Source organism: Sciurus vulgaris, assembly GCF_902686455.1.
Source record: "Sciurus vulgaris genome assembly, chromosome: 14".
NCBI classification, from domain to species: Eukaryota; Metazoa; Chordata; class Mammalia; order Rodentia; family Sciuridae; genus Sciurus; species Sciurus vulgaris.
The window spans coordinates 40,839,518-41,992,950 of NC_136475.1; the positions used below are offsets into that span (position 1 = coordinate 40,839,518).

Genomic DNA, 1,153,433 nt, shown 5'->3' on the forward strand with positions numbered 1-1,153,433 from the left:
TATTCTCCCACTCTGTAGGCTGGCTCTCTCTTCACATTACTGATAGTTTCCTTTGCTGAGAGAAAGCTTTTTACTTTGAATCTATCCAAGTTGTTGATTCTTGCTTTTATTTCTTGTGCTATGGGAGTCCTGTTAAAGAAGTCTGATCCTAAACCAACAAGTTGAAGGTTTGGACCTACTTTTTCTTCTATAAGATGTAGGTCTCTGGTCTGATTCCGAGGTCCTTGATCCATTTTGAGTTGAGTTTTGTGCAGGGTGAGAGATAGGGGTTTAATTTCATTCTGTTGCATATGGATTTCCAGTTTTCCCAGCACCATTTGTTGAAGAGGCTATCTTTTCTCCATTGCATATTTTTGGCCCCTTTGTCTAGTATGAGAAAATTGTATTTATTTGGGTTTGTGTCCATGTCCTCTATTCTGTACCATTGATCTACCTGTCTATTTTGGTACCAATACCATGCCGTTTTTGTTACTATTGCTTTGTAATAGAGTTGAAGATCTAGTATTGCGATACCCCCTGCTTCGCTCTTTCTACTGAGGATTGCTTTAGCTATTCTGGGTTTTTAATTCTTCCAGATGAATTTCATAATTGCTTGCTCTATTTCTGTAAGGTACATCATTCGGATTTTAATTGGAATTGCAATGAATCTGTATAGCACTTTTGGTAGTATGGCCATTTGACAATATTAATTCTTCATATCCAGGAACATGGGAGAATTTCCATCTTCTAAGGTTTTCTTTAATTTCTTTCTTTAGTGTTCTGTAGTTCTCATTGTAGAGGTCTTCACCTCTTTTGTGAGATTGATTCCCAAGTATTTTATTTTTTTTTTGATGCTATTGTGAATGGGGTAGTTTTCCTAACTTCTCTTTCTGAAGATTCATCACTTATGTATAAAAATGCATTGGATTTATGAGCATTGATCTTATAACCTGCTACTTTACTGAATTCACTTATGAGTTCTAAATGTTTTCTGGTGGAATTTCCAGGTTCCTCTAAATATATAATCATGTCATCAGCGAACAGGGATAGTTTGAGTTCTTCTTTTCCAATGCATATTGCTTTAATTTTATTGGTTTGTCTAATTGCTCTGGCTAGAGTCTTAAGAACAATGTTGAATAGAAGTGGTGAAAGAGGGCATCCCTGCCTTGTTCCAGTTTTTAGGGGGAATGCTTTCCGTTTTTCACCATTTAGAATGATATTGGCCATGGGCTTAGCATAGATGGCCTTTACAATGTTAAGGAATGTTCCCACTACCCCAATTTTTTCTAGTGTTTTGAGCATGAAGGGATGCTCTATTTTATCAAATGCTTTTTCTGCATCTATTGCAATAATCATGTGATTCTTAAATTTTAGTCTGTTGATATGGTGAATGACATTTATTGATTTCTTGATGTTGAACCAACCTTGCATCCCTGGGATAAAACCCACTTGATCATGGGGCACCATCTTTTTAATATATTTTTGTATGCAATTTGCTAAATTCTTGTTGAGAATTTTTGCATTGATGTCCATTAAGGATATTGGTCTGAAATTTTCTTTAATTGATGTGTCTCTGTCTGGTTTAGGTATCAGGGTGATATTGGCTTCATAGAATGAGTTTGGGAGGGTTCCCTCCTCTTCTATTTCATGAAATACTTTGAGGAGTATTGGAATGAGCTCTTCTTTAAAGGTTTCGTAGAACTGGGCTGAGAACCTATCTGGTCCCGGACTTTTCTTTGTTGGTAGGCTTTTGATGACCTCTTCTATTTCTAATTCATATGTCTCTAGAAACTTGTTGATGTCTTCGAGGTTTTCTGTTTTGTTGGAGTATAGATTTTCAAAATAGCTTCTAATTATGTTTTGTATTTCACTAGTGTCTGTTGTGATATTTCCTTGTTCATTCCGAATTTTAGTAATTTGAGTTTTCTCCCTCTTTCTCTTTGTTAGTGTGACTAAGGGTTTATCAATTTTGTTTGTTTTTTCAAAGAACCAACTATTTATTTTGTTAATTTTTCCGACTGTTTCTTTTGTTTCAATTTCGTTGATTTTGGCTCTGATTTTAACTATTTCCTGTCTTCTACTACTTTTGGTGTTGGTCTGCTCTTCTTTTTCTAGGACATTGAGCTGTAGTGTTATGTCGTTTATTTGTTGATTTCTACTTCTTTTGTTGAATGCACCCCATGAAATAAATCTTCTTCTAAGTACTGCTTTCATAGTGTCCCAGAGATTTTGATATGATGTGTCTCTGTTCTGGTTTACTTCTAAGAGTTTTTTTATTTCCCTCCTGATGTCTTCTGTTATCCATTCATCATATAATAGTGTATTATTTAATCTCCAGGTATTGGAGAAGTTTCTGTTTTTTATTCTTTCATTTATTTCTAATTTCAATCCATTATGATCTGATAGAGTACAAGGTACTATCTCTATCTTCTTGTATTTGCTAACAGTAGCTTTGTGGCAGAAAACATGGTCTATTTTAGAGAAGGATCCATGTGCTGCTGAGAAGAAAGTGTATTCGTTCTTTGTTGGATGGTATATTCTATATATGTCAAATAAGTCTAAATTGTTGATTGTGTTATTGAGATCTGTGGTTTCTTTATCCAATTTTTGTTTGGACGATCTATCCAGCAGTGAGAGAGGTTGTTAAAATAGCCTAGTATTATTGTGTTGTGGTCTATTTGATTTCTGGAATTGAGAAGGATTTGTTTGACATACGTGGATGAGCCAATGTTCGGGGCATAGATATTTATGATTGTTATGTCTTGCTGATTTATGCTTCCCTTAAGCAGTATGTAATGTCCTTCTTTATCCCTTCTGACTAGTTTTGGCTTGAAGTCCACATTATCTGAAATGAGGATGGATACTCCAGCTTTCTTGCTGTGTCCGTGTGCATGCTATGTTTTTTCCCAGCCTTTCACCTTTAGTCTATGGGTATCTCTTTCTATGAGATGAGTCTCTTGCAGGCAGCATATTGTTGGATCTTTCTTTTTAATCCATTCTGCCAGTGTATGTCTTTAGATTATGAGTTCAGGCCATTAACATTCAGGGTTATTATTGTGATATGATTTGTATTCCCAGTCATTTGACTCATTTTTGTTTTTTGACATGATTTGGTTTCTCCTTTATTTGGCTATTCCTTTAGGCTAGTTCCTCCCGTTGCTGATTTGCATCATTGTTTTTCATCTCTTCCTCATGGCATATTTTGCTGAGAATGTTCTGTAATGCTGGCTTTCTTTTTGTAAATTCCTTTAGCTTTTGTTTATCATGGAAGGATCTTATTTCATCGTCAAATCTGAAAGTAAGTTTGGCTGGGTATAAGATTCTTGGTTGGCATCCGTTTTCCTTCAGGGCTTGGTAAATGTTGTTCCAGGCCCTTCTAGCTTGTAGAAGTCTTGTAGGGTCTGGGTTGAAAAATCTGCTGATATTCTTATTGGTTTCTCCCTGAATGTAATTTGATTCTTTTCTCTTGCGGCCTTTAAAATTCTGTCTTTATTTTGTATGTTAGGTAATTTCACAATAATGTGCCTTGGTATGGGTCTTTTGTAATTTTGTATATTTGGAGTCCTATAAGCCTCTTGTACTTGGTTTTCCATTTCATTCTTCAGATTTGGGAAATTTTCTGATATTATTTCATTGAATAGATTGTTCATTCCTTTGGTTTGTTTCTCTAAGCCTTCCTCAATCTCAATAATTCTTAATTTTGGCCTTTTCATGATATCCCATAATTCTCGTAGATTCTGTTCATGAGTTCTTACCATCTTCTCTGTTTGTTCACCTTTGTTTTCAAGATTAAATATTTTGTCTTCAATGTCTGAGGTTCTGTCTTCCAGGTGTTCTATCCTGTTGGTTATGCTTTCTATGGAGTTTTTAACTTGGCTTATTGTTTCCTTCTTTTCAAGGATTTCTGTTTGTTTTTTTTTTTCAGTATCTCTAACTCTTTATTGAAATGATCTCTTGCTTCCCGTATTTGCTCTTTTAACTGTTGATTGGTGCGATCATTTAATGCCTGCATTTGCTCTTTCATCTCCTCCTTCAATGCCTGCATTTGCTCTTTCATCTCCTAGTTTGCTTCCCTGATTGTTTTAATTATGTACATTCTGAACTCCCTTTCTGACATTTCTTCTGCTGTGCTGTCATTGAGTTTTATTGATATAGTATCTAGGTTTATTTGGGACATTTTCTTCCCTTGTTTTCTCATATTGGTCAGATGTCAGTGGGACTTTGTGATATTGCAGATTTCCTCTATTGGCTTTTAGTGTCCCTGTAGATTTCCAGTATATCACCTCCCAGCCTTCAGTAGCCTGAAGTCTTGGAGGAACTTGATAATGCAGTGCTTCCGAAGAAAGCTGCCCCTAGCCCACTACTGGTTCCAGTGCTTGGAGCTGGCTCTGTGTGGACAGTCTCTCACTGGGGGGCCTGCTCCAAGAAGCTGGCCATGTGGGAGGAGCCCACCGCCGGGTGCGCAGGGCTGCCTGGGGAAGACTCTAGCTGCCCTGCCCTACTCTGATAAGCCACCCCTATCCAGGCCTGCCACACAGGCCGAGCCTCACCGGGTGGGGGACACTCACCCTGTGGCTCTATTTTAGTCGGAGTCTCTCAATGCCTCCCCTTCTTGAATCCTGGGTTCCGGAGCAACTGGAGATGCAGTCACCCTCTAGTCCACCATCTTCGATTGCCTTGTGGAAAAAGCCTGCAGCCAGGGGGGTCAGGGCCGCCTGGAGAGGTCTCTGGCTGCCCTGCCCTGGTCCCAGAGGCTGCTTGCGGGTCAGACCTCTCCGCTGGCTTGGGGACTTGTGGCTGGCTCTGTGTAGAAAGGCTCTCACTGGGCGGTCTGCTCCGAGAAGCTAGCCTAGAAAGGCGCTTCCCACCAGAGGGAGCAGGGCTGCTTGAGGAAGTCCCTGGCTGCCCTGTCCTGGTCCCTGAAGCTACCTGCAGGCCAGAGCTCGCTGCACTGGCTCAGGGACTTGAAGCTGGTTCTGTGCAGAAAGGCTCTCACTGGGGGGCCTGCTCCGAGAAGCTGGAGAAGTTGGCCGCGTGGGAGGAGCTCACCGCCGGAGTGCGCAGGGCTGCCTGGGGAAGACTCTAGCTGCCCTGCCCTACTCTATTAAGCCGCCCCTATCTGGGCCTGCCACCCAGGCAGGGCTTCACCGGGTCGGGGAGACTCACCCCGTGGCTCTATTTTAGTCCTAGTCTCTCAATGCCTCCCCTTCTTCAATCCTGGGTTCTGAAGGGACTGGAGATGCAGTCACCCTCTAGTCCACCATCTTGGATCACCCTGTGGAGAAAGCCTCCCATAAGTTATTCTTTATCAGCTATCAAATGAATGATTTTTAATCTCATTCTTAGTTTATGGTCAACAAAAGGTTCAATTCCTAATTAATATCTGATGAATACCCAGATGACTTCAGAGAAGACCTGCTCCATAATCCAATAGCTTATTTCACTCTCATCCTACTCAAGTCTACTATTTAAGCACTAATGCCTTATAGAAGCTTAAAGAAGTTCTGGATTTGATTGCTTGCTTTCTGTTTACTCACTGTTGCTATTACTCTACTCACTCTCAGGTGGTTTGTTGTGAAATGGATTTATTATTTATTGATCATATTTATTTCATACTTGTTTCATAGACACACAGGCAGCTCTATGTGCATTTTCCTCTCTCTCTAAAGAAAGATAAAATACGCTTCAAGAGTCTTATACATAGGCACAGTTCTAAATATTTCCCATAAACTAACTTGTTTAATTGTTATAACAAAGCCATATGTAAGTTAACTTCACATATTCCTAAATAGTAGGCTTGTTTGACAAGAGATATTAATTTGTCAAGAAATAATTATTGAGTACCTACTATGTGCCAGGCATTCTGTAAGCACATTGGACTCTGTGACTCATAACCAGAGTTAGTGGGGGAAAAAATGTTAAGATATGCTAGGATCAGCATTCTTGATCATTTGGATTAACTCTAACGGTGTGATTTTTTTTTTTTTTTGTTTTTTTGTTTTGGTATCATGTCACATTGTGAGGATGACATATTGAACAGAATTGACCTTTAAGGACTACCTATTTTTAACAACCCTTCTTCAACCATGACAGTAAACCATCCAATTCAATACCTCCCATGATGATCCATTTTAACTTGACAGTGTCAGGATACTTAGTTGTACTGTATGTTATTATGGTAACAGAATAAAGGAAATCTCTGTGATGTGTGTGACTCCCACTTTCTCAGCTAGCCAGTCAGATAAGTCAGTTTTCACTCCCAGGGCAAATGGACACTGAGATTCTGTTCTTCAAGTTTCTATCATAAAGTTTGGCTACAAATGGAAAAAAAATTAAAAAAAAATAGTGCTAGCTTCAAGTTAAAGTGGAGACTGTTACTATTGTAAAAAGAAATGTACAATAGTTTAGCATCTTTGCTGTTGAAAATGATCCAACAGAAAGTGAAAAAAGTACTAATGTAAGGGGAAGGAGTACTTGCAGGAACAAATTCCTTACATGAATAGGAAACCGATAAAAGCAACCAGTTAAGGAGGAAAATTTAACTTATGTCCAGAAAAATAGAAGATCTTAACCTGTTAGCTTCTGATATGTTCTGTAATCTTCTAAGAAGTTTATAATTACCACCAAAAAACTCCCTAATTTTCACTATAGATTCTTTCACTGTGTTTGAATACAGAATCATCTGACAAACTTGTTCCTCAAGTCTTCGTATTAATGATTGCTTTCAAATTAAAGGCAAAGGTTTCAGCACTGACTCATAACCAGTGTGAGGCAAATCCTCTAGGGCTTAAAGTTCACTGCAGTTGTCTATGAATTCAGAGGTAAGTGCACTGGCATCCTTTCTCTTAGGAGAAACTAAACCAGTGGCTCTTACCCTTTACTTCTACCACCCTATAGTGTGTATTTACAAGCATTGACCATTTTGGGCATTAACCCAGCCTTGAGGAATCAGAGTGGACACAGAAGGGAAACATACAGGAGCCTGAATTCATTTTGCAAGTCCCCCCCAGATACTCCTGTATGCACTGAAATTTACATCCTAAAAAAGTACACTGTGTGATTTTTTGATTTTCATTCTTACTTTCAGCCATGTACCTACTGTGTGACAGGTTCTGTATTTAGCATTGAGTATACAAGGTTAAAACATGATGGCCCTTGCCCTCAAAGGGAGAAAAATGGGAACTAATTCAGGGCAATTCAACAGTGTGAAGACTAAGAAGGTTCAAAAATGCTAAGGAATGCATCCAAACCTGGCTCATGTTGGGGTGGGCCATGATACTCACAAAGGCTGATCTTGGTCTTAAGATGAGTTCTAAATGATGAGTAAGACTTAAGAAATGACATACAGACATTTAAACAAATATTTCCAGTGCTTAAAAAAAGACTTTACTTGTCTTTCTTCATTCATTTCATTGTGTAATACATATGTGACTTCTCGTCTACAAGTTATTTTTAGCTAAAACATTGCTCTGGTATCCTTTCACCCACCTAAAAGAAAGAACTGAGGGCCTATTCCATTGTAATTGATGCTCTGGAGACATCAAAGGGGCTGTAACACATATTCCTTGACCTCACTCATAGGAAGAAATTCTATAGAAAAGAGGTGAAACTTTCAGCTTCACCTTAAAGAAGGTAGAACAACTCTTAGTTGGTGCTTAAAAAGCAAGATTGAGAAAGGAGAGAGAAGAACAACAAAATTTAAATCTCAAGTGGAAATATCTTACTATGCCAATGTACATAGGAAGATTTAAGTTAAATAATACAGAAAAGAAAAATGTTTTCAAGGGTTTGAAAAACTAGAGGTGACATGAAAGCAAACTTCCCTATAAATGCCACATTACCATATCCCGTGGGTCTCCAACTGTCCTGGCCAGTCAGCCTGAGCTCCTCAGGAGAAGGACACTATATTTTGCATGCACTGCACACCTCCAAGTCCAGCTTGGTTTTTCTAAGGCACACTTGACTTTGTGGTAACTTGGTGAAAACTGATTATAATAAACAGAACTACAAAGGCAATTTTTTACCAACAAAGTTGTTCTAACAGGCCAGTGTTTATTTATTGTAGGCATGCACTTTATTAATCTAGTTGCAAACAACTCCTAAGAAAAATTAGTTGTGTATCAATAGACACCTAGCTTAAAGATTAATAGGAGCAAGACTCCACTCCCCTCTGGATTGGCTAGACTATTTTTTGAGACCTAGTTTCAATTCTCATCTCTCATTTTGAGGGAAAAACAGTTTGCTCACTATAAAAATTAAGATAGGTGTAGGGTTATAAGTACAGTGGTAGAGTACCTGCCTAGCACACACAAGGCCCTAGCACTACACACACACACACTCACACACACACACACACACACACACACAAATATATATATTTAAAATTGCTGAAGTTTCCTTAAGAAATAGCTAGAACACTTAGAAGGAGTAACTAAGGAGAGTTTAAAGGAGGACCGTATTAAGGGAATAGCAAAGGAAGTGAAGCATCCTAAGCACTATACTCCTAGACCTGAAGGGGCAGGGACAGAGAAACGACCAGAGTCCCAAGAGTCTGTGACCGAAGGAACCAGCCACTGCTAATCTGTGCTTTGCCATAGCACAAAGGGAGCCAGAGAAATAAATGCTACTGATAACAGAACTCTAGCCAGCACCTCTATCTAGCCAACCTAGAAACCAAAGAGAAACAAACCCTCTGAGCATAGGCCATGTCAATTCCCAGGGCCCAAAGTAGGTTGGAGAAGATAGAGGATGGGTTTGAGGCACCAACAGAAATACCCAGCACAGAAGCAAAAGCTACCTATTGGCTGGACATGAAAATTGCTATGTTATTTGCAGTTCATATGGTTATATCACAAATTTATTTAGACATAAGATCTCTAAGTGCCCCTCTTCCATCAGTCTTTAATCCCACCCAGATTCCTAATGATACCTTGGTTAAAACTCTTTAAGTAGAAGATTTCACAGCTTATGTGAAGTGTTTCTAACTCCTCCGAGACCATGACCTCATCTGTGTCTCCGATTTTCACTTCTCATTACTTCTCTGAACATACCCAGAGATTCTGGTGAGCTGGATCTTCACTGTTCCCTAGATAGTGACCTTATTCACATGTGCTCTTGACACTCAAAATTCAACTCCCCATTTGAAATTCTTTGAGAATTCTACCTTATCTTGAAAGACTTTCCTGATTGTCTATGCTGGTTGTGATCTCTCCCTCCACTTTTCACAGCCTATGATTTAATATTTTTTGAAGAATTTACCATAAAAACATATTTGTTTTAACTTCATACTCAATTCTAAGCTACTTGAAAGTATAGAGATTGCCCCTCACTCCTATGACCCTCTCCGTGGCTTGATATCTTCTACAACATAGATAGCCATGAAAACCTCCCTGATCTGTGTTCAAATTAATTGAATTCAGTGTTGACAAAGTTTCTTTAGCTTTCTCCAAAGAGAAAAATTCAAAAGATTTAGTAGAATAATGTTTACTGGAATCTGGGGAAATTTGGGAGGAAGGCTGATCAATGATTTGATGAAGAAAGGTTGATCAATGAGTACTAAGTTATAGTTAGATAGGTGAAATAAGTTCTAATGCTCTATTGCACAGTAGGGTGACTGTAAATAATGGTAATGTACTATATATTTCAAAAATGCTAGAAGAAAGGATTTTGAATATTTTTACCTCAAAGAAATGATAAATGTTTGAGGAGATAGAAATTTTTATGCTGATTTAAACATTATATAATGTATACATGTATTGATACCTCACACACCACCCCTCAAGCATGTACAAATTTTCATGTGTTAATTTTAAAAACTAACTTTAAAAAAAGAAAAAAACACATAAAGTTACAAGGAGAAATTTTGGGTTGATGATAAGATTTTATAAGACCTAATCATTGGATGGTTTTACCTCCAGCTCCTACTGAAAAAGAATATGATTTTCACCTACATATTTATTGAGCAAAGTTAGCCAATATCACAACCAAAAAAATAACCAACCAGTTACATTAGTTATCATAGGAATTATTGTATAGCCCAGAAGATTCCATTAACTTTATTAGAAATAGCAAGTGGGTTGAGTTCAAGAGAACGTAACAGATTTACCCAACTATTATTATTTTGCAAGAAAAATTCCTATTCAGGAAAGAAGAAAGAAGCCTTCACAGAATCAGGTCCTGTCTCCATGTGCCAAAATTTATTATCATATTCTGCCCCACTAGATCATCTGTGATTTTTGGCAGGCAAATGTTATACTGAAGTCTTTTCAATTACAATGACTAAAGGAAAATTTGTTGTAAGATTTAATAAGCATAGCAGCTTTCTTAATTTTTTTTTATATGTGTTCAGGCAGCTCAGATACTGCCTTCACAGCAAAAAATTCCAGACTCTACTGAATATATTTCGTGCTTCTTTTAAATTATCTTATTAGAAAAATAGGACTTTTGGCAAAGTTGAGGTAATACACACACACACACACACACACACATATATATACATCTATACACATATATATTTATATATAGAATCTCACATTAAATTTGATTTGTGATGTCCAGTGTTCCAACAATACAAAATACGCACTTTTAGAATTGCCAACCTATTTCAAAGAGAGAAGGGATAAGGAAAAATAAAAGCAATATGTCTACCATGACTTTAGGATTTAGAATCAAGTTTAAAAATCTAGTAATATAATCAGAATTTAGAATATCATAATTAATGAAACATTAACAGTTTATAACTAGAAAGCATAAGGATAGAGGCAAGGGGAAAATAATAGTTTTAATTTAGAATAGAGTTAAGTTCCAAGTTTGCTTTACTTACTGTATAACTAGAAAACATAAAGATAGAGGCAAGGGTAATGATGTCTGTCTCATTCTACCATCTTTCATACCCCTGCCCTCTCCCCGCTTTCATTTCTATGTAATTTAAAGTTCCTCCATTCTTCTCTTACCCCCCATTCCCCCACCCCCATTATGTATCATCATCCACTTATCAGGGAAAGCATTTGACTTTTGGTTTTTTGGGATTATTTCGTTTAGCACGATATTCTCCAATTCCATCCATTTACCTGCAAATGCCATAATTTCATTCTTCTTTATGGCTCAATAATATTCCACTGTGTGTATATACTGCGATTTCTTTATCTGTTCATCTGTTGAAGGGCATCTAGGTTGGTTTCACAATCTAGCTATTATAAATTGGGCTGCTATAAACATTGATGTGGCTGCATTACTATAGTATGCTAATTTTAAGTCCTTTAGGTATAAACCGAGGAGTGGGATAACTGGGTCAAAAACCCTATGTACGTGTATTATTACATGAATGCTGTGAATCTACATCATGTACAACCATAGAAATGGAAAGTTGTACCCCATTTGTGTACAGAAAATCAAAATGCACTCCTTAAAAATTTTAAAAGGTACACAGTTATAATTAAAAAGAAAAGATAGAGGCAAGGAGAAAATAATAATTTTGATTTAGAATAGAGTTGAGTTCAGGTTTGTTTTACTTACTGTGCATCTTCCACATAGTTACCTAATCCTTCTAAGCTTCAGACTCTTCTTCTGGGAAAAAACACTTACCTTACAAGGGCATTTAGAGGATTTATGGGTAAATGATGTATGTGAAAGACAATCTAATAAACTGTAAATCTTTGTACAGGTTTATTCACTCTACAGACATTTATGGGAAGCCCACTGTATGCCAAGGACCACGTCAGCACTACTAAGGATAAGAAAATTTAAAAGCTACAGAGTTTTCTTTCCAAGAGATCAACTGAGCATGGTCCTATGGGCTTCCATTGGAAGGGCCTAGGATAGTGAGAGGAACCAAGGAAGAAGAGTGGAACCTGAGCTTCCTTGGCACATAGGACATGCAGTTTACAGAAGGTTGGAGAGAAAGAAGTTTTTCAAACAAAGAAGCAGTATTTCTGAGGAGTAGGAAGTTTGGCATTTTTTGAGTGCAGGTTCTACCTGGAAGAAGAAAAATAAATTATATCTACTTCCATATCCCAGATTATTGAATTCAGTCAATGCAAAATAAATAATGGAACACTCATTCAGTTAAATCAACAGTAAAACACTTTAATGCCAAAGCATATGAAGCAGAAAAATCCACTGACGGCTCAGACCTGGTGAGGTCCCTAGTTTTTAAGGCAAAAGGAATTCATCTCAGCAATGTAGGTGAATATTTTAAAATGAGTCAAAAGGGAGATTTGGAGGACATCTGTGCACCTAAGCAGGCAACAGGACTTCATCTCACCTGCCGCCTCCCATCAGTAGGGAGCAGCTGCCTGGAGCATCCCCTCAGGAAGAATGCCAAGGCTTTGTCTGAGCTCAGTGGGAGAGGTGTCGTGATGAAATATTGATGGTAGCCTTGGGCACTGGATGGCAGAGGAGTTGACCAAGTCTTCCCTTTGCCAGTCTTTCTTATACCTGCCCCAGCTCCCTCATAAGTCCTGAACACTGAGAAGTGAAGTTCAGAATAATGGCTCGGAGACTTTCACAGACTGCTTCACTAGATTAGATTCAATATAGCAGGAAAGCCCACATAGCATCATCAGATTCACTGAAACAAAAAGGTTTTTGGCTTCACTTTGATCAAAGCAAAGGACTATTTTCATCAGAACCACCAAAACCAGGCTTTTCATTTAAATGGATGACTATTTGTGGACACAGATGGATGATAGTTCTTGATCTTGAATGGTTCACAGTGTCCTGGGAGAAAAAACAGTATGTAAGCAAATAATAGCAGAGCAAACCATCTATTCTATAACAACATTTTTCAGAGGGTTCCTTTCCTTTATTTTGCTTAGGTAAATTTGAAAAAGTGGCACAGAAAAGAAACATCAGCCTATTTCCTTATCTCTAGACAGGATCTATATGTAAACATGATTTCTAATGAGTCCCAAAACAGTTGAGGGTTAATCAGCAGGGTCCTCTCCATGTTCTTCTGTTCCAATTCTTAATCTCTTGTCAGGGAAAGGACCCCTCTTACTCCTTTGCCAGACCATCCTTAAATTTCTAGATAATATCATCTACAGAAAGAAAAAATATCAAATAACTCACTACCTACATGTGAGCTACTCAGAGAAAATCTTTATGAAAAATTACCATAAGAACTAGCAGTATATGTATAACTAGAGGAGACTCCAGTTTAAAGAGGAATGTTTCCAAATATGTTCATTTTCCCCTTTCATAATTTTGGAGAAAAAATTACCAAGATCACAAAACACATACACTGTGGACATGTGTGTTTTCGGATTTAGCATAATCAATGCCGCTCCTGGGAACTAGGGTTGTACAAGAGAATATAAGAAAGGGAGGAGATGAAGGACAGGTAGAAAAGAAACCAATCTGGCTGCCCTAGTAGTAGACACCCAGCCATTCCCCAGTGGCTCAAGGCTAGCTGTGATCAAGCAGCAAACAGAAGGACATGGGCCCCAGCTGCCTCTGATATTTCCAGGACAAACAGGGCCTTCAAATTCTGGGCCTCTAGCTGAGGCCAGCAAGAGGGGCCTGCTGCAGGGGAGGCTTGTCTCATGCAGAGGACAGAGCAGGCCCAGTTGGCATCACCTTAGTCTTCAGAGGATTCCCTGAAAAATAAATTAAAAATTGCATTTCCAAGAGTTGGGAGTTTCCTAACTTTCAAGGATAGAAAAGTTAAATTCTTTGAGAAACACACCCTCACTAACTGATACCATAAGAAGCAAAAAAGTAAAGGTAATACATGCACTTTTTCATGGACATCCACTGCCAAGCATTTTCCTGGGAGTTTTACATGCACTATGTTCTGTGTATGTAAATAGCACTACTTCACTACTTTGTTCATGAAAAGATAGAAAAAAGAGTGACTTAGAAAAGTAGTCACTTATGCAACTCACACAGTCAACAACTAAATGGGGAATCTGAATCCAATTGTGAACGACACCAGTGTTCCTTTTCCATGTTGAGACAAAAGAGAACATAGAAGAAAAACCTCTTAGGGATAGAAAAAAGAAACTTTTAACAGTTCTGCTAGAGAATGTTTCAGGATACCATTCTTTAGAATAAGGCATATTCTGTTATTATCTGGTGAATTAGTCTATAGATGTCAGTTAGATAGAGTTGGTTTATGTTGTTTTAATAAAATTTCTGTCTTAGTCTGCTTGGGTTATTTAGCTGACAGTTCTGGAACTCCAGAAGCATGGTGTCAGTATGATGAGACCTTATGTATCACATGGTGGGACTGTGTGTGAGAGAGAGAGGGGCCATATGTTAAGGTAACTAGAAAGATAGTGAACTGAGAAACTCAATCTTACTTTTTAACAACCTGCCCTCATGGTAACTGGTCCAGTCTCACGAGATCTAATTTTTCCTCTTTTAATATATTTTATTGAGGCATTATAGTTGTATATAATGATGGGATTTGTTGCTACATATTTGTTACAATACAACAACACAATTTGGCCAATATCACTCCCCAACACTTCTCCCCTCCCTCTCCCTATCCTTTGGTCCTCTTTCTCTACTGATCTCCCTTTGATTTTCATGAGATTTCCCCAGCCTCAACTTTCTTTTCCCTTTTCCTCTCTAGCTTCAACAAATGAAAAAACATATATGAAACTTGCCTTAAGATTGACTTATTTCACTTAATAGAATGGTCTCAAGATCTATCCATTTTCCTACAAATAACATAATTTCTTTTTTTTTTTTTTAATGGCTGACTAAAACTCCATTCACAAGTAATTTCCATTGCCCGTTTTATTGCTTTTTTTCCCCTTTTGTATGGGTCACATGTTTCTTTTTCATTGCATATCTTATAATTTTGTTTAAAACAGTATATTTTAAGTAATATATTTTAATAACTCTGGATGCTGATTCCTCATCCTCACTCCAGACAGAACATGTTTTTGTTATTTTTTGTTGTTGTTGCTTTTTGACTTTGGAGGCTATTTTAGCAAAATCTATATAGTTCCTTCACAGTGTGAAGCCTTTAGCAATGCTCTGCAGAAGGCACAGGATCACCCTGGGATAAGAGGGTTTTGGCAGAACTGTCTTTGACTGTCTTTTCCCCTAACATCTCTGAAACTGTAGCTTCATTTAGTACTACATCCTGTTTTTTGATTCCACTAAACACTAGCTCATTGCTATTGTTTTGACAATTCCCTGAGCACTATAGTCTGATTCAATTAAACTTAAGAACAAATAGAGATTTGTTCTGACTACAAGTAAGTTCGTATTGGCTCTCTCTTTTCCTGTTTTTCTTGGCGAAGTAGATGATCTACGCATTAGTTTTTTTTATTTTTGGAGAATGCCCTCAGGTTTGAACTTCTCCGCATGGTTCATAGGAAGTCAGTTCCTTTGGGAAGAGCTTTGGAGTTCTCTATCTGTGGGGGATGGATCTATTCCTGGAAAAACTCCCTGGGCCTACGATGGATGCTGGTGGGGCAGTCGCCTCTTGTCTTCTCAGCTTGCCTAACTCAGTGTGGGACCTATCCTATGAGAGAGCTGTGATGAAGGCAGTCATGGTCCCATGTTTATCTGCCACATGACCCTCCATCCTGTTGTAAGGGGCTAGAGAAAGGAAGGGATCCCCTGACCTGTCAGTCACACTCACCAAAAATTTAACCTGTTCAGAGTTGAAGGGGATGAGAAATGTTCATCATTGCCCTTCTCAGTATGATAGGCTAGATCTTATTGGGAACTGAGAGGAAAGGAAGTCTTATGTTTGGCTACATCCATTCAGTCAAGATGACCTGGGATAGTTGGTTATGATTCTAATGCTAGACTCACTACTGTAGTCAAGCTTTAGTAGATTTTCTTGAAATGGTTTTTCATCTGATGCATGCCTATAGGATGATTTTATAGAAACTTAAATTTTTTGTATAATTTTCACCAGGTTGACTTGTTTCACTGGGGAATAAGTCTACAGAGTTCTTAATGTTATCATCTCAAAGGTGGACTCTTTCCTCCTATATCTTTAATACCTTTACCTTTAGATAAATTGCCTTTTTCTTCTTAATTTAATTTTTCCTTCATTTTTCATTATTTGGTATGATCAAATTGACAAAATTTTGACCATTGTATCAGTTATTTCTGAGAAAATGCTTTTCTTTTGACTAAGCATCTATCCTTTTTTTTTCCTATTTTATTAATTTCTGCATTCGTCTCTGGATTTCTTTCAATTTGTATCTTTATCAATATTTTCCCTATGACATTCTTTTGATTTATTTTGTTATCCTGTTTTTAGCTTCTGAATTTGAAATCTTAGCTCATCAATTTTCAATCTTTCTTGTTTCCTAATAAATGAATTAAAAACTATAAATATTTTCTGATTAATAATTTGGCATGATCCCATAGGTTTTTATACATAGGTTTCTGTTCCCCCTTTCATAGTAAGCAATTCATAAATGCCATCTTAATTTTTCTTTAAGTAATATGGTATTCAGAAGGTTTTAGATTATTTGCTTGCTGTAAATAAATTGAAAATATTCTTGTTCATTTTAAATGTCAATGGAATTTAAATAATGATTCCACTTTTAAAACTTATGCTTTGTATACTTTGTTGTGATTTTATTTGTATTCTTCCACAGGGCCAAATTTTGTAAAGTTAAGGTGCAGGCTAAGGAGGAGTTAACTTCAGTAAAACCGACCTTTCTTGCGATGAGTCGCCTTGTGAGGGTAGAGTGACTTCCCTGGAAAACAATTTCTTACCCTGTACCATAGATGAAACATTCCCAGTCCTCAGAACCTTTGCCTTCTCAGGTATAGATCAAAACAGTTTCTGTCTGTGCACAGCATTTGTGTTGCTCCTTCATTTCTCATATCTCTTTTATACTGTAGCACAAAATTGATTTAAAAAAAAAAAACTGTATCTTATTTTGCTACCTGAGATAGGTCCATTGTTCCTGTGAAAAGTGAGGTTTATCAAAGAAAGACAAAATTCCTAATTGTCTTTCACATGAGTTATAAGAATGAAATCATAGCCGGCATGGTAGTGCACACCTATAATCCCAGCAGCTCAGGAGGCTGAGGCAGGATGATCACAAGGTCAAAGGCAGCCTCAGTCACTTATTGAGAACCTAAGCTACTTAATGAGATTCTATCTCAACATAAAAAATAAAAAGGGCTGGGGATGTGTCTCAGTCGTTTAGAGCCCCTAGTACTAAAAAAATAAATAAATAAATAAGAATAAAGAATGAAATTATAAAACATTGAGCAAAATGGCTAGCCATGTACAACCTAAGGATTTTGGATAGAAAATCTACAGTTGAAAGTAAGTGGCAAACTCAGTCTTGCATTGTGCCGTATATGTAAGAACAAGGTTTACACATCTTTCCACAAAAGAGAAGGGGCGGGGGAATAGAGAAAGGATGAGAATATTAGTTACTAAAGTAAAACTTCTGAGGCCATGGTTGAACACTAAGTTTTTTTCAGAAATAAGCAAGTTCTGGAAGTCAACCTCTTAAGCTAAATTACTCCTTTACTTAAAAATGATCATGATTTAGTAAATAATACTAGTCTCAAGTGCAAAAAAAAAAAAATTCATAAGGTTAACAGATGGTAATTTGCTCTGACATCCAAAATCTTGTCCCTGAATAAAGTTCCATTAGAAGAAACATGAATCCAAGCAAGCATCAAGGAATTCATGCCCAATCCAAGTGCAGTGGTATACACTCATAATCCCAATGATTTCAGAGATGAGGCAAAAGGATTGCAAGTTTGAGGCCAGCCTCAGCAATTTAGCAAGACCCTATCACAAAATAAAAATTAAAAAGGACTTGGGTATAGCTTAATGGTAAAGTGCCCCTGAGAATACCAAAATATAAAATAAAATAAAAACCTTACTTTCCAGGATGCATTAGAGTAGAACATGGTATTCTCAAGAACTAAGAGAACTATTTACAAATGAGGATCATCTAGCTCAGATCCTGGACATTTAAGAACTCCATTCTACCTATCAGCACTTGAGGTTGGATTAAAGACAACTCCATTCATTCTGTCTACTATATGACACTTAATCTGAAGGTTTTCAATATTTTGCCACAGCCCTCAGCACATTAGCATCTGGTGACTGACTATCATTCATTTGTTTGGACTAATAAAAATAACTTGACACCCTAAGAAGGATGAACTGTTTTCCATTTTAACATAGAATTCATGTATTATGAATATGTATTTCTAAAGGTAGGATACATGGACAACAAAGCTTTTCTCTATTGGTCCCAAATAAGTTCAGAAGTAACTCTGAGTAAACAAAAGACCTGATCCTTTTGATTCCTGCAGCTGAATTGCACATTTGCTGTCTTAATAGCGACTAATTCAACAGGCCCATCCCCAGCAGACAAGTCACTAGCAAGATGCAGCATTGCTGGTTCCCAGGATGAGCAGCTCCATTTGCCATGCATAAACCATCTACAAAGTAAAGTACTGAAACGCACTGATCATATAACAGGAACAGAGAGAACCACTTAGCATGCAGATGAAGCCCATCTGCTTTTTCATCTGCAACAAAGCAAACCACTCAGAACTCTCCTCTCTCACTCTTTCCAAAGGCCTAGAAGACATTTATCTAATCATCAATCTATAAACTAAATATTTACAGGATTAATACACTGTAACTTGCATATCATTGTTACTATTAGTTTGCAATTACCAGAGTAAGATAAACTATATACCCCTGAGAATTTCAGGTAAATATCAGGAAGTTCAGAACCAGTGCTCCCATCGGTTGTCCCTGGAACCTCTGTCAGTGCCATAACTCTGCAGAACCATGGAGTAAGCAGCATGGGATGGCTATTCTGAAGGCTCAATGATCCTAGGGAGAGGAAAAAGAAAGCTGGAAACCATGAAGGTCGTGCAAGGCAGACAGCTCAGGAAAACAGAAAGGAGTAAATAGTAGCTTTAGCTGAACCTTATTCTCAGAAGATAGATACATCGTTCAAAAGTAAACCATAAAATAAATTTTAAAAAAAGTAAACCATAATTTGTTAAGCAGGTGAAAGACAAGTTATAGAAGGGCAAAGTTTCTAAAAGGCAGGAGAATTCATTCCAAGAGTTTTGGATGAATTCATATACCATAAGGCAATATTACATTTTTAGTACCTTTCTCAAGAGGAAAACGAAAAGTAACATTTTGTAGCTCTATATCAAGGGAGTTTAGGAAGGACTGAATTACAATACATGAATTTACATGAGGAATCGTTTTTATCAAACATGAATGCTTAAGATGAAAGAATAAGACATTATGCACCCAAAGACAGCTAAGCTTCTTTAAAATAATCCTGCTAGAATGTGAATTTTAGGATCTGATAATTTACGAATGTTACCAGCCCCTGACCTGTCACCTGTATCTTCTACACCGTGCCAATCTATTCAGAAGATTCCCAAATGTGTCTGAATTTACATTTCATCTACTCTCTTGTTCCAAATCCAGCAGCATAGGCAGAAGAGGTTGCCATCCTGAAATTCACTCCAAGAGCCTACATGAATTTTGCAGGAGTAATGCAGGAGTAATGTTGCTTTAAGGGCCCTGCCACCCACCTTCTGCCTCACAAGTTTTTACACAGTCTGGACTGGATTCATTCCTTTTTTTTATTCTAATATTATCTCCAGGAGGTCTTTGTTAACATATACAAATACTCTCTTGCTGAATAGGCATGTATTAAACCAATAGTCCTCACAAAAGCAAATCATTGATCAATTCCTAAACAGCAACCTGCAAGGAATTTGCCAAGGAAAAGGTAAGTTTAGTTTTAATGGTGGAAGAAGATTCTGGGAAGAAATGTCAAAAGATGGTTCTCAAACTTGGTTCATCATCATAGTCACCTGCAGGACTTGTTCAAAATACAGAATCCTGTACCCCTCTCCCCATGAAATGCTGATTCACTAGCTTTGGAATTGTAGTTTCATTTACTGGTCCAATTCCTTTTTTTAAGGACCTTCATGGTTGAGGCCCAACCTGGGAAGGTCCCAACAGGGTTAGGCCCTAGGCAACCCTGGGCAGGACCTGGACAGGGCACCCTGGAAGAACCAATTACTCTCTTCCCTCCCCAAGAGTAGGTAAGGGTCTAAACACAAAAAGCTAATTATGAGGTGGGGGATCAAAACATCACCCTCATCTATGAAAGCTTTGAGTGCAGGGTGAACTTTGTTTCCAAGCCTACTCAACAAGATGGACCCTTAATAGCATGAACAATAGAAAAACTAATCTTTTCAATGCATCAGTCTCATTACTTAGGTAATAAGGTCCAACAGAAGTTTGCTTTCCCCCAATCTCATTAATAAAGTAAGTCACATTCTTCCTCGGAGAGGACTGAGTAAAGAGGATACAAGAAGAGGTAGGTGCATCACTACCTTTTGTATGAGTAGGAGAGTAGACATCTCCTTCGAGGGAAACATGAAGGTAATGAAAAATAGATTTCTCTCTAACAAAGACCATTGGGGTTTGCTTCTAGGATAAGCCCCATGGTCATGGCAGCAGTACAGCATCCTGATTCCCAGGGGCATAAATAAAGGGAAAATAGTTGCAGGTAAGCATGAGTTTGTCCTTGATTATATCCACCATGGGACAGGGATTTACACACCAAATGCAAAAAAAAAAAAACAACAACAAAATCAGAATGAAGTTAGAGGTGGTATTAGGCATGTCACCCAGGAGTTATAGAAAATGCCCATAGCCCTTATCCCAAGTGGACTTCAAACTCCCTCCGCACCCCTTGGGTGAGTGTTATGAGTGGCATGCCTTACCTTGCTTTCACTATATGGAACTTTACTACTTTACTTTGCTTTGTCATATTTTACTATATGGAACTTTACTCTCTGTGATATTATATGACAATTGCAGTGTTATGTGTGACTGTGCAAAAACCCAATGGTGTAACCAATGAGAGACCCCCAAAAAGGGGTGGAACCAATCAGAAGCAGTTTAGAACAACCACACCCGACACTCACAAGTGCCATCCACCTTATGGAGCCATGACACACACAAGAAGAACTATAAGAAGACCTGCCAGAGAGCAGGGGACAGGTTGGTGGAGAGCTGAGACAAGGCCGGACTGAACATCAGAGAGCTGAGGACACCAGAGGACACCAGAGAGCTGAGATCCGGGGGGAGCTGAGCTTAGGACCAGAGGAGAGAGCCACCAGCCTCCGCTTCTCCCCTGCGGTGAATTCTCCACAGGCCCTCCTGGTCCCAGCGCCTCAAGACAGGTCTCCTGGTGAGCACTGGAATGTCGGATGTGAGACTAGAGTTAGGGTAAGACTAGAGTTAGATCAAGTAAAGTGTGTAAATGTGTGCAGTGAATTAACCAGCATTTGAGAAACTACCTAACTCTCATGTCCCATACTTGAACTGCTTGTGACAGTGAGACCTTATTTTACCCATGTGGACCCATGTGGATGCATCCAGCTCCAACAAAGAACAACCCCAATACCTGCTGCACAGTACCAGGCCTGCTCCTTCATTTCTTAAATCTTCCTGTTTTAACAGCAGTATTTCATGAATCAATTCCAGGCATTTGAGGTAAAGATATAACAAAAATAATGTAGTACCAAATACCAGCCCCAAAGGCACACCAGTGTAATCTCTAAGTAGCCTGTAAATAAATGTGGGGATGTTCACCCTGGGAGAATGAGGATGCTGAGAAATGTTCATGCAGAGAAAAACTGAGGCAGACTTGATAAGGTTTGAATGCTTGGAAAATAGTTTTGAAGACATGCAAGCATCTCCTGTTTTTGTTCTCCCAGTCCTATTACATTTCTCAGTGACTACTTTTCATTTTGTTTTAAATTAGTTAGCAAACCAGTGCTGTTTTTAATCCAAATTACCTCAGTATTTGATCATAAACCATAGATGGCTTGTTCCATCTAAACAAAACCAGTATCAGTCATCTTAAAAAAAAGAAAAACAAACCTAGGTTTCCTGACTTCTTTGACACATGCAAACATTTATAAAAAAGAGGCACTTTATCAACTTCCAGATTTCTCTCTCTTCCTCCATAAGTATTTTTCTCCATCCTCACTTGATGAGAGGGCCTGTCTAAATCTTCAGCATGGCAATCAATAAATATGGCATCCCAGGGGACAGAAGAGCTGTGCCCTCTGTGAATTGATGAAAGTAGACTAGAGAGTCCAGCATATTTGCTCGATGAAACTTTCAATTAAAAACCAACAAGGAAACTCAAGATGAAATCAAATACTAGAGACATAAGAAATCTATCAGGAATTAAGCTAATATTTGCCATACAAAATGTGTCATGTAACAATAAATGAAAATATAAATGCTGTACAGTGCTTCCAAGGCAAATGAATTTAAAAGAAAAGCATTTATAGTTTTTCTTAAAAGGCCAGAGCAGGAGACATACAGTTTACTTCTGTCCTGCTAGCCAATAATGAAATCTGTTCATGAAAATATTTTGATAGTTTGACCCTCTCAGGAAATGACCAAATGAAATTTTCATTTGATCCAGAATATATTTTTGGCCTTTTTTATCTTTGGGTTTTTTAAATATTTAAGTTCAGGTCAAGTACAAACTGGTTCCCTGGTTAAAACAGGAGGGGGGAAAAAAACAAATGTTTTCTTTTTATGGAGGAAAATACATTCATATTAAGTTCACTTAAAAATCCTACAAATTAGTACAGTTAGTTTCCTACAAATTAGTATTAGTTAGTAGGGTTCTGGATTTAATCCACATTTTAATTGAAGGTCAACTTCCACAAAAGACTTAAATTTAGAAAATTGGGGCTATTTATTTCTTATGCTTTATTTCTTGGCCTAACTTTTGCCTCTCATGATGACTGCATCCCAATTTATAGTAGACAATAGGTCATTTTTATCTCTCCACATAAAATTCACATGACTTTTTGTTACCATAATATTTTATTTGCATGTCACAATTATGATACACAATAGTAGAACAGACATCTCTTATCCAAGAACTGTTTGTAACACATGTAGGTAGGAACTGACAGTTTAACATATTTCTATTCAAAACTCCTCACTTCATTGTTTTTTCAGCTGTAGCCCATTCAGTATAGTGTCATGTATTAGTAATTTTAAAACAAAAGTATTTTTAAAATATTTCTTGTTAGGATGGCTATCTTACTTTACTCATTAAATGCCTATGCAGGGACAGCAAAATTGACACCAAAAACATTCCTTTTTTTTTTTTTTCTTTCCTCTTAAGTTTTTAGCCATTTCCAGACAGAAGGTTTTGAAACAATGAAACATAATATGACACAAAATTCTAAGGTCCAGAGAAATAATCCTTCAAGCAGAAATCTCTGGATTTCTGCCTGTGCTGATGTACGTCAGAGTGCTTTTCTTTCAAGATCCTGGATAGCTTCCTCCTTCTAGGGCATATATCTTGTCCACATGCTCCTAGTTTATCAAAAAGAGGATTTACACAGTTCTGAAAGGCACAGTTAGTGCATCGTTGCTTCGCTGCACTCACATACAACAGCAAGATGGCAGCAGTAAAACAGGAAGAAGGGAGCAATCCTTCAGCAACAGCTATACAGGGGAGAAAACTACTCAAGGCCAACAACACGCTAAATCTCAGTACACGCATTTGCACAAATTCAAAAACACAGGAATACTACCCATGCTCGTGGACAATGACATGCAACCCTGACTGCTCTCAATTCCTGGGAAAGGATCTTTAGGTCCAGTGTTTGGCCCCATTTTCACTGATAATTTCCTGAAGGTAATAAAAACCCTCCTAAATGACTATTTTTCCAAGGTTGGAGACATACACTATGCCTGTTCCCCACTTACACTGGATTTCAAGCAGGACATTATGACATGATTCATTGGATGAGGTGGTGTTGAATTTGAAAACACCCAAGATAAAGACTAGAAATACTTCTTCTTTAATTAAAAAAAAAAAAGTGTACAACTATTATTCCTGATCTTTGAGTCAACACTCATTCTTGACATTCCCACGTCTAAAACATACTCTGAGGTTCATTCCAAATAGTTTTTTCCCATAACTTATCATTTTCAAAAGGTGAGAGTTTTGTGGTTTGTTTTAGAGTACATCAAATGTCCACTTGCTAAAATAACCATTAAAACCACCACAGCTACATGGCAAAAAAAAAAAAAAAAAAAAAAAAAAATGTGTATATATATATATATGTGTGTGTGTGTGTGTGTGTGTGTGTGTGTGTGTGTGTGTCCCCCTGGATGCAGCCTAGTGCTTTTAGAAAGATCCCCCACTTCCCCAGAATTATTTTGATCACCCTCTATCAAAACTTCCCAAAATCAGACACAACAGCAAGAGACTCAGTGCCCTTAGAATCCAGTTGCTAATATAAGAATCTAATTGAAACTGTTAAGTACATGGCTAATAGGGAAAGACAAAGAAAGGATTATTTTTAATCATCAATTTGTACTTTGCAAATACTATATAACTTCACATACATACATAAAACACATAAAGCATTATTGTAACTCATTTTACAGATGAGAAAACTGAGACCAGGATACTTATTTGCTCCATATTCCCTCATATAGTAAATGAAAAAGCCAGAATTAAATGTGGTTGTATCTGATTGTGTCATCTGTATTCTTGTTCTATATCACACTGGTACATCCATTAATATTCCCAGAGAAAACCACATCTAACTAAAGCTTTAAAGAGTTAAAGAATCTAAATAGTCTACAAAAGAAATTCAGGCAGAAAAGAAGAAAATTTTTTTCCAGTCATCTTGGGTCATTGATTGATATCAGGAATAGAAATCACAAAAAGTGGATCAGCAAGTTTAAGTACTTGGATTCTAACTAGCTCTAGAAGAGTTTGGATTGCTCACAACTTGTAGAACATGGGCACTACATCAGCCTTGGACAGCCCGCTGCATCCACATTTCCATGCCAGAAATAAATTTCTAACTTGTTTAAGATTCTTTCAGTAAGAGATGAAACAAATCTTAACTATGAGCACAGGAAGGGTTGATGCAAAATGTCTTTCAGCCTTGAGGGCTTTATGATACTCTAGCCCAAGAAAGAGCAATTTTGTTCAATAAACACCAGCTTTGAATATGAAGATCTTAAGAAGCATTAATGAAGGGGAAATAATTACAAAAGTAATGAAAAGAAATTACCTCAATGTGGACTTTTTCCATTCATAATGCAGCCAGCATAATCTGAACGCTGTTGTGTCATTCTGTATAACCAATGCATTAGCATAAATAGAACATTCAAGTGCATAAGATAATTATTCAATTATAATGATCAAAGGGAAGAGGCTGCTGAAAGCCATCCCTGGTGCTGAACCCCTGCCTAAGAAACTATCACTACATTTTATGAAAGACCAGTCTTGATGCCTATAGCAGAAATGTACTGTTTTCAGAACTATGTGTCTACCTTCTTTAATACAAGAGAATAAAACATTATTTTTATCTCCTTACAGTCCATTATTCCTAAGGTTTTATACTGTTACTATAAATCAGTAATGTTAGATAGCTTTAGAAACAGATTTGGAGGCCTGACCTTTCAGTCACAATTTCATGCTTGGACCAAATTTAGAGCTTCCAAAGACGATGTAGCCATATCCGCCATATCTCTTAACAACTGTATTTGAAATCAAACCATAGGCCTTGGATCTTAATCCCCCAGGGATATTCCCTTGCCTCAAAGATTTTGATTACAAGAAATAAGGAAAAATGTACATTTCTTTAAATATCACAAAGGCCTGTTTCTCCCATACCACAGTCCAGGCAGCACAAAATCACCTAGCAAGTAGAACTTGATCATTTACTCCACACACCTTCTGCCTCAGACATGTGGGGAAGCAAAGTTTCGAGCTGCCCTAGGATTTCCCTGAAGCCAAAAATCTGCCTAGTTCTTCTCTGGGCAGATTTTCAGCTTCTATAGCCCATTTTAGGGAAGGCAGCTGTTGGGTACATTTGGCTATATACCTAAATGGGAGTCTTCAGCATTTTGAATTGAAAAATGACATTGCTGAGATAGTAGGAGAAAGTCTGCACCAATGGAGGCTTTGGTAAGAGCTTGGAGAAACAAGTGATTTCTCTAGATTTTTTGAAAACTGTTGGCTGAACCTACAATCAGAGATAATCTTATGAACAGAAAATGCTCAGGGCTTTGTGTTGTGAAAATCTGGGCTTCAGGAAGTCTGAGGAGAGGAAGAAAGAAAGTATTTCTTTAAGAGGTCTAGAAAACACTTAAAATCAAGATGCATAGAAAAATTATCACCACTAATGCAAAGGCAGTGGCTGGCCAACAGCACCTGTATTCTTGATCCTCACGTGCAAATGACCATGAGTGCCATGAACAACAAGCAATCCCTTAGCTTGCCTATCACAGTTAGCATCATCTGTGTGAAGGTGCCAGACAGCTATTTAAGTCAGGATAGGTCAGCATAAGCTGAGGTAACAAATAAATCCCAGGTAACATAACAGAAGTTAATCGTCATTCACAACACAGTCTGATGTGCAATGCATTTTTTTCTTTATTTATGAAACCAAAACAGTTCTGTCTCATAGTTTTACCAACCTCTGGCTTCTTGGTCATGTGGAGGATCTGCCAACCACAGATGGTGGAAAAGAAAGGATAGTGAAGGCACAGTATATAATGAGCTATGCTCAGCCTAGAAATGATAACTGTGTGGCCAGAAGTACTCACATGGCCAACCTAATTGCAAAGGAAATTGGGAAATGTGGAAGACCACAAGTGTATCAGCAAGCACTGCACTGACTATCTCCAATAGAGGAAACTGAATGTGTGGGCTTCGCCATCAGCTACTCTGCAAATGATTTTTAAAGGACAATAAGAGAAAAAAAAAAATGAAAAGATTACACGAAAAAGAAAGGTAGGGGTGGGGAGAAAGGAAGGAAAGAAGGAAGAAAGCCTGACCATGAATTTAATTTCTAAGATAGGATACAGGAAGTCTGAAGTAAGCACAAAAGAACAACAAGAGACAGTGAAAATGGCTAAAAACAGATACTGCAGGAAATGACAGGCCCATTTCTAGTAAGCTATATACTATCGATATCTGAGAATAAGATGACCATAAAAAATATTTTTTTAAAAATTAAACACCATTTAATTGAACACCATTTACAGTCTGAAACTCAAAAAAGAGTTTTTAGAATCAAAAGTACAAAAAAAGAAAAAGAAAAAATAATCTCCTTAACTGAGGCAATAATGGTTTTAAAATAATACAGAGAACCCTGAAAATCAATCAAGGAGACACAACCACCCATTCACATTCATAAGCTTTCTGAAAGATAGATGGAGGAAATAATAAAAAATCACCACAACTATACTCTAAAATGACTAAAATGAAATGAGAAGGAAGAAATCACTTTAAAAGACTTTAGAACATGTATAAAATACATATAATATTAAAAAATTAGTGTTTAAATGTTTGAATTAAAAGAAAGAATAATATATGTTTAGAAGTATAAAAAAGTAGGATATGTGACATCAGGAATAATTTTTTAAATAAGACAATTATTTTAAATCTAACAGTCTCTCTGGAGTGAGATGGGGGTCAGGAAGGAGAAATATAAATGAATCCTCACGTGGAACAAAATTTCAGAAATTGTTGAAATTGTTGCAAAACCCTAGAAGTCTTCATCTATGCTATTAAAGAGAAAATAAAATTATTTTTAAAGCTTAAGATTTATAAAAAATAAAATAAAAGGTAGGGCAAGTTTAGTAACTCATGTAATAAGAAAATATTTATAAAATGTTTATAAAAGAAATTAAAAAATGAAATTTAGTGTCTACAAATGCAACATCTTGTCCTTGAACTCAAAATTCAACTTCGCAAGTACAAGGGAAATGTGACTTAGCATCTGCAAAAGGAAGGAGGGAAAGTAAAAGGAAACTTAGAGGTTTAATGAATAAGAGATGTTTTCTCTGCTTTACCCTGATCATACCTATGTTATTGGGCTCCAACCTAGGTATGACACCAACGGTAAATGTAAATGAATTATAACCAAGATGAAGGAGGCCTTGAATTTCCATCTAATGAGCGAGAAGAGTGGGAAAGAACAACTGGAGAAAGGAGAAGAGATGCAAAGAGGAGAAAATGACTATATTCAAGCTCTGAAGGGTTGAAAGGACCAGGGATAGATTTAGGTTCCTTGTATAGATGTGTTTTCAATATCTATGAACATCTTATTTCCTGAGGTTGTAGGTTCCCATCATTGGAGCTCTTCAGACAAATACTGAGAGATATTTTCAGGTTACTGGAGGGAAAATTAAAACATAGGGCAGATCAGATCTCTAGAGTACATAGTTTGCAAGGTTTCTTTAGTGCTGAGATTCTCTATTTTTCTGATTGGGATGAAATTAATTTACTGAGTGGATGTCTCTGAAGAACCTTCCTAGCAAAATGGTACTGACAGAAGAGAAGTTGGTTGCAGAAACTTAAAAATGAAAGAAAAAAACATAGTATCTCTGTAAGTCCTCCCCTACAGTTTGCCACGGTCTTCCATTTCATTTCCTATCTGCAAGAATTCCTCAGGGAAATCATCCAAAAGGTGTGACCTGCCCCAGAAAGGATCAGAGTGAGTGCCTAAGGAGCAATTTGGAAATGGGTCTCTCATGAGCAACCAATCACACCCACCCAAAAGAGAATAACTGATTAATGATATGGACCAGCCCAGGAGAGGATGATAACACCCCTGCTTAAGTGGGAACTTTGATCACCTGTCTCCTTCATGCTCCTGAACCAACCCTAAGCACTGAGGAGAGAAAGAAGTGGTGGGAATGGAGAAAGGCTTTGACCTATGCTAGAGATTGACATTTCAAATAATCAGGACTGGGTACCACAGAACTTACTGAAGGCAACTTTGTTAACAAAAAGTGGCTAAGAGATCAGGAAGTCAGACCAAGGTCTTAAGGTCTTAAGGTCTGCCTTCTACCAGGCAGAAAGGTGAAGCAGTGCCCAGCTGTTGAGAGTTGCTCAGAAAAACAAAACCACTTCCTGTTTTACTCCAGATGAACTGAGACTCTTCACTGAACTTGTCATATATAAAACACACATTCAGAAACTTTCTTAAATGAGTATAAGCTTTGCCTCCTTGCTGTTCCTCAGTCCAACTCTGTGCATTTATGTTTCTATAAAATAGCTAAAAATGACTCATATTTGAATGGTGTCTTTGATTCCACCTGGTTCTTTATATATATATATATATATATTTTTTTTTTTTTTCCACAAAAGTTATGTTAGCAGTTAAAAGCACACAGCTGGAAAACAGTGAAAGCAGGATTTAAAACCAACTCTCAAATTCCACAAAACTCAAAGTCAGGGTTTCTGTTTTCATCTCTAGCTGGTTTCCACTCCCAGACTATCTTGTTTTGTATCTTTTGAGAGTGGATGCAACCCAGGTTCACCACATCACCCACCTCTGCCTTTCTACCTATTCTCCTCCTTCACCATTGATCCTTCCCTTCCCTCCTCCATCCTCACCCACTTCACAACTTGTTCTCTGTCATCAAAAAGAAAACAGTCACTGATTCCAAACAATTGCGGGTGACTCCTGCAGGAAAGAAATAAAAACAGAAATGCCCAGCACACAATGGTGAGACACTTGCTTCTGAAGAAACAGCTGTTTAGAGAACTAAGGTGTTGGTAAGTTGTTTCTCCCACTTCTGTGAGGGGAGTCTTGTTGAATTGAAGCTGGTATTTGTCTTTTAGGAAATCAGACATCAGAGGAAAACGCTTGTGAAAGGAGCCTAGCATTATAGAAAAATAAATGGAATATATCATCTCTGCTTGTTAAGGAGTAGCCAGATTAATTAGAAAGGGGCAGTATGTTTATTTCTCTAGCTCAGCACTCAAATAGAGATACTCATGCTTACAGTAAATGTAAAGTCTAAAAATAAACTAAAGAATAGAATAGAAGGAATTAGCCTGGAAATTTAGGCAGTTTCCTTCCAGTTAACTGCCCAAAAATAATCTATTCAAGATTTATAAGGAAGAAACTGAGTTATAATTGTTCCCATTGTCTACAACCTTGTCCTAACAGAGTCAGACATTGGAAGTAAGGAAAATAACATTTGTTGAATATCTGCTCTGAGTCAGGTACTGAATTAAGAGTTATATGAATAATATATCACTAATTCTCCACTAAGCCCCATGGGATGGCATCAAATGTTAACACCTTCTGCACAGCACAGGAAACAATTAAAAAGCATGCAAAGAGAGTCTACAGAATGAAAGAAAATCTTTGCCAGCAACTCTTCTGACAGAGGGTTAATATACAGAATACATAAAGAACTGGAAAAACTTACTATCTGAATAACAAGTAATCCAATCAATAAATGATCAATAAATGGGCAAAGAAGTAAATAGACATGTCTCAAAAGAAGAAATACAAATGGGCAACAAACATATGAAAAAAAATGCTCAACATCTTTAGCTATCAGGGAAATGCAACTCAAAACTACACTAAGATTTCATCTCACTCCAGTTAAAATGACAGTCATCACAAATACAAATAACAATAAATGCTAGCAAGGATGTGAAGAAAAAGGAACACTTACACACTGTTGATGGGATTGTAAATTAGAATAACCACTATGGAGATAAGTATGGAGATCCCTCAAAAGACTAAGAATGAAATGACCATATGATCAGATATAACACTCCTCAGTAATTATCAAAAAGAATTAAAGTCAGCATACTATAGTGATACATGCATACCCATATTTATAGCAGCACAAGTCACAATACCCAAGTTATGGAATCAACCCAGGTGCCTATCAACAGATGAATTTATAAAGAAAATATGGTATATATTGAGTTTCACTAAGTCATAAAGAAGAATGAAATTATGTCATTTGCAGGAAAATGGATGGAACTAGAGAACATTTTGCTAAGTGAAATTGGTATGACTCAGAAAGTCAAGGGTCAAATATTTTCTCTCATATAGAGAAGCTAGAGGGGAAAAGAAAAGAAAAAAGACCAAGTGACAATAGAAAAGAGATGAGTAGACTAGAAGACGGGATTAGGGAAAGAAGGACAGGAGGGAAAGGGGGAGTCACAGGGGAATGAAGCCAACCAAATTATGCATTATGCATACATGACTATATAACAGTGAATCCCACTGTGATATTAGTTATATTATATATAATTATATTAATTATATATAATTATATTATATATAATGCACCAATTAAATAAACCATGAGGTTATCTACATTTTCAGAGAATAAGCTAGTTCATGGAATTAAAATACAGATCCGTCTGATCTCATAGGACTCACTTTTTTTTTCCTGTTTTACCAATGTTATGGCTTAGATATGAGATATTCCCCCACAAGCTTGTGTGTAAGATAATGCAAGAAAGTTCAGAGGTGAAATGATTGGGTAATGAGAACCTAAACCTAATCAGTGCATGAATCCACTGATATGGATGAACTAGACAATAACTGTTGGCAGGTAGGGTGTGGTTGGAGGAAATAGGTTACTGGGGACATGATCTTGGGGCTTATATTTTGTCTGTAGTAAACAGAATGCTCTCTGCTTCCTGCTGCCATGTCCTAACTGTTTTTCTCCTCCACACCCTTCTGCCATGATATTCTGCCTCACCTTGAGCCCAGAGCAGTGGAGCTGACCATCTATGGACTGAGACCACTGACAGGATAATTGCCAAAATAAACTTTACCTCCTATGTTGTTCTTATAAAGTCTTTTGGTTGCAGTGACAAAAAAGCTGACTAAAGCAACCAGGTACCATCTCTGACCTCAAGGTCTTTATCAGTGAAAAAAGCAGAAATTGTGTCACTTATTCACCACATAATTTTTTGGAAAAGGAACCCAGCTGACCCATGTCAGATGTTCATGAATAATAAAAAGTCTTTGCCCTAGCCTTTGACATTTCAGGGTGTTTGTTGCTTCAGCTTACCTTAACCTATCACAGTCAATACAGTGATTGATAGGTCATCTTTATTTGACTAAAAGAGGTAATGCAGGAGAAAAAAACAATGACGCAGGGATAGAGACCCCCAGAACAAAATTAATAGAGAGCCTGATCCTTCCTGACTGGAGAAATAGGGCAGCAGAATGTCTTTCTGACAAAAAAAAAATAGAATTTTTAATTAAGATTATCGAAAAGTAATAGAAGGCCACATCACATCTTTTGAATAAGGTCTGAAACCTTTTCAGTATCTTCGTGCAACCGCAGTGAAGATCTTGGATGTTTCCTTAATTCCCTAACTGCCAAATGTATTAACTGGGGTTTCCCAAAGTAACAGAAACAATTGGAAAAAAGAAAGAAAGAAAGAGAGAGAGAGAAAGCGCTGAATGATAGATAATAGATAAATAGATGATATATGATGTAAGATGCTAGATATATAGACAGACAGATAAATAGATGATAGATAGATAGATAGATAGATAGATAGATAGATAGATAGATAGATAGAAAATAATGAGAGATTGACTCATGTGATTCCAGAGGTGGACAAGTCTCAAAAGGAAGGATAGGAGGAATGATGGTGTAAGTCCAAATTTGAAACCCTGAAAACAAAGTTCAATGTCTGAAGGCAGGAGAAGATGGATGTCTCACCTCAGAATAAATTCACCTTTCCTCTGCCCTTTTTTCTACTTGGACTCCCAGGGAATTGGATGCTACCTGCCCACATTGGTGATGAGTATCTTCTTTTCTCAGTCTACTGATTCACATGCTAATCTTTGCAGAAGCACCCTCACAGACACTTCTAGAAATGATATTTTGTCAGTTTACTGGGCATATCCAAACCCAGTCAAAGTGACACATAAACCTCACTATCATGACAGGATAAACACATCACACACACACCCGCTCCCATTCTCTTTGCAAAGTAAGTATGTGATGTGAAAAAATCTAGGCCACAGATGTAAAGGGTCATTTTCTTTTCCAGTATAAACAAGGTACTATGTGATGATTTTGAATATATATGTCAATTATCTCTTCTTTTCAGGTCATGTAGATAGTCAATCTATAGAGTTTACTACTCTATGTCTATGACAAGCCTGAGATAACAAGTTTGGTAATGCAACATAATCATATGCAATTAATTAAAATTTCTCCTTTAAAATGAGCTATTTATTCACTCTTCAAATATTGAAAAACAAATAAATAGCTACAGTCTTTCCACAATACCCGGGAGCGGGGTGTCCATATGGCATCATTTTTTATTCCCATTGTACCTTAAATGGAAACTGTCACAATGTCCAGAGTCCTTGATGTCCTGCAAATGAAGAAGGAGGATGTTCTCAAATTCTTTGCAGATGGAACCCACTTAGGTGGCACCAACCTTGATTTCCAGATGGAACAATTAATCTACAAAAGGAAAAGTGGTGGCATCTACATCATAAATCTGAAGAGGACCTGGGAGAAGCTTCTGCTGGCAGCTCATGCCATTGTTGCCATTGAAAACCCTGCTGATGTCCTTGTCACATCCTCTAAGAACACTGGCCAGCGGTCTGTGCTGAAGTTTGCTGCTGCCACCGGAACCACCCCTATTGCTGGCCGCTTCACTCCTGGGACTTTCACTAACCAGATTCATGCAGCCTTCCAGGAGCCACATCTTCTGGTGGTTATTGATCCAAGGGCTGACCACCAGCCTCTTACTGAAGCATTTTATGTCAATCTGCTTACCATTGCTCTGTGTAACACAGACTCTCCTCTACACTATGGGGACACAGCCATTCCACGCAACAGGGGAGCTCATTCTGTGGGTCTGATGTGGTGGATGCTGACCTGAGACGTTCTGCACATGTGTGGCACCCTTTCCAGTGAACACCCATGGGAAGTCATGCTTGATCTCCACATCTACAGAGATTCCGAAGAGTTTGAAAAGGAAGAGCAGGCTGCTGCCGAAAAAACTGTGCCAAGGAGGAATTTCAGTGTGAATGGACTGCTCCAGCTCCTGAGTTCACTGCTACTCAACCTGAGGTTGCAGACTGGTCTGAAGGTGTACAGGTACCCTCTGTGCCTATCCAGCAGTTCCCTACTGAAGACTGGAGTGCCCAGCCGGCCACTGACGACTGATCTGCAGCTCCCACTGCTCAGGCCACTGAGTGGGTAGGAACAACCACCAAGTGGTCTTGAGCTGTTCTTCTGTAGACACTTAAGCAAAATGGAAATAAGGTTATGGAAAATAAACATCAGTTTCTAAAAAACAAAATAGCTACAGAAAAAATAAATGTTGAAAAAACTTTGAAGTTACAAAAGATTATCTTCATAAAGATTTGAAGTTATAAAAGATTATCCTGCTTTTCATTTAGACATCTTTCCTCAGGTTTTTCACCATTACTCTTTCCTCAAATACCCAGAAACCTCATCCCCTCCTCATTCTCACAATCTCCTTATAAACCATCTCCATCAATACACTAGACACTCCCACTCCTGGCAACCAGGTGGACCTCAGTTCCACATTAGGCAGCCCTAAGTCCATGTTTCCTGCGTGCCCATGAATATTACTATTCCAAGTTTGGGTATTTACTTATATGTTACCTACAGTTAACCTGATAATTATTTTGGCAAGGGTTTGAAAATATGCCTAAATCTGCAAATACAAGATACGTGGGCATTTCTAGCACCATGGTAGTTTAACACCGGATCTAGACAGTCAGGTTCTTTGTCTTGAGAATTTGAGGAATGAAATCCATGGACACAAGGGTGAGAGCAAAGTGGCAGGATTTATTACAGTAATAGAAAGAAATAAAGTGAAGTTCCTGGAGGGAGGGGCCCGGAGAGAGATGACAATGGGTGTCTGTTGTCTTAGAGTTCCTAAAGGCATATTTGATGACCTAGCACAGGTGATTTGTGGGGTAAGGATTTGACCAATCAAGCTCCCTAAGCTCTGAGTTTAATAAACCAATCAGAAGTGCATAATTTCAATCCTTTATTTACATAATTAAGAAAACAGGTCTCACTCAGTGGTTTTTGACATGTCTTTTAGAAAGAAGGAGCATTTCAGGTAAGGGTCTGCTTGTGGTCATCCATTGCTAGGGGTATGGGTAAGGGTAACTAAGGAAGGGCTATTACAGCTGTGGAGGAACAGAAGCAGGTGTTCTAAGTCAGAAGAAGGCATTGAGTTTAACACTGGCAGGGAGTAGAAATTCACAGGATGTGTTTCAGATCTGCTGTCTCCTTTCAGGTTGGGGTGATGTCCCCCACCCCTCCTGCCCAAGGCCCTTATCCTGGCTTCCTTTGGAAGATCTACCTTCCTGCCTCATAGGTCAACAGAGGAATGATTCTTCAAGGAGATCTCTGTTGCCTGCCAGATGATACCACATGTGCAACTGCCTTCATGTGAACTCACTGCCTTTCCCAGAGACAGCTGATGCTCCCCTCTGCATGAGCTGAGCTCCACTGAGCACTTCATCAGCTATACCTCGGACCCTGGAAACTTCACCTTTATTATAAATGGAAAGTAAACATGGTCGAAGTTCCTTTTAACTGTAGAATCATTCCCTCCCTCCCTCTCTACCCCACACAGACCACAATCCCAGTAGGATCCTCCACTTCAGCTCCCTCTACCCCACAATGCTCTCAAATGCATTTCCTGTGGGTCTTATATACATAACTTCAAAATAAACTAGCATTCAAACATTGAATTTATTTCACCTTAGTAGTGGACAAGAAATGTGTCTGGGGGTTGGAGGTAGATAATCCTGAACTGAAAACTAAGAGAATAGATGCAAAGTAAAAAATCTGGAGAGCCCGAAGGCAGAATTAGGAAACTAGATGACTTAGCAGAAAATAAGGCCCTGACAACCAGGCTAACTACTTGACAAATGTGCCTCAGGCCAGCCCTTCCCAAACACAGGGAATATGTCTTCTTCCATTACTGTCAAACATTCATCACTTTTTAAGATGCAACTCAAAAGATCACCTTGTTTTGCTTCTTCAGTACTTCATTCTTTTGCTTATTCATTTAATTCTGCACATGAGAAAGACCAATGGAAATGCATTATGTTAAGAGTAGAGTCTGGACAGTATTATGACGGTGTTAAAACTGAAAGCCAATTGAGGACTCTGGTAAAAACTGACTAAGAGGGCATAGTTTGGGCTTCCATATTAAGTTTCTACTTCCATGCATGCACACACGTTCACATAAGCACAAACACCCCTAAGAAGCCTACCCACTCCAACACCAAAGAGGTTAGGTCAGGTTTCCCATCAAAAGAGGCCCAGAGAACACTAACATGTGAAGAAGGAGAAAAGAGCCTACCAGGGAATACTTATCCCACAACAGCAAGAAGTACTAAAGTAAGTGCTGTAGGTAGTGGACCTTCAAAGCCCAGACAGGCATTTTGTAATCCTTAGGGTAGCAGCTGTTCCACTCTTGGTAACAGGACTAAGATGGAAAATGGGAAGGGAGATACTCCAAGGGGCAGAAGTGGAGGAGAAAGAACAGAAAATTTGTCTTCCTTTCAAAATGGTCAAAATCAAATTGCAGAGATCAGAAAGAAAAAACAGTGAGAAAACCTAGTGGAAAACAAATTAGTGTAAGCAATAAGCTCCAAGAGTTCAGAGAGAGAATAATTCAGAAAAATCAGAAAGATTACTGAAAGGAATGAGACCTTTGCAGAAGTTTGAATTCATGCTCAGGCTTATGAATTCAAAATTAAATGCCTTTTATCAATGCTTCTATGACCTTGATTAAATAGTTTTCAACTATCGGATATAAAGTGGAAGAGTTTCAGCTTTTCCAATCCCAGTAGAGCATAAGCCTTTTTTTTTTTTTTTTCAATAAAACACACAAAGGTAGGAAGTTAATAAAAAGTGTATTTTGTAATTTGTTGATAAAAGGTCCAGAGGCAAGGCCCCAGACCTTTTATCATGGGAGAGCTTTAGATGTGTCTATTGAGCTAGCAAAATTCCTTAGAGCATGCTGACTATATGTTCATAAAGTTCATGCTTTAAGATAAAGAAGAACAGTTGTGTTAGCTACTCTCTTTGGGAGCCAAAACACAGGTCCACTGCATATCACATTTTATCATCATTCTCAGTCATCATGCTGAGCACCAGCACCAGGAAATAATATATGGTTCAGAAAATCTCTGGGGTCAGAAGTGGGAAGACAGGGTCAGAGGTAGCAAAGTCAAGATCAGGTTTGAAGATTTAACAAACCAAGCCCCTGAATTCAGCCAATACCTAGATCACAGCAGCAGATGAACTGACTTAACCTGAGTAACAAAAGCCATCACTGAAATAGAAGCTAAAGGAATGTTGAGAACAGAAAGTCACAAGTGAACAGAGGTGAAAGCAACAAGATTCTTGAGTGCTGTCTCTCTCCTTCTTCAGGATAGGTGATTGGCAGTTTGGGTAGATTATCATAGAATACCTGAGAGGTCCATGAATGTCATAAGGCTATTTTCCACTGATTGGCTCAAACTTCCCTCTTGAAACTAAGTCTGGCTACTGCGCTGTTGCTCCCTTTGATACTGATCCTCTGTACTGAGCCTCTAGAATGCTCCATTGAGGAAATACAAAATCTCTTTAAGTCTACCATGGTACACTGATTACACAGCAGCAAGAAGTACCAAAGTAAGTTCTGAAACCTAGAGGATGCTGAACAAAAATTCTATTTCTTGATCAACTTGTACAGTGGCATAGAGGGCTCAAGAAAAAGGGTTCAGGAGAAAGGTGAGACAAGATGTGGGTCTGAAAAGACCTTCTGCCTGGTGTGAGACCTAATAGTTGCTCACAGAAACTTCAGAGGGCCATAGATACAATCTGTCACCTATGAGACTTAAAACTGAAGGAATCAAAGACTATGTCAAGATGTTGAGAACTGAGTTGAGGATCTGAGATCCTCAACATTTCTCAAAGTGTGTAGGACCTCAGAATTGACCAAGGGCATTGTTAAAAAATTCAGACAGTCTGGACCCTACTTTCTTTCTCTACTCAACCAGAATATCTGGTTATGAGCCTAAAAATCTGCATTTTAATAAGTTTCTCCCATCATGTCCCCTTAACCCCACTCCACTAACATAGGAAACTCCATTCTTTTCTTTCTTCCTATTATTAGTCACCTTCAAGGAAGAGAGAGGTTAAATTCTGCAGTTGACTTGATATCATGGAGGAAAGTACAGATCACTCTCATGGAGGAACCAGAAAGCAGGAGTCCAAGCAACCCTGAAAGAAGGACAAGGGTATTATAGAATCCCTGCACCGTGAAGAGTAGCTCTGGGAGGAGCTGAACCCTTTGAAGTCTGCAAGCAGGATTCCCAGGGTATGGTGGAACTCAGCAGGTACTTAATTAGTATGGAGAGAAAGAGAGCAAAGGAAAGAAGAAAAGAGAGTGAGGAGAGAGAAAAAGATATGAGTAGAACATTGCCAACCTTAATCCTGAGTTAATTCTCATTCTATGATCTGCCTAGTCCTACCCCAGTTCTATCCCACTTGCAGTCAAACCCTTTCATTTTCACTGGGGGTTTGGGAATTCTCCTTCATCTGCTGACCCTTTTTGATGAAAGTCTCTTGACATACTGAGTTAAGAGATCCTCAGTCTGTGTTAACTGCCATTCCTTCTGATTCTCCAACCTGTCAGCTTCTTTAAAGATAAAGCACTTTTCTTCTATTTTACACAAAAGGCACTTCTCAAGGTCACAGCAGCTGGGAGGTACGCAGAGTACACGGTGTGAATCAGTCCACAGCAAAGAACATCAGCCCCACTCTGTGCACCAACCCTTTAGTTGCCAGAAAACTGTACTACTTCCCTTGGCTCTCAATGTGTGTGGCAGGTAGGGAGAGCAGAACACAAGGAGGAGAAGACTTCTCAGACATTTTACAGATTATTCACCCTCTCCGTCACCCTCTCTGTCCTACAGGGCCTTTGGCTTTTTCAGTCTGCTGTGAAACTGGAGGACCTGGCTAACACCATCTTACTGCCAGTGACACCCATTTTTAGAAGTTCCTCTTCAACTAATTAAGTGCTACAATACCACTATTTATTTTTTTTTCCTGGTTGCCAAGTGAGTAATTTTATTTTCTTTTTCCTTCTTTGATAAAATTTCTAAATCGTCTTTTTTACTATTATTATTTTATTTTCACAGACTGCATTTTGATTCATTGTACACAAATGGGGTACATCTTTTCATTTCTATGGTTGTATACAATGTAAATTCATACCATTCATGTAATCATACATGTACATAGGGTAATTATGTCTGTTTCATTCCACCATTTTTCATACCCCCATCCCTCTCATTTCCCTCTACATAATCTAAAGTTACTTCATTCTTCTCTCACCCCCAACCCAACCACCTCCAATATATATCATCATCCATTTATCAGGGAAAGTATTTGGGCTTTGATTTTTTGGGATTGGCTTATTTCACTTAGCATGATATTCTCTAATTCTATCCATTTATCTGCAAATGCCATAATACTATTCTTTATGGCTGAATAGTATTCCATTGTGTATATATACCACAATTTCTTTAACCATCTAGAAGAATAAGAGACCTCAAATAGCCAAAACAATCCTGAGCTGAAAAAGTGAAGCAGGAGGTATCACAATACCAGACCTTAAACTATACTACAGAGCAATAGTAACAAAAACTGCATGGTATTGGCACCAAAATAGACAGGCAGATCAATGGTACAGAATAGAAGACACAGAGAAAAACCTACATAAATACACTTACCTCATACTAGACAAAGGTGCCAAAAACATACAATGGAGAAAAGATAGCCTGGAGAAAATGGTGCTGGAAAAACTAGAAATCCATATGCAGTAAAATGAAATTAAACCTCTATCTCTCACCCTGCACAAAACTCAACTCAAAATGGATCAAGGACTTAGGAATTAGACCAGAGACCCTGCACCAAATAGAAGACAAAGTAGACCCAAATCTTCATCATGTCAGCTTAGGATCAGACTTCCTTAACAAGACTCCCAAAGCCTAAGAAATCAAAGCAAGAATCAACAAATGGGATGGATTCAAACTAAAAAGCTTTTTCTCAGCAAAGGATACAATCAATAATGTGAAAAAAGAGCCTACAGAGTGGGAGAAAATCTTTTCCACAGGTACTTCTGATAGACCTCTATTTCCTAAAAAACATTTTGTTCAATGCTACTGATAGTAGGCTTTTGAAAACAAGGGGAGGAGGAAGGAACATAATTTTTCTATTTCAACTTCTTTGTAGTAAATTTCAAAAACACAAAAAATAAAATAATCTTTAATATTCACACTTATTAATAATTACTTAGGAAGATTTATGTGTTTCCATTATAAAATATGTAAATATTTGCATAACTGCTAACTTTTTTTCAAAGTTAGAATGATGTCAGATATTCCGTTTTTCTTCTTCTTCCATGTAGAGTAAATGGGAACTATTTGGTCACACTCATTAAAGCCTCACATAACATGATTTTTATAGGCTTTATAATATTCTATCATGCAAATGTATTTGGCCTATCTCCTTTTTGAGATTTGAGTAATTTCTAAATAGTCGCTATGATTTTAAAAACGCCTGGAATAAACATCTGAATTTATAAGGCTTTAGACACAATCTTAATCATTTCCTTAGGGTGAATTCCTAGAACTGCTAGATAGCATTAACCATTTTTATGGCTTGTGATGACTATCATTACATCATTCCCCACAGGCTGTGAACATTAAATTTTCACTAACACTTGGGGAAAATTCCCTTTTCCTCACCCACACAAATACCAAATATTATATTGGCAAATTCTTTACAAATTTATAAACAACAAAAAAGACTCTTGATGACACATTTTGTCATCTTTTGCCAATTTGTACCAGTATCTTATGTTAATTTTCCTGTGTTTTTTACCTTGTGTGTATTAATCTGTTGGCCAGTACATTGATCTGTTGGCCCTATTTTCAATAGTAAGGATCTAAACCTACCAAATTTTATGTGGCAAATACTTGTCCTTTTTGAAGTTTAACTTATTTTATGCACAGATCTGTCAATCTTTTGTGTAATAGTTTTTGTTGAAAAAAGGTTTTTTCCTCACGTAGTTACCTATATTTTCTTAAAACAGTCATGTGATTTATTCCTTTACATTTAACTCTTTAATCTAATGTTAATTCATTTTAGTATCTGTGTGCTATGGGACTGGAAAATTTTTTCCATATACTTAATTAATTGCATTTGTTTGCATAGTATAAGCTAACAAATCCTTTAATTATTAATTAGAAATCAATCTTGAATCATATATTAAATTCTTACACATATAAATGTCTGTTTCAGAGTTTTTGAGGTATTTTTCTGTTTAATTCATTTATATCTATTTTTGTTTCAGTGCACAAAATTTTATTTTAACCTTAAAATACATTTTACTATCTTGTAAGGTTGCATATACTATAAGTTTCAAAAAAGGTTCTGTTGGGATTTAATTGGGATCACATTAAACTTATAAAAATGTAGGAATCCACAATATCCTTACAAGATGAGGATTCCCATTGATATTTCATCTTTGTTCATTTAGTAAAATCATTTTAAGAGCATCTATAGCAGTTTGTAGTTGTCTTTATCTAGGATTTGCATCCAATTTCTAATGAAAGTTAGGTATTCTTCATTTGCACTATTCACATGGATAACATTTTCCCTTATATCTTTGAAACAGTGATAGATGTATTGACAAGAATTATTGAATTCCCTACATGTATTCTAGATCACTTTGGCTTTTGGCACTCTCATTACTCTATTCTGTTTTTCACAGCTCCTCTTATCCTCCATGTCTCATTAATGATCCACCCTTTTGTTGTCCCCACATTCCATAAAACAAGAAAAGATTGCTGCAGACCTTTGTGGTTTGGGATATCTTTGGTCAGTAGCACCCAGGGAAGATGGCTTAATAGAGATACATCTTTAATGTGAACATATCCATAAGAAAGAAACACAAAATGAACATCCCCATCCTTTTTCCCCCCTCTCACTCTCAATCACTCTGACAATCTTCAGATTTTTCTCTGACAACTCCCTCTGCCTAAAACTCTCTCTAATCCATTTCTGCTCTATTTATCCCTTTAAATCCTATTCATTTTCTCCAGAAGCCTTCTTGCTCCTTTATTATGAAGCTCTATGCATATCTTCTCCACAGCAAAATCTAAAACAGGAAATTAAGATACCCAATAACTAGCACTGTATCTGGCACACATTAGGTTATCAGTGTTTGTTGAAATGAATTGGAGTAAGATACTCACTTGTATATGTCTAGGCATATTAATAAGAAAAGAACCCAGAGGAACAAAAAACAAAACTCTCATATCCTCAGCCATATTGACATGTGCGAAAATAATAAAAAGCTTTTCCATTTCCTTATTCCATTTTTTTAAAGCTAGTGTTTGCTTAAGTCACAACCACCTGCTGCTCTACAGCTGGATCAGGGAATAAGTTTGTGCTCTAAATTACTAACTCAGAGCTTCCCAGTGGTTTTTCTACTAACGAGCTGCCAAGTCCAGAATGATGGGGTTTCTGTTTTAGCTGACAACCAAAAAAGAATCTGGCTGCTCTGCACAGGCTCTTTCACGCCACCTGCTGCTTCTACAGCTAAAGTGGAGAATGACTTATGAGTTACCAAAGCCCAAGGCCAAGATTCTGATAGAAGTCCATGGATTTCAACACAAGGAATTGACAAATCATGTGCATGCTATATATTTTTTCCTTTAGAAACTACCCATTGTAAAATATGCAGAACAAATAAAAGCTATCCACGATCCTTCCTAAGAACCTACCTTTGATGAAAGCACCAGGAGCTGGGACTCAGGAGGGCTCAGTAATCCACCATTTTCTCACTTCTAAAAGGGAGGGATGAATTCGCCCCTGCTTCTCCAAAACTTCTTAGCTAACTTGATGTTAGCTAAGAGTGACGTATGGGAAGAATTTCATACAAAGTGATTAGGAGATACTTGGGAACTAGTGATTTTTCAGTCCTACTCATGAATCTTGCTACCAACTGAGTCTGAATCAGAAGATATTGATAAAAGTATGGGTAAAACATCATCATCACAGCCTTTGAACCCAGGAAGCCCTATACAAATTGTTCTTTTTTGGTCCCAATTCAGCAAACTTGGTAGCTATCTTCCTAGATAACTCCAAATAATAGGTGGAAAATTCTCTAATGCATAGGGAGAAATGAAGAAAAAAATGAGATTGTCCAAATACATTTCCAGGACATCTTTCTTTTAGAAAGCATTCTCATTATAAAAGGGATATCGGAAATGCCACCAATAGAAAGAGAACACAGATTATGGGCTCTGTCATCTTTTGGAATATCGAACCCTCAATGATTTCTGAGAGCATTTCTCCAAATATAACCCTCTCCCTTCCCAACAAGACTGCCTGTTCCACATATGGTGCCCTCCAATATAGACATTTCAATTAGCTTTATATTTTAGACAAAGGAGAGTATACAGTATTAAAAAATACACTAATAATAGTATTTAAAATGCTGTTGATAGAAGCATATGCTTGCCTACAAAACCTATCTTCCTAGCTCAGCTGTTTGACCTAAGCAATTGATTTAATTAGTCTGACAGAGATATATGCACATATTTTGAATGTTTCCCAAAGTATAATATTCAATGGATACTCCCCTAATTATTTCTTTATTGCTAAACTGTGTTTTGGTTACTGACAAATATAACCACAGAATTGATTCCCTTTCCAAAACTGTTTATTTATACCTAATATTGTTTGTATTTAGGTTTGTAACAGTATGTGTTCTACTACATAAGTTTAATAAAGGTCAGGTACTAAAAACCAAACTGCTCAGAACAAAGTAATACTTGTTTGTTTGTAATGAGAAAGACTAGAGATCATAAATTTTCAAAGTAGATATTATAAAGTGCATGAACAGATGTGATTCATGACTTGGAGAAATGTGCCTGAGGCCCCAATCCGAGTCTATTTATTCCTATTTTAGAGACTATTCTTATAAATTTAGCCATTTAGTATCTTGGGCTATACTTAATTTTCTGCAGGAAATTAGGAGGTTTCTGGTAAACAAATTCTGATAACAGTGAGCTGCTGTTCCTAATAATAAACAGAAGCAAGTATGAAAAACAGGCAGGAGAAACCCAGCAGCAGAGCAGTCTGCACCTACTGTGCATACATCAAGGGTCAGCAGGAATTGTCCTACTGAAGGACCTCCAAAAAGGAGACCCCGACTCTATCCCTCGGACCGACGGCAACCCCAATCAACCACAGGAGGCGTCACTTGATGCAAACCGCAAGAGGTGTTTATTCCAGCGCGCTGGGACCCGACTCGTGACTCACGCAGGAGTGCAAGGGTCGAGTCCCTAGCAGAAAATCTTACAAGCTTATAAAGGCAGAAAACCACACATCGGGAGGGGTCGCACATGAAAGGGAGAAAAGGGAAAAGAAAAGAAAAAAATGGGGGAACAAAGCTGCCGGGAAATTCCAAAGGGGGTCTAAGTTGTCTGATAACATACAACATGTTTTACAATGTTTTACAACAGGGCGTAAGATTCTGGTCAATAGTTTCTGGTAATCCTACTGTTTGAGCACTATTTAGTCATCTAGCCCAATTTACTCTTTTACCCTCTGTTTGGGGCTATTTCCTGGAACAGCTTTTAGGGGCTTTTGCTCCCATCACTGGGAGGGTGACCTCAGGGAGTTAAGATAACTGGGAGAGTGACCTCAGGGAGTTAAGATAACCAGGAGGGTGACATCAGAGAGTTAAGACAATGGGCAGGAGACCTTAGGGAGTTAAGATAAAAAATGTTCATTCTTTAGAACAGCTTACAGCTTAGAAATGTTCACTCTTTAAAACAGCTTAAAAAAAATGTTCATTCTTTCATTTCCCCATTTTCTTTTCGGAAAGTTCTAATCATGGAACTTCTGTCTCTACATATTCTTCCCCCAAATTGTTTCCTTGGCGGAGGGACTGATATTGTTGCCTGAGCATTAGCACCTGTACAGCACTTACTCTTTCCCTGATGAAGGTAACTAGGCGATTTAGGATGCAGGGCCCAAAAGTGAGGAGTAAAAGCAGTATAACAAGGGGACCCATCAGGGTGGACATGAGGGTGGTGAACCAGGGGGACCGGTTGTACCAGCTTTCAAACCACCCTTGATGTGCTTCTCGATCTCGTTGTCTTGTTTCCAGTCTTTCTCTAAGTTTGGACATGGAATCCTTTATTACACCAGAGTGATCTATGTAAAAACAACATTCTTCTTTTAGTGAAGCACATAATCCACCATCCTTAAGGAATAAGAGATCTAAGCCTCGCCTATTCTGTAGTACTACCTCAGATAGAGAGGTCAGTGACTCCTCTAGTTTTGTGATTGATTGCGCTATAGCCTTCAGATCCTCATCTACAGCTGCCTGTAATTCTTCAATGTACTGGGGAGTCTGAACAAGCGCAGCGGTCCCTGTCCCTACTCCGGCCGCTACTCCTAGGCCCAGCAGGACAGCTAAAGTGAGTGAGACCGGTTCCCTCTTCTGTCTACGGGGCTGAAGGTCGAACTCAGCCTCAAAAGAGCCTGCCTCATGGTAGATAACTCTAGGTATCAGTTGTATGAGGACACAGTAGTCTTTGGTGGTGTTGAACACTGATGAGGCTACACATGGGGTCAGTCCTGTACTGCAGGCCCACCATCCGCCTACGGGGGGGATCAGATAATAGTTGGTAGTTGTTTGAGGGCTTTCTATTATCCGGTTGCACAGGTGTTTATGGTCTGCAGGAACTGTACCTAAGCAAGTACCTTGCCCAGAGACTTCTGTAAGAGTGAGCTTTCTGTTTGACTCCCAGCTACAGGAGTCATGGGAGGTGGTGTTGTTAAAGGTCCCTGAGAAGGCGATGCCTTCATAATACGGAGGACTTGACACCAGACATAGCCAGCAAGACTCAGTCAGATTAGGGTTGGAAGCGTTGAGGGCGCTGAAAGCTCCCTGTATCAAATTAAGGAGTCTCTGCCCTGTGTTCAGTACCTTGGGTGTATTTGCTGGGTTGGGGGCCAAGGGGGTTGTAACTGGCTTATTTGTTGGGGCTCGGAAAACAGGCGGCCTGATATGGGCGGGTGATGACCGCTGTTCAGATAATACTAGGTTAGGTCCTACCTGGACGGTAGTTAATGTTTCAATCTTAAGCCTGATAGAGAAGGTAAATCCTTTGTCCCTCCCTGACATATAGAAACGGAATCCCCAAGTTCTCCCTTTTATCCATTCACGTGATAGCCTTCCTTTTTCCGTGAAGGAGATGTTCAGAGGGTTACACCACCCTTGGTTGTAACATTTGGCTGCCGTGAGATTTTGCTGTACGGTTATTAAATCCCAGGAGGAGGTAGGGTGCCAATAAGTGTTGCCAGTAGTCTCACACCCCCATGCAGCACAATAATAATGGTCTATGCCTCCGCACTTCCTTGCCTTATTCCGTGACCTCCCATCCCGGGGGCAGACATAGAAAGGGGTCTGTTTTAGATTGTCACGGGAGCGTGGGTAGCTACATCCTGGGTCGTACCCTTCAACTAGGCGGTATTCTGATCCCCCGAGAGGCCTGCGTGATATTGGCCAATGTCTACGGGCCTCCTCAGAAGTCAGGGTAGGGATGTCCCAATTATCTAACCCAGCTACTAAGGCGCAAATGTCTGGGGTTAGGGATGGCCACCAAGCCCAAAGGGGTTTCTCCCCGGTGGTGCTCCATATTATATCTCCAGTCTGGGAGAGGACTTGCCATGTTAGTCGTTGGGGGGCATGAGGGTTAGGGCTACTTATCGGCGGGAGGTGCATCAACAGGAGCAGGAACACGGTGGATGCGGAGCTTGAGGGGGTTGTCCAATTTTTCCACTTTCCACGTTGGGTCTGGTGGTGGTGCAGGCTTGACATGCGAAGCGTGAATCCAGGCGGCGATGCCATCAACCTTTACTGCAGTTGGAGTTGTAAGCAGCACTATGTATGGTCCTTTCCACCTTGGTTCCAGACTGGCCACACGGTGACGCCGGATGTACACTGAGTCTCCGACCTGGAACTGATGAGGTACCTGAAGGTCTCCAGGCTTGTAAGCCTCAGCCAACCGATTCCACACCTCCCTCTGCACAGTCTCAAGGGCTTTTAATCTGGTGTACAGAGATTGAGAGGAGTAAGATTCTGGGGACGGAAGGTGTTGTATGGTAATGAGTGGGGGGTGAGTTCCATAAAGGATTTCAAAAGGAGTTAGCTTGAGGGAGCCAGGGGTATTGCGCACCCGAAACAAAGCAAATGGAAGGAGGACTGTCCAGTCTGTTATGCCAGTCTCTAAGGATAATTTAGTCATGACCTCTTTTAAAGTTCTATTCATTCTTTCTACCTGCCCTGAGCTTTGGGGCCTATAAGCACAATGTAATTTCCAATTAAGCCCCAGGATTTTGGCCAGTCCCTGACTTACCTGGGCAACAAACGCGGGGCCGTTGTCTGACCCGATTACCTTGGGCACCCCAAACCTCGGGAAGATGTCTTCTAGTATTGTTTTGGCCACAACCTGAGCAGTCTCCTTCTTGGTAGGAAAGGCTTCAACCCATCCTGAAAATGTATCTATGAATACTAATAAGTATCTGTATCCATACCTGGCTGGTTTTACCTCAGTAAAGTCCACTTCCCAGTAACTCCCAGGACGGTCTCCTCGGAGCCGTTTGCCGTGAGGTAGCTTGCTGGGCTGGGCATTCACCATCTGGCAAGACTTGCATTCTTTTACAGTTGTATCTGCAAGCTCCCCGAGCTTCATGATGTAATACGGTGAAGACTGGACAAGAGTTTTTAAATGTTTTGGGCCCAGATGAGTTAACTTGTGAAGGTGTCTGAGAAATATGATCGCCTGTTTTTCAGGGAGAATTCTCTTTCCTTCTGAAGTTTCCCGGATCCCCTCTGGAGTCTCTAGGCGAAATCCTAATCTGTCCATTTCCTCAAGGTCTAGTTCTGAATATTCAAAGTTCCTAATGGAGGGGTATACCGCCTCCTTAGGGTGAGACATCAGTTTTTCCCCCGACAAGGATAGGATGTTAAGTCCTTGAGCCGCCCGCTTGGCTTCCCTGTCAGCCCTTTGGTTCCCTCTGGCAACTTTTGACCCCACTTTTTGGTGTCCGGGGCAGTGGATAATCGCTACTTTCTTAGGAAGGTGAATGGCCTCTAACAGGCTTAGAATTTCTTCTTTATTTTTGATTTCTTTCCCTGCCGAGGTTAGCAGCCCCCGCTGCCGGTAGATGGCCCCGTGGACATGGGCAGTAGCGAAGGCGTACCTGCTGTCAGTGTAGATGTTAATTTTTCTCCCTTCTGCCAACCGCAGAGCCTGAGTCAGAGCTAGTAACTCAGCCTTCTGAGCCGACGTCCCCTCGGGTAGGCTGCTTGCCCAGATAGTTTGTTCATCATCCACTACCGCCGCCCCGGCTACCCTTTTACCTTCTATTATGTAGCTGCTTCCATCAGTGAACCAGGTCAGCTGAGCGTCTGGTAAGGGCTGGTCTTGGAGGTCCCTTCGGGTCCCCGTTTCTTCTGCTAGTATCTCTTGGCAGGTATGCAGCACACTCTCCTGAGTGGACGTGTCAGGTAGTAGGGTGGCTGGGTTAAGGATGGCAGGCGGCCCAAACTGGATCCTGTCTCCATTCAGTAGGAGACTCTGGTAATGCGTCATGCGGGCGTTAGACAGCCACCGGTCAGGGGGCTGTCTGATGATGCTTTCCAGGGAGTGAGGGGCAATGACCGTTAGCTTTTGTCCCATAGTTAGTTTGTCAGCATCTTTTACTAATACTGCCACTGCCGCCACGGACCTCAGACAGGAAGGCCAGCCACTAGCAACAGGGTCTAGCTTCTTGGAGAGGTAGGCTACCGGCCTCTTCCATGGCCCTAGAGGCTGGGTTAGCACCCCTCGGGCTACCCCCTTCCTCTCATCCACAAATAGAACAAAGGGCTTTGCTACGTCTGGCAAAGCCAGGGCGGGGGCAGAAAGTAGTGCCTTCTTGATGTCATCAAAGGCCTGTTGTTGGTCGTTACCCCACTCAAATGAGGCACCTTCTCTAGTCAGAGGATAGAGGGGGGCTGCCAGGGTAGCAAACCCGGGGATCCACAGGCGGCAGAACCCCGCAGTCCCTAAAAATTCTCGCACCTGGCGGGGCGAGCGAGGAACGGGTATCTGAGTCACAGTTTGTTTTCTGGCCTCCGTCAGCCATCTCTGTCCCCCTCTGAGGGCGTACCCCAGGTACGTTACCTCCTTTTGGCAGATCTGGGCCTTCTTGGCGGAGGCTCGATATCCTAAGCGGGCAAGTTCTTCTAGCAGCAGTCCCGTGCCCCGTTGGCATTCCTCCTCTGTGGCCCCGGCCAGTAATAAGTCATCTACATACTGCAGAAGTGTTACCTGGGGATGGCTGGCACGGAAGTGGGCTAAATCTTGGTGGAGAGCTTCATCGAAGAGGGTTGGGGAATTCTTGAACCCCTGGGGTAGTCGGGTCCAAGTCAATTGTCCTGTTGTCCCAGAGTCAGGGTCCCTCCACTCAAATGCGAAGATGTTTTGGCTGGAAGGGTGTAGTTGCAGGCAGAAGAAAGCGTCCTTTAAGTCCAAGACAGTGTACCAAATATGATCCGGGGGAAGAGAGCTCAGCAAGCTGTAAGGGTTAGGTACAGTGGGGTGGATGTCCTGTACTCGCTTGTTTACTTCTCTTAAGTCCTGTACCGGGCGATAGTCTCCTGTGCCAGGCTTTTTAACAGGTAACAAGGGAGTGTTCCATGGTGACTGACACTTCACTAGGATACCTTGCTGAAGGAGGCGCTGGATATGGGGCCTAATTCCTTCCCGGGCCTCTTTAGTCATAGGGTATTGACGTACAGCCACAGGAGTAGCTGTGGCCTTAAGCTCTATAACTATGGGTGGTCTTTCTGTGGCTAGTCCTGTTCCAGCCGTTTCGGCCCACGCCCCTGGATACCTGTTCAGCCAGTTATTTATGTGAGATATTTTTGCTCCCTGTCTCTCAAAAAGTCTATGTTCATCATCCAGGCGCATAGTCAGGGCAGTAGTTATTCTCTTGCTCCGGGTCACTTCTGGGCCATCAGGGGTGAAGGTAATCTGAGCTCCCATTTTGGTTAGGAGGTCTCTCCCAAGTAGAGGTGCAGGGCACTCGGGGATGACTAGAAACGAGTGGGTTACCCGTCCCATTCCTAAGTCTACTGTTCTTCGGGTAGTCCATGAGTACTGCCGGTGCCCTGTAGCTCCCATGACCCACGATTTCTTGTGGGAGATGGGTCCAGACGGTTCGAGCAGGACCGAGTGTTGAGCCCCAGTATCCACTAAGAACTCAACTGGCTTCCCCTCCACTTCTAGTGTTACCCTAGGCTCGGGGAGGGGTTCCGAGCCCCGTCCCCGCTAATCTTCTTCTTCTAGGGCTAATACTTTCTTGGAGGGCCCGGTCATCTTCTTAGGACACTCTCTAGCCCAGTGACCTCTCTCCTTGCAGTAGGCACACTGATCCTTGTCTAATGGAGTGCGGTTGCCCAGGTTACCTGACCCTTTTTTAGCCCTGCCTTGTGTTTGTTCCTGGCCTCTCTCACCTACTACTGCGGCCAAAATCCGTGTTAGGTTCTTCTCCTGCTTACGATCCCTTTGGTTTTTTCTTTCCTCTCTCTCCTTTTCCTTCCTTTGCTCCTTCTCTTCCTCAGTTTCCCTCTTATGATACACTTTCTCTGCCTCCTTAACTAAATCCTGTAGGGTATAATCTTGTAACCCTTCTATTCTCTGCAACTTTCTCTTAATATCTATTGCTGACTGCCCTATAAAAGCCATGGCCACGGAAGCCCTTTGCCCCTCAGAGGTAGGGTCAAATGGGGTGTAGCGCCTGAAAGCTTCCATTAGGCGCTCGAGAAATACTGACGGGGGTTCCGTGGCCCCCTGGATAACCTCTCTTACCTTAGCCAAATTAGTGGGGCGTCTCGCTGCCCCACGGAGGCCAGCCACTAGAGTCTGGCGATAGACTGTCAGTCGCTCCCTACCTTCTGCCGTGTTGAAATCCCAGTCAGGCCTGGAGAGGGGGAAGGCAGTCTCAATGATGTTGGGGAGCTGGGTGGGTCGTCCATCTGCTCCTGGTACATTCTTCCTTGCCTCCAATAAAATCCTCTCCCTCTCCTCAGTAGTGAAAAGGGTCTGCAGTAGCTGCTGGCAATCATCCCATGTGGGCTGATGAGAGAACATTAAAGACTCCACCAGCCCGGTTAAGCGCTGGGGGTCCTCTGAAAAGGGAGGATGGTTAGTTTTCCAGTTATACAAATCTGCGGAGGAAAAAGGCCAATACTGGAGGGGCTGAAGAGGAGCCGGTCCACCATCCGTTGCCACCGGCGGGGGCCCATAAGCCCTTAAGGGAAGGGCAACGGTAGTGTCGGGAACTACTCCGCGGCGGCTCCTGGTGCCCCGTGCAGGTCCTGTGGCGTCCTGAGTGGGCCCCGGCAGAGACTCGTTAAGGGGAGCAGAGGGGGCGACTGCAGGGGCCAGCGGTTCTTCTGGCTCTTCCTGACCCCCTACAGGAACCGAGGCGGGAGGGTATGGGGGAGGTGAGTCAAGGAGAAGGTGGTCAGCCTGGATTTCGGGATAGATCTTCTTGGGGGGTTCTAAGTGACTGGATTTTCCCCCAGAACTGGGAGATTGGGCGGCTAGGATCTGTGCGGCTAGCCGGGGCTTGGGTTTTGCCACCCAAGGTCGAATCCAGGGAGGTGGATTTTGCACCAGATCCTGCCAGACCACGATATAAGGCTGCTGATTCGGATGGTCTCCAGGTTCCTTCTGAAAAACAATCTCTTTAACAGCAAGAATGACAGATAGATTAAAGGTCCCTTCTGCTGGCCATCCTACATTAAAAGCAGGCCATTCTGAGGAGCAGAAGGTTCGCCATGGGCCTTTCTTGATCTCAACTGATAGGTCGCGACCTCTTCCCCTAATTTCAGCCCAATGGTCTAATGTCAGACTAAGAGGGGTTGTCACAGTCTGTCCCATCGTCAGTTCGTCCGTCGTTAGAAACACAAACAACAAAAATAACAACAACAAAAATGCTACAAACACGAGGACCCACCTACTCCACCTTGTCCGCCACAAACATACAACAGAACCAGAACCAGACGGGTGCCAATCTCTGATCCACCAGTTGAACCCGATCAGCACCCTTACCGACGGAGACTACCAGGCGTCCCTGGCTCTCCTTCCACCCTTAGGGCGTCCCCCAGGGCTGCAACCTGTGGCCCCCTAGGCACGTCTACCGGCCACTGTCCGGCCACCCTCACGGGTCACCGAACGGCTGCCACCGAAACCGAAAGCGCGCTCGCAGAACCAGACCAACTAACAAAACAAAACACAAGACAACGACAGACAACTTCGGGGTACCCCTTCTTACCTCCAAGGTCGACTCCGCGGATGAGGGGGGGCCGTCTTATCCCGGACGAGCCCCCAAATGAAGGACCTCCAAAAAGGAGACCCCGACTCTATCCCTCGGACCGACGGCAACCCCAATCAACCACAGGAGGCGTCACTTGATGCAAACCGCAAGAGGTGTTTATTCCAGCGCGCTGGGACCCGACTCGTGACTCACGCAGGAGTGCAAGGGTCGAGTCCCTAGCAGAAAATCTTACAAGCTTATAAAGGCAGAAAACCACACATCGGGAGGGGTCGCACATGAAAGGGAGAAAAGGGAAAAGAAAAGAAAAAAATGGGGGAACAAAGCTGCCGGGAAATTCCAAAGGGGGTCTAAGTTGTCTGATAACATACAACATGTTTTACAATGTTTTACAACAGGGCGTAAGATTCTGGTCAATAGTTTCTGGTAATCCTACTGTTTGAGCACTATTTAGTCATCTAGCCCAATTTACTCTTTTACCCTCTGTTTGGGGCTATTTCCTGGAACAGCTTTTAGGGGCTTTTGCTCCCATCACTGGGAGGGTGACCTCAGGGAGTTAAGATAACTGGGAGAGTGACCTCAGGGAGTTAAGATAACCAGGAGGGTGACATCAGAGAGTTAAGACAATGGGCAGGAGACCTTAGGGAGTTAAGATAAAAAATGTTCATTCTTTAGAACAGCTTACAGCTTAGAAATGTTCACTCTTTAAAACAGCTTAAAAAAAATGTTCATTCTTTCACTACATTGTTCCAAAAACAATGCAAACAAAACAGATGGTATTCACTGCTGCCTATTCAAGATCGTATCAGAATTTACACAAACTTCGTTTTTTAATATTGTTTTAAAAATAATGGATAAATGAATACTGTTTAAAGGAGTAGGTTTCATTTACAACCTTCCTACTCTCAGAACTCACCCATCAAGATCACTCGGAGACTTTAGTACTTAGCCTCCTAGCTCCTGGTGATCCTACTCTATTGATGTCAAGTAAGCAAAACCTCTGTTGCAGGGGAGGCGGGGCGTGGGTGGGGGGAAAGTGTAAAGGACCATCCTTCTTGCATTTAAACTCCAGTGACTCTCAGCTGAACCACCAGCAAACCCGTCGTCTTTAAAATGGTAATGAGAGCTACTAATAATCAGCCTTATACATTGATTCACTTTCTCATTCTCTCTCCTGCTCTCTCCCTTCCTCTTCTTTTTTCTTCGCACATGCTCAGGTTATAAGAAGGGATAATGATGCAACATTTGCCCTCTCCCTATCTCCTTTCTATTTTTGTGAAAAAAGAAAAAAAAAAAAAATAGAAAGCCACAAGGCCACAAAGTTCAAAGAGAGGGCATATTCAATTCCCTCCTTCTCATTCCCATCTCCTAGGGGAAGGGCTCCTGTGCTTGGCAGAGTTGTCCCTGACCTGGCCTCAGCAGTTCCAGCGGACCCGGCCAGGGCACAGTATACTGCACATGCGTCTTGTGGGTTCTAGCGCTGATTCTTGCTGCCACCTATGGGTGCATTACCTTCCATCGGCTTCTTCTTCCGAATTTCAATAGCACAAGTGGAGTTTCCTCCTAGTGGAGGAAGTATGCTGCTTTCTGTGTGTCCTGAAAAGGTTTGAGTGTGCAATGTGTTTACAGCTGGCTGGGAGATAGGAGTAATTTTACAATCGCCCAGAAGTGAGCCCAAAACTTCAGTCACCACATGACTGGTAATCTTCGTGACTGTGTTACTAATTAGAATCCAGAGAGGTAAGAATTAGGATCCCATAAATCCCGGGTCATTCGAGGCTTTCATTGTGTAGGAGACAGTGAGGTATCTGAATTAAGGTCTACTTCCAGGTGCAGCCTTCTCACCTGATCCATGACGCACTGGACAAATCAGGATCAAGTTCGTAAGAATAAGCGAGAGTGAAAGAAGTGCAGTGTCCCATTTCTTCTGATTATTATTTTTTCTATGATTTGAGTCCCTAGGTAAAAGAACTGCCAATCTTCTATAAGAAAAGAATATTTTAGAGCAGTGGTTCTCAACCAGGGCTGATTTTGTTTTCCCCTGCCACCCACCCCATGACAACCAGTGGTCACTTGGCAGTGTCTTGAGCCATTTTGGGTGGTCATCTCTTGTGGATGAAGGGCAGAAATGCTGCTAAACATCCTGCAATGCACAGGAGAGCCCCCAAAAGAGAAAACTGGGCCCAAAATGTCAGTTAGGCCACGTTGAGAAGCTGTGTATAAGAGGCTCAGGGAAGCTTGGGTACTGAATACAAATGCAGAACAACATATAAATGCATCTGAAACCTCAGAGTGGTGAGAAGGAAAACCACTCCTGTAGTGCGATTATTGTCACTTTATCATCAGTCTCTTGTGTATCTCTCAGTCTAGACAAGTCAGCACCAAAACTCTCAGATAGGCAAAGGTTGTACTTGCCCTCTTTATTCTCTCTCTTCACCCATTCAAGGTGCAGCCCATCTGCACTTTTCACCCATCTAGTTTGTGCTTGGGGACACTAGAGTTCCTCCTCACTTAGAATCAGTCCTGCTCAGGCCCTGGACCAATCTTCTGGTGGCAGGGAGGGCAAAAAGCAGGGTGGTGAAAGCAATAGCTTGTGCCTCAACAGAAACGTCCTTTAACTAGTAAGGAATGCCTGTTTGCTAGCTATCTGCTTTACATATTGTCATATTGTAGTTCACAAATTTAACAACAAACCTATGAGTATGATTTCCATTTTAAGTCAAAGAAACTAAGGCTCATAGAGGTTAAATAATATACCTACTTTCTCAAAGATAGCAAGAGCCCAACATCCATATTGGTTCTGGATTAACTCCAAAGTATGCCCTTATCCACACTTACTCTGTACCTGACTTTCCTGTTCTAAAGTCATAGCAAGTTGGATACAAGCCATTTTTCAATTTATAGTTTAAATTATTGGAAATAAATCCACAAGCCAAATAAATTTTCAGTGTCTTCTTTAGTCTGTGCTTTAGTTAGGGCCCTTTGATTGTAAGTTACAGGAACCAATTTTATCTAGATAAAATAAATTGGGGCAATTTTTTACAGGGATGTAGGAATTTTCACAAAAACCAAGGAGATAAAAAAATAAAATAACTGCAAACTTCTTTCTGCTTTTTTCCTTTTCTCACTTGAACACCACATCAACTTTCTTAGCTTCCTCATTTTCTTTAATTATAGAGACATATATGTTCACCCTCCAACCTGTGAAAATACATCAATTCATATTTCTATTGCATTGTTTCTAGTCCATTCTCATTCATATCCCCATCTCTCTCCCAATTTGAGATATATTTTAACCCCTGATAATCCTTTCCAATGGATGAGGAGTGGACAGTACTTCTCAAAAACATACATTCTCAAGGTCCTCAAGGTTCATGGACTGAGCAGGCTTATTACAATATGAATATCTAATACTCCAGAGCCCTCTGAGGAGCTAAACGCCAACCAAGAACTGATTCGTTTGGTTTGTCACTTAATACAGAATCATATAAAGTCAATGAAAAGCACAATTTACACAGGCAAAAGAGTGGATAATAATTTATTCCTGTTACCTCTAAATTTTGAAAAGTAAACGAAACAAAACAGTGTTACTACTTAGAAGGTCCCTCCTTCCTGATCTAGTGAGGCTGGGAGCAGCAGTACTTCCCACTTCTTCAGAGGCTTATTTATTGCTTGAACTCATGTAGGAACTAATGGTCCCATTATTGTAAATTAGCCCTGTGCAAGTCTTTGAAGGGAGCAGGGGTTGTCTAAAAATGGATGGTTTTCTCTCTACTGGAAATAAAAGATGCACCTTCCATTAGAAAGAACTTTAATTGACTATTTAAATGCAACCTGACAGTAATTCTACTGAGATGTGAGTCCTTTTCCTATTTCATGATACTGCCTTATTTATTTTTAACACAAATGCATGGCAACCAGAGATGAGAAAGAGGACAAGTAGACAAAAAGTCTCACTTGTAGGATCTGAGATTCACAGAGAACCATTTTGGTCAAAACTGTCACATCTTGTCCTCCTCTCTCCTCACCTCACTCTCAGATTGACCTTCCAAGCCAGTTTACTTCTTAGCTAGTGAAAAAATAAATGGAATTAACCTGAATGCCAACAAATGGTATTGAGAGATAGAATAAGTACATTGAATAAAGGATAAGTCAGGGCGAGTGAAGATACTTTCTCTTCCACCCCATAAAATGCAGATAGCTGAAGAGCTGCTGCAGATATCGTAAAGTGGCTATATTTTTAGCCCCTACTCATTATGGCTTTTAGTGAATAGTCTCTCTATTGTCTTAAGCCATTCATCTTTGGAGAAATATGGCCCCATTTCTCTATTTATTTATCTCTTTAGAAATGGGAAAACATAAACTGTTGCACTATAATAAATTTTCTCACTTTTAATAGTTCAAATGGTTGAACAGTAAAATGAAAGTCAAGCATTATTTTTATTCCTTGGCTTTTTTGTCATTTTGAGTATCCTTAGCACTATTTAATGTCATGATCCCTAAGAATGGCCTCAATTCGATTATCCATCTTCTGACAATGGTTTTCTTATAATACAAATATTTAAAAGTCGACCAGAAAAGATTAAGCAGAAAAGAGCTTAATCATCCTGTGTCTGGAAATAAAGAGAATAAAGGTGGTTTTTAGGTAACTGATCTGTAACCCACCCATGTCAATTCAAAAGTGTAGAAAAGAAAAAATAGGGAAGATGAAAATTATCCCAAAACACAACAGTGTTTTCTAGGATAAGCACCAGACTACCCCAAGTTATTCTTAACATTCAACATAATTGAAAAATTCAAAATGAACAGAATTTTGGATGGACCAAGAAAATGATTTAGTAAAATTTTTGCTATTCAGGCACAGAATTGATTTTGATATGAAGAGACTGGTACTGGGTTTAGACAATACATTACCCTGGTTTCTCAGAATTATAGCACAAGAAATGTTTCAGAGTAAGGTATACTCCATTCCTGGACAGAACTTCTATCTGAATCCCTTCCTCCTTTCCTATCCCAGATGAGCCAAATTTTCCTTCTTCACCCTTAAATTCACCCACACATGAGGGAACTCCTAAGAGGAAAGTATTTGAGGAAGTAAAAGAGTAAACATGAAAGAGAGACAAACCCACTAAAGTATGCAAGCCAAAGTCTTTCTAAGCACAACCAAAAGTCACTACCCCATCCCCTAAGACAAATTTTCCCACTGATCGAGATCTCTGAGACTCAAGTTTCCTCACTGTCCTATCAAAGATCCCACATAAAACCTCCTACTGTCCAGGGTGAATGAGGGAGGAAAGGAATATCTGTCTCATTCTCTAGATGGAGGAACTTCCTATCTCTTGATTTTTTTCACTGTATAATTCATAAACTTACAATGAAGTGGCCCATCTTCTGGGTTAACCTTTTCTCATGAGTCGCATCTAGTGTGCCATCAAAATAACCTCTCATTTAGATTCAGTCTGTCTCCCATAGATTGTAGACTTCTATTTTCTACTAGATTATAATCTATATGTAGACAGACCCTTTTTGCTCCTGCAGCTCCCTGGTTTATAGCAAGAACTTTGAATTCGGACTGATTGCCAATCATGAGCTAAACTCTACCTCCTTATTTTGATACCATATGTCCCTGTGTCTCAGTTTCCTCGTCTGTGAAAAGAATGGGGATATTGTTGGTAACTACCTTGGGCAAAGTGGAAAGGATCAAATGGGGCAATTTCTGTAAAGAACTCAGGGCTCTATGTGGCAATGATTAGTGGTTACTTAATGTCAGTATTTTTCCCTAGTGCAGTGGCATGTAATGGTGTCTGTTGTGTTTGATGAGTGAATGAATCCTAAGAGGCATTTGAACGCTCTTTCAGAAGAAATATGTTACTAAAGAAGACATTGGTTAGTCTAGGAGACCCCTTCATGGCTTTAGAAAATGGCAAAATATATAAAACTACCCAAAGATTTCAACCCACCTAATACATTCCAGTTTCCTTGTGGCTTTGTTTATAACCATTTAGAATCAAAAAAATTTTTTTTCTCTTTAAGGAAAACAAAAGGAATTAAGAGGTAGTGTAAAGAAAATGTGAAAAGAGAAAATTTTATCTTTTTCAAACATTCTTCCTGTCCTGACCAACCTGAAAAATCATCCCTACCCAGGAAAGAAATGAGGTGCAGAGAAAATTAAGAATGCAAGCAGAAAGTTGATTTTGGTTTTACAGACACTTGAATGGTATCTCAAAAAATTTAGAGGCCATTTTAAAGTACCTCCTCTTATTTATGGTTGCACTTCTTGAATGAAATATTGTGTGCATTAATCCCCTCTGGAATTACAGAGCTTTTCTATGTTTGATGCCTCCAGAAACTCAGAACACAAACACCAACGAAAGAAAAATATATGGAAAGACATAAATTAGACTTTTTCCCCCACTGGGATGCATCCATGCATCAGAGCTTATAAATTTAGATTATATCTCTACTGCCATCGTGTGATAGAATGGTTTTTAGTAAAGATATCCTTAAAAGAGAGCCAAAAACTCAGAACACAAGGAGCTTTCAAGGAAAAAGCTGCATTCTTCTTTTCCCTAACTTTCAAGCAATGTCACACTTTCTGATGACTTGTGAATAAAGTCTAGGAAGCACTCTATCCATGAAGTAGCAGAGCAGGGAGGCAGAATAAAGAATACCAAAAAGAGTACTATGATGACATCCAGCTGTTCTTCTCAGCCGTGTGTCATGAAGGAATGGTCCTATCTTGCCTCATTTTAAGAATGGAAAGCTCTAATTTCAGAATGATGCAACCGCCCCTCTCCCAGGCTGTCCATCCCCCAGAACTCTCTGCCCCTTAATGAAACTTAGGTAATGCCTATAGCACTATTGCTCCCTATATTTCTGGACAGCTTATCTCCTCACTGGACTGGGGCAGCCCCATACATGTTCATTTTTCTTTTGACACCTTGACCTCTGTCACACTGGAGTTTATTTTTATCACTTTGAGTTGCCTAGAAGTCTGAGAAGTGTGTCTCTTACATACTTTTACAAATTGTTGAATGTTGAAGTGATTTTTGACCTGACTTGGAGCTCCAACCTCTCTCATCCTCTGCCTGTTACAGACCTCACATTTCCCAACTTTGGTATAATTGTGCAATGTGTGAAGATTGTCTTTGGTACTGTCCAGTGTTGCCCCCTGTTTTCCTCTCCACAAGCCCTAATGCCATTCCAGGATTCCACTGCCCGTAAAATACCCACTACTGCTCTTCCTCCCACCACACCTGTTCTCTCTGCTCCTTTTAACACAAACCAGCCTCTCTACTCTCCCTGTCAAACCTCTTCTCAGAACTCAACCTCTGTAATGAAGAGAAACTTCCATCAAACTGCTAACACAAACCAATAATGGACCCTCTGTTTTGTTTCTTCCATGGAATATTTGAATCCAGCACAGGAAAATGGACTTAAATAAATATCTAATGTAATGGTTTAGATATGCAGTGTCCTCCAAAAGCTCCTTTTAATGCAGGAATAGTCAGAGGTAAATGATTAGATTATGAGAGCTATAACCTAATCGATCCATCCTAGTTTGAATGGACTGACTGAATAGTAACTATAGGATGTTGGGATATAGCTGGAAGAGATGTGTCACTGGGATGGATGGGGCAGGGTACAACTGCCCTGCAATACCTTCCCCCACCCTCTGCTTTCTGACCCTGCCAGGAGCAGAGCAGAGCAGCTTTCCTTTGCTGGTCCATTCCCCACATGTGCTGTCTCATCTTGGGCCCAGAGGAATGAAGTTGATCATCTATGAACTGAGACCACTGAAAGAAACCATGAGCCCCAAATAAACTTTCCTTCCTCTAAGTTGTTCTTGTCACCTGTTTTGGTCAGAATGATGAAAAAACTAACGAAAACATCCAATTACATTCTGGGATTACTATAGCAATTCCTGGAACCTCCTATTTCCATACTTTCTTACCAGAATTTTCATCCAAATGCCCCCAAGTCAGTGAGAGGTGTTACCTCCTAGAAAAAAAAAATGCCTGGAATACAAAGAAAAAGAGATTAATCATGCTTTTGAGCTTCTAAATAGATTTTGAAAAAAATGTAGTAAATCTTGAAAGTCATAACTTTTTCTTCAGACCAACTGAATTTTTTAGTTGCAAGCCTAAGCCTTAAAGAAAACAGTGCATGCAACATTATCTTTAGCACAACTAACTAAAGCACTTGGGGAATAAGAGTTTCTTATAAACTTAGTTTTCTGATTAACTGAATTCAAATACCTCTTGTGAAATTATTCTGAATATATGAGTATACTTCCTTCGAATCTTCAGGGTCACGATTTTAAGTATTTCCAAGTCTTTCTTATTTCTTACCTTACTTCCTGATAGATATAAATAAGACTTGCATGTTATTATGGCATCCCACTCATTACTAAACCATTGAATGTTGGTAACCACAAGCCACTTTTTGACATTTTGTTCAAAATAATATAAAAATCTCATTATGTGCCATGTTGCAGTCCTAGAAATTTAAATCAATGGCATTTCTACACATGCCTTCAACTGAAAGAGAATTTAATAGTCATCTATGTCAGTTCCTTCATTTTAAAGACAGGAACAATGGGGTATAAATATAGATAGCTAAAACCAACAAGTAATATCAGTGATGACCTCAGAGACTGTCTCTTGATAGTCCAGGGATTTTTCCCTTCTCCGAGTAGTCCATTAGTCACAATTCACTTTCTCCTACTGGTGTGTTAATCCCTGTATTATCCTTTCGTCACTTATAGCATAGAGCTCGGGCTCTTGGACCAGACCATCAGCATATGTAAGGGCTGGAATAAGAACCTCAACTGATTCATTTTTCTCTCACAGTGAAAATTGCAATAATTGTGAGAATAAAGAAATATGTGTTTCCTATCAGAATGGCAAGGTCCACCTTGTACCAAGTATAACTTAGATCTTGTGATTTTTTTTTTTTTTTTAAGCAGGAAGAAAAAAAAAAAAACTATCAGGCCTGAAATGTCATCATAGCCTAAAATGCACTGCTCATAACTGACAGCAACTGACAGTCTTGCACATTGTGCAGCGACCCTTTGTCCAGCTCCTGTCAAATTGGGTTGGCCTTGCAACAGCCAGAGGTGCACCATGAGGACCATGTGGTGAGAATTCTTCTCCCACTTCTGCTAAGAGGAACATTAACATATACAAATTGTACCCAAGGCCAGAGGGGAGGGACAATCAAAGCTGAGGTCTGTTCATCAGGACATTAAGCCAGAGCAGAGGGAGGGAGAGGAAGAAGACAAACTCTATACTAAAATGGAGGAAAGAATCATAAACCTAGGACTGGTGTCCTTGTTCCCTTGGAATCAACAGCCAGAGAAGACAGCCTCACACTTAGCAGTACTGCACACTGTCTTGCCTTCCCATCTATATCCAGGATGTCAGAGTGAAGACCGATCTACATACCATCCTTGAGCTTCCAGAGAAAAACACCAAGAAAATATCGGTAAGAGCGCCACCAGAGATTGCCCCTAGAACATTGGGGTGATGACTTTTAGACAAAGACATAGCTAATGGCTGCCAAACCCACATGGAAGATCTCCACAAAGAAAGTGTCTGAGAAAATCAGGGTGTATACTGGAAATAGGGGAGGGCTGAAAGCTGTAGAACCCCTCATAGTTCCGGTAGAGTCACAGGCTTGCCTGGACAAGCTCCCTTGAAATTTTGTTTGATGTTTCTTCAGAGAAGAAATAATAAAATCTGAAGTACATGAATTTAGATCAATCATCACTTAGATATCAGATCATGTCATGTTGGTAATACATTTGTTGGGGGCTTCTCTCCAACTTGAGGAGCAGTGGGGTCCTGAGGATGTGAACAGAGTCGTCTGCTGAATGAAAATGCCCACAGTGACACAAGAATTGGGAAAGATTGCCAGCCTTTAACAATGCCTGCCTACCCAGAGCCACCAGCCCCTTTGGAAGGGCTCCCATCTTCCATAGGTTATTACCTCAAAGATATCCCCTGGCTCTTTCTCCTGCCTGATCTTCTTAGTCAGCAAACTCTATATTCTGCTTCCTATCCAGTTCATAAAACTGCATCTCACTTAGCACTATGCCTGAAGTGCTTCCTTCAGTTCTTCTTTGTTCTACCCAGCTCTTTTTAACCATCCAGAACAGATCAAAGGAATAAGGACAGGAAACTACAGGAGTCACCAAAAATAATAAACTGCAACTGAGAAAAAGTGAGCTGCCAGAAACCCAAACCAGATATAATCCTGAGAATCAGATTGTGTGGAAGTCATTGTCAGAAACCATTGTCATCATCAATCAAGGCCAAGACTATCCAAGAGTGGGAAACAAGCATGTCATGCTGAAGCATAAAGTACTCATTACGTGGGGAGGTCCTATCTGCCCAGTTAGATTTTCAGTTACCTGAATACACAGTCCCAAAAATTAGGATATAATTCTGATGTTCACGTATCTGTTTGGTTAAGCTAATTTGGTAATTAGAATAAATTAGTGCTTGGACTTATGTATTCCAAGTAATTAGAAGCTTGATTGATTTTACTTCCAATTGTTTACTTGATGCCAACATGCATGGACAAGGGAAACATTAAAAAATATTTAGAGGGCATCTATCAATCATATCACTTACAGTTGACCAATGAAAATGAGTGCTGGCTGATACCCTTCTCTAGTGCATCAAAATAATTAAATACTACCCTGGATATGTGACTTTGAAGAGATTCTTTTCTTTTCTTGAATGATGATTATGTAGTATCAGTTATCACAGATATTTATAAGAGACATATTCTGAGAATTAATAATACTTCTTATCATTATCATAATTATTATAATAGTTATTAATTATTTGACCAGTCATAACTGAAATGAATTATTTGACCAGTCATAACCTAAATTCCCCTCCCTCCCTCCTGCTCTGAAATGGCCATGGATTAATAGTTTTAAAATATTATTAATGGTCCAATATTAATGATCCATATAAATATTTATATGTTTGGAATATAAAACCAGGGGTGAATATTTGAAAGAATAGAGATTTATATATCATACAGGGAAAGCATATTACTGATTTTAAATGTGAGAAACCAACTATGATCACTTTCATTCAATGAGGGGAACAGTAAAATTCCAGGAAGGAGGGAAGTTTGCTGTTATGTTTGATTATGCCCCTTGGAGCATTTGGGCTGTGAATGTGAAGGCCATGTTTTGCTGAACAGAGTGATTTACACAGAAGATAAACTATTCTAAGTAATAAAGGAAAAGGATTTGAGCTTTCCTCTGAGCAGCCTACTAGTCAAACATGAGGGCTCTGAGCTCCATTTTGAAGAAGAAGAGTGTCTCTGAGAAAATCCAAACCTCACCAGCCCAGTAGCAGGCAGGGGCCTCAGGTGAAACATGATCAGGGAGCCATGTCTTTTTGTGATGATGACTTGTCATTTTGGGAAACAGTCTCAAGATATTTCTGATCCATGCTATAATTCTTCTTGGTAGCCCCAAGATTTCATACCAATACAGCATCACATTGGTGGTGATAAGGAGAGACAAAGTTTGGGCAATGTGTAGTAATGGAGTGGAGACATAAACCTCTCCACACGAGGTCCCCACATACATTCTGTCTCTGGGGACAGTGTGCAGATAAATGACATCTTACTGAGGAAGGACCATAACGCTCAAGGACCCAGTCATTGGTGACCAGAGCTGAGAACTAAAATAGAGCTGGGCCTGACAGTAGAGAAGTAGGTTGCTAGGGTTTGAATGTCTCCTCCAAAACTCATGTTGAAATTTACTTTCCATCGTAACAGAATTAAGAGGCCAAACCTTTAAGAACTGATTTAGAGTCCTCATGAATGGATTAATGTCATCACAGGAGTGGGTCAGCTAACATGACAGTGAGTTTGTTATAAGTTCGACCCTCTGGTAATCCTTATTTTGGTCTCATGCATGCTCACTTGGCCTTCTGCCATGTCATGATGCAGCACAACAGCCTTTACTAGATGCAGATGCTATGCTCTTATTACGGTTTGGATGTGAGGTGTCCCCAAAAGCTCACATGTGAGACAATGCAGGAAGGTTCAGAGGACAAATGATTGGGTTGTAAGAGTCTTAACCCAGTCAGTGAGTTAATCCCTGATGGGACTAATTGAAGTGACAGGGTGTGGCTGGAGGAAGTGGGAATTGGGGTGTGGCTACGGGGTATATATTTTTGTATCTGAAACTCTTTCTCTGCTTCTTGATGATGCGAGCCATTTCCCTCTGCCACTCTCTTCCACCATGATGTTCTGCCTTACCTCAAGCCCCAAGGATTGGCGCCAGCCTTCTATGGACTAAGACTTCCAAAATTGTGAGAACTCAAATAAACCTTTCCTCCTTTACAGTTGTGCTGGTCAGGTCATTTAGTCATAGCAGGGAAATAGCTGACTAAGACAACTCTCAAACTTCCCAGTCTCCAGAAGAGTGAGTCAAATAAATTTCTATCATATTTATAATTTACCCAGTTTTAGATATTCTATTGTAGCAATGCAAAATGGATTATGGATCAGTTCAGGAGCTGTATTAGGCAAGGTTCTCCAGAGAAACAGAATCAACTGGGTATAGCAATGGATAGATGAATGAAAAGAGGCAGAGAAAGAAAATTCACCCTTCCTCTGCCTTTTTGTTTTATTCCGTTCCTCTGTAAATTAGATGCTGTTCACTTACATTGGTGAGGGTAATCTTCTTTCCTCAGCCAATTCAAATGTTGATCTTTTCTTGAAATACTGTCTCAGAGACAACCCCAAATAATGTCTTAATATCTATCCAAGCATTGCTTACCTCTGTCAAGCTGACAAATTAACCATCATCAGAGCAGATATGAAAAAATCCACCTTGTCCCACAATATGCTCAAAGATGGAGCAGGGATTGGCAACAAATAGTGAGAGGATACACAGGGTATGCATACATGTGAGTGAGAGCTCAGAGGTACTTACGTGTATAAAACAGCCCAAGACCAACTCAAAGTGAAATTTGACAAATGGAGGACTTCAAGTGCTTATCAAAAGACATTCTTTCACTGAGAGGCTTTTATAGAATTCAATCACACCTAAAAATGGAAGGAAAGTAAGCATGGGAGGAAAAATAATTCCTGCATCCACATGATAAGATATATCAGTGCTTTCCAGAAAGACTAGAAATCCTTGGCCCATAGAATACGAATGTTGATAGTAGACCATCAGACTGGCTGATAAAACCCTGGTAAGCAGCACCCATCAACTACACACATAAAGGAAAGTTGTGTAGTAGCCTTGCACTAAAAAACAGACAAGAAGATAAAACTTCACTGGAGTGTAATGCCAAAACTGTAGCCAAAGCTGCCTCAACTTCTCTGATCTCTGCAAGACCTCTTCTAGAAGCTTGTTATATAACCAACCAAAAATCCTAGGAAGTGGACATATATACAAGGGAAAAGAAGAAATGTGTGTGTGTGTGTGTGTGGTGTGTGTGATGTGTGTGTCTGTGCATATGTATATGAATATGCACGTACATGTACACACAAAACTGAAATGTAGGCACACACAAACGTATTTACAAATCAGGATGGTGTTCCTATTGGTTTTTATGTAAACTTTCCTCCTTTAGATGTTATATTAGATAAGATGTCAGCTATTCTAATGTGAGCGTTAGTAATACATTCACATTCATTCATTTATGTGTTCAATCAGTTAACGTGTATTGAGCACCCAGTGGGTGCCCATCCCAGCATTCTTTTAAGCATCTCTTGATCACAACTACTTTTCAGAGTCTACAAGGAATAGGGAGCTTCTCTTTTTGTTTTGTTTTTTTTTCCAGATGAAAACCAAAGCTCAGTGACATCGATTACCTAAGATTGCAACTACTAAGTAGTTAAAGATTTAGAGCCAGGTCTCCTGATTCAGTGCTAAAGGCAAAGCAGGGAATAAGAAAAAGAGGCAGAGTAGTAGGAGGAGGATCAGTTCTGAGAGGGGTGCCTCAAAAGTCAATGAAAGAGAGGACTTCAAGGAGGGAGACTTAAATAGCATAAAATAATACAAACAGGTCAGTGAGATAAAGAATGAAAAATGCTCATGTAAGGAACAAATGGCTACACATCTCTGTGCCAGGCACTCCAGACACTTGGCCAGGACACACAAGTGAGTGTAGTGACATCAGTTTCCCACCTTGAACCCTGGAAACACTTTTTGCCATTTTATGCACCACCCCTCTTCGATAAGGGCAGTCTTGGCAGTGAAAAAAAGCCCCAGGCTGATGAAATACTGATATACACACACTCACACATAGAAGAGCTGGAATCCAGGGAACTTAGTGCCCCTGGGACAGTCCTGAACCAGAGATCATAGGTACTGGGATACCACAGCCCAGTTCCTGAGTCTCCCGTGGGCAACTCTGAGGCGTAATTACACCCCTGAGCTCCCCTTCCCCAGTCGATGTCTGAGGACATCCTCTTGCTTGGTCTTCTTCCCTTCACTGTCCTGCTTCCCCCAACCCTGACCAGCTCCCCAGGGAAACCTTCCTTAACAGCACCACTTGCCCTTGAAGGCCATCAAGGTACTCCTCAAGAAAGCAAGAAGAAAGAGAGAAATACATTGCACTGAGGGAGCACATGGGAAAGGTCCAGGATCTAGACTCCTGGAGAAAGACAGGACTTCTTGGAGACAGGGAATCTGTGCTGGCATTGTAGAGATGAATAGGAATCAGTCAAGCAAAGTGGGAAAGAATCTGTGTGAGAGGAGGCAACTGATGCAAAGGCCCTGAGAAAACAAGCAACAGAGCTCATGAAAGAAGTTATAAATAAATCCATACGACTGTGGGGCAGAATGTATGAAGGAATCTGCAGACCATGAGGCAGCAGGGTGGGTGTGGCTACTTCAATTGGTTTAGTGAACCAGATTGGGAGTTTGGAATGTCCTGAAGGCCTTGAAGTACCTTTGAAGATCTCTTCTGTGACAGTAAACAGAATGGATTACAAGAGGACAAGAGAAGAGACATGAGGACCAGTTAGGGAGCTATTGAAGTAATCCAGCCAAGATTTGACATGGCCTGAAATACAGTAGCAGAAGTGGGACTGGAGAGAGGAAATGGATTACAACTGAGAGAACTCTTATGATGGTACAAGGTCAGTGAAGTGGTCAAGGCAAAGGCAGGAAGTAGATGGCAAGCTGTAGGGAGGGAGGAGGTAGAGATGGCAAGTAGAGAATACATTTTGAGGAGTTTGGCCATGGTGGGGAAGGTAAGAGAATTCGGGATTAAACAAAATTTTTGACAGGATGCAAAGGAAGGGGAGTTTAACAGGAAAAGAATGTTGGAGAACATTTATAGAGCTGCAAGGAAAGTGAGACATACACTTCATCTTCTCTGCCCAATTCTCTCTCTACTTTCTTTGCTCTTATTTTTCTCTTTTACCTGCATGAAGACATGTTGTTACAGTTGGCGTCCTTAACCTGTGAGCAAGAAATTCTAGCAGCAAGTAGATGCCAGGACATAAAAAACAAATACTTCAAAAGTTCAGACTTATTCTTGTCCAAACATTTCTTTGAAGATAATTTGCTTTTTTTTTTTTTTTTTTTTTTTTTTTTTTTTTTTTTTTTTTTCAGTTTGGGCCTTGTAAAAAGGCCACAACAGCACAAGCAGCTCTGTTATGGCTGTGGAGGGCAGAAGGTTGGAGAAAAAGTTCAATTAAAATTCTGCCTTCCTCAACCTGATAATGGGTTTGACATTTGCAGAGTTCCTGGGCAACAATGTCTGCCATTGCAAACCCCACAAATTGGGAAAGGCTCTTTGTTGCAGGCTGAGAAAGCACCAAATAAAAGGTCTCAGGCAGCACAGCTTTTTCATGTTTGAAGTGCCGTTGACTCAGCCCCGTCTGCTTCCTCAAGCGCATCACCCTCTCCTCTGCACCTCCTAACAGATGACACTTTGGACAGCTCCTTCTAGGTGAGTCCTAGAGAAATAAATAAATGCTGCCTCCAGGCCTGGTGAAATAATTTCTCACTCGGGCTTTGCAAAATCTAAAGAGGCTTCTGGTTACCTCAAGATGTTATAAAATCTTTGACTAATTCTTAAAAGGTGAGAGAATTGACAGTGCAAAGAAAAGTGTTTTCCAAGATAATTCAACTGAACATTTGCCTTGGAGTGTCACAGTTCACAAAATACTTTAGACCTGTGCTCTTACTGGATCCTAGCAATGGTTCTGTATTTCTCCCATTCTACAGATGAAACAACAAACACCTTTTGACTCCTGGTTCATTGCTCTCCTCACCCATACTGTACTGCTTCTGAAAATGAAAGGAATAAAAAATTGAGGTGTCACACTTTCAAAATGAATGTGAAAGACTTCTGTAAAATTTGAAAGAGGTAGGTCAAGGTGAGGGCTGATCTGAAGCAAAACCATGAAGAATGTTTAGTGGACCTTGCTGCCTTTTATCTCCTGTTCTACATGACCCCTCTCCCCAACCCTCCAATGCCCAGGGTCCTCATTTGGCCCTTTGATAAATAATGTGACTCTTCAGTGTTGCCTGCATGAGTGGCATTCTTCCCTCTGGCTCCATTGAACTACTCTCTTCACAACTTACCCATCCTTACCTGTGTCCCTCTCACTCACCCTCACTCTAAGCAATGCACCTACTCTAATCTGGTCATTTGACTTCCTAAGAAGTACCTTTCATGATGCTCTTGATGCTCTCCCTATATGCTAAAAAACCAAAAGTCACCCCTTCCAGTTGGCACTACTAGGGTTCCATTGACTCAACACATACCTCACAGCAATATGAGTTGCAGACACTGCTGTAGTTAATAGGTGTAGGTATTACTGGGAAAAGCTGAGACTGTTTCCAGCATCTCTAAATCTGAGAATTGTTGGCCGTCCATCAGACTGACCATGACTATGGATACTAACCAAAAATATTTCCCAAAATAAAAATAGCCTATGAAATAGAAGAAAGTCAACCCAGACAGTGTCTAAGCATTTGAGTTTGCAGAAGCGCCACATAGTCTTTGCTGTTTATTTCCAGAGATATAAAGGTCACCTAAGTGAGCAGTGATGTCTTTCCAGATACTCATTGTGGTGGGTCATGACTGGCCCAGCAGTTGCTGGCCAAGAAATCAATACCTGACTGGCCTTGGCAGCTAGATCTGGCTCTAGTGAATCAGCAACCAATCAGGAACAGATGGAGGGTGGGTGCAGTATAAAACTGTCCTAGGGAGTGCTAGGTCAAGGTAGGACTGACTAAATTCTGTTACCTTCTAAACATGAAAGACTGAGTATGAACAACCAAGTTAATAGGGAACACTGCTGGAGTGCAGGGTTTTTCCAAGAATAAACAAGGGAAAAGGGCAGTAAGTCTGAGAATTACAAGAATGCAGGGGCTCACACCTGTTTTCCTGCCTAAAGGCTGGATAGGATATAGGCCCAGGTTAAAGGTTTAGGTAAGTGTGAACATCATCTGAACACATCCTCTCTAGGATGGGCTGATATTCCTGCAGGCTGTCTCACTGTAGGAAAATGCCCTTTGTTGAGCATTTTCATTCCTTCCTCCAGACCTAATGACTATCCCCTCTGTCTCCCAGAATGTCATATTGCAAAGGCCTTGCTAAGAGTCAGTGCCAAGAACTAGTTAACATTGCTAGGATGACTTAACCACATGCAGATGCAGAACCAAGGTCAAACAGCCCATCCTGCAGAAAGACACTACCCTTACAGGGCAGGGCCAAGGCAGCTCTTGCTGTGCTTCTGTGTTCATCCTTGGCACTGGAGCCAATGACCCAAAGCCAATTAGAGAGAACCACAGGGATTATCTTCTCAGAAGGTGGGCCATGAGATGAGAATGTATCCCTTAAGGCTCAGTCACCTGGGAGCTCAGTCCTCCAGAAGACCTAGAGGCTCTGAGTCATCCAGGCTACCAGAGATACCCAGAAGAACCTCTTCTATCCAAGGATGACCACAGACCCAGAGGAAAAAATCCAGATGCTGAATCTGTGTCAAACACTAAACTGTTCTTTGTTACACTCTATGAAATACAAAATCCACTTTGGAAAGAAACACTAAAGACCCAAGAAACACTGGTAAGGAAACTAACTGGTCTCAGAGTTCAAAGGCCTATATTTCAGTCTCAATTGAACCACTTATTGGCAGAGAGGCCTTGGGCAACTCACAAAACCCCTCAGGACCTCTGATTCCTGCCTTGCCTGCTCACAAATCTGTCCTGAGCTCTAAAGATGGAGCACATGAACCCTAATACCACTATGAAACCCTGAGCTTTTCTATCACCTAATAGGTGAGAAGCCTGTGGTCCAAGGAGATTAAATGAACCTCTTACATATTTTCTTAGTTTGGGGATCCCCAGGAGTCACACTAGGAATAAACTTTCAAATGCATGTAGTTCACTTATGAGATGAGGTAAATCTGTCAGAGAAGTAGAAAAGTGAGCCATGGAAAAGAAGGACCATCAAAACAAGAGAGCGTATAGGGTATTCATACCCGGGGTGGGTCCTAAATATGCAAACAATAAAAACTCCCTTGTAGTTCTCAGAAGTACATATCACTGGACATGGCTCAAAAGCCCAGAGCAAGACAGACCCAAACAGTTCACACATCCTCAAGCACATGGGAGTGACACAATTCTCCAGGGGAAGAGCTCATCCTTCCCTGGGGAGAAAAAGTCAGTTCTGGCAACTCTACAACCAGACCCCACAAAAGCAATCAATAGATTGCTAAAGGCCAGCCTGGCAATGACAGTTCAAAGTTGAATTAGAAAAGAAACCATTTAAGAAATTTGAAAATATTATTTTCTCTCTGTGTTTTGATGATGGGGAGAGGCTGACAAGGCTGACAAAGCGCAGAGTAAAGAAAATCCTAACCTCTCAGGTATCAGTATACATAAAATGCACCCTAACTTCATAACCACTACATGACTAAATTCTAAGATGCACTTCGTTTTTTACATTTTAATATCTCTGAAATTGGAGTGCAGCTTGGAAATAATGATGACCTCTAGTCCTTCACAGCTAGATGGTGGTTAGGGTAGAACTGTCATCGCCCACAAGCCCCAACTTGGTCAGAGCTATTCCCATTTTCTTCACTCATGTATTGACTTTAATTACCATTTAAAATGTCTTCCAAGCACAGTAGCAATATTCAGTAATTGTTGAAGTTAGATGATGGATTCATGTGACTTATTCTATTCTTTCTACTTTTTTATACACTTAAACATTTTCATAGTAAAATGGAAAAAAAATCCTCAAAAATACATGGTTCCATGTTACTGTGAAATTAACATGTATTTTAGAAAAGAAGAAAAATAGAGCTATAAGGGTGTCAGTGTGATATTAGTGAAATATTTGATATTGAAGAAATGACTGCAATTTTACATTTAATTAGAAAACATCTACAAGTGTATGAAGTGTATCTCAGTAACATATTGTTGCTGAGATTGAAGGAAAGAAAAGTTTCCCAGACCTTTGATTTTTCTTGAAGAAACTTTGAAGGAAGGTGACATGTTATGGGTCATGTTAGGCTGTCATTAGGGTTTTGTGTTATAGTTTAAATGATGCATAAAATAATGGTGCATTTCCCATCCATGGTGTGTGTGTTAGAGTCAATAAACAGTACTTTCGATGTTGAGTATTCCCAACATAGTTTATCCAAAACAAAATTTAGCAATATGTGTGTTTAGAGAGATGAAAGAGTATTCATTCACCAAAGACTCTCTTATGGAGAATATTGGATTTGTCTACAGGAAATCCTTCAATAAAAGACAGTACAAAGTAGGAACCAAAATTATGAGCTTTGAAACAAACTTCCTAGGTTTGAATACCTACTCTTTTGCTTACCACCTAGTGACCTTAAATAGGTTACCGCACTCCTCTGTGCCTCAGTTTTCTCATCTGTAAAATGAGGAAAATCAAAAAAGCACCTTCATGAGGTCATGTGCAAATTAAAGGAAATAAAATACGCAAAGAATTTAAGATTAGCACCTGACACAAAGGAAATTGTTAATAAACTGGATGAGAGGGAAAATAAATCTGTTGCTCCTGAGAGGAATGAATGGGAATGAATGGGGAATTCAGACAGAGAGAGCTCAAGGACAGCAGAAGATTTTTCTGAAATGTGATGTGCATTTATTATGGAAAACAAAGTTAAAGGAAAAAATAAAAAGTGCATGAAAACAGAAGCAGAAGACAGAAGGAGCCCTGAGAAATAGGAAAATCACAGAATCAAGTGGGAACCTATGGGTCATCACAGGCCAGGCTAGATTCTGTTATACCAGATTCTCCACCTTTGTTACTGCATATAATTTCTCCCTTCTCAAAGATGGCAAATTGGTCCCATCTTGGGCACCAACTCTGATCAATTTGAGTGTTGTACTGTGAAGGATTAGGGAACTGCACTTGGGCTTTTCAGAAAACTGTACTATAAGGGATTAGCAATGTCTGCTCTGAGCACTGGAGGATTAAATCACAGCACATCCACAGCATTTTGGTCACCTTGGCCTTAGTCCAGGCCTGTGTCTCCACAATATTAGAAATAAAGTCAGAGCGAAAAGGTCACCAGCATATAAGACCTGTCCATTCCACCCAGCTGCCCTGGGACCCTGGCATCAAGGACAGGTCTCTTCGGGCTGTACCATAAGCTCATAAAACTACATTGGATTTTAGGCATGAGTCAGTCAAGTCATCCATTCAACAAAGACCTCCACATAGTAATTCTCCAGCCCAAATGGACACCTAGTACGTGTCCAGGGAATTTTCAGACAATAAAAGGTATAGATATTTCCATCCTTAGTCAGGAAATCAGTTGCAGTCAACAGAATTGAAAATTACAATATCTATATTACTGACTTGAAAAATGTACCCTGAAATGTGTGGGGACAGCAGTTTCAGAGCTCAGATGGACCTCGGTGATCATTCAGTTCTGATTCCTCATAGTATAGAGAAAAATAATGAAATTCAAAGTTAACAAAGTTCTAGTCCTGAGGCAGGACTAGAATCCTGAGTTCTTGGGACCTGCCTGGCCCAGGATTTCTCTAATAATACTGGAAATGCAATCCTAGCCCTCCACCATCCCTGCTCTCCTCTCCTGAAAACCCAACAGAAAATTGGACCAATAGGAAAATCATCTGTTCAGAGAACACTGACTCTACTTTTAAAAACTCAGCCACCCTCTGCCATGTTAGAAACATCCATGTGTTTCTTCTGAATCCCAAGCCTAGAAAAATTCTCAATTACCTCTATAGAACCTCCTAGTTTATCAATAGACTGCAGAAAAGGTTCTAGGTGGTTCAGCCTCACAATGAGCAAGCTATGGCCATTATTTCTGCTTCAAATGGGAACTTGTCCCCAAGGTTATCCCCACTGGCCTACAGAGGCACTTCATGCACTTTCTCCAGGAGATTCTTTCAAATATAAATAAGATGTTTTTAAGAACACCTTCATAACCCATTAATGCCCAAGTATGTTTGTTTTTGCAATTCAGAGATAACAGGTCCATGACCTTGGATGGAATGTTCAGAGAAATTCTTGAGCTTCACACACTTCATGGTTGATGAGGATCAGGGGCTGCTTCTTGTCACCCTCCAACATTAAGGAAGCCGGTAGAGCTTGTGATACTGGCAATGAAAGAAGCAATACCTTTCTTCTTATGCTTGTCATTATGTTTACAAAATTCATACAACTTTGTGTTGCTGTGGTTCATGCTTCTTCACTTCTGGATAGTATTCCATTGTATGCATGTGGTGCAATGTTTTTTTAATCCATTTCTCTGTTAATAGACAATTACATTGCATGCAGTTTGGAATAATTAAGAACAAAGCTGTTTATTATTTGTTCATGAAGTTAAATACCTGGAAAAAATGCCCTGGGTGTTCTTTGGAAGGTGGGAAGATATTCAACTGTCATGTTTGCACCATTTCATGTTCCAAGTGTGAGTGAGAATTTCCACTGCTCCACAGCTTCACCAATATTTGGTGTTTCAGAGTGCATCAGGTCAGCCATTCTGATGAGTGTGTGGCAATATTTCTTGGTGGTTTTAGTTCACATTTTCTTGGTAACTAGTGAGGCTAAGCCTATCCTCACACATTTAATTGCCCATTTAGATTTCTTTATATGAAGAGTGGTCGAAATTCTTTACCAATTTTTCTATTGAATTGTCTTTTTCTTAATGGTTTCAAGGAGTCATTATGGGATTTGGTTTTTGGTTTTGTTTTTTGGGTTGTTTTGTTTCTGTTTGGTTTTGGTGCCAGGGTTCGAACCCATTGGTGTTTTACCACTGAGCCACATACCCAGTTCTTTTTTACTTTTCATTTTGAAACAACTAAGTTTGAAACAACTAAGCCTCCTAAATGACTGAGGCCGATCTCGAACTTGTATTCCTCCTGCCTCAGCCTCCTGAGTCCCTGGGATTATAAATTGCAATGATAATTGTTGAAAATACTTTTCCAATCCTGTGTTTTGTCTTTTCGGTTTCTTGTTGATGTGTTTTGTTGAACATAAGTTCATAGTTTTAATGTAGCTGAATTTATAAATTTTTCTTTTAGAGTTAGTATTTTGGGGGTTTTATTTAAGAATTCTTCCCCTGCCCTGAGAATATGAAGATATTGCTTGATATTCCCTTTCAAAATTTTTCTAGCTTTATTGTTCACAGTTAGGTCTTTGTCTTTTTGATATTAAACTTGAAGATGTCTCAAATTTCTTTGTCCAGTTATAACAGATACAGTCACATCATGGTTTTGAGCACTAAGTTGGAGGTAGGCTGCCTGACTTGAGTCATGGCTTAGTCACTCAGTAACTGGGTGGTGCTGAGAACCTGTTTCCTCAGTCACAATAGTACCTATGTTATAGGTGCTATTTATGCGAGTACTTTTATGAGAGTTAAATGAGTTAATACACATAAAAGGACTTTGAAGGAAGAATATCTGGCACATACTACATGCTCTATAAGACTTATCTGTATCTTTGTTTGTCCCTAAAGTTCCCATTGCAACTAACTCAGACCCCATGATCATCCCTGCCACCCCCAAACAACATCAAAGAAACAAGATCCCATGAAGCTCTGTGCTCTCATGATCAGCGTTCTGCCTGCAGAGCTGCTTTTGATTGTACAATTTTCTTGCACGTGTTGATACTTACATGCTTCACTTGCCATCTGCAGACATTTCAGCTTCCTACCAGGAGGATGCTCCTAGTTCTGTTGACTTAAAGATCAAAGAGATGTGGAAATCAATTCTCCCTGGACATTTCTTGTGATCCCTGGGAAGTTAAATAGCTCTTAAAGTGATAGAAAAGAAAAAGATTTCTCAACTTTTCTCCATCCGAGATGCACATTTGGGGAGACATTGCATTATCGTTTTTGTCTTTTCTCTTCAAGACATCAAAAATAGCTTCAATCCAGAGAAAGAAAGCATCTAGCATGTGTTGAAAAAATTCCAAGTAATAAGTGCTTTATACATGTTATTTCATTTAATCCTTTCAATGAGTGTGAGATGTGCAGAAATGCTGGTAGTGCTAGTATTCAGAGCAGTCTTTCTGGCTTCCATGGGAGAATCCTCTATATCACACAGCCTCCCACAGAGGCACCCTCCAGCAGACTTATTAAGAAGAATTGGTCAGTCTCTCCCTATTGAATGCTCCACTTATTTTATACTCCTATCCCTTCATCTGCATCCCTGGTCACTTATTCTCATGCCAGTCTTAGAAATTATTCTTCCAGTGAATGCCAGCATGAAGCCTGACCACCCACCACAAAACTTAGACTGGAGTTAATGTCTGAGAATTTATCTCTAAAATCTCAAGCTAGTGCTGTTCCTATGATCTCTCTTCTAGGAATGAAAGTATATGAAACTTCACAAAGACCCTTGTTTTAACACAGACATGTTTATGTATGCAGGTCAATTCTTGCGTGTTTGTATGGATACACACATAAGCAAGAACAGGCACATAACAGTAATGACTTGATTAATAAGAATGATTATTGTATAAAGTTATATAATTTAATGTGTATTAATAATCAATGTGTAGTAACATAAATTTTAATTTAGCATAACTAGCTGGTATGCTTTGGGTCTAACTAACTAGAATGCTTTGGGTCCACTTTTAGAATGATACAAGTAATGGGGATTGTTATGGTTTTGATATGAGGTGCCCCCTAAAAGTTCATGCATGAGAGAATGCAAGAAAGCTTAGAAGTGAAATGATTGGGTAATGAAAAGCCTCCATCTAATCAGTGCATTAATCCCCTGTTAGGGATTAACTGGGTGGTAACTATAAGTAGGTAGGGTGTGGCTGGAGTAGGTGAGTCATTGGGGGCCTGTCCTTGGGGTTTTATTTTGTCCCTGGTGAGGAGAGCTTTCCCTGTGCTTCCTGTGTGATGTTCTGAGTCACACTTTCTCCCACCACACTCTGCCATGATATCCTGCCTTATCTCAGGCCCTGAGGAATGGAATCGGCCATCTATGGACTGAGACCTCTGAAGCCACAAGCCCCCAGATAAACTTTTTCTTCTCTAATTGTTCTTGATAGGTCTTTTAGTCATAGAGATGGGAAAAAACAAACTGACTAAAACAGGGACACCTGCCATTTTGTTTTGTTTTGTTTTTGTTTTTTCAGGAATTCACTTAAACAAGCAACTTCTAGGTTGAGTCTTTAAACAACCTACTGGGCTTTAAGCTTGCTGGCATACTGGCCAGTGCTTTAGTAGTTTCTGCAGACCTCAGGGTGAACAGCACAAGTCTGCCGCCCATAATAAGATCTTCAACAAATGCTTGTTACACAGACAAGAGAATGAATTGGATCCTTTGACAAGCAACCCAATCATCTATCTACAGCTCGCTCCAGCCCTATGCCAATGATCACTAGAAATAAGAATTAGCACCCTGAGGCTGTGCAGAAGCTAAGTCATCAGGTTTAGACTTACAGGCTAACTTAGACTTAATTAGGCAGAAATGTTGACTCAGACATTTCAGAAAGTATTTAAACAGCAAATGTTAAGACTGGAATCTTTCTTCACAATCTATAACACAGAGTTTCACAGGTGGCAAACATTCAATAAATACTAACCAATTACCTCTTAGAAACCTAGACACTTCTAGTAGCCAAATCCTTTTTTTGTTGTATGCATATAGATTAACTGAAGTGAACAATCAATACCCACATATGCACAACCATCCTGCCACTACCTCTGACCTGTGCCTTTCCTCTCTTGCCTCCCTAGGCTACCTGCTAAAGAATCAAATCTAATTCTTAAAATGTAAACAAATTTCTTCTCTCCAGACTGTGAGATTGCTTTTCCTCTTCAGTTTGGCAAAAGGTACATCCCCATATTTATCCCTTACTCAAAAAGGAAATGTGTTATTCATTGCCAATTCTTATTCAGGTAACTCCTAAACCAGGAACACTTCAATGTTGGCAGAGGTGGCCACAACTTTCGATATCCTCCATAGATCGCCAGACTCCTACCTCAGGCTGCCTCTTCTTGTCTTTTGTAGTATTCCTCCAGAAAATGATCAGGCAACCCCAGAATATAGCCAGAAAGGATATTGTAGTTGGATGGAAAGGTAGCTACCAGTAGGCAAGAAGTGGATAGTAAAGCAAGCTAATCCTTAACTGTAGGTACATTATAGATTAAATTATGACCTCCTCCGCAAAAATCTATACATTGAAATCCTAATACCCAGTACCTCAGAGTATGCCTATAGTTGGAGACAGGACCTTAAAAGAGATAATTAAGGTAAAATGAGGCTTATGGGTAGGGCCTAATCCAATCTAATTGCCCTAGGCATTTAGAAGAATAGGGCCAGACTCACAGGTGATTGTGCCTCAAGGATTACAACTTTCATCCATCCATCCGTACACACATACAGATACACCTAATCCAATCTGAATTGTCTTCTTATAAAAAGAAGTGATTGAAACACAGACAATCACAGATAAAAAAAAAAAGGACAATGAGAAGTCACTGGAAGAAGATGAAAGAATCAATCCTGCCAAAACCTTGACCTTGGATTTCTAGATCCAGAATTGTGAGAAAATTAATTTCTGTTGTTTAAACCACTCAGTCTGTGGTGCTTTGCTATGGCAGCCCTAGCAAACTGATCCAGGTAGCAAAGAGTCTTGAATTAACTGTGATCAAGTTGCAATTACTAAAGAACAGAAGGACAACACATGTTGTTCTTTAGATTTATTGGTTCCCAGTATCTCTGCATCAGTTCCCTATTGTGGCATAACAAATCACCTAACATTTAAAAGCTTAAAATAACAACCATTCATTTGCTCACAAGTATGGGTCAGCAATTTGAGCTGTGAGCATCTGAGCAGTCAGTACTTCTACTGGTCTTTCTGGGGGTCACTCACATGGGTGAAGTCATCTGGCAGCTTGTCCAAGGAGGGATGTTAAGAAACTGCCTCATGCACATGTCTGGCCATTGGTGCTGGCTGTTGGTTTCAGTACCTTGGTTCTCAGGCTCCAAAAGGCTGGACAGAGCTACTTTCCATGGTGGTCTCCAATCAGCAATCCCAAAAGGACAATGGCAAAAACTGCAGCATTTTGAGGTCTAGATTCAGATTCACAATCTGACTTCTAATATCTTCATTTAACCAAAATAAGTCAGCATCAGATTCAATGGTAGGAGAATCAAACCCACAACTTTATGAAAATTATACTAAAGTCCCAGTAAAAAGGTATAGATGTGTAGAATGTGCACAGGGAGACAAATTAAGGTTGCAGTCATTTTTACAAACACGACGTTCCATTTGGAATAGCAGGATCACGTCCCTAATTACAAAGCAAGTGCATTTTCCATTCCAGGTGTTTAGAAGAACAGGACCAGACTCATGGGTGATTGTGCCTTGAGAATTACAGCACTCATCCATCCATCCATTACATAAATACAGGTACAAAATGAAAAATCTACCCTGGGAATACAAAGGTGAATATGATATAATGCCCACCTTCAATGACATGTAAATTACTACGTTATAGAGACACAAATAAGTGGATCAAAACAGAATTGTATACAGAGTACACAATTCTAGGGAGGAAAAGGTCAATAAAGATTTTGTAAAGGAGGTGACTCTTGCCCTAAATTCAGAATAATGAGGTAAATTGGAATAACAAGGTAAAGGACTGGGTGAGACGATTATTTAGGAGGCTGCACCACCTTGTGGCAAGGGCAGGAGAAAGCTAAGACTAAGGAGCATGGGCTTTCTCTAGAGGAAACAGAATGACAATGAAGACTTTCAGGTACAGGCTTGCAAATTGCATTCTTGCAATTTGGTAAAATGTACAGGATGTTCTTGAGGCAAGGGAACCAGCAAAGGAGCTTTTCCAACAGGGCATTGTGGTTACAAACAATGGAAAATAACTACCCAACTGAAGCAAAACAGAAATGTTTCAAAGGCTATGGAGGTGTTGGCAGGGCTGAGGAGAGCTGGAGAATCATGTCTGTAACCTCCCCCTCCAGCTCCAGGAAGTATAAAGGTAAGATTCAATCAACTCTCTGCTCCTCTGCTGGCCACTGCCGATCGATAGAGCAAACCATTCCTCCTCTCATTTACATCATTCTGTTTCAGGGTCAGGGTCTTGGGGGGAAAAAATGCAATTGACCAAATTTATGTCATACACTACAGGACCATTCTAAGAGTCCAGGTGACAGACATCAAGGCCCACCTGCCTCATGGGATGGGGGAATCTAGAGTAAGGGATTAACAATCACTGATGCCCAGTCTAACACCACTCCACCCAATCCACCCTGCCCAAGGTTCTGATTTAATGGTCAGCTATGTGATCTGGGTTTCAGGGTGATTCTAATCTACAACCAAGAACCACGATCCTAGGTGTGGGACAGAGAGGTTCATTGGGATTCCTTGGTGAAAAGAAGTGATCGCAGTCAGGTTGGGAACTCTGTATCCCAGCTTGAACCTGAGCCTTCCTACTTTTATCTTGCTTATTTATTGGACTCCTGCCTCAGGTTTCCATTGACTAAAGGGCACTGTGTTATTGAAAAACTAAACAAGTTTTTTAAAAAAACAGTATCTTAAACTTCTTAAATGTCAATAGTCCAGGGGTTTTGTATCAACCAAACTTCTTCTCAGCATTGTCTTTGAAGTTACTTACTTGGCACCATAGTCACTGAAGTCTTTATATGCAATTGCTGAAAATAAAAAATTTGCTTCAATGATTAAAAAAACCACAACTTAACTACACTTGTCAATGAATACCATAAACCAAGAGTTTAGAATAGCCCTTGCATATTAGTTAACTGCACACTTATTATGTCTCTACATGTGCTGTGGGTCCCCCCTTAAAGTCCAGAAATAAGGTCTGGCTTTACAGGCAGCTAATATTCTAATAGAGGTGACAAGCCAGGGACAAATGTATGAGCAAGATAATGTTATATCATGCACATCTTTCAGTCCTATTGACATGAAGTCCCATGGAGGAGGGCTCCCCTGGGTGGTATCTAGCTCTGTCCTCCCAGATTCTGAGGACACACTTTGCTTTATAGTGGAGACCCAGGGATCCTCAGTGCTCCATTCATGGGAATACTGACTTGGGCTCCTATAGCTGCCCTGTGTCCCTCTGTCCTCAGAAGCTTACCTGAGATCTGAGGGAGGCTGAAGCCAGCTTGCCTTTGAAGAGAGTCAAGGTATTTCCTCGCCAACATCAAAGAGGATTCTTTGCTAATGAAGAGCCCACTCTTAAGAAGTCTTCACCTTCCCAAAGTGAAGTGCCCAGAAGCCCATTCTGTGAGCCATGATCACTTTAATGGCTATCATTGCTTTGCTTCTGCAATCTCAGAAGCCATCCAGTGGCTTAGATAGCCAGAATTTGACCTTCAGAGAGGATTCCTAAACCTAATAACATTCAAAACAATTGGAGATTAATTGTTATACTGATAGATCCCATAATCTAATTTCCAGGCTAGAGATAGGTGCTAATATGAGTGTTTCCATCTATAATCTGATTCATGAATAAATAAGAAAAATGAATAATAAGCCTATCAGTGCTGGTTAGTAAATGAGAACGTGGAGGGTGGTTCAAACTCCATGGAAATAATCTGTTCTCCTAAACATTGTCTTGTACTTAATATCCTTTTGTAGCCTCGGCAAAAAGGGCTTCTTTTTATATCGCCTATGGATATAATCACAAATTTCAAACGAATAAAGTGAAAAATTAATGAGTTTTCTTTTTCTTTAAGTGACTATACGAAAGCTTCAAACAGCTCTTCCCTAGTGAAATTATCTCTATCAGGAATTTTAGACTTATAAAACTTTCATTCCATAGGATTCATTTCCCAAAATAGAAGACATGTTTATAAAACAGTATTTATTATTTTCTTCTCTTACTGAGAATGTTGCATATACCCTCAAATCCTTAAAAAAAAAAAAAATTACTAAAGGCACAAAGAAACAAGTTGAAGTCACTTAGAAAATTCCTAGCTAGAAATACAGAGCTTAAGAACTCGCAGTCTTTTCTTCCAGTTTTATATAATATTTGTATTATAATATGAATAACGATTTTTGCTAAGAGCTTCATCTACCACACATCAGGGTCAAGTTTCATAATTAGTGGCAGGGGTAAAGACGGAAGACACTCTCCGGCTACTGAATTGGCAAGATCAGAAATGAATGGGGCCATAAAGATCCTCTGTCTTTCATTAAGGCACAAAGCTGAGACTTTATTTATAAGGAGATTCTAAATTCCAAGCTGGTCTCACCCGACTGCCCTTGATAGAGTTAGCCTGTTTGTCATGTTAATGAAGAGAAAAGTTCCAAGTTCCGCAAAGACTTTCCCCCATAGCTGAAGGGGAGAAAGCTGTTAGTAGCTCAGGCTTGGGATTGGGATGAATAGGACTCCCCTTGCTGACCTGTGGGGCCAACTGACCTCAAGTCAGGAGTGAGTGGGGCTGCCCCAGCTCGGACCAGAGCAATGACTGTACCACAAGAGATAAAGCCAGAGACAAAGCCACAGACCAGCCAGTTTGGGTTCTCAAAACTTGAGAAGCATCAGAGTCCTGCAGAGGGCTTTTAAAAACACTGAGTCTCACCCCAGGGTCGGATTCACATGGTAGTGGGCAAGGCTGAAATCTACATTTTAAAAAGCAAGGATCTCAGGACTACACTTTGAGAAACACTGGGCTATCCTGCCCCTTGCACTGTTTAAGAAAGAGGTTCAGAACTCAAGCTCTGAAGTCAGACAGATATGGTCTTTATTCTTAACCCCATCCATTAATCACTGTATGAACTTGGACCAGAAACTTAATAAATCTGAACCTTTACTTCCTCCCAAGTAGAATAGAAATAACTATAAGGTTGTTCCAAGAAATGGGTCATATAGGTATAAGTGTTAAACCCATTGCCAGCTCATAATAACTATCCAATACATGATTAACATTCCTTCTATTCAAGACCCCTATCTATATTCTCCTAGAATCGTTCTGCACATGTTAGTATTGATTTTCCAGACCCCCCAAATATTTGCTTGCTCTTTTCTTTCCAACCAGCCTTGTGGTAAGGAAAAGGCACTTCCCTACCCCCACAGGGGCTTCCCAACTCCACTAGCAAGTGAAGGACCAAAGGCCTCAGGCGAGACTGGTCCTCTGCTGCCACCTTGTGGCCTTCACTCACCTAACATCTTGCAAGCTAACCTTGTCAAGGAGGCGCTTCCCAGCTGCAATCCACACACACTTATAAACAAAGCTGCCCGAGATGGTGCCTGCTCAGGCTACTTAGTGGGCATGAGCACCATGGGGGAAGAGTTTCTACACAAGACAATCCAAAGGACAGTCCAAATCCCAAGGGCCACAAAATGACAGAAGAATTTGGATCAAGAGCAGAAAACCAGGAGCAATCCCTGACTACTGATCTGAATGGAAGTCTGGAGGGTCTTGCTGTCCTCTGATGCGGTTTATCCAGCATATTTCTGAGCAGAATCCCAGAAAAACCTGCCCTTAAACGTTTATAAAGGCTTCTGGAATCTTTCACATCATTCTGCTGTGGTCCTTTGGCTCAGTGGTGAGGCTCACCTTTTTGGCAATCTTCTTGTTTGAACTTGGACCAAACTTAACAAATCCAAACCTTTTCTTCCTTCCAAGTAGAATAGAAATAACTATCTAATAATGGCTATCGTCTTGTTGTTCTCCTTTTCCCACAGGGAACTCTTAACATCATTGTAATATGAAGGAAGACTATGTCCAGGACATCTACTCTTATGTCCCTCATACATGGCCTCGGACAGATCAGCAATGAGCATCCCCCTAGGAAATGAGATGTCCTCTGCCCCTCCTTGAAGACACCCAAAATCATCACAAGGGATGGTCCCCACCCCACTGGGCCCTAGGGAAGGAAAAGTACACTTTCTCCTGTCCCCAATAGGGAGTACAGGGAAGCGCCCTCCCCAGGAGCATCTCCCGCCTGAGGCTCAGAGCACTGATAACACTCTCCCTTCACTTGTTCTCTTTTCTTGGAACAATGAACTGGGAGTTGGAGGGGAGAGAGGAGACCCATGCCTGGCTAGGCTGGAGAGGGGAGCATTTGTAGTTTCTTTCTATTCTATGGATAATTTGGCAACTGTTCATCCTCATTTTGGGGTCCGTAGGCACCAGTTCTGGGCAACAGAAGTCCCACTCAGTATCTACTTCCTGGACAGTTCACGCCAATGCTCAGATGAGTCTCTGAATGGAGTAAAAGGCAAAGCCCTCTGGTCCTTCTCCAGCGGTGCCACTAGATCCACTACTGTGAAGGTGCATTTAAAACTAGCTTTACTGAGGCACCATCTCTTAGGACATATGCAGAGGTTAAGTCCACATGGAACTCTCTGTGCTCTGCAGAAGAAGCAGCAAGAGAGATATTAAAGGAGTAGGGCAAGCCAAGCATGTGCAAAGAAATGTAGAGTCTCCATAGGTGAATCTTGGGGTTGGAAGGTTATCCACCAACAATTACCTGCCCCAAAACCTGATGTGATCCCTGAAAATTTACTTATTTAAACTAAGACATTTAATGATGCTAACTCCTTTTTTAGAAAGCATATTGACATTTGACAAAGATTGATTAATGCATATCTGTTTTAAATCTCACAATAATCCTGTTGGGTTATGTTTAGTGAGCTTTTTTGCTGTTGTAACTTAAAGACCTTACAAGAACAATTAGAGAAGGAAAAGTTTATTTGGGGGCCCATGGTTTCAGAGGTCTCAGTCCATAAATAACTACATTCCTTGGGGTTCCAGGTGAGGCAAAACCATTATGGTAGAAGAAAGTGGCCCATATGATGATTGGGAAAGTGAAATAGAGACTCCACTTGCCAGATACAAAATATACACCCCAAAGGCATGCCCCCAATGCCCACCCTCCTCCAGTCACACCCTATCTGTTTTCAGTGAATCCCTATTGGTGATTAATTTACTGATTGGGTTAATCTCTCAGGACCCAATCATTTTACCTCTGAATATTCTTGCACTGTCTCATGCATGAGCTTGGGGGCGGGGGGGACACCTCACATCCAAACCATAACAGGTTGATAGAGCAAATACCACTTTTTCACTAATAAGAAAATGAAAGCTCCCTGATATTATATGACATGTCCAAAACCACAGAACATTCATCTCTCTCTTAAAGCAAAGCACTTATATCCAAAATTCACACTTAAAAAGCATTGATTAGGCTGCTTAACCAGCCTCAAGCATTTATGAGCAGAGCTTTAGAATGGATGTGGTGCACATGTAAGATTGGATAAAAGGAGGAAAGCTCCAGAAAGAGAGCTAATGCTCAGGAGAGTGAGCCCAGTTTGGCAGCAGTGGGCAGTTAAAGAAGAGCGTGAGACCCGGGTGCCCAGACAAAGGGGAGAAGAAGCTTTGTAGAGATTAATCATCAGCCAACAGAAGCAAAGTAGTGGCCGTATTTCTTTCCTCCTTATATAGATTCAAATATGCCCTGATGCACTATGGGAAAATCCCTTCTCAACACCAAAACTTCCTGAGGGAAAAAAGAAAAGAAAAAAGAAAACTCCTGAACTAGTTTTAACCATTTTTGTATTCTTCTAACTTGTCTTGGCAGCATAGAGACTTTCCTTTGTGAACTCAGGGGTTTCAAAGTGAGTTTTGTTTTCATGCAAGGTATTGATTTGGATTCTCAGGAGGGTCTTGACATCTCTCCACACCTTACCTGATTAATCCAACAAATGCAGCAGGCCCCTCACTCCCTGACAGAAAGAGGGAGGTACAGAGAAATTCAGAGCCTCATCTGAAGTAACAAAACCTCTCCAGAATGAAGTGAGGAGATGAATGCTAAGTCTTCATCCAGCACTGCACACAATCCCACATCACGGCCTTTACAGCTTGAAGAAAAGACTGATGGAAGGATGCCATGAATTTTCATGTCCTCTGCCTCCTCCCTGAATAACCTCTCAAAAATAGTTCCTTGCCCTTCCCTTCCTGAGAGACCAACCATAAAGAATCCCATTTCCCACCTGGCCCTGCCTACCACATGCTAGGTTCCTCTGCAACTTCCTCTCTCCTGGCCTCAGTTTCTATATCTGTCCAACAAGAGACTTGATGAAAAAATACCTAAAGTCCTACACAACTGGCTTTCTCTTTGGTGCTATGACTGGTTGAATCCCTCCTTTCTCTCTTGTCTTTGACATAGCATTTGGGTCTTCAGAAGTTGAACTGCAGCATGTCAAAAACTGTAGAGAGGAGAGAGAGGTTTGTCAAAAGCTTTCAACAGAAATACCTCACACACCTAATAAATACTTACCAACTACAATTCTATACATGTATTCTACTTATAAGTCTGGCATCTTTGCAATTGGGTGCTTAAACCTGGCTTTCAGGTTGGATTCAGACATCTGGCAACCAGAGTATACAAAAAGTGTGTGCATTATTATGTGAGAAGTTGGAGGAAATTTTTACTTTTTATCAGAAACACAAATGTAGCCGAGTCTCAGAGACGAAAAGTCACAGAAGAAAATACAATAAAAGAAAATTCTGCCGTCAGATGTTTACCCTTGTTTCACCTAAAACAGCAGCTTTCTGTGCCCTATGCAAGGGAGGCATTTGGCAAGATTTGCTAAGCATACTTACTCAAGATGATCCCGGCCCCTGACCTCTCAAAATACACACTGGGAGCTTAGAGTCTGCCCCTGGCTGCCTCACTTGTCCCTTACCCCTCTAAACACATACTGAGAAGAAGAGTCAGCTGGGCTGCCTCTCTCAGGCTTGAGATATGTTTACACTGAGGTCTAAACAGAGTGGGATCAGAGAGAGCAGGCAAAGGAAGTCAGGGTTGCACTATGGCTCTGCAGAGGACACAATTGTGACCCCTGGCTAGTGAGTTGTTTTTGTTTTTGTTTTTAATTTATACCTTTATTTTATTTATCTATTTTTATGTGGTGCTAAGGATCAAACCCAGTGCCTCACACATGCTAGGCAAGTACTCTGCCACTAAGCCACAACTGCAGCCCCGTGACCTGAGTTTTAAGATCACCTAAAGCAAAGGAATTTGTGCATCATTTGTTTTGTTATTAATTGATGAACAGCAATTGGATATATGTATGGGGTACAATTTGACATTACAATATATGTATATACTATAGAATAATTCAATCAAATTAATTAATATACACATCATATCACTACTTATCATTTCTTTATGGTACACAGAAACATTTAACCTTAGTTTTATCATCCATACAATAGTAACAAAAATACCTGTCTCACAAGACTATGGTGTTTCCCTTCGTTTTCTCTTACCCCAAGCAGTGCCTGGTATAGGGAAATAATTTGATAAATATTTACTAAATAAACTTCACACTTTATCCACAGACAGCTCTGAGTCTACAGGTAAAATCTCAAGTTATCCTCCCTTAGAGTATTTTTCTCTAAAGCTGAAAGATGAATACAGAGGACATCTGCTGAGATTTTTCATAGGGTCCAGTTCCTGTCTCTTTCTTCTCTCTTCTATAAGTCTTTGCCCTCCCTTCAGCATCCTAGATTTTCCCCAAACAGAAGAGAGATGAATGGATTCACAGGCAAAAATGAGGGCAGATGCCTCCCAGAGGAGAGACTGGCCCCCTCTTCCATCTAAGGATCCACAGTCCTCATTGATCTGGACTTTGGGTAGAAGTTCTCAAGTGGTGTAGATATGCCACATGTCAGAACTATCAATCTACATCATAAACCTGGGCTCACAAGTGCCAGCTTTAATCTAAGGGACAAAAATGGAAGAGAAGTCCCTGCCTCCCTGCTCCCCAAAGTCTGAGGAATCAGCAACTTTTGCCTTGTCCCATTTGATTATAATTGATTTTAAGTCACCATTTAGCAGAGAAAACAGGACATCACAAACAAACCTTGAACTATCCTTAACCTTTCATCTAGAGTTGGAAATGAATTTTATTTCACTCTCTCACACTGCAGCCTGCAGTAGAATCAAGGTCTCTACTTCAAGGAGACTGTAAGAAAGTCAGAAAACCCTGCAGTGGAACAAATTTGGGCTCAATTCAATTATGTAACTTCAGCAGGAGATGGATCCTACTTCTCTGACTGGACACATTCATGAAGCTTCCTATCATCCTTGGTGATAATACTGTTGCTAGTAATGAATAAGCAATTGTTTTGTTAATTTCCTTTCATATTAATTCACTTGCTTTCTTAATCACTAAAGCCATAGTGCATCTTTTCCTTTCCTGGAAAACTCTTATGGCCTCTTCACCCTTTTGAAGACTTCCCTGAGGCTGTGTTTCTGCTGTGGTCCCAAGCCCAGAATGGAGTACTGCCCAATAGAAACAGAAATATAATGATAACCACACATGTAATTTTAAATTTTCTAGTAACTGCATTTTTATTAATGCATATTAATTATACAGAATAATAGGTTTCATTGTGGCATATTTATGCTAAGTGTAACATACTTTAATTTTATCTGCCTCCCATAATCCTCCTTACTCTCCTCCATCCCTTCCTCTTCTCTAATAGTCTCCCTTCCAGCAGCTGCATGTTACAAAGTAAAAAGAATCAGGTGAATCCAATTTTAATAATACATTTTATTTAATTCAATATAGCCAAAATAGTACCAATTCAACCTATGATTAATATTTTAAAGATATTAACACTGTATTCTTTTATTTCATTATGAGTCTGTGGAGTACAGCATGTATTAAAACCACATCATTCAGACTAGCCACATTCAGATGCTCAGGAGCCACATGTGGCCTAATATAATACTTCACATATTTTGGAGTAATTGTGTGTCTACATGTTCATCTGCCCTATTACAGAGTTGTTTAAGAGGGAAGTGAAGGGAGGGGAAGGAGCATGGGGGTAGGGGGTAGGAATGACAGTAGAGTGAAATGGACAGTATTACCTCATGTACATGTATGACTGACTGCATGAGCCATGTGATCCTATAATATGTATAATCAGAAAAATGAGAGGTTACACTCCATTTATGTATGATCTATAAAAATGTATAAATACATTCTACTGTCATGTACAGTCCTCTCCCTCTCCCTCTATCCCTCACTCTCTCCCTCTACCCCTCCCCCTCCCTCTCCCTGCTTCTTGATCACCGTGATGTGAGCTGCTTCCCTTCACCACCCTCTCCTGCCATGATGTTCAGCCTCACCTTGAGCCCTGAGAAATGGAGTCATCCTTTTATGGACTAAGACCTCTGAACCCATGAGCCCTCAAATAAACTTTTCCTCCTTTAAAATTGTTCTGGTCAGATCTTTTCATCACAACAGTGAAAAAGCTGACTAAAACAACTAGTTAAGAATGTTATCTTTTATTCTTAGTTTGTGTAGAATTTTTAATAAAAATTCAAATATAGTATATAACAATAAAATTATATAATATAAATCATAACCATATAGCATAATTATAATATAATATATATACTATTATATACACTCTAAATTATTATTTCCAACCTATTTGCATGTACCTGAGTCAATTTCAGTGAAATATTCACAGCACTGAAAACTTGGGACTTAATGAGTTAACAGTGGCTAACTCATGGCAGAGACATAATAACTCCATGTAGAGTAATGACTGGATTACTTGATAAATGAAAGGCACAACTGACTACTGGTAGAAACAAAGAGAGAACAGGGTAAGGGGGTGTGTTTAACATTGGGTATTGTGAGTCAGTGGTGCTCTGAGATCCTTGGATTATCACGTTTAGAAATAAGTCAGATAGAGATGGAGGCTCAGGGAAAGGACAGAATGAAAAATAAAGGTCACAGAGGCATGGCTGTGGAAGGTCTTCACCACAGAAGGCAGAAACACACATCTACCCATTTCACATAAAAATACTGTGAACCATTTGTAAGGGAAAATCACAACATGCATAGTCAAAACATACTCCCAGCATGCAGGTGCACTCTTTCTTCCTGTGGTTAGTTACTTGGGGCAAATCCTGGATAAGATCAGGATATAGGTGAGACCCATAGGCTATGTAGCAGGATTCTCCCCCTCGGCATGGAAATCCTCCCTCTTCCTCTCACCCAACTTCCCCAAACGATCAATGCTCTCAGTCAGAAAAAGAGGTTTCTAGAAAACTCCCTCACATTAGGACAATGCTTCTCAAAATTTAATGTACATATACACCCTCTGGGGCTCTTTATAGAATGTAGATTCTAACTCTGGTAGTTCTGGGGTGGAACTTAAGATTCTACCTTTCTAACAAACAATGCTGATGCTGTTGGCCTGGGGTCCATAAGCATCAGGAAACAAAGGCTTACATAAAGCTTTAATTTTTTTTTTTTTTTTTTTCTAACTTCTGGAAGAGAATGCCAGAAAGACAGCTCCTTAGCCTACAGAAATAATGGAATTTCAACAATCAGATGGAAAGGGTGAGACATCACCTATCATCTGATTCTTGCAAATGATAGCACAGAAGCCTTTCTGTTCACAGGTGAGGTCATCTGATTCATAGGGAGTAGTGGTGTCCTGTTACAAATCAGGCAGCAGCAGAGGCTGAATTAGAATCAATCTATTATACTTGCTAGCTATGTAATTTTGTGATTTTCACTCCACTTCAATGAACCTAAGTTTCCTTACCCATTAAATATGTATAGTATCACAGAGGTTCTTGGAGTATCATATGAAATAGTGTATGTGACATTACTGGTGTAGTTCCTGTCATATACTCAAGGCTCAACAAATGCTTATTAAAATTCAACCAAAATAGTTTTGAGTTTGGCTCTGTGAGAGTAACACTGGAATCAATCTTTTGGGGTAAGAAAAAAATTTTAAGATATTTTTGCCTTTAGGTTGATTAAGCCTCAGAGGTTAGGATATTTTTCTTGAATGAAATTCATCTCCCTGTATAAAAGCAATGCAAATACATTTCCAAGCAAATGCCTTCAGGGAGTGAGCATAATTTCATCTTTACCTATTTTTATATTTCTTTACAGTTGCCATGAGAGCATTTTAATAACCTCCATGGAGTTGAAAGTGATGCAGGTAATTGCCATAAGTAATTTAAGGGCTATTAAAGCTAACAAACCTCTCCTGTGGAATACCTTGTTAAGCAGTGATCAGCAGAAAACACGGAAAGATCGTGCACACTGTAAATTCAAGCTCTTTTTCCAGTTAAGCTGAAGTGAAAATGTAATTACATTACACATCAGAAGGGTACAGACATTAAATCCCTTCTTGTTCTAATCTTGGGTTGGCTCAAGTTGCAGATACCCTAGTATTCTAATGAGATCCACTCCGTTCAGGAAAGTTGACCTCATCTCTGAGGTCATTTCCCATCATCTGAACTGGCTGCTAATTTTTCCATGCATGCTTCTTACATATCAATTGGAACTTTTTTTTTTTTTTTTTTTTTAAGCACAAATGCCCCAGAGATCTGGGTTCCAACCTTGGACAAGCCAGTCACTAGCTGTATGGCCTTGAGTGATTCTTTTCTCCTTCCCAGGCATGAACTAATGCAACTATAAACTGAGAAGATTTTATTGTATGCTCTCAAAGTTCTCATCCAGGTCTAAAATTCTTTGATCCTAAACAATTTACTCACAAATTCCTTTTCTGGCCATTTTACCTATCACAAAAGAAAAAATAGCATGAATCAAAAGTAGGGTGCAAAGAAAGGAAAGAAAATATCCATGAAATGCATAGGTTAATGTGACAAAATCATTTGTAACATTTGCATTTTAAATCTCCCAGAACCTTGCAGACCCATACTGAGAATCAAGTTCCTCATCCTTCATACACTGGACCTAATGAACTAGATTTCCCTATTTGCTAGGTTCCTAACACACTAGAAAAGGCAAATTGGAAGAAAGGGGGTGGGAGGGAAGGAGGCAATGATACTGACAATAATTAGTGAAAGCCCAAAAGAGAAAAAAGAAAACTTCAAGAGGTAGGGATTTTGTCTGGCTCACTGTTACATACCCAATGTCTTGCATGTGGTATATGCACAACAAATGTTGAATGAATGAAGAAAGAATAAAGGAACATATGAAAGCAATGCTTCCAAAAAGTACATACAATGTGCTTATGTACAGTGGTTGGGGAACACTTAGTACAAACACAAATGACCAAATACACTTGAAGATCCTCCCACAGACTGTTTCACATTCTGCAATTAATATGCATGTGGGTGTCCAAAGCAGCAATGAAAACATAAACTATGTTTAATAAGTTCTCATTAAGATGGCAAATGATTACCTCTGGTTAAACATGGTGGGCTGGGCACATGTTTTATCTCTTCTCTCTCCAAATACCCCATTAAAAATAAGAAAAAAGAGGGGTGTATGATGGTCACAGAGCAAAAGAGAGAGGGAAAGATCCTCAGTGGACAAGAAATGCCAGCCAACATTGGTAGATGAGAAAACATCAAATGATTTTATCAGAGTTGATAAAGTGAAACAGCAAGGGCTTGCAGAGAGAGCCAATGGGAAGCCGTCCAGATCAGGCCTCAGATCCCTGGAAAGACTAAAATATTAGAGGCTAGGGAGCTGAACTGCAAACAGGAGGATTCATTTACAGTTAAAAGAGTGGTAAAATTCTTAAGTTAAAGATTTATTCCACAAAGGTAAGGATCCAGAAAGTGTCCAGCCCCTAGATTGCAGCAGATGGGAGGGAAAAACACCCATTTTTTTTTTTAACTAAAATATTCTGTTTTATTAACAACTTTGTTCAGCTACATGTAAGCATTTGAAAGACACACTTTTAAAAACATGGGCATGAATGAAAATCTGCAATCAGAGCAGGGCCTCCAGGTGCCCTCATCTTTCTGAATTCTATGATACTGGCAACTTAGGAACATAATCATTCCCACATCACCCTCCCAGGCAGAAAACTAGAGGATTCTTATCATCTCTGTGGAAGGGACGCAGAGGACAGATCCCTAAATCCTGACACTGGACATTTTCCCACAAACAGCTGGATTTCTAGCTTACCAGAAAAGCTCTGCCTCTCCCAAGAAAGAGCAATGACTATCCTCCAATATAATATTCTCCATTATAAACAGACAAAAAAACTAAAAGCCTTCAACAAGAGAAAGCAAGATCAAAACAAATCATTGAAAGAAACTTAAAGGAAATGAAGACAGTGAACATAGAAGAAAGCCTTAAATGTATGTAACTGTTACCTTTATAGAGGTAAAAGAAAACTCTATCCATGGCAAAAGAACAGGGTGTCATATGGTTCAAGGAACATATATCAGAACTCTTAAAATTTAGAAATGTGATTCTTTTGAAATAAAATATTCAACAGAGCCAGGAGCTGTGGTGCACACTATAATCCCAGTGACTTGGAAGTCTGAGGCAGGAGGGTCACAAGTTCGGAATCAGGCTCACCAATTTAGCAAGGCCCATAGCAACTTAGCAAGATCCTGTCTGTAAATAAAAAATAAAATAAATAGTAAAGCACCCCTGGGTTAAATCTCTAGTACTCAAAAAAAAAAAAGAAAGAAAGAAAAAAGAAAAAAAAAGATTCAACAGAGAAAATTCATTAGAAAGTTGGGAATGTAAGTCAAGAGAATATCTCAGTAAAACAAGAAGACAAAGAGATAAAATAATAGGAGAAAGAGGAAATTTTAGTATCAGTCCGTTTGAGAAGTCTAGCTGCTATCTAAAAAAGTTCCAGAAAGAATAAAATAAGTTATCAAAATACTGATGCACAAACATTTTCTCATAAATTAGAGACATGAGTTTTCAGAGTGAGTCTGTTGTCTGGATAGCTCATTGAATAAAGAACTTTCCCACATGATATTATAGTGCTGTAAAACTTCAGAGTATTAGAGATAAAGAGAAGATTCAGAAATTTTCAAGTCATAGGGAAATAACTGGCATACAAAAGACTGGAGATATGAATGCCATTAGATTTCTCAACAACACACCCAAAGCAGGAAGTCAATGAGGCAACAGCTTCAAATGGAAAATGAAAATTTACATCCCAGACTTCTACACTTAACCAAATTATAGATTAAGTGTGAAGAGAGGCTAAAATATGTTAAGACTTTTAGGATCTAAAAAAATGCTTCTCATTTATACAGGAAACTACCAAAGAATATGCTTTACTGAAATAGGGTGTAAACCAAAGAAGAGAAAGAGGTTGGGTATGTGAATCAAGAGGGAAGGAACATTCTGGCAGAAAGGCAGAGGGAAGAGCCAGGAGAACAACTCTTCAGCGTGCCTGTGGAAAGTAGTTTCAGGCTGCCCAAACCCGTTACTTCATTCTGTAAAAGCAGTAGTTCTCCTTAAGCTACTTCATTTTGAGTTAAAGTGCTGAGGCAGAATGACTACACCTTGTCTGTACAGATAAACCACTACCATCTGCCTGGAATAATTATAAGGGACAAACTGATAAATAAATTAATCATGCTGATAAAAATGACCACCTGTGAACTTACCAAATTAATCAAAAGCACATGAGTGCATAACTTAAATAAAAGAAACTGATTGCCCAGCTTTTGACTACTAGGTGATCTGCAAGTGTTTAGTGAACTACCACTGATGAAAGTGGTATAGCCTGTGAATTTATTGTTATTCAATAAATTCTCAAATTGTGGAAAGCCACAAAGGTTTTCAGTCTACGTTAATGGCATAGCTTCTGACAGAACCCAAAGCACAACCTGACCAGATGGGAAGAAGAGGATAGAGGACTTCCACAGGAGCATCTCCAAGCACAAAGAAAAGGCAATGCTTTTGCCTAAGAGGGAAATGATAGTCATTAGGGTTGGAAAATTTCAAAGTATTAGTAATAAGAACATAGACAAATAAGAAGGTGGGAAGAAAACAAGATAACTATTAACTCCAGGAAGCAAAAATATATTGAACAAGAAGGAAAACGTAATCACAAAAAGCTAGGTGGAAAAGTAGGCAAACAATTTATATTATTTTAGCTAAAATTTTTATGTAATTTTATTTGGAAAACAGGAGGGAAAGCAAATATGTTGGATTATATAAGGATGCTAAGTTCTCTTCTTCATAATACGAAGCCAATAAAAAGTGAAAAAGGATGAAATTTGATAAATCAAGTACTAAGATTCAACTCAAATGACTTTAGGGAGGGCTAGAGTAGAAATCACAATATCACCAAGAAGATGGTATTGTTATTTTTGGCTTTTTTTTTTTCTTTAATGACTTTTTGTTAGATTTTTATTTAAAAAATTACTTTGGTAAAATGTTTACATGTCTTTAAAAATGAAGTCAGATGTTATAATAGCTTAACCCAAGCCAGCGGTTCTGCTTAGAAGCCCTTGCCTAAATAGAGTGCATGCTACAGTCAAGTTAGAGTGATTGTAGCATGAGGACTACAGGAAAACTGACCAGAGAAGCAAGCTCAAAAATGACCTCAGCCATCATCAAAATCCAAGGGGGCCTGTCCAAAGGGATGAGGCAAGATGCAATGAAAATACCTTAAGGTCTGTGCTTCTTAACATTAATCAAGGGCACGAGTCTTTAATTCAAGGACAGGAAATTATCAAGAATGTTGAAGCAGGACTCTCTTAGGAAAATGGCCAAGGAGAGTCACGGTAAAGCTTTCAGTTTTGCTAGACAATAGTCAGCTCTCTACATCAGTCTTTGCAGTCTCTGTTGGGCTAACTGAGCAGGAGGTTCTCACAAATAAGGCCAATTATGTCTATTGTCCAGGCACATGATGGTGTGAGAATAAAGCCACAGCTCGGTGATCATAAAGATGCCCAGGAGCAACAGAGCCTTGAACTCAGATTGCAATTGCCACATTTGGAAGGGCTACCCGTGTATACCCAGGTCCATGTTTTATTGGCCCTGAGCCTAGGTTGGGTTGGGTCTGCAGATGGCAGACAACATTAGAAAACAGAGAAAATTGGGCTGGCACAGGAAGTAACTTACAGAAGAAAAATATCTAATACAAGCCAGAAAGATTCCCTTCAAAATGGTTAAGTTTTATGTGAAGCTTTAGTGCTTAAAACTTCCATTACATGAAATATTCACTTATGTAGAACAGCTCATTCCCCAGTAATATGAGATTAATGAGGCATCACTGTACATAAAAACTACCGAACTGGCTCAGATCAATGTTCTGTCCTGTCCAGTATTCTGCCTTTTAAAGGGCATAAAGAATACAAAATTCAGAGACAGAAGTATCTGTATATGGGGCCTAGTTCCATCACTTTGAATGGCATGACATTGAGCAACTTATTGTTCTACTCCTAGCCTCAATTTACTCATCTGTAAGATAGTACTCATAATACCATCTTCTTGGCAATATTGTGAAAATTCAATGAGATGGTATCCTTACAAGTACCTTTTAGACTGCCATACAGTCTAACTATGTGAATTAATCTAAATGGATGATAAGTGAAAGAGTGTGAAAGCTTGGTTTTCTTATGTATCCTAAAGATCATTAACTTTCTTTAAAAAAAAAAAAATCAATTATTAGAAATGGGGATGTACCTCGGTGGTAGAGCACTTGCCCTGGGTTAATTCTCTATCACAAAAGAGAGAGAGAGAGAGAGGGAGGGAAGGAGGAAGGGAGGATGGGACAGAGGGAGGGAGGAAGGAAGGAAGGAAGCTAATTATTAAGTTTTCTATAAATATATATGAATATATGTTTCTGTCAAGAATTTTGGATCTCTGCCTTTCTGATGAAATAGTATATCCAATTTAAAAAAAAAAAAAAGTAGTGAAGTTAACAGAATATTTTAGTAAACCAAGTAATCACATAGCTAAACAGATTCCTACACCTTCTCCCTCCTCATTGTGTACCTGAATCCCTGCTCCTTGAACCATCTCTCAATTGTACTCTTAGCAAAGATCTCCTGGAATAGGGTATTATGGGTACATCAGAGGCTTAATGAGGCTGGAAGGAATTCCTGAGCTAACATAGAGTACTAATCTTTAGGACACATTCATTGAAACACTTTCTGGGAGACTGAATAGAGCCCAGGCCTTCTCACATATCTTCAGGAGGTAGTCTGCTCCAGAAGACAAAGCTGGTGGATTTGGCAGCAAACTGATAAGATTCTGCTGTTTGAGACCCAACACAGGAAGGGAAGTCTGAAGGCTTGGGATAAAAAAAAAGGGGGATACTTAGCAAAATTTTGGTTAACAGTACAATTTATTTTTTAACCTCTTAGGATGCCGTGGCAAAGTAGAATAGGCACCATGGTAGATGGGAATTAGGTGAAGAGTATATCCTAAACCTGACTCTGCTGCCACCCATAGACTTTAAATAGGCCTCTGTTTGCACAAATGAGAAATTTGGACTAGAATGAAAATTTTCAAATATGATTTATGGATTATGTACTATTCAGTTACATGCTGGGTTACAACCAAAATGATGGAGGAGATGATAAGGTTATGGAGGCACAGGGGTATCTGAGTCTTTCCCCTAAAATCCATGTAATCAGAATAGATGACTACTATCTGTTTTAGCTATTTCACATTAAGGTTTTTGAAGGCAGTGCTCCTTGAATAAGAAAATACTTGAAAAACCACTGAATTATACATCCCCAATATCCCTTCCAAATCTATAATTTTCTGATAAACTAACACTTTATGGCACTGGAGATATGGAATAGACCACACAATAAGAGGGATTTAGGTCTTGGAGGTAAACTTCAGAAATGCACCAAAATTAGCCACACAGGATAGCAATACTGACTGGAACCATTCCATACATCTCCAATGAAATAAATCTGTACTCAATAAGTACTATTGTTGCATAAACCATCACGAAATGCTCATCAAAGAAGGAAAAGACGTAGATTGGCATTGAAGGGCTTCCACTGTTAAGGAAGTGAGAAAGAAACATGCAGAACAATTCCAGCTCAAACCAACCTTCCTGTAAAAAGTCTGTGATGAAAAGATACTATAACTTATGAACTCTGAATGTGATTACATGCAACAATAAGAGAAAACATAAGAGAAGGTGATCCAAGCACTGAGAAAAACGTTAAGAAAGTAGGAAAGAGTTGAGCTAGGCCTTGAAGACAACAATGAAAGTCCAAGAACTCAATGCTGAGACCATTAAGGATTTTGAACTGCATAAACCTAAGTATACAAATAAGATCAATGTTATCTAATCTTGCTGACCTGAAACACTTATTTTGTGGCAGAACAGAATTCCCTTCCCCCTTAACTCCCTACTTCCCTTAATATTTTATTCCCAGAAGGATTTGCAAAGAGATCTATGATAAAGAGACATAAGTTTTGTTAGCCCAATTATTTGAAGATTTGTGGAAGTTATGCTACAAAGATTAGCAAAAGGAGGGGTGTCTTGCATATTTTATACTAAGGAATCTAGAGAATCTGATTTTTGGATAAGATGGAACAATAAGATTGCATCCAGAGCCTTTGCCCACACCCAAAACAGTACACAATTCTTAACCACACTCACAAACATCACAAAACAGGGCTTGCGCTAGTGAAGAGTTAAGACTGACACACACAGAACAATTACAGCACAACACAAAAACGGCTAAGAGATGAAGACAGATTTATTGGGCTTGGTCCCCCAAAGATGTTGGCAGACCAAAGAGAGACCCTTGGAGTAAAACTGGGGTGGGGGTAAGGTTGGCACCTCCCCTTCTTATCCCCAGAGACACAGGCTGTAACCTGAGCTGGTGTCATGGCCGTCACATGCTGCTACCTAGAAATACAATAGGAAGCAGAGGCAACCACCTGTGAACTCAGGTATGTGACCTGGACCCAAAACTTTCCTGGGAAGAACAGAGCTCTTCGTCATTAGTATAATCCTGGTTCTGACCTTTTTTGAAGAAATGAGAAAATATGAGGGATGAGCTCAGTAACAAGAAAGTCATACACATAAACATCAACACAATTCCCCCTCAGCTCACAGATTAAAATTCCAAAGCAGGTAGGTGAAACTAATGTCAGGAAAGATAGACAACAAAAGAAACAACAGACCTCTCTTTTACAGACCATAAATAATATTGCATTCTGTAAAAGATAACTTTAAAATAGTATAAATCCTCAATGAGATTACAGGAATGACTAATATCCATATACCAAGAAAAATAAGTTATGCAACCAAAACAAACAATTATGGGTCAGGAGCAGATGATTTTTTTTAAAGAACACATTGGAAATACTAAAAATTGAACTGTAATCTATGCAGGAAAGGATAATTAAGTGATAATAAGAATGCACAAATTGAATATCCCTTATCCAAGATGCTTGGGATAAGAAGTATTTCAGATTTCAGAGTTTTTTCTGTTTTGGAATATATGCACAGATTTTATCAGTCGGGCATTCCTAATCCAAAATTCTAAAATCTGAAATCCAAAACTTTTTAAGAATCTCTACAAATGCTTGAAATGTTTTGCATTTGGGGTATTCTGGAGCTCATATTTTTGGATTTGAGATGTTCCATTCATATAAAGAAACTTAGAACATATCAAAGCAAAAATAGATTTTTAAAAGTTGATATATGTAAGAGAATAGACTACACTTACATATGCCCAAAAGGTGTTGTAGCAAGTAGAGAGTAGAAGAGGTAGTAAGATAAGACTTAAGTAACCCCTTTGCCCCTCTCATAACTATTAAAGTGACCACGAATGACTGTTATGGTTTGGATGTCCCCCAAAAGCTCACGTGTGAGACAATGCAAAAAGGTTCCGAGTAGAAACGATTGGGTTGTAAGAGTCTTAACCCAATCGGTGATTTAATTGCCTGATCAGGATTAACTGAGTGGTAACTGAAGTGGTAGTGTGTGGTTGGAGGAGGTGGGAATTGGGGTGTGGCTTTGGGTATATATCTGTATCTTGCGAGTGGAGTTTCTCTCTGCTTCCTGATGATGCAAGCTGCTTCCCTCTGCCACACTCTCCTGCCATGATGTTCTGCCCCATCTCAAGCCCCAAGGAATGGAGGCAGCCTTCTATGGACTAAGACCTCTGAAACCGTGAGTCCTCAAATAAACTTTTCCTCCTTTAAAATTGTTCTGGTCAGATCTTTTAGTCACAGCAGCAGAAAAGCTGACTGAAGCAATGACCAAAGGCATAACCCCACTAAATAACTGTAGAACCAACCATCTACACATCATACATACATTCAAAAGCTAAGAAACATTTAAAAACTAAGAAATGCTCTTAGCATGTCTCTTATTACTACAGATGTTGAACATTTTTTCATATATCTGTTGATTGCTTGTAGATCTTCTGTGAAGTATCTGTTCATTTCCTTAGCCCATTTGTTGATTGGGTTATTTGTATTCTTGGTGTAGAGTTTTTTGAGTTTTTTATATATTCTGGAAATTAGGGCTCTAACTGAAGTATGAGTGGCAAAGATTTTCCCCACTCCGTAGGCTCTCTCTTCGCATTGCTGATAGTTTCCTTTGCTGAGAGAAAGCTTTTTAGTTTGAATCTATCCCAGTTATTGATTCTTGCTTTTATTTCTTGTGCTATGGGAGTCATGTTAAGGAAGTCTGATCCTAAGCTGACATGTTGAAGATTTGGAACTACTTTTTGATTCCATCTCACCCCAATTAGAATGGCGATTATCAAGAATAGAAGCAACAATAGGTGTTGGTGAGGATGTGGGGAAAAAGGTACGCTCAAACATTATTGGTTGGGCTGCAAATTAGTGTAGCCACTCTGGAAAGCAGTGTGGAGATTCCTTAGAAAACTTGGAATGGATCTACCATTTGACCCAGCTATCCCACTCCTTGGCCTATACCCAAAGGACTTAAAATCAGCATACTACAGAGATACAGCCACATCAATGTTCATAGCTGCTCAATTCACAATAGCCAGATTGTGGAACCAACCTAGATGCCCCTCAATTGATGAATGGATAAAGAAACTGTGATATATATATATACACAATGGAATAGTACTTAGCCATAAAATAATAAAATTATGGCATTTGCAGGCAAATGGATGAAATTGGAGAATATCATGCTAAGTGAGATAAGCCAATCTCAAAAAACCAAAGGATGAATGATCTCACTGATAAGCGGATGATGATACATAAGGGGGTGGGAGGGAGGCAAGAATGTAGGGAGGAGGGACTGTATAGAGGGAAAAGAGGGGTGGGAAGGGTGTGGGGGGGAGGAAAAAATAACAGAATGAATCAAACACCATTAACCTATGTACATGTATGATTACACAAATGGTATGCCTCTACTTCATGTACAACCAGAGAAACAAATTGTACCCCATTTGTTAACAATTAAAAAAAAAAAAACTAGAGTTCACAGTAGGGGTGCTTTCTCAGAAAATCTAGTGATGTGTTTGTTCTGAAGGTTGAAGGCGGGCAGATCATGGTACCCTCAGTTTAGCTGGGAAATAAGGTTGTTTTGGTCTGGGCTGTCATACAGAGAGAATGTGTACTTTGAGAAGAGGCATAGATTGTCCTCTTGAAGGTTATTCTTATTTTAAACTAACCATAAAATGATATAATCATTACTAAAGAAAAATATCTATAAAAAGGCTGGAAGAAAAAATAAAGACAGATTCAGCCTCAGGAAAAATAAAAAGAACAGAGGAAGGAGGGACTGTACAGAGGGAAAAGAGGGGTGGGAGGGGTGGGGGGAAGGAAAAATAACAGAACAAATCAAACACCATTACCCTATGTACATGTATGATTACACAAATGGCCTCTACTTCATGTACAGAGAAACTAGTTGTACCCCATTTGTTTACGATAAAAATAAATAAAATTTTTAAAAAAATTGGTCAACCCCCCCAAAAATAAAATAAAATAAAAGCTAAGAAACAGAAAGACATGTGGAAACCATCTTAGCAGACCCAAAAATGCTGAAGGCAGTGGAGAACTGAGGCAAACTCATTTATGCTGAAGAACCCCCAAAGGTTCAGGAATTGGTAGCACCAGGTAGTTTTTTTTGAAAGAGGAGGTAAACATGGTGCTCACATCAGCAAGACTAGTTGAAAGGCAGTTTAATATATAGTCTGTGATCCCAACAAAAGGAATGCTGGAAGTTAATGCTCTGGTGAAGTTTGGACATCAGAGCCATCAGAGTGGAGTGAAGGGGTCAGCAAAAGGGAGACCCAACTTCAGTAGTGTAACTATTTTGCCCTTTAGATACTAGGGTACTATGCAAAATATTGATTGAAAAAAGGTACTGTTATTGAAGAAAAATGTTCCCCTAAGCCTTGATCTTACACCATCTCAGACTGAGAATATTGTGCCAGTCTGACACTAAAATATCTTATTAATTAGGCAAATATGTGACCTTAATTAAAAACAACAGAAAGAAGTTAAAGTAAGAGCATGAGTGGAAATGCCAGTCAAAATCTTGAAGAAGGAAAATTTCCCTTAACATCAAAAAATCAGAGTTAATTGTTGAGGGAAATCTACCTGGAGTATTACTTCTACACCCTCTTATCTGGCTCATTCTGTTGCCCAATTATCCTGTTCTGGATCCTTTTGATATAGAAGGGGAGGTTTGAAAATGCCTAGAAGGCAGGAGGGATTTCAAGTTTAATCATAAACCTAAGCTGGATTTGTTACATGTCATTCACAGTACTTTACTGCAAGGAATCAGACATCCAGAGGTTGAGCCTCCACATGGTCATTTACTAGTCAGGTAAAGTTGGACAATTTATTGAACCTCCCAGGGTCTTGGGGGTTTTTTTTACTATAAAAAAGTGAGACTAACAACATCTACATCACAGTTTTGAAGTTAGGATGTAATAAGATAGTGAGTGATAAAGGTTTAACATGGTGTCTGGGATGTAGTAAATACTAGTTATTTTTATTATTGCTCAAAGAGCCACACAATTTAGAAGAAAATCAAACTATTATAGTCAAAAAGCATCAGTAGTTAGGGTTCCAAAGTAGAGCAAGGAAGACATTGGACAATTAAGATATACTGTAGTTGATTTTTATTTATACTTTAAATAAAAATTGTCCCATATCTTCTATTATGTCTTAAGAAAATATATTAACCGCTGTCTTATGGCTAAAACTACAGGGTACAGTCTGCACCAGATATTTAATTTTCATCTGGACTCAATTCTTCTGCAAAGGTGGTTCCTTTCATGTGAGCAGAGAGCTGGAGATAAGTTGATGCTCTGAAGAGGGCTGAATCCCATTATTTTTTTTTTTCAGCCAAGATGGGCTCTTCACAGAGATAGTGTAGTTCACTCACTAACCAATGAACTGCACAATGATTAGAGCCCTCCACCCTTGAAAATATGATTTACTTTGTTTCTAACATCATCACAAAGCATCCAGGGAATCTGAATGTCAGGACTCCTACTGTTACGATTTTTCTTTCCAAATATCCCCCAATAGTCTTTTCCTCTGAAGTATTATACAAACAACTTCCATGACAATTGAAGCCAGACCTAAGTAAGCATATGAAATATTTAAGTATATGAAGTCAAGCAAAAAAAAAAAAAAAAAACCAAATGAGACTGTTTCATCTCATTAAGAACTAGATTGGTAAAATAGTGTGGTCCCTAGACCAACCATATCAGCATCAGCTGGGAATCTGTTATTAATACAGTTCTTGGACTATACCCCAGAAGTAAAATCTCAGGGATTGGGGAATGCAATCTTTGGGATTTTGGGTTTCGTTTTTTTAATTGACAAAAGTTGTATATACTTGTAGTATGCAACATGATGTTTGGAAATATGTATGCATTGCAAAATAACTAAATAAAGCTAATAAACACATATTACCTCATAAACTTATTGGGTTGTGTGTGTGTGTGTGTGTGTGTGTGTGTGTGTGTGTGTGTGGTGAGGACACTTAAAATCTACTCTCAGTAATTTTTAAACACACAATACCTTGTTATTAATTATAATTACCATGCTGAGTATTAGTTCTCTTGAGCATCTTCCTCTTGTTTAACTGAAATTTTATATCCCTTGACCAACATATTCCATTCCCTTCATTCTGCTCCCAGTCCCTGGAAACCACCATTCCACTCTCTACTTATAAAAGTTCACCATTTTTAAGATTCCACATACAAACAGGATCATGTGGTATGTGTCTTTCTTTGCCTGGCTTATTTAATTAAACATATCTTCCTCCAGCTTTATCCATGTTGTTACAAATGACAGGATTTTCTTTTTCTTTTTGACTGAATAGTATTCCATTGTGTATATAGACCACATTTGGTTTATGCATTCATCCATTGATAGACACAGAGGCTAATTCCGTATCTCAGCTATTGTGAATAATTCTGTAATAAATGAGAATACAGATATCTCTTCAACATACTAATTTTATTTTATTTGACTATATACCCAGTAGTGGGATTACTGGATCACATGCTGGTTCTGTTTTTAGTTTTTGGAGGGAACTTCATATAGGAACTCAGAATGTAGAACTAGAGTAGAGACAAGAGAACTGGAAATATAAATTGAGAAATTTCAACGAAGAATAAAAATTCTGTTAAATATTTGTGTTATTTTCTCTAAAGACATAAGAAAAAGAAAACAGGGCAAATATAGTCCCCAGGAATATCTGAAGGTTGAGGAAGAGAGAAGAGTTCCATGGTATTGCCATGTATGACTTTCCACATAGTGGGGAGAGAGGGTCCTCACTAAACTTTCCAGACATACACCCTTCTTATTGACAGGTCTGATCAGAATCTTCCTAGTTACCAGTTCCTCTTTCTTCCTGCCTGAGCCTGCAGGTGCATCTTATAACTAGACAGAAATGGCCAATAAAAACAAACATCAACTCCTCTATCATAACTGCTATTCCTTGTTGCACTGTAGCACTGTTGGCTATCAAACTGTGATAAATAATTTCTGACAAGCACAGTCAAACCATAATACAGCTAGCAAAGAAAAAAAAAAAAAAAAAAAGAATAGCCTGAGCAATTTTACTTCCTTACCAATGACATCCCAGTCTATCTTCATTCCTGTGACCTTCTGAACCAAGATTCCTTAAGGTTACTCAGTTGCTGAATGGCTCCTAGCTTCTTGGCATTATCCAATCCAGAGATGGTCCCTGCTTCTTCAATCTCTCCATGTAATCATTCAGCATAAGCAAAAATCTTACAGTAAAACTTTTCCTACTCATTTTGACCCAACACCTCAAGATTCCCCTGAAGTGTTCATCCTCACTACAACAAGCTTAAAAATACCCAAATATGTTTCTGATGGTCTTTGATTAATGAACTTTCACAGTTTGAAATCATCCTTGCTTTCTAGCAACAGCCAAATGTTCCAAACACATCCTGAATTTCCTGCCTAAGACATGGGTGATCAACTATGATTTAAGAAAGTTTAGTTATTTTAGTGGGTGAACATGCGCATTAAAAAAAAAAAAGAAGAAGAAGAAACTCTGGGTGGTAGAAGCACAAAGAAAAGTTAATACCGATCAAAAATGCTGCTGCTGAAACTATTACTGACATTGAGGCCACTTCATGGGTGGAATATCTATTTTCTTTTAAACTTATGAGTTACCATGAGTCCTAATATGGCTGGTTTTCTTGCTGTATCTAAAATTCTTTGATTGCATGGTTATTACTGATTACCTGCTGTCTTCCACCCCAAATTCTCAAAAACTAAGAGAAACAGAAGGACAAAAATCAGTCTTTATGAAAAGAACTATATTACAGAAAATATTCTGTGGACAAAAGTGGTCTTCATGACCCTTCCCATTCCTTGAAGTGAATTGAATGGTACATATTAAATACATGGCGGTCATCATTCTAGTCGGGAGGTCTTAAACTCTTGGTCCCACCACAAAGGAACAGAAAGGATGGAGAAAGAGGAATGAAAGTGAAGAGGAAGGGAAAAAAAGAGGAGGAATGGGAGGCAAAGAAAAGGAGGTGAGAACAAAGAAGAGCTGTTTCCTTGTAATATAAAGAGTGGTCAATAATATTAACTAATTGGGTTGTCACAATTGGGATTAAGTCAGACACTCTGAAAAGTGCAAGGCAGATGAAAAAGTTCATAAATAGCTGCTGAGATGATCATTAATCAGAGAACAATTTTGATCTTTCAGCTGAAAATAGTTATCATCTTTTCTCTTCAGGATCAATGTTTACAACCAGAAATACTGAGCACAAGAATATATGGCTTAATCTTCAGAATGTATTGTCCTACAGTCCTTCGGGGAAAAAAAAAGTTGATATTTTTAAACTTTTCCAATCTGTTTAGATGAAAATAAGTTCACTGCCTTTATTATCAATTCTCTTGTGGATTTAATTCTTTTGTGACAATTTAACTAATAGACTTCAACAGTCTAATAGTTCTGCACTTGTTTTAGGGTTTGTTTTATCTTTTTGTAAAAATGAATTGCCCCTGCTGCCTACTCCCATTCCACCAATGAAAAATAATTAGTTGAACACTTTGATATTTCCTTCCATTTGACTAAGTAATATGTTAGGAATTTGGCAGGGGTGGCAGCCTTTTCACTGTTATTATTGATTATTCATACTTGCCGCTGAAAATGTAGCTCCATTTTAAATTATTGCCTCTTTTCCTAATCACACACATGCACGTTTTCCCATCAGCCCAATACAGATCTACATGACTTTGGTCATTTCAGTGTTAATTTTAGTATGACTTAGTAAGCATAACAGAAAGTTAAGTAACCTAAAAAATAAAAAATAAAAAAGTACCTTCTTCTTTCCTGTGTAACGCTTTGGTTTCCATAGAAAAAAATAGTAACTGTCTTGTTTCTTAGTTTCTCAGTTCATTTGTCACCGATTTGTCCCCAACACACTGACACAAAGTGTTACCCTTTCTCTGTTTTCATGTTCTTAAAGGTCTCCAAGCTTTCGGCTGCTGCAGACTGAACTTGCTGCTCTCCAGGGCTGCTACTATTGTTATAGATTTTTCTCTTCCATGTCATCCTGGAATTTCCCTTTACCAACAACCTCTTTCTTGGCTTACTCCCTCATTGTGGTTAAACACATTTTTGAGTGGCTAATTATGTAAGTGTGCATGGAAGATTACACATATTAGATTTTGCATATCCCAAAATCTTTATTCTATTCTTGCTTGATTTTGCTTGATATTCTATTTTGCTTGATTATTTGACTGGATTTAGATTTCCAGGGTAGAAATATTTTTCCCCTGAATTTTTTAAGGTCCTGCTTCATTGTCTTCTGATTTCTAGCATTATCATGAGAAGTTCAACATCATCGTGAATTCTTTTTTTTTTTTTTTTTTTGCGGTACTGGTACTGGGGATCCAACTCAGGGCCTTGTGCTTGCGAGGCAAGCACTCTACCAGCTAAGCTATCTCCCCAGCCCCATCGTGAATTCTTAATCTATCATTTGCAATCTACTCAGGGGCCTCTGGTAGGATAATAGGACTGTTTTTTTTTTTGTTTTTTTTTTTTTTCCAGAGTTGGTAGGGTGGCTAACCCACCTCTCAGAATCTTAAGGACTTTTCTGTTGGGTTGGTCAGAATTTCCAGAGAAGGTTCATGCAGGATATAAGATCAGTATGCAAAAACCAATTGTATTTTACATACTAGCAAAATGAATACTCTGAAAATAATATTAAGAAAACAGTAGCAGAAAGATGGTAGAATGAAACAGACAGTGTTACCTATGTATAGGTATGATTACATGAATGGTGTGAATCTACATTGTGTACAACCATAGAAATGAAAAGTTATACCCCATTTGTGTACCATGAATCAAAATGCAGTCTGTAAAAATAAAAAAATAAAATAAATAAAAATTTAAAAAATACTTTACTTAGGAATAAATCTAATCACAGACATCCAAGACTTTTCACACCAAACTCCTACAGGTATTTATTTTTCTTAACCCTGAAAAAATTATTTTCCTGTGTGATTTCACTATCATTAATATAAATATTTGTGCTGTAATTTGAATTTTAAATATCCACCAAAGATCCATGCATTAAAGGGTTGGTCTTCAGAGTAGTAGAATCATTAAGAGTTAGAACCTAGTGGGAGGTCCTTAAGTCATCTGGGTAGTCCTTGATAGGCACTCTTTCACTCTTACTTTTGCTTCCTGGCTGATGAAGCAAGTGGATTTGCTCTGCTACATATTTCCACCATGATGTGTTGCTTCACTAGATACTGAAAACAATAGGGCCAGCCAATCATGGATGGGAACCTCGCAAGCTATGAGCCAAAAAAACCTTTTTTATTTATAAGTTGATCAACTCAGGCATTTTGGCATACCATGGAAAGCTGACTAACACAATTGGCATACATAACCTAAATCAGCACCATGTGACTTTGTTACTACAAACAATTAGATCATAAAATATTATAGTATCCCCTTTACCTCCACTCTGATAAGAATTCCAGTATTGAAAGTTCTTACAAAATCTAAAAGTGAAAAAAGGAACACAAACCTTTACCTTAAGTTCTAAGCATGATCTGCCTTTGTCTGAAATGATTCTAGAAGTCACCACATGGAACCAAACCACAAAAAATGCATGTGAGCTACATAATATGTTGCCTTACCTCGCAGGGTACACTTCAAGGACTGATTATAGACTCAGAAAGAATTAGACCACTATCATCATCTTTACAACATGGTCCACTCACAAAGGAATCTTCTACCTCTCTTCACTGTGTATTCTCCACTCCACTCAATCATTTGTCCTGCAAGCATTTCTCATGTCGCTCCTCTCCTGCAAAACATCCCCCAATGCTCAGTGATCATTGGGGTAAATGTATGAGCCTTCACAACCTTCCTCTACCTCACGAACCCATAGAAACCCTACCAAATACTAGAGGAAAAGTTCTCAGCATCCAAAGAAGTCTCCTCAATAATGTAGTTCCCCAAAACTCTAAGAGTATTTGCAATTAAAAGATTTTTGTCTGAGCTGGGTATGATGGTGCACACCTGTAATTTCAATGAGTCAGGAGGATCAGAGGTTCAAGGTCAGCCTGGGCAAGTTGGCAAGACTCTGTCTCTACACTCTGGGAATGTGACTCAGTGATAAAGTGCACCTGCGTTTAATTCCCAGTACCAAAAAGAAAAAAGGTTTTGTCTAAAATTCTCTCCACTATCTATTCTTCCCATAACACTTCACATCTTACCTGTCCTTCCAAAGTTCAAACTCCTCTCTTTTAAAAAGTTTTTCATATGTGTATTTCTTCTATAATGTAAAATCCTTGGTAGTTATGTTGTTTATATTCACATTTAATTTTGTCTTTCCTGTTGTTTCTGTAAATTCTCAAGGTTAGGGTCTAAATTATTCATCTGTTTCTGGCACTGGAGTTAATATTTGGATATGTCCAATACTAGGCTTCACTGTGAGGTAATCAAGCAAAGTGATATAAACTATATCCATTATTTTTCCACACATTTTTATTGGTGCATGGTAGTTGTACATACTGATGAGATTTGTTGTTACATATTCATACATGGGGGTATGTCTCTGTGTCGTCTATCCTGTACCATTGGTCTACCTGTCTATTTTGGTGCCAATACCATGCCGTTTTTCTTACTTTTGCTCTATAGTAGAGTTTAAGGTTTGATATTGTGATACCTCCTAAATCATTCTTCCTGCCCAGGATTGCCTTGGCTATTCTGGGTTTTTTGTTCTTTCAGATGAATTTCATGATTTCTTTTTCTGTTTCTATGAGAAATGTCATTGGGATTTTAATTGGAATTGCATTAAATCTGTATAGCATCTTTGGAAATATGGCCATTTTGATAATATTAATTCTGCCTATCCAAGAACAGGGAGATCTTTCCATCTTCTAAGGTCTTCTTCAATTTCTTTCTTTAATGTTCTGTAGTTTTCATTATAGAGGTCTTTCACTTCTTTGTTTAGATTGATTCCCAAGTTTTGTTTTTGTTTTTTTTTTTTTTTTTTTGAGGCTATTGTGAATGGAGTTGTTTTCCTCATTTCCTTTTCAGATGTTTCATTGCTTATGTACAAAAATGCTTTAGATTTATGTGTGTTGATTTTATATCCTGCTGTTTTGCTGAATTTACTTATGAGGTCTAGAATTTTCCTGGTGGGGTTTTTTTGGATCCTCTAAATATAGAATCATGTCTCAGCAAATAGTGACAGCTTAAGTTCCTCTTTTCTTATTCGTATCCCTTTAATTTCTTTAGTCTGTTTAATTGCTTTGGCTAGTATTTCAAGCATGATATTGAATAGAAGAGGTGATAGAGGGCATCCCTGTATTGTTCCAGTTTTTAAAGGGAATGCTTTCAGTTTTTCTCCATTAAGAATGATGTTGGCCATAGGCTTAGCATAAATACCTTTACAATGTTGAGGTATGTTCCTACTATCCCTATTTTTTCTAGTGTTTTGAGCATGAAGGGGTAGAAGACACAGAGACATACCCACATATGCACAGTTATCTCATACTAGACAAAGGTGCTAAAAACATGCAATGGAGAAAAGATAACCTCTTCAACAAATGGTGCTGGCAAAACTGGAAATCCATATGTAATAAAATGAGATTAAACCCCTATCTCTCACCCTGTACAAAACTCAACTCAAACTGGATAAAGGATCTAGGAATTAGGCCTGAGACCCTTCACCAAACAGAAGAAAAAGTAGGACCAAATCTCCATCACGTTGGCTTAGGACCAGACTTCCTTAACAAGACCCCCATAGTGCAAGAAATAAAAGTAAGAGTCAATAAATGGGATAGATTCAAACTAAAAAGTTTTTTCTCAGCACAGGAAACAATCAATAATTTGAAAAGAGAGCCTACGGAGTGGGAGAAAATCTTTTCTACACACACTTCAGACAGAGCACTAATCTCCAGTTTATAAAGAACTTAAAAACTTTACACCCAAAATACAAAAAAAAAAAAAAAAAAAAAAAAAAACCCAATCAATAAATGGGCTAAGGAAATAGACAGACACTTCACAGAAGAAGATATACAGGTGATCAACAAATATATGAAAAAGTGCTTATCAGCCCTAGTAATTATAGAAATGTGAATTAAAACCACCCTAAGATTTCATCTAACTCCAATTAGAATGGCTATTATCAAGAACACAAGCAATAATAAGTGTTGGTGTGGATATGGGAAAAAAGGCACACTCATACATTGCTGATGGAGTTGCAAATTGGTGCAGCCACTCTGGAAAGCAGTATGGAGATTCCTCAGAAAACTTGGAATGGACCCACCATTTGACCCAGCTATCCCACTCTTCAGTTTATACCCAAAGAACTTAAAATACTACAGTGATGCAGACACATCAATGTTCATAGCAGCTCAATTCACAATAGCTAGATTGTGGAACCAAACTAGATGCCCTTCAATTGACGAATGAATAAAGAAACTGTGGTATATATACACAATGGAATATTACTCAGCCATAAAGAAAAATAAAATCATGGCATTTGCTGTAAATGGATTAAGTTGGAAAATATCATGCTAAGTGAATAGGCCAAGCCCAAAAAACCAAAAGTCGGATGTTTTCTCTGGTAAGTGCATGACAATATATGAGGGGGGGCAGTGGCAAGGGGAAGAGAAGAATGAAGGAACTTAGGATGGTGTAGAGAAAAATGGGGTGGAAGGGGGTAGGGGACAGAAAGATAGCAGAATGAAACAGTTTTACCCTATGTATATGTATGATTACATAAATGATGTACATCTACATTGTGTAAAACATAGAAATGAGAACTTGTACCCCATTTGTGTACAATGAATCAAAATGCAGTCTGTAAAAATAAAAAAAGATTTTAATAAGAAAACATATTCATACATGCACACAATACACAATGTAACAATATAATTTGGACAATATCACTTCCCAACACTTTTACTCTCCCTCCTCACCTTCCACCCCTTGGTCCTTTTCCTCTATGATTTCCCTTTGATTTTTAGGAGATCTACCCCCATCTTTCTTTCCCTTTTTCTCTCTAGTTTCTGCAAATGAGAAAAAACATACAACCCTTAACTTTCTGAGTTTGACTTATTCCACTTTACATAATTGTCTCTAGTTTATTTTATTTTTTTAATTTATTTTTATTGTAAACAAATGGGATACATGTTGTTTCAGTCTGTACATGGAGTAACAGCATACCATTTGCATATTCATATATTTACATAGAGTAATGATGTTTGATTCATTCCGTTATTTTTTTCCTTCCCCCACCCCTCCCACCTCTCTTTTCCCTCTATACAGTCCCTCCTTCCTCCATTCTTGTCCCCTCCCACCCCCCATTAAGTGTCATCATCCACTTATCAGTGAGATCATTCCTCTTTTGGATTTTTGAGATTGGCTTATCTCACTTAACATGATATTCTCCAATTTCATCCATTTGCCTGCAAATGCCATAATTTTATTATTCTTTATAGCTGAGTAATATTCCATTGTATATATATACCACAGTTTCTTTATCCATTCATCAATTGAAGGGCGTCTAGGTTGGTTCCATAGTCTGACTATTGTGAATTGATCTGCTATGAACATTGATGTGGCTGTATCTCTGTAGTATGCTGATTTTAAGTCCTTTGGGTATAGGCCAAGGAGTGGGATAGCTGGGTCAAATGGTAGGTCCATTCCAAGTTTTCTAAGGAATCTCCACACTGCTTTCCAGAGTGGCTGCACTAATTTGCAGTCCCACCAGCAATGTATGAGTGTACCTTTTTCCCCACATCCTCTCCAACATCTATTGTTGCTTGTATTCTTGATAATCACCATTTTTTGTTATCCATGTTTCATTCAATAGCATATTATTTAGTTTCCAAGTCTTGGAGAAATTTCCTTTTTTTATTTTGTCATTGATTTCTACTCTCAGTTCATTATGATCTGATAGAACACAAGGCAGTATCTCTATTTTTTTGCATTTCCTAAGGGCTGCTTTGTGGCATAACACATGGTCTATTTTTGAGAAGGTTCCATGTGCTGCTGAGAAGAAAGTTTATTGGCTCATTGATGGATGGAATGTTCTATATATGTCTATTAAGTCTAGGTTATTGATTGTGTTATTAAGTTCCATGGTTTCTTTGGTTGGATTTTGTTTGGAAGATCTATCTAGTGGTGACAGTGGTGCGTTAAGGTCACCCAGAATTATTGTGTTATGGTCTATGTGATTCTTGAAATTGAGAAGGATTTGTTTGATGTACAGGGATGCACCATTGTTTGGGGCATAAATATTTACTATCGTTATGTCTTCCTGATTTACGGTTCCCTTAAGCAGTATGAAATGTCCTTCTTTATCCCTTCTGACTAACTTTGGCTTGAAGTCCACTTTATCTGATATAAGGATGGAAACCCCTGCTTTTTTACTGAGTCCATGTGTGTGGTAGGTTTTTTCCCATCCTTTCACCTTTAGTCTGTGGATGTCTTTTTCTATGAGATGAGTCTCGTGCAGGCAGCATATTGTTGGGTCTTTCTTTGTAATCCATTCTGCCAGTCTTTTGATTGAGGAGTTTAGGCCATTAACACAGGGTTATTATTGAGAAATGATTTGTATTCCCAGTCATTTGGCTTATTTTTGGTTTTTAAGTTGGCTTGATTTCTCCTTTGAGTGGTTTTTCTCGAAGGTAGTTCCTCCCTTTGCTGACCTCCATTGTTGTTTTTCATTTCCTCCTCATGGAATATTTTGTTGAGAACATTCTGTAGTGCAAGCTTTCTATTTGTAAATTCTTTTAACTTTTGTTTATCATGGAAGGATTTTATTTCATCTTCAAATCTGAAGGTTAGTTTTGCTGGGTATAGGATTCTTGGTTGGCAATCATGTTCTTGCAGAGCTTGAAATAAGTTTTTCCAGGCCCTTCTAGCTTTTAGAGTCTGGGTTGAGAAGTCTGCTGCTATTCGTAATGGTCTCCCCCTATATGTAATCTGATGCTTTTCTCTCGTGGCCTTCAAAATCCTATCTTTATTTTGAATGTTAGGCATTTTCATTATAATGTGCCTTGGTGTGGATCTGTTGCAATTCTGTGCATTTGGTGTTCTGTAAGCCTCTTGTATTTGATTTTCCATTCCATTCTTCAGGTTTGGGAAATTTTCTGATATTATTTCATTGAATAGGTTGTTAATTCCTTTGGTTTGTATCTCTGTGCCTTCCTCAATCCCAATAATTCTTAAATTTGGTCTTTTCATGATGTCCCAAAGTTCTTGGAGATTCTGTTCATGATTTCTTACCATCTTCTCTGTTTGGGTGACTTTATATTCAAGATTAAATATTTTGTCTTCATTGTCTGAGGTTCTGTCTTCCAAGTGGTCTAGTCTGCTGGTCATGCTTTCCATTGAGTTTTTTATTTGGTTTATTGTCTCCTTCATTTCAAGGATTTCTGTTTGGTTTTTTTTTTTGAGAATCTCTATCTCTTTTTTGAAATGATCTTTTGCTTCCTGCAGGTGCTTTTTCAGCTTATTGGTATTATCATTCATTGCCTGCATTTGCTCTCTTATCTCATCCTTTGCTTCGTGAATCATCTTAATCATGTATAATCTGAAGTCCTTTTCTGACATTTCTTCTAACATACTGTCATTGCCTTCTAACATATTGTCATTCTATTGCTATAGAATCTAGATGTGTTTGGATCATTTTCTTCCCTTGTTTTTTCATGTTGTTCATGTATCTTCCCCTCTAGCAGTGCAGACCTGGGGTATTGCATATTTCCTCCTATAGGCTTATAGTGGCCCTATAGGTTTCCAAAACCCTTTCTTTAAGGGGAGATCAATATTAGCAGTGCCCAAATCAGACACTATGCAATCCTAGACCAAATAGCCCCTATGGGGACAATAACAAAATTGTCATAATAAACAAAATGAGTTCAAATGTTATCTTTGGTAAAACAAACAGGTTTGCAATAAGGTCTGCTCTAGTTTATTTTTTAAAGTGCTGAGAAAACTTTGGGGCACTTCATTCATATCCATGATTGGAGTTTAGACATGTACACATTTATGATCTCCTATAGAGCAAACTGGAGGACACTCTGAGACAGGCCCTGTTATGGGTCAAACTGTGCCCCAATTCATATGTTGAAGTCTTAAGCCCCAGGACCTCAGAATGTGAGCTGATTTGGAGATAGAGTCTTTATAGAGGTAATCAGGTTAAAGAGAGATCATTAGTATTGGCCCTAGTCCAGGATGACCACTGTCCTACTAAAAAGGGGAAATTTAAACATCGAGAAATGTGAAGAGAAAGACAATGTGAAAGAAAAAAAGCCTGAAAAAGATCTTTCCTTCTGACCCTCAGAAAGAACTAACCCTGTTCACATATTGATTTCAGACTTGGGGTCTGCAGAACTGTACAAAAATGAATTTATTTTATTTAAGTCATCCAGTTTATGGTACTTTTCACAGTGACCCTACCAAACTGATATAGGCCCAACACAAGAGCTTTTTTTTACATATTTGGAAAAGTAAACCCTCTCCACTCACAATGGCTATTATTTTCAAATCCCCTTCACTTTCATTAATAACTTATACTAGAGAAAACAAGAAAATGATGTAGAAACTAAAAACTGCAAGTGATTGCTTATTGGTATACACAATTGGCCTCAACTATGGTCATTGGGGAAGTAAGTCCAACTTGACATGGAGCTGCCGTTGGGACTAATGACACATTAACTAACTCAGGCTGACTCCTTACTTCCTGGCGGGTGAGCAAAATGAAGGTCTCAAAGAAGGTTTCAAAAGTTAATTACGATAAATCGGGCCACCGTCAGGGATTGGCTAACAACAGTTTCGCCAACATAATCAGCTTATGCTTGCCATATAGTCCTATGGGACTCCCGCCTGCGTGAACCCCCCCTCCGCCCCCGTGCCTTGCTGACCTTTAAGCTGATTGGTTTCCACCTAGCCTCCACCCTACATAAAAGCTGTGTGACTTCCTCAATAAACGAGTTCCTGCTGTGACTGGTCTCCCTGATGCGTCTGATTGTCCTCCATCTGGAGGGCTGGGTAAAGGCGGTCAGTCGGCCCTACCTTTCCCAGTCTGGCCTTGTTGGGGAGTGTTTCCTTCCCTTGTCGCTGGTCAAGAAGAGCAAGGGGGCTAAAGACCCCAACATTTGGTGCCCAACGTGGGGCACCTCAAGCTTGATTCAAGGAAGCCGCGGCCAAAATGAAGGAGCAGCTACAAAACTGAAAGTACCAGCAGATCGGGCTAAGCAAGTTCTAAGGTAAGGGCTTCCCTGAAAGGATGGGGCAAACGCACACCACATATGATGGCCCTGCACTCAAGGCTCTTAAGCTTATGCTAAAAAGTAGGGGCCTTGAGTTGTCTGATACACAGGCGGAAAAAGCCTGGGACACCTTTACTCGGGTGGCTCCTTGGCTTCCTGCCTCTAATCTTTTTGACTGGTCCACGTGGGATCATGTAGAACAACTTGTTAGGAAGAGGGAAATCAATTTAGGGGAGTGTCCCCCATTGGGAGTCTGCCCTACATTATCCACCCTTAAGGCCTGCTTCTCTCCAGGACCTCCCAAAGGGGGCTCCAAGTTTCCCCCCAAAGAGCCACCGCCTAAAGAACCACTGGCTCCTCCCGTTGTATCTCCTTCCGGAAACTTGCCACATAGTAAACAACGTTGGGAGACCTTTAATGAGGAGCCCAATCCATCTCCGTCTGCTCCTCCCAAGGTTGAGGATCTTAAAGGAGAGCCCTTTGACTCCTTTGATATCATTTTTGGTGCTTCTAACATGCCCATGGCCGCATCTGATTCTGGGGCCACATCAGACTCCAGTGAAAGCCCTCGCCCTCCTTATTGCCCATCCTCACCTGGGGAACAGTTACTACTGCCCCATCCAAAGGAACCATGAGGGCAGCCCTCCTCTACACATAGTGAGGGCCCATTTCTGCCCCAGGGAGGCTCATTGCCACCATGTTGGCCAGATGGCAGGAAATCTTCCCGGTGGCCATTTTATGATACTGGGAGAGAACTCACTGACTCTAACCTCCCCCCTCCCTGTATGGCCTTCTGGGTAAATGCTAACCCAGGAGGTAACCAGCCTGCTATATGGTACCCATGGGAGGCAAAAGATTTAAAGGAACTAAAGAAAGCTGTTTCAGAGGATGGGCTCAATTCCCCTTGGGCTGAAACCATCCTCCAGGGCCTCACAGTGCACCACTCAGGATTGGACGAACCTAACTAAAGCTGTCCTTCCTGGTCCTTTATATTTAAAGTGGTGTGCCTTTTTTAATGAAGAATGTCATGCTCAGGCTGAACGGAACCAGGCTGCTAACCCTCCCGTCCTGATTACTTACGGGATGCTCTCGGGGTCCAGTAACCAATTCTCTACTAGCCTCTTACAGGCTGCCATCCCAGCCCCATATCAAGAACAAGTAAGAGCCCTAGGGTTAGCAGCATGGAAAAAGCTAGAGGAGGGCCCCTCAGAACCCCCCATCGCAGGGATTACCCAGAAGGTAACTGAGGACCTAGCAACCTTCATTGAAAGGGTAGAAAGAAGCCTTCAGAGAAAATTTCCTCTAGGGCCCCTAAGAGATCAATTTGTTAAAATGTTAGTTTGGGAAGGAATGACTACCGATCACAAATTGGCCTGTGCAGGGATGAAAGATCGCTCCATGGGAAGGTGGATTGTGGCTACCAAAGATATTGGCACACAAGCACATCAGTCTCAATCCTTGGTTGCAGCCCTACAGGCCCAAACTGCCTCACTTGCTGAGGCTCTCACGGCAGCCTTGTCACCAATTGCAACTAAGGGCAAAGGAGTATGTTAGCTGCGGGCAACTAGGCCACTTCAAGAGGGATTGCCCCACTGGTCAGGTGCATTCTGAGGCTCCACCCAGGCGCTCTACGGGTTTAGCTCAAAGGTCAGCCACCCCCAACTCGCCTTGCCCAAGATGCAGAAGGGGATTCCATTGGCACAGGGATTGCAAATCTAAATTTGACATTAAGGGGAAAACTTTAATCAGGGTGCACCCTCCAGCCCTGTCACACAAAGGAGGTTTCTCCCCCAGTAGCCTCTCTGAGGCACATTGGACTGTTCCCATTGTCCCTGGGGTCAGGCCAAAAATGGACATTTTTATAGCGGGAAAGAAGTTTCGTTGTCTCATTGACACTGGAGCGGATAGGACTGTTAAGAAAGGAGGAAGTTCCACCTCAATGGAGGTTGATTCCTGGCCCCCAGTTGCTTGGGGTAGGAGGTGATACTAAATCAGAAAAGACCAAAGATTGGCTCAAATGGCGGGATATGGACGGTGCCCAGGGAGATGTGTGCCCCCTCGTCGTAGCCTCAGGTCTTACTGCAAATCTATTAGGACAAGATATTTTGGGGGAAGCCGAGGTCTATATAACAACTGATCACAAGGCAGTGTATGATGACCTCCTTGAGCAGGAGGAATATGAACAACAGTTTAATCTGCCTGGCCCTTTTAGTAATTATAGAGGGGACCTTCTTTTTGAGGCATCTGGGCAAAAGGTCCCAGCCCCCCGGGAAAGGCCACACCCCCAATCCTAAAGGCCACTGTTCCAATGACACCAGCCATCCAGTGGCTCCCAGGCCCCCCAGTATGGGTGGAACAATGGCCATTACCCCCAAATAAGCTTCAAAATTTAAGAGATATTGTACAAGAACAACTGACCTTAGGTCATATCAGACCATCTCTAAGCACTTGGAATAGTCCAGTTTTTGTCATCCAAAAAACATCAGGAAAATGGAGGATGCTTCAGGATCTCAGAAAAATTAATAGTAGTATGGTTCCAGTAGGAACCCCTTTAAGGGGTCTTCCCTGGATCCCCTCTATCCCAAGAGATCTCTTGTTTCTTGTTATTGATATCAAAGATTGTTTCTTCTTAATACCACTCCACCCAGATGATTGTGAGAAGTTTGCTTTCTCAGTGCCCTCTACCAATTACCAATGGCCAGATGAACGTTACGAATGGGTGGTTCTACCCCAAGCCATGGCTAATAGCCCTGCCTTTTGTCAACATTTTGTTTCTGAGCTCCTTCAACCCCTACAAAAAAGGCCACAAATTACCTTGTATATTTATATGGATGATATTATTATAGGAGCCACTGATGCCTTACAACTAAGCTCCTCATACAAGGAACTCCAAGGCCTTTTGGAGAAAGGAGGACTACATATATCTAAAGATAAGGTCCAAACTGTCCCTCCCTTCAAGATACTGGGAACTGAGCTCAAATTGGATTCTGTTTGTCCCCTTAAGCCTCAATTACTCCTCCAATCCACCTATTCCTTGGTTGATTTACAAAAGTTATTAGGGGAGCTTAATTGGTTGAGACCATGGCTTCCTATCTCTACAGAGGGTATCTTCCCTCTCTTTAACCTGCTACGGGACAAAGATCCTACAGACATTGTTACCCTAACTCAAGATCATCAATATATACTCCAAAAAAATACAAATAGCCCTTAACTCTACCCAGTTGGCTCGATACCAGCCTGAAGACCCCCTTAGCCTCTGGATTCTCCCCGGTCAGCTGTCCACCGCAGCCCTAACTCAGCAGGGAGAGACCCTTCAATGGATACACGCAGTCATGGTGGGGGGTGGCTCCTAGGGTCTATGCTCACCTTGACCAATAGGCTGACCTTATAATTAAAGGCAGGGATGCCCCCCTTAGGCACTATGGGAAAGAGTCTGATCTTTTGACAGTGTCCTATCACCTGTCAGATTTTGAATGGATTCAAAGGAATAACAATAGAGTATCCTGTGCATTGGAGAGTTTCTTAGGGAAGATTGATTGCCATTATGGGTTATCCAAATGGGTGTCCTCATTTTCAAAACTAAAATGGGCACCCCCTATACTTTTTTCCACTAAACCCCTCCCTAAAGCTGTAAATGTATTCACAGATGGAGGAAAAGAGGGATCTGCTGTTGTAATTTACCCCCCCTCTCCCAGCTTAGTGAAAGAGGAAGTGATTACCCATTTTGAACCAGTTATCAGGTCAGCACAATTTAAGGAGTTATATGCAATTCTATGGCCCTAACTCAAGTACAAGAACCCATGAATCTTTTCTCAGATAGCCTATATGTGGTAAACCTGCTACCCACATTGGCCTTCTCATATATCAAGTTAGATAAAAATCCTTTTACCCCCTTGATGATCCAGGTACAGTCCTTGTTAAAGGAGCATGCTGAACCCATATTCTTACAGCATCTAAGAGGACATCAAAATCTACCCGGCTCCCTTGCACAAGGCAATGCTGTGGCCGACCAGTTAGCCACATCAGGGACCTCAATAGCTACCGCCCAACCTCAACAGGACTTACAACTAGCCCAAGACCTTTATGACCTGACCCATTTAAATTGGAGAGGGTTACATCATAAGTTTCCTTTGGTCACCATAAAGGATTTAAAAAAGATTGTAAGAACTTGCAAATCTTGCCTACCTTTCTTAGATTCCACCTCTCCAATCCTCCGGGGTAAACCTAACATTATCTGGCAGACTGATGTGACTCATTATGCACCATTTAGAAAATTAAAATATATATTTATGTCTATTGATACTTACTCCCATGCCTGCTGCGCCGCTGCTCACTCTGGTGAAAAGGCCAAGCACGCTGAAAGCCATTTCTTACAATGTTTTGCCATTTTAGGCTTGCCTCAGCAGATCAAAATTGAACAGATAATGGGCCCTGTTTTATAAGTAAATCATTACAAGAATTCTTCAACAATTGGCATATTAAACACATCACAGGGATCCCATATAATCCAAAAGGGCAAGCCATAATTGAAAGACATAATAAAACTTTAAAAGATCAACTAATAAAACAAAAAAGGGGAAATAACCCCCATGATCAATTAAGAATAGCAATGCTTACATTAAATATTTTAAATTTTTCAAAAAATCAACCCTTAACTGCCTTCCAATGACACTGGGCTAATCAAGTGCCTTACCTTAAGATTGAAGTCCAATGGAAAGATCCATTAACTGGATGCTGGCATGGCCTTCACCCGCTCATAAGTGCTGGCAGAGGTTTTGGATGTGTGTTCCCAATTGGAGAACCAAACCCTATCTGGGTGCCCTCCAGGAAACTCAAATACCATCAACCACAACAATATAATTCACCCAAGAACACACCCTCTTGAGGTATAATACTCCTTCTTTTGGACTCTGCCTCATTGTTACTGGACTTCTTACCATCTCTCTCTTCTGATGTTCATCCTAGGCATCACATTTTTGGAAGTTTACTGCAAGTATTCTAATCACACTGAGAGCCCCTAATTCACTACTCCAATTCACAGTCTTTATGATTATTCAAGGGTGCACCCTAACAGCTTCCCACTTCTACTCCTTTAGAAATCCATGTCGAAATTGTGCCATTGTTTCTCACCTTGCACCAAGGTGTTATACCTCAAGACTATCTTGCTCACTGTCTCAGTGGGCACCCCACGGTAAGTGGGCAGCCAAAGTGGTTGCTACCTCTGGCTCTGGGGTCAAAATAGGGGATAGTGCCTGCTTGAAAAAAATCCACGCCCCCTACCTAGCAAACCTTTGGGGCCCCTGCCCTGTCCTAAGGCATGTACAACAACCTATAATTCCATGCCAGCCTAGCAGAATCAAGTCCTAGGTTCCATGTTTATCACTCCTTAGCCTTACTGGAGCTGAGGGGAGAGCTCAGCCTTGATCCCGAAACTCAGGCCATCTTGCAGGCTACATTTCAGCTTTTAAATCTCACTAACCCCCCTCTTGCAGAAGACTGCTGGCTTTGCTTTTGCAATGGACCCCTTGGGGTCACGGGTGTTCTGCTAACCCCTAATGAAACCATAACTTTCTTCTCCAGTTGCCCTATACTGCCCCCCTATGGTGAAATATACATACCTCCCTTTGGTTCCCCCAATGTGACCTGTTTTCTTCCTAACTCAACCTCTAATCAAACTGAGGACATGGGGTCTTTGAACCCTACCCTAATATATGCAGAAAAATGTCGCTATTCCTGCTGCAAATACACCCCTATGCACTCCAAATGGTACGGTCTTTTATTGTGGAGGACCAGCGTCCAATGTGCTCCCTGGTAACTGGACAGGAATATGTGCTCTTGCCCTCTTATTCCCAGAAGTCACAATCCTCCCAAAAATCAGTCCCTACCCACTCCATCTGTGGAGCACTCCCACCCATGAGCAAAAAGGACAATAAACACTATACCCCTCCTACTAGGGATAGGAGTGACCACAGGAGTAGGGACAAAAACCTACAAGAAGATCTGGAACATTGTAGGAGCGAGCTCCACTCTAATTCGCTCCAGACTGGGTTACACAGGTGGCTCCCCTACCTCCTCCCGCTTATTGGACCGCTAATCACCATTATCCTTGTGTTCACCTTTGGGCCTTGCATAATCAATAAGCTTATCCATTTCCTGAAAAGCCAGGCTAAGTCTGTGCAGCTCTTGTTGATCCGACAGCATTATACCACCCTTCATAATGATGATTGGGAGCCCCATAGGATCATGGATCACTCGTATCAGGACACTGGGGTCTCAGTGTCTCCCCCTTAAGCCCTGCTCCTCCTGAGGGGCCCGCCTGAAGTGCTAAGGTGATAGTCAATGACAGGTAAGATCCTCAGAGGAGGACAACCTAAGACAGGCACACCTTCGAGTAAGGCGGACCCCCAAACTGCTAGGGTGATGTTCCATGATGGCTAAGACCCTGCCAGGGGCAACCTAAGACAGACACATCCTTAATATAAAACAAAAAGGGGGAAATGTTGGGACTAATGACACGTTAACTAACTCATTCTGACTCCTTACTTCCTGGCGGGTGAGCAAGACCAAGGCTTCAAAGGCAGTTTCAAAGTTAATGACAATAAATCAGACCACCATCAGGGATTGGTTAACAACAGTTCTGTGAACGTGATCAGCTCATGCTTGCCAAATAGTCCTATGGGACTCTAGCCTGCGTGAACCCCCGGTGCCTTGCTGACCTTTAAGCTGATTGGTTCCCACCTAGCCTCCACCCTACATAAAAGCTGTGTGACTTCCTCAATAAACGAGTTCCTGCTGACTGGTCTCCCTGAGGCGTCTGATTGTCCTCCACCCGGAGGGCTAGGTTCGGGCAGTCAGTTGGCCCTACCTTAACCGGTCTGGCCTTGTTGGGGTGTGCTCCCTTCCCTTGTTACTGGTCGAGAAGAGCAAGGGGGCTAAAGACCCCAAAAAGCTGCCAGTAATCATTCTGGACTACTTCCCTGAGGCAGCATCTTCTTGCCATGAGGTTATGGATCCAATATGGAGGACTTCATCCTTTACTATAGAAAAGACATCTCTGAAGATAAGGATTATATGGGAATGGGAAGTATCAGACAGAATTATTAGAGAACTGGAGATAAAAACAAAGGAATGATAGGAAAGGCCAAAGGCCAATGGTTTTGCTGTCACATTAGCCAAAGCATCAGCCAAAGTTTACATGTAACCTAAGGAAGGTTTTCTCTGAGCAGACATTATAGCAGTCTCAACAGAAGCACAAAAGGAAAAACAAGGGCCATTAGATAATGTTCTTTTCAAAAGTGAAAATTCTTACTGATTACACAATTGCACATAATCAACAAGGTCAAAACAAAGACTTATGAAGAGAAAAATTATAACCCAAGGTTGGAGAATTTGGGTAAAGGCAAAAGAACACTTACTACCTTATCTGGAGACCATCTTTCCCTGAAAGTCTTGGACCAGATCCTCTGTCCTACTCCATTTTATGTTGCTATAACAGAATGCCTGAAACTGGGTAATTAATGAAGAATAAAGTTTTATTTGGTTCATGGTTCTAGAACCTGGGAGGTCTAAGAACATGGTTTTGAGAGCCTTGAGTTGCTTTGTCACATGGCAGAAGAGGAGAATGAGAATTGAGCATGTGTGAGAAAGACAATCACAAAGGACAGGACTCACTTAATAACAACCAACTAACACACTCCCATGAAAACTAGCTGCTGCTGAGAGAAGAACGTTAATTTTTCTCACAGACTTAATCACCTCTTACAGGCTCCATACTCTCTCTGCACTGCTACATCGGGGACCAAGTCTCAACATGAGTTTGAGTAGAGACAAATCATATTTAAACCATATCACCAATCTATATAAAAAAAAAAAATCACAATTTTCAATTGGGGTGTCTTTGAGCCCTCCTGAGATTTAATGCAGACAAAAATAATGAGTTAGGTTATACTGTGGGACAGTGAATGGAAGCACCATGATCAGGAGAAGAACCAAGCATTTCAAAATGGATTGTGTTTTGGTCAAAGAGAAAGGTAGTCTAAATGTTCTGAGTGTCAGTTTCAGTCCACTGCAATACTGGCTTTGCCACTGACACAAATTGTATCCCCTACCCAGCATACCCGGTCACATGCCATTTCCTAAGTCACAGACTATTCAGAGAAGGCTTGACTAACTGTAATGATTCGTCAGAGGCTTTTGCAGACCTTGTGTGCTACAGAAGTCAGCAAGATGAAGACACCTCCTTTGTAAGTTCCTAGGCAGAGAAAGATGGCTAATGTTTTAGACAAGGTCCAGGAGACCTAATGTAATTTAAATCACTTTTAAGATTTTGGACTATAGTCTTGGGAAGTTTTGGTCTAGGTGAAATGGAGCCTTGATGGAAGAAGGCAAATAGAAATTGCCTGTCAAGATGTATTATCATGAAAAGGAAAGCAGGACCAGGATGCACCACTAAAATATGTGGGCTGTAGGTTATGTTTAGAATGACAGGAAAGGAGGGCACACTTCAGCACCTACCATTTGAAGATCCTGTATGAAAGTGATGTCCTTCAACTGGCAGGACAGGGCAGGAAAAATGTGATTTACTCCAGCTGAGAGCAGTTTGAGGCAATTTGGGAAGGGGCTTCATTGGATTTCCATTGATTTTCATTAGTGGGCAGAATGAATGAGTCTGATCTCATTTATGTTTTGAGACTACAGGGTATAAAGAATAGGCCAGAAGGTGCAGATGCAGATGCAAATGTTTCTTTCCTTTTCTTTTCTTTCTTATTTTTTTTCTCCCCTAAGGACTGAACCCAGAGGTGTTCTACCATAAGCAACATCTCCAGGCCTTTTTTATTTTGAGAGAGGCTCTCACTAAGTTGTCCAGTCTGGTCCCAAACTTGCAATCATAGCACAGGTTATTAGAAATGAAATTCTGGATAGGGAAATTAAGTTACATCAGCACATATACATAATTCCTGCACAGAAAGAAGGGACATGTTATTTTACAAAAGACCTAACAGATCTATGGGAGAAAAATCTTCTTAAAAGGAAAATATATTTGTCAGAAATGGACCCAAGGGAGATGTTTACAATAAGGAATTATGTGATGGACATTTTCTACTGCATTAAATACTTTAGAGGATAATGGGAAATTGGGGAAATCTTGAGCCCTCAGATCTAAGCAGATATGACTGGCTCCTAAGTTAACAATATACTTCACTTCAGTGTCCTTGAGGGAAGAGAAACAGAGATGATGTTACTACTTCCTGGTCTCTTGTGAAAGAAAATCCAAAAGTCAAGCTCTGTGGGACAAAGTTGACTGTGGCCAAGTGATTTTCTCATTTGACCAACAAATACATTGTTTTTTCCAGTAACTTTTCCCCACTTGCCAGGTATTTTCTGGGGTCCTTCTACCTCATTACTATTCCCATCCTTTTTCTAAACTTTTGCTACCCACCTAATAGGGCTTTAAAATTTTTGATTGGTTATACTCTAAGTTTATCCATGGGTTTCTATCCTAATAATTTGGCAAGTCAAGTAATATTCTACCATGGCAGCAAGTTCATTTACTATTTTTTGTCTGTCAAAGGACACAGATGAATTTATATTGCTCCTGGACCTTGAGACCTAGCTAGTCACAGGAGCAGCTGTGGAGCATTGCCGGGGGCCACGTGAAAGTCTATCACAGATTGGTTCAGTGATTCACAGTCAACTGCCACGCACTTCATTTTTCCCATGGTTGCTGGTAAGGCTTTTCAAAGAGTGGAGACCAGACAAAGGTCTAGATGGCCAATCAGCCTCCAGTCTCAGTATTTTCTAACGTAGTATTGCATATACAAGTCAGTAGTATCAGAGCCTATTCGTCTCTAATTCTTGAGATTTTCAAGATTCTTTCTGGATGTAGATGAAAACTTCACAAAATTTCTGAATAAACTGAACTGGTATAAACATTGATGTGGCTGTGTCACTGATTTTAAAGTCTTTGGGTATAAATGGATCGAATGGTGGTTCCATCCTAAGTTTTCTGAGAAATCACCATACTGCTTTCCCTAATGGTTGCACCAATTTGTAGTCCCACCAGCAATGTATAAGAGTAACTTTTTCCCCACATCCTCACCAACATTTTTTGTTGCTTGCATTCTTGATAATCACCATTCTGACCTAGATGTCCTTCAACAGATGAATGGATAAAGAAAATGTGGTATATATACACAATGGAATATTATTCAGTCTTAAAGGAGAATAAAATTATGGCATTTGCAGGTAAATAGATGGAACTGGAGAATATCATACTAAGCAAATAAGTCAATTCCACAAAACCAAAGGCAGAATATTTTCTCTGATATGCGGATGCTAATTCACAATAAGGCAGGCAGAGCTAGGGAAAAATAAAGATACTTTAGATTAAGCAGAGGGGAATTCAGGAAGGGAAAGGGGTATGGGCTTAGGAAGGATAGTAGAATGAATCAGACATCATTATCCTATGCACATCTATGATTACATGACCCATGTGATTCTACAACATGTACAACAAGAAGTTATACTCCATCTACGTATGATGTGTCAAAATGAATTCTACTGCCATATATAATTAGAACAAATAAAAAGTTTTTTTCTGAGTAAATATCCCAGGGTCCAGGTGTTCTGCACAGATGTTGTAATTCTAAGTACAGAATTCTCTTTGTGAAGACAGAGGAGGGAAATCACTGGCATAAGCCACAGTTGCTACCTGAGAAATGGATTATTTTAAAGGAGTCTGGTCCCCAAAAGAAAGTGATAAAATTCCTTAGAGAAATGAAGACATCTGTTTTAGTTTAGTTTGGGGAGATTTGTTGTTTTGGTTTTGGGGCTTGTGGAGTTAGTAGTGATTGAAGCAGAAGATAATAATACAGTGTCCCAACTACAATACAACTCCTGGGAACTATAGGAGGGAACTTTTGAGTACATTCACATTAATCCTTAGGAATCTTAATATTTTTAGTTTTTCCCAGGTTTTTATACCAGTCCAAGTAAGAGTTTTACTAAGTCTCAGAAACTAACAAGACAACCTTGATGGAAATAAGCAAATAGAAATTGCCTGCTGTATAATGCAAAGGTACTCCAGGGGTGCCATTTATTAATTCATCCCTGTGAAAAAAGTCACACTTGGTAATGCTAATACTGGTATTCCTGTGACAAAGCAAGCACTTCCTTTAACACATTCCTCCCACAAACCTCAATATACATAAGACCTCAAATTTCCACAGAAGTAGAGAACAAACCCCTAAAACTCAGGGTTTCCCACAGCCTTCAGTCTTGGGTCAGGCTCAGAGGCTATAAGACTGTAGATATTTAGGGAGCCTTGTTTTGGATGGTATGTAATAGAGTAAGATCCAGGGATGAAGAGGTCACCCAGAACATGAGAAGCGGGAAAGGCCCGCCTCCTGAATCCATAATGAACCCCCCAAAAAGTTATCACCTATCCTGATGTGGAAGCACCTAAAATGCCTTATACAAAAGCCTAGTCCAATTGCAGGATCTGATGGAGCATAATGTTTGCCCGCTGTGTGAGTCAAGACAGCAGAAGGTAGCCAGAGCAACTTCCTGTGTTTAGATCTGACATTTTGATGGAGCTTGTAAAAGGGAAAAGAATACGCTCAATTCTGGAAGTTGTGAGGGGCCCAGACAGCCATAGACATAACTTCCTCCAAGGCTGTGAACTCTAGGACACCTATTCTTAGCACTAGCTATATAATGTAACCAACTGAGAACTTTTCAAAATTACTAGACACCTTTTACCCCCAACAATTCAAAAATCATTACACAGGTGCTAAGAGAACAAAAAACCATAGGCCACATGCCTCAGCAATTAAATGAGAATCCCAGGAGGTGAGAACCTGTTAAAGTATGATCAGAGTTGATAATCCACTTCTGGGAGCAACTTTGCAACCCCAGCATTACAACAGAAACTGCTTGTGAAACTATAGATGTGGAGCCCCTCCCCAGACTGACTGAATCTGAATCCCTAAGATTGAGGCCACTGCTTTTTCCAATTCCTCAGATGATTATTATTCATAGCCAGAAGTAGGATCATTGTTATTTAAGGTAAGTGACCAAATTTAGAGATAGGTGTGCCCAACGAGTTCTGTGACATTACCTACGTCTACAGACACTTCTGGACTCTAAAACCTCAACTGTGAAAGAACCTAAACAAACCAAGTTCACCTTAGGTCAAATTCTCATAGCACAAAAACCAACCTGCACCTGTTTTCTCTTCCAATAACAGTGAGAAGGGAAGAACCTGATGCTCCTCCAAAAGGTGTTTTTGTTTTCTGTCTTTGACATTGTGGCTGCCCCAAAAGCCTGCAGTGTTAGTGACCACACCACTCGCCCCAGAGCCACTTGGAGACTTGACTTTGACTGTAGAAATCTCTGACAAAGTTGCATCCCAAATGACTCTGTCCTAAAGCCTCTCTGGAAGACTCCACCCCTCTATAGCTGCTTCAAGCTTCAGCTGTCCCCAATAAGGTCTGAGTAGCCCCACCCTCAGCCGTTAGCAGGACACTGCGCATGCGTGACCCTGCCCTTTTATTTTATTTTACTTTATTTCCTCATGTAAGCAATCTACCCCTTATTGGAACAGTCCTTGTACTGCTTCTCATTATTCTGCATCAGAAGTGCTAGTAAAGCCTTTTAAATGGTTACATGTTGCCTATTCATGATATCTTTCTCAAGTAGAGCAGGTAGAGCTTGTTGCACTAAGATCTGGTAACACTATTGGCTACTGGCACTGAAAACGGCCAGCAGCTGGGGCTGGTAACTGCAAGGCAGTTATCAGCCAGATAGTGGTGAATGACTGAGAATTGCTGGGAGCTGCCAACTCCAGCTGCTGGAAGAGCTCCAGAGAGTTGCTGGTAGCTGCTAGTCCTGACTGCCAGAACAGCCAGGAGGGCTGCTAACATGAAGCTGAAAGCCGCTGGCATTGGAAGCTCAGAGCTACTGACACCAAGAGAGCTACACTTTGCATATTTGTGAGTTCTACCCAAATTGAGCAAAAAGTACCCTCAAGTCAGTTGGTAACACCAGGTCCTCTTTAGATGAAAAGCCAGAAAGCTGTCTGAGGCTGAGGGAAACAGACAGTCTGCCTTAAACAGGATATAATCCGAAGTTTAGTCTAAGCCCGAAGATTTACTTAGAATTAATAATAAAAACCTCATACACTGATATCACATTTAACTACTCAAGTATGCGACCAGTCACTGGACTCTAGCACAGAGTCTGGCCACAAGAGGTACCTGGTGGGATCACAAACAAAAATCAAATTGACATAGCCAGATTCTCAGAAAAAGCCCTAAACAGATATCAGAATGCCTCTTATGTAGTAATTTGGTACCAGGCATTCAGTGAAGAATAATTTGTCCTGCTCTGGGATGGTATAGACATGCAGGCCTCAAACATAACCATAAAAGAAAATGGAACTTGTTGAATTTGGTCTAGCTTTTCCAGGGATACTTATAGGGTTAAGTATAAACATCTGCAATGAGAGATTTCTGCTGATTTGAAAATTCCATTGAGTTCAGAAGAAAATAACAAAAGAAACATACTACCTATGAAATACAGGTAACAAAGGCAGATAATTCCATTCTTATAAGTTCAAGGGAAACTGCATGCATTCTCCATTCAATCTGGAGGGGCTTACTAAAGAAAAATCATCAGTTGAACATTGCTAAGTGTGAATGAGAAACCCATGAAGGGGAGATTTATTTTAGGTTTCTGAGATCCTCTGTGCAAGTGAAGAAACAATGAAATTGGACCATTGATCCATTTTATAATCAGAAGTTTAGTAAAGTTTGGGGAAGCCTGGGTGTCACATATTGAGGTAGTAGCAAAATGAAACTCCAAGTGTGATGTTCTTGTTCCTGAGTCATGATCTCATTCCAGCTCCCAGAAGTGGAAGCTGAGCCTTTATCCTCAGGCAAAGATTAATGATTCACTCTCTGGGTTCTAAGGAACTGCCGGTACAGTCTAGCCAAACAATTTGGCCCTGATTATAGCAGCTCGAGAGCCAAAGAATTAGTTTATCTACATCAGAAAATTACCCCAAAATAACTTTTTAAATCATTGATATTCGTTCCAAAGGGGGGAAAAAAGTGGACATAAAGAATGTGGAAGCATAAGTATAGTCCTACATATTCATGTAGGAAGAGTATGTGTTTATCTATATCTATAGATGTAGACTTAAATTTGGATATACAAACATACACATTAGGGTTCATCGAAAGGAGAGATGAATATTTTACTGTAAATTAATATTTTACTTTAATAATCTCATTTGACATTCCAATTAAATTTTTTTGAAAAGGATAGTGTTTTCACTGGTTTGAATTTCTACTTGCATTTTATTGCAGTGAACTTGTTTTTCTGTGGAGAGTATAATTTGGTATAATGAATCTGATAATAAGTCTGACTCTAAGGACATCTGACAACACTGCCTGTGTATGTTGTATGCCTTGCCTGAGCACAGTACTAAAGTCTTAGTCTGTTCACATAGTTATAAAAACAGGCATGGGAAGTTCAAGATCAAGGCCCCAGCAGAGCTGCTATCTAGTGAGAGCCCACTTTCTGGTTCATAGGTGATGCCCTCTTGCTACGTGCTCACATGGTAGAAAAGGAAGGGCAGCTGTCTGATTTCTTCTATGGAAAAACTAATCTCCCCTATGACCTAATTCACCTTTCAAAGGCCCCACCTCCAAATACCATTACAAAAGGAATTAGATTTCAACATACGAATTCTGGGCAGACACAGAATTCTGTTTCTAGCACCTAGTGAATCAATGTTTAGTTTTTTTGGAAATCTTATTCTGTGTAGCTCTTTAATCTGTCAAGTATGCTCTCCTATTGTTTCATTGCAAATGACTTTTAAAACCTAACTCAAAGACTTTCCATTCAGTTTGAATGCAATAATTTGATTTTTAGTTTAAATTGTGAATGGTTTCTTGAATGATTTTATTGGCATCCTAAAATTCTGATAAGAGAAACTAAAATCCATTCATTTTTTAGTTATACAAACTGTCCAGTTGAATTTTATAATTTAGTAATTAAGGAAGAGAAGAGGGAAGATATACTTGATTGAAATAAACATGATTTGCAAATGAGTATTTTCTAAAACATAGACAACTCATCATGTGTTCTATACATTAAATCAATTCATTGTACATTATTTTCTGCAAAAAAAAAAAATTTTAAGACAAATCATAGGCCTAACAGAAAAATATAAGTGAATATGACATTTTCCCAATATTTAAAAACACATGTAAAAGATAAATTATTAAATGTTGTAAGCAGTTCAAATTATATAATGAAGATTTGCTTCATATCAATGTATTAATCATATATAATCTTCACAAAACCCTGTGAAACAATCATGTAATCTTCACAAAGTCCTGACTTTGTTGATTTCTATCTCAGGTATATACTCAGTGTTTAATCCAGATTCTGAAAAATAGTAAGTATACAAATGAATGATTATAAGTGGATTCATTTTTGAATGATCAATTTGTAAAGCCATAAGTGAGTTGTTCTATTTTTCCAAGCTTTGAAAAGTAAAGGCCAAAATAACTTACATGCATTCATGCATATGAGTTGAGTTGAAATGGAGATAAGATCATACAGTTAAATATATGTAGAATTTTAAAATAACCCAGAATGTGACCCATCAATTGCAGAATAACATCACTAAAGGTATTTGTCATATTATTTGCAGACTGTAGTTGTGGTATCTATACCTCCCAAAGTTATAACCTAACACTTTTCATGACTTTTAAAGAATGTAATTCTTACTTTATCATTTTCCTCAATAAGTAATCTTTTTAAATGCCTTTTCTAGAATAAAAACTGTATATACAGAAATAATTTTGCTTTGTTTCTGAAAGAAGAATGATTTCACATAACAAAACAAATTAGAAGTTATGTCATCAATATTGATCAAGCCTTTGAATTATTTTATTAGAATCAGTGATGAAAATGTACTCTATTATATATTTTGTAGTAAATCGTATTGATTTATTACTTTTCCATCCATGGCACATAAAACCATTAATGAGGATTTTTATTATTTATTTATTTATTTATTTTTATTTCTTAGTTTGGCAGACAAAATGAAATAATTTGCCATGTCTAATTAGGGAATTAGTACCAGAGAAATCCTATGCATGTGATGAATATAGGAAACCTTGCCAACCAACCCATACTCTCACTTCCCTTGGTTTACAGAGTTTTTTATACATCAGAAAATTCATGCCAAGTGAAAGTTTTTAAATCTAGAGAAGGTAGGAACTCTTCTACACAGAAAAGACAATCTATTCTACATCTGCTTGTCTGTGCAAGACATCCCAAACCTTATATCTACAACCAAATTTTGATTTACCCACATCTCTTCTTAGTAATGACACCATCATCTGCCAAATGACTCAGCGCCCCCAAAACCAAGGGTAATCCTTGACGCTCTTTACCCTTAACCCCCACCCAATCCATATGCAAATCTTATACATTCCAGAATCAACAACTTCTTATCTCCTGCAGCCAACCCCAGTCTCTTTTCTCTTACCTGCTATCACTCACCTGCCTATGGAAATGGCCTCCTGACTCCAATCCACACTGATATCAAAGCATCAATGTCTTATCCATTTTAAAACTTCTTTCTCCACCAACTTCGGCCTGACTCAGTCAGAAAGGAGTCTTCACTATTGGCACCTATGCTAATTGCTATCTTGCTTATCTATTTTTCCTCCCATGCTCTCTGTGTTCTCTGACACCTCTAAAACCACTAGTAGTGACAAGAATAACATGTGAAGAAGCCCTCAAATGAGTCTCAAAGACCAGAAGATTTGGTACAAAAGATATTGTCTCCAGTTAGATACACGAAGCAACTGGCTTATTTTTCAATCTATCCTACCAATGTGCCCCTTGCAGGAAATACAGCCACTGAGATAGAAAAGATGAAGAAGGAAAACAATTTTGATAACAATCAGAAAATAAAAATAAGTACATAATGATTCCAAGTAATAATAATTTCTCAGAATAAAACAGCAAGGTGATAAAGAGTAATTCAGTAAGAAGGAAGGTAACTAGAGCCACACATACACACACACACACACATACTACATGCATGCATGTGTGTGTGTGTGTGTGTGTGTGTTCGAAATAAAGAAAGATCCCTGAACTGTGTGATTTCAGCTGGGTTTTCTGGACACTCTCAGGAGTCTTTGCTGGGGAAGTGTAGGAGATGAAGGTGAAAAATGTTGTTAATCCTGCAGAGAAGGAGATTCAGGAAAATTTCCAAAGAGATTTTCATTGATACTGTGTTTGCACAGAAGAGGAGAGATTAGGAGGCAAATTCAGGGATTAAAAAGAAATGGTAATCGAATCCAGTAATAGGCTGTTTTTAGAATAATTTGAAAGGGAAACGAATGAATGCAAACAGGAGGTGGATGAAAGAGACAGCAGAGTCAAGCAGGTTCCTGCTTTTAATGGACTCCTATAAATTTCTGAATGGATAAGAAACTACACCTGTAAATATTGGAATCTCTGGATAATATCAAGTGAGAGGAAATTCAGGACAGTAACCATTTTAATGAGATACAGCTGCAAGGGTTCTGTAACCCTGATGATAAGATTGTAACGGAACAAAAGGAAAACTACTTTCTCCGACATCAGAGGGAAACATGCAAGAGATTTCAGGAACGTGTTCAGTGGAAAGAGAAAAGAACAAATGATTTGGATCTTGTGCAGAGGAAACTTCTCTTTTTTTAAGAGAATGGACCTCTTGAACCTTTGTTTCCTCTTCTCTACAAAGGAGTCTAAATAGCAACTACCTCCTAGGGTAGTTGTGATGATTAATGAGTTAATGTGGAGAGAGCTAAGAACCACAATGAATGCAAAGTAATATCTCAGTACATATTTGCTGTTATTATTCAATTTCATAGTTTCCACAAATGCAAAATAATTTCTTTTTCAGAAGGATTAATGACTGTATCCTTACCATACACAAATTGTTTCAATGAAAATTATCCCACTTCCTTTTCTGCACAGTAATTTTCCACAATTAATTTAGACACCAAGCAACATTATTTTCTTATTGCATAGATGAGACGGCTAAGGATCAAAGAGGTTACTACGCCCAGTTTCACATGGCTGGGTAATGATAGAGTCATGGCTGAAACCCAGGTGTTCTAAAGCCAAATTCTATCATCATACTGTATGTTTCCATTTGTATAAAAGTATAAAAAATGCAATTAATCTGAAGTGACAGGAAACAGATCAGTAGTTGCCTATGAATGGAAAAGGTTTGAAAAGAAGGGGATTACAGAGTCATGAGGAAATCTGGGGGAGGGGGTGATTGCCATGTTCACTACCTAAACCACAGCAATGGTTTCATAGTTTCAAGGGTATGTCAAAACTTGTGTTTATATCCCTTTCAGATATTGCACTTTAAATATGTGCAGTTTATCACATCACAACAAGCTGTAAAAATTAAGAAAAATGGATTTTATCACAATACTTTTGTTTTCCCTTTGCTTTTAAAAATATTTTAGAGTGGTTTGAAGCAAAAAAAAATACAAAAATTATGAGCACCCTATAAAATCATAATAGAAAGGAAAATTCAATACTGTTAACCCAGAGGTTATATTTATTGCAAGTAAGTTCTATTTGATTTTGAGATTCCTGACTGCTGATAAGGAGAGGAAGGCATGAAATGTAATGGGTTGCCCAGTTCTTATTATCTCATAAATGGAAGCAAATTAATTATTCAAAATATATTCATTCTTGAATTCTGAAAGAACTTTATCACATGGGGTTTTATGAGGGTCAAAGAATGATATAGTGGACAATTCCTTTAACAGCAATTCCATAGCAATATCCAAAACCGTCTTTGTGTAGCTGTTTCTTCAAGTTAGACAAAGGTAATTCCAGTAAAGTACAACTACTCTTCAGGGGAGCTAACCCAATGTGATCAGAAAGGTAGGAGTCTGATCTTCCAATTTGATACAGTATAGCAATGTCCTTGTACCCTCAGTTATACAGATAAAATGCCTTGAGTCTCTAGACCTCACCTCTCACTCAGTAAATAGAAAACTGTCATCCAAGCAAATGTTATCTTCTTGTTGCCCACCAAGGTAAATAACAGCACACGTTAAGTCTGCCATCCGCCCAGCACATCTCCAGGCACAATCCTTGCTGCTGTAGGTACCATGCTGCAGACCTCCCGGCTGCCACTCTGCCTTTGCTGCGCATAATTACACAGGGCTCTGCAGTTTGCCCCAGAGGCCACTATGGCTCACTGGGCCACTTACATCACTGCCCCTCAGATTTTGGGAGGCCTGATTTGCTCCATGGTCCAGAGCATAACAGAGAAGCCAGCCTTACCTTCTAATGTCATACATGTTAGTAATACTCTGGGGAACTGATGTTTTACAGAGTTCTTACAGGGAAAAGACATGTTCTATTTTTTTTTCTTGATCCTCTCTCTCACCAGGCCTGAGATTTGCACTCATGAATTTAAGCAGGGGACCAAGTGAAATAACTATACCTGGAAGCAGAGTTATCATTCTTTGTACCTGAGTGTGCCTGGCTCCTTCCTCCCTCAGGATGAACTCTCTCTTGAGAATCCACTCAGCCCTCTCTTCAGAAAGACTTCAACTGGGCCAGCTGATTCATTCTCTACCAATGTGTGGCCATCTCTAAATCCATGTAGGTGACACAATAGACACCAAATTTTGCTACACATTAGTATCACCTGGGCATCTTTGAAAAGTCACAATGTTCAGGATGTACCCAGACCAGAAGATCTTGAATAGATGCCAGACACCAAGTGTCTTTAAATAGCCTCCAAGTGATTACAATGCACAGTCAGATGTGAGGGTCTGTGATTTAGATAGAAATTGAAGACAATGACACAAATATACCTGACAATTCTCCTTTGTTTCCCTAGACAAATGAAATTGAGAGTTGGCTTATTTTGGATGGCTGTGTCCTCATCTTTTGTTCTGTATCTTTTACAGTTAATTCATAACCTAGAAGAAAAGAAGCTGAGGAGTGTTTAATAGAAAGAGAACTGTAAATTAAAAGTTAAAACCAGGAACTGTTAAAAACCCAAATATAATCAGAAAAACAAATTTTATGCTCAAGTAAAACACAGACCAGGAATTACCTACTCCCACCTTTTCAATCTACTATTTGTTTGTTTTGTGCTAAAATGATAAGTTTTGTAAAGAAAGCATATTTCAGACTCAGCCTTCACAGGAAGACTTCTGAATTTTCTGTTTAAATGACAGCACTTAGGATGATGTATGAATTTCAAAGAGGCAATGTCCAAACTCATCTCAGGTTTGCTTGGGCATTATTATTCATGAAGCCCTTTCTGAGCTCTATTTGAGGATATCTGTAAGCTGTTTTCAAAGTCTAGGGACCCTTACTGTAATAAACAAGTCATTTACATGGGGGAAATGAAAATCTGCCATGTCTGCCAAATGAAGGCAGACATGCCTGAGCAAAGAAGGATTGATGAACTGAGATTAGAGAAAGCTAAAGGCTGGCTTAAAATACATCAAATCTGCCAAGTGACAGGGAATATACCAACAAGCAGCAGAAATGGATGTCAGGGCCTAGATTACATGGAATTTTTTAAAGAAAGCAGTACATATGAGAGCTCTAAATCCTTAGATTTAACCAAATTGTAGCCCAAGGATCTTGGACACCTGCCACATGCTGGTGAAGCATAACTACATTTCTTATTGCTTCCTCCTTCAGAAGTCAGAACAGCCCAGGTGTCCCTCCTGCTTAAATAGATATGGATTACCTGAATTCTGCACCTGTTCCCCTGGCATCTGAAAGAACAGCTCTGACTGGGCAAGGTGGTACACATCTGTAATCCCAGTGGCTTGGGGAGTTGAGACAGAAGGATCACAAGTTCAAAGCCAGCCTCAGCAACTTAGCAAGGCCCTAAGCAACTCAGTGAGACCCTTTCTCTAAATAAAATACAAAAAAGGGATGGGGATGTGGTTCAGTGGTTGAATGACCGAGTTCAATCCCTGGTACCAAAAAAAAAAAAAGAACAGGTCTGGCCTGATACATAGGTAATGACCACCAGTGATCTGTGGCAAAGACTACTCAGCAAGGTGTGGGACTTCCTCCATCCACCTTGGAACCAGTCCCTCTCATCTAATAGGGGGCTCTCCTAGATCACATTACTTGAAAACTTTAACTTCCAGTAAGTAATTTAACAGCTACTCTCGTAGCTTACATTCTGTACTAGACACCGTTCTAAGCACTTATGAACAGGAATTCATTCCTTACCACAATCCTCCTTATAAGATAGGTACTACTGTGATCTGAATGTTACAGATAAGAAATTGAGGAATGAGAGCCTCAGGGAGATCGAGTAAGGAGTTCCAAATCACACAGTGAGTGACTGGTAAAGGCAAGATGTGAATGCAAGCCCACTTCTGACTTCAAAGTTCATTACCTAATGACTATCTACACTGTCTTTCTGGCTACTAGGTGACCTGATCATGTCTTGTTCTAGCATTATGGTGTAACAGAACTAAAATTAGGGCTGTCCTCATTAACTATTCTCTCTCCATTCTCCCTCCCCTTCATGCCCCCTAGATTTTGATATATGGTATTATATATTTTTTAAAAACTGAAAGAAAGAATTTTCATTGTTCTCACCACAAAAACAATGGTGAATATTTGAGAGGATAGGTTAAATCCCCTGCCTTAATCATTATGTAATGTGTACACATACTGAAACATCACATTGTACTCCATAAATATGTATGATTATTTGTGTCAATTAAAAATAAGCAAACAAGTTAAAAACATAGCTAAAAAAAACTAGGAGCAGTTTAAATTTGTTCTAATGATCATGAGGAAACTATTGGGGGAAGGGGAATAGCTGTATGCCTTATAGATCTTTGGGCAACAATGTAAAGATGTGGTTCTCAAATTTTGGCATGCATCAGAATCCCCAAAAGAGCTTACTAAACCACAAATTGCTGCCCCACTAGAATTTCTGAACCTGTGGATTCTGGGGTGGGTCCCAAGAATGTACATCTCCAACAAGTTTCTGTTTAATGCTGATATTGCTGCCCTTGGGTCCACACCTTGAAATCCATTGGTCTAAAGAACTTTTTTTTAGAGTTTAGTACATTAAAGTAATATGCAAATGAGCTTTTGGCTATTAAAGAATTTCATCCTAAGTCATTTTTATATCATTGGGAGGAAGAAAGACAACTTCCGAAGAGAAAAAGAAAAAACAATAATACTCATAAGATTCTGTGATACATGGTATTGAAAAGGAAAAAGAAAGATTAAAGTTAGTAAACCAGAAAAAATTTTAGGGCTCCTGCAATTGAAAAGTGGACCTATATAAGAGTCTGAGCTGTTGGACAAAGGCCAGAAATGACTATCTCACCAGGTGGCCATGTAGCACTAGCTCCACTGAAGGACCATTTTATATATGTCCCCATATGTCACCTTGTTCAAGTAACTGTATATTATGGCTGATTTGTCACATCCATATTTCAATAAAAAACATTGTATGGGTAAAATATAAGTGGTCAAAATGTATGGTACATTTAGTCTCTCATCAATCAAACAGTATTTTCTGGGATTTTGTTATACACATAACACTCTGTTAAGGAACATAGTGGCACCAACCTAGTATATAGCATGGACCCTGCTACATAAACTTCACAATGCAGTTGGGAAAACAAACCAGTCTCATTCAAACAGAAAAAAAAAAAAAAAAAAACATACAAATATCAGAAGTGAGAGTGATGTTATTTATGATTTACAGAACAAGTCCTTTTTCTTTAGAGTAACTCTATTTTAATTTTATTCATTTATTTAACAAATATGAATTGGGCCAAGTATTGGACTGGACTCTGGGGATAGAAACAGAACCATATTCCTTACCATTAAGAAGTTCCTAGTCTAGAAAATAAAGGCAATTAAACATGCATTTAGCAAACAAATATGGTGAGAACCATAAAAAGAGATGCACTAGATACTATGGAAATAGAGAGAAAGATACAGCAAACATCTTGTGCTCAAAGGATCCTGAAAATTTTCATAGAGAAGGTGACCCTGAACTGAGGCATAAAGGGCGAGTGGGAAATTGTCCAGTGTATAAGTTGCACAACAAAAAGGACTTAACATCTTGCAGATGAGTGTCACAGGCAGGTACAGGGAGGCCTAACAAGTAAGGCATTCCAGAACTGCCAGTGAGGTCAGGTAGCTAGAGCAAGTGGCCACAGGAGGAAGTTTCAGAAGTGGTCACCTGTAAGCATGATTGGCATCCACATCACAGAATGTCGCTGGCTCTTTGCGGTACAAAATCCGTGGATATTTGTCACCGCTTGCAGCAACAACTTGCACAGGTCTTATGGGTGGTGGAGTGGAAACCGAGGCACTTCTATCTTTCTCTTTAGTGCACTGCTTTCTTGCTTGTTTGTTTATAGAGGATAGAGGAAATGAGGTTTACTTGCTTTGAGAGGAGAGAGAGAGAGAGACTTTGCTTACCTGAGAAAAAGAAACTTTGCTTAAGAGAGACCTTGAGAGAAGGACAGGCTTTGCTTAGGGCTTAGAGGAAGAGAGACTTGCTACGCCTCACTTAAGGTCTACTGCTTCGTACTGGTGCGTCCTGCATCCTGTGAACTAAGGGTGTGTCTACCTAAGGTGCCCTAGTGATGAGTCTCAGTTCTCCGTTCTGAGATCTGCCTTGCGACAGCTGCCCCTACTCACTGTTTCTATCGGCTAGCCGCTGTGGTTTTTTCCCTCTGGATGCTGCCGCGCGTGAGTCGCCCTGTCTCGCTCTGCCTGCGCTTATATCACCTCCAGGAGGTGGAGAGCAGGGCCACACCTCTTACGCAAAGATTAGGTGAGACATTCCGAGCAGGCAATTAGGAGTGCTCCAGAACACATGCGCATACATTGTGTACGTGGACAATAAATCACCTGAGTGTGCTTATGTCAATTAACCTCCTCGCTGCCGATGTGATCAGGCGCCATTCCGGCGCCAGCATGGCACAGCCCCCAACAACAGAAGCCAATAAAAAAGGAAGATAAAAAGCAAACACACAATTAATAAAATGAATACAAATATATCAATAACTTTCACAAATATAACCAGAAGAAATTCTGACATTAACAAGACATGAATTTTTAGATTCAGTTAAAAAACGTTGTTTATAAAAAAATGCCAAAAGATTCAATACTCACAAAAGTTAGAGCCAGACACAGAAAAAGTAGAGCAGGGAAATAAAAATTAAGGAAAGCAAATGTATTAATATCAGACAAAATAAACATTAAGGCAAATAGTATTGTGAGAATTTTTTTTTAAAGATCATTAATGACTTAACTCATCAGAAAGATTTACTAATTTAGAATTCAGTGTTCACTAGCAGGGGAAGGAGGAGGGTGCCATGATTGGTTGATGGGGGTCTCAGACCTGGAGGTGCCTGACAGGTCTGGGTTTCAAGCCTGTGCTGGGCTTTCTCCTGTCATGTTTCCAAGCCATGAGGGCCTACAAAGAGCTATGAGTCAGTTCAGCAGAAACTTGGATTTTGTTCTAAGAGCCATGAATGAGCAGAGATGACCTTGAACTCACTGGAAGTGAGATCTGGAGGTGAAAGAAAAAGCAGCCCTGGAGGGAGGGAACTTCCAGCAGGAGCAAGAAAAGGTGCTGGGCAGGCTGCAAGTAGGGAGGTAGGTCTGTTGCTGCTGGAGGTCTATCTGGAAAGTAACGAGCAACCAGTATGAGTCCAAGAGAATAACCCAAGGAGTGGGAAAGGGAAAGTCCAGGGCTGCCTCTTTGAAGTCTGGAATAGTTGAGCAAAGAGTACTATACTCTGCTGAGAGCTTGCCAGAAGGAATTTCAGATGCCCAAGCAACCCAAAACAAGGAGACATGATTAATTGGGTAGGCAGTGTGGGTAAGGCTTGAGGCTAAGAAAGAAAGCATCTCCTGGGAGATCATGGTTTGAGGTTTTCTACTATCTTCTCCCTTTCTGTTATGCCTTTATAGAAAAAGTAGTCTCTCTCGGGACAAGGAAGGAGCCAGGATGTCCTGAAATCTGAAGCTACCTCTGGCTGATGGAATCATTGCCTCTGGGCAGATGCAACACTTTGATGCTAACCTATCTAGGATTAACCAGAAACTGGGTGCTCACATTTCTCATTTTTAAGCAATAAGAGCCAAGTTTATTTCCTATTAATGAGGATAAAATCCTACCTTTTTGACCTGTTTTGCACTGATACCTCTATAAGCAATATCATCATGATGAAACCCTGACATATCTCAATCAAGGGCAGTCTTTTGAAATCCAAATACTAGACATTAGGAAACTTCCAGAACTTTAAGAAATCGATGGCAAAGTGGTGAAGAGTATATCCTGTGTAGTGCTCCAGGACAGAAGGCTACAATACACTGGACATTAGTAGCTGAAGGGTTGGAGGTGGAGTCAACCTGAAGATAGGATTCTTAACATAAATATCCCAATGTCTGTGGGTATAATCAATCTTAGAGCTAAGCCAACCCAAATGAATAGAGAGTAATCTCTATGGAATACAGCAAAGAGGACATCTCTGTTTATTCATTAGCACCAAGTTTACTATGAGGAAACATGGTATAGAAAAGGGGGTGCTATTCTGAATTGAAAGCTGAAGGAGAATGAGAATGAGAAATATACTGAGCACTCACACTGAGGCAGCTAACTGATCAAGGTCTTCAAGCCCAAAGGAGAAGACAAAACCAAAATCAAGGGGGTGGAATTAAAAAATGAACAACTCATGGAAAAAGAGAACTATCAATCTTCCTATGAGATAACCATACTCACAGAGTGCACTTCAGGGCCCCAAATCACATGTGTTCATGATGTCCCACCCCCTGGCTTCAACAGTTCCCATGGCACTTTTTCTTTGGAGGAAAGAAATGGTTCACACTATAGCAGCCAGAGCCACTCCCTCCAATCAGAAATAACCTCAAGTCAACAACCACACCTTTAGAAACCTCATTAGTGGTTGTCTGGAGTGTATTTTTCTACTTGACAAGACTTTTTGCAAACTTCTCAAGGGAAGAAGTTTACGGAACTAACTGCAATTGATGTGATCCAGATCTGCTGATGGAAGCTTCTTCTCAGCAAAGGAAACAATCAATAACATGAAGAGACAGGATACAGAGTGGGAGAAAATCTTTACAATGTGCACTTAAGATAGAGTAGGATATATGAAGAACTCAAAAAACTTAACACCAAAAAACTCAAAAACCCAGTCAACAAATGGGCAAAGGAACTGAACAGACACATCACAGAAGCTATACAATTGATCAACCAATATATGAAAAAAATGTTCAACATCTCTAGCAATTAGATAAATTCAAATCAAAGCTACTCTAAGATTTCATCTTACTCCAGTCAGAATGGCAATTATCAAGAATACAAGCAACAATAAGCATTGGCGAGAACGTAGGGGAAAAGGTATATTCATACATTGCTGGTGGGACTGCAAATTGGTACAACCACCCTGGAAGGTAGTATGGAGATTCCTCAGAAAACATGAAATGTAACCACCTATTGATGTACTTATCCCACTCCTCCTCAGTTTATATCCAAAGGACTTAAAATCAGCATACTACAGTGGTGCAACTACATCAATGTTTATGGCAGTTCAATTCACAATAGCTAACTGTGGAACCAACCTAAATGCCCTTCAATAGAGTAATGGATAAAGAAACTGTGGTATATATACACAATGGAATATTACTTAGCCTTAAAGAAGAATGAAATTATGGCATTTGCAGGTAAATGGATAGAGCTGGAGAACATCATGCTAAGCCAATCCCAAAAAACCAAAGGCCAAAGTTTTCTCTGATATGCAGATAATGGTCCATAATGTAGCAGAGGTTGTGGGGAGAAGCTAGGAAAGAATGGAGGAACTTTGGATTGGCCAGAGGGGAGTGATGGGAAGGGATGGGGTATAGGGGTGGGAAGGATGGTGGAATGAGATGGACATTATTACCCTACATACATGTATGATTGCACAAACACATCGTAAGACTGCATTGTGTATAGCCAAGAGAAATGAGAAATTGTGCTTCATTTATGTACAATGTGTCAAAATTCATTCTGCTGTCATGTATAACTAATTAGAACAAATTTAAAAAATGAAAAATAAATTTAAAAAGGCTAGATGGTACATCCAGGGTTAACCATTTGTTTGTCAGGAATCTTTGCAGTTGAAGAAGCAGCAGCAACTGCTTAGATGCATAAACATTCAAATGATGCTCTTCATGTATGTTGCCATCTATCTAAAACAACTGAAAGCTGTTGGTTCAGACTAAAAAGAAACAAAAAAAAAGGAAAGAAAAGAAAAGAAAAAGAGTGGGCATCCTTGAAGGGGGACATGAATGAAGATTTGAAGGTTTATAGGAACCTGCCATGGAGGCAGAATCCCAGACTTCTGTGTTGGCCCAAACTTTGGTGGCACATACAGATTACTGCCCAACTTGCAGTTCTGCAGCTATTTCTTATTTAAAATTTCTGGACTGGATTGTTGAATATACCAGAAATTCCACATCATTTAGGGTATGTGTGTGGGGCATAATAATGAAGAAAATGATGTTATGTTCACTGGAAAGAGGTTAAATGGAGACCTTCAAATATCCATTCTTGTTCCCCTTCAAGTATCAGAAGTGAATATTTTCTCAGATGAGACATGAATTTTTTTCTAACATTAAAATGAGCATCTATATTTATTTGTATAAGCTCATATACATATATTTTTATATATTTAAGAGAACAACAGGAATGCTTTAAACCAAACTATATGGAAAATAGAGAACAGGAAATGAAAATGGGTCATATGATACCCGTGGAGCAATAAACATGGGAGATGCGTTTAGCCCAACCGCTGCTGGTAACCAAGGTCCTCCTCCAATTATGGGTATGAATATGAACTACAGAGGAACTATTCCTGGCCCACCAAAGGGTCCTGGTCCTGCCATGGGACAGAAGGAGCTGCAAATATAGGAATCCCAGTGATACCAGATAATGGAGCAGTGCACAGTGAGAGCTTTCCCCAAGCACCACCATCCCAATGGGCTCATCTATGGGGAACAGAACAGGCTCTGAAACACCTCAAGCACCAATGAGTGGTGTAGGTCCTGTGAATGGTGGTCCGGTGGCTTTGGTGGAGGAAATCAAAGGGGCAACTTTGAAGGTCCTAATAAGCATCATAGATATTAAACATTCTTTCATTCCTGGCTATTTAGAAAAAAAAAAATTCAGTGGTATGCCTTTACACTTTTACCTGTTACCTAAAAGAAATGGTTTTATTGTTAATGTTTGTAGATGTAAAATTTTTCTTCTGTAAGACTTGAGGTTTTTGTATTTTTCTTTATTCATCAGCTTTATAGATGCGAATGGGAATGATGATGCTCATCGTTGTGAATGTCAAAATGTATTTGTGACTAAGCTAAATATAACTAGGCCATAGTACTGTAAATCTATGTAGTTACTTAATCTCAATAAAGAAATCACAGTGGACCATTAAAAGAAAAGAGAGAGAACCTCAATCTCTTTTGCATCAAACATAATGATACCTCTACTTTTTGCCATAATTGATCCCTGGGTTCAATGAGGAGAAATAGAGGATTTTTCTCTTGGTTCCCCTGTGATATAACAAATAGTAGTTTTAACAAACATTTATTGAGCTAGGCAGTGTGATAAATTCTTTAAATGGATTATCTTCTTTAATCCTCTTAATAATCCTACATGAAGTAGATACTATAGTGATTCATAACTGCAGAAAGTGAATGGTGACACACAGTGGCTAAGCAGCTTGATAAATAGGAGGCCACTAGCAGGAGGTATGATGAAATCCAAACACTGGCAACTTGTCCTCTGTTATTCACCACTCAGTTTTGCTAAAGCCACCCTTGACAGTCTGTGCTTAGCACTGTTCCTTACTGTGGCTCTTCTGGTGAATAGGATGTAACACTGAGTCTGAACTGAGCAATTGACCACTGAAAGAGACAAACCATACCTAAATAGTGAGAAGCACCTTAGTACCCACAAAGAAATGGAAACATAGGTGCTTTTAAAGCATCATCAGGTATCAGAAGTGGACCTTTTCTCAGATGAACCTCCAGGTATAACCCCAGCAGATTTGGCAATAGTGACTGGATATCTGACTAGGGAAACTGTGAGATAAGAAATGAGTGTTGTTTTAAGTGACTATATGGTAATTGGTTAGCAACAATAAAAAACTAACACAATGTCCCTCCTGTTCCTTCAAATGCTCTTTGTTCTTTCTGTCAATATGTCTGCTGACATTCATTCATTCATCAAGTCACTATATATGTGTGTGTATATGTTCAGTACACCACAAAAGGAGGGAGAGAGGGATGAAGGAGGGAGGGAGAGAGGGGGGGGGGGAGGGAGGGAGAGAATGAGACTCTATTCTGTTTATGATTTCTGGACCAGGTTGCAAGGATACAGCAAGGATTAGAACAGAGAATGTTCTTGTCCACTTGTAATTTACTTTCTGTTGGAGGAAGACAGAAAAAAGAATATAAACAACTAGAAAAAAATGTTTAAATAAAAAATGATAAACAGAATACAAACAACTTTTTTTCAAATTTTTTCATAGTGATAAGTAGGTTGAGAAATTAAAATAACAGGGGCCATGATTAATCCATTCCTATTAGGATGTTTTTGATTTCTATTCCCCTTTCCTATATCTTTTTCAACATAAGTAAATATCCCTTGGGCAAAATAAAATTCAAGGTGTCAAGGGTATTACCAGAACATCATTAATTTGTCAACAGAAAGATAAAGATGAAGGATAAATTATGGTGAAAAGAAAATGTTCCATTGCGCCTGGGAAAATAAACATGAGCTGGCACCAGGACTCTCATTAAATAAGGTTTTAAATCACTTACCTTATTCAACCTCCTTTTTGCTTTTCTAGAGGTTCAGCCCATTCAGACACTTTCAACCATCCCCACCAAACTAACTAACCCCTCTCCTCTCCTCTCCTTTCCTCTCATCTTTCTCCCACTTTTTCAACCAGTTGGAAACAGTGTGAAGGAATCTGGGAACCATGCCACAGAAGGAACTCATGAAGGAATTTGAGTTTTCAGCTAACAGGAAACTATATCAATGGGTTCAAGTTATAAACAGATAAATTCCAAAAGTATAAAAATTTTTTCTAGAATTGAAATTTGTTCAACATGGAATGAATTGCCTAAGAAACTTATCCTGGGAGGAATCCAGAGTCAATCTGTCTTCCTTTTAACAGTTGTTCTAAGTCATTTCCACTGTGTTTAGAAATGGGTCCTATAAGACCCTTAAAAAGAGTTTAATAATATAATTTGAGATAGAATGTTAAAGACTGTTGATGAAATGATTTTTTAGTCCTCTGTATCTGGGTTCAGATACAGAGGACAGAATCTGCTCTAGCTACTTTAGGCAGAAAGGAATTCACTACATGCTATTAGTTACTGACAGAAATACCAGAAGAGCATGCTCACAGGTTTCAGCAACACTTTCAGAACCACACAGCAGAACTCACCCTCTGAGAGAGGCTCTGCCATGTCAGAAAGAATGTCAAGGAATCAGGAAGCTCCTTCCACATCTGCTGACTTCAGGACCAAACTGCCATTCAGAATGGAGGCATCTGTGTTCTGATATCTGCTCCACGACATGAGGGACAGTCTCCTGGCGCCATGTCTCCTTGATGGAAGTTAGGACATCTGCAGAGCCCAAGACATAGGAAAGTCTGGGAAACACGGCCTCTGATGTAAGGGAGGCTTAGTAAGACTTGGGGAGTCAGAGTTCTCCAAGTGATCTAACTCATCCCAAATGTAATCACTTTCCACTTTAGGTTCCTCTGCCTCACGTCATGCTTGACATGTGATCTGATGAGGATCTCCACCCCCCACACCCCCATGAATCCACAGCTGTCCTTGATTAGATCAACTGCAGCAACAAGAGATAGAAGATTGTTTTAGGACAGAAGAAACATCAGTTTTCCAGCTGAGCCTTGGAGTATGAATTTTAAAATTCAAGTCATTTGTTTACATTTTCAAATGCTATTATAAACAGCCAGCTCAACCCCATGGTGCTTGTATCCTGTAACCCACCATACTCAGTACGGGATACCCATGATTCCAGTAAGCACATTTTTACTGGAACTTTTGTAATTTAATTTAAGTAACTTTTGTCTCTCCCTACCCTGATCTGGTCTATCAGTAGTCCATCCATCCTCTGTTGATTATCAGAGCTTGAGGACATTCAAACTCAAACAAGCCTTGTAAGACACCCCCGGTTACCATCTCTGAATAGCTGCTGCCTGTAATCACTTCTAGAGCCAATTTTTAGAACCAACTTACTTTAGTTACTTCTAGTATAAATAAATTTAATACTCATTATGAAGTAATTTGTTTTTTAAAAAAGAGACTTGTTAAAAAAAAAAAAAAACAACTAGGATAACTGAGCAGAGATTCTAGGAATGACCTACAGAACAATGCAGAACTTGGCCACCCAGAGAGTGCTGCCTCTGTTCTGTTTAGGAAGCTGGGTTCAGAAGTCACCTGTTAGCAACAAGACCATCATACTTCTCCTGTGATCCTCATCAGCAAATTAAATATCTTGCTTCTTAAAAACCCCAAAGCTGAAACCAGACAATAGAACTTCTACTACAGCTACTGGGGGTACAGGGCAGAGCTTCTCCACAACTGTATTCTCTTCACAATGTTCATTTCTTTCTTCCTTGTAACCTCACATAAAAGGATCTGCTTGGAGGAAGCTGGGTCATCTATAGAACTAAAATCTAAGGGAATCTTGGAAATGTGCTTAGCTTTCCAGCCTGTAGCATTCACTTAGACATAATTCCCAGATCTCAAGCCAGAATCTGAAGTCTGGACACTGGATTTTCTATAGTTTGAATGTTTGTGTCCCCTCTAAAATTCATGTTAAAACTTAAGTCCCCAATGCGACCATGTTAAGAGATGGGGCTTTAGGAGGGGATTAGTTCATGAAAACTCCACCCACAAGGATGGGAATAGTATCTTATAAAAGGGCTTAAGGAAGTTAGCTAGCCCTTTTCCTCTCTTCCACCATGTGAGAACACAGTATTTGTCCCCTTCAAAGGAAGCAGTATTCAAAGTGCCACCTTGGAAGCAGAGACTGGACTCTCACCAGACACTGAACCATCCAGCATCTTGATCTTGGACTTCCTAAGCCTCCATAACTATAGTAATAAATGTATACTACTTATAAGTCACAGAGTCTGCAATATCTTGTTATAGAATATAGGAATGGACTAAGGAACTTTAATAGTTAGCTGGAATGAAAACCCTCACTCAGCAGATCTTTATTCTTCCTCAGCCAGGTTGACCCTAGCCAGGGATATAATACTAATGTTGTCATAAAGACAGCCCTTCCAGGTTAGTGCTATGATGTTCAACTCTTACCAGGTTACTGCTATGATGAATACACACATAAATGATGCTATTTCTGTCTTGAAGAATGTATGGTTTGCATGTGTTCCCTAAACTTCATGTGATACAAGGGTCAGCAAACTATGACCAGGTATCAAATTTAGTCCATTCCTAGTTTATGAAAATAAAATTTTATTGTAACATACTATACCCAAGCACTTTGTTGTGTAAGCCCTGTAATGGTAGAGCTGAGTAGTTGTAGCAGAGACCATTTATCTGCAAAACCTAAACTATTAAATACCCAGCCCTTTATAAAAAATGTTTTGCTGATCTCTGCTTTTTAATGACTCTGTTGATATTAGCATGGTGCTGTAATCCTAGTTTCTCAAGAAGCTGAGCAGAAAGATCATTAGTTTGAGGCCAGTCTGCACAACTCAGCAAGACCCTGTCTCAAAAAAATTAAAAAATGGACTTAATAACTTGTTGAGTGGGCCTCCTCCCACTCACACCCTCTACTTGCACACCCTCTACTCCCCATCTGATGGTAGAGGGAGGGAGTAACACCTGACCCAAGTGTATGTAATCCACAGGTCTGGGAGGTTAATGATATACTCTCTGTCTTGATAATTGGTACTAAGAGACCAAGTCTTTAGTCAATTAATGATAATTTCTCAAACCAAAGAGTCACTGTTGAAAGCCAGAGTCAACACTATAGCAAACCAAAAGCAAAACCATGGAAACTTCTAGGGCAGCAGAAAGTCCATGAGTAAAGAGGAAAAATACTGGAATACAGAGATACAGACATAGTACAAAGGGCCCATAAGAAACTGAAGAAGTAGTTTTGGCTCTGGGCCTTCTGGTTTTAGTCTCCATGTCCCCAAGTCATACATTCTTCAAAACTACAATTAAAAGACTGCCTGTCTATCATTTGGTAGATTTTCATAATTCTTTAGGAGTTTCTGTTTCCTATTAATATACTAAGTCCTACCTAGGACATTAAAAATCATAAAATAGCAAATAATCATTCATGGGAAAAATCAAAGGATAGCTATTGAGTGAAGGTTGAGGTTAGAAAAGGGTGGCTTCGTGGAACCTGAAGACATGAATTCAAATCCTCGTTCTAGTTCTACCTCCATATTCAATTTAGAAAATGACATTAGCTCTCAGTGATTCCATCTTTTACCTCTAACATGAGAATAATGTCATCTGCTCAATTTAGTTTCCTGAAGAGTTATATAAGATACTAAATGAGAAAATAATTTTTTAAAGTTAACTCTTCTACCAAAATAAGGGTATGGGCCAGTATATAGCAAATACTCAATAAATTCTCTGAACTTTAAGTTAATGACCATGGCAGACTGGTCCAAGGAAGCCACTCTTGAGTTGGTGGATACACCTGGTCATATGGGATGCAGAAAGCAGAGTAAGCAGCATAGATCATGTTCACCTTCCTAGCATCTGAGAAATACATTTAAATAATGCCCTAGTTACCCCCAAGGTGCTTAGTCTTCAGGAAGTCAAAGACAGAATGATCCTTGGGTGATAAAACAAGGGTTCTTCAAATGTGATTCGCAAATCAGTAGCCTTCAATGTCACCTGGGAACTTGTTAAAAATGCAATTATTGGACTTCACTCCAGGACTAATGTGTTAGTTATCTATTGCTATGTAAAAAATTCTTCCTATGGGTCAGGAAATCTGGGCATAGCTTAACAGGATGCTTCTTACACTTTTGTTGTTGTTGTTTGCATTCATACTGAGAACCAAATATGTTTATTGTTTTCCTATTTTACTTTTTGCATTTTTGATTGTTTTTTTCTAATTATATATGACAGTAGAATGCTTCTAGCTTAAATTCTATCAAAAAGTTGCAATCAAGGTGTAGAGTAGGGCTGTGATCATCTCAAGGAACAATTTGGGAAAGAGCTACTTCCAAGCTCATTCATGTGACTGCTGGCAGGCCTCCTGTCCTTATTGGCTTCCAGTGAAGGAGGGACATTAGCTCCTTGCCATGTGGACCTCTCCAGAGAATGGCTCAAGGCAAACAGCTGGCTTCCCTCTGAGCAAATAGAATGGGAACTATAGTCTTTGCAACATAATCTCAAAAGCAATATCCAACCACTCTTGCTGTATTACATTCATTAAAAGTGAGTCACTAGACCTGGTCCATACTCAAGGTTAGGGTGGCACAGAAAGGCATGATACCCAGAGATTCCCATCATTGGGGGCCATTTCAGAGACTGTGATTTCTGGCCTGCTGAATGAGCAACTCTGCACTGGGGCCCAAATACCTGTTACAACAAGACTTTGAAGTGATGGTTACACACTTCACTGGTCTAGAACAGGCACAAAATTCTCTGCTTAATAGAAACCTACAAACATAATCCATTTAATCCTCACAAGAATTCAGGGAGGCATATACCATTAGTTTCATTTGGCAAATGAAGATTCTGAGGCTCAGAAAGTTAAGTGAGTTGCTTAGGATCAATACATATAGTTACAAGTTGAATGAGAATCTAGAATGCTATGCCCAAAGACTGGCGACCAGATAAATGGCACTTCTTTTTTTTTTTTTTTTTCCTCTGTTTTTTTTTTTTTTTTTAATTGTAAACAAATGGGATACATGTTGTTTCTCTGTTTGTACATGGCGTAAAGGCATACCATTTGTGTAATCATAAATCTACACAGGGCAATGTTGTTTGATTCATTCTGTTTGTTTTCCCTTCCACCCACCCCTCCCACCCCTCTTTTCCCTCTATACAGTCCTTCCTTCCTCCATTCTTGCCACCCTCCCTAACCCATACTCTAACCCTAACACTAAACCCTCCCTCCCCCATTATGTGTCATCATCCACTTATTAGCGATATCATTCAACCTTTGGTTTTTTGAGATTGGCTTATCTCCCTTAGCATGATATTCTCCAATTTCATCCATTTGCCTGCAAATGCCATAATTTTATCATTCGTTATGGCTGAGTAATATTCCATTGTATATATATACCACAGTTTCTTTATCCATTCATCAATTGAAGGACATCTAGGTTGGTTCCACAATCTGGCTATTGTGAATTGAGCAGCTATGAACATTGATGTGGCTGTATCTCTGTAGTATGCTGATTTTAAGTCCTTTGGGTATAGGCCAAGGAGTGGGATAGCTGGGTCAAATGGTGGTTCCATTCCAAGTTTTCTAAGGAATCTCCACACTGCTTTCCAGAGTGACTGCACTAATTTGCAGCCCCACCAGCAATGTATGAGTGTACCTTTCTCCACACATCCTCGCCAACACCTGTTGTTGCTTGTATTGTGATAATCGCCATTCTAATTGGAGTGAGATGGAATCATAGGGTGGTTTTGATTTGCATTTCTCTTATTACTAGAGATGTTGAACATTTTTCCATATGTTTGTTGATTACTTGTAGATCTTCTGTGAAGTGTCTATTTATTTCCTTAGCCCATTTGTCGACTGGATTATTTGCATTCTTGGTGTAGAGTTTTTTGAGTTCTTTATAGATTCTGGAGATTAGTGCTCTATCTGAAGTATGATTGGCAAAGATTTTCTCCCACTCTGTAGGCTCTTTCTTTGCATTACTGATAGTTTCCTTTGCTGAGAGAAAGCTTTTTAGTTTGAATCTATCCCAGTTATTGATTCTTGCTTTTATTTCTTGTGCTATGGGAGTCCTGTTGAGGAAGTCTGGTCCTAGGCCGACATGTTGAAGATCGGGACCTACTTTTTCTTCTATAATTTGCAGGGTCTCTGGTCTGATTCCGAGGTCCTTAATCCATTTTGAGTTGAGTTTTGTGCAGGGTGAGAGATATGGGTTTAGTTTCATTCTGTTGCATATGGATTTCCAATTCTCCCAGCACCATTTGTTGAAGAGGCTATCTTTTCTCCATTGCATATTTTTGGCACCTTTGTCTAGTATGAGAAAATTGTATTTATTTGGGTTTGTGTCTGTGTCCTCTATTCTGTACCATTGATCTACCTTTCTATTGTGGTACCAATACCATGCCGTTTTTGTTACTATTGCTTTGTAGTAGAGTTGAAGATCTGGTATTGCAATACCCCCTGTTCACTCTTCCTGCTAAGGATTGCTTTAGCTATTCTGGGTTTCTTATTCTTCCAGATGAATTTCATAATTGCTTGCTCTATTTCTGTAAGGTACGTCAGTGGGATTTTAATTGGAATTGCATTGAATCTGTATAGCACTTTAGGTAGTATGGCCATTTTGACAATATTAATTCTTCCTATCCAAGAACATGGGAGATCTTTCCATCTTCTAAGGTTTTCTTTAATTTCTTTCTTTTGTGTACTGTAGTTCTCATTGTAGAGGTCTTTCACCTCTTTTGTGAGATTGATTCCCAAGTATTTTATTTTTTTCAAGGCTATTGTGAATGGGGTAGTTTTCCTGATTGTTCTTTCCAAAGATTCATCACTTAGGTATAAAAATGCATTAGATTTATGTGCATTGATCTTATATCCCGCTAAAAGTTTTCTGGTAGAATTTCCTGGATCCTCTAAGTATATAATCATATCATCAGCAAATAGGGATGGTTTGAGTTCTTCTTTTCCTATTCGTATCCCTTTAATTTCTTTGGTCTGTCTAATTGCTCTGGCTAGAGTATCAAGGACGATATTGAATAGAAGTGGTGAAAGAGGGCATCCCTGCCTTGTTCCAGTTTTTAGGGGGAATGCTTTCAGTTTTTCACCATTTAGAATGATATTAGCCATGGGCTTAGCATAAATGGCCTTTACAATGTTAAGGAATGTTCCCACTATCCCTATTTTTTCTAGTGTTTTGAGCATGAAGGGGTGCTGTATTTTATCAAATGATTTTTCTGCATCTATTGAAATAATCATGTGATTCTTGACTTTAAGTCTATTGATATGGTGAATGACATTTATTGATTTCCAGATGTTGAACCAACCTTGCATCCCTGGGATGAAACCCACTTGATCATGGTGCACTATCTTTTTAATATGTTTTTGTATGCGATTTGCTAAAATTTTGTTGAGAATTTTTGCGTTGATGTTCATTAAGGATATTGGTCTGAAATTTTCTTTCCTCGATGTGTCTCTGTCTGGTTTAGGTATCAGGGTGATATTGGCTTCATAGAATGAGTTTGGGAGGGTTCTCTCCTCTTCTATTTTATGGAATACTTTGAGAAGTATTGGAATGAGCTCTTCTTTAAATGTTTAGTAGAACTCAGCTGAGAACCCATCTGGTCCCGGACTTTTCTTTGTTGGTAGGCTTTTGATGACCTCTTCTATTTCATTACTTGAAATTGGTCTATTAAAATTGTGTATATCCTCCTCGTTCAGTTTAGGCAATTCATATGTCTCTAGAAACCTGTCGATGTCTTCAAAAATTTCTATTTTTTTGGAGTATAGATTTTCAAAATAGCTTCTAATTATGTTTTGTATTTCAATCCTGTCAGTTGTGATATTTCCTTGTTCATTCCGAATTTTAGTGATTTAGGTTTTCTCTCATCTTCTCTTTGTTAGTGTGACTAAAGGTTTATCAATTTTGTTTATTTTTTCGAAGAACCAACTATTTATTTTGTCAATTTTTTGTATTGTTTCTTTTGTTTCAATTTCATTGATTTCAGCTCCGAGTTTAACTATTTCCTGTCTTCTACTACTTTTGGTTCTGGTCTGTTCTTCTTTTTCTAGGGCTTTGAGCTGTAGTGTTAGGTCATTTATTTGTTGAGTTTTACTTCTTTTATTAAATGCACTCCATGAAATAAATTTCCCTCTAAGTACTGCTTTCATAGTATCCCAGAAATTTTGATATGATGTTTCTTTGTTCTCATTTACCTCTAAGAATATTTTAATTTCCTTCCTAATATCTTCTGTTATCCATTCATCATATAATAGCATATTGTTTAATCTCCAGGTGTTGGAATAGTTTCTGTTTTTTACTCTTTCATTTATTTCTATCTTCAATCCATTATGATCTGATAGAATACAAGGTAGTGTCTCTATCTTCTTGTATTTGTTAAAATTAGCTTTGTGGCATAATATATGGTCTATTTTAGAGAAGGATCCATGTGCTGCTGAGAAGAAAGTGTATTCGCTCTTGGTTGGATGGTATATTCTATAAATGTCTGTTAAGTCTAAATTATTGATTGTGTTATTGAGATCTATGGTTCCTTTGTTCAATTTTTGTTTGGAAGATCTGTCCAGTGGTGAGAGAGGTGTGTTAAAATCACCTAGTATTATTGTGTTATGGTCTACTTGGTTTCTGAAATTGAGAAGGATTTGTTTGACATACATGGAAGAGCCACTGTTTGGGGCATAGATGTTTATGATTGTTATATCTTTCTGATTTATGCTTCCCTTAAACAGTATGAAATGTCCTTCTTTAACCCTTCTGACTAACTTTGGCTTGAAATCCACATTATCTGAAATGAGGATGGATACTCCAGCTTTTTTGCTGAGTCCATGTGCATGGTATGTTTTTCCCCATCCTTTCACCTTTAGTCTATGAGTATCTTTTTCTATGAGGTGAGTCTCTTGCAGGCAACATATTGTTGGATCTTTCTTTTTAATCCAATCTGCCAGTCTGTGTCTTTTGATTGATGATTTCAGGCCATTAACATTCATAGTTATTATTGAGATATGATTTGTATTCCCGGTCATTTGGTTCATTTACTTTATTTTATTTATTTATTTATTTATTTGACACAACTTGGTTCCTCCTTTATTTGACAATTCCTTTAGGATAATTCCTCCCTTTGCTAATTTGCTTCTTTGTTTTTCATCTCTTCCTCATGGAATATTTTGCTGAGAATGTTCTGTAGTGCTGGCATTCTTTTTGTAAATTCTTATAGCTTTTGTTTATCATGGAAGGATTTTATTTCATTGTCAAATTTGAAGGTAAGTTTTGCTGGGTATAAGATTCTTGGTTGGCATCCATTTTCTTTCAGGGCTTGAAAAATGTTGTTCCAGGCCCTTCTAGCTTTTAGGGTATGGATTGATATCCGTATTGGCTTCCCCCTAATGTAATTTGGTTCTTTTCTCTCACAGCTGTTAAAATTCTGTCTTTATTTTGTATGTTAGGTATTTTCATTATAATGTGCCTTGGTGTGGGTCTGTTGTAATTTTTTGTATTTGGAGTCCTATAAGCCTCTTGAACTTGATTTTCCATTTCATTCTTCAGATTTGGGAAATTTTCTGATATTATTTCGTTGAATAGATTGTTCATTCCTTTGGTTTGTTTCTCTAGGCCTTCCTCAATCCCAATAATTCTTAAATTTGGCCTTTTCATGATATCCCATAATTCTTGTAGATTTTGTTCATGATTTCTTACCATCTTCTCTGTTTGTTCAACTTTGTTTTCAAGGTTAAATATTTTGTCTTCAATGTCTGAGGTTCTGTCTTCCAGGTGTTCTATTCTATTGGATATGCTTTCTATGGAGTTCTTAATTTGGTTTATTGTTTCCTTCATTTCAAGCATTTCTGTTCGGTTTTTTTTCAATATCTCTAACTCTTTATTGAAATGATCTTTTGCTTCTTGTATTTGCTCTTTTAACTGTCGATTGGTGTGATCATTCAATGCCTGCATTTGCTCTTTCATCTCATCATTCAGTGCCTGCATTTGCTCTTTCATCTCATCGTTTGCTTCCCTGATCATTTTAATTATGTACATTCTGAACTCCTTTTCTGTCATTTCTTCTGCCATGCTGTCATTGGGTTTTATTGATGTAACATTTAGATTTGTTTGGGGCATTTTCTTCCCTTTTCTCATATTGTTCAGGTATCAGGACCACTGAGATATTGCAGATTTCCTTTATTGACTTATAATGTCCCTGAAGATTTCTAGTATATCCCCTCTTAGCCTTCAGTAGGCTGAAGTCTTAGAGGAAGTTGATAGCGTGGTGCTCCACAAGGAAGCTGCCTCTCTAGGGGTGGTGGCCTTTAGGTGGGGTATATTCCCTGCTAGTGGGCAGAGGTACCTCCACTTGTTGACCAATGGTCATCCAAAGGGGAACTAGGCTGCGGGCTGAGGCAAGGCCTGTTTGGGCCTGTGTCTCTGGTTTTACCATCCTTGTGGGAAAACCTCACCCGGCAGGGAAGACTCACCCGGTGGGGAGGTCTCACTGGTCAGTTCCCCTCCGAGAGGTTCCCCTCAATTTACAACTACTGCCTGGGCTGGGCTGCCTTCCTCTGCAACATTCCCAGGGGCCCGGCCCTACCTCCTGGGCCTTGGAGCCTCACCCTTCGCACACAAGTCTCCTTAGGCTGCCTCTCCTCAGAGAATCTGCCCACAGTCCTGGAACCTTCGCTCCGCCCCTAAGCGTGTGTCTGAGCAGCTCTTCCACCAAGAAGCCTCCTAGGTCCTAGGACCCTGCTCTGCACCTAATCGCCTGGCTATGCGGCCCCTCCTCTGAGCAGCCACCTGGAGCCCCATACAATCGCTTCGAGTCCCAGAGACCCGCCCCTCGCCTCTTCCTCCAGACAGCCACCCAGTGTTCCAGTGCAGTCACTAGGAGTCCAAGCAACTCACTGCGCGCCTCCTCCTCCCACCAACCACCCGTAGCCCTGGGCAGTCACTCCAAGTCCAAGTGACCCACCCCATTCCTCCTCCTCCTCCAGGTAGCCCCCCGAGTGTTCATGAGTGGTCACTCTGAGTCGCTCTGAGTTGCTCTGAGTCCACGTGACCCACTGCACGCCTCATCCCAGTAGCTGCCCGGAGCTCTGGTGCGGCCACTCGAGACCAAGCGACCCACCACGCTCCTCCTCCAGGCAGCCCCCCCGGGGTTCAGGAGTGGTCGCTTTGAGTCCAAACAACTCACCACTCGCCTCCTCCTCTGAGCAGCCACCTGCAGCTCCAACGCAGTCACTGCGAGTCCATGCGACCCGCCGCACTCCTCCTCCTCTTCCTCCAGGCAGCCCCTCCGGTGTTCAGGAACGGTCGCTTTGAGTTCAAACAGCTCGCCACGCAGCTCCTCCTCCGGCAACTGCCCGTAGCTCTGGTATAGTCACTCCGAATCCAAGCGGCCACGCTCCTCCTCCTCCTCCTCCTCCTGCTCCTCCTCCTCCGGGCAGGCCCCGGTGTTCAGGAGTGGTCGCTCTGAGTCCAAACAGCTCACCGCGCAGCTCCTCCTCTGGCAACCGCCTGTAGCTCTGGTACAGCTGCTCCAAGTCCAAGCGCCTTGCCACGCTGCTTCTCTTCCTCCTCCTCCTTCGGGCAGGCCCCGGTATCAGGAGTGTTCGCTCTGAGTCCAAACAGCTCTCCTCGCAGCCCCTCCTCTGGGCCGCTGCCTGGAGCCCCAGTGGTGGCTCCAAGTACGAGCGCTGTGCTGAGCGGCCTCCTCTACGATGCTCCCAGTTGTCCGAGTTCACTGCTCCAGCGGGGGGAGGGGTGTCTCGCCGGCAGCTCTACTTCACAAAGTTCCCTGCATTCCGGGACTACCGCCCCATCCGGGATGCCTCCCCAATGGGAGAGAGTCACCCGGCTGCTTTGAGTTGGTCCCAAGTCTCTCAATATCTCCTCTTTTGAATCCTGAGTCCTGGAGCAACATGAAATGCAGCCACCCTCTAGTCCGCCATCTTGAAAACCCCCTTCTAAATGGCACTTCTGTGTAGTTCTCCTGGTGGTATTCTTCTTTAATGCCCTGATACCCCAAATAATCAAGTTTCAAATCACCCTGGCCCCATTAGCTACAGACCTCATAAATTCTACCTGACCTGCTGATAAAAGCCAAGAGTAGGGGAATCAAATGAAAAACGCCAGGCCCCAAAGCCCTGTTTGCCTTCACAAAATTTCCGGGCCACAGGTTCTTCTTGGGTTTGTTTCCTCCACACTAGTGAGAGGGGAAAATGGATCATAGACTGGAAGCAAATTTTTCTGCTCATATTTGTCACAGAAAACCTGGACAGTTTGTAGTAGAGAGTCCATGAACTCTTCTCCAGAAAATGCTCCAACCATGTTTTTCCTTCAGGACAAGATTTCTTGGCACTGGCTACACATTAGAATCACCTAGGAGTATGTCAAACACCTCAGTGGTGGACTCACTGCAGAGATCCTGCTGTAATTGTTCTTGTGAAGGGCCCAGACTCTGATGCTTTGCCAAAACTTCCCCAGCAAGCCTCCTGTGCCCAATTTGAGGATCATAGCTCCAGTATTTCAGACACTCTTCAGAGCAGCCAATAAAGGGAATGTGACTTTCTTGTACCCTCCTACTAAAACCCATCATCAAGCGTTTTAGTAAGACTGAGAAGCAGAAATCAGGTGGAGCAGGATGGGCTTGGAGGCTCTTCCCCAGCTCAGCTAATCCAGTGGAAAATAAAATAAGTATACCAATTGCTGTGATTTGAATGTGGTTTGTACCCCAAAGGTTCATGTATTAGAGGTTTGATCCTCATTGTGGCAGTGTTAATGTAGTAGGACTTTTAAGAAGTGCTCTAGTGGAAGCCCATTAGGTCTTGCTGAGGATAATATTCTTGGAAGGGATTAAGGTAGTTCTTATAGGACTGTGAGTTATTTATATCAAAAGAGAATTGGATTTAAAAAAAAAAAAAAAAGCAAATCTGGTCCCTGAATCCCTGCCTTCCTATTTGCCATATAATCTCTTTCTCTTGCATGTTCTTCTGCCTCCCATCCATCTTGCTATGAGGTCTTCACCAGTGTCAAAGTGACACAGCACCATGACTCTGAGCCTCCAGAACTGCAAACTAAAGAAAACGCAACAATACTTTTTAAAATAAATCTACCTGATCTCAGGTATTTCATTATAGTAATGAAAAACTAATATATCAATGTAGGTTCTCAAGGTAAATAGTTGGCAAAAATTACTGAATATATGTTGCACTAGCACTGGGAAGGGCATAAAATGATATTTTCTTAATTGTTATGTCTTAGGACTCATCTATTTGCCTTACACAAATGATAAAAACATGTGAGTTCTGTCTTCTAAGGGCTGAAACATGCAAAGAAATAAGTAGCAACATAAGAACATACAAGCAAAATAAACAAAACAAAAATTAAGCTATAATTCAATGTGATTTTCACTTGATGCACCTGTTCATTAATTCCTTAAATATTTAATGTGCACACACTATGTGCCAGGCATTGAGTCTGGAATGAATATGTGTGAACAAAACACATTATCTCTACTTTCACCACCTTTGAAGTCTAGGAGAAAACGGATAATTAAACAGATAAATATGTAAAACTCTAAGCCAAGCATGTGTGATAATTTCTAGGGTAGAAATGAGCAGGCAACAGCTCTGAAAGAGAATTAACAAGAAATGAGAAGGGTTTTGAATGATGATTGGAGAATCTGAGAAGATAAACCCAAAGAATAGCATAAGGCTAATATGTGTGTCTGTGGGCCAGAGTGGACAGAGAGAATAACACGTGAGGTATCCTGGAGGTGGGAAAGAGGTTGTTGTGCTATAAGAACCAAAGTAAGCTAATTGGGCTGCTGTGAATGAGATGGGAGAAAGGGGGAGAGTAGGGAATAACTAAAGGAATCTGGGAAGTGAACAGTATTTCCTTAATACACAGGATCTTTTGAACTGAGGCTTGAAATACATGTTGATCAAAACAGGTCTTCAGGAAATCAGAGTAGGATTTGAATGAGAAATGCCTAAGATAGGTGCAAGTTGGTCTGAAGTCTATGAAGCTGTAAGAAAAAGAATGCAAGATGGGAAATATGAACTTGCCAGGGCACTCAGAAGAGTCTTGGAAGGTTGAAGCAATTAAGAGGCCTTGAGGCTTAAGCTTGGTTGGCTTTGTAATAAGTTAGCCTAGTTACCTTTATTTCAATGTTGCTTTTCCTATTGCATAAGAGCCTCATAAGAGCCTCCCAGGGAGCTGCCTAAATAAGATTTATACCCACTTTTAAACACTCCCATTCAGGAAACATCCTGAAGAAAGCAATAGTGTGGGCAGTCAGGATTCATTTGATCATTTAACATATACATATATGTGTTAGGCTAAATCTAAAAAGCAATCATTTTTCATTGAAAATTATAGCACACTTAATAGGCTAAAAGCTTGACATGAGGAATATTTCACACCTACTATATAACAAGTACTGTACCAGACTTGGGGTCTAGTTGTGAGTTAGATAAATACAGATGTTGGTCTTGTGGATTGAGTATTGTACATCTGACTTGCAATTTTTGAGTAAGAGAATGCTTCAGGACTCCTTTGTTGATCTAGGCTAATGATCTGATCATTACAGCTAATGACTTCTCAGAGAGTATGAAAACCTATGAATGCAGGACAATCTCAAAGATTCTCATAGAAAGAGAGCCCACAGTATATATAAAGTCAATGTGCATGTAGTCAGTGTCAGGTATTGAGTCTGCGCAGTGAGTCTGCTCCTACTTGTAAGACATTTTAGGTATACCTAGCAACTAGTTATATTTTGTAGGTGGATATAGAACCTGAAGAAGACAGGAAGGAAGGGGCTGAATTTCTTTAGGTGAGTATCCAGCAGAGAAGGCTGAAAGCAGAATTCAGCTATGGCACTGGCAATGAAGGCTGAATTCCCAGAAGCTAATTCTGAATAACCAATGGACCTGAAGTAACTCAGATAACTAACAACTTTGAGAGAGGAGAGGGGAAATGTCGGGTCAGCACTTATTTCCTAAAAAACATTTTTAGAAGGAGACACATCCTCAACAATTATCATTATCTAGTGCACAAAGGTAGAGCATAGGCTAATTTGAGTTCAGGCTGAAAGTTCAACAGACTGACTTTGAATGTCCCTGAAATGGAATGTGCTGGAGAGTTTATAGGTCTAAATAACTCAGACACAGAATTTGGATCATTCAAAATCTTCTGCTGTTTTCTTCCTTTCCTCTTCCTTTCCTCCTTTCCCAGAATATACCAGTATTTCAAATGGCATCCATTCAATGATCCAAGTAGTTACTGGATCAGAATGATACATTGCCATTTCACCCAGAGTGGTCCTAATCAGCATTGTCCCTACTGACTGAATTACATTCAGCATATCCAGAATTTCTGGTGATTCCTTCCAGTGTGAATTAACTTCATGGGACATAATTATTCTGGTGCAGGGTGAAAGCCTTTAATAAAATGTTCAGGTGTGATTTGTTTTAGAGATTACTCCAGCAGGTTTTGGTATATGACTCTAGGTGACTGGGGGCCCTATACCCTTTCATGTCACCTCCTATCTTTTAGATAAAGCAGAAATATAAGGTAATTTGGAGTATATTAGAGGCATAAAGAATCTAGAAAACCATACCTTTGAGACATCATCAAAATGAAGAATGCAAAAGGAAACGATTTTGCTGGGGTTTTGGCTTTTTATTTCTGAACTTTGTGCATAAAACAATTCCTCTGAGTCCTGCAGAGTTGGGTCTAAAAAGTGCCGTTTTCATTTCATATTTATTGAGTACCAAGCAAGTGTAGGACATGACACCAGGAGACACAAAGAGACATAAAACACACAGTATGTGCCCTTTGAAACAAGCAGTATGCTTGGTAAACATGAGACAGATATAGGAAAGATAAATGACAGGACCCAGCCGAACACCAGGAGGAACTCAATTTGGGCTGTAGGAGGACAAACATCAAGCTTAGTCCCTAATGACTTTTGGGCAGGTGGCATATGACAAATACTAATGGAAAAGAAGAAGTAAGATTTGGGTTGAAGTATAGGACAGTTCAATTTGTAAGAAGATGGATTTTAAGCAGGTAAGGTGGTTCAAGTGAAGGAGGAAACATACATGGTTTATCTCAGAGCTTGCCACAGCACCAATCTTGGATGGTATTTGAGGATGACTCTTTCTCTCATCTAACTCTTTCTTGGATTCAGTACCATCTTACTCTTCTGGAAAACTCACCTGCAGGTGCTTTGTTGAAGGAGACACACTTATCCTGAAATCACTAGTTAACCTTCCTCAGCTACTAGGAATTTCCACAGCACCAACCAGATCATATTTCAGAGGACCCCTCCATTCCCCTCCTCAGTGAAAATTAAAGTTCTCAAATATTGAAATATCATTAATTCAGCTGCTAAGGAGATGCTTTCCTTTCCATATCAGAATACTAATGAACTAAAAGTTATTAAAGCCAGAACTCCTTTATTCAAATAAAAGCGTTGAATACTGACCTTCACATTGTCAGTTCGATTTCCCCTTGGGTTACAGCATACCTAGCCAGGCTTTGATCATAAGCAATTTCAAATCTCAGTCCAGATTGGACAGAGCTGACATCAAAGATGCCCAGAACTGTAGAGCTTTGAGGAATTCATGATAAAGTGAAATTGATATGGAACTGCAGTTCTTTTTGTAGTAGGCTTTCCTAAAGCTGCCATGGCCCCCTTGAATCATCCATCTCAATTCGTGAGAAGAGTCAAGTTCTGAATCACAAAAGCAAAAATCAAGGCCCTGACTCTTGCTTTGCCCTCCACTCCATACCTTAAATGTGCCCTCTCCCAGGGTAAATCTATCCCACTTCTAGAATATTTAAAATCCCAAAAGGGCAGGTCACGTGCATGATTCACACTGAATAACTTATGTGCTAACCATATCCCAGAAAATGCTGACTATTCTAAGACCCTCCCTTTCACCTCTGAGCCACTCTGTGATGACTGATTGGTATGCTCTTCTCAGGCCCCACCAAGCAAGGCACAGGAACAGGAGCTAGGTGAGGTGACCTTAATTCAAGTTCCCATTTTGCTGCCAACTCAGTTGGACTTCAGGCTTAACCTCCATGAATCTTAAATGAAAAATGAAGTTAGGTCTCTCTTGATCTTCTCTTACAGATCCTCTGTCATCCAGAAAACAAGGGACAAAAATAACTATCTGAAAACCATCTAAAGAAAATCATATCCTTGGCCAGTGTTATGGGTAGGTGAATATCAGATACGAGTCCCATTCTGCCACTGTGTTCAAGGCAAAAGGCTCCTGGTTGAGGGATCTGAGGAGAGTCACTCTGAAAAACCTGTCAGGGAGCAGGCTGGGCCTCAGACACTCACAACAAAATCATCCCACCAGGGACAACCAGGTTCCCAGATTGTTATCTATTTTCTAACTGGGAAACTACAGAGTATGAATCCTTGATTCTCCAAAGCTTTGCACTGGCCCAGCCTCCTGTGCCTGCTGCTCTCAGGTCCCAGGTCCCTCACCTCCAGGACTCCTGGATGTTTGTCTGTAGCTGTCACCTTCACCCCTTGAATAGTCCTTTCTTCTCTTGTCTCATGACAAGAGCCCTCAAAAAGCCTAATACCTGATAGATCCCCTTGCAAATGCCCTTTTATCTGGTTTTAGTCTGGTTTTGTTTTGTTTTGTTTTTTGTTTTTGTTTGTTTTTCTGCTGTGACCAGAAGACCTGACAAGAACATTTTAGAGAAGGAAAAGTTTATTTTGGGGTTGACTATTTCAATCGTCTCAGCCCGTAGATGGCTGACTCAATTTCTCAGGGCCTGAGGCAGGGCAGAACATCATAGTGGAAGAGTGTAGTGGAAGAAAGTGGCTCAAGACATCACACCAGGAAAAGGGGAGATTGAGAGAGAGAAAGAAAGAGAGAGATGGGGAAAGAAGGGGAGAGAGAGGGAGAGATTGCTCCATTCAATAACAACACAACATAAACCCCAAAGGCATACCCACAGTGATCTACCACCTCCAGCCACACCCTACCTGCTTACAGTTACCATTCAGTTAATCCCTATCAGCAGATTAATGGAGTGATTAGTTTAAGGTTCTCGTAATCCATTCATTTCACTTTAAACTGTTTTGCATTCTCTCACACATGAGATTTGTGGGGGTACCTAATATCTAAACCTTAACATGGAGGCATCAGGAATTATTCCAGACATGTTCTATGCTTAACTCTCACAGTGCTTGATATCTAGTTTCTCTCCAGCTTCCCCACAAAGGGACCTGCTACTACTCTGCCAAGTGTAAGAGTCCAAGAGAGTGAAACTGTGATATTCTGATTGAGCCCCTGGATCTGTTTTTCACCTTTCTCCACCTTCCATCACCTGCTCCACCCTTGTGTGTGCCCCCAGGAGACTGCTGCTCTGTGTAGGCATCATCAGCACTTGCCTACTCTCTGTCCTCCGTTTGGGTTCATCCAATTCTACTGGCAAGGGATGAGAGGTGTGTAAGGTCAGAGCATTCCTTGCCCTCACTTCCTCCAAGAAAGGCCTTGGTTGGGCAGTGGTGGCATTCCTCTACACAGGAGCTCAGCTCTGCCAATGGCTTCATACAGTGCTGGTCTCTCCAGCTTCAGGAGTGACTCCCAACCCTTGTTAATTCAGGTCTAAAGGTGGTAATGGCTTCTCACTGTGGCTGATCCAGGTGCTTCACCTTTGAGTGTGCTATGTGTTAGACACATACCAGAGACAACACAGGATGCTGAGGAGAGCCAAAGAGAGAGAATAAGTCATAATGCCCAATTCAGGAGTCAGTCCAGGATTCAAGTAGGAAAAACAGAACAAGAAGGTCAGAATCTAGAGAAAACTAGACCAAATGAACAAACCTCATCAGAAACAAAGGGCCTTCACCTTTCAAAGGGATTGCCAGTGGGGAATCATGCTCATTTTCTTGCTAGAAGGTACAAGCTGCATAAATAGGATAACTTCAAGGATGAGGGACACAATGAATCTTGTAAATCTCAGGTGAGGTTTTGGTCTTTCCACTCAATATTTAAACGCAAATGCCTCAGGTAAGTGTCTAAGACAAGCATTCTAATCCTGAAACTCGGGGTGTGAAGGTATTTCTGAGCAGAATCCATAAGATTCATCAGATTTGAGAGAAATCTGTCACCAAAAATGGTAATAATTTCCAGCTAGCCTTACAGTCCATTTACTTCTCAGCCTTCTCTTTCTTCAGGGGAGGAAAATTAATTAGCTCCCTTTTTTTTTTCTTTTGTCTCAGCACTGATATTGATGTGCTGGCAGGGTGGTACACCCCAAATCCATGAGGACAAAGGCTCCTGTGCCCTAACTCCCATGGCCTTGTCATATTCTTCTCTTCAATTGGGCTGTTTCCAAATTGTATTTTTTTTAAATAATAAAACTAGAATCATAAGTCTAATGTTTTCATAGAGTTCTGTGTGTTATCCTATTAAATTATTGAAACTAAGAGGTTATGGGAAAACAGATTTGTAGCCAAGCAAGACAGGAATGTGAGTAGACACAGGGGCTTGCAGTTGGCACCTGAAGTGAGGGCATCTTGTGAATCTGGGTCTCCTAACCTGTAAGGTCTCTATTAATATTCCAGGTGGGTACTATCAGAATCAAACAGAACCATGGGACACCAAGTTGGTGTTGGAGAATTAGTGTTAGAATACAGACAGAGGTTGGGAGTTTGGGAAGCAGGACAAGAGAATTTCACTTTGTTTTGCCATCAGAATTCCTTGCAGGGGACACCTGTGATTAGGATTGTTTAGAGATTGTTAATATGAATGTTTTATCTTGAAGACCAGGACCTCCTGAAGAGCTGGGACATGCTGGGAATAAGACATAGAAAGTGCTGAAGGCTCTTCAGAAGAAATCGGGTGATTTTCAGAGTTGGCAACAGCTGGAGCTGGAGCAGCGGGGAGATGCAGAGCTAACCTAATGGCAGTGGAACTTGGGTGAGGAAGGGAAATTACAGCTCAGCCTGAGATGGGAGGAGTAGGGCATAACCTAAAGGAGAAAAGTTCCTTGGTTAAGAATTTCTCTGTGGCCTTGGTATGACCAAGGAGAAGAGGCTATGTTCTTTTGGGGTTCGTGAACCCTAGGAGAAGGCAAAATGGGTGAAAAGTTCAAAGCAATAAATATCAGCATTATAACACCAGGTCAAGTAACCAAGAAGAGAGCTATGGACCACAGAAATCACTTAAAATGGTGTTGAAGTCCCAGGCTGGGACTTCAACAGTGATGTGGAGTGTCACAAAATCATTGCATGTGATGCTTACAGGACAGGATGAAACCCAAACATCCACTGAATACCTCTGAGAATGGTGTGCCTCACCTTGTCCACTACTACTCATTCCAGAGCAGGAATGCCAGGTCTGGAAAAAATTCAGTGGAGTTCCAGCTTCCAGCCATGATGGAATAGCTTAATAGCTGAAGATGATAATCACTATATCTGGACAAATTATTCCCTAAGAAAACAGTAGTCTGAAAACACTGCATAGTGACCAAAATCAGGCAGAAGATACAACAGACTCCCTGCGAGAGAGGAACAAAAGAGAGATTGCTTGCCTAAGGGCCCTCCCCAATGTGCACTACATAAAACTCAACAAAAACAAAACAAAACAAACAAAAAAATGCAACCATGTCCAGTAGGAAATCTTGGAGGCCCTAATCTAACAAAGATACTGGATTTGCAATAAAAAAAAAAAAAAAAAAAACTGTCACAAAGTGTATTTCAAGCTTAGTTTTACTAGTGAATTTTCCAGTTTGACAGAGGATAACTATGAACATCCTTGTGCTATCATTATCTATCAATCCTGAAAACAGGTATCAACATCAGAAAAGAAACAAGATATATCCTATTCACAGATGGCATACATTTTTATAGAAAAAAATCCTAAAGAACTTATTTTCTAATCCTTATTTTTTTAAACTAATGAATGCATTTAGCAAAGTTTTAGAGTACACAGCTAATGTACAAAAATCGATTTATATTTATATATTTTTGCAACCAAAAACTGGAACACAAAAGAAGCAATTTTTAAATAGCAACTCTTCCCAAACTAAAATTCAACTCAATCACAATCATAGTCTTATAGGAATTAATAAGTTTATTCTAAAATTCATATGACAATACAAAGACCTAACAGGAAACAGTCCAGAAACAGACCCACAGATATTTGGTCAATGTATCTGTCTACATAAATGAAGGCAATTTATGGGCAATAAAAGGAATTTTTTTAACAAACATTGTTAGACCCATTTAAATATCTTATCAATAAGGATAGAAACCCAAACTTGACCTCTACCTCACAAAAAATTAACCTATGGGTGATAGGAGCAAAATGTATAGGCTCTTAAACAGTACGTAATAAAATTTTATAAGAAAGACTATCATCATGAACTTGGGATAGAAAAAACTTATGTATAATGAGAAAGTTGTAAACAAAAAAATGATTGTTACTCTTTGTCAAAATTAAAAACTTCAGTCTATCAAAAGATACAGTAAGGAAATAAGTGGGAAACCTGTAGAAATGTGAGAAAATATTCATAAAGTATATATCTAAGAAAGATCTTATATCCAGAATACATAAAGAATTGTTAGAATTCAGTGGTAAAAACAAATAACTAAAAATTGGACCAAAGATTTGAAAAGACACTGTAGGCGAAGAAGTAACAAAGGCTGAAAAGCACATTAAATGGAAATACTAATTAAAACATGATGAGATGCCACTCAAACCCCCTCTGGAATGACTTAAAATCAAGACCATAAAATACCTTATGTTAGTAAAGATGGAGAAAACCATACTCTTGCATTTTCCTGGGATAGAATGTGAACAGGTACAACCAGTTTGAAAAAAGGTAATTCATTATATGCATGGCATTATATCCAGTAATTCCACTCCTAGATATCTCACCAAGAAAAAAAGAAAATTTATGTTCACCAAAAAAACTTGCACATAATGGTTCAGAGCAGCTTTATTTACCAATAATCAAAAGTATAAATAACACAAAAGGCCAACAACTGGATAATGGATAAAGAAAATGTGACATATTCATACAATGGAATAGTACTCAGCAATTAAAAGGAATGGATTACTTAGACAAGCAAAGGCATGAAAGTTTAAGAAATTATGCTGAGTGAAAGAAGACAAACAAAAAGCCTACTTATGATTTCCTTTGAATAAATTTCTGGAATAGATGAAACTCATTTAAAAGTGAATATAGTAATGATTACCTATGGGGGAAAGTGTTTGGGATAAGATGTAATTTTCTGGTGACAGACATGTTCTATACCAGAAGGATGTGGTTGTATGGGTATTCCATTTGTGAAATATGTAGAGCTGAGATTTATACATTTCAATGTATATAAATTTTAATTTAACAAACAACTCTAATAACATCGCCAAGGGAGTCAGATCATACAATAATGGAAGCATGTTGATAATTTCCAAGCTAGGTGATGGGTACATGGTAGTACATTATACTATCTTTTTTTTTTTTTTTCCTAGTGGTACTGGGGATCAAACCCAGGGACTCCCATATGCCAGGCAAACACTTTATCTCTGAGCTACATCCTCAGCCCCAATTATACTCTATTTCATGTGTTTGAAAGTTTCCTTAACAAAAGTTTTTAAACTGCACTGGAGTACTTCCACTCTTTTGTTTGTAAAACTGAAATAGGAAAAACGAGAACCAAATATTCTGTCCATTATTTGAGCTAATAAAAGGAAGTGGTGGTGATTGTAGGAGGGAAGAGGAGAGAGAGGTGATCAGGAAAGAATGGTGCCATAAGATCCCTGGAGGGGTGATGAGGGTAAGTGGAAAATGAAAGAATGGGACAAATGGGGGGTTATGAAAGAATTGGAAAGGTCATGGGGACAATGAGCTCTCTGGTTTAACCAATAGGAGGAGAGGTGAGGACAAGGAGGTTGTCTTGGGAGGGATGCTCAGGGGCCAGGGTCAGGTGTTGGCTTCTCTAGTCAGGCCTAGAAAAACTTAGGGCTGTGGTGGACCCTAAAAAAGATCTCTTCTGTCAGAATTATGCAATGGACTGAATGTTTATGCACTCCCCTCAATCCATTTGTTGAAACTCTAATCACGTGATGGTAATTAGAGATGAGGTCTTAAGAACATAATTAAGTCATACAAATGGGGTAAGTGCACTTAGAAAAGACCAAAAAGCTCTTCTTACTATCTAAGGACATGACAAAATGGCTTCTGTATCCAGGGAAGGGCCTATTCCTGTAGTATCCAGATCTTGGACTTCCCAGACTCCAGAACTGGGAGAAACAGATGTCTGTTGCCTAAGCCATCCAGATTATAGTATTATGTTATAGGGGCCTGAGTTAAGACAGGTCTACCTCTTCCTCATCTGAACTGTGTCCCTGTCACAAAGCCCCAGTTAGGACAAAAGAACATTTGTTTTATAGGAACCTTGAGTTGAAAGTGACAGAGATGAAGTGACTTCCTCCCTGGCCAGTAGTGTCAGCCTGGGTTGCCCTAAGGACAGCAGAGAACAAGTTCAAGAGCTTATGTCAAGCCCACTATTCAATAAGCACACCCTTCTCCACATATTTTACCCAGGTACCCTGTGGGACAAGAGTCATTATCCTTGTTTTCAAGATGCAGAAACAGCTATAAGCAAGAGTCAAAGTTTAATCAATTCCAAAGTCAATGACCATATATCCACAGAAGGGCAGAATCTACTCCTGACACCTACTCTTTGTGCCTTCTCCAGCAGCCTGGACCACAAAGGTCATGTGAGTGCTCAGAATGGGTTTCCCCAGGACCCCCAAAACTTCCTTTAACTCCTCCCAGTGCACCTGTTGCTTCTTCATCTCCTGAAAATGACTCTTCTCTCCCTGCCTTTGCACCAACAGTTTCCCTTGCCTGTTGTTTGTCCTCCCTTTTCCAAGTCTGATACCTTCCCAGCCCTCAGGTCCCCTTCCCCAGGAAGGCCCCCAGTCAGCCTTTCCTCAGAGGTTTCTCCCTAATATCTAAGTACTTGTTTGTTTCCTTCAAAGCAGTTATATGATTTGAGAATATTTTGTGTCTCTCCTCCAGAATGTATGTTCCTGTGGACAGGCTCTGTCTGTTGTTCCATGACAATTACCCATTGGAGTTGATTCCTGTCCCTTTTAAACCCAAAGCAGGATGGCTAACAGTTTTCCTGCTTTCTTGCAGGGAATTTCCTAAACCTTAAGCAAAGAAGCAGCCTCTGAAGGGGCAGGGGATGGCTTTCTGCAGAATCACAGAAAAGCATGGCATTAGTGAAGACCCTTCCTTTCTCAACTAGGCAAAGTTTCCCAATTAGGCAGAAACTAAAATACAGATGAGCTTCTGCCTATAATCCTGACAAGATGGTAATGGTGCTGGTGGTCTTATTACATGCCTGGGACTTTATACATTCCTCTCTCTGAACTACAATGCAAGATGGAGACCTATGTATATGAGAAAACTATAAATTCAAAAGAGACCTAAGGTCTATTATAATTAGACAAATGTCATACTTAAAATATTGCAGTCTTATTCTCTCAAGTTTTAGTTATGATGTTCTCTACATGGCCCTTAAAACACACAAACATATTGCTCCATTTCTCTTCCAATCTCTAACCTCCCCACCACAATGGAATAATAACAAGTCTCCAAAACCATATTCAAATCAAATGGTAGATTTATTGGTTATCTCTGTTATACAATAGGTGAAAATATCTCAATTTAGGACATTCTAAGCTTTCCTTTGGCTTCCTGTTGTGCTGAAAGACCAGGGTCAGACACAAAGGCCGACAATCAGTGGACAACAGAAGTAAACTGCTAATGGTTCATAAGTCTGTCATGATTCATTCCACAGTTTTAGGATCTTTCTGTTTTTTCTTTCATAGCATCTTCCTCTTTTCAAATTCCTTCAAAAACAGAAGAGAAGGAGAAGAGAGAGGGGATAAAAACATAAAAGATCCAAATTACATTCATGGTCAAAATGATTCTCAAACCTATTATCTTTAAGATCTTTGAACAACCAAATTATAGAAGTAAAATGTACCAGGATGAGGGTGCTTAAACACAAAATAACAGCTTTCAAATCAGTCTGTGTCAGCTTAAATCTAATTAAGCTAGACACAGAGCTTCACCTTTATGTCTCTTAACTCAGAAACTGGGAGGGAGGTTGTAAATAATACTTATTTTTTCACTGGAGTGCTAGTGTTAGGAGTTGACAAACTTTGTTGTGTTTATCCAAAACACAACAGGTCTTTTACTAAAGCTATGGAAACAGTTTTGCTTACTTTCTCACCGAAGAAAACTAAACACAGATTCAGTTAGAATTGGAAAAAGTGTCAAAAACCTTAAAGATACTTGAAATAAACAAGTACCTTAAAAAAAAGACTTTGTTTAAGGAAACAATACTTAATCTAGGAAAATCATATTTTTCTAGATTTTAACAATTAGAGTCAGACAAAATATGTAGATGCCTGCTGCCACTTACTGGAGCAAAATGGTAACACACATATCCAATAAGAATTTAAGTATATGTTTGCCTCCTTTCCCCCCACTTTCAAACAGAATTCTTCACACTGAATTAACCACCCAGATTGATTTCAAATACCATGGCACATAGTAGGATATGCCATGTAAGATATGATATGCAAAAATTCAATACACAAGTAGTTCATTTTATATATCACTAAGACAAGGGCAAAGATTGCATAAAGTCAGGATTTTTAAATTCTCTCTAAATACTGTTCCCTTCTGAAAAACAATTTGTCTTGTTGTCATTATGTTGAAAAATAGGGTTTTGGGTTGATTTTGCTCTTTTGTCAAAGCTACGATCATCACAAAAATAGCGGTAGAGAAGCCTTAAATGACCACTCAAAGAAACAAGCTGATAATCACTGAAAAGAGATTATGGGAAAAAAAAGATAATTTAGAATATTTTTAATCATAAAATGCTATTGAAAAGGAAAAGCAAAGCAAATGGTTTAAAAGTTGCTCCTCCAACCCACAAGTGACATGGTATCACAGCACATCCAGGGCCAAAATGAGAGGCTGAGTCTCCCGGCTCTCTTCTTTATAGACTTGCCTCCACCCCATCTCCCTCTTCGTAGTTTTTGTTTCTTGTTACTCAGCCCAAGCCCTCTCCCTGGAAACAGAAACAATATGGGGTTAGGTGGCCATATCCTAAAGGTTCTCCCTGGTCGGGGGTGGGGTATGAAACATAAGGCAGTTTTCTGCATACACTCTCTCCATTCCCAAAATCACAGGAATGAAGAAATAGTGGCACTTAAGTCCTCCAAAATGTCATTTTTGCATGTCATATCTTGTTTACAGAAGAGCATACCCAATGTTTAAAGAAGACCAATTTTTAAATGAGAAAGTTTCTTAGGGTATCAGAACATTAATGGTATACTATTAAGACAAACTATGGAATCAGAATGAAATAAAACAAATTAAGACTCAAAAGAAAAGGCCATGATTTCTAGGCACCCAGTGTGGTCCCACACTGGGAAGTCCCATAACTTCACAGCGCTTGGGTCACTGTCAGTACTCACCTTGTAAATGGTGGTGCCCAGCTGTGCAGGAGACATGCTGACCACAACTCCTGCACTCTGAAGGGCAGCAATCTTCTCTTTAGCTCCCCCTTTTCCTCCAGCAATAATTGCTCCTGCATGACCCATTCTCCTGGCCCGGAGGAGCAGTTTAAACCAGCAATGAAGGATACTACAGGCTTGGCATTTGGACCCTGGAGAGAAAGTGATAATTTAAAAGTCTAATAAAGAAGTTATCAAAATCATGACTGTTGGCAAATGGTAAAAGCCCATCATTCATTTAAAAAAACCTATACAAATCTAAACTATAATCAAAACCACTAGATTTTCTTAAAGATGACTCAACTTTCCAAACTCAGGAAAATAATCCTGATCAAATTTTTGTATCTGTTAAATATTAACTACTTCATTGGCATAAGCTGTTTTGCAAATATATATGTGAATCTTTCATTTGAAAAACAGAGAAGGTACACCTGAAAATCTGTTATATGACCTATGACAATATGACTAAGACGCAAGATCAGATTGTTTACTGTAACTGAATTTTACATCTCAATTCCTTTTTTAGTTCATCCTTAATAAATGTGTAAAGAAAAAGAAAGTGGGAGGTATACTGGGAAGACTTAGGACTCAGATTCAATTTTGCATTGACTAAAGTGGAATGCCCTTGGATAAGGCACATCACTTCTCCAGACCTCTGCTCTTCTCCCAGAAATGAATGGCTGAAACTAAACTGATAGCCGATAGCCCTTTCCACTGTGAAATTCTAGTCTAAGAAGGATGATTAAGATTAGTTTTATTCAACAAAAATCTATTTTAATGTGCCACCACCTCTGTGCACATAAATATCACTGTACTAGACTGAGATTTAAAATAATGCCACAGGAAATATAAGAAGAATTTCTGGGCTCTGAACTTATAACTAAAGAAATGATAGAATCATATCAAATATGTTTACATATTCATCAGTCAAGAAATGACTATATAGCAATTGGATGAATATACATATGGTTAAGTTTCACATTGAACGATGCCATGTTCATAAGAGTCCAGAGGTAATCAGGGAACATGTAAAACAGACTGTCGAAGGCTAAACTTGATCAAATGGGATCTGGGAACTTTCATTTCAGACATCGTTATCTTCCCCTCAACCAACAGTTCTCAAATTATTTGGTTGGAGGATCCTTAGACTTATAAAAAATTATTGAGTATCTTAAAGAACTTTTGCTTTTATAAATAACAAAAATTCATTGTAATATGTGACCTCTATGTACATAAAAATCACTGTACTACATTCTGAGGTATCTATTCTACATAGATTATATATAATAATATTTACTATCACAGAAATTAACACTCAAAACTTTTAGTATTTTTCAATTCATCTAAAATGATGACTTTTTAAATGATATTAAAAACATTCTTGTGAGAAGAGTGGCATTTAATAATTTTGCAACACTTGACTGTTTAATAAATGACAAATGATACTGCTTTTGCATTCAATCTGCTTTAAATGTTATTTTAGCTGAATTATAAGAAGAAAATCTCGCCTCACCCAGATATGTAGCTGGAAATGGGAGAAATATTTTAATTGACTTACAGATAATGGTGGATATTCTTTTTTGATTTTACACAAATCTATTAAAATGGCAATTTCCTAAAGGTTAGATGCAATGTTGGAATCTGAAACCACTGTAATGAACTTTTTGTCCTGTTATTTTGAAATTCATCAGTCTGTCTCGTACTTTGGATAGCTTTTCTATCCATGCAATTTTATAGCATGCACTGGGTACAGTGGAAAATATCAGTTCTTTGAGTTATACAGATCTTCCAGATGCTGACACACTTCATTATTCAGTTTCAACAAATCATAGCCATCAGTATCACCACCAATCTCATTGGAAAAGTCTTTTAAGTAGGGGGAAGGTACTAAGCTCCCTGATGATGGCAGACAGAAGTGTTCTAAAATTTTAATATTCATTTGAAAGTTCAAATTTTATCACTACCAAAAAATACTATCAGTTGTTTTTCTTCAATGGCAAGTTTTATGCTTTGTTTATGTTTGAGAAAACTTCTGCTGCCAAATAAGTCCAAATAACCAGTTTGTCTGCTGGTCATCTTTTCAAGTAAAATTGGTGGTCCCTGAAAAAAGCAGTTTACCTCAGCTCACAGCTCAACTGCAAGAAAACTTCTCTTTCCTATCTTATTCCAATATATGATGAGAACCCAAGATTTTATAAAACCAGTAATTTTTGTTGCTTTATCAAAAACATTCTTAAGTAAAACTTTTTATTTTTTATATTTTTTTAGGAAAATGTGTCAAATGAAACAAAACAAGTATGTTTAGTTTTTCTACTAAATTCTAAGTTATTCAACAGATGCAGAGTTAGGGAGAACAAAGAAGGCAAATTAGAGGAAGCCCACACTTTTCAGTCACTCTGAGTCTTGGGATTATGCAGTCGAAGTACTACTTTCTCAGGAAGGTGGATGACAGAAGGAATCACTGAAATTCAATAATGGATAGAGAAGCACAGAGACCCAGAAATCCAAATGCTATGAAAAGAAGACCAGAAAGAGTACACTGGAGTGAAGCCAATGGCAGTAGTGGTGCCAGTTCACTGCAAAGAACAACAATACAAACAGGGAGAGTGAAACAGCAGACAAATCTGGCAAGAGAAAATGTGTAGAGAAAAAAACAGTTTGAACTTAGCTGAATCAGAGGCTGGACAGCAAGCTGGTATTTGAAAAGTGCTCCATGTTTCTCAACTGGCAAGTGGAGAGCTGAGGTAGGGAGTCCTCTTAAAGAAGCCACACTGCAGCTTGCTGCTGTGGGAGCCCCGAAGATGATTGCCATACTGTCCTGAAAGTTCATACTGCATAGCCTAGGGTGTGCCCAGTAGAGTGTGACTGAAACAGGCAGAGCAGCATATGCCTAGGGAAATTCAGATTAGTAATATGAGGGGGCTTGCTTTCCCTTTGAGTCTAGCAGCTCACAGGACCGGCTGAGAGGATCCAGAAACTAGACAGGTGTGATTACACTTGCGAATTGAGACTGGGAAGACCACATACATGGTCAGTGAAATGTGTGAGATCTGTGCAGGGTTGGTAACCTCACCCTACAAGTGGAATTCTCGGGAGGCCTGAGATCCAGATGTCCAGCAGAGATTAGCGTCTTCCCAGTCTGAGAGTGTACTGATCTAACCTCTCTGGAGCAAATACCAACTGACAAAATTCTGAAGTTTCTATTAGAGCTTAATTCCCAAGCACTGGAACTTCCCATTTAAGACTCTGCATCATATTTCTTGTATTTCTGTGTTGGGTTTTATGCATCTGTTGAGACTGATTTTTCTTCCAATAATAAATGTTGAAGATGTTGTGGAGGAAAAGGAACACTGTTACACTGATGGTGGGATTGCAAATTAGTACATCCACTGTGGAAATCAGTATGAAGTTTCCTCAAAAGAATAGGAATGGAATCACCATATGACTCAGTTATATCACTCCTCCATATTTACTAAAGAATTAAAATCATCATACTACAGTATGATGCATACCCATGTTTTAGCAGCACAATTCACAATAGCTGACTGTGGAACCAGTCTAGGTGTCCCATCAATGGATGATGGATAAAGAAAATGTGGTATACATACACAATGGAGTTTTATTCAGTCATAAAGAAAGATTAAATTATGCCATTTGTAGGAAAATGGATAGAATCTGAAAATACTGTTAAGTAAAATAAGTCAAACTCACAAGGTCAAGGGTTGTGTTTTCTCTCATGTGAAAGCTAGAGAGGAAGAAGAAAAACAAAGGTGTGTGTGTGCATGTGGAGGAAGAGATCTTATGAAAATGAAATGGAGATCAGTAAAGTAAAGGGACCAGGGGAAGGGAGGAAGTAAGAGAAAGGGGAAATAGTGGGGCATGATACTGACCAAATTACATTGTTATGTTGTGCTCTTGTATGAATATAAACAACAAATCCCACCATTATGTACAACTATAAGAGATCAATAAAATAATATGGAAAAAATACACTGGCTCTACTTAAAAAAAAAAAAAAAATACTGCATCAGTCCCACTCTGGGAGTATATCAATCTATAAGGACAAAACTGTAGTTGACAGTATATCCCTTCTGTCCTACCTTATACTTGTGAGAAAAGGAAGCTGAAAGCTAGTTTAGCCAGCCTGAGTTCCAGGATACTCTAGTTGTCAGCTTGGTAAGCAACATTAAAAGAAGGGGTTAATAAACCCCTGGGTTTGCTCTCTCTAAGGGATCTTTTTGGAAACACAGTCCAAAAAGAAATACAAAGAGGGCAGTCTGGCATAGGCAATGAATATTCATTCTTGTTGACAGTTTTGACAACTGCAGTGGAGAAAATTCTTTCAGTTATTTTTTTCCTTTTCTCTCTCTTTTTTTTTTTTTTTTGTGTTCTTGCTGTGCTGTTTGGTTTGTGGATATACATATAATTGTCTGCTATTTTTCTCACTTTTATCTCTCTTTATTTTTCACCTATGTGTATTTTGCTTTTGTTTTGTCTTTTGAGACAGCTCATAGGTGTTTATTGTTGTTGGCGCTGTTAACTGCTGATCTCACCATTTCTCTTTTTGTGGTAATTTATTTTACAGATGTCATACTAGGCACTGGGTATGTATTTTAATGCTGTGAATTGCTGGTGCTGCTGTTGTTTGTTTCTCATTTTTAAGAGAGGTACTGGCAATCTACTGGGACACTAAAAGTTTGCACTTTGCTTCACATACAAACTAACCCTGCTCAAGCTTCAATAATACTTTAATGTGTAGAATAGGGGAGACAAAACCCCCAAACCAATGACTAGTATCTAAGAGGAACTGGCCCGGTAGGGGGGGGACCTCTAAAAAATCCACTCAAGGATATTCACTCCTATAGCAAAAGCAGAGCGTTTCCAAGATGGTGGCGCAGAGGATCCTATAGTGTTGAAGTAGTTCTCCAAGAGTAAATTAAAACAGTAGTTCTGCAGTGGCTAATTGAGAAGCATTGGAGATTAAAATTAACACTTGGAGAACTCTAGGTCTACATGTCGAAGCTAAGATATACAGACAGCACAGGACTTATTACAAGAGACAACTGCTCATAAAAGGAACTCCTTGTGAAAGAGGAAGAGGAATTCCATCTCAACATAAGAAAATAGGCAAGCAAGTCTTCTGCCCAAATTTATAATCCCCCCAACAAAGGAAATCACAGGTATTAAAGGGGTGAAATTTCAGAAAAAATTAATTATTAAAATAATCAATGATTTATGTGTGTTGATTTTATAACCTGATATTTTGCTGAATTCATTTGAATCAAAATGTATCTAGAAAAATAAAAAATATTTTAATAAAAAGATAAATTAAAAAAATAATAATAGTAATTAATGAGCTAAAAAAAGATCTTAGAGATGATCACCTCTTGAGTGACCCCGCTGTGTCATTTCAATATTTCTATTGTTATATTCAGTACCCTGGCTGTGACATACTTCCCATGTAATAAATTCCCTGAAGACAGAAACATTGTTCTCACTCATTTCTGTATGTCCAGCACCTACTGTAGTACCTGTGGAACAGAATTAAAAAGACTTCACAAGTTCTTTACTCATTCACTCATGATCTAAGAATAGAAATATGAGAATCCTGTATCTGAGTGATAATAATTTTCACCTGATTCCTCCCCCATAGCCCTCCAAAAGTGGGGATCAGAATAGGAAGGTATGGGTTAAACATTAATCAGTGCCTAGGAAAGTTTGCAGTAAGATAAGGTTCTAAAGAATGTGATAAAGAAGGAAATGGAGAGGGGAAGCTGACTACTTCTCATCTCCAAACTTCAAGTGAGGATTAAAGCACAGCTCCAAAAAAATTCCACTCTTAGATCTGATAAATTCAGCAAAGTAGCAGAACACAAGATCATCAAGCAAAAATCAATAGTTTCTCCCATACTCTAATAATAAATCTGCTGAGAAATGAGAAAAATAATTCCAATAGTCTCAAAAAAATTCTAACAAAGGAAGTGAAAATTGAAGACCTTAGAAGATGGAAAGATCCCTCCCCCCATGTTTCTGGATATGCAGAATTAACATTATCAAAGTGGTTATATAACCAAAAGCGATCTACAGATTCAATGTTATTTCCATTAAAATACCAATGACATTCTTTGCAGACATAGAAAAAAAAACAGTTCTAAAATCCATATGAAAAAAGTAAAAGACCTAGGATAGTCAAAGCAATCATGCACAAGAAGAGCAATCCTGGAGACATCACATTACCTGATCTCAAATACTACTACAGAAAAAAAAAAAAAAAAATATATATATATATATATATATATACTACACTGCTGTTACAACAAAAACAGCACAGTATTGGCATAAGAACAGGCATGAAGACCAATGGAACAGAATAGAAGACACAGTGACAAATCCACGTAGATACATAGATCCTTGACAAAAGTGCCAAAAACGTGTGTTGGAGAAAAGATAGCCTTTTAACAAATGATGCTGAGAAAACTGGATATCTGTATGTAGAAGAATGAAACTAGATCCCTATTTCTCAAAAAACAACTCAAAAGTTTATCAAAGACCTAGAAATTACATCAGAAACACTGCAAGTGCTAGAAGAAAACATAGGGTCAATACTCCAATATATTGGCACAGACACCAACTTTCTTGATAAGACTCCTCAAGCCTATGAAACCAAAATTTAATTTGGTGGGATGACACCAAATTTAAAAACTTCTGCAGAGCAAAGAAAAATACAGTGTGTAAAGAGAGCTTATACAGCATGGGAGAACATCTTTGCCAGGAACTCTTCCAACAAGGAATTAATATTCAATATATAAAGAAAAAAAAAAAGAACTCAAAAAATTTAACTCCCCCCAAAATTAATAACCCAATAAATAAATGGGCAAATGAACTAAACAGACATTTCTCAAAAGAAGAAATACAAATGGCCAACAAACATATTTTTAAAAAATTCAACATTCCTAGCAATCAAAGAAACACAAATCAAAACTACATTGAGATCCATCTCACTCCAGTTAGAAAAGCAATCATTAAGAAAACACAATAACTGCTGGTGTGAATGTGAGAGAAAAGGTATACTTATACACTGTTGGTGGGACTGCAAATTAGTATAACTACTTGGGAAAGCAATATGGAGATCTCTAAAAAGGATAGGAATGGAACCATCATATGACCCAGCTATCCCATTCCTTGATATTCATCCAAAAGAACTAAAATCAGTATACTATAGTGATATATACATACCAATATTTATAGACATGCAATTCACAAGAGAGACATTAAGGAGCCAGCCTAGGTGCCTGTCAACAGATTAATGGATAAAGAAATTGTGGTATACATATACAAAGGATATAAAGAAAAATGAAATTATGTGATTTTCTGGTAATAAATGAAATTGGAAAACATCATATTGAATGGAATAAGTCATATCCAAAGAGTCAAAGGTCAAACCAATTCATGTTCAGAAATTAGATGGATAAGATGTGGGGGGCGTGGTGAGGGGGATTAAAAAAAGCAGAGATCTCATGAAAACAGAAGGGAGACCAACAGAGTAGAGGAACTGGATCTAGAGGCAGGGAGGAGGAAAGTGCGTGGAGTAGTACTTGGAAACAGAATTTACCAAATTATGCTATGTACATGTACAAATAGGCTACAATTAATACTACTTATAAGTAAAATGATAATGCACTAATTAAAATAATGATAGTAATATAACAGAAATCAGTAGAATAGAACAAGGGGATGGCAAGGGAAGAGGGAAGGAAAGAGGAGAGAGAAAGGAAAGGTACTACAGAAGGAGGTTGAGCCAATTATGTTATATGTGCTTGTATGAATATGGTATAATGAATTCTGCTGTTATGTATAATTATAATGCACTAATAAAAACTCTTAAGAGATAACAACAACAACAACAAAAAATGTCCAGGCATGATGGCCCATGCCTATAATCCCAAAACTTGGGAGGCTAAGCGGGGAAGACTGCAGTTCAAGGCCAGCCTCAGCAACTTATCAAGGCCCTGTCTCAAAGTAATATAAAGGGCTATGGATATAGCTCAGTGGTAAAGCACCCCTGGGTTCAATCCAGTACCAAAACATTACAAAAAAGTTTAAAAATTTAAAAAAGAGAGAGATAAGATTCAGAGATGGACAAGTGAGAAAAGATGCAGACCCAAACCAGAAAAGAGGGAGTAATAGATGGAATCCTAAATCTAGACATACCACTCTGAGATAGAGCTTAGCCACTGGAAGAAATGGGAGTAAAGAGAAAGATGGTTCTGAGGTTTCTGCCATGGAAACTATGAAATGCAAGGTTGATTATGCAAGATAATCACTTATACCTAATGAACAGACACATAAAATAGGTCCAGGGGAGGAAAACTAGGAGAAAAAAAAAAAAAAAAAAGGACTTAATGGATAGGATAAAGAATGAATGGAAGCCACTGGGAACCTCTGCAAAAAACTGTCAGGAGAGTAAAGAGATTCAAGAGCAGTAAACAGCCAGTAAGAGGGCCTATTATGTGCCAGACACTACTTTGCTACATGTTATTGAGTCATTTAAACTTCACAATCCTTAAAACAATTCTAGAAGGCTTATACTATTATATTCTTCCTTTGCTAATGAGAAAACTAAGACAGCAAAACTAAGAAACATTCTCAAGGTCACACAGCTTTGAAGTGACAGACGGAACCAGACTGCTACGGATTAGGTACAGAATAACAAGGTAGGAAAAAGATTCAGAAATGAGGGGAAGGTTGAGTCACATATTAAATTAAAGTTAGGACTTAAAATCACAACAGAAGAAAATCAAGTATACTCAAAATAGCCCTTGAAAATTCCTTAAATAAATGCACACGGTTTTGTGTATATGGGCCTGTAGGTGACAATATTGGTTCCTTTAACATTCCAATATTCATTTTTCACCCTGTGACATTTAATTCATTCACTCTTTAATTTTTTTCACAAGTATTAAGAGAAAGTTATATCCATCCTCTTGACTGGTCTGAAAGGCTTTTTACTCACTCATCAGTACCAGAGAAACTCTCAAAATCATCTGCAGGTTTTCCCACAGCTCTGAGACACAACGGCCAGAGCACACAGTCAATGAGTGGGTGGGGGATGTGGGGAGCGAGTTGCTTCATTCATTACTAAGTCTCCTCCCAACCACCCACTTCACCTTAGGAAAGGAGCGTAATCCCCTTCAGTTAAATGAAATTATGATACAACTCCATCACAACTCCTTTACACATTTAATTCTAAGACAGTGGCTTTCCTAAGGAAAGCCTTTCTACATGATCTTTGAAGGAAAGTGCCATTCTACAAGAAAAGACTGAAGCTAGAGAGAAGCAAGATCCTGGATAAGGGTATAAAGGAGAGGATCTTATTAGAAGGGTTAGCCTTGAGAAAGTACATTTATTCCCCCTGCAACCTGGAGAAAGAACATCAAACACAGGTGAAAATTTATATCTGCAGGTCAATTGGGGGCTCGGGCTGATGGCCTGAATGTTCTTTGTGCAGAAGAAGACAGGTCACTAATCACAAAGTGAGAGGTGATACCTGGAGAGGAGGATTCAGAGTAGGGAAACAAAACAGGCACTGTGGGAATAGGAAGGAGAATCATCACAGAAAGAGGAGTGTAGTAGAGAAAACCCTGCTCAGAAAAGTTTAGTTACCTTTCATGTTTTCTTGAAAAACCCATCTTTGAAAAAATAACACTAACTTCTAAAACAAACCTCTGATATTATTCAGAGCAAAGAGCTATATTTAAAAAAAATCAAACGTACTGAATTATGTTGCTTCAAAAATTCTGCAGCATTTTCTTCTGCATTGCCACCAATTTCACCAATCAATATGATGCCTTCTGTGGCTGAATCATTCAGAAAGATTTCAAGGCAGTCAATAAAATTGGTTCCATTAAAGGGATCACCTCCAATGCCTGGGAAAGTCAAAGAATATCAACATGAATTGAATATTTAAGGATAAATCATGGAATTTAGGTAAAGAATGTTATTCTAACTGATTTTGCTTATCTCTTCTGGATCTTTCAAAATGTATTACTTTTGCTCTTGATATTCAAAAACCACAAAATTTTACATTTATTTGTGTTTGTTAATATTATACCAATGAAAATAGTTGCTGGTTCCTGGTCTGCACAAAAACAATCCTCTTTGTGTTTCAGCTCCTTTACATAAGCCTCTTCTCTCGCACAAAGTTATTCCAGACTAACTCTTTAGAATGAGCATTTTAAGAAAATGGGGATTTGTGCTGTAAGCTGATGTTTCACCATAGGAAGAGATTAAATATTTAGCAAATTTATCTCCTCAGAGGAACTATTTGATAAAGCAAACTGCAGGAAAACCACTTACAAGTTTTAAGGCACAAGTATCAACGTGTGTGGCTCTCTTTGCTTTAAATTCAGAGTGAATGATGAGAGCCTGCACATAGGGCATGCAACATTTAAGAATGAGTACTTGGGAAGGATTAAAATAAATGTTCCCTACAGAGTGGCTGCAACATTTTTTTAATTTTTAAATTATAAACTTATTAAGAGCAGACTTGATTTTTTTACTTTTCAGTGCATCTCTGAAAAGTGAAGTTGAAGAAAGAAACTAGCATTTATTAGGTGTCAACCATTGTGTCAAATCATGTGCTTTATTAGCATACTTTATACCTGATATTTGTTAATTCCCCCAAGCTCTCTGTGAGATGGGCATTGTTATCCTACATTTACAAATTAAAAACTGAAGCTAGAGAAAATGGAATTGGCAAATCTACTTCCAAATCTATTCTTGTTCTTCTTCACATTTAATTATCTGTGTCAAAGATTGTGCTTTATAAGCAGAAATTAATGTTTTCAAATTGAATTTATGGATTCCAAAAGTAACAAAAATATTCCAAAGCTATATTTTATAATCTTTTATTACATAAAAGATATTTCTGAAAGGCCTTTAAAAGATATTCTAAGGTTTTGAAGAAATAGTTATAAAAATGAGAAACTGGCTTGGCTTTTGGCAAAAAGGACTGAAATTTTTTAAAATGTAAAAAACTTGTTGGAATTTTTATTTTTTGAAGTGAGAGGCAGTGTGGTGTGGCAAAAAGAGATGACTTAGGGAACTCAGTCCTACTCAACCTTGACTTTCTGCCCAATAAGTCTATAACCAACTTGTCAGCTGAGAGGTATCTCAGAGGACTGCCTTAGGAATGAAACAATGAATGGTAAAGAATTCAGCAACTAAGAAGCACTGAAAACAATTACAATAATAATAAAAGTACTAACATAAGAAACCATTTCTTCACAGTAGCAAAATAAGTGATATTTTTAGGCAGGAAAACTCTCTAGGGGCCATACATCAAAGAATGGTTGTTTGCAACCTGAAAATCAAATCTCAGACCATGAATCTTCACACTCAGACAAATTAAACTTAAGATCACAATATCTTTTTAATAAAATAGTATTAAAACCTCATAAATAATCAACGAATAATAATTACTATACTCATTCATTAAAGAGACTACATTCCAATAAAATGATTTTAGCAAAAATCCCTCACCAACACACAAAGATTGCCCCAATCCAACTTGTGTTGTTTGGTGAACTGCTTCATAAGTCAGGGTGCCAGATCTGGACACAATACCTTAAAGTAAAAGAATTTAAAAATATTAGATTGCATTTATGTAATAGACTATAATATGGTAAACTATATTAAAAATATTCTGAGTAACTAACATGGGTATGTATAAAATTCATTCCATGATTTGCTATCTAAATCAATACCTTCAAATGATGCAGTGAGAAAAGGGAAGTTATTAAAATTAGATGAATAAAGTACATTATTAAGGTTATTTTATGATTAAAAAGCAATGCAAGAAAATCTTGTGAGAATCTTTATGAAGATAAGAATAACAATATAAACTTGGTAGGCACAATTCTGCTTTGGGCAGTAGAACGCAACAGATTGACTTCAGGTATCCCAAACATTAAACCATCAAAACCAAAATGAGTCTTATTTAGCAATGCTATCTACCTTCCCCACAATTATTTTCTGAAGCATTTTCTAACAATGCATAGGCAATATCCCTCTGGATTCATCAAGTCTCCTTTATCCACAATTTCCCTTATACAATGGTCTTCTTATTTTATAGTACATTATGCTTAGCTAAGCTTCTGCAAAGGTAATTGATCCGGGGCCACAATTTATACATAATGGTTGTATCCCTAATTTGAACAGGTTAAAAAGCATGAATAAATAAACTTCGGTTGTTGAACATATTAAATTTATTTTTTTTTAAATAAATCACAAAACCTTATATGGGCTAAGATCAGAGAATTGCCTCTACAGTGTAACCATAGCATGTCTGTGGTTTTCCTTTTTTAAACTTCTGCTTTGGAGCACATTTTAAGAACTCAGAAGATCTCAGGTAACAGTATGATGCCCCTAAAAGGGCAAGTAGAATTCTTGCCAGATTGAGACAAAAACCATAATAACCATAAGCTACCTTAGATTCAATGTAGCATATTCACATTCTTAAGAAAAGTGTTGTATCACTGTTGGTGTAAATTCATGGGTACAAAGTGATAAATACATACCTTCTCACTATGAATTCAGGTATTACATGATTCTTTGCATTCGTCAGTCAAACTGAGAGAAAGGCAAGCAAGTATCTTCGTCACTGCTAATACAGTACCTGATGGCACACTGCCATGTTGTTCTTTTAGATGAATTTCACCAGACAGTGAGAGCTAGGTCTCTCCCTGACAATGCCTCATTTCATGTGGAACTCTGTTCCAACACCCCAATCGAGCACAGGCCCAGGCTCCCTTCTAAGACTTGATTCCCATTATTTCTCTATTCCAGAGTGCTGGGTTATTTCTCAATTACACTTCAGGCTTTCCTATCTTTCCATATTTGTTTTCCCTTGACCATCTCATAAAAATTCTCACTATCCTCCAAGGCCTACATCAAAAGCTTAAATGCTACTTTGTCTTAGAAGTCTTTCCTGATCATCCCAAACAGAAATAGAATACAATCTCTTTCTATATATCTCCTCAGTGCTTTTATATTTCCTGTTGCCCTTTATATTGGGAGAAAAAGAGAAAAAGTTATGTTTTACTTATCACAATGAAACCTAAGTATTTTTTTGTGTAGAAACAATTTCCTTCACTGAGTGGTTCACTATTAACCCCAATGTTACCATACACACCACAGTCAACTCCTTTTCCTCTCAAGGTCAAGGTTGGTATTATTTTCAAATATTAAGAATAGAGGCAGGATTATGAAAAGAACAATGAATATCTTTTGGTGATCTATAGGTAACTATTTTTTTCCCCTAGTGTTATAGCAAATGCTATGAAGTATTAAGAACACTCATTCAAAGCAGACCAAAGAATACAAAGAATATTCAAACATGTATTAGGACATCAGTGACTATGTGGCTCAGGCCCCAGTGGAGCTCAGATGGCTTATGGAGTTTCCTGTAACCTCCCTAAGCAAACCTATCAAGTATCCTACAGGCAGAAGGATTGACAGCTCTAAGAAACATTAGTAATAAACAAAAATCATGACCTTTAACCCAATTCTGCAAACTACACAATCAACATTTACCTACTATGATGATTATTCTTATTTAGTATTAAGAGTCATGGTATACAGACAGAGAAGAACATCACAATCATCTATTATTGTAGAGAAACAATATACCTTAGTCACAGTTATGAATAGTCTAAAAACAGTCATAATGAACCTAACTTTGAAATATCAGTTTGGCCATTTCCTTAAGGAGCTAAGCAAGCAGCAGTACAACGTTCCCAAAACATTTTGAGAAAGTTTGTAATATCCAAGAGAGTAAAATAATTCTTAGGATCCAGGAAGACTAAGGATAAAAATATTCACAACACATATATCTGACAAAGGATTTATATCCAAAATATTATAGAGCCCCCTTAATCAACAATAAAAAGACAACCCACTAATATATAATAGGCAAAAAACTTGTGAAGTGATATTTTGCAAAAGAAGCGATATGCATCCTCTAAAGCCCAAGAAAAGATGCTCTACATGATTAGTCATGAGGGAATGCTAAAATTAAACACAGAGATTCCATTTCATTGCCAACAGAATGGCGAAATTAAAAAAAAAAAAAAAAAACTGACAACACTAAACATGAAGATGTAGAACAAATGGAACTCTCATGCACTGGTTGTGAAAATATAAAATGATACATCCAGTTCTCTGTACTATTTGGTAGTTTTTAAAGAGTTGAGCATACTCAGCCCTACGATTTAGCGATTCCATTCCTCAGTATTTTGTTTCAGAGAAATGAAAATGTGTCCATAAAAAAAAGCCTATACACAAATGTGAATCTTAGCCTCATTCATAAGGCTTGAACCTAGGAACAAAGATGTTCACTATGACAGTGAATAAACTATAGTAAAGCCACAGAATAGAATACTGTTATAGTAATAACATGAAATTGACTACTGATTCATGTAAACACTTGAAAGAATCCACAGAGTGCTGTACATGAAAAGAATCTTTAAAAAACTTCAAAATCTTTACTGATTCTGCAGAATTATAACTGCTTCTCAAATAAGCTAATTATATTTGGGATACAGAATTGAGTCATTATAAAACCTCTGGTAAATTCTACTAAAGTTAAATAAAATTTGATTTTCAGAGTCATGAATTCTGAGTTTTGAGAGTTTTTTTTTTTTTTTTTTTTAATCTACAAGAAAGTAACAAACTAACTCACCAATTCTTCCTTTCTTGTGAATATGGCCAGGCATGATGCCAATTTTGCATTCTCCAGGCTGAAAAAAAAAAAAATCATTCTTTCAGAAAAGTTAAAAAAAAAAAGAGAGAAAATTTTAGATCATAGATCAAATACACAAATATCCTTAGGTTGGTTCAAAGCCATTTAACTTTGTGAGAGGTTAAATCTGGGCTTCTTTTATTTTTTGCACTCACATTGATGACTCCAGGGCAGTTTGGCCCAATAAGCCTTGTTTTTCCCTGGCGCAACAACTTGTGCTTGACCCGTACCATGTCCTGTTGAGGGATACCTTCAGTAATGCACACAACCAAGGGCATTTCTGCTTCAACAGCTTCATCAATGGCGGCAGCAGCAAAAGGAGGAGGGACATAAATGACAGAAGCTGTTGCTCCTGTCTGTTCTTTGGCCTGAAACATTAACCATAAAGCACTTCATGATTGATTAAGTCATAAACATTATAAAATAAATTCAATACTATGATTGTATTGATGCCTGGGGTCAGGAAAGAATGCCACCTGGAGACAACAAAGGTTGCCCTCATTCCTGTCAATCTCCAGTTCGCCATGCTTTCAGAAAAAAGCATAATCAAAGCCCCTTCTCAACTCCTTTGAATGTTACTGTGGATTGAAAGATTCTCTGATATCTCACTCCCTCAAATAATGGATGTCAGTAGACCTGAAAGCACTGCTTGACTTACATGTGTGTCCCCTCATTTCTGTGGTCATGCTGTTTGGTTGTTCTATTCCAGACTTACCATGACCACCTATTCATTAACAAAGATCCTGTACTTCTCCAGGAGGACTAGTGTGCTCCAAACATTCAGAACTCATTTAAAATATGTTTTAAAATATATTATATTCAGAAGAGAGATCAGTGGAGTAGAAGAAGGGAACTGAAGGGGAGGGAAGAGGGAGTGGAAAAGGGAGGAACTGTGGAATGAATCTGACCCAATTTTCCCACATACATATATAAATTTAAAAAAGTGAATTTCACTTTTATGCATATCCATAATATACTAATTTTAAAAAACTATGAATAAACAGAAGAAAGATCAGCAGAGTACAGGAAAGCAAGGGAGGATGAGAAGTAAAGGGGAAGTACTAGGGACTAAATTGAAGCAAATTATAGTCTGTTCTTGAATGTCAAAATGAACCCCAATATTATGTGTAACTGTTCTGAACTAATAAAAACAGAGAAAAATATATTCAGTAAATATAATCAAAAGGAATGAAGTTTTCTTATCTTTCTTACTGTGAATGCATATGTATTAGAAATATACTAATCAAACAAAAATGCACATGCATAAATAGCCACAGAATAATGTGTGTCAAATAAGCATTCAGTTTTAATGCTGTCACCTTTCACAATGCAAAGCACTTGGAGACCAGCAATTTGACCACTGTTCTTTCTGCGGACATGAGCCTGGTCTATACATTTGGTCTTTACATATTTTCAACATATAAACCTCTCTGTGCAGCCAAGTCTTCTACTGTAATGGAGGCTCCCTGAAGACAGAGACTGTTGAAGATCTCCCTCTCTCTAAGAGCAGCAGGACTGCACCACAATCCTGAATCTTAGTATCACCACTTTACAAATTGAGATGCTGAGGCCAAGATATATTAAAGAACCGTTCAAGGTCTCATAGCTAGGAAGTAGCAGGGTCAAGATTTAATCCTGAGTACAACTGATTCCAAAGTACCACTCATTTCAATTATAGCAGGAACCTCTCCATAAATGTTAAAACTGTTGCTGAATCAAAATGGAAATCAAAAATTTTTTGGAAGATTGCCATGTGATGTATATGAGTACTAAGCTAAAGAACATACCAGCACAGTACAACTAGAAGGGACAGAAGTAAAAGAGTGTCCTTAAGAATCATCCCTGAATGATTCCTCACATTTCCAGATATCAAAGAGCTTTCTCTGCTACATTCCTAACAAAAAGCACTTTTTTAACAGTGACAGAAGAAAAAAAGTCTAAGGATGTTGACAGATCATCTATAAATAATGCCAGAGTAAATAATTTTATAAAACTCTATTCAAGATGATGATACAAAAGTGAAGAAATATGAACTAGTGTGGAACCAAAAAGAAGTCAGGTCATGGGCATGTAGATATTTTATTGAAAAATGATAGTTATCAACTGTAAGAATTACAAACACTGCCAGAAGTTAGACAGTAACAAGTACTATGTGATGGGAAATCAGATTGGATGAAAGGTGTCATTCCTACTCATGCAGAAAATTCTAAGAGCTGAACAGGTAAGAAATAAATAGCATCTGTCAAAGAATTTATAGAATATTCCAAATGCCACATATTGTGACACTATGAATAATAAATAAATTGCTTAGCAACAAAACTGTCTTTTAATAAAAGCCCATGACAAAAGCAAAGTCTGCCTCAAGGAATTATTTTAATAAAGAATTGACTAGTCAGACAAATCTTCTAAGAACATGATTTGTAACATTTTTTGACTTTTTAAATTTTTAAAATTTTTAGAATACAGAACCCTTGAATACACACATATAGCACAATCTACCTTCAAGCTTAAAGGAAAATGAAATATCCCAATTCGAAGGATATTTGCTTTTTTCTACATTTTAGGATTAGGATTTGGATTTGGATTTGGCTAGTATTTAGACCTAAGAGATTAGGTCTGTAAATGTGTACTTTAAAAAATGCAATACCTTAAGAGATACACCTTTAAAGTTTGCTAGGAAGAGGAGAGGAGTATAGTTAGGACTGCTTTATATGTCAATCCTAGGTAATAGGGTTATCCCTGGAATTGTTTTTATTAAATAACCCAAGAATTTGTACTATGGTTTTTTTTTTCAAAAAAAAAAAAAACTCTTGTTTTTGTATAAATTCAGATAAGAGTAGAAGAGACTGGAAGAAAACACACTGAGCTTAAATTAGTTCTCTAAAGCTGCAGGATCTGAGTTGAGAAAAATGTGGTATCTAAAGATGCAAGATGAGCCAACTTCAATTAGCTTTATATAACATCTGCATTTTATAATAAGCACTTATTAGTTTTGTAGCAAAGACCTAGAGCTTAATTTAAAAATCATTTAAAAAGTATTACTAGGAAATTAGCAATTTAGAGAAGTAGGACCATTTGATATGTCAATATAACTTTAAAATTCAGTTTGTTCATACTACTTTTACTCTGAACTACATTGAGTCTGCCACTATCAGCTGTGAGAGCCTCTTTGCACTAGTAACATCCTTGACTTTGAAAGGGGGATGATAACAGCAAGTTCCTCAGGGGATTGTGGTGAGGCCTGAATGGGGCATTGTGCATGAAGTACCCAGCACAGTGCCTGCTACAGTTCATACTCAGAGTTAAGAGGGTGCTGCTGACATTAATACTACTACCATCCTGGAAGAAAGATAAGGAAAGAATAATAAGCCAGACAGAAGCCAGGCCATAACGCCTTTACCCTGAAGAGATGATGTTTGCCTATACGCCAAAATGACACATTGGTTTTTAACACGATTTAAATTTCTCTGTTACTGAGTATTCAAATAGCAAAAGATCACCCCAAAAGGGACACAATTAAGATCTTTGTCTAAAGAATGGTCACTATTCTCCTGCTTTTCTTTTCTTGTCAAACTCATGTACCATTAATTACCTCCTTCACAGTATTAAAGACAGGTAAGCCCAGATGTGTCTTGCCTCCTTTTCCTGGAGTGGTTCCTCCAACAAGTTTGGTGCCATAGTCCAATGCCTGCTGGCTATGAAAGGTGCCCTGAGGAGAAAAAGCAAAATATCCATGAGAAAAGGCAGATCAAGAAGACTACAGAGAAGCAAAAGCAATCTTAGCAACTTAGGAAAAGAAAAATAAATCAACTATTCTCAGAAATAGCATATATCTATATTTCAGCTGTGTACTTTGAAGCAAAACAGGCTTCAGTGAAGCCAAAATATTCATTAAAACAGTCTTTTTTAAATTCCCTGTTTTTAAATTTGGCTGATCATCAGAAACAACCTGCTATTTATTTAAAAGAACATCTCCTTTCAATGTTCCTTAATACCGCATGTCCTCACATACCTCTTTATCTAATTTAAAATCCACAGTTGATCAATACATTCACATAAAAACCCTGGCTCTCTCTCACCTCAAATTACACATAGCACAAGATGACAACTTGGTTAAACACAAGTTTCCATCTACTCCAAGACTGCATATGTGCTACCAAACAACATTTAGAGAAAAACAAATCCATATTCAAATTTCTCACTTTAAGTTAAAAATCAGTAAGTCTTCAACAGTGCCTACTCAACATCCTTTATTTCCCTATCCATTCACTTTCCCTCCTCAAACACGGCATTAGTAGTAGTAGGAGTATTTTGTACCAGGGATTGAACCTAGAAGTGCTTAACTACTTAAGTCACATTCCCAGCTCTTTTTTATTTTTCATTTTGAGACAGGGTCTTGCTAAGTCGCTTAGGGTCTCACCAAGCTGCTAAGGCTGGCTTTGAACTTGAGATCCTCCTGACTGAGCTGTCAACCACAGCATTAGTGATATTTTAGACATGCAATTCTTTCTTATGGGAGATCATTCTGCACTTTGAAAGATATTTAAAAATATTCCTAGTCTTTTCCCACTGGATGCCAGTACACCCTCCTTGCAAACCCATCCAGTTGAAATAGCAAAAATAACTCCAGGGATTGCAAGATTCTTTTCACTTGATTTCTGGGGCTCCACTCTCCCTGGTTTTCTTCTCTTTTTCTCTCCTTAGCCTTTTCTTTTCCATCTAAATGGGTGCCTCTGGTGATGTCATCTCTTACATGGAAATAAATAACATCCACACAGTGACTCCTGGCATCCCTGCCCCCACATACCTAGCCAAGACCTTTGCCTTAAACTCCATTGTCAATTGCTGATCTAACATCTTCACACTTGGAGAAATTGAGCATTCAGGAAACTGAGTTCCTGATCATTCCCTTTCTCACACTACCCTATTTCAGCTAATAACAACTCCGCTCCATACAGATGTTCAGACCAAAATTAATGAAGTCATCCCGGATTCTTCCCTTTCTTATATCACACATTAGATACACTAGTAATTTTATTGTTCTACTTTCAAAACATAATCAACAACTTCTCCCACATCAAGTGCTAGCTATCACCTCAGTCTAAATCACCTTAACTCAACAGATTATTAACTTGTTCCTTCTGAATCTGTTCTTCCCAGCAACCAAAGTGATTCTGTTAAAATGTAAGGACAACCATATCACTCCTCCTCTCTTTTTCATTTCATTTGCAGTATAAGCCAAACTCCTTATACTGGTTTACAAGTTAACATACACCCTGTCTCCAACATCAAACTCCCTTATCTGCTTGCCCTCATTTATTGTTCTATTGTTTACTTCAACCATACTGGCCTTATAGCTTACACATAGCAGGTCCACACCTGCCTAATGGCCTTGCTATGTTCTCTCCATGGAATACATTTCCTTAGCTATCCAACTGGTTCACGTCTATATCTCCTTTAAGATCTTGACTCAGAAATCAAGCTATCCCTGACCACCTACTATAAAATCTCCCTCTCCCTCCATATGCACTCTTCCTTTCCCTGGTTTGTTTTTTCCATAGCAATTACTCATAGATTCCATTGATGGATATTTTTCCTCTCAACTATAACATAAATTCCATGAAAAAAGTGCTTTTTATTTTGTTCACAAATTACATACAGTAGGTACTCAATAAATAGTTGTTGAAAAATAAATGGGTCTGTTTGGTCATTCTACAGGGACCTAAAACTGCGGAACCAACTATTCAAGTTCTTAATTACTTAAGAAATAAAAACTGGGGCCTTAAGGATTTCAGAAATTTTCTGATTCAATTTCTCTTTCGAAATATGAAAACTGACCCCAAGCATATTAAGCATACTGGTTTAAATGAAGTGACAGAGTCTTACAAAGAACCACAGGCCAGTATTCTCTCTCTTAAAACAATGCTATTCAAAGTGTGATATTTAGACTCTTGCTGGTCTGCAAGAAAGCAAGAGCAAAACAAAAGAAAAAGAAAATTATCAAAGGAAAGGGAGGGAAAGAGAAAATAAAAAAATCTAATAAAAAGCCAGGCATGGTAGTATACAACTATAATCCCAGCAACTGGGAAAGTTGAGGCAATAGGATCTCAAATTAGAAGCAAGACTCAGCAACCTAGTGAGGCTCAAAGCAGCTTGGTAAGACCCCATTTCAAAACAAAAAAGGGTTCAGGATGTAGATCAATGGTAAAGCAACGCTGGGTTCAATCCTCAGGATAAAAAAAAAAAAAGAAATCTAATAAAAAACAAAACAGAGAATGTTTATAAACATAGCAGTGACACTGCTAACTCTTTCTGTATTTTTACAAAAGTACTGATCCACATTAGATAGAAATTAAAAACAATAACCTGAACTGGTCTTTTACTTCAGATAGTTTGAGAAGCACTGACCTAGACTATACTACTAGGTAAATTCAAATGAATCAAAATTTTAGGCCTAAAAATGTTGTTAAACAGAGATCACATTCCATTTAAAATAAGCTTACATGCTGGGCATGGTGGTGTATACCTGTAATCCCAGCAACTGGGGAGGCTAAGGCAGAAGGATCATGAGTTGAAAGCCAGCCTCAGCAACTTAGTGAGGCCCTATGCAACTTGGTGACACCCTGTTTCTACTAAAATATAAAAAAAAGGGCTGGGGACATGGTTCAGAGGTTACGCACCCCTGGTTCAATCCCTGGGACCAACAACAACAAAAAAAGCTTACTTTCTTTCTTTTTCCATTATCAGCAGCCAGTATACAGTTAAGAATAGGAGCAATTTTAGCAGCTCATAAAAGGCAGTTAAAGAAATCAGATGGTTCCATTGGAAATGTGCACTACTGGAATCTATTCCATAAAACAAACATTCTTCATTCATATATGGAACAATGTGTGCACAAAGAAACAACTAAGGAGAACTGCAGATTTCCCATGGAGGTAAGCTCTACCTTTCAGACCTTATCATAACCTCCATAATAAGAGAATCTGAATCAACAAATCTGAGGCAATTAAGGCTCTCGATTACTTTAAAAACCAAAAGCTAGGAAAGTGAATGACAAACAATCTGATTGCAGTTAACTGAAAGACACTGAAACCAACCTTGGTTTTAAATATTTAGGTAAATCATTACATATTCAGAAAGTAAAGATGTTTCCTAATAGTGCTTATACCACAGGCAATAGGTCTTACCAAAAAAGCTCAGAGGTTAAATGTCACAGGATCACACAAAGTTTAGCAAACTAAAAAACAAAATATGTATAAAAAACTGAAGTTTATTATGCTTTCTCATTTAAGTGAGAAATTTAGGCTTATCAAGCATTTGGTTATATGCTCATAATATTAATATACGCAAAAATAGACTGAATGTAATTGGGAGGGGAATGACAGAATGCCCTTCAAATCATGGATAAGCACCTACTTTCCTTAGAATGTATATATGTAGAAGTGATACTCACAAAATGTCTGGCTATTTAGGTACCACCTTATAGAAAGGGATTGGCAAACTATGGTCTATGGAATTTGTCCTGTCATCTAGCTTTGTAAATTAAGTTTTACTGGAATACAGCTATGCCCATATAGAGTTCTGTAGTATAAACTCCATAAAATATATATAAGTATAAATGTTTGTATTTAAAAAAAAAATCTGGAAAAACCAACTTATTAATAGAAGGAAATCTTGGTGGGTAGAACCATAAGAAATGAGAAAAGGAGATTCTTATGTTGCATTTCATTGTAGAATCACATCACAGACATATTTAAATTCATGATATAAGCAGGGGAGAGGGAAAGTCTAAATACAAGTGAATGCAAACAAATTAAAATACTTAAGCAATTCTGCCTGATAACCTCTTTGAAGAGTCTGTACCAAAGAAGATATAAGATGGGAAAAGTCAGTGTGCTGTTTCCTTTGCCTGTTCTTATAAGCCTCCCTGGGTTTATGCACTTCTTCATACTGAATGTGGATTCCACATTTAAAAATGAATATTTCTGTGTATAAAAATCTAGACACAAGTGATCTACTGGATCTTGTTTAAGACCTAGTCACAAGCAATCTACAGTGGCCTCTCCCAACACTGAAGGAATATGCTGTAGGTCTCCAACACAGCCTATTTCTATGCATTTTCAAGGCAACTGTAAATACGATTTTCATCTTACAGGCTAACTATGGCATCTCTTCCTAAGATACAATCCCATTTTTGCACAACTTATTTTTCTGCACCAATCATGTATTATCATAGGGAGAAAATAGCAGCCAGTGCACACCGTAATCTCAGCAACTCAGGAGGTTAAAGCAGGAGGCTCACAAGTTTGAGGCCAGCTTCAGAAACTTAGCAAGTCCTATCTCAAAGGAAAAGAACTGGGGATGAAGCTCAAACAAAAAAATTGTTGAATTAGTGAATAAATTTTAAATAAAGTAGAAAATAGTGAAATTGTTTTACATTTTTTAATCTAAACTTTAAAAATCTAGACACACATACCTGCTTACCAGTGAAACCCTGGCAAATGACCTTTGTATTTTTATCAACATAGAGATGTTTCCGGGAAGCTGTATAGGAGCAATGCCGAACTGCATTCTGTTGCACTAAGAAATAAAGAAAATATAACATATTATAATTTTTCCAAACATTTGAACAATGAATTCAACTTGGTCACACATACACAAAAAATTCTCTAATACAAAAGCTAGACTGTCTTCATGGAAAATTTAAATGTCACTTTTAAAATGAGACACATAGACCACAAAAATAAATTAGAAAAACAAATCAAAAAGACCCTATTCTACTCTTCAGGATCTTCTTTATCAAGAAAAAGCTACAATCTTGGAAAAGAAACTGAGAAAGAAAAGTTAAAGTTTCTCATTTTCATCCCTTAGAAAGAAAACTGATGTTCAAAGACAAATGGCTCAAGTTAAATCCAGGGACTAAAAACTAGGTATCATCCCCACTAATAATAATAACCACATGCTCTTACCAGACCTAACTTTTTAAAGTCCAATACCTATAAACAACATATGAGCTAAGAGGTAAATTTTGTCAGGAACTATGAATAAGAACTATTCTACTACTCATTTCCCAATAATAACAATATATTAAATGTTAACCTGTAGAATAAAGTTTGTCTAAAATACAATCTAAAATCACTTAAACTGATCTTTTCTGGTGTAAGATTCAATAACCTACTATAGAAGAAATGGGGAAAACAAATAGAAAAGTAGATGAGAGAGGGAGAAACTTGTAAAAAACTTGTAAAAAAAAAAAAACTTAATTTTCAGCATCCTACCTCAAGGAAAATTAAGAAATATATGCAGTTACTACAACTAACTCCTCCCACTTCAAAAATCAATAGGAAGAAGCACCCATGAATTTAAAATTGAGGGCTACCTTTTAAACCTTCACTAGAACCATCAACTTACTCTTTATGGCTATTATCAAAGCAGTCAGGCCTTCTACCTCCTGCCGAGTAGCCCAAGAAAGCTAGTTACAGAACAAAAACTATTTTATAACAACTTTCTCTAGGACCCACCCCATGCTTTCCTCTTTGAATCACTATGAATGGCTACCTTATGCCTCCTTAATCTTCAGACCTCAGGTGCCACAACTAAATAGCATCAATATGTGCTTCTGGCAGAGATACCTGGAGTCCCCAAACATCTAGGGAACAGAAAAGCCCAGATTTCACCCTTCTCATCCAGAAGAAGAGGGTTCTGTGTACACATAGAACTACTGGGTAACAGCCTTAAACTAGACTATGCTGCACAAGGGAACACGGGGGAGTTTTGGAGTCAAGACTTGGCACAGTGGGCACAATTAAGCACTTGACCCTAGGTCTGAGGAAATCACCACAGGATTTATGGCCTAAGAGACTGCCCCCACAGATCAGTACACTAGAGCCCACTCAGTGAGTGCTGTCTTTCAGAGATTCTACTTGCTAGCAGACAAACCAATAAAGGCCATAAACAAGAAACACAACTGATGACAAATGGTGATATCAACATATGATGAGATGTCTAACTTTACTAATAATGAGAAAAATAAGCATTTTAAATTAAATATTAGTGCAAGGCCTGAACTTGGTCACCAAGCATATCTTGATGGTCAGGGCTGTAGCTGCCACATCCTGGGTCACCTCTAGAGGATAGACTAGCATCACCTTCTCTTAGAGTTCTCAGAAACTGGCCAGCCTAACCTTGGTAATGTGACCCAGGAGTAGCTGAGAACGTTGTCTCAGGAATCAGACAGGCCAGGGCTTGTGTTTATGCTCTACAGCTCACCAGCAATGTGACCCAGGGCATATCTTTTGATCTCCCTTAGCCTTGGTCTTCCCATCTGTAAATGGAATAACAGCTTCCCACAAGGAGACTGTGATCTTAATATGAGATGATGCCTGTAGATTGAGAATCAAAGTGCCTTGGTACACTCCCAAAATCCTACATGAGCACAAAGGTAAATCTTTTCCTAAAAAGAGAAAAAATATAGTTCATATTTTAAAATCAAATAAGTCCAACCAGAAATGTTTTAAATATGTCCTCACATACACTCTATATACAAATGTTTATGTATAAATATACTATTCCATGCCTACATACAATGTGTAGCATGCACAAATATATTTGTAAGTTTTTAATGTATGAAACATTTGTAAAGGGAGCAGTCTCACACTAAAAATGGGGATAATAATATATACCACATTGGTCAATTTGAGAATTAAAATGAGTTAACATAGAGAACATGTAAAACAATACCTAGGGTACAGTTGAGTGCTATATCACTAATGGCTTAATTTATTATCATTATTTTTTACTGATGAAAATTGAGCAGATGAAACTGTTTTGAGATGTTCATGATGGCGGGGTATCTGCCATGTGCTAGGGGTTCATGAGTAAGTAGACTAGGGCTCTATCCTCTTGAAGTTTCTTGCAAAGAGCTAAATGTTAAAGAAATACAAAACTACAAAAGAACAAACTGCAATAAAGATGCTGAAAGAAAGGGACTGAATAACCTGAGAGAGATGTGCTTTCAACCAGGGTAGTGGGTTTACATCAGTCAGGCACAACTGAGTTCTATTTCCCATAGATAGGAACCATTTAAAAGATGAATGGTGAGATTAATGTTGCAATCTATGGCTAAAGAGCACCTGTACAGACAGAACTCATACCATGACCTTGTATGACTAGTATCATGCTCCTAACCAGTAACCTGAGATTCTGTTAGTGAAAATATTCCTTCTCCAACTCACCTCTTAAGTCATCTGTTACTCATTTATTTATGCATGTACACATGAACTTAACAAATGTACACTTATTAACTGTATCAGTCCATTTTCCTGATGATAAAATACCTGAGGCTAGCTATTTATGAAAAAAAGAGATTTAGTTAGCTTACAGTTTGAGGCCAAAACTCCAAAACTCCTCATTTGGTATGCCTCTGGTAAAGGCTTCTTTGGCTGCATCAAAATCTTGCAGAGAAGCAAGGGAAACAGCCCTATGCAGAAAGGGCTAAACACACGGTGTGGCTTTGCTTCATAAGAACCCATTTTCTCAAGAACTTATTCCAGAAGACCAAAGTTAATCTATTCTTAGGGTGGCGCCACCAGTGACCTAGCTACCTTCAAGGAGGCCTAACCTCTTAAAGGTGCTGCCACCTCTCAACATGGTCACACTGGAGAACAAGCGCCCAGCCCATGAACCCTTGGGGGACACACTCAAACATGTCTAAATCATAGCAATAACCATATGTATTATGTATATGTAATATATAGGTTCATGTGGTCCCTAAAAAATCCTAAAATACAGCAGCATAGCTTAGCAGTCATTTACTCCCAAATCCAAACAACCTGCTATTCAAATGCAAAATTATATATTCATTTAATATTGACTTAGTTTTAAGAAACATATTTCATCAAATCTAAAACACCACTGGTTTTTAGGAAGCATTATTAACAGTACCAGTAAGAAACAAAAAATACTGCCAATGTTGGTAAGGTATCCTAATTTTAGAAATGTTATAAAGTAAAATATGTGGAACTATGAATTTATACATGGCAGATCTTACTGTCTCTACAGATTTGGAAGGGTTAGTTTGTTTAAAGAAATGATAGAGGTTTTGAACTACTGACAATCTTAAAAGTGAATTGAAAAACTTTTCATACTTTTTATGGTGTTAATTTCCTTTATTATATGTCAGTGATTCAGGTAACTCTTGATCTTGAGGTATCGGTTTTTCAAAGGTTTCTTATATTTTGTATCTCTTTTGAACATGAATCACCATTTTATATTTTTGACATTTGTATCAAAAGAGAAATTGGGGAAATCTTCAGAACACCAATAACTTAAATTTGCTATTTGATTGTTTAATAAATGCTCTCACACATGCAGTACCTCTTCTGCCAGCAAAACCAAGGGACCATAGCCTTTTTTATACGAGACAGGTCACTTCTAGAGGATAACCCAATATTTGTTAAAGAAAATACTACAATGTTGAGAGTAAACTTAAATATGTATTAATGATGTCTTTATAATCTGTTTCATTAGGAATTTGTGTATACTGAATTAGGCTTTGGATGAGGCATGAGAATTAGAAAAAAGTTTTATTTTCTGGAAGTTGTGTGGTTCACTCTTTGGAGACCTAGGAAGAGATCTCTTGGTAAGAGTAAGTATTCATCAGCACAAGGAATAAAAACATAGTGATTTTTTCCTTAGTGCATAGTTTTACTATGTATTACTATTTGTAAAGCTGTTGTTGGCTTTAAGAAAAAAACTTATCATATAACTCATCATATAAGTATTTTATGTATGTTGTACCAATAGGCTAGAACATTGATCTGCTAATAACACAATGATTTTTTTATTTAAGAAATTTTCTGTGAAGTAATTTATTTATAGACATCTTCCTTCCTCCCTTGTCTTTTCAATCTTTATACATGCCACAAAATCAACCAAACTGTTTTTCTAATCTGAAACTGAAATTTAAATCTTAATGATGAAAATTTAAAATTTAGCACATCACACCTTAAAAGTATTTGTAATATTTCGTAATTTAATTTCCAAATATACCATGGGTTTGTAATTTAATGTCTTAATTGTAATGCTCTAAAAACTAGTAACATTAGTTGAGTTATAACATGAAGGGATTTTCATCTTGTTATCACATTGGGAGTAATAACAGTTTTTTTACACTATGTAAATTCTAGTGGAGGTTCTTCAGTAACTAATAAAGTGATCATTGAAAAAGAAATGTGGGTCTACAGGAATGAAATATCTATCCTTTGATGAAATGAAATTGTTCCCTTGTACTTATGAAGATGCTTTTCAATATTCTAAATGTTTCTGTGAAACAAGTTTGAGGTCAGAAAATCAAGTCAATTTTTCTTGATTACATTGTACTTTGGAATCAAGTCTATTTTTTATTTCTGAAATAAAGATTTGGTTCACAGACAAAAATGGGAACAAATACTAGAATCAGAAACATCACTGGTGAGTGTCTCCTTCTAACTTTTAAATACTCCCCCAATTTGAAAAACAGACCCATACAATTTGGCAAACACATGGAAAAGGTAAGTGGTACCTTTGAGCAGGGTCAAGAAACCACTGAGAATACCACCAAAAAAAAAAAAAAAAAAAAATCAGAGCTTCAAAAAAGGAGGCTCAAACTATCACATAGCACACAAAAGTGGAAGGGATAGATTGCAGAGCATCAGAAGACTCAAAGTTCTAGCAGTCCTTCTGATACTGGCTGGGAAACCTTTTATATTTTTTTCCTCAATTGCCAAACACAGGTGTGGGACCAGCTGAATTTTAAGGTTCACTTTCTGACTTTAAAATATCATTCTTAGACTCAAAAATATTTGTTCTTATTCCCATTTATTCTAAAAAGACGATTTATAGTAACTCCTGACTTATGTTTAAAAAGACCTGGCTTTTGTACTTTTTCTAAAAAACCACTATTTCAACCTCAACAGTATTATAAAATTCTTAAGTTTTCTCACAGAAGAAATATTTGTCTTTCATTTTCTCTACCCACTTCAACTGGATTCTTTCCTTTCTATTATAAGGTATAAAAGTGGGTTGGGGTCTGGTGCAGGAATTTATAAACATTCTAATTTCCTCCTCCAACAGTCTCTGGAAGGCATCTATGAATGTTTGCTTTTTTCTTGTTTTTTTAAACGAAAATCAATATTGCAACACTTATGACCTCAGCCATAATGTGCCACCAACTGAAACTTGGCAGAGGGGATAAAATTCCCTGGCATTTCTAGTTCTTTTAACCTCAGATTTGTGATTATTAAAAAAAAAAAAAAAAAAAAAAAGCAAAAAAAAAAGTTTGCCAGGTGATGTGGCTGCTGTTTTCCTAGTGGGAATGAAAATGGGCTTAGAAATACAGCATGTTGACTTAGAGGTTTTTATACATGAAACACTGCCATTTGTAACCCTACCTCCAATATAGGAGTTTTAGATATAAGACCTCCCAGAGCCTTAATACAGGTTAATACCATGACTCAGAAAATTCAAGTACTCAGGCAACAGAAAGTTAAATGGGATGGTCTCTATAAGGATCTAGGAAGAACAATTTAGTTCATTGTTAAGTACTGCTAGGGTAGGTTGAGGAACCAGAAGTTTTAGACACACTTCTTTTTTCTCTATGTTCTTTTCCTGTTAAGACAACAGACCTACTACAAGGTAGGATCTTTCAGACACTCAGACCAACAAGACCTCAGGAGAAAAAGATATCTGGTGGGCAACTCCTTCCTGGGTTTTCCTATCATAGCGGCTGTGCTGCACACCTGGCCTTCTATATCCTAACCCATAACCTATGCACATTAAACTGGCTTAGGCCCATGCCCTATACGACCTCATTCTTCATGCTCAAACTTTACTGAGCCTCAGAGATGTTAGTGGGTGCATCTTCCTTTTTTTCTTTTGCTTAACACACCCTCCTGAAAATTTCCAGAAAACTTTTCCTAATATACCCAACTCTTTCTACTTGCCAAAGTTATCTAGAAAGACCTTTGTCCTCAAGCAATTTGGTAATTAAGTGTAGCTGTTGAATGCATAGTCATCATTGCACACTTTTAGAATGCAATCTTTTCAAGAAAAGAATTAATTTAGAAGCAAAGTGGAAATAAGGAGGTGAGGAAAAACTTTAATTAAATGTCTAGTTTATATGAGGTACTTCATATAACTTCTGCAGTGAACACAGATCATCCTATATATTATCATTTCTAAAACATCTTATTTCACTTTTTAACATCTCTTAAATCAAGATGTATCGGATAACCAATCACGTCACAATTTTAATTAGCAATTGTTGCCACTATTTACGGTAGGCCAAATAATGGTGCACCTTACAAGTGGCAATACCTCAGATCCATTAAAATACGGTATTATTTTCACATGATTTGAAACATTTGGAAAAAAAGGACAACTACGGTTGTAATAGACTGTAAAGGGCCTAGTCAAACTTCAAACCCTGATGAGACTGATTCTAAAGTTTCTTTCTACAGCAACCCACCTACCAAACACTGAGAATTTGAACACAGCAAGAATTTTCAACAGCGTCACTCAGACTAGCAACCTTGGGGTGATAAATTTTCAGGAAGTGTTCATACCGCCTGAGGGAGACAGTGCAAATAAGTTGGTTAAAATCCCTGCCAACCCAGGCTCTGCTGACTCAGGAAGCAGAAACCGCCTTTCCACTGACCCTACAATCCACAGAACGAACAATTCGAATTCTTTACAATCACCCAGTTTCCTTCCGACACACTCTTTCCCTACCTCTCAATCCAGACACTAATTCTCCCAGCTGAGTTCATCTGGACCTCTTCACCTTTCGCTCCAAATAGGGCCAGTCTAGACGCCACCTCCAACTCGCCACTTGTCACCGCGGGGACAAAAGCATGATCCCAGGTCTACTAAGCTCCCAGACCCGAATCCTGACTGAGCCACTCTAGGTTCCAGCAAAGCTCCCTCCGCCCAAGAGCGGTCCCACTTGAGGAATGGGCGCCCCCCCCCCGCGGCTTCCTCGTCCGGCCGAGATCCCGCCCTGGAGGGCCAGCTGCGGCCCGAGCCAGGACGCTGGGCCCAGCGAGCCCAGCAACCGCGAAGGTCAGAAAGACAAAGCCCCAGCCCGACTCACGCAGGAAGGTGCGCGACAGCAGGCGGGCAGCGGCCAGGCCGCTGCTGCCGGAGACCATGGTCGCGGTGGCAGCTGCAGAGGCTAACGCCGCGGTCATCCCCCAATGACACTCCCAGGCCCCCCGGGGACCTGGCAGGGCCGAGGCACGAAGGTGGCCCCGACAATAGCCTGAACGAATTCCTCTCCGCAGCGGGCTCTTCACTGAGCAGTATGGGTCGTAGGTGGAGAAGAAAAAGCATCACACTATCTCACAGGCAGATAATAATTTAGCTCTTCCCCGAAAGTGGGTTTGGTTAACCTTACTATTACGGCAGCTTAGGAAAAACCCCACGCGAGCCTGGTCGGCGCGGGGCGTTGTGGGAAATGTAGTTTGAGGTCCAATTTGGAAGTTTAAGGGGAGCTGGCGGGGAGCGAAGCGAGGTGCCCCTAGAGTTAACCCAGGCGCAGAGGACCCGGAGACCGAAGGAGTGAAGAAACAAGGAGGTGAGGTGCAAAGAGTAATGCTGTGCCTAGGCCAGTCTTCTGCACCTTCATTTTCCTCCTCTGGCGTATAGAGAGGATGATACACCTCACGTCCACCCTGCGAGGACCCGGAAGGGCTGCCCCTCCCAACCCCCTCCCCACAGCGGTGAATCTATATTCGCACCAGGGGCCAGTAAAGGAAAAGACGCGACAGGAAAGACCAAAAAAATTTACTGACAGTGTCTTCAAATGTAAATTCTTGGTTAAACAAACCATTATATAGTCCTTGACTTGGACTAAGCCTCTTTGTAGGGATCCTAAAGACTGAAAATCGAGGTCGAAAGTGATTTTGCCCAGTTTGGAGGAACCGTTACTATCTTCTGTAAGAGTTTTAGAAACTCAAGAGTCCCAGAGCCAAAAGGTAAACAAGAGATAAAGAAATCAGCGTGTGATATTCCTCATCATTATCATTAATAAAATTATTCTAGTTTACTACAGTAGTTATAATTTGCATCAGGCTATGTGGGATTGCCCAAGGAAATTGCCCAATATTTCTCTATGACCCAGATATTGTTAGTCCAAGACCGAATGTCACAGCAAACTCCTCCCTCATCTAGTGAATCCTGTCCATGGGACAGAGTTGAATAGTATCAGTGCGTTCCAAATATGTCTAGTGTGCATACTCATTTCAAATAGCTAAATTCTTCCTGAGCCTTCACTTGATAATTTACACTTTTAGTTTCATTTAACTGGTAAAATACATAATGCAAAAAATATAATTTCAGAATGATTTTAATGAATTTGTATTTTCATGTATTCTAGTTTGTTTTATATGCTAGCACCTTGAACCATTGCCTGATGTAAAAATAGAACTCATTATGTGCTCAACTGAATTGATATAAGAAATAGCGGTATATACATTATTTATTGAATCCACAATGTTTCTTGGGCATAAGGATAATTTAATCCCTTGTGAAACTACACCCCAATTCTCTAGCTTATTGGGAGGGAGGAAGGGAGGGAGGAAACAAAGGTCAAGAGTCTGATGGGCTTTCTACCTGATAAGTAATTTTTGTTGTTTATATGTAAAAACTGTTATAGTTCTGTATCTTACCTTGATTTTAATATAAGCCTGTTTCTTCCAAGATTTTCAGATCCTCCAGCTTTCATCAGAGATTTGTCCAAATCTCTGGAATAATGCTAGGGTGAAGTGGATACAGAAGAAGGAGGATTTGGTCTTCTGGCTTGCTGACATCACCTGATATGTACATCTTTCCATCTCATCCTCAGCTGATTCTCCAATTGATTGCTACATCATCCCTTGCTTCCACTTGCAAGACCCCTTTGTTCTGGCTCTGTCAGCTTCATTTGAGCTCTTCTTAGGCATGTTGGGAATCTTTCAGCCTCTCTGAGCAGCAAGAAACATCTCTGCTTGCCCAGGCATACCATTGCTGCATCTTGCCACCTGCTTCATGGACCCCTCAACCAGTCTAGTGATGCTTGGGATTACTTACCTCCCTCCACTGCCAAGCTGAGGACATGGAGGTTGGGTTATTAACACCTAAGTTTTCCTGGTTTCCCCTCTTCTTTCCTAGCCCAAGGTCCATTTTCTGATCTTGGAGACATTAATTCACACATTTGTCCTAAATCTAAATTATTTCTGTCCTCAGGTGTCTATAGAAGACATCTTCCTGGAACAATATACCAAGAATAACAGAAATTGGTAAGGGGAAGAAGTGTAAGTGTTGGTGATAAAAGGGTCAGGAAGTAGAGTGAAATATAAGAAGGAAAAGCATCCATTAGTATTATTTAATACTGTGACTTGGTTTCACAGTATTAAAGTATGTTCCTGGATGTGCTAAGATTTTGTGTATATCCACTCACCCAGGCAGTCTGACTGCCATGTGGAACTGGAACTAGAAGAGCCTTCTCTAGGCCCATTCTTTGGACTTCTCTCTGGGGAAAAAAAAAAAAAAATCTGTCTTCTAAAAGCAATAGTGTCTGCTTCATCCCCAGTGATACAAGCACACTTTTAAGAGAAACCTATTGTAGTCAGGGGAGGATGAGGCCTCTAGGTCTCATCCTAAGCCCATCCTAAGCCCTCAGGTCCCACCACAGGTATCACTGATCCCTTCATCAAACAGGCTAGGAAGCTGTATCATTGTCCTTAATTATAGAAGATGATGTAACATGAATCAGAAACACCTATTCTTCCTTATATGAAGAATAAGGAAGGGAGATGAATCAGAAAGACTGGATGTTATTTTCATCTGAAGTATAGTCTTAAAGAGAGGTGGAATGAATCACAGTGCAGTTCTAAGAAAGAACCAGCTAATACTTTTTACTGACTTGAGCAGAGAATTTTGAGCAGTCCCTGACAGGGACTTGTGCTGCTAGTTTGGTTGCCTTTCTTAGAAAATAAGGACACGGAATTTTCTGAAATGTCCCCTTCAAAGCCACTAACAGTTAATTGAATAATTGATCCACTTGGCACCTCTGAAGAGGTAGTTACGTTTACATTGGACCTTAAAGGAATGTCAAAAGCTTCAACCTCTCCTCTAGAAAAAACTAATTTCAAATATAATTTCTTTTCTCATACTTGAGCCCTGGTGCAGATTTTGCACGATGGAAAACATGAAGATCCTGGACAAAATTACTACCCTAGAGACCAATCTTTTGAGGAGTGGGGAAGACAACAAAATAGGTAGAAAAAGGTCAAGCTGTTTGTCACAAGCATGATGATAATTTTGGCCAAAGTCCTTAAAATTGCTCTGATCTGGGCCAACATGGCCAGGCCTCTATACCTCCACGTGGATAATGAACAAATGTGAGCATCTCTGGAAAGGGGTTTGTTGATGGTTGAGATACTTCTTTTCACCCAGAAAATGCCTGAAAGGATGAGAAGACAGCTGAAATGTCTCTACCAATAGCACTTTCAGTTGGAGGGCAGCATCTCTTTCATTGAAGGGTACCAGGGTTGTGCATTTTAGTATCTACCAGCTGTTTCTCCCAGGAGAATGTTTGATGAGAAAATAAGAGTCAGTCCTAAGCAAAACCATAAAAAGGATGGTTCCCTCCTTTTCTCACTCAGCAAACTCCTTCTTCCGAAAGTGACTTTTTCCCTAAAAATCCAGTGTTCTCATACTATGCAGCACATACTGCTAATAAAAACTGTAGACTTTGCCGTTTCTCAGGGCAGTGTTGTCCTATAGGGATTAGATATATCAGTCCAGGTCTTCGACCTAGTTTAACAGATTCCCTCCAAGTTAACGTTTGCATTTGAACAGAAATGGCCAATATCTTTGCACAAATTTGTGATTCATGTTGAAAATTCTAGAAAAACACCAAGAAAGAACAAGATTCCATGAGACCCTGGAATAGAACTAAAGCTTTAGACTTGCTCTGTAACTATTTGGAGTGGGGAGTGAGGAAGGGACCAATAGAGTCCCAAGAGTTTCTACTAAAAAAAAAAAAAAGGAAAGATAAAGTCCTGGGGCTCAGGGAGTGGAAAGAAGAGAGTTCTTGGAAAACTTGTTGTGGCCTGAGAAAGAACTCTAAGGTGGAAAAGAATGACCTATGATCCTGAAAGACAAAGGATGCCTTAGAGAACATCTCTAAAAAGACTACCAGGCTATGGAGTCTCTGGCTCTGGCTCCATCACTAATCTTGCTCAATATTTTCATTGCTAAGTGCTATTAAAAGTTGCCTTTTTATTGGGGCTTTATATAATTTTAAAATTAGTTAAGTTTTACAGAATGATATCACCTGACAGAATTGATGGGATCTGTTTGGACTGAAGAGGAAGCATGCCTTTTCTGTGTCATTCTGGAACATTGCCTAACAAGCCCACCAAGGAGTTATTTCCTTCCCCACTAGGGTGAACCTTTATTTGACTTGGTTTCACAGTTAGTCATGCTATAGTTTGTAACCAAAATATCCCTCCAAGGACTGTGTGTTAAAGGCTTGGTTCCCATCTTGATGCTATAGGGAGGGGATGAAACCTCCCAGTAAGAGGAAACACCTAGCAGGAGGTCTTTAGTCCATTGGAGATGTGTTCTCAAAGAGGGAATGGCACCCCAGCCTTTTCCTTTCTTTCAGTTCCTGGCCAGATGGTGAACAAGTTTGCTCTGTTACATGCTCCCACCATAATATACTGCCACAGGTCCAAAGCAAGAGGGCCAACTGATCATGGAATAAAACCTCCAAGACTGTGAGCCAAAGTAAACTTTTTCTCTTTTTTAAGTTAATTATCTCAAACATTTGTTACAGTAGTGGGAAGTTTACTAATACAAAAATAATATGCTTTGTTCATTATAATTTTATAGGTTATTTCTATTTTAGGATTTGATCTTTCAATATCTTCCAACTTTTTTCATGGTTTAATACATTACTTTTATAATAAGAAAGATATGTAGTAGTTTTGTTTTTTTCATAGAAGTCATGTAGTTAGGACCCAGACTTTGAGAAGCTTGTAGATTTTTGCTGATAGAGAAACAAAGTGTTTTACACATCAGGAAAAAAATAAATAAATAAAAATGATGGTTTTGTTGCCCTACAGATCATTTTCCAGATTTATATTTCACCTGGAAATCTGTGTGCTTCTATTTTTTCACTTGTAAAATAGGGATAATAACAGTCCCTACTTCATATGGTTGGCATATAAATTGAATGAGACATTTTATGTAAAACATTTAGAAGAAAAACTGATAGATGATAAACAAATGTTAACCATTATTTCCATGGACTCACTTAGCTGAAAAAATCTAAGACATATCTCTCAGACAGCTGGACCAAGTTGCTCAAATAGTCATGAAGACTTACCTCACTCTAGTTTTATATTTTCAGAGTTCCAACCAGAGCCTTCACTAAGAGAATGCCTCTGCATTGGTTCCTGTATCAAACACATCAGGAAAGGTGTGCTTGTACTTTTAGATGCAGGTACCAAGTGTGGACAGCAGATGGCAGCACACATTCTAGGCAGAGGTAAAGGCACAGAGATGGCTCCATACCCTGGAATCTGTGTCCTGCTGCTATTATTTAAGGCCCAAAGCTATATACCAACTCTCATGTCCCTGATTATTCCCACTTACTCGATTATCCTAGGCTAAGACTTTCAAATGCTTAATAATAACAAAATGGTATCTGTCCTTTAATAATTATTTTCTATGAACTTAGCTCAAAGAGAAGCAAGAAATAGTGGTAAATAAGAAAGAAACAAGAGCTTGGCAAATGAAAATAGCCTCTTTATGTTTACCCAGTGCTGGTGGAAGTGGCACAGCTTACTTCTGCATGGACTTCATCAGACAGTCTAAAGCTCAGATCTGTGCTCCAGCACTGTAGCAGTGTCACTGTTTGGAAAATCACCTAATATCTCCAAGTCTAAAGTTCCCCACTTGTATTTAATGAGGCTCAAGCAGAGTTCTGCTTTGTTCCCCATATGCTGTAAATAGCCAGAGGTCAGACATCCGGTTCTATCACCTTTATCCACATTTATACTTCTTGATGTTTATGACAATTCTAAGAGGGTAGGAAGTCCTCTGTCACTATGCCAAAAAGAGTTAGAGGTAGCAGAGGTTTAGATTGCAGAAGCCCATGTTGCCAAGCAATATTGCCAACCACCTACATGTTTTCACCTTGCAAGTCCACTATCCTTCCTTGCATGTAGTGACCCACTCTTTTATTGCAGACAACTGTGGCCCCTCCTCTACACCATCTTCCAGGAGAAGTCATATCTTGTAATTCTAAGATGATACACCATACTCATAAGAAATCTGTCTTCAAACGCTTCCAGGTGATTTTCTGCCTCTACTTCTATGATAGCTGAAAATTCCTTTTGCTAAAGAAAGAGAACCGAGCTGTGTTAGTTAGCTTTTCACCACTGGGACAAACTACCTGAGAAAATCAACTTAGAGATGAAAGATTTATTTGGGCTCATAGTTTCAGAGGTTTCAGTTCATAGTTGGCTTCATTGTTTCTGGGCCTGCAGTGAATCTGTACCTCATAGTTGAAGGGTGTGGCAGAGCAAATCTACTCACCTCATGGAAGCCAGGAAGCAGAAAAAACAAGAAAGGGGCTGGGGCTGAGGACAAAAAATTTAAAAATACCCTTTAAGGGCACCCCCAGTAACCCACCTCCTCTAACTAGGCCCCACCTCCTACAGTTTTCACCAACTGCCATTGATGCCATTCAGTTATGAATCCCTCAGTGGATTAATTAATTGATAATGTTAGAACCCTTGGGATCCTACCACTTCCCGAAATCCTCACCAATCTGAACATTGGTGCACTGGGGGCTACATCTTCAACACATGAGCCTTTGGGGGAGATCCAAACTATAACATAACCCCCACCCCTACACACATGCATGCATATGCACACACACACACACACACACACACACACACACCTTCACAAATTTAATTTGGGAGGGTAACACCTTTGTATGGCTTGCCTTGTATATAAATTAGAACACAACACCTGTTCACAGGTTTCTTGCAAGGAATAGAAAAAACAACAATGCCAAAAGTGCTCTGAACACATCTTGGCCCACAGAAGGTTCTTGATCAATGCCAGTTTACCTTTCTTCTGATCCACTTATTTTTATAACAGTATTATAACTGATATTAAATAATACCTCCATGTGGAATAGGTGGTCAAAAGTTTTGGATCTTCCTGAAGATGAAATAAAATTAGACAGTCACAATGTATCAAGCTATTGAATATAGCATCACCTCATTTTAAAAAGATATGCTAAGAAAGAGCATAAGCTGTTCCCTCCTACAGGAAGCAAAGCATGTTTTGTCTTCCTGGAGACTTAAGCCAGCTTAAGGGATCTGTCTAGTCCAATCATTGTCTCACGGCAGGTAGCAACCCCAACCCCAGATTCACAGCTCTGTTTTCTCTAACAACTGCTCAGGAGATAGTTCCACAGAGTAGATAGAGTTGTGAACTTAACAGGGCCTAACAGATGTGGCTCTGATTGGCTCACTAGGTTTTGCAGTCAGGTTGTTCTCATTGGAGACCATCATAGTGCTCAGAGATTACATTAATGTAGGAGATTACAACATTAATGTTCCATGCCTTCCTGACTTTCTTTAGGATAGGGGATCTTTCCTGCCCATCAAGTACCCAAGAGGAGGCATATAAAAATGCAAGTGGTAGACAAGTGGGAGGTTAGCAAAGCACCGAGGGCAACATGTTTTATTTAGCAATAGTTGTTTTGTTTTTGTTTTGTTTTTTTTTTGTATTCCATTTTATTCTGAAAATCTGCACAAACTGGGAAAGCAAAATTTCTCTGTCATAACATACAAACAAACAAATAAGATACCAATAAGAGTAGAAATTAATGTTATACCCAAGGTCCTGCTTCATACTTCCTACCAAACAGGAAACAACCAACTATAGAATGCAAACTTGAAGATGGATCTTAGAAATATGCTCAGTCATGTTGGGTTGGTCACTGTCTCTCTCTTCCTCCTCCTTTGATGAGAAAGAATACATCCTATTTTTTTGGATTAGAAAAAATGTTTTTATTTTGAAATAGTTATAAATTTACAGGAAGCAATAGTAAATTATAGATTTACAAGAAGGGCAATAAAATATTCAGGAGCTGGAGGATAATGAATGATGATGAAAGTTCCAGCTTTCCACTTGGCCTCCTTTGACACCACAGGCCAGGAGAGGGAAGGGTACCTCATTACTACTGGGTGAGGATGGAAATCTAGCATTCTGTGTCACCTCCCTGATCCCTTTAAGCGAGGGCTTCATTATTCATAAGTGGAGGTGAAAGTCTTAACTACCCACTAGGGTATCTCTTTCTCTCCTCTGGTGATCAGGGGCACCTGTTACACTTGATAAAAAATATAAAGCTAGACTAATGTCTTTGTAATGTTTGACTGGGATAGGATTAATAAGATTTCTGTCTCACTAAGCTATCCTCCTTTCCCAATCTTTTGGTTAGAGAAAGCATGGTTTTATAATGCTGTTAGTGTTTCTGGGTGACTGGTTTCTCCTGTACCCAGTCTAGTATATATGAGGCAAGAAACCCCAGGAAACATACTACCATATCATCCCTTGAATCCCAGTATCCTTAGTCATTATTTCATCATCTCTATGCATTTCAGAGTTGTCTTATATTACATATTTAAGCACATGAATTTTACCTGTACTTAATTGGAGGAGTTGGGAAAAGTGTGTCTACAACATTTTGGTCTGTCAACACCTGACAGCAACATTTTTTGCTACATAGTGCAGGCACAGTGTTCATCAAAACCGAAAGTTGATATTTGAGCTCAGATCTTAAGACTTAAAATCTGAGTAAGTCTTCATATTGCGAGAGTTGGTGCTGGTAAAATATTCTAAATATATTTCTAAGATAAAGAATGAACACCCAATCTAAAGACTAAGAATTGTGTGAGCACAGGCATGAAATGCTTGGGAGACCAGATGAGGGATGGTACAACCGTGTTCTAATAAGTTGATTTTGCTATGAAAGTTCTGTGTTCTTCAGCAGCAATGTTTTGTTACTTTTATTTTGCAGTTGTTAAATTAACTCCTTATCATATGGCTGATTCTGCAAGTATATATTCAACACCAGGTTCAAGTCATCTTGAATCTAAAGGCAATGGAGGGAATCCAGATTATAGTAGACATGCCCCTTCCATTTGAGTAGCTTGTGATTGATTTCTCTAACATCATCATCATTGTCATCGTAGTAGTAGTGGTTAAAGGCAAAGGGAATGTCTGGGGGTTGTGAGGGTGATGAGTTGCTGAAGGATTAATAAGATTTGAGTAAGTAGAAGCAGAGGAAAGTGGGAGACTTGGCATAAAGAGTAATTCCCAGATGGTATAAAAGGTTTGTACAGGCAAAAGTAAAGATGGAAGGAAAACTGAGTTCAAAATGCACAAGCCTTGAAAATCAAGCAGACTGAGGAGCTTTGATTTGTAGTAGCTGTTGTATCATAGTTTATCAATTCTGTTTGGCTTTAGTATTATGATTTATCATTGCTTACTCTTGTTTTCTTTCTCCCACCCCATCCCCCAGCACTGGAGAATGAACTAGGGATGCTCTACCACTGAGCTACATCCCCAGTCTTTTTTAGTTTTTATTTTGAGGCAGGGTCTCATCAAGTTGCTCAGGCTGGCCTCAAACTTGTAATTCTCCTGCCTCAGCCTCAGTTGTTGGGATTACAGGCCTGTGCTATTACAGCTGGCTCTTATTCTTGTTTTCTTACAGATCTGATCACTGAATGATAATTAAAAGAGCCTTGAAGACATTCAGACTACTCCAAAATGTGTTTAGCATATGTAGTAGTCAGCTTTCTGTCATTGTTACAAAGCACCCAAAACAAACAAAGCAAGAAAGATTTGTTTGGTCTCATGGTTTCAGAGGTTTCAGTCCACGGTCACTTGGTCCCAGCTGTGGGCTCATAGTAAGGAAGAATATCAAAGCAGGGAGTATTGGTAAAGCAAAAGTACTTTACCTCATGGCAGTCAGGAAGGAGGTGAGGGTGGAGAGTGGGGAGAGAAAGAAGAGGAGAGAGAAGGGATGAGAAAGAAAAAGAAAGAAACAGACACTGGGGATAACCTTCAAGGGCATGGGCTCAACGATCTAATTCCTCCAAGTAGGCCCCACCTCTCAAGCACCACCAACTGGGAACCATGTCTTCAACATATGAACCTTTGCGGGTGCATTCCAGATCCAAATTATAATAGCATGGTATGTTCACAATACATAAGAAACCCTCTGCTTTAGCAGTAGTCAAGAAGGAAAATGCCTCCTCCAGTCACTTTCAGAACTAACTCCCTCCTGAGACGGTCTGTGCTTTCACTCCAGATCAGATTTCCCTAAGCAGCCATTAATTGCCTGCATTTAATTGAGTATTAGCAGTTAAACCCAATGATTTGGGGTCAAATGTGAAACTAATGGTTATGTCATTGTAGCTTATTTCTACCAAGTACTTTAAACTGCTGACTTGGTTCTTTTCCTCCCTTTGGAGATATATTTCAGCTCAAAACAGTTATACTGATTCTATGAAAGTGAGCAGATATTTTCATCTGACTCCATACAGGTAAACTCTCTGGTATTCTAAAGGTAAAATAACGTAATAAGGTGTGATTTCCACTTTACACAGCATCTTCTGAGAGGTGTTAGGGGAAGTATTGTGAACTATTTATTACTAGTTCATGGCCTCAAGCCTCTCCAGAGCAAAACTGAAGTACAGACTACCAACTGAACTGTATTAGATGTATGGAAGAGCATTTAGGGCACACACACTCCTTTTAGGGAATTCCTGCCCATAGGAACTTGTCCTGCAGCCCTTAACTGACTGGGCAGCACAGAAAATCTAACTCACAGTTGCCTCTTGACAGAATTTCCAGTAGTCTGTGTGGAATTGGGAAATAGAGACATGTTGATGCTAAGTTTTGAACAACTGAGATGAAAGACAGTGTACAGTTAACTAGGTGAAGCTGCCATTTAGAGCCATGAACAATATTGCTATAGCTTGGATCTTAAATGTCCCTCAAAGGCCCATGAGTTGGAGGCCATGAGTTGGAGGCCCATGGTTTGGAGGCCTAGCCTGTGGCACTTTTGGGAAGTTGTGGAGCCTTTCGGAAGTAGAGCCCAGTAGATGGAAATTAAGTCACTCGGGGCATGACCTTGAAGGGGATGTTGGGATGCTGACCCCTGTTCTTCCTTTCTCTCTTGCTTTCTAACTGCCATGAGGTGAATGGATTCCTCTACCACAAGCTCCCTTCACAATATATTGCCTTGCTTCAGGTTCAAAAGCAAGGGAACCAACCAACCATGGACTGAAAGCTTTGAAACTGTGAGCCAAAATGTAGTTTCCTTCCTTATAAGTTGATTATTTCAGGCATTTTGTCATGGTTATGGAAAGCTAATAAAAATATAAAAACACAGAATAAACTAGATTATCACAAATTTAGTAGATTAAAAAAAAACACTAACCTCTTATGATTTTGGGAGTCTCACTAGGCTAAAATCAAAATGGAGAGGTTACATTCTCTACTGGGGGTCTGTAGGTGAAATTTCGTGTTCTGTCTCTCCAGCTTCTGGAGGCTGCCCACGTTTCTTTTCCTGTGGTCTCTTCTTCCATCTTAAAAATCAGTAACGTGTCATCATTTTTAATATTCTTCCATAGGCACATCTCTCTCTGACCACATCCAGGAAAGGTTCTTCATGTTTTAAGGACTACATTGGGACCCACCTGGATAATCTGGACCTGATTTCCAGGTCCTTAAGCTTAAACACATTAACAAAGTTCCTTTTTCATGGAAAGTAGCACAGTTACAGGACCTGAAGATCAGAATAGATAGCCATTATTCTACCTACTACAGCACTCCAGTAATTCAAGTGTGCCACTAGATTTGAAAACACTGGACTAAATGATATCCCGAAAGTTCATTGTATTTAAAGATTCTGCCACCAGTTCCAGTATGGGTGCTGTGAGGAAATCAAGAGAAGGCAAACATTCAGTGCCTCCTAACAGCTGAAATGGGGAGAAAAGGCTAGGATATAAGAAGCAATTAAATATAGGTGTGACAGGGGATTCACTAATTTCCTTCATTTTTTCCTATCAAAATCTCTAATGGAAAGGGGGGTTAAGTAATGATACATTGAATTTATGCTATGACAACTGGAGTGTTACATGGAGATGCTATACTGATGTCCTTCCAATATGGAGCCTGGAATGAGTTTCACTAGTCTCAAACACAGGGTGGAGGTGAGGCAAGCTGTAGATAGAATTCTGCAGAGGGCAGAGGGATAGAAGGTAAAGAAGAGAAGATGAAAACAAGGAAGAAAAGAAGACTAGGAGGCAGGACTGACTTTGTTAGAATGAAAGAAGACCTACTGGGGATAGTAAAGAATGATATGATTTGTACCATCCTCTGGGCTCTAGGTGTTTTTATGATCACCCTAGAATAAAAGCTAGGGTGAATAAGTAGTAGTGAATAGCACCCACAGAGGGGCAGAACAAGAGGACTGCACAAGGCTATGCTAAGTGTTCCTGTAAATACACAGTAGGAGGCTCACTCTTTCCTGCCCAGAAATAGAATTTTCTTGAACATTGAGAAAAAGATATCCATACTACCAAGCTCATTCTGAAGACAAGTCATGTGCTCAGCTTAGCATTCAACTTGGCTATATCCCTTCACAACTAGAGTGGACTTAGTGAAGTGGCTCTCTACCTCTCTGAATTGGTGTCCTCTGTAAGATCTTCTGCCCCCTTCACACTAATGCAGCTCTTACTGCTCTTCCCTATGCATCTCTGGGGCTTGGAAATATTTCAGGTCACACAAGATGCATTGCTGGCTTTCTCCCCAGACTCTGACCACCTGATTTTACTTCCATGTGTTCAGAAACAGAATTGAAGGAAAAGCTTTAGGGCGTTTCAAGATGGTGGCCTAGAGGGTGGCTGCATTTCATGTTGCTCCAGGACTCAGGATTCAAAAGAGGAGATATTGAGAGACTTGGGACCAACTCAGAGCAGCTGGGTGAGTCTCTCCCGTTGGGGAGGTGTCCCGGATGGGATGGTCGTCCCGGAACACAGGGAACTTTGTGAAGTAGAGCTGCCCAGCGAGACACCCCTCCCCCCGCTGGAGCAGTGAACTCGGACAACTGGGAGTGTTGTAGAGGAGGCCACTCAGCACAGCGCTGGGACTCGGAGCAACCACTGGGGCTCCGGTGGCTGCCCAGGGGAGGAGCGGCGAGGAGAGCTGTGTGGACTCAGAACATCGGGGCCTGCCCTGAGGAGGAGGAGGAGGAGCGTGGCTGCTTGAATTCGGAGTGACTACACCAGAGCTACAGGCGGTTGCCAGAGGAGGAGCTGCGAGGCGAGCTGTTTGGACTCAGACCACTTCTGAACACCGGGGCCTGCCCTGAGGAGTAGGAGGAGGAGGAGGAGGAGCGCGGAGGGTCGTTTGGACTCGCAGTGACTGCATTAGAGCTCCAGGCGGCTGCTCAGAGGAGGAGGTGATTGGGGAGTTGTTTGGACTCAAAGCGACCGCTCCTGAACATAGGGGGGTTGCCTGGAGGAGGAGTGCGGTGGGTCGCTTGGTCTCGAGTGGCCGCACCAGAGCTCCGGGCAGTTGCCCAGAGGAGGCGTGCAGCGGGTCATGTGGATTCAGAGCCACTCAGAGCAACCGCTCCTGAACACCCGAGGGATTACCTGGAGGAGGAGGAGGAACGGGGCAGGTCACTTTGACTCGGAGTGATTGCCCAGGGCTACAGGCGGTTGGCGGGAGGAGGAGGCACGCAGTGAGTTGCTTGGACTCCTAGTGACCGCACCGGAATACTGGGCGGCTGTCTGGAGGAAGAGGCGTGCGGCGGGTCTCTGGGACTCAGAGCGATTGTACGGGACCCCAGGTGGCTGCTCAGAGGAGGGGCCGCATAGCCAGGCAATTAGGTGCAGAGTAGGGTCCCAGGATCTAGGAGGCTTCTTGGTGGAAGAGCCGCTCAGAGACACGCTTAGGGGCGGAGCAAAGGTTCCAGGACTGTGGGCAGATTCTCTGAGGAGGGGCAGCCTAAGGAGATTCATCTGCGAAGGGTGAGGCTCCCAGGCCCAGGAGGTAGGGCCGGGCCCCTGGGAACTTTGCAGAGGAAGGCAGCCCAGCCCAGGCAGTAGCTGTAAATTGAGGGGAACCTCTCGGAGGGGAACTGACCAGTGAGACCTCCCCACCGGGTGAGTCTTCCCTGCCGGGTGAGGTTTCCCCAAAAGGATGGTAAAACCAGAGACACGGGCCCAAACAGGCCTTGCCTCAGCCCACAGCCTAGTTCCCCTTTGGATGACCATTGGTCAACAAGTGGAGGCACCTCTGCCCACTAGCAGGGAATATACCCCACCTGAAGGCCACCACTCCTAGAGAGGCAGCTTCCTTGTGGAGCACCGCATTATCAACTTCCTCCAAGACTTCAGCCTACTGAAGGCTAAGAGGGGATATATATATAGAAATCTTCAAGGACATTGTAGTCAATAGAGGAAATCTGCAATATCTCAGCGGTCCACTGATACCTGAACAATATGAGAAAACAAGGAAAGAAAATGCTGCAAACAAATCTAGATGTTACATCAATAAAACCCAATGACAGCATGGCAGAAGAAATGACAGAAAAGGAGTTCAGAATGTACATAATTAAAATGATCAGGGAAGCAAACGATGAGATGAAAGAGCAAATGCAGGCACTGAATGATGAGATGAAAGAGCAAATGCAGGCATTGAATGATCGCACCAATTGACAGTTAAAAGAGCAAATACAGGAAGCAAAAGATCATTTTAATAAAGAGTTAGAGATATTGAAAAAAAAAACAAACAGAAATCCTTGACATGAAGGAAACAATAAACCAAATTAAGAACTCCATAAGCTTTAAACTCATATTCAAAAATTTTTAATCACCATAGCATAAATGTTTAAAATGCTAAGCTTTTTAAAAACTTCGTGTGATTAGGTGAAAAATATTTTAACTGCTGACCCTTATCCCTTCCCTGATTGGCACAATGCCTTTTCTGCCCCATTTACATTAGTTTATACAACACATTTCACTTACATTGCTCAACCTTTCTCAAACATCTTAACATTTTCACAATTCTTCTATAATTTAAGTGAAAATGTACTCTATTTCCTAATAGAGCATAGGAAAGGTACTGGGGGAGGGAGATGAAGAGGGAAAAAGGAAATCCTGAGGAATGATAATGGCTAAATTTTATTGTTATATTGCACTCATGTACAAATATGTAACAACAAATCCCACCATTACATACAATTATAATGCATCAATAAAAATATGGAAAAAATAAAATATGAGGGCCCCAATGCCTTGAGAGGCCACCATTAGGGAATTAGGTTGGGCTTTGCCTTAGATGGTGCCAAGATAAATTTAAAGTCATCAGTTTCTTGAGGCTCCCCTTCCTCCAGCCTTATAACCCTACAGCCTACAGACTACCTGCCTGTCGTGACTTCCTCCATCTCAACCTGCCTAGTATTTATTAAAACCTATTATCACCTAGATACAGTTGGAGAAGGGGAAAAAGGACAAATGTACACTGATTGTATAAGGTCTTAATCTGCCTTACCACCCTGGGCAGAAAAAGTCAGGAAAGGACCTCCATAGAGAGGTGCCTAGAACATAATAAGTAGCTGAATTATCTGGTCTGCTGGTTAATAACTAACTAGCTTGTCTCCTTTATTGCCTATACAGACCTAGATATTTTCCTGGTCTGTGCAGCTATTTACCTTTCCCATAGCAAGAAGATTTTTCTTTCACTACAAGTATAAGAGAAGAACAAAACATTGAGCAGACAAGAGACAGATATTAAGGGAAACCTATTCTACAAAACTATTTGCAGCATTCCTGGATTCAGTGGTTTAAAGGGGATTTAAGAGCTACAACTCATCAATCACTGTTTTTTTCCAACAATATTCAGCATTTCCTGTGTTGCAACAGTGCTCGGTGGGTTATAATGGTGAGCAAAAGAGGCCTAGAGAGGCAAAGATTCCTGCTGGGGATGCCTCAGGAGGCTAAAATAGCCAGGCCACATGCCTAAAAACATATATTTTGACTTCACACAGATTTTTACTTTTCTTTCTTACTTATTTTCCATGAACAGAAGTAGAACTATGATTTGGGAGTGAGGAGACCTTGGATTTGAGTCCTGAAATTAACTAATTAACACTTTGAGGGCTGGGGCTATTAGCTCAGTGCTTGCCTAGCAAGTTTGAGGCCCTGCGTTCAGTCTCCAGAACTAGGGGAAAAAAAAAAAAAAAAGTTTTTTAAAGGTGCAGTTACTCTGTCCATTAAAGTCCCCATCTGTTAAATGACAGTATGTATTTCTGCCATCCCATGGTCTAGAACTATTTTGAGGATAAAATGTGCATTGAAATTTCACTGGACAATAGAAGATGCTGTGTAAATGGAGGATATTATCATATTATCTGAATGCTTCAAATTCTGGCAGCATGGCATGAGCTAGGATATGAACCCTGTGAAGATTTGAGAAAACCCAACTTATCACTGCCAGCTTAAACAAATGCAGTGTTATTCATACCCCATAGTCACAGGGAGGCTGGCTCATATTGTATTCCCAAGTGACAAAAAGTAATTTCTGCAGAGTCAATGAGCTATCACCTCTGATTTTTGGAAGGAGACAAAACAAACAAATTTATTAAAGTCATAGACATTATGGAAAAGATTTGTTATTAATCCCAAGCACTTGTAGATACTCAAAAAATACTGCTATTAATTGGGGACTTAAGGCCTGCTCTTGCTAGAATTTACAAACCTTTGGGCCCAGTGGCAGAAGAATCCAGAGAGCAAGGGCAGGTCCCTCTTCCAGGTCAGCAGGAAAGCTGAGGTCAGCACTTAAAGCATGTTACTGAGTTGCTGACTACACTCTTTAAACCCGGTACCAATTTCCTGCCTATGAGGAAAACTGCAGAGGGGAGTACACCCATGGGGTCAAACACCCTACTCTAGGACACCATGAAATAATGGGATAGATGTCCAATTCATAGCTGTCTTTTTGAAGGAGTTCTGCCTCTTGTCAACTGGTAACTCTAGAAACTCCAACACCATTTTAGGGAATATAAATTGGGTTCTGTTTTTTTAAATTATATATGATAATAGAATATGGCATAATTATAAATGCATGGAATATAATTTGTTCTAATTCAGTTCCTAATATTTCCTCTTTCCCTCCCTTCTTTCCACCTCCGATCCCTTCCCTCTACTCTATTGATCTTTCTAATATTTACTTGGTAGTTTTTTTAAATTGGTGAGATTCACTGTGGTATTTGTACATAGGAAAGTTAGGTCAGATTCATTCCACTGACTTTTCCTATCCCATCCTTCCCCCCTTCCTTTCTTTCCCCTTTGTTTATTCCTCTGATCTTACTTTTATTCTTTTTTATCTTATTTTGGATTAACTTCTGCATATCAGAGAAAACATTTGACATTTTATTTTGGGGGACTGGCTTACTTCACATTGCATAGTCTCCAGTTCTATCCATTTACCTGCAAATACCATAAAGTCATTCTTCTTTATAGCTGAGTAATACTCCATTGTGTATATATACCACATTTTCTTTATTTTTTCATTTGTTGAGGGGCACCTAACTTAGCTATTGTGAACTGTGCTGCTGTAAACATTGATATGGCTGTGTCACTGTTTTATGCTGATTTTAAGTGCTTTGGATATATACCAAGGAGTGGGATAGGGGGTCATATGGTATTTCCATTTCTAGTTTTTTAAGGAATTTCCATACTGTTTTCCAGAGTGGTTGTGCTAATTCACAGTCTCACCAACAATGTATGAGTGAACCGCTTTCCCCACATCCTGACCAACATTTATTGTTATTTGCATTCTTGATAATTGCTATTCTGATGAAATCTTAGTGTAGTTTTAATTTGGATTTCTCTAATTGCTAGAGATGTTGGACAAGTTTTTCATATATTTGTTGACCACTTAAATTTCTTCTTTTGAGAAGTGCCTGTTCAGTTGCTTTGCCCATTTTTTGATTTTGTGTGTGTGTGTGTGTGTGTGTGTGTGTGTGTGTGTGTGTTTTAAGCTCTTTGTATATCATGGATATTAATGCCCAGATTTTTTTTCCCATTCTGTAGGCTCTCTTCATGCTCTTGATTATTTCCTTTGCTGTGAGGAAGCTTTTTAATTTTATGCTATCCCATTTATTGATTCTTGATTTTACTTCTTGTGCTTCAGGAATTTTGTCAAGAAAGTCAATCCCTGAGCCAACATGTTGGAGTGTTAGGCCTACATTTTCTTGTAGCAGGTGCAGAGTTTATGGTCTAATTCCTAAGTAGTTGATCCATTTCAAGTTGAGTTTTGTGCAGGGAGAGAGCGGGGTTAAATTTCATTCTTACACATATGGATTTCCAGTTTTCCCAGCACTATTTGTAAAGAAGACTATCTTTTCTCCAATATATGGAACACCTTTTTAATGATGAATAGTATAGATCATTTAATAAATGTTCTGCAGTTTGTTTATCCATTCACCAGTTGATAGATTTTTGGATTATTTCTAATTTTTGGAGATTAAAAATGAATAAGCTACAAACATCTGTAAAATAGGTTTAAGTAAAAATAGGTTTTTAAAATTTTTATTTGGGCAAGTCTCTAGGAGCAGAATGTATAGGTCATATAAAGAATATATTTTTGATTTCCTATGAAACTTCCAAGCTGTTTTTCAAAGTCTCTGAACCATTTTGCATTTCCTGCAGCAATGAGTGAGTTTCAATTTCAGCTGTTTTTAACATTTTAACCTGCTATTCTGTGGCAGACATATTTCCTATACAGCATCTTTTTGACTGTTCTTCCTTAGTGTAGGATTCGAACTGTATGTGTGGTGTGAGGAGAGGGTAGCAATACGTCCAGCCTTGGGCAATAGATGATTGTTCCAAGCCACTATTTCTTTAAGTTATATGTGACTACTGGATTCAGTTCTGGCCAATGAGACAAGTTGAAATCTGATAGTGGCTTCTGAAAGAGCATATGATACTTCGCCATAAAGGAAGAGATATATTCTTCAACTTTATTCCCTTCTTTCTGTCTTAAATGTGAATATGATGGACAGGGCTGCATAGAAAAAGAGGATTCTCTTTCCCAGACCCAAGTTTTAAAATTGAAGACAAAGTCTTATCATTGCAGTGTGAATCATGTGCTGACTCCTCAAATTGTTTTTCCTGTTTGAATATTTTGGTTTGTCTTTTGTATTAGAGGTCTTCCTTGAATAGTCTAACAGTCATCAGTTGCCTGCTTAGTCTTGGGAGAGAGGGTCACTATTGGAACCTTCATATATCTGGGTGAAGCTTGTGCACTATGAGCCTTACTACAAGGTTGATCCAACTGGACCACTTGGTTATAGAATGTCCAGTGTCCAAACTTTCAGGTCTTTCCCCATGGGCTGGTCAGATACCCCAGAGAAGATATTCCCAGCTACCTGCCTGGAAGGTGGAGGTATAATTGCCAATATTTGGAGGCTAGGATGACCAATTAATTCTTGTTTGTTTAGAACTATCATTGACTTAAAAGTGAATGTCCCAGTCCTTGGAATGTCTCTAGTACCAAGGCAACTGAAATGGGTGGACACCCTATGCTACAATTCTGGGAGCTAAGTAGGGAAAGAGTAACATCATGTATGCACACATTCAGGTAACCCCACTGTTTCAACATGATACCCACTCTCAAATGTGCCTTGTGTCCTAAGTCTAGAGATGCTCTGTCTTACCCACCCCAGAGAATAAATATCTAGTTTTCTAGAGGTTAGTAAAGATGGCACAGAGCTGAAAACCTGATCACTTATTGAAAAGATCATCAACCAACCTCCTTAGTGAAGCCCTGTCTCCAGAGACATCTGGTGCTGCCAATTCCAGAGTCTTTGGAGACTGCGGTGTATATCAGATTGGCTATTTTCATTTTGTACCATTGCTTAGAATCCACCTTTTGTTTGTGTCTGTTAAGTCCCTTACCACTCATATTTTTGCCTTCCAGATACCAAAGTTTTAGAGTATCATCTCTTCTTCCATTCATGTAACTTCTCTGTTTATAACTTTAAATTATCTATTTAAGTGGGGTTTTAAGAGAAAATTATGATAATTTGGTACATTCAAAATACTATATTTGTCCTATCATCTACAGGAGTAATCTTTTCAAACATCTTTTAGCTAAATAAAGGTGACTTGGGAGAAATGTAATTCTCAGAGCTTCCTACTCTTGCCCACTGTGTGTCACTATCTTACAATTTTCAAGCACAATCTCTAGAGTCATTCTGGCATTAACTGAGTTCCAGTGTCTTAGGATAAAAAATAATGGTACAAAAAAAGTAAAAAATAATGGTACAGATTACAAAATCATGACAGGAAAAATTTAACAGCAATGAGAAATTTTCTGAAAGATATAATCTACTGAAGTTAAAATGGTAATTTATTTTGAATTGGTGACTACTTCATACATACACACAAACACACATATACACCAAGAATTGGCAAACTAGTCCTTTGAAGGATTAGATAGAAGATTTTTAAAAAATATTTTTTTAGTTGTCAACATTCATTTATTTATCTGTAGTGCTGAGAATCAAACCCAGTGCCTCACACGTGCTAGGCAAGTACTCTACCACTGAGCCACAACCCCAACCCCAGAAGATATTTTTGACCTTATGGGTGATATGGTTTCTGCCACACTTCTCAACTCAGTTGTAGAAAATATGTAAACAAATTAGCATAGATTTGATCCAAAAAATGTTACAAAAACAGGTAGCAGTCTGAATTTGACCCCTCATTTAGAGTTTGTTAACCCCTGCTCTATACTATGTATAGACATTATATGTACACAGATTCTACAGTATATGTATAGACTATATACCATATGTATACATCTTTTCAACAAAGTATGATAATGCATAATCTTAAATTCACATTTTCACTTAATTTATTAAATTACTTCATTCAGTACAAATAGCTCTACATCATTAGAGTATCATCTCTTCTTCCATTACATTCCATAACAATGCCATTCAATGTGTATATTTTATTTAAACATAGCTTCCATAAAAATCCTTAAATAAAATATTTTTATAAATATCTGTTGCCCTTGATTAATATTTTAAGGCAAATTCCTAAAACAGATATGCATTACTTTTAAAAATCAACAAATACAAATGTTGTAACATTTCTCTCTAAAATATAGGGCTAATTTGAACTCTGTGGGCAAGAAACTTTGGCTAAGCCCAGATTACTTAAATTCTTGGAGTAAAGAGGTGAGTAAAAGAGTCATCAATAAATGTCTTCAAAATGCTCTATATGGAATAAGCACTAGAAGATGGAATAGCTATGAAAGTGGAACAATGGTCTAAGAGGAAGCCAGGGTGGGATAGGCTTGGTAGATACAGATTTGGGCCCCATAATGGGTAAAGGAGTGAGATGCTGAAACAATATTTACAGAAGAACTGATCTGGGACTGACCAGGATAAGATTCTTGCTCAGTTTTTCATGACTATGACAACAAGAAAGAATTCCCCAAGACACACAGCATGCTATGGTCAAGCATAAGAAACTAAGCATACAGGAAGGAGGACAGGATTTGCCTTATTAGTTTGAATTTGGAATCAAAGGCAGGAGAATAGAGTGGACAGGCTGAGATCAGAGGCAGCAGGTAGGGTTTGGAGGTTTCCCCTGACAACCACAGAGTAAAGGGCTGTCTCTGCTGGATATGGTCCTAGGAGAAAGGGTTGGGGGCAGGAGTCTGTTGATGCTGATGCTGCTCATCCATGGACACACTTTGATTAGCAAGGTCTAAGCCAGAGGTACCCAGATTTGGCTGCACATTGGAATAACCTGGAGAAGAGGAAACTTAAAAGTGCTAATGTCTGGGTGTCTCACTCTTAGAGAGTTTAATTAATATGGTGTGTGACCTGGACAGCAGAATTTTTCAAAACTCTTCAAGTGATCCTAATATGCAGCTTAATTGCCTTTCAAAAGACCTTTAATTCCTGAAATACAATCATCTGGGCTTGGACATGGATTTTCACTTATATGTATTTATACTGAATCAACATTTTGAGGAAAACTTCGTAGTAATTTTTATTTCTTATAATTAATGCCTCAAGTCCCTTCCAAATATAAGAAAACACTGCCTCAGTTTAGTCTTTACCTTCTTTAGCAGTACATTCATCTAACCACAAGGTGGTAATGAAGTAACAAAATACAGTATCACAAACTCCTTGAAAAGTTGAATAGTCTCTCGGTGACCTATGTTAACACTCACGGGCAGCACACCTGCTGAGCTGGTGGAGTTCCCAATTCTACAGAGTGATAAGTCACAGGACACCCTTAAAAATCTGATCAAAGCTACAGGGAAAAGAACAAACACACAAACATCAATGTAATTTTAAGCAGTTCACAGAACATGAAATTAGAATATGAGTTAAAGATGAGTTAATAATTCCCCATATAAATTGTATGAAGTTTCCACCACTTCCCACCTCCATCCCTCTCAGCAGGAGATTGTATTAGCACAAAGGGACCCAGCTGTATGCAAACTTCATGGATCATCTCAGCCTTTTATTCAGGAACAAAGTTTCATGCAGGAATGGGGTAACTCCAGTGGACTCACTTTCCTGGTGGAAAATGAGTCACTGAACAAAGGACTGGACTGGGCTTATGTTGGTTATACTGAGAGGTGACTTAATTAATGAGTGTGTCAGCTTGGGCACTCAGGAATTTGGGGTCTGTTTCACTGGGTGAAATGGGAGGGAGTCTGGAGTCAGCGGTCAGTCTTTGGGATTTATCTTACTGGACCAGATGGAGGGCATGGGGTCAGTGGTTGGTATCTGGAAAGGGTTTGTTTAGAGAAGGATTAATGCTATGGCCTCTTCCCAGAGACTTTCTAGTTTTGATGGACACCCCCTCCCCAGGGTTTTTTTTTTTTTTTTTAATCACTGGGAAAGAATGTATTGGGAAAGGATCAATGCCCTCAATGTATGGCTTTCTTTTTCACTCCACTTTCCTAGGCCTCACTATTTTTGGGGATTGTCATTTTCCATATCTAATAGATTACACCACTTGCTTCATAGGGAAAATAGAAATCTGGACCCAAATATTCCAATATACCTAATCTACTGCCATTTTCTTTCCATCAAATGGAATAGATGCCTCTGCAGAATTCATGCTTTCTTATATTTTCTTGTGCTCATTGTAAAATAACTCATTTTTCTCGATGTATAAAGTAGTATGTGGTCTTTATTTTTATATATATGCATAAAAATACACATAAATCTCTTAAACAGAGATTGCTTCCATATAGTTTCTGAGCTTATATGTGTGTGCATGTGTATTCTGTGCTTATAAAAATATAATCATGATAGGCAAAATGCTTTTATGATCTGACTGCTTAATTGAATATAACTTTAAAACATTTTCACCTTTTACCTGCAGATGTGGTTCTTTAACCAGTGATGTAATTTATGTGAATCATCTATAAAGATTTCTCAACATATACTTGCCTGGACACCAATTCCAGAGATTTTTTTCTAATTTATTGGGTCTGGCATGAAGCCTGGAAATCTGTATGTTCAGAAAGCCTCATTTGTGATTTTGAGGTATAGGAATGTAATTTTAATCAACTTTATTGTTATGATTTACATATGATAAAACATTCTAAGATATGCAATGTATAGAATTTTTTACAGATTTGTATACCCATGTAACCACCAAAATAAACTAGATATAAAACCTTTCTATCTCCCCCCCAATTTTCTTGCTTTGCCAGTCAATCTTCTACCCCACTCCCAAGCCCTGGCAACAACTAATATATTTCCTTTCACTATTGATTAGATTTGCCTTTTCTAGATATTGATATAACTGTAAGTGGACATATGTACTCTTTTATGTCCAATTTCCTTTTTTGAGGGAGAGGGTACAGGGGATTGAACTCAGGGGCACTTGACCACTTAGCCGCATCCCCAGCCCTATTTCATATTTTATTTAGAGACAGGGTCTCACTGATCCTCACTTTTAGGCTAGCTCTGAACTCGTGATCCTCCTGGTATTGTTATTATTGTTATTATTATCCATGGTATTGTTATACCGCAATTTTCCTATCCATTCACCTGTTGATGCCAGGATTTGGCTATTATAAATATAGGTGCTATGAATATCCACACAAGTCTTTTTATGGATCTATACTTTCATTTCTCTTGAGTAAATATCTAGGAGAAAAGTGCCTGGGTCACGTGACTACATCCTCTTTTACTAACAACTTACTGCTTATGTGACCTTGAGAGAAAGTTTACCTCTCGGAAACTTTGTTATAAAATGAGATGAGCAAACCAGAATTTCAAGCCATTGAACTGCCCCAGGATTCTGTCATAGGCTATTGTTAAGGAGTGTTTAGAACAATAAAAAACAAGTGGAAAACTTGGCTCTTTATAGCTCAGGAATTAAAAATGATAACATTTTTATGACTAGATATACTGTAATTTAACAGCAAAAGCATTATTAAATAACCAAAGGCCTAATATTAGAATAAAAATCAGCTTCAGGGAAGGATTAGTTAGGAGTAGCAAGGCATCTGGTCAAACTGGTGGTGTATGGCATTTGAATTGTAGGCATAGACCCAATGATGATTCTTTGGAAAGCCACATGACCTCTGACTCTTAACTTTCCCCCACCCTTTGGCATTTTGCTTTTATCTCTTTAAGAAATCCTGTCCCTATCCAGCCTTCTAGTTCTCCACTGTGAACTTTGGACTGTTTGCTTTGTATAGCAACGTCCTTCTAGAGGGGATAGAATTTTGTACCTAAACTTCGTCAAGACACCAATCAGGCCCTGCACTCAACAAAACAACTTGCCCAGAAGTTTCCTGCACTTCCCAAAGCTCTCAGAGAAACCAGATACTATAAGTGGGATATTTTCCCCATTCTTCTTTCATCAATCTGTAGGCTAAGGTACCCACCTATACCACCCAGTAGTGGGGCTCACAACCTTGCTTCTTTGGCAACATCACTGATCATAATCTGGTCTTTAGACTTTCAGCCTGGACTTTACAAACATGGCTGGCCCCCAACTTATAGCATATCCAGAGCATGTTCAAAAAATCTTGTTACTGTGTATAAAGCCCTAGCATTTGTTAAAGGTTGCTTTTTGCTTTATGGGAAGTTTTGTTTTTTTCATTTGTTTGTTTAGAAAAGAAGCTTGCTCAGGTTTTTAAAATTGGAAATTTTTTTTAACTTCAAATACTTTTAAATTTCAAATATCTGAATTAATAGCCTGTCTTTATAAATATATGCTAAGTTGAGCAAGATTGATGGGTTTTCTAAAAATAACATTAATGTCTTCTGTTTCATGTTGAGTCCAATAAAATGTAGAATTTTCTATATAGTCATTATTTTGAAGTATTTAAATATTTTTAATTTTATTACATAACAATTGATTCATTTTATATTTACTAATATTGTAGATTATAGCATTTTGTTTATTTTTGTTGTTTTAAGACTAATATAAAAATTATGTATATTTAGCATGTACCATGTATTATTTTGATATATGTATAAATTATATAATATTTGAATCAGAGTAAGTATTTCTACTCAAAACATCTCTCATTTCTTTGTGGTGAAAACACTCAAAATCCTTTCCTTTAGCTATTTTGATATATATATATATATTTTGATATATATATATATATATCATCATTATCCAGTCACCCTTGTATACATAGAACAACAGAATTTATTTCTCCTATCTCACTGCAAGTAGTACCCAACTTTTCCCAATCCTTCCCTCCCCCAAGAAATTGGCTTTTTTACTAAGTGATTTAATGAGGTGCATATCACAACAGGGAAATAAGAATAAGTTAACATGAGATGTAAAAAAAAAATCTACTGAAATGCCAAAAGTCATAGTGTCTTTTCTATAGTTCTTAAATCTTGTTGAAATGATTCAGCTGCTCAGTAACTATGAGATCCATTCTGCTATAATTCTACATCTTAATCATTTGGATACCATAAACTGAGGCACAACCTAATTCTGCCAGAATATCATCATCTGAAACAAGTTTTATCTACCTCAAGGCCAATTCTAATCTAACTTCAGCTCTGGAAAATTCTCAGATAATGTCCTTATCTGCAAGTATCTCTGCAAATACTCCATTTTCTCTTTCCTTTCCTTCTTAGACCAGATTTTAACAAAATTTAGATCTTTACTCAGAATACTCTTATGAATCTCACCTTCTATATTTTCCATCATTAGATTTTTATGCTTCATTTTTATAACTTCTTCATCCTCCAGATAACTTATTTTCTCGAGTTGTATCTAATGCGCAACCTATTCAACAAATTTCTGTTAAACACAACATTAAATTTAATGTTGTACATTAAATTTAGTGCATCCAAACTACTGTGCAATCAACACCATAATTTGGTTCCAGAATATTTTCACCACCCAAATGGAAACTTCATACCTATTAAATTCCCTAGTCCTTCCTCTCCTCAGGCCCTGGCAACCACTTATGTGCTTTCAATCTCTATTAATTTGCTTATTCAGGCTATTTAATTTACATTAAATAATGTGAGGCATTCCTATCGCCTTGGGGAGCATGTCGGTGGGTGGGCAGGGACTAGGACGGTCGCCCTTGGAGAATGGGACTTCAGCTGTCTACACTACACATCCCTCTGCTGAGATTTTCAATCTTCCAACTAGAGAATTTGGTATTAAAGCGAAAGTCAAGTTAGTATTGAGCCTCTTGAGGGAAAACAGAAGAGGTTCATTTAAAAAGGTGAGATAATGAGCCTGGACAGTTGATAGGGAATTAATTAATTAACTCGTTAATTAATTACAGAATTAATTACCGCCTTTTGCCGGTCCTGCAGCGCCTAGACAGCACTGTTACCTGCTCAAGAGAAGCAACCTGGCGACTACCACAGGGACCTACCAACCCAAGACGTAGGAAATATGCCCGAGCCGCTGATTGGCTGTTACGGGGAGCGCTTCAGGACCGAGAGCAGTGGTTGGCTAAGGCGTTACCGTGGCAACGGGTTACGCAGTCGCGCAGCGGGTGTCGGCGGGGGTGGAGGGGCTGGCGGCTGCTAGGCAACAGAAAACAGTACTGAACTAGAGCTTCCAACTCCTAGACCAACTCCTAGACCAGGCGTTGCTGTCTCTGGAGACCCCGCAGTGGCTGCTCTAGTCGAACTTGGTGAGTCCTGTGGGACCGAGCCTTAGAGCCGGCCTCCGACTTCGGGTCAGAAACAGCATAGCTTTCGAAGCACAGAAGGAAAGGCTCAGCGGGGCATAGAAAGTCATCGAAAAGGCATTTCACAAATTACCTATTTACTTATCATATTCCGGGGTGGAAAGTGAAAAATAGCGATATCGGGAATCGTCAAATATAGACCTGAGCAAATCAGTATGGTAGCCACTAGATACATGTGGCTAGGCTGCATTGAGTTGTGCCCAAATTGCAAAATGGGTCCAGAATTTCAAAGGTGTAGTACCAAAAAATTAAAATATCACAGTAATAATTTTTATATTATGTATTGAAAAATATTTTGGATATGTTAGAAAAAAATGCAGTTAAAATTAATTTCACCTGTTTTGTTTCTTTTTTCCTAGTTACTTGAAAAATTAAAATTGCTTAGAAAGCTCTCAAATTTCTATTGGCCAGGACTGAACTGGATTAAGATCTCGGTATGCCAACACCTTGTTCAAGACTTTTTGTGTTATAATACTATTTTGAAGTATATCCCCATCCATCAAATGGTATGAGAGTGTGGGCAATGATAAGGAATGCAAGATTTCTCCAAAAGGCTCACAGTTCTAGCGTTTTAAGACTTTGCTACTCAAAGTATATGAATCAGAATCTACATTTTAACAAGCTTTTCATTGATTCTGCTGCACAGAAAAGCTCCAAAACACTGTTTTAGAATTAGCCCTCAATTCTTTGTTTCTTGGTTTCTTCCTGAGTATGCAGATTTTATTTCTCAGATTGCAGGTATTAGAATTATCTCCTTTTAAAAAACAAAAGCAGGCTCCCCAGGAGATATTTCGCATACTCAAATCTGAAAAACATTAATCTCAATGCATTTCTCTTCATTCATCCAAATCTAGGCCAATGTGGTTCCCACATCAGCCCTATCAGCAACATCACCCAAGCACTTATTCCTGGGGTCCACCTAGGGGTTCTTGTACCCCAGGCAAAGTTCCTAATTTTTATTCCTCTGGTTCTAGTCCTAAGTTTGTAAAGACTGGTATAACTTTGGTTGGTTTTCTTTAGGGGAATTCAGCAAATTAATCTCTTCCTTATCCTTAGGCCCTCCTCCACCATATATCCCCTCCCCTAGTCCTTCTGCTTGACTTTTCATTTTTCTTTTCCTTACCCTATTCTTTTCTAGTAGTAAGGATGGCTTTTCAGCCCACAAATGATGAAATCAACAGGAAAAATACTGAAGATACTGTACAAAATCTTGTGTTTTCAAGATTGAATAGTATAAAAGCAAAGGGAAGGGCAAGTTCTGTAAAATCTACAGAAATTGAACCTGATGTACAAACCTTGACATTTAAGCGCACCACAAAAGCACAGGAGAGGACAAGAAAACGACAGCAGCCTATAAAATTGGAGCCTCTGGTAAGCTAAAAACCCAGTATTTTGCCCACTTTCAGGCAACAGAGAAAATTGCAGAAGTGCTTTAGTGGAATTAATATCATTTCCAGTCTTTTGACCCAGAAAACATGAAAACCTTAAAAGTTAAGAACATGTTTACTAAATCGTACACACTGTAAACATTTATTCAATGAATATTAAGCTTTAGGCGCTGTTTAAGTTGGTGGATACACAAGTGAACCAAGTTTTCTAGTAGGTAAATCCTATCTAGACTTATGTAGAATATAAATACCTAACTATGTAGGTTATAAGACCCTTTTTTAATATCAGGATATTATTAATACTGGGGATTCCAGTAAAAGTATTAAGTGTGGTTGTATAGTTTTTATTGTTTTCAAAGTGCATTCCTAATGCCCTGAAAATTTTTTAGCATTTTTGAAAATGCTTAGTTTTAAGAAATGTTATATCCTTGAATAATTGTAAATGCATGTAAAGGAACAGTGAAAGTATATAAAGTAAAAAGTTAAATTCTTATCCCTACCTTCAGATATTTACTATAATTAATAGTTGTGTGCCCTTCAAACTGCTTTGTATGCTTCTTTAAGTATATTTGCATATATCAGTGTCTATAAGTATGTATAGTTTAAAAGTAAGATTATGTAATATATATTAATCTTAAGAGTGCTTATTTCACTTAAACATATAAAAAATGTTCTAATCGGTGCATATGAAGATTTCTTTAACAGGTGTATTTTGTTGCAAGGATGCCATAATATGGTTCTCATTAACTGGTCTTGTATTAATGGGAATTAAGATTCATTTTTTGCTTTTTTGCTGTTTTACGTTCTGTTATTTTACTATTACAGATAGTGCTACAGTGAATGACCTTGTCTTTATACATAAAAAGGTGGATTCCTGGAAGTCGTATTTTTATAAGTGATGGAATATCTACATATTTAATTTTGAAAAACATTGCCCACTTGACCTCCAGAAAGGTCTAACCAATTTTTCCATTGACAGGGAGGAGAGGGCCTGTTTACCCACATCTTTGTCAAAGCAGATGCTATTAATTCTTTTATTTTTGCAAGACTGATAGATCTAAAATGGCATCATGTTGTTGCAATTTACATCTTATTTTTGATTAATTATTTTTATTAGAAGTAGATATTGAACTTAATCAAATGCCTTTATTATATCTATGGTGATTACCATGTGATTTTCCCCACAATTCACATTTAGCATTTTCTTATTTTTTTGCAGTTTGTTTTTCATCCTCAGTGAGATTCAGTAGTTTGCTATACTTCCTTATACTTCTCAAGTAAATTCTTAACTATTTTAGTTTACTTCATTTTGTTTTTTATTTTGAAATGATTTCCCTCCCTCTGTTTATTTTCAGTACAGAGAAAAGCAAATGGATTTTGTATGTTTATTTTTAACCAGAATTTCACTAATAACATTTTAAATTCTTATATATAGTGTTAAACTTTTGTTTTCAAGATATATAGAAACATCATTGACAATTAGATAAATTTGCCTTTTGTGTGTGTGTTTACACCAATTACTTTATTTTCTAGATCAGAATTCAGCAAACTGGTCAAATCACTTCTGTAAACTTTTTTTGTAAATAATGTTTTATTGGATCACTGCCACATCCATTTATTTACATACCATCTAAGACTACTTTTATAGTACTATGATAGAGTTGAGTAGTTGTAATAGATGTATGACCTATAACACCTAAAGTGTTACTATTTGACCCTTCAGAGAAAAACTTTATTCTATATGCTCCAAGTATAATAATTGAATAATAAAGGTCTTAGTAAAAATAATGATTTGTTCTTGACTTATAATGGCCTTAAGGTTTTCCTAATTAGGGTAATACATGTGTGCTATTAATTTTGCTAAGTACTTTTTACAATTATATTAAGAAATTTACTCCTATTTTATTGAAAATTTCAAATACATAAAGTTAAGAGAATATATAAACAAAATAATGTTGAATTTTGCCTAGTTTGCTTTAATATGTATTTTTAAAGGAATTCACTCATGTAACTCAAATACCGTTTATGTCTCATTCCAATCTTAGTGCTGTCTCAGAAGGATGACTACTATTATGATTTATGTGATTTTATCCCACTTTTTGTGTTTTTTGCAACTTTATTTTTAAAATTCAACTTCTTCCCATTTTTCCTTATGAAAAATTTTAAATATACAGGAAAGTTTAAAGAAGAGCACAGTGGATACTCATGTACCTTCCACTTATATTCAAAAATTGTCAGTATTTTGTCATATGCTTATGACATATTTTGTCATGTATGCTATTAATTCATTATTTGAAGTATTTGTAGACACAGTAACACTTAATTCTCAATACATAGGCATGCAATCCTAAGAACAGTTCCCTGCATAGTATAATATTATATTCACACCTAAGAAAATTACTGATTCCATAGTGTCATCTAAAATCTGGTCCACACTGCAATTTCTCAGTTTGTTCCTGAAATATATTTAATAATTTTTCATCCCTAACAAGGATCTAATTAAGATTAAAGTACTACATTTTGTGGTTATGTTTCTTTTTTCTCTTTATCTAGAAGAGTCCTATAACTAATTTTTTGGTAACATCAGTTGAAGAGTCCAGGACTTTCTTGTAGCACCATTGCACATTCTGGATATGTCTGATTTTTTCTTCATTGTGTCATTTGAATTTTCTCCCTTTTTCTCTCTAAGTCTGTAGGCTTAATCAGAGTCAGCTGAAACATTTTAGGTAGGAATGCTTCATCTATAATATTGTGAACTCTATATTTTACCAGATCAGGAAGCATATAACATCATGTTGTTTCACTATTTGTGATGTTTAGTTTAAACACTTGTTTAAGATTGTGGCTGGCAAGTTAATAAATAGTCTGCAGGTGATATTTTCACATTTTGCAAATATCAAATTCCCCAAAAACGTCTTACAAAATAAATTTAGTCTCCACTGATGATTCTTACCTGAATCAAATATTGCATTATAGATGGTAAAATATTGGTTTTCTAATTCTATCATAACATTTACAATTATGAGTTATGATCTCTTAATAATATTGCTTTCTCTGTCCTTTGCCATTCAAAAAACCCATGGATTTGTGTCTTTTATTTAATATATTTAAAATTGACTATGTAATTTTTGATGCTCAGATTATTCCATACACTTATTAATTAGCATTTTTTCTATAGAGAACAGCTGTATCTTCTGTCCTAAATACTTTAAAAATATCAGTATGCATTTATAACTTTTTAAAAATTTTGTACTTAATTTCTATAATTTTTCATTGTTATATTTAAATTTTCTGGGGCATATCATTAAATTTCTATGTCTTTTTGATATATTAGCAACAGTTTTTGAGTACTTCCTTGCTTTCTAGCACAGCAAGATGTTCAAGGCTTGCTTTGCAGTTTTCATGCCCTCAACATGGAGCTAGGTACTCTTTTTAGCAAGAAATAGTATTTTATAACCCAAGATGTAGTTACAATGTATACGTATTACTATTGGACATAATTGCATTTAGAACTTTAAACATACAGGGCTAGAAGGTGTGTATATGTGTAAGTTTGTAATTTTTTAAGTCTTGAATTCACACTAACATTTTAAATTCCACTCTAAAGCCTACAAGTTTTTCCTTACCATCTCCTCTCTGTATTTGTTCTCGGATATCTTCAGTCTCAGTAACCTGCAAATTTGACGTTAAGAATGCATACATATTTCATCCATTTGCCTGCAAATGCCATAATTTTATCATTCTTTATGGCTGAGTAATATTACATTAAAAAAACCAAAGGACAAATGATCTCGCTGATAAGTGGATGATGACACATAATGGGGGGTGGGAGGGGTTAGTGTTAGGGTTAGGGTTAGCGTTAGGGAGGGGGGCAAGAATGGAGGAAGGAAGGACTGTATAGAGGGAAAAGAGGGATGGGAGGGGTAGGGGGAAGGGAAAAAATAACAGAATGAATCAAACAACATTACCCTATGTAAATTTATGATTACAAAAATGGTATGCCTTTACTCCTTGTACAAACAGAAACAACATGTATCCCATTTGTTTACAATTAAAAAACCAAACCAAAAAAAAAAAAAAAAGAATGCATACATAATTTCCCTTTTATTCTGTTTTTCCTGCCATGCTTTCCACTGATTATTTGTTGGAAAATTTGGGGTTTCCCACTCCCAAAGCCTTTACTTGCCCTGATGACTGCCCTCTGCTTCCTCAAGTACACTCACTGTTATATTGAAAATTCCTTCTCATAGTAGACAGATAGTGAATGGTTTTAGTTTGTCCTGGGCAATTAGGAGTTAATATGATTTCGTGCCTCTGAGCTTTTCTGTGATAAGCTTACTCCCAGAGGTATTCATTAGTAAATTAAAGTATAAAATTAATGGTAACCAAGTAGGAAACTCTTATTCAAGCACTAGGTGAGGGATGGACAATGGTGGTAGGTATTGTTAGGGCTGAGGCTTTAGGAAATTAATCTAGGAAAGAGATTAATTTCCTAGATTAATTTCCTAAAGAGAAAGAGTAGTGAAGAACACAGCAAGTTCACACTAATGTTTAAAGATTAACATGGCTTTCTCTGTATTCCCCAAAGCCAGTGCTAAAAGTCTATCAGGATCATCAGCAGCCAGAATACATATATGAACAGAACCGACTGCAGTTAAGAACTCGCGGAATCCTTAAACCATCACCAAGTGCAGCAGAAAGAAAATCTGTCAAATCACTTACTTCATTTGTTGAGCCTCAAGATGATGTGGGAAAAAAGCAGGTATAATATTGATACTTTTAATTTTAATTTTGTATGGTATCACTAAAATTTGTTTAACTCACAAAAGAGGAGGTAAATCATTTTTATAAGGTTGAATGTGGGATTGGGAAACATTTCTTAGTTTTTCCTACTTAAGGAAAACTTGAACAGTACAGGAAAAACGTGAAGGAAGCTTTCAGCATCTGTACAGTGTCTTCTTTCTCTTGCATGCTAAAAAATCAGTGTATCAAATACTATATAATTATTTTAATTTTTTTCCCCAAAATGGAAATCTTTGAAGACTTTGGTGACTGGCATTAAAACAGGCTAAGCCAGCTCAAAAGACAATGTGTTTAGCTAGTGAGAATTACAGAGTGGGTAAGTTGTCTTGCAAGGCCAAATGTTTTATAGCTTAGAAGAGAAATTACCAGAGTTTGGCTTTCATTGATTATCTGTAGATAAAAAGAGAAACGGGAGAAAATGCAAAGGCCACACCTACAATGAAGATACCAAGACGCAAGATTTCTTTGAGCTTTTGATTGGAGGGCCTTTTGATGCTTGTCAGTCAGTGGGCACTCTAGTGCTAGAAATGCCAAGTTGAAACTCTGTCCTTGAGAACTTCAGAGTCTGGAAGTGGATAGGTGGACAAGTGGACACTCAAGAACAGTGGGGTATAGTAATGATTCTTGTTGCTCATTTAAGATACAAAATGATGAACTGAATAGAAGGGACCCTTATACCAGAAACCCTGGTGGGTTGGGAGACAGTCAGCCAGTGGAAGAAAAGCTACCCTTGAGAGGTGCACTAAGCTCAGAGGAATGAGTGGAAAGTTATTGAGATTGATAAATTAGGAGAGGTAGGGGCTTGAGAAGAATCCAGGTGGACAGGAGCTCTCCATGCGTTTGGGTGAGGTCAGTCTGAGAGAAAGAAATCAGATGAAAAGTTATCTAAAATTGTATAGCTTCATAGCTTCAGTTAATATAGTTTTGTGAAGAGAGACCTATTAGAGCCAGAAAAGATTTGAATACTCATAGACTAATTAACGTGACATAAAATGGGCTCCAAGAGCTTAAGTATGTGAAGGAAGAAAAGAGTACTTGTATGAACATCTGGGATGCAAATGAAGGGTGAAAGGACTGTTAAATTATGAACTATGCTTCCTGATCATATCATTCCAGGGAAGAATTCAATAAAGAATTAAGGGTTAAAGGGAAATGTGAAAAAAAAATTCCATACAAAAGAAGATATTTATTCTAAGAAGGTGATTTTTTCAGGTATTGACTTCTCATGATAAATTTAGAATGGAAATGCAACAATGAAGATTTTCTAGAAGAGGGAGGAAAGAAGGGAGGAAGGGAAGAACAAAGAGAAAAGAAGAAAAGAAAAGGGGAGAGGATGTGTTTCTTTCAGTTCTGGTTGCTGGGCTTCTCCTCTCAAACTGCTATTCAGTGGGGTATATTTAACCAGAGAAGGAGAAAAAGAATTCCTATGAGTATAAACTTTTGGAGAAAGTTGTTCCGCAGAGCTTGTGGTAATAAATCTTTTACAGAAATGGCATCCTCTATCAATTATGCAACAAGCAATAAGGTAATCATTTATATTTTTACATTAGTCATTTAACAAAGCAGATCCACTATGGTTACTCTTATCTTTAAACTAGTTACTCCTGTAATCTGAGAGAGAGGTGACAACTTTTGGAGGTAAGGTCAAATTTCCTCAAACAAGGAACCTTTATGAGAGGAATGGATGTGACCAATGCCACCCCAGAGGTTTGTTTTTGTTTTTTTTTTTTGAGGAACAAAAGGGTGTGAGTGGTACTTAAGGCACAGACTGTGAAACCTAGAGAGAAAAGTAAAGCTCAAATATGTGAATGTGACAAGGATGATACTTAGCCTTGCTGTTCCAAGTGTGGACTGTAGGCCCACAGGACCCACACTGCCTGTGCTCAGGTTATAGGTACAGCATCTCAGGGTCTACCCCAGTGGTACTGAATCAGAATCTGTAGTTCAACAAGACCCCCAGGTAATTGGCATGCACATTTATGTTTGAGAAGCACTGGCATGCAGAGCAGGCAATTATTTGTTAATAAAATAAAATCACTACACAATGATTTCTAATGCTGATTGTATCCACTCCTCACATTTATCTTGAATAGTTTATCATGAGTTATGATAACAAATGTCCAAGATTTCACTCCCTGAAAAGCATCAAGTTTGTCAGAACCCTTGAGTAGGTTAAGGGGAGATGCCACAGTCAGAATTGATACAAAGCAACCAAGCAAGAAGAGTGGTGAGCTCTCATGAACACCAGAGAGTTAGTAGTACTTGGATGTAATAAACTTGGCATGGGCTTAACTGAGAGGAGAAGGAAAGGAGAGCTGATGCTGAGAACTGTTTTGTAGGAAGCAGGTGGGCATGTGGGTAGAGAATACTGAGGACAATAATAGTTTGAAATTTTTAAGTTTCAAAATACTTGCCTTTGAATGTAATATTTCATCTCATCCTTTTTTTACCCCACAAAAACTCATTTTTTAAAATTGACTTTGTTTAGATCCGTCGACCCTCTGATGAGGTGTTCTCTCCTTCTCCTCACAAACTGCCTCGAACAGGTATTGGAAGAAGAGGTCTTTTTGGGAGTAGGTCATCAACTTACCCCACATATATTTTCCAAGACCCAGAAGAAGTCATTAAAGCCAACATTCATGATCCTTTGCAAATCATCAAAATAATACGTGAAAATGAAAATCTTGGATTTCTTTATATGATTCCTGCAGTGCCAAAGTCTTCCATTGAATACAATACATATAACCTAAAGTGAGTTATCTTTTATGAAGCAATTTATTTAGCATTAAACATTGCAGATAAAAATATAAATATTATCCATAATTGATTGAATATTGATAAATATGATAAAAATAATTTCAATTATCATAAATGATAAGTCTTAGTTACAATTTTGGTTTTTTCCATTTATCTATATACATTAACTATCCTATGAAATAGTACACTGTTATACTTCTCATTTATTTATATAATGTTATACCATCTATTTTAATGAATTTTACAAACATTTTTGATATTTTGTGACTGAGAATAGAAGATGGCAATTTATAAACGGTGACACATGATTCGTTTACATGTCATTCCAGTTTCCCTTTATAGAGTAGAAATAGGAATTTGTTTTAATAAAATGAACTTGATAACTTAGGGTATTCATAGAGATTAATAGAACATGCATGCTTTGTTTCCATTGTTGCTTAAAACACATTTTTTATTGATATAATTTGAAGAGCCACATAATTGTGAATCTGAATTGCTTTAAAGTTTAACCTCACAGATGATAGTTATTTAGAGTACTTAACAGATGATACTGACTTTTCTCTGTTATTTATTTGGACTGACAGCAATTGTTAAAATAGTCTTCTTTAATGGTGATGATAGTTTAGTTTTGCTACCAAATTCCTTGATTTACCTTCACCATTCTCTGCTCTCATATTTCCTTACTCAGGGCTATAGTTCTGATTAAGTCATGACAAGACAGTTTTCCTGCTGGGGAGAAGGAAAAGAAAAGAAAATGTTCTAATCAAACGTAAAATGGGAGATTTGTTGTAAATCCAAAATATTTTAATAAGAGTGAGAGATAATTTGTAGGAAATTATTTATCAATGATCCAATAATTTATTTTAAATTAATTGAGCACCTTCTCTGTAGCAGGAATTCTTTGAGGTGCTAGAGATATATTAGTGAACCATTCAGAGCAGGATTTCTGCCCTCAGGGAACTTGCATCTTAACAGAGAAAGAAATATGGTACATGGATAAATTATGTGGAATGTTAAAAAATTATAAATATTGTAGAAAAAAATCAAGTAGAGTAATAGGGAGTGAGAGTGTTGGGTGAGAGGTTGTGAATTAACAGTGATGATCATTTTGGGCCTTATGAAGAAACAGGCATGCAATAAGGACTGGAAGGAGATGTAAATTATGTGATGGTGCCGGAGCACCAGCAGAAAAATGAGTGCAAATAAGATGGGAGCATAGCTGACAGGTTCAAGGAGCAAAGAAGAGGCTGACATGCCTACAATAGAGTAAATAAGGTCAGATCACACAAGGTTTTTTTGGCCACTGTAAGAACTTCAGCTTCTACTCTGTGGGGGAAAAAAAATTGAAGAACCGTTGAAGGATTTTGAGTAAGTGTCACATGATTTGAATTACATTTTGAAAGGGACCATTCTGGATACTGTGTAGAAAAGGCTTTTGGGAAGCATGTATTGAAACGGGGGGAAAAAAATCAAAGCCTTTATTTAGTTATTCAAGTGAGAAATGGACCAAATGGTAATTTGTAGTCAAGTGGTGGAGATGTAGGACTGATTCTGGACATTTGAAGAGAAAACCAACAAGATATTTTTATGAACTACATGTAGGGTAGACAGCTAGAAAAGAATTCAGAATAACTTTAGTGATCCATCTGGGCAAGAGGAAAAGAAGAGTTGCTCTTAACTGAAACAGAGATGATTGAATAGACAGGATTCATCAAGGGAAAATAGGCATTTGAGTTGAATATACTAATTTGGGGACACCAAAGGGGAAAAATAAATGGGGCGGTAGATGAAGGAGAATTGTAATCTAGAGAGAAAGATAAGGAAAATAGTCTTTTTAAGTGAGAAAATTAACATAATGGAACTTAAGGCCCTTAAATGATCTTAAAAATAGTTTTAATGTTTAATACTTTTAATTCTCACCACTATCTTACTTTTTAAAATAGCTCCTTATCAGTTTTTGGAGAGGGAAGTTTTAGATCTTAAGTTGAGACTAATGGTTTATTGTTTTAAAACTATATTTCTTGATTCATATATAAAAATGTTTTCATTGTTTTGTCTTCGAAAAAATGTTATATATTTATTTTTGTCATTTTTTTAATTTGTTCTAATTACTTATAGATGACAGTAGAATACATTTTGACACATCATATATAGATGGAGTATAACTTCTCATTTTTCTGGTTGTACATCATGTAGAATCACACTGGTTGTGTAATCATATATGCACATAGGGTAATAATGTCCAATTCATTTTACTTCCTACTCCCATACTCCATCCCCTCCTTTCATTCCCCTCTGCCTAATCCAAAGTACCTCTATTCTTCCCTAGCCCCCACCCACTTATTTTGAATTAGCATTCACATATCAGAGAAAAACCTTTGGTTTTGGGGAATTGGCTTATTTCACTTACCATGGTATTCTCCAGCTCTATCCATTTACCTGCAAATGTCATCATTTTATTCTTCAAGGCTGAGTAATATTCCATTGTGTATATATACCACATTTTCTTTATCCATTCATCTGTTAAAGGACACCTAGGTTGGTTCCATAGTTTAGGTGTTGTGAGTTGAACTGCTATAAACTTTGATGTGGCTGCATCACTGTGGTATGATTTTAAGTCCTTGGGATATAAACCAAAGAGTGGGATAGCTGGATCAAATGGTGGTTCCATTCCAAGTTTTCTGAAGAATCTCCATAATGGTTGCAACCAATTTGCAGTCCCACCAGTAATGTATGAATGTACCTTTTCCCTGACATCCTTGCCAACATTTAATGTTACTTATATTCTTGACAATTGCCATTCTAATTGGAGTGAGATGAAATCTTAGAGTAGTTTTGATTTGAATTTCTCTAATTGCTAGAGATGTTGAACATTTTTTCATATATTTGTTGATCTATTATATTTGTTCTTCTGTGAAGTGCCTGTTCAGTTCCTTACCCCATTTTTTGACAGAGTTATTTTTTTGGTGTTAAGTTTTTTGAGTTCTTCATATATCCTGTAGATATATGCTACAAGAGCATTATACTGATTTAATGCAATTCCTATGAAAATCCCAATGACATTCTTCATAAAATTAGAAAAAGCAATCATGAAATTCATTTGGAAAAATAAGAGACCCAGAATAGCCAAAGAAGTCCTTAGCAAGAAGAGTAAAGCAGGAGACATCACAATACCAGACCTTAAACTGTACTACAGAGTCATAGTAACAAAAGTGGCATGGTATTGGCACCAAAACAGACACATAGACCAGTGGTACAGAATAGAAGTCACAGAAGCAAACCCACATAAATACAGATATCTCATACTATACAAAAGCTCCAAAATCATGCATTGGAGAAAAGGTAGCCTCTTCAACAAATGGTGCTGGGAGAACTGGAAATACATATGTAGCAAAATGAAATTAAACCCCTCTCACCCTACTCAAAAGTCAACTTAAAGTGAATCAAAGACTTAAGCACTGGAACAGAGACCCTGTGCTTAACAGAAGAAAAAGTAGGTTCAAATCTTTATGATGATGGCTTAGGAACTGACTTCCTTCTAAAATGCAAGAAATAAAATCAAGAATCAATAAATGGGATGGATTCAAACTAAAAAGCTTCTTCTCAGCAAAGGAAACAATCAATAATGTAAAGTGGGCCTACAGAAGGGAAGAAAATCTTTACCACATGAAAAAATATTATTTAATAAACCAGTTATGAAGGAGTGTTATTTAGGGTGTTCATTCCCTATAATGGGAAGAATAAAATTTACCAAAAGTAAAATGGATTTTCATTTATACCAGACCAAGATGAAGTATTAAATAGGAAGCTGAAAACTGTGTTTTTGTTCAGTTCTGGTGATTTATTGTATTTTGAGACTACTTAGCATCTCTACTAGAATTGAGTTGATATATTATCATTTTTGACTGATAAGTGTAGTGCTTGATATTATGCGAGGTCTTCTATCAGAAGATATTGTTGGAATCGTGCTTTGTTCTCACCATTGCATTTGTATGGACACATGAGTTTGATGTTAAACATTTCTCTCCTAGCTTGAACTCCAAATATTATAAGCAAAGACAGTTATTTGGATGCCACCTAACTGGAAGCAGCTAAACTAGAAGTGAAAATATTAAATATTGACTCAACAAGATGAGGACATGTTAACCAAATTCCTTTTAAAAGTAATATGATAAAATAGCTAAATAATATCTTAACATAATTTCTAAGTGTAGTAAATAATTCCATGTGTAGTTCTAAAATGGTTATCTCTACCATGGTCCCTCTGGGTGAGAAAATAGTTCCATTTATCAAGTCTATACTAAATAGTCAATTTAGCAGTATGTGGCAGGCATTCACAATTGTATCAAGAATAAGCTTCAAGGAGATGTCTCATCTCAGTCCATTGGCAGGTAGCCTGGTAAATACACAACTACATGCTGTAGATTATCTTACCCAGCATGGAGGAATAATGGATAACTCTGGTCAGATCTGGGGCTACCAAGAGGAAACTAGGTTAAGGATCAAGAGCCAGGCAGATCACAAGCAGTTTATAGAACAAAGAATAAGGCTGGTCAAAACAAAATAAGTTCATTTTGTTAAGATGTAGACCTTGAATAAAAGTGATAATAATTGCTAGTTGTAGTGGTGTGAGGGAAGGCTGTTGGCTATAGAACTGAATCATATATCCACTTTGTGAGGGATACTATAGCAAGTATGCTATACTTTGCATGTCATAAAGTGATGATTTATTGGTGTTTACTACATTCTAGTTACTCCAAAGCACTTACATGCATTAAATCACTTAATCATAATAATAATACTATAAGATAGATACAGTTGCCTCTACTTTATAAACGAGGCATAGAATTGATGACTAATTTACCCCAGGTTGTATAAAAAGTAATCGATGGACTGGCTTCAGAAGCTAGCTCTTAATCTGTGTGCTCTACCCCTTTTCAAGAAGAAATTTGAAAATTCTCATTAGACTGAAAGCTTGCTGTCAAAGAATGTCTTCACTTACCAAGGGTAGTGAAGCTGCATAATTTCTAAATCTGAAAAAATAATCCATCTCTTTGATAAGCCTGTTCATTTTTTCCAGAACAAATATGAAAAAATGGAAAATAATGCTTTTCATTAAAGAATTGAATAAAGGCAAAAACTGAGACCTAAACTATAGAAATCATTTAAAATTATACTTCTTAAGTGCAAAAATTAAAAATTAGATGAGGCACCTTTGGGAAGTATGCTCAGAAAGAAAAGAGGATTGGTTAGAAGTTAGTAGCAAAATTCTCTTATTAACTGATACTGTAGACGTCAGTCTCAAAAAGTTTGCTGAAAGCTTTTTTCTTTAATCAATCCTAGATGTGCAGTGTACAAATCACTGTTTGCCATAAATATAGTACATATATGAAGAAAATGGGCTGTACAACTTCATATTTGAATTTTCACTAAAATTTGTGCTGTAAGTTTTTTCATTTAGTTGCTGGCTAGGATTTATACTGGAAAAGGTGCATGAGAATAAGTAGCATCTGAGTGCTTAGTTGTGCTCAGCAGTAAGAAAGGCTTTGCTCTGTTCTAGAGAATAATGACATCCATCAGTTTGCCTTCCATTCTTGATTTATTGTTGACAAAGAGAATGAAAATTGTGAATCTTATCAAATAAAGCTCTTGAATGTGTACTTTTCCACCATCATATTCATGAAATAGCAAGTGTAAGATTTTGTTTCCATTATGGAATATACAGTCCATGGAGTAACCATGCTCCTACAAGTTTTGGAAGTGAAGAATAAGATTTGAAACACTTTATGAAACTAATAATACTAGTAAAGACAATTTCCATGATGTTTGTGCTTTGCTCAAGGGATATGTCTTAGAGATGTATTTAGTATTTTTCATAGATAACCTAATCAATTTTTTATTAGTTCTTTTTACTTATATACCAGAGTAAAATCCATTTGCTATAATTATACAAGTGTGGACTATATCTTATTCCTGTTAGGACCCCATTCTTGTGGTTGTACATGATAATGTGGTATATTCATATATGTACATAGGAAAGTTATGTCCATTATACCCTTTTCTTTTCCTATCTCCCTTCCTTTCCTTTCATTCCCCTTTGTTTAATCTACTGAACTTCTCTTCTTTCCCTCCTCCTACTCCTTATTGTGGGTTAGCTTCCACATAATCAGAGAAAACATTAGACCTTTGTTTTTCTTGCAAATGGCTAATTTAACTCAGCTTGATAGCCTCCAGATCCATCCATTTGACAGCAAATGTCATAAAGCCATTCTTTTTAATGGCCGAGTTATTATATATGTGTATATATATATTATATATATATATGTATATCACATTTTCTTTATCCATTCATGTGTTAAAGGGTACCTATGTTGGCTTCATATCTTAGCTGTTGTGAATTGTGCTGCAATAAACATTGATATGGCTGTGTCACTGCAGTTTGCTGATTTTATATCCTTCAGATATATCCCAAAGAGTGGGATATCTGGGTCAAATGGTGGTTCCATTCCTACATTTTTGAGGAATCTCAATACTGCTTTCCAGAATGGTTGCACCAATTTGTAGTCCCACCAAAAATGTATGAGTGTATCCTTTTCCCCTTGATCCTTGCCAACATTTATTGTTACTTATATTCTTGATAATTGACATTCTGACTGAAGTAAGATGGAACCTCAGTGTAGTTTAATTTGCATAACCCTAATTGCTAGAGATGTTGAACATTTTTTTCATATATTTGTTGACCATTTGTATTTCTCTTTTGAGAAGTGTCTGTTTAGGTCCTTTGCCTATTTATTGATTGAGTTATCTGTGTTTTTGTTGTTAAGTTTTTTTGAGTTCTTTGTATATCCTGGAAATTAACACCCTATCTCAGGTGCACATTTTTTTCCCATTCTACAGGCACTCCATGTTTTTGATCATTTCCTTTGCTGTGAAGCTTTTTACTTGATGTCATCCTATTTATTAATTATTTATTTTAATTCTTGCCCATAAGAGTCTTGTTAAGGAAGTTGGATCCTGAGCTGTTATGTTGGAGTGTTGGGCCTACATTTTGTCCTAGTATGTGCAGGAGTTCTGGACTAATTCCTAGGTCTGTGGTCCACTTTGAGTTGATTTTTGTGCAGCGTGAGAGATAGGCATTACGTTTCATTCTACTACATATGGATTTCCAGTTTTTCCAGGACAATTTGTTGAAGAGGGTATCTTTTCTCCAATGTATGCTATTGGTACCTTTGTCTAGTATGAGATAACTACATTTTTGTGGGTTTGTCTCTGTGTCTTTTATTCTGTTCCATTGGTCTTCATGCCTGTTTTGGTGCCAATACGATGCTGTGTTTTTACTATAGCTCTGTAAAATAATTTAAGGTTTGGTATTATGAAGCCTCCTGCTTTGCGTTTCTTGCCAAGGACTGCTTTGGCTATTCTCTTATTTTTTCAAATGAATTTCATGACTGCTTTTTCTGTTTCTTTAAAAAAACAATCATTGGCGTTTGGTGGGAATTGCATTGAACTGTATAGCACTTTTTGTAATGTGGCCATTTTGACAATATTAATTCTGCCTATCCAAGAACATGGAAGGTCTTTCTATCTTCTAAAGTCTTCTTCAATTTATTTCTTTAGTGGTCTGTAGTTTTCATTGTAGAGTTTCTTCTTTTCTTTTGTTAGATTGATTCCCAGGGTTTTGTTTTGTTTTGTTTGAGGTTATTATGAATGGGACGATTTTCCTAAATTTTCTTTCAGTTGATTCATCGTAGGCGCATAGGAGCACAATTGATTTATGGGTATTAATTTTGTATCCTGATACTTTGCTGAATTCATTTATGAGTACCAGAAATTTCCTGGTGTAGTTTTTTGGGTCTTCTAAATATAGGATCATGTCCTCAGCAAACAGAGATAGTTTGAGCTCTTCTTTTCCTATTCTTATCCCTTTAATTTCTTTTTTTTTTTTTTTTTTTTGCCTAACTGCTCTGGCTAGAATTTCAAGGATTCTGTTGAATAGAAATGGTGAAAGAGGGCATCCTTGTTCCTATTTTTAGAAGGAATGCTTTCAGTTTTTCTCCATTTAAAATGATGTTGGCCTTGGGTTTGTCATACGTAGCTTTTACAATGCTAAGGTGTGCTCCTTCCATCATTTTTTGTAGTGTTGTAAACATGAATGGATGCTATATTTTTTCAATGCTTTTCTGCATCTATTGAGATAAGCATGTGATTCTTGTCTTTAACTCTATTTATGTTATGAATTACATTTGTTGGTTTCCACATGTTGAACCAACCTTATATCCCTGGCATGAAACCCACTTAGTCATGGTACACTATCTTTTTAATGTGTTTTTGTATGGAATTCGCCAGCAAAAAAAAAAAAAAAAAAAAAAAAAGAACTTTTGTATCTATGTTCTTCAAGGATATTGTCTAAAGTTTTCTTTTTTGTCTCAACCAGTGTGGCCAAACTCGAAGTACTGGTGAGGAGCATTGGGGGATTAGAAAAGAAATATACATATATGCAGCTATGAAGATAAATAGCTGGGATCAGGTGGAGTGCTGCTCTCTAATGGAGAAGCAGATCTAAAGAGTTACGCCAGCAATCTTTATTTATATATGTCTCAATATCAGGTTAAAGACTATGCAAGCATTCTTCTTCTTCTTCTCCTTCTTCTCCTTCTCCTTCTCCTTCTCCTTCTCCTTCTCCTTCTCCTTCTCCTTCTCCTTCTCCTTTTTCTTCTTCTTCTTTCTTATTCTTATTCTTTGTACTCAGAAAACTTACAAAACTCAAAACATCTATGCAGCTTTTCCACAGCTGCAGTGTGAATGTTAGGAGGCCCATTGTTTAAAGTTACTGTTAAGTGGGCAAGCTCAGGAGTAGCAGAACTGATGAAACATTGTTGTTTGTCTAGCACGAGAATTCCTTTATCCCTGGGAGTTATGTGCCTGAGATCAAGGTTGAAGCTGATAAGACTCTTGCACAGAGCCTCATTGGATGGAGAATTGCCATAGCAGCTAGGCATCCTATGCGCTTGCACAGAAACATTCCCAGGCAGCAGATACACCAACAGCCATGAAGTCATCGGAGACCCCCAGTCTCAGTCACTGCTCTCCCATTCTCTGTCACCACTGCTCTCCACACCTTCCTTGATACGTCTTTGGTTTTGGTATCAGGGTGATATTAGCTTCATAGAATGAGTTTGGAAGGGTTCCCTCCTTTTCTATTTTGTGGAATAATTTGAGGAGGATTGATATTAGTTCTTAAAAATTATGGTAGAACTAAACTGAGCATGCTTCCAGTCTTGGGCTTTTTTGTTGTTGTTGTTGTTGTTGATAGGTTTTTGATGCCTTCTTCAATTTCATTACTTGAAATTGATCTGTTTAAAGTTTCTATATCCTCCTGGTTCAATTTTGGTAGGTCATATACCTATAGGAATTTGTCAATGTCTTCAAGATTTTCTATTTTACTGCAGTATAAATTTTCAAAATAGTTTCTGATTATCCTCTGTATTTCAGTAGTGTCTGTGGTGATACTTCCTCTTTCATCACAATTTTAATAATTTGAGTTTTCTCCCTATTTCTTGTGGTTAGCTTGGCTAAGGGTTTATCAATTTTGTTTGTTTTTTCAAATAACCAACTTTTTGTTTCATTGATATTTTTAAAATGTTTTTTAAATCTAAATTTAAATGATTTGGCTCTGATTTTAATTATTTCCTGTCTCCTATTGATTTTGGTGTTGATTCATTTTTCTTTTTCTAGGACCTCTTATCAAAACACCTTTAAGGTAAGAACACAATATTGGAATTTTAGACCAATTAAAATCTAGTGAAAATAGCAAATGTCCCTTACTCTTTCCAGTTTTGCTCATTGGAGAAAAATAATTGATCATGTATTAGTGGGAATATCCATCCAAAATTATATGTAAATGGAAAATTTGAGGAGATATTTTGCAATTCAAATGCAACCAAGGGGGATTCAAGCAGAGGATATCCGTTTCTTGGTGAGGCAGTTTTTGCTGCTTATTGATCCCCTGCTCTTTACCCCATTTGTCTGCTGTGATCGCCTGCAATCTGCCAACATATCGACGCCTTTTTTGAGAGCAGATTGCTAACTGTCAGGCGTTTATCATCCGCCATTTGCCTGCCTCTCGCCTTTCCATTGCCTGCCTTACCCCTATCCATCACCCAACGCTCGAGGTTCACCTCCCGATCGTCCGACAGCTGCCATCAGATTGACCGCAGATCGCCAGTGAAGAACCAGCTGCCTGCTGCTGCCTGGAAGTTCACTGTTACAGTACCTGCAGGTTTGATTACATGTGTCTGCCGCCATTTTGAGACAACAGCCAGGCCCTGTAGGACCCCTGGCCGGACTGACTGAGTCCCGTCTCTAGGATCCCTCAGCCCAACCGATCACTCCCTGCCTCTGGGGCCCTCACATCAACTGACTGCTCCCTGCCACCAGGACCCCCAGACCAACTGACTGTGCCCTATCACCAGGAACCCAGACCAACTGATTGCACCCGGCCTCCTTTATCCCACAACCACACCAAACACACCCGACCTCCAGGACCACTGCTGGACCAACTGCATCCTGTCTCCAGGACCTCCAGCTGCCCACGTCCACCCCTAAGCTGCAGCTCCCCATTTGTCAACACATTTGGAAGCCAGAGCAGCCATCTTGGATAATCCTGGAAGCCATAGCTCCAATCTTCGGGTAGGGCAAATCCCATCCTGAGACGCCTGCTGGAGGCTTGAAGCTCATTGTCAGGTACCTCTCATATATCAGGCTACTGAACACTGGGAGGTTTCATTAGTATATGACTATTATACAGTAGATTTTTTTTCTCCTTTTTAAAAAAAAATATTGAAGTTTTTATTTCTTTACTTTTCTTGCTTTCTTTTCCTTCTGTTTACCTGTTCCCTCAGAGTCGCTTTCTCCCTTATTTACATGATGTTATTGTCCCCATAGGGGCTATTTGGTCTAGAATTGCATAGCGTCTGATTTGGGCACTGCTAAAATTGATCTCCCCTTAAAGAAAGGGTTTTGGATACCTATAGGGCCACTATAAGCCTATAGGGGGAAATCTGCAATACCCCAGATCTGCACTGCTAGAGGGGAAGATACATGAACAACATGAAAAAACAAGGGAAGAAAATGATCCAAACAAATCTAGATTCTATAGTAATAGAATCCAATGACAGTATGTTAGAAGAAATGTCAGAAAAGGACTTCAGATTATACATGATTAAGATGATTCGTGAAGCAAAGGATGAGATAAGGGAGCAAATGCAGGCAATGAATGATAGTACCAATAAGCTGAAAGAGCACCTGCAGGAAGCAAAAGATCATTTCAACAAAGAGAGAGAGATTCTCAAAAAAAACCAAATGGAAATCCTTGAAATGAAGGAGACAATAAACCAAATAAAAAACTCAATGGAAAGCATCACCAACAGACTAGACCACTTGGAAGACAGAACCTCAGACAATGAAGACAAAATATTTAACCTTGAAAATAAAGTTGCGCAAACAGAGAAGATGGTAAGAAATCATGAACAGAATCTCCAAGAACTATGGGACATCATGAAAAGACCAAATTTAAGAATTATTGGGATTGAGGAAGGCACAGAGATACAAACCAAAGGAATGAACAACCTATTCAATGAAATAATATCAGAAAATTTCCCAAACCTGAAGAATGGAATGGAAAATCAAATACAAGAGGCTTACAGAACACCAAATGCACAGAATCACAACAGATCCACACCAAGGCACAGTATAATGAAAATGCCTAACATTCAAAATAAAGATAGGATTTTTTTTTTGACATTCAATGTATACTTTTATTAGATTTACTAAAAATGAATCCATAGATTAAATATTGCCAAATATAAATTTAAAAGTGTGCTATAGATCACATTCTTGCTGAAACAAAAGCAAAAATACTTGAACTAATTAAGTTTCATGTTTCCGCATGGACACCAAATATGTATGTATTAACGAACTTTTTAATTTGCAACAGTTTGATATGTAAAAAAATGGCAATTAACTTTTTTTGTTTTATTTATATAATCATCACTGTGTTTACCATTCTCTTCAGTTATATATGTACTTTATAAATTTGAACATGAAAGCATAAAATATAATTTCAAATAGCAAATATTACATGCTTAATTTAAAAAAATGTATATAAGCATTTGCTGATTTGATAATAACTAAATTGGGCTATGTTTTAAATAATTTTAATATTTGGTCTCAAAATAAAAAATCTATCTGTAACTTTTTTTTTTAATTTTTAATTTTAATTAAAAATCATAAATTTACATAGGGCAATGTTGTTTGATTCATTTTGTTATTTTTTTCCCTTCCCCCCTCCCCTCCCACCCCTCTTTTCCCTCTATACATTCCTTTCTTCCTCATTCTTACCACCCTCCTTATCCCTAACCCTAACCCTAACACCAACCCCTCCTACCCCCCACCCCCGTATGTCCTCATCCGCTTATCAGCGAGATCATTCGTCCTTTAGTTTTTTGAGATTGGCTTATCTCACTTAGCATGATACCCTCCAATTTCATCCATTTGCCTGCGAATGCCATAATTTTGTCATTCCTCATGGCAGAGTAATATTACATTGTATATATATGCCACAGTTTCTTTATCCATTCATCAACTGAAGGGCATCTGGGTTGGTTCCACAATCTGGCTATAGTAAATTGAGCAGCTATGAACATTGATGTGACTGTATCTCTGTACTATGCTGATTTTAAGTCAGGTGGGTATAGGCCAAGGAGTGGGATAGCTGGGTCAAATGGTGGTTCCATTCCAAGCTTTCTGAGCAATCTCCATACTGCTTTCCAGAGTGGCTGCACTAGTTTGCAACCCCACCAGCAATGTATGAGTGTACCTTTTTCCCCACATCCTCGCCAACACCTATTGTTGCTTGTGTTCTTGATAATCGCCATTCTAATTGGGGTGAGATGGAATCTTAGTGTAGTTTTGATTTGCATTTCTCTTATTACTAGAGATGTTGAACATTTTTTCATATATCTGTTGATTGCTTGTACATCTTCTTCTGTGAAGTGTCTGTTCATTTCCTTAGCCCATTTGTTGATTGGATTATTTGTATTCTTGGTGTAGAGTTTTTTGAGTTCTTTATAGATTCGGGATATTAGCGCTCTATCTGAAGTATGATTGGCAAAGATATTCTCCCACTCTGTAGGCTCTCTCTTCACATTACTGATTGTTTTCTTTGCTGAGAGAAAGCTTTTTAGTTTGAATCTATCCCAGTTGTTGATTCTTGCTTTTATTTCTTGTGCTATGGGAGTCCTGTTAAGGAAGTCTGCTCCTAAGCCAACAAGTTGAAGGTTTCGGCCTACTTTTTCTTCTATAAGATGCAGGGTCTCTGGTCTGATTCCGAGGTCCTTGATCCATTGTGAGTTGAGTTTTGTGCAGGGTGAGAGATAAGGGTTTAATTTCATTCTCTTGCATATGGTTTTCCAGTTTTCCCAGCACCATTTGTTGAAGAGGCATCTTTTCTCCAGTGCATATTTTTGGCCCCTTTGTCTAGTATGAGAAAATTGTATTTATTTGGGTTTGTGTCCATGTCCTCTATTCTGTACCATTGATCTACCTGTCTATTTTGGTACCAATACCATGCCGTTTTTGTTACTATTGCTTTGTAATAGAGTTGAAAATCTGGTATTGCGATACCACCTGCTTCGCTCTTTCTACTGAGGATTGCTTTAGCTATTCTGGGTTTCTTATTCTTCCAGATGAATTTCATAATTGCTTGCTCTATTTCTGTAAGATACATCATTGGGATTTTAATTGGAATTGCATTGAATTTGTATAGCACTTTTGGTAGTATGGCCATTTTGACAATATGAATTCTTCCTATCCATGAACTTGGGAGATCTTTCCATCTTCTAAGGTTTTCTTTAATTTCTTTCTTTAGTGTTCTGTAGTTCTCATTGTAGAGGTCTTTCACCTCTTTTGTGAGATTGATTCCCAAGTATTTTTTTTTTTTGATGCTATTGTGAATGGGGTAATTTTCCTTATTTCTCTTTCTGAAGATTCATCACTTATGTATAAAAATGCATTGGATTTATGAGCATTGATCTTGTAACCTGCTACTTTACTGAATTCACTTATGAGTTCTAAGAGTTTTGTGGTGTAATTTCCAGGTTCCTCTAAATATAGAATAATGTCATCAGCGAACAGGGATAGTTTGAGTTCCTCTTTTCCAATTCGTATCACTTTAATTTCTTTGGTTTGTCTAATTGCTCTGGCTAGAGTCTCAAGAAAAATGTTGAATAGAATTGGTGAAAGAGGGCATCCCTGCCTTGTTCCAGTTTTTAGGGGGAATGCTGTCAGTTTTTCACCATTTAGAATGATATTGGCCATGGGCTTAGCATAGATGGCCTTCACAATGTTAAGGAATGATCCCACTACCCCAATTTTTTCTAGTGTTTTGAGCATGAAGGGATGCTGTATTTTATCGAATGCTTTTTGTGCATCTATTGAAATAATCATGTGATTCTTAACTTTTAGTCTGTTGATATGGTGAATGACATTTATTGATTTCCGGATGTTGAACCAACCTTGCATCCCTGGGATAAACCCCACTTGATCGTGATGCACTATCTTTTTAATATATTTTTGTATGCGATGTGCTAAAATTTTGTTGAGAATTTTTGCGTCAATGTTCATTAAGGATATTGGTCTGAAATTTTCTTTCCTCGATGTATCTCTGTCTGGTTTAGGTATCAGGGTGATATTGGCTTCATAGAATGAGTTTGGGAGGGTTCCCTTCTCTTCTATTTTATGGAATACTTTGAGAAGTATTGGAATGAGCTCTTCTTTAAAGGTTTTGTAGAACTCGGCTGAGAACCCATCTGGCCCCGGACTTTTCTTTGTTGGTAGGCTTTTGATGACCTCTTCTATTTCATTGCTTGAAATTGATTTATTTAAGTTGTGTATGTCTTCCTCGTTCAGTTTAGGTTATTCATATGTCTCTAGAAACTTGTTGATGTCTTTGAGGTTTTCTGTTTTGTTGGAGTATAGATTTTCAAAATAGCTTCTAATTATGTTTTGTATTTCACTCGTGTCTGTTGTGATATTTCCTTGTTCATTCCGAATTTTAGTAATTTGAGTTTTCTCCCTCTTTCTCTTTGTTAGCGTGGCTAAGGGTTTATCAATTTTGTTTATTTTTTCAAAGAACCAACTATTTATTTTGTTAATTTTTCTGATTGTTTCTTTTGTTTCAATTTCGTTGATTTCGGCTCTGATTTTAACTATTTCCTGTCTTCTACTACTTTTGGTGTTGGTCTGCTCTTCTTTTTCTAGGGCTTTGAGCTGTAATGTTAAGTCGTTTATTTGTTGATTTCTACTTCTTTTGTTGAATGCGCCCCATGAAATAAATCTTCCTCTAAGTACTGCTTTCATAGTGTCCCAGAGATTTTGATATGATGTGTCTTTGTTCTCATTTACTTCTAAGAATTTTTTAATTTCCCTCCTGATGTCTTCTGTTATCCATTCATCGTATAATAGTGTATTATTTAATCTCCAAGTATTGGAGAAGTTTCTGTTTTTTATTCTGTCATTTATTTCTAATTTCAGTCCATTATGATCTGATAGAGTACAAGGTAGTATCTCTATCTTCTTGTATTTGCTAACAGTAGCTTTGTGGCATAAAACATGGTCTATTTTAGAGAAGGATCCATGTGCTGCTGAGAAGAAAGTGTATTCGTTCTTTGTTGGATGGTATATTCTATATAAGTCGGTTAAGTCTAAATTGTTGATTGTGTTATTGAGATCTATGGTTTCTTTATTCAATTTTTGTTTGGACGATCTATCCAGCGGTGAGAGAGGTGTGTTAAAATCACCTAGTATTATCGTGTTGTGGTCTATTTGATTTCTGGAATTGAGAAGGATTTGTTTGACGTACATGGATGAGCCAGTGTTTATGCTTCCCTTAAGCAGTATGTAATGTCCTTCTTTATCCCTTCTGACTAGTTTTGGCTTGGAGTTCACATTATCTCAAATGAGGATGGATACTCCAGCTTTTTTGCTGTGTCCATGTGCATGGTATGTTTTTTCCCATCCTTTCACCTTTAGTCTATGGGTATCTCTTTCTATGAGATGGGTCTCTTGCAGGCAGCAAATTGTTGGATTTTTCTTTTTAATCCAATCTGCCAGTCTATGTCTTTTGATTGATGAGTTTAGGCCATTAACATTCATAGTTATTATTGTGATATGATTTGTATTCCTAGTCATTGGACTCATTTTTGTTTTTTGACATGATTTGGTTTCTCCTTTATTTGGCTATTCCTTTAGGCTAGTTCCTCCCGTTGCTGATTTACATCGTTGTTTTTCATCTCTTCCTCATGGAATATTTTGCTGAGAATGTTCTGTAATGCCGGCTTTCTTTTAGTAAATTCCTTTAGCTTTTGTTTATCGTGGAAGGATTTTATCTCATCGTCAAATCTGATAGTAAGTTTTGCTGGGTATAAAATTCTTGGTTGGCATCCATTTTCTTTCAGGGCTTGGTAAATGTTGTTCCAGGCCCTTCTAGCTTTTAGGATCTGGACTGAAAAATCTGCTGATATTCTTAGTAGTTTCCCCCTGAATGTAATCTGATTCTTTTCTCTCGCGGCCTTTAAAATTCTGTCTTTATTTTGAATGTTAGGTGTTTTCATAATAATGTGCCTTGGTGTAGGTCTGTTGTCATTTTGCATATTTGGAGTCCTATAAGCCTCTTGTACTTGGTTTTCCATTTCATTCTTGAGATTTGGGAAATTTTCTGATATTATTTCATTGAATAGATTGTTCATTCCTTTGGTTTGTTTCTCTAAGCCTTCCTCAATCCCAATTATTCTTAAATTTGGCCTCTTCATGATATCCCATAATTCTTGTAGATTCTGTTCATGATTTCTTACCATCTTCTCTGTTTGGTGAACCTTGTTTTCAAGATTAAATATTTTGTCTTCAATATCTGAAGTTCTGTCTTCCAGGTGATCTATCCTATTGTTTATGCTTTCTATGGCGTTTTTAACTTGGTTTATTGTTCCCTTCATTTCAAGGATTTCCGTTTGGTTTTTTTTCAGTATCTCTAACTCTTTATTGAAATGCTCTTTTGCTTCCATTATTTGCTCTTTTAACTGTTGATTAGTGCGTTCATTTAATGCCTGCATTTGTTCTTTCATCTCTTCGTTTGCTTCCCTGATTGTTTTAATTATGTACATTCTGAACTCCCTTTCAGACATTTCTTCTGCTGTGCTGTCATTTGGTTTTATTGATATAGTATCTAGGTTTGTTTGGGATATTTTCTTCCCTTGTTTTCTCATATTGGTCAGATGTCAATGGGACTCTGTGATATTGTAGATTTCCTCTATTGGCTTATAGTGACTCTGTAGATTTCCAGTGTATCACCTACCAGCCTTCAGTAGCCAGAAGTCTTGGATTAATTTGATAATGCAATGCTTCCGAAGAACGCTGCCCCTAGCCCGCTACTGGTTCCAGGGAGAGAGACCTGGAGAGGTCTCTTGTTGCACAGCCCTGGTTCCAGAGGCTGGTTGTAGGTCAGAGGTCAGCACTGGCTTGGGGACTTGTGGCTGGCTCTGTGTAGACAGGCTCTCACTGGGTGATTTGCCCTGAGAAGCTAGCCTAGAGAGGCGCTTCCCGCTGGAGTGGGGCTGGGCTGCTTGGGGAAGTCCCTGGCGCACTGAAGCAAACTGTGGGCGGGCTGGAGCTGGCTGGGGCGGGCCAGAGCTGGCCGCGCTGCTTCTGTGCAGAAGGGCTCTCACTGGGGGGCCTGTTCCGAGAGGCTGGAGGATCTGCCCCTGTGGGTGGAGCCCACCACCAGACTGCACCGAGCTGCCTGGGGGAGGCGCTATCTGCCCTGTCCCACTCTAATAAGCCACTCGAATCCGGGCCTGCCGCCCAGATGAGCTTCGCTGGATGGGGGAGACTCGCCCCGTGGTTCTATTTTAGTCCGAGACTCTCAATGCCTCCCCTTCTTGAATCCTGGGTTCTGGGGCGACTGGAGATGCAGTCACCCTCTAGTCCGCCATCTTCAAAGATAGGATTTTGAAGGCCGCGAGAGAAAAGCATCAGATTACATATAGGGGGAGACCAATATGGATAGCAGCAGACTTCTCAACCCAGACTCTAAAAGCTAGAAGGGCCTGGAAAAACTTATTTCAAGCTCTGAAAGAACATGGTTGCCATCCAAGAATCCTATACCCAGCAAAACTAACCTTCAGATTTGAAGATGAAATAAAATCCTTCCATGATAAACAAAAGTTAAAAGAATTTACAAATAGAAAGCCTGCACTACAGAATGTTCTCAACAAAATATCCCATGAGGAGGAAATGAAAAACAACAATGGAGGTCAGCAAAGGGAGGAACTACCTTAGAGAAAAACCACTCAAAGGAGAAACCAAGCCAACTTAAAAACCAAAAATAAGCCAAATGACTGGGAATACAAATCATTTCTCAATAATAACCCTGAACGTTAATGGCCTAAACTCCTCAATCAAAAGACATAGACTGGCAGAATGGATTACAAAGAAAGACCCAACAATATGCTGCCTGCACGAGACTCATCTCATAGAAAAAGACATCCACAGACTAAAGGTGAAAGGATGGGAAAAAACCTACCACACACATGGACCCAGTAAAAAAGCAGGGGTTTCCATCCTTATATCAGATAAAGTGGACTTCAAGCCAAAGTTAGTCAGAAGGGATAAAGAAGGACATTTCATACTGTTTAAGGGAACCATAAATCAGGAAGACATAACGATAGTGAATATTTATGCCCCAAACAATGGTGCATCCCTGTGCATCAGACAAATCCTTCTTAATTTCAAGAATCACATAGACCACAACACAATAATTCTGGGCGACTTTAATGCACCACTGTCACCACTAGATAGATCTTGCAAACAAAATCCAACCGAAGAAACCATAGAACTCAATAACACAATCAATAACCTAGACTTAATAGACATATATAGAATATTCCATCCATCAACGAGCGGATACACTTTCTTCTCAGCAGCACATGGAACCTTCTCCCGAAAATAGACCATATGTTATGCCACAAAGCAGCCCTTAGGAAATGCAAAAAAATAGAGATACTGCCTTGTGTTCTATCAGATCATAATGGACTGAGAGTAGAAATCAATGACAAAGTAAAAAAAGGAAATTACTCCAACACTTGGAGACTAAATAATATGTTATTGAATGAAACAAGGATAACAAAAAACATCAGGAAGGAGATTAAAAAATTCTTAGAGGTCAATGAGAATGATGATACAACATATCAAAATCTCTGGGACACTAGAAAGCGGTACTAAGAGGAAAATTCATTCCATGTAGCGTATTCCAGAAAAGAATGAAAAGTCAACAATTAAATGACCTAACATTACAGCTCAAAGCCCTAGAAAAGGAAGAACAGAATAACAGCAAAAGTAGTAGAAGACAGGAAATAATTAAAATCAGAGCTGAAATCAATGAAATTGAAACAAAAGAAACTATTCAAAAAATTGACATAACAAAATGTTGATTCTTTGAGAAAGTAAACAGAAAGATAAACTCTTAGCCACACTAACAAAGAGAAGGAGAAAGAAGACTCAAATTACTAAAATACATGATGCAAAAGGAAATATCACAACAGACATCACTGAGATACAGAACATAATGAGAAGCTACTTTCAAAATCTGTATTCCAACAAAATAGAAAGTACGGAAGACATTGACAAATTTCTAGATACATATGCTCCTCCCAAACTGAACCAGGAGGCCATACATGATTTAAACAGATCAATATCAAGCAATGAAATAGAAGAAGCCGTTAAAAATCTACCATCCAAGAAAAGCCCAGGACCAGACGGATTCTCAGCCGAGTTCTAGAAGACCTTCAAAGAAGAACTCATTCCAATACTTCTCAAAGTATTCCAGGAAATAGAAAAGGAGGGTACCCTACCAAACTCATTCTATGAAGCTAATATCACCCTCATACCCAAACCAGGAAAAGACACATCAAGGAAAGAAAATTTTAGATCAATATCCTTGATGAATATAGATGCTAAGATCCTTAACAAAATATTGGCAAACCGTATCCAAAAACATATTAAGAAAATTGTGCACCACGATCAAGTGGGGTTCATTCCTGGAATGCAAGAATGGTTTAACATCCGTAAATCAATAAACGTAATCCATCATGTCAATAGAATTAAGGATAAGAATCATATGGTTATTTCAATTGACGCAGAAAAAGCATTTGACAATATGCAACACCCCTTCGTACTGAAAACACTAGAAAAAATAGGGATAGTAGGAACATACCTGAACATTGTAAGGGCTATTTATGCTAAGCCCATGGCCAACATCATTCTTAATGGAGAAAAACTGAAACCATTCCCTTTAAAAACGGGAACAAAACAGGGATATCCTATTTCACCACTTCTATTCAACATTGTCCTCGAAACTCTAGCCAGAGCAATTAGGCAGACTAAAGAAATAAAAGGGATACGAATAGGAAAAGAGGAACTTCAGCTGTCACTATTTGCGGATGACATGATTCTATATTTAGAGGATCCAAAATCCTCCTCCAGAAAACTTCTAGACCTCATCCATGAATTCAGCAAAATAGCAGGCTATAAAATCAACACGCATAAATCTACAGCATTTTTATACACAAGCGATGAAACAGCTGAAAGGGAAATGAGGAAAACAACTCCATTTGCAATAGCCTCAAAAAAAAAAAATACTTGGGTATCAATCTAACCAAAGAGGTAAAAGATCTCTACAATGAAAACTACAAAACACTGAAGAAAGAAATTAAGGAAGACCTTAGAAGATGGAAAGATCTCCCATGTTCTTGGATAGGCAGAACTAATATTGTCAAAATGGCCATACTACCAAAAGTGCTATACAGATTCAATGCAATTCCAATTAAAATCCCAATGACGTACCTCACAGAAATAGAGCAAGCAATCTTGAAATTCATCCAGAAGAACAAGAAACCCAGAATAGCTAAAGCAATCCTTAGCAGGAAGAATGAAACAGGGGGTATCGCAATACCAGAACTTCAACTATACTACAAAGCAATAGTAACAAAGACAGCATGGTATTGGCACCAAAGTAGGTAGATAAGTGGTACAGAATAGAGGACATGGACACAAACCCAAATAAATACAATTTTCTAATACTAGACAAAGGTGCCAAAAATATGCAATGGAGAAAAGATAGCCTCTTCAACAAATGGTGCTGGGAAAACTGGAAATCCATATGCAACAGAATGAAACTAAACCCCTATCTCTCACCCTGCACAAAACTGAAATCACAATGGATCAAGGACCTTGAAATCAGACCAGAGACCCTGCATCTTATAAAAGAAAAAGTAGGTCCAAATCTTCACCTTGTTGGCTTAGGATCAGACTTCCTTAACAGGACTCCCATAGCACAAGAAATAAAAGCAAGAATCAATAACTGGGATAGATTCAAACTAAAAAGCTTTCTCTCAGCAAAGGAAACTATCAGCAATGCAGAGAGAGCCTACAGAGTGGGAGAATATCTTTGCCTCTCATACTTCAGATAGAGCACTAATTTCCAGAATATATAAAGAACTCAAAAAACTCTACACTAAGAATACAAATAACCCAATCAACAAATGGGCTAAGGAAATGAACAGACACTTCACAGAAGAAGATGTACAAGCAATCAACAGATATATGAAAAAATGTTCAACATCTTTAGTAATAAGAGAAATGCAAATCAAAACTACACTAAGATTCCATCTCACCCCAATTAGAATGGCGATTATCAAGAACACAAGCAACAATAGGTGTTGGAGAGGATGTGGGGAAAAGGTACACTCATACATTGCTGGTGGGACTGCAAATTAGTGCAGCCCTCTGGAAAGCAGTATGGAGATTCCTTAGAAAACTTGGAATGGACCTACCATTTGACCCAGCTATCCCACTCCTTGGCCTATACCCAAAGGACTTAAGATCAGCACACTACAGAGATACAGCCACATCAATGTTCATAGCAGCTCAATTCACAATAGCCAGACTATGGAACCAACCTAGATGCCCTTCAATTGATGAATGGATAAAGAAACTGTGGTATATATATACAATGGAATATTACTCAGCTATAAAGAATAATAAAATTATGGCATTTGCAGGTAAATGGATGAAATTGGAGAATATCATGTTAAGTGAGATAAGCCAATCTCAAAAATCCAAAAGGGGAACGATCTCACTGATAAGCGGATGATGACACTTTTGGGGGGTGGGAGGGGGACACGAATGGAGGAAGGAGGGACTGTATAGAGGGAAAAGAGAGGTTGGGAGGGGTCGGGGGGAGGGATAAAAATAATGGAATGAATCAAACATCATTACTCTATGTAAATTTATGAATATGCAAATGGTATGCTGTTACTCCATGTACAAACAGAAACAACAATATGTATCCCATTTGTTTACAATAAAAATAAATTTTAAAAAAATGCAACCAAGGATTTGCTAAGACTCTTACTAGTAGAAGTCTTTGATGTTCTACCTTTAGAACGAAGTGTACTTGTCAACGTAAGCATTAGATTTAGTGCTATATTAACACTTCACCAGAATATATCCAACACACTCAAAAAAGACTTTGAACATTTTAAAGCATGTGTGAGAACAAAATATGAAAAATGTCCTGTTTTTAGATTAGCATCAGGTCAGGAAACTCAAGAATTTAGGAGTATGAATTCACACAATATCTAATGTTAGAATGGATTGCTGTTGCAGAGTTGCAGTTTTTCCTGGTTATGTGGAAATCTTTTATTATACTTGGAACTTGAAAATCAAGGAACAATGTAATTATTGGTCAGCATGTTAGATAACATTGATTGCTATAATTCAGGACATATTTAAAGTTTTATTACAAAAAGTATTCTTATGTTATGTTGATCAATCTACAGACATTTTGTAACTGCGAATTAAGTAGCATTTAGCCATTTGTACAATTCTATTTAGAATCCTTGAAATGAAATATTTGGAAGAACTTTGAAAAGGAAAATAATCTATTGGACATAAAATATTCAAGGCAAATGAAATATTATACAAATACTTCTTAAAATGTGTCATATTCTAGACTTTATTCTGATAATCCTGAGACTCAAGTAATATTTTATTCACAGAGGAACTCCCATGTATAAATGCTTCCCTGAAATTATGACTTCAATAATATTGTGAAAATGGTGACAATAATAAAATCCACATCATCACATAACCATCTGTTTTTAACTTCCTACAAAGAAACAAGAACAGAACACCACTTTGTTTGCTTCATACTTATGTGTATTGGTGATCCAAAGGACAAGTTTTGTTAAGAATCAGAAAGTATTTTGCAAATTATTTAACTTTGCAAAGTTGGTGTTTGTACAACTGGGTACTTAATTGATATTTGAGCACCTGAATGAACTGAAAAAATTCCAAGAGTTGTTAGAAAATATTTTAACACATACTGACAAGGATTAAGAATTCAAAGCAAAAATTTAACTTTGGAAAACTGATATTATTTTAGAACGATTATCTGGTGATTTTTAGTTTCTGTTATGGATTTGAAACTGAAGAAAGATTCTTAAATAGAAAAACATCTGTCTGTGTTTGAAAATTTCACCATTATTTCTGAAAAACTTGATATGGAAAAGTTTGGGCTTTAAATCAATTATGCTATTACAAGAAGTTTAAACAATACATTTATCAATGAAAGAAAACAAACAACTTTTAGAGTTTAAAAAATTATAGTATCATTGATGAATAATTTCAAGAGAACAAGTTATCCAAATTCTGGTTAAAGGAAAAGGACATTTCAAACTGTTAGAAACAGAGTAAAAACTCATTTTCTGCCATTTGCTGCCTCTTAGTCTATAAATTTTATCAACTTTATCAACAGTAATAACTACCAATAATTTGAACAGATCAGACATCATGTCTTAATAAGAAATTCAGGTAGCTACGTCATTAAAGTTTTGGTCACTGCTATGGTGGACCAAGATTTTGTTTGGAATTTTTATCAAAATCAATATTGGCTATGTCCCTTCAACTTTATGTTTTATTTTTCTTATTACATAATATGAAGAAATTATAAGTAATACCTTCATCAAGCCTCTGTAGTTATAAAATTCTATATATCATTCTATGGCTGCTTTATAACATGCAAAGTTTGGGAAACATTGCTGTAGAGGATTGCAGTACCATTTGCATCAGATTATACCTTTTAGTTAATTTGGCAGCTCTGTTTCCAGGGTGACCTGATAAGAGTAAAAGTTGATTTTTTTTTTCAGGTAATGTTGTTTATGACAAAAATGACCCCAACTGGTAAATTATACATGCATTGGGAGAACTAAAAATGTATTATAAACAATTCACTGAGAGTCATAACTTTAGACTCCAGTAAGTACAGAGACTCTTTTAGGGGCATGTCCCTTGCAAAGATGCTGAAATTTATGCTTATGAAGTTATTGAAAATGATATATTGGCTTCTGTGACTTTTAAGTCAAGGTGACTTCCACACCCTCCCAGTGTGGATCTCTTCTACCAGCATGGGAGTTGTCACCCAGAGAAGATAGCTCTCAGGTGGCTCTTTGGCTACTTTGAGTCCCTGGAAAAGGGAAGTCTGATACTTCTCTGATAATAAGAAGTAGTTCCTGTACCATTTATGAAAGTATAGTCTAAGAATGTCTTGTGAGTGTAAACATTGAGTTGGATCAGGAAGACTCCTGCTTGGGCAATATTTAAGTTGTTTTTTTTTTTTTTTTTCCTGGTTGGTATAAAAGGAACTACTGTTGATGTTGCATAATTCCCTTTCTAGTAGCCGATGGATTATTTTTCCATATCTATGTAGTGTCTCACCTCACTATTATATCAGTTACATAAGTCCACGTTTTGCTTTTTTTATTTGTTCATAGAAATATAAACTTGATCACCTCAGTAAAGGTTTTAAGGCAGCCACATTAGGGTACTAATGTCAATGAGTGAATACTGCAACATGACACTACCAACACACTCAGTGTATACTAAACATTGTTCTAAATGTTTTATATGTATTAACTAATTTAATCTTCATAGCAACTTTATAGCATAGGTAAAACTGAAAATCCATTTTGCAAATGATGTGGCATTTAAGGCCCACATTTGAATAAATTGTCCAAATTTACACTTAGCAAATCATATAGTTGGACTTCAGAATTCAAGCTCTCATGTACTATGCCTGACATACTAAACCTCATGATAATAACTACTCCTGACATTTGTGCCACACACACTATACTAGGCATTTGTGCTTAGTGCTTTCTGACATTAATTTTTTTTCATCCTCATAAGAGCATCATTTCATAAGCTGAAAAGAGGTAGAGATTTACTAAGGTGTTTACTAGTTGATGTTGTTTTGTGATTTGTACATAGGAAATTCAGAATAATGTCTGATACTCTGTCTTCCAATTCTGTGATTTAATATCCTGTACAATTTCAATTTTAAAACTATTTGAATTCAATGGTTAGATCACACTGTATGACAGAGCCCTCCCCATATGCCAAGCATATATAAGGCCCATGGAAAGCCATGAAAGAGGACACCATGTCTCATACTTCAGTGTTTCCCAGTGTATTTTTCTAGGAACATTAGACCTCAATTATGTTAATAGGTATGTGGTAAAAAATGTGTTCTTTGATTATGTAAATTGGAAAAACAGTTGAATCAGAGGTTGGGATTAGAATTCTGAGGAACATAATTGTATACCTTGTACTGTTAGGACCATATTTTTAAAAACTCTACTATGTGTTTTATATATTACGTATTAACAGATCAGTTTGAAGACATCAGAAACACAATGACGGCTTTCTTAGACTAGGCCATGAGGAAATTGAAATGTAATAAATCTAATGTCAGTCAGCAAGCAGAAACTCTATAGGCCTTTGAATTTTCATTTTTGAACATCAAAAATCTTTACCTTTAGATCGTCTTCCTATCCTTCTTTCAATCTCAATCTCTGTCTCCCCCCACCTCTTCTCTTTCTTTCCTTCCCTCCATCTCATTCCTCTCTCACACACACACACACACACACACACACACATACACACACACATATTCTGGCACTACTCTGGAGCTATGATAACTTACTGGATGATAGCTTCCTTTCATAAAAAATAACTGGAAGAATCTAAAGCTGTATTTCTCAGTTTTGACTCTACCCCCTATGATTTATTTAATTGGTTTGTGGTAGAACCTGACCAATAGCACTTCTTTAAAACCCATCAGATGTTTTCATTATTCAACCAGAGTTTGACACTATAGACCCAGAACAGCAAGTTCTCAAGAAAGCCCCAGAGGACTTGTTAAACCACAGATTATTAAGTCTCCAGAGTGTCTATAGATTTGGGAGGAGCTGTGGAAATCTGCTGCCCCCACATGATGCTAATGCTGCTCCTTGAAAGATAGTCTACTGAGAACCGTTGTCCAAGATTACTCTCTTACTGATGAAACTTAGCAATTTCCTTTTTGTTATGTGTTTGTTTAATTCGTAGATAAAAAGGAGTTCTTATGAGGTAATTTATCATCTTTGGTTAATCAAACCAGAAGTAAAGAAAGCATTTCTTTTCCCCAGTTTAAGTTAAATCTAGAATCATATTGAATCATGATGTTGACCGTCATCAAACAAATTGAAGTTTGTAAATGCAAAACTCATTTATTCCCAGGCATGTGCTTGCTTACTTTCATCCAATAAATGGGTTCAAATCATAGCAATTAAAGCTGTGTAATAATGAAACTTGAGAGCTTGAAGTTGCAGAGGGCTACAAGAGCTTATCTAATTCAGCAGGAATTACTCTCGTGCATGTAGAAATCAGAAACTTGAAAGAGGTGGAAGGAGGAAGCAGTGAACAAGCATATGCATGCATTCACATATGGCTAACGATGGACATGATGAAAAACCAGCCTAAAATGGGCAATTTGTGCCCACTAAGAAGCAACTATTATGAAACAGGAGAATGCCACAAACATCTGGCAGAATAATTAGGATTTAACAACCCAAGCAATCAGAAGCCATCCAAAGTTCCTGAGCAGAAGTGTCACATGAGGCAAACCATGTTTCAACATGATTAATCTGGTGAACTGTTTTAAAGATAAACAGAAATATTTCCCATCACTGCTGGGTATAATAGAACTGCTGCCTGAAATAACAGATCACAATAAGGTTTTATTGTTTTGCAAAAAATCAAATAATTAACTCCAAGAGAAGACTTGTTTTTAGAGCTTCATTAGGGAATCACTTTGAGTCATACATAAAATGAAAAATAATAGGAAAATTTATGACCTACCACAAGAGCCAGGCAATTTTATCATTCCATTGGATTCTCTCAAATAAGACACAGAAATTAATAGATGACTTAAAGTTTCATTTCAGATGGACAGAGAGAGATTCTACAGCAAAATCATTAGCCAAGGGATCCCTTGATCCTGCATTGAACAACAAATCATAACATATTTTTTTTCTAGTTTGGAGACAGTATAGTTAAACATAATTTTATTAAAGATTTTTATCTCAGCCTGATTCATTATCTAGCCAAGAATCTCTGTTTAGACAAATGTATAATGAAGTCATCTTCTTTAGCAGCAAAGTAGGAATTTTATTCTTGATTTTTTAAAGTTCTCCCTTAAGGTTTTAGACGAAGCTTAATTTTTCTGATTATTTTGTCAAAGAGAGGACCAGTAGAACAAACATCCAAATCCAACTATCCAGGAAGCAACTGAAGTTGGAATTCTGAATGCCAAGACACGCTGAATGGGCAGTCAGTATCATGAGTGGTTGTTAACTCCGAGGAAACTGCTGAGTACTTCAAAGCACACAAGTCCAGCAAGACCAAGAAAGAGTTTTAAGAAGAAGAAGAGAGAAGTTCTATACAACTTTATTTACAGAGGAAATGTAGTCAGAAGATAAGGAGAGTTAGAAAAAAAGTGTAGTGCAACTTCTCTTTGTTTGGAGGAAAGCATGAGATATGCCCAGGAAGGAAAGCCATAGTATGTAGAATTTCATGACAGTATGAAAGAGAGATCAGGTTGTCTCTGTTCTGTTTTTGCTATTGTTTGTTTCTTTTCAGATAAATTTTTGTGTTTCACAAACATTGTGTATTAGGATCACCCAGGCAGCTTGTTAATCAGGAGTCTCATAATACGTGAAGATTGTGTGTTTGACCCAGACATCTAGATTCTTCTTAATACCCCAGATGCTTTTGATACTGATGACCCAATCTTTGAAAAAGACCCACATGTGTTCATTTACTTTCTTAACACTGGAGGTGTGTAAAGGAAAAAACTTAAGGGTTTGAGAATGAATGTCTTGAAATAAAGAATAACACAAATAATTTTTAAGTGGCATTGAGGACCAACAAGTTGAAATTCAACATCAGGGACCACATCTACCACCTTCTAGCAGATGTCAATAGCAGATAAACCACACAGAGCAAGTTTTCCAGACATGAACTAAGGGCTGGGTCAGCTGCTCTAGTTTTTAGGTTGGTTTGATGGCTGATGTTAATGAAACATCTGAAGTTGATTATAATTTCACTGGCAAATTTCACATTTTGAAGTTTCACATTTTAGAGAGAATCACTGCAAAAATGTCCTGTTTATATCTTCATCTATTGACAATGGGAAAAGCGGAAAAAATTAAATGTTTTCCATATATCTTAGAGCACCCATGCAATGCCTGACTTTTGCAGAAATTTCTGGTGTGAGTTAATTAGATCACATCAAAAAGTCAGTTAATGGAGTCAGATAAAAACAAAGAAGGTTTTCCATCGCAGTACTGAAATAAGAGAGCAACCTTCAAGTTAGTTATCAGCCCCCTCCCACACTCCACAGTAACATCTGCCCCTCAGTTTTCTTTGTGGGCTCACGTGAACAACTCTTGGGCTTGCTTTCATTTTGGTCCTGTATGTTCCAATTTATAAAAATATTCTTACTGAGTTTTACTAAGGCTAAAATTAAAAATTAAAAACTAAAAATTGCTGATGCCAGTGATTCTTGGCTTTTTGACAAATGGAGCCAAAGCATACAAGAATTTTGTTCCAGTCCCTCAAAAACTGACCATCCGCATGCACGTGAATTTGTTTATAAACAGCAATTTCAGTCATTTCACTATAGCTTCAGAATACAGGAGGAAGGACTGGAAGAGAATACAGACATGGGAAACAATTGATTTACACTGAAGTGTTACTAATATACATATTTTTGCATAGTTTTAACTAAAAACAATTGGAGTTTGTTTTTGTATATTATTTAACCTTTATCCCATTCTAAAATCTCAGAGAATCTTCAAAAATATTACTTTCCTAAATTCCTAAGTGTACACTTATAAGGTGCTATATCATATTTTGTATGTTTTAATATTAAGTTGCATATAATATTCCGTGTTATAGCTAAAATTACAGGAAATGTCTTTGTACTGTAAATTTTATTTTAAAAATATTTAGAAAATCAGCCCTTTCTGTTCTCATTACTTTTTTCTTTCATTGACTCCAGTTCCTGTTTTTATCCTGTTCTTGATTTTCTTTTTTACTTGATCTGTTTCCTCTTATACATACAGTTAAGGAATGTCCTTGATGACAGTTAAAGAAAGACATATCTTGAGCTAAATGATTTCTGAATAATAATTATTTTATGTGTGATGAATTGGACATAAATTTTATCTTAATTTGGGTCAGTTCTCATCTAAATCATGTTTTCTTTCATATCTGATAACTGTCAATACTGGATCATTTAAAACTCTTTAATGTTATTAATATTGACTAATTTCCAAAAAGTCGATAATAAATTTAAAATCAGTTCCTGGTCATTTTCACTCAGGATCATTAAGTTTTAAATATTTATAGATTTCTTTTATTCTAAAAATCATGAAACTATGATATTGGCATAATACCAAGAATGTGAAATCTTTATAAGACCAAATATTATTTAAAACCAGCTCTCCCTCCTTTTCTTGAGCAGTTTATTCAACCTGAAAGTAGTTTGTTAGAATTTTGTTAAATTTTAAATAGTATTAAATCATAAAATTTTCAGTTTTAAATTTTAATAGTATTCAAGAAATTCATCTCCTTACAACAAAATAACTTTAATTGCTTGATTTTATGTTGAACACTTTATTCATTTGTCTAAATTTTTAATTGTTCACAGAGTTGTATCTTATGAGAACATCAATAAAAATGACTACTATACAATTAGCCAAAAGGCAGTGACACACATTTACAACGATGATATTGAATTTATTGAAATTGATCGATGGGAACAGGAATATCTGTATCACAGAGAACTCACTAAGATCCCCATATTTTCACTTTTCCGGAAATGGAAGGCTTTTAGCGTATGGAAGAAGAATGTGCGCTCCAAGAAAATCACCGAATGTCAAAAATCTCTACAGAAAGATTTGTTCATTGTTAATCCTGTATGTATTTATTAATTGTAATTTAAAGAATTACAGAAAAAGAAAGTGTGAATCTATTATAACTATAGATACAGGATATAGACTCTCTGAAATGGAATATTTCACTTTTTTAAGAGAATTCACAGTTTTCATCCTGTCTAATCAGTTAGGAGTGGCAATCCAGCCTTATTTCTACATTTTAACTAGGGTTGCAAAATGTAGAAGTGTAACAAGGGAGTTGCAAAGGTCCACTTTGATTAGAAACAAGCTCAGGTTCTTGGATTTGTAATCCCCTTTGTTGTTGATCAGGAAAGCTGTATATCCTTTTGAGAACAGTAGACTGGCAGCCCTATTCCCCTTTTCTCTGAAATATTCTGGACTTAATGACCCCAAATAATCTGGTGCTTGTTTTTGTGAGCAAGTACCTCCCAGTATATCTTATAGGTTCCTTTACTATGGATTAAGACAATTGGGAAAAAAATTTAATATTTACTTTGAATGATGGGAGATCACAGAAAAAAAAAAAAAAAACTGTTAAAGAATATTTGGCCAAGCCCGGTATGGTGGCGTACAACTGCAATCCCGGCACCTTGGGAGGATGAGGTAGGAGGACCAAGAGTTCAAAGCCAGCCTCAGCAACTTATGGAGGCCCTAAGCTACTCAGTGAGATCCGTCTCTAAATAAGCTATTGAAAAAACAGGGATAGTTCAGTGGTTAAGTGTCCCCGAGTTCAATCCCCAGTACTTAAAAAAAAAAAAAAAAAAAAACTAAAAAGGATGTGTGGTCACATTCAAAATCTATTCAAAGAATTTCAACTTACATTACAATATTTCTACTTGACTCCTGGGAATGTACTGAAATTATTACTTTCACGTTTAAGAGAGCTGGGTTCTGAGCTGTCTGTTTCTATGACACTGAGTCACTACTTTCTCTGGTCAAAAGCTTCAAGTTTTCTTTTTACTGGTCATTTCCATCACTTTTCATATAGTAATCTGAAAGACTTATCACCATGTTAGTCGTACAATAAAGGAATATTCAGAACTACACTTAACATGGATTTTAGTGCAAAAAAATATATGTACCACTTCAAGTCCTCCATCTCAACCAGCATTCTGAATTTGGGGGAAATATTCTAGTCCTTGACATCAATTTTGACCCCTAGACCTCTACTTTCTTCATTCGAAGCTCTTTCACTACCTTTCATCTTTAACACTATCCATATTATAACTTTGTTACTAAACATGCAAAATAGTTCTCCCTAGAATTGTCTCTAAATCACCTCACTCAGTGAAGACTCTCTTATTTTGTGTGCTAAAATTTATCATTATCTCCTGTGCACCATTCATACCAGTGGTGCGTTGGCCTTGATAATATCTCCTCTTGAATTGGTTCTAGCAGACTAGAATGTTCTCATACTTCTAAGCTACAATTGACATAAACAATAATCCCATTGAGATGATTTAAATATCTGTTAGATGCTAACCCACACTTATCACAAGTCTTATAATTACAATTACTTGACTAGAGTGACTGATTCTTCTAGACTAGTTTGAAGAAAGAAATATTGAAAGAAGTTATTCTGGACATTTTTATTTTTATGACATTTTAAATAACCAACTTTGTTGGTACCTGTGCATTCATTTTCTTGTTAAAACTTTATGGATATGGCATTTATATACCATAGAATTCACCTGTATAATAAAGTATACAATTCAATGATTTTTAGTGTATCCACAGAATTTACCGATAATCACTATAATCAATTTTATAATATATCCATCATTCAAAAGAAAAATTCCATTACTCACAAATAGTCATTCCCTATTTCTTCCCAGTCCCTCTTCTCCCTCTCCCCAGCTCCAAGTAACCAATAATCAGTTTTTTTGTCTCTATAGATTTGCCTGTTCTTTACATTTCTTTTAAATGGAGTCATACACTCTTTGTTTTTTGGTGACTGGCACTTTTCACAAAACATAATGTTTTCAAGATTTTTCTGTGTTATAAAATAGCATTTCTTTTCATTGGCAAATCTTGTTCCTTTGTGTGATTATGCCTATTTTAATAGATGAATTTCTATTCCTCTATTAATGGATATTTGGATTGTTTCCTCTTTTGGCTATCATGAATAATGTTATAAACATTCATGTACAAGTTTTTGTCTGAACGTATGTTTTCATTTCTCTTGGTCATATCCGTAGGAATGAAATTGCTGGATCACTAGTAACCCTGTGTTTAACCTTTTGAGGAAACATAAGTTTTCCAAAGTTACTTGTGCCCACTAAAATTTAAAATCAAATTTAGCCTTGTTCTTCATCATAGATAAAGATGTTCCCTTAGAACATCCCATAGATATTCCCTTCTGTTATAATTGTGATTGGATATTGTAAAGTCCTTAAGGTAACACAAGAATCTTTTAGTAGCCATTAACAAAAACTAATGAAATGTAAGTTATTGCCCAGTTTCATTTCACTTGCTCATTTTTGTTCCTTAAATAGCAGAAAGACATGTATGTATTTTCAAACAGAAAAGGAAGGAATTGAATAAATTAAGCCTGATAATTCAAAAAATTATTTTAGAAAAAAATTTTCAAAAGTGTTTCTGTATAATGTATGCTTTTTGTAGTCGTAGCTAGTTGTAACATATAGAGCTGTTTATTTTCCTTATTAGCCATTTTTACTGTCCACGTTTTGACTTTTAAAATATAGAATTTATTTTTTGCTAAACAGTGATAAATTCTTATTTTCATTCAGTATTTGCAGCCAGCTCTTCTTAAAATAAATGAATTGTGTTATCAATTGAGCTTTATGGGACTTTATTATATTGAAAAATGTCACACCTACACCCTGCAGGAGTTTAAGGCTGCACAAGTTGTACGACTAGAGGAGGTAAGAAATTTTGCCTGTAAGGATTAAGTTTTTTTCTCTATTCTTGATATTTTGGTATCACTAATTATAAATATTCATCAATATCTAGGTGACAGAGCGCCTAGAAGAATTTCGAAATGAGGCAAAAGATGTGGTCAGAAAGGCTTGTCGATTTGCTTTGCGTGCTGCAGGATTTATTCCTGATGACTGTGCGTTTGAACCTACTGAGGGTAGGAAGGGCACAGAACCTGGATATATCAGAAATGTCTGCTTTCTAAAATATCAACTCTTCTGTATTCTTTGTCATTTCTATTCTTTCAAACTACTGCTTGATATGTTATAAATTCAATGTACTTTGTGGAAGGGGGTGCAGAAATGGTAAATATTGCATCATCTTGTGTTCTCCCACTTATGTAAATATTACTGAACTGGACACAGAATATTAATTCATAAACCTTCTGTAATGGACTCAGGTTGGGACTGTCTTCTTGAATGTATGTCTGGCCTACTTTTGGAGTCTATAGGTTTATTAAAATTAAGGGACTGAATGGATCTCAGGATTGGTCCCACTTGGCAAGGATTGTAAAGAATGATTCTAATGGAGATAGGTCAAATGCTTGAGGGTCAAGGTGTTCCTGGGAAAGTTAACATGGTCTACTGATTAACTCCTGTTAAGGAGAATGTTAACAAACTATTTTTTTTTTTCTTGAATTGAAATTGATTTGATAGGAAATTCTTTTGAATAGTTAGACTTTTTTGTGGGGTTGTAAAAGCTTTGTGAACCAAAGGATTTTGTTGTTTTTACATTTTATTTGTCCTTTCTTTGAATGCATATTTAGAGAAATGGAATTTTTACACAAAAATTCTTGTCTTCTGTTCTTAGATAAAAAAACAAGTGGTACAGGTTTCAGTGATGTGCTGTTTGACTTGCCTACTTGTGGAGAATCTGAAAAAATGACATACACAGAACAGGCCAGCAAAAGGCATCATTGCATGAGGCTGACATGGTAAATGATTAGATTTATTTTAAGATAAATTAGATCATCCATCCTGCTCAAGTTTCATTGAAAATTATACCTTGGAAGATGAGGGATATGTCAATTTATATGACTGGAGTAATTATCAAAACATTTTATGTCCTACTCAAATATGTACAATGAAAAGTTAAAACCAAAATATAGAATTCTGTCTTGGAAATGAACATTACCTTTTTTAAAAAAAATTAAACCTTTCACCATAGAATTCCCTAAAGTTATGAAAATTTAGGGAATATGGTTACCTAAATCATGCCCCAGAAACTCATCCCTTCAACGGCTGCTCAGCAAAGTAGCTGTTGGGACAGACAGGCTGATAGAGCAACTCCTGAAGTAAATCAAGTTGTGTGAAGGAGAAGTCAGGCACAGATTTGTGAACCTCTTCAAGTATGTTGGGAAGGCCTGCTCCATCCTGTTGGTCACTAAGGAAGTATGGCACACAAAGTTCCACCCTGTCCCTAAGGCAGATTTTGCAACTGGTAGCCAGGGAGGGAAGTGTTCCTCTTAGCACCTCACCAGGGGACTCGATATTAGCATTAGCTCTTCCATCTGCTTACCCAGCTGGATCTTGAACTTGACTATTTCAGAGTTTAGATTTTGCATCATTCTAAAGCCTCATAATTACAAATCACTCTTCTAAACAAAATCACCAAAGATTATCTGAAAAGTTGTCTGTGAAACTATAAAGCATTTATCATTATTATTTGATGTTCACTAACTTAATCCAAAATTAAAACCATTTATTTAATATGCCTTAACTGTGTACCCTTTTATATATGAAAATGTCTGTAGTCATGAAAGTCCATGAAGCTATCCCAAAGACACCATCAGGGCCTAGAGACATAGGAAACCCTAAAGCTCTACTTAGCAAACTAAAAGGTTATTTTAAATATAACAGTTGTTGTATGCATTAGGTTTTTCTTTAAAACACCTTTAAAAATTTGTATGACCTTTTGGCAAGATGAACTAGGTGCATTTTTCTTAATAGCTATATTTCTCATTAAATAGACTATTGAAAAGTTAGAACCCCTAGATAAATTGATATTGCATATTTGAATATAATTGTGTTTTAAAAGGAAGACTGTCTAAGAAAAACTCTTCTGGACAATAAATCTCTGATACTGTTATATAATTAGATCACAACTCAAGGAGAAATTATATTTTAAAATTTAAATTCTTGATTTAGAGTCACTATGAAAAATATATAGTGAGTATAGAAAACTGAAACAGTATTTGCTTTTCTTTTCAAGCTTTATCTATCTAAATGATTATTTAATTGAGAATACACTGCATGTCTTAACAGTAAATTCTACTAACTCTCTTCTGAATTATCTCACTGATAAACTGAAAAGAACACCTTCAGCGGATGTCATTCAGAAATGGATTACTGAGGAGAAGCCTGAAGTCACTGACAAAAAGGTATATTCAGATCAAATTAAAATTCATTATCAATACTTATTGAGGAGTGCTAACTATAAATCATGCTATTTTCTGTATACTAGAAAAATAGAGAAATTTCTGTTTGAACATATTTCTATTGAAGTATTGGTTATTAGTATTATTTCTATTAAGTATATGAACTCCACTCCTATTTAAATATTACCAACTTTGTTGTATAAAACATGTATACATGTTTTCCCAATTTATTGTTTGCTTTCCATTTTGTTGATAATGTTTTTATTGGAGAGACATTTTATGATACTATGTCATCTTTCAATATTTGTCTTTTTTCTTTCCACATGCTATGATTATAAATTCAGCTAATTATAGAAACTTAAATTTTATATGTCTTTGTCTTACTTTACACCTTGGTACTAATATCTTTATAACACTGCAAATGTGTTCACTTTAGGGGGCTCCTGTGATAGAAAAACAGGAAGAAGATGAGTCTCTCATCCCAATGTTCATCACAGAACTGATTTTGACCATTCAGTCACTACTCTTTGAGCCTTCATTGGAAGACTTTCTGGTGTGTGCTTCTTCATACATAATATATATTATATATAATATATAATTTCTGTGTAATAAACACATTTTTGGAAAATGAAGCAACTGCTTTACCATTAAAAGATTGGCACAACTGCAGTTGTCACTCCTCCAAAAGCGAGAAAGCATTGCTCCTTTACAATGCTTTTCCTGTACATAAAAACTGTCTAAAAGTATAGCACATTTTCTTTAACTTGAGGCAAATTAGGGGTTTGGTAAGGTACACCATTGGGTGGACATGTTCTGTATAAACTTTAGAATGCACGATAGGCATCCCTCTAACAAGAGTTCAAGAAATCATTCTTAAAAACACCATTTTTGAAATCTTTTCAAAAGCATTCTACATCTGAGGAAATTTTAGAGTTTTAGTCATTTATTGCTCCGTAACAGATTACCACAAATTTTGCAGTTTAAAGCAACCACTATTTATCTCAGTTTCTGTAGGCCAGGAATGTGGACACCTGCTGCTTAGCTCATCCTCTGCTTTAGGACCTCTCCAGGTTGCAGTTCAGTTGTCAGCCAGGCCTGATATCTTTTTTATCCCATGCTTGACTGGGAAAGATCCACATTTGAGTTCCCTCAGATTGTTGGAAGAATATAGCTCTGTGCAGCTACTGGACTAAGGTTCCCATTTTTTTGCAAATGTCAGCCAAGTCCCCTTTAGTCCCTTGACATATCACCCCCTCTACAAACAGTTTATAACATAGCTCTTATCTCTTCAAGGCCTATTAGAGAATTTCAGGAAGCCCAATTTCTCTTTTGAAGTCTTACCCTTGATTCAATCAGGTCTATCCAGGATGATCACCTTTTTGATTAATTCAGAATCAGTCTATTTTGTACCTTGATTTTATCTGTAGAATCTTTCTAACTTTGCCATATAATGTAACCTAATCCCAGGAGTTATATCCCTTCATAATCATAGGTCCATCCACACTCAAGAGCAGGGCATTGTACAGGTATGTACACTGGTGGGCAGGAATCTTGGGGGTCATCTTATTTTGTCTGCCACATTTGTGTACCTGTGTAGATTAGTAAATCAATCAGTCCTTATTTTCTGTTGTTAGCTGGTATACTGTAGCGCAAAAGCAATAGTACTCAGGATCTGTAGATTTTAGTCTTGGCTTTACAATATAATAAGCACCTTGGGGTTCAGTTTCTTCATTTTTAAAACGAGAAGGCAGATGAGTTCTTGGGTTGCCTCCTCTTCCAGTAGTCTATGATTCTGTAATTTATGAGATAGAATATTTTAAGACATTTACAATGGCAGACCGATAAGCTACTGGTGGCTGAAACGGCTCTTGGGAGTTCCCAAGCAGAGAAGGACTGAGCTCCCACATCTACTGACCACAAGATTCATGTCCTTCACCTGGGATGCAGGTACCCCCATGTTGCAGGTGACACAAGGAAACTGCAAGCAGTTTGTTGTCTTTACTCCCAAGTGAGAGTCCTCAAAAAAAACTCAACACCCCTCTAATTTTTCTGTTGCAAAACTCTGCTCCACATATAGTTATTTTTAATTCCTACAAATGACTGAGCTCTAGGAGTAATCAGCAAGTTTGTGTGTTCCTATCAATGTAAGATTTTACTTCACATACCCAAAATTGAAAGTGTAAATAAGACTTTCATTCATGAATTTTCTCCCCCCAAAATTATTTTAGTCATTAGCATAAATCATCTCCATCTGGTTATTTTAAACATACATGCATATAAATAGGGCTTCATCTGAAGGAAATTATATGCTTTTTAAAAAAAAATTTAATAATGACTTACTCTTCCTATACCTTTATTTATTTTTTTTGTCATGCTGAGAATTGAATCCAGTACCTCACACAGGCTAGGCAAGCACTCCACCACTGAGCTACAATCCCAGCCCAGAAAATTATATGCTTAAGTCATGATACTTAAATTGTTCTTGCTTGGGTTACCAGTGTATTAAATACTTGATTCAGAATTTGCTTTTCAGTTCTCATCTTGTTGTGTTTGACAGATGTCCTATTGCATGTGACTCAGTTTATTGCTTTTGCATCCTGAAATAGACTCTTGGTTTAATTTCCCTTGGTTCTATTCTTGACCTTTATTTTTTCTTTCTCAGCTTTCTGTCAAGATCTTTTTTTGTCAGCCCCTTGATTAATGCTATCCTAAAGTGTTCCCTCCTCCTCACACACTATGAATTTTTCCTGGGTGCTTTTTTCTGTACCTGTTTGAACTTCCAGGATACTGACTCATAAATATATATTTACATCTAGTGCTTTTTTTCCTAAGCCCCAGACATAGAGCCATCTGGAAATAGCCACCAAAATGTTCCATGATCAACTCCAAATCACCAAAGTTAGCTAAACTTATCAATTTCTTCCAAAACTTGCTCTTCCCACCCTGACTCCATCTTAATGAAAGGCACTATTCAGGTACCCAGAGATCCAAGATATCTTAGATTCTTCCTTTGCTCCCTGAAGTCAAGTCACCAGGTTGTATGCAGAACTTTAGTTGCTTTCTCAGTCATAACCTTATCATCTCTGTCTGGCCTGACATAATAGTCTGTTTTGATTTGCTTGTTTCTCTTCCTTCTAATTCATTTTCCACATTTCTGTTAGCAAATCATTCTCATTGGCAAAGCTAATCATGTAACTTTTCTGCTTAAAATTTCTCCATTACCTATGGTAGCATTTTTCAAAGAAGGCTCTGTGAGATGTTGCTGGTATTATAAGAAACAAGGGGTTATGATACATTTACATATTAGCAGATGTGAAAGTCCTATTTAGCAGGTCCTAAGAAGACTCTTGTTTCCTCAGTTCTTGTCTTGAAATAGTTCAGTCAAGAGAATTAGAGAATAAGCACAAAGAGTTTTTTTAATTTAATGGAGGTAAGCTCCAAAAGGAGCCTTGCCTCCCTGTGGAACAGACCCCCGCCCAGAGAAGAAGAGGCCTAAGGCTTTCCATAGGGAGAGTTTTGTTTTGTTGGTAGTGGGGATTGAATCCAGGGGTGCTTTAACCAGTGATCTATATCCCCAGTCCTTTTTATTTTTTATTTTGAGGCAAAGCCTCACTAAGTTGCCCAAGATGGCCTCAGACTTGTGATCCTCCTGCCTCAGCCTCCCAAGTGACTGATTACAAGTGTGCATCATGTTGCCTGACTCCACATAGTGGGTTTTTATATTTGGTCTTGGAATCTCCTTCTTCTTGTTTTATGAACTTGCTGAGGTTACTGCAGTTTGGAGGCCATGACCTAGTGCCCTGTGCTGGTTTCATGTGTTGGAAAGTTTATATTAGTATCCCACCTAAACCTACCCAGGTTTTAGAACCATAATAAATTATAGTGAATCAGGGTCTGCCAAATGACAGTACCTCTATGTATGTTTCAAAGTTGGAAGTCCCTTAATCTGGTTAAACCTAGTTCTTCTAGTTTAAGAAGGTAGTACCTGACCAAGAAGGAGGCAGGTTTTTAGGAGGAATTTCCTGTCCTCTGAGGGATAGTTAATTTTCACCACTCTGGGTGGGGTGAGCCTTATTTTTCCTTCCCCCACCTGCCTGCTTACATCTACCTGTCTGCCTGCCTGTGTTAACATATCTGCTGCATACTGTTTCTCCACACTAGCTCTGTACTCCAGCACCTCTTGGTGATGGCTCCTTCACACACAATGATAGAGAGAATGGGACTTCTAGGAGTTTGGTACACTGGGCAAGCTCTAACTCATCTTTTAAGATTCATCACGAAGTACTTTACCTAATTTTCTTTAAGGTATTTATTCTAAATTATAAACTAATCTAGGCTCATTGAAGAGAATTTGAAAAACACAAAGATCATTAAAATCATCCAAAATCTTACTTGTCAAAAATAGAAATAATCAGTATTAACATTTTTACATTCCTGCATACTTAACTTACCATGAGATTATATACCTAGATGTAGATGCATTTTTAAATAGGGATAATATTACACATCAGTTTTCTCTTTCTCTCTCTTCAACTTAACATTATATCATAAACTTTTTACCATGACATTGACCAGTTTTTGGAGATATCATTTTGAAAGAGTATGAAATTTTCCATTGTATAATATACCCATAACTTTTATAACCATACTATTAGTTTTGAATACTTACGTATAATTAGTTGTTATTATTATGAGTTATGCTGCCGTGAATGTTCTTCACATAAATCTTTGTTTATATGTATAAGTTTTTTCTCTCAGGTTACGTATATATATTTTATGGTACCAGGGATCGAACCCAGGGACTCACACATGCTAAGCAAGTCTCCGTACATCCTCAGCCCTAGATTTTTAAAATAGAAATTACTACTCAAACAACAACCTCTTCCGCCCACCCCATAATTCTCCTCCTTCTCCTTCTTGCTAGAGTCTTGCTAAATTGCCCAGGCTGATCTAGAATTTGTGATACTCCTGCTTTAGCCTCTGGAATAGCTGGGATTACAGGCATAGACCACCCACCATGCACACATAAGCCCTACTCTCTCTGCCAACAATCTAAACTTATAGCCCTTCCTTTAAACTTTCTTTTGGCTTTCTTCTGACCCTCTGGTGTTTTGTTCACACTTTGAATGTGGATCTCATCATAATGTACTAATTTTTTTTAAATCTACCTCTTTCTCAATTAGAAAATATGTGTCCTAAAAGCAGGACTATGTTTTCCAATTCATCATATGCTCAGAATCAACAGAGCATCTGACCTGGTTGATTGAGTTATTCATGTTTATTTTAGTAATTCAGAATATTCATAAATGTAATCATCTGTATATTTACATTTATGTTTATGCTTTCTCTCTAACAGGATGGTATTTCAGGTTCAATTAATCATTTTCAAAACACTGTGCTATCAGTTCCAAATCTTGTGCCTGATACATATTTTGATGCTTTCACCAGCCCTTACATTAACAACAAATTTGAAGAAAAAACTTGTGGACCTGGGCCAAACTTATCATCTGTGTTTGATGATGATAAGAATTTTCACACAATTGTCTTTCAAATAAAGGTAAATTTATTTTTACTAAAACTATTTTATATTTTCTATTCTTAAGAAATTGAGTAATATATTTTCTTCCTCTCTCATCTTTAAATATTTGTGAAAATTGGAATAAACATAATCTCAACATGGTAAAATTTGAAAATAATGTTGGTATCTTAAAAATTGCCCTGTTAAGCAAGAAATAACTTTTTAAAAGCATTAAATTATCAGGCAAAACAGTTGCATATCATTAGCAATCTATTTGCATATGTTTCTAGTGAAGCAGTATTGACTGTTGAAAATCCTAACAGACACAAGCAGAACCTGGATGACTTACCAGTCAACACAATCTTTTTAACTGAAGTCATTTCCTATTAAATGTTTTGTGCTTTATAAAAGTATAATGTAATTATTTGAGGCTCATTAGAAATGTAATAATGTCTCTCTATAACTCTCCAAAAGCACTATCTCAAGTATACTTGAAGAATTTGAACATAGCATTTCATATACTAAAATTTTCAACTTAAGTGCCCCAATTTTTAAAAACAAAAGCACATTTACAGAAGATTTGATGTGAGAAAGGAAGAAGCAGCGCTGCTCCTTGGTTTGTTTCTTCCCTGGATCTTTGAGTAATCCAGTCTCTATGGAAAACAGGAATGTGGCCCTTAATGAAAATTCTATTGCCTTTTCTCCTTGGTATGCAAGTGCCACTATAATTTTGAATCTTAAAATCTACCTATTTGTCAGTCATAGAATAACCATTTTACATACAGCCTTGTGTAGCTTAAAATTAACTAGTGTTTAAATCTGTTCATTTCATAAAGATATCATTGTAGCTATCATGGTATGATTTTATTTTTCAAATTATTATTTTAATTTTACAAATCTTTGGAATAGTGTGATTCAATACATGTGCAATGATCAAGTCAGGGTAACTAATATTTCTTTCTTCTTAAACATTTTTAAAACTTTTGGTTGACACAGTAATTATATAATGTGATTTTTCAATACATGTGTATAATATGCACTCATCAAATCAGGGTAAAATAAACATAATATATTCAAATTCAAATTAAACATAATGTATTCCATCCTCTACTGTTTCTACACCTACTTGTGATAGAGTTCTTATTCCCAACTGCATTGTCAATCATCAATTCAAAATTATAAACTCCTATCATCTGACTTTGTCCTCCTTTCATAATTTTAGCTTTGCAAATTATTTTGACTAATTCTAAAATTTGTCCTAGATTGTGGGTTCTTTACCACTAAGTACTGTACTACAGAGGGTATTCCACAGACTTGTTTCATTCACTAACTACCAAATCATCTGACCTAATAACAAAAAGCCAAAATACTTTTATGTTTATCAACTTTTTCTTCCTTAGTCAATTATTTTCCTTTAAAGGACTGGTTATAACATTTGTGATTAAAAATTGTATTTCCAATTTGGAGGAGCCAAAATTAATGGCAGCTGTCTGAATACTATTTATCCCACACATCCTCCAAGAATAATGACCTTCAGAAAATGAAGAAATAAAACTAAGCAAATTTTATGTCATATCAAAAGCCAGAAAACAGAGAATACGCAAATGTCATATTACCTTTGAGCAGAAATTTATGCACAAATAACAGTGAGTTTTCTTTCTCATGTCCTTGCCACAAACTTTTGCAGACAATGAGGTCAGTCCTTTGAAAATGTATGAAAAAGAAGCAGGGAGCAAGCAGGTGGCCTGAGGTTAAGCTAAAAATCACAGCCAAAAAGAAGCCCACCCTACATGCAAAAATGACTTTTAGAAAGTGTTGGTAAATCAGAGCACTGACTGCAGGAAAGGGACTTTTAAAGGGCAGTTATTCAAGATGGAATCATTTCTGGGGTAGAAAATAAGTTTAAAAAGGAAGAAGAGGCATTATTTAAACATTGGGTGATGTACAGAAAATGAGGCAACTAGTAAAAATGCAAAATCTGGAGGATAAACAAGAACCAAAAAATCAGAGTGCACCCAGATCTTTCCCTACCACCATAAAATAAAATAGCGTATTTCTCTGACAGAACAAAATGCCCTTGAACTATAAGTCTTACAAATCACTTCACATCCATGAGTTGAAAAAATTCATAAATAGATTTGATACATGCAAAACTACTCTGAGGAGAAAAAAGAAAGAATTAAGACTGCTGATGAATATTCTTCTCCCCCAACCCAACCATGAAACTAAAGCAGCACCACACACTGAAGTAAATATCCTCAGAAGCATTTGAATATATGGAAGACCACATTGAATCAAATATTCAAAATTAAAATGGAAATGGACAAAAAGACAAAATTATCTCAGAAATGAAGACTAAAAGTTTAATATGAACAAAAGAAATTACAGGAAAAAATAATGATATAGAAGATGGAAAACAACCAAGAGAATGAAAATAAAATAAAGAATAAGTACAACACATAATTAATTCTAATGGAAGACAGGCAAAAATATGTGGCTTACATAATTGGAGTTTCTGCCGGAGAAAAAACAAGGGCATCAAGCAAACATAACTAGTCCATGAAAAGAAAATTTTAATCTATTTTTTTGAGGGGTGGTGGTACCAAGGATTGAACTCAGGGGCACTTGGCCACTGAACCACATCCCTCGCCCTATTTTGTATTTTATTCAGAGAAAGGGTCTTACTGAGTTGCTTAGTGCCTGTGTCACCCTTGCTGAGGCTGGCTTTGAATTTAGAATCCTTCTACCTCAGCCTCCCAAGCCGGTGGGATTACAGGCGTGTGCTACTGTGCCTGTTGAAGCTCTATTTAAAAGAACATACAAAGTGCCTTGGAAAACTGACCCAGAGCAATTAACTCTTGAGATAGTGTCCTTCTAAAACTATTATATATTAAAACTGAATAAAAATTCCTCCAGATCACAAAGAAAAATGATCAGCTAACTTACAGATATACCATCACAGAAATAGTCAAGAATCTCCATTATATACTAAAATGAGTATGCAGTAAATCTTAGGAAATTTTTCAAAAGAAGACATACAAATGGTCAACAAATATGTGGAAAAAATGCTCGGCAACACTAATTATAAGGAAAATATCAGTCAAATCTAATGAGATATCACCTTACTCTAACTATAATAGCTGTTATCAAAAAGACAAAAGTGCCTGCAAGAATGTGGAGAAAGGGGAACCCTGACATATTGTTGGCAGGAATGTAAATTAGTGTGATCACTATGAAAAACAGTATAGACATTCCCAAAAAATTAAAAATAGAAGTATCATATGATCCAACAATCCCAGTACTGGGTATATATCAAAAGGAAATGAAATCAGTATGTTGGAAATATCTGTACTCCCATGTTTATTACAGCCCTATTCAAATTGCTGAGATATCAGGAAGATTGCAAGTTCAAAGCCAGCCTCAGCAACTTAGTGTGAAATGAGTATGCAAAAGTCTGATGAGAAACGATATTTATATAGGTTCAGAGCCTCTCTTCATAACATTTTTATTGATTTCAAAGGGGAAAGTAGTAAGTTTGTAATGGTAAGCCTAGCAGATGCCACTGTAATCAATCTGTTAACATTACAAATAATCACACAAACTCATATTTTGTGTCTTTTGATAGAATGCACTGAGAACACACATCATTTTGTGGTATTCTAGTCAGAAATGTATAGGAAACATAAGGAAGCATAAAACACACAAATGCACACAACCATCTTAAAATGTGTAAAAGTCATGAAAGAAAAATAAGATTGAGAAAGTGTCCCAGATTAAAGGAAATCAAAAAGCTATGACAGGGACTGGAGATATAGCTCGGTTGGTAGGGTGCTTCCCTTGGCAAGTGTAAGGCCCTGGGTTCAATCCCCAACTCTGCCAAAAAAAGAAAAAGAGCTATGACAAGATGGTATATAATATCCTACATAGAACAGTAGACTAGTAAAAAAAAATGTTTTCTTTCTTTTGTTATGAAAAACATGATTGTGACAAATGGCTGAATTGTATAATGTTTGTAGTTGGATAATATAAATATCCATGTTCATTTTCTGATTTAGACCACTGTATTATAGTTATGCAAGAAAATATTTTTGTGTTTGATAAATAAAATAGTCAGTGGTAAAGGTACCACATGTTTGTAACTTTCTCCCAAATAGTTTAGAATAAAATAATACATATAGAAAGAGAATGATGAAGTAAATATGGCAAATTGTTGAAGTTTAGGGAATATGGGTAAGCAATGGAATTCTTTATACTGTTTCAGCAACATTTCTTCAATAGAAATTATCTCAAGATTTTAAAAAACTTAAATCATTTTGAATATTAGTGGAGCTTTCCATCTATAGCCTTATATTATGTTTCTGTCACCCACATGATTTTCCACATCAGTCAGCTCAATAGAGTTACTATTTGACATAGATTTTTAAAAAATTTATATTGCAAAGGCACAAACATTCTGGAAGATTATATAAGAGCCTAATCAAAGAAAATAAATGAAACAACTAATATAGACATTTAGGGTGTTTACCATTTTTTGTAAACTAAATTTTCTACTACTTGCTTACCATCTACAAAGCATGACTCTGAAACATTTTCCCTATCATTGGTATGTTGAGTTTGTGCAGTTATATTAATTGTCTTTAGTTTTCCATGAGACAAAATGTGCATGTCCAAGAAATCTTGATAAGAAATATAAGGTGAGACTTGGAGTGCAACCAGGAAGTCATAGGCCAAAACCAACAACAAATTCTAACTGCCTTTCATAGGCATTGAACATGTGATAATATATGTTGATAAAGGTATTAAAGGGACTGAAATAAGTACAAATAATTGTTTTGGTTTGGGGGGGGTGGGAAATTGTAGGGATCCAAATGTGAAAAATGAAGTAAAAGGCTTTATTAGGGCAATGTACGAAGGACATTTTGGAATGAAAGACTGGTCAGTGCAGAGAATCTGACAGTAAGATTAAACAAGTGATTTTTGTAGGCATGCGAAATAGTGCTTTTGCTCAAAAACACATCAATTAAGACATAAAATTTGCAGTTTGGAAAAAAGGCTAACTCTTTGCCAGGTTTACTAGAAAAAACTTACAAGTGTACTTCTTTACAATCATTGGGAATAATTCTTAAAAAGTCAAATTTTAAAGATGATTTTTAATTTTTTGTAAGTTTCTTCTTGAATTCGTTACGTGCCCCTTGACATCAAGGATGTACCTTTTCTCATCATGTATTCCCAAGTCAAAGCATGTTGCTGGACATAGAGACACTGCTTGTGCGTGCATGTATGTATGTGTGCTTTTCAGTGTTGAACTAAATTCTGCTTAAGAAAAATACAGGGTTTTTTTGTCTGCTTGTTTATAACATTTAGGACACCATTCATGCAGCATTCGAATCTGCCCGCTTATATGCAGCTACTTTTGAAAAGTTCCATTTATTCTTTAAGGAAAATGAGAGTCTTGATTTGCAAGCTCTTAAACTTCAAGAACCTGGTAAGTCTTCCATTTGTATGTACTAATTATTTTTTATAGGAATATCTAGTATGTGGTCTTATAGGTTTCTGTTTGGTGATATTTGGTGACAGAAATGGTAGCCCTAAAAAGTTCCAACAATAGTCAAGAATTTATTTATTTCTAGGTTATTTTCCATAGAATTACTTTTCCCCTTCATGTTTACTCAGTGTTGCTATTTTATTTCAGAAATTTGGGGAACCAGTTTCCTCCAAATGGCTTATCTTTTAGTATGAAATTTTATTGGTGCTAAGGCTGTATAATCTGTATGTGGGAATGAGTTGAAAGAATACCTACATACCTTTACCAGTTCTATTAAATGAGGTTTACATAACTTTTTCTATCTTAGGAATCTGAGTAACTGGTTTCTTTGGTGGGGGGAAACCACTCTGAGATCTGGTGGGTGTGAATCAACATGTCTTAGTCATGAAATTATACTAGGGGAAATTATTTTAGTAGACCTATTATCTTTGATAAAATAAAGTAATATAGATTATTCAATTAAAATTTTAGGCATAGAAATTCAGATAATTATAAAAATTAAGTATATATTATTTGTTATTGCTATTTAAATCATGACGTACATCATTTATATTTTTTTTTGAACTGGTTTTATTGCTTTATTTTTTATATGCAAAATAACTATTTTGATACTTTGCCTCATGAACCAGCATTAATTTTTCTATAATGTTTTTGTTTTTCTTTCAATCCTTCATTATTTAAGTTAAATAATTCAGTATCCATCTTAAAAAATATGTTTCTACAGAACCAAAATACAAGTATCACACACCCGCCAAAAAAATCTTAATTGTTTAAAGAATTGCTAAACAATTGTCAAACATGTTCTGTATTCAAAAGTCCCAAGGTTAAGCCGATTACATCTGGTTTGTCCCAGGATCTAGTCCAAGACCAATTGTATCTGGTTGTTATGTCTCTTAAGTTTTAAAAAACTGAAACAGACTTTTTTTTTTCAATATGCTAACTTACTAAAGATCTTACTTTAGAAAACAAAAATAAGGACCTTACTTTAGAAAACAAACAAATTAGGTAAGTCTTCTTCCATTGTTCTTTGGCAACACTCTCACACTGCGACAGTGCATATTGAACTGAAGTGAACTGACAGGGAGATAGGATATGATGCCTGAGTGCTATGCCATAGCATCATGGAGTCAGTGAAGTACAGAGCCTGACTTTTCAGCACACAGAGTAGGCCTACTCCAAATAACCATTTAATCAATTAGATCTTCTAAATTTTCAGAGACCAGAGGGTACAAGATTTTCTGTTTTAAAAATTTAGGTGCACTCATACATTGCTGGTGGGGTTGCAAATTAGTGCAGCCACTCTGGAAAGCAGTGTGGAGATTCCTCAGAAAGCTTGGAATGGAACCACCATTTGACCCAGCTATCCCACTCCTTGGCCTATACCCAAAGGACTTAAAATTAGCATACTACAGAGATACAGCATACAGCACATCAATGTACAGCATACAGCCACATCAATGTTCATAGCTGCTCAATTTACCATAGCCAGATTGTTGAACCAACCTTGAGGCCCTTCAGTTGATGAATGGGTAAAGAAACTGGTGTGTGTATATATATATACACACACACACAATGGAATATTACTCAGCCATAAAGAATGATAAAATTATGGCATTTGCAGGCAAATGGATGAAATTGGAGAATATCATGCTAAGTGAGATAAGCCAATCTCAAAAAACCAAAAGACGAATGATCTTGCTCATAAGCGGATGATGACACATAATGGGGGGTGGGAAGGGTCAGTGTTAGGGTTAGGGTTAGGGTTAGGGTTAGGGAGGGGGCAAGAATGGAGGAAGGAAGAACTGTATAGAGGGAAAAGAGGGGTGGGAGGGGTGGGGGAGAAGGGAAAAAATAACAGAATGAATCAAACAACATTACCCTATGTAAATTTATGATTACACAAATGGTATGCCTTTACTCCATGTACAAACAGAGAAACAACACTATCCCATTTGTTTAAAATTAAAAAAAGGTTCTTTGTTTTTTTAAATTACTTTTTTTATTTTTACAGACTGCATTTTGATTCATTGTATACAAATGGGGTACATCTATTCATTTCTATGGTTGTGCATGATGTAAATTCATATAATTCATGTAATCATACATGTACACAGGGTAAAAAAATTTTATTTGTTCTTTTTAGTTATATATGACAATAGAATGTATTCTACGTATTAATACATAGAGTATAACTTCCCCTTCTTGCGATTGTACATGATGCAGAGTTATACTGGTTGTGTATTCATATATGAACAAAGGAAAGTTATGTCCATTTCATTCTACTGCCTTTCCTATTCCCATTCCCCCTCTCTTCCCTTTATTCCCCTTTGTCTAATCCAGTGAATTTCTATTCTTCCTTCCACCCCACCCATTATTGTGTATTAGCATTCACATATCAGAGAGAACATTCAGCCTTTGGTTTTTTTGGGGATCGACTTATTTCACTTAGCATGATTGTCTCCAGTTCTATCCATTTCCTGGCAAATGCTTTAATTTCATTCTTCTTTATGACTGAGTAGTATATCATGGTGTATATATAGCACATTTTCTTTATCCATTCATCTATTTAAGGTCACCTAGGTTGTTTCCATAGCTTAGCTCTTGTGAATTGAGCTGCTATCAACATTGATGTGGCTACATCACTGTAATATGCTTATTTTAAGTCCTTTGGATATATGCCAAGGAGTGGAATAACTGGGTCAAATGGTGGTTCCATTCCAAGTTTTCTTAGGAATCTCCATATTGCTTTCCAAAGGTGTTGCACCAATTTGCAGTCCCACCAGCAATGTATGAGTTTACTTTTTTCCCCACATCCTCTCCAACATCTATTGTTACTTATATTCTTGATAATTGCCATTTCTGACTGGAGTGAGATGAAATCTCAATATAGTTTTAATTTGCATTTTTCAATTGCTAGAGACATGTTGAACATTTTTTCATATATTTGTTGACCATTCGTATTTCTTCTGTTAAGTGTCTTTTTAGTTCCTTTGCCCATTTACTGATTGGATTATTTGATTTTTGGTATTAAGATTTTTGAGTTCTTTATATATTCTGGTGATTAATGCTATAAGACACGGGTGGCAAAGACTTTTCTTCCATTCTGTAGGCTCTCTCTTCATGCTTTTATTTCCTTTCCTGTGAAGAAACTTTTTAGTTTGATACCATCCCTTTTATTGATTCTTGATTTTATTTCTTGCCCTTTGAAGTCTTTTGAGGAAGTCAGTTCCTAAGCCAACATGATGGAGATTTGAACTTACTTTTTTCTTCAAGTAGACACAGGATCTCTGATATAATGCCTAGGTCCTTGAACCATTTTCAGTTGATTTTTGTGCAGGATGAGAGATAAGGGTTTAATTTCATTTTACTACTTATGGATTTCCAGTTTTTCCAGCACCATTTGTTGAAGAGGCTACCTTTTCTCCAATGTGTGTTTATGGCATCTGTGTCTAATATGAGATAACAATATTTTTGTGAGTTTTACTCTGTGTCTCCTATTTTGTACCATTGGCCTTCATGTCTGCTTTGGTGCCAATACCGTGCCTTTTTTGTTACTATTACTCTATAGTATAGTTTAAGGTCTGGTATTGTGACGCCTCCTGCTTCACTCTTCTTGCAAAGGATTGTTTTGGCTATTCTGGATCTCTTATTTTCCAAATGAATTTTATGATTGCTTTTTCTAGTTCTATGAAGAATGTCATTGGAATTTTAACAGGAAATGCATTAAATTTGTATAGTGCTTTTGGTAGTATGTTCATTGTGACAATATTTATTCTGTTTATGCAAGAGCATGGGAGATCTTTCCATATTCTAAGGTCTTCTTCAACTTCTTTCTTTGGTGTTCTATAGTTTTCATTGGAGAGGTCTTTCTCCTCTTTTGCTGGATTGATTCTCAAATATTTTATTTTTTTGAAGCTATTGTGAATGGGGTAGTTTTCATAATTTCTCTTTCAGTTTATTCATCTCTGATATAGTGGAACACGATTTATTTGGGGATGTTAATTTTACATCCTTCTACTTTGTTAAATTCATTTATGAGTTCTAGAAGTTTTTTGGTGGGGTTTTTTTGGTGTTCAAAATAAAGAATCATGTTTGTGAGCAAATAGGGATAGTTTGAGTTCTTCTTTTCCTATTCTTATCCCTTTAATTTCTTTCTTTTAATTGCTCAGGCTTGAGATTCATGGATTATGTTGAATAGAAGCGGTGAAAGTGGGCATCCTTGTCTTGTTCCAGGTTTTAGAGGGAATGCTTTCAATTTTTTTTTCCATTTAGAATGATATTGACCTTGGGTTTAATATATGTAGCTTTTATAATGTAGAGGTATGTTCCTACTATTCCTAGTTTTTCCAGTGAATGGATGCTATAATTTTGTCAAATGCTTTTCCTGTATCTGTTGAGATAATCATGTGATCCTTGTCTTTAAGTCTATTTATGTGATGAATTACATTTATTGATTTCCAAATATTGAACCAACCTTCCTTCCCTCGGATGAACCCCATTTGATCATGGTGCACTATCTTTCTAATATGTTTTTGTATGCAGTATTTTATTAAGAACTTTTGCATATATGTGCACCAAGGATATTGGTCTGAAATTTTTTTCCTTGATGTGTCTTTGTCTGGTTTTGGGATCAGGGTAATACTAGCCTCATAGAATGAGTTTGAAAGGGTTCCCTCATTTTCATGGAAAATTTGAGGAGGATTTCTGCTAATTTTTCTCTGAATGTCTGGAAGAACTCAGCTGAGAATCCATTTGACCCTGGGCTTTTCTTTGTTGTTATGCTTTTGATGGCATGTTCAATTTCATTGCTTGAAATTGATTTATTTAAATTTGCTATGTCCTCCTGGTTCAATTTGTGCAACTCATGTCTCTAGAAATCTGTCAATGTCTTCAAGATTTTCTATTTTATTACAGTATAAATTTTCAGAATAGTTTATAATTTTTTCTATATTTCAGTAGTTTCCATTATAATATTTCCTTTTTCATCATAAATTTTAGGTATTTGAGATTTCTCTCTCTCTTCATTAGTGTAGCTAAGGGTTTACTAATTCTATTTTATTTTTTCAAACAAGTAACTTTTTGGTTTTTCAATTTTTTGGATTTTTTTGTTTCAATTTTATTGATTTCAGCTCTGACTTTAATCATTTCTTGTCTTGTTTTTGGTGTTGTTTTCTTCTTTTAGTAACTTTTGAGATGTAATATTAGATTACTTATTTGTTGACATTCTATTAATGACCAAGCTCAATGCAATGAACTTTCCTCTTAGAACTGCCTTCATTGTATCCCAGAAGACTTTGATAAGTTGTATTGGTATTCTCATTAATCTATAATTATTTTTTATTTCATCCCTTATTTCTTATGCTATCTTTTGGGATCATTCAATAGGGTATTATTTCATCTCCAGGTGTTAGGGTAGCTCCTATTTTTTTATCATAGATTTTTAATTTCATTCCACATTGATATGATAAAATGCAAGGTATTATTTCTTTTTTTTTTGTATTTGCTAAGAATTGCTTGGTGACACATGATATGGTCTATTTTAGAGAAGGATTCATATGCTGCCAAGAAGAAAGTGTATTCAGTCATTGATGGATGAAATATTCTATATATGTCTGTTACATCTAATTGAGAAGGGTTTATTGATGTGTATAGATGCTCCATTGTTTGGGGCGTAAATATTCACAATTGTTATGTCTTATTGATGTATAATTTCCTTAAGAAGTATGAAATGTTACTCTTTCTCCCTTCTGATTTACTATGACTTGAAGTTCAGTTTATCTGATATTAGGATAGAAACGCCTGTTTGTTTATGAATGAAATGTTTTTTCCTAGTCTTTGGAGATCTTGCCTATAAGGTGAGTCTCTTGAAGACAGCATATTGTTGGGTCATTTTTTTTTTATTGTAAACAAATGGGGTACAACTTATTTCTCTGGTTGTACATGAAGTAGAGGTGTACCATTTGTGTAATTATGTTTGATTCATTCTATATTTCTTCCTTCCCCCCACCCCTCCCACCCCTCTTTTCCCTTTATAAAGTCCCTCCTTTCTCCATTCTTGCCTTTCTCCCACCCCCCATTATGTATCATCATCTGCATATCAGCAAGATCATTCGTCCTTTGGGTTTTTGGAATTGGCTTATCTCACTTAGCATGATATTCTCCAATTTCATACATTTGCCCGCAAATGCCATAATTTTATTCTTCTTTATGGCTGAGTAATATTCCATTGTGTGTATATGTGTGTGTGTGTGTGTGTGTGTGTGTGTATACATATATACATATATATATATATATATATATATATATATACCAAAGTTTCTTTATCCATTCATCAATTGAAGGGCATCTAGGTTGGTTCCACAGCAGTCTGGCTATTGTGAATTGAGCAGCTATGAACATTGATGTGGCTGTAGTATGCTGATTTTAAGTCCTTTGGGTATAGGCCAAGGAGTGGGATAGCTGGGTCAAATGGTGGTTCCATTCCAAGTTCTCTAAGGAATCTCCACACTGCTTTCCAGAGTGGCTGCACTAATTTGCATTCCCACAAGCAATGTATGAGTGTACCTTTTTCCCCACATCCTCTCCAACACCAATTGTTGCTTGTATTCTTGATAATCTAATTGGGGTGGTATGGAATCTTAGGGTAGTTTTGATTTGCATTTCTCTTATTACTAGACATGTTGAACATCTTTTCATATATCTGTGGATTGTTTGTAGATCTTCTTCTGTGAAGTGTCTGTTCATTTCCTTAGCCCATTTGTTGACTGGATTATTTGTATTCTTGGTGTAAAGTTTTTTGAGGTCTTTATATATACTGGAGATTAGTGCTCTATTTGAATAATGAGTGGCAAAGATTTTCTCCCACTCTGTAGGCTCTCACTTCACATTTATAATAGTTTCCTTTGCTGAAAGATTTTTAGTTTGAATCTATCCCAGTTATTGATTCTTGCTTTTATTTCTTGTGCTATGGGAGTCCTGTTAAGGAAGTCTGATCCTAAGCCAACAAGTTGAAGATTTGGACCTACTTTTTCTTCTGTAAGATGCAGGGTCTCTGGTCTGATTCCAAGTTCCTTGATCCATTTTGAGTTGAATTTTGTGCAGGGTGAGAGATGGAGGTTTAATTTCATTTTACTACATATGGATTTCCAGTTTTCCCAGCACCATTTGTTGAACAGACTCTCTTTTCTCCATTGCATGTTTTTGGCACCTTTGTCTAGTATGAGAAAACTGTATTTATTTGGGTTTGTCTCTGTGTCCTCTATTCTGTACCATTGATCTACATGTCTATTTTGGTGCCAATACCATGCCATTTTTGTTACTATTGCTTTGTAGTAGAGTTGAAGATCTGGTATTGCGATACCCCTGCTTCACTCTTCCTGCTAAGGATTACTTTAGCTATTCTGGGTTTCTTATTCTTCCAGATGAATTTCATACTTGCTCTATTTCGGTGAGGTACGACATTGGAATTTTAATTGGAATTGCATTGAATCTGTATAGCAGTTTTGGTAGTATGGCCATTTTGACAATATTAATTCTTCCTATCCAAGAACATGGAAGATCTTTCCATCTTCTAAGGTTTTCTTTAATTTCTTTCTTTAGTGTTCTGTAGTTCACATTGTAGAGGTCTTTCACCTCTTTTGTGAGATTGATTCCCAAGTATTTTATTTTTTTCAAAGCTATTGTGGATGCGGTAGTTTTCATAACTTCTCTTTCTGAATATTCATCACTTATATATAAAAATGCATTAGATTTATGAGTATTGATATTATATACTGCTACTTTACTGAATTCACTTATGAGTTCTAAAAGTTTTCTGGCGGAATTTCCTCTAAATATAGAATAATGTCATCAGCGAACAGGGATAGTTTGAGTTCTTCATTTCCTATCCATATCCCTTTAATTTCCTTGGTCTGTCTAATTGCTCTGGCTAGAGTTTCGAGGACAATGTTGAATAGAAGTGGTGAAAGAGGGCATCCCTGCCTTGTTCCAGTTTTTAGGGGGAATGCTTTCAGTTTTTCACCATTTAGAATGATATTGGCCATGGGCTTAGCATAGATGGCCTTCACAATGTTAAGGAATATTCCCACTATCCCTATTTTTTCTAGTGTTTTCAGTATGAATGGGTGCTGTATTTTATCGAATGCTTTTTTTGCATCTATTGAAATAATCATGTGATTCTTGACTTTAAGTCTGTTGATATGGTGAATTACATTTATTGATTTCCGGATTTTGACCCAACCTTGCATCCCTGGGATAAAACCCACTTGATCATGGTGCACTATCTTTTTAAAAATCTTTTATGTGATTTGCTAAAATTTTGTTGAGAATTTTTGCATCAATGTTCATTAAGGATATTGGTCTGAAATTTTCTTTCCTTGATGAGTCTCTGTCTGGTTTAGGTAACAAGGTGATATTGGCTTCATAGAATGAGTTTGGGAGGGTTCCCTCCTCGTCTATTTCATGGAATACTTTGAGGAGTATTGAAATGGGCTCTTCTTTAAAGGTTTTGTAGAACTCGACTGAGAACCCATCTAGTCCCAAACTTGTCTTTGTTGGTAGGCTTTTGATGACTTCTTCTATTTCATTACTTGAAATTGATCTATTTAAATTGTATATGTCCTCCTGATTCAGTTTGGATGAATCATATGTCTATAGAAACCTGTTGATGTCTTTGAGACTTTCTATTTTGTTGGAGTATACATTTTAAAAATAGCTTCTAATCGTAGTTTGTATTTCATTTGTGTCTCTCATGATATTCCCATGTTCATCCTAAATTTTAGTAATTTGAGTTTTCTCCCTCCTTCTCTTTGTTAGTGTGGCTAACGGTTTATAATTTTGTTTATTTTTTCAAAGAACCGAATTTTTAATTTGTTAATCTTTTTATTGTTTCTTTTGTTCAATTTCATTTATTTCAGCTCTGATTTTAACCATTTCCTGTCTTCTACTACTTTTGGTGTTGATCTGTTCTTTCTTTTCTAGGGTTTTTTTTGAGCTGTAGATTTAGGTCATTAATTTGTTGATTTTTTCTTCTTTTATTGAATGTGCTCCATGAAATAAATTTTCCTCTAAGTACTCTTTCATAGTGTCCCAGAGATTTTGATATGTTTTATTTTTGTTCTTGTTTACCTCTAAGAATTTTTTTTATTTCCCCCCTGACGTCTTCTGTTATCCATTCATCATTCTATTTAATCTTCAGGTGTTGGAGTAGTTTCTGCTTTTTATTCTGTCATTTATTTCTAATTTCTATCCATTATGATCTGATGGAATACAAGGTAGTATCTCTGTCTTCTTGTATTTACTAACAGTAGCTTTGTGGCATAACATATGGTTTAGTTTAGAGAAAGATCCATGTGCTGCTGAGAAGAAAGTGTATTTGCTCTTTGTTGGATGGAATATTCTGTATATGTCCGTTAAATCTAAATTATTGATTGTGTTATTGAGATCTGTGGTTTCTTTGTTTAATTTTTGTTTGGAAGCTCTGTCCAGTGGTGAGAGAGGTATGTTAACGTCACCTAGTATTATTATGTTGTGGTCTATTTGATTCCTGGAATTGAGAAGGATTTGTTTGACGTACATGGATGAGCCACTGTTTGGGGCATAGATATTTATGATTGTTATGCCTTGCTGATTTGTACTTCCCTTAAGCAGTATGAAATGTCCATCTTTATCCCTTCTGACTTTCTTTGGCTTGAAGTCCACATTATCTGATATAACGATGAATACTCCAGCTTTTTTGCTGTGTCCATGTGCATAGTATGTTTTTTCCCATCCTTTCACTTTTAATGTGTGGGTATCTCTATGAGATGAGTCTCTTGCAGGCAGCATATTGTTGGATTTTTCTTTTTAATCCAATCTGCCAGTCTGTGTCTTTTGATTGATAAGTTCAGGCCATTAACATTCAGGGTTATTATTGAGATATGCTTTGTATTCCCGGTCATTTGTCTCATTTTTGTTTTTTAACATGATTTGGTTTCTCCTTTATTTTGCTCTTCCTTTAGGGTGGTTCCTCCCTTTGCTGAGTTACATCATTGTTTTTCATCTCTTCCTCGTGGAATATTTTTCTGAGAATGTTCTGTAGTGCTGACTTTCTATTTGTAAATTCTTTTAGCTTTTGTTTATTGTGGAAGGATTTTATTTCATCATCAAATCTGAAGGTAAGTTTTGCTGGGTATAAGATTCTTGGTTGGCATTCGTTTTCTTTCAGAGCTTGAAAAATGTTGTTCCAGGCCCTTCTAGCTTTTAGGGTCTGGATTGAAAAATCTGCTGATATCCGTATTTGTTTCCCCCTGAATGTAGTTTGATTCTTTTCTCTCAGCCTTTAAAATTCTATCTTTATATTGAATGTTAAGTATTTTCATTATAATGTGCCTTCTTGGTGTGGGTCTGTTGTAATTTTGTATATTTGGAGTCCTATAAGCCTCTTGAACTTGATTTTTCATTTCAATCTTCAGATTTGGGAAATTTTCTGATATTATTTCATTTAATAGATTGTTCATTCCTTGTTTTGTTTCTCTGTGCCTTCCTCAATCCCAATAATACTTAAATTTGGCCTTTTCATGATATCCTATAATTCTTGTAGATTCTGTTCATGATTTCTTACCATCTTCTCTCTTTGGTCTACTTTGTTTTCAAGATTAAATATTTTGTCTTCAATGTCTGAGGTTCTGTCTTCCAGGTGTTCTATCCTATTGGTTATGCTTGCTATGGTATTTTTAATTTGGTTTATTATTTCCTTCATATCAAGGATTTCTGGTTTTTTTTTTTTCAGAATCTCTAACTCTTTATTGAAATGATCTTTTGCTTCCCGCGTTTGCTCTTTTAACTGTTGATTGGGGCGATCATTCAAAACCTGCATTTGCTCTCTCATATCATTGTTTCCTTCTCTGATTATTTTAATTATGTACGTTCTGAACTCCGTTTCTGATCTTTCTTCTGCAATGCTGTCATTGGATTTTATTGATGTAGCATCTAGGTTTGTTTGTTTTCTCATATTTCTCAGGTATCTTCCCCTCTAGTAGTGAAACTCTGAGATATTGCAGATTTCCCCCTATTGACTTATAGCTTCCCTGTAGGTTTCTAATAACTCACCTCCTATCCTTCAGTAACCTGAAGTCTTGGAGGAACTTGATAATGCAGTGATGCACAAAGGAAGCTCCCCCTCTCAGGGTGGTGGCCTCCAGGTGGGGTATATTCTCTGTTAGTGGGCAGAGGCACCTCCATGTGTTCACCAACGGTCGGCCAAAGGGGCACCAGACTGCGGGCTGGAGCACAGCTGCTCTTGGCCTGGGTCTCTGTTTCTTCCACCCTAGTTAGAAAACCTCACCCAGTGGGGAAGACTCACCGGTGGGGAAGTCTCGCTGGGTAGCTCTCCTCCGTGAAGTTCCCTGTGGTCCGTAACTACCGCCAGTGCCAGGGAGCCTTGCCTGGCAGGGGAGACTCACCCAGTGGCTCTGAGCTGGTCCTGAGTCTCTCAGTATCTCCTCTTCTTGAATCCTGAGTCCTAGAGCGACATGGAATGCAGTCACTCTCTAGTCTGCCATCTTGAAAACAAAGGGCTCAGTTTTTTAATCCAATCTGTCAGTCTGTGTCTTTTCATTGATGAGTTTAGTCCATTTGCATTAAATGTTCTTATTGAGAAATGATTTTAATTTCTTGTCATTTTGATTTATTTCTGGCTTTTGATTTGAATTAGTTTCTCCTTTGATTGACTGTTCTTCTAATATAGTTCCTCCCTTTGATGGTTTTCACTTTTATATTTTATATCTTCTTTATGGAATATTTTATTGAATATGTTTTTTAGTGCAGACTTTCTAGTTATGAATTCTGTTTATCATGGAAGGCTTTTATTTCATTGTCAATTCTAAAGCTTAATTTTCCTGGGTATCGTATTCTTGGCTGGCATCCATCTTCTTTCAGAGTTATTATATATTATATATATATCATGTATATATATTATATATGTGTTATATATTATTTTAAGACCTCCTAGCTTTGAGGGTCTGGGTTAAGAAATCATCTGAGATCTGGATTGATTTCCCTCCAAATGTGATGTTTTGTTTTTCTCTGGAAGCCTTTGAAATAGTCTCTTTCTCTGTATTTTAGGCATTTTCGTAATAATGTCCTTTGGAGTGGATCTGTTGTAATTTTGTGTATTTGGGATCTTGTAAGCATCCTTTATCTGATTTTCCATTTTATTCTTTAGGTTTTGGAAATTTTCTGATATTATTTTATTGAAGAGATTGTGCATTTCTTTGGTTTGTATCTTCCAGCCTTCATCTATCCTAATAAATCTTGAATTTGGACTTTCAGGTTATCCCCCTTATTTCTTAGAATTTCTGTTCATGGTCTTTTAGCATCTGTTATCCATGGTCAACTTTATTATCAATATTATATATTTTGTCTTTATTGCCTGAAACTCTATTTCCAAGGGATCTAGTCTGTTGGTGATGCTTTCCATCAAATTTTTCATTTGGCTTATTGATTCTTTCACTTTGAGCGTTTCTGCTTGATTTTTTTTTCAGAATCTCTGTCTCTTTATTGAAGTGATCTTTCACTTCCCATATTTTCTCTGATTTCACTCCTTATGTCATCCTTTACCTTGCATATCAGTTTAACTATGTACACTCTAAACTTCTCTGACATTTCTTCCACTGAGGTATTCTGTTACTGAAGTATATTGGTTTGTTTGGGTGATTTCTTTCCTTGCTTTTTCTTATTGTTTTTGTGTCTAATCATCTGACAATATGGATCTCAGGCAGTAGAGATTCTACCCTGTGGTCTTATTGTGTCCCTGAAGGTTTCCAGTACCTCACTGTTTAGGGGGAGACAAATAATTACAACAAACAATGCTAAGCATATACAGCATTAAACCAAATAGTTCCTGCTATGACATTGACAGTTTTAATTGTCAAAATACATGAAATGATATGATCAATTATGGCCTACAATAAAAATAAGTTTGTAAAAGGGTTAACAAGAACAGAAGTTATATAGGATGTGATTATTATGAGGGATTAGGAGAAAAGATAGATGTAAAAAAATTAAAGAGTGAAAGAGGGAACAATAGAGATTGGCTATTAGCAGAAGAAAAGGTTGAAAGAGAATCAAGGGAAACAGATAAGAGAAATAATGTTTAAGGTAAAAAAATTAAAAATAAAAAATAAAGAATACAAAACAAAACTGAAATATACTAATCAAGCTTTCTAGTCCTCAAAAAGTGGATCCATGAAAAAATAACTGGTTTCAAAAATGCTAGAAATGAGAAAAAACAAATATGAATATGTATAATGTCCATGAACCATTAAGGTCACAATTAACAGAGAAAGGAAAAAAGGAAAGAAAAAAAAAAACCCTCAATGTAAAGTTAAAGAATTGTTTTCATTGGAATTCAAAAGATTCTTAGCTTCCCTTCTCCAAAGTGTTAGGCAGGCTCATCTGGAGTGTGGTGCTAGCTCTATCCTCAGGATGGGGTTGCTCGATGTAGTTTGATTTTCTCCTGGTCATTTGAGCACACTCTGTGTCATGCAGTGTGAGTTTGCTGGGTCTGTATTTTACGTTAAACTCAGATTTGCCAGGAATTGGCTCCCCAGCTGGTGGCCCCTTGTGCCACAGCTACAAAATGGGTTTTTCCTCTGTCCTTCACACACAGCTGGGAGAGAAGCAGCCTCTTTCCTATGAAGGAATATGGTGCATCATGTGTTTCAGTTTAGTCAGGCAGTATCTTTGATCTCTAAACTCTGTGTAACCAGGCACACCTAGGCCTTCTAAAAACGTGGGTTCCTTTAATTCCCTCATTCCTCTCTCTACTTTGCTTGTGGAGGGACTGCTCTGGCTGGTGCTTCCAGCCGCAGTAGTGGCTATGGCACTGGGGATTTCTTCCTTATTTTATTATAGTCAACCTCCTGTATCCTGATTTGCTTTGACTGTTTAGTATTAAATTCCAGTGAAGTCGTAAAGTTCCTCCCCAACAACCCTTTTTTTTTGTTCACCCACCATGCCGAGAAGCTGCCTATCTGCTTTCTTGGTTTCATGACACAGAGCAGCCAAGAAAGTGACCTTCTCTATTCCACTATCTTGAAAATCCTCCATGATTAAAGACAAGCATCAGAACATGAAATTATATATGCATTCGAAGGAGTTGTTTTTGAATATGATAAAAATGTATTCAAAGATAATCAGGCTTCCATTGGTTCCAGGTGAATTGGAGAATGGAAAAAAAAGTGGAGGCTGGAAGATTGTCAAAATGCAACTGCAGCATGTGCCAGATGCAAGCTGGCAAATGCCTTAACATCATGTAAAGAACAGGAATGGCAGAGAGGTGTTAGGAAGAGGAATGGAGATAACTTTATTATATTCGAGCTCTTTTGTTTTAAAAATTTTTTGTGAATATTCCCCAAAATGCCTTCCTTTCAGGTATTGTGAGAGAACTTCAAAAAAACTTAGATTAAGCCCAACTTCAAACCAACCTAACTCTAGAATCTAGTTTATTCCAGAATCACTGAATGATTCATAATTAATCATAATGAATCTTCACAATTTTTTTGTTTCCTAGTACATATAGATACAGAAATTATGTTTACAATATAGTCTATTAAGTGTGCAATAGCATTATGTATAAAAGCAATATATATATCTTAATTTAAAAATACTTCATGGCTAAAAAATATGCTAACATCATCTGAACTGTTGAAAAACGGCACCAATAGACTTGCTTGGTGCAGGGTTGCTACAGACCTTCAATTGGTTAAAAATGCATTATCTATGAAATGCAAAAGACTGAAGCACAATAAAACAATTTATATATTAAGAAGCTATTTTCATCTGTCCGCTCTTAATAGAACCTGGAAAACATGTTTATATTGTAAAATATTGGGCTTTTTATTATAAGAATAAAATATAAAACATTCTGAACTAAAACTCTAGTTAGACAAGGAACTCTAAGTATAGATAATAACATTATAAATGCATGTGTAAATTTATTAATGCAATGATTTTAATGTATTTTGTAATGACTCTTTGAAATCTAATATGATGTATTTTATAATTTGTATGAATTTTTTTATGTAGATGTTAAGTACTTTAGTGACCAACTGGAAAAATATCACAAACAGCACAAGGATGCTTTGTCTCTAAGACCTACCAGAAATGTAGGATTGCTGCTCATAGACACTAAGATGCTAAAAGAAAAACTAATTCCATCACCTTTGCGATGCTTGGAGGTAACTCTGAACTGGGAAAAATTTTAATTATGGTCTCTACAATAATTTCTTGTTTTTAACTGCAAAAATAAAACTATATTGATTTTCTTGTAATGAAAGAGATTAATGGAAGACTAAATAGTCATCCTTAATTTCTAGGAAAATTCTCATGTTCTTTCTATCACAAGCAAGCATAATCTGTTTATAGATTTAATAGGGAAGGGATCTGCAAGTGTCCAACTAGCCTCTTACTCCCACTTCTTTTTCTTTTGTTTCAAAACTTCCTGGGAAGAGATACTACTATTACCCTTCAGTGTTCTAGTAGCAATGCTAGCTGATTCTATAGGATATTTAGATCTAGTTTAAAGGATCATTTCCAAAGTGGTCACTCAGACTCTGTTTCTGAAGGGGAGATCAATTTCTCCCAAACCACCTGGCTACCATCCAACATGAAAGGAAAGAGATCGATGTTAGGGAGAGCAGCACAGTGCACACTACATAGGGCAAAGAAGCAGAAAGTACACCTGCAGAATTTGAGAGCATTTAAGGGAAACTGTTTAGTAAGCTGGGCAACCTATTTTGTCAAGAAATATGATCTTTTTGGTTCATTTGACTAGCAATAATTTAATGAGAAAAAAATTCCCTTATACCGCTGCTTTCAAAACTTGCTGATTTAGCAGATGTCCAGTTAGGACTTATTTAAAATATGTAACAAAGTAGAAATATTCATGTATTTATAATTTACATTTTCTTTCTCTTTCTAGGTGCTGAATTATATGCTTCCTCGTTTAAGCAAGAAAAAAGTGGATGCCATTATCTCTGAGGCCCAAGATGCAGAGTATAAACTTGAATTTGTTCCAAGCACTACCATAGAATATGTTAATAGCTTAGTATTTCTTGATGAAATTCAGGAACGGGTGAGTTGATTTTCTTATATAACTCAACATTCCTGTTCTTATGGTAGGAAAGGAGTATATATGACTAGAAAAATTGAGGGAGTACAAGTCAGAACCACTGTCAAAATATCAGAAACATTTTTAGACAAAGTAAAGGGTGCCTACATTATTAATTCCAGCTTACATTTACCAAACTCTTATTCCTAGTCAGGCATTGTATTAATTTTTTACATGTGTTAAATTTTTAATCCTCACAAAATTGAATAATTTTTATCCTCATTCTATAGATGAGGAAACAGGAACTAAAATAGGTTATGCTGTCCAAGATCACAGAATTTGTATGTGGTAAAGCAGGAATTTAAATTTGGGTCTCTTTGAACACAAAACCAAAATTCTCAACCATAATTTATTGTAATTCAGATTTTTAGTAAATGGTAATGGAATGGTCACCAGATATTAGTCATAACAGAAGTCTTAACCCTTAATATATATATGCCTAATAACAGTAACCTTTCTATTAAGAATGGACAAGGTTACCAACTCAGACTAACTTAAGTAGAAAGATGGAAGTGGGGAGTAAAATGTAGATATGGAGACTGAAGTAATGCCAATGGAAAGGTCAGTTCTCTCTCTCTCTCTCTCTCTCTCTCTCTCTCTCTCTCTCTCTCTCTTTCTCTCTGTGTCACACACACACACATACACACACACACACACACAGAAGCACACTGAAATCTTTGTCTGCCTTGCTTCTTTCTCTCTAGAAACTTAATTTACTTCTCTTAGTTTGTGGCAGGCATTTGACTTCAATAGTCGGTTTATCAGATCTTTTATTCATAGCAGTTTGGATTGAAATAGAAATAAATTACTTTCTTAAATACCTGAAAATTGAAGTATGCTGAATAAATAATATAAACTGAATAAGTCATTAATAACTAGGCAGTTTGTTATATATTATTAACAAAATTAATAGTAAAATCTATTTCTCATGCCTACAAAAGTTACGATCTTGTTTATCATTTCAAGAATAACAACTCTCGAAGGGACAGATAATTTTGATTTTCTTCAGATGTGCTTTTGCATCATCCCATCAGTCTAGAGATGCCAAGTATTTATCATTATTTGTATTTATTAAGCTTTTTTGGACAAATTCTAAAACCCAGGTAATTTATCTTAGGCCAAAATAGGGCCCTCATTTAAGAATTAAAAGGTGTTTCATGGATCCTTTCTTGACCCTCTTCAAGAGTGTTACTAGGCTGAGGAACTGATTAGAACCAGTACAGGACAGCTATAGGAATCCCAGGTAATCCTCTCTCTCCATCTCTTCTTCTCATCTCTTGACTCTGCATCTCTTTGAACGTCTGCTTCATTTCTCTCCCAATACAGTCAGGCTGCTACTTCACGCTGTAGTAGCAAACATGGCCACCAGTAGCTCACAAGTGACAGGCTGCAAGTCTAACCAGCCACAAAATAAAATAATTTCTCTCTTCCAATAGTGATTCTATCTAGTAAATGGATTTAGGTCCCCTCTCCAATTCTATCAACTATGTTATGAAGGTAGGATCATATCATAATCAAAGGCTCAGTGTGGTTCTAGAATAGGAAGTTGCTGTGTGCAGAAAATCAGACTGTCCCATCTCCAGGAATTTGTTCATGCTTTCTGGGTAGTATGTTGGGGAAGTACCTTCCCTTATAGAGATGCTTTGCATATACAGATATCTTTTTCTGGAACTTCATTAATTCATTCAGCAAATTTAGGGAATTCTCACTTAACAGAATACAGAATTACAATAATAACTGTACCTGTTTTCAAGGAGATCAGAGTCTAGAATGAAGGCAGACAATTATTATACAATAAGTAGAGGTATAAGAAACTGTTGTAAGGACTGAATTTTTTTTAATCATTCTCGTCTATGGGTCACAGAAGACCCTGTGGAGGATAGAATATTTAAGTTATGTCCTAAAGTACATCAAACATTCAAATAGGCATTCCAGGGAAAGAGAAAATCATGAACGAAGACATGAGGCAAGATGACAGAAATAGGATTTGGGAACTGATGAAGTGCTATGAAGAATGAGTATTTGTTTCAGAAAACTAGTGAACTGTGTGTTGCTAAAGCAGGAGAGAAGAAATGAATTCTAGAGATGTTAAGTATAAGGGAAAGGACAACCAAATGAAAGGACAGCAAGGAGTCTGAGATGACTCCTAGGTATCTTTCTATAGTTGACCTGCTAATAGTAGTATCAGGCCAGCATAGGCAGGGTAGGCTGCATAATACGTTTTTGAGTGTAAAAGAGACACCATTAAGTATTATGCCAGGACATTAATTATAAACCAAGACACACCCAGAAAACCTGGATATATGTTTATCCACAGTATAAGAAATACAGGATGATGAACAGATCTTGGTATAGAGAGATTTCTAACTTGTTTGAGATACTAGACACTTTGTTGAATGCAGTCAAAATTCATAGCTTAGAAAAAATGAGGAAAATTATTCTAAATTTGCTTGGGTATCTTCTGGAATACAAAAGAATGGATAGAGCCAGGCCTTTAAGAAGGACAGGAACTAGAGTCTAGAAGAGCATAAGAAAACCAAAAAGGCCTCTCTTCCTTCTCTTATTTCTGTTGCTCTCTAGAACAGTGGTTCTCAAAAGTGATCTTTAAACCAGCAGCATTAGCAGGACCTGGGAACTGGGTAGAAATGCACATCTTGGGTCCTACCCAATTAGAAATTCCGAAAGAGCTCAGCAATCTGTTTTAACGAACTTCCCAAAGGCATTGCTGTGCAAGTTACAGGTTGAGAACTGTTTCTTTTAAAAACTTTCTGTAGTTATCTTCTTATGTTAAGGACATACTTTCTGCTTCCACCTGAAAGCAAATAGCCTCTATCCACAGCTAGAGTCTACCCATTCCTGTATTAAAGAAAAAGGCCCTAGGTCATAATTTGATGCTGCTTGGTTCAGTTTGTGGCAGGAGGTTGAGTCAAATAGTATGAACATGGCAGCTTCCTGCTTAACCAGGAAGACTTGGAGGCTGGGGCAGTTGGAGGATTTCTCCCAAACTGGGGAATCCCTTGCCAGAAATTTAAGAAAAACAGGAACTTTTTGCCCACAGAAGGTAGGACATCAAAATAAAGATGGTTAGTAGTCATTTGGATATAACAAAATAATTTAAACAATAGTGACCCTAAATCTGAATTCTGAACTTATGCAGCAGGAACAAGGTCTGTCCATACCACAGGGGCTACTCTGGGACTAATTACCACTCAGCATACATGTCTGGAAACTCAAATATTAAAGTTCAACATTCTTACTGAACATTTGTCTTGAAAGATATTAAATAATGCTGCTAGAGAACAATGAAGAGAGACGGGCAAAAGGAGAGAGAGAAGAAACATTACTATTTGCACTACTAACTATGCTCAGCTGACCACTTACCTCCTGGGCCTAATTTACCTGTATTGTAGCAATGACTGAATTTATCGCCCAGCCAACTTCAGCCAATTTGACTGTAGTGTAAAAAACACACTCCTCCTGTGCTGACCATTCGCAGCTTGATGTTTGTATTGCACAGTAGCTGTCTTGTATCTGAAAAAAAATTAAAGGGTAAAATAGAACTCTACTCTATTTAATGAGCAACCAATGTTTCCATTTAGATTGAAACCCTGGAAGATGAAGGGAATGTAGTGGTTCAAATGTACAGGCTTATTGAACAGTATCAGATATCCACCCCTCCTGAAGACTTTGCTGTTTTTGCAACTATGAAGCCATCTATTGTTGCTGTTCGGAATGCCATTGATAAAGCAGTGGGTGACAGAGAAACAAGCATTAAGCAATTTTCTCTGCATTTGGGTAGAGATCTTGAAGATCTAAATGATGAAGTGAATGAAATAAAACTGCAAGCACAGGTAAGATAAAGCAGAATTTTTTTTTAATATGAGAAAAGTTCATTATAGTTTTTAAAATTAAAATATAATTGATAAAATTGTGTATATAGAGTCTTATGTATTTTGATACATGTATATATTGTGAAATATATTAAGCTAATTAACCTGTCCATCACCTTACATATTTCTTTTTGTGGTGAAAACATTTAAGATCTATATTGAAACCATTTTGAAAATATATTTCACTTTATACTTAATTTAACTTTGGTTTTTATTCTGACAAGTCAACAATATCTTTCAGCTGCTCTTTAAAGTGTTTCTGAACCTCTATTTTTATATACTGAATAAATACCAGACCATCACAAGCAAAACCTATTTATAATATTGAATTCTAGTCTTCCTTGCATTATTTTGAAATGAGTGTTTTTATTACTTCTTAGAACATATATGGCTGTTTTCACAATTTTAAAATTTGCTTAGCATATTAAATTAAATGACAGTGAAGATTATTTGGTTAAATTGTACCAATTTTACTATAGAAAAAATTTAGAATTTAGAATGAAAATCTGGGTGACTCTTAACTAAAGTCTACCTGAAAATATCATTTTGTAGTGATTTATTATTTTATTATTAGCATTGACTAAATCTTACCACAGAATTATAAAACCATATAAAGTTATAATAAAAATCTAAAAATTGGAAAAGCTCAATGTCCATCAACAGAAGAGTAATAAAATACAAAAAAAATTAATAAAATACATGAAGGTAATTCACTCAGAGAAATACAATACAGATAATGTGTGTAATACTAGTGGCTTAGGAGGCTGAGACAGGAGGAGCTCTCATTCAAAGCTAGCCTTAGCAATGATGAGGTGCTAAGCAACTCAGTGAGACCCTGTCTCTAAATAAAATACAATAGGGCTGGGGATGTGGTTCAGTGGTCAAGTGCCCCTGAGTTCAATCCCCAGTACCAAAAAAAAAAAAAAAAATTACAATGTACATTTATATGCATTGACCTGGAAATAGTAAAGGCAGATAACATTGTGGTTCTCCTACTTATCAAGCTGTTTTAAGGACTTAACATTGGTTTTGCTATTGTGTTGAAGAATATTTGTATTTTATCAGATGAAAGTATATATTAATGCAGTAACTGTGTACCTTAATGAATTATCAGAAAGTGAACATATTCATGTTTCTGCATCTCAGAATGTCAAGCACTGTAGCCTTACTGTTACCTTTAATGCCCTCTCCATTAATTCTTTCTTCTACTCCAGAGGCAGCTACTACCCTGAATTCTAATGTCATAAATAAGTTTTGCTTATTTCTGAACTTTGATTAATTAGAATGATACAGTATGCTCTTTATTTTATTTTTGGTATATTCCTGAGTTTTGTTCATGCTGTCTGGATATAGCTTATCTTAGTTTTTTGCTATATATTATTTCATAATATTTCACACTTTATCTATTCCATGGTTGATGGACACTTGGATTATTTATTGTTTTTGGAAAAGATGTATAATGCTCTAGAAGCATTGTCATATGTTTTTAAGTGTTTTAAACTAATTTAATTCTCAGAATGCCTATAAGGTTTTATTAATCACATTTTACAAAGAAGAACATTAAGGTACAGGGAGGCTAATCTACTTGCCCAGGATCACAGAGATAATAAATGGTGGAAAAAGGATTTAAGTTAAGAAAGTTGGCTTTTGGTGATTAATATTCTGCTGTTAAAATAGGAATGATTATCCTTGGTGCATGTACATAGGTCATTAGAATGATCAAACTGCCAACACATGTTTTGTGTGTGATTACATTGCATTTTAAAAAGTAGGGATGTATATACACAAAAGTGATAGCATGAGTTTCCCTAGCATGCTTCATCTATTGAGGATTTTAAATTAATTCACTGTCACTCTAGGGCAAAGAAGTATAATTTCATTATTTCCATAAATAATATCATCTTTCTGTCAAGACCCCCAATCTTGCTGATGGAAGAAAACTGGGGAGAAACCTAAATGTGAAAATTCATGATAATTTATTTCATTTTGAAATGTTTATTTTATCCTAACTTGGTCTCTTTTATATATTTTAATTCAATTCAAAATCTAAACTTCCTATGGGACATTTCTTCATCCTTGCCACACCATACACTCCCACCTCTTGCATTTCCTTATGGTAGATGGAGGGATAGATATCTGGACCCCTAGATATCTATCTTCTAGATCATAGCAGTTTGCATTGCAATGTGACTGCACTTGGCCTGGTTGTCCCAGAAAAGTGTTAACTAACAGTCCTTTCCTGTCTCTTAAGCACCAGACTAGTCCCTACTACTGCAATTCATTATTTTTGCCTTTTTGTTAAAGACTCAATCTGTGGCTTTCTCATCCTGGCCTTAGACCTCTTCAGGTTCACCAATTCTTTCAAGAATTCCCATTTCCAGAATCAAGACACACAACAACTTCAGGATTTCCAACACAGAAGCCAGAGTTTTAACACAATTATCTTCTTCCTGGACACTTCCCTTAACTTTTTCTGATCTACAGCACATGGCAATTTTGAATGTAGGACTGTAGTGAACAAGGGATGGAATAACTAGCCTCCCCAACTGGAGCTATAATAGTTTCCAGTCTTCTCCAATTTTCTTAGATTCTCCCAAACTTAGTTAACTTGTTTCTACTTTGTTCCTGAACTATGTCATTCTCATTACTCGGTTTTTAACCCCAACGTGTCAGCTAGAACACATCTTAATATTTATGTATTTTTTTATACTGGGGATTGAGCCCAGAGGTGCTTCAGCACTGAGCTACATCCCCAACCCTTTTCATTTTTTTTATTTTGAGACAGTCTAAGTTGCAGAGGATCTCCCTAAATTGTTGAGGCTGCCCTGAAACTTGCAATCCTCCTATCTCAGCCTACCAAGTTGCTGCGTGTACAGGCATGCACTACCATGCCTGGTATGTCTTAACACTTATATTCTTAATTTTCTTTTTTTCTCTCTATGGTTGTGTGTGTGTGCGTGTGTGTGTGTCTGAGTGTGTGTGCATGTGTGTGAGTGAGTGTGTATTTTTGTTTGTTCCACAGTTTCTGGCTTATAATTTTCATATCCCTTATTTCCTAAATAACTAGAACAATGAAGTTATAAAGTTAATATTTGGTCTTTTGTCCTTGGTTCCTGAAGATGCTTTGGTATAACTTTACAGTGATAAAGAGGAAAGATGATCTTCTGTTATAATGTTGAGGCCCTTTAGGTTTCAGAAGAATTCCTCAGAAAGAAAAACATAACATGCTCTCCAACCTTCCACCATCCTTTCACCTGCTCTTTTTTTTTTTTTTCCCCCTCAAGGCAGACTATAGAAACTATTTCTCTTCCCCCAGGGAGGTTGTAGAAGCTAAAAATGTACTCTATAATCTTCCCCCACATTTCTGTCCTGGAGCTAGTCAAAAAGAAATTCCCTAATAGTAGATCCTAACACCCCCATTTCAGAAAGAGTTCTACCTCATAGCTGATAGGCAGGAATGTTGTTCAGAGAGGTCAAGAAAAATTTGGGCAGACATGTTCTCTTTCCCTATGCAATCTATTAGCATTAGATTTTTTTTTCTGATCACATTTCAATATAGTTATCCATGCTTCAGTCATACTCATGCAATGAAATCTCTATAAAATCCTGGAAGAACAGATTCTCAGAGCTTCCAGATAGCTAAACATGTGAAGGTTCCTGGAGGGTGATAACCCAGGGAGGGCATGGAAGTTCCTGGTACCTTTTCCCATATCTCGCCCTATGCATTTCTTAATCTGTATGCACTGTAAGAACGTTTATAATAAACTGGTAAGCCCAATCAAGTATTTCCTTCAGTTTTTTGAGCCAGTCTTGTAAATTAATTAAACCTAAAGAGGGAATCATGGGAATACCAATTTATAACTGATAAGTCAAAAGCACATGTTAAAAAATCTGGGGGTTGCAACTGGTATCTGCAGGAGGCAAATTGTGAGGACTTAGCCCTCAACCTGTGGGTTGTGATGCTAACTCCAGAGTTGAATTGCATTGGAGGACACCTAAATAGTGTATGATTCAGAGTTGACTTTGATGTATAGAGAAAAAAACCCTCCCCCAATACACACTCCTGATTTCAGAAAAATGTTGGGGGAGTACAATAGGAATTACTGAGTTTGGTTTTCCTTACTGTCTTTAGACTTCTCAGAATTCAAAGGGCTTTCCACTTATTTATTGTAAAATGGAAATTTTCTTATATCCTCTTCCTTCTCTTTCTGGTTACATTTACCTCTCCTTTTCTGAAGTTATATTGGGTAAAAAAGTGTAGGAAATGAAAGCAGATGATGAAGAATGCATTAGGTAACCATGTCTACTTTTTATGATACATATGCTTTGCTTTAAAATTTAGGAAAAGCAATTGTCTTTAACGTGGTTTTAAAAATTGAAAAGAGAATTAGAAAAAAAAACCCTTTTTTGAAAATGTTTATTAATTCATTTAATCTAAATTGCCCTGCATCAAAAAATAGTCATGACTAACCAAAATCTATCTTAATTTTACAGGATCCACAGATTTTGGATATTAACACTGATCAAGAAAAAATACGTACTATTTTGAGTGATCTACAATGTGTTCTAGATGATCTTCAAAAACGTGCCTTTCAATATAAATCCTACCAGAAGAATTTCAAGGTAATGACAGCTCTGTATATCCATTTCTAAAATGTGTGCATAGAAATGATGCTTATAACAATGTGATCATAAAAATTTCGTGTTTGGTCAACTATGTGCTACTTGTTGTGCTACAGTCTCAATTACAAAATGTGGTTTGTGCCTGTCTTTTAAGTATTTAAATATTAATATATCCAAGAGACAATATATCTTTATTATTAAAAAATGATTGCAAATTATGGAAAATTCTCAGATAAGTAACTTTAGTTTCTGTTAAAATGTATATGGACTTTTAAATGTGGTTTATTAAAAACCTTTTATAATTTCTTAAGATTTAAACCTCTTTTGCATGCATATGTGTGTTATGATTCCATGACTATTGCCTGATTTGGCTTGGTTTGATGTTCTAGTTTGATGAAAGAAGAGATCCTCACCTAAGCCAGGGGATAAAATGGCCTGAAAGGATGGATTTGAAAAGCTGAAAAATGTGTCTTTAAAAAATATACGGAAAAGGACTGGGGTTGTGGCTCAGTAGTAGAGCACTTGCCTAGCATGTGTGAGGTACTGAGTTCAATCCTCAGCATCACATAAAAATAAAATAAAGGTATTGTGTCCACCTACACCTAAAATATATATTTTAAAAAATGAAGATAAAAGAAAAAGAGATACAGGTACTTCTAGCAACTTTTAGAGAGACAACCAGAAAAATAGAACAGTTATAAATGTGCTTAAAAATTTCAGGAAGATGGTAGATGAACACTGATTAGTTCAAAAGAGAGATGGAAAAAAATATGTGTATTTTTAAAAAAACCAAAATTTGGGGAGCTAAAGAATTGAATAATGAATAAATGAATTGGAATAATTCACTAGAAAAGTTCAACAGCAAACCCAATCAAGCAAAAGAAAGAAATTAAAAAGAAAAAAATTTAAAAGGAGTGAGGATGGCTTTAAGGGCTTATAGGAGACAATTAAATAGACCAATTTTCACTTCATGGGAATCTCAGAAGGAGAAGAAAGAGAGAAAATAAGGTAGAAAACTTATTTAATAAAATAACGGCTGACTATTTGCCAAATGTGGAGCTGGAAATGGCTATCCAGACTCAAAAAACCCAAAAATTTTCCAAAAAGGATGAACCCAAAGAAGTCCACACCGAGACTGACATACATCACAATTAAAATATCAAAAGACAAAGAGAGACTTTTGGAAACACCAAGAGAAATATAATATACAAAGGATTTCAATAAGACTATCAGTTGATTTCTCAGCAGCAACCTTGCAAGCCAGAAAAGAGTGAGATGATGTATTGTGGAGAGCGGTAACTGACATTGGGTGTCTCTGATGACCTCATGGCTGTGGCATGCCTGCTGCCTGGAAATGTTTCTGTGCAAGGGCACAGGATGCTTAGCTGTTGTGGCAATGCCCTGCATAAGGAGACTTTATTCAAAAGTCCTATCAGCTCTGACCTTGGTCTCAGGCACATAGCACTGGGAATAAAGGAATTCTTATGCTAGACAACCACAGCGTTTCACCAGCTCTGCTTCTCCTGTTCCTGCCTGCTTTACAGTAACTTTTTCTTTTTTTAGTTGAACTCAGGGCCTCACACAGGCCAGGCAAGTGCTCTACCACTGAGCCACAACTCTAGCCCTACAATGGACTTTCTTGAGAGCTACACAAAGCTCCTAACATTGCACTTTGCAACTGTGGATTGCAACTGCAGAAAAGCCGCATTGATGTTTCTTGTACTGTAGCTTTCTTAGTACAAAGAATAATGCTTGCATAGTCTTTCAGTTGATAATGAGACATATATAAAGATTTCTGGCATAACTCTTTAGATCTGTATCTCCATCAGAGAGCAGCACTCCACCTGATCCCAGCTTTATCTTCAAATCTGTTTGTGAGTCTTTATTTTTATTTAAAAAAAATTTTTTTTTTGGTTATTGATGGACCTTCATTGCTGACAAATGAACCCAGTGCCTCACACGTGCTGGGCAAGTGCTCCACCACTGAGCCACAAGCCCAGCCCCAATGAGTCTTTATTTTTCTAATCCCCCATCACCCCTCACTGGAACCCACAAGTTGGGCCGCACTGGATGCAGCAATGTATTCAAAGGACTGAATGAAGCAACAGTTACGAACCACTAATACTATATCTGACAAAACTACCCCTCAAAAATTAAGGCAAAATAAATACCTTTCCAGATAAACAAAAACTAAGGAAGTTCATGATCACTAAGCATACTTTATATGAAATTCTAAAGAGAGTCCTTCAATTTGAAACAAAAGGATGTTAAACAGAAACATAATAAATTCCTAGAAGAAAATAGGGAAATTTCTAGGTACTGTACTTGGCTATGATTTTTTGGCTGTGACACCAAAAGCCAAGGCAACAAAAACAAAACCAAACAAATGGAACTACATCAAATTCAAAAGCTTTTGTACTGCCAAAAAATATATCAATGGGGTTGAAAAGTCAACCTACAGAATAGGGGGAAATGTCCTTCAAACCACATATTTGATAAGGAATTATCAAAAATATTTAAGGAATTTCTACAATTCAACAGCAAATAACCTGACATTAAAAACGGGCAAATCTGATATTTAAACTGGGCAACAGAATTGAATAGACATTTCTCCAAAGAAGACATAGAAATGGCCAATAGATAGATAAAAAGATGCTCAACATCACTAATCAGCAGGAAAATGAATAAAAACCAAATCACAGTATTGCTTCTTACCTACTAGAATGGCCATTATAAATATAAAATAAATAGCAAGTTTTGTGAGGATGTGGAGAAATTGGAACCCTTTATACTGTAGGGATGTAAAATGAAACCACTATGAAAAACAGTATAGTGGATTCTCAAAACATTGAAAACAGAACTAACATAAGACCTATCAATCCAACTTCTAGGCATCTATACATACAGATTATGAATCCTGAATTACAGTCAGGATTTTGAAGAAATATTTGCACTCCCATGTTCATTGCAACATTATTAACAATAGTCAAGATGTAGGAACAACTTCAATGTCCATCAGTGCATAAATGGATAAAGAAAATGTATATGCATTCAACAGAATATTATTAAGTCTTTTAAAAGAAGGAAATTATATTATACGCAATATAAATGAGCCTGGAGGACACTATGCTACATGAAATAAGCCAGTTACAGAAGGGCAAATACTGCATGATTCATTCCACTTAATGAAATATCTAATGTAATCATACCATAAATGTGGAAAGTAGAATGGTGGTTGCCAGGGACTGGGGGTGAGGGGATATGAGCATAAAGTTTCAGTTATGCAAAATGAAAAAGGACTAGAGATTTGCTGTATAACATTGTTATTATTATTGTAGTTAACAATCCAGTACACTTAAAAATTGGTTAAAAAGCTAGATCTTGTTTTGTGTTTGTATCACAATAAAAAGAAAAACAAATTTAAAAGTATTTTTTAAAACAACCTGAAATAGAAGCATATCCCTCTTTATACATGCTTCATCTATACTTGGATGATTCTTCCTTCATGAATGCCTCTGATCCAACCTTCTTTCTGTAGCTCTTAACCATTTGGAGAGTAGATATGAAAGCCTAAATGGTCTTAGTTGCAGGAATTTTTTTCCACAAAGCCCAGCAATTTTTGTGTGTGTTTAGGTTTACTACCTTCAAGCCAAAGCAATCTTAAAACCCCTCATTAAAATGCTTTCTTCAGGTTTTCTTGAATTCTTCTTTTTTGTAGGTTTATATGTAGTCCATTGGGGTTAGAACAAAGTAAGAAACCATTTTGTCATATCCATCTTAAACTTTACTAACCTACCCACCACCAGCTGCCACACAATCATCTTCTTCTTCTATTATCCAAATACAGAAGCCCTGAATACTCATCTGTTTTTCAAAAAAAAAAAAAAAAAAAAAAAGCCACATACATGCATATCTGGTCCAACTCGAAAATGCATGAACATGGTGGTCTTATGGATTTATGTCTTTGGAGAATATTTAAATTTTAAGGAAATATAAAGAGTTATAGTTTGTTACTCAAATGAAAAATGTAATATGTGGGATTTTATGGTGTTTTAAATTTTCATGTGTTTCTATCTTTTCTTTCCTCAATTTTAGGACCTACCTTCTGCCAAGTAATCACTGTATTAAGTATTACTAATAGAAGGATAGCATAAGGTCTTTATATCTGAAAATAAATAATTCACTTTTTTGTTGTTGTTGTTATTAAAGGTAGAAGTGTCCAAGTTCGAAGCTTTGGAAGAAGTTAGCGCTGAACTGAAGCTCAAACAATTGCTTTGGGATTCTTACTCTGAATGGGATAAACTACAACAAGAATGGTTAAAGGTAGGTAAAAGCTCTCAATTCTTAAGTTTCTATTAAATTAAACTTAAAACCCTAATACCATGAATTGTCATTTTATCAACCTGCTCTATTCTTAATAACATTAAAAATTCAATTTTATAATTTTATGGGAATTTTTGTTAGTTTTCCAGTAAAGTGCAAGAGATCTTTCTGTCACTAAATGCTACATAGCAGAAAGTATGTAGACAGGGTTGTTGTAAGGGAGGGTTCTTGGGTCCTCCATTTAAGAAGGATAAATGATGGAGACACCAAAGGACCACTTGTATGATACCTAACTGCTTTGTGCTTTCTAAACATGTTTTATCATGATATACCCATGATCTTGAGGACCATAGAATTTTATTATTTACATGCTTTAGGTTTTTGTTATTTTAGGTTTATATTCATATTGTTCTTTTAAAAAAGAAACTGTTTTGTTCACTGATAGAAGAAGATTAGAGAAAGAAGATCTAGAATCCTCCTTAGAGCGTTCAGTAGTACCCTCTTAATCAGGGAGCTAAGTATGAATATCCACAATAGTTTGGTTTCTAGGATGTCTTTATATTCAAACCTTAATAAAGGTCAACTGTCTAGGAGGCAGAATATGGCCACTGATACTTTCATGTGCGATATAGACACATTAGAAATATCATCAAATTCAAAATTATGTTTTACACTTCATATTCATCCTACCTGTGCTGAGCTTATACTTAGAAGCCACATGTCTGGATCAAAAATTAATAATGCAAGAAATGTTTCTCAAGTCTTCTTTTAGCTATGGGTAGCAACAGTGGAGAATAAGGACAGAGTCTAAGACCTCATAGAACTTACCTTTTGGTAGAAGGAAGAAAAAAAGCAAAATATATGACCTAATATCAGAGAATTTTAGTGGTTCACCTATTATTTATCATTTGTCTCAGAAGTAAAAAAAAAGAAATACTTTGGAGAAGTAAGGAAGGAGCTTAGAGAAGGAAGAAAAAAAGCAAAATATATGACCTAATATCAGAGAATTTTAGTGGTTCACCTATTATTTATCATTTGTCTCAGAAGTAAAAAAAAAGAAATACTTTGGAGAAGTAAGGAAGGAGCTTAGAGAATTTTCCAATTTCCAGAATATTAGAGCCCTCACTCTAAAAAATGCACAAGAAAACTCTTTAAGGAGCAGAAGGAAAAATGCTCAGTCTAGAAAAAAAAGAAAAGAAAAATGAAGATCTACAAATTTTCTATTGCCCTTAGTCTGTATGACTGTTATCGAAAGTGTGTACATTTATATGCTAATATAACAGACATACTATTATAGATGTATGTATATATTACAGTGCACCTTTAAAGCATTTGCATTACACGTGTTATCTGAAACTTCTGATTACAAGAGTAAAAAATAGTTATTTTTTTTCCTTACAAGACTCTGCAAGTATTGAGCCTCAGGAATAAATTCCAGAGATTATAATGCATTTGATGATAAGGGAGACAAACACATGATTGTTGATGCCTGCTATATTATTAGCAATTTTGACAAGTAAAACCTTTCCAAAAATACATAGAGTTGATTTAGATTAGCACTATAAGTGCTAGAAAAATAACTGTAAAGTAAAATACTTTTTGCTGTTTCAAGCTTGACTGTTATCATATGTTTTAACTTATTTTTTTTTAATTTGTATAGTCCAAATTTGACTGCCTGGATCCAGAATTCCTAAACAGTCAGGTTTCTAAATATGCCAAATTTGTGCATCAATTGGAAAAAGGCTTGCCACCCAACAATGTAGTACCACAGCTCAAAAGTAAAGTGGAAAAAATGAAAGAAAAGGTAAGGTTGTTAGATATTATTTCAAAAACAACAGGTGAATCTGCTATTAATTGATGCATAAGAGACCAAAATAAGGAAATATTTCCTGATTAAGTTAGCTTTACAGAGAGAAGTTCAATTCATTTGTTTTCAGTAGCACAGATTGAAATCATAGCTTCAGCTGACCAAATCATACAATTAAATGTCTTGGTTAGAAAGATATTCAGAGTATGAATTACCCAAGTTGTGGGACAAATAATGCAGGAATATATTGTATTTGTGCCAAGAAACATAACAGATCTGCTGTCAAACAGCCAGATAAGGGGAAGGCAGCTTTGTGCATTTGCTCCACTCTACCATACAACAACAGCATTTTCCTGTTGTATTTGACATGAAGGCGGCTGAGAAGCTTAGCAGTAGATGTCCAGGGCTAACTCTTTAAAACAGATAGGAAAGGGAAATTATCTTATCCTTTTAAGCAGTTTTGCATTTTTTAAAAAGATGAGATAAGGACTGAAAGAAGATATGGAGAGGAAAGGTCAGCAAAATTTCTGGCACAGTGAGCAAAAAAGTTTCCACCTTCGAAAGAATGTTTTTAAGTTTAAATATATGGGTGAAACACTTTCCCAAAATTATGTAAGTCAATTTCTTTCTTCCCTGTTGTCTTTAGTGTAGTTATAAAAGACAGTTGTAAATAATTTCATTTATTACAGTCTGCATTCCATCTTGAATTCCCTCAAAATACTGTTTTTTTTTTTTTTAAATTAAAAACTTACACATAGGAAAGGTCACTTCTTGTGTTTCTATGGGTTTTTACATATGGGTAGGCAGGTACTCAACACAATAGTACCATACAGAAGTTCCATCAACCTGGCTATCTGGCTGTCTCTTTGTAGCCAACTCCTCCCGCCATCTCAGTCTCAAGCAACCATGAATTAGTTTTCTGTCCTGATTGAAGCCTTTTACAGAATGTTATATAAATAGAATAATAACGAATGCAACCTTTCAGGTCTAGCTTTATTCACTTAGAAAAATACATTTAAGATTCTTCCATGAGTTTGTACTAGTATTTATAATTGATAACACAATCTTATAAGTAAAATTTTAAAAGGTAAATAACTCTTTAAATTGGGAAAAAAATATTCAAAAGACCTTTCTCCAGACAAGACACGTGATAACACGCTGAACATTGTTAGTTTTTAGGGAAATGCAAATCAAAGCCACAATGAGATTCCACTTCACAACCATTAGAATGACTATAATCAGAAAAGATATATATATATATATATATATAATTTGGAAGAGATCTGGGGAAATTGGAACCCTCATATGTTGCTGGTAGGATTGTAACATAATACAGCAACTTTAGAAAACAGTTTGGCAGTTTCTCAAAATGTTAAACAGAGGTACCATGTTACTAAATAATTCTAATCCTAAGTACACAAGAACATTGAAACAAACATTCCTTCACAAAAATTCTATATGAATGTTCATAGCAGCCTAAAGATAAACAAAATGTGATATACCCATACAGTGACATGTTATTTATCAGTAAAAAGGAATAAAGTACTCATACACTGTAATATAGATGAATCTTGGAAACATTTTGGTAAATAAAAGTAGCCATTCACCAAAACCCTTTTATGGTACATGATGTCATATATATGAAATATCCCGAATTGTCTATAACAAAAGTAGACTCCTGGTTACCAGGCATTGTGGGGAGGGAGAGATTATAGTACTAAGAAGTACTATTAAGGGTAAGCAAAAATAACCAACATGGTATCAGCACCATTATGAAAACACAGATAACCAGGAAGGAAGCAGACCTCAAAAGGATTATCAAGATTTCCTTTATTCTTTTACAATCTGTATGTCTTTCATTATTATTATTATTTTTTTTTTCTTTTTCAAATATTTTTGGTACTGGGGATTGAACTCAGGGACATTGAACCACTGAGCCACATCCTCAGGCCTATTTTGCATTTTATTTTATTTTCTTTTTCTTAAGTGTAAACAAATGGGATACATGTTGTTTCTCTGTTTGTACATGGCGTAAAGGCATACCATTTGTGTAATCATAAATTTACATAGAACAATGTTGTTTGATTCATTCTGTTATTTTTTCCCTTCCCCCCACCCCTCCCACCCCTCTTTTCCCTCTATACAGTACTTCCTTCCTCCATACTTGCCCCCCTCCCTGACCCTACTCTAACCCTAATACTAACCCTTCCCTCCCCCCCCATTATGTGTCATCCTCCACTTATTAGCGATATCATTCATCCTTTGGCTTTTTGAGATTGGCTTATCTCACTTAGCATGATATTCTCCAATTTCATCCACTTGCCTGCAAATGCCATAATTTTATCATTCTTTATGGCTGAGTAATATTCCATTGTATATATATACCACAGTTTATTTATCCACTCATCAATTGAAGGGCATCTAGGTTGGTTCCACAGTCTGGCTATTGTGAATTGAGCAGCTATGAACATTGATGTGGCTGTATCTCTGTAGTATGCTGATTTTAAGTCCTTTGGGTATAGGCCAAGGAGTGGGATAGCTGGGTCAAATGGAGGGTCCATTCCAAGTTTTCTAAGGAATCTCCACACTGCTTTCCAGAGTGGCTGCACTAATTTGCAGCCCCACCAGCAATGTATGAGTGTACCTTTCTCCCCACATCCTCGCCAACACCTGTTGTTGCTCGTATTCTTGATAATTGCCATTATAATTGGGGTGAGATGGAATCTTAGGGTGATTTTGATTTGCATTTCTCTTATTACTAGAGATGTTGAACATTTTTCCATATGTTTGTTGATTGCTTGTAGATCTTCTGTGAAGTGTCTGTTCATTTCCTTAGCCCATTTGTCGACTGGATAATTTGAATTCTTGGAGTAGAGTTTTTTGAGTTCTTTATAGATTCTAGAGATTAGTGCTCTATCTGAAGTATGATTGGCAAAGATATTCTCCCACTCTGTAGGCTCTTTCTTCACATTGCTGATAGTTTCCTTTGCTGAGAGAAAGCTTTTTAGTTTGAATCTATCCCAGTTATTGATTCTTGCTTTTATTTCTTGTGCTATGGGAGTCCTGTTAAGGAAGTCTGCTCCTAAGCCGACAAGTTGAAAGATCTAGACCTACTTTTTCTTCTATAATCTGCAGGGTCTCTGGTCTGATTCCGAGGTCCTTAATCCATTTTGAGTTTAGTTTCGTGCATGGTGAGAGATATGGGTTTAGTTTCATTCTGTTGCATATGGATTTCCAATTCTCCCAGCACCATTTGTTGAAGAGGCTATCTTTTCTCCATTGCATATTTTTGGCACCTTTGTCTAGTATGAGAAAATTGTATTTATTTGGGTTTGTGTCCGTGTCCTCTATTCTGTACCATTGATCTACCTTTCTATTTTGGTACCAATACCATGCCGTTTTTGTTACTATTGCTTTGTAGTAGAGTTGAAGATCTGGTATTGCGATACCCCCTGTTTGACTCTTCCTGCTAAGGATTGCTTTAGCTATTCTGGGTTTCTTATTCTTCCAGATGAATTTCATAATTGCTTGCTCTATTTCTGTAAGGTACATCATTGGGATTTTAATTGGAATTGCATTGAATTTGTATAGCGCTTTAGGTAGTATGGCCATTTTGACAATATTAATTCTTCCTATCCAAGAACATGGAAGATCTTTCCATCTTCTAAGGTGTTCTCTAATTTCTTTCTTTAGTGTTGTATAGTTCTCATTGTAGAGGTCTTTCACCTCTTTTGTGAGATTGATTCCCAAGTATTTTATTTTTTTCGAGGCTATTGTGAATGGGGTAGTTTTCCTAATTTCTCTTTCTGAAGGTTCATCACTTATGTATAAAAATGCGTTGGATTTATGGGCATTGACCTTGTAACCTGCTACTTTACTGAATTCACTTATGAGTTCTAAGAGTTTTCTGGTGGAATTTCCAGGTTCCCCTAAATATATAATAATGTCATCAGCGAACAGGGATAGTTTGAGTTCTTCTTTTCCAATTCGTATCCCTTTAATTTCTTTGGTTTGTCTAATTGCTCTGGCCAGAGTCTCAAGAACGATGTTGAATAGAAGTGGTGAAAGAGGGCATCCCTGCCTTGTTCCAGTTTTTAGGGAGAATGCTTTCAGTTTTTCACCATTTAGAATGATATTAGCCGTGGGCTTAGCATAAATGGCCTTTACAATGTTAAGGAATGTTCCCACTATCCCAATTTTTTCTAGTGTTTTGAGCATGAAGGGGTGCTGTATTTTATCAAATGCTTTTTCTGCATCTATTGAAATAATCATGTGATTCTTGACTTTAAGTCTATTAATATGGTGAATTACGTGTATTGATTTCCTGATGTTGAACCAACCTTGCATCCCTGGGATGAAACCCACTTGATCATGGTGCACTATCTTTTTAATATGTTTTTCTATGCGATTTGCTAAAATTTTGTTGAGAATTTTTGCGTCGATGTTCATGAAGGATATTGGTCTGAAATTTTCTTTCCTTGATGTGTCTCTGTCTGGTTTAGGTATCAGTGTGATATTGGCTTCATAGAATGAGTTTGGAAGGGTTCCCTCCTCTTCTATTTTATGGAATACTTTGAGAAGTATTGGAATGAGCTCTTCTTTAAAGGTTTTGTAGAACTCAGCTGAGAACCCATCTGGTCCTGGACTTTTCTTTGTTGGTAGGCTTTTGATGACTTCTTCTATTTCAGTACTTGAAATTGGTCTATTTAAATTGTGTATGTCCTCCTCGTTCAGTTTAGGCAATTCACATGTCTCTAGAAACCTGTTGATGTCTTCGAAATTTTCTATTTTTTTGGAGTATAGATTTTCAAAATAGCTTCTAATTATGTTTTGTATTTCAATCCTCTCTGTTGTGATATTTCCTTGTTCATTCCGAATTTTAGTGATTTGGGTTTTCTCTCATCTTCTCTTTGTTAGTGTGGCTAAAGGTTTATCAATTTTGTTTATTTTTTCGAAGAACCAACTATTTATTTTGTCAATTTTTTGTATTGTTTCTTTTGTTTCAATTTCATTGATTTCAGCTCTGAGTTTAACTATTTCCTGTCTTCTACTACTTTTGGTGCTGTTCTGTTCTTCTTTTTCTAGGGCTTTCAGCTGTAGTGTTAGGTTGTTTATTTGTTGAGTTTTACTTCTTTTATTAAATGCGCTCCATGAAATAAATTTCCCTCTAAGAACTGCTTTCATAGTGTCCCAGAGATTTTGATATGATGTTTCTTTGTTCTCATTTACCTCTAAGAATTTTTTAATTTCCTTCCTAATATCTTCTGTTATCCATTCATCATGTAATAGCATATTGTTTAATCTCCAGATGTTGGAATAGTTTCTGTGTTTTACTCTTTCATTTATTTCTAACTTCAATCCATTATGATCTGATAGAATACATGGTAGTGTTTCTGTCTTCTTGTATTTGCTAACATTAGCTTTGTGGCATAATATATGGTCTATTTTAGAGAAGGATCCTTGTGCTGCTGAGAAGAAAGTGTATTCGCTCTTGGTTGGATGGTATATTCTATAAATGTCCGTTAAGTCTAAATTATTGATTGTGTTATTGAGATCTATGGTTTCTTTGTTCAATTTTTGTCTGGAAGATCTGTCCAGTAGTGAGAGAGGCGTGTTAAAATCACCTAGTATTATTGCATATGGTCTATTTGGTTTCTGAAATTGAGAAGGATTTGTTTGACATACATGGATGAGCCACTGTTTGGGGCATAGATGTTTATGATTGCTATATCTTGCTGATTTATGCTTCCCTTAAGCAGTATGAAATGACCTTCTTTATCCCTTCTGACTAACTTTGGCTTGATGTCCACATTATCGGAAATGAGGATGGATACTCCAGCTTTTTTGCTGAGTCCATGTGCATGGTATGTTTTTCCCCATCCTTTCACCTTTAGTCTATGAGTATCTTTTTCTATGAGGTGAGTCTCTTGCAGGCAACATATTGTTGGATCTTTCTTTTTAATCCAATCTGCCAGTCTATGTCTTTTGATTGATGAATTCAGGCCATTAACATTCAGGGTTATAGAGATATGATTTGGTTTCCCGGTCATTTGGTTCATTTTTTAAATTTTATTTATTTATTTGTTTGACACAACTTGTTTCTTCCTTTATTTGACAATTCCTTTAGGATAATTCCTCCCTTTGCTGATTTGCTTCTTTGTTTTTCATCTCTTCCTCATGGAATATTTTGCTGAGAATGTTCTGTAATGCTGGCTTTCTTTTTGTAAATCCTTTTAGCTTTTGTTTATCATGGAAGGATTTTATTTCATCGTCAAATTTGAAGGTAAGTTTTGCTGGGTATAAGATTCTTGGTTGGCATCCATTTTCTTTCAGGGCTTGAAAAATGTTGTTCCAGGCCCTTCTAGCTTTTAGGGTCTGGATTGAAAAATCTGCTGAAATCCGTATTGGTTTCCCCCTGAATGTAATTTGGTTCTTTTCCCTTGCGGCCTTTAAAATTCTGTCGTTATTTTGTATGTTAGGTATTTTCATTATAATGTGCCTTGGTGTGGGTCTGTTGTAATTTTGTGTATTTGGAGTCCTATAAGCCTCTTGAACTTGATTTTCCATTTCATTCTTCAGATTTGGGAAATTTTCTGATATTATTTCATTGAATAAATTGTTCATTCCTTTGGCTTGTTTCTCTAAGCCTTCCTCAATCCCAATAATTCTTAAATTTGGCCTTTTCATGATATCCCATAGTTCTTGGAGATTCTGTTCATGATTTCTTACCATCTTCTCTGTTTGTTCAACTTTGTTTTCAAGGTTAAATATTTTATCTTCACTGTCTGATGTTCTGTCTTCCAGGTGTTCTATCCTACTGGATATGCTTTCTATGGAGTTCTTAATTTGGTTTATTGTTTCCTTCATGTCAAGGATTTCTGTTTGGTTTTTTTTCAATATCTCTAACTCTTTATTGAAATGATCTTTTGCTTCCTGTATTTGCTCTTTTAATTGTCGATTGGTGCGATCATTCAATGCCTGCATTTGCTCTTTCATCTCATCATTCAGTGCGTGCATTTGCTCTTTCATCTCATCGTTTGCTTCTCTGATCATTTTAATTATGAACATTCTGAACTCCTTTTCTGTCATTTCTTCTGCCATGCTGTCATTGGGTTTTATTGATGTAACATCTAGATTTGTTTGCAGCATTTTCTTTCCTTGTTTTCTCATATTGTTCAGGTATCAGTGGACCGCTGAGATATTGCAGATTTCCTCTATTGACTTACAATGTCCCTGAAGATTTCTATATATATCCTCCCTTAGCCTTCAGTAGGCTGAAGTCTTGGAGGAAGTTGATAATGCGGTGCTCCACAAGGAAGCTGACTCTCTAGGAGTGGTGGCCTTCAGGTGGGGTATAATCCCTGCTAGTGGGCAGAGGTGCCTCCACTTGTTGACCAATGGTCATCCAATGGGGACCTAGGCTGCGGGCTGAGGCAAGGCCTGTTTGGGCCTGAGTCTCTGGTTTTACCGTCCTTGTGGGGAAACCTCACCCGGCAGGGAAGACTCACCCGGTGGGGAGGTTTCGCTGGTCAGTTCCCTCCTAGAGGTTCCCCTCAATTTACAGCTACCGCCTGGGCTGGGCTGCCTTCCTCTGCAAAGTTCCCAGGGGCCCGGCCCTACCTCCTGGGCCTGGGAGCCTCACCCTTCGCAGATGAATCTCCTTAGGCTGCCCCTCCTCAGAGAATCTGCCCGCAGTCCTGGAACCTTCGCTCCACCCCTAAGCCTGTCTGTGTGCGGCTCTTCCACCCAGAAGCCTCCTAGATCCTGGGACCCTGCTCTGCTTCTAATCGCCTGGCTATGCGGCCCCTCCTCTGAGCAGCCACCTGGGGCCCCATACAATCGCTCTGAGTCCCAGAGACCCATCACATGCCTCTTCCTCCAGACAGCCGCCCAGTATTCTGGTCACTAGGAGTCCAAGAAACTCACTGTGTGCCTCCTCCACCCACCAACCACCCATAGCCCTGGGCAATCAATCACTCCGAGTCGAAGTGACCCTCCCCGTTCCTCCTCCTTCTCCAAATAACCCCCTGGGTGTTCAGGAGCGGTCGCTCTGAGTGGCTCTGAATCCACGTGACCCGCTGCACCCGTCCTCTGGACAACCGCCTGGAGCTCTGGTGCGACCACTCGAGACCAAACAACCCACCGCGCTTCCCCTCCAGGCAGCCCCGCTGTGTTCAGTCATTGTCACTTTAAGTCCAAACAACTCACCACTTGCCTTCTCCTCTGAGCAGCCGCCTGGAGCTCCAATGCAGTCACTGCGAGTCCAAACGACTCGCCACGCTCCTCCTACTCCTCCAGGCAGGCCCGGGTGTTCAGAAGTGATCTAAGTCCAAACAGCTCGCTACGCAGCCCCTCCTCTGGCAACCGCCTGTAGCTCTGGTGTAGTCACTCCGAATCCATGTGGCCACGCTCCTCTTCCTCCTCCTCGTCCTCAGGGCAGGCCCCGGGGTTCAGAAGCGGTCGCTTAGAGTCCAAACAGCTCGCCCCGCGGCTTCTCCTCTGGCAACCGCCTGTAGCTCTGGTGCAGTCACTCCAAATCCAAGCGGCCACGCTCCTCCTTCTCCTCCTCAGGGCAGGCCCTGGTGTCCTGAGTCCACACAGCTCTCCTCACCACTCCTCCCCAGGGCAGCCGCCGGAGCCCCAGTGGTGGCTCCGAGTCCCAGTGCTGTGCCGAGTGGCCTCCTTTACGGCACTTCCAGTTGTCCGAGTTCACTGCTCCAGCGGGGGGAGGGGTGTCTCGCCGGCCACTCTACTTCACAAAGTTCCCTGCATTTCGGGACCACTGTCCCATCCGGGACGCCTTCCCAACGGGTGAGAGTCACCCGGCTGCTTTGAGTTGGTCCCAAGTGTCTCAATATCTCCTCTTTTCAATCCTGAGTCCTGGAGCAACATGAAATGCAGCCACCCTCTAGGCCGCCATCTTGAAACTCCTCATTATTTTTTTTCTTGCTTTATTGCACTGGCCAAGATTTCTGGTACGATATTAGTGGTAGTGGTGAAAGAGGATACCCTTGTCCTTATTCTAGACTTAAAGGGAAAGCATTCGGTTCTTTTTTTAAGTATAATAGCCAAAGCAACTTGGGGATAAGGGAAGGAAAGAGGAGAGGGAACGTAAGGGTTTGGGGGAATGAAGTAGACAAAATTATGTGTACATGAATATTATGGATTGTGCATTTATGAATACATCACAATGAATCCAATTATTATGGATAATTATAAAGTTACAAAAAGATGCCCTATATTTATGTAAGTTCTATTTCCAATTTACTCAGAATTTTTGTCATAGATAGGTGATGAATATTGCAAAATGATTTTCTGTGTCTGTGATCACATGGTTTTTCTTCTTTAGTCTGCTAATGTGGTAGAAATTACATTGATCAATTTTCAAATATTGAGCCAAATCTGAATTCCTGGAATTAACCTATTAGGGTCATAACATATTATACTTTTTTATATTATTGGATTCATTTTATTACTATTTATTGTGGAATTTTTATGCTTATATTCATGAGGGACATTTATTTATAGAATTCTTATAATCTTATTACATAGCTTTAGTATTAGGGTAATGCTGCCTCATAAAAGGAGTTGGGAACTGTTCCCTGTCTGGGTTTCTGGAAGATATTGTATAGAATTAGTATTATTTCTTTCTTAAATGTTTTGTAACATTTGCCAATGAAACCATTTGAGCTTGAAGTTTTCTTTCTTGGAAGGATTTTAACTATGAATTGAATTTCTTCAATACATACTGAATTATAGAGATTATGTTTCTTCTTTGGGGATGTTTATTGTTTGTATCTTTCAAGAAAATGATCCATTGCACCAACATTTTTTAATTCATAGAACTACAGTATTTCCTTACTATCCCTTTACAGCATATAGATCAGTAGTGCTGTGTCCACTCTTTGATTCTTAATTTGTGTCCCCTACTTCTCCTCCTCCCTCTTTCTCTACCTCTTCTCCCTTCTTCCTCCTTTATATCTCTGCCTCTTTTTCTTCTCTTTCCTCTTCCTCTCTTTCTCCTTCTCCTTCTTATTCTTTCCCATTTTTTTTAGTTTATCCAGCCGGAGATTTATCAATTTGACCTTTTCAAAGAGCAGCTTTTGATTTGATTGATTTTTAATTATTTTTCTGTTTTCTAGTTCATTGATTCCTTCTGTAATCTTTATTATGTCCTTTCATCTGCTTGTTTTTGCTTTTGGTTTATTTTTTTCTTTTAAGTTTCTTATGGTGAAACCTTAGTATACTAATTTGAAATTTTCTTTTCAAATATATACATTTAATACTATAAATTTTTTTGATCATTACGAATCACAAATTTTGATACATTATATTTGTATTTAGTTCAAAATAAATTTTAATATCCTTTGAGACTTCTTCTTTGACAAATAACCTATTTTGAAATGCATTCCTCATTATTAAAATATTTGGAGGTTTAATAGACATTTTTTCATTTTTTATTTATTGAATTAAAGTAAATTCTATTATGGCCCCAAAACATACTTTTGTGATTTATTGCCTTTTAGTGTTATGTTCATTTTCAGACCCGAAATATGCCTATTTTAATGAATCTTACATATGTACTTGAGAAGAATGCATTTTGCTATTGCTCATGATCGTGTTGTAAGTCAAGTTGGTTGATGGTGTTATTCAGGTCATCTATATACCTTTGCTGATTTTCTGCCTACTTGTTCCTTTAGTGACTCAGAGGAGTATTCAAAACTCTTAACTACATTTTTAAATTTTTCTAATTTTCCTTTCATTTCTATCAGTTTTGTCTCATTTATTTTATTTATTTTATTATTTTTTTTAAATTTTTAAAGATTGCAAAGTTTTAGATTTATGGAAAAGTTAACAGTTATACAAAGGGGTTCCCATATACCATGCACCCAGTTTCTATTATTGCTAACATATTCCATTAGTAGGATATATTTTTCACAACTAGTGAACCAATATTGATACATTACTATGCCTTATTTGAATTTTTAATTTTACCTAAGATTGCTTTTCTGTCCCAAGATCTCATAGAGGATCAAAAGTTACAGTTTCATTCTTTGCCCCCTCTAGACTGTTAAACTTGTTCAGATTTTGCTTGTTTTTTTATGACAAAACTCAGACTTCCCTTGTTTTTTTCAAGATAGCTTTGAGAAGTACTGATCAGGTATTGTGTAAAATATATCTCATTTTTGTTTTGTCTGATGTTTATCTCATGGTGAGACTGGAGTTAAGGGACCACTGTGGTAAAGTATCATTTTTATCACATTATACCAAAATTACATGCTATCAGTGTGACTTTTCACTAATGGTATTAAATCCAGTCACATGGCTGAAGTGTCATTTATCTCAGCTGAAAAGTAACTTGCCTTTCCATACTGTAGTCTATGAAAGGAAGTCACTATGCACATCCACATGTAAAGGGAGGACAGTTTATGTATCACCTTCTAGAAGAATTGACACTCCAGCTGCAAAGACTGTTGCCAGATCTTTCTTTTTAATACCAATGATTTTTTTCCCCACTTCTCATTCTTCTTTCTCTTTGTGTCAGTTTCTGGAATTTAAGTTCACTAATTCCTCATTTATATCAAATTCATTAAATGCATTCTTTTTTCTCTTTCTTAATTTGTTCAGTTCTAGGATTTTTGTTTTATCTTTATTACACTTTCCCTCTCTTTGTTGACATTTCCCCACTGATCTTGCATGTTTCTACCCTATCCTTTAAGGCTTTTGCTGTAAATTCTCTATTTCTTATTTTTAATTCTCTATTTCTAACATATATGTCATTTCTTGTTGTTTTGTCTTTTAAATATGTTTTGTTTTTTGCTGGTTGGTGGCTGAGTGGGTTCCCCCTCCCCACATATATGACTATTTTTGTTGAAAACCAAACAGATACTTAGGTGAATAATTTTTATTTGGGGGGATGAGCTTGTCTTTCCTCTTATTTGGCTATGTGTGTGACATGTTGTGTTAGATCTAGTTAGGAACTGGTCGAGGTTTGAGGTTTGAGGTTACTACAGTTATTCTCAGTGAACCCCTTGTTTTAAATTTTCCTGTGATACATTGTATTTAGGATTTGGACTTTCAATTTGTTTATCCCTGACCTTGGGTTCTTCTCCTGTATTGTGCTCCACTGAGAATCTGTTTCCTGAAGTTTTCTATTCTGTATTCCACTGATATTTTTACTCAGTGCTCATTAGGAGGAGGGGTAAGTTGGGATATTCCTTAATGTTCTGATTAACTTTCTAGGCACTGTATCCCTTGGTCTTAGAATTCTGACCTTCACAGATGCACCTGCCCTTCCTCCAGCTATATTGCCCAGCTTAGCATGTATCTGTGTTTCCCCCAAGGGTAGAATTTTTTTTTTTTTTTTTTTTTTTTTTTTTTTTTGCCTTGTTTCATTTCTCCAGTTAGAAGCAAATATCTGCAGTGTGTTTCAAGTGGAGCCTTAAGGTGATGTGCTTGTTGCTCTTTTCCCTGCACATCAAGTGTTTTGTGAGAGGGAATAAAGGGAGATGGATTGATTAGAATTCCAGTAGTGGCTAGTGTCCCTGGCCAGCACTACAAGAGGAACTTTCATGAGATTGTTTATAATCTTCCTGGTAACAGCCCTGTATTTATAGACCCAGAGACTACATTGTCATGCTATCCCACATGTAGTCATTAGTAATTTAGTTTTCAAATTTAACTGAATCTTCTTACTGGTGTCTATGTAAGTCCAAAGAATCTGCCTCAGCTAAACAATTCTCCGTTACTGTTTCTCCCCAAATACTGTTAGATGGCAACCCTAAAAACTCAAGTTTTCTGATTATCTTAACAAAACTCATTAATTTCCAGTTTTTCTAGATTTTTCTTTGTTTCAAGGGTATAAGCAATGCTCTTCCTAGCTCTTTACATTCACAAATTGAAAACAGAAGCCTGGGTAATATTTTTAAGATAAAAGCATGATACCGATACTGCTGGTGGTGAAATCAATCTTCACATCTGGGGAAATGTTCCGTTTCCCCAGATGTGAAGATTGAACCCCTGAGAAACGATTAGGCAAGCATAGAAAGCAAGTTTTATTTAAAGAATAGAAGAGAGGTTGACTTCTCCTCAGAGAAGGGGTCTAGAACTGGTATCCAAAGAAGTAGGGGTGCCCTGCCCCTTTTATACATTTTAGAATTCCTTTGTTGTCATGCCCTCCTTCTCTTCTTATCTTCCTCTCCCTCTCCCCATCCTGCTAAGTGACCAAAAGGTGGGCCAAAAGGTGACAATGGAGTGATCTAAGGGCAGGGAATGAAGCAGAAGCCATCCAGGGATACAGGCAGGCAGTAGGGGACCAACCCAGGAGGCATTACCAACTCCTACAACTCCCTGCAGGGAGGAACAATTCCTGGAGCAGCTTACCATATCAACAGGTTGGAGGAGGTAGGGGAAGGGCTTTGGAGATATCAACATTTGATTTCCTTTCCTTCTAACCAAACCCTCTTTTCCCAATTGGATCCAATTATTTATTATCTACACTGACCGTCTTTTTGTCCTGCAGCCTCAAGGCCTCTAAGAATATTTGTTTTCCAGCTTCCAGTTATCATTGACTTGAGGAACCCAACTTTGAAGCCTAGACATTGGGCAGCTATTGAACAAACTGTCGATGCCTCCCTGGTAGATACTGAAATTCCATTAACTTTGGAGAGACTCTCCGAATTGCATGTGTTTGATTTTGGCCAACAAATCCAGGACATATCTGGACAAGCTTCTGGAGAAGCTTCCTTGGAAATAATTCTTAAAAAGGTAAATCTGGAAAGTATATACTTATCTGAAAGTCAGGGAATTAAAGGTTTTCAGATTCGGCATAAAAATCACCAATTTTTTATTATCTAGGTGGATTTTTCACCATTGCAGCTTGCACCCTCTCAATTATCAGCATCCCTTTATTCTTTTCTTACCTGTGTTATTTATTATTAATTATCACTACTGTTAATATTATTTCTATAAGTTCTCTCTTTCTGTCCAGCTTGTCTCCCAACAGGAACTTGATGGCAATAAGATTTGAAATGTGAATTTTTTATAAGAAACCCACATACCAAGAAACATCTTTTAGATGTTTAGAGCAAAATACATTATTTACCAAACTATCAGAGAAAACTGTTTTAAATATTCCAAAAAACTTTCCTACTTATAACACTAGTTCCTTTCCTTAAAATGCATGCAAATCTGCAGGTTACCTATATAAAAGAATATTTTTAATATAAAGCATAAGATGGTAGGGAGTGCATATTGAATTACGATGAGTTATTTGTATTTGTTGATATTAATTGAATAAAAGTAAGCAAATCAATGTCATCATCTTACCAAGAAGATGTTTTTAAGATTTTAAGGGCAGTAAGAGGGAAAATGGAATAATTATAGAGTTTTTCTTATTTTATTCCACATGCTCTTATTGAGTACCCAAACACAAATGAATTTAGATTTTCTAAAGCTTGAATTATTTCTAAGGTGGAGGACTCTTGGAAAACAACTGAATTCATCATTCTGCCTCATCGTGACACTAAAGATGTATTTATCCTGGGAGGCACAGATGACATACAGGTGGGTAATTGGATTGTTCTAATTTATGGTAAAGGTCTTTACCATACTTCCAAAATTTTCTGAGAGAGACTGAGATGAGTTAGTAAAATATAAGTGCCATTAAAGATGAAAAAAATCAAATTTGGAAAGCAAGATACAAATATGAATAATTGACATAAACACTTACACATGAAATATTTCTCAAAACAATGAAAGTGACATGTATATTTAAGAGTTGCAGTACTTGTACTTGATGGCATCATAAAAACAAAGAGATCAGTTATGTCTGAAGTGATCATAGAATTCTTTATACATCAGCCAAGACAAGCCAGACCTCAACAGTGGGAGCTGAGAAATTCCAAAGAGAATAAAGGATATTTCAGAATGTTTCAGTGAAACAAATAAACATGAATGAGCACAGTAAGAAGTTAAGTTATGTAGGTGCTCATACTCTACCAGTTACAAAATAAATCTAACCCATGGTTGAAATATTCTTAGTCACTTGAAATCTAAAGGTACATTTGTTTAGCAAAGGGAGTTGGGTCATATAGCCCAACTTAAAAGGCAAAGTCCTAGCCTAAGGGTGTTTCCAGACCAAAATTGGAAATAAAATGGCTTTTCCAGGTATAGGTTGGAAGAGCAAAACTAGACATTGCTCTTGGCAATAAATGGAAGAGCAAATTCAAAATAAAGGGTATTTGATATGCAACTAAGTAATGCCAACTGAGGGGGTTTCTGCTCTCAGAAAGCTTATAATTGAAACAGACAGTTATTTCTCCAGATTCATAGACACATCTCTTTAAATCCACATGTTCTATGTGGGATGCTATTGTATAAGGGGGAGCAGTAGGGAGAAAAGTAGCAGGAAAACTCTATAGACCTTCGGAACTTGATATGAATTTTAATTTCAGCTTACTTGAGATAGTTGAAGTGTTGATTGGACAGAAGACAGTTAATTTTACAAGTATAGTGTATGGTCAGAAATGAAGGTATGCTTGTGTGACTAAATTGTGTAAAGAAGGTGCCATTTACCTAATAGTGAGCAGAGAGAAGAGTATTGAACAAAACAAAAACATGTCACCAATAATTACAGGAACTGCAAAGATTTGGCAGTCAGAGGTAAGTCCCTGGGTGATAGAGCTATTACCACAGGGAAGAGAATAAACAGGGAAGATAGATGTGTAGAAAGTAGTTGGAGCTACAACTATTCATTCCAAAAGTTGGCCTTTAAATGAACTCTTGGGATTAAACATCTGAAATATCACTGAAAGCACAAATGCATGGTGTTGCATGTATTTTTCTCCTCTTTTCCTTAAAGGTCCTTCTTGATGACAGCACCATCAACATTGCAACCATAGCCTCATCACGTTACGTGGGTCCCCTCAAGGCACGAGTAGATGACTGGCAAAAACAACTTGCTTTGTTTAATCAAACATTGGTGAGTAAGGGTAATTTCAGTACAGGGCCTACAAGGAAAACCATAAGGACCTTAGAAATGTTTGTTTCACCATTTAAATACTGTATAATTTAGAAATGTATGATTTAATTTTTGATATTATTATGTCTAAAATGTAAGGAAAGTACACATGTATTGATCTGTTTACATAATTATATAGCTTAATGTTATTGATATCGCTATTTACCGGTGATGATTTCTGCTTCCTCTAATGTTGAAGTCTGAACACTAGAGAAGCATGCCAAGACAAGCATATTAAGCAGGTTTTATTTAAAAGTAGTAATAATACAGGAGGGAAAAGGGGGCCATGGCTGATGTTCTAGAATCCCAAGAAGTGAGCACGCCCCACATCTTTTATAGGTTAAGGTCTCTTTTGTTCTCCAGTTTTCTCCCCACTTATCTCTCTGTCCAGCCTATGTGACTAGCCCCGGTTTTGCAGGTAAGATGCAAAAAGTGAGAAGTGGATGGGCAGGGGGAGGGCCAAAGTGATTCAGACAGGTAAGGGCCCAGGGCGCGTTAATTAGCAGCTCCTTGCCTGTAGTCCCTGACAAGGACAGTAATTTTGGTAATCAGTGGGCTCTGGAGATCCTTGACATTCCATTCTCCCAAGGGCAATCTCCAGCTTCCAGAGGCAGATGGCTTTCATGGCCTCCATTTCCTAGATTTGACCTGATCCCCTATTTCTACACTAACTGCCTGTCCCCAATTCTGGCTTCATTATCAACATCACCCTTGCATTATTATTTTTCTATGAAACAAAATACAACAAACTTAAGTAATATACATTTATTAGTGGTATAAAACAATATATATTTATTATCTAAGTTTCTGTGGGCCAAGAATTTAGACATGGTTGCACTGGGTCTGTTCAGGGTCTCACAAGACTGTGATTAAGATGCCAGCCAGATGGGATTCTCATCAGAGGTTCAACTGGGGAAGGATCCACTTCCAGGCTCCCTCAGGTTGCTGTAAGAAATTATTTCCTTGCAACTTGGGACATAAAGGCCTCAATTTCTTACTGGATCTCATATGAAGGTCATCCTAAGCTCCTAACTATTGCTCAGTTTTTCTCCGTGCACATTTCTGCAACATGGCCATTTACTTTATCAGTCTAGCGAGGAAAAGAAAGTCTCCTGGCAAGACAGCTGCTCCAGTCTTATAAAACACAAACGTAATTATGCATATCCTGTTGCCTTTGCCACATTCTGTATAGTTAGAAGCAAGTCATAGATGGTACCCACACTCAAAAGGGGAGGCTCCCACAAGAGCATGAGTATCATACCTTGGGCCACCTTAAGCATCTTGCAACAACAACCACATGTTTACAGGCAGCATATTTATTGTTGCTTGAGGTCCCTTTGAAATGCTTCCTTGTGTTGCACACCTCCTTTTTATTCTATCTCAAATTATCCCCATAGAAAGACAAGAACCCACTTCTACTGATCTCACTTTCTTCCTACACAGCAGATGTTTAGTTTGATTTAATTATGTTCAAGTTTTCTAAATATTCTAATATGAAAAGTTTGGTGTTAAATAATAAAATCAGTAAGTGGGAAAATTTAATTTATCCCAGGATTATTATTATTTTTTTGGCAGTGCTAGGGATCAAAACCAGGGCCTCACATATTCTAGGCAAGCACTCTATCATTGAACTACACCCCCAGTCTTCTCTTATTTCAAAGAGAAGCTTTTCAGGAAACCAGTCTCTTCAGTGAATACTACATAGCTGACCCAGGTCCAGCCTCTGGACTGATGACTGAGCCTTATGAAGGGACTACAGACCAAAGTCAAAGGGCATGTTTTCACAGAGGGTTCTTAAAAGTAGCCTGTACTTAATAGTGGGGACCCTCCAGAGAATTTGTTGTCTGGAAAGTGTGAGACCTTAGATAAACCAGTTGAAACACACATAGGTGTAACTACCACATCTAGAGTGAGAAGTGAGATGCTCTCTCATAGGTCTTGCGCCCACATTCGCAATGACCGGAGACTCCAAGGGAAGGTGAGGTCTGTAGACTTTGATTTCTGACCCTGCATTTCTGGTTTCTTTTATTAACAATAGTTGTCTCTAAAAGGAGAGGCAGTGCATGAGGTTCTTCATTCTCCCAGTCTTCTGTATTTTCCACATGTTTTGTCATGAGCAGGTTTTATGATTTTTATTTTACTTTCTTAAAAAATGTGAAGGAAAACTTCATAATTTAGAAAGAAAAAAAAAGCAGGCACAATATTGCACACCTGTAGTCCCAGGTATTCAGGAAACTGAGGAAGCAAGAGGATTACAGGTTTGAGACTAGCCTCAGCAACATAGTGAAACCCCAGTTCAAAACAGAATTTTTCATAGTAACCCAGGGTAAATTGGAAAATAGTCACTAAACTTGCCACTTTCCTAACCCTTCAGATTAATTAAGTAAGCATCATGCATCCCTCTAGTTCCCTCTGGGCATGGGAATCATGCAGCTGATTCATTATAACATTATTCAGTGGTTGGGGGGTGGTGGTGAAATCAGATGGAAGTGAGTCTTGGGTCCTTTAAGGAAATTTCATTTCAAAGGACATAGGAGGAACCATAAAACAATCCTCATGAGAGAAGATACAGTAATTTCCCATGTGATAGTTTTTAATGTAACTATATGCCTCTGATTTGGAAGTTAAATTTTGATAGATCCCATATTTTTCTTCTAGGAAGAGTGGCTGACCTGCCAAAGAAACTGGCTCTACCTAGAAAGTATTTTTAATGCTCCAGATATTCAGAGGCAATTGCCTGCAGAGGCCAAGATGTTCCTTCAAGTGGATAAATCATGGAAAGAAATCATGAGGAAAGTAAACCGGCTGCCTAATGCTCTTCGAGCTGCTACTCAACCAGGTATAAAACAAAATTTTAAAAAACAAGTAAAAAGACGGGGTGATCCAAGATGGCAGACTAGAGGGTGACTGCATCTCCAATCGCTCCAGAACCCAGGATTCAAGAAGGGGAGGCATTGAGAGACTCGAACTGAAATAGAGCATCGGGGTGAGTCTCCCCCACCCGGTGAATCATTGCCCGGGTGGCAGGCCCAGATTCAGGTGGCTTATTAGAGTAGGGCAGGGCAGCTAGAGTCCTCCCTAGGCAGCCCTGTGCACTCCGGCGGTGGGCTCCCCCCACAGGGCCAGATTCTCCAGCATCTCGGAGCAGGCCCCCCAGTGAGAGCCTTTCTGCACAGAACCAAGCTTCAAGTCCCTGAACCAGGGCAGCGAGTTTCTGCCCACAGGTTGCTTCAAGGACCAGGACAGGGCAGCCAGGGACTTCCCCAAGCAGCCTGCAGCCCAACCCCCTCCGGCGGGAAGCACCTTTCCAGGCTAGCTTCTCGAAGCAGACACCCCAATGAGAGCCTTTCCACACAGAGCCAGCTCCAAGTCCTGGAACAAGTAGAGGGCTAGGGGCAGCTTTCCTTGGAAGCACTGCATTATCAAGTTACTCCAAGACTTCAGGCTACTGAAGACAGGAAGGTGAGACACTGGAAATCTACAGGGACACTATAAGTGAATAGAAGAATTCTGCAATATCACAAAGTCCCACTGACATCTGACCAATATGAGAAAACAAGGGAAGAAAATGTCCCAAACAAACCTAGATACTATATCAATAAAACCCAATGACAGCACAGCAGAAGAAATGTCAGAAAGAGAGTTCAGAATGTACATAATTAAAACAATCAGGGAAGCAAACGAGGAGATGAAAGAGCAAATGCAGGCATTGAAGGAGGAGATGAAAGAGCAAATGCAGGCATTAAATGATCGCACCAATCAACAATTAAAGGAGCAAATACGGGAAGCAAGAGATCATTTCAATAAAGAGTTAGAGATACTGAAAAAAAAAAACCAGAAATCCTTGAAATGAAGGAAACAATAAACCAAGTTAAAAACTCCATAGAAAGCATAACCAATAGGATAGAACACCTGGAAGAAAGAACCTCAGATATTGAAGACAAAATATTTAATCTTGAAAACAAAGTTGAACAAACAGAAAAGATGGTAAGAAATCATGAACAGAATCTGCAAGAATTGTGGGAAATCATGAAAAGGCCAAATTTAAGAATCATTGGGATTGAGGAAGGCTTAGAGAAACAAACCAAAGGAATGAACAATCTATTCAATGAAATAATATCAGAAAATTTCCCAAATCTCAAGAATGAAATGGAAAACCAAGTAAAAGAGGCTTATAGGACTCCAAATATACAAAATTACAACAGACCCACACCAAGGCACATTATAATGAAAATACCTACCATACAAAATAAAGACAGAATTTTAAAGGCCGCGAGAGAAAAGAATCAAACTACATTCAGGGGGAAACCAATAAAAATATCAGCCGATTTTTCAATCCAGACCCTAAAAGCTAGAAGGGCCTGGTACAACATTTACCAAGCCCTGAAAGAAAATGGATGCCAACCAAGAATCATATACCCAGCAAAACTTACTTTCAGATTTGACCATGAAATAAGATCCTTCCATGATAAACGAAAGCTAAAGGAATTTACGAAAAGAAATCCAGCATTACAGAACATTCTCAGAAAAATATTCCATGAGGAAGAGATGAAAAACAAAGAAGCAAATCAGCAATGGGAGGAACTAGCCTAAAGGAATAGCCATATAAAGGGTAAACCAAATCATGTCAAAAAACAAAAATGAGTCCAATGACTGGGAATACAAATCATATCACAATAATAACCCTGAATGTTAATGGCCTGAACTCATCAATCAAAAGACATAGACTGGCAGAATGGATTAAAAAGAAAAATCCAACAATTTGCTGCCTGCAAGAAACTCATCTCATAGAAAGCAATACCCATAGACTAAAGGTGAAAGGATGGGAAAAAAACATACCATGCACACGGACACAGCAAAAAAGCTGGAGAATCCATCCTCATTTCAGATAATGTGGACTTCAAGCCAAAACTAGTCAGAAGGGATAAAGAAGGACATTACATACTGCTTAAGGGAAGCATAAATCAGCAAGACATAACAATCATAAATATCTATGCCCCGAATATTGGCTCATCCATGTACGTCAAACAAATCCTTCTCAATTCCAGATATCAAATAGACCACAACACAATAATACTAGGCGATTTTTAACACACCTGTCTCACCACTGGATAGATCGTCCAAACAAAAATTGAATAAAGAAACCATAGATCTCAATAACACAATGAACAATTTAGACTTAACGGACTTATATAGAATATACCATCCAACAAAGAATGAATACACTTTCTTCTCAGCAGCACATGGATCCTTCTCTAAAATAGACCATGTCTTATGCCACAAAGCTACTGTTAGCAAATACAAGAAGATAGAGATAGTGCCTTGTATTCTATCAGATCATAATGGATTGAAATTAGAAATAAATGACAGAATAAAAAACAGAAACTTCTCCAATACCTGGAGATTAAATAATATGCTATTATATGATGAATGGATAACAGAAGACATCAGGAGGGAAATAAAAAAATTTTTAGAAGTAAACGAGAACAAAGACACATCATATCAAAATCTCTGGGACACTATGAAAGCAGTACTTAGAGGAAGATATATTTCATGGGGTGCATTGAACAAAAGAAGTAGAAATCACCAAATAAACAACTTAACACAACAGCTCAAAGCCCTGGAAAAAGAAGAGCAGACCAATACCAAAAGTAGTAGAAGACAGGAAATAGTTAAAATCAGAGCCGAAATCAACAAAATTGAAACAAAAGAAATAATCGGAAAAATTTACAAAATAAAGAGTTGGTTCTTTGAAAAAATAAACAAAATTGATAAACCCTTAGCCACGCTAACAAAGAGAAAGAGGGAGAAAACTCAAATTACTAAAATTCGGAATGAACAAGGAAATATCACAACAGACACGAGTGAAATACAAAACATAATTAGAAGCTATTTTGAAAATCTGTACTCCAACAAAACAGAAAACCTCGAAGACATCAACAAGTTTCTAGAGACATATGAATTACCTAAACTGAACGAGGAGGACATACACAACTTAAATAAATCAATTTCAAGCAATGAAATAGAAGAGGTCATCAAAAGCCTACCAACAAAGAAAAGTCAGGGACCAGATGGGTTCGCAGCTGAGGTCTACAAAACCTTTAAAGAAGAGCTCATTCCAATACTTCTCAAAGTATTCCATAAAATAGGAGAGGAGGGAAACCTCCCAAACTCATTTTATGAAGCCAATATCACCCTGATACCTAAACCAGACAGAGACACATCAAAGAAAGAAAATTTCAGACCAATATCCTTAATGAACATCAATGCAAAAATTCTCAACAAAATTTTAGCAAATTGCATACAAAAATATATTAAAAAGATAGTGCACCACGATCAAGTGGGTTTTATCCCAGGGATGCAAGGTTGGTTCAACATCCAGAAATCAATAAATGTCATTCACCATATCAACAGACTAAAAGTTAAGAATCACATGATTATTTCAATAGATGCACAAAAAGCATTCGATAAAATACAGCATCCATTCATGCTCAAAACACTAGAGAAAATTGGGGTAGTGGGAACATTCCTTAACATTGTAAAGGCCATCTACACTAAGCCCATGGCCAATATCATTCTAAATGGTGAAAAACTGACAGCATTCCCCCTAAAAACTGGAACAAGACAGGGATGCCCTCTTTCACCACTTCTATTCAATATCGTTCTTGAGACTCTAGCCAGAGCAATTAGACAAACCAAAGAAATTAAAGGGATATGAATTGGAAAAGAGGAACTCAAACTATCCCTGTTCGCTGATGACATTATTCTATATTTAGAGGAACCTGGAAATTCCACCAGAAAACTCTTAGAACTCATAAGTGAATTCAGTAAAGTAGCAGGTTACAAGATCAATGCTCATAAATCTAATGCATTTTTATACATATGTGATGAATCTTCAGAAAGAGAAATTAGGAAAACTACCCCATTCACAATAGCATTGAAAAAAATAAAATACTTGGGAATCAATCTCACAAAAGAGGTGAAAGACCTCTACAATGAGAACTACAGAACACTAAAGAAAGAAATTAAAGAAAACTTTAGAAGATGCAAAGATCTCCCATGTTCTTGGATAGGCAGAATTAACATTGTCAAAATGGCCATACTACCAAAAGTGCTATACAGATTCAATGCAATTCCAATTAAAATCCCAATGATGTAACTTACAGAAATAGAGCAAGCAATTATGAAATTCATCTGGAAGAATAAGAAACCCAGAATAGCTAAAGCAATCCTCAGTAGAAAAAGCGAAGCAGGGGGTATCGCAATACCAGATCTTCAACTCTACTACAAAGCAATAGTAACAAAACAGCATGGTATTGGTACCAAAATAGACAGGTAGATCAATGGTACAGAATAGAGGACATGGACACAAACCCAAATAAATACAATTTTCTCATACTAGACAAAGGTGCCAAAAATATGCAATGGAGAAAATATTGCCTCTTCAACAAATGGTGCTGGGAAAACTGGAAATCCACATGCAATAGGATGAAACTAAACCCCTGTCTCTCACCCTGCACAAAACTCAACTCAAAATGGATCAAGGACCTCGGAATCAGACCAGAGACCCTGCATCTTATAGAAGAAAAAGTAGGTCCAAACCTTCAACTTGTTGGCTTAGGATCAGACTTCCTTAGCAGGACTCCCATAGCACAAGAAATAAAAGCTAGAATCAGTAACTGGGATAGATTCAAACTAGAAAGCTTTCTCTCAGCAAAGGAAACTATCAGTAATGTGAAGCGAGAGCCTACAGAGTGGGAGAATATCTTTGCCACTCATACTTCAGATAGAGCGCTAATTTCCAGAATCTATAAAGAACTCAAAAAACTCTACACCAAGAATACAAATAATCCAGTCAACAAATGGGCTAAGGAAATGAACAGACTCTTCACAGAAGAAGATGTAGAAGCAATCAACAGATATATGAAAAAATGTTCAACATCTCTAGTAATAAGAGAAATGCAAATCAAAACTACCCTAAGATTTCTTCTCACCCCAATTAGAATGGCGATTATCAAGAACACAAGCAACAATAGGTGTTGGAGAGGATGTGGGGAAAAAGGTACGTACCCTCATACATTGCTGGTGGGGTTGCAAATTAGTGCAGCCACTCTGGAAAGCAGTATGGAGATTCCTCAGAAAGCTTGGAATGGAACCACCATTTGACCCAGTTATCCCACTCCTTGGCCTATACCCAAAGGACTTAAAATCAGCATACTACAGAGATACAGCCACATCAATGTTCATAGCTGCTCAATTCACTATAGCCAGAATGTGGAGCCAACCTAGATGCCCTTCAGTTGATGAATGGATAAAGAAACTGTGGCATATATATACAATGGAATATTACTCCGCCATGAAGCATGATAAAATTATGGCATTTGCAGGCAAATGGATGAAAATGGAGAATATCATGCTAAGTGAGATAAGCCAATCTCAAAAAATTAAAGGATGAATGATCTCGCTGATAAGCGTATGAGGACATATAAGGGGGGGTAGGAGGGGTTAGCGTTAGGGTTAGGGTTAGGTTTAGGGTTAGGGATAAGGAGGTTGGTAAGAATGGAGGAAGGAAGGACTGTATAGAGGGAAAAGAGGGGTGGGAGGGTAGGGAAAAAAATAACAGAATGAATCAAACAACATTGCCCTATGTAAATTTATGATTTTTAATTAAAATAAATAAATTTTAAAAAATTTCCATTTATACCTGTAAAAAATAAATTTTTAAATTTTAGGTTAAATAACCTTTTCATCAGTAATGTTTCAGGAATCACAATGCTAAATATGTGAATTCTTCATTTCTAACACAGGTTCTAATATTTAACTATCTCAGTGTCTTACATATGCCTGTACCTTTACATTGTGATACATATGATATCTCTTTATGAAATTAGTATCATTTCTCTTTTAAATTAAGTATATACCTATAGATGTCCTTTCATTACAGAAATGAAGCAGGACAAAGTGTTTGCTAGAAATTTTGGTATTGGCATAAGAACATGTATGAGCCTCCAGGATGGTATGCTAAGGAAAAAAGCTGTGCCTCCCCACCCCTAGAATTGAATATATCCTGAATAATTCTATTTCCACAAAATTCTAGAAAAGAGAAAATGCAACATAGTGAAAGCAAGCAGACCAGAGTAACTTGGAAAAACAGATGTCAGAATGAACTGTAGTGAAGCAGTAGGCAACTTTTTTAACCATTGCAAATGAAATGTTTTTGTTTGTTTGTTTTGTTGGTGATTAAACAAATATATACACATATTTGTAAAAAGAAACCATTGAAACAAAAGTTTAAAATATTTTCATTTTATTGTAGGTTAATTATATCTCAATAAATTTTATTGAAATATTAAAAAAAAAAAACAAGTAAAACGACTTTGCAATCATCTAAAATGTTTGTCACCTACAAGATTTTAATGGTATATGGTACTTTCAACACTTCATGGAACACTATACATTTTATTATTATCTTCTCTCAACTTAATGTGTAATGTTGGAAAATAAGTATTTACTTCACTTTTTTCTATTTTTACAGTTTGAGGATGTTGACACAGGGTATTAATAATGTTTTCACCCCATAATTTTTTTCACAACTTTTACCTTTTTTTTCACAATTTCATGTCATAAGACATATATTTACATTCAGTTTATCCATTCAAGTTTCCCATAGACATAACCACAAAAATTTCCACACCTTATTTTAATTCATTAATTAATACTAATTAAAAATATTATCACTTACTGTAATTCTAGTCTCAAAGTTGAAATGTTTTAATAAATCTGTTCTCTGGGTATGGAACTAGTCTTTCTGGGTGCACATACATGGTTATTCAATTTTACTCTTCAAACAGAAGTCTTGTCAAACCTGCTTATCATGTAGCAAATGACAGCACATAGCCTATTTTGATGAATATCCCCAGATAGCTTCCCTGCCAAGCAAAAGCAGTTTGTTGGTTTGTGCTCTTTGTGTCTTACATAAGATACAAACAGAAAGAAAAAACTACATGGAATGACAGAATTAAAAACTTGCCTTTTGAGACTGCCCATGTTCATTGGCTCATGGCCCTTTTCCAGTCAGCAGTCACATCCCACAAACCTATGTTTCTGTCATTACATCTCCTTCTCAAACTCTCTAAAGGTCCATATGTTACATTTGGCCCACCAGATGATCCAGAATAATCTTGCCATCCCATGATCCTTAACTTGATCACATATTCAAGTTTCTGTTTCCAAATGAACTAACATATTCACATATTTGAAGTTTACTCTCTCTGCCCACTCAATTATCATATTCAAACTTTTTGCTAAAAAATATAGTTATGTGTGATTTACAGAGTGCTGTCCCAGTCCCTACTAGAGTTGTTATAAAATATAATTTTGAAATTTAAAAAATCTGATTCCAAAATGTATCTAGTCCTAAGGATTTCATATAAAGAAGTATAGAACTATATATAACATTTCAAGCAATACTAAGCAATGAAAAAAAATTAAGCAGGGTTAAATAGCTATAAAGTGACTGGAGGCTGCTCTGTATGTGTGTGTGTGTGTGTGTGTGTGTGTGTGTGTGTGTGTATACATGTATGCACATGTCTACATATCACCTCTAGAAGACTTTTTAATGAAGTAGATTGTGAGCAGTAACATTCAGGAAAGAAGGAATGAAAAATGTATGTATATATAAGGGAGAATTGTTAAAAGCAAAAGGAAAACAAAGGCAAGGCTCCTCAGATAAGAACTTGTGTAGCATGTGCAGCTGTTATCACAGAAGTCAGTGTAAGCTGGAGTGGAGCAGACAAGGAGAAGGGCTTAGGAGTAAGGCCTGAGAAGTGAGTGTGAGCACCTCTTTGATGGGGTAATTGATTGCACAGAACTTTAGAGGCCTTGGTAAGGACTTTGCATTCAATTCTTGGGTAGATGGGGAAGCAGCCTCTGTGATAGGCCCCAAAACCACAAAAATGAGTCAAACATGGATGTTGCTGTGTAAGGAGCTAAAGGTTAGTAATGAAGAAATAGTGTCCCATTGCCCCAGTTTTGTGATTTAAAGATAGCAGTGAATTCAGAAAATAATAAAAGTGCAGAAAGTAAGAGAGTGACAGAAAATGGGGAGGTTCTTTAGACTGGCTTTGTTTGGAAAAGGAAGCAGAAGGAAATGCCTGTCTTTTATTTGTGTAATCCCAGACCTCTAAAAATGGAGGTCAACTAGAAATATTTCAAATATATTTGTTCATATATGATAAATATTAAAATCAATGTTGTTATTAAAAGTAATGTTAAATTCTTGGCCAGTCTATTAGCCCATTCTTTTATCAAATAAAGCTAAATTTTTTAAAATGTTAATATTATATTTTACTTTCATTTACAGTCATACCTTCTATTTTAATACAATTTTAACGATACTATTTTTTTCACTGAACAGGGCTTCTGGAAACTTTTCAAAACAATAATGCATTACTTGACCAAATTCAGAAGTGTCTAGAGGCCTATTTAGAATCTAAAAGAGTTATCTTTCCAAGGTAAGTTTATAAGGCAACCTAAGATGTTTTTTTTTAGTAGCTGTCCAACAATTTGAGGTTATCATTATAAACTCAAAACATCATAGAAGCAGAGAAGGAAATAAGAAAGATTTATGACAAACAAAATCTGGTTTGTTTCTTGATTGGGGAGTGTAAGTCTCAAGAATAAATTTACAATATTTGGTAAAGATTTAGTTGGGTAAGTACTGGCAGGATTTATTTTTATTCCAAACCAGTTTTTATTTAGAATATTGTAAAAGCATTACAAGCATTGTTTTAAAATAGCATTGTAAATAAATCAACCAGAGAAATAAAATCAGTAAGACATGCTAGAATTAAGGAAATTCAGATTCAGCCCCCCACTTTATAAGCTAAGCCTCAGGTTTTTCTGTTTTGGTTTTTTGTTTTTTTGGTTTGTGTTTTTTTTTTTTTTTTTCCTTTTATCAGTGCATTATAGCTGTACATAATAGTTGGTTTCATTTCGACATAATCATACATGCACAGAATTTAATTTACTCCATTTCAGTCTCCAGTGCACCCTGCCTTTCCATTCCTTCCTCCCTCCCTACCTCTTCCCTTTCTTCTACTCTACTAGTCTACCTTCCACTATATTTTTAATTTGTGCTTTATAGATATACATTAAGGTGAATTCACTGTATTATATGTATACATGCACATAGCATAATTTGTTAATTCATTCTGCATTTCCTTCTCATTCCATCCCTCCTCCTTCCCCCTCAATCTTGGAAGGATTCTCTATCGCAGCATTGTTTTACTGTTTTAATGCTGTCAAGGTATGAATATATCCACAGATGTGTATGGGAAAAGTTAAAGAGACTGATGCTTCCTGAGCAGTTTTAGATTGATTGGTGGACGAATATTAAGATACTTTGTCTTCAGCAGAATGTTGCTCACTCTTCCTCATCTCTCCCTGACAAAGCCCCAAAACCTCCTATTCCCAGCTCTGCGATCACTCCAGTTTTAACACTTTTATTCCCCCTGGTGAGCAAGGACCCCAGACTTCACCCCTCTCCTTGGAAATGGGACCCAGGAGACCTGAAGTTTCCTTTTGAAATATAGGCAATGCTTGTCCTAGAGTTTCAGCCAAAAGGGGTGTTAAAATAGTTACATTGTTTAACATCTATCTGCATTATTTGGTCAGGAACACAGAAGTAAACTAGGTGTTCAGAACAAAAGATTCATACAGGCAATTAGAGATTGTCATAGATGTTAGAGGCAGAAGGGAAGAACCGAGGGCTATTTTGAGGAAATCTGGAAGTACCAGCAGAGATGTCAGGGAAGTGCTTCCAAAGTCTGAGCTTGCCAGAACAACAACAAAAAAGGGACGATTGTCAGGAGGACAGTTAACGACCAAGGACGAAATCCCACCTTCTTCATTCCACCCAAGCTTGAGTGGAAGAATAATGACTTCTGCATCCCTTGTACCTTCCTAGTTTCATAGAGGAGCATATTATGGGAACAATCTAATATGAAACCTTGATGGAAAGAGATTCTGAGAAATGTCATTCTAGATCCTCCCTGAAGACAGCCAGAAGTTCAGGACATTTGCTAAATGCTTCACTTAGTCCTCAAAAGTAAGAGAATCAGAGGAGGATATCATTAAAAAAGGACTCTTGCTGATTGGAAAACAGTTTTTATTTTAGAAATCACTGTCTTAAACCTGAATATTTAAATACTTTTGACTACTATAGAATGAGCTAGGATAGTCATTTGCAATAATTATTCAATTTTTTTTTCCTGTTGAATTCTTTTTCTACTAGTTCTTTTTAGTTATACATGACAATCAAATTCTGTTGAAGAGATTAAATATAATATATAAACTGCATTACCTAAAGACAAATTTAGAAGAATATTCACTATTTAGAGCAGGGATCAGCCTTTCTTTTTAAATAAAAGACCACCGACTAAATATTTTAAAATTTGCAGGCCATACAGTCTATTGCAAATATTCAACTCCACTATTGTAGCCCAAAAGAAGCCATATAAAATATATCTGCATGCCAGTGTGACAAAAGATCTTTATTTACAACAACAGATGGCAGGCCCGATTTGGCCTGTAGGGTATAACTTGCCAACCCCCTATTCTATAAGTTCACATTTTTCTAACCTGTCTTGCTGATAATGACAATGAAATATGTACAAAATAGGTTTCTCTACATAAGTATAGCCTTTATATAATTGGAAATGGTTAGTTGGCAAAATAATATCCTGTCACTTTCCACATAGCACATATTGCAGGGACCACCAGCATGTGCTTTTGGATTGTGATGATGACCCATATACATTTATAGAACCAAATAAGGTTCCTTTAACCACTCATTCATTTTTTACCTGTTGAACAAATAATGTATAGAATAGTAGGTATGTGTAAGGTACTAGACAAGATGGATTCTCGCCAGAGCAAATAAATAATATCTTCACTCTAAGAGCTCAAATGCAAGTAATACTGATGTTTACAAATAAGAATCATAACAAGAGCTAGCATTTTTATAATTTTTATGAAAAATATCTACCTTTTATGTACTAGCCACTAACTCTAGATGTTTGAACTGCATCATCACTAATATTCATAGAAATTTTTTTTAGAGAAATGTGGCTTCCCTAGGAACCCAGATCCAGTATAATTAAAGGACCAGAAAATTAGTGGACTGGAAGACATGTGCCTAAGTAGTTTATTTTCTATGTCTACCTAAGGCTTAGTTTCAATTTCAAGTTATATTTTAAAGATTCTCTCTAATACAGATTTTACTTCTTGTCAAATGATGAACTTCTGGAAATCTTGGCCCAGACTCGAAATCCACAGGCTGTGCAGCCACACTTAAGGAAATGCTTTGACTCCATTTCAAAGCTTGAATTCGCTCTTATGCCTCCTGCTGAAGGAAGAATTCCTGGTGTTGATGGAGAGCCAGAAAAGGTTTATACTAATGATATCTTGGCGATGCTGTCTCCAGAGGGAGAAAGGGTGAGGGGCTTTTGCTTATAAATCCTCAAAGATAAATTGTTACTCTTCCAGGGTTGGGGTAGACATATACACATTCTCACTCTAAGCATGCCAGGTACTCTACCAGCTTAGTGGTTTCAAGGATAACCAAGATAAAAACCTTTGTTCTGACAGAACTCAAACTCTAATGGAGAAATATTATGAAACAATTAAAAATTACCACAGTAAATGCAGTAACAGAGACATATGTTCTGTTCTTGGAAACAAAGTAGAGAAAACTAGAAACACGTCTTACCCAACTCTCCTCAAGAAGCACAATAATAAATTGGTTTAGAGTGTCAGTTCTTTGCCAGACCACCTACATTCAAGACCCACCATTTAATCAACCATATAAAGTGAGGATTAGTAATAGTAAAGTGGCATGATACAGACTTTCAGGCGTTACTTTATATAAAGTTTACCAGGTACTTAAGGCAGTACCCAGTGAGCACTATGTGTTAGTTACTAGTGGGAGCACCCAGAATATGGTGAACACCAAGAGAATGAATGTATTGGCAGACTGAAGAATGAAGCAAGTGCATAGTCATGTAGAGTGACATGCATGTACATACACATACACACACACAGTCAAAAAAGATGAGAAGTATCTGTTGTATGGTCATTAAAGTATAAAGCATTATAAACAAAAGAACTATGCAAAGAAATGCCAAGGAACTGGGTTCAGTTAGAGCACAGTAATGTATCTGTATGAGAAGTGGGACCCCAAAAACATTTTATTTTTATCCTGAATTGATCTTGCAAAAGATCATGATGCAGATCATGATGCAGAAGAAGAAAAAGGGAAGGATTAAGGTTAAAATCTTGGGGAAACATGAAATATAAAAGGATGGTAGAAGAATAGATGAAGGAGTCCAAAATAAGCACAATATTCAAGTCATTAAAAGTTTGAGAAAATAAATTTGAGAAGTACTAAAGAGTGTCAGTTGGACTTTTCAGTTGGAAGAACATAGGTAACTTTAATGAGAACAGGTTTGAGGAATGGTTTTGACAAGTACAAAAATGGAAATAATTGAAGAAATTCGTGTAACATCATATACTCCTCTTACAAGGAGTTGGCTCCATGAGTAAACAGTAAAACAATGTAGGGTATGTGTGTGTTGGGGGAAGGGGGATGGTTATGGAATAGCAATAGAAAATTCTAGTATTTGCAGTCAGGTTTCAGTATTTATACAACTTGGGAATCTGTTACAGAAATAAAGATATGTGTAACTTACAATCCTACCTGAGTCATTTTATCATTGCTCTGATTACCTTGTAGGTTGGCTTGGGAAAAGGCCTCAAGGCCCGAGGCAATGTGGAAGAATGGCTTGGTAAAGTGGAAGAAGCCATGTTCACTTCTCTGCGACGCCTATGCAAAGCTGCCATCGCTGACTATCAGGGGAAACCAAGGACAGAATGGGTGGTGGCTGGCCACCCTTCTCAAGTAACACAAACAAACCGGTTAAATTTCCATTTCTGGATCCTTCTTTGGTGAGATACATCACACTTAAGGAAGATTTTTTTTTTCTCTTTTCTTTTCTCCCCCCAACCCCTTCAGGTTATCCTGACCATTTCTCAAATTATGTGGTGTCGTGATTTGACTGAGTGTCTGGAAACAGAAGACAGCAATCACACAGAGGCCCTGGAATTTTTTGAAAGAGTAAATTTTGAGGTGAGGTTTTTAACAGAGTGATGGAATATACTCACATGCAGGATGGTTTCAGTGGTTTTTATTTGCATCGTTAGTATACATTTGGTTTATTTCAGCAATTCTAATGTTCTGACATAACTTTTCAAACCTTTGAGGTTCTTACAAAAATCATGTGTATTCAACTTTTCTTAGGGACACTACCTTGGTGTTTGTTTAGTACTCATATGAGCACTTACAAAAATAGAAGTAAAACAATTCAAGAGGAAAACAGTTATCTTGGTTTGCAGCTTTTAAGGAATAACTGTTTAGTATGTCTATCTTACTGTTAACAATAACACAATGCTGTATGACAGATCCCTAGAACCTAGTCATCTTGCACAACTGAAACTTTATAGATCAACTTCCTATTTTCTTCTCTCCCCAGCCCTTGGCAACCACAATTCTACTCTGTTTCTATGGATCTGAGTGTTTAAGATACCTTATATAAGTGGAATCATTTGCCCCTCTGTGATTGGCTCATTTTACTTAGTGTAACGGCCTCTATATTCATCCAAATTATTAAATGTGATTTCCTTCTTTTTAAGGCTCAGTGATCATCTGTTGAATGTATATGCCACATTTCCTTTATCCATTCATCTGTTAATGGACTTTTAGGTTGTTTCTACATCTTGGCTATTATGAATAATGCTGCGATTAACAGGAGTGCAGATACCTCCTAAAGATCCTGATTTCAGTTCTTTTGTATATTTTAAAAATTTTTTTTGTTCTAATTAGTTATAAGTGACTGTAGAATGCATTTTGACACATTGTACATAGATGGAGTATAACTTCTCATTCTTCTGGTTGTACATGATGTAGAGTTACTCTGGTCATGAATCATATTTGCACATAGGATAATGTCCAAATTTTTCTACTATTATTCTTACCTCCATACCCTCCCCTCTGTTTACTCCTCTGTCTAATCCAAAATACCTCTATTCTTCCCTAGCAGCCCCCCTTATTGTGAATTAGCATCCACATATCAGAGAAAACATTCAGCCTTTGGTTCTTTGGGATTGGCTTATTTCATTTAGCAAGATAGTCTCTAGACCCATCCATTCACTGAAAATATCATAATTTCATTCTTCTTTAAGGCTGAGTAATATTCCATTATGTATATATACCACAATTTCTTTATCCATTCATCTGTTGAAAGGCATCTAGGTTGGTTCCGTAGTTAGCTATTATGAATTGAGCTGCTATAAACATTGATGTGGCTGTATCACTGTAATATGGTGATTTTAAGTCCTTTGGGAGTGGGATAGCTGGGACAAATTGTGATTCCATTCCGAGTTTTCTAAGGAATCTCCATACTGCTTTCCAAAGGTGTTGCATGAATTTGCAGTTCCACCAGCAATGTATGAGGGTACCTTCCCCCCCGCGCCACATCCTTGCCAACATTTATTGTTGCTTTTATTCTTGATAGTTCCTATTCTGACTAGAGTGAGGTAGAATCTCAGTATAGTTTTGATTTGCATTTCTCTAATTGCTAGAGATGTTGAACATTTTTTTGTATATTTTGACCATCTTTTAATATACTTGTTGACCATATGTGTGTCTTCTTTGGAGAAATGTCTATTCAAGTCCTTCACCCATTTTTTAATTGGGTTGTTTAGTCTTTTGCCATTGAGTTGTAGGAGAAATTAGACCCTTATATGTTAAAATCAACTCATAGTGGATTAAAGATTTAAATGTAAGACCTGAAACTGTAAAACTCCTGGTAGAAAATGTAGGGGAGAAACTTCAAGGCCTGGGCATTTATTTGTTGGGCATGATAAAATAGCACAGGTAACAAAAGCAAGCATGGATAAGGGGGATTGCATCAACAAACAACCAAAAGAGCTTTTCGTGGCAAAGGAAACAGTTAACAGAGTGAAAAGAAACCTAAGTAATAGGAAAATAATTTGCAAACTATGTATCTTGCAAAGACCTAGACCTAATCTTTAACCCAAATTCAAATATAAGCAATATTGCATTTTTAAAGATTCACCCTTAAAACAGAAAAAGGAGAGAACAACTTTTTTGAAATAAGAGAAATTACCCTTATGAATGTCCTTGGTGAAATTTCATCTCCAGAGCTGTAGGAAGGGGAAATGACCCAGCAGGGAAAATTCCATTGACCTCTATGTAGTAGTGGCATTTGATTAGGGTTGTGAGTGAAAATTCAACCCAGCTGTGCAAGACCTTCAGCCAAACCACTCTTCTTTGTAAACAGTTTAACAGTGAAAATTAGGAGCTAACACTTTCAAAAACTGTTCTTATTTAATCAGCCATTGACCTGATTAAAATGCTTAGTTATCTTGATTATCAATGGAAAAACTATCCCTGAAAATTCAGAACACTACCTTTAACTATATCAATTTTTAGACAGAACTGTCTTCCTTAGAGTCATCATCACATTGGGAGTATGGTCTCACTTTCCTTCAAGCTAATGTCTTTTCAAGTCTCATTTTGCCACTGTATGATTGCCATCAAGTGACTTACCCTCTTTCATCTTCAGTTTCCTCAAATGTAAAATGGGAGTAAAGACAGTTTATACTTCACAGAAGTCTTATGGAAATTGAGTGAGTTAAAGTGTTACACTATTTGGTCAAAGAATTATAAATTCTTAAAACTAGATGATATTAGCAAATGTCTAAATTTCATAGTAAAAATATGTGTATGCAAGTTAATGTTTAAAATTCACTATGACAATGACAATTTTTTTCAATTTGTAGAGATTAAATGCCCTGGCTGCAATAGTTCGAGGCAGTCTACCTAAATTGCACAGAAATATCATAACTGCATTGATTACTATTGATGTGCATGCAAGAGATATAGTCACTGAACTTGTAAAAGCCAAGGTAAATGTTTCATTTAAGTAAGCTCACATACTTCTTTCTAAAATTAGCATGTCTAATGTGCTTTTCATTTGTAATCACTTATACAGGTAGACAAAGTTGAATCCTTTGACTGGCAGAGACAACTCCGCTATTATTGGGACGTAGACCTAGACAATTGTGTGGCTAGAATGGCACTCTCTCAGTACACTTATGGCTATGAATATTTGGGAGCATGCCCAAGATTGGTTATTACTCCTCTCACAGTAAGTTACTAATCACTTAGGTTAATATTGATACAATTACTGTTTTGTCAAAACAGTTCTGAAAAGTTTCATCTAACAATTTTAAAGAAATTTGCTGTGATACATCTTTGTAAAGCAGAGATTTACATCATTTAATTATGTACATGGATCTTTGAGTATATTTCAGTTGTATAAAACCCTACATGAGAAATGGTGACCCTCTTATAGAAAAGAAATGACTTATAAATTTGTGGCTAAATTCAGTTCCCTTCAATGGTGACAATTTATTAATTTCTTCAGGATCGCTGCTATCTTTGCCTCATGGGGGCTTTGCAGCTTGACCTAGGAGGTGCACCAGCTGGTCCTGCTGGCACTGGGAAAACAGAGACCACCAAAGACCTAGCAAAAGCTCTTGCCATCCAGTGTGTTGTCTTTAACTGTTCTGATGGTTTGGACTACAAGGTACATTCCCTTTATCTGAAAATACATATGTTAAGTGTTTTATGTGACTTTCAATATTTGCAACACAACATAACAAAACAAGGAAAAAAATGGGGTTATGGCAAACAACAGAAATGAAGTGGTGTGAGGCATAGTGAAAGTGGAAAAATAGAACAAGGAAGAAGAATAAACACATGGTGTGCTAGGTAATCCAGGTAAGAAGCAGGGCAGGGAAGGATCTGGCAAATGGTGGGAAAATATATTTTAAAATATTTAAATGCAATAAGTAGATAGGAACAAGATGAGATACAAAATATAATAGCAGGGAAACCTAGGAACAGAAAAATTTACAGGAGATGATTAAACAATCTGTAGACATGTGTACTAAGAAAGAAATCTATAGGAGATAAGAATTCATGATAAGATTGTAATCTACATTCAGATCATTGCAGTATGTTTTTTGTTTGAAATATCTTAAGAAATATTTTAAGAAAAGCTAACTCATATAGATATGTACTTGGAAAAAAGAGGAATTTTTTGATAATGCTTTAGGTAATTGTCAATATGCTTTGAAAATATATCAAACCTTGACAAATAGTAGTTTCTTAAAGGTAATTTACAAGGTAAAAACTGAAACCATATCAATGGTACTTTTCTATTCTGTACCCTGATGAGAGAATGAGATTGGAAAAGGCAAATAACACTTTAGTGTTATTATGAGAACACTTGGACCTTGCAGACCTTCTGAAAAAAATTTTTGGACTTACAGGGATCCTCATTTGTTTTCACTTCTTCTGATGATTGCTTTTAAGATGTAAAAACATAAATTTATTTCTGTATTTGTAATACATTAATGGCAGATACTCTCTACCCACTCATTAAATAAGACTGTTAGACACAACCTGCCAACTTTCTGTTCTAGTTTTACCTTTCTTTTCACTTCCAAGGCTTATGAAATTTGCATGCTGTTTTATAACTATAATTATGTTGTCTTTGCTTTGTTGAGGGGTTGAATATAAAAACATAAACCCTTAGCACAGCACATATGGTATCAAGGATTGTTCATCATGGAATTTAATGGAATATTAAACCCATAGAAAAGAGCCAATACAACATCATGAAACCCTGCCATTCAAAGAAAACATTGAAAGTATCAGGACTAATGGACTATTTTTTCATTTCTATTCCACTGTCTTTACTTCTTTTAGAACATCGTGTGTATGAATCGTCTGACTTAACATTTCTTTCTCCCTACTAAACAGAGTAACTACTCCATCTTTACTATGACAGCTTCAGGCATGCTATCCTTATTAGGGTCCCATATTAGGGTATGCATTATAGAATTATTTCTGCTTTCTACCAGCACCTAATTTGGAGTGTTGTGGATTTATTTGTGTCTTTCTGAAAGATATTCAAGTCCTACCTGTGAATGTTACATGATTTGGGAATAGAATCTTTACAGAGGTAATCTAGTTAAGATGGGATCCTACTGGAATTAGACAGACTAGTATCCTTATGAGAAGAGGCAAATGTGGCTATGGTCACACAGAGAGAAGAATTGCCATATGAAGATCCACAAGAGGCAGAGATTAGAGTGATGCAGTGCAATCCAATGAATGCCAAGGATTACCTCCAAGTACTAGAATCTAGACACAAGGAAGTGTCCTCCCCTAGAGCTTTTGGAGTGAGCATGGCTTTGCCGATGCTTGGTTTCAGACATGTAGCCCCCAAACTGTAGGAGAATAGATTTCTGTTGCTCTCATCACCCAGTTTATGAAAATTGTCACAGCAGTTCTAGAAAACTAATATACAGCCCCAAATTCTTTTCTAATTGAACCTTCCCCCCAAATTTCCTAATATAAGTGCAGATCTTATAACTCCTCCTAAGGTTCTTTTATTTAGTAACCCACAGTTCCCTCATGGTTTCCAAGGTTCCTCATAATGTGTGGTCTCACTTGTTAGAATAAATAATATTCCCAATTGTGTTTGACTGTAGGTCTGTTTCTGGCTATCACTGAAACCTTTATATGGAAGGTGAACAATTAGAAACTACCTGACTTACAAAAGTGTTTATTTCCCAGTCAGTTTTCGGAAATGTTCTTTTGTTCAAAATCAGTATTTGGAATTGCTCCTTTGTTTGGCAGGCTAGAGGTTTTTGCATCCTGGGGCAATGTACCAGAGTAAGATTTAGTATGGATGAGAGCATGGCAGCTACTAGGATGTACTGGGTCTTTGTTCATGTGGCACATGACTTAGTGAACACAGCCTTATGAAGGCTGAACTTCAAACCCTCATTTTCCTGCTCTCCTAGGCACAGACTACAACCAGGAGGGAAGGAAAGAGGATCTTTTGTGGAGGGGAGATAGAAATGAAGAACGAGTATGACCACAAGCATGTTCTCAAGATGATAAATTATACCAAAGAGTCTATATCAAAGATGAAGATCTAGAATTTTGTTTTTTTACTTCATTTAAAACTGTCCATTCACAAATATTCCTTGGGAAATCTTCGTATACTCCAAGGAGTATGCATAATCTTAAGTGTAAAGACCATTGCTCTGAAGTGGTCTCCCACTCCTAACAGAAGATTTCTTCAATTTTGTTGTCTTGAATACCAACTTGATCATTAGTACTTGCCATTCTACCATTCAGTGCATCCATTTAATTTTTTTATCTTGGCAATAGTATTATTAATTTCCAAGGACTATTTCTGATCTCTGACAAATTCATTTTTAGAGCATCTGATTTTGTTATAGGAGTGCAGTTTCCTTTCAGATCTCAAGGATGCCATATGAATTTTTTCATATTCTCTTCTGTCCCCTAAATTATCTCAGTTTTCTCCAGGATTGCTCATTCAGTTCATCCTTCTGATTCTTTCTTTTTCTTGATACTGATTTCTCTCAATTGTCTGTTGATCTTCACTTCTTGATTCATAAGTATAGATTGAGGACTAGTGTGAATAGCTTGTTTAATCAAAATGTCCTTCTCTAAATGAAGGAACTATTGTAAGCATTGTGAAAGTATAGGATGTGTGGACATTAGGCTTCTCCTGAGAGTGTAAGTGGGCATGGAGAAGTCAAAAATTCTGGAAGCCCCTATCAAGTATTGAATAAGAATTTTTTTCCCCCAAAGAGGTATATTTCAATGGATTTTACCTTTGAATAAAGCTGTCTTTTCTTTATTATTTTTGAATTTCAGTAACTAAAGTAGAGATCTGAATTCATCTTTCTTTCCTTTTCTCTTCTTCCTTTATCTCCCAAGCTAATGTCTCTTCCCAATATCTCTCCAAAGCAGATCCCTTTTCTGGAGAAGGCAGTACTTGAGTTTTTTGTACTTGGTAAAAAAAAGGCAATACTGAAATCTCAAGAGCCCTGTTATAGGACCCAAAAAAATCTGATATTTCCAAGAGCTGATCTTTGACTAATTTCCAAAGAGTGCCCTGAAGCCTATACCTACTTTCCTTGGATGTACTGAGGTTGGGTTTGGAGTTTCTTGGAGGCACCAATGAAGGGCAGTTCTCCTCCTTTTCTGTCTTGGGTCTGCAATTTTCCCTTCTCACTTAGGAAGTCTATTTCCATGTACTTTCAATCTTCTAATATTTTTTCAAAACTCTCTCCCTACTACCAGTTACCCTTTCTGTTTTGTTTTTGTCCAACTAATACAAGTGTAGACACAAATGTAGAGAGACACATACATATCTATCTGTTTCTATGATTTATGGGAAGTAGAATAAGGGAAGGTGGCAGTGTATGCAAAGTTGAACACCTAAGAGACAGAAAACCCATTAACTGTTTTTAAAGAGATGGATAACACAATATGTGCTAACCCAAAATTCAAGTCTCCAGAGAAACTGTATACTTTATATGGCAACAATACATTTTCCTTTGCCGTCAGGATTCTGTTGTAGAAAAAAGCAAGAACCTGTACCGTAGCCTGTGCTGTGATGCCTTCTGCTCGGTAGTAGTCATGTGCTGTCAACCACTTATATTGGTAAAATTTTCTTTTCTTTTTTAAGTCTTTAAGTTTGTCTCTTCCATGTCTTAGAGTCTTTGAGAACCTGTCAAGTATTTGTGGAGATGAGTGGAGATTATGAAAAATGAAAGAAAATTGGTTATATCGTCTTGTTATTTAATAGTAAAAATTAGATTCAAATCATTTGAAGAGAGGTAAAAAGATTTCTTCTTGTAGAAAAGTGCTTACATCTGACAGCCCGTTACTTACTTAAAAACATTGCTTATTTGCAGATACCAGCTCTTCTCTGTTTAACACTTCAGCTCAAAATTTAGCTTTTGAGGGAATTGAACTGTGTAACTCAAGGGTGAGAGACTGTATTTTGATTTCAGATGATGGGACGCTTCTTCAGTGGTTTGGCCCAGTCAGGAGCCTGGTGTTGCTTCGATGAATTTAATCGAATTGACATAGAAGTTTTGTCAGTCATTGCACAGCAACTCATCACCATTAGGAATGCCAAAGCTGCAAAGGTAAAGCATTGGTCAACTATCTATCAAAGTAGATGTTCTTAAGTTTGTAGTTAACTCACAGCTTATTGTATTTGAGAAAGGAGGATGCTAGATTTAGCCTATCTAGTTCAATTTCCAGTTTAATTGGTGAGTACTACAGCAACAGGACTTAACTCGGTGAATTAATTCTGCATGCAAGCAACACAGAGAAACACCAGTGCTGTGCTGGAACCTGGAGATACAGAGACTATAAGACTCAGTCCCGGCCCTGAAGAAACTCTATTCCTTACACACTCACACCCTGTTCCTTTGCCCTCCACCCCTTTTTTTCCTCCTTGTCCTTCTTGTTCTTGCCTTTGACATTTATTTATTTACTCTGTTTCTTTAAGATTGCGTCTTATAAGCTTCACAGCCTTCATTATAGCCCCCAGTCTTAGCTTACTTCTGGTGGAAAAATGGATAGAAGTCCTAAGAAATCCAAGAGGACTTGGCTTTCCAGAGCTCATTGGACTAGAAAATTCAAGGACTATAGGGTTAAATGAATGTATGTAGTGGTCCTGTTATTTAATGTTTGTTTCAACCACATATGAACATGTTTCTGAAGAAGGGCGTTCTGTATTAAAAGTTGATTGCAATGAAAGATGAGACAAGACTCCTAATGCTCTGTATTGACCTTCTGAGTTTTAAGTCATTGAAAGGCAGCAGTGATGTACAGTCCATACAAACCACAATTTCCCCACAAGCCCCTCCAGGGTCTCCCTATAATCCCTAGGACCCTGTCAGTAAAGCCCCAGATCTCCTTAGGCTTCATAAGTAAGGGTTTTCCCTGACAGAGCAGGGTACCTTTAGATTCAGTTCCAGCTGTGAGGCAGGAGCCACTCATGTAATAAGGGGCCCTGATAAAGAGTTGTTAAGTGTTTTGGTTATTGCCTCTGTAGAGAAACAAATTATAGAGCAAATAAAAGTAAAGCAGGAATTGGACTTTAATAACTGATAAAATTCATTGTGGTGTACTTTACATTTATCTCATCTTTACACCAGCCTTTGTGCAGTACATGGTACTTCCACAAAGTTATAGGTAAGAAGGATTCAAGTTAAAAAATATTTCCATAGACACATAATATCAAGGTACACACCTAAATCTATGAAACCCTGAGGTCTAACTCCTTCAACTGCCCACCCTCCTCTTTTCCACATACTCTGGGGAGGTCTATATTAAAGGCAAGATCTTTCAGATAGAACCAGTAAATCATTATCATCCTGTTGAGTAACTGAAAACAAAACTGGAGGACGGTGGGGGTCAGTGACCAGAGAAAATAGAAGCATTGCCAACTCAAGAGCTGCCATGTGAGGTATAGGGAAAGTATGAGGACTCTGAGGTTAACAAACCTTGTCCTTAAGGTGCTAGTGACCAGATGAGGTAGTTGGAGTGGAGTGCATCCTCTGGTATAGAAGAAACTAAAGCACAGGGATGGAGACGTTTGAAAAGCACATTGACTCTTTTAGCGCAGAACTGGCCTTCGGTTGTGCCATCCCCTATTCTTTCATCTAGGCAATGACACACTGCCCCAGCTCCACCCTGGCCTTACCCTTATTCCTCATGTCTGCTATAGCACCTTTATATAGTGGCCCGACTAGAAACCTTGAATTTGCTTCTGATTTGTCTATTATCAATCCAAAATCTAAAGTGTCACCAAATTGTACCAAATTGTACTAATTATATCTACTAGGTGCCTCTCATCCCCACTTACACCTCTCAAATTCTGGCTTTCATTCTCTCCCCAATGACAGTTACTTAGTGGCCTCCCTGTCTGTAGTTTACCCAACCTCTCCACCACCATCTTTGTTCCTATCACTCTGCTTACAAGTCTCCTCTCTTTCCTTCCAACCATGCGACTAAAACTAAATTCCTTAGTTTAGTATGCAAGGCTCAGAATGCCCAGACACCAACTTAACTATACTTTTATTTTGTAGCAAAGTGGATTGCTGGTCATTCCTGGAACATGCAGTGCTCTTTCTTCCTCCTGCTCTGTTTGCCAGGAAAGGCTGCTCCTGCTTATCTAGCTGAAATGCCCCTCTTAATTCTTCAGGTCTCAAGCAAATTGCCTCTCCAAGGGATGCTTTGCTCATACTTCCTCTGTAACATTTTTAGCTCCATGTTGTCATACTTTCTAATGATACACAGCAAACATAGGAGCTTCTCAAGAGTTCAAGAGTCAGTCTCCTTCAGCTCTGTGCCTCCATGGCTAACTTACAGCCTCACCCACAACAAGTGCTTAACAAGCCTCTGCTGTTGAATGAAAGAGCAAAGGTACCAAAGACTAAGAATAGATTAGAATTTCTTTGAAAATACCAGAAAGTGGGAGTGGAGGTTTAGTGATCATTGAATTGAGAGTCTAAGCAAAAGATGTTGAGGCCTAGAAAATTTCAGGACTGGACCAGGAAAGAAGAGACAGATTGGTCAAGGTAGGGGCAGGGAAGCAGAGAGTAGGAAACACTGAACCTTAATATTGGAAGTAGGCAGGATAGAATCAGAAGAGACATGATCCTTATTGTCCAACAGCAGAATTCAGTAGTTTGCTTGAATGTTTCTTTACATGCCTAATTATTATGTGAGAGAAGTTACAAATGCCTGGAGAAGGGTTAATTTATACTTTCTTTTTAAACAGCTCTCTAGATTCATGTTTGAGGGAAGGGAAATAAAGTTGGTTATGACTTGTGCAGCCTTCATCACAATGAATCCCGGATATGCAGGCAGAACCGAGTTGCCGGATAATTTGAAAGCCCTTTTTAGACCATTTGCAATGATGGTTCCAAATTATGCTTTGATTGCAGAGGTAAACTTTCTATTATTAAGAAGCAAAATATTCAACGTGGTTTCTTTTATTGTAGATATGACTTCTATCACATAGAATGTTTCATTCTGCATGTTTGGTATTATTGTTGTTGTTGTTGTTTACTGCTATATAAGCCCAGAATGGTATCTAGAATACAGTATCCCTAAAACTAGAATGAATCAATGAGTTTCATTAATCAGTTCATTCACAAATCAGTTCATTTATCAGTTCCTCTCCAGAAATTGAAATGTAAGGATTGGTTCTAAAAATACTGAATTAGTCTCACTTCCCTTTATGCGTTGTTTTTTTTTTTTTTATTAGAATCAAGGGATGTTGGGTAGAAACTATACTAATCACTCTAATGGAAGAATTGATTTGTCAGTCTGCAACAACTTAGAAAGAAAACAGTTATCACTAATAAATTAATTATGATTTTGCTTGATCTGTCTTTAATCTAACAAGGCATATTGCTAATTAAAATAATATTCATTCCTTAATACTAAGAATAAATGTACTTAAGTTTTACATTTATTTTTCAAGGAACTTTGATTAAGGTATGGTATATATGCAATAAAGTACACAGGCTCACAAGGGTAAAACTCAGTGAATTCTTACATATATATTCATCTGTCTGACCACCAAGGCCAAAATATTTTCAGACTCCAGGAGGCCCCCTATGTTCAGCACTGCATTCCAGAACAAGAGACACCATCCCTTTAAGAATGGAATTTCCTAGAAAACACAGATTATTCCTACGGTTAATAAATTCCTTTGATAATAGCTAATTTTAAATATTCTCTACAAAGTAAAGGTAATTGATTAAGGCCAGAATAGACCATGCCAAGTCCTCATTATACTTCAGTATCCTCAATAATTTTTGTGGGCATGGTGGTTTGGAGGAGGCAGTTAAGGCAGGTGTTGTCTTCACTCTTGAGTCTCTCTGTGGACATTTATGGTTAATTTCTTGCTCATTGTCTAAGTTGATAGAAACTAAACTGGGTTTAAAACCCAGTGCAATATCTTTTACCATCTCATGTTTTGTCTTGTTACTCAGTATTGAGTGGGACAAATTTAAAAACCTAGTCTTCTGAATGTTAGTCCTCTTGTTACAGATTGAGAATAGTCAGTCTGTCATCAATAAACATTTTCATCACCTATGTGTGAAACACTAAAAATCAGTAATTATAGAGTGGTAAACAAAACAGACCTTGTAAGAAGTCTATGCATCATTCAAATCCTGCTTCTGAGACCAACTGCAGTGTTTAGGGCAGATTATGGGTAGAACGAAGGGTCCATTTCCACCTACCCTATCAGAAATGCCAGGATTCATTCAACTAATTTAACCAAGGCTGCAAAATTTTTTCAGGAGCAAGGTAGTCTTATAGGGAGAGGCTGCAAACCTTTATGTAACTTCCCTTGATTCCCAGGGAATCTAAAGGAAGCAGGTGGCCATCAGGAGTATTGTCCATCAGGGTGATCTTTTTGTCAGATTGGAGAAGTCCAATTCTTGATTTTGTTCTCAGGAATTTTAATGCCATCCAACCTCTATTTGTACATTTCCAAAACTGAACTCTGCTATTCTTTGAACTAAAAGTCACCAAGCCTACATCTTCATCTATAGAGAGAAACCAGAATCAATTTCCTGGTATTACCCACAATATTCTGCCTGACCCCTTCCTGTGGCACTGAAAACTCTTTTACCCTCAACCTTTACATTTCTTTATTAAGTGATATAACAACATGAAAAGTCATAAAGCCAAGAAGTCAATTTTTAATATATTGGTATCACACTAATATATTGTCATCAATATAATATGAGGTATTATGTTAAATTTTTCTATTCTAGGTGATCCTATATTCTGAAGGATTTGAATCCAGTAAAACATTAGCAAGAAAAATGACCCAGATGTATAAACTTTGCAGTGAACAACTCTCTCAACAGGATCACTATGATTTTGGCATGAGAGCTGTGAAGTCTGTACTGGTCATGGCTGGGTAAGAAACCAAGTGATTGAAACTTCCAAATCCTATAATCAAGTGCATTAAGTGGGTAACTCACAGGAGGCTCTTATGGCAACACTTAATCCATAGCAAATTACTTATAAATGATAACTGCTGCTTTGGCAGCATTCTTCCTGTGACACTCCCACGATATGTGACAGATCTTCACTAAGAGTATCAACAACATGGTTGCTCTCCTGACTCCAACTAGGCTTCAGCTAATTTTCATTTCCCCTAAACTATCATATGTATTGGGCTTTAGTGTACAAAAACCTTTGATATCATCACACAATATGACTAGGCTTAAAAAGTACATGGTCTGATATGCATATATTCTAAGGTGAGTCTTACATTGCCTAAAAATCCTCAAGAGTTGAAAGAAATTTTGTCATCCCATTTTCAGTTCAGGTTTATGTCATACATTCTACCTCTGTGCCAAGATTGGGCTGCATTTTAGTTTCTAGCAAGGCAAGAATCTTTCCTCATTTTCAAACCCTAACTTTTCTCTTTATAACTACTTGAAAAGACTGTATCTGGAATCCCCAGCTTGCCTAGAGTCTCTTGGAGAATATAGTCTTTCTAGTTCTTCCTCTCAAGAATGACTCACTGACTCAGGCATCCGGGGCCCCTGTTATGTGATCCTACAGCTTTGCACAAATCTCCTTGCCCTTTCTATCCTCCTTTCTTTTAACCTCCTAGATTCAGTACATGTCCTCTTTACAGAATTGCCAATAATGAACTAGGAAACTAAGAGTTTAGATACACTGAACTAAGAGTTCAGTGGGCAAGACTGACTAGTAGGCAGTCATCTGTACAATGTGGTGGGGGCAACATAGGACTGTGCCCAAGGTTCACTAGGGCATGGGACAGAGGATAGAAGACTTTCTAGAAAATGGAGTAAGTGGGCTGGGTTTTGAAGGGTAAGTTAGAGTGGGAAAAAAAAAAAAAAAAAAAAAAAAAACAAGGCAGGGCATTCTGGGCAGAAAGGAAAAGAAAGTGACAAGGATATGAGTCATTGTGATGCATTTGGGGGACTGTAAACTAAAGTTGAATACAATCTGGGTTGATGAGGAAGGGCATTTGAGAAGATGCCCTTGTCATTCTCCTCAAGGCTATGTAGCCAGAGCAGGACTTGTCCCTGTGCTAGAGATGTGCTGGAGATGGACCTTGAGCATGAAGGGGAAATGATTATCCTTCCAGCAGGAATTTTGGGAACAGGATGGGGAATTGTCCAGCTTTCTACAAGTAGAATCCCTGACTCACAATTCTGAAAAAATCACATTTCATCTCACATTTTTGGAACATTGTCTGAAATATTTCCTTGAATTTAGGTCTTTAAAAAGAGAGAACCCAGACCTAAGTGAAGAGGTGGTTTTGATAAGAGCTTTACGAGACTCCAACTTGCCAAAATTTCTAACAGATGACGCTATTCTGTTCAGGTATGTTGTCACAGAATAAAGCATAGCTATCACATAGAGGAAAAGAATGGTCTTGTCTTCATTATTTCTATCTCTAACAAACTAATTCTCATCTTTTCTGTAGATGTTTATTAATACTAATTTAAGAAATACTAATTTACAATAAATATCTCAACTTTCAGCATTATTCTAATCACTTTTTTTTTTTTTTTCAAAATATTGATCACCAGGCTGTGTGCTATATACAAATTAGCTTTTGGTTAAAAGTCTTTATCTAAGATAAATTTCTAGCCTAAAAACTTCAGGTTTGGGGTTTAACATAAATGTTATTGTTCCTATCCATTTTTTTATTATTTAATTTTGTGTTTCTCCAAGTTACATGTGTACATAGTTTTAAAAATAAAAGTTTCACAAATTAGTCTCATGAAAAACAATTACTTGCCTTTTACCAACCCCCACTTTTAAATACAATAATTTAAAAATTTTATTTATATTGTTATTCCCCCTCTTTTATCTGAGTACCATGCTTATGTCACTTTTTGATTTTTTCAGTTTTAGATATTTAGTTACTAAAGTGAAATGAGGATATACAATGCACTTTTTCCCTTTCCACACATCTTCTATATGGCTAGCTTGTACTGATTTGAGCTAAATGGCCATCATTTGCAGAATTTATTAGCTATATAAATATTACCCACTACTGAACCATATTTTTCTTTTCTATTTAATTTTTCTTGTAGTTATTCATTGTCTTGGTTTATTAGTTTATACATATGTGTATATATAATGATATACATACATATTTGCATAAGGGATATTCCTGGAAATGAGTTTCCAGGGTTTGTACATTTTTTATTTTAATAGATTCTATCAAACTATCCTCCAGAGAGATTTTATAATAATGTATCTTGTAGTGGATCTGTTTCATAATGTGTTTGTCATAATAATGTGTCATAATAATGTATATTGTGGTTTTGTGTATTTGGAGTCCATATGCCTTCTGTATTTGATTTTCCATTTTCATTCTTAAGGTTTGGAAATTTTATGATACTATTCATTGAAAAGATTATGCATTCCTTTAGTTTGTATGTCAGAGCATTCATCTATCCCAATGAATCTTAAATTTGACCTTTTAATGTTATCCTAGATTTCTTGAATATTCTGTTCATGGTCTCAACATCTTTTCTCTATGGTCAACTTTACTTTCAAGATTATATACTTTGTCCTACTTTGCCTTCAAGACCTGAAAATCTACATTCAAAGTAGTCTACTTTATTTGTGATGTTTTCCTTTGAATTTTTAATTTGTTTTATTGATTCCTTCAAGATTTTCTGTTTTGTTCTTTTTCAGTCTCTCAACCTGTTTATTGAAGTAATCTTTCAATTCTTGTATTTTCTGATTTCATTCCTTACGTCATCTTTTATCTCACAGAACAGTTTAACTGTGAACTTTCTGAATTCCTTCTGTGACATTTCCTCCACTGTGGTGTCGATGGAGTATGTGTTGAGGCATTCTGAGTTGTTTGGGATGGTTTGTTCCCTTGCTTTTTCATGTCATCGGTATGTTCACCCATCTATCAGTATAGTTCGGACTTCTTTTAAATGAAGGTCTACTTTGTGAACTACTTTCTTTTACAAGCCCTGGGTTGGTTAACATTCTGATAAGAATATTTTATTTCAATGTGTGACCTCTTCTACTCCCCAAATCAGCACCACTTTAAGAGATGCCACAGAGCCCTATTTACTATAGTCACTTCTGAGCCATGCCTCATTCTATTCAACCTTAATAAGGCAAAAATTTGTTGCAGTTGTTCTCTGTGGTCCTCAAATTCTGGTATAAACCTATAATACTGTTCTGGAACAGGTCAAAAATTTAGTTGTTAAATTTGGTAAATTTACTATAACCTTAAGTAAGAACTAAAAGGAGAGAACATGAAAGATTGGGTAAATAGGGAGAGGGAAATGGGAGGTGGTGGAGAAAAGCTATAAAAGGGTAATTTATACCAAGGAAAGAAAACAGAAATAGATGAATGGGTGTTATTTGAGGTAATAGTGAATCATACAAGATGTGAAGGGGTTAAGAGAAGCAGGAACAAACTAGAGCGAGGAACACAGAGATAGGAAGATTGATTCCAATTGATGCTTTAAACCATTAGATGAAATATATTCAAATGCGTTGAAGGTACAATGTTAGCTATTGGGTTAACAATTATCATTCAAGTTAAGGAGTTATTTGTATGATCAAAGTTGACGTTAAGGGTACTTTATAGTATACCATGTTGAGGTAAAGAAAATTCTTGCTGAATCTTGTTTGGACATTTAGCAGATGTCCATCAGTTTTTAACTATGGATCTCTCCTGAGTTGCAGGGGCACAGGAGCCAGTTCCCTGGTTGCTGTGAGCCTCCTACCTGCAGCTTCTGGTTTGTCAGCTCAGGGACCTGCTCCTGACTGCTCAGAGGGTGTAGTGTTATGGATTGGCTGATTCTGTTGTGTACAGTAGTCCAGAAAGTAGGCTCTGAAGTGCCCTTGTGTTTGTTGTGGGTTACCATTGTGCCTACTTTCCTCTGCTGGATATTTTTTGCAGTAGTAAAGATCCTGATGAGCTATCTGTGAACACAGGAACTCTGGTTGTGGATTTTCCTTGAGTGAGATGTATTCCCCTCTGACTGACACTGCTCTCAGAGATACTGTCTAAAGGGTCTCCAGTGGTTCACCTGGACTCTAGTTTCTGCTTCCCCAAGCTGGCAGGTGTTTATTCCCTCTGTTTACTAAATCTGATGCAAGGCCCCACAAGTATAGAAACAATGCCCTGTCACTTGCCAGTCGTGATCACATTTCAGGCTGTATACCTGTTAAACCTGGTATCAGCCCCTTTGTGCTGCCAATAGCCTCTGTCAATTTCCCTCAGGGACTCTATGTCATTGGATATTGTGAGTTTCCCCCTGGCACTGCCGTGCAATCTCTGGGATTGTCCCTGGGCTTCCCACAGTGCCTTCAGTGGCTGGGACCTGGTGAATCTACTTTCCTTTGTTTGGGGTCAAAAGTACTTCATTGCTATCTTAGTCAAGCAAGTGAGTGAATGCTTCATGGTGAGGGAAAGGGAGAAGGGAGTATCTGCAATTTATGACTGGTAGTGGTCCTCCTAGAAGTTCTTTCTGCCTGGATTCTTAAGAGGGCCTCTCTCTGGTTCAATGTGCAGCTGTCTGGGCATGGGAAGACACCATGCTGAGTTAAGAGCATAACTGAATGCGGACCCCCCAGCTTAGCTTTCTTTCCACAATCTAGTTTTAAGCTGTTTGTGCTGTTTTAAGAAACCTATTACCATCACAGTTTAAATTTGGTCTTTTCAACAGTTTTTAAGTGAGTGAGCTTAAGAGAATGTCCGCTCCCTGCCCCTTCTCTCTCTGGTGCCCTTCAGTTTGGGTTCAGGTTCTGAGTTTGTTATCTACTCTGGCAACCTATCTTCCAGTCCCTCCAGGTCTCAGACTTTGTAATATAGATCCTTAGAGGATTTATTTTGTCACCTACCTTTCAAAGAATTGAGAGATTGGGGAAATAGGGGAGGGAAAGAGAGAGAGAGAGTTTCTTTCTGTGTTCTGATGAGATCAGGACTCGCTGACTAGCACACTTCCACTATCTTCCTTCACCTCCACATTATACATTTATTATTCTTGAAGCATGTTTTTTTCTTATAGGAACTCATAACCTTTATCTGACATAAACATTGGAAATATATAAGTCTCTGGTTCATTCTTTAAATTATGTATGAAGCCTTTTATCTCACATAAATTTGTTTCTTGTCTGTTTGATACTATGTTTTCACTCTATCAACATTTTTTTCGTTGTAGATTTCCTGTCTTTCTTAGAAAGATCTCCTTACCACAATATAGCAAAATTCATCTTTTCCACACTTTCACCTAATACTTTTGTCACTTTATGTAAGGTCTTTACTGTATATCAAGTATATTTGTGTATATAATGTAAGGTAGAGATTTAATTTCTTTTCTCCATAGAAACCTTCCCTAAAAAATGCTTCTCATAGAAACAGCCAGCTTTTCTCTTTCTCCTTTTTTTATACCCACTATTCATTTTCTACTTAAATTCTCATCTCACTTTTCTGAATGTCCACATAGAGTTATGTGTAGGTAAATACATTTGGAAAAAGTTGAGACACAAATATAATTTTTAAAATAAATTCATAAATTTATCATCTTCTATGTGTTTTGTACTATACCACATACTATTGGCAATAGAGAAACGTAAGAGATATTGCTTATCCTCAGGAAGTTCCTATTATATTAGTGTACATTGGTCTACTATATAGGAAACAAAATTACACAAGAGATCAGGAAAAAATGATTGCTTCTATCACAGCATACAAAATGAACTAATATTATACATATTCCAAAGAATCAAGTAATTATATAAATATGAGAAAGTATCCATGACCACTGGTTTCTAATCAATTTTACTTTTGCTTTCTCAGTGGAATCATATCTGATCTTTTTCCTGGAGTCCAAATTCCAGAACACAACTATGGTATTTTGCAGTCAACAATTGTGGATGTCATGAATGGAAAAAACCTTCAACCTGAAATCTGTATGGTTAAAAAAGTGATACAGTTCTATGAAACTATGCTTGTGAGGCATGGCGTTATGTTAGTTGGACCAACAGGAGGTGGCAAGACCACAGTGTACCAAGTACTAGCAGAAACTTTAGGGAATCTGCAAAAACTTAATTTAGGCAATCCCTTTTATCAAGCAGTTAAAACATATGTTCTTAATCCTAAATCAATCACAATGGGTGAATTATATGGTGAAGTTAATAACATAACCTTGGAATGGAAAGATGGTTTGATGGCACTAAGTGTCCGAGCAGCTGTGAATGATACTTCAGAAGACCATAAATGGATCATAAGTGATGGACCAGTGGATGCTCTTTGGATTGAAAACCTGAATACAGTGTTGGATGATAACAAGATGCTTTGCCTGGCTAACAGTGAAAGGATTAAACTCACACCTCAGATACACATGCTCTTTGAGGTAAATGTATGACTTACTGTGGAATGAAATCATTCCTTAAATTGACATACCATCATTAATTTTTTCAGCTGAAGTATTATTTACCATCTGTGATTTTTCTTTACTTATTTTTAAATTATCCTTTTGAAATAGATTGTCAGTTCTGACAAAGCTTCTCAAATGTTCCTGTCTCTCTATAAATGGGAATAGAAATAAATCCTGGTTTCCCCAGCACTTGCTTTCTTTGAAATTCTTCTTCAGTTAAAAAAGTGTTATTTTATATGAATAAATTATCCTACTGTGATATGAATGTTTAACAAGAAATTAGAGAAAGAATGTGGAACCAAATTCTGCTATAAAATATGAAAGAGACCACCCAAGGTCTATTCATTCATCAATTACTGATTAAATGCCCACTACATACTATGTATTTGGCTAGGTGTTGGGACACAAGAATGAGGAAAGAAGAGAAAAGTAAAGAGAAGAAAAGAAAAAAAAAAAATACCTATTCCTGCCCATAATTTCTTTTTTTTTTTTTTTTTTCTTCTGTACTGGGGATTGAACCCAGGGGTGTGGGTGCTCAGCTCTTTTTTTTTTCCCTTCTTTGAGACAAGACCTCACTATGTTGCCCAGGTTGGCCTGCGATTTGCAGTCCTCCTGCCTCAGCCTCCTGAGTTGTTAGAATTAAAGGCATGTGCCACTATACCCAGCTCCTACCCATAAGGATTTGACAATTCCTCCTATACTCATTTTTTTTTTAACCTTATGCCTCACTTAAATTTGCTTCTCCATTTCCAATTACTTATTGCTTTCCCACTGTCCTCCACATAAAGCCTTTTGGCATTAAAATTTTAAATTGTGAATCATTAACATTAAGAAAGCATAATTAACTATTTCCTGTTCAACTTTTTTCAACTTTAGGTACAAGATCTAAAGGTTGCCTCCCCTGCCACAGTCAGTCGATGTGGAATGGTGTTTGTGGATCCTGAAGAACTAAAATGGATGCCTTATGTTAAAACATGGATGAAGGGTGTTTCTAAAAAGGTAAATGCAACCAGATATTTCCCAACATCTTCATCTGTTGGGACTCACACTTCCCGAGAGTGCACAAATAGCAGTAGGTTACAGCAGCATTGTGCTTGATTGATGAAATTTTATCTTGTCCCTCTCCCTAAGAATTCCTGGGTCTTCCAGGAATGTTTATATACTCCCTAAGTCTGTCCTCATTACCTGTTACCTCAGCCTGCCAGCCTGCCCAGTCACTCTGCTTCCTGTCTGCTCTTCCTGACTTCTCCTCAGACTGGTTCCTGTCAGTAAAAACAGGAGCCACTTTCTCAGTCCCTAAAAATGTAGAAATAACAAGATTGAACCATGGACAGACTTTTCAGAAGACCCAGGGGTAATAAGAGGAAATCACCATGAATAAAAGGAACTTTTAAATTTAGGCATTAACTGGATTTTATATTTTAGGAAACCCTAACACCCTTTAGAGCCAGAAAGTAAAGAAAACCTTCCACCCTTGTCACAGGAGCAAGACCCAAGACACATTCTAACCTGAGTTACAGTTCCACCCAAAATGAAGGACTTCCTTCTCCAAGGGAATAATATTCTCTGCCTCTCCCCCTCCAAAGATGAATGAGAGCAAGACAAAGAAGAGAAGGGAAAGAGAGGAGAGAGAGGAGAGAGAGAGAGAGAGAGAGAGAGAGAGAGAGAGAGAGAGAGACAGAGAGAGACAGAGAGACAGAGAGACAGAGACAGAGAGACAGAGAGACAGGATTGATGGGAGGGAACTGTCTTTTCTCCATTGGAATGCCTTTGCTCCTTTGTCAAAGATAAGTTGACCATATTTGTGTGGGCCTATTTCTGAGCTCTATTCTGTTCCATTGATCTATTTGTTTATTCTTTTTCCAACATCATACTGTCTTTATTATTGTAGCTTTATACTAAATCTTGGAGTTAGGTAGTGTCAGAACTCCAACTTTGTTCTTCAATGTCATTTTGGTGATTTGGGGGTTTTTGCCTTTTTGTATAAACTTTAGAATTAGTTTTTCAGTATCTACAAAGTAACTTGCTAGAAATTTGATTAAGATTATATTGAATTTATAGGTGAAATTTAGAGAAACTGACAATACTAATCTTCCTAGATACAAACATAGTTTATCTGTCCATTTATTTAGGTCTCTTTGGTTTCTTTCATCAGAGCACTGTAGTTTTTCTTGTGTAGATCTAATATATGATTTGTTAGATTTATAGTTATTTCATTTTTATGCTAATGTAGTATAATCATGTTATATTTTTTATTTCAAATTCCAGGTATTCATCAAACCAAGAAGTAGAACATTCTCAGCTCTCCAGCATCTCTTCTCTGAGTCCCTTCCTAGTCTTTTAAGGTTCCCTTAAAATGTATTTCATACTTTATGATACTTATATCCTTTGGTCTAACGGTTACAGAATACACTGAATACATGATTTTTTTTACTATTTGTTCTATTTAGTTATACATGACAGCAGAATGCATTTTGATTCATTGTACATAAATGAAGTACAGCTTTTCATTTCTCTGGTTGTGCATGATGTAGAGTTATACCATTTGTGTAATCATACATGTACATAGGATAATAATGTTTTTCTCACTCTGTAGGATCTCTCTTCCCATTGTTGATTTTTTCCTTTTATTTCTTGCGCTTTGGAAGTTTTGTTAAGGAAGTCTGGTCCAAAGCCAACATGATGAAGATTTGGGCCTACTTTTTCTTCTATTTGGTGCAAATCTGGTCTAATTCCTAGGTCCTTGATCCATTTTGAATTGAGTTTTGTGCAGGGTGAGAGGTATGGGTTTAATTTCGTTTTGCTGCATATGGATTTCCCGTTTTCCCAGCACCATTTGTTGAAGAGACTATCTTTTCTCCATTGTATGTTTTTGGCACCTTTGTTTAGTATGAGATAACTGTATTTATGTGGATTTGTCTCTCTGTCTTCTATTCTGTACAATTGGTCTACCTGCCTGTTTTGGTGCCAATACCATGTCATTTTTGTTACTGTTGCTCTGTAGTATAGTTTAAGGTCTGGTATTGTGATACCTCCTGCTTCACTCTTCCTGCTAAGGATTGCTTTGGCTATTCTGTGTTTCTTGTTTTTCCAAATGAATTTTTTGATTACTTTCTCTATACCTATGAGGTACTTTCTCTATACCTATGGGATTTTAATTGGAATTGCATTGAATCTGTATAGTGCTTCTGGTAGTATGGCCATTTTGACATTAATTCTGCCTATAAAGAACATGGGAGATCTTTCCATCTTCTAAGATTTTCTTTAATTTCTTTCTTTAGTGTTCTGTAGTTTTCATTGTACAGGTCTTAGATTGATTTCCAAGTTTTTGTTTTTGTTTTGTGAATGTGGTAGTTCTCCTAATTTCTCTTTCAGAGGATTCATCACTTATAAATATAAATGCACTAGATTTATGAGTGTGGAATATATGGGTTTTAGCCAATTCCTTTCTAAACTTGATATGTTTCATCTGGTCTTACTAAACTTTTATTCATTTGGTTCATTTTCAGCTGAATGAGGAAGCTCAAGAATATATATTGAACCTTTTCCAACGTTATGTTGATGATGGTTTACATTTTATCAACAAAAAGTGCAGCCAAGCAATCCCACAAGTGGACATAAGCAAAGTTACTACACTCTGTTGCTTACTAGAGTCTTTGATATTGGGCAAAGATGGAATTAACTTTACGATGGTATGAAGGGTTTTCTTACTTCTATAAAACTAAGAAAATGAAATTTATTGTGTAGAGTCTTTGCAAATAACTCCAAATTTTCTGAAATTTAGGTTATTTGATTTTCAAGTTATTTTTTCAGAGAAGTAATGACTATTATTAGATTTATAGAATCTCAAAGTTAGAAGAAATCTTAGAGATCCTATAGTTTATTCCTGTACTCAATTTTCAGTTCACTTGCAGTCTACAACATATTCTCAATCTGCTTAAATACCTTTATGCATGCATTTAGAAAAGTTATAATAGGCAGTTGAAAGATAACTTTGAGCTGTTTTTCCTACATATTCCTTTCCATTCATTGTCTCATCAATATTTCATTATGTAGATAAGAAAATTTTATTTTGTGAGCCCATTGAACATACATGATGCCCATTTTACAATGTGAGTCTAAATAAAAGAAAAAAGCCTCTGTACTACACAACTTAAGAGTTTTCTTATGTTTTTGGATGAAATATTAAAACTATTTTCTTTATTTTTCAGGAGCAAGTGAAACTGAACACTGTGCTATGCCAGACTTTTGTATTCTGTTACTTATGGTCTTTGGGTGGAAACTTAAATGAAAATCATTGGGATTCTTTTGATACATTTATCAGAACACAATTTGATGATAACCCTGATGCCAGGGTAAGAACAAAATAAATTTAAAATCATAATTTTGAATCATTAAAAATAGATTTTAAGATTAAAATTCTAAAAGTCTTCATTCTGCCACAAAATAAATTATTTACTAAGAAGATTTTCAAACTCATTTTTTCAACCATAGATAACATTCATTGTATTTTTTAAAAATTTAGAAGTCCTTTTCCATTCTTATGAAGAAATTAAAGTGTGGAGTTCATTAAAACTCTTTACTATAGCTGAATATTAAATTCTAACTTGCAAATTTATTTTACTAATTTTTAGATTTGTACTCTCAGCACAGTACTCTGTAAATTACATGAGATAGTCAATAATTTATATAAAATAGGCTTTATGTTAGATTGTTTTGCCCAACTATAAGACTAATATAAGTGTTCTAAACATGTTTAAGGTAGATTAAGCTAAATTATCCTATTCAATAAGTTAAGTGATTAAAATCATTTTGATCTTGTGATATTTTCAATTTGCAGTGAGTTTATCAGTATGTAACACCATTAGGATTCAAATTTATACATACATAAACTTCCTAGTTCTGTGTGTTGAGATGAACTAGAAACAACACTTTGATGGAAATGTGCATACCTAATATGTTACTTTCTAACTACTATTCTCCACAGAGAACCTAAGGTCCTCAGTGAAATACTATTTCCAGGACTGAGGCAGAGAAAGTGCACAGCAACCTCAAACATCTTATTTCCGATAATAAAAACAAAAAGTACCCAAAAATGTTGGGACATGTCAAAAGAACTCAGGAACCAGTCCAAGGGGACTCCAATCAGTCAAAACTGGGTAGATTTGAGCATCAAAATAAATATTGATAGTGTGGGGTTATGACCCTATGAAGGGAATAAAAATCTGTGAGGTAATACTGATAGTAAAACTATGCATACCCAACAAATCAGTAGGAGAAAAAAAGGTCTTCATACTATACAATGAAGGAATGATGGGTAGAGTTAGAAAGTCACCCCCTTGCAATTATTATTGTAAAATTTAAGAAGTATTCAGTGGATGACAAAATTAGTGAGTGAAGATTTGATCAGAAGCATTTTTTACATAGTTCCAAAGAATCTCCACAAATTTCTGATCAATTGCAAAAATAAAAATAGTATCTTTAGTAAAGAAACCTTGAAGACAACATCTTAAGTATATGATCATTTTAACTTCATTGATATCAGGACACACCTGTGCCTTCCAACAATGGTGCACTACAAAGGATACAACCTTGCCTCTGTGAAATCCTTTTTAAAAAATGCATCACTTAAATCTAATCATGAGAAGGCACCTGGAAAATCCAAACTGAGGAACAGTTTTATCAAATAAACTAGCGTATGTACTTTAAATATGTCTGTGTCATGAGAGACAAAGAAAGTTGAGGAGCTTTTCTGGATGAAAAGAGACTAACAATACATAGCTAAATGCAATGTATGATTTTGGACTGGATATCAAACTTGAAAAAACATAACTATAAATGACATTACTAAATAGGTAGCAATATTTGAATATATAAGTTAAGCAGTATGTCAGTGTTCAGAGTCCTGATTTGGATTATTTTATAGTGGTTATGTAAGAAAATATCCTTCTTCTTAGAAAATAAACACTCAGCTATTTAGGGTAAGGTAGAATCATGTATACAACTGACTCTTGGTTTTTAAGTTAATGAGAAAGCATATCTGGCAAAACTTGAACAATCTATTGATCTAAGGAAATGGTATATGAGAATTCTTTGTACTATTAACTTTTCTAAAGTTTGTAAAAATTGTACAAAATTAAAATTTATGAAAAAATTTTAAAATGATGTCCCAAGAATCAGAGACCTAATGAACTAAGATATTCTAATCAATATGAAACCCTGCTGCATCCTCAAAGTGATTGTATCATAATTGAGTGGGATGAAACAGACTGGGGACCCCTGGGAATTTGAGACAGATAGACACACCCCTCTTTCAGAGAAGTAATCGGGATCATCCAAGGGCAGCAAAAGGTGGCCCAAAGCAAGTATTCAGCATTCAATTCAATAAATATTTATTTAAAGCCTATTATATCATAGCACCATTCTGGGTACTGGGGCTAAAGCAAGTAACCAAAATACCTAACTTCATACAGCTTACATTTCAGCAAAGGGATTCAGGAATAGACACATGCAAGACAGTTGGTAATAAATGCTTTAGAGAAAAATAAGCCCAAGTAAGTCTGATAGGGAGTACCAGGAAGTAGCAAAGAACTGTTTTATTTATATGGTAGTTAGGAAAGTTTTAGTAATAAGGTCATATTTTTAGATGTTGATGGACCTTTATTTTATTCATTTATTTTTATGTGGTGCTGAGAATCGAACCCAGTGCCTCACACATGCTAGGCAAGCATTCTACCACTGAGCCACAACCCCAGCCCCAAGATCATATTTTTAGAGTCCTGTGTTAGTCAACTTTTCAATGCTGTGACCAAAACACCTAACATAAGCAACTTAGAGAAGGAAATACTTATTTTGGATCACAGATTCAGAGGTTTTATGAAACCTTATGAAAGCAATGGTCAACTGACTCCATTGCTTTGGGCCTACAATAAGGTAGAAGGGCATGGTGAAGGAAAACTGCTATTTCACTGCAGCTGGTAAAGGGGTGGGAGAAGAAATGGCTGGGGCACAGATAAGCCTTTCCAAATCATGTCCCCAGTGACCTACTTCCTCCAAATAGGCCCCATCTCCTATAGTTTCCACCATCTTCCAATAAATCCCTTCAAATCCATCAAATGAATTATTCCACTGATGAGGTTAGAACCCTCATGGTCCAGTCATTGCCCAAAAGTCCCACCCCTGAACCTTGCTACATTGAGGAACATGCTTTAAAGTATGTGAATTTTGGGGAGACATTTCAAATCTAATTAATAACAAGTCCTGAAGGAAGTCAAGGGGGTTGATGATAATTTAGGGGGCAAGTATTCCAGTTAGAAGGAGAAGTACAAAGATCATTAAACACTAAGGCACTTGTCAATTTTGTCAAACAGCAAAGAGGACAGTGAGGTCAGAGTGGAATGGCCAAATGGGAAGGTAGTAAGAAATGAAGTTAGAGGTGTCTTAGGGAGGGGAAGGTAGAATATATAGAACTTGGAGGCCATTGTAAGCCTTGAAAATTTTTTCATTTAGCTTGTTTCCTGTGTTAGTGAATAGCCGTTGATGGACTATGATCACAGGATATTTGGCAGAGCAGTTCAAGAAAACTGACCTGTCAGTAGTCATTCCATCTGAGAGCAGGAGGGAGTCCAGATGCAAAGTTGGATTCTTTCTTCTGTCTGCAAGTACCAGTGAATGATTTATTGAATTTGTGTTCCTTGTCTCAGTTAAAAGCCTTACAGCCATGTAGTATTAATCAGAACTTAAGGATTGTTATAGTTTCAGCTCACCCCCCTATAGCAAGTAAAATGCTAAATTCAATGAACTTTATCTCCTAAATATTTTTTTCAAATGTGTTCTCTCTTCATCCTGTCTCTAAATAATTTATGTATTTATCATTTCTTCTCTGAGCTATAGAATAGCCTATTTCTTATTCCCTAGACTTTTGTCCAGTTCTATATAAATCACCCTCCCTATCGGTGCTTTTAAAATTACAGGTCACAATCTATTAATGTACCATGAAATCAAGGGAAAGTGTCACGACTAGTTTTTGAAAATGAAATAACCATTATTTCAACTTTTAGTCAGCACTATTGGAAGTCTTAGCCAGTGTGAGAAGGCAAGAAAAAGAAATAAAACATACAAACTTTGAAAGGAAAGAAATAAAACCATTATTCTATTCAGGAAACAATACTGAATATTTAGAAATCCTAAAGCATATACAAATAAATCATTAGCATTAATAAGTCATTTTGCAAAGCTATAGAATTTAAGGTCCACATTAACAAGTAAAATTTTAAAGCAATACCATTTACCGTTGCAAGAAAATATTAAATACAGATAGATTTAAAGGTGTAAAAGACTTTACTGGAAACTAAAAATCTTGGCTGAGAGAAACTTCTAAAGAGCTAAATAAATGAAGTTATGTGTTACATTTGTAGGTTAAAATATTCATAATTGTTAAGGTCAGCTCTCCCAAATATATTCTGAAGATTCGAGGTAATTCCAATCTCAAAATCCCAATAGAATTTTTATGACAGTCTCATTCTAAAATTTATGCAAGAATGTAAAAGCCCTGTAATAACAAAGACAATCTTAAAGAACACAAATTTGGAGGACTTAAACTACATGACTAAGAATTCAAGACAAGGACCTGGCGATGAGGTCTATCCCCAGCACTGTCAAAAAAAGAAAAAGAAAACAAAAAGAATTAAAATCAATAAAGGAATAGTAATAAAGAGAATGTGGTACTGATGAAAAGATAAAAAGAATGAATAAACTAGTAATTACTTCATAAGGAAGGGGAAGAAAGAATACTTTTGAGGTGCCAGACATATGCTCGATCCAGAGGTAAATGTATACATTACTGTTTGCATACATAACTTTTGTAACATGAGTTCTTTAAACTGAACTCTTAAAATCTGGCATAAAATGTTATGTTATACCTCAAGAGTTTCTTTTTAAATAGAATGGAATAGAAAATAGAGTGAATTATACATTGCAAGGGCAAATATTATACATTTGTAGATGTACTTATATGTCTGTATAGGATCACCATGTAAAATTACCTTCTTACTAAAAGTCACTATTAAATGACCTTAAAACAACACTGCTGTGTACAGCCGCCAGAATGAACCTTCTGAAATGCAATCCGATTATGTCATTCACCTACTTAGAATCCATAACTGAGTTCTTTAATACATTTTTGCAATCTAGCCCCTATCTGTATCCCCACTCTTATCTCTCATTGTGCTTTAATGGTTTTCAGTATGCACTGCACTTTCCATAACCTGAACTTGACCTCTTCCTTCCCTATCCCTATCCCATTCCTTCTTTACCAATCTAACTCCCTGCCTGCTCTTCAAGTCTTAGCTGTAACATCACTACTCTGAAAGCTTTCCTGAATCTCAGTCACCACCATAACTCTTCTACAAGTTGAAGTAAGCCATTCCTCCTTTGTAAATGTAGTAGAATGCATGAGACCCCCCCACTTCCCCATGGATATTACCTGAAGTGCATATGGGCTTCCATATCATTAAAGACAGAAGCTGGGTCTCATACAGCATGTGTTTGTAGCACAAAGCACATATTTGGCACAGAGTAAGCCCCTGGATGTTGAATTAAATTGAAAATGCTTTTCTGATATGGGATTTTAATACAATAAGTAAATTGGATTTTTCACACATTATGTTACATAATTGTGTGTAAATCTTAAAAATTGTGTGTTAATCTTAAAAATTAACCTCTGATACTTAAACTACTCCTCTCTACAAAGAAAAAAGAAATCCAAATAATTCATGTTTCTTGACTTCTCTTTGTTTCTGTGTGAATATGTCTATTACCATTTGCTGTATTGCCTGTTACCTATTGAAAGTGGTGTTTGATTTTATACTTTAGCTTCCAAGTTCTGGTGATCTGTGGAGCATTCATGTGGACTTTGACACTAAACGAATGGATCCCTGGGAAAGAATTATACCTACTTTCAAGTACAACCGAGATGTTCCATTTTTTGAAATGCTTGTTCCCACAATGGACACTGTGCGCTTTGGGTATCTAATGGAAAAACTACTTGCGGTCAAGCATTCAGTTTTGTTTACTGGAATGACTGGAGTTGGCAAGGTAGGAAACCTAACATCAAAAAGTTCTGTCCAAACATTAAGGCACGGTGAACTTAGAATTGATCACACCAGAACATAAACACATATTTCTCAGAGGAAACTTTTTAAAATGTTATCATGTTTTCAGGAAGACTATGACTATGCTAAATTTATATTGGCTTAGGAATTACTTCAAAGTTTGCCAGTTTCTGAATAAATCCTTTGGCTGATATTATGTAAATCAGAGGAGACTTTCAGGCCAGAGTTGTGTTTAGAGGGGCTTTACTATTATTTCCGTTGGTATTTGTGGGGACTGCCACTGCACTGATTGGGAAGAATTGACCAATCAATTGTTCAGTTTAAAGAACAATTTTTATCCTCCAAACACTATTGATGAAATTCAGTTGGTTCCTTCTTGCCTCTTTACTTCTCCCTGACATGAAAACAACATCATTTTAATGTTTTTGAAAAAAGTAAGGTAGAGGGAGGATACTGATTGTTTGGGCTTCTTGGTTTTAAAAGATTCCACATATATAGTGGTTAATATTTCCCATCTAAGTTATTTCTAAAAGAAGTTTGCACCTTCCTGTAATTCCCATTTTCAAGTTGTCTTGGATAGTAACCAAGATGGATTTGGGTAAGCAATTAAAATAAGATTTTTTTTTCCGAGATAGAGCTGATTAGAATATTTCTTTGGTTCTGATAAATATAACTAAATTAAATGTCTAGTAAGATAATTGTACAGATTTCAGTCTGGATTTAACTTCTCCCTCATACTGTTTCATAGTATACAGGATTACTATTGATACAGGTTATTAAAAATATGTTATATGGAATGTGAAATTAACAAACTGATTTTTTTAATCTAAAGTCCGTATTGCAAAGGATTGCTAAATAGAATTCAAGAATCCGCTGGCTACGTCCCTGTTTATCTAAATTTTTCTGCCCAAACTTCATCTGCAAGGACACAAGAGATCATTGAGTCAAAACTGGAGAAAAAAAGAAAAAATATTCTAGGTAAGAACTGTCATTCTCATTTTTTCTATATAAACTATTCACTAATCCAATAAATTATGTAAACACCACATGTAATAAAGGACAATTGGATATTTTCTCTTTATTTGTAAAGGTGTGCCTTGGTCTGATTTTTGTTGCTAAACTAAAATACCTGAGACATGTTACTTTACAAAGAAGAAAGAAGTTTATTTAGCTCACAGAGAGGTGAAAGAGCTGATGCCCGAATCAGCTTCTGGTGAGGACCTCAAGGTGGACAGCATCACATGGCAGAAACACGTGTGAGAGAAAAGTGTCACATGGTGAGAGAGGAAGAAGAAAGAGAATGAAAACTTACAACCCACTCTCATGGTAGTCAATATAGTCTCTTGAGCCCAAGAACTCACTTCCACAGAAAAGCATTAATCCCTCTATAAAGCTCCCAATACTTCTCAACACTTACATTAGGGACCAAGACTCAATGTGAGTTTTGGTGGAGACAAACCATATTTAAACCATAACAAGGTGATTCTATTAGTGATAAATTTTCCTGTACCAGATATCTAGATATCTTACTGTTAATAAGCAAGCCATTTATTTCTGTCGTCCCCTTAAAACCAGAACATCTTAACTCTTTGCTTCTTCTTAGCTCTCTCTCTCCACCCAGGCTCTTCAAACTTGAATTGATTTCCCTTTATTTAAAATTAATAATTCTCATTTTACCTGGCACATTGAGTTTCTGAACTCAGTGGGGATTAAGCATAATACTATTTGGGTTTTTTCTTCAGTCAGCATTTAAGTCAGGGATCTCCTTATCTCCTTTACCACACTTACTACTTAGATAAATAGCATAGCTTCTGGTCACCTTCAGATGGTTTGCATCTGGACCAATGTAAAACTTCAACCCCAACCTATTTTAAGTTCGCCTTCTCTTCTGTCATAAACCAGCTTTGTGGCTCCAGGCACTGGAGATGAAGGGGGAAATGGAATCCTCTTTACCCCCAGCCCACCCCCTCTCCTCATAGGAGAAAACTGATAAGTTGGGATGGGAGAAGAAGAAAGGATAAGTGAATCTCCCTGAAGTGACAGACAGTTAAATGGATGGTCTCTGTGGATGGTCCCTGCTTCTCTGGCTGATGTTGAATGACTTTCCAAGCTGTCTGAGAGGCAGACCTTTCAGGAGCAGGCCTTCTGTGAGGGACTCCTACAAGGGCTGCCCTCAGTTTAGGTATTAGCCTCCCCTTTGGAAGATTCCCTGAGGTTGGGAATCAGGGTCTCAAACCTTCACTCAATTTTCATCCTCCAGCAGCTTTCTCTAGCCTCTTGCTGCTAAGTTCACTTGCCCAACCTATAGCCCTCTTGGGTGGGTTACAGTCAGAGCTCAGGCTCAGGTGTGTTCTACAGTGTACATAATCTAATAGACCCTGTTATGCTAAACATTGGAGTTGCTTGCCTGCCTTATAGCTTTCTTCTACCTGCTCAATTAGACACAGGAAAGGGCCCATTTCTGATGAGGGCTCCAGATTTTATAAATGATCCTCTTGAATCCTTTCCAAACTCTGCTTCATGCTTCCTGGCTTTCAGGAAGCGGAAGATGGAGTAAAATTCTAAGGTTTGCCTCAATTACCTTGAATTGCCACTCATCATTAACACTGACCACAGGGAAATTGTGGGGGGCCTCTCTGCCACGTCCTACATGGATGAGAAAAGGCTGAATTGCCAGAGGAGGATGTTGACTGTATATCATTCAATACCCCCAAAACTTATCTACTCACTAAATATACAAGAGCCAATACTCTTTTAAATAAGAGGGGGCATGACTTTGGGTCTGGCCAATACCAGCTCTGGTCTCTAACAACAACATGGAGTCATACAACTCTCTTTTATTTATAGACACACAAGTAAAGGGGGCAAGACTGGAAAGAGCTTCTTCTGTGATGGACAGGATAGGGTGGAGTTAGGGGAGCCATTCTCTTAGGGAAAATATTCCAGGAGGAGGCGGAACCACTCCCATGCAGCATCCTGGCAATCCGGGACAGACCTCTGTAGCTGTTAGTTCCTGGAAGCCAGGCCTCTGTGTCCCATGGCTCAACCAAATCTGCTCTTCTAATAAGGATGACTTCCTGCAGGAAATGACTATTAGTCCACTAATCTTAAGCACTGGGTACCAGAATAGGTGAAATCACCTCCTGTTCTTCAGTTGGTACCTTTCTCTGCTATTACTCATTATTTTTTTTTTTTTCTGATTAGTGTATATATTGGTTTTCTTTAAATGTGGCATGTGTATCTCCACAATCCTGGATTTCCCTTTGATACAATAGGAATGCTTTTGGAATTTTGAACTGTTTTCCCTATGAGGGTAGATGGTATTTTTGAAAGAAAACCTTTAGCATTCCACACTCATACCCCAGCCACATAATTGGTGAGGCCAATGGTATTCCAAGAATTGAGAAGATCCAGATCTTACTGGAGAGCTGCCAGCATCATGGGCTCTGAGAGTGAGGGTGAGTGACCACCTGACATAACAATGTGGGCCTCTTGGCCAGATCTACATCTTCCTTAAAGGCCCTTTATGGGGCCAGAAGGAGATGTGTTCTCCATGGAGTGGGATTCTGCTAGGTCTCCTCTCACTCCTGAGAGAAGAATTGAACTCAGTGTATCATTGAGTACAAAGCCCATACCTAAGATTTCTTTTTTTTTTTTTTAGTTAATTATCTGAAATCATTATCTTTAGTCCATTATCTCAGAATACTTGAAACTGAGCAATTTATAAAGAAGATTTTTTGTGTCAAAGTCTTAGAAGTTTAGGAGCATGGTACTGGCATCTGCTCAGCTTCTGATCAGGGCCTTATACGGGGTCAATTCTGGGCAGAGAAAGGCAGATGACCAACCAGGCACATGTGAAAATACAGAAAAGGGGGCCAAACTCCTGCAATATATGACCACATTTATATAAGGAAAACATTAATCAATTCCTGAGGGAAGATTCCCTCATGACCTCAAATGCCTCTTAAAGGCTTCGTCACTCCCAACACCATTTATCAGTATATTAGGAATTAGGAATAGCCTCACATGAGTTGGGTGGGAACAAACCACAGCAGCTTTGTCTGATACTTTCTAAGAAAAAAATTTAATTCTAAATTGACCTTTGTTTTCCCAGGAGCACAGGAAACAAGCAAGTTGTGATTTTTGTTGATGACTTTAAATATGCCCAGACGGGATCGCTATGGCTCTCAGCCTCCAATTGACTACTACTTCGGCAGATCAAGATTTTGGTGGATTTTATGACAGAAAACAAACTTTTTGGAAAGATATACAGGTTATTTCAGGTTTTAAATCATACTTGATGTATTCAAATTTAAATGGCAAGGAAATACATGGTATATTAGTTTGCTAGAACTGCCATATAACAAAATATCATAGATTGGATGGTAATAAACAACTTATTTCCTCATAATTCTGAAGACTAGAAGTCCCACGGTCAGGTATCAGCAGGATTAGTTTCTTCTGAAGCTTCCATCCTTAACTTAGTTGACCTTAGATGACCAACTTCTCCCTGTGTCTTTCCATGGGTATATTAGTCTGTTTTCTGTTGATTAAAACAATACCACAAGATTGCATAAGTTCTAAAGAAAAAAGGTTATTTGGCTCATGATTCTGATCCAGAGGTAAGGGACCATATCTAGTGATGGCCTTCTCGATGGCAGAGTCCCTAGGACAGTGCAGGGCATCACGTTGTCATGACATACAGAGAACGTGAGTGTGTCATCTCTCTCTTTCCTCTTGTAGAGCCACAGGTATTCAATCATGTGAGCTCCTCCCTTTGATGTTATCTGATCCTAATCACCTCCCAAAAGACCCACGTGTAAACATCATGTCAGATTGTTTCTTACCCCTCTTACTTTCTTATAGTGGGGGAAAAATTCCAGCATGAGTTGGGAGGTAAAAAACATATTCAAAACCATTGCATTTCTCCTCTGGACCCCTAAACTCATGTCCTTCTTATATACAAAATACTAATCGTTCATTCCATTCAAATAGTCCCAGAATCTTAACTCATCCAATGTTAATCAAAAACCCAATTCTCATCTGAGATTCAATGCAAACTCCTTCCAGCTGTGGGTCTACAAAACCAAAGCTGTTTACAAAAGTGGGGCAGGCACAGAGTATATATTTCCATTCTAAAAGAAAGAAGTAATCAGCGGGGCACAGCGGCACACACCTGTAATCCCAGCTGCTTGGGAGGCTGAGGCAGGAGGATCACAAGTTCAAAAACAGCCTCAGCAAAAGTGAAGTGCTAAGCAATTCAGTGAGACCCTATCTCCCTATCTTTAAATAAAATACAAACTAGGGCTGGGGATGTGGTTCAGCAGTCAAGTGTCCTTGTGTTCAATCCCTGGTACCAAAAAAAAAAAAAAAAAAAAAAAAAAAAAAAAAAAAAGAAGAAGAAGACATAATCAGCCAGCAGGGAAGATAATAAATTTTACTGCCCCAACTGTGGCATCCGGTGCTTACCACAGGGCTGCAAGGCCTCAGGAAGCCCCAGCCTCACAATTTGCTGGTCTTGGCCCACATAGGTGCATTCTTGGACTGCATGCTGATGGCCACAACTTACCTAAGCTGGTGTTGCACACTGCTGGTGGCTATACCCTTCCTGGCCTCAGCTGAGGCACCATTCTCACAGCTTCATTAAGCATTGCTCCACCGGAGGCTCTGTGGTGGCTCCACCCACAGCAAGCTTTTGCTTGGCCTTCCAGACTTTCTTTGACATCTTGGTGGAAGTTGCCATGACCCCATAACTCTTGCATTCTGTGCACTTACAGAACCAGCACTACGTGAATGCTGCCCAAGTCTCCCATTTCCGGAGCAGTGCCTGAGCCCACTTGAACCAGAGCTGCAGTCTCTGTGGGGTGCTTTTCTGGAAAACAAGGAGCATAATCCTGAAGTTTCCCTGAGCAGCCTGTAGAGAGTACCCGAGGGCTCCTACTTCAGAAGTCTGCCCTGGAAGGCTTTTGGGCCTGTGATGGGAGAGGCAGCCTCACAGACTTCTTTTTATTTTCTTAATTTTTTTTTTTAATTGTCAGTGGACCTTTATTTTATTTATTTATATATGGTGCTGAGAATTGAACCCAGGGCCTCACACATGCTAGGCAACCACTCTACCACTGAGCCACAACCCCAGCCCCCACCTCACAGACTTCTGAGATGTTTTCTGGGCCTTTTTCATCGCTTAACAACTAATATCCCTGCTAATCTTAGCAAGTGGTTTCTCAGTCACACTCTTATAGGTTTTTTCTTCACTCCTTCCCTAATCGAGCTACACATTTTTAAGTCTTTGCATTATTTCCTTTTGCCCTTGAATTGCACTGAAAACAGCCCCAAACAGTCCTTCTATATACTACTTAGAAATTCCTCCACAAGTTTTTCATCATTCTTAAATTTGGCCTTCCATAAAACTCTGGGATATGGACATATAGTTCATCCAAATTATTTGCAATGATGACCTTTACTAAGATTTTCAATAGGATCGTCATTTTCATCTGAGACTAGTTCCCTGTCTCCTCATTCCTCGAGCCCTCAGAAGAATCACCTATCATGTTCCATTTACAGAACTCCAAGTTTTTCTAGTCAAATTCTCCAAACTCTTCCAACCTCTACTTATTATCTAGTCCCAGAGCTGGTTGCCCATTTTTAGGTATTCATTATTGGCAGCAGTCCCACATCTTGGTAATAATTTTTAGTGTTTGGCCATTTTTGTTGTTGATAACACTGATCTAGTAAGCCATAAATAAAAAGTTTATTTTGGCTCATTGTTTGGGTCCCTAATTGAGGGATTGCTTCTGGTGATAGCATTCTTGCTGCAGAGTCCTGAGGCAGTGCAAGGCATCACATGACAAGACACAGAGAATATGTGTGTGTATCTTCTTTCCTCTCTCCCTGTTCTTTTAAAGCTGCCAGTATTCAAAAATGAGAGCCTCACCCTGAGGATCTTATCTAATCTTCATCATCCCCCCAAAGCCTCACCCCTAAATACCATACATTAAGTTTCCATTCTCTTAATACCTCAAAATGGGGATTAAACCCCATCATGAGTTATGGAGGATCAAGCCATATTAAAACTATAGCAATGGACTTCCCTTTGTGTTCAAATCTCTTTTTATAAGAACACCAATCATATTGGAGTAGGGCTCACCCTAATCACATCATTCTAGCTTCATCACCTCTAGTACCTTATTTCTAAATACAGTCACATTCTAAGGTACTGAGAATTAGGATTTCAACATGTTATTTGTGGGTAGAAGACATAATTAAGCCTATAATAAGACCTTGGTGTTTCTTAAATGTGTAATGCAAATAATTCAATCTATTGAGTTCTTGCCATTCTTGAGTCAGGAAATCCAGGGGCAAGTGAGACAGTCCTCACCTGCAAGAGAATTCAGCTTTGGAAATGGACAGACATTTATAGTGCAGGGCAAAAGACATGAGAGAGACAGAGGTGAAGGATGGGTTGAGAATGAGAGAAGCCTTCCCAAAGAAGGAGATCTTGGAGTTGGATTATGAAGGCAGAGCAAATCAGAGAAAAGGAAGGCAGCATTTTACACATCGGAAGCAGGGAATGTGAAATATCATAGTGGTGTGAAATGTTAGTCCTAAAGTGGCGGGAGATGCAAAAGTCACATCCCAGAAGGCCCTGGCCCCATGATAAGGAATGTAGATTTGTCCTATATATGATAGGGAGCCTTGAGGAAAATAGTTATAGTTAAGAATGGGCTAGAGAGGAGGCAAGACCAGAGGAACTACAATACCAATAACAGAAGAGATGAGGGTCAGGTCCTCAGTGTGGTGATCAAATGTGTGACCAGCAGAGTTTAGGAGACAGATTAGCAAGTATCCTGGGGTGTGGACTCAGAGGAAGAAGGGCAGCTTAGGTTGACTACCCTGTTTCTATTCTGGAAAGGGGGCATGTCTGGAGTGACTTCAGTTTTGTCCACAAAAGCAAAGTATACCAAGCACTGTTTTCAGTGCTTCCCATTTAACCCTCCCAGCATCCCTATAAGATAGTGTTATTGAGATAGTATAATAGTGTTATTAGCCCAAGGGGAAGGAAGACACAGGCCAAAATTCCAGAATTTTTCTCTAACTTGTGTGTTATTCATTATAAATATTTCTATAATCACTTATGTCTTTTCATTCCATGGCCATTATCTGAAGACAAGCCCACTCTCTCCTGGAATACTAAAATTAACACTATTCATCTCATAGGGATATTGGGAGGTTTAAATTGGCACAGTTGCTGGTCTTCACATACTTATACTCTGTTCGCCAGTCTGCAGACAGCCAGAATGACCTTTCAAAATACAGCTCTGGTACTGCTAATTCCTTGTTTGACCTTAAAAAATGAATGTAACCATCCAGGACTTTGGGTTTTATTTTCATCCATGAAATGAGAGTAAGAGCAGTGACCATGTAAGGTGGTCATGAGGATTAAGTCATTTAACCTGTACAAAAATTTAATGTAATTCTGACTCATAGCAGGTCCTCAGAAAATGCTAATACTTTGTCTGCCATTGGAAAGGGTATATCTCATTTCTTTCTCTGCTGGCTGACCCAAGTGAATTTCTCTCTATGTAGGATGTAACAATTGTATCAGCATGTGCACCTCCAGGAGGTGGTCGCAACCCTGTGACCCCTCGCTTTATCCGACACTTCAGCATGCTGTGCCTCCCGATGCCCTCAGAGCACAGTCTGAAACATATTTTTCAGGTGAGTGTGGATCTAAACTTAGACAAGAGGAGAGAAAGAAAATGTGTCCTAAGGCTCCCACAAAGTGACCCACCATATTTCTGTGGAGCCCATCTGTCCCTTTTTTGAGCAGAAAACTGGTAGGTGTGGGCACCTGGAAAATAGCTAGAAGATGTTTAAATCACTGTCTTTTGTGCTTGTGGTCTCAGAGATAGTTTCAGGAATGCAAAAAGATTGTCCAAACATGGCCTCTACCAATAAGGCAGGTTGTGTCTTAGGCCCTTGCCCCTTAACACTCTACACAGTTAGCAGGTCTTACTTACTGGCTGGCCCTCACTTCTTTACACATCTCAGACCTTACCTCCAGGTTATGTATGTGTCCACTTGCATCAGATGCATCACATGACACTCCAGGGTGGTCAAGCTCAACACACTAAGAAATTATCATGTCTCCCACTGCCACTACTAACAATAACCCATAGTCCTTCCACCAGTACTGTTTTCCCTGTGGGGTTTCTTCCTTGTCTTTGAAATGGAGAAAATTTATAGGTGCCTACCCTGTAAATACTCAACGGAAATATTCAGTTAATGTGAGATATTATCTTGAACAGAATGATGAGAGAACATAAAGCAGCATGATTACAGCATGCCATAACCAACCAGCCACGGGTCTAGAAAAGATAGATTGTAAACTGGGTCTGGAGAAAGATGGGAATTAGCAATGAGGAAGAGATCCCAGGAACAGACTGTACTTAGGTGAATGCAATCACATAAGCAGGAAACAGGCATGCAGGTGCAATAAGACAGTTCAGGTGATTAGTCTGGAGAAATTGACTTTGTCAGTAATTGCTCAATGATGCTGAAATTATGTGTGCCTCTACATTTACCAGCAAAGGCCTTTTCTTCTAATGGAGGCCCTCTTAAAGGAGAGAAAGGAGAACAGCCAGCAAGTACATTCTTTAGAACATGAAGAGAATTTTTCTATTCACATTGACATAGCTTACATTCATGGGAAATTATTTTTAATTTGAATTTAATTTTTATATTTGAAGTAGTTCCAGTAAGTTAAAAGCTAATGCCAAAATGAGATGTAAAAGATTTTGGAGAATCTTTAGAATATGAAAGGATGGGAACTTATTGTTTATAATTAAAGACAAAAATATAGAACAAGATATGAAATAGTAATGGGGACCACCACAACCATTAGAAGGATTTTTTAGGTTGCTTCAGTTTTTAGAATCTTTACACAGTATTTTTAAAATTTAAAGTGAGTGATTCCCAGTCATCTCATCCAGACACACTTTTGTGATGTGAAGAATTCTAAGGACATCCCAATTAACTTATGACTGATGAAATTTGCAAATTGTTTCATTTCTTAATAATTTAAAACAAATTCAGGGTTAATAGTTATAAAAATGTCATACTCCAAAATACTTTCCTGAGTGGAATGGAAAAGGTGGAATCTGGGCTTCTGGAAAAGAAAATATCCCAACCCTCAGCTTCCTGTGGAATTGCCTTATCTAAACAAATGTGCCACTCATGAGAACATTATCCAGCAAGGACATCACAGCTGAAAACAGACTGGGATGAAGCTGCTTCTTCCCGATCTGATTTACAGACTTATAATTAAAACTCATACCAGTTGTGGGTAGAAATAGAAAGGCAGTAAAAGAGATTCTGGGGAATACTGGCAGGGACTTGATTTAGGTGGGACATATACTTCCCTCCTTTCCAAAGCAAGATATTTTACTTGTAGAAAAAGGGAACTTGATCTAGACCCATGGATCTCAAACTTCATATTTAATCACAGTCCATCTAAGCTAGACCCAAGAGTTCACAGCCTACCTGCCCTGTCCTTTGTCATTGTATGGCAGTGAAAGATCCTGGGATTAGCCAAGAACTGAAGAACAGGAAAAAAAAAAAAGTTAAATTTACTAGCAATATATGTAATAAATTGATTTGTTTCTACTGTATAAAAGAGGCCTATGAGTCTAAATAGTATACACATATACTATTTTTAAACATCATAATTTATTATGTAATTTATGTAATGTTTTTAATTTCCTGTTATTTTTCAAACAATCAATGATCTTAAAGTGCTTTCTTTGTCTTTTGCAAGTTTGTTCAACACTGCATATATGCAGGGGGCATATCACTAATGACAGGTTAAGATTTGCACAGATTTTGAGTATGTATGTTATGGTGCTTCTGCCTTGAACCACAGTTCGCACACTTGATTGTTTATTTATTGGAAGTTTATATGCCAAAATAATATTACTATATATTCTAAGGGTAAACTAAGGAGCACACAAGTTAAATTGATGAAATTGCCACTATATTAAATGTCATTTCTGGTTAGAAAGATTTAATAATAGGATGTCAGTCAGTTTTATGTCACTATGACCAAAATACCTGACAGGAATAACTTAGAGGAAGAAAAGTTTATTTTGGTTCATAATTCCAAAGGTTTCAGTCAATGGATGCAGACTCCATTGCCCTGGGTCTGGAGTAAGGCAGAACATGACAGACAAAGGGCAAGACAGAGGAAAGTTGCTCAGCTCCTGGCAATGCAGAAGCAGAGAGAAAGTGAGGTGCCAGGGACAAAATGTAAACCCAAAATATAAACAGACATGCCTGCAGTGACCTACTTCCTCTAGCCACATCCTACCTGTCTACAGTTATGACCCAGTATAGTGATATTATTAATCCATCAAATGAATTAATCCACCAATTGGGTTGCAGCTTCTATAATCTAATCATTTCACCTCTGATCATTGCTACATTGTTACCTGAGCTTTTGGGAGACACCTTATATTCCAATCACAACAAGCATTTGAAAACAAATCCATAACAAGTAATTGAAAACCATGATCAGTTCTATAAAATACTAATAATATTCTCATACCAAAGCTTTCTTCCCCAATGTGAGAACTATGGCTCTGTTTTGTGTGCATATCCTTAATAGGAGCTTTGCAAAACTGTCAAACAGGTCATGAAAACCATAGGTAGAATACTAAACTATGGTTTTTGGTAAATTCTATAATTACATGCTAATTTTAATTTATGAATACCAATTTAATAGCTATAAGTTCACTTATTAAAAATGTTTGTTGAGCACTTATTGTGTGTCAGATTATGGTCTGTTATTTTAAACAAAACAGATATAATGTCTGTCCTCATGGCTCTTCCATCATGAAGAAAGATAATAAAAAAATGAATGAAATATACAGATAAATATAGTTACTGATATATATGCTAGAAACTGTGTGATAGAGAATAGACAGGCTGAAACTTTTCTCATATGTGTAATGTAAATCTTATTTGTATATATAATATATATATATATGTATACACACACATATACTCCAATTTGTCTATTCTTCATTACACACAGAAAGCTGGGCATATTATCATCAAATTTGAAGATTGGGCTTGGGATGCTCCTACTCAAAATACTGACCATGCAAAGAATGGTAAACTCATTTGGGATCCACAAGGGAAATATCTCAAAAAGACAGATAGTCCTTTTAAGCTGCTGAAACTAATGTTCAGCAAGAAACCCACTGAACTTTGGTTTATTTTCAACTATCTCATATATGAGACCCAAATCTGTCCTAAGAAATAATTCATAAGCATTACTATACATTCTGAAGGCTTCTCTCATTAGTAACTTCAAGGTTAATGGTGATGAAATTTTATCTATTTAAAAACTATAATGGCTTTCCCAAGCAACTGGGGGTGAGAGACTAGTTCATCTTTGCTTTCAAATTGTGACAGTTTGTGTGTGAGAAAGTCAAAGAGACCGATAGAACTTATTTTAGATTGGGTGGTCAGGGAATACCTCTCTGAAGAGATGACATGGAACCTAAAATAGAAAGGTTGAGAAAGCACCTGCCAAGAGAGAACCATGTGGAGTGTATTGGGAAGGAGGTACAGCAAGTGTGGAAACCTAAGGGAGGAAGAAGTATGGGGTGTTAAGCCAGTGTTGCTCAGACAGAGAGAGCAATGGGGACAGAGAGATTCGAGGATGGTGAACATCAGAGGAGCTGTGATGGGATTTGTATCATTAAAGGGAGAGGAAAGTAGAAATGAAGAGGCCAGTGAGTGAAAGGAGGAGGGAGGAAGTCCAGATGGAAGAGTGGAAGGTACAATGGGGTGGTGTCATGCAAAACTGAAGGACACAGACAGATTCAAGAAATGCATTCAAGATTGTGCATGGCAGAATCTAGAAAGTGTCAAAATAGACTTCCAAGTTCCTGATCTGAGTGAAGGAGGGCAAGGCCACTTACTGAGATGAGGATGAGAGGCAGGGGAGTTGATACAATCACACTTTAAATACACATGAAGATGAAATCTAGTGGCTTGCTGGTCATTCACCCATAAAAATGAGAGAGAAGACTTCAGTTCATTTCCAGATGAGTTTATTTCCTCCGTGAAGACCCTCTGGACTCCCAGTGAGCAGAAGTCTAAATTACCTAAGAGTAGGATCATGGTAAATTCAAAAAGATTTTTGTGAATGTTACTCAAGCATCCCTGTCACAGAAGACAAGAATGAGCCCATTCTTGGGAATAAATTCTGAAATGAATGGAAGAGCTTTGACATTCAGGTGTCTTTGTGTTAGAATTTAGCTTTCTGGTTATTATTAGGAAACAGGATCATATCTAGAGTTATTTTAAAAATAAATATTTGATTTAAAAAACATAACCGTCCCATGTTTCTATTTCTAGGCCATCTTAAATGGTTTCCTAACTGACTTCCCACAAGCTGTAAAGCAAACTGCACCAAGCATCGTGGAAGCTTCAGTTGAGATTTATAACAGAATGAGTATTGATCTCCTGCCAACACCAGCCAAGTCCCACTATGTCTTTAATTTGAGGGATTTATCCAAATGTGTGCAAGGTAGTGTATTAAATTCTCACTCTCTTATCTGATCCTCCCTTCATTTCCTTTGGCACCAACCCTCTTACTAAAATCATGTGTACCCAGGTGTCTGTGACTTGCCTAGAAATCCCATAGCATGTCCCTGTCCAGGTCTCCCCCACCCCCACTCCAGAATGAACACTTTACAGCTTTTTAACCCACCAACATTCCTCCCATTTCTCACTCCCAACTCATGATCTTTCACTGAAAAACAAAAAAAAAAATGGAAGCAATCAGACCAGAACTGCCTCATCTTCCAAATCTCTCAGATAACCTTCATCTTCCCTCCTTGTGCTGAGCTGTCGCTGTGCCTATGATGTACCAACACCCGCTCTGACACTGAATCTCATCCTCTCCTGCTGACTCAAGTATTTTGCTCTTATAATTTCTACTTTGCTCTTATAATTTTCTATTCTATTTGGTCATTCCTAACAGTATCACACACACAAAAAAAAATGCTGTCATACTTCTTATCTTAAAAAATTAATTCTCCTTAGGCTCCATTTATCCCTGATGTCATCCTGTCCCCCATTTATTTGCTCCTTTTAGAAAAAGGAGCCTTAAAAAAAAAAAAAAAGTCTCTCCTCACTGTCCAGCTTACTCCATTTAGGTAATTTAATTTATACAATCAAAATGTTATACCTGCCACTGTACTAAACTGCTCTTCCCAAGTTTACCTTGCCATCTAGTGAAATCCATGGGTCAGCATAACTCAACGCCTCCCCTCCCCAGTGTTCTAGGGCACATACTTGCCTGTACTGCTTCCTCTCATTGCCTCCTGCTGCTAGTCTGTTTTGATGGCTGTTGCTCTTCTTTCCTTCTTCAAGATGTTGGGTCCTCAGGACTCTCTCTTCAGTCTACTTTACAGTCTAGTGTCAGTCAGTTCTGTGGTATTATACCATCTGTTCAGAGATGGTACTCAATTGGTTACCTTCAGCTTCAGCCTCTCCCCTGCATGTCTGATTTGCACATCTAATGCCCTTCTCAATGTCTTCTCTCAGCTATCTATGTATGCTGCTTTAACCTGACATGTTGACACTATATTCCTAATTTATCCCTCCACCCCTAGCCATGTGTGTCCCTGTGCTACCATTTGTCCTAGCCACAAGCCTTAATAACTCTCACCCAATACATAAACAATCCTGACAGGTTTACCTCCAAAATATATCCCAAATCTAGCCTCTAGTCGTCTAGTGAAGACTGTGTCTACCCCATACTAGCCTAAAGTACCCACACCTTTCACCAAGATTTCTAACAGGAAAAGCCTCCTCTCTAATCTCCTCTCAGCCTATCTGCTTACCTTCCCAGCAGCCAGATGTAACCCTTGTTTAGACCCTCCCTCAGGCTGCTTCCCCAGAACTGCTATGTGGTTGAGTCTCTATTAATATGGGCCAAGCCTCCTTTCTGCCTTGCTTGCCTCCCTTTTTCCTCTTTACTGCTTCCAGCTCTTTGCCACTCCTGAAACTGGGTCTGCCCAGAGCATCTCTGTACTGCTCTTGGAATACTCTTACCCCAGATATCCACATGGACTCACTTTCCCTTGCCTAAATGTCACATATTCAGCAAAACCTTCCCCTTCTATGCTCCTTCACAGCAAGTATTACCTGAATTATATCCTAGATATTTTATCTGCATATGTTTAAAATTTGTCTTTCCCACTAGGATGCCCCCTCCTTGAGGGCTCTTTACTTAGTTTTAGGCACTACATCCCAAGGCCTGGAATTGTGGCTGCTACTGAGTGAATGAATGAAATGAATGAGTGTTAGAGAAGATTAGAACTTAAAGAATGTTTTTACAATTCCCAGATCAAGACCTTCCCTTTATTTTGTGCACAAGGACACTAATTCTCAGTTGCCCCCAGGATCTGCTTTGTCTCCTCACTTTTCTATCCAATGCCCTGTGTTCTATACCACTAATATTTTTTTCTCAGCAAAGATATAAATAAAGTTAGGTTTGTTATGAATATCTGGTAAGTAAACTAAGTGAAAGCTATAAAGTACTTTTATATAAAGCAATACCTAAGCTCTGAAAGTCCAGTTCCCTTTTCTGAGCTCATCAAAATCTAATTCATTACCTTTTGTGCATTAATAAAGCTGAGACACAAGAAAATGGTGCAAGGTGGAAACTGAGGCTTGACTTAAGAACTGTGGACCACCCTGCCTGTTCCTCTTTCATGCTCAGTTCTCTCCACAGATTCCTGATCTTTCCAACTCTCATTTGCATGAGCCTCATGTGACTGTTTATTTTTCTTCCTCTTTCTTTGTGTGAGATAATTTTGAAGTGGGCATACCAAAACCATCCTTGCCACAGGATACAATAACTTGTTTTCCTTCTCCAGTGAAATATTACCCTCTATATTAGCAGTTTTTTCCAGGGATTTACAAGCCCATTTCCCCCCCAGAAAAATAGTAGAATATGGTTTTGTTTCTTTGGTGATCTTCGGACTCACTTTCTGGTCCTCAGACATTGTCTAATCTAGTCATTTATTTATTGGCCTCCCTTATTGCCTTTCTATTTCTGTTTTAAAAATAACTCTGAGCTTCAAAATTTAGGACCCATTTTTGGCTGGGCAGTGGCTCAGTGGTAGAGTGCTTGCCTTGTGTGAGGCATTGGGTTCGATCCTCAGCACTGCATAAATAAGGTATTGTGTTCATCTACAACTAAAACAATAATATTTAAAAAACAGTATAAACATTTTTTTTAAAAATTAGAACCCATTTTCTCTCAGGCAATGAGTGGTACATCAGTGTATCCAGGAATTTCCGATTTTTAATATCTTTCTACTTATCCTCATCAAAAAATATCCTGGAAATTCCCTTATTTCTACAAATATTAGCTGAAAATTATTAAAACTTTAAGAACTTCAAGAAATACACATGTCAAACACCACACAAATTTAGATGAAAAAAATTAAAATATTGAATCATTATCCTTAGAAATTCCTTGTATTACAACACAGTGTGGTCAGGACTTACTTTATTATTGGTACACACTCTGGTACAACTGTGTACATGGTATATCTTGTCCCTACCCCATCTGCACAGTGAGAGGAATCCTGTGTGAAGACTCATCTCCAGAAACAACATCTCCAGACACTGCTATATATTACTACTTTTGATGTAACTAAGTGTACTCAAAGTCATTTGAGTAGCCGCCATTAGCATTTGATGAGAATTGAACACTGGGGAAGAAAGAGAGAATTGTTGTTTTGAAAATGGTATAAACATCATCATAAAAGTGGTTTGATAAGTTTGATAACTTTGTCTTTGAGGGACTGGCTTATTTCACTTAGCATGATAGTCTGCAGATCCAGATCCATTCATTTACTGGCAAATGTCATAAAGTCATTCTTTATAGCTGAGTAATACTCCATTGTGTACTTATACCACAATTTCTTTATTCATTCATCTGTTGAAGGGCACTTAGTTTGCTTCCATAGCTTAGCTATTATAAATTCTGCTGCTGTAAATATTGATGTGACTGTGTCACTAAGGTAAAAGTGCTTTGGATATATACCAAGAAGTGGCATAGGTGAGTCAAATGGTAGTTCCATTCCAAGTTTTTCAAGGAATCTCTATACTGCTTTCCAGTAGATTAGACAATGGGAAATGGAGGGAAGGAAGGAGGGATAGGAAAAGGAAAGACAATGGAATGAATCTCACACAATTTTCCTATGTACATGAATATGAAAACAACACAGTGAATTCTACCATCATGTACATCCACAAGAATGGGATTCTAACTAGAATAAGATACATTCCATGCTTGTATAATTATATCAAAATGAATTCTACTGTCATGTATAACTAAAAAGAACCTATAAATAAATTTTAAAAAGAAATGTAAACCTTTTCATGTAGCATACTGCTCGCTGCCCACATGTTGAGTTAATGAAATAGGAAGCAAGGAAAAAATGTTTCTGTCACATAACATGTCCCAGTTTTGCTTCCAAAAAAATCGAGTTCATCATTATTATCTGTGTATATCCACTGGGTAAGCATTCATTTCTGCCAATGTTGTGGTAAATTTAGACTTCCAGATTTCCTACATAATTAAACTATTACTAGAGATTCCACAAATGTAGAATTTTCTTTCTTTCTTTCTTTTTTTTTCTTACAAAACAGGTATCCTCCAGTGTGACCCAGGAACAATAAGAGAAGAAATGCAGATATTTAGACTCTTTTGCCATGAATGTCAAAGAGTCTTCCATGATCGTTTGATTAATAATGAAGACAAACACTACTTCTACGTTATTTTAACAGAAATGGCCAGTAAATATAAATCTTTATTTAGCTATTCTCTTTTTTTTAGCAGAACAGCAATTTGATTTTTATAAAAGAAAATTAAAATGGGTTTATCAATTTCAGGTATTCATGAGCAAAAGTTGTTTTATTTGATTGCTCAAATATATAAGAATATTCTGAAATAACTATTGAAATTTGGGAAAGGCCATAGACTTCAGGAAGAGGTATAGACTTCAAAGTATAGAAAGAAGAGTAAGAGAAACAGTATTTTGTCTGATAAGATGCCAGGATAATTCTAAAGTACTTCTTATTTATTAAGTATCCAACATTTATTATTTAGCAAAAGTAAAAGTTATTTTAAAAGTTATTAAATATTCTTAATCTTAAACCTGAAAAGTGGCATTATGTTGATATTCACACTAATTAAGATTTTTAATTTAGTAATAGCTGATATTATTTTATATATCTCATCATTAAATACTACATTCAAGTTTATCATTATATTAAATTTGTTTTTACTTTTTAACAGACAAACACTTTGGCATTGCAATAGGCCTAGAATACTTTTAAATAAGCCCATCATATTTGGAGATTTCATTAAGGCAAGTATATTGTATTGTCTTAACACATTTGAAGGTTATAAAGCATTCACTATTTTTCAATTCAGATTCAGATTCATGTTATATAAGTTTACATTTGTGAAGATTAAATATCTAGGCTAGGTGTGGGCAAATTATGGCCCCCATAGGTCAATCAATTGTCTGCATATTTCTGTAGACAAAGTTGTATCAGAACAGATCCATAGCTGCTTGTTTGTGTACCATTTATAAGAATCCTTTTTCACATTGTGTGCAGAGTGTAGTAGAAGAAACCAGAAGACCTGTGACCCTTTAAAAAAAGTTTGCTGATACTTGATCTAGTTATGTTCTTTTGTTAGTAGTATGAATCAGACAGACATTAGATAATTTGATGTGGAAGGAAGCAGGGAGGCAGTCTCAACTCAGAACTGGAATTCCTATTGAATTCTGTGAAGCTGTTCAGTCCTACTTAAATGCTTTCAGTGATGGAAAGTAGATTAGTTAACAGAATTGCCCTATTATTTCAGGGTCACTCTGTTATAGTAGCAAAATTTCCCATATATTTAACTTCCTTTGTATTTCCTTATAAGCTTCTCAAGTCTATCCCCCCAATAATATCTATACATGGTCCTGATTTTACCCACTGGACCTTCCTAGAATATATCTTTCATCTAACCACCCCACCTTCCTTGACAGACAGCTATTTTGTTTTACCAGGTTGACTCTTGATCAGGATAACACATTCCCAGTGTCCCTCCAAGAGGGCACTGTTCTCTAAGTCCCCAGCTTCCTATGCAGAGCTAGGGTCAATTAATAGCATGCTATTAATAATGGTTCAACATTAATAGCATGCTTCAATTAATAATGGTTCAACAATGAACAAGCTCTTTATATTATGTGTACATGACCTCATCATTCTGAACACCCCTCTAGACATTGGTCAGGAGTGTTATCATCTGACCGATTAAAAATAAGGTAATTTATTTGCGTGAAATTTATCTATTTAAATTTGCCATTAAAAATAAAATCGAAGTTTTGTTTTCAAAGATTATATTTCCTACGTGTTTCTAGTGATAATATTATCAAATGGGGGGATAAAGCAAAGGAAAAAGAATAGCAGGGCTCTTCTTGCATTGTCTAGATATATTTTAGTCAAATCAAAAGTGTCCCCAGGGCAGTTGCTACAGTAGAGAAAAGACATCCTCAGTAGTTTCAAAGAGAGACTCAGTTCCCTGTATTTATATCTGATTTTTTATTCTCAACAGTTTACATAACCCTAGATGACTGCTGTGTAAAAACTACATGTAGTTCCAGCATGATTGTTTATAACAATAGCAATCTGCCATGTATTTAAACCAGTTAGATTTTCTAGTGTCAGTAGCCTAAAAGGAAAAGTATGGAACCAGAATGTGGGTTTGTATGAGAAATTAAAACCCTATTCTAAGTTTCTGTGTTTATTTCATTGCAAAGATTATTGAAATTGCAATGTGCCACTTGAAGAAGTTAAATGGAATGGATTTCCCATATTATGCATGTCATATCAGAATTGATCTAACTTGATTTTTCTCCCATCAATCACCTTATAGTTTGGAGCTGATAAATCTGATCGAATTTATGATGATATGCCTGATATGGAGAAAATTGCAAATGTTCTACAGGATTATCTTGATGATTACAACCTTATAAACCCCAAAGATGTAAAGTTGGTGTTTTTCCAGGATGCCATAGAGCATGTTTCAAGGTATAGTGCTATCAGGTGCCAAATTATGCATTGATTTTATTTCTTTTGCATTAAAAAAATAAACATTAATTTGTATAAAACTCTTTAAATTGCTAGACATACTAATACTAAAGTCTTTTAGCAATTCTCAATATAATTTAGAAGATATTTTAAATAAATATTCCATGAAATTTCTGTTTAATTCCAGAGGTAATTATTTTTGCTATATATTAATAGATTATTTTTGTTTTTATATGTTCTGTGTTGTTCCAAAAACGACCTGAGGTTGTTTATAGATATGTGTACAAAGTAACAAAGCCAATTGTATGCATGTCTAAAGAAAGAGGGGTTCAAGATTAAAGCAAAACAAATTGAACCCTGATCATAGATTGTACTAAAAAATGACCCTTCCAGTACAAGCCAGCATCTACTTCCTATGACTTCTGGTATCAGTTCCATCCTATGGAGCAATAATAATAATGGTATTCAGTGTACATATAAAACCATGATATGGAGCATCTCATTTAACTTTCAAAACACCTCTCTTAGCTTATTATCATAATCTCTTTGCAAATAAGACTCAGAGAATGTTCCAGTGGTCTTTTTTAATTGCCATGAATTTAAACCAGTTAGCTTTTCTAGTATCAGTAGCCTAAAAGCAAAAGTATGGAACCAGGATGTGGGATTGTATGAGAAATTAAAGCCCTATTGTCATGTTATACATGACAGTATAATTCATTTTGATATAATTATAAAATCATGGAATATAATTTGTTCTAATTCAGTCCCCAGTATTTTACCTTCCTCTCCTTTCTTCCCATCCCCTGTTCCCTTCCCTCCACTTTACTGATCTTTCTGCTTTTTACTTATTGTTTTTTTAATTAGTGTCTTGTGGATGAACATGATGGTAAGATTCACTATGGTATACTCATATATGTACATAGGAAAGTTAGGTCAGATACATTCTACTAGCTTTCCCTATCCCATCCCTCCTCCCTTCCTTTCATTCTCCTTTGTCTACTATTCTGATCTTTCTTCTTTTCTTTTTTATCCCCTCCCCCTTATTTTTTAAATTTATTTATTCATTTATTTTTTGCAACACACAAAATATACAAAGACTGGAAAACTCAACAATCAGCAAATAATGCAATTAAAAACGAACAAAACTCATAAACAGATATTCATTGAAGAAGATAATCAAATGGTACATGAGCATACTAAAAAATATCCAGTATTATTTGCTGTTAGAGAATTTCACATTAAAACCATAAGGGGATACCTACGAGATTGTCTATGATACTATATATGTGTGTGTGTGTGTGTGTGTGTGTGTGTGTGTGCATGTATATGTATATATATGCATATGTATGTATATATTTCTTATTTGTAAAATAAAAAGTGTTAACAAACAGTAAAATTAATCTGTTGCTGTGTACCATATGATAAATGAGAGAATGAACAATTGCAACAAAAGCATTCTAACAATCTTCTCTCTGAGCCTGACAGCAGGACTGTTTTCCAAAATATTACATCATCAAACCTATCATTTACCCAATTTCCCACAGATCTGCATGTCAGGTGTTCTTTTTATTCAACAATATCAATATTTAATTTAAATACAAATGAACTAGATATTGTAATTAAAAGGTATAAATGTTCAACATATGTAAAAAGCAAAGAGTAACTATATGCTCTATACATATGTCACACTTTGAATATCAATTTGCCCAGAGGTTAAAAGCAAAAGAAGGGGAAAATAAGAATGAGAAATTTGAAGTAGAGCTATTAATATAAAATAAATTTCAAGAAAAAGTGTTTTCAGAGATAAAGTGGAAAATTTCATAACCATAATAGGGTAACTTCTTCAAGAAAATATAAAAATCCTAAATGTGTATGTACCTAATAACAAAATTTCAAAATACATGAAGTAAAAATTAATAAAACTAGAAAGAAAATCCACAATCATATTTGGAGGTTTTAAGCCCCCTCACTTTGCTGGAAGGAGTTATGACCTATTTGTTATTTATAGAGAACTATACACAGAAATGACAAGTAGAAAATTAATAAGTATAGACTATATTCTGTCATAAAATAAGCTTTGAGAAATTTTTTAAAATTTGAAATCTTGCAAACTTATTACATTAGAAATTAATCACCTTAAAATATATAGGACCCCAACCCCATTTCTCAACTACCTAAAAATTAAATGGCACACTTGTAAATATCTCACAGATAAAAGAAGAAAGCACAAGAAAGGTAAATAAAAAGTGCTTTGAACTAAGTGATAATAAGAGCTTAAAATATTTGTCACAGTTTACATTATGACATATATTTGATTGTCATTGAGTTGTCAGGATACAACTGGCAATAAATCCATACACTATCCCCTAACAACTTTCATTCCCATACTCTGGAGGCAAAATCTGCAAATAATAATAATAATAATAATAATAATAATAACAACAGCAGCAGGAGCACTCTGGTCTGATACACTACCCAGAGAATACACCAGATGATTGGCAAATCCACTTCATTATATTTATTATCATCTTTCTTACTTTTGTGAAAAAGAATTACCAAATACTCAGTTTTTAAAATATTATAAAGAGAAATTTAAAAACCATCTATGGAATGGTGGAGATTTGATTTTCAGATATCCAAAATACCATAGACATGTTGCCCTTTTTGTCTGGAGATGAATAGTTAGAAATCAGTAAGAGGTTTTAAACATCTATTGTTGATTAGCAGAGGAAAGGGCATCATTATAAGAATTAGTTATTAAGTAATTACTAAAAATTTAGTAATTTAGCACATTCCATTTGTTGGCGACGTTTTTGGTTTTCGTGTTTTGGCCTAGGGTAACTTGGATAAAAGTCCCCCAATTCAGGAAAAAATTTTACTTCAATACCTATGTTTTCAAAGTATAAATGCACCACATAATTTTAACCCATTACATACTTCCAAAGTTGTCACCACAGTATTAGGTTGATAGAATAGATCTCTTTATTAAATATAAGCTATTCAGATTGGATTTTTAAAAAGATCCAACAATATGTTGTTTGCAAGAGATCACCTTACAAAGACACCCAAAGACTGAAGTCTAAAAGGATGAGAAAAATATAGACTGCAAATGGTAGCCATAAACAAGTAGCTATTCTCTTATCAGACAAAGCTATTCTCATATCAGACAAGTGGACTTCAAGCCAAAATTAATCAAAAGAGACAAAGAAGGTCCCATCACACTAGTTAACAGAATCATTCAACAAGAAGATATAATGATTTTAAATATTTATACCCTAAACAATGGTGCATCTACATATATAAAACAAGCCTTCTCAGTATTAAAAATCAAATATACCATAATATAATATTGGGAAAAAAAGCAGAGATAATTCCTTGCATACTATCAGGTCATAATGGAGTGAAATTAGAAACCAAGGACAACATATAAAACAGAGACTACTCTAACATCTGAAGATTAAATAATACACTTTTTAAAAATTTTTTTTAAATTTATTTTTATTGTAAACAAATGGGATACATCTTGTTTCTCTGTACATGAAGTAGAGGAATACCATTTGTGTAATCATACATTTACATAGGGTAATAGTTTTTGATTCATTCTTTTATTTCTTTTCCCTTCCTCCCACCCCTCTTTTCTCTCTATACAGTCCCTCCTTCCTCCATTCTTGCCCCCCTCCCACCCCCCCATTATGTGTCATCAACCGCTTATCAGCAAGATCATTCCTCCTTTGGTATTTTGAGATTGGCTTATCTCACTTAGCATGATATTCTCCAATTCCATCCATTTGCCTGCAAATGCCATAATTTTATCATTCTTCATGGCAGAGTAATATTCCATTGTGTGTGTGTGTGTGTGTGTGTGTGTGTGTATCACAGTTTCTTTATCCATTCATCAATTGAGGGGCATCTAGGCACAATCTGGCTATTGTGAATTGAGCAGCTAGGAACATTGATGTGGCTGTATCTCTGTAGTATGCTGATTTTAAGTCCTTTGGGTATAGGCCAAGGAGTGAGATAGCTGGGTCAAATGGTGGTTCCATTCCAAGTTTTTTCTCCACACTGTCTTCCAGAGTGGCTGCACTAATTTGCAGCCCCACCAGCAAAGTATAAGTGTACCTTTTTCCCCACATCCTCGCCAACACCTATTGTTGCTTCTATTCTTGATAATTGCCATTCTAAATGGGGTGAGATGGAATCTTAGGGTAGTTTTGATTTGCATTTCTCTTATTACTAGAGATGTTGAACATTTTTTTCATATATATGTTGATTGCTTGTGGATCTTCTTCCGTGAAGTATCTGTTCATTTCCTTAGCCCATTTGTTGATTGGGTTATTTGTATTTGTGGTGTAGCGTTTTTTGAGTTCTTTATATATTCTGGAAATCAGTGCTCTATCTGAAGTATGAGTGGCAAAGATTTTATCCCACTCTATAGGTTCTCTCTTCACATTGCTGATAGTTTCCTTTGCTGAGAGAAAGAATAATACACTCTTGAATGACAAATGGTAGAAGGAATCAGGAAAAATTTAAAAATTCTAAGAAACAAATAAGAATAATGATACAACACATTTATGTGTCCTTTGGGACAGTATGAAGGCAGTTCTAAGAGGAAAGATTTTAGCACTGAGATCATACCTTAAAATTATAGAAAGATCCAAATAAATAATCTAATAACCTCAAGGTCCTAGAAAAATAAGATCAAACTAACACCAAAATCAGGAGAATTCAGGGAATTATTAAAATCAGAGCTAAAATCAATGAAGTTCAGAATATAAAACAGTACAAAGGATCAATGAAATAGTTGGTTTCTTGAAATGATAAACAAGATTAATAAACCTTTATTGAAACTAACAAAAACAGAGAAAACTCAAATGTACAAATTATAAATGAAAAAGTAGATATCACTATAAATACTACTGAAACCCAGGGTATCATCAGAAACTATTTTGAAAATATGTATTCTAAAAAACTAGAAAATCTTGAAGACATTGACAAATTCCTAGAAACATATGTCCTACCCAGATTGAACCATTAGAATATAGAAAACTTAAACATATCAATATCAAGTGATGAAATTGAAGCAGCCATCAAAAGGTTTCCAACAAAGAAAACCCAGGACCAAACAGTTTCTCAGTCGAGTTCTACCAAACCTTTAAAGAGCTAATACCAATTCTCAAATTATTCCTCAAAATAGAAAAGAAAGAAACTCTTCCAAACTCATTCTGTGAAGTCAATATCACACTGATACCAAAACCAGACAAAGACACATCAAGAAAACTTCAGACCAATATCTTTAATAAGCATAGATGAAAAAAATTCTTAATAAAATATTGGCAGACTGCATATAAAAATACATTAAAAATATAGCATACCATGATCAAGTGTGTTTCATCCCAGGGATGCAAGGTTGGTTCAGCAAAGAGAAATCACTCAATGTAATTAATCATATAAATAGAGTTAAAGATAAGAATCACATGATTTTCTCAACAGATTCAGGAAAAAGCTTTTAACAAAATACAGTGACCATCACGTTTAAAATACTGGAGAAACTGGAGATAGGGAACTTACCTCAACATTGTAAAGGCTATATATAACAAAGCCAAGACCAACATCATACTGAATAGAGAAAAAGCATTTCCTCCAAAAACAAGACAAGTGTGTCCACTGTCACCACTCTTATTCAACATATTCCTTGAAACTCCAACCAAAGCAATCAAGCAAGAAAAAGAAATTAAAGGGATACAAATAGGAAAACAAAAGAGGTTAAATTATTTCTGTTTGCTGATGACATGATCCTATATTTAAAGGACCCAAAAAACTTCACCAGAAGACTTTTAGAGCTGATAAACAAATTTAGTAAAGTATCAGGATACAAGATAAGCACACATCAATCAATCTCATTCCTATACTCCAATAATGAATCCGCTGAGAAGGAAATCAGGAAAATTACTGTTTTTGTCATCTTTTTTTTAAGCTGTGACCAAAACAACTTGGCAAGAACAATTTAGGAGGAAAAGTTTATTTGTGAGCTCATGGATACAGAGGTCTTAGTCCATAGATGTCCAACTCCATTCCTCTGGGCCAGAGGGTAGGCAAAACATCATGGAGAAGTATGTGGCAAAGGAAAGCAGCTCAGGACATGGACAATCAAAAAGTAGAGGCAGAGACAGAGGGAGAGGGAGAGAGAGTTAGAGTTCTGCTCAACAAGGACAGAATATATACCCCAAAGGCACACCCCTAGGCACCCACCTCCTCTAGCCATACCCTACCTGCCTACAGTCACCATCCAATTAATCCCTATCAGTGGATTAATGTACTGATTAGGTTAAGATTCTCATAACCCATTTTCATCTATAAATTTTCTTGCATTATTTCACACATGAGCTTTTGGAGGACATATAATATCTAAATGATAATAACTATCCCTTTAACAATAGTCCAAAATTAAAATAAAATACCTGGAAATTAATCTAACAAAGGAGGTGAAGGACCTCTACAATGAGAAATATAGAACACTGAAGAAAGAAATTAAAGAACACTTAGAAGATTGAAAGACTTCCCATGTTCTTGGATAGGCAGAATTAATATCGTCAGAATGCCTTATACAGATTAAATACACTCCCCACCAAAATACCAATGGCATCCTTTACAGAACTAGAAAAAAATCCTAAAATTTATTCGGAAAAATAAGAGAACCAGAATAGCCAAAGCAATTCTGAGCTAAAAGAGCAATGCTGGAAGCATCACAATACTGGACTCCAAACTATACTACAGAGCTATAGTAAAAAATACAGCATGGTTACTGGCACCAATGTAATAGACATGAAGATCAATGTAATAGAGTAGAAGACACAGAGACATATCCACATAGATACAGTAATGTGATACTAGACAAAGGTGCCAAATATATACAATGGAGAGAAGATACCCTCTTCAACAAATGGTGGTGAGAAAACTGGAAACTTGACCCCTATCTGTCACCCTGCACAAATTCAACTCAAATCAGATACAGGACCTAGGATTAGGCCAGAAACTCTGAAACAGCTAGAATAAAATGTAGCCAACACTCCAACATGTTGGCACAGGAACTGACTTCCTTAACAAGACTCTTAAAAGGCAAGAAATAAAACCAAAAATCAGTAAGTGGGATGGCATCAAATGGAAAAGCTCTATACAACAAAAGAAACAAAAGTGTGAAGATGGAGCCTACAGAATGGGAGAAAATCTTTGCCACTTGCTCTTTAGATAGGGGTTAATATCCATAACATAAAGAATTTTAAAAACTTAACATCAAAGAAACCAAATAACCCAATTAATAAATGGGCAAAAGAACTAAACAGACACTTCAAAAAGAAAGACAAAAGCCAACAAATATATGAAAAAATATTCAGAATGTCTAGCAATTAAGAAAATACAAATCAGAACTATATTTAGATTTCATCTCATTTCAGTCAGAATAGCAATTATCAAGAACACAAACAATAATAAGTGTTGGTAAGGATGTGAGGGAAAAGGTATACTCATACATTGGTAGTGGGACTGCAAATTAGTCCCCATAACTCTGAAAAGCAGTATGGAGATTTCTCAAAAACCTAGGAATGGAACCATATGACTCAGCTGTCCCTCCTCTCAGTACATATCCAAAAGGTCTAATATCAGCATACTACAGTGATGCAGCCACATCAATGTTTATAGCAGCACACATCTTAATAATCAAGCAATGGAGCCAACCTACATGCCCTTCAACAGAAGAATGGTTAAAAATATATGGTATATACACATAATGGAGTATTACTCTGCTATAAAGAAGAATAAAATTATGGTATTTGCTCATAAATAGATGGAACTGGAGAATATCAAGCTAAGTGAAATAAGCTAGATCCAGAAAGTCAAAGTTCAAATATTTTCTCTGTTGTGCAGGAACTAATCAAAAATAAGGAAGAAAGTAAAAGACAAGGGTAAGAAATTCCATAAATATAGGAGAAATATTAGTGGAGTAGAGGTAGAGAATTGAGGGGAAGCTAGAAGGGATTGGAAAAGAGATGAACAGTGGGATGAATCTGACAACTTTCCTATATATACAAATATACAACAGTGACTCACCATCCACAAGACACTAATTTTTAAAAAACTAAGTAAATAGCAGAAAGATCAGTAGAGTGGAGAAGGGAACTGGGGGAGGGAAAGGGGAAGTACTGGGAACTGAATTGATGCAAATTATATTCCATGCTTTTATAATTATATCAAAATGAATCCTAATGTTATGTACAACTAAAAAGATCCAATAAAAAAAATAAGCCATTGACTAGGAGATTCATCTCTTGCATGCTATATTACATAGAATATAAATGTAAATTTCCTGGGAAGCAGGATAGACATGTTATTTGTCCCCAATAATCCCAGATAGAAATAATCAAATTACCATGAGTAACAATGTACATGAAACAAGAAAAGCATGACAAGCAAGATTTTTACAATATCCATCCACTTAGAACACTTGTATGATATTGAAAAAAAGTTATTATATATCTATTCATCCCTCAATTTTATACTTACATGGGTAACTAAAGAGAAATTAGCAAATGGATGATCTATTTAGATGTGCACCGTAATAGAGACATAGCAATAAAAATGGTGCCTATGAATCTTCTGTGTTCTAGGGAAGGAGTTGGCAAAAGATTCTGGGGAAGGAAGTTAACAAATGTCTTTTGCAAAGGGCCAGATATTTTAGGCTCCATGGGTCATACAGCCCCTGCTACAACTATTCAACTTTGCCATTGTAATGTTTAAGAAGTCACTGACAGTAATGAATAAGCTTGGCTATGTTTCAACAAATCTTTCTTTATAGACATCAATGTTTGGATTTCATGATTTTCACAAGTCATGATATGTTACAGTTCTTTTGCTCCCCACCCCCAATCATTTTTTTTTTTTTTAATTTGAAAATCATTCTTAGCTCTTAGGTCATAGAACACACACAGTTCAGGGGCAGGATTTTACCTACACTCCATAAATTGTTGACCCCTGGTCTAGACAAAGCAATGTTATCGAGATGTTCTGGTTGTGGAAAGAGCAGACCTGCCTAAAGAACAGGATAGACTATATGGAGGAGACAAATTTGAAAACTTGATTCTGAAGTGAGTAATGTCTAAGAGTCTGGGCTTTGTCCTGAAGAAGCACTTTTTAAATAAGTCCTTGTGCTCCTTTACCCTGCCACCAAGGATGATGGTGCATGATAACTAATCAGTGTTCTTTATCTGACAGCTCTTAAAGTCTCTACAAGTTGGTCTTTTGAATGTAGATAATTTATGAAGCATCTACCACATGCTATGCACTATTCTTATAGAGAATTGACCAACATCCAGGCCCTTATGGAGCTTATCTGTAGGAAAGGTGGGCAGTGGTCTTCTGTCATGGGTTACAGTGACCATGTTATTTGTAGTTTTAAAACTAATAAAGCTATTATAATTCTAAAACATTTGAATCTAGTTTTCTGCAATTATCAGCATCATGAATAAAACTAGATAGAGACTTGTAAAAAAAAAAAAAGAAAAAAAAGTTTCAACTTACTTTTTCATTTCTCCCATGATTTCTACTCCTGCTGATCCAATCTGAAGTTTTCAGCAATGATAATTTTTAAGGAATTATTTTTACATTTTCCTTCTTCTTTTGAGAATTTATTGATATTATCATCTCCTTTTTTATCTACTTATACCATATAGACTTAACTCTCATACATACTGCTCACTTTTATAGTGATTTCCCTTTCTTGTATTTTTTTATTTTATTCATATTTCTGTATATCTACAAGGAATCTTTTAGGAAGGATTTGCAGATAATTTAGTCTCTGACCCCATAGCATGATGTTTACCTCTAACTATTACCTTGTAAAGTGACATCTTATAGAATAGATGATGGAGGCCAGCCTAAAATTATTTATTTCTTTGAAGGTAATCTATTATTTCTGTAAAGATGTTCACAAAACATTTCACTTATATCTAATATATAGATCTCTATGACTGTAGAGAAAAATGGAGTCTTGTTTAAGAGTGCTTTCAAAAAGTGAAATCAGGGCAAGGAGTAAACAACTTGCCTGAGAAACTTAGTGGTCTGGCAGTGCCCCTGATCAAGGACAGACAAGCTCTCTGCCCAAGAACAAAAAAAAACAAAAAACTTAAAGACATCTGGTTTCTGCTCTCAAGGCCTGGCTCCTGGCCAGATCCAGGTCTGGAGACCAAATGTACTAATGGCACTGAGCCCAGTGGCTCCAGACAATAACATTATATGTTTACTCCAGTGTATTTAAGAGATATGAGAAGTACTCAAAGGTGACAAGACTGCTTTCTTTGGTTGTGTATGCTGCAAAATGCCCGTGATGTCTCTTCAGTGCTGAGTTGGTATGCTACCTGGGATGGTTTTCCTTTTTTATATGCTTTATATGTCTTAATAAATACTATCTTTTCCTATATGATTTGTGGTGGTACATTCAGTGGATCGGCCCATATAAATTATAAGTCTGTGCACAGCAACGGGAAATATGTTCCCAGACAATGATGTGTTTATATGTGAATTTATATTATATATTTGTGTAACATAAATGTTTTACATGTATTTATTTACTATAATATTTATTTATATATCTCCTATTTGATTTCCTCTCCTGACCTTCAGTTGCTCTGCTCCATTGAATTTGTGGGCTCACCTCAAACCTCTTATATTATTTCAGTCACTATTGTATTAGTTCTGTTCCCTCTTGTCTCTCCTTCTGTACTTCCTATTAAGTGGCCTCTGGGATCCCATTTTTCCTCCTAGATTTATCCTTCTTGTCTTTTATTTTCCTCTCATCATTTTCATGTCACTCTCTTTTTCTCTGAACTCTGAGTACATCCCTTGAGCATGTTCTATTCTGTTAGCACAAAAAGACCAGGCAAGACACAAACATCATGAATCATGTCAGCTGTTTATTCAGAAATGAAGTTTCACACCAGAACAGGGGATGCAGGCATAAAATGACTCTGGGACCCACTTATTGGGTGGAAAATGAGCCACTGAACAAAGAAAGGACCTGGGTTTATATAGGTTATTTTAAGGAGTGGTCTAGTGAGCATATCAGTTTGGGCACTCAGGAAATAGGTTTGTGAGAATTTATTTTTTTTAACTGGGCAATATTTTTACTTGGAGAAGAATGAAGGGTCTGGGATCATTGTTCAGTGTTTATCTCTTTCCCTTCAGGGTCCCATTGACTGTCACTGGAAAAGGATGTATTTGGGGAAGGATCTATGCTTTGGCTTCCTTTCTAAGGATTGTTCTGTCATTAGGACAGAATGCACTGAGAAAGCTATCAATGTATGGATTTCTTTTTCATTCCCTTTTCTAAGTTTGGGTTTTTTTTCATTTTTCATATCCAATATATTCTCTTTCCCATGGTACCTGTCCTGTATATCTTCCACTGGGGTCTTCTTTTTAGAGGTTAGATTTGCTATCTCTCCAATTTTTCTTAAACCTGTATTTTATTTACTCCTTTTAAGTGCTTAGGATAATAATGTCATGATTACAGTGCTTTTTGAAATTTTTAACATGAATTTCTAAACTTTTGTGTATCTTGCAGTAATTGTTCCCATTGATTTCTCTTTCAGAACTCTGGTGTCTTTTCATAGGTCCAATGATTTTTATGCTTGCTCATCCTTTTAAATGTAGAACTGGGCTTGCTGATGTAATGGTTCACCTGAGTTGTAGCCTATATCTGTCTGGTCCCTGATGAAATCCTTTACACTCTGACAAAGGGAAAAGAAATTTGACTTCATTTTAAATCCATGTGTCTATGGAAGAAAGCCACCAGCCTGTAGGGAATGGCAGACATATGGAAAAGGGAAAAGCCCCACAGTACGGTTCACCCAACTGTGAGCCTCAGAGTAACCTGTTCTTTCCTTGTGGCATTCTGCTGTATTGGCTACCAGCATTCTTCATTAGGGCGGCCTTTTGAGCAGAGGCCATGTCAGTGATCTTGAAATCAATCTTTCTCTACTTTACTTTCTACAGAATTGCCCGGATGATCCGTCAGGAAAGAGGCAATGCCCTGCTCGTGGGAGTAGGAGGCACAGGAAAGCAGTCTCTTACTAGACTTGCAGCTCATATATGTGGTTACAAATGTTTGCAGATCGAACTTAGCCGTGGATATAATTATGATACTTTTCATGATGACCTGAGGAAGTTGTACAAAATGGCTGGTGTAGAGGATAAAAATATGGTTTTCCTTTTCACAGACACCCAGGTACATATTTACTTATTTTTTAATTATTTATTTATTTGTTATTTTTACAGATTGTATTTTTATTCATTGTACACAAATGGTGTACATCTTTTCATTTCTATGATTGTGCACAATGTTGATTCATACCATTCATGTAATCATACAGGCACATAGGGTAATGATGTCTGTCTCATTCCACCATTCTTCATATCCCCTCCCTCTCACTTCCTTCTACATAATCTAAAGTTTCTCCATTCTTTTCTCACTCCACACCCCCACTCCCATTATATATCATCATCTACTTATCAGGGAAAGCATTGGGCCTTTGGTTATTTGGGATTGGCTTATTTCACTTAGCCTGATATTCTCCAATTCCATCCATTTATTCACAAATGCCATAATATTATTCGTCTTAAAAAGCCCACTTTTAAGAACAGGAGGTGTATGAGTGTTACAATGCAGCATGTGCTTTGAACAGGTCGTAGGATGAAGTTCAGAGGATTATTGTCTCTGACAGCAGATTCCCTATACTTTACAAAAGGGTTTTATAATATATTTTTATTTATCTTACCAAGTATCCTCCTGCAAATTCTAATTATGATCGAAGGTTAAAGAGAAACTTTTGTGTTTTTTATGTTTTTATTAGTACATAACAGTTATACATAATAGTGGGGTTGAGAAATTTTTAACTATTCTTCAATGGAAAGGACAAAGATAGCAAAAGGTAATAAATTCTTTCTTTAGCAGTACATGTAAGAAAATAATTCCCTAAGTAAAATCAGTTAGAAAAATATACATTGCCCAGGAAAAGTAGAAAACAAGGATTGTTTGGGGCCAGATTAACTCTAAAGTTAAAATAAGATTACATTTATATCTAAAATAGCCAAGCTAATTGATCTTCAATTCTATTGAAAAGGCTACACTTGGGTATTTTAACTTTAGGGAAAATAAACCTCCTAGAAAATGTGATGGATTTAACATGTAAATATTTGTAATTTTTAAAACATTGTAACAAGGATTGAGAGCAAACACAAAATAGGGAAAATAATTTCACCATCTATGACATGCAAGGAGTTTATATCTTAGTATAAAAATATTTATTACAGATAAAAAAGGGAAAGGCAAACACAATAGAAGAAATATAAAAATGTAATAGAATGTGAATTAAAAGTTTCTGAAAACAAATATTTAGCCTAACCAATAACTAAAGAAATGTAAATAAATAAAAATGGCATGGCATTGGCTTAGCATACTAAAGGCCCTGGATTGAATCCCTAGCGAAAATGATACATAAATAAACTAGGGGTTTGCTCTTGCCAACTGGAAAAAGTTAAAAATTATAATATGTAGTGCTGGCAAAGGTATGGGAAAAGCAAGTCTGCTTGCTCCTCACTGGGAGATTACATATTAGCAAAATCCTTCTGGGAGGTATTTGGTAATATGTAGATAAAAACTTTATATTACTTTCACATGTAATCACAGCTGTATACAAAGTTGCATATATAAGAATATCTATTGTAATATATTTATTACAATGTACAGTAAGAGAGAAAGTCATATAAGTAAATTCAGGTATAATCACATAATTGAGCAACATGAAAAATATTAAATTTCCTAGCGTGGGGATGTTGTTTATTGGTAGAACACTTGCTTGACATGTGTGAAGCCCTGGGTTCAATCTCCAGCACCACAAAAACAGAAAATAAAAGTTGTATTATAGAAATGTATGCATTAATGTGAAGATATTTATAATGTGTATATGACATCAACCATAGAGGCTCTTCAGTTTAATATATATCTAAATAGATGTCTCATGCGTGTGACTAGAATATTTCTGGGTCATGGGATTATGAGTAATTTTATTTTTCTTAGTTTTGCTTATTTATATTTCTAATTATTCTAAAATGAAAATATTTCTTATAGAATTTTTAGCATTGCTTTTAAAAATCAAGGAATTCATATAAAAAAGATTCTAAGCATTAAAGCTCCAAAGATAAAGTCATTGTCCTGGCTCAACTCTAAACAAAAAGCTCTTACACTCTATTGAAAGTTCCAATCTCAAATGTTCTACCGTAATGAAGAGTAGACATAGCTATATAGCTACAGCTATAACTAAATTGCTTGTATGTATACATTTGTACATATGCAAAGTATAAATGTGAGAAGAAATTGAAAGAAACAAGATGTTAAAAATAGAGTTTAACTTCAATTAGGTAAAATATAAATGCTTTTTAAGAAACAAAACAATGGTGCTGGGTTGTGGTTCAGTGGTAGAAGGCTTGCCTAGCATGCAGGAGACACTGGGTTTGATCCCCTGCACCACTTTAAAACAAAAAAACCTAAATAAACAAAGGTATTATGTCCATCTACAACTAAAAATTTTTTTAAAAAAAGAAACAAAACAATAAGGAAAAGGAATCAATAATATACTTGTTAGAATTTTAGGATTAAAATATACTTGTTACAATTTTAGGATTCTAATTTTTATAATCCTAAAGATAAAATTAACATGTGAATTTTAGAATAAATATTTGCTTTATAATTTACAGGTAGTAACTTTAAAATGAATTATAATAATCATTCTGCTCTCTTCTATAGATTGTAGTGGAGGAATTCCTAGAAGATATAAATAACATCCTGAATTCGGGTGAAGTACCTAATTTATTTGAAAAGGATGAACTGGAGCACGTGTTAGCAGCCACCAGACCAAAAGCCAAAGAAGTTGGAATTTCTGAGGGGAACAGAGATGAGGTAGGACATGCAAGAACAGTTACATGACTTTCTAAACAAAAACGTTGTCGTAACCTTTTATTTAACAATCCCCAAAACCTCTTATGGGATCTATGAATGGCATTTCTTCAATATAATTAGCTTTCTTTGTAATTCTGCATTTTATTTTCTATGGTCTAAAGTGTAGATTCATCAACCTTCAAAAAAACAAAAAATGATAGAAGCAGAAAGCAAAAATCCTCCTGCCCTATAGAGGTCATAGTCTTGTTCAAACTGGACAGTTTCCCCTACTCTTCTTTAAATACGATTTTGTTTCTCGCACCTACAGTGTCCTTCCTGAGAAGTGCTGGTGGGCATGTTCTGGTAATTTTGATCCCCTTGCCTATCGGAATGTTATGCACAATTGAAACAGAAATGTGTTTTCTCTAACTCTGTTGGGAACAATCTACCTGCCATCCATCTCCATTTCTCCAACACCATGATTTCATTCATCTACCCCAGTCTTTTCCTTTCTATCTGCATCTTCTTCAACTTTTTGGCTATTATTTCTCATATCTTTCTCCTCAAATATACCAATGAGGAGAACTTAAATCACCTGCAGAACCCTAGATGAAATGAAGTCCACAAAATATCATTTTTAATCTTTCCAATTGTAAGAGAGAGGAGTTGGAATGGATGTTCAACACAGTAATTCACATATCTACTGTGCTAGCATTTTAAGTTAATAATGCATTAACCTCAGATGCATTAGCCAACACTTATTTTCATTTTTGTTTCATCCTTATTTTAAATTGAAAAATATTGTTGCTTTTTTCAGGTATTTCAGTACTTTATCAGCAGAGTCCGTCAAAAACTGCACATTGTTCTCTGCATGAGCCCAGTTGGAGAGGCCTTTCGGTCCCGATGCCGAATGTTCCCATCCCTTGTGAACTGCTGCACAATTGACTGGTTTGTCCAGGTTGGTAACACCCTTTGACAGTTCTTTGAGAAGAGATTTTAAAGGAGTTAAAATTGAGAATAATTCACAATACTTGAATTAATTTTAAAAGCTACTAGGAAGTTATTCATATAAGGGATGACAATGACAATTAGAAAAAGACAAAATAACTTATGAAGAAAGAAGAGATCTTGAATTTAGCAGTACAGAAGTTATCAGTAATCTTGACAAGAGCTGTGTCAATGGATGGTAGGGGAAAGGGTTTAAGAAAGAAGAGGGGAGAGAAATCAGAGACAGTGATAATAGGCAACAACTTCAGGAAGTTTTATCAAAATGAAAGCAGAGAAATGAGGGTGAAAGAGAGGTTTGTGAGCTCAAGAATGAAATGTTTTTGACTGAGAAATATAAGCAGCATGTGTGTGTGATGAAGATGAAAATGTTCCAGAAAAACAGAAATTCATTGATGATATAGTATACAATGTTAAGTATGTGGAACTAATGTCCTTTAGTAAATAATTGAGTCATCAATTAAGAGGTTGACTTGAGCAGAGAGCATGAACTCTGCCCTGAGTAATGGGACAGGGGGTACAGACCCAGGTGGCAGGAGGACACAGAGGTAAGAGCTCATTGGATTTGTTTCCTTCCTTCCTCCCTCCCTCCCTCCCTCCCTCCCTCCCTCCCTCCCTCCTTCCCTTCCTTCCTTCCTTCCTTCCTTCCTTCCTTCCTTCCTTCCTTCCTTCCTTCCTTCCTTCCTTTTCTTCTCTTTTCTTTTCTTCTTCTTGTGTGTGTGGTGAGGGAAAACAAAGTTATCAGCTGAGAAGGCAGCCTGAGCAGTCTAAGGAAGTCAAGTAAGATATGAAATGCTCACTTAGGAGAGTATAAAACCAAAGTATTAGAAAATTTAGAAGAAATTTTGGGCTGTATTAAGAAGTTAGTTGTAAATTTAATGTGAAGCCCATCAACATGACTGTGTTTTTTTGGTGGTGGTGGTGGTTGCTTTGTTTTGTTTTTTCTCTAGCCAGCGACAGCTGCTCAGTTGCAGGCATTGAATAACAGAGAGTTGCATTTTACTAAGATTCAGACAAGCTCAAAGAAATAAGAAAAGTGCCAAGGAGCTGAGATGTGTGCAGGACTGTGACTACAATGATGGACCTGACATCACAACTGTATAATAAATAGAGTGAGAACATGAGGTCCTCATAACAGATGACTATGTCCATGGAATTCTAAAAAAACCGAGTCATTTGTTCAATCAAGAAATATGTTATAACTGACACTGTCCTGGGAACACACTGTTAGCAAATGTAGAATCAGGCCTGTCTTGTAATGAACAGAGAGAGCCATTCAGTTCATTAAGCACTAGAAACAGGTATAAGAGATAACTTGCTGAAAGGAGGGACATGGCAAGAAAAAGTTCCAGAGAAATAGTTTTCTTGTTACTCTGCATGTTGTTGAAATGACCAATAGATTTTCCAGATTGCTTCTTCGTTTACAGTGGCCCAGAGAAGCACTTCTTTCTGTGTCAAAGACATTTTTCTCAACTGTTGACACCGGAAATGATGAACTGAAAGAAAAGCTTTCCCTCATGTGTGTGAATGTTCACTTGAGTGTCTCCCAAACAGCAGACCGCTATTACACCGAGCTCCGCCGCCGATACTACACAACGCCCACCTCCTACCTGGAGCTCATCAATCTCTACCTGACTATGCTGACTGAGAAAAAGAAGCAGTTAATTTCAGTATGTTTCAGTCCATTAATTTTTTGTTTTCTTGCTTGAACTGAAAACTTTTGGGAGTGAGTGGAAGATCTGTGTACCTGTCCTAAATTCCAGAACTCTATTCATCTGGTCCTGTGACCTTGACAACCTGAAATATGGCCCCAAAAGGGTCCTGTGCTCTCAGTTGAAGGGCTCCCTCTGGGATATTTATATTTTCCTTCTATCATTTACATAAGTATCCTTGTCTCAGTAAAATGACAGGAACATAGTAACAGCATCAAAGTTAAGCAGAGATTTGGTCATCTCTGCAGTATTTAATATGGGGGGAAACTTTGTGTTAAGCAATAAAGATAAGGTATTAGTGGTCTAACCTGTGCCAAGTACTTTAGTGTCTGCCAAGCTGTATGCAACTAGGTTGCTGTTGCAGGGCAACCTTGAGCATGTTATATAATTTCTTTAAGGTTTACTAGGAAATAAGTTTTAAAATATCTTAAGCTCCCTCTTGGATTGCTCTGGAATTTAAATAAGACATTGTTCATGAAGTACTTACACTATGATTAGAAATATGTGAGATGCTCAAAACATAGTGACTGCCATTATCATCACCATCTGACCATTAACATGACCTGAAAAAATGGAAGCATTTCCCATTAGCTTTTTAAAATGTCTTTCAAATGATTTTTTACCTCATAAAATTCATATTCTTGTAAAATAACAGATATTTTTGAAAACTGCCTATTTGAACCAATCTTTCTGACTTATCTTCAATAAATGGTTCTTCCTAGGTGTCTCCTCTATCACATACAGCCATTTTGATATAAATCAAAAGTTTTTACCTCTGGGGAGTAAGATTCAGATACAGAAACCAGAGCTAGGCGTATGGGACTTGTCTCCCTGGAGTCTCAGCCCCGCTCATCTGCCCTGAGCAAACAAGCTCCCAGGCCTCTAGGTATCCCTGTCTGAACCTTTACCTCGCTTATTCAACATGCTACTATGAGGAATGAGGATAATGCAATGTGGTCACTGCCCTCGTGAGTCACAGTCCAGTGATGTGATGTCCCATAGCTGTGGCCAGGGGACATGTATCCACACTCATTGTGGTAAATGTCATAGCCATTTTCTAGAGTTCTGTTACCTGAAGACTTTCCAAATTGCAAAAATTTCCACAAGTTGAAATATTACAAACTGATGCACTAATTCTGTAGATGTAAAATTCTAATTTATGAGTAATAGAGGCTAGTAAACACGTAGCTTATAATGCTCATTATAATAGAAAATTTTGTTGTCATTTAGGCACGAGATCGGGTGAAGAATGGTCTCACCAAGCTACTACAAACAAACATACTAGTAGATAATATGAAATTAGAACTTTCAGCTCTAGAACCTGTGCTTTTACAAAAATCACATGATGTTGAAACCCTGATGGAAAAATTAGCAGTGGATCAAGAAAGTGCTGATCAGGTACGACATATTACCTGACAGTATAGGTGAGAAGTCTTTGGTCAATAATTAATCATTTATACAGAGTGATCCATGATCAGATTGTTTTATTATATGTCATTCAAATAATTAGGTGTCACTAATAGTATCATTAAAATAAGTAGTTTTGGCAATACTGTTTTTTCTACCAATTTAGTATTGTTTTTAAGCTATAAACAATCTCTCTTTACCGAATCAGCCTGGTTCTGTCCCAAAGAATTGATGTAGTTCAGTGAGTGGGACAGAACGGGTTCTGAGAAAAATATCACCTTCATATAAAGGCAGCTCTTAGAAGAAACTGCTTGCTATATAATAATTTTATCCCTTTAGTGCTGTCAACATGGTATGTGGTGAACACAGAAGAGCATCAAATGTAATCTAGCTAATTCCTTTCATCATTAATCTAATCCAAAAGATAAATACAGCTCATTATTACTGACTTTGTTTTAAAGCATTGAAATTCAGCAAGGCTTGGTGGCACATTACTGTAATTCCAACAACTCAGGAAGCTAAGGCTTCTAGGGATGTGGCTCAGGGGTAAGACACCCCTGAGTTCAATCCACAGAAGCAAAATAAACAAACAAAAATATAAAACATTGGAATTCAAACACAGATTGGATATCCTTTGTCCAAAATGATTGGGGCCAGAAACAGTTTGGATTTTGGATTTTTCCAGATTTTGGAATATTTACATAATGATATATCATGGGGATAGGACTCAAGTCTAATCACAAAATTCATCTGTTTTATACACACCTTATACACATAACCCAAAGATAATTTTGTATAATTTTTTAGTGTGCCTACATTTTGCCAATGGTTCATCACATGAGGTCACTTGTGGAATTTTCCACTTATGGCATGATATTGGTGCTCAAAAAGTTTCAGATTTGGGATTTTTAGATTAGGAGTGTTCAACATGTAATGAGACCACTTAAGCAGTCACATTTCAATGGTTAGGTTCGTAGTATTGTGCAAGAAGATGAAGCAACAGCAAAAGTGAAAGCTGAAGAAACCCAAGCAATAGCAGATGATGCTCAGAGAGACCTTGAAGAAGCACTGCCTGCACTTGATGCTGCCAATAAAGCACTGGATTCCTTAGATAAAGCAGATATAGCTGAAATCAGGGTTTTTACAAAGCCCCCAGATATGGTCATGACTGTAATGGAAGCAATCTCCATTCTCTTGAATGCCAAGTGAGTAATACAGAAGCTTGTATTATTAGCTGGTCTGGTAGTATTTCTTTACTGTTTTTCTCCACTTTCATATTTTTGTATTTGTAGATATGTTTGTTGAGTCTCTTCTCTAACCTCTCATTAATTTGGTTGACCATTCAACAAATTGATTCACCAACCATTTTATTTCAACATTTATTTTGTGCTATATGATAGAAGATATGTTTTTCCCTATAAGATGTAGAAATCTAGTGGAGAGATACATGCAGGTCTTTTGGGAAATGATGTGCAGTTTTTATTTGTGAAGAGAGCTCAGGTACCTATGATGTTCATGAAATGGGTTGGGGCTGAATAAAAAGCCAGTGATCACATCATGAGAAATTTTGTATGCTACACCAGGCAACCCAAATTTTATCTTAAAGATACGGTTTTCAAATATTCTTTAGTAATACAATCCTTTTTTCAAAACAAGTTATGTTATAAGGAACCTTTCTGTGTAAAACTGAGCAAAGCACCATAAGAAACCTTAATCACCAGGCTTCTCTATTGACCCTCAGGTTGGTACAATGGTAGATCTCAAGGATCTCTGCAGAGCACAGATAGTTTCTGTTTGCAGTGGGAACTGAGAATCATTGAACATTTACCTAATCAGATTTTCACAGCAGAAAGACCAATGTGGTAAAAGTTCTAATGAGCAAGATTGACCAACAGACCTAAGTTTCACTTAGAAGGAGATATTTTTGGCAGCCTAGCAAGAGATTTTTTAAGGGTTGAAACTAGGCAAAAGAGATGAAATGTGAATTCCACTTTCTATTATTTTATAATTCTTCCTCCACCAAATCTAGGTTGTATGGAGTGATGCATGTAACTACCAATTACTGGGATTATAGTACTGAGATTAAAACTACTCATCTATTGGGATGATACTGTAATGTTCTCAGAAGAATACATCTCTATTGTTTTTATATTACTTGATTATAACGTTAAATTATATGTCTATCTTTCAGGCCTGATTGGCCCACAGCAAAGCAACTTCTTGGTGATTCTAACTTCCTAAGAAGGCTTTTAGAGTATGATAAGGAAAACATAAAGCCTCAAATATTGGCAAAGCTTCAAAGGTATATTAATAATCCTGATTTTGTTCCTGAAAAAGTAGAAAAAGTGTCCAAAGCTTGTAAATCCATGTGCATGTGGGTAAGAGCGATGGATTTGTACTCTCGAGTAGTCAAGGAAGTGGAACCAAAGAGACAAAAACTCCGTGCTGCCCAGGTATATTTACCCATATTATGATTTTTCCATAAACTTAAAAGCCATCATCATCAATCATCTAAGCTCTCTTTGTAATGCCACATTGATCCTACACAATATAGATAGTAACAGCACTTGAAAATTAACTTTTGTTTCAAATAATAGTTGGCGGGTTTTCTTATTTTTTAACTTTTCTCTAAATTCAGGCTTCTTCCAGCATTAAAAGAAGATAAGTCCTTAGTATAATTCATCTGAAAAAAAAGAGAAATTATGTCCATAATGTTTTTGAAGTGCCTTCTAGCTCTAGCATCTGATAATCTACATTTCTTTTTGCTAAATACTCCCACGCCTGATGGTGTCAACTAAGATTTTAGAACCAGCTTAACTCACAATCATGTGTGAGGTCCTTTAGTCTTCCCAAGAAGAACAAAGAATGATCATTTAGAGGAGCAGATTACTAAAAGTATGGTGAATAGAGAACAGGCATAAGCAAAATTTTCCTATGAAAATCCAGATTGAAATGGAGCAGACCATGTTATATGCTTTTAGGAATATGTCAAAATGAACCTCATTGTTATATGTAACTATAATCCACTAATAGAAACTTTTTTTAAAGATCGAGATAGTAAATATTTCAATTGGTGGGCTAAATATTTCAATTTTATTATGGGCAATGTGATCTCTGTTACAAGTACTTAACTCTGTTGTTGCCCCACAGAAACAACCATTACCAATACATAAATAAGTATGACTGTGTTCCAATATAACTTTATTTAAGGACAACGGAGCTCCAATTTCACACAAGTATCACATGTAAAAATTGTTTTTTGATTTTTTTCCAATTATTACAAAATGTAATAAGCTTTCTTAGTTCACAGACTATACAAAACAAGCATCAAACTAGATGTGGTCTACAGGCCACAGTTCACACACCCTGATACAGAGAACTAGTAGGAAAAGTTACTTTTCATTATTGCTAGAATATTTATTTTATCATTTAAAACTAATATCCATTGTAGTAATTTATTCATCTCAAATGCTTGACACATCTGTTTCTCTACTCCTTTTATGACTAATTTTGTTGGACTTTTTGTTTGGTCTAGATTGGCTCTGTTCTTGTATTTTACTCAGTAAATGTTTTAACTTTGTGTATCATGTCAAAATATTTAGAAACATGATAAAAGGAACATAAAAATAGATCTTTATTATAAATGGGCAAATTCAGCCTTCTTTGTGGGCCTGTTCTTAAATATTTGCTTGATTTTATTAGGCTGAACTTGATATTACAATGGCTACCCTAAAAGAAAAGCAAGCTTTACTAAGACAAGTGGAAGATCAAATACAGGCTTTACAAGATGAATATGACAAAGGTGTGAATGAAAAAGAAAGTTTGGGTAAGTAATTCATAAAATTTGCATTGGTAATAAATGACCGATTTTTAAAAGTTCAGAATTTTTCAGGCAATCTGACACTGGCTTTTAGTCAACATATAGAATACATTTCCATTGGAATTCTTTCATTAACTTCCTAGTATAAAATGAGAAAAACTGCATATATTGTAAATATTCAACATCCTATATCTGAACATAACTTATTGGAGCATGTTGCATTAAAACTCAGAGCAACAGATATTTTATCTAGAAAATTAATGCTACAGGGCACTGAGAACATCATCTTCAGAGTAATGTTAGCATCAAAAAGAGCTCTTGGAATGGACAAATCAAACTTTGACTTGGTTCTGAAATGGGAAATAATGTTGAATTGGTATGAGATTTCTTAGCCATTTATTGCTATCATTAGCTAAATAATCCTAATTCTGCTACAAACCAAAACAAATGTATAAACATTTAATAGTTTAGTAAAATATTGAATAACCTGAGATTCTTAATATTTTCTAGCAAAGAATATGGCCCTGACAAAAGCACGTCTGGTACGTGCTGGAAAGCTAACAGCTGCATTAGGAGATGAGCAGGTTCGATGGGAAGAAAGCATAGAAAAATTTCAGGAGGAGATATCAAACATCATTGGGAACGTGTTTATAGCAGCGGCTTGTGTGGCTTATTATGGGGCTTTCACGGCCCAGTTCAGGCAATCAGTGAGTAAACCTCCTTTCTGTAAAGAGTGGTGAGAAGCAGCTGAAACTGGAGGGGGCAGAGGAAGGGTTCATTTTTCTGAGTTCAAATGGAGGCTTTCTACTATGGAAATTTGACAGAGTGGAAATTTATATGTCCCACAGCACTCCCTCTGTCCCATTGGTCCACCTCTAGGCTTTCTTAACATATTTCTCCCTTTCCTTCTCTGGCCTTAGAAAGCTGTTCACCACTTAAGCAGCACAGGAACCTAGGGGAAGGAAATGAGACAGTGAGTCTCTTACCCTTATGGTCAGAAGTGGCATGTCAAATCAACCAGGATATGGTGTCCTAAAGTGGTACTGCTCAGAGGACTGGGAATGGGAGGAAGCAGGATTAATTTGAGGTTTCTTGGGCTTTCGTCTTTATGAAAAAATAAACTTCTCAATTATCAGAGAATAAAATTCCCCTCTTCCTGCACTTTCCAGGAAAAAGATATTGGGAAGGATTCTATAGTTATTTTTATGAAATACTTCCAATAGCACCCACAATCATTATGATAAACCTGAACTTCTCCACATGCTTCCAAATTCTCTAAAGAGAGGCAATAAATCCCTGGTTGAAAATTACTATAACAACCCAATCATTTACATATGAGAAAACTGGGGTCCAGACAAAGAGAGTGATATGCCAAATGCATAGTTAATTATTTAATTCTAGCACCTGGTCTCCTCTGATTTTTAGTCCATTTTTTTGGATATTCTGTTTCCAAGATGTCTGTGGAGACTAGTAGGGCCTACCTGTTCCAGACACTGTATTAACATACAGCTTTTCATCGCTGTAACAAAAGTACCAAACAAAAACAACTTAGGGGAGGAAGAGTTTATTTTGGGCTCATAGTTTCAGAGGCTTAGTCCTTGATCAGACAATTCCATGGCTCTGGGCCTAAGGTGAGACAAAACCTCATGGCAGAAAGGCATGGTGGTGGAAAGTTGCTTAGCTCATGGCAGCCAAGAAGCAGAGAAAGAGCATAGGGGTCCAGGGATAGAATATAATCCCCAAGGACTCACCCCAGGTGACCTACTTCCTCCAGCCATGCCCCCTTTGCCTACAAGTACCACCCAGTAATCTTTCAAATTATTAAACCCTCTAATAGATTAATCTACTGATTAGGTTACAGTTCTCTTACTAAAATGGATACCATATTTCTGGTACATTAGTCACTGGGGGGACACTTCGTGTCCAAACCATAACTTACTGGTTTCCTCCGCCCTTCATGTTTTCTGTGTGCCCTTGTTAACTGAATGTTCCTGACTCCATACATGTAAGTTTTCCTCCTTGTTCAGCTTATAGAGTGTTGGATCCAGGACTGCCAGTCTCTGGACATCCCAATTGATCCTTCCTTTAATCTCATTAACATTCTTGGAGATCCCTATGAAATACGACAATGGAACACTGATGGGCTGCCCCGTGACATGACATCAACAGAAAATGGCATTTTGGTTACTCAAGGGAGACGATGGCCTTTGATGATTGATCCCCAAGATCAGGTGTGTAACAAATGCTTGAAATAAAAAGTAGCCAGTTAGTTCTGTTTAATATTGATCTGTCTATTAAAAGTTATAAAAGTGAACTGTAACATATTTGTAAGATCATAGAGATTTAGACCCGGAGGAGAGTTCAGAGCTCTTTCAGTGTGGGTTCCTCATCTTGTGGATGCAGAAAGTAAGAAGGGATGTGTGTAAGTGCTCTCTATTCATGATTTTGACTGGTTATGTTTAGGGGGTTGGCCATTAGTTCTCTGTTTTCTATGAGGGTAGAAATTGACAGAAACTCATTCCATGAAGTTCTACAAGATCTGAGAAGTCAAAATGAATTCAGGGTATGATGGAATTTAGAGCAAGCCTGACTGGAATTTTTAGAATCCCATCATCTGTCTCCCTAAATCCATAAGTCAGATTATACTAACCAGGGTTCAGAAAAGGGAGCCATTATAAAATCAAGAAAGAACCCTGAATACTAAGATAAGTACAGGTTTTTTCCTAGATGACTCTTTTCTGCATTTGTTTTAAATTTGAACAAAAGAATCACAAACATTGGACTTGATAGGTGTTTTTATTGGGAAAAGGAGATTATTTTCCCTTTTTAAAATGTTTTCAATGTTTCTAGATTGAACAAATATTTCTAAACTTTATCTTAAAACTTTCACTTTCTAGTCATGTATCATACTCTAAAGCAAATGCCCTGCTCTGTGCTTTCTCATACAGGCAAACCGTTGGATAAGGAACAAGGAAAGCAAAAGTGGTTTAAAGATCATTAAGCTTACAGATAGTAATTTCTTACGAATTCTTGAAAATTCCATCCGACTTGGTTTACCTGTCTTACTGGAAGAGGTTTGCTTTTCACATTCTATTCTCGCGTTAGTTCCTAACTTTTAGATTGTATCTGAAATTCTATACAGGCTGCATCAACATCATATTAAAGACACCAGTCAACTTTCTTTTCAAATTGTCAAACCAGGTGCTTTGTTCCTTAAATAGTACATTCTTGTAGGAGGAGGAATCAGTTGGTTAAATGAATTTTCTGCTTCAGTCATTGTTTTGGTGTTGAGGGATAGCCTTTGTTTTCTGACACTGCTCATTCTTAGGCCTCACTGTGTGCCTTAAAGGTTAGAAAAATTCAAAGCAGCAGTGCCAGCTGGAGCCACTGTTCACATACACAAATGATATAAAGTCATAAGATACACTAGTGAGTATAAACATTATTTTCTACATGGGATTCATGTCAAAATTACATTAAGTGATGAGTGATAAGAATGAGCTATTGTTTAAAATTGAGAATTGTTGAGTCTAGATGTTCTGTTTCTTCAGATATCACTCCGAGAATAGATGTTTTTCACATTGTTCACTCATTCAATAAACATTTGAGAACAAATGGCAAACAATACAGATGTGGTTCCAGTCCTCAATTACTTAATCTAGTTGAGAATAGGCAGAAATAGGCAGAATAGGCAGAAATCAAGAGAGAGAAAGAGAAGATAAAACAGAAAATAAGAGCGGGGAGGAGGAGAACTTGTGATAAGGGCTTTGAAGGAACAAGCAGGGTGTGGAGACAGCCAATAAGAAGAGGCATAGGGGCCTGTTTTAGATGCATAGTTCCAGGGTGAAATTTAAGGTGTAACCTCTGTGAGGAGCTCAGCCATGGGAAGAACTCAGTGAGAAGGGTTTCCCAGGTAAGGGATCAGCAAATAAAAAGCCATGGGCACCAAGAGATTGGTTAATGGCTGTGTTTTATCCTTAATTTACCATTCCATTTTTATAAGAAGAGAATGAGTAAGCAAATACATGGGCTGTGAGCCATTTAACTGTACTAAACAGTATCTCGGATCAGCAGAAAGTCAGGAAATTCAGGAAAGAGCACTGACTTGGAGCATCTTGGCTGCAACCTTTGCATGGTGACTAGCAATAATAATATGTAAAAATTCACTAATTCATTAATTAACATGTGCACTGCTTTCCAGACTTGGTTCTCAGTATTTAACTCATTAATCCTCATTGCAAACTTATGAGGTAATTACGATTATTATCCCACATTACTGGTGAGGACACCGAGACATTAAAAAGGTCAATACTCCCCACCCAAGTTATAAAGAGCACAAGGGGCCATAAAGAGCACATGTAGCCAAGCTTTGGCACTTATCAACACAGCAAAGGTTCTTTAATGGACTCCAGATCCTCCTTCAAACCTAGAAATCACAGGAGAGAGTGAGGTGTCTGGAAAACTTTGGCATTTACCTTAGTCCTAAACTGAATTCTGGAACCCAGGTTTACTTTGTGACCCAAGAGGTCTTGAGGGACTCTTCTCACTCATGGCAATGGAGAGAAGACCTTCAATAATGTTCTGCCCCTAGACAGAAGAACATTTTAACTGTTATAATGAGCACTCTAAGGAGTTAGGCCCCTAGTCAGAAACAGGACACTCTAATTGGACCTTCCCTTTCTCTGGATCTTGGGGTCATTAACATTATACACCTAGCTGCTCTCTACATTTGTTAGGGTGGTATTTTCACACTTGGTCTCTACACATTCATGGGTATGAAAAAAATTTAGTCTGTTTCAATCACCAGTTATTAATGAACTAGAAGAGGATATTTATAACACAAAATTATATCATGGATAGAGTAAGTTTTATCTCATAAGCTCTTAAGAATTAATGTGTGTGAGTACCATGTTACAATGTGAAATGTTTTGTTACTATAGATTATAGTCAAATTTTGAAAACTTTTGGGCCATGGAACCCCACCTGACATAAAGGTGTCCCTATAGGGTCCATGGGCAATGGTTGCATGCCTGAATTCTAACCATTCATAATATTGGCTTTGAGAAAAAAATATAATATTGTGACTAACAAATGAATCAGAACTTAACTGAGAGTCTGTGGCAGTATGGGATAGGTATGCATTGTGTAGAATAAGGTTTACTCAAAGTAAATTTAAACCTATAAAATTTTGACAAGTTGATGCCATCCATTGTAATCGCTTACTTTTTGCATTTTTTCCCCATTTTGAAGCTCAAAGAAACCTTGGATCCAGCTCTAGAACCTATTCTTTTGAAACAAACTTTCATCAGTGGTGGACGACTACTCATTCGCCTTGGAGACTCAGATATTGATTATGACAGAAACTTCAGGTTCTATATGACAACCAAAATGCCAAATCCCCACTATCTGCCTGAGGTATGGACTGCTAGTCTGAAATTCTCACCCTAACTGGAATTATTATGTGCAATGAAGTTCTAAAGTTTGGTGGGTTCCTACCTTTTAGAAGGAAAACTAATAATCCTCTCCCTTTCTCCTTCTTCACCCTTCACTACCCCACTCTGATTTCAATGGCCCTCCTCTGATTTCAATTCCGAGTCCTGACTCTGACTCCAGTCACCTTTATCCTCTCCATCCAGTTGAGAATCAAGCCTCTGCCCACTGGGTCCCAGACTCACAGCATTATGCTCTCTCCATCTCCCTTCTGGTTCACAGTGATCCCTCATAAACATGATCACTATTCCCTTCTAATCATTCTCCTCCCTCCTTCAGCAAACATTATTTATGTCCCCGTTATCCCCTGTTATTTGTGGCTAATAAATGAACCAGATCTCAATTAAAAGTCCATGGCAATAACTGGCAGGATTGGTGGGGAGTCATTGTTTAAGTGTGAAAGCCCATGGCATATACCCCCAAATAAAGTGGTGGCCTACTTGAAAACTGATAACAGGGTAGCATTAGAGAATCAAAAGCCAGATATTCAGTGTCTGTACTTAGAAATAAAGAAGGGAGGAGCATGCTTGTAGACTCTGAAGGATGCTGTGTGAGCCCCACTTGATACATCCCTGAACAACACAGCATGCAGGAGAACCCCTATTCTAGGGCTCTAGAACCAAGGCAGTTGCAACAAAAATGAAGGCAGGTGGGACTCCACTTTTCCCCTCCCACATGTGCTTCACCTGGCCACTTTACTCCAGATACCCTGAGTGCTACGCAACTATAGGCACATCTCCACATTCTTCAGGATCTTCCTAAGGAAGGACTTTTACATCAGAACCCCCACCCCAATATTCTTGAACATACCATTCCAAGTAGGGTCATTTTTATCTTATTTATTGAATTTTCTCATAGCTATATGTCTTCACTAGATGTGATCAAGTTGAATGAAATTGACACACTTCTTGACTAAATGTGAAGAAGCATCATTAAAAGCCTACAGCAGGGATCTCCTCGTAATCTTTGAGGAGATTAATTACAGCCACTTGCCAAGAATCATGTCTCAAGTTCCATTTCAGAACTTAGAAAAGTGACCATTCTGTTAACTTGACTCTTTGATTTCTCATTCATTTAACTTTTAAGAGGGAGTACTGCACACAAAACCCAGTCCATCTCAGGATCCTCAAGTCAGTCAACTCTGAGGTGGAGATAAAAACTTAACTCAAGTGTTTTAGATGGCCTTTTTTTCTGCTGTGACCAAAAGACCTGGCAAGAACAATTTTAGAGGAGGAAAAGTTTATTTGGGGGCTCATGGTTTGAGATATTTCAGTCTATAGAAGGCCAACTCCATTTCTGCAGGCCTAAAGTGTGACAGAACATCATGGCAGAAGAGTGTGATAAAAGAAAGCATCTCAGAACATTGCACCAGGAAGCAGAGAGAGACCCCTGCTCAACAAGGACAAAATATGTATGCCAAAGGCGTTCTCCCAATGACCCACCTCCTCCACTCATACCCTACATGCCAATAGTTACCACCCAGTTAATCCCTATCAGGGGATTAATGCACCGAGTAGATTAAGACTCCCATAACCCAATAATTTAACCTCTGAACTTTCTTGCATTGTCTCACACAATGCAATGTTTTTCGGGGACACCTCATATTTAAACCATAGCCATGAAGGATTTGTAATATATGTTAACTGCATGGCATTCAAACACTCTTATTGTATTTATTGGGTTTTGCTATTGATTTACTCAATTGATATCAAAATATTATGATAGCATAGTAACAATTTTCCACAAAAACATTATGAGATAAAGTATGTATTGCTTGATTTAATAATAATAACTTCTTAACACAGATGCTATAACTTAATTACTATAATTAAATGATTTTATTACCTCATTTAGTCCTCATAACTAACCTATGAATTGTTACTACTATTATATCAGTTTTTAAATATCAGGAACTAAAAGCTTAACACTGCTCAACAGCATACATTCACCCAAGGGTGCAGCTGGAATTTGAATTCAAGTCATTGATTTTAAAATTTTACTTCCAACACTTTTCTAACTCATCTTTCCTTAAAACATCATGTAGACTTCTTTAACTGTGAGGTTTGTAGAACAAAAATGTTACTCGTACTGGTGAGGAAAAACAGATTAGAATTTTGAAAGCTATGTTATGCTTGAGTGTGTAGGAGGATGCATGTGTGAACAATCAGACTTAAGATTCATTCTCCTGGGTGATAATGAGCCAAGTCCTAATGAAGAAAGCACTTCTCATTTTACTAGTCTTGCACTTAAGCATTTTTATGTACTCCATGCTTCTTTTCTAGGTGTGCATTAAAGTTACCATCATCAATTTCACTGTAACCAAATCAGGTCTGGAGGATCAGTTGTTAAGGTAAAACAGAGGTGTGGGAAGCAGGGATGTCATGAGTTTTCTAATGTTTTCTTTAGAAATTTTATGAAAGGAAAAAGCATCACACATGACTCAATCAAAAAGACAATAGTATATGGCCAAGTTCTTCATCACAGTTGCTCACAGTCACTAATCTTGCCCAGTCTTCTCAAGATTATTCTCACCCATTGTTTGGGCAAAGCTGAGAGCCCAGCCTGCCTCTTTCCCTCACTAGGCTCTCCAATCTTGACAAGTATATGAAGTCACTTGTTCTGTTGTTTCTAGAAACTCATTTCTCCAAATCTGTGAAAAAGTAGGTACTCCAAATTTTTTCCTGTTTCCCTGGGCTCTTGATATTTTCCTGTTATGGGGTGCACTTAAGAACAGACTGATCACCATGGAGAAGTCCAAATTTGAAAGTCTTTATTAAGCTGGCCGATTGACTGTCTCACATAATGCCCCAAAAATGGCTGTTTGGAGAATAGCCCTGACCATAGGGTTGCAGGAGTTTTTATACCATAAATCAGTACATCAATCATAAGTGTCTGTTGCTATGATTCAAAATTATAAACTAATATCATGGGATCCGAAATCATTAGCAGAGGGAGAAGTGGGTCAAAATGACCTTACTTAGGTACAAACTAAAGAATGGTTACTGACATCTAAATAATCACTGTTAACATCACCATTAACATGGTATATTGTTTAGGAAACTAGGAATCAAAAAGAGAACAATTTTTTATTATACAAGAATTGCCATTTCATCATTTTGTATTGCCAAACAGTCATGCTAAAGCAACTGTTGATGGGTACAGTGGTAGGGCATTCCCATGAGAAAAGCATTTCCTACATAACATAGAGTCTCAAGGTAAAATGGAGTCTGTTTAGTCATTGCCCATATAGTCTGGCCTATAACATTTCCATGGAGTCAAATATGTCAACCCATCATATTCCTACTTAATTGTGCTTACAAAAAATAAATATCTTCCCTCAGTATATTCAGTATGTGATTAAATTCCCATATCCCAAAAATGGGATTATGAGTTGTTAATATTAATCTTGGAATTAGCCAAGATATTCAGAAGGTAGAATTTTAATATTTATTACAATAATAATACTGATGTTTATTAAAACCCATTGTAGGGCTGGGGTTGTGACTCAGTGGTAGAGCGCTCACTTAGCACACGTGAGGCCCTGGGTTTGATCCTCAGCACCACATAAAAATTAAAATAAAGGTATTGTGTCCAACTATAACTAAAAATATATTTTAAAAAAGCTAATTATATGTATATGTACATGTATGTATACATATTTACATGTACCACTTACCAACAAGGATACAATCTGAGGAATGTGTCATTAGGCAATTTCATTGTGAAAAAATAATAAAGTGTAGTTACACAAAGACAGCTACAACACAAGGCAACATAATCTTATGGGACTCTTGTTATGTATGTAGTTCATTGTAAACCAAACATTATAGCACAGTGTATGACTATATTTAACAAACATATACACACACATATATGTATATGTGAATATATATGTGTGTGCATGTGTTCATTAGCTCTAAAGGAAAATAAAATTTGGAGCCATTTTCAAATATATATATATACATATACCTTGGCTGGGCGTGGTGGCGCACACCTATAATCCCAGAAACTTGGGAGGCTGAGGCAGGAGGATCCAGCCTCAGCTATTTAGCGATACCCTAAGCAACTTAGCAAGACCTCATCTCTAAATTAATTTAAAAAAAAAAAGGTGGCTGGGGACATAGCTCAGTGGTAGAATGCTTGTCTAGCATGGGAGGGCCCTGGTTAGATCCCCAGCACTGCAAAACTATACACATTTATTCAAGTCAGGATTATTCTGCACTTGCACCTACTATTGCTAGTGAGCTTAAGACTTATTTTCCTTGTTTAGTTTAGAAATTATTTTGCCAGCTGCTAACTTTCTTGACTTCTTGCCAATTAAAGGTATTTCACCACATTTTATGGACATGTTCTAAAGTCATGGCTGAACATTTTTCAAGCCAGTTTATTCTTCTGAATAGCTAAGCTTAGCTGTGTGACTACTCTCAGACTGCCTGGGACAAGGACAAGTACCCTAATGAGAAATAGAGCAATGCTAAGATCAGTCATGGGGTACAGACTCTCCCTGCATTTTCTCCCCAACCAATGGCATTGAAAAGGGAAGCTGACAGCCTGCAGCCTGTGTGAGGATGTAGCTCAATTTGCCTGTGTTCTAACAAGCCATCACTATTTCAGCCATCCTGTGCTGTGCTAAGCTCCCAGGCAGGCAGCACACATTGTATTCAGCTGTTCATTGAGTAAAATTTCCTCCAGGATCCTCAGCATTTCCAAGTACAGTCCTTCAGGGATTAGACAAGTCCCCTTTCCAACTTTAAGGTATTCCATTAAACCATCCAAATAGCTTACCTCTGCCTTCCTCTCTTCTTTCAGAAACTCTAACTCACCACAGAGATTTTCTTGGCCATTCCTTTTGATTTTTAACTTGCTTGATCTGACTTATGCTTCTCTTAAACTGTTATCTGAGCTCACCTTTATCTTAAAAACTCTCTCCAAATTCCTCACTTAGAAAAAAGTTATTTAAATAATTGAATTTGAGGTGATAATGATATTAAGGTATCTGAATTCAGTATGAACATAACAAACAAAGGTTTGTTCTATGAGGCAATGCATCATAGTGTACTAGAGTCAGCAGACTCAGGTGCAAGCTTGACTATGCTTCTCATAACTGTGTGACCTGAGGAAGTGACTTATTACTGAAGGGGAACCACAGTATCAACCTCCAGGAGCCTTCAAGTAGTTAAAAGAGATAATCCACATAAAATTCACAGTAAGGTGCCTGACCTGCATGATGCTTAATAAAGATGAGCTCCTGCAAACCATGCACTGGGAGCAAATTATGAAAGGAAAAGTGAAAAGAGATAAAAGTTCATATGCAATATTAGACAAGGGTGAACCTCAGGGTAAGGCCCCTTTTTTAAATACAGTCAAGAACTGTAGATGAAGAGCTGTTTGGCAAGACACCCCGTGTTCAAGGACAGAAAGATTAAATAACATAAAGGGAACTCTCAGGACATATAGAATTCTTAAAGAGTGCTTTTAAAGAAAAAATGTGTTGTCAGACTGTAAATACTATTTTTTGGCATTTTTTTTATTTAACAGTTTATCTTTAAGTTTATTCTATGTCTGTGTGCATATAAATATACATCTAGAGAACACACTTTTGGAGGGAGATATGTCAAATAGTGGTTACCTCTAAGGAAGAAATTGTGTTTGAAGATGGAGCTGATGAATAGGAACTTGTATTTTATTCATTTGTCTTCTTTTTTATAAGAATGAATTCATGTATTGCTTATGCAATTAGTACTAACCATATTTTACTTGAAAAAAAGGAATTTTAGTGTTGGGGTTTCATAATTTCCTGTGTCATTAAAAAAAGAACATTCCAGGCATTATTTTCAGTTTGGCACAGCCAAGTATTAGAGAGAGAGATTGTATGATGAGAGAGCAGACAACAGTCTCTCTATAGGATGAGTAGAAGTGACAGGAACTGTGATAGGATGCAGGTCTCTGAAATGCAGGATGTAGAATAGGAACTGACGTAGTTGCAGTGAAAAGCCACTGTATAAATCCAGTGAAAGAGTGGCATTGTGTATTCAAATTCAGCTAATAGCATGAATATTCAGCTAAAGAGCACTGACAATAAGAACAATTTCAAACAGGAAAGGAAACAGAATCAACTACAGGGCACTGACAAAAGCACGATTCAGTTATTCCAACTTTGGTTCTAGTGATGTGGTACGACTTGAAAAACCCGAATTGGAAGAGCAAAGAATCCAGCTCATTGTAAGGATCAACAGCGATAAAAACCAGTTGAAGTCTATTGAAGACAAGATCTTAAGAATGCTCTTTACATCTGAAGGAAATATTCTGGACAATGAAGAACTTATTGATGCACTCCAGGACTCAAAGGCAAGTGAATATTTTCAGTATGTATAGAAAATGCATCTTTTCAAAAGTTAAAACTACAGCCTTTGAGGGTCCTGCAAGAATGGGACCACCTGAAGCTACCAGGGGCATGCACAAGAGTGCCTCACTGTCAGGCCTCCTTACAATCCAGGGAAGAGTAGAGAACTTGTAGGCAACTGATTTTCTTTTCTTCTCTGTGCTTTTTAGTAAAGTATGTAATATAAAGAACTGGGGAAAGGTAGAAATTAAAAGGAATAAACACATTTATAAATTCATATTAGTGTCACGTCCTCCAGGAAGCCTCCCGAGTATGCACAACTGGAATTAACATCCTGCTCTTTGGAACTTCTGTAGGGCCTATCCAAACTTCTATTGTAGCACTTGCTGTTTACCTTATGTCACAGTTATATTGTTCCATGTCCTAGCTCTTCTGGTCGATGACTGATTTCATGAAGTGGGAATCTATGACTCCAGGGGTTAAAAATGATGGTTGCACACAACTGATGTTCAAAAGAACGTGCTGATAGTATGATGAAGTTTTACATTAAACATACAATACTGCAGTGAATTATTTCTCAGATTTAAGCCATCATTTAAGAAATATATACAAGGAGCACAGCCTATAAGATGATTTTATCAATTCATGAAAAATAAAATATTTTAGGGAATAAAAACTCCCTTTGACATTACTAGACAGGGAATGCATAAGGTTATGTTTTTTGCCTCTTGTTGATGTCAAATCTGATTTGTTTCTTTATATCCTACAGTCTCTTGAGAACTTGGTGTGAAAGAAAAATAAACAAGTTATTCTGGGTCTACCATTTCCCTTCTCTTTTTGTTCGTTTATTGATCTCTATTCTCCTTTCATTCATTTTTCCTTGGGTTTATAATTTCTGGAAATTTATTAATCCATTTATTTTTACATATTATCAGTTTTACATGCAAACTGTTTAAAGAATGAAGGCTTTCTGTAAGGCTTGTTATGATAAACAGCATTCCTTCTTTGTCCCCACTCCCCACACACATCCATGGTTCCCTTCAGCTAGGTAGCTACTTTCATTTTACTCATTAACCTTGCTTATACTTCTAACACCCCCCCCCCACACACACACACACAACCAACCTTTCCATAGCCCAACCTCCCACTGTAATTATTCCCTGATCATAACCTGGTCAATACTTCTGTTGCCTGAGGGTGGAAATCTGGCTGCAAGTGTTTGGGAGGTTGAGAGAGTAAGTCTGCACACCTAATTGTTGTTTTCAGAATGGTACCTAGCGCTCAACTGTTCCTTGTTTCCTCCCACAAAGGGGGAAAAAACTGTCTTATACTTTCTCCAGAGGGGGGGGGGTCTCTCTGTTTTTCTGGTGGGGAAGAGACAACCCTGGCAGTGTGGTGTGGGAGACACAACCTGGGAGTCTTTCAACCAATTTTTATTTTAGGCCCTTCCTACTTCCAGCAGTGCCTGTTGCTAATTCCTGCATCTTTGAGGAGCATTGTGTTTTATAAATTGGTGAATTTCTGGCTTTCCCTTTATGCCAGCTTAAGAATCCATTTTCCTGGGTCTTTCAGTCATGATCACTCTTTGGTATCCTCTCCAACTCCCAACATTTTATGGCTATTTCCTTTCCCATTTCACCCATCTTTGTGGGTCTACACTGTTTTTTAAATTCCTTTAATATGATTTTATCCTGGTTTTAATAGAGAGTGAAGCAGTTGTATGTGTTCTTACTGCCATCTTTTCCTATAAATAGCAGGTTCTTTTATTTATTTTCAAGGAAATGCTTTGGAGACATTCTTTTTATAGAGTAGAGATCAGACCGAGCAACCATTGCATTTCCTGCCACTTTCTGCCTATAGTTTGTACTTCCTCCAACTCCCACAATCCTTATTTTAAAATATGTCTCATATTCTCTAACCACTGCTGAAGCCTCATGTCTCTATAGGGCATAATTTCTACAAAGTGCTTGCCAAACCCAACTAAGGTGTATAATGTTCTAACATTCTCTGACAAAAAGAAGATTCAGCATTGGGTTCTGAATTATCAAGGCTTTGTACTCTTCAGAGAATAAAGAACTATTTGCTAGTGGGTCCCCATGATCTAATTGTTCCCTTACCAACTTCCTTTTTCTACTCATTTGTGAAAGTTTTAGTTGAGTCCAGTAAAGACACTGGGATTCCCCACTTGACTCCACCCTTTCTTTCCCCCAGCTTCCTTAGGAGCAATTACAGGGAGAATTTGAACCTCCTGATTCCCAGACACAGCTTCTGCACTGAATCCCTCCCCTCCTTTACCTGTGGGCTGGCATGAACAAGTCTAGACTTACACTCTTCCTTATGGTAGGAAGCCTCTAGCATAGGTGGCTGTTGAGCACCTGGGAGTTAATACACACCAGATTTCAAAGATTTATATAAAAAATATAAAGCAGCTCAATAATTTTTAATATGATTATTATATAATATTTTGGTTATATTGCATTAAAATGTATTGTTAAAATCCATTTCACTTGTTTTTCTTTATTTTTAATAAATTTAGAAAATTCTGGATTATATGTGACTCATAAGAGACAGGAACAGATGGCAACAGAAAGACAGAGTCTGAGAGATACAGAAGGCAATCTTGGAAAACCCATTGACCAAAAGGCTTCCTGCAAACTCCAAATATAGAAAACCTAAAGAATATCTAAATACCTTAAAATGTCTCCAACTAACTTAGGTTTATAGCACTTCATACCTGGGAGTGTTGGGTAAAGAACATTAGTCATCCTTTTTATCAAGGGTGAAATTTAGGACCACTGTCATCCAGCCTCTCTCCACCCACTCTGTTGGGCATTTTCCAGGGTATCCCTTCTTCCTTCAGACTTTCTTTTACTATGTGTACAGATTATGTATACCATGCTCTGTTCATAAGGCAGGGAGCTATTAGGCATGCTGCATTAGTGTTTCCATTTCAGAAGTAACTCAAATACGAGTCTCAGAGAAGTCTTGCTCCAATCATTTCAGAGCTGATTAAATTGCCTATTTCTCTTCACCCTTCCCAAACTCTTGAGGAAACAAGGGTTAGCTCAGTCAAAAGAAGATCATTGAGTTCTGACCCTCAATCATTGCATCTGGAGTTCCCTTATTACAATCATTAACTCATTCCATTCTTCTTTCCTAGTCCTGACCGGATATATCAAAATTCCCACATTTTTTCTGAATTATATCCTTAAGAACTTATATGTTTATTCAGATCACTTCCGGTGCCATTAAAACCAGACTGAAAGAAGCTGAGTCCACTGAGATGATGATCAATGTTGCTCGTGAGAAGTATCGTCCAGTAGCCACTCAAGGCTCTGTTATGTACTTTGTTATTGCAAGCCTCTCGGAAATAGATCCTATGTATCAGTATTCATTAAAATATTTTAAGCAGGTAAGTACATGGTTGTTGTTAGTGAAATTCATCTCTTTGACTTCCTTTTAAGCCCACTTGTTTCTTGCCTTAGACATGCCATGAGTCTAATTTTCAGATAAAATCCTCCAGGAATTTGGGTCCGCACACATGATTCAAGAGTGTGACCCCACCCATTATGTCTCCTAAAGATTGGGATGCTCTGTACAGAACATTATAGAAGGGAAGAAAACTGCTTTGCAAGGTTCCTTTTTTCTTGGTTCCCTCAGCTAAGCAGCATGCCTGTTTGCCTTCTTGCCTGCCTTTCTTTTGTTTTAAGAGTCACCTCTGCACTACCAGTTCTTACACTTTCTCTGTAGTAGTCCACTTTCCATCTCACTGTTAGTGTTTTTGTTGCAGTTTTTTAACAACACCAGCTTAACCAAACTGATTTCTGTGTCTTTTTTTTTTTTTTTTTCTTTTTAGAATGTTTTATAAAACAACCTGCTCCCTCTTCTACACTGGCTTTGACTTAAAGGGATCTTTCCTTCCTTCCTTCCTTTCCCTTTATCTCATATTCACAGTTGAATTTCATCTGTTCTCTTGTGAATAGGATTTTTTTCCCCTCTGGGTATCAGCACTCCATTATCTACCAAAAGCAAATTAGATGTTACAAAGCTTCAGTAAGCAAAGTAGTTTTGCTAAAGACTTCCATGGGACACAGGAAGTTTTCAGTGCCCATAACACAGCAAAATTTACCCAAGCATCCCCAGCAAGCCCCTCTGTTTACCTCCAGTTGCTATTAGGTTCCAGTGGCCCCTTTCTCTCAGTCTAACCACACATGCCTCACTGGCTCAGCCTTTGACCTTCCAATCCTTCCCTCCTGGCTGTATTGTCCCATCAATTAAAAACAAATAAACTATTATGCATATTTAAGGTATACAATGTTCTGTTAAGGAACAGGTATACATATTAAAAAGGTTACTATATTGAAACAAATAATCATATCTGTTATCTCACATAGTTGCTCATATTTTTGTTTTTATGGCAAAAGCAGTTGAAATATACTCATTTAACATTATTCCAAGTACAGCACAATTTTATTACCTGTAATCCTCATGTTGTATATTAGATCTCCAGACTTGTCATGCTGTATGTCTTCTATTTTGTGGATACAGCCTACATCTCCCCACTTCCTTCCCTACACACTGCCTACTTTCGCCACCCTGTGCAGGGCAATTTAACCTACTCCCACTTTTCTAATCCCTTGTGTTTATACCCATGACCCAATCCAAAAATGATAAATATGGCCTTGCAAGACCACTTTTATCATCACTCACAGTAGAAAATAGCGGAGAACTGAAAGTACATCCTCTTTCTCTTTAGCATATCAGCCACACTGATTCCATTTACATTCCTCAGACCAAGGGGATACTTTTGTGTTTATGGCACTCCCCCTGTTTAGAATGCCTTCCTTCCAAGATTAAATGCTACTTTCTCGAACAAAGCCTGCTTTTGGAGCTACACACATTTGGAGGTTGACCAGGCTGGGCATCTGAAATGCTTCACTCACATGACATGACTGGGCTCTTGGCCTCAGTGCCTTCAGTGACCTTTCCATGGGATGTGACCTCACTACAGGGCAGCTGGGTTCCAAGAAAACATCTCCTTAAAGCAAACGTACAAAGAAACCAAGGTGGAAGATTCAAGGCTTCCTCTGACCTAGCTCTAGATGTCATACATCAGCACTGCTGCTGCTCTGTTGATCAAGCAAGGTCACTAAGGACAGCCCAGATCAGAGAGGAGGGAATTTAGATTCCATCTCTCACTGGAAGGAATAGCAAACAGTTTTAATGGTCTTTCACCCATTTGATATGCTGCATATGATACTTACCTCACATTGCCTTGCATGGCAGGCATCTCCCTCCGGCTGCATTCTGACCTACCAGAAGGCAGGAGTAAAACTTCACCCATCCCTATATCTCACATGGTGTTGACCACATATGTGTTTCATAGTGAAGAATCTGTCTCCATCCCTCCATAACTTTCAAATAATTCTTACTGAAATTGACATATTTAGACAATTCTTATGACAGGAGAGCACGCTTGGTTTTCTTCTAAAGGTCTTAATTGGTAGGGGTTCAGCAACAATTAGAACTACAGGAGAGACCAGATATGAAAAATGGAGAAAAAATGAGAGTCATGTTGTTAAGACATGCCTGGCCTCTCTCAATGGATGTGATCTGCTTTAGCAGCCTTTGAAAACCATCCTTACCAGGGTCAAACCCTTAATTCCTGGAGGCAGAGATTTGTGTTCTCATGTCTCTTCTTCCTTCCTTTAGTTGGTAGGTAATAAAGCCAAGCAAAGCAAGGATTAGTAACTCCTCTAATGCCACCTAAATGACTCTGGTAACACCTTTTTTGTTTTGAAATTTGTGTTTTTCAAAGTTTTAAAGTCTCCTTTAAAAAAAAATGAAGATGCTTTAAAAATAGCTTTGGCTGAGCAGAAAAAGATATACAGAATGAATTGTCAAAGCTCTGGAGTTTTATGGTTTGTAAGGAAAATCAGAAACCCAACCTGTATTTGTAGGTGACAGTATTAGCCAGGACATTCTCAACCTAAGCCATCCATAATTCCATTTCACACTGAAATTCTTTAGGGAATTTTGAGATTTTCTATGTTTTATTTTGGCACCAAAATATCACATATTCACTGGGCTTTAACTTCTGTTTCTTATCAAATTGTTAAAGAAAGTTCAGTCTTCTTTTAGGATGCTATTACCCTTTGTTGACCAAACCTTCAGCACAATTAACAAGGACATTCTCAATTCTTGACAATAAGTATATGCTTTCTCTAAGCCCTTTTAATTTGGGAAATGGAGACCTGTCTTTTAATGAGGACACTGACACAGTCAGGCAGTTTTCCCATTGTGCTGTATTGTGCTCCCAGGGGTAGGTATCAAGAGGTCTGCACAATTGGAGTGCAGTATTTTTATTTTTATATTTTTGAAACTTTTATTTTATTTTTTAATTTTTTTAATTTGTTCCAATTGGTTATATGTGACAGTAGAATGCATTTTAACACATTGTACACAATGGAGCAGAACTTCTCATTCCTCTGGCTGTACATGGTGCTGAGTCACACAAGTAGTGTAATCATACCTGTATATAGGGTAATAATGTCTGTCTCATTCTACCATCCCTCCCATCCCCACTGCCCTACCCCTCCACTCACTTCCCTTAGTATAATCCAAAGTTCCTTCATTCTTCTTACCTACCCCCTACTATGGATCAGCATCCACTTATCAGAGAAAACATTCGACCTTTGGGTTTTGGGATTGGTTTATTTCACTTAGCATGATATTCTCTAGTTCCATCCATTTACCTACAAATGCCATAATTTCATTCTTCTTTAAGGTTGCAGTGCAGTATTTTTAGGGAGAAGTAGAATACATTTCTTGGCACTAATCTGGCCCTCAACTGGCTTACTGTTTCCAGTCCGTTTTGATTTCCCCATGAGCAGCATATCTTGATCTCAGGAATTGAACAGGCACTACCTCACCTCTCACCTTTGCCCCTTCAAGCTGTGTGGTTCCTGAGACCTCAGCTGCATGCCCTCCAGACTGATGAGACTTCCCTAAAGTTTCTGATACATAGTTTCCTTACCCAGTGACTTCCACGCATACTCATGAGTTCAGGCTCTGCTCAACTTCCTTACACAGATTGGGTCCTTAAGAATTTGAGGATCTTCCTTCTGTGCTGTTTGGGAGTTGCAGAAAATGTGTAAGGCCACCTTTGACCCCCTCATGCCTAATCCCTCAATGCCACCATCTCTACTGCCTTCCCAATGTCCTGATAATGTGGGCACCTTTGGGGAAAGGATGTGCTCCCAAAATTTCCAGGTAGGAAATAGTATGGAAATCTCCTTTAAAATCATTTTCTCTTACATTTCAAGACAAATTCTTGCACATTGTTTCCACATCCTAAAAATTATCTTGGGGAAGTGCTAAAGAGTGTATGACCTTGCCCTGCCCTTATGGTTTTCCTCCTAAAATAAAGAGTTTGTCAAATCTGAGTTGATAATGTGAAAAAACCAGTCCTGCCAGGTGACCTCCATTTCCCAAAACTTTCTGTCCCACATCAAGATGATGTATTTTAAACATTGTTAAGAGATTTGTATTGGTCTATTTCTGAAAAATTGGAAAAGAAAAAGAGTACAGAAAATAAATATCACATATCAATTTGGGATGAAGTCTGGATTTTTTAGAGGACAGTATTCACCTCCCATGATGCTGTTTGCTCACTGAACCTAGGGTTGGGAGGCATAGGAGGGCCAGAGATTTTCTTTTTGTCCCAGAAAATGAATTAAATCAGAGATGTTGTTCTCTCTTCCACACAGTTGTTCAATACAACAATAGAAACTTCTGTGAAGACAGATGATCTACAGCATCGCCTGGAAATATTACTGGAACAAACTCTCCTAACTGCTTATGTCAATGTTTCAAGAGGACTTTTTGAACAACATAAGCTAATCTATAGCTTTATGCTCTGTGTTGAGATCATGCGTCAGCAAGAATTGCTAACTGAAGCTGAATGGAATTTCTTTCTCCGTGGTTCTGCAGGACTGGAAAAGGTATCTATTACATATTTGCATGGTGCATGTTATTACAAATAGAGCCCATAAGTACCTACCAGTGCTTCATGGAGACTGATGGAGACTGTGGTAGCTGAAGATTAGACATTTGACTGTGTGGCCCAGTGTAGAAGGAGGTGTGGGTCAGGAGGCCCATATTATTGCTCAGCTCTGCCTCTATTTAGCTGCATGATTTTGGTAACACTTTACCTCTTTATGCAGCAGTGACTTCATCTGCAGAAAAGTGCTGTCAGGAGTAACCAGTGAGTTAGTAGAAGTGAACCTGTTTTTAAAAGTTAACCATCTTGCAAATAGGAAAAGTTAAAAAACCAGCAAAACATAAGATTCACAGATTTGGCAATACTGTTTGTAAAATCATGACTTCTCTTACCTGGAGATATCTCTCACTAGAAATCACAGCAGTACATAATAATTTGATTGCTAGCTCCTGTGATACTGTATCACAAGTTCTACAGTTCCCTTCTTTATGTTCTTTCTTTTGTCTAATTTTCTCTAGCTGCTTGAACAGACCTAACTTGCCTATGTATCATAAACCTGGCACCCCACAGAAATGAGTCCCCCAGCCCTTCCCTGAGATTCCCTCTTAGCTCTACTCTAAACTCTTGGCCTGTCATTCTCAAGTCCTGTCCTTAGATCCTGCACATCTGACATCTGTATCTGTTTTTCAGGATTTGAGCCTCAGTTTATCACTGAGAGGTTGAACTTGATGTTTTCATTTGACTCTCAACATCCCATGCCCCTAAGACAAGCCCCAGGACCTTCCTCCCCAACTCCTGCCCATCTTGCATACAAGCATATTCTATTCATTCTCTTTGGATGTATCTTATCTTCATATAGTTCATATGAACAGAGGGCTTATTATGTGTTTTATGTATATCATCTCATTTATTCTTCTCAGTATTATTCTTTTTTAATATTTGGGGGGGCACTTAACTACTGAACTACATCCACACCTTTTTTTTTTTTTTTTTTTTTGAGACAGAATCTCACTAAGTTGCTTAGGGTCTCACTAATTTGCTGAGACTGGCTTTGAACTTGTGATCCTCCTGCCTCAGCCTCCTGAGTCACTGGGATTACAGACATGCACCCATCATACCTGGCTCAATATTATTCTTGAGTAGATTCCTGACATTATCACTATTACAGATAAGATAATAAGGAAGGCCCAGAAAGGTTAAGTAACTTTATCACAGCAGCCTTGTTTACAGTTTTCTCATGTAGAGGTTTGGAGAACTTTCCAGAATCACACTAATGCATGGCAGGGTCTGATTAGTCTAAGCTTCCAATGTCCTTGCCCATTCCAGTATCAGCTATTTATTTTCATGAGCAGTTTATTTTGAAAAGAAGTTTAAAATATGTTTTAAATACCAAAAAAAACTAGAAACTTAAAATTACCCAGAAATCATCTTTGCAAAAGCCTGTGCATACTTCAGGTATCTGTCACATTTTGGTAATTCTCAAACTTTTAATTTTTATTATATCTGTATGGTGATCTGTGATCAGTGATTTCTGATTTACTATTATAATTGTGTTGAAGTGTCACAAACCATACACATATAAGACAGTGACTCCTTCACCAACCAAATGTCCCTATTTCTCTCCCTCTCCTTGGGCCTCCCTAATTTTAGTGAAGAAGGCATGTTGAAAGCAAAGACAAAACAAAAGCTAGACCTTTTGTACCAAACAGTAAGCGAAGTTGTGAATGCAAAGGAAAAGTTCTTGGAGGAAATTTAAAGCAATACTCCAGTGAATACACAAATTTATATATATATAATATTATAATTTTATATTATTTATATAATTATATATACATGTGTGTGTATATATATACACACATGCATATATTTTATATATATATATATATATAAAGAAAGCAACTATATTGCTTGTATGGCATAAATATTAGTGTTCTAGATATATCAAACTAGCCACAACATTTCCAGAGCAAGAATCCAGCTTTCTTCAATTTGTTGAAAACCGAGAGAGATGAGGAAGCTGCAGAAGAAAAGCTCGAAGCCAGCAAAGATTGGTTTGTGAAGTTTAAAGAAAGAAGCCACCTCCACAACTTAAAGTACAAGGCAAAGTAGGTGTTAATGTACAAGTGCAACAATTTATCCAAAAGATATAGCTAAGATTTCCAATGCAGATGGAACAGCATTTGGTTGGAAGAAGATGCCATCTAGGACTTCTGTAGATAGAATGGAATCAATGCCTAGTAGCTTGAAAGATTCAAAGAACAGGCTGACTCTCTTGTTAGGGGCTAATGCTGGTAGTGGTTTTAAGTTGAGTCAATGTTTATTTACCATCTCAAAAATGCTAGGGCACTTAAGAATTATACTCTGTCTACTCCACCTGTGCTCTATAAATGGAACAACAAAATACAGATAACCTGATTTACTGCACTGCTGAGGGGAAGAAAGTATTCCTTTCAAAATATTACTGTTCACTAATAATGTACCTAATCACTCAACATCTCTGGCAGAGATTACAATATTGATGTCTTCATGTCTGCTAACACAACATTCATTCTACAACCCATGGATCAAGAAATAACTTTGACTTTCAAGTCTTATTACTTAAGAAATAAATTTTATATGACTACGGCTACCATTGATAGTAGCTCCTTTGATAGATCTGTACAAAGTAAATTGAAAAGGATTCAACATTCTAGAACCCATTAAGAACAATCTTGAACCTGAGAGGAAATCAAAGTATCACACAGAAGTTTGGAAGACATTGACTATATCTTTCATGGATGACTGAGAAATTCAAGACATCAATGGTGAAAGAAACTGCAGATGTGGTAGTTACAACAAGAGAACTAGAATTTGAAGTGGAGTCTGAAGATGTGACTGAATTGCTGCAATCTCATGATAAGACTTTAACAGATGAGGAATTGAATTTTATGGATAAGCAAAGAAAAGAGTTTCTTGAGATAGAATCTACTTCTGTGAACATGCTATTGACATTGTGGAAACAAAAAGGGATCTAGAAATATATTAACTTAGCTTATAAAGCAAATCAACAGTAGGGTTTCAGAGGAGGGACTCTAATTTTGAAAGAAGTTCTGTGTATAATATGCTGTCAAACATCAGCATATTCTACAAAGAAATCTTTTGGAAATGAAGAGTCAATGGCTGCAGTAAGTGTCTTTGTTTTCTTATTTAAAGAAATGAAACTAGGCACAGTGGCACAAGCCTGTAATCTCAGCTACTTGGGAGACTGAGGCAGAAGAATTGCAAGTTTGAGGCCAGCCTCAGAAATTTAGTGAGATCTTATCTCAAAATAAATAATTAACCAAACTTTTCTATGTACATATATGAATATATCATAGTGAATTTCACCTGTATGTATATCCATTTTTTTAAAAAAAACTATAAATAAATATAAGAAAGATCAATAGAGTAGAGGAAAAGGAACAGGGAGGGAGGAGGAGAGGGTTAGGGGAAGTACTAGGGACTGAACTGGAACAAATTGTATTGCATACTTTTTATAATTATATCAAAATTAACCCCAACATTATGTATATCTATAATGAATCAGAAAAGGACTAGTGATATAGGTCAGTGGTAGAGAGGAAGGAAGGAAGGAAGAAGGGAAGAAAAGTAGGAAGGAAGGAAGGAAGGAAGGCAGGCAGGAAGACAGGAAGGAAGGCAGGAAAGCAGGAAGGCAGGAAGGTAGGAAGGAAGGCAGGAAGGAAGGAAGACAGGAAGGAAGGCAGGAAAGCAGGAAGGCAGGAAGGTAGGAAGGAAGGCAGGAAGGAAGGAAGGAATTGACACTCCAGGGTTCAGCAACCACTATCTTGATCAGTCAGCAGCCATCAACTACAAGGCAAGATCCTCCACCAGTAAGGAAATTATAATTTGCTGAAGGCTTAGGTGATTGATAGCATTTTTAGCAACAAAGTATTTTTTAATACTTAATGGTATGTACTTTTTTTAGACATAATGCTGTTACACACAATAGACTACAGCTTAGCATAAACATAATTTATATGCATCAGGAAACCAAAAAATTCATGTAACCCACTTTATTGCAATATTTATTTTATTGCAGTGATCTGGAATTGAGCCTGAAATATCTCCAGAGTATCCAAAGTACTCCTGTATAGTTTCTTTTTGAGAGAATTAAGTCTTCCAAAATTGACTGTGGTAATGATAGCACATATCTGTTAATATACTAAAATCATTAGACTGTATATTTTAAATGGGTGAATCATATGGCATGCAATTTATATCCAGTAAATCTGTTTTACATATTCAGGAAATTCTCAAAGAACTAGTTTAAGTCTGTAATCACAGCCGTTTCTGTCTTTTTTTAAACTATTTACCCACATGTAAGTGCTTCATGGAATATTGTCAGATGACATAATAATCTTCCTAGAGGTATCTAGGATTGAAATAATTAGATATGCACTCAGCACAGCTAATGTAATATTGTTACTTGTTTTGGTACTGATATTGCTCCACTGCTCAGCTTTCCTCACCTTCTAGGTGAGATTATCCAGAATCTGCTTTGGACTCTAGTTCAATAGAAAAAAATAATAATTAACTATAAGAATATTTGTGGAGTTGAGGAAGACTGGTATAAGATGTTGGAGAAGAGCCCAGAGGTGGACTTAACAGATTTAATTTTAACCCTTCTCCAGATCAGCTTTGTTCTCTGCAAATGTCAACCTGAAAAGTTTTTGTTAGCTGCACTTCTCTGCAGAGGTCTACTATATCTTATTACTTGTTCCAGAGAAATGGTTGTTTAAAACCATACTATTGTAGCTTGAATTTTCACTTAAACAAGGTAAAAGAGCATTTTATTGTTACCTTTATGAATTCTTCTTCTTCTTCTTCTTTTTTTTTTTTTTTTTTTTTTTTTCTGTTCTCTGGTAGGATCGCCCTCCTAAGCCTGAAGCTCCCTGGTTATCTACTGCCATGTGGTTTGCATGCTGTGACTTAGAAGAGTCATTTCCAGTTTTTCAAGGACTTACACAATATATATTGGTACAACCTATTTCCATATGCTTAGGTAATATCACCAAAAAGTCTGCTGTAGGATGTTTGTAAACAGAGTCTTGAATCCTAACTTCAATGTCTCCTTTAAGCATCTTCTGAAATGCCAGTATTTTCTACTGGGAAATTATTCACCTTTATGAAATTGAAATAACTGTTTTCACAATGTCTTGAGTTGAATGTTTGGCCCATCAATTTTCAGCATTTCATGTTTATTATTATACTCCTTTTAAAAGTACAGATTTTCCTATAAATATTGCTTTGGCTACATTCCATAGTTTTTTAAATATTTTTTTTTTAGTTGTCAATGGAACTTTATTTTATTTTTAGGTGGTGCTGAGGCTTGAACCCAGTGCCTAATGCATGCTAGGCAAGCCCTCTACCACTGAGCTACAACCCCAGCCCCAGTCCATAGATTTTTAAAAACATTTTATTAAAGATAACATACATAAAGTATAAAAATCAAAATTATACAGCTTAATCAACTATCACAAACTGTATACACTCATGAGCCATGACCCAAATCAAGAAATAGAACAGAAGCAACATCCCCAAATCCCCTCATACTGCTTCACAACACCTTTTCCTTTTTCCATGAAGAAAACAACTACTCAGAATTAAAACACTCTATATTGTTTTCCCCACAAGTCTTAACATGTGGCCTTTTCAATTCTAAAAGAACATTTTTTATTTCAAAACCACTTAGGATTTGGGGATCATCTTTTTATATTATATTATGGAAATTATACTTATGGTTTTCATGAAATTGATTCTTTATAATCGCTTATACTTTTTTGCTGGTACATATTTCAATTGGTACATTTTCATTTGTATAATATGTTTCATGTGTGTCATTTCTTGGATTTAAGTTTCTAAATATAACATTTAGCTCAAGCTTTTCAATTATGGTATTATTTTTCTGATTTTCTCTCATTCTTGATCAGAGAGGCCAATTAAGATGTGCCACTATTTTTTTGCAAATTTCCCTTTGTAATTTTGGAATCTTTACCATTATTTCTTTGGAAATTATACTATTATATGCAAATAGATTGAGATTGTTATCTTTTTAATAAATGTTTCCTTTTTAAAGTATTCCTCCTTACTATGAATAATATTTTTGCCTTAAAATATGTTTTCTAAATATTATGACAACAAACTTCTCTTATTAGTTCCCTCTGTATATTTCTGCTCTTTGTTTTCAATTCTTTCATGTTATTATCATATTCCTGGTGTATCCTGCTTGGGGTCTTGTTTCGAGGCATGTAAATGTCTCTTTTTAATAGGCAGATATTAATACATTTATTATGGTTATTGGTCTATATCAATTTTTCTTAGCTGGGGAGGATTTTATCCCCTACAGGACATTTGGCACTATCTGGAGACATTTTCATTTGCCACAATTGAGGAGGTACAACTAGTACCTAGTAGGTAGCAACCAAATATACTGCCTAATATCCTACTGTGCTCAAAATAATCCTTCAAAATAAATAGCTACTTGGTCTAAAGTGTCAGTATTAGTGAAGTTAATATTTTTAATGTATTTCTGTTCTCTTTTGGAGACTTTGAAGGGGATTGGAGGCAAGCTTTTTCTTTCTTCTTTCTTAACTTTAAGTGGATCATCCATACTCTTTTATTTACTTAGACCGCCTTACTAATTTGAAATTTTATTTGGACTTTTTAAAATTATTCATACTTCTAATATGATCTTTTTAAATTACCAAATGTACATTTATTTTATTTCAAAGTTAAATCATTCAAATTAAAGCTTTTAAAATTGTGTTTCCAGGATCTTTTGAGACTTATATTAATTCAAAGGAATTGGAAGACTATTTTGAATTTCAAAAGGAAGACCAATCCATAACACAAGAAAAAGAGTCCATACTCCTGGATTTTTGGATCTCAGAACTGAGTTCTTTCCATAAACTAATTCTTATTAAATGTTGCAGAGAAGAAAAGGTAGGTTTCTTAAAATTAAAGAACTGGGTTATAACTGTGTCTACTAAAGCTCACCAGTTAGTTATTATTCTTAAATTTGTTTGAGACTAACAATGGCCAGGTCTCTAAAAAATAGAGACTCTGTATTTTTACTGGAACATGTTGTTTTATACAGAAGACAATGAAAGGAAAGACTGGAGAGCCAGCCAGGAACTTCATCATCCCTTACCTACTTTGTGCTGTTAGAGAACTTATGCCATCTGCATAAATGGTACAGATTGAAGTGGTCTATGTGAGAAATTGTGGCAACCTGAAGTAAGACACAAGTAGTAGATTAAAGAGATGGAGGGGGATGTGACGAGGTGACTGGTGTGGCTCCCATTTTCTGTTTTGGTGCCAGTATGGATAGTTGTACCAAGAACTAAGCAAACATGAAAAATGTGTCACAGAAAGATATCACTGAGTCTACAGTGCCTGTCAGCTCTCAGGGTGGATAGCAGCTCACTTTTAGGTAGGAAACTTTAGAGAGAGATTTGGGTTAGACACAGAGATTTGGGAATCATCAGCATTGAGTTGAAAAGTGAAACCATTACAGTTCTTGGAACTGTAAAGGAATAATACATAGTAAAATAAAGGTTCAGATGGACGAAGAGTGAAACTCTTAACAAGAACCAACTTTTAAGATGCACAGAGGAATGAAGGGCTTTGAGGAGGAATGAAGGGCTTTGTGAAGGAATGATTCACAAGGGCAGAAAGAACAATATGAGAAAGAAGTATTGCAGAGGTCAATTAGATATGGAATTTCAATATGCAAAAGTTATCAACAAAATGAATGAAGCATTGCAGTAGTTTCAGTTTTTATATCTTTGCATACATAATCCCCAATTTTATTTATTCTGAATAAATGGTAAATATTACATTGGAGAGAACATAGCCTATTCAACAAATGGTGCTGGGAAAACTGGAAATTCATATGTAACAAAATGAAATTAAACCTCTGTCTCTTACCCTGCACAAAAATCAACTCAAAGTAGATCAAAGACTTAGGCACTAAACAGAGACCCTGCACCTAATAGAAGAAAAAGTAGGTTCAGATCATCTTCATCATGCTGGCATAGGACCTGACTTCTTTAACAAGACTCCTAAAGCACAACAAGTAAAAATAAAAATCAATATGGAATGGATTCAAACTAAAAAGCTTCTTCTCAGTAAAGGGAAACAATCAGTAATTTGAAGAGAGAGCCTACAGAATGGGAAAAAATCTTTCCCACACACACCTCGAATAGAGCACTGATCTCTAAGATATATAAAGAACTCAAAATACTTAATACCAAAAAACAAATAACCCAATCAATACATGAGCTAAGGAACTGAACAGATTCTCCACAGAAGCAGAAATACAATCAGTCAACAAACATATGAAAAAATGTTCATCATCTCTTGCAATTAGAGAAATGTAAATCAAAATTGCTCTAAGATTTCATCTCACTCCGGTCAGAATGGCAATTATCAAAAATACAAACAATAATAAGTGCTGGCAAGGATGTGGGGAAAAAGGTACACTCATACATTGTTGATGGGACTGCAGATTGGTGCAACCACTTTGGAAAGCAGTATGGAGCTTCCTAAGAAAACTTGGAATGGAACCACCATTTGACCCAGCTATCCCACTCCTCGATTTATAACCAAAGGAATTAAAATCAGCATACTACAGTGATGCAGCCATGTCAATGTTTATAGCAGTTTAATTCACAATAACTAGATTGTGGAACCAACCTAGATGCCCTTCAACAGATGAATGGATAAAGAAACAGTGGTATATATACACAATGGAATATTACTCAGCCTTAAAGAAGAATGAAATTATGGTATTTGCAGGTAAATGGATGGAACTAGAGAATATCATGCCAAGTGAAATAAGCCAATCCCAAAAAACCAAAGGTCAAATGTTTTCTCTAATAAGTGGATGCTGATCTGTAGTGGGAGGTAGGTAGGGAAGAATGAAGGAACTTTGGATTATACAGAAGGGAGTGAGGGGAGGGGTGGGGCAGGTGGAGATGGGAAGGATGGTAGATTGAGACAGACATTATTACCCTGTATACATGTATGGGGAAAATTTTTTTAAATAAATAAATTCTTCCAAGGGAGGGAGAATGATATTTATTTACCTGCTAAGAATCCGAATGGTGAGTTTGGGAGGCACTGGAGGAAAATGGAAGTTGTTTCTTTAGGAAGAGAGATAAAAATGGGAGAGGGAGAGAGAGAGAGAACTAACTGGAACTAACTGGAAAAGGCTAAAGAATAGTTGGCAAATATTGATACAGCTTTGAAGAACTTTTTATTGAACACAGAAAATAGGTTGTGGGGTTAACTTGGGATACATGTGATTGCAATAAAAGTAGAGAAGATAAAGCACCATTGAGAGAGTGGGTAAGAGAAGTTCTGGGAAAAGGAAGAAAAAAGAAAACACTTATAAACAGAAAAGGAAATTTCTTTGGAAGCAGATAAAGTTGGACCAGAGATGTAGAAGGTCTGGAAGGATGAGACTAATCAAGGTTGAGTAAAATTTCTAATGTGGAGCAGTTCCAAGTAATGACGTCCTGAGGTTAGCCACAGGTGTGGGTGACTGTTCAGGATAAGATCATGTGCCCTGGAGTTAGAGGTCAAGGAACTGAGATTAGGACGGTGAATGTCCACATGGGCTGTGAACCTCCCATGGACTCTGACGCTGTCAAGAGAATACCTGGGACACAGTTGGTAAATCATTTACATTTTGTTCAATGGAACCAACATATAATGAGCCAAGTTGAACCAGTGAAAATGGTACAGTGGCTACCAGACTGCATGATGACATAAATGAGAGGATGACTCGCAAAGAAAAGGGAACTTCAGAGATAAAACCATGAACACTAGAAAATTCTGAACTACGAGAAATTTTGCAGTCATTTCTTTAGCCACCCATTTTGTTTGATGTTTGCTTATTAAGGGAGAAAAGAAGATAAAGGATGAAGATTTTAGAATACAAAAGATGTAGGAGACAAATCACCTAATCTCTATGTATAAGCTTTATTAGATTTGATTTAAACATACAGTTATTTAAGCATGCATACATATACAATTTAATATCAGAGAAAAGAGAACACTATATGTTTGGTGATATTAAGGATTTACTTTAATTTTTAGATGTGATCCATGTGCTGTGGTTATGTTTTTTAAAGTCTTTATCCTATATAAACATTGAATTACTTAAGAATAAAGTGATATCATGCATTAGATTTGCTTTAATATAAGCCATAGGGGTTAAGGAATGGTTGGATTTATCAATGAAACCATGATTGGGCATACCTTAATATATGTTGAAGCCAGGTTAAGTATTAGGTTCATTATTCTTTCATTTTATGTATGCTTAAAATTTTCCATAATAAAAAATATTCTAACTCCTAGTCATATCCTTCAACAACTGGGCCGTCATAAGACAACTCTCCACATATGATCAAAGTTACAAATAGTAGACAGTTATACCAATTTGAAAAAGGTTAATTGAAAATTCTTACCAAAACATTCAACCTAAAATCTTATAGGTTATTCTACCAAACAAAACTGGCTTCACAAATTAAGATGGAGGAGTCAAGAAAACAGATTAGTGTTCAGAAAAACAGAGTTAGACACTCATTCCAGAGAAGCCAGGGACTAAATCAGTCAAGACAATCGATAGGATCACACTGAAGATTCAAGTATGGCAATATCATACCAGCCATACTTCCTCCCAATTATATTTAGAACAACTTAGAAATTGGGGTTTGAGGGTAAAGAATTCAAGTTTAATTTCAAAACTGAAGATCTGGATTCCTATGCAGAGGTAGGGAAAATTACCTACAGAAACTTTAAAATCAAGACAAGATTTCTATGGTGAAGGATTTCAAGGTACCCAACCTGTTTTCCCAGAGCTGTTCCTGAGCAGGTCAAATGATCCTACCTGATGGAGTCAACTGCTCCTTTGAGAGACAGAGAATACAGGTGGCTTCCATGGAATTCTACAGTCTTGTGTGTGCACGTGCACACAGACACATACACACAGACAGACAGACACACACAGACACACACACACACACACACACACACACACACACAGCCTCCTACGTAGAATGTTTAAACACAGAGATGAAATTTCATTAAAATATAAAACTCTTGGTAAACCTGGTGGTAGGCTTATTAGAACTGTATCAGAAAATAGAATGCCTGTCATCTCAACAGTTCTTTATTTAGCATAAATATTATTGGCACCTATCAGGAAAAAATTATTCCACATTTGTACTAGAAAGAGAAAAAAGAAACTATCATTTAGTTCAGAGATTGCCTGATAGAGAATAGTTCATCACCACAGAACCAAGCTAATTAAAATCCTCCACACCAGTATTCTCAAATTTCAGTATGCTTCAAGTCACCTGGGAGGCTTATTAAAATGCAGATTGCCGGGAACTACCCCCACAGAGTTTCTGATTCAATATGTCTGGAGTGAGCCTAAGAACTCCTTTTCTGACAAGTTCCCAGGTGCTGCTGCTACTGATCCTGCAGCCATATTTTTAAAACCACTGTTTTGAAGTAATTAAATGTATATAGGAAGAAACTATTATTCTTGAAGCAATTAGAGGGGTGAGGATATTAGGATCTAGTCATGACCTACAGAATTATTAGTTTCCAAGGTTAGATCCACCAGGAACTCTCAGCACGAAACTAATGTTTCTTCCTCCACCTAAGGAAGGTGGCAATTTGAGATCCAATTTCCTGGATTTATAGTGTCACCAGGATTGCCAAGGATGAACTGTTCTCACTCAGAGCAACGATTGCAAGGTTTTCCCAACTTGGGAGATAACAATCGTAGGAATGCACCTTTAAATCTTTGTTGTGAATTCCACTATGTGCTGATTGTTTATTTAGGCAAAATATCCCATGAAAGAAAAATTCCCCACCACATTCTCACATTCTCATCAATGTATGGTACTCTGCTTGCTAAAAAAAAAAAAAAAAAAAAAAAAAAAAAATGCATTATAGAGGCTAATCAAGAGTTTTACCTAAAAATGTTAAAAATGCCATTGAGCTGTTGTAGATATATTCTCTGATCATGTATAGAAAGACCCTCAAGTGTTTTTTTAACAGTTTTACTGAAGTATAATTCATGTATCATAAAATTGACCCATTTAAGATACTCATTTTAATGACTTTTGGTATCCTCATAGAGTTGTGCATTATCACTCAATCAATTTAGAACATTTTCATTACCTTGAATTACCTATAATCATTATCAACCAATGCCATTGGCACCACCCCAAGGCAACCACTATCTACTTTCTGTCTCTACAGATTTGTATACCAGGCTTTTAAAATATATTATTTCATTTAGCTTCATGTTGTCAGGGTTTGTCCATATTATACCAGGTGTCAGTATTACATTCTTTTTTATCAAGAATAATATACCATAGCATGGATGTGCCACATTTCATTTTTCCAGTCAACAAATGATGTACATTTATGCTGTTTCTACATTGTACTATATGAGCGATACTTCTGCCCAATCATACACTTGATTATGCCCATTACTACTAATATACCCATTATTACCAACAATGCTGCTTTAAACATTTTTGTACAAGTGAGTTTTTGTGTGACAAGTGTTTTAATGTTTCCTGGATAAATACCTCGGAGTGGAATGGCTTAATCATATGGCAACTCTGTGTTTAACTAAGGAGCTGCAAAGATGCTGCCCCATTTTACCTTCCCACAACTATATATGAGGGTTCCAATTTTTCTGGATCCTTGACAACATTTGTTATTACCTGTCTTTTTATTACAGTAATATTTCCATATCGACAGTTTTAAATTTCCATGGTTTCGGTTACCCAAGGTCAACAATAGTCTAAAAATATTAAATGGAAAATTCCAGAAATGACAAATTATAAGTTTTAGATTGCACATGGTTCTGGGTAGCATTATGAAATCTCACACTATCGCTACACCCTGCCTGGGATGTGAATCATCTCCTGGTCTAGTTTACTCATGCTGTATACACTACCCACCCATTAATGGCTATTGCTTACTAGCTAGCCATTTCAGTTATTAGACATATTGACTCTGTAACATTGACAGTTTCAGGCATCCACTGGGGAGTCTTGGAACATATCTTCCACAGATAAGGGGGCACTACTGAACTGCCATCCTAGTGAGTATGAGGTGATATCCTGTAATTTTACTTTGCATACTCCTAATAACTATTGATAGTGACCATCATTTCTTGTGCTTACTAGCTCTTTGTAGAGATGTCTATTAAGATCCTTTACCATTTTAGTTGTATTATTTGTTTTTATTTTTGAGTTATAAGAGTTCTTTACGAATTTTAGATATGATTTGCAAAAATGTTACCCCATTCTCTCGGTTGTCTTTTCACTTTCTTTCCAGTGTCCTACGAAGCTTGAACATTCTCTAACTTTGGTATCCAGGTTATTTATTTTCCTCTTTTATTGCTTGTGCTATTGGTGTCATATCTGAGAGACTTTGTCTAATCTAAGTTGGGTTGTATCTCACATGCTAGGTGAGGATTACCATAACACTTCCTAATTTATAGGGGCAAACACCTGAACACCTTTTCCCAGTTGACCACAGAAGGGCATATGATCCTAGGCCATATCTCTAGACCAGGTTGGGATACTTCCTCACTTCATCTCATCAGGGAGACTTTGTATTAGCTCACATCATTACAAGAAGGAGGATGAACACAAATAAGATATTTTGAGAGATACCACACTCACATAACTTATAGCATATTGTTATGCTGTTTTATTATTAGCTATTGTTAACCTATTAATATGCCTAATTTAGAAATTAAACTTTATTATAGGTATGTATAGATAGGAAAAAACTTAGTATTCATAGGGTCTAGTAATAGTCATAGATTTATGCATCCACTGGAGGTTTTAGAACATATCCCTGGTAGATAAATAGGGACTACCATAAATAGAATGATGAGAAACTTCCCTCTTATCCAAAAGTTCTTCTTGCTCAGTGAAGTCATGAGAATTATGTGAACAGATATTGGTGTACAAATCCACCAGATTATATCCATAGAAAGAAGTCTACCCAGGACCGGGGTTGTGGCTCAGTGGTAGAGCACTTGCTCATCAAGTGTGAGGCACTGGGTTTCATGCTCAGCACCACATAAAAATAAATGAATAAAATAAAGGTCTATCAACATCTAAAAAGAATATTTTTTAAAAAAGAAGCCTACCCAATCACAAAAAATCAAGTGCAGAAGTATAGAGCACAACCACCAGGAGTCAAAGGGGAAATTTAGGTTAAAAGTGTGAATGCACCTCATCCAACTTACTATTTCTTAATGTTTTTTTCCTTCTCTTTTCAACTTTCAGGTGGTTTTTGCTCTTACAGACTTTGTAATAGAAAATCTTGGAAAACAGTTTGTAGAAGCACCACCTGTGGACCTGGCTACTCTGTACCAAGATATGTCATATAACACCCCGCTGGTGTTCATCTTAAGCACAGGCTCAGATCCCATGGGAGCATTTCAGAGGTTCGCTCGGGAAAGTGGGTATTCAGAACGGTAAGGTCACATTATGCAGTTTTTATCTCTTTGTTAATTTGTCTTTGTTCTTCCCTGCTGTGGAACACGAACTCTACCATTCTGGTATTCTTCACACACACACAAAAAATTAAGATGTGTTAATATTTCTCTATGTATATAATTAAAATAGAATAAAAATCATAAAAGCTATAAATTTCATTTGAGCAGAATGATTACTTAAATATTAAAGTATAAAATGAAGTTGGATACTGATTGAAACTTTTTTAGTATTTACCTGCTTTTTTTTTTTTTTTTTTTTTTTTGTAGTGATGTGGATTAAACTCAGGGGTGCTTTATTACGAGCTACATCCCCAAGCCTTTTTATTTTTTATTTTGAAATAGGGTCCCACCAAGTTGCCCAGACTAGCTTTGAACTTATAATCCTCTTATTTCCACCTCCTGAGTAGCTGGGTCTTTCTCATGATGGCTTCCAGCTCTGATGCAGCCTGGTCCCTGGACTGAGAATTATAGGGATGTGATGAATCCAATCTCTTCATCTGGAGTTTATGGCCTGCATTAGTTAGACTGCTCCACAGAAACAGAATCAATAGGAGAGATTGTATGTGTGTGTGTGTGTGTGTGTGTGTGTGTGTGTGTGTGTGAACTTTCCATCACTATAACAAAATATCTGAAATGTGTGTATATACATACATACATGTGTATATGTGTGTACATGTATATATATATATATATATATATATATATATATTTTTTTTTTTAATAAGGAACTGACTACACAATGATAGGGACTAAGAAGTCCCAAGATCTGCTGTTAGTAAACTGAAGATTCAGAAAAGTTGATGATGTGTAGTTCCAGTCTGAGTCCAAAAGCCTGAGAGCCAGGAGAGCTGTTGGTACAAGTTCCAGTCCAAAAGTCAGCTGGCTCTTTACAACAAGAGCCAAGGTTTCAACCTGAGTCTAGTGGCTAGAAAAGACCAGTACCTCAACTCAACAGTCAGGAAGGATGAGTTCCCTCATACTCAGCCCAGCTGAGTGTTGAAAGCATGACCCAAGACAGACACAGAGCCCACGTAACAATAATCTGGGGGGATTCAAGATGGCGGACTAGAGGGTGGCTGCATTTCGTGTTGCTCCAGGACTCAGGACTCAAGAAGAGGAGATATAGAGAGACTTGGGACCAACTCAAAGCAGCCGGGTGAGTGTCTCCCATTGGGGAGGCCTCCCGGACGGGGCGGTAGCCCCGAAAGCAGGGAACTTTGTGAAGTAGAGCTGCCGGCGAGACGCCCCTCCCCCCGCTGGAGCAGTGAACGCGGACAACTGGGAGCATTGGAGAGGTGGCTGCTCACCACAGCGCTTGGACTCGGCGCAACCCACCCGGGCTCTGGGAGGCTGCCCAAAGGAGAGGGTGCTCGGTGAGCTGTTTGGACTGAAAGCGACCACCCCTGAACACAGGGGGCTGCCCAGAGGAGAAGGAGAAATACGGGCTCAGCACGTCGCTTGGACTTGGAGCAGCTGCACCAGGGCTCTGGGCGGCTATCCGGTGGAGCAGTGTGGTGAGTGGTTTGGACCCAGAGCATCCGCTCCTGAACACAGGGGGGGGGTCTGGAGAAGGAGGAGCGTCGGGGTGCTTGGGCTCGAAGTGACTGCACGGGTGGCAGTCAGGACGAGAAGGTGCACAGTGAGTTCCTGGGACTCGTGATGAACTCACCAGATCTCTGGGTGACTGCCTGGTGGAGAAGGAGGTGCGTGGTGGGTCACTTGGACTTAGAGCGACCGCACGGAACACCAGGTGGCTGCCGGAGGAAAAGGCGTGTGGTGGGTCACTGGAACTCGGAGCGATCTTAAGGGGCTCCAGGTGGCTGCTCAGAGGAGGGGCCGCATAGCCAGGCGAAAAGTGCAGAGCAGGGTCCCAGGGCCTACGCGGCTTCTTGGTGGAAGAGCCCCACAGACAAACTGAGGGGCGGAGCGAAGGCTCCAGGACTGCAGGCAGCTTCTCTGAGGAGAGGCAGCCTAAGGAGATTTGTCTGCGAAGGGTGAGGCTTCCAGACCCAGGAGGTAGGTCCGGGTCCCTGGGAACATTGCAGAAGAAGGCTGCCCAGCCCAGGCGGTAGTTGTGAATTGAACGGAACCTCTGGGAGGGAAACCGACCAGCGAGACCTCCCCACCGGGTGAGTCCTCCCTGTCGGGTGAGGTTCTCCTAAAAGGACTGTAAAATCAGAGACACAGGCCCAAACTGGCCTTGCATCAGCCCTCATCCTACTTCCCCTTTGGATGACCATTCATCAGCAAGTGAAGGTACCTCTGCCCACTAGCAGGAAATATACCCCACCGGAAGGCCACCTCCCCTAGGGAGTCAGCTTCCTTGTGGAGCACCGCATTATCAACTTCCTCCAAGACTTCAGCCTACTGAAGGCTAAGAGGGGATATACTAGAAATCCTCAGGGATATTATAAGACAATAGAGGAAATCTGCAATATCACAGCTGTCAACTGATACCTGAACAATATGAGAAAACAAGGAAAGAAAATGCTGCAAACAAATCTAGATGGTACATCAATGAAACCCAACGAGAGCATGGCAGAAGAAATGACAGAAGGGGAGTTCAGAATGTACATAATTAAAATGATCAGGGAAGCAAATGACGAGATGCAAGAGCAAATGCAGGCACTGAATGATCGCACCAATCAACAGTTAAAAGAGCAAATACAGGAAGCAAAAGATCATTTCAATAGCTAGAGATATTGAAAAAAAAAACAAACAGAAATCCTTGAAATGAAGGAAACAATAAACCAAATTAAGAACTCCATAGAAAGCATAACCAATAGGATAGAACACCTGGAAGACAGAACATCAGACAGTGAAGATAAAATATTTAACCTTGAAAACAAAGTTGACCAAACAGAGAAGATGGTAAGAAATCATGAACAGAATCTCCAAGAACTATGGGATATCATGAAAAGGCCAAATTTAAGAATTATTGGGATTGAGGAAGGTTTAGAGAAACAGACCAAAGGAATGAACAATCTATTCAATGAAATACTATCAGAAAATTTCCCAAATCTGAAGAATGAAATGGAAGATCAAGTACAAGAGGCTTATAGGACTCCAAATATACAAAATTACAACAGACCCACACCAAGGCACATTATAATGAAAATACCTAACATACAAAATAAAGACAGAAATTTAAAGACTGTGAGAGAAAATAATCAAATTATATTCAGGAGGAAACCAATACGGACATCAGCAGATTTTTCAATCCAGACCCTAAAAGCTAGAAGGGCCTGGAACAACATTTTTCAAGCCCTGAAAGAAAATGGATGCCAACCAAGAATCTTATGCCAGCAAAACTTACCTTCAAATTTGATGATGAAATAAAATCCTTCCATGATAAACAAAAGCTAAAAGAATTTACAAAAAGAAAGCCAGCATTACAGAACATTCTCAGCAAAATATTCCACGAGGAAGAGATGAAAAACAAAGAAACAAATCAGCAATGGGAGGAACTATCCTAAAGGAATTGTCAAATAAAGGAAGAACCAAGTCGTCTCAAAATAAATAAATAAATAAATAAAATGAACCAAATGACAGGGAATATTAATCATATCTCAATAATAACCCTGAATATTAATGGCATGAACTCATCAATCAAAAGACATAGACTGGCAGATTGGATCAAAAAGAAAGATCCAACAATATGTTGCCTGCAAGAGACTCACCTCGTAGAAAGAGATACCCATAGACTAAAGGTGAAAGGATGGGGAAAAACATACCATGCACATGAACTCAGCAAAAAAGCTGGGGTATCCATCCTCATTTGAGATAATGTGGACTTCAAGTCAAAACTAGTCAGAAGGGATAAAGAAGGACATTACATACTGCTTAAGGGAACCATAAATCAGCAAGACATAACAATCATAAACATCTATGCCCCAAACAGTGGCTCATACATGTATGTCAAACAAATCCTTCTCAATTTCAGAAACCAAATACACCATAACACGATAATACTAGGTGATTTTAACACGCCTCTCTCACCACTGGACAGATCTTCCAAACAAAAACTGAACAAAGAAACCATAGATCTCAATAACACAATCAATAATTTAGACTTAATGGACATTTATAGAATATACCATCCAACCAAGAGCGAATACACTTTCTTCTCAGCAGCACATGGATCCTTCTCTAAAATAGACCATATATTATGCCACAAAGCTAATTTTAACAAATACAAGAAGATAGAGACACTACCTTGTATTCTATCAGATCATAATGGATTGAAATTAGAAATAAATGAAAGAGTAAAAAACAGAAGCTACTCCAACACCTGGAGATTAAACAATATGCTATTACATGATGAATGGATAACAGAAGATATTAGGAAGGAAATTAAAAAATTCTTAGAGGTAAATGAGAACAAAGAAACATCATATCAAAATCTTTGGGACACTATGAAAGCAGTACTTAGAGGAAAATTTATTTCATGGAGCGCATTCAATAAAAGAAGTAAAACTCAACAAATAAACCACCTAACACTACAGCTCAAAGCCCTAGAAAAAGAAGAACAGACCAACACCAAAAGTAGTAGAAGACAGGAAATCGTTAAACTCAGAGCTGAAATCAATGAAATTGAAACAAAAGAAAAAATCCAAAAAATTGACAAAATAAATAGTTGGTTCTTCGAAAAAATAAACAAAATTGATAAACCCTTAGCCACTCTAACAAAGAGAAGACAAGAGAAAACCCAAATCACTAAAATTCGGAATGAACAAGGAAATATCACAACAGACACGATTGAAATACAAAACATAATTAGAAGCTATTTTGAAAATCTATATTCCAACAAAATAGAAAATTTCGAAGACATCAACAGGTTTCTAGAGACATATGAATTGCCTAAACTGAACGAGGAGGACATACACAATTTAAATAGAACAATTTCAAGTAATGAAGTAGAAGAGGTCATCAAAAGCCTACCAACAAAGAAAAGTCCAGGACCAGATGGGTTCTCAGCCGAGTTCTACAAAATCTTTAAAGAAGAGCTCATTCCAATACTTCTCTAAGTATTCCATGAAATAGAAGAGGAGGGAACCCTCCCAAACTCATTCTATGAAACCAATATTACCCTGATACCCAAGCCAGACAGAGACAAATCGAGGAAAGAAAATTTCAGACCGATATCATTAATGAACATCGACGCAAAAATTCTCAACAAAATTTTAGCAAATCACATACAAAAATATATTAAAAAGATAGTGCACCACGATCAAGTGGGTTTTATCCCAGGGATGCAAGGTTGGTTCAACATCCAGAAATCAATAAATGTCATTCACCATATCAATAGACTTAAAGTCAAGAATCACATGATTGTTTCAATAGATGCAGAAAAAGCATTCAATAAAATACACCACCCCTTCATGCTCAAAACACTAGAAAAAATAGGGATAGTGGGAACATTCCTTAACATTGTAAAGGCCATCTATGCTAAGCCCATGGCTAATATCATTCTAAATGGTGAAAAACTGAAAGCATTCCCCCTAAAAACTGGAACGAGACAGGGATGCCCTCTTTCACCACTCCTATTCAATATCATTCTTGAGACTCTAGCCAGAGCAATTAGACAGACCAAGGAAATTAAAGGAATACGAATAGGAAAAGAAGAACTCAAACTATCCCTATTTGCGGATGATATGATTATATACTTAGAGGAACCAGGAAATTCCACCAGAAAACTTTTAGAACTCATAAGTGAATTCAGTAAAGTAGCAGGTTACAAGATCAATGCTCATAAATCCAATGCATTTTTATACATAAGCGATGAATCCTCAGAAAGAGAAACTATGAAAACTACCCCATTCACGATAGCATCAACAAAAAAATAAAAGACTTGGGAATCAATCTCACAAAAGAGGTGAAAGACCTCTACAATGAGAACTACAGAACACTAAAGAAAGATATTAAAGAAAACCTTAGAAGATGGAAAGATCTCCCATGTTCTTGGATAGGCAGAATTAATATTGTCAAAATGACCATACTACCAAAAGTGCTATACAGATTCAATGCAATTCCAATTAAAATCCCAATGACGTACCTCACAGAAATAGAACAAACAATCATGAAATTCATCTGGAAGAATAAGAAACCCAGAATAGCTAAAGCAATCCTTCGCAGGAAAAATGAAGCAGGGGGTATCGCAATACCAGAACTTCAACTTTATTACAAAGCAATAGTAACAAAGACGGCATGGTATTTGTACCAAAATAGACAGGTAGATCAATGGTACAGAATAGAGGACACGGACACAAACCCAAATAAATACAACTTTCTAATACTAGACAAAGGTGCCAAAAATATGCAATGGAGAAAAGATAGCCTCTTCAACAAATGGTGCTGGGAGAATTGGAAATCCATATGCAACAGAATGAAACTAAACCCATATCTCTCACCCTGCACAAAACTCAACTCAAAATGGATTAAGGACCTTGGAATCAGACCAGAGACTCTGCAGATTATAGAAGAAAAAGTAGGTCCCAATCTTCAACATGTCGGCCTAGGACCAGACTTCCTCAACAGGACTCCCATAGCACAAGAAATAAAAGCAAGAATCAATAACTGGGATAGATTCAAACTAAAAAGCTTTCTCTCAGCAAAGGAAGTTTTCAGTAATGTGAAGAGATCTGGGAGATCTCTTCTTGTCACTCAAGGCATTTAATGAAATCACTATTGAATTACTAACTTACTAAGCCAAACAAATAGAGATGTCATGTCTGCATGTCAGTATCAACATGCAACAAGTAATACAGTTGTTACAAAATGGATTCACAAAAGTCACTAACCAAACCATGAGTAGCAGCAACAAACATTGGAGAGGAAACAATCTGATAGTTGCCACATTGTAATAGTCAAAAAGCCAAGACATCCAAACAAACAAGATGTATGGCTCATTCACGGGGGGGGGGGGGGGGGGGGGGGGGGGGGGGACAGAAACTGACCGTGGTGAATGGTAGGCATTGAATCTACTAGACAAAAACTTTATTTTTATATATATTTTCATTTTTAAATAACATAGTAATTGTAATGTATGGGGTACAGTGTGATGTTTTGATACATGTATACAATGTATAATGATCAAATTAGGGTAAATGGTATATCTGTTACCTCAGGCATTTATTATTTCTTTGTGTTGGAATCATTCAAAATTCTCTTCACCAGCCATTTGAAATAATTGTCAGCCATAGTTATCCTACTGTGCTTGTTATTCCTCCTGTACAGCAGCACCCCTGTACTTAGGAACCATCCTCTCTACAACCCTCCCTTCCACACCCTTCTCAGGCAGTACTAAACCCTGTTCTATTTTCTACTTATTTTTCACTCCTACATATAATAAAGAACATGCAATATTTGAGAGACAAAAACTTTAAATCAGCTATTTTAAATATACTCATGTAGCTAAATAAAACATAAAGAAAGCTAAGGGAAAACATAAGAATGATATCTCACCAAAATAGAGAATATCAGTAAAGAAGTAGAAATTATAAAGAGGAACACAGTAGAAATTCTGGGGGCTAAAATTATAATAATTTTGAAATGAAAAATTTGCTAAAAGAATACATGTGTGAGGAAGCAGAAGAACCAGTAGACAGAAAGATAGGTCAATTGAGATTACTCAACCTCTGAGGAGCTGAAAGAAAAAAAAAAAAGAATGAAGAAAAATGAACAGAGCCCGAGATCTGAGAGATGCCATCCAGGCTACCAACATACATATAAAGAAAGTACCAGGAGAAAACAGGGAAAGGATACTCAGAAAGAATACCTGAGGAAATATTCTTTTTGAGCTAGCATGTTCTGATTCTCAGACCTTCACACAGTATGAATTATGCCAATGACTTTCCTCATTCTTCAACTTTGCAGAAGACAGATCTTGGGACTGAGTGGTCTCCATAACGACATCAGCTAACTCCCATTAAATGTATGTGTGTGTATCATGGGAAAACACGCGCGCACACACACACACACACACACACATACATGTATACATACATAATATATATTCTCATTTTCTGCAAAACTCTAGCACACTAGGTATGAGATTTCTTTGTGGGATAGTGAAAATATTCTACAACCAGATTGCAATGACGATTTTCCAACACTGTGAGTGTACTGGAAGATAGTTAATTGTACACTTTTAATTTTAAAAAAGAATAAGATACAATTAAAGAAGAAAAACAAGGTAAGAGGACTTTTTATTACATGTCAAGACTTACTATAAACTTTTTATAAAACTAGAGTTATTTAGACATTGTGGTAGGAGTACAAGTCTAGACAAATAGATGAATGAGAAAAATAGATGATTCAGAAATGAACTCATGTACATTGGAATCCTATTTATGACAGAAGTGATATCTCAGAGCAGGGAAGAAAAAAGAATCTTTCCAACAAATAGTCCTGAACTCATTGGAATAGCAACACACAAAAAAATTAATTTTGACATGTATCTCACATCATACATATAAGTAAATTCTGATGGATTGTAGAACTAAACAGTAGAAGGCAAAACAATAAATATAAGATAATATAAGAAAGTATCATCCTGGGCATTGAAAATTTGCCTAAATGCAAAAGGGTGATCATATTTTTCATTGTAAACAAATGGGATACATGTTGTTTTTCTGTTTGTACATGGAGTCAAGGCATACCATTTGTCTAATCATAAATTTACGTAGGATAATGTTGTTTGATTCATTCTGTTATTTTTTTCCTTCCCCCCCCACCCCTTCCACCCCTCTTTTCCCTCTATACAGTCCTTCCTTCTTCCATTCTTCCCACCCTCCCTAACCCTCACCCTAAACCTAACCCTAACCCTAACAATAACCCCTCCTACCCCCCATTATATGTCATCATCCACTTATCAGCGAGATCATTCGTCCTTTGGTCTTTTGAGATTGGCTTATCTCACTTAGCATGATATTCTCCAATTTCATCCATTTGCCTGCAAATGCCATAATTTTATCATTCTTTATGGCAGAGTAATATTCCATTGTATATATATACCACAGTTTCTTTATCCATTCATCAATTGAAGGACATCTAGGTTGGTTCCACAATCTGGCTATTGTGAATTGACCAGCTATGAACATTGATGTGGCTGTATCTCTGTAGTATGCTGATTTTAAGTCCTTTGGGTATAGGCCAAGGAGTGTGATAGCTGGGTCAAATGGTGGTTCCTTTCCAAGTTTTCTAAGGAATCTCCATAATGCTTTCCAGAGTGACTGCACTAATTTGCAACCCCACCAGCAATGTATGAGTGTACCTTTTTCCCCACATCCTCTCCAACACCTATTGTTGCTTGTGTTCTTGATAATTGCTATTCTAATTGGGGTGAGATGGAATCTTTAGGGTAGTTTTGATTTGCATTTCTCTTATTACTAGAGATGTTGAACATTTTTTCATATATCTGTTGATTGCTTGTACATCATCTTCTGTGAAGTGTCCATTTCCTTAGCCCATTTGTTGATTGGATTATTTGTATTGTTGGTGAAGAGTTTTTTGAGTTCTTTATAGATTCTGGAGATTAGTGCTCTATCTGAAGTATGAGTGGCAAAGATATTCTCCCACTCTGTAGGTTCTCTCTTCACATTACTGATAGTTTCCTTTGCTGAGAGAAAGCTTTTTAGTTTAAATCTATCCCAGTTGTTGATTCTTGCTTTTATTTCTTGTGCTATGGGAGTCCTGTTAAGGAAGTCTGATCCTAAGCCGACATGTTGAAGATTTGGCCATACTTTTCCTTCTATAAGATGCAGGGTCTCTGGTCTGATTGCGAGGTCCTTGATCCATTTTGAGTTGATTTTTGTGCACGGTGAAAGATAGGGGTTTAATTTCATTCTGTTGCATATGGTTTTCCAGTTTTCCCAGCACCATTTGTTGAAGAGGCTATCTTTTCTCCATTGCATATTTTTGGCACCTTTGTCTAATATAAGAAAATTGTATTTATTTAGGTTTGTGTCCATGTCCTCTATTCTGTACCACTGATCTATTTTGGTACCAATACCATGCCGTTTTTGTTACTATTGCTTTGTAGTAGAGTTGAAGATCTGGTATTGCGATACCCCCTGCTTCTCTCTTTCTGCTGAGGATTGCTTTAGCTATTCTGGGTTTCTTATTCTTCCAGATAAATTTCATGATTGCTTGCTCTATTTCTGTGAGGTGCATCATTGGAATTTTAATTGGAATTGCATTGAATCTGTATGGCACTTTTGATATTATGCCCATTTTGACAATATTAATTCTGCCTATCCAAGAACATGGGAGATCTTTCCATCTTCTGAGGTTTTCTTTAATTTCTTTCTTTAGTGTTCTGTAGTTCTCATTGTAAAGGTCTTTCACCTCTTTTGTGAGATTGATTCCCAAGCATTTTATTTTTTTTAGGCTATTGTGAATGGGGTAGTTTTCCTAACTTCTCTTTCTGAAGAGTCATCACTTATGTATAAAAATGCGTTGGATTTATGAGCATTGATCTTGTAACCTGCTACTTCACTGAATTCACTTATGAGTTCTAAAAGTTTTCTGGTGGAATTTCCAGGTTCCTCTAAATATATAATCATGTCATCAGCGAACAGGTATAGTTTGAGTTCTTCTTTTCCTATTCGTATCCCTTTAATTTCTTTGGTTTGTTCAATGCTCTGGCTAGAGTTTGAAGGACGATGTTGAATAGAAGTGATGAAGAGGGCATCCCTGCCTTGTTCCAGTTTTTAGGGGGAATGCTTCAGTTTTCACCATTTTAGAATGATGTTGGCCATGGGCTTAGCGTAATGGCCTTTACAATGTTAAGGAATGTTCCCACTATCCCTATTTTTTCTAGTGTTTTGAGCATGAAGGGGTGGTGTATTTTATTGAATGCTTTTTCTGCATCTATCAAAATATTCATGTAATTCTTAACTTTAAGTCTGTTGATAGGTGAATGACATTTATTGATTTCCGGATGTTGAACAACCTTGCATCCCTGGGATAAAACCCACTTGATCATGGTGCACTATCTTTTAATATATTTTTGTATGGCGATTTGCTAAATTTTGTTGAGAATTTTTGCGTCAATGTTTCATTAAGGATATTGGTCTGAAATTTTCTTTCCTTGATGTGTCTCTGTCTGGTTTTTAAAAATTGATAAATTAGGCTAAAGTACGTTAACATTTAAAATTTTATTATTTTTTTTTTTTTGTGGGGGAGGATATAGGGAATGAACTCAGGTGCACTCACCACTGAGCCACATCTCCAGCCCTATTTTGTATTTTATTTAGAGGACAGGGTTCTCACTGATTTGCTTAGTGTCTTGTTTTTGCTGAGGCTGGCTTTGAACTCAAGATCCTCCTGTCTCAGCCTTCCAAGCTGCTGGGACTACAGGTATGTGCCACTGCATCCAGCTGAATTTTTATTCATAAAAGGCAGTGTTAAGAGAGTGTTTTAAGGAGACAAATATATCACACCAATGCAAGATGTTAATAAAAGGAAGACTGGCAGAGGGAAAGGAGCTATATGATAAACTATACTCTCTTTGTAAACAAAATTTGCTCAAAAAATAAATAATGTCTATAAATTATAACTAAACCCAACCAAAATAAGTTTGAGGCTGGGTAGGATTTTTAAAAAATAAAAGAATCAAAATGGGGACAAAAGACAAAAAAAGGAAAGTAACCAAATGGTCAATAAAAAAAAAAAGAAAAAGCAATTTAAAACTTCAATGAGACACCACTACACATCTATCAGATGTTAGCCAAGATGTGAAGAAAGAGAAACTCTCTCATCTACTGCTGGTGGAGGTATGGAATCGCAACACCATCTTGGAAAACAGTTTGATATTACACAAAAGTTATATATACATACTCTGTCAAACAGAAGAAATAGTCACATGACTAGAAAATGGAGGGCCAACATAGACCAAAAGGCACATACAAAATGTTCTTGAAGAATTATGATTAATAACTAACAAACAGATAACTCTAATATCAAGGAGAAAATGGTTAATAAATCATAGTCTAAGAGCACCTTGGAATATTATGCAACAGTGAAAAATGTATGGACTTACAATAACACAAAATAACATGAATGAATCTGTAAAAACATAATGTTGGGGTACATCATTTCATTTCTATGGTTGTACAAGATATAAAAAATTAAAAGATAAATTTAAAAAAACATAATGTTAGAGCGAGAAGATGGGACTAAGGGGAAGCTGGATTTCTCCTCACTCAGTGACCCTGGATGCAAGCAGCGGTAATACTGCTTGTCTGTGAGATGGGCAAAAGAGAGATTTAATTAAAACTCAATACTGGGACAGAGTGCCTAAAGAAACATCAAAATCCTACCAACAAAGAAAAGCTAAGGAACAGATGGATTCTCAGCCAAGTTCTACCAAACCTTTAAAGAAGAACTAATACCAATCCTTCTCGAATTGTTCCATGAAATAGAAAAGGAGGGAACTCTTCCAAACTCATTCTGTGAAGCTATTATCACCCTGATACCAAAACCAGACAGACATATCGAGGAGAGAAAACTTCTGACCAATATTCTTGATGAACACAGATGCTAAAATTCTTAATAAAATACTTGCAAATCACATATGAAAACACATTAAAAAGACAGTTGCCATGACCAAGTAAGTTTCTTCCCAAGGATGCAAGATTGGTTAAATATACAGAAATCAGAAAACGTAATTCAAAAAACATAATCCACCACATCAGTCAATGGAAAGACAAGAATCACATGATTATCTCAATAGATGCAGAAAAAGCATTTGACAAAATACAGCATCCATTCATGTTTAAAACACTAGAAAAAAATAAGGATAGAAGGAACATACCTCAATATTGTAAAAGCTATATATGACAAACCCAAGGCCAGGATCACTCTCAAAGGAGAAAAAAGTGAAAACATGCCTTCTAAAAACTGGAACAAGACAAGGATGCCCACTTTCACCACTTCTATTCAACATTGTTCTTGAAACTCTAGTCAGAGCAATTAGGCAAAGAAAGAAAATAAAGGGATACAATTGGAAAAGAAAAGCTCAAACTATTTCTGCTTTGCAACATGATCCTATATTTAGAAGACCCAAAAAATTCCACCAGAAAACTTATAGAACTCATAAATGAATTCAGCAAAGTAGCAGGATATAAAATTAATACCCATAAATCAATTGCATTCCTATATTCCAACGATGTGAATCATCTGAATGTGAAACTAGGAAAATCATCCCATTCACAATCACCTCAAAAAAACCATAAAATACCTTAAATTAATCTAACAAAAGAGGTAAAAGACCCTCTACAATGAAAACTGCAGAATACTAAAGAAGACCATAGAAGATGGAAAGACTTCCCATGTTTTTAGATAGGCAGAATTAATATTGTTCAAATGGCCATACTACCAAAAGTGCTATACAGATTCAATGCACTTTCCATCTAAATTCCAATGACATTCTTCATAGAAATAGAAAAATCAGTCATGAAATTCATTTGATAAAATAAGAGACCCAGAATAGCCAAAGCAATCCTTAGTGAGAAAAGCGAAGTAAGAAGTATCACAATCCCAGACCTTAAACTGTACTAGAGAACTATAGTAACAAAAACAGCATGGTATTGGCATCAAAACAGGCATGAAGACCAATAGAACATAATAGAAGACACAGAGACAAAGCCTCATTAAGTACAGTCATCTCATACTAGTCAAAGACACCAAAAACAACACTGGAGAAGAGATAGCCTCTTCAACAAATGGTGCTGGGAAAACTAGAAATCCATAAATAGTAGAATAAAATTTAACCCTTATATCTCACCCTGCATAAAACTCAACTCCAAGTGGATCAAAGACAGGTATTGGGCCAAAAACCCTGCACCTACTAGAGAAAGTGTAGGCCCAACACTTCAACATATTGGCTCAGGAATTGACATCCTTAATGAGACTCCTAAAGTGCAAGAAGTAAAATCAAGAATCAATAAATGAGATGTCATCAAACTAAAAATCTCTTCACAGCAAAAAACAATTAAGAGTGTGAAAAGAGAATCTACAGAGTGGGATTGCCACTTGTACCTCAGAGCATTAATTTCCAGGATATACAAAGAACTCAAAAAAAATTATCAACAAAAACACAAATAACCCAATTTATAAATGAGCAAAGGAACTGAATAGACACTTCTCAAAAGAAAAAATACAAATGGTCAAAAAATATATGAAAAAATATTCAATATATCTAACAATTAGGGAATGCACATTAAAACTACACTGGGATTTCATCTCCAGTCAAAACGGCAACAAAAAATACAAGTAACAATAAATGTTGGTGAGGATGTGAGGAAAAGGGTACACTCATACATTGTTAGTGGAACTGAAAACTAGTGAATCACTCTCAAAAACAGTATAGAGATTCCTCAAAACACTTGGAATGTAACCACCATTTAACCCAGGTATCCCATTCCTCAGTATATATCCAAAACGTTTAAAATCAGCATATTGCATTGATGCATCCTTATCAATCTTGACAGCAGCACAACTCACAGTAGCTAAGCTATTGAGCCAACCTGGTTCCCTTCAAGAAATGAATGGATAAATAAAATGTGTGTGTATATATATATACACACACACACACACACACACACACACACACACACACAATGCAATATTACTCAGCCATTAAGAAGATGACTTTATGACATTTGGCAGTAAATGGATGGGTCTGGAGACTATCTTGCTAAGTAAATAAGCAAATCACACACACAAAAAAAAATGTTGAATGTTTCCTATATGTGGAAGCTAACCCACAATAAAGGGTGGGAGGGGAAGACTAGAAGTTTAGTAGATTAGACAAAAGAGAATGAAGGGAAGCGAGGGAGACAGGAAAAGCAAAGACATTTTAATGAGTCTGACATAATTTTCCTATGTACATATACGAATATACCACAGTAAATCCCATGTGAATGTACCATCATGTGCATCCACAAGATGGGGGTCCTAATTAGAATGAGATCTATTCCATGCTTTTATAATTATATCAAATTTCTCATCTGTAATAGTAGATGTCATGTACAACTAAAAAGAACCAATAAAAAATTAAATAAATAAATAATGTTGATTGATATAGAACAAAAAGAAAAGAATATTATATGAATATTTAAATATTTAAGGAAAAAATATTTATTATATGATATCATTTATATAAAATAATATTTATTATATGATTTCATTTATATAAAATTTCAAAACAGGAAAAATGAATCTATGGTGTTAGGATTCTACACTTTGTTGCTTTTGGGGAATACTGATTGATAGGATGCTGATTAGTTATCTCTTTTTTGACCTGAGTAATGATATATATGCACATTTACTTTGGGAGAATTTTTTAAGCCACACACTAAGATTTGTACACTTTTTCTAATACATCTTAATAGACTTAAATTTTCTTAGATAGACTTAAATTTTCTTAGATTTTTTTCAGAATGGCTCTATTGTGTTGTTAAGGAGAATGGTTACCTTAAGGAATAAAGAAGGTGTGGAAAGGGACAGAGGCAATATGTCACTGGGGTATCAGCAAAGTTCTCAACTATGGTTGTTCATTTGTGGTCATTCACACAGATATATATTTATTTTTGCTGCATATTTGTTTGTTTCCTCTGTGTGTGTGTGTTATCATCAACATGTTTTCAAAAACAAAATAAAAAAATGTTTGCACCTCAGCCAGAATTGAGATTAGCAATGTATATATTCATAAAGAGTCTATCATAGCATATTTACATTTTTAAAAATATCTGCATTGCTTAAAAATATCTGCATTGCTTAAAAATAGTATAACATAGTCTTTGTTGTTGTTTTTCAATTCAGAGTGCAGTCAATTTCACTGGGGCAAGGACAAGGACCCATTGCTGAGAAAATGATCAAGGATGCAATGAAATCAGGAAACTGGGTATTTTTGCAAAATTGCCATCTTGCTGTTTCTTGGATGTTAGCAATGGAAGAGCTAATTAAATCCTTCACAGAACCAAGTATGTTGAGCACATAACATTTGCACAATAATACCTTTTTATCAAGTCCTTAGAGTAGATCTTAATTGTAGAAATTGTGTTTCTTATTATTATAGATGAGAAATTTGAGCACTAGGCAGGTTCAGTTAAGTTACACAACCAGGATTCAAATAAAGGTCTTCATACTCCACATTAAGGGGATAATCCACTGGATCACTTCTGTTTCATATTACCTTTATGGGAGGCCATTTGAATTTGAAATATATTTCCTATGGAGTGATTAAAAGAAATAGTAAGACAGACTTAGGCCAAAGAAAGGAAATGAAATCTTTATAAAATAAAAGAAGTACAGAACCAGGAGAACCAATAATGGTCCAGAGCCCTTTGTTAGGAGTCTCAGAATGCTTTCTGGGAATGTGAAAAATACTCGATGAGTCTTGGAAATTGCTTTTCTCAGTGTTATCTAAAAAGGTGAGGAACTGCTCCTTTGGAGAATCACTGGCCTTCACTGGGTACCAAGCCACCTTCCCCAAACGTTCCCTCACTTCCTGGCCCCAGCCCTACCACCGACCCTGCCTTCTGTAGGCTGCTTCCAATAAGGTCAAGAAGTCATTTGTATCTACCATCTAGAATCTATCCTGTCCACTCTTTTTCAGTACAAATAAAGGATGTTCTACTTCCTGATGATCCCTTTCATTTATGTTTAAATGGAAAATAACCCCAAAATGGAATTTATATTTAATGAGGAATGACAAGAAGGTCTTCACTACATTTCAGGATTTGAATTTTTTTTAATGTTAGGGAAGGCATCAAAAAAGCAGTTTCTTGCAGTGGTACTACATGGAGAGGTCAATAAGTTTCACTCTAACTAGAACAAGAGCATTCACCAGTTCTTCAAGGAGACCAGTTGCCTGTGGGCTTTATGTGTTTGCAGCTCACAAAACCTTCAATGGATAGAAAAATCCTCCTCTTGCTATAATCATTTATGAGCTAACCATTCAAGTTTTGATATTAAACTTGAATCAGTATAAAATAAAATATATTTGAGTAGTAAACTGAAACAAGAAAAGAAGGAAAAATAAATAAATAAAACAAAAACAAAACCCTCTAGACTTAAAGTTCTAAGACTTCAGTAGAATTCTGCCCCACTGCTTCATGATTATGTATGCCATATTTTTTCTCTGGGACTTAATTTCCCCAGCTATAAAATTACTTTAGATCATCTTTTCTAAAAAGTCCATTAATAAGATGATTTCTAAGATTTTCTTTCAGCTGTAAATTTCTGTGATGTCTATGAACATTAAGATACATGATACTAGAGCTGGAGCTATTGTAGGTCAATGGTAGAGAAAATGCTTAACATGCTCAGGACCTTAGGTTCGGTCCCCAGCACCAAAAAAAAAAAAAAAAAAAAAAATGGGGGCAAGGAGGAATGCTTGATGCTTTTGCAATTATAAGTAGAAAACAATGATTCTCAAAACTTGGCCTTTTTCTTTTTTTGGTTTTCTCAGTTAGTGAAATAATTAGTCCCAAAGATTGGTTACTGTTTACTTCTATGCCTAGTTGTCTTATTATGCAAGAAATTTTAGTATTGGTCTAGAATTGTATGAGAATTAATTTTAAATTTTGACTATTTAATATGGCTTATGAATTTAGATTACCAAACCGAGAAACATAAATTCAGCTTTGATATTCAGTCACCTATCCGTTCAGTGAACATTTCAGAACTTGCTATGTACCACACATTGCTGTAGGAGTTTAAAGTATGTCCTGACAGAGTTATGCCATTAACATAGACCAGACATGTTTGTGTCTTTCCACAATGCCAGAATTTATTAAATAACAATAAATTCATAAGCTGCATCACTTTCAATCAGCTTTAATTCACCAATATACTCATGGTTCACTAGGAGTCGTGACCAAGGCAATCACAAGTTCTTTTAGTCCTTTCTCAATTACTAATATCTATAACACTCATACTTCACAGAATATTATATATGGGATACAGAATGAAAGTCATTCCAAGAGTAAAAAAAGAAGAGAGCAGGATACAAAAGCTAGGCATCACGGGAGGGGGTCAGATAAGGGTGTTAACAAATCAGTTCACAGAGGTGAGGAGTGACCAGGTGACAGGATCAGTGTGGCACTGTGTCTAGTCTTGGGGTGTTCCTCCTTTTATGGGTCTTAGGTGAGGGGGTTACATCTACTGGGATTGATAAGTGCCTGCATCTGGTGTTTCTGATATGATTTAATATGCTCCAGTGTCCATGTGCTCTTTTTTAATTTAAGAAGTTAATTTTTATTGTCATAAATAAATTAATAAGTAATTTGTACCCATGGTTCTGCTGGGTGGTTGCTTACCTGTACGGATAAGATGTAGAGTTATTTACCTTGGCACTTGTACTCAAAATAAGTAGCTCCTGGCAAATTACTGCTTTCCAAATTGAAGTAACTCAGCAGGGCACAGCCTGCTTTCCACAAGTATGTCAGTGAACAAAACCACCCGTTGATAATCTGCTCTTATAGTGCCTATGTTTTAGTGGGAAGGAAGACAATGAATAAACTACATAGTAAATAAGTAACTTACATGATCTGATAGAATGTGACTGTGCTTTGGGAAAAAATAAAAAGGAGGGTAAGGGGAGAGGTGGTTCAGAAAGATCAGAATGAGCTGGTGGTAGGATGATAGCAATTTTAAATGGTGTGGTCTTGTAGGCCTTTTTGAGACGATAACTTTTGACCAAGACAGGAAGAAAGTGAGGGAATCTGAGGGAAGAGCATTCCAGGAAGAGGGAATAGCCAGTGCAAAGATGCCAGTGCCGAGGGAAGGAGCCAACCTAACCTGGCATGTTTGAGAAACAGCAGAAAATACCAAGGAAATCATACCTGTCTTCCTGTGATGGGAACAATGATTTTTTCCAACTTTACCATGACCTTTTTAAAAATTTTTTAAATTTGTTCTAATTAGTTATACATGACAGTAGAATGCATTTATATATTTTGATACATAATACAAAAATGAAGTATGATTTCCCATTCTTCTGATTGTACATGTTATGGCCTTTGAATCTAAAAGTAGAGCTTAGTTCTTCTGTATGCACTGCCCAGAAAGTAAATGTGTTGAGTTGAATTGTCAGTTGCATCCTTAGGATCTCTATATTCCTGCTCCTTCTGTTCTGCCAATGGGCTTCCTTTCTTCTCCACGGGGCTTTCTGAACATATTTATACAATTTTCCCTAAAGTGAACAGCTTAGAAAAAAATCATGAGCTAAATGCACTATCATTAACTGTCCTCTTTTTCAACTGAAAATTTTCCCCATTTTAAAGAGAAAGAACTTAATATCTTAAGTATTAAAAATTGGTATGTGCCTAATTTCTTTATCCACATATGCTGCTAGAAGTCTGCCTCCCACTGTGAAGTGCCCAGAACAACTCCTTCCACCTCCATCTTAAAACCATTTAGAACATACTTGAAATAGATCAACTAGAGTTTTAAACAATATGAAGCATTTTCCTTCCCTAGAATTATTTCTTATTATGATTATAACTTCTTATTTAAAAATTAATACTTTCTTGTAGAAAAGTGCTACTACAAGCTAAACATTTTCCTTTCTTGTTGTTTTGTCTTTGTTCCAAATAGGTCATGTTATCAAGGACACTTTTCGACTTTTTCTAAGCTCTATGCCTAGTAGTACATTTCCTGTTACAGTTCTTCAGAATTCTGTCAAGGTAAAGTATGCATATGGAATGGAAATAGTTGGTCTCTGAGTGTTTGTCTAGAGGCTCCAGGGAGCTCAGACCCTGCACAGAACAATGTTGAAGTTTGTGTGGTCAGGGTGTAAAGGCGGATGTCAATACCCTTTCAAGCAAGCAGGGAAATTAGGTCCCAAGACAGTGACCATCTTTACATGTTCTAGTCCTATTTGTCATTCAATTCTTCCAGCTCTTACCCTTCACAAGAAAATGTTAAGTGTACAGTGATGAGAACATATCCTCTCCCCCAGGAAAGGGAATGAATGTTTCAGCATTTGAAAGGAAGGTCTGCAGGTGGTATAGCTGCTGAATTTCAATGCAGAAAGTTTCCAATATGTGGGAAGTTAAGAGGACTAAGAGGTGCTTCTTTCCTCCTTGCCCCATGTCATGGGACAAAGTTTGGGACAATGTCATATTTTGAGATGACTGAAAAATCCAAAGGAGAAAGCCTTAGCATGCTTTTCTGACCCTGTTTAGAAAAATGAGCACCAAATGGAAATGTCTGAGGTTCTTGTGCAGATGCTTCTGACGTTCAAGGTCTGAGGACCCCTCCAAGCCATATTCTCCCTGGACCATGGCTGAACAAGACACAAAGTAGGCTTGCGCATGACAGGAAGGCCTCCATGGGAAAGTTAGCTAGATTATCTCAGTGTCTTCAGTCTATGTGTATTATTCAGAAATAATGCAAATCTACAAATCACCCTCTCTTCTCTACCTTAATCTAGGTAACTAATGAGCCTCCAAAAGGGTTACGTGCAAATATCAGGCGAGCGTTTACTGAAATGACAGCTTCATTTTTTGAAGAAAATATCCTTGGAAGAAAATGGAGACAAATAATATTTGGCATTTGCTTCTTTCATGCAATTATTCAGGTATATCCAATTCTGCCATTTAATAGCAACAAAGATATGTATTATGTTATAAATAAATAAGTAGTAAAAAAATAAGTGAAAGCTTACAATGGCACTGGGAAACACTGAGGGATTCTGGATTTGAACCCAAGTTCTTTTAATTCAACCACTGATCTATATACTCAGTTTGCATCAGTATCTCACAGCTGTTGCTCCCACCTACATGCTATATGCCTACAGAACACCATCACCTGAATCAATGCAGTAGGGCCAATTCAACAAGCACAAAAGCAATCTCCTTTACTTGGCCTCACACCCCAAATCTGTTTCCCCTTTAGTATCTGGTTCTGAAATCAGTGGTCCCATTCTCTCAATTACCCAAAACCAGAACATCAGGATTATTTTTTATTCTTCCTCTTCACTCATATATTTTTGTCAACCATCAAGACCTCCATATTAATTTTACAATAATTTCACTCTGATCTGTTCCTTTGAGTGGAATCACCAACCTTAGTGGTTCCTTCCCCACCTATTACTGAAGCCCCAAGTCCCCCAAAAGATGACCTTTAACCCAGCAACAGTCTCCTTCCCTCTGTCCCAAACTCTGCTTGGTCTGGTATCCATTCCTGTGACCTTGTATTCTAGTTCTGACTCTCCAACTACATATGGTGGTGTCTTCATTAGACCGGCGTCCCAGTCTTCAACTTTGTGTGTTCTATAGAGAAAGAATCAGTAAAGAAAAACAAGAAGATTAAAGGTGTAAGGTATGGGATAGATAGACAAAAAGGTCCTACAAGAGATCTGAGAGGTTGGAAATCAGGTATCAGGAGCTCTTTCGCTGTTCCACTAACAAAAGCTTCTAAAGATGAGGAAGTAGTTTAAAATTTAGTGAAAATTTGAGATCAAGAGGAAGGAACTTGGAAATGATTGTCAGTTTAGAATTAAGAAATTAAGGTAGGATAAGAAAATAGCAAAGAGGGAAGGATTCATGAAACAAAGATTAAGATTATGTGCACCATTTTCTTTTTAAACATCCCCATGAAGAAATCATTATGTAATCAACATAGTATGGCAAGGCAGAAAACTTTGAATAAAACTCTTTAAAAGACTAAGGAGTAGTTCTCTCACCAAATGTATAATTATGGCATCAGTATTTTTATGCCAAAAGATTCTAGATGGGATTATTTTTCCTCTTCTATTAGAAATATTTTATTTACCCTGAAAAACGGATTTTCTTTTTACCAAATCTGTTGAATTTCAGTAATAGCAGATTTTCTTTTGTAAATATGGGGAGGGTCCAGTATTGAAGACAGATGTGATTCTCCTATTTGGTGAAAGCCTAGTTGAGGTCCAACTGCATGACTTTAACTGATTTTGAGTGCAGGAATCCCAGTTTTAATGTTAGCCATTTATTTTTCACTATTTTACACGTAATTAATTTTATCAAACTTTGTCAGACTATTTTTATTTTCCATTCCAGGAGAGAAAGAAGTTTGGCCCCCTTGGATGGAATATCTGCTATGAATTTAATGACAGTGATAGGGAATGTGCTCTACTGAACCTCAACCTTTACTGCCAGGATGGAAAGATTCCCTGGGATGCACTGATTTATATTACTGGTCAGTATATCCACATGGCCAGGGCATCTAGCGTGGACCACAGAGTTGTTGATTCACCCCTACCTGATCCTTAGAAGATGGCATCCTCTCCCCATGTTTAGTGGTGGTAATGATGCCTCCTGAAGTTCCCTTTGTGAATTTAAGATTACAATAAGCATGTCATGTGAATATTTACCCATAGAAAATTGGAAAGATGTCTTCCCAGATAATAATAGTACAGAAAACACATTGCTTTTGCTACATGCCAGGCACTATTGTAAAAATTTCTCATGAATTAGTAAATTAAATCCTCACAGCAACACTATTAGTATCATGGGTGAAATCCTGTCAGGAACCCTACAATGATGAAGGATGACTTGTAGCAGTGAATCTGGACTCCAGGAATTATATCAGCATTAGATATCATTTCAGTATGATTCCTTCCTACTCATAGTTTTGGGATATCAATGAAGCATGCTGAAAGTAGCTTCTTTATGAATAGAGAGACAGTATACCAATAAGTTTTAATTCCCCCTATCATAATTTCTGTGAGGCAAGTTCTCTACGTCATCTTGGATCTCTTTCCTCCATAGCTTGATAGCAATAATTTATAAGGTATGTATAGAACTTGAATGGCTACAAATGTTTGGTTCCATTTTATTCGTGGACCTTAAGTGGAAGCACTGTTTCATGCAAAGTGTGTACATTTTAGAATGCTGCAGTCAAGAATGGGATAACACCAAAATCAATATTTTTGAAGCAAAACAAGAAAAAGGAAAAATTATGTAAACAGAGATCAGTGTCTTTAATTTCTTTTACTTGGAAAAAGCAAAATTATTAGGGTAAAGTATGTGTATTAGTTTTTTGTTTTTGTTTTTTTTTTTTTGCTTTTTAAAAATTGACTTTCATTCTTTTTTTGAGGGGGTAGTGGGAGGAAATTTTAATGTGCTTTTTCCATTTTCAGTACCAAATAAACCCATTATAATTCAGCTATGTTTGTCAATTTAAAAAAAAATTATATATTTAAAAATGCAAACTCCTTTTCAGGTGAAATTACATATGGTGGTAGAGTTACAGACGCATGGGATCAAAGATGCCTTCGTACTGTCTTGAAAAGATTTTTTTCTCCTGAAACATTAGAAGATAATTACCAATATTCTGAATCAGGTGAATGACACCTCAACATTATGAAAAAGACCTTTCTCAAGAAGCCATTGACAACATCTTTTGGTTTTCCATCCAGGGCCCTCTGTGTCTAATCTTTGCAACTCAATCCATCCCCACACTTGATACCTTCAAAGCTGGTTTGATAGTAAATGCACAAAGATAAATATTTTACAGTAACCACTTTGAATTATTTCTGCATTAAAGTTGTTTTATTATGTCTAAATATGTTTTCAAAGTTATATTTTTAATGTAATTAAAGAAAATTTCCAATATGGCAAATTTAATTTAAAAAACAGATTTATGGATTAGTAATAGCTCATCAGGGATCAAAGCAGGTAAATTAATTGTCCTAACCCCCTTGGAGGGAACAATCAGATTAGGATAGTAAGCTCATAAAAGTTTCTACCACTGAGTTGTAAATCACTGATTACATTTCAAGTTGTATCTTGTCATTACTAGGAAAAATTGAGTAACCCTATATTTCAATGTTTTGCAAATATAGCATTTGCTTTGAGGAACTAGAGAAGGTCATCATTGTGTATCAAATGAAATGTGAAAGTATTTCTAACACAAGCATAAATTTGAGCTCTTAACAAGTCATATCTTTCAGCACTGTGTCCTTAGATTCTCAGAATATTTAAACATTCTGGAAAAGACACCTTGGAAAGTTAAGACACTAATCTGATGCTCACGGTGTCAAGAAACAATAAACTAGACACATCAGTGAAAGCAAGGAGATTTAGGGGAAACAATCCCCTTTTCACAAGAGGCAGATATCATCTGAATGAGGCAGAGAACCACCAAACTTGGAAATACAGAGTCAGTTTTTTTGAGATGTGTTTTTCTTCTGTTTTTAATTACAGGCATATATTTTGCACCCTTGGCTGACAGTTTACAAGAATTTAAGGACTACATTGAAAATCTGCCTTTGATAGATGATCCAGAAATTTTTGGAATGCATGAAAATGCCAACTTAGTTTACCAGGTATGCGGTCTTTCAAATGAAAATATTTATGTATGTTGTATATATAAATTCAAAACGTCAATTGTCACCTCACTAGCTTTGTGACTTACAATATCCTTAAGTAAATACGTAATTGTTTCACCTTGCATTCAGCTGTGGCTCCAATTTAGACAGCTCTCTCTGGATCCTTTATAAAATCTTAAGATCGTGTATTTTTCCTATCACCAGTAAACCCCTTCCATTTCCTCCATCCCCAGGCCTCCTGCTTAGTCCATAATTGCTTTAGTCAGGTTTTTCATTGCTGTGACCAAAATACCTAACGATAACAACATCGAGGAGCGAAAATTTATTTTGGCTAATGGTTTCAGAGGTTTAGTCCATGGTTGGCTAACTCCATAGTTCTGGACCTGACGTGAGGTAGTACATCATGGTGGAAGGGTGTGATAAAAGAAGGCAGCTCAGGACCTGGCAACCAGGAAGCACAGAAAGCACCACTCACTGAAGACAAAATATAAACCCCAAAGGCACAACCCCAGCAACCTACTTCCTCCAGCAACACTCTACCTGCCTACAGCTCCCACACAATTAACACATATCAGTGGATGAGGATCCACTGATTAGGTTATACTCCTCATAATCTAATCGTTTTATCTCTGAAAATGTTTGCATTGTCTCACAACATGAACTTTTGTGGGACACTTCTTATCTAAACCATAACAATAATCTTTCTGCTCACACTCACCAGAACATGGGGATTTGGATAACACCATAGTCTTTCTCTGCTGCCCTTCTCCCTCCATACTGAGTACTTTTGTCACATGCTATACAAAAGCTTAAATATATACACGATTAAATGATAAAAGTCCAGAAATGTATTTTAAAAAATCAAACTCTTTTTCAAGTGAAACTGCATATGGTGATCGGTACATGATTAGAACATAAAAGTATAGTTGCAAATGCCCAAAGCAGATAAATTAAAACATTGTTTACTGAAAGCATGTTTGCAGTACCTAGCTCTGGGTCCAAAGAACAAACCAGATTATTTTACTCCTCTATTCAAGACCTTTTGATGTTACACCATTACCTCTAAGTAGTCCAAGCTCCTCAGCTTGGCACTTGAGGATCTCTCCTGACCTGGGCATTGCCTACTCTTCCAGGTTCATCATTCACCATGCACAGATATCCATGATGAACCAAAGCCTCGAAATAAAGTGTGTGTCCCTGGGAGCTCTGGACAACTTTAAAGTTTAAGGACTATATTTAGCTTCACAAGGCTAAGGGGATCATTTTTCCACATAAATTTTTTCCCCTGTAAGTGTTAGAGCATGAAGTTTGCCTAGGCAACAAGGAATCCAAACAAAACAACAGTAGAGGGCTGGGGAATATAGCTCAGTTGGTAGAGTGCTTGCCTTACATGCACATGGCCTTGAGTTTAATCCCCAGTACCACCAAAAAAAAAAAGAAAGAAAGACCACAAAAAGGTCATTGTTCTTACACCTTATTTCATGTTCTCTACAGTGAAATTGTTTTGCCTTTCAGCAGGGAGTTAGGATAATGAATCATATGTTTTTTTAAATCCTATTTTCAGGAGAAAAAAACTGGTGGCTAAACCTGCTGTCAATATTTTTTCCTCTCTGATTGTTGTGGAAGGGAAAAGGGAGAGTGAGGTGAAAAGGCAGAGTATGAGAAAGAAAAACTGAGTGTGGATGTGGTAAGGCTAATAGCAGAAAGACAGCACTGTTGGTAGGGGAACGTCCTTGGCACAGTGTACCAGGAATGTGGATTTTTGTGTTTTCCATTGGTTTCAGAATGACTGGGATAGAAAGTATATAGTGAGCCACCAGTTATGTTTTTCTATGCAGGCTCCCTTCCTCCCTTTTACTGGATTAATACATGCCCCACCCTAACCTCTTTCCTTTGGGGCAATTGTCCCTTTCCCATTGCACAAAATCCTGATAAGACGTCCAACAACCCTCTACCTCGACAAAGGTGGGCGTGTGACACAGACCTTGCCAAAGGCAGTGCTTCATCTCTTAGCCACTCTAACTGCTCCAAGAAGTACACATATGACTACGCTAGATGAATGGCAGTCTTTTCCTGAGACAGCGTACACTGATACAGGTTGGCAGAAGGGCACTCTCTTTCCTCTAGAATCACTGGCTAGGATGCTATATATCTGCAGCCATCTGTGACCTTGTCCCTGACACTCACCTCTTCCCATCTACCACATGGAAGAAGCTCATATGCATTAGGAAAGAACAAGAGCCATATAGAGAGAAAGAGTTGAAAGCTTGAACCAGAGAGAATGTTATTAGATCCATTCATGCCTCTGTAGGGAAGGCAAAATTTTATTTCTACACTCTTAGGGCCTAAGAATTAAATCTATATAATATAGATTAACAGGAGAAAAGCTTACAATTTAATATAAACTTTCATTTCAATAAGAAAATGAAACCTTAAAGAACTGGTAAACCCCACATGCCTATGTGTTAGGTTGAGCAAAGAGAGGCAATTATAGGAAAGTAACTTAATTATGCTGGGTGGTGAAAGAAGATTAGTATGGTCAAGGTCTGTTTATACAACAGGCTTTTGACTATGAGAATGTCTCTCTTCTCCTGGTACAGGGAGGGCATCTTTAATATAAGGATATTTTATGTTTTGTATTCAGAAAGAAAAGGGGAGATAATAGAATGTCCCTCCATCTGCTATTTTCCAAATGGCCATTAGTTTATGGCAATCCTTAGGTCAAAGTGGCTTATTTTGGAGTAGCATATTCTCCTACCATTCACTGAGATGCACATTAGATTAGGTAATTCTGCCTGTTGCAATCAATAAAGTCTTAGCACAAAATATATAATTTATTTCTTCTTTTACCCAGCAAGTTATATGGATGCCTATCAGAAACTAATATAGGACTGGGAATGGTCAGGGAAAGGAGATTGGTCTACACATTCAGAGCACATGTTGTCAGCCATCCCTCCTGCTTTCTGAATCCCAGCTCTGCACAACTTTGCCAAAATGTCACTTTCCAACAGCTAACTCTGAACAAGGTGAATGTGAGGGGAAGTGAGTTATTATGAGAATGAATTATAACGTCCCTATGAATAAGAGTCAGATAACCAGAAGATCGAGGTTGCTATCCCAAACATCCAGTTCTGCTTGGACAGTGGAGCTAAGTCAGCTGTATTTATGAATCACCTAAGGCAGTGTGATGGTATCCCCATGCCTCACAAGTAATCTTTTGTTTGTTTTAATCAGAGAATTTGTTTTTATATTCTTATTTTCTTATTTTTATTTTTTTTAATTTTTTTATTGTAAACAAATGGAATACATGTTGTTTCTCTGTTTGTACATGGAGTAAAGGCATACCATTTGTGTAATCATAAATTTACATACAGTAATGTTGTTTGATTCATTCTGTTATTTTTTTTCCCTTCCACCCCACCCCTCCCACCCCTCTTTTCCCTCTATACAGTCCTTCCTTCTTCCATTCTTCCTACCCTCCCTAACCCTTACCCTAAACCTAACCCTAACCCTAACAATAACCCCTCCCACCCCCCATCAAGTTTCATCATCCACTTATCAGCGAGATCATTCGTCCTTTGGTCTTTTGAGATTGGCTTATCTCACTTAGCATGATATTCTCCAATTTCATCCATTTGCCTGCAAATGCCATAATTTTATCATTCTTTATGGCAGAGTAATATTCCATTGTATATATATACCACAGTTTCTTTATCCATTCATCAATTGAAGGACATCTAGGTTGGTTCCACAATCTGGCTATTGTGAATTGACCAGCTATGAACATTGATGTGGCGGTATTTCTGTAGTATGCTGATTTTAAGTCCTTTGGGTATAGGCTGAGGAGTGGGATAGCTGGGTCAAATGGTGGTTCCATTCCAGTTTTTCTGAGGAATCTCCATACTGCTTTCCAGAGTGACTGCACTAATTTGCAACCCCATCAGCAATGTATGAGCATACCTTTTTCCCCACATCCTCACCAACACCTATTGTTGCTTGTGTTCTTGATAATCGCCATTCTAATTGGGGTGAGATGGGTAGTTTTGATTTGCATTTCTCTTCTTACTAGAGATATTAAACATTTTTTCATATATCTGTTGATTGTTTGTAGATCATCTTCCGTGAAGTGTCTGTTCATTTCCTTAGCCCATTTGTTGATTGGATTATTTGTATTGTTGGTGAAGAGTTTTTTGAGTTCTTTATATATTCTGGAAATTAGCGCTATATCTGAAGTATCAGTGACAAAGATTTTCTCCCACTCTGTAGGCTCTCTCTTCACATTACCGATAGTTTCCTTTGCTGAGAGAAAGCTTTTTAGTTTAAATCTATCCCAGTTGTTGATTCTTGCTTTTATTTCTTGTGCTATGGGAGTCCTGTTAAGGAAGTCTGATCCTAAGCCGACATGTTGAAGATTTGGTCATATTTTTCCTTCTATAAGATGCAGGGTCTCTGGTCTGATTTCAAGATCCTTGATCCATTTTGAGTTGATTTTTGTGCAGGGTGAGAGATAGGGGTTTAGTTTTATTCTGTTGCATATGGATTTCCAGTTTTCCCAGCACCATTTGTTGAAGAGGCTATCTTTTCTCCATTGCATATTTTTGGCACCTTTGTCTAATATAAGAAAATTGTATTTATTTGGGTTTGTGTCCATGTCCTCTATTCTGTACCATTGATCTACCTGTCTATTTTGGTACCAATACCATGCTGTTTTTGTTACTATTGCTTTGTAGTAGAGTTAAAGATCTGGTATTACAATACCCCCTGCTTCGCTCTTTCTACTAAGGATTGCTTTAGCTATTCTGGGTTTCTTATTCTTCCAGATGAATTTCATAATTGCTTACTCTATTACTGTATGGTACGTCATTGGTATTTTAATTGGAATTGCATTGAATCTGTATAGCACTTTTGGTAGTATGGCCATTTTGACAATATTAATTTGGCCTATCCAAGAACATGGGAGATCTTTCCATCTTCTGAGGTTTTCTTTAACTTCTTTCTTTAGTGTTCAATAGTTCTCATTGTAAAGGTCTTTCACTTCTTTTGTGAGATTGATTCCCAAGTATTTATTTATTTATTTTTTATGCTATTGTAAATGGGGTAGTTTTCCTAACTTCTCTTTCTGAAGAGTCATCACTTATGTATAAAAATGCATTGGATTTATGAGCATTGATCTTGTAACCTGCTACTTCACTGAATTCACTTATGAGTTCTAAAAGTGTTCTGGTGGAATTTCCAGGTTCCTCTAAATATATAATCATGTCATCAGCAAACAGGGATAGTTTGTGTTCTTCTTTTCCTATTCGTATCCCTTTAATTTCTTTGGTTTGTCTAATTGCTCTGGCTAGAGTTTGAAGGACAATGTTGAATAGAAGTGGTGAAAGAGGGCATCCCTGCCTTGTTCCAGTTTTTAGGGGGAATGCTTTCAGTTTTTCACCATTTAGAATGATATTGGCCATGGGCTTAGCGTAGATGGCCTTTACAATGTTAAGGAATGTTCCCACTACCCCAATTTTTTCTAGTGTTTTGAGCATGAAGGGATGCTGTATTTTATCGAATGCTTTTTCTGCATCTTTTGTAATAATCATGTGATTCTTGACTTTTAGTCTGTTGATATGGTGAATTACATTTATTGATTTCTGGATGTTGAACCAACCTTGCATCCCTGGGATAAAACCCACTTGATCGTGGTACACTATCTTTTTAATATATTTTTGTATGCGATTTGCTAAAATTTTGTTGAGAATGTTTGCATTGATGTTCATTAAGGATATTGGTCTGAAATTTTCTTTCCTTGATGTGTCTCTGTCTGGTTTAGGTATCAGGGTGATATTGGCTTCATAGAATGAGTTTGGGAGTGTTCCCTCCTCTTCTATTTTATGGAATACTTTGAGAAGTATTGGAATGAGCTCTTCTTTAAAGGTTTTGTAGAACTCGGCTGAGAACCCATCTGGTCCAAGACTTTACTTTGTTGGTAGGCTTTTGATGACTTCTTCTATTTCATTACTTGAAATTGGTCTATTTAAATTGTGTATGTCCTCCTTGTTCAGTTTAGGCAATTCATATTTCTCTAGAAACCTGTCGATGTCTTCAAAATTTTCTCTTTTGTTGGAGTATAGATTTTCAAATTAGCTTCTAATTACGTTTTGTATTTCACTCATGTCTGTTGTGATATTTTCTTGTTCATTCCATATTTTATTAATTTGAGTTTTCTCCCTCTTTCTCTTTGTTAGTGTGACTAAGGGTTTATCAATTTTGTTTATTTTTTCAAAGAACCAACTATTTATTTTGTAAATTTTTTCGATTGTTTCTTTTGTTTCAATTTCATTGATTTCTGCTCTGATTTTAACTATTTCCTGTCTTCTACTACTTTTGGTGTTGGTCTGCTCTTCTTTTTCTAGGGCTTTGAGCTGTAGTGTTAAGTCCTTTATTTGTTGATTTCTACTTCTTTTGTTGAATGCGCCCCATGAAATAAATTTTCCTCTAAGTACTGCTTTCATAGTGTCCCAGAGATTTTGATATGATGTGTCTTTGTTCTCATTTACTTCTAAGAATTTTTTATTTCCCTCCTGATGTCTTCTGTTATCTATTCATCATATAATAGCATTTATTTAATCTCCAGGTATTGGAGAAGTTTCTGTTTTTTATTCTGTCATTTATTTCTAGTTTCAATCCATTATGATCTGATAGAATACAAGGTAGTATCTCTATCTTCTTGTATTTGCTAACAGTAGCTTTGTGGCATAAAACATGGTCTATTTTAGAGAAGGATCCATGTGCTGCTGAGAAGAAAGTGTATTCACACTTGGTTGGATGGTATATTCTATATATGTCCGTTAAGTCTAAATTGTTGATTGTGTTATTGAGATCTATGGTTTCTTTATTCAATTTTTGTTTGCAAGGTCTATCCAGTGGTGAGAGAGGTATGTTAAAATCGCCTAGTATTATTGTGTTGTGGTCTATTTGATTCCTGGAATTGAGAAGGATTTGTTTGACGTACATGAATGAGCCACTATTTGGGGCATAGATATTTATGATTGTTATGTCTTGCTGATTTATGCTTCCCTTAAGCAGTATGTAATGTCCTTCTTTATCCCGTCTGACTAGTTTTGGCTTGAAGTCCACAGTATCTGAAATGAGGATGGATACTCCAGCTTTTATGCTGTGTCTGTGTGCATGGTGTGTTTTTTCCCATCCTTTCACCTTTAGTCTGTGGGTATCTCTTTCTATTAAATGAGTCTCTTGCAGGCAGCATATTGTTGGATTTTTCTTTTTAATGAATCTGCCAGTCTGTGTCTTTCAATTGATGAGTTCAGGCCATTAACATTCAGGGTTATTATTGTGATATGATTTGTATTCCCAGTCATTTGACTCATTTTTGTTTTTTGACATGATTTGGTTTCTCCTTTATTTGGCTGTTCCTTTAGGCTAGTTCCTCCCATTGCTGATTTGCATCATTGTTTTTCATCTCTTCCTCATGGAGTATTTTGCTGAGAATGTTCTGTCATGTGGCTTTCTTTTTGTAAATTCTTTTAGCTTTTGTTTATCATGGAAGGATTTTATTTCGTCGTCAAATCTGAAGGTAAGTTTTGCTGGGTATAAGATTCTTGGTTGGCATCCATTTTCTTTCAGGGCTTGGTAAATGTTGTACCAGGCCCTTCTATCTTTTAGGGTTGGATTGAAAAATCTGCTGATATTCTTATTGATTTCCCCCTGAATGTAATTTGATTTTTTTCTCTAGCAGCCTTTAAAATTCTGTCTTTATTTTGTATGTTAGGCATTTTCATAATAATGTGCCTTAGTGTGGGTCTGTTATAATTTTGTATATTTGGAGTCCTATAAACCTCTTGTACTTGGTTTTCCATTTCATTTTTCAGATTTGGGAAATTTTCTGATATTATTTCATTGAATAGATTGTTCATTCCTTTGGTTTGTTTCTCTAAGCCTTCCTCAATCCCAATAATTCTTAAATTTGGCCTTTTCATGATATCCCATAATTCTTGTAGATTCTGTTCATGATTTCTTACCATCTTCTCTCTTTGGTCAACTTTGTTTTCAAGATTACATATTTTGTCTTCAATGTCTGAGGTTCTGTCTTCCAGGTGTTCTATCCTATTGGTTATGCTTTCTATGGAGTTTTTAAATTGGTTTATTGTTTCCTTCATTTCAAGGATTTCTGTTTGTTTGTTTTTCAGTATCTCAAACTCTTATTGAAATGATCTTTTGCTTCCTGTATTTGCTCTTTTAGCGGTTGATTGGTGCAATCATTAAATGCCTGCATTTGCTCTTTCAGCTCTTCCTTCAATGCCCGCATTTGCTCTTTCATCTCCTTGTTTGCTTCCCTGATTATTTTAATTATGTACATTCTGAACTCCCTTTCTGTCATTTCTTCTGCTTTGCTGTCATTGGGTTTTATTGATATAGTATCCAGGTTTGTTTGGAACATTTCTTCCCTTGTTTTCTCATATGTCAGATATCAGTGGGACTCTAAGATATTGCAGATTTCCTCTATTGGCTTAGAGTCCCCATAGAGTTCCAGTGTATCACCTTCCTGCCTTCAGTAGCCTGAAGTCTTGGAGGAACTTGATAATGCCGTGCTTCCGAAGAAAGCTGCTCCTAGCCCGCTACTGGGTCGAGGGCTGGGGGCTGGTTCTGTGTGGAAATTCTTTCACTAGGCTGTCCTGCTCCTAGAAGCTGGCTATAGACAGGGCCTGCCTCCACCTGAGGGAGCCAGGCTGCTAGGGGAAAGCCTCTCCCTGTCCTTCCTTGGTCCCAGGAGCCACCTGCAGGCCAGGGCTCGCCACGCTGCTGGGTCCGTGGCTTGGGGTTGGTTCTGTGCAGAAAAGCTCTCACTGGGCGGCCTGCTGCAAGAAGCTGACTGTGGGTGGAGCCTGCCACCAGAGGGAGTATGGCTGCTTGGGGAAGTCTCTGGCTACCCTGCCCTGCTCCGAGAAGCTGCCCCTGGCCAGGCCTGCCGCCTGGGCCAAGCTTCACTCAGTGGAAGATACTCACCCCACAGCTCTATTTTGGTCCGAATCTCTCAATACCTCCCCTTCTTGAATCCTTGGTTCTGGAGTGACGGGAGATGCAGTTACCCTCTAGTCCGCCATCTTGGATCTCCCCTTATTTTTATTTTTATTGGTTCTTTTTAGTTATATATGATAGCAGAATCCATTGTGATATAATTATACAAGCATGGATTATATCTTATTTTAGTTAGATTCCCTTTCTTATGGATATACAGGGTGGTGGGAGTCACTGTGTTGTTTTCACATAGATATATGGGAAAACTGTGTCAGATTCATTCCACTCTTTCCTTTGCTTATCCCCCTAACAAGTAATATTTAGAACCAGTTGCCATAGAACTCAAATTTCTGCTCAGTCAAAGCTGTTCTGTTCTTGAGGTACAACGTGGGCCCAGAAATGGAGGTAGCCTGTACTCTCCCTGATGCCGGGTCTGTCATTCTGTAGAAGAACCTCCACTTTCCTATAAGGAAAAAGGAAAGGGAAAAGATGATTCTGGGAGCAGGGTTAAAGCCAAAATAGAAGTTTTCTAAGGTTTGCTGTCCAAGCTCAGGAGTTTGTTTGTTTGGTTGGTTGGTTTTTTTTTGTCAGTGGTGTTTTGGCCACTGCTCATTCAGCCCACAGCTTCATGGTGTGATTAATTTGCCACAAAAGGCTAGTGGTGCTTTGTTGCTATATGCTTTTTGTTGGTTTTTTGGTTTTTTTTTTTTTTTTTTTGGTGCTGGGGATTGAATCCAGGGCCTTGTGCTTGCAAGGCAAGCACTCTACCAACTGAGCTATATCCCCAGCCTATTTGTTTGTTTTTATGAAGAAGGAATTGAAGTACTTTGTCTTAGAGAGCCCAATCTAAAGTTGTAGACAAGATCCAACTGATCAACAATATACTGGACAAAGTCAATGAAATGATTATTGTTAGTAAGATAACTGTTATCTTTCTTACTAATCAACAAGCATGAAGAAGAAATAACACAAGATGAATAAACTCTAGAGAGCATACAGCATTTTATCTATAATCATTAGTAATGTACACTTAAAAATTTGTTAACAGGATAGATCTCAAGTTAAGCATTACTACCATTAAGTTAAATTAAATTAAATTAAATGTACCTATTGTTTAGAGCTTTCCTTATTTCTATAGGTAAGCTATATGTGCTACTAATTACTCTTTGAAAATTTGAGTCTTCACTGTTCTGTCTCTTATCATGATTACAGTACAAAGAAACCAACACTTTAATCAACACCATACTTGATGTTCAGCCAAGATCATCTGCTGGCGGAGAGGGGAAAAGCAATGATGAAATTGTCCAAGAGCTTGTTGCTTCTGTCTGGACCAGAGTTCCAGGTAATAAATAATTCCTTGCATCTGTATATAATGGGAGTTGTAGGAGTTAACTCAGATAACTGAGTGTAGACAGATGTTCAGACCTTTTTTTATGTTTATTTTTAATTTTTACAGACTGCATTTTGATTCATTGTATACAAATGGGGTACATATTTTCATTTCTATGGTTGCGCACGATGTGGATTCATACCATTCATGTAATCATACATGTATATAGGGTAATGGTGTCCGTCTCATTCCACCATTATTTAGACTTTGCTTTGCCAAGAGAGCTTGTCTGACATGGAGTTTTCCACTTTTAAACTAGAAGCCTACATTTTTTCAACATTACAGATGCCAACATACATTGCCAAGAGCCAATTTGTTTCTAGCCCCTTGTAACTTTAAGCAGACTCTGTCCCAAGTTTTCCTTGGCCTCGTGATTCTAAAGTTTCTAGACCTGCCCTGTTCAGGGCAGTAACCGCTAGCCATATGTGGCTACTTAAATCAAAACTTAGATTAAATAAATTTAAAATTTAATTCCTCAGTTGTAATATTCACATTTCAAGTACTACCATGTTGGGCATTTCCATCATCATTTGAGATTCAACTGAACAGTCCTTTCATTTTTCCCCATTCAGGAGAAATTGCTAAGTTATTTTTACCTTGATTTCTAATGAGTTGAGGAGCCTGTCTGAATGATTACAAGAGATCCACACTCATACTTTGCTTAGATTGCCCATGGATTTATACTCCAAAATCTATTGCTCATGATTGGAAGTGATAATAGGAAAAAGAAATGACTGAGTCCTGACAATACACTTAAGACCTGCAGAAGAAAAACAACCATGTGACCTCAGAACATGTGACCTCAGAACATGATCTCAACCATGTGACCTCTGCCTCTGAGGAGCAAGCCCTCAAAAAAAAAAAAAAAAAAAAAAAGGTCTACCTGGGGAGAGAGTTCTGATTGATGATGTTAAAGCAGAGACAGTTATTTTGGGAAGCAATTTCTAATCAAATTTACGATAGAAAACTGAATGGAAAAGAGATGGATAGACAAATGACTGACTACAGAGGTCATGAACTTGTTTCATTGAGTCCCAATGACACTGAGGAGGTGTTTCTCTTTAAGTTTCAGAAAACTTATATTTTAACTATGAAATAATAAGCAATTTGTCTGCTGAGACTGAGGTGCAATTTGCTCAACAAAAGAACTGAAGGTTTGGAATTGTCGCTGAAGGGAATGGTAGACAGGGAATACCAGGCATGTGTAACTGCAGTTCTATGGACTCAAAAGATGGGACTATCTATACTGTTGGGTAATTTTTTTTTCCTCCGGCAGCCAAATTGTGAGTGGTTAAGAAGGAATTTGATGCATATATTTTGGAATCCCTTATTTATTCCCCACTTTATTCAAATATGCAAGGAAAATGCAATTCCTTCCCTTTTTATGGTTCATGTGGTTCTTCATCAGTCTCCATTTGGTGGATTATAGGGAGAAAACATGAGCTAATTTTTTTATCCTGATAGAACCATGGACCTATTTAATAATTCCACCAATTGCTTTAAACAATGCTTAGTAACTTGGGATAAATGCTAAGTCTCTCACATCTTTCAGTCTCCCACTACCAAACCCTCCTTTCCTCAATACAATATAGATATTCAGGAAAGAACAAGGCTTACATACCTCTACGGTATACCTCTTACAAATCTAAGGTAGAGGGGAGGATGGGTCCCTGGCCTCTGAGCTCTAGTATGCCCTTATCTATCACATGGGTGCTTTAACCTGCAAGTATTTGCCACTGAAGTCTTCATTCACTGAAGTCTCTCATTCAGGCAAGCTAGGCACACAACCTCATGCCCTCTAACCAAGTGACCTCTGGAGATTGTTTCAGACAAACCCCTCACTCAAGCTAGCAGGTACCACTAAGTCATGCTGGCCTTCTGCTTCTTTCTCTTCTCTCTCAATCCTTCTCCTCCTCCCCATAGTTATCCAGAATGAAAGGGAGTAGGTTTTGCTTTACTCTTTTGGGTTCATGACCTCCTTCTCCTCAGCACAGTCTCTCTTTATTTAACTTAAGCAATCAAGAACCTATCCACCTCTCTTAGAGTCAGAGTCTACATACTGGCACAGATAAAAATATCCATGGTGAGAAATAAAATACTCTGGTATAATGCTTTTTATGTACACACACACACACACACACACACACACATATATACACAGACACATGCACACACACATTTTTCCTCTGATACAAATGAATTTAAACTTGCATTTCTGTGATTTCTTCCATGTAAACAGGTGAATCACCAAAGTTATAAATAATAGAAATATTGTCACATTTAAGCCATGTACGTCTGGCTTACATAATGAAAGAAGTTGATTTTAGAAAAAAATGCTAAGATAAGCACATGATACTAGAATGTAATGAGAACAGAAATCAATGAGAACTGATCCAAGGAGTCATCTCTCTGTTTCAGAAACACTGGAAATGGAGGGTGCTTCTGAGAGCCTTTTTGTTAAGGATCATCAAGGACGCCTGAACTCCTTGACCACCGTTCTTGGCCAGGAAGTGGACCGGTTTAACAATCTACTAAAGTTAATACATGTATGAGAGCTCATGTACTTCTTTGTTACTGGATATCAAAGCCTCGTAGGAACTATATAATATGAGTGTGCTTAATGTTTTCAGTTCCCATCACTTCACCATTTCTATTTGAATGTGCTAATAACTCTTCAGATCCAGCTCATCTGTTGAATTTATCCTCCTTTAAAGAATCTGTATTCCTCTTTTCTAATAATGACTGAGTGATATGTGACATTACAGATCCTCAGTTTATCTATTATCCTTAGAATTACCACTGACAAACTAGAAATTTATCAGGGGTTTATGTTCTCAATTGAGGGTGAGTCAGTGCTTGTTTTCACTATCTACTTTGCATTTAATAATACAATTTTTATGCAAAACAATGAAAACCAAAGTTTTTTCAAAGTGTGGGTTACAGAATGCCTGCGCTAGAATCCTCTGTGGTATGTGTTCTAAATGTGTATTCCTGAAACTGAGCACAGCAGCAGACACCTGTATTCCCAGCTACTGGGGAGGATAAGGCAGGAGAATCACTTGAGCCCAGGAATTTGAAGCCAGCCTGAGCAAACTAGCAAGATCTTGTTTTGAAAAAAGAAAAGAAAGAAAGAAAGAAAGAAAGAAAGAAAGAAAGAAAGAAAGAAAGAAAGAAAGAAAGAAAGAAAGAAAGAAAGAAAGAAAGAAAGAAAGAAAGAAAGAAAGAAAGAAAGAAAGAAAGAAAGAAAGAAAGAAAGAAAGAAAGAAAGAAAGAAAGAAAGGGGAAAAGAAAAAGTAGATTCCTAGATCCTATTCCAGACCTTCTAAATCAGAATTACTTGACATGGTACCTGGGAATGTGAGGCTTTTGTTGGTTTGTTTGTTTCCCAGTAATGGAGGGATTAATCCCAGGGCCTCCCACATGGTAGGCAAGTGTTCTTCTATCACTGAGCCACACCCTCAACCCCATGAGTTTTAAGTAAACTCCCCTGATGATTTCAGTACTACTAAAATTTGCAAATTGTTTGATCATTTGCCTTGTGGTCACAGATTCATTCCCTTCCCCAACCCACTCTCCCTCAAGATTGCCAAAGGCCGTCTTAGTTTCTCTAACTAACTTTGATAAGAAAAGAAAAGAAGACCATTAGAATCCAAATATGGATTCTAACAAGATAGCGTTACTGTTCAGCACGGAACCTAATACCTGGCCAATGGGCAGGGTTTGGGGATAAAAAATGAGTTAAATTTTTTTAAAATCAAAGAGCATTTTTTTCTCCTATTGAAAAAACAAAGTCTTCATTTGTTGCTGCTTGCCTGACAATGCTTGACTTGTTAAGTGGGCACTGGGTCAGATGAATGTGTGAAGTTCTCACCTTGTGACCAAGACACCTCAACACATATATACCAATGTCAGCAGGCAGGGTGACTGGGTCAGGGTTTAACACCTTCTTTATCAAATAAATAAAGGTACTTGTTATGATACCATGATAAAACTCTCAATAAAGTAAAAGAACAAAGTGGAAATTCACTTTACTATCCCTTCACACCCCAGAGGAAGCCCTGTCTAGGGCAGGTATTCATTCTGCATTATGAGTTCTTTCAGGGATGAGCAGGGTGGCTCTCACAGCCTCAACAGATAACTTCCATCTCAGGGACTAGATGTCTGCTCCACTAATGTCTTTGACCAGCCAGTGAGAAGGAAGAAAGGGAGGGTCAAGGAAAAGCAGTTTCCTTAGAAAATTGTGATCCAGAAGTTCCACGTATCATTTCTTCTTGCGGTTCATTAGCCAAAACTTGGAACACATCCCAGCTGCAAGGGTAGCTGGGAAATATCATTTCTAGGAGGCTTACCATGTACCCAGCTAAAACCAAGGGGGTACTGCTGTTCTAAGGAAGAAGAGGAGATGGTTGCTGCTCATCTTTTGCCTTTTCCTCATTATGACACTTCACCTCTTTCAAGATGTCACTTCCTTTATGATGTGTTCCTGGAGCACCCACATTTCACTCTACCACCAGATGACTTATAAGCCCTTTCTCAGGGCTCCAAAATTTCAGGTATTTCTATCACTATACTTAGCACATTTTTTGTATATTCCCCCAGGAGTATAATTGCTCCAACAAAGAACTTCTTAAAACAGAGAATTGGTGTATTGGTCAATTCTGCTTCCTTAGTAACTGACATACTAAATCTTCCATGAATATTATAATGTACAAGTGAATTCATGTGATTTCCAGGCCTCAGATCTTAGGGGCATCAGGAATCACATTCAGGCACTCCCACACCTGAAGGCTGTCATGTACCAGAAGCTTCCCTCCTCCTGACCTCTGTCCAGTCCTGCCTTGTGCTGGCTTTGCCCCTAGCCTCATCTTCACCTTACTTTGGGAGCAGCAAGGCAGCACTGTGGTGGTGATCAGAAAAGCCCAGGGAAGGAGGCAGCACTCAGAGGCCTTGGGGACTGCCATCCTGGAGAGCTCACTTTCCTCCAGATAACTTCGGAACTGTGAGAGGGGCGGGTCCTGGGGTGAGGACACCCTTGCCCCTGCTATTGAGGCTTCTAGCCATAGGGAGAAGGAAGCATTTAAAGTATGCTTTTTCCCATTTAAACACACATGTATTTGCTGCTTCCTTTGGGGAATATCTGCTGCCCCTTGAGCTCTGTCTGCCTTAAGCAGGTCTTGAAAGTCCAAGAGTCTTTCCCCTCTGTTTTTCTCATTTCATGGTTCCCCTTGCTACCTTCCATTTCTTCCCTAAGATGGGGAACTGCCTTGGCCCTGGCTGAAGGCCTCCTTCCTTCCTGCACTCTACTGCAGATGGTTCTTCAGATCCTAAGGACAAATTAATTGGAACTGTTATTTTTCCTCCCACTGCCTCTTGTGAAAAGAGGTGCCAGGAGGAGGGGACCAACCAATTAACCTAAGAAGGAATAAAAGGATGCTGAGCCCTGTTTCATCCACAGATTGCCTGACTCGAGGACTATGTACATTTGATCCTTAGGCCTTATTTTTTGTTTAATCAACATAAACATGTCTAACTATTGTATTTTATCAAAATATGGCAGATTTCACAAACCTGGAACTCAGAAGAGCCATCACCAATCTATACTCTGCCCTTGTCATTAGCCAGGTAGCAAATGTCACCCTGTATTCCCTGTGACTGCTGCCAGTCCAGCATCTCCCAGGACTACTGCCTGCTTCTGTCTTTTATGAGAAGGAAAGGGTAAAAGACATGTTTTAAGGAAGTGTTTTCAGCACAAAGCGACCCCCTGATGTCAGGTGCTATAACTCTGGGGGATTTAGGCACCCGCTATGCAAAGATGGCCAATGATGTGAGATATTTCCTCTCTTCCCCTCTCCCCCACATCCCCAAGCTCTAGGGTACTCAAATCACTCATAGGTCCATTTTATTCTTGGCCCAAAAGAAAGCTAGGTAGTAGCATTTCTCCCAGCCATTTCTCAGCCTCAGGAAACAACTCTCCTATTTCCCTTCTTTCCACTGCATTGGACTTTGCTATTAACTACCTGACCTTCCTCCTATCCCCAAGTTGCATGTTACAAAAATGCATGAAATAGTTGAGCATGTGGGCACACACTTCCAGACCCCGCAATTTGGGAGGCTGAGGCTGGAGGATGGGAAGTTTGAGGCCAGTCTCAGCAACTCAACAATTTTGTGATACTCTTTCACACAAAGTAAAAAATAACAAGGACTAGGGATGTATCTCAGTTCACTGTAAAGCACCCTGGGGTTTGAACCTCAGTACCCAAAAAACATATGAAATATTGCAGTCTGATCCAGAAGACTGTGTGCAAAAAGGATGGAAAAAGCCAGTAAGCCCTTTGTATCATGAATGAGTGTCATCTACACTTGATAATTACATCTGTAACGGTACCAATCTTTCTTTTTAGACTTCTCTAGATACACTCAACAAAGCCATTGCTGGATTAGTGGTGATGTCTGAAGAAATGGAAAAGGTGTACAACAGTTTTCTTAACAACCAGGTTCCCTCTCTGTGGTCCAACACAGCATACCCATCCCTGAAGCCACTAGGATCATGGGTCAAAGATCTTATTCTGAGGACTGCGTTTGTGGATGTAAGAAAATTCACTCCTTTGAAATTTGATAACTCTGATATGGCCAGCCCTAAGGTCCCTCGGAGTCTCAGGTTAACAACTATTGAGGGATCATCTGAGCCCAGAGAAATACAAACTGTCAGAATGGCATCACTTTGAAAGTTTTGTACTGATTGTGTTATTTTTTCTAGGCTCTTATCCACATGTTCAACTTTAATTCCAGGTCATTCTTGGGGTTAAGCTATGCATGGGACCCCACTGTAAAGTACAGAGCAAATCAAACATGGGCCCAAAAAGTCAGATGTGACTTTGTTGTCATCTCCCCCATCCATCCGTCTACTAACCAGGTTCTGGATTTGCGATAAGACTGGTGGATAAGGAAGTAGAACAAGGCAGGTAGTCAAACGGAGATGACAACTAACTCCTAAGAGGCCCTTTAAAATATGGCTTTGATTTAGATGACAAACTCAATCTCAGAAATAAAATGCCTAATGATGTGTTTCTCCTTCAGTTGTGGCTCAAAAGAGGACAGCCCAAGTCCTTCTGGATCTCTGGTTTCTTCTTTCCTCAAGGATTTCTAACAGGTACTGGTGCTTTCCCAAGGAAAATCCCACAGGAAAAGATTTTTTGTTTTGTTTTGTTTTGTTTTATGCACAGGGTTTCTAGGAGCTGGAGAAATGCATATCTGCTAATGACCTGCAAACAGAGCTACTGATTGTAGGGAAGTCCAGCAAAGTCCTGCTCTTCCTTGATTATTGGTGGGGATTTGAGGATGGTGGAAACACCAGATGTTCACTAGCAACCTAGTTCATGCCCCTCTCAGATTATCTAAGTGTGCATTCCACTCCTGAATCCATGAACAGACTGTGTGTGATTCAGTTCCCCATGTGACCCACACTCAAGAGTGTCAACTACTTTCCACCGATTTACGCCCCAGCATTGAGCAGTCTCCTTCCCTCTAAAAATGCTCTTGAGAGAGTGTCATCTACATTCCCCATCACCCCTTGGGGAATATGGCTCCAAAAAGATGAAATCTGGGGCAACTAGATTCTAATTAGCCCAGTCCTAAACTTATCTCATTCTTAGTCCCTAATAAATAATCCATATAAAACAAGCTGGGCAAAATTCTAAAGTTAAGGATATTTAAGCAGTGAAAGACCTCCACAATGAAAACTATAGAAAATTGAAAAATGAAATTGAACTTCTTCAAAAAGATGGAAAGACCTTCAATGTTCATGAATTAGGCAGAATTAATATTGTAAAAATGGCCATGTTACCAAAAGCAATTTATAGATTCAGTGCAAACCCTACCAAAATACCCATAGTATTATTCACAAAACTAGAAAAAAGGTCCTAAAATTCATTTGGAAAAACAAAATACCCAGCATAGCCAAAGCAGTTCTAAGCCAAAAAAAGCAAATGCTGGAAACATCACAATACCTGACTTCAAATTATACTTCAGAGCTATAGTAACAAAACCTGCATGGTACTGACATAAAAACAGACACATAGCAATGGGACAGAGTAGAAGACACAGAGATAAACCTGTATATCTACAATCATCTGATCCTTGACAAAACTGCCAAAACATATTGGAGAAAAGACATACTTTTAACCAATGGTGCTGGGAAAATTGGTTATCCATATGCAGAAGAATGAGACTAGACACTATCCCTCACCCTGAACAAAGATTAACTCCAAATGGATCAAAGATCTAGGAATTATACCAGAAACTATGAAACTCCTAGAAGAAAACATAAGATCAACACTCCAACATATAGGCACAGACAATTACCTTCTCAGTAGAAGAAATAATGCTGAGTTCATAAATGGAATTGCATCAAGTTGAAAAGCTTCTGCACAACAAAAGAAACAAAAATATGAAGACAGAACCTACAGAATGGGAGAAAGTATTTGCTATCCACTCTTCTGACAGAGGGTCAATATATATATATATATATATATATATATATATATATATATATATATATATATAAATTAACACCAAAAGAAAATAAAACCCAATAACCCCATTAATAAATGGGCAAATGACATTTCTCAAAAGGAGAAATACAATGACCAACAAATACATGAAAATATGTTCCACATCATTAGCTATTAGATAAATGCAAATCAAAATTATACTGATTTCATCTTGCACCAGTCAAAATGGCAGTCACCAAGAATACAAACAATAGCCAGACACATGTGGCACACATAATCCCAGCTGCTTGGGAGGCTGAGGCAGGAGGATTATGAGTTCAAAGCCAGCCTCAGCAACTTAGTGAGGCCCTAAGCAACTTAGGGAGACCCTGTCTCTAAATTAAATATTTAAAAGGGCTAGGGATGTGGCTCAGTAGTTAAGCCAACATGGGTTTAATCCCCAGTACCAGGAAAAAAAAATACAAACAATAATAAATGCAGGAGAGGATGTGGAGAAAAAGGAACACTTTTACACTGTTGGTGGGTTTGTAAATTAGTACAACCACTGTGAAAATCAGTGTATGTCAATACCATGCAGGTTTTGTTGCTGTAGCTCTGATTAAAGTCATCACAGTGACACAATCATACCCATGTTTATAGTAGCACAATTCACAATAGCCAAACTATGGAACCAGGCTAAGGGTCCAGAAGACTGGGTAAAGAAAATGTGTCATATATATACAATGGAATTTTATTCAGTCATAAAGAAAAATGAAATTATGCCATTTGCATAAAAATAGGTGAACTTGAGAACATTTATTAAAATAAACCAAACTCAGAAGGTCAAGTTACATATATTTTCTCTCATATGTGGAATCTAGAGTGGAAAAAAAGAAAAGAAAAATGAGGAGGGCACTCATGGAAATCAAAGAGAAATCAGTTTGACAGAGGAAAGGGATGAGGGAGTGAGGAGGGGAGGGAAAGAAAATACTGAGGAATGATATTGATCAAATTATATTGTGAAATTGCATACATATATAAATTTGTAACAATGAATCCCACCATTACGTACATCTATAATGCACTAATTTAAAAATATGGAAAAAATAGAAAGGGATATTTGGCCATAAATCTTTCTCACCAGTTTGTCTCATGTCAGGGCCATTGACTTCAGAGTTGACCTTCTTTCCTCTCTTCCCAACCATGATCAGAACTTGTACATCTTTTGGATCCTTACCAACCAGCATGACCCCCCAGTTCATATATGAATTAATTTCTAGTAGAGTGGTAATAGTTGCATTTTCTATGGAGAGGAAGCTCTCTAATGCTAGAACAATCTAGTTGGGGTGAGGGGTACAGTGTGTGTGGAGCAGCAGTGTTGTCTAGAACCAGTCTTCTGGTTTTCATATTTACAGGAACTCTTCAAAACCATGCTCGGAAATACAATTTACCTATAGATGAACTGAGTTTCAAGTACAATGTTATTCCTTCCTACCGGGATCAAGCTGCAGTAATAGAAGCTGCCAAGACCATGCAGTTTGGACAGGAACTGCCCATGGACCTAGAGGTATTGTTTGCTTACCTGGCTGTTATGACAAAAAACTTCTATCCCATTGTATTCAAGAATTCAGCCAATCTCCCTTGCCCCAACCTCCTACCACCTCCCATTTGCAGGAGAAGGAGGGGCAGAATGGTAATTACACTCCGAAGACAAGCTCCCCCATTGGCAATGACTAGATGGGAATTGCCTAAATTTAGTCTGATTTAGAGTAACTTTTCTAAGCAATACTATTTTATTTCTTAGAAACATATGGTGACTTTTTCCATCTTGCAGAGATAATATAGCAAGACAGTTAAAAACAAGAGTTTCACAATCAAACAAACCTGAGTTTGAATTCTGATGCTCCCCACCATCAGCTGTGTGTGCTGGAGCCATTGCTAACATGTCTACACTTCACCATCTTCATTTGTAAAATGGGGCCAATGACACCAACCTCAGAGTTGAGTGCAGTGTAAATGAAATGGCAGATGTCATGTGACCACATAGCACTCCAATAATAAATTACTAGTATTATAGACTAAATCCACTCAGTTACCTCCTAGCAAAACTGATATGCTAGCTTTATACATTTTCTAGCTATAGCCTCTTTTGATAACTAGTAGGAAGGTGCTATGGAAGCAGTTTACTCAGTTAGTGCAGTAATTCTCAGTGTGCAGTTCCCAGACCAGCAGCAACAGCATCACCAAGGAACTTATTAGAAATGTAAATTTCCAGGCCCCATTCCAGACCTACTGAATCAGTTCTCCATGCTGGAACCCAGAAATCTATACTTTAATAAACGCCACAGGTAATTCTTAGCCCACTAAAATTTGAGAACAACTGCTCCAAAATATGAGTAATTCTCAACTTTGGCTGCAATTAGAATCACCAGATGAACTATTTAAACATCCCAGGTCACACTCTGATCACATCAGAATTTCTGGAGTAGTTCCAGGCATTGTTTTTGTTCTGTTTTGTTTTAAGATCCCCTAGTGTGTCTACTAGAGGCACTCAGGGACAAGAACTGCCACTTGATCTGTGCTGCCTGGGTTAGATGTGCAGAGATACTGATGAGGGAAGGGAACCTCTGCCTCTAAGCATCTCTCCACCCAGCGTGCCTTATAAATATTATTTTTTCTATATGTGCTATGAGATCAAAGACCTGGTCCTGATTGCTTTTGTCAAGAAACTGTTCTCTAATCAATCAGAATAGTTGGGGTGAATGACTCATGAAAATTTCCTTAAAACATCATGGTCTTTATTAGTAGAAATTGCTTCTGGGTAATTGAATCAGTATCCCAACATTAATCTTATTAGATACTTTTTCTGATTAGCAATGCATAAAAAGTCAGCCATATTCATGACTTATTCTATGAAATACTATAAGGTAAATGCCTCTTAGTTGCCTGTATCTTCAAATAATAATAAAAAGGCATACATGATTAAAGAAATTTGTTTTAGGATCAAAATAATTTTCAAAGTTAGGAGAAAATAAATTTAGAGATGCACTCCTCATTATTTTGAGACCCTTCTTGGACAGAATGGTGTCCCAGGCCCATATCAGGAATAATTAAGGTAGCAGGAGGGAAAACACCTACATAAAAGCTCTCACCAAAACTTTCCAGGATGGTGACCCTGCTCTGTGCCTGGCACACACTCTCTGCCACAGAGGCTGCCTAACAGAGTTTACAGTGACCACCAGGACCTCTCATGCTCCACCCCACCCATCCTGTGCACTGAATCATAACAATGCCTTAGAATCTCTGAGCTCTCTGGGGACCTCAGATTGTCTAACTGGCCTGTCTTTTGATCCATCCAGCAAATGTTTGAAAAAGACAGCCAGGGTATATGCTTAGACAGTTTGTCATCTGTTACAAACAGGCAGGAAGACTGGCAGCCAATTTGCCACCTTTGTGCCACTTAGGAAAAATCTCTCCCTCTGTGTGGATGCCAGATGGCTCCTATACATGGTTTGGCAAGAAGGTGACAAGATGACTTTCCGACAACCCTACATCTACATAGCAGCTAAGAAAACAGGAAGCCCACCTCACCCTGCTGCACCCAAGAAACAGAAGGTTAAGGACACCAAACAGCAGACGGGCCCAAAAGAATTCATTCATTATAACCTGGACTACATATTGCCCACAATACTTAATCCTCTGTCCACAAGCATAGGTCTCCTTTTATTCAAAGACTCAGGCCCAGGCCCAGAATTGGAAAGATGTCACATATGTACGCTTGGAGACATCCAATCCCAGGACACTAAAGGACAGGGTCTCTCTTCTCTTTCCCCCTTTCAATAGTAACATTAAAAAGCAATTGTATTTCATTAAGTGAAAAGAAAGAAAAGAAAGGAATTTTCCTTAAAGACTGCAAATATTATTGCAGATATACAATCTGTCTTCAAAGAGGGCATCCATATTCATGCAAGACCTTGCTAAGAATAACAGATGATAATCCCACCACTCTTATCCTACCCACTTCCCAAGAGAAAGGGAAAGCTATATTATCATGCTATCAGAAAGACCATAAATGGACTTCCTAGGGGCATCCCTATTGAATCCTGGTGGGGTATGGAAAGTATGAGATTTGATATCAAACTGAGAAGCAAATTATTTTACCTCTCAGACCCTTGAGATGCCCCTCTTTAAAATATAGTAACAATAATTTTAGGGTTTTTTTTTAGAATTATTTGTTAAGGATGTGACTGGCCCTCACTGCTGATCACCTTCTCCTCCTCTCACCTCTAAACTTGTATCTTTCAGTTACCCTCTCCTGAGGATGGTGTTCTTGTTCATGGGATGTTTATGGATGCTTCTCGATGGGATGATGAGGCGATGGTAATAGAAGATGCCTTGCCTGGACAGATGAATCCAATGCTACCTGTGGTGCATTTTGAACCACAACAAAACTATGAGCCAGATCCAACACTTTACCATTCCCCACTCTATAAAACAGGGGCCCGGGCAGGAACACTCTCAACTACAGGTAAGGATGTTCTTAAGATTAGTACAAATAATGACCAAATAAAAACTTCAATGGAAGCCCAAACACTGGCTGTAATGCACAAGGGAGTTCTCTGGTCAGTTAACTAGACTTAAAATAAGGCCACCTGTAACTTATGAATTTACAAATGTTATAAATTGTGTTTGTTCTAATATTGAGTATAGATTGACATTACAAAATTAATGCTTATTTCTGTTAGAATCTAATAAGTAGAAAATACAGCTTAATGAGCAGAGACTTCCAATTTCAAAATGCTGAATTAAAGGAATACCAAAATACCTCTCTCTCTCTCTCTCTCACTCACTCACTCAAATTCATTTTGACTCATCTAAGAAAAGAGGTGTTTAAAAGGAACAGATAAGTGGAAAGTTCTGTTGCAAAACTCTGGATCTGAAACTCAGACACAACCCTGAAAAAAGAAAGCACATAGAAAGGAAACCATCTCAAAGAAAAGCCAAGAAACAGTTAAAGAATGAACAGAAAAAAAAAAAGTTCCTCAAAATACAGCACCATGTGATAGGAAAAATTAACATTTTGAAAAGAGCCAAAATCTCTAATATTTCTCTAGTAAGAAACCTAGAAGTGAGGAAAATGGAAAGAAGGGCATATTTGAAAAAAATAATGGTTGATAATCTACCAAAACTAAAGAAACTCTTGCGTCCTTAGATTAAGAGATCTCACAAACTAGGGGGATGATTTTTAAAATTTTTTTATTGTAAACAAATGGGGTACAACTTCTTTCTATGTTTGTACATGAAGTAGAGGCATACATTTGTATAATCATACATTTACAAGGGGTAATGGTGTTTGATTCATTCTGTTATTTTTTTCCTTCCCCCTACCCCTCCCACCCCTCTTTTCCCTCTATACAGTCCCTCCTTCCTCCATTCTTACCACCCTCCCACCCCCCATTATGCATCATCATCCGCTTATCAGACAGATCATTCGTCCTTTCGTTTTTGAGATTGGCTTATCTCACCATGATATTCTCCAATTTCATCCATTTGCCTGTAAATGCCATAATTTTATCATTCTTTATGGCTGAGTAACATTCCATTGTATATATATATACCACAGTTTCTTTATCCATTCATCAACTGAAGGACATCTAGGTTGGTTCCACAATCTGGCTATTGTAAATTGAGCAGCTAGGAACATTGATGTGGCTGCATCACTGTAGTATTCCAATTTGAAGTCCTCTGGGTATAGGCCAAGGAGTAGGATAGCTGGGTCAAATGGTGATTCTATTCCAAGTTTTCTGAGGAATCTCCACATTGCTTTCCAGAGCAGCTGTACTAATTTGCAACCACATCAGCAATGTATGAGTATACCTTTTTCCCCACATCCTTGCCAACACCTATAATTGCTTGTATTCTTGATAATCGCCATTCTAATTGGGGTGAGATGGAATCTTAGGGTAGTTTTGACTTGCATTTCTCTTATTACTAGAGATGTTGAACATTTTTTTCATATATCTGTTGATTGCTTGTAGATCATCTTCTGTGAAGTGTCCATTTCCTTAGCCCATTTGTTGATTGGGTTATTTATATTCTTGGTGTAGAGTTTTTTGAGTTCTTTATATATTCTGGAAATTAGTGCTCTATCTGAAGTATGAGTGGCAAAGATTTTCTCCCACTCTGTAGGTTCTCCCTTCACATTGCTGATAGTTTCCTTTGCTGAGACAAAGTTTTTTAGTTTGAATCTATCCCAGTTGTTGATTCTTGCTTTTATTTCTTGTGCTGTGGGAGTCCTGTTAAGGAAGTCTGATCCTAAGCCAACATGTTGAAGATTTGGCCATACTTTTTCTTCTATAAGATGCAGGATCTCTGGTCTGATTCCAAGGTCCTTGATCCATTTTGAGTTGAGTTTTGTGCAGGGTGAGAGATAGGGGTTTAGTTTCATTCTGTTGCATATGAATTTCCAGTTTTCCCAGCACCATTTGTTGAAGAGGCTATCTTTTCTCCATTGCATATTTTTGGAACCTTTGTCTAGTATAAGAAAACTGTATTTATTTGGGTTTGTGTCCGTGTCCTCTATTCTGTACCATTGATCTACCTGTCTACTTTGGTACCAACAGCATGCCTTTTTGTTACTATTGCTTTGTAGTGTGATTGAAGATCTGGTATTGCGATACCCCCTGCTTCACTCTTCCTGCTAAGGATTGCTTTAGCTATTCCAGGTTTCTTATTATTCCAGATGAATTTCATAATTGCTTGCTCTATTTGTGTAAGGTTGTCATTGGGATTTTAATTGGAATTGCATTGAATCTATATAGCACTTTTGGTAGTATGGCCATTTTGACAATATAAATTCTGCCTATCCAAGAACATGGGAGATCTTTCCATCTTCTAAGGTTTTCTTTAACTTCCTTCTTTAGTGTTCTGTAGTTCTCATTGTAGAGGTCTTTCACCTCTTTTGTTAGATTCATTCCCAAGTATTTTACTTTTTTCGAGACTATTATGAATGGGGTAGTTTTCCTAACTTCTCTTTCCAAAGATTCATCACTTATATATAAAAGTGCATTAGCTTTTTGAGCACTGATCTTATATCCTGCTACTTTACTGAATTCACTTATTAGTTCTAAAAATTTTCCGGTGGAGTTTCCCAGTTCCTCTAAATATAGAATAATGTCATCAGCAAATAGGGATAGTTTGAGTTCCTCTTTTCCTGTTTGTATCCCTTTAATTTCCTTGGTCTGTCTAATTGCTCTGGCTAGAGTTTCAAGGATGATGTTGAATAGAAGTGGTGAAAGAGGGCATCCCTGCCTTGTTCCAGTTTTTAGGGGGAATGCTTTCAGTTTTTCACCATTTAGAATGATATTAGCCATGGGCTTAGCATAGATGGCCTTTACAATGTTAAGGAATGTTCCCACTATCCCTATTTTTTCTAGTGTTTTGAGCATGAAGGGATGCTGTATTTTATTAAATGCTTTTTCTGCATCTATCAAAATATTCATGTAATTCTTAACTTTAAGTCTGTTGATATGGTGAATTACATTTATTGATTTCCAGATGTTGAACCAAACTTGCATCACTGGATAAAACCCACTTGATCGTGGTGCACTATCTTTTTACTATGTTTTTGTGTTCAATTTGCTAAAATTTTGTTGAGAATTTTTGCATCAATGTTCATTAAGGATATTGGTCTAAAATTTTCTTTCCTCAATGTGTCTCTGTCTGGTTTAGGTATCAGGGTGATATTGGTTTCATAGAATGAGTTTGGGAGGGTTCTCTCCTCTTCTATTTCATGGAATACTTTGAGAAGTATTGGAATGAGCTCTTCTTTACAGGTTTTGTAGAACTAGGCTGAGAACCCATCTGGCCCCGGACTTTTCTTTGTTGGTAGGCTTTTGATGACCTCTTCTATTTCATTACTTGAAATTGATCTATTTAAATTGTTTATGTCCTCCTGGTTCAGTTTAGGTAATTCATATGTCTGTAGAAAGCTGTTGATGTCTTCGAGATTTTCTATTTTGTTGGAGTATAGATTTTCAAAATAGCTTCTAATTACGTTTTGTATTTCAATCGTGTCTGTTCTGATATTTCCTTGTTCATTCCAAATTTTAGCAATTTGAGTTTTCTCTTTCCTTCTCTTTGTTAGTGTGGCTAAGGGTTTATCAATTTTGTTTATTTTGTCAAAGAACCAAGTGTTTATTTTGTCAATTTTTTTGATTGTTTCTTTTGTTTCAATTTCATTGATTTCAACTCTGATTTTAACTATTATCTTCCTCTACTACTTTTGGTATTGCTCTGTTCTTCTTTTTCTCGGGCTTTGAACTGTAGTGTTAGATCCTTTATTTGATGATTTTCTCTTCTTTTATTGAATGCACTCCATGAAATAAATTTTCCTCTATGTACTGCTTTCATAGTGTCCCAGAGATTTTGATATGATGATTCTCTGTTTTCATTTACCTCTAAGAGTTTTTTTTTTTTTATTTTCCCCCCTGATGTCCTCTGTTATCCATTCATTATTCAATAGTGTACTATTTAATCTCCAGGTGTTGGAGTAGTTTCTGGTTTTTACTCTGTCATTTATTTCTAGTTTCAATCCATTATGATCTGATAAAATACAATTTAGTATCTCTATCTTCTTGCATTTGCTATCACTAGCTTTGTGGCATAAAATATGGTCTATTTTAGAGAAGGATCCATGTGCTGCTGAGAAGAAAGTGTATTTGCTCTTTGTTGGATGATATATTCTATATATGTCCGTTAAGTCTAAATTATTGATTGTGTTATTGAGATCTGTGGTTTCTTTGTTCAATTTTTGTTTGGAAGATCTGTCCAGTGGGGAGAGAGGTGTGTTAAAGTCACCTAGTATTACTGTTTTGTGGTCTATTTGATTCCTGGAATTGAGAAGGATTTGTTTGACATACACGAATGAGCCACTTTTTGGGGCATAGATATTTATGATTGTTATATCTTGCTGATTTATGCTTCCCTTAAGCAGTATGAAATGTCCTTCTTTATCCCTTCTGACTAGTTTTGGCTTGAAGTCCACATTATCTGATATGAGGATGGGTACTCCAGCTTTTTTGCTGAGTCCATGTGCATGGTATGTTTTTTCCCATCCTTTCACCTTTAATGTGTGAGTATATCTTTCTGTGAGATGAGTCTCTTGCAGACAGCAAATTGTTGGATCTTTCTTTTTAATCTAACTGCCAGTCTATGTCTTTTGATTGATGGGTTCAGGCCATTAACATGCAGGGTTATTATTGAGATATTATTTGTATTCCCGGTCGTTTCACTCATTTTTTTTTAACATGACTTGGTTTCCCCTTTATTTGGCTCCTCCTTTTGCTGATTTACATCGTTGTTTTCATCTCTTCTTCATGGAATATTTTGCTGAGAATGTTCTGTAGTGCTGGCTTTCTTTTTGTAAATTCTTTTAGCTTTTGTTTATCATGAAGGATTTTATTTCATCTTCAAATCTGAAGGTAAGTTTTGCTGGGTATAAGATTCTTGGTTGGCATCCTTTTTCCTTCAGAGCTTGAAAAATGTTGTTCCAGCCCTTCTAGCTTTTAGGGTCTGGGTTGAAAAATATGCTGATATCCATATTGGTTTCCCTCTGAAAAAATTTGATTCTCTTCTCTCACAGCCTTTAAAATTGTCTTTATTTTGTATGTTAGGTATTTTCATAATAATGTGCCTTCATTGGGTCTGTTGTAATTTTGTATATTTGGAGACCTGTAAGCCTCTTGTACTTGATTTTCCATTTCATTTTCAGATTGAAATTTTCTGATATTATTTCATTGAATAGATTGTTCATTCCTTTGGTTTGTTTCTCTGTGTCTTCCTCAATCCCAATAATTCTTAAATTTGGCCTTTTCATGATATCTCATAATTCTTGTAGATTCTCTTCATGATTTCTTACCAACTTCTCTGTTTGGTCAACTTTGTTTTCAAGATTAAATATTTTGTCTTCAATGTCTGAGGTTCTGTCTTCCAGGTGTTCTATCCTATTGGTTATGCTTTCTATGGAGTGTTTAATTTGGTTTATTGTTTCCTTCATTTCAAGGATTTCTGTTTGTTTGTTTTTTTTTTTTTTCAGTATCTCAAACTCTTTTTTGAAATGATCTTTTGCTTCCCACATTTGCTCTTTTATCTGTTGATTAGTGGGATCATTCAAAGCCTGCATTTACTCTTTTATCTCATCATTTGCTTCTCTGATCATTTTAATTATGTACATTCTGAACTCCCTTTCTGACCTATCTTCTGCCATGCTCTCATTGGATTTTATCAATGTAGCATCTAGGTTTGTTTGAGACATTTTCTTTCCGTGTTTTCTCATATTGGTCAGGTATCTACCCCTCTACTAATGAAACTCTGAGATATTGCAGATTTCCTCTATTGACTTATCGTGTCCCTGTAGATTTCCAATAACTCACCTCTTAGCCTTTAGTAACCTGAAGTCTTAGAGGAACTTGATCATGCAGTGCTCCACAAGGAAGTTGCCCCTCTAGGGGTGATGGCCTTCAGGTGGGGTATATTCCCTGCTAGTGGGCAGAGTCGCCTCCACTGTTTGACTGATGGTCAGCCAAATGGGGACTAGATGCGGGCTGGGGCACGGCTGGTCTGGGCCTGTGTCACTGGTTCTACCACCCTGGTGGGAAAGATTTGCCCGGCAGGAAAGACTCACCCGGAGGGGAAGTCTTGCTGGGCAGCTCTCCTCCAAGAAGTTCCTTTCAGTCCAGAACTACCACCTGGGCTCAGCAGCCCTCCTCTGCAATGTTCCCAGGAGTCCGGACCTACCTCCTGGGCCAGGGAGCTTCACCCTGTGCCAATGTCTCTCTCTGGGCGGCCCTCCTCCGAGAAGCTGCCTGAGGTTCAGTCCTGCCACCTGTGCCTGGGACCCTCGCTCTGTACTGAAGCCTCTCTTTGGGTGGCCCTCCTCTACAATGCTCTGGGTTGTCAGGTTTCACGGCTCCAGCAGGGGAATCTCACTGGGCAACTCTGCTCCACAATGTTCCCTGCATTCTGGGATTACTGCCCCATCTGGGGAGCCTCACCCAGTGGGAGAGACTCTCCCGGCCGCTCTGAGTTGGTTCTGAGTCTCTCAATACCTCCTCTTGAATCCTGAGTTCTGTCAGAGGGCCTCCAGTCTCCTGTAGGTGTCTCAGGAAGGGAGCCGCCCTTCTGATGATGGTGGCCAGGCCCTCAGGAATAATTCAAATGCCTGCACCAGCCTCCAAAGAAGCTGGGGAGCCCCAGCGAGGGTGCGCTGAGTCAGCACAGAGGCAAGTGCAGTGTCCCTCAGCAGTAGGGGTCAGGCAGGCAGGCTCAGCAGTGGCATCCTATCTCGGTGTGGGGTCGGTCGGGCTCAGTGATCAGTGGGGTGATTTTTAAAATAGTGAAGATATGTGTTGATACCTTTAACGTGCTTAGAGAAGTGTCCAGTATATAGTAAATACCACCTAAGTACACTGCAGATAGAATAAGCAGTCATGATGAAAATTTTGTCTGAACAGTGATTCAGCTTTTTCCCTGGATTTGGATGTAAACTTATGGGTGACAAAATTAGATTTAAGAACTATGGAATATTTCACTTTAAGAAAGAAGATTGGAGTTTCAAGATGGCGGCCTAGAGGGTGGCTGCATTTCATGTTGCTCCAGGACTCAGGATTCAGAAGAGGAGATATTGAGACACTTGGGACCAACTCAAAGCAGCCGGGTGACTCTCACCCATTGGGAAGGCATCTCGGATGGGACGGTGGTCCCGGAACGCAGGAAACTTTGTGAAGTAGAGCTGCTGGCGAGACACCCCTCCCCCCGCTGGAGCAGTGAACTCAGACAACTGGGAGCCCCGCAAAGGAGGCCGCTCGGCACAGCGCTGGGACTCGGAGCAACCACTGGGGCTCCGGCGGCTGCCCAAGGGAGGAGTGGTGAGGAGAGCTGTGTGGACTCAGGACACCGGGGCCTGCCCTGAGGAGGAGAAGGAGGAGCATGGCCGCTTGGATTTGGAGTGACTGCACCAGAGCTACAGGCGGTTGCCAGAGGAGAAGCTCCGCGGCGAGCTGTTTGGACTCAGAACGACGCTTCTGAACCCCGGGGCCTGCCCTGAGGACGAGGAGGAGGAAGAGGAGCGCAGCCACTTGGATTCAGAGTGACTACACCAGAGCTACAGGCGGTTGCCAGAGGAGGAGATGCGTGGCGAGCTGTTTGGACTCAGACCACTTCTGAACACCGGGGTCTGCCCGGAGGAGTAGGAGGAGGAGGAGGAGGAGCGCGGCAGGTCGTTTGGACTCACAGTGACTGCATTACCGCTCCAGGCGGCTGCTCAGAGGAAATTGCGAGTGGTGAGTTGTTTGGACTTAAAGTGACAGCTCCTGAACACAGGGGGGCTGCCTGGAGGAGAAGCTTGGTGGGACGCTTGGTCTTGAGTGGCCGCACCAGAGCTCCGGGCGGTTGCCCAGAGGACCCGTGCAGCGGGTCACGTGGATTCAGAGCCACTCAGAGCGACCGCTCCTGAACACCCGGGGGGTTATCTGGAGAAGGAGGAGGAACGGGGAGGGTCACTTCGACTCGGAGTGATTGATTGCCCAGGGCTACGGGTGGTTGGTGGGAGGTGGAGGCACGCAGTGAGTTTCTTGGACTCCTAGTGACCGCACCGGAATACTGGGCGGCTGTCTGGAGGAAGAGGCGTGTGGCGGGTCTCTGGGATTCAGAGCGATTGTACAGGGCCCCAGGTGGCTGCTCAGAGGAGGGGCCGCATAGCCAGGCGATCAGGTGCAGAGCAGGGTCCCAGGATCTAGGAGGCTTCTGGGTGGAAGAGCCGCGCAGAGACAGGCTTAGGGCGGAGCGAAGGTTTCAGGCCTGCGGGCAGATTCTCTGAGGAGGGGCAGCCTAAGGAGATTCATCTGCGAAGGGTGAGGCTCCCAGGCCCAGGAGGTAGGGCCGGGCCCCTGGGAACTTTGCAGAGGAAGGCAGCCCAGCCCAGGCGGTAGCTGTAAATTGAGGGGAACCTCTAGGAGGGAAGTGACCAGCGAGACCTCCCCACCGGGTGAGTCTTCCCTGCTGGGTGAGGTTTCCCCACAAGGACGGTAAAACCAGAGACTCAGGCCCAAACAGGCCTTGCCTCAGCCCGCAGCCTAGGTCCCCTTTGGATGACCATTGGTCAACAAGTGGAGGCACCTCTACCCACTAGCAGGGATTATACCCCACCTGCAGGCCACCACTCCTAGAGAGGCAGCTTCCTTGTGGAGCACCGCATTATCAACTTCCTCCAAGACTTCAGCCTACTGAAGGCTAAGGGGGGATATATATAGAAATCTTCAGGGACATTGTAAGTCAATAGAGGAAATCTGCAATATCTCAGCGGTCCTCTGATACCTGAACAATATGAGAAAACAAGGAAAGAAAATGCTGCAAACAAATCTATATATTACATCAATAAAACCCAATGACAGCATGGCAGAAGAAATGATAGAAAAGGAGTTCAGAATGTACATAATTAAAATGATCAGAGAAGCAAACGATGAGATGAAAGAGCAAATGCAAGCATTGAATGATCGCACCAATCGACAGTTAAAAGAGCAAATACAGGAAGCAAAAGATCATTTCAATAAAGAGTTAGAGATATTGAAAAAACACCAAACAGAAATCCTTGACATGAAGGAAACAATAAACCAAATTAAGAACTCCATAGAAAGCATATCCAATAGGATGGAACACCTGGAAGACAGAACCTCAGACATTGAAGACAAAATATTTAAACTTGAAAACAAAGTTGAACAAACAGAGAAGATGGTAAGAAATCATGAACAGAATCTACAAGAACTATGGAATATCATGAAAAGGCCAAATTTAAGAATTATTGGGATTGAGGAAGGCCTAGAGAAACAAGCCAAAGGAATGAACAATTTATTCAATGAAATAATATCAGAAATTTTCCCAAATCTGAAGAATGAAATGGAAAATCAAGTTCAAGAGGCTTATAGGACTCCAAATACACAAAATTACAACAGACCCACACCAAGGCACATTATAATGAAAATACCGAACATACAAAATAAAGACAGAATTTTAAAGGCTGTGAGAGAAAAGAACCAAATTACATTCAGGGGGAAACCAATACGGATATCAGCAGATTTTTCAATCCAGACCCTAAAAGCTAGAAGGGCCTGGAACATTTTTCAAGCCCTGAAAGAAAATGGATGCCAACCAAGAATCTTATACCCAGCAAAACTTACCTTCAAATTTGATGATGAAATAAAATCCTTCCATGATAAACAAAAGCTAAAAGAATTTACAAAAAGAAAGCCAGCATTACAGAACATTCTCAGCAAAATATTCCATGAGGAAGAGATGAAAAACAAAGAAGCAAATCAGCAAAGGGAGGAATTATCCTAAAGGAATTGTCAAATAAAGGAGGAAACAAGTTGTGTCAAACAAATAAATAAATAAAATTTAAAAAATGAACCAAATGACCGGGAAACCAAATCATTTCTCTATAATAACCCTGAATGTTAATGGCCTGAATTCATCAATCAAAAGACATAGACGGGCAGACTGGATTAAAAAGAAAGATCCAACAATATGTTGCCTGCAAGAGACTCACCTCATAGAAAAAGATACCCATAGACTAAAGGTGAAAGGATGAGGAAAAACATACCATGCACATGGACTCAGCAAAAAAGCTGGAGTATCCATACTCATTTCCGATAATGTGGACTTCAAGCCAAAGTTAGTCAGAAGGGATAAAGAAAGTCATTTCATACTGCTTAAGGGAAGCATAAATCAGCAAGATATAACAATCATAAACATCTATGCCCCAAACAGTGGCTCATACATGTATGTCAAACAAATCCTTCTCAATTTCAGAAACCAAATAGACCATAACACAATAATACTAGGTGATTTTAACATGCCTCTCTCACCACTGGACAGATCTTCCAGACAAAAATTGAACAAAGAAACCATAGATCTCAATAACACAATCAATAATTTAGACTTAACTGACATTTATAGAATATACCATCCAACCAAGAGCGAATACACTTTCTTCTCAGCAGCACATGGATCCTTCTCTAAAATAGACCATATATTATGCCACAAAGCTAATGTTAGCAAATACAAGAAGATAGAGACACTACCATGTATTCTATCAGATCATAATGGATTGAAGTTAGAAATAAATGAAAGAGTAAAACACAGAAACTATCCTAACATCTGGAGATTAAACAATATGCTATTATATGATGAATGGATAACAGAAGATATTAGGAAGGAAATTAAAAAATTCTTAGAGGTAAATGAGAACAAAGAAACATCATATCAAAATCTCTGGGACACTATGAAAGCAGTACTTAGAGGGAAATTTATTTCATGGAGCGCATTCAATAAAAGAAGTAAAAGTCAACAAATAAACGAGCTAACACTACAGCTCAAAGCCCTAGAAAAAGAAGTGCAGACCAGCACCAAAAGTAGTAGAAGACAGGAAATAGTTAAACTCAGAGCTGAAATCAATGAAATTGAAACAAAAGAAACAATACAAAAAATTGACAAAATAAATAGTTGGTTCTTCGAAAAAATAAACAAAATTGATAAACCTTTAGCCACACTAACAAAGAGAAGACGAGAGAAAACCCAAATCGCTAAAATTCAGAATGAACAAGGAAATATCACAACTGACGGGATTGAAATACAAAACATAATTAGAAGCTATTTTGAAAATCTATACTCCAACAAAATAGAAAATTTCGAAGGCATCAACAGGTTTCTAGAGACATATGAATTGCCTAAACTGAACGAGGAGGACATAAACAATTTAAATAGACCAATTTCAAGTACTGAAATAGAAGAAGTCATCAAAAGCCTACCAACAAAGAAAAGTCCGGGACCAGATGGGTTCTCAGCCGAGTTCTACAAAACCTTTAAAGAAGAGCTCATTCCAATACTTCTCAAAGTATTCCATAAAATAGAAGAGGAAGGAACCCTCCCAAACTCATTCTATGAAACCAATATCACCCTGATACCTAAACCAGACAGAGACTCATCAAGGAAAGAAAATTTCAGACCAATATCCTTAATGAACATCGACAAAAAATTTCTCAACAAAATTTTAGCAAATCACATACAAAAACATATTAAAAAGATAGTGCACCATGATCAAGTTGGTTTCATCCCAGGGATGCAAGGTTGGTTCAACATCAGGAAATCAATAACCGTAATTCACCATATTAATAGACTTAAAGTCAAGAATCACATGATTATTTCAATAGATGCAGAAAAAGCATTTGATAAAATACAGTACCCCTTCATGCTCAAAACACTAGAAAAAATAGGGATAGTGGGAACATTCCTTAACATTGTAAAGGCCATTTATGCTAAGCCCATGGCTAATATCATTCTAAATGGTGAAAAACTGAAAGCATTCCCCCTAAAAACTGGAACAAGGCAGGGATGCCCTCTTTCACCACTTCTATTCAACATCGTTCTTGAGACTCTGGCCAGAGCAATTAGACAAACCAAAGAAATTAAAGGGATATGAATTGGAAAAGAAGAACTCAAACTATCCCTGTTCGCTGATGACATGATTATATATTTAGAGGAACCTGGAAATTCCACCAGAAAACTCTTAGAACTCATAAGTGAATTCAGTAAAGTAGCAGGTTACAAGATCAATGCCCATAAATCCAACGCATTTTTATACATAACTGATGAATCTTCAGAAAGAGAAATTAGGAAAACTACCCCATTCACAATAGCCTCGAAAAAAATAAAATACTTGGGAATCAATCTCACAAAAGAGGTGAAAGACCTCTACAATGAGAACTATACAACACTAACGAAAGAAATTAAAGAACACCTTAGAAGATGGAAAGATCTTCCATGTTCTTGGATAGGAAGAATTAATATTGTCAAAATGGCCATACTACCTAAAGTGCTATACAAATTCAATGCAATTCCAATTAAAATCCCAATGACGTACCTTACAGAAATAGAGCAAGCAATTATGAAATTCATCTGGAAGAATAAGAAACCCAGAATAGCTAAAGCAATCCTTAGCAGGAAGAGTCAAACAGGGGATATTGCAATACCAGATCTTCAACTCTACTACAAAGCAATAGTAACAAAAACGGCATGGTATTGGTACCAAAATAGAAAGGTAGATCAATGGTACAGAATAGAGGACACGGACACAAACCCAAATAAATACAATTTTCTCATACTAGACAAAGGTGCCAAAAATATGCAATGGAGAAAAGATAGCCTCTTCAACAAATGGTGCTGGGAGAATTGGAAATCCATATGCAACAGAATGAAACTAAACCCATATCTCTCACCATGCACGAAACTAAACTCAAAATGGATTAAGGACCTCGGAATCAGACCAGAGACCCTGCAGATTATAGAAGAAAAAGTAGGTCCAAATCTTCACCTTGTTGGTCTAGGATCAGACTTCCTTAACAGGACTCCCATAGCACAAGAAATAAAAGCTAGAATCAACCACTGGGATAGATTCAAACTAAAAAGCTTTCTCTCAGCAAAGGAAACTATCAGCAATGCGAAGAAAGAGCCTACAGAGTGGGAGAATATCTTTGCCCATCATACTTCAGATAGAGCACCAATCTCCAGAATCTATAAAGAACTCAAAAAACTCTACTCCAAGAATTCTAATAATCCAGTCGACAAATGGGCTAAGGAAATGAATAGACACTTCACAGAAGAAGATCTACAAGCAATCAACAAACATATGGAAAAATGTTCAACATCTCTAGTAATAAGAGAAATGCAAATCAAAACCACCCTAAGATTCCATCTTACCCCAATTAGAATGGCGATTATCAAGAATACGAGCAACAACAGGTGTTGGCGCGGATGTGGGGAGAAAGGTACACTCATACATTGCTGGTGGGGCTGCAAATTAGTGCAGCCACTCTGGAAAGCAGTGTGGAGATTCCTTAGAGAACTTGGAATGGACCCTCCATTTGACCCAGCTATCCCACTCCTTGGCCTATACCCAAAGGACTTATAATCAGCATACTACAGAGATACAGCCACATCAATGTTCATAGCTGCTCAATTCACAATAGCCAGACTGTGGAACCAACGTAGATGCCCTTCAATTGATAAGTGGATAAAGAAACTGTGGTATATATATATACAATGGAATATTACTCAGCCATAAAGAATGATAAAATTATGGCATTTGCAGGCAAATGGATGAAATTGGAGAATATCATGCTAAGTGAGATAAGCCAATCTCAAAAAGCCAAAGGACGAATGATATCGCTAATAAGTGGAGGATGACACATAATGGGGGGGAGGGAAGGGTTAGTGTTAGGGTTAGAGTTAGGGTTAGGGAGGGGGGCAAGGATGGAGGAAGGAAGTACTGTATAGAGGGTAAAGAGGGGTGGGAGAGTTGGGGGGAAGGGAAAAATAACAGAATGAATCAAACAACATTACTCTATGTAAATTTATGATTACACAAATGGTATGCCTTTACGCCATGTACAAACAGAGAAACAACATGTATCCCATTTGTTTACAAAAAAAAAAAAAGAAAAAGAAAGAAGACTGTTTAAATTCTTTCTAAATGGTAATATAAATTTTAGTCATGATCCAAAAGTTCTGGCACAGAACAACTTTAACATTTTCAGATATGGAAATGGCAAACCTTGATATCTGAGCCTCCCAGTTAGGAACTCTGGGAGGATGTGAGAAGCTGCTCTGTGAGGAAAAGTAATCTCATCTCACAGAAGAGGATGTTGTACTCTGCCCACTGATCAACATCCAACTCAAGGCAATGATGACATCAATCAATAATTTTCAAATTCAACCAATATCATACTTACTGGTGAAATATTAGAAGCTCTGATTAAGGTAGAACTTCATATCAAGGTATTTACCCAAACTCCTGCAGTTTATCATTATTCAGAAAATTCTAAACAAATCAATAAGACAAGAAAATGAACTGTAAAAATTTGAAAAAAAAGAGAGAATTATTTGCCAATTTAATTGATTAAATGGAAACCCAAAATAATCTAAAGAAAATCTGCTAGAAATAGAAGTCCAGCAGAATTGACAAATATTTTAAAATCAATAGAATTCCTGTGTTCCATCAAAAACACATAGAAATGACAGTGAAATAAAAGATCCTATTCCAATAAAAACACAATTGATCGGGAGACTAAGGCCAGACCTGACAGAAAGGAGGAAAATCCTTTCAGAGGACTTCGTAAAATGTGACTGTGGGCCATAAAGCAAGACTTGGATAGAGGATATCAATTTGTAAGTGGGAAGATACAATATTGTAAAAATACCTCCCAAATTAATCTCTGAATTTAAAATATTCTCAATAAATAAATATAATTGTTGAAGGGAACTTACTAGTCTGGTACTTATATAAAACCAAAAAACAAAGAATAACAAAAACAGTTTAAAGAAAATAAAACAGGAAAGTTTAATTTTAACAATATTAAAATGTAGTTATTCCAAATGGGGTTCCAGTGGCACAAGACTCAACAAATGCACATGAGGAGCCCAGAAACATTGCGTGTATGTGGGAACTTGACATAATAACAGTATCACCTTTAAAATTGGTCAAGAATGAAGAAATTATTCCACAAATGGTGCTGGAACAATTGGTTGTATTAAATTTTATCTTATACCACATAAAAAAAAATTAAATCACGAATGAATTATTGAGACTTAATTGTCACTGAATTTTAAAATAATTATCCTCTAATGAAATAATGGTAATAATAGCCAATGGTTACTAATATCTCAAAAAAGAAAATCAGACATACATGTGCTTCCTGATGGAAGTTCACACCACCTATGAAGTGTTCTTGCCAAAAACTCAAACCTAAATGTGATCACACCTCTAGATCTAAACACTCCTTTACAAGGATAAAAGGACATGTTTAAAATCACCACCAGATGTCATCAGCAAAATCCAAACTCTGGGAAACTTAATAGGTCCAAATATCCTGGTTGCTTCAATAAATATATTGCTAGGGGTGGCAAAGAAGCAGAGGGGCAACCTACCAATTAAACGATTTAAGAGACACATCACGATTTTTTTTTTTTTTTTTTTTTTTTTTTTTTGGTGGTGCTGGGAATTGAACCCAGGAACCCAGGGTCTTGTGCCTGCTAAGTAAGCACTCTACCAACTGAGCTATATCCCCCTCCTGAGACATATCACTATTTTAAGGTGAACCCTGAATCAAACAAACTAATTGTTAAACACAAATATAATGTATATTTACTATAAAAATATATATGTAGATATTCACATACATACACACTAATTTGAGAAAAACAAATAATAAACTATGTATTTGTTATTAGGAATGATTAATGTTTGCTGCAATAGTGCTATAATAGTGCTTATTATAATAGTGTTTATAATAGTGCTTATGCTTTTACTATAAGAGTGCTTATGCTTTTTGGGAGTTACATGCTGAAATATTTGAAGAAAAATGTGTATGTTTTCTAATATTTGCTTCAAAATAATCTGAGAAGATTGTAAGGAATGTGTGGGGAAAGGATGGGGACAAAAAGAACTTCAATTTTATCTATTTTTTTATTTTTCCATTAAAAGAATAAAACATTAACAGTAAGTCTGGATCATAGGTCAGTGCATTCTTAAAATTTATCACTACAGTGTTTAGGTTAAAAGTTATAAAATTATACTATTTTGAACATTAATTGAACTAATGCATATCCAGGTCTAATTAACTGAACTAATGCATGTCTAGTGTAGCAGTGTAAGGAGTTATGGAAACAGGCAGTTTTTATGTTAGTAGAAGTCTGTGGAGGCCTGAGTTAATCTCAGGTGGAAAAGATGTTCATTCACTGAGGCACAGTTCCCACCCCGCTGGGAGCTAGTCCAGCTAGGACCACTGACAGCATCTGGTCCTGTCTGGCTTGATAGTTCTAAGACCCATTTAACTCTTTCTGTCAGGTTCTCAGATATTACACACCAAGCACCACCAACCCTTTAAGGAATACAATCTTTATTTCTACATCCATTTCATAACACAAACTGAGCTATTCATAAGCTCCTTCCAGTCTTCCTGTTTCCTTTCACAATAAGCAGCTGTGGTTAATTCCTTTTAACCATGATCCACTGATGGAATAGCAGTATGGTTGCTTTAACCACTCTTGTTTTGCAACCACTATGGCACAGAGCCTCTGATGTCAGCCTTCTAGGATATGTGACGTGTGATTCAACACACATCAATCCCTATCACCACTGTTGGAGACAGTTGTATCAAACTACTAAGTTATCTCTGGACTGTACAACGAACCCCTTAGAAAGCAGTGATGGGATGTGGAAATTAAGAATTTTTGTAAGTCAGCTAAATTCATTTCTGGACAGAGCAAACTGATTCAGCTAAAATAAGATTCAATGACTGTAGAAATTTGGTTGTGTCCCCAAGTACTTCCTCATACCTAGAGGAGGCCTCGTACAGTTGAGGCACTGATTACCTGGGGCAGGTGTGAGAATGGAAGCCTGGGAAAGGGAAGGGGAGGTCGAAAGGGGGTACTTAGGACCTTGGGCTAAATTTCTAGGCCCTATAAAATCAGTAAGTACATATTAAGACTTTTCCTCAAACTTGGGCTAGTGGCACTGGGAGGCCTGTCACAGGCACCTCAAGGCACCAAGCAGGGGATGGCACACAAAAGTAAGGAGAAGGAAATATAGCATTATCTTCTGGGGGCATCACTGCCTTCCCCAAAATTCACACAGATGGGGGCTGCTGAGAAAGCAGTATTGTAAGTAGCAATCCCATCCCCAGGGTGAGACCCTCTTTTCAACCTTTCCCTGGTCCCCTTATAGAAACCCACAATGGAAAAGTTACAGAAGTGAATTTTTATATTTTATTTTGGATGTATAAGAGCTGAGGATAGAAAATAACTGTAACTATGCTTATTTATCTCAGGAGCCCAGGTACCTACCACTACAGAATAGAACAAAGAATGGGTGGATGGATGGATGCCCAACCTACAACTTTTCCTTTGTGCCATTCAAAACTGAGCCTTGAATCCTAGTCCAGTGCCCGAGATTCAGACTGCATAAAACTTAAAACATAGCTCATAAAGTTACAATGTTTAAGCTGTACAGGTCCTAAAGGACTATTTGTTTTAAAATCTTTTTCATGGGTGTTACTGGGGCTTGAGCTCAGGACCTAGAGCATGCAAGGTAAGCATTCTTCTCCTGAGCTATACTTCCAGCCCACCCCACCACTTTTTAATTTTTGGAGACAGGATTTGGCTAAATTGCCCAGACTGACCTCAAATTTGTAATCCCTTTGCCTCAATCTCCTGAGTAGCTGGTATTACAGGTTTGTGCCACTATAGTTGGCTTAAAATCTTCATTTTATAGTGCATAAAATTGAAACTCACAGAGGACTATTTGCTTACCTCTTTAGAGGCGGTCTGGAACCCAGCTGTTTCAACTCTAATTATCTTGTCTCTTTGTCTCTGTTTTTAAATAACAATTCTTATCCCCCACCCTCTCTATCTTTAATTAGGCCATTCAACCAACTTTGTGGTGACTATCCTCTTGCCCTCCAAGCGGTCCAAAGACTACTGGATTGCTAAGGGATCGGCTTTGCTCTGCCAACTGAATGAGTGAAAAAATGCCCCCTTGGTCCAGAGACCTTCCCTGACTGAGGGGAAAGTTTGACCAATTTACATTGGAGCAAAATGATATTACTTCTGATTTGACTTAAAGGTAGTAAGTATGGCTGTTATTTCTCTTATGACCTAAAATAAAGTGCTTTGAGTTCTTTCCATTAGCAATCAGCCTCTGATGTGAAGATGGTGGTTCTGCACCCATCTCTTAAACCTGCTCACTTCACCCCATGTGAGAGCCAGGCCTCTTCCCATCAGCAACTGGCTGGGTCCACCAGAAGGGTCAGGACTTATCCCCTCACTGCACAGGCTCCCTTCCTCCTCACACTCATAGGAAAGGCCCATGTGTACTTTAGTCACATAGCTCTGGGTGCTTCCACTTCTAGACCAACTAAGTCTCTCAGAACCCAGCACCTGGGAGGTGTATACAGTGGCTGCAAGAGCTGGTAAAGCAAATGAGCAGGATACTATCTTGGCCACAGTGCCAGTTCCCCACTCTATGAGGTTATATTACAAACCTTGGAAGGGCCTTTGTTTTCATGAAAGTGCAGGCAGCTCCCAGCCAAGTACAGAGGGATTTTCCTTTCTTACTTTAGTATGAACCTGGGTGAAAACTAACCAAGGTATGTTTAAGGCCATCACCTCAAAAGCAGAGGTTGTTGGCTCTATGAATAAGTGGAACAGCCCATTTCGACATTTTATGCCAGCCCTGCCAACACAGATCATAGACTTCCTTGAACATAACATAACCCAAGACACTGAGGAACCACCCAGCTAGGATGTGGGCCTCTCAAAAACGTCACACCACCCCCTTACAAAGAGTGGGAGAAACAGGATCAACCACAGTGATCCTACTGTCCCATTTTATCTCTGCCCCCCACCTTTATCCACTTCTGATAAAATTAAGAACAGACTCAAGTTGCAAAGAAGCAGGGAGTACCATTTCTGTCAGTGCACAAATCAAGACTACTCTTGGGTGTTTCAATTAGAAATAGGTGCCAACACCTATTTCCAAAGGCACTTCTACAACTGCAGAAGTAGAGGGTCATTGTGAGGCACCATGGCAGCTGTAATCTGAAGCCAGAAAGCTGCAGGAAAGTGCCAAACTTACAGGTGCTCCACACCCATGAAGGTGACCAGAGTGCAAGGTAGACCTGGCCACTGCACAAACACATGTCTGCTGGAGACTGCATGAATGCTACTGCCGATGAAGGAGAAGACCCTCTGCCCACTCCTGCCTTCCAAACCTTATTCATTGTATCCCACTGGGAGAATCTAAGTCATAGCAGCAAGGAAATCTGGAAGTTTTTAGCCCTCCTACCTCCTACAGTACATGGGGTACAGAATGAAATAAAGGTGGTAGACATGGACCCTAAGTGCCATTGTACTACCTTCATTAAAGCCACAAAAATTACTGAGAATGAGCTCACAAGAAAGCCTCAGGAAAGGAAGGGAGGCAGAGCTACCCTAAACCAGATTTGAAACAAACACAATTACTTCTTATTGGTCCCACTCAAGTCCTGCACAGACCTTTTTGGGGTTTTGTGAGCTACTCAGAGGCCCAGGAGGACCAATAGGAAACCTTGCCAAAGGCAAGAGATGCTGGGGATTAGAGGGAGGCAGATAAGCTGGATAGGGTTTAAAGTTCCCATTTCAGACACAACTAGAGCAGTTCTACAATTATTTCTATAACTGACCCATAAGATTTTATTTGTAAAAGACATTGTCAAAAAACGTAAAGAAAAAATAACAAGACAGGAGTGGGTAGTTTGAAAACCACTTTCTTGCATGACACCCCTGAAAATGCCTACCATCCCCTGAATCTTCAGCATGTCCGCAAGCCACACTAACAAATGTAAAGAAAGTACCTGTCAGAACATAGGGAGCCCCCTACTAACCAGATCTTGAAAGAGACGTGCATGTCGCACTGACTGCCCTGCATCCAGAATCAGTGGCAAACTGGGAGGACAGTAGCAGGAGGAAGAAACAAGTCAAGATCCAGAGTTGCAGCTGAGTAGCACAAAGCCCAAAGCCCGGGAAGAAAGCAATGATAGCATGCAGGGGGTGTGAGCAAAAGTTATTTGCCCCTTAAATTCACATCGTGAAAAAAAGTCTACACAAAACAGTATGTAATTATTTCATACCATTCATTTACAATTTATTTTCATACAACTCATTAGGTTACAAAACTGTACATCTCCTTCCAACACTGTTGGATAATCCAGGTCATTCCTTAGGAGGAAAAAACTCACCACTGGGCTTCTTCAGATGTCTCTTCTCCTGGATTGGGCTTATCAAGGTCAGACCAGAATGTGGAGTGCAGGAATGGCCATCCTTAAAGTCCATGGGGTCAGGGTCTTGGCATGGCTCCTCCAGTTGCTACAAGAGGGATGTCTCTGTTGGGAAAGCCACCACCAGTGCCCAGAACACAGGAGTCCAGAAAGACGCGCAGGCATTACTGGCCACCATCTGGCTGTGGTGGGAATGTCTATGGTGAGGGAGCCGAGACTCAGCAGAAATGTGCCTGTCCAGGACGGGGACCTGGGATTGTGGGGCCACAGCACCTGGAAGTCAAGAGAACTACAGAACCTCAGGGCACAGCAGAAGCCCACTGTACACTCCAATTTCCCCAAAAGCCCCCTGGGTTTTTCACTTCCCCCCTTTAAAGGCAAGAATAGATATTAGTATGTGGCCAGGCTTCCTGTATCTTTGGCCCTCTTTTGCATCTTTGGCCACTACTCCCCAAAAACCAAATGACAAAAGACTTCAGCAGTCTTGCTGACTACCCTTTCTCCCCCTGACACACACCATTTGGTTCTTGGCTTAAGGATTATTTCAGGGAGGCTGCTCTTGACCACCCTCCCCACCCACACACAATACACACACACCCACAGCACCTACACTTCCCTTGCAGATTATTAACTCAAAATCTGGCTTCCTGTACATACTGTGGGCTCCTTGAAGGCAGGATCAATGTCTACGTGGTTCATCCAACAGACATAACACCACTATATCAGCATATGTAGGAGGGACTCAATTAACTTGAGTTTAATTTCACTGGATCAAGGATCCCAGCCTTTTTGATATAGTTCTATCAGCTTTATGCCCTGCAGAACCAGGCTCTTCTATCCAACTCTGAGCCACCCGCTAGCCCTGAGAGAGTACCATGTGTTTAACCACTATGGGAAAACAGACCCATTCCTACAGAGTTGATTCTAGTTCTGCAAAACTATGAAATTCTCCCAGATCTGTTGGAAGAAGGGGCTGGAAAATTAAGTTCTTTGCGACCTTTGTTCCTGCTTCATTCTACTTTTGAAAGACCCATCCCTGCCCCCCACATTTGTTCTTTAACAAGCATAAACATGTGGCCCTTGCCCTGGCTGGAAGCAGCTACCTTAAATCTGGATTCACATCACAGCAGAGGACAGAAGACAAACGACTGGGAAAGCTGCTCCACGACTGGGCAATTCCCATCACCCCCAGTTTAAGAGGCACCTGGGTCTGTGCACCACCTGTGCTCCAGGGGAAGGACAGTTGCCTGCATGGCTCTGCCCAACTGCCTTACCTCTCCTCCCAGCGGAGCGACAGGTTGCTGAACTGCAGGAATCGCTGCCTCTGCTCCAGGTGTCTCCACTTCTGGAAGTTCTGCCCTGCCTAGCAGAGCAGGTCCACACTTCTAGGCAGGGACACATGAGTCAGCTGCAAATGGATTACAAACACGGCTTCCGGTGCCAGTGCTGCCAAGACTGGCACTTCCGATGCCAAGATGGCCAATGGGACCAGCATAAGATGGGCTTTTACTCCTCTCTGTAAACGTGCGTAGAAGGAGGAAGTATTGGGGGAAAGGTTGCATAGCATGGTTCTTCCTGCTCCTATGTCTCCCATGACTCCAGACCTCATGGTCCTGCCAAGAACACATGGTTCACAAAGCTACCTGGAGAATGGATCACTTGACAAGTTTATTTCCCCTCCACATATCCTCACCCTGTTCTTTAAAATCTCCTATGCTTTGGGAGAAAACCCAAGATTCTTTTAAAACTGTATATAATTACTGCACTTTGCCAACAACAAACAGGTGAATATTGTCTAGAAAGTCAATGAAGATTATAGCATTTAAAGAGGGGGTAGAAACTGTTTAAGTTCCATTTGCTTAAAAAAAAATAGTGACCCTTAATCCTCTTGTATTCTTTTGAGGGCTTTATTGGAATAGAAAGAGATTCTCTGTCTCTGGGAGGCCACCTGATCCCCATGTAAAGTGCTGGCGCATAGGTCTGGCTTCTAACACCTCTCACCAGGTCTGCCTTTAAACCATCTCTCCCAAAGGTAACATGTATTTTCACAACTGATGGGAAACTCAGACTTGCTTCTAGCTTTTCCCTAAAGGTGGCTATAGTCCCCAAACATTATCTTCAGTGAAAAATTAAGCCATTAGAAGGGCCAAGTTTCTTCCTACAATAGAACTTTTATCAAGGATTTGGTTGGGGGTACAGGAAGTGTAGTAAGAGAAGAATTCCACTCATTATCTCCTGATATAGACCATGATGCTCCCATCTATCTGCCTAAGTTTCCTCCTCCAGTGATGTGGGTGCAGACAACCAGCTTACAAGCTTATAAGAAATCATTTATTCTGCTCTGATTCAGCCTTGATGAACAAACTGTCTACCTGCCAGAAGCTGGGCTCAGCTCTAACCAACAACCTGGCAGAACCTAAGAGGTCAGTTACTATTAACCACCCTGTGTGAGAAAGGGAGGAGGTATAAGAAAATAAATAAGGGAAAGACCTATACAAGGCAAAAAAGGTAAAAGAAGGAATTCATCAAGTGGAAAAGAAAGAAAACAAAGGGTCCCAACTCTAACCCTGAGACTAAAGACCCCATAAACAAAGTCACAAATATAAGGTTCCTAGAGGACAGAACCTGTTATAGTCATTAACTTCCTCAGCACAATGCCTGGCACATACTGGAACACCATGTAGACGGAACAAAGAAACTGAGGCCTACCCAAGGCTCTCCAAGATTTGGAGAATTTTAAAAATGTGGTATCAAGGAAAAAGCCCAGGCTTCGAGCTTTGGATGAGATTATTAACCTTTCTGAGTTTCTGTCACTTGTGTAAAGATGACCTATCTCACCTGTGAGGACCAGTCTATGCAGTGTGCTTCACTCAGTGCTGAGCACACAGTACAGCCCTCTGTAAAGGGGGATGAGTGAAGTTGTACCCTAAAAAGGCTTACCAGACCTTGGGGCACCTTACTGTATAGCCTAAGGGACATCTGCCAGATCCCCACTGGTATTTGTGGTGGATAGAATAATGACCTCCAAAATGTCCATGCCCTACTCTCTAGAAATTGAATATGCTATCTTACATGACAAAAGAAATTTTGCAGGTGTGATTAGGACCTTAAGATGAGGAAAGTGTACCGGATTATTCTGGTATTCCCAATCTAATTACATGGTCCCTGTTTTTAAAATCAGAGAAACTTTCCATGGTCAGAAGATGTGACTATGGAAAAATGGTCAGAGAGATACAATGTTGCTGGTTTTGAAGATGAAGAAAAAGGTTATAGCCCCCAAGGAATGTGGGAAGTGTTCAGAAACAAGAAAAAGAAAATAGATTCTTCTTTACAGCCTCCTGAAGGGAATACTATTCTGCCAACACCTTGATTTTAGCTCAGACTTACAAGCTACAGAACTGAAAAATAAATCTGTGGTGTTTTAAGCCACTGAATTTGTGATATTTGTTAATTCAGCCATAAAAACTAACACGATACCTATTATCCTGGGGGTAAATGGAAGAACTGGCTAAGCCCCTGCAGATAAGGCCCAAAGGAAACCCATCTCTTCCTCTCCTCTGTCCAGGGAAGGGCAACTTTACAGCCAGGAGTGTTTCCTGTGTTTTCCAGCTTGTTGACAGGTGAAGGGTGGTGCCTACAGGTTGCCCTCCCCACATCCCAACACTCACCCGTCTTGGTCTTCCTAATACCCTGTGACTCGGGCTGGCCAGACCTCCTGGAGTAAGTCAGGTCACCATTTAGGGGCCCTGCTTGCCCCTGACCCCGGCCCACCAGCCTGCCCTGGGTTCAAGTTCCATATGTTTGGAATCATCCCTCGGGGACTACCATGTGTGTCCACACTGCCCTCTTCCTCCTTGCCAGACCCCTCACTGTGGGCATTTTTCCTACTCGGGCCCTTAACCCTTCCCAGTTGGCCCCTTCTCCCTGATGCTCCTTTGAAGATGTCATCCTCCCTCACTGACTGGAAGGACCAAAGTGCCAGGATAGAGGCTTCTGGAAACCTAATTTTGAAAATCAGACACTTATCCTGACTGCTCCAGAAGGAAAAGAGAGCTCTTACTCAAGACGACTACAGAGCACAGAACGAATTTCTTAGGGTCATGAAGAGGGTAACCCTAGGCTACAGCAGTCGAGGATGCGGTGTTTGCACTGATGTCACAGATCCCAATAGCAAGAACTGGGGTTGGGGAAGTGAATGAATCTCTGGCAGAGGAAACTGCACAAAGAAAGGTGAAAAGGCTAGAAAGTAAAAAGTGTGAGAAAGGGCAAAAAGATAGTTTCAGAGATGAAGCGAGTCTGAGTTCTATCCTGGCTCTGACTATCTGTGTGGCCTTTCAGTTTTTCCATCAGTAAATAGGAAGAAACTCCTACCTACCAGCTACTCCTACCTGGGTTTGAGAATTAACTGAGAGTCTATGTGAACTTGGCTACCACCTGACAATCCATCAGTAAATGTTCGTTTTCCCCAATGCAAAGTGTGAGCCTCCCAGCTTGATGAGAGGACAGGTTCCCAGCCCTCACTGTGCATCACAATCTCCTGAAGAGTTTTTAAAAATACTGTTTCCTTCTGTGAAGCGTCTGTTCAGTTCCTTTGTCCATTTATTGATTGGGTTATTTGTGGGGGTTGTTTGTGTTTGTTTGTTTGTTTTGGTGTTAAGTTTTTTAAGTTCTTTATACATCCTGGAAATAATCCTCTATTTGAAGAGCAGGTGGCAGGAGCAAGACAGTTTCCCATTCTGTAGGCTCTCTTTTCATGCTCTTGATTGTTTCCTTTGCTGTAAAGAAGCTTTTCTTTTTAGTTTGATGCCATCCCATTTATTGATTCTTGATTTTACTTCTTGCATTTTAGGAATCCTATTAAGGAAGTCAGTTCCTGAACCAATATGTTGCAATGTTAGGCCTACCTTTTCTTCTCATATGTCCAGGGTTTTTGGTCCTTGACCCACTTTGAGCAGAGTTTTATGTAGAATGAGAAATAGGAGTTAAATTTCATTTTACTGCAACACACACTTCACAGAAGTAATCAACAAATATATGAAAAAATGTTCAACATCTCTAGCATTTAGAGAAATGCAAATTAAAACTACACTGACATTTTATCTCACTCCATTCAGAGTGGCAATTATCAAGAATACAAGTAACAATAAATGTTGGTGAAGATGTACACTCATACATTGCTGGGTGGACTACAAATTAGTACAACCCCTCTGGAAAGCAGTATGGGAATTCCTCAGAAAACTTGGAATGGAACCACCATTTGACCCAGCTGTCCCACTCCTCAGTATATACCCAAAGTATTTAAAATCAGTATGGTACAGTAACATCAATGTTTATAGCAGCTTAATTCACAATAGCTAAGCTATGGAAACAACCTAGGTACCCTTCAATAGATGAATGGATAAAAAAAAATATGTGGTATATATACACAATGGAGTATTACTCAGCCATAAAGAAGAATGACTTTATGACTTTTGTCAGCAAGTGAATGGGTCTAGAGACTATCATGCTAAGTGAAATAAGCCTATCCCCCAAAATGAAAGGTTGAATATTTTCTCTGATATGTGAAAGTTAACCCACCATAAGGGGGGTGAGGAGAACAGAAGTGCAGTAGATTAGACAGAGGGAAATGGAGGGAACAGAGGAGGGGTGGGAAAAGGAAAGATAGTGGAATAGATCTTATGTAATTTTCCCATGTACATATATGAAACACAGTGAATCCCACCATCATGTACATCCATGAAAATGGGATCCTATCTAGAATAAGATATATTCCATGCTTGTGTAATTATATCAAAATGGATTCTGGGCCTGGGGTTGTGGCTCAGTGGTAGTGTTTGCCTAGCTACCTATGTGTGAGGCCCTGGATTTGATCCTCAGCACCACATTAAAAAATAAATAATATAAAGGTATTGTGTCCATCCACAACAAAAAATATATTAAAAAAATGGATTCTGCTGTCATGTATAAGTAAAAAATAAATAAATAATGTAAAATTCTGTTTCCTCACTCCCCCCCCCACCCCCGCCCAGGGGCTGGAGTCAGGGTTGGAGGCAAAATTAGAGAGCCTGGGGACAACTAGCAACACACAGAACATACACGTGCACACAGACACATGTGCACATGTACACCACATATGTGCACCACACACACTATACATCTCACACAAACTGCACACATGCACACCACACATACACTCCCCAGGCAAGTTCTCTCTAGCACCCGCAGGGACAGCTGTCAAGTCCCAGCTCAGTCAGTACCCCAGCTTTCCTGGAAGACACAGTTCAATAGATGAAGGGAGACCCACAGTCTCCTTGCCACAGGTAGAGAACTATTTAGGGCGAGGCTCTCCCTCAAGAGCTGAAAAAGACCAGGAAGGAGAGAGGCTGGGCAGCCAGCAGAGGTGACTCCAGGAGGGGCAGATTTCCCAATCATGGGCAGGAGAGGAGAGCACCTCAGTCAGGGGAAGCAGCATTAACAAAGGTGGTGAGGTAGCAGGAATGGATGGTTTTCTGATGAAAGCAGTGTATTCATAATAGAAACGGGAGGTCTGAATGCTGAGACCTCAGCATGAAGAAACTAGACTCGGAACGAGAAAAAGAAATCTTGGAAGGTTTTGAGTAGAGGATACTTGAAAGATTAGTCTCAAGAATGACAAAGAATGAACCAGAGGGAGAAATGCCTGGAATGGGCTACAGACATAGGATGGAGAAAAACAAATCCCAGGGAGGCTTTACTGGAAGAAGCCAAGTGCCTAGTGAAAGTGGGAAGTGGAAAGTGCATTAATCCCTGAGGATCCCAGGATCCTGGGCAACCTTCCCTCCTCCTTCCCTTCGCTCCTAAATGCTGCCGGAAAAGAGTATAGAGTGCCCTCAGCAGTCCCAAGTACCCACCCAGCCACCTACATCTGATGTCCATCAGTCATCTAATGTCCACCAAATGGCCATTCTTCTGGGCCCCGAGGAAATGGCCATGCTGAAGCCCCTGAAGATAATAGCCACCATGGCACCCAGGCAGTCCTATGGGGGTCTCAGTCCCCTTGCTGCTCCCTACCCAGATAAAACCACAGGAAGGTTACTTGTTGATGGGTCATTCAGCCAGGGCATGTTCTACCTCATAGCCTTCACCATGCAACACATCCAGCACTATGTTGTTATCCATAAAATGGCCTGCAGTGAGAAAAACAAGCAGAAATGCTGTAGCTCTCAGGACCATCCAACATAGTCCTCAACCACACACTCCAGAACAAATAAATCACCCTGCCCACCCCCTTCCGGTCTCGCCAGCACAGTACAGTTTCAGAGAGTTTCAGTAATTGGGCCTCATGACAGCCCTGCAAGGCAGGCAGGGCAGGATAAGATGAGGTCACTGAAGATCAGCATAATGGGGAGAGTTTGCCTGGAGTCACACAGCAAAGGAGAGACAGAACCTGGATAGCAAACCCCCAATCTGGAAGACTGCCCAGAGGAGGTGACATTTGAGCAGGATTCTAAAGGATGGGGACTGGTCTGGGGAATATGAGAGTGTTCCCATCTATGAAAGAAATGCAAATGTGGTCTCTGGGGAAGCAAGCAGGCTGGTGAGACCAAATGAGTGCTCACTACCCAATCATCACTTTCCAGAAAAAGCAAAAGCCACCTAGTCTGAGAAATTACTTCTTAGAGGTTTCTGCATAGAACAGGAGCTATTGTAGTTTTAGGAGCCACAATCAGGGATCTCAGGAGCCTACAACACCACCAAAAGTAACAGCAAGGTCAACCAGAGGGAACACAGAGACCCTGGTTCCTGGTTTCACTTATGGAAATCTCTATGCATAAAAGGGGTGTCTGGCTCCACATGTTTCTTGGCAACCACTGTACTCCAGGACACCCCTCACTCTAGGCCTTCCCTTGAAAGGAGCAAGAGTCCCCACTCCAATGGTCTTTTTAGTAAAACCATTAGCTCCCAACCTCCTTCTCCCTGCAGCCTAGACCCAACTCTAACCAAAAGCAAACCAGGGAGTCGGGGGCGGCTATCACCACTCACAAGGTAACCCTGGCAAACCAGGAGCCCAAAAGTCAGCCTGAGCTGATTTAAGATCAACACCTAAGTAAGAAAATAATAAATCTTGGCTTTAAACACTCATAGTCAGTTATTTATTTACTTGAGATTGAGGGAATTACAACCGGGAACAAGGGATTATAGCTTTTGCTGAGCACCTTTGACTTTTCCAAAGGTGAGCTCCATTTCTTATCTTCATACTTTGTCTGCAGATCCCCATGACAAAAGCTAATGTTTGATATAAAAGCTCCAGCACACTCAGTTTTTGGTTATCCTCATTTTGCTAATAAGTATTTTCTTAGCCATATGGCTTTTTCTTTTTCCTTGGCATTGCTGGGATTGAACCCAGGGTCTCAAGCATTCTAGGAAAGTGCTATATCCCAAATCCAGCTTTTTAAATTTTAAAATGCTAGGAGTAAGGGTGTCAACAACCCCACCTAATCAACCCCACCTCAGAAGGCACAGGGAGAAAGCAGTCACAGGAAAATAATCATTCCAGAAAGAACCATCCTGGTCCCTCCTGACATCTGGGTGTCCAGGGGCTGTGAGAGCTCTATCCAGGGATACATCAGCATCATAAATTATGCTCTTAGAATCAGGCAAGCCCAGGTGTTCCAGTGTTACTCATGCCATCTGCCCCTGCACAAACCCTATCCCAAAGACCCACCCTCTAAACTACCCAGATCAAACTAGGCTGTGCAGCCTCCCACCTGCCCAGAACCCACATCTACCTTAACCCTCCATCAAGCACCCCATTAACATAGCACTGGATGTAGGGGAAGCTCTTAGGAGATCGACTGAGTTTAGCAAAAGCAGAAGGCAAAGCCCACTGGGCTCCAGTGTCCAGGCGCCTTCATCTCTGTGATCCCTGATCAGTACTTAGGACAAAGCTGCCTCCTAATGTTCACACCAGGGAACTAGACGGGGCATCTGGAGCCTACACCACTGTCAGGTACTTAGAAGGCAAGACCCTAGCTAACAGCTTTGTTGGAAAAAGTCATTTGTTGAGACAGGATGGAGTTGGGCATAGTGTAAGAATCCAAATATGGAACCTGAGATTTACAGAAGAGGGAAATCATTCACACAGACTTGAGGGGCACCATGGAAGGCAGAAATAGCGATTTGTTTTGTGGCAGAACTTTTCAATGAACAAGATATAGGAGCCAAACCCCTCATTTTTTATAACATTTTTATTCAAATAATTACATAGAGTAAGATTTAGTCTTTTAAAGCATAAAATTCAGTGATTTTTACTCTATGTGAGAATATAGAGTACTTAGACAAACTAAGATATCTACGATGTCACTAGATGATACAATCTAATTGGTCCACCATTGTATACATAGTCTACATGTTTTAGTCAGCTTTTTTTCTGTTGTGACTAAAAGACCTGATAAAAACAAATTTAGAGGAGGAAAGTTTATTTGGAGGCTCACACAGTTTCAGAGGTCTCAGTCCAGAGACAGCTGGCTCCATTCCTTGGGGCTCAAGGTGAAGCAGGACACCATGGCAGAAAGGGAGGAAGCAGACATCTCCGCTCCATGGCAGACAGAGGGAAGTGGCTCACATGGTGATCAGAAAGCAGAGAGAGAGAGACACTCCACTTGCCAGATACAAAATACATACCCCAAAGGCACACCCCCAAAGAACCACCTCCTCCAGCCACACCCCATTCACCTTCAGTTACCATTCAGTTAATCCCATCAGGGGATTAATTCACTGATTGGGTTAATGCTCTCATAACCCAATCATTTCATCTCTTGCATTGTTCTTGCATTGTCTCACATATGAGCTTTTGGAGGACACCGAATATCCACTGTCACTGACAGAAACGTTGTCATGCAGCACATGACAGTATTCACTGCAGTTTTCATTGCCAGATTAATGTCCAGCTTTCAGTAAAAAATTAAAATATATGCTAAAAAAAAGAAAAACAGTCTAAAGAAACAAAGTAAGCATCAGACTCAGACGTGGAAAAATCAGCTATGATGACCTGGTGTGGGAGGGAAAGAAGCGGTGCAGGCAGCCAGGGAGATGCAGCACCGAGACTTTCTCCTCCCCTTCCCTCCTCGCGCTGCTGGCGCTCACCTCCGCCGGTGGCCAGAAAGAAAGATAAGAAGGGGGTCCCAGGGAGCGAGTGTGCAGAGTGGACCTGGGGACTCTGCACCCCCAGCAGCAAGGATTACGGCGTGAGTTTCCACGAGGGCACCTATGGGACCCAGACTCGGCGCACTGGGGGCAGGGTGCCTTCCAAATGGAAGAAGGAGTTTGGAGCCCACGCAAATACAAAGTTTGAGAGCTGGCGGGGGGGGGGGGGGGGGCGGGGGGACTGTGTTGGGGGCACAGGCACCAAAGCCCGCCAAGGCACCTGGAAGAAGGTCCGGTAAAATGCCCAGTGCCAGGAGACCATCCGCGTGACCAAGCCCTGTACTCCCAAGACCAAAGTCAAGGCTAAAGCCAAGAAAGGGAAAGGAAAGGACTGAGGCCAGGTCGGGATGCCATGTAGCCACTGGCCTTATCTAGGGCCAGGCCCGCACCCTTCCCTCCCACAGGCCCGATATAACCTACCACCTACCAGTGCCTTTTTCTGTTTGTTAGCTTTATCAATCATGCCCTGCCTCTGTCTTCTTACTCCCCACCCCGACTCCCAAGTGCCCAAAGTGGGGAGGGACAAGATTCTAGGAAGCTTGAACCTCTCCCCAAAGGAATTTGATTCCCAATACCCACTTCGTTCTTTCCCACCATGATACCTGTTACTGAGAAATAAATGAACCAACTTTTTTTCTCCCAATAAAAGCTTTTCAATATTAAAAAAAAAGTTGATATGAAATATGATTGAACTGAAAAGCATTATTAACCAAATGGATCTGACATTTATAAAATACTTCATCCAACAATGTAAGAAAACACACTTTCATGTGGAATAGTCACCTAGATAGACTACATTCTGGGTCATAAAACATGCCTCAGCAGTTTTAAAAGAATAGAAATCATACAATGTAAGTTCTTGGACAACTGAATTAAACTAGAAATTGATAACACAAAGGTATTCCCCAAACCCAAAATACATAAAGATTGAACAGTATATTTTTAAATAGAACAAGATTCAAAGAAGTTTCCAGAGAAATTTAAGAGAGGATCAAACTAAGTGAAAATGAAAATAAAACATCAAAATTTGCAGGATGTTGTAAGAACAATGTTTAGAGGGAAATTCACACAATATGTATATATTAGAAAAGAAAGATTAAAATCAATAATCTGAACTTGTATCTTTTTTAAAAAATACTTTTTAGTTGTTGACGGACCTTTTTATTGTATTTATTTATTTTTATGGGTGCTGAGAATCAAACCCAGTGCCTCACACATGCTAGGCAAGAGCTCTACCACTGAACCACAACCCCAGCCCTGAGCTTGTACCTTTGACAGAGCTACCCAGCTGCCGTGCAGTGCAGTCAGCCTACTGGTCTCTGCTGAGAAGTGGCAGTGGAGCGTGGAGCAGTGTAGTGGTGGCATGGATTCGGTATAGGCAGGGAAGAGGTGTAGAGCCAGAACCAAGGTAAGCCAAGGCATGCTGACCCCAGCGGCATCATGGCCTGCACACAGCGGGGATGCCTGCTGCAGAACACTGTGTGCAGTGCTGCAGCCCCATCCCAGGACCTTAACCTCCCACTTCCTGACCTGCCACAAGAAAATGGAAGTGGGCAAACTTGAATGAAAGTTGGGGTTCAAGAATTGACCAATAGCCTTAGTATGTTTCCAAGCCCTAATTAACAAAAGTTTGGACCAATATCAGTGAGTCAAGTGCTATATACAAACTCCTAAACTAGCTCACTTCAGCAGAGAACACCTGCTATTGGGTCCCCTTGTCCCCTAGTGCACTGCAAGGTTGCTGCTCCTGTTCTTCAAATAATTTTTCATTACAATCACTCATCCTGATCCGTGGCATTCATTCTTCAAATTCATGAGACAAGAACCCTGAAAGAAGAAGAAATTGACGATGAACTGCTGGGGTCTGCTGCAACACTAGAGGGCATGGCCTACCATTAAGAACTGCAACACTTCTTGACCGCAGAGGCCTGTGGCTTGTGCAAGACCCCACCTGGCAGCAGAAGTAGTGAATCAAGTTTCAATTCAAAACTCCAGTTTCACCTTCAAAAACTAGAGAAAGAAGAGCGATTTAAGGCTAAATCAAGCAGAAAGGAAATAATAAAAATTAAAGCAGTAATCATGAAAATGAAACCATAAAATCAATACAGAAAATCAACAAAATCAAAAACTGGTTCTTCAAAAAGATCAATATAACTAATAAACTTTTAGACAGGCTAAACAGTGGGAAAGGGAGAAGCCACAAATTGCTAATGCTGAAAGTAAAAGAGGAGTCATCACTACTGATCCCAGGAAGAGTAAAAGGATAATAAAAGAATATGAACAACTCTAGGTTCACAAATCTGGTAACATAGATGAAGCCAACCCCTCTTCCTAGGGTACATTGTTGTTGCTATCTGCTGTTGTTATTGTTATATTGCTGTTGCTGTTTGTTTGTTTAGTAACTTTCCAGGACTAATTCAGTAAGGTCAGGATTCCTTGATAGGTGTGGCCACTGAAGTCTCTGCTCAGTTAGCTTAGTGAAGAGCTAATGACTGTTCAGATTTCCTTAAATACCTTGAACCAGTAAGTCTCCCAGCCTTCGAAGAGAGGCTGCATGAGTTTGGGGCATGCCTTCAATGCTCCAGCAGGCAGTTTACAACCCTGCCTTCGTTTTTCTTCTGTACAGACATAGGTGACAGATTAGGACCTTCTCAGGTCTACACAGCCTTTCTCTTACACTTGGCCTTTGAGATTCCCAAGAATATGTCAAAATTTTTCAAGATCCCATATGGCACATCTCATATCCATTTTCCTTTTAAGTTTTTTGGTCAGTCTGTTGTAAGCTACAATTATTGCTGTCAAGGGCAGCTATGGCAACTGCCACTGACTATTTTCAATAAACACCCTAGGAATATGGCTATACACAGAATAAGTTTTGAGTCAAGTCAAATGAAGATAAGCTTGGAATGAAACTTTCAGGGAGCTATGAGATAGGTAAAATAATGATGATTCTTTAAGGATGGAGCTTCAGGGGAACTCCAAACCTATTATCTCCCTTCCAATAATTGTTAAGCAACCAGTTGTCATAGCTACTGAGTTTCAAGGCTGTTGGTTTTCAAGATTAAGCTAGGAAGAATCTGGGACAAAGAGGATAAAATGGAGCACATTAAATGTCACTAATCTCTAGTTTTCTTACATAAACACACTTCTGGGATTGTTTCAAGTCTTTATTTCATTTCCAGAGCTCTGTAAAAGTTGATACTGACCATTTTTTTCTCAGTGTTCTCATTTCCTTTTATGGAGGAGCAGGTTTTGGGAAGCCTTTACTATTATTCTGCAAGTGTTAATCTCTAAACTCACATTTTAGTGGTAAAGAAACTGAGGAAGGGCTGGGGATATAGCTCAATTGGCAGAGTGCTTGCTTTGCAATCCCCAGCACTACAAAAAAAAAAAAAAAAAACTATGAAACTGAGGAAGGTGACTTGTTCAAATTAATGAAGAGTATGGTTTGGATCTTAGATATGTCCCAAAGGTTTATGTGTTGTCCCCTGCAGGTGACACCACTGAGAGGAGGTGGACCCTTTAAGAGGGCCCAGTGAAAGGAAGTTAGGTCATTGGGGTTTCATCCTTGGGGGAGATCCTGGGACCCTACACTCTTCTTCTCTCTGTTTTCCTCCCAGCTGCCATGAGGGGAGCAGTTTCCTCCACCATAGGTGCCTGCCGTGATGTACGGTCTCACCACAAGCCTAAAAACAAGTAGGCCAAGCAATCATGGATCAAAACCTTTGAAACTGTGAGCCAAATAAGTCTTTCCTCCTTTTAAGTTGATCTGTCTCAGGCATTTGTTACAGCAATGGGAAGCTCACTGACACACCAAGACAGTGTGAGGATCTGAAAGGACATCACCTAGCCAGCAAATGGTCCTTCTGTACACTGCCCAGCCTCTGGCTTCTCTGTCCTTAATTCCTCAGGCTACAAAGAATTATGGGTCAAAAATCACTCAAAAGCAGAAGAGAAATTATTTCAAAAGACCCAAAAAAGGAAATGATTTCCCCCATCCATGTATATATTAATAGTTAACAATGGCTGATGTGTCAGCCTCAGGCCTAACTTGCGAGTCTCAAAGGAAGGGAAGCAAAGAGAAACAAACATTAGTGACAGTTTAAAAAGCAAAAGATGTCAGAAAGAAGTTGGGATTGAGTGCTGAGTTCAGAGGACAGAGAGATGCCTTCCCAGCTGATTCGTGTGTCAGTAAGCCCCCGTGTGGAGGGAAAGCAATGGATGATGTCACATACCTGGGCCATCCAGCAACACTGCCACCACACTGGATTCCCAGCACCAGCTGGAGCCTCTCTGCAAATGAAGCGGATCACTGCTGACATCTCTATTCCTGGCTAACACGGGCCCGGAGCAGGGGCTTCATCTCAACATTCCCCTCACAGAGGCAGCAGATCCCAGAGTCTAATCAGAGTCGACCAGCTCCTAAAGCAAAGGAAAAGCCCTCTTCAGGAAACTCCTCCAAAAGAGCCTTCCCTTGCTCCTCCATTCTCTCATTCCACTTTTAGATCAGCTCCTGGTGGAAGTGATGTGCTCCTGAGGCTGAAGTGAGGCGTTTATGAAATTGGGAACCTCTGCCATGAGAAAAAGAAAGAAAACAAAGACAACAGTGTAACTCATGAAGTTGCTTCACCTGAACATCGAATCCCGCCACCTGAATGACGAGGTGGTCAAGAGAAGGGTGAGGGGGAGACATGCTATTCTTGGTGTCTCCTGTCTGTTATGCTTCATACTCTACCCAAGCAAAAGAATATTAAGTGAAGTGCACTAAAAAACTCTTAGGCTGTTTAAGATAATACTTCCATTCCACTTAAAAGATTGTTTGATGCCATGTATTTATTTATTTTTATTTTTTTTAGGTTGAAAAAAAGGATATATTTAGAATTAGACAGCTGGACTATGTTTAGATGATCCCAATTTGGTGGCAATATCCAAAGCATCATAATCAGGAGCCAGTTGAAAGTACGCCTTCTTCTCTCCATCAGGCCTGATCAGGGTGCTAAACTTGGCCACATCAATGTCATAGAGCTTCTTTACAGCTTGTTTGATCTGGTGTTTGTTGGCCTTTGCATCCACAGTGAACACAAGTGTGTTGTTGTCTTCAATCTTCTTCATGGCTGACTCAGTGGTCAGGGGGAACTTGATGATGGCATAGTGGTCAAGTTTGTTTCTGCTGGGGGTGCTCTTTCGAGGATATTTGGGCTGCTTCCTGAGCCACAACGTCTTGGGTTGCTAGAAGATAGGTGATGTGTGGATCTTCTTCTTTTTATGGCTGTGGACACCCTTCAGCATGGCCTTCTTGGCCTTCAAAGCTTTTGCCTTTGCTTTGGCTTTGGGAGGGGCAGGAGCTTCCTTCTTAGCTTTCGGCGCCATCTTGGTGAAAAGGCGATGCTATGTATTTATATAAAGGAAACCATATCTTTGTACAGTCCATGCACAGTTTTAACTTGAAAAACACTTGCTTTTTTCATAAAAGAAATGTTATATGGTTAATATCTTAGAATTAATAATTATGATTCCACTATTCAAAACATGAGATATATCTATAAACATTTACCTGTTTTATAAATTTTATACATTTAACATTTTCATTATTTCTCCACTTCCTATTTTTCTCTCTTGGGCAAACATTTTATGAGGTGAGAACACTGGTCCTGGAGGGGGAGACAACACACTCCACTACTTCAAAAGCTGAGCTGGCACTAGCCACTTTCACAATATCCTGGCGAGGAGGGGCAAAGAGGGGGAAGAGAATGTGCTGGGGTTCCATGGAAGCTTGCTGATTAAAGCATAGTAAATATCTGTTCCACCTTCCTCCTGCTGAGGGGCTGAGATCCTCAGAGACCTGATAAGTCGCTTAACTCCCCTTGATGGTCCAAAGCAAAAGGCCTGTCCTAGGTATACACTGACACCACCACAGCATGGCTGCACTCATCCAGTTATAATGCGGGATGGAATGATCCATGTCTGCAATGCTGGCAGCCTTCCCAGCTCTCATGTGCAGCCTTCATAAAAATTTCAAAAGCATGCTGGGTGCAATGGTGCATGCCTATAATCCCAGCAACTCAGCACACTGAGATAGGAAGATCACAAGTTTTGCTCCATCATTTCTCAAAAGTGTTAAGTCAATCAGGAGGCCATTGGATTTGGAACCTGACAGCTGGTTCACAAGGCCTGCTGTTGAACCCTCTGAAGCTTCACCCTGTAACTGCAGCCTGGAATTAGTCCTGATCAATGCCCCCCTCCATCCTTAGAAGCTTCATAAAGAATGCTCATTAGCTGAAGCATCTCATTCAATGACATCTAAATCTGCCAATTTTATTTTTAGAGCCTTACATGACCTCTCTCCTTAGTACACCCAGATGCCCATGGGTAATGTCTTTTTCTTGATCTCATCAGAGGACAAGGCCACTCACTGGGGAGCTGCCATGGCTGAAGATGACAGAGCAGAGGTCCCCACAGTTATGGAGTCTAGTGAGATCGTCCATGGTGTAGGTGATCTGAAAGCTGCCTGCTTGCAGGCTCTCCTGCTGCAGGAGGGTCTGGTTCACAGCAAAGAAAACCTGAAAGAGGGGAGAAAACACAGGTCCCTTTCAAGTTCAATGACAAGGCAATCATTTGCTTATTTCTTTTGTCCACAGCTGGCAATAGTCTCATCTCTCAATATACAAGGATCCTGTTGCTAAAACAGAGAGCACAAATCCCTGGCTGGTGTCCAAAGAAAAGGAGACCTAAATCAATTCCAATTAGATCATACTTGGGGAAGAGTCCTAAGGGGCTCATGACAACCTGGAACTCTTCCATGAGAGCTACAAAGAGGTAAGGAGACCCAGGAGCTCCTGGGGGGAATGACTGGAGAATCCAGGAGGTCCGATTACAGGTAGACCTGCAGAAGAACCTATTGATATACACATGTCTTTTCTAACCATCAGTGCAGCATTGTAGTTAATAGATTCACTAGATCCATTGGAAGTTAATGAAAGTTAATGTTAAAAAAAAAAGTAAATGAAATTTGCCACGTTTTATTCGTATGGAACTTCTCAGAGTCTTTGATACCCTAATGAGCAACATGGTTCTTCCTTAGTGGGAAAAGAGCATGCTTACTTGAGGTCATCTATGATGGGAAATCAAGATTCAAGGAATTTTTCTCAACAGGAAATTCTGTCTGACACTGGAAAGCTAAGGGAAAGGGGGGCTCTGGCATCATGTCAACATTAGGGCTGGATAATTCCTACAAGATTACTGACAACACTTAAGATCCTGTGGAATTTTCTATCACCTTTTCCCTGACATAGATACAGATATATAGTCTCTGACAGCTACTCTTCCATCTGATTCTCAAGGAATCAGCCTACTAGATGCTCTTTGCTGTAACATTCTCTTCTTGGCTGAAACACAGATGTGCTCAGTCCATCAGAGCATTCTAACCAGGAGGTCCTCACTAAGATATTTTCAACTCTCCAGATACAGTACATAGAGGCCTCATGTCAGCAAAACACTCTCATTAGCTCCAGTACCTTCCCTCTTTTTTTCCTCTTTCACACACACTTCTGTTTTGATTGGGAAACGAGGAAACATGTTGATTTGCTTCCCACAGGTCACTCTGGCATGGGCCTACCTGCACGCATGCTCTGTTTTAGTTTATTTGTGCTCCTACAACAAAATACCTAAGACTCTGCAATTTATAAAGAAATTCGTAAATTCCAAGATGAAAGCACCAGTATTTGATCTGGTGAGAGCCTTCTTACTGTGTTCTTGCATGGCAGAAGGCAGAAGGGCCAGCCAGCTAGTGCTGTGGAAGACTCTTTTATAAGGGCCTTAATACCCTTCCAGAGGGAGGAGCCTCATGACCTCTTCCCCTTTTAAAGAGACCACCTCTTGATACCATAACATTGGCAACACCTGGAGTTTGGACCCCCTCCAAGCTCATTTAAACCATAGCTCCACCCCCTGCCCCCCTAATCATCCCCCCACAACTTCCACCTTCCCTCAGTTACTCTAACTTTCCTGTTCCTGTCATGCAGTCTTAACTGAAGGGTTGGGGGCAGATCCTTCTTTGTAAAATCCCCTCCCCTCCTCTCTTTTCTGATGCTTCCCCTTCTCTCTGCATAGGCACCTCCAGCCTCTCCTAGGAGGCATCTTCCCCAGGGCCTGAAGACCAGTTCTTCTATCTAGGGTACTTCTGGACTATAGTGTATTCCCACCCTCCCAACCCTGTATTGGTGACAAGTCCAGAGCTGAACTGATGGCCTGCTCAGCTTGTCATGCATGATCACAGCCCAGACAAAGAGGTAAATACACTCACAATTTGCAAATTATGGTATAAGTGAGGCAGCCCAGCTTTCCACAGTCATGAGCCCTGCATTCAAAACCCGAATAATCAGGACCTATGCACAACTGTGGGGAATTGCTGACATCACATTACCTGGAGGAACAAACCTTTATGGGGGAGGATTAGGGGCATTATGAAACACCTATCAGATATGCCTGCCTCCAGGCCAAGGTCTCAAACATTCTGTCTCAATACAACTTGGGCCAACTTCTCTCTCAAAGTTGTACTGGCTCAGAAATACCTGTGTATGGGCTTTGCTGTTCTCCTAAAGGCATTCAGGACAAACTCAGGTTGCCTACTGCTAATAGACTTTCTTCCAAGGGTATTCATCAATTTAAAAAAAAAAAATTCTTGGTATTTAGAGCCATTTATTCTAATAGACATGCCAGTCTGCAAAACAGGGAGGGAGAGACCATGTATAGACTGTAAGGAATCTGGCTTCCCCCACCACCTGTCAATCTGCATTCTCCCTGCCTCTCCTGTTACAGGAATCTGGCTTCCCCCACCACCTGTCAATCTGCGTTCCCCCGCCTCTCACGTTACAGGAATTTCCGGCTTACATTGCCATAATCTTCCTGCCTCCCTCGTCTGTAAGAATTCTCCTCCGCCATTGGTTCCTTTCAGCCCGCGAAATTCCTATGTCTGAGAGAAACCTTGCGCCATGTTCTCTCTTTCTTTCTTCCCTTTCCCCGTGCAGACGTGAATCGTCTGCATAAAATAAAAGTTTCTTGTGTGAGACCTGTATCTGTGGAGCTTTTCTGGGAGCTAGCAATGAACCATAACTGCGCCTTTAACGCCTAACATAGACCACATCAGATATTAAACAAGAATGTTGCCTCCTATTTTCTGAATAAATTGGGAATCAAATAAAAAGAAGAATTTTGCTTATGCAGTCCATTCTCAACACACTCAAATGTCAGATTAATTTAAAAGACATTTCACCTTATCATGCAAGGCTTACAAAGTCTGTTAGAATTTTTTATGTTTATTTTTGATGATTAAGCTTTAAAGAAGTTTGTATCCCAGAACTAAGCTAATAACATTTATAATTTTCTCAGTGTTAACTGAGTGTCAGGACCATGCTATATGCTTAGCTTAGGTTCTCATCTTCTTAAGATCCTAAAAATAATAACTATTGTTAATCATATTTTAAAGATAATAAAAATGCTAGACCAAGTGGCAATGTCTATAATTCAGCTATTTGGGAGGCTGAGGCAGGAGAATTCTAAGTTCAAGAGAAACTTAGTGAGACCCTGTCTCAAAATAAAAATAAAAGAATTGCAGGTATAGGTCAGTGGTAGAGCACTTACCCAGCATGTGAAGCCCTGGGCTCAATCCCCAATACCAAAAAAAGAAAAGAGAAAAAAAGCAAGAAAAAGATACCAAACAACTTGTTCAGATAACATAGGTTAGTAAACCAAAACAGAGTTTGCCCGTGGATTTGTGCTGCATATGAGGCTATGCTGCGACCAACAGGCACTAACAGGATTTTGGTGTGTGATCTAATTTAAATTAAGGCTTAATCTAAGGGCCTATAAACCTGAAACTAGGAGCCCTCAGAACAGTTCTCTTTGACCTCTACCAAAAGCCACCTTTGCCCAACTCTGGTTAACATCTATCTTTAATATCAGGTGATGTTAAGATATCACCTGATGATCTTCCTTCCTTTGTATGCCTAGTCCTGGAAAGTCGAAAAGCCAAAATCAGGGGACAGGTAGGTGATCAGAGGGGAAACAGGGTCAGAAAGTCCTGGCTGAGTCTGCCCACCCTGCTCCACTTGTTCACTGACCCTCTCCTCATTCCTAACCAACTTTACAGTTCCCGCTAAGGCTTTCTCACATGTGATGAGGTTCCAAGAGATACTGTAATAAAGCACCTCAAACTGGGTCACTTAAAGATCAGAAATGTTTTGTCTCACCATTCTGCAGGTTGTGTTTGTAATCAAGATGTCCACAGGGTCTCACTGCCTCTGGAGGCCTTAGGGAAGGATCCCACCCAGGATTCTCCTACCTGATGCCTCCAATCTACACATTTCTTTCTGTGTATCTGTCTCTGTGTCCATAATGGGTTAAGGCCTGCCCTAAGGACCTCATCTTAATTTTATCATCTACAAATGTCCAAATATGGCCACATTTGGAGGTGCTGAGTGTTAGGACTCTAGAGGGTTGGGACATAACTCAAACTATAATAATCTCAGTTCTACTTTTTTTTTTTTTTACAGTTAATATGCATATGGTAAAAATTCCAAAAAGTATGTAGAAATAGATCTCTCTCTAATTCTTGTTCCCCAAGCACCCTCCCTAAAAGCAACTGCTGTTGCCAGAATCTTGTATCTTCTTCTATGGATGGTCTCTGTATGTAAAAACAGAGAGATAGATGGATGATCCACAGATCAATCAATAGATACATGAATTGGTATGGAGATAGAGATAGATACAGAAATACAAAATGACAGAGATACAGTGATATTTCCTCTATTTCTTTGTTTTTGTTTCTTTGGTCTTTAAGTACAACATAAAAGCCTTTCTGTGAACAAACACTGAAATTAATATAAAATGAACAGGGAAAAAAAAAAGCCAAGGTCTGGGGAAGGGTACCTTCCATTGTTTTTTAAGGAACTATAGCCTGAGACATCCTTAAACCCATGATAATGCTGAGATAGGGATTTAGGGGAAAAAAGAGTGATACTGAGTCTCAAAGGAAATGCCCACAAGTCACTGAGATGCAGAAAGCAGTCTTAGAGCTTTAGGACATGCCCTTGGCTGACGCCCTTATAAAATGAGGGAAATTCGCAAGCAGAGGGGAGACTGGAGCAAAACTGTGCAGTTCCACCCTGGCTCCATCTCCAGTCAGTTCCCTAACTACAGCTCCTCCATAAAGATTGGATGCCAACTCAAGGAGGGGCTTCTCACTTTCTAAGTAGCACACATTCTCCCTTGAAAGTGTATCTACTTTCTAAATAAACCTTTGTCTATGCCTTTCTCAGGTGCATGACTAAAATCCTTTTTCGTCACATATGCTGAGAACCACAGTGCTCCTGAGTCAAAGTTCCTCTCCCTCTGTGAACTTCTCAGACCCTTCTCTGGAAACATCTCTTCTCCTGTGACAGTATCAATGACTGAGGCAAATCATAGAACAGGAAGAAGGAAATTTCCAACTGCATGAAAGTACAAAATTAAGGTTCTCTGCAGCTTTTCAACTAAGAAAGCAGGTTAGATACAGAAGTCCATTGTACAGACACCCCAGAAGGTGTTCCCATGGCCCCCAAGTCAAAGCTATCCTAGGACCTCTGCTGAAGGAAAAACAGGGAGGGGCAGCCCTTGGCTGGGGATATAGCTCAGTTGGTAGAATGCTTACCTCACAAGCCCAAGACCCTGGGTTCAATCCCCAGCACCGCAAAAAAAAAAAAAAAAAAAAAATCCTGCCCTTGACCACTCTAAGTATCCAAAGCCACCTCTCCTTAGGCAAGGACTGCCTGAGTTGCAGACCCAAGAACCTCTAAGGTAAGGAGAGGCAGTATGCCTAACTTCTCCTGCACACACTGCCCTGTTTATGATCCAGATCAGAAAATTCAATTACAGCCTTCATGTCCTGCTAGAGATCACAGTGTCGGGTCACTTTCCACCTCTGAGAGAAAAATCCATGATACTGTCTTCTTCTCACAGCCTATTCCATCCTGCAAGATGTATTGTAAGTGCCAAATCACTGTACCCTCCTACCAAAACCACAGACCCTGAATGAACAGCCCAAGACATGATTCCAATGCTTCCTCCCTCCCCAAGTCATGCCATTTACACCTGTGTGGAAACAGGGTTCAATGACATAGCACTAGCTATCCTATCTGCACAGGATAGCCTCAAAAATCATCCACAAGCAAAAAGTACTCATCTATAGATCAAATACAAATTGCTTCATTTCAAAACTCTTTTAATTTGCATGAGTTTAGATTTCTAGAAGGGTAACAAGACAGCAAGAAAGAATTACTAGAAATTATCATAATAGGACAAAATTCCTATTTTGCATGGAGTTTCCAATGGTAAAAAAGACAAAAGGGTTTATTTTTCTCCTTGGAAACACGGTAAGATAGACATCCTGCTACTTTCACATTAGAGCTCACCTTATATTATATATACTGTATGTCTTTTTTTTTTAAAGATGATTATCAGTCCACTCTAAATCATATCTTCTTATCAGCAAAAAACTACTCCCACTTCCTCCAATGAAACAGGCACAGCCCCTGCACTGCCTCCTGAAAGGCTGCATCACTGAAGACAGTGACAAGTTTATTACCAGACAGTTCACACCCGTGCTCCGATTTCACCCTCCTTCCACGTCCCGCCCCAAGTCTCCCTTTCCACTGTTTCCTTTCCTCCCACTGTCCTCTCTCCCTTTCTTTCTGAGCTGTGTAATGAATCAGTTAAGACCCCTGTCCAGCATTTTCAGTCAGCCTCTTTCTCTTTCCTGAGTCTTCGTTAGCTGTGGGGCTGGTTGAGGGGGTTCAAGTTCAGCGGATGCCTTTTTTGTCAAACACGAAGGCCCCTCAGTGAGTCTCTCCACTTTTCAGCACTTTCATACCCCTCAGATCAAACAGCTTCTCTGTATATGAAAGACACCGCCCATTATGGGGCTCACACGAGCCCACCAGCTTTCAACCACCCAGCGCTCCAAACAAAGGGCTTCCCATCTGCTCGGGCACTCACCTTACCTTCTGGGGCCTGGGGTTGCTGTATTTTCTTTTTTCTGAGTTCACTTTTGAGAACCATTCAGTCCCCTGAAGATCGTTTGGGAGCAGTAGGGAAAGGGTCTCCCTTGTGTTCAGGCCATTCACCCCAGTAACTTTTTAAGATACCTAAAAGATGCCTGGTCCTGGCCTCTCCACCTTACCCAGATATCCAGGCAGTGGGGATGTTCTTCTCAGGCTCATTTTCTCTCTTTCCAGTTACTCTTTAAAATTCCTCCCCCTTACCTTAAAGGGGACTAGTCCCTTAGAATTGTCTAGACCAGCTTCAAAGCAAGATGGTAATGAAAGTCCTGCTTCAAAGATAGTAGAATCAAAATATCACATCATCCCATTGGTATGTATAGTTCTTATGTTTTATCAGTTAAAATTTTTAAGAACTAATAAGTTATGCTGCCATGCTTAGGAACTAAAACTGCCATGCACTTCTTTGGACATTTACTTCTAGGCAGAGGGGGAGGCACTTCTCAAATCTTGGAACTGAGTTCTTATCAGTGAAAGGACTCAAGCACCAAGACCAGAGAAACTGCACTTGAGTAACACTTCAACCTGGGAAAGTGCTATTTTGTACTTGATGATCTGTTCCTGAAAGTCAGGAGAGCATGGAAGGAACTTGGAAGAATGCACAGGGCAGACTGGGCCTTTCATTTCTCTTCCTGACACCTCCAGAATGTCTGCAAAGCATTCTCCTTTCTTTGGTTAGGGCTCCTGGCCACTGTTTCTCCTTTCCAACTAGCCCAAGTCCTGCCCTGACTCCCACAGCCATTGAGCACATCCATCTTATCCTACTGTGGACAGAATTGTATCCTCCCAAATTCATATGCAGAAACATGAATCCCCACCCCCTGACTGTACATGGAGTCAGAACCTTTAAGGAAATAATTAAAGGCTAAATGAGATCATAAGAATAGAGCTCGGATCCAATAGAACTGTTATCCTTATAAGAAAAGGAACAGATGCCAGAGCACTTCGCCTGCCCCTCTCCTCCCACCACTGCTTCTAGCTCATACAAAGAAATGGCTGTGTGAGAATGAAGAGAGAGTAGGTGAGGGGGGAAGGATGGGAAGAGGCTAGTCAATCGGAACTAAGGTACAATTACATAGGAGTAAGAAGTTCTGGTGTGCTATTGCACAGTAGGGTGACTATAGCTAATGATAAAGTACTGTACATTTCAAAAAGCTAGAAGAATCAAAATATCACATCATCCCATTGGTATGTATGGTTTTTGCGTTTTATCAGTTAAAATTTTTAAAAAACTAATAAGAAAATACAATTCTAACAAAAATATACTATAATAAAAGTTTATGAATGTGTCTTCTCTATATAGATCTTTCTAAAAATATGGAATTTTCCACTTAGTATTTCAGATCATGGGCAACAGAAACCATGGAAAACAAAACTGAGAATAACGGGGGCTTCTGTATGGATAAGTGCAATAATGCCTGTGGTGTATGGCAGGAAACTACATGGTCAACAGCCACTTTCAAGGTCCAGGGCAGCCTTCTGGCTCCATCTCTGGGCCAGGAAACACCTAGAGTACCTGGACCCCTAGAGACTTTAACCAGCTCTTTGGAGGGTCCTTGGTAACCACTAGTCCCAACCCACCTGTCTCCTTGCCCTGCCCCTTCTCTTCTGCTTCATTCACTACCACCCAGGAGGTAGATTCTTAGGAGAGCTAGAGAGTTGCCCCCTCACTCTGTCTGCTATAGAGACTTGCTGGGAGTTACTCCTAAAGTCTAGAGGTGTCCTTGAGTTGACCCTTCAAACAGATGTCAAGAAAGAGCTTGCTGCCAGAAGTTTGAAGGAGCTCCCTGCTCTAAACCACATTCGCCAAGGGAAAAGGTAGAGATATGGGGTAGAAACTAAGTTGCAGAGTCCATGACATACTCCTTTTATGACCTACAAACCCAAAGGTAGCCAGGCAGGGCCAGATCCAGCCTAGACAGTCTCTAACAACACTAATAGCTTGTGTGGTATCCATATATGAATGCAAAAATACCTATTCTTTTCACAAAGTCTACTTCAGACTTTAAGAGAGGCAGCCCAGAGTTGAGGGAAGGCAGAATCAACCTTTGCGCTGTCTTTGAGCCCCCCAAATAAGAAACAGAGTGCCTAGCCCATGCAGAGGCTTAAGAACTGTGAAGGCAAATCCTAAGCCAGGCCCATTCCCAGGTGGAAACACAGAGCTCTAGTATGCACCTAGGAGTTCATGAATATCACAGGCAGCCACAAAGTTCACAGCTGATTTGACTTTCCATGTCTGATTAAAAAAAAAAAAAGAAGAAGAAGAAGAATGAGAAGGAGGAGAAAGAGGAGGAGGAGGAGAAGAAATAATTAAAGGGATGAACAAAATGAAGAACTGCTATGCAACCCCCCTCAAACCCAAAAGAGCTAAAAGTTCACCAGATTTTCAATTTAGGAAGAGTGTTCACCCACATCTTTTACATGCTTATGGTAAAAGCAGGAACAAAGTCTTATTCAGGAAACAGATGTGATAGGTTCCTAGGATGTTGACAGTAACTGTAGCACTTCTACCCATCTATGCCTAGGTATAAGAACTATGGTACAGTAATGTTGGGAAAGAATGTCAAAAATCAAAAGGATGTAATCAAAGCAAAACACAAAGATTAGACTTCCTATGAATTTTAAGATGCTGGTTCACATGCTATTAGAAGAGCTGTACTCAACTATTCTGGGTCTTGGGGACATATTCACATTGTGCTCTCTGTCCACCAAGGCACTAACAAATTCATTGGTGCCCTTGGTTCTTCCCCAGTGCCGCACACTGAAATCTGACTATCACATGTCCTACCTGGCTGGTACATTCTGCAATGGCTCACTCATTATCCAACAACCATTCATGAGCACCTTCTGCTGGTAGCACATAAAAACCAAAGGTCCAGCCTCAAGGCCAGATCAGGACCCCAGTAAACACTTCCACAGGGATTTTGAGAAGACTGCAGAAGGTCAACTCTGGACTCGGGAACTCTTCACAGAAGTCATGTGTAAGCTAAATGAGCCACCAGCCAGAGCAAAAGCATGCAGCAGGGCTCCAGGCAGAGGGCACAGCATGTGCCTACACAGAGCTCACCTATTTCTAGAGGTTTCTACAGAGGGTGTTGCACCACAAGTACCTGAACAGATTTGCCCATATTCTAGGACTCGGTTCCCTTTCAAACAGTTCACATAATTTTCCTAGACCTTTACTTTAAACCTACCAGGAAAACAAGAATATCAGATCTCCATGTTCAAATGTCTTCCAAATCATTCTGGAAAATGTAGGGAAGTCCCCCATCAGCATCATGCTCAATATGAAAAAATGAGACCACTCTAGCTTACTGGAATTTATGATCAAGGAACCTCTCAGTAAATCAGACTTCTAAATCTGGTAGGTGATAGCACTAAGAAGCAGAGCTAGATTAGAAACAGGAGATCTCGTAGCCCAAGGCTGCCCTGTACCAACTCTATGTCCCACTCTCTGCCTCTAGCTGTGCCTGTCCAGGGTTAGTCCAGTAACTGTCTCCAGTGCCTCTGCTGGCCGGCCTCTGCCTATTTGCCTCCCAATGCACCAATGCAAGAATGCATGGGGAATAAAACAAAAGGCAGCATGTGGTATCCCTAGAACCTCTCAGCTCAGACTAGCTAGGCCTCTGCAAGGAATCTGACCCCCTGCTCCTCATGAGGTCCCTCAGACTGCCAGCTCCTCCCTGTCTCCCACTCCTCCAGCATTCTCCTGACCCTTAGAGGGGGGAGACTGGATCTCTGTAGGAATTTGTCCAGCCTCTCCAAACTAGACCACAAGCTCCATGCCAAGCACATTTCCAGTAAGTCATCCTAGAGCCAGACCACACCACCATGTCAGGCACATTTCCAGTAAGTCATCCTAGAGCCAGACCACACCACCATACCAGGCACATTTCCAGTAAGTCATCCTAGAGCCAGTTGTTTCTTCTATCAGGTGACTGACCAAACTAAAGACAACTTGCTCCAAAAAAGAATGATCCCTATCTTCCCAACATCTCAAACTATGGTTTAAGAAACTCACTGTTCCATAAGATCCAGAAGCCTATCCACCAAGCCTAAATCATTGCATAAGGTTTCATTTTGTCAGGAGCAAATAAATAAATAAATAAATAAATAAATAAAAGGAGGGGCAGCTTTTCAGACAAGAGAGTGAGTTATTATGCTCCTAGAGGTGAAGAAGGCTAATACATCCCATACTACTGGAGGAACAATTAGAAGAGGGATAGCTGAGAAGGCAAATATGAAATATGTTAGTGCCATCTATTGGCAAGAGAAAACAATAACAAACTGGTCTTTGTACAACAATTCAAATCTCACTTAAGTATCCACAAAAGACATTTTAGGGTCTGCAAAAGACTTACACTGCGGGCCTATCTTGTGGAAAGCAGAGGACAATCCCAGAACTGGTGGGTGCATTCATGTTAGTTTAGGGATCCATGATTCAGACCCTAAATCTAGAGGTGGCTAGGTCCCAAAGGACAGAGTCCAATGCTGAGGAGACTGGGACTGTCCAAGATGCCCACCGTACCTCACTATGACATCCAGTCCATTGTAGGGAAGTGGGCAGGGGAGTCCAGTGGTTAGACAAGGCATTTCTTTAGCCTCAGGGGAAGCTGACATAGCAATGACCCATGCCCAGAGCCTGTGCATAGATGCCCAGTGGTGTGTAATCATGGAGATGGGCTTTAGAAAGATTGTTTCTCCAGGGGAATCTGAATCTTTAAAGGAAACCCACCTGTGCTGACTTGGTAGAAGTGAGGGAGCCTCCAGCTCCCAGCTCACAAACTTCTTCACATAAGGAGCAGCAACACAGCCAGCAATTTGAAGGAGGCACAAAATCTGGGTAGCAGAGAATAGTAGTCACAACCAGCTCCATCCTGAGGGGTAAGAATGGTATCTGCCCTGAGCTGGCAAGATGAATCCAAGTATCCGTGTCAGGCATGTCTATCCTATTGACACACTTCGGTTAGGCTGAGCAACCTACACTACATAAACCAGGAGCCATGAGCAGGACCAAAGCCTGGCAGACGGGATGTATAGGAGTTAGAGGGCTAAATGAAAGGCAACGTGGAGGAGTGGGGACTGAGACCAAAGGAGTAACAGAACTGGCCCCATCTAAAAGGGGCAGTTGGGGTCTAGAGTGCAGTTCAGCAGTAGGACACTTAAGGCAGCCCAACTAATTCATGCCTCAAGATGTCAGGATAATTGTTAGCCTTGGAGGACAGGAAATTGGTGCCATTGTTTCCTGCCCTGGGTGCTAAAAGTTCATCAAGTGAACTGTATAGTTATGCTGCAATAAAAACTTGGCAGTAAAGGCTGGAGGTGTGGTCCAGTGGTAGAGCACATGCCTAGCATGCACAAGGCCCTGGGTTCAATCCTCAGCATCAAAAGAGAAAAAAAAAAAAAAAACTTTAAAATAATTTTATGAAGTGATAGAAATCTTAATGTGGGTGATAGTTATTTGTATATGCATATATGTTAAAAGTTATTGAATTGGCTGGGGTTGTAGATCAGTGGTAGAGCACTTGCCTGATATGTTCAAAGTCCTGGGTTGAATCCCCAGAACTAAAAAAAAGTCACTGAGCTGTATAGTCATTTTTTTTAATGGATAAATGATTTAATATGTCAAAGGAAAAAAATCAGGGAGTCTTATTGATATTTTTGTCAGACTTTTCACTTCTTCGATTCACTGAATCAATTCAGTTCATATAAAAAACAATTTAGTTATTTTTTCATGAAAATCAAGTATATTTTTATTGTAATGAAATCAGCATTTTAAGGAAGAGTATGTTTCATATAACAGAAGTTTCTTGTTTCTTAAATTCTAGAAATTTACGTGTGACATACACATTTCAAAAGTGTTCTAAACTTGATGTATAGTCATTTTGGTTCCAAGATCCCTTGTATAAAATGGTGATATTTGCATATAACTTAAATACATCCTCCCATATACTTTAAATTGTCTCGAGATTACTTGTAATACCTAAAACAGTGTAGCTGCTATGTAAATAGTTGTTAAACTATATTGTTTAGGAAATAACAGGTTTTTAAAAAACCTGTATGTTCAATCCAGCTGCAGTTTTTTTTCAAATATTTTTGTCCTGATGTTGATTGAATCTGCATGGATACAGAAAACTGATAGTCCTTAGGTTATGAATATTTCACTGTTTATGAATGAAACATGAGGACTTTACATTTAAACAAGAGTCTCAGGAATAAATTGAATAATATTTCCCTCCTATATTTAAACTCTAACTTTATTAGCTTAACCTCAATGTCTTACAAGAAATTTAGTTTATACATTCTAAATCTCTTCATGACCCTAAAGAATGTGTTATGAAATCAACATGACACTCTAGTTTATAACTATAGAGCTCTAAAATGTCTCTCAAATAAATGTATTAAATTAAGAGAGAGTGCTCCACGTCTAAAGCAAGTTAAAGATATCTTGTTTTAGCTAATAGTTTACTTCTAAGGTTTTTTTGTTCTCCCTATTCACAGTATGAAGAAAAGGCTCAGGTTAAAATGCTCACAAGTTTTAAACCTGTAAGGTCAAAATCAATGAGACTTCAAAACAAAGCACTTTTTTTTCAAAACATTATATTACATGCAGATATTAAAAAAATAAGAATATTGGCCCCTTGGGTTTCCAAAATAACAGAAGAAATCCTTCTGCCAAGAGATCAACATACTTAGTGATTCCTACCTTGTCCATAAATCTCAAATGTGCCAAACAAATGCTATATTATAGCATTAGAGTACACAATATTATAAAATTTTAGTAAAGCAAATCTCCTAAACATTTCATTATCAGCTGAGGGACACAATTTTCAAGCTGTTACTTGTCCTTACATCCTTTAAATAACATTCTAGTTCAGCATTTCAAAGTCTGCTAAAGCAGATATTTGGGTTAACAGCCATCCCAAATCCTGAGAACCAACATCTTAAGGTCACCCACTGAGAACATTCACAAAACAAGATTTATTTCATATTACAAACCTCCCAGAAGGATCTACTGCCTTTTTTTTTTTTTTTTTTTTTTTTTTTTTAATGTGGTGCTGGGGATCAAATCTGCCTAATTGATTTTAAGACAACTTTCATCAAATTAAATCAAGCTCTTTAATCAAGTTTTGCTTGTTTTATGTGAAGTGAAGAACTTCCTGAACATCAACCTAAATTCCAGTGCCCTGAGGTATAAACCATGGGTGAGTAGAACATAACTCTGTCTAGAAAAGGCACTGTCCAGGAGGCAGTGTCCTGAAAAGATCTCAAATGGACTGCTGTTACCCAAAACAGCCACAGCCGGAATCATCTCCAAACTAGGCCATACCCTATGACAACTAGTGTGGCATTCACTTGTCCACAGTCTCTGAAAGCAGCTTCTTAATGAATGATCTGAATTTAAAATGCATAACACTAGCATGCAATATTTGTTGGGATGACAAGGAAAAATATTTTCTTTTCTGGCAATACTCAAATAAGTGATATAAATAACAAATAAGCTTATTTTTTTAATCCTCAGAATAGCATTCTTGAGCAAAGATAACTTTTAGATAAGCTGCACCTCTGGTCTATCTCCTGTGTCAGAACTCAATAAATCCACCCACACAACTAAGTACCACCAAATCCTTCATGCAGTCTTACCTGGGAAGGGTTCAGCCCATTCAATGGATGGCACTGTTCTTCCACCTCTTCTATTGCCCCAGTCGGTTTCCTCAGCCACTCTGCCTCCTGGCAAGGTACAAGTCTAGGACAGGTACCCTCCAGGACTTAATGTCCATTTCAGTCAGGGAGTTGACCATGAGCATCACCCAGACAGGCCTCTTGGCTCCCAGTTCCTCACATTGGCAATGAAGAGGTACTCTGCATATAGCTCCTTGCCTCATTGTTCTGAGATCATCCATGAGGGCATCGTGAGCTTGACATACTCCGAGTGGTAGATGAAGTGGCAGCAGATATCCCTGGGGAGCACATTTTAGAGGTTCTCGCCCTATGGCAGCATCTGACAGCTGCTGAGGGCAGAGATATTGTAGGAGTCCGTGAGGCCCAACTCAAATTACACAATGCTGCTTTTCTGGAAAGCCTTCTTAGAGTCATTAGTGATGAAGTCCTAGACCAAGGGTGTAAGGGACATGGATAATGCCAAAGAAGTAAGATGGCAGGTCTCACTTTATGGTCCACAAGAAGGAATTCAACTCAGTTTGCTAAAAAGAAATGAGATGACATCAAAGTATGATACAGGCGGGAGGATGGAGTCAGGAATCTGAAAGGAGAAAGTGAATTATTGAGGTAAACTGCATTACAGGATAAAAATGATCAAAGTAGGATTTAGACTTTTGAGTCCAGGTAGATTCATCCGCCAGCAGCAAGAGTATGCATTGCCAACAGTATTTCAACATCCTTTCTCCTTTTTCCATCAAAATGTTTATCCAGGAAGAAAAGCAGCAGAAATTACCAGCTCTGAGGTGGCCTCATGCCTACACTACAATGAACAGCACAGGAATTGGAGAGGAATCTAAAGATACACCTGGTACCAAGAGACATCTGAGAAGGTACCTCAAAGAGGTACAGGGCAGACCTGATGACTCTGTTCACTTTTTTTATTTGTTCTTTTTAGATATACATGACAGTAGAGTGTATTTTTATGTGTACACACATGGAGTATAACTTATTCTAATTAGAATCCCATTCTTGCGGTTGTACATGACGTGGAGTTTCAATGGTCATGTGTGCATTTGTGAACATGGGAAGTTATGTCCAATTTGTTCTACTGTCTTTCCTATTCCCATCCTCCCTCCCTTCCCTTCATTCCCCTTTGTCTAATCCAATGAACTTCTATTCTTCCCTCCCCTCTCCCTTTATTGTGTGTTAGCATTCACACATCAGAGAGATTTGGCCTTTCGTTTATGGAGATTGGCTTATTTCACTTAGCAAGTGATAGCCTCCAGTTTGATGACCCTATTTCTTCATATCTCAAATTCAACATTCACAAAAGTAGAGGCTTTCAAGGCTCACTTCACACTGGAATCACTTGCAAAGCTTTTGAAGTCCACTGGCTGGATCCAGCCCCAGACCAATCACATCAGAATTTCTGGATGTTGGGTCTCAAGAGGTAGGAATTTTTGTTTATTTGGCAGTGCTGGGGATTAAACCCAAACTTCTGCTAGGCTTGTTATCACTAGACTGCTACCACTAAGCTCCATCCCCAGCCCGAAAGGTGGTAGTTTTAAAGCTTCCCTGGTCATTCTAAACTACAGCTAAAGTTGAAATTGTGGTTTTTTTTTTTTGTTTTTTTGGTTTTTTGGTAGTTGTAGATGGGCAGCATGCCTTTATTTTATTTATTTATTTTTATGTGGTGCAAAGGATCAAACCCAGTACTTCACATATGCTAGGCAAGTGCCCTGCCACTGAGTTACAACCCAAGCCCATGAAATTGTGGTCTCAGTGAGCCCTGGCTTCCTGGTTTGCTCCTGTCCCTGTACTGCTTTAGTTAATTTCTTTCTTATAAAGCCTCCTGGTTCAACAGAAGAAAAATGGATAGTGTTCCATGTATCCTCTTCCAGCATTCTCACAGACTCAGTGTTGGTGTGTGTCTATCTAAGGCCAGGACATTATGTCCTTGGCTCCTGAGTGTCTCTCAGTCTTTTATGAAGGCATTTATAAAGTATCTGTTTATCAAGAGGTGTTGTTCAAAGAAGTATACAGGACAGCTCTCAAGGAGTTCAAGTGCAAAGGTCAGACATACATGTGGGGTGAACCACACATCGCACAATCCAGAAATGTGAAAATTTGTGTTTACAGGAAAGAAGATTTGGAACATATTCCTTTACAAAAGACTTTAACTTCAGTAGCCTTTTATGTAACATACTTCCTTGGATTGTGGAGTTACAATCTATAATCAATTTTCATTATTCATGGTATGTTGTATAAACTCACCATAAACACTGGATTCATGAATACCAAACCTTTTGCTCCTGAAGGAAATACAGGGTTGATTTCCCCAGAGCCTTTGGTCACATTTGTGTCAACTGGTCAACACACAACTTTGTTCTGTGTGTGCTTCTGTTGAGACACTTTATTCAGTATGTAACACTGAAAAGCTCAACATACATTTTCTCCATAAGGCACATTACACCATTCCTACACTTGGAACACTAGCCAGCACTTCAGAAACATGCTTGCAGCCATCTTAAACAGTAAAATTACCTATAAAAAGCACAAAAATGCAAAACCATGGCACAAAGTAAGCCACAAAAAGGACACTTGTTGACAGTGTGAGAGCAGAAACAAGAAGGCACAGCACAGCCTTGTTCAGCCTCAGATAGGAATGTGCACACTGCACCTCAAATTTTTCAGTTATGCATACGACCTCAGTTGACCACAAAAGTATCAGAAGTATTAATTTGGGGATTACAAATAAATTTTAATTAATAGGCAAATTTGCAAATATGGAATCAGCAAATAACACGGATCAATTATGTTTGCATTTGTGTTATTGTTCAACAGCAGCAACCCCTTTCAAAGGAAGTCTGCATCACAAAAAATATCTAAATATAACATAGGTAAGAGTTGAGCTGGCTGAAGTTCTCACTCACCTGCTTGCCATCTTCCACAGAAACATGATTTGAATAGAACTGCACATACCGATCTGTAAGGGCAGAGGCAGGCAGGTAACCACCTTGCTGGGGGTGAGATGAGAGCCAGGGAAATCAGCAGCAAACAAGCCCACGACTCTCCATAAACTGGACTGATTAAATAACCCCAGCCAGGACTAGACACAAGGGAAGAAAGGACTATGGCTCCAGAGCAGACTTTATTTATTTATTTATTTATTTATTTATTTATTTATTTATTTATTTATTTTTTGCGGTGGTGCTGGGGATTGAACCCAGAGGCCTTGTGCTTGCAAGGCAAGCACTCTACCCACTGAGCTATCTCCCCAGCCCCAGAGCAGACTTTCTGAAACAGAGAACTCCTGAATTTCCTCATGCTGAGAATAAAAATTTCCTTGTGAGGACAGATACCAAGGAAATTAAGACTGACGTGTTCTCTGTCTAGCATACACTATCTAAATTTAAATATATATCAATCATCTGGCTTTTGTTTATGCCACTTCTGCGAGACAGTGGGGAAGCAATCTAGCTATTTCTCTCCAGCTTAATCAAACTGTTTAAATTCCTTTTCCATCCCCTCTCTCTCTCTCTCTCATTCTCTCTCTCTCTCTCAACTGGGGACTAAACCCATGGGTGTTCTATACCTAAACTATATCCCAGCCCTTTTTTTAAAATTTTTTGAGACAGGATTTCACTAAGTTGCCCAGGTTGGCCTTGAATTTGTGATCCTCCTGTCTCAGCCTCCTAAATAGCTGGGATTATAGGTATAAGCCAAGTTGCCCAACACATTTGCCTATTTCTTCAGCAGGCACATAAATGAATCTGGTCAGCAAGGATCCCGGAAGCTTCCCTAGCTTAGCCGCCAGCAATACTTTTACTAAAAATCTTGATATTTAAATAAAATTTTCCAATTTATAACGGTTGCCTCAATTTCTTAAACTTCATGCATGCCAAACAGAATACATCTCAGTCTTTGGCCTGCAACTTTGTTATTTAAAGCACTTAAATTACTGTTCTGTTTACTCACCCAAAGTTTTAAGAATGCACTAATGAGTCTAAATTCTGGTTCTGCTTCAGCTACACCCTTGAAATTTTGAAAAGCTACTTCATGGGCTGGGGATATGGTTCAGTGGTAGAGTTCCCCTGAGGTTAATACCTAGTACTGCAAAAAGAAAGCAAATAATTTTAATTGTTGAATTAATATTAAGAGATGAATGATATACAGGGTCTCCAGCCCCTAGGCATCCTCTTATGGAGTAATAAGGGTTTGTTTTGTGCATGTGTGTGGTGCTGGGGATCAAACCCAGAGCTTGAATATACTAAGCAAATGCTGTACCACTAAGCTACATCCCCAGTGGCACCATGATTATTTAAATACCTCAAAAAGCGAAATAGAAACTGCATGCCTACCAAAAAAATGGCTGCCAAGGCTAATTAAGTGAGCAAATGCCTCACTGTTGGTTAGAATTCCATCAATCTGGTAGAAAACACTACTTTTTGTTTTTGGTTTTGTTTTTGTTTGGTACTGGGAATTGAACCCAGGGGTGTTCAACCACTGAGCCACATCCCCAGTCCTTTTTATTTTTTATTTTGAAACAGGAAGTTGCTAAGCTATGTAGGGCTTCCCTAAGTTGCTAAGGCTGGACTCAAACTTGCAATCCTCCTGCCTCAGCCTCACAAGTGCCTAGGATTGCAGGCATGCAACACCATACCCGGCTGGTAGAAAATACTGATTAAGTGAATGTTAATAAAAAGCTGAGTTTGACAGTTATGGCTTTAGTTCATTTAAAATGAAAAACAAAATAATTATTAGCTTCCAAGGCAACTAGTTTGCTAGAGGTCTCTTTCAGCACAGTTTTAGGTTTTTTTTTTTTTAATTTTAGAGGGAAAAATTGATTTTATCATCAAAGGGATCCATCCTCTGAGTTGGCTGGGGACCAGTTACCTACAGACAACATACAGTCGTACAACTTCCGCACAATCTGTCACAGTACTTTGTACACAATTTTCTACAGGGAGACACAACAAAAAAGCTGAAATATCAATAAATCCAGGAGTACCCAATTCATTGTCACTTTATTTGTTTTGTCATTATCAGCCATGATATTAAGCAAATATATTTCCAAAACCTATACTAAAAGATCATGGTTTGACTTTGGTCTGTTTCTGTCCAATATAAACTACCTACTACCCCACGCTACCTCAAAATACCTGCACTTCTCTTCAGTTTATTCGATATGCATCAGTTTTTATTTTATTACTCATTTTATTGTCACTGTTAACAATTATTATTAATCTACATAGAAGGCTGTTGTATGATATTTTCACTGAAAACTGCTCAGATTTTAAAAAATCAAATGCTTTTATTCTGGCATCTGCCATGTAATGACAGTAGTGATGCTAAAAGTATCCTGTTATCAAATATTCACTGGGTACTAGACACTGTCCAAGCATTTCACATGCATTGTCCTACTGTCTTCATCCAATACTCATGTGTTCCTCCATTATTTGTGCCATGCCCACTCCCCATGTGCCAGGTGCTGTTCTAGACACTAGGAATAAAACAGTGAATGAAACACAGGGTCTGACTTGGGAAATGTTAGTGATAAATGCTGTGGAGAACGTATGTGTTCGTCAACTTTTCATTGTTGTGACCAAAATACTCAACAAGCACAACTTAGAGGAGGAAAAGTTCACTTTGGACTCCTGGTTTCTGAGGTTGAATTTATGTTTGCCTGACTCCATTGCTCTGGGTCTGAGGTGAGGCAGAACATTGTGGTGGAAGGGCATAGTAGAGGAAAGCGGCTTACCTCAAGGCAGCCAGGAAGCAAAGAGAGCACAAGGAACCAGGGATAAGATATAACCCCCAGTCAGATACAGCACCTATTTCCAGAATTTATAAAGAACCCAAAAAACTTTACACCAAGAATACAAATAACCCAATCAATAAATGGGCTAAGAAACTGAGCAGACACTTCACAGAAGAAGATTTATAAGATATCAGCAGATATATGAAAAAATGTTCAACATCTCTAGTAATTAAAGAAATGCAAATCAAAACTACCCTAAGATTTTAGCTCACCCAAATTAGAATGGCTATTATCAAGAATACAAGCAATTATAGGTGTTGGCGAGGATGTGGAGAAAAAGGTGCACTCACACATTGCTGATGGGATTGCAAATTGGTGCAGTCACTCTGGAAATTAGTATGGAGATTCCTCAGAAAACTTGGAATGGAACCACCATTTGACCCAGCTATCCCACTCCTTGGTTTATACCCAAAGGAATTAAAGTTGGCATACTACAGTGATGCAGCCACATCAATGTTTGTAGCAGCTCAATTCACAATAGCCAGATTGTGGAACCAACTGAGATACCCTTCAATAGATGAATGGATAAAGAAACTGTGGTATATATACACAATGGAATATTATTCAGTCATAAAGAATAATAAAATTATGGCATTTGCAGACAAATGGATTAAATTGGAGACTATCACACTAAGTGAGATAAGCCAATCTCAAAAAACCAAAGAACAAATGATTTGGCTGATAAGCAGATGATGACACATAATGGGGGTGGGAGGGCGCAAGAATGGAGGAAGGAGGGACTGTATAGAGGGAAAAGAGGGGTGGGAGGGGTGGGGGGAAGGAAAAAATAACAGAATGAATCAAACAACATTACCCTATGTAAATGTATGATTACACAAATGGTATGCCTTTACTCCATGTACAAACAGAAAAACAACATGTATCCCATTTATTTACAATAAAAATAAATTTTAAAAAAGAATAAAATTATGGCATTTGCAGGTAAATGAATGGAGTTGGAGAATATCATGCTAAGTGAAATAAGCCAATCCCCAAAACCAAAGGTTGAATGTTTTCTCTGACAAGTAGATGCTGATACATAATGAGGTGGGGGGTGGGTAGGGGAAGAATGGAGGAACGTTGGATTGTGTAGAGGGAAATGAGGAGAAGGGAAGGAGTTGGGGGAAAGGAAAGATAATGCAATGAGACCAACATCATTACCTTATGTACATATATGATTATACGAATGGTGTGATTTTACAACACGTACAACCAGAGAAATGAAAAGTTGTACTCCATTTGTGTACAATGAATCAAAAAAAAAAAAAAAAAAGACATAGCCCCCAAGGGCACACCCCTGTGACCTACTTCCTTCAGCTATGTCCCACCCAACTACAGTTACCACCCAGTAATCCATTCAAATTATTAATCTAAAAGATAATTAATCAACTGATTAGATTACAGCTCTAATAATCTACTCATTTCACCTCTGAACATTCCTACATTGCCTAACATGAGCTTTTCAGGGAACACCTCATCTCCAAATTATAATAACATGTAAGTAGATCTGGTGTAAGGGTGGGGTACAATTTTTAGATAGGGGGATCAGGAAAACCATTGGATGCCTAGAAGAACATCTAAGTCTTTCTATGAAGAAGGTGAAGGGCCATTGATGGGGACATCTGAGAAAAGAACCGTCCTTCTGTGATGGGCTGATAGAACTGGCTCCATGAGAATGTTATAGGCCAGACTCTAAGGGAAATGACTAAACAGACTCCATTTTGCTCTGAGACTCCATGTTATGTCGGAAATAAGTTTCTCAGGATCCAAGATGGCGGACTAGCGGGAGGCTGCGTTCCTTGTCACTCTGTAACTCCAGTTTCAAGCAGAGGATATCTGCTTCTTGGTGAGGCAGTTTTTGTCGCTTATCGATCTCCTGCTGTTTACCCCATTTGTCTGCTGTGATCATCTGCAGTCTGCCAGCATATCGACGCCGTTTTTGAGTGCAGATCGCTCACAGTCAGGCGCCTATCATCCACCATTTGCCTACCTCTCGCCTGTCCATCACCTGCCTTACACCTATCCATCACCCAACACACGAGGTTCACCGCCCGATTGTCCAACAACAGTCAGCAAACTGATCACCCGCCGTCAGTGGAGTACCAGCTGCCTGCTGTTGCCTGGAAGTTGTCTGTCACAGTACCTGCAGGTTTGATTACACGTGGCTGCCACCATTTTGAGACAACAGCCAGGCCCGATAGGACCCCTGGCCAGACTGACTGAGCCCCATCTCCAGGATCCCTCAGCCTGACTGATCACTCCCTGCCTCTGGGGCCCTCACATTGACGGACTGATCCCTGCCGCCAGGACCCCCAGACCAACTGACTGCGCCCTATCACCGGGACCCCAGACCGACTGATTGCACCCTGCCTCCAGGATCCCCCAACCACACCAAACACACCCGAACTCCAGGAAATAAGTTTCTCCCATGGGAACACCCCACCTCTGTACCCATCATCAGTTACTTGGTGTGACATGTTTAATAATATACAATGGCAACTCCTATGTAGTAAAGAATTGCTCTCTTTTGATTCCTATTGCTCCTAAACAATGTACCATGTGAACGGTGATGTGTGGATGTTAGTAACCATCCTTTAGTTTGTACCTAGGTAAGGGTCATTTTGACCCACTTCCCCCTCTGTCGATGATCTCATAATGTTAATGTGTAATTTTGAATCATAGCAACAGACACTTATGATTGATGTGATTTTTGGTATAAGAACCCCTACAACCCTGTGGTCAGGGCTATTCTCCCAATAGCCATTTTTTTGGGGCATTGTGTGAGACAGTCAGCCGGCCGGCTTAATAAAGACTCTCAAATTTGGACTTCTCAGTGGTGATCAGTCTGTTCTTAAGTTGCACCCCATAACATTTCCAGGAGGAGAAGTAGCAGTGCAAAGGCCTGAGGCAGAAAGGCCTTTGATGTGTTGGAGGGGCAAGGAGGGCAGCATTATTCCAGAGGGACGACTGATGAAAAAAGTGGGATGCAAAACTGGGCACACAGGGGCACTGGGCTCCTGGAAGGGCTCAGGCTTTTAAGTTGAGCAGGATGGGAACTAGCCCAGGTTTTTGAGAGGGAAGTGACAATAGCTGCCTCCGTGTGTTAAAAGTATACTCTGGCAGCTGTGATGAATAGACTTCTGAGGGATGATGGCAGACACATGAAGATCAGTTAGGATATTACCAAAATAACCCAAGTGAGAGAACAGTGTGGAAGTGACAAGCCTAATGAGGTGATTCAAATACTGGATATATTCTAGAAGTTAGAAAAGAAGATTTGCTGATACAAGAATGAAGATGACATCCACCAAGAAGGGGAACACAGGACGAAATTGAGTGAGAGGGGAAGGTGCCAAGTTTAGTGCTGGACCTGGAGAGTTGAAATGGCAAGCAGACAACCTATAGGTGAGGTCAGGTTGGTAGGCAGATACATGAGTCTGGAGTTTGGGACAGGCTGAGGCCAGAGATAAAAATGAGGACATCACCTCTATTTAGATGTTATTTCAAGTCATGAGACTTGATGAGATCTCCAGTCTCTCTTGGTCCAAGTATCAATAGGAGGGAAAAGGTCTGGGCTTGGCTCTGCAGTCCTCTAACCTTGAGAAGTCAGGAGAAAAAGAACACTCGGCCACAGACAATAAGCAACCAGCTCAAGACTGCTAGAGAACTGAAAAGAAAAAAATCAAATGGGTTAAGGGAGAGTAATGGATCAGACATGAGAGACAGCTTGAGAGTGGACCTTAGCATTGGGCAACAATGAGGTCACTGGGGACCTACACAAAAACAGTTTGGGTGATATGGCAGGAGTAAAAACCTCCCCTGTTCTATTCAGGAGAGAAAAGGAACAGAGAAATTATGGGGAGAAAGAGCAGGGAATGTAGAACCACGTAGGACACGACTTCTTTCCACACGGAGAACTGAGACCTTGCAGATTTTATCATTCTCCTCAAGGCCTCAAAGCTGTCAGGTGGTGGACCCACGACCTGAAGCCCTTCCAGAGCTCCAGGTTTCAAACAGCATACAGGGCCGCACCATGCAACAGACTTTGCTGGCAATTCAGAGTCAATTTTTTTTTTTTTTTCAATTAGTAGCCTACTAACTGAACTATTGCTCAGAAGTGCCACCTGACTCCAAGTCCATTAAGGCTCTGACCAACTCCCTTTTCCTCTCCCAGATGATCTGCCGGATAAATGCCATACTGCCATCATGAAATCCTTCAGGTGCCACCTTTTCCCATTCTCTCTTTTCAGGTTAACCCAATTTAGGGGCTTTTCCATTATTGTTATTATTTTTTTATGTCAAGAACTCTTATTTTCTTATTTTCTAACATTCCCTTATAGTGAAATAGTTGCCATATACACCAAAGTTCAAATAGTGTTTTTAACTAAATGAACCTTATCTTGTAGGGCATCTTCAGTAAGTTCTGTTCTGACAAACAAGGCACTTGCTTCCCAATCTATGTACCAGTAACCATTCCTGTGAGCTATTGACATTGAATCCCAGGCACTCGGTTGGCAGGGCTCATGCTGGAAGAAGAGTCTTCAGGACTTCTAATCAAGCAACTCTTACCTTGTCTCTGCCTACTGGTGAGCCCCCAGCCCAGAGCACAGATTACAGGTGCAACTGCCTCTGTATTCCTCAGACCCATATCCTCAGGAGTAGGGCTGTTTATCTCCATGGGGAAAAAAATAATCATCCCATTTCACTGTAATTATGGCTGCCATGTACTATTAGAAGAAGCCATGTATTTTAATGTTATGAAAAACAGAACACTATGAGCATGTCCCTTCTAAAACTTGCTGCAATAGTCCTTAAAAGAGGAAGACATATCCATGAAGACAGAGGCACAATTTTTAACAAACACCAGGTGACTACATGCAATGAAAGGAACAAAGGAGGGCAATGACATATGAAGTGCAGTCAACTCCCTAAGACCCTGTACCTCTCACCTTCTTCATCCTGGGACCTGTGATAACTGCACTTTTCCAAGATTGCTTTTCAGCAGCCCAGACAGGTCGATGCTCAAGTAACTGGCTTTAGTTCACCGTTTTCATTCAACAAATATTTATTAAGCACCTATTATGGCCAGGCACTCTTCTGGCACTGAGAAAAGAAAACTGACAAAAATTCCTACCCACATGAAGATTACATGGAGTGGAGTGGGATGGGGTGGGGTTGGAGGAAAGCAAAAAATAAAATGCTTTAATTAAATGGTGTTCAAGAGCTACAAAGAAAAATAAACCAAGGAAAGCAGACAAGAAGGGAAGTGGATTCTGTCATCACCTTTAATAGGGTAATCAGGAAAGGTCACATTGAGAGACATTTGAACCATTACCAGGGAGCAAGCACAGGATAAGTAGGGAAATAACTTTCCAGTGGGGAAGAAAAAGCAGGCATAAAAATTAGCAGGAAGGAATAGCAAAGAACACTCAAGCATTCCGTTGGAATATTAAGAGACACAACCTGCCTGGTGTTCAGAGCCTGTGGGTGGACTTGTACTCAGATAAGCTAATAATTAACCAAGGATAGAATCCAAACCAGCCCTCCAATCCAACAGTCTTCCAGAATCCTGTCCTGGCCAGCTGCTGTGCTGGACTGGAGTCTGGATTCCAGTTTCCAAAAACCCCAACCAATTGAGGGACCTACCTGCAATGCCCTCTTCAGCATGTGGCTCAAGCATACAGCCTTGCTCACTGACTGGCCTTCCCGGCTTCTCAGGGACTAAGACAGTTCATCCACAGAATAAAACAGGAATTCTCAGTGTTGTCCAGAGATCTTGAGTATCCCTAAGACCTGTTTCAGGAAACTGAAAAGACAAATTTTTACGTAATATTAAACTGCCTTCCTCTTTGACCCTCAATCTCTCACAAGCCTGTGGTAGAATTATCTGGATGCTGCATGTATGTAAGAGCATCACCCGGCTGATGGTTAACAGAAGGGTGCACTTGCACATCTTAAGTTTAATATCTCCTTTAACCCATGTAAAGAAAACCTCTTTGAGGTTCTCAAAACTTCTGTTGTTTGTTTGTTTGTTTGGTCCTGGGTCCAAAAAAAAAAAAAAAAAAAAAAAAAAAAGTGGAGAACCTATGGAATAAAAGCTTCATGACAAATTCAAAAGAAAAGAGAAAAAGGCCTTATCAAGTTCCACGCATCCTAATATAATTGCAGACTGGTTTCAGATTGGGCCGAAGTGAAAGACATTATACCTTCATATCTTCATATAAAGAGGTGGACTCCAGGTCTGTAAAACAGGCATGCAGCCTCCACTCCGCGGCAGAATTTGAAACTGCCGGGTGCCAACTTTCCTCTCCCTCCGCAGCACCCCCCTCCTGGGGTGAGGACGAGCCTCCCGGCGGCGTCCGTTTTCCCGCAGCACCATAGGAAACAGGGTGACTTCCGGGCCGGTCGCCACAAACTAGCCAATTAGGTCACCCTCTCATTTGCTGTGGTTAAGGAAGATAAATTAAATTACTGTTGTCCAGAGATGGAGGCAGGCCAGGTATCTGCGCAGGTGTCAAGGAAGGAGAGCCAACCCCTGAACTCTGGCACTTGGCGTCTGAGGGCGCACAGGCCGCCGGATATAGCTAGCCAGGGTTAACTCTCCAGTGGTAGGCATGCACACTGACAGAACCCTCTATCTCAACCTCCACTGCGTTCTGGGGACTTGAGGACCTCAGAAAACTTCAAATGTTAAAATAATAATAATAATAATAATAATAATAATAATAATCAAAATAAGGAAACCTTCATTCATCTCCCTCCAGCCTGGAGACGCAGTATCAGCCTGCTTTGCGCAACGCTCTTGTAGCGCTCAGTGGACCCAAGCAGGTCCATGGGTATCCCTCCCTTCGATTTCCCTCACCCACAAAATGCTCCCACGAACATCTAAAGAAGCTCCCTACGTGCGGACTCAAGGCTGTCAGACTCCGTGAATGCGCTGTCTTGGAGCACCGAATAAAACAAGGGTAATGACTTCAGCTTCTCAGAGTTCCTTCTAATTCCGGCATTGGACATACAGAGGTTGAATCAAGCAGCTGCGGGGTGCTTTTACATTTTCTACAAAAGCAGGAGAAACTGTACTTAGAGAAGAACAAAATTCCAAAGTAGAGGTGCCGAAGTGCTAGCCCCGCTCCGCCCTATCCCAGAGGGAGATGGGTACCCCAGGGCGAAGAAAGGCTCGCGAACGAGGAACTGCTGTGGTGCGAGGTGGAAGCCCAGACCCGGGAGTTGGCTCCGGGTCCGAGTGCACGGTGCTTGGCGGGGTATGGAGGGAAACCAGCCCGGGGAAGTGAGAAAAGGCCTTCTCGCCCGCGCTGGACGTGCGCCTTACTTGGGGCTTCAGCTCGCAGGTGGAGGAGGTGGGCGCCCGGCTCCCGGGGGCAGGACGAAGAGAGTTGGCAGCAGGACCCAGATCCAGAGACCCAACTTCCTCACAGCGGCTCCGCGACTTGGGAGGAAGACGTGAGATAGCGGGAGTCGCTGGGTTGTGGACTCGCCGGACTCGGCGGGTCAGGAGCGCTTGCGTGCTGCCAGGTGCCTCTCGCCTGCTGGCTCTAGAGTTTACTTGGCCGCCCAAGAGATTCTGGCGGCGATGGCCACGTGGGCCCCATCACCCACTTCTAGCCCGGGGATAGCGCCGAAACGTCCCCGGGAGTCCTGAGCAGCCTTACTCCAAGTCCAAACCCTTCCAGTGCCGCCGCCCACCTCGTGACCTAGCAAGAAGGAAAAGGCAAAGTTCCTGCACTTTTTATAATTCAACTTAAAGTCTTGTGAGTCTCTGCCCCTACCTCAGTATTTTGAGAGGAGGGACTTCCGTGACTGAAAGACACAGACCTAATAAATAAATGATAGGTTATTTATATAAAGGAAAGTTCATTTAAGTAAAGGAAACTGCGTGGAAGTTGTATTTGTAAAAGAAAGGGGAACGGACAGTGTAGGTGTCCACCTAAAATTCGGGACCACAAAAGCCGGGCATTCTATTAAATGCCCTCTTAAAGGATTTGAGGGAATATTAAGGATGATAACACCGAACTCAGAGGACTGCCGCAAAGATTAAATGAGGACATTCATGAAAACTACGTGGTTTGGAGCACAGTACGGTAGGTCAGCGAAAAGTAGACGTTCCTTTCCACTTCAACCACACGCCGGGGATTTTTCAAAGCATCGGTTCTTAAGGAATAAAAATATTATAAAAGCCTGGCGGGGTGGCGCACCCCTGTAATCCCAGCGGCCCAGGAGGCTGAGGCAGTAGGATAGCGAGTTCGAAGCCAATTTCAGCAAAAACGAGGCACTGAGCAACTCTGTGAGACCCTGTCTCTAAATAAAATACAAAATAGGGATGGGGATGTGGCTCAGTGGTTGAGTGCCCCTGAGTTCAGTTCCCGGTACTCCCCACCAAAAATTATAAAAGCAGCTGGATGAGTCCCGCTTGTGCCTGAGGGGACTTTACCATCTTCCTTTATAGCCAGGCTTCTGAGTAGTTAACTTCTGAATGGGCGTTAAGTGGAGCATTTGTTGCAGCGATTCTTCATTGTTTTAAGTCACTGTTCATTTTGAGAATCTAATAGAAACCGTGGGTAACCTCCCCGCAAAAAGGGGTGGGGAAAGCAGCTCAGATTTGAATACAATCAGGGAAGGGGGCGGGGAAGTTCTGAGATGCCTAACTTGTCTTGCAGGATTCCTCCAGCTTTAAAGGGCTATTTTCCAAGCTTCAATTCCACGAACGATTAGGGTTCCGCTGTTTTTGTGAAATCGCTTTTTCCTGTCCTAAATTCGAGTAGCGATTTGCTTTCTTGGAGTTGACTCCAGTCTTCAAAAGACTCTCCAGCTTAGGCCGGCAGACAATCCTTGGTCCCTAAGCCTTTACGTGACGCTAACTTACAGGTTTTTGGGTGCCAGTCCTGCCACCTACTGGCAAAAACTTTCTCGCCCGGGTGTACAGAGAAGAAAAAACAAACAAACAAACCTTCAAGAACTCAAAAGAAAGTAATTATTATATCACACTCTTTCCTGATTCCATATGAATTATCCGCCAAACAGTGTGGCTAGAGGGAAGCGAGAAGTAAAATGGGTCACAAAATATACCCAAATTTGTTAATTTTCTCTTACTGTTTTTTATTTCTGCTCTGTTATTTTCTTCCTTTCACTTACCTTTGGATTTACTTTTGATCTTCTTGCTTCTTAAGGTGGACTCTGTTCTTTTCTAACAAAACATTTAAAGCTATAAATTTCCCCTTCAGCGCTGCTTTAGCTGTATGACACAAATTTTGAAAAGTTATATTTTCACTAGCATTATCTAATTTCCCTGGTGTTTTTTTTTTTTTTTCTTCCTTTGACCATAGATTGTTTAGAAGTATGTTTTTTAATTTTTCCAAATTAGGAAAATTTTCTAGTTACCTTATTGTTACAGATTTCTACTCCAATTCCAGTGTAATCAGAGAACATACTCTATACAATTTCAATCATTTTTAAATTTAGTAGGACTTTTAAAAGTTGATACATGGTGAGATACTGAGTTTGACATGTCTACTACATGGATAACTTTGGTTCTGACATTTTTTTTCAGTGGGCTTCTTGTCTTAGCCAATCTGTCATGAAGTAGGTTTATTCTATAAGACCCTCAGGGGTCAGTCAGTGGAATCATCTACTTTACATATATTGCCTCCAGACATTCCTAAGTCTACTATCCACAGTGCTAATCCAGATCTGGTGACAGGAAGGCTTACATGGCCTGGTCCTCACCTGCCTTCTGATTCTGGGTTAAAGGCCTTCCTGACTTTCCCTTCCTTGTCAGGAGAGAGATCCTAAAAATACTCATGACCTCCTCTCTGCCTATTCAGAGTATTCACATAGAGTTTAACTCACTGAACTGAGCATTGTTACTAGTTCAAACCTCTGACATTCCTATGCCAGAGGCCTACATGCTTCTGAACCTTTCCCTATATCCTTTAGGAACAGTCGATACCTCCAGAAGCCCTCCTTGTGTACATCCACTCTTCACTCCTTCCTTTGTGCCCCTACTAATGATTTCTTAAATTTGCATAAACCTATGAGGCTTATTCCTTAATAACAATCGCCTGAGAAAAATAGGAAATACCTTTTTACTCTTTACTGAAAAATCAGAATTAGCCTCAAAAAAAAAAAAAAAAAAAGCTTCAGGGCAGGGGCAGGTAGAGGATTTGCTGTGGCATCAGCTCACCTCTATGCCTTTTTCCAGGTGGTCAGGACAGCCAGGTGTGGTGAGTAGACCCCAAGCAGAGGACTCAGTTAAGCTCCTGATCCAAACAATGTAAAATAATATGTGCTCTTTTAAGCCATTGAAATTAATGGTAATTTGTTACCCATTAATGTGTAATAATAAACCAGGAGAAGCCAGGTATCAAGCACATTTCTGGGAGCTTCAGCATAGGGCTCCGCCAGCAGAGTGTGTCCTCCAGGTAAGCAGCCAAAACCCTATGTTGACAGAGTTGTGGAAACATCTACTTCCTCCACTGCCAGATATGCAAGTTCCCTATGTTCTTAGCATGTTGCCACAGTCCCTCAATCACACAATGTTGGCACCACAATTTTTAAGTAGGAAAGAGTGTCAGTTATCCCAAAGTGGTGATTGCTTAGCAAGTACACTGTTTGTACCAGACTATGAGAAAGAGAAAACATCCTCTGATACCTTGGATTTGGCCTGGCTCTATCTGTCAGGCTTTGGAATGGCTTACAAGCTGGCTTGGCACCCACAAGTAGGTCTGCTGTTCTCCTGATGGATATAAACAATTTTACAGAACATCGGCATCAAACAAGTCCACTCTTTGACCATGATGAGTGAAGACAAAAACATCCATAATCACAACTAAACACATACAACAGGTATATTGCTCAAATCACAAAAAAAGATCTGACATCCCTCTATCCTAACGCGTGGCTGTTGCCTCATTGCCAATTCCAACTTTAGCATCTTTTTATTTCTCCAGTCATATTGAAACATATTAAGAGGCATCTGAATTATGCCTCCCCACCCTCTTTTTTCAGCTGGTGGGGCTGGGAATCAAACCCAGAGCTTCACTTGTACTGGACAAGTGCTATGACACTGAGCTACATCCCGAGCACTTTTTATTTTGTATTTTGAGACAGGGTCTTGCTAAGTTGCTAGGGTGGCCTCAGACTTGCCATCCTCGTTCTCCAGTCTCCTGAATAGCTGGAATTATGGGTAGGCATGACTGCATTTGGCAGTGCGCCCACCCCCCCCCCCAAATTTATTTGTTGAAACACTAACTACCAGGATCTCAGAGTGTGACTATATTTATAACTAGGGTCTTTAAAGAGGTGACTCAGTTAAAGTGAGACTATTAGGAAGAGCTGTAATCCAATTTGGTGTTCTTAGAGCAAAAGGAAATTTGGACACAGAGAGACACCAGGGACACATGGATACAGTAAGAAGACAGCCATCTCCAAGCCAAAAAAAAGAAGCCCAGGAGAAAGGAAGCCTGTCAACACTTTGATCTCGACTTCTAGCCTCCAGAACTATGAGGAAATACATTTATTTTGTTTAAGCCACCCAATCTGGAGTATTTTTTTATGGCAACCTAAGTTGACTAAGGTAGATAATCAGAATTACACCTACTTTCTGAGAGCACCCTACCCAGAATGAAGCCTTACTTCCTAGCCCCTTCCCCAGAATCATCAGATGACACAAATCCAAATCCTACAACAAGTTCTCCTAAGCACCCACTTGCTGCAACGTATCCAAGGTATAAGGAAATTTAAACACAAAGAAGACAATGAGAGAGTTCTCCCTCACTACAAAGAGCAATCAATTCAACTAATTCAACATTAGGTTTTAGTTGAAGGGCATTCATAACTGTATGTCTACTTGGGATGACATTGCCCAGTCCCCATTTTATCCCTTATGCTACCACTGGTCTTAACCTCAGACTTGTGAAGGTGTGATGGCAAAACCAGACCTGGTTATGAAATGAAATCACAAAAAGACCTCTCCCAGAATTGGCATGTGCCTATTCTGCTCCCTTGTTCCTCCTCTCCTGTCATTCCTCTCCCCACATACCACATGGGCGACACTGTGCAGAGGAGACTGCTAACCTGCTCCTGGAAGCCTGATACAATGTTGGTGCCAGTGTGATTCCCAACAGAAAAGAGCTTGCCTAGATGAGCTGAGGCCTCCATGGCAAGCACTGGAAAAACAGTGGTGGTCATTATTCAGCTACCCTCAGGCTTTTGCCTTGCTCAGTGAAATTTGCAAGCAGAGGGGAAGGGCTGAATTGCTGGACCACTTCCTGGCCCTGGAGGTTCCCAACCCCTCAGAAAGAGTAGCAAGGGTGAATAAACTGGAGACAACTCTGGGGAAAACAGGGCAGAAGTATTGACTAGGGAATTTTTATTATGCTTTGCTATTGAGTTCTGGCAGTTCTGAAGCATTTGGCTTCACAGTAGAAACAGGGAAAAGAAAAGGCTTCCAAAGGGGCCCAGCCACACACAAGTGACAATGGTCTAAATGTGTTATTTTTACTGTGAATTCAAATTAAACAAAACTGCAGACGTTTTCTAAAACTGACCTTAATGATTGGATTTTAACCATGAAAGTTAGTGATTGTTCTACAGATCTTTTAAAAAACTATAACTTGCTAACCAATTCATATTTAGTGCATAGTATTTTTTATCCTTAAAGCTTCCCCATCCCTTCTAGAAACTACTTGGTTCATTTTTCAATACCTTTATTAACAGACGTGACTCCTGGCTCCACAGAGCATCCTATCCAGTGCTATTGTACCTGGTTGCACATGTGAATACCTTGGGAGCTTTAAAAACTATCAAAGCCCAGAACTCACCCTGGTTAGTTAGTTAACTAGTAATCTCTGGTGGGTGTGGCCCCACCGTTGGCATTTAAAAAGTTTCCTGGCCATTCTAATGTGCAGGCAGGATCAAGAAATGAACAGGCAAAAAGAAAATTATAAGACGGTAATATGACCAATTAGGATAAGTTATACTTCGTGTATTTATAAAATGCCAAAATACACTCTATGGTAGTCATGTGTATCTAAAAAGAACAAATAATTTAAAAACATATTCGGGGCGCTGGGGATATAGCTCAGTTGATAGAGTGCTTACCTTGCAAGCACAAGGCCCTGGGTTCAATCCCCAGTACTGGGAAAAAAAATTAAAAATAAAATAAAATATATATATATATATATTTTATTTTATATATACACATACATATATATTTGGGGGCTTAGGGATAATTATTTTGGAGATACCTCAAACTAGAACTTAAAAAAGAATGATGGTGATATGAGTGTGACCAGGATTCATAAGAGTCCACTGAAATGTGATCTAAACAAAGAACTAAAATTCAAATAGGAATTTACCAGGTTACAGCATTCCAGGGACAGGAAATAACACAGGTGAAGGCCTTGAGGCCTTCAGTGTGAGCTATGTTCATGGAATCCAGTCAAAGCAGGTAAGAATGAAAAAGGCAGAGAGAACAAGGCCAGAGGTAGGGGCCATGAGCCCTCGGTGAGGAGCTTGACCCACATCTTGCAAACCCTGCAGAGTCATGACATTGTTTCAAGCAAGGGAGTTGCACAATCAAAAAGGTAGACTTTAGAAAGATCATTCAGGCTTCAGTGTGGAGGGGAAGTTGGAGGGGGTCAAGTGGAAATGGTAGATGAGTTAGGAGAGATGATGGGGACCTGTGCTCGGTTCTGGCAGGGGATGGGGATAAAAGGTGACATTACACAAAGTAACACCCACTCTGCTCAGTGGTTGATTGGACATAGGGGAGAGAGTTTTTTGTTCTAGAAACTTCCCAGAATTTGCATTCAGAAAGGCTTCCTGACCATACCCTCTGGTGTCAACTTTGCAGCCACAGTGACAAGGTGGGTGTAAATGCACATAGGACTCCAATTTTTTTTTTTTTTTTTTTTTTTTTTTGGTACTAATGATTGAACCCAGGGGAACTTAACCACTGAGCAATATCCCCAGTCCTTTTTACTTTTTATTTTGAAACAAGTTCTCACTAAGTTGCCTAAGTCCTCATTAAGTTGCTGAGGTTGGCTTTGAACTTATGATCCTCCTGCCTCAGCCTCCCAAGCCACTGGGATTACAGACTTGTGCCACTGCACGCAGTGGGACCCCCAATTTTATAAGCATTTCGAAGATCCTTTATGTAACAGGGGAGTGGTCTGCCCACTGCCTGTCATTTCCTCTATGCTCAGAAGCACCAACTTCTAGATTTCCTTAAACTTTTTCTCAGCTTCCTCCTGATATCTCCTGAATGTCAATTTTCTAGACACCCTGCAAGTTTTGCCCATATTCAGTAGAGTGTCACCTCTCAAGCAGTTTCCCTTTGGACTGAGTGCTGTGAAAAGAATTCTGACCCTGGAAATAAATGGAACTAGAGTTCCAACTTGTCTTTGCCATGTGACCTATTAGCCATGTGAACATAGATAAGTCACCTAACTCTCAACTTTAGACTTGTCATCTGCTAAATGGCATTAAGAATACTTGTCCTGGGCTGGGGAGATAGCTCAGTTGGTAGAGTGCTTGCCTCACAAGCATAAGGTCCAGGGTTCAATCCCCAGCACCGACTTGCCATATAGTGATCTTGCAAAGATTAGAAATAATGTAAATATGTAATATAATATACAAGGAAATATATATAAATTATATATATATATATATAATTCACATTCATAATGTGGAAAAGCTCCTAAATTTAAAGAGAGGGGAAAAAAAGAAAAAGAACATCAGCCTACTTAAGAAGATCTGTAAGATCATAAATAGATGAAAAAGAGGGGAAAGGAAAAGAAGGGAGTAAGAAAAGGAGTGAGAGTGGGACTAAAGATAAAGAAAGGAGGGGAAATGTAGAAATCAACAGAGAAATGAGAAAAATACTAGCTAATTAAATTAAAGCAAATTAATTCTGGATATGGATGGTATACTTGCCCAACAATGTGACTGTACTTAATTCCACAGAATTGTACAGTATACTGAAGAATGAATAAAATGGTATATATTTGGTTGGGAATGCTTTACCACAATTAAATAAATAAAATTTTAAAGGCAAACTAAAGCAACTAGGTGCATTTTTACTTTCAAATTGGCAAAAATTAAAGCTTGGCAACATCAGAGAGGAAAACCAAAACTTTGTGAAGCAATCAGCACCATTTTAAAAATGTGCTTGCCCTTTAACCCATAAATTCCACTATAGGAATTTGTCCTAAGGAAATATTGACTCACATATGCAAACACACACATGCATACACATAGGCCACAGTTTGGGAATCAACAAACTCAGTCACTGCAGCATTAAAACATGAGAAATTTCCATCCTTCGTCAGAGCTACAAATCAGGTAGATCTTTATGTTCTGGGATGGAGGGACATACAGAAAATTGGTGACTTCCCTGGGGAGAGAATGGGATAAATTAAGGTTTGAAGTAAGGAAAAAGGGCTTTTGATTTTGATTCTCCAAACTTCTGTATTGCAGTGTGTGTGTGTGTGTGTGTGTGTGTGTGTGTGTGTGTGTGTGTGTTGCTGGGGATGGAACCCAGGGCCTCACACATGGTTGGCAAACCTTCTACCACTGAGCTACACCACCAGTCTTTGTATTACTGATTTTTTAAATAGCAAACTCACCTTTTATAATTCTCTAATTCTAGTTAATTTTTTTAAAACTGGCTGCGTCTTAAACAAATGTTACATGGCCAGTTTAGTTGACTGTGTGCCTTATATTTTAAGATATAACTACCTGCTCTTTCTTTTCCACAGAGCTTTACACAAAGTGGCTTATTGGTTACTTTTTATGATTACATACAATGCTGCAGGGAACCATGCAGTGAAAAAAATCTACATTGCAGAACACATCAGGATTATCATTCTTGCAGTTCAGACTTGTTTGTTGGGAGAAGTGGGCCCAAGTTGCTGGGGCTACTGACCCAGCAGGTCCTTTAGGTGACACAGTGTGCTGCCAGCTCCTGCAATGGTCTGGCTGCCTGGCAGACTGCTGTGACCTGCATCTGGACCCTGAGACTTCCCATCAGTCTTTGGAATACTGCCCTGGCATCTGACAACTGATACTTCTACCATTGGGCTGGGGAAGTGTCTTCTTTCCTGCTTTACTCATTCATTCATTCATTCCTTGCAGAAATCCTGGTGTTTTTTGGGGTAGCAAGCTCCTTTTGCCAGATGCATGACAATCAGCATTGGGCCTGGTCCCACAGACATTTAATGTTAGTAGCTTTAGTTGAAGATACTCTTCTAACTGCAGTTCATAAGTCATCCTGGCCACTGGGGAGTCAGGGATCTGCTTTCACTCTTGCTATGGCCACTGTGAAACCTCTTTGTGGCCTACAATTCCAGCCCAAGAGGCAGCTTTTCTGTAAGTTTGCAGGGACGTGTTCACTCCAATGAAAGATCTATCTCTACAAAGGAAAATATGGCTTGTAGCCTACCAGAAATAAAGCATCAATAAAATTATTTTTTCTATTTGACTTTTTTTGGGAGGGGGATACTGGGGATTGAACCCAGGGGTACTTAACCATTGAGCCACATTCCCAGCCCTTTTTATTTTATTTTTTTATTTTGAGACAGAGTCTCACTGAGTTGCTTAGGGCCTCATTAAATTGCTGAGACTCAATCCTCCTGCCTCAGCCGCCCAAACTACTGGCATTACAGGTGTGCACCACTGTGCCCAGCAATCTTTTTTAAAAGGATTTAATATATATATATATATTTTATTTTGTTTTTGTTTTTGTTTTTTTTAGATCTTGGAGTGTACATCAGTGGTAGGGTGCTTACCTATCATGTGCAAAAGGCCTGGGTTTTCTAAATAACTGCCTAGGACAGGCCAGTCACTCAGGGTTTTCATCTAACAGAAGTTATACTGTACCCAACTCTTGTTCAGGGAAGTAGCACTCAACATAAGGAAATTAAGTTACTTACTGAAGGTCACTTAGTAGGTGTTGGATTCAAATGTGCATTCTAACTTGAGAGTCCAGATATTCATCCACTTCCCTATATCACCTCTTCTTACCACCAGTTAGCATTCTTTATGTACATTATATTAGTATATGTATATATATATATACACACATATATATGTATAAGGAATTTTTCAAGCATACATAAAAGAGAGAAGAATATGATATACCCATATGTACATATTATCTAGCTTTTTTTTTTTTGTACCAGAGATTAAACCCAGGGCGCTTAACCACTGAACCACATTCCCAGTGCTTTTTTATATTTTATCTAGAGACAGGGTCTCACTTGCTTAGGACCTCACTAAGTTGCTGACGCTGGCTTTGAACTTGTGATCCTCTTGACTCAGCCTCCCCATTCCAAGTTGCTGGGATTACAGGTGAGCGCCATGGCACCTGGCCTCCCCCAGCTTTTGAAGGACCTATTTATTGCTCCAGATCTAAGTTCCAAGGAACAGTCTGGGAATCATACACCTAGGGAATCATGATTGACTCCTCCAGAACTTGGTCAGCAGAACATAGTAAGTAAGGGTCATGCAAGTAGAGCCCAGGAGACAGTGGCCAGACTCACAGAGAAAGCAGACTATGTATAAGAGGGAAACATGGGTCAGAAAAGCAGGGAGAGTGGAAGGGAGAAACTCCAACCACAGGCTAGTTGCAGCCCTAAGGCATTCTCATTCAATTCCCTGTGATGAACCCTGCACATCACTGTCCAGATCCTGCTTCAAGAGAGAATTTGTCCAGCTGGCCCAGAATGTTGCCAGGAGCCTCCAGCTGTCAGCACCTTCAGCAGCAACTGGTGTAGAGCCACTCGCACTTCCAATGGCTCTCTCAGCCCATCTTGGGGCAGTTCTAGCTTCAGAGGCTCGCTGGGGTGTCTGGGGAACTATGGTAGTCATTAAGCTCACATGGACATCACAGTGCAGCTTCTCTCTCTGCCCCATTCGACTTCCTTCCTCCCTTTCAGGAAGATAATCCAGGGGAACTCCTGAATGAACATTTTGTTCATTAATCCTATCCCAGAATTTGTTTTGGGGAAAACCCAACCTGCCACACCCCACTGCTTAAGGGTGCCTGACAGAAGCTGTTCCATAGTCCACCAGCGAGACACCATACTGGGGCTGTGATGTCTACCGCACCTCCTTTATAGTACCCAGAGAGACTTCCAGATAAAAGAAGGACACAGGAAATGGAAGAGACTTTAAATTGTACTTGTAGCAGGATGGGGTTAAAGTTTACACACTGTTACCCATATTCAAAAGGAAAATGTAGCTTTATTCCCTGGGAGGACTGGGTTGCTCATTCCAGCAGATGGGAACAGTGAGCCATCAGAGGGTGGCTCAGTCCCTTCCTATTTGAAGCAGTCTCCTAGGGCTTCACTCAGTCTACCCTGTCAGAAATACTTAAGTCTTTGAGGAGCTCTTTTTTTCTTCTGACTCCTCAGGGAGGTGCACTCCCAGGGACTTACCTGCCTCAGAATTGTCAAGAATAGAAGATATTCTTGGCGTTTGTCTTATCCTGCATCCTTGCTGCCTCTGCCACCAAAGCCTCTTCTGCTGGCATTTATCAGGTTCTGCTTTCTTGGCAGTCAAGGTTCGGTGATGGTCCCTTGATGACTTAGCGTTACCCTCATTGACTTCACAAATTTCCCAAGATCTCACTACCACTTTTCTTAAATATCTTCCTTGGGTGACCTTTCCTGGGGCCCTTATCACAGGACCAGTTCATCCCTGCAGTGCTGACATCACCATCCGGGCAAATGTGTCAGCCTCAAGACACTTTTATATTTACCCCCAACCCCCAGGGATACCTGGACCCCTTAAAACTCATGACAACTTTATTAGAATAGACCAAAGCAGTCAAAACACTCTCCTTCACATATACATTCCATCTGCAAAATGCTTTCAGGTATCTTGCTGGCTGTCACAACAGCTCGATTAATATTCTCACTTCTTAGAAGAGGAAATTAGAGTTCAGAAAAGTGTCCAAGGGTCCAGAGTTGGTAGGTAGGTAATAGGTAATGATGTCAGCACTTGGACCCAGCTCTCCTGATACCATGCACTAGCCAAGGTGCTCCATAAATATGTCTACAGACAGAGCCAGTCACAAGTCCCCAAGCCAACGGAGACCTCTGACGCGCAAGCAGCCTCTGGGACCAGGGCAGGGCAGTCAGAGACCTCTCCAGGTGGACCTGCCCCCTCCAGCCGCAGGCTTTTTCCACAGGGCAATCCAAGATGGCGGACTAGAGGGTGACTGCATCTCCAGTTGCTCCAAAACCCAGGATTCAAGAAGGGGAGGCAATGAGAGACTCGGACTAAAATAGAGCCACGGGGTGAGTATCCCCCACCCAGTGAAGCTCAGCCCGGGAGGCAGGCCCAGATTCGGGCGGCTTTTTAGAGTAGGGCAGGGCAGCTAGAGTCTTCCCCAGGCAACCCTGCACACTCCAGTGGTGGGCTCCTCCCACACAGCCAGCTTCTCGGAGCAGGGCCCCCAGTGAGAGCCTTTCCACACAGAGCCAGCACCAAGCCCTGGAACCAATAGCGGGCTAGAGGCGGCTTTCTTTGGAAGCACTGCATTATCAAGTTCCTCCAAGACTTCAGGCTACTGAAGGCTGGGAGGTGATACACTGGAAATCAGGGAAACTATAAGCCAATAGAGGAAATCTGCAATCACAGAGTCCCACTGACATCTGACCAATATGAGATAACAAGGGAAGAAAATGTCCCAAACAAACCTAGATACTTTATCAATAAAACCCAATGACAGCACAGCAGAAGAAATGTCAGAAAGGGAGTTCAGAATGTATATAATTAAAACAATCAGGGAAGCAAACAAGGAGATGAAAGAGCAAATGCAGGCACTGAAGGAGGAGATGAAAGAGCACATGCAGGCATTAAATGATCACACCAATCAACAGTTAAAGGAGCAAATACGGGAAACAAGAGATCATTTCAATAAAGAGTTAGAGATACTGAAAAAAACCCAAACATAAATCCTTGAAATGAAGGAAACAATAAACCAAGTTAAAAACTCCATAGAAAGCATAACCAATAGGATAGAACACCTGGAAGACAGAACCTCAGATATTGTAGACAAAATATTTAATCTTGAAAACAAAGTTAACCAAACAGAGAAGATGGTAAGAAATCATGAACAGAATCTATAAGAATTATGGGATATCATGAAAAGGCCAAATTTAAGAATTATTGGGATTGAGGAAGGCACAGAGAAACAAACCAAAGGAATGAACAATCTATTCAATGAAATAATATCAGAAAATTTCCCAAATCTGAAGAATGAAATGGAAAACCAAGTACAAGAGGCTTATAGGACTCCAAATATACAAAATTACAACAGACCCACACCAAGGCACATTATAATGAAAATACCTAACATACAAAATAAAGACAGAATTTTAAAGGCTGAGAGAGAAAAGAATCAAATTACATTCAGGGGGAAACCAATAAGAATATCAGCAGATTTTTCAATCCAGACCCTAAAAGCTGGAAGGGCCTGGAACAACATTTACCAAGCCCTGAAAGAAAAGGGATGCCAACCAAGAATCTTATACCCAGCAAAACTTACTTTCAGATTTGACCATGAAATAAGATCCTTCCATGATAAACAAAAGCTAAAGGAATTTACAAAAAGAAAGCTGGCATTACACAACGTTCTCAGCAAAATATTCCATGAGGAAGAGATGAAACACAATGATGCAAATCAGCAATGGGAGGAACTAGCCTAAAGGAACAGCCAAATAAAGGAGAAACCAAATCATGTCAAAAAACAAAAAAGAGTCAAATGACTGGGACTACAAATCATATCACAATAATAACCCTGAATGTTAATGGCCTGAACTCATCAATCAAAAGACACAGACTGGCAGATTGGATTAAAAAGAAAAATCCAACAATGTGCTGTCTGCAAGAGACTCATCTCACAGAAAGAGATACCCATAGACTAAAGGTGAAAGGATGGGTAAAAACATACCATGCACACGGACACAGCAAAAAAGCTGGAGTATCCATCCTCATTTCAGATAATGTGGACTTCAAGCCAAAACTAGTCAGACGGGATAAAGAAGGACATTACATACTACTTAAGGGAAGCATAAATCAGCAAGACATAACAATCATAAATATCTATGCCCCGAACATTGGCTCATCCATGTATGTCAAACAAATCCTTCTCAATTCCAGAAATCAAATAGACCACAACACAATAATACTAGGCAATTTTAACACACCTCTCTCACGGCTGGATAGATTGTCCAAACAAAAATTGAATAAAGAAACCATAGATCTCAATAACACAATCAATAATTTAGACTTAACCGACTTATATAGAATATACCATCCAACAAAAACGAATACATTTTCTTCTAAGCAGCACATGGATCCTTCTCTAAAATAGACCATGTTTTATGCCACAAAGCTACTGTTAGCAAATACAAGAAGATAGAGATACTACCTTGTAGTCTATCAGATCATAATGGATTGAAATTAGAAATAAATGACAGAATAAAAAAAAGAAACTTCTCCAATACCTGGAGATTAAATAATACGCTATTATATGATGAATGGATAACAGAAGACATCAGGAGGGAAATAAAAAAATTCTTAGAAGTAAATGAGAACAAAGACACATCATATCAAAATCTCAGGGACACTATGAAAGCAGTACTTAGAGGAAGAATTATTTCATGGGGCACATTCAACAAAAGAAGTAGAAATCAACAAATAAAGGACTTAACACTACAGCTCAAAGCCCTAGAAAAAGAAGAGCAGACCAACACCAAAAGTAGTAGAAGACAGGAAATAGTTAAAATCAGAGCAGAAATCAATGAAATTGAAACAAAAGAAACAATCAAAAAAAATTTACAAAATAAATAGTTGGTTCTTTGAAAAAATAAACAAAATTGATAAACCCTTAGTCACACTAACAAAGAGAAAGAGGGAGAAAACTCAAATTAATAAAATTTGGAATGAACAAGGAAATATCACAACAGACAGGATGGAAATACAAAACATAATTAGAAGCTATTTTGAAAATCTATACTCCAACAAAAGAGAAAACCTCAAAGACATCAACAAGTTTCTAGAGACGTATGAATTACCTAAACTGAATGAGGAGGACATACACAACTTAAATAAATCAATTTTAAGCAATGAAATAGAAGAGGTCATCAAAAGCCTACCAACAAAGGAAAGTCCGGGACCAGATGGGTTCTCAGCTGAGTTCTACAAAACCTGTAAAGAAGAGCTCATTCCAATACTCCTCAAAGTATTCCATGAAATAGAAGAGGAGGGAACACTCCCAAACTCATTCTATGAAGCCAATATCACCCTGATACCTAAACCAGACAGAAACACATCAAGGAAAGAAAATTTCAGACCAATATCCTTAATGAACATCAATGCAAAAATTCTCAACAAAATTTTAGCAAATCGCATCCAAAAATATATTAAAAAGATAGTGTACCACGATCAAGTGGGTTTTATCCCAGGGATGCAAGGTTGGTTCAACATCCGGAAATCAATAAATGTAATTCACCGTATCAACAGACTTAAAGTTAAGAATCACGTGATTATTGTGATAGATGCAGAAAAAGCATTCGATAAAATACAGCACTCCTTCATGCTCAAAACACTAGAAAAAATAGGGGTAGTGGGAGCATTCCAACATCATTCTAAATGGTGAAAAACTGAAAGCATTCCCCCTAAAAACTGGGAGAAGGCAGGGATGCCTTCTTTCATCACTTCTATTCAACACTGTCCTTGGAACTCTAGCCAGAGCAATTAGACAGACCAAAGAAATTAAAGGGATATGAATAGGAAAAGAAGAACTCAAACTATCCCTATTTGCTGATGACATGATTATATATTTAGAGGAACCAGGAAATTCCACCAGAACACTTTTAGAACTCATAAGCAAATTCAGCAAACTAGCAGGTTACAAGATCAATGCTCATAAATCTAATGCATTTTTATACATAAGTGATGAATCTTCAGGAAGAGAAATTAGGAAAACTACCCCATTCACACTAATCTCGAAAAAAAAATAAAATACTTGGGAATCAATCTCACAAAAGAGGTGAAAGACCTCTACAATGAGAACTACAGAACACTAAAGAAAGAAATTGAAGAAAACCTTAGAAGATGGAAAGATCTCCCATGTTCTTGGATAGGCAGAATTAATATTGTCAAAATGGCCATACTACCTAAAGTGCTATACAAATTCAATGCAATTCCAATTAAAATCCCAATGATGTACCTCACAGAAATAGAGCAAGCAATCATGAAAATCATCTGGAAGAATAAGAAACCCAGAATAGCTAAAGCAATCCTCAGTAGAAAGAGCGAAGCAGGGAGTATCTCAATACCAGATTTTCAACTCTACTACAAAACAATAGTAACAAAAACGGCATGGTATTGGTACCAAAATAGACAGGTAGATCAATGGTACAGAATAGAGGACACGGACACAAACCCAAATAAATACAATTTCCTCATAGTAGACAAAGGTGCTAAAAATATGCAATGCAGAAAAGATAGCCTCTTCAACAAATGATGCTGGGAAAACTGGAAAACCATATGCAACAGAATGAAATTAAACCCCTATCTCTCACCCTGCACAAAACTCAACTCAAAATGGATCAAGGACCTTGGAATCAGACCAGAGACCCTGCATCTTATAGAAGAAAAAGTAGGTCCAAACCTTCAACTTGTTGGCTTAGGATCAGACTTCTTTAACAGGACTCCCATAACACAAGAAATAAAAGCAAGAATCAACAACTGGGATAGATTCAAACTAAAAAGCTTTCTCTCAGCAAAAGAAACTATCAGTAATGTGAAGAGAGAGCCTACAGAGTGGGAGAATATCTTTGCCACTCATATTTCAGATAGAGCGCTAATTTCCAGAATCTATTAAGAACTCAAAAATATCTACACCAAGAATACAAATAATCCAATCAACAAATGGGCTAAGGAAATGAACAGACACTTCACAGAAGAAGATCTACAAGCAATCAACAGATATATGAAAAAATGTTCAACATCTTTAGTAATAAGAGAAATGCAAATCAAATCTACCCTAAGATTTCATCTCACCCCAATTAGAATGGCGATTATCAAGAACACAAGCAACAATAGGTGTTGACGAGGATGTACACTCATACATTGCTGATGGGGTTGCAAATTAGTGCAGCCACTCTGGAAAGCAGTATGGAGATTCCTCAGAAAGCTTGGAATGGAACCACTATTTGATCCAGCTATCCCACTCCTTGGCCTATACCCAAAGGACTTAAAATCAGCATACTACAGAGATACAGCCACATCAATGTAGCTGGTCAATTCACCATAGCCAGATTGTGGAACCAACCTAGATGCCCTTCAGTTGATGAATGGATAAAGAAACTGTGGCATATATACACAATGGAATATTACTCCGCCATGATGAATGATAAAATTATGGCATTTGCAGGCAAATGGATGAAATTGGAGAACATCATGTTAAGTGAGATAAGCCAATCTCAAAAAACTAAAGGAGGAATGATCTCGCTGATAAGCAGATGAGGACATATAATGGGGGGTAGGAGGGGTTAGCGTTAGGGTTAGGGTTATGTTTAGGGTTAGGGATAAGGAGGGTGGTAAGAATGGAGGAAGGAAGGACTGTATAGAGGGAATAGAGGGGTGGGAGGGGTCGGGGGGAAGGGAAAAAATAACAGAATGAATCAAACAACATTGCCCTATGTAAATTTATGATTTTAATTAAAAAAATATGTCTACATTTTCATTAGAAAAGAAGTGAGTTTACCTGCATTTATCACATTCTTCTCTTGAGTTTTAATGATATTTTGTATAAATATTCTATTTGCCTGTTATAAACTGCTACTTGTTCCTCAGTGAACTGGAAGTTATCTTTTTATTAAAGTTTGATTAGGGATGAGACAGAGAAATCTAGACATGTGGGCCCAAGCCAAAAGGTAGCACATTGTTATAAAAGAGTCAGATAAAGAAAATTAGTTCTGAAAGGAGCTAATTAACTACAAATAAAATGAATATTTTGCATATTGTTATTTAAAAAAATTTACCTTCATTTTATTTATTTATTTATTTATACACAGTGCTGAGAATCAAACCCAGGGTCTCACACATGCCAGGCAAGCACCCTACCACTGAGCCCCAACCCTAGCCTCATGAATAAGGATAAAAATAGGATGGAGAAGGGGGAAATTTTCTGGAAATTATACAAACTTAATGCAAGTGAAAAATGAATGAAAATTGGTGGACACTTAGAAAGAGTTAAAAAACAGTGAGAGAGCTCAGGAAATAATATCAAGAATCAATAAATGGAATGGCGTCAAACTAAAGGAAAAAAAAAGCTGCTGCACAGCAAAGACAACAATTAATAGTACAAAGAGTCGAGTGTGGTGGTGCTTGCTGTAATCCCAGCAGCTCAGGGGCTGAGATAGGAGGATCACAAGTTCAAAGCCAGCCTCAGAAAATGTGAGGCACTAAGCAACTTAGTGAGACCCTCTCTTTAAATAAAATACAAGATAGGCTGGGGATGTGGCTCAGTGGTTGAGTGCCCCTGAGTTCAATCCCCAGTAGAGTGCCCCTGAGTTCAATCCCCAGTACCTCCTAAAAAATTAAAATTAAAAAAATAGTACAAAGAGAGAAAATGGGAGAAAACCTGCCAGCTACTCTCCCAAAAGAGGGTTAATTAACATCTAGAATATAAAAAGAACTTAACACCAAAAAACAAATAAACAACTCATTCAATACATGGGCAAAAGAAGTACATATTATATGAGAAGAAAAATCCAACATCTCTAGACATGCGGAAAATGCAAATCGAAACTACATTGAGATGTCATCTCACTCCAGTTAGAATGGCAATCATCAAAAATAACAATGAATGCTTGCAAGGATGCAGGGAAAAAGTGAACTCATACTCTGTTGGTGGGATTGTAAATTAGTACAGTCACTATGGAAATCAGACTAGGAATGTGAGACAGCTATACAATTTTTATGGTTTGAATATGAGGTGTCCCCGCAAAAAACTCATGTGCTGTCCAATGTTGCAGTGTTCAGGGTAAAATGTTTAGATTATGACATTTCTAATCTCATCAATGGATTAATCCATTTGATGGATTAATAATTCGAAAGGATTAAAGTAATAATAACTATAAGCAGGTGAGGTGTGGCTGAAGGAAGTAGGTCACTGGGGGGCATTCCTTTGGGGATTATATTTGTCCCTGATTCCTCTCTCTCTGCTTTTCCATCACCATTATCTGACAGCTTTCCTCACCATGAACTTTTATCATGATGCTCTGTCTCATCTCAGCCCAGAAAAATTCCGTCAGCCATCCATGGACTAAACCTCTGAAACTGTGAGCCTAAAATAAACTTTCACTAAGAAAAATAGTGGAATGAATCTGACATAATTTTCATGTGTGTGTATACATATATATACACTCTCTCACACACACACACACGCATATATATATATATGTATATATATATATATATATAAAAGAATGCACAAGAATGGGGTCCTAATTAGAATAAGATATATTCCATGCTTGTATAATTATATCAAAATGGATTCTACTGTCATGTAGCTAAGGAGAATCAATAAAAAATGAATTAAAAAATAAAATAAACTTTTCCTCCTCTAAGTTGTTTTTGTCAGGTATTCTGATCACAGTTATAAAAAAGCTGACTAACACATCACTCCTTGTTGTTTACCCAGAAGAGTTAGCATCAGCATACTATAGAAATACATGTGTTCCCATATTTATAGCAGCACAATTAACAATAGCCAAGTTATGGAGCCAGTTTAGGTGTCTGTGAACTGATGAATGGATAAAGAAAATATGGCATATATAGACAATGAATTTTATTCAGCCATAAAGAAGAATGAAATTGTGTCATTTGCAGGAAAATGTAGCAAAGTAAGTTATGCAAAATAAACAAAAGTCAAAGGTAGTATGTTTTCTCTCATACATGAAAGGTTTAATGGACCTCTCTAGAAAAAAGGGACCTCATGTAAATAGAAGGCAGGTAAAGTAGAGGAAGGGGACCAAAATGAGGAAAGAGAAAAGGGAAAGGGGAGGTACTGGGGGTTTAACTTAATTATGTTATGTGCATGTATGAATATAACACAATGAAATACATGATTCTGGATAAATATTATACACCAATTTAAAAAAATTTTAAAAAAGAAAAACTAAGAAATTTAGGAATCCGATAATATAACATCCTGTGACATAGGAACCCAGTTAATTTAACAAGAACAAAAACAATTAAAAGTTTAAAAATTTGATGAAATTGTTATTCTTTCTTGGAGAAAACACCAGGGAGTTTTCTGAGAAAAAGAAGCAATAACAAATTAGAACCTAAGGAAACTGGGTGGAATATTACTCAGCCATAAAGAATAATAAAATTATGGCATTTACAGGCAAATGGATGAAATTGCAGAATATCATGCTAAGTGAGATAAGCCAATCTCAAAAAAACCAGAGGACGAATGATCTCACTGATAAGTGGATGATGACACATAATGCGGGGTGGGAGGCAGGCAAGAATGGAGGAAGGAGGGACTGTATAGAGGGAAAAGAGGGGTGGGAGGGATGGGGGGAACCAAAAATAACAGAATGAATCAAACACCATTACCCTATGTAAATGTATGATTACACAAATGGTATTCCTCTACTTCATGTACAGAGGAACGAGATGTACCCCATTTGTCTACAATAAAAAAAAAAAAAAAAGATATGGAAAAAAAAAAAGAGGAAGTGAAGTCAGCACCAGAGACCCAAAGTATGTTAATAGGAATACCATCAGTGACTTCCCGTAACCTTGCAACCATCTGCAGGTGGTTCCTTGTATCAATTAAAAAAAAAGTTGCGGGGGGGTTGCTCCTGGCAGATCTCTGCAAGCTTCCTCCAGTTTGCACCCACATAGCTCTAGGAACCAAGCCAAGAAATATACATTTGTGTAATGGAATGTGGCTTTAGCCTCTCCTAATCTGAGGCTTCTTTGTATAGGTTTTGGCTACCATTGCTCATAAATGAAATATTTCAAATGTAATCATATTAAAGCAATATAAACAAATTAGATTTTATTCTACCAATGCAATACATTTCTAGTCAGAAGAATCTCCTTGGCTATTTGGAAAGAATTCAGAGGTTTCTACGGTTCATGCAGGATTCTCTTACATTTAGCTTCTTGCTATTTTCTAACCTTTTGAATCTGTCTTCTCACCATTTGTTTTCTTTATAAATCAGGATAGCTTTCTGTTGAATTCTGTACATTTCCTCTAAGCAACTTTTTGAGTAATTAAATGAGGCTGACAGATAATTAAATCCATAGAAGTTTATTTTTCACATTAACAGTTCTGTTACAATCTGATTTCTGCAAGTTACAGATGATTGTATTTTTGTTTAAAATCAGAAAATTTATCAATTTAGAGAAAAAGCAATGTTTTATGAAGCGATTGATGTGCATATTATTGAAAACAACATAGTCACGCATTGCCTTAAGGAAAAATATGGCATTTTTTTAGAATTCATGTGGCAGAGGTAAGTATCAATTTCTCAAAACAAAATTCTGGAATTTTTTAAAAAATTCTGAAATCTTAAAATTATTTTCATGAACACCAGCACAGTTGACTAATTCACTGATCAAACTGCATGCTATTCTGAACTTCTTTTTTTTTTTTTTTTTTCCTGTGGTACTGGGAATTGAACAAAGGGGAACTTCACCACTTAGATATACTCCTGGGCTTTTTTATTTTCTATTTTGAGAAATACCCAGGCTGGCCTTGAACTTGCTATCCATCCCCTTTTGCTTCCCAAGTAACTGAGATAAAAGGCATGTGCCACCAAATCCAGCCAAACATTTTTTTTTAATTGAAAAGTTAGCAACATGTTACTGAAGTGTATGTCTGCACATATTATTTGGGGCAACTATAGGTAAATGGAAAACAACTGGAACTAAAAATGGGGAAAAAATCCCACCAGTATAAACATTTGATTTTGATTTTAAAAAAATGAAAGAAAGTAAAATGCTTCCGACCATTACTTGCATAGGTTTTGTTGGCTTAGTTTCTTAGTTCTTTGTTTCAATTTACTGCAGCGTTGTTTGTAAGGACATCACTCTTAGGCCTAGGCAAGAGGGGCTGCACTGTGGAGGATGCCCTTCCCCACCCAGAAGCAATATGCAGGCCCTAGGCAAGGCTTCCCTGTTCTGCAGCTTGGTAGCAGAGTGACTGCATCTCAGTACCAGATTGGTTTGTGGGGGTGCCACTGCAATCACTAAAGCTTCTGTATTTAGGGATGACTGGAAAGATGGAAGCACTTACCTAAGAACTTTTTCTCCATGCCATCCTTTTCTCTCATAAATTCTTCTAGTGGTGCCGGGTATCTATTTTCTTCCTCCTTTTTCTATTCTTTTTTGTGGTCATAAAAATTAGCCCAGGGACTGCAGGAGTGACTCGTGAATTAGGAATTAGCAGTTTTCCCACAGTTGTATATGAGAACTGAGTAATATTTTGCTGTAGTGAATAGCTCATATTATTCTTAAATCTGCATGCATGTCAGTCTGGACACAGCACATGTGAAGTGAAATAAATTCTTCACATTGGCCACAAAATGAATACTGAAGGCTAGAATTGCAAATAGTTTCATAAAATGATTAATTGAACTTACTTTCAGCTGCAATTTTTTTTTAAGTCTTGGGGATTGAACCCAGGTCTCACACATACTAGGCAAGTTCTCTAACCCTGAGTTACATCCTCAGCCCTTTTCATTTTATTTGGAGACAGGGTCTTGTTAAATTGTCTAGGCTGGCCTTTAATTTGTGATCCTCATGCGTCAGCCTCCTGAGTAAGCTGGGAAGGATTACAGGCATGTGTCACGATACCTGGTACATCTACAACGTTTTTAATGAAATATTTCATTTAAAATTACTCATATTTTGGTTTAGAATACTAGACAGTGTTAATGTTTTAGAAGAAAATAATTTTAACATGAAATTTTAGCTCTTTTTTATATAACTGAATTCACCTTCTTAATAACACTAGAGTTATTAAGATTATTACTCATCATTTGTGAATTCTGTATTTGCAAATTAAACTACTTGCTAAAATTTATTTGTAACCCTAAAATCAATACTCTAGGTGCTTATACCATCATTTGGGGACATAAATAGAATGTAAAAAAATTGAATTGCCCAAAGTGTGTGTTCCCAAGTGAGGCTAAAAACTTAATGCTCTGTCTTCTTAGGTTAGCTCTCAGACTACAAACAAGCATCATTTTCTAGATCAATTTAATGCCCCATTTTCCACATTTGATGCACATTGGTGATTTTGATGTATAAAATGGTCTCTAAGGGGCTAAGGTTGTAGCTTAGAGAGCTTGCCTAGCATACCAAAGGGCCCGGGCTCAACCCCTAGCTCTGGAAAACAAAACAAAACAAAATAAAACAGGTGCAGGAGTGTACTGATGAAATGCTGTCCAGTGTTTATAAACTCAGGAAACTACAATGTACCTTACAGAGAAAATATGTGTGTTAGACAAGCTTCATTCAGATGTATGCTGTTGGTCATATGATTCATTATTAATGACTCAATTATATATATTATATAAGGTGTCTTTGAACAGAAAAACACATAAAACAAGGTTATTATTGAAGAGTTTATGAAAATGCACCCAGACGCACGCAGGAACTTTATTCTGTATTTCCCCTAGGAGTTATGGTTCTGTATTCACTAATTCAATGTTTACAGAAATTTTATAGAGAATAACTATCACAAATAATAAGATATTGTACACTTTGAACATTACATTTTATTTTTAATCTTTTAGATGGTTACAGAATACAAGTTATGTGAAAATCTTGATGATACAATTAGTAATTATGCTTAAGTGAAAGCAAAAATATTACAGAATAAGTTTCTAATAATTTATGAATTATATGCATCTTTACTTTCTTGTTCTTTCAAACATCTCCAGCCCACTAACAGAACACTCAGACCTGCATAACACATCAAATTCAGTCATCTGTGATAGTTTGCCCACTCTTACTCATATTGTGATGGCAAAACCAGACCTGGTAGTGAAATGAAATTACAAAAACGTTATGCTAAGAGTCAGTGCCTGGGGAAGGGGTCAGTTCTCCTTCCCTCTCTTAGGTTTTCTCCAGGAAACCTAATTAACCATGGGTCCCTACCTTTTGCATTGTCAATAACTGCCCTAACAGTCTGATTACTTCCTCCTGAAATGTAATAGATGTCTGTGAAAAGAGCTGTTTCTTCTTATCTGTTCTGTGAGCATGCTTAATGTTAGAGACCCTGCACAGGTCTTCAACCGCACAGATTAGGAATTTTTTTAAAAAAAGAGAAAAAAAGCCCCAAAGATAGGATTGGTCTAAGATGATGTCAAATAACCTATAAATAATGTGAGAAACTGTGGATCAGAACTCAAAATTTTGGAATGCCAATCTCTGGAACCACCAGTATAAAATAAAGTTTGGTTTCTCCTACTTTCCGAGTGCCGTCTTATAGTTTCCACAACAATATAAAAGCCAATATTTTTCCAATTTTAAACATTCTGTTAGAAATTTCATTCGCCATGCAGAAAGATAGAATATTCTTTATTAAACAGCATGTTAACTTGCTTTATAAACTAAATATTTATGCATGTATCATGTGAGTCTCTGGTCACATGAAAATGTTAGGGGTAGTAATTTATAGTAAATTGCTTTAAAAAAGGTAAATGCAGACCAATTTGATATTCATTATATAACCCAGGGTATATCTATCAAATAGGATATCACACACAACTTTTTATAAGAAAAACAGTGAACTTGGAGACCAATTGCTAGGGTTCAGATCCTGCCACTACTACTTAATAGATGTGTCATCTTAGTTTTTGATCTCCTTTTGTCTCAATTTCTTCATCCTGTAAATAAGGAGGTACTAGGACTTTGCTCATAGGACTGTTGTGAGATTTAAAGAGTCAATATAGGTAAGTGCTTATGGTAACAGTGAACACATAGTAATATTGTATATACAGTTATCTATGAACACTAGTGTGTGCATCATTTGCTCTGATATGATACAATCTCCAAGATATATTAAGGAGGTAAAGTGAAGTTCAGTAATATACTGTGATTTGTAAAAACAAATTTAAAAAATATGTAGCTGGAATAGTGACACAGGCCTGTAATCCCAGCAATTCAGGAGGCTGAGGCAGGGGATTTCAAGTTCAAAGACAGCTTGGGCAACTTAGTGAGAACCTGTCTTAATTTTTTTAAAAAATAAAAAAAATAAAAAGGGTAAGGAAGTAGCTCAGTGGAAGATCACTTGCCTAACATATGCAAGGCTTTGGGTTCAATTTCCAGCACAGGGGTGGGGGATGGGATGGATGGGATGGGATACTATGTATGTATGTATACATGTATGCCTGTATCTATTGTGCTTGTATGTGTATATGCTAGTATCTCTTAAAGTGTGTACATGAGCTGGTAATAGATTGCTTCTAGGGAGGGAAATGGGAGGACTGGAGATTTGACATAGGAGAGAGAATTTTCACTGAATGTTGCAGTGATTCTGACTTTTTTACACCCCCAAAAGTTAGTGGCTTAAAACTACAGCAATCATATACAATATTTCATGACTTCCGTGGGTTAGGAAATCATAAGAGCCCAACAGGTATGACTCATCTCCATGAATATTTTAGGTTGATTTTTCAGGTCTGTATGCTCCACCAGATTGTACAAGTCCTTGAGGATAGAAATCACAGCTTATTCATCTCTATATCACTCCAGGGTGGGTATAGTTATAGAAAAATTTTGGCAGAATAAGTAAAGAATGAGGGTACATGTTCTCATTCTTTTGATGGTTCTTTTATTTTTCAATTCCTGATTCCAACTGTGCCCTCTACTTCTTCATTGGCTAAGACTATGACAGAGATTGAAATTTCACAACTCTGGGAACAAATACTCTTCTGCTTTTCAGGAGACACATTTTAACAAAGTGATTTTCCAAATAATTTTTATCAACTTAGAGCATGTAGAAAATACAGGAACAAGTCACCATTGGCAAGCACTGTGTTGAGAACCAACTTCACACAGGTGAGAGGAAAGCAAAAATCCAAGACCTGGAGACTTTCCATTGAGAAATATACAATGGAGAAGGAGAGTGATGTTTATTCAGAAAAGAAAAAAAATATTTCTTTAACATTTATGAGAAAGGAAAAAATGCCAGAATATTTCTATGAAAAAGTAAAAATAATATTATCCTGACAGCTAACACCAAAATTGCACTGAAGAAAGGAACTGTTATTGGGAAATACCTCAATTCCTTGCTTGTAGTATGAAGGGAGGCTCGAAACTTCTTCGGCAAGAACCAAGCTAGCAAAGAACAAGTGCATTGTTCTCCTAGAGAAGGGAGTTATTTCTCAAAAGGAAGAATTAAGAGAGGAAGGAGAGAATCAGAAAGGAGAGAAAAGGAGATAATGAAATACTGCAACTTTGGGACTATCTGGGTCCCCCAAAGCACAAGAAGTACTTTCAAGATCAAGGATGCATCATTAAAAATGTTTGCTTTTCCCCTTAATCTATAAATATCTGGTAAAAGTTATGCTGCACACAACAGCCTTACATAGTTTCTTTGATTACTATGATTAGATGTACTTTCATCGGAGACACAAAGCCCAAAGAAATCAAAATTAACAATAAGAACTAAATATTCCTGAAAATTCAGAGAAATCATGGGAAAACTTCAACAGGAGCTGGAATCATTCTTGGCTAGATAGTCTAACCCCAGAGAACTTCTGAATTACATATAAAATTTCAGAAGTATCTGTCTTGTGCAAATAAAAGAAGAATTTAGAGTTAAAGGGACAATTTCTGAATAGTCAATACTAAGGCATTGTTTGAAATGATGATCTCACAACAGCAGGGTTTGAACTGCTGGTCACAACCAAGTAGTAGATAATAAAATCAAATTTGCAGGTCACAATCTATATTTTAAATGAAATATGAAATGGAAAGGATAGTTCAACACTGGCAGCCACTAGGAAAATTCAAATTAAAACCATAATAAGTTATATTAAAGCCATGGTGACATATGCATATAATGCCATCAATTTGGGAGACTGAGACAGAAAGATCACAAGTTTGAGGCCAACATCAGCAACTTAGAAAGGTCCTGTCTCAAAATCAAGAAAAAAGGGGGCTGGGGATGTAGCTCAATCTTAAAGCACCCCTGAGTTCCAACCCCAGTATTTATAAAAAAAAGTGATGAAACATTATTTCCCCCCATTAGAACAACCACAATTAAAACAAAGATAATACCAAACACTGATAAGGACAGATTTACTCGTGGGAATGTAAAATGGTACAACCACAATCACTCTGCAAAGTTGTTTGGCAATCTGTAATAAAACATACCCTTACGATATGACCCAGTAATTATCCCCCTAGCATTTATCCTAAGAAAGGAAAACCTATCTATGCAAACAAATAAAAGTATACAATGGTTCATTATGGTTTTATTTCTAATAGCCAAAAACTGGAAACTACCAAAAGTGGTACATTCATACCACAAACACTACTCAAATAAAAATGAATGAATTATTGATGCATTCGATAACTTAAATGGATCTCAAAGGGCATTACGTTAAGCCAATCTCAAAAGGATATATATTGATTGTTTCCTTTTGTATAATGTTCTTGAAAGGAAGATGAAGAACAGATCGGTTGTCAGATGTTATCATTGGGGAATGGGGATGTGACTAAAAAGAGCTATAGAAGGGACTTTTGTAGAGGTGATGAAATAGGTCTGTAACTGAATTTTGGTGGTTGTTATACGACATTATACGTGTGATGAAGTGGCATAGAACTACACACACCTACAAATGAGTACATGTAAAAACTGGTGAAATCTGCCAAAAAAATAAAAAGTCTACAGATTGCAACAATGTCAATTCCTGGTTTTAATATTGCTTTGTAGTTGTTCCCACTACAAAGAATGGGGAGAAGAGTACAGGGGACATCAGAAGTATTACCTTGGGCTGGGGAAATAGCTCAGTTGGTAGAGTGCTTGCCCTGAAAGCACAAGGCCCTGGGTTTAATCCCCAGCACCAGGGAGAAAAAAAAAAAAAAAAGAGTACTACCTTCATAATTCCTGTGAATCTATAATTATTTCAAAATAAAAACCTTAAAATTAAAAAAGAACACAAAAGGTCAGAGAGTCTCACTCACAGTAAGGCTTGGTATTTATTGTTCTAGAGAAACTTTGCCATATGTGTTCCTGTGTGTTTCAGTCACAATGTGAAAAGTATGGAATGTACTTCTTAGAGGTAAGGGTAGTCTTTGGGTCAAAAATAGTTTGAAAACCACTGCTCTACAGCAAGATTGGCTGACTCAAAGACCAGTAAGGGCCAGGTAGACATGGGAAGAAGTTATTCCCACCCTGGTTCATTATGAACGTTGTCATTCAAATTACCTACATACCAAAGTTCCTTTATTTCCACAAATAAATATGCTCTTTCTCATTTTTCTTGAGTCACCCAATACTCTTGATCTATCTTTTCTCCCCACATTTTCCCACTGTTTTTCTTTTCTGTGGTTAAATATGCATAACATAAATTCTACCATCTAACCATCCTTAAGTATACAGTTCAGTGGTAGTAAGTATATTCACATTATTGGGTAACCTCACACTTTCCATCACTAGAACTTCCTCAACTCATACTGAAATTTTATGCCATTAAATAAGAACTCTCTCTGGGTTCAGGGTGTAGCTCAGTGGTAGAATGCATGGAAAGGCCCTAGATTCTACCAAAAAATAAAAAGAACTCCCCATTATCCATTTTCCCTTCACTCAGCTGCTGGGAACAAATGTTCTACTTTCTGTTTCTATGTGTTTTCTTCCTACTTTTAAAAGTGAATTAGTTTATCTATCACTGAATAACAAATAACCCCAAAGTGTAGCAACATAAAACAACGAAGATATATCACTTCACAGTTTCTGGGAACAGTTTATTTAAATGATTTCTGGCTTGGGGTCTTTCAGGACATTGCAATGGACTTGCAGCCAAATATCTGAAATCTTGACTAGACTTGGAGCACCCACTTCCTAGCTTACTCATGTTGAGCTTGTTGGGCCTCTCCATAGGGTTGCTCACAACATGGCAACTGGCTTCCCCAAAAATGAGATATCAGAGACAGACAGACAGACAGACAGGTGGATGGAGAGAATATGCAGCCAGTACCATAAAGGACATTAGTCTCAGAAATGGCATACCCTTCTGCCATATGTCACTAGTTGCATAGTGCCACCATGATGAAATGCAGTGGGGGACTACACAGGGAGATAGGACTCACCAGAAGCCATCTTGAAGGTTAGTTCCCACAGATAGAGACTGAGGCACAGAACTATTGCTATAGTAAGCAGAACACAGGCCCAAATATAAGTGGCAGTTGACACCGCTTTCCATGCTGAGAAGACATTAGGAAATGGTGGCGAAACCAGTAAAGTGAAGAGGGGCAGCTGCTAATCAAGATGATGTCACAAGAAACTATAGACTCAGTGCTACTAGATCTTCAGTGTGTAAAATTTTCAATGTTTGAGTATTAAATAAAGTTTTTTTTTTTGTTTGTTTGTTAAATTTAATGTGGCCAAACAAAACATACATATTAGCTAGATCCAGACTGCCAGTCTGCAAACTCTCCTGCGAGATCTAGGCAATGGTGGTGGTTAAAACAAAATCAAAAACAAACAAACAAAATCCTCCCAGCTTCAGGATCAGCCAAACCTGGATTCGAGTCCCAGCAATGCCAATTACTAGTTGTGTGACTTGACCACGTCTCAGGTTCCTACACTGTAAAGCAGAAGTTAAAAACTGTGCCTTATCCTACTATTTTGGTGAGGATTAAGTGAGAAAATAAATGCAGGGTCCTTAACACACAATCTGGAGCCTCAAAACTGCTCCATAATGTTAGTTGCATTATTATTGCTATTCTAGTGGCAGATGTGAAAAACTTTGTCAGTATTCTCACTCACACTGTGGCCCTTAGCCTCTTGGGCTACTAAGAAACTGTTAATACACACGTCTGCAGAACAGAACAATCACTATTGAGGCTGCACCTCAGGGGACCACTTTAGTTTCATCACAATTTTATCTTAGAAAAGCCCTTAACTATGTGATCTACCAAAACAAAAACAAACAAAACCCCAGCATTTTGATGTTGTGGAAAACAGAGAGGTCACATTCTGATTTCCTTGTTTCCCAAGCCTCCTTTATGTGAAAGTCACACAGCTATTTTCAGGCTGGCAAAACTGACACTCAAAAGGAAACTGTTTCACAAATGGAATAGCAACAATAGAAAGACAAGGAAAGTCATCTAGGAAGATGATGTTCTGGTATTTATGAGCCTATTCCAGTCCCACATATGAATCATCTCTGTAGTAGTCCAAATACTTGACTATCCTTTCTCATTGAATGTCTCCAGTGACAGAGAACTCATCACTTCCCCCAAATAGATCGTTCTGCTTTGATTAATATATTTATGCATTAGTTCAAAGTACACTGATTGATCATTTTGTATATGTCAGGCATTGCATTTGGTGCTAGGGCTATAGTGGTAAACAAGATGGATGAGGTCTCTCATTTCTTGTTGCAGAATAGAGAAACAGTGAAAAGAAAATATAGCATGTTTGGTTATATATTGATTGGTTAGAGGTAGATTCTATGAAGAAAAATGACACACAGTAAAAGGATAAAGAACGACAAGGGTGTTACTCTCTAAGTGTTCTCTGAGGAGAGGAATACCTAAGCAGGTTTTCAAATGAAGGAAGAAGGTGCACAAGGCAAATATCTCTACCAAGATGTGCATCAGCATAGACAAAGGACAAATGCAAGAGTAAATGACTTCCTTAAATCCATTATACGTGGTCTGAATTCTTTCTTCCTATCCACACAGTTGTAAATCTCACAGCCATTTGAAAGTTAACCATGTGCATCATATCTCCTTGTACTGATAGCACTGATATTTACGATAAGAAGACTCTATATCTATCCTCATTGGGTTCATCTGATCACATTTTATCCATTTCTCCACTGGATCCAGCTGGCTTTGGAACTTCCAGATTGTGTCTTTTGCAATGTAATCAGCACATTCTATCTACATCTCCATTCCAATTTGATAATAATGTCAAATGGAACAAATCTGAGGGATGAAGCCACATGCCAATCTCCAAAGGCTCCTCTCAAACCCCCCACATACACCAGGCTCTCATTAGTTCTACATTTCCCAGAGCATCCTTTTCAACAAAGAAAATGGACATGTATTGGAGGTGAGTGATTCAGTTTTCTCTATATCATTTGTGAACAGCATACAGTCTGTTCTGAGCAGCAGGCTAAAATGTTGTCATTGGAATGGGACCCACCCCAAGCCATAAGTAAGTTCAAGTGATAAACACTGTTGATTGACAGTCATTCATCTATGACATCTGAGTCTTATTATACCTTCCACACCTAGAATACTGCCAGATACTTTGTATATATTTAGTAAACATTTATTTTAGTATAGATGAGAGTTATGGAGACTATTTAGGAAAAATCTTCAGGTGGGACCTGCAGCCTTAGCACCATCAGGTTAGGATTTTTCTGTCTGGTGGGCATTCCATTCATCTGCAGCTATGTAACAAAACATGCTGAAACACTCTTAAAACAATTACAATAGGATTAATCTTGCTCATGAGTCTACAGTTTGGTCAGGGACAGCTTGTCTCTGCTTTGCTCAGTGGAATGCTGACATGTGACTTTTCCTTGTAGATGCTTGGTTTCCTCAGAGCCTGGAGGCAAACTGAGAGAGTCATGCAGAACTATGTGGTCTTTGATGACACGACTTCATAAGTCATAAAGCATCATTTATTTTTTAAAAAAATTTTATTGGTTCTTTTTAGTTATACACAATAGAATTCATTTTGACATAAATATAAAAGCATGGAATACAATTTGTTCTAAATAAGTGCCCAGTATTTTCCCTTCCCCTTCCTTCCTCCCACTCCTTGTTCCCTTCTCTCTACTCTGATCTTTCTGCTATTTACTTATATTTTTTAATTAGTGTCTTGTGGATGTACATGAAGGTGAGATTCATTGAGGTATATTCATATTTGTACACAGGAAAATTAGGTCAGATTAATTCCACTGTCTCTCCCTATCCCATCTCTCCTTCAGTCCCTTCATTCACCTTTGTCTACTCCACTGATTTTCTTTTTTACTTCCCCTCCTTATTTTGGATTAGCTTCCTCATATCAGAGAAAAATTCTACCTTTGGCTTTTTGTGTCTAATTTATTTCACTTAGCATGATAATCTTCAGATCCATCCATCCATTCACTGGAAAATGTCATAAAGTTGTTGTTCTTTAGAGCTGAGTAACACTCCATTGTGTGTATATATCACATTTCTTACTCAGGGCACCTGGGTTGACTCCATAGCTTGGCTATTGTGAATTGTGCTACTATAAACATTAATGTGGTTGCACCACTGCAGAATGCTAATTTTAAATCCTTTGGATATATACTGAGAAGTGGGATAACTAGGTCATATTGTAGTTCCAGTCCTAGTTTTTTGAGGAATCTCCATACTACTTTCCAGAGGGGCTGCACCAATTTGCAGTCCATCCAAAAATGTATGAGTGTAACCTTTTCCCCACATCCTCACCAACACTGATTGTTACCTGGATTCTTCATAATTGCCATTCTGATTCTAGTGAGATGAAATTTCAGTGTAGTTTTAATTTGTATTTCTTTAATTGCTAGAGATGTTGAACATTTTTTCATATATTTGTTGACTATTTGTATTTCTTCTTTTGAGAAATGTCTGTTCTGTTCCTTTGCCCACTTTTTGATTTGATTTCTTTTTTTTTCTTTTTTGGTGTTATGTGTTTAGAGTTCTTTGTATATCCTGGATATTAATAGCCTATCTAAGGAGCAGGTGACAAAGATTTTCTTCCATTCTGTAGGCTCTTTCTTCAATCTCTTGATTGTTTCCTTTTTAATTTGATGCCATCCCATTTATTGATTTTTTTATTTTACTTCTTACACTTTAGGAATCTTGTTCAGGAAGTCAGTTCCTGAACTGACATGATGGTGTGTTAGGCCTACATTTTCTTCTAGCATGTGCAGGATTTCTGGTCTAATTTCTCAGTCTTTGATCCACTCTGAGTTGTTTTATACAGGGTGAAAGATAGGAGTTAAATTTCATTCTACTACATATGGATTTCCATTTTTCCCAGCACTATTTGTTGAAAAGGCTATCTTTTCTCCAATGTATGTTTTTGGCACGCACCTTTGTCTAGTATGAGATAACTGTATTGATGTGGGCTTGTCTGTGTCTTCTATTCTGTTCCATTGGCCTCCTTGCCTGTTTTGGTGCCAATACCATGCTGTTTTTGTCACTATAGCTCTCTAGTACAATTTAATGTCTGGGATTGTGATGCTTCCTACTTCACTTTTCTCACTACAAATTGCTTTGGCTATTCTGGGTCTATTATTTTTCCAAATGAATTTCATGACTACTTTTTCTATTTTTTTGTGAAGAACATCATTGGAATTTTTATGGGTATTTGCATTGAATCTGTACAGTGCTTTTGGTAGTATGGCCTTTTTGGCAATACTAATTCTACCTATCCAAGAACACAGGAGGGCTTTCTACTTCTAAGGTCTTCTATTTCTTTCTTCAGTGTTCTATAGTTTTCATTTTGGAGGTCCTTCGCTTCTTTTGTTAGACTGATTTCCAAGTTGTCTTTTTTTTTTTTTTTTTTTTTTTAGGCTATTGTGAATGGGTAGTTTTCCTAATTTCTTTTTCAGCAGATACATCATTGGAGTATAGGAATGCAAATGATTTGTGGGTGTGGATTTTGTATCCTGGTACTTTGCTGAATCCATTTATGAGCTTTAGAAGTCTTCTGGTGGAATTGTTTGGTCTTTTATAGGATCATGTCATTGCCAAAGAGCTAATTTGAGCTCTTATTTTCCTATTCATATCCCTTTAATTCACAAAGCATCATTTCTGTCATATTTTCTTCCTTAGAAGAAAGTCACTATGGCCAAATTATACTTGAGAAAAGGTAGGAGAGGTGTCAAAGAATGCAAATGTTTTAAAATTACTGTCCATAGGATTATATGAGACTAATAGATCTGATCATTGTTCTTGAGCAGTGAATGCTAAAGAGGCTGGCTACTTTATAGAGATGGGTCACAGAGCTGCACTGAACAGAATACAGTAGGTCAGCAAGTTCACTTAGAACTCCTTTTTTGCATGCTTGCTCTTTCTCCAAATGTTTGTCTCCATAGCTATATTTAGGAGAAATAGATTCCTTTGTTTCCTAAATAGAGGGAAATTGGAATTGAAGTTCACCATGGGCCCAAATTGGGATGATTGAATTTTTCCATACCCAGGAAGGCATTACTTCTGAAAGTAATCAAGTGTCAGTGAAACCCTCCAAAAAGTAGTAATCTCTAGATTTTATTTTTAAGTTCAAGTTTAGTGAATTCTTCAATGGTGGACAGCAAAGACTGCTTCAAGTTCAACATTGCTTTCTTTTTTTTACATTTCCCATCCTCCCTTGCAGTTTTGTAAAATCATGTGACCAAGCTCTGGCCAAAAAAAAGGATATAAACACCCTTAGGGAAATTCCAACTTTGAGGCAGGCATAGAGCACCAAGACACTAAGCCTTCCTGAGAAACCATGGTAACTACTCTAACTACATAATATATGAGGAAGGAGGTTTCCAGACCAATATAAAAATGAGCCACACAGAAAACCCCAGGTCATTTACCTCTCTTGGAAGTGTCCTGCTTCAAGTATCTCAGGGCTTACTTCCATTTCACTAAATATTTTTATATTTTTCTATATAAACCTGTGGACTGAAATCTTTTTTGAGAAGACAAGAAGTAAGGAGCAACAGTCCTTTATCCTTTTCTCCTTCCTCATACACTAGCTGGATGGAGTAGACTTCTAGGACTTAGGAGGGCATAGTAACAAGAAAGAAGGGGCCTGGGAGCCTGAGTCACTACACAGAACAAAGTGCCTTGACCAGAAAATTAACATAGAATGTTGCTGCATAAGTAGAAAATAAACTTTTATTTCCTTAATCCACCTTGAAGTCTGCTTTTATATTTGTTTGCCAAACCAGACTCTGAAGTTTGATTTTCTTTCAGGAAATGTTCACTCCCCTTCCTCTCCTACCATGACTGGAATACACTCCACACCATTGATGACAGGCTGAGCCAGTGGAAAGTTAGCAGATATGACATGTTTTTACACTTTAACACTTCCACATTATCCTGTCCTATAGCCTTCTTGCCGGCTTGCTATCCCTGAGAAGAACAAGCTGTAGCTAACCCCTAGACCAAAGGATGAGACACCAATGACTAGGAGCCAAGTATCATTTGACTTGCAGATATATGGATGAATAAGTGATTATTTTAAGTCCCTGGTTTTTGGGGTGCTTTGTTACACAGTATATTGTACATGTAGTTGACCAGTACACTAAGTGTGGTAATGACATTCTAATGGAACAGTATATTATTTGGTGCCTGTTCTTTATATCATTTATGCCTAGCTACTTTACAGGAAAAGAGTTGCCTAATATCACACAGAAGTTTGGTATAATGAATTCATAAGTCTAAGCTTTCTTCCCACTGTTTCAAGCACACAGAGGGAATGTGAGAAAAGTAGACAAAATAAGGAAGGAACTGAACAGAAGTTAGAATATTTCCACAAAATCCCACTTTAACGGAGCTTGACAATACTCCTTGACACTGAAAAAAGGAAAGTTCAAGACAAAAAAAAAAAGGGTAGGAAGATTATGATGGTGGTGGTGATGGTGGTGGTTCCCCTGGCCTGTTAAATCATGGAACTTACTATTAAAGGTGTTGCACAGGATGAAAATACGTTTCTAGGAAGATTTGAATAATTGCATTATACCACTCCTGTCACAGGTTAATAAGAAAGATAGTTTGTAGGAATGAGATTTTCTATCATCTTCAAGGTTAATTCAAGGAGGAAAGCCGCACCCTCCCATACAGTGTTCTAGGAGGCCTGCGAGAGAAGGAACACCGCGAGCCTTCCCGGGACTCCCAGCTCCCACCTCCGCCCTTCAGAAGATGTTGGTAACAGCATTTAACGAACACCCGCCACAAGAAAAGGGGAAGGGAAGGGGTTCTGGAGGGGCAAAGGCAAGAGACCTGAGGCAACATGGGGGGTGGGGTGTCGCCTAAGAGCAAGGGTTGCTGCAGAGTTACCGCGCACTCCCGCACATCCACAACTACCGCCCACGCGCGCGCACACACACATACACACACATCCCTTCCCCCGCCCCTCCCCACGCCCTTCCTACGGGTTGAGCAGCCGATTCCGGGAGGAAGGGAAATGCAGCCCCAAACGAAAACCCACAGGCTCAGTGCCTCCTCCCCCACAGTGAAACACAGCGACCTGGGGGTTCCGGGCGCGGGAAGGGCGGTGCCGGGCCAGCAAGCAGCCCTGGAGGGCGCGGTGGGGAGCAAGCAGCCCGCGCTGCCCCGCCCCTCTGGTGCCGGCGCCTCCCCTGCTGCGGCGGGCGAGGGGCGGGGCGGGGCTCGGCGTATATAAGATGAGGGGCGGGCGCCACTCTTTTGTCTCTTGCTGCAGCAACGGGAGTGGGAGCATCTGGAGCTCGATTTGGAGCGAGGATCCACGGTGAGCGCTGCGCAGGGGCGGGAATCGGGCCGGGTGGGGTCGGGGCTGGTGCAACCCCCTGAATCGTCGCTGCCGCGGCTGCAACAGGCGCCCTTCCTTGACGGGACTCCAAAGCCCGCCGACCACGCCCTGGGGCTTCTTGGAGTGGGGTGCAGGACGCGCCCAAATCCTCGGCCTCCCGGCTGCCGGGAACGCCTGGGCGGGAGTGCCACGTCGAGAGGCGTCGGCGGAGAGTGCGGGGTGGGGGCGCTGGCCCCAGCCCTTGGCCAAACTCCTTCGTTTGCCCACTAGTATTGTTTTAAGAAAATGGCAGACAAGCCGGACATGGGGGAAATCGCCAGCTTCGATAAGGCCAAGCTGAAGAAAACCGAGACGCAGGAGAAGAACACCCTGCCGACCAAAGAGAGTAAGTGCGCCCCCGCCTCCGGGTCCGCGGCCACCCAGCGCTGTCTCCCTACCTATGCCAACCCTTCCCCCATTCGGCCAATGCCCCGGGTTTGGGCGGCCCCTGCCACCTTTTCAGATACACAAAGCACTCTTAGCCCCAAGCCTCTTCCCATACCTCGTGGGTGCCTCATCCACTCCAGGTTTGAGAGTGCCTCGGTTGTGGGGGTTGCAAGGTGCCTCATCCCTCAGTACTCGCTTCCCGTTCTCCGCAGCCATTGAGCAGGAAAAGCGGAGTGAAATTTCCTAAGAGCCTAGAGGATTCCCCACCCCCATCATCTCCGAGACCCTCGTCGTGATGTGGAGGAAGGAGCCACCTGCAAGATGGACACGAGCCACAAGCTGCACTGTGAACCCAGGCACTCCGCGCCGAAGCCACCGGCCTGTTGGTCCCTCAGGGGACCCCCAATCAGACTGCCAAATTCTCCGGTTTGCCCTGGGATATTATAGAAAATTATTTGTATGATTAATGAAAATAAAACACCTCGTGGCATGGCAGGCGTGGTCTGAATCTCTTGGTTGAGTATGCATCATAGGCAGTGCCGCTGCAGCAAGTCCCATTCATTGGAGTGGAGTTATGCCGCAGAGGAGAGGAGGGGGTCGCAGAATGGGCTGGCTTAGAAGGACCATTTTAAAATTTGGTCTTTATCTGCTCCATAAGATTTCGTGGGTTCATAACTGCTTGACTTTTGCTCACCCACATAAAATTTAACCCCAATTTGTCTCCAGCTCCGGAAAATTCTTTCTCAAAAGAGGATCTGTTTTGATAAGCTTTTAGAGCCTTGTTTCCCTCTAGATTCCTCATATCTCTGATTCACACCAGAAAAAAATTTTAAAAAACACGATTTAAAGTCTGGGAAGGAAGGAGGGGAATACTCTATATGAAATGTTAGAAATTGGGCGAGGCCGGAAAATCTCCAAAAAGCTTGTGAATTAGGGGAAAAAAGGCGGGGGGCCGAGACCTAGGGAACCGACAGTGGAAAGGAACATTTGATATTAGTACTGGAGCCATAGGGGACAGCCTGGCGTTTTTGTCTTAACTCCAGTTCAAAACCTTCCACTGAAGCATTACCAATAGAGGGAGTGCTGGCTGAGCACAGTCGGTGCTGTGATCAGCAGAAAGGGTGGGAATGTGGTTGGGAGGGGATGGAGGGAAGAGGGCGTGTGCAGGCTACCCCGCCTGGTAGGTGACACCCTCCGGACCCGCAGGGAAGGGGTGGGACCAGTCCAGAGGGGCCTTCTGAAGGAGGGACCTGGGACAGCTGGGCAAAAAAACAGACTGTGATTTCAGGGGTGGAGTTTTTTTTCCAAGGAGGGAGGACAGGGAGATAGATTTCTTAAGATATTTTCCCCACATTTTTGCCTGACCCCAAGGGACTGCCTGAGGGCAGTTAATTTAAACAAGGTCCAGTCCCTGTCCACAAGAAATTTGAAATCTATTGAGTGAGACAGGCAAGCCACAGCAGACCAGAGTGGGGGCACCTAGGCTGAGCAAGTCACTTAGTGGTTTACATAAAGGAGTAACTTGACAGACATGCCAAACACATTCTCTCAACTCCTGTCAGCACCTCCTTGCTGTCACTTGGACACATATATCCCCTTCTCTGTTAACTGGAATGGAGAATTTTTATTAATTTGGTAACTCCTCAAGGAGCCTGGACATAATAGGCAAGTAATACTGAACTGCAACTGAAATATCACCTGGCCTCACCTGTTCCATCTTGGCCATGCTAACTAAAACAGCTGCTACCATGACTCTGTTCTCTTGTTTATTCTATTGTACATTGATAGGGTCACAGCATGGTGAACTTGTGAATTTTACTGTGGTTCAGGGAAGGCAGTCATTTCCCTCCCAAGCCCAGTCCAGAATACAATCTTATAACAATGAGAGGAAGGAAGCACCATTAATTCACAATTGAAGCCATTGAAACACAAAACAGTGTTAGTCAGCTGTCACTAAAATGCCTGACATAATTAAAAAGAAAAGATTTATTTTGGCTCACAATTTTAGAAGTTCCAGTACATGACTGATTGGCCCTGTTGCTATGGGCCTCTAGTGGGATAGCACAAGATGGTGAACACATGGTAGAGCAAAACTGCTCATCTTCACCTCAGCACCAAGAAGCAAAAGAGGAAGAGCCAGGGGTCCCACATTGCACTTTGGCATTCCACTAGGACCCACCTCATTAAAAGTTTCTGCCACCTGGACACAGAACCACCTAGGGAACAAGTCTTCAACACATGGACCTTTGAGGGACATTTAAAATCCAAACCATAGGAAAAACCATAGATCTAACCAGTTAAAAGATTTTGGACATTGGGTTACTGATTTCTGTGAAATTCACTGGCTGTGTTCTTTTTCAGTTTAATTCAACAGCATTTTTTGAGCACCCAGTGAGAGCCTATTACTGTAGTTAAGTTTGTGGAGGCTACAAAATATTTTCCCAACTAACTGTATAAAGAAAATGCTGAAGAGAGATGTAACTAAAACACCCAGGGCAGGTAGACAAAGGAGAAGTTAACACTATGACAGGTTTCTTAGTGGAAGAGGAAGCATTCAAATGAAGAAGTAAAAATGGAAGCAGGGTTTTCTTAACAGGAGGAGCGTTGCATTGTGACACTGAAGCATGTTCAGTGAAGCAAAAAGGCAATGGTTCAGTGAAAATAAAAGCTGTCTTAAATTAGCCTAGAAAGGTAAGTTGAGTGTTTTATTCTGTAGACAGTTGGGAGTCACTGCAGATTTCGGAGGATGAAGACAAAGTGATCTGAGATATACGTGAGAGTGTGTGGAAGATTCTGTGGCAGACACAGATGATTATCTACCCAATCATTACTACCACTACTTCTGTAACCACTATCACCACCTCCACTATCATCACCATTACCACCATTACTACTACCACCTCCACCATTGCCACTACCAACAATAATTATGACACCTACTCCTCATTCCCTTCTACCCTGCCTGTGTAGATTGACCAATGAAAGACTAATTTTATTCAGGTATCAGGCAGTCAATGAGCTTCAAAGACACAAGACCAGGGAGTAAGGCTTGATTAATATAAACTTAAGGCACCCAGGAGTTCAAAATTATAGAAATTTGTGATAAAATTATTTTGTGTTGTCATAATCAGTTGGGGACACTACTGATAGTTCATGGACGATGACCAGAAATGCTTGATGTCCTATTAATACATAAGACAAATCCACACCTCAAAGATTCGTCCCATGCCCTTTATGACTTTTTTATCCACTTCTAGTAGAACATACAGGTGGAAAAATATATATTGGTGTACAGTTCATGAATCCTCACAAAGTGAACACACCCTAGTGTCTTCTTCCAGTCACATACCCATGTGTGTTCTAACAGCATGTATATGTTTTGTCTATTTTTGAATTTTTTTTATCTTTTATTTTGGTACTAGGGATTGAACCCAGGGACACTACTACTAAACTACATCCCTAGCTCTTTTTTTTTTTTTAATTTTGAGACAGCATTTTGCTAATTTGCTGAGGGTCTGTTTAAGTTGCTGAGGCTGGCCTAGAACTTGTGATCCTCCTGCCTCAGCCTCCAAGCTGCTGGAATTACAAGTGTGTGCCTCCGTGCTCAGCCCGTTTTTGAACTTTTTATAAATAGACTCATGACTTACGTTCATGTAGATGAAGCATTTCTTCATAATTATATGAGTCTGGCAGCAACCAATTTTGCCCAATTTTATTATATACTTAGTTTTCCAGGAATGTAAACTATCACACAAATTGAAGTATGCTTTTTTTTTTTTTTTTTTTTAAACTTACAGCTTCACTAAGAGTTGACCACCACTGCAGAAAATTATGGCACTAATAGAAATACCGTGGTTTCTGAATGATTTCCTAAAACACATTTGTATCTGTGTTTATCAGTACACAAAACACTATGCATATTTGAAAACATGCATAAGATGCAGACAACTTTCTTATATACTAGGATATCTCATTTCATATTGTGTTAGTCAGGTGGTAGGTTGTTACAGTAACAAGCAGTCCCCTATCAAATCTCAATGACTTACAACAACAAAAATATTTGTTGTTCACATTATCCATCAGTTGCTGTTCTGCTTCTGTTCCACAATTTTTTCATATGGAGAGCCAAATAAAACTGTTATTATGGCAAAGGGAAAGAGGAATACTGGAGTCATTTGATGGCTTTTCAAGCTTTTCTCAGATGTGGCACTTTCTTTCATCTTATATTGGCTAAAGCAAGTTGTAAAGCAAGCCTAATCTCAAATGAGTAAGATACTGTAAGTTACAAGCCATCAGGCTGAGATGTATAATTCTGATACAGGGAGAGTAGGAAATAACTGGGATCCATAATACAATTTGCCATATATATTAAAATGCATATACATTTAATTTTTAATAAGTATCTTTATTTCAGTTTATTTTCAAGTTAGGGCTTACAGTGATTTATATTTTTTTGTTTGTGGGTAGGTAATATCATCTTTGATTTTCATTTCAAAAAAGAAGAGTGCTATGAAATATTTGATATGTAATATGCTCATTCTAAAGGGTTGGGAAACAGTGATCTGAACCAATCATGGTAATTCCATTACCTTTGTCAGTGATTGTCTTAAGAACTGGTGTGGGCTGGGCACCATGGAGCATGCCTGTAATCCCAGTGCTGGGGAGGCTGAGACAGGAGGATTGTGAGTTCAAAGCCAGTCTCAGCTACTTAGTGAGGCCCTAAGCAACTCAGTCAGACCCTGTCTCTAAATATAAAAAAAGGCTAGGGATGTGGCTCAGTGGTTAAGTGCCCCTGGGTTCAATCCCTGGTACCAAAATCAAAACAAAATCAGTATGGGTTTTGATTCTAGCAAAGGAGACATGAGGGGAAACCTGCTTACTGGCCTCTTAGAAGATTGTATATAGTGAAAACATAAATGAAAGGATGTGATATTTGAACCATGACAGGCATCTTGAAGCCATTAAGGGAAATACTAACAGGATGAGAGGGGCAATGTTGAAAAATGGAAAGAATCTGCGCTTGAGTCTGTGAGCTGCTGAGTTTCCCTGAAAGTGCCTTATCTTTGAACTTTTTGGTAAGTGAAATAATTTTTTCTTATATTTAAAATTTGTAATGAGGGCTTCTGTTACTAATAGTCAAAAGTACTCTAAAAATTTGCTGGAATGAAAAGAGTCTAAGTGCAGAAATACTGGTTAGTAAGATTCTGTAACAGTCAAGGCAAAAGGTAATGAAGGGGCTGGGGTTGTGGCTAAGTGGTAGAGCACTTTCCTAGCATGTGTGAGGCACTGGGTTCGATACCCAACACCATATACAAATAAAATAAAGGTATTGTGTCCATCTATAACTTAAAAAAAAAAAAAGGTAATGAAGACTTAAATTAGGGAAAGATCAGGGACAGCTCAATTCAGGGTAGAGATAAGAAGCAGTTGATGTGTAGCATTTGCTAATTTTTGTAGTATGAATATTACTAATTTCAAGTTGTCAACCATATAATAATTGACTTGCCCACTTTCTGAAAATTAAGTATTGGCTCTTGCAAGCTCCAGTATACCAATGACTGTAGAAATAGGAAAAGAGAAAAGGATTTTTCAGAGGGAGAATTAGCAAGATCTTAGATTATGTGGGCAATTACAGAAGTTGTAATAGAAAACAAACTTTTACTCATTTATGTGACTTCATTTTTCTGTTTGAAATTCCAAAGCAGAATTCTAAAACATCCAGGACATTTTCCACAAAGTACATAGGGTGAAACAGTACTGCCTGAGAGAAAGTTTTTCAGGTTCCCACATAAATAACATAAATTAATTTTATGGTCAACACATTGTACAAAGAGATGATAAAATGAGATCATGAAGCTGGGTGCAGTGGCATATGCCTGTAATCCCAGTGGCTCGGAGGCTGAGGCAGGAGGATTTTGAGTTCAAAGCCAGTCTCTACAACTCAGCAAGGTGTTAGCACCTCGGTGAGACCCTGTCTCTAATGATAAAAAAAAAAAAAAAAAAAAAAAAAAGAAAGAAAAAGAGAGCTGGGGATCTGACTCAGTGGTTAAGCACCCCTGGGTTCAAGCCCCAGTTCCAAAAAAAAAAAGATTATGATAAAGTTGATCCCTATAGCACTGATCCCTGAAAAGGACAGGGTGAACTTGAAAGACATTGATGTGTCAGAGAATCTTTATCAAGCAAAACCTAGGAAGTCAACACTAATGGGAATCTGTGCAGAAGCAAATGGTGGAAGAAACAGGTTGGGTTGGTGAGACCCAATAGCTAGTGAGTTAGTCAGGTTTTCATCTCTGTAACATAACACCTGAGATAAACAACTTGAAGAAAGAGTTATTTTGACATGTGATTTCAGAGATTTCTGTCATGGTCAGTTGACTGCATCGGTCTAAAATAAGGCAGAATACCATGGTGGTGGGAGTGTGGGGCAGAGAAGGCCTCTTACCTCTTTGCACACAGGAAAGGGAGAGAGAAAAAGAAGGAAGGACACTCAGACAAGATATGGCCTTCAAAGACATCCCCCCAGTGACCTAATTATTCCAACTAGGCTCCACCTTCTAAAGCTTCCACCACCTCCCAATAGCACCATCAGTTGGGAATCAAGCCTTCTAAAGGCAATTCTGCCAAGAAAAAAGCTCACTTTTAAATCAGAGAAGCCCAAGACCTTCATCTGAAGCATCTGTGGCTAAAAAGCTTTTCCGCTGGGTGTGGTGTGCGTACCTGCAATTCCAATGGGAGGCTGAGGCAGGAGAATCACAAGTTCAAAGCCTCAGCAACCTAGCAAGGCCCTAAGCAACTTAGTGAGACCCTATCTCAAAATAAAAAATAAAAAGGGCTGGGTAGGTGGCTCAGTGGTTAAGTGCTCCTGGGTTCAATTCCTGTTACTAAAAAAAAAAAAAAAACAACAACAAAAAAAAAACCATAAACAAATAGAAGCTTTTCTCTGAATCACTTTTTTCGTCCAAATATTATCACCATTTTGTTTTCTGCTGCTCAGATGCCCAGGATATTTGATCTTTCTCTTAAAAAAAAAAAAAAAAAAGAAAATCAGTAGCATACATAATCATATCATGGGGATTCTTTGGTTTGTGACCAAACAAAAATGATAATAATAACTATACAACTTGGTTTAAGCAAGAAGGTTATTTGGTCATATAAATAAGAAGTCCAAGGCGTAGGTTTTGCTTCCAATGTGCCTTATGGAGACAGTCCAATGATGTTACAGGGACCTGGTTTCTCTTTCTCCATCTGCTTCTTCATTCCCAAACTGACTCTCCCCTCATGGTTTCAATATGGTTGCAACTCAAGGATTATACCTTTGGGATATAAGAATAACAGAAAAGAATTTCCCTTTATTTAGTTTAAGCAAAAATCCTGCACCAAACATGCACTGGTCTGAGTTGTTAGTTGCTCACTGTTGATCCGATCACAGTGACTACAGCAAGACAAAAAGGTTGGTTTGGATGTAGGTCATGTGATATTATTTAAAACAAGAAGGCTGGGGACATAGCTCAGTGGTAGAGCACTTACCTAGCATGCTCAAGTTCCTGAGTTTCACATCATGATATCACATCATGCCAAAAACATATAACCTGAATCCAAGCATTAGGAATCACCAGACAACTCAATGTAAAGGGCATTCTGCAAAGCAACTGGCTATTTACTTCCAAAATGTGAAGATCACAAGACAGGCTGTTCAGAATTTAAAAGGCTAAGAGATATGAAAATCAAATGAAATGCTTGATTCAGCACTGAAACAATAAATGCTATAAAGGATATTTTTGGGTAATTGGTGACATTTGAACAAGGGCTATTATTAGATAATGTTGAAGTTCCTGATTTTTTATCATTGCATTGTGATTATGTAAGTGAACGTCTTGCCCTTGTGAGACACAGGTTAAAATATATAGGAACGAATGAAGGGGCATTCATGTACAACTTACTCTCAGTTCAGCAAAATAACAACATGTGTGTGTATGTGTAGGTATGTAGGTAGAGGGAGAGAAAGTAAATGTAACAAAATGCAAATAGTATATGAATCCAGGTGGAGAGTACATGAGAGATTTTGTATTATTCTTATAAGTACTTTGTAGGTTTAAAATTATTTCAAAATTTAAAATAATTTTAAATTCAAAATAAGAATCAGCATGTATCATCATTCATAGAAGATGGCTTTTTAAAAAGAAGAGAGTAATGTATAAGTATTACTCAATGAGTTCAACTCTATGGAAATCAGATCTGTGGTCAAAATGGTAATGGAACTCTGGAAAGCAGTATGGAAATTCCTCAAAAAACTTGAAATGGATCCACCATTTGACCCAGCTATCCCACTCCCTGGTTTATACCCAAAGGACTTAAAATCAGCATGCTATAGTGACACAGCCACATCAATGTTCATAGCTGCTCAAGTCACAAAAGATGGATTGTGGAACCAAAGGAGATGCTCTTCAATTGATGAATGGATAAAGAAACTGTGGTATATATACACAATGGAATATTACTCAGCCATAAAGAAGAATAAAATTATGGCATTTGCTGGTAAATGGATAGAGTTGGAGAATATCATGCTAAGTGAAATAGGCCAAGCCCAAAAAACCAAAGGCTGAATGTTTTCTCTGATAAGTGGATGACCATACATAATAAGGGAGTTGGCAGGGGGCGGTGGGAAGAGAAGAATGAAGGAACTTTGGATGGTGTAGAGGAAAATGGGGTGGGAGAGGTTGGGAAAGGAAAGATAGAGAATGAGACAGACAGTATTACCCTATGTCTAAGTATGATTACATGAATGGTGTGAATCTCCATTGTGTACAACCATAGTAATGAAAAGTTGTACCCCATTTGTGTACAATGAATCAAAATGCAGTCTGTAAAAATAAAAATTAAAAAAATGATAATGGATTTGATCTACCACAAAATTATTTATATTCTGCCCTAAAAAGAAATTAAAAAACTAGCAAAGTGATCTGGGCTACTGATAAAATATTTACCCTTAGACAGGTATAGTGGTACATGCCTGTAATCCCACCTACTTAAAAGGCTTGGGCAAGTTCAAGAACAGCCTGGGCAACTTAGAAAAACTGTCTCAAAATAAAAAGGGTTGGGGTTGGGAAGTAGCTCAGTTAGTAAAATGCCCTGCATTCAATTCCCAGTACGACCTCCCCAACACACACACCAATTTACATTTAGAACGATACATTAAAGCACTAATGCAAATAGAAAACCAAACCATAGGTATAATAATATTAACCACTCAGACAGTCTAGGCTGAAAACCAGGGTAGGTGGCTACCTTACCCCAATATGGTTTGGGGTAAGGTAGCTGAATCCCAGGGGTTGCATGAACAGGCCTCAGAATGACGTGACATAAAAAGTAATGGATGGGGAGTGGGGATGTAGCTCAGTGGTAGAGCACTTAACAAGAATGCTAGAGGTCTTGGGCTCCATCCTTAGTACCAAAAAATAAATAAATAAATAAAAACAGTAATGGCTGAAGCTGTTCTGGAGTCCCAGGAGCATGTGTGGTACTTATATCAGTCAGAGAACAGAACCAATAGTGCATACATGTGCATACACCCCCCCACCCCCCCCACCCCCACACGGGAGGGCAGTGGAGATTAAGGAATTGGCTAACACAACCATTGCTGGCCAATCTGAAGTCTATGGGTCAGATCAGTAGGCTGGAATGTGGATCTGTTTTTCTATGTTATACTCTTAGGTTAGAATTCCTTTTTCTCAGGTAAACAGTTTTGCTCCTAAGACCTTCACTGATTGGATGTGGCCCACCCAAAAAAAGACAAATTCCTTTACTTCAAGTCAACTGATTGTAAATGTTACTGACATTTACAACATACCTGCACAACAATATCTAGACTGTTTAACCAAGTGACTGAGCATGCAGGTCTAATCAAGTTGGCACACAAAATGAACCAGCAATGTTAAGTTTATTTCCCATTTCATCCTATAGACATCTGGATTCTGTCAGACATTTTTCTCCCTGGACATGGGTACCAGTCCATGTCAGGCCAAGCCTGTCCCAACCTCACCTAAGGCCATGAAATGTCCTAATGAGAGAAACTAAATGCTGGATGATGGAGCAGAAAGCTGGAAGATGCTTCAGTTCAGAGCCACAATACAGGGCCTGGAGTGCTACTTCCAGACTTCTTTATCTGGGTGAGGAATATGCTTCAGTGAAATTTCAGTTATTGGGTTTTAGGGTGCATTCTGTTTTATGCAGCTGAGCCGAATTGTATGCAATACAAAAAAAAATCAAGAACAGACGGTAAACAAAGGACTAAATGATAAAACATCTCTCTCTCTCTCTCTCTCTCTCTCTCTCTCTCACACACACACACACACACACACACACACACACATGACACAAGACTGGCAGGACCAAATGGTTTCACAGATGAACTCTGTCAAAGCTGCAAGAAAACAGTAACTTCAATACTTCAAGGTTTGTTTTAGTAGCTAGAGAGGGACATATGCCTCCTGTTAATTTTAAGGGTCAACTTGACTGCATTAAGAACTATCTAGAAAAATGGTAAAGCATTATTTCTGGGTGTGTCCATAAGGGTGTTTCCAAAGGAGATGGGCACATGTGTGGGAGGACTGAGTCCCTCATGTGGACAGGCACCATCCAACCTGTTGTTGTTGCAGAGAACAAAACAGCAGAGGAAATACTAATTTTTCTCTCTGTCTCTCTCTTGCCTAAAGGGGACACCCTTCTCCAAGATCTCTGGATTTTTGAATCTGGGACTTGTACCAGTGCTCCCACCTCACTGTGCAGGTTCTTAGACCTAGCCTCAGGCTGAGTGATACCACTGGCTGACCTTGGTCCCCTAATTTAAGACTTGGACTCAGCCATACTACTAGAACTTGAGCATCTCCAGTTTGCAGTTGGCCTGTTGTGTAACTTGTTACCCAGAAATCACATGAACCTATTTCACTAATACATCCTCTCTCATCTCTCTCTCTCTCTCTCCTATACTACTATTTCTGTTTCTTTGGAGAACTTTGACTAATATAAATGGTACTTTTATGTCACGTATATTTTAAAAAAATATTTTTTAGTTGTAGATGGACACAATACCTTTATTTTATTTATTCATTTTATGTGGTGCTGAGGATCGAACCCAGTGCCTCACAAGTGTGAGGCAAGTGCTCTATCACTGAGCCACGATCCCAGCCCTGTCATGTATATTTTACCAGTTTTTTTCTTTCCAGTGCTGGGGATTGAACCCAGGGGTGCTTTACCACTAGTCCTTTTAATTTTTAATTTAAAAAAAATTTTGAGACATGGTCTCACTAAATTATCCAGGCTGGCCTCAAACTTGTCATCCTCCTGCCTCAGCTGGGATTACAGGGATGGGCACCAGCTTACTACAATTTTTAAAAACTTTTTTAATTAAATAAATTCCTGTCCCACAAGATTTGTGAGATAATAAAATGAAGAGCTGAGGATATAGCTCATGTAGGGCATGTGCTTCGTATGCACATGACCCTGAATTCAATTCAATTCCTAGTACCAAGTAAAAAAAAAAAAGAATTGAAATGGTTAAATGGTTCTTGTTTCAAGAAACCAGGTTTTGAGGTCATTTGTTAAAAAGTAGTGGTAGAACAGAACATATTTATGACTAAATTCAGCATGATGTGTACAGATCCTGTACATAGAAAACTGCCATACTCTAATGGTAGAAATTGAATTAGACTTGAATAAGATGGGATATATACCATGCTGCTGGATAAAGAAGTCAATTTTTTTTTTAAAAAGCTCGAAATTATGAAAATGAAAATTATCCTCCAAATTAATGTATACATTCAGTGCAATTTAAAGTAAGACCTCAGGGCCAGGCATATTAGTATTTGCCTGTAATCACAGCAACTCAGGAGAATCACATGTTCAAGGCCAGTCTGGGTAACTAAATGAGACCCTGTTTCAAAATAAAAAATAATTTTAAGAATGGCTGGAGATATAGCTCATTGGTAGAAAACCTCTAGGTTCAATCCCCAGTACTGAAAAAAGAAACAAAGAAATAAAGAAAGAAAAAGACTTCCATGAACTTATCTTCTGAAAAGAACAAATCTTTTCAGAAGAATAAATGCACAAATATATATATTTTTTAATTTAGGGAACAAATGTTGTATTAGGCAGGGCTCTCCAGAGAAACAAAACCAATAGGATATATATAGAGAGAGCAATGACAGGAAATTTATTAGGGGAATTGGTACACAAGCAATTATGGAGGGTGAGAAGTCTCACAATTATGCTATCTGCAGTCTGGAGACCCTGGGAAGCCAGTAGCATGGCTCAGTACAAGTCTGAAGACCTCATAATAAAAAAAAACACCAGCAGTATGACTCTCAGTTCTAGTCCAAAAGTCTGAGAACTCAGGGAGTCACTGATGTAAGTCCTGGAGTTCAAATGCCAGAGAACCCAGAACTTCAGCTATTTGGATGGTGTTCATCTACACTGGGGAAGAACAAATCTTCCTTATTCAGTCCACCATTGAAATTCCATTCTCTTCCAGAAACAATACTTTATCAACTATCTAGATATCCCTCAATCCAGTCACAATAACAAATTAACCACCACAAATGTTCACACTACCATGTGATCTTATAAACCTACAATAAATTTTAAAGTTTGGCACTGGTGCTGGAATAGCCAGCTAGATCAATGGAACTGATGAGAAATAGATTCAAACATTTATCATTGTATATGTATAATAAAAATGGTACTTCAAAGCTGGGGGTATAGTTCATTGGCAGACTGCTTGCCTAGCATGTGCAAGGCCTTGAGTTCAATCAATCTCCAGTAATGCAAAAAAAAAGAACTTTAAATTAGTGTTGAAAAATCAACTATTCAATAAATGTAACATAAATACCACTTACCTTAAGTGAATAAATGATAATTAGTTTAAAAATTTTTAATAGATTACTTTTTTTTTACACTAGACATCAAAAGAAATTCTAGTTGAACATGATGACAAATACCTGTAATCCCAGCAACTTGGGAGGCTGAGGCAGGAGGCCTGCAAATTTGAGGCCAGCCTTAAAGACTTAGCAAGGCCCTAACAATTTAATAAGAACCTGTCTGAAAATAAAAAAAATGAAAAGGGCTGGGGATGTGGCTCAGGAGTAAAGCACTTCTAGATTTAATCCCCAGTACCAAAAACAAACAAAACAGAAAAAGAAATTCCAGATATATCAAAGATTTTTAATATAAAAGAAGAATAATAATGTAATCTAGAAAAATATAAGAGTATCTTTCTTAATCTTGAAGTGAGAAAGGGTTTTTCATACAGACACCAATCCAAGAACTACATAATACTGTTCCAAGGGAGGCCACAGCATGCCTGTGTACCCAGCCCCTGCTGATACTAGCTGCCCTAGTCTCCAGAGGTCAAGGAGGCAGCCATGTACTACCAAGGGGTAGGATCGTTTCAAGAGTGCTAAGGAGGGCTGGGGATGGAGCTCAGTGAGAGTGTTTATCTAGCATGTGCAAGGTCCTAGGTTCAATACCTAGCACTTAAAAAAAAAGGTGCTTAGGAGCAACTCTATCCTGAGACCACCCAGTTACTTTAGGAAAGTCTCGATTTCTCAGCTGGAAAATAGAGTCCCAAAGCACTATACAACACCAAAGAAATATTTATAAAATTGCCTTTCAACAATATCTTACCCACAAATCTCACCATCCTTTACTGACATATAGAATGACTTTATCCTGTCTTCACATCACCATGAAAAGTAAGTTTCTGAAAATGGGAACAAAGATGTTATAATCTGCTATGGTTTAGATGTGAGGTGTCCCCCAAAAGTTCATGTGAGACAATGTAAGAACAGAGGAGATTATGAGAGAGTTGTAACCTAACCATTGTATTAATTCACTGATAGGGATTAACTGGATGATAACTGTAGGCTGATAGGGTGTGATTGGAGAAGGCAGGTCACTGGGGGCATGCCTTTGGGGTTTATATTTTGTCATTGGTGAGCAGAGCTCTCCCTCTGCTTCCTGGTGGCCCTGTCCTGAGCTACCTTCCTCTACCACACTTTTCTGCCATGATGTTCTGCCTCACTTTGGGCCTGAAGCAATGGATCCAGCTGTCCATGGACTGAGATCTCTGAAACCATGAGCACTAAATAAACTTTTCCTCCTTAAAATTGTTCTTATCATGTCTTTTGGTAATGACAGCAGAAAAGCTGACTAAAACAGATTTTTTTTATTGACTGAGGATGTGATCCAGGGGTATTATACTTGCCTAGCAAGTTTAAGGCCCTGGGTTCAATTCCCACTACTACACACGAAAAATAGAATCTTTCCTAAGGACAGGTATTATTGGATGTAAGGGATTGAGTTACAGCTGGCAAACTACTTCAAGAAACAGAGGATTCCAGAATGAAACCAGAAAGAGAGATCAGAATGTGATCTTGTAATGCAAATGGGTGCTGCTGGTAATGCCACAGTTATCTGTTGTCTAACTTTTACCTTGTTCAGCACCTCTCTCCTAGTCTTCCCTGCCTGTTTCCAGCCCTAATGTTTTATTTAGCTAGGCTTTGCTCCTCTTTCTCTCTCTGTCCCCCTCTTTTTATTTGTAGTTTATTCTTTTGTATTTATTTTTTGTTTTTTAAGTTTATTTTATTCTTTAACAGTTTTTTTTTTCTTAAATATGAGATTCACCTGAAGTTTCAAAGACAGTACATACCCTTCACCTAGTTTCTATCTGACATGTTTATAATACAACATCAAAACCAGAATTTGATATTGGTATATCATCTGTGTATGTTATTTTATTACATGAGGAGGTTTGTGTAATCACTGCCTCAATCAAGATAGAGAACTGGAATTGGCCTGTGGCTCAGTGGTAGATTGCTTGCCTAGGAAGCTCTGGGTTCAATACCCAGCACTAACAAAATAAGTAAATAAATAAATTCTTTATTGAAGAAAGTACTTATCAATATGTAATAATCTTTAAATTATTATCACCTTAGGAGACAAAAGTACAATGTATCCTTTAAGTTGGCATTTCCATGATTACTATTGAGGTTGAGTATTTTCTATAAGCTAATTAGTCAACTGTATTTCTTCTTTGTTACATACCTAACCATATAAACTGGCTCTTTTTTTTATAGGTTCACTAAACTTAAGAATCAGAATGTTTCTTACCAAAGAGCATTATACTGCACACTGCTCTGAACAGATGCCAGGGACATGTAGACTACTGTTACTTTTTTTTTTAAATATTTTTTTTAGTTGTCAATGGACCTTTATTTCTATGTGGTGCTGAGACTTGAACCCAGTGTCTCAAGCATGGCAGGCAAGTGCTCCACTGCTGAGCCACAACCCCAGCCCCTATTGTTATTTTACTTCCTGTCCCATCCCCTCAAATGTTTATAGAGACCACAAAGCTAGGTGCTCACAATAATTACATGGAGTAGGGGTGGGGTGAGGGTGAAATCACCAACAATGAATAAAAATTTAAATTCACTCACTCTGCTGCTGATTCAAAATTTCAGTGCTAGTTTTGGCCTGCCTTTCCCTTCGCCAACCATGTTTGCAAGGAACTAAAACACTGTATCTGGTGAATAGCAGAGATTTCACTACACCTCAAATGCAGAGAACCTGTGATCACAGGAATGCTGCCTTTTTAAACAAAAGAAGATTTTTTAAAAATACATAGGATTCCTTCAGTTCATCACTAGTCTTAGAAAAACTTTCCAGAATACTGCTTCTCTCTCTCTCTCTCTCCCTCTCTCTCTCTCTCTCTCTCTCTCTCTCTCTCTCTCTCTCTCTCTCACACACACACACACACACACACACACACACACACAAATTATCTTGTGTTAGAACCCTTCAACATCTGCCTATTGATGATTACACTATTCTGCAGAAAATATGGTGCATTCTGTATTGGTCCTGTGTTCCTGTAATGGTCCAATCTTCGGATTCTTCTAAGGGCTCACCAGTTTTGACTGAAGTTCCCAACTCATGATGGATTTGTTTAATACACTGCCTTTGCCAAAAATAGGTCCATCTGAATTTCCAGGGATAGTTACTTATGTTGTAATAACAGGTCCACTAGAATCACCACATAAGCCAGGCATGGTGCCAATTGCCTGTAATCCTGGCAACTCTGGAAGCTGAGACAGAAGGATTACAAGTTCGAGGACAGCCTCAGCAACCTAGCAAGCCCGTAATTCAGTGAGACCCTGTCTCAAAAATAAAAAGGGCTGGGGACCTAGTTCAGCAGTAAAATACCCCTGGGTTCAATCCCCAATATCCCCACAATCACACACAATTGCCATATAAGCCATGACACCCTGCATAGGAACTACTGCGGAGTTCTAAATTCATCTGCTCTGAAAACCATGCCCTCATAGCAGTCTCCAGTTCTTCCTTCCTGTCATAGGCCATTAGTTTTCCTCTTCTAGGAACTTGGAAGAGGAAGATTCCAATGTCTGCTACTGCTCTGACCACCTTGACCAGGAGGAGGAAATGGTGGTCTTTGATGAGGGCTCATATCATATTCTCTTCTCCAGTGAGGCATGGGACACTCACCTCAACCAGGGGTCATTCCATCAAAACTACCTCTTCCTCATATGGGAAATCCCATAGGACATCCAGAATAGTCATCAAACTCATTGTAAAAACACTAAAATCATATTTCATCATAAAAATTGAGATGATAAGGCTCAGCATATCCTTTGATGGGAGACTGAGGTATAAGATCAAGAATGATCTCTATATGCTGTATCATCCTATCAGGCTTTCCTCTAATAAGAACAACTCTGTCAGTAGAATAAAGACAGCATTCCAGGAAAAGCTTGATTTTTGTCTGAGTGTTCCCTCAGAGTTCTTTGATTTTAGACCTTTGACCCCAATAATTCCTCCTCCCAGACTGAAGAATCAATAGTCTCAACTTGTAGTCAAAGGTAAAATTTAAACATTCCATAGCAGCTTTGAATGGGAGATGGCAGATTGCAGTGGGTGATGGCAACTGCAGGCACTCTTCCAAGGAAGGGGTAATTTTCTTCAGAATTTCTCCCATTATTTCAATATCAGCACTGATATTCAATATCTGCTTAGGGCCACTGCTGTCTAGGATTGAAACAAAGGCAGTTTCGTCTATACAGAGGGCCTTAAAGTCATCACTTCCTTTTCCAATTACTGTCAGCATTCTTACTGAAGCAGAATGCATACTTCAACTGTCTCATCTCTGTTTCTAGAACTTTAAATGCTTGTTCCTCTTCCATATCTTCTACAGGGCAATTACCAAATTCACATTGGTTCAGTGTTGGGGAAGGTTTCATCTGGTCATTCAGTTTCCATTTTCTTATATCAAATGGACACACAAACAAGTGGGAGGTAGGGAAGACATGTGGCCTCTTTGTCCTTTTGCTGTTGATACGTAGGGGTTCTGGATGTTAATCAGAATTATCTATGCAGAAAATACTTTCTCAGCCTACTATGATGTCATTTATTAACTAAGGTTGTACATAACTCTGTATGTTCATCATTTCCACTGCATCTTTTAATTTTGTTTCATGTTTAAGAAAGGATGGCTACCTTTCTATGCTATCCTGAATCTTATATTTGCCCCAGGCCTCTACCATCCCTATCTTCTGGCCTTCCGTGCAACTCAATTCACGTCTGTATCTGAGTCCCACCTCAGACTCCGTCACCTCAAAGGCATTCGTCATACAGCTTAGACTTGGTGCTGGCTCCTCTGCCTACATTACTGTATTTTTCTTTTCTTTTAAATAATTAATTTTCTGGTACTAGAGATCTAACCCAGGGGTGATTTACCACTCAGCCACATCCCCACTTTTATTTTTTTTATTTTGAAAAAGGGTCTCACTAAGTTGCTAAGGGTCTTGCTAAGTGGCTGAGACTGGCCTCAAACTTGTGATCCTTGTGTCTCAGCCTCCCACGTTGCTGGGATTTCAGGCATGTGCCAATGCACTCTGCTACATTACTGTATTTTTCTAAATGAAATTTAAAATCTGACCCTGGACCCCACCACAGCCATGTACCAAATAATGATGTTTCAGTCAATGACAAAGAGGACATATGACAGCGGTCCCATAAAATTATAATAGAGCTGAAAAATTTTCTGTCCTGGTAATGTCACAGAACAAAGCATTATTCTCATGTATATGGTGATGCTGGTGGAAGTAAACCTATTTTTTCTGCCAGTTATATAAAAGTGTAGTACAAGCCAGGCATGGTGGTACACATCTGTAATCCCAACTACTTGGGAGACTCAGGCAGGAGGATTCCAAGTTTTAGGCCAGCCTGGACAATTTAGTAAGCCCCTATCTCAAAATAAAATACAAATGATTGGTGGTACAACTCAGTGGTACAGCTCTTGCCTAGCAAGTGAGAGGCCCTGGGTTTAATCCCCAGCATACCACAGGAAAAGAAATAGTACATATAATTATGTTCAGCACATACTTGATAATGACAATAAATTACTAAGTTACTGGTTTATGTACTTACTGACCTGTTAATGGTTTGGATACAAGGTATTTCCCCCAAAAGTACACTACAGGTATGTTCAGAGGTGAAACCATTAGATTATGAGAGTTGTAATCTAATCAGTAGATTAATCCATTTGATGGATTAATAATTTGAATTGTTTGATGGGTGGTTGCTGTAGGTGGGTAGGATGTGGCTGGAGGAAGTAGGTCACTGGGGGCATACCTTTGTGGTTTATGTATTGTCTTGGGTAAGAAGAGCTGCCCCCACCCCTGCTCTCTCTGTTTTTTGGCTATCATGAACTGAGCAGTTTTCCTCTGCCCTACCTTTCTGTCATGATGTTCTGCCTCATCTCAGGCACAGAGATATAGCGTCAGCTGATCACTGGCTGAATCCTTGAGACAAAATAAACGTTTCCTCCTGTAAGTTGTTGTTGTTGGGTTTTTCTGTCACAGTGACAAAAAGCTGACTAAAATATGTACTGCACTTCTCTTTTGGGGGCAGTACTGAGGATTGAACCCAGGGGTGCTCTACTACTGAGCTACAGACATTTTAATTTTATTTTGGGACAGGTTCTCACTTAGTTGTTTAGACTGGCCTTGAATGTGTGATCCTCTTGCTTCAGCCTCCCAAGTCCCTGGGATTACAGATGTGCACTGACGCTCCTTTCTTCCTGCATATAGTTCTTGACTGCATATAGGCCATAACATGGAGTAACTGACCTATGCCATATAGGTTTGTTTAAATACACCCTATGCTATTCAAGAAATGATGAAATTGCCTAGTGATGCATTTATCAGAACATGCCCTGTTCTTAAACACCTAAGACTGCATCAGGTATACCTACCAGACTGGTACTTCTGGAGGAAAGGACTCTTTCCTGTACAAAGAGTGGTGATGGTGGGGGGGGGGTCTCAGCTGCTGTTTGTATTGAGCTGTAAAACTCAATATTCATTTGTACCGAGTTGTTACTAGGCTCACAAAGCTTCAAGGTAAATTGGTATGTGTCCCCCTAGTTTCTCACCACCTTCCAACCAGATTGTTGCTCCTGAGTACTTTCTTTTTAGAAATTCTAGAGGTACTACTGACAATATGAAGCGACGCAGAAGAATGGCCCTTCAGTCAAGTTATTGCTACTCTTAATGTCTTACTCCCCTAGGAAGTGCTGGAACTGGCAAAGCCCTGCTTCGACTAGATTCTCCCAATCTGGGCACAGGCTCAAGGTGCCACAGAAACCTTTGGAAGCCTCTCCCTCCACCACCACTCCAGGAGTTTGTCTGCCTAGCCCAATCACACATAGCTCCAATTCTTGGTCCTCTAAGTCAGGAAGGAACACAGGCTGACCAGTGCAGATCTAAGGCCATTACATTTTGAGCTAATGACTCAGCTAGCAGTCCCTGCCTCTTCCCCGTATAGGCGACCAAACCCAGGTGGTTCTTTGCCTCTAAGATTTATTTATTTATCTATTTATTTATTTATTGACAGTTCTCACTATGTTGCTGAGACTTGTCTTGAACTTGTGATCCTCCTGCTTCAGTCTACCAAGTCTCTGGGTTTATAGGTATGTGCTACCACACCCACTCTGAAAGCAATTTCTTGAATCCACATTATCCCTGTGAGAAGGAATTGTGGCTGAGGGCTATTAAGGAACAGCTGTGGAACAGGATGCAGGGAAAAGCTGCACCTCAAAACCTGCCTCTAATGGGCTCAGGAAGTCCAGGGTCATTTGAGACAAAGACACACTTGAGGCCCCACGGTGCCACCAACATGCATATAATCCATTTCCTCATCAACTTTGTGATTGCAGAGCCCCCACAGGGTAGAAGAATGCTGTCTGGAGGCTGGTGGGAGAGGTGACCCCAGAGAAGAAAGACTCACGTTCCAGGTCGCATTGAGCTTGGTGTGCCCATCACCGGCGTTATATAGTTCCTGGAACACCAGGGCACCAGCCTCACAGACTCCAATGAGAATGGTCCCCCTTAGAATTAAGCTGCTACAAGTGGTCCTGCTTGTGCCAGTCTGGGAGGTCTCCATAACCCACAGGAGAAGACTGGGGCCACATTTTAGCTGGCATATGCACCTGAAAAAGGAGGTAGAGGCTTATGGCATGTTGGTCTGGCTGAGCATAAAATGCATGGGGTAGGGTGGGGATGACAGGTGAGAAAAGGAGAGAGTGAATAGCCGTGGAGGATTTCAAAAACTATACCAAGTGGTTTGGATGTCATGCTGGTCTAAACATTTTAAAGCTAAGTAGCTTTCAGATGTGTGTTTTTAAGCCAGCATAGTGTCTTAAAAACAGTTTTGAACTTAAATACCTTCATGAAGAAATTGCTCTCCCATGATACCCTAATTATGCCACCCAGCTGTACCTATCACTTGCCCTAGAGGCAAATGCATTTGTGACCTTGGGTGATTTGGGAGTGGATCTCCCATCTTCTTCACTGTATGATGACTTCAGGGATTCAGTCTCCCAAGGAAAGGCTGCATTTTGGTCCTTACATGGTCCCCAGACACAGAACTTCAGGGTCAGTCTTCTTGTCCTCATTTGTGATCTATACTTTCTGGGCTGTCCCTGTTTTAAAAATGCCCTCACCTTCAATGTCCCAGTACACCATCTTTATGACTCTGCTCCTCAAGAACCATTGGATGTTTTAGAAGAAAAACAGACAGCTTATCTTTATGCAATGTTGATAGACCACAGAACTCAAATCACAAGGTGGTTGACAGCCCAAGAGCTCAGGGCCTGGTTACTGTGCCAAGGGTCAAAGACCTTTGAAAGAGGGGAATGATCACCATCTGGTGACCATTTCTGGAATGGCAGCACATAACTGGAACACATTTTGTATTTTGTAGTTCCATAACCCTGAACAAAGCAGAAAAAAATCCCCAGTTGTGTAGTACTTAAGGGCCACACCAGCCCAGAAACAACAACAGAAAATACCAAAAGAAGTTCTTTAAAGAGACGGGAAATGATGTAAAAAACAACTCAGATCCACATAAAGAAACAAAGAACATTACAGAAGGAATAAAAGAAGATAAAATAAAATCTCTTATTTTCCTTATTCTTATTGATCTAGTAGTTCATTGTTCAAAGTTAAAATATCAACAGCATATGACTAAGTCAAATGAATTACATCAATGTTATAAAAATACCATTGATTCATAGGAAAGTGATTATTGGGAATCAAAGATAAAAAATATCTGAGATCTGAGTCTTGACTTACAAAATTCAGAAGTGACTTAGAAGACTATTCAGTTAGGTCAGGTAAGGTTTTCCCTTTAGGAAGCAGTAACAAATGTTCTATAGTAAGAAAGATAGAGATATATTGGGGGTTGTAAGGGTGGGAGAGATTGAGGAGAAACAGGAAGGGAAAAAAAAAAAAAAAGATCTAAGAAGGGTCTCAAACACAGCAGAGGCCAGCGGGTGGAGCAGTGAGAACAAACTGAAGTTTGCGTGAGGGTCTGAGGGCAGAGATTTTCCCCTCTTTTCCTGGTGGAATCTAGGGAGGGAAGAGCTCATGGAGTTCCCTAGTATACAGCAGGGAAGAGGCCCAGGAGAGGGAAGAGGCCCAAGACAGCTGAGGCCCCTGTGGTCTCAGGCTAGTGTAGACCTTGGAACAGCCAGATTCTTCCATCAGGAAGGAGCTGCAAAAAAATGAGGCCTGTGGAAGCAGCAGTATTCATTCAGGCAGAAGCCACCACACAGTTGCAACTATCCTGGGCCCGAAGGGCAGTATCTTCCTCAGGGTGAAGGTGGAGAAAAATCCCAAAGACAACAGCAAGGATGAATCCCCACCTAATGCCAGCATCCTCTAAACCTTCCTCACAAATCAAAAAACAGTAACTACTGAGAAACCATAACTGAAAAATAGGAATTAGGCTGAGTTTTTTTTTTAATATTTAAAAAACATTTTTTTTAGATGTCAATAGACCTTTATTTTTATTTATTTATTTATATGTGGTGTTGAGGTTTTTTTAAGTGAAAATTCAAAATATAGAATGTAACATTTTTTAGTACCTGAGTCTGTGGTCAGTAGTCAGTCCACAAAGCATCTGCTCAACTCTCCTTATCCCAGCCTCTGAGGCAAAGGTGTTCCCTCTCATTTACTGCTCTTTGGAACTCCTTGTTCAACAGAAACATCCATCATTCTTTTTAAAAAGCCTTAGAGAAAAGAGGAAAATGGTTCCTTTTTCCTTTAAAGCATATTAATGCTTTCCTCCTGTAAAACAGGGTGCATTGCAACACACTGGAGGTGCTCTTGAAGTCAGCATTTGAAATGTCTCATATATATATATATATATTTAGTTGTAGATGGATGCAATACCCTTATTTTTTATTTATTTATTTTTATGTGGTGCTGAGGATCGAAACTAGTACCTCACACGTGTGAGGTGAGTGCTCTACCACTGAGCCACAACCCCAGCCCATGAAAAGTCTCCTTAAGAAGGGAAGCTGCCTGGGGAGCAGCAGTTCTTACAAGTGGCATTTCTGATGTGTCAGAGTGGCAAATTGAACTAGTCACAATTCTGTAATCCTAGAAACTCAGAAGTTGGAGAACAGCCTTGGTAACTTAGCAAGACCTCATCTCAAATAAAAATAAAAAGGGTCGGGATGTGCTCAGTGCAGAGTGTACCTGGGTTCAATCCCAAATATCACACACACAAACAAAAGTGGGGTGGGGTGGTAGAGAAGAACAATGAGTGAAATATCTTTGCTGTCCTTGGTAACAGGAGTGATTTGAACAGAGAGCCATCAGTCTCAGAAGCTCCTCAGTGTGAACAGTTCTACTCACTTTCCATGCCTGTTCTGATCCTGCCTTTCACCCCTGGAACTCAGAATGCAGCTTAATTATCATACTTCCCTTACCTTGTATAGTCCCAATTATAGGATTATATAAAAGTCTGTTATATTTTCTGAGGAAGGAAAGACAAAAAGACATGAGACACAGGACTGAGCACTTTGGTAGTAATTGAGAATAGTTAACTTCTATTGGGGACTTCCTATGTGCCAGTTTTTCCGTTTGTTAAACCTGTAGTGATCTTACAATCCTTTATGAGAAGTGTCATTATTAACCCAATTAAATAAAAAAGAAGAACACTAGGCCAGATCTAGTGGCACAGGCCTGTAATCCCAGCAGCTCCCAAGGCTGAGGCAGAAGGATCCCAAGTTCAAAGCCAACCTCAGCAACTTATCGAGTCCCTAAGCAATTTAGTGAGACCTTGTCTCAAAAAATAAAAAGGGTTGGGGATGTGTTTCAGTGGTTAAGTGTCCCTAGGTTTAATCCCCATTGCAAAAAAACAAACAAAAAAACATTAGGCACAAAGAAGTTAAGCTATTTGTTAAACAAAGCCATAAGCATAGGAATCAAACACCAGAGATCATGAAATGATGTTTACATATTTTCTTACTTTTCATATAATATTATAAGTTAGGCCTCATTCCCAATTTTCATATGATAAAACTGCAGCCCAGAGAGGGTAAGTGATTTTCCCCTAAGACATTCAGCTATTAAGTGGTAGAGGTGGAATTACATTTTTCAGAGGGCATTCCATCAGACTAGTAGAATGCAAATTCCATGAGGACAGGACATTTTTTTCTGGGGCTGGGGTTCAAAACCACAGCCTCATGGTATAGAATAGAGGACACAGAGACAAACTCATATAAATACAGTTATCTCATATTAGACAAAGGTGCCAAAAACATACAATGGAGAAAACATAGCCTCTTCAACAAATGGTGCTGGCAAAACTGGAAATCCATATGCAGTTAAATGAAATTAAAAGCTCTAGCTCTCACCCTGTACAAAACTCAACTCGAAATGGATCAAGGACCCAGGCATTAGACCAGAGACCCTGTATCTAATAGAAGAAAAAGCAGGCCCATATCTTTATCATGTTGGCTTAGGACCTGACTTCCTTAACAAGACTCCTAAAGTGTAAGAAATAAAATCAAGAATCAATAAATGGAATGGATTCAAACTAAAACGTTTTTTCTCAGCACAGGAAACAATCAACTATGTGAAGAGAGAGACTATAGAGTGGGAGAAAATCCTTACCACACGCACTTCAGATATAGCATTAATCTCCAGAATTTATAAAGAACTCTACACCAAACATTACACCAAGAATACAAATAACCCAATCAATAAATGGGCTAAGGAACTGAGCAGACATTTCACAGAAGATTTAGAAGCAATCAACAGATATATAAAAAATTTTTCGACTGGTTGGTCGCAGTCGCGGAGCAAGCTGGCGGGTGAGTCAGGCTGCCTGCATCGTGGAGATAGCCGGTGGGCACCTAACCTGCCTGCCTTGTGGAGCTAGGTGGCGGGCAGCCAACCTGCCCAACCACCAGGCCAAAGACAGATGCCATCACTTAGCGACCCTGCCCGACCACCACGCTGAGGTTTGTCACCATCACGGAGCTAGCCAGAGGCTTCTTTATAGGCTGGTGCCAGCATTTTGAATTATTCGTGAGGACGTGGCCATCATCATTGGAAGGGCAACTCCCTTCTTGAGACACCCACAGGAGGCTAGAGGAACTTTGACAAGATCCAGGAGTCAAGAAGAGGAGGTATTGAGAGACTCAGGACCAACTCAGAGCCACCAGGTGAGTCTCTCCCACTGGTCGGGCTCCCCGGATGGGGCAGTAGTCAAAAAATGCAGGGAACTTTGTGGAGTAGAGTGGCCCAGTGAGACTCTCCTGCTGGAGCCAAGTACTCAGTCAACCAGGTGCATTGCAAAGGAGGGCCTCATAGCAAGAGGCTTCCACGCAGAGTGAGGGTCCTAGGCCCAGGCGATAGCACTGGTCCCCGGGGAACACAGCAGAGGAGGGTCACTCAGCGAGGGAGTCCCTCTCAGGGCCAGGCTCCCCAGCCAAGGTGGTAGGTTAGGACCCCTGGGAACATCTCAGAGGAGGGCTTCCCAGTCCAGATGGTAGTTCTGGACCTAAGGGAACTTCTCAAGAGGAGAGCTGCCCAGTGAAACTTCCCCACTGGGTGAGTCTTCCCTGCTGTGTTAGGCTTTCCCACCAGGGCAATAGAACCAGAGACACAGGCCCAGATCAGACATGCCCCAGTCTGCAGTGTACTCCCCCTCTGGCTGACCATCAGTCAACAAGTGGAGGCGCCTCTGCCCACTGAAAGGGAATATAACCCACCTGAAGGCCACCACCCCTAGAGGGGCAGCTTCCTAGAGGAGCACCACATTATTAAGTTCCTCTAAGACTTCAGGCTACTGAAGGCTAAGAGGTGAGTTATTGGAAATCTACAGGGACAATATTAGTCAACAGAGGAAATCTGTAGTATCCCAGAGTTTCACTACTAGAGGGGTAGATACCGGAGCAATATGAGAAAACAAGGGAAGAAAATGTCCCAAACAAACCTAGATGGTATAGCAATAAAATCCAATGACAGCATGGCAGAAGAAATGTCAGAAAGGGAGTTCAGAATGTACATAATTAAACAATCAGGGAAGCAAAGGAGAAGATGAAAGATCAAATGAGGGCATTGAATGATGAGATGAAAGAGCAAATGCAGGCACTGAATGATCACACCAAATGACAGTTAAAAAAGCAAATACAGGAAGCAAAAGATCATTTCAATAAAGAGTTAGAGATATTAAAAAAAAATGAACAGAAATCCTTGAAATGAAGGATACAATAAACCAAATTAAAAACTCCATAGAAAGCATAACCAATATGATAGAACACCTGGAAGAAAGAACCTCAGATATTGAAGACAAAATATTTAATCTTGAAAACAATGTTGACCAAACAGAGAAAATGGTAAGAAATCATGAACAGAATCTACAAGAATTATGGGATATCATGAAAAGGCCAAATTTAAGAATTACTGGGATTGAGGAAGGCACAGAGAAACAAACCAAAGGAATGAATAATCTATTCAATGAAATAATATCAGAAAATTTTCCAAATCTGAAGAATTGAAATGGAAAATCAAGTACAAGAGGTTTATAGGATTCCAAATATATAAAATTACAACAGATCTACACCAAGGCACATTTTAATGAAAATACCTAACATACAAAATAAAGACAGAACTTTAAAGGCTGCGAGAGAAAAGAATCAAATTACATTCAGGGGGAAACCAATACGGATATCAGCAGATTTTTCAATCCAGACCCTAAAAGCTAGAAGGGCCTGGAACAACATTTTTCAAGCCCTGAAAGAAAATGGATGCCAACCAAGAATCTTATACCCAGCAAAACTTACCTTCAGATTTGAAGATGAAATAAAATCCTTCCATGATAAACGAAAGCTAAAAGAATTTACAAAAAGAAAGCCGGCATTATAGAACATTCTCAGCAAAATATTCCATGAGGAAGAGATGAAAAACAATGATGTGAATCAGCAAAGGGAGGAACTACCCTAAAGGAACAGCCAAATAAAGGAGAAACCAAGTTGTGTCAAAAAAAAAAAAAAAAAAAAAAGAGCCAAATGACCGGGAATACAAATCATATCTCCATAATAACCCTGAATGTTAATGGCCTGAACTCATCAATCAAAAGACATAGACTGGCAGATTGGATTAAAAAGAAAGATCCAACAATTTGCTGCCTGCAAGAGACTCATCTCATAGAAAGAGATACCCACACACTAAAGGTGAAAGGATGGGAAAAAACATACCATGCTCATGGACTCAGCAAAAAAGCTGGAGTATCCATACTCATATCAGACAATGTGGACTTCAAGCCAAAGTTAGTCAGAAGTGATAAAGAAGGTCATTTCATACTGCTTAAGAGAAGCATAAATCAGCAAGACATAACAATCATAAATATCTATGCCCCAAACAGTGGCTTATCCATGTACATCAAGCAAATCCTTCTCAATTCCAGGAATTAAATAGACCACAACACAGTAGTACCAGGTGAATTTAACACACCTCTTTCACCTTGGACAGATATTCCAAACAAAAATTGCACAAAGAAACCACAGATCTCAACAACACAATCAATCATTTAGACTTAACAGACATATATAGAATATACCATCCAACAAAGAGCAAATACACTTTCTTCTCAGCAGCACATGGATCCTACTCTAAAATAGACCGTGTGTTATGCCACAAAGCTACTGTTAGCAAATACGAGAAGATAGAAAACTACCTTGTATTTTATCAGATCATAATGGATTGAAACTAGAAATAAATGACAGAGTAAAAACCAGAAACTACTCCAACACCTGGAGATTAAATAATATGCTATCAAATGATGAATGGATAATAGAAGATATCAGGGGGGAAATAAAAAATTTCTTAGAGGTAAATGAGAAAAAAGAAACATATCAAAATCTCTGGGACACTATATAAGCAGTACTTAGAGGAAAATTTATTTCATGGAGTGCATTCAATAAAAGAAGAAAAAATCAACAAATAAACGACCTAACACTACAACTCAAAGCCCTAGAAAAAGAAGAACAGAGCAACACCAAAAGTAGTAGAAGACAGGAAATAGTTAAAATCAGAGCAGAAATCAATGAAATTGAAACAAAAGTAACAATCAAAAAATTGACAAAAAAATAGTAGGTTCTTTGAAAAAATAAACAAAATTGATAAACCCTTAGCCACACTAACAAAGAGAAGGAGAGAGAAAACCCAAATTGCTAAAATTCGGAATGAATAAGGAAATATCACAACAGACACGATTGAAATACAAAACGTAATTAGAAGCTATTTTGAAAATCTATATTCCAACAAAATAGAAAATCTCGAAGACATCAACTGCTTTCTAGACGCATATGAATTACCTAAACTGAACCAGGAGGACGTAAACAATTTAAATAAATCAATTTCATGAAATGAAATAGAAGAAGTCATCAAAAGCCTACCAACAAAGAAAAGTATGAGACCAGATAGGTTCTCAGCCGAGTTCTATAAAACCTTTAAAGAAGAGCTCATTCCAATACTTCTCAAAATATTCCATAAAATAGAAGAGGAGAGAACCCTCCCAAACTCATTCTATGAAGCCAATATCACCCTGATACCTAAACCAGACAGAGACACATCGACGAAAGAAAATTTCAGACGAATATCCTTAATGAACATTGATGCAAAAATTCTCAACAAAATCTTAGCAAATCACATACCAAAATATATTAAAAAGATAGTGATCAAGTGGGATTTATCCCAGGGATGCAAGGTTGGTTCAACATTTGGAAATCAATAAATGTAATTCACCATATCAACAGACTTAAAGTTAAGAATCACATGATTATTTCGATAGATGCAGAAAAAGCATGTGATAAAATATAGCATCCCTTCATGCTCAAAACACTAGAAAAAACAGGCATAGTGGGAACATTCCTTAACATTGTAAAGGCCATCTATGCTAAGCCCATGGCCAACATCATTCTAAATGGTAAAAAACTGAAAGCATTCCCCTAAAAACTGGAACAAGGCAGGTATGCCCTCTTTCACCACTTCTATTCAACACTGTCCTTGAAACTCTAGCCAGAGCAATTAGACAGACCAAAGAAATTAAAGGGATATGAATAGGAAAAGAAGAACTCAAACTATCCCTATTTGCTGATGACATGATTATATACTTAGAGGGACTGGAAAATTCCACCAGAACACTTTTAGAACTCTTAAGCAAATTCAGCAAACTAGCAGGTTACAAGATCAATGCTCATAAATCTAATGCATTTTTATACATAAGTGATGAATCTTCAGGAAGAGAAATTAGGAAAACTACCCCATTCACACTAATCTCGAAAAAAAATAAAATACTTGGGAATCAATCTCACAAAAGAGGTGAAAGACCTCTACAATGAGAACTACAGAACACTAAAGAAAGAAATTGAAGAAAACCTTAGAAGATGGAAAGATCTCCCATGTTCTTGGATAGGCAGAATTAATATTGTCAAAATGGCCATACTACCTAAAGTGCTATACAAATTCAATGCAATTCCAATTAAAATCCCAATGATGTACCTCACAGAAATAGAGCAAGCAATCATGAAAATCATCTGGAAGAATAAGAAACCCAGAATAGCTAAAGCAATCCTCAGTAGAAAGAGCGAAGCAGGGAGTATCACAATACCAGATTTTCAACTCTACTACAAAGCAATAGTAACAAAGACGGCATGGTATTGGTACCAAAATAGACAGGTAGATCCATGGTACAGAATAGAGGACACGGACACAAACCCAAATAAATACAATTTTCTCATACTAGACAAAGGTGCCAAAAATATGCAATGGAGAAAAGATAGCCTCTTCAACAAATGGTGCTATGAAACTGGAAATCCATATGCAGTAAAATGAAATTGAACCCCTATCTCTCACCCTGTATAAAACTCAACTCAATATGGATCAAGGATCTATGAATTAGACCCGAGACCCTTCTAATAGAAGGCCCGAATAGAAGAAGTAAGCCTAAATCTCCATCATGTTGGCTTAGGACCAGACTCCCTTAACAAGACCCCTTAGTGCAAGAAATAAAAGCAAGAATCAATAAATGGGATAGATTCAAACTAAAAAGTTTTTTCTCGCACAGGAAACAATCAATAATTGAAAAGAGAGCCTACAGAGTGGGAAAAAAATCTTTTCCACACACACTTCAGACAGAGCACTAATCTCCAAAGTTTATAAAGAATTTAAAAAAACTTTACACCCAAAATACGAAGAACCCAATCAATAAATGGGCTAAGGAAATGGGCAGACATTTCACAGAAGAAGTTATACAGGTGATCAACAAATATATGAAAAGTGCTCATCATCCCTAGTAATTAGAGAAATGCAAATTAAAACCACCCTAAGATTTCATCTAACTCCAATTAGAATGGCTATTATCAAGAACACAAGCAATAATAAGTGTTGGCATGGATGTGGGAAAAAAGGTACACTCTTACATTGCTGGTGGAGTTGCAAATTGGTACAGCTACTCTGGAAAGCAGTATGGAGATTCCTCAGAAAAACTGGAATGGACCCACCATTTGACTCAGCTATCCCACTCCCTGGTTTATGCCCAAAGGACTTAAAATCAGCATACTACAGTGATGCAGGCACATCACTGTTCACAGCAGCTCAATTCACAATAGATAGATTGTGGAACCAACCAAGATGCCCTTAAACTGATGAATGGATAAAGAAAGTGTGGTAATATATACAAAATGGAATATTACTCAGCCATAAAGAAGAATAAAATTATGACACCTGCAGGTAAATGGATGAAGTTGGAAAATATCATGTTAAGTGAAATAGGCCAAGCCCCCAAAACCAAAGGTCGAATGCTTTCTCTGATAAATGCATGACAATATATAACAAGGGGGGATGGAGAGGGGGAAGAGAAGAATGAAGGAACTTTGGATGGTGTAGAGGAAAATGGGGTGGGAGGGGGTGGGGGACAGAAAGATCATAGAATGAAACAGACAGTATTACCCTATGTATATGTATGATTACATGAATGGTGTGAATCTACATCGTGCACAACCACAGAAATGAAAAGTTGTACTTCATTTGTGTACAATGAATCAAAATGTACTTTGTAAAAATAAAATATTTTAATAAGAAAAAAGAATTGACCTGAGTCCTTACATGATGAAACAGATTTAAGAGATCATTCCATTGGATTATATGCTAAGAAACAATATTCTATACATGTTGAAGTATATTTACACCACAGTATTAGAGTCCACACACAGTTTCTAATTTAGGGAGCTGAGGGAGATACATATCCAAGTGAAAAGTGAACTACCTCTTCTACAGGGCAGTAGCTGTGGGGAGGGCCAGGACTTCCCTCAGAAAACATTTCTATATTTATGTGAGTAGTATACTCTAAATGGCCTGCCCAAAATGGTTTGTTCAAAAATTTGTAGGGGCTGGTGATGTGGCTGAGTGGTAGAACTTATACTTGGCATACATGAGGCCTTGGTTTCAATCCCCAGCACTATCAAAAAAAAAGAGGTTTGACGAGAAGACGAAAAATTTGTACAGGTAGTTGAAATCTGAAACCCTACCTTGAGAAAAATAAACATTCCTTAAATCACCGGAGAACCATTGCCAAACCCAGCTTGCAATGCTACTTCCTTGTACCTTTTTCTATCTGTGAAGTGTTTGCAGAACTACTATAAGATGGCATAAAAAGGTGATAGCTCACATGTGAGGTTATACACATGTTCATTAGCATGATGCAATCATTCCACAAGGTATACATATTTCACAATATGGTAATGAGCTGGCACCGTGGGGAACACTTGAAATAACACTTATTTGAAGGATGAGGCAGAAGGATCAGAAGCTCAACCCCAGCTTGAGCAACTTAGGAAGACCCTGTCTCAAAATAAACTTTAAAAAATGACAGGGGATGTAGTTCATGGTAGAGTGCTTGCCTAGCATGTTCAAGGACCTGGGTTCAATCCCCAGTACGGTCAAAACAACATGCGCGCGCGTGCACACACACACACAACATAGATATACATACATACATATGTATGTATGTACATTTTGTTTTATTGTTTTGGTACTGGGGGAATTAAACCCAGAGCACTTAACCACTAGGCCACGTCCACAGCTGTTTTTATGTTTTGAGACAGGGTCTTGCTAAGGGCCTCGATAAGTTGCTGAGGCTGGCTTTGAACTTGAGATCCTCCTGCTGGGATTACAGGTGTGTGTCACCATGCCTGGCTGTATGTGTGTATAAAACGGCAACTTCATTGCCTAGATCAGGGGTTAACAATCTTTCTTAAAGGAGCAGAAGGCAAACAGACTCTGTATATCATGTACTCTGTTGTAAACTCTGTTGTAACTATTCAGCTCTGCAGCCACAGACCAATACATAATTAGATAAGCATGGCTGTGTTCTAATAAATCTTTATTTATGAACACTAAACTTGAATTACATATAATTATCACAAGTCCTTCAGGGTAATTCTTCCTTCAATTTTTTCAACCATTTTTTCTAGCAACAATTCTGACAGCTGGGACTCTTCCTAGGTACACTGGTGTGACAAAACATCTTCTCATCTGTGGGAGGAAGCTTGTTTGTCTGATCGCCACAGCAGGGGCTATACTTCCAGCCATTTCAAAGCTGGCCAGGGTTACTAGGAAGCAAGTTATAAAGAAGGTAGGACATAGCTCCCATGGACTCTCTGGAGGTCTTCACTACTTTGCACCCAAGGCTACTGGCTCTTCTGGCCATATTATCCTGTGGGTGGAAGCAGAAACCAGGCTCTAACTTCTGAAGGCAGGCAGGTAGTTAGTGGAGAGGAGGCCTGGCCCATGGAATGGGATGGAAGGGAGGGAGGACTGAGCCATTGGTTGGTTAGTTGGACCTACAACTCATAAAAATGCCAGCCCACAAACTCAACTGCACGTTATTTTTCTACTATCTTCTGTCTTAGTCTTAACAATGGTTGTGTCAACATATAAAATTAAAAATACAGTGAAAAATGCCAGGTGTGATGGTGCACACAGGTACTCAGAAGGCTGATGGCAAGTTTGAGGGCAGCCTCTGTAATTTAGTGAGGCCCTGTATCCAAATAAAAAATAAAAAGGGTTGGGAATGCAGCTCAATGGTAAAGTACCCATGGGTAAAATCCCCAGTACAAAAAAAAAAAAAAAAAAAAAAGGAGCAAATATTGGAATCTAATACTCCCATGCCTTAGGCATGTAATAAATTTTGTGTGTTCTTTTTCCTGTTTTAAAAAAAAATATTGTAGGATTCTACTTCTTTGAGGTAAGTAGAATAGGCACATTCATAGAAACACACAGCACAGTGGTGGCTGCTAGGAGCTAGTCACACAGCACCCTAGTTGGATGTGGTAGGGATGTGGCTAGTGGTAGAATGTGGAATTACTGTTTAATGTGTATAGAGTTTCAGTTGGACAAAATGAAAAAATTCTGGAGAAGGGTGGTGATGATGGTTGCATAAGGATGTGAATCTAGTGTTTCTGAACTATATACCCTTAGAAATGGTTGAAATGGTAAATTTTACATTAGATATCTTTTACCACAATTTTTAAATTACCAAATTTTTTAAAATGAATAAGTATAACCCAAACAAATGCATTTCCATAAATTTAAAAAAATATTTCATACATTTAATAAAATATTCAACTATTAAAAACCATTTAAATCCAGCCATATAGATCAACTAGCCTTTGGTTACACTGTCAAGTACAATGTCAAATGGCATGTAGTTCCCCTGAGGCAATCCAACAGACTGAAGGTTGCAGACCTAGGGGCAGCCAGGAGAAAACTGGTAGAAGTAGAGACCTATTCCTGAACTCAAAATGTTTTAAAAATAATTGGAGTAGCTCAATGGTAGCATGTGGGAGACCCTAGGTTCAACCCCCAGCACCAAAAATAAAAGATGTGTGGAATTTCACATCAAAATTTCATGTGCCTCCTCTTACCACAAAAAAAAAAAAAAAAAAAAAAAAAAAAATCAGGTCCCAATATAGGCTGGGACAGAGGGTCTTGGTAAATGTGCACCATTAATCCCTCAGTCCTTACAATCCCACCTCCATTGCACCCACACCTCCCACTGCAATTATCTCACTCCAAGTAGCTACCGTCATTCACTTTACTTCTTTGGTCCTTAAGCACACCTGCATTCTTAAGGGTTTCCAGAGAAGTCAGGAGGATGCCTCCTCAACCACCCTCTTTGCAGAAAAGACAGGATCACCTACCAGTTTCCTTTCGCCTTTTAAAATCCTTCATCAATTCCTGGCTAAATTTAAAATGTGAATCATAAAAGAAAAGCATGGGGGAAGGGAGCCAGGGGACAAAATTTCTCTCTGGAGGAAAAATTTTTCTAGATTTAGAAACTGCCAGAACCTGGATTCCTTGTGCCACCATGGCCTTGAACTTCCTAGGAAGGAGGTCATCAGGGAGGATTTAAGAGGTACTTGGGAATCTACAGTGTGGGGACCCCATCTTTGTGGTGGCCAGCTGTTATACTTTGGTTTTAGTTTAAGCAAGTGACTTTAAAGGGGACTTTCCCTACTGGAGCAGGATGAAGAGGTGACAACTTGCACAGCCCTGAACAAGGAACAAATTTAGCCCAAAAGAGTTACAGTTGGTGAGCAACACAGGCAGAGACACTGGAGTGTCTCAGCTGCCAGCAGCGAGAACCAGCCAGGTGACTGTCAAGTTCTGAGACATAGGACCTAACCTGGACCAAATCCTAAAGTCTGTGAAAGACCAAATCCTAAAGTCTGTGAAAGACCAAATCCTAAAGTCTGTGAAAGACCAAAGCCTTTAATGTGGGAGCTGCAAGGGAATGAATGTTAATATTAATTTAAGCAGCTCTCAATAACAATAAAGTTCATGCCAAAGATATGCCCAACGGGGCAAAGAGGCACACATCTGTAATCCCAGTGACTTGGCAAGAGGACCACAAATTGTAGTCCAGCCTGGGCAATTGAGGGAGACCCTCTCTCAGAGTTTTATAAAAAGGGGCTGAAGGTGTAGCTCAGACCTAAATTCCTGGTACCACCACCCCCACAAAAAGAAAAAAAAAAAAGTTATCTCTTACATGTGAAAGGAAACAGTTCTAAAAGACAAAATGGTGGCACACTTTTATTAGTTACTGCCAAACTGCCCTTCATAAAATGTATGCCAACATCAAGTGTCCCATTTGCAATGGGAGTGCTACAGGTGTGAAGAAAGAAGAGGATTTCAAGTCAGTCCTTCTGTGCTGGGAAACTGCTTTTCAGAGGCTTCTAGGGAGCAGAGCAGTGCTGAGCCCACAAGTGAGCAAGCTTCAAATGGAAGGAGAGGTTCCCTCCTGCCAAAGCTCTACCTTTACATCTTGTTTTTTTGTTTGTTTGTTTGGTACCAAGGATTGATCCCAGGGGTGCTTTACCATTGAGCAACATCCTCAGCCCTTTTTGAGATACAGTCTCACTAAATTGCTGAGACTGGGCTTGAATTTGTAATCCTCTGCCTCAGCCTCCTGAAACAACGGGATTATAGGTGTGTGCCACCATGCTGGGCTCCTACATTTTTCCTACTTTGTACCAGTGGTTCACTTTATGCTTTGAGTATAACCTTTGCTGCTCTGCCACTGCAACTTATTTTTCAAATGGACATGTTTCTTTCTCTTCCTGCTCCTCCCAATCTCAGGGAAAACAGGATTACCTTTCTTCCCCATCCTAGGCAGAATAATCTGTCCCTGAGTACATACCCACCATAAGAAAGAAGTAATTCAGACTTTGGGGATAGTACCAGAAGATCTCAGAAATGATTACCTCCATATTAACAAGTGAATTACAACTCCTAACAGAGAACATGTGGAATGTAGCCTTTGAGTCACCTCTTTAAAAGTCCCCTGTTCCTGCTGGCAGAATCACAGTCTGTGGGACAGGAGTCCCCTGTGTTTCTCTTTTGCTAGCAAAGCAATAAACCTTCTTTTTCCTTTTTCCAAAACTGTGTCCTTATTATTGGATTGGCATTGGGGAGAAGGACCAAGCTTTTGGCAATAATTTGAAGTCATCAAATTTTCCATAGTTCAGTGAGTCTCCCCACTCTGGCCTGTGAGCTTCTAGAGAAATAACACTGGACCTTTATTCACCTTTGAATCTCTAGTACATGATGAATCAATGTGTATTAGATGAGGTAACAATTAATAAATTAGGCCTCCAGATTTTATTAAGAAAAATAACTGAAAACTATTAAAAGATTAAAACTATAATTACCTAAGGAGATTTATTGACTCTACCACCTTCCATGTTTGGGTTTTTGTCTTCTCACCTGTATCTTCCCAGAGAGACTAGTGAATAAATAGATAAAACAGCTGGGAGCAGTGGCACATGCCTATAGTTCCAGCTATTCAGGAGGTTGAGACAGGAGGGTTGCAAGTTCAAGGCCAGCATGGACAACTCAGCAAGACCCTGTCTGAAAATAAAATTTATAAAAAAGGCTAGAGATGTGGTTCAGAGGTAGACTCCTCCTGGGTTCAATCTCCAGTATTGGGGAGGTGGGGCAGGGGAATGGAAACAAAATGGGCCTATGCCTTGAAGGCATGTGCCAGCAGGCCTGATTAGTCCTTTGGTTCCATACAAAAAGCAAGGATATCACTTCTGTCTCAGAATCCTGGGTCAAGGCTCAGTGGTGCCATATTTTCAGGCAATATAGAAGTATCTAAAAGAGAGACAGGCATGGTGGTGCAGGCCTGTAATTCAAGCATTTTGGGAGGCTGAGATAGGAGGACCAAAAGTTTGAGGCCAGCCTAGGCAATTTAGCAAGACCATCTCAAAATAAATAAGGGTTGGGTGTAGCAGTGATAGAGCACTCCGGGGTTAAACCCCCAGTACCAATGCACCAGGCACTGTGCTGGCAATGTCTGAGCTCCACCTGTGGGAGGGGAGGATTTGAGTATTGGCGAATACCTGTGGCTTATCCCCACCCAGGTCTCATCCCTCTTCCTGCAGCACAATGGTCTGCAGCAGTTCCTGATCTCAGAGATCATTCAGGAACAAATAATCCAACCAGCTACATCAGAGCAACTCTCAGGGCTGGTGTTGTAGGCACTCATAGATAAAAGGTCTATTCTTTTTGGCTTGATTTAAGCATAAGAGGAACAGACTAGAGCTACTGCAGCCTTTCCCGCCACCCTCCCCTCCATGGGAAGAACCTCCTGAGAATAAAGTTGAGAGAAAAGAAGTGACCCTGAGTCATCAGGAGTGAAAATCAGGGCCTGAAAGCACTTATATCCCTAGATGGAATCCTGCCTCAAGTTAGTTCTACCTCTGGAATTTTCAGTTAGGTGAGCCAATAAGTTCCCTTTTGGGTTAAACCTGTGCATTCCAGGCTTCAGTTATATGCATGAAAGAGCCCTGACCTGTATTCTGTGGTTCTTCTGAATGCAGAAAATGGATCACATGAGATAATTTGTTCACAAAGCTGCCTGAGATATGGGTAGAGGTAAGAGACCTCTTTTAGCAACTGAAAGATCCCTAGATAAGTGGACAAACTAAGGACACTAATTAATGGAAATTCAGAAAGAGGCATTCTGCACAATTCTGAGAAATACAAGACTGTAAACACATGGAAAAGAATTGGGAATTGGTCAGTAAAAGCCAAGCCTGCAGGTACTCTGGGGGTTGTCAGCTCAGTCCAAGTGTGTAGATGAGGATGCCAGTCAACCATGCAATGTAACAGTGATTATTGTTTTGTGTCACTACATAATAGCTAACCAAAACAGTCTTTTTTTTTCATATCTGCTCTTCTTATCTGCCACCTTTAATGGCACTACCATCTCCTGTGATAAATATACATTTGGTCTTTATCCTGGCACACAGCTCCTAAAACCCTGGGAAGCTCAGGAATGAGTAAAGTGTCTTTTGCATGTAAATGAGATGATGGTGGCTGGGGGCCCTTTCATAGCTTCAGGATGGGGCTAGCCACTGAAAATACCCAGCCTTGACAAGTTGGAAATTTCAGCCCTGTTTCCCAACTTCCAGAAGGGGAAAAGGACTAAAGGTTGAGTTAATCACCAATAGCCAGTGCTTTGATCAATCATAGCTACATAATGAAACCTCCATTAAGACCCATATATAACATCAGGGTACAGTGGCATATGCCTACAATCCCAGCAATTCAGGAGGCTGACACAGGAGGATTGCAAGTGTGAGGGCAGCCTTGGCAACTTGGCGAGACCCTGTTTCAAAATAAAAAATATAAAGGGCTGGGGATGTAGTGCAGCGGTAGAGCACCCCTTGGTTCAATCCTCAGTAGAAGGACAGGGGGACCTACATGACAAGGTTCAGAAGAGCTGCTTGGCTGGTAAACACATTGAGGTGCCAGGAGGGTGCTGAGCCTCAAAAGGGCAGAGAAGCCTTGAATGCCCCCTAATACCTTGCCCTATGCATTTCTTCCACCTGGTTATTCCTGAGTTATATCCTTTATATATTTAAACTCATAAGTGTAACTAAAATGTTTTCCTGAGTCTTGTGAGCCATGCCAGCATATTTTTTAATGTGAAGATGGGGGTCATAGGATCCCAGGGATTTATATAGCTGGTTGGTCAGAAATGTAGATGGCAACATGGGAATGGTGATCGGTGTCTGAAATGAAAGCAGTCTTGTAGGACAGAGCTCTTTAATTGGTAGGATCTGACCCTAACTCCAGGTAGAAAGTATCAGAATTGAATTGAATTGTTGGATACTCAGTTGGTGTCTGAAGAATTGGGCAATTGGTTTGAAAACCCTACACACTTGGCACCCCAAGAATAATAAGTAAAAACAGTGTAAATGTCCCCTGCACTCAAACCAGAAAACCTGGGATCATTCTAGATACCACCCTCTCACCAGTCCTGCCCAATCTCTTGCCAAGCTGTTCTGATTCAAACCCCATTATCTCTCTCACTTTTCATTTATCCTTTACTCATCTAGTCACACTTACTTGCTACTTATTTTCTTGGTGTCAGGCTTTCTATGCTAGGTGTTGAAAACACAAAGAGCTGGGTATGGTGGTGCATGCCTGAAACCCAGTGACCCAGGAGACTGAGGTAGGACGATTGCAAGTTCAAAGTCAGCCTCAACAACTTGGGGGGGGGGGAGGCTAATAAATAAAAAGGGCTGGGGAGTTGGGTTAAATGTTAAGCACCCCCCTGGGTCCAATTCCCAGTACAAAATAAACAAACAATAACAACAAACAAACAAAAAACTAATAAGACCTAGCTCCTGTCCTGTGAAAATCACTGTCTAATGGTAAAACAGAAACAAAAACACATAGAGCCATGGAATTGATTCATGGAGACAAGAAAAGGCACAAAGCATCCTGCAGCCTACAGTAGGGGTTGCTTACTTAGTTTGGGAGTAATAGGGGCCATCTGAGAGGTCAGTGAGTTTTTCAAGGTGAGGGTCACACCTGAGTTGTTTTGTGGTACTGGGGATTGAATCCATGGAACCACATAAGCCAGGCAAGCATTCTACCACTGAACTACCTCCCCAGGTAGTTTTTTATTTTATTTATTATTTTGTGTACTTGGTGTGGTACTGGGAATTTAACCCAGAAGAACTCGACCACTAAGTTACATACCTAATCCTTTTTATTTTTTATTTGGAGACAGGGTCTTGCTATATTGCCCAGGTTGGCCTCAAACTTGCAATCCCCCTGCTTCAACCTCCATGCCTGGCTCACACCTGAATTTTAAAACTCAAAGAAAGGAGAACTGACCACGCTAAGAGGAGGGGAGAGGACACAGGAAGCAGAAAGCACAGCTTTAGATGTGGCCCAGAAGTGAAGAAAGTGAGGTCTGACTCCACCATAATGGAGTAGAAGGGTTGAACTTCTTACTTAGACAAGAAATCATTAACTGCTCTGATCAAACATTCTCCTCCCCTACCACCAGAAAACTCTTTCCTACTCAAATGTGACTTCCTGTCTCCCTTGCTTGCAACTCTCTGCTGGTTCCCCTTCCTGATATGTGACTGTGCTGTCTTTGTTCATACCTTCATACCTCAATTCTGCCTGCCTTGAAATTCTTGTCCTGCCTTGGTCAGTGTGCCAGGCTCCTACTCAGGCTTCAGAGTGACTCAGATGTGACTCAAATGTGACTTATTCTACCAAGACCCCACCCACTGGCACTCGCCTTCATGGGGCATGTATTGCACCTATTTATGTATAGTCTTCCTCCTGCTGTGAAAGTGCATGAGTCCTCTGCTACACCAGAACCTGGCCTGGAGGGAGTTCTCAGCAAAGGAGAAATCTGGTAGGTGCAAATGCAGTTAATGAAAAGGAAGCTGAAAGCTGCTGTACATTCCTGAGACCCTATAGATCTAGAAATATGCTTGACATGATAGGATTGCTGAGGCTGTCCCCATGATCCTCAGAACCAGATACAGCTTCTGGTTCCCAGCTAAGGTGCTGACCTCACTTTTCAATTAAATATCCCTCATTATGTCCATGAATCTGTAAACTCCTATTAACAACTGGGCATGGTGGTATACATCTGTAATCCCAGTGGCTCAAGAGACAAAGGCAGGAAGATTACAAGTTTGAGGTCAGCATGAGTAATTTATCAAGGCTCTAAGCAACTTAGCAAGATCCTGTCTCAAAATAAAAAATAAAAAAGGGGCTGGGAATGTGCCTTAGTGGTAAAGAACCCCTGGGTCCCATTTCTAGTACCAAAAAATACAAAATAAGTAAATAAACTTCCACATACAGCCATAAGTAGCTGAGGTTATAGGCACTTCGTTAACGATGATTGGGGCTATTTGTGAAGTTCTTAGATTTTATGTAGAATGCAACTTATATACATAATGATTAAGACTAACCTTTTTTTTTTTAACTTCTAAAACAAATACCAGTTGTATTTTATTTAATTATATCAAAGGCAAGGCTCTCTCACAACACAATATTCAGTAATAAGGTAAGGAAAAGTGCCCACCTGCCCCAACTTGGCATGGCTTCTGTTAAAAGTTGAGCATGTGTCCTTTCAGGCTCTTTCTGGCCTATACAAATACAAGTATGTGGCTGGGCATAATAGTACATGTCTGTAGTCCCAGCTACTCAGTGGATATAGTACGAAGATCTCAAGTTCAAGGTCAGCCTGGGCAACTAAGCAAAGTCTTGTCTCAAAATTTAAAAAGTGCTGAGGATTTATCTCAGAGGTAGAGTGCCCCTGGATTCAGTCCCTAGTACTATAAACAAACAAAAAGTGTATGTGTGTGGAAATCTGACCAAATATATATGTATGTACATGTATTAAATATATGTTAAAAAATATATATACATACATATATATATATATTTTTTTTTTTTTTTTTCCTTTTTGTGGTGGTAAATCCAGTGGTGCTGTACCACTGAACTACATCCCCAGCTCTTTCTTTTTCTTTTTATTTATTTTTTGGGAAGGGGTTATTGGGTATTTAATGCACAGGTACTTTACCACCGAGCCATATCTCAACACTTTATTTTGAGACAGGGTCTTGCTAAGTTGCTGAGGCTGGTCTTGAACTTGCGATCCTCTTGCTTCAGTCTCCTGAGCCACTGGGATTATAGGAATGTACCACCACACCCTGCATCTTTTTGTTTTATTTTGAGACAGGTTCTCAATAAATTGCCTAGGCTGGCCTTTATTTTGTGAATCTTCTACCTCAGCCTCCTGAGCCTCAGGGATTACAGGCATGCACCGTCATGCCCAGATTATATAGTTTCTCTTTTTAAAAAATAAAAACAACTTGATGTACATTTTTGTCAGTACATATAATTTTATTTGATTTCTTAAAATAGTCATATAGGGAAATTCATTATATTGGGGTTAGCAATCTATGGCCTACAGGCCTAATATGGCCTACCACCTAAATAGAATTTTATAGAAACATAGCCATGCCTATTAATTTATATATTATTTCTGACTGTTTTCACACAATAGCAGAGTTGAGAGGCTGCATCAGAGACTCTGTAGCCCACAAAGCCTGAAGTGTTTACTGTGTGACCCTTCACAGAGAAAGTGTGTTGAACCCTGCAACATGATTTTATCATGCTTTATTTAACCAGTTCCATGTTAACAAGTTAAATTGCTTCCATTTGTTTTAGCATTACAAACAACCCCCAAATTAACAAAACATTATATTAGCTGATGATCATCATGGGTAACAATGAGTGAGAACATCACTGAATATGAACCCTATGTGTCCAAATACAGAAAGATTTTCTTTAGAAAAGGTCTTTTAAGTTAACAGATAGTGTGGCTCAAAGGAATAATTCTGGAAATATGAGCAACTGCTGAAGTCATTAGGGCAAAGGGCTGTACAGAAAGTTCCTATTGTCATAATAAAAGAACTAGAACACTTACCAAAGAGCATCCAAGCATACTCCAGGGATGTTTCAGGGACACAGGACAATAAAAAACAGATACTAGCCATGAGCAGCCTACTGTCAATGATAAGGAACATAAAGGAGCCCAAAAGAAAAGAAAAGGAAATTAGTAATTACCAAGCACATGTCAGACTTATGAGTTTGATTCTCTACAAACAGGCAAGGCATTTCAAATGCTCAGTAATTATTATGGCGCACACGTCAGCTAATCAAAAAAGATGCAGCTGGGCGCAAAGGTGCATGCCTGTAATCCCAGTAGCTCAGGAGGCTGAGGCGGGAGAATTGCAAGTTCAAACCAGTCTCAGCAATTCAGCAAGGCTCTGTCACAAAATAAAATAAAAAAGGGCTGGGGATATGGCTCAGTGTTAAAGTGCCCCTGTCAATCCCCATTCCTTGAAAAAACAAAACAAAACAAAAAACAAAAAACAAGTGCAGAATAGAGGAACAATAGAATGACAGAATGATCAGAGGCTTAGGGACCAGAGGCACGTACAAGTTGAGATAGTGATAAAAGCTAAAATCAGAGGTTGACAAACTTTTCCTGTAGAGCCACAAAGTAAACACTTAAGATTTTGCAGGTCTCTGTCACAGCTATTTAACTATGTGGTTGCAGCACAGAAGCAGTCACAGAATATGTAAAGAAATAGCATGGTTATATCCCAGTACATTTTTACAAAACCTTGATGAGGGTCAGATTTGGCCTATGAATCACAGTTTGCCTACCAAGGACCTAAAGTAATAATATGACAGATATTTATTGAGAATTACCTTGTATTAGGCACTTTGCAGACTTTATTCCAGGTTCTCATAGCAATCTTGCAGGGCAGGTATTATTGGCTCCCTTTTACAGATAAGGAAAGTGAGGTTGAGAGATGTTGCCTGGGATGATATGTGGCAAAGCTGGGATTCAAACTCAGGTCTCACTCCTGAGGGTAGCATCTTTTTTTGGGATTGAACCCAAAAGCACTTAACCACCGAGCCACATCCACAGCCATTTTGAGACAGGATCTCACCAAGTTGCTTAGGGCCTCACTAAGCTGCTGAAGGTGACTTTGAATTTGGGATGCTCTTTCCTCAACCTCCTGAGCCGCTGGGATTATAGATGTGTGCCACCATGCCTGCTCAACATCTTCATTATTCCATGCTTCCTCCTGGAGTGACCAAGACAGAAAAGGGGAGTATACAGTAATATCAGGTCTCAGTGACTGTGAGAATTCTCTCACTCATTTGTTTATTCACTTATTCCTTCCTTTAACAAGTATTTTACTTATGCCATGTATAAGGTAGTAGGGTTCAAAAATAAATGAGATGATTCCTGCCCTTGAGTTTAGCATTGAAATCTATAACTGGATGTGGGAGATGAAGGGGGAAAAAAGAACTTGATTTATTAATAAGATCAGGAAAGCAAAACATTGAAATTGCTCTGATCTCTGCTTCCTTTCTTTCTCTGAGTACCCAGGGACTATTTTCTAATCCTTTGGGATCACAGACTTCACTGTGCAGCATGCATACTTAGGCAGATTTACTGTGAAACTATTGAAGTTTTAGGGTCCCTCACTTCCTGCAAAAGGACTTCCAGGGCCTTGCATTTAATTTTGCATTTCTTTCTTGAGTTTCCTGTCACAAGTGTCTTGTAAGCTTCAAGCTCCCAAACCTGGATTCATCCTTGAGGGAAAGTTTTTCAGAGCCAAGTCTGAAAAGAGGTCTTTTTAAAGGAATTACCATAGCCTGAGGATACTGTCTGTAGACCTCAGGGGTTTCTCTTAAAGGTACTAAGTACTTGGGGCTGACCTTACAGTCCAGGTGTAGCCAATCTCAAATCCATTCTGGATTATGCCCCTTTTCTTCCTTTATTATTCCTGGCTTCCTCTTCCTTTAAAGAAATCACAAATACAGGGCCTGAGGTTTCTGCTGACTCAAATTCTTATGAATTCATGACATTCAGGAATCCAATACTCCAAGAATCCTTTCTATCACCTTTCAGTGGACCAATCAGTTAGGGAACGACAAGCAATCCTAATGGGGCCAGGGGTGATTTAGGCAGTGCAATAATTGGAAGTCCCCTTAAAACAGGATGGTGACTTTGGCAGGGTTTCCAGAGTGATGTGCTCATCAGCTGGCCCAGCTTTTATCTTTTTTTTTTTTTTTGGTACCAAGGATTGAACCCAGGGTGCCTTACCACTGAGCTAAGTCCCCAGACTTTGTCTTTTTGATACAAGGGATTGAACCCAGGGGTGCTTTACCATTGAGCTACGTCCCCAGCCCTTTTTATTTTGCGACAGATTCTTGTTAAATTGCTGAGGCTGGCCTCATACTTGCGGTTCTCCTGCCTCAGGCACGTGGAATTAGGAGCATGTACCATCATATTTGGCTGCTGGCTTTGTAATCCTGTGTACAGAAAAATTCCATCTCTGAGGGAACTGGCTTTTGTACACTCACCAAGGTTATAAGAGAATCAAAATTAGAATATTATTAATATGAGTACAGGAGACCTAGAACTATATCTAACTGGCAAAGTAATTGGCTTTGGTCATTTGCTTAAAGTACTGTGCCTTGCCAGGCAAATTCACAAAGCATATCAAATTATAGGTTAGAAATTTGATGAGTGAGCAAAAATAACACTGTGACTTCTCAAGGGCAGGTACTGTGCCTATTCTGCCCACTGTCCCATCTCCAGCCTCTGACACATAAGTGGTGTTCTAAAAAGATTTAGTGAATGATTAAAGAAAAGGGATTAGTTGTTCTCAGGGCAAATACCCATTTCTCCTAGGACAAATCTCTTTTTTTTTTTAACAGTACTGGGTATTGAACACAAGGCATTGTGCATGCTGGGCAAGTACCATTCCACACATGCATATCCCCAGCCCTCTTGTTTATTTTGAGACAGAGTCTCAAAATCAGGCCAAGTTGTCCAGGCTGCTTTTGAACTTCCATCCTCCTGCCTCAGTTTCCTGAGTAGCTGGGATTAAAGGGGTGCCCGACCATGCCTGGCTAAATCTGCATTCTTTTGGACCAGTTCTAAATGAATAGTATAGCCAATAGTACCAGAGCTTCTTCATCTCTCTATGGTATGAAAGACTCTAATTTCTTTTTTTTTTAATTTGAGACAGGATCTTGCTAAATTGCTGAGGCTGGCATGGAACTTGTAATCCTCCTGCCTCAGCTTCCTGAGTACTTGGGATTATAGGCATGTACCACCACACCCAGTAAGACACACCTAATGGCTTTGCCTAGTCTGGATTCTATGCAGTCCACATTTAAACCTTCTGAAATGAGTCATTACCACCTTCTTAACTGTTATCTTCTGGGGCTCTTTTCCAGGTCCAGAATCTATTTTAACTATTTTAACTCCTTCATTGGTTTGGGGGAGACTTGAATGACACACTTAGAATAGACACTTGCTGCAGGCAGATTTGTTTGTGTACCCATTCTGTGTGTACTTTACTTTCAAATAACTCCATTTTCTGACCTTCCTTAAAGGAACCAATTCCACTAAATCCTATTCTTTCCAGGATCTTTCTACGTGAATGTATGAGGTTTTTTACTAGTACATGAGTTTTAGTCACTGTTGAAGAAGGAAATGCCTTCATGAAGAATTCATCAATTTCCAGAGTGAAAACTTGTGACAGGGAAAACTGTGGATCAGGACTCCTGGGCTCCAATTTTGGACACAAATAAGCAAAGTCCACTATGATAGCTAGGTGTAGGGCTGTGCTAGAAGTAATCAAATGATGAGAATCCAGCACAAGAGCAGCCCAGCTGGGGAAGAGAATGGTGTATTTGCAGTAATGGAGAATTGTAAAAGGAATCAGGAGCACTTAATGGGGAATTTCTCCAACTTTATTCCATCATCAGGATTCCCACCTGGATGTTCTTTCAAGTGCAGGTGGTTGGGTCCCATCCCTAAGAGATTCTGATCCAGCTGATTGAGGAGTGTTCAAGGACTTTGAATGTTTAACATGTGACTACCCCCACCCTCCCTGAGGGTGACTGCACTGGAAGTGGTCCCAATTCACGCCTTCCCCATGAATGGTTCAGAGGCAGGTGTCTACAGTTTTGTTTCTTTCGTTTTTCTGCAGTATTGGGGATTGAACCCAGGGCCTTGCACATGCTGTCAGTGAGCTACACCCCAGCCCTTTTTCTTTGAAGACAGGGTCTTGCCAAAATGCCAAGGCTAGCCTCGTGAACCTGCCATTCTCTGTCTCAGACTCCTGAGTAGCTGGCATTATAGGTGTAATGGCTCATCAGTCTTTATGTATTTGTTTTGTTTAAAAAACAAAAATAATGGTCCCATAATACATATACATAATTTAGAAACAGATAAATTTCTGTTTTGAAGTTAAAACATATCATAAGCTGGTTGTGGTGGTGCATGCCCATAATTCCCGTGACCCAGGAAACAGAGGCAAGAGGATCACAAGTTTGAGGCCAGTCTGGTCAATTTAGCCAGACACTGCCTCAAAATAAAAAGTAAAAAGTTTGGGGATGTAGCTCAGTGGTAGGTAGAACATCCCTGGATTCAATTCCCAGTATTCAAAGTAGAAAAAAAAAAAAAAAATCACAGATGTATCTAGTTCACTACCTATTCATTTACGACCTTATTTTTAGTTACTGCTCTGAGTTTGGATAGACCATTTTATTTAGGTTGTCTTCAACTTTACATTTAAAAATAACATTGAGATAAACACCCTATCTAAAATCTTTGTATGTATCAAAGAATGGGCAAAAGTCTATGGCTCTTGAAACTATGAAATCCTGTTTTGGAATGCTTGTAACAACTCATACTCCTTCTGTGACACCTTCATTAATCATTGACCATTATTAAAGGTATTTTGCTACAAATTTGAGGGGCAAAATATCTTTTTAACTCCTACTGATTTGATTCCTAAGTGATGAAAGTGTTCTTTCACACACTAATTTCAGCTTCTCTTTTGGATGTTCTCCATCTATAGGCTTCTCTGGACTTTCTGACTACTGAAGCATGCTTCTGACCCTATTCCTTCATTGACAGATAATTTCTGGGGCCATGCTTCAGTCTCTCATGGGATGTCTCTGTTGGGACAACACTGCTTCTTTGACCAACAGAGCCTCTTCAGTCACCCTTGTTCTCTGGCACAGACTTCTCTGGGAACCCTTTCAGCACTGTTGCCCAGGGCTTCTCCCATGGCCTAATGCCCTCTATCTCATACCCATTTCCCTCTTACCCTCCTCCTCTCATGGTATTAACTGCCACCTGGAAGCTGATGATCTTGATCTTCAAGGAACAACCAGTCCTGGTTTCTCCTCTGAATTTTACTGGATGAAACATAGGCTTCTCAAACTCTGTCTATCTAAAATTGAACTGAGGGAATAGCTCAGTGGCAGGGCGCATGTTCAGGGCCATGGATTCAATCTCCAACACCTAAATGAATAAATAAATAAAAATTGAATTTTTCATCTCTCCCAACTTCAACCTCTCCTCTTATGCTCTTGAACTCAGTTAATAGAATACCATGCACTGGGTTTCCAGCCCCACCTTGGGAGTAATCCTAGATTCCCTATTTCCCTTATCCCCTTATTTACTCAGTCACCATATCCTGATAATTCCATCTTCAGGGTATTTCATGGCTCTTATTCAGGATGTTCTCATCTCTCTTGTACACTCCCTCTCCACCCAGCTACCTTCTTCAAGTATTCATTTGTTCACTGAATATTTATTAAGTGCCTGTGCTTGGCTGTGAAGATAGAGAAGAATTCTGCCTTAAGGAGTCTACATTGCAGTGCAGTGATCTAGAGAATAAAGCAAAATTATAACAGTGTGAATAAACAGTAAGGAGGATTTAAAAAAAAAAACAGTGGGGCAAGGTCCTTATATGGAAATGAAAGGCCTCTTGGAGATGACCTGGAAGATGTCATATGAAGAATCAGATACAGACTTTCCAGAGTTCAGATGCAAAGGCCCTGAGGCGGGAAAGAAAGGAGACCCTACTGCAGCCAGGGCAACCCATCTAAACTGATTATGTGGGGGGTGGCTGAAGATGAGTTGGAGAAGTGGGTAGGGGCAGATCCTATAGGGAATTCAGACCTTAATAGGAATTTGAGTTATAACCTGGAAGAACATTCAGGGGAGCCATAAAAGGGCTTAAAGCAGTAGAATGATATGATCGTTTCTCTGAACAATAGCTGTACGAAGAGAATACATCAAAATATACCAAGGTTTACCTCTGGGTGGCTGAGTGGTATGGTTATATGATTTTTAGTTTTTTCTTTGTGCTTTTTTACATTTCCCAAGATTTCTGCAGTGAACATGTATTACATTTTTTTTTTTTTCTTTCTGTGGTGCTGGGTATTGAACCCAGGGCCTCACCTATGCTAAGGTAAGTGCTCTACCATTGATTTGCATTCCCAGCCTATTGCATAACTTTTTTTTTTTTCTTTTGCAGTACTGAAGATTAAACCTAGAGCCTTGCACATGCTAGGCAAGCACTCTACCTCAGAGCCATCTCGGCCCATTTTATTTTGAGACGGAGTCCAAGTTGCCCAGGTTGGCCTTGAACTTGTGATCCTTCTGCTTCAGTCTCTGTAACTGGAATTACAGGCATGTGCCACCACATCTGACCCAATGCATTGCTTTTATGCTCTTAAAAATTTAGTCAAAAGAAAAAAAAAAAAAAGCTGGTTGAAAGTGTTATGAAGGGCCACAGAAGGGAGTACAATTGATGTGAGGAGCCAAGATCACTGAGTCATGAGATGTGGCAGTGGCCTGGAATGGTTCAGTGGTTGTGGGAATAGAAAAGGGAGTAGAACTAACAGATATTTAATGGGCAAAACTAAAAGAATTTGGTGACTTATTGGCTATAGGATGCAAGACTGTAGGATGATTATTGGGTTTTGTAGGAAATCAAAGTATTTCTTACCAAAATATTGAGGATTTTTGAGCTGAAAACAATTAAAAAACATCAAGTCTGTCTTTTTCCCTTCCTGATGTCAGGACAGATTCAGACAAGGGTCTTTCTGCCTTTCTCCCTACTTTCCCACCCAAGTCATATATGTATACCCTACCTCACTAGAGATTGCTGCTGATCAGTCGAGAGATGGGATCAGCAGACATAGGATGTTGGGTGCAGACATTCCCCCCCTCCCAGAATTCTCCTGTGTGGGAAGTCTGAAACCTCTTGCTTCTTTGTTTGCTGAGATTTTACTGCTTTTTGTTAAATTACTATTTATTTATTTATGGTGCTGGGGATTGAATCCATGGGCGCTTAACTACTGAGCCACATCCCCAGTCCTTTTTAATTTTTAAGAATGTCTCAATAAGTTGCTTAGGGCCTTTTCAAGTTGCTGAGCCTGGCTTTGAACTTGCAATCCTCTTGCTTCAGCCCCCGAACCCTCCACAGCATTGGGGACTACAATTGTGCACCAATATGACCAGCTTAAAATATTATTTAGACAAGGCTTCTGAGCCAATAAATGGAAAGCCACTTTCCTGAGAGTAACTCCCTTCCAGATGATGAAGAGTACATCCATAATAAACTTGTTTTTCTCTTGTTAATCTGCCTTTTAATAGGAACTTGTCCTGGCTAAAAATTTAGACAGGTGAAAAAAGAAATGGTATTTTTCTCCTTTTCAGATTTATCTTGGATAATTAACTAGGTTGATGGTGACTCCATCTAACCCAAAAGGGCATAGAGGCATCTCATGGGATATGAGAGTGGCAGCATAGAAAAGAGGGTGGCCAATAGCACCAAATTCTCAGCTGTATGATCTACCCAGGTATAATGCTGAGGAAGAAGAGTGGCAATTCTTTCAAGAAGCTCTTCTAAAAAGACAAACAATAGGATAACAATCAGAGGAAATACAGGGTTGAAGAAGTGTTTTCTGGTGAGGCAAATGAACCAGTAGAGGCAGAAGGATTCAAAGTACAGATACTAAGGGGATGTGTGAAAGCAAGAGCCCAAAGGTGGGATGAAGTGGGATGATAAGCACAAGTGGAACAAAACAAGAAAAAGGATATCTCCTTCTGAGATGGGAGCAAGGATATGAAGGTAGAATAAACTCCTTTTGAGGCTCGTAGCAGGAAGGAGAAAAAGTTTCAGCTTTTGGAATTTTTTTCCCTCTATGAATTAGGGTCTGGTTATCTTCTGGGGATGTGGATAAGCAACTGGAGACAAGCAGTGAAGATTTATTAATCTAAAAATTGTAGAAGGGACCAGGTATGGTGGCACATGCCTGTAATTCTAGCCAGGGAGAGATTGAGGCAGGAGGATCTCAAGTTTGAGGATAGCCTGGCAACTTAGAGAAACCCTGTCTCATGGTAAAAAAATTTTAAAAAGGGCTAAGGATGTAGTTCAGTGGTAGAGTACCTGCATAGTATGCACCAGGCTCTTGGGTTCCAAGTGGAAAGAAAAAGAAAAGCAAGAGAATCTATATAAATGCCCACCAAAACAAGCAGATCAACGGCTCAATGGTACTAAGATTCTGAGGTCCTACTATAGTTGGATCTTCTAGATTTCTAACAGCTCCAATCTATATACTTTTTTTTTTTTCTTTTCCCTTTTGCAGTGCTACACTATAAACCTAGGCATAAACCTAGAGTCTCATGTGAGCTATCCAAATGTCCTGCCATGGAGCTACACTACCAGCCCGAGAAAATTTATTTTTTAAGTACTTTAGAAATTTGTGTGTCATCCTTGATCAGAGGCCATGCTAATCTACTCCATATTTTTCCAAGTTTTAGTGAATGTGTTGCTGAACAAGCACTGGGGAAAAAATGCAGCGATTCAATTGATTCAGGAATGGGGAGCTTGTAAGTTAGTGCAGTCTAAGAATAAGGGGTTTAAAGAGTTCAAGTTATGAGAAGTCTGAGTTGAATACAGGATACATACTGGTTCAGGAGAATAGAGTTAAAGGTAGGTGAAGGTTGGTGGAGGTGGGGGTGGGGAAGCAAGGCCAAGTGGAAACATCAAAGAATTGGAGTCCTAGAGAAATAAAATAATAGGTTTAAGGATGAAGGGTGTAGCTTAATGGTACAACAATTACCTAGAATATACAAGATCCTCGGTTTAGCCCCCAGCACCCACTAAAAAAATTTAGTGGTGTAGAGTGGGAAAAATATGAAAAGATATGAAGTTACTGTTAAGACAAAACATTTGTTATGGTTTGAATTGATAATAATCCCCAAAGGCTCATGTGTTAAAAGGTTTGGTCTCCACTGTAGCAAAATGTTCAGAGGTGGTACTTTTGGGAAGTAGCTGGATCATGGGGTCACCAGCCTCAGCAAAGGGTTGGTTCACTGATGAATTCAGAGCTGAATAGGCTACCAGGAGGTGGGGGCCCAGTTGGAGAAGGTAGGTCACTGAAGGGTGTGTCCTTGAAGAGTATATCATGTTCAGACCCCTTTCCCTTCTCTCTGTTTCCTTGCAGCCCCAAGGTAAGCAGCTCTGCTCCACCCATGTGCTCTCTACCATGATATTCTGCTTTAGCATAAACTCACGGCAATGGGGCCAAGTGACTGGAGTGTTCTTTGTTTTTTCCTCAGGTATTTTGTCACAGCTAAGAAAAGGTAACAAATGTGATCATTAAATATGATCACAAGAAGGAAATGAGTGGTTAAAGTGGAAGTACACAGATTTGAAATCAAGGTATTACAAGGTAATGCTTAAATACACTCAGAATTTGGGGTGAAAGCTGTAAAGCAGATTCAAGGTTTCAATGACTCAGGGCCTCATAGTGACTGTAAAATGGGTAGAGAACAAAGAGCTGGTTAGGTAATCATATTGCATGTGCCTTTCTGTTTCTTTCCAGGCCTCAAGGAGGTGGCAGAAATCTGGTTTACATCAGGGCATCTGGATAGAGTCCACTGGGGTCAAGTCCTGGGTAAGCCAATTTAACTTCTCTGTGTTTCCTGTGGAATCAGTAAAATGAAGATACTAGTATAGCATTTATATCAAGACCTGCTACATGTACCAGAGGATTACTTAAAAGTCAGGATCATTATCATTTCTCACTTGAACATAGGGGTTTTAAGAGTCTCCAAGGCAGAAACTCTCAAATATTTTGGGCTCAGCATTCCTTCACTATTTAAAAAACAATTTTTTTTTGAGGTAAAAGAGATTCAACGCAGGGCCATGTGCATGCTAGTTAAGTGCTCTACACTAAGATACACCCCTAGCCCTTTTAAATTTTTTGAGACAGGCTCTTAGGGCATGCTGGTTTGAACTTGAGATCTTCCTGCCTCAGTCTCCCAAGTAGCTGGGATTACAGGCATGCATCACTGTGTCCAGCTTATTAATACATTTTTAAGAAATGTATTAAATGTGTACATTTTAAGAAAAATAATTTTTTTTAAATGGAAGTGTGTTATTGCTTTTCCATTTTGCAAATCTCTTAAGTTTGGTTTTAACTGAAGACAGGAGGATCTTATCTGCTTCTGAATTTAAATAAGATATGTTCTTTGCTTGAAGTATGAAAATCCTAACACTTCACTGACCCCCTGAAGCCACACTTTGAGAACTGTTACTTTAAGCTTTCTCCCAGTTCTAAATCATTCAGTCATTTACTTACTTGTCAACACTTCATGATCCTAGAGACTGGTGAATCCTGTGGTTGCTGCCCTGGATTATCCTAATAGAAAAGAGGAAAACAAATATGAACAAGCACATAGGAGGATGTCTCAGGGTTACCTGTGAGCCTAAGGAGGCAGGGGAGGTAAAGGAAATTTGAACTTGGATTAGGGCATGAATTTCCTGTGTTCGTCTAAAAAGTATCAAGAAGAGCAGGTGCAAAAACCCAGAGGCAGGAATCAATGTAGAAGCAAAGGGTGCACTGGCACAAGAAGTCAGTGTGCTAAAAAAGCATGTTGGGCTGTTCACAGGAAGTTAGATTTCATCCTATATACCAGAAAGCTGGGGTGACAAGAGCTTGTTTTTCTTTTTTCATTACGAGGGATTCAATCTAGGGCCTCATGCATGCTAGGGAAGAGCTTTATCACTGAGCCACATGCCTGACCCTTGCTTTTTTTCTTTTTTTTTTGGTGGTGCTTGGGATTGAACCAGAGCCTGAGTTATACTCCCAGCCTGCTTTTCTTTTCTTTTTTCTTTCTTTCTTTTTTTTTGGTACTGGGACTGCTTTTCTTTTTTAAAGTCAGTTTTATTGCTGCATAATTTACGTAGAAGTAAAAGTCATTCTTTCAGGTGTACAAGTTTTGACAAACATATCGTTATGTAAACAGTACCACACCAAGATAAAAAATACTTTCTTTGTCTCAACAAAAGTTCTTTCTGTAGTCAATACAGTCCTGCAAGCAACCATTGATCTGACTTCTCCACAGCTTTTTACTTTGAAATAATTATACACCCACAGAAAGTTAGAGAATCTATGTATACTTCCCCCAATAGTAATATCTCACAAACTGTAGAAAAATACTAAAGCCAAAAAAAGATAGTGATATACTACTATCAGCTGGACTACAGACTTTATTCAGATTTCATCAGTGTTTACATGCATTTGCTTGTTGTAAAGAACAAAACTGGGGGCCGGGTGTGGTGACAGGAGGGGGAGGCTGAGATAGGAGGATCTCAAGTTCAAAGTTGGCCTCAGCAACTTAGTGAGACCCTGTCTCAAATCAAAAAAATAAAAGGGCTGAGGATATGGTTCAGTGGCAAAGCACCCCTGGGTTCAATCCCTGGTACCAACAAAATAAAAAACAAAAACAAAAATATAACAGTTTGGTCAGGCAAGGACACATTAGTTACAACTGTCCACAGAAGAAAGAAAAATTCAAAAAGGTGAAGGGAGAGGAAAGATTCCAGTGGAACAAAAATCAGTGGGTGGACAATTTAGTATAAGGGATTAAATTTTTTTTTTTTTTTAATATTTTTGGATATTGATAGACCTTTACTTTATTCACTTATTTATATGTGGTGCTGAGAGTCGAACCCACTCCCTCAAACATGCTAGGCAAGTGCTCCACCACTGAGCCACAACCCCAGCCCAAATGTTTAAATTCTTTAAACATTTTTTTTGGAAATAAAAATTTCCATATGGTAAGACAGCACGTAGATTGCTTTAAATTGAAGAACCTGACCTCTAAATTAATGAAGGATATGGAAACACCACATAACCATAATATTTCTGCTTACTTTTATTCAAACAGGAAAAAAAAAAAAAAAAAAAAAAAGGCTGGTCACTTTCTTCATTTTCTTTTTTTTTTGCCTGAATGAAAACAGTGAAGTAACTGTCAAAGATCTGATATTCCCTGGGAGTTCTGACAAAGTTGAATCTGTTTGCTCCCCTTAACAGGATTAGCTAAACCCTCAACATAGCCAAAATAAGCCTATATACTTATTTAGTTTGTGGTACTGGGGATCGAACCCAGAGGTACTCTATCACTAAGCTACATTCCCAGCCCTTTTTATTTTTTTGAGACAGGCTCTTGCTAAATTGCCTAGGTTGGCCTCCAACTTGTTATCCTCCTGTCAGCCTTACTGGGATTTCAGGTATGTGCCACCACACCTGGTTCTATACTTACTTTTATTCCTTTCTGAAGTTTAGTGTTTTTGTAGGCTTTCCTACCCATAATAGCACTGCATCTGAATAAAGTGACAATGGTTAAACCTTTACATAATTTATATAAAGACATATTCATTCATCAAGACTGTGGGGCAAAAACAGCTGCCCTCATTTTTACAGCTGAAGACATTGAGGCTCCTAAGAGATTGGTACCCAGGATCACATATACAAATATTGTAAAATGCTTAGAAAGGTACCAGCACAGGGTAAGCATTCAGTAAATGTTAGGTAGGCTTCTTTAATGCCTTGCTCTTTCTATACCACCATACCCCATTTATGGCCAAGTTGGATCACTTTCTCCAACAACTGAGCTACAGAGAATTTGGGCAAAATCTCCATACATGCAGTGGAAATATCTCTGCTAAGAAAGTCCTCATTTAAATCTTAGTTTACTACTAGTTGCTACCAAATACAATTCGTCGAAATAAGGAAGTTTCTTAAAATCAGGTTCCAATAAAACACCGTGACAGTTTTTACCGTCTCGTGTTAGATATTTTATATACACTTTAGCACAAAATCCTCTGAAATTACCTCTTATTAAGCATCTACCTCGTATTGTTATACCGATTTTAAAGACAGAGATGTTAAGTCATTTGACACAGGTTGTAACGTTAGTGAATGGTGGACAAGAAAGGAGTAACTCCAAAGCAGGCAGAATCCTTGGACCCGATTTCCGTTGACTTAGCCCATTCTATTCTACGTCCACCATAAACAACCCCCAGAATCAAAATAAAGAGCTAACTTTCAAACGGAAAAACAAGAAATAATCACCAAAACAAAAACAAATGGAATATCTGCAAATTTAAGTAATTTAGATCAGAATCTCACGGCTGATGTGTCTTAATTTCAAGGTTCAATCTACTTTCACCAAGCCCTGCTACCACAGACAAATGATAAGGGGCAGTTATCAATATATGTTGAATTAATAATGCCTGCAATCAAAGTTGACAATAAGGAAGAGGGTAAAAGCAGAAAAGACACACAAAATCTGCAAAGTAGTCCATGGGCAAAATCCAGATAAAAATCCTCAAGTTTTCCAGGCAATGCATTCACGGTGAGACGAGGCGCTGGCACAAGCCTTCCGCACACCCGGCCTGGCCGGAGCCGAGCCTTCACCTTGAGGCCAAGCGCGGCCGCTTCCCCTCTTCGCTCCCTGCGCTCAAGCCCTCCTGACCGCTCATCACCCGGCCTCTTAACAGGCGACAACTGGAGGCCAACAGCCTTTCCCTTCTAGGCTGCTGGCTTAAAAAGAAACACAAGCACCTGCCCCCAGGCGGTCCGCGGTCGGCCCGGCAGCCTTGCGCCTGCAGACGCCAGTCCCTTGGGGTCGCAACTCGACCCCCGAGATCTTGCGGGCCAGATACAGCATGGACCCAAGCAGGCCTCAGGCGTGGCTTGGGGAGGTGAGCGGGCCCTTCGGGCCTCGCGGGCGGGCGGCGGGAGTCCGCTACTAGGCATTTCCTCTTCCTCTATACGCGCGGCGCGGCGGAGGCGGAGGCCAGGCCGAAGCCGGGTTCCGACGCCCGATCGCGGCCTGCGGGCGAGCGCGGGACAGCGCCGCGCCCCGAGCCGTCGCCGCCTTGCGGCCTCCAGCCGCCCGCGGGGCCTGCGGGCGGCTGGGCCCGGCGCGGGCAGCGAGAGGCGGGGCCGGCGTGCGGGCGGCGGAAGGAGGCGGAGGAGGAGGAAGAGGAGCAGGAGGAGGAGGAGGAGGAGGAGGAGGAGGAGGAGGCGGCGGCCGGGAGCCGGGGTAGAGGGGCGGGGGGCGGGCCGGGGGAGGGGAGGAGCGGGATTTGCGGAGCGCGGCGCCGCTGCCGGGAGCCCGCGGGCCCGAGAGTGACCGAGTCACGGCGGGCGCCGGCGGAGCCGCGGCGTCGGACCCGCCTCCTGGAGGAGCTCAGCCCGGGCCAGGCCCGGCCCCAATCCCGCCCCGCGCCGCCTCGCCGCTGCCGCCGCCGCCGCCGCCGCCGCGGGAGCGCTCCCCTGCCCACCCCGCCCCCGCGGCCGAGCCCGGGAGTCGAGTGGGAGTCGGCCGGCCGGCGCGGGCAGCGCCGGGACCCCGCAGGGGACACTGCAGCCGGAGCCCGGGAGGGGCCGCGCCGCCACCGTCTGAACTAGGATGTCCCGACATGAAGGTGAGAGGAGCTCCCGCCCCCACCCCCACCGCCCGGGCCTCGGCCTACCCCGCCCGGGCCGGGCGCCGCGGAGGGCGGCCGGAGAGCGGCGGAGACTTTGGCGGACCCTGAACCGGGCCCGAGGGTGCCGATCCCAGCTGGGAGCAAGCGAGGGCGGAGATCCGCGGCGCTGCTGCCGCCACGGTTGCGGCCGCGGCCCTGAAATGGGCCTGGTGCCGGAGGCGGGGCGGCCGGGGCGGCCGGAGGGTTTGCACTGTCATGGGGCGGGGGAGGGGGAGGGGAGGCGGCGGGGCCCGTTACCGGCGGGAGCCCAGCCCTCCGAACTGGTACTGGACGCCGAGGCCCGGCGGGTCCCGGAATCGCGGGCCCCATCGCGGCCTAGCTCCCGCCGCCCCGGAAGGGCCCGGTGCGGTCGCAGAGCTGGTCCACGGGCGGCGGCAGGGGCCTGGGGAGCTGGCCTGGGACCGGCGGTCGCGTCCGGTCGCCGGGAGACGACCGCGAGTGCCCCCGCCTGCGGGCGACCGCGGTGCGGGCGGGAAGGCTCTGGGGCCGGGCACGGAAGCCCTCGCCACCTGGAGCCCGCCCGGCCTCGCGGCTAGGCCTCGGCGCGTCCCTGGTCTTGGGTAACCAAGTTCCCGGGGCGGATCTGGCCCGGCCGCGGCGAGCAAACTCCGTGCTTGGTCACCCTGCCGAAGCTTGACTCACGGGGCCCTCACCGGCGTGCGCTGCCTGCCTAGCCAGGTTTAGGTAGATGACGGTCGTGTGGTCTGTTAATGGTCAGGGGCTTTTGGACTTTGTTTTAGGATTTGAAAATACGTGTGGAGTACAGTTCCGAATAAGCAAGACTACTCCAACCCAGTCCGCAGGGTACAAAAAATACAAATGTTTAGAGCCGATGTATAGGTGGAACTGGTGAAAAATAAGTTAACTTCAATTTACTGCCATATGGTTTAGTAAAGGGGGAGGGAGGATGAGTTTTCTTTGTTTCACTACTACAGGTTTTTAAATAAAAAGTATAAATAGACTTGGTGAAAAGTTTATCCTGGTAAGGTTAACGCAAGATTGTAGAAGTGACTTGAACGTATTGTGTACTTTAGATTTAAAAATCCTGTATAGGTGATGTAGGAGTGGAGAAAGTTTAGTGAGTCAGATTAGTTTGTGCTTCACATCTAAAGAAGTGCATTCTTAGAGAAATACAGACTTTAGAATTCAAGGTTGAAAAACTCAGATTGATTAACATATTTAGAAAAGTTTCAGAATTTTGCATTACTAATTGCAACTTTAAGATTGATTCAAAGGACATTTTGCGTTCAAGGATTCTGTATTTTCAGAGTTACAAAACCAGTAGGAAATAAACTATTTTCTTCACAGAGCATTTATTGAGTACTGTGTTTAAATGTTGGACATTTTGAAATAGCTGGGTACTTAGTTTAGTCTCATTGAAAGGGACATAGAAATAGTTGAAAGTTAGATCTGTTTTCTCTGTAATTAAAAAAAGTTGCAATTAAGGTTATACTCAAGTTGGAGTTTGGAATGTTAAAGTTTATCTTAGCCTTAGTCGTGTGTGTGTTAACCTTCAAGACAAAATGAAAGTGAGCAGTGACTATGAGCAGGAACTGGGAGAATTAATAGTGCAGAATTACAGCTGTGGAAGAAGTGTGTTTGAGACTCATGCTCCTTGCCTTAAGGAATCATCCAGATAGTTCCATAGTATTCCAATTGAACAGTGGCCTGGGGGAAAAAAGTTCCTTTACTCTCAGTACTCTATTAGAGTAATTAAAATCCCCTAGTTGAAACATTCTTCAGTATAACATACATTCTGTAATTTAATCCCATTTCCCCCTATTTGGGGCTGTGGAAAGGTGTGTGGCTGTAAAATTTATATTACTATTACTGAATCTTAGCACAATAATAGCATACCTTTCCTGGTAATTTATATCAATGCCAGGTGTCTGAAAAAGAAACATCCCTAAATACATTTGTTGAATACTTATAATACAATATTTGACAACTGATTATCTTCAAAGGTTATGGCCTGAGGCTGGAGTGGCAGTCTTACAAATCACATTTAATTCATTAGATACATGTATGTTTTATAGTATATTAGTTCAGGCTGCCATTATTTTCATCAGTAGGAATTTAATCTGTCAGCACTTGTAGAGTTGATACCAGTGCTTTCTTCCTTTCTCTTCTTTGGGCCAACTAATTCCATTTCTTTTAGCATTTCTTTAGTGGTCAGATTTTTGAACCTTTTAATCATCTGTCCATTTCCAAGTTCTCTGTGGTCCCCTGCCACCATCCCAAGTGTAACCCAGAACTGGATGTGGTAGTCTGGTAACAGGTCTGTGCCACCAGTAATGGACTTGAATCCTTATTTTCAGGGCCTCTGTGTACAACTAACTTGTTACTTTGTCTATCTGCCCACTCTGTTGAATTGTACTGTATTGTATGATTGTATTAATGTTGTAACTTTGAACAACACAGCTCCAAGAGGACACCTGTCTAGCTTTGAGGCTCAACCTTGTGAAGCAGTGAACTGTCTCTGAAAAAGAGATGCAGCCAGGAACAGAAATGCTCCAGCCCAGGAGTCAGCATACTTTTCTGTTAAGGGGCAGGTAGTAAACATTGTAGGATCAGTGAGCTGTGAGGTGTCAGCTTTATAATTGTCATTTGAAAGCAGTTAAACACACTGAGTTGTGGAATAAGCATGCCTGTATTCCAATTAAAATCCTACTTATGGACATTGTCCTTTAAATTTCATATTCTCATGTGTCATGAAATATGATTCTTCCTCTGATCCTCCCCCAATTTAAAAAAGTAAAAAACATTCTTAGTTAGTGGGGAGCAAAAGAACTGCGGGTGGCCAGGTTGGTCCAGGGGCCTGAGTTTGCATCCCTCTGCTCCAGAGCTTCAGAGAGTTGATGGAACTGGAATAGTTGGTGGTCCAGAAAGGGCCCACTCTGCTTGGTAGTTTCTTCAGTTCCTTTCATTATGGGGAGTGAGTTCATGGACTGAACCAACTCTTCTGTACCCCAGTTTTCAGCAGTATCTTGCAGATTAAGATAGAAGAAATTTTTTTCTTAGTGTTGAGAACAGACTCCTTTCTCAGACCCTGTCTGAACTCTATCTACATCAATTAAGTTTCCTGCTTGCCTATTATGACTTTTTCCAGTGAGAATTTCAAGACCTGTTTTAAATTCATTTTTTAATGTTCTTGCCATGTTAGCAAACATTTTACAGACATCAGCACACAATCACTTTATGTTCAGTATACCAACACTATCTAGTTTCATGTTTTACATAGTGAAACCAGTCATTTTCTGTATTTTTAAAAAAATGTCTCTGGCTGGGGATGTTGTTTAGTACTAGAGTGTCTGCTTAGCATCCACAAGGTCCTGGGTTCTATCCCTAGCTTCAAGGAAAAAAAAAGAGCCAGGTACCATGCCACATGGTTATAGTCTCATCTCCTCAGGAGTTTGAGGCTAGAGGCTCTCTTGAGCCCGCTAGTTAGCAGAGAGTCTGGCCAAGACACTGTCTCAAAAATAAACAAGCAAAGTCTTACTACCATACTTAAAAATATATTTAAAATAAAGTATGTTGTTCAAAACTTAAAATTCACTTATTATAAGCTTTGCAAAAAAATACTGCATAACAGATTTCTGGGTGTTTATTAGCTATGAAATTATGAATGATTTTTCAAGAGTTGGAGCCTGCCTGATTGATTATCTGGAGTTAACGGTGTATATGGCTTTAAATTATTTAGCCTTTTTTTCAGTTGCTATGTATAAGATACCATGGAATGTGGGACAGAATGGATGAGACACAGCTGTTCACCTTGAGTCAGGTGGGAGAATGCACTTGTAGACAGTTTCCATAGCGCAGTGAGAGGCGTGCCACATGCCATAGGGAAGGGATAAACAAATTGATGGCAAAATAATTACCAACTTTTTTCCCACTAATTTTGCTCAGTTTTAGAGAGGGAATGTACTTTGATTCTAGCACCTTTTCCTTGAGGCCTTCTTAACTCTTTCTGTGCTACTCTTTTTTGTGTGTGTTGGGGGGAACCAGCGATTGAATTTGGGGACCCTCACGCATTGAGCAGAATCCCCAGCCCTATATTGTATTTTATTTAGAGACAGGGTCTCATTGCATCACTTAGCAACTTACCTTTGCTCAGTCTGGATTTGAACTTGAGATCCTTCTGTCTCAGCCTCATTAGACACAGGGCTGACTCTGTGCTACTCTTGATTATGGGTAAAATTGTTTGAGTTTAAATAGAGTCCTTATGTTTACATGTTTACCTGATTTGTAATTCCCTTAGCTTTTGAAGCTTTTCACATGTATAATGATAGTGAATAAATGGATGGATAATATGTTGTTGTATTTCTCAGATGTGGGTCTCTGATCTAGTTAGTCTGAACTTAATTGCAGTGCTAGGATCAAACCCAGGGCCTCACATATTCTGGACACTTACTCTGCCACTGAACGACATCTCCAGCCATAAGCTCTTTCTTTCTTTCTTTCTTTCTTTCTTTCTTTCCTTCCTCTTCCTTTCCTTTCCTTCCTTTCTCTTCCTTCTTCCCTTCCTTCCCTTCCTTCCCTTCCTTCCCTTCCTTCCCTTCCTTCCCTTCCTTCCCTTCCTTCCCTTCCTTCCCTTCCTTTCCTTCCTTTCTTTCTTTCAATATGAATTGTATATTTAACAGTTTTATCATATACAACATGATGTTTTGATGTAGATAGTATGTATTCTAGATTGACAGTCCTTAATTTTTGAAAGTTATACTTGTGTTTTCTTTTCTCAAAAATTGCTGTCGGGCACTAAAAACACACAGACAATCCCAAAGTGAATTGTGATAACTTTGTTTTCAGAGTTTGGGGACTGTAAATCCATGCTTGATAATTAGCACATGATTTTAATGTGGTAACTTTTACATTCCTGTAGTAAACTCATTCATGCTGAAAAGATCTTTCTGATCTTGTTTTCTGAAATTTTATTTTGCTTTGACTATAATCTGTTAGAAGATTGTGACATTCTTATTTAGAATGTAATTTTATGGAATTATAATTTTGGGGGTCTTTGATTTTATATAATACTCAGTTTCAATTCTGTGTTCCTGAACTGGGCTTGGTGGCACATGTCTGTAATCCCAGTGAGTGAGGAGGCTGAGGTAAGAGGATTGTAAGTTCCAGGACAGCTTCAGCAACTTAGGCCCTTTCTGGAAATAAAAATGACTAGGGATATAGCTCAGTGGTAAAGCATTCCTGGGTTCAATTCCCTGTACCAAAAACAACAAACAAACCCACCAAAAAACAAAACAAAAAAACCCCTAAAATTCCATATTTTAACCCCTTTAAGTTAAAAATGTAGTGAAATACAACTTTTTATTTTAGCTCGTAAATTTAATTTGGAAGAAATTTCCCTTGTTCTTAGAATTTTAAAATACATTAGCAAAAATTTTGTTTAAAAATGGTAAACTTTTTCACAGTAGAAATTTCTCACATGAAATGATAAATTCTTCATATTTGGCTTGCAATCTTTTAAAAGCAATTCATGTATTTATGAGTCAAGATTAATTTTCAGAATGTCAGCTTTATAAAACCTACCATACATATTTACTCAGGATTTTTTTGCTTTGTTTTTAAAATGGAGATTCCAAAAGTTGGTTGTAGTGAAAGTTAAGGTGTCTCTGAATTATTATACAAATAAATTTTTATTTCATTATAAATATTGCTGTGGGGCTACTTTTATAAATTCAAAGAAAACATTGCCTGTATTTCATAAAAGTAGAATGATGTTCTTAATGAAATTCTTCAGCTAGATGCAGTGATGCATGCCTGTAATCCCAGCGACTCTGTAGGCTGAAGCAAGAGGATCTCAGCAATTCAAGGCCAGTCTCAACAATTTAGTAAGACCCTGTCTCAGAAATAAAAGTAGAAAGAGCTGGGGATGGTAAAAGCACCCCTGGGATCAATCCCTAGTACCGAAAGAAAAAAAAAATGCTGTGCTTGGTATAATACCCTCCTAAGAGTTCCTTGCTAATTTTTTTTCCTCTTCAGTAATGGAGATTGAACCCAGGGCTTCACACATGCTAGGTAAGTGCCCCACTGGACTACATCCCCAGTGTTTTTCATTTTTTAAATTTTATTATGAGACGGTCTGGCTAAGTGGCTCAGGCTGGACCAGAAATTTGGGTCCTCCTTTCTCAGCTTCTGTGGTAGCTAGAATTACAGATATGTACTACCATGTCTAGCCTCTTTTCTCAATGGTTTTTTCTTTGCACATATTTTTGGCACATGATTTATTGTTACATATTTGTACTCTAATGTATAACTTCAATGACTAAAAAATGTCTAATCTACCATTTTAAGGAAATGAAAAAAAATGATGACACAAAACTAAAATGAATACAAAGTTAACCTTCAATAAGTGAATTTATTACAGTTTTGGTTTTTTTTGATTGGTACTGGGGATTGAACTCTGGGATGTTTTACTGAGCTACATCACCAGCACTTTAAAAATAATTTTTTTTTTTTTAAATTTTGAGATGGGCTCTTACTAAAGTTGCTCAGGACCTCACCAAGTTGTTTAGGACCTTACCAAGTTACTGAGGCTGACTTTGAATTTGTAATCCTCCTGTATCAGCTTCCTGAGTTACTGGGATTACAGATGTGTACCACCATGCCTATCTCAGAGCATAGAATTTTAAATTTTTATTAAATTAATTTTTTTTTTTTTTTTTTGCCATTCTGGGAATCTAAATCCAGGGCCTCATGCATGCTAGACAAGTACTCTACCACTGAGCCACATCCTTAGCCCATAGTATTTTTAAAGTGTAATTTCTGTGTACTGACCATGACCTGATTCATGGTGGAGTTGTAGGATAAGAAAGATAGTTTCCTAGGGGATCATATTACTAGGTTTCAAGGGAAGGAAATAAATGTTCAGGAAAAGACTGAGGGTGTTATTGAAATAGTAAAGACAAGAGGCAAGCCAGGTATTGATGAATGAAAGACCGGACAAGGTGGGTTATGAAGCTATAGCAATGAGGTATGAGAAACAAAATCAACTCTTAGACTGGATGGAATGTCCTGAGAGCTAGATGACTTGTGTCCCATGAAATGAACATGAGATGAATTGCTTTGTTAGATATCTTCCATAGAGGCATCCCATCTACTTCCCTCACACTTCTAAGTACTTTAGTTGTCATCTTTTTAAATTATAGCAAAGCAGAATTGTAGGTCCATCAGTTCATTTACATTATAAGTGGTATCATTTCTTCCCTTGCCACAGCACCAGATTGCAGTCCAGGAAACTTTGCAGTGGCCACAGTGGTAATCAGGGAGAAGGTATGGATGGATCCCTGTGAATTCATCACTACTGCTGGGAGTAGGGGACAGGGGATTAAACAACAACAACAAAAACAAATCACAGGACAGGGGTCAATAGCATCACCTTCAACCACAAGGTGACAGAATAGTAGGTGACATCATGACTAATTAAGTTTGTACATTATCTCTGGCAAATTGTGTGGTGTTTTCCCTCTTCTGTTCTGTCACTCAGTGCCAGTGCTGGTGGAATGAACTTCATCTTCAGTAAGAGGTTTTCATTCAGAGTCACTTTAAATGCTAGGTTGATGATGAGTTGACTGTTGGAACAATTGGAGGTGTATTTGACTATAATTTACTTTTTGATAATGACTTTTGTTTCTTTTATTGTTCCTTTGAGATTGTCACTGTACTCTTCATTCCAGCAGAGTTAAGAGTTCCTCCTGTATCATTCTTGCTTTATTCGTTACGCATTTTTATACTGAAATTGTTTACTTGCCAACCTCCCCACCATCTGTCTACCTGAAAGGCAGGAATGATGTTAGACTTTTTTACCTTTGTGCTTTACCACCTACCACAGTATCTGGCCTGTGGGAGCCCTGAGAACATTTTTGGGTGATTGTTAGATAGGTTAATACTTGTCTAAAAGCACTGTAAGACTGGAAAATACTCTCCTTTGTTTTTATCAGGGAAATTAGATTAACAGGGAAGGGGATTATAAGAAAGAGGACTTTTATAAAAGTTAAGAGGGATGAAAACTACATAGGACAAAAATAACTTGGGGAGCTGACTCTTGGGGGGATTGTCTTGGAATGAGATTCTACCACTGGGTCTGGCTGTGGGTTCTGTGTATTAATTGCAACATGCCCCTTGTGTTTTTTTGTTCATTCAGTAATTTGTTCAGTGAGTATGGATTCACTACTCTGGTACCACTCAAAGGCATCTCCAGTGCTTGCCACAGGTTGTTAACCTCTTGCTGGAAGATGATAATATTTAGTGGGTTTGAAATACATGTTTGGAAATTAAATACTTTCCTGTTGCACAAGCTCTTTTCCAGTGTGCTGGAATTCTTGACATTTATCTTTTATGATTGGGTAGTTAAATCATGTAAGTATTTAAATGTTTTAGCAAAGTTTTTATGCACCCCCACCCCCTAAGCTTGCTTTCATTTACATTTCACAGTTGTAATTCTGCCCAGAAGTATGTTTCCTTCCTTTATAGTATTGTCCTCAAACTATGGTGCCATAATGAAGTCTCAGTACACATCTGCACACATTGAAGTCTGTTCAAAGCCTGGTGTGATGCTGCAAACTTATAATCCAGGTTACTTGGGAGGGTAAGGAAGGAGGAACACAAGTTCCGAAGCCAGCCTGGCCAATTGAGCAAGACCTTGTCTCAAAAAAAAAAAAAAAAAAAGTTCAAATAGATTATTCCTTATAGGTTTATTTTTAGTTTTTGGTTCTTTCCTGATGCTTGAAGAGAAAAGAGCTCAAAGGGTTAATGTTTAAGTTTTGTGTTAAAAGTGCTTAGATCTTTTTTACTAGAGGGTTTTGCAAAGTTCTAATGGTTTTATTCTTATCACTTGTTAGAGTGAGTAGCCGACCCCACTTCTGTTATTCTTGTCTCCCAGTATTCCCTTTTGGTGCCCTGTGTGGTTTGGCAGTGCAAATAAATGGGAATTTTTCTAAATTAGGAGTGAAGGACGTTGAAGGGAAGCAGGCAAGGATTATATAAAAAACTTGTTACAGATATGTGCCTTTTTCCTCGTGGAGCTGGGTATGGTTGGATAATGGATGGGAAGGCAGGTAGTTTGTCAGTTGAGGATGCTGATGAAGTTGATTGCAATTTGAAGTGAATGTAAACTGCGATATGTGTTTATGTGGCACAATATGAATAAACATGGTGTGGCAGAAGTAAAACTAATGTTCTCTTTTCTAGGAAAAATGTTGATTAAGACCTCAGGTGACAGTAGATGAGGATCAGGATCTTTACTCCATGTTAGATATACCATATATCTTCATGATTTTTTATTACTCTGGATCATTTTCTACAAGTTTTTTTTTTAAAGCCATCTACTGGAAGAGGAGATAGCAAATCTACTTGCAGAATTGGGTTAGACCATTGCTATCTAATGGAGATCTATGAAACCCACAAATGTAATTTTAAATTTTCTAGTAGCTAGAAATTAAAAGATTAAATAACAATATAGCCAAATATTTCAAATGTAACTTACATAAGAATTATTGAGATATTTTTACATTTTTGTGAACTTTGAAATTTGATGTGCAGTTTTTTTTTTTTAATTATTTTTAGTTGTGAATGAACCTCAGTTTTATTTATGTATTTATATGCAGTACTGAGAATCAAACCTAGTGCCTCACACATGCTAGGCATTTTATATTTAGGGTATTTTAATTTGGACGCTACATTTTCATCAAAAATACCTGATCTTAACTGAGAAACATCTTTAGATTTGTGCATTAAGGGTGTGCTAATTCATCTTTTCATCACATGCTATATATATCACATGTGTATTTTTGATAAAGTATTGCTTTTTATTTATTGGGCCATTGGTTAACAGTCTGGATTTCTACTTCTTCAATTTATGTCCCTTAGAACTTAGATATTGCATTTTTTTCTACCTTAAAATTATTTTTTAATCTACTTTAGCAAAGCATAACCATCACCACAGTAGAAACTCATTTTATAGACAGCTGGCTACTAATATACATGAGTTTTAATTTGGGCCATTCAGGTTGGAGGAGTAAGAGCTTTGGAATGATTTTAATGTGTTTGTGGTGGCATTTTATTTTATTTACTTATTTTTTGGTTTTGGGTCTTAATCCAGAGGTTCTTTACCTCTGAGCCACATCTGGCACTTTTTTTGTTTAATTTTTAAAAAAACTTTGAAACAAGGTCTCACTAAGTTACTTAGGGCCTCGCTAAATTGCTAAGACTGGCCTTGAACTTGATCCTTCTGCCGCCCTAGTTGCTGGGATTACAGGAGTGTGCCACTATGCCCAGTTTTGGTGGGTAGTTCCCTGTTCTGAGATGTGTATAGCTTGTAAAAACTGTTGCTAGTTCATTGCAAATTCTAGTACTGTGAATTCAGAGGAGAGTTGGGAGTTGTTTCCAGGGTGATAGAATTTTCAGCACTTGAGTAAAGTGACCTCTAGGCTTGATAATTTAAATTTTGTTTCTTTTCTCTCTCTCTCTTTTTTTTTTTGTACTGGGGATTGAACTCAGGGGCACTCAACCTCTGAGCCACATCTTCAGCTCTTTTTATATTTTAGAGACAGGGTCTCGCTAAATTGCTGAGGCTTACTTAGATCCTCCTGTCTAAGCCTCCCCAGCTGCTGGGATTGTAGGCGTGCACCAACTGTACCAACTCTTCGAAGGTCTCTTTCATTGAAATCAGTTTGATCTTTGGTATCATCTTTAAAAGACTCAAATCTAGCAACAGAAAAAACGGATGGTAATGTTTCTTCTTTATTTCATTCATTTTAATTTCATTTAATTTTTGAGACATGGTCTTGCAATGCTAGTTTCAAACTTCTAGGTTTAAGTGATCTTCCTGCCTTAGCCTCCTAAGTACTTGGGAGTGGTGGTGTGTGCTGCGATGGCTAGTAGATCCTTTTAAAAAGTAATTTTAGAGAAACTGATACTAGTGGTTAATACTTATGCCAATATCAGGGTTAGTCATTCATTGATGATTTTTCTCTTTTACCTTTTATTTTTAGTTAAAACTAGATTTAGAAGATAGTTTGTTAAAAATAAAAGGCTTAGTATTTTCTGCTTTCATTTTATTGAAGCAGCAGTTCCTTTGATTCTATTATTTTTATGACTCTATTATTTTTCACTCCCCTTCCAGAGAAATCACTGGAGCATCAGGAATTTGATGACCCCCCACCCCAGAGTATAAAAATAGTAGAATTTTAGTTGGGTGCTCTTATCCAGTTGTTCTGTAAACGTGGTCCCAGGACCAGCAGTATCAACATCACTTGGAACTTGCTAGAAATGCAGATTCTTTGACTCCTCACTCTAGATCTTCTGAATTAGAATTTCTTCAGTGGGTGTATGCAATCTGTATTTTTAATAGATTCCCACCTGAACTCAGATAGAATCAAAGGCATTTATATGTGAGATGGTTATTTCTGAGGAGGGCATACAGTGGTTACAGGATCATTCCCCAAATGGGAATAAACCTGTTGACGTTAGCCTCATTCTTCTACCTAATGTGACCACCATGGTATTGTCACATGAGGAAAGGTAAGAAGAGTGTAACTCCTTACTTGCTTCTCACTCCAGTCTTGTACTTTTTTGTATTTGGTGGTTCTGGGGGTTGAAAGTCTAGTATTGTTTATTCCACTTTATATACATTTATTGAATGCATATTTGGGGTCAGGCACTGTTGTGGACACAGGGATACCATAATGAACAAATCAGAGAAAATTTCTTTCTTTCCTTTTGATGTTGAGGTTGTATTAGAAGGGATATACCAGGGATTGGCAATGGTAAATGGGGCAAATGCAGCCTGCTCTTATTTTTGGAAATAAAGTTTTATTGGAACATAGTCACATCTGCTTCTTTATGGATTGTCTAAGCTGCTTTTGTGCTACAATGGCAGAATAGAGTAGTTGTGATGGAGCAAGCTGAATATATTTAATATCTCACTCTGTACAGGAAAAAAATTGTAGATAACCTGGACTAGATCATGAAAGAATAAGTATGTAATAGAATGTTAGGAGGTGACAAATGGTAGGGAAACCCTTAAAGCACGATAAGAGAATATAAAAAGTAGGGAGCTCTTTTAAGTAGAGCAGTCAGAGAGGGCATATCTGAAGATGACTTCTAAAGAAAAACATGAATAGAGTGTATTTAAAGAAGAAAAGTTTAAAAGGATAAAGGATAAAGTACTAGACCCTGACACTTGGAATGTTCTTGGAATAGCAGAGAGGCTTTGTGACTGGAGGGCAGTGATTGAAATAGAAAGTGAGAGGAAATGAAGTTGGCATTGTTGGGGCCAGATCCTGCACATTCTCATAATATATCCTCCAGTGAAAACTGTTTAACTATGAGTGCTTTAAAAAGATAATTCAGGTGGCGCACACCTCTAATCCTAGCTGCTTCAGAGGCTGAGGTGGGAGGATCACTAATTCAAAGCCAGCCTCAGTAATTTAGCAAGGCCCTAAGCAACTTAGTGAAACCCTGTCTCTAAATAAAAAATTGAAAAAGCGCTGGAGATGTAGCTCAGTGGTTAACTGCCCCGGGGTTCAATCCCCAGTACCAAAATAAAATAAAATATAAAAATAAAAACACACAATTCAGAAGCCGTAAATCTGTAGAGGGGTCTTTCTGGCCAAACAGATGGTAGAGTCTGGAAAGTAAATATCCAGTGTTGTCTTCAAAACATCTCTGAGAAACACTTCTTTACAAACTTTACCACACATTCCTATGTTTTATCTTTCTTGCCTCCATGTATTATGTACTCTTATTTAGCTGATATTACCTGGAAGGGAAGGGGTCGTTTGAAATGTGGCAGCTACTTGTAGACTGAGGCAGAGAAGCTCAAGCTCAAGGACAATCAGGGCAGCTTAGCAAGAATTTGTTTCAAAATTAAATACAAAGGGGTAGGAATTTCACTCCAGTGGTAGAGCACCTGTACTCTAAGTACAATATTTAGTCTCCAGTACTGTCCCCCACCCCGCCACTGCAAAAAAACAAAACAGGTGTGTGTCTGTTAGTAGCTTTCAAACTTATATATATATATAAAAAAAAGTAAGAAACATCTTCTCTTTTATGATCAGTAGTCACATACTGAACTCACAAATGTACTGAAACGAGTTATTTCATTAGAAACAAAAATACTGGTTGTGACCTACTAGATTAATTTCATATTCTACTTATAGGTCAGGGCCTACAATTTGAAAAACAATGGCCTGAGCTGTCGAATCAAAACTTCTGAGTTCTTATGTACAAGATGTTGTTATTCATACTGGGAGTTACATAGAACATTTTTCTATGTATGTGGTATATGGTATGGCTGAAGCAGAAAGGTCCAGATATATAAAATAAAATGACCATAGCACTAAGCAAAATAATAGCCAAAATGTGACTGGGACAATAAAAAAGTGTGTCAAATCCAAAATTGCTACAAGTTCTATAGTGTTGGCAAGTGAGCTAAGGTGGTTTTGTCAGAGAAGGTAATTCCAAAAAGGTACCATTTAAACTCAAGACTTGAAGAAATACTGTATTTTTATAAGTATTGGGTAGGGGTATTTACCAAGTGAGAGAATGGTAGGGGTAAAGTGCAAAGCTAGGAAAACATGAGGTGTGTTGGAGAGAATGAGGCCAGTAATCAGAAGACTAGTTTCTGAAATAGAAGACTTCTGTATGTAAGTGGGAAAAGTGAGGAATATTAGAAAGATTGATTGACTTGCCAAAGGTTTCGAGGGAGAAGTGGAACAAGAACTTATTGTTCTGACTTCTGTTCAGTGCTAGAAGTCTGTTTTCTCATCTGTAAAAGAGGGATACTAATGCCTGTTTAGTTTCTCTCCAAGGGTGATTGTTGGGATGAATTGCCAGTGCATGTAAGAAGGTTTTCTGAGTTAGGCAAAGCATAAATGAAAGGCAGTGGAATTTTTTTCATGGGAGATATGATTGGAAGTGGAGGTTGGAACAAGGTAGATGAGTGAAGATTTGATTGCCACATTAAGGTCAATCATTTTCTTTTTCCATACAGATTGCAGGATGGAGGAGTGAGTAGTGCATCAAAGTTTAAGCAGAAGGCTGGGGGTGTAGCTCAGTGATAGAACACTTGCCTAGCATGTGCAAGGCCCTGGGTTTGATCCCCAGCACTGGGGGGGAAAAGTTTTAAGCAGAGAAAGGCACAATGAAAAGTGATATGTTTTAGAAAGTGTGTGGAAGTATGTTAGGGGTAGTTTGGTGCCTGTGACAGGGAGACTGGTTAGAGGCTTTTTGCTGAAATGAGCTCAAAATTAAAAAGATCAATGGCAAGAGGAATAGAAAGCAAAAGGATAAGGTTTCACTGTGAGAGAGCAAGGAATAAAGTAGGATAAGTAGGCAGAGTGCTGAAAGAATAGTACCTTCTAGTAAATTTGGAAGAGAGGAGGGGGACAGGATAAAAAATGATTTTCAGCTTCTGAATGTAAGATGATGGTAGTACATTTGATAGAAATCAAAAGTTGGAAAATTATCATACTGGGGCTCAGGGAAGACATTTGAGGGTTAGAGATAATCTTATATGCCTCTGCACTGAAGCCTGGGGATTAGCTATTTCTAAGGAAGAAAGCAAAGAGAAGGGAGTAGTGAGTTTGTATTTAGGAGCAAGAAGAGAAGGAGTCAGGGTAGAAGTTACTTTAGCTGGGTGTAGTGGCACGTGCTTGTACTCCCAGTACTTGTGACACTGAGGCTGAAGTAGGGGGATTGCAAGTTCCAGGCCATCCTCAGCAATTTAGTGAGGCCCTCAGCAATTTAGACTGTCTCAAAATAAGAAATAAAAAGGACTGAGGATGTGGCTCAGTGGTAAAGTGCTTCTGGGTTCAATTCCCAGTACAAAAAAAAAAAAAAAAAAAAAAAAAGTTGATAATCCTGGTTTCAACTCTCCAGATTCTGTTATTTACAAATGGTTATCCCCTGGGCAAGGGATGCCCATGGAGAAGAAAGTAGGTGTGGGATGTTATACTATCTGGTAATAAGATATTCTTCCAGAAGTTTCTGGTGTCTATTAGATTGTAGAACATTATATTAAGAGTATTAAACAATGGTGTTCTGGCACTGGCTCATGCTGGCTTTCAAGAGCTGATTGCTAAGTTTTCAGAAAAATTTGAGCCAGTTATTAGATACCATTCAGTCATTGATAAAATTAAATTATATAAAATGACAATCAAATTATATTTAAAAAGGAATACTCAAAACCCACCACTTCCTATTTATTTTACTACTAGGTATCATCTGGCTCTTGAAGCTGTTTATATCTATTATGTCTGTTTTGTAGAAAAATTATAGAATGGTGTGCTATTTTCTTCCCAGCTTTCACTCAGTAGTGTCACCTTGGTAGCTTGAATTTGGTTACACCACAGAAATTAGCAAACAGTGACAAAGGGATTGGTTTTTTTTTTGTTTTATTGGAAAAAAAAAAAAAAGAGAAGTTGGAGAACTAAGGGAACCAAGTTACTGATTTGGAAGCCTTCTTCTATAGTGATATTTGTCATGCAAGTATTGACTTATTTGCCTGTCTTTTCCTTTAAATGTAGGCTTCTTGGGATGGGAGTTACAGATGAAGAAGCAGGAGGGGGAAAAGCTGTTAAACAAGTACCAGCCATATGAATAGTAATATTTATTGAGAACTTACTATGTGCCAGGAACCATTCTCAGCATTTCATATTTACCTACTCATTTAATTCTCACAAGTTCCGTGAGGTACCAGTTATGACCCCATTTTATAAAGAAGGAAATTGAAATGCCCAGAAGTTAATTATTTTGCTTAAGGTGACACTCTGTGTGACAGAGCTGGAATGCAAACCCAGACTTAGGTTCTAAATATTTAGCTATACTCTGTATCAGTACTGTATAGATTGGTTCCTATAGCAGGGACCTCAGTAAATAGGCATATTAAAATTTCAAAACAACCTGGCAATGTATACATTATTTTAGATTATGAATGGAGAGGTTATTTGCCCTAGGTCACACAGGTAGCAAGTGCTAAAGCCAGGATTTTGAACTCGGTTCTATCAAAAAAGTCTGTGTTTATTTACTTATTTTAGATTTTTAAAAGTTGAATGAGAAAAAAATACAAATTCACTTTCATTAATGTTACACAAAATTATTACTAGAGTCAAGAGTAAATAAACATCACTTATTTATAGCACTATCTAGTTCTTCATATTCACCTTAGTATTTAAAAGTAAAGTAGGTATCAATTTAGGGATTGAGAAAGAGAAAAATAAAAACTTTTCAAAGATGCCTCTTCTGTACTGTGTATAGCTATGCTATGAGAGGGATTCTTTTACTTCTCTATGGCAGTGTTCAGTTGTATATGAAACTGAAACTGCTCAACAACTGAGGAAGGCTAGAAATAGAAATGATGGGTCCATATCCTGGCACATGTATCAATTCAAACAAAGGGGCACCTACCAACTTGTAATATTTAGGGACTGCAAATAAGGCTTTCTCTTGAAGCTGCATTAGAAACAACTACTTATGTTCCTTAGGCTTTGTAATGTGTGTAATGTGTAATTTGATACTGCAGAGTTTCAAATTTGGTCTCTACCAGTTACCAGTGCAGTCATCAGTGATTCAGCTTTGGCGGATTCTATCTTGATGACCCAGTATCTCTTGTCATTAAGCATTTTAGTCTTTTAACTTCATCTTCTGTGTTTCATTCACCACCAGGTAATCTGAAGAAAGTTGTTCCTAGCCCTAGCTATAACACATGAGGTAACTAGTTCTCATACAATCTGTACCCCTTCTACAGTCCTTTTCATATCAGTTTTATAAAAGTCTTTTCTCATGTGCTGAAATCTGTCTGCAGCAGAGCTATCCTTCTAATAGAGGAGCTCTTTTGTACCAAAAGTATAAGTGATAAGAGGTTGATGGTGTACTTGATCAGCTGCTTGCACTCATTGTGGAATGCCCCCTTACCCCAATCTCACCAGCCCATCTGCTAACTATTGGGCATTGCACTACAAACATTCTGGTGAACTTGGCCACTAGCAGCAAGTGGAAGGAAAGCAAAAAGCCAGAAAGTGGGAGGCAAAGGAAACTTCTCCCTGTGCAGTACAGGCAGTGGTTATCTGTGTCCTGTAAGCCACTGCCACCTGCTGTTAACAGAAGAGGACAAGATCTTATTTATATTTACTTCATAGGTCAGCAAACTTTCTGTACAGGGCCAGATAGCAAATGTTGCTTTATGGGCCATATGGTCTCAATTGCAACTACTCACTCTGTTGTTATAGTAGAAAAGCAACCTTAAGAACATATACACAGACATACACACAAACACACACACATACACGAACATGGCAGTGAGCAATAAATATGGGCACTGAAATTTGAATTTTATATAATCGAATTTTACATAATACTACTAAATACCACCCCCTACTTCTTTCTTTTTGGCAGTGTTGGGATCAAACCCAGGGCTTGGAAAGGTAGGCAAGCTCTCTACCACTGAACTGCAGTGTAATAGTGTAAATATTTACAGCATATTATTATTTTGTAAGTTTTCCAGTTTTTTACAGCTAAAGAGCTATACTAAAACAGATGATGGGCCAGATTTGGACTGTAGGCTGGCAGGTTGTGGCTTCCTGGACCCTGCTTTAAACTACTCACTTATTAAGTGTATATTGATTTTTCTGTGTGGAGATCGCTGGACATTGGGGAGTTCCAGCCTCCTAAGATCAGACAAGTGATTACTGGACAGGGTAGTAAGAACTATGATAAAGGTATCCTTACAAGGTGTAGTGGGAAAACAGATGGCAGGCTCCTTTGTTTCATGGATGAATTTATGAAGGTATCTCCAAAAGAATGGTAGTTGTTGAATTGCCAGGCTTATGGTGTAGGAGAAGGCATAGCATTACTGAATCAGAAAAGAGGGACTCATGCCAGGAGATGAACTTTGTTGAGAGTAGGGAAATGGGGAATTTGTTTTTAGGAAATTTTGAGCCAGGGAGTAATATGATCTGATTTTTGTGTTTTAGAAAGATATGCTCTGGAGGATGGATTTGCAGGGAGGAGAACAGGAGGGGAACAGATAAGTTACCATAAGAAAAGATAGTTGTAGGGGCAAGTAGATAGTGATTGATCAGGCATAGGGATTGTGGAAGAAGGGAATATTTAAGAAAACTCTTGGGTTTGTGACTTAGTTGTACTGTACCTTTCATCAAGATGTATATAAAGAACAGAGAAGTATGCTTTGAAATTGGGTGCCAGAAGCAGTTAGAAGGGAATTGCCTTTGGTTTCACCTTGTTTGGCTTGAGACACCCATAGAGATGTCAGGTGGGCTAACATGTGAGATTGAGGTCTGAACTAAGATGAATCAGTTGTTCAGGGGGATGGTGAGAACATATGGATTGGGAAGATAAGGAGACTGATCATCAAACCTTGTGGAACACTGAATCTTGAAGGAGCAGGAGACTGAATGGAAATAGCATAGAGAGTAGAGGAACCGGAGAGAGCGTGAGCATTGGTGGTATTGAAACTTGGAAGGGTGGTTTTTCAGAAGGAGAATATGCTTAATATTGCTGTAGAAAGGTTAAGAAGATAAGGAATAAAGTGTTGATTGGATTGGGTCTTGGAGTGGGGAGGGTTGTGTAAGTAGTTTCAAAGGAGTAGGCTAGAGTTCAGATTGCAATGTGTTAAATCCTGAGTGCATATGAGAAATTAGGGACACTCCCCAAAGATTCTTCAGTGGAGGGAGAGAGAAATGACAATAGTTGGAGGTATCTCTAGCACCTAGCCTAGGATTTGGCATAGAATACAGATATTAAAATTCCTAACATAGTTTTTGCCTCACATGTATTTATTCATATTCAGTCAGCTAACTTATAGTTGGTTCATCTCAATGACCTACAGATCTCCATTTGAATATCTGATGATGTGGTTTTTTCCTTTCTGTTTTTTTTTTTTTTTTTTTTTTGGTAGTATTGGGTATTGAACCCTGGCCTTCAAGTGCTCTATCACTTAGCTATATTCTTTATTTTTTATTTTTTTTATAGTTGTAGATGGACAGCATGCCTTTATTTTATTTGTTTCATTTTTTTATGTGTGCTGAGGATTGAACCCATGCCTCATACATGCTAGGCAAGTGCTCTGCCACTGAGCTACAGCCCCAACCCCAGCTTAGCTCTGTATTCTTCACCTCCATTTGAATTTCTAACAGACATCACTAACTCAGTACATTGGAAACAGAACTCTTGACCTCTTGTCTTCAAAATGTTCTTCCCTTCCTCATCTTAGTAAATGACCTGCTTCTTTCTACTTACTTTCACAAGGAGGACCAAACTGTAATCTTTGGCTCCTTTCCCCTTATACTACAGCAGCATGTCCTGTGGCTCTTCCTGCAGAAGTATACTCAGGTCAAGACTGAGGGTGTGTCTCAGTGGTAGAACATGTGCTTAACATGTGAGAAGCCCTGGGTTCATTCCCAATGAATGAGTGAATAAATGAATGAACAAACTAATGATTAACTATGCTAGGCACTATTGTTGAAGCTGGGAATAGTGATGAGAACTAAGAAGTTCTTCTCATTGTAGAGCTTACATCTTTGTGGAGATGAGGGCCCCAGATGAGATATATAATTTTGGATGGTGCCAAATTATTCTGAAGATAAATTCAGAGAATAAAGATTAAATAACCATGGAAGGTGGGTGGGTAGTTTGTGTGACTATTTTAGAGAAAATGGTCAGGTATTTCAGAGGAGGTTAGAGTAAGGTAGGTCAGGAAGCTCTGTAGGTGGAGGATAAAGGTAGCTTGAGTGATGAGAGATAAGCTGAGTGGCCATGTGTGTGTGAGTGTGTGTGTGTGTGTGTTGCTAGTAACTGAACCCAGGACCTCATACAGGTTGAGTACATGCTTTGCCACTGAGCCATACCCCCAACCCTGAAATGGGTGTACTTTGAAGGTAGAGCCAACAGGACTTCTGGTGCAGTGTAGGGGAAAAGGAGAAGCCAAGGGTGACAGCTTGATCATCCTTGTGAAAGCCAGTGGTGAGAAAGAGGACCATTTACTGAGATGAGGAAGGCAGGAGGAAGGGAGGAACATTTTGAAGGTGAAAGTCAAGAGTTCTGTTTCCAATGTGTTAGATGTGTCAGGTACTCAAATGGAGGTTGTAGGTCATTGGGATGAACTGTAGTTTCAGTTGGTTGGGTAATGAATATGAATAAATTTGTGCTGAGCAAAAAAAGTTTAGGAGTCTTTATTAATAAAGTCAAGACATGATGTGATTATTTTGTCCTTCTCTTCAGTTTCTTGTGACTTGAGTTTCCCAGACCTTTTATAAGGTAACTAGTTTGGAGGCCTGTGAACCTTATTTTTTCCTCCTCCGTAGCAGAAGAGAAGGAACCTAGAGGTAGAAAACCCGGTATGTCTCATAATGTTAGTGCTGCAGCTATACAGGTCTGGGTCTGAAGATTTCACTATGCGTATTAGGCCAGTATAACAGCTGGATAATGAATTAATTTATTTTAGTCCTTTTTCTCTCCAACAAAATCAAGAGGAAGGTAGAATAAGATCTTTTGGTCCAGAAGGAAATCAGTTGCAGTAGCAGCCTCTACTAGAGCTACTCCCATTCCTACATCTTTACCTCCAGCTGTGGTTTAGAAAAGCTGAGTCACACATTCTACTTGAGATTGTACCACAAGTTTGTGACAATGTCAGGACTAGAATTTAGATCTCATTACTCCAGCCCATTTTACAGTAGACAGAGAGTACTGAGAGAACCAAAACATCGGACTCAGAGAGAATTTGTTAATTCATAGATATCCGAAAGCCAGACTTCTACAGTGGATAAAGTTTTCCCCAGATTCTGAATAGTGAAGTCAGGAATAAAGCTTTGGAACTTGTTCTGGTTTGGATGTGAGGTGTCCACCAAAAGCTCACATGTGAGACAATGCAAGAAGATTCAGAGGAAAAATGATTGAGTTGTGAGAATATTAACCTAATCGTGAATTAATTCCCTGGTAGGGATTAACTGAGTGTTAACTGAAGGCAGATAGGGTGTACCTGGAGGAGGCATGGCTTTGGGGTATGTATTTGTGTTTGGCAAGTGGAGATCTCTCTCTGATTCCTGATCATCATGTGAGCTACTTCCCTCTGCCACACTATTCTGTTATGTTGTTCTACTTCACCTTGAGCCCTAAGGAATGGAGCCAGCTCTGTGAACAGAGACCTCTGAAACTGTGAGCCCTCAAATAAACTTTTCCTCCTTTACAGTTGTTCTGGTTGTGTCTTTTAGTCACAGCAGTGAAAAAGCTGACTAAAACAGAGCTAGACTGCCTGGGTTCGAACCCCAGCTTGGTTACTTACTATGACCATGGGTAAGTTATCTCTTTGTACTTCATTTCATGAAATGGGCATAATGTTAGCAATTTGAGAGGGTGGTTATATTTGGTTATCACAGATAAAATGTTTATAGTAGTGCCTGGCATATGGTAAGCACTTGTTTTTTGGCTGTTAGTGACTTCATTGTTCTCATCTTGGATACAGAAAGTGGCTGCCTACCTTCCTTAATATTTTTCATATAGTTTTCAAGTTCATGTATTTTTAATTGTATGTTTTGAAATACATATATCTTGTGGAATGGCTAACTCATACTAATTAATACATGCAGTAGCACCTTAAATTTATTTTTTCTGGTGACTTTCCATGTAATTTGAGTGCTGGTAACATACAGGTATCTTTATATAAGATAAGGTTGCTGCTCTCAAGTGAGACATTTGCATTCTAACAGGGCAGGAAGTTTAAAAACTAGATATACTACAAGGCTTATGAAAGTGATAAATATTTTCTTCCTTTTCTGACATTATATCAATTCAAAATGTCTTCAGATGAATACCAGGGACTCAGAAGGAGTTTGAACAAAGTTTGTGGGGAAGGGATTTGTCTGGATAGAGTAGAAAAAGACTTTCCAGTCCAGCAAGTGTTAAACAAAGGTGGCTAAGGCAGGAAAACACAAGGAAGAATTTGTGAACAGTGAGAATAGTTTTAGAATCCATTGGGGCTAAACTGGCTGGGTTTCTAAATTTTCACTATAGACCTTTTCAGACAGAGATTGTCACTGAGTCCTTATGAAAATGATAGATGTGTCAGGTGAACTTTGCATTGAGTAGTTCACAGAGTGTTGTGTCACATAAATGACTGTCAACCAGGTATAACAATAGCACCTCAAATGATTTTGTATCTTTTTTTTTTTTTTTTTTCCTAAGATGGTTTTTCAAATCAACCGAGGATCTGGGAATGTAGCTCAGTGTTGTAGTGCTTTCCTAGCATGCACAAGGCCCTGGGTTCAGGTCCCAATGCTGACAAAAATTTGAGATTAACCCTTACTTAATATACTCCCTTTTTTTGTTACCCATCTTCAACACATCAACATTTTACCCCGTTTTTGTTTTTTTTTTTCTTTTTGCTGAAATTGAGCCCAGGACCTCACATATTAGGTAAGTAGTGTACCACTGAACTTACACTCCCAAGACTTTTTGCTATTTTTATATTGATTTCTTCTACTGTTTTGGATTTTAGTATTTTAAAGCAAATTTGAGCCCCACATGTTATTTTACTTACAAATGTGTATGTGTTTGATTTATTTTGGGAGATGGGGTGGGTACTGGGAATTGAACCCACAGATGCGTAACTACTGAGCCACATCCCCAGCTCTCTTTTGTATTTTATTTAGAGACAGGGTCTTGCAGAGTTATTTAGGTCTTGCTAAATTGCTGAGGCTGGCTTTGAACTTGCAGTCTTTCTGCCTCAGCCTCCCCAGCTGCTGGGATTACAGGTGTGTACCACACCTGTAAAGTCAGGTCCACATACTACATTTGGTTGGTATGTCCTTTGAAATGTACACAGATTTGTGGAATGGGAATTTAGTTCAGTGTTCGAGTATTTCTCTAGTATGCACAAGGCCCTGGGGTTTGAACCCCAATACTACAAAAATAAAATTTACAACAGTCCTTACTAGCCTTTGAAAATGCTATTCGTTTGCTGAATATATTAGATCATTTCTTTAATAGTAGTTTCCACATTCTGAATTGCATTTTTATGATACCATTTTAGCATACTTTTCATACCATGCCCTGCTCCTCATATTTCTTTTGAATAGCACTCAGTTCCAGAGACCCGACTCAGGTTTTTGTTTATCTTTGGTAAGAATATATCATAGGTACTAAATATTTTGTAATACTCATTTTTATGTAATATGGAGAGGCCCATAATGTCTGGTTTGAGTGGTTGAACTGTCAGGCTATCTCTCCACTGGTGGTCACTGATGTGGATCCATTGTTTCATGGTGATTAAAGATGTTGACTTTTCTTATCATTTTTGTTTATTAGAATTCTCCTATGAAGAACTGTACTCATAAATTAAAGAATCACCAGAATACTCTAATATAAAGGAAAAATAAAAATGAAATAATGAATAATAAGTAATGTCTTTCAAAATATAAATGCTCAAGAGACTGGGGATTAGCTCAGTGGTAGAGTGCTTGCCTAGCACTTCAGAGGCTCTGGGTTTGAACTCCAGCACTGGCTTTTTAACTTGTGTTTTTCGTCCACCAGAAATGTACACACAAAAGAAATGAATGCTTAGGAACAACTATTTTAAGGAACATGTTATATTGGCAATTCAGATACCATAAACAATGTTGCTTATCATTGTTTCTTTTTGAACAACTAATGGTATCACATTCCAAGCAACTGTATTACTGATGATTTCAGTGTATGTTAAAATCATTCAAAATGTCTAGTTTTTACATGTTAAAATTGAGTTTGAGTCTGAACTCGAGATATTATACATGGGTTTTTGTGTTGCGACATTTGAAAGTCATGGGAAGTTGGGACAGTTCTTCACTGAGTAGTAGTATTGTCCATTACAACAGAATGTCTAGAATTCCTGATAGTGCCAACTTCACAGTTATTGTGACAACCAAATTTTCACAATACCTGTTAGGAAGTAATGTTAGCCATGTCAAAAACTGCTTGGTCGAATGAATATAATGAGACAGGAAATTAAGTAACGAATATAAACATTCAAAAATGGAGATTAAAATCATCGTTCTTTTGCTGATATTACTTTATACCTTAAAAAAGCTTAAGAGACTTTAAAAATCATTAGAATTAACAAGATACTAGGTCATAGCATAGGTGTACAACTTAGTTTTTATTTAACTTTTTGTTATTGTTGAACCCCCCCACCATAGAATTGCTTCCTTCTTTCCTGATTGATCTAAGAACATCAAACCTGACTCCCTTGAACATTTTCATTTTTATATAAATATATCCTTTGGTATTGAACCTGGGGCCTCGGCATGTTAGGAAAGCACTCTGCTACTGAGCTCCATCCCTGCTTTTTATTTTTTCTTTTCTTTTTTTAAAATTTATTTTGAGGCAGGATTTTGCTAAATTACCCAGGCTGACCTTGAATTTGTGATCTTCCTGCCTTAACCTCCTGCTTAGCTGGGATTATAGGCAAGCACCACCACGCCTGGCCCTCTTCTACCTTACCTTTATGTCCTCTGGATTTCTTCATGTCTAAACAGGCTGGTGCCATACCCATGATTTTTCTGGTTTGCTTTTAAACAGAAAAGTGTGTTTAATTTTTTTTTTTTTTTTTTAAGTTTTAGAGCAATTGAGGGAGTGACTTGAAGAAGGCATCAATGTAGGAAGTGAGAAAGATGAAAGCATCTACTTCAGGGAGAAGAGGATTGACTGGGTGGGATGAGTAGAGTGGGAAGTGAATCACAGAGTAAGACTAGAGCTCAACAGGGTTAGGGCCTTTGTGTAGGCAATGACACCCATATACAAGTCTTAAAACACCTTGGAGCTATTGGAATATCACACGCTTGTAATCTCAGTGCCTCAGGAGACTGAGGCAGGAGGATCAAGAGTTCAAGGCAAGCCTCAGCAAAAAGCGAGGTGCTGAGCAACTCAGTGAGACCCTGTCTCTAAATAAAATACAAAATAGGGCTGGGGATGTGGCTCAGTGGTCAAGTACCCCTGTGTTAAATCCCTTGTTAACTGCCCTCCTGCCAAAAAAAAAAACCCCAAAACTAAAACAACAACAAAAAAATTATGGCACCCAGAAAACACACCTAATAGAAATAAAAGTTTCATGAAATAATACCCCATTTCAGAATCACTAGATTAGTCATTATTTTGGGGGAGCCAGTGCATCATTTAGTTTTTTTTTTTTTTTCAGCACTAGGGATTGAACCCAGAGATGCTTTACCACTGAACTGTGTCCCCATCCCTTTTTATTTTTTATTTTGAGACAGGGTCTTGCTGGAGTTGCTGAAGTCCTTGCCAAGTTGCTGAGGCTGACTTTGAACTTGTGATCTTCCTGCCTCAGCCTTCCAGTTCACTGGGATCACAGGCATGTGACCTGGAGCATCATTTAATTTTATAACATAATTTTTATTATGTTGATTATTCTTCAATATAATGAATAGATTGTAACTACCTTAGACATTACAGCGAAGTAGTCAAATGCCTGCATCTATGTTTAAGAAATAAGCTTGGTTTTAAAAGATAAAGGCATACCCATTAAAAAGTGTAGAAAAAATGGACATGTGGATAGATACTAGAAGGGAAATTGTTAGGATAAATAAAAAAGAACAATTTGTATACACTGAGAGAAAGGGATATCTTTTTTGATATAAGGATAGCATAAGACAAATTAGACTGTTAACAAGGAGAAATAAAAGTAATATCACATAGTCACCAATGTGTTTGACCTCACTGGTTAGTGTCAAAACAGTTCCTTGTGAAACGGTGTCATGGAAAGCCTGATGGAACTTGGCTTTGTCAACCTACATGCTTCTGATATTTAAAGCTCCTGGAGAGTATATCCTTTGCTAGGTAATTGGGAATAAAGGATAAATTGGAAGAAGAAACAGCAACAACTATGTTATCACTTTAAGGGATCTTATGAGTAAAAAAGAAAAATAATAACAAGCCCCAAATAAGTTTATTTTTATGTCATAGATTTCTGGTCATTGTATCACAATTTTTTAAAAAAAAATAAATATTAAATATAAATCTGATGACACCGATGTAAAATATTAAATGTTAACATATTTAGCAAGAATCCTGTGTTTCTTAAGTCTGTACTAATTTAATGTTTGGAAATAAGTTCAGCAGAGTCTTGCATATTTGGAAGTTATAGCTATAAAAAAATTCTGTACAGGTAATGCACTGTAAACTCAGCCACTATAGTGAACTCAGCCACTACAAATGACTTTGTCATCAGATTTTTTTTCGGAATGCTGGAAGTCTTCAGTAAGGCTCCAAATGAAACACAAAAATCTTTTTAAATTTATAAATAGTGACAATATCAGTCAGAATTCTCCAGAGACAGAACCAGTAGGATGTGTATATATAGACATGTGAGAGAAGTAAGAGGAATTGACTGACATGACTGTGGAGCCTGAGGAATCCCACAACAGACTATTGCTGGTAGCATGGCCCAATCTATATACAAAGCCTTAGAACCAAGGAAGCCAATGATGTAATTTTCAGTCTGAGGTCAAAGGCCAGAGAACTAGTGTTTTGCTTATTTTAGTTTCAAGACTGGAGAATCTATAGTTCTGATGGGCAGGAAAAAAGAGACCTCAGGAAAAAGAGAAAATCCTTTTCTCTACTTTTTATTCTCTCCAGTTCCAAGTCCATTGGATGATAACTTCTCTCATTGAGGGAGAATCTTTCTCACTCAGTTCACTTAATACCTTTTTTCTGGAAACACCCCTCAGGAGGTTTGGGGAATAGCACATAGGTTGAACACTTGCCTAGCAAATATGAGGAGCCCAGGGTTTGAGTCCCTAGCATATAAAATGAAAACAAAAACACCCTCATGGAAGCACCCCCAAAGTAATGCTTTCTTTGCTCGTTCTCTAGGTATTCCTTAATCCAGTCAAATTGACACCTGAAATTTTTTTTAAAAAGTTTATTTTTATTTTTAAAATTTTCTATGCATTACAAGACACCTAGAATCTTTGACACTATCCCCCCAATGCTACTATGACCCTCAGTCATCATGACTACCAAAAAATACCTCCTACACCTGAGTTACAATGCTCTTGGGGAGGGGTGCCTCCCAGTTGAGAGCTACAGTGACTAATTTGATTTCACTGGGTTATGACCTATAGTTGCAAAAGCTGGTAGAATTGATTACAACCTTATTCATAAGCAAGATTGTTACTTGCCCAGTGCTTCAGTTGCTTTGTTCTTTACATTTTGATTTTCACTTTACAAGGTAAATATTATTGGGCCTAGGGCTGGGGAAACAGTTCAGTTGGTAGAGTGCTTAACTCACATGCACAAGGCCCTGGGTTCAATCCCCAGAATCACCAAGGGAAAAATAAAAAAAAAAAAGCCCTGGTGAATTTTTCAACCTCCAATTTAGATGGTAACCAGGTCCCAAGAAATAAGCAGGAATCTTTTCAAAAGCATGTTTCAGTTTGTCTTCTAATTTCTGAGAATCCATGCATTGACAGAGCATTTACTTCCTTGTAAGAGAATCATACTTTGAACCAGAAGCATCTTTTCTTATTTTCTTAAAATAAACTTTTATTTTGGTGTAATATTTCATTTACAGAAATGCTAAGAAGATAGTTTAGGTACTTCCCACATACTCACTCTTTTTCCCTTAGTATTAACATCTTATATTACCTTGGCACTTTTGTCAAACCAGAAACCAGATTGGGGATGTAGCTCAGTGGAAAGGTTCCTGCTTAGAGCAGGAATCCTGGGTTCAATCCCCAGCACCAAAACAAAGGAACAGCTCAGAAACTTTACTTAGTAAATTCCAGACTCTGGGGTTACACCCACTTTTCCCACTCTTAACCCTCTTCTGTTGCAGGATACCATGTTGCATTTAGTGCCTCCTGGTTTTTAACTCAGTAGCTACAGAGAACTAGTTCTTTTTCTAAGGTTATGTAGAGCCATGACATTGCCTCAGCATTGCCTCCCATTAGCTCTTCTGCTTAATGGCCCATCTTGCCTTTTAATAGTTTCTCTTGGCAGTTTTCTAGATACTTTGCCATTCAGTCATTGTGCACAAAGGATTGGATATTATTCTTCAGAAGTCTGGCAAGAGTAAGTATTGTGGAAATTTTATAGTTATATAGCATGTATGGCTGTTAATGCAGCTTACATTTGCTTGTTTGTTGGCTTATTAAATACCTGCATCCCATCTTAGACTAAATATTAAAACTGGTGTTCTTTTTAATTTTTTTTAACCCAGAATTTAAATGAATCCCTCTTAAGATTCATCTTGTTTTGGCACATTGATTTCTTTCTCTTCTACTTTGTCCTCAGTATTTTAGCTTTTCTTTCCCTACTTCCCTCCTTTCCATAACCCAGGGTGTAGTACATGCTAAGTACATGCTAAGTATATACTCTACCACTGACTTATACCCCTGGTCCTGACTTATTCTTTAATGCATAAACTTATATAGCCTGATGAGTTCAACCAACTGAATTGAAAACATTAAATAACTTGCATCTGTATTAAAACATGTACAGACTTTTTTGGGGGACAGTGTTGGGGATTGAACCCGTGGTCTTGAATGTGCTAAGCCAGTGTTCTACCACTGAACTATACCTATACCCCAGTATCTTGTACATGGTAGGCAAGCACTGAGCTACATCACAGCCCTCATTTTTACAATTTTACTTTGAGACAGGGTCATGCTAAGTTGCTAAGTCCTCAAACTTGGTGATCTTCTTACCTCATCTTCTGAGTGACTGGGATTACAGTCGTGCACCACTGTGCCTGGCAAGAATTTTATGTCTTTTAAACAAATTTAGCAGTATTTGCTATTTTAATGATATATGACCAGCCAATTATTTTCTTTGAGAATAGAATTTTCATGTATGTGTGAAGTGTCATGCATTCAGGAAAGTGGATAAACAGTATGTATTGAGAAAAAAGAGAATGAAACAAGCATGCATGGAGCCACTGTTCTTATTAAGAAATAGGATATCTCAGAAACATCTTTTTCTGCTTTTTTTTTTTTTTCCTTTTTCTTTTTTCTTTTGGTATCAGAGATTGAACTCAGGAGTGTTTATTCACTGAGCCATATTTCCTGCCCATTTTATTTTTTATATCTTGCTAAATTGCTGAGTCTGGCCTCTAACTTGTGATTGCCCTGCCTCAGCTTTCTGAGTCTCTGGGATCGTAGGCATTTGCCACCACCAGTCTGGCTACTTACAAACATCTTCATAACCACAAATTGGATTTTTGTCTTAATCATCCTCTCACCTTTCTCTGTGATTTTATTTCCAAACATAATATTTATTTCTATCTAGGTTCTGAGCTGTTAAGTTAGGAAACAAGGAACAGTGAGCTCATGCCCCATTGTGTAAGGAAAGGGTAGTTGTACCATTAAATGATAATTATAGGAAAAGGGAACCTGAGCAAGATCTCCCTTCAACTCCTTGAGGAATTCCTGAGAGACCCTTTGGAGAAATCATTGGGCCAGATCATAAATGATCCTTGGAAGCTCAGGACCCACTCCAGAGGGAGGGAGCTGTGGCTGTACTGTCATTGGATCAGGCTTGATTTCTAGCAGAGATTGGTCAGAGGGCTACTGCTCACTGTGGCTCACCTCTATCTCCTAGGAGCAGGTTAGAACTGGATGCTTCCTTGGGATGAACCAAGTCCTCAGCCAACCTTTTTCTTCTGGAAGGCAGAGCAGGAACTTCATCAGCACACAAACAAGACCAGATAAGAAAGAAGTTGGCCTGACTCATACCCCTTAGGTTCCATTCTGCCCTCAGGTGAAAAAGAATATGAAAGAAAGAGTGTGTGTGTGTGTGTTTTCTAGTCTGTAAAGTTGACACATACACTGAATTAATAAATACAAACCTCTACTCCTAGAGGAAATAAAAGGGTTAGATTCCTATGAGCCTCTGGTCACAACCATTTCATCAGTAGATCAATATATAACCTTATTTTATGTGTATTTCTATTGAAGGATTCTTTTTTGTTTTTGTTTTCCCCCTCCTTTATTTTTTCCCTCCCTCCCTTCCTCCCTCCTACCAGGGGCACTTAACCACTGAGCCATATCCCGGGCCTTTTTTATTTTGCTAAGTTACTTAGGACTTTGCTAAGTTGCTGAGGCTGGCTTTGAACTTGGGATCTTCCTGCCTCAGCCTCCTGAGTTGCTGGAATTACAGGTGTGTGCCACTGCGCTTGGTAAAGGACACTTTAAAAATACTGTTGATTGATTAACATTGAACCCAAGATCAACAACTCTATAACTCATGGCTAAACTAAGCTTATCTAATTCATTTTGGGACATAGGCAGAACTTCATCATTACTTTGGGGGTCCATTTTTAAGTAGCAAAGTCACCAGCAGCACAGGGGAAAATGTGACACTAAATAGAACATGAAAAGTACACTTGTTTACAGTATGAAATAAGAAAGCAGAACATTGACTTTTTTGGTTTGAGCTAGGAACTTCAATTGGGAACTGTGTATCTTAACCCTTATTCTGTTCTTTGCATTACTAGAATGACAGTGAAAGTATTGCAAGTATTGATATATGTTTATGTATGTGTGTACATAAAGAAAGCAGACAAATTTCACCTACAATATTTGGGATGGTAACTTGGGATAGTCTACAAATGGGGTAGAACTTTGTGGGATCTAAAACATTGGTTACGTAGGATGTGTGTTTACTTTGTTAAGACCAAGCTGTGCATGGTTCTTTATGTTAATTAGTATAAAACAATACTGAGGCCTCACCGTCTGGGTGACATACTACCCTCACTCTTGAGTAGGGTAGGACTCTTGAGTGTCACTACTTTAGGGTGAAGTTGCTGCCCTCATTGGCTGCATCATTGTCATTCTGGGGGTTCTCCCTGCATTGTTTGATTTGGTGATTTTTATAGTTTTTCTCTCATTGGCTCTCCTGATTTCTTGCTTCCATTTCCCCATTTTCAAATCCTTCTCTCACTTCTCTGGTAGTACATGCTTTTGTGGTTTCTAGAGAATGGGTGCATGGGAAGTAATTTTTCTCAGACTAAACATGCCTGAAGATATTTTTCTATTATACTATACACTGAATTATAACTTTTCCAGGTATAGAACTTTCATTTGGAAATTCTTTGGAACTTTGTTGACGATAGTGCATCACTTTTAGTGGCCTGTGTTCTGTTGAAAACATCAGATTCTTGAGCTTTGTGTTATCTCTACTCCTTTTTCTTACCTGTCTCCTGGAAGTTAGTAGAATCACCAATTTTTGATTGCTCTTCTGATACAAGGTTGGTTTGGGTCCTTTTTTTCCCTTTAATTCATTGTGTTGAATGCTTTGTGGATACTTTCAGTCTGACAATTCATGTTCTTATTTTTGAGAAGTTTCTTGTATCATTCTGTTGATTATTTTCTCCCTTTCAGAATTTTTTGTTTTCCTTTCAGAATTTTGAAGCTCCTGGACTTGTGTTCCTTTTATGTTCTATTTTTTCTGTCTCTCTTTTTCTCTTCTTCCCCCTTCTCTTCTTGTGAGGATTTAGTTACCCAGTTCCATCATGTCATGCTCCCCCCTACCTCCCGCCCCTGTTTTTACTAAAGGATGCTTTGTTAATGAAGCCTTGAATTCCCTCTAGTTTAGGCCATATTTTCACAAAACTATGACTTGGAGTCTCAAATGCCATTGTTTGGTATATCAGTGTTCAGTATAGTGGCCAATAACTCCATGAGTACATAAAATGTGACTAGTGCCATTGAGAAACTGAATTTTAAATTTTAAGTTTAATAAAATAGTTATATGTGGCTAGTGGCTATTCTTCTGGACAGCAGAATGCCAGTACTAGTGAAGTAAAAGTTGGAATTTAAAGTCATCAATATAGCTACCATAAAGAAGATTTTTTGTTTTCATTTTTCATTCTCCCTAATTTATTTATTTCCCATTATATCAATATGGACTTGGAAATTACTATCTTAGTCAGTGGGTTATAAATCTGTTGCTTCTATTATTTATTTTTATGTTCAGATTGTGTCCAGTTTGGCCAGTGGGAGCCTCTTGAAGGTTTCTTTCATGTTCTTTTGACATGTCCTCATCAGTCTTTCTGGATTATTCATTTCAGAACTGGGTATTTCAGGCTCATGGATTTGCCCTGCCTTGAGATCATCCATTTCTACAAGGAACTCTGCATTCTTCTACTAGAGGATGCTGTTTGGACACCAAGATCTGGGTGCTCACTTGGTGTGCTCCTTGCTGCAGGGGTGTTATTGCTTTTGGGCCCTCAGCTGCCAAGGCATTTTAATTGCTGTCATTACATTGAACAGTACAGTTGAAGGACATTTCCATCATTGTAGAAAGGGAAAAGATGAGGGGCTGAGGTTGTAGCTCAGTGGTAGAGCCCTTGCCTAGCATTCATGAAGTACTGGGTTGAATCCTTAGCACCACATAAAAAAAGAAATAAATAAAAGGGAAAAGATGGGGTTACTGGAATTTGATAGTTCAAAGGTCCTCTGGCTCATCTCCACATAGTTGATATTAGCTTCCTAAGTGGGTTGCAGCTGACTGACGATGAGGGGGTCCAAAGAAGCAATTGCAGGAGCCTCTCTGATGCTGGAGGGATACTGACCTCTTCTGTCTTTCTCTCTCCATTTGGGCCTCCACTGGCAGAAGGTGAACCAGAAGACAGCTAGCTGCCAAGGGCATCTGAATAATAGAATTGGCAGATCCTTGGTCTTTGTTTTTAACTTTGGCATCATTGACATTTTGGGGCAGGGGGATGCTTTGAAGCATGTTTAGTAACATTTCCTGCCACTACAGGATTAATACCAGTAACCTTTCCCCTCCCCACAGTTGTGACAGCTGAGAATATATCATTACATTGTTAAATGACTCTGGAAGACCAAGAAAGGGGCAAAATGGGGACTAGCATTGCAGAGCATACAAGAATGGGCTTGGAACTGAGGTACAGTACTGACAATAACCAACACTGTACTTCACTTGAAATGCCCTTGTGGGGGAAATGGATGGTTATGTACCTGTGACAGTCCTGCAACTTAAAGAGATCATTATGTTTTATCTTTTGCATTCTTTTTAATTTAAGAAAATTGAGATGAGTTAATTGATCTCTTCATACTCTGTTCATTATTCCTGGTACTGTCCAGAGCTTTAAAGGAGCTAGGTCCCTTTAAAGTCTGTGGGCAAACTGGAGCAGACATAAAGTAATGTAACAGTTGTAGGTACGATTTTGGAGGACTTGTATTTTAAATTGGTTAGCCTAAAGAAGAGGAGAAAGTAATTGAGTTCTTGTAGATGGTGGATTTTTGAGACTTGATTTGAAATAACTGCTTTCTGTGTAGGGAACTCCTGATGTTGTGTTTCAGTGTTTGAAGAGGATGTACTTGAGGCAGTGCTCTGAAGAAGAGATACTGAGGGACTTCTTGATATGAAGCGCTGGATCAGGGTGAGACTGGGACAAGTCAGTGCAATATATCTCCTAGTACATATCCAGAACAAATCTTTTTCAACCACAGTAGAAGGAGCTGTCATGTGCCTTACTTGACTGGGAATCTATTACAGATAGATCTGCAAACATTTCTAGCTCAAAAATCATTAAACAAATAACATTCAGCAAATAGTATGTTTTCTGTTCTGTTTATTAAGGGTTTTCATGTTTCTTCCTTTCCCCCTTAAATATTTGGAGAAAATCAGTTTAAAAGTATTTAACCAATAGACCAAAAAGTTCCAAAATAGGGGAACCCCATTAAGTATATTTCATCTTCAGTTTGAAATAACATTCTTCTCTTAAAAGACAAGACATGTAGTCTGTGTCTCTGGGCCAGAAGTTGCCTATTGCTCTTTGCACATTATTGGCCAAATATATGTTAAGAGGGCATTGTAAACATCTTGTAGATCCTGTGTCAAAGCCCAGTAATAGTGTCTTCATATTATCTGCCTGGACAACTTAATCTGCCTAGACATCTCTAATGTTTGGGAGAAGTCATTTTGTAAGCACAGCTGGAAACTCTGTGGCCATATAGGAATTGACAGGTATGGGATATAGAATCTGATCTGGGGAATCAAAAAAGGGTAGATTTATTTCATAAATTTTCTAGGTCAACTATTTTATTCATTTATACCTCACCATAAAACTAACCATCCTCACTAAAAGTCATCTTACTCTTCAGCATGCATGAGGAACTGGGTTTGATCCCTAGTACCACAAAACCAAAAATAATCTCATATATTCTTTTATACTCAGATGGGATGAGAAATTTGTTCACTTTTATATTGTTTTCATGAAACATTTTAAACATACAAAGAACTAGGCATTGAAGATACAGGCAGATGGGCAGACCCTTTTTTTTTTTTTTTTAATTTGGGCTATGCTAGGAATGGAACCTAGGGCCTCTCCTGTGCTAGTAAAGCACTGGACCATTGAGGTACATCCTCAGCCTTTACCCTTCAGAGGTCATCACTTTTTGTTGTTGGTGTGTATCATTCACACATTTCAGTATGTTTTCCATTTAAGTATGTGTCTGTAAACTGTTGTACAGTGTTGTTGTGTATTTAAAAATTCACATGAATCATTCCATATATTATGTATCTTCTGTACCTCGTTTTTGTGGGAATTTGTGTATGTTGATATGTTCATAGAGTGTAGTTTTATGGTATTTCCATTTCTGAAGATGTATTTAGGCCAGATTTCTTTATATATTAAAAAAATACAACAGTTGAAAATAAATTAATGTATTGAGAATTTATACTGGTGGATTCAAATTATAGTGATGTGAAGGGACAAGACCAGACATTTCTAGTTTTTTGAAAACAACTTTAGATAAAGAAGATGGCAAAACTTTGACATTCTTATCACTAAGGGATGTGGGTTTTCAGAGTTAAGAAAATGCTACTCTAGACTAAGAGCTAAAAAAAGTGTCTTAAGTAAAAACTGTTTGATTATCTGAAAATAAATATGTCATCATGAGTAACTGTTTAATCTTAGGGTTGCATTTTGGAGAAGTGATATAATTGGTGAAATTAAGGTCTTCAAATATAAAAAGTTGAGGGAAAACAGTAAATATGACACCAAATATATGTATCTCTATATTATATAAATAAAAAGTTCCGAAGACATCCACAAAATTAAGAGCGGAGGGATGGGGTGGATACAGATTTTTAATAAAAGATAAGTATCAGTAGGAGACTTCATCTTTTTTTAAAAAATATTTTTAGTTGTAGGTGGACATGATACCTTTGTTTTATTTATTCATTTATTTTTATGTGGTGCTGAAGATCCAACCCATTGCCTCACAAGAACTCTACCACTGAGCTACAACCCCAGCCTGATGCCTTTCATCTTAATCACTGGTTTGTCACTTAATGCCTGTGTGCCTTTGGAGCAAGTTAACTTTGTGCCTATGTGTCTCAGTTATCTATAAAAGAATAGTAATATTTTACCAATCAAATACTTAGCAGGTGTCTAGAACATCGAGGTCAGTAAACACTTATTGGTTATTGAGAGAAGAAGAATTAGAGGTGATTCTTCTGTGCTGTGCTGTCTTCTTTTTTTTTTTTGTACTAGGGATTGAACCCAGGGGACTTAACCCCTGAGCCCTTTTTTTGTATTTTTATTTAGAGTCAGGGTCTTGCTGAATTGCTTACGGCCTTAATAAGTTTCAGAGGCTGGCCTTGAACTTGTAATCCTCCTGCCTCAGCTGCTGGGATTACAGGCATGCACCACTGCACCCAGCTATGTTGGGTCTTTTTAAATGTATTTTTTCAGACCACCACCCCGACAGTTTGAAGTTTAATCTATTTGTAACTAGATTGTCCTTTACAAGTCTCTACAAAATACTCATGTAATCACTGGATATTTTCATGAAATTTACCACCTTTCCTAAATTTAGGGCTTTTGTCTTTTGGGTGACCTTGAGCCTAAACCAAGCTCTTTGCCTTGACTCACAGACTGTGGGGTCCTCAAAATGTCTCCAAAATGAAGTAGTTTCTGTCTAGCATCTAGGGGCATGTAGCACTAGGGGTTTTTGTTTTGTTTTTCTCCTTTTGTGGTTATGGGGATTGAACCCCAGTGTCTTGTGCATGCTGGGCAAGTGCTCCAGTTACTGAACTACCCTCCCAGTCCTGGGATATATATATATGTGCAATACACACACAAACACACACACACATTTGATTGAACCTAGTAGCACACTATCACTGAACTGCATCTTCAGCACCCCCCCATTTTTTTTTTTTTTTTTTTTTTTGAGATGGGGTTGCTAAGTTGCCAGGGTTGGCCCCCTACTTGTGATCGTCCTGCCTCAGCCTCTTGAGTTGCTGGGATTACAGGTGTGCATCACCACACCTGGCTTGAAAGTATTTTTCAAGTATTTTCAAAGTAAAAATGCTTTTCAAATATAAAAAATACTTTTTTTATAGTCTGACTTTTGCATATAAAATTACCACAAAACTATGGCTAACAAAGGTGTGGTTTCTCAACTTGTTTCCCCTCCCAACTGCTGTATTATCACTTATTACTTGCAACCAAGCTTTCCTGCGCTGATTTTGCCACCTAGTGGCTTGTGCCTAAAATTATTTGGTACAGCGTTCTTGCCTATTTAGTTTTTTTCCCCTCTTATAAGAAACTAGTATTTATTTATCCCCTTCTTTTTCCCCCCTTTACTTTCATTATTTGGTCATTCTTGTATCCAGAAGTCAATTATAGACACACATTAATGCCTTTTCCTCTTGACTTTTTTTGATCTCTTATATGATTACTCTGGGAAAATATCTTTTCATTCACTTTGTTCATTGAACAGGTTTTCACTGAATTCCTACATTATTCCAGGCATTCCTTATATACCTCTTCTAGAAGTTAGAAGCTCTAATCATCATGACTGAATCTCAGTTGATTGAGTAATGTTGAAACTTTTCTTTCTAGGTAAGAAACTGAGAGGCTTTTCTTAGGCTCACTTATGATCAAGGCCATTGGCACTAGGATAGTTTTCTGTTTGCAGGCTAGGCATGGATATGTGTGAACAATTAATTGGGCAGTTGTTCCTCTATCCAAAAAAACTTAGGAACGAATTAAACTTTCTTTGACAAAGTTTGTAAAGAAACCCTTAAATATAATATCCAACCATTCTATTCATTCACTTTTGGGGGTACAGAATTAAACTGACTTTGAATCATCTACCAAGATAAGAAGTTTCATCACACTTTCTAAGTAAAGACTCTGCAAAGATTGATAAAATAATGTGTAAATCATCTGGCTTATAATAAATAATGAAGTTACTACTAAAACCACTTAGAGTGTAAGCTCTGTGTGGCAAAAATTCACTATTTTGCCCTCAGCAAAAAAAACTGTGTGTGTGTGTGTGTAGCTAGGGCTCAAACCCAGGGCCTTGTGCATGCTAAACACATGCCCTACCAAATACATTGGTTTACTCTTGTATTTTGGCCTTTAATAGATACTTGGTGAATAAGGAAAGGATGGATGGATGCTCCTTATGTCACAAATCTTGCAGAATTCACCTGGATAAAAAAACTGATTCCTAGTACAGAAAGGGTTGTCTTAAATTGCTGAATGAATGCATTGAAGTTTTGAGCAAGAAAACTAAGTGGAAGAGCATACATTGCAAAACCTGCTTACTGGGTCTCGCTCAGTTGCTGAGACTGGCCTCAAACTTGCTATACTCCTACTAAGCCTCTCAGGTTGCTGGGGTAGCAAGCAGGAACCACTCACTGTGCCTGGCAGATTTTCCCCTTTAAAAAACTAAACTGTAAGCCACTAAATATAAGTACCTCTTTATTTTATTTTTTTAAAATAAGAAAGACTTTTTACATATTATTTCAGTGGCTTTTAAAAAATCTGTACTCACTAGAGGGCATTCTGATTTTTGTTCATAACTTTCATGTATTTATCTTCCAGAACTGCTAAATAAAAGGTAAATGCCTAGGATAGAAATATGTTCAGATACAACAGATAGGGAATGGCAGACATACACTGTGCTTTTCATTTGGGTTTTACCTGTGTCAGTGTCAAAGTTGGGGTTAAACTTTATTTCCTAGCAAGATAAATGAATTTGATCAGATGAAGGATCATAAATATCCCGTCATCATCTTCTTATGTGGCTTATGCTAGTTACCATTTTACAAACTAGTGATTGTCTTTATAATCTGGTATGACTAAAACTATATTATTAAACAACAAATTGCATATTTCATTATTTGGTTAACTCAGGTTTTGCAGGCAAATGGTACGTGAAACCTATTCTTCCCTCCCTCTCTCTCTCCCTCCCTCCCTCCCTTCCTTCCTTCCTTCCCCTACATACTAAACCTGTGCTTTACCATGGAGCTACACCCCCAGCCCTAACAATTATTTTTAATCTGATAGATTTCAGTGCTGAGCCAGTGGTTCTCCATCATTGACTCTCAAGGCAATACTTGAGAATATCTGTACTTATTTCTGTCCAGTACTTTTCTTTAGAAACTTTAATTCTTAATATCTTAAATATTAAATATCGAGCCCAGTGCCGTGGCACACACTTGTAATCCCAGTGGCTTGGGAGACTGAGACAGGAGGATCGAGAGTTCAAAGCCAGCTTCAGCAAAAGTTGGCACCAAGCAACTCAGTGAGACCCTGTCTCTAAATAAAATACCAAAAAGGGCTGAGGATGTGGTTCAGTGGTTGAGTGCTCTTGAGTTCAATCTCTAGTACTCTCCCCTCACAAAAAAATAACTTACTGATATCTCATCAGAAGCAACTCTTCTCTGTCAAGGAGTTGATTGTTATATGCCATGTATTTGTTCTGTTTCAGCTTTTGCTGATTAACCAAGAGACTTGAGCGAAGAGCTAACTTGTTTTTGTTTTTTTTTTTTTTCCAATAGAATCTTTAAGTTACCTATGGTTAACACTAAAGGCGCAAGTTTTGTTATTCTGTGCCATAAAATGACATAAATTCTGACAGGTATACGTAGAAGGGACTGTTTTGAGTGAGAAACTTGATGTCCTTCTCAAAGCTAAATGGAGAGTAAATGATTCTAAATGCATGGAGTGGGGAGAGTGGCCTACTATTGACAAACTGTGGCAAAGCCTACAGTTTCATATGCCTCTGTACTTTCATTTAGAGACTTTCATGCCAAAGATAATATGAAGTGTTCTGTAAAATTAAATATTAACTAAGTGTTGGCATATGCCTGGGATTCCAGCTACTCATATGGCTTAGGCAGAAGGATCACAAATTAGAGGCCAGCAATTTATTGAGACCCTGTCTTAAAATAAAAAAAAACAAAAAGGGCTGGGGATGTAGCTTACTGGTAGAGCACCCTGGGTTTATCCCCAGTACTGGGGGAAAAAATAACCTAAGAAGTTTGTGACTATGTAAGGAATCGAAGGGCAGCATTTACAGCTGTTATAAACACGGTGAGAAAGGATAGCAGACACACACACACACACACAAAGACACACACAAAACCCTCTGTAGCCTGCTTGCCTTGTAAATTATAAAATGTTTCTTATATTTTAAGAAACCGTATTCAAAACTTTAATGTCTGTGTTAGAAATAATGACCTTGAGTGATAATGTCTTTCATAATTTAAGCAGCTAGAAAATATACATATAGACGTGATACCACAAAAAATAGTATATAAATTGAACAACAACAGCCTGTTTCTTTTTTCTTTATTTTGTGAGGAGGATCAGGTGCTGGTGATTGAACCCATATATCACCCTTGCTATACACATGCTCTAACATTGAACTCCAATCCCCAGCCAAAAGTCTGTTTCTTGGCTGAGGATGTTGTCCAATGGTAGGTTGCTGACTTTCTGTATGCAAGACCCTGGATTTAATCCCTAGCAATGCTGGGGGTAGGGTATATAGGCTCGTTATTTAAAGGCTTGATTATTATTACTAGATTCAGCTGTGCTATGATTTGGATATGAGCTGTCCCCTGAAAAGCTCATATGTTGGATAACATAAAGAATACTCAGAGGTGAAATCATTAGATAATGAGAGCTCTAATTTAATCAGTGGACTAATTCACTTGATATGTGAATAATTTTGAATGTACTACTGAGTGGTAACTGTAGCATCTGTAGGCAGGTAGAGTGTGATTGGTGTTGGTAGGTCACTGGGGTTGTGCCCTGGAATATTATCTGTTGATAACCCCTTCCCCTCTCTCTCTGTTTCCTGGCTGCCACCAGTCTACATGGCTTTCCTCCATCATGCTCTTCTGCTTCTCCGTAGGCCCAGAGCAGTGTAGTTGACTGACTATGCCCTGAATCTCTGAAACTGTGAGCCTGGAATGAACTCCTCCTCTTAAGTTGTTGTTGTCAACTATTTCGGTCACAGTGGTGAAATGATAACCCAAGTTAGGCTGTAAGTAAAGCCTGATACCAGTACCCTGTCCCTGTAGCAAACCGTGTAGATGATTTAGAATTAAATCAGAAGAGTAGAGTAGATAAGGGACAAGCATCATCAGTGTCTTTTTATTGACACTGAGTAGTGTCACCATGCCCAATCACCTTAGGGTTTGATCATTTACATATGTCAGTAGGCATCTACACCATGGCAAACCCACACAGTATTGTCCCACAGGCTAAACACCAAAAAGTTAGTGTGCAGAACCGAGTTTGCTTTCCTGGCATCTAAATTCAGACCACATTTGTCAAGGTTATTGTACCCAGTGATTAAATAGACATTTATTTCCGTTCAGTATTTTTACTGTTCTGATTAAAGCATTGTCATGCTTGAAATCTATTTTGAATAAGTAAACTTGGAAATATATCATCTTCTTTTTCAAATATCATCTTTGCATATTAAGCTAATATTTTGCTCAGTTTTTCTCCATAGTTTCATAACTTATTCTGTTTTTATGCTACTTTTCATCCATTGAAATGTTAGCTCCTCCGGGATAGGACTTGGTTTTGTTCACTGTTGTAACCTCAACACCTAGAACATATTATATGGTGTAACTGCAGAAGATTCCTCTGGGAATATATTTAAGAGTAAATTGTAGGTCTGGGGATATAGCTCAGTTGGTAGAGTGCTTGCCTCACAAGCACAAGGCCTGGGTTCAATCCCGCACTGCAAAAAAACAAACAAAAAAAGAATAAAATTGTAATATCATAGGAAGGATACATGTTTAATTTTTTCAAAGTGATTTAGCTGAGGTATACTTCCACCAACAGGTTCTGAATTATTTCTGGGATTTTTTTTTTTTTTTTTTTTTTTAAAGGCAAGGACTCTACTGCTAAGCTACCTCTTCAAACCATTTCTGTCAGTCTGTGCCTTTATTAGATCTTTGTATCATATATCATGATTTTTAGTTTTTCTGCCAGGTGTGAAATGATAGCTATCATGGTTTTATTTGCATTTTTTTTAAAGTAATGGGAATTGAACTCACTCCCACTGAGCTACATCATAGCTCTTTTATTTTGAGATGGTCTCACTAGTTACCTAGGCTGGTAGTGAACTTATGATCCTCCTGACTGAGCCTCCAAAATTGTTGGGATTATAGGTGTGCACCACCATGTCTGACTTATTGCCATATATTTTATCAGTACGGAGATTAAGTGTCTTTTCATATATTTTTGGCCATTTGTGTTTGTTCTTTGTAGTACTCGTTGACAGTTTGCCGCCTTTTTAAAATTTTGTATTGGTAGTTTTCCTATTGATATATCAGTATTCTTTTTCTTTCTTCCTTCCCTTCCTTTCCTTCTCTCTCTCTCTCTTTCTTTCTTTCTCTTTCTCTCTTTCTCTCTTTCCTTCCTTCCTTCCTCCCTCCCTCCCTCCCTCCTCCTTTTCTTTTCTTTTTTCTTTTCTTCTTTCTTTTCTTTTCCTTTCTTCTTTCTTTCTTTCTTTTTCTTTCTTTCTTTCTTCTCTTTCTTTCTTTCTTTCTGACTTACTTACCTACCTACCTACCTACCTACTTACCACCTAACCAACCTACCTACCTACCTACCTACCTACCTACCTGGGATTGAACCCAGAGGTGCTTAACCAATGAACCACATCCTTAGTCCCTTTTTTAATTTTGATACACGGTCTCACTAAGCTGCTGAGGCTAGCTTTGAACTTGAGATCCTCCTACCTCAGCCTTCTGAGCTGATTTTTGTGTCTGGGATATGGGTCCAATATGGGTATATTCAGGTCTCAGTTTTATGAGGAAACTACTTATAGATACCCGCCTTTGGCAGGCTTTAATCTTTGCTTCCTGTGCTTCAGCCTGCAATGCTGTGGAAATCTAAACTCATTTATTCAGCCATAAAGACAAATGAAATTGTCATTTGAAGGAAAATGGATAGAACTAGAGACCATGATGTTAGATGAAATAAGTCAAACTCAAAAAGTCAAGGATCATATGTTTTTTTCTCATATGCAGAAACTCAAAAGGAAAAAGGAAAAGAAAGGTCAACAGGGATCTCATGAAAATGGAGATCCAAAGAGGAAAGGGAACAAGCGGTGAAGGAAGGGAGGGAGTGGGGAAGTGCACAGGAGTGAATTATATTGTGCTATTGTGTGCATGTATGAATATGTAACAACAAATCCCATCATTAGGCACCAATAAAAATGTGGGGAAAAATAAAATCTCAACTCAGATTTTTACCTGCTTTGGCTCTTGGGCTGAAAGCCCCTTTTTGTGCTTTCAGTTACCAGTTCCTCTTTACCTCAGGTTTTATTCTCTGGCTAACCTCTCAAGGCATTTATTTGAGGGACTTTCACATTTCATCAAACATTTTAAGTTATTTTTATTTGGAGTATAAATTCACTATACTGAGTAATGAATCTTCCATAATGCTGGAAATTCCCGTATCTTTTTATTATGTTGTTTTTAGTCATTGTGGAAAAGATATATGGGGTAAAAGGAATCTTAAACACAAAAATGAAATGGAAAGTGACTTTAATAGCTGCTAATTAAGGATTTTTTTTTATAGGTGTCAGCTGTGATGCATGTTTAAAAGGAAATTTTCGAGGTCGCAGATATAAGTGTTTAATTTGCTACGATTACGATCTTTGTGCATCTTGTTATGAAAGTGGTGCAACAACAACAAGGCATACAACTGACCACCCAATGCAGTGCATATTAACAAGGGTAGATTTTGGTAAGTATTTAAAGACAATTTTAATAAATGGTCATTTGGAATTTTATGTGTATTTGCGTGAAGAAGCAAAGGTAAAATGTTTTAAAACTATCCTTAATAGCAAACATGAGGGTCAAAACTCATTAAAAATTATGCTGTTTTATTTTAAGTACTTCTGTCTCTAAATCATAGTTTACTTTTTTTGAGGCCATTCCAAAATATACATGCCTGACAAGGTATGAAATAGAAGAGTGCTTTAGTAAAGAAGGAATAAAGTCAAAATAACTCTTCTTGTCAGCAACACACAAGTAGTAATTCTTGCTCTAGTTCTTAGAATGCAGATCATTTCTGCAATTTATTAGGAATCATTGTTCATCTATAAGAAAAGCTATAATGTTTCATGCTATAATTTCTTACCTAGCCAAAACTTGCTATTAGTATTTGTCTTTTTTGGTCATAGCGCTTCTTAATAACGTGTATGAAGTGGTATCTCAGGTGGTTTTGATTTCCATTTCTCTGATGATTAATGATGTAAGCATGTTTTCTTGTACTTACTGGCCATTTGTTTATCTTTGTTGAGGAAATGTCAATTCAAATCCTTTGCCTATTTTAAAAATTACATAGTGTGCCTTTATGATTGAATTGCAATAGAATTTTATTTTTCCCCTGTATTAGGATCAATCCCAGGGCCTTGTACATGCTAGGCAAGTGCTTTCTTTACCACTGAGCCCATTTATTTTATTTTAATTTGAGACAGTATATCGTTAAAAGTTGGCCACATTGGCTTTGAATTTTCAATACTTCTGTCTTTGCCTCCTGAGTAGCTGGAATTACAGGCGTGTTCCACTGCCTAGCAGAATTTTTTTGTATAGGGAGTTGAGGTAGAGGGTCAGCTTCATTTTTTGCAGATGGATATTTAGTTGCCCAAGCATCATTAAAGAACCTTCTTTTCTTTTTTTTTAAAGAATCTATTCTTTATCCAAAGAATATTGGAATTTGGTACTCTTATTAAGTTGACCATTAATGAGGGTTTATTTCTGTTTACTCAATGTATTTCATTGGCCGGTGTGTCCATTTATGCCAGGCCTACACTATCTTTTCTAGTTTAAAAGTAAGTTTTGAAATTGTGTGGATCTTCCAATTTTTATTCCTTTTCAGGATTATTTTGGGTATTCTTGGTCCTTTGAATTTTTGTGTGAATTTTAGGATCAGCTTGTTAATTTTTATAAAGAAACCACCTGGAATTTTGATGGGGATTTTATTGAATCTGTAGGTTAGTTTGGAGAGTCTTAATAATATTCATAATTATAATAATTCTAATGTTAAATCAGTGGCCTATGATCATAGGATATCTTTACTTATTTAGGTCTTTAATTTCTTCTGACAAAGTTTTATAGTTATCAGCATAAGTTTTGCACTTGTTTAATTAAATGTATTCCAAAGTATTTTCTTGTTTTTGCTTTTATAAGTAAAATTGTTTTATTTTGGGGTTATTTCAAATATGTAGAAAAACAATTGCTTTTTTAATATAGATCTTATATACTGCACTGTTGCTGAAATTAATTCTAGTAGTTTTTTATTTGTTTCCCTAGGATTCTCTATAAACAAGGTCATGTCATCTGCAGATAGAGGTCATTTTACTTCTTCCCTCATTTTCTCTGCTTACATCCTCTAGTAAAATATTGAATAAAAGTGGCAAGAGTAGACACCCTTGTCTTGTTTCTGATCTTAGGGGAAAAGTATCTAGTCTTTTACCAGTGATATAATGGCTGTGGGGTTTTGATAGATCTCCTTCATTGGATGAGGAAGTTATGCTCTTTAATATATACATTTATTCTCAACTATCCCAAATTCCCTGGGGTATTTCAGTGAATCTTGTTCTTATAATAAATTGTCAATATATACCTAATGGGTAAATGCTTTTAAGATAATTTAAAGCTCCCAAAGAATGAATATAAACAAATATCATGTAGTGAATACTTTTATTTCTTCTTCTTACAAAAGTTATCTTATGCTCTTCTCTTAGTTTCATGTTAAAGGAATCTGTAGGGGACTGGTGATTTACTTAGTGGCAGAATACTTGCGTGAGGACCTGGGTTCAGTTCTTTGTAGTGAAGTGGAGTTGTGTAACATATTAAATATGTTTTGATTTTCTTTTGTGCTACCAGTGGAGAAAAGTAGACTTATTTTCTGAGATAAATTAATGAGGCAAACAGATTATTCCCACAGACTCTGTCTGGTTAGTTCTTCAATAACCCATTTGGACAGAGTGTATTGTGGTAGTACCCTTTTCAAATCATATCCACAAAAACTGAATGCCTAGGATCCTTTCTGCTCTTAGAATTTTATGTCCCACAAATAGTAGCATCTGCTAGTTAGTTTTTCTATTGATCATAGTGGTCTATTCTTTCCCTCTGAGCACTTGTTTATGTGTAATACATTCTCCTAAATCTATTGATATCATTGTTGCCACAGTAGGTAGAGAAGGAAAAATTAATTACCATTAAGCAGATACACATGTGGAATGAGCACTTTAAAATTTAAATGAAGAGGATTATATTAGCTTTTTTGTCATTGTGACAAAATAACTGATATAATCAACTTAAAAGGAGGAAAGGTTTATTTTGACTCATGGTTTCAGAGTTTTCAATCTGTGAATATTTGACTCTTTTGCTTTGGGCCTGTGGTGGCATAGTACATTATGCAGTAACACATGGTGAAGGAAGCCTAGTCTCTTCATGACAGCTGGGAAGCAAAGAGAAAGAAAAAGGGGCTAAGGTCCCAAAGGTCCCTTCAAGAGCACATCCTCAGTGACCTAACTTCCTCCAAGTTAGGCCCCACCTCTTTAAGTTTCTACCACTTCCCATTAGCACCACAGGCTTTAACACATGGGCCTTAGGGGGACATTTCAGACTATAGCAGGGAGAAAATAGTTTGCTTTGTTTTCTTTTCCAGATAGCGTAGCTATTTGGGGAAAGAATGTTGAAAGAGTAGTCTGGTGCCCTGTGGGAATAAAAAGTGTTTCAGATATAAACAAAGAGGTATCTAGGCATTCCTTGGCAGAGTAAAGTGGATATTTCAGGTGCACTTTTTTCTTTATTGTACCATATGGTTATGTTTTTATACATTAAAAAACTAATAAGAATTATATCTCAATTTGATTGTACTTTATTTTTCAGATTTGTACTATGGTGGGGAAGCTTTCTCTGTAGAGCAGCCACAGTCTTTTACTTGTCCCTATTGTGGAAAAATGGGCTACACGGAGACATCTCTTCAAGAACATGTTACTTCTGAACATGCAGAAACATCAACAGAAGTGGTATGTGAAGTAGCCTTGTGTCTAAAATGATGTTGTGAAGAATGTTATTCCTAACATTGATAAAGTTGAGGTCACTATCATCTACTTCTTGTTTAGTGTATAGATAGTGTTTACATGATATTTATTAAAATTATCTTTTAACAGAAATTTTACATTTGATATGATATTTATTCACATTAGTCTTTAATTATTGTGTTGCTGACAGCATAGCATGAAGTCTTGGCCAAATTCAGAAGAGCTTCATTAAAAGCATTGTGAAAAGGTTGAACAGATCCCAGCCAACCTTCAGTGCATCTCTTTTTTAAGTATTGTTCACATTACTACATACTTCATTTTTCTTATATAAGAAACTCTTAACAAAGGTATTTAAAAATCTATGGTTGCACGTTAAGCAGTAATCCATTGCCCACTCATTGCAGCGTATCACTGACTTCCTTGGTTTTCATCAGATCAAATCTTGTTTGCTAGGTAAAAACTCTTGAGGTCCCCAGAAGTTTTTCCTAATCTTTTCAGTAATTTAAAGACAGGAGGGGCACTGGAGTTGTGGCTCAGTGGTAGAGTGCTTGCCTAGCTTGTGTGAGGCACTGGGTTTGATCCTCAGCACCACATAAAAAATAAATAAATAAAATAAAGGTATTGTGTCCATCTACAACTAAAAATATTTTTAAAAATAGATAAAGTCAGGAGATACAGAATAATGCACAAAGTGTTACCTTAAAAGCCTTTTGGAGTTTTTGTTTGTTTTTTGGTACTAGGGATTGAACCCAGGGATGCTTAACCTCTGAGCCACATACCCAGCCCTTTTTTTAATATTTACATTTAGAGACAGGGTCTCCCTCGCTAAGTTGGCGAGACTGGCTTTGAACTCTTGATCATCCTGCGTCAGCCTCACAGCTGCTGGGATTACAGGTGTGTGCTGTTGTCCCCGGCCTTTTTGGAGTTTTTTTATGTAACATCTTAGCATGCATTCAACTAAAAGAAATGACCAATATACCCCAAAGAGTCTCTCTCACCTTTTTACCATTGCCAATAAGAGGTAAAACGAAGACTGTATGGAACTATAGGTAATGAATTGAAGAATTTTGGTACAATTGCGTATATATCAACTAAAGAGCCCTCATCTGTACTTGGAACAAGTTAACTGAAATCTAGAGAAATAAAGTAGCGTGTTCAAGGACATGTAGGTATTTGAACTGATCCAGAGGACCTCTGGGTTCTAGAGTCTCTCCTTAATTCTGCTGCAACCCTTTTATTTTGACTAGTACAGTTTCACCTTTATTCCCATGGACACCACCAGGTCAGTGCTTAAAATTGTCATAAAATTTAGAGTTTAAATAATTGGTGAATTTATTTTTGTGGTCCTCAAGCCAAATTTTACTGTCTATAGGTCAGGAATGCTCTCATTTTGCATGTAGGGAATCAGAGCACTATTATCACATTTTACTACTGTTCTTAGTTTATTCTTTGAATTCTGTAAAGGAATATTGCTTCCTTTTGGTATAGTCCCAGGTAACTGTATGAAGAATCCTGACTTAATTGCATCTCCATCCTGGTTGTTATGGAAAATTTGCAGTCATTTTTCTTTGATTTAATTTCTATTAGGGTTAGGTACTTTACTTACCTAGATGCAGTAAGGTAAGAAGTGGAAAGAGCAGGAGGTTCCCTTATTATATTCTTAAAATCATTATAAGCCAATAGTTTCATTTTTAAAATCATTATAAGCCAATAGTTTCAATGTAGTAGTTTCATTATCCCAGTGAGTAGAACAACTTACCTAGTTTTCCACATATAAAATTAGAGAATTCAGTGGAGATTTAAATCCATCCTCGGTGGGATGAAACCATCCTCGGTGTCCATCAACTGAAGAATGGATAAAGAAAATGTGGTTCATATACACAGTGGGATTTATTCAGCCAAAAAGAAGAATGAAGTTATGTCATTTGTAGGAAAATGGATGGAACTTGACATCATTATGTTAAGTGAAATAAACCAAACTCAGAAAGTCAAGGGTCACATTTTCTCTCAGATGTGAAAGTTAGGAAAAGGAAAGAAAAGGTGTGGGAGGGGAATCTTGAGAGAAAATCGAAGAGATACCTGCAAAGTAGAGGAAAAGGGACTAAGAGGAAGGAGAAGAGGGAAGGAGAAATACTGGATAACAATATTGACCAAATTATATTGTTATATTGTGTGCATGTACAAATATATAACAACCTATTAATTATAGTACACTAATAAAAGAATCCTTTCAATGAGTGAAAAGCAAATTATTCATTTTTATAAATTAACAATCAATACCCAGTAACTTTGCCTGTTCTTTTTCCTGAAAACAAATATTCACAAATTTGTTTATATTTCAATATACCCAATATACACTTTGAAAATCAAATATCCACCATTTACAAATGGTTTTGTGGTCTGTAACCCATAAGTTGTGTTCTGTTATTCACCTTCTGAGTTTCTAAGCTTTTGGTACATAACTTAAACAGTCACCATTTTAGTGTTTCATATTGGTTTTATGAAAAACTTTTAAGGATTTCTTTCTCCTCATTAACCCTTAGTCTTGGCTTGAGTACCACCTACCTCTTTACCCACCCATGTCACACCTCACCATTTTAAGGTGAAAAGTGTCAAGCAGACAAGGATCTTTGGTATAAAGTTACTTGTTTTCTTCTTCTTTGAATCTGTGGGTCATATCCTAATGCTGGGGTTGGCATTCAGGAAGAGTACTCAAGTATGTTTCACTGGCTAGTGTCCATTCTGAAGAATTGGTGCTTATGCACAATTTGTACACATACAGAGCCTGTTATTGGTTCTAATACGCCAGCCTCGGCAACCTTAGCAAGACCCTATCTCAAAATAATAATATAAGAAAAAAGGGCGGGGAAATGTTGCCTTTTGGTAAAATAGCCCCGGTACTGGTTCAATTCTTAGTACCAAGCAGGAGAAAATAGTGTGAATCACATTCTGTGGTGGGCAATTATATTCACATAGCAACTTGCTATGTCTATTTGTTTCCCTCTTTTATAAAAAAATGAATAGCTACTATTTAAAAGATACAGCTGTGTTTTGATTATTATAAAGATCTTCACATATATCATCCAGTTCACTTTCATAATAACCTCCATTAGACAATCATTGTCTTTTTTTAAAAAACATTTTGAATGTTTATATTAGATTCCATTAGGATTTAAGACATTTTACAATAAAAGCACAAAATGACAGATAAATTGGAAAAAAAAAATTCCAAAGAAAAACTAAATGAAAAGTAGAAACTGAAGGATAAATATGAAATGAATATCGGTACGCTAAAGGGTTAATAGAATTAGAATTATATTAAATTTTTATGTAACATTTTCAACTTATAAATATAAATTTTTTAAAGAAAAAATATTGAAAACACAGGAAACTATAAAAAAATGAAAATATCCTGTGATATATCTAGGCAGAAGTAAATATTAAAATATTGATGTTTATTTCAGGCATCATGCTATATATTAATACAGTTTTTATGTGTAAATTTGGGCTAATGTATCACATATCGCTTTCCTTATTATCTTGTGTCTTTAAAAACTGAACTGGACTTGGTGGCGTATGCCTGTAATCCCAGCGGTTCGGGAGGCTGAACAAGGAGGATCATGAGTTCAAACCCAGTCTCAGCAACTCAGTGAGACTCTGTCTCTAATAAAAATATTTAAAAAGGGCTGGGAATGTGGCTCAGTGGTTGAGCACCTCTGGGTTTGACCCCTAGTACCAAAAAAAAAAAACCCCAAAAAAACAAAAACAAAACAAAACAAAAACCTCTTTGAGAAATAATTTTAAATGGCTGTATAATTCTTGTATGGGTTACTATAATGTACTCAAAACAATATAGTGGGGTTCATTGTGACATATTCATAACATGTGCATAAAATAGTCAGCTTCAATCCCCAATATCTTCTCTTTCCCTTACCCCCACCCAATCCCTTTCCTCAGTTCTACTCATCTCCCTTCTATTTTCCAGAGGATCCTTTTAAAATTTTTTTTCTGTCTAGCTTCCACATATGAGAGTGAACGTACAACCCATGACTTTTAAAATCAGGCTATTTTGCTTGACGTGATGTTCTCCAGTTCCATCCATTTTCCTGCAAATGACATAATTTTGTTCTTTTTGACTAAATAAAACTCCATTGTGTATATAAACCACATTTTCTTTAACCATTAATCTGTTGACAGAGAGCTAGGCTGATTTCATAACTTGGCTATTGTGAATTGTGTTGATGTAAACATGGTATACATGCATTACTCTAGTATGCTGACTTTTAATTCTTTTGAAAAAATACCAGGAGTTGTATAGCTGGTTGGTTCCATTCTTTAGGTTTTGAGGAAACGCCGTAACTAATTTCCTTAGTAGTTGTACTAATTTACAGTTCCACCAACAGTGAATAATGTACCTTCCCCCATATCCTCACCAGCACTTAGTGTTCCTTGTATTCTTGGTGATTGTCATTTTAACTGGAGTGAGATGAAATCTTAGTGTAATTTTGATTTGCATTTTCCTAAGTGCTAAAGATACTGAACATTTTTTCATGTATTTCTTGGCTATCTGTATTTCTTTTTTTAAATTAATTTTTTTAATTTGTTCTTTTTAGATATATATGACAGTAGAGTGTATTTCGAAATTTTATACATACAAAATATAACTTATTCTAATTAGAATCCTGTTCTTGTGGTTGTACTTGATGTGGAGTTTTACTGTATTTCTTCTTTTGAGAACTGTCTAATTAGTCCATTTGTCCACTTATTGATTGGTTTGGGATTTTGTGTGTGTGTGTGTGTGTGTGTGTGTGTGTGTTTTGAGTTCTTTATATGCTCTGGATATTAATCCTCTATCTGAATAGTAGCTAGTGAAGATTTTCTTCTGTTCTGTAGGCTGTCTCTTCATACTCGTTTCCTCTATCCTGCAGACGCTTTTTAATTTTTTGTCATCCCATTTATTAATTCTTAGTTATTATTTTCCGACTTTAGGGAGTCCTGTTGAGAAAGTTGATGCCTGTATCTATGTAACCCTATGTTTTCTTCTAGGAATTGCATAGTTTCTGATCTATTTCCTAGGTCTTTGATCCACTTCAAATTGATTTTTGTGCAGAGCAAGAGACAGGGATATAATTTTATTCTGCTACATATGGTTGTCCAGTTTTTACAGCATCATTTGTTTAAAAAGTTCTGTCTTTGCTCAAATATATGTTTTTGGTGCTTTTATCAAGAATCAGATGACTATATTTGGATTTTTCTCTGTGTCTTCTATTTTAGTCTATTGATCTACATGTCTGTTTTTACACCAGTATCATCCTGATTTTGTTACTATAGTCCTGTAGCATAATTTGAAATTTAGTATTGTGATGTATCCAGCATTGCTCTTATTGTTCAGAATTGCTTTGGCTATTCTGGGTCTTTTCTTCTTGCATGTGAATATTAGTACTTCTTTGTTTTTTAGTTCTGTGAAGAGTGTTATTAGTATTTTAACAATATTAATTCTGCCTATCCATTAACATGGAAGGTCTTTTTATCCTCTAGTATTTTTTCATTTCTGTCTTCAGTAGTGTGAAATTTTCATTCTAAAGGTCTTTCATCTCTTTGGTTAAATGTATTCCTAGGTTGTGTTTTTTATTTTTTTATTTTTTGCGCTGTTGCAAATGGAATTGTTTTTCATATTTCTTTTTTGGTGGGTATTGGTGTATAAAAAAAGCTATTGATTTTTGTATGTTGATTTTGTTTGTAGAATTTGCTTATCAGCTCTAGAAGTCTTCAGGTGAAGGTTTTTGGGTGTTACATGTGTTACAATTACACATAAATGTCAAGGTGTCCCCCTTACTCCACACTGTTTTTCCAGTTGTGGTGAATCAAACACTTTTATTTGCATTATGGAGCTCAAGAATGAATCACAACCTTGCATGGTGGCACCTGCAATCCCAGTGACTTGGGAGGCTGAAGAAGGAGGATTGCAGGTTATTGATGCCAGCCTGGATAATTTAGTAATACCCTTAAATCACATTGTTTGGATGGGCAATTATATTCACATGACAACTTGCTCTGTCTCCTTTTCTGTTTCTCTTAACATTTTTCTAAATGCCCAATTCATTGTCTTGATTTTGCTCCCTTGCTACCTTTGTTGGTCCTCTAGACCACCAATTGTACCTCCTTATAGGACAAATCTTTTACCAAGCATCCCTTTCGAACATTTAGGAGCAAGAAGATAAATCACTGAAAACATCACTAACATCACAGTAAATGTTTACTGGGCTGACAAAGCTAGTAAAGTTTACTGAAGGATAGTTTTTAAAACAATGTTATAGTCCTTATATGTATTTTTCTGCCTTTTTTTTTTTTTTTTCCAACTAGAAACTTTATGGCTCACTACAAGATGTCTGCCTCATTAAGATTAATTTAAGATTATTCAAGAGGCTTAATTCTGAGGGTACGGAGGAACAGGAAGGTCCTTCAGAAGCATATACCATGGAAAGCAATATCAATGTGTAGAATGTGTAGTAAAGTTGTTTACTAGTTAAAAAAAATTTAGGATGGTGTAGATTGGTTATTGATTATGGTGCTTACTAGTCTCAAGCAATCTATGTAAACATCAAATATGATCAACAATGATTTTGAAATTAAGCCCAAGTTTAAAAAAAAAAAAACTTTCATCATTATTAATACACACTTTTTAGTTGATTGGGACAAGTGGCTGGAATATGGGTTATGGGAAGAAGGCACAATATGTAATTTCCAAATCCATCAATCTGTTTGAAGTCAGCAGGAGAGGTCAAGCAATATTGCAAATATATAGATTCTGTTGAGGAAAGGTCAGGATGTAGAAGAGACATACAAACAAGGTGGAAAAGCTTTTCTTTCCTTTGGCATCTGTTTGAGAACATAAAGAATGGCATTAGGAGTGGTTGCTCTGAGGGATGTGGTTCAGTAGTAGAATGTTTGCCTAGTAGGCATGAGGCCCTGGGTTTAATCCCCAGCACCTCCAAAAAATAAAAATAAAAAAATAAAAATTTTAGAAAGGGTGGCTCCTCTGAAAATCTTCTTAGCTCTTTCATTTGACGTAACTGGCACTACAACTAATCAGAAAACCTTTGGGACTGGCACATTGGCACATTCCTATAATCCCAGCAACCCAGGAGACTGAGGCCAGGAGGATGAGCGTTTGAGACCAGTTTCAGCAATTTAGCAAGCCCTGTCTTAAAATAAAAAATAAACAGGTCTGGGAATGTAACTCAGTAGTAAAGTACACCTGGATTTAAACCACAGTAAACTGCCCCCCTCTTGGTTTTTGTTTTGTTTTGTTTTGTTTTGGAAAGAAATGTGTTATATCTTTAATTAATAAGTAATCCTTTCAGTTCTTTGTTTGGTAGATCTCAATATTTATGTGAAATGCAGAAATGAAAGATCAGTGGAGTAGAGGAAAGGGATTGAGGGGGAGGGAAGAGGGATTGATAGGATAAGGGAAGAACAGTGGAATGAATCTTACCTAACTTTCCTATGTACATATATGAATATACCACAGTGAATCTCACCATGTGGATGTCTACAAGACACTAATTAAAAATGGGTAAATAATCATGATTAAGAGGTAAGATTAACTTTAGGTTCACTTGTAAATAATTGTAGCACATTCTGTCTATAAACACAATGGTTTTGTTTTAATTCACTGCTAGGAATTTTTTACTTTTTATTTTTTCAGTTATTGACTCTTTGCTTTCATTACCCTCCAGAAAAGGGATTAGACCAGTCCACAGTCTTTCAGGGTTACTTGGTACATTTTAATGATACTTTTCCTTCCCTCCCATTTCCTTCCTAGAGATTGAACCCAGGACCTTTAAGTACTTTACCACTGGGCTTCAGCCCCAGTCCTCGTTTGCTCCATTTTTAATAAAAACCTTTATGTGTTTGCAACAAATTGAGTTTAATTTTGAAATAGCTTAGTGGTATTGTGTTCCAATTATACCAATGTGGTAAGAAAAATTAAGGGGAGGGGTATCACTGAGTGTGTCTCAGTGATACAGTGCTTGGCTAGCGTATGATAAGCTATGGTTTTGATCACCAACCCTGCAAAAAAAAAAAAAAAAAAAAAAAAAAGACTTAACTACAACTGCCATTGTCGATTTTACTTTGAATAATTAATTCTTAAAGAGAAAAGGAAATTTTTATTGGAATTGTTTGTGATACAGGGTAAAAAGGACTTTTTTTTTTTTTTTTTTTTTTTTGGTAGTGGTGCTGGGTATTGAATTCAGGGCCTTATGCATGCTAGGCAAGCATTCTACCAACTTAGCTATATCCTCAGCCCCAGGACTTTTTAATTCTGACCGTCGAGATAGAACTTTTATATGTAGGTATATAGCACTAACCTTCCAATATATATATGCTTCCTTATTAGGAGCAATAATAATAATATATATATTATTAATTTTTTGTACAAATTTTCTATCATACTTTCTTAAAATATGGTTTATACATTATATATTAAATATTTATATTAATATTTATGAATGCTACCTATTTTTCTATTATAATCGGATAATCAGAAAAGATAAGCATTTAAAAGCCAGATATAGAAAAAAATAGACTTTGATTGTTAACTGCTTACAGCCTTTATCAAAGTTCATAATTGGATATTTCCTGCTTTTCTGTAAACTAACAGTATTTTATTTAATAGTAGTGTTAAAAATTGTTTTGTGGAAGTATTTTATTTAATAATGTACCATATTAACACTACTCAACTGCGTTTAGCTGGAGACATTGTGGGTCTGAATATAATACTTTTTACCATTTGTACCTTTCATTTCATTGTGTGTGTGTGTGTGTGTGTGTGTGTGTGTGTGTGTTTTGTTGGGGGAGTGCTGGGGATAGAATCCAGAATCTTATGAATGCCAGGCAAACACTCTATCAAATAATTATTTCTGTATTTAGAATTTGTTTGAATCGCATGTTCAAAGACAATACTTATTGAGCACATTTACTTGTTTAAAATCAGATAGTAATTCTTTAATTTTAAGGGTGACACAGCCTAAGATTTTGAGTTGCTCTTAGGGAAGGAATTAGAGTTTATGGGGATTCCAGATTTGTTTTAGGGTAGCCCTGTATCTATGTGTCATAGTATTTTAAAAGCTATTTCTATAAGAAATCAGTTCCTTAAGATGATATGAAAACCAAGAGGGAAAACATCTAAATTATTATGAGAATGATATGATAGTAGCTTTTCCAGGAATCTGTGCCTAGTTCTAGAGAATTGCTTCTGGGGAAGGGATTTTATTGCTCTGTATATTCTTTTGTGTTGAAATATATCCCACAGGGGAAGGTGAACAAGGCAGTTATCAGAGTAGGATGTGTGTCTGATATGAAGGGAGGTGCTGAGTAACAGCAGATGTTAGAGACCTTCATTTTCAATTTTCTTTAGTCCTTGGTCTGGTTTATTCTTTGTCCTATGAAATTCTGGTTTTTGTCTAGTTCAGTGTCCAACTAATTTCAAGTCAGTGCATAGAAATGTGTTTCAGGGCTTTTAGAAAGCCCCCTATTAGAGGTGGTATAAACTGAAGGTGAGAGGCTCTGTGGTACCTGTTAACAAATTGTAATATGGAACTCATTAATTTTTTTTTTTTTTTTTGGTGGGTCGGGGGTAGTACCAGGGATTGAATTCAGGGGCACATGGCCACTGAGCCACATCCCCAGCCCTGTTTTGTATTTTATTTAGATAGAGGGTCTCACTGAGTTGCTTAGCACTTCACTTTTGCTGAGATTGGCTTCGAACTCTCAGTCCTCTTGTGTCAGCCTCCTGAGATGTTAAGATTATAGGTGTGGGCCATCGTGCCCGATTTTATTAGTGTTTTTAAAAGTCCCCAGCCTTGTCTCTTTCCCTCCTATGACCCCTTCTTTTCCTGCCCTGTCTCTCAGGTTTAAAAAAATACTGGTTAGAGAATTATTTGAAGATTCCAATCTCAATATTTATGGCAGAGGTCATTTTTTCTAGGCTGTTCTACCAAATTCAGTTGTGCCTGACAAATTGGTTATGACCTTGAGAAGAGAAAAATGCAAAACTTTGTTATCACCAGACTCATTTAAAATTATTAGAAACAACACAAACACATAATCCCAGCAAATTGGGAGGCTGAGGCAGGATGATCACAAGTTTGATTACAATTTGGGCAATTTAGTGAAATCCTGGTCACAAAATAAAAAGGACTGGGGTTGTAACTCAGTACGTTACTGGATCCAAACTCCATTACTGGGGCAGTGAGTAAATAACACATACTCTAATTTGGATTGATTACATTTCTCATTCTTCACTAAAATTGTTAGTAGTTAGTGTTTGGTCACTTTCTCCCATGCAGCTTTCATTCCCCTGGACCCCATTATTTATTTTGAGACAGGGTCTCACTGAGTTTCAGGGGAAGACCTCAAACTTGGCTCAGACTCCCAAGTTGCTGGAATTATGTGAGTTTTTATTATTTCTAATACACTTAAATTAGCTGGGCATAACAAAGCTTCCTCAGCGTCCTGAGTTGTGCTACTGTGCCCAGTGTTTTCAGCTTCTTACTGATATCTTTAAGCAGTTTCTATTTCCTTTTCTTTCTGAAAGTCTATAAGTAAAATATGTAACTACTCCAATGAAGATACAAAGAGTAGGGCTTAAGATAGGAGTTTTCTTCCAACTAAGATAGATGCTTGCCACTAGAGTGAATTATGGACAACATTAAAGAAATGGGACAGTTCTGATTCTTTGGAGTTATTTTTCAACATGACCAAATTATGCCGTTTGTTTCCAGTTTTGTGAATTCCCAAGACATCAGCATATACCTAAAGTTTAATTTCTGTACAGGAAATATGTTGAAAGACCTCTACCAGTGAAAACTACAGAACATTGAAGAAGACCTCAGAAGATGAAGCTCTCCCATGTTCTTGGACAGGCAGAATTAATATTGTCAAAATGGCTATACTACCAAAAGCACTATACAGATTCAATGCAATCCCTATTAAAATTCTAATGATGGTCTTCATACAAATAGAAAAAGCAGTCATGAAATTCATTTGGAAAAATAAGAGGTCCAGAATGGCCAAAGCAATTCTCAGTAAGAAGAGTGAAGCATGAGGCATCACAGTACCAGGTCTTAAATTATACTATAAAGCTATCCGAACAAAAATGGCATGGTATTGGGCACCAAAACAGACTTGATGATCAATGGAACAGAATAGAAGGCACAGAGAAAAACCTACATAAATACAGTTATCTCATACTGGACAAAGGCACCAAAAACATACATTGGAGCAAAGATCGTCTCTTCAACAAATGGTGCTGGGGAAACTGGAAATTCACATGTAATAGAATGAAATTTAATCCCTCTCACCCTGCACAAAAATCAACTCAAAGTGCTTCAAGGACCTAGGCATTAGACCAGAGACCCTGTGGCTACTAGAAGAACAAGTGGGCCCAAATCTCCACCATGTCGACTTTGGAACCAAATTCCTCAACAAGACTCCTGAAGAGCAAGAAGTACAATCAAGAATCAATAAGTGGCATGGTATCAAACAAAAAACTTCTTCACAGCAAAGGAAACTATCAAAAATGTAAAAAGAGAGCCTACACAATGGAGAAAATCTTTGCCACCTGCACCTCAGATAGAGCATTGATCTCCAGGATATATAAAGAATTCAAAAAAGTTAACACCAAAACAAACAAACACAAACAACCCCCACAAATAACCCAATCAATAAATGGGTAAAGAAATTGACCATACACTTCACAGACAATGAAATCTGACTGGTCAACAATATATGAAAAAATGTTCAACATCACTAGCAATAAGAGAAAGGCAAATTAAAACTACATCAAATTTCCATCTCACTCCAGCCAGAATGGCAACTATCAAGAATACAAGCAACAATAAATGTTGACGAGGATGTGGGGGAAAATGTACATGCATACATTGCTGGTGGAACTGCAAATTGGTGCAACCACTCTGGAAAGCAGTGTGGTGATTCATCAGAAAACTTGGAATGGAACCACCATTTGACTCAGTTATCCCACTCCTCAGCATATACACAAAAGACTTAAAATCAGCATACTGTAGTGATTCAGCCACAACAGTGTTTATAACAGCTCAGTTCACAATAGCTAAAGCTATGGAACCAACCTAGGTGCCCTTCAATAGATAAATGTATAAAGAAAATGTGGTACATATAAACAATGGAATATTGCTCAGCCATAAAAAAGAATGACTTTATGACTTGATGGTAAATGAATGCACCTGGAGACTATCGTGCTTACTTGAAATAAACTAATCCTAATACCAAAGACTTAATGTTCTCTCTGCTATGTGAATGCTCAACCCAGTAAGGGAGGAGGGAAGAATAGAAGTTCAGTGGAGTAGACAAAAGGGAATGAAGGGAAGTGGGGGGAGTGTGAATAGGAAAGACAATGAACTGAATCGGACATAACTTTCCTAGGTTCATATATGAATACACCACTAGTGAAACTCCACATCATGTACAACCACAAGAATGGATCCTAATGAGAATGTTCCATGTATGTATGATATGTCAATTTACGTTATACTGTCATGTATATCTAAGAAGAACAAATAAAAATAAATCATTAAAACAAATCTTAAACTTCTTAGGACTTTCTGAATCACATGTAAAGATTTAAACTTTATGTGTAAACAGCCCTCCCCCCAACATTCTGAATGCTATTTTACTTAGAAGTAAAATGGGGAGAATTGAATTAAGGGGAAAAAATTATTTAATATGAAGTAATTCATACTTAAGCAGAAGTAAGTTTTTGTATTTAACTGCCACAGCAGAAAGTTATAATCTGCCTAAGAAACCAAGTGCTCCCTCAATTCTTAAAAGGAACTATATTTGTATTGGCAAAATGAATGGCCAAGGTACAAAAAGCTACAAATTAGATTGTTCTAGAAGGCCCAAAAGTTATTGAAATGTATAGCATAGATTTTTCCATATGTGTTCTCAAAAGCAAAACATTACCAGCCTAGTATTTGTGAAATCCATGGATTTTTATGAGATAAATTAAATTTTTAATTAGGCAGGAGATCCAGAAACATCAAGTTATCACTGACCTTGGAACTGGTTCACTCAGTATAATGTTACCTCTTCTTTTCTTGTTTTCCTTCCTATTTATAAGCATTACAGTATTAGTACACAGTTTTGTGTCTTGTTTTCAATTCTGATGGCTCTTTTTGGTTTATTACTCTTCCTTGAAAGAAACTCTTAAAACTCTTAAGTTGAGAATGATCAGAAAATCTGCCTTTTAGGATGAGCTACAGATGTTTCTAGAGCTGAATTTTAAAAGGAGACTACTCAAGAGAGACATGTATTGTATTCCAGTTTGAAGAAATATTGAAAAATATGCACTAATTTTAAAAAGAGATGAAATCATATATGTGAGCTTTCATGGTGGCAGGAAATATGCTTATTTCTTGCTAGTTGCACCTGTCCCCCACAGTGCTGCATACCAAACTCAGGGACCCAGCCTGCCAGGCAAGGGTTTTACCACTGAGCCATACCTCCAGCCTTCTTGTTGGTCATCTCCCCCTCCATCCCACCCCACAAGCCAAGATAACAACAACAAAAATATTTCCTATATCTCCTTGATGGTGTGAAGGGCTGTGTATTTGTTTGCTAGGGCTGCTGATAAAAAAGGGTCACACAACTGGGTGGCTTAAAGCAACGGAAACATATTCTGTCATCATTCTTGGAGGCCAGAAGTCCAAGATGAATGTGTCAAAAGGGCTGGTTCCTTTTTAGGCTGTTGGGGAGAGTTGGCTCCATGACTGCTCTCAGCACTGATGCTGACCAGCAATCCTTGCCACTCTTTGGCTTATAGATGCGTTTCTGTATCCATCTTCTCACGGCTACCCCTGTGTCTCTGTCTTCACATGGCTGTCTTCTGGAAGATACTGTCGCTGGATAAGCATCGTTAACTTTCCCGAACTTCAGTTTCTTCATCTCTAAAGTGGGGATAATGGTACCAAACCCACAGGTAAATTGGGACATAGAACCACAGGTGGGGATGCACATTATCACTTCAGCATGGCAGTGGTGCCCTTGGCTTTTTTCATTGCCCCAGAAACAAATTATTGACTAAAAGGCTTGCTGTTTGTGGGACTGATTTCATATCCTTTTGACAGATGCACATATTTCAAATAGTCACATTTTTTTCTTTCATTATTGGAGATGAAGTGGGGGAGAGAATGTCTCTGTCCTCAAGAGCTTAGGGGCCTGAAGATTTCCTTCATCCATATAACAGATAATGATTGAGGATCCATGTCTTCCTTTCAGCTCCTGACTTAGCAACAGTCTTTGGCATTCTTTGACTTGTAGATGTATCACTCCATCATCACATGGTGTTCTCATTTCTTGATAGGTTTTTTTGTTTGTTGTTTGTTTGTTTAACTAGGAGCCATATCCCTAGTCCTTTTTATAATTTATTTTGAGACAGGGTCTTGCTGATTTACTTAGGGTCTTGCTAAATTGCTGAGGCTGGCTTTGAACTTGTGATCCTCCTGCCTTAGCCTCCTGAGCCACTGGGATTATAGGTGTGTGTCACTGCGCCCATGTTGTCTTGACAGTTTTTAAACCTAGAGTATAAAGTTAGCACTTATGTGACACTCAGTAATACTGCATTTTTAATCCATGGTAACAAATATAGCCAATCAGAACTTTAGCTTTACAAACTCACCTGGATTTCATAGCACAGGTTCCTGGAAATGGGGATTCATTACAGAGTACATGAGAGATTGCATTTATTACAATTCTAGAATGGGCCCTGTCTTATTCCACATTCATGATTTGGCTTAGTTGTTTTGTTTAGATTATATAGGTGACAAAAGAAGACCCTAACTTAAAAAGGGACCATTTTGGGTCTGGAGGTTGTTATTCATGTGACTCTGGCTCTATTCCTAGCACCACAAGGGGGAAAAAAAGCTATTTTTGGTAAATGTCCTTTGGACACCTGTGTTTTAGGTGCACAGTAAAGCACATAAGTAGGCAGGAGTTTGAAAGATGTTTCAGGATACCCTGTCTAATCTAATATTAGGAAGTTAGTATGAACTAGTAAAGTAATTGACTTAAAATTGTGTTTTATCTTTCTTGTGCTGATGGTTTAGGGGAAAAAGCAAATTCACAGAGGCAGAGCTTTTTTGGAGAGAATAGAGCTAATGGCAATGGGTAAATTCTTCCTTGTATCCTGATATTTCTTCAAAAGTTAGGATAACGTTATCCTAACTATTTAACTCCTCTAATAAGGGCAATACTTTTCTAAAATTTTCAACTTTAATTAATGTCATAATTTGACTCGGCCAAATTACAGGGAAAGGACTGAGGACTGTGAAAGGGGAAAAACGTAAAAAGGCTATTTTTGATAGCCTGGATAGAAAGCAAAGAAACACAGGAGTGGGGGAGCCTGAGCAAAAAGTAACTGAATTGTTGGCTAAAACAAGGAAAAGCATGGGGGAAACAACACTGCTTCGAATAAAAGAAGAAATACTATACTAGATAATTCTTGGCAAATCGTTAAGAGGTTGGAAAGGGAAAAACATTAGGTGTAAAGTGTTGCTTTCCAAAATCATGGGATTCTTGGAGTAAGGGTACAATAAGTGTCAACATGATAACCAATTTCAAAGCTGACTTCTGTACACACAGATCTCATGGTGTGTGTGGTTAAAGACCAAACTAACTTATTTGACTAAATTAGAGAGTAATGCAGGAAGTAGTTAGAGTGCTTTGTGACCTAAGCTAGTTTTTGAAAAATGGATGTAATTTCAAAAAGTTAAAAGAATGGGAAGAAAACAGAATTATTCAGAGGAAAGACACAGAAATCAAGATGCAGTGTTGAGAAACAATAGTGAGTGGGGAGGGATGGTGAGGCATTTATTGGTTTGTGAAATACTAAGATATAAAATTGGATCAATCAAGTGAGATCAGATAAAAGAAAACCTTTAAGTCAGAAAATTTGTCCTCTTGATGTGTTGGACAGTAAATAGACATTTCACTGCCTTTGAGGAATGACATTACTTTCTCCACCACCATGCTACCAAGGCTGTCCTTTGGGAAGGAAATAAGGTAAAGTCTGCATGATTGTGTAGTTTTTTTCAAACAGACTAAACCTAGTCATAATGATCATGTACATGAGCACAGACCATAGAAAAAATTAGAAAGTACAAAGAAGTTGTCCTGACCCTTATAGGATCATGGTTACCAAGTAACAGTTGCATCAAACATCTTATGTCACCAAAAAGTAGAAAAAAAAAAAAATGATGCAGAGAAATCACAGTATTTGAGCAGATAGTCTCAAAAGGAAAGTTTTATTATGGATCTAAAATTAACCAGATATGAGATTGAAATCAGATTCGTTATCCAGAAACCTAGTTCAACAAATGCCAAATGCCAAGGCATTTATTTCATGAAAGGAGGGTGTTTGCTGTTAACAAGAAGCATGGTAACCTAGAATCTCAGTTCAGAGGCATTTGAATAGTCTGAGGATGATATTTCTGAGTAGATCTACCTTGTATGATGAAGACCCCATCTAGCTCTCAGTACTCAGTATATTTTCTATTTCTTTACATGTTGCATTCTAGCTTTAGTGAAATCCAAGTTTTATGATGGACCACATAGGCGATTTTTAAAATGAGTTTTTCTGTAGCAGTGAATATCATGGGCAAGAAACTTCATGTGAAGAGTCTCTGCACACACACACACACACACACACACACACACACACACACACACAAAAAAAAAAAAAAACCCAAAAATACAAAAACAAACACCCCAGGAAAGAAATTACTACATCACATAGCAGAACTTCTCCTTTACTGTTTGTTAAAGTTGTGCACAGTATGCATATTGAGAACACTGTCTGATGTGGTTATATTTCTTCAAGAGGGACTGAACCTGGTGTGTTGTTCGCATTCCTGTAATACCAGCTACTCCAGAGGCTGAAGTAGGAGGATCGCAAGTTTGAGACCAGCCTGGGCAACTTAGAGAAAAACTGTCTTAAAAAATTAAAAAATAAGAAGGTCTGGGGTATAGCTCAGTGGCAAAGTTTAGTCCTCAGCATCACTAAATAAATAAACAATAAATTAAAAAATAAAGACTCTGGAGGAAATCTGAATTCGGTATGGGGAAGAATACATGGAGCTCTTGTTTAAAAACAAAAGAACACTGCTGACTTATATGGTTTTCTAATGGACAAATAGCCTGTGCCATAAAGTTTTCTTACATTGGGCTGTGACACGGGTTTATATGTGGAATAGTGACTTTAAGAGATATGTTCTAGGCATTAGAAAAAACCTGTGTTAAAATGTGCATTGAAAAGTTGCTGGCAGTTGTGCAGAGACCACCTGGAAAAATAGAAACTCCATTACACTCCATTCACTCCATTCCACTCAAAAAACTCACCTTGTTTGGTAAAGGTTCCCAGAAGAGCTGCTGATAAAAAGCAGGACTGATGTTGACTCTCAGTGGCAAGATAAAGAAGAGGAAGACTTGAGCAATAACAGAGACAAGATCAAGAATAGCAGGGCCTTTTCTGAATAAGTGGGGTTTCTTTTTTCTTTTTTCTTTTTTTGCTTCTGTAAATAACAGCATTTGGTGTTTCACATAACAGGGAAATATAAGTTTTCTGTACCATTGTATATTTAAATGGTATTTGCTAGACTTATTAAGTTATAAGAATAAGAATCATCCGGGACCTTTGTTTAAAAATACAGATTCTCACCCCCCTCCTAGAACATGTTTTCAAGGCCTAGGAAAACATATTTTTAACAATTGCTCCAGGTAATTTATATTCTTAGCCAAATGTAGGAAAGACTGATTTGATTTAAAACAATTCAGTATTTGGCAAGTTGTCATAATTTTAAGCACATGTGTTATATGAAAATTTCCTGCATGAGTAATAGATACTACTTACTGTAGCATGTGGCAGAAGAATATAAATATGAATGTTGGCAGGCTGTCACATTTTAGAGATGATAGCCCACAACCTTTGTGTAGATTTTTCCTGTCCTATAAAGGCATTAGATACCATGATATGGAAATAAAGACCCTCTCAGAATTAAGCAGTATGTGAGAGGTAGAGTGGATCTCTGTTCCCTTCTGTCAGCCCAACCTGTACTTCTTTTGTGTTTCCTGTGCCACACTTGGCTCTCATTTTTCTTCTTTCTCTTGTTTCCTCTGTAATGGAACTATAGAAACACAACCTTGAACTTAGGACCTGCTCAGAGTTTTTATTTTTTAAATATGATTTCACCTGTTAAGCATAAAATATAAAACTTTAAAATGGCTCTGCCTTTGGTCCTATTAGCACTGGAGTTTAATTTTCTTTTCCAGGTTCTCAGCTGAATTAACTTCATGTGCCCCCAACATGGCAACATCTTCCACTTGGATCTAAATCTGTTCTCTTCATTTTGTGTGCCAGCTGTGAAACTAGGTGATCTTCACATCTTAGTAATTCCCTATCCTCAGTAATTCTTTATCTCTAGTCATTATGAAAGTGAGTTGGTGGATTGCTTGTGTGTTATTTCTCTCTGAACACTTTCATCCTACTATTTAAAAGATTCTGGGTGTAGAACTGAAAAGGGGTCTGGGAACAAGGTCCTGGGCTCAAAGCAAAGAAAAAAGTGCTCAGAACTATAGTTATTGGACTATTAGTGAATAGTGAGAATCTTGAATTTTCTTTTCTTTTTTTTTTTTTTTTTTTTTGGTTGATTGGTGCTATAACCCAGGGCCTCGCAGGCATGCCGAGCAGACATTCTACCACTGAACCACATCCCTAGCCCTTGATTTTGTTTTACATCCACTTCTCAGAGGTGCTTTTCTAGTTTGTAGATGATCTAATCGGGGTACTTTTGGCATTTGTTCTTCCTGTTCTGTCTTCCTTCTAGGAATATATATGTGCTGAGTTGAGTGTGGTAGCACACACCTGAGTATAGTAGTAGCAGCTACTTGGGAGACTGAGGCAGGAGGAGGATTGCAAGTTTTCGAGGCCAGCTTGGGCAACATAGCAAGACCATTCTCAAAAATAAATACATACATACATGCATAAATTTTTTTAGCATTTTCCTTCAAAGTACTGAAACTTCTGACGCTATCTTTGTGCTGTTGGAGTTGTGTATAGATTTTATCCAAAGACCAATCTAAAGGGACATCTCTTAGGAAAAGACAAATGGCCTAGAATCCCAGCTACTTGGGAGACTAAGGCAGGAGGATCACAAGTTTGGGTGTTACTCAGTGATGGAATGCCCCTGGGCTCAATCCCCAGTACTACCACTACCACCACCACCACTACCCAAAAAAAATATACTGGTTTATTTTTTATCTTCAAATAACTAGAACTTATTTAGTTCAAACCTTCAGTCTTATTTTTCTTTTTGTTTTTGGCAAGTCTGGCCAGTTAAAAATGTAAGATAAATCACACTGTCCTGAGTCTCAAAAAATTTACAATCTAGCCAGGTAAGACATAAGCACATGAAGAGTAAAATAAGTGTATCAGACACTAACAACCATTATCAGAGCACAGGAATGATACCTGAATTTCTAGTAAGCGAGAATTGATAGTTTGTAAACATAAGAGCAGATAGAATTACTCTTCTCTCCAAGGAAAAAAATATGACCTCAGCATCTTTCTGGCATCTTGTAAGAAAGGCACATGTATATCTGACTTTTACTTTTTTCTCATTTTCCCCTTAGGCACATTCCATTGTGCCCTAATTCTTTTTTACACTGTCATGCTTAGTCATTATTTCTAGTGAATGTCTTTTAGATTTTATTGAGACTATTTTCCAGAGTCCCAAGTTATGTAATCAGAACAGCTGATCTTTCTTTCGGGCATGAGTCTGGTTTGATTTGATAATCAGAGTTATACTCAAGAGACTTCTGCTTTTTTTGCCATTGGAAGATGGGAAGTTGTGTTTGGTTAGGCTCTAGGAGTCAGAGTAGTTTGTTTTCCACTTCACACCCCAGCATTATCCTTCTCTATCTCACATTTCCCATTTCCTTCTTCCTCTCTATTGTGAGCAGACAATAAAGTCTACTGGTGGCCTCAATTTCACATGTGGAAACATGTATTGGTGAGATGAATTTACTGTCGCATCCTGAAGCCATCTTAACTATGGAGAGGCACAAGCCTCAACTTTAACTGCATTTCTTGGGGACTGCCTTTGGTCATGCCCCATTGCTTTAGGACTTCCTTCTTGGCCCTGTTGGTTAAGATTAAAGTTTTTCCCACCTCAAGGTTTGACCACTCCTCTAATACCACTATTTGCCTATTTGACTTTCTGGAACAATAAGGGCCTTTCTTCTTAAAGTTCCTAATCTTTCTGTCCTTCCCTTCCCATGCACACTTTTTCTCCAGTTCTGTTGAAAACTGTTGTTTCAGAAATTGGCTTCCCAAACTATCAGGCCTCCTGTGAATTCTGCCTCTGTATACTCTATTTTATTCTTGCTTTTTCCTTTTATCTCTTAAAAGAGCCACGGGAAGTTGATCTTCTATTCCTTGAATTTGACCTTGTTACCACACTGCCTATCCCTCCAGAAATAAGGTTCTAGAATGGGCCCCCATCCAGTTTTCCCCTGTGAAGTTGCATTTATGAATTTACAGAGCATATTTGTGTATTGTCAGTAACCATATCTATCTTATTGTATCACCTTGGATGGATGTAAGTTTGCACAGTTACATTTTTATCAGACCTCTTCCTTTTCATTTGGGGAGCAGTCCTTAAGACTAGCTAACTTTGCAGAAGTATGTTATTAGTTTATGTCTGTCTTTAACATTCAAGACTAGACTTAGATATAACTGTGCATCTAAAAAGCATATTTTTATATATTTTTAATGGATGAAAAAGTATTTTGAAAGACCATGCAAATATGAATTGGCCAGGCCATTAGAAGGTCTTTCCAGAGATCAAGTTTAACTGTCTGTCTAGAACTGTTGTGTGTGATCTGAGAGAAGGTGTTTTAGTTGTGGATGATAGCATTGATGTACAACAGTTTTTGCTTAGGTTTCTACTAAACTTCACTAGTTAAAGATCTGTGTTTTTGCCTGGTTGAAACATATTAATAGTAAAATTTATAACAAAATGCTGGTCCAGAAAGATGTCTGGTCAGTATCTATATATTAAACCTGCTCTCTCTATTTTCATTTCAGATTTGTCCAATATGTGCAGCGTTACCTGGAGGCGATCCTAATCATGTCACGGATGACTTTGGCAGCTCATCTTACACTTGAACACAGAGCCCCTAGAGATTTAATATCCTTTTAAGAGGCAACAAATAACATTTGTCATTTTGATTATTTTAAGGACAATATCCCCAAAAGAGAAAAACTAATCTACAATTATTTTGATTTCTTTCACCTTTTCCTAAAAGTGACACAATGTTGAAAGGGCAATTTCTTCTGTTTTTATATACCTACAATAGTTTGTATGAACCATATTTGTTAAGTGAAAGTTGACTTGCTCATCATCTTTAGTTCATTACAATCAGATTTTTTAAAGGCAATTTGATTTTATAGGTCTTCTGGGAAGGTGATTTCATAAAAAAGAGGAAAGTGTGAATCCAAATTAAAATTTGATTAGGTAAATATAAAGGAGCTTTATTTACTTTTCCTCTCTGTTCCTCTGTACCCTTACCCTTTTGTGGATGAGGTATAATGGTGGGGCTTCTCTCCCTTTTGGGGTCCCTCTCTCCAAAGAGAGCCATTTCTTCTCTTAGAAGTATAGAATAAAGTCAAGTCTAGTTTTTTCCTACTTTCATTTCTGCATACTCTTTCCTTTCTCAATAGTTCTTTACTGCATTCTCTGAGATTACTGGTTTACCAGATTAATTTTGTAGACTGAATGCTTTATAACCAGAAGGTCAGGAATTGTTTTTCTACAACTGTGTTACCTTGTAGAATCTTGTCTCATAAAGAGAATTCAATGTTTATTGCAGTTTGAAGCAATTCAAGAACTAATCAGAACTTTTTTCTCTTGCCAGACTTTCTTTTGATTCTTTTGCTTATCCTATGGCAGTCAAAATGTCAACCTTAGACCTTTTGGGAAAGAAAATGGTGATTTTTCTCATTCTACAGCTCCCTTGCTCACAGTTCCCAATTTTCTAATTGGGATTATGGCTTTTTAGATTTAGGTGGGGAAGATAATAATGGAAAGATGAAGAAATGGAACCAGCCTGCAAAACTAGAAACCCAAGCTGGTCTGGGAACTGGTGAAATGGTGAAATGAAAAAAATCCAAATGGGCTGAGAATACTTAAGCCTTTGAGTCACTATGCATTGTGTATAAAAAAAAAATCCATTACAACACCCAGAAGGGTTGTGCTTGATCCACACTTTACTTCATCTTCATGGAGAGATGAAACAAATTATTTAAAATCAAGTAGACATCCTGAAATTTTCAGCATATTCTGGAGCTTCCTGTAATTTTGGTGTTCATTCAATGGAATATTCCTCATCATCTGTCTATTCTTTACACTATTTAATAAATGTCTCTCTTACCAAGAAAAGATGAAATTATACAAAACGTAAGAAGAGATATGTTTTTTGATTTCTTATCATCAAGCTGTATAAAACAAAATGTTGCCATGCAGCTATACTGAAAACATGTTCATTTTTCAGGTATTTCCAGTGTTGTTTTGTAGTAAGTTCATGTTCAACATCAAGGGGTATCTTCTCTGTGTGTCTCTTAAAGTGCACTCCACACCCAGCTACTTTTTTCAGGTGAGGGTCTGGGCGTAATGCTCACTAGTGAGTTCATCCCCAGCCCTTTCAATTTTTTATTTGTGTACAGTTACTCCGTTGCCCTGGCTGACCTAGGAACTTGTTAATCCTTCTTCCACCTCCTCTGGGGTTCCAGGTATGCAACACTGTGCCTGGCCCGCTCTTAAAAATAAAATACACTGATCATAACATCACTTTCACTGGAACCCAAACCATCCTTATGAATGCCAACAAGAAACTACATGACAATGGTACCTGATGGCTTTGGGGAACCATTCACCTATCCTTAAATTGACTTCAGAACCATCAGCTGAAAAACTGGGAATCTAGTAACACAATCTGCATGATAAAGCTTTTCTGTTTGTTTCTTTGAAAGAAAAGTTTCTTCTATAATATCTGGCTTCCCACCCACAACATGCACACACAGTAGCCCATGTGAAAACACAAGGTTGTCTTCTTCAGTTTTGACAGCTATTTGCTTCTCAAGACTTCATTTTGAGTCACACTCAGCTGTGTGAGATGAATTACACTGTTGGAAATCTGATTTCTTGATAATAGATGCTTATCTCTCTCTGGTCCACTAACAAAAGAAACTCAAGAAAAACTTGGAAGACAAAGATTAAAACTCATAATCAAAGTAGTCTTTTATCTACTAAATTTATAGTATACTGTTCCTTTTTTTATTAAAGATGGTAATGGAGATTTCAGTAGCTATATGTTAATACAGCTCCTCAGAAATAAAATTGACACTAATTGTGGTTACTTGAATGTAAGCATATATAAAATTCAGTACTGAGATCAGGATAAGGGAATGTTCATGCACGTTGGTATCTAACCAGGCAGTGTCTTTGACTTCATTTGGCAGTGTTACTCTGAAATTCCTCTCCCTGCAGTGAAACTTTTTAAACTTTGTGCTTGTCCTTGCCTGCATGGGCAGCCTAAAAACACCCAAACATTTACACATGCATTGTGCTTTATATTTGAGTATTCTTTAGGGTTAATAGGCCTCCTAGAGTTTCGGAGATTTACATTTATATTCTTCTGTTTGTTTTTTAAAATCCTTTCTTTAGACAAGAGTCTTACTACCTCTAAAACTTGTGCTCCTTCTGCCTCAGTCTCCTGAATTGCTGTCACATACAGCTATTACATTCTAAACTAAATGTGTTGATTTAAAATGCCTACGGCTTAGGAATTTCTTAGGTCTATCTAGCAAGGGCTGATTTTTTTTTTTTTTCCTGTGAAAAATTTGATCCTTTTCTTAACTTTGAGTTATGATGAATCGAGTGGTGTTCGACATGTACGTAGAATGTTTCACCCTGGCCGGGGATTAGGAGGTCCTCGTGCTCGTAGATCAAATATGCACTTTACTAGCAGTTTACTGGTGGACTTTCTTCTTCTCAGAGTTCATATTCTCCAAGCAATAGGGAAGCCATGGATCCTATAGCTGGTAGTTAGTTTCACCTTCATGAAGGATATAGTGTGAGCGCATTTTTTTCATGTGATTTGTGATCTTTGTCTTACCTTTTAGATCTATGCTTATGTTTCTTTGCAGAATTCCCAAAGATTTTATAAACATGAAAATTGTTTATTATTTATGCATGTGGTGCTCGGAATCAGACCAGGGCCTCACATAAAGCTAGGCAAGTGCTCTACCCTGAGCTGTACCCTCATCCCCAAATGTAAATATTTTTTAATTTTTTAACTTTTCCTTAGTTGTTGATGGACCTTTATTTTATTTATGTATTTATATGTGGTGCTGAGATCGAACCCAGTGCTTTACTCGCGCTAGGGCAAGTGCTGTACCACTGAGCCACAACCCCCGCGCCTGTAAAGTATTTTCAAAGTAGGCTATAATGTAAAGTAGTTCGCATTGGTATGAATTTCTCTAGAGTTCTTAGAAGCATAAGATACATAGAAAGCTTAATGTTGTGTTTATGGCTTCTGTTGTAAACCAAGAAGATCATAAAAGGTTTCAGAGTGGAAGACTTCCAGAATTCCATGGTTCATCCTCCAGAAGTACACACAGATTAAAAAAAAACTACTTGACAATATTAAAGAATCAAACTTTTCTCACAGAAGAAAGTAGGAATTTCTCTGTTCTTGACTTACTTTGAGAACCACATTGTTGTTGAACCAGTGAAGGTACATGTTTGGGAACTCTGAGAATGACAGTATTTTAACCTATAGTTCACGGCCACTCACTGAGTGAAAAACCTGGAAAGATGGCAGCAGAGTACAAGGGACAGAATAAAATGTCAGAAATCACTATAACTTGAGAATCTGCAAGAAATCTCAAGCACACAAGCAGTAAGATTCTAGAAGTCTCTGTAAATTTAAATGTGTTTTAATGTGTTCATGTGATGTATATGTATCTAGAAACTGTGATATACCTGTTAGAATGCCTGAAATGTTGATAGATCTAAATAGGTGGTAGACATTTAGAACAGTTTTATTCATAAAATGCTGTTAAAAATGGAAGATGTACAGTGTATAGTTCTAAAATTCCAATGTGCTTTGGACATTTATATGTAGAAAAAAAAAACAAACCCAGTGAACTGAGTTTTTGGGATTTGAGAAAACATTTCTCTATCCATAGGAACTGTTTACCTGCTATCTTTAATAGAGACTCTAAAGGGTAATTTCTGGAAACAAAAGTCAGAATTCAGAAATTTTCTCCATTATTTTGATGTTGGGGGGCAGTCAGGGAAAATTATTTTAGTGAGTATATTTCATTAAAGAGCAGTGTTAAGAATCTCTGGGATAAAGCATTTGTGATCAAGGAAACAAACTGATCATGTTAATTAGTTTTAATGATAAATCAGACGCTTTGTTGGCCTGAGAACATCTAGAAGATAATGGTCATTCTCTGGTTAGCTAGGTAGACACTCCATGGGAGATGGCAATAACTTTACCCTTCTTAGATGAGAACACAGGGATAAAGGTCCAGATTACTAATCTTTATCAATACAACCTATTGACAGAAAAGAGTCTGGATTATAACAGACTAAATAGGCCACCCGGTTAGGTGCTACAGTTTCCCAGGAACCAGCCTTACTGAGCTCTACTGGTGGCATTGTGGTACTTTGAATGGCAAGACCAGAAAGTACCAGAGAGAATGCAGAGGTGAGTGTGCGTGGGTCACAGTCCAAAATGCTCTAAGCTCTTGGATTTAATTCTAATAATTCTTTCAATTTTTGAAGGAATCGAACCATGTTGAATTTCCATTGTGTGTCAGGCTCTTTTAGGAGAACTGAGAATGTAATAAACAGAGTATGACTTGTTCTCTGCTTTTGTGGAACTAGTATTGAGAGGGCTTATTATAATCAGATTTCTAAGTAATCACCTTAATCTAAATTTTAGAGGAAGTATACATTAGTACTCAATGCAAATAATTTTAAAATAGTCTTTAAGTTTTTCTTAGAACAAAATTAATAGTGTGTAACATTCATATTTTTTTGCATTCCTGTACACAGTAACTCCTGCCTCCAAGAGACATTCTCAAGAGTATTGCACTCTTAGATGTGCTACCTGTTGCTCTGAGTATCTACTTGTTGACAATACTTTTCATAGTCTCCCAGTAAAAGTGTGTTCTATTAGCATTTTGTTTTCCTTGTTGTTTTAAGTAGACATTGATCATCTTCATTTCCATTGGCAGAGCTTTTATCTCAGTTATCAGGAGTGAGACGTTCTGCAGGAGGACAGCTTAATTCTTCTGGCCCTTCCGCTTCTCAGTTACAACAACTGCAGATGCAGCTGCAGCTAGAACGGCAGCATGCCCAGGCAGCACGGCAACAACTGGAGACTGCCCGCAACGCAACCCGGCGTACTAACACAAGCAGTGTCACCACTACAATCACACAATCCACAGCAACAACCAATACAGCGAATACAGAAAGCAGTCAGCAGACTCTCCAGAATTCCCAGTTTCTTTTAACAAGGTAGCACATTTATTAATACAGTTTTTGTTGGAAAACCAGTGTTTTATTGACACTATGCAGTCTAAAAATTCTGCTTTTGAGTAAACCATTACAACTCGGTACCCCTCCAGTTAAAACTGCATATTTAAGGATTTGAAACAGTTATTATTTTTAGATAAAGAAAGAATGCTGGTCTTCTTCTCAAGGTACACATGATCATCTAATACAAATTTCCTTTTCCATATTACACATAAAACTTAAGCACCGTATCATGTCATTTTATATATGGGCATATTAGGTACATTTATTATCATAATTAACATTGCTTGCTTCTAATTGCCAATTTTAGTCTGTTGTGAAGTATTAAAAGGTACAGAAGACTTCATCATACGGTTGTTTTCTCCTATGAATTTCTAAAGGAGCTATGTTTAAATTCTTATCGTTAGTACACAGAAGTAATGATCTAAAAAAGTTGGGTACCACAGTCTAAGTAATATAGTACACATAGTAAACCATTCCACTGGAAGAGTAGTGGTGACTAGAGTCTTAGGCACAACACATAACAAACCTGGACTAATTGGGCTTTTAATGTGACAGAGTAATATAAAATTCATAAAATTAAGAAAATTAGTATCATATAATATAGCTCTCTCCAAAATTCAGTGTGTATGATGATGCATTGATTTCTTCTAATGAAGAAACTATAAAATTTCTACTTATATTTCTTTTATATCACACTTTTAAAAATCTGTTAGCATAATGGTACATGTGTATTCTTACAAATAACATATTGTGGATGTGGAACAGAAAGTGTTTGAGGCCCCTTTCTATAGCCCTGATTTTGTTACTTACTAGGTTTAGGCTTTAGGCAAGTCTCCAGTTTTATTGTCAATATCCCAGGAGTTTTGCCACATGAGAGAATTAAAAAGGATTAAATGTATTGGTACATGTTACCATTTATTATGGGTCTAAGAAGGAGGTTTCATGTGAGGAATTTACCTTTGAATTATCTCCCCAGAGTCAGTAACTGCCTGCTTATTACCAGAAAATGTTTCATTGTAAAAGGAAATCAGCCACAGATGGATCTACCTACTGCCATATAGTATTACCTGTAGGCATTAGCCAATAGCAAGTCCATAACTTGTCATCCCTACGCACTTACCTGAAAAAGGAGACCAACTTGTGTCTATATTCTCTGAGAGTTCATGGAATGATGAGTAGATGTTCTCATCAGTGCCCTTTGAAAAAGACATTTTCCTGCCCCTTTTCTTTTCCCTTTGTCTTTTAACCCCAAACTATTAAGTGGACTTGATCTGGAATTTTTATTCTATACCAGACATCCTGCTCCTAGGACATAGGGTGGAGATGGCCTCTGAGTGCTTTCCTTGAATTTGAGTTGTCACTTCTGGAAGACTCCTCCTATCATCTGAATCTTCATGTTGCACAGTACCTTGTAGTTTGCAGATCATTTTCCATGTCTTTAATTGTATCATTTGATGTGAACTCACTTGATTTTCAAGGCAGTATTTAAAAAAAATATTCCCTAGAATTTTATATTCTGAGGAATTTATAGTTACTTATATTCTTTTTTTTTTATTATATAGTTTAGGGAAAACTAATTAACAAACAAAAAGTTTATTTACTGTTGGGCTCCTAAGAACTTCAGGTATATTACAACATACCTTGTAAATTTTTAAGGCAAGGAAAGCATGTGCATTGTACGCAGGGGAAAACCTGGTCTCTGATCTCATAGACACCAGCTAATAGGTGTATGTTCAGGTTTTTGGTGCTAGGGCCAGCTAGTTCTGCTATCCCAGTCTGAAGATCCTCACAAACTTTGCTGTTCCTTTGGTCCCAAAAGAAGTTGGTCCATCAGGAGATCAAGCCCTAATACCAGATTACACTTGCCCCTCAAGTATGAGGCATTTTGATAGTTATTTCCCTGAAAATCAAAACAGTAATATTGGAATCAAATGTTCCACAAAATGCTGAAGTCCTCAACCTCTGTGTCTTGTAATTTGCTTGATACTGTCTATGTGGTCTTACATATGTCATCTGTATTTTTAGATAGATTTGACTGTTGTAGATTTTTCTTTTTTTAAACAAAGAACGTTTTTTCAAAGCTAAGAACATGGAAAACATTTCAGGTTTTAACACAGCTCTGTAGTTTTGGATTGAGAACATGTAGCTTACTATTTAATTTCCATTCCCTTAGCTGTGCCCTTGTGATATTCTGAATATAATTTTAACTATGTATGTTACCAGTCATTTCCTTTCAGTGGCTTTTATGTAATTACTTCTAGATACTTTTGCTTTAAATTCTGAAATTTAAACTTTTATTTCTGAGCTCTAAATCTTGTTTTTCTTTGGTGTTTTTAATTTAACAGCCTGAGATTTTGAGCAAGTTACCTTACTCTCTGCTTCAGTTTTCCTTAAAATGTTCATTATATGTCCTGATAGGAGTTAAAAGAGTTAATACACATAAAAAGCCCTTAGAACAGACTCTGATCCATACTACTGCTATTATGATTTTGGAATGCTTCTTTCCTTTCATTAGGAAGAGGGAACTGTTTAGCGAGCAGCATGGAGATCTGTCTCTAGTCTTGGGTACACCTGGGTACCTGACATGCATGCCTATCACGCATGCATGCCTCTCACTGTCCTCTGTTTTGTTCCTTTCCTGATTCCACTGTTCCAGCTGGTTTCTCTTTCTTTCTTAGCCACTAAAAGTGTAGAAAAATAACATCACTACTGAAACTAAGCAGTTTCAATTATTTATTGGAGAATTGAAATGTTACAGTAATTTTAAGAAGATGTTAGCAATTGTTAACTAGAATTTTCAACTCTAAACATCTATCCAGGCCTTGTGTGGATGAGCCAAGTTTTTCAGCATAGTACTGCATGCTTTGCAATCGTGGGCAAGTGGACTGCGTGTCTTACCTGCCACACTTGGGTTGGTTGTTAGTAGGGAAGGTGAGGACAGTATGTGTTTTCTTGTCTTGGGATTTTGGACATATCTTTATTTTGTGAGAATTAGTTGGAAGTAAGAAAATTTCAGGAGAAATTTTAGGATTTTCTTGAGGTCAGTATAGTTTGATCAGTATAGATTTTGATTTCGTGAGTAAAGTTGCTGTTTTCCTTTTTTGACATCTCACAAGTGAAATTCTGGTTCGGGAAATCACTATTTCCTCAAGCATTAATCTGTTAGAAGTATTGTTTTCTCAGAAAAAAAAAAATTACCACTGTTTTCTCTAGAGGTTTAGAGGGAGTGGAAGTCTAAATATCTTTTTCTCCCCCAATTAAATCTAATTAAGGTATAATTTTGCACCTCAGGGTAATGATAGTATTGCTAAAAGTATGGTAAATTCATCTAAATATAACTAAGGTAACAAATTAGAGCAAGGTGTTCTAATATACATCTTAGATTCTGAATGCTGCCACTTATATACAGCTTGTACAATGGAAGACATTGTTGACATTGTTGGACATTGTTGGTCATGCCATTGTTCCTTGACTTTTTACCAATAAGATTTTTTCTTTTTAACTTACACAGGTTGAATGATCCTAAAATGTCTGAAACAGAGCGTCAGTCCATGGAAAGCGAGCGTGCAGACCGCAGCCTGTTTGTTCAAGAGCTCCTTCTGTCCACTTTAGTGCGTGAAGAGAGCTCGTCCTCAGATGAGGATGAACGGGGGGAGATGGCAGATTTTGGTGCTATGGGCTGTGTAGATATTATGCCTTTAGATGTTGCTTTAGAAACCTAAATTTAAAAGAGAGTAATAAAGGAAATGAGCCTCCACCACCTCCTCTTTGATGACATCCCAATTCGCAGACAATGTCCTCTGTGCTGTATTTGCCAATGAAAGTGGACAACAACTATCTTGGGTTTGTTTGGTGATTGTAATTTCAGGTCTGTCACTCTTGTTACATTGTGTACATTCAAAAGGAAGAGAGAAAATATATATGATAATCATTTCCACTTAACTAATTTTTACTTCTAGCAGGTAAATGTAGGTAGCAGTGCAGGGGTGATCTCTGCTTCCTGTACCTTGACATGCAAAAGGCTCTCCTAATACTCCACATTCAAACTGAAGAGGAAAATTGAAATCTCTAATGAAGCTGCTGTGTGTATTTATGAATATTAATGAATAAAAACTGCTTGGATGGTTTACCTTAACTACTGCATGAGGTTTTTTGCAGCGTGCATGAGTTTTAGTGACCTTGTTATTTAAAAAATTAAATACAAGGAGTAAAACTTAAAAAACAAAGCCCAAAGCTTTCCCAAACATTATTCAATGGTTACCAGACAAAGTAGCTCTTGAATAATGTCTGCCTGAATCACCTTTCTTTGTGTGCCTCCTACTCACAAAGCCAGCTCTGCAGTGGAATCTGGGGTCGTATAACCAGGTGTGGCGCTCCGCCCTCTGACTGTCCTGTCACCCTGTTAGTCATCTTACCTGTATGGAGCCCAGCCTGTCTCTTTAACTCATCTGTAGAAGACACAACAGTAAAGCTACTGTCGGAATCTGCTGCAGGGGTGTTTGTGTGCCCTAAAAACAAATCCTGTTTGTTTGTTTAAAGTTTTTACTTTTTGTGGTGGTTTAAAATTTTTTGATTGTTAAATATGTTTTTTCAGGTGTAGATGAATTTCATTTATTCACTGTTCAACAAAGTTAACCTGAATTATGTTGTCTGTTTTTGAAATTCTCACATTCTCAATCATTTTGTGTTATTTATGTATTTGCTTTGTAGTTTGCTTAGACAGATCAGTATCAGAGAGCTTTGAGGATTTGCCTTCCCAGGTTTTGTCATGATATTACAACCAAATTCTTAATGCTAACTTTTAGCACCTTTTATTTATTGGGGTTTTTTTCCTGGCATAAAAAGTAAAGCCTTTTAATTGAATCATGCCACCTATATGCCTATATTATTAATCCTATGTGTAAAAAAATGTACAGCTTTTTTGGGTTTGTTTTGGATTCGGAGGGGCTGGGTTATTTTTTATTTTGTGTTTCAGTTTTTGTGCATAGACTTTCACAATAGCTCCAAGGCAGGGACAGTGGGTTCGGGGGAAAGGGGGGCAGTTTTTGGAATGTAAATTTAGGACTTTTAAAAAAGGTGCGCACAGCTTCTGATAAATTTATAACTAGACTTAACGTAATCATGTCTTGTTCCAGTTTCTTTCCTGAGCCCTTTTCTTGTTCTCCTCTCCTATCTCCATCCTTGTCCTTTTCTGTCTATGTTTCTGTTTCTTCAACATGACAAGCATACAGACTTGAACACCCCTCCAGTGTTCTTCTGAGAACTGTGAAGTCCATGTTCATCCAAATGTACCAAAAAAGAAGTCACCCTCCATGTCTAAAAAACTGTTGCTTCTCTGAAACTTCAGACTCCAGTGGTTTCCAAATATAATAGTTTTGTTTTGTTTAGTTTCTGTAACAAAATGTTTTGAAGGAAAATTTTACACCAGGATTCTTAGTTATACTAAAAGTCAAGCCCAGTAGGGATTTTCTTTATTTTTTAATTGGTTGTTGAGAAGTTTAAAATCCAGTTTTCAAGCTGTGGTCTTTTCAAACACATCTTCGCACATAAGTCACACATTTCAATAAAGCATTTTCAAGACTGTTGACCACTTGAATTTCTTCGTGTTGTTGAATTAGCCTAATCTTTTCTCAAGAGATTTTAATCTCAAATCCAGTATTTTTCTCTTTTTATGCTAAACATGGAGATCCTGATTTTGTGTGAATGCATTACTTTGGATGTGAGAAAGAAATTGCCAATTATGTGCTTTTCCCTTTTCTGCACAAATTCTGGGAAAATGTAAGATCCTCCATTTTCTAACATGGTTTAAGGGAACAACTGTAAGTCCATTCAGGGCAGTTTAATTTAGATGATCAATTTAACACTTAAGAAGACCTAGAGGTTCTTAAGATTCCATCTCATGTAGAATACTGTATATTAATTATTTTTATCAGATATTTTACAAATACCTCACCTCATCCTGTATGTAATCAATAATAATGTATTATTTTAGAGTAGAAAGACACAGAATATCAATATAAAAATATATTTAAGCCCTTCAAATTCTTGTGTCCTTTTTCTTTAATTTTTGAATTAACATCATATTATTGGATGTACTACTGAATAAAAATAAATTGCAGAGACTTTGATGGAGAGAAGACATAATTGAACAGCACGATCGTTTATTTTGGCTCCACTTTCAAATTTCTAAGGACCAGTTGCTGAGTTTTGAGAGGTTTTGTTTATTGAATTATGAGTGTCTTATAAATTTGTAAATGTTCTGCGGTGCTTGTTATTATTTCCTGTTTGGAAATAATTTTTCTGCCCAAGGTGTTCTGGAAGTGGTTTTAACTTCTTGACTCAGAGACACCCCAAATATACTGAGCGGTGGAATTTACGGAGAATGTTTGACAAACTGTATTTGTTTCTATTTTTGTGTGATTTATATAACGAAATATGCAGTGTGTTTAAGAATCCTAAAGTAATACCATCTAAACTATGATTCTGTGAAGAATATCCATGGGCAATCAGAGAACAGTGAAATTTGGAATTTGACTGAAACAGTTGTACCTGTCTCATAACTTTCTTGAATTCTTTCATTTATTTACTTTCCTAAATTTTTAAAAATTCTTTAAATACATAGCTGTGGTTTTCTTTTTATGGCCACAATCATAAAATTTCTGTGGTTGGCTATAGTGAAATCTTTGGATTTGGATTTAAGTTGCATTATTGTTTTAATTCACAGAATTAGAACCTAGATTTGCTACTAATAAAGTAGTGGATTTTTATTTCAGGTAAAATAAGTTCTGTCCCTCTTGTCCCAAATGTAGTTTAAATTAGTTGATTATATTATAAATAATAGAAGTAACAAAAATTCATCCCATTGCTGAATAGTGCTGAATATTCCTCCCCTCTAAATATTTCATAATATATATCTTTTCAGTAATATACTAAAAGAATTTTAAGGTCATCAAGCCTGGTCTGTGGGCTATAATTAAAAACAGGAAAAACCACAACCAAATAAACAAAAAAAAAATCACAGATAAAAATCACAGGTAAGGGTCCTCAAGAGTTCTCACAACAGTATAGGTCAGTGGTGGAGCGCTTACCTTGCATGTGTGAGGCACTGGGTTCTATCTTCAGTACCACATAAAAACAAACAAATAAATGTATTGTCTCCATCTACACTTCAAAAAAAGTCTCACCACAGATCCTAGCTTTAGTTCCCAGAAGAAAGCTAGACCCCTCTTAGCAAATACTCCACTTCCTACATATATTTCACTTCCTGACTTTGGGACAGGTACCACCTTCAATTGTTTATTATTCTCTGTAAGAATAAATAAGGAAATTGGGTAGGACTAGGGATGGTATGTGGTATGGAGATGGTAAGATAGAATAAAAGTTTGTGTTTTTTTCTTTTTTGGGTGATGCTGAGGATGGAACTTGAGGCCTTGCACATGCTAGGCAATCTCAGTGGGATTCTGGTAACTAAAGGGTTCACTCTGAATACATAAGTCTTTTAATTGGAGTCTAATGTCATTACAGCATTGTGATAATAGGTATGGTAGAAAAAAAAAGCCATCCAATTATAATGGAGGAGTAGGTGTTAGGAATTAAATAAATGCATCCATTTTGTAGGACAAAGCTGCACAGCAATGTTTACTTCTTATGAGACATCTGTTGTGTGCCTTAATTACGCATTCAGTTTTTGGATACAGATAGCATTGATTTAATGTGCAGTAAAGGGAAGTGGTGTGAAATTGCCCTAGAATTCTGTACAGAAGTTCATATATGCTGGAAAATGGTAATGGTTGTCTGGATTCTTTCACCTGGACAATTTTGAACTTATTTTCCTGAGATAGGAGGAGAGGGGATATGTGAATTAACATTACTAATTGAGACCCCGGTGTTCAGTTTGGAAAGGGGAGGTATAGGATTGGAATGCAAGTTGGAGTACCCTTTGCAGAATTTCAAGGTTTTTTTTTTCAAAGTGGTGTGAAATGTGTGACATTAGACATGACCCTAATCTGTATAAGTCACCACAGTATTCTGAAGCGAGATGTAAGTTACTTTGTTTTTTAGAGCAGTGAAAAAATCTAATTGCACATGCCATTAGCTTCAATCATGTGGAAACAGTGTTCCTTTCTAATTAGTACTCTTGGAACTCTGGTTCCTATAGGTTTTCAGCCAATCTCTGTCAAATAATATTCTGTAAATACCTGGGCTACAGAATTTCTTACATAAGCAACACACTTCACATAAAGATGTGATGTTTAGGTGTGGGATATAATTCAAAAGATGATTCAGAGAAGTCTCTGAACCTCAAGTCCAGGTCACATTTTAACCAGGAGCTATCAGGTGGGTGTTGCCTTGGTTGGGTTTGAGTTCTCAAGGTTTCTCTTATGAAGTCCTCAGATTTTACAAAGTCAGCTGAACTTTACAGCAACTAGTAAAAATGAAAAAGAACCCTTGAGTCCTATCTTGTGTCTCAGTAAATCTGGCCGTGCAGATGATGCACAGGTACTGATGAATTGTGTTTGATTGGAAAACCCTTGTGGGCCAAGTGTGCATAGCCAGTCAGGGCTGCTCTCCATAGGCCTAGATGAGTTTTCTAACTGAAACGTACTATCTGGTTGTGGTGGTGCACACTTGTAAACTCAGTGGCAGGAGGCTGAGGCAAAAGGATTGCAAGTTTGAGGTCAACCTCAGCAACTTAGTAAAAGGACAAGGAACGTAACTTAGTATTAAAGCACCCTTGTACCACAAAATCCCCAGTACCACAAAACAAAAACCCTTTATCAGGCACAGGAAGCTAGTTTCTCGACTGTGTTCATAACTTTGATGAAAGCTTTTAGTGTCATTTACAACCTTTGGTTTTTATAGACATCCCCTGTAAGAGAATTCTTCAAAAATAACTTTCTAAAAGGAGCTTTCTCCCCAGATAACTAAACGTATTGCTTTTGGTAGGTCACATAATCAATCTGATCTGGTGAGAGCTACTCCTTTAAGTCAACTACATTAGAATGAGACTTTGAAATTCAGCCTCACACATGAGAAATCAGGACCAGGACCAGTTAATGGTGAAGCTGGTACAAAAACCGTAGATACATCTGACTTACAAAAAGTCTACTCACACCCTAAGGTTTACTTGAGGCAGGTGCAGCAATCTCCCTGAAGTACGATTCTGTACTACTCCTCAGTTGGTAAGTGGACTGGACCAAGGGAGAAGCAGGCCTCAGCTCCTGTCCCAGGGACTGAGCAAGATTTGTGAATTCTTAACATCCTAGTCAGTGAAGCTATTCTGGCCAGTCATGGATATATGGATATATTTTAGTTTGCTTATGAGAACCTCCCATGACCATGACCATTGGTTAATTTCACCAATAAAAGCCCATTTTTTAAACTTGTAGTTTGCTAAATAGCAAGTGTTGAATGAAGTGTTGAGATGGGCTTTAGCTTCTATTGGAGTTTGGCCCAGTTGGATGGCAGCCACCACATTTGCTCGCCTCCTTTAGGGTTAAAACTTGCCTTGGAGAATCTGGGTGTGTTAGCATATGCCAGTACTCCCAGCTATTTGAGAGACTGAGGCAGGAAGATCTCTTAAGCCCAGAAATTTGAGGACAGCTTGAGCAACATAGTGAGACCTCCATCTCAGAAAAATGAGCAACAAAAAAACCCCTTACCTTGGAGAAGGTCATACTATACAGAAGTATTTTTAAGTAAATACATTGTAACAGGCTCCTCTGCTAATTCACACTGAATTCCTTATGTAGATCATCTTCTATAGTATCACCTGCCTTCCCAGCTTTTCTGTTTTTGTCTCTTATTGGGCACATTGTCTGTAGACCGACTTTTATGTTACACACATCACTTTAAGTTTTGATCACTGGGATGGTGGTGCTTGGCTTCAGTGACTGTGCAGTGTCATCTTAAAATACAAGTAATGCTGTACCACAGACTTCATTGTAGCACTGGAGGTTCAGCTATTCTGTACCAATTTAAATGTCTCCAATTTCCTTCTGTTCACCTGTGTTTTGTTAATGCTTTGAGTGACACCTGCAGTTTTAGCTCCATTTTTCTACAGAATTTTAGGACCCACCCAGGTTATGCTAAGACCCACTGCAAGTGTCTGTGGCGTGAAGAATATGATGAGCCTGATGGGTAAAGGTGTGACCTCTGTCCTCAGTCCACAATGGGACTTATTCTACCCACAGCTTCATAGGGCAAATGAGATAGAAGGACTTGAGAAGAAACCACTCAAATGTCATAGGCATGGCTATTGATCATAGCCACCCTGGACCAAAGAGGAGGAAATGTTTGCTTCTCAGCAATTTGTTTTTCCCTCTTCAGAGCTTCAATTGGCTTTTGTTGGTGGTGTTGGTGGTGGTTTCCCCCTTTCTGAATATCCAGCTGCCTCCAGCAATTGGTAGAGTTGAAAGTGATTGATGAAAATCACAAAAGTTTAGCAGTTAGCCTGAACGAAAGTCTTTCACTTTAGCTTAGGACTAGATGTCCCCTAAATCATGGTATTCAGGGAAGGAGGGCGAATTATATATTTTTAAAAGCATTTCTAACATATTTCAGTGAGTCTTAATCCTTGTTTTCTAAACATTGACCATCCTATGACTATAGAGGGTGGGGAAGTCTGTCCCTACTAAACCCAAAGCCCACATTTTAGGTTCACTCAAGCACTTGTCCAGTGGTCCTTGGGTCCAGACTAACTTTTCATACAGTTCAATTTCAAATTACTGCCAGAACTTGGCAGCCAAAGATGGGGTAGGTTGGTTGATTATACCTCTAATTTTAATTTTGTGTGAGGTACTGGAGATTATTTTTTTTTTTATTTTGAGATAGGGCCTCACTAAGTTGCCAAGGCTGGCCTTGAACTTGAGATTCTCCTGTCTCAACATCTGGAGTCTTGTACCACTTTTCACATCTTAATATTGCTGTAAGGTAGACATAATTATGAGGCATTTCAAGTGGAATTTAAGACAACCTTTGAAGTATTTATGAAGTTCTCAGTTTTGAGATGCTTATAAATTCTGTAACCAGCCATAAGAGATGGTGATCAGAAGAAAGGAATTGGACCCATGAAAAGAAGTGGTTGGAGAGGTTATAATGAATATGATACAAATGGATGTGAATTTTCAGTATTAGAAATTATTGTCCAGCTAATCATCTTGAGGTTCTCTCACCTCAAAAGTCTCCAAAGCATGCCTAAACTAGGTCACTACAGGACAGGAATCAAATATGCAAAATTCCCTGGATTATTGATGTTGCTTACCCTAAGGGAGGAAGAGGGAAGATGATGGTGTTCTTTGGCAAATGGTAGAATTTTAAATTCATGGCTACAATTTAAGAAATGTAGACTTTCATGTCAAGGGCAGTGGATGGGTTAGAAATCAAGTTGGATTAACAGTGAAGTTTAGGGAAAACCTGGAGAGTTAAAGCTCAGAGTTAGAAAGGTCCAACTGCCCTTTGAATGCAGAAATTCTTACAGAAGCACTCCTGATAGTATACCCATGCAGAGCAGGGGGAAGGTGAGAGCAGCAACTAACTACAGGGGAGTTTCACAAGTTTCAGTCGTAGCTCTACTAGCTGTTTGATCTTGGCCAAATTAATTAACCTTAATTAAAGAGGGTGCCTCTTGTCTCATTTTTAAATGGAGCTAATAATAGTATTGAATAATGTACTAATACAGTTCCGAGGTAGAAGCAACTTTAAAGTAAATGGCAGGTAATTATTGGAAGGTAGCCAATGTAGGAGGGACCCAAAGGTGGCCAATGAAAAGGATGGGATTTGCATGGAAGCAGACAAGACAGAGTCACATACAGTTGTGAAAACATGATTCATTGATTCAGTTAGCCCCAGTTCAAACATTCGCAAGTAGTTCTGATGAGACATGCTATGAAGGTCAGTAATCTGGTAAAAATCATACAAGCTCAAGAGTCTTAATATGAAGAGTTTAGAGTGTTAGGGAGAAAGGTCAGGTAACCATAGGTATCAAATAATGAATACTGACCAAGGACTTCTTGTGAGTCCTGGTATGTTTTGTGTAATTTATTGAGTACTTACAAAGTGCCAGACACTGTTCTAGGCACTTGGGTTTCCATAGTGAACAAAATATAGATGTCCCCAGCTCAGTAAATAGCACAGTGGTCCACAGCACCACAAAGTAGGTAGGTAGATGATAGATGATAGCACAGCTTTTCCTTTCTTCAATTGTTCAGGCCAAATATCCATTTCATCAGATATTCCTGTTGGCTCTGTTTCCATAACTTTCTCAGGAACTGACTACTCAGCTTTTCCACCATTGCCCCTGGCCTAGGCCATCCTCTTCTCTGCTAAGACATTGCCATCATCTGCCGGCAGCTCTGTTCTGTTTTTGCCCTCCATGTCTTTCAACACAGTAGTGGGGTGACCTTGTTAGAACCCAGGTGAGAGCCTATTACTATGCTTTAAATCCCTCCAGTGGCTCCCAGCTATCTCAGAGTAGGGGTCAGAGCCTTCACCATGGCACCAGGGATCTGTGGGACATTGTTCTCATTTCTGTGCCTATCCCCTGTACCCTAGCCTCAACGACCACATTGTTCCTCAGGCATGCCACAGCTTGGGAATATTTTTACTTCTTGAAATACTGTTCTTAGAAGATCCATATCCTTTCACCTCATTTTCTTGATCAGTGAGGCCTTTCTGTTATCCCATTGAAAACAGTGATACATGCCACCCTGTACTCTCTACCCTCCTTCCCTACTTTGTTTCTCCATAATTCATATCACTGTCTGACTCCCCCTCACAAGTGCCAACTACAGAAGGGCAGAGCTCTCTAGTATTCATCACTGTATTTCCACATGTACACATAGTAGGTGCTCCATATTTATGGAATGAAAGAATGAATATTGTGGGCCAGGCTATGTTAAAGAGTGGTTTTTTTATTATTTAAAAGTATATGCTGATATAAAATACATATTCAGTCATGTGGAAAGTGGCAGTTTTTCAAAACATTGAACATTAACCATTTGACCTAGTGATTCCACTCCTAGGGATACATGAGCATTGAAAACATATGTTCACATAAAAACTCACATGACTGTTCAGTGCAGAATTATTCACAATAGTCAAGAGGTAGAACAATCCAAATGTCCATCAACTGATGGTAAAAATGTGATATAGCTATACATGTGAGAATCATTTGATTCTAAAAAGGAATGAAGTACTGATACACAGTAGAACTTGGGGAACCTTAAAAGCATACAAAATGATAGGCTGTGGATGTGACTCAGTTTAAGAGTTCTTGGTTAACATGTGTGAAGCCCTAAGTTTGATCCCCAGCACCACCAAAACAATAACAGGACATTAAAACATAGTAGTGAAATAATCAGTCAAATGAAATGTCCAGAGAGACAAAAAGTAGACAAATGGTTGCCAGGGGCTGAGGGTAGGAAGAGCAGAGAGGGATTGCTAAGAAATACAGGATTTCTTTTTGAGTAATTAACATGTTTTAGAATCATATAATAATGGTGGTTGTATAATTCTGTGAATATACTAAGAACCATTGAATCATTCACTTTAAAATGGCAAATTTTATGTAAAAATAAAATATCTGTGGTAGGTACTCTTAGTATCCCTGTTTCACAGATGATGAAACTAAGTTCAGGGGACCTGCTCTACCATGGTGCATAGCCACCTGGCATGTCTCTGCAGAGGTGGCATAGACAAAGCCTTACCATGGCCTGACCTGTGATTCCTGTCATGGGGAAGCTGAGCAGCCTTGTGTAATGAGGTGCTTTCTCATCTGCTTCCTTGACATCAAAATGTGCTCCCACCCTGTTCTCATTCTCATCTGCCTTCCTGGTTTCTATCAAGTGCTGCACTTTCCAGCTCTGCTTGACTCCAAGACATGTCTGTAGGCTCTAGTGAGGTCTGAGACACTGCTTGGCCAGTAGTTGACCACCTACTGCCAGTGCCATCTGTTGCCTCTCAGCTCAACATCATCCTATGGGACTTAGGGACACAGAGAACTGACATTATACTTACTTTGCTTTTGTTTTCTGTGTACGTAACAACCTGTCTGAATCCATGGGGTGTCAATGTCTCCTTACAGTCCAATATGTGGAAGTAAGACTGCTATCCTGGAACTGCAGGGGTAATCCTTGTGACTGAGATAGCCACAGTACTGCTGCCTTGGCAATGTGTAATGGTAAGATGTGGAGAAGAAATGTTCCCAGGTCCCACCTCTGCTGGAGCTGGGGACCTGTCCCAAGTAATCTGAACCAAGTTAGACAAAGTAAAATCTATTTGGCATGTTATCTGATATGACAGTAACTTAAAATGAAGACAGTTCTAGAAAATATAAGATTTGTTTTAATGGTCTCTTCTATCTCTTTAAAATGTCTGCTTTATCTTTACTAGATTCAGAGGAGTCAAAGAACTCAGAAGTGGGGAGGAAAGACAGTAGTCCTTGAGAAAATTTCAGGATAGGATACTTCAAGAAGTGAACTGATAGGCCTAGGAACACAAACTTTTGCATGATTAGAAATCAAACTGATAGTCTTCTGTTGGCACATTGTCTCTAAAATTGCCACTGTAGTGGCACAAAGGCAGGAAGTCCTCCCTCATGAAGGACACTTGAGACATGGCACCTTATATAACCTTTCACCTACCAACCTAATCTTCCAGTGCCTCTTCTGTCCTCAAAATGAACAAGTTAGCTAATTCCTGGGAATAACAGTCAGCAGATCCTGAGAAGTTTTCACTTGTGCTTGTGGTCTAGGAGACCAGCAGATGGGGAGATAATGCAGACATGGGCCAGGCTCCTCTCCTTTTTAAGGCTCCAGCTTTTTAAGGGTGGGGGTCAGCCATTATGAAGTAGTTCCATGTTGTAAAGAGGCTGATTAATGACACAGGACCATTCCTGAGAAGGACCAGGCCTGGGAACAAATCCCAGCCCAGGCTCAGGCTGCTATAAAAGGTTGGAGCAACTCAACTCTGAGCCCACTCTCCTACCTTGTGAGTCTTGGCTAAAAATTGAATAGAAATTATGTCTTTGCAAGTAGCTTGAAAAGGATATGGCCTCATGTGGAGTACCAATTTTTATTTGCAGCTGCCTTTGCAACTCACTCATTAAAGCGAAGTTATAAGGGTAATAGATGCTGCCTTATTTTAGAGAGGAAAGAACTAAGCATGACAGCACCATAGCTAATGTTTTTGGGCCCTTAGTTTGATTCAGAAATTTTGATGTATTATTTTATTTAATCATTTCAATTAAACTGGTGTCATCCAGTTTTGGAAAGAATGCCGATGAGGCTCAGGAGGGATAAGGATTCTGTTCCAAGTCATAGATTGCAGTCTGAGGTCAAGCAGGAATGTTTTCTACTAGGATAAAGGTCTTTACAGTTTGGGACCAAACACGGATGAAGTTCAGAATGTGGCCATGTGGGGGCAGTGGATCAACATGAAATGGAAAAGCAACCCCTTGTTCAGCCCTCTATTTTGCAGGTTTCCTAGGCAATAGCAGGAACTGGGTAAAAGTGTGATGCCTGGGGCAGTGAAGACACCTGTGTTATTTACTGAGGGAAATATTTACTATTCTTGTTTGCCCTCCCTGATCTTGTTTCCTCCTCTTAGTGTGGGTCATTCAGCAACAAGGGGTTAAGACCATAAGAAACAGAGAGCATGTGTCAGGGCTTAACTGCTAGAGCCAAGAGATTGCAATGACTAGAATGAACAGCAAACCTGGAATGGCAGCTCACAGAGTGAGGTCAGAAAGACACAAATATGGTTAATAGAATTTAGCATAATGAGGGACAAAATAGTTGATGAGCAAACAAAGATTCTACTTAGATTGAATGATCAAAGAAGTCAAGGATGGGTATAGATATGCTGAGAACAGTTGCTCCAATGAATTTATTTTGACTTCCCATTCTTCATAGTTATCACTTGCTATATCTCTTCTGCTTTCTGTCTGTTTAAATTTGAACATTCTGATTTTTTAAATACTTCCTATCACATTTTTCCCCATATTTTGGTATATTATAGTTGTATGTAATAGTGGGTTATGTTATTACAAATTTATACGTGCACATGATATCACAACATAATTTGGCCAATATCATTTCCCCTTTCACTCCCCTCCTACTTCCTCCTAGTCCCTTCTATTTCTCCTTCCTTCAATTATCATGAGAGCCCTTTCCCTAACTTTATTTTTCTTTTTCCTCTCTAGCTTCCACATATGAGAGAAATATACAATCCTTAACTTTATGAGTTTTACTTATTTCACTTACATAATATTCTCAAGTTCCATTCATTTTCCTGCAAATGTAATTTTTTCTTTATGGCTGAATAAAACTTTATTGTGTATATATATACCACATTTTCTTTATCCATTTATCCATTGACAGAAACCTCAGCTGGTTCTACAGTTTGGCTATTATGAATTGTGCTGCTATAAACATGGGTATGCCTGTATTACTGTAATATGATGATTTTAATTCTTTGAGATAAATACTGGGTGGAATATCTGGGTCATATGGTGGTTCCAATCCTCATCTTTTGGGGAATCTTCATTCTGATTTCTATAGTGATTGTACTAATTTACAATCCCACCAAAATTTTAAGTGTTCCTTTTTCTCCACATCCTCTCTAGCATCTATTATTGTTTGTATTTTTGATGACTGATATTCTAAATGGAGTAAGATGAAATTGTAGTATAGTTTGATTTGCTTTTCTCTAATTGCTAACAATATTGAACATTTTTCACATATTTGCTGGCTATTTGTATTTCTTCTTTAGAAAAGTGTTTGTTTAATTTGTCCATTTGTTAATTAAATTATCTATTAATTGGATGTTAAATTTTTGAGTTCTTTATATATTCCTGATATTAATTCTCAGTCACGAGTAGTTAGCAAAAATTTTTCTTCTATAGGTTTTCTCACCACATTCTTATTTCCTTTTCTGTGCAGAGACTTTTACTTTTTTTTTTTTTTTTTTTTTTTTTTTTTTTTTTTTTTTTTTTTTGGTACCAGGGATTGAACCCAGGAGTGCTTAACCACTGACTCACATCCCCAGCTCTTTTTTGTATTTTCTTTAGAGATAGGGCCTCACTGAGTTGCTCAGGGCCTTGCTAAGTTGCTGAGGCTGGCTTTGAAATCACAATCCTCCTGCCTCAGCCTCCTGAGTCCCTGGGATTACAGGTGTGTGTCACCATGCCCAGCTAGAGGCTTTTTTTTTTTTTCCACAAGAACTCCTACATTTTATCTTTGTACCTAAGTAAAACAAAACAACCAATTTACTAAGCAGCTGAAAAACTGTTAGTGTTCAATGATCAGGAAGAAAATGAGGTCAGAAGGTAAACTTTTAACTCCCTCCCAAACATATTATTGGCAAGTTCACAGAAACAATTCTGATTTTTAATATACAAAAGTTAAGCAATAAGGGGGAATACTGAAGATACAAAGACAGGGAGCAGTGATCCAAGAAGCTTAAATAACTAGGCAGCTCTTTCTGTCCATATTCCAGGCTCATCAATTCCTCCTATTCCAAAGTGGCTATCCACATACAGAAATCTTGGCAGCTCCAAATATATTTGTCTAGCTGTGTTTCACATGGCATCTCCACAAGCCAGGCCCCAGCTCAAATTCTGCACAGGAAATTCCCATTGCTGTCAAAGAACTCCTGTGCCCTCTGCACTACTTTGCTGCTGAAGTTCTGGTTTCCTGGTTCCACCGTCTTCAACATGTCCAGTTTCTCGCCACTTGGCGATCCACTACTGTCAGTTCTTCCGTGCCCATGCAGTCACTGGAGTACTTTTGCAGCTCTCTCTGATGACCCAAAACTTCAGTGACAGACATAAAGCTCTCCTTCTTCAAGCCCTGGATTCCTTTATTCCTTCCTTTTTGTCTCACTGCATTTATACTGTGAGTTTTTAACTCTATCACTGTCAAAGCTGTACTGTGATGCTGACCTTCAGATGAGGCTTCATTCCCTGGTATCAGCAAAGAACTTGATACAGAGCGGCCTGTGGCAAGTGGCTTCAAGGTATTTCCAGAGCCCTGGAGTTGCCAGAGTGAGTGGGCAAACTCAGCTTTCTTAAGAACTTTTTGATCCTGCTTCATTTTGTCCCAAAGTGGGTACAAATTTACTTTTTAAAACCCTTTGGATAACATCGGTGCTGACATTAAAACCTTCAGTCAACCTGGAAACTGACCAGGAACATGCAAATGTAAATACCATATCTGCTCCATAGCTCTCGTGTCAGGGTTCTGGGCAGGGCACCAGGCACCTACATTTGCCTCTGAATTTTCTGGCACTGAATTGCTTTTTCCTGTCGTATCAGGGTGCTGGGGGAGAGAACCAAGGGCAGAAGCCATGCGTGGAAGCAAGATGGGTGTTTGAAAAGTCTAGGGCTAAATCACCAAGAGCTCTCCTCGGTTGGGTAAAGGCCATCAGGTCATGTGCGCCAGCGTAGCGCTTGCTCTGTACCCCACTCCCGCCACCAAAATTCTAACACCTAGAACAGTAACCTGGATTTAAACCACAGTAAACTGCCCCCCTCTTGGTTTTTGTTTTGTTTTGTTTTGTTTTGGAAAGAAATGTGTTATATCTTTAATTAATAAGTAATCCTTTCAGTTCTTTGTTTGGTAGATCTCAATATTTATGTGAAATGCAGAAATGAAAGATCAGTGGAGTAGAGGAAAGGGATTGAGGGGGAGGGAAGAGGGATTGATAGGATAAGGGAAGAACAGTGGAATGAATCTTACCTAACTTTCCTATGTACATATATGAATATACCACAGTGAATCTCACCATGTGGATGTCTACAAGACACTAATTAAAAATGGGTAAATAATCATGATTAAGAGGTAAGATTAACTTTAGGTTCACTTGTAAATAATTGTAGCACATTCTGTCTATAAACACAATGGTTTTGTTTTAATTCACTGCTAGGAATTTTTTACTTTTTATTTTTCAGTTATTGACTCTTTGCTTTCATTACCCTCCAGAAAAGGGATTAGACCAGTCCACAGTCTTTCAGGGTTACTTGGTACATTTTAATGATACTTTTCCTTCCCTCCCATTTCCTTCCTAGAGATTGAACCCAGGACCTTTAAGTACTTTACCACTGGGCTTCAGCCCCAGTCCTCGTTTGCTCCATTTTTAATAAAAACCTTTATGTGTTTGCAACAAATTGAGTTTAATTTTGAAATAGCTTAGTGGTATTGTGTTCCAATTATACCAATGTGGTAAGAAAAATTAAGGGGAGGGGTATCACTGAGTGTGTCTCAGTGATACAGTGCTTGGCTAGCGTATGATAAGCTATGGTTTTGATCACCAACCCTGCAAAAAAAAAAAAAAAAAAAAAAAAGACTTAACTACAACTGCCATTGTCGATTTTACTTTGAATAATTAATTCTTAAAGAGAAAGGAAATTTTTATTGGAATTGTTTGTGATACAGGGTAAAAAGGACTTTTTTTTTTTTTTTTTTTTTGGTAGTGGTGCTGGGTATTGAATTCAGGGCCTTATGCATGCTAGGCAAGCATTCTACCAACTAAGCTATATCCTCAGCCCCAGGACTTTTTAATTCTGACCATCGAGATAGAACTTTTATATGTAGGTATATAGCACTAACCTTCCAATATATATGCTTCCTTATTAGGAGCAATAATAATAATATATATTTATTAATTTTTTGTACAAATTTTCTATCATACTTTCTTAAAATATGGTTTATACATTATATATTAAATATTTATATTAATATTTATGAATGCTACCTATTTTTCTATTATAATCGGATAATCAGAAAAGATAAGCATTTAAAAGCCAGATATAGAAAAAAATAGACTTTGATTGTTAACTGCTTACAGCCTTTATCAAAGTTCATAATTGGATATTTCCTGCTTTTCTGTAAACTAACAGTATTTTATTTAATAGTAGTGTTAAAAATTGTTTTGTGGAAGTATTTTATTTAATAATGTACCATATTAACACTACTCAACTGCGTTTAGCTGGAGACATTGTGGGTCTGAATATAATACTTTTTACCATTTGTACCTTTCATTTCATTGTGTGTGTGGTGTGTGTGTGTGTGTGTGTGTGTGTTTTTGTTGGGGGAGTGCTGGGGATAGAATCCAGAATCTTATGAATGCCAGGCAAACACTCTATCAAATAATTATTTCTGTATTTAGAATTTGTTTGAATCGCATGTTCAAAGACAATACTTATTGAGCACATTTACTTGTTTAAAATCAGATAGTAATTCTTTAATTTTAAGGGTGACACAGCCTAAGATTTTGAGTTGCTCTTAGGGAAGGAATTAGAGTTTATGGGGATTCCAGATTTGTTTTAGGGTAGCCCTGTATCTATGTGTCATAGTATTTTAAAAGCTATTTCTATAAGAAATCAGTTCCTTAAGATGATATGAAAACCAAGAGGGAAAACATCTAAATTATTATGAGAATGATATGATAGTAGCTTTTCCAGGAATCTGTGCCTAGTTCTAGAGAATTGCTTCTGGGAAGGGTTTTATGCTCTGTAATTCTTTTGTGTTGAAATATAATCCCACAGGGGAAGGTGAACAAGGCAGTTATCAGAGTAGGATGTGTGTCTGATATGAAGGGAGGTGCTGAGTAACACAGATGTTAGAGACCTTCATTTTCAATTTTCTTTAGTCCTTGGTCTGGTTTATTCTTTGTCCTATGAAATTCTGGTTTTGTCTAGTTCAGTGTCCCAACTAATTTCAAGTCAGTGCATAGAAATGTGTTTCAGGGCTTTTAGAAAAGCCCCCTATTAGAGGTGGTATAAACTGAAGGTGAGAGGCTCTGGTGGTCCTGTTAACAAATTGTAATATGGAACTCATTAATTTTTTTTTTTTTTTTTTTTTGGTGGGTCGGGGGTAGTACCAGGGATTGAATTCAGGGGCACATGGCCACTGAGCCACATCCCCAGCCCTGTTTTGTATTTTATTAGATAGAGGGTCTCACTGAGTTGCTTAGCACTTCACTTTTGCTGAGATTGGCTTCGAACTCTCAGTCCTCTTGTGTCAGCCTCCTGAGAGGTAAGATTAGAGGTGTGGGCCATCGTGCCCGATTTTATTAGTGTTTTTAAAAGTCCCCAGCCTTGTTCTCTTTCCCTCCTATGACCCCTTCTTTTCCTGCCCTGTCTCTCCGGTTTAAAAAAAATACTGGTTAGAGAATTATTTGAAGATTCCAATCTCAATATTTATGGCAGAGGTCATTTTTTTCTAGGCTGTTCTACCAAATTCAGTTGTGCCTGACAAATTGGTTATGACCTTGAGAAGAGAAAAATGCAACTTTTTTATCACCAGACTCATTAAATTATTAGAAACAACACAACCACATAATCCCAGCAAATTGGGAGGCTGAGGCAGGAATGATCACAGTTGATTACAAGTTGGGCAATTTAGTGAAATCTGGTCACAAAATAAAAATGACTGGGGTTGTAACTCAGTACGTTACTGGATCCAAACTCCATACTGGGGCAGTGAGTAAATAACACATACTCTAATTAGGATTGATTACATTCTCATTCTTCACTAAAATTGTTAGTAGTAGTGTTTGGTCACTTTCTCCCATGCAGCTTTCATTCCCCTGGACCCCATTATTTATTTTGAGACAGGGTCTCACTGAGTTTCAGGGTGAGACCTCAAACTGGCTCAGACTCCCAAGTGCTGGAATTATGTGAGTTTTTATTATTTCTAATACACTTAAATTAGCTGGGCATAACAAAGCTTCCTCAGCGTCCTGAGTTGTGCTACTGTGCCCAGTGTTTTCAGCTTCTACTGATATCTTTAAGCAGTTTCTATTTCCTTTTCTTTCTGAAGTCTATAAGTAAAATATGTAACTACTCCCATGAGATACAAGAGTAGGGCTTAAGATAGGAGTTTTCTTCCAACTAAGATAGATGCTTGCCACTAGAGTGAATTATGGAGCAACATTAAAGAAATGGGACAGTTCTGATTCTTTGGAGTTATTTCAACATGACCAAATTATGCCGTTTGTTTCCAGTTTTGTGAATTCCCAAGACATCACATATACCTAAAGTTTAATTTCTGTACAGGAAATATGTTGAAAGACCTCTACCAGTGAAAACTACAGAACATTGAAGAAGACCTCAGAAGATGAAGCTCTCCCATGTTCTTGGACAGGCAGAATTAATATTGTCAAAATGGCTATACTACCAAAAGCACTATACAGATTCAATGCAAATCCCTATTAAAATTCTAATGATGGTCTTCATACAAATAGAAAAAGCAGTCATGAAATTCATTTGGAAAAATAAGAGGTCCAGAATGGCAAAGCAATTCTCAGTAAGAAGAGTGAAGCATGAGGCATCACAGTACCAGGTCTTAAAATTATACTATAAAGCTATCCGAACAAAAATGCATGGTATTGGGCACCAAAACAGACTTGATGATCAATGGAACAGAATAGAAGGCACAGAGAAAAACCTACATAAATACAGTTATCTCATACTGGACAAAGGCACCAAAAACATACATTGGAGCAAAGATCGTCTCTTCAACAAATGGTGCTGGGGAAACTGGAAATTCACATGTAATAGAATGAAATTTAATCCCTCTCACCCTGCACAAAAATCAACTCAAAGTGCTTCAAGGACCTAGGCATTAGACCAGAGACCCTGTGGCTACTAGAAGAACAAGTGGGCCCAAATCTCCACAATGTCGACTTTGGAACCAATTCCTCAACAAGACTCCTGAAGAGCAAGAAGTACAATCAAGAATCAATAAGTGGCATGGTATCAAACAAAAAAACTTCTCTCACAGCAAAGGAAACTATCAAAAAATGTAAAAAGAGAGCCTACACAATGGAGAAAATCTTTGCCACCTGCACCTCAGATAGAGCATTGATCTCCAGGATATATAAAGAATTCAAAAAGTTAACACCAAAACAAACAAACACAAACAACCCCCACAAATAACCCAATCAATAAATGGGTAAAGAAATTGACCATACACTTCACAGACAATGAAATCTGACTGGTCAACAAATATATGAAAAAATGTTCAACATCACTAGCAATAAGAGAAAGGCAAATTAAAACTACATCAAATTTCCATCTCACTCCAGCCAGAATGGCAACTATCAAGGAATACAAGCAACAATAAAATGTTGACGAGGATGGGGGGAAAATGTACATGCATACATTGCTGGTGGAACTGCACATTGGTGCAACCACTCTGGAAAAGCAGTGTGGTGATTCATCAGAAAACTTGGAATGGAACCACCATTTGACTCAGTTATCCCACTCCTCCGCATATACACACAAAGACTTAAAATCAGCATACTGTAGTGATTCAGCCACAACAGTGTTTATAACAGCTCAGTTCACAATAGCTAAAGCTATTGGAACCAACCTAGGTGCACCTTCAATAGATAAATGTATAAAGAAAATGTGGTACATATAAACAATGGAATATTGCTCAGCCATAAAAAAGAATGACTTTATGACTTGATGGTAAATGAATGCACCTGGAGACTATCGTGCTTACTTGAAATAAACTAATCCTAATACCAAAGACTTAATGTTCTCTCTGCTATGTGAATGCTCAACCCAGTAAGGGAGGAGGGAAGAATAGAAGTTCAGTGGAGTAGACAAAAGGGAATGAAGGGAAGTGGGGGGAGTGTGAATAGGAAAGACAATGAACTGAATCGGACATAACTTTCCTAGGTTCATATATGAATACACCACTAGTGAAACTCCACATCATGTACAACCACAAGAATGGGATCCTAATGAGAATGTTCCATGTATGTATGATATGTCAATTTACGTTATACTGTCATGTATATCTAAGAAGAACAAATAAAAATAAATCATTAAAACAAATCTTAAACTTCTTAGGACTTTCTGAATCACATGTAAAGATTTAAACTTTATGTGTAAACAGCCCTCCCCCCAACATTCTGAATGCTATTTTACTTAGAAGTAAAATGGGGAGAATTGAATTAAGGGGAAAAAATTATTTAATATGAAGTAATTCATACTTAAGCAGAAGTAAGTTTTTGTATTTAACTGCCACAGCAGAAAGTTATAATCTGCCTAAGAAACCAAGTGCTCCCTCAATTCTTAAAAGGAACTATATTTGTATTGGCAAAATGAATGGCCAAGGTACAAAAAGCTACAAATTAGATTGTTCTAGAAGGCCCAAAAGTTTATTGAAATGTATAGCATAGATTTTTCCATATGTGTTCTCAAAAGCAAAACATTACCAGCCTAGTATTTGTGAAATCCATGGATTTTTATGAGATAAATTAAATTTTTAATTAGGCAGGAGATCCAGAAACATCAAGTTATCACTGACCTTGGAACTGGTTCACTCAGTATAATGTTACCTCTTCTTTTCTTTTTTCCTTCCTATTTATAAGCATTACAGTATTAGTACACAGTTTTGTGTCTTGTTTTTCAATTCTGATGGCTCTTTTTGGTTTATTACTCTTCCTTGAAAGAAACTCTTAAAACTCTTAAGTTGAGAATGATCAGAAAATCTGCCTTTTAGGATGAGCTACAGATGTTTCTAGAGCTGAATTTTAAAAGGAGACTACTCAAGAGAGACATGTATTGTATTCCAGTTTGAAGAAATATTGAAAAATATGCACTAATTTTTAAAAAGAGATGAAATCATATATGTGAGCTTTCATGGTGGCAGGAAATATGCTTATTTCTTGCTAGTTGCACCTGTCCCCCACAGTGCTGCATACCAAACTCAGGGACCCAGCCTGCCAGGCAAGGGTTTTACCACTGAGCCATACCTCCAGCCTTCTTGTTGGTCATCTCCCCCTCCATCCCACCCCACAAGCCAAGATAACAACAACAAAAATATTTCCTATATCTCCTTGATGGTGTGAAGGGCTGTGTATTTGTTTGCTAGGGCTGCTGATAAAAAAGGGTCACACACTGGGTGGCTTAAAGCAACGGAAACATATTCTGTCATCATTCTTGGAGGCCAGAAGTCCAAGATGAAGGTGTCAAAAGGGCTGGTTCCTTTTTAGGCTGTTGGGGAGAGTTGGCTCCATGACTGCTCTCAGCACTGATGCTGACCAGCAATCCTTGCCACTCTTTGGCTTATAGATGCGTTTCTGTATCCATCTTCTCACGGCTACCCCTGTGTCTCTGTCTTCACATGGCTGTCTTCTGGAAGATACGTGTCGCTGGATAAGCATCGTTAACTTTCCCGAACTTCAGTTTCTTCATCTCTAAAGTGGGGATAATGGTACCAAACCCACAGGTAAATTGGGACATAGAACCACAGGTGGGGATGCACATTATCACTTCAGCATGGCAGTGGTGCCCTTGGCTTTTTTTCATTGCCCCAGAACAAATTATTGACTAAAAGGCTTGCTGTTTGTGGGACTGATTTCATATCCTTTTGACAGATGCACATATTTCAAATAGTCACATTTTTTTCTTTCATTATTGGAGATGAAGTGGGGGAGAGAATGTCTCTGTCCTCAAGAGCTTAGGGCCTGAAGATTTCCTTCATCCATATAACAGATAATGATTGAGGATCCATGTCTTCCTTTCAGCTCCTGACTTAGCAACAGTCTTTGGCATTCTTTGACTTGTAGATGTATCACTCCATCATCACATGGTGTTCTCATTTCTTGATAGGTTTTTTGTTTGTTTGTTTGTTTGTTTAACTAGGAGCCATATCCCTAGTCCTTTTTTATAATTTATTTTGAGACAGGGTCTTGCTGATTTACTTAGGGTCTTGCTAAATTGCTGAGGCTGGCTTTGAACTTGTGATCCTCCTGCCTTAGCCTCCTGAGCCACTGGGATTATAGGTGTGTGTCACTGCGCCCATGTTGTCTTGACAGTTTTTTAACCTAGAGTATAAAGTTAGCACTTATGTGACACTCAGTAAATACTGCATTTTTTAATCCATGGTAACAAATATAGCCAATCAGAACTTTAGCTTTACAAACTCACCTGGATTTCATAGCACAGGTTCCTGGAAATGGGGATTCAGTTACAGAGTAACATGAGAGAATTGCATTTATTACAATTCTAGAATGGGCCCTGTCTTATTCCACATTCATGATTTGGCTTAGTTGTTTTGTTTAGATTATATAGGTGACAAAAGAAGACCCTAACTTAAAAAGGGACCATTTTGGGTCTGGAGGTTGTTATTCATGTGACTCTGGGCTCTATTCCTAGCACCACAAGGGGGGAAAAAAAGCTATTTTTGGTAAATGTCCTTTGGACACCTGGTTTTTAGGTGCACAGTAAAGCACATAAGTAGGCAGGAGTTTGAAAGATGTTTCAGGATACCCTGTCTAATCTTATATTAGGAAGTTAGTATGAAACATAGTAAAGTAATTTGACTTAAAATTGTGTTTTTATCTTTCTTGTGCTGATGGTTTAGGGGAAAAAGCAAATTCACAGAGGCAGAGCTTTTTTGGAGAGAATAGAGCTATGGCAATGGGTAAATTCTTCCTTGTATCCTGATATTTCTTCAAAAGTTAGGATAACTTTATCCTAACTATTTAACTCCTCTAAATAAGGGCAATACTTTTTCTAAAATTTTCAACTTTAATTAATGTCATAATTTGACTCGGCCAAATTAACAGGGGGAAAGGACTGAGGACTGTGAAAGGGGAAAAACGTAAAAAGGCTATTTTTGATAGCCTGGATAGAAAGCAAAGAAACACAGGAGTGGGGGAGCCTGAGCAAAAAGTAACTGAATTGTTGGCTATAAACAAGGAAAAGCATGGGGGAAACAACACTGCTTCAGAAATAAAAGAAGAAATACTATACTAGATAATTCTTGGGCAAATCGTTAAGAGGTTGGAAAGGGAAAAACATTAGGTGTAAAGTGTTGCTTTCCAAAATCATGGGATTCTTGGAGTAAGGGTACAATAAGTGTCAACATGATAACCAATTTCAAAGCTGACTTCTGTACACACAGATCTCATGGTGTGTGTGGTTAAAGACCAAACTAACTTATTTGACTAAATTAGAGAGTAATGCAGGAAGTAGTTAGAGTGCTTTGTGACCTAAGCTAGTTTTTGAAAAATGGATGTAATTTCAAAAAGTTAAAAGAATGGGAAGAAAACAGAATTATTCAGAGGAAAGACACAGAAATCAAGATGCAGTGTTGAGAAACAATAGTGAGTGAGGGAGGTGAGGCATTTATTGGTTTGTGAAATACTAAGATATAAAATTGGATCAATCAAGTGAGATCAGATAAAAGAAAACCTTTAAGTCAGAAAATTTGTCCTCTTGATGTGTTGGACAGTAAATAGACATTTCACTGCCTTTGAGGAATGACATTACTTTCTCCACCACCATGCTACCAAGGCTGTCCTTTGGGAAGGAAATAAGGTAAAGTCTGCATGATTGTGTAGTTTTTTTCAAACAGACTAAACCTAGTCATAATGATCATGTACATGAGCACAGACCATAGAAAAAATTAGAAAGTACAAAGAAGTTGTCCTGACCCTTATAGGATCATGGTTACCAAGTAACAGTTGCATCAAACATCTTATGTCACCAAAAAGTAGAAAAAAAAAAATGATGCAGAGAAATCACAGTATTTGAGCAGATAGTCTCAAAAGGAAAGTTTTATTATGGATCTAAAATTAACCAGATATGAGATTGAAATCAGATTCGTTATCCAGAAACCTAGTTCAACAAATGCCAAATGCCAAGGCATTTATTTCATGAAAGGAGGGTGTTTGCTGTTAACAAGAAGCATGGTAACCTAGAATCTCAGTTCAGAGGCATTTGAATAGTCTGAGGATGATATTTCTGAGTAGATCTACCTTGTATGATGAAGAACCCCATCTAGCTCTCAGTACTCAGTATATTTTCTATTTCTTTACATGTTGCATTCTAGCTTTAGTGAAATCCAAGTTTTATGATGGACCACATAGGCGATTTTTAAAATGAGTTTTTCTGTAGCAGTGAATATCATGGGCAAGAAACTTCATGTGAAGAGTCTCTGCACACACACACACACACACACACACACACACACACACACACACACACAAAAAAAAAAAAACCCAAAAATACAAAAACAAACACCCCAGGAAAGAAATTACTACATCACATAGCAGAACTTCTCCTTTACTGTTTGTTAAAGTTGTGCACAGTATGCATATTGAGAACACTGTCTGATGTGGTTATATTTCTTCAAGAGGGACTGAACCTGGTGTGTTGTTCGCATTCCTGTAATACCAGCTACTCCAGAGGCTGAAGTAGGAGGATCGCAAGTTTGAGACCAGCCTGGGCAACTTAGAGAAAAACTGTCTTAAAAATTAAAAAATAAGAAGGTCTGGGGTATAGCTCAGTGGCAAAGTTTAGTCCTCAGCATCACTAAATAAATAAACAATAAATTAAAAAATAAAGACTCTGGAGGAAATCTGAATTCGGTATGGGGAAGAATACATGGAGCTCTTGTTTAAAAACAAAAGAACACTGCTGACTTTATATGGTTTTCTAATGGACAAATAGCCTGTGCCATAAAGTTTTCTTACATTGGGCTGTGACACGGGTTTATATGTGGAATAGTGACTTTAAGAGATATGTTCTAGGCATTAGAAAAAACCTGTGTTAAAATGTGCATTGAAAAGTTGCTGGCAGTTGTGCAGAGACCACCTGGAAAAATAGAAACTCCATTACACTCCATTCACTCCATTCCACTCAAAAAACTCACCTTGTTTGGTAAAGGTTCCCAGAAGAGCTGCTGATAAAAAGCAGGACTGATGTTGACTCTCAGTGGCAAGATAAAGAAGAGGAAGACTTGAGCAATAACAGAGACAAGATCAAGAATAGCAGGGCCTTTTCTGAATAAGTGGGGTTTTCTTTTTTCTTTTTTCTTTTTTTGCTTCTGTAAATAACAGCATTTGGTGTTTCACATAACAGGGAAATATAAGTTTTCTGTACCATTGTATATTTAAATGGTATTTGCTAGACTTATTAAGTTATAAGAATAAGAATCATCCGGGACCTTTGTTTAAAAATACAGATTCTCACCCCCCTCCTAGAACATGTTTTCAAGGCCTAGGAAAACATATTTTTAACAATTGCTCCAGGTAATTTATATTCTTAGCCAAATGTAGGAAAGACTGATTTGATTTAAAACAATTCAGTATTTGGCAAGTTGTCATAATTTTAAGCACATGTGTTATATGAAAATTTCCTGCATGAGTAATAGATACTACTTACTGTAGCATGTGGCAGAAGAAATATAAATATGAATGTTGGCAGGCTGTCACATTTTAGAGATGATAGCCCACAACCTTTGTGTAGATTTTTCCTGTCCTATAAAGGCATTAGATACCATGATATGGAAATAAAGACCCTCTCAGAATTAAGCAGTATGTGAGAGGTAGAGTGGATCTCTGTTTCCCTTCTGTCAGCCCAACCTGTACTTCTTTTGTGTTTCCTGTGCCACACTTGGCTCTCATTTTTCTTTCTTTCTCTTGTTTCCTCTGTAATGGAACTATAGAAACACAACCTTGAACTTAGGACCTGCTCAGAGTTTTTATTTTTTAAATATGATTTCACCTGTTAAGCATAAAATATAAAACTTTAAAAATGGCTCTGCCTTTGGTCCTATTAGCACTGGAGTTTAATTTTCTTTTCCAGGTTCTCAGCTGAATTAACTTCATGTGCCCCCAACATGGCAACATCTTCCACTTGGATCTAAATCTGTTCTCTTCATTTTGTGTGCCAGCTGTGAAACTAGGTGATCTTCACATCTTAGTAATTCCCTATCCTCAGTAATTCTTTATCTCTAGTCATTATGAAAGTGAGTTGGTGGATTGCTTGTGTGTTATTTCTCTCTGAACACTTTCATCCTACTATTTAAAGATTCTGGTGTAGAACTGGAAAGGTGGTCTGGGAACAAGGTCCTGGGCTCAAAGCAAAGAAAAAAGTGCTCAGAACTATAGTTATTGGACTATTAGTGAATAGTGAGAATCTTGAATTTTCTTTTCTTTTTTTTTTTTTTTTTTTTTTGGTTGATTGGTGCTATAACCCAGGGCCTCGCAGGCATGCCGAGCAGACATTCTACCACTGAACCACATCCCTAGCCCTTGATTTTGTTTTACATCCACTTCTCAGAGGTGCTTTTCTAGTTTGTAGATGATCTAATCGGGGTACTTTTGGCATTTGTTCTTCCTGTTCTGTCTTCCTTCTAGGAATATATATGTGCTGAGTTGAGTGTGGTAGCACACACCTGAGTATAGTAGTCGCAGCTACTTGGGAGACTGAGGCAGGAGGAGGATTGCAAGTTTTCGAGGCCAGCTTGGGCAACATAGCAAGACCATTCTCAAAAATAAATACATACATACATGCATAAATTTTTTTTAGCATTTTCCTTCAAAGTACTGAAACTTCTGACACTATCTTTGTGCTGTTGGAGTTGTGTATAGATTTTATCCAAAGACCAATCTAAAGGGACATCTCTTAGGAAAAGACAAATGGCCTAGAATCCCAGCTACTTGGGAGACTAAGGCAGGAGGATCACAAGTTTGGGTGTTACTCAGTGATGGAATGCCCCTGGGCTCAATCCCCAGTACTACCACTACCACCACCACCACTACCCAAAAAAAAATATACTGGTTTATTTTTTATCTTCAAATAACTAGAACTTATTTTAGTTCAAACCTTCAGTCTTATTTTTCTTTTTGTTTTTGGCAAGTCTGGCCAGTTAAAAATGTAAGATAAATCACACTGTCCTGAGTCTCAAAAAATTTACAATCTAGCCAGGTAAGACATAAGCACATGAAGAGTAAAATAAGTGTATCAGACACTAACAACCATTATCAGAGCACAGGAATGATACCTGAATTTCTAGTAAAGCGAGAATTGATAGTTTGTAAACATAAGAGCAGATAGAATTACTCTTCTCTCCAAGGAAAAAAATATGACCTCAGCATCTTTCTGGCATCTTGTAAGAAAGGCACATGTATATCTGACTTTTACTTTTTTCTCATTTTCCCCTTAGGCACATTCCATTGTGCCCTAATTCTTTTTTACACTGTCATGCTTAGTCATTATTCTAGTGAATGTCTTTTAGATTTTATTGAGGACTATTTTCCAGAGTCCCAAGTTATGTAATCAGAACAGCTGATCCTTTCTTTCGGGCATGAGTCTGGTTTGATTTGATAATCAGAGTTATACTCAAGAGACTTCTGCTTTTTTTGCCATTGGAAGATGGGAAGTTGTGTTTGGTTAGGCTCTAGGAGTCAGAGTAGTTGTTTTCCACTTCACACCCCAGCATTATCCTTCTCTATCTCACATTTCCCATTTCCTTCTTCCTCTCTATTGTGAGCAGACAATAAAGTCTACTGGTGGCCTCAATTTCACATGTGGAAACATGTATTGGTGAGATGAATTTACTGTCGCATCCTGAAGCCATCTTAACTATGGAGAGGCACAAGCCTCAACTTTAACTGCATTTCTTGGGGACTGCCTTTGGTCATGCCCCATTGCTTTAGGACTTCCTTCTTGGCCCTGTTGGTTAAGATTAAAGTTTTTCCCACCTCAAGGTTTGACCACTCCTCTAATACCACTATTTGCCTATTTGACTTTCTGGAACAATAAGGGCCTTTCTTCTTAAAGTTCCTAATCTTTCTGTCCTTCCCTTCCCATGCACACTTTTTCTCCAGTTCTGTTGAAAACTGTTGTTTCAGAAATTGGCTTCCCAAACTATCAGGCCTCCTGTGAATTCTGCCTCTGTATACTCTATTTTATTCTTGCTTTTTCCTTTATCTCTTAAAAGAGCCACGGGAAGTTGATCTTCTATTCCTTGAATTTGACCTTGTTACCACACTGCCTATCCCTCCAGAATAAGGTTCTAGAATGGGCCCCCATCCAGTTTTCCCCTGTGAAGTTGCATTTATGAATTTACAGAGCATATTTGTGTATTGTCAGTAACCATATCTATCTTATTGTATCACCTTGGATGGATGTAAGTTTGCACAGTTACATTTTATCAGACCTCTTCCTTTTCATTTGGGGAGCAGTCCTTAAGACTAGCTAACTTTGCAGAAGTATGTTATTAGTTTATGTCTGTCTTTAACATTCAAGACTAGACTTAGATATAACTGTGCATCTAAAAAGCATATTTTTATATATTTTTAATGGATGAAAAAGTATTTTGAAAGACCATGCAAATATGAATTGGCCAGGCCATTAGAAGGTCTTTCCAGAGATCAAGTTTAACTGTCTGTCTAGAACTGTTGTGTGTGATCTGAGAGAAGGTGTTTTAGTTGTGGATGATAGCATTGATGTACAACAGTTTTTGCTTAGGTTTCTACTAAACTTCACTAGTTAAAGATCTGTGTTTTTGCCTGGTTGAAACATATTAATAGTAAAATTTATAACAAAATGCTGGTCCAGAAAGATGTCTGGTCAGTATCTATATATTAAACCTGCTCTCTCTATTTTCATTTCAGATTTGTCCAATATGTGCAGCGTTACCTGGAGGCGATCCTAATCATGTCACGGATGACTTTGCAGCTCATCTTACACTTGAACACAGAGCCCCTAGAGATTTAATATCCTTTTAAGAGGCAACAAATAACATTTGTCATTTTGATTATTTTTAAGGACAATATCCCCAAAAGAGAAAAACTAATCTACAAATTATTTTGATTTCTTTCACCTTTTCCTAAAAGTGACACAATGTTGAAAGGCAATTTCTTCTGTTTTTATATACCTACAATAGTTGTATGAACCATATTTGTTAAGTGAAAGTTGACTTGCTCATCATCTTTAGTTCATTACAATCAGATTTTTTAAAGGCAATTTGATTTTATAGGTCTTCTGGGAAGGTGATTTCATAAAAAAGAGGAAAGTGTGAATCCAAATTAAAATTTGATTAGGTAAATATAAAGGAGCTTTATTTACTTTTCCTCTCTGTTCCTCTGTACCCTTACCCTTTTGTGGATGAGGTATAATGGTGGGGCTTCTCTCCCTTTTGGGGTCCCTCTCTCCAAAGAGAGCCATTTCTTCTCTTAGAAGTATAGAATAAAGTCAAGTCTAGTTTTTTCCTACTTTCATTTCTGCATACTCTTTCCTTTCTCAATAGTTCTTTACTGCATTCTCTGAGATTACTGGTTTACCAGATTAATTTTGTAGACTGAATGCTTTATAACCAGAAGGTCAGGAATTGTTTTTCTACAACTGTGTTACCTTGTAGAATCTTGTCTCATAAAGAGAATTCAATGTTTATTGCAGTTTGAAGCAATTCAAGAACTAATCAGAACTTTTTTCTCTTGCCAGACTTTCTTTTGATTCTTTTGCTTATCCTATGGCAGTCAAAATGTCAACCTTAGACCTTTTGGGAAAGAAAATGGTGATTTTTCTCATTCTACAGCTCCCTTGCTCACAGTTCCCAATTTTCTAATTGGGATTATGGCTTTTTAGATTTAGGTGGGGAAGATAATAATGGAAAGATGAAGAAATGGAACCAGCCTGCAAAACTAGAAACCCAAGCTGGTCTGGGAACTGGTGAAATGGTGAAATGAAAAAAATCCAAATGGGCTGAGAATACTTAAGCCTTTGAGTCACTATGCATTGTGTATAAAAAAAATCCATTACAACACCCAGAAGGGTTGTGCTTGATCCACACTTTACTTCATCTTCATGGAGAGATGAAACAAATTATTTAAAATCAAGTAGACATCCTGAAATTTTCAGCATATTCTGGAGCTTCCTGTAATTTTGGTGTTCATTCAATGGAATATTCCTCATCATCTGTCTATTCTTTACACTATTTTAATAAATGTCTCTCTTACCAAGAAAAGATGAAATTATACAAAACGTAAGAAGAGATATGTTTTTTGATTTCTTATCATCAAGCTGTATAAAACAAAATGTTGCCATGCAGCTATACTGAAAACATGTTCATTTTTCAGGTATTTCCAGTGTTGTTTTGTAGTAAGTTCATGTTCAACATCAAGGGGTATCTTCTCTGTGTGTCTCTTAAAGTGCACTCCACACCCAGCTACTTTTTTTCAGGTGAGGGTCTGGGGCGTAATGCTCACTAGTGAGTTCATCCCCAGCCCTTTCAATTTTTTATTTGTGTACAGTTACTCCGTTGCCCTGGCTGACCTAGGAACTTGTTAATCCTTCTTCCACCTCCTCTGGGGTTCCAGGTATGCAACACTGTGCCTGGCCCGCTCTTAAAAATAAAATACACTGATCATAACATCACTTTCACTGGAACCCAAACCATCCTTATGAATGCCAACAAGAAACTACATGACAATGGTACCTGATGGCTTTGGGGAACCATTCACCTATCCTTAAATTGACTTCAGAACCATCAGCTGAAAAACTGGGAATCTAGTAACACAATCTGCATGATAAAGCTTTTCTGTTTGTTTCTTTGAAAGAAAAGTTTCTTCTATAATATCTGGCTTCCCACCCACAACATGCACACACAGTAGCCCATGTGAAAACACAAGGTTGTCTTCTTCAGTTTTGACAGCTATTTGCTTCTCAAGACTTTCATTTTGAGTCACACTCAGCTGTGTGAGATGAATTACACTGTTGGAAATCTGATTTCTTGATAAATAGATGCTTATCTCTCTCTGGTCCACTAACAAAAGAAACTCAAGAAAAACTTGGAAGACAAAGATTAAAACTCATAATCAAAGTAGTCTTTTATCTACTAAATTTATAGTATACTGTTCCTTTTTTTATTAAAGATGGTAATGGACATTTCAGTAGCTATATGTTAATACAGCTCCTCAGAAATAAAATTGACACTAATTGTGGTTACTTGAATGTAAGCATATATAAAATTCAGTACTGAGATCAGGATAAGGGAATGTTCATGCACGTTGGTATCTAACCAGGCAGTGTCTTTGACTTCATTTGGCAGTGTTACTCTGAAATTCCTCTCCCTGCAGTGAAACTTTTTAAACTTTGTGCTTGTCCTTGCCTGCATGGGCAGCCTAAAAACACCCAAACATTTACACATGCATTGTGCTTTATATTTGAGTATTCTTTAGGGTTAATAGGCCTCCTAGAGTTCGGAGATTTACATTTATATTCTTCTGTTTGTTTTTTTAAATCCTTTCTTTAGACAAGAGTCTTACTACCTCTAAACTTGTGCTCCTTCTGCCTCAGTCTCCTGAATTGCTGTCACATACAGCTATTACATTCTAAACTAAATGTGTTGATTTAAAATGCCTACGGCTTAGGAATTTCTTAGGTCTATCTAGCAAGGGCTGATTTTTTTTTTTTTCCTGTGAAAAATTTGATCCTTTTCTTAACTTTTGAGTTATGATGAATCGAGTGGTGTTCGACATGTACGTAGAATGTTTCACCCTGGCCGGGGATTAGGAGGTCCTCGTGCTCGTAGATCAAATATGCACTTTACTAGCAGTTCTACTGGTGGACTTTCTTCTTCTCAGAGTTCATATTCTCCAAGCAATAGGGAAGCCATGGATCCTATAGCTGGTAAGTTAGTTTCACCTTCATGAAGGATATAGTGTGAGCGCATTTTTTCATGTGATTTGTGATCTTTGTCTTACCTTTTAGATATATGCTTATGTTTCTTTGCAGAATTCCCAAAGATTTTATAAACATGAAAATTGTTTATTATTTATGCATGTGGTGCTCGGAATCAGACCAGGGCCTCACATAAGCTAGGCAAGTGCTCTACCCTGAGCTGTACCCTCATCCCCAAATGTAAAATATTTTTTAATTTTTTAACTTTTCCTTTAGTTGTTGATGGACCTTTATTTTATTTATGTATTTATATGTGGTGCTGAGAATCGAACCCAGTGCTTTACTCGCGCTAGGGCAAGTGCTGTACCACTGAGCCACAACCCCAGCCCTGTAAAGTATTTTCAAAGTAGGCTATTAATGTAAAGTAGTTCGCATTGGTATGAATTTCTCTAAGTTCTTAGAAGCATAAGATAACATAGAAAGCTTAATGTTGTGTTTATGGCTTCTGTTGTAAACCAAGAAGATCATAAAAGGTTTCAGAGTGGAAGACTTCCAGAATTCCATGGTTCATCCTCCAGAAGTACACACAGATTAAAAAAAAAACTACTTGACAATATTAAAGAATCAAACTTTTCTCACAGAAGAAAGTAGGAATTTCTCTGTTCTTGACTTACTTTGAGAACCACATTGTTGTTGAACACAGTGAAGGGTACATGTTTGGGGAACTCTGAGAATGACAGTATTTTAACCTATAGTTCACGGCCAACTCACTGAGTGAAAAACCTGGAAAGATGGCAGCAGAGTACAAGGGACAGAATAAAATGTCAGAAATCACTATAACTTGAGAATCTGCAAGAAATCTCAAGCACACAAGCAGTAAGATTCTAGAAGTCTCTGTAAATTTAAATGTGTTTTAATGTGTTCATGTGATGTAATATGTATCTAGAAACTGTGATATACCTGTAGAATGCCTGAAATGTTGATAGATCTAAATAGGTGGTAGACATTTAGAACAGTTTTATTCATAAAATGCTGTTAAAAATGGAAGATGTACAGTGTATAGTTCTAAAATTCCAAATGTGCTTTGGACATTTATATGTAGAAAAACAAAAACAAACCCAGTGAACTGAGTTTTTGGGATTTGAGAAAACATTTCTCTATCCATAGGAACTGTTTACCTGCTATCTTTAATAGAGACTCTAAAGGGTAATTTCTGGAAACAAAAGTCAGAATTCAGAAATTTTCTCCATTATTTTGATGTTGGGGGGCAGTCAGGGAAAATTATTTTAGTGAGTATATTTCATTAAAGAGCAGTGTTAAGAATCTCTGGGATAAAGCATTTGTGATCAAGGAAACAAACTGATCATGTTAATTAGTTTTAATGATAAATCAGACGCTTTGTTGGCCTGAGAACATCTAGAAGATAATGGTCATTCTCTGGTTAGCTAGGTAGACACTCCATGGGAGATGGCAATAACTTTACCCTTCTTAGATGAGAACACAGGGATAAAGGTCCAGATTACTAATCTTTATCAATACAACCTATTGACAGAAAAGAGTCTGGATTATAACAGACTAAATAGGCCACCCGGTTAGGTGCTACAGTTTCCCAGGAACCAGCCTTACTGAGCTCTACTGGTGGCATTGTGGTACTTTGAATGGCAAGACCAGAAAGTACCAGAGAGAATGCAGAGGTGAGTGTGCGTGGGTCACAGTCCAAAATGCTCTAAGCTCTTGGATTTAATTCTAATAATTCTTTCAATTTTTGAAGGAATCGAACCATGTTGAATTTCCATTGTGTGTCAGGCTCTTTTAGGAGAACTGAGAATGTAATAAACAGAGTATGACTTGTTCTCTGCTTTTGTGGAACTTAGTATTGAGAGGGCTTATATTATAATCAGATTTCTAAGTAAATCACCTTAATCTACTAAATTTTTAGAGGAAGTATACATTAGTACTCAATGCAAATAATTTTAAAATAGTCTTTAAGTTTTTCTTAGAACAAAATTAATAGTGTGTAACATTCATATTTTTTTGCATTCCTGTACACAGTAACTCCTGCCTCCAAGAGACATTCTCAAGAGTATTGCACTCTTAGATGTGCTACCTGTTGCTCTGAGTATCTACTTGTTGACAATACTTTTCATAGTCTCCCAGTAAAAGTGTGTTCTATTAGCATTTTGTTTTCCTTGTTGTTTTAAGTAGACATTGATCATCTTCATTTCCATTGGCAGAGCTTTTATCTCAGTTATCAGGAGTGAGACGTTCTGCAGGAGGACAGCTTAATTCTTCTGGCCCTTCCGCTTCTCAGTTACAACAACTGCAGATGCAGCTGCAGCTAGAACGGCAGCATGCCCAGGCAGCACGGCAACAACTGGAGACTGCCCGCAACGCAACCCGGCGTACTAACACAAGCAGTGTCACCACTACAATCACACAATCCACAGCAACAACCAATACAGCGAATACAGAAAGCAGTCAGCAGACTCTCCAGAATTCCCAGTTTCTTTTAACAAGGTAGCACATTTATTAATACAGTTTTTGTTGGAAAACCAGTGTTTTATTGACACTATGCAGTCTAAAAATTCTGCTTTTGAGTAAACCATTACAACTCGGTTCCCCTCCAGTTAAAACTGCATATTTAAGGATTTGAAACAGTTATTATTTTTAGATAAAGAAAGAATGCTGGTCTTCTTCTCAAGGTACACATGATCATCTAATACAAATTTCCTTTTCCATATTACACATAAAACTTAAGCACCGTATCATGTCATTTTATATATGGGCATATTAGGTACATTTATTATCATAATTAACATTGCTTGCTTCTAATTGCCAATTTTAGTCTGTTGTGAAGTATTAAAAGGTACAGAAGACTTCATCATACGGTTGTTTTCTCCTATGAATTTCTAAAGGAGCTATGTTTAAATTCTTATCGTTAGTACACAGAAGTAATGATCTAAAAAAGTTGGGTACCACAGTCTAAGTAATATTTAGTACACATAGTAAACCATTCCACTGGAAGAGTAGTGGTGACTAGAGTCTTAGGCACAACACATAACAAACCTGGACTAATTGGGCTTTTAATGTGACAGAGTAATATAAAATTCATAAAATTAAGAAAATTAGTATCATATAATATAGCTCTCTCCAAAATTCAGTGTGTATGATGATGCATTGATTTCTTCTAATGAAGAAACTATAAAAATTTCTACTTATATTTCTTTTATATCACACTTTTAAAAATCTGTTAGCATAATGGTACATGTGTATTCTTACAAATAACATATTGTGGATGTGGAACAGAAAGTGTTTGAGGCCCCTTTCTATAGCCCTGATTTTGTTACTTACTAGGTTTAGGCTTTAGGCAAGTCTCCAGTTTTATTGTCAATATCCCAGGAGTTTTGCCACATGAGAGAATTAAAAAGGATTAAATGTATTGGTACATGTTACCATTTATTATGGGTCTAAGAAGGAGGTTTCATGTGAGGAATTTACCTTTGAATTATCTCCCCAGAGTCAGTAACTGCCTGCTTATTACCAGAAAATGTTTCATTGTAAAAGGAAATCAGCCACAGATGGATCTACCTACTGCCATATAGTATTACCTGTAGGCATTAGCCAATAGCAAGTCCATAACTTGTCATCCCTACGCACTTACCTGAAAAAGGAGACCAACTTGTGTCTATATTCTCTGAGAGTTCATGGAATGATGAGTAGATGTTCTCATCAGTGCCCTTTGAAAAAGACATTTTCCTGCCCCTTTTCTTTTCCCTTTGTCTTTTAACCCCAAACTATTAAGTGGACTTGATCTGGAATTTTTATTCTATACCAGACATCCTGCTCCTAGGACATAGGGTGGAGATGGCCTCTGAGTGCTTTCCTTGAATTTGAGTTGTCACTTCTGGAAGACTCCTCCTATCATCTGAATCTTCATGTTGCACAGTACCTTGTAGTTTGCAGATCATTTTCCATGTCTTTAATTGTATCATTTGATGTGAACTCACTTGATTTATTCAAGGCAGTATTTAAAAAAAATATTCCCTAGAATTTTATATATTCTGAGGAATTTATAGTTACTTATATTCTTTTTTTTTTCTTATTATAAGTTTAGGGAAAACTAATTAACAAACAAAAAGTTTATTTACTGTTGGGCTCCTAAGAACTTCAGGTATATTACAACATACCTTGTAAATTTTTAAGGCAAGGAAAGCATGTGCATTGTACGCAGGGGAAAACCTGGTCTCTGATCTCATAGACACCAGCTAATAGGTGTATGTTCAGGTTTTTGGTGCTAGGGCCAGCTAGTTCTGCTATCCCAGTCTGAAGATCCTCACAAACTTTGCTGTTCCTTTGGTCCCAAAAGAAGTTGGTCCATCAGGAGATCAAGCCCTAATACCAGATTACACTTGCCCCTCAAGTATGAGGCATTTTGATAGTTATTTCCCTGAAAATCAAAACAGTAATATTGGAATCAAATGTTCCACAAAATGCTGAAGTCCTCAACCTCTGTGTCTTGTAATTTGCTTGATACTGTCTATGTGGTCTTACATATGTCATCTGTATTTTTATGATAGATTTGACTGTTGTAGATTTTTCTTTTTTTAAACAAAGAACGTTTTTTCAAAGCTAAGAACATGGAAAACATTTCAGGTTTTAACACAGCTCTGTAGTTTTGGATTGAGAACATGTAGCTTACTATTTAATTTCCATTCCCTTAGCTGTGCCCTTGTGATATTCTGAATATAATTTTAACTATGTATGTTACCAGTCATTTCCTTTCAGTGGCTTTTATGTAATTACTTCTAGATACTTTTGCTTTAAATTCTGAAATTTAAACTTTTTATTTTCTGAGCTCTAAATCTTGTTTTTCTTTGGTGATTTTTAATTTAACAGCCATGAGATTTTGAGCAAGTTACCTTACTCTCTGCTTCAGTTTTCCTTAAAATGTTCATTATATGTCCTGATAGGAGTTAAAAGAGTTAATACACATAAAAAGCCCTTAGAACAGACTCTGATCCATACTACTGCTATTATGATTTTGGAATGCTTCTTTCCTTTCATTAGGAAGAGGGAACTGTTTAGCGAGCAGCATGGAGATCTGTCTCTAGTCTTGGGTACACCTGGGTACCTGACATGCATGCCTATCACGCATGCATGCCTCTCACTGTCCTCTGTTTTGTTCCTTTTCCTGATTCCACTGTTCCAGCTGGTTTCTCTTTCTTTCTTAGCCACTAAAAGTGTAGAAAAATAACATCACTACTGAAACTAAGCAGTTTCAATTATTTATTGGAGAATTGAAATGTTACAGTAATTTTAAGAAGATGTTAGCAATTGTTAACTAGAATTTTCAACTCTAAACATCTATCCAGGCCTTGTGTGGATGAGCCAAGTTTTTCAGCATAGTACTGCATGCTTTGCAATCGTGGGCAAGTGGACTGCGTGTCTTACCTGCCACACTTGGGTTGGTTGTTAGTAGGGAAGGTGAGGACAGTATGTGTTTTCTTGTCTTCTTGGGATTTTGGACATATCTTTATTTTGTGAGAATTAGTTGGAAGTAAGAAAATTTCAGGAGAAATTTTAGGATTTTCTTGAGGTCAGTATAGTTTGATCAGTATAGATTTTGATTTCGTGAGTAAAGTTGCTGTTTTCCTTTTTTGACATCTCACAAGTGAAATTCTGGTTCGGGAAATCACTATTTCCTCAAGCATTAATCTGTTAGAAGTATTGTTTTCTCAGAAAAAAAAAAAATTACCACTGTTTTCTCTAGAGGTTTAGAGGGAGTGGAAGTCTAAATATCTTTTTCTCCCCCAATTAAATCTAATTAAGGTATAATTTTGCACCTCAGGGTAATGATAGTATTGCTAAAAGTATGGTAAATTCATCTAAATATAACTAAGGTAACAAATTAGAGCAAGGTGTTCTAATATACATCTTAGATTCTGAATGCTGCCACTTATATACAGCTTGTACAATGGAAGACATTGTTGACATTGTTGGACATTGTTGGTCATGCCATTGTTCCTTGACTTTTTACCAATAAGATTTTTTCTTTTTAACTTACACAGGTTGAATGATCCTAAAATGTCTGAAACAGAGCGTCAGTCCATGGAAAGCGAGCGTGCAGACCGCAGCCTGTTTGTTCAAGAGCTCCTTCTGTCCACTTTAGTGCGTGAAGAGAGCTCGTCCTCAGATGAGGATGAACGGGGGGAGATGGCAGATTTTGGTGCTATGGGCTGTGTAGATATTATGCCTTTAGATGTTGCTTTAGAAAACCTAAATTTAAAAGAGAGTAATAAAGGAAATGAGCCTCCACCACCTCCTCTTTGATGACATCCCAATTCGCAGACAATGTCCTCTGTGCTGTATTTGCCAATGAAAGTGGACAACAACTATCTTGGGTTTGTTTGGTGATTGTAATTTCAGGTCTGTCACTCTTGTTACATTGTGTACATTCAAAAGGAAGAGAGAAAATATATATGATAATCATTTCCACTTAACTAATTTTTACTTCTAGCAGGTAAATGTAGGTAGCAGTGCAGGGGTGATCTCTGCTTCCTGTACCTTGACATGCAAAAGGCTCTCCTAATACTCCACATTCAAACTGAAGAGGAAAATTGAAATCTCTAATGAAGCTGCTGTGTGTATTTATGAATATTAATGAATAAAAACTGCTTGGATGGTTTACCTTAACTACTGCATGAGGTTTTTTGCAGCGTGCATGAGTTTTAGTGACCTTGTTATTTAAAAAATTAAATACAAGGAGTAAAACTTAAAAAACAAAGCCCAAAGCTTTCCCAAACATTATTCAATGGTTACCAGACAAAGTAGCTCTTGAATAATGTTTGCCTGAATCACCTTTCTTTGTGTGCCTCCTACTCACAAAGCCAGCTCTGCAGTGGAATCTGGGGTCGTATAACCAGGTGTGGCGCTCCGCCCTCTGACTGTCCTGTCACCCTGTTAGTCATCTTACCTGTATGGAGCCCAGCCTGTCTCTTTAACTCATCTGTAGAAGACACAACAGTAAAGCTACTGTCGGAATCTGCTGCAGGGGTGTTTGTGTGCCCTAAAAACAAATCCTGTTTGTTTGTTTAAAGTTTTTACTTTTTGTGGTGGTTTAAAATTTTTTGATTGTTAAATATGTTTTATTCAGGTGTAGATGAATTTCATTTATTCACTGTTCAACAAAGTTAACCTGAATTATGTTGTCTGTTTTTGAAATTCTCACATTCTCAATCATTTTGTGTTATTTATGTATTTGCTTTGTAGTTTGCTTAGACAGATCAGTATCAGAGGAGCTTTGAGGATTTGCCTTCCCAGGTTTTGTCATGATATTACAACCAAATTCTTAATGCTATTTTTTAGCACCTTTTATTTATTGGGGTTTTTTTCCTGGCATAAAAAGTAAAGCCTTTTAATTGAATCATGCCACCTATATGCCTATATTATTAATCCTATGTGTAAAAAAATGTACAGCTTTTTTGGGTTTGTTTTGGATTCGGAGGGGCTGGGTTATTTTTTATTTTGTGTTTCAGTTTTTGTGCATAGACTTTCACAATAGCTCCAAGGCAGGGACAGTGGGTTCGGGGGAAAGGGGGGGCAGTTTTTGGAATGTAAATTTAGGACTTTTAAAAAAGGTGCGCACAGCTTCTGATAAATTTATAACTAGACTTAACGTAATCATGTCTTGTTCCAGTTTCTTTCCTGAGCCCTTTTCTTGTTCTCCTCTCCTATCTCCATCCTTGTCCTTTTCTGTCTATGTTTCTGTTTCTTCAACATGACAAGCATACAGACTTGAACACCCCTCCAGTGTTCTTCTGAGAACTGTGAAGTCCATGTTCATCCAAATGTACCAAAAAAGAAGTCACCCTCCATGTCTAAAAAACTGTTGCTTCTCTGAAACTTCAGACTCCAGTGGTTTCCAAATATAATAGTTTTGTTTTGTTTAGTTTCTGTAACAAAATGTTTTGAAGGAAAATTTTACACCAGGATTCTTAGTTATACTAAAAGTCAAGCCCAGTAGGGATTTTCTTTATTTTTTAATTGGTTGTTGAGAAGTTTAAAATCCAGTTTTCAAGCTGTGGTCTTTTCAAACACATCTTCGCACATAAGTCACACATTTCAATAAAGCATTTTCAAGACTGTTGACCACTTGAATTTCTTCGTGTTGTTGAATTAGCCTAATCTTTTCTCAAGAGATTTTATATCTCAAATCCAGTATTTTTCTCTTTTTATGCTAAACATGGAGATCCTGATTTTGTGTGAATGCATTACTTTGGATGTGAGAAAGAAATTGCCAATTATGTGCTTTTCCCTTTTCTGCACAAATTCTGGGAAAATGTAAGATCCTCCATTTTCTAACATGGTTTAAGGGAACAACTGTAAGTCCATTCAGGGCAGTTTAATTTAGATGATCAATTTAACACTTAAGAAGACCTAGAGGTTCTTAAGATTCCATCTCATGTAGAATACTGTATATTAATTATTTTTATCAGATATTTTACAAATACCTCACCTCATCCTGTATGTAATCAATAATAATGTATTATTTTAGAGTAGAAAGACACAGAATATCAATATAAAAATATATTTAAGCCCTTCAAATTCTTGTGTCCTTTTTCTTTAATTTTTGAATTAACATCATATTATTGGATGTACTACTGAATAAAAATAAATTGCAGAGACTTTGATGGAGAGAAGACATAATTGAACAGCACGATCGTTTATTTTGGCTCCACTTTCAAATTTCTAAGGACCAGTTGCTGAGTTTTGAGAGGTTTTGTTTATTGAATTATGAGTGTCTTATAAATTTGTAAATGTTCTGCGGTGCTTGTTATTATTTCCTGTTTGGAAATAATTTTTCTGCCCAAGGTGTTCTGGAAGTGGTTTTAACTTCTTGACTCAGAGACACCCCAAATATACTGAGCGGTGGAATTTACGGAGAATGTTTGACAAACTGTATTTGTTTCTATTTTTGTGTGATTTATATAACGAAATATGCAGTGTGTTTAAGAATCCTAAAGTAATACCATCTAAACTATGATTCTGTGAAGAATATCCATGGGCAATCAGAGAACAGTGAAATTTGGAATTTGACTGAAACAGTTGTACCTGTCTCATAACTTTCTTGAATTCTTTCATTTATTTACTTTCCTAAATTTTTAAAAATTCTTTAAATACATAGCTGTGGTTTTCTTTTTATGGCCACAATCATAAAATTTCTGTGGTTGGCTATAGTGAAATCTTTGGATTTGGATTTAAGTTGCATTATTGTTTTAATTCACAGAATTAGAACCTAGATTTGCTACTAATAAAGTAGTGGATTTTTATTTCAGGTAAAATAAGTTCTGTCCCTCTTGTCCCAAATGTAGTTTAAATTAGTTGATTATATTATAAATAATAGAAGTAACAAAAATTCATCCCATTGCTGAATAGTGCTGAATATTCCTCCCCTCTAAATATTTCATAATATATATCTTTTCAGTAATATACTAAAAGAATTTTAAGGTCATCAAGCCTGGTCTGTGGGCTATAATTAAAAACAGGAAAAACCACAACCAAATAAACAACAAAAAATCACAGATAAAAATCACAGGTAAGGGTCCTCAAGAGTTCTCACAACAGTATAGGTCAGTGGTGGAGCGCTTACCTTGCATGTGTGAGGCACTGGGTTCTATCTTCAGTACCACATAAAAACAAACAAATAAATGTATTGTCTCCATCTACACTTCAAAAAAAAGTCTCACCACAGATCCTAGCTTTAGTTCCCAGAAGAAAGCTAGACCCCTCTTAGCAAATACTCCACTTCCTACATATATTTCACTTCCTGACTTTGGGACAGGTACCACCTTCAATTGTTTATTATTCTCTGTAAGAATAAATAAGGAAATTGGGTAGGACTAGGGATGGTATGTGGTATGGAGATGGTAAGATAGAATAAAAGTTTGTGTTTTTTTCTTTTTTGGGTGATGCTGAGGATGGAACTTGAGGCCTTGCACATGCTAGGCAATCTCAGTGGGATTCTGGTAACTAAAGGGTTCACTCTGAATACATAAGTCTTTTAATTGGAGTCTAATGTCATTACAGCATTGTGATAATAGGTATGGTAGAAAAAAAAAGCCATCCAATTATAATGGAGGAGTAGGTGTTAGGAATTAAATAAATGCATCCATTTTGTAGGACAAAGCTGCACAGCAATGTTTACTTCTTATGAGACATCTGTTGTGTGCCTTAATTACGCATTCAGTTTTTGGATACAGATAGCATTGATTTAATGTGCAGTAAAGGGAAGTGGTGTGAAATTGCCCTAGAATTCTGTACAGAAGTTCATATATGCTGGAAAATGGTAATGGTTGTCTGGATTCTTTCACCTGGACAATTTTGAACTTATTTTCCTGAGATAGGAGGAGAGGGGATATGTGAATTAACATTACTAATTGAGACCCCGTGTTCAGTTTGGAAAGGGGAGGTATAGGATTGGAATGCAAGTTGGAGTACCCTTTGCAGAATTTCAAGGTTTTTTTTTTGTCAAAGTGGTGTGAAATGTGTGACATTAGACATGACCCTAATCTGTATAAGTCACCACAGTATTCTGAAGCGAGATGTAAGTTACTTTGTTTTTTAGAGCAGTGAAAAAATCTAATTGCACATGCCATTAGCTTCAATCATGTGGAAACAGTGTTCCTTTCTAATTAGTACTCTTGGAACTCTGGTTCCTATAGGTTTTCAGCCAATCTCTGTCAAATAATATTCTGTAAATACCTGGGCTACAGAATTTCTTACATAAGCAACACACTTCACATAAAGATGTGATGTTTAGGTGTGGGATATAATTCAAAAGATGATTCAGAGAAGTCTCTGAACCTCAAGTCCAGGTCACATTTTAACCAGGAGCTATCAGGTGGGTGTTGCCTTGGTTGGGTTTGAGTTCTCAAGGTTTCTCTTATGAAGTCCTCAGATTTTACAAAGTCAGCTGAACTTTACAGCAACTAGTAAAAATGAAAAAGAACCCTTGAGTCCTATCTTGTGTCTCAGTAAATCTGGCCGTGCAGATGATGCACAGGTACTGATGAATTGTGTTTGATTGGAAAACCCTTGTGGGCCAAGTGTGCATAGCCAGTCAGGGCTGCTCTCCATAGGCCTAGATGAGTTTTCTAACTGAAACGTACTATCTGGTTGTGGTGGTGCACACTTGTAAACTCAGTGGCAGGAGGCTGAGGCAAAAGGATTGCAAGTTTGAGGTCAACCTCAGCAACTTAGTAAAAGGACAAGGAACGTAACTTAGTATTAAAGCACCCTTGTACCACAAAATCCCCAGTACCACAAAACAAAAACCCTTTATCAGGCACAGGAAGCTAGTTTCTCGACTGTGTTCATAACTTTGATGAAAGCTTTTAGTGTCATTTACAACCTTTGGTTTTTATAGACATCCCCTGTAAGAGAATTCTTCAAAAATAACTTTCTAAAAGGAGCTTTCTCCCCAGATAACTAAACGTATTGCTTTTGGTAGGTCACATAATCAATCTGATCTGGTGAGAGCTACTCCTTTAAGTCAACTACATTAGAATGAGACTTTGAAATTCAGCCTCACACATGAGAAATCAGGACCAGTTAATGGTGAAGCTGGTACAAAAACCGTAGATACATCTGACTTACAAAAAGTCTACTCACACCCTAAGGTTTACTTGAGGCAGGTGCAGCAATCTCCCTGAAGTACGATTCTGTACTACTCCTCAGTTGGTAAGTGGACTGGACCAAGGGAGAAGCAGGCCTCAGCTCCTGTCCCAGGGACTGAGCAAGATTTTGTGAATTCTTAACATCCTAGTCAGTGAAGCTATTCTGGCCAGTCATGGATATATGGATATATTTTAGTTTGCTTATGAGAACCTCCCATGACCATGACCATTGGTTAATTTCACCAATAAAAGCCCATTTTTTAAACTTGTAGTTTGCTAAATAGCAAGTGTTGAATGAAGTGTTGAGATGGGCTTTAGCTTCTATTGGAGTTTGGCCCAGTTGGATGGCAGCCACCACATTTGCTCGCCTCCTTTAGGGTTAAAACTTGCCTTGGAGAATCTGGGTGTGTTAGCATATGCCAGTACTCCCAGCTATTTGAGAGACTGAGGCAGGAAGATCTCTTAAGCCCAGAAATTTGAGGACAGCTTGAGCAACATAGTGAGACCTCCATCTCAGAAAAATGAGCAACAAAAAAACCCCTTACCTTGGAGAAGGTCATACTATACAGAAGTATTTTTAAGTAAATACATTGTAACAGGCTCCTCTGCTAATTCACACTGAATTCCTTATGTAGATCATCTTCTATAGTATCACCTGCCTTCCCAGCTTTTCTGTTTTTGTCTCTTATTGGGCACATTGTCTGTAGACCGACTTTTATGTTACACACATCACTTTAAGTTTTGATCACTGGGATGGTGGTGCTTGGCTTCAGTGACTGTGCAGTGTCATCTTAAAATACAAGTAATGCTGTACCACAGACTTCATTGTAGCACTGGAGGTTCAGCTATTCTGTACCAATTTAAATGTCTCCAATTTCCTTCTGTTCACCTGTGTTTTGTTAATGCTTTGAGTGACACCTGCAGTTTTAGCTCCATTTTTCTACAGAATTTTAGGACCCACCCAGGTTATGCTAAGACCCACTGCAAGTGTCTGTGGCGTGAAGAATATGATGAGCCTGATGGGTAAAGGTGTGACCTCTGTCCTCAGTCCACAATGGGACTTATTCTACCCACAGCTTCATAGGGCAAATGAGATAGAAGGACTTGAGAAGAAACCACTCAAATGTCATAGGCATGGCTATTGATCATAGCCACCCTGGACCAAAGAGGAGGAAATGTTTGCTTCTCAGCAATTTGTTTTTCCCTCTTCAGAGCTTCAATTGGCTTTTTGTTGGTGGTGTTGGTGGTGGTTTCCCCCTTTCTGAATATCCAGCTGCCTCCAGCAATTGGTAGAGTTGAAAGTGATTGATGAAAATCACAAAAGTTTAGCAGTTAGCCTGAACGAAAGTCTTTCACTTTAGCTTAGGACTAGATGTCCCCTAAATCATGGTATTCAGGGAAGGAGGGCGAATTATATATTTTTAAAAGCATTTCTAACATATTTCAGTGAGTCTTAATCCTTGTTTTCTAAACATTGACCATCCTATGACTATAGAGGGTGGGGAAGTCTGTCCCTACTAAACCCAAAGCCCACATTTTAGGTTCACTCAAGCACTTGTCCAGTGGTCCTTGGGTCCAGACTAACTTTTCATACAGTTCAATTTCAAATTACTGCCAGAACTTGGCAGCCAAAGATGGGGTAGGTTGGTTGATTATACCTCTAATTTTAATTTTTGTGTGAGGTACTGGAGATTATTTTTTTTTTTTTATTTTGAGATAGGGCCTCACTAAGTTGCCAAGGCTGGCCTTGAACTTGAGATTCTCCTGTCTCAACATCTGGAGTCTTGTACCACTTTTCACATCTTAATATTGCTGTAAGGTAGACATAATTATGAGGCATTTCAAGTGGAATTTAAGACAACCTTTGAAGTATTTATGAAGTTCTCAGTTTTGAGATGCTTATAAATTCTGTAACCAGCCATAAGAGATGGTGATCAGAAGAAAGGAATTGGACCCATGAAAAGAAGTGGTTGGAGAGGTTATAATGAATATGATACAAATGGATGTGAATTTTCAGTATTAGAAATTATTGTCCAGCTAATCATCTTGAGGTTCTCTCACCTCAAAAGTCTCCAAAGCATGCCTAAACTAGGTCACTACAGGACAGGAATCAAATATGCAAAATTCCCTGGATTATTGATGTTGCTTACCCTAAGGGAGGAAGAGGGAAGATGATGGTGTTCTTTGGCAAATGGTAGAATTTTAAATTCATGGCTACAATTTAAGAAATGTAGACTTTCATGTCAAGGGCAGTGGATGGGTTAGAAATCAAGTTGGATTAACAGTGAAGTTTAGGGAAAACCTGGAGAGTTAAAGCTCAGAGTTAGAAAGGTCCAACTGCCCTTTGAATGCAGAAATTCTTACAGAAGCACTCCTGATAGTATACCCATGCAGAGCAGGGGGAAGGTGAGAGCAGCAACTAACTACAGGGAGTTTCACAAGTTTCAGTCGTAGCTCTACTAGCTGTTTGATCTTGGCCAAATTAATTAACCTTAATTAAAGAGGGTGCCTCTTGTCTCATTTTTAAATGGAGCTAATAATAGTATTGAATAATGTACTAATACAGTTCCGAGGTAGAAGCAACTTTAAAGTAAATGGCAGGTAATTATTGGAAGGTAGCCAATGTAGGAGGGACCCAAAGGTGGCCAATGAAAAGGATGGGATTTGCATGGAAGCAGACAAGACAGAGTCACATACAGTTGTGAAAACATGATTCATTGATTCAGTTAGCCCCAGTTCAAACATTCGCAAGTAGTTCTGATGAGACATGCTATGAAGGTCAGTAATCTGGTAAAAATCATACAAGCTCAAGAGTCTTAATATGAAGAGTTTAGAGTGTTAGGGAGAAAGGTCAGGTAACCATAGGTATCAAATAATGAATACTGACCAAGGACTTCTTGTGAGTCCTGGTATGTTTTGTGTAATTTATTGAGTACTTACAAAGTGCCAGACACTGTTCTAGGCACTTGGGTTTCCATAGTGAACAAAATATAGATGTCCCCAGCTCAGTAAATAGCACAGTGGTCCACAGCACCACAAAGTAGGTAGGTAGATGATAGATGATAGCACAGCTTTTCCTTTCTTCAATTGTTCAGGCCAAATATCCATTTCATCAGATATTCCTGTTGGCTCTGTTTCCATAACTTTCTCAGGAACTGACTACTCAGCTTTTCCACCATTGCCCCTGGCCTAGGCCATCCTCTTCTCTGCTAAGACATTGCCATCATCTGCCGGCAGCTCTGTTCTGTTTTTGCCCTCCATGTCTTTCAACACAGTAGTGGGGTGACCTTGTTAGAACCCAGGTGAGAGCCTATTACTATGCTTTAAATCCCTCCAGTGGCTCCCAGCTATCTCAGAGTAGGGGTCAGAGCCTTCACCATGGCACCAGGGATCTGTGGGACATTGTTCTCATTTCTGTGCCTATCCCCTGTACCCTAGCCTCAACGACCACATTGTTCCTCAGGCATGCCACAGCTTGGGAATATTTTTACTTCTTGAAATACTGTTCTTAGAAGATCCATATCCTTTCACCTCATTTTCTTGATCAGTGAGGCCTTTCTGTTATCCCATTGAAAACAGTGATACATGCCACCCTGTACTCTCTACCCTCCTTCCCTACTTTGTTTCTCCATAATTCATATCACTGTCTGACTCCACCCTCACAAGTGCCAACTACAGAAGGGCAGAGCTCTCTAGTATTCATCACTGTATTTCCACATGTACACATAGTAGGTGCTCCATATTTATGGAATGAAAGAATGAATATTGTGGGCCAGGCTATGTTAAAGAGTGGTTTTTTTATTATTTAAAAGTATATGCTGATATAAAATACATATTCAGTCATGTGGAAAGTGGCAGTTTTTCAAAACATTGAACATTAACCATTTGACCTAGTGATTCCACTCCTAGGGATACATGAGCATTGAAAACATATGTTCACATAAAAACTCACATGACTGTTCAGTGCAGAATTATTCACAATAGTCAAGAGGTAGAACAATCCAAATGTCCATCAACTGATGGTAAAAATGTGATATAGCTATACATGTGAGAATCATTTGATTCTAAAAAGGAATGAAGTACTGATACACAGTAGAACTTGGGGAACCTTAAAAGCATACAAAATGATAGGCTGTGGATGTGACTCAGTTTAAGAGTTCTTGGTTAACATGTGTGAAGCCCTAAGTTTGATCCCCAGCACCACCAAAACAATAACAGGACATTAAAACATAGTAGTGAAATAAATCAGTCAAATGAAATGTCCAGAGAGACAAAAAGTAGACAAATGGTTGCCAGGGGCTGAGGGTAGGAAGAGCAGAGAGGGATTGCTAAGAAATACAGGATTTCTTTTTGAGTAATTAACATGTTTTAGAATCATATAATAATGGTGGTTGTATAATTCTGTGAATATACTAAGAACCATTGAATCATTCACTTTAAAATGGCAAATTTTATGTAAAAATAAAATATCTGTGGTAGGTACTCTTAGTATCCCTGTTTCACAGATGATGAAACTAAGTTCAGGGGACCTGCTCTACCATGGTGCATAGCCACCTGGCATGTCTCTGCAGAGGTGGCATAGACAAAGCCTTACCATGGCCTGACCTGTGATTCCTGTCATGGGGAAGCTGAGCAGCCTTGTGTAATGAGGTGCTTTCTCATCTGCTTCCTTGACATCAAAATGTGCTCCCACCCTGTTCTCATTCTCATCTGCCTTCCTGGTTTCTATCAAGTGCTGCACTTTCCAGCTCTGCTTGACTCCAAGACATGTCTGTAGGCTCTAGTGAGGTCTGAGACACTGCTTGGCCAGTAGTTGACCACCTACTGCCAGTGCCATCTGTTGCCTCTCAGCTCAACATCATCCTATGGGACTTAGGGACACAGAGAACTGACATTATACTTACTTTGCTTTTGTTTTCTGTGTACGTAACAACCTGTCTGAATCCATGGGGTGTCAATGTCTCCTTACAGTCCAATATGTGGAAGTAAGACTGCTATCCTGGAACTGCAGGGGTAATCCTTGTGACTGAGATAGCCACAGTACTGCTGCCTTGGCAATGTGTAATGGTAAGATGTGGAGAAGAAATGTTCCCAGGTCCCACCTCTGCTGGAGCTGGGGACCTGTCCCAAGTAATCTGAACCAAGTTAGACAAAGTAAAATCTATTTGGCATGTTATCTGATATGACAGTAACTTAAAATGAAGACAGTTCTAGAAAATATAAGATTTGTTTTAATGGTCTCTTCTATCTCTTTAAAATGTCTGCTTTATCTTTACTAGATTCAGAGGAGTCAAAGAACTCAGAAGTGGGGAGGAAAGACAGTAGTCCTTGAGAAAATTTCAGGATAGGATACTTCAAGAAGTGAACTGATAGGCCTAGGAACACAAACTTTTGCATGATTAGAAATCAAACTGATAGTCTTCTGTTGGCACATTGTCTCTAAAATTGCCACTGTAGTGGCACAAAGGCAGGAAGTCCTCCCTCATGAAGGACACTTGAGACATGGCACCTTATATAACCTTTCACCTACCAACCTAATCTTCCAGTGCCTCTTCTGTCCTCAAAATGAACAAGTTAGCTAATTCCTGGGAATAACAGTCAGCAGATCCTGAGAAGTTTTCACTTGTGCTTGTGGTCTAGGAGACCAGCAGATGGGGAGATAATGCAGACATGGGCCAGGCTCCTCTCCTTTTTAAGGCTCCAGCTTTTTAAGGGTGGGGGTCAGCCATTATGAAGTAGTTCCATGTTGTAAAGAGGCTGATTAATGACACAGGACCATTCCTGAGAAGGACCAGGCCTGGGAACAAATCCCAGCCCAGGCTCAGGCTGCTATAAAAGGTTGGAGCAACTCAACTCTGAGCCCACTCTCCTACCTTGTGAGTCTTGGCTAAAAATTGAATAGAAATTATGTCTTTGCAAGTAGCTTGAAAAGGATATGGCCTCATGTGGAGTACCAATTTTTATTTGCAGCTGCCTTTGCAACTCACTCATTAAAGCGAAGTTATAAGGGTAATAGATGCTGCCTTATTTTAGAGAGGAAAGAACTAAGCATGACAGCACCATAGCTAATGTTTATTGGGCCCTTAGTTTGATTCAGAAATTTTGATGTATTATTTTATTTAATCATTTCAATTAAACTGGTGTCATCCAGTTTTGGAAAGAATGCCGATGAGGCTCAGGAGGGATAAGGATTCTGTTCCAAGTCATAGATTGCAGTCTGAGGTCAAGCAGGAATGTTTTCTACTAGGATAAAGGTCTTTACAGTTTGGGACCAAACACGGATGAAGTTCAGAATGTGGCCATGTGGGGGCAGTGGATCAACATGAAATGGAAAAGCAACCCCTTGTTCAGCCCTCTATTTTGCAGGTTTCCTAGGCAATAGCAGGAACTGGGTAAAAGTGTGATGCCTGGGGCAGTGAAGACACCTGTGTTATTTACTGAGGGAAATATTTACTATTCTTGTTTGCCCTCCCTGATCTTGTTTCCTCCTCTTAGTGTGGGTCATTCAGCAACAAGGGGTTAAGACCATAAGAAACAGAGAGCATGTGTCAGGGCTTAACTGCTAGAGCCAAGAGATTGCAATGACTAGAATGAACAGCAAACCTGGAATGGCAGCTCACAGAGTGAGGTCAGAAGAGACACAAATATGGTTAATAGAATTTAGCATAATGAGGGACAAAATAGTTGATGAGCAAACAAAGATTCTACTTAGATTGAATGATCAAAGAAGTCAAGGATGGGTATAGATATGCTGAGAACAGTTGCTCCAATGAATTTATTTTGACTTCCCATTCTTCATAGCTATCACTTGCTATATCTCTTCTGCTTTCTGTCTGTTTAAATTTGAACATTCTGATTTTTTAAATACTTCCTATCACATTTTTCCCCATATTTTGGTATATTATAGTTGTATGTAATAGTGGGTTATGTTATTACAAATTTATACGTGCACATGATATCACAACATAATTTGGCCAATATCATTTCCCCTTTCACTCCCCTCCTACTTCCTCCTAGTCCCTTCTATTTCTCCTTCCTTCAATTATCATGAGAGCCCTTTCCCTAACTTTATTTTTCTTTTTCCTCTCTAGCTTCCACATATGAGAGAAATATACAATCCTTAACTTTATGAGTTTTACTTATTTCACTTACATAATATTCTCAAGTTCCATTCATTTTCCTGCAAATGTAATTTTTTCTTTATGGCTGAATAAAACTTTATTGTGTATATATATACCACATTTTCTTTATCCATTTATCCATTGACAGAAACCTCAGCTGGTTCTACAGTTTGGCTATTATGAATTGTGCTGCTATAAACATGGGTATGCCTGTATTACTGTAATATGATGATTTTAATTCTTTGAGATAAATACTGGGTGGAATATCTGGGTCATATGGTGGTTCCAATCCTCATCTTTTGGGGAATCTTCATTCTGATTTCTATAGTGATTGTACTAATTTACAATCCCACCAAAATTTTAAGTGTTCCTTTTTCTCCACATCCTCTCTAGCATCTATTATTGTTTGTATTTTTGATGACTGATATTCTAAATGGAGTAAGATGAAATTGTAGTATAGTTTGATTTGCTTTTCTCTAATTGCTAACAATATTGAACATTTTTCACATATTTGCTGGCTATTTGTATTTCTTCTTTAGAAAAGTGTTTGTTTAATTTGTCCATTTGTTAATTAAATTATCTATTAATTGGATGTTAAATTTTTGAGTTCTTTATATATTCCTGATATTAATTCTCAGTCACGAGTAGTTAGCAAAAATTTTTCTTCTATAGGTTTTCTCACCACATTCTTATTTCCTTTTCTGTGAAGAGACTTTTACTTTTTTTTTTTTTTTTTTTTTTTTTTTTTTTTTTTTTTTTGGTACCAGGGATTGAACCCAGGAGTGCTTAACCACTGACTCACATCCCCAGCTCTTTTTTGTATTTTCTTTAGAGATAGGGCCTCACTGAGTTGCTCAGGGCCTTGCTAAGTTGCTGAGGCTGGCTTTGAAATCACAATCCTCCTGCCTCAGCCTCCTGAGTCCCTGGGATTACAGGTGTGTGTCACCATGCCCAGCTAGAGGCTTTTTTTTTTTTTTCCACAAGAACTCCTACATTTTATCTTTGTACCTAAGTAAAACAAAACAACCAATTTACTAAGCAGCTGAAAAACTGTTAGTGTTCAATGATCAGGAAGAAAATGAGGTCAGAAGGTAAACTTTTAACTCCCTCCCAAACATATTATTGGCAAGTATCACAGAAACAATTCTGATTTTTAATATACAAAAGTTAAGCAATAAGGGGGAATACTGAAGATACAAAGACAGGGAGCAGTGATCCAAGAAGCTTAAATAACTAGGCAGCTCTTTCTGTCCATATTCCAGGCTCATCAATTCCTCCTATTCCAAAGTGGCTATCCACATACAGAAATCTTGGCAGCTCCAAATATATTTGTCTAGCTGTGTTTCACATGGCATCTCCACAAGCCAGGCCCCAGCTCAAATTCTGCACAGGAAATTCCCATTGCTGTCAAAGAACTCCTGTGCCCTCTGCACTACTTTGCTGCTGAAGTTCTGGTTTCCTGGTTCCACCGTCTTCAACATGTCCAGTTTCTCGCCACTTGGCGATCCACTACTGTCAGTTCTTCCGGTGCCCATGCAGTCACTGGAGTACTTTTGCAGCTCTCTCTGATGACCCAAAACTTCAGTGACAGACATAAAGCTCTCCTTCTTCAAGCCCTGGATTCCTTTATTCCTTCCTTTTTGTCTCACTGCATTTATACTGTGAGTTTTTAACTCTATCACTGTCAAAGCTGTACTGTGATGCTGACCTTCAGATGAGGCTTCATTCCCTGGTATCAGCAAAGAACTTGATACAGAGCGGCCTGTGGCAAGTGGCTTCAAGGTATTTCCAGAGCCCTGGAGTTGCCAGAGTGAGTGGGCAAACTCAGCTTTCTTAAGAACTTTTTGATCCTGCTTCAGTTTCTGTCCCAAAGTGGGTACAAATTTACTTTTTAAAACCCTTTGGATAACATCGGTGCTGACATTAAAACCTTCAGTCAACCTGGAAACTGACCAGGAACATGCAAATGTAAATACCATATCTGCTCCATAGCTTCTCGTGTCAGGGTTCTGGGCAGGGCACCAGGCACCTACATTTGCCTCTGAATTTTCTGGCACTGAATTGCTTTTTCCTGTCGTATCAGGGTGCTGGGGGGAGAGAACCAAGGGCAGAAGCCATGCGTGGAAGCAAGATGGGTGTTTGAAAAGTCTAGGGCTAAATCACCAAGAGCTCTCCTCGGTTGGTAAAGGCCATCAGGTCATGTGCGCCAGCGTAGCGCTGCTCTGTACCCCCACTCCCGCCACCAAAATCTAACACCTAGAACAGTAATTGCCCATAAGCATGCCGAACTGACCTAAAGGGTAATGAAACATACGTCACCAGTGAAGGGACTTGTGGTCCCAAGGGAGCTGAATATCTGCCCTTATGCCGCTGACAGCATGAAAGGTGTTCAAACCACAACAGAGGTGGCTGAAGGATGCCTTGCGCCCATCTAGAGACTTTTAATTTTGATACAATCTCATTTATTAACTCGGCATTTCCCCCCCCTGAACTGTAGGGATTCTATCGATAAAATCATTACTTGTATATATATGTAGGAGTGTTGATGCTAGTTTTCTTACAGGAGTTGTGTAGTTTCTCATCTAATTACTAGGTCTTTTATCTATTTAGAGTTGACTTTTTTTCAGGGTGAGAGATAAGGATCTAGTTTCATTTTTCTTCATATGGATAACCAGTTTTTTCAGGACCATTTATTTAAAAGACTATCTTTTCTCTATTGTACATTTTGGCACCTTTGTCAAGGATCAGATGACTGTAGATGTGTGGGTTTGCCTCTGTGTCTTCTATTCTCTTCCGTTGTTCTATGTATCTTTTTATGACAGTACAGTTTTTGTAATTATAGCTCTGCAGTATAGGTATTGTGTTGCCTCTATCATTGATCTTTTGACCTAAGAGTTGCTTTGGCTATTCTGGATCTTTTATTCTGCCAAATATATTTTAGGACTTTTTTTTTTTTTTTTTAGATTTGTAAAGAACGTCATTGGTATTTTGATGGGGATTGCATTGAATTTGTGTATTCCTTTTGGTAGTACAGCCATTTTAACAATATTAATTCTGTCTACCCATGAGCATGGAAGTATTTTTTCCAACTTCCGAGGTCTTTTCTTTCTTCAATGTTCTGTAGTTTTCATTGTAGATATCTTTCACTTCCTTGATTAGATTTATTCCTAGGTATTTTTCCTGAGGCTATTGTGAGTGGAATGGTTTTCCTGCTTTCTTTCTCAGAAGATTTATTTTTGTTATATAGGAAAGCTATTGATGTTTTTATGTTGATTTTGTAACCTGCTACTTTGCTGAATTTGTTTATGAGCTCTAGCAGTCTTCTGGTGCAGCTTTTTGGATCATCTAAGTATAGGACTATATAATCTGTAAAGAGTGATATTTGACTTCTTCCTTTCCAATTTCTAGCCCTTTAATCTCCCTCTGTTGACTAATTTCTCCTGCTAAAAATACTAGCACTATATTAAATAAGAGTAGTGAGAGTGGACATTCTTGTTATGTTCTGAATTTTAAAACTTTCAGTTTTTCTCCATTTACTATGATGTTGACTTTGGGTTTATCGTATGAAATCTTTATAATGTTGAGGTATGTTCCTTCTATCCCTAGTTTCTTCAGTGTTTTTATCATAAATGGATGCTGAATTTTACCAAACTTTCTCTGCATCTGTTGAGATAACTAAGTGATTTTTGTCCTTACATTTATTTATGTGATGAATCACATTTATTTATTTGTGCATGTTAAACCATTCTTCTATTCTGGTGATAAAATCAACTTTGTAATGATGTTGAATATCATTTGCTAATATTTTATTAAGTATTTTTGCATCTAAGTTAATCAGGGATATTGGTCTGTAGTTTTCTTGATGTGTTCTTTTTAAATAAATTTTTATTTGTTCTTTTTAGTTATACATGCCAGTAGAATGTATTTTGACATGTCATACATACATGGAGTATAACTTCCTATTTTTGTGGTTGTACATGATGTGGAGTTACACTGGTCATGTATTCATATATGAACATAGAAGAGTTATGTCCAGTTCATTTTACTCTCTTTCCTATTCCCCTCCCCTCTGCTTATTGTGAGTTAGAATCCTCATATCAGAGAGAACATTTGGTCTTTGGATTTTGGGGACTGGCTTTTTCACCTAGCATGATAGTCTTCAGTTCTATCCATTTACCAGCAAATGCCATAATTTTATTCTTCTTTATGGATGAGTAATATTGAATTGTGTATATGTACCACATTTTCTTTTTCATTCATCTGTTGAAGGGCACCAAGGTTAGTTGCATAGCTTTGCTATTGTTAATTGAGCTACCATAAACATTGATTTGACCTCGTTACTATAGTTTGGTGATTTTAAGTCCTTTGGGTATAAACCAAGGAGAGGGATAACTGGGTCAAATGGTGGTTCCATTCCAAGTTTTCTAAGGAATCCCCATATTGGTTTCCTTAGTGGTAGCACTAATTTGAAGTCTCATCAGAAATGTATGAATGTACCTTTTCCTCAGCAGCATTTTTTTTTGATTCAGTCACTTTCATTAACCTATCAATGTTACATTTTATACATATTATTTAGTCATCTTCTCAAAGGGCTCTATATCATGTTATTAATAAAAAGCCAGGTGAGATGGCTACACCTCAACCTGGCATTTTAATATCATCTGGACAAGGGAAGCTAGAAAATCAATCACTTTACACACATGTAAGTGTAGTGCTCCAAAATAACTAGAAAGCTGCTACATTTTAAGCAGGGTAGAAGAAACACAACTTTTATTTTGTTCTTTTTTTTCTAGCAAATTATAATTTTAATTAAAACAAACGATATCATAAAAATGCTCTTTTAAATTTATGAACTTCAACACAAATTAAAATAAAATAGTATTAGAGTATTTTGGGAGGCAAATAGCTAGCAGCTACATCCATCAGTGCAGCTGGGCCTCCTTATCAATAACCAGGTCTAGGTTGGGTATAGCCATGACCAAAGGGAGGACAGTTATGTGTATAAGGGTTAGGCCCACTTGGAGAAGGGGTCATGGTACTTCCAGAAGGTGGAGTAAAACCTTTTCTTAGTTGATAATCCCCTGGTTAACTTGGAGTCATTCCAGGCTGAGAGGCAGAGGCCTTTCAGTACATGGAACATATCATTCTAAGTCCTCCTGCATTTTGGAGTTTGTAGAGAGAAATTAAATGTAATTCTGAATGGCTTGTATTTTATACAGATTACAAATTTCTTTATTTTGTAATGAAAATTTTTATTTGTTATTTTTAGATATATATGATGGTAGAGTGTATTATTTATTTATTTTAATTAAAAATCATAAATTTACATAGGGCAATATTGTTTGATTCATTCTGTTATTTTTTCCCTTCCCCACCACCCCTCCCACCCCTCTTTTCCCTCTATACAGTCCTTCCTTCCTCCATTCTTACCACCCTCCTTATCCCTAACCTTAAACCTAACCCTAACCATAACACTAACCCCTCATACCCCCCCCCCCTTATATGTCCTCATCCACTTATCAGCGAGATCATTCATCCTTTAGTTTTTTGAGATTGGCTTATCTCACTAGCATGATATCCTCCAATTTCATCCATTTGCCTGCAAATGCCATAATTTTATCATTCTTCAAGGTGGAGTAATATTCCATTGTATATATATGCCATAGTTTCTTTATCCATTCATCAACTGAAGGGCATCTAGGTTGGTTCCACAATCTGGCTATAGTGAATTGAGCAGCTATGAACATTGATGTGGCTGTATCTCTATAGTATGCTGATTTTAAGTCCTTTGGGTATAGGCCAAGGAGTGGGATAGCTGGGTCAAATGGTGGTTCCATTCCAAGCTTTCTGAGGAATCTCCATACTGCTTTCCAGAGTGGCTGCACCAATTTGCAGCCCCACCAGCAATGTATGAGTGTACCTTTTTCCCCACATCCTCTCCAACACCTATTGTTGCTTGTATGCTTGATAATCGCCATTCTAATTGGGGTGAGATGAAATCTTAGGGTAGTTTTGATTTGCATTACTCTTATTACTAGAGATGTTGAACATTTTTTCATATATCTGTTGATTGCTTGTACATCTTCTTCTGTGAAGTGTCTGTTCATTTCCTTAGCCCATTTGTTGATTGGATTATTTGTATTCTTGGTGTAGAGTTTTTGAGTTCTTTATAGATTCTGGAAATTAGCGCTCTATCTGAAGTATGAGTGGCAAAGATATTCTCCCACTCTGTAGGCTCTCTCTTCACATTACTGATAGTTTCCTTTGCTGAGAGAAAGCTTTTTAGTTTGAATCTATCCCAGTGGTTGATTCTAGCTTTTATTTCTTGTGCTATGGGAGTCCTGTTAAGGAAGACTGATCCTAAGCCAACAAGTTGAAGGTTTGGACCTACTTTTTCTTCTGTAAGATGCAGGGTCTCTGGTCTGATTCCGAGGTCCTTGATCCATTTTGAGTTGATTTTTGTGCAGGGTGAGAGATAGGGGTTTAGTTTCATTCTGTTGCATATGGATTTCCAGTTTTCCCAGCACCATTTGTTGAAGAGGCTATCTTTTCTCCATTGCATATTTTTGGCACCTTTGTCTAATATGAGAAAATTGTATTTATTTGGGTTTGTGTCCATGTTCTCTTTTCTGCACCATTGATCTACCTTTCTATTTTGGTACCAATACCATGCCGTTTTTGTTATTATTGCTTTGTAATAGAGTTGAAGATCTGGTATTGCGATACCCCCTGCTTCGCTGTTTCTACTGAGGATTGCTTTAGCTATTATGGGTTTCTTATTCTTCCAGATGAATTTCATAATTGCTTGCTCTATTTCTGTAAGGTACATCATTGGGATTTTAATTGGAATTGCATTGAATCTGTATAGTACTTTTGGTAGTATGGTCATTTTGACAATATTAATTCTTCCTATCCAAGAACATGGGAGATCTTTCCATCTTCTAAGGTTTTCTTTAATTTCTTTCTTTAGTGTTCTGTAGTTCTCATTGTAGAGGTCTTTCACCTCTTTTGTGAGATTGATTCCCAAGTATTTTATTTTTTTCGAGGCTATTGTGAATGGGGTAGTTTTCCTAATTTCTCTTTCTGATGATTCATCCCTTATGTATAAAAATGCATTGGATTTATGAGCATTGATCTTGTAACCTGTTACTTTACTGAATTCACTTATGAGTTCTAAAAGTTTTCTGGTGGAATTTCCAGGTTCCTCTAAATATGTAATCATGTCATCAGTGAACAGGGATAGTTTGGTTCCTCTTTTCCAATTCGTATCCCTTTAATTTCTTTGGTTTGTCTAATTGCTCTGGCTAGAGTTTCAAGGACAGCGTTGAATAGAAGTGGTGAAAGAGGGCATCCCTGCCTTGTTCCAGTTTTTAGGGGGAATGCTTTCAGTTTTTCACCATTTAGAATGATATTGGCTATGGGTTTAGCATAGATTGCCTTTACAATGTTAAGGAATGTTCCCACTACCCCAAGTTTTTCTAGTGTTTTGAGCATGAAGGGATGCTGTATTTTATCGAATGCTTTTTCTGCATCTTTTGAAATAATCATGTGATTCTTGACTTTTAGTCTGTTGATATGGTGAATGACATTTATTGATTTCTGGATGTTGAACCAACCTTGCATCCCTGGGATAAAACCCACTTGATCACTATCTTTTAATATATTTTGGTATGTGATTTGCTAAGATTTTGTTGAGAATTTTTGCATCAATGTTCATTAAGTATATTGCTCTGAAATTTTCTTTCCTTGATGTGTCTCTGTCTGTTTTAGGTATCAGGGTGATATTGGCTTCATAGAATGAGTTTGGGAGGGTTCCCTCCTCTTCTATTTTATGGAATACTTTGAGAAGTATTGGAATGAGCTCTTCTTTAAAGGTTTTGTAGAACTCGGCTGAGAATCCATCTGGTCCCGGACTTTTCTTTGTTGGTAGGCTTTTGATGACCTCTTCTATTTCATTGCTTCAAATTGATTTATTTAAGTTGTGTATGTCCTCTTCATTCAGGTTAGGTAATTCATATGTCTCTAGAAACTTGTTGATGTCTTCGAGGTTTTCTGTTTTGTTGGAGTATAGATTTTCAAAATAGCTTCTAATTATGTTTTGTATTTCCCTCGTGTCTGTTGTGATATTTCCTTGTTCATTCCGAATTTTAGTAATTTGAGTTTTCTCCCTCTTTCTCTTTGTAAGTGTGGCTAAGGGTTTATCAATTTTGTTTATTTTTTCAAAGAACCAACTATTTATTTTGTTAATTTTTCCGATAGTTTCTTTTGTTTCAATTTCGTTGATTTAGGCTCTGATTTTAACTATTTCCTGTCTTCTACTACTTTTGGTGTTGGTCTGCTCTTCTTTTTCTAGGGCTTTGAGCTGTAGTGTTAAGTTGTTTATTTGTTGATTTCTACTTCTTTTGTTGAATGCGCCCCATGAAATAAATCTTCCTCTCAGTACTGCTTTCATAGTGTCCCAGAGATTTTGATATGATGTGTCTTTGTTCTCGTTTACTTCTAAGAATTTTTTTATTTCCCTCCTGATGTCTTCTGTTATCCATTCATCATATAATAGTGTATTATTTAATCTCCAGGTATTGGAGAAGTTTCTGTTTTTTATTCTGTCGTTTATTTCTAATTTCAATCCATTATGATCTGATAGAGTACAAGGTAGTATCTCTATCTTCTTGTATTTGCTAACAGTAGCTTTGTGGCATAAGACATGGTCTATTTTAGAGAATGATCCATGTGCTGCTGAGAAGAAAGTGTATTCGTTCTTTGTTGGGTGGTATATTCTATATAAGTCAGTTAAGTCTAAATTGTTGATTGTGTTATTAAGATCTATGGTTTCTTTATCCAATTTTGTTTGGACGATCTATCCAGCGGTGAGAGAGGTGTGTTAAAATCGCCTAGTATTATTGTGTTGTGGTCTATTTGATTTCTGGAATTGAGAAGAATTTGTTTGACATACATGGATGAGCCAATGTTCGGGGCATAGATATTTATGATTGTTATGTCTTGCTGATTTATGCTTCCCTTAAGCAGTATGTAATGTCCTTCTTTATCCCTTCTGATTAGTTTTTGCTTGAAGTCCACATTATCTGAAATGAGGATGGATACTCCAGCTTTTTTGATGTGTCCGTGTGCATGGTATGTTTTTTCCCATCCTTTCACCTTTAGTCTATGGGTATCTCTTTCTGTGAGATGAGTCTCTTGCAGACAGCACATTGTTGGATTTTTCTTTTTAATCCAATCTGCCAGTCTGTGTCTTTTTTTTTTTTATTGTAAACAAATGGGATAAATGTTGTTTCTCTGTTTGTACATGGCATAAAGGCATACCATTTGTGTAATCATAAATTTACATAGAGTAATGTTGTTTGATTCATTCTGTTATTTTTTCCCTTTCCCCCACCCCTCCCACCCCTCTTTACCCTCTATACAGTACTTCCTTCCTCCATACTTGCCCCCCTCCCTAACCCTAACTCTAACCCTAACACTAACCCTTCCCTCACCCCCATTATGTGTCATCCTCCACTTATTAGCGAAATCATTCGTCCCTTGGCTTTTTGAGATTGGCTTATCTCACTTAGCATGATATTCTCCAATTTCATCCATTTGCCTGCGAATGCCATAATTTTATCATTCTTTATGGCTGAGTAATATTCCATTGTATATATATATACCACAGTTTCTTTATCCACTCATCAATTGAAGGGCATCTAGGTTGGTTCCACAGTCTGGCTATTGTGAATTGAGCAGCTATGAACATTGATGTGGCTGTGTCTCTGTAGTATGCTGATTTTAAGTCCTTTGGGTATAGGCCAAGGAGTGGGATAGCTGGGTCAAATGGAGGGTCCATTCCAAGTTTTCTAAGGAATCTCCACACTGCTTTCCAGAGTGGCTGCAGTAATTTGCAGCCCCACCAGCAATGCATGAGTGTACCTTTCTCCCCACATCCTCGCCAACACCTGTTGTTGCTCGTATTCTTGATAATCGCCATTCTAATTGGGGTGAGATGGAATCTTAGGGTGGTTTTGATTTGCATTTCTCTTATTACTAGAGATGTTGAACATTTTTCCATATGTTTGTTGATTGCTTGTAGATCTTCTTCTGTGAAGTGTCTGTTCATTTCCTTAGCCCATTTGTCGACTGGATTATTTGAATTCTTGGAGTAAAGTTTTTTGAGTTCTTTATAGATTCTGGAGATTAGTGCTCTATCTGAAGTATGATTGGCAAAGATATTCTCCCACTCTGTAGGCTCTTTCTTCGCATTGCTGATAGTTTCCTTTGCTGAGAGAAAGCTTTTTAGTTTGAATCTATCCCAGTGGTTGATTCTAGCTTTTATTTCTTGTGCTATGGGAGTCCTGTTAAGGAAGTCTGATCCTAGACCAACAAGGTGAAGATTTGGACCTACTTTTTCTTCTATAATCTGCAGGGTCTCTGGTCTGATTCCGAGGTCCTTAATCCATTTTGAGTTTAGTTTCGTGCATGGTGAGAGATATAGGTTTTGTTTCATTCTGTTGCATATGGATTTCCAATTCTCCCAGCACCATTTGTTGAAGAGGCTATCTTTTCTCCATTGCATATTTTTGGCACCTTTGTCTAGTATGAGAAAATTGTATTTATTTGGGTTTGTGTCCGTGTCCTCTATTCTATACCATTGATCTACCTTTCTATTTTGGTACCAATACCATGCCGTTTTTGTTACTATTGCTTTGTAGTAGAGTTGAAGATCTGGTATTGTAATACTCCCTGTTTCACTCTTCCTGCTAAGGATTGCTTTAGCTATTCTGGGTTTCTTATTCTTCCAGATGAATTTCATAATTGCTTGCTCTATTTCTGTAAGGTACATCATTGGGATTTTAATTGGAATTGCATTGAATTTGTATAGCACTTTAGGTAGTATGGCCATTTTGACAATATTAATTCTTCCTATCCAAGAACATGGAAGATCTTTCCATCTTCTAAGGTGTTCTTTAATTTCTTTCTTTAGTGTTGTATAGTTCTCATTGTAGAGGTCTTTCACCTCTTTTGTGAGATTGATTCCCAAGTATTTTATTTTTTTCGAGGCTATTGTGAATGGGGTAGTTTTCCTAATTTCTCTTTCTGAAGATTCATCACTTATGTATAAAAATGCATTGGATTTATGGGCATTGATCTTGTAACCTGCTACTTTACTGAATTCACTTATGAGTTCTAAGAGTTTTCTGGTGGAATTTCCAGGTTCCTCTAAATATATAATCATGTCATCAGCGAACAGGGATAGTTTGAGTTCTTCTTTCCCAATTCGTATCCCTTTAATCTCTTTGGTTTGTCTAATTGCTCTGGCTAGAGTCTCAAGAACGATGTTGAATAGAAGTGGTGAAAGAAGGCATCCCTGCCTTGTTCCAGTTTTTAGGGGGAATGCTTTCAGTTTTTCACCATTTAGAATGATATTAGCCATGGGCTTAGCATAAATGGCCTTTACAATGTTAAGGAATGTTCCCACTATCCCTATTTTTTCTAGTGTTTTGAGCATGAAGGGGTGCTGTATTTTATCAAATGCTTTTTCTGCATCTATTGAAATAATCATGTGGTTCTTGACTTTAAGTCTATTAATGTGGTGAATTACGTTTATTGATTTCCTGATGTTGAACCAACCTTGCATCCCTGGGATGAAACCCACTTGATCATGGTGCACTATCTTTTTAATATGTTTTTGTATGCGATTTGCTAAAATTTTGTTGAGAATTTTTGCATCGATGTTCATTAAGGATATTGGTCTGAAATTTTCTTTCCTTGATGAGTCTCTGTCTGGTTTAGGTATCAGGGTGATATTGGCTTCATAGAATGAGTTTGGGAGGGTTCCCTCCTCTTCTATTATGGAATACTTTGAGAAGTATTGGAATGAGCTCTTCTTTAAAGGTTTTGTAGAACTCGGCTGAGAACCCATCTGGTCCTGGACTTTTCTTTGTTGGTAGGCTTTTGATGACTTCTTCTATTTCAGTACTTGAAATTGGTCTATTTAAATTGTTTATGTCCTCCTCGTTCAGTTTAGGCAATTCCTATGTCTCTAGAAACCTGTTGATGCCTTCAAAATTTTCTATTTTGTTGGAGTATAGATTTTCAAAATAGCTTCTAATTATGTTTTGTATTTCAATCCTGTCTGTTGTGATATTTCCTTGTTCATTCCGAATTTTAGTGATTTGGGTTTTCTCTCGTCTTCTCTTTGTTAGTGTGGCTAAAGGTTTATCAATTTTGTTTATTTTTTCGAAGAACCAACTATTTATTTTGTCAATTTTTTGTATTGTTTCTTTTGTTTCAATTTCATTGATTTCAGATCTGAGTTTAACTATTTCCTGTCTTCTACTACTTTTGGTGCTGTTCTGTTCTTCTTTTTCTAGAGCTTTGAGCTGTAGTGTTAGGTCGTTTATTTGTTGAGTTTTACTTCTTTTATTAAATGCGCTCCATGAAATAAATTTCCCTCTAAGTACTGCTTTCATAGTGTCCCAGAGATTTTGATATGATGTTTCTTTGTTCTCATTTACCTCTAAGAATTTTTTAATTTCCTTTCTAATATCTTCTGTTAAACATTCATCATATAATAGCATATTGTTTAATCTCCAGATGTTGGAATAGTTTCTGTGTTTTACTCTTTCATTTATTTCTAACTTCAATCCATTATGATCTGATAGAATACATGCTAGTGTCTCTATCTTCTTGTATTTGCTAACATTTGCTTTGTGGCATAATATATGGTCTATTTTAGAGAAGGATCCATGTGCTGCTGAGAAGAAAGTGTATTCGCTCTTGGTTGGATGGTATATTCTATAAATGTCAGTTAAGTCTAAATTATTGATTGTGTTATTGAGATCTATGGTTTCTTTGTTCAATTTTTGTCTGGAAGATCTGTCCAGTGGTGAGAGAGGCGTGTTAAAATCACCTAGTATTATTGTGTTATGGTCTATTTGGTTTCTGAAATTGAGAAGGATTTGTTTGACATACATGTATGAGCCACTGTTTGGGGCATAGATGTTTATGATTGTTATATCTTGCTGATTTATGCTTCCCTTAAGCAGTATGAAATGACCTTCTTTATCCCTTCTGACTAACTTTGGCTTGAAGTCCACATTATCTGAAATGAGGATGGATACTCCATCTTTTTTGCTGAGTCCATGTGCATGGTATGTTTTTCCCCATCCTTTCACCTTTAGTCTATGGGTATCTTTTTCTATGAGGTGAGTCTCTTGCAGGCAACATATTGTTGGATCTTTCTTTTTAATCCAATCTGCCAGTCTATGTCTTTTGATTGATGAATTCACGCCATTAACATTCAGGGTTATTATAGAGATATGATTTGGTTTCCCGGTCATTTGGTTCATTTTTTAAATTTTATTTATTTATTTGTTTGACACAACTTGTTTCCTCCTTTATTTGACAATTCCTTTAGGATAATTCCTCCCTTTGCTGATTTGCTTCTTTGTTTTTCATCTCTTCCTCATGGAATATTTTGCTGAGAATGTTCTGTAATGCTGGCTTTCTTTTTGTAAATTCTTTTAGCTTTTGTTTATCATGGAAGGATTTTATTTCATCGTCAAATTTGAAGGTAAGTTTTGCTGGGTATAAGATTCTTGGTTGGCATCCATTTTCTTTCAGGGCTTGAAAAATGTTGTTCCAGGACCTTCTAGCTTTTAGGGTCTGGATTGAAAAATCTGCTGAAATCCGTATTAGTTTCCCCCTAAATGTAATTTGGTTCTTTTCTCTCACAGCCTTTAAAATTCTGTCTTTGTTTTGTATGTTCGGTATTTTCATTATAATGTGCCTTGGTGTGGGTCTGTTGTAATTTTGTGTATTTGGAGTCCTATAAGCCTCTTGAACTTGATTTTCCATTTCATTCTTCAGATTTGGGAAATTTTCTGATATTATTTCATTGAATAGGTTGTTCATTCCTTTGGCTTGTTTCTCTAGGCCTTCCTCAATCCCAATAATTCTTAAATTTGGCCTTTTCATGATATCCCATAGTTCTTGTAGATTCTGTTCATGATTTCTTACCATCTTCTTTGTTTGTTCAACTTTGTTTTCAAGGTTAAATATTTTGTCTTCAATGTCTGAGGTTCTGTCTTCCAGGTGTTCTATCCTATTGGATATGCTTTCTATGGAGTTCTTAATTTGGTTTATTGTTTCCTTCATGTCAAGGATTTCTGTTTGGTTTTTTTTCAATATCTCTAACTCTTTATTGAAATGATCTTTTGCTTCCTGTATTTGCTCTTTTAACTGTCGATTGGTGCGATCAATCAATGCTTGCATTTGCTCTTTCATCTCATCATTCAGTGCGTGCATTTGCTCTTTCATCTCATCGTTTGCTTCTCTGATCATTTTAATTATGTACATTCTGAACTCCTTTTCTGTCATTTCTTCTGCCATGCTGTCACTGGGTTTTATTGATGTAACATCTAGATTTGTTTGCAGCATTTTCTTTCCTTGTTTTCTCATATTGTTCAGGTATCAGAGGACCGCTGAGATATTGCAGATTTCCTCTATTAACTTACAATGTCCCTGAAGATTTCTATATATATCCCCCCTTAGCCTTCAGTAGGCTGAAGTCTTGGAGGAAGTTGATAATGTGGTGCTCCACAAGGAAGCTGCCTCTCTAGGAGTGGTGGCCTTCAGGTGGGATATAATCCCTGCTAGCGGGCAGAGGTGCCTCCACTTGTTGCCCAATGGTCATCCAAAGGGGACCTAGGCTGTGGGCTGAGGCAAGGCCTGTTTGGGCCTGAGTCTCTGGTTTTACCGTCCTTGTGGGGAAACCTCACCCAGCAGGGAAGACTCACCCGGTGGGGAGGTCTCGCTGGTCACTTCCCTCCTAGAGGTTCCCCTCAATTTACAGCTACCGCCTGGGTTGGGCTGCCTTCCTCTGCAAAGTTCCCAGGGGCCCGGCCCTACCTCCTGGGCCTGGGAGCCTCACCCTTCGCAGATGACTCTCCCTAGGCTGCCCTTCCTCAGAGAATCTGCCCGCAGGCCTGGAACCTTCGCTCCGCCCTAAGCCTGTCTCTGTGCAGCTCTTCCACCAAGAAGCCTCCTAGATCCTGGGACCCTGTTCTGCACCTAATCGCCTGGCTATGTGGCCCCTCCTCTGAGCAGCCACCTGGGGCCCTGTACAATTGCTCTGAATCCCAGAGACCCGCCACACGCCTCTTTCTCCAGACAGCCACCCAGTATTCCGGTGGGGTCACTAGGAGTCCAAGAAACTCACTGCGTGCCTCCACCTCCACCAACCACCTGTAGCTCTGGGCAATCAATCACTCCGAGTCGAAGTGACCCTCCCCGTTCCTCCTCCTTCTCCAGATAACCCCCAGGGTGTTCAGGAGCGGTCACTCTGAGTGGCTCTGAGTCCATGTGACCCGCAGCACGGGTCCTCTGGGCAACCGCCCGGAGCTCTGGTGCGGCCACTCAAGACCAAGCGTCCCACCACGCTTCTCCTCCATGCAGCCCCTCTGTGTTCAGGAGCTGTCACTTTAAGTCCAAACAACTCACCACTCGCCTTCTCCTCTGAGCAGCCGCCTGGAGCGCTAATGTAGTCACTGCGAGTCCAAAGGACCCGCCGCGCTCCTCCTCTTCCTCCTCCTACTCCTCCGGGCAGGCCCCGGGGTTCAGAAGTGGTCAGAGTCCAAACAGCTCGCCACGCAGCCCCTCCTCTGGCAACCGCCTGTAGCTCTGATGTAGTCACCCCAAATCCAAGCGGCCGCACTCTTCCTCCTCCTCCTCATCCTCAGGGCAGGACCCGGTGTTCAGAAGCGTCGTTCCGAGTCCAAACAGCTCGCCGGCGGCTTCTCCTCTGGCAACCGCCTGTAGCTCTGGTGCAGTCACTCCGAATCCAAGTGGCCACGCTCCTCCTCCTCCTCCTCAGGGCAGGCCCCGGTGTCCTGAGTCCACACAGCTCTCCTCGCCACTCTTCCCCTGGGCAGCCGCCGGAGCCCCAGTGGTTGCTCTGAGTCCCAGCGCTGTGCTGAGCGGCATCCTTTACAGCGCTCCCAGCTGTCCGAGTTCACTGCTCCAGCGGGGGGAGGGGTGTCTCGCCGGCAGTTCTACTTCACAAAGTTTCCTGCGTTCCGGGACCACCGTCCCATCCGGGATGCCCCCCCAGGGGGTGAGAGTCACCCGGCTGCTTTGAGTTGGTCCCAAGTGTCTCAATATCTCCTCTTTTGAATCCTGAGTCCTGGAGCAACATGAAATGCAGCCACCCTCTAGGCCGCCATCTTGAAAACTCCAGCAACTTAGTTTCAACCCTCTAGGAGGAGTAAAATGGATTCCCACTCCATGGAAGCCAGCAAACTCAATGAGAAAGAAGTTCAAACCCAAAGTTCCCTCGGCGGCCGCGAGGGACACTCAAGAGAATTCAGGCGCCTCGCGAGAGTTCCGAAGACCATCACGTGACACAAGCCACGCACCTGAAAGCAGGGGCAACCCGGCTCACGGCTTGGTTCCAGTAAATGTCGACTGGAACCTGATTTAAAGTTGGAAGGAGCAACCAGCCTTGCCAACTAGTCAACGTCTGCAACTACACTCCCGAAAGCGCTCTCCACCCCGGAAGTGCACTAATCCGCAGCACGTGGGGTTCCAGTCTGTGTCTTTTGATTGATGAGTTCAGGCCATTAACATTCAGGGTTATTATTGTGATATGATTTGTATTCCCAGTCATTGGACTCATTTTTGTTTTTTGACATGATTTGGTTTCCCCTTTATTTGGCTATTCCTTTAGGCTAGTTCCTCCTGTTGCTGATTTGCATCGTTGTTTTTCATCTCTTCCTCATGGAATATTTTGCTGAGAATGTTCTGTAATGCCGGCTTTCTTTTTGTAAATTCCTTTCGCTTTTGTTTATCATGAAAGGATCTTATTTCATGGTCAAATCTGAAAGTAAGTTTTGCTGGGTATAAGATTCTTGGTTGGCATCCGTTTTCTTTCAGGGCTTGGTAAATGTTGTTTCAGGCCCATCTAGCTTTTAGGGTCTGGATTGAAAAATCGGCTGATATCCGTATTGGTTTCCTCCTGAATGTAATTTGATTCTTTTCTCTCGCGGCCTTTAAAATTCTGTCTTTATTTTGTATGTTAGGCATTTTCATAATAATGTGCCTTGTTGTGGGTCTGTTGTAATTTTGTATATTTGGAGTCCTATAAGCCTCTTGTACTTGGTTTTCCATTTCATTCTTCAGATTTGGGAAATTTTCTGATTTTATTTCATTGAATAGATTGTTCATTCCTTTGGTTTTTCTCTCAGCTTTCCTCAATCCCAATAATTCTTAAATTTGGCCTTTTCATTATATCCCATAATTCTTGTAGATTCTGTTCATGATTTCTTACCATCTTATCTGTTTGGTCAACTTTGTTTTCAAGATTAAATATTTTTTCTTCACTATCTGAGGTTCTGTCTTCCTGGTGTTCTATCCTATTGATTATGCTTTCTATGGAGTTTTTAACTTGGTTTATTGTTTCCTTCATTTCAAGAATTTCTGTTTGTTTTTTTTTTCAATATCTCTAACTCTTTATTGAAATGATCTCTTGCTTCCCATATTTGCTCCTTTAACTGTTGATTGGTGCGATCATTTAATGCCTGCATTTGCTCTTTCATCTCCTCATTTGCTTCCCTAATTGTTTTAATTATATACATTCTGAACTCCCTTTCTGACATTTCTTCTGCCATGCTGTCATTGGGTTTTATTGATATAGCGTCTAGGTTTGTTTGGGACATTTTCTTCCCTTGTTTTCTCATATTGGTCAGATGTCAGTGGGACTTTGTGATATTGCAGAATTCTTCTATTGGCTTCTAGTGTCCCTGTAAATTTCCAGTATATCACCTTCCTGCCTTCAGTAGCCTGAAATCTTGGAGTACCTTAATAATGCAGTGCTTCCAAGGAAAGCTGCCCCTAGCCCACTACTGGTTCTAGGACTTGGAGCTGGCTCTGTGTGGAAAGGCTCTCACTGGGGGGCCTGCTCTTAGAAGCTAGCCTGGAAAGGCGTTTCCCGCTGGAGGGGGCCGGGCTGCGGGCTGCTTGGGGAAGTCCCTGACTGCCCTGTCTTGGTCCCTAAAGCAACCTGTGGGCAGGAACTAGCCACCCTGTTTCAGGGACTTGAAGCTTGTTTCTGTGCAGAAAGGCTCTCACTGGGGGGCCTGCTCCGAGATGCTGGAGAATCTGGCCCTGTGGGAGGAGCCCACCACCGGAGTGCGCAGAGCTGCCTGGGGAAGACTCTAGCAGCCCTACCCTACTCTAGTAAGCCACCCGAATCTGGGCCTGCCGCCTGGGCAGCACTCACCAGGTGGAGAAGACTCACCCTGTGGCTTTATTTTAGTCCGAGTCTCTCAATGCCTCCCCTTCTTGAATCCTGGGTTCTGGAGCGACTGGAGATGCAGTCACCCTCTAGTCCACCCTCTTGGATCACCCAGTAGAGTGTATTTTGACATTACACATATATGGAATATAACTTATTCTAGTTAGGATCCCACTTGTGGTTGTGTATGATGTGGTGTTCACTGGTGGTGTATTCATATATGAACACAGGAAAGTTATGTTTGATTCATTTCACTGTTGTCACTATTCACATTCCCCTCCCTTCCCTTTATTACCCTTTTTCTAATCTACTGAACTTCTTATCCTCCCCTTGTTGTGTCCTGGCATCTGTATATCAGAGAGAATGTTTGAACTTGGGTTTTGAGGTATTGGCCTATTTAACTTAGCACAATAGTCTCCAGATCTATCAATTTACTTGTGAATGTCATGAAGTCATACTCTTTCATGGCTGAGTAATATTTCATTGTTTATATATACCACATTTCTTTATCCATTCATCTGTAGAAGGGCAGCTTGTTTGATTTCATAGCTTAGCTATTGTGAATTGAGCTGCTATAAATATTAGTATGACTGCATCACTGTACTATACTGACATTAATTCCTTTGGATATATACCGAGGAAAGGATAACTGGGTCATATAGTAGTTTCATTCCAAATTTTCTGAAAAATCTCCATACTGCTTTCCAGAGTGGTTACACTAATTTGCAGTCCAACTAGTAATGTATGCATGTACCTTTCCCCCACATCCTTGTCAACATTTATTGTTGCTTGTATTCTTGATAGTTGCCATTCTGGCTGGAGTGAGATGGAAATTTGATGTCGTTTTAATTTGCATTTCTCTTATTGCTAGTGATGTTGAACATTTTTTCATATATTTGTTGACCAGTCAGATTTCATTGTCCGTGAAGTGTATGGTCAATTTCTTTACCCATTTATTGATTGGGTTATTTGTGGGGGTTGTTTGTGTTTGTTTGTTTTGGTGTTAACTTTTTTGAATTCTTTATATATCCTGGAGATTAATGCTCTATCTGAGGTGCAGGTGGCAAAGATTTTCTCCATTGTGTAGGCTCTCTTTTTACATTCATGATAGTTTCCTTTGCTGTGAAGAAGCTTTTTGCTTGATACCATGCCACTTATTGATTCTTGATTGTACTTCTTGCTCTTCAGGAGTCTTGTTGAGGAATTTGGTTCCAAAGTCAACATGGTGGAGATTTGAGCCCACTTGTTCTTCTAGTAGCCACAGGGTCTCTGGTCTAATGCCTAGATCCTTGAAGCACTTTGAGTTGATTTTTGAGCAGGGTGAGAGGGATTAAATTTCATTCTATTACATGTGAATTTCCAGTTTCCCCAGCACCATTTGTTGAAGAGACGATCTTTGCTCCAATGTATGTTTTTGGTGCCTTTGTCCAGTATGAGATAACTGTATTTATGTAGGTTTTTCTCTGTGCCTTCTATTCTGTTCCATTGATCATCAAGTCTGTTTTGGTGCCAATACCATGCCATTTTTGTTAGGATAGCTTTATAGTATAATTTAAGACCTGGTACTGTGATGCCTCATTCTTCGTTCTTCATGACTGCTTTTTCTATTTGTATGAAGAATGTCATTGGAATTTTTTTTTCTTGTAGTTCTGGAAATTGAACCCAGGGCCTTGTGCTTGCAAGGCAAGCACTCTACCAACTGAGCAATATCTCCAGCCCTGGAATTTTAATAGGAATTGCACTGAATATGTATAGTGCTTTTGATTGTATAGCCATTTTGACAATATTAATTCTGCCTGTCCAAGAACATGGGAGATCTTTTCATCTTCTGAGGTCTTCTTCAGTTTCTTTCTTTAGTGTTCTGTAGATTTTATCATAGAGATCTTTCACTTCTTTTGTTAGATTGATTCCTAAGTATTATATATTTTTGATGCTATTATGAGTGGGATGGTTTTCCTAGTTTCACATTCAGCTGATTAATTGCAAGTGATTTATGGGTGTTGATTTTGTATTCTTTTACTTTGTTGAATTCACTCATGAGTTCTGAAAGTTTTCTGGTAGAATTTTTTGGGTCTTCTAAACATGGGATTATGTTATCAGCAAAGCAGAGATAGTCTAAGCTTTTCTTTTCTATTTGTATCCCTTTAATTTTTAAATTCTGTCTAATTGATCTGGCTAGAGTTTGCAGAACTATGTGGAATAGAAGTGGCAAAAGAGGGCATCTCTGTCTTGTCATATTTAGAGGGAATGCTTTCAATTTTTCTCCATTTAGAATGATGTTAGCCATGGGTTTTACATATATAGATTTAAATTGTTGAGGTATATTCCTACTATCCCTAGTTTTTCTTTTGTTTTGAACACAAATATATTCTCAAGTTTAACAAATGCTTTTTCTGTGTCTATTGAGTCTTTAAGTCAATTAATGTGTTGAATTATGTTTATTGATTTCTGTATGTTGAACCAACCTTGCATCCCTGGGATGAAACCCACTTGATCATGGTGCACTATATTTTTAATATATTTTTGTTTGTGATTTGCCAGTATTTTGTTAAGAATTTTTGCATCTATTTTCACCAGGGATATTGGTCTGAAATTTCTTCCCTACTGTGTCTTTGTCTGGTTTTTGTATCAGGGTGATACTAACTCATAAAATGAGTTTGGAAGAGTTCCTCCTTTTCTGTTTCATGGAATATTTTGAGGAGGGTTTGTGTTAGTTCTTCTTTGAAAGTGTTGCAGAACTTGATTGAGAATCTCTGGACCTGGGCTTTTCTTTTTTGGTAGGTTTTAGATGGCATCGTCAGTTTCATTGCTTGATATTGATCTGTTTAAATTTTCTATGTCCTCCTGGTTCTATTTGAGTAGGTCATATGTCTCTAAAAATTTGTCAATGTCTTTGAGATTTTCTGTTTTATTGGAATATAAATTTTCAAAATAGTTTATGATTATCATCTGTATTTCAGCAGTGTCTGTTGTGATATTTTCTTTTTAATCATAAATTTTAGTGATTTGAGTTTTCTCTCATTCTTTGGTAGCCTGGCTAACAATTAAGCAATTTTATTTATTTTTTCAAAGAACCAACTTTTGATTTCATTGATATTTTTTGAATTTTTTGTTTCAAATTCTTTGATTTCAGTTCTAATTTTAATTATTTCCTATATTGTATTGCTTTTGTCACCAATTTGTTGTTCTTTTCTAAGGGCTTTGAGATGTGATATTAGGTCATTTATTTGGTGACTACTTTAATAAATAAGCAATGTAACACACTTTTCTCTTATAATTGCCTTCATAGTGTACCATACATTATGATATGTTGTGTTGCTATTCTCATTTACCTCTAAGTATTTTTTTTATTTCACCCATGAAATTAAAAAAAAAAAAAACTGCTATCCATTGAACATTCAATTGAGTACTTATTAGTCTCCAGGTGTAAGTTTCTATTTTTGATTTTATAATTGATTTCTATTTTCATTCTATTATAGTCTGATAGAATGAAAGGTATTATCTCTGTTTTGAATTTGCTTAAAGTTGTTTTGTGGCCTAAGACATGGTCTATTTTGGAGAAGGACTCATGTGCTTCTGAGAAGAAAGTGTATTCATTCATCAATTGCTGAAATATTCTATATATATCTGTTAAGTATAAATTATTAATTGCATTTTTTAGTTCTCTAGTTTCTTTATTTAGTTTTTGTTTGGAGGATCTATCCAGTGATGAGAGAGGCATGTTAAAATTGCCCACTATTATTGTGTTGTGTTCTATTTGATTCTTGAAATTGAAAAGGGTTTGTTGATGTTCATAGATTCTCCATTGTTTGGGGCATAAATATTATGATTGTTATGTCTTGTTGACATTATATTCTCTTAAGCAATATGAAATGTCCTTCTTTGTCCCATCTGATTAACTTTGGCTTGAAGTTCATTTTACCTGATATGAGGATAGAAACCCCTGCATGTTTATGAGATCCCATGTGAATGATATATTTTCCTATCTTTCATCTTCAGTCTTTGGATGTGTTTGCCTATGATGTGAGTCTCTTGGAGACAACATATTGTTGGGTCTTGATTTTTAATTCAATCTGCCAGTCTATGTCTTTTTATTGATGAGTTTAGTCCATTTACATTCAATGTTATTATTTAGATATGATTTTTATTCCTTGTCATTTTGATTTAGTTTTTTAATTTGAATTAGTTTCTCCTTTGATTCTAGTGTACTTCCTCCATTTTCTGATTTTCACTTTTGTTTTGCAGTTCTTCTTCATGAAGTATTAAGTATGTTATGTAATGTAGGTTGCAAGTTGTGAATTCTTTTAACTTTTGTTTATTGTGGGAGATTTTCTCCATCACCAAATCTTAAGCTTAATTTTGGTGGTATAGTATTCTTGCTTGGCATCCATTTTCCTGTAGAGCATGGTATATTTTATTCCAAGACCTCTTAGCTTTTAGGGTGTTGGTTGAGAAATCAGCTGAGATTTACCTCTCAATGGGACCTGTTGTTTCTCTTTAGCAGCCTTTAAAATTCTATCCTTATTCTGTATGTTAGGCATTTTCAAAACAATGTGCCTTTGTATGGGTCTGTTGTAATTGTATACATTTGGGGTCCAGTAACCTTCCTGTATTTGATTTTCCATTTTATGTTTTATGGTTTTAGGAATTTTCTGATATTTTTTCCACTGAAAAGAATGTGCATTCCTTTCATTTGTGTCTCTGAGCCTTTATCTATCTTAATACATCTTATATTTGGTCTTTTCCTATTATCCCTTATTTCTTGAAATTTCTGTTTATGATCTTTTAACATGTTTTTCTCCATGGTCAACTTTATTTTCAAGATTATATATTTTGTATTCATTGCTTGAAATTATGTCTTCTAAGTGTCTAGTTTGCTGGTGATGCTTTCCATTGAATTTTGAATTTGGTCTATTGATTCCTTCATTTCTATGATTTCCACTTGATTCTTTTCTTCAGAATCTCTCTTTATTGAAGTGACCTTTAACTTTCTGTATTTGCTCTCTGATTTTATTTCTTGCATCATCCTTTACCTTGAAGACCAGCCTAACTATGAACTTTCTACTATTCTCTGTCATTTCTTTCACTGTGGTGTTGATGGATTCTGTATTGTAATATTTTGGTCTTTTGGGGTGGTTTGTTCCAGTCACTTTTCATGTTGTTTATTTGTTTATCCATCTAATAGTATGTCTCTGAGGCAGTAGAGTTTGTACTCTGTGGACTTATGGTGTTCTTTTTTTTTTTTTTTTTTTTCTATTACCTCACAGTTTAGGAGGAGACAAATAGTAAAAACCACTAGTGTAAATAATATACAACATTAAACCAAATATTTACTTCCATGACTTTTACAATGCTAATTTGTCAAAAATAAACAAAAATATATGGTCAGCTATTACCAACATTAAAAACAGTAGGTTTTCAAAATCTTTTTCAATTTTGAATGGTGGACATGGAGAGCAGGAGATATAGTGAGTTAATCATGAGGGAGGAGGAGAGAAAATACAAGTAAAAAAATTAAAGGAAGACTGAAAGAGAACAATAGAGTTTGTCTGTTAGCAGAACAAGAGAAAGAAAGAGAATTATGGGAAACAAAGTGAGAGGAAAAGAAAAATACACATAAAATCAAAATAAAAAACAAAAATAAATAAAAATAAAAGCATTAAAACTACTCTAAGATTTCACTTCACTCCAATCAGAATGGCAATTAACAAGAATACAAGTAACAATAAATGTTGCCCAGGATGCTGGGTGAAAAGGTACACTCATACATTGCTAGTAGGAATGCAAATTGGTGCAACCATTATGGAAAGCAGTATGGAGATTCCTCAGAAAATTTGGAATGGAACCACAATTTGACCCAGTTATCCCACTCCTTGGTTTATACCCAAAAGACTTAAAATCAACATACTACAGTGACACAGTCACATCAATATTTATAGCAGCTCAATTCACAATAGCTAAACTATAGAACCAACCTAGATGACCTTCAACAGATGAATGGGTAAAGAAAATGTGATATATATATATAGTATATATATATGTATGCTGGAATATTACTCAGCTTTGAAGAAGAATGAAATTCTGGCATTTGTTGGTAAATGAATGGAGTTAGAGAATATCATGCTAAGTAAAATAAGTCAAACCCAAAAGACCAAAGACTGAATGTTTTCTCTGATATGCTGATGCTAATTTACAATAATCGGGGGGAGCATAGGGAAGAATAGAGTTACTTTATCTTAGAGAGGAGAGTAGAGGGGAGTGAAGGGAGGGGTAGGCGTATGGGGGAAGGAATGATAGTGAAGTGAACCAGACATTATTACCTCATGTATATATATGACTGCATGACTGATGTGATCTTACAATAGGTATAATCGGAAAAATGAGATTATACTCTATTTATGTATGATCTATCAACTAATTAGAACAAATAAACCTTCAAAAAATTCTAGAAATGAGAAAAAACAAATAGGTATAATTATAAGTTCCATGAAATATTCAGCTTAGAATTAAACATAAAATATGAAAAAAAAATTCTCAATGAAAAGTTAAAGAATTGTTTCTGTTAGAGTTCACAAACTTCTTGACTTCTCTTCTCAGCAGTGGTTTGTTGGGGTGAAGTGTGATATTTGATTCCCTCTCAGGATGGGGACACTGGAGTGTGAAAGGAGATCCTGCAGATAAGGCTTAGCCCTAGGTAATTTCCAGGTTCTTTGTTGAGCAGTGATTGATTTGAAGATTTTAAATCAACACACCTCCAGAGCCTAGCGGTTGGCAGCTCATGCTGGAACCTTAGGTTCCATTCCTGTAGCAGAGGAGTTAATCCTTTCTTCCCTTGGTCACCTGCAGTCTTTGCATTTCCTTGTCTCTTGGGTTCAGCCATCACTCCAGGTGGCACCAGTGATGGCAGTGTTGTCACTGGAGGTCTCTTCCTTATTTTATTTTGTTCAACATCCTGAGTCCCTGATCTACTTTGAATGACCAGTATTAATTCCCAGGAAAGTCCCCTTTTTATTTTTTTTTACCCACCATGCTGAGAAGCTGCTTGTTTGCTTTCTTGGTTATATATGCCTTGGATCAGCCAGGAAAGTGACCTCCTCTATTTCTCCATCTTTTCAGAAACTTTGGCCTTTTAACATGATTGTTTTTCTCTTGAGCCTTTTAAAATTCTATTTGTTCTGTACGTTGGGCATTTTAATTATATGTGTCATGGAGAGGTTCTTTTCTTGATCTTGCCTATCTGGGGTTCTGAATGTCTCTTGTTTCTGGATGTCCATCTCATTGTCAAGGCTGAATTTTTTGTTATTATTTCCCTGAAGAGGCTATTCATGTCATTAGTCTACCTCTGACAAACATCTTCAATTTCAATGATTCTTAAATCTTTTAAAATTCTTTTTAATGTTCTTCCAGAGTTCTTGTATATTCTAGTTATGGTTACTTTTTTTTACGTTAATACTGCCTGAACGTTCAAGGTACCACTTTTTTTTTTCCATCTCTGAAGTTCTGCCTTCAGCATGGTTTACTCTATTAAACTGAAATTTTCATGTTATTATGTTTTTAACTTCTAAGATTTCTGCTTGGTTCTTTTTCAATATCTCTATTGCCTTATTGAAATCTCAAAATATCCTATACTGACTTCCTTATTTCATTTAGTTTTCTGTGTTCTCTTGGAATTCATTGAACATTTTTAATAATCATTCTTTTGAATTATTTATCTGATATTTCATACACTTTAATGTCTTTGGAGTCATTTTCTGATTAATTACAAACTTTAGGAGGTGTTGTGTTACTGTTTTTTCATATTTCTAATGTTCCTGTGCTGGGTTTTATGTATCATATGTGTGGACCTTTTTAAGGCACAGCCTTCTCTTGCCAAAGTGTTCTGTGATATCAGGTAGTTGCAAAAATTTCAACATTTTTCCAAGTGGGTTTTATACCATAGTTTTCCTGCTGATTTTTTGGAGCTAGTTTATTTTGATACTGTGTTTATTGTGTCAAAGTTTGAGGATTTCACTTTCCCTGTAGGCCTCAAAAGAGTGAGATCCTTCATGTAAATCTGGCAATCATGTTGTACACATCAGGGTAAGTGGGGTACACCTATGGTTGCATCAATATGATCTGTCCAGAAAAAACTCCAATTGACATTTCTCCTTCCCCAACACATATTGTGAGTCACTGTCCCCATATGAGAGAACATTTGGCCTTTGGTTTTTGGGCATTGATTTATTTCACTCAGCATGATAGCCTCCAGTTCCATCCATTTACCAGCAAATGACATAATTTAATTCTTCTTTATGATGAAGATTCCATTTTGTATATGTACCATATTTTTCTTTATCCATTTATTTATTAAAAGGCAACTAGGTTGGCTCCATAGCTGAGCTATTGTAAATTGAGCTGCCATGAACATGGATGTGGCTGCATCATTACAGTATACTGATTTTAGGTCCTTTGGGTATGTGCTGAGGAGCAGAATAACTGGGTCAAATGGTGGTTCCATTCCAAGTTTCCTGAGGAATCTCCATACTGCTTTACCAATTTGCAGTACCACCAGCAAAGTGTGAGTGCACCTCCCCCCCACCACATCTTTGCCAACATTTATTGTTACTTGTGTTCTTGACAATTACATTCTGATTGCAGTAAGGTAAAATCTCAGTGTAGTTTTAATTTGCATTTCTTTAATTGATAGTGATATTGAACACTTTTTCATATATTTGTTGATCATTCATATTTCTTCTGTGAAGTGTCTGTTTAGTTCCTGTGCCCATTTATTGATGGGGTTATTATTATTTGGAGTTAAGTTTTTTGAGTTCTTTATATATCCTGGAGATTAGTATTCTGTCTGAGGTGCAGGTAGCAAAGACTTTCTCCACTTCTGTAGGCTCTCTGTTTATGTTCTTGATTATTTCATTTGCTGTGAAGAAATTTTCAGTTTTATACCATCCCATTTATTATTTCTTTATTTTACTTCTTGTGCTTTCAGTGTCTTGTTGAGGAATTCAATAAGTATTTAGGCCCATTTATTCTTCTAGTATGCACAGGGTCCCTGGTCTAATGCCTAGATCCTTAATTTACTTTGAGTCGAGTTTGGTGCAGGGTGAGAGGTAGGGGTCTAATTTCATTTTGCTAATATGGATTTCCAGTTTTCCCAGCAACATTTGTTATCTACATTTTCTAGAAACAGTTTAAAGTGTTTTCAAATATGTATTCTTAAAATAGTATATCATATTTAAATACATTTTAGAAAACTTGTATTTTTGTTATAAATTTTCTTCTCACATCTATTTTTGACTTTTTAAAACTTTTATTAAAATCTTTCTAATGCATAATTATACATAACATTGGAGTTTTTTGACATATACATATATGCATAGAATACAATTTGCTTCTTTTCAATCTCTATTACTTCCATTTTCCTTGCCCTCCCCTCCCCCATTCACCTCCCTCTGCTTTTCTGATCCTCCTTCTATTTATTTATTATTTTTTTGGTGTTTTATAGATATACATAAAGGTGGAATTCACTGTGGTATAGTCTCATGTATACAGGATAATGTGGTAAATTTCATTTCTCAACTTGTTGCCCTTTCCATCCCTACTTCCCCTAATCCTCTTCCTCTATTCCATTGATCTTTTCCATCTTCATGTGATTCTTATCCCCTTTTTTCCCTTCTTACTCTAATTTCTGCATGTGAGAGAAAAAAAAAATTGACTCTTGACTTACTATTTCACTTATCATTATGTTCTCCAGTTATATCCATTTACCAATAAATGTCATATTTTCATTGTTCTCTATGACTGAGTAAAACCCCATTGTAGGTGTATGTATGTGTGTGTGTGTATATACCAAATTTTCTTTTTGTATTCATCTGTTGATAGGCACCTAACCTGGTTCTATAGTGTTGCTATTGTGAATAGTTCTCCTATTCACATAGATGTGCATGTATCACTGTAATATACTGATTTTAGTATTTTTGTATAAATACCAAGGAATGGGGTAGTCGGGTCTTTCATCTGTTGATCCCTTCTTGTTCACATTTTTTAAGTGACCCTTATAAAATTTTTTAATTTTGATAATTTACTCCATTTATGTAAGATGAAATTTTATGTTATTTATAGTACTCTAGTCAAAAACCCAGTTGAAACCTTTTGAACCCCTCATACATGGAATAACACCTGTTTAGCAATTTTTAAAAACACACTGTTTTAGTATATCGTCCCATGGAATTTAAGAAGTTAAGATTACTTGGTTTTATGTTTAAAAGTTAGCATTTTAACCTTGCAAATTAATCAGATGTCTTTGTATCAAACATATCTAAGTAATTTTATACATGTTAAATCTAATTTACTTATTTTACTAAGTAAAATATCAATATTTTAAAATATTGATAATTTACTAAGTAAAATATCAATATTTTACTAACTAAAAATATTTACTAAAATATTTTACTAACTAATATTTACTAAATATTTGCTAAAATATTTTACTAACTAAAATATCAAACAAGTATATAAAGCAACATCTGTCATCATCTTCCTGTTGAAGAAAAGTCCTAGGAAACAATTGGTTAGATATTTTATAGACATCAGCATTTTATAGACCCATTTGGAAACCTATGAGTTATTTTTTTAAAGACATTTTTCCTTTGCTTGCCCAATTTAAATTAAACCCTTTAAAATCATGTGAATTAAACATATTTTGATCCATTTTTTAATTTTTAAATGTATGAGTGCTCATTATATATAAATTTTAACATCATGTACGTGATATTTGGGCACACATATATAGACAGCATGTTATCAGACAACATGATATACACATAACTCAAAGGTAAAGGCCTTTTTGTAGGTGAATTTCCATTGCAATGTAACAGATGTTTTAAAAAACTCCAGTTGAAATAATAAAAATAGGACTGACAAAAAGTAATGTGATGAGCTAATCACCGAACCACCAATGCACCCACATACCCAAACACAATAAGATTAAAAAGCCCTTTTATGGAATGCTGGGGAGAAGTTAAGTCCTCTGGACTTTAATGTAAAGGTCATAACAAGGTCAAATATTCTTTGCTTCTCTATCTCCAGAATATCTTTACTGTCTGTTTTAGAAGTCTCCACTTTAGTTCCCAAGGCTGATAAGACAGCCAAGAAAATAGCTTTGGCTCTAGTCCTCCCTGAGCATTTAGACTACTATTTTGAAATGCTCACTTCCAAAGTTCAGAATCATACAATCTACTTCAGGGAACCAGGGATTATCCTGTAGAACTCTCTTGTAAAAGTTTAGGTGGTCATCATGATTTATCTGAAGACCTTGAGATATCAAAATTATCTTTAAATGAGGCTCCATCTTATCGGGGTTGTTTCCCATGTTGCCAAAATGGGCAGGGGTGGGGGCAGTTGCAGTTTCTTGATCAGTGAGAACCACTGCTGAAATAACACTTCACCCTGGCCAGGGACATTACTGCCAGGTACTTACCTCCAGACCTTAAGAAAATGCCCCATGTTGGGCGTCAACTGTTGCACTGTCCTTGTCTGCAGTGCTGGGGTATCTGGGGCACCACTTGTTACACTATCCTAGTCTGCAACACTGACAACAATAGGAAAAGTATTGTCTCTGTTCACCGAGGTTCTGAGGAGAAGAGCTTTATTTGGGAGAGATGGAACACTCATCACATAGGAAGCTGCTTCTGTCTTTGCTACACATAACACTGCATATAGCAGTTAAGCTAGCCATACATCTTAAAGATTGAGCCTTGCATAAGCAGTTACTAGCCTATTTCTTGGAAGATTATATGTTGGTAACAGAAAGTAAAATATAGCCATGTGAACACAGAAGGTGACAGTTTCACAGACACTGAAGAACCGACTTAACAGACCACAGAGCACAGGAAAAGAGGGATGGGGGTCCCAGTCCCTGAGTGGCCTGAAAGGTGCATGCCACATAGGCCTCCTCCAGGGGATAGCACAGAGTCTTAGTACCTGAGTAGCCTAAAAGGTGTGTTTGTCTCCTGACAGAATATGACATAGGCCTCCTTCTAGGAGAAGGGGCCCACAGCTGTCAACGGATTCTATTACTGTATCTTCTTGGATGTTTGGGGCACTTTCTTCCCTGTTTTCTTCATTTGTTCGTGTGTCTTCCCCTCTAGTAGTGTGGAACCAACAAATTAGTTTCTATCTTATAGACTTATAGTGTCCCTGCAGATTTCCAATACCTTGCCTTTAAGGGGGAGATCAATATTAACAGCACCCAATGCAAACATTATGCAGTCTTAAACCAAATAGCTCCTATTAGGATATTTATAGTTTTGTCACAATAAACAGAAATGGTGTGTTCAATTATTATCTATAATATAAACAGAAGGTTTGTTAATGGGTCTACAGTTTCTAATGGTGGACAAAGAGAGAATGGGGGTGTAGGATAAAATGTTAATGAGGTAGGAGGTAAGATATAGAAGTATTTGATCATAGGAGGGATGAATGAGGAATCTAAAGAAGTTGACTGATTGCAGGAGAAAACAGAGACTGGGGAAACAGATACATAAGAGGAGACTCTAGAGAGTAAAAAATGAAATAAAAGATTATAAAAACAAATAAAAAATAAAAAACTGAATTATAAAATTAAAAATATATAAATATAAAAGTATATATGACAGAACTGTAACATACTAATTAGGCATCACAGTCCTCCTTAGTGTGCTGCATGAAAAGTACTTTGTTTCATAAATGTTTGGGTCGTGAGAGTAGGAAAAGAAAGAGAAAAGAAAAAATCTCAAAGGAAAATTGAATAATTGTTTCTGTTGGAGTTTCTTCTCTGCTTCCCTTTCCATCTGATAGGTGGCATTGTCTGGAGTTTGCTGGTATCTCCACCCCCAGGATGGTGAAGTCTACTAGGTTGGAAGGGTTAGTTTTGGAGGTGGAATTCTTGGAGGTGGGGTACAGCAATTTCTGGTCCCTATTGGAAGACTGCCCCCACCCCCAGGAATCTCTGTTGGGGTTCACTCATGTAATGTAGGAGCCTGGTGTTAGCCCCTTACATCACCTGTAGACCCTACAATTCCTGGTCCCTAGTTCAGTTTTTAAACTGTATCTCTCCTGTCCCCACCCTTTTGATTTCCCAATCAGGAACCTCTCTCTCCAGATGTCGTGAGGGCTGAGTGCCAGGACTGTGTGCCTGTGGTGGAGAGCTGTTCTGTATTGGGCAGATCAGGACCAGGCTTTGAGAGCTGTGGACCAGATTGGTGGCTGGGGGTGGATGGGTTGGAAGACTGAGGGAACCTTGATAATGGGCTTCCAGGTCCCAGCCAGTGTCCCAAGATGGTAGTTGCCCCAACTAAAGATGGCAATGGTGGTAGTGGAGATAACCCAAGATGGTGACAAAAGTGTCCCATGATGGAGGTGACCATTTTCAGAGATGGAGGAGTGAGGAAGTCTGTGCAGTGGCAGTGGGCAGCCTGTTCAGAGATGCAGCTCTGTGGCCTGTGGTGCTAGGGAAGGCAACTGCCTCCAGGCCACCTGGTGATGCCAGTTGGAGTCTACCTCATGGAGAGTGCTATGGTGGTGATTGAAGTGTCCCAAGGTGGAGGCAGCTGGAGGAACCCTACATTTTTTAGACGAGGCCAAGTATGTGTGGGTCCTGTGTGGGTGTGGTGGGTCATGTGGATGTGGTGGGTCCAGGTCTGGTGCAGCACTCCAGCATGAGCAGTGGTCTAAATTTTTAAATGTAGGCACTCAGGGCTACAAATTTGTCTCTTAAATCTGCTTTCATGCTGTCCCAGATTTTGATATGTTATGTCTTTGTTTTCATTCATTTATAGGAATTTCTTCATTTCTGTTCTCATTTACTCTTTGATCAATTTTTCATTTAAGAGAGTACAGTTCAATCTCCATGAGTTTATGTGGTTTCAAATATTTTTCTTGCTCTTGATTTCTAATTTTATTCCATTATAATCTGATAGGACACATGAGATATAACGATTTTTTATATTTGCTAAGATTTGCTTTGTGGCATAGAATATGATCTATTTTGGAAAACATTCCGTGTGCAGCTGAGAGGAAGATAAATTCAGTTGTCTTGGGGTGGAATATTCTGTTAGGTCCACTTCTTTTATAGTGTTGTTTAAGTTGGAGATATCTTTGTTTATTGTTTTGATGATCTGTTTATTGGTGATAAGGTTGTATTGAAATACCCCAGCATTATTGTATTGAGGATCTATGTGGAATATAATGTCATGGAATATTTTTTCCATGTAACTGAGTGAGTAGATATTTGGGGCATAAATGTTTACTATGGATCTATCTTATTGGATTGTTTCCTTTACTAGGATATAATTTCTTTCTTTGTCTTTTCTGATTATTTTTTGCTTGAAGGCTACTTACTCAGATATAAGAATGGCTGCTGTTGCTTGTTTTCTTGGACCATATGCCTGGAATTTTTTTTTGCCATTCTTTGATATCAGTCTGTGGGTGTCTTTGCTTATGAGTTTCTTGTAATGGCATATAGTTAGATTTTGATCCATTCTGCTAATTTGTATCTTTTAATTGAGTAGTTGAGACATTAACATTCAGTGTTAGTATGGATATTGGATTGTGGTTTCCTGCATTTTATTTTTATTTTATTTTTTGCTATATTTTATCCTGTATTGGTTCTCATTTAGTAGATTATTCTTCTGTTGAACTTTCTTCTTTTGTGGGCTTTGGGAATTATTTTCTCATTCCTCCATGTGAGGTATATCTTTGAGAATTCTATGTAGTGCTGGTCTCATCTCATTAACTCTTTTAGTTTATTCTTGTTAGAATTATTTTAATTTCCCCTTTGAATTTGAAATTGAACTTTGCTAGGTATAGTAACCTTGGCTGATAGTTATCTCATTCCAGATTCTCCTTGACTTTAGGGTCTGAGCAGGAAATCAGAAATCAGAAATCAGTCTTATTGGTTTACCTCTAAAGGTGACCTGTTTTTTTCTCTTGTGTCTTTTAATAGTCTTTCCTTATTTTCTGTTAGGCATTTTAATTATAATATGTCTCAGAAAGTTTCTCATTTGGCTTTGTCTATTTGGGCTTCTGTAAGTCTCCTGTATGTGGATCTTGTTTCTGATATGGGAGAAGGTTTCTGTAACTATCTCACTGAAAATGTTTATATCTCCATGTTCTCTTCTCTCCCAGTGATTCTCAGTTTGATCTTTTAACATTATCCTACAGTTCTTTCATATTCTGGTCATGCTCTATAATTTTCATACTTTACTGCCATCTGTGTATTTAAGATCATATAGCCTGTCTTCAGTGCCTGAAGTTGTGTCTTCAAGGGATGAGATTCTGTTTTCTCCACCAGCTAGTCTGTTATTAATACTTTCAAGTGTGTTTGTAATTTAATTGATCCTGACTTTCATTTCTAGGAGTTCTGCTTGGTTTCTTTTCACTATTTCTATTTCTCTATTAAAATAGTCTTTCATCTCCTATAATTGCTCTCTTAATTCATTCCTTAGAACTTATTTAGTTCATTGAATATTTTTATAACCAGGTTTTTTTTTTTTTTTTTTTTAAAGTCTTTGTCTGGATTTCATTTACCTCACTGGGTTCCTTTGTTGGGGGATTCTGGACTTTGAGGGGAGATTTGTTTGCTTGTTTTCTCATGTTTACAGAGGTCTTGGTCTTGTGTATCAATTGAAATGGATTTCTCTACCTCTTTTTTTAAGGCAACAGTCTTCAATCACTAAAGTGTCCTACAGTGATCTGGATTGAGATCCCATTGTGGGTATGGTGTTCGGGTCTTTGTGTTATTTCACTGTTTCTACTATAACAATGGGTGTCCATAAGTGGAATCTGGGGGCTCAGTCTAGCTCTTCCTTCATGGGGCCTTGTAGTTTGGGTTTTTGTCTGTTCTAATATTTGTATTAAAGTATAACTGAAGTTGAGTGTTATTAATTTGGGTGTGGAGCAAGGTGTGCTATCTATTTTTTGCATTTAGTTCAGCAGCAGGGTTTGTATCCTGTAAACTTGTAGTATTCCTATAGATTTCCAGTACTTCAGAGATCAGAGGGAAACAATAGCAAAAACCAATGCAAATATTATACAGAATTAAACTAAATACTTCATTCCTAATATGACATCTACAATATTAATTGCCAGAAAAAAACAAATGATAGGGCCAGTAATTGTAATCAACAAAAACGATAAGTAGCTATGTATTATATCTGGCATTAAATCAAACAACAGGCGTAAACTATGACATCCACAGTAGTACTAACTGTAACAGCATTAATGGTGGGGGAAGTCATTATATAAACCAATTAGTGCTAAAAGATGGTAAGAACACAGTGAATTAAGATAAATGTGATAGAAAGGTAGAGATGAATTTACATTTTCAAAAAGAACAGAGAATACTGAAGATATGTAGCATGTGATGGTTATAAGGAAAGAGGAGAAACAGAAGTAGAACATTAAAGAGTGAAAGAGAAACAACAGAGTTTGGCTGCTAGCAGAAGAGAAGAGGGAGAGAGAAACAAGAGAAAAAGACAAATGAAAAACAATACAAAACAAAACCAAAATATACTAATCAAAAACCCTAACCTTCAAAAGATAAGGCAAGGAAAAATACCTACATTTTAAGAAATCCTACATATGAAAAAAACAGAAATAAATATGTATATGTATATATGTTCATGAATCAATCAGTGCACACACACATATACACAAGAGCACATACACAAACAAACCAACAAACAACAGGAAAAAAGAAAGAAAAAAGAAATTCTTAATACAAAATTAAGGAATTTTTCCACTGAGCTGGTCAAAATAGTCAATGAGAATATATATTCACTGTCTATGCCAAAATTTCTTTCCTTCTGTTTTTTCTTGAGCTAGGTACCGAGCACAAGAGTTACAGCTGAGAGTTGTTAAACCCTTCTCTTTTTGTGTTTCTCACCAAGTAGTCAGTTGGAGTTCAAAAATTATCAGCTTCCCTTCTTACCAGTATGAGGTTGGATGGGATGGGAAGTACTTCCATTTGGAATTTTGTCTGCACAAACTAGGTGGAAGCATTCCCAGGGTTGGGCCACTGTAGAGTTCTATGAATGGAGTTCCCACCGGTGGGGTTTAGGTCTAATCAGGCCTCAGGCTTTGCTGGGTGGTGATTTCTCTGGAGAGATAAGATCAATACATCCCTGGGAGTCTGGATATCAGAAATTTTCCTAAGATTCTATTCATAGGGTGGGGGAATCAATCTTTCATACCCTCTTGCTGCCCATGAACACAGCCTTTCCTGATGTCTTGGGTTTACAACCTGAGTGTATTTACACCTACCTGTTCAAATTCCTGACCCTCTTCAGCTGCTCCTGGGAGCTTCCAGATTCAAAGGGGGAAACAAATTATTCTCTTGACTTTTTCAACTTCAATACCCCTGGCCAAAACACTCTATGTGCCTGTTTCACTCCTGTTCTCCTAGGTACTACCTAGGTCATGTGGCAGGCACTTGCCAGGACTGTGTAGCCATTTTTGCTCAGATCTTCTGACTTCTACAGCAGCAGTTGCAGTGTGGCTGCATCAGATGGCTCTTCCTGCCATTCTCTGAGGCAAGTTGGGAAACATGGGGTACTTTACTTGCACAAATGTACAGTGTAGCTTCCAGAACAGTTAGGCTGAGTTTCTAAGCTCAGGATTTTCCATACTAAATCTGTCCATTGTGTTTCTCTGCACACTCCCTCCCTCTGTGCTGAACCAGCACCACTACAACCATTGCTGCTGTTGCCACAACCAGCTTGACTCCAATGTAGTCTCTTTTCTTTGTTTAATGTATCCAGATTTCTGGGTCTCAAAGATTCTGACTGTCCAATATTGGGTTTTAGTGAAATCCTTCTTGCATCCATCACACAGAGAAAGCACTATTCCATTGCTTGAATCCCAGGTCATGGATCAACAAGGAATGCAGCTTCCCTCTATTCCACTATTGTGAATCTCCCTTTAACACTCTTCTAAGAAATCACATGTATAGCAATTTTGGGGCCTTGATTCAGTGTCTTATAGGAAAAATTTGAATGTGTTGTGGCAATATGAGAGCATTCCAGGAAAATATTCTGTGTATTAACTTTGAAACTTCTACTGAACCTGTTTAACACCTGCCTTTCTCTGCTGATTTTTCAGCCCTTTTCACTACCGACATATTTTGTGTTACTTAGCATGGACCCGCAGAAGTTCACAGGAAGAAACTGAAACTGGTACTACAATGAAAGGCAATTCCCTAAAGTGCATTGAAAACTAAATATGAACCTCCTTGTGGAAAGTCTCTAGGACAGTGGTTTCCCATTTCCTATGAACAGCAGATCACAAATGGCACATATGCTGCAAAATTGAGAACTGGTCTTCATGATCACAAATGAACTATCAGTTCATGTTAGTGTATCTTGGGATAAAACCTAATATGCAACACTGAGAATTAAGTTATATGATTTTAGTTCTCTTTCAAGCTGTTCTCAAAAAGCATGTATGTACCAGTATTGGGCATTGTTGCAAAGTATGTCATATGAAGAATTTCAATGTGGTTTTGCAGTATGAATGAATTCTGGAAAACTACTCTGTGTACTAACTTTGAAAATACTACTGGAGCATATGATTAGCACCTGCATTTTTTAAAAATATATTTTTAGTTGTAGATGGACACAATACCTTCATTTTATTTAATTTTATATGGTTCTAAGGATCAAACCCAGTGCCTGACACATACTGGGCAAGCACTCTACCATTGAGCTAGGACCCCCGTTTTTACCCTGCTGTTACCAGTTATTTTTACTATAAACATATTTGGTGGTATTTAGCCTAGTCCAAAAGAAGCCAATAGGAAGAATGTGAAAATGGTACTGTAATGAAAATCAATTCCCTAATCACCATTGAAAACTAAGTATGAGGTGGGAAGGAAGATGGTAGACTAGAGGGAAACGGCTTTTCTTGTTGCTCAGTGACCTGGTATTCAAGCAGTGGGAATACTGCTTCTCTGTGAGGTGGGTGAATGAAGGATTTCACTAAAACTCAATACTAGACAGTCAGAGTTCCTTAGAGACTTAGAAATTTTGGGTCAACTAAACAAGAAAAGGAATAAAAATACTGGCAGGAACAGTAGAACAGGCATACAAGGATAGAAAAAGTCAAGAAATACATCAAACAGTCCTAGTGTGGAAAATCCTGATATTGGAAGGGCAGCCTGCCCTAGGCTGATCCAGAGGCTGTTGGACACAATGAATTGGTACATGAATGATACCCTCTGACTAACAATTATTCACAGAGAGCTTAGGCATGATCCATTTTGAGTCTACTGTACTGCCATGGCCAGTGTATTCCAGAATTGAGAACTTGGACTTAAGAAAATGGGTCTGGCTCCAATGCATGGTACAGGCAGACACCAGCCACTTGAACTACTCTGAGCCTAGAAAAAATTGGAGAAAATTAGGCATATATAGTACTTTGAGTGGGGGAAAACAAGTCTGGGAGGCTGGGGAGAATTGTCTTCCTCCTCCTTTTGAGTCCAGTGACTATCAGGACCAGCTGCAGAGATTGGGAATTGGAATAAGTAGGTTTATCTGTGCTGGGGTACTGACCCCCAAGAAGCTGGGATGGATTTGGGTTGGAAATCTGAATGGGTGGGTGTGTCCATTCTCAGAGAGTTGGGAGGCATGAAAGAATGCAGGCCCACCTGCCACAGGTCAGGAACCTGAACTGGAAGGTGTGGTTGTTCTTGGAGATGAACTCTGAGAGGCCATGAAGGTTGGAACCTGTGAGCAACAGAAGTGATGTGGGACTGACTCCCTCATCTTATAAGTGGTTCCCTGGGGAGACTCCTGGGGTACAGTCTTCCAGCATAGTAATGCATCTGATGGGTTCTAAAGGTGCATTGTTTAATATATTCAGATAAGGAGCATAACAATAAAGCACCTATGGCCTCACTAGACATAAGCCCTGCCCTCAGAGCTTCTACAGGAACTCATCTCACAGAACCCAAGTGTGGCTTCACCCTAGAGAGGAACTGACAGATTTCCCATCCCAAACTTCATCTTACCTCTCAGAAGGGAAGTAGATGTTTTTGAACTTCAACAGTCATCTTAATGTGCAACATGATATAAGAAAGGAATTGACAACTTGCGGCCCCTAACGTGCACCCAAAAAGAAACAGAAACTGGCATATATTCTCACTGATGTTTTTGTCCATTGAAATGGAAATGACTCCTTAGTTTTTCATCAAGATTCCCTTTTTTTCTGATGTGTTGAATGATTTGTGGACATTTATACATGCACATATTTGTTTTCTCATGTCTAGCATTTTTTGAAACTAAATATATTTTAATAGAAAACAAAATACAAAACAACTCTTTTCAGAAAATGAAAATATTTAACCATTTTTCTATGCATCAGAACTTGCTTTACCCTCAGCAAAACTGGACCTGGGTGTGTGTGCAGAACTTGCTTTACAGTGTGCCCACTGAATGGGTACTGCATGGCAGGGCAGGGTGGACTGCTGCAGGAGGAAGACACTGAAATCTATCTCAACAGTCCTTTGAAGACTCAACATCTTGTGACTTATTCCAAATTATTTTTATTCAGTGCTGGGAACCGAACCTAGGGCCTCATGCCTGTTAGGCAAGTGGTCTTCTGCCAATTCACACCTCAGCCCACAATAATCTTTCTTTTCAGGAGAGAGTATTACTGACAAAAGTGCAGCTGAGAAAAGATTTTTCCTGGAGGTTTCAAGATGGTGGAATAAAGCAGGTAACTTTCCTGGATGCTCTATGGCATGAAACCAAGAAAGCAGATGCACGACTTCTCAACAAGGTGGGTGAAAAAAAAAGGGGGACTACTTTAATGGAATTTAGTACTGGACACTCATAGCGGATTTGGAACTCAGGAGATTGGATATAATAAAACAAGGAAGAACTCCCCAGCACCACATCCATTGCTGGGGCCAGAAGCACAAGCCAAAGCAGTTCCTCCATGAACATAGTAGAGAGATAAGGGAATTAAAGTACCCTTTAGGTACTTTTTAGAAGTTTTTAGAAGGACTGAAGTGTGTCTGGGTATGGAGAGTTTAGAGATCAAAGAGACTGCCCAACCAACCTGAAAGGGGTGCTGCACAATAGCCTCATACAGGAAAGAAATCACATCTTTCCCAGCAGCATGAAGAGGACAGAGGAAGAAATTATTCTGCAGTTGCAGCATGTGGGTTGGCAGCTGAGGGAGCTGATTCCTGGCCTGAAATATGGACTTGACAAATCCACACTGAATGACATAGATTGTACCTAAGTGAACAGGAGTAAATCAAATGTGAAAAGAGATTTACACAGGGAACAATTTCACCCATCCCCCTTGGCTGCTTTCAGAACCAACTGGGATAGATGTGCCTGACTGGGAATTCAAAAGGGCAGGGACAGGAGAGACTGAATTTGGAGACTGAACTCCAAAACAGGAAATTGTGGTCCACAGGTGGCACAGTGGACTAAAACTTGGCTTTTACCACAAGAGTGAAACCCAGGGGAGATTCCTGGGGTGCTGGTCCTGGGGTGCATGGACCAGCAATTGCTGGATCCTAGAGGTGCACTGATTTAAAACCTCCAAGTCAATGGGCATTCAACAAAGAGCCTGGAGCTCACCTAAGCCAAAACCCTCTCCAGGAGTTCCACCTATGGGATTTCCTCTCTAACCCTAGCAACCCCATCCTGAGGGTACAGCAAGAATCATACTTCAGACAACTACACATAACTGCTGAGAAGGGAAACTGAGAATCTTCTGAACACCAACAGAAACTATTCTTTAACTTTTAATTCGAATCTCCCCCGCCCCTTTCTCTTTTCTCTACTTAATTGTGACCTCAATGGTTCATGGACATTTATGCACATTCATATTTGTTTTTTTCCTTTTCTCATTTCTAGCATTTTTAAAACCAGTTATTTTTCATGGATCAGTTTTTAGAGGACTAGGAAATTTGATTATTATATTTCAGTTTTGTTTTGTATTTTTAAATTTTTAATTTAAAAATTTACTTCATATATTTTTTTCTCTCACTTATCTCTTGAATCTCCCACCTTTATTCTGCAAACAGTGAATCTCTATTGTTTTCTCTTTCAGTCTTCCTTCAGTTTTATACTCTATCATCTTTCCTCTTCTCCCATAATCATAACATCCTACATCACTTCTGTTCTCTCCCTGTTCACGATTTGAAATTGTAAACCCTTTTGTATACTTACTGTTTTTATTGTAGGCAATAACTGATCATATCATTTCTGTTTATTGTGACATTGTGAAAGTTATGGAAGGAAATATTTGGTTAAATACTGTATATTGTTTGCACTGGTTGTTATTATTATTTGTCTCTCCCTAAACAGTGAAGTACTGGAAACCTTCAGGGACACTATAAGTCTACATAGTAGAAACTCTGCTTCAATAACAGAATCCATCACCACCACAGTGGAGAAGAAATGCCAGAGAAGGAGTTTAGATGTGCATAGTTGAACTGATCTGCAAAGTAAAGGATGATGTAAGGAGTGAAATCAGATAGAAAATACAGGAAAGTGAAAGATTACTTCAATAAAGAGAGATTCTGAAAAAAGCAAGCAGAAATTTTTGAAATAAATAAATAAATAAATAAAATTAAAAATTCAATACAAAGCATCAACAGAGACTAGATCACCTGGAAGAAAGAGTTTCAGGTAATGAAAACAAAATATATAATCTCGAAAATAAAGTTGATCATGGAGAAAAAGATGTTAAGAGACCATAAAGAGAATTTCCAAGAAATATGGAATAATTTAAAAAGACCAAATTTAGAACTTATTGAGATAGATGAAGGCTCTGAATTACAAATTAAAAGAATGCACAATATTTTCAATGAAATATATCAGAAAATTTTCCAAACCTAAAAAATGAAATGAAAAATAAAATAAAGGTTCATACATGTTTCCAAAAATACAAAATTACAACAGACCCACTCCAAGGCATATCATTATGAAAATGCCTAAATAGAGAACAAGGATAGAATTTTATAGGCTGCCAGAAAAAAATGATAGGTCTCATTAAGAGGGAAAACAATCTGGAACTCAGCTGATTTCTCAACACAGGCCCTCAAAGGCAGGAGATCTTGGAATAATATATACCAATCTCTGAAAGAAAATGGATATAAACCAAGAATTCTACACTCAGCAAAATTTTATTTTTTATTTTTTTATTTTTACAGACTGAATTTTGATTCATTGTACACAAATAGGATACAACATTTCACTTCTATGGTTGTACATGATGTAGATTCACACCATTCGTGTAATTATACATGTACATAGAGTAATGATGTCTGTCTCATTCTGTTATCTTTCCTCCCCTTGCCCCATCCTTCCTCTTTCCCTCTACACAATCCAAGGTGCTTCCATTCTTCTCTTACTCCCCACTACCCCATTATATATCATCATCCACTTATCAGAGAAAACATTTGGCCTTTGGTTTTTTGGGATTGGCTAGTTTCACTTAACATGATATTCTCCAACTCCATCCATTTACCTGAAAATGCCATAATCTTATTCTTCTTTATCACTAAAAAATATTCCATTGTGTATATATACCACAGTTTCCATATCTATTCATCTGATGAAGGGCATCTAGTTTGGTTCCACAGTCTAGCTATTGTGAAGTGAGCTGTTATAAACATTGATGTGCCTGTGTTACTGTAGTATACTGATTTTAAGTCATTTGGACATTCAGCAAAATTAAACTCCAGAAGTAATGATGAAATAAAAACCTTCCATGATAAAAGTTAAAAGAATTCACACCTAGAAAGCCTACACTACAAAACATTCTTCATAAAATAATGTATGAAGAAGAAATGAAAAATAAAAGTGAAAACCAGCAAAGGGAGGAAACACACTAGAAGAATTGTCAATCAAAGGAGAAACTAATTCAAATTTAAAAACAAACAAACCAAAATGACAGGAAATAAAAATCATATCTCAATAATAACACTGAATGTAAATGGGTGTAATGGGTGAAAGGCATCAATCAAGACATAGACTGGCAAATTGGATTAAAAAATAAGATCCAAAAATATGCTGTCTCCAAGAGGCTCACTTCATAGGCACATCAAGAGACTGAAGGTAAAATGACAGGAAAAAATATATTATTCACTTGCTTCTCATAAACAAGCAGGGGTTTCTATCTTCATATAAGATAAAGTAGACTTCAAGTCAAAGTTAATCAGATGGGACAAAGAAGAACATTTCACATTACTTAAGGAAATTATACATCAACAAAACATATCAATCATAAATATCTTTGCCCCAAACAATGGATCATCCACATACATCAAACAAACCCTTTTCAATTTCAAGAATCAAGTAGACCACAACACAACAATAATGGGTGACTTTATCACACTTCTCTCACCACTGGGTAGATCTTCCAAACAAAGACTAAATAAAGACACTATAGAATTAAAAAATACAATTAATAGCATAGACATAACAGACATATATAAATATTTCAGTCATCAATGACTGAATATACTTTCTTCTCAGCAGTACAAAATACTTGTCTAAAATAGACTATCTTAGGGTCACAGAGCAACTGTTAGGAAATACAAAAAATAGATAATATTTTATGTCTAATTTTATAATGGAAGAAAATTAGAAATCAGTGATAAAATAAAAATAGAAGCTACTCTAATACCTTCAGTTTAAATAATATGCAACGGAACGACCAATGCACAGCAGAAGAAATCAGGGATAAAATAAAAAAATACTTAGAGGTAAATGAGAATAGCAATACAACATATCAAAATCTCTGGGACACTAAGAAGTCACTGCTAAAAGGAAAGTTATTGCATTGAACTCATTCATTAAAAGCATAGAAAAACAACAAATAAATAAAATTATATCTCAAAGCCTAGAAAAAGAAGAACCAATCAACACCAAATGCAGTAGAGGACAGGAAATAATTACAATCAGAGATAAAATCAATCAAATTGAAAGAAGCAAAAGAAAAAATTTTAAATCAACAAAAAAGTTGGTTCTTTGAAAAAAATCGACAAACCTTTATCAAGTTAATAAAGAGAAAAAGAGAAAATTCAAATCACTAAAATTTGTGATGCAAAAAGAAATATCACAGTGGATACTACTGAAATGCAGATGATAATCAGAAACTATTTTGAAAATTTATACTATAATAAAATAGAAAATCTGGAAAATGCTGCAAATTTATAGACGCTTATGTCCTATCCAAATTGAGTCAGGAGGAAACAGAAAATTTAAACAGATTAATTTCAAGCAATGAAACTGAAGATGCCATCAAAACCTACCAACACAAAAAGCCCAGGAACAGATGGATTCTCAGCCCAGTTCTACCAGACCTTCAAAGGAGAACTAACACTAATCCTCCTCAAATTACTCCATGAAATAGAAAAGGAGGGAACCCTTTCAAACTCATTTTATGAATCTAGTATCACCCTGATATCAAAACCAGACAAAGACACCTCAAGGACAGAAAATTTCAGACCAATATCCCTGATGAACTTGTATGCAAAAATTCTTAATAAAATTCTGGCAAATCACATACAAAAACACATTTACAAGATAGTGCACCAAGATCAAGTGGGGTTTGTTCCATATTAGCATATGGTTCAACATGCATAAATCAATAAATGTAATTCATCACACCAATAGATTTACTCAAAAACTCCACCAGAAAACTTCTACTATTTATAAATGAATTTGACAAAATATTAGGATATAAATATAACACCCATAAGTCAATTATATTCCTATACACCAATGACAAATCAGCTGATTCAAGGTTTCAAAAGTGAAACCTTGCCTGTTAGCTCTGAATAATGGTAATGCTTCATGACAGTTCCACCAGGGACAAAACCCAATGTGCACACTGAAAACTAAGTTCCTCCATGTTGAAGCAGCTTTCACAAACTGGTTCAGTTCTGCTCTTCCTGATCTCAGCAAGCACATTCAGAGCACAGTTCAGGTCCTGTATCAAGAGTCTCCTAGGCAGAATAGAAATGCACTGCTGAACTGTGAGTGCACCCTTGAAATGTTTACTCAGGGTGAAGTACAGAAGTGAATGAAAATTGTATTGCGACTGAACGTCTGTGTGCTGCTTTTCTCAGGTGTTTTAAATAGAACACTAAAGGTTCCTAGTGAGCAATTGTACCTAGGTGCCCCAAGTTAGAGAAAGAAACTGGGGCTGTCAAGAAGCTCAATTCCCAAAAGTCACATTGAAATCAATCCTGCAAACCTTCTCAGAAAATTCCCCAGCAGTGCTGCATTACAATTGCATTGAACTGCTGATTACCAATGGCACAGAAGCTTCAAAATAGAAACCTTGCTTGCAAGCTCTGAAAAGTGATAGTATTCATGGCAGCTCAACCAGAGACAATTCACAATGTGCACACTGATAACTAAGTGAATTCATGAAAATAGAAGCTGTTTGCACAAACTATTTCAGTTTTGCTCTTCCCAGCTATTCTCAGCAAGCACCATTCAAAACCTGTATCCAGAGTCACCTAGGAAGAATAGGAACATGCTGTTAAAGTGTGGGCACACTCTTTAAACATCCTCTCTGGGTGAATTTTGGAAGGACTACTGCAACTTGTTTGACAGCTGCACTTTTTTTTTTTTAAATTTATGTGTTCCTTTTAGTTATACATGCCAATAGAATGTATTTTGATATATTATACATACATGGAGTATAACTTCCCATTCTTTTGGTGGTACATGATGTGGAGTTACAGTGGTTGTGTATTCATATATGAACATAGGAAAGTTATGTCCAAGTCATTCTATTGTCTTTCCTATTACCATCCATTTTCCTTCCCTCATTCCCCTTTCTGTAATCAAATGAACTTCTATCCTCTCCTGTTTTAGTCAGCTTTTTTTGCTGCTGTGACTAAAAGGATCTGACCAGAACAATTATAGAGGAGAAAAGATTTGAGGGCTCATGGTTTCAGAGGTCCTCATCCATAGAAGGCAGGCTCTATTCCTTAGGGCTTGAGATGAGACTGAACATCATGACAGAAGAGTGTGTCAGAGAGAAGCATCTCACATCATCAGGAAGGAGAGAGAGAGAGAGAGAGAGAGAGAGAGAGAGAGAGAGAGAGAGAGAGAGAGAGAGAGAGAATTTTCCACTCTTCATATACAAAATATATACCCAAAGCCACACCTCAATTCCCACCTCCTCCAGTCACACCTTACCATTTCAGTTAGTCCCATAAGGAAGGATAAGGAAGGGATTAATTCATTGATTGGGTTAAGACTCTTACAATCTAATAATTTCTCCTCTGAATCTTCCTGCATTGTCTCACATGTGAGATTTTGGGGGACACCTCACATCCAAACCATAACACCTCCCATCCTTATAATGTGATAGCATCCACTTATCAGAGAGAATATTTGGCCTTTGTTTTTTTTTTGGTATTTTATTTTACTTAGCATGGTAGTCTAGATCCATCCATTTACTGGCATGCCATGATTTTGTTCTTTATGGCTATTCCATTTTGTATATGTACCACATTTTCTTTATCCATTCATCTGTTGAAGGGCACTTGGGTTGATTCCATAGTGTATTAGGGTTCTCTAGAGGAATAGAATCAACAAGAAGTATGATTATAAAAAGGGAATTTATTAGATTGGCTTACACAACCAGAAACTGGATAGTCCACAATGGCCATCTGCAGGTTAGAGAGCTGGAAGAACCAGTAGCTGCACAGTCCAAGAGTTGGAAGCCTCAGAACAAGAAGGATCAACAGTGCTACCCTAGTTCAAGAGCAAGTCTTCTGGAAACTACCTGGAGAATCACTGCAGAGTCCACTTTGGAAGAGTGAAGAAGCGAGAGTTCAATATCCTCAGATGGTTGAAGCAGCAATCAAGAAGCCATTCAAGAAGAGTCAAGATTGCATCTGCATCTGCTTCCTTGTTTTTCCAACTTCTATTCCATCCAACCCACCATCCTATTGGGCAGTGCTGCCCATGCTTAGGGAGGGTCTCAACTTCGGTTCATTGTCCCACATTCCAATTATTCCTAGACATGCCCTCATTGACACACCCAAAAGTCTCTTAATCATCAGCATCTCTTAATTCAATCAAGTTGACAATTAAAATTGATCATTACACATAGCTTTGCTATTGTGAATTGAATTGCTATAAATATTGATGTGGCCATTTAACTACACTCTGCCGATTTTAATTCCTTTGGATATATGCTGAGGAGTGGGATAACTGGGTCAAATGGTGGCTCCATTCCAAGTTTTCTGAGGAATCTCCATACTGCTTTCCAGAGTGGTTATACCAATTTGCAGTACCACCAGCAATGTATGAGTGTACCTTTTTCACCACATTGTTGCCAACATTTATTGTTAATTGTCTTCTTGATAATTGCCATTCTGATTGGAATGGGATGAAACCTCAGTATAGTTTAAATTTGCATTTCTCTAATTGCTAGCGATGTTGAACTTCTTTCATATATTTGTTGGCCAATAATATTTCTTGTTCTGTATACTGTCTCTTTAGTTTTTTGCCCACTTACTGATTGGGTTATTATTATTATTATTATTTTGGTGGTAAGCTTTTTGAGTTCTTTATATATCCTGGAGATTAATGTTCTATCTGAATTGCAGGTGACAAGGATTTTCTTCCATTTTGTAGACACTTTCATCACAATATTTGTTGTTTCCTTTGCTGTGAAGAAGTTTTTGTTTGATACAATCTCAATTATTGATTCTTGATTTTACTTCCTGCACTTGTTTAGGAATTTGGTTCCTAAGGTGACATGATGGAGATTTGTGTCTACTTTTTCTTTTAGTATGTGCAGGGTCTCTGGTCTAATGCCCAGTTCCTTGATCCACTTTGAGTTTTGTACAGTGTGAGAGATAGGGGTTCAATTTCATTTTGCAACATTTATTGAAGAGGTTATCTTTTCTCCAATGCATGTTTATGGTGCCTTTGTCTAGTATGAGATGACTGTATTTGTGTGGGTTTGTCTCTGTGTCTTCTACTCTGTACCACTGGTCTACATGAGTGTTAGTGTGACAATACCATGCTGGTTTTTTTTTTTTTTTTTTTTTTTTTTTTTTTTTTTACTTTAGCTCTGTAGTACAATTTATGGTCTGGTATTGTGATGCATCCTGCTTCATTTTTCTCATTGAGGATTTCTTTAGCTATTCTGGGCCTCTTATTTTTCCAAATTAATTTCATGATTGCTTGCTCTATTTCTATGAGGTACATCATTGGAATTTTAATTGGAATTGCACTGAATTTGTATAGCACTTTTGGCAGTATGGCCATTTTGACAATATTCATTCTGCCTATCCAAGAACATGGGAGATCTTTCCATTTTCTAAGGTCTTCTTCAGTTTCTTTCTTTAATGTTCTGTAATTTGCATTGTAGAGATCTTTTCCCTCTTTGGTTAGATTGATTCCCAAGTATTTTACTTTTTTGAGGCTCTTGCGAATGGGGTAGTTTTCCTAAATTCTCTTTCAGAGAATCCATCACTTATGAATAAAAATGCATTAGATTTATGACTATTGATTTTATATTCTGCTACTTTACTGAATTCATTTGAGTTCTAGAAGTTTTGTGGTGGAATTTTTAGGCTCCTTAAATATAGAATCATGTCATTGGCAAATAGGGATAGTTTGAGTTCTTCTTTTTTTCTTATTTGTATCCCTTTAATTTCTTTGGTCTGTTTAATTGCTCCGTCTAGAATTTCAAGAACGATGTTGAATAGAAGTGGTGAAAGAGGGCATCCCTGCCTTGTTCCAGTTTTTAGGAGGAATGCTTTTAGTTTTTCTCCATTTAGAATGATACTGGCCATGAGCTTAGCATAGATAGACTTTACAATATTGAGGAATATTCCTACTATCTCTATTTTTTCTAGAGTTTTGAGCATGAAAGGGTGCTGCATTTTATCAAATGCTTTTTCTGCACCTATTGAAATAATCATGTGATTATTAAGTCTGTTGATATGGTGAATCACATTTATCTCTGGATGTTGAACCAAACTTGCATCCCTGGGATAAAACCCACTTGATTGTGGTGCACTATGTTTTAAATATGTTTTTGTATGTGATTTGCTAAAATTTTGTTACAAATTTTTGCATCTATATTCATTAGGGATATTCATCTGAAATTTTTTTTCCTCAATGTGTCTCTGTCTGGTTTTGGTATCATGGTGATATTAGCTTCATCAAATGAGTTTGGAAGGTTTCCCTCCTCTTCTATTTCATGGAATACTTTGAGGAGTATTGGAATGAGCTCTTCTTTGAAGGTTTTGTAGAATTCAGCTGAGAATCCATCTGGTCCTGGACTTTTCTTTGTTGGTAGGCTTTTGATGACTTCTTCTATTTCATTGCTTGAAACTGATCCATTTAAATTGTATATGTCCTCCTGATTTGGTTTGGGTGGATCATATGTCTCTAGAAACCTATTGATGTCTTCAAGATTTTCTATTTTGTTGGAGTATAGATTTTCAAAATAGCTTCTAATTATGTTTTGTATTTCACTTGTGTCTGTCATGATATTTCCTTTTTCATCCTGAATTTTAGTAATTTGAGTTTTCCCTCTCCTTCTCTTTGTTAGCGTGGATAAGGGGTTATCAATTTTGTTTATTTTTTCAAAGAACCAAGTTTTTATTTTTTCAATTTTTAAAATTGTTTCGTTTCAATTTCATTGATTTGAGCTCTGATTTCAACTCTTTCCTGTCTTCTACTACTTTTGGTGTTGATATTTTTCTAGGGCTTTGAGCTGTAGTGTTAGGTTGTTTATTCGTTAACTTTTTCTTCTTTTATTGAATGCACTCCATGAGATGAATTTTCCTCTTAGTACTGGTTTCATAGTGCCCTAGAGATTTTGGTATGTTTTATCTTTGTTCTGGTTTACCTCTAAGAACTTTTTTATTTCCCCCCTGATGTCTTCTGTTATCCATGTATCATTCAATAATGTATTATTTAATCTCCAGGTGTTGGAGTAGTTTCTGTTTTTTGTCATTGATTTCTAATTTCATCCCATTTTGGTCTGATAGAATACAAGGTAGTACCTCTCTTTTTGTATTTGCTAAGAGTAGCTTTGTAGCATAACACATGGTCTATTTTAGAGAAGGACCCATGTGCTGCTAAGAAGTGTATTCACTCATTGATGGATGGAATATTCTATATATGTCTATTAAGTCTAAATTATTGTGTAATTGAGATCTATGGTTTCTTTGTTCAATTTTTGTTTGGAAGATCTGTCCAGTGGTGTGAGAGGTATGTTAAAGTCACCTAGTATTATTCTGTTGTGGTCTATTTGTTTCCAGGAATTGAGAAGGATTTGTTTGACATACATGGATGAGCCATTGTTTGGGGCATATTTATGATTGTTACATCTTGCTGATTTATGCTTTCCTTAAGCACTATGAAATGTCCTTTTTTATCCCTTCTAACTTTGACTTGAAGTCCACTTTATCTGATATGAGGATGGATACTCCTGCTTTTTTGCTTAGTTCATGTGCATGGTATGTTTTTCCCATTCTTTCACCTTTAGTCTGTGGGTATCTTTTTCTATGAGATGAGTCTTTTGAAGGAAGCATATTGTTGGATCTTTCTTTTTAATCCAATCTGCCAGTCTTTTTTTTTTTTATGTGACTTTTATTTTTTTTAAATTTTATTCATGACATGACATAAGTAAAGCTGTACCATATTTGTCTTTTTCTCTGTCTGGCTTATTTCATTTGGCATGCCTCTGAGGTTCACCATGCTGTAGTGCATGTCAGAATTTCCTTCCTTCCGAAGGCAGAATAATACCCCATTGTCTATTTGTGCTACATTGTGTTTATTCACTCTTCTGTTGCTGGACACTTGGGGACACCTCCACCTTTTGCTATTGTGTCTTTTGAGGCATGAGTTAGCTGTAAGTATTATTACACTTTCAAGCTCATGAATTTTTAAATTATCTTCCTGGCTTTGTTTTCTAACTGAATAAGATTGTGATAAACACCCCAGTCTGAAGTGTTTTGTGGCTTACTGTGTGTTTGGCAAGTGTCACTTGCAGCAAGTGTACCATATGTGCTTGAAAGGAATGTGTCTTTCCCAGATGTCTAATGCAGTCAAGTTTATTCATACAACATCAATACTTTTACCATTCACATGCATTATTTTTTTACTGAGGCTTTTGTGTCTATGGTTCTTTTCACTTTTGTTCGTTTGTTGGTTTTTCTTACACAGCAACTACTAAGAAGTGTGTTAACATCTGTTCCAGTGATGGTTCTGACCAATACCTTTGAACAATTGGAAAATTTTCACCTTATTTTTTCAAATGTTCTTTTTTCTGGAATATCTTATTCAAGAACAAAAATTACAATTTAACTCTTCCTTCCTTAACACATGCTTTGTTATGTCTCTTGCTATCTATTCAGATATTCAAGTATTTCCTCTAATTCCATAAAGTTATAGAGCCCTTTATATTAGTGCAATTTCTAATATCTGATATCTGTGGGTCTCCTGCTGCCTTCCATGGCTTCTTATTCATGATGTCTCCTCTCTTGACTGCATAATTTCTAACCACAACCACCTCCTTTTCTCTGCATCTTGATGGCAAGATATATTTGTCACCTGAGTTAAGTTGAATTCTTCCAGATGCCACATACATTTCCTTTTGTGGTGGCCTGTGGGGTCTATCAAACTAGGACCTGTTTAGATTTGATTCTCTACTTGTGAAGAAATGACACAGGAACACTTTGTGCTTCCCCGTTCTCATGGGTACTCTCTCCTACTCACCTATCTACATGCCTCTCCAACTGCACCTTTCAAAAGTAGCTTCAATCCTTCTGTGTAGGAGTGTATTTCTCATTAGCCCCTACCCTGTGTGGAATCTTCTAGGAGCTCAGTTTTATGTAAGTCCATCTGACCTTAGTCATAGACTTTGTCCCATGCCCTGTTCAGGCCTCAGAGTTGCTCAGGCTTTACAGGATTCTTCAGGCAACTGTAGGCATTCTCTTAATTTTCTACAGTCTAGAGATTCCTAGATGCGTGACTTTTATTGTCATCAAAGGGATGCACCCACAAAGACATATGTATGGTATGTATCATTTCTAATCTGAAAATCCCAAAATTGAAATGTTCCAAAATAAAAATGTTTGGGGCACCAGTGTGATGCTACAAGTGGAAAATTCCACACCTGACCTCATGGAATGGATCACAGTCAAATACAGGTGCATAAAACATGTTGTATAAAATTACCTTCAGGTTATATGTAAGGAGTGTGTGAAACACAAATGAATTTCTTGTTTAGACTTGGGTTTCATGCCCAAGATATTTCATGTAAATGAAAAAAATATAAATTCTGAGCAATCCAAAACACTTCTCCCAAGCACTGCAGCACAAACTTAACCTTTCTCTCTGTCTTGGTGTGTGTCATGATATTCAGTATTTCATTTGCTCCTGATGGAAAATTTAACCAGATTATGTAATCTGCCATTCTTCTGATAACAGAACTTCTATTTGATCAAATAAATCATTGTTTCCATTTTGTTGGTTCTTCTGGAAATCTCTGCTAACAAATATTTTCAAATCAAAAGTAGATCAGATTTCAAAGGAAACAATTATATTTTTTTAAAAGCTACAAATAGTTTGTCAAATTTATGACAGTGATAAGTGTGTTGCTGAGCCACAGACCTGAGAGCTCTCCAATTCAACTCCAGTACCACAATAGTCCTCAATAGTCCTCCCTGAGGTAAAACTATGTAGATAACCTAAACAGACCTAATGTCTATTGATTCCAAAGGGCCTTGGACTTCAGAACATCCCAGGTAAGGTTGAATCTGCCAAAGGCACACACTACCAGGGTTTGCATCTGGAATCTCCCACAAAAGGCTCATTTGCTGAAGGTTTGGTCTACAATGCAGCCATGTTTATAGGTGGGCTTTGGGGGAAATATTTGATGGCGAGTTCTCTGACCTTTTCATGAAATGCTCATTAAAGATGAATACACATACTGTGGTAGGAATTGGAGGTATGTGGTAGGAATTGGAGGTAGGAAGACCTCAACGGGTGTGTGTCCTCAACAACTGCATCTTTTCCCTGTTGGATTCTCTTATTCCTCATTTTCCTAGTACTACTCTTTCTTCTTCTTCCTCCTCCTCCTCCTCCTCCTCCTATCTGTCTTTCTCTCCCTCCATCATTCTTATTCTCTCTTCCATTCTATGCCCTGGTTGGCAAGAGCTAACTAGCTTTCCTCTGTCACACACTTCTGCCATTATGGACAGCCTCAGTTCAGAACCAAATGAAAAGCCAAAGCTAGAGTCAAAACATTTGACAGAGAAGGAAGGCTGACCAACACGGACACCAAAATAAAATCATGCTTTTGTCATTGGTGGTGACTGCCTCTATTGGACCAGGCTTCCTAGAAAGGAGGCTACATCCCAAATGCTGCCCTACTGAGAAAAAGAGGACATCTTCACTCCAACCTTTTGTTATGGTCCAGGGATGCCATAATACTCTGTGGCATCCAGATACCAATTTAGATGTTCCTTTGAACACCTGTTTCCTGCAGTCTCCCTCTAACTAGAGCCTGCTCTCAATCAGTGCTGGATTGGATGTGTGGTACTTCTGACATGACTTCTTTAGCCTACCTTGGCTTCAGTCTTCCTCTTCTCTAACTCTGCCAACCTCAGAGATTTCGTGGATTGAGATATGAGAGAATTTATCATACAACCCTTCAGGAAGGGGGGTTTCACTGTGGACAGACTGGGATCATGGCTGCTAGGGATGTTTGGCTCACAAAAAAAAGGGCAATAGCATTATTTCAGGATCAGCTTTGGGGCATATGTGCTTAGGAAGCCATCATCTGACTTTAGTTAGAGATAGTAATCTGGCTATTCTCATATCTTGTGGGAAAGGGGACACAGGCACTGAGGACTTGGAAATTTGTCCAAATACTGACCTGTAATTGTTTCTGATTGAGTCCTTTTCTGGCCTGCAGAATATTGACATCGTCTGCATAGGAAGGGCTTTTCATGTCAGACATACGGTTTTAAATAAAGCTGCTTCAGTCCCCATAAATACTGCTTCCATCTGTATCCCATTTTTTCCAATCTTCCTCTGATAACACTCCTATCAGTGAGCCATGAGGCCATACTACCCCTTGAGGAAATTTTCTCCTTGCTCCTCACTGATGTTAGCAATAAATGCCTGTTCGGTTCCAGGGGGTGGGGGAGGACACATGGTGTGGCATTGCCCCAGACACTGAGGCAGTGTATAAAACCTAGAGACTTGTGCACCAGGCTCAGCGCAGTTAACTTTGTACAGAATGTCCACCACACCCTGCTTGAGTGTTCTTCTGGGTCAGACTCTACTACTTTGGGTTTCGAGTTGTCCTAAATCTACTTCCTGACCATTGCTCCCCATTATCTTATTGTCCCATTTACTCTGATATTTTTGGGTGATTTGCCTGAGCTCATGGTCTTCTGGTTTTTCCTTGTCTAGCAAGTGTTGGTCCAGGATCCTGAGTATGATAGCAGAAGCTCTACCATGGTAGGTCACTTGGATCATGGTGGGAGACAGGTCCTCGGGGAATGGACCTTGGACTGGCTACCAGAGCACAGTAGGCAGAGACTTTAAGGAGATATTTCATCTCTGAACACCTTGGCATCATCTTGTTATCTTGCTCCCTGAGGGTGGCCTCCATGTAATCATGTGGAGGTCTTCTGATGTACTACTAGCCCAATCTTCATGTAAGAGTGCACTGTACCTGCCATTGCCCTTTGTGGATCCACATTACACACAAGTTAAAAGGACCAAACAGCCATGTAGAGACATACCCTATGCCCACTAAGGTCAGAGAAATGAGTCAGTGGCCTCCTATATGGCAGGTCTGCTCTGGGATGCAGGATGCACTTGTAGGTGACCCAGGCAGAAACCCTAGAGGCTTGGATCATGACAGCCAGGGCACAGAACAGAGTCAAGAACAAGACCATGCACAGGAGGGCTTAATGGCAGCCTTGAGAGCTCCTGGCCTCCAGAGGCTCAGTGTTGGCTGTGGTATAATGGGGCACCTGACCCAGCAGCAGGAGTAATTGAAAATGACTTCTCTGTAACTGGACATCAGGATGATTTGGGTGTTTATTCCACATTCATATAAATTCTGCAAACAGATCCTCTCAGTTCTTTATTAAAGGCACATACAGACACTGATGTCACTGTCCTCCATGTGCATCAGCATTCTCCATCCCATACTGTGGAACACGCATGCTAGACACTACTCTGTCCTCCTCTCCCACCAATACCTGTCCCTGCACTTCTGACCTGCACACTGCCACCCAATTCACACACTGCCTCAGACATGAGGGTGGACATGCTGGTGCTCTCCCTTCTCTCAAATCAAGCCCTTAACACTGACTTCTCTCTTCTTTATTCCCATCTATTCTTCCTGGCCACCCAGAAGCTCCAATTCTAAAGGGTAGGGATAGTCCACGGCATTTGATATGTGTTTGCTCCCTGCCCTGGGGTAAGCACCAGGGGACAACCCTGCTTCCAGGCTTATCAGGCCACTCTTATAGTTCTTTTCCACTCAGATCCTGTAAGCTAATATGAACTAAGCAGCTGTCTCTCACCTTGTTGTAGAGGGACCTTGAGGATTTGCCTGTAACAACTCCTAGGACACTGGGCTACATGAAGCATTTGATGGCCATGATCCTGGGTCCTGCTTTTGGAGAAGAGGTGCTGCTCAAGTGGTGATGCTGGACATCAATGCGGAGGACTCTGAAGTAGATTCCAAGAATGAGGGGGAAGGCAACATCTGTAAAGCCCTGACACTAAAGCCATCCGCCTGTCAGTTTGCTCTATGGAGATTCAAGAACATATGTCTAGGAGCTGAGGCTTCTTGCTGCCTTGTGTGGATGTGGAATCACACCAAATGAAAAGAGTGCATAAGATGGATGTTTGCCTTCCTTTCCTTGGCCTTGGCCCACTTGCTGATGGGTCGTTTTCTCAGGATGAAGTCATGGTTGACTCAAGAATTCACAGCATAAAAGATGATTCCATTTTCAGGGACCTCCCACTCTGGAGAGGGAGGGGCAGGGGATGGTAGTTGAAACTCAAGGGGGACACCATAGGACACATCCAACAACTGAGAGCCTCTACCAGGTCAGGCCTGAGCCACAGACCTTAGATCTCTCCAATTCAGCTATTGTACCATGGAACTAAACCAAATTAACACCTTTCAAAGAAAAAGTGCCTTGAGCCCTAAAATGACTCAGTTCAGGTTTGACTGATAGGGTTTGCATTAGAATTTGCCCCCAATGGCTCATGTGCTGAACCTTTTCTCCACAATGCAGCAGTGTTCACTCAAGTGTTTTTAGGAATCATTTGATGGTGAGTGCCTTGACCCGATCAGTGGAGTATTCCATTCATAGATGAACACAGTCATGGGAGGTGGTATAGATTGGAGGTATGTTGGGCATGGATGAGGATGACCTTGGCAGGAATGTGCCCTCAGGAACCAAATATTTTTCAGGTCTTCCTCTTCTTCCTCATTATTATCCTTATGATTCATATTCTTAGTCTGGTTATTATGAAACCTCTGTGTTTTTTGTATTCCTTCTTCTGTCTGCCTTCCCCCTCCTCCTCCTTCTCCACATCACTGCCCATTCTACTGGTAGCCTATTTTTTCCTACCCTAGTCTGAAATCATCCCTATCAGTCACCCATGCTGCATACTGCTACTTGAAGAAGACTTTCTTCTTTGCCCCTCATGGATGTTAGCTTTGCAGTGGCTGATCAGGTGCAGAGGAGAACACATTAGGGAGGTTGAGCAACCCCTGGGACAGCACAGAGAACCTGCAGATTTTAGGCCCATCTCAGTGTGGTTTCCTTTGTTTATAAGTCCCACCACATACTCTTTGGCTGTTTTTTTGGGAGCCAAGGCACTCTTTCTTTGGACTGTGACTTGTTGCTTGTTGATCATCTCTCCCCACCATCTGATTGTCCCACTTACTCTGATGCTTTGAGATGATTTTCAGGAGCTCAAAATCTTTCAAATCCTCCTCCTTAAGCAGGTGTTGGTCCAAAGCCCTGCATACCATAGCAGGAACCCTCGCCTAGTAGGTCATCTGGATCAGCATGGGAGACAGGTCATCAGGGTATGTGCCTTGGAGGGGATGCCCAGAGGACAGTGGTCAGGGACATCCAGGAGACACCTCAGCTGTGGACACAAAGACACCATCTCATTATCCTGCTACCTAAGGCTGAATTCCCTGTATCATGTGGGGTCTTCTGATAGGCTATTAGCCCACATACAACAGTCTGCCTGTGCACAGACACACTCTACTCCAACTGAGATCAGAGTAAAAGGCCAGGGTTCACTACATGCCAGTTCTACTCTAGGATGCAGGCTGAATCTGTGCTTGGCACAGGCAGAAAAGCTGCAGGCTTTGGTCCTGGCAGCCAGGGCAAAAAACAAACTGAGGAACAGGACCACGATGATGAGAGACCAAGAGTAACCAGGAGAGCTGCTGTCTTCTAGGCAGCTCAGTGCTGAACCAGAACAGGGGAGGATTGAACATGGCTCCTCTACAGCTGGACACCTGGAATATTAGGGTGTATACTCTGCATCCATATAAATTCTACAAAGAGACCCTCTCAGCTCCCTATTCAAGGGATATGCAGACTCTGACACTCCTGGCCTCCTGCATGGCTCCTAGGACTCTACAAACCCCAAATATCAGACCTAATCATGCCAAGGAGGCTCTCAGCCCCTCCCCACCAGCAACATATCCCCTCCCACACACATGATAAATCACTGCCTCTGCTCCAAACTCCGAGGGTCCATCCCAAGAATACCAAGGTCCATACAGTGCAGCCTGTACCCTAGATATTTCTCTGACCTTATCAGCCCCCAGCACTTGCTCTTGCACTTGTGGGCTGCAAATCCCACAGCACAAAGGTTAACACTAACCTTTCTCTTCTTTATTCTCATCTATCCTTCTTGATCATCCAGAAGCTCCAATTCAAGATGGCAGGGCTAGTCCAGGGAGTTTCCTACCTTTTACAGTGTGGGAACATGGGAGAAAACCCTGCTGTCATGTTCACCAGAATTCTTTTGTACTCCATGCTTTGCTCCTCTAGGTTAACATGAACCATGCAGCTGTCTCCCAGCTGCTTGTTGTAGAGGAGCAGTGAGGTAATGCTAGTGGAGACACCTGAGATACTGTACATGCCTTTGATTTTGCTGGCTATGGGAAAGGGCCTATGTAACACTGAAAAGGTACTGATGAAGGCTGGGGTGATGCTGGATGTCATTGCAGAGGACTCTGAATTTGACTTCAAAAACTGTGGGGATGGCATTAGCAGAATCTCAGAAACTGAGGGACACTTCAAGTTTGCAACACTATGGGGCTTCTAGAAACTACACCCAGGCATGGAGTCATCTTGGCTTCTTAGATTGCCTAAAGATTGAGGATGTAGTCTAAGACAACAATGTCCCTTCAGGCTGCCATCGAATAGAAAAACCTGACTTTTGCACAGAGTCTGCTTCTAAAACTCGTATCCTCCAAAATGCTGTTTCTATATCTTGTTGCCTTCCCTCCCTCTGCCTGCTTCTTCCTCTATGATATACAAATGCACACCTGCCCCACTGACATATAGAGCACTATCACTTTACTTTCATTGGTGCTGTCCTGACTTACCATTCTGTCCTCCTCAGAGGTCATGGACATATTTTTCCTTTTGGACTCCATCACCTCCCAGGTGTTCAGCATTCATGGCTGCAATGGTAAACTGGGGTTGGGATAGGGACATGAGTTCTGGAGTAGGGAACAGCAGGTCTAGGCAGCAGTGACCAGAAAGAAGTTCAACCCACCCTGCCCAGCCATGCCAAGATACTCACCTCACCCATCAGCAAGAAGCTCTCTGCCCCCAGGTCCAGAGGGAATGTTAACACATGAGACTTTTCCTCCTTCAGCCCTTTTTCTCACAAGATAAGGCTGGCAAGGCTCTTCAGAGAGAATTGGCAATGGGCTAGGCTCTAGCTCTAGAGTGGGGGACAGAGTTGGATCTAGCAGTGGTCAAAAGTTGCAGCAGTCTGGAGCTCCAGAGCTGGTACTAAAGCCAGCCCTGAATCTGCCTCTTGCTTCCAGAGACATGCTGGGGTGGACTTGAGCCCTGGATCTGATGCTGGTATTGCCACTTGACTGGGCACAAGAGCTGCTCCTGGAGAAGGTTCTGACTCTGCTGTTTGTTTTCGAGCTCTCACTGGAACTGAGGCTACAGCTAGAGGAGAAAAGATCCCAATTGTGATTGCCTTGTCCTGAGCATTGCAAAAAAGACAATACTGCTGTCTGCCAAGAAGACTTCAGTCCCTGAGCCCACACAGGACCTCTTCCCAGACTGAGGGCACTGCCTGAGTAGTCAAAGGCTTATCCTTGTTCCCAGAGCAACAACAGATTTACAGACTCCACCCAGTGTGGCCAACATATGACCTTTCTTCATTTACCCTCATGAACCCACCACAGGCCTCATCACCCTCAGGTTCTGCTTCACTACGCTTTACATCCTCAAGCCGGGCAAGCAGGCAGCAGGCAGTAGGCAGTGCTCCAGTTCAAGTCATCCATGTTGAGCTGCATAAAAGACAACAGCAGCTGGAGGCACAGAAGGCTTGGAGGCTGATGAAAATACTTTGAGTACTGGTCCATCTCAGTGCTCAGGATGAAAGTCATGGGACTGTGGGGAGGCAGGTGTACAGTCAGCAGATGCCTGATCTCTTCTTCCTACAGACTCCCATAGCACCCCTATGGACCTGGGTTTCTGTAACTCTCCTGTCTCTCCACAGTCAGTCCACCCCAGTCAAGACCTGCTGGCTGTACATGGAGTAAGAGTACAAGCCTCTAACCAAAGAACCACCATGAAAATGTCCTAGATCCATAGCATGACCATCTCTCCCCTCCTTGTAGGAAAGTCTTCTTTCTGTTTGCTACATGCTCTCTAATCTGGAATGCAACCTCCAGGAAGTCTGTCCTCCTGTCCACCTAGGAGGTCCAAGTAGCAGGATATAAAATTCTACTCATAAATCAATTTCATTCCTATATACCAATGATGAATTAACTAACAGAGAAAGTAGAAAAACGATGCCATTTATAATAGTCTAAAAAATAAAAAGTAATTTGGAATCAATTTAACAAATGAGGTGATAGACCTCTACAATGACACATACAGAACACTGAAGAAAGAAGTTGAAGAGGATCTTGGAAGACTGAAAGATTTCCCATATTCTTGGATAGGCAAAATTAATATTGTCAAAATGGTCATACTACCAAAAGTGCTATACAGATTTAATGCAATTCTCATTAAAATTCCAATGATACTCTTTATAGAAATAGAAAAGACAGTCATGAAATTCATTTGGAAAAATAAGAGGCCTTAGAAAGAAAAGCGAAGCAGGAGGTCTCACAATACCAGAACTTAAATGATACTACAGAGCTATAGTAACAAAACCAACATAGTATTGGCACCAAAACAAACATGGGAAGACAATAGAACAAAATCAAAGACACAGAGACAAACACATATAAATACAGTCATTTCATATTAGACAAAGACACCGTAAACATACATTGGAGAAAAGATAGCCTCTTCAACAAGTGGTGCTGGGAAAACTGGAAATCCATATGTAGTAAAATGAAGTTGAACGCCTATCTCTTTCCCTGAACAAAACTCAACTCAGATTAGATCAAGAATTTAGGCATTAGATCAGAGACACTGTGCCTACTAAAAGAAAAGGTAAGCCCAACTCTCCATTATGTCAGCTTTGGAATTGACTTTCTCAACAGGACTACAATAGCACAAGAAGTAAAGTCAAGAATCCATAAATGGAATGGTATCAAACTAAAAAGCTTACTCACAGAAAAGGCAAAAATCAAGAACAGGAAGAGACAGCCTACAGAATTGGAGAAAATCTACCACATGCACCTAAGATAGAGCATTAATCTCCAGGATATATACAGAACTCAAAAAACAACACCAAAGAAACAAACAAAAATAAATGGACAAAGGTACTGAACAGACACTTCACAGAAGAAATATGAACAGTCAACAAATATATAAAAGTGTTCAATGTCTCTGTCTCAGTCAGAATGGCAATTATCAAGATTACAAGTAACATCTCCCCTTAGCTGCCCTCTTTCATCCCTGTGTGTGTGTGTGGGCGCCTAATCTCAGCTGGTCTACCTGAGACCTTTTAGTGCCAACCATACTCCCCCACACAGCCCCATTTCTACTCTGAATGAAAGAAACTACCATGAACCAGTAAAAACTCACCAAACTGCAGACACAAATATGCATTGGTGGGAAAGGAACTGTTCACAGAAAGAAGATGGTTCATACAATAGCTATAGCAGATGATAAAAAAAAAAAAACAAAAAAAAAACAAAACTTCAATTCTCTTTAAAGAAGTTAGGGGAAAATAATATCTCTGGTAGCCTAGAGGTGAATATGTTTACAAACCAAAGTATAGTGATTCTCTTTAACAACCCTAAAGTTCAGGTGTCTCTGGCAGCAAACACTTTCACCATTACAGGCCATGTTGAGACAAAGCAATTGACAGAAATGCTACCCAGCATCTTAAACCAGCTTGGTGCAGACAGTCCAACTACTTTAAAGAGACTGGGTGAAGCTCTGCTGAAACATTCTGTGGTTGGAAAAGCACTGCTTGCTACTGGAGAGGATGATGATGATGAAGTTTCAGATCCTGTGGAGAGTTTGGATGAGGTTTCTAAGAATGAGGCAAACTGAACTGATCAACTTCTGAAGAAGATAAACTTGAAGAAGTTACTAGGAGCTTCTATTTTATATTATGACTGCTTCTCAAAATTGTTTTGTTTATGGATCTGATAAAATCTATATCTCTAATATTTTTAAGCACAAGTCCCTTGGACACTGCAGCTCTTTTCAGTTTTTGCTTATACACAATTTATTCTTTGTAGCTAATTTAAGCTGAATAAGTCTGGGAATAAAGTTTGAAACAAAGGTTAATAAAGTTTTTTGCCTAGTTAAAAAAAAAGAATACACGTAACAATAAATGTTGGCGAGTGTGTTGGGGAAAACCTACAATCATACATTGCTGGTGGGACTGCAAATTGGTGCAACCACTCTGGAAAGCAGTATGGAGATTCCTCAGAAAACTTGGAATATAACTACCATTTGATCCAGTTATCTCACTCCTCGGTATATATCCAAAGGACATAAAATCAATATACTACAGTAACACAGCCACATCAATGTTTATAGCAGCTCAATTCACAATAGCTAAGCTATGCAACCAATGTAGGTGATGTTCAACAGATCAATGGATAAAGAAAATGTGGTACATATACATAATGGAATATTACTCAGCCATAAAGAAAAATGAAATTATGGCCTTTGCTGATAAGTGGATGGAACTGAAGACTATAATGCTAAGCCAATACCAAAAACCAAAGGCCGAATGTTCTCTCTGATGTACAGATGGTAACACACAATAAGGCGGGGGGGAAGGGAGAAGTTCATTGGATTAGACAGAGAGGAATGAATGAAAGGGAAGGTGGATGAGTATAGGAAAGACAGTAGAAGGAATTGGACATAACTTCCTATGGTCAAATATGAATGCACAACCAGTATAACTCCACATTACGTTCAACTATAAGAATGGGATACTAATTAGAATAAGTTATACTCCATGTATGTATATGTCAAAATATATTCTACAGTCACGTATATCTGAAAAGAACAAATAAAAAGTTAAACTCAAATAGGCTATTGACTGCCTCCCCTCATCTCACAGTCTGTGTAACTTGCTCAAGCAGTTGATCATTAAATGTAGCTTTCCCCAGAAAGAGACTGTTTTAATCAGCTTTTCTGCTGCTGTGACTAAAATGATCTGACCAGCACAATAATAGAAGAGGAAAGGTTTATTTTAGGGCTCACGGTTTCAGAGGTCCTAGTCCACAGAAGGCAGGCTCCATGCCTCAGGGCTGAAGGTGAGGCTGAACATCATGGTGGAAGAGTGTGGCAGAGGGAAGCAGCTCACATCATCAGGGAGCAGAGAGAAAGAGACAAAGAGTCTGTACTCTCCAGATACAAAATATATGCCCCAAAGCCACTTCCCAATTCCAATCTCCTCCAGTCACACCCTACCACTTCAGTTACCATTTAGTTAATCCCTATCAGGGGATTAAATCACTGATTGGGTTAAGACTCTTACAACCCAATCACTTATCCTCTGAACCTCTTGCATTGTCTCACATGTGAGCTTGGGGGACACCTTACATCCAAAACATAATAGAGATCATTTTCTCCCAGTTGTTCATCCTGGGTAATGATCAGTTTGGCAGTTTCTTCAAAAGTCTATATACTACCATAGAATCTAGCAAATCTTACTCTTTGCTATTTATCCTAGAGAATTAAGAATTATCTTCACACAAAAACTGTATGTGAATGCTTAGCTGGATCTCTTCATAATCACCTAAAACTAGAAACAACTGCAAACGGCTTACAACTGTTGAGTGACCAAATTGTGATAATCCATACAATAAAAACTAACTACTCAGCAATAAGAAGGAACAAATTGATCAAGGCAACAGTTTGGATAACTCTTAAAGGCATCATGCTGAGGGAAAGAAGCCAGTCTCAAAAAGTTATACACTGTTTCCATTTACATGATGTTCCTGAAAGTTCCAAACTGTAGTGGTGAAGAAGAGATCATGTACACCCGGATTAGGCATGGGATGGGAGTGTGGCTATAGCAGAGTAGTACAGAGGAATTTTGAAGGCTAACAGAACTTTTTCTGAAACCTGATTGTGCTGCTTGTATGACTCTCAATGTATATTGAAACTCAAAAAACCTATAAGGTAAAGGAATGTTCATTTTACTATATCAATTGAAAAAAAACCCAAAGACTATAATCTTCAAATATTAATTATATAACAACCAAGAAAAGCTAAAGAAATGTTCCAAATAAAAAAAACCTGAAGAGACATGACAAAAACAATACCCATGCTGGAAGGTAAAAATGGCATAATATCCTTTTTATTGATAGATAGAAAAACCATCTCCAAAGTTTCAGGTCTAACATTTCTCAAAACCTGGAGAAAACTGGTTAGTGTTTTTCACTTCTGGCCCTTTGATCTCTTTCTACATTAGTTAATTAATATATTCAATTAAGTGTCCATGAGGTTCTTACTAAACTAAATAAAGGGCAACTTGTGGAGCTAAGGCAGGAGAAAATTCTCTTTCCATCTTAGGCTTTGAATATTGTCTGCCACAACATTTATCTACTCTTCTCTTATAGTATTTCCTGTTATAAAAAATGTTAAAAGATTTAGTGGCTCTTAGGAGTTAATTTTTGAAATAACTGTTCGAGATTATTTTTCTAGTCCCATAGGGAAGTTGCTCATTGTACACACTGTACAATGTACAGCTTTAAAGGCATTTTCTCAATCTCTATCAGTATTGAGAGATCTTTTTTTTTTTTTTCAAGTTGGAAAACTCTTCTTTCCCAGTTATTTTGTACACTGTTAAAAGAAACAGCAAATCCCAATGGTAAGTGGCTCACTTACCAAAATGAATTTGACTTACTGATCATTGATGGACCTGGACTCCATTTTCACTCCTCTGTGGTGATCTTGGTCCTGCCTTTTTCCTCTAAGCAATTTTGTCCTCAGGCTGCCTTCTTCTGTAGTGGCGAATTCTTCCAGTAGCAATCAGAGTGTCTGTGTTTTTTTCAATCATATCAAAGGGATGAAAATATTATCTTTTAACTCAAATATTCAACAGAAATCCCCAACCTCACCAACTGTACATCTTAGAGCACCTGTTATCCTTGAACCAACCACACCCTAACACTAGGGGTGCTACATACTGTAGAAGAGTAACAGATGATAGGGCACTCTAATGTCTCCAGTAGTCTTTCTTTTAGTTATACTTGCTTTACCTAATAGAATCAGTTATCATTTATTTGATCCATACTGTGTGCTGCCTCTTTGCATCCTTTTGACCACTTCAAACGACAGAGAACTGAGTTATCCTTCTAGGTTTTACCTTAGTGAAACGGAGGGTATGGGAAACATTAATGGAAGGTCAGGGTGACAGCAAACTCTTCAGTAGTTATGCAGGCAGGGCAACTGGAGCGCCCATTAGAGCACAGCAGCAGCTCTGGCGACTCTGGGAAGTGAGGGTTCTTGGCTTTCTTTTGGTGAGGCTTCTATCAGGTGATTAGTCCCAACACTCTAGAAGAGTGTTTTCTACCATATCCCTGTCAGCACAGGGCCACAGCTGGGCAGTACTACCCAGACAGAGGTGCCTGCTTGAAGGAAGGTCTCACTTCCAGACCTGAGGCTGAGGGTGAGCTCACAACGTGTGGCCAAGAAAGCCCTCGCCAGCAGCTGGCTGTCCAGCAGGCCCTGGGAGGAGGTCCCCTCACTACAAGAAGACTGGCAGGCGCCTTTCCAGGGCTCCTGTCCTGTGCAGTAGTCTCAACTCCCTGACTGAGGAGTTGTTTCGGATGGGAAAGCCCAGCATCTGGAGGGGGTGTGTGGGGGAGGCTCCTCCACAAGGTCCCGTAGCCATTATGCGGCAGCCGCAGGACTCACACCTACGGAGTTTGTGTCGAGACGGGGAAGTCCAGATCCTATCCCATCCTGGGTCAGCGAGCTGAGCAGGCAGTCCAGCAGGATGGGCGAGTGTAGGGAACCGCACCCAAGCAGGCAGAGGCGGAAGCGGAAGCGCGGCAGAGTCGTCGCCACGGAGACTCGTGGGGCGGGGCCTATCCAAGAACATGAACTTTGACCCGCAGAGGAGCTTAGGTCCCTGGCGAACGTGCAGAGGTCGCGCCCTGGCGATGGGGCCGCGGTCCTGGCTCCCGGGTCCCAGCCACCGCGGTGTAGAGGGTGAGCTGTGCAGAGCGGCCCACGGTCTCGGCGCTGAGCTTCAGGCGCCACGACTGGGGACAAGGGTGGGACCCCGGGAGGGCTCTGCAACCGGCTCCAGCCCCGCGCCCCGCGCCGCCGCCTTCCTACCTGTCCCTGAGCCCGCCTCCTGCGGTTCCCCACAGCGACGGCCGCCCCAGCACGCTGCTGTTCTGGTTCTCACCTGAGGGCTTTTCCTCCCGCGGAGATGCTTTTCACAGCTGGGTTTGATTTCGATTTGTAGGGTCCTCTCCGGGATGGTGTGGCCCCAGCAGTCATGTCTGGGACCCGTACTTTTAAGGTGAAGGAATGCTCCACCAGCAAGCTCCCTCAAGGGTGGAAGGGCGATGGAGTAGAAAATGGGGAGAGGGAGACCGATTTAAAAGAAAGAACCTTTTAGTTATTTCAGTTTTAATTGACGCAGTCACACATCTATCTCCTGTTTCGCTTGTCTCTTACCCTCTCTCTTTTTCCACTCCCCTTGATTTAAGGGTATTAGAAACCCTTTCTTGTTTACTTTCTGCTCCTGATTAACACTGCTAACAGGTCCTACAGTTTTTCAATGATTAAATAAAGCAGTCTAATTTATGAAGATTTATATATTGGTGCAGTGGAAAGAGCAGTGACTTAAGGTAGGAATCAGGGGACTTTGTCCTGTGGGCTCCAGTTTCTGCATTGTATGAGAGGGAGTCCAATGAGATGATTTTTTTTTTTTAATTGTAAACAAATGGGATACATCTTGTTTCTCTATTTGTACATGGAGTCAAGGCATACCATTTGTATAATCATAAATTCACATAGGGCAATGTTGTTTGATTCATTGTTATTTTTTTCCCTTCCCCCCACCCCTCCCACCCCTCTTTTCCCTCTATACAGTCCTTCCTTCCTCCATTCTTGCCCCCCTCCTTAACCCTAACCCTAAACCTAACCCTAATGCTAACCCCTCCCACCCCCCCATTATATGTCATCATCCGCTTATCAGCGAGATCATTCATCCCTTAGTTTTTTGAGATTGGCTTATCTCACTTAGCATGATATTCTCCAATTTCATCCATTTGCCTGCAAATGCCATAATTTTATCATTCTTTATGGTGGAGTAATATTCCATTGTATGTATATGCCACAGTTTCTTTATCCATTCATCAATTGAAGGACATCTAGGTTGGTTCCATAATCTGGCTATAGTGAATTGAGCAGCAATGAACATTGATATGGCTGTATGAATGAGATGATTTTTATGGTCTTTTGCAGTGTTTCCCATTCAATGATTTCCAGTGATACTGGTTTATTGCTAAAATGTATTGTTTGCATGCTATGTTTCAGGCACTTACCTAAGCACTAAGTTCCTTTATGGAAACCATGAGATAGTCCTGTTGTACTTTTTCGCAGATGAGAAAACTGAGCCCACGGGGGCTTTATTTAAAACCTAAATGTTTCCTAATGCATCTCGTTGTTGGAAATATGCTTCCGTTTTCGTGTGACCAGGGATTTTTATTCAGCTTGGAAGAGAATGAATTTGACAGCTCTAAGGAATGTTAAATAGCATCTGTTCTGATGGCTCATTGTACAGTTAAAAGAAATCAGAATGTAGGAAATGTCAATCTGTGACAACAGTATATGTAAGAAGTTATGGGTTGCTTTTTGCCTCATAACTAACAGTTATTGAGTTGAAGTTGCATTTGCAAATTTTAAAATATGGAACAAAGTATGGTGTTTGGTCCAATTCAAGATTTATTCAGTAGATTGTGTTTATTTTTCTCAGACATTATATTTCTTTTTTTGTGGCATTCTGGAAATGTGAGTGAGAACAAGTCGGTGACATCTTTCGGCCAGAACCATTTCCCAAGGAAAAGCTCATCAAGTTTATCAAGAAGCTAATGATTTATTACAGAAAGCAAAATCAAAATGTACAGGTATTGGGACTGGGGTTGTAGCTCAGTGGTAGAGTGCTTGCCTAGCATGCGTTGGGCACTGGGTTTGATCCTCAGCACCACATAAAAATAAATAAACAAAGATGTTGTGTCCATCTACAACTTTCTAAAAAACTTTTTAAAAAATGTACAGGTATTATGTTGAAAATATGTATCTTGGTTAAAAATGATGGACCTTTAAATAGTACAAAATAGTACATTGCTGTTTCTGTTTTTCACTGACTCCAGATATCTGTCACTGGTGGAATCTCACCATTTTACATTTTATTTACCTCCGTGTGTGTATTAATTTTATATGTCTAAATTGCAGTTACTTTTAAGTTGATAAAATAAAGTCAGGGAAAACTATTTTTAAAAATTTTATAAAATCAAGTATTTTTCCTCCTTCGTATAGATTGTAGATTCTTTTAAATGTTTTTTTCTGGAGAAGTCTGGTTGAAATGTTAGACACAAAGTTGTATGCCTAAAGACAGTAGAGTCCTCAAGTAAAGAAATAAAAGATTGCCATTCCTGGAAATCAGAAGTGAATATATTTACCTGCATTGGTTGATTCTCATTCCATTTCCATTTCTTTTTTCCCCCCAAAGGAAATAGATGGTAGTGTTCTTTATTAGTATAAATGGGTAAGCTCTTGAACATTTTTTTGAATGACTTGAAAATGTTAACTGCTCTGCCTAAAAACCAAGGCTTACTTTCTACCAGAAAAGGTAAAATTATGTTTTAAAAAAGGATCTGCTTGTAAATTAGAGAGTGACTTATTTGGGAAGAAGTTTTGTGTTCCAGAGCTAGGTAAGGGTTGATGAAATATACAGGTTAACATTTATGCTTAGTATGAGGTTAGTTGTAGATTTAAGATTATACAGTAAAAATTATTTATACCTGAAATGATGTGGTATCTGGGATTTGTTTCAAAATTATCAGGTTGTCCACATTCAGTGATGCTTGCCTAGGGTCCCAACCACTCTGGAGGCTGAGGAGGGAGGATCACATGAACCCATGAGTTTGAGACCACCTAGGCATCTGAGTAAGACTCTGTGTCAAAATTTAAAACAATAACAATCATGAGAAGGATGGGTGTAAAAAGAAGGGAAGGAGGAAGTAAGTACTATTTGAGATGAAGCAAAATTATCCATGTGATAATTTCTACATTAAGATAATAGGTGCATAGAGATGAATCATACTATTTTCTCTGCTTTTGAACTTTTCCATTAAAAAAGGGAAAAGAACATTGTATGTGTCAGATTATCTCAAAGTATGTGCTTCTTAAATATATTCTAGTTCATAGGTTTTAGAGGGTCTTTTTTTAGAATGTGTTTATCAGTTTAGTTCCCTCTTCTTGTTCTTGCATCTTCATCCTGTTATCCTGGGACACAGGGGTCTTAGGTTTTAGCTTTTATAGTTTTCTGAATTTCTGAACTGGAATCTTTTTTATGATTTAGAATTGGAGAATGAAATTGAAAAACTCAAAACCTGTTCATGGAGAAAATTTAAGTAAGGTAATGAAAAGGTCATGAATATTTCTTTAATTTTTATTCACTTAGAGGACATGTCAAATGATGAATAGAATTTCACTGAGGGCTATTGTCTTGCTAGAGACTGATTGGCTTTCTGTTACACTTCCTCTCTGCCCTTGATTTTTTTTGCCACTCTAGTTAACTGTTAAAATAAAAATAGGACTGATGAACTTTGGATCCCTTTCTATCTGAAATGAATATTATCTGTCTTCTTCCTCCTACCTTCTCCCTAATTGTGGCTGTTTCCTCACTTTTCCCCATTTTTCCCTTTCCCTCTGGAAAACTTGGCCATGCATGCTGAGAAGCACAGTGGTCCATAGATGTGTGTAATCTGTACACACATCTTCTAGGGATCTACATCCCTAGAAGTGACCATTGATTCGGAGCTGACAGTTCTATCTAGCTGCCTGAAGAAAAAAAACATCCTCACACATTTCACTTGTCATCTTCTGAAATTCTATATGAGCAAATCCCCTCCTCTGGGTGGGTCCACAGCCCCACTGGGTTTTGTGCCTTTTGGCTTTAGAGATGCTTGAACTTTCCTACTTTATCCTCCACATGTATCAGTCACAAGACCCTTGGTTGCATCAGTATATCCCTCCAGTGTGTCCTCTTTCCATTTGCATGACTCTCTTTTGCTGCCTGAAGTCTTCTGTCGCCTTTTGCCTTCATGTACATGTTTGGTCTGCTTGTTTTGTAGGTCTGCTGCACCATTTTCTGGGAACTGGCCTTTGGGGATGATCTTCTGAATTTCTTCATGGCTTTCCTGCATCAGGCCCCTGTTGCTGTGGTGTCTCATTGTTCACTTTTTTGGTTGTCCATATCATTTGGGTAGAGCACATACTTCTGTAGCTTCTTAGCTATGAGTGCTTGGGAAGTAAATTTTTGCATTTATAATATCTTTATTCTATTGTTTGAGTATGGCTCTAAGTTGATATAGAAGTCTAGTTTTCTATATGTTCTTTGATTTTGTTTTGTTAAACAGTATAGTTTCCATTGTTGGAATTGTTTCACATAAGGAGTTCAGAGGGAGGCAGTCCTGGAGCTGGTTTGGTCTCCCTGTGGTGTCATGAGGACACAGATTTCCCTCTTCTTGTTCTTACATCTTCATTCTGTTATCCTGGGACACAGGGGTCTTAGGTTTTAGCTTTTATAGTGTCTATTCAAAAGGCAGGCAAGGAGGAAACAGTTGACCCTAGAGGTTGAAGGAAACAGTCTGCAGAACATGCCACAAATCCTTTGGAAATGCTATCTAGAATTTGATTTAATTTCCATTTTGTCTAAGAAATATCATTGACTTCTGATTTTTCCACCACTGTATTGAAATTTCTATTTAGTGATTTAAATGTTTAATTTTAAGAACTCATTCTTGACATATGAATATTTTTCTTTCATACTACTTATTTAAAGATTGAATGTGTTCAATCTTTCTGAATAAATTCATGCTGTCTTAAAGTTACCTTTTACTTTTGCAGTCTCTGATTCCTGCACATTGAAATATTTGTAATTGAATCAGCTAGGAATGCAAAAGAAAGGCTAGGATGTTGGAAGTTGATATGTGTCTTCTATGTGGTTACTATTCCTTTCCCACTTCCCTATTTTGCCACACCAAAGGTAACCGTCATTCTAAATCCCATACTCATTGTTTCCTTTCCTTGTGTAAAGATTCAGTATTCATAAGTATCATTTAAAATATTATTTCTCCATGTTAGTTTTGAACTTCATGAAAAGCATGTCATGTTGTTTGTTATGTTAGAACTTTTTTCACTTAATATTTTCCTAAAGCTCATCTGTATCATTGTACTTCATCATGATTGCTATCGACTACTGCATTGTATTTAACTTTAATACAGTTCATTCTTGAACTATGCTGTTGATTGGTATTGGGGTCATGCCCAAATTTGTACAATTAGCATAATTGGCTGTGAACTTTGTAGTATATATCTCCTTTATGAAAGTGCAAAGGATTCTCATAGAAAAAGGGTAGGAATTGCTGCATCAAAATTTATGACAATAGCTTTAGAAGGCAAAGTATTTGAAATCAGTTTGCTTTGACTAGTAGTGCACAGGGAACCTGTGTATCTATATCCTCTCCAGGGCTAGGTTTTCTCACTTCTAACCTGGTTTTAATTGTTGACAACGTAATAAAATGTAAAAGGATATTGCCCAAAGAATGTTCTGCTCCTCCAAACTCTGTATTTCCTGCTCAAAGTTCTCTAGGTCTTGAGGAAATTGTGCTGTTTTTATGGGAGTAGCCTCTTCTGTAGCACTGGGATCTGGCTCCACATCATCTAGTGTCTCTACTCATCTATTTTCTCCCTTCCTCTTTCATGCAGCTCTGGCTGAATTTTAAGACCTTCAATTTGTGCTTTAAAAGTTGTGTTTTTTCTGATTTTGGCACCCTCTGGAGTGCACAGGTTGCAGTTTGGTGGGCTTATATCTGGGCACAGTGGGTGGTGGCTGGTGTCTGTGTGATGTTTCTCTGTGAGCCTTTTTGCGGGGTGTACTGCTATTGTGTTTGTGCAGTGTTCTCTGCTGGCCACTTGAGGCTCCTCAGCCATTGCCTTCTGTGAGTCCATGCATATGAATAAGAATTGAGTTTTCTGGCAACTTGGGACTTGCAGCCATGGACCTTCTTAGAGGTACTGAAGCTATTTTCCTGGTTGCTGTGATTTTCTTGCCAACTGGTGCTTGACAGTTCAGAGACCTCAGTCTTCATGCTCAGAAGGTGGTGCATCTTCTGGCTGTTTCCGTTGGTGGCAGGAGTGCAGGGCTCAGGGTGCAGGACTGTCCCTGAATGCTGTGGGATTCTGAGCAGCAGCTGTCCTGTGCACGGCCTACTTATTAGCAGTGTAGACCTTGGTGGCTATCTGCAACTGTGGGTCCTGTGAATGCCAGCTCTCTGTGGATGGTCTGTGGTACAGAAGCCTGTACCTGAGCTGATGAGGATCACCTGGGTACCAGTGTGTAACTGGGGTAAGGTGTCAGTTGATCCACGTTTATCTGAGCTCCTAGGACTGGTAGTTTTCGATGGTGTGCACCTGTTACCCTCTAGTGGGACTTTTCTGTAGCAGTGCAAAGAACTTGCTAGCTATCTATAAGTGTGGAGCCTGTGGTACAGGCTGCTGAGCATTTTGTGGTCTAGAAACCTCCACTTTGGCTCCCGCAGATCACTGCATTTTACCATTCACCCTGAAGGGCATAGGATGTCAGTTGACTGACCCTCACCTGAGCTCCTGTGCAGGCTGTAGCACTGGGTTGGGGTTAGCACTCCCTGGGAGTGATTTGCTTTTGGGTCAGCTCTACCCCACTGTTCTTTTCCATACTGAGAGGGAGGGGGTTTCCATAGCCTTCTATGCATTTCTTCTAGAGAGATTATTGAGAAACTCATTTTAGAGTTATTCCCTTGGGTTTTATTGTAACTCTCTATGTGGGTAGAAGTTGCATTTTTAATTTCTTCTAAGGAGGGTTGCTAGGTGTGGACTCTGTAATATTTGTCCTGCCTTGCATAGTTGTCAACCCATGATTGGGGAAAATTTTGTGATCTCCTTCACTGTCTTTGCTGCTCCTGTCCCATTTTAACTTTGTCTGCTTTTCTTTCCAACTGGTCTCCTACATGTAGTTATTTTTTTCCCCAGTAACATCAACAACTACCCTCCCACCCCCAAACATAGATCCTCTTTCTGGGCAACACAGAGGGAAAAACAATTCTGAAGTTGGGTAACAGTTTTTGAAGTGAACAATAACCAACTTAACCACGTTCACCAGGACATGATTTCATCTTGTTTTCCTACTTGGAATAACACAAGGCTCATAGTCAGAAATAAAATTTAATTATAGGAAAATTTGAAGATTTATATTTCTTTGTATCTTAGTTATCTTAGTTTGTGGTTATGATGTTTCCCTACTGGAAAAAGAACAGAGGTATTTGAATGTGAAAGAATGTGTTAAGGTCCATAAGTGGAAAGAAACAAGGGCGGAGAGTATTTTAGTATGAGTACTGAAGTCTGCAAAATGAAGGCAGAGAGGAAGCCTTGAGAAACAAGAATTCAGACTCAAGGGACAGAAATCCTTAAAAAGTATAGAACATTTTAATGACAGCTTTAAACCACTGGCCAATCAAGAAGTTAAAAGGTAACATTTCTCACCTGTGGGAGTGTACTACTTTTCTGACCAATCAAGAAGTTAAAAGGTAACATTTCTCACCTGTGGGAGTGTCTACTTTTCTGTTTGTTCAGAATTTGATCATGCTGAAGGTACATAGCACTGTGATACAGAAATTTTCTTCTTAGGTTTATACCCAGGGAAACTGGTGTCCCCAAGGAGACATAGTCATGGTACAGTGGCATTGATAGCAAAACCTTGGATGCAGCCTAAACACCTAGCAATAGGGGAATAGACATATACATTATGGTATGTGATAAAAACCAAGACAGAAGTTGTTTTATTCTACTCATATCCTGAAATGTTAAACAGCAGTGACAGGAACTCAACCAGGTCTCTATGATTGAACATGGATCAATATCACAAACATAATATTGAGCAGAAAAAGTGTGGAAGAATACATACATATAGTATGATAATTTAAATCTGTAAACTTGTGTACTATATGTATAAAAATTGCATGGGAATGAGACACCACAATCTCAGGCTAGGAGGGAAAAGGATGCTGTCTGAGTTGGTATCCATTGGCTTCTCCTGTGTTGGTTATATCTTAAGTGGTGGGTACATGAATGCTGTATTTCATGTCTTTCTGTTTTATATATTATATGTAAAAATATTCGACTAAAGAGCCCCTTATACCTGGCATTAATTGTGTCCTTTGAGTTTTTTTACTAAGTGGAATAATGAGGATGTTATCCCATTTAGATGTAAACATGACCTGGACAGATTTGGTGAGGCATCAATCAGCCATTGTTTAGTATTACATAAACCCAAATGTCTGGGGACTTAGTAAATGTGTCCAGAAATCTTTTGCTCTCCAGATAGTGATGGTAACTATACTCTAGAGAAGTCTTATCCAAATGAGAATATTCTAAAATCCTGAGAATTAACATGTCTCTATAGAAAGAAGCAAGACTCCACAGCATAACATCCCAGTGACAGAAAAGGCCTTCAGTTCTATGGGATAGGGTTCTTTTGACATCCTCTGCAAGTGGACTTTGCTTTTCAAGATCTTAACCAGATAGTGACTCCAAGTGATTGGGAGGACCTGGTGATTCAGAATGATTACTTCTTTTGTTTCCAGCAGGTGTACCCATAATCTAACAAAACTATGTGACATTTTGGTAATCTCATCCAGTCTATTGGATTTTTGTTTTCATTTGCTGTTCCCCACTGTGACCAAATCAGCCAATTAGAACAACTAAGAGGGGGTAAAATTTGTTGGGTCACATGGTTTCAGAGGTCTTAGTCCCTAGATGGCTGACTACATTTATCTGGAGTGGGGCAGCTCATTATGGAAGAAGGGCCCAGCAGAGGAAAGCTGCTCCACTAATGGCAGGGTCAGGAAGCAGATAGAGATGGTAAGGGGCCATGTGTTTAATACATCCCTTCCAGGGAACATCCCCCCAGTGACCCAACTCCTCTAGTGATATCCCACCTGCCTACAGTTTCCATCCTGTCATTCCAACTATGATGGACTCTTTAGGTCACAGCTCTCACAATCTAATCACTTCACCTCTGAGTGTTAGTGGTATTAATATAGAAGTTTTGGGGAGATGCCTCCTACCCAAACTGTAACAGAGGCATTGGAAAAATGTTTATTAAGCTACACACTCACATGAGACATAATTTGTATTAGGATATGAAGGGAATACACAAACTGACCAGCATTTGCAAACTCCTTTACCTGGGGGTAAACCATTTGGAAAGGCCAGAGAAAGCCCATGTCCCACTCCCCCACTTCTTTGAATAAGAGGGCAGGAATAGCGTCAGGGGGAAGGTGAAAGGGGTAGAGCAGAGAAAACAGAAAAACTCAATGCTCAGAATCAGCCTTGCAAAGGGTTAGTCCAGATCAGAGAAGCCAGAGAAAGCTCGAGCTCCTCCTTCCACCTCTACATTGATGTTGCAGCCAACAGCACGCAGAACCAGTGGCAGGGAGAAACTGAATGGAATGGAGTAACTGAATTAAATGCTTGAAAATCCCCACTTAAGACACCCCGTCTCCCAAAACTCATTTTCCCCCAAACACAGAACTGGTGAAGGACAAAATCCCTCTTCCCACAGGCAGTGCTCTGTGGAGTGCTGTGGAATACAGACCCAGAAGCAAGTTGATTAATTAATGTCAGGAAAACTCCACCATAAAAAACACCTGGGAAAAAGTTAGGCCAAATACCCTCCCTGGAGACCTTCACGGAAAACAAAGTCTCACACAGCTCTCAAAGACTAGGAGGGTAATCAAGCTGCCACCACCTTCCACAGCTCCTCACACCATCCCTCTGGGAATGGACTCAGAAACTGAAAGGCAGTTTGGCACAGACAGAGGACAAAAAACCAAAAAACAAAAACCAAAGATTTCATTGACTGTTCTGATACTTAGTTTTTCCTTTTGTTAAGTTTTGCTTTTTGAATGTGTACTGATTGACAAATGATGGCCATTTAAGCATTTGTACATATACTATTTTTTCTGTTGGTTTTGTTTTTATCATTTATCATAAATATAGATTTTTTTATTTTCTCCTATTTTGTGCTCTTTATTAATGCTTTTTTTCTTTCTTCAACCTTTTTTCTATTTTTTGGAAGTTTAGATCAATGATTGGTATAAGTTGAATTGACTTCCTATTGACTCTTTCACAATGTTTTCCTTCGTTTATATTTCTCTCTTTCTTCTTGCTAACAACCAAACTCTACTACTCTTTCTCTCACTCTTTTTAAGTTTATTTCTATCCTTTTTTTCTTTAAGTATTGTTTTTGTTTTTTGTTTTACATCCTCACCTCTCAAAAACACATCCTATGTCCCCTCTTCATAGACCTCACCCACCCATAGAATTTACAAACCCTTTTCTGCTGCCCCATCTCTTTTCTTTCTTCTTAAAGAACTCTATCTTTAACAGGAAGCATGTACATACTCATATATTCCATTTTATTTCTCATTACTGTTATTTTATTTGAAACTATTATTCATAGAACAATAATTTGAATATTAAGATATTTGATTAGTGAATATTGATTTTGTTCTTCAAACTTTTCTGTATATTTTTTCTTTTGCTTGTCTTTCAATTTTTAAAAAAATTTTGTATTTGTTTTAGCCAGCTTTTTTTCTGCTGTGACTAAACGATCTGACCAGCAAAATGATACAGAAGTTTATTTCAGGACTCACAGTTTCAGAGATCTTAGTTCATAGAAGGCTGGCTCTAGTCCTCAGGGCTTGAGGTGAGGCTGAACATCATGGTGGGAGAGAGTAGTGGAAGAAAGCAGCTCATATGACGGTGATCAGGAAGAAGAGACTCCACTCTCCAGATATATATCTATATATCCCAAAGCAACACCCTGTTTCCTCTTACAAGCTAATTATTTCTCCTCTGAACCTTCCTGTATTGTCTCACATATGAGATTTTGGAGACATCTCACATCCAAACCATAATATTCTGCCTCTGGCCCCCAAATGCTCACACTCATCTGACAATGCAAAATATATTTAGTCTATTTTCAGGAGTCCCTATAGTCTCAATAGTTCCAAGATTGCTCAAATTTTAAGTCCACAGTCTTGTCTGAGGCTCAATCTCACATTGTGAGCTCCTATAAAATTAAAAGCAATTAAAAAATTCAACATATAAAGGTACTGAGTAAACATTTCCATTTGCAAAAATACGGGCATAGAAGGGATCGGACCAAAGCAAGACTGAAATCCGGCTAGGCAAATAAGTCCTGTGGCTCCATGTCCAGCACCTGGGGCACAAGGCATCTTTGATATTATCTCCAAATGGCATGTGTAGCTCCACCACTGTGGCCTTGTTCGTTGCAGCCTGTCAGAAATGTAAGTGTATTTTCAGCTATTATTCAACATGCACTTTACACTGCTGCAAAAGGAAAACATAATGTTCTTGCCTAGAAAACTTGGAGGTAGAATACTCAGATGTTGAAGGCAGAGTGGGAATGATGAACAGAGAAAATATCCAAAGATTCGTGGAAATGTATTCACAAAATTTTCCCAGAAATATCTCTTGTAATGCACCTTTTCTCCGCCTGCCTTAGGAAAGCTGAGTTCAGGAAATTGTAATCATATTGTTGTACCAAGAGAATCGTGCATGTTTCCATTACCAAATCTTGGGAGAAAAGTGGGTATGAGGAGCAGAGATAATACCCAATGTTTCATTGAAATCCATTCTTGAATCTCTGAGAAAAGGTTCTACAGTTTCAGGTATACAACATGCCCATTACACTGCTGCAAAAGGAAAACATAGGTGCTTGCCTGGGCAAGTTGGAGGTGGAATACTCCGATGTTTGGGCAGAGTGGGAATGACAAAAAGAGAAAATACCCAAAGTTTCATGGAAATCCATTAGTCAAATTCTCCAAAAAAATGTCTTTTGGAATGCAGCTATTCTCCACTTGCGTTATGAAAACTCCGTTCAGGAAATTGAATCATATTGTCATAGAAAGTACACCATGCATGTTAGCATCACCAAATCTTGGGAGCAAAGTGGGTATGAGGAGTAGAGACAATACTCCACGTTTCATTGAAATCCATTAGAGAATCTTAGAAAAGAAACTTCAATTTCAGCTACATTCAACATCCACATTATACTGCTGCAAAAGAGAAACATAATGTGCTTGCCTAGAATACTTGGAGGTAGAAAACTGAGATGTTGGGGGCAGAGAGGGAACTATGAAAAGAGAAAATACCAAAGTTTCATGGATATCTATTTGTGATTTTCTCAGAAATGTGTATTAGAATGAAGCTATTCTCTGCCTGCATTAGGAAAGCTCAGTTCAGGAAATTGTAATCATTATTGTTGTGGCAAGAGCACCCTTCGTGTTTGTATCACCACATCTTTGGAGAAAAGTGGGTATGAGCAGGAAAGATAGCACCCAAAATTTCATTAAAATCCATTGGTGAATCATTCTCAGAAAAGGAACTTCAATTTCAGCTATATTTAATATGCACATTTCCTTCAACAGGAAAACACAATGTGCTTGCCTAGAATAATTGGAGGTAGTATATACAGATGTTGGGGGCATAGTGGGAATGATGAAAACAGAAAATTCCTGAAGTTTTATGGAAATCCTTTTGTGATTTTCTTAGAAATGTCTATTAGAATGCAGGTATTCTCTGTCAGTTCAGATAATTGTAATTATATTATTGTAGCAATTGCACCCTGTGTGTTTGCATCACTAACTCTTGGGAGGAAAATTGGTACAACGAGTAGAGATAATACACAAAGTTTCATTGAAATTTATTAGTGCAACTTTCTCAGAAAACCAACTTCAATTTCAACTATAATCAACATGCACTTTACACTGCTCAAAAGAAAAACATAATATGCTTGCCTAGAATAATTGGAGGTAGAATACTCAGATGTTGGGGGAAGAGTGGGAATGATGAACAGAGAAAATACCCAAAGTTAAATGGAAATTAATTTGCGAAAATTTCCCAGAAATGTCTCTTGCAATGCAGTTATTCTCTGCCTGCATTAGGAAATCTCAGTGCAGGAAATTGTAATCATATTGCTGTAGCAAGAGCACTGTGTGTGTTTCCATCACTAAATCTTGGGAGAAAAGTGGGTATGAGGACCAGAGATAATACCCAATGTTTCATTGAAATCCATTAGTGAATCTTTCTTAGAAAAGAAACATCAGTTTCAGCTATATTCAACATGCACATTACACTGCTTCAAAAGGAAAACATAATGCTTGCCCAGAAAACTTGGAGGGTAAATACTCAGATGTTGTGGGCAGAGTGGGAATGATGAAAAGAGAAATTACCCAATGTTTCAAGTGATTCCATTCATAAAATTTTCTCAGAAATGTGTTTTAGAATGCAGCTAATCTCCAACTGCATTAGGAAAGCTCATGTAAGACAATTGTAATCATATTGTTGTAGCAAGGCCACTGTGCATGTTTGCATCACCAAATCTTGGAAGGAAAGTGGGTATGAGGAGGAGAGAAAACACCCAAAATTTCATTGAAATCCATTGGTGAAATTTTCTCAGAAAAGTGTCTTAGAATGCAGCTTTACTCTGGCTGCATATGGAAAGCTCACTTCAGGAATTTATAAATATATTGTTGAAGCAAGAGAACCCTTTGTGTTTGTATCACCAAATGTTGGGAGAAAAGTGGGTATGAGAAGGAGAGATAATACCCAAATTTTCATTGAAATCCATTGGTGACTCTTTCTCTGAAAAGGAACTTCAAATTCAGGAATATTCAGCATATATGATACAGTTCTGCAACAGGAAAACATAATGTGCTTGCCTAGAAAACTAGTAGGTAGATTACTCAGAGGTCAAGGGCAGAGTGGGAATGATGAAAAGAGAAAATACATAAAATGTCATGGAAATCCATTTGTGAAATTTTCTAAGAAAAGCGTCTTAGAATGCAGCTTTTCTCCAGCTGCATATGGAAAGCTCAGATCAGGAATTTATAAACATATCATTGTAGCAGGAGCACTGTTCATGTTTGCATCACCAAATCTTGGGAGAAAAGTGGGTATTAGGAGAAGAGATAATACTCAAAGTTTCACTGAAATGCATTCGTGATTCTTACTCAGAAAAGGAACTTCAATTTCAGCTATATTCAACATGCACGTTACTATTCTGCAACAGGGATCCATAATGTGCTTGCCTAGAAAACTTGGAGGTAGAATACTCAGAAGTGCAAATAATGAAAAGAGAAAACCCAACATTTCATGAAAAGCCATTAGAGAAAAATTTTCAGAATCCTCACTTAGAGTGCAGCTATTCTCTGCCTGCATTGGGATAGCTCAGTTCAAGACATTGCAAACATATTTTTTGTAGCAAGTGCACCATGCGAGTTTGCATCACCAAATCTTGGGAGGGAAGTGGGTATGAGGAGAAGAGATAATACTCAAAGTTTCATTGAAATCCATTAGAGAATCTTGCTCAGCAAAGGAACTTCAATTTCAGCTACTTTTGACATGCACCTTACAGTTCTGGAACAGGAAAACATAAGGTGCTTGCCTAGAAAACTTGGAAGTAGAACACTGAGATATTGGGGGCACAATGAAAATGATGAAAAGAGAAAATACCCAACGTTTCATTGAAATCCATTTGTAAAATTTTCTCAGAAAAATCTTAAGAATGCCGCTTTCCTCCGGCTGCAAATGGAAAGCTCAGTTCAGAAATTTATGAACATATTGTTGTAGCAATAGCACCCTTCCTTTTTTCATCACCAAATCTTGGGAGGAAAGTGGGTATGAGGAGGAGAGATAATACACAAAGTTTCATTGTAATCCATTTGTGAATCTCTCTCAGAAAAGGAACTTTAATTTCAGCTATATTCAACATGCACATAACAGTTCTGCCACAGCAAAACATAATGTTCTTGCTGAGAAAACTTGAAGGTGAATACTCTGATGTTGGGGGCAGAGTGGGAATGATGATAGGAGAGAATACTTAAAGATTCATGAAATTTTCTCAGAAAATTCTCTTAGAATGCAGCTCTTCTCTGCCTGCATTAGGATAGCTCAGTAAAGGAAATTGCAATCATATTGATATAACAAGAGCACCATGGGAGTTTGCATAACCAAATCTTGGGAGTAAAGTGGGTATGAGGAGGAGAGATAATATTCAAAATTTCATTGAATTCATTCGTGAATCTTTCTCAGAAAAGGAACTTCAATTTCAGCTATAATCAACATGCATGTTACACTTCTGCAACAGGAAAACATAATGTGCTTGCCTAGAAAACTTGGAGGTAGAATACTTAGATGTTGGATGCAGAGTGGGAATGATGAATAGAGATTACCAAACATATCAAAAAAAATCCATTCATAAGATTTTCTCAGAAAATTCTCTTAGAATGCAGCTATTCTCCACCTGCATCCAGAAAGCTAAGTTCAGGCATTTAAAAACATTGTTGTAACAAGAGCACTCTTTGTGTTTGCATTACCTAATCTTGGGAGGAAAGTGGTTGTGAGGAGGCGAGATAATACCCAAAGTTTTATTGAAATTCATTCATGAATCTTTCTCAGAATAGCAACTTCAATTTCAGCTATATTTAACATGCACGTTACAGTTCTGCAAAAGGAAAACATAATGTCCTTGCCTAGAAAACTAGTAGGTAGATTACTCAAATGTTGGGGGCAGAGTGGGAATGATGTAAAGAGAAAATACACAAAATTTCATGGAAATCCATTTGTGAAATTTTCGAAGAAAAGCGTCTTAAAATGCAGCTTTACTCTTGGCTGCGTATGGAAAGCTCAGATCAGGAATTTATAAACATATTGTTGTAGCAAGAGCACCATGTGTGTTTGCATCACCAAATCTTGGGAGGAAAGTGGGTATTAGGAGAAGAGATAATACCCAAATTTTATAAAATCCATTTGTGAATCTCAGAATAGGATCTTTGATTTCTGCTATATTCAACATGTACATTAGATTTCTGCAACAGGAAAACATAATGTGCTTCTCTAGACAACTTGGAGGTAGAATACTTAGATGTTGGGGACAGCGGGAATGATGAATAGAGAAAATATTCAACGTTTTGAGGAAGTCCATTTGTGATATTTTCTCAGACAAGCATTTTAGAATGCAGATTTCCTCTGGCTGCATATGGAAAGCTCAGTTCAGGAATTTATAAACATATTATTGTAGCAAGAACACTGTGTGTGTTTGCATCACCAAATCTTGGAGGAAAGTGGCTATTAGGAGAAGTTTCATTGAAATCCATTAGTAAATCTTTCTCAGCAAAGGAACTTCAATTTCAGCTATATTCAACATGCACATCGCATTTCTGCAACAGGAAAACATAATGTGCTTCCCTAGAAAATTGGAGGTAGAATAATCAGATATTGGGAGCAGAGTGTGAATAATGAAAAGAGAAAATACCCAAAGTTTCATGGAAAGCCATTCATGAAATTTTCTCAGAAAAGAGTCTTAGTATGCAACTTTTCTCCTGCTGCATATTGAAAGCTCAGTTCAGGAATTTATAAACATACAGTTGTGCTACTGATATACAGCGTGCTAGCAAGAGCGCCTTTGTAGGTGGATCATCAACTTTTGATCGCTAAGTGGGAATTATGGGCAGAGTAAATATCCAATATATCTTTGTGATCCAGTGGTGAAACGTTTCAGAAGTGTCACAGAAAATGCAGCTGTTCTCTGTATGCATATTGAAAACACAGTTCTGGCATTTGTAAACATAGAGTTGTAGCAAGAACACCCTGGATTGTGGGATCACCAAAGGTTGGGAACAAAGTGGGATTAGTTAGGAGAGAGAATACCCAAACTTTCTTTGAAATCCATTCATGAAAGATTTTCAGAAAATCAGTTCAAGTGCAACTGTTTTCAACAAGTATATTCCAGTTCTGCATTCCGTAAATACAGGGTGCTAGCAGAAGCACCCAGGAAGGTGGATCATCAAACTTTGGGAGCAAAGTGTGAATAATGAGAAGAGTAAATACACAATGTTGCATTGAAATCCGTTTGTGAAACATTTTCTGAAAAGTCACTGAGATTGCAACTATTCTCCACCTGCATATTGAATGCAGTGTTCAGGAAATGGAAATCTTAGTGTTCTACCAACACTAAGAACCCTGGAAGGTAGGTTTACCAAATTTTGGGAGCAAAGTTGGAATCATGAGTAGAGAGAACTCCCCAAATTTCATTGAAGTCCACTTGTGAGATTTACTAAGAAATGTCACTTAAAATGCAGGTTTTCTTAACAAGCATATTACCCATCTGCTATCAGAAATACAGTGTGCTAGCAAGAACACCCAGGAAAACAGGATCACCAAACTTTGGGAGCAAAGTGTCAATGTGCTGTAGAGTAGATGCACAAAGTTTCATTGAATTCCATTCGTGAAACTTGTTCAGATAAGTCAGTGAATATGCAGCTGTTCTCTGTCTGCATATTGTAAGCACAGTTCAGGAATTCCTGAACTGTGTGTACTAACAAAAGCACCTTGGAATATAGAATCACCAAACTTTGCAGACAAAGTTGTAATGATGAATAGAGAGAATCCTTAACATGACTGTCAAAGCACAAGAAATAAATGCAGGAATCAATAATTGGGATAGACTCAAACTTCTCAGCAGAGGAAACAATGTGAACAGAGTGTCTACAGTGTGGAGAAAATCTTTGCCACACACACTTCAGATAAAGTACTAATCTCCAGAATCTAAAAGAACTCAAATAAATTTACACCAAAATGCAAATAATCCAATCAATACATGGGCTAAGGAAATGAGTAGTCACTTCACAGAAGATTTATGATCAACTGATATATGAAAAAAGGTTTCAACATCTCTAGTAGTAAGAAAAATGCAAATCAAAACTACCCTAAAATTTCATCTCACCCCGCTTAGAATGTTTATTATCAAGAATACAAGCAACGGTAGGTGTTGGCAAGCATGTGGGGAAAAAGGTACACTCATACATTGCTGGTGGGGCTGCAAATTAGTGCAGCCACTCTGGAAAGCATTATGGAGATTCCTTAGAAAACTTGGAATAGAAACACCATTTGGCCCAACTATCCCACTCCTTGGCCTATATCCAAAGGACTTAAAATCAGCATACTACAGTGACACAGCTCCATCAATATTTACAGCAGCTCAATTCACAATAGTTAGATTGTGGAACCAACCAAGATACATTTCAATTGATTAATGGATAAAGAAACTGTGGTATACATACAATAAATACAATAAATTTTTATCCAGCCATAAATAAGAATAAAATTATGGCATTTGAGGTAAATGGATAGAGTTTGAGAATATCATGCTAAGTGAAACAAGCCAATCCCAAAAAACCAAAGACTGAGTGATTTCTCTGATAAGCGGATGATGACACATAACGGGTGTGAGAGGAAGGCAAGAATGGGGGAAGCATGGATTGTATAGAGGAAAATGAGGGGTGGAAAGGGAAAAATAATAGAATGAGACCAATATCATTACCTCATATACATGTATGATTACACAAATGGTATAACTCTACTTCATATACAACCAGAGACATGATACTTGTATCCCATTTGTGTAAAATGAAGCAAAATAAAAAACAATTTTTTATATGTTTTTCATACATATTTTCACATTTATATTCTTACCAATATTCATATTTCTGGATATACATATTTGCTCCCTAAACAACTCAAAATTTATAACTCACTCTAACTTTACCCCCATACCTAAACCTAATTTATGTAAAAGTTTGTATAGATATAGGAATATATGTTACTTTGATTTACATATTCAATTATTAAATGGTATATTTGCACATATAATTATAGATTAATTTATATATTTTGCAATTATGAAAAGGTTTGTTTATATGACTCAGTATAAAACTTACTGTATCAAAAAACATATGTTCGTATATGTTTCCAGACATATTTTCACACGTAAAATCTCATGAAAATTCACATTTACTGATACACATATTAATTCCCTACCCTAATCCTAACCTAGCCCAAAATTGTATTCTAACCCTAACATGACAGAAAATTGAATTCTAAAGCTAACTTCCCCAAAATTTATACCTAATTTTACATGAAAGTGCTTATACTAATATGCATATTTATGTGCATTGTTACATACATATTAAAATATCAAATGTGTATTTGCATATGTTATTTTATATTTATAGGTTATACATAACATCCCTAAATTTAAAAAGTGCATTCCTATGACTCATATTAAACCCACTTCTTTCAGATCATAATTATTTTTGTATAATACACATTTTTATGCAAAATTTCTTGTGAATATTATTGTGCTCTGATATCCATATCCCTTCTTTAACCTTAAACTTATCCTGACCCCAAATTTAATATGAACACTACTTATCCATATAGCTAGCATATCTTTATGTAAAAGCATGTATGATTATACGAATATTTATGTGTATTTTGACTTACATATTCAGTTATCTATGCTATATTTGCATTCACAATTACATATATTCATTATATGATACATGCACACATCCCAAACACAATTTCAAAAAAAAAAAACTGTATTCATACAACTCACACGATACGATCCCCTATTTGAGAGCATGCATTTTAAGGTTTTTACACATATTTTCAAACATACATACTATGAATATTCATGTTCCCTGACATACATATTCATTTGATAAACCAACTTAAAAATTAGTGCTAATCTTAATCTTATCCCTATACCTAAATATAATTTTTCATGGAAGTATGTATACAAATAAGAATATTTATTGTGTATTTTTTACTTGTATATTGAATTCTCTATGGTATATGGTATATGCATGCTCTTTCATATTTATTCATATAACATAACCAGGCATACCACAATTTTAAAAAACGTGTATACATATGACTCTCAGTATACAATTCCAGGTTCAGATCATATATGTTTACGTATGGTTATAGACATATTTTCACATGTACATTCTTCCGAATATTCATGTTAACCTGTAGACATAGTCACACCCTAAAAAACTCAAAACTTAACACTAACTGTAAGTTTTTTGTTTGTTTGTTGTTGGTACTGGGGATCAAACTCATGGGCGCTCAACAACAGAGCCACATCCTAAGGGCTATTTAGCTTTTCATTGAAAGTCACCATCTCATTCAGTTGCTAAGGGCCTAGTTGTTGCTAAGTTTGGTTTTGAATTCTTCTTCCTACCCCAGCCTCCAGAGCTGCTGGGACTGGAGGTGTGTGCCACTGTACCAGTCATCAAATTTTAACACTAATGTTAACCCTATAACTAAACATTTTTACATAAAAGCATGTAAATTAATATAAATATGTGTATTTTGACATAATTTCAATTATCAATAGTATATTTGCATATATATTATTTTGTATTAATATATACGATATAACAATGCATCATGTAATATGTATAACTGCATCTTATGTGCTTATCTTTTTCATAACGTGTATGCTATTTGTTTATATTTTCACACACACTTTCTTATGACTCTTTATGTTTCCTGATATCCATATTTATTCCCTAACTCTAACCCAAACCCAAACCGAAATTTAATACTATCCCTAAATTTATACCATAACTAAATGGAACTCTGCACGAAAACATATATAGAAATATGAATATTTGTGTTTATACTCACTTCTTTATTCAATAATCTATGGTATATTTGCATATATATTATATATTCAGACATAAAATTTATCCATGAACCCATATTTTAAAAAGGGAATTTGTATGACTGGCAAACCATTTGCTATTTCAATATATTTTCAAGCATACTTTCTAGTGAAAACTCATGTTTCCTGATGAACATATTCATTCTCTAACCCTAACCCTAACCCAACACAAAATTTTATTCTAGCCTAAAATTTAATTCTATAACAAAAGTTAAATATACATAAATTTATATAGTTATGAGAAATGTCATGTCTTGACATATACATTTAATTATAAATGGTAAATGCATACATTTAATTGTATATTAACATATATTTTTCCATGCATCCCCAAATTTACAAAATATGTATTTATATGTCTCACATGGAACCATTACCTATTTCAAAACATATATACATTTTCATACATATTTTCAATGTGTATATTTCTGAATGTTTATATTTCACAGTGTATATATTAAATTCCGATCCATATATGAAAACCAATCAAAATTTTAATACAAACCTAATATAGTGTGGATAACTAAACCTAATTTCACAGAAAACACATGTGATAATATGAATACTGATGTGTATTTTGATTGATGCATTTTAATTATAAATATTTGTATACATATTATAGTTTCATGTATGTAATTTATGAGTGTACCCTAAGTTTAAAAGTGCATAATAAAACTCACATTAAACCCCTCAATATTTTGATATTTTTGTTTATGTTTTCATACATATTTTCATATATACATTCTTTCTAATATTCATAATTCCAGATACACACATTTGGTCACTATACAACTCAAAATTTATAACTCACAATAACTTTACCACTATAATTAAACCTAATTGTTTGTAAAAGTTTGTATTGTAATAGAAATATAAATGTTATTTTGATTTACATATTCAATTTTAAATGGTATATTTGCATATATATTTTTATAGATTAATTCATAGATTTTGCAAATTTATGATATATTTTAAAGTTTTTCTTATTAATTATATTATAAAACTTCCTGTATCAGAAAATATATGTTCATATGTTTTCAAACATACAGTCACATATACAGTCTTATTTTTTTTACTTATATACATATTAATTCCTAACCTTATCTCTAATCAAATGCAAAATTGTATTCTAACCCTAACACAGCAGAAAATTGTATTTTAACCATAACCTTTCCCAATACCTAAAACTAATTTTACATACAAGGGCTTCAACTAATACACATATATATGTGCATTTTTATTTATATATAAAAATGTCAAAGTGTATTAGCATATATTACTATATATTTATGTCTGGGTTATATATAACATCCCTAATGAAAAAAGTGTATTTCTATGACTCATATTAAACCTCTGATTTTACAGAACATATATTTTCATATACATCATCATACATATTTTTATGCAAAAATTCTTATGAATATTCTTGTGGTCTGTATCTATATCCATTCCTTAACCCTAAAATTATTCCAACCCCAAATTTAATATGAACGAACACTTATTATATCTACACCTAAAATAATTTTACATAAAAGCATGTATAACAATATGAATATGTGTATTTTGACTTACATATTCAGTTACCCATGGTATATTTGCATTCACAGTTACATATATACATGCATCACAAACCCAATTAATAAAAAAAAATCTGTATTCATACAATGCACACGATACCATCCCATTTCAGAGAATGTATTTTAAGTTTCTAACATTTTTCCTATACATACTTATGCATATTCATGTTTTCTGATATACATATTCATCCCCTAAACCAATTTAAAATTTAATACTAATATTAATCGTATTACTATAACTAAATTTAATATTACATAAAAGTTTGTTTATAAATAGGAATATTTATATGTATTTTTTACTTCCTATTCAACTATCAATGGTATACTCACATATATTTTCTTTCATATTTATTTATAAAATATATCCAAGCATACCACAATTAAAAAAGGATATTTAAATGAATCTCAGTATACGTTTAAAGCCTCTAATCTTATTTGTTAATATATAGTTTTAGACATATTTTCACATGTATCTTCTTATGTTTACTGATGTCACACTACATACATATTCATTTCCTATACCACTCAAATTTTAATACTAAATGTAATTTTGAGTTTGCTTGTTTTTTGGTACTGGGAATCAAACTCAGGAGCTCTCACCACCAAGCCACATTCTCAGGGCTATTTGCTTTTTACTGAAAGACACAGTCTCACTGAGTTGCTTAGTGCCTCATTGTTGCTGAGGGTAGCTTCAAATTCTTGATCCTCCTGCCTCAGCCTCCAGAGCTGTGTAGATTACAGATATGTGCCACTGAACCAGGCATCAAATTTTAAAACCAATTCTAATTTTAACCCTATATTTAAACCTAATTTTACATAAAAACATGTATGCTAATTTGAAAGTTTTGAGTTAAATATTAAATGATCAATGCTATATTGATGCATATAATATATATTGAGGTATATGTTATTTCCATGCAGTCTCAACTTAATAAATGTCTTTATTATGATTTTTATGAATATTCCACTTAGTCAATAAAATATTTATTCCCTAAATCTAATTCTGACATAACTCAACTTTTAAAACTAACTCTATTATTTTCCATACACATAATTTTACACATAATTTGAATATATGTGTATTTTGACATATATGCAATTATCAATAATATATTATTTTATATTCATTTATATGCCATATCAATGCATCCCCTAAGGTAAAATATGTAAATGCATGGCTCATTCTATGTGTTTTGTTTTTATAACATATGTGTATATGCGATTTGTTTATATTTACCCACATAATTTCTTATGACTGTTTCCTGATATCCTTATTCATTCCCTGATTCTAACCAAAACCCAACCCTAAATTTAATAATAACCCTAAATTTTATAACATAACCAAAAGGACCTTTGCATGAAAACAAATATTTATATACAAATATGAATATTTGTGATTATTTTGACTTTCCTATTCAAGGATCAATGGTATATTTGCATATAAATTATATATTCACACATGAAATTTATCCATGCATCCAAAAAGGGTATTTGTATGACTCACAGTAAAGCATTTGCAATTTTAATATATTTTCAAGCATACTTTCTGGTGAAAACTCATGTTTCCTGATGTACATATTCATTCACTAACCCTAACCTTATTCCAAACCAAAATTTTATTCTATCCTGAAATTTGACCCTATACCTAAATGCCACGTCTATTTCCTGCCACTCTGACATTTGACACGGCTCTATTGGAGTACAGGACTCAACACTTGACCTGGTTCTGTTGACTGTCCTTCCTCTTGGGGGCCATTGGTATGGCATGTCTCCATGTGTAGTTGCTTTTTAATATTAATAATCAATATGTCATTAGAAACTTATTGGGAAAACATTGGGAAGGTTTTACTGTATTGGGACACAAAATAGTGCGCAATGAAAATTTAGCAGTAATAGATAAATATATGAAAATAAACAATGGTAGCTGTGCTCGAGTTTAAAGGAGTCTGTGATTGCTTTAGTATAATAATAGATGGGTAAAGAGGCATTCCTCTGAGTTTGGATGCAGTGTTTAGCCTTTGTTGCTTTCCTAGTTTTAATAGTTGATTCTAGAAATACTTTACATAATAAAAACATTTAGGTTAGTCATAAATATAATTTGTGTTTTTCCTATGTTTAGTCTAATTCTTTGAGAATCAGAATAAGATTGTAGTCTGCCATTATATGAAATTAGAATAGACTAAATATTAGCTATAAGTTGATTTCTTTATCTTTTAATAATAGTAAAAGCTTTTAACTTTTAAACACTGGAGTTCATGATGGGGGTAGTTTCTCAGAAAATCTAGTAACGTGTTTGTTCTGAAGGTTGAAGGCAGGCAGATCATGGTGCCCTCAGTTTATCTGGGAGACAACTTTGTTTCAGTTTAGTTGAGAGACAAGGTTATTTTAGTTTAGCTGAGAAATAAGATTGTTTTGGTCTGGGCTGTCATACAGAGAGAATGTGTACTTTGAAAAGAGGCATAGATTGTACTTTTGAAGGTTTTTCTTATTTTAAACTAACCATAAAATGATATAATCATTACTAAAGAAAAATATCTATAAAAAGACTGGCAGAAAAAAATAAAGATTCAGATTCAGCTTCAGAACACTTGGTTTCTCTGTGCGCTGTTTCTCCACTGTGCCAATGCCTCCCATCCACCGAGGACCCCCAGCCCCTGCTAGGACTCGACCCTGGCACCTAAACTTAAATGGACATAAATGGTGTACAGTAATGAGAAATATAATGTGTGTTTTGAATTATACATTCAATTATCAATTGAATATATGCATATATATGTGTATTCACATATCTATCCATGCATCCCCAAATTAAAAAATATGTATATATGTCTCACATTGGATCATTACCTATTTCAAAAGAATATAAATTATCATGCATATTTTAATATATAGATATTTATGAATAATTATGTTTTATGATATACATATTCAATCCTTTCTGTATATGGAAACCAAAAATGTTATACTAATTCTAACATTGTGTGGAAAATGCAACCTAATTTCACATAAAAGCACATGTAATAATATGAATATTGGTGTGTATTTTGATTGATATGTTCAATTATAAATATTTGTATATGTATTATAATTTCATGTATATAATTTATGAGTGTATCCCTAAACTTAAAAGTGTATTTATAAATTCACATTGAACCCTTCTCTACATCAAAATGTTATTTTATGTTTTTATACATATTTTCATATATATAATTTTACTAATATCCATATTTACAGATATATATTTTTGTTCCCTAAACAAGTTAAAATATATGATACACTCTACATTTACCCCTATTACTATACTTAACTTTATGTAAAAGTTTTTATAGTAATAGGAATATATATGTTACTTTGATTTACATATCCAATTGTCAAAATAGTATATTTGTATATATATTTTATAGATTAATTTATATGATATATTTTGCAATTTTAAAAAGATTGTTCATATGACTCTCATATAAACCTTCCTGTATCAGAAAACATATGTTCATATGTTTTTAAACATATTCACACATACAGTATCATGAACTTCACATTTACTGATATACATAGGAATTCCTAACCCTAACCCTAACCCTCACCCTAAAACAACAGAAAATTGAATTCTAACCATAATCCAACAGAATATTGAATTCCAATTCTAAACTTCTCAAATACCTAAACTTTATTTTACATAATAGAGCATCTACTAATATGCATATTTATGTGCATTTTTACTTATATATTAAAATGTCAGAGGTGAATTAGCACATATTATTTTTTAGATAATTTGTGTAATTTCATTTTATTTTTTTCTAGAATGTAAGTCATCTTTATTTTGTTTTCCTTTTTAAATTATTTTTAAATTTTTACACACTGCATTTTGATTGTTAGTACACAAATGCAGTACATCTTTTTCTTTCTATGGTTGGACATGATGTAGATTCATACCATTCATGTAATCATACAAGTACATAGGGTAATGATGTCTGCTTCATTTCACCATTTTTATTCCCCCCCACACTAATTTCCTTCTATGTAATCTAAAGTTCCACCATTCTTCTCTCACTCCCTACCCCCAGGCCCTGTAATAAATCATCATCCACTTATCAGAGAAAACATTTGGCCTATGGTTTTTTGGGATTGGCTTATTTCACTTAGCATGATATTCTCCAATTCCATCCTCTTATCTGCAAATACAATAATATTATTCTGAATAATATTTCATTTTGTACATATACCACAGTTTTTTTATCCATTCATCTGTTGAAGGGCATCTAGGTTGGTTCCACCATCTAGCTATTGTGAATTGAACTGCTATAAACATTGAAGTGAATGCATTACTGTAGTATGCTAATTTTAATTCCTTTGTGTATAAACCGAGAAGTGGGATAACTGGGACAGAAGGTGGGTCCATTCCATTTTCCTGAGGAATCTTCACTCTGCTTTCCAGAGTGGCTGCACCAATTTGCAACTCCACCATTAATGTAAAAGTGTGCCTTTTTCTCCACATCAGTGCCAACATTTATTATTTTTTGCATTTTTGATAATAGCCATTCTACTTGGAGTAAAATAAAATCTTAGAGTTTTTTAAATTTGCATTTCTCTAATTACTAGAGATGTTGAACACTTTTTTCATATATTTATTAGTCACCTGTATATCTTCTTTGTAAAGTGCCTGTCCAGTTCCTTGGCCCATTTATTGATTAGGTTCTTTGTGTTTTTGGTGTAAAGTTTTCTAAGTTCTTTATAAATTTGGAGATTAGTGCTCTATCTGAAGTGCGTGTGAAAAAAATTTTCTCCCACTCTGTAGGCTTTCTCTTACATTGTTGATTGTATCCTTTGCTGAGAAAAAGATTTTTAGTTTGAATCCATCCCATTTATTGATTCTTGCTTTGATTTCTTGTGCTTTGGGAGTCTTGTTAAGGAAGTCTGATCCTAGGCCAACATGATGAAGATTTGGGCCTACTTTGTCTTCTCTTTTTTGAAGAGTCTCTGGTCTGATTCCTAAGTCCTTGATCCATTTTAAGTTGAGTTTTGTGCAGGGTGAGAGATAGAGGTTTAATTTCATTTTATTGCATATGGATTTTCATTTTTCCCAGCACAATTTGTTGAACAGGCTATCTTTTCTCCATTATAGGTTTTTGACTCCTTTGTCTAGTATGAGGTAACTGTATTTTTGTGGGTTTGTCTCTGTGTCTTCTATTCTGCACCATTGGTCTGCCTGTTAATTTTGATGCTGATACCATGCCATTTTTCTTACTATTGTTCTGTAGTATAGTTTAAGGTCTGGTATTGTGATACCTCCTACTTAACTTTTCCTGCTCAGGATTGTTTTGGCTATTTGAGGTCTCTTATTCTTCCAGATAAAGTTCATGATTGCTTTCTCTATTTCTAGGAGGAATGTCATTGGATTTTAATTGGAATTGAATTGAATCTGTATAGCGCCTTTGGTACAATGGCCATTTTGACAATATTAATTCTGCTTATCCAAGAACATGGGAGATCTTTCCATCTTCTAAGGTTTTCTTCAATTTCTCTCTTCAGTGTTCTGTAGTTTTCATTGAAGAGATCTTTCACCTCTTTCATTATATTGATTTCCAAGTATTTTTTTTTTTTTTGAGGCTACTGTGAATGGAGTGGTTTTCCTAATTTCTTTTTCAGAGGATTCATCACTTATGAATAGAAATGCATTAGATTTATGCATATTGATTTTATATCCTGCTACTTTGTGAATTCATTTATTTGTTCTATAATTATTCTAGTGGACATTTTTGGGTCCTCTAAATGTAGAATCATGTCACCAGCAAATAGTGACAAGTTGAGTTCTTCTTTTCCTATTCACATCCCTCTAATTTCTTTGGTCTGTTTAATTGCTCTGGCTAATGTTTCAAGGAAGATCTCGAATAGGAGTAGTGAAAGAGGGCATCCCTGTCTTCTTCCAGTTTTTAGAGGGAATGCTCTCAGTTTTTCTTCATTTAGCAGTGGGCTTAGCCTTTACAAAGTTAAGGTATGTTCCTACTATCCCTATTTTTTCTAATGTTTTAATCATAAAGTGGTGCTGTATTTTATCAAATGCTTTCTCAGCATCTATTGAAATAATCATATGCTTCTTAACTTTATGTCTATCAATGTGATGAATTATATATATTGTTTTCCAGAAGTTAAACCAACTTTGCATCCCTGAGATAAACCCCACTTGATCAGGGTGCACTATCTTTTAAATATGTTTTTGTATGTGATTTGCCAGAATAGTGTTAAGGATTTTTGCATCTATTTTCATCAGGGATATTGGTCTAAAGTTTTCTTTCCTTGTTGCATCTTTGTCTGGTTTTGGTATCAGAGTGATTCTAGCTTTGTAGAATGAGTTTGGAAGTGTTCCCTCCTTTTCTATTTCCTGGAATTCTTTGAGGAGTGTTGGTATTTGTTCTTCTTTAAAGATCTTGTAGAATTCGGCTGAGAATCCACCTGGTCCTGGGCTTTTCTTGGTTGGTAGGCTTTTGATGTCTTCTTCCATTTCAGTGCTTGAAACTGATCTGTTTAAATTGTGAATGTCTTCCTTATTCAGTTTGGGAAGATCATTGTCTCTATAAATTAGTCAATGTCTTTGATATTTTCTACTTTGTTAGAGTATAGATTTTCAAAGTATCTTCTACTTTTGTTATGTATTTCAGTGGTATCTGATGTGATCTTTTCTTTTTCATCACAGATTCTAATAACCTGAGTTTTCTCTCTCCATCACTGCATTAGTGTGTCTAAGTGTTTACCAATTTTGTTTACTTTTTCAAAGAACCAACTTCTTTTTTTGTCAATTTTTTGAATTGTTTCTCTTGTTTCAATTTTATTGATTTGAGCTCTGCTTTTAATTATTCCTGTCTTCTACTATTTTTGTGTTGATCTTTTCTTCTTTTTCTAGGGCATTGAGATGTAATGTTAGGTCATTTAATTGTTGAATTTTTAATTTTTAATGTATGAGCTCAATAACTCATAATAATGTATGAGCAATGAACTTTTCTCTTAGTACTGCTTTCAGAATGTCCCAGAGATTTTGATATGTTGTGTTATTGTTCTCTTTTACCTCTAAGAATTATTTTATTTTCTCCCTGATGTCTTCTGTTGTCATTGCATCATTCAATAGCATATTATTTAGTCTCCAGGTGTAGGGGTAGTAGGAGTAGTTTTTGTTTTTTATTTTATCATTGATTTCTACTTACGTTTCATTATGGTCTGATAGAATACAAGGTACTATATCTTTTTTTTTGTATTTACTAATGGCTTCTTTGTGGCATAGCATATCATCTATTTTGGAGAAGGAGCCATGAGATGCTGAGAAGTAAGTGTATTCACTTGATGATAGATGGAATAATTTGTACATGTCCGTTAAGTCTATATCATTAATTGTATTATTTAGTTCTATGCCACATCTACTTCCTGTCACTCTGACATTTAACACAGTTCTGTTGGAATAGAGGACTCAACACTTGACATGGTTCTGTTGATCATCCTCCCTCTTGGGGGCCATAGGCATGGCATGTCTCCATGTATAGTTGCTTTTTAACATTAATAATCAATATATCATTAGAAACTTATTGGAAAAACATTGGGAAGGTTTTACTGTACTGTACTACTAAAAATTTAGTAGTAATACATAGATAAAATATGTAAAAATAAACAATTGTAGCTATGCTCATGTTAAAAGGAGCCTGTGATTTCTTTGGTATAATAATTTCTAAATATAGATGGATAAGGAGACATTCCTCTGAACTTGGATGTGGTGTTTAGCCTTTGTTGCTTTCCTAGTTTTAATAGTTGATTCTAGAAATAATTTACATAATAAAAACATTTAGGTTAGTCATAAATATAATTTGTGTTTTTCCTATGTTTAGTCTAATTCTTTGAGAATCAGAATAAGATTGTAGTCTGCCATTATATGAAATAGAATAGACTAAATATTAGCTATAAGTTGATTTCTTTGCCGTTTAATAAGAGTAAAAGCTTTTCACTGTTAAACACTAGAGTTCATGATGGGAGTAGTTTCTCAGAAAATCTAGTAACGTGTTTGTTCTGAAGGTTGAAGATAGGCAGATCATGGTGCCCTCAGTTTAACTGGGAGACAAGGTTGTTTTAGTTTAGCTGAGAAATAAGATTGTTTTGGTCTGAGCTGTCATACAGAGAAAACGTGTACTTTGAGAAGAGGCATAGATTGTACTTTTGAAGGTTTTTCTTATTTTAAACTTACCATAAAATGATATAATCATTACTAAAGAAAAATATCTATAAAAAGGGTGGAAGAAAAAATAAAGACAGATTCGGCCTCAGAACACTTGGTTTCTCTGTGTGCTGTTTCTCCACTGTGCCGATGCCTCCCATCTACCTAGGACCCCCGACTCCTGCTAGGAGTTCTATAGTATCTTCATTCTGATTTTGTTTGGAGGATCTATCCAGTGGTGAAAGAGGCATGTTAAAGTCACATACTATTATTGTGTTTTGGTCTATTGAGTCTTAAAATTGAAAAGGGTTTGTTTGATGCACATAGATACTTAATTGTTTGGGTCATAAATATTTAAAATCATTATGTCTTGCTAGTTTATGGTTCCCTGGAGCAGTATAAAATGTCCTTCTTTATCCCTTCTAACTTAGGTTTGAAGTCCACTTTATCTGATATGAGGATGGAGACCCCTGCTTTTTTACTGAGTCCATGTGCATGGTATGTTTTTCCCCATCCTTTCTCCTTTAGTCTGTGGATATCTTTTTCTATGAGAGAGTCTCTTGAAGGCAGCATATTGTTGGGTCTTTCTTTTTAATCCAATTTGCCATTCTATGTCTTTTGATTAATGAGTTTAGGCCATTAACATTCAGAGTTATTATTGTGATATGATTTGTATTTCTGGTCATTTTGGCTTATTTTTGGTTTTTTACTTGACTTGGTTTCTCCTTTGGTTGGGTTTTGCTTTAGGGTAGTTCCTCCCTTTGCTGACTTGTATTGTTGTTTTTCACTTCCTCATCATTTAATATTTTGCTGAGAATGTTCTGTAGTGCAGACTTTCTATTTGTAAACTCTTTTAACTTTTGTTTATCATGGAGAGATTTTATTTCATCATCAAACCTGAAGATTAGTTTTGCTGGGTATAGGATTCTTGGTTGGCATCCATGTTCTTTCAGAGCTTGAAATATATTGTTCCAGGCCCTTCTTGCTTTTAGGGTCTGGGCTGAGAAATCTGGTGATATCTGTATTGGTTTCCCTTTATATGTAATCTGACACTTTTTTCTCACAGATTTTAAAATTCTATCTTTATTTTATATGTGAGATATTTTTATTATAAAGTACCTTGGTGTGGATCTGTTTAGATTTTGTACACTGATGTCCTGTAAGCCTCTTATATTTATTTAATTTTCCATTTCATTCTTCAGGTTTGGGAAATGTTCTGATATTATTTTGTTGAACAGGTTGTTCATTCCTTTGGTTTGTATCTCTGTGTCTTCTTCCTCAATCCCAGTAATTCTCAAATTTGATCTTTTCATGATAACCCATAATTCTTGGAGATTCTGTTCATGATTTCTTACCATCTTCTCAGTTTGGTCAACTTTATTTTCAAGATTAAATATTTTGTCTTCATTGTCTGAGATTCTGTCTTTCATGAGATCTATTCTGTTGGTGATGCTTTCAATTGAGTTTTTAATTTGCTTTATAATTTCTTTCATTTCAAGTATTTTTTTTCAGAATCTCTATCTCTTTATTGAAGTGCTCTTTTGCTGTCTGCATTTACTCTTTTAATCGTTTATTGGAGTGATCATACATTGCCTGCATTTGCTTTCTTATCTCATCTTTTGCTTCATGAATTATTTTAATTTTGTAGATTCTAAAGACTTTTTCTGTCATTTCTACTGCCATACTGTCATTGGATTCTATCAGAATAGCATCTGGGTTTGTTAGGGACACATTCTTCCCCTGTTTTTTCATATTCTTTCTTCCCTTCTAGCAGTGAAGATCTGAGTTACTGCAACTTCCCATCTATAGGCTTATTGTTACCCTGCAGGTTTCCAGTATCTCTCCTTTGAGTGGGAGATAATATAAGGAGCACCCAATACAAACAATATGCAGCCCTGAACCAGATAGCCCCTATAAACACTTTAAGATTATTGTAATAAGCAGGATGAGTTCAATCATTATCTACAGTAGAGCAAATAGGTTTGCAATGAGCTCTACAACTTCTAGTGGTGGAAAAAGAGGATGAGGAGCAGTGTAGGATATAACCATTAATGGGAAAAAAAGTGAGTAAATAGAGGTAACAGATCAAGGGAAGAGTGAGAGCGAGATCAAAAGAAGTTGGTCTTTTGATCCAACATGAGAATAGGGAGAATAGCATGAGAATAGGGAGAAAGAAACTCCAAGGGAATAGATAAATAAAAGGAAAACGGTGAGAAAAAAGAAGAAATTAAAAATTAAGGAGAAAAATGTATGGTTCACAGTCATCCACCACTCAAATATCCCAGTCCTCAGTATCTCCTATTCAGTGCAGTACCTGTCAAAGTGCCTCGAGTCACCTGTTGGTGTCTCAGGAAGGGAGCCACCCCTCCAATGATGGTTCCCATGCCTCAGAAATAATTCAAAATGTCTGCACCAGCCTCCAAAGAAGCTGGCAAGCCACAGTATGGGTGCACCGAGTCCACAAGGTCACAGGCAGGTGCACCAAGTATGAGCTGTAGCAGGGCATGGGCGAGTGCTAGTATATGTTATTTTATATTTATTAGCAAGTTATATAAAAGTATATTCCTATCACTTTAAAAAAGTTTAAAAAAGTATATTCCTATCACTCATATTAAATCCCCTGTGTTTCAGAATATATGTTTATACATGTTATCATACAAATATTCATGCAAAAATTCTTATGAATATTCTTGTGTTCTGATATCCATATTCATTTCTTAACACTGAACTTATCACAACCTCAAATTTAATATGATCAGTAATTATCCCTGTAGCTCACATGTTTTTACATAAAAGCATGTATAATAATATGAATATTTTTGTATATTTGGAATTACATTTTCAGTTATATATGGCATATTTGCATTCACATAATTACATATGTATTATATGATATATGCATGCATCACAAATCCAATTTTAAAAATAAAACATTCATACAATTCACATGATACCATCCTGATTCAGACTATGTATTTTAAAGTTTTTACACATAATTTTCACATGTACATATTTATGAATATTCATTTTCCTTCTATACATATTCATTCCCTAAACCAACTTAAAATATAATACTAACCTTAATTTTATTCATATACCTAAATCTAATTTTACATAAAATCATGTATACAAATAAGAATATTTGTGTATTTTTATTAGTATTTTCAATTATCAATGGTATATTCACATATATAATCTTTCATATTGATTTAATAACATATTCAGGTACACCACAATTTTAAAAAATGTATATACATAAGATACTCAGTATACACTTTGAGTTTCAGAACATATATGTTTACATATGGTTTTAGACATTTTCACATATATATTCTTATGAATATTTTTGTAACCCTATATACATATTCACACCCTAAGCAACTCAAAATATAACACTGACTGTAGTTTTTATTTTTTTTTTGTTGTTGTTGTTACTGGGTATCAAACTCAGGGTCACTCAACCACCAAGCTACAGCTTCAGGGCTATTTGCTTTCTATTGAAAGACACAGTCTCACTGAGTTGCTTAGTGCCTCATTGTTGCTGAGGGTGGCTTTGAAATCTTGATCCTCCTGCCTCACCCTCTGGAGCTGTCTGGATTACAGATGTGTGCCACTGCACCAGGCATCAAATTTTAACTCTAACTCTAATTTTAACCCTATATTTGAAACTAAATTTACCTAAAAAACATGTATGCTAATGTGAAATTTAAGGGTATTTTGACTTAAATATTAAATGATCAATACTATATTGGCATATATAATATTATATATTTAGGTATATGTTATATCCATGCAGCCTCAACTTAATAAATGTCTTTATTGTGGTTTTTTATGAATAGTCCACTTAGCCAATATACATATTTATTCCCTAAATCGAATCCTAACACAACTCAACTTTTAAAATAACCCTATGAGGCCTATAAATAAACCTCATTTTCCATAGCACACTGTATATTAATATGAATATATGTGTATTTTGACATATATTCAATTATCAATAGTATATTTGCATATATTATTTTATATTCATTTATATATCAATGCATCTCAATGTAAAATGTGTAAATGCATAGCTCATCTTCTTTTTATAACACATATGTATATGTGATTTGTTTTATAACACATATGTATATGTGATATGTATATGTGATTTATTTATATTTTCACACATAATTTCTTATGACTGTATGTTTCCTGATATCCTTATTCATTCCCTGATCCTAACCAAAACCCAACCCTAAATTTGATACTAACCCTAAATTTATACCATAACCAAATGGAACTTTGCATGAAAACCTATATGCAGATATGAATATTTGTGTTTATATTGATTTCTCTATTCAATAATCAATGGTATATTTTCATATCTGTTATATATTCAGACACAAAATTTATCCATGCATCCATATTTTTAAAAGGTATTTGTATGACTTACATTAAACCATTTGCTATTTTAATATTTTTTTCAGACATACTTTCTGGTGAAAACTCATGTTTCCTGATGTACATATTCATTCCCCCTAACCCTTACCCTAACCCAAACCAAATTTTTTTTCTATCCTGTAATTTAACCCTATACCTAAACTTTAAATTTATATAAATCTTATAGAGTAATGAGAAATGTTATGTGTGTTTTGGCTTATACATTCAATTATCAATAGGCATACATTTAATTATGTATTCACATATATATTTATCCATGTATCCTCAAATTTATAAAATATGTATTTACATGTCTTGCATCTAACCATTACCTATTTCAAAAAAAATATATATTTTCATACATATTTTCACATGTAGATATTTATGAATATTCATATTTCACAGTATATATGTTCAATCTCTATTCATGTGCAAAAGCCAATTAAAAATTTAATACTAATTCTAATTATATGTGGATAACTAAAACTAACTTCACATAAAAGCATGTCATAATATGAATAATGATGTGTATTTTGATTGATGTGTTCAATTACAAATATTTGTATATATATTATAGTTTCATGTATATGATTTATTGAGTGAATCATTAAATTTAAAAAGTGTATTTTATAAAATTCACATTAAACCCTTCACTATTTCAAAACTTTTGTTTATATGTTTTCATACATATTTTCACATGTATATTCTTACTAATATTCATAATTCCAGCTATACCTATTTGTTCCCTAATCAACTCACTCTATCCTTACACTATACCTTAATATAATTTTATAGTAATAGGAACATACATGTAACTTTGATTTATATATTCAATTGTCAAATGGTATATCTGCATATATATTTTATAGGTTAATTTATATGATATAATTTGTATGATATAATTTGGAATTTTGAAAAACTTTGTTCATATGACTCACATTACAAACCTTCCTCTATCAGAAAACATGTTCATATATGTTTTTAAACATATATTCATACATACAATCTCATGAACTTCACATTTACTGATATACATATGAATTCCTAACCCTAACCCTTACCCATATGCATATTTATGTGCATTTATACTTTTATAATAAAATATCAAACTATATTAGTATATATTATTATATATTCATTTATAGGTTATGTATAGCATCCCTAATTATAAAATTTTATTCCTATGATTCACATTAAACAGTCCTTGTTTAGAACATATATATTTACATATGCTATCATACATTTCTTGTAGAATATACTTGTGTTCTGATACTCATATTCAACATTAACCCTAAGCTTATCACAACCCCAAATATAATACAAAAATTATTCCTATACCTAAAATAATTTTACACAAAGCATGTTTAATTATATGAATATGTATGTATGTTTGACTTATATATTTGATTACACATGTTATATTTTGTGCATATGATATATGCACATATCCCAAACACGATTTTTAGAAATACTGTGTTCACACAACTCACATGATACCATACCACTTCAGCACACATATTTTAATGTTTTACACATATTTTCACACGTACATACTTATGGATATTCATGTTTTCTGATATACATATTCATACACTAAACCAACATAAAATTTAATACTAATTTTAATCTTATTTCTATACTTGAATCTAATTTTATGTAAAACCATGTATACAAATAGGAATATTTATGTGTATTTTTTTGGATATTCAATTATCAATTTTATATTTACATATATACTCTTTAATATTTATTTATGTACCATAACCAAGCACACAACAATTTTTAAAAAGTGTGTATACATCACTCTTAGTATATGCTTCCAGTTTCAGATCATATATGTTTACATACAGTTTTACACATATTTGCACATATACATTCTTATGATTATTTGTAACCCAATATACATATTTTTTCCCTATACCACTCAAAATTCAATATTAAATGTAATTTTGTGTTTGGTTTTTTGGAACTGGGTATTCAGCTCAGGGGCACTGAACCACCCAGCCACATCCTCAGGGCTATTTGCTTTTTATTGAAAGACACTGTCTCACTGAGTTGCTTATTGCCTCATTGTTGTTGAGGGTGGCTTTTAATTCTTTATCCTCCTGCCTCAGTCTCTAAAGCTGCCTGGATTACCGATATGTGCCACCGCACTAGGCAATAAACTTTAACACTAGCTGTAATTTTATCCCTATAACTAAGACTAACTTTACATAAAAGCATATAAAAGTTTACATGTATTTTGATTTAAATATTAAATGATCAATGCCATATTGTCATATATAATATTATATATGGAGATATATATTATATCCATGCAGACTCAACTTAAAATATTTTATTATGATTCTTATAAATTTTCCTGTGTGCCAATATACAAATCCTTCCCTAATACTGACCCAACTAAACATTTAAAACTCACCTATAATCCCCATAACTATACCTCATTTTACATAAAAGTCTGTATATTAATATAAATATTTTTGTGTACTTTGATATATATTCAATTATCAATAGTATTTGCATATATTATTTTATATTCATATATATGCTATATCAATTCATCCCATAATGAAAAATGTGTAAGCTCATAGCTCATATTTTTGTGCTTTACTTTTTCATAACATTTATGTGTGTGTGTGATTTGTTTATTTTTTCACTCATAACTTTCTCAGACTCTTCATGTTTCCTGATAACTATATTCATTCTCAGACCCTAACCCAAACACAACCGTAAATGTAAAACTAACCCTAAATTTATACCATAACTAAATGAAACTTTGCATAAAAACATATATAGAAATATGTTAATTTGTGTGTATTTTGCCTTTTAGATTCAATATTTAATGGTATATTTGCATACATATTATACATTCATATATGAAATTTATCCATGCATCCATATTTTAAAAGAGGTATTTTTATGACTCACATTAAACCATTTACTATTTCAATATTTTTTCAAGCATTCTTTCTGGTGAAATCTCATCTTTCCTGATGTGCATATTCATTCCCTAACCCTAACACTAATCCAACCCAATATTTAATTCTAAATTGAAATTTAACCCTATACATAAATTTAAATTTTCATAAATGCACATAGAATAATAGGAAATGTTATGTGTTTGACATATACCTTCAATTATCCATGGTATATTTGCATACATTTAATTGTACATTCACCTATATATTTATCCATTCATCCTCAAATTTAAACATAATATGTATTTTCATGTCTCACATTAAACCATTACCTACTTTAAGTACATTTTCATGTATATTTTCACATGTAGATATTTATGAATATTCATGTTTCATAATATATATATTCAATCACAATCCACTTAAACCAATTAAAAATCTAATACTAATCCTAAGATCGTGTGGATAACTAAGCCTAATTTCACATAAAAGGACATGTGATAATATGAATAATGATGTGCATTTTGATTGATGTGTTCAATTCTATATATTTGTATATGTATTATACTTTCATGTATATAATTTATGGATATTACTAAATTTAAAAGCATACTTATAAAAGTCACGTTGAAACTTCTATGTCAAACTTTTGTTTATGTGCTTTCATACATATTTTCACATGTACATTCTTATATTCATATTTACAGATATGCATATTTCATCCATAACAACTCAAAATTTATGACTCACTCTAATTTTACCTGTATACCTAAACCTAATTTTATATGATATATTTTGCAATTTTAAAATGTTTTATATGACTCATATTACCACACTATCTTTATCAGAGAACACTTGCTCATTAATGTTTTCAACATGTATCCCATTTGTTTACAATAAAAAAAAGAAAAAAAACCATATTTTCACACATAAAATCTCATGAGAATTCACACTTACTGATATACATATTAATTCCTAACCCCAACCCTTAACCCAAACCAAAATTATATTATAACCCTAACTCAACAGAAAATTAAATTCTAACCCCAACATTCCCAATATCTATACTTAATTTTACATAAAAGTACTTATACTAATATGCATGTTTATGTGAATTTTATTATATATTAAAATATCAAAAGTGTATTAGCTTATGTTGTCATATATTAATTTATAGGTTATATATAACATCCCTAAATTTAAAAAAGTGTGTTTCTGTGACTCATACTGAATCCCCCTTGTTTCAGAACATATATATTTGTATATGTAATCATACACATTTTCATGCAAAAATTCTTCTGAATATTCTTGTGTTCTGATATCCATATTAATTCCTTAACACTAAACTTATCCCAACCCCAATTTATTACCAACACTAATAATTCATATACCTAACATAGTTTTACATAAAAACATGTATAACTATATAAATATTTTGACTTACATATTAAGTATTTTGACTTATATATTAAGTTATATATGATATGTTTGCATTCACAATTACATATTTACTATATGATATATGCATGTATTCCAAACCTAATTAAAAAGAAATCTATTCATAAAACCCAGAGGATACCATCCCCTCTTTTGGGGCATGTACTTTAAAGTTTTTACACATATTTTCACATGTACACACTTATGAATATTCATGTTTTCTTATATACATACTCATTTGCCAAACCAACTTCAAATTTAGTACTAACCTCATTCTCCAATTAAAAGTATAATACTAATCCTAATATTGTGTGGATAACTAAACATAATTTCACATAAAACCACATGTGGTAATATGAATAATGGTGTGTATTTTGATTGTTATATTCAATTATAAATATTTACATATATATTGTATTTTCATATATATAATTTATGAGGTTGTCCTTAAATTTAAAAAGCATATGTTTAAAATTCACATTAGAGTCCTTCTATTTCAAAACTTTTTATGTTTTAATATATATTTTCACATGTACATTCTTACAATATTCATATTTCAGCATATACTTTTTTCCTAAACCACTCAAAATTTACAACTTACTCTATCTTTACCCTTATATTTATAACTAATTTTATATAAAATTTGTATAGTGATAGGAATATATATATGTTACTTTGGTTTACATATTTAATTATTAAATGATATGTATGCATAAATATTTATAGATTAATTTTTATAATATATTTTGCAATTTAAAATTTTTTACATGACACATTATAAAACCTCCTGTATCAGAAAACATATGTACATATATATGTACATATATGTTTGCAAATATATGTTCACACATACAAGCTCATGAAAATTCACATTTACTGATATACATAGTAATTCCTAACTCTAACCCTAAACCAACCCAAAATTGTATACTTACCCCAAAATTTCCTAATGTCTAAAACTAATTTTACCTAAGAGCTTATACTAATATGTATATTTATGTGTTTTTTACTTATATATTAAACTATCAAAGCTGTATTAGCATATATAATTATATATTTATTTATAGGTTATATAACATTACTAAATTTAAAAAAAGTACATTCCTATGACTCATATTAAACCCCACTTGTTTCAGAACATATGTCTATATATGTTATCATACATATTTTCATTCAAAAATTTATATGAATAATCTTATTTTCTGATATCCAAATTAATTTCTTAATTCTAAACTTATCCCAACTCCAAATTTAAAAGAAACAATTATTTCTATACCAATTATAATTTTATGTAAAATTATATATAATAACATGTATGTATATTTTGACTGACATATTCTGTTATATATGGTATATTTGTATTGACATAATTACATATTTATTCCCAACCCCAATTTTATAAAGTTGAATTCATGCGATTCACATGACACAATCCCCTGCTTCAGAGAATGTATTTTAACGTTCTAATACATATTTTCACACATACATAAGAATACTAATGTTTCCTGATATACATCATTCACTACACCAACTTAAAATTTGATACTAACCTTAAACTTATTCCTATACCTAAATCTAATTTTACATAAAAGCATGTGTACAAATTGGAATATTTACATATGCTTTTTTACTTCTATATTCAATTTTCAATGTATACTCACATATACTTTCTTTCATATTTATTTATATAACACAACCAAGCATAGGGCAATTTAAAAAACGATGGATACATATGACTTTCAGTACACAGTATACATTTGAGTTACAGAACATATTTGTTTACATATGGATTTAGACATATTTCACACGTACATTCTTATGATTATTCATGTTACTTTATATATACATCCATTCTTGATACAACACAAATTTAACACTGACTGTGATTTTTGTTTTTTATGTTTGTTTTGCTACTGGGAACTAAACTCAGGGGCACTCAACCACCAAGCTACATCTTCAAGACTATTTTCCTTTTTATTTAGAGACAGAGTCTCACTGAATTGCTTAGTGCCTCATTGTTCCTGAGGCTGGCTTTGAATGCTTGACCCTCCTGCCCACAGCTTCCACAGCTGCTGAGATTACAGGAGTAATCTCAGCACCACTTGCACCAGGCATCAAATTTTAACACAGACTGTAATTTAAATCCTATAACTAAACCTCATTTTACAAAAAAAATGCTAATGTGAATGTTTATGGGTATGTTGACTTAAATATTAAATGATCAATGCCATATGTGCATATATATTATTATATATTCATGTATATGTTATATCAATGCAGCCTCAACTTAAAAAAAGTGTCTTTTATTGTGATTCTTATGAATATTCCTGTTAGCAATATACATATTCATTCCCTAAATCTAATCATAAGTTGCTTAACATTTAACAGTACCCCTCTAATCCCTATATCTAAACCTCATTTTACATAAAAGTCTGCATATTAATATGAATATTTATGTGTCTTTTGACATATATTCAATTATCAATAGTATATTTGCACATATATATATTTATTTTCATATATATGATATATAAATGCTTCCCCTAAAGAAAAATGTGTAAATGCAAGTCTCATCTTATGCACTTACCTTTTTTTTTTTAAGACTACTTGTTTTAATCACTTATCACTTTTCAACAGATTTATAGAGGTTGGGTTTACATACGTCATAATTCATCCCTTTTGACTCTTGGAAATTTTATTGTTTTATTAATTTTATTTAAGTTTCATTAAGCCATAATTCAAACCCAATTTTAGAACATTTCATCACACAAATAATATGCTTCTGCTCATCAGCTGTTAATCCCCATCTCCATCCCACATTTCATTACCAAACAATCAATAATCTATTTTATGCCTCTCTATATTCACCTTTGCTGGACTTTTATATAAATGCAATCATACTTTACTTGGCTATTATAAATAAGAATGTACAAAAATTTGTATATAATTTCTCAAGCCATAAATATATATATTTTTTCTTTTACCTTAAGCAGATATGAAGATATGGATTTGCTAAAGAAAAATGTGTAAATGCAAGGCTCATCTTATGCACTTACCTTTTTTATAACATATGTGTATGTGATTTTTAAATTTTCATACATACTTTCTTAGTACTCTACATGTTTCCTGATATCCATATGCATTCCCTAACCCTAACCCAAACTCAACCCTAAATTTAATACTAACCATAAATTTATACCATAACTAAATGAAACTTTGACTGAAAACATATATAGAAATATGAACATTAGTATGCATTTTGATTTCAATGTTCAATAATTAATAGTATACATATATATTATATATTCATATATATTATTTATCCATGCATCCATATTTTAAAAAGGGTATTTGTATGACTCACATTAAGCCATTTGCTATTTTAATATATTTTCAAGCACACTTTATGATGAAAACTCATTTTTCCTGATGTACATATTTATTCCCTAACCCTAAACCTAACACAACACAAAATTTAATTCTAACTTGAAATTTACCTCTATAACAAAACCTAAATTTACATAACTACATATAGAATAATAAGAAACGTTATGGGTGTTTTGACATATACCTTCAATGATTAATATGTATTTGCATACATTTAATTGTATATTCACACATGTATTTATCCATGTATTCACAAATTTAAAAAAAGTATTTATATGTTTCATATTGACCATTAAATATTTCAAAGTGTATATACATTTTCATAATATTTTCACATGTAGATATTTATGAATATGCATATTTCAATATACATATATTAAATCCCAATTCATTTATGAAAACCAATAAAAAATTTAATACTACTTCTAATATTGTGTGGATAACTAAATGAAATTTCACATAAAATCACATGTGATAATATGAATGATGATGTTGATTTTGATATGTTCAAAAATGTTTGTGATATGTTATAAATGTTTGTGTATATATTATATCTTCATGTATATAATTTATGAGTGTATCCCTAAATTTAAAAAGTGTGTTTATAAAATTAACATTAAACACTTCTCTATTTTGAAACTTGTATTTATAGGTTTTCATATATATTTTCACTTTCTTACTAATATTCATATATCCAGATAAACATATTTGTTCACTAAGCAATTCAAAATTCATAACTCGCTCTAATTGTACCCTAATACCTAAACCTAATTTTATGTAAAAGTTTGTATTGTGATAGAAATATGTATGTTGCTTTGATTTTCATATTCAATTGTTAATGGAATATATGCATATATATTTTTATAGATTAATTTCTATGAAATATGCAATTATTAAAAATTTTTATGTGATTCACATTATAAAACTTCCTTTATCAGAAAAAATGTTCATGTTTTCAAACATACAATCTCATGAAAATTAATATTTACTGATATACATATTAATTCCTAACCCTAAACCTAACCAAATTTAAGATAGTATTCTATTCACACAAAAATTATTCATGAAATAATTCATGTAGTGTATTCACACAAAAATTCTTATTAATATTCTTTTGTTCTGTTATCCATATTCTAAAAACTAATCTTATCCCAAGCCCAAATTTAATATGAACACTAAGGATCCCTACACCTAACATAATTTTACAAATATTTATGTGTACTTTTACTTACATATTCAGCTGTCTGTGGTATGTGTGTATTCATAAATACATATACATCATATGATATATGCACACATCTCAAACCCAATTAAAAAAAACTATACATACAACACACAGGATACCATCCCCTGTTTCAGAGCACATATTTTAACATTTTTATACATATTTACACATACATAATTATGAATATTCATGTTTCCTGATATACATTTTCATTCATTAAACCAACTTAAAATTTAATGCTAACTTTAATCTTAATTCTATACCTAAATCTAATTTTATGTATACAAAAGCATGTATACAAACGGGAACATTTATGTGTATTTTTTTACTTGTAAATTCAATTATCAATATTATATTCACATATGTACACTTTCATATTTATTTATATGACACAAGCAGGCATACCACAATTTACAAAGTGTTTACATATGACTCACAGTATACACTATGAGTTTCAGCACATATATTTTTCATATGCTTTTAGTTATATTTTTCCATGTACTTTCTTATGATTATTCATGTTACAATATATACATATTCATTCCCTATATCACTCAAAATTTAACATGAACTGTAATTTTTTGTTTTTGTTTTTGTTTTTGTTTTTTTGTTTTGTTAATGGTCATCAAACTCAGGGGCACTCAACCACTAAGTCACATGCTCAGGGCTATGTTGCTTTTTATTGAGAGACACAGTTTCACTGAGTTGCTAAGTTCTTCATTGTTACTGAGGATGACTTTGAATTCTTCATCTGCCTTAGGCTCCAGAGCTGCCTGGATTACAGGTGTGTGCCACTGCACCGGGATTCAAACTTTAACACCAACTGTAATTTTATCCCTATAACTAAACCTTATTTTGTATAAAATTATGTATGCTAATCTGAATGTTTATGGGTATTTTTACTAAATAGTAAATGATCAATGCTATATTTGAATGTATAATATTATATACTCAGTTATATATTATGTCCATGCAGCCTCAAATTAAAAAATCTTTATTAAGTTACTTATGAATATTTCTGTTTGCCAATATACAAATTCATTCCGTATCCAATACTAAACCAACTCAACACTTAAAACTAACCCTATAATCCCTTTAACTAAGCCTAATTTAACATAAAAGTGTGTATACTAATAAGTTTATGTGAATTTTGACATATATTCAGTTATGGATAGTATATTTGCATATATATTATTTTATATTCACATGTATGATATATCAAAGAATTCCCTAATGAAAAATGTGTAAATGCATGGCTCATATTTTTGCACTTTCATTATTCATAACATATACAAATTTGTTTATATTTTCACACATTCTTTTTTCCTGATATCCATATTCATTCCCAAAACCAAACCCAAACTGAACCCTAAGTGCAATACTAATCCTAAATTTATACCATCACTAAAAGGAACTTTGTATGAAAATACACATAAAAATATGAATATTTGCATATTTTTGATTTCTATATTCTATATTCGATGGTATATTTGGATATATATTATATATCCATATATGTAATTTATCCATGCATTCATATTTTTAAAAGGGTATTTTTATGACTCATATTAAGTCATTTGCTATTTCAATATATTTTCAAGCATACTTTATGGTGAAAACTCATCTTTCCTGATGTACATATTCATTCCCTAACCCTAACCCTAACCCAACCCAAAATTTAATTCTACCCTGAATTTACCCCATACCTAAACTTAAATAACTACACATACAGTAATAAAAACATTATTCTGTTTTGACTTATACCTTCAATGATTAAGTGTATTTGCATACATTTAATTGTATATCACATATATATGTATCCATGCATCTCCAAATTTTAAAAAAATATGTATTTGTATGCTTCACATTGAACCATTACCTATTTCAAAACATATATACATTTTCATACATATTTTCACATGTAGATATATATGAATATTCATGTTTGACTACATATTCAATCCCAATCCATATATGGAAACCAATAAAAAATTTAATACTAATCCAAATATTGTGTTGATAACAAAACCTAATTTCACATAAAAGGACATGTGATAATATGAATAATGATGTGTATTTTGATATTTTCAATTATGTATATTTGTACATATAATACTTTCATTATAAAATTTTTGAGTGTATACTTAAATTTAAAAAGCATATTTTAAAATTCTCATTGAACCCTTCTCTATTTCAAAACTTTTGTTTATATGTTTTCATACATATTTTCACATGTACATTCTTACAAACATTCATTTTTCCAGGTATACATATTTTTTCCTAAACAACTCAAAATTTATAACTCACTTTAACTTTACCCCTATAACTAAACATATTTTATATAAATTTTTATAGTGATAAGAATATATTTGTTACTTAGATTTACATTACTTGATATATTTTGCAATTTAGAAATGTGTGTTCATATGACTCACAATATAAATCTTCCTGTATCAGAAAACATGATTATATAGGTTTTCAAACATATTTTCACACATAAATCTCATGAAAATTCACATTTACTTATATACACATTAATTCCTAACCCTAACCTAAACCAACCCAAAACTGTATTCTAACCCTACCCCAAGAGAAAATTGAATCCTAATGCTAGCCTTCCCCAATATCTACATCAAATTTTATGAGTTTTACACTGATATGCACACTTATGTGCAGTTACTTATATATTAAATTATCAAAGTTGTATTAGCATATATTATTATATATTTATTTATAGGTTATATATAACATTCCTAAGTAATAAAAAGTGTATTACTAACACATTAAATCTTCCTTGTTCAGAACATATATGTATGGTATGTTATCATACACATATTCTTATGAACATTCATGAGTTCCGATATTGATATCCATTCCTTAACTATAAACTTATCCCAGCCCCATATTTAATATGAACACTAATTATCCCTCTACTTCACATAATTCTTCATCAAAATATGTATAACTATATGAATATTTATGTGTATTTTGACTTACATATTCAGTTACCTATGGTATATTGGCTTTCACAATTACATATTCATTATATGATGTATGCATGCATGCACATAATATCTGGAAAAAAAAATTGTATTCATACAACTCACATGATACCGTTGCCTGTTTCAGAGCATGTATTTTAACGTTTTTACACATATTTTCACATATACATTATTATGAATATTGGTGTTTTTCATTTGCTAAACCAACATAAAATTTAATACTAACCTTAATCTTATTCCTGTACCTAAATTTAATATTACATAAAATCATGGATACAAACAGGAATATTTATGTGTATTTTTCCCTTCTTATTTAATTATCAATGGTGTATTCACATATATTTTCTTTCATATTTATTTATATAACATATGCAGGCATACCAAAATTTAAAAAAGTGTATACATGTGACTGTATAAACTTCAAGTTTCAAATCATATATATTTACATATGGTTTTAGACAGTTTCATATATACATTCTTATGATTTTTCATGTTACAGTATATACATATTCATTCCCTATACCACTCAAAATTTAACACTAACTGATAATTTTGTTTGATTTTTGGTTACTGGGCATCAAACTCAGGGACGTTCAATCATCCTGCTACATGCTGAGGGTTATTTTTCTTTTGATTGAGAGACACAGCCTCACTGGGTTGCTTAGTGCCTCATTGTTGCTGAGGCTGGCTTTGAATTCTTCATCTCCTGCCTAAGCCTCAAGAGCTGCCTGGATTACAGGTGTGTGCCACTGCACCAGACATGAAATTTTAACTGTAACTGTAAGTTATACCCTATAATTAATCTAATTTTACAAAAAGCCTTTACATTAATGTGAATATTTATGTGTATTTTGACAAGTATTAAATTATTATATATGTATGCAAATATTTGTATGCATATATTTGTATGTATGATATATCAATGCATCCCCTAATGAAAAATGTGAAAATGCATTGTTCATCTTATGTGCTTTCATTTTTCATAAAATGTATGTATATGTGACTTTTTTTATATTTTCACACATACTTTCTTAGGATTCTTCTTGTTTCCTGATATTCATATTCATTCCCTAAACCTAACCCAAACTGAATGCTAAATTTAATATTAACCCTAAATTTATACCATCTCTAAATGGAATGTTCCATGAAAACTTACATAATAATATGAATATTTGTGGTTTTTTTGACTTCTATATAGAGCAATCAATGGTATATTTGTATATAGATATACTCATTTATGTAATTTATCTATGCAACCATATTTTTAAAAGGGTATTTGTATGACTCATATTAAAACGTTTGCTATTTCAATATATTTTCTAGCATACTTTCTGGTGAAAACTGATCTTTCCTGATCTACATCTTCATTCTCTAACCTTAGGTAATCAAACCCAAAATTTAATTCTAACCTGAAATTTACCCCATACCTAAACTTAAATTTACAAAAATATACATAGAGTAAGAAGAATGTGTATTTTTACTTTTATATACAATTATCAATGGTGTATTTGCATACATTTAATTGTATATTCACATATATATTTATCCACATATCCCCAAATTTTAAAAAATATGTATTTATGTGTCTCACATTGAACTATTACCTATTTCAAAACATACATACATTTTCATACATATTTTCACATGTAGCTATATATAAGTATTCATGTTTTATGATATATATTCAATCACAATCCATGCTTGGAAACCAATAAAAAATTTAATGCTAATGTTAACATCGTGTTGATAACAAAACTTAATTTCACATAAAAGGACATGTGATAATATGAATAATGATCTGTATTTTGATTGATATATTCATTTATGTATTTGTATATATAATTTCATGTATATAATTTAAGAATGTATCCCTAAATTTAAAAATTGTACTTATATAATTCACATTGAACCCTTCTCTATTTCAAAACTTTTGTTTATATGTTTTCATATATATTTTCATATGTACTTTCTTACAAATATTCAAAATTGCAGATATACATATTTTCCCTAAACCACTTAAAATTTATATCTTACTCTAACTTTACCTGTAAACTCAAACCTAATTTTATGTAAAAGTTTGTCTAGTGATAAGAATATATTATATATATATATATATATATATATATATATATATATATATATACACACATACATTTTGGGGGGTATAAAAATTTATTATACATAAAGAATATTACCACTAATGAATGCAGACAGGCTTTGACACAATGCTACTGGATGGAAGATGTCTAGCTCTTTGAAACAGGTTGATAGGTGGCTCAGCACCTCATGTCACACTGGTCAGTCAGAAGGGCACATGCCAAATATGAGATGACTTCAGGGCATCAACTGACTGCTCTGTATGCCCAACTGCCTTCCTATTCTGATCTAGGGCTTCAGAAAATGGCACACCCAGAAGAAAGAATGGAGGCCAAGGGGCTCCCTAATGCAGCCCACCCTTGTCTCTGAAGTCACAGCAACACCACGGTAAGCAATATGTTTAACTGGATGATTTCCATAAACCATACATGGAGTTTCTAACCATCACAGTTCAGTGAAGAACAAAATATTAAGATACAGGCTGCAGGAAAGAAGGCAGCACCAATGGTGGCACCTTCCAATCCTGATTTTTCTAAGGGTTAATGGGTGGGGGGAGTCTTTTTTAAACAGAGCCCCTCATTTCAATGTACAAAAGAATTACTCTGGTCGATATTAAATAGTATTGAAAACAAAATGGACTAAAAAGCAAAACTACTGTATGTTGGGGTGGAGGTGGGAGGAAAAGAATGAGTCCTTCAGAGCAGGAAGAACTGGGAGAACTTTCTGTGGCTGTGAATGACCCAGGGGTCACTCATGCTGCTCCATTTTCACTTTGGGTGGTCTCAGGAAGGTCTGATTTTTCCTCTTTCTTCCCCTTTGTGTTTTCTTGGAAGTTTCACCAGCTGTCCCCCCAACCATCAACCATCTTGAGTTTTCCCAAAGTTTTTTTGCCACTCCCTTTCTCATTTGACTTTTTCTTGAGTTTCAATCTCTGCTTCTCTTTGTCATTCATTGCCTTTTATGAATCTCTTTGGCTTCTCTCTCTTTTAATTTCCAGATCAGCAAAGAGTTTCATGGTCTGTTTATATACTGCTTGTTTGAGCAACTCGGGATCATCTTCCTCTAGATATTCTTCCTTCTTTAATTGTTTTTTTCCACTCTTTCACAGTGTGTTCCACGTGTTTTTTCTTGCCTGAATTATATCCAGGGCCCTCTTCTTTTGTTCCTGATCCAGTTGCAACTTGTAAGCTTTGTCCACAGTTTCAAAAGCCTTTTGTGCCCTATCAGCATCATCTTGATTTTTGTCAGGATACACCAATATGGACAACTGCCAAAACCTCTTTTATACTTCTTCATCTGTCACTTCAGAGTCTATCTGAAGAACCTCAAACGGGTTCAAATTGAAATAAGATGAACCAGAACGGGTCAATCTTTCAATCTGATTTTTGGACGTCAGAACCGAATCTCTCTTCTCTATTTGTTTCACTTCACTGTAGAAAGTCATAAATGCTTCCTCTGTGCTGCTTCCACGTGCTGAAACTCTGTGCTGCTGTCTCCTGAAGCTGCCATTTCCCCCGGCCCAGTCACCACGTGACCCCAAGAATACATATGTTGTTTGATTGATTTACATAATCAATTGTTAAATGGTATATATGCATATATATTTGTAGATTAATTTATATTAAAAACTTTGCAATTAAAAAATTTTTTTCATATGACTCACATTTTAAACATTCCCCTATCAGAAAGTATATATTTATATGTTTTCAAACATATTTTCACATTTACAATCATGAATATTCACATTTACTGATATACATATTAATTACTAACCCTAACCCTAACTCAACCCAAAATTGTATTCTAATCCTAATCCAATAGAAAATTGAATTCTAACCCTAACCTTGCCCAAAATCTAAACCTAATTTTTCATAAAAGTGCTTATATTATGCATATTTATTTGCATTTTACTTATATATTCAAATATCAAAGGTGTATTAGCTTGTATTATTATATATTCACTTATAGGTTATATATGACATCTCTAAATTAAAAAAAATCCTATGACTCACATTAAACCCCCCCTGTTTCAGAACATATGTTTATGTATGTTATTATACACATTTTTATGCAAAAATTCTTCTGAATATTCCTGATTTCTTATATCCATATTCACTTCTTAACCCTAAAGATACACCAAACCCAATTTAATACCAACACAAAAGCATGTATAACTATATGAATATTTATGTGTATTTTGACTTACATATTCAGTTATCTATTGCATTCAAAATTACATATTCATTATAGGACATATGCACATATACTAAACCCAATTGAAACTCACAGGATATCATCCCCTTTTCCAGGGCATGTATTTTATCATTTTTACACATATTTAAAAATGTACATACATATGAATATTCATGTTTCCTGTTATACATATTCATTCCCTAAATCAACTTAAAATTTAATACTAACCTTAATCTTATTTCCTCTACCTAAATTTAATATTACATAAAAGCATGTATACAAATAGGAATATTTATGTGTATTTTATACTGCCTTATTCAATTATCAATGGTATATTCACATAACTTTTCTTTCATATTTATTTATGTAACATATCCAGGCATACCACAATTTTAAAAAACTGTATACATATGACTCTCAGTATATACTTCGAGTTTCAGAACATGTATGTTTACATATGGTTTTTGATATATTTTCACATGAACATTCTTATGATTATTCATGTTACCCTGTCTATATACATAATCATTCCTATGCCACTCAAAATTTAACACTAACTCTAATTTTTTTGTTTGTTTTGGTACTGGGTACTAAACTCAGGGGCGCTCAAACACTGAACCACATCCTCAGGGCTATTTTGCTTTTTATTAAGAGAAAACGTCCCACTGAGTAGCTAAGTGCCTCATTGTTGCTGTGACTGGAGATGTAGTCACCCTCTTGTCCACCATCTTGGATCACCCTGTTTTTTCTTAAATTTATTTTTATTGTAAACAAAAGGAATACATGTTGTTTCTGTTTGTACATGGAGTAACAACATACCATTTGCATAATCATGCATTTACATAGGGTAATGATGTTTGATTCATTCTGTTTTTTCCCTTCCCCCACCCCTCCCACCTCTCTTTTCCCTCTACACAGTCCCTCCTTCCTCCATTCTTGCCCTCCTCCAACCCCCTATTATGTGTCATCATCTGCTTATCAGTGAGATCATTCATCTTTTGGATTTTTGAGATAGGCTTCTCTCACTTAACATGATATTCTCCAATTTCATCCATTTGCCTGCAAATGCCATAATTTTATTATTCTTTATACCTGAGTAATATTCCATTGTATATATATATACACACACAGTTTCTGTATCCGTTCATCAACTGAAGGGCACCTAGGTTGGTTTCACATTCTGGGTATTGGGAATTGAGCAGTTATGAACATTGATGTGGCCGTATCTCTGTAGTGTGCTGATTTCAAGTCCTTTGGGTATAGGCCGAGGAGTGGGATAACTGGGTCAAATGGTAGGTCCATTCCAAGTTTTCTAAGGAATCTCCATATTGCTTTCCAGAGTGGCTGCACTAATTTGGAGCCCCACCAGCAATGTATGAGTGTATCTTTTTCCCCACATCCTCTCCAACACCTATTGTTGCTTGTATTCTTGATAATAGCCATTCTAATTGGGGTGTGATGGAATCTTAGGGTAGTTTTGATTTATATTTCTCTTATTACTAAATATGGTGAACTTTTTTAATATATATTTTGATTGCTTGTAGATCTTCTTCTGTGAAGTGTCTGTTCATATCCTTAGCCCGTTTGTTGATTGGGTTATTTGTGTTCTTGGTGTAGAGTTTTTTGAGTTCTTTATAGATTCTGGTGTTTAGCGCTCTATCTGAAGTATGAGTGGCAAAGATATTCTCCCACCCTGTAGGCTCTCTCTTCACATTGCTGATAGTTTCCTTTGCTGAGAGAAAGCTTTTTAGTTTGAATCTATCCCAGTTGTTGATTCTTGCTTTTATTTCTTGTGCTATGGGAGTCCTGTTAAGGAAGTCTGATCCTAAGCCAACAAGGTGAAGATTTGGATCTTCTTTTTCTTCTATAAGATGCAGGGTCTCTGGTCTGATTTCAAGGTCCTTGATCCATTGTGAGTTGATTTTTGTGCAGGGTGACAGATAGAGCTTTAGTTTCATTCTGTTGCATATGGATTTCCAGTTTTCCCAGCACCATTTGTTGAAGACGCTATCCTTTCTCCATTGCATATTTTTGGCACCTTTGTATAGTATGAGAAAATAGTATTTATTTGGGTCTGTGTCCGTGTACTCTACTCTGTGCCTTTGATCTACCTGTTTATTTTGGTGCCAATACCATGCTGTTTTTGTTAGTATTGCTTTGTGGTATAGTTGAAGTTCTGGTATTGCGATATCCCTTGTTTCATTATTCTTGCTAAGGATTGCTTTAGCTATTCTTGGTTTCTTATTCTTCCAGATGAATTTCATGATTGCTTTCTCTATTTCTGTAAGGTACATCATTGTGATGTTAATTAGAATTGCATTGAATCTGTATAGCAGTTTGGGAGTATGGCCATTTTGACAATATTAATTCTGCTTATTCAGGAACATGGGAGATCTTTCCATCTTCTAAGGTCTTTTAAATTTCTTTATTCAATGTTTTGTAGTTTTCATTGTAGAGGTCTTTTACCTCTTTGGTTAGATTGATTCCCAAGTATTTTATTTTATTTTATTTATTTTATTTTTTGAGACTATTGCAAATGGAGTTGTTTTCCTCATTTCCTTTCCAGCTGTTTCATTGCTTGCATATAAAAATGCTTTAGATTTATGTGTATTGATTTTATAGCCTGCTATTTTGCTGAATTCATTGATGAGGTCTAGAAGTTTTCTGGAGGAGGTTTTTGGATCCTCTAAATATAGAATCATGTCATACACAAATAGTGACAGGTTAGTTCTTCTTTTCCTATTCATATCCTTTTAATTTCTTTGGTCTGCCTGATTGTTCTGGCTAGAGTTTCGAGGACAATATTGAATACAAGTGGTGAAAGAGGACATCCCTGTCTTGTTCCCATTTTTAAAGGAAATGGTTTCAGTTTTTCTCCATTAAGAATGATGTTGGCCATGGGCTTAGCATAAATAGCCTTTACAATGTTCAGGTATGTTCCTACTATCCCTATTTTTTCTAGTGTTTTGAGCATGAAGGGGTGTTGTATTTTGTTGAATGCTTTTTCTGCATCAATTGAAATAACCACATGATTCTTATCCTTATGTCTATTTACGTGAAGGATTACATTTATTGATTTATGAATGTTGAACCATCATTGCATTCCAGGGATGAACCCCACTTGATCGTGGTGCACAATTTTCTTAATATGTTTTTGGATACGGTTTGCCAATATTTTGTTAAGGATCTTTGCATCTATATTCATCAAGGATACTGGTCTAAAATTTTCTTTCCTTGATGTGTATTTTCCTGGTTTGGGTATAAGGGTGATATTAGCTTCATAGAATGAATTTGGGAGGTTACCCTTCTTTTCTATTTCCTTTAATACTTGAGAAGTATTGGAATGAGTTCTTCTTTGAAGGTCTTGTAGAACTCGGCTGAGAATCTGTCTGGTCCTTGGCTTTTCTTGGATGGTAGATTTTTAATGGTTTCTTCTATTTCATTGCTTGATATTGATCTGTTTAAATTGTGTATGTCCTCCTGGTTCAGTTTGGGAGGAGCAAATGACTCTAGAAATTTGTCAATGTCTTCAGTAGTTTCTATTTTGTTGGAATACAGATTTTCAAAGTAGCTTCTCATTATGTTCTGTATCTCAGTGGTGTCTGTCGTGATATTTCCTTTTGCATCATGTATTTTAGTAATTTGAGTCTTCTCTCTCCTTTTCTTTGTTAGTGTGGCTAAGGGTTTGTCTATTTTGTTTACTTTCTCAAAGAACCAACTTTTCGTTTTGTCAATTTTTTGAATAGTTTCTTTTGTTTCAAGTTCATTGATTTCAGCTTTGATTTTAATTATTTCCTGTCTTCTACTTTTGCTCTTAGTCTGTTCTTCTTTTTCTAGGGCTTTGAGCTGTAATGTTAGGTCATTTAGTTGTTGACTTTTCATTCTTTTCTGGAATGCGCTCCACACAATGAATTTTCCTCTTAGTACTGCTTTCATAGTGTCCCAGAGATTTTGATATGTTGTTTTGTCATTCTCATTGACCTCTAAGAATTTTTTAATCTCCTCCCTGATGTTTTTTGTTATCCATGTTTCATTCAATAGCATATTATTTAGTCTCCAGGTGTTCGAGTAATTTCTTTTTTTTATTTTGTCATTGATTTCTACTCTCAGTCCATTATGATCTGATAGAACACAAGGCAGTATCTCTATTTTTTTTGCCTTTTTTGAGGGCTGCTTTGTGGCATAACATATGGTTTTCTTTTTTTTTTTTTTTTTTGAGAAGGTTCCATGTGCTGCTAAGAAGAAAGTGAATCCGCTCTTTGATGGATGGAATATTCTATATGTGTCTATTAAGTTTAGGTTATTGATTGTGTTATTGAGTTCTATGGTTTCTTTGGTTGGATTTTGTTTGGAAGATATATCTAGTGGTGACAGTGGTGCATTAAAGTCACCCAGAATTATTGTGTTGTGGTCTATGTGATTCCTGAAATTGAGAAGGATTTGTTTGATGTACAGGGATGTACCATTGTTTGGGGCATAAAATTTACTATCGTTATGTCTTCCTGATTTATGTTTCCCTTAAGCAGTATGAAATGTCCTTTATCCCTTCTGACTAACTTTGGCTTGAAGTCCACTTTATCTGATATAAGGATGGAAACCCCCACTTTTTTTGAGTCCATGTGCATGGTAGGTTTTTTCCTATCCTTTCACCTTTAGTCTGTGGATGTCTTTTTCTATGATGTGAGTCTCTTGCAGGCAGCATATTTTTGGGTTTCTCTTTTTAATCTATTCTGCCAGTCTATGTCTTTTGATTGATGAGTTTAGGCCATTAACGTTCAGGGTTATTATTGAGATATGACTTGTATTCCCAGTAATTTGGGCTTATTTTTGGTTTTTAAGTTGGGTTGGTTTCTCCTTTGAGTGGTTTTTCTCTAGGGTAGTTCCTCCCTTTGCTGACCTACATTATTGTTTATCATTTCCTCATGGAATGTTTTGTTGAGAACATTCTGTAGTGCAGGCTTTCTGTTTGTAAATTCTTTTAACTTTTGTTTATCATGGAAGGATTTTATTTCATCTTCAAATCTGAAGTTTAGTTTTGCTGGGTATAGGATTCTTGGTTGGCAAACATGTTCTTTCAGAGCTTGAATTATGTTGGTCCAGGCCCTTCTAGCTTTTAGAGTCTGGGTTGAGAAGTTGGCTGCTATCTGTATTGGTCTCCCCCTATATGTAATCTGATGCTTTTCTCTCACGGCCTTTACAATCCTATCTTTATTTTGAATGTTAGGCATTTTCATTATAATGTGCCTTGGTGTGGAGCTGTTGTGATTCTGTGCATTTGGTGTTCTGTAAGCCTCTTGTATTTGATTTTCCATTTCATTCTTCAGGTTTGGGAAATTTTCTGATATTATTTCATTGAAGAGCTTGTTCATTCCTTTGGTTTGTATCTCTGTGGCTTCCACAATCCCAATAATTCTTAAATTTGGCCTTTTCATGATGTCCCATAGTTCTTGGAGATTCTTTTCATGATTTCTTACCATCTTCTCTGTTTGGGCAATTTTATTTTCAAGATTCAATATTTTGTCTTCATTGTCTGAGGTTCTGTCTTCCCAGTGGTCTAGTCTTTTGGTGATACTTTCCATGGAGTTTTTTATTTGGTTTATTGTCTCCTTCATTTCAAGGATTTCCTTTTTTTTTTTTTTTTGAGAATCTCTATCTCTTTGTTGAAATGATCTTTTGCTTCCTGCAGTTGCTCTTTCAGCTTATTGGTATGATCATTCATTGCCTGCATTTACTCTCTTATCTCATCCTTTGCTTTGTGAATCATCTTAATCATGTATAATCTGAAGTCCTTTTCTGACATTTCTTCTAACATAATGCCATTGGATTCTATTAATATAGGATCTAGATTTGTTTGGATCATTTTCTTCCCTTGTTTTTTCATGTTGTTCATGTATCTTCCCCTCTAGCAGTGCAGATCTGGGGTATTGCAGATTTCCCCCTATAGGCTTATAGTGGTCCCTATAGGTTTCCAAAACCCGTTCTTTAAGGGGAGATTAGCAGTGCCCAAATCAGACACTATGCAATCCTAGACCACATAGCCCCTATGGGGACAATAACAAAATTGTCATAGTAAACAGAATGAGTTCAAATATTATCTTCAGTAAAACAAACAGGTTTGCAATAAGGTCTGCAGTTTCTAATGGAGGACAAAGAGGATGCAGAGGGATGTAGAATGTGGCTGTTAGTGGGATAAGAAAAGAATATAGAGGAGTTCTAGAAAATAGAAAGGGTGAGAGTGTAATCAAAAGAAATCGAATGTTAGCATGCAAAAAAGGGAGAAAGAGACTCTGAGGGAACAGGTAAACAAAAGGAAAAGAGAGGAAGAAATGTAAAGAAATAAAAATTTAAATTTTTTAAAAAGGAGAAAAAAGAAAATCTACTGGATAACAGTCATATACTAATGAAACCTCCCACTGTTCAGTAGCCTGATGCATGAGAGGTACCTGACAATGAGCTTCAAGCCTCCAGCAGGTGTCGCAGGGTGGAATTTACCCCACCCAAAGATTGGAGCTATGGCTTCCAGGATTTTCCAAGATGGCCACTCTGGCTTCAAAATGTGTTGGCAAATGGGGAGCTGCAGCTCAGGGGTGGACATGGTCAGCTGGAGGTTCTGGAGATGAGATGCAGTTGGTCCAGCAGGGGTCCTGGTGGTCCAGTGTGTTTGGTGTGATTGTGGGATCCTGGAGGCTGGGTGCAATCAGTCGGTCTGGGGTCCCGGTGATAGGGCACAGTCAGTTGGTCTGGGGGTCCTGGCGGCAGGGAGCAGTCAGTGGATGTGAGGGCCCGAGGCAGGGAGTGATCGGTTGGGCTGAGGTATCATGGAGACAGGGCTCAGTCAGTTGGCCAGGGGTCCTTCAGGGCCTGGCTGTTGTCTCAAAATGGTGGCAGCCATGTGTAATCAAACCTGCAGGTACTGTAACAGTGAACTTCCAGGCAACAGCAGGCAGCTGGTTGTCCACTGGCGGTCAGCAATCAGTTTGCTGACTCCTGCATTTTTACTTATATATTAAAATATCAAAGGTGTATTATCATATATTATTATGTATTTATTTATAGGTTATATGCAACATTTCTATATTATAAAGGGTATTCCTATGATTTGTATTAACCTCCCTTTTGGAGAACAAGTATGTTTATATATGTTATACACATTTTCATGCACAAGTAATTATGAGTATTCTTGTGTTCTTATACCATATTCATTCCTTAACCCTAAACTTATCCCAATCCCAAATTTGATATGAAAATTAATTATCCCTATGCCTAACATAATTTTACATGAATGCATTTATAATAATGGAAAAACTAATGTGTATTTTTACTAAATAATTCACTTATCTATTGTATATTTGCATTCACATAATTACATATTCATTATATAATATATACGCACATCCCAAACCCAATTTAAAAAACAATGTATTCATAAACCTCACAAGATACCATCCCTTGTCTTATAATACGTATTTAAAGTTTTAACATATTTTTACATGTAATACTTGTGAATATTCAAGTTTCCTGATGTACATATTCATTTGCTATTCCAACTTAAAATTTAATACTAACCTGAATCTTACTCCTAAACCTATATCTAATTTTACATAAAAGGATGTATACTAATAGGAATACTTATGTGTACTTTTTACTTTTTTATTCAATTATCAATTGTATATTTACATATATTCTCTTTTATATTTATTTATATAACATAACCAGACATACTATAATTTTTAAAAAGTGTATACATATGACTCTCATCATTATACAGTATAGTTTGGGTTACAGAATATATATGTTTACATATGTTTTGAGACATATTTTCACTTGTATTCATGTTACCTTATAAAGATGTCCATATCCTATACAACACAAAATTTATCACTAACTGTAATTTTTTGTTTAATTTTTTTAGTACTGGGGATTAAACTCAAGGGCGCCCAACCACTGAGCCATATCCTATATCAGAAAGCATCCTGTATCAGAAAACATATATTCATATATTTATAAAGAATGTATAATAATATGAATATTTATGTGATTTTAACTAACATATTCAGTTATCTACTGTATATTTGAGTTCATAATTACATAATCATTATACAAATTATGCACACATCCCATCTCCAATCTAAAAAAACGCTCTATTGATACATCTCACAGGATACCATCCCTGGTTTCAAAGCATGTATTTTAACATTTTTAAACATATTTTTACATGTACATACTTATGAATATTTGCATGTTTCCTGATATACATATTCATTTGCTAAACCAACTTAAAATTGAATACTAAACAATCTTATTCCTATATCTAAAGCTAAAATTACATAAAAGCATGCATATAAATAGGAATATTTATGTGTATTTTTTACTTGTATGTTCAATTATCAATGGTATATTCACATACATACTCTTTCATCTTTATTTATGTAACATAACCAGGCATAATACAATTTTAAAAGGTGTATACATATGACTTTTAGCATACACTTTGAGTTTCATAACATACATGTTTACATAAGGTTTTAGTCATATTTTCCCACGTACCTTCTTATGATTGTTCATGATACCCTATATATATATTCATTGTCTCTTCAACTCAAAATTTAATACTACCTGTTATTTTATGTTTTTTTTTTTTTTTTTTTTTTTTTAGCTTTTTTGGTACTGGGGACTAAACTCAGTGGTGCTCAACCACTGAGCTACATCCTCATGGCTATTTTGCTCTTTAGAGAATGAGTCTCACTGAGTTTCTTAGTGCCACACGGTTGCTAAGGCTGGCTTTGAGTTCTTCATCTTCCTGCCCAACCTTCAGAGCTGCTGGGATTAAAGGTGTGTGCCACTGCACCAGGCATCAAATTTTCACACTATCTAAAATTTCAACCCTATAAGTAAACCTACTTTTACATAAAAGCATGTATGCTAAAGTAAATGTTTATGGTTATTTTGACTTAAATATTAAATGATCGATGCCATATTACCATATATAATATTATATATCCAGGCATATGTTAAATCCTTGCAGTCTCAGCTTAAGAAAATATCTTTTATTATGATTCTTATGAATATTCATGTTTGCCAATATATGTATTTATTCCCTATATCTAATCCTAAACCAACCCAAAACTTAATACTAACACTGTTCCTATAACTAAACCTAATTTTACATAAAAGCCTGTATATTAATATGAATATTTATGTGTATTTTGATATATATATTTGATTATATAATATTTTATATTTATATATTTCAAATATCAATGTATTCCCTAATGAAAAATGTGTATATGCATGGCTCATTTAATGTGCTTTCCTTTTTCATTTCCTTTTTCACAGTCATATTCATATGTGATTTGTTTATATTTTCACACATACTTTTAGGAGTCTTCATGTTTCCTGACATCTATAATCACTTTCTAACTCTAACTCAAATTGAACCCTAAATTTAATACTAAACAAATTTATACCATAACTGAAAAGAACTTTGCATGAAAACATATACAGAAATTTGAATATTTCTGTGTATTTTGTCTTCCATATTCAATAATCAGTGACTCACAATAAACCATTTGCTCTTTCAATATATTTTCAAGCATACTTTCTGGCAAAAACTCATGATTCCTGGAGTACATATTCATTCCCTAACTCTAACTCTAACACAAGCCTAAATTTTATTCTAACCTGAAATTTATCCCATACCTAACTTAAATTTACATAAGTGCACATATAGTAATAAGAAATTTTATGTGTGTTTTGACTTATACCTTCAATTATCAATGGTATTTTTTATACATTTAATTGTATATTCACATATATTTATCAGTGCATCCTTAAATTTTGAAAAATATGTATTCATATGTCTCACATTGAACCATTCCCTATTTTGAAACATATGTACATTTTTGTACATATTTTCAATGTAGGTATTTATAAATATTCATGTTCACAATATGTATATTCAATTTCTATCCATCTACGGAAATCAATAAAAAATGTACTACTATTCCTAACATTGTGTGGATAATAAAAAGTTTCACATAAAAGCACTTGTGATAATATGAATAAAGGTGTATATTTTGATTGATATGTTTAATTATAAATATTTGCATATACATAATACTTTCATTTATATAATTTATGATTGTATCCTTAAATTTAAAGAGCATAAAATTCACATTAAACCTTCTCTATTTCATAACTTTTATTTACATGTTTTCATACATATTTTCACATGTACTTTCTTGCTAATATTTATATTTTCAGATATACATATTTCCCTAAACAACTCAAAATTTGTAACTCATTCTAACATTTCCCTATACCTAAACCTAACTTTATGTAAAAGTTTATATAGTGATAAGAATATATGTTACATTGATTTACATATTCAATTGTTAAATGGTATATTTGCATATTTTTACAGATTAATTTACATGATACATTTTGAAATTTTGAAAATGTTTGTTCATAAAACTCACATTATAAACCTTCCTGTATCAGAAAACATATGTTCATTAATGTTTTCAAACATATTTTCAATCATGAAAATTTACATTTGCTGATATGCATATTAATTCCTAAACCTAACCCTAACCCAACCCAAAATTGTATTCTAGCCCTAACTTAACAGAAAATTCTAACCCTAAACTTCATGAATAACTAAATCTACTTTTACATAAAAGTGCTTATACTAACATGCATATTTATGTACATTTTTACTTATATATAAAATATCAAAGCTCTATTAGCACGTTATAGTATATTAATTTAAAGGTTGTATATAACATCCCTAAATTAAAAAAGGGGTATTCCCATGACTCATATTAAGCCCCCCTTTTTTTCCAAACGTATATGTTTATGTATGTTAACATACACATTTTCATGCAGAAATTCTTATGAATATTCTTGTGTTCTGATATCCAAATTCATTCTTAACCCTAACTTATCCCAATCCCAAATTTAATATGAACACTTATTATTCCTATACCTAACATAATGTTACATGAAAGCATGCATAATAATATGAATACTTATTCATATTATTCATACTTACATATTCAGTTATCTACATTTTCTTTTACATGATTATGCATTCATTATATGATATATGCATTTTTCCCATCCCCAATTTTTAAAAATCTCTATTCATACATCTCACATGATACATCCCCTTTTTCAGAGCATGTATTTTAACGTTTTTGCACATGTTTGCACACGTACATACTTATGAATATTCACGTTCCTGATATACATATTCATTCACTAAAACAACTTAAAATTTAATACTAACATTCATACTCTTCCTATGCCTAAATCTAACTTTACATAAAAGTGTGTATACAAATAGGAATATTTGTTTATTTTTTATTTGTGTATTCAGTTATCAATTTTATATTCACATTTAAACTCTTTCATTTTTATTGATGTAACATAACCAGGCATGCTTTTCTAAGAAAAGTGTATACATGTGAATCTCAGTATACACTTCGAATTTCAGAACATATATGTTTACGTATAGTTTTAGACATATTTTCACGTGTACATTCTTATGAATAGTCATGTTACCCTATGTACATATTCATTCCCTATACAACTCAAAGTTAACACTAACTCTAATTTTTTGTTTGTTTGTTTTTGGTACTGGTGATCGAACTCAGGGGTGCTCACCCACCCAGCCACATCCTCATGGCTATTTTGCTTTTTATTTAGAGACAGAGTCTCACTGAGTTGCTTGGTGCCTCATTGTTGCTGAGGCTGGTTTTGAATTCTTGATCCTTCTGCTTCAGACTCTGGAGCTGCTGGGATTACAGGTGTGTGCCATTGTACCAGGCATCAAATTTTATCACTAACTATAATTTTAACCCTATAACTTAACCTAATTTTAAATAAAAGCACATATGCCAATGTGAATGTTTATGCGTATTTTCACTTAAACATTAAATGATCAATGACATATTGGCATATATAATGTTATATATCCAGGTATATTTTATGTCCATGCAGCCTCAAATTTAAAAATGCAAATTATTATGATTCTTATGAATACTTATTTTTCTTGCATATATTTCATTACATATTCAATTATGTGTTATATCCATACAGACTCAACTTTAAAAAATGTGTATTATTATCATTCTTATTAATATTCATTTTTTCTAATATACATAGTCATTCTGTAACTATAATCCTACCCCAAATCAATATTTAATACTTACCCTATTATCCTCATAACTAAACCTAATTTTACATAAATCTTGTATAGTAATATTCATACTTATGTGTATTTTGACCTATATTCAATTATCAATAGTATATTTGCATATATATTATTTTATATTCATATATACATCTATGCACGCCTAATAAAAAATGTGTAAATGCACAGCTTATCTTATGCCTGTTCTTTTTTCATAACACATATGAGTACATGCATTTTGTTTATATTTTCACACATACTTTCCTTTCCTATGACTCTTCACATTTCATGATATACATAATCATTATCTAAACCTAATTTTAAGCCAACTGAAAATTTAATGTTAAACCAAACATTATCCCTAAATCAAAACCAAAATTTAAAAAAGCCTACATATTCACATGTTAATTATCTGCATTTTAATATATATTCAAGTACCCATGGTACATTTGCATATATATTAGAATATATTTAGTTATATGATATATCCTTGCATCCACACAGGAAACAAAATGTGTTCATGTGACTCTCAATATATCCATCCTGTTCCAGAACCTGTATAATTATATAGGTTTTCATACCTATTTTCTTAGGTACATTCTTATGAATAGCTGTGTTTCATGATATACATTTTCAGTCCTTGATCCTAACCTTAAAACAATGCAGAATTTAATACTTATCCTAAACTTACTCTGATACCTAAAGCAAATTTTACATACAAACATATACAGTGATATATGTAATGATCTGTATATTGACTTGTATATTGAATTATCAATGATGTATTTGCATATATATATTACATATTCATTCATATGCTATATCCATGTATCCCAAGTTTAAAAATGTATACTTGTATTACTCACATTATGCTCATTTCTTTTTCAGAATATATATATATATACTTTCATACATATTTTCATGCATATATTATTATGAGTATTCTTGTTTCTCAATTCAAACAATCTTACACTAACCATAACTATAACCCTAACTAAAATATCTCTAAACTTACCTCATAGCTAACAATAAATTACATAAAATCATGTAGAGTACGTGCATTTTGACATATATCTTCAATTATTCAGAATATATTTACATACATATTATTATATATTTATTTGATGTATCCATGCATTACAATTTTAAAAATAGTGCACGCACACATTACTCACATTATACTCTTTCTTATTTCAAAACATATAATTTATATGTTTCATTCATATTTTCACATGTATATCTTATATTCATGTTTCTTGATGTACTTATTTATTCTATAACATTAACCCTAAACCAAAAACAAAATATAATACTAACCATAACATTTACCCTATACATAAACAGAAGTGCCTTGACACTTCTGAATGTCATCTAGAGAGAACCTTTCAAGAGTGCATTCACACTTAAGAAGCACATGGCAATTCTTGCTAGGGAACTCTGCATATTGGTTCTGAACTGTGCTTTGGATGTGATTGTTGAGAAGAGCGAGAAAGAGCAGAAGGGAAGCACATTTCTGAAGCAGTTTCAAGTTGCAGGAACTCAGTTCTCAGTGTGCATATTGTGGTTTCTCCTGGGTGGAAAAATCAAGAAGCTTTACTTTTTTTCAGAGAAACCTCTGTGTCATTGGTAAACTCCAGTTTATTGCAAGTGAGATCAAGCAATGCTATGGGTTTTCCTGAGAAAATTTTCCTGTTAGACTTCATGAGGATTTGGAGAATTGACTACATAATGTACAAGATTCTTCCTCATCTTTGAAACAGGTAGGTACAAGTGCTCCTTATGAAACTTCCTCTTCCCATTCTAAACGCATAAAAATATGAAATTTCATATTCACAAAAAAAATTTCCTGAGAAAAATCAGCACACAGAGAAATACAGTGTCTAAACAATTTTCACTAGCACTTCCAACTGGGAGAGAGTGAATTTCAAGATAGCAACCAAACTTCAGCAGCACACTCCTCTTCTTCCTAGGAGACTCCTTATATGGGTTCTTAACTGTGTTCTGAACATGCTGGCTGAGAAGACATAGGAAGAGGAGAACTGAAGTACTTTGTGCAAGCATCTTCAACTTACAGGAACTCAGTTCATGAGGGAACACATTGGGGATTTTCCCTGGTCGAACTCATAGGAAGTAGTACCTCTTCTAAGTTTGTGCAGGTAAGGTTTAAGATTGAAAACATCTAGACCATTGATAAATGGCAGTCCCTTGCAAGCAGGATTTGGTAGTTCAGGGAGTTTTCTGAGAAAGTTTTACAGTTTGATTTCAATGAAACTTTGAAGAATTGACTGTCATTGCAATACCAGTTTCATCCTCTCTTGGGGTACATAGGTACAAGTGATCTTTCAGAACCTATATGTTCCTATTCCAAATGACTGAGGAAAATCAGCTCAGAGAAATTTAAGTGTTTAGCACATAGCAGTAGAACATCCAAGTTTATCAGAGAGGATGTTTCAAGAGTGCGCTCACTCTTCAGTAGCACATTCCAATTTTTCCTAGACTTTATATTGTGTTCAAACTGTGTTTTGAATGACATTGCTGAGAAAGACTAGAAGGAGCAGAACTGAAAGCGATTTTGCAAGCAACTTTGGCAGAAAATATGGTTATCATTGAGCACATTGGGGTTAGTTGTGATCAAACCAGAATAAAGCATTACCACTTTTCAGAACCTGCAGCACAGATTTCACTTTTGAATCAAATGTGCCATTGGTAAATACTATTGGTAAACTAGGTGCACATAGGTACAAGTGGTTTCTAAAAACCTTCATCTTCATATCCTAAATGCTTTCCTGAGGAAAATCAGCATGCAGAAGTGCATCTCTAAACAAGTGACAGAGGTATGTTCAGAGGTCCTCCAGAAAGCACGTTTCAATAGTGCACTCACGGTTTAGCAACACAGTGAAATTATTACTAACTACCTCTGGATACTTGGTCTTAACTGTGCTAAAGAGGTGTTTGTTGAGAACATCTAGGAAGGAAGAATTAAAGAAGTTTGTGGAAGCAGGAACTCAATTGGAAGTGAGCACATTGGGATTTATCTCAAGTTGACCCAGCATGAAACAGTACCACTTCTCAGGGGTTCCAGGCAAGGTTTCCCTTTGTCTGCCTTTGGTAAACAGTTTTTTTGCAGGAGGGATCTGGTAGTTCAGGGGGTCTTTGGAAAAGTTTCTCAGTTCAATTTCAATGAATCTTTGGGGAGTTTACCCTTTAAGCAGTTCTAGCATATCCCACTAACTTGGGGCACCTACAAGACTGGATAAACTGCGGAAAGCTGCTGCTGCTTGCTGACAGGGCTGCTTCAAGCGGCTCGCCACACGGCTTCTTTGTCTTTTCACTTACCGAAAACCACTTGCAGAAAACCGCCAGCTCCTTGCTCTTACACCTGACCAGCGGGACAGAAGACACATACTCTTTAGAAGTTCATGAAGCAGCTTCCTCTTTATTCAAATAACACCCTCAATATATAAGCAGTCTCATGCATAAGCAATTGTATCTGTTCACGTGCTAGGCAGCTGAACTGATTATAATACAGCCAATTGTAAATGTGTTCTGCCTTTCTCCATGCATATTCAGAATGCCATTTGCTCTCTGCCAGTCGCCATCTTCGGATGCACGTGGCGTAACCCTGGGTCCCGGGTTCCACCTGCCACATAAACAGTCTAAACTGTGTTCTGCATGAGGTTGCTAAGAAGGTAGAAAGAACAGCAAAGTAGTATTTTGTGCATGCATTGTCTAGTTGAAAGAAGTTCTTTCTCAGTTAGCTCATGGAGGTTTATCCAGGGTGGAACAAGCATGAAGATTACTGCTTTTCACAGCTTGGAGATAAGGTTTCACTTTGGAACTGTGTGTGCCACTGGTAAACAATAGTTTATTGCAAGAGAGATCTTCTCTTCAAGGGAGTTATCTGAAAGAGTATATATTTTCATGTGTACATTCCTATGAAGATTTTTGTTTCCAGATGTCCATATTCATTCCCTAACCCTAACCCAAAACTATCCCTTAATTTAATACTAACCCTACGTTTATAAACTAACTAAATGTAACTTTGCATGAAAACACATAGAAATATGAATAATTGTGTGTATTTTGATTACCATATTCAATAATCAATGGTATATTAGCATAAATATTATATATTCATATATGTAATTTATTCTTGCATCCATAATTTAAAGAGTATTACTATGACTCATATTAAACAATTTACTATTTCAATATATTTTCAAGCATACTTTCTGGTGAAAAGTCATGTTTTCTGATATATATATATATTCATTCCCTAATCCTATCCCTAACTCAACCCAAAATTTAATACTTATGTGAAATTTACATAAATGCAAATATAGTTATTATTGTGACAATAATAATTATGACTTATGCATTCAATAATCAATACTATATTTAGATACATATAATTGTGTGTTCACATATCTATCTATCCATTCATCCCCAAATTTAAAAAAATGTATTTATATATCTCATATTTAACCATTTCCTATTTCAAGAAGCATATGTACTTTCATATATATTTTCACATAGATGATTATGAATAATTATGTTTCATCATATATAAATTTAATTCATAATCATATATGAAAACCAATAAAAAATGTAATACTGATCCTAACATTATCTGAATAACTAAACCTAATTTTGCATAGAGCACTTGTGATAATGTGAATATTGTTGTGTATTTTGATTGATATATTCAATTTTAAATATTTGCATATTATTCATTCATGTATATAGTTTATTAGTGTATCCCTAAATTGAAAATGTTTATTTATAAAATTTGCATTAAATCCCTTTCTATTTCAAAACTTTTGTTTATATATTTTCACAAATACATTCTATTATTATTCGTATTTCCAGTTATACATATTTATTCCCTAAACAACTCAAAATGTATAACTAACTCTAACCTTACCCCTATAACTAAACCTAATTTTATATAAAGATTGTATAGTGATATAAATAGTTGTTACTTTGATTTACGTATTCAACTATTAAATGGTGTATTTGCATATATACTCTTTTAGATTAATTTATATGATATGTCCATTCATCTGAAATGTTGAAAAAGAATGTTCATATGACTCAAATTATACTCATTCCTGTGTCTGACACATATGTTCATGAATGTTTTAAAACATATTTTCGCACATATATTTTTATGAAAATTCATATTTATTGACATATATATTAAATACCTGACCCTAACACTAATCCAAACCAAAACTGAATTCTAACCCTCATCCAACCCAAAATTTAATTCTAACCTAACTTTCCCCAATAGCTAAACCTAATTTTACATAAAATTGCTTATACTAATATGGGTATTCATATGCATTTTGACTTATGTATCAATATGTCAATGGTGTATTACCATTGAAATACATTATTATATATTACATTATTATTATTACATTATTATGTTATTATATTATATATAATATATATTAAATTATTACATTATATTATTACATTATTACATATAATACATTATTATATATTCATTGATAAGTTATATATAATATTCATAAATGTAAAAAAGTGTATTACTATGACTCGCATTAACCCTCCCTTGTTTCAGAACATATATGTTCTGAACATGTTATCATATACAATTTCATGCAAAAATTCTTATGAATATTCGTGTGCTCTGATATTCATATTCATTCATTAATTCTAAACATATCCCAACCTCGAATTTATATGAACACTAATTATCCATATAAAAATTTTACATAAACATGTATAATAACATGAATATTTATGTAAATTTTGACATACATATTCAGTTATCTATGGTTTATTTGAATTCACATAATTATGTATTTATTATATGATATATGCACTTATCCCAAATCAAATTTTAAAAGAACTGTATTTGTACAACTCACATGACACAATACCCTGTTTCAGGGCATGTATTTTAATGTTTTTACACATATAATCACACGTACATACTTATGAATATTCATATTTTTCGATATACATATTTACATGCTAAGCCAACTTAAAATCTAATACTAACATTAATATTACTCCTATACCAAAATCTAATTTGACATAAAAGCATGTGTGCTAATCAGAATATTTTTGTGTGGTTTTACTTGTATATTCAATTATCAATGGTGTATTCACATATATACTATTTCATATTTATTCATATAACTTAACTAGACATACCACATTTTAAATAAGTGTATACATATGACTCTAAGTATACACTTCAAGTTTCAGAATATATATGTTTACATATGGTCTTAAACATATTTTCACATGTACATTCTTATAAATATTCACGTTACCCTATATGCATATTCACACCCTAAACAACTCAAAATTTAACACTAACTGTAATTTTTTTTTTTTTTTTTTTTTTGCTTTGTTACTGGGAATCCAATCAGAGACATTCAAAAATGGAGTCACATCCCCAGGTCTATTTTGCATTTTATTTAGAGACATAGTCTCAATGAGTTGCTTAGTCCCTCATTGTTACTGAGGCTGACTTTGAATTCTTGATCTTCCTGCCTCAGCCTCCTGAGATGCTGGAATTACAGGTGTGTGCCACTGCACCTGGCATCCAAATTGGACACTAACTGTTATTTTAACTAACTGTTATTATAACTAAACCTAATTTTCATTAAGGCATGTGTGCTAATATGAATATTATGGATATTTTGGATATTATGGATAAATGATCAATGCCATATTTTTACATATATTATTATACATTCAGTTATATGTTATATCCATGCAACCTCGATATAAAAATATATGCATTAAAATGATTGTTATGAATATTCATGTTTCTTGCATATATTATTACATGTTCCATTTTATGTTATATCCATGTATCCTCAACTTTAAAAAGTATATATTATTATGATTCTTCTGAATATTTGTTTCCATATATACATATTCATTCCCTATCTCTAACCCTACCCCAAATAAATAAACATTTAATATTAACCCTGTTATCTGTATATCTAAACCTAATTTTACTAAAAGTTGTATAGTAATTGAATATTTAAGTGTTTTGACATATATTCAATTATCAATAGTATATTTGAATATTTATTATTTTATATTTATATATACGGTCTATCCATGCAATGCCTAATGAAAACTGTGTAAATGCATGGCTCATGTTATTCCCTTTTCTTTTTCACAACTCTTATGTATATATGCGTTTTGTTTATATTTTCACAAATATTTTCTTATGACTCTTTATGATTCCTGATATATATATATATATATATATATTCATTCTCTAAACTTAATTTTAACACAACTGAATATTTAATGCTACACCATACATTATCCTTATAGCAACCTAATTTTACAAACAGCATAAGTACTCATATACTTATTTATCTACATTGAAGCATATATTCAATTATCCATGGTAAATTTGCATATATATTAGTATATATTTATTTATATAAAATGTCATGCATCCACACAGAAAATAAAAGTGTGTTCATATGGTTCAACATATACTCTTCCCTGATCCAGAACCTATATATGTTCATATAGGGTTTCATACCTATTTTCTTAGGCCCATCCTTATAAATACTTGTGTTTACTGATACACTTTTCCAGTCCCTCACTCTAACCTTAAAAAAACCCAGAATTTAATACTAATCCTAACTGTACCCTGCGGGGGCACCTGGCTCTCCTTCCAGTGCGTGACAGAGTTCCACTCAAGGATGATTGCAGAGACTCATCCTAAAAGGATTGTAGCCAGATGTATGCCTCCCTAGCTTTGATGTTGTTCTGTGGAGTTTTCCTAATAATATATTACTCACCTCAGTCTGAGGATCTTGCTAGAGGTGATGGGAATAATTCTACAAATTTCCAGAAAAACATCACGGAGACAAAACACATGTTGAAACCCTGTGATGTTAACCTCACTACAGGAGAATGTTTTTATTATGTTAAAAATCAAACACTGCATTTACTGGCACAGCCAGAACCTGCTGGGGCACAGAAATTTATATATAACAATGTTTCCCCAAGTTCTAAGCACAAAGCACCTCCCACAGTAGCTACTAGATATGGACTAGCTTATTTTATCTATGGCAAGCCCTGGTACCCCCCTAAAGGCAAGCCCTTAGAGAAGGTAGATATAGATCTCCCCCTGTCTCCTATAGGATGGTTTAATTCAGATGATGGTTGTGTTTATGTGTGGTGGTAAGGTAAAAAAATAAGGTTTCACAACATTCCTTCCTTCTTACAAAGAATAGGTCACCCCTATAATAAACATTGGTACTCAATGCCCTGTTCTGGGAAAAAAAGCTACATAAGACAATGTAATCTATTCAGTAAAAAAACGTAGCCATGGGAACCATTGGGACTGTTGCCCTCCTGTAACTTAGCAATTTAGATATTAATCAGATGGACCTAGTAGAAATGGTCATGTGAGATTATTTGTCTATCGCTTTAACCGCGAGAATAATAATAGTCTTAGGTCACATAGAGTTTAGATATTAAGGAAATAAACATTGTATTAGCTCATTGACTTAGTTAAATATTCTTAAAATAATTGTAATCTGTAAGGTTACTGTTTTCTCATAATCTTTCGGTAAAAACAATATCTGCCTATGCTTTGGAAACTTCTTTGATTTTATTAATCATAAGCCTGTCATCATAGCCTGAAGAAAAAGTGTTTATAAACCCAGCCTTCCCCAGAATAAAGTGGGATTGATTGCACCAGAATCAGAGTCTGTGTCTTTCATTCTCCATCCATCGCCGACGCTGTCTCCCCACGCCCCCTTACCAGTGTGGAACCCATGGACCTCTGCTGGGGCTGGACCCCCAGCAGTACCCTGCTACCTAAACCTCATTTTACATAAAATCATATACAATGATATGTGTATTGATCCTCATTTTGATTTATATATTGAATTATCAATGGTATATTTGCATATATCTTATTAGATATTCATTAATATGCTATATCCATTCAAATTTAATAATGTGTTCTATTATTCACATTTTACCCTTCCTTTTCCAGATTATATATGTTCATATATTTTTCATGAACATTTTCATGCACACATTCTTCTGAATATTCATGTTTCCCAAAACACATATTCATACACTAACCCTAAACTTAACTGTAACTAAAAGTAACACTAAACTTCCCCTGGAGCTAACAATAATTTACATAAAATCATGTTGAGTAATATGCATATTTATGTATATTTTGACTTTTTTCAATTATCAGTGGTAATTTGCATACATATTATTATTAAATTTATTTATTTGATATATCCATTCATTGCAATTTTAAAAATAGTATACCCATGATTCACATTATACTCATCCCTATTTCAGAACATATATTTTTATGTTTTCACTCATATTTTCACATGTATAATCTTATGTTCATGTTTCTTGATGTACTTATTCATTTTATAACTCAAAATTTAATACTAAATTCAATACTAAATTAAATTACCCCATACCTGAACTTCTTTCACATAACAACCTATATGCTAATAAACACGTTTATGAGTATTTTGAATTATATATCCAATAAACAATTGAATATTTGCACATACATTATATTTTATATCACAAACCTACGTATATTCTAATTTTAAAAAACTGTATTCAAAGGAATCATATTGTAAAATTTTCTATTTCAGAAAACATATATTGTTTTGTGTTTTTATACACCTTTTCACATGTTCCTTTTGTGAACACTTATGATTCCTGATATACATATTCATTCCCTAACCATAATCCTAACTCAACTCCAAATTTAATACTAACCCTGACATACCCCATATGCAAAACTAATTTTACATAATAGGATGCATAATAATATAAGAATTTATTTGGTTTGCTTATATATTCAATTGACTGAGTGTTCTTAAATACATGTTTTATCCATGCATTCTCAAGTGAAAAAATGTGTATTCATTAATGCACAATATACTGTTGCATGTTTAGGTACTATATATTTATATATGTTTCCATACATTTTTTAATGTACTTTCATTGAATATTTCTGTTTCCCAATGTGTATATGCAACCCCTATCTCTTACCCTTACCCAACATAAAATTTAGTACTAACCATAATGTTACCCCTCTAACTAAACCTACTTTTACATAAAGGCATATCAAATACTCTAAATACTGATCCAAGAAAAATAACTGACTTTAGAATCCTAAAACTGAAATAAAACCGAACAGGAATATGTATAATGAACTATTACTGTAGCAATTAAATCAAGAAAAAATAATCCTTATGACAAGTTAACCAATTTTGTTTTCATTGGAGTTAAGAAGATGCTCAGTTTCCCTCCTCAGCAGTGTGAGTGGTTTCATCGGGAGTAGAATGCTTGCTCAACCCTCAGGGTGTGGTTGCTGGAGTGAGAGAGGTAATCTATTAGGAGTAACTCCATGGAGGTGGTGTTTAGGTTTATGTAGATTGCAGGTTCTTGGATGGATGCCAATTGTTCTGGTAGTTTTAAACCAGTGCATCCCCAGGGCCCAGAATTTCAAGTCCACACTGGAAGACTGCACTTGAGGACTCTCCTTTTGATTTCTTTTCTGCAGTGGAGGAGATAATCTTTGTCCACTTTGATCATCTGGGGACCCTAGGTTTCCTGGTCTTGGGTTCTGTCTCCAAACTCAACCTCTCCCACCTCCACCATGTTGAATTCCTGGTCAGAAGAATCTCCTATCTCATCATGCAATCATGTAAGTTGGAGTGAGAAGGGGATATCTGGGTGGGTTTTCTACCACTAGTAATGTCCTGTATGAAATCCTCTGCATGTTTGATTTTCTACTGGTTATTAGGCATGCTCCCTGTAGTGAGTTTCCAGGCCTGGATTCTGGGCCAAATTGGGGTTTTCCAGGAATTGGTCCACTAAGGTGGCAAATGGATCTTTTCTCCCCATCCAGCATGGAGAAATTGGCTTTCTTTCCTGTGCTAGTGCATTGAGCAGCCTGCCTTTCAGTTATTTGACAGTCTTTGATCTCTAAACTCCAAGTTTCTGTGCAATTTGTAAAGGGTGGTCCTCTCACTAGTGAAATCCGGCAATGGTAGGAAATTTCCCGATAAAATTTGACAGTACGAATGAAGCCTGTGAGGAATTGGCTTTCTTAAAATGCAAATTTTGTTTCTAACTAGAACACCTAGATACAATTTCTCCCTTAGAACCTTCATGATTTTATTCAAAATGCCTGAGGAATAGCAGCACACAGAAGTGCATGGGCACTTCTGAACGTCACCCAGAGAGAAGGTTACAATAATTCACTCACCCTTTAACAGCACACTGCAATTCTAGTAGGAGACTGGATGTGGAGTATGAACTGAGCTGTGCATGTGATTGCTGAGAAGAGCTAGAAAGACCAGAAGTGAAGCACATTTCTGAAGCAGCCTCAAGGTACAGGACCTCAGTTTTCAGTGTGCACATTGTGGTTTCTCCTGAGTGGACTAGATAAAGATTTACTGCTTTTAAGAGCATTCTGCCGAGTTTCCAAATTGAAGCAATTTTAGTAAATGCCAGTTCATTGCAAGTGAGATCAAGCAGTAGGGGGTTTCCTGGGAAGTTTTTCTTTTAGATTTTATGAGAATTTGGAGAATTGACTTTATAACAGTACTACTTTCTTTTTCTGTTTTGGAGCAGTTAGGTACAAGTGCTCCCTATGTTCCCATTCTAAACTCATTCAAAAATATGAAATTGCTTATTCACAAAAAAACATTTTCTGAGAAAAAGCAGCACACAAAAAGTGCAGTGTCTAACAAGTTGCATGAGCACTTCCAGCTGGGAGAGTGAGGGGCTTTCGAAGGAGCACGTGCACTTTGTTAGCACACTTCTATTCTTCCTAGGAGACTGTGTATATGGGCTCTGAATGGTGTCCCAATGTGCTAGCTGAGAAGAGATATTAATAGCAGAACTGAAACACTTTGTTCAAGCAACTTCAATTTACAGAAACTCAGTTCTTAGTAAGCACATTGGGGTTTTGTCCCCTGTTGAACACCACTTCTACATGTGTGCAGAGAAGGCATAAGATTGAAAACATCTGGACCATTGGTGAGTGGTAGTCTCTTGCAAGCAGGATCTGGTAGTTCAGGGAGTTTTCTGAGAAAGTTTTACAATTTGATTCCAATGAAACTTTGGGGAATTGACTCTCTTTGCAATACTAGTTTCATCCTTTCTTGGGGCACCATGGTACAAGTGATTCTCTTCCAAATGGCTGAGGAAAACCAGCTCAGAGAAGTGTTTTTAACAAATAGCAGAAGAAGATCTAATTTCTTCAGAGAGGATGTTTCAAGAGTGCACTCACCATTCAGTAGCACATTCCAATTTCTTCCAGAGCCTCTTGATATCAGGTTGAACTGTGTTTTGAATGATTTTGCTGAGGATGACTAGGAGGAGCAGAACTGAAAGTTATTTTTCAAGCAACTTTGGCAGAAAATAATGTTTGCAGTGAGCACTTTGGATTTAGTTATGGCCAAACCAGAATGAAGCATTAGTACTTTCAGAGCCTGTAAGCAAGTTTTCACTTTTAAATCAATAATGCCATTGGTAAATGGCATTGGTAACTAGGGGCACATAGGTACAAGTGCTTTCTGAAAAACTTCATATTCCAAAAGCTTTCCCAAGGAACTGCAACACATAGAAGTGCAGCTACTAAACCAGTGTCAGAGACATGTTGAGATGTCATTCAGAAAGAATATTTTAATAGTACACTCACACTTTAGTGACATGGTAAAATTACTGCTAACAACCTCTGGATACTGGTTCTGAAATGTGTTCCATAGGTGTTTGCTGAGAACATATAGGAAGGCATAACTGAAGCAGTTTCTGGAAGCAGAAACTCATTTAATTGTCAGTGAGCACATTGGAGTTTATCTTGAGTTGACCCAGCGTGAAACAGTACCCCTTCTCAGGGGTCAAAGGCAAGGTTTCAGTTTTGAAGTGTCTGTGGCATTGGTAAATGGAAGTTCTTTGCAAGAGGGATCTGTTACTTCAGGGGGGTTTTGGAAAAAAATTGTCAGTTCAATTTCATTGAATCCTTGGGGAGTTGACCCTTTAGCATACCAGCTTTTCCTGCTAACTTGGAGTACCTATCAGACTGGATACTGGGTCTGAACTTTGTTCTGCATGAGGTTGCTAAGAATGTGGGAAGAAGAGAAAAGTAGCATTTTGTGCAAGCAGCTTTATGTCAAAAGAACTCAGTTGTCAGTGAGCACATTGGGGTTTGTCTAGGGTGGAACTAGCATGAAGAATTATTGCTTTTCTTTTCACAGCTTGAAGTTAAGATTTCATTTTGGAACTGCGTGTGCCATTGGTCAACAATAGTTCATTGCAAGTGGGACCTTTCCCTCAAGGTAGTTTTCTGAATGAGTACATATTTTCCTGTGTTGATTCTTATGAATATTCATGTTTCCTGATATTCATATTTATTCCCAAACCCTAACCAAAACCCAACCCTAAATTTTATACTAACCCTAAATTTATGCCATAACAGAATTTGCATGAAAACATACATAAAATATGAAATCTGTGTGTATTTTGACTTCTATATTGATGATCAATAGAATATTTGCTTATATATTATATATTCATATATGTAATTTATCCATGCTTCCATAATTTAAAAAGTGTATTTGTATGAATCATCCTAAAACATCTGCTATTTTAATATATTTTCAAGTATATTTTCTGGGGAAAATTCATGTTTCCTGATACTCATATTCATTCCTTAACACTAACCCTATGAAAACAAAAAATTTAATACTAACCTGAAATTCACCCCATACCTAAATTTAAATTTACATAAATGCACATATAGTAATAAGAATAGTTATGTGTATTTTGACTTATACCTTCAATTATAAATGGTTTATTTGCATACCTATAATTGTATATATATATATATATATATATATATATATACATATTATCCATACATCCCACAATTAAAAAAAAGTATTTATATGTCCCACACTAAACCATTCCCTACTTCAAAATATATGTACATTTTCATACATATTTTCACATGTAGATGTTCATAAATTTTCATGTTTCATGGTATATGTATTCAATTCCCTATACATATATAGAAACCCAATCAAAATTTAGTACAAATCCTAACATTTTGTATATAACTGTAAAAGTTAATTGGGGCCCACGTTTAAGGGTTAAGGAGAGAGCAATGAAGAGGCAAGCAGACAGGATTGGTAAAAGGAAGAAGTAGCTCCAGTGGGAAACCAGTTCAGTTTATCATCTATTCCAGGGTCTTATCAATTTACACTAGGTTACATAGTGCAGTTAGCTATCTTCATGTACAGATCACATAACTTGCTTGCTTCTCAGGTCCACTAGTATCAAATATTATATAATAAGATATGTCTCCAGTCTCAGACAAAGAAGGTTGCAGATCACCACTAAACCATTCAAACTGGGCCCCTATTTTGTCCTGAGCACTTTTCTCAACTCATGGACTTTTGCTCCTTTATACATTAACTGACCTGATGAAATCCCTACAAATCACCATTTTTGTTTTACAGGTTTTTGAATAGAAATGACTTGTCTTCTGTTCAAAGAAGGTGGAGGGAGAAAGCAAAGCAAACATTGGCAAAAACAAGCACAGCATAATAAGACAAGTATCAATAAACATCCTCCAATGAAAAGCTATTTGATCCATTTAAAATTTGGTAGGCATAAGTTTAATCAATATAATAAATCCCAACCTCCATCATCTTGTTGCACCTTCTTTACAATATACTTAAGATGATCCAATTCCCTTTAAATTTGGATTACTATTATCAGTTAAATTAAAATAACATTATTAACTTTTTAGCATCCCTTATTATGTAACCATAGCAAATATCAATAGAAGTCCTATATCAAGAATAACTTGATGATTTTTTTGTTCCTCATTTAGCATAGTAATTGCCATTGATGTGTACTTTATATTTTTTACCATAGCACACGCAAGTTTCATTGTCTGTTTTAAGCTTCTACTGCTAGGGCAGGAATACCAACTAAAGAGAAAGTTTCAAATTCTATTTTAGACAATAGATAAATTGATCATCACTATCATATCTAAGGATACAGCCTTTTATGTAACCATTGAGCTGGATGATGACCTATTAAATCCTAAGGAGAGGGGAGAAACACCTTTAATCTACTTCACAACAATGAGTTCATGGGACATATTAGTCAGAATATAGTTAGAAGTATAAGACCCACAAAAAGAACCATCCAGGAGGCAAAGGGATATGTACATCTCCATACAAAATGGGTTCAACATTAGAGCAATTGAAGGAAGGATATTCCATTGACACATATTTATGAGTACAGTTTAGAATTTCAGCACAGGTATCAGTCATATTTAAAGAGACCACAGGTGTAAGTAGCATCATGGCATGGGAAGGCTTTGTATAATGAGGATTTCCCCAATTACAGGAATCTTTATAAGATGCAGATTTTTGAATGCCTTGGGAAAAGCATCATCATATTAACAATTTCATAAGCAGGACAGCACACAGGGACAAGGCAAGATCTCAGTATGCTTCCTATATCTACATCTTAATGAATGCAAATCTCAGAAGAATTAACAATTTCCTCTTAGCAGATCCAAACATTATATTTGGTGAGGGAAACCAAAGATGAAACAGTTTTTTGTACAGGGGTACCACCCACCAACAGGGATAGAGCAAAAGAGAAATAACACAATAATAGCCAGCATAGTTGTGGAATTTAGGGTAATTTTGGCAAACAGAGCTATAACCAAATGTTCTGAGGTGCGTTCTAACCCCATCTGGGTTAGCAATTGTTGAGCAGATGTTGAAATCTTTATATCCCCACAAGTCACAAGATGATTAGAAGACCAAGAGTCCTTTGGGTCTGTTATTCTTGTTGGAATCTCCTTCTTTGAATCATGGTCCTCTTCAGCAGCATAAATGGAATTTGGGAATTGAAGTGTGAATTCCTCAATGCCAACTCATGATGATTGACGGGTCTCACACACCTGGCAGAAATCCAGCCAGGTCCTGAAGAAGTAAAAAATAGCTGCACCTCCCTTCCTCCATGTAATCAAAGGTACAGGGTCCTGCAAAATTGGATCTGGTGGAACTGGGTATTTTACATAAATCTGTAAAATTCCTTAGGCGTATAATGCCTGTCCAAGGCAGAGGACCAGTGATGTGGATTATCTTCATACTGTACAAAGAGCATTTATTGTGAACAAGACAGTATTGAGAGCATTATCAGCATAAGCAAGTCTAGTTCCCCTATTAATTTTTTCCTTTAAAAGGCATGTTTTAAACATGCAACCTGCACATTCAACTAAGGCCTACAGTAAGATTGATTGAGGAAGGCAGGGTATGAATCATATTCCATTGATTTCAAAACTGAGCAAAGACACTAGAAGTATAATCAGGGGCATTGTCATTTTTTAAATGATGAGGTTTACCCATTGTGGCAATGTAAAATACCACATGAGAGATACAGGCTGAGACATTCTGTGAACAATGTGCACTGGTTCATATAAGGCCTGAGGCTATATCTATGGTAACACGTAAAAAGGAACAGGGATAAAAAGGAGGAAACTGAGTCGCATCCATCTGACAAAGGGCAATAATGTAAACTCGAGGGTTTACAGTTTCTCAAGCAAGGGAAAAGGTGTGCAATGAGAGCAATTGTTAATGATGAAACAGGCCTGTTGAAAGGAAATAGAAAGGTTTTTATTAAAGAATGAACATTTTGATGAAAAAGTTGTGATTCCATGGCATCTGAAAAGAGAGGAGTAAAGTGATTTTGTATAGCAGCATCAGCATGAGCATTTCTTTTAGTGATTGTTCCAGCAATCTTAGTGTGGCTACATATGTGGAGCAAAAAATACTGAAGCTGTACAATCCCGTAAAAGAGATTAAAGAGTGGTAAAACAAGGATAGCAAATTAGAGTCCAAATGATGTGACAAAATTGCAGAGGAATTAAGAGGCATCAGTCTGGCTACATACTGAGAATCTGTAAAGATGTTTAAGGTAGTGGAAAACTTACAAAGCATCAAAATAATCGCAGCTAATTCTGTCTACTGAGGAGAAACTTTAGGCAATGTGTGATAATCAGTCCGATTTTTATTAGTGAATACAGATCTCACACTCCATTTTTTTCTCCATCATTATAGACAGTAATCATTCTGGAAAATGGAATGGAGGAGATTATAGAAAAAGAAGCATGAGAGACTTGACACAACAATGAAAGGTTTTCATGTGGAGCTGTATGGAAAGCAACAGTAGCTAAAAAATCAGTTAACACAGCTTGATGATTTGAAGAAAGTTGTAAATAGTGTAAATGGAAAGTTTTTCCATAAGTAAGATAAAGATCCTGTAAAAGATAAATGTGATTGCCACCATCTGAGATCAATTGAGCATTCATATGAGAATAAGGGAGAACATTTCTTCCTGAGACTTGAGGAGAATATAACCACTCTATTATATGCAAATTTTGATTACAAATGGCAACAACTTCAGCAAATGCATAAGTCTTTCCTGTAAGATTATTAGAAATAAAGAAACATGGATTGTTGGGAGTGTATGTATAAGAAACTTTAGATAATTTCTCATTAACACACTGAAGAGATGCAGTCAGTGGAGGAGTTAATTGAAAAAATTGGGTGGGATTATGTTCGTGTTTCAACAGCTGGAAAAATGCAACAACATATCAGTAGTTAAATAAATATATGGTAGAGCCCAATTTAATGTCCTAAAAATTGCTGTAAATAAACTAAGGAAAATTCACAAGAAAGAGTCAGTTTTGGAGTATAAGGAATGGAATAATGTTGGAGTATCTTTTTTATTGTAAACAAATGGGGTACAATTTGTTTCTCTGGTTGTACATGAAGTAGAGACATACCATTTGTGTAATCACACATTTACATAGGGTAATTGTGTTTGATTCATTCTGTCATTTTTTCCTTCCCCTCCTCACCTCCCACCCCTCTTTTCCCTCTATACAGTCCCTAATTCCTCCATTCTTGCCTCCCTCCCACTCTCCATTATGAATCATCATCCACTTATCAGGGAGGATATTCATCCTTTGTTTTTTTGAGATTGACTTACCTCACTTAGCATGATATTCTCCGATTTCATACATTTGCTTCCAAATGACATAATTTTATTATTCTTCATGGCTGAGTAATTCCATTGTATATATATATATATATACCACAGCTTTTTTTATTCATTCATCATTGGAGGACATTTAGGCTGGTTCCACAATCTGGCTATTGTGAATTGAGCAGCTATGAACATTGATGTGGCTGCATCACTATATTATGCTGATTTTAAGTCTTTTGGGTATAGGCCCTGGAGTGAGATAGCTGGGTCAAAAGGTGGTTCTACTTCAAGTTTTCTAAGGAATCTCCACACTGCTTTCCAGAGTGGCTACACTAATTTGTGACCCCACCAGCAATGTATGAGTGTAACTTTTGCCCCACATCCTCGCCAATACCTATTTTTATTTGTATTCTTGATAATCACCATTTCTAATTGGGGTGAGATGTAATCTTAGGGTAGTTGTGATTTGCACTTCTCTTATTACTAGTAATGTAGAACATTTTTTCATATATTTGTTGATTGTTTGTAGACCTTCTTCTGTGAAGTGTCTATTCATTTCCTTAGCCCTATTGTTGATTGGGTTATTTGTATTCTTGGTGTAAAGGTTTTTTGAGTTCTTTATATATTCTGAAATTAGTGCTCTATCTGAAGTATGAGTGGCAAAGATTTTCTCCCACCCTGTAGGCTCTCTCTTCACATTGCTGATAGTTTTCTTTGATAAGAGAATGCTTTTTAGTTTGAATCTACCCCAGTAATTGATTCCCAGTTTTTTTTTTTTCTTGTGCTGTGGAAGTCCTATTAAGGAAGTCTGATCCTATGCCAACATGTTGAAGATTTGGACCTACTTTTTCTTCTGTAAAATGCAGGGTCTCTGATCTGATTCCAAGGTCCTTGATCCATTTTGAGTTGAGTGTGGTGCAGGGTGAGAGATAGGGGTTAATTTCATTCTGCTGCATATGATTCCAGTTTTCCCAGCACCATTTGTTGAACAGGCTGTCTCTTCTCCATTGCGTGTTTTTGGCAACTGTGTCTAGTATGAGAAAACTGTATTTATTAGGGTTTGTGTCCATGTCCTCTATTCTGTACCATTGATCTACCTGTCTCTTTTGGTGCCAATACCATGCCGTTTTTGTTACTATTGCTTGTGTAGTATAGTCGAAGTTCTGGTGTTGTGATACATCCTGCTTCACTCTTCCTGCTAAGGACTGCTTTAGCTATTCTGGGTTTCTTATTCTTCCAGATGAATTTCATGATTGCTTTATCTATGTCCGTGAAGGACATCATTGGGATTTTAATTGGAATTGCATTGAATCTGTATAGCACTTTTGGTACTATGGCCATTTAGACAATATTAATTCTACCTATCCAAGAACATGGGAGATCTTTCTATCTTCTAAGGTTTTCTTTAATTTCTTTCTTTAATGTTCAGTAGTTCTCATTGTAGAGGTCTTTCACCTCTTTTGTTAGATTGATTCTCAAGTATTTTATTTTTTTCGAGGCTATTGTGAATGGGGTAGTTTTCCTAACTTCTCTTTGTGAGGATTCATCACTTATGAATAAAAATGCATTAGATTTAAGAGCATTGGTCATATATCCTTCTACTGTACTGAATTCACTTATGAGTTCTAAAAGTGTTCTGGTGGAATTTCCTGGTTCCTCTAAATATAGAATCATGCCATTAGCAAATAGGGATAGTTTGAATTCTTCTTTTCCTATTTGTATCCGTTTGGTTTCTTTGGTCTGTCTAATTGCTCTGGCTAGAGTCTCAAGAACGATGTTGAATAGAAGTGGTGAAAGAGGGCATCCCTGCCTTGTTCCAGTTTTTAGGGGGAATGATTTCAGTTTTTCACCATTTAGAATGATATTGGCCAAGGGCTTAGCATAGATAGCCTTTACAATGTTAAGAAATGTTCCTACTATGTCTATTTTTTGTAGTGTTTTGAGCATGAAGGGGTGCTTTATTTTATCGAATGCTTTTTCTGCATCTATGAAATAATCATGTGATTCTTGACTTTAAGTCTGTTGGTATGGTAAATTACATTTATTGATTTTTGGATGTTGAACCAACCTTGCATCCCTGGGATAAAACCACTTGATCATGATGCACTATCTTTTTAATATATTTTTGTATGTGATTTGCTAAAATTTTGTGAGAAATTTTTGCATCAATGTTCAATAAGGATATTGGTCTGTGAATTTTCTTTCCTTGATGTGTCCTCTGTCTGGTTAGGTATCAGGTGATATTGGGAGGGTTCCTTCCTCTATTTTATGGAATACTTTGAGAAGTATTGGAATGAGCTCTTCTTAAAGGTTTAGTAGAACTCGGCTGAGAACCCATCTGGTCCCGGACTTTTCTTTGTTGGTAGGCTTTTGATGACCTCTTCTATTTCATTGCTTCAAATTGATTATTTAAATGGTATGTCCTCCTGATTCAGTTTAGGTGGATCATATGTCTCTAAAAACCTATTGATGTCTTTGAGATTTCTATTTTGTTGGAGTATAAATTTTCAAATAGCTTCTAATTAGTTGTGCATTTCAATCATGTCTGTCATGATATTTCCTTGTTCATTCCAAATTTTAATAATTTGTGCTTTCTCTCTCATTCTCTTTGTTATTGTGGATATGAGTTTACCAATTTTGTTTATTTTTCAAAGAACCAACTATTATTTTGTTAATTTTTTCTATTGTTTCTTTTGTTTCAATTTCATTGATTTCAGCTCTGATTTTAACTAGTTCCTTCTTCTACTACTTTTTGTTGTTGGTCTTGTTTTTCTTTTTCTCAGGCTTTGAACTGTAGTAATAGTCATTATCATTGATTTTTTTTCTTCTTTTATTTCTTGCCCTCCAGGCAATAAGTTTCCTCTAAATACTGCTTTCATAGTGTCCAGAGATTTTGATATGATGTATCTTTGTTCTTATACCTGTAAGAATTTTTAAATTTATTTTTGTTGTAAACAAATGGGATACAAGGTTGTTTCTTCTGGTTGTACATTTGAGTAACAGCATACCATTTGTGTAATCATACTTTACATAGGGAATTGGTGTTGACTCATTCTGTTATTTTTTCCTCGCCCAACCCCTCCTCCATTCTTGCCACCTCCTACCCCATTATGTGTCATCATCTGCTATCAGTGAGATATTGTGTCTTTGATTTTTGAAATTGGCTTATCTCACTTCACATGATATTCTCTGATTCACAATTGCCTCCAAATGCCATACTTTTATTATTATTTATGGCTGAGTAATATTCCATTGTATATATATACAACAGTTTCTTTATCCATTTATCATTTGAAGGACATCTTGGTTGGTTCCACAATCTGGCTATTGTGAATTGAGCAACTATGAAAATTGATGTGGCTGTATCTCTGTAGTATGCTGATTTTAAGTCCTTTGGGTATAGGCCAAGGAGTGGGATAGCTGCGTCAAATGGTGGTTCCATTCCAAGCTCTCTGAGGGATCTCCACACTGCTTCCAGAGTGGTGCACTAATTGCAACTCCACCAGCAATATAGAGTGTACTTTTTCCCCACAATTCTCCAACACCTATTGTTGCTTGTATTTTGATAATTGCCATTCTAATTGGGTGTGAGATGATTATAGGGTAGTTTTGATTTGCATTTCTATATTACTAGAAATGTTGAACATTTTTCATACATCCTTGTTGTTGTAGATCTTCTGTGAAGTTCTGTTCATTTTCTTAGCCCATTGTTGATTGGATTATACGTATTCTTCGTGTAGAGTTTTTGAGTTATTTATTTATTCTGAAAATTAGTGCTCTACCTGAAGTATGAGTGGCACAGATTTTCTCCCGCTCTGTAGCCTCTCTCTTCACATTGCTGATACCTTCTTTTGCTGAGAGAAAGCGTTTAGTTTGAATCTATTTATTGATCTTGCTTTTATTTTTTTGTGCTATGGTAGTCCTGTTAAAGAAGTCTGATTCTAAGCCACATGTTGAAGATTTGGACCTTTATCTTCTATTAGATGCAGGATCTCTGGTCTTATTCTGAGGTCCTTAATCCATTTTATGATGAGTTTGTGCATGGTGAGGGATAGGGGTTTAGTTTCATTCTGCTGCATATTGATTTCCAGTTTTCTCATTTTTTGAAGAGGCTATCTTTTCTCCATTGCATATTTTTGGCACCTTTTCTAGTATGAGAAATTGTATTTATTGGATTTGTGTCCATGTCTTCTATTTGTGCCATTGATCTACCTGTCTATATTCGTACTAATACCATGCTGTTTTATTACTATTGCTTTGTAGCACTGTTGAAGTTCTGGTATTGCAATACCCCCTGCTTCATTCTTCTTGCTAAGAATTGCTTTAGCTATTCTGGGTTTCTTATTCTTCCAGGTGAACTTCGTGATTTCTTGCTCTATATCTGTAAGGTATGTCATTGGAATTTTAATTGGAATTGCATTGAATGTGTATAGCACTTTGTAGTATGGCCATTTTGACAATATTAATTCTGCCTATCCAAGAACATGGGAGATCTTTCCATCTTCTAAGGTTTTCTTTAATTTCTTTTTTAGTGTTCTGTATTTCTCATTGTAGAGGTCTTTCACCTCTTTTGTTAGATTGATTCCCAAGTAGTATTTTATTTATTTTATTTTTTTGAGGCTATTGTGAAAAAGGTAGATTTCCTACTTCTATTTCTGAGGATTCATCAGTTATGTATAAAAATGCATTCAATTTATGAGCACTGATCTTATAACTGTACTTTACTGAATTCACTTATGAGTTCTAAAAGTGTTCTGGTGGAATTTCCTGGTTCCTCTAATATAATCAGTCATCCACAAATCGGGATAGTTTGAGTTCTTATTTCCTATCATATCCTTTAATTTCTTTGGTCTGTAATTGCTCTGGCTAGAGTTTCAAGGACAATTTTGAATAGAAGTGGTGATAGAAGGCATCCCTGTCTTGTTCCAGGTTTTAGGTAAAATGCTTTCATTTTTCACCATTTAGAATGATATTGGCCATGGCTTAGCACAGATGGCCTTTACAATGTTAATGAATGTTCCCACTATCCCTATTTTTTCCAGGTTTTGAGCATGAAGTGATGCTATAATTCATCAAATGCTGTTTCAGCATCTATTGAAATAATCATGTGATTCTTGACTGTCGGGGCCTTAAGCCCCCTTGTTCTTCTTGACCAGCAGCAAGGGAAGGGTACACTCCCCAATAAGGTCAGACGGGATAGGTAGGGCTGACTGACCAACAGCTCCCAGCCCTCCAGGCGGAGGACAATCAGATGCATCAGGGAGACCAGTCACAGCAGGAACTCACTTATTGAGGAAATCACACAGCTTTTATGTAGGGTGGGGGTTAGGTGGGAACCAATCAACTTAAAGGCAGCAAGGCACGAGGATTCATGAAGGTGAGAGTCCCATGGGACTATATGGCAGCACGAGCTGATCACATTCATGGAACTGTTGTTAACCAATCCCTAACGGTGGCCTGATTTATTTTCATTAACCTTTGAAACCGCCTATGAGCCTTGATCTTGCTCACCTGCCAGGGAGTAAGAGTCAGCTTGAGTTAATTAACGTGTCATTAGTCCCAACACTTGACTTTAAGTCTGTTGATATGGTGAATTACATTTATCGATTTCCAAATGTTGAACCAACATTGCATCCCTGGGATAAAACCCACTTGATCATGATGCACTATATTTTTAATATATTTTTTGTATGTGATTTGCTAAAATTTTGTTGTGAATTTTTGCATCAATGTTCAATAAGGATATTGGTCTGAAAATTTTCTTTCCTTGATGGTCTCTACCTGGTTAGGTATCAGGGTGATATTGGCTTCATAGAATGAGTTTGGGAGGGTTCTCTCCTCTTTTATTTCATGGAATATTTGAGAAGTATTGGAATGAGCTCTTCTTCAAAGGTTTTGTAGAACTTGGCTGAGAACCCATCTGGTCTCAGACTTTTCTTTGTTGGTAGGCTTTTGATGACTTCTTCTATTTCATTGCTTGAAATTGATCTATTTAAATTGTGTATGTCCTCCTGATTCAGTTTAGGTGGATCATAGGTCTCTAACCTATTGATGTCTTTGAGATTTTCTATTTTGTTGGAGTATAAATTTTCAAAATAGCTTCTAATAATGTTGTGCATTTCAATCATGTCTGTCATGATATTCCTTGTTCATTCCAAATTTTAATAATTTGTGCTTTCTTCTCATTTCTTTGTTATTGTGGATATGGGTTTACCAATTTTGTTTATTTTTCAAAGAACCAACTATTTATTTTGTTAATTTTTTCTATTGTTTCTTTTGTTTCAATTTCATTTATTTCAGCTCTTACTTTAACGATTTCCTGTCCTCTGCTACTTTTGGTGTTGGTCTGTTCTTTTTCTAGGGCTTTGAGCTGTAGTGTTAAGTCATTTATTTGTTGAAATTTCTTCTTTTATTGAATGCGCTCCATGAAATAAGTCTTCCTCTGAGTACTGTTTTCATAGTGTTCCAGAGATTTTTGTATGTCTTGTTCTCCTTTACTTCTCAGAATTTTTTATTTCCCTCCTGATGTCTTTTGTTATCCATTCATCATATAATAGTGTATTATTTAATCTCCAGGTGGGGGTATTTTCTGCTTTTTACTCTTTCATTTATTTAATTTCAATCCATTATGATCTGATAGAATACAAGGTAGTTTATCTTCTTGTATTTGCTAACATTAGCTTTTTGGCATAAAATATGTTCTATTTTAGAGATGGATCCATTTGCTGCTGAAAGCAAAGTGTATTCGCTCTTTGTTGGATGGTATATTCTATATATGTCCGTTAAGTCTAAATTATTGATTGTGTTATTGAGATCTATGGTTTCTTTATTCAATTTTTGTTTGGAAGATCTGTCCAGTGGTGAGAGAGGTGTGTTAAAATCACCTAGTATTATTGTGTTGTGGTCTATTTGATTCCTGGAATTGAGAAGGATTTGTTTGATATACATGGATGAGCCAATTTTCGGGGCATAGATATTTATGATTATTATATCTTGCTGATTTATGCTTCCCTTAAGCCGTACAAAATGTCCTCCTTTATCACTTCTGACTAACTTTGGTTTGAAGTCCACATTATCTGATATGAGGATGGATACTCCGGCTTTTTTTGCTATGTCCATGTGTATGGAATGATTTTTCCCATCCTTTCACCTTTAGTCTATGGGTATCTCTTTCTATGACATGAGTCTCTTGCAGGTAGCATATTGTTGGATCGTTCTTTTTAATCCAATCTGCCAGTCTGTGTCTTTTGATTGATGAGTTCAGGCCATTAACATTCAGGGTTATTTTGAGATATGATTTGTATTCCAGGTCATTTGGCTCATTTTTGTTTTTTGACAGGACTTGGTTTCTCCTTTATTACACTGTTCCTTTCGGGTAGTTCCTCCCTTTGCTGATTACATCATTGTTTTTCAACTCTTCCTCATGAATTATTTGCTGAAAATGTTCTGTAGTGCCAGCTTTCTTTTGTAAATTCTTTTAGCTTCCATTTTTCATGGAAGGATTTTATTTTGTCATCAAGTCTAAAGGTAAGTTTTATCAGTATAAGATTCTTGGTTGGCATCACTTTCTTTCAGAGCTTGAAAAGTGTTGTTCCAGGTCCTTCTAACTTTTAGGGTCTGGATTGAAAAATCTGCTGATATCCGTATTGGTTTCCCCTGAATATAATTGATTATTTTCTCTCACAGTCTTAAATTTCTGTCTTTATTTTGTATGTTAGGTATTTTCATTATAAGTGCCTTGGTGTGTGGGCTATTGTAATTTTGTATATTTGGAGTCTTAAAAGACTCTTGTTTCATTTTCCATTTTGTTCTTCAGAGTTGGAAAATTTTCTGATATTATTTCATTGACTAGATCGTTCATCCTTTGGTTTGTTTCTCTGTGCATTCCTCAATTTCAATAATTCTTAAATTTGGCCTTTTCATGATATCCATAGTTCTTGTAGATTCTGTTCATGATTTCTACCATCTTCTCTGTTTGGTCAACTTTGTTTTCAAGATTAAAATTTTGTCTTCAATGTCTGAGGTTCTGTCTTCCAGGTGTTCTAGCCTATTGTTTGCTTTCTGTGGAGTTTTAATTTGGTTTATTGTTTCCTTCATTTCAAGGATTTCTGTTTGTTTTGTTTCTTTTGGAATTTCTAACTATTGAAATGATCTTTTGCTTTCTGCGTTTACTCTTTTAACTGTTAAATGGTGTGCAATCATCTCAAAGTCTGCATTTGCTCTTTCATCTCATTTTTTGCTTCTCTGATCATTTTAATTATGTTCATTTTTAACTCCCTTTCTGACATTTCTTCTTCCATGGTGTCATTGGATTTATTGATGTAAAATCTAGGTATTTTTGGGACATTTCTTCTTTTGTTTTCTCATATTGCTCAGGTATCTTCCCCTCTAGTAGTGAAACTGAGATATTGCAGATTTCCCCTGTTGACTTATAATGTCCCTGCAGATTTCTAATAACTCACCTCCCAGCCTTCAGTAGCCTGACGTCTTGGAGGAATTTGATAATGCAGTGCTCCACAAGGAAGCTGCCCCTCTAGGTGTGGTGACCTTCAGGTAGGGTATATTCCCTGCTAGTGGATAGAGGTGCTCCAACTTGTTGACTGATGGTCAGAAAAAGTGGACTAGACTGGGGCTGGGCATGGCTGGTCTTGGCCTAGGTCTCTGGTTCCAGTGCCCTGTTCAGAAAGTCTTACCTGGCAGGGAGGACTTACTTGGTAGGGAAGTCTCACTGGACAACTCTTGTCTGTGAAGTTCCCTGTGGTCTGAAACTCCTGTCTGGGCCAGTGAGCCTCACCCTTCAAGGAAGTCTTTCATTGGGAAGTCCTCCTCTGCGACGTTCTCTGGGTTGCAGACCCACTGCCTGGGCCGTGGAGCCTCACTCGGTGCAGAAGTGTCTCACTGGGTGGCCCTCCTTTGAGAAGTTGCTGCGGTCCAGACTTACAACCCAGGTGGGGATTCTCACTCTGCAGGGAGAGTCTCTCTAGGCAACCCTCTTCTGTGATGCTCCCAGCTATCTTGGTTCACCACTCCAGCATGGGAGTCTCACTGGGCAACTTTCTCCATGAAGTTCCCTGCATTCTGGGACTACCACCCTGGCCAGGAGCCTCGGCCAGTGGGAGAGATTCACCCAGTGGCTGAGTTTGTCCTAAGTCTCTCTAAACCCCTCTTCTTGAATCCTGAGTCCTGGAGTGACACCTGCAGTCACCCACTAGTCTGCCATCTTGAAAACCTGTTGGAGTATCTTAATCCTACATAGTTAATAGGGAGATGTCATTGAGGTTTTTTTTTTTTTTTTTTTTTGTGGTCACATGGAGGCCAGATTGTAATAGAGTGTGTTGCAATTTAGTTAATGTATCTTTATAAATATTAACCCAGCAATCAAAATATCATCCATGTAATGATGAACAAGAAGTTGGAAATAATTTTCAGAAAGGCTGAAGAGCCTTATTTAAAAAATGTTGACATAATGTAGGTCTATTTAACAAAGCTTGAGGAAGAACTTTCCAGTGATATCAGCAGAATTATGATGATTGGAAACAGGAACTGTGAAGGCAAATTTTCCTCAATCATCAGGAAAGACAGGAATAGTAAAAAACTATCTTTTAAATCTGTTACATATAGGGAAAAATTTGAGGGATTAAAATAGGATTAGGAAATCCACACTGAAGTGGACCCATAGGTTGTATACATTTATTAATTTGTCATAAATCTAGTAATAATCACCATTTCTCTGATTCTTCTTATAAAAAAATGGTGTGTTCCATGGACTGGTAGAAGGCTCAGTATGTACCAATTGTAACTATTCTGGAATAAGGGCCCCTGCGGTTGTCACCTTCTCCTTAGACAATGGCCATTGTTCTACCCAAACAGCAGTGGTGACCTTCCATTTTTATGGGAAGGAGGTCAACTCCACAGAGTCCCTATAGAAAAAGGTGACTCCAAAGATATTTGTAACTTTTGTAAGTTGTCTCTTCCTCATATAAGAAAGGGAATTGCCATATTGTATGGTTGCAGGAGAGTAATACTTCTTGTGGGTTGGAAGGGGTGGAGCATCACAATCATAGAGAGTTTGTAAACACCTATTTATTATTTTCTCCAATGCCCCAAAACTGGGGTGGCCTTCTGTAAAGGCCCTGCAAGAGGCCACATTGAGACAGTTATAAGTGTAATTTCAGTACCAGTGTCCAATTTTCCAGAGATTGTTCATTTAAACAAAGGGTTAATTTTGGTCTATTTTCAGTTAGAGATAAACATGCTCTAATAATAGTAGGCCCAAAACTTGTATTCTCTCTTTTATTTAGGGGTTGTTGGGCAATAACATAATAATGAAAATTAATTGAGGTATGGAGGATCCATTGGGGAGATTTAAGGGCATATAGACCACACTCAAATGTATATTTAACCAGTATTTTCAGAATCATCACTCCAAGAATTATAAATTTTCTTCTTTAGCACTGGGGAGTGGGCAACATTAAATCAAAGATACCTTTATGTAGAGGTCCTTGAATTTGGGTAGCAATTTTACCAACTTCCCCAGGCAGACATATTTGAGCATCCTTAGTAGTAATTGAATCTATTCCTGCACTCCCTCTAGTGGCAGGAAAGGATTTTGGAAGAAGCTTCTGTTTGAATTGGAAACATTTGTGAAGGAGACCTGTATCTGCAGGTAAAAAGAGTTCCTCCTCCTTTGGCCCTGGGTTGGGAGGTGACCCTAATTGGGTTTTCCAACATGTCTGTTTAGATCTGGATTGATTAGCCCAATGAAATCCTTTGTGACAGATTGGGCATTTCTGATTGGGTTGTATTTGTGGCCCTTTTGTTATCTTACAATCCTTTGAATATGGCCAGATTCTTTACAATTGTAACAAATTTTATCAGGGGGTTTTAGAGCAGCAGCCAGTAAAGTTGCTTTATGAGTTTCAGTTCCAACATTTTGACATGTCTTTATTATCAGAAAGTGTTGTATCCACTTTATGGTAAATAGATTTCATTACTTCCTTACAATCTTGGTTGGCATTTTCATAAGCCAGTTTTTGGGTAGAATATTGGCAGCCTCCAAATTGTCTACTAGTCTTTCAGTGGCTTTAGTCAATCAGTTAACATTAATGAAAGTCTCCCCTGAGCTTGCCAAAGTACAGCAAAGGACTTGGAGGATCCCGAGTGTCTGGGATTCTCCTCCATGCTTTCAAACTAAAGTTCTAATTTGGGCAATGATAACTGTGGGCAACTGAGATTTTTGTTGTAATGTCCCTCCTTGCTTCACACCATATAAGTCATCATAATCAACATTAACATTTCCTTAGCATTATCCTGTGCTTGAACATGGGCTAAATCAGAGTATTCTTGTAATACTTCTATATTTTGGGCAGGAGAAAAAACAATTTTCACCAATGCTTTCCAATTATTGGGAACCAAGACATAACCCATTTTCAGGCTCTCTATATTAAGGTGATTACTATTCCACTCTCCAACACTGTCCTTCTTAATTCTTATACAAAGCAAAAGGCAATTGTTCATATTCTGGCTGATTAACATTGTTTAATCTAATGTGGCAGACATCAATATATGAGTTCTCCTTTTCAGTTGGCTACCTGAGACATTTAGATAAATGAGACTGAACTGGAAGAGGAAAGGAGAAGGGGGAGGAGTAAGAATCAAGGAGAGGTCTGAGAAAAAACTTCAGTCTTAGAAAATACCAGAAAAGTCTGTGGCTCTGTCAAGGTTCTTTGTGAGTTAGTATCTTGATCTTGACACAAATACCAAGCATGTAACTAGTTTTAGGAGCTCCTCATACAATTTTTTACCTATGTCTTCCCAACTTTGTGTCTTAAGGTTCCAATCTCCAGATACCATGAACAGCAAGAGTCTATTTCAGACAGGAAAGCAAAAAGATCAGAATTTGGCCTTAGGCTCAAATAAGAAAATTCAGCCTGATGACTACATTGAGCTTCAGACAGGGAACTCCCATAAGTTAGCTGATGTGATGTGTGATGTGTGTCAAAGCCTGTTCCAGGTTAAGATATCCCCTTCTCCCATCAACACATCCAGAAGGTGCCAGCTGCAAAGATTAATTGGTGTCCAACTATAAAGATTAAGGGGAGAGCTAATCAAGAGGCAAATACTCAGGGTGGTAAAGAGAAGAAGTAGCTCCCATAGGAAAGCAAGTCCAGTTTATTATCTATTCTAGGGTTATATCAAGTTACACTAGGTTACAGCTATATTTGCACATGTGCACATATGCAGATCACATAAGTTGCATGCTTCTCAGAGTCCACTAGTACCAAGTATTATTTTAATAAGATAATTTCTCCAGGCCTCAAGGACCAAGGAGTTGCAGTTTCTACACCATTAAACAGGGCACCTATTGTGTCCTGAGAAGTTTTCTGGATTCAAGTACTTTTGCTCCCCTGTACATTGACTTACCTGAAATTCCTACAGAAAACTAAACCTAATTTTTACATAAAATCCCATGTGATAATGTGAATATTGATGTGTATTTTGATTGATATGTTCAATTATAACTCTATGTATATATATAAATATATTTATATTATACATTCATGTATATAATTTATGACTGACTGTATTCCTAAACTTAAAATATGTATTTATACAATTCACATTAAACCCTTCTCTATTTCAAACTTTTGTTTGTTTTCATACATATTTTCATATGTATCTTCTTATTAATATTCATATTTCCAGTTAACATATTTGTTCCCTAAACAACTCAAAATGTAACTAACTCTAACATTATCCCTAAACCTAAACATAATGTTATGTAAAATTTTGTACAGTGATATGAATATTTGTTACTTTGATTTACATGTGTATATATTACTACAGATCAATTTATATGATATATCCATTCATATGCAATTTTGAATATGTATATTTATATGACTTACATTATAAAACTTTCTGTATCTAAAAACAAATATTTCAAACATATTTTCACACATACATTCTTATGAAAATTCATATTTACTGAAATACATATTAATTTGCTAACCATAGCCCTAACTGAATTCTAACCCTAACCCAACCCAATATCTAAACCTAATTTTACATAAAAATGCTTATACTAAAATGGATATTATTTGTATTTTGACATATATTAAAATATCAAATGTGTATCATCATAAAATATTTTATGTTAATTTAATAGGTTATATAAGACATCCTTAAATTTTAAAAAGTGTATTCCTATGACTCACATTAAACCCCCCTTGTTTCAGAACATAAGTGTTTACATATGTTATCATACACATTTTCATGCAAAAATTCTTCTGAATATTCTTGAGTCTGATACCCATAATTCCCTAACCCTAAACTTACAAGAACTCAAATTTAATATGAACACTAACTTATCCATATACCTAAGATAATTTTACATAAAAGCATGTATAACATTATAAATATTCATGTGTATTTTTACTTACATATTCAGTTATCTTTGGTATAATTGCATTCATTCAAAAATTACATATTCATTATATGATATATGCACACATATCCCAACCCAAAATTTTTAAAAACTGTATTCCAACTACTCACATAATTCCATCCCCTGTTTCAGAGCCTGTATTTTAAAGTTTTGCACATATTTTTACATGTATATACTTATGAATATTCATGTTTTCTGATATACATATTCACATGCTAAATGAGCTTAAAATTAAATAGCAACATTAATATTATTCCTATATCTAAATCTAATTTTACATAAAAGCATGTATACTAATAAGAATATTGATGTGTAGTTGTTTTTTTTGTATATTCAATTATCACATATATACTTTTTCATATTTATTTATATAACTTAACCGGGCATACCACAGTTTAAAAATGTGTATATATTGTATGCTCAGTATATGCTTCAAATTTCAGAATCTATGTGTTTACATATGGTTTTAGACATATTTTAATATGTACATTCTTATGAGTATTTATATTACCCTATATACATATTCATTCCCTATTCAACTCAAAATTTAACAGTAACTCTACCTTTTTTTTCTTGGTACTTGGGATAAATCTTAGGGGTACTCAACCACCAAGCTATATCCCTGGGGCTATTTTGCATTTTGTTTAGAGACAGAGTCTCATTGAATTGCTTAGTTGCTGAGACAGACTTTGAATTCTTGATCCTCCTGCCTCACCTTTGAAGCTACTGGGATTACACCTATGTGCTACAGCACCTGGCATCAAAATTTCACACTAATTGTAACATTAACCCCATAACTAAACCTCATTTCACATAAAGTTATATGCTAATGTGAAGGTTTATGGGTATTTTGTCTTCAATATTAAATGATCAATGCCATATTTGCATATTTAATATTATATATCCAGTTATATGTTATATCCTTGCAGCCTCAACTTAAAAAATGTATATTATTTTTATCCTTATGAGTATTTATGTTTGCCAATATACATAGTCATTCCTTAACTCTAATTCTATCCCAATTCCACAACTCAACATTTAATACTAGCTCTATCATCCCTATAAATAAACCTAACTTTATATAAAAGCCTGTATATTAATATAATATATTTGTGGTATTTTGACATATATTCAATTACCAATAGTATATTTGCATATATATTACTTTGTATTAATATATATGACATACTCATGCATCCCCTAATGAAAAATATGTCAATGCTTGGGTCATCTTATACCTTTTCTTTTTAGAACATATATGTTATATGTGTTTTGTTTATATTTTTATACATACTTTATTATGACCCTTCATGATTTCTGATATACAAATCCCTCCCTAAACCTAATTTTAACCCAACTAAAAATTTAATACTGAACCAAATATTATCTCTATACCAAAACCTAATTTTACAAAAAAGTGTATATATTCATGTTTATTTATCTGCATTTTAATACATAGTCAATTATCTATTGTACATTTGCAATATATTGTACATGTATATTCATTTCGTACAATGTACAATTCATATTGTACATTGTATATTCATTTATATAATATCCATGCATCCACAAAGAAAATAAAAGCAATCATGAAATTCATCTGGAAGAATAAGAAACCCAGAATAGCTAAAGAAATCCTTAGCAGGAAGAATGAAACAAGGGGTATTGCAATACCAGAACTTCAACTATACTACAAAGCAATAGTGACAAAATGGCATGGTATTGGCACCAAAGTAGACAGGTAGATTAATGGTACAGAATAGAGGACACAGACACACAACCCAAATAAATACAATTTTCTTATACTAGACAAAGTTGCCAAAATAAGCAATGGAGAAAAGATAGCCTCTTCAACAAATGGTGCTGGGAAACTGGAAATCCATATGCAACAGAATGAAACTAAAGCCCTCTCACCCTGCACATAAATCAACTCAAAATGGATCAATGACCTCGAAATCAGACCAGAGACCCTGCATTTTATAGAAGAAAAAGTAGGTCCAAATCTTCAACATGTTGGTTAGGATCAGACTTCCTTAACATGACTCCCATAGCACAAGAAATAAAGCAAAAATCAATAACTGGGATAGATTCAAACTAAATAGCTTTCTCTCAGCAAAGAAAACTATCAGCAATGTGAAGAGAGTGGCTACAGAATGGGAGAAAAATCTTTGCCAATCATACTTCAGATGGAGCGCTAATTTCCAGAATATATAAAGAACTCAAAAAACTGTACACCAAGAATACAAATAACCCAATCAACAAATGGGCTAAGGATATGAACAGTCACTTCACAGAAGAAGATCTACAAGCAATCAACAAACATGAAAAAATGTTCACCATCTTTAGTAATAAGAGAAATGCAAATCAACTACTACCCTACGATTCCATCTCACCCAAGTAGAATGGTGATTATCAAGAATACAAGCAACAATAGGTGTTGGAGAGGATGTGGGGAAAAGGTATACTTATACATTGCTGGTGGAGCTGCAAATTAGTGCAGTCACTCTGGAAAGCAGTGTGGAGATTTTTTGAAAACTTGGAATGTAACCACCATTTGACCCAGCTATCCCACTCCTCAGCCTATACCCAAAGGACTTAAAATCAGCTTACTACAGAGATACAGCTACATCAATGTTCACAGCAGCTGAATTCACAATAGCCAGACTATGGAACCAACCTAGATGCTCTTCAATTGATGAATGGATAAAGAAACTGTGGTATATATATACAATGGAATATTACTCAGCTATAAAGAATAAAAAATTATGGTATTTGCAGGCAAATGGATGAAATTGGAGAATATCATGCTAAGTGAGATAAGCCAATCTCAAAAAACCAAAGGATGAATGATCTTGCTGATAAGCAGATGATAACATATAATGAGGGGTGAGAGGGGGGCAAGAATGGAGGAAGGAGGGAGTGTATAGAAGGAAAAGAGGGGTGGGAGAGGTGGGGGGAAGGAAAAAAATAACAGAATGAATCAAACATCATTACCCTATGTAAATGTATGATTACACAAATGGTATGCTGTTACTCCATGTACAAACTGAAACAACATGTATCCCATTTGTTTACAATAAAAATAAATTAAAAAAGGAAAGTGATTTAAAATGATAGATTATAGATGAAGGAAGAAGTAAAATGAGGTTTAATTTGAGGAGACCCCAAACAACATAACCATGTCTGCTTGGGGTTAAAAAAAATTAAACACATAAAATGTGCATTTGAATCAGGAGCCAGGGCAAATGGAATAAAAATGTTCTAAGGTCCTTTTATTATTATGGTGGTTGTTGCTGTTATTTGTGGTGCTGGGGATCAAACCCAGGACCTTATACCTACTTAGGCAAGAGCTTTATCTCTGAGCTGTATTCCCAGACCCCTTGTGTTATTGTAGAAGGTAAAAGTACAAATAAACTTTAGACATTGATCAATGACACATATTGTGATCTCTAGTATTCTACAAGAATACTAGAAGTTATATCAATTCCCACACAATTGAGGTAAAAATAAGATATTCAACTACTACACCCCAAAAGCAGATTAAAAAAAAAAAGTGTGTTCGTATGACTCACAATATAACCTTCCCTGTATCAAACTCTATATGTTTATATAGGTTTTCTACATATTTTCTCAAGTACATTCTTATGAATAGCTGTGTTTCCTGTTATATATATTCAGTTCCTCACACTAACCTTAAATCAACCTAGAATTTAATATTAACCCTTAACTTACCCTGATAACTAAACATTATTTTACGTACTGGCATATATAGTGATATGTGTATTGATCCGTGTTTTGATTTATATATTGAATTATCCATCTGGCTGGTGTATCTGAGGAAGTTTTACCATTGACATTTTCAGTAAGAAAGGGTTGTAGCTAAACTCTGAGAAGAAAATTTCCCAGTCATCCACTGTGACCTGGGGCAAGAGGAGATGCAGAGACACCCATGAAAAATTATATGCCCTCATTATATTGTAAGCATTGGGGGGTTAATTCCAACCTGAACTCCAAGTATTTACTACCAAAATCAAATAATTTTTGTCCCATTTGGCCTCCTCCTCCTGGATTTTCCTTTAAATATTCAAACCAGCAGATATCTGGATAAAATGAACAACCCATTCGAGGTTCTGGATTTTGCCTATGTCTCAACAACACTAGAGGTCAAGCATGGATGTTTTCCATCACAAAGCCAGGCTCCCTCAATTAGGGAAACCCTAAGCAACTTAATTACATGCTAAGCCAACTTAAAATCTAATACTAACATTATATTACTCCTATACCAAATCTAATTTGACATAAAGCATGTGTGCTAATCAGAATATTTTTGTTTGGTTTTACTTGTATATTCAATTATCAATGGTGTATTCACATATATACTATTTCATATTTATTCATATAACTTAACTAGACATACCACATTTTAAATAAGTGTATACATATGACTCTAAGTATACACTTCAAGTTTCAGAATATATATGTTTACATATGGTCTTAAACATATTTTCACATGTACATTCTTATAAATATTCACGTTACCCTATATGCATATTCACACCCTAAACAACTCAAAATTTAACACTAACTGTAATTTTTTTTTTTTTTTTTTTTTGCTTTGTTACTGGGAATCCAACTCAGAGACATTCAAAATGGAGTCACATCCCCAGGTCTATTTTGCATTTTATTTAGAGACATAGTCTCAATGAGTTGCTTAGTCCCTCATTGTTACTGAGGCTGACTTTGAATTCTTGATCTTCCTGCCTCAGCCTCCTGAGATGCTGGAATTACAGGTGTGTGCCACTGCACCTGGCATCCAAATTGGACACTAACTGTTATTTTAACTAACTGTTATTATAACTAAACCTAATTTTCATTAAGGCATGTGTGCTAATATGAATATTTATGGATATTTTGGATATTATGGATAAATGATCAATGCCATATTTTTACATATATTATTATACATTCAGTTATATGTTATATCCATGCAACCTCGATATAAAATATATGCATTAAAATGATTGTTATGAATATTCATGTTTCTTGCATATATTATTACATGTTCCATTTTATGTTATATCCATGTATCCTCAACTTTAAAAAGTATATATATTATGATTCTTCTGAATATTTGTTTCCATATATACATATTCATTCCCTATCTCTAACCCTACCCCAAATAAATAAACATTTAATATTAACCCTGTTATCTGTATATCTAAACCTAATTTTACTAAAAGTTGTATAGTAATTTGAATATTTAAGTGTTTTGACATATATTCAATTATCATAGTATATTTGAATATTTATTATTTTATATTTATATATACGGTCTATCCATGCAATGCCTAATGAAAACTGTGTAAATGCATGGCTCATGTTATTCCCTTTTCTTTTTCACAACTCTTATGTATATATGCGTTTTGTTTATATTTTCACAAATATTTTCTTATGACTCTTTATGATTCCTGATATATATATATATATATATATATATTCATTCTCTAAACTTAATTTTAACACAACTGAATATTTAATGCTACACCATACATTATCCTTATAGCAACCTAATTTTACAAACAGCATAAGTACTCATATACTTATTTATCTACATTGAAGCATATATTCAATTATCCACGGTAAATTTGCATATATATTAGTATATATTTATTATATAAATGTCATGCATCCACACAGAAAATAAAAGTGTGTTCATATGGTTCAACATATACTCTTCCCTGATCCAGAACCTATATATGTTCATATAGGGTTTCATACCTATTTTCTTAGGCCCATCCTTATAAATACTTGTGTTTACTGATACACTTTTCCAGTCCCTCACTCTAACCTTAAAAAAACCCAGAATTTAATACTAATCCTAACTGTACCCTGCGGGGGCACCTGGCTCTCCTTCCAGTGCGTGACAGAGTTCCACTCAAGGATGATTGCAGAGACTCATCCTAAAAGGATTGTAGCCAGATGTATGCCTCCCTAGCTTTGATGTTGTTCTGTGGAGTTTTCCTAATAATATATTACTCACCTCAGTCTGAGGATCTTGCTAGAGGTGATGGGAATAATTCTACAAATTTCCAGAAAAACATCACGGAGACAAAACACATGTTGAAACCCTGTGATGTTAACCTCACTACAGGAGAATGTTTTTATTATGTTAAAAATCAAACACTGCATTTACTGGCACAGCCAGAACCTGCTGGGGCACAGAAATTTATATATAACAATGTTTCCCCAAGTTCTAAGCACAAAGCACCTCCCACAGTAGCTACTAATATGGACTAGCTTATTTTATCTATGGCAAGCCCTGGTACCCCCCTAAAGGCAAGCCCTTAGAGAAGGTAGATATAGATCTCCCCCTGTCTCCTATAGGATGGTTTAATTCAGATGATGGTTGTGTTTATGTGTGGTGGTAAGGTAAAAAAATAAGGTTTCACAACATTCCTTCCTTCTTACAAAGAATAGGTCACCCCTATAATAAACATTGGTACTCAATGCCCTGTTCTGGGAAAAAAGCTACATAAGACAATGTAATCTATTCAGTAAAAAAACGTAGCCATGGGAACCATTGGGACTGTTGCCCTCCTGTAACTTAGCAATTTAGATATTAATCAGATGGACCTAGTAGAAATGGTCATGTGAGATTATTTGTCTATCGCTTTAACCGCGAGAATAATAATAGTCTTAGGTCACATAGAGTTTAGATATTAAGGAAATAAACATTGTATTAGCTCATTGACTTAGTTAAATATTCTTAAAATAATTGTAATCTGTAAGGTTACTGTTTTCTCATAATCTTTCGGTAAAAACAATATCTGCCTATGCTTTGGAAACTTCTTTGATTTTATTAATCATAAGCCTGTCATCATAGCCTGAAAAAGTGTTTATAAACCCAGCCTTCCCCAGAATAAAGTGGGATTGATTGCACCAGAATCAGAGTCTGTGTCTTTCATTCTCCATCCATCGCCGACGCTGTCTCCCCACGCCCCCTTACCAGTGTGGAACCCATGGACCTCTGCTGGGGCTGACCCCCAGCAGTACCCTGCTACCTAAACCTCATTTTACATAAAATCATATACAATGATATGTGTATTGATCCTCATTTTGATTTATATTGAATTATCAATGGTATATTTGCATATATCTTATTAGATATTCATTAATATGCTATATCCATTCAAATTTAAAAATGTGTTCTATTATTCACATTTTACCCTTTCCTTTTCCAGATTATATATGTTCATATTTTTCATGAACATTTTCATGCACACATTCTTCTGAATATTCATGTTTCCCAAAACACATATTCATACACTAACCCTAAACTTAACTGTAACTAAAAGTAACACTAAACTTCCCCTGGAGCTAACAATAATTTACATAAAATCATGTTGAGTAATATGCATATTTATGTATATTTTGACTTTTTTCAATTATCAGTGGTAATTTGCATACATATTATTATTAAATTTATTTATTTGATATATCCATTCATTGCAATTTTAAAAATAGTATACCCATGATTCACATTATACTCATCCCTATTTCAGAACATATATTTTTATGTTTTCACTCATATTTTCACATGTATAATCTTATGTTCATGTTTCTTGATGTACTTATTCATTTTATAACTCAAAATTTAATACTAAATTCAATACTAAATTAAATTACCCCATACCTGAACTTCTTTCACATAACAACCTATATGCTAATAAACACGTTTATGAGTATTTTGAATTATATATCCAATAAACAATTGAATATTTGCACATACATTATATTTTTATATCACAAACCTACGTATATTCTAATTTTAAAAAACTGTATTCAAAGGAATCATATTGTAAAATTTTCTATTTCAGAAAACATATATTGTTTTGTGTTTTTATACACCTTTTCACATGTTCCTTTTTGTGAACACTTATGATTCCTGATATACATATTCATTCCCTAACCATAATCCTAACTCAACTCCAAATTTAATACTAACCCTGACATTACCCCATATGCAAAACTAATTTTACATAATAGGATGCATAATAATATAAGAATTTATTTGGTTTTGCTTATATATTCAATTTGACTGAGTGTTCTTAAATACATGTTTTATCCATGCATTCTCAAGTGAAAAAATGTGTATTCATTAATGCACAATATACTGTTGCATGTTTAGGTACATATATATTTATATATGTTTCCATACATTTTTTAATGTACTTTCATTTGAATATTTCTGTTTCCCAATGTGTATATGCAACCCCTATCTCTTACCCTTACCCAACATAAAATTTAGTACTAACCATAATGTTACCCCTCTAACTAAACCTACTTTTACATAAAGGCATATCAAATACTCTAAATACTGATCCAAGAAAAATAACTGACTTTAGAATCCTAAAACTGAAATAAAAACCGAACAGGAATATGTATATGAACTATTACTGTAGCAATTAAATCAAGAAAAATAATCCTTATGACAAGTTAACCAATTTTGTTTTCATTGGAGTTAAGAAGATGCTCAGTTTCCCTCCTCAGCAGTGTGAGGTGGTTTCATCTGGAGTAAGATGCTTGCTCAACCCTCAGGGTGTGGTTGCTGGAGTGAGAGAGGTAATCTATTAGGAGTAACTCATGGAGGTGGTGTTTAGGTTTATGTAGATTGCAGGTTCTTGGATGGATGCCAATTGTTCTGGTAGTTTTAAACCAGTGCATCCCCAGGGCCCAGAATTTCAAGTCCACACTGGAAGACTGCACTTGAGGACTCTCCTTTTGATTTCTTTTCTGCAGTGGAGGAGATAATTCTTTGTCCACTTGATCATCTGGGGACCCTATGTTTCCTGGTCTTGGGTTCTGTCTCCAAACTCAACCTCTCCCACCTCCACCATGTTGAATTCCTGGTCAGAAGAATCTCCTATCTCATCATGCAATCATGTAAGTTGGAGTGAGAAGGGGATATCTGGGTGGGTTTCTACCACTAGTAATGTCCTGTATGAAATCCTCTGCATGTTTGATTTTCTACTGGTTATTAGGCATGCTCCCTGTAGTGAGTTTTCCAGGCCTGGATTCTGGGCCAAATTTGGGGTTTTTCCAGGAATTGGTCCACTAAGGTGGCAATGGATCTTTTCTCCCCATCCAGCATGGAGAAATTGGCTTTTTTCCTGTGCTAGTGCATTGAGCAGCCTGCCTTTCAGTTATTTTGACAGTTTTGATCTCTAAACTCCAAGTTTCTGTGCAATTTGTAAAGGGTGGTCCTCACTAGTGAAATCCGGCAATGGTAGGAAATTTCCGATAAAATTTGACAGTACGAATGAAGCCTTGAGGAATTGGCTTTCTTAAAATGCAAATTTTGTTTCTAACTAGAACACCTAGATACAATTTCTCCCTTAGAACCTTCATGATTTTATTCAAAATGCCTGAGGAATAGCAGCACACAGAAGTGCATGGGCACTTCTGAACGTCACCCAGAGAGAAGGTTACAATAATTCACTCACCCTTTAACAGCACACTGCAATTCTTAGTAGGAGACTGGATGTGGAGTATGAACTGAGCTGTGCATGTGATTGCTGAGAAGAGCTAGAAAGACCAGAAGTGAAGCACATTTCTGAAGCAGCCTCAAGGTACAGGACCTCAGTTTTCAGTGTGCACATTGTGGTTTCTCCTGAGTGGAACTAGATAAAGATTTACTGCTTTTAAGAGCATTCTGCCGAGTTTCCAAATTGAAGCAATTTTAGTAAATGCCAGTTCATTGCAAGTGAGATCAAGCAGTAGGGGGTTTCCTGGGAAAGTTTTTCTTTTAGATTTTATGAGAATTTGGAGAATTGACTTTATAACAGTACTACTTTCTTTTTCTGTTTTGGAGCAGTTAGGTACAAGTGCTCCCTATGTTCCCATTCTAAACTCATTCAAAAATATGAAATTGCTTATTCACAAAAAAAACATTTTCTGAGAAAAAGCAGCACACAAAAAAGTGCAGTGTCTAATCAAGTTGCATGAGCACTTCCAGCTGGGAGAGTGAGGGGCTTTCGAAGGAGCACGTGCACTTTGTTAGCACACTTCTATTCTTCCTAGGAGACTGTGTATATGGGCTCTGAATGGTGTTCCCAATGTGCTAGCTGAGAAGAGATATTAATAGCAGAACTGAAACACTTTGTTCAAGCAACTTCAATTTACAGAAACTCAGTTCTTAGTAAGCACATTGGGGTTTTGTCCCCTGTTGAACACCACTTCTACATGTGTGCAGAGAAGGCATAAGATTGAAAACATCTGGACCATTGGTGAGTGGTAGTCTCTTGCAAGCAGGATCTGGTAGTTCAGGGAGTTTTCTGAGAAAGTTTTACAATTTGATTCCAATGAAACTTTGGGGAATTGACTCTCTTTGCAATACTAGTTTCATCCTTTCTTGGGGCACCATGGTACAGTGATTCTCTTCCAAATGGCTGAGGAAAACCAGCTCAGAGAAGTGTTTTTAACAAATAGCAGAAGAAGATCTAATTTCTTCAGAGAGGATGTTTCAAGAGTGCACTCACCATTCAGTAGCACATTCCAATTTCTTCCAGAGCCTCTTGATATCAGGTTGAACTGTGTTTTGAATGATTTTGCTGAGGATGACTAGGAGGAGCAGAACTGAAAGTTATTTTTCAAGCAACTTTGGCAGAAAATAATGTTTGCAGTGAGCACTTTGGATTTAGTTATGGCCAAACCAGAATGAAGCATTAGTACTTTTCAGAGCCTGTAAGCAAGTTTTCACTTTTAAATCAATAATGCCATTGGTAAATGGCATTGGTAACTAGGGGCACATAGGTACAAGTGCTTTCTGAAAAACTTCATATTCCAAAAGCTTTCCCAAGGAACTGCAACACATAGAAGTGCAGCTACTAAACCAGTGTCAGAGACATGTTGAGATGTCATTCAGAAAGAATATTTTAATAGTACACTCACACTTTAGTGACATGGTAAAATTACTGCTAACAACCTCTGGATACTGGTTCTGAAATGTGTTCCATAGGTGTTTGCTGAGAAATATAGGAAGGCATAACTGAAGCAGTTTCTGGAAGCAGAAACTCATTTAATTGTCAGTGAGCACATTGGAGTTTATCTTGAGTTGACCCAGCGTGAAACAGTACCCCTTCTCAGGGGTCAAAGGCAAGGTTTCAGTTTTGAAGTGTCTGTGGCATTGGTAAATGGAAGTTCTTTGCAAGAGGGATCTGTTACTTCAGGGGGGTTTTGGAAAAAAATTGTCAGTTCAATTTCATTGAATCCTTGGGGAGTTGACCCTTTAGCATACCAGCTTTTCCTGCTAACTTGGAGTACCTATCAGACTGGATACTGGGTCTGAACTTTGTTCTGCATGAGGTTGCTAAGAATGTGGGAAGAAGAGAAAAGTAGCATTTTGTGCAAGCAGCTTTATGTCAAAAGAACTCAGTTGTCAGTGAGCACATTGGGGTTTGTCTAGGGTGGAACTAGCATGAAGAATTATTGCTTTTCTTTTCACAGCTTGAAGTTAAGATTTCATTTTGGAACTGCGTGTGCCATTGGTCAACAATAGTTCATTGCAAGTGGGACCTTTCCCTCAAGGTAGTTTTCTGAATGAGTACATATTTTCCTGTATTGATTCTTATGAATATTCATGTTTCCTGATATTCATATTTATTCCCAAACCCTAACCAAAACCCAACCCTAAATTTTATACTAACCCTAAATTTATGCCATAACAGAATTTGCATGAAAACATACATAAAATATGAAAATCTGTGTGTATTTTGACTTCTATATTTGATGATCAATAGAATATTTGCTTATATATTATATATTCATATATGTAATTTATCCATGCTTCCATAATTTAAAAAGTGTATTTGTATGAATCATCCTAAAACATCTGCTATTTTAATATATTTTCAAGTATATTTTCTGGGGAAAATTCATGTTTCCTGATACTCATATTCATTCCTTAACACTAACCCTATGAAAACAAAAATTTAATACTAACCTGAAATTCACCCCATACCTAAATTTAATTTACATAAATGCACATATAGTAATAAGAATAGTTATGTGTATTTTGACTTATACCTTCAATTATAAATGGTTTATTTGCATACCTATAATTGTATATATATATATATATATATATATATATACATATTATCCATACATCCCACAATTAAAAAAAGTATTTATATGTCCCACACTAAACCATTCCCTACTTCAAAATATATGTACATTTTCATACATATTTTCACATGTAGATGTTCATAAATTTTCATGTTTCATGGTATATGTATTCAATCCCTATACATATATAGAAACCCAATCAAAATTTTAGTACAAATCCTAACATTTTGTATATAACTGTAAAAGTTAATTGGGGCCCACGTTTAAGGGTTAAGGAGAGAGCAATGAAGAGGCAAGCAGACAGGATGGTAAAAAGGAAGAAGTAGCTCCAGTGGGAAACCAGTTCAGTTTATCATCTATTCCAGGGTCTTATCAATTTACACTAGGTTACATAGTGCAGTTAGCTATCTTCATGTACAGATCACATAACTTGCTTGCTTCTCAGAGTCCACTAGTATCAAATATTACTATAATAAGATAATGTCTCCAGGTCTCAAGGACAAAGAAGTTGCAGATCACCACTAAACCATTCAAACTGGGCCCCTATTTTGTCCTGAGCACTTTTCTCAACTCATGGACTTTTGCTCCTTTATACATTAACTGACCTGAATGAAATCCCTACAAATCCCATTTTTGTTTTTACAGGTTTTTGAATAGAAATGACTTGTCTTCTGTTCAAGAAGGTGGAGGGAGAAAGCAAAGCAAACATTGGCAAAAACAAGCACAGCATAATAAGACAAGTATCAATAAACATCCTCCAATGAAAGCTATTGATCCATTTAAAATTTGGTAGGCATAAGTTTAATCAATATAATAAATCCCAACCTCCATCATCTTGTTGCACCTTCTTTACAATATACTTAAGATGATCCAATTCCCTTTAAATTTGGATTACTATTATCAGTTAAATTAAAATAACATTATTAACTTTTTTAGCATCCCTTATTATGTAACCATAGCAAATAATCAATAGAAGTCCTAATATCAAGAATAACTTGATGATTTTTTTTGTTCCTCATTTAGCATAGTAATTGCCCATTGATGTGTACTTTATATTTTTTACCATAGCACACGCAAGTTTCATTGTCTGTTTTTAAGCTTCTACTGCTAGGGCAGGAATACCAACTAAAGAGAAAGTTTCAAATTCTATTTTAGACAATAGATAAATTGAGTCATCACTATCATTATCTAAGGATACAGCCCTTTTATGTAACCATTGAGCTGGATGATGACCTATTAAATCCTAAGGAGAGGGGAGAAACACCTTTAATCTACTTCATCAACAATGAGTTCCATGGGACATATTAGTCAGAATATAGTTAGAAGTATAAGACCCACAGAAAAGAACCATCCAGGAGGCAAAGGGATATGTACATCTCCATACAAAATGGGTTCAACATTAGAGCAATTGAAGGAAGGATATTCCATTGACACATATTTATGAGTACAGTTTAGAATTTCAGCACAGGTATCAGTCATATTTAAAGAGACCACAGGTGTAAGTAGCATCATGGCATGGGAAGGCTTTGTATAATGAGGATTTCCCCAATTACAGGAATCTTTATAAGATGCAGATTTTTGAATGGCCTTGGGAAAAGCATCATCATATTAACAATTTCATAAGCAGGACAGCACACAGGGACAAGGCAAGATCTCAGTATGCTTCCTATATCTACATCTTAATGAATGCAAATCTCAGAAGAATTAACAATTTCCTCTTAGCAGATCCAAACATTATATTTGGTGAGGGAAACCAAAGATGAAACAGTTTTTTTGTACAGGGGTACCACCCACCAACAGGGATAGAGCAAAAGAGAAATAACACAATAATAGCCAGCATAGTTGTGGAATTTAGGGTAATTTTGGCAAACAGAGCTATAACCAAATGTTCTGAGGTGCGTTCTAACCCCCATCTGGGTTAGCAATTGTTGAGCAGATGTTGAAATCTTTATATCCCCACAAGTCCAAGATGATTAGAAGACCAAGAGTCCTTTGGGTCTGTTATTCTTGTTGGAATCTCCTTCTTTGAATCATGGTCCTCTTCATCCAGCATAAAATGGAATTGGGAATTGAAGTGTGAATTCCTCAATGCCAACTCATGATGATTGACGGGTCTCACACACCTGGCAGAAATCCAGCCAGGTCCTGAAGAAGTAAAAATAGCTGCACCTCCCTTCCTCCATGTAATCAAAGGTACAGGGTCCTGCAAAATGGATCTGGTGGAACTGGGTATTTTACATAAATCTGTAAAATTCCTTAGGCGTATAATGCCTGTCCAAGGCAGAGGACCAGTGATGTGGATTATCTTCATACTGTACAAAGAGCATTTATTGTGAACAAGACAGTATTGAGAGCATTATCAGCATAAGCAAGTCTAGTTCCCCTATTAATTTTTTCCTTTAAAAGGCATGTTTTAAACATGCAACCTGCACATTCAACTAAGGCCTATACAGTAAGATTGTGAGGAAGGGCATGGGTATGAATCATATTCCATTGATTTCAAAACTGAGCAAAGACACTAGAAGTATAATCAGGGGCATTGTCATTTTTTAAATGATGAGGTTTACCCATTGTGGCAATGTAAAATACCACATGAGAGATACAGGCTGAGACATTCTGTGAACAATGTGCACTGGTTCATATAAGGCCTGAGGCTATATCTATGGTAACACGTAAAAAGGAACAGGGATAAAAAGGAGGAAACTGAGTCGCATCCATCTGACAAAGGGCAATAGAATGTAAACCTCGAGGGTTTACAGTTTCTCAAGCAAGGGAACAAAGGTGTGCAATGAGAGCAATTGTTAATGATGAAACAGGCCTGTTGAAAGGAAATAGAAAGGTTTTTATTAAAGAATGAACATTTTGATGAAAAAGTTTGTGATTCCATGGCATCTGAAAAGAGAGGATAAAGTGATTTTGTATAGCAGCATCAGCATGAGCATTTCTTTTAGTGATTGTTCCAGCAATCTTAGTGTGGCTACATATGTGAGCAAAAAATACTGAAGCTGTACAATCCCGTAAAAGAGATTAAAGAGTGGTAAACAAGGATAGCAAATTAGAGTCCAAATGATGTGACAAAATTGCAGAGGAATTAAGAGGCATCAGTCTGGCTACATACTGAGAATCTGTAAAGATGTTTAAGGTAGTGGAAAACTTACAAAGCATCAAAATAATCGCAGCTAATTCTGTCTACTGAGGAGAAACTTTAGGCAATGTGTGATAATCAGTCCGATTTTTATTAGTGAATACAGATCTCACACTCCATTTTTTTCTCCATCATTATAGACAGTAATCATTCTGGAAAATGGAATGGAGGAGATTATAGAAAAAGAAGCATGAGAGACTTGACACAACAATGAAAGGTTTTCATGTGGAGCTGTATGGAAAGCAACAGTAGCTAAAAAATCAGTTAACACAGCTTGATGATTTGAAGAAAGTTGTAAATAGTGTAAATGGAAAGTTTTTCCATAAGTAGATAAAGATCCTGTAAAAGATAAAATGTGATTGCCACCATCTGAGATCAATTGAGCATTCATATGAGAATAAGGGAGAACATTTCTTCCTGAGACTTGAGGAGAATATACCACTCTATTATATGCAAATTTTGATTACAAATGGCAACAACTTCAGCAAATGCATAAGTCTTTCCTGTAAGATTATAGAAATAAAGAAACATGGATTGTTGGGAGTGTATGTATAAGAAACTTTAGATAATTTCTCATTAACACACTGAAGAGATGCAGTCAGTGGAGGAGTTAATTGAAAAAATTGGGTGGGATTATGTTCGTGTTTCAACAGCTGGAAAAATGCAACAACATATCAGTAGTTAAATAAATATATGGTAGAGCCCAATTTAATGTCCTAAAAATTGCTGTAAATAAACTAAGGAAAATTCACAAGAAAGAGTCAGTTTTGGAGTATAAGGAATGGAATAATGTTGGAGTATCTTTTTTATTGTAAACAAATGGGGTACAATTTGTTTCTCTGGTTGTACATGAAGTAGAGACATACCATTTGTGTAATCACACATTTACATAGGGTAATTGTGTTTGATTCATTCTGTCATTTTTTCCTTCCCCTCCTCACCTCCCACCCCTCTTTTCCCTCTATAGAGTCCCTAATTCCTCCATTCTTGCCTCCCTCCCACTCTCCATTATGAATCATCATCCACTTATCAGGGAGGATATTCATCCTTTGTTTTTTTGAGATTGACTTACCTCACTTAGCATGATATTCTCCGATTTCATACATTTGCTTCCAAATGACATAATTTTATTATTCTTCATGGCTGAGTAATATTCCATTGTATATATATATATATATACCACAGCTTTTTTTATTCATTCATCAATTGGAGGACATTTAGGCTGGTTCCACAATCTGGCTATTGTGAATTGAGCAGCTATGAACATTGATGTGGCTGCATCACTATATTATGCTGATTTTAAGTCTTTTGGGTATAGGCCCTGGAGTGAGATAGCTGGGTCAAAAGGTGGTTCTACTTCAAGTTTTCTAAGGAATCTCCACACTGCTTTCCAGAGTGGCTACACTAATTTGTGACCCCACCAGCAATGTATGAGTGTAACTTTTGCCCCACATCCTCGCCAATACCTATTTTTATTTGTATTCTTGATAATCAACCATTTCTAATTGGGGTGAGATGTAATCTTAGGGTAGTTGTGATTTGCACTTCTCTTATTACTAGTAATGTAGAACATTTTTTCATATATTTGTTGATTGTTTGTAGACCTTCTTCTGTGAAGTGTCTATTCATTTCCTTAGCCCTATTGTTGATTGGGTTATTTGTATTCTTGGTGTAAAGGTTTTTTGAGTTCTTTATATATTCTGAAAATTAGTGCTCTATCTGAAGTATGAGTGGCAAAGATTTTCTCCCACCCTGTAGGCTCTCTCTTCACATTGCTGATAGTTTTCTTTGATAAGAGAATGCTTTTTAGTTTGAATCTACCCCAGTAATTGATTCCCAGTTATTTTTTTTTTTCTTGTGCTGTGGAAGTCCTATTAAGGAAGTCTGATCCTATGCCAACATGTTGAAGATTTGGACCTACTTTTTCTTCTGTAAAATGCAGGGTCTCTGATCTGATTCCAAGGTCCTTGATCCATTTTGAGTTGAGTGTGGTGCAGGGTGAGAGATAGGGGTTAATTTCATTCTGCTGCATATGGATTCCAGTTTTCCCAGCACCATTTGTTGAACAGGCTGTCTCTTCTCCATTGCGTGTTTTTGGCAACTGTGTCTAGTATGAGAAAACTGTATTTATTAGGGTTTGTGTCCATGTCCTCTATTCTGTACCATTGATCTACCTGTCTCTTTTGGTGCCAATACCATGCCGTTTTTGTTACTATTGCTTTGTAGTATAGTCGAAGTTCTGGTGTTGTGATACATCCTGCTTCACTCTTCCTGCTAAGGACTGCTTTAGCTATTCTGGGTTTCTTATTCTTCCAGATGAATTTCATGATTGCTTTATCTATGTCCGTGAAGGACATCATTGGGATTTTAATTGGAATTGCATTGAATCTGTATAGCACTTTTGGTACTATGGCCATTTAGACAATATTAATTCTACCTATCCAAGAACATGGGAGATCTTTCTATCTTCTAAGGTTTTCTTTAATTTCTTTCTTTAATGTTCAGTAGTTCTCATTGTAGAGGTCTTTCACCTCTTTTGTTAGATTGATTCTCAAGTATTTTATTTTTTTCGAGGCTATTGTGAATGGGGTAGTTTTCCTAACTTCTCTTTGTGAGGATTCATCACTTATGAATAAAAATGCATTAGATTTAAGAGCATTGGTCATATATCCTTCTACTGTACTGAATTCACTTATGAGTTCTAAAAGTGTTCTGGTGGAATTCCTGGTTCCTCTAAATATAGAATCATGCCATTAGCAAATAGGGATAGTTTTGAATTCTTCTTTTCCTATTTGTATCCGTTTGGTTTCTTTGGTCTGTCTAATTGCTCTGGCTAGAGTCTCAAGAACGATGTTGAATAGAAGTGGTGAAAGAGGGCATCCCTGCCTTGTTCCAGTTTTTAGGGGGAATGATTTCAGTTTTTCACCATTTAGAATGATATTGGCCAAGGGCTTAGCATAGATAGCCTTTACAATGTTAAGAAATGTTCCTACTATGTCTATTTTTTGTAGTGTTTTGAGCATGAAGGGGTGCTTTATTTTATCGAATGCTTTTTCTGCATCTATTGAAATAATCATGTGATTCTTGACTTTAAGTCTGTTGGTATGGTAAATTACATTTATTGATTTTTGGATGTTGAACCAACCTTGCATCCCTGGGATAAAACCCACTTGATCATGATGCACTATCTTTTTAATATATTTTTGTATGTGATTTGCTAAAATTTTGTTGAGAATTTTTGCATCAATGTTCAATAAGGATATTGGTCTGAAATTTTCTTTCCTTGATGTGTCTCTGTCTGGTTTAGGTATCAGGGTGATATTGGGAGGGTTCCTTCCTCTTCTATTTTATGGAATACTTTGAGAAGTATTGGAATGAGCTCTTCTTTAAAGGTTTAGTAGAACTCGGCTGAGAACCCATCTGGTCCCGGACTTTTCTTTGTTGGTAGGCTTTTGATGACCTCTTCTATTTCATTGCTTCAAATTGATTTATTTAAATTGTGTATGTCCTCCTGATTCAGTTTAGGTGGATCATATGTCTCTAAAAACCTATTGATGTCTTTGAGATTTTCTATTTTGTTGGAGTATAAATTTTCAAAATAGCTTCTAATTATGTTGTGCATTTCAATCATGTCTGTCATGATATTTCCTTGTTCATTCCAAATTTTAATAATTTGTGCTTTCTCTCTCATTCTCTTTGTTATTGTGGATATGAGTTTACCAATTTTGTTTATTTTTCAAAGAACCAACTATTTATTTTGTTAATTTTTTCTATTGTTTCTTTTGTTTCAATTTCATTGATTTCAGCTCTGATTTTAACTAGTTCCTATCTTCTACTACTTTTGTTGTTGGTCTGTTTTTCTTTTTCTCAGGCTTTGAACTGTAGTAATAGGTCATTATTCATTGATTTTTTTTCTTCTTTTATTTCTTGCCCTCCAGGCAATAAGTTTTCCTCTAAATACTGCTTTCATAGTGTCCCAGAGATTTTGATATGATGTATCTTTGTTCTCATATACCTGTAAGAATTTTTTAAAATTTATTTTTGTTGTAAACAAATGGGATACAAGTTGTTTCTCTGGTTGTACATTGAGTAACAGCATACCATTTGTGTAATCATACATTTACATAGGGTAATTGTGTTTGACTCATTCTGTTATTTTTTCCTCGCCCAACCCCTCCCTCCATTCTTGCCACCTCCTACCCCCATTATGTGTCATCATCTGCTTATCAGTGAGATCATTTGTTCTTTGATTTTTTGAAATTGGCTTATCTCACTTCACATGATATTCTCTGATTTCATCAATTTGCCTCCAAATGCCATACTTTTATTATTATTTATGGCTGAGTAATATTCCATTGTATATATATACAACAGTTTCTTTATCCATTTATCATTTGAAGGACATCTTGGTTGGTTCCACAATCTGGCTATTGTGAATTGAGCAACTATGAAAATTGATGTGGCTGTATCTCTGTAGTATGCTGATTTTAAGTCCTTTGGGTATAGGCCAAGGAGTGGGATAGCTGCGTCAAATGGTGGTTCCATTCCAAGCTCTCTGAGGGATCTCCACACTGCTTCCAGAGTGGTGCACTAATTTGCAACTCCACCAGCAATATATGAGTGTACTTTTTCCCCACAAATTCTCCAACACCTATTGTTGCTTGTATTCTTGATAATTGCCATTCTAATTGGGGTGAGATGGAATTATAGGGTAGTTTTGATTTGCATTTCTCTTATTACTAGAAATGTTGAACATTTTTCATACATCCTTGATTGGTTGTAGATCTTCTGTGAAGTTCTGTTCATTTTCTTAGCCCATTTGTTGATTGGATTATACGTATTCTTCGTGTAGAGTTTTTGAGTTATTTATTTATTCTGAAAATTAGTGCTCTACCTGAAGTATGAGTGGCACAGATTTTCTCCCGCTCTGTAGCCTCTCTCTTCACATTGCTGATACCTTCTTTTGCTGAGAGAAAGCGTTTTAGTTTGAATCTATTTATTGATTCTTGCTTTTATTTTTTTGTGCTATGGTAGTCCTGTTAAAGAAGTCTGATTCTAAGCCAACATGTTGAAGATTTGGACCTACTTTATCTTCTATTAGATGCAGGATCTCTGGTCTTATTCTGAGGTCCTTAATCCATTTTATGATGAGTTTTGTGCATGGTGAGGGATAGGGGTTTAGTTTCATTCTGCTGCATATTGATTTCCAGTTTTCTCATTTTTTGAAGAGGCTATCTTTTCTCCATTGCATATTTTTGGCACCTTTTTCTAGTATGAGAAAATTGTATTTATTTGGATTTGTGTCCATGTCTTCTATTCTGTGCCATTGATCTACCTGTCTATATTCGTACTAATACCATGCTGTTTTATTACTATTGCTTTGTAGCACTGTTGAAGTTCTGGTATTGCAATACCCCCTGCTTCATTCTTCTTGCTAAGAATTGCTTTAGCTATTCTGGGTTTCTTATTCTTCCAGGTGAACTTCGTGATTTCTTGCTCTATATCTGTAAGGTATGTCATTGGAATTTTAATTGGAATTGCATTGAATGTGTATAGCACTTTTGGTAGTATGGCCATTTTGACAATATTAATTCTGCCTATCCAAGAACATGGGAGATCTTTCCATCTTCTAAGGTTTTCTTTAATTTCTTTTTTAGTGTTCTGTATTTCTCATTGTAGAGGTCTTTCACCTCTTTTGTTAGATTGATTCCCAAGTATTTTATTTTATTTTATTTTTTTGAGGCTATTGTGAAAAAGGTAGATTTCCTAACTTCTATTTCTGAGGATTCATCAGTTATGTATAAAAATGCATTCAATTTATGAGCACTGATCTTATAACTTGCTACTTTACTGAATTCACTTATGAGTTCTAAAAGTGTTCTGGTGGAATTTCCTGGTTCCTCTAAATATATAATCATGTCATCCACAAATCGGGATAGTTTGAGTTCTTATTTTCCTATCATATCCTTTAATTTCTTTGGTCTGTCTAATTGCTCTGGCTAGAGTTTCAAGGACAATTTTGAATAGAAGTGGTGATAGAAGGCATCCCTGTCTTGTTCCAGGTTTTAGGTAAAATGCTTTCAGTTTTTCACCATTTAGAATGATATTGGCCATGGGCTTAGCACAGATGGCCTTTACAATGTTAATGAATGTTCCCACTATCCCTATTTTTTCCAGGTTTTTGAGCATGAAGTGATGCTATAATTCATCAAATGCTGTTTCAGCATCTATTGAAATAATCATGTGATTCTTGACTGTCGGGGCCTTAAGCCCCCTTGTTCTTCTTGACCAGCAGCAAGGGAAGGGTACACTCCCCAATAAGGTCAGACCGGGATAGGTAGGGCTGACTGACCAACAGCTCCCAGCCCTCCAGGCGGAGGACAATCAGATGCATCAGGGAGACCAGTCACAGCAGGAACTCACTTATTGAGGAAATCACACAGCTTTTATGTAGGGTGGGGGTTAGGTGGGAACCAATCAACTTAAAGGCCAGCAAGGCACCGAGGATTCATGAAGGTGAGAGTCCCATGGGACTATATGGCAAGCACGAGCTGATCACATTCATGGAACTGTTGTTAACCAATCCCTAACGGTGGCCTGATTTATTTTCATTAACCTTTGAAACCGCCTATGAGCCTTGATCTTGCTCACCTGCCAGGGAGTAAGGAGTCAGCTTGAGTTAATTAACGTGTCATTAGTCCCAACACTTGACTTTAAGTCTGTTGATATGGTGAATTACATTTATCGATTTCCAAATGTTGAACCAACATTGCATCCCTGGGATAAAACCCACTTGATCATGATGCACTATATTTTTAATATATTTTTTGTATGTGATTTGCTAAAATTTTGTTGTGAATTTTTGCATCAATGTTCAATAAGGATATTGGTCTGAAATTTTCTTTCCTTGATGTGTCTCTACCTGGTTTAGGTATCAGGGTGATATTGGCTTCATAGAATGAGTTTGGGAGGGTTCTCTCCTCTTTTATTTCATGGAATATTTTGAGAAGTATTGGAATGAGCTCTTCTTCAAAGGTTTTGTAGAACTTGGCTGAGAACCCATCTGGTCTCAGACTTTTCTTTGTTGGTAGGCTTTTGATGACTTCTTCTATTTCATTGCTTGAAATTGATCTATTTAAATTGTGTATGTCCTCCTGATTCAGTTTAGGTGGATCATAGGTCTCTAAACCTATTGATGTCTTTGAGATTTTCTATTTTGTTGGAGTATAAATTTTCAAAATAGCTTCTAATAATGTTGTGCATTTCAATCATGTCTGTCATGATATTTCCTTGTTCATTCCAAATTTTAATAATTTGTGCTTTCTCTCTCATTCTCTTTGTTATTGTGGATATGGGTTTACCAATTTTGTTTATTTTTCAAAGAACCAACTATTTATTTTGTTAATTTTTTCTATTGTTTCTTTTGTTTCAATTTCATTTATTTCAGCTCTTACTTTAACGATTTCCTGTCCTCTGCTACTTTTGGTGTTGGTCTGTTCTTTTTCTAGGGCTTTGAGCTGTAGTGTTAAGTCATTTATTTGTTGAAATTTCTTCTTTTATTGAATGCGCTCCATGAAATAAGTCTTCCTCTGAGTACTGTTTTCATAGTGTTCCAGAGATTTTTGTATGTCTTTGTTCTCCTTTACTTCTCAGAATTTTTTTATTTCCCTCCTGATGTCTTTTGTTATCCATTCATCATATAATAGTGTATTATTTAATCTCCAGGTGTTGGGGTATTTTCTGCTTTTTACTCTTTCATTTATTTCTAATTTCAATCCATTATGATCTGATAGAATACAAGGTAGTTTATCTTCTTGTATTTGCTAACATTAGCTTTTTGGCATAAAATATGTTCTATTTTAGAGATGGATCCATTTGCTGCTGAAAGCAAAGTGTATTCGCTCTTTGTTGGATGGTATATTCTATATATGTCCGTTAAGTCTAAATTATTGATTGTGTTATTGAGATCTATGGTTTCTTTATTCAATTTTTGTTTGGAAGATCTGTCCAGTGGTGAGAGAGGTGTGTTAAAATCACCTAGTATTATTGTGTTGTGGTCTATTTGATTCCTGGAATTGAGAAGGATTTGTTTGATATACATGGATGAGCCAATTTTCGGGGCATAGATATTTATGATTATTATATCTTGCTGATTTATGCTTCCCTTAAGCCGTACAAAATGTCCTCCTTTATCACTTCTGACTAACTTTGGTTTGAAGTCCACATTATCTGATATGAGGATGGATACTCCGGCTTTTTTGCTATGTCCATGTGTATGGAATGATTTTTCCCATCCTTTCACCTTTAGTCTATGGGTATCTCTTTCTATGACATGAGTCTCTTGCAGGTAGCATATTGTTGGATCGTTCTTTTTAATCCAATCTGCCAGTCTGTGTCTTTTGATTGATGAGTTCAGGCCATTAACATTCAGGGTTATTTTTGAGATATGATTTGTATTCCAGGTCATTTGGCTCATTTTTGTTTTTTGACAGGACTTGGTTTCTCCTTTATTACACTGTTCCTTTCGGGTAGTTCCTCCCTTTGCTGATTTACATCATTGTTTTTCAACTCTTCCTCATGAATTATTTTGCTGAAAATGTTCTGTAGTGCCAGCTTTCTTTTTGTAAATTCTTTTAGCTTCCATTTTTCATGGAAGGATTTTATTTTGTCATCAAGTCTAAAGGTAAGTTTTTATCAGTATAAGATTCTTGGTTGGCATCACTTTTCTTTCAGAGCTTGAAAAGTGTTGTTCCAGGTCCTTCTAACTTTTAGGGTCTGGATTGAAAAATCTGCTGATATCCGTATTGGTTTCCCCCTGAATATAATTTGATTATTTTCTCTCACAGTCTTTAAATTTCTGTCTTTATTTTGTATGTTAGGTATTTTCATTATAATGTGCCTTGGTGTGGGTCTATTGTAATTTTGTATATTTGGAGTCTTAAAAGACTCTTGTATTTCATTTTCCATTTTGTTCTTCAGAGTTGGAAAATTTTCTGATATTATTTCATTGACTAGATCGTTCATTCCTTTGGTTTGTTTCTCTGTGCATTCCTCAATTTCAATAATTCTTAAATTTGGCCTTTTCATGATATCCCATAGTTCTTGTAGATTCTGTTCATGATTTCTTACCATCTTCTCTGTTTGGTCAACTTTGTTTTCAAGATTAAATATTTTGTCTTCAATGTCTGAGGTTCTGTCTTCCAGGTGTTCTAGCCTATTGTTTATGCTTTCTGTGGAGTTTTTAATTTGGTTTATTGTTTCCTTCATTTCAAGGATTTCTGTTTGTTTTGTTTCTTTTGGAATTTCTAACTATTGAAATGATCTTTTGCTTTCTGCGTTTACTCTTTTAACTGTTAAATGGTGCAATCATTCAAAGTCTGCATTTGCTCTTTCATCTCATTTTTTGCTTCTCTGATCATTTTAATTATGTTCATTTTTAACTCCCTTTCTGACATTTCTTCTTCCATGGTGTCATTGGATTTATTGATGTAAAATCTAGGTATTTTTGGGACATTTTCTTCTTTTGTTTTCTCATATTGCTCAGGTATCTTCCCCTCTAGTAGTGAAACTGAGATATTGCAGATTTCCCCTGTTGACTTATAATGTCCCTGCAGATTTCTAATAACTCACCTCCCAGCCTTCAGTAGCCTGACGTCTTGGAGGAATTTGATAATGCAGTGCTCCACAAGGAAGCTGCCCCTCTAGGTGTGGTGACCTTCAGGTAGGGTATATTCCCTGCTAGTGGATAGAGGTGCTCCAACTTGTTGACTGATGGTCAGAAAAAGTGGACTAGACTGTGGGCTGGGGCATGGCTGGTCTTGGCCTAGGTCTCTGGTTCCAGTGCCCTGTTCAGAAAGTCTTACCTGGCAGGGAGGACTTACTTGGTAGGGAAGTCTCACTGGACAACTCTTGTCTGTGAAGTTCCCTGTGGTCTGAAACTCCTGTCTGGGCCAGTGAGCCTCACCCTTCAAGGAAGTCTTTCATTGGGAAGTCCTCCTCTGCGACGTTCTCTGGGTTGCAGACCCACTGCCTGGGCCGTGGAGCCTCACTCGGTGCAGAAGTGTCTCACTGGGTGGCCCTCCTTTGAGAAGTTGCCTGCGGTCCAGACTTACAACCCAGGCTGGGGATTCTCACTCTGCAGGGAAGTCTCTCACTAGGCAACCCTCTTCTGTGATGCTCCCAGCTATCTTGGTTCACCACTCCAGCATGGGAGTCTCACTGGGCAACTCTTCTCCATGAAGTTCCCTGCATTCTGGGACTACCACCCTGGCCAGGGAGCCTCGGCCAGTGGGAGAGATTCACCCAGTGGCTGAGTTTGTCCTAAGTCTCTCTAAACCTCCTCTTCTTGAATCCTGAGTCCTGGAGTGACACCTGCAGTCACCCACTAGTCTGCCATCTTGAAAACCTGTTGGAGTATCTTATATCCTACATAGTTAATAGGGAGATGTCATTGAGGTTTTTTTTTTTTTTTTTTTTTTTTTTTGTGGTCACATGGAGGCCAGATTGTAATAGAGTGTGTTGCAATTTAGTTAATGTATCTTTATAAATATTAACCCAGCAATCAAAATATCATCCATGTAATGATGAACAAGAAGATTTGGAAATAATTTTCAGAAAGGCTGAAGAGCCTTATTTAAAAAATGTTGACATAATGTAGGTCTATTTAACAAAGCTTGAGGAAGAACTTTCCAGTGATATCAGCAGAATTATGATGATTGGAAACAGGAACTGTGAAGGCAAATTTTCCTCAATCATCAGGAAAGACAGGAATAGTAAAAAACTATCTTTTAAATCTGTTACATATAGGGAAAAATTTGAGGGATTAAAATAGGATTAGGAAATCCACACTGAAGTGGACCCATAGGTTGTATACATTTATTAATTTGTCATAAATCTAGTAATAATCACCATTTCTCTGATTCTTCTTTATAATAAAAATTGGTGTGTTCCATGGACTGGTAGAAGGCTCAGTATGTACCAATTGTAACTATTCTGGAATAAGGGCCCCTGCGGTTGTCACCTTCTCCTTAGACAATGGCCATTGTTCTACCCAAACAGCAGTGGTGACCTTCCATTTTTATGGGAAGGAGGTCAACTCCACAGAGTCCCTATAGAAAAAGGTGACTCCAAAGATATTTGTAACTTTTGTAAGTTGTCTCTTCCTCATATAAGAAAGGGAATTGCCATATTGTATGGTTGCAGGAGAGTAATAACTTCTTGTGGGTTGGAAGGGGTGGAGCATCACAATCATAGAGAGTTTGTAAACACCTATTTATTATTTTCTCCAATGCCCCAAACTGGGGTGGCCTTCTGTAAAGGCCCTGCAAGAGGCCACATTGAGACAGTTATAAGTGTAATTTCAGTACCAGTGTCCAATTTTCCAGAGATTGTTCATTTAAACAAAGGGTTAATTTTGGTCTATTTTCAGTTAGAGATAAACATGCTCTAATAATAGTAGGCCCAAAACTTGTATTCTCTCTTTTATTTAGGGGTTGTTGGGCAATAACATAAATAATGAAAATTAATTGAGGTATGGAGGATCCATTGGGGAGATTTAAGGGCATATGAGACCACACTCAAATGTATATTTAACCAGTATTTTCAGAATCAATCACTCCAAGAATTATAAATTTTCTTCTTTAGCACTGGGGAGTGGGGCAACATTAAATCAAAGATACCTTTATGTAGAGGTCCTTGAATTTGGGTAGCAATTTTACCAACTTCCCCAGGCAGACATATTTGAGCATCCTTAGTAGTAATTGAATCTATTCCTGCACTCCCTCTAGTGGCAGGAAAGGATTTGTGGAAGAAGCTTCTGTTTGAATTGGAAACATTTGTGAAGGAGACCTGTATCTGCAGGTAAAAAGAGTTCCTCCTCCTTTGGCCCTGGGTTGGGAGGTGACCCATAATTGGGTTTTCCAACATGTCTGTTTTAGATCTGGATTGATTAGCCCAATGAAATCCTTTGTGACAGATTGGGCATTTCTGATTGGGTTGTATTTGTGGCCCTTTTGTTATCTTACAATCCTTTTGAATATGGCCAGATTCTTTACAATTGTAACAAATTTTATCAGGGGGTTTTAGAGCAGCAGCCAGTAAAGTTGCTTTATGAGTTTCAGTTCCAACATTTTGACATGTCTTTATTAAATCAGAAAGTGTTGTATCCACTTTATGGTAAATAGATTTCATTACTTCCTTACAATCTTGGTTGGCATTTTCATAAGCCAGTTTTTGGGTAGAATATTGGCAGCCTCCAAATTGTCTACTAGTCTTTCAGTGGCTTTAGTCAATCAGTTAACATTAATGAAAGTCTCCCCTGAGGCTTGCCAAAGTACAGCAAAGGACTTGGAAGGATCCCGAGTGTCTGGGATTCTCCTCCATGCTTTCAAACTAAAGTTCTAATTTGGGCAATGATAACTGTGGGCAACTGAGATTTTTGTTGTAATGTCCCTCCTTGCTTCACACCATATAAGTCATCATAATCAACATTAACATTTCCTTAGCATTATCCTGTGCTTGAACATGGGCTAAATCAGAGTATTCTTGTAATACTTCTATATTTTGGGCAGGAGAAAAAACAATTTTCACCAATGCTTTCCAATTATTGGGAACCAAGACATAACCCATTTTCAGGCTCTCTATTATATTAAGGGTGATTACTATTCCACTCTCCAACACTGTCCTTCTTAATTCTTTATACAAAGCAAAAGGCAATTGTTCATATTCTGGCTGATTAACATTGTTTAATCTAATGTGGCAGACAGTCAATATATGAGTTTCTCCCTTTTCAGTTGGCTACCTGAGACATTTAGATAAATGAGACTGAACTGGAAGAGGAAAGGAGAAGGGGGAGGAGTAAGAATACAAGGAGAGGTCTGAGAAAAAACTTCAGTCTTAGAAAATACCAGAAAAGTCTGTGGCTCTGTCAAGGTTCTTTGTGAGTTAGTATCTTGATCTTGACACAAATACCAAGCATGTAACATAGTTTTAGGAGCTCCTCATACAATTTTTTACCTATGTCTTCCCAACTTTGTGTCTTAAGGTTCCAATCTCCAGATACCATGAACAGCAAGAGTCTATTTCAGACAGGAAAGCAAAAAGATCAGAATTTGGCCTTAGGCTCAAATAAGAAAATTCAGCCTGATGACTACATTGAGCTTCAGACAGGGAACTCCCCATAAGTTAGCTGATGTGTGATGTGTGATGTGTGTCAAAGCCTGTTCCAGGTGGTAAGATATCCCCTTCTCCCATCAACACATCCAGAAGGGTGCCAGCTGCAAAGATTAATTGGTGTCCAACTATAAAGATTAAGGGGAGAGCTAATCAAGAGGCAAATACTCAGGGTGGTAAAGAGAAAGAAGTAGCTCCCATAGGAAAGCAAGTCCAGTTTATTATCTATTCTAGGGTTATATCAAGTTACACTAGGTTACAGCTATATTTGCACATGTGCACATATGCAGATCACATAAGTTGCATGCTTCTCAGAGTCCACTAGTACCAAGTATTATTTTAATAAGATAATTTCTCCAGGCCTCAAGGACCAAGGAGTTGCAGTTTCTACACCATTAAAACAGGGCACCTATTGTGTCCTGAGAAGTTTTCTGGATTCAAGTACTTTTGCTCCCCTGTACATTGACTTACCTGAAATTCCTACAGAAAACTAAACCTAATTTTTACATAAAATCCCATGTGATAATGTGAATATTGATGTGTATTTTGATTGATATGTTCAATTATAACTCTATGTATATATATAAATATATTTATATTATACATTCATGTATATAATTTATGACTGTATTCCTAAACTTAAAATATGTATTTATACAATTCACATTAAACCCTTCTCTATTTCAAACTTTTGTTTGTTTTCATACATATTTTCATATGTATCTTCTTATTAATATTCATATTTCCAGTTACACATATTTGTTCCCTAAACAACTCAAAATGTATAACTAACTCTAACATTATCCCTAAACCTAAACATAATGTTATGTAAAATTTTGTACAGTGATATGAATATTTGTTACTTTGATTTACATGTGTATATATTACTACAGATCAATTTATATGATATATCCATTCATATGCAATTTTGAATATGTATATTTATATGACTTACATTATAAAACTTTCTGTATCTAAAAACAAATATTTTCAAACATATTTTCACACATACATTCTTATGAAAATTCATATTTACTGAAATACATATTAATTTGCTAACCATAGCCCTAACTGAATTCTAACCCTAACCCAACCCAATATCTAAACCTAATTTTACATAAAAATGCTTATACTAAAATGGATATTTATTTGTATTTTGACATATATTAAAATATCAAATGTGTATCATCATAAAATATTTTATGTTAATTTAATAGGTTATATAAGACATCCTTAAATTTTAAAAAGTGTATTCCTATGACTCACATTAAACCCCCCTTGTTTCAGAACATAAGTGTTTACATATGTTATCATACACATTTTCATGCAAAAATTCTTCTGAATATTCTTGAGTCTGATACCCATAATTCCCTAACCCTAAACTTACAAGAACTCAAATTTAATATGAACACTAACTTATCCATATACCTAAGATAATTTTACATAAAAGCATGTATAACATTATAAATATTCATGTGTATTTTTACTTACATATTCAGTTATCTTTGGTATAATTGCATTCACAAAATTACATATTCATTATATGATATATGCACATATCCCAACCCAAAATTTTTAAAAAACTGTATTCCAACTACTCACATAATTCCATCCCCTGTTTCAGAGCCTGTATTTTAAAGTTTTGCACATATTTTTACATGTATATACTTATGAATATTCATGTTTTCTGATATACATATTCACATGCTAAATGAGCTTAAAATTAAATAGCAACATTAATATTATTCCTATATCTAAATCTAATTTTACATAAAAGCATGTATACTAATAAGAATATTGATGTGTAGTTTTTTATTTGTATATTCAATTATCACATATATACTTTTTCATATTTATTTATATAACTTAACCGGGCATACCACAGTTTAAAAATGTGTATATATTGTATGCTCAGTATATGCTTCAAATTTCAGAATCTATGTGTTTACATATGGTTTTAGACATATTTTAATATGTACATTCTTATGAGTATTTATATTACCCTATATACATATTCATTCCCTATTCAACTCAAAATTTAACAGTAACTCTACCTTTTTTTTTCTTGGTACTTGGGATAAATCTTAGGGGTACTCAACCACCAAGCTATATCCCTGGGGCTATTTTGCATTTTGTTTAGAGACAGAGTCTCATTGAATTGCTTAGTTGCTGAGACAGACTTTGAATTCTTGATCCTCCTGCCTCACCTTTGAAGCTACTGGGATTACACCTATGTGCTACAGCACCTGGCATCAAAATTTCACACTAATTGTAACATTAACCCCATAACTAAACCTCATTTCACATAAAAGTATGTATGCTAATGTGAAGGTTTATGGGTATTTTGTCTTCAATATTAAATGATCAATGCCATATTTGCATATTTAATATTATATATCCAGTTATATGTTATATCCTTGCAGCCTCAACTTAAAAAATGTATATTATTTTTATCCTTATGAGTATTTATGTTTGCCAATATACATAGTCATTCCTTAACTCTAATTCTATCCCAATTCCACAACTCAACATTTAATACTAGCTCTATCATCCCTATAAATAAACCTAACTTTATATAAAAGCCTGTATATTAATATAAATATATTTGTGGTATTTTGACATATATTCAATTACCAATAGTATATTTGCATATATATTACTTTGTATTAATATATATGACATACTCATGCATCCCCTAATGAAAAATATGTCAATGCTTGGGTCATCTTATACCTTTTCTTTTTTAGAACATATATGTTATATGTGTTTTGTTTATATTTTTATACATACTTTATTATGACCCTTCATGATTTCTGATATACAAATCCCTCCCTAAACCTAATTTTAACCCAACTAAAAATTTAATACTGAACCAAATATTATCTCTATACCAAAACCTAATTTTACAAAAAAGTGTATATATTCATGTTTATTTATCTGCATTTTAATACATAGTCAATTATCTATTGTACATTTGCAATATATTGTACATGTATATATTCATTTCGTACAATGTACAATTCATATTGTACATTGTATATATTCATTTATATAATATATCCATGCATCCACAAAGAAAATAAAAGCAATCATGAAATTCATCTGGAAGAATAAGAAACCCAGAATAGCTAAAGAAATCCTTAGCAGGAAGAATGAAACAAGGGGTATTGCAATACCAGAACTTCAACTATACTACAAAGCAATAGTGACAAAAATGGCATGGTATTGGCACCAAAGTAGACAGGTAGATTAATGGTACAGAATAGAGGACACAGACACAAACCCAAATAAATACAATTTTCTTATACTAGACAAAGTTGCCAAAAATAAGCAATGGAGAAAAGATAGCCTCTTCAACAAATGGTGCTGGGAAACTGGAAATCCATATGCAACAGAATGAAACTAAAGCCCTCTCACCCTGCACATAAATCAACTCAAAATGGATCAATGACCTCGAAATCAGACCAGAGACCCTGCATTTTATAGAAGAAAAAGTAGGTCCAAATCTTCAACATGTTGGTTAGGATCAGACTTCCTTAACATGACTCCCATAGCACAAGAAATAAAAGCAAAAATCAATAACTGGGATAGATTCAAACTAAATAGCTTTCTCTCAGCAAAGAAAACTATCAGCAATGTGAAGAGAGTGGCTACAGAATGGGAGAAAAATCTTTGCCAATCATACTTCAGATGGAGCGCTAATTTCCAGAATATATAAAGAACTCAAAAAACTGTACACCAAGAATACAAATAACCCAATCAACAAATGGGCTAAGGATATGAACAGTCACTTCACAGAAGAAGATCTACAAGCAATCAACAAACATGAAAAAATGTTCACCATCTTTAGTAATAAGAGAAATGCAAATCAAAACTACCCTACGATTCCATCTCACCCCAAGTAGAATGGTGATTATCAAGAATACAAGCAACAATAGGTGTTGGAGAGGATGTGGGAAAAAAGGTACACTCATACATTGCTGGTGGGGTTGCAAATTAGTGCAGCCACTCTGGAAAGCAGTGTGGAGATTTCTTAGAAAACTTGGAATGGAACCACCATTTGACCCAGCTATCCCACTCCTCAGCCTATACCCAAAGGACTTAAAATCAACATACTACAGAGATACAGCCACATCAATGTTCATAGCTGCTCAATTCACAATAGCCAGATTGTGGAACCAACCTAGATGCTCTTCAATTGATGAATGGATAAAGAAACTGTGGTATATATATACAATGGAATATTACTCAGCTATAAAGAATAATAAAATTATGGTATTTGCAGGCAAATGGATGAAATTGGAGAATATCATGCTAAGTGAGATAAGCCAATCTCAAAAAACCAAAGGATGAATGATCTTGCTGATAAGCAGATGATAACATATAATGAGGGGTGAGAGGGGGGCAAGAATGGAGGAAGGAGGGAGTGTATAGAAGGAAAAGAGGGGTGGGAGAGGTGGGGGGAAGGAAAAAAATAACAGAATGAATCAAACATCATTACCCTATGTAAATGTATGATTACACAAATGGTATGCTGTTACTCCATGTACAAACTGAAACAACATGTATCCCATTTGTTTACAATAAAAATAAATTAAAAAAGGAAAGTGATTTAAAATGATAGATTATAGATGAAGGAAGAAGTAAAATGAGGTTTAATTTGAGGAGACCCCAAACAACATAACCATGTCTGCTTGGGGTTAAAAAAAAATTAAACACATAAAATGTGCATTTGAATCAGGAGCCAGGGCAAATGGAATAAAAATGTTCTAAGGTCCTTTTATTATTATGGTGGTTGTTGCTGTTATTTGTGGTGCTGGGGATCAAACCCAGGACCTTATACCTACTTAGGCAAGAGCTTTATCTCTGAGCTGTATTCCCAGACCCCTTGTGTTATTGTAGAAGGTAAAAGTACAAATAAACTTTAGACATTGATCAATGACACATATTGTGATCTCTAGTATTCTACAAGAATACTAGAAGTTATATCAATTCCCACACAATTGAGGTAAAAATAAGATATTCAACTACTACACCCCAAAAGCAGATTAAAAAAAAAAAGTGTGTTCGTATGACTCACAATATAACCTTCCCTGTATCAAACTCTATATGTTTATATAGGTTTTTCTACATATTTTCTCAAGTACATTCTTATGAATAGCTGTGTTTCCTGTTATATATATTCAGTTCCTCACACTAACCTTAAATCAACCTAGAATTTAATATTAACCCTTAACTTACCCTGATAACTAAACATTATTTTACGTACTGGCATATATAGTGATATGTGTATTGATCCGTGTTTTGATTTATATATTGAATTATCCATCTGGCTGGTGTATCTGAGGAAGTTTTACCATTGACATTTTCAGTAAGAAAGGGTTGTAGCTAAACTCTGAGAAGAAAATTTCCCAGTCATCCACTGTGACCTGGGGCAAGAGGAGATGCAGAGACACCCATGAAAAATTATATGCCCTCATTATATTGTAAGCATTGGGGGGTTAATTCCAACCTGAACTCCAAGTATTTACTACCAAAATCAAATAATTTTTGTCCCATTTGGCCTCCTCCTCCTGGATTTTCCTTTAAATATTCAAACCAGCAGATATCTGGATAAAATGAACAACCCATTCGAGGTTCTGGATTTTGCCTATGTCTCAACAACACTAGAGGTCAAGCATGGATGTTTTCCATCACAAAGCCAGGCTCCCTCAATTAGGGAAACCCTAAGCAACTTAACCAGATGTGGTCTGTAATATAAATATACAAAGGGAAGAGGTGCAGGGTCATGAAATAGGTGAACCCAGGCAAAATGTCTGCTGGCAGAGAAAAAGTAAAACCTCACCCAATCTTCCAACCTCCTGCTATTCATCTTGCTGCAAAACCTCTCAGGAGTCATTACATTGAAGTTGGCTCCCAGAATATCACTTCCACTGAATTTTCAATCTTTCACTTCCATTCAAAATCTTGCTAGCCTTTTATTGATCCTTCTCAAAGAAGTGCCTATCTTGGTTAAGAGTGCTCCTATAATATGAGAACAAAACATGAAAGAGCTTTGATATTCAAAGTGCAACAGACTGGCACCCAGCATCTTGGTATTGAAGGGCATGGAGGTTCCGTGCTCCAGTAGGAGTGTGCACTTGGTTGCTCAGCACAGTAGTTGTGTGTGCCTTGGGCAACATGGGCATGGGTGAGTGACTGCTGTCATATCCTGGCTGCTCTGCCGATACCTCCTGATGTCACAGAAAAGTGGAATGACAGTATGAAGACATCATGGTTCCCATGGCAACCAGAGAGGTCTTTGGTCCTGGCCACATCAGACAAAGATTCAAGACAAGCACAGGCTCAGATGTGAAAGTATGAGGGAGGACCAAGGAAGTGAGTCCCAGAAACCTGTACTTGTCCAGAAATGTGATCCTAAATTCCTCACCCAGGTGAAGTGGAGCCAGGGTGTGTTGGGACTATGGGTGATCCAGCCCTTTCCAGGCAAGGTAACCCGCTGGAGCCTGACAGCCTGCACTATGCTACAGGCCTGATAGGTGGCACTATTCTTTTGTACACCCCTATTCTGCTGCAGACAATTGTCCTCCCCTGGTCTAAAGGACCGGGGCAGGACAGAGGGTGTGCCATGGTTACAGGATCACCCAGCAAATCACCATCCCCATTGACATTACCTTCTTGTCCTGCTCCTCCATACCTGGGCTCACCCACAATTTTGCTCACTCAGGAACCTGGCATAGGACTCATCCAGTAAAATGGTTTGATGGCTGATTGTAGCTGAGGTCATGGGGGTATCCAGTGCTACTCAGTGGGCTAGGTGATGATTGAGCTGGGTGCCCCTATTTCCTAAAATGCCCAAACAGGTGACATGTGAAGTTTGACTTTTAAGTGTTCGTGGTGGTTGATGTGATTCTTAAGAGCAGGAGGTAGTGAGTCACTGAGTATGTGTAATAGAGGCAAGGATCAATCTAGGAAACAAGTCAAAATGCTCTCTGCATGTTCCACCTCCTATATGACATCTCCTTGGCTGCTGTCCCACAACTTTGCTACACCCACAAATTCTCTTGGTCTCAGTTTCCAAGAGGCCCTTCATCTCACCTTTTGTTGCAGAAATAATGGCCAATTTGTATTGAAATAAGGTTCTTCCTCTTGATTTGACTACTGCCTATCTGACAAGAGGCCCACTGTGACAATGCCAAGGGTCCTTTTACAGCCCCTGGAGGAGGAAGCAGGCTGGAGTCCATGGTCCTAGAGCCTGGCACAAAGATGCTCCAAAAAAGTGATAAAAGAAGTGCCTGATAGAGATGTAATGAGCAGTATTCCAGACCATAATATCATATTGACACATGCAATATGATACCTGAAAGAGGGTAATGGTACAAGGTTTCAAAGTTAAATATTAAAAAAGTCAAGAGCTAAGGACATTCTGTGGGAACTAAAAACAAGGGTTTTGGAAATGAAAAGTTAACTTCAGTGAACAGACACTAAAGAAGACATTGTCATTGTTGATTATCTCCCAATATATACCAGGACATCCTTCAGTATTAAAATACTATGCCATAACAACAAGAAGGAATTGACAAATCATTTGGTAAGCAAAGATTCCTGCTAAAAATAACTCATCTTGAAGGGACTAGAATGTCCTTCAAAATTCATGGTTAGGGTTAGGGTTAAGGAGGGGGGCAAGAATGGAGGAAGGAAGGACTGTATAGAGGGAAAAGAGGAGTGGGAGGGGGAAGAGAAAAAACAGAATGAATCAAAGAACAGTGCCCTATGTAAATTTGTGATTACACAAATGGTATGCCTTGACTCCATGTACAAACAAAGAAACAACATGTATCCCATTTGTTTACAATAAAAAAAGAAAAAAAAATTCATGACTGGTTCTTGTTGCTTGCCATGGACATCAGATAACATGTATGGTTATTTTGCATTTCTTACACATGACCTTTGAGGAAAGGTTTTCCTGTCACATGGCACCTGCACCCAACACCTACATTTATACGAGTACAAATTTGGAAATGCAGCACTGAATGATTGCTCCTGAAAAAAAATAGTGCTCCGCTTTATCAGAGATTTGAACAAAACAATCTCTACTAATTCAAATGTGATGACCCAATATGGACAATTTCTGGATTTCAAAAACAGAAAATTTGAAAGAAAAACAAAGATGTGATGAAACCCATTAGCCATGAAGTAGAGATCCTAAAGCATTCATAAAATACACAATAATTTTTTTAAATTGTTATATCAACTAAAAGTTATGGCATATCTAATATCTCTGATTTTATTTGTTAAGTGTGAATTCTTTGAATCAGGGGTACTTCTGAGTGGTCTTACCCTAAAAAGAACAATCAAAATTTTTCACAGAAACATGGTCAATATGAGAAAATCACTTCCTACACCCAATTCTGCAAAGCAGGGCTTAAGAACAACATCAAAATCAACAAAATCTATATAAGAATGCTTCATTAGAATTGAGGCTGGATCTACAATGATACAGGGAAGCCAGTTTTTAAATTCCCACTGTGTCTCCTGAGTGACATCAATAGAAAGAAAGATAACTATTCAGCAACAATTCACCGAATTCCTTAAGGAAAATACATTTCCAATGCAAAACAGAACAGAATGAGAAAAGGCAGTGACAAGAGTCACTCATCAACTCTAGGTTTCCCTTGGAGAATGTAATAAGATACAGATTTACCCCTGTCTTTTTAAGCAATAAAAGATTTGTAGCTGAACTGTGAGCAGAGAAATTTCTCAGTGATCCATGGGGGCCTGAAGCAAGAAAAGAGACAGTGGCATCTGGGAAAATTCTATGCTCAGGCTGTTATTATATCAGAAAACTTTGGAGTTAATTCATACATGAACCCCAAGACTTTATGAATAAAATAAATTGATTTTTGTACTACTCTGCCTCATCCTCCTGGAAATTTCCTTTAAAAAATTCTAGCCAGAAGGGCCAATTAAATGGATGACTGGAATTGCTGGATCTTTCCCATCATTTCAGGGACAGAGGGGAAGCTGAGGCAGCTGCATGTGCAGTGCAAGCCAGCCTCGGTAAATTAGGGACAATCTAAGAAACTTAGCCAGATGCTCTCTCTAACTATGAATACACAAACGAAAGGGTAATGGCTCACAGTATATGTGTAAACAGGCAAAATATGTGCTGGCAGGAAAAAAAAAATCTCCTCACACAATATTCAAACTGTCTGTTGTTCTGTTTGCTGCAAATTCTTTCAGGAATCATTGTACTGAGATTAGTTCCCAGAAAGTCACTTCTGTTCAATTATTAATCCTTCAGTTCCTTTGAAAATTCTGGTTTGATCCATCGCAATTTGATACATAACATGGATATCAGTGCTCCTGTGAAATGAGAGCAAAAAACAGTACAGCTCCAATAAGCAAAGTGGAACCAGCTCCTGTCCAGCACTTTGGGATTGAAGGGAGGGAATTCCAAGATCCCATAGGAGATAGCATGTGGTGTCTCTCCCCCAGGGTTGTTTCTTAGTGTTGGGTAACATGGGCATCCATGAGTGCCTGCTGTGCCATCCTGGCAACTTCTGCAGGCACAGATTGGTGAAATTTTAGCCTGATGGAATCATGCTTCCCATGGCAACTAGAGAGGCTTCTGGCAAATATTCAAGACTAATCATAGGCTCAGCTTTGAGGGTGAGAGTGAAGGTCAAGGGAGCAAGCCCCAGTGGCCTGTAGTTTCAAGGAAATGTGGAGCACTTTTGAATACACTGCTGGCTTCAGGGAGTGCCTCTACACTGAAGCTACTTGCAGGATCTGCTCACCCTAAGCACTTGTAAGCTGTTTTCAACCAGCACATTCAAACACCAGATCAGTCATTTTACACCAGATTAGTCTATCAAGGGAGCTTGTGTAGATAGGAGCACTAATGTCTGGGAGTCAAGTGGTACTGTATGGATGATCAAATACACTAGGGCTCATTGAAACCCTTTTGTGAAACACTTTCAGAAAACTCTTCAACAGTAGTTGTCTGCTGGGAATGTGCTCCTGGCTCTGAAAGATACCTTTTGTATTGAAAATGTTTCTTCTGTTGCTGTAATGCACCTAGGCTTCAAGCTTATTCATCCAAAAGCAAACCAACAGAATGGGTGCCTTAGAGGTGAAGCTGTTTGCTGTCCCTGCTCTTCTGCATGCCATCTAAGCCCTTTCTAGACTACACATTTAAACCACTGCTCATTACCTATACACAAACTGGTACAACAAGAAAGCTCTTGAAACTAAAAACATCAGTCACTGTGATACACATGGGGCCACACAGGGAACTGTTTTCCCAAGGAATCATTGAAATCCATTAAGAAAATATTTTCAGCAATCACACTTCAACTGCAGTTGTCCTTTTGGAATACACTGCCAATTAACAATGGTACAGAGACTTGGAAAGGAAACCATTTCTTTACTTGCTGGTAAGGAATAAAGCTTTGAGTTAATTTATTCAAATGCAAAGCACAGGAGGCAGTGAGTGCCTCTACATCGAACCTGCTTGCTGGATCTGATCCTCCTCAGCACCCGTAAGGTGTTTTCAGCCAACACATTCAATCATCAGTTTAGTCCTATTACACAAACTAGTCTAACAAGAGAGCTCTTTTATATAGGAGCACTGATGTCTGGGAGCCAACTGGCCCTATAAGGATGATGAAATTCACAAAGTCTCATGGAATTTCATTTGTAAAACATTTTAAGAAAACTCTTCCCCTGCAGGTTTCTGCTGGGAATGCGCTCCCGATTTCAGATTTCAATGATTCGGTTTGAATTGAATGGTTTCTTCTGTTGCTAGAAAGCACTTATGTTTCTTGCTCATTTATCCAAATGCAAGCCAACATATTCTCATTGGTATAAGTCAAAATACACATAACTATTCTTATTACAGTTCTATGCATTTATGTAAGTTTAAGATTACATATAGGGGTAGATTTCAGGTTGGTGTTATATTTTGATTAGGGTTAGGGTTAGGTTTCAGAAATGAATATACATATCAGGAAACATGACTTTTCACCAGAAAGTATGCCTGAAAATATACTGAAATAGCAAATGGTTTAATGTGAGTCGTACATAAACACTTTATAAAATATGGAGAATGGATAAATTACATGTGAGTATATATTTGCTAATATACCATTGATTATTAAAAACAGAAGTAAAATGCACACAAATATTCATATTTCTATATATGTTTTCATGCAAAGCTATATTTAGTTATTGTATAAATTTAAGGTTAGTATTAAATGTAGGGTGTGGTTTGGGTTAGGGTTAGTGAATGAATATGGATATCAGGAAACATGAATATTCATAAGAATGTACACATGAAAATATCTACTCTTTCAGATAACTCCCTTGAAAAGAAGATCCCACTTGCAATGAACTAATATTTACCTATGGCTCATGCAGTGACAAAGAGAAACCTTAACTCCAAGCTGTGAAAAGCAGTGATTCTTCACCCAATTTCCACCTTGGACAAACACCAGTGTTCTCACTGAGAACAGAGGTCTTTCAATGTGAAGCTGCTTGCACAAAGTGCCACTTTTCTGTTCTTCCTAGCTTCTTAGCAACTTGAACCAACTTGTTCAGAATTGACCTTATCCTTATCCACTGTTAAAAATCAGCTGAAATTCCTCAGGGGATCACTCTTGGGAACTTGTGAGAAGTCTTAGCTTCTCTAGTGACATCTGCTAGAGTAGGTCAAAGTCTTGCTGATGATATATGACTTCCCTTGGAAGCACTAGGGAATCATTTCCCTTTCCAGTGACCCTCCTCTTTGCAGAATGTGCACTGGTTGACTTCCTATTATCTAGGGTCTCAAGGATTTCTCTGATCAGGATGTCATGTGGACCAGAGTTGTAAAGCCTTAGGAATTCCCTGTTATTCCTTAGGTTTGAGCTGACCTCAGAGGGCAAGAGCTAAATATTGGCTATTTTCCTTGGTCCTTTTATCTTTAGTCTCTAAGTATTTGTTTGAATCAACCAGTAGGCTAATTTTGCCAGTCTCAAAGTAGAAGTACTGGGTTTTAACTTTAATGTCTATAATTTTATAGCTAGTTACCCCTTCCATTTAATTGGGGTCAGTATTATGCTGGAAGTCAATCTTACATTTTGTCAAGCCTATAGTTGATGGCTCATTATTACAAATTAACTCTGGTTATTATATTAGAAGCTGCACTTCTGTAAAGCACTAACAGACAATAGTTATACAGTTTAAAAGGAAATATAAAATGAAATTAATAAGAATAAAAAATATATTTAGTTTATATTATAGCTATAACCAAAAACACATAATTTTATAATCCTAAACTTTTAATTAGTTATGTATTATATTTTCTTTTTCTTTTAAGAACAAATTAATCCTTATAACAAAAACCTAACTTTTGAACTTTAAATGAATTTGAGGATCTATCCTAACATGGAATAAGGTGAGAGGCAGAGTTTTAACTCAGGCGTGATGTTCTCCTGACAAGACTTAGTAAGGTGTTTTATTTCTGAAACTGATGTTTACTTCTTTTTAAAACATTTTATAGTCCTTATCACCTTTAAACAGGTTAGACTCTCCTGTTTATCTTTCAAAAACACATTTAAATTTTAATTCCAGTGTGAAGAGTAACACAAATTTGCATATATATCTTATTGACAACAGCCCTTATCAGCTATAAAACATCAAATGACATGAATAAATATGAATTAAATTTGTTATTTTTATACAAATCTGAGATTTTTCTAGAGATAGTTTTAGTTTGGAGAGCACCAAATTGTAAAATTTCTCTCCTAAGTTTTACATTTAACTAAGTTTAACTTTTAAAATACAATATAGAATCTTGAATGTATGACAACAATAATGATAGGTTTGCATGGATGAACAAAAAAATCAAAGATAGACTTAACTCTCTTATACATTTAGGAAACTGTCAATGATCAGAAATTTACTTAGTGAAACAAAATAAACAGATATAAGCCAGATCTTCAAATAACAGCGTGGCCTTTCTATGGCCATGTACAAAAGAGTGCACTTATTGGTTATCTTGCTAGTAAACTTACATAAACTTTATTTCATAAACATTTTTAGATGTTGACGGACTGTTATTGTATTCATTTATTTAAATGTGGTGTTGCAAATCAAACCCAGTGCCTCACACATACTAAACAACCACTGAGCCACAACCCCAGCCCTTCATTTAATAAACTTTCACATAACATTTAGACAAGGCATAGACTGATATAGTTTTCAGATGCATACATATACCTACTCACATATTTTGGGTGTGAACTATTTTGTTATAACCTACATAATAGCTGTTTGTTTAACCAGTTGGAAAGTAATCATTTAAGACTTTAAAACAGGTACAAACCCTAATTCCTTTAAGACTTCGTTTCTCTAAGTAATAAAACCTAACAAATACAAATACCAGAAAATTATCTTGATAGATAAGAATAAACCAATGCTTTTTAATCTGTTTCATATCATTATATTAAAGTTCAAATAACTGTGCTATTAAACCATTTTAATCACAAACACAAAGTTTTTGAGATTTACCTTCTGCAAAACTTCTGCAACTAACTTAGACATTTGCAACTTGCTTACTTCCTTTGTTTTGTTCTATTATCTTTTACTTTAACACAAGAATATTAATTTATCAGACAAAATGCTTTCTCATTCAGGAACATTTCTTTTACCTTCTAATATGTTTACATACCTATAATTCTTTTTGTCTTTCTTTTGGGGTTTCAGACCCTTTTTAAAATTAATATTTTGAAACAATGCTTATGAATGTTATCTATGTATTTAAGTTACCTAACAAATTTTATCCCACAAGAGGGATCACACAATCTAGTACATATAAAAACTTTTCCTTAATCTTTCTTTTCCAGGTTGCAGTCAAAGGTTGAAGCACAGGATATTTTTGAGCCTGATCTGTGTCTCTTATCTTCATCATAATGTCATCAAATTTAAGGGAGTTCCCCACTGTCAATTGTACCCAGAGACTCCTTTTGGCATTTTATCTTATACGAGGTGTATTAATATTCAATGAAGTAAGCCCTTTCCATCCTTTTCCTATAGCTTTCTTGAAGACCCCTTTGCAGATGCTGCCTACAAAACTCATGTTTGGCCTTAGTTCCTGTCTTATTCTTTTCGGAATACAGTTACTTATTCTGCCAGTTTCCTCAGGCATTAGTTTGGTGGGATACTGTTCTAACAAGAACTGCTTGCCCCAATGATAGATATCCCCTGGCCAAATGGGGTGTCCTGTCAGATCTTAAAAGGGGAGATTATTTCTATCCCCAGGTCATAAACTAACAGTGATGTGCCCAATGAGAATCAAAAATTCATCCAAGGCTGTTCACGTAAAATCCGAAGAAGACTTTATTGAGCTGGCCAGCAATGAACACCCTAAGCACCTAAAGCAGTGTACTAGAATGATACACCTAACAGTTATTTTTGGGAGGTTTATAAAGGGAAAAGACCAAAAGCAGGTGGAACATGGGGTTACAGTGTTTCAGCCAATGTAAGCAAGTCAACTTACAGAAGCAAATTAGCCTGTCCTAATTTTAGTTCCTATTAGCATGAATTTGCATTGGGACTTCACTTCTTAGAACAGGGACTTATTCTTCACTTCCCAGAAATTGTAGAATGGTTGCTGAAGACAACATGGATTCCCTATTGATCACTTATTACATTTCCCACTGGTCTTATGGGAATAAATGAATCCTTGTTATTAAATATCTGTATCTATGTCTTCTAGGTCCTCAGCAGTTAATTGGTCATAGTGGGTGTGTAACAGCAAAAGTTTTATAGATTGGATTCTTTGCTGAATATAGTGGCTAGCACAGATTATAACACAGGGGGCGATTAGACATATTCCAAAAATGATGACAAGAGGACAAATGATGGCACCAATTAGCGTGGTGAGCAAAGGACACCACAAGAATAGGGGTTTGTACCAGTTTTCCTGATTCTGTCAGGTTTCTTTCCTTTCCCTTTTTTTTTAATTGTAAAAAAATTGTAAAAAAATGGGATACATGTTGTTTCTCTGTTTGTACATGGCGTAAAGGCATACCATTTGTGTAATCATAAATTTACAGAGGGTAATATTGTTTGATTCCTTCTGTTATTTTTTCCCTTCCCCCCACCCCTCCAACGCCTCTTTTCCCTCTATACAGTCCTTCCTTCCTCCATTCTTGCCCCCCTCCCTAACCCTAACTCTAAAACTAACACTAACCCCTCCCAACCCCCATTATGTGTCCTCATCCACTTATTAGCGATATCATTTGCCCTTTGGTTTTTTGAGATTGGCTTATCTCACTTAACATGATATTCTCCAATTTCATCCATTTGCCTGCAAATGCCATAATTTTATCATTCTTTATGGCTGAGTAATATTCCCATTGTGATATATATATATATATATATATATATATATATATATATATCACAGTTTCTTTATCCATTCATCCATTGAAGGGCATCCAGGTTGGTTCCACAATCTGGCTATTGTGAATTGAGCAGCTATGAACATTGATGTGGCTCTATCTCTGTAGTATGCTGATTTTAAGTCCTTTGTGTATAGAAAAGGAGTGGGATAGCTGCATCAAATGGTGGTTCCATTCCAAGTGTTCTAAGGAATCTCCATACTGCTTTCCACAGTGGCTGCACTAATTTGCAGCCCTACCAGCAATGTATGAGTGTACCTTTTTCCCCACATCCTCGCCAACACCTATTGTTGCTTGTATTCTTGATAATCGCCATTCTGATTGGGGTGAGATGGAATCTTAGGGTGGTTTTGATTTGCATTTCTCTTATTACTAGAGATGTTGAACATTTTTCCATGTTTGTTGATTGCTTGTAGATCTTCTTCTGTGAAGTGTCTATTCATTTCCTTAGCCCATTTGTCGATTGGATTATTTGCATTCTTGGTGTAGAGTTTTTTGAGTTCTTTATAGATTCTGGAGATTAGTGCTCTATCTGAAGTATGAGTGGCAAAGATTTTCTCCCACTCTGTAGGCTCTTTCTTCGCATTGCTGATAGTTTCCTTTGCTGAGAGAAAGCTTTTTAGTTTGAATCTATCCCACTTATTGATTCTTGCTTTTATTTCTTGTGCTATGGGAGACCTGTTGAGGAAGTCTGGTCCTAAGCCAACATGTTCAAGATCTGGACCTACTTTTTCTTCTATAATTTGCAGGGTCTTGCTCTATTTCTGTAAGGTACGTCATTGAGATTTTAATTGGAATTGCACTGAATCTGTATAGCACTTTAGGTAGTATGGCCATTTTGACAATATTAATTCTACCTATCCAAGAACATGGGAGATCTTTCCATCTTCTAAGGTTCTCTTTAATTTCTTTCTTTAGTATACTGTAGTTCTCACTGTAGAGGTTTTTCACCTCTTTTGTGAGAATGATTCCCAAGTATTTTATTTTTTTCGAGGATATTGTGAATGGGGTAGTTTTCCTGATTATTCTTTCCGAGGATTCATCACTTATATATAAAAATGCATTAGATTTATGTGCATTGATCTTATCCTGCTACTTTACTGAATTCACTTATGAGTTCTAAAAGTTTTCTGGTGTAATTTCCTGGTTCCTCTAAGTATATAATCATATCATCAGCAAATACGGATAGTTTGAGTTCTTCTTTTCCTATTTGTATCCCTTTAATTTCTTTGGTCTGTCTAAATTCTCTGGCTAGAGTTTCAAGGACAATATTGAATAGAAGTGGTGAAAGAGGGCATCCCTGCCTTGTTCCAGTTTTTAGGGGGAATGCTTTCAGTTTTTCACCATTTAGAATGATATTAGCCATGGGCTTAGCATAGATGGCCTTTACAATGTTAAGGAATGTTCCCACTATCCCTATTTTTTCTAGTGTTTTGAGCATGAAGGGATGCTGTAATTTATCAAATGCTTTTTCTGTATCTATCACAATAATCATGTGATTCTTGACTTTAAGTGTATTGATATGGTGAATTATACTTACTGATTTCGAAATGTTGAACCAACCTGGCATCCCTGGGATGAAACCCACTTGATCATGGTGCACTATCTTTTAAATATGTTTTTGTATGCGATTTGCTAAAATTTTGTTCAGAATTTTTGCGTCAATGTTCATTAAGGATATTGGTCTGAAATTTTCTTTCCTTGGTGTGTCTCTGTCTGGTTTAGGTATCAGGGTGATATTGGCTTCATAGAATGAGTTTGGGAGGGTTCCCTCCTCTTCTATTTTATGGAATACTTTGAGAAGTATTGGAATGAGCTCTTCTTTAAAGGTTTAGTAGGACTTGGCTGAGAATCCATCTGGTCCCGGACTTTTCTTTGTTGGTAGGCTTTTGATGACTTCTTCTATTTCATTACTTGAAATTGGTCTATTTAAATTGTGTATGTCCTCCTCGTTCAGTTTAGGCAATTCATATGTCTCTAGAAACCTGTTGATGTCTTCGAAATTTTCTATTTTGTTGGAGTATAGATTTTCAAAATAGCTTCTAATTATGTTTTGTATTTCAATCATGTCTGTTGTGATATTTCCTTGTTCTTTCCAAATTTTAGTGATTTGGGTTTTCTCTCGTCTTCTCTTTGTTAGTGTGGCTAAAGGTTTATCAATTTTGTTTATTTTTTCAATGAACCAACTATTATTTTGTCAATTTTTTGTATTGTTTCTTTTGTTTCAATTTCGTTGATTTCAGCTCTGAGTTTTACTATTTCCTGTCTTCTACTACTTTTGGTGCTGGTCTGTTCTTCTTTTTCTAGGGCTTTGAGCTGTAGTATTAGGTCGTTTATTTGTTGAGTTTTACTTGCTTTATTAAATGCGCTCCATGAAATAAATTTCCCTCTAAGTACTGCTTTCATAGTGTCCCAGAGATTTTGATATGATGTTTCTTTGTTCTCATTTACCTCTAAGAATTTTTAAATTTCCTTCCTAATATCTTCTGTTATCCATTAATCATATGATAGCATATTGTTTAATCTCCAGGTGTTGGAATAGTTTCTGTTTTTTACTCTTTCATTTATTTCTAACTTCAATCCATTATGATCTGATAGAATACAAGGTAGTGTGTCTCTATCCTCTTGTATTTGCTAACATTAGCTTTGTGGCATAATATATAATCTATTTTAGAGAAGGATCCATTTGCTGCTGAGAAGAAAATGTATTCGCTCTTGGTAGGATGGTATATTCTATAAATGACTGTTAAGTCTAAATTATTGATTGTGTTATTGAGATCTATGGTTTCTTTGTTCAATTTTTGTTTGGAAGATCTGTCCAGTGGTGAGAGAGGCGTGTTAAAATCACCTAGTATTATTGTGTTATGGTCTATTTGGTTTCTGAAATTGAGAAGGATTTGTTTGACATACATGGATGAGCCACTGTTTGGGGCATAGATGTTTATGATTGTTATATCTTGCTGATTTATGCTTCCCTTAAGCAGTAGGAAATGTCCTTCTTTATCCCTTCTGACTAACTTTGGCTTGAAGTCCACATTATCTGAAATGAGGATGGATACTCCAGCTTTTTTGCTGAGTGCATGTGCATGGTATGTTTTTCCCCATCCTTTCACCTTTAGCCTATGAGTATCTTTTTCTATGAGGTGAGTCTCTTGCGGGCAACATATTGTTGGATCTTTCTTTTTAATCCAATCTGTCTTTTGATTGATGAATTCAGGCCATTAACATTCAGGGTTATTATTGAGATATGATTTGGTTTCCTGGTCATTTGGTTCAATTTTTAAATTTTATTTATTTATTTATTTATTTGACACAACTTGGTTCCTCCTTTATTTGACAATTCCTTTAGGATAATTCCTCCCTTTGCTGATTTGCTTCTTTGTTTTTCATCTCTTCCTCATGGAATATTTTGCTGAGAATGTTCTGTAATGCTGGCTTTCTTTTTGTAAATTCTTTTAGCTTTTGTTTATCATGGAAGGATTTTATTTCATCATCAAATTTGAAGGTAAATTTGCTGGGTATAAGATTCTTGGTTGGCATCCATTTTCTTTCAGGGCTTGAAAAATGTTGTTCCAGGCCCTTCTAGCTTTTTGGGTCTGGATTGAAAAATCTGCTGATATCCGTATTGGTTTCCCCCTGAATGTAATTTGGTTCTTTTCTCTCACAGCCTTTAAAATTCTGTCTTTATTTGTATGTTAGGCATTTTCATTATAATGTGCCTTGGTGTGGGTCTGTTGTAATTTTGTGTATTTGGAGTCCTATAAGCCTCTTGAACTTGATTTTCCATTTCATTCTTCAGATTTGGGAAGTTTTCTGATATTATTTCATTGAATAGATTGTTCATTCCTTTGGTTTGTTTCTCTAAGCCTTCCTCAATCCTAATAATTCTTAAATTTGGCCTTTTCATTATATCCCATAGTTCTGGTAGATTATGTTCATGATTTCTTACCATCTTCTCTGTTTGTTCAACTTTGTTTTCAAGGTTAAATATTTTGTCTTCAATGTCTGAGGTTCTGTCTTCCAGGTGTTCTATCCTACTGGATATGCTTTCTATGGAGTTCTTAATTTGTTTTATTGTTTCCTTCATTTCAAGGATTTCTGTTTGGTTTTTTTTTCAACATCTCTAACTCTTTATTGAAATGATCTTTTGCTTCCTGTATTTGCTCTTTTAACTGTCGATTGGTGCGATCGTTCAATGCCTGCATTTGCTCTTTCATCTCATCGTTTGCTTCCCTGATCATTTTAATTATGTACATTCTGAACTCCTTTTCTGTCATTTCTCCTGCCATGCTGTTATTGGGTTTTATTGATGTAACATCTAGATTTGTTTGGGGCATTTTATTCCCTTGTTTTCTCATATTGTTCAGGTATCAGTGGACCACTGAGATATTGCAGAATTCCTCTATTTGACTTATAATGTCCCCGAAGATTTCTAGTATATCCCCTCTTAGCCTTCAGTAGGTTGAATTCTTGGAGGAAGTTGATAGTGCGGTGCTCCACAAGGAAGCTGACTCTCTAGGGATGGTGGCCTTCAGGTGGGGTATATTCCCTGCTAGTGGTCCGAGGTGTCTCCACTTGTTGACCAATTGTCATCCAAAGGGGAACTAGGCTGCGGGCTGAGGCAAGGCCTGTTTGGGCCTGTGTCTCTGGTTTTACCATTCTTGTGGGAAAACCTCACCCGGCAGGGAAGACTACCCGGTGGGGCGGTCTCGCTGGTCAGTTCCCCTCCTAGAGGTTCCCCTCAATCTACAACTACTGCCTGGGCTGGGTTGCCTTCCTCTGCAATGTTCCCAGGGTCCCGGACCCACCTCCTGGGCCTGGGAGCCTCACCCTTTGCAGATGAGTCTCCTTAGCCTGCCTCTCCTCAGAGAATCTGCCTGCAGTCCTGGAACCTTTGCTCTGCCCCTAAGCGTGTCTCTGTGTGGCTCTTCCACCAAGAAGCGTCCTAGGTCCTGGGACCCTGCTCTGCACCTAATTGCCTGGCTATGCGGCCCCTCCTCTGAGCAGCCACCTGGAGCTCCGTACAATCGCTCTGAGTCCCAGAGACCTGCCGCATGCCTCTTCCTCCAGACAGCCCCCCGGTGTTCTGGTGCAGTCATTAGGAGTCCAAGCAACTCACTGCGTGCCTCCTCCTCCCGCCAACTGCCTGTATCCCTGGGCAGTCACTTCAAGTCCAAGTGACCTGCCCCGTTCCTCCTCCTCCTCCAGGTAACCCCCCAGGTGTTCAGGAGTGGTCACTGTGAGTCGCTCTGAGTCACTCTGAGTCCATGTGACCTGCTGCATGCCTCCTCTGGGCAGCCGCCCAGAGCTCTGGTGTGGCCACTCGAGACCAAGTGACCTACCGTGCTCCTCCTCCAGGCAGCCCCCCCGGTGTTCAGGAGTGGTCACTTTGAGTCCAAACAACTCACCACTTGCCTCCTCCTCTGAGCCGCCGCCTGGAGCTCCAACGCAGTCACTGCGAGTCCAAGCGACCCGCCGCACTCCTCCTCCTCCTCCTCCTCCTCTGGGCAGGCCCCGGTGTTCAGGAACGGTCACTTTGAGTCCAGACAGCTCGCCACACAGCTCCTCCTCTGGCAACTGCCCTTAGCTCTGGTATAGTCACTCCGAATCCAAGCGGCCACACTCCTCCTCCTCCTCCTCCTCTGGGCAGGCCCCGGCATTCAGGAGTGATTGCTCTGAGTCCAAACAGCTCGCGGAGCAGCTCCCCCTCTGGCCACCACCTGTAGCTCTGGTGCAGTTGCTCTGAGTACAAGAGCCTCGCCGCGCTGCTCCTCCTCCTCCTCCTCCTCCGAGCAGACCCCGGTGTTCAGGGGTGGTTGCTCTGAGTCCAAACAGCTCTCCTCGCAGCTCCTCCTCTGGGCTGCTGCCCGGAGCCACAGTGGTTACTCCGAGTCCAAGCGCTGTGCTGAGCAGCCTCCTCTACGATGCTCCCAGTTGTCAGAGTTCACTGCTCCAGCGGGGGGAGGGGTGTCTCACTGGGCAGCTCTACTTCACAAAGTTCCCTGCATTCCGGGACTACCACCCCATTTGGGACACCTCCCCAATGGGAGAGACTCACCCAGCTGCTTTGAGTTGGTCCCAAGTCTCTCAATTTCTCCTCTTTTGAATCCTGAGTCCTGGAGCAACATGAAATGCAGCCACCCTCTAGTTTGCCATCTTGAAAACCCCTCTTTCTTTTCCTTTAATCTCTTTCTTACTAATGATAGACTGTCCTCAATCACACTTGAATGGTTGTCATAAAAACAACAAGTTTCCCCTAAAGCCATACACAGTCCTCCTTGTTTGAGAAACAGAAGAGCCAGTCCTTTTGTATTTTGTAAAACTACTTCAGCCAGAGAACTAAGAGACTCTTCTAATTTACACACTGATTTTTCTAATTCAGATAAGTCCTGATCTATCTGGGAGCTTAATAGTTTAAAGTTCTTGTCTCCCATTATCAAAGCTGATGTCCCAATTGCCATGGAACTGGCAATTCCAAGGGTGGCTAGAAGTGGCACTAATATGGGGGCTGCCCTTTTAGCCCTAGCCATCAACCCAAAATGTTTGAATCCTCCTTCTCCATCATAATAGTAAACTTGAGGGACAATATGGATAGTAATATAAAATTCATACCAACTTTGATTTTCCTTCCAGTTCAAACAACCATAAGTTTGGATAAGGTGTCATTCCAGATGCACGAGCAAACCAAACACCTTTTAGAGCTACCAGATAGTTTGTAAAGGCCCCAGTGGGAACAAATTCAGTAAGACAGGAATCCTTATATGGGGAATTAGCCAAGTCAAAGTTATCCATCCTAATATATAACCCTTGACCTTGTAAATCTCCCAGAGTCAACTTTGAACTGTTTCCCCATGGGCACATTGAAAAGTTTAGGGACTTAGTTGATACATTTTGGATTTGGGAGAGGGAAATATTAGCTCCAATTCCTACATAATATGGGGGTTCAGGATTGAGACATAACCAACATTCAGTTGTCAGGTTAGGGGATGTTACATTAAGGAAGGCAAAGACTGTGTCTAAATTGGTTAGTTAAGGGATATGGGGCACTGAAGGCATCAGTTTTGGGGCTGTTTGGTAGTTAGGAGTTATGGGTGGGAGTGTGGTTGGGAGTTGCCAGCAGTTGGGAATGGTTTGGCAGGAGTGGGCTGGTTTACATTTTTCTTTGAGGACTGCACAGGGTGGGGGTTAACTATTGCTGGTCGAGAAAACTAATAGGACCTATGGGATTTTTAAGGCCAATTTTTGAGCTGTATTTTTGGATTGAAATCTCAACTCTTGGGTTATATCCTGTTGTGTATGATCACAGGCCCCAAGTTTTACCAATTTCCTACCCTTCATTTGACATAATTGTAATTTGAAGGGGGTTGCAATTTCTAGGGAGGCAGTTTCTTCCAGGATCACCTTTTCTCTTAACTTTAATATATTCATCTTGATTTGTTTTCCATGGGATGATGCTTTCACATCCCCAGTGAGCACAGTGAAAATGTTTGGATTCTCCACAATGGGGACCATTTGATGCAGAACAAAGATAGAATTGAGTTGATCTTACTGGAGTACATTATGGTACTACAAGCTCTTGAGTCCATCAGAGTGACTATATCATGGAGGTATAACTCAAAAGTAGATTTTTGTCCCCCTGGGAGACTCAGTGTTTTGATCACTTTTCTATCTTTTGTTCCCCTTAACTCCCATGTATATTGTGTGGACAGATGAGGGGAGTCAGGGGATTTCTGAATAATTCTCAGCTCTATCCCAACAAAGGAGGAAAGAAAACCATATTAATTTTTATTCAGTCTTTTCTTTAGAGGATTGGAAGTCTGCTGGATAGACCATCTTTCTGCAGGGTCCTCAGGTTCAGAGGCAAGAGCTGGCTTGATGTGTGCCCAGTGCATCCATATATTTTTTCCAGCCACCTTTACTGCAGTTGGAGTGGTTAGGACTATGGTCCAGGGTCTGGTCCACCCAGGCTCCAGGGAGGATTCTGGCAATTTCTTGATGTACTCCTATTCTCTAGGTACACCTAGAAAGAAATGTAAGTCTTTTTGATTACATAGCTCAGATACATAGGGCTCTCCCAAAGTTCACTTTATGTATCTTCGTAGTTGACGCAGCACCTATAGAGAACTAAGAAGATGGTTATCAGCCACAGTTTGAATTACAGTCATATCCAATTTGGGTAACAGATGTGGGGGTCTCCCAAACATGACCTCACAGGGAGTGATTCCCTATTTATAGGGAGTACAGTGTACACAAATGAGGGCAAAAGGAAGGAGGTCTACACATGTTTCACCAGCCTCCAGAATCAATCAAAGGTTCTGTTCATCCTTTCTACCTGACTTGAACTTTGAGGCCTATAAGCACAATGAAGTTTCCAATTAATCCCCAGAGCACTTGATAAGGATTGAATTATTTTTGGCATGAAGGCAGGGTCATTTTTGGACCCTATGGATTCTGGGAATAATTTCCTGAAGTAGCTTTTTCACTGTAACTTGAGCTTCTTCTGCTTTAATAGGAAATGTTTCAGTCCATTCTGAGTAAATGTCCACAAAAACAAGTATTTATATCCATACCTGCTGGCTTTTACCTCAGTAAAGTCCACTTCCCAGTGTTTTCCTGGAGATGATCCTCAGTACCTGGACTCATTAGATGAACCTGTAAAACTTTCAGCATTTACATGAGCACAGGATGGACACCCGTGAAATGGTGGACTGTATTAGGCACCTCATTCCTGGAAAATAGTACCTTTTGCAGAGTAAGTCTGTCAATTTTGTTTCACCCAGATGAGTTCCTTGGTGCAGATTATGAATTAGAGTTCGATCAATGTCCTCTGGTGGGTAGATTCTGTTGTCTGGCAGGAGAGCCCATCCCTTTGAGTCTTTATGTGCCTCAAGTTGTTTGATTTTTATATTGTTCTGTTCTGAATAAGTAGGTTCCAAAGGCAGATCTCATTCAGGAAGAGCTGGGAGGATAGCTAGTGACTCTACTGGTCTTACAGCAATCTCCTTGGCAGTCTGGTCAGCAAAATCATTACCTCATATCTCTGCAGTCTCTTCCTTTTGATGAGCCTTCCAATGTATGATAGCAACTTGCTTTGGTAGCCAAATAGCTTCAAGCAAGGCTAGGATCTCTGGAACATTTCTGATAGTTTTTTTCTCTTGAGGTTAATAAACCTCTTTCTTTATAAATGGCCCCATGTACATGTGTGGTAGCAAAGGCATATCAATTATCTGTGTAGATTTTAACATTCTTCTCCTTACTAAAACTTAAGACCTGAGTCAAAGCAATTAATTCTGCTTTTTGCGTCAAAGTTCCATGTCCCAGGGCTTGGGCCCATATTACTTTATCAACAGTGACCATAGCAGCTCCAACATATCTGATGCCATCCACCATGAAGCTGCTACCATCCATGAAAATTTCTTCCTCAGGATTGTCCCAGGGTATATTCTGTAGATCCAGTCTGGTTCCTTGGAAACTGTTTAAGACATCTAGACAGTTATGTACAGGTTGGGAGGGATCATCATCAGGGAGAAAGGTGGCAGGATTTAAAGCCCTAGTAGTTGAGAATTTTACTCATTGTGGGTCCAGCAATAAAGTCTGGTAATGGGTCAGTCTAGCACTGGTTATCCAGTTTTCAGATGGAGCTTTTAATATTGCTTGGACTGCATGGGGAGTGGTGGTCATAAGCTCTTGACCCAAAGTTGATTTAGTGGCTTCTTTGACAAGTAGTTCGGTGACAGCTGTTGACCTTAGGCAGTTGGGCCAGCTGGTAGCCACAGAATTCAGGTGTTTAGACAGATAAGCCACTGGCCTTTTCCACGGTTCCAGAGTTTGAGTTAACACTCCTTTTGTTATTCCTTTCCTGTCTGCCACATGCAGGTGAAACGGTTTTGCAATGTCCAGGAGAGCTAGGGCTGGGGCTTGGGTTAGAGCCTCTTTGAGGCTTTGGAAATGTTTGGCCTCAGTTTCAGTCCAAATAATTTCCTCCCCTTGTCCCTTGGTTGCCTCATATAGTGGTGGGGCGATTTCAGCAAACCCTGGGATCCAAAGATGGCAGTATCCTGTGGTTCCCAGGAATTCACAGATTTGCCTCTTGGTGGTGAGAGAGGGGATTTGGAGGACTGCTTGAATCCACTTTGCTGATAACCACTATTGGTCACCTTGTAATTTGTATCCCAAGTATATAACTTCCTTGGAGCATAGTTGAGCCTTCCTGGCTGACACCCTGTACCCACGTCTTTGCAGGGTGTTAAGCAAATCTCAGGTGACCTCCTTGCACTCTTGCATAGTTTTGGGGGCCAAGAGTAAATCATCCACATATTGTAGCAATATGATTTTTGGATTGTCTAGTCTGTAACTTGTAAGTCTTGACTAAGAGGTTCATCAAATGGGGTGGGAGAGTTTTTGAATCTCTGTGGCAATCTAGTCCAGGTCAATTGTCCTGAATATCCCCCTTTGCGTCAGTCCATTTGAAGGCAAAATGGGTTGACTTACCTCTGCCAAGGAAAGGCTGAAGAAGGCATTCTTCATGTCCAGCATTGTGTAGATCTGTTACTCTGGAGATAATAGACTCAGCAGGGTGTAAGGGTTGGGCACTGTGGGGTGGATAGTTTCCACCCCTTTGTTGACCTCTCTTAGATCCTGGGCTGGGTGGTAGTTGTCTGTCCCAGGTTTCTGGATTGGCAGGAGTGGGATGTTCCAGGATGACTTACATCACACCAAAATTCCCTCTTTGCTCAATCTGTTAATATGTGGAGCAATACTGAGTCTTGATTTATGACTGAGGGGGTACAGTACATTGCTGAGAGAAGTTAAAGGATACTTAAATAAATGGAGAGATAATACTATCATCATAAATCAGAACACTCAGTATGTTTAAGATGTCTAGTCTCCTAAAATTTAACTATAGCTTCAGTTCAATAAAAATCATACTGTACTGGACTGGGACTGTAACTCAGTGGTAAAAATCTTGCCTCAACATATGTGGGGTATTGGGTTTGATCCTTAGTAACGCTTAAAAAATAACAAAGGTATTGTGTCCATCTACAGCTAAAGTTAAAAAAAATCCTACCATATGCATTTTAAAGAAGAAATTGATGGACTTATTCTAACCATATGGAAATACAAAGGACCCAGACTATGTAAAACAACTTTAAAAAGTAATAAAGTTGAAAAACAAATACTACTCAAGATTAATTATGAACCTACAGTAACTAAGGTAGTGTTGTATTGGCATTAAGACAGAAATATATGTCAAAAGGACAATTAAAACATATAGAAATAGATCAACCTTATATAGTCAACTGATTTGTGACAAAGAGGCAAAGTTACTTTTACTCAGAGGAGAAAGGATAATCTTTTCAAGAAATGTTCCAGAACAAGTACTCTTCCATATGCATAAATAAAATTATAACCCATTTATCACACCATATGTAAGAGTAAATTCAAGATAGAGCACAAACCTAAACAAGAAAGCTAAAACTATAAAATTTATAGACAAAAACACAGGGGAAATAATCCTTATGACCTTGGGTTACATGATGGTTTCTTACATATGATACTAAGAGCATAAATGAACAGATTAATAAACTGAACTTTCTCAAAATTAAAAATGTCTGTCCTTCCATAGCATATTTTAAAGAATAAAGATAAGCCACTAACTGGGAGGATATATTTGCAAGTTATACATGTGAGAAAACTTGCATCCAGAATACAGAAAATTTCACAAAGCTTAAATAAGAACACAGATCTTCCAGTAAGTACATAGGCAAAACATTTTAACAGAAAATGCACCAAAGAAGATATACAAAAAACAAGTAAAACCACAAAATATGCTCGAGCCAGGCATGGTGGTGCATGCCTATAATTCCAGCTAATTAGGAGACTGAGGTAAGAGGATCATGTGTTTCAGACTATTCTGGGCAACTTAGTCAGACCCTGTCTCAAAACAAAATAAAAAGAACTGAAGATGTAGCTCAGTGGTAGAGCACCACTGGGTTTAAACCCCAGTACCAGAAAGAGAGAGAGAGAGAGAGAGAGAGAGAGAGAGAGAGAGAGAGAGAGAGAGAGAGAGAGAGAGAAGAAGAAGAAGAAGAAGAAGAAGAAGAAGAAGGAGGAGGAGGAGGAGGAGGAGGAGGAGGAGGAGGAGGAGGAGGAGGAGGAGGAGGAGGAGGAGGAGAAAATAATAATATGCTTAAAATCATTAGGAAATGTATATGGAAACTACAATGAGATACCACTATGTCCCTCTGAAAATGGCTGGAATTAAAAGGACTGGCCATACCAAGTGCTGTCTAGGTAATATACAATGGACTCTCATACACTGTTGGTAGGGAGAAATAGTATGACCCCTTTTGAAAACAATTCAGATTCTTACAATGTTAACCTTACATTTACCAAATTTTCTAGCCATTGATTGTACTCCAAAAATATTTTTCCTAGAGAAAGTAATCATTTGTCCATGGGGGAGATTTAAAAAATGTTCACAGCAGCTTTCATTAAACAAATAAACGAACAAACAAACAAAAAACTTAAGGGCTGAGGGTGAAGCTCAGTAGTAGAGTGTTTGACCTAGTATGTGCAAAGCCCTAGGTATGATTCTCAGCACCACAAAATTAAATCAAATTAAATTAAATTCTCAATTAAAAAGACTCAAAAGGGAAAATCCTAAATGACAATACAAAATGTAGTATATCCAGGTTATGGAATTTTACCCAATAATAAAAAAATAAGAACTAGTCATACATGCAACAATATGAATAAATTTTAAAATAATTAGATCAAATGAAAGAAGGTGGACACAAAAAGAAAAAGCAATGTATGATTCCCTTTATAAAAAGTGAAAACTAATATACAGTGGCAAAAGACCAGTGTTTGCCTGAGAATGGGGCAAAGTGACAAAAAGACGGAAACTAGAGAAGGTAGGTGGAGGGAATTGCAAAGGGGCATGAGGAAGATTTCTGAGGTGATGAGTATTTTTATTATCTTGACTATAATACTGAATTTATCAGTACTTATGTAGGTTAAAAATTACTAAAGCATACATTTTAAGTATGTACAGTCATCTGAAAGCATACATTTTCAATATGAACAGTCATCTTTGATGTAATTAAATAAATCAGCCTGGTGGTTCCTACTATTCTCTTGTTATATTAATGTATATACACTATGATTGAATTGGTCCATGCTATGTATAACCACAGTAGAAATGATCATTTGTTATCATATGTTGATAAAGTTAATGCCCATTTCCTTTTGAAATATAGAAATAAAAATATTTTGTTCTAGGAAAGTAATCATGATACTTAAGAGTAACTGGTTATCTTAGGGAATGTGAGGTTTTATGTGTCATTCTAATACAGCAAATTCTACTTACAGTAATTCTTATTTTTGAAAATATTAATTTCTAGTAGCTAATATTTTGACTAGAATTTGGAATACTTCTTGCTTTAAAAACTTCATTGAAAAGTGGAAAAATGCAGTCATCAGGAAAGAAGTATTATAATCTCAAGTTGTTAGAAAGATCTAAAATTTCATATTTCCACACCCATTAGAGTGATCTGTACAGATAGAGGAAAAACTGACCTTAAATGCATTTCCTCCCATACTTTTACTCAACAATACACTTCTGACCCCAGGAACATGGAGTTTGTTTTCTTATTATTTTCATCTCACCTACCATGCAAGCAATGCTGCAGCTGTGGACACTACTTGGGTATACTTTAATTCAGTTCAGTTCTTACACACAGTTCAGTTCTTAGCCCACAGGATGAGGGCTCAATCTTGAAGACCACACATCCCACTCTTTAGAAGCCAATCACAAACCCAGGTTGTTTTTCTGACCCATCAGCTATAAATCAGGGTTTGCATAATCCCCTTCTCAGGTTTGATTAACTTGCTTAAGAAGCTCACAGAATGGAGGGAAACATATTTACCAATTTATTATTAAGCATATTAAAAAGGACACAAATGTTGAGATATGTAAGTTTAGTATGGGGGAAGAGGCCTGGAGCTTCCATGCCCTCTCGGTGACACACTCCAAGAATCTCCATCTGCTCAGCTACCCAGAAACTCTCTGAATCCAGCCCTTTTGGGTTGTTTATAGAGGCTTTATAATATAAGCACAATCAAAGTATGGACAACCATTGGGAAATGTAACTGGAAAAGAATATGACCTAGTGCTACTAGACTGGGTAGGAAAACCCAGTAAGGCCTGTTGAGATTTTTCTTGGCATCTCTGTCTAGCATTCCTTTCTCCATAATATGGAGCAGGATTCTTACTGACATGAGGTTCATATGACCTACTATCAAACCAAATAAGTCAAAGAATTTATGACCAGGTCCAAGACAGAGGAAGATTGGAGACTCTGTGATCTGCCTTAGGGAAGAGAAATTCTAGTTTCTGATCCATTAACTATAAATATGAATATATAGATATAGATAAAGATAGATTGACAGATATCTCACATATGTACATTACTGAATATAATTTTTACAGTCAGAATATATATATATATATTTGTGTGCATGTGTGTATATATATAACTGAAATATATATAAAATACATATAAAATATATATACATATAGATATTACTGAAATCTGTACATATATATTACTGAAATATATGTATATATATATATTACATATATACATTACTGAATACACAGTCAGGAATGGTGGTGCATGCCTGTAATCCCAGCTACTTGGAAGACTGAGGCAGCTTCAAGGTCAGTCTCAGCAAGTTAAGGAGATGCTATTTCAAAATAAAAGAGTGTTGGAGATGTAGCACAGTGGTAGAGTGCCTTTCTAGAATGTGTAATGTCTTAATACACAGCACTACAAAAATTGTTGCAAATGCATATTAATAATCATTTTTCCCCAAGCGAACTATTCCTTGCTTTGTAACAAAGAAGACATTCCTAACATGGGCCTCAAGGGCTACTACAAACCATATACTGCTGAAGGAATGAAATTCCACCTGCTAAACCTCATCAAGGATGAGATCAAAATATCTTCTCTGCTTCGTGGCTATTTTGTGAACCTCATGTGTGCAATTCTGCCATATACACTTATTTAGATCTATGAACTCACTTGAGCCAGGCATTATATCTTACCAGGGATGGAAATGTTGGGGGTCTCCTGAGAACTACTGCCCTTCAGGTATTCAGCAGCAATCATGACTCACATCCTCAGAAACTGTCTTCTTCAGTTTGCTGATATGAACCATATGAGGAGCTTCCAGGAAAGAAACAAAATACAGAAATCACTGTGCCTTTTAAGAGTAACTATGTACCTGGCATCATGCTAGGCACTGGGTCAATAATAAGACACTGGTACAATTGGATAGTGATTATAACAACCAGAGGGTACAATGGACTTTTCACTGCTCTTTTTCTTCTCCTTTCCTCCTGTATTCCATAACATCAAATTTGAAAAGGAGTAAGTGGCCTGAATTTGTGCAGGAATTTGTGATCCTAAAATATCCACAGGGCTATGAACTTGCATGTGTTTGGGCCTGTGGGTGAGCATCCCCACCCCTATTTTACAGAGGAGAGCTGGGTTCACAGATGGTCATTCCCTGTCTTATCCTCCCACCCTATGCCTTAACATGGAATGTAGTTCCAGGATTCATGTATAGGGTCATGAGATTACATTTAACCCAGTTAATTTTGAACACCAAATAAACAACATATAATTTTTATTCATATGCAATATCATTTTGTTTATCTAAAATTAAAATTCAGCTGGATGTCCTCTATGTATTTTTATTTGTTAAATATGGTAATTTTGGAGGAAGACACTCTGAATCTCTAAGTTTAATGAACATCTAAGACAATTCTTCTAATGGGGCAGTTCTGGAAAAAATAAGATCACACTGACAATAAAGACAAAACCTGATAATATCTGGGGCTGGTAGTATGAGGGGAAAACAGATACGGCATACAGTTTTGGTACCAAATGGGGTTATCCATTTTCTGAGGCCCATATTAATATGGATTAATAACTTGAATGATCTTTAAACAGGACCTCTGTTTTCACCAAAGGGTAAATTCAACTGCAGTTTTATAAAAGGCTTTCAAGGTGATTCAGATCTGAAATCTAATTAAAGGGCTGACTGGGCATGTCAGAAGCCACATGAGTTCCCTGAGAAAAAATAACCAAATTTATGAAGCAGATCATTTAGAGTGTCTAGTTCCAGGCTCATCATTTTAGTACCTGGAATTAATGTCACGACAACTCTTTGCATGAGTTATTGCTGTACTCTCTTCATGCTTGAAACCACAGAGCTAGATGGCTAAGAGGTTTTTCACTAGGACCATTGCCAGAGCCAGGGAGAGAATCACCCTCCTCAGCACCTTGAGTTGCTGGTGGCAGGTATGTAGCAAATATGACAGGACACATCCTGCTGTGAGGGTTAATGTGTTTTTCCTGTGTTCATCCTATAGTAGGGAGCTTGGTTTGGTTTCCATTACCCTTTCCTCATGGGTAATGGAGGTTCATGGCAGGGCTGGAAGCAGAAGCAGTGATTCTGTTATCCTTTATGAAAATGTAATATATTGCATATGCATGTTAAACAACGAGTTTCTTACACAACTATTTATTACTTTGTGACAAAAAAGGAACACCTAAGGTGGGCCGCAAGGGCTAATACAAAGCATGGTAGTTGATTAAGGTAAATTTACCTGCTAAATCCCTTCAAGGATCAGGTCAAAATAGTTTCTCTACTTTCTGGCTATTTTGTGAACCTTGTGTGTGCTATCCCACCTATGCTCTTGTTCAGATCTCTGAACTCACTTAAGCCAGCCTTTATATCTTACCCGGGATGGAAGTGTTGGGAATCTCCTGAGCACTACTGCTCTCCAGATCTGGAGCAAAAGCTTCAGGAGCCTTCATGACCCATATCCTCAGAAACTGTCTTCTTTAGAAACCTGATATGAGCTCAGTCACCAGAGGAAGAGATGTCCAGGAGGAGACAGAATCAAGAAATTACCAGGGTTTGTTGTAATTGAAAGAATAGACATTTTTTTTAAAAAAAGCTGTCTGTTTTATCTCAATTCCCTAAGGTCTCCCTCCCAGTGATGGGAACAAAAGCTCCTAAAGCTGTTCCAGGAAACAGCCCCGAACAGAGAGCAAACAGAGTAAACAGTGCTCTGACAGTTAAGATAAACAGGATATAAGATTACCAGATGAGACTGCTGACTAAAATTTACGCCATGTCATGAAACATGTTATTAACGAGCCCAGACCCCCTTTGGAATTTCCCGGTAGCTTTGCTCCCCTTTCCCCTCCGGTGTGCGACCCTTCCCGAAGTATGGTTTCTGCCTTTATAAGCTTGTAAGACTTTCTGAGGGGGCTCAACTCCTCTGCTCCTGTGTGAGTCATGAGTTGAGCCTCAGTGCACTGGAATAAATCCTCTTGCTGTTTGCATCAAGTGATGCCTCCTGCGGTTGATTGGGGTTGCCATCGATCAGTGGGACAGAGTTAGGGTCTCCCTCTGGGGGTCTTACATTTGGGGGCTCGTCCAGGATCTGACGGCCCCCCTCATCCGCGGAGTCGACCTTGGAGGTAAGAAGGGGTACCCCGAGGTTGTCTGTCTTTGTCTTGTGTTTTGTTAGTTGGTCTGGTCCTGTGGGCGCGCTTTCGGTTTCGCAGCCGTTTGGCGACTTGTGAGAGTGGCCGAACAGTGGTCAGCAGACATACCTGGAGGGCCACAGGTTGCAGCCCTGGGGGACTCCCCAAGGGTGGAGGAGAGCCAGGGATGCCTGGTAGTCTCCTACTCTAAGGGTGCTGACCAGTTTCAACTGTTGGATCAGAGATCGTCAAGATCGCGCCCATCTGATTCTGTTGCATGTTTGTTGCGGACAAGGTGGGGTAGGTGGGTCCTCGTGTCTGTAGCATTTTTGTTATTTGTGTTTCTAACAATGTACAAACTGATGATGGGACAGACTGTGACAACCCCTCTTAGTCTGACATTAGACCATTGGACTGAAGTTAAGAGGTCGCGACCTATCAGTTGAGATCAAGAAAGGTCCATGGCGGACCTTCTGCTCCTCAGAATGGCCTACATTTAATGTAGGATGGCCAGCAGAAGGGACCTTTAACCTATCTGTCATTTTTGCTTTTAAAGAGATTGTTTTTCAGGAGGAACCTGGAGCCCATCTGAATCAGCAGCCCTACATCGTGGTCTGGCAAGACCTTGTGCAAAATCCACCCCCCTGGATTCGACCTTGGGTTACAAAACCCAAGCCCTAGCTGGCCGCTCAAATCCTAGCTGCCCCTCCCTCCCAGCGGGGTGGCCCAGACACGCCGGCCATGCCGCTCACTAGCTCTTCCTGGACTCAAATCCTAGCCATCCAACCTCCCGGTTCTGGGGGAAAATCCAGTCACTCAGACCCCCCCAAGAAGATTTATCCAGAAACCCAGGCTGACCTCCTTCTCCTTGACTCACCTCCCCCATATCCTCCTGCCTCAGTTCCCATAGGGGGTCAGGAAGAGCCAGAAGTACCTCCGGCCCCTGCAGTCACCCCCTCTGCTCCCCTAACCACAGGGCCTCCGCAGGGTACCAGGAGCCACCACGGAATGACTCCCAACACCACCGTCACCCTTCCCCTAAGGGCTTATGGGCCCCCGCTGGTGGCAACAGATGGTGGAGCAGCTCCTCTTCAACCCCTCCAGTACTGGCCTTTTTCCTCCGCAGACTTGTATAACTGGAAAACTAATCATCCTCCCTTTTCAGAGGACCCCCAGTGCTTAACCAGGCTGGTGGAATCTTTAATGTTCTCTCATCAGCCCACATGGGATGATTGCCAGCAGCTACTACAGACCCTTTTCACTACTGAGGAGAGGGAAAGGATTTTATTGGAGGCAAGGAAGAATGTACCAGGAGCAGATGGGTGACCCACCCAGCTCCCCAACGTCATTGAGACTGCCTTCCCCCTCTCCAGGCCTGACTGGAATTTCAACATGGCAGAAGGTAGGGAGTGACTGACAGTCTATCGCCAGACTCTAGTGGCCAGCCTCCGTGGGGCAGCAAGACGCCCCACTAATTTGGCTAAGGTAAGAGAGGTTATCCAGGGGGCCATGGAACCCCCGTCAGTATTTCTCGAGTGCTTAATGGAAGCTTTCAGGCGCTACACCCCATTTGACCCTACCTCTGAGGGGCAAAGGGCTTCCGTGGCCATGGCTTTTATAGGGTAGTCAGCAATAGATATTAAGAGAAAGTTGCAGAGAATAGAAAGGTTACAAGATTATACCCTACAGGATTTAGTTAAGGAGGCAGAGAAAGTGTATCATAAGAGGGAAACTGAGGAAGAACAGGAGAGAGAGGAAAGAGAAAACAAAAGGGATCGTAAACAGGAGAAGAACCTAACACGGATTTTGGCCACAGTGGTAGGTGAGAAAGGCCAGGAATAAACTCAAGGCAGGGCTGAAAAAGGTCAGGTAACCTGGGCAACTGCACTCCATTAGACAAAGATCAGTGTGACTACTGCAAGGAAAGAGGTCACTGGGCTAGAGAGTGCCCTAAGAAGAAGAACGGGCCCTCCAAGAAAGTATAGGCCTGGAGGAAGAAGATTAGTGGGGACGGGGCTTGGAACCCCTCCCCGAGCCTAGGGTAACACTAGAGGTGGAGGGGAAGCCAGTTGAGTTCTTAGTAGACACTGGGGCTCAACACTTGAACCATCTGGGCCCATCTCCTACAAGAAATCATGGGTCATAGGAGCCACAGGGCACCAGCAGTACTCATGGACTACCCGAAGAACAGTAGACTTAGGAATGGGATGAGTAACCCACTCGTTTCTAGTCATCCCTGAGTGCCCTGTGCCTCTACTTGGGAGAGATCTCCTAACCAAAATGGGAGCCCAGATTACCTTCACCCCTGATGGCCCAGAGGTGACCTGAAGCAAGAGAATGGCTACTTCCCTGACCATACGCCTGGATGATGAAAATAGACTTTTTGAGAAACAGGGAGCAGAGATAAGTCACATAAATGACTTGTTGAACAGGTATCCAGGGACGTGGGCTAGCCACAGAAAGACCACTTGTAGTTATAGAGCTTAAGTCCACTTCTACTCCTGTGGCTGTACGCCAATACCCCATGAAAGGAGGCCTGGGAAGGAATTAGGCCCCATATCCAGTGCCTCCTTCAGCAGGGTATCCTAGTGAAGTGTCAGTCACCATGGAACACTCCCCTGTTACCTGTTAAAAAGCCTGGCACAGGAGACTATCACCCGGTACAGGACTTAAGGGAAGTGAACAAGTGGGTACAGGACATCCACCCCACTGTACCTAACCCTTACTACTTGCTGAGCTCTCTCCCCCTGGATCATATTTGGTATACTGTCTTGGACTTAAAGGACACTTTCTTCTGCCTGTGACTACACCCTTCCAGCCAAAACATCTTCGCATTCGAGTGGAGGGACCCTGACTCTGGGACAACAGGACAATTGACTTGGACCCGATTACCCCAGGGGTTCAAGAATTCCCCGACCCTCTTCGATGAAGCTCTCCACCAAGATTTAGCCCACTTCCATGCCAGCCATCCCCAGGTAACACTTCTGCAGTATGTAGATGACTTACTACTGGCTGGGGCCACAGATGAGGAGTGCCAACGGGGCACGGGACTACTGCTAGAACTTGCCTGCTTAGGATATTGGGCCTCCGCCAAGAAGGCCCAGATCTGCCAAAAGGAGGTAAGGTACCAGGGGTACACCCTCAAAGGGGGGCAGAGATGGCTAACTGAGGCCAGGAAACAAACTGTGACTCAGATACCCATTCCTCCCTCACCCCACCAGGTTTGAGAATTTTTAGGGACTGCGGGATTTTGCTGCCTGTGGCTCCCCAGGTTCACTACCCTGGCAGCTCTCCTCTATCCTGTGACTAGAGAGGGTGTCTCATTTGAGTGGGGTGATGACCAACAGCAGGCCTTTGATGACATCAAGAAGGCATTACTGTCTGCCCCAGCACTGGCATTGCTGGACATAGCAAAGCCCTTTGTCCTATTTGTGGATGAGAGGAGGGGAGTAGCCTGGGGGGTGCTGACCCAGCCTCTAGGGCCATGGACGAGGCTGGTAGCCTACCTCTCCAAGAAGCTAGATCTTGTTGCTAGTGGCTGGCCTGCCTGTCTGAGGTCCGTGGTAGCAGTGGCAGTATTGGTGAAAGATGCTGACAAATTAACTATGGGACAAAAGCTAACGGTCATTGCCCCTCACTCCTTGGAGAGCATCATCAGACAGCCCCCTGACCAGTGGCTGTCCAATGCCCGCATGACACATTACCAGAGTCTCCTACTGAATGGAGACAAGATCCAGTTTGGGCCGCCTGCCATCCTCAACCCAGCTACCCTACTACCTGACACGTCCACCCAGGAGAGTGTGCTGCATACCTGTCAAGAGATACTGGCAGAATAAATGGGGATTCGAAGGGACATACAAGACCAGCCCTTGCCAGACGCTCAGCTGACCTGGTTCACTGATGGAAGCAGCTACATAATAGAAGGTAAAAGGGTGGCTGGGTTGGTGGTAGTGGATGATGAGCAAATTATCTGAGCAAGCAGACTACCCAAAGGGACATCGGCTCAGAAGGCCGAGTTACTAGCTCTGACTCAGGCTCTGCAGTTGGCAGAAGGGAAAAAAATTAACATCTACACTGACAGCAGGTATGCCTTCGCTATTGCCCATGTCCACGGGGCCATCTACCAGCAGCGGGGGCTACTGACCTCGGCAGGGAAGGAAATCAAAAATAAAGAAGAAATTCTAAGCCTGTTAGAGGCCGTTCACCTTCCTAAGAAAGTAGCAATTATTCACTGCCCTGGACACCAAAAAGGGGGGTCAAGAGTTGCCGGAGGGAACCAAAGGGCTGACAGGGAAGCCAAGTGGGCGGCTCAAGGACTTAACGTCCTATCCTTGTCAGGGGAAAAATCGAGGTCTCACCCTAAGGATGTGGTATACCCCTCTATTAGGAACTTTGAATATTCAGAACCAGATCTTGAGCAAATGGACAGATTAGGATTTCGCCTGGAGACTCCAGAGGGGATCCAGGACACCTCAGAAGGAAAAAGAATCCTTCCTGAAAAACAGGCGATCATATTTCTCAGACACCTTCATAAGTTAACTCATCTAGGCCCAAAACATTTAAAAACTCTTGTCCAGTCTTCACCATATTACATCATGAAGCTAGGGGAGCTTGCAGATACAACTGTAAAAGATACTTATTGGTATTCATAGATACATTTTCAGGATGGGTTGAAGCCTTTCCTACCAAGAAGGAGACCACTCAGGTGGTGGCCAAAACAATACTAGAAGACATCTTCCTGAGGTTCGGGGTGCCCAAGGTAATCAGGTCAGACAACGGCCCTGTGTTTGTTGCCCAGGTAAGTCAGGGACTGGCCAAAATCCTGGGGTTTAATTGGAAATTACATTGTGCTTATAGGCCCCAAAGCTCAGGGCAGGTAGAAAGAATGAATAGACTTCAAAAGAGGTCATGACTAAATTATCCTTAGAGACTTGCATAACATACTGGACAGTCCTCCTTCCCTTTGCTTTGTTTTGGGTGCACAATACCCCTGGCTCCCTCAAGCTAACTCCTTTTGAAATTCTTTATGGGACTCACCCCCCACTCATTACCATACAACACCTTCCTTCCCCAGAATCTTACCACTCTCAATCTCTGTACATCAGATTAAAAGCCCTTGAGACTGTGTAGAGGGAAGTGTGGAATCAGTTGGCCAAGGCCTACAAGCCTGGGGACCTGCAAGTACCTCATCAGTTCCAGGTTGGAGACTCAGTGTACGTTCGGCGCCACCATACGGCCAGCCTGGAACCAAGGTGGAAGGGACCCTACATAGTGCTGCTCACAACTCCAAGTGCAGTAAAGGTCGATGGCATCGCCGCCTGTATCCATGCTTCGCATGTCAAGCCCGGACCACCACCAGACCCAGCATGGAAAGTGGAAAAAATGGACAACCCCCTCAAGCTCCGCATTCACCGTGTTCCTGCTCCTGTTGACGCACCTCCCACCGATAAGTAGTCCTAACCCTCATGCCCCCCAATGACTAACATGGCAGGTCCTCTCCCAGACTGTGGATATAATATGGAGCACCACCAGGGAGAACCCCCTTTGGGCTTGGTGGCCGTCCCTAACCCCAGACATCTGTGCCTTAGTAGCTGGGTTATAACTGGGACAACCCTACCCTGACTTCTGGCCTGTAGACATTGGCCAACATCACCCAGGCCTTTTGGGGGAGCAGAATACCACCTAGTTGAAGGGTACGACCCAGGCTGTAACTACCCACGCTCCCGTGACAATCTGAAACAGACCCCTTTCTATGTCTGCCCTGGGGATGGGAGGTAGCAGAATATGGCAAGGACGTTCGGATGTATAAACCATTATTATTGCTCCACATGGGCACATGAGACTACTGGCAACACTTATTGGTGCCCCTCCTCCTCCTGGGATTTAATAACCGTACAGCGAAATCTTATGGCAACCAACTGTAACAACCAAGGGTGGTGTAATCCTCTGAACATCTCCTTCATGGAGAAAGGAAGACTATCACGTGAATGGATAAAAGGGAGAACATGGGGATTCCGTTTCTATTTGTCAGGATGGGACAATGGATTTACCTTCTTTATCAAGCTTAAGATTGAAACCCCAACCACCGTCCAGGTAGGGCCTAACCTAGTACTATCTGAACAGTGGTCACCAACCGCCCATATCAGGCCGCCTGTTTCCCAAGCCCCAACAAATAAGTCCAATGATACAGCTCGGCTCAACCCAGTTACAACTCCCTTGGTCCCTGGCCTAGCAAATACACTGAAGATACTGAGCACAGGGCAGAGACTCCTTCCTTCAGTGTCCTCAACACTTCCAATCCTAACCTGACTGAGTCTTGCTGGCTATGTTTGGTGTCAAACCCTCCGTATTATGAGGGCATCACCTTCTTGGGGACCTTTAACAATACTGCCTCCCATGACTCTTGTAGCAGGGGGTCAAACAGCAAACTTACCCTTACAGAAGTCTCTTGGCATGGCACTAGCTTAGGCATAGTCCCTATAAACTGTACGCATCTGTGTAATCAGACCATAAGAAGCCCCCAAACAACTACCAATTACTATCTGGTCCCCCCGTAGGTGGATGGTGGGCCTGCAGTACAGGACTGACCCCATGCATTTTCTCATCGGTGTTCAATACCACCAAAGACTACTGTGTCCTCGTGCAGCTGGTACCTAGAGTTATCTACCACAAGGCAAGTTCTTTCGAGGCCGAGTTTGACTTACAGCCCCGTAGACAGAAGAGGGAACCAGTTTTGCTCACTTTGGCCATCCTGTTGGGTCTAGGAGTAGCAGCCAGAGTAGGGACAGGGACCACTGCACTTGTTCAGACTCCCCAGTACATCGAAGGGTTATGGGCAGCTGTAGATGAGGATCTGAAGGCTATAGAGCAATGAATCAAAAAACTAGAGGAGTCACTGACTTCTTTATCTGAGGTAGTACTGCAGAATAGGCGAGGCTTAGATCTCCTATTCCTCAAGGATGGTGTATTATGTGCTGCTCTAAAAGAAGAATGTTGTTTTTACATAGATCACTCCGGTGTAATAAAAGATTCCATGTCCAAATTTAGAGAAAGATCAGAAACAAGACAACGAGATAGAGAAGCAGATCAGGGATGGTTTGAAAGTTGGTACAGCCAGTCCCCCTGGTTCACCACCCTCATGTCCACCCTGATGGGTGCCTTTATTATATTGCTTTTACTTCTCACTTTTGGGCCCTGCATCTTAAATCGCTTAGTCGCCTTCATCAGGGAGAGAATAAGTGCTGTACAGGTACTAATGTTCAGGCACCACTACCAGTCCCTCCACCAGGGAGATAGCCTCAGAGAAGGGTATAGAGAGACAGAAGTTCCATGATTAGAACTTACCAAAAAGCAAATGGGGGAATGAAAGAATAGACTTTTTTTTTTTTTTTTTTTTTTTTTTTTTAAAGCTGTCTGTTTTATCTCAACTCCCTAAGGTCTCCCTCCCAGTGATGGGAACAAAGCCCCTAAAGCTGTTCCAGGAAACAGCCCTGAACAGAGAGCAAACAGAGTAAACAGTGCTCTGACAGTTAAGATAAACAGGATATAAGATTACCAGATGAGACTGTTGACTAAAATTTATGCCCTGTCGTGAAACATGTTATTAATGAGCCCAGACCCCCTTTGGAATTTCCCGATGGCTTTGCTCCCTTTTCCCCTCCCGTGTGCGACCCCTCCCGATGTATGGTTTCTGCCTTTATAAGCTTGTAAGACTTTCTGCGGGGGGCTCAACTCCTCTGCTCCTGCGTGAGTCATGAGTTGAGCCTCAGTGAGCTGGAATAAATCCTCTTGCTGTTTGCGTCAAGTGATGCCTCCTGCGGTTGATTGGGGTTGCCGTCGATCCGTGGGACGGAGTTAGGGTCTCCCTCTGGGGGTCTTACATAATAACTATATCCATGGAACCATGCTAGGTACTGAAGTATTAGTGATCCTGTTGCCAAAAGTTTGATCCTTGTCCCCAATGCCAATTCAATAATGAGGACATGGTTTTTAGAAAAAGGAAAAATAAGGTCTATTGCTTTGCGAGCAAAGGAGAAACACAGGGGTCTTCTGTCCCAAAGGCTATGATTCTGAAGCCAGAATTGGGGACAGGCAGTTAGTGTAAAAATAGTGAATTGGGTCAAATTGAGGAAATGGAGGCCATAAAAGCTTCTGCTTCTGATAGTTGGAGACTGCCCCTGGGAGAATGGAATGTCAAGGATCTCTGGAGCCCATTGATTACCAAATTTACCTGCACTTGTCAGGGACTACAGGCAAGGAGCTGCTAATTAATTCCCCCTGGGCCCTTACCTGGCTGAATCACTTTGGCCCTCCCCCTACCCTTCAGCTTCTAACTTCTTGCATCTCACCTGCAAAACCATACCTAGTCACATAGGTGGGAAGCAGAGATAAGGGGGGAGAGAACTGGTGAGCAAAAGAGACCTTAACCTATAAAAGATGTAGGGCATGCTCACTTCTGAGGACTCTAGAACATCAGTCATGGCCCCCTTCTCCCACCTGGGAGAAGTCCATATTATTACTACATTTAAATAAAACCTGCTTAATATGCTTGCCTTGGCATGTGCTTCTCTCATGTTCATGCTTCAATATTTGAGGAAGCAGAACTCCTCACCTGTAAATGATGGCATCAATTCTGCCCATCAAGGAAAACAGAGGGCTATTAAAGAAGCTATTGAAAGGCTACATTCCAGGTGTGCCCTGACAGGGGTTCCCAGGGCACCCAGAAAGTGTGTTAACATTCACTTGTTAATTTGGGAGATATTCACTTGCTAGATCCTCTGGCAGATATTTCCTTTCTGTGGGGTACAGAGAGCTCAGGGTAATCTTGTTTCCTGCCCCCAGGTAAGGGAGGTAGAGGGGGAGGAGAAAAAAGGAAAACTTGTCCCTTTTAAAACTGACTTATTCAAAAGGTTAAGTGGACCACTGTTACAATCCTACAGTAAACACAAAGCAATGGGTCTTACATGTGTGTTATCCCTGAAGGTTCCAAAATCCCATTGATGCACATTCTTAACCCCATTTTATAGAGGACAAGCTGGCTTCACAGAGGGCTGTTCCCTGTCTTATCCTCATGCACCCCACCTTTGCATAGAAAGTAGGCCCAGGACACCCTTGAGCAGGACATCTTGCTACCTGGGGCCAGAATTGTCCCATGTCTAACTCTCTACATCTTCAGTGAACTGAGTCCCAAAACAGGAACTAGGCAACTTGGGTCTGGGATCACATCACCTTCCTACATTCCAAGGCACTTCAGCTCTGATGGAGGTACTCACACCTTTCCCTGAGTCCAAATACCTGTAGGCAAGACCTACTCTGGAGACACAGCACATTGGCCTCCTATTGTCACAGTTGTTATAATTGCATCAGGAGTCTATGGTAACCGAGATGCACAGATTGGCCCTCTGCATCAAAAATTCTTCTGATCAGGCTTACTGATTGTCCCCTCACCTTTCTAGAAAATCAAAACACCTTTATCCTTCAGTCCACCACTTCAGAAAGTGTGCTAATCAGAGGAACTAGGCACAGACTCAGGAAGTGGGGGGAATTCTGCCCACTACACAGATGAGTCCAAAACCTGGAGGTGGGACACTGCTTTCCAGTCACAGCAAGTTGGTCTTCTTTAGAACATCATCACAGTCACCAAAATGATGTTATGTTTCTGTGGTAACTGAGATGTGCCGGGGTGACTCTGTTACAGAAATGTCTCTGCACAGGCCTTTTATCCCTGTGCCTTTCTGTGAAAGCAAAACATCTTTGCTCTTCAGGCCCCCACCTGAGAAAGTGCACTAATTAGAGGAACTAGGCTCAGACTCAGGCAATGGAAAGAATTTTACCCACTACTCAGATGATTCCAAACACCTAGATGCTGGGCCCTTTAATCACCATGCCAGAGAAGTCTCTAGTAAAAAGTCATGGTCACTTTGTTGACATGGGATTACTATGGCAATGGTGAGTTGGGGCTGTTCCATCAAATTGGAAATGTTTCTTCTTGGCTCCCTGGCTTCTTTCTTTTCACTGAGAACAAAATTCCTTCACTCTTCAGGCTACTACCTGAGAAAGCATGCTAGTTAGAGGGACAAGAATGCCCTTGTTTTCAGGAACTGTGTTTGCTCTGAAGGTGACACTAGGGGTGTAGTACTAGCACAGAGACCCAGGAATGCCTCCTAAAGCTCTTGCAGATGAGCTAGCACACTCTAGGTGAGCAGGTAAAATACTGTATTTTAAGCAGTTACCCATCTCTTAGAAAACTAAGAGACTCCTTAATTACTCAACTCTGTTACCTACAACCACAAAAAATAGTCATCTGTGGAATGTGTATTAATTCAGGGAGGCAGAAGTAAAATAATGTTGCCATTTAGTAGGTAAAAACCTAGTCAACTTATCCATACATTGATTCTGTCTGAGGAATTCTTAATTACTATCCCTGATATTTTCTTTGATGTGAGAAAATATGAAAAAAACACATCCACCTTTCTCAATATTCATTCCTTCTCTACCACAGAAATGACTTAGTTTGGGAGGATAAATAGGGTTTGCACACCCAGACTCCTCTCCTCAAATTCTTGTTAGTATCCTAACTTTTAGGAGCACTTGTTCTGCTCTACTCTCTCAGGAGGATCTTAAAATGAGCCCACAGCTCTTCTCTTGTCCCTTTCTTTCCTCTTCTTTTCTTTATTCAACTCCGCTTCTTTTCTTTCTTTCTTTCTTTCTTTCTTTCTTTCTTTCTTTCTTTCTTTCGTTCGTTCGTTCTTTCTTTCTTTCTTTCTTTCTTTCTTTCTTTTTCTTCTCTTTTGTGTGTTGGTGATTAAGTGTTCAGGGCCTTGCACATGCTAGGCAAACACTCTACCATAGAGCTATATCCCCTATCCACTTTTTGTATATTTATTGCTCCAAATATTTCTGCTTTTACTTCAAAATGTTTGTGTCTTTCTTTTTCTTTGTTGGGGGTACTGGGGATTGAACTCAGGAGCACTCAACCACTGTGCTACATCCCCAGCTCTGTTTTGTATTTGATTTAGAGACAGGCCTCACTGAGTTGCTTAGTGCCTTGCAATGCTGAGGCTGACTTTGAACTCATTATCCTCCTGCCTTGACCTCCCAAGCTGCTATCATTACAGGCATGTAGCACCATGCCTGGCCATAATGTTTGTATCTTTAAGAGGCACCCCAAAGAGTCCAATGGTCCAAATCTGAGAAATGTGACCAAAGAATAAACATCACATCAACTTTATTTCTATAAAGGTGATATTGGAGAATGTGACTTAGGTTTTCTTATATATGAGTTTCCAAATAATGATCTCCAGAACTGGGCAGACTTATCCACCTAGCAGTGCTGTGTTGAGATAGTGACAAAGGCCAAGGACTACAGTGCCTCCCTACCCACTGTCTACTGCAAGAGTCCTGTCTGTGTGTGCCTAAAGAAAGTAACTTTCTTGCAAGGAGCTAGCCCTGTGGCAGGAGAGAGTGGTTCATTACATCACTTCTTAGGGTGAACTAAAGCCTCTTGTCATTATTCTAAACTCATCACACCACTTGCTGAAGGTATAGTTTTTCATTTGGCTCAGGAAACAGTTTGCACTAAAGTTCTCTCAGTTCCAAAATATGCATACTATAGTCAAAATGATAACAAAATGCTATCCTTACGTTTTTAAGAATAAGAAAATACCTTTGTTATCCAATTGTAGCAGGCTTCAGAAAAAGAGGGGACCATCTGGTATCTTAGTAACAGCAACCTAAAGGTGACTAACAAAGATAACTCCTGCAACCTGAGTGCCTACAAACGTAAAATGAAGAGCAACTCAATGGAAACAGTAAAACAAACTTTAAACTTAACCCATAAAAAGACAAAAAAGTAACCTATAACTTGAGGCTTTGACTTTAGCCAATCAAATATATTGCCTTTTCTTGCTTCTGTGAGCAACTAAGTCAAGATATACATAAATATACATATTATTAGGCATATTTTGTGTAAAATTATGTTAGGTATGGGGATAAGTTAGTGTTCATATTAAATTTGGGGTTGGGATAAGTTGCAGTTAGAAAATGAATATTCCTAAAATTTTTTCCACCAAAATGTGTATGATAAAAAACACATATGTTCTGAAACAAGGGGGATTTAATGTGAGTCATTGGAATATAATTGTTTAAATTTAGGGATGTCATATATAACCAACAAATAAATATATAATAATATATGCTAATACACCTTTGATATTTTAAAATATGTCAAATGTCCATGTACATGCATATTAGTATAAGTACTTTATGTAAAATTAAGTTTAGATATTGGAAAATTTTAGGGTTAGAACTCAATTTTGTGTTGGAATATGGTTAGATTACAATGTTACATTGGGTTAGGGTTATGAGTAGGGAATTAATATGAATATGAGTAAATGTGAATTTTCATAAGATTGTATGTGTGAAAATATGATTGAAAACATATGACTATATCTTTTCTGATAAAGGAATATTTATAATGTGAGCCATATGAACATCCTTTTTCAATATTGCAGATGTATGGATATGTACTATAAATTAATCAGTAATATATATGCCAATATACCAATTAATAATTAAATATGTAAATCAATGTAACATAAATATTCATATCTCTGCACAAACTTTTATATAAAATTAGGTTTAGGTATAGGGGTAAGGTTAGAGTTACTTTTAAATTTTGAGTGTTTTAAGGAACAAATATGTTTATCTTTTAATATGAATATTAATAAGAATGTACAATGAAAATATGTATAAAATCATACAAAGTTTTGAAATAGAGAAGGGTTTAATGTAAATCTTATAAATGCACTTTTTAAATTTAGGCATACACTCATAAATTATATACATGAATGTATAATATATATGCAAATTTATTTATTTTTTTTTTTGAAAAAGGAAAAAGAAGTTTTATTTTTTGTTAGCAAAGGAGAAACATAGGGGACTCCTGTCCCAAGGCTATGATTCTGCTCATCAGGAGGAACAGGGAGCTTTTGAAGGTGTTCTTTAAAGGCTACATTCCAGGCGTACCCTGACAGGGTCCCAGGGGTCCCAGGGTACCCTGATGGTGTGTTAACATTTACCTGTTAATTTGGTAGATATTTACTTCCTAGATCCTCTGGCAGATATCTCCTTCCTGTGGAGCACAGAGAGCTCAGGGTAATCTTGTTTCCCAGGTTAGGGAGCTGGAGAGGGAGAAGAGAAAAAGGAAAACTTGTCTCTTTTAAAACTAAGCCTCAGAGCTATATTCAAAAGGCAAAGTGGACCACTGTTACATTTCCCCACAGTCAATTTCTACATTCCATTTTTATGGAAAAATCTCCAAGCTGCTTCCTGGTGAGAGAGGGCGAAGTTGAGGGTCAGTGACCAAAGTCCTTGTTTTCTGTCAGGTGGGGCGTGGACAGTTAGGGGTTTTCAGCATCATAGTAGTCCAGAGGTCCATGGTGGCAGTTGGCAGGTGACTGAACAAGGTATACATAGGGCAAGGTTTATGCTCATACAACAATAAACAACAGTAAAGCATTACTTTTTTTTGTGAACAATTAATAAAAAAGCAATCAGTATTTCAGCCAGTTTCTGAAACAAGACAAATTTGTGTCTCTACAGTCCTTTGTGAAAATTAAATATTAGGCACTCCCACAAGAACTCCAGTTTTACTTATTTTTGGTAAGATTGACGCAAGTGTACATCTTAAATTATATTTAAAACAACAGCAACAACAACAACAACAACATTTTTTTCCTTTTAGTTGTCCATGTAGGACTGTGCTCAGGCTATTCTCTCCTACCAAGTGTTTAAAACAAGCTGGTCAAAACTGACCTTGTCCTTATCTATTTTTAAGAGTCAGCTGAGATTCCTCAGAGATTCCTCTTGGGGACATGTGTGAAGCCTCCTGGCTCATTTGCCTTTTTTCTACCAGTGGTGCCATGTACCAGGATGGGTCAGGTCAGGGTCTTGATGACCATACATGGCTTCTCTTGGAAGCATCAGGGACATTTCTGTCTTCAGTGACCCTCTTTGTAGAATGTGTACCACCAGTTGGCTTTCTGTTCTCTGGAGTCCTCTCAGTCTTCCTGATTGTCAGATCAGGTGACTCACTGGAGTTTCAGAGCCCTTAGAGGGATCCCTCCTGTCATTCTCTGGGTACCCACTGACCTTAGAGGGCAATGGCCAAATATTGGCTGCTTTTTCTTGGCCCTTTTACTTTCTTGAATTTGGTCTCCAAGTATTGTGTTTTAAACACCCAGAAAGTCAGTTTTACCAGTCTTAAAGAGGAAGTAACAGGTTATAACTTTAATATCTATAATTTTACAGTTATTTACCCCTTCTATTTAATTGTGGGTCTGTATTAGTACTGGGAGTTAGCCTTACATGCTGTCTGTCCTATGTAGATGATGGCCTATTATCTCAAATTAACTTAGATTGTTATACTTCTGTAAGGCACTAACACATAATAAAGTTTACAAGGAAAATACAAAATGAAATTAGCAATAACAAAAACATTTAGTTTCTATAATAGCTATGGTCCAAGAAACATAATTTTTTTTATAATTCCAAACCTTACTTAGCTATATTATATCGCCTGTTTATTTTGAGATCACAAAAATCTTTTTTTAAATTTATTTTTATTGTAAACAAATGGGATGTATGTTTCAGTTTGTACATGGAATAACAGTATACCATTTGCATATTCATATATTTACATAGAGTAATAATGTTTGATTCATTTTGTTATTTTTTTCCTTCCCCCTCACCCCTCCCACCTCTCTTTTCCCTCTATACAGTCCCTCCTTCCTCCATTCTTGTCCCCCTCTCACCCCCCATTAAGTGTCATCATCCGCTTATCAGTGAGATCATTCCTCTTTTGGATTTTTGAGATTGGCTTATCTCACTTAACATGATATTCTCCAATTTCATCCATTTGCCTGCAAATGACATAATTTTATTATTCTTTATAGCTGAGTAATATTCCAATGTGTATATATACCACAGTTTCTTTATCCATTCATCAATTGAAGGGCATCTAGGTTGGTTCCAAGTCTAGCTATTGTGAATTGAGCTGCTATGAACATTGATGTGGCTGTATCTCTGTAGTATGCTGATTTTAAGTCCTTTGGGTATAGGCTGAGGAGTGGGATAGCTGGGTCAAATGGTAGGTCCATTCCAAGTTTTCTAAGGAATCTCCACACTGCTTTCCAGAGTGGCTACACTAATTTGCAGTCCCACCAGCAATGTATGAGTGTACCTTTTTCCCCACATTCTCTCCAACACCTATTGTTGCTTGTATTCTTGATAATTACCATTCTAATTGGGGTGAGATGGAATCTTAGTGTAGTTTTGATTTGCATTTCTCTTATTACTAAAGATGTTGAACATTTTTTCATATATCTGTTGATTGCTTGTACATCTTCTTCTGTGAAATGTCTGTCCATTTCCGTAGCCCATTTGTTAATTGAGTTATTTGTATTCTTGGTGTACAGTTTTTTGAGTTCTTTATATATTCTGGAGATTAGTGCTCTATCTGAAGTATGAGTGGCAAAGATATTCTCCCACTCTGTAGGCTCTCTCTTCGCATCACTGATAGTTTCCTTTGCTGAGAGAAAGCTTTTTAGTTTGAATGTATCCCAGTTATTGATTCTTGCTTTTATTTCTTGTGCTATGGGGGTCCTCTTAAGGAAGTCTGATCCTAAGACAACAAGGTGAAGATTTGGACCTACTTTTTCTTCTATAAGATGCAGGGTCTCTGGTCTGATTTCAAGGTCCTTGATCCATTGTGAGTTGAGTTTTGTGCAGGGTGAGAGATAGGAGTTTAGTTTCATTCTGTTGCATTTGACAAAATACAACACCCCTTCATGCTCAAAACACTAGAAAAAATAGGGATAGTAGGGACATACCTGAACATTGTAAAGGCTATTTATGCTAAGCCCATGGCCAACATCATTCTTAATGGAGAAAAATTGAAACCATTCTCTTTAAAAATGGGAACAAGACAGGGATATCCTCTTTCACCACATCTATCCAACATTGTCCTCGAAATTCTAGCCAGAGCAATTAGGCAGACTAAAGAAATTAAAAGGATACGAATAGGAAAAGAGGAACTTAAGCTGTCACTATTTGTGGATGACATGATTCTATATTTAGAGGATTCAAAAACCTCCTCCAGAAAACTTCTAGACCTCATCAATGAATTCAGCAAAATAGCAGGCTATAAAATCAACACACATAAATCTACAGCATTTTTATATGCAAGTGACAAAACAGCTGAAAGGGAAATGAGGAAAACAACTCCATTTGCAATAGCCTCAAAAAAAAAAAAAAAAACAACAAAACTTGGGCATCAATCTAACCAAAGAGGTAAAAGATTTCTACAATGAAAACTACAAAACACTGAAGAAAGAAATTAAAGAAGACCTTAGAAGATGGAAAGATCTCCCATGTTCTTAGATAGGAAGAATTAATATTGTCAAAATGGCCATACTACCAAAAGTGCTATACAGATTCAATGCAATTCCAATTAAAATCCCAATGACATACCTTACAGAAATAGAGCAAGCAATTATGAAATTCATCTGGAAGAATAAGAAACCCAGAATAGCTAAAGCAATCCTTAGCAGGAAGAATGAAATAGGGGGTATCGCAATACCAGAACTTCAACTATACTACAAAGCAATAGTAACAAAAACGGCATGGTATTGGCACCAAAATAGACAGGTAGATCAATGGTACAGAATAGAGGACACGGACACAAACCCAAATAAATACAATTTTCTCATACTAGACAAAGGTGCCAAAAATATGCAATGAAGAAAAGATATCCTCTTCAACAAATGGTGCTGGGAAAACTGGATGTCCATATGCAAATATTTATAATTGAACATATCAATAAAGACACATATCAATATTCACCTTATCACATAGGCTTTCATGTAAAATTAGCTTTAGTTGTCCACACAATATTAGGATTAGTATTAAGTATTTGATTGTTTTTCAAATATGGTTAGGAATTGTACATATATATATAGTATATATACATATGGTGAAACATGAATATTAATAACATCTACATGTAAAAATATGTATGACAAAATATATGTTTTGCAACAGTAAATGGTTAAACTGAGACATACAAATACCTATATTGTAAATTTGAAGATGCATGCATGAATGTACATGTGAAAATACAATTATATGTATGCAAATATACCATTGATAATTGAAGGTATAAGCCAAAATACACCTAACTATTCTTATTACTCTATGTGCATTGTTCTACCATTTTGTGTATCATTCATGAACTGTGTTTAGTTTATACACTAAAAAGAGCATAAAAAGTCTGCAAAGGAGCAGGGTCAGCAAACAGCTTCAACTTGAAGGTACTCACTCTGTTCTTAATGAGAATATGTTGGTTTGCATTTGGATGAATAAGCAAGAAACATAAGTGCTTTCCAGTAACAGAAGAAGAAACTGTTCCAATTTAAACTGAATCACTGAAATCAGGAGCACATTCCCAGAAGAAAACAGCAGGGGGAGAGTTTCTTAAAATGTTTTACAAATGAATTTCAATGAGACTTTGTGAATTTCGTCATCCTTATAGGGCCAGTTGGCTCCTAGACATCAGTGCTCCTATATAAAAGAGCTCTCTCATTAGACTAGTTTGTGTAATAGGACTAAACTGATGATTGAATATGTTGGCTGAAAACACCTTACAGGTGCTGAGCAGGATCAGATCCAGCAAGCAGGTTCAATGTAGAGTCTCTCACTGTCTCGACTGAGTACCTTGGGTTTTGCATTTGGATAAATTAACTCCAAGTTATTTCCTTACCAGCAAATAAAGAAATGGTTTCCTTTCCAAGCCTCTGTACCAGTGTTACCTGGCAGTGTATTCCAAAAGGTCAACTGCAGTTGAAGTGTGATTGCTGAAAATGTTTCCCTAATGGATTTCAATGATTCCTTGGGAAAACAGTTCCCTGCATTGCCCCACGTTGATCGCAGTGATTGGTGTTCTTAGATTCAAGAGCTTTCTTATTGTACCAGTTTGTGTATTGGTAATGAGCAGTGATTTAAATGTGTAGTCTAAAAAGGGCTTAGAAGGCATGCAGAGGAGCAGCTACAACTTCAAGGCACTCATTCAGTTTTCAATGAGACTATGTTGTTTTGCATTTTGATGAATAAGCATGAAGCCTAAGTGCATTCTAGCAACAGAAGAAACATGAGCACATTCCCAGCAGACAACTGCTGTTGAAGAGTTTTCCAAAAGTGTTTCACAAAAGGGTTTCAATGAACCTTTTGAATTTGATCATTCATACAGTACCACTTGACTCCCAGACATTAGTGCTCCTATCTACACAAGCTCCCTTGATAGACTAGTCTGGTGTAAAATGACTGATCTGGTGTTTGAATGTGCTGGTTGAAAACAGCTTACAAGTGCTTAGGGTGAGCAGATCCTGCAAGTAGCTTCAGTGTAGAGGCACTCCCTGTTCTCAATGAGTATCATTTGCTTTGCATTTGGATCCATAGCTCAAAGTTTAGTTGCTTAGCATCAAGTAAAGAAATGGTTTCCTTTCGAACCTGTCTTGCCATTGTAAGCCAGCAGTGTATTCAAAAGTGCTCCACATTTCCTTGAAACTACAGGCCACTGGGGCTTTCTCCCTTGACCTTCACTCTCACCCTCAAATCTGAGCCTATGATTAGTCTTGAATATTTGCCAGAAGCCTCTCTAGTTGCCATGGGAAGCATGATTCCATCAGGCTAAAATTTCACCAATCTGTGCCTGCAGAAGTTGCCAGGATGGCACAGCAGGCACTCATGGATGCCCATGTTACCCAACACTAAGAAACAACCCTGGGGGAGAGACACCACATGCTATCTCCTATGGGATTTTGGAATTCCCTCCCTTCAATCCCAAAGTGCTGGACAGGAGCTGGTTCCACTTTGCTTATTGGAGCTGTACTGTTTTTTTTTTCTCTCATTTCACAGGAGCACTGAAATCCATGTTAGGTATCAAATTGCGATGGATCAAACCAGGATTTTCAAAGGAACTGAAGGACTGATAATTGAACGGAAGTGACTTTCTGGGAACTAATCTCAGTACAATGATTTCTGCCAATCTATGACTTCAGAAGGTGTCTGCAGAGTTGTCAGGATGGCACAGCAGGCACTCGTGGATGCCCATGTTATCCAACACCAAGAAACAACCCTGGGGGAGAGATATGACATGCCCTCTCTTATGGGATCCTGGAACCCCCTCCTTTCAATCCCAAGTTGCTGGACAGCAGCCCATTCCACTTTGTTTATTGGAGCTGTACTGTTTCTTGCTCTCATTTCACAGGAGCATTGATATCCATGTTAGGTATTTATTTGAGAAGGATCAAAACCAGGGTAGTAGAATTTTCAAAGGAAGTGATGGATTGAAAATTGAATGAAAGTGACTTTCTGGGAACTAATCTTAGTACAACGATTCCTGAAAGAATTTGCAGCAAACAGAACAACGGTTTAAATATTGTGTGGAGATTTTTTTTCCTATCAGCACATATTGTGCCTGTTTTCACACATCGTATGAGCCATTACCTTTCTATTTGTGTATTTATAGTTAGAGCATCTGGCTAAGTTTCATAGATTTTCCCTAATTTATGGAGGCTGGTTTGCACTGCACATGCAGCTGCCTCAGCTTCCCCTCTGTCCCTGAGATGATAGGAAATATCCAGCAATTCCAATCATCCATTTACTTGGCCCAGATATCTTCTGGCTAGAATTTCTTAAAGGAAATGTCTGGGAGGATGAGGCAGAGTAGCGCAAAAATTCATTGATTTTGGTCATAAAGTCTTGGGGTTCATGTGTGAATTAACCCCAAAGTTTTCTGATATAATAACAACTTGAGCATAGACTCTTTCCTACATGTCACTGTCTCTTCTCTTGCTGCAGACCCCCATGGATCACTGAGAAATTTCTCTGCTCACAGTTCAGCTACAAATCTTTTATTGCTTAAAAAGACAGGGGTAAATCTGGATCTTATTACATCCTCCAAGACTGTGAGAGTTGACATGCAACTAATGTTTCTGACTTGATTGTTTTCAAATGTGAAATTAAAATTCACTAGAAAGTGCTTGGATTTGTGTTGGTGTAGTTTTCCTGCAAACCATTTCACAGAGGGAGACCGGAAAAGGATCCAGTCTCCTGACATACTGATCCTCTTCAGATTATCCATCTTCCTCAATCTCAACAGTTTCTTATCTCTTAAATCAAGTGAATAGAACATGATTGGAAAAGTAGCAGTTTTAAGTGGAAGTCATTTAAAGGAGGTTTTTCAGAACAAGACTGGGGTAAGAGTCAGCAGCACTTTCCCAGTTACCCTAAATATTCAAGAGTAGGTTTTTGTAGAGATGAGGCAACTATGAGGAATTGATAGGTTATTTCATTCTCATGAAAATGCTGATGTGGGGTTTAAATCAGCAAGTTCTTGAAGAAGGAAGGATGCTCACCAGGAGCTGATGGCATGAAATTTCAATGGTCAACTGAAGTAGTATTTAGGAATGTGTAGTGTTTGGGGACACACTCCCAGTCTCAGTGGACTGAGAATTTGGGCACATTCCAAGGCAACCTTAATGTCAGATGGGAAACCTAGATTTGATGAGTGACTCTTGTCACTGTCTTTTCTCATTCTGCTCTGCTTTGCATTGGAAATGTATTATTTTCTTTAAGGAATTCAGTGAATTGTTGCTGAATACTTATCTTACTTTCTACTGATGTCACTCAGGAGACACAGTAGGAATTTAAAAACTGGCTTCCCTGTATCATTGCAGACCCAGCCTCAACTCTAATGAAGCTTTTTTATATAGATTTTATTTTTTTGATGGTTGTTCTTAAGCCCTGTTTTGCAGAATTGGGTGTAGGAAGTGATTTTCTCATATTGACCCATGTTTCTGTGGAAAAATTTCATTGTCCTTTTTTAGGGTAATGCCACACAGAAGTACCCCTGATTCAAAGAATTCACATTTAACAAGTGAAATCAGAGATATTAGGTATGCCATACATTTGTAGTCAATATAACAATTAAAAGAAAAAATGTATTGTGTATTTTATGAATTCTTTAGGATCTGTATTTCATGGCCAATGGCTTCCAACGCATCTTTAGATTTTCTTCTGTTTTTGAAATCCAGAAATTGTCCATATTGGGTCATCATGTTTGTATTTAACAGAGATTATTTTGTTTAAGTCTCTGATGAAGTGTTGCACTATTTTTTTCAGGAGAATCATTACATGCTTCATTTCCAAATTTGTACTCGTGGTGTTGGGTGCAGGTGCCATGGTGACAGGAAAACCTTTCCTCAAAGGTCATGTGTAAGAAATGCAAAATAAGCTTAGGTGTTATCGATGTCCATTGAAGCAACAGGAACCAGCCATGAATTTTCAGTACCATTCTAGTACCTTCAAGATGAGTTATTGTCAGTAGTTATCTTTGCTTACCAAATGCTCTGTCAATTCGTTCTTGCTCTTATGATATAGTATTTTAACACTGAAAGATGTCCTGGTATATTTTGGGAGATAGTTAACAATGACAATTTTTTTTCTTTAGTGTCTGTTCACTGAAGTTAACTTTTCATTTCCAAAACCCTTCTGTTTTTATTTCCCACAGAAAATCCTTAGTTCTTGACTTTTTAAATATTTAACTTTGAAACTTTGTACCATTTCTGTCTTTCAGCATGAGGCATGTGTCAATATGATATTATGGTCTGGAATGCTGCTCATCATATCTCTATCAGGCAATTGTTTGATCCATCACATTCCTTTTTTGGAATATATTTGTGCCATGTTCTATGTCCATGGGCTGTAGACTGAATCCTCCCTCTGGGGCTGTTAGAGGACCCTTGGAATTGTCATAGGGGGCCTCTTGTGAAAGAGGTAGTAGTCAAGAGGATGAACCTCATTTAAAGAAAAATTAGCCATTATTTCTGCAACAAAAAGTGAGTTGAAGGGTTTCTTGGAAACTGACACCACGAGAATTTGTCGGTGTAGCAAAGTGGGGCAGCAGCAAAGGAGGTGTCATGTAGCAGGTGGAGTGTGCAGAAAGCACTTGGTTTCTAGATTGATCTTTGCCTCTATCACCCATACTCAGTGACTCACTACCTCCTGCTCTTAATAAGAATCACATCAACCACCACCAATACTTAAAAGTCAAACTTCACATGTTTCATGTGTCACCTGTTTGGGCATTTTAGGAAATAGGGGCACCCAGCTCAATCTCACCTAACCCACTGAGTAGCACTGGATACACCCCTGCCCTCAGCTACAGTCATCAACCCATTTGACTGGATGGGTCCGAGGTCAGGTTCCTGAGTGAGCAAAATTGTGGGTGAGCCCAGGTATGGAGGAGCAGGACAAGAAGGTAATGTCAATGGGGATGGTGCTTTGCTGGGTGATCCTGTAACCATGGCACACCCTCTGTCCTGGCCCTGTCCTTTAGACCAGGGGAGGACAATTGTCTGCAGCAGAATAAGGGCATCCAAAAAGCCACCTTGCTTGTTGCAGCCCAATGAGAATAGGCCACCTATTGGGCCTGGAGAATAGTGTAGGCTATTAGGATCCAGGGGGTACTTTGCCCTGACTGGAGCCTAATAGCCTGCACTATACTGAAGGACTGGATCACCTGTAGTCCCAACACACCCTGGCTCCACTTCACCTGGGTGAAGAATTTAGGATCACATTTCTGGACAAGTACAGGTTTCTGGGACTCACTTTCTTGGTCCTGCCTCATACCTTCATAGCTGAGCCAGTGCTTGTCTTGAATCTTTGTCTGATGTGGCTAGGACCAGAGATGTCTCTGGTTCCTATGGGAACATTGATGTCTTTGTTCTGTCATTCAACTTTTCTGTGACATCAGGAGGTATCTGCATAGCATCCAGGATGTGACAGCAGGCACTCCCCCATGTCCATGTTGCCCAAGGTACAGAAAATCTCTGTGCTGAGCAACCAAGTGCACACTCCTACTGAAGCATGGAACCTCCATGCCTGCTGGGATCCAGCCCTAGCAGGGGTCATGGGTACTCAGTGGATGGGAGGCATCAGTGCGATGGACAAACAGCACACAGAGACACCAAGTGTTCTGAGGCTGAATGTGAATCTTTATTTTTCTGCCGGCCTTTTTATAGGTGTTTTTCTTTAGTGATGATTATATTATTTTATGGTTAGTTTAAAATAAGAAAAACCTTCAAAATTACAATCTATGCTTTTTCTGAATGTACACATTCTCTCTGTATGACAGCCCAGACCAAAACAACCATATTTCCCAGCTAAACTGAGGGCACCATGATCTGCCCGCCTTTAACCTTCAGAACAAACATGTTACTAGATTTTCTGAGAAATTACCCCTACCATGAACTCCAGTGTTTTAACAGTGAAAAGTTTTTACTATTATTAAAGGGCAAAGAAATCAACTTTGATTAATATTTAGTCTATTCTATTTCATTTAATGGCAAACTACAATCTTATTCTGATTCTCAAAGAATTAGACTAAACATAGGAAAAACATAAATTATATTTATGACTAACCTAAATGTTTTTTATTATGTAAAGTACCTCTAGAATCAACTATTAAAACTAGGAAAGCAACAAAGGCTCAGAGGAATGCCTGTTTATCCATCTATTATTATACTAAAGCAATCACAGGCTCATTTTAATTCGAGCACAGCTACAATTGTTTATTTTCATATATTTTATATATATATATTATTGCTAAATTTTCATTGTGCACTGTTTTGTGTCCCAATACATTAAAACCTTCCCAATGTTTTTCCAATAAGTTTCTAATGATATATTGATTATTAATATTAAAAAGCAACTACACATGGAGACATGCAATGCCTGTGGCCCCCAAGGAGGAGGATGATCAACAGAACCGTGTCAAGTTTTGAGTCCTCTACTCCAACAGAACCATGTCAGATGTTGGCAGAAAATAAATGCCCTTCAATACCAAGATGCTGGGTGCCAGTTTGTTGCACATTGACTATCATAGCTGTCCCATGTCTTGCTCTTATATCTTAGGAGCACTCTTAACCAAGACAGGCATTTCTTTGAGAAGGATCAAAACAAGGCTAGCAAGATTTTTAATGGAAGTGAAAGATTAAAATTTCATGGAATTGATGTTCTGGAAGATAGTCTCAGTGCAATTATTCTTGAGAGGTTTTGCAGCAAGAAGAAAAGAAGGAGGTTTGAAAATTGGGTGAGGTTTTACTTTTTATTTTGCCAGCAGATATTTTGCCTGGGTACCTAACTCATGAGTCAGCACCTCTTCCCTTTGTATAATCATATTTATAGACTATGTCTGGTTAAGTTGCTTAGGGTTTCCCTAATTGAGAGAGCATGGCTTTGTGATGGAGAACATTCATGCTTGACCCCTCATGTTGTTGAGATGATAGGCAAAATTTGGAGCCACGAATGAGTGGTTCATTTTGTCCAGATATCTGCTGGTTATTTTTTAAATAAAAATTCAGGAGGAGAAGACAGAGTGGGACAAAAATGAATTGATTTTGGTAGTAAATACTTGGAATTTGGATTAGAATTAAACCCCCAATCTTTACAATATGATGACCAGAGCATATAATTTTTCCCAGGTGTCCCTGCCTCTTCTTCCACCCCAGGCCACAATGGATGACTGAGAAAATTTTCAGCTTGGAGCTTAGCTACAAACCCTTTCCTACTGAAAATTTTAGTGGTAAATCTTTCTCAGATACACCTGCCAGGATTTGTAATTCAATATAGAAATCAAAATACAGATGAATACACATATCACTATATATGCTTGTATGTAAAGTTAGGTTTAGTTATCAGGGTAAGTTAAGGGTTAGTATTAAATTCTAGGTTGATTTAAGTTTAGCATGAGGGACTGATTATGTATATCAGGAAACACAACTATTCATAAGAATGTACTTGAGAAAAAAGGTGGAAAAATATAAACATATAAGATCTGGTACAGGGAAGGTTATATTGTGAGTCATATGAACACACTTTAATTTTCTTTGTGGATGCATAAATGCATCATATAAATGAATATATCCAAATGTACAATGGATAATTGAATATATATTAAAATGTAGATAAATAAGCATATGCATATATATGCTTTTTGTAAAGTTAGGTTTTGGCATAGAGATACTATTTGGTTCAGCATTAAGTTTTTAGTTGGGTTAAAATTAGGTTTAGGGAGGGTATGTAAATCAGAAAACATGAAAGGTTATATGAAAGTATGTGTGGAAATATAAACAAAACACATTTAACATATTTGTTCTGAAAAAGGAAAGGGCATAAGATGATCCATGCATTTATATATATTTTATTATGGCATGCATGGATATGTCATATATATGAATATAAAATAATATATATGCAAATATACTATTGGTAATGGAATACATGTCAAAATACATATAAATATTTATATTCATATACAGGCTTTTACGTAAAGTTAGGTTTAGTTATAGGGGTAATAGGGTTAGGATTGAGTTGGGTTAGGATTAAAGTTATGGAATGAATATGGATATTGGCAAACATAAATATTCATAAGAATCAAAATAATACACAATTTTAAAGTTGAGGCTGTAGGATATAACATATAACTGGATATATAATATTAAATATGCAAATATGGCATTAATAATTAAATATTGAAGACAAAATACCCATAAACCTTCACGTTAGCATACATGATTTTATGTAAAATGAGGTTTAGTTATGGGTTAATATTACAATTAGTGTGAAATTTTGATGCCAAGTGCAGTGGCACACAGGTGTAACTCCAGTAGCTTCAGAGGCTGAGGCAGGAGGATCAAGAATTTAAAGCCAGCCTCAGCAACAATGAGGCACTAAGCAATTCAGTGAGACTCTGTCTCTAAACAAAATTCAAAATATCCCTGGGGATGTAGCTTGGTGGTTCAGTGTCCCTAAGATTGATCCCCAGTACCCAAAAGAAAAGCCTGGTTAAGTTATATAAATACATATGAAAAGGTATATATGTGAATATACCATTGATAATTGAATATACAAATAAAAATACACATAAATATTCTTATTAGTATACATGTTTTTATGTAAAATTAGATTTAGATATAGGAATATGATTAAGGTTACTATTTAATTTTAAGCTGGTTTAGCATGTGAATATGTATATCAGGAACATGAATAGTCATAAGTATATACATGTGAAAATATGTGCAAAAACTTTAAAATACATGCTCTGAAACAGGGGATGGTATTATGTAAGCTGTTTGAATACAATTTTTTAAAAAATTTGGGTTGGGCTACATTCATATATCATATAATGAATATGTAATTTTGTGAATGCAAATATACCAAAGATAACTGAAAATGTAAGTCAAATACACATGAATATTTATATTGTTATACATGCTCTTATGTAAAATTATATTAGTTATTTGGATGTTAGTGTTCCTATTAAATTTGGGTTTATGTAAGTTTAGGGTTAGGCAATAATTATGGATATCAGAACACAAGGATATTCATAAGAATTTTTCCATGAAAATGTGTATGATAACATATATAAACACATGTTCCGAAATAATGGGGCTTTAATGTGAGTCATAGAAATACACTTTTTAAAATTTAGGGGTGTTATATATGACCTATAAATGAACTTAAAGTATTTTATGCTACTACACATTTGGTATTTTAATATGTCAAAATACACATAAATATCTATATTAGTATAAGCATTTTTATGTAAAAGTAGGTTTAGATATTGGGTTGGATTAGGGTTAGAATTCAGTTTTTGATGGGGATAGGGTTACTGTTAGGGAATTGATATATATATATATATATCAGTAAATGTGAATTTTTATAAGAATGTATGTTTGAAAATATGTTTGAAAATATTTATGAACATATATTTTTGATACAGGAAAGTTTATAATGTGACTCATATGAATAGAAATTTTCAAAATTGCAGATGAATGGATATATAAATTGATCTGTATTAATATATATGCAAATATACCATTTTATAATGGAATGTGTACATCAAAGTTACATAAATATTCATATCACTGTAGAAAATTATACATAAAATTATATACAGGTATGGGGTAAGTTTAGAGTTAGTTAAACATTTTGAGTTGTTTAGGGAACAAATATATGTAACTGGAAATATAAATATTAATAAGAATGTACATGTGAAAATATGTATAAAATCATACAAACAAAAGTTTGAATAGAGAGGGGTTTAATGTGAATTTTATAAATACACTTTTCAAATTTAGGGATACAATCATAAATTATATACATGAATGTATAGTATGTATACAGTTTTATAATCAAACATATCAATAAAAATACACATCATTATTCACATTATCACATGTGCTTTTATGTAAAATTAGGTTCAGTTTTCTGTAGGAATTTCAGGTAAGTCAATGTACAGGGGAAAAAAATACTTGAATCCAGAAAACTCCTCAGGACACAATAGGTGCCCTGTTTGAATGGTTTAGAAATGCTTCGCAATTCCTCTGCCTTTGAAGCCTGGAGACATTATCTATTTATAATAACCCTTGGTACTAGTGGACTCTGAGAAGCATGCAACTTATGTGATCTGCACCTGTGCAAAGAGAACTGTACCATGTAACCTAGTGTAACTTGATATGACCCTGGAATAGATAATAAACTGTACTTGCTTCCCCATGGGAGCTACTTCATGCTCTTCAGCATCCTGTTTGCTTGCCTCTTTATTAACTCTCCCCTTAACCTTTATAGCTGGACCCCAATTAACCTTGGCAACTGGCACCCTGAGCAAGGACTCTATGGAGGTCTTGATGGGAGAAGGGGTTAACTTACTGCCTGGAACAGGCTTTGGCATGCATCACACATTGGCTTGTACTGATTTCACTGGTAAGTTATGGGGAGTTCCCTGTCTAAAGCTCAATGTAGTCATCAGACTGAACTTTCTTATTTGAGCCTAAGGCCAAACATACTGTAAGTAATGCTGACCTTTTTGCTTTCCTGTCTGAAATAGATTTTTGCTGTTCATGGTATCTGGAGAGTGGAACCTTAAGACCCAAAGTTGGGAAGACATAGGCAAAAAATTGTATGAGGAGACAAGGACTTCTATAATGGGCTTACATGCTTGATATTTGTGTCAAGACTAACTGAAAAATAGCCTTGACAGAGCCACAGACTTCTCTGGCAGTTTCTAGGACTGAAGTTTTTCTCAGGCCTCTCCTTGCATTCTTACTCCTTCCTTTTCTCCTTTCCCCCTTTCAGTTCAGTCTCATTTATCTAAATGTCTCAGGCAGGCAGTTGCAGAGGGAGAAACTCATACATTGACTGTCTGCTACATTATAGTAAACAATGCTAATCAATCAGAATATAAACAATTGACTTTAGCTGTGTGTAAAGTATTAAGAAGGACAGTGTTGGAGAGTGGAATAGTAATCACTCTTAATATGATAGAGGATCTGAAAATGGGTTATGTCTTGGTTCCCAATAGTTAGAAAGCATTGGTGAAAATGGTTATTTCTCCTGCCCAAAATAGAGTGGTTTTATAAGAATACTCTGACTTAGCCCATGTTCAAGCACAGGATAATGCTCAAGGAAATGTTAATTTTGATTATGATGACTTATTTTGTGTGGGGCAAGGAGGGACATTACAACAAAAATCTCAGTTGCCCAGTTGCCATTGCCTGGATTAGAACTTTAGTTTGTAAAGTATGAAGGATGATCCCAAACACTCAGGATACTTCCAAGTCCTTTGCTGTAATTCAATAAGCCTCAGAGGAGCCTTCCATTAATTTTGTTAACTGATTGACTAAATCCATTGAAAGACAAATAGACAATTTGGAGGCTGCCAATATTCTGAGCAAACAATTAGCTTATGAAAATGCCAACCAAGATTGTAAGGAAGTAATAAAATCTATTTACCATAAAGTGGATACAACACTTTCTGATTTAATAAAGACATGTCAAAATGTTGGAACTGAAACTCATAAAGTGACTTTATTGGCTACTTCTCTAAATTCCCCTGATAAACTTGGTTACAATTGTAAAGAATCTGGCCATATTCAAAAAGATTATAAGATAACAAAAGGGCCACAAATACAACCCAATCAGAAATGCCCAATCTGTCACAAAGGATTTCATTGGGCTAATCAATCCAGATCTAAAACAGACATGTTGGAAAACCCAATTATGGGTCACCTCCCAACCCAGGGCCAAAGGAGGAGGAACTCTTTTTACCTGCAGATACACGTCTCCTTCACAAATGTTTCCAATTCAAACAGAAGCTTCTTCCACAAATCCTTTCCTGCCACTAGAGGGAGTGCAGGAATAGATTCAATTACTACTAAGGATGCTCAAATATGTCTGCCTGGGGAAGTTGGTAAAATTGCTACCCAAATCCAAAGGTACCTTTGGTTTAATGTTGTCCGACTCTTCAGTGCTAAAGAAGAAAAATCTATAATTTCCTGGAGTGGCTGATTCTGATAATACTGGTTAGATATACATTTGAGTGTGGTCTCACATGCCCTTAAATCTCCCCAAAGGATCCTCCATACCTCAATTAGTTTTCATTATTTATATTACTCCCCAACAACTCCTAGATAAAAGAGAGAATACAAGTTTTGGGCCCACTATTATTTGGAGCATGTTTATCTCTAACTGAAATAGATCAAATCAACCCTTTGTTTAAATGAACAGTCAAACACAGGGCAATTGGACACCCATGCTGATTGTTACACTTATACCTGTCTCAATGTGGTCTCTTGCATGCCCTTACAGAAGGCCACCCCAGTTTGGGGCATTGGAGAAAATAATAAACAGGTGTTTACAAACTGTCTATGATTGCATGCTCCACCCCTTCCAACCCACAAGAAGTTATTACTCAACTCCAACCACACAATATGGCAATTCCCTTTCCTATATGAGCAAGAGACAACTTACAAAAATTATAAATATCTATGGAGTCACCTTTTTTATAGGGGCCTCTGTGGAGTTGACCTCCTTCCCATTAAAATGGAAGGTCACCATTCCTGTTTGGGTAGAACAATGGTCATTGGTAAGGAGAAGGTGGCAACTATAGAGGCCCTTATTCAAGAAAAGTTATAATTGGTACATACTGAACCAGCCCATGGAACACACCAATATTTATCATAAAGAATAAATCAGGGAAATGGAGATTATTACTAGATTTATGAGAAATTAATAAATGTATACAAAATATGGGTCCACTTTGGTGTGGATTTCTTAACCCTAATTTAATCTCTTAAATTTTTCCTGAAACGTAATAGACTTAAAAGACAATTTTTTACTACTCCTGTCTTTTCTGATGATTGAGGAAAATTTGCCTTCACAGTTCCTCTTTTCAATCATCATAACCCTGCTGATATCACTGAAAAGTTCTTCCTCAAGCTTTGTTAAATGCCCTACATTATGTCAACATTTTGTAAATAAGGCTCATCAACCTTCCTGAAAATTATTTCCAAATATTCTTGTCATTTCATGGATGATATTTTGATTGCTGGTCAATATTTACAGAAGATACATTAACTAAATTGCAACACATTCTATTACAATCTGGTCTTTCTGTGACCACAAAAAGTATTCAATGACAACTCCCTATTAACTATGTAGGATGTAAGATACTCCAAATTATTTCATTTCTCATATTCCAATATTGGCTATTCCTTGTAAATCTTCCTTAGTTCAATTACAGCAATTTTTAGGACATTTAAATTGGGCTCTACCATATATTTCTTTACTGATATGATGTTGCCTTTTTTTTCAGCTATTGAAAAGTAACACAATCCCACCAGTTTTTTCCAGTTAACTCCTCCACTGACTGCAGCTCTTCAGTGTTAATGAGAAATAATCTAAAGTTCTTTTTTTTAAATGATGTTTGATTCTTTCCATTATTTTTTTCCTTCCCCCCACCCCTCCCACCTCTCTTTTCCCTCTATACAGTCCCTCCTTCTTCCATTCTTGTCCCACTCCCACCCCCCATTAAGTGTCATCATCCACTTATCAGTGAGATCATTCCTCTTTTGGATTTTTGAGATTGGCTTTTCTCACTTAACATGATATTCTCCAATTTCATCCATTTGCCTGCAAATGCCATAATTTTATTATTCTTTATAGCTGAGTAATATTCCATTGTATATATATACCACAGTTTCTTTATCCATTCATCAATTGAAGGGCATCTAGGTTGGTTCCACAGTCTGGCTATGGTGAATTGAGCAGCTATGAACATTGATGTGGCTGTATCTCTGCAGGATGCTGATTTTAAGTCCTTTGGGTATTGGCTGAGGAGTGGGATAGCTGGGTCAAATGGTAGGTCCATTCCAAGTTTTCTAAGGAATCTCCACACTGCTTTCCAGAGTGGATGCACTAATTTGCAGTCCCACCAGCAATGTATGAGTGTTCCTTTTTCCCCACATCCTCTCCAACACCTATTGTTGCTTGTATTCTTGATAATCGCCATTCTAATTGGGGTGAGATGAAATCTTAGTGTAGTTTTGATTTGCATTTCTCTTATTACTAAAGATGTTGAACATTTTTTCATATATCTGTTGATTGCTTGTACATCTTCTTCTGTGAAGTGTCCATTTCCTTAGCCCATTTGTTGATTGGGTTATTTGTATTCTTGGTGTAGAGTTTTTTGAGTTCTCTATATATTCTGGAAATTAGTGCTTTATCTGAAGTATGAGTGGCAAAGATATTCTCCCACTCTGTAGGCTCTCTCTTCGCATTGCTGATAGTTTCCTTTGCTGAGAGAAAGCTATTTAGTTTGAATCTATCCCAGTTATTGATTCTTGCTTTTATTTCTTGTGCTATGGGAGTCCTGTTAAGGAAGTCTGATCCTAAGCCAACATGGTGAAGATTTGGACCTACTTTTTCTTCTATAATCTGCAGGGTCTCTGGTCTGATTTCAAGGTCCTTGATCCATTGTGAGTTGAGTTTTGTGCAGGGTGAGAGAGAGGGGTTTAGTTTCATTCTGTTGCATATGGATTTCCAGTTTTCCCAGCACCATTTGTTGAAGAGGCAATCTTTTCTCCATTGCATATTTTTGGCACCTTTGTCTAGTATGAGAAAATTATATTTATTTGGGTTTGTGTCCGTGTCCTCTATTCTGTACCATTGATCTACCTGTCTATTTTGGTGCCAATACCATGCCATTTTTGTTACTATTGCTTTGTAGTAGAGTTGAAGTTCTGGTATTGCAATATCACCTGTTTCATTCTTCCTGCTAAGGATTGCTTTAGCTATTCTGGGTTTCTTATTCTTCCAGATGAATTTCATGGTTGCTTGCTCTCTTTCTGTGAGGTACATCATTGGGATTTTAATTGGAATTAAATTTTTTTTTTGACACACATTCATACCCAGACACATTCGGACACGCCCATGCATACTCACACACAGACACACATTCTCTCTCTTTGCCCTATCTCGCTCTCTCTCTCTCATACACACACACACACACACACACACACACACACACACACACACATATCTACATATTCTACCCATTGTTGCTGGAGTGAGCTTCCCACGTGCCCTATTTTGGGACACCCCAGAGGAGCAAGGTAGGACATTCCTTGATTTAAAAAAAAATTATGTTAAATGATTGATTGTTGAACTTTGTTAGTTTGAATACATTTTTAGTTTGACTTCCTGAAAAACAAAAGAGATTATCATGTTATGTATACATAAGGAACATTCCACCTCTTTGAATCTAATGTCTTTTATTTATTTTCTTATCTTATTGTGTTTTCCAGAAGATGTAACACCTGTTGTCCTTTGTTTGATCTTCAGTGTAATGAGGAGGGCTTGAAAGTTTTAGTAGGTCTGAAATTGGCCCTATATTTCCATAGATATTCTTCATCATGCACAGTATGGCCTATTCTTACATTAATTGTCAAACACATACATCACAAAGGATTTCAGTTTCATCAAGGACTTTCCTGAATTTAGAAAAATCATCAAATGTCTTTCCTCCTTGGGCCTTTTAATGTGTTGACGTGTTTATAGCTTTTCTGAGCTGAATCATCCTCTAATTCATGCATAAATCCACAGGGGCAGTCTTTTTTTTTTTTTTTTTTTTTTTTTTTGGACTGGCTACTTTATCTATTTATTTTTTTAATTTATTTTAATTGTAAACAAAGGGGATACATGTTGTTTCTGTTTGTACATGGAGTAACAGCATACCATTTGCATATTCATACATTTACATAGAGTAATGATGTTTGATTCATTCCGTTATCTTTTCCTCCCCCTCACCCCTCCCAGCTCTCTTTTCCGTCTATACAGTCCCTCCTTCCTCCATTCTTGCGCCCCCTCACCCCACATTACGTGTCACATCCACTTATCAGCGAGATCATTCGTCTTTTGGATTTTTGAGATTGGCTTTTCTCACTTAGCATGATATTCTCCAATTTCATCCATTTTCCTGCAAATGCCATAATTTTATCATTCTTTATAGCTGAGTAATATTCCATTGTGTGTGTATATATATATATATATATATATATATACAATGTGATATATATATATATATCACAGTTTCTTTATCCATTCATCAGTTGAAGGGAATCTAGGTTGGTTCCACAGTCTGGCTATGGTGAATTGAGCAGCTATGAACATTGATGTGGCTGTATCTCTGCAGGATGCTGATTTTAAGTCCTTTGGGTATAGGCCAAGGAGTGGGATAGCTGGGTCAAATGGTAGGTCCATTCCAAGTTTTCTAAGGAATCTCCACACTGCTTTCCAGAGTGGATGTACTAATTTGCAACCCCATCAGCAATGTATAAGTGTACCTTTTTCCCCATATCCTCTCCAACACCTATTATTGCTTGTATTCTTGATAATCACCATTCTAATTGGAGTGAGATGGAATCTTAGTGTAGTTTTGATTTGCCTTTCTCTTATTACTGAAGATGGTGAACATTTTTCCATATGTTTGTTGATTGCTTGTAGATCTTCTTCTGTGAAGTGTCTGTTCATATCCTTAGCCCATTTGTTGATTGGGTTATTTGTATTCTTGGTGTAGAGTTTTTTTGAGTTCTTTATATATTCTGGAAATTAGCGCTCTATCTGAAGTATGAGTGGCAAAGATATTCTCCCACTCTGTAGGCTCTCTCTTCTCATTGCTGATAGTTTCCTTTGCTGAGAGAAATTTTTTTAGTTTGAATCTATCCCAGTTATTGATTCCAGCTTTTATTTCTTGTGCTATGGGAGTCCTCTTAAGGAAGTCTGATCCTAAGCCAACAAGTTGAAGGTTTGGACCTACTTTTTCTTCTATAAGATCAGGGTCTCTGGTCTGATTCCGAGGTCCTTGATCCATTTTGAGTTGATTTTTGTGCAGGGTGAGGGATATGGGTTTAATTTCATTCTGTTGCATATGGATTTCCAGTTTTCCCAGCACCATTTGTTGAAGAGGCTATCTTTTCTCCATTGCATATTTTTGGCCCCTTTGTCTAGTATGAGAAAATTGTATTTATTGGGTTTGTCCATGTCCTCTATTCTGTACCATTGATCTACCTGTCTATTTTGGTGCCAATACCATGCCATTTTTGTTACTATTGCTTTGTAGTATAGTTGAAGTTCTGGTATTGTGTTACCCCCTGTTTCATTCTTCCTACTAAGGATTGCTTTAGCTATTCTGGGTTTCTTATTCTTCCAGATGAATTTCATAATTGCTTGCTCTATTTCTGTAAGGTACATCATTGAGATTTTAATTGGAATTGCATTGAATGTGTATAGCACTTTTGGTAGTATAGCCTTTTTGACAATATTGTTCTGCCTATCCAAGAACATGGGAGATCTTTCCATCTTCTAAGGTCTTCCTTAATTTCTTTCTTCAATGTTTTGTAGTTTTCATTGTAGAGATCTTTTACCTCTTTTGTTAGATTGATGTCCAAATATTTTTTTTTTGAGGCTGTTGCAAATGGAGTTGTTTTCCTCACTTCCCTTTCAGCTGTTTTGTCACTTGCATATAAAAGTGCTGTAGATTTATGCGTGTTGTTTTTATAGCCCGCTATTTTGCTGAATTCATTGATGAGGTATAGAAGTTTCCTGGAGGAGTTTTTTTGGATCCTCTAAATACAGAATCATGTCATCCGCAAATAGTGACAGCTTAAGTTCCTCTTTTCCACACCAAGGAAAGAAAATTTTAGACCAATATCCTTGATGAATATAGATGCAAAGATCCTTAACAAAATATTGGCAAACTGTATCCAAAAACATATTAAGAAAATTGTGCACCACGATCAAGTGGGGTTCATTCCTGGAATGCAAGGATGGTTCAACATTCGTAAATCAATAAATGTAATCCATCATGTCAATAGACTTAAGGATAAGAGTCATATGGTTATTTCAGTTGACACAGAAAAAGTGTTTGACAAAATACAACACCACTTCATGCTCAAAGCACTAGAAAAAATAGGGATAGTAGGAACATACCTGAACATTGTAAAGGCTATTTATGCTAAGCCCACGGCCAACATCATTCTTAATGGAGAAAAACTGAAACCATTCCCTTTAAAAATGGGAACAAGACAGGGATGTCCTCTTTCACCACTTCTATTCAACATTGTCCTCAAAACTCTAGCCAGAGTAATTAGGCAGACTATCTAAAGTTCTTATATATACAGTTCCAACAATCTATGTTCCTTTATCTCTAATAATCTTTACAGGAAAGCCTTATGCCTTTGCTGCAGTTGTTGCCATTTGTAATCAAAATTTGCATATAATAGAGTGGTTATATTCTCCTCACTTGTCGGTTATATTCTCCTCACTTGTCAGGAAGAAATGTTCTTTCTTATGCTGATATGAATGCTCAATTGATCTCAGATAGTGGCAATTGAATTTTATCTCTTATAGAAACAGGTATTTATGTACTTTATCTTACATGTGGAAAAACTTTCAATTTACAGTATTTACACTTTCTTCTTATTATCAAGTCATGTTAACTGATTTTTTAGCTCCTGTTGCTTTCCATACACCTCTGGATGAATGCCTTTCCTTATTGTGTCAATTCTCTCATGCTCCCTTTTCTATAATCTCCTCCATTCCATTTTCCAGAAGGATTACTGTCTATACTGATGCAGGAAAACAATTATGTGTGGTATCTATATTCACTAATAAAAAATGGACTGATTATTAGATAGTGCCTAAAGTTTCTCCTCAGTAGGCAGAATTATCTGCAATTATTTTGATGGGTGTATGTTTTTCTCTACCTTAAACATCATTACAGATTCTCAGTACGTAGCCAAACTGATGCCTCTTAATTCCTCTGCAATTTTGTCACATCATTTGGACTCTAAATTGTTATCCCTGTTTATCACTTTTTAATCTCTTTTACAGGATCATACAGCACCAATATTTCTTGCTCACATATGTAGCCACAGTAAGATTCCTGGACCAATCACTAAAGGAAGTGCTCTTGCTGATGCTGCTATAAAATCATTTCATCCTCTCTTTTCAGATGCCATGAAATCACAAATTTTTTTTTATCAAAATGCTCACTCTTTAATGAAAACCTTTTCTATTTCCTCTCAACAGGCCAATTTCATTGTTAATATTGCTCTCAATGCACATCTTTTGTGCCCTTACTTGGGAAATGGTAATCTTCATGGTTTATATCCTAATGCTCTTGGTCAGATGGCTGTGACTCATTTTTCTCTTTTTCATCCCTGTTCCTTTTTACATGTTACCATAGATACATCCTCAGGCCGTATGTGGGCCAGTACACATTGTTCACAGAATGTCGAAGCCTATATCTCTCATGTGCTCTTTAACACTGCCACGATGGGTAAACATCATCATTTTAAAAAATGACAATGCCCCTGATTATACTTCTAGTGCCTTTGCTCAGTTTTGTGATCAATGGAATATAATTCATACCCATGAAATTCCTCACAATACTACTGGGCAGGCCTTAGTTGAACGTGCACATTGCACACTTAAGATGTGCCTTTTAAAAGAAAAACTGAAAAGGGGATCTAGACTTGCTCATGATAATAATGCTGTCAACATTGCCTTGTTCACAATAAATGCTCTTAAAGTATGAAGATAATCCACATCGCTGATCCTCTGCCTTGGACAGGCATTCTACCCCTAAGAAACCACTACCACAGATGTATGTAAAATACTGAGTTCCACCAGATCCAATTTGGCAGGATCCTGTACCTTTGATTACATGGAGGAAGGGAGGTGCAGCTGTTTTAACTCCTTCAGGACCTGGCTGGACTTCTGCCAGGTGTGTGAGACCCATCAATCTTCATGAGTTGGCATTGAGGAATTCACACTCCAATTCTCAAATTCCATTTGACCCTGGATGAAGAGAATCCTGATTCAAAGCAGGAACCTCCAAAATGAACAACAGGCCCAAAGGACACTTGGTCTTCTAATCATCTTGTGACTTGTGGGGATATAAAGAGTTCAACATCTGCTCAACAATTGCTAACCCAGATGGGGTTAAAATGCACCCCAGAACACTTGGTTATAGCTCTGTTTGCCAAACTTACCCTAAATTCCACAACAATGCTGGCTATTATTGTGTTATTTCTCTTTTGCTCTATCCCTTTACCAAAAAACTGTTTCATCTTTGGTTTCCCTCATCAATTATAATGTTTACATCTGCTAAGAGGAAATTGTTAATTCTTCTGAGATTTGAATTCATTAAGATGTAGATATAGGAAGCATACTGAGATCTTGCCTTGTCCCTGTGTGCTGTCCTGCTTATGAAATTGCTAATATGACAATGTTTTTCACTAATCAAGGCATTCAAAAACCTGTGTCTTATTAAGATTCTATAATTGGGGAAATCCTCATTATACAAAGCCTTCCCATGCCATGATGCTACTTACACCTGTGGTCTCTTTAAATATGACCGACACCTGTGCTGAAATTCTAACCTGTACTCATAAATATGTGTCAATGGAATATCCTTCCTTCAATTGCTCTAATGTTGAACCCATTTTGTATGGAGATGTACATATCCCTTTGCCTCCTGGATGGTTCTTTTTCTGTGGGTCTTATACTTCTAACTATATTCTGACTAATATGTCCCATGAAACTCATTGTTGTTGAAGTAGATTAAAGGTGTTTCTCCCCTCTCCTTAGGATTTAATAGGTCATCATCCAGCTCAATGGTTACATAAAAAGGCTGTATCCTTAGATGATGATAGTGATGATTCAATTTATCTATTGTCTAAAGTAGAATTTGAAACTTTAACTTTCTCTTTAGTTGGTATTCCTGCCCTAGCAGTAGAAGCTTAAAACAGACAATGAAACTTGCTTGTGCTATGGTAAAAAATATAAAGTGCACATCAATGGCAATTACTATGCTAAATGAGGAACAAAAAAATCATCAAGTTATTCTTGATAATAGGACTTCTATTGATAATTTGCTATGATTACATAATAAGGTGTGCCAAAAATGTAATAATATGTGTTATTTTAATTTAACTGATAATAGTAATCCAAATTTAAAGGGAATTGGATCATCTTAAGAACATTGTAAAGAAGGTGCAACAAGATGATGAAGGTGGGGATATATTATATTTGTTAAAATTATACCTACCAAATTTTAAATGGATAATAGCTTTTCATTGGAGAATGTTTATTGACACTTGCCTTATTATGCTGTGCTTGTTTTTGTCAATGTTTGCCTTGCTTTCTCCCTCCACCTTACTTGAACAGAAGACAAGTCATGTCTATTCAAAAGGCCATACAAAACAAAAATGGGAATTTGTAGGGATTTCATTCAGGTCGTACAGTGTATAAGGGAACAAAAGTCCATAGTTGAGAAATGTGTTCAGGACACAATAGGTGCACAGTTTGAGTGACTTAGAACTGATCTGCAACTCCTATGTCCTTGAGGCCTAGAGACATCTCATTATAATAACTTTTGGTACTAGTGGACTCTGAGAAGCAAGCAAGTTATGTGATCTGCACATGAAGAAAGCTAATTGCACTATATAACTTATTGTAATTTGATATGATCCTGCAATAGATAATTAACTGGACTAGTTTACCACTACAGCTACTTCTTCCTTTTTACCATCCTGTCTGCTCACCTCTTCATTCTCTTCATTCTCTCCTTAACCCTTATTTCTGGACCCCAATTAACCTTACAGTTAAACATAAAATGATAGAATTAGTATTAAAATTTTGATTGGAAAGTGAAGAGAGAGCCTACAGTGTGGGAGAAAATCTTTGCCACTCACACTTCAGATAGAGCACTAATTTCCAGAATATATAAAGAACTCAAAGAAACGCTACACCAGGAATACAAATAACCCAATCAACAAATGGGCTAAGGAAATGAACAGACACTTCACAGAACAAGATCTACAAACAATCAACAGATAGATGAAAAAATGTTCAACATCTCTAGTAATAAGAGAAATGCAACTCAAAACTACACTAAGATTCCATCTCACCCCAATTAGAATGGCAATTATCAAGATTACAAGCAAAAATAGGTGTTAGCGAGGATGTGGGGAGAAAGGTACACTCATACATTGCTGGTGAGGATGCAAATTAGTGCAGCCATTCTGGAAAGCAGTGTGGAGATTCCTCAGAAAACTTGGAATGGAACCACCATTTGACCCAGCTATCCCACTCCTTGGCCTATACCCACCTGACTTAAAATCAGCATAATACAGTGATGCAGCCACTTCAATGTTCATAGCTGCTCAATTCACAATAGCTAGACTGTGGAACCAACCTAGATGTCCTTCAATTGATGAATGGATAAAGAAACTGTAGTATATGTATACAATGGAATATTACTTAGCCATAAAGAATGATAAAATTATGGCATTTGCAGGCAAATGGATGAAATTGGAGAATATCATGTTAAGTGAGATAAGCCAATCTCAAAGAAACCAAAGGATGAATGATATTGCTGATAAGTGGATGATGACACATAATCGGGGGTGGGAGGTGGACAAGAATGGAGAAAGGAGGGACTGTATAGAGGGAAAAGAGGGGTGGGAGCGGTGGGGGAAGGAAAAAATAACAGAATGAATCAAACACCATTACCCTAGGTAAATGTATGATTACACAAATGGTATGCCTCTACTACATGTACAAACAGAGAAATAAGAGGTATCCCATTTTTTTACAATAAAAATAAATTTTAAAAATTTTGAATGGTTTCCATATATGGTTATGGATTGAATATATATATATATCATGAAACATGAAAATAACAAATAAACCATTTATAATTGAAGGTATAAGTCAAAATACACATAACTATTCTTATTAGTATATATGCATTTATGTAAATTTAGGTTTACATATGGGGTAAATTTAAGGTTAGTATTAAATTTTTTGTTCTCATAGGGTTAGGGTTAGAGAATGAATATGAGTATCAGGAAATATGAGTTTTCCCTAGAAAGTATGCTTGAAAATATATTAAAATAGCAAATATCTTAGGGTCAGTCATAAAAATACACTTTTGAAAATATGGAAGACTGGATAAGTTACATATATGAATATATAATATATAAACAGATATTCCATTGATTACTGAATATAGAAGTCAAAATACACACAAGTATTCATATTTTATGTATGTTTTCATGCAAATCCTGTGTAGTTCTGGTGTAAATTTAGGGTTAGTATAAAATTTAGGATTGAGTTTAGGTTAGGGTTTGGGAATGAATATGGATATCAGGAAACATGAATATTCATAAGAATGAACACACTAAAATATGTACTCATTCAGAAAACTCCCTTGAGGAGAAAGTCATGCTTTCAATGAACAGTTGTTTACCAATGGCACACGCAGTTCCAAAACTTAACTTCAACCTGTGAAGAGCAGTAATTCTTTATGCTAGTTCCACCCTAGACAAACCTCAATGTGCTCACTGACAACTGAGTTCTTTTGACATAAAGCTGCTTGCACAAAATCCTACTTTTCTCCTCTTCCCACATTCTTAGCAACCTCATGCAGAACAAAGTTCAGACCCAGTATCCAGTCTGATAGGTACTCCAAGTTAGCAGGAAAAGCTGGTATGCTAACGGGTCAACTCCCCAAAGATTCATTGAAAGTGAACTCACAAACTTTCCCAACTCCCCCCCACCGAAGTACCAGATCCCTCTTGTAAAGAAATTCCATTTACCAACGATACAGACAATTCAAAATTTAAACCTTGCCTGCAACCCTGGAGAAGGGATACTCTTTCATGCTGGGTCACTGACAATTAAATGAGTTTCTGCTTCCAGAAACTGCTTCAGTTATGCCTTCCTATATGTTCTCAGCAAACACCTATGGAGCACACTTCAGAACCAGTATCCAGAGGTTGTTAGTAGTAATTTCACTGTGTTGCTAAAGTGTGAGTGCACTATTGAAATGTCCTTTCTGGACGACCTCTTAACATGTCTCTGACACTTGTTAAGCAGTTGCACTTCTATGTGCTGTATTTCCTTGGGAAAGCTTTTGGAATATGAAGTTTTTCAGAAAGCATTTGTACCTATGTGCCCCTAGTTCACCAATGCCATTTACTAATGACATCATTGATCCAAAAGTGAAACCTTGCTTGCAAGCTCTGAAAAGTACTAACGCTTCATTCTGGATATGAATTGTAATGTGCTGTTAAAGGGTGAGTGAACTCTTGTAACCTCTCTGGGTGACATTCAGAAGTGCCAATGCATTTCTGTGTGCTGCTATTCCTCAGGCATTTTGAATAAATTCATGAAGTTTCTAAGAGAGAAATTGTACCTACATGTACTAGTTAGAAAAGAAATTTGCATTTTAAGAGAGTCAATTAACCAAAACTTTATTCAGACTGTCAAATTTTACTGGGAAATTTCCTACCATTGCCCGATTTCACTAGTGAGGGACCTCCCTTTACAAATTGCACAGAAGTCATGGGTACTGAGAGATTAGAGATCAAAGACTGCCCACATAAACTGAAAGGCATGCTGCTCAATGTTCTAGCACAGGAAAGAAAGCCAATTTCTCCATGCTGAATGTGGAGGAGAGGAAATATTCATTTTGCAACCTTGTTGAAGGTGCCAGTCCCTAAGGAGCCCATTCCTGGAAAATCCAAGTTTGGCCCAGAATCCAGGCCTGGCAAACCTATGCTGCATTCCATGGAGCATGCCTAATGACAAGTAGAAAATTACACAAGCAGAGGAGTTCATACAGGACATTACTGGTGATAGAAACCCACCCAGATATCCCCTTCTCACTCCAATTTACATGCTTGCAGGATGAGATAGAAGAGATGCTTCTGACTAGGAATTCAAAATGGTGGAAGTGGTAGAGATTGAATTTGGAGACAGAACGTGAGTCCAGGAAACATAGGTTCCACAGATGACAAAGTGGACTAAGAATTGTCTCCTCCACTGCAGGAATGAAATCAAGAAGAGAGCCCTCAAGTGCAGTCTTCAGTGTGGACTTGAAATTCTGGGCCCTGGGGGTGCACTGGTTTAAAACTGCCAGAACAATTGGCATCCATCCAAGAACCTGCAATCTACATAAGTCTAAACAACACCTCCAAGAGTTACTCCTAATAGGTTGATTACCTCTCTCACGCCAGCAACCACACCCTGAGGATTGAGCAAGCATCTTACTCCAGATGAAACCACCTCATGCTGCTGAGGAGGAAAGCTGAGCATCTTTTTAACTCCAATGGAAACAATTGGTTAACTTGTCATAACGATTGATTTTCTTGGTTTAATTGTTGCTGTAATTGTTCATATACATATTTATGTTTGCTTCTTTTTTCAGTTTTAGAATTTTAAAGCCAGTTATTATTCTTGGATCAATATTTAGAGTACTTGATATGCCTTTATGTAAAAGTAGTTTTAGTTAGAGAGGTAACATTATGGTTAGTAAGGGTAAGAGATAAGGAATGCATATGTGCATTGGGAAACAAATATTCAAAGGAAAGTACATTAAAATATGTATGAAAACATATAAAATTTATATGTTCCTAAACATGCAACAGTATATTGTGCATTAATGAATACACATTTTTGAACTTGAGAATGCATGGATATGTTATAAACCTGAATATTTAAGAACATTCAGTCAAATTGAATATATAAGTAACACCACATAAATCTTATATTTTTACTCATCCAATTGTGATAAAATTAGGTTCGGGTATGGGGTAATGTCAGGGTTATATTAAATTTGGAGTTGAGTTAGGATTAGGGTTAGGGAATCAATATGTATATCAGGAATCATAACTATTCACAAAAAGGGACATGTATAAAGGTGTATAAAAGCACACAAGAATATATGTTTTCTGAAATAGAAAATTTTACGATGTAACTCCTTTGAATACACTTTTTCAGAACTAGGGTATGCATGGATTTGTGATAAAAATATATTATAATGTATGTACAATATTAATTGATTATTGGATATATAATTCAAATTAAACATAAACATGTTGATTAGTATATAGGTGGTTATGTGAAAGAGGTTCAGGTATGGGGTCATTTAATTTAGTATTAAATTTAGTATTAAATTTAGAGTTGTTTGGGAAATATTTGTATATCAGGAAACAAATATTCATAAGAATATACATAAAATATACATGTGAAAAGATTCATAAAGTTATATGTTTGAACAAAGAATAAGTTATAACATGAATCAAATAAATATACTTTTTAAAAAGAAGGGCAAATATGATATATCATATAAATTTATACATAATATATATGCAAATATATTATTCATAATTGCATAAACATTTCAAAATACAGAAAATTTGCATTAGTATACTTTTATGTAAAGTGATGCGTAGATATAGGTGTATGAATAAGGTTAGTATTAAATTTTGGGTCTGTTTAGTGTTAGTGTTATAAAATGGATAACTACATCAAGAAAAATGGATCTAAGATTATACATGTGAAAATATGAATGAAAACATAAAAATATATGTTCTTAAATAGGGATGAGTATAATGTGAATCATGTGTACACTTTTTAATGCATGAATATATCAAATAAATAAATTTAATAATACTATATGCAAATGTGCCATTTCTAATTAAAAAAAGTCAAAATAACATAAATATGCATACTAGTCATATGATTATATTTAAATTATTGTTAGCTATGGAGAAATATATATTTTTATGTTTTCATTCATATTTTCACATGTATAATCTTATATCCATTTTCTTGATGTACTTATCCATTTTATAACACTAACACTAAACAGACCCAAAATTTAATACTAAATAAGAAGGGGAGACAATACCCAAAGTTTCATTGAAATCCATTTGTGAAACTTTCTCAGAAAAGGAACTGCAATTTCAGCTCTATTCAACATGCATGTTACAGTTCTGCAACAGGAAAACATAATGTGCTTGTCTAGAAAATTAAGAGGTAGAAATCTCAGATGTTGGAGGCAGAGTAGGAATGATGAAAAAAGAAAATACCCAAAGTCTCATGAAAATCCATGTGTGAATTTTCTCAGAAAAAAAACATTAGAATGCAGGTTTACTCCACTTGCATAGGGAAAGCTCAATTCAGAAAATTAGAAATATATTGTTATAGCAGAAAAAGCATGCATGTTGGCACCACCAAATCTTGTTATCGAAGTGGGTATGAGGAGGAGAGATAATACCCAAAGTTTCATTGAAATCCATTAGTAAAACTTCCTCAGAAAAGCAACTTCAATTTCAGCTCTATTCAACCTGCACTTTACAGTTCTGCAACAGAAAAACAATGTAAGCACTCCTGTTGGTAGACTGCTGAGGTGTCAGGGTCAGACTGGAAATGAGGAAAAGAGAAAATACCCAAAGTTTCATTGAAATCGGTTCATGAAATTTTCTCAGAATACTGTATTAATGTGCAGCTTTACTCTGTGTGCATAGTTAAAACTCAATTCAGAAAATTAGAAGCATATTGTTATAGTGGATGAACCATGCATGTTGGCACCAAATCTTGTTAGGAAAGTACAGAGGAGGAGAGATAACACCCAAATTTTTATTGAAATTCATTACTGAAACTTTCTCAGAAAAGGAGCTTCAATTTCAGCTCTATTTAACATGCACGTTAGAGATCTGCAACAGGAAAATATAATGTGCTTGCTTAGAAAACTTGGAAATAGAAAGTTCAGATTTGGGGGCAGAGTGGGAATGACAAAGAGGAAATACTCAAAATTTCATGGAAATGGATTCGTGAAATTTTCTCAGAAACCTGTATTAGAGTGCAGCTTTACTCTGCTTGCCTATAGAAAGCTCTTTTCAGGAAATTAAAAACAGATTGTTATAGTAGAAGTGCCATGCATGTTGGCAGCACCAAATATTGGTAGGAAAGTGTGTATGAGGAGGAGAGATAATACCAAAGGTTCACTGAATTCCATTGCAGAAACTTTCTCAGAGAAGGAACTTCAATTTCAGCTCTATTCAACCTGCACATTACAGTACTGCAGCAGGAAAGAATAAGTGGATTGCCAAGAAAACTTGAAGGTGTAATGCTCAGATGTTGGGGGCAGAGTGTGAATGATGAAAGAGTAAGTTCCCAATTTTGATGGAAATTCATTCTTGCAATTTTCTCAGATAGCTGTATTAGAGTGCAGCTTTACTCTGCTTGCCTAGATAAAGTTTGATTCAAGAATTTAGAGACCTATTGTTATAGCAGAAGAACCATGCATGTCACACCACCAAGTCTTGGGAGCAACCTGGGTATGACAAGGAGAGATAATTCCCAAAGTTTGATTGAAATGCATTCAATTTCCCCAGAAAACTGTATTAGGTTGCAGCTTTAATCTGCATGCATAGGGAAAGGTGAATTCATGGAATTAGAAACATATTGTTATGGTAGAAGCATGGTGCATGATGGCACCACCAAATCTTTGGAGCAAAGTGGGGATGAGGAGGAGAGATCATACCCAAAGGTTCCTTGCATTCCATTCATGAAACTTTCTCAGGAAAGAAACTTCAATTTCAACTCTATTCAACCTGCAAGTTACATATCTGCATCAGGAAAACATAAAAAGCTTGCCTCAAAAACCTGTCGGTAGAATGCTCAGATGTTGGGGGCAAAGTGGGAATGATGAAAAGAGAAAATACCTAAAGTTTCATGGAAATCCATCCGTGCAATTTCCTCAGAAATCTGTATTAGGGTGGAGTTTTACTCTTCATGCATAGCGAAAGCTCAATTCAGGGAATTAGAAGCATATTGTTATAGCAGAAGCACTGTGCATGTTGAACCACCAAAACACGAGAGCCAAGTGGGTTTGAAGAGGAAAGATAATACCTAAAGATTCATTGAAATCCATTTGGTAAACATTCTCAGAAAAGGAACTTCAATTTCAGCTCTATTCAACATGAACATTACAATTCTGCAACTGGAAAACATAAGGCGCTCTCCTAGAAAACCTGTAGGTTTAATGCTCAGGTGTTGGGGGCAGAGTGGCAATGTTGAAAAGAGAAAACACCCAGTTTTATGGCAATCCATTAGTGTATTTTCTCAGAAAACTCTATTAGGTTGCAACTTTACCCTGAGTCCATAGGGAAAGCTCAATTCAGGGAATTAGAAATACATTTTTTTAGCAGAAGCACAGTGCATGTTGGCACCACCAAATCTTGGGAGCAAAGTGCGTATTAGGTGGAGTGTTATTACCCAAAGTTTTCCTGAAATCCATTAGTGAAACTTTCTTAGAAAAGTAAGTTCAATTTCAGCTCTATTCAACCTGCACATTACATTTCTGCAACTGGTATACATAAGGGGATTGCATAGAAAACCTGGAGGAAGAAAGCTCAGAAGTTGGGAACAGAGTTGCAATGTTGAAAAGAGAAAATGCCCAAAATTTCATGTAAATCCATTAGCACAATTTCCTCAGAACATTGTATTAATGTGCAGCTTTGCTCTGTTTGCACAGGGAAAGCTCAATTGAGGCAATTGGAAACATTGTTATTATACAAACATGGTGCATGTTGGCAACACCAAATCTTGGGAACAAAGTGGGTATTGAAATCCATTGAAATCTATTCTTGAAACTTTCTCAGAAAAGAAACTTCAATGTCAGCTCTATTCAACCTGCAAGTTACAGTTCTGCAACAGGAAAACATAAAGGGTTGGCCTAGAAAACCTGGAGGTACAGTGCTCATATGTTGGTACCAGAGTGGAAATGATGAAAACAGAAAGTACCCAAAGTTTCATGGAAATCCACTCATATATTTACCTCAGAAAATGGTAATACAATGCAGCTTTAATCTCTGTGCATAAGGAAAGCTCAATTTAGGGAATTAGAAACATATTGGTACAGCAGAAACACCGTGCATGTTTTCACCACCAAATCTTGGGAGGAAAGTGGGTATTGGGAGGAGAGGCAATGCCCAAAGTTTCATTGCAATCCATTTGTGAATCTTTCTCAGAAAAGGAACTTCAATTTCAGCTCTATTCAACTGCTGGTTAGAGATCTGCAACAGAAAAACATAAGGGGCTTGCCTAGCAAAGCTGGAGGTAGAATGCTCAGGTGCTGGGGGCAGAGTAGGAATGATGAAAAGAGATAATATCCAGTTTCATGGAAATCCATTTGTGCATTTTCTCAGAAAACTGTATTAGGTTGCAGCTTTACTCTGAGTGCATAGGGAAAGCTCAATTCAGTGAAATAGAAATATATTTTTTATAGCAGAAGGATGGTGCATGTTGGCACCACCAAATCGTGGGAGCAAAGTGGGTATGAAGAGGAGAGATAATGCACAAAGATCTTGAAATCCATTAGTGAAACTTTCTCAGAAAAAGAACTTCAAATTTAGCTCTATTCAACCTGCATGTTACAGTTCTGCAACAGGGAAACATACAGAGTTGGCCTAGAAAATATGGAGGTAGAATGCTCAGATGTAGGGAACAGAGTAGCAGTGTTGAGAACAGAAAATACCAAAGTTTCATGGAAATCCTTTTGTGCAATTCCCTCATAAAATTATTAGTGTGCAGCTTTACTCTGCATGCATAGGGAAATGTCAATTCAGGGAATTAGAAATATATTGTATAGCTAAAGCACTGTGCATGTTGGCACAACCAATCTTGGGGGTAAAGTGGTTATGAGGAGGAGAGATAATACCCGAAGTTTCAATGAAATCCATTGTTGAAACAGTCACAGAAAAAGAACTTAAATTCCAGCTATATTCTACCTTCACGTACAGATATACTACAGGAAAGCAGGAGAGGCTTGCCTGGAAAACCTGGAGGTAGAATAGTCAGATGTTGATGGAAGAGTGGGACTGTTGAAAAGAGAAAATACTCAAAGTTTCATGGAAATCCATTTGTTCAATTTCCTCAGATATCAGTATTAGTGTGCAGCTTCACTCTGCGTGCATAGGAAAAGCTCAATTCAGGGAATTATAACATATTGTTATAGCAGAAACACAGTGCATGTTGGCACCACCAAATCTTGGGGGGGGGGGGACTAAAGTGGGTATGAGGAGGAGAGATAATACTGAAACTTTCATTGAAATTCTCAGAAAAGGAATTTCAAATTTGGCTCTATTCAACCCGCATGTTACTGATTTACAGCAGGAAAACATTAGGGGATTTCCTAGAAAACCTGGAGGTACAATGCACAGATTTTGGGGGAAGAGTGGGAACAATGAGTAGAGAAAATACCTAAAATTTCATGGAAATCCATTCAGGAAATTTCCTCAGAAAATGGTATTTGATTGCAGCTTTACTCTGCATGCATAGGGAAGACTCAATTCAGGGAAATAGAAACATATTGTTATAGTAGAAGAACTATGCATGTCGGTACCACCAAATCTTGGGAGCAAAGTGGGCATGACCTGGAGAGATAATACCCAACGTTTCATTGAAATCCATTCCCAAAACATTTTAGAAAAGGAACTTCAATTTCAACTCTATTCAGTTTTAACATTGCAGTTCTGCAACAGGAAAACATAAGGACCTTGCCTAGAAAGCCTGGAGGTACAATGCTATGATGTTGAAGGCAGAATGGCAATGATAAAAAGAGAAAATACGCATAGTTTCATGGAAATGCTCTCCTGAAATTTCCTCAGAAAATGGTATTAGTGTGTAGCTTTAATCTGCATACATAGGGAAAGTTCAATTCAGGGAATTAGAAACATATTGCTATAGTAGAAGAACCATGCATGCTGGCAGCACCAAATCTTGGAAGCAAAGTGGATATGAGGAGAAGAGAAAAATCTCCAAAGTTTCTTGAAATCTATTCTTGAAACTTTTGCAGATAAGGAACTTCAATTTCAGCTCTATTCAACCTTCACATTACAGTTCTGTAACAGGAAAACATGAGGGTCTTGCCTGGAATACGTGGAGGTAGAATGCTCAGATGTGGGCAGAAGTGTGGAGATTATAAAAAGAGAAAATACCCAAGTTTTCATGGAAATCCATCCTTGCAGTTTCCTCCCAAAATGGTATTAGTGTGCAGCTTTAATTTGCGTGCAGGGGGAAGACCAATCCAGGGAATTAAAGCATATTCTTGGCAGTCATGGAGCAAGCTGGCAGGTGAGCCAGGCCATCTACATAGTGAGGGTGGGCAGTGGGCAGCTAACCCAGCCAGCAGGCCAAGGACAGGCGTCATAACTGAGCAACCCTGCCTGACGCCTACACCTAGGTCGGTGCCATCACCGGTTGGTTGCAGTTGCAGAGCGATCTGCAGGTGAATAAGACCACTTGCATCCTGGAGGTAGCAGGGGGGCACCCAACTCACCTGCCTTCAGAACTGGGCGGTGGTAGCCAAACCGCCCAACCACCACGCCAAAGACAGACGCCATCATTGAACAACCCCGCCTGACCACCACGCTGAGGTTTGTCACCATCATGGAGTTAGCCAGAGGCTTCTCTATAGGCTGGTGCAGGCATTTTGAATTACTCCTGAGGGTGTGGCCATTACTGGAAGGGCAGCTCCCTTCCTGAGACACCTACAGGAGACTAGAGGACCTTTGACGAGACCCAGGAGCCAAGAAGAGGAGGTATTGAGAGACTTGGGACCAACTCAGAGCCACCAGGGAATATACCCCACCTGAAGGCCACCACCCCAAGAAGGCCAGCTTCCTAGTGAATCACCACATTATCAAGTTCCTACAAGACTTCAGGCTTTGACGTCTAAGAGGTAAGTCATTGGAAATCTACAGACAATATTAGTCAATAGAGGAAATCTGCAATATCCCAGAATTTCACTATTAGAGGGGTAGATAGCTGACCAATATGAGAAAACAAGGGAAGAAAATGTCCCAAATAAACCTATATGCTACATCAATAAAATCCAATGACAGCATGGCAGAGGAAATGTTAGAAAAGGAGTTCAGAATGTACATAATCAAAATGATCAGGGAAGCAAACAAGGAGGTGAAACATCAAATGCAAACATTGAATGATTACACCAATCGACAGTTAAAAGAGCAAATACAGGAAGCAAAAGATCATTTCAATAAAGAGTTAGAGATATTGAAAAAAAAAAAAAACAAACAGAAATCCCTGAAAGGAAGGAAAAAATAAACCAAATTAAAAACTACATAGAAAGCATAATCAATAGGATAGAACACCTGGAAGACAGAACCTCAGATATTGAAGACAGAAATTTAATCTTGAAAACAAAGTTCACCAAACAGAGAAGATGGTAAGAGATCATGAACAGAATCTACAAGAACTAAGGGATATCATGAAAAGGTCAAATTTAAGAATTATCAGGATTGAGGAAGGCTTAGAGAAAAAAAACAAACAAAGGAATGAACAATCTATTCAATGAAATAATATCAGAAAATTTCCCAAATCTGAAGAATGAAATGGAAAATGAAGTAAAAGAGGCTTATAGTAATCCAAATACACAAAATTACAACAGACCCACACCAAGGCACATTATAATGAAAATACCTAACATACAAAGTAAAGGCAGAATTTTAAAGGCTGTGAGAGAAAAGAACCAAATTACATTCAGGGGAAAACCAATACGGATATCAGCAGATTTTACAATCCAGGCCCTAAAATTTAGAAGAGTCTGAAACAACATATTTCAAGCCCTGAAAGAAAATGGATGCCAACCAAGAATCTTACACCCAGCAAAATTTACCTTCAGATTTGACAATGAAATAAAATCCATCCATGATAAACAAAAGCTAAAAGAATTTACAAAAAGAAAGCTGGCATTACAGAACATTCTCAGCAAAATAATACATGAGGAAGAGTTGAAAAACAATGATGTAAATCAGCAAAGAGAGGAAATACCCTAAAGGAACAGCCAAATAAAGAAGAAACCAAGTCCTGTCAAAAAACAAAAATGAGCCAAATGACCTGGAATACAAATCATATCTCAATAAGAGCCCTGAATGTTAATGGCCTGAACTCATCAGTCAAAACACACAGAATGGAAGATAAGATTAAAAAGAAAGATCCAACAATTTGCTGCCTGCAAGAGACTCATCTCATAGAAAGAGATACTCATAGACTAAAGGTGAAAGGATGGGAAAAAACATACCATGCACATGGACACAGAAAAAAGCTGGAGTATCCATCCTCATTTCACATATTGTGAACGTCAAGCCAAAGTTCGTCAGAAGGGATAAAGAAGGACATTTCATAGTGCTTAAGAGAAGCAAAATCAGCAAGACATAACAATCATAAATATCTATGCCCCAAACAGTGGCTCATCCATGTATGTCAAACAAGTCCTTCTCAATGCCAGAAATCAAATAGACCATCAGACAAAATACTAGGTGATTTTAAAACACCTCTCTCACCACTGGACACATCTTCCAAACAAAAATTGAACAAAGAAACCATAGATCTCAATAACACAATCAATAATTTAGACTTAATGACATTTATAAAATATACCATCCAACGAAGAGTGAATACACATTCTTCTCAGCAGCACATGGATCCTTCTCTAAAATAGACCATATATTATGCCATAAAGCTAATGTTAGCAAATATAAGAAGATAGAGACACTACCTTGTATTCTATCAGATCATAATGGATTGAAGTTAGAAATAAATGAAAGAGTAAAAAACATAAACTACTCCAATACCTGGAGATTAAACAATATGCTGTTTTATGATGAATGGATAACAGAAGATATCAGGAAGGAAATTAAAAAAATCTTAGAGGTAAATGAGAACAAAGAAACATCATATCAAAATCTCTGGGACACTATGAAAGCAGTACTTAGAGGGAAATTTATTTCATGGAGCGCATTTAATAAAAGAAGTAAAACTCAACAAATAACTGACCTAACACTACAACTCAAAACCCTAGAAAAAGAAGAACAGACCAGCACCAAAAGTAGTAGAAGCCAGGAAATAGTTAAAATCAGAGCCGAAATCAACGAAATTGAAACAAAAGAAACAATACAAAAAATTGACAAAATAAATAGTTGATTCTTCGAAGAAATAAACAAAGTTGATAAACCATTAGCCGCACTAACAAAGAGAAGACGAGAGAGAACCCAAATCACTAAAATTTGGAATGAACAAGGAAATATCACAACAGACACGAGTGAAATACAAAACATAATTAGAAGCTATTTTGAAAATCTATACTCCAACAAAATAGAAAATTTCGAAGACATCAACAGGTTTCTAGAGACATATGAATTGCCTAAACTGAACGAGGAGGACATACACAATTTAAATAGACCAATTTCAAGTAATGAAATAGAAGAAGTCATCAAAAGCCTACCAACAAAGAAAAGTCCGGGACCAGATGGGTTCTCAGCCGAGTTCTACAAAACCTTTAAGGAAGAGCTCATTCCAATACTTCTCAAAGTATTCCATACAATAGAAGAGGAGGGAACCCTCCCAAACTCAATCTATGAAGCCAATATCACACTGATACCTAAACCAGACAGAGACTCATCAAGGAAAGAAAATTTCAGACCAATATCCTTAATGAACATCGATGCAAAAATTCTCAACAAAATTTTAGCAAACCGCATACAAAGACATATTAAAAAGATAGTGCACCATGATCAAGTGGGTTTCATCCCAGGGATGCAAGGTTGGTTCAACATCAGGAAATCAATAAATGTAATTCACCATATTAATTGACTTAAAGTCAAGAATCACATGATTACTTCAATAGATGCAGAAAAAGCATTTGATAAAATACAGCACCCCTTCATGCTCAAAACACTAGAAAAAATAGGGATAGTGGGAACATTCCTTAACATTGTAAAGGCCATTTATGCTAAGCCCATGGCTAATATCATTCTAAATGGTGAAAAACTGAAAGCATTCCCCCTAAAAACTGGAACAAGGCAGGGATGCCCTCTTTCACCACTTCTATTCAACATCGTTCTTGAGACTCTAGCCAGAGCAATTAGACAAACCAAAGAAATTAAAGGGATACGAATTGGAAAAGAAGAACTCAAACTATCCCTGTTCGCTGATGACATGATTATATATTTAGAGGAACCAGGAAATTCCACCAGAAAACTCTTAGAACTCATAAGTGATTTCAGTAAATTAGCAGGTTACAAGATCAATGCTCATAAATCCAACACATTTTTATACATAAGTGATGAATCTTCAGAGAGAGAAATTAGGAAAACTACCCCATTCACAATAGCCTCGAAAAAAATAAAATACTTGGGAATCAATCTCACAAAAGAGGTGAAAGACCTCTACAATGAGAACTATACAACACTAAAGAAAGAAATTAAAGAACACCTTAGAAGATGGAAAGATCTTCCATGTTCTTGGATAGGAAGAATTAATATTGTCAAAATGGCCATACTACCTAAAGTGCTATACAAATTCAATGCAATTCCAATTAAAATCCCAATGACGTACCTTACAGAAATAGAGCAAGCAATTATGAAATTCATCTGGAAGAATAAGAAACCCAGAATAGCTAAAGCAATCCTTAGCAGGAAGAGTGAAACAGGGGGTATTGCAATACCAGATCTTCAACTCTACTACAAAGCAATAGTAACAAAAACGGCATGGTATTGGTACCAAAATAGAAAGGTAGATCAATGGTACAGAATAGAGGACACGGACACAAACCCAAATAAATACAATTTTCTCATACTAGACAAAGGTGCCAAAAATATGCAATGGAGAAAAGATAGCCTCTTCAACAAATGGTGCTGGGAGAATTGGAAATCTATATGCAACAGAATGAAAGTAAACCCATATCTCTCACCATGCACGAAACTAAACTCAAAATGGATTAAGGACCTCGGAATCAGACCAGAGACCCTGCAGATTATAGAAGAAAAAGTAGGTCCAAATCTTCACCTTGTTGGTCTAGGACCAGACTTCCTTAACAGGACTCCCATAGCACAAGAAATAAAAGCTAGAATCAACCACTGGGATAGATTCAAACTAAAAAGCTTTCTCTCAGCAAAGGAAGCTATCAGCAATGCGAAGAAAGAGCCTACAGAGTGGGAGAATATCTTTGCCAATCATACTTCAGATAGAGCACTAATCTCCAAAATCTATAAAGAACTCAAAAAACTCTACTCCAAGAATTCAAATAGTCCAGTCAACAAATGGGCTCAGGAAGTGAATAGACACTTCACAGAAGAAGATCTACAAGCAATCAACAAACATATGGAAAAATGTTCAACATCTCTAGTAATAAGAGAAATGCAAATCAAAACCACCCTAAGATTCCATCTCACCCCAATTAGAATGGCGATTATCAAGAATACGAGCAACAACAGGTGTTGGCGAGGATGTGGGGAGAAAGGTACACTCATACACTGCTGGTGGGGCTGCAAATTAGTGCAGCCACTATGGAAAGCAGTGTGGAGATTCCTTAGAAAACTTGGAATGGAACCACCATTTGACCCAGCTATCCCACTCCTTGGCCTATACCCAAAGGACTTAAAATCTGCATACTACAGAAATACAGCCACATCAATGTTCATAGCTGCTCAATTCACAATAGCCAGACTGTGGAACCAACCTAGATGCCCTTCAATTGATGAGTGGATAAAGAAACTGTGGTATATATATACAATGGAATATTACTCAGCCATAAAGAATGATAAAATTATGGCATTTGCAGGCAAATGGATGAAATTGGAGAATATCATGCTAAGTGAGATAGGCCGATCTCAAAAAGCCAAAGGACGAATGATATCGCTGATAAGTGGAGGATGACACATAATGGGGGGGAGGGAAGGGTTAGAGTTAGGGTTACGGAGGGGGGCAAGTATGGAGGAAGGAACTACTGTATAGAGGGTAAAGAGGGGTGGGAGGGGTGGGGGGAAGGGAAAAAATAACAGAATGAATCAAACAACATTGCTCTATGTAAATTTATGATTACACAAATGGTATGCCTTTACGCCATGTACAAACAGAGAAACAACATGTATCCCATTTGTTTACAATAAAAAAAAAAAGAAAAGAAAATAACTCCAAAAAAACAGAAAATTTTGAAGACATCAACAAGCTTCTAGAGACATATGAATTGCCTAAACTGAACGAGGAAGACATACACAATTTAAATAGACCAATTTCAAGTAATGAAATAGAAGAAGTCATCAAAAGCCTACCAACAAAGAAAAGTCCGGGACCAGATGGGTTCTCAGCCGAGTTCTACAAAACCTTTAAAGAAGAGCTCATTCCAATACTTCTCAAAGTATTCCATGAAATAGAAAAGAAAGGAACCCTACCAAACTCATTTTATGAAGCCAATATTACCCTGATACCTAAACCAGACAGAAACACATCGAGGAAAGAAAATTTCAGACCAATATCCTTAATGAATATTGACGCAAAAATTCTCAACAAAATTTTAGCAAATCACATACAAAACATATTAAAAAGATAGTGCACCACGATCAAGTGGGTTTCATCCCAGGGATGCAAGGATGATTAAACATACGGAAATCAATAAATGTAATTCACCATATCAATAGACTTAAAGTCAAGAATCACATGATTATTTCAATAGATGCAGAAAAAGCATTTGATAAAATACAGCACCCCTTCATGCTCAAAACCCTAGAAAAAATAGTGATAGTGGGAACATTCCTTAACATTGTAAAGGTCATCTGTGGTAAGGCCATGGCCAATATCATTCTAAATGGTGTAAAACTGAAAGCATTCCTCCTAAAAAATGGAATAAGGCACTGGTGCTCTCTTTTACCACTTCTATTCAATATGGTCCTTGAAACTCTAGCCAGAGCAATTACAGACCAAAGAAATTAAAGGGATACGAATAGGAAAAGAAGAACTCAAACTATCCCTATTTGCTGATGATATGATTATATACTTAGAGGAACCAGGAAATTCCACCAGAAAACTCTTAGAACTCATAAGTGAATTCAGTAAAGTGCCAGGATATAAGATCAATGCTCATAAATCTAATGTATTTTTATACATAAGTGATGAGTCTTTGGAAAGAACAATTAGGAAAACTATCCCATTCACAAGAGCTTTGAAAAAAATAAAATACTTGGGAATCAATCTAACAAAAGAGGTGAAAGACCTCTACAATGAGAACTACAGAACACTAAAGAAAGAAATTAAAGAAAACCTTAGAAGATGGAAAGATCTCCCATGTTCTTAGACAGGCCGAATTAATATTGTCAAAATGGCCATACTACCTAAAGTGCTATACAGAGTCAATGCAATTCCAATTAAAATCCCAATGACATACCTTACAGAAATAAGAAGAATAAGAAACCCGGAATAGCTAAAGCAATCCTTCATAGGAAAAATGAAGCTGGAGGCATCGCAATACCAGAACTTCAACTCTACTACAAAGTAATAGTAACAAAAACGGCATGGTATTGGCACCAAAATAGACAGGTAGATCAATGGTACAGAATAGAGGACATAGACACAAACCCAAATAAATACAATTTTATCATACTGGACAAAGGTGCCAAAAATATGCAATGGAGAAAAGATAGCCTCTTCAACAAATGGTGCTGGGAAAATTGGAAATCCATATGCAACAGAATGAAACTAAACCCATATCTCTCACCATGCAGGAAACACCTCAGAATGGATTAAGGATATCAGAATCAGCCCAGAGTCCCTGTAGATTATAGAAGAAAAAGTAGGTCCAGATCTTCAACATATCAGGCTAGGACCAGACTTCCTCAAAAGAACTCGCGTAGCACAAGAAATAAAAGCAAGAATCAATAACTGGGATAGATTCAAACTGAAAAGCTTTCTCTCAGCAAAGGAAACTATCAGCAATGCGAAGAAAGAGCCTACAGAGTGGGAGAAAATCTTTGCCAATCATACTTCAGATAGAGCACTAATCTCAATAATATATAAAGAACTCAAAATCTCTACACCAAGAATACAAATAATTCAATTGACAAATGGGCTAAGGAAATTAACAGACACTTTACAGAAGAAGATCTATAAGCAATCAACAAACATATGAAAAAATGTTCAATATCTCTAGTAATAAGAGAAATGCAAATCAAAACCACCCTAATATTCCATCTCACCCTAATTAGAATGGTGATTATCAAGAAGATGAGCAACAATAGGTATTGGTGAGGATGTGGAGAGAAAGGTACACTCATACATTGCTGGTGGGGTTGCAAATTAGTGCAGCCACTATGGAAAGCAGTTCTAGATTCCTTAGAAAACTTGGAAAGGAACCACCATTTGACCCAGCTATCCCACTCCTTGGCCTATACCCAAAGAACTTAAAATCAGCATACTACAGAGATACAGCCACATCAATGTTCACAGCTGCTCAATTCACAATAGCTAGATTGTGTCACCAACCTTGATACCCTTTAATTGATGAATAGATAAAGAAACTGTGATATATATATATATATGTATATATATATATATATACACACACACAATGGAATATTACTCAGCCATAAAGAATGATAAAATTATGGCCTTTGCAGGGAAATGGATGGAATTGGAGAATATCAAGGTAAGTGAGATAAGCCAATCTCAAAAAACCAAAGGTGGAATGAATTCTCTGATAAGTGTATTATGACACATAATGGGGGATGGGAGGGGTTAGTGTTAGGGTTACTGTTAGGGTTAGGGAGGGGGGCAAGAATGGAGGAAGGAAGGATTGTATAGAGGGAAAAGACGGGTGGGAGGGGTGGGGGGAAGGGAAAAAATAACAGAATGAATCAAACAATATTACCCTATGTAAATTTATGATTACACAAATGGTATGCCTTTACTCCATGTACAAACAGAGAAACAACATGTATCCCATTTGTTTACAATAATAAAAAAAGAATAAAAAAAATCCATTCATGATATTTTCTCAGAAACATGTCTTAGTTTGCAGCTATTCTTCACCTGCATTAGAATAGGAGTATTTAGGAAATTACAAATATAGTGTTGTAGCAAGTGCACTGTGCATGTTTGCATTACTAAATCTTTTGAGAAAACTTGGTGTGTAGAGGAGGGATAATACCCTAAGTTTCATTGAAATCCATTTGTGAAATTTTCTCAGAAAAGTATCTTATATTTAGCTATTCTCCGCCTGTATTAGAGAAGCTCAGTTCAGGAAATTGTAATCACACAGTTGTAGCAAGTTCACCTTTCATGTTGACATCACCAAATCTTGGGAGGAAAGTGGTAATGAGGAGAGTGATAATACCCAAAATTTCATTGAAGTCTATTAGTTAAACTTTGTAAAATTGTTCACTTAGAATGTAGCTGTTCTCCACCTCCATATATAATGTACAGTTGAGTAATCTGTAAATTTATGGTGCTACCACATGAACCCTGCAAGATAAAAAAACGAAACTTTGGGGAAAATGTGGGTAAAATGAGTAGATAAATTTCCCAAAGTTTTACTGAAATCCATTAGTTAAACTTTTTAAAAACATTCACATAGAATTTAGCTATTCTCTGTCTCCATATAGAAAGCACAGTTGAGGAATTTGTTTAGTGTTTGTACTAGAAATGAATCCTGCAAGATAGGGACACCAAACATTGGGAGAAATGTGTGTGTGTGATGAGAAAAGTAAATACCTGAAGTTTCATTGATATCCATTGGTGACATTTTTTAAAAACATTCACCTAAATGATGCTATTCTCCACTTCCCTATAGAAAGCAGAGTTGAACAATTTGTTAATTTGTGGTGTAGGACATGAAACCTGAAAGATAGGAACATCAAACTTTGTGAAAAACATGTGTATAATGAGTAGAGGAAAGAACCAATGTTTCATTGAAATTCATTTGTTAATCTTGCTCAGAAAAGTCACTTGGACTGCTGCTATTCTCTGACTGCATAGGGAATGCTCAGTTTAGGAAACTTTAAACTTAGTGTTGTAGCTAGAGCACCTGGCTTGTTTGCATCACCCAATCTTGGGAGCAAAGTGAGTATTATGAGTGGAGAAAATACCCAAAGTTTCATTCAAATTCAATAGAGAAATTTTCTCAGAAATGGTTTTTTAGGGCTGGGGAGATAGCTCAGTCGGTAGAGTGCTTGCCTTGCAAACACAAAGCCCTGGGTTCGATACCCAGCACAGCAAAAAAAAAAAAAAAACAAAAACAAACAAAAAAAAAAGTAAAAGAAAGAAATGTTTTTTAAAATCCAGCCAAAATTTCACTGAAATTTATTCCTTAAACTTTTAAAAAATAATCACTTGGGAGGTAACTATTCTCCATATCCATATAGAAAGTACAGTTGAGTAATTTGTTAATTTAAGGTGCTAATACATGAACCCTGTAAGATAGGAACACCAAACTTTGGAAGAAACATTGGTAAAATGAGTAGAGAAAATTCACAATGTTTCATGGAAATCTATTTGTGAAGCTTTTCAAAAGCATCCACTTAATATTTTGCTATACTCTGCCTCCATATAGAAAGCACAGTTAAGGAATTTTTTTTGTGTTTTTGATAGGACTGGACCCTGCAAGATAGGAACACCCAACTTTGGGAGATAAGTGTGTATTATGACTAAAGACACAAAGTTTCATTAAATTCCATTCATGAAATTTCTCAGAAAAGTCACTTGGAATGCTGCTATTGTCTGTCTGCATAGGGAACACTCAGTTCAGGAAACTGTAAACTTAGAGTTGTAGCAAGCACACCCAGCATGTTAGCATCACCCAATTTGAGAGCAAAGTGAGTATGATGAGGAGAGAAAACACCCAAAGTTTCATTGAAATCTATTAGGTAAATTTTTAAAAACATTCACTTAGAGTCTGTCTATTCTCCACCTCCATATACAAAGCACCGTTGAGGAATTTGTTAATGTTTGTGATAGGACTTAACCCCACAAGATAGGAACACCAAACTGGGACAAATGTATGGATGATGAGTAGAATAAATTCCTGAAGTTTAATTGAAATTCATAGTGTAATTTTTTAAAAACCATTCACTTACAGCTCTTCTTCACCTCCATATAGAAAGAACATGTGAACCATTTGTTAACTTATGGTGCTAGCACATGAACCATGAAAGATAGAAACACCAAACATTGGGAGAAATGTGTGTATAATGACTAGAGAATAGACACAAAGTTTTTATTGAAATCTATTCATGGAACTTTTTTAGAAAAGTCACATGGAATGCTGTCATTGTCCACTTGTATACGGAATGCTCAGTTCAGGGAACTGTAAACTTACTCTTGTAGCAGGAGCACCCAGCTTGTTTGCATCACCCAATCTTGGGAGCAGAGTGAGTATGATGAGGGGAGAAAACATCCAAGGTTTCATTGAATTCTATTAGTTAAACTTTATAAAAATAATCAGTTAGAATGTAGCTGTTCTCCATCTCCATGTAGAAAGTACAGAGGAGTAATTTGTTAATTTATGGGGCTAACATGTGAATCCTGTAAGATAAGAATACCAAACTTTGGGAGAAACATGGGTGTAATGAGTAGAGTAAATACTCAAAATTTTGTTGTAATTCATCATTGAAACTTTTTAAAAACATTCACTTAAATGCAGTTATTCTCCACTTCCATATAGAAAACACATTGAGCAATTCGTTAATTTATGGTGCCAGGAAGTGAAACATGCAAGACAGGAACACCAAATCTTAGGAGAATTGGGTATATAATGAGTATAGAAAATACCCAAAGTTTCATTGAAATCCATTCCTTAAACTTTCTTTTAAATTTATTTTTATTGTAAACAAATGGGATACATATTGTTTCTCTGTAAACAATTCTCATAAATTTACATAGGGTAATGTTGTTTGATTCATTCTGTTTTGTTCCCCTTTTCCCCCATCCCTCCCACCCCTCTTTTCCCTCTATACGGTCCTTCTTTCCTTTCTTCATTCTTGCCGCCCTCCCTAACCCAACTCTAACCCTAACACTAACCCTTCCCTCCCCCCATTATGTGTCATAATCTTCCACTTATTAGCCATATCATTCCTCCTTTGGTTTTTTGAGATTGGCTTATCTCAACTTAGCATGATATTCTCCAATTTCATCCATTTGCCTGCAAATGCCATAATTTTGTCATTCTTTATGGTTGAGTAATATTCCATTGTATATATAGACCACAGTTTCTTTATCCACTCATCAATTGAAGGGCATCTAGGTTGGTTCCATAGTCTGGCTATTGTGAATTGAGCAGCTCTGAACATTGATGTGGCTGTATTTCTGTAGTATGCTGATTTTAAGTCCTTTGGGTATAGGCTGAGGAGTGGGATAGCTGGGTCAAATGGTGGGTCCATTCCAGGTTTTCTAAGGAATCTCCAAACTGCTTTCCAGAGTGGCTGCACTAATTTGCAGCCCCACCAGCAATGTATGAGTGTACCTTTCTCCCCACATCCTTGCCAACACCTGTTGTTGCTTGTATTCTTGATAATCGCCATTCTAACTGGGGTGAGATGGAATCTTAGGGTAGTTTTGATTTGCATTTCTCTTATTACTAGAGATGTTGAACATTTTTTCATATGTTTGTTGATTGCTTGTAGATCTTCTTCTGTGAAGTGTCTATTAATTTCCTTAGCCCATTTGTCGATTGGATTATTTGTATTCCTGGTGTAGAGTTTTTTGAGTTCTTTATAGATTCTGGTAATTAGTGCTCTATCTGAAGTATGAGTGGCAAAGATTTTCTCCCACTCTGTAGGCTCTCTCTTCCCATTGCTGATAGTTTCCTTTGCTGAGAGAAAGCTATTTAGTTTGAATCTATCCCAGTTATTGATTCTTGCTTTTATTTCTTGTGCTATGGGAGTCCTGTTGAGGAAGTCTGGTCCTAGGACGACATGTTGAAGATCGGGACCTAATTTTTCTTCTATAATCTGCAGGGTCTCTGGTCTGATTCTGAGGTCCTTAATCCATTTTGAGTTTAGTTTCATGCATGGTGAGAGATATGAGTTTAGTTTTGTTCTGTTGCATATGGATTTCCAGTTTTCCCCACACCATTTGTTGAAGAGGCTATCTTTTCTCCATTGCATATTTTTGGCCCCTTTGTCTGTATGAGAAAATTGTATTTATATGGGTTTGTGTCCGTGTCCTCTATTCTGTACCATTGATCTACCTTTCTATTTTGGTACCAATATCATGCCGTTTTTGTTACTATTGCTTTGTAGTTGAGTTGAAGATCTGGTATTGCGATACTCCCTGTTTCGCCCTTTCTACTGAAGATTGCTTTAGCTATTCTGGGTTTCTTATTCTTCCAGATGAATTTCATAATTGCTTGCTCTATTTCTGTAAGGTACATCATTGGAATTTCAATTGGAATTGCATTGAATCTGTATAGCACTTTTGGTAGTATGGTCATTTTGACAATATTAATTCTACCTATGAAAGAACATGGAAGATCTTTCCATCTTCTAAGGTTTTCTTTAATTTCTTTCTTTAGTGTTCTGTAGTTCTCATTGTAGAGGTCTTTAACCTCTTTTGTGAGATTGATTCCCAAGTATTTTATTTTTTTCAAGACTATTGTGAATGTGGTAGTTTTCCTAATTCTTTCCAAAGATTCATCACTTATGTATAAAAATGCATTAAATTTATGAGCATTGATCTTGTAAACCTGCTACTTTACTGAATTCACTTATCAGTTCTAAAAGTTTTCTGGTGGAATTTCCTGGTTCCTCTAAGTATATAATCATATCATCAGCAAATAGGGGATAGTTTGAGTTCTTCTTTTCCTATTCGTATCCCTTTAATTTCTTTGGTTTGTCTAATTGCTCTGGCTAGAATTTCAAGGACGATATTGAATACAAGTGGTGAAAGAGGGCATCCCTGCCTTGTTCCAGTTTTTAGGGGGAATGCTTGCAGTTTTTCACCATTTAGAATGATATTGGCCATGGGCTTAGCATAGATGGCCTTTACAATGTTAAGGAATGTTCCCACTAACCCTATTTTTTCTAGTGTTTTGAGCATGAAGGGGTGCTGTATTTTATCAAATGCTTTTTCTGCATCTATTGAAATAATCATGTGATTTTTTTTTTTTTACCATTAGGGTATTCATTCATATTTTTTCTATCTATATATCTTTTTTAAATTTATTTTTATTGTAAACAAATGGGATATATGTTGTTTCAGTTTGTACATGGAGTAACAGTATACTATTTGCATATTCATATATTTACATAGAGTAATGATGTTTGATTCATTCTATTATTTTTTTCCTTCCCCCCACCCCTCTGACTTCTCTTTTCCCTCTATAGAGTCCCTCCTTCCTCCATTCTTGTCCCCCTCCCACCCCCCATTAAGTGTCATCATCTGCTTATCAGTGAGATCATTCCTCTTTTGGATTTTTGAGATTGGCTTATCTCACTTAACAAGATATTTTCCAATTTCATCCATTTGCCTGCAAATGCCATAATTTTATTATTCTTTATAGCTGAGTAGTATTCCATTGTGTCTCACAGTTTATTTACCGATTCATCAATTGAAGGACATCTAGGTTGGTTCCATAGTCTGGCTATTGTGAATTGAGCCGCTATGAACATTATGTGGCTGTATCTCTGTAGTGTGCTGATTTTAAGTCCTTTGGGATAGGCCGAGGAGTGGGATAGCTGCGACAAATGGTAGGTCCATTCCAAGTTACCTAAGGAATCTAGAACTGCTTTCCAGAGTGACTGCACTAATTTGCAGTCCCATCAGCAATGTATCAGTGTACCTTTTTCCCCACATCCTTTCCAACCGCTATTGTTGCTTGTATTCTTGATAATCGCCATTTTAATTGGAGTGAGATGGAATCTTAGGGTAGTTTTGATTTGCATTTCTCTTATTACTAAAGATGTTGAACATTTTTTCATATATCTATTTATTGCTTGTATTTATTTTCTTCTGTGAAGTGTCTATTCATTTCCTTAGCCCATGTGTTTATTGGATTATTTGTATTCTTGGTGTAGAGTTTTTTGAGTTCTCTATATATTCTGGAAATTAGTGCTCTATCTGAAGTATGAATGGCAAAGATATTCTCCCACGCTGTAGGCTCTCTCTTCGCATTGCTGATAGTTTCCTTTTCTGAGAGAAAGCTATTTAGTTTGAATCTATCCCCGTTATTGATTCGTGCTTTTATTTCTTGTGCTATGGGAGTCCTGTTGATTAAGTCTGGTAATAAGCCGATATGTTGAAGATCTGGACCTACTTTTTCTTCTATAAGATGCTGGGTCTCTGTTCTGATTTCAAGGTCCTTGATCCATTGTGAGTTGAGTTTTGTTCAGGGTGAGAGATAGGGGTTTAGTTTCATTCTTTTGCATATGGATTTCCATTTTTCCCAGCACCATTTGTTGAAAGCTCTTTTCTCCATTGTATATTTTTGGCACCTTTGTCTAGTATGAGAAAATTATATTTATTTGGATTTGTGTCCGTGTCCTCTATTCTGTACCATTGATCTACCTGTCTATTTTGGTGCCAATACTATGCTGTTTTTGTTACTATTGCCTTGTAGTATAGTTGAAGATCTGGTATTGGGATACCCCCTGTTTCATTCTTCCTGCTAAGGATTGCTTTAGCTATTCTGGGTTTCTTATTCTTTCAGATGAATTTCATGGTTGCTTGCTCTATTTCTGTATGGTATATCATTGGGATTTTAATTGGAATTGCATTGAATCTGTATAGCACTTTTGGTAGTATGGCCATTTTGACAATATTAATTCTGCCTATGCAAAAACATGGGAGTTCTTTCCATCTTCTAAGGTCTTCCTTAATTTCTTTCTTCAGTGTTTTGTAGTTTTCATTGTAGAGATCTTTTACCTCTTTGGTTAGATTGATGCCCATGTATTTTATTTTTTTTTTGAGGCTCTTGCAAATGGAGTTGTTTTCCTCATTTCCCTTTCAGCTGTTCCGTCCCTTCTGTATAAGAATGCTGTAGATTTATGTGTGTTGATTTTATACACTGCTATTTTGCTGAATTCATTGATGAGGTCTAGAAGTTTCCTGGAGGAGGTTTATGGATCCTCAAAATATAGAACATGTCATCCTCAAATAGTGACAGCTCAAGTTACTTTTTTCCCCTTCCTCTTTTCCTAATCATGTGATTCTTGACTTTAAGTCTATTGATATGGTGAATTACATTTATTGAATTCCTGATGTTGAACCAACATTGCATCCCTGGGATGAAACCCACTTGATCATGGTGCACTATCTTTTTAATATGTTTTTGTATGCGATTTGTTAAAATTTTGTTGAGAATTTTTGCGTCGATGTTCATTAAGGATATTGGTCTCAAAGTTTCTTTCCTCTATGTGTCTCTGTGTGGTTTAGGTATCAGTGTGATATTGGCTTCATAGAACGAGTTTGGGAGGGTTCCCTCCTCTTCTATTTTATGGAATACTTTGAGAAGCATTGGAATGAGCTGTTCCTTAAAGGTTTTGTACAACTCAGCTGAGAACCCATCTGGTCCCGGACTTTTCTTTATTGGTAGGCTTTTGATGACTTCTTCTATTTCATTACTTGAAATTGGTCTATTTAAGTTGTGTATGTCCTCCTCGTTCAGTTTAGGCAATTCATATGTCTCCAGAAACCTGTTGATGTCTTCGAAATTTTCTCTTTTGTTGGAGTATAGATTTTCAAAATAGGTTCTAATTATGTTTGGTATTTCAATCATTTGTGTTGTGATATTTCCTTGTTCATTCCGAATTTTAGTGATTTGGGTTTTCTCTCATCTTTTCTTTGTTTGTGTGGCTAAAGGTTTATCAATTTTGTTTATTTTTTCAAAGAATCAACTATTTATTTTGTCAATTTTTTGTATTGTTTCTTTTGTTTCAATTTCATTGATTTCAGCTCTGAGTTTAACTATTTCCTGTCTTCTACTACTTTTGGTGCTGGTCTGTTCTTCTTGTTCTAGGGCTTTCAGCTGTAGTGTTAGGTGGTTTATTTGTTGTGTTTTACTTCTTTTATTAAATGCGCTCATGAAATAAATTTTCCTCTAAGTACTGCTTTCATAGTGTCCCAGAGATTTTGATATGATGTTTCTTTGTTCTCATTTACCTCTAAGAATTTTTTAATTTCCTTCCTAATATCTTCTGTTATCCATTCATCATATAATAGCATATTGTTTAATCTCTAGGTGTTGGAGTAGTTTCTGTTTTTTACTCTTTCATTTATTTCTAACTTCAACCCATTATGATCTGATAGAGTAGAAGGTAGTGTCTCTATCTTCTTGTATTTGCTAACATTAGCTTTGTGGCATAATATATGGTCTATTTTAGAGAAGGATCCATGTGCTGCTGAGAAGAAAGTGTATTTGCTCTTGGTTAGATGGTATACTCTATAAATGTCTGTTAAGTCTAAATTATTGATTGTGTTGTTGAGATCTATGGTTTCTTTGTTCAATTTTTGTTTGGAAGATCTATCCAGTGGTGAGAGAGGCATGTTAAAATCACCTAGTATTATTGTGTTATGGTCTATTTGGTTTCTGAAATTGAAGGATTTGTTTGACATACATGGATGAGCCACTGTTTGGGGGTTAGATGTTTATGATTGTTATATCTTGCTGATTTATGCTTCCCTTAAGTAGTATGAAATATCCTTCTTTATCCCTTCTGACTAACTTTGGATTGAAGTCCACATTATCTGAAATGAGGATGGATACTCCAGCTTTTTTGCTGAGTCCATGTGCATGATATGTTTTTCCCTATTCTTTCACCTTTAGACTATGGGTATCTTTTTCTATGAGGTGAGTCCCTTGCAGGCAACATATTGTTGGATCTTTCTTTTTAATCCAATCTGCCAGTCTATGTCTTTTGATTGATGAATTCAGGCCATTAACATTCAGGGTTATTTTTGAGATATAAATTGTATTCCCAGTCATTTGGTTCATTTTTAAAATTTTATTTATTTATTTATTTGACATGACTTGGTTCCTCCTTTATTTGACAATTCCTGTAGGATAATTCCTCCCTTTGCTGATTTGCTTCTTTGTTTTTCATCTTTTCCTCATGGAATATTTTGCTGAGAATGTTCTGTAATGCTGGCTTTCTTTTTGTAAATTCTTTTAGCTTTTGTTTATCATGGAAAGACTTTATTTCCTTGCCCAATTTGAAGGTAAGTTTTGCTGGGTATAAGATTCTTGGTTGGCATCCATTTTCTTTCAGGGCTTGAAAAATGTTGTTCCAGGCCCTTCTAGCTTTTAGGGTCTGGATTGAAAAATCTGCTGATATCCGTATTGGTTTTCCCCTGAATGTAATTTGGTTCTTTTCTCTCACAGCCTTTAAAATTCTGTCTTTATTTTGTGTGTTAGGTATTTTCATTATAATGTGCCTTGGTGTGGGTCTGGTGTAATGTTGTGTATTTGTAGTCCTATAAGCCTCTTGAACTTGATTTTCCATTTCATTCTTCAGATTTGGGAAATTTTCTGATATTATTTCATTGAATAGATTGTTTATTCCTTTGGTTTGTTTCTCTAAGCCTTCCTCAATCCCAATAATTCTTAAATTTGGCCTTTTCATGATATCCCATAGTTCTTGTAGATTCTGTTCATGATTTCTTATCATCTTCTCTGTTTGTTCAACTTCGTTTTCAAGGTTAAATATTTTGTCTTCAATGTCTGAGGTTCTGTCTTCCAGGTGTTCTCTCCTATTGGATATGCTTTCTATGGAGTTCTTAATTTGGTTTATTGTTTCCTTCATTTCAAGGATTTCTGTTTGTTTTTTTTCAATATCTCTAACTCTTTATTGAAATGATCTTTTGCTTCCTGTATTTGCTCTTTTAACTGTCAATTGGTGCATTCATTTAATGCCTGCATTTGTTCTTTAATGTCATCTTTCAGTGCCTGCATTTGATCTTTCATCTCCTCGTTTTCTTCCCTGATCTTTTTAATTATGTACATTCTGAACTCCTTTTCTGTCATTTCTTCTGCCATGCTGTCATTGGGTTTTATTGATGTAACATCTAGATTTGTTTGGGGCATTTTATTCCCTTGTTTCTCATATTGTTCAGGTATCAGTGGACCATTGAGATATTGCAGATTTCCTCCATTGACTTATAATGTCCCTGAAGATTTCTAGTATATCCCCTCTTAGCCTTCAGTAGGCTGAAGTCTCGGAGGAAGTTGATAGTGCGATGCTCCGCAAGGAAGCTGCCTCTCTAGGAGTGGTGGCCTTCAGGTGGGGTATATTCCCTGCTAGTGGTCAGAGGTGCCTCCACTTGTTGACCAATGGTCATCCAAAGGGGACCTAGGCTGCCGGCTGAGGCAAGGCCTGTTTGGGCCTGTGTCTCTGGTTTTACCGTCCTTGTGGGAAAACCTCACTGGGCAGGGAAGACTCTCCTGGTGGGGACGTCTTGCTGGTCAGTTCCCCTCCTAGAGGTTCCCCTCAATCTACAACTACCACCTGGGCTGGGCTGCCTTCCTCTGCAATGTTCCCAGGGGCCCAGACCTACCTCCTGGGCCTGGGAACCTCACCCTTCGCAGATGAGTCTCCTTAGGCTGCCTCTCCTTAGAGAATCTGCCCGCAGTCCTGGAACCTTTGCTCTGCCCCAAGCATGTCTCTGTGCAGCTCTTCCACCAAGAAGCCTCCTAGGTCCTGGGACCCTGCTCTGCACCTAATCACCTGGCTATGTTGCCCCTCCTCTGAGCAGCCTCCTGGAGCCCCGTACTGTCCCTCTGAGACCCAGCAACCCGCTGCATGCCTCTTCCTCTGGACAGCCCCAGTGTTCCGGTGCTGTCACTAGAAGTCCAAGCAACTCACTGCGGGCCTCCTTCTCCCACCAACTGCCATAGCCCTGGGCAGTCACTCTGAGTCCAAGTGACCCGCCCCATTCTTCCTTCTCCTCCAGGCAGGCCCCCGGGTATTCAGGAGTGGTTGCTCTGAGTCACTGTGAGTCCAAGCGACTCGCTGCATGCCTCCTCTGGGCAGCCGCCTGGAGCTCTGGTGTGGCCGCTTGAGACAAAGCGACCCACCACGCTCCTCCTCCAGGCAGCCCCCTGGTGTTCAGGAGTGGTCACTTTGAGTCCAAACAACTCACCACTCGCCTCCTCCTCTGAGCAGCCGCCTGGAGCTCTGATGCAGTCACTGCGAGTCCCAGCGACCCGCCATGCTCCTCCTCCTCCTCTGGGCAGGTCCCGGGTGTTCAGAAGTGGTCGCTCTGAGTCCAAACAGCTCGCCTTGCAGCTCGTCCTCTGGCAACTGCCTGTAGCTCTGGTGCAGTTGCTCTGAGTCCAAGTGGCCTGCTCCTCCTTCTCCTCCTCCTCCTCCGGGCAGGCCCCCGTGTTCAGGAGTGGTCGCTCTGAGTCCAGTTCTCCTCACAGCTCCTCCTCTTGGCAGCCCCCGGAGCCCCAGTGGTTGCTCCGAGTCCACGCACTGTGCTGAGCGGCCTCCTCTATGATGCTCCCAGTTGTCCGAGTTCACTGCTCCAGCGCAGGGAGGGGTGTCTCGCCAGGCAGCTGTACTTCACAAAGTTCCCTGCGTTCCAGGACTACCGCCCCATCCGGGACAACTCCCCAACAGGAGAGACTCACCCGGCTGCTTTGAGTTGGTCCCAAGTCTCTCAATATCTCCTCTTTTGAATCCTGAATCCTCATTCAATCCTGAGTTGCTCATTTCATGAGCAACATGAAATGCAGCCACCCTCTAGTCCGCCATCTTGAAACCTCAAAACTTTTTAACAACATTTATTTAGTTGGAGATATTCTCCACCTCCATATAGAAAGCACAGTTGAGGAATTTGTTAAGTGTTTATGATAGGACTGAACTCTGTAAGAGAGGAACACCAAACTTTGGGCGAAATGTGTGTATGAAGGGTAGAGTAAATACCCAAAGTTTTACTGAAACAATTAATGAAACTTTTTAGAAACATTCACTTAAGTGCTGCTATTCTCCAGCTTCATACAGAAATCACAATTGAGACATTTGTTAACTCAGCACATGAACCCTGTAAGATAGGAACACCAAAATTTGGGAGAAACATTTGTATAATGAGTAGAGAACAGACCCAAAGTTGCATTGCAATCCATTTGTGAAACTTTCTCAGAAAAGTCATTTGGACTGTTTATTGTCTGCCTGTATATGGAATGGTCAGTTCAGGAAACTGTAAACTTAGCGGTGTAGCAAGAGCACCTGGTGTGTTTGCATCACCCAAACTTGGGAGAAAAGTGAGTATGATGAGGGGAGAAAAACTCAATGTTTCATTGAAATCCGTTAGTCAAACTTTTTGAAAACATTCACTTAGGATCTATCTATTCTCCAACTCCATATAGAAAGCACAGTTGAGTAATTTGTTAATTTATGGTGCTAGCACATGAAACCTGAAATACAGGAACACCAAACTTTGGGAGAAATGTGTATATAATGAGTAGAGAAATGATCCAAAGTTTCACTGCAATCTATTCATGAAATTTTCTCAAACATGCCATGTGGAATGCTGCTATTGTCTGCCTGCATATGGAATGCTCAGTTCAGGAATAGTAAACTTAGTGTTGTAGAAAGAGCACTAAGTGTGGTTGCAGCACTCAATCTTGGGAGCAAATTGAGTATGATGAGTGGAGAAAATACCCAAAGTTTCATTGAAATTCAATAGAGAAACTTTTTCAGAAATGTTTCTTAAACCCAGCCAGTTTCAAGAGACATGATACAATTTGGCATCATGTAAATATTATCTGCTTTCAAGCAAACTTGGATGTAGGATCACCAAACATTGAGAGCAGAGTGGGAATGATGAGCAAAGAAAAAAAAAAAAAACCCAAAGATTCATTGAACTTCTCTCTTGCAATTCTTTAGAAACATTCAACCTGACTGTAGCTATTCTCCAACTCCATATAGAAAGCAGAGTTGAGGAATTTGTTGAGTGTTTGTGACAGGACTTAACCCTGCAAGATAGGAACTCCAAACTTTGGGAGAAACATGGGTATAATGAGAAGAGTAAATACCCAAAGTTTAACTGAAATCCATTCGTGAAGTTTAAAAAAAAACATTCACTTAGAATGTCACTATTTTCTGCCTCCAAATAGAAAGCAGAGTTGAGGAATTTGTTAAGTGTTTATGCTAGGAATGAATACTGCAAGATAGGGACATCAAACATTGGGAGAAAGGTGTGTGTGATGAGAAGTGTAAATACCTGAAGTTTCATTGAAATCCATCAGTGATATTTTTAAAAAAACATTCACCTAAATGCAGCTATTCTCCACTTCCCTGTAGAAAGCAGAGTAGAACAATTTGTTAATTTGTGGTGTAGGACATGAATCCTGCAAGATAAGAAGACCAAACTTTGGGAGAAATGTGGGAATAATGAGTAGAGAAAATTCCCAAAGTTTCATTGAAATCCATTTGTGAAACCTTTTAAAAACATTCACTTAAGTTCAGCTATTCTCCACATCCATATGGAAAGCACAGTTGAGCCATTTGCTAATTTATGGTGGCAGCACATGAACCCTGCAGGGTAGAACACAAAACTTTGGGAGAAATGTGTGTATAATGAGTAGAGGAAAGACCAAAAGTTTCATTGAAATTCATTTGGGAAACTTGCTCAGAAAAGTCACTTGGAATGCTGCTATTGTCTGCCTGCATAGGGAGCACTCAGTTCAGGAAACTATAAACTTAGTGTTGTAGCTAGAGCACGTGACTTGTTTGCATCACCCAATCTTGAGAGCAAAGTGAGTATGATGAGGGGAGAAAATACCCGAAGTTTCATTCAAATTCAATAGAGAAACTTTCTCAGAAATATTTTTAAACTCAGCCAGTTATAAGAGGCATGCTACATTTTGGCATCATGTATATATTTTGTGCTTCCACAATGCACTTGGATGTAGAATCACCAAATTTTGAGAACAGAGTGGGAATGATGAGCAAAGAAAATGCCCAAAGATTCATGGAAATCTGCTCATGAAACTTTGTAGATACATTCACTTAGAGTGTAGCTCTTCTCCACCTCCATATAAAAAGCACAGTTGAGGAAATTGTTAAGTATTGGTGATAGAATTGAACCCTGCAAGATAGGAACAACAAACTTTTTGAGAAATGTGGGTATAATGAGGAGAGAAAATTCCCAAAATTTCATTGAAATCCATTTGTGAAACTTTTTAAAAAATATTCACTTAGAATGTAACTATTCTCTGCCTCCATATAGAAAGTGCGGTTGAGGAATTTGTTATGTGTTTTTGATAGAAATGGACCCTGCAAATAGGAACATAAAACTTTGGGAGAAAAGTATGTATAATGACTAGAGAAAAGTCCCAAAGTTTCATTGAAATCCATTCGTGAAATTTCTCAGAAAAGTCACTTGGAATGCAACCATTCTCCACCTGCATATGGAAATTCACGTCAGGAAATCAAAACTTATAGTTGCAGCAAAAGCACTCAGCATGTTTGGATCACCAATACTTGTGAGGAAAGTGGGGATGATGAGTAGAGGAAAAACCCAAAGTTTTATTGAAATCCATTTTTCAAATTTCTCTTGAAAGTTTCTTAATTTGCAGCTATGTTCAACATGCACGTTACAGTAATGCATCATGTAAATATAGTGTGCTTGGATAGCACACTCCGAAGTTAAATCTACAAATTTGAGAGCAGACTGGGAATGATGAGAAGGGAAAATTCCCAAAGTTTTATTGAAATCCATTCTTGAAATTTTCTCAGAAGAGTCACTTAGAGTACAACTATTCTCCACCTGCATATGGAAAGCACAGTTCATAAATTTCTTAATTTCTGGGTACAGCACAAGAACCCTGCAAGATAGGAGAAGCAAACATTGGGAGGAATGTGGCTATAATGAGTAGACAAAAACCATGAAGTTGTATTGAAATCATTAGTGAAACTTTCTCAGAAAAATCACTTTAATTACAGGTATTGTCCACTTGCATACTGAAAGCTCAGTTCAGGAAATGGAAAACTTATTGTTGCAGCAAGAGCAAACTGGGTTTTTGGAACACCAAACCTTGGAAGCAAAGTGGGGATGATGAGTAGAGAATACCCAAAATTTTATTGAAATCCACTAGTGAAAATTTCTCAGAAGTCACTTATATTGCAGTTATTCTCCAATTGCATATGGAAAGCAGAGTTCAAGATTTTGTTAAATTATGGAGCTGGCACATGAACCCTGCAAAATAGGAACACCAAAACGTGGGAACAAGGTGGGTGTGATGAGTAGAGAAACCTCCCAAAGTTTCATTGAGATCCATTTGCAGCTCTTTTCAACATGCATATTAGAGTTCTGCAACACATTAAAATAATGTGGTTCTATAGTTGGGGGGCTCTGGGAATGAATTGCATAGCAGGTTTGTTTCTCTGTGTGACCTTGGGTTGCTCTACACTCCTGGGTCCTGTCCAGACTCTCAGACTTGCTGGAGTCTGAGCAGCATTCTGCTTGATGACAGGAGGCTGGGAGGAAGTGCCTGTCTGGACTGCTGAAAGTTCTTTCCTCCCGGCTTGCAGGTTCCCCTCTCGACCTCACAATGCCTAGTCAGGAGTACTCGGCCCTGGGTGCAGTCATCTCACCAAGTGTCCCATGCATCCAGACCCTGACCTAGGTCATACATTAGGCATAGTGGGTGGGCTGGTGGAACCCATGTCCTCAGCTCCCCCAACATTTCCAGCAGGGCTCTTTACTGTGGCCAGTGAGGGACCAAAGATGAGTCAAGGAACACAGGACCTCCACAACAAAGGGGAAAACAGGGGTGAAGGGGCAGCCTTGGCTGGGATGCTGGGGACAAGGGTCCATGGAAATGTCTTAGTTTCCACCAGCCCTGTGTGGCCTGACCAGTTTCTGGTTCTGTCAATCAAATAAATATTCCAGATGCAGAGTGTGGGAATTTGGTCTTTATCTCAAAATACCAGGATTCCCAATTGGAGTAATGGCCCCATTTCATGGGAAAAGAAAATGAGGATCTGGATGTGTGGAGGTGATCCAGGAGGGCCAGGGAACCTGATGTCATTCCAGGTTCTTAGCAGGTGAAATCAAGTGACCAGGGATCAGAAACAGACAAATCACTGCTCTCCTGGCCCCAAGATGGTCCTTCCCACACCTGTGTCCTCAGGCTCATGAGGACAGGAAGCCCACACCAGCCAAGATGTGCCTGGGCCTCCCTTTCCCTACACTGACTTTTTTTTTTTTTTTTTTTTTTTTTTTTTTTGGCAGTGCTGGGGATCGAACTCAGGGCCTTGTGCTTGCAAGGCAAGCACTCTACCAGCTGAGTTATCTCCCCAGCCTGCCTACACTGACTTGATCTCAAAGTTCATCCCATTCAGATCAAACCTCCACATTCTGCTGCTGGGTCTGCACAGAGCAGCTCTGGTGTGGCAGGGTCCCTCCTGCTTTTGTCTCTGTTCCCCTACCCCCTTTTGCACTGCAGACATGAGCCCTCAGAAATACTGGCACAGAGCCTCCCAGTGCCCCACTAAGGGCACAGGGTCCACCATTCGTTCGGTGCACTTGAGGCCTTGGTTCCTTGGTCATGATGAGGAGATGGAAACCCAGATCCAAGGTGCCTGGTTTTCCCCAACTCTGCCAATTACTGTATGAATGACCTCGGGTAGGTTATTGATCTTCCCTGGGCCTCAATGGCCTTATGTTTAAATGGGGGCTTATGACAGCACCTACTTCCTGGAGCTTCAGGGGTAAGTCTGATGCACACAAATTCTCTTAAGACGTCTCTGTCCCTGACACACCCTACACAAGTCCTGCAGTTCCAGCACCACAGTGTGACCATGCCCCAAATTCTGACAGTCTGCTGTAGACTGACCATCTGAGTAAGGGTGCAGGGTTCTTCCTGGATTTCCTGCTGTCCAGGCTGTGCAGTTTGGTTACTCTGCTGTGACCCTGGCACATTGGTTTTCAGCACTGATAAGAATAGTCTCTGGATGGGCCACCTGATGCTCCAAGTCCAGCACAGCCCTCTCCTGGGAGAAGCACCTGAAGCTTGCCACCCTGTGTGCTCTACAGCATCTGAGGGCCCATGGAGCATCTTCACACAACCCCTTGGCCTCTGAGTCACTCCATGTTCCAGGGCGGCATGACCTATCCATAGCTCTAGGGCAGGACTTGAGGTCAGCTGCCCCAGGTACCACCCCTTTTCCTCTGGTCTCTGACCATTTCTCCCATCCCACTGTGAAGCATAGGCCCAGAGGACTCTGTACTCTGGCAGTGACATAGAAGACTTGGAACACCCAAGTCTGCCCAGGAAGGTCAGGCAGTTGGGCTGTCCACATGGCTGGGGATGTGCCCCTCTCCCATGGATGAGGCATGAGTCTTGGGAAGCATCCCAGAAACTGCAGGCCCTGAAGCTCTCAGTTAACACACACCAGACCCTGACATAATGACAGAGCCCTCAGGTTCCACCCAGGCCCTCTGCCCACACTCCATGCCCCAGTCCCATCTCCTCAAGAAGAAGGACAGCCCAGAGGCCAGGAACTCAGACTGTGTACCACCCAGGGTCCCATCCTGGAAAGTCACCTTCTCCCATTTGCTTTAAGCCAGTGCTGTCTCACCTGGGAATTAGAGGTGACAGAGCATCTAGGAGGCCATGGAGCCTGGAGAAGCAGGCATCCTGCAGGGAATGTGGCCAGTTCAAGCCCTGGACATGGGCGCTCTTTCTGGAAGCAGAGAGCTACACATGGAGGCTCTCCCTCTCCTCCCACCCATGCCCCAACTCCTCCCTCCTCAGCAATTCTCCATCTCTCTCTGTTTCCAGACTCCCTGCTGGAGGGGTCCTACAGCCCCCAAAGCCCTTACCCTCTCCCCACCCCATCTGTCCCCTTCACTGACCTCTTGTCCTCCAGGACCTCCCAAGTTCCAGAATCCTCCCCTCCTGGAAGTGGCCCCATCACCTCTACCAAACAGTGGTGACTAATTCTTATTTCAAGCCTGCCAAAACCGAGCCCCTCACTTACCCATGGACCTATCCTCGTCAGTGCCCTCTGGTGTCCCAACCCCACAAACTGCCATTAGTGGGCAGTCCTAGTTCATCTGTTCTCCCTCATGTACAGCGCTCCATCTGGCTACCCTGACAAAGGCTCCAGCCACTTGCCCTCTGTCCTACCTCCATCCTCCTGGGTCCACTGCAGGGCACCTCTGACCAGGTCACTTCCCTACTGTGCTACAGGGGCTCCTCCCCAGGGGCGGGGGTCTGGCCTCCTACCAGAAAGAGTCACAACTCCCAGGTCCCCATCCAAAGTCCCAGCCCCTCTGAAACCTGAGCCCCCTTCCCTCATCTCTGGAGGTTTCTCTGAATATTCTGCTGCTGCCATAGTTTTTGCTTCTCACCACTTAGAACAAAGAGTAGCAGGAATGGAAAACACTGGGAAGCCCTCCAGTGAGAGCACCCCTGGACATTCACCAGGATACACCTGCAAAACTTTCCTGAAGTGCCCATGCAGCCCCTGTCCAGTAACTCCTTCCAGGATCCAGCACCAGGCCACTGTTCTCCATTCTGGGAAATTCCATGAGTAGAATCAGGAGGGGGCGCTGCTCTGAACTCGAGAATGCTTGGTGCTGAGCATCTGTCTCGAGGGCCTGACCACACTCTTCTCTGTGTTGCTGAATGATGTGCTCTGGTGAGTGTGTCACAGAGGCTCCTCCTCACTTCTGTTGATGGACATACTGGGCATGACATACCTTCAGGGTCCCCCGAACCTTTCCTGACTCCTGGCAGTGTGACTGGGTCAGCAGTCACTGGGCACAGAGAAGCTGCTGTGGAGGGCAAGAGCTAACTTCTCAGGATGTAACAAAATGCCAGCGGCCTGCAGGATGAAGCGTTTGTTTTGGCTCTGAGTTTTAAAGGCCTCAGTCCAGGGTTGCTTGGGGCCTGGGGTGAGACAGTGCACCATGGAGGAGCATGTGGCAGGGCAAATTCCCATCTCATCTCTGGGATGCAAGAGAGAAGCAGGATGAACCCACCCTTTACAGTGCTATTCAAGGACATAGCTCAGGGCCCTGGACCCCAACCAGACCCCTCCTCATATGTTGCTCCTCCTCCCAGGTGCACCACTGGGGACTGAACTGGAAAATGTGGCCTGTGGTGACTGTCCTCTAGGCAGCCCTGCTGTGCTTCACTCATGGTGTTGCATGAGACACACCCATGCTGAGACAATCACTAGAATTCCCTGAGGCCCAGTCTGACCAGTGCCCTTCTGCAAGGAAGACCTGTGGCCATCTGTCTGGTGCTTGGGCTTCATACTGGGGTGAAGCATGAGGTCACGCTTCATGGGGGAGTGGATCTAATGGGTGGGACAGAGGCCTCTGTGGTGCAGCTAGGCCTCTGACTCCCCTGCTTTCCTTTTGATGCCCCAGTTGCCCATGGGAAGATGCCCTGCTGTCTGGGCCAGAGCCCACACTGCCACCTGGATGTGGGCTCAGCATCTTCTCTGGGCAGTGGCAGGGTCCCTGCCCTCAGCCATGGTACCCTCCCTGCAAAGGCCACAGTAAGACTGCAGACCTTGGAGACAGTAGGAAAAGGTGCAGGGAAGGATGCAGAGCAGGTGGGCAACTGTTGAGGTGTCATTGTGGGAGTGGTGACCCCATCTCTCCTTCAAACCCCATGGTAATCCTAGCATGTAGGTGTTCTGGAACTGCCCAGGGGGCACCAAGAATAAACATTGAGAAGGAAGGCATTCCTTTTATTAGAGAGCACCCTGGCCCAGCAGTCCAGAGAAGGGATCCTGCAGCCCTGTCCTGGTCAGGACCCTTCCCTTGAGCAGATGTCACCTTCGATACTTAGGAGGATGCTCCCAGGTTGCACAGACCCTGGAAATACTTTCCTGGCACCTTGACCAGGGCTGCCCTCCATCTCAGATGGGAGACTTTAGTGGTAGAACAAGCAAAGGAGAGTGTGGTGAGCAGTCACTCGTCTGTGAAGGGCCTCTGTCAATGTCACTGGCCAGTGGCAAGCACCCTGGCTTCCTACACAAGCCTTCTTTCCTATGCGTGGGCACTGGAGGCTGCAGTCTCAGAATCCACACACTACAAACATGGCCAATTTGCACACAGCCTGATCTTCACCCCTGTGGCCTTTCAGGTGCCGCAAGATGCAGCTCCTGGGGTCCCTGAGCATGGTGTGAGCACAGCCATGGTTGACTCTCCCAGGACTTCCACAGGGAGGCCGGGGAGTTTCCAGCCTGTTCTCCACTGGGCACAGGTAGGAAGGTTCCTTCTGGGCACTGTCCCCACCAACCCACACCCACCTGGAAACTGCAATTCTGTGCAGGAGCCTCGGGCCTTGGCTTATATGTTAGGCTCAGGGTTTCCTTGTCTGCCCCTAGCTGTTTTGTGCACATAGGAATCATGTTGACGCAATAACTGCCCATGACCACCAGAGGGCAGAGTGGAACCAGCCCTGGGTAATCCTGAGGGCCTTGCTCTGCAAGGCTCAGTCACCTGGAATTGGGGAACGAGCACACAGCAAACAACATGTGCACACACACCTCCTTACACCTCACATAACACACACATTATAACCCACAGCTGACACCATGTGCTCACACTTCCTTACATATCACATCACACAACACAGCACACACCACATGCACACACATCCTTACACATCACACAACATACAATGCAATACAGCACACGTCACATGCACACATACCTCCTTACACATCAAATGACACACACAATGTGACACAGCATACATGATGTGCAAAAACACCACCTAACACATCACACAATGAACAAAATGCAACACAGTACACACCACGCACACACACCTCCTTGCACATCACACAACATACAAAATACAACACTGCACCCATAGTGTACAAACACCTCTTTAGTCATCACACAACACACATAATGCAACACAGCACACACCAGCGTACACAAAACTCTTTACACATCCCACAACACACAATGGAATACAGAGCACACACCATGTACATACATACATCCTTACACATCACACAACATACACAATGCCACACAGTAAACACATATACAAAGACTTACTTACACATCACACCATGCAGCACACTCACAATGCAACACAGCACACATCACCTACACAAAACCTCCTTGCACATCACACAACACACACAATGCAAAACACAGCACATTCCACGGGCATACATTCCTACTTACACATCACACAATACACATCGAAATGCTGCACACACCACGAGTAGAGCACCCTCATGTCCACACACAGCACACACACCACACACCCACCCAACTCACACACTTCACACAGATCACACACACACTTCACTACACATCCACAATATTCTTGGACTTTACTGGATATTTTTGTGGCTCATTACATAATCCATGTTGGGAAAGTTGTGTTCCATGTGTCCTGTCTCCTCGGCAGCCGACCGGGTTTCATTTCTCTGTGGAGACCCCGGGGAGCCTCCAGCTCTGCAGGAGGGGCTCAGCTCTCCTGGGCCTCCCCTCATGCCCTGCTGAGATCCCCCCAACAGGGCCTTCCAATGATGCACTGAGGGTCCAGAGTCCAACCAAGGTGATACCAATCAGGTGTGACCTGGGAATCCACATTACAGCAGTCATACCCAATGGCTCAGCATCCCTGTGCCCTAGATCTGTCAGTTCCCTCCAGTCATCACTCACATGGCCTGTCCATCTACTGGCCAGGTTCAGGGAATTCCTGCCCAAGGACTCTACCCCAGATCCTTCCATTTCTCCCTTGGGTTGGGCTGTGGCTGAGGCCTCACACAATGTACAACTGGGGAGAGCAGATTAAAAATGAGTTGGGCCTCCAGGCTCACAGGCCTTCCCCTGTGGATTCTTTCTCCAGCCCTGACTGTGCCCAGTGATTTGCCCTAGAGCCCAGGAATAGCTTGAATGAGTTGAGCAGGTAGGGGTTCCAAGTCCTTAGCAGCACTTGTTGTGGGGTCTGGCAGGAAAGAAGTGAAGGAGGGTGGAAATTCCAGGAGGGACCTGAGGAGACTCTGGCAGCTTGGAATCCACAGGCACACGGCCACAACTGTACAGAGGATATGGCAAGTGCTTCAGTGAGGGGCCCAGGGTAGGCAGGCCAGGATGCCTTAGAAGTCCCTGCTGAGGACCAGACACTGGGAAGGACATTTTGTCTTCCTGGAGTCCCTTCTGACAGGATTGGGGCCTTTGCCAACAAAGGAAATATGAGAAAAATAAATTTAATTGCAATTGGGCCAAAGTGAAGAAGATGATCTGCCAACACTATCCCAGAAGCACTGCCATCCAGTGGTACTGAGCCAGTAAACATGCAGGTGTAGACCCAGGGCCCTGGAGGGAGCACAGTCTGTGCCTCCAACCCTGCCTTCCTTCCTGAGCCAGACTATGGCCTGGTCAAACTCCACTCCCAACCATGGGACAGCTGCCTGCAGGGAGCTCAACCCTGGAAGCAAATGGAAGGCACTGAGGAAAAAACAATTTGGAGCTTCTTTGAAATTCTCTCATTTTAATCAGACCCTGTCACCATCCCCCTTGTAGTCCATTCCACAGACTTGAGGGGTGTGGGGCTCTGTGCTATCTAGCCATGTATGTGAGGTTGGTGTGGAGATCCCCTCAAGGGCACCCAGAGCTTGTGAGTGAGAAGTGCAAGCATGCTGAACGGCCCAGTGACTTCCTGATCCGAAGCCTGGGCAGCACATGGCTAGTAGGGCTGGTGCCTGGCCAGCCTCACTCTGACAGTTCTTCCCTCCTGAGCAACTGTTCTGGAAGGCAGTGTTGTTGTCTACCAAGTGATCTGGACCCGTGTCGCTGGGATGGACATGTCCCATCCTTTGATCTAATCTGGTCCCTGCTGAGAGGGAAAGTGGCAGACTGCAGGAGTCAGTAGAAAAGACACTTTTAGTCATGTGAGCGTCAAAACAGACTCAGAGAGAGTACTTCCTCAGCTGAGCTTCACATGGAGTCCTGAAGCACATGCCTGGGGTGGGCCAGGTGCAGCAGCAGATGGACTTGCAGTGTAGAGCTACCCTGGTCAGCACTTGCTCCTGCCCTGTCAAGACTCCAGGTTCCCTGGCCACAGTCTCTTTCCTATCCAAATGCCCAGGACCACCTTTCACTTCATGGGGCTGCCCTTCTCCCAGGGTTCTGTAGGTGATGAGCATGAAGGTCACTGGGATGGCTATGAAGATGTGTCACTCACAGCAGGTACACAGACCTACCTCCTGTCTCATGCCCAATCCCTCTGGCCCCATCCAGACATTTTCTTTCTGAGCTATGCCCTCTGCTCAATCACCCATGGGCTACATGTAACTGGGCACAGTCCCAAAATGAACATATGTTCTCTAAAGGTGGACGTAAGAGTTCCCACATCTCCTCTTCCTCATCCACCCCTTCAATCATGTGACTCCTGCAGTTCTAGCTGCGAGTTCCTTTGTGATAAGGGCAGGCTCCCAGGTGACCCACCTGTGGGGTCAATGAGGCATCTGCACAGTGATCAGGTGACCCTGGCTGATACCTCACACCTAGCCTTTGGAAAGATTCTACCTGCAATTCAATCCTTTCTTTATTTTGCTATAAAACAGCACCCATTGCCATGGAAGCCTCTTAGGTGGAGAAGATTCAGGCAGAAGAATCCATAGGCCTGCATGGAACTCACCTGAGACCTTCACCCTGAGCCACACAGAATCTCTGTGGTCTGCAAGCAGGGAGACAGAGGCCAGAGGAGACGGCAAAGCCTTGCTCATTCCACTGTCAAGCCAGGGACGTTTTCGCATGCTCAGTCATTCACAACATTCAGAAGTTGGTACAGCTGTGGTCCCAGGAGGATTTGTACTGCCTGAGATGTTGCAGAACTTGACATCAGCATTGTTTTTCAATTCTGCATGAATGTAATATGATGCAGTTAGAGGTTCACAGAGGCTTTCATTGAGATCTCAATGGGACACCTGGGAGACAAGGCAAAGTGATGCAGGGTCAAACATTCTGCTGGGTGCTTCTTAGAGGGTGATGCATGAAGATGTGAAAAGAAAACAGAAACTTAGGTGACGACTCCCAAGGTTAAAAAATGCTCATAATATGAAGCATCTATTTAGGAAAGCTGTAAATATTGAACAGGAAACATGGCAAGAAAGAGGTTTTGTGGATTGCATCCAGGAAGGCTATAGTGTAGAAGTTGCACAGTTATTTGGAGAGAATACCACAATGTCATGTGTCCCAGATCCTGGATAACGAATTATGGCCTTGTTTCTCCAGCTGTATTTTAATCTTTTGGGGGAGTTTACCAGGGATTGAACTCAGGGGTACTCAACCACTAAGGCACATCCCCAGCACTATTTTGTATTTTATTTAGAGACAGAGTCTTGCTGAGATGTTTAGTGCCTGCCAATGCTGAGGCTGGCTTTGAACTCACAGTCCTCCTGCCTCAGCCCTGCAAGCCTCTGGAATTACATGCATGCACCACTTTGCCCAGCTTTTAGTCTCCTTTTGGACTGGTTCTTTCCTTAGTTTTGCTTAGGTACTTCCTTTCTTTATATATTCTCTATCTTCCTTGTTGAATGTAAATGTTTACTCTGTGTCATTATATACTGGATATATGTGTCTTTTGGTTTTTACTGGAATGCCTGCTGAGAGTGCACCTTGAGATTCAGAAAACTTTGGACATTGTGAACAACCATAGAAATGAAAAGTTGTACCCCACTTATGTACAATGAGTCAAAATTCAGTCTGTAAAAATAAAAAAAAAACAAATTTAATAAAAAACAGAATATGCCAACTCCTGGAAATGGACTAGAAGTATTTGCATTATGAGATGGGTATAAGCTTGTTGGGGGCCAAGTGTGGAAAGTTATGGTTTAAGTATGAGGTGCCCCAAAATCTCACATGTGTGAGGATATAAGATGATCTGAGATAAAATGAGGCAATTATGATAGTTTTAACGGAGTAATGCCTTTATGGATTAACTCTGTGTTAACTGTGGAAAACCGAGGTGTGGCTGGTGAGGGTGGGTCACTGGAGATTTGAAGAATATGAACATTATAGAGGTTACATAGTGAAGAGAGAATAATTTCTCCTAAAGACTATAGAAGACATAGTGTCCATGGAGTTAATAGGAAGTATTCAGGGAATTAAAACAACTCAGGCAATAAGGCTATGCAGTTCATAGAGAAGCACATGCCACTGAGGCTAAATGGTCCATACTGGATATGCAGGTCATGGAGGTTACACAGTTGATAAAGGTTACATAGTCATGGAGACTTCACTGGCCCTGGAGTCAATATAGGACATTTAAGATACTAAGCCCATGAAAAACTATAAGAGTCATAGTGATAAAGCAAGTCATAGAGGATACTCAGTCATAGAAGCTGTGCAAGTCATTGAAAATACACAGGTAATTGAGGCTATGAATGTCAGAGAGACTATAGAGACAATGGAGGTCATGCAGGTCACTGAGTGTATATAGGCAATAGAGGACACTCAGATATAGATATTACATAGATAACAGGGGCTACTAAGGTCATCGTGGCTACAAAGTTTATATAGTCAACTCAAACCTTAGAGGATAAGCAGTTCATATGGTTTACTAAAATATTTTAGACTACTCAGTTCATAGAGACTATTCAGGTTAGAAAAATCATGCAGGGAATACAAGCTCTGCAAATCACAGAGAATACTGAAAATATAGAAATTTTAAAGGAAATTGAAGATGTGAAAGTGAAAGAAACTTTTCAATCAATAAATTCTATATAGATCAGAGTTTTCTCCGGCCCTAGAGCATACTCAGGTCATAAAGTTTATACAGGTCATAAAGAATAATGAGTTCATCAATGCTGTTCAGAGCACAGATGATATATGGGCAATAGAAGTTACTTATCCATTTATGTTCCACAGGTTATACAGGCCACTGTGAAAAATGACTCTATCAGGCCATAGAAATAACTAAGGTGGTAGAGGGGGCACATTTTATAGAGGATACACAGATCATAGAGGGTATGCAGATAATAGAGAACTCAGGATACAAATACTACAAAAGTCATAGGGGCTGCTCAGGTCATAGGAGGAATGAAAGTCATGAAGAATACCGAGATCACAATTTCTATTCAAGTCATGGAGGATACACAGGTTACAGGGAATACTAACATCATTTACTCTGTAAGACTGGAAGACTATGCAGGTCTATGACACTCATAGAGGCTATGCATATCATAGAGACTATTGAGAAAATAGATGCTATGCAGGACATTGAGGATATTCACCATAGATTGTTTTAAAAAGTTGGAGATTATCATGCTAAGTGAGATAAGCCAATCTCAAAAAACTAAAGGACGAATGATCTCACTGATAAGCGGATGAGAACATATAATGGGGGGTGGGAGGGGTTAGCGTTAGGGTTAGGGTTACGTTTAGGATTAGGGTTAAGGAGGGTGATAAGAATGGAGGAAGGAAGGACTGTATAGAGGGAGAAGAGGGGTGTGAGAGGTGGGGGGAAGGGAAAAAATAACAGAATGAATCAAACAACATTACCCTATGTAAATTCATGATTACACAAATGGTATGCCTTGACTCCATGTACAAATAGAGAAACAACATGTATCTCATTTGTTTACAATTAAAAAAAGAATGTATTTTGACATATCATACATAATGAATTATAACTTCCCATTTTTGTAGTTGTACATGATATGGAGTAACACTGGCTATGTATTCATATATGAACAGAATAAAGTTATGTCTGATTCATTCTACTGTGTTTCCCAATTCTGTCCCTTCAAACTGCTCTTCACTACCTCCTGTCCAATCTGCAGAAATTCCACTCCTCCCTCTCCCCTAAATTCATTCCCCTTTAGGAGTGAGTAATATTTCATTGTATATATATATATATATATATATACAATATTTCATTGTATATATATATATACATATATATATGTGATATATATATATCACATTTTATTTATTTATTTATTTGCTGAAGGCCACCTATGTTGGTTCCATAGCTTTGTAAACATTGCTGTGGCCATGTCACTAATGGTTTGCTGATTTAAGTGCTTTGGTTGTATGCTGAGGATTTGAATATCTTGGTCAAACAGAGGTTCCATTATGCTTCTTGAGCAATCACCATAGTGAAGAGTATTTGCACAAATTTGCAGTCCCAGCAGTAATATATGGATGTACCTTTCCCCAACATCCTTGACAACACATACTGTTGTTTATTCTTTATAATTGACATTCTGACTTGAATGAGTTGGAATCTCAGTGAATTATTAATTTGTATTTCTCTAATTGTTAGACATTTTGAACAGCTTTTACTATATTTTTACATTCATATTTCTGTGAAATACGTTTTGAGTTTCTTTGCCCATTTATTTATTGGTTTATTAGTTGTTCTTTTCAAGTTTTTTAGTTCTTTTTATATCCTGATATTAATCCTGTATCTGAGGTAAAGAAGGTAATGATTTTCTCCCATTCTGTAGGTGCTCTGTGCATGTTCCTGATTGTTTTTCTGTTGGGAGGAAGCTTATTAGTTTGATAACATCACATTTATTGATTTCTGATTTTTAAGCATTTTGTTGAGGAATTCAGTTCATAAGTCAACATGATGAAGATCTACTTTTTATTCCAGTATGTCCATGGTCTCTGTTTTAATGCCTACATCCTTGATCCACTTTGAGTTGGGTTTTGTGCAGGGTGAGATATAGGGGTAAACATTTCATCTTATTATATGTAGATCTCCAATTATCTCAGCACCATTTATTGATGAGGCTGTTTTTCTATGATATATGTTTATTGCATGTTTGCCTATTTTGAGATGAACATGTTCATGTGAATTTGTCTCTGTGTCTTCTATTCAGTACCATTGGTCTTTATGTCTGTTTTGGTATGAATTCCATGACTTTTTGTTACTATAGGTCTGTAGTATAATTTGAGGTTTGGTATTGTGATGCATCTTGCTTCACTTTTCTCAATAAATATTTCTTTGGTTACTCTGGTCTTCTTATTTTTTCACATGAATTTCATGACTGCTTTTTCTATTTATATGGAAAATGTTATTGGAACTTTGTTATGAATTGCTTTAAATATTTTGGTACTATGTCCAATTTGATAATATTAGTTCTGCCTATGCAAAAACATAGGGTATCTTACAATCTTCAATTTCTTTTAGTGTTCTGTATTTTTCATTGTAGAGGTCTTGACCCTCTTTTGTTAGATTGATTCCCAATTCTTTTATGCTGGCTATAGTGAATGGAATAATTTTTTAAATTTCTCTTTCAGATCACTCTTCACTGACGTATAGAACCTCATTGATTTATGGGTGTTAATTTTATATTCTGCCACATGGCTAAATTACCTATGAGGTATAGAAGCTTTCTGAAATTTTGGTCTTCTAAATATAGAATCATATTGTTGGCAAATAGGGACAGTTTCAGTTCTTCTTTTCCTATTTGTATCACTTTAATTTATTTCTTCTGTCCTATTGCTCTAACTAGAATTTGCAGAAATCTATTGATCAGAAATGGTAAAAGAGTATATCCCTGTCTTATTCCAGTTTTGAGAGGGACAGGTGTAAAAATTTCTGCACTTAGAACAATATTGCCTTTTGGTTCAGGATATATAGCTTTTACACTGTTCATGTACTTTCCTACTATCCTTAACTTTTCTAGCATTTTGAACATGAATGGATAATGTATTTTGTCAAATGTTTTTTCTGCATCTGTTGAGAGAAGGATATGATTCATTTTTTAAATTTATTGTTATGATGAATTATATTTATTGATGTCCATAGGTTGAAACAAAAGTGCATCCCTGGGGTGAACCCACTTGATCATGATGCATTATCTTTGTAATATGTTTCTTTATGAAAATATTGCCAATATTTTATTAAGAAACTTTGCATCTATGTTCATCACAAATTTTGGTCTGATGTTTTCTATCCTTTATGGATTTTTGTCTGGTTTTCCTATCAGAGTTAAACCAGCTTCATAGAAGGAGTTTGGAAGGGTTGCTCCCTTTTTGTTTTATGGAATAATTTAAGAAAGATTAATGTTAATTATTCTTTGAATGATTGGTGGAACTCAGCTGAGATTTAGTCTGGTGCTCAGCATTTTTTGCTCATAGACTTGATTGTGTATTCAAAAAATTATCTGTTGAACTTTCTATGTCCTCCTGACATAGAAAATTTGGGAGATAATTCTCTAGACAATTTTTAATATTTTCACAATTTTCTACTTTTTACAGTATAAATTTTCAAAATAGTTCCTGATTATCATCTGTATGTCAGTGGTGACTTTGGTGATAGTATCTTTATTTTCTGAAATTTTAGAACTTTTAATTTTCTCTTTCTCTTCTTTAGCTTGGCTAAGGGTTTATTTTTTTTTTTATAAAAGCACTTTTGTGTTTTGTTGAATTTTAGAATCAGTTCTTTCTTCCAATTTCATTGACTACAGCTTAGATTTTATTTATTTTCTGGCCATAAATACTAAGGTGGTCAAAAAACTATTCAGATACCAGGGGCTACTAAGGACACTTAGCCTACTCAGTTCAGAGAGGCAACTCAGATGTTTAGATACTCAAGTCATGAAGATTATGAAGATCATAAAGGCTACATATGCAGAGCCTTCTAAGTTCATTGAGACCACTCAGCATGATTCCTGAAATCCTGAAACCTACTCAGGCAATAAATTCTACTAATGCAATAGAGGCTATGCGTGTCTCCCTATATACAGAGGATATAGAGGTTAATTAGACCATAGAGGCTACTCAGGTAGAGAAGTGATACAAATCATAAACCATGTAATTCATAGATACTACGCAGATCATAAAGGTTATGGAAAGCTTTGAGGCTTTGCAGGTCATAGAGGCTACAAATATCAGAGATTCTTCATAAGATAAAACACCTTGTGGTTGAAGGTCTTGCTAAATTTATAGAGACTACTCTGGTCATAGAGAGTACACAAGCAATGGAAGTGAGTACATCTATAGATAGAAGGATGGTTATAGGAGCTACTCAGTCATTGAATTTATGCGGGTCATACAGGCTACTCAAGACATACAGACTACTCAACCTGTGTATACCCTATGACCTCATTATCCACTTCTATTTTGAAACATCTGTGATCTCAGTAATCACTATGACTATGCAGGCCACACAGGGTTTCTAAGGTCATTTTGGTTTCTCAGGCCATAGAATTTGTGCAGGTCATAGAGGACCCCTGGAATTCAGAAGCTACAAATGTCAAAAAGGCTACAAAAATCACAACGTGTGTGCAGGTCATAGGGACTACAAAGTTCATAGAGTCTACAAAGATCTAACTGGCTACTGGGATTATTTAGACTATGCAGGCATTTAGAGGATACATAGTTCAGAGATACTACATTGACCATATATATGGTCTATGAGTTCATTGAGGCTACTCAGACCAGAGGCAAGTCATGGTGGTTTCACTATTCATAGAAGTTACTCAGTTCACAGAAATTAAACAGGTCAAAGAGTTTACACAGTGCAAAGAATCTATGAAGGTTACAGAAGCATCATAGGATATAGAGGCTTTGCTATTGGCAAAAACTACTCAGTACATAGATGCTATGTTGGTTATACTCAGGGCATAAAATCTAAGTGGGACTTAGAGGTTACTGAAGGCAGAGACTTATTTACCTTTAAAGGCTACACAGCTCATAATTGCTTTGTAAATTATAAAGGTTTTCCAAGCCATGGAAACAACAAATGTCATAGAGGCTCCACATGTCCCAGAGGATATTCTACTTAAAGAAGCTACATATGTCATAGGGGATGCTAATACAATTTAGATTTCTCATGCCAAAGATATTAAACAGGTGATAGGAGCTTCTCTGAACATTTAGCAAACTAAACCATGAAGGTTTTCAGGACATAGAACAACTCAATCGTAGAATTATATAAGTTACTAAGGCCATATAATATACTTAGGCCATAGAACTTATTAATTTTATTTAGGCTGCTAAAGGCATTGAGAGTATATAAAGACTAAGGACTACAGCAGTCATTAGTCATTAAGGATTTTCATGTCATAAAGTTACCCACGTTATAGAAGCTAGGGAGGTCTTATAGGCTACTAGGTCAAAGAGACTACAAAGGTCATACTGACTACTGATGTCAGAGATGTTTCAAAGGTGAACTGAATTCAGAGGTCATAGAGTATATTCAGGTTATTTAGTCAAAACATTTCTTAAGTAAGAAATGGATAATGTGTTGCAAAGGCCCTAGAAGTTATTCAGGTCCTATAAGCTGTGAAAGTCACAGGGTCTATGTGGATCAATGAAGATATGCAGGCTACAGAAGTCATTTAAGATACTCAGACTTCATGTTATGAAGGTAATAAAGGTTACATAGGCCATAAAACTATGAAGAACATGAATATTATGCTGGTCAGAGAGGCTCTCATATATTCTACACAAATGTATATATGCTACTTAAATCCCAGAAGCTACTGAGGACATAGAGGCTACACAAGTCATAAATGTTGTGCTGGACATAGATGCTACTAAGTAGCATAGAAGTTATTATGGTCATTGAGGGTTAACCAGCAACATAGGCTATTTACTCCATAGATGCTACTCAGTTCATAGAAGCTTCAGGTCATAGAGTCACCAAGGACATAGGGTTACTCAAGTTATATAGACTATGCAGGTCAAAGGGGTTAATAAGATCTTTTAGGCTAACAAATCCATAAATGCTTATGCAGATCAGAAAGGACACATAAGTCATAGAGGTTACACAGGTCTTAAAATCTATGCTAATCATAGGTTGTACATATTGCATAGAAACTATTAGATCTTAGAAATTATTCAGCTCACACAGGATAAAAAAGTGCTTGGGTGATTAAGGTAATCTAGGCTACTTATGCCATGGAGACTACTCATATCATAGATGCTAAGCAGAATATAGAAGCCATTTAGTTATAGAGGCTATATGATCATGATTCCAACTAAGGTAATAGAAGATTTCAGTTCATAGATTGTACTCAATTGTTGGAGGATATGTAGGCAAATAGAGGTTTCTCAGAATGGACAGGCTATGGAAGGCACAGAGGCTCTACAGGTTGCAAAGACGATATGAAGATAATGATATGAAGATCATTATGATATGAAGATCATTAAATTGATGATATGCAGGTAGAGTTTTTGAAAATATTAGAGGCTTCTTGGTTCACCAAGGCTAACAGAGATGCTAATCAGACCATAGAATCTATATAGGTATAGGGAATATGAAGGTCATATAGGATACTCATGCCATAGATGAATTAGTTTAAGGGGCTGCAAATTTCATACAGGATTCTTAGGCATTAGAGGCTACAAATTTATAGAAGCTACCAAGGTCTTAGAGAATACAGATTCATGAGAGCCACTATGGTCACTTAGGCTACAAACATCTTAGGTTGTACTCAGATCATTTGGGAAACACCAACCATATGTTGGGCAGGTCATTCAGAATCCTCAGGCTATATAGGGTATGGAAATTGAGAGGATACTCAGTTAATAAATCTATATTATTCACATAAGCTCTGCAGGTCACAGAGGTTATTTAGCACATAGAATTTATGAAAATCTAGAGCATACTTAGGATATTGTAGACAATGCAGAACATTGAGGATATGCAGGGCTTAGGGCCTACTAAGTTCATTTTGACTACTCAAGCCATAAAGACTATTTAGGACATGCAAGATAAGCAAACCATAGGTTATGCTCTTGTAATTGAGGCTACTAATGCCATATGGCTATTCAGGTCATCCAGGCTATTCAATGCAAGAAGGAACCTGTATAATAGAGGTTATGCTGATTGTAGAGAGACTCACATCACAGAAGATGAGAAGGACAGTAATGCATCAAAAATAATTACAGTCATGCAGGTCATAAAGACTGCAAAGTTTATAACAATAAGTAGGGCATAGAAGATCTGGATGTCATAGCACCTTCACTGCACAATTCACAGACAGTACAAAGTAAGAGAACATACAAAGATCATAGTATCTAGTAAAATCAAAAATAATCTCAAGTCATAAATGCTATGAAGGTTTTTGATGTAGTCCATACATGTCATCAGTGCTTCACTATCACAGAGGAAACATAAGTTATAAACTGCTGGGTATGTCGTAGAAGTGACTCTTTCCATAGAAGTTATGTAGGCCATAGAATATATGAGAATATATGCAGATACAAGCATACCGAGGACATAAAGTCTATGGAAGTCATAGAAATCATGCTGGTCATAAAGGGTAAACAGTTCATAGAGGAGACTCAGGTCATTGAGGGTTCATAGGAAAAAAAACTACTAAGGCCATAGATATTAGGCAGGTTATAGAGGCTTTAGGTTATGGAGGATATTCAGTTCATAGAGGCAACACAAATCTTAGAGGCTATGCCTGTTGTAGTGTCTATTACGGCCATACAGGCTATGGAGGTGTTAGGGTCTACTAGGATTATAAAAGCTACAAAGGTCTTAGAAGGTAGTATGCTTAAGAAGCATAATCTATGAAAGTCAAAAAATTTCCCCAAGTGATGTGGCTACATATGTCATAAATTCCACACAGGTCATAGGGGCTATTAAGGCCATAGGTGTTACTTAAGTCATTTAGGTTAGTAGGGCCATAAAGGCTATGCAGATTATAAAGCTCAAACTGTCCATAGAGGCTACTCAGGCCATAGAGACTATGCAGGTCTTAGAGTCTACTTGATCATAGATGTTAGTTTCTACTGGCTACTGAGGTAATATTGAATACTGAAATCATTTAGATTACTCAGGTCATAGAAGTGATCATGGCCATTAAGGCTACAGTCTAGAGGTGTTTTGCAGATTATAGAGCTAATCATAAAAGGTAGAACAGTTCACAAAGGCTACACAGGTTATTGGGGTTACTGAGTTCATAGAGATTACTCTGTTCATCACAGGTGAACAGGATATAGAGTAAAATTTCAATGAATCAACTCAGATCATAGAAATTACACAGGTCCCAAAGGCTACTTAGGTCATGGAGATTATTCAGGTCAAAGGGGCCACTAAGTTCAGTTGAACTACTCAGGCGATAGAGAGCATGTAGATAATAGAGGCAGTGATTTGTTCAGAGACAACACATGTCCTAGAGGATACTCAGGTGATACGGCCTGGCCTACTCAATCACAGAGGGTGAGCAAGTCATAGAGGTTCCTGGGATCAAAGAGACTATGCAGGTCATATAAACTATATATGTGATAGAAGTCACTCAGATGATACAGGCTTCATGGGATGGCATGTGTACAGACATAGAGGCTAAGCAGGCAATGAAATATTGTAAGGTCATAAAGTCTATAAAGGCCATGTAGTCTACTCAGTTATTAAAGCCTATGAAGGTCACAAAGGTTAAGCAGGTCAAAAAGTTGCATAGTTCTTAGAGGCTATCAGGTCACAGAGGTTACTCAGTACATAGAGGTTACTCAATGCATATATGATACACAGAAAATAAAGACTAGTCAGGCAACATAATTTATGCCACTTGAAGTGTTACTCAGATCTTAGAAGATGGTCAAGCCATAGAAGCTATATAGGTTGTAGAGGCAAGGCTGGTCAGAGCTGTTACTCAGGTCATATCTCAGAGTGGCACCAGAGATCATGGAGGCTAGAGATATTTTGCTGGCCAAATAGGTTACTCAGTTCAAAGAGGCCACTCAGATCACAGAGTGTACAGAGGCAAGAGATATTTTGCAGACCACAGATGCTATGTAGATCATCAGAATTACTCAGTTCATAGAGTCTATACAGATCATGGTGGCTATCCAGGTCCAGTGTAGTAGTAGAAACTACACCAAAGATGCTAGTCAGATCATAAAGTCACTCAGCAAAAAGAGCATATGCAGGACACAGAAGCTTCTCAGACCATATATGTTTCTCAATTCATTAATCTACTTAGGATTCAAGGCAATACATGACATAGAGTCTATGCTGCTAACAGGAGACTCAGTCCATGAGCTACTCAGAAAATACAGCATGTGCAGACCATAGAGTCTATGCAGGTCACACAGATCACTCAGGCAATGGAGGCAATGCAGTCCATAGAGGCTATTCTTCCAATAGAGACTATGTGGGTCATGAGTGCTACACTGGACATAGATAATACATAGGTCATAGAGACCCGGCAGGTTGTAGATGGCCTCAGGTTATAGAGTCTTATAAGATTTGGGTAACTCAGGATATAAAGACTATATCGATTATAAAGTCTTCACAGGTCCTAGAACCCTCTTAGGTTATAGGGACTACTATCATCATGTACATTACTCAGACCATTTGGGTCACACAGGTTCAAGAGGCTAAAATGGTCATAAATCCCACTCCAGTCAATTGAGGCTGTCAAGGTCATAGAGGTTATACAGGACATAGAGGTTGCACACACCAAAGAGGCTCAAGTCATAGAGACTGTTATACCATGGTAATTACACAGGCCATAGAGAATACTCATGCAGTAGAGGGTTCCCAGTTCTTATAAGCTGCTCAAGCAATAGAGGACATGACAACCATAAAGGCAACTATGGCCATCAGGCTAATATGATGATATAGGTTAGGTAAATTAAGCACTTCAGGCCACAAAGGCTATGCAGATCATAACAATCACATATGTCATAGAGGTTATAAGTCAATAGATGAAACACGCACCATAGAATATACTCAGGACATAGAGGCTGCATTACTCATGGAGAATACAGTCATAAAATCTATGCAGGTCATATTGTCTCCTGAGGTCATAAATGCTACTAATGTCATTTGGGGTACACATGCCAAATTTTACACAGAACACAGAGTCTGTGCAGAGCAAATAAACTGCTCAATCCAAAGCTTCCTTGCAGGTGTTACAGGCTACATAAGTCATACAGGCTTTACTGGCCATATAAGCTACTCAGGTCACAGAAGCACCCTGATCATAAAGGTTACTCAGTTAATTGAGTTTAATCAGGTCATAAAGGAATTTCAGGTAGCAGAGTCAAATAGGTCCATAGATGCTACACAGGCCAAAGAGGATATGCAGGTCACAGAAGCTATGAGTGTCATAAAGTCTGCATAGTTCTGAGGGACTACTAAGTCATCTTGGTAATTCATACAGTAGAGGCTACTTAGATCATCAAGACAAACTGGATAACAAAGACAACACGGATCATACAGACTGAAAAGGTCATATGGTTGGCTAATATCATAGAAGATAGGTAGGTCACAGGGAGTATGTGATCACAGTGACAATGCAGGTCACTAATACCACTCAGGAGCTACTCAGGCCTATAGGCTTTAAAGATCTTAGAGATGATTGAGGCCTGAGAGACTTTGCAGTTCATAGAGGCTCTGCAGGTTATAGAGGCTATTCAAGCCATAGAATTCATGCTGCTCACAGAGGATACCCAAGCCATGAAGAATACAGGAGTCATAGAGATTTCAGATTTCATAGTGGTACTCAAGCCATATAATACTCAGTTTATAGAAGGCATTTAGGTCATAGAGGGTATGCAGGCAAAAGAGGCTAGTCAGTATATAGATGGTATTCAGAACATGGAGTTACTCATTTCCTTGTGGGTATGCAGGTCATAGAGACTATACAGGTCAAAGAGGTTACTCAGGCCAAAGAGGCCATGAAAGTCATAAAGTCAGGTCATAAAGACAATGAAGATCATAGGGACTAATAATGTCATTTGACCTACTAAGGCCACAGTTGTTACTCATGTTGATTACACCCCTGAGGCCATAAAGTATATGTGGACATTAAATACTAGATTGGCCATAGACTTTACGTAGGCCATGAAATGCATGGAGGCCATCAAGGATACTCATCCCATAGAAGTTTCACAGGTCATAGAGTATATGCAGTTCTAGAGGTTAATAAGTCATAGAAACTACATTGCTCATAGAAGTGACTTTGATCATAGATGCTACTCAGGCCATTTAGGCTTATTAATCTATAAAGTGTTTGCAGGTCAGAGAGTCTGAAGAACATATAAGCTATGCAGTACAGTGTCTGCACAGGTCAAAGTTATTATCCTGTTCATGAAACCTACTCAGAACAAAGAGGATACATACTCCACAGGGACTATTCACCACAGAAGATACTCAGGTCATTTTGACTACTCAGATCTTGCAAATTCTATGCAGGTCATAGAGGCTATGCTGGTATTAAAGGATATGATGGCTGTGCAAGCAGTTCAGAACATACAGGAAACAAAAGATAGTACATGGATTACACAGGCTATGCAATTTCTAGAAAGTACTCAGTTCACAGAGTCTATGGAGACCATAGAAGATATTCAGACCATAGAGACTATACAGATTACAGAGGTTACACAGGATATAGGAATTAGAACATGAAGGACATGCTGGTCTGAGAAGTTATGCAATTCATCAAGGCTCTACAAGACACAGATGTGTTAGAGATAATGGGGCCTACTGAGATCATACTGTAAGGAAAAATGTAGCTCAGTTCGGGACCCGGCAGTTCCAGCCCCTCCCGTGAGACTGCCACTCCGCACACCCGTCTCAGTTGCGGCTTGACAATAGTTCCCAGAAAAATCCACTGCGGACACAGGGCCTCACACAAGAGACTTTATTATGCAGATGACTAGCACGTCGCTCCGGGGTGAAAAGAAAGGAAAAGAGAAAGATGGTGTGGAACTTCTCCCAGATATTGGAATCTCCCAAGTTGGAAGGAACCAATAGTAGAGGAGAATACTTGTAAGCTGACTGATGAACCAATAGCTAGCTAAGATGTTCTCAGATTGACAATTGGTTGGGAGGTGGGGACAATGACTGCACCTGGTGGGTGGGGGAGCAGCTTTATACATTACAACATATAGATTTTGATCTTTAGGTTTCTCCTGCCATAAATTCTATGCATGTTATAGAGGCAGTGCCATTCTTTATATTTTGGCATCCCTTCAGAGCTCATGTGCAATATAATCTGAGAATTATCAGAAGTGAACTGATTTATGATAGTTGTAATCCAATGAGTGTATTCAATCCTCAGAGTACTCATATCAAAGGTTACCAATGTCACAGAGGCTGTGCAATTCACAGGGGCTACTCAGGTCATAGGTGCTACTCAGTTCATTGAAGTTACTCAGGTCATTCAGGTTATATAGGGTATACGGTGTACTCAGGACTTGGAGTCTAACAGATCATAGAGTCTACTGAAGGTACTGAGACTTTTCAAGACATTTATGATATTTGGGACTTAATGATTACAGAGGTTATAGATACATTGCCAGTTATAGAAGTTTTGCAGGCTATAGAGGCCATGCTCTTCAAAATGAATACTCAGGAAATACAACTTACACTGATCATGGACACTATCAGTTCATAGAGGCTATTAGGAGGACAGAGGATTCTCATACAATAGGTTCAATAAGTACAATGCAGAGAGGACATACAAAGGTAATTTGGGCTCTTCATATCATAGAGCATATTAAAGCTATGATAACTACACAGTACCTCAGGTTATGAAAGTAATAATGGCTACTCAGGCCTTTAGTCTACTAACACCACATAGAGAATACCGATCATAAAAGCTATGTAGGTCACACAGACTTAGCAGGTCATAATGGCAACCAAGGTCATAGAGAATAATCAAGTTATTTATTCTTCAAAGATCATGTATTATGTGTTAGTAGAAGCCACAAAAGGACTTGAAGGTATGTAGGTCAAGGATGTTTCTCAGGTTATAGGTACTCCTCATGCCACAAAGGAAATGTAGGTCATATAGGATACCCAGGCCATAGATGCTAAGAACATCAATCAGGCAATTCAGAACATAGAGATTATGCAAGACATATAGGTTGCCAAGGTCATAGATGATATTCAGGCCACAGAAACTATGCACACCATGAAGGCAGCTCAAGGTATAAGAGGCTATGGCAGATATGGCATAAAGCATATTTAGGCCATGAAAACTACTCAGGCCACCAAGGCTACACAGATCATAGAGGTTAAGCAGGTCACAGAATTACATAGTTCCTTTTGGTTACTGAAGCCATAAGGACTGCTTATAATATAGAGTGAATACAGTTCATAGAAATTACTCAGACCACCAATAATTTTCATACATAGAAGCAACAAAAGTCAGAGATGTTTTGTAGGTTGCAGTTCATGCACGTCATAGAGGCTAACCCAGGCATGCAGGATTCTCAGGGAATTTTAGCAAGTCAGGACATACATTCTTCATGGACTTAAACATCAAAGAATGTGCACAGGTAACATATGCAAGGAAATTTATAGAGACAACTTAGGCAATACTGGCAACACATGGCATAGAGGCTACACAGGACAGAGAGGATATGAAACACATAGTGTTTACATAGATAATATGGGTTATGCTAGTAGAGCAGTCTACTGAGTACATAAAGGCTACTCAAGTCATGGAGAATACATAGGCAGTAGAGGCTATGCCTATCATATAGGCTTTGAAATTCATAGATGATGCTCAGTCCACAGAAGCTAAGAACATTATGGAGACTACATTTTTGTAGGCTAGCTAACTCATAGAAGTTTCTCAAGTAACAGAGGCAACTTAGGTCACAGAGATGACACGGGACTCAGCTGGTACTCTGTCCATGAAAGATAACAGGTTCTAGAAGCTACCCAGATCATAGCAGCTATGCAGTCTGTATGTGATGCTCAGGTTTTAGAAGTCAATTAGGTCAAAAAGTTTACAGAGGTCATTCAGGTTGCTTGGGGCATAGAGGCTACATAGAATATGGAGAGTAGTAAGGTCATAAGGCTAATGAAAGTGTGGAAGTTATTTGGTAATTTAGACTTTGTGGAAATAGAGATTACATATGAAATAGAGAAAATATGGGTCACATATTATATGTGGAATGCAGGTGAATGCATAACAATCTGGCCATCAAGGTTTTGTAGGCCATAGGGGCTATACAGACCTTAGTGGCTCTGCAGGACATAGGAGCTTACCAGATCATAGAGTGTCATATAATTAAGGAGGATGCTTAGGCAATAGTCACTTTGAAGAACACATGGGGTAGTAAAGATGTAGAAGATATTCAGGTCATAGAATAGATGAACAGTATGGGGGCTTCTCAGATCATAGAAGCTTGGCAGTAATATTAGCTGCACTGGTCATTTAGGCTACCCAGGTCATAGAAGCTTCACAGATCATAGTGACCATGCAGGTCCTAAAGGCTGCTCAGGATGTAAAGATTACTCATGTCATAGAGTGCAGACCATAAAATTTGCTCAGTTCACACATGCTATAGAGATCATCAAAGAATCTCAGGCCCTAGATACAATATAGGTCAGAGACTACTCAGGGACCCAGGCCCAGCCCAGCATTGCTGTGTGAGACTTTCATGCCAGAGAGGCCCAGCTCAGAGATCCAAGGCCAACCAAGCCCTGCTGCATGAGACTTCCACACCTGGAAGGCACAGCCCAGAGACCCAGGCCTAGCTCAGCACTGCTGTGGAAGACTTCCACACCAGGGAGTACCAACACAGCCTGGCCCTAACCTGCACTGTGGTTTGACCATCTCTTAACATGTGGGGCCACCTCTGCCCACTAGCAGGGATTATACCCCACCTGGAGGCCACCATCACTAGAAGGGCAGCACCCTTCTTGGATCACTGCATTATCCAGTTTCTCCAGGCATCAGGCTACTTAAGACTAGGAGGTTTGAACAGTAGAGTATAGTTTTATTATAGATTTTTTATTAGTAATAATATTAAAATTATTCTGATTATACCTACTATTATTCCCACTTTTCTTTTATTAATATTTTTCTTACCCTATTTTCCTCTTTTCTATCTGTCTCCTTGGATATTCTTTCTCCCTTTACAAATGCTTACAATCAATTTATTTTAATTCTGCTTTCACTACTCCTATGACATAGTACCTCTATAGATGCACTTTTTACCTCATTAATGTTATATTCTACACCCCTCCCCATCCTCTTTGTCCACAATTAGAAATCATGTTCCTTATTGCAAACCTATTGGCTAAGCTGTAGACAATAATCAAACTCATAATCTCTGTTTATTAAGAAAATATTGTTAATATCTTAAAAGGGACTATTTGAGTTAAGGATGCATATTGTTTGTATGGTATGCTGCTAATATTGATCTCTCACTTCAAGGTGAGGTATTGGAAACCTGCAGGGACACTACAAGTTTATTAGGGGAGACTGCAGTACCTCAGATTTGCAATCCTAGAGGGAAAGACAAATGAACAATATAAGAAAAAAGGGAAGAAATTGTCCCAAACAAAGCTAGATGCTATCTCAATAAAATTCAATGACAGCATGGTGAAAGAAATGCAGAAAGGGAGTTCAGAATGTACATAATTAAAATGATCAGAGAAGCAAACATTGAGATAGGAGAGTAAATGCAGGCATTGAATGATTGCACCAATCAACAGTTTAAAAAGCAAATGTGAGAAGCAAAAGATAATTTCAATAAAGAGAAAGAGATTCTGAAAAAACAAATAGAAATCCTTGAAATGGAAGAAACAGTAAACCAAATTAAAAACTCAATAGAAAGCATAAACAATAGGCTAGATCACCTGGAAGACAGAACTTCAGACATTGAAGACAATATATTTGATCTTGAAAACCAAGTTGACCAAACAGAGAAGATGGTAAGAAATCATAAATGGAACCTACCGGAATTATAGGATACAATGAAATAATAAAATTTAAGAATTATTGGGATTGAGAAAGGCACAGAGATAAAAACCAAAGGAATGAACAATCTATTCAATGAAATAATATCAGAAAATTTCCCAAATCTGAAGAGTGAAATGGAAAATCAAGTACAAGAGGCTTACAGGATACCATATGCAAAAAATTACAACAGATCCACACCAAGTCACATTATAATGAAAATATCAGACATACAAAGTAAAGATAGAATTTTAAAGACTGTGAGAGAAAAAAATCAGTTTACATATAGGGAGAGACCAATACGAATATCAGCAGTTTTCTAAACCCAGATCCTAAAAGCTAAAAGGACCTGAAACAACATATTTCAAGTCTGAAAGAAAATGGATGCCTACAAAGAATCTTATACCCAGCAAAACTTGCCTTCAGATTTCAGAATAAAATAAAATCCTTCCATAATAAACAAAAGCTAAAAGAATTTACAAATAGAAAGGTGTCACTATAATACATTCTCAACAAAATATTCCATGACAAAAAAATAAAAAAAAATGATTGTAAATCAGCATAGGGAGGAAATACTCTAAAGGAAAAGCCAAATAAAGGAGAAACTATGTCAAGTTAAAAACCAAAAATAAGCCAAAATTACCTGGAAGAAAAATCATATCTCGATAACAACCCTGAATATTAATGGCCTGAATTCATCAATCAAAAGACATTGACTCGCCGATTGGATTAAAAAGAAAGACCCAACAATATACTACCTTCTAGAGACTAATGTCATGGACTAAAGGTAAAAGGATGAGAAAAAAATATATCACATACATAATCTCAGTAAAAAAGCAGGGGTATCCATCCTCATATCAGATAAAGCAGACTTCAAGCCAAAGTTAGTTAGAAGGGATGAAGAAGGACATATCATACTGCTTCAGGGAAGCATAAATCAGCAAGATATACAAATTCAAAATATTTATGTCCCCAAAAATGGCTCATCTGTGTATGTCAAACAAATCCTTCTGAATTCCAGGAACTGAATAGACCATAAGACAATAATACTAGGTGACTTTAACACACCTCTGTCACCATTGAATAGATCTTCCAAACAAAAATTGAACAAAGGAACTCTGGATCTCAATAACACATTTATACTTAACAGGTATATATAGAATATTCCATCCATCAACGTGTGAATACACTTTCTTCTCAGCAGCACATGTATCCTTCTCTAAAATAGACCATATGTTTTGCCACAAAGCTGCTCCTAGGAAATACAAAAAGATAGAGATTCTACTTCACATTCTGTCATATCATAATGGAATGAAATTAGAAATAAATGACATAAATAAAATGAAATAAAAAAACAGAAACCACTTCAACACCTGGAGATTGAATAATACACTATTGAATTATGCATGGATAACCGAAAAAATCAGGGGAAATAATAAACTTCATAGAGGTGACCAAGAACAAAGATACAACATATCAAAATCTCTGGGACATGATGAAAGCAGTACTCAGGGGAAAATTCATTACATGGAGTGCATTAAATGAAAGAAGGAAAAGTCAACAAATAAACGACCTAACATTACAGCTCAAAACTCTAGCAAAATAATAGATTAACACCAAATGTAGAAGAAGCCAGGAAATAATTAAAATCAGAGCTTAAATCAACAAAATTGAAACAAAGAATCAATTTAAAAAATGAGAGAATAAAAAGTTGGTTCTTTGAAAAAATAAACAACATAGATAAACCCTTAACCACACTAACAAAGAGAAGGAGAGGGAAAACTCCATTCACTAAAATTCAGTATGAAAAAGCTATGCCTTAACAGATACTATTGAAATACAAAAAAGCTGATGATATGATTATATACTTAGATTATATACTTAGGAACCAGGAAATTTTACTAGAAAACTTTTAGAACTCATAAGTGAATTCAGTAAAGTAGCAGGATATAAGATCAATGCACATAAATCTAATGCATTTTTATACATAAGTGATGAATTTTCAGAAAGACAATCAGGAAAACTACACCATTCACAATAGCTTCGAAAAAAATAAAATACTTGGAAATCAATCTCACAAAAGAGGTGAAAGACCTCTACAATGAGAACTACAGTACACTAAAGAAAGAAATTAAAGAAAACCTTAGAAGATGGAAAGATCTCCCATGTTCTTGGATAGGAAGAATTAATATTGTCAAAATGGCCATACTACCTAAAGTGCTATACAGATTCAATGCAATTCCAATTAAAATCCCAATGACATACCTTACAGAAATAGAGCAAGCAATTATGAAATTCATCTGGAAGAATAAGAAGCCCAGAATAGCTAAAGCAATCCTTAGCAGGAAGAGTGAAACAGGGGTATGGCAATACCAGATCTTGAACTCTACTACAAAGCAATAGTAACAAAAACAGCATGGTATTGGTACCAAAATAGAAAGGTAGATCAATGGTACAGAATAGAGGACACAGACACAAACCCAAATAAATACAATTTTCTCATACTAGACAAAGGTGCCAAAAATATGCAATGGAGAAAAGATAGCCTCTTCAATAAATGGTGCTGGGAGAATTGGAAATCCATATGCAACAGAATGAAACTAAACCCATATCCCTCACCATGCATGAAACTAAACTCAAAATGGATTAAGGACCTCGGAATCAGACCAGAGACCCTGCAGATTATAGAAGAAAAAGTAGGTCCAGATCGTCAACATATCAGGCTAGGCCCAGACTTCCTCAAAAGGACTCGCATAGCACAAGAAATAAAAGCAAGAACCAACAACTGGGATAGATTCAAACTAAAAAGCTTTCTCTTAGCAAAGGAAACTATCAGCAATGCGAAGAAAGAGCCTACAGAGTGGGAGAAAATCTTTGCCAATCATACTTCAGATAGAGCATTAATCTCCAGAATCTATAAAGAACTCAAAAAACTCTACACCAAGAATGCAAATAATCCAATCAACAAATGGGCTAAGGAAATGAATAGACACTGTGAAAGAAGTGTCTTCTTTCTGTGAAAGAAGAAGATCTACAAGCAATCAACAAACATATGGAAAAATGTTCAACATCTCTAGTAATAAGAGAAATGCAAATCAAAACCACCCCAAGATTCCATCTCACCCCAATTAGAATGGCGATTATCAAGAATACAAGCAACAACAGGTGTTGGCAAGGATGTGGGGAGAAAGGTACACTCATACATTGCTGGTGGGGCTGCAAATTAGTGCAGCCACTCTGGAAAGCAGTGTGGAGATTCCTTAGAAAACTTGGAATGGAACCACCGTTTGACCCAGCTATCCCACTCCTTGGCCTATACCCAAAGGACTTAAAATCAGCATACTACAGAGATACAGCCACATCAATGTCCATAGCTGCTCAATTCACAATAGCCAGATTGTGGAACCATCCTAGATGCCCTTCAATTGATGAATGGATAAAGAAACTGTGGTATATATATACAATGGAATACTACTCAGCCATAAAGAATGATAAAATTATGGCATTTGCAGGCAAATGGATGAAATTGGAGAATATCATGCTAAGTGAGATAAGCCAATCTCAAAAAAGCAAAGGTCGAATGATATTGCTAATAAGTGGATGATGACACATAATGGGTGGAGGGAGGGGTTAGTGTTAGGTTTAGAGTTAGGGTTAGGGAGGGGGGCAAGAATGGAGGAAGGAAGGTCTGTATAGAGGGAAAAGAGGGGTGGAAGGGGTGGGGGAAAGGAAAAAATAACAGAATGAATCAAACAACAATACCCTATGTAAATTTATGATTACACAAATGGTATGCCTTTACGCCATGTACAAACAGAGAAACAACATGTATCCCATTTTTTTACAATAAAAAAAAGGAAATACAAAACATAATGAGAAGCTATTTTGAAAATCTGTACTCCAACAATATAGAAAATCTTGAAGACATCGACAGGTTTCTAGATACATATGATCCACCCAAACTGAATCAGGAGGACATACACAATTTAAATAGATCAATTTCAAGCAATGAAATCGAAGTCATCCAAAGCCTACCAACAAAGAAAAGGTAAAAGGATGGGAAAAAATATATCACATACATAAACCAGATGGACTCTCAGTCAAGTTCTACAAGACCTTCACAGAAGAACTCATTCCAATTCTTCTCAAAGTATTCCATGAAATAGAAGAGGAGGGGACCCTTCCAAACTCATTCTTTAAAGCTAATAGCTCTCTGATATCTAAACAAAACAAAGAAACGTTGAGGAAAAAAACTACAGACCAATATCCTTAATGAACATAGATGCAAAAATTCTGAACATTTTAGGAAATCTCATTAAAAAGCATATTAAAAAGATAGTGCACCATGATCAAATGGGTTTCACCCCAGGGAGGCAAGTTTGGTTCAACATCCTGAAATCAATAAATGTAACTTACCACATTAACAGACTGCAAGTTAAGAATCACTTGATTATTTGAAATGATTCAGAACAAGCATTTGTTAAAATACAGCACCTCTTCATGCTCAAAACACTAGAAAAAACAGGGATAGTACAAACATTTCCCAACATTGTAAAGGGTATCTATGCTAAGCCCATGGCCAACATCATTCTTAATGGAGAAAAAATAAAACCATTCCCTTTAAAAACTGGAACAAGGCAGGAGTGACGTCTTTCACCACTTCTATTCAACATCATCCTTGAAACTCTAGCCAGAGCAAGAAGACCAAATTAATTAAAGAGATAAAACAAAAAAGAATAACTCAAACTATCCCAATTTGCCAATGACTCGATTCTATATTTAGAGGAGCTGAAAAATTCCACCAGAAAATTTCTAGAACTTATAAATGAATTCAGTAAAGTAGCAGGATATAAAATCAATGCTCATAAATCTAATGTATTTTTATACATAAGTGATGAATCCTCTGAAAGAGAAATTAGGAAAACAATCCCATTCACAATAGCCTCGAAAAAACAAAAGTGGGAATCAACCTAACAGAAAGGTGAAAGACCTCTACAATGAGAACTACAGAACACTAAGGAAATAAAATAAAGAAAACCTTAGAAGATGGAAAGATCACCCATGTTCTTGGATAGGCAGAATTTATATTGTCAAAATGGCCATACTAATATATTCAGTTTATCTATGCATTGCTGGGATCTTGATATAAGATGGAAACAGTGTTTCTTATCTAAAGTTTTGATTATCAGCTAGTTGAATGGACACTTTAGTTATTTAAATATTTTTGACCAAAATCTAGAAAATGATATGAGAGAAAAATAAATTCCAGCTAGTTTAATAGATTTTTAAATGCCAATCTGATTTTAGCCTCTTGGAGAGTGCTAACTAGCTGGTAACGTTTACTTTTAATTCCTTGTTAAAATGAGGCAATAATTCACAAGATTTTTGTATATATGTGTAAATCCTTCATATCTTTTTAGATCTAATTCAATATTTTCTGACTACTTCTGTCATGTATAATACCATTTTTGTGCATGCTTGATGTGACATTCACAAATTGTACCACTATGACTTTATCCATGTAAAATAGCTATTTATTGAATTTTCTTTTAAAAGCTGGATTTACTGGGTTTTTTTTTCTCTCCATTTAAGCATCCTAACAAAGTTTGTTGCTGTTTATTAAAATAATTGCGTTTGAAAGCATGAAAAATCTGATTTGAAATCATATGAAGAAACAGCGCCTTTATTATCAAGTGTTAAAAGCACAATTCTTATAACAAACTGTGATAAATTCTTTTTTTTCTTTTGCCGCATTATTTTCATATGAACAAACCAAAAATTCATGGTGAGCAGTTGCAGTGTTGGCTGATGTATCTTTTATGTACAGGGAATGTGAAGAGGACAGTGGATTCAATTAGAATTGTAATTGGTGCTGTGATTATAGCAATACTTTACTTTTGTTAGTCATACTTCATCTTTTCCATGCTAGCTTTTTAAGGGTTTGGTTTTCCTCTTGTCATGGTCAACTGCTGAATTTACTTGAAAGATGTAGAATACTGTTTAAAAAATACTAAAGTCTGTACAATTAGGTCAAAGAATTGTGCAATCATTTCCTTTTTAATTTTTAAAATTGAGGGTCATAAATATTTGAGAACGTCAGATCTAATAGAGCGTAGTGATACTATTTAATTTAACCAAAGTCTCTAGTAAATGCTTCAATTTTGAATGTAAACTAACAAATAAACCTGACCACCAAGGAGATTGTTTGCGCAGAGTTTCAAAGCACATTGTCTACAAATGGAAATTGAAATAATTTATAAAAATATTGACATTACTATGTTTTTTAAAAAGTTCCTAATTTTTTCACTAAAAGGAGGAAACTATTAGTTTTATTGTTAAATAAGGTAGATATTAATATTCCTCTTAGATGACCAGTGATTCCAATTGTCCCAGTTTGAAATAAGTACCCTGTGAGTATGAGATAAATTAGTGACAATCAGAACAAGTTTTAGTATCCGATGTTCAAGAGGAAGTTGCTATTGTTGCATTGATTTTAATATTTGTACATAAACACTGATTTTTTTGAGCATTATTTTGTATTTGTTGTACTTTAATACCTGGTGTACAGTTCCAGAAATAAAAATCTGGAAATCTTAAAAAAAAAAAATGGCCATACTATAGTGCTATACAAATTCAATGCAATTCTAATTAAAATCACAATGATGTACCTCATAGAAATAGAGAAAGCAATCATGAAAATCATTTGAAAGAATTAGAGACCCAGAATAGCTAAAGCAATCCTCAGCAGGAAGATTGAGGCAAACTTAGGACTAGACTTCCTTAACATGACTCCCAAAGCAGAAGAAATAAAAGTAGGAATTAATAATTAGGATAGAGACAAACTAAAAAGCTTTTCTCAGCAAAGAAAACAATCAACAATGTGAAGAGAGAACCCACAAAGTGGGAGAAAATATTTTCCACACACACTTCAGATAGAACACTAATCTCCAGAATCTATAGAGAGCTCAGAAAACTTTACACCAAGAATACAAATAATTCAATCAATAAATGGGCAAAGGAAATGAGCAGACACTTCATAGAAGAAGATAGACAGGTAATGTATGAAAAAATGTTCAACATCCCTAATAGTAAGATAAATGCAAATCAAAAATACCCTCAGAGTCCATCTCATCCTAATTAGAATGGCGATTATCAAGAATACAAGCAACAATAGATGTTGGCGAGGATGTTGGGAAAGAGGTACACTCATACATTGCTGGTGGGGTTGTGAATTAGTGCAGCCACTCTGGAAAGCAGTGTGGAGATTCCTTAGAAAACTTGGAATAGAACCACCATTTGGCCCAGCTATCCCACTCCTTGGCCTATACCCAAACGACTTAAAAGCAGAATACTACACTGATGCAGGCACATCTATGTTCATAGTTGCTCACTTCACAATGGCTAGATTGTGGAACCAAATGAGATGCCCTTCAACTGATGAATGGATAAAGAAACTGTGAAATATATACACGATGGAATATTACTCAGCCATAAAGAAGAATAAAATTTTGGCATATGCAGGTAAATGGATGCAGTTGGAGAATATCATGCTAAGTGAGATAAGCCAATCTCAAGAAACCAAAGGCTGAATGATGTCTCTGATAGTTGGGTTGGTGATACATAATGAGGGGTGGGAGGGAGGCAAGGATGGAGGAAGGATGAATTGTTTAGAGGAAAAAGAGTGGTGGGAAGGGGGTGTGGGGAAGGAAAAATAAAAGAATGAGATAAATATCATCACCGAATGTACATATATGATTACACAAATGGTGCGACTCTGCTCCATTTACAATCAGAGAGACAATAGTCATACCCCATTTGTGTAAAATGAATCACAATAAGTAAGTAAAAATAAAAATAAAATAAAATAAAAAAAGAGACTACTCAGGTAATAGAGATTACATAGGCCACAAAGACTGTACAGGCAATAGAGGTTTTGGTGTTCAAAAGGGTTATATTTCTTAATACTGCTCCTATTATAGAAGGTATTAATGCAATTGAGGTTACTTATGCCCTATAGTATGTAGGCAGATCATAGCAGCTACTCAGATCAGAGGCTACAGAAATCATAGAAGCTACTGAGGTCAAAGAGGCTATGGATATTTTAGAGACTACTTGGGTCATTGAACCCACACAATTCACAGAGGTATGCAGAAGACAGATTACTCTGTTGATGAAAGTTAGGCAGGCTATAGAGAATACTCAGGTCATAGATTTTAAAGGATCATACAAGTTATACGATGACAGAACAGGACACAGGATATGGACTTCACAGATGATACTCATGCCATGGAGTTTACACTGGTCATAGAGTATAAGCAAGTCATAGATGTATTAATGTCCTTTAGGCTACTCAGGCTCTAAAGGTTACACAGGTCATGCAGTCTCTCATGAGGTCATCCAAGCTATTCATGCCATAGTGGCTACTCTGATAATAGTGGAGTCTGGTTCATACAGAATACTCAGGTCATTTAGGCTATTCAGGCTATGTAGTTACACAAGTCATATAGGACTCTCAGGCCAAAGAAGTTAAGTGCATCTCTGAGGCTACAGATCACTGAGGTTTTACTGGTCATAGATGCTACTCAGTACCAAGTCCTGTAGATTGCACAGGCTATAGAAGCTATGCAGGACATTGAGGATACTCAGGTCATGTAGGCTACTCAGACTCTAAGGGCTTCTCAGGTCATAGAGGATGTACAGGTCATATTAGCTGTGCTGGTCACAGAGGTTATGGTAGTTCTTGTGATACTGAGTTGCACAAGGGTACTCAAGTCAGGGAATGTGTGGCAGCTACCCTAGTAAGGTCATACAGGGTCAGCAAAAATTTTCTACTTGTAAAATAATGCTACAAAAACTGTAGAATTTACTTAGAATACAGAAGCTTCAAAGTTTGAAGAGGCTTACACAGATTCTAGAAAATACCCTTGTAAAAATTCATTTCCAGTCTTAAGAGACTGCAAGGAAATAGGATATTCATTCCATAGAGATTACATACATAAAACCATTGTAGGAAATGAAGGCTAGGAGGTCATACAGGTTATGCTGGCCATAGAGTCTCTGCATATTTTACTAGCTACTCAAGAAATAGAAACTTTGTAGATCACAGGGGCTACACAGGTCATAGGAGTTACCTAAGACATAGAAGGTAAACAGGTCATAGAAACAACTCAGACAATTGAAGTTATACAGGTCATAAAAACTTTGCAGGTTATGAGGCTACTAATTTAATTTAGGTTAATAAACCTGTATAGGCTAGGGAGATCATTAGGCTACTCTAGTTATAAAGGCTATAGAGGTCATGGAGGTTACTCAGGTGATATTGGTTACAAAGATCATTGAAAATACACAGCGCATAAATACTCAGATTATAGTAACCACAAAGGTTATAGCTCCTGCAGAGGTCATAGAAGAACTGAAATCATTTAGACTACTCAGTTCATTACAGCAATGCTGGTGATAGAGACTGTGCATATGATTGAGGCTACTCAGTGCTCAGAAGCTATGCAGATCATAGAGGATTTTTACAACATACAGGTAATTTAGGTCAGAGTGGCAATTCATGCCATAGAGCTTGTGCAGGACGTCAAGTTAACAGGTTATTTAGGCTACTCGGGCCTTAGAAGTTGCAGCATTAATAGAAGCAGTGTGGAGAATATAATCTATGCTGGTTATAGAGCCTTCAATTTTCATAGGACCTACTTAGATCATTCAGATTATTCAGATTATTCTGTGTAGCTATAAAGGCTACACATAGGTAACTTATAGGAGTTACCTAAGACATAGAAGGTAAACAGGTCATAGAGGCTACTCAGGCCACAGAGCTACTCAGGTAAGAGTTTATTCAGGTCAATAAGGCACCTTCAGTCACAAAGATAGCTAATAAACTATTCTACCTCTAAAATTATTCAGGTCAGGCTATTCAAATTGCAACAGCAAAAACTGACTAAAAATATACTCGTTCATGTAATCTATTTACATCATACAAGATACGCATGTCATGAAGATTAGGCAGATCATACGGATTACTAAGGTCATTTAGTTTCCTAAAGCCATACAGACTTGATACAGCATTTTGGCTACTCTGAGAATAAAGGTTATGAAGGTGATAGTGGCTACTCAGATGATAAAGAATACTCAAGTTTAGAGGCAATGCAGTCTATACAGGCTATTAAGGCCATGGAGACTATGAAAATCATAGTGGCTACTGATATCAAAGAAGATATTGAGGTCATTTAGTTTTCTCAGGCCTTTAAAACTATGCCAGTCACAGAGGTTCTTCAGGTTATTTAGACTATTCAGAACATAAAAGAGATACATGCTATAGTGTCTACAGAGTTTAAGAGTCTACTCAGGTAATAAAGGCTGTGTAGGTCATAGAACCTACACAGTCAATAGAGGTAATTGAGGCCATAGATTATACTCAAGTTTTGAGGCTTCAAAGTCAATGCTTTCCCTAATTATACAGTCTACCCAGTTAACATAGTGGGCAATAGAAGTTACAAAATTCTTAGGTCCTACACAGAAAATAGGGGTTATTCATTTTACACAGTCTAGTAACTCATTAATTATACTCGGGTCAAAATGTATATTAAGCCATAGAGGCTACAGAGTTTGAAAAGATTGCATAGACCATAGAGGTTTTTCAGGCCATAGAGGTTACACAGGTCATTCAGTATACACAGGAAGTTCTGGCTTCTCAGGTTCAAAAAACTTCTCTGGTCATAAAAGAAACTCAGGCACTAGAAACTACTCAATCCAGAAATACTAGGGTGATAACAAAAGCTGTCAAGTTGTACAGATTATTCAGGCCATTGAGGTTATGAAATTCATATGGGGATATGAAGGACATTTAGACTACTAGGTCATAAAGATATACAAGACTTAGAGTTTATTCAGAACACATAGGTTACACAGTTTTTTTAGACAGCCTTTTCAATGTTGTAACTAAAAAACTGAAAAGCACAATGCAAGGAGTAAAAGTTTATTTAGGGGCTCATGGTTTCAGAGGTCATAATCCATAGACATTAGGCTCCATTCCTCAGGGATTAAGTGTGTGGTAGAGAGAAATGATTCAAGAAATCACATCAGGAAGCAGAAACTACACTCAACTCACCAAATATATGCCACAAATGCATTCCCTCAATGACCCACTTCCTCCAACCACACCCTACCAGCCTATGGTTACACTTAAGTAGTCCTTATTTGGGGATTAATTCACATTGATTTAAGGCTCTCAAATGTTTTATAATTTCTTCCATCTTTTTGTACATGAGGGATTTTGGGTAAACTACATATTTAAACTGTAACAATATTTATAGAGACTACACAGATCACAGAGGTTACACAGGTCTTTGTAGTTATTAAATTCATTTAGGATAGGATACCCAGGCCATAAAGACTGCACTGGTCATGGAGTCTAGACAGGTCATAGAGTATATATTGTCATACAGACTATGCAATTCATAATGGCCACAAGGATTATAGTTTTACGAGCCATAGGCTTCTCAGGTTATAGAGGCCATATAGTTCATATAGACCAGATATATCAGATCGTAGACCTACTCAGTTTAGGGAGACTGTGTATATTCATATAGAGAGAGGATACTCATACAATGAAGCTACACAACTTCTACAGGCTACTGGGTATTAAATGGTACTTAGTTATTCAGGCTATTCAGGCCATAAAGGTTACCTGAGTCATACAGATTTCTCATGCTGTGAATTCATAAAACATATGCAGTTCATTGCAGATACACAGGACAAATATTATGGTGATAATAAAGACTACTCAGTTCTAATGGCCAGTTATTTCATAGAAGCTGCTGAGGCCATGGAGACTATGTGGTCCATAGGAAATACTAAGGTCATTTGGGATACTTGGGCCAAAATGCCTATTAAAGTCATAGATGATACACAAAATGAAGAGGCTATTAATATCATTGGGAAGACTCAGATCAAAAGACAGTAGAACAGAGGTCATACAGGACACTCTGGTTGCTTATGCTTCATGGAAATTAGAAGCTAAGTAAGTTTTCAAAGGCTATTGAAGACACAGTGGCTATGCAATTTTTTGAGTCAACACAGATCACAGAGGCTACACAGATCATAAAGGTTCCTGGGTTATAGATAGTACAGGAGTTGTTTACACTAATCAGGCCATGAGGGAGATATACACCATATTGTTTATATGCAGCATAAGTTATGGAAATACAAAGGGCATGGATATAATGCAGGTTATAGAAACTACTCAGACCACAAAGTCTATACAGGTCATAGAGACAATGGAGGTCATAAAGGCCACATGGGTCATAAATGCAGTGCAAGACATAGCTTGTAATCATGCCACAGTTTCTACACAGTTTGTTGGGGCTTCTCATGTCAAAGAGGATACTTGGGTCATAGAAGAAGCACAGGTCAGAGAAACTATATTGGTCATAGAGACTACTAAGATTATAGGGGCTACTAAGGACATTAGGCTACTCAGGACATAGAGGCTATGGAAGTCATAGTGCCTACTAAATCCATAGAAGGTACTGAGGTTTCTTAGACACTCAGTCTATAAAGGTTGCACAGATGTAGAGGCTAGTCATGTCATTTGCCTAATTAGACCATACATGCTGGGGTCTTCGATGTTGAAGAAGTCATAGAAGTTACATAGGTCAAAGGGTTTACTAAGGTTGTAGAGGCTACTTAAGTCATAGAGGCTGCATAAAACATAGAGTCCACATGGAAACAAAGGCTAAGCATATAATAGAGACTATGCAGTTCATACAGATTTTTTAAGCCATTAGAGACTTCTAATGTTATTTTTGGTACTCATGCCATGAAGGCTACAAAAGTCACAATGCATATGATGGGCATTTAGAATTCTGAGGCTGCAAAGGAGCATGAAACTGAAACTGACATAGAGACCTCTAAGACCCTGTGGATAACCAGGACATAGAATATACTCATGTCATGTAAGATACATAGATCACAGATTTTGGGTACTTTATACAGGCCACAAAGGCCAGAATGGCTCTGCAGATCACAGAGGCTATCCAGTTTATACAGAATATGGTGTCCAAAGGAGCTTCACAAATCATAGGCACAACTGAAGACATCGAGGTTACTCAAATCAATGAGGGTACTCAAGTTAAAGTGGCTAACCATGTCTCAGACTATTAAGGCATTAGGAGCCAACAAGGTCATAGAGTGTACTGAAGTAATTTATGCTTCTTTGGTTATAAAGTCTATTCAGGTCAAAGGTCCTTGGTCATAAATGTTACATATTTCATAGGGTATTAAGTAATAGAGGAGATTCATTTCATTTAGAATATTGATGCCATAAAGTTTTTGCATGCCATCTCTATTATGCAGTTCATAGGGTCTCCACAGGCCATAGAGGTTACTAATGTCACTTAGTATATTTAGGACAGATAACTTAACCAGGTCACAAAGGGTGTGCTTAAGCTAGAGGCTTAAATACATAAATACATCATGAGTCAGGGGGGCTATTTTGGCCATGAAGAGTAGACAAGTCATAGGAGTTATTAAGGTCATTTTTATTTCTCAGGTCATAGACACTCTGCAGGATATAGAGTCCACTAAAAGCCCAGAGTCAATAATATCCCCTTGGCTTCATAGATCATAGAGACTTCACTAGTCTTAGGGCTGCTAAGATCATTTAGACTTATCATGCCATTAATGTTAAGTAGCTCATAGAGTTTGAATACATCGTAGACAATACTCAGTCATCGAGGACACATGGGTCAATACAGATGCACAGTTCAGGAGTGATACACAGACCACAGAGACCACAGAAACTGCAATGGAGATAGAGATGAAGCAGGTCACTGACATTATGTAAGTCGTATGTGACACTCAGATTTTAGTATATACATTGGCCTCAGAGGCTGAAGAGGTGATAAAGACTTTCAGTTTACTCAGGTAATATAGGCTTTAGCTATTCAGGCTACCCAGGTTACACAAGTTAAACAACCTATGCATATCATAGAGGTTACACAGTAGATAGAAGTTACTAAATTCTTTTAGATTACTAAAGGTCACAAAGGTTACTCATGTCCCTTCTTCACAAAACGCAGAACCACCTCAGGCCATAGATGCTTCAGATGTTATAAGGTCTACTAAGGGCATATACACTATGAAGTTCATTTAGGTTATTCAGAGCAAAAAAGAAACACATTTAATTGAGGCTTCACAAGCCACAAAGGCTACACATGTCATGGAAATACATAGGTAATAGATGTTATGAAGGTTATAGAGGTTACCAAAGACCATAGAGGCTGTGTAGATAATGGATGTTAAGAGATTATAAAGGGAGCAAAAATATACCTTTTACAAAGTAGTCTTTTTAACAAATTGTGCCTGGAAAATATGGTTATTCATATGTATTCGAATGAGACAATAACCTTATCTATCACTCTGCATAGAAAGTCAACTAAAAATGGAATAAAAACTTTGAAATTAGACCAGAAACTGTGCAACTCTTAGAAGTAAACTCGGGATATAACATGTGAAAATTTTCTCAGTAGTACCCCTGAAGTTGAAGAATTAATGCCAAGGATTAATAAATGATATTACATCAATTTTAAAGCCTCTGCACAGCAAAAGAAATTTAGAATGTGGAGAACCAGCAGAATGAGAGAAAAGTCATTGCTAGCTACTTTTCTTAAAGAAGATTAATATTCAGAATACAAGAATAACTTAAATTACTTAACATGAAAAACTCACAAATAACCCAATTAATAACAGTAACATCTCAAAAAGAAAAATATGACCAAGAAATAAATTAAAAATGTTCAAAATCATTACTAATTAGGGAATGCAAAGAAAAAACTACACTGAAATTTTATCTCATTCTAGTCAGAAGGGCCATTATCCAGATGCAAACAAAAATAAATGCTGGAGAACATGTAGAATAAAGAAACACTTTTCAGTGTTAGTAGGATAGCAAATTAGTGCACCACTATGGAAATCCATGTGGGAATTTCTAAGACTAGAGATAGAACTGCCATATAGCCCACCTGTACCACTCCTCAGAGTATATTATAAGAAATTATTTTACTGAATCCATAAAAGATATACAGTTTACAGAGGCTACTGAGGCCACAGAAGCTAGGCACAACACACATGCAACTTAGCTCGCAAGGAATATTCAGGTTATAACAGCAGGAAAATCAAAAAGGCTACTTAAGTCATAGAGGGTATGCAGTTCAGGGGCTGTTAAGGTAATTTAGACTACTTATGAAATAGAGGATATTCAACCTCCAGTGCATACTCAAGACATTAGGCTATAAGTTTATAGAGGTTACTCACTTTTTAGAAGCTATTCATGTCATGGAAGCTATAAAGCAATAGATGCTAGGTTGATCAAAGAGTCTACTTATATCATAGAAGGTACACAGGACACAGAGGATACTCTGACTATACAAGATATACAGATTATACAGAATATATATGTCCTAGTGTATGACCAGTATAGAGGGTACAAAGGCCATAGAAACTGTGCAGTTTCTTGAGTGCAGTGGCTACTCAAGGCATAAACACTTCAAGGGTCATAGTGTCTACTGAGGTCAAGAAGGATACTAAAGTTATTTAGGCCACTCATATCATAAAACCTATGCAGATCACAGAGTTAAAAGGCCAAAGAGGTTATTCAAGTCATAGATGCTGTGCAGGTCATAGGTACTATTCACACTAGAGGCTACATAAGTCATACAGTTTACTCAGGAAATAAGAGACTACTCAGGTCATACTGGCTATGCATGGCATAGAGGCCACTAAGGCCATTTAGGATATACCGAACACAAAGACAGCAGAGAAAGCACCCATATATACATAAAATAGAGACTTTTCAGGTCATAGACACTACATAGGTCATAGATGCCACTAGACCCATAAAGACTTGGAGGATTATAGTGTCTATTCTGACATAGAGTCTGTGCAGATATAGTGGATATTTTAGGGCACAGATGTTACAGAGATAATAGAAGTTACTAAAGTCATACCAGGTAAGCAGGCAATAACATCCATTCATGACCTAGAAAATAGGCAGGCCATAGGGTCTATTCAGCTCCAAGAGACAATGCAGATTATAGAGTCTATTCAGATCAAAACAATTGCTTATTTAGGTCAGAGTCTCTATAGATCACAGAGGCTATAATAGTTGTCAAAACTACAAAAGTCAGAAAGGCAACTGAGGTCATAGAAGTCATGTAGTTATTAGAGTTAATTCAGGTCATAGAGGTTATGACCAGGTCTACAGAGTACACAGATTATGTTTGCTCATAGACTGAGACTACTCAAACCTCATTTGTGCAAAGGTATTCATGACCAACAGATCATAGAGGCTAATGAGTTCATTTAGACTTTTCAGGATAATAGCCTGAGGCTATGACAGGTCATATACACTGTAAATACCACAGAGGCTGCATAGATCATAGAGGCTATGTAAGTCATAGAGACTGCACTGAATATAGCAGCTACTAAGGTCATTTAGATAATCTCCTTTATCATTTGTTCTATTTAGTTATACATGACAGCAGAATGCATTTTGTTTTATTTTACACAAATTGAGTACTTTTTATTTCTCTGGTCTTACATGACATAGCTACTCTTGCTATATAGACCACCTAGGTCACTTAGGCTACTCAGGCCTTAAAGGCTATGAAAGTCAAAGGCTATGCTGTACATAGACAGCTGAATGTAAGAGACTATGCATGTCACAGATGTACTCAGGTGATAGAGACTACACAATCCTAGAGGCTTTTAAAGACAAAGTTTTACTCAGAACATACAGTCTACTGATGTAGTAAATTCTAAAGATGTGTCATATAGACGCCACCTGCAATTCCCATCAGTGTTTGACAAGGATTCCACTGAGTAATAAAGGTGTTTGCAAAGTCTCATAGTATTGGGAATTCAGTTGCGGACTTTCCTTCCTTGCTTGCTTAATATGTGTAGGTGTACTATTAATATTTTATGTGTTTTCCCTGAAAACAGGGGTCTTAACAGAACCAGGGTTAAAACATAAAAACCAGACTTCTAATGGAACAGCAATTTCAGATTTAGTCATTTGTAATGAAACTTTGAGTAACCAAGAATGTTATGAGAAAATACAAAAATAGATTCTAACTGCCGATCCCCTGTTGAGTACTCTAGATGACCTGAAGTATGTAGGCAAATAACTCCAACCCCATCAGGAATGATTAACAGGAACAGAAGAAATAAAGAAAATAGAGTTTCTACAGTTAAAACACCTTATGACAATGCTTTTATTTAATTAATGGAAAGCCATGACATCCTTACAAGTGGATGCCTCTTAAGCACCTGGATTTAGACTCTGCTTTATCTCCCATGGGATATTTAGATGTAAAATCAGGACATGTTATAATCTGGTTTGAAAGTATACACACAAGAATGCAAGATATTCCATTTCTTAAAGATTAGGATTTACTAAATGCTGTAAATATTATTGGCCACCTATCCCCTGGAGAAAAAGTTCCTCAATGTTAAGTTCACACAGTAGAAGATGATGTCATATTATTGTTAGCTTAAACTGTCTAGCACTTATTAACCACAGCAGTAGCCACACAACTGAAATTTACTCAACCCTGCTGAACTTGCTTTAACCTTTATGATTAGTTAAGCAATATTAATATGTCTTATTGTTTAGTTATAGGTTATCATGAGTAAGCAATTACTAAAAATTACTAAAATTGCCTGGTCTAGTAATGATTATACAAGATATTTTTGTTATTTTTCCTTGTGATCTTTTTCTGTTCTGGAAAAACATGTGTAACTGTCAACCTTTTAATGTATAAAAGGCTGGCTGGGAAAAATAAAATTTAGAACTTAGCAGCCATTCCTTGAGTTTGTGTTGCTTTGTTCTCCATCTCACTGATGCCTACTCCATCACCTGTGACCACTACGACCCCTGCTAGGGCTGGACCCCGGCAGTCATAGAGGCACCAGAGATCAAAAAGTCTCTACAGGTCATGGAGGCTTTTGATATTTTTGAATGTATGCAGTACAGAGAGACTAGTCAAGCCTTAGAAGCTATGTAGATCTTAGAATAGAAGTTATGAAGGTAATAGAGATGACAGAGTGACTCAGCTATTAATACAACAAGGTCGTAGTAGACACTGTGGACATGTGGAAGTTTATCTTTATCATTTAGACTTCTCAGGCCATAAAAGCTATATAATTGTTAGAGTCTCTGCAGGCCATTGAGGCTGTACGTGTTGTAGAGGTTGCACTGTTCATAGGCACTGCTCAATTTATTGAGGTGACTTGGTTCAATGAAATGCTGGCATTATGAGGTACTCAAGCCAAACATTTTATCCAGGTTATATGGAATACTGAGACCATGGAGACTTTGTAGGTCATAAATTCTACACAGGTTATAGAAGCTAAGGTCATCAAGGCTACACAGGTCAGAGGTTCAACTCAGGTCTTACAGAGTCTGTAGGTAATAGGGGATACTAAGTTCATTCAGGCCATTGAGGCCAATGATGGCACATATATCATTTAGTCAGTCCAAATCATGAACATTGATGAGTCTTTGTTTATCATAGAGGTTGGAGGGGACACATAGGCTTCATGGGTCTCAGAGGCTACTGAGGTCATGGAGCTTATTAAGGTCATTTAGACTACTAGCATCATAGAGGACACATAGGTTTGTTAGAATACCCAGGTCATACAGATTAAATAGGATAAGGAGACTACTGAGGTAGTTTAGATGAATCAGTCTATAAAGTCTACACAGTCACAGTGTCTACCCATGTCATACAGGCTGCAGAGTCAGTACAGTTGTGCAGGAAATATAGGTTACTCGGTTCATTAAGGATACTGATGACTTACAGGCTATGTAGATCCTAGAGTTTTCACAGGCCATAGAGGCTTTACATGTTACAGAGGGTTTGCAGATCTTTGCAGATGTACGGTTTTTAGAAATTTCACAGGTCATAGATGTTACTAAGGCTCTTTAGGCTACTCATGCCAAACAGGCTCTTGAGATCATAGGAAAACTAAGGTATTATTGACTACTTAGGTCACAGAGGCTAAGAAAATAATAGAGACCACATAAACACAGAGACTAAGCAGATCCTAAAGACTATGCAGTACATAGAGGTTCATAAAAGCTATTAAGTTACTTCATGCTACTCAGGTAATAAATGCTATAAAGATCATAGAGATTAATAAGAAAATAGAGGCTCTGCAGTTTAGAGGGGCTACTCAGGTCATTTAGGATACTCAGCAATAAAGGCCGTACAGGTCATAGAGGTTCTCGTGCATAGGGGAAGCAAAGGTATGGAGCTTAATAGGCCATAATGACTACTCAGATCATGGAGGGTACTTGGGCCATTTAGACAAGTCAAGCCAAACAACCTAAGAAAACCCAAACATATACATACAATAGAGATTTTCAGGTCTTAGACACTACATAGGTCATTGGTGCCCCTCAGGCCATATAGGGTATGCAGATCATGGAGGCTTCACATATCATAGAAGCTATGCAAGTCATAGAGGTCACTCAAAACAGAGAGACTATGCAGGTCATATGGGTCATAAAGACTCTGAAGGTTAGGGCTACTAAGGTCATTTATGCTACTCAGACCATTAAGGCTAAGCAGACTTTCCAGGTTATACATGTCCTAGAGGATACTTACATATTGAAGCTACACAAGTCATAATGGCTGCTAAGGTCAAAGAGCCTTCATAGGTAATTTAATATACTCAGGATATAAAGATAATCCAGATCTTAGTTATTAAGTAGGCATAGAAACCACTCAGATCATAGAGGCTATGAACATTATAGAGGCCAATCAGCTCATATAAACTTCACAAGTATAATAGGCTAAGTGGTCATAAAGGATATACTGGTCATAGAGGATACACAGTTTATACAAGCTACTCAGTATATGAAGATTACACAGGGAGGAGAGGCTACAAAGTCATAGATGCTTCACAGAGTATGAACCTAAACAGATGTAGGCTACATAGTTTATAAAAGCTACTCAGGACTTAGAAAGACTACATAGGTCATAGAAGCCACACATATTATACAGGCTACTCAGGTCATGAAATTTATGAATGTCATACAGACTGGAAAGCACTTTAAGGCTTAATTAAGTCATAGAGTTCATGCAGGTACTCGTGGCTATAATGATTATAGAGACTACAAAGTTATTAGTGGCAACTGAATTCACAGAAGTTATGCAGGATATTTCAACTGCTCAATCCAGAATAGATGTGTAGGTCATAGAATCAGATCAAAGAGGGTACACTGACAATAGAGATTTTAAGAAGTTTCAAGAGGTTTCATAGGTCATAGAGGATATGGAAATCATATAGAAATGGATAATTCTCAGAACATAATGATTTTTCAGGTCATTAAGGCTATGCAGATTATAGGGAATCATAATACTTTTGTTGCTATGCAGACAATAAAGTTATGCAGGTCAAAGAGGCTACATCGAAGCTATGCAGGTCAAAAAGTCTACTCAGTTAATTAAGACTATAGATGATATTCCAGAGTTGATTATTGATGTTGAAAAAAGTAGTAGTGTAATTACTCACTGAAATTCTCAGAAAGAATTTGAATATTGTAGGGACTGCCCTTGAGTTGGGAAGTGGGGGCTTTCCTCCATGTGTCAGGATGGTACAGTGAGATGTGCAGAGCAGGCTCTTTGAGGATTGTATTTTGTGGCCTCTGAAACAGAGAGAGCTCTCTGACTATTGCTGCTAGTGGCCTATATGAAATAAAGGGAGAGTTAGGTTTCTTCTCAGGGTTAGGGTTCAGGGTCAGATTACAGGTGAGGTTAAGGGTAAAGTTAGTTGTAAAATTAGGTGTGGGGTATGAGATGGGGGTTAGGGTTAAGAATGGCTTCATGTTTAATATGTTGTGAATATTGGAACAGCCTCTTAGTGAGTTGAAAGGGCAATCTTAGCTGTGCAGTGAGGGTTCTCCACGGTGATTAGAAAGGGTTTTGGTTATCCATATAGTTAGAATTACTTTTGTCATTTGAGGTAAGACCAGGGTCATTATTTGCAATATATCCTTAAGTCCTCTGTAGTGAGTTCAAATGGTTGAGTGAGATGTTAAGAGATAGCTTCAAAGGATTAAAGTGAGTACTCACTGAATTCCTTAAAGATATCTGCCTGAGTTTTGGTGAAACAAGTTATGAAAAACTTTTCTGATTGTCCACTTTGAAGTGTTAGGAGGGTCAACAGAGGTGTATAGACATGGATCTCTGAAGTTTGTACTTAGTACTCTCTGATCTTTAAAGGCATGATTAAGGTCTTAGATAGTTTAATATGTTAGAGTATTATTAAGGTTACATTTCAGGTTGGGTGTAGAGTTTATTTAGGGTTAGTGTTTGTGTGTTCAAGTTAGGATTAGGTTTACGGGCACAGTCAGTATTTGCAGTGTATTGGGAAGACATCTGCTGTAAATTGATTGTGTTTGAATGGTCTTGAAATGGATGGAAAAGAATTAGAGTGAGTACTCAGAGAGTGTTCCCAAGAAGTCTCTCTGAGTGCCTAAGGACTGCTCTTAAGATTAGTAGTGTGGGCTTCCTTCAGTCAGTCACTAGCATCCTCAGGTGTTTTGGAAATGCTTTCTGATCTTTGTAGGGAGATACCTTCATGTGATATAGGGGGGAATCTATTCCTAGTCAGATTCCTTGATGTGTTCATGTAGACACTAAAAGATCCTTTTCTGTGTCTCCAGAGGGCTTTGGAGAAGGTGCTTTCTGAGATGTCAAATAAATGAGTGAATTGTCTTCAGAGATTTTTGTAGGTGCATATTAAGAGTTCTGTTTGATGAGTAGCTAAGAACATGTGATGCAGAAGTGAAGGGCTTATGAGGTTTTAGGGTTGCTTCTATGAATAAGGTTTAATGTAGGGCAAAGGTAATGAATGGTAAGTTTCAGGGACAAGAGGGCACTGTGATATGTAGGGAGGACATAATATTACAGTTGTGGTAAGGGACAGGGTCATTATCAGGGTAATTGGTGTTCGTGGAAGGCTTCTGTTGTGAGTACAAAGGGCTTGCAGAGATGACTCTAAAGGCTCTCTGATGGGTTAGGATGGACTTGCAAAGCAGTATAGTTAGTAGGGAGAGGTTGCAAAAATTTAAGATTTCTACTCACTGAGGTATAGGCAGATATTTCTCTGAGATGTTTCAGTACTGCCCTTGACATTAGTAGGCAGGTCTTTCATTGATACAGATGGTGAGTATGGTCTCTGAGGTGATAAGGGAGACCTCTACTGGGTGTAGGAGTGTTGTGAGGTTTGTAATGTGGCTTCTCAATTGCAGTGGATGTGCTCACTTAAGTGAGTTAGGAGTGTCATTTGAGGTGTATAGGGAAAGCACTCTGATGAGAAAAAGGACTCTCTAAAATGTATATTGAGGGCATTCTGAGGTGAGTAAAAATGCCCTCAGAAGTGTTTGTCCCAGGCTTTCAAAACAGTATAGGGTGTCTTATCTGAGGTCTGTACAAACTTCCATCAGTGTGGTGTAGCTGTTGCTATCGAGGTGAGTACTGACAACTTACCACTATGTGTCAGTGGGTCCTCTGAGGTGTGAAAGGAGAGTTCTCTAAGATTTGTAGTAAGATGCTGCTGGCTGATATTGAGGTGACAAAAAGACGTATGTAGGAAAGGTCAATGACATGTTTTAGAAGATACAGTGACATGTATTTGAGGACTAGAAAAGGACAGTTGTGAGCACTCACTGATGTTCATGAGGAGAGTGCTCTGTAAATTGTCAAAAATGATGAATGAAGCTTCCTCTGAAGTCCTTTAGAGGTGAGTATTGTGAGCCTATGAGATGAGTATGGAGGAGAAACTGAGGTTGATGTGAGGGACCCTGAGTTTAGGGTTAGAATTAAGATTTGGGGGCTGGGGCTGTACCTCAGTGGTAGAGCACTTACCTAGCACTTGTGAGGCACTGAGTTCATCCTCAGCACCACATAAAAATTAACAAAGAAAATAAATGCATGATGTCCATTTACAATTTCAAAAGATTTAAAATAAAGATTAATTTTAGGGTTTACGGTCAGTTTTCATGACATGGTCAGTGTCAGGATCACGAAGGGCTTTCTGTGATATAAATGGAGGAATTAGAAGTAGAGTTATTGTTGGGGTGAGGGTCAGACATATTAGATTTGTGTTGCTGCTATGATTAAGGGTTTCAGTCAGGTCAAGGGTAATGGTAAGTTTCAGGGACAGGGAGGACAGTGTGTCCTGTCTAGTGAGTACTTAGGGTTATGGTTATGGTAAGGACCAGGATCACTATCAGGGACTGTTCTTGGAGTACAGGGAAGGCCTCTGTGGTAAGTACAAAGATATTTCTTGTGTGGGGTTAGCTATCTGGGTTGAGTGCAAATGCTCCTGATGGGTTCAGGAAGGGCTTGAAAAGCAGTGTAGTTAGACAAAAGTTGCAAAAGTGTAACATTTCTACTTACTGAGGTATATATGAATATTTCTCTGAGATGTTTAGGAACAGCCCTTGAGGTAAGTAGAGAGGTTTTATTTGATGTACATGGTATCTGAGGTGTTTCAGAGAACCCTACAGAGGCTGATGGAGGTAATAGTTAGGTTTGTAATATGGCTCCTAGACTGAAGTGGGAATACTCTATTATGGGAGGTAGGAGGGCAACTTGAAGTGAATAGGGAAGGTCTGTTGATGAGAAACCGGACTCTCTCGGTTGTATATCAAGGGTTTTATGAGATATGTATGAAGGATCTTAGAATTGTTAAGCAAGGGCTTTCAAAGCAGGGTATTGGGTACTAGCTGAGTACTGTATGAACTTTCACTGGATTCATGTAGAGAACCCTATTGGAGAAATTCAGAGGAATTTCCTCTACTGGTCTGTGGGTTCTCTGAGGTGTGTAGGGAGAGCTCTATAAGGCTTGTAGTAAGCTATCCTGACTGAGGACAGGAGAGTATGTTGAGATGTGCAGGAATAGTTGGATGATGTGTGTTGGAGGAATTTTGAAATGTATTTGAAGGGCACAGGATTACCACTTTGAGGGCTCACTAATGTTTGTGAAAAAGTGCTCAGCCAGTTGTCAAAAATGATGAATAATATTTCCTCTGAAGTCATTTTGAGGTGAGTTTTACAAATCTGTGAGATGGGTACAGAGAACAAACTGAGGTTGAAGTGAGGGACTTCTGATTTTAGGGTAGAATTAAGATTAGCTTTAGGGTTTAGGGTCAGGTTTCATGAAATTGTCAGGTCAGGATTAGGGAGGGCTTTCTGTGATATGAATGGAGGAATTCCAACCAGTGTTAGTGTTAGGGTTAGGGGCAGGAACAGGAAAATCATTTGCAGTGTGCAGGAAAGTTCTGTGTGGTGAGTAAATAGTTCTCTCTGAGTGTGTTTTAAGGGCTCTCTGAGGTGAGCAGAAAGCCCCTCAGAGGGATTTTGGGCAGGATTTTCCAATCAGTATAGTTAGTAGAGAGAGGGCACAAGACAGTATGGTATGAAATCACTGAGGTATATATGGATATTCTTCTGAGATGTGTACTTACTGCACTTGAAATGAGTAGGGAGGTATTTCTTTGAAGCCTCTGGTGAAGTCTCTGAGAAGATTAAGATGGCCTTCTAAAAGGACAGGAGGTAAGTGTCAGGGTTGTAAGAGCACTTCTTGATGTAAGAGTGCTCAGGAATGTGAATAAGTATGGACGACTATTCAAGGTGTATAGGGAAGTCCACTATTGTGAGAAAAAGGACACATTGGCGTGTGTATTGAGAGTTCTCTGAAGGGAGTACAAAGGCTCTATGAAATTTTTAGAGAGGATTAGGGTTAGGGTTAGGGTTAGGGTTAGGGTTAGGTTTAGTGGGTTAGGGTTAGGTTTAGTGCATTAGGGTTAGGGTTAGGGTTAGAATTTGTCCAGGCAAACACTACTGTGGAAACATAGAGAAATGTGCATAATGCTTCTTTCCAACAACTCTAAAAGGCCTTTGGTGCTCCTTACCAGAAAACACAAGACAGATTTAATGGATGTCAAATCCAACATCAGTGAGCACTGTGTTCCATCACATATTTTCCACCATTTCACACCACTGCTCAACTGGCCCTGCTCTAATGGATGATGCAACATGCCCAGAATTTCTGACATCTTTCTGACCAGTGGATGGAAACCAAATATCCAAGAATGATCAGGATGTTCTGTGACTTGTCACTAAGTATTCTTTTTTCACCTGAGTAGACAACTTCTAGGAACTGTTGATCAGGTGCAATTCACACCTTCAAGGGACAATGTGAAATGTGGCCAAGGACAATTTTCCAGCATCATGGAGGACTTCCTCAGAACAGTAAAAATGCACCACTGTCCCAACATCAGTAAGTAACTGGGACATTGACCAAGGGACGCTCTCAAAATGTTTCCAAGCACTCTGAGTACTGTGGATGAGCACCTCTCTCCCACTGTAGCTCAATTTTCTCAGTGTTCTATCCTTAAACTCCCCTCACCCACCATAACCTCAGGATCATCTAATTCCTGTGGGTTAGCACCCATCTTCTGCCATTGCTCACCCATATCCCACCTATTCTCAGTACTGTGCTTAAACTCCACTCACCCACCATTGAACAGGGTCCTCTGTGTCCTGTGTGTGAGCGCCTCTCTCCCACTAGGGCTCAGACATCACTGGGTTCTCTTGGAGATAGCTGCTCATGTAACAGTGCTTTGTCTTTTTTGTTTTAGTTGCTAAGTAAACCTAACTTATCCATACTCATTTCCTCTGGATCCTGTGGGTGAACAAATCTAAACTAACAGTGATCAGTGTTCTCTGGGTGTTGCCCTTAATTTCTCTTCAGTCTCCATTTTTCAGGGTCCTCTAAGCACTGGGATTAAGCACACATCTCCTAACGGTGCTCCCTCTTCTGTTTTTTTATTTTTGTTCTTCATTTCCTAGCCATTCCTTGCTCATTCTCCTCAGGGCCCTGTGGGTGAGCATGGCTCTCCTGTGAGTGCTCACTCTTCTCTCTTTTACTAGGTTCCCCAAGGCAATCCTTGCTCAGACTCCTCTGTGTCCTGTGGGTGAGCTCCCATCACCTAACAGTGCTCATTCTCCTCTGGGCCCTGTCCTGAATCCTGCTTCTTTCACCATTTCTCAGTGCCTTCTGAGTCCTGTGGTTAGCACCCTTCCCACACAAGTGCTCAGTTTTCCCTGAATAATGTTGTGGAGTGTCCCTTAACTCCCAGGTCTCTGTCTCCTCTGTGTCTTCTGGGTGAGCAACCTCCATCCCTCATCCAGTAGTTCTCAGTATACTTTTTCATATGCCAAATTCCCTTATTCAAACTTTGCTGGGTCTTCTATAGTTCCTGTGGCACATCATACCTCACCTAACAGTGCTCAGAGTTCTTTGGGTCCTGTCCTTAATCTCCCGTCCTGCACCATGACTCATGATCCTCTGAGTCCTATGGGAGAGCGCCCATTTCCCTTCAGTGTCCAGACTTCTCTGGTTCTTTGGATGAGTGCTCTTCTTTTACCAGTGCTTAGCTTTCCCTGTTGTTGTTTTTTTTTTTTTTTTTTTTTTTTGGTCCTAATTTCCCTATTTATTCCTTTTTTCATTCTACCCTGGGTCCTGGTGGTGAGCATCCCTCTCCTGACAGTACTCAGTCTTCTCTGGGTCCTGTTCTTAATCTCCCTTCAGCCACCATTGCTCAAGGTTCTCTGTGGGTGAGTTCTTCCCTCCTAACAGGGCTCAGTTTCCTCTGTTTTCATTTTCATTCTAAGTTCCCTAGCCATTCCTTGCTCATTTTCCTCAGGGTCCTGTGGGTGAGCACCCCTCTTCTAACAATGCTCATATTTCTCTGGTTCTTTCATTCAGCAATGCTGTCCTAACACTGGTCTGTCTTTCCTACTTTTTTGCTAGGGATTCCCTAGAAAATTCCACGGGGATTCCTTGTTCATTTTTCTCCAGGTTCTCTGTGTGCCCATCACCTAAAAGTGCTGTCTTCTCTCTGGCCTCTTCTATGTTTCCATAGTATTTTTTTGCTCAGACTCCTCTGTGTCTTGTGTGTGAGCCCCCTAACACACAGGTGTTCAGTTTTCCCTGAATATTGTTACTAAGAACCACATATCATTCTGTGCTCAGTCTCCTCTTTGTCTTTGCTGAGCAGCTCTCATTCAGCAAGGGACCTGGTTGTAGATAAGCCCAATGTTGCTGGGTAGTAGGTGCTGGTAAGTGCTTAGGGTCAGAGGGACACCAGTCTAGACTCAGGAGAGCAGTAAGTTGGGAGGCTATGCACCCTTCCCTCCCTGAGAGGAGGGAGAGGGGAGTTAGATGGTGAAGAGTGTCAGTGAGAAGCCAGGGATCACTGGGCAGGCTGGGGGATATCCACAAATCCCTCCCTGACCTGTTTTGCTGGCCGGTGCCTCTGGAGACCCTACTGGGGGATCAGGGCAGGTACTATTTGGGCCTTCAGGTCTCTGAGCAGATGGCCAGCTACATGTTCTGCTTGGAAGGTAGCCCCTCTATAATAAAGAATGGATGGTGCCTGATGGTGGACAAGCTGACCCAGACAACACTGTGGGTATAGGAGGTGAGTGAGGGAGGCCTCAGACTGGCTCTGAAGTGCTCTCTCAGCCAGGTGAGTCCTGCCCCTTGCCCACTTTATCCTGGGCCCTTGGATCTAGTATGGCATTGAGTTCTGGCAGCTGAGTTTCTAGTGGGGTTGTGCAGACCCAGGCAGAAGCCCAGGGGTTGTGGGGCCTGCATGTGCCACCTGTTCTGCCTCGGTGGCCACAAAACAGCCCTCATGACAATTAGGGTGCTTCTGTTGCCACACTGGTGACTCCCTGCCCCAGCCACTGGAAGACTTGATGATCTCTGGCCTGCCTCACCACAGCTCTTGACTGCTGGTCCCACAGCACTGGTGTCCACCCAGGATTATGCTCACCTGATATGGTACCACAGGGACCAGATTTTCTGAGATTGCTCTGAGTTTGAGATCTGAAATGCCAGTAGAGAAGAGCAGTGACTGGGACTCCCAGAGGCTCCTGCCTCAGCTTGCTTGGCAACACATCTAACAACCAGTACCACCTAACTTCATGGAGGCTGAAAGGTTGCCAACTCTCAACTGGTGAGCAGTGACAAAACACTGGATGGTGACATGACTTTGCTTACTCCATCTAGTGTCCTGGAAAGCCCACTTGGGTATTGATTCTCTCCTGGAATCCTTGTGGTTGAAAGTGCGGAAGTGCTACACCATGGCCACAAAGCATGTTGTCTACACAGGGACCTGACTCCAGGCTCCTAGTTCTGCACTCTGGAGCATGCCTTGGCCTGAGCCCCACCACTGTCTGCTGAGGCAGGTGCCCAGATGCTGAGGGACAGCACCCCATCTGGCATTGAGTCTCTCAGGGTTGTTGCAGAGAAATGTGTTGCAACAGGAGGCTCTGGTGTAAGCCAGGCTCCCATGAATAACAGGGCAAGTGTAAGCAAGGACTTCATGACAAGTGCTTGCTGTCCTGGGGGATCTGGAAGAGGCAAGATAGACAGCTGTTCATTGAGGCCTGTGGGATGCACTCCTGCCCTCTCAGCACACTCAGGCCTCCTGACAGCCTGCCTGATGCTTCCTCCTCACTCTCACACCCCACAGAGAAATGCAGCAGGAGTGACCAGGGCCATGACTGAGCATGTGGCCAAGACCAGGACCCGGAGTGTGACCAGGGTCAGAACACTGTTTGTGACCGTGGTCAGGGTGCAGAGTGTGACCAGGGTCAGGTCTCAGAGCATAACCCATTTCCAGGCCCAGTATTTGATCAGGGTGACCAAAAGGTGACCAGGGATAGGGCCCAGAGTGTAAATAGGGTCAAGACCCAGAGAGTAATAAAGACCATAGCCTAGGGTGTGAGCAGAGTCAGGGCCCAGAGTATGTCCAGAACATGACCAGGTTCAGGGCCCAGCATATCACCAGGATTAGGTCCCAGCATGTGACCAAGGTAAGGACATAGAGTGTTACCAGGGTCATTTCCCTTTGTGTGACTAGTCCCACTTGTGGGTACCACCAGGGCTTCTACCTGCCACCATACATTCTGCACCTTCCTTTCTGAGTTGCTGTTGTCCTTGAGAAAAATCTGAGTCCAACATTTCCTGTGAAGTGTGTGGAGTGCAAAGAAGATCTGTCTGCCCCTCTGAGGCACTCTGAAATGATGTAGCTCTGCTGTTCCCATGTTGCAGGGGTGGGTCAGGGTCAGAGCAGTCAGAGCATTTGCTGAAGAGCTATGGCCAATCTCAGTGCACAGATTAGAAGTTGGCATCTACCTGGGGCCACCCTGCTGCTGAAGGCACTGGTGCCAGATGCACAATTCACCACTCATCACATGCCCCCTTCCATCCAGGAAGGCAGGCACACACTTTGTCAGTAATTCAGGCAATATCATGTATCAGGCTGGCAAGCAGAGGCAGGAAGCAATTGATTACCTGATGCCAAGCTCTCTAGACACTTTGGCTCTGGGCTAGGGGAGACATACCTCAGTTAAGGGACCCAGGCTTCCCACTGCACAGCTACACACCCACAGGCATGCACTCTGGTGTTTGGAAGTACCAACCTACCAAGCCCTCCAACTGGTCCTGGACACCTACCTTCCTGCCCACATGGCAGACAGCCTGCTGATGGTTCTGGGAGCCCACCAGTCACATCACAGAAGCCTTCCCTCTCTCTAGGGCAGGAAACTGAGACCCTGAGAAAGTCCTGCCCTGTGCCCTGCTCCTCCCCTGGACAACAGATGCATGTCATTCCGGGGACATGTCCACCTAGGTCAAACTAGTACCTTAGCATGAAAGCCTTCATCCCCAGAGACCCTGGGCACACAGGGCAGGGCACTTAAGGGCTCACCTGGCCCTGCCAACTGGAACAGATGCAACAACAGGAGCAGGTTTCTCAACCCTGGTCAAGATAGGCATGTGGGTGGGTATGCAGAGCATATGTCTGGACTGCCTGGGGCCAGCTGATTTTCACAGTACTCCCAGCTATGGTGGGTGGGGCTAGGGTCCCAACTTACTCCTGGCTCCCACATTTCTGGCCAGGAGGTGTAGTTAGATGATGAGCACTTCTGGAGTTCACCCAGATTCCACAGGCTGAGAGGGGACCTGAGCCATGGACTTAGGACCAAGGGCTCAGCTCCTTGGGGAATGCCACCCTGCTGACCACTACTGACCAGAACCGTCCACCTGAGGAGTCCAGAGAACAGAGGCAGGTTGCCTGCTGCTGAGTTTGGAGGGCTGTCAGTGAGTCCACCCAGGCTTTCTAGGGATTCCCACCCCAGTTGGGAGTTCCAGGAATGAATTGCACAGTACTGTTCTTCCTCTGTGTGATCCTGGGCAGCTCTATACTCCTGGTTCTTGCCCAGACTCTCAGGGCTGGTTGGGGTGTGACCTGCACTTTGCTTGGTGCCAGAGAGTTCGGAGAAGTGCCTGCCTGAACAGCTAAAGGGTTTCTCCTCCTTGCATTCAGGGTCCCATCTCAAAATCACAATGACTAGTCAGGAGTTCTCGGCCCTAGGTGCAGTCACCTCACCAAGTGCCCCAGGAAAAACACTGGCAGGAGTGGGTGAGCTGGTGGAACCCAAGTCCTCAGCTCCCCCAACATGGCTGGCAGGGCTATTTTCTCTGTCCAGTGAGGGGCCGAAGATGAGTCCAGGAACACATGGCCTCCACAACTAAAGGGAAAAGAGGAATGCTGGGACAAGGGACCCTGAAAGAGTTTCAGTTCCCACCAGCCTTGTGTGACCTGGCTCTGTTCTGGGACTGTTGATCAAGTAAATAAATGGGAATTTTGTCTTTATTTCCAACTACCAGGATTCCCCATGGGAGTAATGGCCCCATTTCATTACAAAGTAAACTGAGGAACTGGGGGGCATGACCAACCCGGTCCCACCTGGGGTGAGGCCTACCCTTCACTCAGGGTTCTGAATCTTTCAGTCTCTGAAGAGACACATTTCCTCAGTGTTGAGGGCTAATGTCTGCTCTGTGTGGGGACAGTCACCACCCTCCTGGGACCCAGTTGCAATAAGAACACTGGTGACTTCAGACACCACCATAGACAGCCACATGCTGATACACTGCTCAAGACTCCTGGGAGCAGCCTGGGAGTGCCCCACGTGATGGAGACTTGACCATGGCCAGCATCCAGGTCCAGTAGTGTTGGAAGGATCAGACCTGCTCCCAGCACCATCCCATCTCCCTGAGTCCTCCCAGTATACCAAGAGAAGGGCTGGCTATACTACCTTCCCAAACAGGGAGATTCAGCCACCCTGTCATGTTTATAGGCCAGCAGGAAAGGCTGGGGGTCATCCAGGAGGAGGAGCCCACTTCTGTACAGGATCAGGACAAGAGGTGGACTCGTCACAGTGACCAGCCTACAAGTTCTGCTTGTTGTCTGTATTGTGAATAAGCTTCACCTCAGGTCACCTGCCCAGTACAGAAGGCAGCTCACAGTGATGCAAACTGAAAATGCTCCAGAAAATTCCTGGTTCTGATCCTGGGAATCTGTGGTAAATCACCTGACATCAAAAGGGGACTTTGCAGATGGGATGAAGCTAAGGTTCTGGATGTGGGAAGATGATCCAGGAGACCCAGAGTCCCTGATGTCATCCCAGATTCTTTGCAGATGAAAGCAAGAGGCCAGGGGTTAAAGACAGATCAGTTAGCTGCCGTCCTTGCCCTAAGATGGTCCTTCCCCAACCCATGTACTCAGTCCCAGGAGAACAGGAAACCCACACCAGCCAAACAAGCCCAGGTCTCCCTCTCCCTACGATGACTTGGTCCCAAAGTTAAGCCTACCCAGAAACACACCTCCACACTGTGCTGCTGGGTCTGCGCAGAGCAGGTCTAGTGTGGCAGTGTCCCTCATGCTTGTGTCTCTGTGCACCCATCCCCTTCTGCACTGCAGACCTGTGCCCTCAGTCATGCTGGTGCAGAGATTCCTGGTGCTCCACTCAGGGCACAGGGTCCACCCCTTATTCTATGTGTTTGAGGTACTGGTTCCTGGGTTATAATGAAGAGATGGCAACCCAGATTGAGGGTGCCTGATTTTACCCAGGTCTGCCACTTATTACTGTTATACCTTGGGTTAGTTATTGAATTTCCCTAGGCCTCAATGGCCTTATGTGTAAATGGGGTGTCATAAGAGTACCTACTTCCTAGGGCTTGGGGGAGTAAGTCTGATGCACACAAATGTTCTTTAGGTGTCTCTATCCCCTGGTGCATCCTAGAGAAGGTCTGCTGTTCCAGAACCACAATGTGACCATCACCTAATTTATGATGGACTGCTACAGAATGCCCATCTGTTTAGGGTACAAAGAACTTTGCAGACACCCTGCTTCACAGACTGTGCAGGCCAGTTGCTCTGCTGTGGTGTTGGCACTTGGTTGGCAGCACTGTAATGACCACAGATTCTGGACAGGACTCCTGACGCTCCAGGCCCAGCACAGCTCTCTCCTGGGAGTGGTGCCTGAAGCATGCCACACAACAACCTGCCACAATGTGTGACCATCAGCATCTGAGCATCCTAGGAGCAATCTTCACATACAGCCTTGGTCACTGAGTCATTCCATGTGTCAGGGCAGTATGGCCTTTCCACAGTTCCAGGGCAGGACTCAAGGTCAGCAGCCCTAGGCACCCTCTCTTTTGCTCAGACTCCTGGTAATTTCTCCCACTCCACTGTTGAGCACAGGTCCAGAGGACTCTGGACCCTGGCAATGCCGTAGGATTCTCAGCACACCTGAGTCTGCCCAGAAGACATCAGGCAGTGGGGCTGTCCATATTGCTAGGGATATTGCTTCTCCTTGGGGATGAGGCATGAGGTGTGAGAAGCAGCCCAGATACCACAGACCCTGAAGCTGCTACTCCACACCCAGAGCACAGATGCTGCCAAGACAGCGGAGCCCTCAGGCCCAACCCAGGCCCTCTGCCCACACTTCATAACTCAGTCCCATCTCCTGGAGGAGAAGGATATCCTAGAGGCCAGGAGCACAGACTGTGGGCCACCCCGGGTCCCATTCTGGATAGTCACCTGCTCCTGTGTGCTTGAAGCCTGTGCTGTCTCACCTGGGAACTGGAGGTGACACAGCATCTAGGAGGTCAGGAAGTCTGGAGAAGCAGGCATCCTGTAGTGAGTGTGACCAGCTCAAGCCCTGAACATGGGCTCTGTTCCAGGAAGCAGAGAGTTGTCCCTGGAGACTCTCCCGCTCTTTCCACCCCTTCCCCAGCTCCTGGCTCCTCAATACCTCTCCCTCCCTCTCCCTTAACAAGTTTCCAACTGGATTGACCCTACTACCTCCAGAAACACTGCCCAATCCTGTCCACATCTGGCCCTTCCATCAACCTCGTGTCTTACAGGTCGTCCCAAGCTGTTCTGAGACCCTCCTGTCCTGCGTGTGGCCCCATCAATTTTATCATATGGTGGTGACTTTGTCTGGGAGCATATTTCCCATTGCTGTGCACAGACTTATAATTTATATGGGCCAATCCACTGAATGTACCACCACAAGCCATATAGGAAAAGATAGTATTTATTAAGACATATAAAGTATATACAAAAGGAAAACCATCCCAGGTAGCATGCCAACTCAGCACTGGAGAGACATCATGGGCATTTCGCAGCATACATAACCAAAGAAAGCAGTCTTGTCACCTTTGAGTTCTTCTCATCGCTCTTAAATGCACTGGAGTAAACATATAAAGTTATTGTCTGGAGCCACTGGGTTCAGTGCCATCAGTACATTTGGTCTCCAGACCTGGATCTGGCCAGGAACCAGGCCTTGAGAGCACAAACCAGATGTCTTTAAGTTTTTTTTGTTTTGTTCTTGGGCAGAGAGCTTATCTGTCCTTGAACAGGGGCATTGCCAGACCACTAAGTTTCTCATGCAAGTTGTTTACTCCTTGCCCTGATTTCACTTTTTGAAAGTACTCTTAAACAAGACTCCATTTTTCTCTGCAGACTTTCTCCTGTTGCAAACCTGCTGCTCCCCAAACTCCCTCACTTACCCATGGACTTGGCCTCAGCAAAATCCCTCTGGCACCCCAGCCCCACAAGCTGCCATTGGTGGGGTCGCCCTAACACACCCAGCCTCCCTCCTGTCCAACACTCTATCCTGCTGTCCTGTCCAAGGCTCCAGCCACTTGCCATCTGTCCTGCCTCCACCCTCCTGGCTCCACTGCAGGGCATCTCTTGACCAGGTCACTGCTCTACTAGTGCTCTGCTCCACTACCAAGATTCCTCCCCAGAGGGGCTCCTGCTTTCCACCAGAATAAGCCCCAACTCCCAGACTCTGTCCAAGCTCCCAGCCTCTCTGAGTCCTGAGCCCCACTTCCCTCATCCCTGGACATTTCTCTGAATGTTCTTCTTTTACCATGGTTCCTGCATCTCACCACTGAGAACAAAGAGTAACAGGAATGGGAAACACAGAAAAGCCCTCCATTAAGGGCACCCTGGACGTTTGCCAGGATACACCCTGCAACACTCTACTGAAGTCCCCATACCACCCCTTCCCTGTAATTACTTCTCAGGATCTAGCACCAGCCCACCTCTTCTCCATTCTGAAAACTTCCATGGGCAGAATAAGGAGGGGTGCTGCTCTAAACTTGAATGGGCTCAGTTCTGTTCAACTGTGTGGATGGCCTGTCCACACTCTGCTCTTTGATGCTGAGTGACCTGCTATTGGTGAATATATTGGAGAGATTCATCCTCTCTCCTGTTGGTGGACAGATTTGGCATGACCCCCCTTCAAGGGTCCCCCAGGTCCTTTCCTGACCCCTGGCTGTGTGACTGGGACAGCAAGCGCTGGGCACAGGGAGGCTGCTGTGGGAGGAGGGAGCCAAATTCCCAGGCTGCAACAAAATGCCAGAGGACTGCAAGAGGAAGGGTTTTCTTTGGCTATGAGTTTAAAGGCTTCAGTCCAGGGCTGCTATGGTCTGGGGTGAGGCGGTGCATCATCCGGGAGTGCATGGCAGGGAAAACTCTCCATTTCATCTCTGGGATGCAAGAGAGAAGCAGGATGAGCCCAGATCACACAGTTCTCTTCAAGGACACACCACAGGGCCCTAAACCCCACCAGGTCCCACCTCCTATGTTGCTCCTCTTCGCAGAAGCACTGTTGGAAACTGGCCTTGAACAGGTGGCCTTTGGGCACTCTGTCCTGCAGGCAGTCCTGCTGGGCTTCACTCCTGGTGCTGCATGAAACACACCCATGCTGAGACAATCTCTACCTTTCCCTGAGGCCCAGTCTGACCATGGCCCTATCTGCAAGGTTAGCCCAGGGTCATCTGTCTGGTACTCAGGCTTCATCCTGGGGCAAAGTCTGAGACCATCACTTCATGAGGAGTTGATCTAAAGGGCAGGACAGAGACCTCTGGGGTGTGGCCAGATCTCTGAGTCCCCTGCTGTCCTTGCCATACCCTAGCTGCCCCTGGGTGGACACCCTGCTGTCTGGGCCAGAGCCCATCCTGCCACCCGGATGTGGGCTGAGCCTCTCCTCTGGGCAGTGGCACAGCCCCTGCCCTTAGCCATGGCACCCTCCCTGCTAAGGCCACAGGAAGACAGCAGGCCTTGGAGACAGCAGGAAAGGGCGCAGAGGAGAATGCAGAGCAGGTGGGTGGCTGTTGGGATGTCAGTGTGGAGTCATGACCTCTCTTTTTCAAACCTCATGGCAATCCTAGTCAGGTGTTCTGGGGTTGCCCAGGGAACACCAAGAATAAACATCCAGAAGAAAGGCATTTCTTTCATTAGAGAGCACCCTGACCCAGCAGCCCAGAGCAAGTTCCCTCCAGCCCCATCCTGGTCAGGCACCTTTCCTTGAGCAAGTGTCACCCCAGACACTGAGGAGGAGGCTCCCAGACTGGACAGGCCTTGGGATGCTCTTGTAGGACCTGCACAAGGGCCACCCTCTACCTCAACTGAGAGACTTTAATAGTGGAACAAGAGAGGGAGGGTGTGCAGAGGGGCACCTGGTCTATGCAGAGCCTCTGTCAGAGCCACTGGCCAGTGGTGAGCATCCTGGCTTCCAACCTCAGCCTTCTCTCCTGTGGGTGGGCACTGGAGGATGCAACCTCAGAATCCACCATTACAAGCATGGCCACTGAGTACACAGCATGTTCTCCCCTGTGGCCTTCACAGTACCACTTGAGATGACTCCTGGAGTCCCTGAGCATGGAGTGAGCACAGCCATGGATGGGTTTCCTGGGGCTGTCACCAGGAGGGCAGTGTGCTTCCAGCCTGTTCTCCACTGGGAACAGGTAGGCAGGCTCCTGCTGGGCACTGGCCCCACCAGCCCACTGCCATCTGGACACTGGAAATTTGTAGAGGAGGCCCAGGCCTTGGCTTATTTTTCAGGCTCAGGGCTTCCTTGTCTGCCCCAAGCTGTCCTGCGCATTCAGGGGTTATGTCATTGCCATAACTGCCCCTGGCCAACAGAGGGCGGGTGACACCAGCCCTGGGTGATCCTGGGCAGGGGATGGCTTCCTGGAATGTTGGCAACAAATGGCAGACACTGAGGAAAAAGTAATTTGGAGCTTCTTTGAAATTCTTTCATTTTAATCGGACCCTGTCACAGTCCCCTGTCTAGTTCATCAAGCAGTCTTGAGGGTTTTGGGGCTCCCTGCCATCTGCCCCTTTAATTGGAGTTGGTGTGGAGATTCCCTCAAGGGCACCCAGAGCTTGTGAGAAGAGACAGCATGCAGAGCTGCCCACCGGCTCCCCTAGGGGACAATGGGGGAACCTGCTCTGAAGCCTGGGTAGTGCCTGGTTTGGTAGGGTTGGCACCTGGCCAGGATCACTCTGATAATTCCTTTCTCCTGAGCAACAGGTACAGCAGCATGTCAGCTTTCAGTGGAGAGTAGCCCTGGTCTGCACCTTCCCTTTTGCCCATCCCAGACTCCAGGTTCCCTGGCTACAGTCTCTGTCCTGTCCAAATTCCCAAACCCCCTTTCACCTCATGGGGATGCCATTCTCCCAGGGCTCTGTGAGTGTCCTGCATGAAGGTCCCTGGGATGTCTGTGAGGATGTGCAGCTCACAGAAAGTGCTCAGATATACCTCCTGTCTTACTCCCCATATCCCAACCCTGTGTGCATCCAGGCCTTTGCTATTTGAGACCCACCATAACCTCATTTATCCCTGGGGTATATGCATCTGGCTGTGGTCCCAAAACCCAGATCCTGTCTCTAACGGGTGGAGCTGAGAGCTCCCACATCTCCTCTTCCTCATCTACACCTTCAAGCATGTGACTCCTGCAGTTTTAGTTGCATTTCTTCTGTGATGGGAGAAGGCTCCCAATATGTGGGATCAATGAGGCATTAGCACAGTAACATGGTGACTCTGGCTGCTACCTCACACCCAGGGCCATTGGAAAGCATTCTACCTACAATTAAATTCTTTCTTTGTTGGGTAACAAAACAACACCAATTGCCGTTAAAGCCTTGGGGAAGGTGAAGAAGATGAGGGCAGGAGGAATCTGTCTGCATGGAGCACACCCAAGATCTTCAGCCTGAGCCATACAACATCTCTATGTTCTGCAAGCAGGGAGAGAGAGGGAAGAGGAAGCAGCAAAGCCTCACACATTCCATTGCCAATGCTGATCAGAAAGACACATGGCAGACCCCCCACTCCAATTCTGACCAGGCTAGATGAGGACTAGACCTCTTCACTCAGGAGTGCTGAGTCAGGCCATTGTCAGGGAGGGCCAAATATACCTGTCATCTGGATTTTCCAAAGGATCCCACACCACTTTTCACCTGGAGCAAGGCATATATTTCTATTGACTTTTCACTATAACCGTTTACTCCCTGCTGGGACAGAAGTGCCTCAGGTCAGGGTCATTCCTCAAAATGCCGGGGTTTGATCTCTCTCCCCAGTTATGGTCTCCATAATTCTGTACATCTCACCTATTAACTGGACACACTGTCTCAGGCCTGGGCAGCAGCAAAATCTGCAGCCACATTCCCAGCCAAAGACAAAATCTGTCCCCCAGGATCCCACTGTCCTTCAAAGACTCAGGAGATCCAGAACCTGCTAGAAGGTCACTACAGAAGAAACCTTAAATATCACCCCACAGTGTGCACAAGTCTTCCCTTGAGAATGGTCACTGGGTTACAACATCTATAAAGCCTGATGCAGTGGCCACATCTGAAATACCACCTACCTGGAGATTGAGGCTCTAGTATCCCAAGTTTGAGGCCAGCCTATGCCACTTAGTGAGACCCTGTGTTTAAACTAAAAAAAAAAAAAAAAAAAAAAGCCTGGCAGACAGCTCCTGGGTTCCACATGCAGTACCTCAAGTCAACAAATGCATGTATGGTTTTAAACATTCATAGTCATAGATGGATGTGCCAAATGTCAGCATCAGGGCCCAGGAAGATCCCAGACCTCCTGTGGAGGAGGTCAGTCCCAAGCAGCACCCACGTTGCCCTGAATCTTATGCCTAATCCTGACAGAGTTGTCACCTGCGCTTGACTGAGTGTGTCTAGATGGGGTTTGAACTGGACTTTATCTTGGCCTTTGCCTCATCTTGTCATGGCTGGGCTCAGCCCTGGTTGAGGTCTGGAACTCACCCTGGACTTGTGCCTCATCTCCTTCTTACCTGTGCTTCTGGAGTTAAAGCTAGGAAATTCCAAGTCTCTAGGAAATTCCAAGTAATTATCCTTGGGGACAATTACTTGGCTTCAGATCTATCCACTAAGTGAGAGGACAGTCTGGGTGGCCAACACCTTCATGAACCACCACAAGCTGGGCCACGAAGAGCCCACAGTTTCAGAAGCACTCCTGCACCACACATGAAGAAGGCAGCACAGAAATTAAAATGGGAGTCCAGAACCAATATCCCCAACCAGATCCATCAGGGACAGTCAAGACAGGAAAGACTCACTAAACCACAAAGACCAAGGGTTCCCAGGGAACTGGAGGAGGACCCTAACCATATTTTCATAAACATGTAACTCTAGAGAGAGTAGTACTCACCAGAAGTTGATGAAACACAAACTATAATGAAGAAGAACTGGGGATGTGCACAGGACAGGGAGAAGTCTGGCCTCTGCTGGACAGGGGCACTCATCCAGAGACCCAGAGGAGACTGGGCTCTGGTGGGTGAGGGGCACAAACCCAGAGTACCCAGGGGTGTCTGAGTAATGTTGGATGAGGTGTACTCACCAGATGAAGAAGAGAAGACTGAGAACAGAATGTAAGAGGTGCTTGGTAATAGTATTCAGGGAAATGAGCAACTGTGTGCAAAGGGCACTCACCACAGGACTCAGATGATCCTCAGCAATGGTGTGTGAAGGGAGATTAAGAACAGGACACAGAGAAGACTAAGCTCTGTCAGGTGAGAGGCACTCATCCACAGGACCCAGAGGAGTCTGAGCAAGAATTTCCTTGGGGAAGATAGAATAAGACAGAAAGAAGAATGAGAAATATTAATTTAGGGCACTCACCCAAAGGACCCAGATAATAATGATCAAGCAATGTTTAGGGAACTCAAAAAATAGAAACAGAGAAGACTGAGCACTGTTAGGTGAGTGGTGCTCACCCACAGGACCCAATTGAGACTGAGTAAGGACAGGTTAGGCGAATTTATCAGCTTAAACAAAGAAGGCTGTGCCATGTTAGGAGAGGGGCAGTTAATTGGAGAACTCAGTGGAATCAAAGAACTGTGCATGAGGTATGCTACCCACAGAACTCAGAGCACCCTCAGTAATGATGGGTGAGGGGAGATTTAGGGCAGGACCCAGAGAAGACTGATCATTGGTGGGAGAGGAGCATTCACCCACAGGACCCAGAAAATCCTGAGCAATGATGCGGGAGGGGAGACTTAAGACAGGACCCAGAAAAGCTGGAGCAAAGTTAGGTGAGGTGTGCTTTACCCCAGGAACCAGAAGAAACAGACATCTGTTGGAAAAGAGGAGCTCGTCAAGATGACTCACAGCCTTTGGATACTTATCAAGATAATTCCTCAGGCCATATTATCAATTAATTCAGGGGTGGTGTGACAGTAGTGCATTTTCAGAGGTCTGGGGAGGTCCTCCATTATGATGGGAGATTGTCCTTGGCCACATTTCACTCTGTCCCTTGAAGGGGAGCATTGCGCCTGACTCAAAGTTTCTAGGAGGTTTACTCTCTTGTCAAAAAGGAGCAACTAGTGACATATCAGAGATTTTGAAAATACTTAAACATATGCTTTCTGACCACTCTTCAGCAAGATGTCAGAAATCCTGAACCAGCTACATCACCCATAAGACCTCAGCCACTTGAGTAATGGTGTGGAAATGGTGAAAGGAAAGATGAGTGGTGGAACAAGGTCCCCAGTGTGTGGGCATTGACAACTTTTTAAATTGTCTTGGGTTTTCAGGCATTGGAGAGGAGTCTGTCTGCATGGTTGCACCAAAGACATATTGAATTTGTTGGAAAGAGAAAGTATCCACATCTCTTCTAGTTTCCACAGTAGTGTTCACCTTGACATACAGATAAAGACCGAGATGGTGCACTTATATTAGCCAGAATGGGATTCCCCCAGATATTTCACTAACACAATCAAGTTGCTGAGGGCTCAGTGGAGAGTGAGCACTGGTGGTGCAAGTGTGCCCTCCCACAATACTCGCAGGGGACTGATCACTGGTGGAAGAGGGGAACTTACCCACAGGACTCAGAGGACACTGAACAAAGATGTGGTAGGGGAGATTAAGTACAGGAACCAGAATAGACTGGACACTGTTGGAAGTGGGGTGCTCACTGACAGAACTCAAAAGACCATGAGTAATTGTGGTGCAGGTGAGGTTACAACAGAAACCAGAAAAGGCTGAACAATGTTAGGCTATCTGTGATCACACACAGGAATCAGAGGAGGCTGAGATAAGATTGGCTATGGGAACTTAGCACTTGGCACAGAGGAGACTAACCACTGCTGGGAGGGTTGTGCTCACCAAGAAGTCCCAGAATATACTGGGCACTGCTAGATGAGGGGACTTACCCAGAAGACACAGAAGAGACAGTATATTGAAGGGTAAGGAGCACTCCAAAACAACATTCTGGGTAAAGTAAGCACCTGTGTGTTAGTGGTTCTCACCATGGAACTCAGATGACTCTGAGCAATGGTGTGTGATGGGAGATTAAGGACAAGATACAGAGAAGACTGAGCATTATCAGGTGGGGGGCACTCACCCACAGAACCCAGAAGAATCTGAGCAAAGATTACCTTCAGAACATGAAATAGGACAGAGAGAAGAATGAGCAATCTCAGGTGAGTGGCACTCACTCAAAGGAACCAGAGAAGAATGAACAAGGAAAAGTTAGTGAACTGAGAAGAAAGAAACAGAAGACTGAACAGTGTTAGGTGAGGGGCACCACACACATGTTCCAAAGGAGACTGAGTAATGACCGGTGAGGTGAAAATAACAGGTTAAACAGAAAAGGCTGAGCAATGTTAGGAGAGGGACTATCACCAAGAGGACCCATTGGAATCAGAGCACTAGTGGGAAAGGGGCACTCACACAAATACTCAGAGTACACTGAGAAACATTGGATGAGAGGAGATTTAGGAAAGTCCCCAGAAAAGACTGAGCACTGATGGGAGAGGGGTGCTCACCCAGAGGACTCTGAAGACCCTGAGCAATGGTGGGATAGGTGCGGTTAAGAGAAAAACCAGAAAAGGCTGAGCAATGTTAGACTACCTATGATCATACTCTGGAGTCAAAGGAGGCTGAAATATGATTGGTTAGGGGAATTTAGAACATGGCACAGAGGAGAACAAGTATGCTGAGTGAGGGGCACTCACCCAGAGGTCCTAGAATATGATGAGCACTGATGGATGAGGGGAGTTTATCCAGAGGAAACAGAGGAGACAAAGTACTGGAGGATAAGGGGCACTCCAGAAAATATTCATAAAAAACTGAGCACCAGTGTGTGAGTGGAACTCACCAAAGGACTCAGATGACAGTGAGCATTGGTGTGTGAAGTGACATTAAGTACAGGATTCAAGGAAGACTGAGCACTGTCAGGAGAGGTGTGCTCACACGTAGGACCTAGAGGCATCTGAGCAAGATTTGCCTTAAAGAACCTTGGAACAGAACTGAGAGAAGAGTGAGCACTCTAAGGTGAGGGGGAGCTCACAAAAAGGACCCAGGAGGGAATGAGCAAGAAATTGTTAGTTAAAGCAGAAAAAAGAATCAGAGGAGACTTAGCACTGTTAGATGAGGGGCACTCACCCACGGGACCCAAAGGAGACTGAGTAAGGACAGGTTAGGTGAACATAGTAGCTTAAAAAAGAAGGCTGAGCCAGGTTATAAGAGGGCCTATCACCAAGAGTATCCAGGGGAATCAGAGTACTAATAAGTGAGGGACAATCACCCATAGGACTCAGGGTACCCTGAGAAAATGTGGATGAGGGGAGATTAAGGGCAGGACCTGGAGAAGACTGAGTACTGGTGGGAGAGGGGTCC

The 1,153,433-nt window shown here is 38.0% G+C and overlaps 5 protein-coding genes, 1 long non-coding RNA gene and 7 pseudogenes across 14 annotated transcripts; 7 read left to right on the top strand and 6 right to left on the bottom strand.

Annotated features, from left to right (window-relative positions):
• Positions 1 to 33,146: 33,146 nt before the first annotated feature.
• On the top strand, positions 33,147 to 34,032 carry LOC306643581 (small ribosomal subunit protein uS2-like; annotated as a pseudogene). Its single transcript has one exon. The product of its transcript is annotated as a small ribosomal subunit protein uS2-like (transcript).
• Positions 34,033 to 170,431: 136,399 nt separating this feature from the next.
• Positions 170,432 to 203,479, bottom strand: SUCLG1 (succinate-CoA ligase GDP/ADP-forming subunit alpha). Its single transcript, XM_079109730.1, is given in 11 exon segments — positions 170,432 to 170,678; positions 172,320 to 172,451; positions 172,453 to 172,467; positions 172,469 to 172,510; positions 182,133 to 182,284; positions 183,900 to 183,983; positions 187,099 to 187,156; positions 187,314 to 187,526; positions 190,751 to 190,867; positions 195,635 to 195,738; positions 203,288 to 203,479. Coding segments are annotated over 11 exon segments (1,041 nt in total). The 5' UTR covers positions 203,385 to 203,479; the 3' UTR covers positions 170,432 to 170,651.
• A 26,858-nt stretch (positions 203,480 to 230,337) lies between these two features.
• DNAH6 (dynein axonemal heavy chain 6) lies at positions 230,338 to 522,273 on the top strand. The gene is given in 83 exon segments (XM_079109750.1): positions 230,338 to 230,475; positions 230,892 to 230,966; positions 231,671 to 231,903; positions 236,509 to 236,682; positions 239,212 to 239,474; positions 269,683 to 269,950; positions 272,680 to 272,814; positions 272,903 to 273,023; positions 273,677 to 273,800; positions 275,078 to 275,246; positions 275,680 to 275,796; positions 280,600 to 280,800; positions 286,126 to 286,246; positions 301,373 to 301,524; positions 302,268 to 302,420; positions 306,056 to 306,307; positions 310,841 to 310,969; positions 315,179 to 315,292; positions 316,953 to 317,096; positions 330,654 to 330,866; positions 331,572 to 331,664; positions 332,962 to 333,081; positions 335,779 to 335,959; positions 344,537 to 344,633; positions 347,397 to 347,616; positions 348,914 to 349,078; positions 349,193 to 349,306; positions 352,042 to 352,167; positions 352,254 to 352,409; positions 352,689 to 352,850; positions 357,172 to 357,309; positions 359,958 to 360,125; positions 361,972 to 362,120; positions 363,458 to 363,565; positions 368,031 to 368,586; positions 369,487 to 369,609; positions 372,120 to 372,302; positions 372,822 to 372,965; positions 378,484 to 378,705; positions 379,555 to 379,562; positions 379,564 to 379,708; positions 382,847 to 382,876; positions 382,878 to 382,925; positions 382,928 to 382,937; positions 382,940 to 382,995; positions 387,309 to 387,440; positions 392,148 to 392,319; positions 396,465 to 396,611; positions 397,114 to 397,149; positions 397,152 to 397,186; positions 398,749 to 398,903; positions 410,943 to 411,174; positions 413,752 to 413,904; positions 414,701 to 414,841; positions 416,316 to 416,558; positions 417,831 to 417,998; positions 418,977 to 419,212; positions 420,199 to 420,460; positions 421,710 to 421,833; positions 422,338 to 422,534; positions 423,855 to 424,058; positions 424,776 to 424,901; positions 427,078 to 427,242; positions 429,600 to 429,667; positions 433,485 to 433,665; positions 436,893 to 437,072; positions 441,430 to 441,663; positions 446,568 to 446,703; positions 448,474 to 448,643; positions 456,041 to 456,231; positions 472,081 to 472,241; positions 475,861 to 475,949; positions 476,699 to 476,845; positions 478,305 to 478,443; positions 479,470 to 479,589; positions 480,453 to 480,574; positions 490,811 to 490,940; positions 493,407 to 493,534; positions 497,390 to 497,575; positions 498,066 to 498,138; positions 500,893 to 501,044; positions 503,783 to 504,005; positions 522,007 to 522,273. Coding segments are annotated over 81 exon segments (12,459 nt in total). The 5' UTR covers positions 230,338 to 230,475; positions 230,892 to 230,966; positions 231,671 to 231,678; the 3' UTR covers positions 522,111 to 522,273.
• A 9,456-nt stretch (positions 522,274 to 531,729) lies between these two features.
• LOC306643527 (midkine-like) lies at positions 531,730 to 536,412 on the top strand (annotated as a pseudogene). Its single transcript has one exon. The product of its transcript is annotated as a midkine-like (transcript).
• Positions 536,413 to 539,162: 2,750 nt separating this feature from the next.
• On the bottom strand, positions 539,163 to 662,537 carry LOC306643514 (metalloprotease TIKI1-like; annotated as a pseudogene). Its single transcript, XR_013766881.1, has 6 exons — positions 662,355 to 662,537; positions 658,168 to 658,227; positions 647,603 to 647,682; positions 555,321 to 555,786; positions 540,999 to 541,145; positions 539,163 to 539,973 (listed from the first exon to the last, which is right to left on the bottom strand). The product of XR_013766881.1 is annotated as a metalloprotease TIKI1-like (transcript).
• TMSB10 (thymosin beta 10) lies at positions 604,758 to 605,854 on the top strand. The gene is made up of 3 exons (XM_079109749.1): positions 604,758 to 604,912; positions 605,204 to 605,318; positions 605,572 to 605,854. The coding sequence occupies exons 2-3, from the start codon at positions 605,219 to 605,221 to the stop codon at positions 605,604 to 605,606; spliced, it is 135 nt and encodes a 44-aa protein (XP_078965875.1). The 5' UTR covers positions 604,758 to 604,912; positions 605,204 to 605,218; the 3' UTR covers positions 605,607 to 605,854.
• Positions 661,994 to 779,036, top strand: LOC306643513 (E3 ubiquitin-protein ligase KCMF1). The gene is made up of 7 exons (XM_079109728.1): positions 661,994 to 662,306; positions 705,265 to 705,432; positions 708,591 to 708,730; positions 767,884 to 767,985; positions 770,725 to 770,899; positions 773,125 to 773,407; positions 776,959 to 779,036. Exons 1-7 carry the CDS (start codon positions 662,291 to 662,293, stop codon positions 777,218 to 777,220), a joined length of 1,146 nt encoding a protein of 381 aa, XP_078965854.1. The 5' UTR covers positions 661,994 to 662,290; the 3' UTR covers positions 777,221 to 779,036.
• On the top strand, positions 732,757 to 741,038 carry LOC306643525 (E3 ubiquitin-protein ligase KCMF1-like). Its single transcript, XM_079109747.1, has 3 exons — positions 732,757 to 732,941; positions 735,150 to 735,432; positions 738,965 to 741,038. The coding sequence occupies exons 1-3, from the start codon at positions 732,926 to 732,928 to the stop codon at positions 739,173 to 739,175; spliced, it is 510 nt and encodes a 169-aa protein (XP_078965873.1). The 5' UTR covers positions 732,757 to 732,925; the 3' UTR covers positions 739,176 to 741,038.
• LOC306644535 (neugrin-like) lies at positions 752,826 to 756,511 on the bottom strand (annotated as a pseudogene). The gene is made up of 2 exons: positions 756,435 to 756,511; positions 752,826 to 753,836 (listed from the first exon to the last, which is right to left on the bottom strand). The product of its transcript is annotated as a neugrin-like (transcript).
• An 11,740-nt stretch (positions 779,037 to 790,776) lies between the features above and the next one.
• LOC306643676 (neugrin-like) lies at positions 790,777 to 819,468 on the bottom strand (annotated as a pseudogene). Its single transcript has 2 exons — positions 819,443 to 819,468; positions 790,777 to 791,773 (listed from the first exon to the last, which is right to left on the bottom strand). The product of its transcript is annotated as a neugrin-like (transcript).
• A 22,655-nt stretch (positions 819,469 to 842,123) lies between these two features.
• On the bottom strand, positions 842,124 to 854,859 carry LOC306643536. Of its 2 annotated transcripts, none has more exons than XR_013758968.1 (5): positions 854,576 to 854,859; positions 853,563 to 853,696; positions 847,842 to 848,224; positions 847,642 to 847,719; positions 842,124 to 846,158 (listed from the first exon to the last, which is right to left on the bottom strand). It is a non-coding gene; the product is annotated as an uncharacterized lncRNA (long non-coding RNA). The 2 variants fall into 2 exon arrangements; XR_013758969.1 differs by having other exon boundaries at positions 854,582 to 854,858.
• Positions 850,233 to 851,896, top strand: LOC306643526 (transcription factor BTF3-like; annotated as a pseudogene). Its single transcript has one exon. The product of its transcript is annotated as a transcription factor BTF3-like (transcript).
• A 49,750-nt stretch (positions 854,860 to 904,609) lies between the features above and the next one.
• On the bottom strand, positions 904,610 to 905,371 carry LOC306643670 (dnaJ homolog subfamily C member 8-like; annotated as a pseudogene). The gene has a single exon. The product of its transcript is annotated as a dnaJ homolog subfamily C member 8-like (transcript).
• Positions 905,372 to 1,153,433: the final 248,062 nt, after the last annotated feature.

Coding starts and splice junctions, on each gene's coding strand:
- TMSB10 (XM_079109749.1), top strand. CDS start 605,219: ATGGCAGACAAGCCGGACATGGGGGAAATCGCCAGCTTCGATAAGGCC. Junction 605,319..605,571: donor CACCCTGCCGACCAAAGAGA/GTAAGTGCGCCC, acceptor CGTTCTCCGCAG/CCATTGAGCAGGAAAAGCGG.
- LOC306643513 (XM_079109728.1), top strand. Junction 708,731..767,883: donor CAGAAACATCAACAGAAGTG/GTATGTGAAGTA, acceptor TTTTCATTTCAG/ATTTGTCCAATATGTGCAGC. Junction 773,408..776,958: donor TCCCAGTTTCTTTTAACAAG/GTAGCACATTTA, acceptor TAACTTACACAG/GTTGAATGATCCTAAAATGT.
- LOC306643525 (XM_079109747.1), top strand. Junction 735,433..738,964: donor TCCCAGTTTCTTTTAACAAG/GTAGCACATTTA, acceptor TAACTTACACAG/GTTGAATGATCCTAAAATGT.